The sequence below is a fragment of the Mesoplodon bidens genome (genome assembly GCF_964165515.1).
Source record: "Mesoplodon bidens genome assembly, chromosome: 10".
In the NCBI taxonomy this organism is placed as follows: Eukaryota; Metazoa; Chordata; class Mammalia; order Artiodactyla; family Ziphiidae; genus Mesoplodon; species Mesoplodon bidens.
In genome coordinates, this window is record NC_138172.1 from 62,068,334 (window position 1) to 63,049,864 (window position 981,531).

The window sequence follows — 981,531 nt, forward strand, 5'->3', positions numbered from 1 at the left end:
TAATATTAAACAGTGAAAGCTCTCTCGGAGATCTACATGTCACTGCTAAGACCCAGCTTCTTCACTCAACAACTAGCAAGCTACAGTGTTGGACACCCTATGCCAAACAACTAGCAAGACAGGAATACAACCCCACCCATTAGCAGAGAGGCTGCCTAAAATCATAATAAGTTCACAGACACCCCAAAACACAACACCGGACATGGTCCTGCCCACCAGAATGACAAGATCCAGCCTCACCCACCAGAACACGGGCACCAGTCCCCTCCACCAGGAAGCCCAAACAACCCACTAAACCAACCTTACTCACTGGGGATAGACACCAAAAACAACGGGAACTACGAACCTGCAGCCTGCAAAAAGGAGACCCCAAACACAGTAAGATAAGCAAAATGAGAAGACAGAAAAAAACACAGCAGATGAAGGAGCAAGGTAAAAACCCACCAGACCAAACAAATGAAGAGGAAATAGGCAGTCTACCTGAAAAAGAATTCAGAGTAATGATAGTAAAGATGATACAAAATCTTGGAAATAGAATACAGAAAATGCAAGAAACATTTAACAGGGACTAAGAAGAACTAAAGATGAAACAAGCAACGATGAACAACACAATAAATGAAATTAAAAATACTCTAGAAGGGATCAATAGCAGAATAACTGAGGCAGAAGAATGGATAAGTCACCTGAAATATAAAATAGTGGAAATCACTACTGCAGAACAGAATAAAGAAAAAGGAATGAAAAGAACTGACGACAGTGTCAGAGACCTCTGGGACAACATTAAATGCACCAACATTCGAATTCAGGAGTCCCAGAAGAAGAAGAGAAAAAGAAAGGGACTGAGAAAATATTTGAAGAGATTATAGTTGAAAACTCCCCTAATATGAGAAAGGAAAGCGTGAATCAACTCCAGAAAGCACAGAGAGCCCCATACAGGATAAATCCAAGGAGAAACACGCCAAGACACATATTAATCAAACTATCAAAAATTAAATACAAAGAAAACATATTAAAAGCAGCAAGGGAAAAGCAACAAATAACATACAAGGGAATTCCCATAAGGTTAACATCTGATCTTGCAACAGAAACTCTGCAAGCCAGAAGGGAGTGGCAGAACATACTTAAAGTGATGAAAGAGAAAAACCTACAACCAAGATTACTGTACCCAGCAAGGATCTCATTCAGACTCGACACAGAAATTAAATGCTAAGAGAATTCAGCACCACCAAACCAGCTTTACAACAAATCCTAAAAGAACTTCTCTAGGGAGGAAACACAAGAGAAAGAAAAGACCTACAATAACAAACCCAAAACAATTAAGAAAATGGTTAATAAGAACACATATATCGATAACTACCTTAAATGTAAATGGATTAAATGCTCCAACTAACAGACATAGACTGGCTGAATGGATACAAAAACAAGACCCATATATATGCTGTCTACAAGAGACCCATTTCAGACCTAGGGAACATACAGACTGAAAGTGAGGGGATGGAAAAAGATATTCAATGCAAATGAAATCAAAAGAAAGCAGAGTAGCAATTCTCATATCAGACAAAATAGACTTTAAAATAAAGACTATTACAAGAGACAAAGAAGGACACCACATAATGATCAAGGGATCAATCCAAGAAGAAGATATAACAATTGTAAATACTTATGCACCCAACATAGGAGCACCTCAATAATTAAAGCAAATGCCAACAGCCATAAAAGGGGAAATCAACAGTAACACAATCATAGTAGGGTACTTTAACACTCCATTTTCACCAATGTACAGACCATCCAAAATGAAAATAAATAAGAAAAAACAAGCTTTAAATGATACATTAAACAAGATGGACTTAATGGATATATATAGGACATTCCATCCAAAACAACAGAATACACTTTCTTCTCAAGTGCTCATGGAACATTCTCCAGGATAGATCATATCTTGGGTCACAAATCAAGCCTTGGTAAATTTAAGAAAACTGAAATCGTATCAAGTATCTTTTCCGATCACAATGTTATGAGACTAGATATCAATTAAAGAAAAAAATCTGTAAAAAATACAGACACATGGAGGTTAAACAATACACTACTAAATACCGAGAGATCACTGAAGAAATCAAAGAGGAAATCACAAAATATCTAGAAACATATGACAACGAAAACACGATGACCCAAAACCTATGGGATGCATCAAAAGCAGTTCTAAGAGGGAAGTTTATAGCAATACAATCCTACCTCAAGAAACAAGAAACATCTCAAATAAACAACCTAAGCTTACACCTAAAGCAATCAGAGAAAGAAGAACAAAAAAACCTCAAAGTTAGCAGAAGGAAAGAAATCATAAAAATCAGATCAGAAATAAATGAAAAATAAATGAAGGAAACAATAGCAAAGATCAATAAAACTAAAAGCTGGTTCTTTGAGAAGATAAACAAAATTGATAAACCACTAGCCATACTCATCAAGAAAAAAAGGGAGAAGACTCAAATCAACAGACTTAGAAATGAAAAAGGAGAAGTAACAACTGACACTGCAGAAATACAAAGGATCAAGAGAGATTACTACAAGCAACCATATGCCAATAAAATGGACAACCTGGAAGAAATGGACAAATTCTTAGAAAAGCGAAACCTTCCGAGCCTGAACCAGGAAGGAATAGAAAATATCAACAGACCAATCACAAGCACTGAAATTAAGACTGTGATTAAAAATCTTCGAACAGGGGGTTCCCTGGTGGCGCAGTGGTTGAGAGTCCGCCTGCTGATGTAGGAGACATGGGTTCATGCCCCGGTCTGGGAAGATCCCACATGCCGCGGAGTTGCTGGGCCCGTGAGCCATGGCCGCTGGGCCTGAGCATCTGGAGCCTGTGCTCCGCAACGGGAGAGGCCACAACAGTGAGAGGCCTGCGTACCACAAAATTAAAAAAGAAAAAGCTTCCAACAACAAAAGCCCAGGACCAGATGGCTTCACAGGCAAATTCTATCAAACATTTAGAGAAGAGCTAACACCTATACTTCTCAAACTCTTCCAATATACAGCAGAGGGAGAAACACTACCAAACTCATTCTAAGAGGCCACCATCACCCTGATACCAAAACCAGACAAAGATGTCACAAAGAAAGAAAACTACAGGCCAATATCACTGATGAACATAGATGCAAAAATCCTCAACAAAATACTAGCAAACAGAATCCAACAGCACATTAAAAGGATCAGACACCATGAACAAGTGGGGTTTATCCCAGGAATGCAAGGATTCTTCAATATATGCAAATCAATCAATGTGACAAACCATATTAACAAATTGAAGGAGAAAAACCATATGATCATCTCAATAGATGCAGAAAAAGCTTTTGCCAAAATTCAACACCCATTTATGATAAAAACACTCCAGAAAGTAGGCAGAGAGGGAACTAACCTGAATATAATAAAGGGCATATATGAAAAGCCCACAGCCAACATCATTCTCAATGGTGAAAAACTGAAACCATTTCCACTAAGATCAGGAACAAGAAAAGGTTGCCCACTTTCACCACTATTATTCAACATAGTTTTGGAAGTTTTAGCCACAGCAATCAGAGAAGAAAAAGAAATAAAAGGAATCCAAATCAGAAAAGAAAAAGTAAAGCTGTCACTGTTTGCAGATGACATGAAACTATACATAGAGAATCCCAAAGATGTTATGAGAAAACTACTAGAGGTAATCAATGAATCTGGTAAAGTAGCAGGATACAAACTGCACAGAAATCTCTTGCATTCCTATACACTAATGATGAAAAATCTGAAAGAGAAATTAAGGAAACAGTCCCATTTACCATGGCAACAAAAAGAATAAAATATCTAGGAATAAACCTACCTAAGGAGACAAAAGACCTGTATGCAGAAAACTATGAGACAATGATAAAAGAAATTAAAGACAATACAAACAGATGGAGAGATATACCATGTTCTTGGATCAGAAGAATCAACATTGTGAAAATGACTATACTACCCAAAGCAACCTACGGATTCAATGCAATCCCTATCAAACTACCAACAGCATTTTTCACAGAACTAGAACAAAAAATTTCACAATTTGTATAGAAACACAAAAGACCCCCCCATAGCCAAGGCAATCATGAGAAAGAAAAATAGAGCTGGAGGAATCAGGCTCCCTGACTTCAGACTATACTACAAAGCTACAGTAATCAAGACAATATGGTACTGGCACAAAAACAGAAATACAGATCAATGGAACAGGATAGAAAGCCCAGAGATAAATCCATGCATATATGGTCACCTAATTTATGACAAAGGAGGCAAGAACATACAATGGAGAAAAGACAGCCTCTTCCAATAAATGGTGCTGGGAAAACTGTACAGCTACATGTAAAAGAATGAAATTAGAACACTCCCTAACACCATACACAAAAATAAACTCAAAATGGATTAAGGACCTAAATGTAAGGCCAGACACTATCAAACTCTTAGAGGAAAACATAGGCAGAACATTCTATGACATACATCACAGCAAGATCGCTTTTGACCCACCTCCTAGAGATTGGAAATGAAAACAAAAATAAACAAATGGGACCTAATGAAACTTAAAAGCTTTTGCACAGCAAAGGAAACCATAAACAAAATGAAAAGACAACCCTCAGAATGGGAGAAAATATTTGCAAATTAAGCAACTGACAAAGGATTAATCTCCAAAATACAGAGGCAGCTCAGGCATCTCAATATGAAAAAAACAAACAACCCAGTCCAAAAATGGGCAGAAGATCTAAATAGACATTTCTCCAAAGAAGATATACAGATTGCCAACAAACACATGGAAGGATGCTCAACATCAGTAATCATGAGAGAAATGCAAATCAAAACTACAGTGAGGTATCACCTCACACCGGTCAGAATGGCCATCATCAAAAAATCTACAAACAATAAATGCTGGAGAGGGTGTGGAGAAAAGGCAACACTCTTGCACTGTTAGTGGGAATGTAAATTGATACAGCCATTATGCAGAACAGTATGGAGGTTCCTTAAAAAACTAAAAATAGAACTACCATTTGACCCAGCAATCCCACTACTGGGCATATACCCAGAGAAAACCATAATTCAGAAAGAGTCATGTACCACAATGTTCATTGCAGCTCTATTTACAATAGCCAGGACATGGAAGCGACCTAAGTGTCCATCAACAAATGAATGGATAAAGAAGATGTGACACATATATACAATGGAATATTACTCAGCCATAAAGAAACGAAACTGAGTTATTTGTAGTGAAGTGGATGGACCTAAAAACTGTCATACAGAGTGAAGTAAGTCAGAAAGAGAAAAACAAATAGTGCATGCTAACACATATATATGGAATCTAAAAAAAAAAAAAAGGTTCTGAAGAACCTACGGGCAGGACAGGAATAAAAACATTGATGTAGAGAATGGACTTGAGGACGTGGGGAGGGGGAAGGGTAAGCTGGGATGAAGTGCGAGAGTGGCATGGATATATATACACTACCAAATGTAAAGTAGATAGCTAGTGGGAAGCAGCCACATAGCACAGGGAGATCAGCTCAGTGCTTTGTGACCACCGGGAGGGGTGGGATATGGAGGGTGGGAGGGACATGAAAGAGGGAAGGGAAATTGGGATATATGTTTATGTATAGCTGATTCACTGTGTTATACAGCAGAAAGTAACACACCATTGTAAAGCAATTATACTCCAATAAAGATGTTTAAAAAAAAGTAAACACACATACACAATTAGTAGTTAGAATCTTCATCTGTTTACTTTCAGCCCAAGTCTACTTAATTGCTCAGCCTGCAGGACTCACTCAGATTGAGGAGGCAGTATAAACTTTCTAAATTTGAGGAACAAATGATTTGATACAAACATCTTTTCTTCTTGCTAATACTCCATACAACTTGTTCAGATCTTCAACGCAGATATTTAGTCTCTTGCAGTCCTAACTTCAAAAATTGTTTTGAAATGTGAATTAACAGACTCTTTTCTTCCCTAGTGGAAATTTTCTTTCCAATATTCAATATTCAGAGAGCAGGAGAGGACAGACACACAAACCTGAATTTCAGATTATCTATCATATTTGAATCATTTTAGGCCTGAAAATAAATTGCACCACATACTTGGTTAAAAAGCTAATGCAGATTCACTCCTGCATGATGGGAGGACAAGTCTTCTGCCATTCCCCAAAAAATTATACAGCTTAACAGAAGTGTCAAAAACAACCATTTCAGCACTCAGAACATTGACCATAGGCTTACAACAAACTGAGAAGTGGTTGTTCGTAAAAATCACTGAACTATAAGTAAGAAAAGCACAAGCCTGTGGTGATTTTCCTGAGGGTTCTAACAAGCTCTCAGCTCTGTATACACAGTAGTTCAATTAGGGCAAGACAAGATGAATAACTGGAAGTTCACCTGCTGCTGTTGAGGAGGAGCTCACTTGATTTAAAATGTTGTCAGTGAAAATGGTGATTTTAGTGGCACATGAAGAGGGAAGGCCACAGCCTCCACTAGTTTGAAGTATTGTTCTTTTTTAGGCAAGCAACAGACTGTCAGGCAAGCAAGGGATTTAACAGGTAATTCTGGAAGGTGAGACAGCCATGGGGCTAGATGAGATCAGCAAGTATGTTACACTGACTGAGGGTGATATATGCACAGCAGAAAATGGAGTGGTGCAAGCCACTCATACATCCTTAGAAGACAGAACCTAAGCTAACACACAGAGGAGACACAAGAGAGCCCAACAGAAAATAAGAGCCAGGAGAAACTTTAAAACAGCGAAATTTGAACCCCCCAAACCACAAAAAGATCAATAAGTAGACAGAGGAAGCCTTACTGGCTCCAACTATTTGATCACAATCTCTGACCAATAGCTGACTGAAGAGGCTTAAAAATAAAGACAGTTAAAACAAAACAAAAAAAAAGTTAAACAGAGAGATCAGTGGCCTCACAGTTTGGGTGAAGATTTAGTCTAGAGAATTACCAAACACACAAACAAAGAGAACAACAGTAACAACAAACCTCAGGGGAAAAAACTCAGAATCTAAAATTGCTATGCAATATTATCTAACATGTCCAGTATTCAACAAAAAGAAATTATGAGACATACAAAGAAACAAGGAAGTGTAACCTACTGACTCAGGAAAAAAGTAATCAATTGACGCTCCCTCTGTTGGATTTAACAGATAAAGATGTCAAAACACCTATTATAAATACATTCAAAGAACTATACATGCTTCACCATGTTTAAAGAACTAAAGTATGACAACAGTGATCTACTAAATAGAGTATTACAAGGCAATATTACTTAATAAACAGTGGAAATTCTGGTGTTGATAAGTATAATAATTGAAGTGAATAATTCACCAGAGGGATTCAACAGCAGATCTGAGCTCTCAAAAGAAAGATTCAGTGAATTTGAATTAGACCTATAGAAACTATCCATTCTGAAAAACAAAGGAAAAAATGATTGAAAAAAAAAATTAACAGAACCTCAGAGCACATTAAGTATACCAATATAACTAAAAAAAAGAGTACCGTAAGTTGTTAGAGAAAACGCAGAAGACAAAAATATTTAAAATAATAATGCCTGAAAGCCAAATGATAAAAAAACATTAACCAATACATCCAATCTCCACAAACTCCACACAGAATAAACTCAAAGAGATTCATAGCTATACATTTTATATGCCAAAGACAGAGAAAACCTTAGAAGTACCAAAAGAGAAATGAGTAGTTCCATACAATATTAACAGCTGACTTCTCATAAAAAAACAATGAAGCGAAGAAGCAATGGAATGCCATGTTCAAAGTGCTAAAAGAAAAAAAATTATCAACCAAGAATTCTGTAGCCAGTAAAACTGTTTTTCACAAAGACGCCTCCAGATAAACAAAGACTGAGAGAATGCGTTGCCAGCAGATCTGCCTTATGAGAGATACTAAAAGCAAGAAAATGAAAAGGCAACCTACAGAATGGGAGAAAGTATTTACAAATCATGTATCAGAGAAGGGGTTAATATCCAAAGATATAAAGAAGGTGTACAATCCAATAACAAATAAAAACAATCTGATTTTGAAAAGAACAGAGAAACTTAATGAACACTTAGTCCCAAAGAAGACTTGCAAATGGCCACCAGGTACATGCAAGGATGCTCAACATTAGTAATCATCATAGAAATGCAAATCAAAACCACAATGAGATAGCACCTCACACCTTTTAGAATGGCATCATCACGAAGAGATAAAAAGTGTTGGCAAGGGTGTAGAGTAAAGGGAATCCTAGTATACTGTTGGTGAGAATGTAAACTGGTGCAGCCACTATGGAATACAGTATAGAGGTTCCTCCAAAAATTAAAAATAGAACCATCATATATATGATCCAGTAATCCCATTTTTGGATATGTATCCAAAGAAAACAAAAACAGGATCTTGAAGAGGTATCTTCTCTCCTGTGTTTACTGCAGTATTATTCACCATAGCCAAGGTATGGAAATAAACCAAGTGTCTTTCAATGGATGAATGAATAAAGAAGATGTGGTGCATATATTACAACGGAATATTATCCAGCTGTGAGAAAGAAAGAATTCCTGTCGTTGGTGGTTCTGGATGGACCTTGAGGGTATTAGGCTAAGTGAAGTAAGTCTGACACAGAGACAAATATTACATAATATTATCAATATGTGGAATGTAAAAAGGCTAAACTTGTAAAAACAGAGTAGAAGGTGATTCCCAGGGGCTTTGGGTGGGGGAATTGGGGAAATGTACTTTAAGAGTATAGGGTAGGGGAACTGGGGAGATATTGTTTAAGGGTAAAAACTTGTAATCAGTAGATAGCATCAAATGCACAGCATAGTGATTACAGGCAACAGTACTGTATTACAGACCTCGAACTTGCTAAGAAATTATACCTTAAGTGTTTTCACCACACACACAAAATAATAATAATTATTCAAGGTGATAGAGGTGTTAGCCAACACTACAGTGATAATCAAATTCCAACATATAGGGCTTCCCTGGTGGCGCAGTGGTTGAGAGTCCGCCTACCAATGCAGGGGACACGGGTGCGTGCCCCGGTCCGGGAAGATCCCACATGCCGCGGAGTGGCTGGGCCCGTGAGCCATGGCCACTGAGCCTGCGCGTCTGGAGCCTGTGCTCCGCAACGGGAGAGACCACAACGGTGAGAGGTCCGCGTACCACAAAAACAAAAACGAATTCCAACATATAAATGTATGAAATCAAAAGAAGGGCAGGAGGAAAGATGGTCTCCAGTGAAAGAAGGGAAAAAGTCCTTGAATCTTAACAGCAAATTATACCATCTGGAACCTTTGGCTGAGACAAGAGCTGGTGAAAAGCCTGCCAGAGCTTGCCTTGAAGCCTTGGAGAAGCCAGAAAATAAAATGTCTTGAGGAACCTAGTACCTAGAGAGGAAAGGCAAAGGACCATCTGTTCTCAGGACGGTTCATAATACTTGAGAACAGTAGGAATGACTTACATTCTAAACAGCTACAATTCTAAACACTTTTCAACTCGCAGTTCATTTAATTATCACAGTAAGCCTATGAGGTAAATGCTATTATTCTTCTCATTTTACAGATCAAGAAACTGAGAAGTTTGGTAAATTGCTTAAGGTCCTCAAGCTAGTAAGTGGCTGAGCTAGGAATCTACCCAAGGCAGTCTGGCCAGAGACTGTTTTCTTAACCCCTACATTATACTGCTAAGATATTTAAAATACTTTGTCGTGGTTGTACAAAATAAAGGAATCAGAAGTTAAGTTAGACAATGAACAATAAAAGCTGATGTGAATAACTTACTAACACTGAACCCAGGTGTTCAAGTTTTAAAATCTTACTTTACATTTGGCTACATGTTTGTTCCTTCTTTCCTTCACTTAATTCCCTAATATTTATCAAACATCTACGTGCTAGACCCAAGAGATAACAAGAAATCAAAATCTCTGAAAACAAAAGGCTTAGACATCTATGACGCCATAATTGGAAAAGAATTATTATATAGTGTAATTGTTGTATGAGGGATGTACATAAGGGTGGATGGGACTGGAACAGACAGATCCACTCCAGACATCTCCAGCAACACAGGCGAAGAACTAGATCATCCAGGATGGCTGCAGTGTATGGTGTCATAGGAAGAGATGGCTTGAAGGTGAGGAGAGAATTCTGAGCAAGGCAGTGACCTTATCATTTTGTCACTTTGTCAGCAGTATGGAGGATGGATGAATTGGGGCAATGGAGGAAGAAGGTACATCTTAGTACCAGGGACAGGGAAAGAGGCAGAAGACAGAAGAATCCAATTCCATTCACCATACAAAATGTACTCAGACAATGACTTGTAAACATAAAGATGAAGGATTAAGTCCTCAACTGAGACACTGGAAGTAAAGGGAAAAAGAAAAGAAGATGAAAGAAATCGTGTCAATTAGTTAGCAGTTAAACAAATATGCTATTTTAATGAAGAAATTTATCATTATAGAGAAAATTAAGCAATAATCACACACTTTCTGCCATGTAGTCCCATAGTAAAGCATGGCATTATTACTGATAGCAACTGAATTACCGGCATAGGTTTAAACCACCTATAAATAGCTAAATCTATACTCCTACATCTATGCCTAACTAGAGAAATAAAAATCACAAAAACATATCTTTTTACATTTTTAGTTTCCTCAGATAGCGCAATTTCTACACAGAGGTTATAGGAAAGTGCCTCATTTTTAACAAATATATACCATATTCTACTCTAAACTTACATGTATACGTTCATTTAACCCTCTCCCAAACCCTACTAAAGTTCAATACTATTATCCCTGTTTTACGTATGAGGAAATCAAGGTTCTGAGAAGTTATGCAAAGTGTCAAAGGTCACTAGATGGTACAGTTAGTTCTGCTGTAACACTTAATTTTGAAAATGTAAATTGATTCCAATGCAATTGATATAGTAGGGAACAGTGTGACTACAACTCACATTTTGTGTTTGCTTATGAGCAAGTTCATCCACAAGAAACATAAGGTAAATGCAGAAAACTGCACCCCATTACGCAAGGCCACGTAGGAATACGCCAAAAGCACATGCCTCAAACATTTATCTACTAGCTACCAGTTCACCATGTGGGGTGTGAATCACATCCGTTCACATCTGGTGTCACAACTTCCCTTTAGATTTCAGTAAGCTTCCTTCCATCACTCCAAGAAACTCACAATCTTGCAACCCTTTCCACAGCCACTCCCATGAGGGAATAACGTATTTTGCAATGTAAAGTGTCAAATGTACTGCAGTATTTAGTTGTTAACCATTCAACATTTAAAAATTTTTAAATATATCACTGACAAGGTTTTGAATATTGTGCCATAATCTCATTTTCTCATAAGTCCTGTGGCTTTCGCTGTGTGATTTTGCATAGCATGATGATTTTTTTTAGCAACATATATGTTATGGTGCATTATAGCAGAACTAACTCTTTTGGAGTGATATCTGAGTTTGCCCATATCAGAGTCAATGCTCTTAAGTTAAGGGGTCTCCCACCTTTATTTATGTATTCACCCCAAACTGTTAGCACACGATGTGCTTTCTGAACATCTTAAACTTCCAATTCTCTTTCACATGTACTACTGTGACTATAGATATTCATTCACCCAATTCTTTAGCCTTAGAATCAACTCTTTTTTTCTTACGTCCCACATCTGATCTATTAATATATCTTGCCAACTACCTTCAAAATATTTCTAGAAATTGACCACTTTTCACATCTCCAAATGCTACTGACCTATTTCAAGCTACCATCATCTCCAGCGTGGGCTACTATAGTAGCCTCCTACCTGGCTTTTCTGCTTACACCTTTGTCCCACCTAATGTCCTTCCTCCACAGCCAGACTGAGCCTTTTAAAAACAAACACATCTCTCCCCTAATCAAAGTCCTCCAATTAAAAAACATATATTTAAATAAAATCATTACTTCCAGCCATGGCCTGCAAGGTCTGGCTTCTTTGCCCTTATTCACCAAATTCCTTCTTCCCTTACCAAACAGCCCTCTCACTGTTCCTTGAAGAGTCAAAATATGTTCCCACTTAAAAGCTTTTACCTTCACTATTCCCTAAGATGGGAAGTGCTCCTTCCCCCAAAATTGGCATCATTCATATCTCTGCTCAAATATCATCTTTCAGATTGGCCTTTCTTGGCCATCATATTGAAAATATTCACTTCTATTATATTATATTCCCTTAGCCTGCTTTAATTATTCTTTCTAGGAGTTATCAGTATCAGATATATCATATATCTACTTACTTGCTGTCTATCTCTACAAATGTGAGCTTCATGAAAACAGAAACTTCATCTTGTTCACAACTGCAGCCCCAGTGGCTAGAACACTGCCTCAGGCATGGTAGGAATAGAGTAAAATTTGTTGAATGAATTACCTCTTAATAAGGACATTAATCGGGACAAAAGAATGTCATTTTAACACGGACAAGAGATAGACATTAGACTATATTTCTCATTAAAGTTGTTCATTAAACAACTTTAGATAATAAAGTATAATAAGTAATGGAATAATAAAGAGAAAACTGATGACTAAACCTTCGTAGGAACTATAATACATTATTCAATATTAAATGAAAAATGACTGTGTATATTTGTGTTACCAGAGACAGGTCAAAAATTATTGCTAAACATTCACGAAGTACTATATTGTTTGACTTGCCAAGTCCACAGTTCCATAATTAAAATAGTTTATAAAAGTCACTACTCACTCCAGTAGGTTTAGTTTTTTTGTACTAACATGAGATGGGGATTTTTCTATAACCCCACCCTGTCTAACCATGTATTTCCATGAATCATCCTTCACCATACAAAATGTACTCAGACAATGACTTGTAAACGTAAAAATCCTCTATATAATTCATCTACTTGTTGTTAACACGATATGGAAGAGTATATCCATCACAAAAGTTAAATTTCTAGAAAATTCAATTTGATTTCATCCTCATATTTAGAATAATCTTAGAATAACAGACTTATTTTGAGGAAATAGTGAAGAAGGGAGGAAAAGAAAAGACCAAGCCCAGTGACTTAAAACTACTTTTCTTTTTTAAGCAGCTGGAATCTTGTCCTTAACTGAAATCTTACATCAAAGCCCAATAGGTAAAATTTAAATGGATATATTTTAGGCACGGGGATGGAGGGAAAAGGATGAGTCTGGAAAGAAGAGGGACTTTGAAATCTTGACTGTTTATTCCCCTAGGATTCAATATTCATCTCACTTACTCCAAAGGGGAAAAACTCCAAAGGGGAAAAATGCCTCTTCCAGTCCACGTGCTAGTTTATAGTAAGATAAGGAAATGGAGGTTCAAAGACGACTGCAGGAGCTAATATATAGGTTGGACCATAAATTTCTCATAAATAGTAAGTAGATTTTGCATTACAAATGAGTGACTGAGAATGTTGTTTTTCAATGAATAAAAGCAAATTAAAACAAAAGAAAGACTAAGGGACAAGACTGAGATCCTAGGGTCACTATGAATTGGGGCAATGAAGTCAGCTGCCAGTATGAGGCATTCTGCTGAAGAGCATCAAAAAAAGTTGCCTTAAACATCAGACGCCATTCTACCCTCAATTGGGCAATTTTCATTTTCAAAATACACATTACAGCAAATAATTCATCTGACATTCAAATACAATAAGAATAAAGCCAAACTCAGTTCTTCTATCTTAAACAATATATTTGTAATTCCTCAGCATGACCTATCTACACTGCAGCCAAAAAAGCAAAATAGAACATAGCTTGTCATGAAATGGTCAATAAAACAGATCCCATGGCCAATAATTATATTACCAAGCTACATGGACCATAAAAAAACAGCTCCTTTTGCATATGTAACTTGTTTCCCTCAGTGTCTGAGACTAGCACAGCCAAAGAAACCCACATCCTAAGCCACAGAATAGAGCCACCTGGTCTTGCTCTTATCACAGGATGACAAAATGATTTCAATCCCCTAATTTCATGCAGACATCCTCAACATTTGTAGAGTGTTTTTTAACTAACAAAACTGTTGCATCCTTCCTGAGTTCAAGAATGGTCAAAAGGCTCAATGCAAACACTTCTCTGGACAACCTTTATTACCACATTTAAAGGCACAGGCTCAATGACTGACACACATTTCAAAACGCTATCTCCCTTTCCTTTCCCTTTTCTGTTCTGCTACTCACATGATAAAGACTGATTTCAAAAAGTTTCTGGGGGCTTCCTTGGTGGCGCAGTGGTTAGGAATCCGCCTGCCAATGCAGGGGACACGGGTTCGAGCCCTGGCCCGGGAAGATCCTACATGCCACAAAGCAACTAAGCCCATGCGCCACAACTACTGAGCCTGCACTCTAGAGCCCGTGAGCCGCCACTACTGAAGCCCACGAGCCACAACTACTGAGCCTGTGTGCCTAGAGCCTGTGCTCCACAACAAGAGAAGCCACTGCAATGAGAAGCCCACGCACCACAAAGAACAGCAGCCCCCGCTCACAACAACTAGAGAAAGCCTGCGTGCAGTAACGAAGACCCAACGCAGCCAAAAATAAAGTAAATATATTAAAAAAAAAAGTTTCTGGGATCTCTGCTTTTAAAAATGTTTAAATCAATGCAGCTTTGCAGTATCCATTCATCAATCCAAATAAAATATTAACAATTTTATGAGCATGACAAGAAGCAAGTTTTTTTTTTAGTGCTCCAATTCCATGACAGGATTACAAACAAGTGTGAGAAAAAAAATACATATCATAAAAAAGTATCTAGGACTTCACTACTATATATATTAGAATAATGAATTTTTTGACTTTTGATCAGAAAGATTTTTGGAATAACTAACTTGAAAGAATAATTTGTAATTTTTTTGATTAAAAAATGTAGTAAGTAATTCCGTGACTTTGTTTTGACCGCTCCACACAGCTTGCAAGATGTCAGGGACTGAACCCTGGCCCACGGCAGTGAAAGCACCGAGTCCTAACCACTGGACTGCCAGGGAACTCCCCTCTGTGACTTTTTAATACCATAATTGCTATAGTACTAGTGAAAAAAGAACACAGGATTCTGAAAAATATGTTGAAATCAAGATACAAGTGCAAAGAATTTAACAGCCATCACCATATATCCTTGATCTCTGCTGATTTGATCAGACAACACTAATAAGTAAATGGAATTCCACTTCTAATAATTTTCAATGAAAGTGCAATTAGCTGGCAAAAGTAAAATTTTTTTCTGTTATAAACAATGATGAAACCTTCATTTTTCCTTCTTTCACCTTCAAAGGATTATTATTCAATTCTCTTATGTTTATATATAACATTGTTTTCAGAAAGGAGTTTTAATAATGTCATAATAATTTAAAAGGCTTAACAACATATGACTCAGAAAAAGTAATGTCAATTTTTATATTTTAAAATGTCATATTATTTTAAAATGCAGTAATTAATATCAGTTTCCAAAAATAAATACACAATTTAACATTTTACTTATAATGTATTATAAGTGAAATTCCCTCATTCCAGATTAGTTATCCTCAAACCTGGCTGCACATTAGAATCACCTAAAGATCTGAAAAACATACCAATACCAGAACTCCATCCCCAGGATGTTCTGATTCAGTTGGTCTGGGTAGGGCCCAGGCATCGATATTTTTAAAAAGCTTTTTAGGTGAATCTAATATTTAGTCAAGGATGAGAATCACTGTTCTAGGTCAAGACCAGCGTTCTAAAACTTAGATATCTAAAATTATAACTTTTGAAAACTATTTAATATAATTATTTTATAATTTCAAGCCCTAACAAAGTCACTTTTCCGAAACTCTGATCTACATTTATTTTCTAACCTCTGCATTCTTCCTTATAAAATAAAATAAAATGCATTATTTAATAAGGAATCCTCCAAACATCCTTTTTTGATTACTTTATACAGTGTGCACATTTATGTATCTAAAGTAGTTCCACAACTGTCATGCAAAATTCTTTCAAAAACTGTCAAGTCATAATACCACTAAAACTTTCTTCATTACTAATTCTTCCTTTTAAAATTGAAGTATAGTTGACTTACCATATTGTGTTAGTCTCAGGTGTACAGCAAAGCGATTCAGTTATAAATATATTTATTTTCAGATTATTTTCCATTATAGGTAATTATAAGATGTTGAATATATTTCCCTGTGCTATACAGTAAATCCTTGTTGCTTATCTATTTTATGTATTGTAGTTTGTTAATCCCATACTCCTAATTTAGCTCTCTCCCCTCACTTCCCCTTTGGTAACAATAAGTTTGTTTTCTATATCTGTGAGACTATTTCTGTTCTATATGTAAATTCATTTGTATTATTTTTTAGATTCCACCTGTAAGAACTATCATATAACATTTGTATTTCTCTGTCTGACTGACTTAGTATGATATTTTCTAAGTCCATCCATGTTCCTACAAATGGCAATATTTCATTCTTTTTTATGGCTGAATAAGAGTCCATAGTGTGTGTGTGTGTGTGTGTGTGTGTGTGTGTATCTCACAACTTCTTAAACGAATTGTCTGTTGTTGGACTTCCATTGTTTCCATGTCTTGGCTATTATAAATAGTGGCAAAAGACCTAAATAGATATTTTTCCAAAGGAGACACAAAGATGGCCAACAGGCACATGAAAAGATGCTCAGCATCACTAATTATTAGAGAAATGCAAATCAAGACCACAATGAGGTATCACTTCACACCAGTCAGAATGGCCATCATTAAAAAGTCTACAAACAATAAATGCTGGAGAGGGTGTGGAGAAAAGGGAACCCTCTTGCACTGTTGGTGGGAATGCAAATTGGTGCAGCCACTATGGAGAAGAGTATGGAGGTTCTTTAAAAAACTAAAAATAGAACTACCATATTATCCAGCAATCCCACTCCTAGGCATACATCCAGAAAAGATGAAAACGAATTCAAAAAGATACATGCACCCCAATGTTCCTCATTAATAACTCTAATCCTAACCTACAAGGAACACTTTGAAAAGGGCTTTATGTAGAAACCAGCTTTTCGATAACTACGTATCAATGTTTAAAGCTAAAGCCTCAATAAAATAAAAGGTGCTTAATATTTCGTTGGAAAAATCAAGTAGTATCATTTTTTTAAAATAAATTTATTTATTTATTTTTGGCTGCGTTGGATGTTTGTTGCTGTGCACGGGCTTTCTCTAGTTGTGGCGAGCAGGGGCTACTCTTCGTTGTGGTGCCGGCTTCTCACTGTGGTGGTTTCTCTTGTTGCGGAGCACAGACTCTAGGCGCGCAGGCTTCAGTAGTTGTGGCATGCAGGCTCGGTAGTTGTGGCTCGCGGGCTCTGCAGCGCAGGCTCAGTAGATGTGGCACGCGGGCTTAGCTGCTCTGCGGCATGTGGGATCTTTCCAGACCAGGGCTGGAACCCGTGTCCCCTGCATTGGCAGGTGGATTCTTAATCACTGCGCCACCAGGGAAGCCCTCAAGTAGTATCATTTTTAAAGTGTCATCTCACTTGATTCTTAAAGGCACACTGTAAGTCATACACAACAGGGTTTTATCCCTGTACAGCAAGAGGTTAAGGGTTCGCTTAAAGTAATGTGGCTTCTGTGGCCAAATTCAGAATTGTTTTAATTTTCTATTGACAGAATTTCAAACAGGGAAATGAGATTTTTCAAACAAAAATAATCTGTCCAGGTATATTGCACTGTGCAAAGATAAGATGAAGGACCTGTACCCTGTACCCTGTAATGTGACCTTATTTGGAAATAGGGTTGTTATCCATGCTATTAGTGAAGATGAGGTCATACTGCAGTAGGGTGGGCCCCAAATCCAATATGACTATTGTCCTAATAAAACAATGACCATGTGAAGACACACAGACATGGAGAGAACACCACGTGAAGATGGAGGCAGAGATGATGTGATTCATCTAAAACCCACCAGTCCCAACGGTTACCAGCTAGAATCACCAGAAACCAGAAGAGAAGCATGGGACAGATACTCCCTCAGAGCTTTCAGAAAAAAACCAAGCCTACTGACACCTTGATTTAAGACTTCTAGCCTCCAGAACTATGAGACAATAAATGTATCTTCTTCTTTTTTTTTTTTTTTTTGCTTGCGGTACGCGGGCCTCTCACTGTTGTGGCCTCTCCCGTTACGGAGCACAGGCTCCGGACGCGCAGGCTCAGTGGCCATGGCCCACGGGCCCAGCCGCTCCGCGGCATGGGGGATCTTCCCAGACCAGGGCACGAACCCATGTGTCCCCTGCATCGGCAGGCGGACTCTCAACCACTGCGCCACCAGGGAAGCCCTAAATGTATCTTCTTTTAAGCCACCCAGTTTGTGATACTTTGTTGCCAGCAGCCCTAGGAAATGAACACAGTGCAATTATACTTGGTGAAACAGAGTACTATAAGAAGTGTTTCATTATTTACAAAAAGAGGGAAAAGATTTTTTTTAATTAAGAAAAAAAGACAAAGAGGCAAATAATATGGATCCTGATCCTAGCTCCAAGAATTACTTGTTGATTCTGTTTCTGCAGCTATAAAATAACTTCCTTTTCTCAGGGTAGCTCAGAGAGTTGTAAGGATAACATGATTCTCATAAACAATACACACAGTTATTAGGTATAATTATCGTAATGTTGTAAATTACTCTTAAATTATTCCACATGGGTATATTAGTCCAATAGGACTTATAAACTCCCTAAAGACAAGAATTACATTTGTAATACCACAGAACCCCAACATAAGGCTGAGTAAAGACTAGACCTAAAATAAATACTTGATTTAAATTAAAAAATCAAGTCAGAGGTCTTAACATAGCTTATTCAGCAAATTATATATATGTATATATAGATATGTAAATAGTGAAAAAAAGCTCTACTTCACAATGCCATATTAATAAACTCATATCGTTTTGTCTATCTGCATTGTGTCTTCTTGATCCCATAATAATTTTCAAGTTTATCTTACAAACACACTTAACAAACATACATGAGTAGATTTATCATGAAGTTAACGAAATTAATCTTCAGGTCTCCTCGTTTGTATCAACTCTTTCCCTGGGCCTGGTGAGATCTAAGATACATGGTCATATGATTTTGTTTAAAAAATCAACAAAAATAAAGTATTTTCAATGTAGTCAGTTAAGAAAGCTGTCTCTTTCCATACTAACTTCCATCCATCACAGTTTCCTCTTGCTAGGTGACTTTGAAGTGGTCACAGGCAGTTTTAGAATCCAGCTAAGGGAAGGATGAAATGGGGATACCTTTTGTTTGGGGTTAGTGTGATATATTTAGTGGTTAACAGTCCTTGTATGGTTATTGACAGTTGTCAGCATATAGGAATGGCTTCCAGAAATAGTCCTATTTCCCACTGTATTGACTCATCTGTTTTATGCTATGAAGGGGCAAAACCAGAAGTCATACTGTGATATAAACACGTGGTAGAGCTCCTGGCACCCAGAATATGTAGACAGTGTGAAAACAACAACAACACATCCCCCACCACTACCAGTCACCCTGAGGCAGATGGTCCCTGCTAGGCACTGGGGGTCTCTCACTGGGGAAAGTGGTTGCAATATCAAAGAAATAACAGACAGCAAAGGGGTTCAAATCCAAGTGGTAACGAATATGGCTCTCGATTTGACTGAGTATCCATCTCATTGCTGCATTCCACAATCCATAATGGAGTACGTCAAAAAATGTATGCAACTGTGTTGAAATCCTGCCTCACATCCTTACCCTTCCACTCCCACTGAAGGGCATGACCAAGCTATCCAGTTCTCCAGTCATCTCTGCAGGTGGCCAAGCCTCTACAATTCATGGTCAGTATGCCATCAAATATGACAGTATGCCAGATTTGCTCAAGCTTTTTGGCAATGCAACAGGCCCATTTTCCTATGATGCATGGCAATACTGAATTTGGTAAAGCCACCTTTCCTTCTGGTGAAAGATTACTGGGCATGTTTGAATGTACCTGCTCAGATTACTTCTCATGACATCACAACCCAAATACTTAACTGGCTGCCAGCGGGGCATCTAAAGTTTCACAGTCAGTGGGACCGTTCAGATTATCTGAGGTGCAGATCAAAATTGGCATCCCAGGGAAAGGATCTACTGATAGGCAGTTACCATCACTGGATCTACTGTCATCTACAGCCTCACCCAATACCTAAACATCCACCTTTCTTCAGAGACAGGTGTCATGGTGACTAGCTAGAACCATGCAGATTCTCCCATAACCCACAATTCAACTACACTGTTTCTGAACAGTCAGCAATTCCATGTTAGTTTAAATAGATTACAAATTTTTAGTTTCTACACAACTCTTTCATAAATTTATGATCTTTAACTTAAAGTATTTTAATTATTTTCTTTGTTTAGCTATTAACACTGAGATCCATATTTAGTTAGCTTCTCCCTATTACATTTTTTGTTGGTTGGTGGGTCTTGCTCTTGAACTATTTTATTTTCTGTTGGTTTCAGAAATGTAAGATTGAAATATGAATACACTTCTGCTTCGTTCAGTAATGTCAGGAATTTTTCAAAAACAATTATTAGTCTAAGCCTGTTCCCTGAAGTAGAAACAGAAGCCACAATTTAAAAACACAAAAGTAACAACAAGATAGTCCCAACATCCCCCAAATTAGTTATAGGTTATAAATAACAAAAGAAATTTGCGTCCTTTATGGTCTAGTCATCAGAGAAGTGAAATAGAACTTGAAAATATCATTTGAAATGTAGGGACCATAACGGCTATTATAAAGCACAGCATGTACTTCTCAAATGGTTAAAACCAAGATCATTAACAAAGATACCAATGTGTTTCTCTTAAACGGCCATCTGGCAGGAAGAGGTAAGTCATTTATGTTCTTCTCAATTAAGATACAAACTCACTAATTGTTTATTTTGAAAAACTGTTAGTATGAGGTAAGTCTCCAAACAAGGCAGTTAAAACTTTCTGGAATGTTAAAAGGGCCTCTACAAAAAGATCTATTGCAAGTATTTGGAGGAGTAGCACCAGAGTAGGGCTTTGCAGTAGAAAACATTTTAAATGCATGACCAAATGTTTTCTTGAAAATTAGTCTAAAATTAGATGATCAAAAATATAAGTACTATGTCTACAGTCTAGAGATATAAAGATTTTCCATAAAAATGAATGAGCACAACACACAGATTCTGCAAGCATAGCAAAATCTGAAACTGAAAATATTGTTTTAGCTGGTAAAAACATTTTTTACATGGAAGTGAATTATGGTGAGTTTCCTAACTGCTTGGAATGAATACTGAATTGAAACCAAAAAAAAATTCTGTAAAATTTGTATGTTTAAATGAGAAGAGTACAATAAGAAATTAAAGTAAGTACAAAGAAAAAAAAAAGAACACAGTAAGACTACTCATAGAAGCAAAGGAGGTATAATTTATAGGAGATACAATGCTTTTGTTATACAAGGAAAAATCTAGATACCCAAAGATTCTACTCTAGGTCTTGATAAGAAACTCCTTCTACAAAATCTTTTAACCAGTCCTGCCTCTGAAACATTACTCTGTTTAACTGATAAATTATGGTGTTTAGAAGGAAGCATTACCTGGGCCTGGTTGTAAACATGACTCTTGGGCCACAGAATAAGGAACACCAGTTCATAGCCACATTCTAAGTTTTGGGTTGACTCCACTCACCTCAGGAGACCTGACTCCTATTCAGGGCAATACTTTTCTATAAGAGAAGTTTCGAAGAGCACAGACAACAGTGAAATCTCTCCATTGTAAGAACAGGGTTAGCTGCTCACCAGGTACAACCAAGAATCATGATCTTTCCACCTTACAGTTCTGCTTTTCATCCTCATGCTTGTCACCTAGATGTCAGAGGACTACTGCCACACTTTGCAACTTATATCAACATTCATCTCAGAAGGAAAAGGGTGATGCAGTACCAGTCACTTTGCAACCGTTATCAAAAAAAGCAAAAGCCCTACAGCAGTCTTTTACTTACTACTCATCAGCTTACCCACCTCTAACTATTAGGGTGATTGGAAAAGATACAATTAATCCTATTTCATGGATTCCATATTTGCAAATTCATCTACTCACTAAAATCTGTTTATAATCCCCAAATCAACACTTGCAGTGTTTTCACAATCATTCACGGACATGTGCAGAAAAATCTGAGTTGCCGATATACGAAATCCCAGCTGAGGTCTAACAAGGTGACAGTGTGCCTTCTCTTTTCAGCTCTCATACAGAGGTGACCAGGGGATGGGGACAGAGGAGGCAAAGGAATGTAATGCAAGAAGCTCCTACTCTAGGGCCAGCTGGATGGGGTATGAATCTTAAGTCTGGGACCTGTCAGTGGGGAAGCCTCAGTGAGTGAGTTAACACTCTGAGCCTCGTTTTCTCTTTTATAAAATAAAGAAATTAGACTCTACTAAGATGAGTTGTTTTTAGGATTTACATTTATAGTCTGTGTGAGTGGGGTGTGTGTGTGCGCGCACACGCACATACTTCCCATAGGAGCAATGGTTCAGGATTCCTGGCAACTTTGCAGAATCTACCTTTTGCCAATAACAAGAATCAACCATATTTACCTTTTCCAGGCATCTCTCTATAGAGGTAGACATGGAAGGGGTTTGGAAATGAGTGGCCAACCTACAAGTGTCTACGTCACTGATGACTCACCAATGCTTTAAGGTGAATTTTTCTGCCTTTGTTTGCTTGGCCTAAGATTCAGTACTTCTCAAACTTTCCACAAAAGTTCCCCCAATGTCAGAGGAGAAGAACATGTGTGCCAGACAGTTTGAGGAATGTGCCACAAAACAGCGTGCCATAAACAGATGATTCCTTTACAGACTCATATTTTATCATAAAAACTCATCCCAATATATAAAAATTATTTTGGAGTTCTGCTTCTGCTTTAGGATGTAGAAAACCAGAAGAGAATGTTGCTCCAAACTGAAGGATGAGAAAACTCCAGATAACCTATAAAATCGTAACTTTTCTTGAGCCCATCAGAGAGCTGGGGTTACAAGGCACCAAGTAAACAAATTCCAGAGTCACAAAAGCCTCTCAGGAGAGACTGGATACACAAACTATCTCACCACTGACGGAGCAATGGAGAAAGAGGTGGCCCCTATAAAAGTGGGTAAGAAGAAAACAGGTAAAATTTTAATGAATTTTAAAGGGTGAGCATGGGCCTCAGTGGCACATATATAAAACCCCATCCACCTCCTCAGAACATTATCTTATACTAAACAAAAGCTTATGCTACTACGGGAGAAGCAGAAAATCCTCTTGCCCAGATCTGGTGTAAGTCTGCTAAAGCCCAAGACCCCACAGATACAAGGCAAAGTTTGATTCCACAGGAGGATGAGCCAGTACACAGAGAAGGCCACACTCCCAAGGCCCATATGCACAGGGTCACCTAAGATTAAGGCTGCACAAGAACAATTGAGAAACTTCCATCCGGTCCTAACCACAAGCCCCATATCCAAGAAACAACACAAGAAACAGCATTCTACTGCTGGGAGAAAAGCAAGAGCACAGAGAGAGATGCCCTCTCTGTGATGCAGGCATCTCTGTGTTGAAAGAAAAACCCACCAGCACCACAGACCCCACAATAAGCACAAGGTAACATCAGCTCCCACTGGAGAAAATCAAAGTCTGGTGCCTTAAAGGTGACTGCAGCAACAAAAAAATCCAAACTCTGCTCAACTGCTGGTTGACTCAATCACCCATGCTTAACAGTAGAAGAGGTGTGCCCATTTCCAGGAGTAAATACTATTTAGCAAAATACATACTGTTCTTCTACAAGCAATATACAGCATTCAATCACAGTTATGAAACACACAATAAAAGCAATTAAACAGCAACCAATTGTCAAAAGATAAAGCGGACAACAAATCCAGGATCAGAGATGATCCAGATGTGGGAAATACTATATAGGAAATTTAAAATAACTATTAGCAATATATTAAAGGTCTAGTGGAAAAAGGCACAACATGCATGAACAGATGGGGAATTGCAGCAGAGAGATGGAACCTATAAAAAATGTCAAATGGAAGAGCTAAAAATAAAAAATAGAGTATCACAGATTAATTCCTTAGAATGGGCTCAGCAGCAGTAAGGACACAGCTAAGGGAAGAATCAGTAAGCTTGAAAAGGTGAACAGAAATTATCCAAGCTGGAATACAAAGGGAAAAAAAAAACCCCGAAAGAAAGAGAACAGAGGATCCAAGAGCAGTGGGATAATATTAAATGGTCTAACATACATAAAATTGGAATGTCAGAAGGAGAAGAAAGTCTGATACTGGGGGGAAATAGTTGTAAAACAGATACATGATAAAACAGTTGTATCTGGAATATATAAAGAAATCTCACAACTCAATAATAAAAAGACCACTTCCCCAAACATACACAAATAAAAAGAAAACCAGTAAAAACTGTGCAAAGGATTTGAACAGACACTTCACAAAAAAAGATATTCAAATGGCTAATAAGCACATGAAACAATGCATATCATCATTAGTCATTAGGGAAATGCAAATGAAAACCACACTTACATACCATTACATACCCACTAGAATGGCTAAAATTTAAAAGACACAATACCAAGCGTTGACAAGGATGTGAAGTAACGAACTCTCATGCACAGGCACTTTGAAGCCTAGCCAAAGTCATTATTTTCTTTCCACCTTTAAACTAATGCTATGGCTAGAAAGAAGAGGGAAAGAAGTGATGACAACAAAAAGTGTGTATTTCACGTATACCAAAGTCTGATGCTCTCTTGGAATTTCCTTAGACCTTTACATCTGGCCCCACTGCTCTCAACAGGCTTGCTAAGTGATAACTAAGCATCTGTCTTCCCTGTAAAGCTGCTAGAATCCATAACTCTGAGTGACTGGGATGCAGTCATGTTAAGAAACTTTTTAAGGGTAAGTTTTGTTGGTGTGACCAACAAAAGCCGGGGGTGGGGAGTGGGGGGTGGCTTGATGAATTCTGTTTTACTAATCTTTTCTATCTTTGCTCAAGTGCTAAATTAGCTGCTTTATACTTCTCAAGTCTTAATCATCTGCATCTTTTGGTTAGACTCAACATTTATTTCTTTAGGGATTTTGGCATATAATTTAAAACCCTAGGAAGGAAGAGACTGGTGATTTTGGCTGACTTTTTTCCTTTCTGCCTGGAATAAGGAAAATTTAGAAGATGATGAAAACATTGAGAGAAATATTTACTGAACTTTTGATGAAACATGGCAATAGCCTGATTCAGGTCTTGATTCTGACACTGGAAATTAAAGCTCCCTTCTCAAATCATATGAAACTGTATCCCTGATCATGCTGTTAACAATATCTTTTGGTTTTAGTTTGTGATTAGAGCATTGTTTACCTGTGTTCCTCAAGAAACTACTGTTTTCTGAGACTTCCACAATTTATGCTAAGAAGTACTTCATTACAGTGGAAATTGTTCATAAATTAGCTATCATAAGTAGCATGATTAACTATCTGTGAGAATTTTCTTAGCCCCATGCTTCTCAAACTGGAACCAGGTATATTTCCATCTCCAAGGACAATAGAAAGTCATAAAACACAAATGGCATGCCTTCAGTGGGCATCAGGTTTACTTCATATTATGTAATTTACAAATAATTTTTTAAAGGCAGATTTAGTGAGATATAATTTCCATGCAGTAAAATTCACCCTTTTTGAATGTATAGTTTAAGTTTTGACAAATGAATATAGATGTGTAACTGCCACCACAATCAAGATAAAGTATTTCCATCACTCCCAGAAGTCGTGTCTTTTATAGAAAATTCTTGCCCCCATCTCTGCCAACCACTGATCTGTTCTCTGTTCCTATAGTTTTGCCTTTTCTAGCATGTTGTAATAATAAAATCAGACAGTATGTATTCTTTTATGGCTTAATCTTTTCATGTAGTACAATATTTTTGAGATATATTCACGCTGTGGTTATCCATAATTTGTTGCTATTTATTGCTGGCTAGATTCCATTGTATAGAGGTATACAACTTACGAATAAACATTAAGTTATTTATTCATTTATCAGTTGATGAACACTGAACTGTTTCTGGTTTTGACTAATTATGAATGAAGCTGTTACAAACGTACATTTCCCTCTACCCCTAGGATATCCTTTTGTCTCACTCCCTTACTTTTTCTCAAGACTCTGCTCTAATGTCATCTGTTCAGAAAGGTCTTCTCTGACTACTCTATTTGAAATGGCACTTCCCATCACTCTCTGGTCCCCTATCTCCTGTTTTAGCCCTTCAAAGTGCTTAGGATTACCACCATTTACATTACACATTTTACAAAAAAGAAAGACAGAGATCATATTAGCCAGGGTTCTCCGGAGAAACAGAGACAACAGGATATGTCTTTATATATAGAGAGAGAAACAGAGCCAACAAAATATATTTACATAATTTTAGACCTGAAATCTAGCCTAATTCATTCATTTACAGATAGAGAAAAATTAAGCCCAAGATAGTGATATAATCTGATCTAACATTAAATCCATTACCCTTTTAACTACTCAAATGTGATCTTATTATCAGAAGCAACAACTATGTTACTGTTACACAAAAAGCAAAACAAAACAATTATTCTGGGAAGATAAACATCATTCTAAATCATAAAAATTATTCTAAATTATGCAGAAATTATGTGGAAAAGGATATTTATAGCTAATATTGTAAGAAGACTCCCTGAAGACTGATTTTTATTCAATAAATATTCTTGAACACTGGCCAAGAACCAAATGTGTATTGCACTAGATGTTACATTATTCCAAAGACTACTCATTTATAATTAATTAAAGGAATCACTACTCATTGAATAGGCACTTCTCAAGTGCTTACAATATAAGAACTATGTAAAACATTGGTGAGAGGTCAACACAAAGAAGTTACTACCTTCAGCCCTCATCTTGAAGTTACTTAAAGTTTGATATCAGAGCTAGAATCTTGGGACTTCCCTGGTGGTACAGTGGTTAAGAATCGACCTGCCAATGCAGGGGACATGGGTTCGAGCCCTGGTCCAGGAAGATCCCACAAGCACAGAGCAACTAAGCCCGTGCGCCACAACTACTGAGCCTGCTCTCTAGAGCCCGTGCGCCACAACTACTGAGCCTGTGCTCTGGAGCCCGCGAGCCACAACTACCGAGCCCACATACCACAACTACTGAAGCCCGCGCGCCTAGAGCCTGCGCTCCACAACAAGAGAAGCCACTGCAATGAGAAGCCCGCGCACCGCAATGAGGAGTAACCCCCACCCGTTGCAACTAGAGAAAGCCCGCGTGCAGCAATGAAGACCCAACTCAACCAAAAATAAATAAAAAATAAATAAATGTATAAAAAAATGCGCTAGACTCTTTATGCATTTCACATAACCACAATCTCACAAGTTTGAAACAAGTGAGAAAAGAAAAGAGGATTTTCCAGTATTCGTGTAAACAGCCAAATTGGGAAGTGACTTTGATAAAGTGGAAAAAAAAACCACATGGGACCTGAGGCAGGAGACCAGAATCTGTTCTGGCTCTGCAACCAGCAGTCTCCAGGCAAACCAGTTCACGTCTTTGGGCATCGCTTGAAACAGTCAAATGAAGCAGCTCTTCACTGTGAATGTTAATCAGAATCATCTCCTTAGAAGCTTTATAAAAATGTGCCATGGGGCTTCCCTGGTGGCGCAGTGGTTGGGAGTCCGCCTGCCGACGCAGGGGACATGGGTTCGTGCCCCGGTCCGGGAGGATCCCACATGCCGCAGAGCGGCTGGGCCCGTGAGCCATGGCCACTGAGCCTGCGCGTCCGGAGCCTGTGCTCCGCAACGGGAGAGGCCACAGCAGTGGGAGGCCCGCGTATTGCAAAAAAAAAAAAAAAAAAAAAAAAAAAGTGCCATGTACAGGAGCCACCTCAAAGCCATTCAATCAAATGAGCTGGGGAAATCCGTGTAAAAGTTCTTCAGATTCTTCTTCTATGGCCCCCTGGTCAGTGATCTATGGTTCTTTCTAACGACTAAGACTCAGTCTGTGAAATGTAGTTTGAATATTTTCTAGCCAGAACAATAATATATTTAAAATCTCTTTACTTCTTTTACAGTACATAAGACTCATCCTAGTATTTCAAGAACTGCAGTCAAAATATATGAAAAGTGACAAAAATCATTTAAGAAGGATAATCGCCCTGCAATGTAATATATTTTTAATTTATAAAGTTAAGCTACAAGCCACTGTATAAAGAAGATGCTAAATAAAATTATTTACTTTGAGTCTGGCAACTCAAAATAGATCCCTAGGGCACAGTCCCAGGAGGTGGGAATAGGAAACTGCCCCCTGCAGCTTGCTTTGATACTTCCCACTCCTATCTTTCAACACAGGAAGTATTACCAAGTTGTCTCACTTTGATTTAGGAAAGGCTATGATTTGGAAAACAACTCTTGGTAGACTTCTAGGGAAGAAATTTACCCTTTTAAAGGGCATACTGGCAATAACTTATATTGCCTACATAGATGGAATTATTATTCGTGGGTTGGTGGAAAGAGAAAAAAATCATTTTTGAACAATTCTGTAAGTGTAGTCCTACACTGGGTGCAGATGTGAGCCTTATGGAATAGCAATGGAGGACTTTAGGTAGGACCTGTGTTTCCTTAAAGTTTTTTCTGACTAAAACAAAATCATAGCATATGAAATTTTCCTCAGTCTCCATATGTAGAGCATTCCTCCTCTCTCTCCTACAGAAAAACCTTTCTGACCTCTCCAGCCAAATGAAATGTTTATGTTCACTGACTGTTGACTAACTAAGTCCATAATTCCCTTGTAGGTGAAATGAGTTCAAGGAAATCCTGTTTAAGGGAATTAAAGCACATCTGTGCAGTTTATCATCATCTTTAAAAGATGTGTTAGTACATCATCACTACCTTTAAAAGGCGTATTAGTACAGCGTCACTACACGGAAAACTGGTGTTTTGGTTAGTTTTCCTTTTGTTTTTATTTTATTTTCCTTTAAAATACTGAATTTGAAATTCTCGCTTGATGCTGTGCTGAGAATGTAAAAATAATTTTCTTTTACTTAACTTGGATCCTACAATTACTTTGATTTCCGTAGGGCCTACCACTTCCCCAGCACCTCCATAGTTGTCACTTCTGACTAGTAACAGAAGAATGCTGGGGTACCTTTTGTTAATTATTTTTTCCAAAATGCAATGGAAGATCAAACAAAATCATTCTGAGATATCATGAGTCCAATATTCAGTAAGATTAATTTTAAAATCAAGACATGTTCTTGGAGAATGTAGAAAAGAACATGGAATTTCTAGCGTAACATCTTGGTGGTGTCACTTACTAGGTGTTATGATCATGGGCAAATCAATTTAACTGAGATAATAATACCCCTTCATCAAATTGATGGTAGGATGAAGAGGACATCCTGTACATACAAGGCTCTATAAATAGTAAACTATCACATACATGTTAGCTGCTGGTGTTTCTTAATTTGTATTTTGAAGTGCATCTATAAAAGTCTCTGTCTCTGGCCAATGAAGACTATCAACAAAAGGTTCTTACAGACTTGCTTCAAATCACAAAGATGCCCAAATGAGCCCACTTCTGTCACATCTGATTTCACTGATTACGAATCCTGAGTATTGTGCTCTCCAGCAGAACAGCTCATGTGCATAATAACTAAATATCTAAAAAACAGTCAGTTTTTGTGCCTATACTAGTTTTAAGCATCAGCTTTAAAATGATCAAAACTGCAACAGATTTTAATTAATCTCAGGGGTCTATTAATCAAAAGTACAAAAAGAGGCAAAAGAAAAAAGGGCAACTTCTCTGATGTTATCTGCAAAAACAAATACGTTATTTAACATGTTACAAAATGTGTATGAATTTATACCTTTAGTTTTGTTTTTTCTGTTTTTAACACAAACAAGACAAAAATACACTTCAGAAATATTTGCTAGAAATAAAAGCAATACCAACACTGAATAAATGTAAACAAATATGGCAAGCACGCTTACACAGAAATCAGTACACTCTATTTTTAATCCAAACCCCAAACCACCATGGCATTTTTATGGCTTATAACTGAAGAGGACCTTTCAAACCAGTGCCCCCACCTCAAACAGTGAGTCACTTCGAGACTGATAAAAGTAAGATCACAATCTAGGGTAAGACCAACACATTGCTCCTTTAAAGTGCAGACAGCTCTTTGAAATTATCCTTTTCTAGTAAGGCATTCACAAAAATTCCACTTGCTTTTTTTTAAAGTAATGGGGTGGGATTCCAGTAGAATATGGTCATTTATTTATTTTCTTATTTGTATTATTTGTAAAATATTATCCTTAAGGTACTCTGTATATATTTGTATCAATCTTCTTCATCTCAGATTTCAAACTCTTTTAATCTAGGAATCCAAACTTTCTTATGATTAACAATGGACCCAATATACTCAAAAAAAAAAAAAAAGAAAAAGAAGTCTGAAGACATTAAAAAATTTAGTTGTTGAGCAATTGTACTGGGAATCCTTCAACCCTGATAAAAGAAGAAATGAAAGAAGAAGTTTCTTTATCAAAAACTTTTGGGTCCAAAGATGTGATGAAATAAAAATGTACACAAAGCATATAGACTTCCAACTATTGGAGAGGGCACATGTAAACAATCACATGTTAAACATCCTGATGCCACACACTGAAGAACTGTATGGGTAAATTCTTTGTGGTTTTCTTAGAAAAACACTGTATAATATCTATTTACCAAAATAGGACTGCTCTTAATTCTCATTTCTTCACACGTGTTTATATTTACGGTTACTACTGGAAATATTATTATAAGTCTACATAAACTTAAGTAAAACATTTTCCCAACTATTTTAAGCACAAATTTAGCACCAAAGTAACATGTACTAATATTATATTTTTATAATTGCAAACACAGTTAGGTAAGGCTCATTTATTAAGAAAAGCAGCTAACGCAGTACTCAGTATACACCAGCACTGTGCTAAGAGCTTTATAAGCATAATCTCATTTAATCTACAAAACAGTAGTGTCCCTGTTTTACAAAGGTTATCCACTTTATCCGTGGTCACATAATTGCAGGATCCAGATTCGATCAGATCAGTTCTACTTAACTCCAGAGCTGAACCCTTACTACCACAAAACAAGCTATTTTTCATTAAATGGCACTGTCACAAACATCTTTCCCCTGTAGTGTATGATTCTTTTTAATGGTTCTAAACCAACAACTGCAAACCATGCTTTCTCAATTGGGGCTGAGAATCTTAGCAGGTTGGGGAGGACTGTTGTCAGCACAGAGCCAGAAAGGACCACAAATACATTTCAAAAGTCCTATAGGTAGATGCTTCAGAGACAGTAACATGTCTTTAACGATGCCAAGAGCAAAATTCAGCTTGGCTGTGTCTTTCTTAGGGGACGATATCCCTGATGTCCTATCTTGTATACCCAAAAGTATTTCTATCACAGCGCTAATCGCATTGTACTGTCACTATCCACTTTATTGTTCTACTCAACCTACTGCCTTCTGCCTTTTTATCTTTGTGCCTCCCATACCCTCAAAATTTACTAGAAAATAGGACATCTGTATCAGACCTTCCTGGCTGAAGTATCAGACAGTCGTTGAGAGCCCACAGTTTTAATTGCTCATGAATTCCCTGCACCATCGTGGGCAAGATTACCCATTTCTCTAATCCTCTGGTTTGTCAATACACAAAATACATGAAAACATATTACAGTCACAAAATAAGTGTCTAATATATGTTAGGTTTTGCTTTTCTCTAAATGAATAAAATAAAAAATTGACCTTTTACATCTTTGGAGTTTGGTTCCTCCTTTATAACGTAAGGATATTTTAATCATATTATCTCAGAGTCTGACTCCTATAACACATGCTCCAAACCTAAGAAGACATAGACCATGAGGCATTTTAAGAATCACCAGGCATAAAAAGTGAGGTAAGTGGAAAACTGAGCAAACATTAACATCGACTGCCACAATGGTGCATAATGCTAACTGCTTAAAAGGGCTTTCACTTTTATGAGCTATCAATCAAAATATCACCTTTGCAAAACACTAACAGAACAACACATGAATAGTTCGTAGTAACAGACTCTGTTTAAAATGAACATTTATAAAAATGGTTTTTACATTATATTTCACCTTCTTAATGTTCTGAAACTGAATTATATTCTCCAAATGTTTTGATGAACTAACTTAAAAAATATATATGGATATTTTAGGGTACTGAATTAGGTACAGTAAAAAGATAAGTGTTTCCTAGGAAATGTGGGGCAGAGAAGGAAGAAGGATGAGTAAGTAGTGCCCAGGGCATATTTAGGACAGTGAAACTATTCTGTATGACACTGTAAAGGTGGACACATGTTATTATACACTTGTCAAAACCCACAGAATGTATATGTCACATCATTAGTTGTAACAGATGTAGCACACTAACGCAAGATGCTAATAATAGAGGAAAGGTGGGGGAGGGGAGAAGGAAGAGGGTAGTGAGAACTTTCTGTACTTTCCACTTGTGTTCCTATAAACCTAAAAGAGTTTTTTTGTTTTTTTTTTTTGCGGTATGCGGGCCTCTCACTGTTGTGGCCTCTCCTGTTGTGGAGCACAGGCTCCGAACGCGCAGGCTCAGCGGCCATGGCTCACGGGCCCAGCCGCTCCGTGGCATGTGGGATCTTCCCGGACCGGGGCACGAACCCGTGTCCCCTGCATCGGCAGGCGGACTCTCAACCACTGCGCCACCAGGGAAGCCGCTAAAACAGTTTTTTTTTTTAAGTCTATTAATTAACAAAAAACAGTTTTGGAAATAGATAATGGTGATGGTTGTGCAACACTGTGAATATAACTAATGCCACCAAATTGTACACTTAAAAATGGCTAAAATGGCAAATTTTATGTTACATATATTTTACCACAATAAAAAGGATCTGAGACACTCCTTGTTTGATAAGAAAATAATTCTGTGATTCTAGGGGAAAAATGCTAATAATGAATTACAATCCAATGTAGAAATCAGTGAAAATCTTCACGGAAAAATTTTTCATGAGATACTATTCCACTACAATAAGAATATTTAATTTTACTTTTAAGTGCTCCATGTTGACAAAAGCAGTATCTTGAAGGACTTCTGGTTCTGTCATGATGGAAAGCCCCATTCGACCCAAGTCTTTCTTCTCATAACTAAAAAACCCTAGATGTAACACAACAAAGAAGCATAGGAAGTTTCTGAAAGGCAGAAAAAGAAGGCTGGCTGCCTAGAAACCTCACCTCTGGAGGAATAACATGGCAGTGCGTGCCCTGGGTTTCCTACTGCCCACCATGTGTCCCAGGCAGGGTACTCTGCAGAAGACTGACTGCAGGACCTCCAAGAAAAGCTTCCCCCCGCCCCCCAGCCAAGGACAAGGAAAAGGGTAGACCAACAACAAAAAATATTTTTGGCAATACTTATCCCCCTCCAGCCAATCACTAATGGAAAAACCACGCTCTACTTTCAGCAGGCCAAATGAGAAGTTAAAGTTCCAGCCTCACCTGCTCCCCACCCTTCCTTCACACACAGAAGCAGTCAGCCTCATTCACCCACCAGCAATCAATCAGGAAGTTGGGTGGGCAGGCTGATCTTCCATCCTCCACCAGGGAAAACCAAGGGGTGCACTAACTCCCCTGCTGGGAAACTGTCAGTGGGCTGAGAGGGAAGCTGATCTTAGATTCCCCTCTGTTGCTCATTCTCCTCAGTCGCTAGAATGCCCCCAGTGAAGTAGCATCTGTAAGGCAGAGCAAAAAGCTGAGCCTCCTCCCCTACCCAGCAGCAATGAGATGTACTAAGAAGGCAGTCCAAGGCAGAGCGAGTTACCGTGATTCCTACTGTCGGTGCAGTCCACCAAGGAGCTGAGCCTCAACTCCCTCACAGTCAGTGAGACTGACCAAGATTGCACAAGGGGAGACTAGCCCCTGCTTCACTTTCCCTCTTCCCTTAGTGTCACTGAGGCCCAGTGGGGAGCTGAATCTCCATACCCACCCTGCAGTGCCAAGCAGGGCTGGTCAACACTCCTATTCCCCACTCCCCTCGTGTCAGCAGTGCTCAGGGGGAAGCAGAGTCCCAACTCTGAATTCACAAGGCCAAAGGAGGTAGTGGGATGCAGAGCTAGTTGGCACTCCACTCCTTCCATCCCGACCCTGATGGTGGTAGGCTCAGCAGGAAACTGACACTATAACCCAAAACCCCAAGAGGGGAAGGTGAATGTCCAACCTACCATCTGCAACAAGGCAGTGGGAGTCAGTGTCCTACTTTTGCTACAGGGGTCCTGGAGTATGGTTTGGCGAGGAACCTAGTGGGAACCTGAACATACACAAACACCCAACCCTTGTGTTACACTTCAACAGGAGGCCTAGCTGATTTAAATATATAGATATAGAAAATTCAATGGGATCAAGAGTCTCATAATATCAGGATATAATTGAAAAAAATCACTGCCATACCAAGAACCAGGAAAGCACAACATGAATGAGAAAAAAACCAACAAATGTCAAGCCAAGGTGAATCAGATGACAAGGATTTTAAAGCAGCTGCAACATATGCTTCAACAAGCCATTAAAGTTTTGCTAACACAAATTAATAAGTTTTTTAAAATAATCAAATAGAAAGCATAGAACTGAAAAAATATTAGAAACGACATAAACTCAGTGGATGAACTCAATGCCATAGTTAAGATGACAGAGAAAATCTTCAAGCCCAGATGGTTTCACAGGAGAATTCTATCAAACATTGAAAGCAGAATTAATATAGATTTTACACAATCTGTTCCAGAAAATCAAAAAGGAGGAAAAATGTGCCCACTTATTTCAGGACTATTACTCTGATACCAAAACAAAAGGAGTCCAAAGCACAACAAAACCACAACATAGTATAACAAAGGGGGGAGGAACTTATAGACCAGTACCTCTCATAAATTTAGATGTAAAACTTCTCAACAAAATATTAGCAAATCAAATCCAGCAATATATCAATATAAAAAGAATTATATACAATGACCACTGGAATTTACTCCAGGTACACAAGGCCGGTTCAATATTTATAAATCAATCAATGTAATCTACCATATCAACAGACTAAATAAGAGAAATCATAAGATCATGTAAATTGATGCAGACAAATCATCTGACATAATCCAACATCATTTCATGATAAAAATTCTCATCAAATGCTTTCCTCCTAAGATGTGAACAAGGCAAGGCTGTCCTGCTCTTACTACTCTTATTCAACATAGCACTGAAAGTTCTAGCCACTGCAGTAGGACAGTAAAAAGAAATAAAAGTATCTCTATTTGGAGATGAATGCTTCTCTACATGGAAAATTCCAACAGATTTGCCAAAAAAACTCTTCAAACTGTTCAGTTAGTTCAGCAAAGTCACAGGATACAAGACTAACAAAAAAATTTTTCTATATGCCAAAAAGGAACATGTGGAAACCAAAATTAAAATATTATGTATAATCACACAAAGAAAATGAACTATTTAGCTATAAAGTTAACAAAACAAGTACAGCATCTATATGCAGAAAATTAGAAAACGCTGAGGAAAGAAATCAAAGAATACTTAAATGAAATGGAGAAACACCTCATTTTCATATATTATAAGGCACAATGAAGTAAAGACGTCAATTCCCAAATCAATCTTTAAGTTCAATGCAATTTCCTTCAAAATCCCAGCAATGTTATTTGTAGACATATAAGCTAATTCTAAAATCTAGATAGAAAGGAACAGGCCCTAGAATAAACAATCTTAAAAAAATAATACAGTGGAAAAAATCAATCTCTCTACTCTTCAGGCCTGCTACATGAACAAAACAGTATGGAAGTGGCAAAGAAATACACACATTGGGCAATGGAACAGAATCTAAACCCAGAAGTATACACACAAAAATACGCCCAACTAATTTCTGAAAATGTTGCAAATACAATCTAATGGAGGAAGGACAAATAGCATTGTCAACAAACGGTACAGGAGCAATACAGAATCCATTGGCAAAAAACAAAAAAAAGAATTTCAAACTAAACCTCATACCCTACACAAAACTTAACTCAAAATGGGCCATGGACCTTAGTGTAAAACCTAAAACTATGAAACTTTTAGAAAAATAAATATAGGAGAAAATCTTCAGAATAAAGGGCTAGTCAAAGAGTTCTTAAACTTCACACCAAAAGCACAATCCATAAAGGGAAATTTTGATAAACTGGACTTCATTCAAAATTTAAAACTTTTTTTCTGCAAAAGACCCTAGTAAAAGGATGAAAAGACAAGTTACAGTACTGTGAGAAAAATATTTGTGAAGCACATATCTAATAAAGGATGAGTATCTATAAAGAACTCTTAAAATTCAACAGTAAACAATAAATAATCTAATGATAAAATGGGCAAAAGCATGAACAATCATTTCACCAAAGAGGAAATACATGGAAAACAAGCACATGAAAAATGTTCTGCATCATCAGTCATTAGTGAAATGCAAATGGAAGTCATAAAGAGATGCCATTACACACCTATTAGAATGCCTCAAACAAACAAACAAAATGATAGCAGCACCAAATGCAGGAAAAGAGGCAGAGAAACTAGATCACTCATCAATGTCTGGATCACTCATATATTACTGATTGAAGTGGAGAGTGGTACAACCACTCCGGAAAACAATTTGGCAGTACCTCATAAAACTAATCATTCAATTATCATATGAGTCAGCAACTGCACTCTTAGGCATTTACCTCAGTGAAATGAAAACTTATCTTCACACACAAAAATCTGTATACAAATATTCATAGCAGCTTTATATAACAGCCCCAAACTGGAAGCAACCCAAATGTTTTTCATCAGAGGAGTGATTAAATTAACTGGTACAGTACAATGAAATACTACTCTGCAATTAAAATGAACAAATACTGATACATGCAACTACACTAGGAAATTACCATGAGAGAAAAAAAAAAATCCCCAAAGGTCACATATTGTATGTTTCCCTTTATATAAAATTCTTGCATTGACAAAATTGTAGAAATGGAAGAGACTAGTGGTTGCTGGGTGTAAGAGCAGATGGGGGTTGGGGGCAGAGTCAGTGGGTATGCGTATGAAAGGGTTAACTAGAGGGCTCTTTGTAGTAAACAAATTGTTCTGGACCTTGACTTTATTAATGTCAATATGCTGACTGTGATGCTGAAGTATAATTTTGTAAGATTTACCGTTGGGGAAAATGAGCAAAGGGTGCCAAGGATCTCTCTGTATTATTTTTTAAAACTGCACGTGAATCTATTATCTCAAAAGTAAAAGTTTAATTTTAAAAATCCAGTATAAGTTTTAAAGCCATAAGATCTTAACATATAATGTTCCATTATTTTTTTCCTTAGCTTTGTTAGAAGATATTCATGAAAAGGGAAGTTCAGTGCTATTTCAGGTAGGAGAGTATTCTTATTCTTTTTTTTCTTTTTTCACTAAGAGAAGGAGGGAAAAAACAGAGAACACTTTAGAGCTACAAACAGGGCCAAATCATGCATTTGTATAAGGCTTCAAAATTTTCAAAGGTCTTGAAAACATATAATCTTAGAAGAGCTTTATTACAACATTTGGGTCTTAAAATTAGAGGGCAGATAATTTAATTCTACTCAAAAAAATTAACAGAAAAGTTAAGCAACTTGGCCAACATAACAAAACAATTTGGTGGCAAAGCAGAAATTAGATTCAAAGTTTACAAACAAGTCTATTTCTATTATTTTTTTCTACCACCTCAATTTCTTAGTCATAATTCAGGGATAGTATGGTTCCATAAAATACAGTTTCAAGTTTATATTTTGTTAATAGTTAATTCATAAAAAAAGTGTATGATTTGTATTACCATCATGTTCTCTATGTAAAGACATTTATAAACATTACAGAAAATATATGTGCATGCAAAATATGGAACTCTGCAACTAAATTTTAATCTGAGATTATTAAATGTTACTTTTAAATACATACCACTAAAATAGATAACTGACATTTCTCCTTAAATCTGAGACACTGCTGATTATAAATATGAAACCACTGATGAATAAAAGCTATGTAAGTAAAATAAGAACAAATATCACTTTAAAGATATTTGTCAATTTAAGAGGCATACTACCTTCAGTAAGTTAAAACACATATCTTAGAATCAAGGACATATGATATTTCACAGAATCCTGTAATTGTGGGGCTGAAAAAAATTATAGTGTTCTTTATTCTAGTCAAATGTGAAACACAAGTCTCAAATAGGTTAGGCAATCTGCCCAGTTACAATCACAAATCAATTAGAAATTAGAACCCAAGGCTCTTGACTCGTAGAGTCCAACAGAAAAATTTTTTGTATGAAATAAATACTTTTAAAGGTACATCTTTAAAATGGCTGAACCAATGTCTTAAAGTATTTCCTAGAATATATTCTTAGTGTCTATAAATTCTATTAAATGCTCTAGAATATCTTCTCTTGTGAGTTCTTTTTACCAGACTGCCAAGAATGATGTCAAGGAGCTTACCACCTATTCTTATAGGAGTTTTATGGTTTCAGGTCTTATATTTAAGTCTTTAGTCTGTAAGCAAAAACCTACGGTAGATACAAAAACAATTAAGAGATAAAGCAAAGAACAAAAGCACTGGCGCTGCACTCTTAACTTACATTTTAACAGAGATAACAAAAAAAGTGAAAAACAAATAAATGTATAATATAATGACAGGAGTAAGAGCAATGAAGTAAAATAAAATAGAGTTAAAATGAGAATAAAAAGTGATGAGTATTATATTAAATAAGGTAGTGGCTAGTGTAGTAATCTCAGAAGGGGAAACATTAGGAGAAACCTGAGTAAAATACTGCATACATTGGGAGGGGTCAACTAAGAAGAGAATTCCAGGAGAAGGAAGCAGCAAGTACAAAGCTCTTTGGAGGGTGTACGCTAGATGTATTTCAGGATCTAAAAACCAATTTCCTGGGCTTCCCTGGTGGCGCAGTGGTTGAGAGTCCGCCTGCCGATGCAGGGGACACGGGTTCGTGCCCCTATCCCGGAAGATCCCACATGCCGCGGAGCGGCTGGGCCCGCGAGCCATGGCCGCGGAGCCTGTGTGTCCGGAGCCTGTGCTCCGCAACGGGAGAGGCCACAGCAGTGAGAGGCCCGCGTACAGCAAAAAAAAAAAAACCAATTTCCTTGCATTCTGGTTCATATCCCTTTTCCACTGTAGCACAGCATATACCTCAGAGCTTATCACCATTAAACCATGTTACTCATTCTTAAAAGTAATTTGAATTCACCTTACAGCGGTCTTTTTATTGTTTTATGGGTGGAAAAAAAGCATTCATTGTATAATAAATCCTCTTTAAAGTGGCTAATAACGTTGGCACTTTCTTAGAAAGAACTTGAAATAAAAGGTCAAAGGTCATTTAATTTGCCTTATTTCCCAAACAAAACAAATTATATTAAGCAAAAGCAAAGTCTGCATGTTAAAAACACTGGGAAGAAAAATAAAATCCTTTAGATAATTACTGTATCACTAAGGGCTCTTACCTAGTTATTCTAATACCCATTATTTGATAAAAGGTTGAAATAAAGTTTTCCCCATTTCCTCCTTTCTTTAAGAAATCATTTTTAAAAGCCAATCAGTTACAAACCATCCTCAACTATCTCCTACAACATGAAACTAATTAACCACATAATATATGTACTGAAAAAAATTAATGATGCAGCAAAAGCAAAATATTCAAAGAAAGAGAATAAGCATACAAGGAAATGCAAAGAACACTAGGTATAAATTTAATCTGTAAGTTTAAAAGCATAAAACACTTTAAGGAATAATGAAAAACCAAAAGGATGATGTTCTATTTTTTCCATGCCATGTTCATAAATCATAACTTGGCATTAAAGGCTCAGAGTCTTCAATCAGAAAGAGAACCTTTGAAATATCAGTCTCTAAAGTGACAAATACAAATTTTAATGCAATTATATTTCAGGTTCATTTCAGTTCAACTAATGAAAAATGTTAAGGTTCTCATCAATCCAAGACTTCAGAGAAACATGGTTACCTTTTTCAAAAGCAACCCTCAGAAAAGCACATCTGTCATTTCTACTCATTTCACCAGATCTACAGAGGAAACCATAGGATGGGGTTTAAATAAGAGAACTGCAGTAACTACTTATCAGAAAAGGTAAATTAATATTTTGTATCGACCCCCCAGCCTAAAAGACCACCCAAAGACATTTTCACTGGAAAAATCTAGTAAAATCAAAAGAGGAAGTCCTCACCACCAAAGAAAACAATACTCCTTCAAAGAGAATTTATTTGTGAGACAAATCAAAACCCTTAAGTTTCAAACCCCTTTTTTATACAAGAAGAGCAAAATGATTTTATTTTGATTGGAAAGCCATTAAGTAGTAACTCCATGTTCCTTGATATCAAAAGCTATGGGTAACACAACTGGACACTATCAATAATAACAGAATTTTTAAAATCCCTTTATTCTCATACTAAAAATTATATATTTTAACTTTTTATCTTCCCTTTGGCACTAGGCGAAGGGAATTTCCCAGTGGATGCAACTTCAGGGCATCATTTTCCTCACTACTTTTCTGCAGAACAGCACTGTGAAAGCTACAGTAAGTGTTCACCCCAAAAAGGTTCCATCATCAAAGACTTCTGGGACCACTGCATTAAACAAATAAAATACACTTCTTTACTATAAAGACTTTCTTTTAAAGATTTAATATGCATTGCAAATCTTCAAATGCTGAGATAAAGTATGAATATTTCCCAAAATATATGACTAAGGAATAAAAACTTAGTGTGTAAAAATCTATATACACCTTGAAAAATATTCAAATTCCACGGAATATAGTTTGAGAAACGCTATTAGAAGTGCAAACTAAGATGGATGAAAAATTCTAACTGGCCCACAGAAATCAGTGGGTTCAAAGCAAAGCTTCCCAAAGCAAGACACAACAAATGCCCTGTGCTTTCAAATCAGATCTTAAACTTTTATGAATGTTTTTACATATATAAACTCTGTAAACAGGCCAATTATTTGCGCTAAACTCTGTGAAAATATACTTCACTATTTAGTTAAGTAGTAGACTTTCTTGGGTCATTCTCAATAAATTAAGAGTAGATACTTTAGGTAAGAAAGAAAATAGAGATTTAAAAAATATGGAGTCTATGAGTGAAAATTTTTAAAATAAATCTTTAAAGACAACAAACAGACAAGCCACATTGTGGGAGAAAACCTTTGAAAAACACATATGTGATAAAGGACTGGTAAACACACTATACAAAGAATTCTTAGAACTCAACAATAAGAAAACAAAGAATTCAATTTGAAAATGAACAAAAAGATCTAAACAGAGAACTCAACAAAAAAGACATCTAGATGTCAAATTAGCATATGTTATCAGGGAAACGCAAACTAAAACGAGATACCACTATACACCTATTAGAATGGCCAAACTCCCAACACATTAGTGTTGTCAAACACCAAATGCTGTTGAGGATGAGGAGCAATGAGAATTCTCATTTGCTGCTGGTGGGAATGCAAAATGACACAGCCAGATTGGATGACAATTTGAAAGTTTCTCACAAAACTAAAATACTCCTACCATATGTTCTAGCAATCATGTTTCTTAGTATTTAACCAATGAGTTGAATACTTACATCCACACAAAAACCCACACATGAATGCTTATAGAAACTTTATTCATAAATGTCAAAACTTCAAGGCAACTAAAGTGTTCTTTGTTAAGTGACTGGATAAACAAACTGTGGTACATCCAGACAATGGGATATTATTCAACAAAATAAAAAGAATGAGTTATGGAGCCACAAAAACACATGGAAGAACCTTAAATGCGTATTACTAAGTGAAGGAAGCCAACCAGAAAGGCTATATACTGTATAATTCCAACTATATGATATCTTGGAAAAGGTTAAAACTATGGAAACAGCAAAAAGCTCAGTGGTTTCCAGGGGTTCAGGAGAAGTGAAGGGATGAACAGTTAGAACACAGAAGATTTTTAGGGCAGTAAAACTACTCTGCATGATACTACAATGGTAGATACCTGTCATTATACATTTGTCAATACCCATAGAATATACAGCACCAAGAATGAGCAGCTAATGTAAGTTAAGGACTTTAGTTAAAAATAATGTATCAGGACTTCCCTGGTGGCGCAGTGGTTAACTATCTGCCTGCCAAGGCAGGGGACACGGGTTCCAGCCCTGGTCCGGGAAGATCCCACATGTTGCAGAGCAACTAAGCCCGTGTGCCACAACTACTGAGCCTGTGCTCTAGAGCCCGTGAGCCACAACTACTGAGCCTGCGTGCCACAACTACTGAAGCCCATCTGCCTAGAGCCCGTGCTCTGCAACAAGAGGAGCCACTGCAATGAGAAGCCCACACCACAAGAGTAGCCCCCACTCATCGCAACTAGACAAAGCCCGCACACAGCAACAAAGACTGAACGCAGACAAAAATAAATAAATTAAAAAACAAAAAAAACCCTCATCTGGACTAATAAATTATAAAAATAGTCAAAATATTCTTAAAAACAAAGAATTTCGAGTTATAATTATCAGGTGTTATCATCTCTAGTAATTAAGACATTAAAATGGCAAATTAAAGCATGAATTTATTTCATTTCTCTCCCAATTTTTTTTTCAAGATGAATATAAAAAAATAAATAAGTCCACAAAGACAGCAACAGAGGAGCTTTTTCTTTTGTCTTCATCATCTAGGGAAGTAATCTGGGATTTTGAGAGGTCATTTTACATGTATAACTACCACTTATAGAATGATTACTCCATGCCAGGTGCTGTCTTATGCATCTTAACACATGTAACTTCATTTGATCCATACAACCTTACAGTGTATTATCTGGTATTATGTGCATCAGCCATTTGAAAAAATTTTGTGAGAAATTAAATAGAGTAGTAACTGATTTCACAGGGCAGAGGAAGCAAACCAGTTTGCCCCAGAAAACCCAGGAGGGGCTCAGAACTGACCTGGTATAATGGATGATTGTAGATAAGGTTCCATGTAACAAAGAGAGGTTGAAAGACTGCATACAGGAGCCATAAATCCCTCCTCCTACACATCTCCACACCTCTACTCACAAGACATTCCCTGCATTAAGTTAAAAGGAGACATCCAGGGCCCAGGACACCAGGTGCAGTTGTGGGCATGAGTGAGAGCTGAAAAGAGAATTCACTGAAAGTCTGTTTTGGGAACACTGTCACTTCTAGCCCCTTTTTGCTGTCACATGTGCAAAGTATTAACAGCTGGAAAAACCACAGGATCTTCTGGAGAGCAATGCAGCACCAAAGGACTCAGTCTCAAGACTGATACGTAGGATAACTGCCCAAACAGATGGCTTTCTACCCAGTGATTCAAGAGTGAAGTTCCCCATAACATTTAAATATGAAAGACATCCAAGGATCAAATGGAAAGGCCCTGGAGAGAAAAAGTAAATCTAAGGTAACGAGAAAAAGAGATCTTGGTTCAGTGAAACAGATACTGCCCAGAAAATAATATTTAAAAAGAATTTTTTTCTAGAGGGATAAATAAAGGGCATCCAGAAATAAACATAGTATTTTAATGAAAAAGAAATAATCAGGGAACAAGAAACAGGTCTTGGAAATTAGTTTTGACAGTTGAAATCAAAAATTCAATAGATGGCTGGAATTTACATAGGCAAGGAAATGTCCCAGAAACAGAAAAAGCAGCCTGGGAGACTCACAGAAAATTGCAGAAAAAGATATAAGACAAAGAGATTCAGTTCATGGTAACTGGATTTCCAGGATAATTGGACTTCCAGAAAGAGATAAACTGAAGGGTGGGAGAACATTATAATTTGTATAAAAAGTAATAAAATAAATTTTCCCAGATCTGAGAGAACCATCATGTACCCAGTACAATAAATTTTAAAAGCTGAACAACAGGCACGTGTTCTTCCAATTCCAGTATATCAGAGACAAAGATTACAAGAGCCCCAAGGAGTATGAGGACACAGGTTCTGAGTAAAAGAAGGAGAATCAGAGTTGCACTGGGCATCCAAATAGCAACAGTAGATGTAACTCTGGTATAAACGCTGGTAAACTTGCTACCTCTCTACTCCTCCTCTGAGAAAGCAAACAAAACAATGAGGAAAAATAACAAATAAGTAACCAAATAAAGATTCTTTTTAAATGTCCCACTTTCTCAGCAAATAGGTGACAGAAAAATCTGCAGAACTCTAAAGAAACATGGACTTGCCTGGTGGCAACAGTGGTTAAGAATCCGCCTGCCAATGTAGGGGACACAGGTTCAAGTCCTGGTCCGGGAAGATCCCACATGCCACGGAGCAACTAAGCCCATGCACCACAACTACTAAGCCTGCGCTCTAGAGCCCGTGAGACACAACTGCTGAGCCGCGTGCCTAGAGCCCGTGCTCTGCAACAAGAGAAGCCACTGCAATTAAGAAGCCCACGCACCGCAACAGAGAGTAGGCCCCCGCTCGCTGCAACTAGAGGAAGCCTGCGTGCAGCAACGAGGACCCAACACAGCCAAAAATAAATATAAATAAATTAAATTAAATTAAAACTCTAAAGAAATGCAATTAAAATTAAACAGAAAATGCAAAGGAAATGTCAAGGGGCCTCACGAGTGGCAGATCTCAGAAAGTACCAGGCAAGTATACTTCCTGAAAGGCAGAAACTCCTCCAGAAATGCAAAATCTAGAATCTGTAAATCTAACAACTGAGGGGGGAGGTGAGCTGAGCTTCAGCAGAAGTCAGAGGCAGAGAGAACAGGCACAGAGAGTATCTGGAGGGCTCCCAGCAGCAGATCTCAGAAAGGTCCAGCAAAAACATACCCCCTGAGGGGCAGGGCTCATCTGGAAGGGCAGGGGCTCTGTCCTCTGTCTGCTGTGCTGGTGAAGGACCTGGGGATGCAGGGCCAGTGACAAGTCCTCTCCGACTGAGCCTGGGTCAGACGACAGAGGAAGCAGGGCTACACAAAACATTCCTTAGAAGAGTCACAGCAGCCAGAGTCAGTGGTCTCTGTGAAGCAAAGAGGGCCCCTCCTACCATCCACAAACCCAGATGCAAATAGCCGAGCTGGGAAAAACCAAGTCATTAAGAAACAAGTGTTCATGAAAGGCTATGGCACAGCATCGGTAAGTGATTTTATAAGAACAAATGTGGGAAAGAGCTGCAAAATTGTCAAACGCAAGAAAGCCATTCACAGAAAAACACTGCCATAGAACAGATGAAGACACTGAGCGCACCTTCCAGCACAGGGGAGAACTCTCTGTGACACTGTCGTCTCCACGGAGGACGCAGAACACAGGGCAGGAACTCAGATGTTAATAAATTTTTCTTTGGCACTTTTGTTGCACTAACTATAGGCTTAGGAAGTTCTTTTCCTTTAGAGAACATAAAAATATTCACCACTGTTTACTTTTCTGTTATGGCTTCACTTTTAGCTCTTTACTCCATCTTTAATTTTTTTCTGGAATTTGGTTTGAGGCAGGAATATACTTAAATTTTTTCAGTATACCTATTTTATTTGGGGATGGGGAAATGCGTATTTCCAAGAAACGATATTGCATGCTCATGGGCCTGCTAGAAATTCTCTGGTTTGATGCGTCACTTGTACTGAGGGTGGAATCTACTTGCAGCTTCTTCACGAGCTTGTGCTCCGATCAGCACAGCACAGCGATGTCATGGGTGTCTCCCAGCCTGTCACTGCACCTGTCCTTGTGCTCACTGCCAGGTAGGCTGCAGAGTCTCCAACAAGATCCAACGTTAAGACTTACAACTGAAGGTGCTTTTGTTTCAGGTACCTGTAAAACCTATAAAAAGCAAATTTAAAAAAACAGGGCAAATTTATGGCAGTTTTATAATACTTTTAATAGTTACATGTTATTTTTAGATCCACTACATTTTTTTTGCTCAAAAATGCAAATTATTAATAAATATTATTCATGAGGAGAATTGGGAACTGTATAATTTATTCAGAAGAATTCCAGCATAGAAACTAAAGTATTTTAGATATATTTTATCTCAAGTGACATAAAAAAAAAGTATTACAGAAGTTTTAAAACACAAAGTAAAATGAACCCCCAGTACACCCATACATAACCATCATCTTTAAAAAGTTATCAACTATTCTTTCATTCTTCAAGTCACATTTATTGATTGCTTGTTAAGTTTCTGGAAAATGTCCAAGCCTCCCTTACCTCATTTAAAGCTAACAAACCCAACAAACGAGGTTGTGGCAGAATTAGTGTGAAGCTAACAGTTTACTTGCATTGGATACCTTCCAATAAAGGGGCCCTAGAAATATGTTCACATGGTTATGTTTTTGTAAAATTTGCAAAAATCACACATTTTAACCATTGAGACCGCTGTCTCTTTCCACTTCAACTGCTCCTTTGTGCCTTCTCCTGCTCCTCCACAAAGTGGCAGTGAGCACTTCTAAGATTTTATTAAGGGTTGACTGGGATATACTTTTGTGTTTTGTAATCTCTTCCATGTGTAATTAATTACATTATTGCTGGCCATCTCAGTTTGGGATGTCTTCTAGAAATACTTTGAATGTGGTCAACTTAAAGAATATTTACGAGCACTCACTCCATAGAAAATTTAAAATGCACCAAAGTCTTACAGCTCAGATTTCAAAGAAACTCAATAGAAGTTTCCTCAAATTTGACATCAAAAAAAATTACACCGTATTACTAACAAACGGTTGAGAATTTGAAAGAAACCTCTGTAAACTGTCAAAAATAGAAAGCGAATTTCCATCAACTATGTTAAAAGATACTCAAAATGAGCTTCCTATTACTCCTATTACTATAGAAAAGTATATTACAAAGTTGTTAAATGAAAAGACAATATGTATGCTTTTCTTGGTCTAAATGGTATTTCAAATTGCATCTAACACTGTATTCATAGCTTTGTGGGGGTTTTCTTAAACAGAGCTTGCCAAATTCAATAAGCAATAAGCCCCACAAAACCTGGAACCATTTATGAGGTTATTATATTAGCCTTGTTGAAAGATCAGTTCTTCAAGGTCATATAGATATTAAAAGGCAGAACATGATTTAAAATCACAGTTTCAAAATACTGGATAGTAAATACAAAAAACGATATGGTTAAGTGTTGGTTATCTGTTCATGACAAACTCTGTGATTATGGCAATTCATTTAACCTCCTGAAACTTCAGTTTCACTGTGTACAAAAGAGATCCTACTAGATCATCTTTAAGTTGTCCCTTCAAAACTAGACCAATGGCAGCTACCTTGAACTCAGTACTGGGTGGAGGACATAGTCTATCACAGGGCATGGGGCATGGGTTGCTAGGCTCTTGGACACGTTAAAATTTGGAGAAATTTGGTGATTTTCTTGGTTTATATTGCTTTCCTAATAATGACTGTAGGAAAACAGCCTGCCCCCCCCCCCCACCAAAAAGAATATCTAGGGGTAAAGAAGTGTAATTACATTTAGGGTTCTGTTGAGTTAACCAGCCTAGAAGAGAAAAAAATGCAGCCGTATACTACTGGGCAGTGCTGTATTTGACTAACTCATGAAGCATGTCTAGATGAGGGGTTTTTTCTTAATTCAATTTATTTTTGAGATAATTTAGATTCACATGCAGTTATAAGGATTTCAATACCCAGAGACACCATGTATCTTCTTCTCAGTGTTCCCTTGGTGAATCTTGCAAAACTATAGTACAATATCACAACCAGGATACTGAGTGACACAGTCAAGACACAGAATATTTCCATCACCACAGATCCCTACCACCGTCCTTTTATAGTCACACTCACTTCCCTGACCTCCTCGCCACCTCCTTAACCTCCTGAACTCCTTAATCTTAAGAATTTTGTCATTTCAAGAATGCTATACAAATGGAATCATACTACGTAATCCTCTGAGATTGACTTCTGTCACTCAGGATAATTAAGTTGTTTTAAATGACAAAAGTCTGTTCCTCCTTACTGCTGAGTAGTACTCTATGCTCTGGAAGCACCACAGCACTCTTGTGCATGTGGATGTTTGGTGGTTTCAGCACCATTTATTGAAAAGACTACCCTTTCTTCGTTGAATTGCTTTTGCTCCTGTCAAAGGTCAGCTGATTGTATGTTTTATGGATCCATTTCTGGGTCCTGTGTTCTGTTCCATTATCTATTTGTCCACTCTGTCACTACCAAACTGTCATTTTTTGGTGAGTCATGAAGCTGGGTAGTCACTCCTCCAACTTTGCTTTTTTTCTTCAATACGGTGTTGGCTATTCTGGGTCTTTGCTTTGCCATATAAACTTTAGAATCAGTTTGTTGATATCCACAAAGTAACTTGCTAATATTCTCATCTGGATTACACTGAATCTACAAATCAAATTGGAAGAACTGATATCTTAACAATATTGAGTCTTGCTATCCATGAACCCAGAATCTCTCTCTACTTACTTAGATCTTCTTGGATTTCTTTCTTCAGAATTTTAGTTGTCCTCATATATTTCTGTACACAGTTTTTCCTTACGTATATATTTCCTAACACATATATTCCCTTACACATATTGTTAGATTTATACCTAAATATTTCTTGTAGAAAACACACAGTTGGTTCTTACTTTTTTTTAGTCCACTCGACAATCTCTTTTAATTAGTATATTTTGACCATTCACGTTTAAAGTGACAATTGGGGGAATTCACTGGTGGTCCAGTGGTTAGGACCCTGTACTCCCACTGCAGGGGGCCCAGGTTCAATCCCTGGTGGGGGAACTAGGATCCCACAAGCCGTGTGGTGTGGCCAAAAATAAAAATAAAAAAATAAAGTGACTATTGGTATAGACAGATTAACATATACTACATTTGTAACTTTTCTACGTGTTACCTTGTTCTTTTTTCTTTCTTCTTTTTTTGTTTTTTTGGTTTTTTAAAAAAATATTTATTTCATTTATTTTTTTGTCTGCATTGGGTCTTCATTGCAGCACACGGGCTTCTCTCTAGTTGAAGTGTGCAGGCTTTCTCTCTCTAGTTGTGGTGCGGGCTCCAAAGCACGTGGGCTCTGTAGTCTGCGGCTCATGGGCTCTCTCGTTGAGGCGGGCAAGCTCAGTAGTTGTGACATGTGGGCTTAGTTGCCCCACAGCACGAGGGATCTTAGTTCCCCAACCAGATATCAAAACCACGTCCCTGTCACTGGAAGGCGGATTCTTTATCACTGGACCACCAGGAAGTCCCCTTTTTTTGTTTTTGCTTTTGTTTTCCAATCTTTTCTCCCTTCTCTGGTTTTAAATGAGCATTTTATATGATCCTATTTTATCTTCTTTCTTAGCATACCAATTATACTTAAAAAAATTTTTTTTTAATTTTAGTGGTTTCTCTAGTGTTTGCAACATATATTTACAACAAATCTAAGTCCACTTTCAAACAACACAATACTGCTTCATGCTTACCCTTATTTTTTACTTACTATATTTTCTTCCTTCCTGATGTTCCAAGATTCCTCCTTTAATGGTTTGTTTACAGAACTTCCCTTAAATGTTCATTTTAGCATTGGTCTGTTGATGGCAAATTTCCTTAGTTTTCCTTCATCTGAGAATGTTTTGATTTCTCCTTCATTCCTGCAAGATATTTTCACCAGATAATCTATGTTGACAGTTCTGTCAGTATTTGAAAAATGTTGTGCCTCTTTCTGGCCTCTTCTGTCATTCAAATTATTTTTCTCTATATGTAAGGTGCCTTTCTTCCTCAGTGCTGTCAAGACTTCTGTCTTTAGTCTTCCAAAGTCTGACTCTGATATATACTGGTGTGGATTTCTTAAATTCACTCAGCTTCTTGAATTGAGATTTGTCTTTGCTTAATGGGGGAAGTTTTCAGACAATATATCTTCAAATACTTTTCTAGCCCTGCCCTCCTCCTTTCCTTCTGGTTCTCTGACGACATGAATATTAGCTTCTTTGTTACAGTCCCACAGGTACCTGTGGCTGGATTCTTGTTTTCCCCAGTCTATATCCTCTCTTGTTCAGATTGTGTAATTTCTATTGTTTACCTTCAACTTCACGGATTCCTTCCTCTGTCCCATCCATTCCTCTCGAGTCAATCCACTAAGTTTTTTATTTTGGTTATTGTATTTTTCATTACTAAAATTTCCATTTGGTTCTTTATATCTTCTTCTTCTTTGCTGAGACTTCCTCTTTTTTGTGCAGAGATATTCTATGTTTTCATTTGTTTCAAAAACATGTTTTAATTGCTTGTTGAAGCTTTACAATCTGTGTCAGGTAATTCTACCATCTATGGCAACTCAGTGTTGGTATCTATTGTCTTTTTCACTCAAGATATTCCTGGTCCTAGGAATGACATGTGACTTTTTATTGAAACAGACATAGACATATTGGTTATTATATTATGAGACTCTAGATCATAAACTTACTGCTTCAGTTGGTTTCCGCTGACACCACTTGAGGAGCAGAAAGAGGGATGTTGTTTGTTGCCTGGTTACTACCAGGTAGTAAAGAAGTCCAAGCTCCCTAGTTAGCTTCTGTTAATACCTGAAGTTGGGGAAAGGGGCTCCTTAATGCTGAGCAAAGGTAAACGTCATGCCTCTCCATTAGGCCTCCTCTGACATCAACCCAGTGGGATAGGATTCAGGTCAGCGGTACTTCATTATAAGCTGGCAAAGATGGAAGCCCAGGCTCCCCACTTGGCCTTTGGTGGTTTAGGTGAAGCTGCAGTGTTCTCTGTGGTATTTGGCTGAAGCAGAGAGGTTATTGTGTAAAATAATATGTTTTCTGTCTTGCTGACCTGCCCCTCCCTGATCTTTTGAAGAGAAGACAGGCTTTTTGCAGGGCTTTCTTGTCTGCATCCATTGGCATTTCCAGGTTGCTAGCTTCTTCAGCTCCAAGCCTGGGATATGAGGCAAACAGAAAACTCAAGGAACTCACCATTCTATCATTCTGTGAGTTCTAACATTCATAGCTGGTCTGCCTTCTCTCCATCTTTTCAGTCTTCTTATGTTTATAAACAATGTTCAAGGTTTCTAGTACATAGCAGGAGGAATCCCAAAGTACATTCCCCATCCATTTACCCTCAACTTTTGATTTTATATCTACCTCCTTCTAGACAGACATTATTGGGCCTTGCTATTTATTCATTTTGGTTCATCTCTGCCTTATTAACTGGTGTGTTTAGACCATTATTATTATCTTTTTTAATAAATTTATTTTATTTATTTATTTTTGGCTGTGTTGGGTCTTCGTTGCCACACGTGGGCCTTCTCTAGTTGTGGCGACCGGGGGCTACTCTTCGTTGTGGTGTGAGGGCTTTCCATTGCAGTGGCTTCTCGTGTTTCGGAGCACAGGCTCTAGGCATGCGGGCCTCAGTAGCTGTGGCACGTGGGCTCAGCAGCTGTGGCTCACAGGCTCTAGAACGCAAGCTCAGCAGTTGTGGCACACAGGCTTAGTTGCTCTGCGGCATGTGGGATCCTCCCAGACCAGGGCTCAAACCCGTGTCCCGTGCATTGGCAGGCAGATTCCTAACCACTGCACCACCAGGGAAGCCCAGACCATTATTATTTAATGTAATTATTGCTATGGCTATATTTAAACATAATTGTAAGTTTTGTTCGTACTCACTGTTTTGTTCTTCTGTACCTTTTCCTGCCTTTTAAAAAATATTTAAACATTTTTTAAACTTCCATTTTATTTATATTTTTTAGTTATACAATCTTTTCTTTCTATGCAGTTAATACTGTGCCACTTCATGTAATATATAGAAACTTTGCAACCATATACTTCACTATACCTAACCCCTACTATTTTATGCTCTAGTTCAGCAGTCCCCAACCTTTCCGGCACCAGGAACCGGTTTTGTGGAAAACAATTTTTCCACGGCAGGGGGCGGGGGGGGTGTTGTGTGGGGGGGGGCGGGTGGTTCAGGCGGTAATGCAAGCGATGGGGAGTGGCAAATGAAGCTTTGCTCGCTCACCCGCCGCTCATGTCCTGCTCTGCGGCCCAGTTCCTAACAGGCTACGGACCAGTATCAGTCCATGGCCCAGGGGTTGGGGACCCCTGCTCTAATTGCCATGTGTCTAGTACAAATGACAAAATAATGTTACAACTTTTGCTTTCTTTTAAAGAAATTAACAAGAAAAAATGGTATTTTATATTTGCCTGTTTAACCATTTCTCATGCTTTTTGGTCAAATCTGCACCACTTCTCAAAACTTGAGGATTACCAAAGTGCACCATTTTCCTCTAATGTGGATGAATATAAATTTTATATTACGACTGTTCCTCACCTTCCTCATTAACTCATGACAAGTAAAGAAATATCACTTGGCACCAACATGCTTGTAAATTAAAACACAAACTTAAGCAGTAAAACCAGGTAGCAGTACTGATTATAAGGTAAGTTGGTTATAAGATGTTTTTGTTTTTCACACTATCAACTACAATTTTTAAAAAATGCTAAATATAAAAATCTTGTTGAAAATTCTGTCCAAACCCTGAACATCTCTATAATATTAAAAAACCAGTAAATATTTTCAACTCATTTTTAAGAGTACCTCAATTTCTCTTCAAAGTAAACATGAAAGGTTATATAAGGCATAACTATATACCTGAAATTTAAAACAGAAGAGTATCTTATTTCCCTTAGAAGTTCACTGGGAAATAGGAATATTTGGAGATGTAAACGATTCATAAAAATGAACTGATATGTAGGAAATGTCCAATACTATGCAAGCATTTACTGAGCTTCTACTATGTGCTAGACATTGCTAATAACCAGGGTTATAGACTCTTTTCAAGAAACTCACTACCTAGTAGGGGAAAAAGACAAAAAAATTGAACTCTTATTATAAGGAAACCAGAAAGGTTGAACTTTACTATCTTGAAGAAAGTGTGGAACTAGTGAAGGATTTTCAGCAGGGGAGAAAAATGGTAAACCTCACAGACTGGCTAAACTACCATCCACTCCCCTTGCCCCCCTTGCTTACCTTTATTACAGAAGCTAGGAAAGGTAAAAATTCACATTCCAAGCCTCTACTGCAATGAGGGATGGCCACATTGACACAGTTCTTGCCAGTGAAATGCAAATCTACTAGAAAAGGCTTCTGGCAAACCTTTTGATTTTTTGATACCCAGGGCTTGTTCCACCTCTTGCCTTCTTGCCTTAAATCCAGCATGTGTAAAACTGTGCCAGTCATGCTATAACCCTAAGGGAAAGGCCAAAAGCATCCCAGGTAACACAGCAATGATACCACTGAGCTACTCAAGCAAAGCCTGCAGCCATCTCCAGATTTCTTGTTATTCAAAATGATAAGTCCATTCAAGTGATTTAAGTTGGGTTTTCTGTTATGAGTCTGAATGTCTTCTTGACCAATAAAAGTTATAAGAATAAATGTGTATTTCAGAATGGCCATTTCTGAGTTACTGTGGAGGATGTATTAGGAAGGGACAAGAATGAAGGTAGTGAGAGTTGTGACGCAGTTATTATTGTACTCTAAGCAAGAGAAACAAGGGCAGTGATGATAACGAGGAAAATATAGATTCAGAGATATTTAAAAGGTGAGAGAGAAAAGGCAAGATAAAGAAAAGGTTTCAAATATCTTCTAAGTTTCGAGTTTGAGAAACTAGGTGGATAGTCATGCCATTCTCCAAAACACATATGGTGAGGCATAAGTTCAGCTTTGGACATATTCAGCTTGGATACCTATGGGACAACACGTGAAAATGATAAGGCAAGCTGACTATGGATCTTGAAGTCAAGAGTGAGGTCTGGATTAGAGAAACCCAGATTTGAGAGTACCGTCAGATACAGAGTACTGTCCAGAAGAATTATAATGTACTTCTAATTACATATGTAATTCTAAAGTTAAAATAAATAGATGGATTTAATTTTAATATTTTATTTAACTCAGTTTTTCCAAAATATTATTTCAACATGTTATCAATATAAAGTTATTAATGGGGATGATTTACATACTAAGTCTTTAAAATCTGATGTGTATTTTATACTTAAAGCTCATCTCAATTTATCTGAATGCCTTTTTCCTCACAAATACTTGATCTATACATAAATTTCATAAAACTTACAGTTGAAAAAAGTAGATTCACATACCCATACTGTTCCAAACACATTTAAGTTTGCCAGTACCTGAAAGAAAATTTTTCCTTTACTTTTTAAATCCACACCAGAAAAATCCTGCTCATCCATTTTAAAAAAATTGATTTGCCTTCAGAGCAAAAGCACATCAGTTTGAAAACTACATTTGTCCAAGTTAAGTAAATTCAATAAATCTTGTGTCAGCTCAGTATTGCTAACACTGAACTCAGAGTTACTGGGTAAATTGAAAAGCAACTCTAAACTTATCAGTAAGTAACATTTTTCAAATTTTTCTTGTAGTTTTTGTAGTAAATTTACCTGTCAAAAACAGTTAAAATCTTATGCATACCAATTCATATTAGAAAAATGTGTAAAGTTATTCTTTTATTTTTTAAAGTTTCATTTTCAAAATAAATTCTAGAGGCTTCCCTAGTGGCGCAGTTGTTAAGAATCCGTCTGCCAATGCAGGGAATACGGGTTGGAGCCCTGGTCCGGGAAGATCCCACGTGCCGCAGAGCAACAAAGCCCACATGCCTCGAGCCCGTGCTCCCCAATAAGAGAAGCCACTGCACTGAGAAGCCCGCGCACCGCAACAAAGAGTAGTTGCCGCTCACCGCAACTAGAGAAAGCCCGCGCGCAGCAATGTAGATCCAATGTAGCCAAAGATAAATAAATAAATAAATATTTAAAATTTTTTTCCTTTAATAAATAAATAAATTCTAGTATTTGTCTAGGTAGCACAAGTAGGCTTTTTCCCTTACTTGGAGCTTCAAATTTAGATCATTCATATTCTGTGTAATACTGAGCAGAAAACAAATGGCCCAATTTTCTCTTTGATTATTAATTAAATATTTGACTAGCATTTCTGTTGTTGCAAGAACATCTTGAACTGGTGTTAACAGTACAGTAAGTTTTGTAAAACTTTTCCACAATTCAACCAAGTGGCAGAGTACACAAATCACTAAATTCATTGTCTTTTAATTCGTTCAGCAATCCTGTAAGCTGATGTTGACTCATAGCACTTAACACCTAACAACTGTACCCATGACACTATCATAGAGACCATTTCGGAAAACTGAGCACAGGTACTCTCAAACTGTATCACACAGTGGAATGAAGAAATAGGGGAAACACCAAGCTCATTTAAAAAGTCCAATGAAATCTGACTTTTGACCTAACCTAGCTGGAATGCCATTTATTGTGACAAGAAGTAATTTTTTCTCATCTAGATGAAACTCTTGATAATTTAAAGATTAAAATATAGCTATACAGGCCATGAATTGAAATTATTTCTTTGTAAATTTTTAAGTCCTATGAGACAAAATGCACTCCAAGTATTACTTGGACAGCACATTTGCTATTACATAACTCATCTAAAGCTAAAGAAAAGTACCTGTAATTTTTCAGATTTTGAATCCATTAATCTTTAATATTGTTAAAAATTCCTGTATTCTACAGGCAACATTTGGTGACTACTGAAGACTCTGTACTTTTTTATAAGACATTTTTAGGCTTTAACTCATAAATTTCTAACAATTTCTATAACTAAAATAATGAACTTTACTATCCATCTATCTAAAACTAGTTCTTTTTCATGCAAGAATCCAAGCTGTTTTATATCTGGCCAAACTTAACAAACTCAATCCTTTTAAAAATTGTTCAAAAAAATTCTGTTGGACATTTCATTGTGATTTCAGGCGACTAAATTTCAATTCTTTTTTGACTTTTGAAAGGTAACTTCATTCACTCATTCATTATGCATTTGCTGGAACTGTCTCAATATTGTTACCTTACTGTCTTATTTTTTGTTAAATTATAGCTTGTTTTTCTCTGCCACAACAAACTGCAATCGTCATTCACTGTGAAATCTGCAACATACCTTCTTCCAGTCTTTCTGTTTACTGTCCCAGTTGTAGGACTAGCTTCTGCAGTTCTACTTGTTGCTTTTTCAGTATGCCTTCATTTTAAAATTTAAAGTTCGTTCATATTCATGTCTAAACTAGAAAAATAATAAGTAAAACAAGTATATCAATTACCAATTATGATTTACAGAAGTAATCACTGTAATTCCTGTTGTCAGCGTAAAATATTCAGATAAATACACTACGTTACATTGATTCATAGGAAAAAATAATTTACACTGAATCCAACACCAACTCAATCAGTGATGTTTATATGTAATACCAGACATAGCACATGGAGTCTGACAAGCACATTCCAACAATCACACCTTAAGCAAGATAACAAAGTTAAATGTATTTTGAAAAAAACAAATAAGTTGAGTTCAACAAAAATATTTCACACTGCTTTAGTTTTTATGTTTAATTAAAATTAATTTTAAAATCTACTTTCTTAGTCCTACTGAACTCATTTCAAATGCTTAATAGCCACATGTTGCTAGTGGTTACCATATTAGATAGTGCAGATATAGAAATGAGAAAGACAAAAGTCACAAGGCTTGTAGTTTTTATTCCATTTCTCTTTTATTTGATATAACTTCCAGGGCTTAGAAGTCATCTGGGTTATATTACTCTTTCATATCCTCACAAAAAAATAAAACAAAGCAAAAATGGAATTGTTGGATGTTCTGTATAGGATCCCCTGAAATATGTATTTGGCCCACTCTAGCAGACATGGACCAACCTCTAAAAACCCATTGCTCCTAAAAACAATCAACTTTATCTCTTTGGAGAATGCCTTTTAAACAGCAACGTGCTGAATAAAGTTTAACAACTGGCTTTTGAAATAAAAATGTATGTATATAAAAGATGTGCAGCATACAATTTACAAATGATAAAATCATATACATACTTTTTTCTCTTTGTCCACGCCATGCGGCTTGCAGGATCTTAGTTCCTTGACCAGGGATTGAACCCAGGCCACGGCAGTGAAAGTACCAAGACCTAACCAGGGAATTCCCACACAATACTCTTTACTGTACGGTCCATATAGCCAACTGATTCTCACAGGCTTTTGTTGACTTTTGCCGAACTCCTGTATCTGTAGCTAACCTGTGATTGCAATTTGACCAGGATTTTACAAAGGGAGTTGCATCCCAATCAGCTCTTTTCCCAACAAACTTATAGTCATTAAATCTGATATATGACCTACTCTTAAGCTATTTCTCACCCTTGTACAAATTATGTTCATTAAATTGAAACCTCTTTCAGCTTCAGAACTATTGACGGCAATGGTGCTAACTATCTTTTTAGCTTTTTGTACGGTTGTAGGAATTGAAACATTGTTTGACTTTACATTATTATTTACAAATTCCCGAAAATCATTCAAATCAATTTCGAATTTTAAAATTTCACACAAATGAAATAATTTTTTTTCACCAGTTATCCATGGTGAAGTTATTTCTTCATAAGGCCATGTAAAAGGTTCTAGCAAATCAAAATAATTAAAAATACTTTCATCATGGTTCCTGTCAGATAAAAGACGTAAGTTCATGTGTTGAATTAGATTTTCTAGTAACATGTTCCTAGGAAGGGCATTAAATTTATTATTTTTATTAAATGGAATATCTTTAAACTTATCTGACTTAATCAAACCTTCAATTTGAGATTCATGCTTTCCAGCACCAATTTTTAAATTTTCCAAGGCTTTTATGGTGTGTTTGATCAATTTTTGTGCTTTCTGAATGTTAGTTGAGCTTGACTGTAACGCAGTTGAAAGTAGTGAAAATTCTTCAAGAATGTCAATCATTAAAGCAAGGTCTTGCAAGAAATTAATGTTAGCTAATCTCTTGGCCAAACCAGAATGAGAATGAGAAAAATGCATATATAATACAGGATATGCACGCCATACAGCAGTAGCAGCTTGAAAACTACATGCTGCCCATTTTGGTCCCAGTATCCGGCCAATTTTAACAATTTCAATTTCAAGATCTTTAGCTACATTTTCTAAAAGCTTGTTTTGATTTTTATTAGATTGATGATAAGTAGAATAAATTTTATCGAGAAATATTTTTAAATGATTCACCTGTTTTATTTCAGATATTGAATCATCAAGGGACAAGTGCAATCGATGGTTTAAACAGTTCCAAATAATGATTTCAGGAAAATTTTCTAACAACTTTGTAGCTACTCCAGACTTTCTTCCCAGCACTGTATTAGCACCATCAGAACAAAATGCAATTAAATTTGCTTTCAAATATTCATTAGTGACACCACAATCATTTAAAGTACTCAATAATGTATTGAAAATACACTCTGCTGTGGTTGACACCAGTTCTTTTAAAGCAACAAATAACATAATGGGTGCAAGAACCGACTGAACTGTGCACTGGAGATAAATCACGAGGGTCCTTTTCTTTGAAACTGTGGATGCCTCATCAACTACAACACAGATTTTGGCATTTTCTTCTATAATATTCTTAAATATTGTCATCTTCATTTTTTTTGCAATATGCTCTGCTAGTCTTGTTGCACTGTATCGTGTATTTAAACAACTGACCTCTCCATTTTTCTCTTGTAATTCTATTGCCCCTTCAATATCAGATAAAGGTCTATTATGTTTTATTAAACTATAAACAGTATTGAAAACTTTCACAGTAGCATCAATATTTTTATTACTTTGTTTATGCACTAAATTAGAAACTGAGTCATTAATTGATTCCTTTAACAAATCCTGAATTTTACCATGGGCTTTAGAAACATCATGTTCCCTAATTTTTTTTCGCAGAGAAGCTTGTCTAGTAGTTTTATTACTGCCATTAGGGGTTACTAAATATGCAATCCACTCCTTGGACACATGGACATGCTTTTCTGCTTTCAACCCCAAACGCCGAACTGTTGAGCAATCCTTACATCCTAATTTACCTTCTTTTATTTCAAGCCATTTGTACTGTTCTATAAACATAAATGCTTGTTTTTCATTCCAACAATCTGGAAGCACAAGATTATCCATTTCTTCCTTTGGTGAACATGATGGCTTTTCTTCAATGATTGGTTGTTCAACATATTTGAAATTTGATTCCTTAGACTTAGACAATCCACAATAGTTTTTGTTCCTATTATTACTTTCTGTGCCTATTTTCACTTTCTTCGCATTTAAAAAATGCAAAAAATCACCCTGTCGTTTTGGAATTTTAGGGAACAAAATCTGAAAAATAATTTTACATATGTAAGTAAAAGTCATGATAACACTTTTAGAGTTAATGTAAAAACTTCTGTTAATGATTTCTTTATATAATTTTAGAAATAAATTTTTTAAACTAGAATACTTACCTTGATTTTCAGTTTATACCTATAACTTCAATATGACTTGCTATTTCTTGAAAAATGCACTATCAGTTTTTTAAATTCTATAGCCAATAATAATGTCACAAAATCTGACTGAACTTTTGATGATCACCCAATTCAACAGAAAAGTTGCTCATATGATTTACAAGTATGGTTCTAGTGTGAAGAGTGGTTGATACTTTCATTTACATTATTAAGAATGTAAAAAAAGATGTATATCAGAACTCCACTCATTCATCAATGATAACATCAACATCTTTGTTGAATCAATGAAGAGTTTTCAAATACTGCAAGATTTCCTCAATTTTTTGTATAGCATAGAGTCTAGTAGATAGAGACCTATGTTTTTAGGCTTAATCTATGTTAACATTTCATCCATCACTTCCTTCAGTTTAGACAATGAACAAATAATAAATCACGACCTGCTCTGTACAATAGTTTGCCAATTACCTCGCTGTAAACACTTCCATCTTCCTTCAGGAGCACATTGTTATACCATATTTCTACCACACAGTACAACAGATGTAAATAACCTCAAGTGTGTAGACATTAGGGTATGAAGAGTTTTGAGCATCTATTACCTTAAACATGATAATCTATTTACTTTTAAATTTTTATATACTTAAATTTTTAAACTGATGTATAGTTAGTTGATTTACGTTATGTTAGTTTCTGGAGTACAGCAAAGTGATTCAGTTATATATATTCTTTTTTCACTTTCTTTTTCCATTATAGGTTATTACAAAATACAGTAGGACCCTGTTGTCTATCCACTTTATATACAGTAGTTTGTATCTGCAAATTCCTAACTCCTAATTTATCCCTCCCCTATCTTTCCCCTTCGGTAACCATAAATTTGTTTTCTATGTCTGTGAGTCTGTTTCTGTTTTGTAAATAAGTTAATTTGTATCATACTTTAGATTCCATATATAAGTAGTATCATATGGTGTTTGTCTTTCTCCTTCTGACTTACTTCACTTAGTATGATAATCTCTAGGTCTATCCATGTTGCTGCAAATGGATTATTTCATTCTTTCTTATGGCTGAGTTATACTTGAATTTTTAATAATGCCTATGTTTAACAATCAGCTCAAATTTAACAAACAATTCTTGCAAGCCAGTTCAAGCCACCTCCAGCACATACTGCACTTAATGACACAACTGAAGGAACACAAATATAATATACTTACATCACTATGATAGGTACTACGCTCTTTATCACCACAGACCAGATCAATGTATTCAAGAACAGGTCTTGATGGTCCCTCCTAAAAAGGAAGTCAGCAAATTTACAAGTCATTAACAATCATTCAAACCAAATGTGCCTTTACAATCACTAGGGGTTTTTTGGTTGGAATTAGCAAGAATTCCTGTGAAGAGGTGGCCTGACCAGTGATGCAAAATAATCAGAAACAGAACCAGCAGAGGTAAAGATTCAGAGAACACCAATATGCAATGATGACAAAACCCAAAAAGAGCCTAAATCTATATAGAGGAAAAAAGCCATGTACTCCTTTAGAAACGGGAAGTAGACCAGGGATAATGTTAAAAAGACACAGATATCATGGTACAGTATTTTTTAACTGGGATGGTTATCAATAATCTTTTACACATCTAAGCTCAAAAGCATGGAGTTCTTTGATATCTCTGCTTCATCCTCCATATCCTTATGCAACCAAATATCAAATCTCTTCAATCTTTTCTTTACATACATACTACCTTCAACATACACCAGGCCTTAAATACCCCAGTTGAAAACCCAGATTTTATTTTACAGGCAAAGGAATCAACTAGTAGTGTTGAGACGGGAACCACATTAAAGCTGTGCTTCAAGAAGATTAGGAGACAGGACTTCCCTAAGACTCCATGCTCCCAATGCAGGGGGCCCAGGTTCAATCCCTGGTCAGGGAACTAGATCCCACATGCCATAACTAAAGATCCCATGTGCCTCAACTAAAGATCCTGTGTGCCACAACTAAAAAAAGATCCTGCAGGCCACAACGAAGATCCCACATGTTGCAAAGAAGATCCCGCATGCCGCAACTAAGAGCCAGCACAGCCAAATAAATAAATATTTTAAAAAATAAAAAATAAACTTGAACTGCTAATTATTTAAAAAAAAAAAAAGAAGAAAATTAGGAGAGTATGAAATGTGGGATGATCAGTTAAGAAGAAAACCAGGGCTTCCCTGGTGGCGCAGTGGTTGAGAGTCCACCTGCCGATGCAGGGGACGTGGGTTCGTGCCCTGGTCCAGGAAGATCCCACATGCCGCGGAGCGGCTGGGTCCGTGAGCCATGGCCACTGAGCCTACGCGTCCGGAGCCTGTGCTCCGCAACGGGAGAGGCCACAACAGTGAGAGGTCCGCGTACCACAAAATTAAAAAAAAAAAAAAAAAAAAAAGGAAGAAAACCAATGCAGACAAATGGTAATTTAATACTAAAGTAGAGTGAGGGCAAGGATAATAATGAGCAAGTGCCCTCTTCTGTATGTACACTGCACTTCAGGAAAATTTACACCAAAGATAAGAGCTCTTTCTGTACTCCCCAATTTTCATCATTCCTTTTTTTTAGCATATTGTGTTTAGTTTGGGGCTTATGTATATGGCAGCATACAAAGAGGATGCTGTGCCACAATGCAGACTGAGGCTGGAAAATAAGATTTATACAAAAAAACTAAGAAATCCAAACCAGAATACGTCAAGTAGTAACATACTTCTTTTTTTTTTTTTTCCCCCCCGGTATGCGGGCCTCTCACTGTTGTGGCCTCCCCCACCGCGGAGCACAGGCTCCGGACACGCAGGCTCAGCGGCCATGGCTCACGGGCCCAGCCACTCCGCGGCACGTGGGATCCTCCCAGACCGGGGCACGAACCCGTCTCCCCTGCATCGGCAGGCGGAAGCCCAACCACTGCGCCACCAGGGAAGCCCAGTAACATACTTCTTGATAAAAAATATAAAAAGAACACAAAAATTGTTTTGTATCTGAGAACCCTCAAGCAGAGCATTGTACCCAGTAGCATTTCATCTTCTTTGGATGATACTATAAAAACATAGTAATAAACACATCCTGATGGAACCCAGCATAGGATGGGGTGAGAGGAAAGTAAATTCTGATCTGAATGTAGTTTAAAGTAGAATTAAATGATCCTTTTTATGTGGCACCATTTAAATGCAACAGGAATATTTTTACTAGATTCTTCTCGTACTGCGATTCCACTCAGTGCATATAATTCATTTCTTATTGAGCTGTCAAATCTTCAATCCTCTAATTGTAAACAAGGCTATTTCTAAGAGGTTCTATCAAGCTGGATGTACACTACTCTGGATGCGAAGATACAAAAAAAATCTCTATATTTAAAATAAAATTTAAATTAAGATTTCTAAACCTCACCTGAACACAAGCTGATATATTACTATTAACTCAGTCAGAATTTACAACATGATTATGCATTTAATCCTGAGAGTATGACACAAAATTACACCTATTTATTTCTCCAACCTTAATTTTGTAGAATCCTACTGTGTTTCTCAAAATAAGGCACACAAATCATAAACACTTGTGTCACGCCTAGCTAGAGCTGCACAAAACACCATCAAGGTCATCATATCCTATTCATTGTCTTTATACCACGGTCAGGAAGAACCTAAATTATTTTTCCTAATGACACCTGCAATCCTCTTTCCAAATGTTTTTCAGTACAAAAACAGACATCATGGCTCTTCAATTTCCACAGCTACATCGCTTACTCCTCACCACATTGGGAGGCAAAGTGAGCATACAATCCTTCTTGGTATCCCCAAATTTATAAAAGTTCCAAGTGTCAAGAAAAAAGTACCACATGCACTATTGTGGGGAAGAATGTCAAGGAAATGATCTTGATCTTTTAAAGAATTTCTATATAACCCTACTAGAACATAAAAACAATGTTACCACAACCTTTAGGGAGGGAATTTTGTTTGATTTAAAAACAAGTCATTTGCAAGAGGGAGGAGATATGGGGATACATGTGTATGTATAGCTGATTCACTTTGTAATAAAGCAGAAACTAACACACCATTGTAAAGCAATTATACTCCAATAAAGATGTCAAAAAAAACTGAAAAAAATTAATATAAAAATAAAAACAAGTCAATTACATGGTTGCCTTAAACCTACAGCAACTAAGAAACACACAAACATTAAACAGGCAAACCGTTAAAAAAGATTATACACCTTTAACAGCAAACCTCAACTAACTACAATATTCAAAAAGAGTCGTTCACAGTAGAAATATTCTCTAGCTAACTAAGATACTACTTTAAGCAGAGCCTTTATAAAACTTTAACAGTGTGGGGTGGAAATTATCCTCAAGTGTATCATAGCACCCCCTTCAGTTTTTGCAACCAGTGTTTTACAAAGTGTGTTCACAGCTTCATTCACCCCTGCATTTGCACCAACATGAAGATTCCTGGGCCCCACCTCCCATTTCTGATTCCATAGGTCTGGAGTGAGGTCCAGGAATCCACACACTTCTACTTACTCATGCTTGAAAACTACTGTCCGAAGGGAATAAAAACAGAAAGATACAGGATGCTCCTGGTGATACGGGCCCTTCACTGTGAACCTCGCCTGCTGGACTGTGCTGTAACAGGATGAGCTCGGAGCTTAGTGAAGTCTTCAAGCCACCCACCTTCACGTTATGGAGACACACAGGCTCAGAAGGTGAGTTCCTGCAGCCCTTCTGGTTTTCTACCTCATTCCTCATCACTAGCCGCCCCTTCTCCCTAACCTGTGTGCTATCTTTTAGAAGTTACTCTTGTCTCATTTCAAAACAGTCTTAGGAGACCACAACCCTGCGTACATGAACGGCTCTAAGTGCAGGGGAAGAGGCGAGATTCAGGGTACAACACGCACCGCAGGCCACAGGCTTTGTGATGCCTAGTGGGGCTGCTCAGACACCTCTTCGGGCAAATTCCCTACTCCTATGCCCTGCTCCACAGTGTACAGTCCCTATCAGACATTCACACACGTTTGCTGCATGATGAACGAACAGGTGAGGGGTACTCACATCACGGCTTATCACGCATAGTCTCTGACTCGGAAAAACCCGAATATCGCCACTACTTACCCTAACGAACTGAATGTCATCTTCATCTTCCTCGGGTGTTGACTCGGACGCCTCAGGCCCAGCTGGAGGGACACATTCTATTATCTATAAAAATAAGCCAAAACACGGTTATCTAGACAACCCCGCACTTACAGAAGGAGATTTTTCCGAAGGGAACGAAGAAGGAAAGCTCTCGCGGAGACCTAACGGAGCCCCAGCCTCCGCGAGCCCGAGCTCGCGCCCGTGGACCGCAGGGGCCCCTCCGCACCCCTTCTCCCAGGAGCAGGGAGCACGCTCCCCCAAGAGGCAGTCGGCCTCGGAACCCACGCCGCGCCCGCGCCGAGCATTGGTCCCCGAGCCGGGCGGCCCTTGTTGCTGCGGGGCCCTCTCCCCCAGGCCCACTAGGTTCCCAGGCCCCAGACGCTAGGCCCCAAACTCTAGGCCTCCAGACCCCCAGGCCCCTAGTCCGCCAGGCCCCAGATCCCAAACCCCCCAGGCCCAGGCCCCCAGACCCCCAGGCCTCCTAGGCCCCCCAGGCCTCCTAGGCCCCAGGCCCCCTAAGCCCCCCGGACCCCAAGTCCGGCCCAGCACCCCCCGGGCTCTGCACAAGGCCGGGCCCAGCCCGCTACTCACCTCCGACCCTGGGTCTTCCATCTCCCCGCCGCCGCCGCCGCCGCCGCCACTGGCGGCAGAAAGGGCTGCAAACCGCTTCCCGTGAGCAGCAGCCCAGTAGGCCCGTACGGCCTGGCTTCACTCTTAGAGTCCCGGACACACTCGCCCGCCGCGCGGGCTGCTGGGAACTGTAGTTCCGGCCGCGCCGAGATCGCTCCGCGCGCGGAGGGGCGCGGGAAGACTGAGCTACTGCGCATGCGCTCCTCGAGAACCTTCTGCTGCTCAAGGGGAATCAGTAGGTGACCTTTCTCTCCCAACTTCTCTCTCTGTTTTCTGTTTTAGAACAAAATTGTGGTTTAGATACTAGATCAATGGTGTTAAAATGCTTTCTAGTGAAATAGTGACTAACCGTTTTCTTTAAAAAACACGCAAACAGGGGCTTCCCTGGTGGCGCAGTGGTGGAGAGTCCGCCTGCCGATGCAGGGGACACGGGTTCGTGCCCCGGTCCGGGAAGATCCCACATGCCACGGAGCGGCTGGGCCCGTGAGCCATGGCTGCTGAGCCTGCGCGTCCGGAGCCTGTGCTCCGCAATGGGAGAGGCCACAACAGTGAGAGGCCCGCGTACCAAAAAAAAAAAAACAAAAACAAAAAAACACGCAAACAATTGTGAATAGATAAAATGTGTGAAAACAGGTATTATCTGAGGACATGTAAAGCTTTTCCTCCTTTCCCCATCAGCCTAAGATCACCTGTTGTCCGACGAACCTGTATTCCCACAGAATCACCTTTATGATTCTGACCCTGGCCTGCAGTGAGCGAGGCCATACAGCGGAATAACCTCAGGAGACAAAGGAATGGAGTTATGAGATTTTAAGGAAGGGTTTAGGTAGGTGAAATGTCAGTGAAACTGTTCTGATAGGGTCAAAAGCAATTATAGGGCCGCGTGTAAAGAGTTCAACATTAGGTCTGGACTGCAAAGGCCTTGGTAACTTGGGAACTACAAATTAAGATAGATACTAAATGATGTATCCAGAAACCCCTGTTCCAGGTGTGAGATGTGAGGCTGGTTCTCTATATCAAAGAGACCAGCCAAGAGAGGGGCATTTCATTCTTACTGATACATTTTCAAAGAACAAAGTGTCTCATAGTCTGATTTTAGAGAACAAAGTTTCTCATTGAGCAAATAAGAAAGCAGTAGTTATCAAAGTCACTTTGACTTTGTGCCGTATATCTTTGGTAGAGATATTGTCCCTTGTTAATGTTTAAGCTGACTTTGTGTGTGATATTTAAGCCCAGCAGACATTTAATTTAATTTCTCGTCGGAGGTCCGTTTTTGCCGGTCTAAATGAGCACATGACATTATGTTCATAGGTGGTATTAGATACAACTGTTATATTTTTTGCATTTTCACAAAGTGCACTTGTTCCAACTAAATTTGGGGCTTGTAAAAGAAAGTTGAGAACAGGAGGGACTGACCATGATGATCTCCCCAAAAGCCACAGGTAAATTAACCATTTCTAAATCCCATAAATGTCTAGGAGAGGTTTGCATTTAAAAGATTTTCCTAGTCTGCTGGTAAGAGTTCAATAGAAACGCACTGTGATAGGTTGCCGTTGGGAGTTTTTCAGTTAAGCTCTTGGTAAACAGCAGCCTAGAGCCCAAATGTGCTCATGCCCTTCATTTCGGTAATTGTTGAGGGGATGGTCTTTTCCATTTAAGATATTCTAATAGGTATGTAGTGATATTGCATTGCGATATTTTTTTAAAATATGTATTTATTTATTTGGTGGCAGCAGGTCTTAGTTGCAGCAGGTGGGCTCCTTAGTTGCAGCTCCAGGGCTCCTTAGTTGTGGCATGCATGTGGGATCTAGTTCTCTGACCAAGGATCGAACCCAGGCCCCCTGCATTTGGAGCACAGAGTCTTATTCACTGCGCCGCCAGGGAAGTCCCCTGCATTGTGATCTTAATTTGCATTAACCTAATGACTAATAACGTAATAATGTTGAGCATCTTTTTATGTGTTCCTTTGCCATTGGTATGTCTTCACTGGTAGTGTCTGTTAAGACCTTCTGTCTGTTATTTAAATGAGTTATTTATTTTCTTATCGAATTTTGAAAATTGTTTATTTATTCTGGGTACAAGTCCTTAACAGATATGTGATTTGCAAATATTTTCTCCTAGTCTGTGGCTTTTCTTTCCATTTTCTTAAAATTGTCTTTCAAAGGGAAGTTCTTACATTTGATGAAGTCTAATTTATCAATTTTTTTTTTTTTTGGTGGTGTATCTAAGCAAGATTACAAATATTCTTCTTTGTTTTCTTCTGAAATTTTTAGAATTAGGTTTTAATTTTAGGTCTGTGGTCCATTTAGAATTCATTTTTGTATATGGTGTGAGGTATGCATATGTATATACCATTGTTCCAGGACGAGCTGTTGAAAAGAATAGTTTTCATTTGAATTGCCTTTGCACCTCTGTCAAATACCAGTTGTCCATATTCATGTGGGTCTGTTTCTGAACTTTCAGTTATATTCTACTGATGAATTTATCTATCTTGACACCAGTACCACACCATCTTGATTACTGTAGTTTTTCAATAAGTCTTGAAATCAAATAGTTAGTCTTTCAGCTTTATCTTCTTGTTTATCTAATTGTTGTAGATGTTTAACTTATCTCAGCAACGTTTTGTAGTTTTCACTGTCAGATGTTATCTTGTATTTTGTATCTTGTTATCTTATATATCTTGTCAGATTAATTGCTAAGTATTTCATATTTTTTGATGGTATTGTAATTGGTATGATTTCTCAAATTTCAATTTCTGATTGTTCATTGTTATTACAGAAATAAAACAGATTTTTCTCTAGCTTTATTGAAATATAATTGACAAATAAAAATTGTATACATTTAGGTGTGCCACATGATGTTTCGATATTATTACGCATTGTGAAAAGATTACCACAGTCAAACTAATTAAGATATCTGTCACCTCACATAGTTACCATTTTGTGTGTGTGTGTGGTGAGAACACTTAAGATCTACTCTCTTTGCAAATTTCAAGTATACAATACATTATTAACTATAGTCACCATGCTATCTGTTAGGTCTCCAGAACTTACTCATCGTATAACTGGAAGTTTGTACCCTTGGACCAACATCTCCTCATTTCCCCCAGCCCCACAGTCCTTGGTAGCCACCATTCTGCTCTATGTTTCAATGAGTTCATCTTTTTTAGATTCCACACATGAGATCATGTAATATTTATCCTTACGTGTTTGGCTTATTTCAGTTAGCATAATGTCCTCCAGGTTCATCCACATTGCTGTAAATGGTAGGATTTCCTTCTTTTCTAAGGTGGAAGAGTATTCCACTGTGTACGTGTCTTTATCCAGTCATATGTCAACAGACATTTAGGTTGTTTCCATGTCTTGGTTATCATAATAATGGTGCAATGAACACTGGAGTGCATATATCTCTTTGAGATACAGATTTTATTTCCTTCGCATATATACCCAGAAGATATATGCTAGATCGTATGGTAGTTCTATTTTTAATTTTTTGAGGAATCTCCATTCTATTTTCCATAGTGACTGTACCAATTTACATTCCCACCAACAGTGCACAAGGGTTCCCTTTTCTCCACATACTTGCCAGCCCCTATTATTTCCTGTCTTTTTTATAATAGCCATCTTAACAGGGATGAGGTGATATCTCACTGTGGTTTTGCTTTGTATTTCCCTGATGATTAATGACATTAATCACCTTTTCATGTAACAGTTGGCCATTTGTATGTCTTCTTTGGAAAAATAAGGTCAGGTCCTTTGCTCATTTTTAGATTATTTGGTTTTTTGCTATTGAGGTGTATGAGTTCCTTATATATTTGGATATTAATCTCTCTTTAAAGAGATTTGGTTTATGGTTTACAAATATTTTCTTCCATTCTGTAGGTTGCCTTTTTGTTTTGTTGATAGTTTCCTTTGCTGTGGCAGAAACTTTTTACTTTGATGCGATTCACTTGTTGATTTTTGCTTTTGTTGCCTGTGCTTTTGGTGTCATATCCAAAAATATCATTGCCAAGACCAATGTCAATGAGCTTTTCCCCTACATTTTCTTCTATTAGTTTTTCAGTTTCAGGATTTACATTTAAGTCTTTAATTTAGTTTGAATTAATTTTTGTGTATACAGTAAGATAAGGGTCCAATTTTATTTTTTTGCATGTGAATATCCAGTTTTCCCAGCACCATATATTGAAGAGACTATTCTTTCCCCATTGTGTGTTCTTGATGCCCATGTCAAAGATTAGTTGTTGACATATGGGTGGTTTTATTTCTAGGCTTTCAATACTGTTCTGTTGGTCTTTGTATCTGTTTTTATGCCAGTACTATATTGTTTTGATTACTATAGCTTTGTAATATAACTTTAAATCAAGAATTGTGATGTCTTCAGCTTTTGTTCTTCTTTCTCAAGATTTCTTTGGCTATTCAGTGGCTTTTGCGGTTCCATAGGAATTTTAGGATTGTTTATTCTATTTCATGAAAATGCCATTGGGATTTTGATAGAGATTATAATTGAATCTGTAGATCATTTAAGGACACTTTAACAATATCATTCTTACAATCTATGAACAGACCAGTGGGGGTGTCCCATTTGTGGGGGTCTGCATGTGAGGTGTCCCAAGGGGCTGGTGGGCAGGCCTCCTGGTGGAGTCTGTCCGTCAGTAGGATCCTCAGCCCTTTGTTGAGTCTGAGTCCTGGTTGCTGTAATTCCCATCTCTCTTCCCTGCACCCAGCCTCTCCCCTATCTAGCCATTTCAAATACCTCGGGATTCTGGATAGGCAAGAAAGAAGTGGGCCTCTTAGGCAGCATTCAGCATGGCTTGGGTGGACCAGTTCATTCACTACCTCTCACTTACCCCCATGGGAGAAATTATGGGCCAAGGGGGTTTCTCTTGGTACTAAGCTGTGCCACCTTGGGGGAGTGGTGATGTGGGTAAAGTGAAACTGTTCTTACCATCTTCAGTCCATCTGTTCTTGGATTTTTTTGTTCAATGGTGTGCTGGAACCTCTCTGCTGGACCCCTGGGCTCCCACAGAGGTAGTCTCATCCATGGGTGAAGATGATGGTAGAAAACTCCTATTCTGCCACCTTGCTGACCCGACAGCTGAAATACAATGATTTCTGTAAATTGATCTTGTATCTTGCAACTTTGCTGAACTCATTTTTTAGTTCTTTTTTTTTTTTTACACTTTTTTTACTTTTTAGTTCTAATACTTTTTTGGAGATTCCCTTAGATCATCTGCATAGATAAACTTGTTGTCTATGAATAAAGACAGTTTTTTCTGCTTCTTTTCCAATCTGAACACCTTTTACTTATTTATTTTTAAAGACTTTGCACATTCCACTGACTCTTTTTTTGGTTGCACCAAGCCTTAGTTCTGGCAGGCAGTCTCCTTAGTTGTGGCTTGCAGGCTCCTTCGTTGTGGCTCATGAGCTCCTTAATTGCGGCTCCTGGGCTCCTTAGTTGTGGCAGCATGTGGGATCTAGTTCCCTGACCGGGGATCAAACCCAGGCCCCCTGCATTGGGAGTGTGGAGTCATCCACTGCACCACCAAGGAAGTCCCCTGAATACCTTTTATTTCTTTCCTTGGTTTATTGAACTAGTTAGAAGCTCCAAAATAATCTTGACTATATGTGGTGAGAATGAACATTCTTGACGTGTTTCTGACTTTAGAGGGAAAGTATTCAGTCTTCCATCATGAAGAATAATGTTAGCTGTAGGTTTTAACTGCTTTGTTAATTTTCAAATTTGGGACTTACTGAGACACGTTGACTTTTTGACCCTGTATTTGACTATGACCAGGGAACAAGAGCACTGATATTTGTTATTGACCCCCAAGATGATTAGCCCTGGCCAGGCTCCACCTCACAGTGACCAGAGCCCACAGAATGAACATGGACATATACTTCCAGTGGATGGTCTATCAGGTGACCACAAAATTGAAACCCAGAGAGCAGACAATGATGTTGCAGATACTGAATTAGAAAAAATTCACCTCAGCTCTTATTTAACAAGCATATATGATCGTTCAACATATGAAGCTTTTTATTTTTATATTTTTAGGTTTTTAAAAATCTTTTTAAAAAGTCTACAAATAATAAATGCTGGAGACGGTGTGGAGAAAAGGGAACCCTCCTACACTGTTGGTGGGGATGTCAATGGGTGCAGCCACTATGGAGAACAGTATGGAGGTTCCTTAAAAAACTAAAAATACAGTTACCATAGGATCCAGCAATTCCACTCCTGGGCATATACCCAGACAAAATTCTAATTTGAAAAGATACAGGCACCCCTGTATTATGTAAAGAAGCCATCAGCCTAGAAAGTGATTTTCTCCCTGGATTTTATACATTAATAAGAAAAAAGCAAATGCTTTTTTTGTTTTCAATGGGATTTATTTATATTTAAGTAAAAGTAGCAAATGTTAACCTAAGTTACTTCCTTAAGAATATTTATTTTGTAGAACCACATTGTTATCAAGCAACATTTATGGAATGTTCCTGGGTCCACAGTACTGGACTTTTTCAACCATCATATTCACCCTCCTTTCCAAGTTTGAACATGGCCTTGTGCACTGAAAAAGCATGGCTTGACATTGTACAGTTGTCACGTGTGACAACCTGATATCAAACAAGAAGCCTGTTGATAAAGAATGTTTTATCTTTTATTCATTTACAAAATGGTATTTGTATATGTGTATGATTACTAAACCCATATGATTTTGTTTTCAATTATTTTCTCTTCTGATACTATGAAAACAAATCAGTTAAAACTAAGCAATGTAGCAGTTTGATGTTTTGTATTACACATGCATATTTAATATACTTTGGGCAATAAAAACTTAGAAGCATGTAAACAAACAAACATGAAAAAAGATTTTTTTAAAAGTTGATGCATTGTTTTAACAATCACGAAAACTTGGGTTTACTTCTTTTTCAGGAGCACAGTGGAATAGTTTAATATGCAAATAAGAAGGTCTTGCTGTTCTCATTTTTTCAGATTCTTATCTTATACAATTTTATGTAACAGAATAATCCTGTAATCTTATTGCCAAAGCTCTATTACTTCATTAGATATGAGTATCAGATTTTAGGCTGATTTTGCTGCTGTCATGTTTGTGAACATTGATTATTTCACTGTATACTTTTCCAAACATGTGCTTATACTAAAGATCCAAAAGCTAAAATGGAGAGTCATTGGTAATAATAAACATACAGGGATTGATTAGGACAATGATGAATCTTAGGGGTTAAAGTTTTTGTTGCTAGGATAAGAGCTCTGATCGTCCTGTTAGGTTAGCTGTACAAAGGACCACTTTGGGGCGGGAAAGTGCATATTTCCAAGAAACCATATTGCATGCTCATGGGCCTGCTAGAAATTCTCTGGTTTGATGCGTCACTGGTACTGAGGGTGAAATCTACATGCAGCTTCTTCACAAGCTTGTGCTCCATCAGGGCGGCCCAGCAATGTCACAGGTTTCTCCCAGCCTGTCACTGCACCTGTCCCTGTGCTCACTGCCCGGGAGGCTGCAGAGTCTCCAGCAAAATCCAATGTTAGATTTACTACTGAAGGTGCTTTTATTTCAGGTAACTATAATACCTATAAAAAGCAAGTAAAAAAAAAACAAAAACAGAAAATTTATGTTAGAGTTCTTATAGTATTTTTAACAGTTTTTAGGTTATAATAATATGTTATAATAACAGTATGAGTTATTTATCTTTGTGTCAACTACAAATTTTTGCTTAAAAATACAAAATTGTTAATAAGAACAGTTATTATTGAGGTGACTTAGGAATTATTTTATGATCTATTCAGAAGAATTCCAGCATAGCTAACAACTAAAATATTTAACATATATTTTTATCTCACAAGACTTTTAAAAAACTCAAACACACAAAGGAAACTTAATGATCCCCACATACCCATCTTAAAATATTATCAACAATTCTGTTTGTCACTCTTTGGTAACACTTATTTATTGTTTAAGTATCAGGAAATTTCCCAAATCTGCCTTGCTTCTGTCATATATATATCTTCTTTATCCATTCATCTATCAATGGACACTTGGGTTGCTTCCATGTATTGGCTATTGTAAATAATGCTGCAATTAACACAAGGGGTGCATATATCCTTTCAAATAGTGTTTTTGTTCTCTTTGGAAAAATATCCAGAAGTTGAATTGCTGGATTGTATGGTAGTCCTATTTTTAATTATTTGAGGACTCTCCTTAATGTTTTGCATAGTGGTTGCACAAATTTACATTCCTATTGACAGTGTACGATGGTTCCCTTTTCTCCACGATTTGTTATTTGTTGTCTTTTTGATAACAGCTATTCTGGTAGGTGTGAGGTGATTGCTCATTGTGGTTTTGATTTGCGTTTCCCTGATGATCAGTGATGTTGAGCATCTTTTCATGTGCCTGTTGGCCATATGTATGTCTTCTTTGGAAAAATGTATGTTCAGGTCCTCTACCCATTTTTTTTTAACATCTTTATTGGAGTATAATTGCTTTACAATGGTGTGTTAGTTTCTGCTTTATAACAAAGTGAATCAGCTATACATATACATATATCCCCATATCTCCTCCCTCTTGCATCTTCCTCCCACCCTCCCTATGCCATCCCCTCTAGGTGGTCACAAAACACCGAGCTGATCTCCCTGTGCTATGCGGCTGCTTCCCACTAGCTACCTGTTTTACATTTGGTAGTGTGTATATGTCCATGCCACTCTCTCACTTCATCCCAGCTTCCCCTTCCCCTTCCCGTGTTCTCAGGTCCATTCTCTACATCTGCATCTTTATTCCTGTCCTGCCCCTAGGTTCATCAGAACATTTTTTTTTTTAGATTCCATATATATGTGTTAGCATATGGTATTTGTTTTTCTCTTTCTGACTTACTTTACTCTGTATGACAGACTCTGGGTCCATCCACCTCACTACAAATAACTCAATTTCGTTTCTTTTCATGGCTGAGTAATATTCCATTGTATATATGTGCCACATCTTCTTTATCCATTCATCTGTCAGTGGACACAGGTTGCTTCCATGTCCTGGCTATTGTAAGTAGAGCTGCAATGAACATTGTGGTACATGACTCTTTTTGAATTATGGTTTTCTCAGGGTATAGGCCCAGTAGCTAGATTGCTGGGTCATATGGTAGCTCTATTTTTAGTTTTTTAAGGAACCTCCATACTGTTCTCCATAGTGGCTGTATCAATTTACATTCCCACCAACAGTGGAAGAGGGTTCCCTTTTCCCCACACCCTCTCCAGCATTTATTGTTTGTAGATTTTTTGATGATGGCCATTCTGACTGGTGTGAGGTGATACCTCATCATAGTTTTGATTTGCATTTCTCTAATGATTAGTGATGTTGAGCATTCTTTCATTTGTTTGTTGGCAATCTGTATGTCTTCTTTTGAGAAATGTCTGTTTAGGTCTTCTGCCCATTTTTAGATTGGGTTGTTTGTTTTTTTGACATTGAGCTGCATGAGCTGCTCATAAATTTTAGAGATTAATCCTTTGTCAGTTGCTTCATTTGCAAATATTTTCTCCCATTCTGAGGGTTGTCTTTTCATCTTGTTGATGGTTTCCTTTGCTGTGCAAAAGCTTTTAAGTTTCACTAGGTCCCATTTATTTAGTTTTGGTTTTTATTTCCATTTCTCTAGGAGGTGGGTCAAAAAGGATCTTGCTGTGATATATGTCATAGAGTGTTCTGCCTATGTTTTCCTCTAAGAGTTTGATAGTGTCTGGCCTTACATTTAGGTCTTTAATCCATTTTGAGTTTATTTTTGTGTATGGTGTTAGGGAGTGTTCTAATTTCATTTTTTTACATGTAACTGTCCAGTTTTCCCAGCACCACTTATTGAACAGGCTGTCTTTTCTCCATTGTATATTCTTGCCTCCTTTATCAAAGATAAGGTGACCATATGTGCGTGGGCTGATCTCTTGGCTTGCTATCCTGTTCCGTTGATCTATATTTCTGTTTTTGTGCCAGTACCATTACTGTCTTGACTACTGTAGCTTTGCAGTATAGTCTGAAGTCCAGGAGCCTGATTCCTCCAGCTCCGTTTTTCTTTTTCAAGATTGCTTTGGCTGTTCGGGGTCTTTTGTGTTTCCATACAAATTGTGAAATTTTTTGCTCTAGTTCTGTGAAAAATGCCATTGGTAGTTTGATAGGGATTGCATTGAATCTGTAGGTTGCTTTGGGTAGTATGGTCATTTTCACAGTTTTGATTCTTCCAATACAAGAACATGGTATATCTTTCCATCTGTTTGTATCATCTTTAATTTCTTTCATCAGTGTCTTATAGTTTTCTGCATATAGGTCTTTTGTCTCCTTAGGTAGGTTTATTCCTTTGTATTTTATTCTTTTTGTTGCAGTGGTAAATGGGAGTGTTTCCTTGATTTCTCTTTCAGATTTTTCATCATTAATTTATAGGAATGGAAGAGATTTCTGTGCATTAATTTTGTATCCGGCTACTTTACCAAATTCATTGATTAGCTCTAGTAGTTTTCTGGTAGCATCTTTAGGATTCTTTATGTATAGTATCATGCTCTACCCAGTTTTTAATTTGTTGTGTGCTTTTTTACTGTTTGATTGTATGAGTTCTCTGTATATTTTGGATATTAACTCCTTATTGAGTATGTCATTTACAAATATTCTTCTCCCATTCATTAGGCTGCCTTTTTGTTGGTAGTTTCCTTCATTCTTCCTTTTTTTTCTTTTTCTGTTCTTTTCTTTGCTCTTCTTTTGCCTCTCTTCCCATGTGATTTGCTCACTCTCTTTAGAGTTACATTTGGATTCCTTTCTCTTCTTTGTGTGTGTATCTATTATAGATTTTTGCTTTTAGTTACCATGAGGTTTATATATTTTATATATACATGTGATTATTTTAAGTTTATAGTCTCTGAAGTTCAAACACATTCTAACAACCCTGCATTTTTACTTCCTCCGCAGCATGTGTCATGTTTCTGACATCATATTTACATCTTTTTGTTTTGTGTACCCCTTAACTACTTATTGTGGATATAGATGATTTTGTCCTTTAACTTTCCTACTAGCTTTGTAAATGGTGGATATACTACCTTTACTGTATGTTTGCCCTTACCAGTGAGATTTTTTCCTTTTGTAATTTTATATTTCTAGTTGTGGTCTTACTTTTCCACTTAGAGAAGTCCCTTTAACATTTCTTGTAAATGTTAGTGCAGTTTAGTGGCGCTAAACTCTTTTAGATTTTGCTTGTCTGGGAAACTCTTTATCTCTCCTTCAAATCTCAGTGAAAGCCTTGCTGAGTGGAGTATTCTTGATTCAGGTTTCTCTTTTCATCACTTTGACTGTATCATGCCACTCCCTTTTGGCCTGCAAAGTTTCTGCTGAAAAGTTGGCTGACAATGTTATGGAAGTTCCCTTGTGTACAACTAGTTGGTTTTCCCTAGCTGCTTTTAAGATTCTCTCCTCATCTTTAACTTTTGTCATTTCAGTTATAATGTGTCCTGGTGTGGACCTGTTTGGGGTCATCTTGTTTGGGACTTTCTATGCTACCTGGACATGGAAGTCTGTTTCCTTTCCTAGGTTAGGGAAATTTTCAGTTATTATTGCTTCAAAAAAGTTCTCTCCCTCTTTCTCTCTCTCTTCTGCTTCTGGGACCCCAACAATGTGAATGTTAGTATGTTTACTGTTGTCTAAGAAGTCTTTTAAACTGTCCTCATGCCTTTTTATTCCTTTTTTTTTTCTCTTCAGCTTGGGTGATTTCCACCTCTCTGTCTTTCAGTTTGCTGATCTGTTCCCTGTATCATCTAATCTACTGTTGATTCCTTCTAGTGTATTTTTCATTTAAGTTATTTTATTCTTCAGCTCTGTTTGGCTCTTCTTTATATTTTCTAAGTCTTTGTTAAACTTCTCACTTTGTTCATCCATTCTTCTCCCAAGTTTGTTGAGCATCTTTATGATGATTACCTTGAACTCTTTATCAGGTAAATTGCTTATCTCCACTTCACTGAGTTCTTCCTTGGGGGTTTTATCTTGTTTCTTCCTTTGTCACCTCATTTTGCCTAATTCTCTTTGTTATTTGTATGGTATGTAACCTAATGGTAGGTTGGCTACATTTGATGATCTTGGAGAAGTGGCCCTTTGTAGGAGTCTTGCTGTGGGGCCCAGCAGCACACTCCACTCTGGTCACCAGAACTATATGCTATAGGGATGCCCCCATGTGGGCTGAGTGGGCCCTCTGTTGTGTTGGGGCTGACTACTGTGGGTGCCGTGATACACAGGACTGGCCTCTGGTCCAGTTGACTGCCAATCCCTACCTGCTACAGAAGCTACCAGCTGTTGGTTGGTGGGGCCACATCCTGGCACAGCTGGCTGCATGGCCTGGGGAGTCCTGGGGATGGTGCTGGCCCACTCTTGGGTGAGGCAGGGTCCTGGCAATTCTGGCTGCAGGCCCAGGGTGTCCCAGGTCAGCTGGCTGCAAGGCCCAGTGGGTCCTGGGGCTTGTGCCGGCCCACTGGTGTGTGGTGCAGGGACCTGGCACGCTGGCTGTGGGGCTTCGGGCTCCCAGTGCTGGTTCTGGCCTGCTAGTGGGTGGGGCCAAGTCCCTGTTCAGCCTGAGGGCGTCCCAGGACTAGGGGTGACTGGCTGGTGGGCAGGTAAGCCCCAGCGCTAATAGGCTAGAGGGAGGACTCCAAAATGGTGCTTACCGGTACCAGTATCCTCATGGTAGAATGAGCTCCCAAAAGTGGCTGCTGCCAGTGTCTATATCTCCAGGGGAGTTCCAGTTGCCTCCTGCCTACCCTGGAGGCTGTCCAAGGTCAGCAAGTGAGTCTGACCCAGGCTTCTTTCAGATTGTTGCCTCTGAGCTCGGACTCGGAGCATCCGCGATTCTGTACATGCCCTTCAAGAACGGAGTCTCTAAGTCCTACAGCCCTCTGGCTCTCCTGAACGCAAGCCCTGCCTTCAGAGCTAGATGTTCTGGGAGCTTACCTTCCTGGTGCAGGACGCTAGGGTTGGGAAGCTTGAAATGGGTCTTGGACCCCTCACTCCTTGGGAAGAACCTCTGCAATTGTGATTATCCTCCTCTTTGTGGGTCACCTACCCGGGGATGTGGGTCTTGACTGTACCACAACTCCGCCACTCTTACCCTTCTTGTTCTGGTTCCTTCATTATATCCTTAGTTGTAGAAGGTCTTTTCTGCTAGTCTTCAGGTTGTTCTCATAGACGGTTGCTCTGTAAACAGTTGTAGTTTTGGTGTGCCCCATAGGACGAGGTGACCTCAGGGTCTTCCTACCCTGCCATCTTGGTGACCAGGAAATCATTTAGATCAGGATTTCTCAACTTTGGCAGAAATGACATTTGAACTGGGTAATTATTTTGTTGTGGGGGCTGTCCTATATATTGTAGGATGCATAGCAGCATTCCAGGCTCCTGTCCACTAGATGCCAGTAGTATCGCCCAGTTGTGACAACCCAAAATATCTGTGTTTTCAAACCCCCTCTTTCAGGGGCAGGGGACAAAATCCCTCCCACTTTGTTTGAGCACTGCTGTATTAGATCACCTTTAAGTTATGCATATGTAATATTATGGTAGAGATTATGTAAACTGTGGCAGCTTTGGACATTTCAGGAGAAGGCTGTTAGACCACTTAGTGGGATGTTATAGAGGTGATCTTCTAATATTCTGTAATTCTCATAAAAAAATTTTCTTTAGCTCTCGTAAGAAAACAAAAAAATGGAGAAAGTTCAGAAAGATTGGGAACATCAAGCTCTAGGCAGAGTGTGAGCTGCTAGCAAGTTGAGGGCAGTCACAGGAGTGAGAACAAATAGATCACAAAGGAGGCAGGATGGGATTTAGCTCTTGCTTTCACAGAAATGAATCTTAGCAGGGAAATGGTTGTCCTTTCAAATGCAAGCAAGTGGCAACTTCAAGCTCAGTCCTGAGTGGAGGGCACAGTCTACCAGGGCCCCTGGTGGGGTTGCTGGGCTTCCTGGATGTATTGGAATTTGTAGAAATCTACATGGTTTCACAGTACCTATTGCCTTGCTTATAGTAATGGGAGGACAGTTTTTTTTCCAAAGAATACTTTTGAGGGCAGGGGGCGGAAGGGTATGGTTTGCCTGAATAAATGTGTTCACTTTAGACTCCTATTAGTTAAATGAGCAAGAAGAGAAAAGTATAGCAGCATTCCACCAGGTGGTGCTATATCTGACTCATTCACCAAGCAGGGCTGAATTAGGTTTTCTGTGACCCTGTCTCTCCCAGTGTATTTTCTCAGTCCTTTTGAAATAATGTAGATTGAGCTATACTTCAAATGAAAGATATCTGCTGGTTGAAAAAAAATTTCCATTCTAGTGTAAATCTCTACTTCTGACTCAAAATATATGCATTTATATTCCAAGGATCTATCTTGACAACCAAGCTCAGGCGCAGGAGGCGCTAGAACATATTGTGTTCATAACAAAAGATTTCTCCCTCTTTTTTTTTTTTTTGCAGTACGCGGGCCTCTCACTGCTGTGGCCTCTCCTGTTGCAGAGCACAGGCTCTGGACGCGCAGGCTCAGTGGCCATGGCTCACGGGCCCATCCGCTCTGCAGCATGTGGGATCTTCCCAGACCGGGGCACGAACCCTTGTCCCCTGCACCGGCAGGTGGACTCTCAACCACTGCGCCACCAGGGAAGACCTCCCTTTTTCCAATTTTAATTAATGCTATCGCCAGGTGATTTGATAACACTGCGACTGGCCAGTACAAGCAAAACTGATATAAATATTTTTAACTTCAATTTCTTCAATACTTTGCTGACTGTTATCAGAGATGAGTTTCATGCCTACCCTCATCAGCCCGGGATATAAAAAAGGCAGAGGTTAGGATATTAAAATGCGTTGCAGAGCTCTGAAATACAATGTGCTCCAGAAGACAGCCCTGTGACCTGGAGGTCTGGTTACATGGCATTTAAACAGGGAACTTGGCCGTGATACACCAGGACAACTGGATAGCCTAACATCAAAACGAGAAGTTCTATATATTCAATACACTGTGATAAGCCATAATGGAAAAGAATATGAAAAAGAATTTTTATATATGTATAATTAAATCACTTTGCTGTATAGTAGAAATTAACACAACATTGTCAATCAACTATACTTCAATTAAAAAAACAAAACAAAACGAGAAGTTCTAAGGGCTCACTTAAGCAATTATCTCTTAACTGGGAAGTTGTGCAATTCACCATGTACTGACATTTTTAATCCCTTGGGGAGAAAAAGGATACAAATATGTTTATCTTTTATAAATCTTCAGGTCAGTCTACCAGTATGTATGAACCAAGAGAAAGAATTTCGCTGCAGCTGTTATAAGTAGGTTTTTGGTTATTTTGTTTTGTTCTTTTAAGGAAGAGAGACTATTATTGACCATCAGCAGAGGTAGCCTTAATTGAATAGTAACATACTAAGGGACCCTCCAGGAGGATGGGGCAGTAGTTAAAACAGTGGGTGGGGGGTGGGGTGCGTCCACATCCCATTTAAAACATGGTCAGAAGAAAAAGACAAGTGACATGGTCTCAGGCGAAGAGCAGGCAAAATGGAAATCAAAGATAGAAGTAAAGAAAATGGAAGGAAAACCTGCCCTCATGTGTTTATCATATATGTCTGTTTATCAATTAAAATATTAAGAGCACAACAATGCATATTTGTCATATATTTTCCATCAAAATAATGGAGAGGAAGGGTGAGGACAGGTGGAATGGCCAGGACTTTGAGTTGCTAAAGCAAACACAAAGTTCCTCATCACAGGCTTGCCTAGGGCAGGGCCTGACCATAAAGTGTATTTCCTTTAGAACTCGCTGAAAACAAATATTTCTTCCTTTTAGTATTTTAATACAAACATATTGGTAAAAATCCTTATCAAACAAATACAAACTATAACAACTGACTTAAAGATTTAAAGACATTGAGAAGCAGGATGGGGATGGTAGAGTGCACTGATGTACCTCAGAGACCTTCCTAAAGGTCTGTATCTCCCTTATTCTAGAGAAGCACTTCCTAAATTGCCACGTGTCCCTCCTTTGGCTGCTTTCTACCCTTACCCACAAGATAACATGTGTTGTGTGAAGAAAAAGAAAAGTTACATAGTGAAACACATTTGGAAAACACTATACACTATATGCCCTTCTTAGAGATTTCTGGTGCACTTGGGCATATTTAAAGGGCATCCAAATATTTGAGAGGCTCTAGGAAAGGAGAATCCGTGTAACTGACTCAGCATTTCCCAAGTTTAAATCCCCATCCCCGTCCCTACCTTCACCCCCAGGAATACTCATTATCATCTCACAGGCCTCTAGTCTCCTCTAGTAGAGTGTTTGGGAAATGCTATTCCATAGATACAAGTATTGTGTCTTCTTGCTACATTGAAAGGATTGTGAAGATTTACAAGACTTACCAAAAGGATCTACTTAATATCCTGAGAGTTCAGATTTTTGCTCAAATTTGGCTTCTTGGTACAATTGTTTAGCTTTTGCCCTATCATTCTCCTAATTGAAACATCATCTGTGTTGGGAAATAATTGTTTTGTGATTCCTGTAAAAACAACAACAAAACACAGAAAAACACTTTGTCAGAAGGATGTAGACTCACAGATGCAGAGAACAAACCAGTGGCTGCCAGTGGGGAGAGGGATGGGGGAGGGGCGATATTGGGTAGTGGGGGTAAGAGGTACAAACTACTATGTATAAAATAAGTTATAAGGATACATTGTACAACTGGCAATATAGCCAATATTTTATAAGTATAAATGGAACATAAACATTAAACATTGTGAAATACTATATTGTACACCTGTAACTTATGTAATACTATACATCAACTATACTTGAATAAAAATAAATTAATTAATTTTAAAAAACCACTTTATCAGGCCTTTGCATCTTAAGGTATGGACTGAAATAAAACACCAAGCAATTCACATTATAATTTTGTCTCTATTTTGAAAAAGCAGCCCAACACCCATGAGATATTTAAATAGATGAATCTGTAGGCAGAGTTTTCAAAGCAAAGCAAGAGATAACAAAAGTCTATATCATAAACTGAGAGCATACATATATGTCTTCCTATGGTACCATTCAGCTTTAACCTTGCTGCTTGCTCTGAATGCTAAGTGCCCTTGATCCAAAATGCTGGGAATTTATTTTTACCCATTCCCAACATCAGTTGAAACAAGCAGATTCTGACTCTTTTCCAACTAAGAAATGATGCGCTATTAAAATAGAGAGAGCTGTGATTCAGTGAGTCCTTAAATTTGTTGGATATTTGCAAAAAAATTCCTTGCTAACCTTGCTAACCTAAATTATCATATTTAAAGAGATTAACTTAAAAACCATAAGTAGGATGGTTAAATTAACCTCTGTTTTTTTCTGAATAAAAGATAAGGGATATTTCTAACCAAGAGAAGAAAAAGAAAATAAAACATAAACTGTTACTAAAATTTTGTTGGAAAGGATTTTGAAAATTTACTTTTCTAAAGCTATGAATTTTATGAATCCAAACTTTTCAGTAATATAAAATTCATTTTTATTTTAATAACCATTTTTTTTTTTTTTTTTGCGGTACACGGGCCTCTCACTGCTGTGGCCTCTCCCATTGCGGAGCACAGGCTCCAGATGCACAGGCTCAGTGGCCATGGCTCACGGGCCCAGCCGCTCCACGGCATGTGGGATCTTCCCGGACCGGGACACGAACCCATGTCCCCTGCATCAGCAGGCGGACTCTCAACCACTGCGCCACCAGGGAAGCCCTTAATAACCCTTTTTAATGTAAAGTTTTTCTACAAAATTCCCCATATATCATAAGAGGTTTAGGCTATCCTCAGATTTTTCTCTCATAGAAAAATAAACTTGAAGAAAATAAAAGATAATGAAAGAACAACTTAAAGTTGAATGGTAAAATAATTTCAGATTCATGTGCCAATATAATACAAACACATTATCACCTATGATTTCTTGAACTTCATTCTGATTCATAGCTGGTTTCACTGCCTTGTCCCTTGAAGTAGAGGATTTTGCCCCCGTCAGGCTGTGTGTGGCCATGTATTCATTTGTGTAGAGCACTTGCATTAAATCATTAATAAACTTCTGAGGCTTGCTCTTGTTGCAACGGGCAATCTGCCATTTTTCAATCTTGAACTAAAAAATTAAAAATAATAATTGAAATAACTGAAAAAGGAAAGGAAAGGAATATCTGAAGAAATATATTACTCAATGAATACAGACCAGAAAACAAAACCAAGTCTTTAGGTGATGTATGATACTTTTAATATATATTGTACATTTCAGGGGTTAGAGTTAGATGTTAACTTTGAGATAATTCCCAACATTTATGAGGTATTTGTTCTAGAGTGTATACAAATTCTTGTCGTGTAATCTGGATTTGGTGCTTTAAGGATTAATCCATACTTAACATTTCCTACTAAGTGTGGTAGCATAATAATGGCCCACTGACAATATTCACATCGTTATCCCTGTAACCTTTGAATATGTTACCTTATATGGGAAAATCAACTTTGTACGTGTCATTAAAGTACCTTGAGATGGGGAGAGTATGCTGAGTTATCCAGGTGGGTCCAGTCCAATCATGTGAGCCTTTTTTTTTTTTTAACACTTAAAATTTGTGTACTTTATTGCAGGTACGAATATGTATATTTACATACACATATAACTTTATAAATATATACACACAGTATCTGGTACATAGTAAGCACACCATAAATGTTAATAATAATAATGAAAATGGCTAACATTTATTGAGCACTCACATGAGCCCTTAACTGCAGAAGAGGGAAGCAGAAAGAAGACACAGAGGAAGGAGGAGAGAATAGAAGAGTGAGAGGGCTTTGCCTGCCCCGACTGGCTTTGAAGATGATGGAAGTGGACTATGAACCAGGGAAGGGGGCTGCCTCTAGAAGTGGGAATGGCCTTCAGTTTATAGTTGACAAGAAAACAGAAAACAGGGAACTCGGCTCTAGAACCATAAGAAACTGAGTTCTACAACAACCCCCATGGACAGGAAACAGATTCTTCTCCAGAGCCTCCAAAAAAGGAGAGTACCTGCCAACACCTTGATTTTACCGCATTTCTGACCTACAGAACTCTGAGGTGGTAAGTTTGTATTATTATAAATCACTAAGTTTGTGGGAATCTGTTACACAGCAAAGGAAACCGGTACACTAAGATTCAAATATTCTGAATGTTAGATAGTGAGCATTTAATTATTGCTCTTGAAAGCATAATTTCCCAGGCCAATTCTAACAAAACTTGTATTTTTAGCTTCTATTTCTTGATTAAGAGAAGTCGGGAAAGTAGAAGAATTGTGTTCTGCCAGCATGTACAGCCTAAAATTCACCTTGTCTCAATGATACAGTTTTATAACCTTTAATGCATAGTTGTCCTTCTGTCACTGGTTTAAGAATTTCCTAGTTTAATAACTTCATCACTGTCCACCATTTGAATTTAATTTTCTGAACTGGATATTCATTTCACAAATATTAGATTTATTGCAAAAACACTGTTTTATGTAGTCAGAATATTATGATTGACCTAAAGTTACATAAAGTGATCTGATAAGGCAGTGATTATGTTGTACAGTAATTTTAATTTTGTATGTGACTGTATCCCAGAGAAAGATGGGATGGTCTTCCAGCTGACCTGTTTCTCATCCGCGTGATGCTCTTCCTCAGCTTTCAAGGAAATTGGTGAACTGGAATTAGAATTAGAATTACTACATGTGGAGGCAAATGAATCTGGTGAGGAGTTATTTGTTGCTCTCCAGAGGGTGGACGCAGACGTGGACAGGGTTCCTCCACCCTTGAGCAGGGCCTCCGCCATACCAACCAATTCTTCAAACTGGGTGACGGCCTGTGGTAAAACTAAAATGGCAAGAAAAAGTAGTACTTTACAAATACTTGTCATAGCAGCATAGATACATATTTTGTATGATGTGTATATGCATAGAAGTATGTAGAACAAACTGTTAACACTTGCTATCTTTGGAAAATAAACATGGTAAGAAGAATGGTTGGAACATATTTACTTTTTTTTTTGCTGTACGCGGGCCTCTCACTGTTGCGGCCTCTCCCGTTGTGGAGCACAGGCTCCAGATGCTTAGGCTCAGCAGCCATGGCTCACGGGCCCAGCCACTCTGCAGCATGTGGGATCTTCCCGGACCGGGGCACGAACCCATGTCCCCTGCATCGGCAGGCGGACTCTCAACCACTGCGCCACCAGGGAAGCCCTAACATAATGTTTTTAAGACTTGATTCTTTTTCTAATTGCTAATGATATTATTTGAAGGTGTTTAAGGAGACATTACTGATTTTATCACCTTCCATCAGGCCAGTTTAAGTGACAAGATAAAATAAACTGTTTCTCACAGATTGAAATAAATTTTCTATGGCCTTAGTGCGTGATTTCCCAGGGAGTCAAAGGCCATCAAATTAGTAAAAATTCATGGCCACAGTTCAAATCTATGTGTTCACATATTAAAGATGGATTTTGGTAATCAACTGAATGTTCTCTTTGTTCCTTTTTTTAAATGGAAACTTACACATTCAAGGCTTTCATGCCTCCATGTTAAATGGTCTTCTCTTGTTATATCTAGTTTGTTTCCTAAGGACAAATAACATTTTGTTGGAGTTGGAAGACACCTTGAACCCTGTTTAATTCAACTCCTCACTCTATGGTTAGGAGTAATGCCTGCTGGAGAGGCGAAAAGAGTCTGAAACTTTTTTGTACTTTTCTAAGCATATTATTGAGCTATATAATCTTTGGAATAATTGCTGATTGGAGACCTGAAAATCAGACATATTGATGACATGTCCAAATCAATACATTTAGTACTATGTTAATAGAAAAATGTAAACATCTGCTAAAGAAGAAAACCTTATTTTATATTTTTTTCAATTAATATTTGCTAAGCACCTCTCATGTGCCAGACAGTTGTTCAATCAGCAATTATTTATTGAGCACTTAATAATAGTAGACATTTATCTAGCTTCTACTCTGTGCCAGGCACTATTCTGGGAACTTTACTGATGTTCACTTGTTTACTCCTCATTGCAACTCTCTGAGATAGGTATTATCATTACCCGCAATTTACAGATGAGGACAGTTAGGCAACAAGAGGTTAAATAACCCATCAGGGTCAGCTCAGTGAAAGGAAGAGCCAACATTCAAATTCGGACTCTGCCAATTCCATGCTATAAACTTCTATGTCATGCCAACTCTCAACATTTGCCCACCACTCTGTTAGGTGCCAGGGATGAGACTGGGAGCAAAACCAGATGTGATCCTAGACTCTTGGAACTGGGAGGGGGTAGAGAGTATTGTTTACCTACCCATGCTGTGTGTAAGAATTTGGCCCGCTCAAAGAAGGTCTGGCCACCTGCCCTAACCGCCACCCACCCCCACCCAGTTCCTGGGAAGTAACCTCTCAACCCTTGAATTTCCCGAGCGATAGCAGGAGTGTCTTTGTTATTCATGGTGAGCCCCTTAGAACACACCTGATTTATGTTTATGCTAAGGAGTTTCTCAGGGTGGGGACAGTCACACCCAATAATCTTAGGGTAGAAGCTGGCCATAGCCAGAAAGCCAGAAAGACCATGTGGGCAATCAATCAGTGAATCAATCATGCTCATGTAATGAACCCTCAGTAAAAACTTTGGACACCCCAGCTCAGAGAGCTTCCTGGGTGGACAATCCTCTGTGCATTTTGTTGTAACATATAAAGACTAGTAGGTAATGTATCCTGAGGACAGAAGTTCCTCACTTGGAAACTAACCAGACTCTGCCCTATGTGTCTCTTCCAACTTTGCCTGGTTCTAATTTGTATTCTTTCCCTGTAATAAATGTAAACATGAATAAAATAGGTTTTGGTGAATTAAATTTCTCTGGCAAATTTCTCTGGACCTGAGGGTGGTTTTGGAAAACCCCTAAACTTGCAGTCAGTATCAGAAGTCTTAGAAGACTTGGCAGTCTAGAGGACTGTGCCCTTAACCTTGTGGTTTGGCTAACTCAAGGTGCATGCAAAGAAATGAAAAATCACAGTTGTTAAGGTCACAGAGAAGAGGCAAACAGCCTAGAGAGGGAAGGGCCACAGAGGGCTTCTCTTAGGAGCTCAAGATTGATCTGAAACCTGAAGGCTGAGCAGGAATTAAATAGCCAGAGGGAATGAGGAGGTCATCAGAAGCATAGGAAACACAAGTTCTGTATTTGAGGAACTGAAGCTGGAATGTAAAGAGAAAAAGGGAATTCTGCATTAAAGTGGGGTTTAGAGAATATTCACTGTTTTTTCTAATAATGAAAGTTATACATGTTCATTGGAATATATCCTTCTTGCCATTTCTATCTTTGTATATCTCTATCTATATTTTCTTTTACATAATTAGGACAATGCTATATGCATAGCATTGTATCATGGTTCTTTTTTCCAATTAAGGCCATAAACTGAATATTTTACCTATTTTATTAAATCTTGGAAAATATGATCTTTTGAGGTCGAATTTGCTTAGAATCAAAGTCAAGATCTTATGTGAAGTCTGAGCAGAATTTAAGTAGGTAGAGGGGGATGAGTTTGACAAAAGGATATACCCAATTAGCTCACACTAATATGTTCGAGATATAGAACATTTCTGCCCACCCAGAAATTTGCCTCATGTTCCTTCCAAATCAATCCCTGGACTCACCTCAGGGGCAACCATTAATGTGACTTCTTTAGTCAGAGACACGTTTTAACTGTTCTAGAATTCCATGTAAATGGATACAAACAGTATATTCTCCGTGTTTTGGTCTGACTTTTTTTTTGTTGTTTTTCTGCATAATGTTTTGAGATTCATTCATGTTGTTGTGTCAGTTAGTCATTCTTTTTTCAGGAGGATGAATATTATTTTTATTTTTTATTGAAGTATAGTTGATTTACAATGTTTCAGGTGTATAGCAAAGTGATTCAGATATATATATATATATATATATATATATATATATATATATATTCTTTTTTGTTGCTGACTGATATTTAATTACATGGATGCTCCCAATTAAAGTATCCATTCACCTGCTGATCGGTTATTTTCCACTTGAACACACGACTTTAAGGATTCCCTAATATCTCAAGGTATTGATGTCCTCTAATTTATTCAAATGCTTCTTTTTTTCTTTTTGGAATTTAGGTTGCTTCCAATTTTTCTTGATTACGGACAAAACTCTTATGAACCACCTACCACACACATCTTTATATTTATCTCTTATCGTGTCAATGCTATAAATTCCTGAAAGCGAAACAATAGGCTCAGAGGTATAAATGTTTCCAAGACTCAGTTAATGTCACTGAATGGCTCTCCAAAAAGGGTCTTCCAACTTGAATGCCCACTAGCAAGGTAAGAAGTCAGCCACATCACTGCACCATCAACAAGAGGTGTTCATAATTAACAAAAATATTCACTATTTTGATAGGTTAAAATTTTAGTACAATTATTTAAATTATTGCAATTATTTGATTATTGTGAAGTTGAATACATATTTATTTGTTTATTGATTATTTGAACTTATTCTATGAGATACCTATTAGACCAAAGAATGTTAGTACTTTTTTTATTTTATGATAGCTTAGATGGTTTTTGTAAAGTGCTTATAGGAATGCCTAGTGCATTATAAACACAATGTATTAGCTATTATTATTAATTCCCTTATATCTTAAGCACTTTAACCTCTAATTTGTCATAAGTTGCAATTATTTTTCTTAGAGTATTTTAATTTTAGTATGTTTTAAATGTACACATGTACAAAATAGATAACTAATAACAACCTGCTGTATAAAATAAATAAATAAAATAAAAATTTTTAAAAAGCACACACATATTTTTAGTTTTTACTTAATTAAAAGTAGCAGTCTTATGGAAGCAACCTAAGTGTCCATCGACAGATGAATGGATAAAGAAGATGTGGCACATATATACAATGGAATATTACTCAGCCATAAAAAGAAACAAAATTGAGTTATTTGTAGTGAGATGGATGGACCTAAAGTCTGTCATACAGAGTGAAGTTAGTCAGAAAGAGAAAAACAAATACCGTATGCTAACACATATATATGAAATCTAAAAAAAAAAACTGATCATGAAGAACCTAGGGGCAGGATGGGAAAAAAGACACAGACCTACTAGAGAATGGACTTGAGGACACGGGGAGGGGGAAGGGTAAGCTGGGACAAAGTGAGAGAGTGGCATGAACATATATACACTACCAAATGTAAAACCGATAACTAGTGGGAAGCAGCTGCATAGCACAGGGACATCAGCTCGGTGCCTTGTGACTACCTAGAGGGTTGGGATAGGGAGGGTGGGAGGGAGGGAGATGCAAGAGGGGAGAGATACGGGGATATATGTATATGTATAGCTGATTCACTTTGATGTAAAGCGGAAACTAACACACCATTGTAAAGCAATTATACTCCAATAAAGATGTTAAAAATAAGTAGCAGTCTTTTCCTTAGTTCATTTCCTTAGTTCATTCATTTACTTTATGCTTAGCAAGTCATTCAGATCAGTTAAATATTCACTCATATATTTCATACAGTTTAAACATCTTTTCACAAGTTTTTTTCCTCCCTGGATATAATTTTTTCTAACTTTTAATGTAAAAATTTAAACACACACACAAAATAGTAAACTCCCATGTACCCCATGCCCTAGTTTCCAACTCATGGCCAATCTTGTTCCACCTGTATCCCCACCCACTTTCTCCGCACCTCCAAAATTACTTCAAGCAAATCACAGGCATCATTTCATTTTATCTGTAAATATTTCCATGTATATCTCCAAAGGTAAGAAATTTAAATATATATATATAATATATGGTTATATGTGTATATATATATATATATATAACCATAACACCACTGTCACAGCCAGAAATACTTAGCAATAGTTCTTGAATATCATTTTAAAAAAAAACAAATTAGCAAGTGTTCAAATTTCTGATTGTCTCGTTTTTGTTCTTGTTTTTAGCTTGTTTGAATCAGAATCCAAATAAAGTCCATACATTACAATTAGTTGCTGTCTCTTTTACAAACTGTAGGTTTCCTTTTCATCTCCTTGTTTTTTCCTTGCAATTTATTAGTTGAAGAAACTGGGTCCTTTGTCCTGCAGGGTTTCCCACAGTCTGGATTTTGCTGATTGCACCCCTAAGGGGGTGTTTAACATATTCTTCCCTGTAGTTAGATCTAAAGGCTTGATCAGTGTTTTAACTTCCAGCAGGTGGCATTGAATGCATGGTTACCTTTTGTTGCGATATTAGCGGTCACTGATGATCACTGCCTAGATTCATCAGGGGTTGCAAAATGGTGATATCCTAATTCTTCATTTAGCTAGAATTCTACCAAGGGAAACTTTCTCTCATCAACTATTTGGCTACCCTGAGGTTCATTTCATATAATAATGGCAGAATAAATGCTTGATTTTTCAGTCTGTATTTGCCAGTTTTCAAAATAATGAGTTGGTTCTTTCAGATGACCATTAAGTTTTTTCTCTTTTGAATGAAGTCATGCATGTAAATATACATGATAACCAGTTGCCCTGATCATTATTATTGATGCTCCAATAATAATGATCTTTAGCCAGTGGGAACCTCTTCCAGTTGACACGTCCACATGGTCTTTGCTGACCTCCTTGCTTTCTGGTAGGACAAGATTTTCATCTATATTTCCTGTTTGAGGCTCCTGACAAATCTTGTCCATTTCCTGTGCAAGTTCTGGAATCAGCCGTTTCTCCAGGGAACCCCAGCTCCCTTTAGTGGGGAACGGTATTTCAAGGCCACACCCAAGTGCTGGGAGTGCTCTTTGCTATTGGGTTCTTGTTTCTAGGCCTCTTTGGTGAACAGTATTAGAATATACATACTATTAATTTTTAAAGATAAAAATTCATCCTGTGTCGAAACCAGTACTCATGCAAATTCAGAACATGGAGTTTTAATTTAAACTGTACAGTTATGTTTTTAGTACGCCACATGGTGTGAAATGAGAACCTAACTTAAACCTGCCCCTCCCCGCCACATTGGAATATCAGTTTTCCCAGCACCATTTGTTGAATAATTCATCCTTGTCCTAAATGGCTTGCAGGACTTGCTATGTAAATTGTCAGGCCCATTGCAAATGGAAAATGCAGGACTCCTTGTTCAAAGCTTCTTCAGAATTTTAATACGGTGACAGTATTTTTAACCAGTATGTGGGGCCTTCCTAGGAGCAGGGCCCAGTGTGACTGCACTGGTCATCCTACAGTGATAAGCAGACACTGTATGGCAGTCACCTTACCAGGTTCTGCTCTGAAGACTTTACATGTCACCCAGGGAAGTACTTTTATCATTTCCATTCATCTCACACTCAGTTACACAGCTAGTAGGTGGCAGAGGCAGGATTTGAACCCAAGTGGCTTGGCCCCTGTAAACCCTCTGTGCCACAGTGGCTCCGGGACATTTCTTCCCTGTACGGGAGGTATTATCCAGGGATGTGTGTTCTGTTCCATCGACCTGCTGGCTCTTATCCTAGTAAGTTGCTTTTAATTATCAGAACTTTATATGATTTCATGTTGACAGTTATGCCCTCAGATTCTTTTTCAGAATGTTCTTAATTGATTTTGCCTATTTATTCTTTCAGGTTAACTTTAATATAATTATTGTCAAATTACCACAAAAATAAAAATCAAAACAAAACAATTATGGGCATTTGATTGGGATTCTAGTCAAACTGTGAGTTATTTTGAGATGAATTGGCAACTTCTCATCTATGAATTTGACGTCTCTCTATTTAGATTTGTCTATTTCTCCACTGACTTTTTAATTTTTCATCATAGATCCTACACATTTCTTGTTAGGGTAACTAGTAGATATTTTATAGTTATTTGTAATTAATGTGTAGATTCTTTTTTATTATTTTTTTAGGAATAAAATCAGCAATTTCTGATCTATAAGGAAATTACTGATTTTTTTTAAAAATGGTAGCTATTAGATTTGGGGCACCTATTATGTACCAGGCATTTATTATTTTTTAAATACAATAAGGCTTATAATGAAAAATAGCAGCCCTCTGCCCTACCGCTCACCACCCTGGATTACCTACTACTCCTAGAGGGAAAACTTCTGATCCACTTACCTGTTTCTCTGGTAGTTACCTTCATAGTCTTAAATAATAATAAGCATATACAACTATTCTTTTATTTTTTCAGATTCATATAATTATTTATTGACTTTCAACTATGTAACATGACAAGGCAGCCCTCTTTCAACTCCTCCCCCAGCCACATAGAAACACACACACGTGGTACCCACATATGCAAACACATACACACTCTTCTTCTCTCCATCATCCCAGGATAGTTGTAACACAACTGCTAGTTCAATAAATACTGTGCTTACATTATTATAGTGATGTAATTCTCAATTCCTTTCCTTTAAAACATGACTTTTTTCCTAGAGTTAAAATGATCTCATTTTTAAAAGCTTGCTTATTATTATTATTTAACTGTTTCTCTGACTTAAACATCTCAAAACTTCCTACCAGAGGTGTAAAATCTCCTTGCAGTATGTTTGGTAGATGACATCATGTCATCTATCAATTTCATGTTTTTCTCAGTGATCTCTCTCCTGTAACCCCTGTACCTGTCCACCTCTAGACCAGCTGCTTCCAGGCTACTGTGGACCTGTCACCCTGGAGTGTCCCCTCACTATTATTCTGTGGCTACGTCCTGTACTGGACTACCTGTTTTCTGATTGACTTTCTAGATTCACTCTCTCATTTTGAAGGAGCACACCCTCCGTTAGCTTTTGAAAAAGAAAGCACAGGAAGTACATTGAGACTTCATAGGTATGAAAATATTATTATTCTGCCCTCACACTTGGTTGATGGTTTCACTGGGTATAGAAGTCTAGGTTTAAATCATTTCCCTTTAGAATTTTAAATGCATTGCTCAATTATCTTAGAGCTTCCAGTGTTGCTGGTGAAAAGTCCAATGTCATCTGACTCCCACTCCTTAGCGGGTAACATGCTCCTTCTCTCTGAAAGCTTCTAGATTTTCCCTTCCTGGTGTTCTGAAATTTCACACTGTTATGGCTTAGATAAGCCTTTTTGCTTTGGGTGGTATCTTTTTGATGTGCACACAATAAACTTTTACTAATTACTACTTCAGTGATTCACTGGTTTTACTTTGGCTATTTCTGAAACTTTGACAGCATTCTACTATATTTAAATGAACCTGGGCAAAACTTACTTGATTTTTCCTTCCTTACTCATTAGTTAATAGAGTGGAGTTTTCGGCTGAGACATTGTTTTCCCTGGGTATACATTCATTCTTTACAAATAGTGATAATTTAATACCCTTTTGTACAATAGACATGCCACTTTTTTCCTTTTATATCTTAGTGTGCTGGTCAGTTGTGGTCCACAAGATATGTTTCAAATGTTTAACACATGCACGTAGAGCACACACACGTCTGTCATTCTGAATGTCTAGAATGGCATATACATTCTGCTATTTTTCTTAGTTAGCAGGCTTTATAGACAGATAAACAGCTCTGATTCTTAGTTCAAAGAGGACTATTGCTGAGCAAAGGTTAACTAACCACTCTGCACTCTTCTCTCAGACCCCTTTCTTATTTGGATTATATGTTAAATTTCAACTTTCTGACATCTTCCTAGTTCCCAACTGTAGCTTCACAAGGAGACCTACTATGACCATGTTATTTTAAACTGTAAAACACCCCCTCTCCCTCAAATCCCCATCCTCCTTTACCTCTCCTATTTTTTCCATAGCATTTATCACTAGCTAACATATTGTATAATTTACTTAATTTTACTTAATTGTGATTTTTCATGATTTTGACTGCTTGCCTCACTGGAATGTGAGCTCTGTGAGAGTGGCGATCTTTGTTTTGTTCACTGGGTTTTCCTAGGTACTTAGAGCAGTGCCTGACATATAGAGGACCTTGTAAATATTGACTGAAAGAAGAAATGCATACATGAATACTGCAGTGGCAGTTGGCAGTTCCTGACTCTTCCTGTTCCTTGAAGTCTAACCAATAGCCAACTTTACTTTGGTTTCTAAGGGTACATTCTAGTGTGTGTGCATGCAGAGGGGCAGACAATATTAAATACAGAATAGGGTATGTAGGCTTTTAAGTGCCAAAGAGGAAACGAAATGGGAAGGGATAAAAAAATGTTGCAGGGGGAGAGAGGTTGAAAGTTTAGATGGAGGGAGGAGGTCAGGGCAAAGATGAATTTACAGTGAAGATTTGAAGTATGTAGGCTGCAAACTATGTGGATATCTGGGGAAAGAATATCCCAGGCCAAAGGAACAGCCAGTACAGAGATGCTGACATCAGGTCACGTCTGATGTCTTTGGAGGGAAAGCAAGTGGTCCGGTGTGGCTGGATCACAGAGAAGGATGGGGAGAGAGTAGAAAACAAGGCCAGAAAGGTATGTGGAGGGGAGGTGGCCGGATCACATAAGGACTCAAAGATCATAAAACTGACTTCAGTTTTACCCCATGTGAGGTAGACATGCACTGGAATTGTCTGCAGAGAGGAGTGACGTGAGCTGGCCTACAGTTAGCAGGATGTTCTTGCTGCTGTGTTGATAGTGGACTGCACAGCAGCATGAGCAGAAGTGGCAACACCAGTGAGGAAGCCACCATGATCACCTGGGTGAGAGATGCTGGTGGTTTGGACCAGAGTGGCTGTAGTGGGGGTGGTACAAAGAACTGTATTCCAGAGATATTTTGAAGATGAAGCCAGTAGGATTTGCCAATGGACTGAGTGTAGGGTGTAAAAGAAATACAGAAATACAAGACAGCATCGTGGATTTTGAGTTGAGAAACTGGAACAATGAAGTTAGCATTAACCGAGGCGAGGAAGAAAGAGAGGAGCAGGTGGCAGGGGAAGGGTGGGAATGTGGTCGGGGTGGGGGGGGTGTTTGTCTGAGATGCCTGCCAGTCTTGTCAATACACAGTTAGCCCATGAGTCTGGAACTAAAGGGAGAAGTCCAGACTGGAGATAAGTCATAGTTATTGATGGATTTAACACCATAGAATTGGATATGATCCCCTATGGAGTGAAAGCAGATAGAAAAGAAAGAAGCCCAAGGACTGAGCCTGGGGCATCATCAAATATTTAGAGGGTAAGATGATGAAATGAGGCAGCCATATAAACTGAGACGGAAAGCTCAGCAGTGGAGGAGGAATGTGGTGCCCTAGAAGCCAAGGAAGGAGAGGTAGCCAAGGTGTCAGATGTAAGAGGGCACTTAATATGACCCTTGAGAAATTACCTTCGGGGTTAGCAATATGAAATGTTATGGGTTAAATTGTGTCCCCCCAAAAAGAGATGTTGAAGTCTAACCCCCAGGACCTTAGAATGTGACCTTATTTGGAAATAGGGCCTTTATAGATGTAATCAAGTTAAAATGAGGTCATTAGAGTAGGCCTTAATCCAAAATGACTGACATCCTTATAAAAAGAGGGAAGTCTGGACACAGAGACAGACAAGCACACAGTGAGGTCATCACATGAAGACTGGTCTTAATGCTGCCTCAGGCCAAGGATCAACCAGAAGCTAGGAGAGAGGCCTTCCCCAGCGCCATCAGAGGAAGCGTGGCCCTGCTGACACCTTGATTTTAGAATTCTGCTGTTTAAGCCACCCAGTTTGTGATACTTTATCACTGCAGCCCTAGGAAACTAATACATGGAGGTCATTGGCAATCATGAGAAGAGACATTACAATGGAATGACAAGGACCTAATTGAAGTGGGATCCAAAGGGAATAAAAGGGGGAAAATTGAAAACAGTGTATAGAGTCAACATGTAAGGAGTTTTCCTACAAAGGGAAGGAGAGAAACAGGGTGAAAGGCAGAGAAGCAAATGGCCTGAGAAAGGTGGGGATTTTTGGGTTTGTTTGTTTGTTTTAATGGGAGAAATAATTGTATGTCTGATGCTAATGGGATGATTCATTAGCGAGAGCAGGGGAGGCTCTCTGGAGCTCTGTCCTTGATTAGCAGAAAGAGGATGCACAGATGGACATACTGCCTTTGGCTGGACAAGAGGACAGGCCACTCATGGGTGACAGGAGAGGACGTGGAAGTTGATACAAGCACAGGTGCAGGGAGCTGACAGTCTTTTCACATCCTCCAAGTTCTCCGTGAAGCAAAGGCGTCAGCTGAGAGCGAGGATATGGAAAGTGTGGGACGCTGGCAGAGAGAGGAGAAAATGAAACAGCAACTCCAGAGTGAGGGACAGAGAGAAACTGTTCATAGTGATGATTCTTTTCATATACTATTTTTTTAATTTTATTTTTTGTCCGTGCCACACGGCATGTGGGATCTTAGTTCCCGACCAGGGATGGAACCCTCATCCCCTTAACTGAAGGCATGGAGTCTTAACCACTGGACTGTCAGAGAAGTCCCCTTCATATACTATTGAAACTGATTTGCTCCTCTTGCATTTAGAATTTTCTCATCTAAATTTATGAAAAAAATTGATCTAATTTTCTTTTGGTGGGGGTCCATGTGTCAAGTTCTGGTGTTAATAAAAACAGAGACAGAAACAATAACGATGATTCCTGAGCACCTATCATGTATCAGGCCCTGGTAAAGCATTTCTTCTAATTATCTAATTTAGTCATCTTGGCAAGAAGGACATGAGAGATTGGCTCCACTGTGTAGATGAGGAAAGTGAAGCTGGGGCTGAGGGCAGGACAGTGACAGGGCCAAGGCTTACAGCTAGTAAGCAGGGTTGGGATTCAAACCAAAGTCGGAGACTTCAAGATCAATACTTGAACCAGCAATGTATGCCAACTTTATCAACTAGCTTTTCATCTTACTCTACATTCTGGAACAGATGATATAAAAATAAGAACAATCTGTTCTTCGAAAATTGCAAAAACCTCACCAGGAAAAACCATCAGTTATAAAGATGCCATATTTAAAGCATAAAAAATAAGGAGAGAATGGCTTGTTGGTGGAATAAACATCTTATTTCCATTCATGTCTGCCTGTTTCTACTTAAAACTAGGAAGCCTTCAATTTAATCAATATTTGTAGGAACTCGTCTGAGCCATTACTCTGTCAATCTAGCTCACCACAATGTTCTGTCTCCTACCATTTCTGCCTCCCCAAATATTGTGGAATTGTCTTCTTTATTTCCACAGCCATTGCCCTAGGCAAGGCTGCCATCCTGTTAGTCCAATGACTGTAATACCTTTCAAAAGTGGTTCTCCCCCACTCTCCTTTCTGTGCCCCTTGTACTCATTTTGTACACAGAAGCCAGAGGGATTTATTTTTAAAATACTCTGTGTATTTACTGTTTTATAACAGAATGCTGCCCCACATAGGATATATTGCCAAATATTCAGCTATACAAAATAGTGCATGATGCCTAACTACAAATGGAAAACATAATTAAAAAAAAATAAACACTTAAACACAATATAGGATTCTGCAAAAAGGCATTATTCCAGGTTGTTTTTAATTTTCTTGGGCCTGTCTTTCCCCTTTATGTCTTCAGTGGAATGTGATTATTTTCCACACCACTGCTCCCAACCCCAAACCTGAAATTTAATATATGGAATCTTTAATTCCAGTGAGTCTATAAGAGAGCACAACAGGCCCCATTTTCTAGTGCTTTCCTTAGCAGAGGAGAATGAGATAAGTACGAACACCTTGACATACCTGTTGTCTTACTGATCTTTTCTCTCTAAGCCTATATTAAACACTCCATAAATATTTGTTGGACAGTATTAAATGAATATGACATTTGGTATTTTGTAGGAATAATCTAAAATTTTTTAATCAATAAACTAGAGGCTTCAATAGAGTACATCCATATTAAATTATGCAATCATAGATTTTCTTAAAATGTGGTTTTTGATTTTTTTTCTCTAAGGTACTGAGTTTTTCTTTCTTGACAGCTGATTTCAATACCTTCCCTCATCAAGTATTTTTCCATTCATCTAAAAAAGTCAATTTTCTCTAAGTTTACCTTGAAGCATGACCAAAGACTGTCGAAGGCGGCTGTTTTCTTTCCGGATGTTTGTTAGTTTTTGTTTCAGGCCTCTTATTTTTGTGCACAGTTCCTCCTTCGACAATTCTGCTAGAGGCTCTTCATCCTCACTGGAGCTCTCACCGGGCAGAAAGGCATTTCCCGAATATGGGTCTCTCTAAAATACAAGGCAGGCACAACAAAAGCATCAAGGGAGCTCTCGTGGTTTATCCTGTGTTCCGGATGCTGCTGGGACTTAATTAGACCTACAGGCTCCTGCTCTTCCAGGAGGCGAGTGATCTAGCCTCAGCTTGGTCCTCCACTATCCAGGGGAACTCAGAATAAAAGAGGACATCAAAGTTTCATGCACACATCTCTTTCAAAACAGTAATCAGGATTCTGACTTTCGGCCTAACTTCACGAAAAACACAAAGTAGAAAAATAGTATAACAGAGTAGAATCAACCAGGCCACCATTCAGATCTTTGTAACTCATCTACGTCCTCCATTTCTCTCCCGACACCTCATCCACAGCCTCTCTGTTGAGACTATGCCATGAGGCTAATTTGGGGGTTGATTCCATCAGAGAAAGGAGAAAGATTTACCCAGAACAAAGCACTGATGTCTACCTTTTAGTTTAAAAAATATTTTTTAAGGACAGCAGGACAATAGTCCGAAAACATATGCATTTGAGTCGTAAAACCCAGGCTTTGTTGAGGCAGAAAAGAATTTTCTCCAATTACTAAGCTGGCCTTTATATTTATATTAATCCAAATCTGGAAAATTGGAGCACAGAGTGAAATTTATAAAGATCCGAATCTAGAAGCCTGGAGTATGATGTTTATAAAAATAAACTTTAGAGTAGAAGAGATAAAGGCACATGTACACCAGAACACAACATTGTGAATCAACTATACTCCAATAAAAGTTTTGAAAATAGAGATCAAGAAAGTTCCTGATGAATAGGAAGCGAAGAGACCTCCTGGGGCCTGGCTGAGGAGCAGGAGGAATTCGGAACAGGAAGAACAGAAGGTCAGATTCCAGTGTCTGCTCTTCCTGCCCCGACCTTTGTGGGGAAGCGAGGTGGATCCAGGGGTCAGGGTAGATGATAGAAACATCCAGATGAATGAGGGGCAGTCCCAGGGCAGAAGGGCCGGCTCCGTGCTTCTCAGCACATCATGAATGCCCTAAAGGGGCCCCAAGTCCAGCAACATCAGGGCAACACGGCACCTTCTGGGCCACAGATCAGAAATGGACAAAATTGGTGTCTGGACAAATGGACCAGAGACAGTGTCCAGACTCCCCAGAGCTCATGCAAAGCAGCTGGAGAATCCGGAGGCTCCCTGTGTCCTGGTCAGGAACTGGGTAAGTGCTGGGGGAACCGGTGAACAGAGAGGCTACAGGGTGCCAGAACCTTACAGAAGTTGGCAGCGGGTCCCAGCACAGCAAACATCAGCAGATGGTGCCAACAGAACCCCCTGGGAGCTGGAAGGAATGCTGTGCCTCAGCAGTAACAGTACTGGACACTAAGGAAACAGGCAGAAAACTTAGAGCCTGGGCAGAAGACCAGCTGTCCCTCCCCAGAGGCTGGATGATATGTAAGACTCCTCAAAACTTGAAACACTTCCCAGGAAAAAAACAGGAAAGGGAGGAGAGTGAGAAGCTAGTCTCCATTGAGACTTAAACCCTGAAGTGACTGAAACTATACCAATACCTCAAAGGGATTTTAAACACCAGAACACTCTAACTGGGCTTCCCTGGTGGTGCAGTGGTTAAGAATCCTCCTGCCAATGCAGGTTCGAGCCCTGGTTTGGGAAGATCCCACATGCCGCAGAGCAACTAAGTCCCTGCGCCACAACTACCGAGCCTGCGCTCTAGAGCCCGCTAGCGACAACTACTGAAGCCCGTGCGCCTAGCCTGTGCTCTGCAACAAGAGAAGCCACCGCCATGAGAAGCCCGCGTGCCACAACGAAGCGTAGCCCCCTCTCCCAGCAACCAGAGATAAGCCCGTGCGCAGCAACGAAGACCCAACACAGCCAAAAATAAAATTAAAATGAAAAAAAAAGAACACTCTGTAATTCACTGTCAATGGACAAGTTCAAGCTTTTTTTTTCTCCCCCTTTTCTTATCTACCAGGGATGGAGAATTGAAAGCCAGATGAGATCAGTTACAGAAAATACAATTATATTTTTGTATGATCAGCAATGTATACATTCAACCTCACTCCTTATTTTATAAGTATACCAATCTATGTATGTATACATATTTCATTATTCCACGTGTGTATGACATATATAATATATATAATGGTAATGAAAATTACTATTGTCCTATGTTGGCAAGTAGCTAAAGTACTCATGCTAGATATATAAATCTTTAATTAAAAAACTGATGCATTTGGTTAAAAGGAAATGAGGCTTCCCTGGTGGCGCAGTGGTTGAGAGCCCGCCTGCCAGTGCAGGGGACACGGGTTCGTGCCCCGGTCCGGGAAGATCCCACATGCCGCAGAGTGGCTGGGCCCGTGAGCCATGGCCGTGGAGCCTGCGCGTCCAGAGCCTGTGCTCCGCAATGGGAGAGGCCACAACAGCGCGAGGCCCACATACCGCAAAAAAAAAAGGAAATGAAATATTTATTTAAAAAACTGAAGGATGCCTACTGAGATCATAGTTCTATGCAGAGTATTGAGAAAAAATAGAATATATGGTCTAGTTCTTGCAGGAATTTCCCACAAGAGAGAAATGAAATCAAGCATAAATCCATTTATAAGCATCATTGGAAGACAAAGTTAATAGACAATAGATTGGGATAAGATATTTGCAAAATCTAAAACCACATGAAACTAATTTCTACAGTAGATATGGTATATGTGCCAATCAATAAGAATAGAACGGGAACCCACCAGAACAGACTAAGAAACCCAACAGAAACTATAAAAACTCAATAGAGAAAAGGACAGTGGCAGAGACCGCTGGCTATCACCAGGTATTTGTTCTCCCATTCTTCTACAGTAATAGGTTTTTAGCTCAGCAGGTAGGTGTCAGCTAGATTACATTTCCCAGACTCCCGGACGGCTCAGTGTGGCTATGTGACTAAGCTTCCGCCAGTCAAATAGGAGTAGAAACAATGTGTACCACTACTGGGTCATGACCTTAGGAGGAATGGGCTGGCCTTCTCCTGCCTGAATTCTATTTTTGTTGGCAGAGAGGAAGGCATGCAGGTGGGAGCTGGAGTAGTCACCTTGACCCAGGGACAGAGGCTGTGTGTTCAGGAAGGTAAATGAACAAGATAAGACGGAGCCTCAACATTTTGGCACTGCTACAGCAACTAGGACTGCTCTTTCTATTATGTGAAAGGGAAATAAACTTCCATCTTTATACGCCACTGTGGTATTTGGGTCTTTGTTACAGCCTTTGCAACATGCATCTTAACTAATGCAGATTTTGATACCTAGAAGCTGGATACCCAAAACTTGACATAGGTTTGAATTACTTAGAGCTCAGGTTATGGTCAAAAAGAGCAAAGGTATAACATTCTGGAAGGTTGTTGACTCTTGTTAGACCTTGGTGATGACACATTTGGTAAAACTGTCACCTGCAATGCCTTGGAAGGCACACCATGTGCTTATTGAGACTGGAAAAAGAATGTCTGTGTGTATGAGTGACTTCTTGTCAGTGCTAGCTAGTTTGCAGAAATGGAAGGCTTTCTCCTTCCGTCTGCATTTAGAATGTAGCATGCAAATTTAAACTGAGTCCAGTCATGTTAAATCTCCAAGGTTTGAAAAAAATGAATGACGTCTACATCTAAATTGTAAGAGATAAGAAAAAAAGCCTGTGAACTCAAGGCTTTCTCAAGAGCTTCTCTTTAAGTGTTCTCTGCCAGACACTGAAATCCATCCCAATGGTAAGCCTCAGCTTCAGTGCATTATCTTCAAGCTTTTTGTTTCATATGGCAATTAAGTCACTGCCAAAAGTTGGAGAGAAAAGAGGCTGAGCAGCCGTAATAATAGAGGAGAGGTTTCAGGCTTATTTATGACCAAATAAGATCTCTGGCTGTAGTTACTTGCAATGAAACCAAACAGAAAGAAATAGTTTGGAAAGCTATTAAGTTTTTGAGAAGCACAAATTGCAAAAGAAACCATACTACTGGCCTGCTAGAGCAGGTGACTATTTTGCCCTCAAGGAACCACTGGACAACCCCCCACCACCCAAAACCTGCACCAGCAAATTGAAACAAGATATCATTTTCTCCCATCAATTGCCAAATATATGAAATAAGGACATAAATGCTAAGTGTTGGCAGGGAAGCACAACATGGAACCCCTTATGCACTGCTGCTGGGCATGTGGACTGATGTGGACATTCTGGAAAGCAATTTCATTGTCATATCAAAGCCATTACTCACCCTTCTAAGTGTTTATTCCAGAGACATTCTCACGCTGTTTCTTAAATGGACATGTATGCGGACATTTATTTTGTCATTGTTTGTAGTACCAAGATGCTGGAGGAAATCTAGGTTTTCATCATTGGAGGAAAGGACAAGTAAAATGATGCTATGCTTTGTTAGACGCAACGTATCGTATATAATAGCAATATAGATGTTAAAAACGGTGCTGATTGAAAAGCCAAACAGATTGAGCTATATATTATGATACCAATGTACTACTAAATGATGTGTGAAATGATGGAGCCATAAGGTTGTACAGTGCAGCGTGCTTTGTAAACAGACAAAACATGGATATGGAAACAAGCCATATCCATGCTAGGGGACAGTGGGTGATGATGTACAAAAGAGAAAGTTCTTTATATACTAATGGAAAGATTGTCAGAATACATTAAGTAAAAAAGCAAAGTACAAAGCAGCCTATCTAGGAAGTTACTTTTTGTGCAAAAGAGGGGATAAGAATATCTATATTCATATTTGCTTTATTTGAACAAAGAAACACTGGGAGGATAAACAAGAAAGCCATAAAGTGGTTACATGTGGTAGGGGGCCAGGAGGCAGGAACAGGGCGAGTGGGGCAGCTGTGTGGGAGACTTTTCACACACAGATATATAATTTTTAGGCTTTTGATTTTTTTATTACTCAAAAAAGCTTCATTTTAAATTTAGCTTTCTGACTCTGTGCTTGTGCCTTCAACACTTCCACAAGGATTTTCTGCCCCTCCATAGGAAAGCATATGTGACCGGTCACAGACATGCTTAGCAGACATGGACCCACCATAGGCCCGGCTGACATGTTGTTTCGTTTCAGGAAACCTCATAAGAACTTTAGGTCTCACAGCAACAACTTCTCAAAGTCGGCCTGGGCACATTCCACATGCAGATTTTGGTGCTTTCCCAACCTTCTGGGTTTAAGAGTAAACAATTCTATTGCCAGGGGTTCGGGACAGCCTCGTTTTGTCAGAGGCTGTGTTGTGGGGCAGCCTAGGATGTGTGGCATGCCAGATGCTGGACCGTCTCAGTGCCTCCAGACACTATCCCCGGAGAGTAAAATATATTCTAAACCATGAGAATGTACAGTATGTATTTTAAAAATTAAACGAAAATACATGCACATAAGCACTCCATGTATTACAAAGACACACAAATAAAAAATAAAGGATAAACAGGTGGATAGTTTGTCCAAAGTGTAAGAGGAGAATGGGAGTGGGGAATTCAGATCAAAAAGGAATAAATGAATAAATACAAATAAGAAAGGGGCCCGGGCCAAACCTGTGATGAGGATGGGCTGCAAACTGGAGTCAAAAAAAAAAAAAAAAAAAAAAGCAATAAATTTTAGAAGAGGTGTTCCAATTTCTCCAGTGGTTTGGGGAGGAAAAAAATATTTTCTGACAGTTTGCTGATCTTTAATGTCCCAGGAGATCAAGTAACGTTTGAACAATGTATAGTTGGCCACACTTTAATAGAAGCTGGTAAAATGGCTTGTGAATACGTTTCTAATTCAACTTGTTTAACATTAAAAAGAGAACACGAAATTTTATTCCTTCAGTTGAATAAAGAATTAAAGGGAAGAATCTATTAATGCAAGAGGGGGAAATGCACTAATAAATTGTGAAAGGAATTATGGAATTATGGCAGAGCAAGGGAAGAAAGTACCACCACAACAGCAGCACACCAACCTGCCCTTTATCCAGGTCACTGTTCGCATTCTCTGAGTCCATCGTCTCCGTCCTTTTCCTCTTTCCTTTTCTAAGAGCTTGGGTATTGGTAATTTCCTCTGTTTGCAAGATCTTCTGCATTTTCTCAGTTAGTTACCAAAGGTTTTCTGAAATTGTAGGAGGAAGGAATGCCCATGAGATGGTTCTACTCTGGATGTAGTCCAAAAGTTAATGTTTTTCCTTAAAATGAAAAACAAACAAAAGGATCCATAATATGTTTACAACTGTATGTTTCATAAAGGGACTAGCCACTCAAGTAAATTATTTTACTTAATACTTTCTGTCATTCCTTCTCCCACTGGCTAATTTAGGACACACTTTCACTTGGTTCAAAATCATGAGGATATCATGTTTCCAGAACGTGGGATACAGGAAGTTGTCATTTATAAAATCAAATGGCATAAATTTTTTCCATCTTTTCAAGTTTTTTCTTGTCAATCAGTTATGAGGAGTCTAAAAAACAAAGTAGAAACCTTGTAAAATTATGCAAATGATTTGAGGACTGAAGTTATATAACTTTAGGAAAAAGACATTAATAATAGCAGATCTAGGGACTTCCCTGGTGGTCCAGTGGTAAAGAATCTGCCTTCCAATGCAGGGGATGCGGGTTCGATCCCTGGTCAGGGAACTCAGATCCCACATGCTGCGGGTCAACTAAGCCCGCACACCACAACTACTGAGCTCACGCACCTCAACTAGAGAGCCTGCGTGCCACAAACTACAGAGCCCACGAGCCCTGGAGCCTGTGCACCACAACTAGAGAAGAGAAAACCTGCTCGCCACAACTAGAGAGAAGCCCACCTGCCTCAATGAAGAGCCCGCGCACCTCAACGGAGATCCCGCAGGCCTCATTGAAGATCCTGCGTACCGCAACTAAGAGCCAACGCAGCCAAAGATAAATAAAATAAATAAATGAAAATAATAAATAAATCTTTAACAATAATAATAGCCGATCTCATCAGGACCAAAAATATTCCAAGGGAGATCAGTAAGAATGGCCTAGAAATTTGTTCTGTTTTTTTCCTGAAAAGTCTAAAGTTTTGAGATGGAAGATTTTCTTTGGTGTAAACTTAAGAGTAGCACCATAAAGAATGCAAAAAAATCTCAAAGGCAACAATGCATTTCATTAAAATTTTCAGGTAGAATCATTTTTTCAAAACCTGATAAAACAGATGATAGTTTTTAGGTTTAATAGTTTTGAAATGACCAAATCTAGCTTTTGCTGTGTATGGATGATTCAACACTTTTGGTCATAGCATTTTTTTTTTAATATTTATTTATCTGCCTGTGCCGGGTCTTAGTTGCAACACGCAGGATCTTCCTTGCTGCCTGTGGGATCTTCACTGTGGCATGTGGGATCTAGTTCCCTGACCAGGGATTGAACCCAGGCCCGCTGCATTGGGAGCATGGAGTCTTAGCCACTGGACCACGAGGGAAGTCCCTGTAGCATCCTTATTACTTGCATATGTTGGTTTGTTTTCATGAAAAGATATTTAATTATAAACAATAAAACTTTACAGAAGAGACTAGCTTAAAGGGAGTTCGACAAATATGTGGATTGTTGAGTAGAAGGTAACTATACTCTTTACCAAATTACACCAAGTAATCCTTTTAGAAAATATGGTTCTTTTACCTATTTTAAGAGAAATTCTTTATTCTCTACTCCAAGCATAAAATTATATTTAGTCTTTCCAAGATTGCTTGTTGTGACTTTTTGAAAACTTACTTTATGTTTTCAAATACATGAATAGTGCTTCAGCTAACACATGGGACTGGACTGTAATATCTAACTCACAAATATCAGAGATCTTACTTAGTATCAAGCTTTATTAATAATTTCAAAGATACAAGCAATCAAAAGGCACAGGCAGAATGGGGAGGTCTAGGACATCCTGGCTTTATAGGTTCTTCCTTCTAGAACAAGAGGTGAGGCCTCTAACTGAGGTTTGGGGGTCACCTCACACAGTGGGTGTGTTTAAGTCGTGACACTTCTCCATTTTATACCTAAGAGTTGTACTGCTTGCATGACCTTCTCTAGGGAATTATAAGTCCATAGATCCTAGGTATGTTTGCCATAGGCAATTTTAAATCAAGGATACACAGTTAAGAGCATTCCATAGACAAAAACTCCACTTGTAGCAAATATCAATCATCTGTTTACTCAGAGCAAGGTCAACACACATTTTCTGTGAAGCGTCAGATAGTACATATTTTAGGCTTTGCAGGACAAAGGGCAAAATCAAGGATATTATGTAGGTACTTATAAGCAAGAAGAAAATAAATCTTCACAAAAGTTTTATTCGTAAAATTGAAACTATACTACTAATAATTGAGTATAACTTTTTGTCAGACAGGCCTAAAAATGAGACTGGAACTAAAAAAGATATCTTGTTTAATTAGGGTTCAAAGTGTTCCCTACCATCAGAATTAATGGCAAATGCTCACTTGCCAATGCTGACCCATTATGAAATTTTATGAATTTTGTGACCTTGGGTTAGGCAATGATTTCATACATATGACAACAAAAACGTTATTTTCACAAATGATACCATCAAGAAAGTAAAGACAACTTACACAATGGAAGGAAATACATGAAAATAGATCTCACAAGGGACATGAATACAAGATATATAAAGAACTCTTACAACACAATAATAAAAAGACAAATGCCCGAGTTTTTTAAATGGACAAAGGATTTAAACAGACATCACTTCAAAGAAGATATATAAATAGCAAATAAGCACAGGAAAAGAGGCTTAGTATCATTAATCACTACATAAATGCTCATAAAAACTACAGTGAGAGGCCTCTTCATATGCACGAAGATGACTATAATCAAAAAAGACAGAAAACAAAAAGTTTTGGTAAAGACGTGGAGAAATTGGAAGCCTTATATCTTGCTGGTGGGATTGTAAAATAGTGCAGGCATTTTGGAAAAGTCTGGCAGCTCTAAAAGTTAACTATTACATCATCATATGACACATCAACTTCATTCTTACGTATATACCCAAGAGAAGCGAAAGCATACATCCATACAAAAACCTGTACACAAACCTTCATAGCAGTATTAGCCATAATAGCTAAAAAGTGGAAAAAAACAAATGTCTATCAACTCATGAATAGATAAATAAAATGTGGTGCATCCGTACAGTGAAATACGATTCGGCAATAAGAAGAAATGAAGTTCTGATACATGCCACAACATAAATGAGCCTTGTACAGTAACACAATAATAGCCCCATAGAAAACTAAAAAAAGCATGTGATGTAATTAAAATGAAAACTGCTAAGAAAAATGCATGTAAATGGTGTAAACTATTATTTCAAATTATATACAAGCAGATTATCAAGAATGGATGACAAAGCTGATCTTAAAAGTCCTCTTCTCTATTTTCGTATTGTGGACTAGATGGTCCTGGTAAAGAACATTTGAAAATATACAGTAATATATTTAAAACTTATATTTAAAGCATACTTTAACCAGCAGTAGAGAAAACAACAAAGAAGTCAGAGAAAATGAGAAAACACAGTTCCACAGGATAAGAGAGCCCTGGAGCCAAAATTTACTCTGAAAGCATCTACTTCTTTATAGTAGCCTATAGCTTGGATTTCAACCAGCACAGTTTTCAAGGTATAGGAAAGAGCGCTGGGACCTCAAGAGAGGTATGAGGTCAGTTTGAGGAAACTACTCTGAAGTTGAGAAAAGCAACACCCAGATGGTGATACTTTCAGTGTGTGAACTAGGAAAATACCACTCCAAGGAAGGCACTTTGCCTGTCTTACCCCAGGCTGAGTGAAAGAGAAAAAAAATGTGGTACTGGCACAAACAGACTATAGGAAAAGGACAGAGAGCCTAGTAATAAACATATAATGGTCAACTGATCTTCAATAAGGGTGGCAAGAGCACCCAATCTGGAAAGGACAGTCTTTTCAACAATTGGTGCAGGGAAACAAGATGTCCACATGCAAAAGAATGAAGTTGGACTCTTACCTTGTACCACATATTAAAATAAACTCAAAATAGATCAAAGACCTAAAACTATAAAACTCTTAGAATAAAACAGAAGGGGAGATCTTCATGACCTTGGATTTGGCAAAGGTTTCTTAAGTGTGACACCAAAAGCACAGGCAACAAAAGAAAAAAATAAACTGGACTTCATCAAAATTAAAACCTTTTATAAATCAAAGAACAGTATTGAGAGAGAAAAGATAACCCACATAATGGGAAAAAAATGTTTGAAACTCATATATCAGATAAATAACCAGCATATACAAAGAACGCCCATAACGCAAAAAAAAAAAACACCCAACTTAAAAATGGGCTATAGACTTGAATAGATACTCCTCCAATGAAAATAAACAAATGGCTAATTTCAAATGAAAAGATGCTCAAAATCATTAGCCATTAAGGAAATGCAAATGAAAAAAACCACGGAGATACCACTTCAAACCCATAAGAATGGCTATTATCAACAAAATGGAAAACAGTAAGTGTTGGCTAGGATATGGAGAAATTGAAAATGCTGTACATTGCTGGTGGGAATGCAAAATGGTGCAGCCACTGTGGAAATGTGCATGATATGTAGACACCACCCGAAACTGAACAGCTGTAGTGCTATAGTCCCCTTCTGGAACATCCCTGAAAGACAGTGGTAAAGGGAAATCTTCCCAGTGCACAGAACTTACAGCAGTGCACTTAGTTGTTTACTTGAAAGGAGAAATAGTTAGATGTGTAATTTTATACTGATTCATGGGCTATGACCAATGAGTGGCTAATGGTAAGGGACATGGAAGGAGTATGTTTGGGAAATTGAGAAATTTGGGGAAGAGGTAGACAGATGTCTCTAAATAGGCAAAACAACAACAACAACAACGTGAAGACGTCAACTATATTTCAATTTAAAAAAACTAAAAAAAAAAGTGAAGATATCTGTGTCTTGTGTGAATGCTCATAGGTGACCTCAGCAAAGGAAGATTTTAACGATCAAGTGGATACCATCAGCTTTTCCCGAATCACCCCATCATTGCCCAATGGGCTTATGAACAAGGTGGCTGTGGTGGGAAGGATGGACTTCCACTCACCAAGGCCGCTGCTGAGTGTCCATCTGTCAGCAGCAGAGATCAACACTGAGTTCCCTATGTGGTACCATTCCCCAGGGTGATCAGTCAGCTACCTGGTAACAGGTTGATGCCATTAGACCACTTCCATCATGGCAGTGGAAGTGTATTATTCCTACTGGAATAGACACTCTGGATATGGAACTGGCATCCCTGCATGCAATGCTTCTGCAAAAATTACCATCTGTGGACTTAGAGAATGCCTATCCACTGTCATAATATTCTATACAGCATTGATTCTGATCAAGAAACTCACTTAACAGCAAGAGAAGGGCTACACTGGGCCCACACTTATGGAATTCACTATTCTTAACATGTTCCCCACCATCATGAAGCAGCTGGTTTGACGGAATGATGAAATGGCCTTTTGAAGACTGAGTTACAGTGCCAGCAAGTTGGTAATACCTTGTAGATCTGGAGCAAGGTTTTCCAGAAGACTATACAGTCTAGAACCAGCATCTAATATGTGGTGCTGCTTCTCCCACACATAGAATTCACAGGTCTAGGAATCAAGGGATAGAATGGGAGAGGCACCACTCATTATTACTCCTAGACTCACTAGCAAAATTGTTGCTTTCCGTTCCCGTGGCCTTATGATTTGCTGGCTTAGAGGTCTTAGTTCCAGAGGGAGGAATGCTTTCACATTTATGCCACTGACACAATTATTCCATTGAAATGCAACTTAAGACTGTAGCTGAGTCACTGTGGATGCCACATGCTTCTGAATCAACAAGCAAAGAAGGAGTTACTGTGTTGGCTGGGGTGAGTGATACTGACTACCCAGTGGAAAATAGACTGGTACTCCACAGTGGAGGTAAGAAAGAGTATTTCTGGAATATAGGAGATCCCTTAGGATGTCTCATAGTATTACCATGCCCTGTGATTAAGGTCAATGGAAAACTACCACCCAATCCAGGAAGGACTACTAATAGCTCAGATCCTTCAAGAATGAAGGTTTGGGTCACTCCACCAGTTAAAGAACCACAACCAGCTGAGGTGCTTGCTGAAGGCAGGGGAATACAGATTAGGTAGTGGAAGAAGATAGTTATTAGTACCAGCTACAACCTTATGACCAGTTATAGAAAGAGGATTGTAACGGTCATAAGTATTCCCTTATTTTGTTATGAATACGTTTGTGTGTGTGTATGAATGTGAGTGTTGGGGAAATATCTGTTTCCTTCCCTCTCTTATTCCCTCCTCATGTAACATAAAATGTATTGGCCTTACTGTATTTGTTATTCATTTTATATTCATTTTATATCATAGTATTTAAGCTAGGAGAAGTATAAACATCACTCATGGACTTAACCTCATCTTCTGGGGAAGGGGTTAGCACATTTTCAGTTGTGTGCTGGATAACTGTATCACATTAGGCAGAACTATGACCTTGTTATTGTCTTTATTTGGAGATTAAGTATAGTTTAAGGAGATACGGGTGCCCAAGTTGATATGGGTGATGGCTAATTTTATGGCTCAGTTTGACTGGGCCATGGGGTAGTTAACATTAGTTTGATATGTATTTGAAGGTATTTATGCGTGAGATTAACATTTGAATCCATAAACTGGGTAAGGCAGATTACCCTCTCCAATGTGGGTGTGCCTCATCCAATCTATTGAAGGCCTGAACAGAACAAGAGGAGGAGTAAGGGAGAATTCACCCTCTGCCTATCTTCAAGCTGGGACATTGGTCTTTGACTGCCTTTGAACTCATTTTGGGACACCATCAGCTCTACTGCTTCTCAGATTTTCATACTGTAGTTTTACCCTCCCCTCATCACATTTTATGTTGTTGATTTCACAATGTACATCTTTTACCTTGTGTATCATTAACAAATTATTGTAGTTATGATTATTTTTACTACTTTGGTCTTATAACCTTCAAACTAGATGTATAACTGATTTACCCACCATTAAAACATTTGGGTATTCTGAATTTAAGCAGTGGAATTTGTACTTTTATACATTTTACTATTACTGACAAGCATCCTTTCATTTCAGTTCAAAGAAGTTCCTTTAACATTTCTTATAGGCTAATCTAGTGCTTATGAACTCCTTCAACTTTCACTTGTCTGGAAAATTCTTTCTCTCTCTTTCAATTCTGAAGGATAACTTTGCTGGGTATACTTTTTTTTTGGCTGCCAGGAAAGCAAGAGCAAAACATAAATCTATTAGGGCTTCCCTGGTGGCGCAGTGGTTGAGAGTCCACCTGCTGATGCAGGGGACACAGGTTCGTGCCCTGGTCTGGGAAGATCCCACATGCCGCGGAGCGGCTGGGCCCGTGAGCCATGGCCGCTGAGCCTGCGCGTCCGGAGCCTGTGCTCTGCAACGGGAGAGGCCACAATAGTGAGAGGCCCGCGTACCGCAAAAAAAAACAAAACCAAAAAACCCCCATAAATCTATTAATATAATTAACTACATAAAATATGAAAATAAAAAAACTGTATGATCATATCAAGACGTAGGAAAATCACTAAACAATCATTCACGACAAAAATTTTCGCAAAGTACGACTAAAAAGATTTTCTTTAATCTGATGAAGAGAATCTACCAAAAACCATATAGGGAACAACATACTCAGAAGCATTCAAACCTTTTGAAATTCAGACCAATATAAGGATTCCCACTATCACCACTTTTAGTCAATATAATACTTAAGATTACAGCGACAACATAAGGCAAGAAAAGGTTTAAACTATATAAGTATTGAAAAGAAAAAAACTAAACTGTTCTTATTCACATATAATCTGAGTATCTACACAGAAAACTCAAAATAATGGGGAGACAAAATATTTCAATTAATAAAGGAAGCCAGCAAGTTTTTCAACTATAAGAGCAATCTGAATATCATCAACACAAAGGCAGAACTCATTGAAACAGACAGCAGAGTGGTGGTTACCAGGGGCTGGGAGTGGGGGAAACAGGAAGATGATGCTTCAAGGGTACAAACTTCCAGTTAGAAGATGAGTAAGTTCTGGGAATGTTACATACAGCACAGTGATCATAGTTAACAGTACTATATCATACACTTAAAAGTTGATAAGAGAGTAAGTCATAAATGTTCTCACCGCAAAAATGAAATGGTAACTGTGTGACGTGATAAAGGTGTGAGCTAAAGCTATGGTGGTAATCAGTTTGTAATAAACAAGTATATCAAACCAACATGTGTACTCCTTAAACTTATATAATATCAATCATATCTCAATAAAGTTGGGGAAAACAGCACACAAAGATAGAAAATGCAATTAAAAATATATAAATTGGCTCTAAACTTTATGTGAGAGAGTCAAGAGCCAAGAATAGTCAAGACACTTTTGAAGTACAAAGTAGAAGGAGATTTCCTACAAGACTTATTATAAAGCCATAGTAATTAAGGTAGTGTGCTACTGGTGCAAGGACAAACAAACAAACCAACAGAACAGAAAGAGAATAAAAAGTCCCCATTAGAGAGTAAACTCCGCAATGGCAAAAATCTTCTGTTATGTTCACTGACATATTCAATATTTAATTCTTTGGGCTGCTGGAACAAAGTTTCTCTTCCATTATTTTAAGTTAATTTAAATCGCAGGAAAGAAGAAGTACAGAGTTATCAAAGGGAAATAATTGACTCAAAGATAAAACAATGAATACAATTCACATCTCTAGTAAAAAGAATATTTTAAAATACTTCTTATATTAATAAAATATACAAATAATTACCAAGTTTTACCTCAAGCTTTTATATACTTTTCTACTAAAAATAATCATCATTAACATAAACATGTAAAGTACTTAAAACCAGCTAAAGATATAAATAGGGATGGGATTTTGATGAGTATATTATTTTAATTTTCAGGGTTGTTAGTTCTTCAGCTTAAATTTGCATTTTTTTCTCATATTACGTCTGCTAAGTTTTTTTTCCCACATGCAGAAAGCTAGATATTGTCTTAATGGTTTCTGGAAAATAGAAATGAAAGCCACAGTACCTAGCCATAGTCACCTCTTTTTGTTCTGCAATGTATATAATATTTTTAAGTCACTTAAAGACAAAATCCAAGTAATTGGTACTTTTATATATCTTTTGATCCCCCCCCAATTAAACACCTATCTTATTACTCACTGATGCCTTCACTGACTTGTCTTGGGTCTATTCCCAACCAAAAAGGTCTGATGCTCAAATCCTTCACATACTGCCTAGATGCCTATAACAACACCAGTACTGCTGGACCAGCTTCCACTAAAGGTCTTTCAGGAAACGTTCCTGAAAAAGTTGTCCCTCCCCTGGTCTTCTGCAGTAGCTTCATTGCTATAACACACAAGACTCTATTTTAGTTATTATGTAACTTTGATAACTATGGTCACAACAAGTAAGTCCAGAGCATACTTGCTGGACTCCACTTAACCAAGACAGTGGCACAGCCACTTATACTCCATCCTCTCACCCAAACCGGATTGGTTTTATTCAATTCCAGAATCAAATGTTTCAGTGATCACTAGAGCAGCTGACTCTGCAATTCCCTTGTCAAGTGCATAATGAAAGTATGAAATAAGCAAGACTATTCATGAGGTGAAGTTATACTTCTGCACACTTAGAAGAGGATGTGTGCTGAACGAAACCATGGGATACTATTCCAAAAATTCTGCAGAACTTACCACTAAGCCTTTCAGTATTTTTGTGTGCTATGTGTAAGCCTAACACAGTCTAAAATTGGGAGATAGCCTTTACATAGACATTTGTTAAAGTAAAAAGAAAAATCTATTAATAGAAAGTATAGAGTACAACAGAGTAAGAACTAGTTACATTCAAAAAGAGACATGTGGGCTTCCCTGGTGGCGCAGTGGTTGAGAGTCCGCCTGCCGATGCAGGGGACACGAGTTCGTGTCCTGGTCCGGGAAGATCCCACATGCCGCGGAGCACCTGGGCTCGTGAGCCATGGCTGCTGAGCCTGCGCGTCCGGAGCCTGTGCTCCGCAACGGGAGAGGCCACAACAGTGAGAGGCCCACGTACAGCAAAAAAAAAAAAAAAAAAAAAAAAAAGAGACATGTACCAAAATGTTCATTGCAGCTCTATTCACAATAGCCCGGAGCTAGAAACAACCTAAGTGTCCATCATCGGATGAATGGATAAAGAAGATGTGGCACATATATACAATGGAACATTACTCAGCCATAAAAAGAAACGAAACTGAGCTATTTGTAATGAGGTGGATAGACCTAGAGTCTGTCATACAGAGTGAAGTAAGTCAGAAAGAGAAAGACAAATACCGTATGCTAACACATATATATGGAATTCAAAAAAAAAATGTCATGAAGAACCTAGGGGTAAAACGGGAATAAAGACACAGACCTACTCGAGAATAGACTTGAGGATATGGGGAGGGGGAAGGATAAGCTGTGACAAAGCGAAAGAGAGGCATGGACATATATACACTACCAAACGTAAGGTAGATAGATAGTGGGAAGCAGCCGCAGAGCACAGGGAGATCAGCTCGGTGCTTTGTGACCGCCTGGAGGGGTGGGATGGGGAGGGTGGGAGGGAGGGAGATGCATGAGGGAAGGGATGTGGGAACAGATGTATATGTATGACTGATTCACTTTGTTATAAAGCAGAAACTAATTTAAAAAAATTAAAAAAAAGAACTAGGTACAGAAACATTTCCAAAACACAGAAAACAAATTTTTAAAAATACACACTGAATATTACTACAGTCACTATGTGTTTCCAAAAAACAACAAAACTTCATTTCAATAGTTTCTAACCTCAGTTAGAAAAAAATAAAGTTTTTAAAAAAAAGGAAGATGCTAGATATTTGCTATCTTACTCTCTGTTGAACCCCTATTTGACATCTTTAGTTAGTAATTTATGCCTAGATGCTTCCTGAGTATGGTGATACACTTTCAATGTCTCTGGAAATTCTGACACATTATTGTTTATCAGAATCTTTTGCTAACCTCCAGATCCTATGTAAATATATATATCTGATGATGTATCTACCCACAGACCCATTCTTCATACATCCACTTATCACCAACTGTTGAAATCAACCCCAAATTCTATTTTTTTAAATAATTATAATAGACTTCATTTTTTAAAGCAGTTATAGAAAAAGCGAGTGGAAAGTACAGAGGGTTTTCATATATCCCTTCATCTCCCTCCATGCCCGGTTTCCTATTATTAACATTTTGTATTAGCGAGCCAGTACTGATTGATACGTTATTATTAACTAAAGTCCAGAGTTTACATTAAGGGTGACTCTGCATGAGTTTCTCTATTGGTTTTGACAGATGTATAATGATATGTATTCACTCTTAGAGTATCATACAAATGGTTTCACTACAAATCCTCTGTGCTCTGCCTATTCATCCCTTCCTCCTTTGCAGTCCCTGGCAATAGCTGATCTCTTTACTACCTCCATAGTTTTGTCGTTTCCAAAATGTCATAGAGTTGCAAACATATGGTATGTAGCCTCTTCAGCTTGGCTTCTTTCACTTAGCATTATGCATTTAAGATTCCTTCATGTCTTCATGGCCTGATAACTCTTTTTATTATATTTTATATTAAATAATATTTTTATATTAAATTTTATATTATATTTTATATTTTTATATTAAATAATATTTCACTGTATGGATATACCATGGTTTATCCATTTGCCTACTGAAGGACATACTAGTTGCTTCCCAGTTTTAGCAATTCTGAATGAAGTGACTGTAAACATTCATGCAAGTTTTGTGTGGACGTAACTTTTCAAGTCATGTGGGTAACTACCAAAGAGTGTGTTTATTGGATCATATAATAAGAGTATGTTTAGTTTTGTAAGAAACTGCCAAGCTGCCTTCCAAAGTGTCTGTACCATTCTGCATTCCCATCAGCAATGGAGAGCTGCTGTTGCTCCACATCCTCTCCAACACTGGGTGTTTCGGATTTTAGTCATTCTAATGGCTGTGTAGTGCTATTTCATTGTTGTTTTAAGTTGCAATTAATTCCTTAATGATGTATGATGCTAAGCATCAACCCCAAATTCTTTTAATGGCTGTAACTGTAAGAAAAACAAACTTTTCCAGTAAGCATATACAGTACGTGTATATTTATCTTTTTTTAAGTCATACAAACATACATGTGATATTAGTACAAAAACACAGTATAAAACAAAAGAGAAATTTCAAAGGAGGTAACAATGTATCAAACAATATTTTAAAATAAGTATTATTTTCTTTATTGAAATGAGAAAACTTTTTTGATCTGATTAAATACATATATATAAATTATTAGCATTACCAACACTCCCAGTTTGCCTGAGACAGGGATTTTCCAAATTATTTTCTACCAAAGAAATCAGCCTAATTAATACTAAAAGGTCATGACATATTTTTTATCAAAAAAAAGTCAGAAAATTGTCTTTTTTTAAGGGAATGAATGAATAATACATAAGTGTGTATACTATTTACTTTCAAACAATTACCCTATTATTTTTGTTCTAGAGTCCCCAAAAAGCACCTGGGGAATTTGACCCTTCATTTGGAGATAATGCTTTTCCATGCTGTCCAGTTGAGGACTAAGGTAGGGTACTCAGTGCAGGAGGAGTAGCAACCCAGCTGAGTCTCGTTGCAGTCACTGCCTCCACTCAAAGAAGAAACAGCACCAGCTGAATGAGGGGCCAGAGATGTGAGCTGAGAATAAACAGATACAATTCATATGGCCAGTATCCAATTAGGAAGATTACAATAATGCAGCTCAAAGTCTCACTGCATCCTGGCCATCAGCTACAAAGAAGAGGCAATCAGTTATGATGAAAAGAAATTAGACTGAAAGTTAGATGACCTGGTTCTGGTTCCTACTCTGTGACTAAGTAGTACTGTAACCTCGGGCAAGTAGAATTTCTGGGTACCTCAGTTCCTCCACAATGAAAGGAGGGGACTGGATTCAATGATTTTAAAGATGTGCTTTCAGATATTTATTCTGGGTATGCAAGTAGATATAATCCTTAAATCCCTAAAACTTCTGTCTTCAAGAATTATAAGAAAATTATATTTTAAGAAAATCACTTTTATAACTCTTGTAAGAAAGTTACATCTTACTAAACTGAGTAAATTGGGCAACAATCATGAAATTAAGAAAAAAGAAAAAAAATTTCATGGGTAACACAGAATAAAATAAACAAATAAAAACAATTAGAGGAAGAGCAATAAAGCTAAATTTATTCCTGTCCTATATGTGGAAATAATTTCCAAGAAACATTCCATTGCCCCCTAAAAGACATTAAAAACAGAACAAAACAAAACAAGATAGTGCCCGTACTTGGGGAAAGTATCACAGAATTCTATATTCTTCTTCTTTAGTATATTTGACAGGGTCAGCTTCTGAGTCTAAAATACTTGTTTTCAAATTTTCAAGCCCCGATTAAGAACAGAGTGGAAGGACTGAATAAGTTCTAATTAAGGGGATTCTTCAATTAAAGAGATCCTTTCACAATGTATATGTATATCAAGGCATCACATTGTACACTTTAAATAACTTACAATTGGTCAATAATACTTCAGTAAAGCTGGGGTGTGGGGAGAGAGTCTGAAAAAGAAGCCAAGGAAGTAAGTTTAGTAAAAATCCATGACAGAGAGCCTGCTAGAACAGTCCTGAAGAACACAAGGCCCACAAGCAGATCAGCTCATAAAGATCCAGGAACTAACATAAAAGGACAAAGAGACATTTCTTTACTACCTTGTGTGTGTCTTCTTGGATGCTGAGTTGCTTTCAGTACTTACCACTGGCTATAAACTCTAATGTGGTTAAATTATTCTGGATACTGTGGTTAAGTAATTGCTGTGGTCTTGGGAGCTAGTAACTGCTTTTTTTTTTTTTTTACTTCTGGTTTTTTGAACATTTTCTACCTCAGGTAATTGATATTACTTTGGAATGGACACTGTGACTACTGCTTGATGTAAGAAGGCCCTGGGTGACTTTCTGTCCCCAAAAGAAAGTTTCCTTTTTCCCTTAAAACCACTTATTTGATTATACTTTTATAGGCTAGGTATTACTATAATACCCAGGAATTTCTCCTAACTGGAATTAGAGTGAATAGCAGGCTGGAGCCCTAGCATACACTCCAGTCAGCTAACCTGGTACTAGACAGCACATGCAAACACAGACATCATACTGTTTATGTCATTCTTACCCAATATTTGTTGAGACTGATTTATCCTCTGTCCAAAGGGGAAAAAAAGTACAGAAGTTTGACCATGACCAGTCATTTAAGGTAATCAGACAGTCATAAACACATGCAAATTCTCCTTACTCTTCAATTTTTAATACCACTAACCTTTGTAACTCTATGATTTTATCTACCTGTTTTCCAAAGGAAGAAACGAATTCAATTAGCAATGGCTCTGAGAAAGCCAAAGTGACAGGTATTTATTTAATTATTTTAAGTTACTTAAGACAATAGCCAGGACATGGAAACAACCTAAGTGTCCATCGACAGATGAATGGATAAAGAAGATGTGGCACATATATACAATGGAATATTGCTCAGCCATTTAAAAAAAACCGAAATTAAGTTATTTAAAGTGAGGTAGGTGGATGGACCTAGAGTCTGTCATACAGAGTGAAGTAAGTCAAAAAGGGAAAAACAAACACCATATGCCAACATATATATGGTATCTAAAAAAAATGGTTCTGATGAACCTAGGGGCAGGACAGGAATAAAGACAGAGATGTAGAGAATGGACTTGAGGACAAGGGGAAGGGGAAGAGTAAGCTGGGACGAAGTGAGAGAGTAGCACTGACATATATACACTACCAAATGTAAAATAGATAGCTAGTGGGAAGCAGCTGCATAGCACAGGGAGATCAGCTCGGTGCTTTGTGACCATCTAGAGGGGTGGGATAGGGAGGGTGGGAGGGAGATGAAAGACGGAGGGGATATGGGGATATATGTATGCATATAGCTGATTCACTTTGTTATACAGCAGAAACTAACACAACACTGTAAAGCAATTATACTCCAATAAAGATGTTAAAAAAAAAAAACCTAAGCCAACAGTTTTCCTAGATATGATCATTTATTTGTCTCATTGCTTGCTTGATTTTTCAATATCCATCCCCCGTCCTTTACTTTAGTATATATTCATATCTTATTAAAGTGAACTATGACAGTATTTTAGAATTTTATAACCCTTTATGAAATAAGTATAAATATCTTAAGACATAAGAAAAGCAAGATTATGATTCCTATACACTAATGATGAAAAATCTGAAAGTGAAATTAAGAAAACACTCCTATTTACCACTGCAACAAAAAGAATAAAATACCTAGGAATAAACCTACCTAAGGAGACAAAAGACCTGTATGCAGAAAATTATAAGACACTGATGAAAGAAATTAAAGATGATACAAATAGATGGAGAGATATTCCATGTTCTTGGATTGGAAGACTCAACATTGTGAAAATGACTCTACTACCCAAAACAAGCTACAGATTCAATGCAATCCCTATCAAACTACCAATGGCATTTTTCACAGAACTAGAACAAAAAAATTCACAATTTGTATGGAAACACAAAAGACCCCAAATGGCCAAAGCAATCTTGAGAAAGAAAAACGGAGCTGGAGGAATCAGGCTCCCAGACTTCAGATATACTACAAAGCTACAGTAATCAAGACAGTATGGTACTGGCACAAAAACAGAAATATAGGTCAATGGAATAGGATAGAAAGCCCAGAGATAAACCCACACACATATGGTCACCTTATCTTTGATAAAGGAGGCAAGAATATACAGTGGAGAAAAGACAGCCTCTTCAGTAAGTGGTGCTGGGAAAACTGGACAGCTACATGTAAAAGAATGAAATTAGAACACTTCCTAACACCATACACAAAAATAAACTCAAAATGGATTAAGGACCTAAATGTAAGACCAGACACTATAAAACTCTTAGAGGAAAACATAGGCAGAACACTCTATGACAGGAATCGTAGCAAGATCCTTTTTGACACACCTCCTAGAGAAATGGAAATAAAAACCAAAACTAAATAAATGGGACCTAATGAAACTTCAAAGCTTTTGCACAGCAAAGGAAACCATAAACAAGACCAAAAGACAACCCTCAGAATGGGAGAAAATATTTGCAAATTAAGCAACTGACAAAGGGTTAATCTCCAAAACATACAAGCAACTCATGCAGCTCAATATCAAAAAAACAAACAACCCAATCCAAAAATGGGCAGAAGACCTAAATAGACATTACTCCAAGGAAGATATACATATTGCCAACAGACACATGAAAGAATGCTCAACATCATTAATCATTAGAGAAATGCAAATCAAAACTACAATGAGATATCATCTCACACCAGTCAGAATGGCCATCATCAAAAAATCTACAAACAATAAATGCTGGAGAGGGTATGGAGAAAAGGGAACCCTCTTGCACTGTTGGTGGGAATGTAAATTGATACAGCCACTATGGAGAACAGTATGGAGGTTCCTTAAAAAACTAAAAATAGGACTACCCATTTGACCCAGCAATCCCACTACTGGGTATATACCCTGAGAAAACCATAATTCAAAAAGAGTCATGTACTAAAATGTTCATTGCAGCTCTTTTTACAATAGCCAGGACATGGAAGCAACCTAAGTGTCCATCAACAGATGAATGGATAAAGATGTGGCACAGATATACAATGGAATATTACTCAGCCATAAAAAGGAATGAGACTGAGTTATTTGTAGTGAGGTGGATGGACCTAGAGACTGTCATACAGAGTGAAGTAAGTCAGAAAGAGAAAAACAAATACTGTATGCTAACACATATATATGGAATTAAAAAAATGATCAGAAGAACCTAGGGGCAGGACAGGAAGAAAGACACAGACCTACTAGAGAATGGACTTGAGGATACGGGGAGGGGGAAGAGTTAGCTGGGACGAAGTGAGAGAGTGGCATGGACATATATACACTACCAAACGTAAAACAGATAGCTAGTGGGAAGCAGCCGCATAGCACAGGGAGATCAGCTCGGTGCTTTGTGACAACCTAGAGGGGTGGGATAGGGAGGGTGGGAGGGAGGGAGATGCAAGAGGGAAGAGATATGGGGACATAAGTATAACTGATTCACTTTGTTATAAAGCAGAAACTGACACACCATTGTAAAGCAATCATACTCCAAAGAGATGTTGAAAAAAAAAAGTTAAAAAAAAGAAAAGCAAGATTATGAAATTATCAACAGAATGCAAAAGTTATAATATTGATGGGGAAAAAAGAGATATATTAATAAATATATTTGTTTAAAGTAAAACAAAAGTTAACACAGGACCCCGGAGGAAGATGGCGGAAGAGTAAGACGTGGAGATCACCTTCCTCCCCACAGATACATCAGAAATTCATCTACACGTGGAACAACTCCTACAGAACACCTACTGAACGCTGACAGAAGACCTCAGACCCCCCAAAAGGCAAGAAGCTCCCCACATACCTGGGTAGGGCAAAAGAAAAAAAGAATAAACAGAGACAATAGGATAGGGACGGGACCTGCACCAGTGGGAGGGAGCCGTGAAGGGGGGAAGGTTTCTACACACTACAAGCCCCTTCGCGGGCGGAGACTGTAGGTGGCGGAGGGGGAAAGCTTCGGAGTAGCGGAGGAGAGCACAGCAACAGGGGTGCGGAGGGCAAAGCGGAGAGATTCTGGCACAGAGGACCGGTGCCCTCAGGCACACACCAGCCCGAGAGGCTTGTCTGCTCGGCCGCCGTGGCGGGCGGGGCTGGGAGCTGAGGCTCGGGTATCGGCTTTCAGTCGGAGCGCAGGGAGAGGACTGGGGCTGGCGGCAGGAAGAGAGCCTGAAGGGGTTAGTGCACCACGGCTAGCCCGGAGGGAGTCCGGGGAAAGGGTCTGGAGCTGCTGAAGAGGCAAGAGACTTTTTTCCCTTTTGTTTCCTGGTGCGCGAGGAGAGGGCATTAAGAGGGCTGCTTGGGGAAGCGCCGGAGACAGGCACGAGCCGCGGGTAAGGCACGGACCTCGGAGACGGGCGTGGGCCGCCGCCGCCGCCGCCGCCCGCCGCCGCGGCCGCCGCCGCCACCGCCGCCCGCCGCGGCCCGCCGCCGCCGCCGCTGCCGCCGCCGCCGCGGGGCCTGTGTGCGAGCGCGGGTCATTGTCCGCCCCGCCTTCCGGGGGGCCTGTGCACCCCGCCACTGCCGGGGTCCCCGAGACCCGGGGACGGCTTTCCCGGGAAAGCGCACGGAGCGCCACGGGCTGCTGCAACGTCACGCCGGCCTCTGCCGCCGCAGGCCCGCCCCACACTGCGCGCCCCTCCCTCCCCTCTGCCTGAGTGAGCCAGAGCCCCCGAATCAGCGGCTCCTTTAAACCCGTCCTGTCTGAGCGAAGAACGGACGCCCTCCGGCGACCTACGCGCAGAGGCGGGGCCAGGTCCAAGGCTGAGACCCGGGAGCTGTGAGAGCAGAGGCAGGGAAATCTCTCTGTGCAGCCTCGGAGGCAGCGGATTAAAGCTCCACGGTCCATTTGATGTGCCCTGCGTCTGTGGAGTGCATGAATGGACAGCGAATCATCCCAAATTGAGGAAGTGGACTTTGAGGACAAGATTTAAGACTTTCCCCCCTTTTCCTCTTTTTACAACGAATTATTCCAAATTAAGGAGGTGGACTTAGAGAGCAAGATTTCAGACTTCTCGCCCTTTTCCTCTTTTTACAACGAATTATCCCAAATTGAGGAGGTGGACTTGGAGAGCAAGATTTTTGATTTTTCCCCCTGCTCTCTTTTTGTGAATGTGTATGTGTAATCTTCTGTGTAAGATTCTCTCTGTATAGCTTTGCTTCCACCATATGTCTCAGGGTTCTATCGGTCCGGTTTTTTTTTTTTTTCAATAATTACTTTCTAATTTTAATAACGCTACTATATTTCATACTTTATTCTATTTTACTTTACCTGCTCTTTCTTTTTTTCCTACTCTCCCTTCCTCCCTCCCTCCCTCCGCTCCTCCTTTCCTTCTTTCTTTTTCTTTCCTCCCTCCCACCCTTCTTCTTTCCACTTTCTTTTTCTTTCCTTCCTCCCTCCCTCCTGTCTTTCTTCCTTTCCTTCCTCCCTCCCTCCCTCCTTTCTTTCCTTCTTTCTTTCCATCCTTCCTCCCTCCCTCCCTCCTTTCTTTCTTCCTTCCTTCCTTCCTTCCTTTCTTCCCTTCTTCCTTTCTTTCCCTCTCTCTTTCTTTCTTCTACTAATTCTTTCTTTCTACTTTTTCTCCCTGTTACTCTGAGCCGGGTGGATGAAAGGCTCTTGGTGCTGCAGCCAGGAGCCAGTGCTGTGCCTCCGAAGTGGGAGAGCCAACTTCAGGACACGGGTCCACAAGAGACCTCCCAGCTCCACATAATATCAAGCAGCGAAAATCTCCCAGAGATCTCCATCCCAACACCAGCACCCAGCTTCAGTCAACGACCAGCAAGCTACAGTGCGGGTCACCCTATGCCAAGCAACTAGCAAGGCAGGAACACAACCCCACCCATTAGCAGAGAGGCTACCTAAAAACATAATAAGGCCATAGGCACCCCAAAACACACCACCAGACGTGGACCTGTCCACCAGAAAGACAAGATCGAGCCTCAACCACCAGAGCACAGGAATTAGTCCCCCCCACCAGGAAGCCTACACAACCTACTGAAACAACCTTAGCCACTGGGGTCAGACACCAAAAACAACGGGAACTACGAATCTGCAGCCGGCAAAAAGGAGACCCCAAACACAGTAACATAAGCAAAATGAGAAGGCAGAAAAACACACAGCAGGTGAAGGAGCAAGATAAACACCTACCAGACCTAACAAATGAAGAGGTAATAGGCAGTCTACCTGAAAAAGAATTCAGAATAATGATAGTAAAGCTGATCCAAGATTCTATTTCCATGATCCATAATCTTGGAAATAGAATAGACAACATGCAAGAAACAGTTAACAAGGACCTAGAAGAACTAAAGATGAATCAAGCATCGATTAAAAACACAATAAATGAAATGAAAAATACTCTAGATGGGATCAATAGCAGAATAACTGAGGCAGAAGAACGGATAAGTGAGGTGGAAGATAAAATAGTGGAAATAACTGATGCAGAGCAAAATAAAGAAAAAAGAATGAAAAGAACAGAGGAGAGTCTCAGAGATCTCTGGGACAACATTAAACGCACCAACATTCGAATTATAGGGGTTCCAGAAGAAGAAGAGAAAAAGAAAGGGACTGAGAAAATATTTGAAGAGATTATAGTTGAAAACTTCCCCAATATGGGAAAGGAAATAGTTAATCAAGTCCAGGAGGCACAGAGAGTCCCATACAGAATAAATCCAAGGAGAAATACACCAAGACACATATTAATCAAACTGTCAAAAATTAAACACAAAGAAATCATATTAAAAGCAGCAAGGCAAAAACAACAAATAACACACAAGGGAATCCCCATCAGGTTAACAGCTGATCTCTCAGCAGAAACCCTACAAGCCAGAAGGGAGTGGCAGGACATAATTAAAGTGATGAAGGAGAGAAACCTGCAACCTAGATTACTCTACCCAGCAAGGATCTCATTCAGATTTGATGGAGAAATTAAAACCTTTACAGACAAGCAAAAGCTGAGAGAGTTCAGCACCACCAAACCAGCTTTACAACAAATGCTAAAGGAACTTCTCTAGGCAAGAAACACAACAGAAGGAATATACCTACAATAACGAACCCAAAGCAATTAAGGAAATGGGAATAGGAACATACATATCAATAATTACCTTAAATGTAAATGGACTAAATGCTCCCACCAAAAGACACAGAGTGGCTGAATGGATACAAAAACAAGACCCATATATATGCTGTCTACAAGAGACCCACTTCAGACCTAGAGACACATACAGATTGAAAGTAAAGGGATGGAAAAAGATATTCCATGCAAATGGAAATCAAAAGAAAGCTGGAGTAGCAATTCTTATATCAGACAAAATAGACTTTAAAATAAAGACTATTAGAAGAGACAAGGAAGGACACTACATAACGATAAAGGGATCGATCCAAGAAGAAGATATAACAATTGTAAATATTTATGCACCCAACATAGGAGCACCTCAATACATAAGGCAAATACTAACAGCCATAAAAGGGGAAATCGACAGTAACACACTCATAGTAGGGGACTTTAACACCCCACTTTCACCAATGGACAGATCATCCAAAATGAAAATAAATAAGGAAACACAAGCTTTAAATGATACATTAAACGAGATGGACTTAGTTGATATTTATAGGACATTCCATCCAAAAACAACAGAATACACATTTTTCTCAAGTGCTCATGGAACATTCTCCAGGATAGATCATATCTTGGGTCACAAATCAAGCCTCGGTAATTTTAAGAAAATTGAAATTGTATCAAGTATCTTCTCCGACCACAATGCTATGAGACTAGACATCCATTACAGGAAAAGATGTGTAAAAAATACAAACACATGGAGGCTAAACAATACACTACTCAATAACGAAGTGATCACTGAAGAAATCAAAGAGGAAATTAAAAAATACCTAGAAACAAATGACAATGGAGACACGACGACCCAAAACCTATGGGACGCAGCAAAAGCAGTTCTAAGGGGGAAGTTTATAGCAATACAATCCCACCTTAAGAAACAGGAAGCATTTCGAGTAAACAACCTGACCCTGCACCTAAAGCAATTAGAGAAAGAAGAACAAAAATACCCCAAAGCTAGCAGAAGGAAAGAAATCATAAAGATCAGATCAGAAATAAATGAAAAAGAAATGAAGGAAACGATAGCAAAGATCAACCAAACTAAAAGCTGGTTCTTTGAGAAGATAAACAAAATTGACAAACCATTAGCCAGACTCATCAAGAAAAAAAGGGAGAAGACTCAAATCAATAGAATTAGAAATGAAAAAGGAGAAGTAACAACTGACACTGCAGAAATACAAAAGATTATGAGAGATTACTATAAGCAACTCTATTCCAATAAAATGGACAACCTGGAAGAAATGGACACATTCTTAGAAATGCACAACCTGCCAAGACTGACTCAGGAAGAAATAGAAAATATGAATAGACCAATCACAAGCACTGAAATTGAAACTGTGATTAAAAATCTTCCATCAAACAAAAGCCCAGGACCAGATGGCTTCACAGGTGAATTCTATCAAACATTTAGAGAAGAGCTAACACCTATCCTTCTCAAACTCTTCCAAAATATAGCAGAGGGAGGAACACTCCCAAACTCATTCTACGAGGCCGACATCACCTTGATACCAAAACCAGGCAAGGATGTCACAAAGAAAGAAAACTACAGGCCAATATCACTGATGAACATAGATGCAAAAATCCTCAACAAAATACTAGCAAACAGAATCCAAGAGCACATTAAAAGGATCATACACCATGATCAAGTGGGGTTTATCCCAGGAATGCAAGGATTCTTCAATATACGCAAATCAATCAATGTAATACACCATATTAACAAGTTGAAGGAGAAAAACCATATGATCATCTCAATAGATGCAGAGAAAGCTTTCGACAAAATTCAACACCCATTTATGATAAAAACCCTGCAGAAAGTAGGTATAGAGGGATCTTTCCTCAACAACATAAAGGCCATATATGACAAACCCACAGCCAACATTGTCCTCAATGGTGAAAAACTGAAACCATTTCCACTAAGATCAGGAACAAGACAAGGCTGCCCACTCTCACCACTCTTATTCAACATAGTTTTGGAAGTTTTAGCCACAGCAATCAGAGAAGAAAAGGAAATAAAAGGAATCCAAATTGGAAAAGAAGAAGTAAAGCTGTCACTGTTTGCAGATGACATGATACTATACATAGAGAATCCTAAAGATGCTACCGAAAAACTACTAGAGCTAATCAATGAATTTGGTAAAGTAGCAGGATATAAAATTAATGTACAGAAATCTCTGGCATTCCTATACACTAATGATGAAAAATCTGAAAATGAAATCAAGAAAACACTCCCATTTACCATCGCAACAAAAAGAATAAAATATCTAGGAATAAACCTACCTAAGGAGACAAAAGACCTGTATGCAGAAAACTATAAGACACTGATGAAAGAAATTAAAGATGATACAAACAGATGGAGAGATATACCATGCTCCTGGATTGGAAGAATCAATATTGTGAAAATGACTCTACTACCCAAAGCAATCTACAGATTCAATGCAATCCCTATCAAACTACCAATGGCATTTTTCACAGAACTAGAACAAAAAATTTCAAAATTTGTTTGGAAAAACAAAAGGCCCCGAATAGCTAAAGCAATCTTGAGAACGAAAAACGGAGCTGGAGGAATCAGGCTCCCTGACTTCAGACTATACTACAAAGCTACAGTAATTAAGACAGTCTGGTACTGGCATAAAAACAGAAAGATAGATCAGTGGATCAGGATAGAAAGCCCAGAGATAAACCCACGCACATATGGCCAACTTATCTTTGATAAAGGAGGCAGGAATGTACAGTGGAGAAAGGACAGCCTCTTCAATAAGTGGTGCTGGGAAAACTGGACAGGGACATGTAAAAGTTTGAGATTAGATCATTCCCTAGCACCATACACAAAAATAAGCTCAAAATGGATTAAAGACTTAAATGTAAGGCCAGAAACTATCAAACTCTTAGAGGAAAACATAGGTAGAACACTCTATGACATAAATCACAGCAAGATCCTTTTGGACCCACCTCCTAGAGAAATGGAAATAAAAACAAAGATAAACAAATGGGACCTAATGAAACTTCAAAGCTTTTGCACAGCAAAGGAAACCATAAAGAAGACCAAAAGACAACCCTCAGAATGGGAGAAAATATTTGCAAATGAAGCAACTGACAAAGGATTAATCTCCAAAATTTATAAACAGCTCATGCAGCTCAATAGCAAAAAAACAGACAAAGCAATCCAAAAATGGGCAGAAGACGTAAATAGGCATTTCTCCAAAGAAGATATACAGACTGCCAACAAACACATGAAAGAATGCTCAACATCATTAATCATTAGAGAAAGGCAAATCAAAACTACAATGAGATATCATCTCACACCAGTCAGAATGGCCATCATCAAGGAATCTAGAAACAATAAATGCTGGAGAGGGTGTGGAGAAAAGGGAACACTCTTGCACTGCTGGTGGGAATGTGAATTGGTACAGCCACTATGGAGAACGGTATGGAGGTTCCTTAAAAAACTACAAATAGAACTACCATATGACCCAGCAATCCCACTACTGGGCATATACCCTGAGAAAACCATAATTCAAAAAGAGACATGTACCAAAATGTTCATTGCAGCTCTATTCACAATAGCCCGGAGCTGGGAACAACCTAAGTGTCCATCATCGGATGAATGGATAAAGAAGATGTGGCACATATATACAATGGAATATTACTCAGCCATAAAAAGAAACGAAACTGAGCTATTTGTAATGAGGTGGATAGACCTAGAGTCTGTCATACAGAGTGAAGTTAGTCAGAAAGAGAAAGACAAATACCGTATGCTAACACATATATACGGAATTTAAAAAAAAAATGTCATGAAGAACCTAGGGGCAAAACGGGGATGAAGACGCAGACCTACTTGAGAATGGACTTGAGGATATGGGGAGGGGGAAGGGTGGGCTGTGACAAGGCGAAAGAGAGGCATGGACGTGTATACACTACCAAACGTAAGGTAGATAGATAGTGGGAAGCAGCCGCAGAGCACAGGGAGATCAGCTCGGTGCTTTGTGACCGCCTGGAGGGGTGGGATGGGGAGGGTGGGAGGGAGGGAGATGCATGAGGGAAGGGATGTGGGAACAGATGTATATGTATGACTGATTCACTTTGTTATAAAGCAGAAACTAATTAAAAAAATAAATAAATAAACTTAAAAAAAAAATTGTTCTGGCTATTTTCTGCATACATATAAATTTTAGAATAGCCATGTCAATTTCTATTTTTAAAAAAGCCTACTGTGATTTTGATTGGGATAACATTCAACTGTAAATCAATTTGGAGAGAACTGACAATAAATTCAAGTGGTATAAGTCTCCATTTACTTTTGTTTTTACTCAGAAATATTTTGTAATTTTAACTGTATAGATCTGTCATATTTTAAGTTTATTCCTACTGTATGATTTTTAATGCTATTATAAACGGGCTTTATTTTAAATTATACTTGTTTTTATTTTAATTATACTTATTATTTAATTATTATACTTGTTATCATTTAATTATAATTGCTATTATTTTTAAAATAAATTTATTTTATTTATTTTTGGCTGTGTTGGGTCTTCGTTGCTGCACACGGGCTTTCTCCAGTTGTGGTGAGTGGGGACTACTCTTCATTGCAGTGCACGGGCTTAGCTGCTCCTCGGCATGTGGGATCTTCCCAGACCAGGGCTCGAACCCGTGTCCCTTGCATTGGCAGGCATATTCTTAACCACAGCGCCACCAGGGAAGCCTCTTATTATTTCAATTACACTTGTTTTTTAAACCCATAGTGGCTAGATCTTATTTTAAGTGTTCCTATCACACACAAAAGAAGTAAATAAAGAGGACAGGAGGAAACTTTTGGAGACGATGTATATGTTTATGGCATAGATTGTGGGGATGGTTTCACTAAAATGGATATATACTCACCTCCAAAGTCATCAAGTTGTACGCATTAAATATGTACAGATTTTTTATATCAGTCATACCTCAATAAAGTGGTTTAAAAAACAAGTATAATTTAAAATAAAGCCCACTTAAATTACATTTAATGATTTGCGGATCTGACTTGCAGATTTATTTTAGGAACCAGGAATAAGGAAGCGTCAGATCTATTACTTTAACTAAAGTGCAGACAAAATTCCCAAATGAGCATAATAATGGATCTCATGTATGTATATTTTAAATGATTGGGCTATTTTATCCTTATCCATACCAGCCAATTTTGTGATATTTAGAAGGCACCAACTGTAAAAGACCAATATCAAAGCAAACAGGCACTTGCAGCTGGCCTAAGAAAAAAGCCACAAAATGTGCAGCAAGAACTTGTTCAGCTGACTGAGTCAAAGGTACTAAATACAGAGTTCTAGGCCACAGGTTAAGTCCCAAATTTTAATATTGAACAATCCAAGCAGATGCTTGAATTTGGTAGTTTTTGAAAGAATTCTTCATTTTCATATGACTACCTAGTACAATCAAAAATGTACAAATGTATAGAGAAATAATTATGAGGTATGCTTATTAGAAACATACATATATATGCATGTGTATATGTATTTAGAGTGGCACTAAGATCACTCGAAACTAATGAGATGAAATCAGAGAAAGATAATTTCAAACTTCTGTTAAAAGCATCTGAATATAAATGAGAAGGAAACAAAATCATACTCCTTAAAAACATAAAAAAACTACCCTCTTAGAAAAATTTTAAGTATACAATGCAGTATTATTAACCATAGGTGCTATGCTATATACAACTCTAGAAATTATTTATAACTGAAATTTTGTACCCTCTGATAATACCTCCCTGTTTTTCCCTCCTGCCAGTCCCTGGCAATCACCATTCTACTTCCTACGTCTATGAGTTTGACTGTTTTAGATTCTTCATGTAAGTAGTATCATGTAGTATTTGTCCTTCTGTGCCTGAATTATTTCACTTAGCATAATGTCTTCCAGGTTCATCCTTATTGTCACAAATGGCAGGATTTCCTTTATTTTAAGACTGAATAATAGTATCACCATATGTATGTACCACATTTTCTTTATCCATTCACCCATCGATGATCATTCAGGTTGCTTCCATGTTTTGGTTACTGTGAATAATAAATTTCATTTACTAATTCTTTGCTGCTTAGTTATAGAAATACATGGAATTTTTGTTTATTAACTTTATATCCTGTGATCTTAATACATTCTTTTATTAGGTCTGGTAGTCTTTATTTTTCTTGGCCGCAGCATGCAGCATGTGGGATCTTAGTTCCCTGACCAGGGATCAAACGCGGGCCCCCTGCAATGGAAACGTGAAGCCTTAACCACTGGACCACCAGGGATGTCCCAGGTCCGGGAGTCTTTAAACTATCATTGTTTCAATCATTCTTTAGCATTTTCTATATACAAGATTATGTAATTTGTGAATAAAGACAATTTTACTTCCTTCTCAATTAGAATGTTTCTTTTCTCTTCAGTTGCCTTCCTGCACTAAGACTTTCAGTATTATATCAAATAGAAGTGGTAAGAGCAAACATCACACCTTGTTCTTGATCTTACAGGGAAAATATTCTATCTAATATATTAATTATGATATTATACGCAGGTTTTCATACATGATCCTAATCAGTTTAAGCATATTTCCATTTATAGTATCTTTTGTATATCTAGTAAGATGATTATGGTTTTTACCCTAGATACTGTTAATGTGGAGAAATATACTGATGGATTTTCTTTATGTTGCAACAAATCTGCATTGCTGGGATAAATTCTTCAAAGTCTTTACTTTATATATATTGCTGGATTAGATTTGCTGAGATTTACCTAAGAATTTTTGCATCTTATGTGCACGAGAGACAATGATTTGTTGTTTTCCTAAAATATTTTGGTTTCAGTATCAGGATAATGTGGTATGCAACAAAAACAATACTGAGAGGGTAACTTACAGCTATAAATGCTTATACTAAAAATAAGAAAGATCTCAAATCAACACCTAAAAACAAGAAAGATCTCAAATCAACAACCTCCCTTTACAACTTAAGTAACTAGAAAAAGAAGACCAAACTAAACCTAAAACTGCCAGAAAGAGGGAAATCATAAAAACTAAAGCAGAGATAAACAAAAAAGAGAATATAAAAGCAATTTTAAAAAGTCAGTGAAACCAAAAGCTGTTTCTTAAAAGTAAGTCAAGAAAATTGAAAGCCCTGTAGCTAGACAGACTCAGAAAAGAGAGAGAGAGAAGACTGAAATTACTACCATCAGAAAAAAAAGTGGGGACATTGCTACAAATTCAAAGGAAGTAAAAAGGATTACAAGAAAGTACTAAAAGAATAGTATGCCAATAAGTTACGGTAATGTAGATGAAATGGAAAAATTCCTAAAAACATAAAACCTATCAAGAGTAAATCCTAATGAAAAAGAAAATATGAATAGACCTATAACTAGTAAGGACATTGAATAATTAATCAAAAATCTCCCAACAAAGAAAAGCCCTGATGAATTCTACCAAACATACAAAGAAGAACTAATACCAAACCTAGTAAACTTCTCCAGAACTTTAAAGAAAAAGAAATATTTCCTAACTTGTTTTACGAGGCCAGCATTACACTGATACCAAAGCCATACAAAGACACTATAAAAAAAGGAAACTACAGACCAATATTCCTTATGAACATTGTTACAAGAATCCTCAAAAAAAAAATAGTAGCAAACATTTCAGCAGCGTATAAAGGATTATGCATCATGACCAAGTGGGATTTATTCCTGAATGCAAGAAAGTTCAACAAAGAAAAATCAATCAGTGTATATGCCACATCAACAGCATGAAAAAAAACCACATCACCATCTCAATTGATGCAAAAAAGAAAAAAAGCATTTGACAAATTCAACACACTTACATGATAAAAACACTCAACAGGAATAGAAAGAAAACACCTCAACATAATAAAATCCAATACAAAAAACACACAGCGAGCATCACACTCAATGGTGAAAGACTGAAAACATTTAATCAAAGATCAAGAACAAGGCAAGGATGCCCACTTTCATCATTTTTATTCAACATAGTACTAGAAGTTCTAGCCAGAGCTACTATGCAAGAAAAAGACACAAAAGGCATCCAAAATGGAAAAGAAGAAGTAAAATGATCTTTTTGGCAAATGATATGATCTAATGTGTAGAAAACACTAAAGATTCCAAAAAGAACCTGTTAGAACTAATAAATGAATTCAGTGAAGCAGCAAGACATGAAGTCAATGCACAAAAATCAGGTGCATTTCTATACACAAAGAAAAATAATCTGAAAAGGAAATTATAAAATCGTTTCCATTTATAAAAGCATCAAAAAGAATAAAATACTTAGGAATTATCTCAACCAAACAAGTTAAAAGCTTACACAATGAGAACTACAAAACGTTACTGAAAGAAATTCTAAAAGATACAAATAAATGGACTCGTATCCCATGTTCATGGATAGGAAAACTTAACATTATTAAAATGTCAATACTACCTAAAGTGATCTACTTCAAATGCAACCCCTATCAAAATTCTAATACTGTTTCATGTAGAAACAGAAAAACCCATTCTAAAAATCATATGGAATCTCAAGAGACCCTGAGCAGCCAAAACAATCTTGAAAAAGGACAAAAGTGGAGGACTCCTGATTTCAAAACTTATTACAAAGCTACAATAATCAAAACTGTGTGGTATGGGCATGAGGAAAGAACACATTAGACCAATGGAATAGACTACAGAGCCCAGAGATAAACCCTCACATTTACGCTCAATTCAACAAGGGTACCAAGGCCACTCCATGGGAAAAAAGCAGTCTTTTCAACAAATGATACTGGAAAAGCTAGATATTCACATGCAAAAGCATGAAGGTGGATCGTTACCTGAAACCATACACAGAAATTAACTCAAAAATGGATTAAGAACCTAAATATAAGATCTAAAACAAGTATACACTTACAAGCAGAAATAGGCCATAAGATTCACAAAATTGGATTTGGCAATGATTTCTTGGATATGACAGGAAAGGTACAAATAACAAAAAGGAAACAGAAAAATTGGATTTCATAAAAATTTTTAAATGCTGTGCATTCAAGGACACTATCAACAGAATAAAAAGGCAACCCACAGTATAAGACCAAATATTCGTAACTCATATATCTGATAAAAGATTAACATCCAGAATATACAGAAAACTCCTAACACTCAACAACAAAAGGGAAATAAACCAATTAAGAAATGTGCAAAAGACTTAAATTGACATTTCTCCAAAGAAGACATACAAATGAGTAGTAAGCACATGAAAGGATGCTCAATATCACTAATTATTAGGGAAATGCAAATCAGAAGTATGAAAAGACACTACTTCATACCAATTAGGATGGCTACTATCCAAAAATCAAACATACACACACACACACAACACACCCCAAGTGCTGGTGAAGATGTAGAAAAAATGAACCCTGTGCTCCACTGGTGGAAATGTAAAATGGTACAGCCACTACAGAAAACAGTATAATGTTCCTCAAAAAATTAAACATAGAATTACTATATGATCAATGGCTAAGTGAAATATGGTATATACATACAATGGAATGTTATTCAACTTTAAAGAGACAGGAAATTCTACAAGACACTAACATGAATGAACTTTGAGGATATTACGCTAATGAAATAAGCCAGTCATAAAAAGACAAATATTGTATGATTCCACTTACATGAGGAACTTAGAGTAGTCAAAATCATCATAAAGACACAAAGTATAATGGTGGATGGTAGGGCTAGAGGAGGGGAGAATGGAGACATCACTTAGTGGGTACAGGGTTTCAGAGTTATGTGGGTAGATGGTGGAGATAGTTACACAATAATGTGAATGTATTTAATACCACTGAACTGTATACTTAAGAATGGTTAAGATGGTAAACTATGTTATACGTATTTTACCACAGTAGAAAATTATTTTAAAGATACATATACAGGAAAATAGAAGAAATGGAAAACATATACTTTTGGATATAAAGGCTCACTATTATAAAGATACTGATTTACACAAAGTTGGTCCATAAATTCAATACAATTTCAAAAGGAATTAATATAAACTTTAAAACTAATCTAAGTAAAATACATAAAACTACCTAAAAGACTTTGAAATAGATTAATGAGGAAGGTACTATGTTATATCAAAATACAGTATACTTAAAACAGTGTAACATTCAGAAATAGATAAATGTTTTGTAGTAAGCTCTCATAGCATTAAACACCTTTCTCCTTTGTGGCACTTATTAGCAATTTTACATTATATATAAAACATTTACTGAATGACTGTCTCTACTACTAATGTATTCCTACTTTGTAACATATCACCTGATACACAGTAGGTACTCAAGACCTATTTGCTTAATGAATGAATAAATAAATGAAACAAAACAGAATGCAGCAATATCACCATTTATATGTAAGAACAATACATGTATTCTCAAGTCAATGAGGAAAGAATGGATTATTCAGTTAGTGTTACTAATAAACTGACTAGCAATCTGGGAGAAAAAGAACTTAGCCTATAACCTTACATCATTTATAAAAATATTTTCATATTGCTGGAAGATCTGAATGTCAATATAAAAATATGAGCAAAGAACAAAATCAAATACCATTCTTAACTCATTACTTTTTAACAATTGTAATTTAGCTAAGCATACAGAATAAATATTACTCCCAAGAAGCAATGTGAAATATAGAAGAACAAGTAAATTACAGCTTTAGTTAAGTATTATTTCAGTGTAATTATACTGACCAGACGTTTCAAGCTGGTTGGAACAATGTTGGATTTATTTTCCAGTCCTAGGTACTGGCAATTCCAAATCTCCTCTAAAATTGGATCACTGTATTCTGTGGAAGCAGTCCAAACTGAGAGGTAGGAAGTTTTGCCTCTTCAGACTATTTGCAAACCTCTCATTAACTTTGATACACAAACAGGCTGTCAGATAATAGTAAGGTCTTTTTCAATTCTATTTTCCCATTCAAAATTGCTGCAAAAGATGACTTCAAACGGTTCCATGGCTATCTCCATATTAAACCAGTAACAAAAGCGGAAAATAAAGCCATGGATTTCACCTACTTTAAACGTATACCTGATAGCCTACTCCAAAGTCCAGCCAAGGAAATAAAGGTCAGAACAGAATAGAAAAACAATCCTCCTTTTTTTTTTTTGCACATTCTTACATTTCTCTTTGACCTCTGGACCTCTCCTGAGACCAATGCATTTTACATATTAAATTATCTGAAATAAAGTGTGTTAAACATTGACTGAAAATTGTTATAATTCTACAAAAGATTTATCAAATTAGCATTTCATTTTTCATTGGTGATTGTTCATAGGAAAAAAAACCCCAATCCAAATATACTAGCACACTATGCTTTGGAACAACCTAATGGGGAACGACCCATCTGAATTCACAAAAATAAATTTTCACATAGAATGTAAAACAATGCACCTGAATTGACAAAAGTAAATTTAGGCAGTAATTATTTTCTTACACAAAATTTTCTTTGCTTTTCAAAATTATTCAACACTTTGCCTAGAGAAGTGTCAGCCTAGAAATTAATAAAACTGTAACAATAATAGAAACAATGTACTTCAATCCTCAGAGAATATGAAAATGATATTATTATTATCATCCCTTTACAAAAAAGAAACGTGAGACTTAAAAGTCTCATGGATAATAAAGGGGTGAGGGAGAGAAGTCTCTTAAAAGTAAACACACTGGGGATTCTGCAGCAGCCGTCGTTTGGGCTGCAACTCTTCCCAGAGTCTCCGGCCTGCTGGCCTACTACATCAGATTTTGGATTCACCAAGCCTCCACAATCATAGTCCTGGTGCTCCAGCCGGGTGTCAGGCCTAAGCCTCTGAGGTGGGAGAGCCGAGTTCAGGACATTGGTCCACCAGAGACCTCCTGGCCCCACATAATATTAAACAGTGAAAGCTCTCTCGGAGATCTACATGTCACTGCTAAGACCCAGCTTCTTCACTCAACAACTAGCAAGCTACAGTGTTGGACACCCTATGCCAAACAACTAGCAAGACAGGAATACAACCCCACCCATTAGCAGAGAGGCTGCCTAAAATCATAATAAGTTCACAGACACCCCAAAACACAACACCGGACATGGTCCTGCCCACCAGAATGACAAGATCCAGCCTCACCCACCAGAACACAGGCACCAGTCCCCTCCACCAGGAAGCCCAAACAACCCACTAAACCAACCTTACTCACTGGGGATAGACACCAAAAACAACGGGAACTACGAACCTGCAGCCTGCAAAAAGGAGACCCCAAACACAGTAAGATAAGCAAAATGAGAAGACAGAAAAAAACACAGCAGATGAAGGAGCAAGGTAAAAACCCACCAGACCAAACAAATGAAGAGGAAATAGGCAGTCTACCTGAAAAAGAATTCAGAGTAATGATAGTAAAGATGATACAAAATCTTGGAAATAGAATACAGAAAATGCAAGAAACATTTAACAGGGACTAAGAAGAACTAAAGATGAAACAAGCAATGATGAACAACACAATAAATGAAATTAAAAATACTCTAGAAGGGATCAATAGCAGAATAACTGAGGCAGAAGAATGGATAAGTGACCTGAAATATAAAATAGTGGAAATCACTACTGCAGAACAGAATAAAGAAAAAGGAATGAAAAGAACTGACGACAGTGTCAGAGACCTCTGGGACAACATTAAATGCACCAACATTCGAATTCAGGAGTCCCAGAAGAAGAAGAGAAAAAGAAAGGGACTGAGAAAATATTTGAAGAGATTATAGTTGAAAACTCCCCTAATATGAGAAAGGAAAGCGTGAATCAACTCCAGAAAGCACAGAGAGCCCCATACAGGATAAATCCAAGGAGAAACACGCCAAGACACATATTAATCAAACTATCAAAAATTAAATACAAAGAAAACATATTAAAAGCAGCAAGGGAAAAGCAACAAATAACATACAAGGGAATTCCCATAAGGTTAACATCTGATCTTTCAACAGAAACTCTGCAAGCCAGAAGGGAGTGGCAGAACATACTTAAAGTGATGAAAGAGAAAAACCTACAACCAAGATTACTGTACCCAGCAAGGATCTCATTCAGACTCGACACAGAAATTAAATGCTAAGAGAATTCAGCACCACCAAACCAGCTTTACAACAAATCCTAAAAGAACTTCTCTAGGGAGGAAACACAAGAGAAAGAAAAGACCTACAATAACAAACCCAAAACAATTAAGAAAATGGTTAATAAGAACACATATATCGATAACTACCTTAAATGTAAATGGATTAAATGCTCCAACTAACAGACATAGACTGGCTGAATGGATACAAAAACAAGACCCATATATATGCTGTCTACAAGAGACCCATTTCAGACCTAGGGAACATACAGACTGAAAGTGAGGGGATGGAAAAAGATATTCAATGCAAATGAAATCAAAAGAAAGCAGAGTAGCAATTCTCATATCAGACAAAATAGACTTTAAAATAAAGACTATTACAAGAGACAAAGAAGGACACCACATAATGATCAAGGGATCAATCCAAGAAGAAGATATAACAATTGTAAATACTTATGCACCCAACATAGGAGCACCTCAATAATTAAAGCAAATGCCAACAGCCATAAAAGGGGAAATCAACAGTAACACAATCATAGTAGGGTACTTTAACACTCCATTTTCACCAATGTACAGACCATCCAAAATGAAAATAAATAAGAAAAAACAAGCTTTAAATGATACATTAAACAAGATGGACTTAATGGATATATATAGGACATTCCATCCAAAACAACAGAATACACTTTCTTCTCAAGTGCTCATGGAACATTCTCCAGGATAGATCATATCTTGGGTCACAAATCAAGCCTTGGTAAATTTAAGAAAACTGAAATCGTATCAAGTATCTTTTCCGATCACAATGTTATGAGACTAGATATCAATTAAAGAAAAAAATCTGTAAAAAATACAGACACATGGAGGTTAAACAATACACTACTAAATACCGAGAGATCACTGAAGAAATCAAAGAGGAAATCACAAAATATCTAGAAACATATGACAACGAAAACACGATGACCCAAAACCTATGGGATGCATCAAAAGCAGTTCTAAGAGGGAAGTTTATAGCAATACAATCCTACCTCAAGAAACAAGAAACATCTCAAATAAACAACCTAAGCTTACACCTAAAGCAATCAGAGAAAGAAGAACAAAAAAACCTCAAAGTTAGCAGAAGGAAAGAAATCATAAAAATCAGATCAGAAATAAATGAAAAATAAATGAAGGAAACAATAGCAAAGATCAATAAAACTAAAAGCTGGTTCTTTGAGAAGATAAACAAAATTGATAAACCACTAGCCATACTCATCAAGAAAAAAAGGGAGAAGACTCAAATCAATAGACTTAGAAATGAAAAAGGAGAAGTAACAACTGACACTGCAGAAATACAAAGGATCAAGAGAGATTACTACAAGCAACCATATGCCAATAAAATGGACAACCTGGAAGAAATGGACAAATTCTTAGAAAAGCAAAACCTTCCGAGCCTGAACCAGGAAGGAATAGAAAATATCAACAGACCAATCACAAGCACTGAAATTAAGACTGCGATTAAAAATCTTCGAACAGGGGGTTCCCTGGTGGCGCAGTGGTTGAGAGTCCGCCTGCTGATGTAGGAGACATGGGTTCATGCCCCGGTCTGGGAAGATCCCACATGCCGCGGAGTTGCTGGGCCCGTGAGCCATGGCCGCTGGGCCTGAGCATCTGGAGCCTGTGCTCCGCAACGGGAGAGGCCACAACAGTGAGAGGCCTGCGTACCACAAAATTAAAAAAGAAAAAGCTTCCAACAACAAAAGCCCAGGACCAGATGGCTTCACAGGCAAATTCTATCAAACATTTAGAGAAGAGCTAACACCTATACTTCTCAAACTCTTCCAATATACAGCAGAGGGAGAAACACTACCAAACTCATTCTAAGAGGCCACCATCACCCTGATACCAAAACCAGACAAAGATGTCACAAAGAAAGAAAACTACAGGCCAATATCACTGATGAACATAGATGCAAAAATCCTCAACAAAATACTAGCAAACAGAATCCAACAGCACATTAAAAGGATCAGACACCATGAACAAGTGGGGTTTATCCCAGGAATGCAAGGATTCTTCAATATATGCAAATCAATCAATGTGATAAACCATATTAACAAATTGAAGGAGAAAAACCATATGATCATCTCAATAGATGCAGAAAAAGCTTTTGCCAAAATTCAACACCCATTTATGATAAAAACACTCCAGAAAGTAGGCAGAGAGGGAACTAACCTGAATATAATAAAGGGCATACATGAAAAGCCCACAGCCAACATCATTCTCAATGGTGAAAAACTGAAACCATTTCCACTAAGATCAGGAACAAGAAAAGGTTGCCCACTTTCACCACTATTATTCAACATAGTTTTGGAAGTTTTAGCCACAGCAATCAGAGAAGAAAAAGAAATAAAAGGAATCCAAATCAGAAAAGAAGAAGTAAAGCTGTCACTGTTTGCAGATGACATGAAACTATACATAGAGAATCCCAAAGATGCTATGAGAAAACTACTAGAGGTAATCAATGAATCTGGTAAAGTAGCAGGATACAAACTGCACAGAAATCTCTTGCATTCCTATACACTAATGATGAAAAATCTGAAAGAGAAATTAAGGAAACAGTCCCATTTACCATGGCAACAAAAAGAATAAAATATCTAGGAATAAACCTACCTAAGGAGACAAAAGACCTGTATGCAGAAAACTATGAGACAATGATAAAAGAAATTAAAGACAATACAAACAGATGGAGAGATATACCATGTTCTTGGATCAGAAGAATCAACATTGTGAAAATGACTATACTACCCAAAGCAACCTACGGATTCAATGCAATCCCTATCAAACTACCAACAGCATTTTTCACAGAACTAGAACAAAAAATTTCACAATTTGTATAGAAACACAAAAGACCCCCCATAGCCAAGGCAATCATGAGAAAGAAAAATAGAGCTGGAGGAATCAGGCTCCCTGACTTCAGACTATACTACAAAGCTACAGTAATCAAGACAATATGGTACTGGCACAAAAACAGAAATACAGATCAATGGAACAGGATAGAAAGCCCAGAGATAAATCCATGCATATATGGTCACCTAATTTATGACAAAGGAGGCAAGAACATACAATGGAGAAAAGACAGCCTCTTCCAATAAATGGTGCTGGGAAAACTGTACAGCTACATGTAAAAGAATGAAATTAGAACACTCCCTAACACCATACACAAAAATAAACTCAAAATGGATTAAGGACCTAAATGTAAGGCCAGACACTATAAAACTCTTAGAGGAAAACATAGGCAGAACATTCTATGACATACATCACAGCAAGATCGCTTTTGACCCACCTCCTAGAGATTGGAAATGAAAACAAAAATAAACAAATGGGACCTAATGAAACTTAAAAGCTTTTGCACAGCAAAGGAAACCATAAACAAAATGAAAAGACAACCCTCAGAATGGGAGAAAATATTTGCAAATTAAGCAACTGACAAAGGATTAATCTCCAAAATACAGAGGCAGCTCAGGCATCTCAATATGAAAAAAACAAACAACCCAGTCCAAAAATGGGCAGAAGATCTAAATAGACATTTCTCCAAAGAAGATATACAGATTGCCAACAAACACATGAAAGGATGCTCAACATCAGTAATCATGAGAGAAATGCAAATCAAAACTACAGTGAGGTATCACCTCACACCGGTCAGAATGGCCATCATCAAAAAATCTACAAACAATAAATGCTGGAGAGGGTGTGGAGAAAAGGCAACACTCTTGCACTGTTAGTGGGAATGTAAATTGATACAGCCATTATGCAGAACAGTATGGAGGTTCCTTAAAAAACTAAAAATAGAACTACCATTTGACCCAGCAATCCCACTACTGGGCATATACCCAGAGAAAACCATAATTCAGAAAGAGTCATGTACCACAATGTTCATTGCAGCTCTATTTACAATAGCCAGGACATGGAAGCGACCTAAGTGTCCATCAACAAATGAGTGGATAAAGAAGATGTGACACATATATACAATGGAATATTACTCAGCCATAAAGAAACGAAACTGAGTTATTTGTAGTGAAGTGGATGGACCTAAAAACTGTCATACAGAGTGAAGTAAGTCAGAAAGAGAAAAACAAATAGTGCATGCTAACACATATATATGGAATCTAAAAAAAAAAAAAGGTTCTGAAGAACCTACGGGCAGGACAGGAATAAAAACATAGATGTAGAGAATGGACTTGAGGACGTGGGGAGGGGGAAGGGTAAGCTGGGATGAAGTGCGAGAGTGGCATGGATATATATACACTACCAAATGTAAAGTAGATAGCTAGTGGGAAGCAGCCACATAGCACAGGGAGATCAGCTCAGTGCTTTGTGACCACCGGGAGGGGTGGGATATGGAGGGTGGGAGGGACATGAAAGAGGGAAGGGAAATTGGGATATATGTTTATGTATAGCTGATTCACTGTGTTATACAGCAGAAAGTAACACACCATTGTAAAGCAATTATACTCCAATAAAGATGTTAAAAAAAAAAGTAAACACACATACACAATTAGTAGTTAGAATCTTCATCTGTTTACTTTCAACCCAAGTCTACTTAATTGCTCAGCCTGCAGGACTCACTCAGATTGAGGAGGCAGTATAAACTTTCTAAATTTGAGGAACAAATGATTTGATACAAACATCTTTTCTTCTTGCTAATACTCCATACAACTTGTTCAGATCTTCAACGCAGATATTTAGTCTCTTGCAGTCCTAACTTCAAAAATTGTTTTGAAATGTGAATTAACAGACTCTTTTCTTCCCTAGTGGAAATTTTCTTTCCAATATTCAATATTCAGAGAGCAGGAGAGGACAGACACACAAACCTGAATTTCAGATTATCTATCATATTTGAATCATTTTAGGCCTGAAAATAAATTGCACCACATACTTGGTTAAAAAGCTAATGCAGATTCACTCCTGCATGATGGGAGGACAAGTCTTCTGCCATTCCCCAAAAAATTATACAGCTTAACAGAAGTGTCAAAAACAACCATTTCAGCACTCAGAACATTGACCATAGGCTTACAACAAACTGAGAAGTGGTTGTTCGTAAAAATCACTGAACTATAAGTAAGAAAAGCACAAGCCTGTGGTGATTTTCCTGAGGGTTCTAACAAGCTCTCAGCTCTGTATACACAGTAGTTCAATTAGGGCAAGACAAGATGAATAACTGGAAGTTCACCTGCTGCTGTTGAGGAGGAGCTCACTTGATTTAAAATGTTGTCAGTGAAAATGGTGATTTTAGTGGCACATGAAGAGGGAAGGCCACAGCCTCCACTAGTTTGAAGTATTGTTCTTTTTTAGGCAAGCAACAGACTGTCAGGCAAGCAAGGGATTTAATAGGTAATTCTGGAAGGTGAGACAGCCATGGGGCTAGATGAGATCAGCAAGTATGTTACACTGACTGAGGGTGATATATGCACAGCAGAAAATGGAGTGGTGCAAGCCACTCATACATCCTTAGAAGACAGAACCTAAGCTAACACACAGAGGAGACACAAGAGAGCCCAACAGAAAATAAGAGCCAGGAGAAACTTTAAAACAGTGAAATTTGAACCCCCCAAACCACAAAAAGATCAATAAGTAGACAGAGGAAGCCTTACTGGCTCAAACTATTTGATCACAATCTCTGACCAATAGCTGACTGAAGAGGCTTAAAAATAAAGACAGTTAAAACAAAACAAAACAAAAGTTAAACAGAGAGATCAGTGGCCTCACAGTTTGGGTGAAGATTTAGTCTAGAGAATTACCAAACACACAAACAAAGAGAACAACAGTAACAACAAACCTCAGGGGAAAAAACTCAGAATCTAAAATTGCTATGCAATATTATCTAACATGTCCAGTATTCAACAAAAAGAAATTATGAGACATACAAAGAAACAAGGAAGTGTAACCTACTGACTCAGGAAAAAAGTAATCAATTGAAGCTCCCTCTGTTGGATTTAACAGATAAAGATGTCAAAACACCTATTATAAATACATTCAAAGAACTATACATGCTTCACCATGTTTAAAGAACTAAAGTATGACAACAGTGATCTACTAAATAGAATATTACAAGGCAATATTACTTAATAAACAGTGGAAATTCTGGTGTTGATAAGTATAATAATTGAAGTGAATAATTCACCAGAGGGATTCAACAGCAGATCTGAGCTCTCAAAAGAAAGATTCAGTGAATTTGAATTAGACCTATAGAAACTATCCATTCTGAAAAACAAAGGAAAAAATGATTGAAAAAAAAAATTAACAGAACCTCAGAGCACATTAAGTATACCAATATAACTAAAAAAAAGAGTACCGTAAGTTGTTAGAGAAAACGCAGAAGACAAAAATATTTAAAATAATAATGCCTGAAAGCCAAATGATAAAAAAACATTAACCAATACATCCAATCTCCACAAACTCCACACAGAATAAACTCAAAGAGATTCATAGCTATACATTTTATATGCCAAAGACAGAGAAAATCTTAGAAGTACCAAAAGAGAAATGAGTAGTTCCATACAATATTAACAGCTGACTTCTCATAAAAAAACAATGAAGCGAAGAAGCAATGGAATGCCATGTTCAAAGTGCTAAAAGAAAAAAAATTATCAACCAAGAATTCTGTAGCCAGTAAAACTGTTTTTCACAAAGACGCCTCCAGATAAACAAAGACTGAGAGAATGCGTTGCCAGCAGATCTGCCTTATGAGAGATACTAAAAGCAAGAAAATGAAAAGGCAACCTACAGAATGGGAGAAAGTATTTACAAATCATGTATCAGAGAAGGGGTTAATATCCAAAGATATAAAGAAGGTGTACAATCCAATAACAAATAAAAACAATCTGATTTTGAAAAGAACAGAGAAACTTAATGAACACTTAGTCCCAAAGAAGACTTGCAAATGGCCACCAGGTACATGCAAGGATGCTCAACATTAGTAATCATCATAGAAATGCAAATCAAAACCACAATGAGATAGCACCTCACACCTTTTAGAATGGCATCATCACGAAGAGATAAAAAGTGTTGGCAAGGGTGTAGAGTAAAGGGAATCCTAGTATACTGTTGGTGAGAATGTAAACTGGTGCAGCCACTATGGAATACAGTATAGAGGTTCCTCCAAAAATTAAAAATAGAACCATCATATATATGATCCAGTAATCCCATTTTTGGATATGTATCCAAAGAAAACAAAAACAGGATCTTGAAGAGGTATCTTCTCTCCTGTGTTTACTGCAGTATTATTCACCATAGCCAAGGTATGGAAATAAACCAAGTGTCTTTCAATGGATGAATGAATAAAGAAGATGTGGTGCATATATTACAACGGAATATTATCCAGCTGTGAGAAAGAAAGAATTCCTGTCGTTGGTGGTTCTGGATGGACCTTGAGGGTATTAGGCTAAGTGAAGTAAGTCTGACACAGAGACAAATATTACATAATATTATCAATATGTGGAATGTAAAAAGGCTAAACTTGTAAAAACAGAGTAGAAGGTGATTCCCAGGGGCTTTGGGTGGGGGAATTGGGGAAATGTACTTTAAGAGTATAGGGTAGGGGAACTGGGGAGATATTGTTTAAGGGTAAAAACTTGTAATCAGTAGATAGCATCAAATGCACAGCATAGTGATTACAGGCAACAGTACTGTATTACAGACCTCGAACTTGCTAAGAAATTATACCTTAAGTGTTTTCACCACACACACAAAATAATAATAATTATTCAAGGTGATAGAGGTGTTAGCCAACACTACAGTGATAATCAAATTCCAACATATAGGGCTTCCCTGGTGGCGCAGTGGTTGAGAGTCCGCCTACCAATGCAGGGGACACGGGTGCGTGCCCCGGTCCGGGAAGATCCCACATGCCGCGGAGTGGCTGGGCCCGTGAGCCATGGCCACTGAGCCTGCGCGTCTGGAGCCTGTGCTCCGCAACGGGAGAGGCCACAACGGTGAGAGGTCCGCGTACCACAAAAACAAAAACAAATTCCAACATATAAATGTATGAAATCAAAAGAAGGGCAGGAGGAAAGATGCTCTCCAGTGAAAGAAGGGAAAAAGTCCTTGAATCTTAACAGCAAATTATACCATCTGGAACCTTTGGCTGAGACAAGAGCTGGTGAAAAGCCTGCCAGAGCTTGCCTTGAAGCCTTGGAAAAGCCAGAAAATAAAATGTCTTGAGGAACCTAGTACCTAGAGAGGAAAGGCAAAGGAGCATCTGTTCTCAGGACGGTTCATAATACTTGAGAACAGTAGGAATGACTTACATTCTAAACAGCTACAATTCTAAACACTTTTCAACTCGCAGTTCATTTAATTATCACAGTAAGCCTATGAGGTAAATGCTATTATTCTTCTCATTTTACAGATCAAGAAACTGAGAAGTTTGGTAAATTGCTTAAGGTCCTCAAGCTAGTAAGTGGCTGAGCTAGGAATCTACCCAAGGCAGTCTGGCCAGAGACTGTTTTCTTAACCCCTACATTATACTGCTAAGATATTTAAAATACTTTGTCGTGGTTGTACAAAATAAAGGAATCAGAAGTTAAGTTAGACAATGAACAATAAAAGCTGATGTGAATAACTTACTAACACTGAACCCAGGTGTTCAAGTTTTAAAATCTTACTTTACATTTGGCTACATGTTTGTTCCTTCTTTCCTTCACTTAATTCCCTAATATTTATCAAACATCTACGTGCTAGACCCAAGAGATAACAAGAAATCAAAATCTCTGAAAACAAAAGGCTTAGACATCTATGAGGCCATAATTGGAAAAGAATTATTATATAGTGTAATTGTTGTATGAGGGATGTACATAAGGGTGGATGGGACTGGAACAGACAGATCCACTCCAGACATCTCCAGCAACACAGGCGAAGAACTAGATCATCCAGGATGGCTGCAGTGTATGGTGTCATAGGAAGAGATGGCTTGAAGGTGAGGAGAGAATTCTGAGCAAGGCAGTGACCTTATCATTTTGTCACTTTGTCAGCAGTATGGAGGATGGATGAATTGGGGCAATGGAGGAAGAAGGTACATCTTAGTACCAGGGACAGGGAAAGAGGCAGAAGACAGAAGAATCCAATTCCATTCACCATACAAAATGTACTCAGACAATGACTTGTAAACATAAAGATGAAGGATTAAGTCCTCAACTGAGACACTGGAAGTAAAGGGAAAAAGAAAAGAAGATGAAAGAAATCGTGTCAATTAGTTAGCAGTTAAACAAATATGCTATTTTAATGAAGAAATTTATCATTATAGAGAAAATTAAGCAATAATCACACACTTTCTGCCATGTAGTCCCATAGTAAAGCATGGCATTATTACTGATAGCAACTGAATTACCGGCATAGGTTTAAACCACCTATAAATAGCTAAATCTATACTCCTACATCTATGCCTAACTAGAGAAATAAAAATCACAAAAACATATCTTTTTACATTTTTAGTTTCCTCAGATAGCGCAATTTCTACACAGAGGTTATAGGAAAGTGCCTCATTTTTAACAAATATATACCATATTCTACTCTAAACTTACATGTATACGTTCATTTAACCCTCTCCCAAACCCTACTAAAGTTCAATACTATTATCCCTGTTTTACGTATGAGGAAATCAAGGTTCTGAGAAGTTATGCAAAGTGTCAAAGGTCACTAGATGGTACAGTTAGTTCTGCTGTAACACTTAATTTTGAAAATGTAAATTGATTCCAATGCAATTGATATAGTAGGGAACAGTGTGACTACAACTCACATTTTGTGTTTGCTTATGAGCAAGTTCATCCACAAGAAACATAAGGTAAATGCAGGAAACTGCACCCCATTACGCAAGGCCACGTAGGAATACGCCAAAAGCACATGCCTCAAACATTTATCTACTAGCTACCAGTTCACCATGTGAGGTGTGAATCACATCCGTTCACATCTGGTGTCACAACTTCCCTTTAGATTTCAGTAAGCTTCCTTCCATCACTCCAAGAAACTCACAATCTTGCAACCCTTTCCACAGCCACTCCCATGAGGGAATAACGTATTTTGCAATGTAAAGTGTCAAATGTACTGCAGTATTTAGTTGTTAACCATTCAACATTTAAAAATTTTTAAATATATCACTGACAAGGTTTTGAATATTGTGCCATAATCTCATTTTCTCATAAGTCCTGTGGCTTTCGCTGTGTGATTTTGCATAGCATGATGATTTTTTTTTAGCAACATATATGTTATGGTGCATTATAGCAGAACTAACTCTTTTGGAGTGATATCTGAGTTTGCCCATATCAGAGTCAATGCTCTTAAGTTAAGGGGTCTCCCACCTTTATTTATGTATTCACCCCAAACTGTTAGCACACGATGTGCTTTCTGAACATCTTAAACTTCCAATTCTCTTTCACATGTACTACTGTGACTATAGATATTCATTCACCCAATTCTTTAGCCTTAGAATCAACTCTTTTTTTCTTACGTCCCACATCTGATCTATTAATATATCTTGCCAACTACCTTCAAAATATTTCTAGAAATTGACCACTTTTCACATCTCCAAATGCTACTGACCTATTTCAAGCTACCATCATCTCCAGCGTGGGCTACTATAGTAGCCTCCTACCTGGCTTTTCTGCTTACACCTTTGTCCCACCTAATGTCCTTCCTCCACAGCCAGACTGAGCCTTTTAAAAACAAACACATCTCTCCCCTAATCAAAGTCCTCCAATTAAAAAACATATATTTAAATAAAATCATTACTTCCAGCCATGGCCTGCAAGGTCTGGCTTCTTTGCCCTTATTCACCAAATTCCTTCTTCCCTTACCAAACAGCCCTCTCACTGTTCCTTGAAGAGTCAAAATATGTTCCCACTTAAAAGCTTTTACCTTCACTATTCCCTAAGATGGGAAGTGCTCCTTCCCCCAAAATTGGCATCATTCATATCTCTGCTCAAATATCATCTTTCAGATTGGCCTTTCTTGGCCATCATATTGAAAATATTCACTTCTATTATATTATATTCCCTTAGCCTGCTTTAATTATTCTTTCTAGGAGTTATCAGTATCAGATATATCATATATCTACTTACTTGCTGTCTATCTCTACAAATGTGAGCTTCATGAAAACAGAAACTTCATCTTGTTCACAACTGCAGCCCCAGTGGCTAGAACACTGCCTCAGGCATGGTAGGAATAGAGTAAAATTTGTTGAATGAATTACCTCTTAATAAGGACATTAATCGGGACAAAAGAATGTCATTTTAACACGGACAAGAGATAGACATTAGACTATATTTCTCATTAAAGTTGTTCATTAAACAACTTTAGATAATAAAGTATAATAAGTAATGGAATAATAAAGAGAAAACTGATGACTAAACCTTCGTAGGAACTATAATACATTATTCAATATTAAATGAAAAATGACTGTGTATATTTGTGTTACCAGAGACAGGTCAAAAATTATTGCTAAACATTCACGAAGTACTATATTGTTTGACTTGCCAAGTCCACAGTTCCATAATTAAAATAGTTTATAAAAGTCACTCACTCCAGTAGGTTTAGTTTTTTTGTACTAACACGAGATGGGGATTTTTCTATAACCCCACCCTGTCTAACCATGTATTTCCATGAATCATCCTTCACCATACAAAATGTACTCAGACAATGACTTGTAAACGTAAAAATCCTCTATATAATTCATCTACTTGTTGTTAACACGATATGGAAGAGTATATCCATCACAAAAGTTAAATTTCTAGAAAATTCAATTTGATTTCATCCTCATATTTAGAATAATCTTAGAATAACAGACTTATTTTGAGGAAATAGTGAAGAAGGGAGGAAAAGAAAAGACCAAGCCCAGTGACTTAAAACTACTTTTCTTTTTTAAGCAGCTGGAATCTTGTCCTTAACTGAAATCTTACATCAAAGCCCAATAGGTAAAATTTAAATGGATATATTTTAGGCACGGGGATGGAGGGAAAAGGATGAGTCTGGAAAGAAGAGGGACTTTGAAATCTTGACTGTTTATTCCCCTAGGATTCAATATTCATCTCACTTACTCCAAAGGGGAAAAACTCCAAAGGGGAAAAATGCCTCTTCCAGTCCACGTGCTAGTTTATAGTAAGATAAGGAAATGGAGGTTCAAAGACGACTGCAGGAGCTAATATATAGGTTGGACCATAAATTTCTCATAAATAGTAAGTAGATTTTGCATTACAAATGAGTGACTGAGAATGTTGTTTTTCAATGAATAAAAGCAAATTAAAACAAAAGAAAGACTAAGGGACAAGACTGAGATCCTAGGGTCACTATGAATTGGGGCAATGAAGTCAGCTGCCAGTATGAGGCATTCTGCTGAAGAGCATCAAAAAAAGTTGCCTTAAACATCAGACGCCATTCTACCCTCAATTGGGCAATTTTCATTTTCAAAATACACATTACAGCAAATAATTCATCTGACATTCAAATACAATAAGAATAAAGCCAAACTCAGTTCTTCTATCTTAAACAATATATTTGTAATTCCTCAGCATGACCTATCTACACTGCAGCCAAAAAAGCAAAATAGAACATAGCTTGTCATGAAATGGTCAATAAAACAGATCCCATGGCCAATAATTATATTACCAAGCTACATGGACCATAAAAAAACAGCTCCTTTTGCATATGTAACTTGTTTCCCTCAGTGTCTGAGACTAGCACAGCCAAAGAAACCCACATCCTAAGCCACAGAATAGAGCCACCTGGTCTTGCTCTTATCACAGGATGACAAAATGATTTCAATCCCCTAATTTCATGCAGACATCCTCAACATTTGTAGAGTGTTTTTTAACTAACAAAACTGTTGCATCCTTCCTGAGTTCAAGAATGGTCAAAAGGCTCAATGCAAACACTTCTCTGGACAACCTTTATTACCACATTTAAAGGCACAGGCTCAATGACTGACACACATTTCAAAACGCTATCTCCCTTTCCTTTCCCTTTTCTGTTCTGCTACTCACATGATAAAGACTGATTTCAAAAAGTTTCTGGGGGCTTCCTTGGTGGCGCAGTGGTTAGGAATCCGCCTGCCAATGCAGGGGACACGGGTTCGAGCCCTGGCCCGGGAAGATCCTACATGCCGCAAAGCAACTAAGCCCATGCGCCACAACTACTGAGCCTGCACTCTAGAGCCCGTGAGCCGCAACTACTGAAGCCCACGAGCCACAACTACTGAGCCTGTGTGCCTAGAGCCTGTGCTCCACAACAAGAGAAGCCACTGCAATGAGAAGCCCACGCACCACAAAGAACAGCAGCCCCCGCTCACAACAACTAGAGAAAGCCTGCGTGCAGTAACGAAGACCCAACGCAGCCAAAAATAAAGTAAATATATTAAAAAAAAAAAGTTTCTGGGATCTCTGCTTTTAAAAATGTTTAAATCAATGCAGCTTTGCAGTATCCATTCATCAATCCAAATAAAATATTAACAATTTTATGAGCATGACAAGAAGCAAGTTTTTTTTTTAGTGCTCCAATTCCATGACAGGATTACAAACAAGTGTGAGAAAAAAAAATACATATCATAAAAAAGTATCTAGGACTTCACTACTATATATATTAGAATAATGAATTTTTTGACTTTTGATCAGAAAGATTTTTGGAATAACTAACTTGAAAGAATAATTTGTAATTTTTTTGATTAAAAAATGTAATAAGTAATTCCGTGACTTTGTTTTGACCGCTCCACACAGCTTGCAAGATGTCAGGGACTGAACCCTGGCCCACGGCAGTGAAAGCACCGAGTCCTAACCACTGGACTGCCAGGGAACTCCCCTCTGTGACTTTTTAATACCATAATTGCTATAGTACTAGTGAAAAAAGAACACAGGATTCTGAAAAATATGTTGAAATCAAGATACAAGTGCAAAGAATTTAACAGCCATCACCATATATCCTTGATCTCTGCTGATTTGATCAGACAACACTAATAAGTAAATGGAATTCCACTTCTCATAATTTTCAATGAAAGTGCAATTAGCTGGCAAAAGTAAAATTTTTTTCTGTTATAAACAATGATGAAACCTTCATTTTTCCTTCTTTCACCTTCAAAGGATTATTATTCAATTCTATTCTGTTTATATATAACATTGTTTTCAGAAAGGAGTTTTAATAATGTCATAATAATTTAAAAGGCTTAACAACATATGACTCAGAAAAAGTAATGTCAATTTTTATATTTTAAAATGTCATATTATTTTAAAATGCAGTAATTAATCTCAGTTTCCAAAAATAAATACACAATTTAACATTTTACTTATAATGTATTATAAGTGAAATTCCCTCATTCCAGATTAGTTATCCTCAAACCTGGCTGCACATTAGAATCACCTAAAGATCTGAAAAACATACCAATACCAGAACTCCATCCCCAGGATGTTCTGATTCAGTTGGTCTGGGTAGGGCCCAGGCATCGATATTTTTAAAAAGCTTTTTAGGTGAATCTAATATTTAGTCAAGGATGAGAATCACTGTTCTAGGTCAAGACCAGCGTTCTAAAACTTAGATATCTAAAATTATAACTTTTGAAAACTATTTAATATAATTATTTTATATTTTCAAGCCCTAACAAAGTCACTTTTCCGAAACTCTGATCTACATTTATTTTCTAACCTCTGCATTCTTCCTTATAAAATAAAATAAAATGCATTATTTAATAAGGAATCCTCCAAACATCCTTTTTTGATTACTTTATACAGTGTGCACATTTACGTATCTAAAGTAGTTCCACAACTGTCATGCAAAATTCTTTCAAAAACTGTCAAGTCATAATACCACTAAAACTTTCTTCATTACTAATTCTTCCTTTTAAAATTGAAGTATAGTTGACTTACCATATTGTGTTAGTCTCAGGTGTACAGCAAAGCGATTCAGTTATAAATATATTTATTTTCAGATTATTTTCCATTATAGGTAATTATAAGATGTTGAATATATTTCCCTGTGCTATACAGTAAATCCTTGTTGCTTATCTATTTTATGTATTGTAGTTTGTTAATCCCATACTCCTAATTTAGCTCTCTCCCCTCACTTCCCCTTTGGTAACAATAAGTTTGTTTTCTATATCTGTGAGACTATTTCTGTTCTATATGTAAATTCATTTGTATTATTTTTTAGATTCCACCTGTAAGAACTATCATATAACATTTGTATTTCTCTGTCTGACTGACTTAGTATGATATTTTCTAAGTCCATCCATGTTCCTACAAATGGCAATATTTCATTCTTTTTTATGGCTGAATAAGAGTCCATAGTGTGTGTGTGTGTGTGTGTGTGTGTATCTCACAACTTCTTAAACGAATTGTCTGTTGTTGGACTTCCATTGTTTCCATGTCTTGGCTATTATAAATAGTGGCAAAAGACCTAAATAGATATTTTTCCAAAGGAGACACAAAGATGGCCAACAGGCACATGAAAAGATGCTCAGCATCACTAATTATTAGAGAAATGCAAATCAAGACCACAATGAGGTATCACTTCACACCAGTCAGAATGGCCATCATTAAAAAGTCTACAAACAATAAATGCTGGAGAGGGTGTGGAGAAAAGGGAACCCTCTTGCACTGTTGGTGGGAATGCAAATTGGTGCAGCCACTATGGAGAAGAGTATGGAGGTTCTTTAAAAAACTAAAAATAGAACTACCATATTATCCAGCAATCCCACTCCTAGGCATACATCCAGAAAAGATGAAAACTAATTCAAAAAGATACATGCACCCCAATGTTCCTCATTAATAACTCTAATCCTAACCTACAAGGAACACTTTGAAAAGGGCTTTATGTAGAAACCAGCTTTTCGATAACTACGTATCAATGTTTAAAGCTAAAGCCTCAATAAAATAAAAGGTGCTTAATATTTCGTTGGAAAAATCAAGTAGTATCATTTTTTTTTAATAAATTTATTTATTTATTTTTGGCTGCGTTGGATGTTTGTTGCTGTGCACGGGCTTTCTCTAGTTGTGGCGAGCAGGGGCTACTCTTCGTTGTGGTGCCGGCTTCTCACTGTGGTGGTTTCTCTTGTTGCGGAGCACAGACTCTAGGCGCGCAGGCTTCAGTAGTTGTGGCATGCAGGCTCGGTAGTTGTGGCTCGCGGGCTCTGCAGCGCAGGCTCGGTAGTTGTGGCTCGCGGGCTCTGCAGCGCAGGCTCAGTAGATGTGGCACGCGGGCTTAGCTGCTCTGCGGCATGTGGGATCTTTCCAGACCAGGGCTGGAACCCGTGTCCCCTGCATTGGCAGGTGGATTCTTAATCACTGCGCCACCAGGGAAGCCCTCAAGTAGTATCATTTTTAAAGTGTCATCTCACTTGATTCTTAAAGGCACACTGTAAGTCATACACAACAGGGTTTTATCCCTGTACAGCAAGAGGTTAAGGGTTCGCTTAAAGTAATGTGGCTTCTGTGGCCAAATTCAGAATTGTTTTAATTTTCTATTGACAGAATTTCAAACAGGGAAATGAGATTTTTCAAACAAAAATAATCTGTCCAGGTATATTGCACTGTGCAAAGATAAGATGAAGGACCTGTACCCTGTACCCTGTAATGTGACCTTATTTGGAAATAGGGTTGTTATCCATGCTATTAGTGAAGATGAGGTCATACTGCAGTAGGGTGGGCCCCAAATCCAATATGACTATTGTCCTAATAAAACAATGACCATGTGAAGACACACAGACATGGAGAGAACACCACGTGAAGATGGAGGCAGAGATGATGTGATTCATCTAAAACCCACCAGTCCCAACGGTTACCAGCTAGAATCACCAGAAACCAGAAGAGAAGCATGGGACAGATACTCCCTCAGAGCTTTCAGAAAAAAACCAAGCCTACTGACACCTTGATTTAAGACTTCTAGCCTCCAGAACTATGAGACAATAAATGTATCTTCTTCTTTTTTTTTTTTTTTTTGCTTGCGGTACGCGGGCCTCTCACTGTTGTGGCCTCTCCCGTTACGGAGCACAGGCTCCGGACGCGCAGGCTCAGTGGCCATGGCCCACGGGCCCAGCCGCTCCGCGGCATGTGGGATCTTCCCAGACCAGGGCAAGAACCCATGTGTCCCCTGCATCGGCAGGCGGACTCTCAACCACTGCGCCACCAGGGAAGCCCTAAATGTATCTTCTTTTAAGCCACCCAGTTTGTGATACTTTGTTGCCAGCAGCCCTAGGAAATGAACACAGTGCAATTATACTTGGTGAAACAGAGTACTATAAGAAGTGTTTCATTATTTACAAAAAGAGGGAAAAGATTTTTTTTAATTAAGAAAAAAAGACAAAGAGGCAAATAATATGGATCCTGATCCTAGCTCCAAGAATTACTTGTTGATTCTGTTTCTGCAGCTATAAAATAACTTCCTTTTCTCAGGGTAGCTCAGAGAGTTGTAAGGATAACATGATTCTCATAAACAATACACGCAGTTATTAGGTATAATTATCGTAATGTTGTAAATTACTCTTAAATTATTCCACATGGGTATATTAGTCCAATAGGACTTATAAACTCCCTAAAGACAAGAATTACATTTGTAATACCACAGAACCCCAACATAAGGCTGAGTAAAGACTAGACCTAAAATAAATACTTGATTTAAATTAAAAAATCAAGTCAGAGGTCTTAACATAGCTTATTCAGCAAATTATATATATGTATATATAGATATGTAAATAGTGAAAAAAAGCTCTTACTACTTCACAATGCCATATTAATAAACTCATATCGTTTTGTCTATCTGCATTGTGTCTTCTTGATCCCATAATAATTTTCAAGTTTATCTTACAAACACACTTAACAAACATACATGAGTAGATTTATCATGAAGTTAACGAAATTAATCTTCAGGTCTCCTCGTTTGTATCAACTCTTTCCCTGGGCCTGGTGAGATCTAAGATACATGGTCATATGATTTTGTTTAAAAAATCAACAAAAATAAAGTATTTTCAATGTAGTCAGTTAAGAAAGCTGTCTCTTTCCATACTAACTTCCATCCATCACAGTTTCCTCTTGCTAGGTGACTTTGAAGTGGTCACAGGCAGTTTTAGAATCCAGCTAAGGGAAGGATGAAATGGGGATACCTTTTGTTTGGGGTTAGTGTGATATATTTAGTGGTTAACAGTCCTTGTATGGTTATTGACAGTTGTCAGCATATAGGAATGGCTTCCAGAAATAGTCCTATTTCCCACTGTATTGACTCATCTGTTTTATGCTATGAAGGGGCAAAACCAGAAGTCATACTGTGATATAAACACGTGGTAGAGCTCCTGGCACCCAGAATATGTAGACAGTGTGAAAACAACAACAACACATCCCCCACCACTACCAGTCACCCTGAGGCAGATGGTCCCTGCTAGGCACTGGGGGTCTCTCACTGGGGAAAGTGGTTGCAATATCAAAGAAATAACAGACAGCAAAGGGGTTCAAATCCAAGTGGTAACGAATATGGCTCTCGATTTGACTGAGTATCCATCTCATTGCTGCATTCCACAATCCATAATGGAGTACGTCAAAAAATGTATGCAACTGTGTTGAAATCCTGCCTCACATCCTTACCCTCCCACTCCCACTGAAGGGCATGACCAAGCTATCCAGTTCTCCAGTCATCTCTGCAGGTGGACAAGCCTCTACAATTCATGGTCAGTATGCCATCAAATATGACAGTATGCCAGATTTGCTCAAGCTTTTTGGCAATGCAACAGGCCCATTTTCCTATGATGCATGGCAATACTGAATTTGGTAAAGCCACCTTTCCTTCTGGTGAAAGATTACTGGGCATGTTTGAATGTACCTGCTCAGATTACTTCTCATGACATCACAACCCAAATACTTAACTGGCTGCCAGCGGGGCATCTAAAGTTTCACAGTCAGTGGGACCGTTCAGATTATCTGAGGTGCAGATCAAAATTGGCATCCCAGGGAAAGGATCTACTGATAGGCAGTTACCATCACTGGATCTACTGTCATCTACAGCCTCACCCAATACCTAAACATCCACCTTTCTTCAGAGACAGGTGTCATGGTGACTAGCTAGAACCATGCAGATTCTCCCATAACCCACAATTCAACTACACTGTTTCTGAACAGTCAGCAATTCCATGTTAGTTTAAATAGATTACAAATTTTTAGTTTCTACACAACTCTTTCATAAATTTATGATCTTTAACTTAAAGTATTTTAATTATTTTCTTTGTTTAGCTATTAACACTGAGATCCATATTTAGTTAGCTTCTCCCTATTACATTTTTTGTTGGTTGGTGGGTCTTGCTCTTGAACTATTTTATTTTCTGTTGGTTTCAGAAATGTAAGATTGAAATATGAATACACTTCTGCTTCGTTCAGTAATGTCAGGAATTTTTCAAAAACAATTATTAGTCTAAGCCTGTTCCCTGAAGTAGAAACAGAAGCCACAATTTAAAAACACAAAAGTAACAACAAGATAGTCCCAACATCCCCCAAATTAGTTATAGGTTATAAATAACAAAAGAAATTTGCGTCCTTTATGGTCTAGTCATCAGAGAAGTGAAATAGAACTTGAAAATATCATTTGAAATGTAGGGACCATAACGGCTATTATAAAGCACGGCATGTACTTCTCAAATGGTTAAAACCAAGATCATTAACAAAGATACCAATGTGTTTCTCTTAAACGGCCATCTGGCAGGAAGAGGTAAGTCATTTATGTTCTTCTCAATTAAGATACAAACTCACTAATTGTTTATTTTGAAAAACTGTTAGTATGAGGTAAGTCTCCAAACAAGGCAGTTAAAACTTTCTGGAATGTTAAAAGGGCCTCTACAAAAAGATCTATTGCAAGTATTTGGAGGAGTAGCACCAGAGTAGGGCTTTGCAGTAGAAAACATTTTAAATGCATGACCAAATGTTTTCTTGAAAATTAGTCTAAAATTAGATGATCAAAAATATAAGTACTATGTCTACAGTCTAGAGATATAAAGATTTTCCATAAAAATGAATGAGCACAACACACAGATTCTGCAAGCATAGCAAAATCTGAAACTGAAAATATTGTTTTAGCTGGTAAAAACATTTTTTACATGGAAGTGAATTATGGTGAGTTTCCTAACTGCTTGGAATGAATACTGAATTGAAACCAAAAAAAAATTCTGTAAAATTTGTATGTTTAAATGAGAAGAGTACAATAAGAAATTAAAGTAAGTACAAAGAAAAAAAAAAGAACACAGTAAGACTACTCATAGAAGCAAAGGAGGTATAATTTATAGGAGATACAATGCTTTTGTTATACAAGGAAAAATCTAGATACCCAAAGATTCTACTCTAGGTCTTGATAAGAAACTCCTTCTACAAAATCTTTTAACCAGTCCTGCCTCTGAAACATTACTCTGTTTAACTGATAAATTATGGTGTTTAGAAGGAAGCATTACCTGGGCCTGGTTGTAAACATGACTCTTGGGCCACAGAATAAGGAACACTAGTTCATAGCCACATTCTAAGTTTTGGGTTGACTCCACTCACCTCAGGAGACCTGACTCCTATTCAGGGCAATACTTTTCTATAAGAGAAGTTTCGAAGAGCACAGACAACAGTGAAATCTCTCCATTGTAAGAACAGGGTTAGCTGCTCACCAGGTACAACCAAGAATCATGATCTTTCCACCTTACAGTTCTGCTTTTCATCCTCATGCTTGTCACCTAGATGTCAGAGGACTACTGCCACACTTTGCAACTTATATCAACATTCATCTCAGAAGGAAAAGGGTGATGCAGTACCAGTCACTTTGCAACCGTTATCAAAAAAAGCAAAAGCCCTACAGCAGTCTTTTACTTACTACTCATCAGCTTACCCACCTCTAACTATTAGGGTGATTGGAAAAGATACAGTTAATCCTATTTCATGGATTCCATATTTGCAAATTCATCTACTCACTAAAATCTGTTTATAATCCCCAAATCAACACTTGCAGTGTTTTCACAATCATTCACGGACATGTGCAGAAAAATCTGAGTTGCCGATATACGAAATCCCAGCTGAGGTCTAACAAGGTGACAGTGTGCCTTCTCTTTTCAGCTCTCATACAGAGGTGACCAGGGGATGGGGACAGAGGAGGCAAAGGAATGTAATGCAAGAAGCTCCTACTCTAGGGCCAGCTGGATGGGGTATGAATCTTAAGTCTGGGACCTGTCAGTGGGGAAGCCTCAGTGAGTGAGTTAACACTCGGAGCCTCGTTTTCTCTTTTATAAAATAAAGAAATTAGACTCTACTAAGATGAGTTGTTTTTAGGATTTACATTTATAGTCTGTGTGAGTGGGGTGTGTGTGTGCGCGCACACGCACATACTTCCCATAGGAGCAATGGTTCAGGATTCCTGGCAACTTTACAGAATCTACCTTTTGCCAATAACAAGAATCAACCATATTTACCTTTTCCAGGCATCTCTCTATAGAGGTAGACATGGAAGGGGTTTGGAAATGAGTGGCCAACCTACAAGTGTCTACGTCACTGATGACTCACCAATGCTTTAAGGTGAATTTTTCTGCCTTTGTTTGCTTGGCCTAAGATTCAGTACTTCTCAAACTTTCCACAAAAGTTCCCCCAATGTCAGAGGAGAAGAACATGTGTGCCAGACAGTTTGAGGAATGTGCCACAAAACAGCGTGCCATAAACAGATGATTCCTTTACAGACTCATATTTTATCATAAAAACTCATCCCAATATATAAAAATTATTTTGGAGTTCTGCTTCTGCTTTACGATGTAGAAAACCAGAAGAGAATGTTGCTCCAAACTGAAGGATGAGAAAACTCCAGATAACCTATAAAATCGTAACTTTTCTTGAGCCCATCAGAGAGCTGGGGTTACAAGGCACCAAGTAAACAAATTCCAGAGTCACAAAAGCCTCTCAGGAGAGACTGGATACACAAACTATCTCACCACTGACGGAGCAATGGAGAAAGAGGTGGCCCCTATAAAAGTGGGTAAGAAGAAAACAGGTAAAATTTTAATGAATTTTAAAGGGTGAGCATGGGCCTCAGTGGCACATATATAAAACCCCATCCACCTCCTCAGAACATTATCTTATACTAAACAAAAGCTTATGCTACTACGGGAGAAGCAGAAAATCCTCTTGCCCAGATCTGGTGTAAGTCTGCTAAAGCCCAAGACCCCACAGATACAAGGCAAAGTTTGATTCCACAGGAGGATGAGCCAGTACACACAGAAGGCCACACTCCCAAGGCCCATATGCACAGGGTCACCTAAGATTAAGGCTGCACAAGAAGAATTGAGAAACTTCCATCCGGTCCTAACCACAAGCCCCATATCCAAGAAACAACACAAGAAACAGCATTCTACTGCTGGGAGAAAAGCAAGAGCACAGAGAGAGATGCCCTCTCTGTGATGCAGGCATCTCTGTGTTGAAAGAAAAACCCACCAGCACCACAGACCCCACAATAAGCACAAGGTAACATCAGCTCCCACTGGAGAAAATCAAAGTCTGGTGCCTTAAAGGTGACTGCAGCAACAAAAAAATCCAAACTCTGCTCAACTGCTGGTTGACTCAATCACCCATGCTTAACAGTAGAAGAGGTGTGCCCATTTCCAGGAGTAAATACTATTTAGCAAAATACATACTGTTCTTCTACAAGCAATATACAGCATTCAATCACAGTTATGAAACACACAATAAAAGCAATTAAACAGCAACCAATTGTCAAAAGATAAAGCGGACAACAAATCCAGGATCAGAGATGATCCAGATGTGGGAAATACTATATAGGAAATTTAAAATAACTATTAGCAATATATTAAAGGTCTAGTGGAAAAAGGCACAACATGCATGAACAGATGGGGAATTGCAGCAGAGAGATGGAACCTATAAAAAATGTCAAATGGAAGAGCTAAAAATAAAAAATAGAGTATCACAGATTAATTCCTTAGAATGGGCTCAGCAGCAGTAAGGACACAGCTAAGGGAAGAATCAGTAAGCTTGAAAAGGTGAACAGAAATTATCCAAGCTGGAATACAAAGGGAAAAAAAAAACCCCGAAAGAAAGAGAACAGAGGATCCAAGAGCAGTGGGATAATATTAAATGGTCTAACATACATAAAATTGGAATGTCAGAAGGAGAAGAAAGTCTGATGCTGGGGGGAAATAGTTGTAAAACAGATACATGATAAAACAGTTGTATCTGGAATATATAAAGAAATCTCACAACTCAATAATAAAAAGACCACTTCCCCAAACATACACAAATAAAAAGAAAACCAGTAAAAACTGTGCAAAGGATTTGAACAGACACTTCACAAAAAAAGATATTCAAATGGCTAATAAGCACATGAAACAATGCATATCATCGTTAGTCATTAGGGAAATGCAAATGAAAACCACACTTACATACCATTACATACCCACTAGAATGGCTAAAATTTAAAAGACACAATACCAAGCGTTGACAAGGATGTGAAGTAACGAACTCTCATGCACAGGCACTTTGAAGCCTAGCCAAAGTCATTATTTTCTTTCCACCTTTAAACTAATGCTATGGCTAGAAAGAAGAGGGAAAGAAGTGATGACAACAAAAAGTGTGTATTTCACGTATACCAAAGTCTGATGCTCTCTTGGAATTTCCTTAGACCTTTACATCTGGCCCCACTGCTCTCAACAGGCTTGCTAAGTGATAACTAAGCATCTGTCTTCCCTGTAAAGCTGCTAGAATCCATAACTCTGAGTGACTGGGATGCAGTCATGTTAAGAAACTTTTTAAGGGTAAGTTTTGTTGGTGTGACCAACAAAAGCCGGGGGTGGGGAGTGGGGGGTGGCTTGATGAATTCTGTTTTACTAATCTTTTCTATCTTTGCTCAAGTGCTAAATTAGCTGCTTTATATTTCTCAAGTCTTAATCATCTGCATCTTTTGGTTAGACTCAACATTTATTTCTTTAGGGATTTTGGCATATAATTTAAAACCCTAGGAAGGAAGAGACTGGTGATTTTGGCTGACTTTTTTCCTTTCTGCCTGGAATAAGGAAAATTTAGAAGATGATGAAAACATTGAGAGAAATATTTACTGAACTTTTGATGAAACATGGCAATAGCCTGATTCAGGTCTTGATTCTGACACTGGAAATTAAAGCTCCCTTCTCAAATCATATGAAACTGTATCCCTGATCATGCTGTTAACAATATCTTTTGGTTTTAGTTTGTGATTAGAGCATTGTTTACCTGTGTTCCTCAAGAAACTACTGTTTTCTGAGACTTCCACAATTTATGCTAAGAAGTACTTCATTACAGTGGAAATTGTTCATAAATTAGCTATCATAAGTAGCATGATTAACTATCTGTGAGAATTTTCTTAGCCCCATGCTTCTCAAACTGGAACCAGGTATATTTCCATCTCCAAGGACAATAGAAAGTCATAAAACACAAATGGCATGCCTTCAGTGGGCATCAGGTTTACTTCATATTATGTAATTTACAAATAATTTTTTAAAGGCAGATTTAGTGAGATATAATTTCCATGCAGTAAAATTCACCCTTTTTGAATGTATAGTTTAAGTTTTGACAAATGAATATAGATGTGTAACTGCCACCACAATCAAGATAAAGTATTTCCATCACTCCCAGAAGTCGTGTCTTTTATAGAAAATTCTTGCCCCCATCTCTGCCAACCACTGATCTGTTCTCTGTTCCTATAGTTTTGCCTTTTCTAGCATGTTGTAATAATAAAATCAGACAGTATGTATTCTTTTATGGCTTAATCTTTTCATGTAGTACAATATTTTTGAGATATATTCACGCTGTGGTTATCCATAATTTGTTGCTATTTATTGCTGGCTAGATTCCATTGTATAGAGGTATACAACTTACGAATAAACATTAAGTTATTTATTCATTTATCAGTTGATGAACACTGAACTGTTTCTGGTTTTGACTAATTATGAATGAAGCTGTTACAAACGTACATTTCCCTCTACCCCTAGGATAGCCTTTTGTCTCACTCCGTTACTTTTTCTCAAGACTCTGCTCTAATGTCATCTGTTCAGAAAGGTCTTCTCTGAGTACTCTATTTGAAATGGCACTTCCCATCACTCTCTGGTCCCCTATCTCCTGTTTTAGCCCTTCAAAGTGCTTAGGATTACCACCATTTACATTACACATTTTACAAAAAAGAAAGACAGAGATCATATTAGCCAGGGTTCTCCGGAGAAACAGAGACAACAGGATATGTCTTTATATATAGAGAGAGAAACAGAGCCAACAAAATATATTTACATAATTTTAGACCTGAAATCTAGCCTAATTCATTCATTTACAGATAGAGAAAAATTAAGCCCAAGATAGTGATATAATCTGATCTAACATTAAATCCATTACCCTTTTAACTACTCAAATGTGATCTTATTATCAGAAGCAACAACTATGTTACTGTTACACAAAAAGCAAAACAAAACAATTATTCTGGGAAGATAAACATCATTCTAAATCATAAAAATTATTCTAAATTATGCAGAAATTATGTGGACAAGGATATTTATAGCTAATATTGTAAGAAGACTCCCTGAAGACTGATTTTTATTCAATAAATATTCTTGAACACTGGCCAAGAACCAAATGTGTATTGCACTAGATGTTACATTATTCCAAAGACTACTCATTTATAATTAATTAAAGGAATCACTACTCATTGAATAGGCACTTCTCAAGTGCTTACAATGTAAGAACTATGTAAAACACTGGTGAGAGGTCAACACAAAGAAGTTACTACCTTCAGCCCTCATCTTGAAGTTACTTAAAGTTTGATATCAGAGCTAGAATCTTGGGACTTCCCTGGTGGTACAGTGGTTAAGAATCGACCTGCCAATGCAGGGGACATGGGTTCGAGCCCTGGTCCAGGAAGATCCCACAAGCACAGAGCAACTAAGCCCGTGCGCCACAACTACTGAGCCTGCTCTCTAGAGCCCGTGAGCCACAACTACTGAGCCTGTGCTCTGGAGCCCGCGAGCCACAACTACCGAGCCCACATACCACAACTACTGAAGCCCGCGCGCCTAGAGCCTGCGCTCCACAACAAGAGAAGCCACTGCAATGAGAAGCCCGCGCACCGCAATGAGGAGTAACCCCCACCCGTTGCAACTAGAGAAAGCCCGCGTGCAGCAATGAAGACCCAACTCAACCAAAAATAAATAAATGTATAAAAAAATGCACTAGACTCTTTATGCATTTCACATAACCACAATCTCACAAGTTTGAAACAAGTGAGAAAAGAAAAGAGGATTTTCCAGTATTCGTGTAAACAGCCAAATTGGGAAGTGACTTTGATAAAGTGGAAAAAAAAACCACATGGGACCTGAGGCAGGAGACCAGAATCTGTTCTGGCTCTGCAACCAGCAGTCTCCAGGCAAACCAGTTCACGTCTTTGGGCATCGCTTGAAACAGTCAAATGAAGCAGCTCTTCACTGTGAATGTTAATCAGAATCATCTCCTTAGAAGCTTTATAAAAATGTGCCATGGGGCTTCCCTGGTGGCGCAGTGGTTGGGAGTCCGCCTGCCGACGCAGGGGACATGGGTTCGTGCCCCGGTCCGGGAGGATCCCACATGCCGCAGAGCGGCTGGGCCCGTGAGCCATGGCCACTGAGCCTGCGCGTCCGGAGCCTGTGCTCCGCAACGGGAGAGGCCACAGCAGTGGGAGGCCCGCGTATTGCAAAAAAAAAAAAAAAAAAAAGTGCCATGTACAGGAGCCACCTCAAAGCCATTCAATCAAATGAGCTGGGGAAATCCGTGTAAAAGTTCTTCAGATTCTTCTTCTATGGCCCCCTGGTCAGTGATCTATGGTTCTTTCTAACGACTAAGACTCAGTCTGTGAAATGTAGTTTGAATATTTTCTAGCCAGAACAATAATATATTTAAAATCTCTTTACTTCTTTTACAGTACATAAGACTCATCCTAGTATTTCAAGAACTGCAGTCAAAATATATGAAAAGTGACAAAAATCATTTAAGAAGGATAATCGCCCTGCAATGTAATATATTTTTAATTTATAAAGTTAAGCTACAAGCCACTGTATAAAGAAGATGCTAAATAAAATTATTTACTTTGAGTCTGGCAACTCAAAATAGATCCCTAGGGCACAGTCCCAGGAGGTGGGAATAGGAAACTGCCCCCTGCAGCTTGCTTTGATACTTCCCACTCCTATCTTTCAACACAGGAAGTATTACCAAGTTGTCTCACTTTGATTTAGGAAAGGCTATGATTTGGAAAACAACTCTTGGTAGACTTCTAGGGAAGAAATTTACCCTTTTAAAGGGCATACTGGCAATAACTTATATTGCCTACATAGATGGAATTATTATTCGTGGGTTGGTGGAAAGAGAAAAAAATCATTTTTGAACAATTCTGTAAGTGTAGTCCTACACTGGGTGCAGATGTGAGCCTTATGGAATAGCAATGGAGGACTTTAGGTAGGACCTGTGTTTCCTTAAAGTTTTTTCTGACTAAAACAAAATCATAGCATATGAAATTTTCCTCAGTCTCCATATGTAGAGCATTCCTCCTCTCTCTCCTACAGAAAAACCTTTCTGACCTCTCCAGCCAAATGAAATGTTTATGTTCACTGACTGTTGACTAACTAAGTCCATAATTCCCTTGTAGGTGAAATGAGTTCAAGGAAATCCTGTTTAAGGGAATTAAAGCACATCTGTGCAGTTTATCATCATCTTTAAAAGATGTGTTAGTACATCATCACTACCTTTAAAAGGCGTATTAGTACAGCGTCACTACACGGAAAACTGGTGTTTTGGTTAGTTTTCCTTTTGTTTTTATTTCATTTTCCTTTAAAATACTGAATTTGAAATTCTCGCTTGATGCTGTGCTGAGAATGTAAAAATAATTTTCTTTTACTTAACTTGGATCCTACAATTACTTTGATTTCCGTAGGGCCTACCACTTCCCCAGCACCTCCATAGTTGTCACTTCTGACTAGTAACAGAAGAATGCTGGGGTACCTTTTGTTAATTATTTTTTCCAAAATGCAATGGAAGATCAAACAAAATCATTCTGAGATATCATGAGTCCAATATTCAGTAAGATTAATTTTAAAATCAAGACATGTTCTTGGAGAATGTAGAAAAGAACATGGAATTTCTAGCGTAACATCTTGGTGGTGTCACTTACTAGGTGTTATGATCATGGGCAAATCAATTTAACTGAGATAATAATACCCCTTCATCAAATTGATGGTAGGATGAAGAGGACGTCCTGTACATACAAGGCTCTATAAATAGTAAACTATCACATACATGTTAGCTGCTGGTGTTTCTTAATTTGTATTTTGAAGTGCATCTATAAAAGTCTCTGTCTCTGGCCAATGAAGACTATCAACAAAAGGTTCTTACAGACTTGCTTCAAATCACAAAGATGCCCAAATGAGCCCACTTCTGTCACATCTGATTTCACTGATTACGAATCCTGAGTATTGTGCTCTCCAGCAGAACAGCTCATGTGCATAATAACTAAATATCTAAAAAACAGTCAGTTTTTGTGCCTATACTAGTTTTAAGCATCAGCTTTAAAATGATCAAAACTGCAACAGAGTTTAATTAATCTCAGGGGTCTATTAATCAAAAGTACAAAAAGAGGCAAAAGAAAAAAGGGCAACTTCTCTGATGTTATCTGCAAAAACAAATACGTTATTTAACATGTTACAAAATGTGTATGAATTTATACCTTTAGTTTTGTTTTTTCTGTTTTTAACACAAACAAGACAAAAATACACTTCAGAAATATTTGCTAGAAATAAAAGCAATACCAACACTGAATAAATGTAAACAAATATGGCAAGCACGCTTACACAGAAATCAGTACACTCTATTTTTAATCCAAACCCCAAACCACCATGGCATTTTTATGGCTTATAACTGAAGAGGACCTTTCAAACCAGTGCCCCCAACTCAAACAGTGAGTCACTTCAAGACTGATAAAAGTAAGATCACAATCTAGGGTAAGACCAACACATTGCTCCTTTAAAGTGCAGACAGCTCTTTGAAATTATCCTTTTCTAGTAAGGCATTCACAAAAATTCCACTTGCTTTTTTTTTAAAGTAATGGGGTGGGATTCCAGTAGAATATGGTCATTTATTTATTTTCTTATTTGTATTATTTGTAAAATATTATCCTTAAGTTACTCTGTATATATTTGTATCAGTCTTCTTCATCTCAGATTTCAAACTCTTTTAATCTAGGAATCCAAACTTTCTTATGATTAACAATGGACCCAATATACTCAAAAAAAAAAAAAAAAAGAAAAAGAAGTCTGAAGACATTAAAAAATTTAGTTGTTGAGCAATTGTACTGGGAATCCTTCAACCCTGATAAAAGAAGAAATGAAAGAAGAAGTTTCTTTATCAAAAACTTTTGGGTCCAAAGATGTGATGAAATAAAAATGTACACAAAGCATATAGACTTCCAACTATTGGAGAGGGCACATGTAAACAATCACATGTTAAACATCCTGATGCCACACACTGAAGAACTGTATGGGTAAATTCTTTGTGGTTTTCTTAGAAAAACACTGTATAATATCTATTTACCAAAATAGGACTGCTCTTAATTCTCATTTCTTCACACGTGTTTATATTTACGGTTACTACTGGAAATATTATTATAAGTCTACATAAACTTAAGTAAAACATTTTCCCAACTATTTTAAGCACAAATTTAGCACCAAAGTAACATGTACTAATATTATATTTTTATAATTGCAAACACAGTTAGGTAAGGCTCATTTATTAAGAAAAGCAGCTAACGCAGTACTCAGTATACACCAGCACTGTGCTAAGAGCTTTATAAGCATAATCTCATTTAATCTACAAAACAGTAGTGTCCCTGTTTTACAAAGGTTATCCACTTTATCCGTGGTCACATAATTGCAGGATCCAGATTCGATCAGATCAGTTCTACTTAACTCCAGAGCTGAACCCTTACTACCACAAAACAAGCTATTTTTCATTAAATGGCACTGTCACAAACATCTTTCCCCTGTAGTGTATGATTCTTTTTAATGGTTCTAAACCAACAACTGCAAACCATGCTTTCTCAATTGGGGCTGAGAATCTTAGCAGGTTGGGGAGGACTGTTGTCAGCACAGAGCCAGAAAGGACCACAAATACATTTCAAAAGTCCTATAGGTAGATGCTTCAGAGACAGTAACATGTCTTTAACGATGCCAAGAGCAAAATTCAGCTTGGCTGTGTCTTTCTTAGGGGACGATATCCCTGATGTCCTATCTTGTATACCCAAAAGTATTTCTATCACAGCGCTAATCGCATTGTACTGTCACTATCCACTTTATTGTTCTACTCAACCTACTGCCTTCTGCCTTTTTATCTTTGTGCCTCCCATACCCTCAAAATTTACTAGAAAATAGGACATCTGTATCAGACCTTCCTGGCTGAAGTATCAGACAGTCGTTGAGAGCCCACAGTTTTAATTGCTCATGAATTCCCTGCACCATCGTGGGCAAGATTACCCATTTCTCTAATCCTCTGGTTTGTCAATACACAAAATACATGAAAACATATTACAGTCACAAAATAAGTGTCTAATATATGTTAGGTTTTGCTTTTCTCTAAATGAATAAAATAAAAAATTGACCTTTTACATCTTTGGAGTTTGGTTCCTCCTTTATAACGTAAGGATATTTTAATCATATTATCTCAGAGTCTGACTCCTATAACACATGCTCCAAACCTAAGAAGACATAGACCATGAGGCATTTTAAGAATCACCAGGCATAAAAAGTGAGGTAAGTGGAAAACTGAGCAAACATTAACATCGACTGCCACAATGGTGCATAATGCTAACTGCTTAAAAGGGCTTTCACTTTTATGAGCTATCAATCAAAATATCACCTTTGCAAAACACTAACAGAACAACACATGAATAGTTCGTAGTAACAGACTCTGTTTAAAATGAACATTTATAAAAATGGTTTTTACATTATATTTCACCTTCTTAATGTTCTGAAACTGAATTATATTCTCCAAATGTTTTGATGAACTAACTTAAAAAATATATATGGATATTTTAGGGTACTGAATTAGGTACAGTAAAAAGATAAGTGTTTCCTAGGAAATGTGGGGCAGAGAAGGAAGAAGGATGAGTAAGTAGTGCCCAGGGCATATTTAGGACAGTGAAACTATTCTGTATGACACTGTAAAGGTGGACACATGTTATTATACACTTGTCAAAACCCACAGAATGTATATGTCACATCATTAGTTGTAACAGATGTAGCACACTAACGCAAGATGCTAATAATAGAGGAAAGGTGGGGGAGGGGAGAAGGAAGAGGGTAGTGAGAACTTTCTGTACTTTCCACTTGTGTTCCTATAAACCTAAAAGAGTTTTTTTTTTTTTTTTTTTTGCGGTATGCGGGCCTCTCACTGTTGTGGCCTCTCCTGTTGTGGAGCACAGGCTCCGAACGCGCAGGCTCAGCGGCCATGGCTCACGGGCCCAGCCGCTCCGTGGCATGTGGGATCTTCCCGGACCGGGGCACGAACCCGTGTCCCCTGCATCGGCAGGCGGACTCTCAACCACTGCGCCACCAGGGAAGCCGCTAAAACAGTTTTTTTTTTTAAGTCTATTAATTAACAAAAAACAGTTTTGGAAATAGATAATGGTGATGGTTGTGCAACACTGTGAATATAACTAATGCCACCAAATTGTACACTTAAAAATGGCTAAAATGGCAAATTTTATGTTACATATATTTTACCACAATAAAAAGGATCTGAGACACTCCTTGTTTGATAAGAAAATAATTCTGTGATTCTAGGGGAAAAATGCTAATAATGAATTACAATCCAATGTAGAAATCAGTGAAAATCTTCACGGAAAAATTTTTCATGAGATACTATTCCACTACAATAAGAATATTTAATTTTACTTTTAAGTGCTCCATGTTGACAAAAGCAGTATCTTGAAGGACTTCTGGTTCTGTCATGATGGAAAGCCCCATTCGACCCAAGTCTTTCTTCTCATAACTAAAAAACCCTAGATGTAACACAACAAAGAAGCATAGGAAGTTTCTGAAAGGCAGAAAAAGAAGGCTGGCTGCCTAGAAACCTCACCTCTGGAGGAATAACATGGCAGTGCGTGCCCTGGGTTTCCTACTGCCCACCATGTGTCCCAGGCAGGGTACTCTGCAGAAGACTGACTGCAGGACCTCCAAGAAAAGCTTCCCCCCGCCCCCCAGCCAAGGACAAGGAAAAGGGTAGACCAACAACAAAAAATATTTTTGGCAATACTTATCCCCCTCCAGCCAATCACTAATGGAAAAACCACGCTCTACTTTCAGCAGGCCAAATGAGAAGTTAAAGTTCCAGCCTCACCTGCTCCCCACCCTTCCTTCACACACAGAAGCAGTCAGCCTCATTCACCCACCAGCAATCAATCAGGAAGTTGGGTGGGCAGGCTGATCTTCCATCCTCCACCAGGGAAAACCAAGGGGTGCACTAACTCCCCTGCTGGGAAACTGTCAGTGGGCTGAGAGGGAAGCTGATCTTAGATTCCCCTCTGTTGCTCATTCTCCTCAGTCGCTAGAATGCCCCCAGTGAAGTAGCATCTGTAAGGCAGAGCAAAAAGCTGAGCCTCCTCCCCTACCCAGCAGCAATGAGATGTACTAAGAAGGCAGTCCAAGGCAGAGCGAGTTACCGTGATTCCTACTGTCGGTGCAGTCCACCAAGGAGCTGAGCCTCAACTCCCTCACAGTCAGTGAGACTGACCAAGATTGCACAAGGGGAGACTAGCCCCTGCTTCACTTTCCCTCTTCCCTTAGTGTCACTGAGGCCCAGTGGGGAGCTGAATCTCCATACCCACCCTGCAGTGCCAAGCAGGGCTGGTCAACACTCCTATTCCCCACTCCCCTCGTGTCAGCAGTGCTCAGGGGGAAGCAGAGTCCCAACTCTGAATTCACAAGGCCAAAGGAGGTAGTGGGATGCAGAGCTAGTTGGCACTCCACTCCTTCCATCCCGACCCTGATGGTGGTAGGCTCAGCAGGAAACTGACACTATAACCCAAAACCCCAAGAGGGGAAGGTGAATGTCCAACCTACCATCTGCAACAAGGCAGTGGGAGTCAGTGTCCTACTTTTGCTACAGGGGTCCTGGAGTATGGTTTGGCGAGGAACCTAGTGGGAACCTGAACATACACAAACACCCAACCCTTGTGTTACACTTCAACAGGAGGCCTAGCTGATTTAAATATATAGATATAGAAAATTCAATGGGATCAAGAGTCTCATAATATCAGGATATAATTGAAAAAAATCACTGCCATACCAAGAACCAGGAAAGCACAACATGAATGAGAAAAAAACCAACAAATGTCAAGCCAAGGTGAATCAGATGACAAGGATTTTAAAGCAGCTGCAACATATGCTTCAACAAGCCATTAAAGTTTTGCTAACACAAATTAATAAGTTTTTTAAAATAATCAAATAGAAAGCATAGAACTGAAAAAATATTAGAAACGACATAAACTCAGTGGATGAACTCAATGCCATAGTTAAGATGACAGAGAAAATCTTCAAGCCCAGATGGTTTCACAGGAGAATTCTATCAAACATTGAAAGCAGAATTAATATAGATTTTACACAATCTGTTCCAGAAAATCAAAAAGGAGGAAAAATGTGCCCACTTATTTCAGGACTATTACTCTGATACCAAAACAAAAGGAGTCCAAAGCACAACAAAACCACAACATAGTATAACAAAGGGGGGAGGAACTTATAGACCAGTACCTCTCATAAATTTAGATGTAAAACTTCTCAACAAAATATTAGCAAATCAAATCCAGCAATATATCAATATAAAAAGAATTATATACAATGACCACTGGAATTTACTCCAGGTACACAAGGCCGGTTCAATATTTATAAATCAATCAATGTAATCTACCATATCAACAGACTAAATAAGAGAAATCATAAGATCATGTAAATTGATGCAGACAAATCATCTGACATAATCCAACATCATTTCATGATAAAAATTCTCATCAAATGCTTTCCTCCTAAGATGTGAACAAGGCAAGGCTGTCCTGCTCTTACTACTCTTATTCAACATAGCACTGAAAGTTCTAGCCACTGCAGTAGGACAGTAAAAAGAAATAAAAGTATCTCTATTTGGAGATGAATGCTTCTCTACATGGAAAATTCCAACAGATTTGCCAAAAAAACTCTTCAAACTGTTCAGTTAGTTCAGCAAAGTCACAGGATACAAGACTAACAAAAAAATTTTTCTATATGCCAAAAAGGAACATGTGGAAACCAAAATTAAAATATTATGTATAATCACACAAAGAAAATGAACTATTTAGCTATAAAGTTAACAAAACAAGTACAGCATCTATATGCAGAAAATTAGAAAACGCTGAGGAAAGAAATCAAAGAATACTTAAATGAAATGGAGAAACACCTCATTTTCATATATTATAAGGCACAATGAAGTAAAGACGTCAATTCCCAAATCAATCTTTAAGTTCAATGCAATTTCCTTCAAAATCCCAGCAATGTTATTTGTAGACATATAAGCTAATTCTAAAATCTAGATAGAAAGGAACAGGCCCTAGAATAAACAATCTTAAAAAAATAATACAGTGGAAAAAATCAATCTCTCTACTCTTCAGGCCTGCTACATGAACAAAACAGTATGGAAGTGGCAAAGAAATACACACATTGGGCAATGGAACAGAATCTAAACCCAGAAGTATACACACAAAAATACGCCCAACTAATTTCTGAAAATGTTGCAAATACAATCTAATGGAGGAAGGACAAATAGCATTGTCAACAAACGGTACAGGAGCAATACAGAATCCATTGGCAAAAAACAAAAAAAAGAATTTCAAACTAAACCTCATACCCTACACAAAACTTAACTCAAAATGGGCCATGGACCTTAGTGTAAAACCTAAAACTATGAAACTTTTAGAAAAATAAATATAGGAGAAAATCTTCAGAATAAAGGGCTAGTCAAAGAGTTCTTAAACTTCACACCAAAAGCACAATCCATAAAGGGAAATTTTGATAAACTGGACTTCATTCAAAATTTAAAACTTTTTTTCTGCAAAAGACCCTAGTAAAAGGATGAAAAGACAAGTTACAGTACTGTGAGAAAAATATTTGTGAAGCACATATCTAATAAAGGATGAGTATCTATAAAGAACTCTTAAAATTCAACAGTAAACAATAAATAATCTAATGATAAAATGGGCAAAAGCATGAACAATCATTTCACCAAAGAGGAAATACATGGAAAACAAGCACATGAAAAATGTTCTGCATCATCAGTCATTAGTGAAATGCAAATGGAAGTCATAAAGAGATGCCATTACACACCTATTAGAATGCCTCAAACAAACAAACAAAATGATAGCAGCACCAAATGCAGGAAAAGAGGCAGAGAAACTAGATCACTCATCAATGTCTGGATCACTCATATATTACTGATTGAAGTGGAGAGTGGTACAACCACTCCGGAAAACAATTTGGCAGTACCTCATAAAACTAATCATTCAATTATCATATGAGTCAGCAACTGCACTCTTAGGCATTTACCTCAGTGAAATGAAAACTTATCTTCACACACAAAAATCTGTATACAAATATTCATAGCAGCTTTATATAACAGCCCCAAACTGGAAGCAACCCAAATGTTTTTCATCAGAGGAGTGATTAAATTAACTGGTACAGTACAATGAAATACTACTCTGCAATTAAAATGAACAAATACTGATACATGCAACTACACTAGGAAATTACCATGAGAGAAAAAAAAAAATCCCCAAAGGTCACATATTGTATGTTTCCCTTTATATAAAATTCTTGCATTGACAAAATTGTAGAAATGGAAGAGACTAGTGGTTGCTGGGTGTAAGAGCAGATGGGGGTTGGGGGCAGAGTCAGTGGGTATGCGTATGAAAGGGTTAACTAGAGGGCTCTTTGTAGTAAACAAATTGTTCTGGACCTTGACTTTATTAATGTCAATATGCTGACTGTGATGCTGAAGTATAATTTTGTAAGATTTACCGTTGGGGAAAATGAGCAAAGGGTGCCAAGGATCTCTCTGTATTATTTTTTAAAACTGCACGTGAATCTATTATCTCAAAAGTAAAAGTTTAATTTTAAAAATCCAGTATAAGTTTTAAAGCCATAAGATCTTAACATATAATGTTCCATTATTTTTTTCCTTAGCTTTGTTAGAAGATATTCATGAAAAGGGAAGTTCAGTGCTATTTCAGGTAGGAGAGTATTCTTATTCTTTTTTTTCTTTTTTCACTAAGAGAAGGAGGGAAAAAACAGAGAACACTTTAGAGCTACAAACAGGGCCAAATCATGCATTTGTATAAGGCTTCAAAATTTTCAAAGGTCTTGAAAACATATAATCTTAGAAGAGCTTTATTACAACATTTGGGTCTTAAAATTAGAGGGCAGATAATTTAATTCTACTCAAAAAAATTAACAGAAAAGTTAAGCAACTTGGCCAACATAACAAAACAATTTGGTGGCAAAGCAAAAATTAGATTCAAAGTTTACAAACAAGTCTATTTCTATTATTTTTTTCTACCACCTCAATTTCTTAGTCATAATTCAGGGATAGTATGGTTCCATAAAATACAGTTTCAAGTTTATATTTTGTTAATAGTTAATTCATAAAAAAAGTGTATGATTTGTATTACCATCATGTTCTCTATGTAAAGACATTTATAAACATTACAGAAAATATATGTGCATGCAAAATATGGAACTCTGCAACTAAATTTTAATCTGAGATTATTAAATGTTACTTTTAAATACATACCACTAAAATAGATAACTGACATTTCTCCTTAAATCTGAGACACTGCTGATTATAAATATGAAACCACTGATGAATAAAAGCTATGTAAGTAAAATAAGAACAAATATCACTTTAAAGATATTTGTCAATTTAAGAGGCATACTACCTTCAGTAAGTTAAAACACATATCTTAGAATCAAGGACATATGATATTTCACAGAATCCTGTAATTGTGGGGCTGAAAAAAATTATAGTGTTCTTTATTCTAGTCAAATGTGAAACACAAGTCTCAAATAGGTTAGGCAATCTGCCCAGTTACAATCACAAATCAATTAGAAATTAGAACCCAAGGCTCTTGACTCCTAGAGTCCAACAGAACAATTTTTTGTATGAAATAAATACTTTTAAAGGTACATCTTTAAAATGGCTGAACCAATGTCTTAAAGTATTTCCTAGAATATATTCTTAGTGTCTATAAATTCTATTAAATGCTCTAGAATATCTTCTCTTGTGAGTTCTTTTTACCAGACTGCCAAGAATGATGTCAAGGAGCTTACCACCTATTCTTATAGGAGTTTTATGGTTTCAGGTCTTATATTTAAGTCTTTAGTCTGTAAGCAAAAACCTACGGTAGATACAAAAACAATTAAGAGATAAAGCAAAGAACAAAAGCACTGGCGCTGCACTCTTAACTTACATTTTAACAGAGATAACAAAAAAAGTGAAAAACAAATAAATGTATAATATAATGACAGGAGTAAGAGCAATGAAGTAAAATAAAATAGAGTTAAAATGAGAATAAAAAGTGATGAGTATTATATTAAATAAGGTAGTGGCTAGTGTAGTAATCTCAGAAGGGGAAACATTAGGAGAAACCTGAGTAAAATACTGCATACATTGGGAGGGGTCAACTAAGAAGAGAATTCCAGGAGAAGGAAGCAGCAAGTACAAAGCTCTTTGGAGGGTGTACGCTAGATGTATTTCAGGATCTAAAAACCAATTTCCTGGGCTTCCCTGGTGGCGCAGTGGTTGAGAGTCCGCCTGCCGATGCAGGGGACACGGGTTCGTGCCCCTATCCCGGAAGATCCCACATGCCGCGGAGCGGCTGGGCCCGCGAGCCATGGCCGCGGAGCCTGTGTGTCCGGAGCCTGTGCTCCGCAACGGGAGAGGCCACAGCAGTGAGAGGCCCGCGTACAGCAAAAAAAAAAAAACCAATTTCCTTGCATTCTGGTTCATATCCCTTTTCCACTGTAGCACAGCATATACCTCAGAGCTTATCACCATTAAACCATGTTACTCATTCTTAAAAGTAATTTGAATTCACCTTACAGCGGTCTTTTTATTGTTTTATGGGTGGAAAAAAAGCATTCATTGTATAATAAATCCTCTTTAAAGTGGCTAATAACGTTGGCACTTTCTTAGAAAGAACTTGAAATAAAAGGTCAAAGGTCATTTAATTTGCCTTATTTCCCAAACAAAACAAATTATATTAAGCAAAAGCAAAGTCTGCATGTTAAAAACACTGGGAAGAAAAATAAAATCCTTTAGATAATTACTGTATCACTAAGGGCTCTTACCTAGTTATTCTAATACCCATTATTTGATAAAAGGTTGAAATAAAGTTTTCCCCATTTCCTCCTTTCTTTAAGAAATCATTTTTAAAAGCCAATCAGTTACAAACCATCCTCAACTATCTCCTACAACATGAAACTAATTAACCACATAATATATGTACTGAAAAAAATTAATGATGCAGCAAAAGCAAAATATTCAAAGAAAGAGAATAAGCATACAAGGAAATGCAAAGAACACTAGGTATAAATTTAATCTGTAAGTTTAAAAGCATAAAACACTTTAAGGAATAATGAAAAACCAAAAGGATGATGTTCTATTTTTTCCATGCCATGTTCATAAATCATAACTTGGCATTAAAGGCTCAGAGTCTTCAATCAGAAAGAGAACCTTTGAAATATCAGTCTCTAAAGTGACAAATACAAATTTTAATGCAATTATATTTCAGGTTCATTTCAGTTCAACTAATGAAAAATGTTAAGGTTCTCATCAATCCAAGACTTCAGAGAAACATGGTTACCTTTTTCAAAAGCAACCCTCAGAAAAGCACATCTGTCATTTCTACTCATTTCACCAGATCTACAGAGGAAACCATAGGATGGGGTTTAAATAAGAGAACTGCAGTAACTACTTATCAGAAAAGGTAAATTAATATTTTGTATCGACCCCCCAGCCTAAAAGACCACCCAAAGACATTTTCACTGGAAAAATCTAGTAAAATCAAAAGAGGAAGTCCTCACCACCAAAGAAAACAATACTCCTTCAAAGAGAATTTATTTGTGAGACAAATCAAAACCCTTAAGTTTCAAACCCCTTTTTTATACAAGAAGAGCAAAATGATTTTATTTTGATTGGAAAGCCATTAAGTAGTAACTCCATGTTCCTTGATATCAAAAGCTATGGGTAACACAACTGGACACTATCAATAATAACAGAATTTTTAAAATCCCTTTATTCTCATACTAAAAATTATATATTTTAACTTTTTATCTTCCCTTTGGCACTAGGCGAAGGGAATTTCCCAGTGGATGCAACTTCAGGGCATCATTTTCCTCACTACTTTTCTGCAGAACAGCACTGTGAAAGCTACAGTAAGTGTTCACCCCAAAAAGGTTCCATCATCAAAGACTTCTGGGACCACTGCATTAAACAAATAAAATACACTTCTTTACTATAAAGACTTTCTTTTAAAGATTTAATATGCATTGCAAATCTTCAAATGCTGAGATAAAGTATGAATATTTCCCAAAATATATGACTAAGGAATAAAAACTTAGTGTGTAAAAATCTATATACACCTTGAAAAATATTCAAATTCCACGGAATATAGTTTGAGAAACGCTATTAGAAGTGCAAACTAAGATGGATGAAAAATTCTAACTGGCCCACAGAAATCAGTGGGTTCAAAGCAAAGCTTCCCAAAGCAAGACACAACAAATGCCCTGTGCTTTCAAATCAGATCTTAAACTTTTATGAATGTTTTTACATATATAAACTCTGTAAACAGGCCAATTATTTGCGCTAAACTCTGTGAAAATATACTTCACTATTTAGTTAAGTAGTAGACTTTCTTGGGTCATTCTCAATAAATTAAGAGTAGATACTTTAGGTAAGAAAGAAAATAGAGATTTAAAAAATATGGAGTCTATGAGTGAAAATTTTTAAAATAAATCTTTAAAGACAACAAACAGACAAGCCACATTGTGGGAGAAAACCTTTGAAAAACACATATGTGATAAAGGACTGGTAAACACACTATACAAAGAATTCTTAGAACTCAACAATAAGAAAACAAAGAATTCAATTTGAAAATGAACAAAAAGATCTAAACAGAGAACTCAACAAAAAAGACATCTAGATGTCAAATTAGCATATGTTATCAGGGAAACGCAAACTAAAACGAGATACCACTATACACCTATTAGAATGGCCAAACTCCCAACACATTAGTGTTGTCAAACACCAAATGCTGTTGAGGATGAGGAGCAATGAGAATTCTCATTTGCTGCTGGTGGGAATGCAAAATGACACAGCCAGATTGGATGACAATTTGAAAGTTTCTCACAAAACTAAAATACTCCTACCATATGTTCTAGCAATCATGTTTCTTAGTATTTAACCAATGAGTTGAATACTTACATCCACACAAAAACCCACACATGAATGCTTATAGAAACTTTATTCATAAATGTCAAAACTTCAAGGCAACTAAAGTGTTCTTTGTTAAGTGACTGGATAAACAAACTGTGGTACATCCAGACAATGGGATATTATTCAACAAAATAAAAAGAATGAGTTATGGAGCCACAAAAACACATGGAAGAACCTTAAATGCGTATTACTAAGTGAAGGAAGCCAACCAGAAAGGCTATATACTGTATAATTCCAACTATATGATATCTTGGAAAAGGTTAAAACTATGGAAACAGCAAAAAGCTCAGTGGTTTCCAGGGGTTCAGGAGAAGTGAAGGGATGAACAGTTAGAACACAGAAGATTTTTAGGGCAGTAAAACTACTCTGCATGATACTACAATGGTAGATACCTGTCATTATACATTTGTCAATACCCATAGAATATACAGCACCAAGAATGAGCAGCTAATGTAAGTTAAGGACTTTAGTTAAAAATAATGTATCAGGACTTCCCTGGTGGCGCAGTGGTTAACTATCTGCCTGCCAAGGCAGGGGACACGGGTTCCAGCCCTGGTCCGGGAAGATCCCACATGTTGCAGAGCAACTAAGCCCGTGTGCCACAACTACTGAGCCTGTGCTCTAGAGCCCGTGAGCCACAACTACTGAGCCTGCGTGCCACAACTACTGAAGCCCATGTGCCTAGAGCCCGTGCTCTGCAACAAGAGGAGCCACTGCAATGAGAAGCCCACACCACAAGAGTAGCCCCCACTCATCGCAACTAGACAAAGCCCGCACACAGCAACAAAGACTGAACGCAGACAAAAATAAATAAATTAAAAAACAAAAAAAACCCTCATCTGGACTAATAAATTATAAAAATAGTCAAAATATTCTTAAAAAACAAAGAATTTCGAGTTATAATTATCAGGTGTTATCATCTCTAGTAATTAAGACATTAAAATGGCAAATTAAAGCATGAATTTATTTCATTTCTCTCCCAATTTTTTTTTCAAGATGAATATAAAAAAATAAATAAGTCCACAAAGACAGCAACAGAGGAGATTTTTCTTTTGTCTTCATCATCTAGGGAAGTAATCTGGGATTTTGAGAGGTCATTTTACATGTATAACTACCACTTATAGAATGATTACTCCATGCCAGGTGCTGTCTTATGCATCTTAACACATGTAACTTCATTTGATCCATACAACCTTACAGTGTATTATCTGGTATTATGTGCATCAGCCATTTGAAAAAATTTTGTGAGAAATTAAATAGAGTAGTAACTGATTTCACAGGGCAGAGGAAGCAAACCAGTTTGCCCCAGAAAACCCAGGAGGGGCTCAGAACTGACCTGGTATAATGGATGATTGTAGATAAGGTTCCATGTAACAAAGAGAGGTTGAAAGACTGCATACAGGAGCCATAAATCCCTCCTCCTACACATCTCCACACCTCTACTCACAAGACATTCCCTGCATTAAGTTAAAAGGAGACATCCAGGGCCCAGGACACCAGGTGCAGTTGTGGGCATGAGTGAGAGCTGAAAAGAGAATTCACTGAAAGTCTGTTTTGGGAACACTGTCACTTCTAGCCCCTTTTTGCTGTCACATGTGCAAAGTATTAACAGCTGGAAAAACCACAGGATCTTCTGGAGAGCAATGCAGCACCAAAGGACTCAGTCTCAAGACTGATACGTAGGATAACTGCCCAAACAGATGGCTTTCTACCCAGTGATTCAAGAGTGAAGTTCCCCATAACATTTAAATATGAAAGACATCCAAGGATCAAATGGAAAGGCCCTGGAGAGAAAAAGTAAATCTAAGGTAACGAGAAAAAGAGATCTTGGTTCAGTGAAACAGATACTGCCCAGAAAATAATATTTAAAAAGAATTTTTTTCTAGAGGGATAAATAAAGGGCATCCAGAAATAAACATAGTATTTTAATGAAAAAGAAATAATCAGGGAACAAGAAACAGGTCTTGGAAATTAGTTTTGACAGTTGAAATCAAAAATTCAATAGATGGCTGGAATTTACATAGGCAAGGAAATGTCCCAGAAACAGAAAAAGCAGCCTGGGAGACTCACAGAAAATTGCAGAAAAAGATATAAGACAAAGAGATTCAGTTCATGGTAACTGGATTTCCAGGATAATTGGACTTCCAGAAAGAGATAAACTGAAGGGTGGGAGAACATTATAATTTGTATAAAAAGTAATAAAATAAATTTTCCCAGATCTGAGAGAACCATCATGTACCCAGTACAATAAATTTTAAAAGCTAAACAACAGGCACGTGTTCTTCCAATTCCAGTATATCAGAGACAAAGATTACAAGAGCCCCAAGGAGTATGAGGACACAGGTTCTGAGTAAAAGAAGGAGAATCAGAGTTGCACTGGGCATCCAAATAGCAACAGTAGATGTAACTCTGGTATAAACGCTGGTAAACTTGCTACCTCTCTACTCCTCCTCTGAGAAAGCAAACAAAACAATGAGGAAAAATAACAAATAAGTAACCAAATAAAGATTCTTTTTAAATGTCCCACTTTCTCAGCAAATAGGTGACAGAAAAATCTGCAGAACTCTAAAGAAACATGGACTTGCCTGGTGGCAACAGTGGTTAAGAATCCGCCTGCCAATGTAGGGGACACAGGTTCAAGTCCTGGTCTGGGAAGATCCCACATGCCACGGAGCAACTAAGCCCATGCACCACAACTACTAAGCCTGCGCTCTAGAGCCCGTGAGACACAACTGCTGAGCCGCGTGCCTAGAGCCCGTGCTCTGCAACAAGAGAAGCCACTGCAATTAAGAAGCCCACGCACCGCAACAGAGAGTAGGCCCCCGCTCGCTGCAACTAGAGGAAGCCTGCGTGCAGCAACGAGGACCCAACACAGCCAAAAATAAATATAAATAAATTAAATTAAATTAAAACTCTAAAGAAATGCAATTAAAATTAAACAGAAAATGCAAAGGAAATGTCAAGGGGCCTCACGAGTGGCAGATCTCAGAAAGTACCAGGCAAGTATACTTCCTGAAAGGCAGAAACTCCTCCAGAAATGCAAAATCTAGAATCTGTAAATCTAACAACTGAGGGGGGAGGTGAGCTGAGCTTCAGCAGAAGTCAGAGGCAGAGAGAACAGGCACAGAGAGTATCTGGAGGGCTCCCAGCAGCAGATCTCAGAAAGGTCCAGCAAAAACATACCCCCTGAGGGGCAGGGCTCATCTGGAAGGGCAGGGGCTCTGTCCTCTGTCTGCTGTGCTGGTGAAGGACCTGGGGATGCAGGGCCAGTGACAAGTCCTCTCCGACTGAGCCTGGGTCAGACGACAGAGGAAGCAGGGCTACACAAAACATTCCTTAGAAGAGTCACAGCAGCCAGAGTCAGTGGTCTCTGTGAAGCAAAGAGGGCCCCTCCTACCATCCACAAACCCAGATGCAAATAGCCGAGCTGGGAAAAACCAAGTCATTAAGAAACAAGTGTTCATGAAAGGCTATGGCACAGCATCGGTAAGTGATTTTATAAGAACAAATGTGGGAAAGAGCTGCAAAATTGTCAAACGCAAGAAAGCCATTCACAGAAAAACACTGCCATAGAACAGATGAAGACACTGAGCGCACCTTCCAGCACAGGGGAGAACTCTCTGTGACACTGTCGTCTCCACGGAGGACGCAGAACACAGGGCAGGAACTCAGATGTTAATAAATTTTTCTTTGGCACTTTTGTTGCACTAACTATAGGCTTAGGAAGTTCTTTTCCTTTAGAGAACATAAAAATATTCACCACTGTTTACTTTTCTGTTATGGCTTCACTTTTAGCTCTTTACTCCATCTTTAATTTTTTTCTGGAATTTGGTTTGAGGCAGGAATATACTTAAATTTTTTCAGTATACCTATTTTATTTGGGGATGGGGAAATGCGTATTTCCAAGAAACGATATTGCATGCTCATGGGCCTGCTAGAAATTCTCTGGTTTGATGCGTCACTTGTACTGAGGGTGGAATCTACTTGCAGCTTCTTCACGAGCTTGTGCTCCGATCAGCACAGCACAGCGATGTCATGGGTGTCTCCCAGCCTGTCACTGCACCTGTCCTTGTGCTCACTGCCAGGTAGGCTGCAGAGTCTCCAACAAGATCCAACGTTAAGACTTACAACTGAAGGTGCTTTTGTTTCAGGTACCTGTAAAACCTATAAAAAGCAAATTTAAAAAAACAGGGCAAATTTATGGCAGTTTTATAATACTTTTAATAGTTACATGTTATTTTTAGATCCACTACATTTTTTTTGCTCAAAAATGCAAATTATTAATAAATATTATTCATGAGGAGAATTGGGAACTGTATAATTTATTCAGAAGAATTCCAGCATAGAAACTAAAGTATTTTAGATATATTTTATCTCAAGTGACATAAAAAAAAAGTATTACAGAAGTTTTAAAACACAAAGTAAAATGAACCCCCAGTACACCCATACATAACCATCATCTTTAAAAAGTTATCAACTATTCTTTCATTCTTCAAGTCACATTTATTGATTGCTTGTTAAGTTTCTGGAAAATGTCCAAGCCTCCCTTACCTCATTTAAAGCTAACAAACCCAACAAACGAGGTTGTGGCAGAATTAGTGTGAAGCTAACAGTTTACTTGCATTGGATACCTTCCAATAAAGGGGCCCTAGAAATATGTTCACATGGTTATGTTTTTGTAAAATTTGCAAAAATCACACATTTTAACCATTGAGACCGCTGTCTCTTTCCACTTCAACTGCTCCTTTGTGCCTTCTCCTGCTCCTCCACAAAGTGGCAGTGAGCACTTCTAAGATTTTATTAAGGGTTGACTGGGATATACTTTTGTGTTTTGTAATCTCTTCCATGTGTAATTAATTACATTATTGCTGGCCATCTCAGTTTGGGATGTCTTCTAGAAATACTTTGAATGTGGTCAACTTAAAGAATATTTACGAGCACTCACTCCATAGAAAATTTAAAATGCACCAAAGTCTTACAGCTCAGATTTCAAAGAAACTCAATAGAAGTTTCCTCAAATTTGACATCAAAAAAAATTACACCGTATTACTAACAAACGGTTGAGAATTTGAAAGAAACCTCTGTAAACTGTCAAAAATAGAAAGCGAATTTCCATCAACTATGTTAAAAGATACTCAAAATGAGCTTCCTATTACTCCTATTACTATAGAAAAGTATATTACAAAGTTGTTAAATGAAAAGACAATATGTATGCTTTTCTTGGTCTAAATGGTATTTCAAATTGCATCTAACACTGTATTCATAGCTTTGTGGGGGTTTTCTTAAACAGAGCTTGCCAAATTCAATAAGCAATAAGCCCCACAAAACCTGGAACCATTTATGAGGTTATTATATTAGCCTTGTTGAAAGATCAGTTCTTCAAGGTCATATAGATATTAAAAGGCAGAACATGATTTAAAATCACAGTTTCAAAATACTGGATAGTAAATACAAAAAACGATATGGTTAAGTGTTGGTTATCTGTTCATGACAAACTCTGTGATTATGGCAATTCATTTAACCTCCTGAAACTTCAGTTTCACTGTGTACAAAAGAGATCCTACTAGATCATCTTTAAGTTGTCCCTTCAAAACTAGACCAATGGCAGCTACCTTGAACTCAGTACTGGGTGGAGGACATAGTCTATCACAGGGCATGGGGCATGGGTTGCTAGGCTCTTGGACACGTTAAAATTTGGAGAAATTTGGTGATTTTCTTGGTTTATATTGCTTTCCTAATAATGACTGTAGGAAAACAGCCTGCCCCCCCCCACCAAAAAGAATATCTAGGGGTAAAGAAGTGTAATTACATTTAGGGTTCTGTTGAGTTAACCAGCCTAGAAGAGAAAAAAATGCAGCCGTATACTACTGGGCAGTGCTGTATTTGACTAACTCATGAAGCATGTCTAGATGAGGGGTTTTTTCTTAATTCAATTTATTTTTGAGATAATTTAGATTCACATGCAGTTATAAGGATTTCAATACCCAGAGACACCATGTATCTTCTTCTCAGTGTTCCCTTGGTGAATCTTGCAAAACTATAGTACAATATCACAACCAGGATACTGAGTGACACAGTCAAGACACAGAATATTTCCATCACCACAGATCCCTACCACCGTCCTTTTATAGTCACACTCACTTCCCTGACATCCTTGCCACCTCCTTAACCTCCTGAACTCCTTAATCTTAAGAATTTTGTCATTTCAAGAATGCTATACAAATGGAATCATACGATACGTAATCCTCTGAGATTGACTTCTGTCACTCAGGATAATTAAGTTGTTTTAAATGACAAAAGTCTGTTCCTCCTTACTGCTGAGTAGTACTCTATGCTCTGGAAGCACCACAGCACTCTTGTGCATGTGGATGTTTGGTGGTTTCAGCACCATTTATTGAAAAGACTACCCTTTCTTCGTTGAATTGCTTTTGCTCCTGTCAAAGGTCAGCTGATTGTATGTTTTATGGATCCATTTCTGGGTCCTGTGTTCTGTTCCATTATCTATTTGTCCACTCTGTCACTACCAAACTGTCATTTTTTGGTGAGTCATGAAGCTGGGTAGTCACTCCTCCAACTTTGCTTTTTTTCTTCAATACGGTGTTGGCTATTCTGGGTCTTTGCTTTGCCATATAAACTTTAGAATCAGTTTGTTGATATCCACAAAGTAACTTGCTAATATTCTCACCTGGATTACACTGAATCTACAAATCAAATTGGAAGAACTGATATCTTAACAATATTGAGTCTTGCTATCCATGAACCCAGAATCTCTCTCTACTTACTTAGATCTTCTTGGATTTCTTTCTTCAGAATTTTAGTTGTCCTCATATATTTCTGTACACAGTTTTTCCTTACGTATATATTTCCTAACACATATATTCCCTTACACATATTTTGTTAGATTTATACCTAAATATTTCTTGTAGAAAACACACAGTTGGTTCTTACTTTTTTTAGTCTACTCGACAATCTCTTTTAATTAGTATATTTTGACCATTCACGTTTAAAGTGACAATTGGGGGAATTCACTGGTGGTCCAGTGGTTAGGACCCTGTACTCCCACTGCAGGGGGCCCAGGTTCAATCCCTGGTGGGGGAACTAGGATCCCACAAGCCGTGTGGTGTGGCCAAAAATAAAAATAAAAAAATAAAGTGACTATTGGTATAGACAGATTAACATATACTACATTTGTAACTTTTCTACGTGTTACCTTGTTCTTTTTTCTTTCTTCTTTTTTTGTTTTTTTGGTTTTTTAAAAAAATATTTATTTATTTTTTTGTCTGCATTGGGTCTTCATTGCAGCACACGGGCTTCTCTCTAGTTGAAGTGTGCAGGCTTTCTCTCTCTAGTTGTGGTGCGGGCTCCAAAGCACGTGGGCTCTGTAGTCTGCGGCTCATGGGCTCTCTCGTTGAGGCGGGCAAGCTCAGTAGTTGTGACATGTGGGCTTAGTTGCCCCACAGCACGAGGGATCTTAGTTCCCCAACCAGATATCAAAACCACGTCCCTGTCACTGGAAGGCGGATTCTTTATCACAGGACCACCAGGAAGTCCCCTTTTTTTGTTTTTGCTTTTGTTTTCCAATCTTTTCTCCCTTCTCTGGTTTTAAATGAGCATTTTATATGATCCTATTTTATCTTCTTTCTTAGCATATCAATTATACTTAAAAAAACTTTTTTTAAATTTTAGTGGTTTCTCTAGTGTTTGCAAAATATATTTACAACAAATCTAAGTCCACTTTCAAACAACACAATACTGCTTCATGCTTACCCTTATTTTTTACTTACTATATTTTCTTCCTTCCTGATGTTCCAAGATTCCTCCTTTAATGGTTTGTTTACAGAACTTCCCTTAAATGTTCATTTTAGCATTGGTCTGTTGATGGCAAATTTCCTTAGTTTTCCTTCATCTGAGAATGTTTTGATTTCTCCTTCATTCCTGCAAGATATTTTCACCAGATAATCTATGTTGACATTTCTGTCAGTATTTGAAAAATGTTGTGCCTCTTTCTGGCCTCTTCTGTCATTCAAATTATTTTTCTCTATATGTAAGGTGCCTTTCTTCCTCAGTGCTGTCAAGACTTCTGTCTTTAGTCTTCCAAAGTCTGACTCTGATATATACTGGTGTGGATTTCTTAAATTCACTCAGCTTCTTGAATTGAGATTTGTCTTTGCTTAATGGGGGAAGTTTTCAGACAATATATCTTCAAATACTTTTCTAGCCCTGCCCTCCTCCTTTCCTTCTGGTTCTCTGATGACATGAATATTAGCTTCTTTGTTACAGTCCCACAGGTACCTGTGGCTGGATTCTTGTTTTCCCCAGTCTATTTCCTCTCTTGTTCAGATTGTGTAATTTCTATTGTTTACCTTCAACTTCACTGATTCCTTCCTCTGTCCCATCCATTCCTCTCGAGTCAATCCACTAAGTTTTTTATTTTGGTTATTGTATTTTTCATTACTAAAATTTCCATTTGGTTCTTTATATCTTCTACTTCTTTGCTGAGACTTCCTCTTTTTTGTGCAGAGATATTCTATGTTTTCATTTGTTTCAAAAACATGTTTTAATTGCTTGTTGAAGCTTTACAATCTGTGTCAGGTAATTCTACCATCTATGGCAACTCAGTGTTGGTATCTATTGTCTTTTTCACTCAAGATATTCCTGGTCCTAGGAATGACATGTGACTTTTTATTGAAACAGACATAGACATATTGGTTATTATATTATGAGACTCTAGATCATAAACTTACTGCTTCAGTTGGTTTCCGCTGACACCACTTGAGGAGCAGAAAGAGGGATGTTGTTTGTTGCCTGGTTACTACCAGGTAGTAAAGAAGTCCAAGCTCCCTAGTTAGCTTCTGTTAATACCTGAAGTTGGGGAAAGGGGCTCCTTAATGCTGAGCAAAGGTAAACGTCATGCCTCTCCATTAGGCCTCCTCTGACATCAACCCAGTGGGATAGGATTCAGGTCAGCGGTACTTCATTATAAGCTGGCAAAGATGGAAGCCCAGGCTCCCCACTTGGCCTTTGGTGGTTTAGGTGAAGCTGCAGTGTTCTCTGTGGTATTTGGCTGAAGCAGAGAGGTTATTGTGTAAAATAATATGTTTTCTGTCTTGCTAACCTGCCCCTCCCTGATCTTTTGAAGAGAAGACAGGCTTTTTGCAGGGCTTTCTTGTCTGCATCCATTGGCATTTCCAGGTTGCTAGCTTCTTCAGCTCCAAGCCTGGGATATGAGGCAAACAGAAAACTCAAGGAACTCACCATTCTATCATTCTGTGAGTTCTAACATTCATAGCTGGTCTGCCTTCTCTCCATCTTTTCAGTCTTCTTATGTTTATAAACAATGTTCAAGGTTTCTAGTACATAGCAGGAGGAATCCCAAAGTACATTCCCCATCCATTTACCCTCAACTTTTGATTTTATATCTACCTCCTTCTAGACAGACATTATTGGGCCTTGCTATTTATTCATTTTGGTTCATCTCTGCCTTATTAACTGGTGTGTTTAGACCATTATTATTATCTTTTTTAATAAATTTATTTTATTTATTTATTTTTGGCTGTGTTGGGTCTTCGTTGCCACACGTGGGCCTTCTCTAGTTGTGGCGACCGGGGGCTACTCTTCGTTGTGGTGTGAGGGCTTTCCATTGCAGTGGCTTCTCGTGTTTCGGAGCACAGGCTCTAGGCATGCGGGCCTCAGTAGCTGTGGCACGTGGGCTCAGCAGCTGTGGCTCACAGGCTCTAGAACGCAAGCTCAGCAGTTGTGGCACACAGGCTTAGTTGCTCTGCGGCATGTGGGATCCTCCCAGACCAGGGCTCAAACCCGTGTCCCGTGCATTGGCAGGCAGATTCCTAACCACTGCACCACCAGGGAAGCCCAGACCATTATTATTTAATGTAATTATTGCTATGGCTATATTTAAACATAATTGTAAGTTTTGTTTGTACTCACTGTTTTGTTCTTCTGTACCTTTTCCTGCCTTTTAAAAAATATTTAAACATTTTTTAAACTTCCATTTTATTTATATTTTTTAGTTATACAATCTTTTCTTTCTATGTAGTTAATACTGTGCCACTTCATGTAATATATAGAAACTCTGCAACCATATACTTCACTATACCTAACCCCTACTATTTTATGCTCTAGTTCAGCAGTCCCCAACCTTTCCGGCACCAGGAACCGGTTTTGTGGAAAACAATTTTTCCACGGCAGGGGGCGGGGGGGGGTGTTGTGTGGGGGGGGGCGGGTGGTTCAGGCGGTAATGCAAGCGATGGGGAGTGGCAAATGAAGCTTTGCTCGCTCACCCGCCGCTCATGTCCTGCTCTGCGGCCCAGTTCCTAACAGGCTACGGACCAGTATCAGTCCATGGCCCAGGGGTTGGGGACCCCTGCTCTAATTGTCATGTGTCTAGTACAAATGACAAAATAATGTTACAACTTTTGCTTTCTTTTAAAGAAATTAACAAGAAAAAATGGTATTTTATATTTGCCTATTTAACCATTTCTCATGCTTTTTGGTCAAATCTGCACCACTTCTCAAAACTTGAGGATTACCAAAGTGCACCATTTTCCTCTAATGTGGATGAATATAAATTTTATATTACGACTGTTCCTCACCTTCCTCATTAACTCATGACAAGTAAAGAAATATCACTTGGCACCAACATGCTTGTAAATTAAAACACAAACTTAAGCAGTAAAACCAGGTAGCAGTACTGATTATAAGGTAAGTTGGTTATAAGATGCTTTTGTTTTTCACACTATCAACTACAATTTAAAAAAAATGCTAAATATAAAAATCTTGTTGAAAATTCTGTCCAAACCCTGAACATCTCTATAATATTAAAAAACCAGTAAATATTTTCAACTCATTTTTAAGAGTACCTCAATTTCTCTTCAAAGTAAACATGAAAGGTTATATAAGGCATAACTATATACCTGAAATTTAAAACAGAAGAGTATCTTATTTCCCTTAGAAGTTCACTGGGAAATAGGAATATTTGGAGATGTAAACGATTCATAAAAATGAACTGATATGTAGGAAATGTCCAATACTATGCAAGCATTTACTGAGCTTCTACTATGTGCTAGACATTGCTAATAACCAGGGTTATAGACTCTTTTCAAGAAACTCACTACCTAGTAGGGGAAAAAGACAAAAAAATTGAACTCTTATTATAAGGAAACCAGAAAGGTTGAACTTTACTATCTTGAAGAAAGTGTGGAACTAGTGAAGGATTTTCAGCAGGGGAGAAAAATGGTAAACCTCACAGACTGGCTAAACTACCATCCAGTCCCCTTGCCCCCCTTGCTTACCTTTATTACAGAAGCTAGGAAAGGTAAAAATTCACATTCCAAGCCTCTACTGCAATGAGGGATGGCCACATTGACACAGTTCTTGCCAGTGAAATGCAAATCTACTAGAAAAGGCTTCTGGCAAACCTTTTGATTTTTTGATACCCAGGGCTTGTTCCACCTCTTGCCTTCTTGCCTTAAATCCAGCATGTGTAAAACTGTGCCAGTCATGCTATAACCCTAAGGGAAAGGCCAAAAGCATCCCAGGTAACACAGCAATGATACCACTGAGCTACTCAAGCAAAGCCTGCAGCCATCTCCAGATTTCTTGTTATTCAAAATGATAAGTCCATTCAAGTGATTTAAGTTGGGTTTTCTGTTATGAGTCTGAATGTCTTCTTGACCAATAAAAGTTATAAGAATAAATGTGTATTTCAGAATGGCCATTTCTGAGTTACTGTGGAGGATGTATTAGGAAGGGACAAGAATGAAGGTAGTGAGAGTTGTGACGCAGTTATTATTGTACTCTAAGCAAGAGAAACAAGGGCAGTGATGATAACGAGGAAAATATAGATTCAGAGATATTTAAAAGGTGAGAGAGAAAAGGCAAGATAAAGAAAAGGTTTCAAATATCTTCTAAGTTTCGAGTTTGAGAAACTAGGTGGATAGTCATGCCATTCTCCAAAACACATATGGTGAGGCATAAGTTCAGCTTTGGACATATTCAGCTTGGATACCTATGGGACAACACGTGAAAATGATAAGGCAAGCTGACTATGGATCTTGAAGTCAAGAGTGAGGTCTGGATTAGAGAAACCCAGATTTGAGAGTACCGTCAGATACAGAGTACTGTCCAGAAGAATTATAATGTACTTCTAATTACATATGTAATTCTAAAGTTAAAATAAATAGATGGATTTAATTTTAATATTTTATTTAACTCAGTTTTTCCAAAATATTATTTCAACATGTTATCAATATAAAGTTATTAATGGGGATGATTTACATACTAAGTCTTTAAAATCTGATGTGTATTTTATACTTAAAGCTCATCTCAATTTATCTGAATGCCTTTTTCCTCACAAATACTTGATCTATACATAAATTTCATAAAACTTACAGTTGAAAAAAGTAGATTCACATACCCATACTGTTCCAAACACATTTAAGTTTGCCAGTACCTGAAAGAAAATTTTTCCTTTACTTTTTAAATCCACACCAGAAAAATCCTGCTCATCCATTTTAAAAAAATTGATTTGCCTTCAGAGCAAAAGCACATCAGTTTGAAAACTACATTTGTCCAAGTTAAGTAAATTCAATAAACCTTGTGTCAGCTCAGTATTGCTAACACTGAACTCAGAGTTACTGGGTAAATTGAAAAGCAACTCTAAACTTATCAGTAAGTAACATTTTTCAAATTTTTCTTGTAGTTTTTGTAGTAAATTTACCTGTCAAAAACAGTTAAAATCTTATGCATACCAATTCATATTAGAAAAATGTGTAAAGTTATTCTTTTATTTTTTAAAGTTTCATTTTCAAAATAAATTCTAGAGGCTTCCCTAGTGGCGCAGTTGTTAAGAATCCGTCTGCCAATGCAGGGAATACGGGTTGGAGCCCTGGTCCGGGAAGATCCCACGTGCCGCAGAGCAACAAAGCCCACATGCCTCGAGCCCGTGCTCCCCAATAAGAGAAGCCACTGCACTGAGAAGCCCGCGCACCGCAACAAAGAGTAGTTGCCGCTCACCGCAACTAGAGAAAGCCCGCGCGCAGCAATGTAGATCCAATGTAGCCAAAGATAAATAAATAAATAAATAAATATTTAAAATTTTTTTTCTTTAATAAATAAATAAATTCTAGTATTTGTCTAGGTAGCACAAGTAGGCTTTTTCCCTTACTTGGAGCTTCAAATTTAGATCATTCATATTCTGTGTAATACTGAGCAGAAAACAAATGGCCCAATTTTCTCTTTGATTATTAATTAAATATTTGACTAGCATTTCTGTTGTTGCAAGAACATCTTGAACTGGTGTTAACAGTACAGTAAGTTTTGTAAAACTTTTCCACAATTCAACCAAGTGGCAGAGTACACAAATCACTAAATTCATTGTCTTTTAATTCGTTCAGCAATCCTGTAAGCTGATGTTGACTCATAGCACTTAACACCTAACAACTGTACCCATGACACTATCATAGAGACCATTTCGGAAAACTGAGCACAGGTACTCTCAAACTGTATCATACAGTGGAATGAAGAAATAGGGGAAACACCAAGCTCATTTAAAAAGTCCAATGAAATCTGACTTTTGACCTAACCTAGCTGGAATGCCATTTATTGTGACAAGAAGTAATTTTTTCTCATCTAGATGAAACTCTTGATAATTTAAAGATTAAAATATAGCTATACAGGCCATGAATTGAAATTATTTCTTTGTAAATTTTTAAGTCCTATGAGACAAAATGCACTCCAAGTATTACTTGGACAGCACATTTTCTATTACATAACTCATCTAAAGCTAAAGAAAAGTACCTGTAATTTTTCAGATTTTGAATCCATTAATCTTTAATATTGTTAAAAATTCCTGTATTCTACAGGCAACATTTGGTGACTACTGAAGACTCTGTACTTTTTTATAAGACATTTTTAGGCTTTAACTCATAAATTTCTAACAATTTCTATAACTAAAATAATGAACTTTACTATCCATCTATCTAAAACTAGTTCTTTTTCATGCAAGAATCCAAGCTGTTTTATATCTGGCCAAACTTAACAAACTCAATCCTTTTAAAAATTGTTCAAAAAAATTCTGTTGGACATTTCATTGTGATTTCAGGCGACTAAATTTCAATTCTTTTTTGACTTTTGAAAGGTAACTTCATTCACTCATTCATTATGCATTTGCTGGAACTGTCTCAATATTGTTACCTTACTGTCTTATTTTTTGTTAAATTATAGCTTGTTTTTCTCTGCCAAAACAAACTGCAATCGTCATTCACTGTGAAATCTGCAACATACCTTCTTCCAGCCTTTCTGTTTACTGTCCCAGTTGTAGGACTAGCTTCTGCAGTTCTACTTGTTGCTTTTTCAGTATGCCTTCATTTTTAAATTTAAAGTTCATTCATATTCATGTCTAAACTAGAAAAATAATAAGTAAAACAAGTATATCAATTACCAATTATGATTTACAGAAGTAATCACTGTAATTCCTGTTGTCAGCGTAAAATATTCAGATAAATACACTACGTTACATTGATTCATAGGAAAAAATAATTTACACTGAATCCAACACCAACTCAATCAGTGATGTTTATATGTAATACCAGACATAGCACATGGAGTCTGACAAGCACATTCCAACAATCACACCTTAAGCAAGATAACAAAGTTAAATGTATTTTGAAAAAAACAAATAAGTTGAGTTCAACAAAAATATTTCACACTGCTTTAGTTTTTATGTTTAATTAAAATTAATTTTAAAATCTACTTTCTTAGTCCTACTGAACTCATTTCAAATGCTTAATATCCACATATTACTAGTGGTTACCATATTAGATAGTGCAGATATAGAAATGAGAAAGACAAAAGTCACAAGGCTTGTAGTTTTTATTCCATTTCTCTTTTATTTGATATAACTTCCAGGGCTTAGAAGTCATCTGGGTTATATTACTCTTTCATATCCTCACAAAAAAATAAAACAAAGCAAAAATGGAATTGTTGGATGTTCTGTATAGGATCCCCTGAAATATGTATTTGGCCCACTCTAGCAGACATGGACCAACCTCTAAAAACCCATTGCTCCTAAAAACAATCAACTTTATCTCTTTGGAGAATGCCTTTTAAACAGCAACGTGCTGAATAAAGTTTAACAACTGGCTTTTGAAATAAAAATGTATGTATATAAAAGATGTGCAGCATACAATTTACAAATGATAAAATCATATACATACTTTTTTCTCTTTGTCCACGCCATGCGGCTTGCAGGATCTTAGTTCCTTGACCAGGGATTGAACCCAGGCCACGGCAGTGAAAGTACCAAGACCTAACCAGGGAATTCCCACACAATACTCTTTACTGTACGGTCCATATAGCCAACTGATTCTCACAGGCTTTTGTTGACTTTTGCCGAACTCTTGTATCTGTAGCTAACCTGTGATTGCAATTTGACCAGGATTTTACAAAGGGAGTTGCATCCCAATCAGCTCTTTTCCCAACAAACTTATAGTCATTAAATCTGATATATGACCTACTCTTAAGCTATTTCTCACCCTTGTACAAATTATGTTCATTAAATTGAAACCTCTTTCAGCTTCAGAACTATTGACGGCAATGGTGCTAACTATCTTTTTAGCTTTTTGTACGGTTGTAGGAATTGAAACATTGTTTGACTTTACATTATTATTTACAAATTCCCGAAAATCATTCAAATCAATTTCGAATTTTAAAATTTCACACAAATGAAATAATTTTTTTTCACCAGTTATCCATGGTGAAGTTATTTCTTCATAAGGCCATGTAAAAGGTTCTAGCAAATCAAAATAATTAAAAATACTTTCATCATGGTTCCTGTCAGATAAAAGACGTAAGTTCATGTGTTGAATTAGATTTTCTAGTAACATGTTCCTAGGAAGGGCATTAAATTTATTATTTTTATTAAATGGAATATCTTTAAACTTATCTGACTTAATCAAACCTTCAATTTGAGATTCATGCTTTCCAGCACCAATTTTTAAATTTTCCAAGGCTTTTATGGTGTGTTTGATCAATTTTTGTGCTTTCTGAATGTTAGTTGAGCTTGACTGTAACGCAGTTGAAAGTAGTGAAAATTCTTCAAGAATGTCAATCATTAAAGCAAGGTCTTGCAAGAAATTAATGTTAGCTAATCTCTTGGCCAAACCAGAATGAGAATGAGAAAAATGCATATATAATACAGGATATGCACGCCATACAGCAGTAGCAGCTTGAAAACTACATGCTGCCCATTTTGGTCCCAGTATCCGGCCAATTTTAACAATTTCAATTTCAAGATCTTTAGCTACATTTTCTAAAAGCTTGTTTTGATTTTTATTAGATTGATGATAAGTAGAATAAATTTTATCGAGAAATATTTTTAAATGATTCACCTGTTTTATTTCAGATATTGAATCATCAAGGGACAAGTGCAATCGATGGTTTAAACAGTTCCAAATAATGATTTCAGGAAAATTTTCTAACAACTTTGTAGCTACTCCAGACTTTCTTCCCAGCACTGTATTAGCACCATCAGAACAAAATGCAATTAAATTTGCTTTCAAATATTCATTAGTGACACCACAATCATTTAAAGTACTCAATAATGTATTGAAAATACACTCTGCTGTGGTTGACACCAGTTCTTTTAAAGCAACAAATAACATAATGGGTGCAAGAACCGACTGAACTGTGCACTGGAGATAAATCACGAGGGTCCTTTTCTTTGAAACTGTGGATGCCTCATCAACTACAACACAGATTTTGGCATTTTCTTCTATAATATTCTTAAATATTGTCATCTTCATTTTTTTTGCAATATGCTCTGCTAGTCTTGTTGCACTGTATCGTGTATTTAAACAACTGACCTCTCCATTTTTCTCTTGTAATTCTATTGCCCCTTCAATATCAGATAAAGGTCTATTATGTTTTATTAAACTATAAACAGTATTGAAAACTTTCACAGTAGCATCAATATTTTTATTACTTTGTTTATGCACTAAATTAGAAACTGAGTCATTAACTGATTCCTTTAACAAATCCTGAATTTTACCATGGGCTTTAGAAACATCATGTTCCCTAATTTTTTTTCGCAGAGAAGCTTGTCTAGTAGTTTTATTACTGCCATTAGGGGTTACTAAATATGCAATCCACTCCTTGGACACATGGACATGCTTTTCTGCTTTCAACCCCAAACGCCGAACTGTTGAGCAATCCTTACATCCTAATTTACCTTCTTTTATTTCAAGCCATTTGTACTGTTCTATAAACATAAATGCTTGTTTTTCATTCCAACAATCTGGAAGCACAAGATTATCCATTTCTTCCTTTGGTGAACATGATGGCTTTTCTTCAATGATTGGTTGTTCAACAGATTTGAAATTTGATTCCTTAGACTTAGACAATCCACAATAGTTTTTGTTCCTATTATTACTTTCTGTGCCTATTTTCACTTTCTTCGCATTTAAAAAATGCAAAAAATCACCCTGTCGTTTTGGAATTTTAGGGAACAAAATCTGAAAAATAATTTTACATATGTAAGTAAAAGTCATGATAACACTTTTAGAGTTAATGTAAAAACTTCTGTTAATGATTTCTTTATATAATTTTAGAAATAAATTTTTTAAACTAGAATACTTACCTTGATTTTCAGTTTATACCTATAACTTCAATATGACTTGCTATTTCTTGAAAAATGCACTATCAGTTTTTTGAATTCTATAGCCAATAATAATGTCACAAAATCTGACTGAACTTTTGATGATCACCCAATTCAACAGAAAAGTTGCTCATATGATTTACAAGTATGGTTCTAGTGTGAAGAGTGGTTGATACTTTCATTTACATTATTAAGAATGTAAAAAAAGATGTATATCAGAACTCCACTCATTCATCAATGATAACATCAACATCTTTGTTGAATCAATGAAGAGTTTTCAAATACTGCAAGATTTCCTCAATTTTTTGTATAGCATAGAGTCTAGTAGATAGAGACCTATGTTTTTAGGCTTAATCTATGTTAACATTTCATCCATCACTTCCTTCAGTTTAGACAATGAACAAATAATAAATCACGACCTGCTCTGTACAATAGTTTGCCAATTACCTCGCTGTAAACACTTCCATCTTCCTTCAGGAGCACATTGTTATACCATATTTCTACCACACAGTACAACAGATGTAAATAACCTCAAGTGTGTAGACATTAGGGTATGAAGAGTTTTGAGCATCTATTACCTTAAACATGATAATCTATTTACTTTTAAATTTTTATATACTTAAATTTTTAAACTGATGTATAGTTGATTTACAACGTTATGTTAGTTTCTGGAGTACAGCAAAGTGATTCAGTTATATATATTCTTTTTTCACTTTCTTTTTCCATTATAGGTTATTACAAAATACAGTAGGACCCTGTTGTCTATCCACTTTATATACAGTAGTTTGTATCTGCAAATTCCTAACTCCTAATTTATCCCTCCCCTATCTTTCCCCTTCGGTAACCATAAATTTGTTTTCTATGTCTGTGAGTCTGTTTCTGTTTTGTAAATAAGTTAATTTGTATCATACTTTAGATTCCATATATAAGTAGTATCATATGGTGTTTGTCTTTCTCCTTCTGACTTACTTCACTTAGTATGATAATCTCTAGGTCTATCCATGTTGCTGCAAATGGATTATTTCATTCTTTCTTATGGCTGAGTTATACTTGAATTTTTAATAATGCCTATGTTTAACAATCAGCTCAAATTTAACAAACAATTCTTGCAAGCCAGTTCAAGCCACCTCCAGCACATACTGCACTTAATGACACAACTGAAGGAACACAAATATAATATACTTACATCACTATGATAGGTACTACGCTCTTTATCATCACCACAGACCAGATCAATGTATTCAAGAACAGGTCTTGATGGTCCCTCCTAAAAAGGAAGTCAGCAAATTTACAAGTCATTAACAATCATTCAAACCAAATGTGCCTTTACAATCACTAGGGGTTTTTTGGTTGGAATTAGCAAGAATTCCTGTGAAGAGGTGGCCTTACCAGTGGTGCAAAATAATCAGAAACAGAACCAGCAGAGGTAAAGATTCAGAGAACACCAATATGCAATGATGACAAAACCCAAAAAGAGCCTAAATCTATATAGAGGAAAAAAGCCATGTACTCCTTTAGAAACGGGAAGTAGACCAGGGATAATGTTAAAAAGACACAGATATCATGGTACAGTATTTTTTAACTGGGATGGTTATCAATAATCTTTTACACATCTAAGCTCAAAAGCATGGAGTTCTTTGATATCTCTGCTTCATCCTCCATATCCTTATGCAACCAAATATCAAATCTCTTCAATCTTTTCTTTACATACATACTACCTTCAACATACACCAGGCCTTAAATACCCCAGTTGAAAACCCAGATTTTATTTTACAGGCAAAGGAATCAACTAGTAGTGTTGAGACGGGAACCACATTAAAGCTGTGCTTCAAGAAGATTAGGAGACAGGACTTCCCTAAGACTCCATGCTCCCAATGCAGGGGGCCCAGGTTCAATCCCTGGTCAGGGAACTAGATCCCACATGCCATAACTAAAGATCCCATGTGCCTCAACTAAAGATCCTGTGTGCCACAACTAAAAAAAGATCCTGCAGGCCACAACGAAGATCCCACATGTTGCAAAGAAGATCCCGCATGCCGCAACTAAGAGCCAGCACAGCCAAATAAATAAATATTTTAAAAAATAAAAAATAAACTTGAACTGCTAATTATTTAAAAAAAAAAAAAGAAGAAAATTAGGAGAGTATGAAATGTGGGATGATCAGTTAAGAAGAAAACCAGGGCTTCCCTGGTGGCGCAGTGGTTGAGAGTCCACCTGCCGATGCAGGGGACGTGGGTTCGTGCCCTGGTCCAGGAAGATCCCACATGCCGCGGAGCGGCTGGGTCCGTGAGCCATGGCCACTGAGCCTACGCGTCCGGAGCCTGTGCTCCGCAACGGGAGAGGCCACAACAGTGAGAGGTCCGCGTACCACAAAATAAAAAAAAAAAAAAAAAAAAAAAAGGAAGAAAACCAATGCAGACAAATGGTAATTTAATACTAAAGTAGAGTGAGGGCAAGGATAATAATGAGCAAGTGCCCTCTTCTGTATGTACACTGCACTTCAGGAAAATTTACACCAAAGATAAGAGCTCTTTCTGTACTCCCCAATTTTCATCATTCCTTTTTTTTAGCATATTGTGTTTAGTTTGGGGCTTATGTATATGGCAGCATACAAAGAGGATGCTGTGCCACAATGCAGACTGAGGCTGGAAAATAAGATTTATACAAAAAAACTAAGAAATCCAAACCAGAATACGTCAAGTAGTAACATACTTCTTTTTTTTTTTTTTCCCCCCGCCGGTATGCGGGCCTCTCACTGTTGTGGCCTCCCCCACCGCGGAGCACAGGCTCCGGACACGCAGGCTCAGCGGCCATGGCTCACGGGCCCAGCCACTCCGCGGCACGTGGGATCCTCCCAGACCGGGGCACGAACCCGTCTCCCCTGCATCGGCAGGCGGAAGCCCAACCACTGCGCCACCAGGGAAGCCCAGTAACATACTTCTTGATAAAAAATATAAAAAGAACACAAAAATTGTTTTGTATCTGAGAACCCTCAAGCAGAGCATTGTACCCAGTAGCATTTCATCTTCTTTGGATGATACTATAAAAACATAGTAATAAACACATCCTGATGGAACCCAGCATAGGATGGGGTGAGAGGAAAGTAAATTCTGATCTGAATGTAGTTTAAAGTAGAATTAAATGATCCTTTTTATGTGGCACCATTTAAATGCAACAGGAATATTTTTACTAGATTCTTCTCGTACTGCGATTCCACTCAGTGCATATAATTCATTTCTTATTGAGCTGTCAAATCTTCAATCCTCTAATTGTAAACAAGGCTATTTCTAAGAGGTTCTATCAAGCTGGATGTACACTACTCTGGATGCGAAGATACAAAAAAAATCTCTATATTTAAAATAAAATTTAAATTAAGATTTCTAAACCTCACCTGAACACAAGCTGATATATTACTATTAACTCAGTCAGAATTTACAACATGATTATGCATTTAATCCTGAGAGTATGACACAAAATTACACCTATTTATTTCTCCAACCTTAATTTTGTAGAATCCTACTGTGTTTCTCAAAATAAGGCACACAAATCATAAACACTTGTGTCACGCCTAGCTAGAGCTGCACAAAACACCATCAAGGTCATCATATCCTATTCATTGTCTTTATACCACGGTCAGGAAGAACCTAAATTATTTTTCCTAATGACACCTGCAATCCTCTTTCCAAATGTTTTTCAGTACAAAAACAGACATCATGGCTCTTCAATTTCCACAGCTACATCGCTTACTCCTCACCACATTGGGAGGCAAAGTGAGCATACAATCCTTCTTGGTATCCCCAAATTTATAAAAGTTCCAAGTGTCAAGAAAAAAGTACCACATGCACTATTGTGGGGAAGAATGTCAAGGAAATGATCTTGATCTTTTAAAGAATTTCTATATAACCCTACTAGAACATAAAAACAATGTTACCACAACCTTTAGGGAGGGAATTTTGTTTGATTTAAAAACAAGTCATTTGCAAGAGGGAGGAGATATGGGGATACATGTGTATGTATAGCTGATTCACTTTGTAATAAAGCAGAAACTAACACACCATTGTAAAGCAATTATACTCCAATAAAGATGTCAAAAAAAACTGAAAAAAATTAATATAAAAATAAAAACAAGTCAATTACATGGTTGCCTTAAACCTACAGCAACTAAGAAACACACAAACATTAAACAGGCAAACCTTTAAAAAAGATTATACACCTTTAACAGCAAACCTCAACTAACTACAATATTCAAAAAGAGTCGTTCACAGTAGAAATATTCTCTAGCTAACTAAGATACTACTTTAAGCAGAGCCTTTATAAAACTTTAACAGTGTGGGGTGGAAATTATCCTCAAGTGTATCATAGCACCCCCTTCAGTTTTTGCAACCAGTGTTTTACAAAGTGTGTTCACAGCTTCATTCACCCCTGCATTTGCACCAACATGAAGATTCCTGGGCCCCACCTCCCATTTCTGATTCCATAGGTCTGGAGTGAGGTCCAGGAATCCACACACTTCTACTTACTCATGCTTGAAAACTACTGTCCGAAGGGAATAAAAACAGAAAGATACAGGATGCTCCTGGTGATACGGGCCCTTCACTGTGAACCTCGCCTGCTGGACTGTGCTGTAACGGGATGAGCTCGGAGCTTAGTGAAGTCTTCAAGCCACCCACCTTCACGTTATGGAGACACACAGGCTCAGAAGGTGAGTTCCTGCAGCCCTTCTGGTTTTCTACCTCATTCCTCATCACTAGCCGCCCCTTCTCCCTAACCTGTGTGCTATCTTTTAGAAGTTACTCTTGTCTCATTTCAAAACAGTCTTAGGAGACCACAACCCTGCGTACATGAACGGCTCTAAGTGCAGGGGAAGAGGCGAGATTCAGGGTACAACACGCACCGCAGGCCACAGGCTTTGTGATGCCTAGTGGAGCTGCTCAGACACCTCTTCGGGCAAATTCCCTACTCCTATGCCCTGCTCCACAGTGTACAGTCCCTATCAGACATTCACACACGTTTGCTGCATGATGAACGAACAGGTGAGGGGTACTCACATCACGGCTTATCACGCATAGTCTCTGACTCGGAAAAACCCGAATATCGCCACTACTTACCCTAACGAACTGAATGTCATCTTCATCTTCCTCGGGTGTTGACTCGGACGCCTCAGGCCCAGCTGGAGGGACACATTCTATTATCTATAAAAATAAGCCAAAACACGGTTATCTAGACAACCCCGCACTTACAGAAGGAGATTTTTCCGAAGGGAACGAAGAAGGAAAGCTCTCGCGGAGACCTAACGGAGCCCCAGCCTCCGCGAGCCCGAGCTCGCGCCCGTGGACCGCAGGGGCCCCTCCGCACCCCTTCTCCCAGGAGCAGGGAGCACGCTCCCCCAAGAGGCAGTCGGCCTCGGAACCCACGCCGCGCCCGCGCCGAGCATTGGTCCCCGAGCCGGGCGGCCCTTGTTGCTGCGGGGCCCTCTCCCCCAGGCCCACTAGGTTCCCAGGCCCCAGACGCTAGGCCCCAAACTCTAGGCCTCCAGACCCCCAGGCCCCTAGTCCGCCAGGCCCCAGATCCCAAACCCCCCAGGCCCAGGCCCCCAGACCCCCAGGCCTCCTAGGCCCCCCAGGCCTCCTAGGCCCCAGGCCCCCTAAGCCCCCCGGACCCCAAGTCCGGCCCAGCACCCCCCGGGCTCTGCACAAGGCCGGGCCCAGCCCGCTACTCACCTCCGACCCTGGGTCTTCCATCTCCCCGCCGCCGCCGCCGCCGCCGCCACTGGCGGCAGAAAGGGCTGCAAACCGCTTCCCGTGAGCAGCAGCCCAGTAGGCCCGTACGGCCTGGCTTCACTCTTAGAGTCCCGGACACACTCGCCCGCCGCGCGGGCTGCTGGGAACTGTAGTTCCGGCCGCGCCGAGATCGCTCCGCGCGCGGAGGGGCGCGGGAAGACTGAGCTACTGCGCATGCGCTCCTCGAGAACCTTCTGCTGCTCAAGGGGAATCAGTAGGTGACCTTTCTCTCCCAACTTCTCTCTCTGTTTTCTGTTTTAGAACAAAATTGTGGTTTAGATACTAGATCAATGGTGTTAAAATGCTTTCTAGTGAAATAGTGACCAACCGTTTTCTTTAAAAAACACGCAAACAGGGGCTTCCCTGGTGGCGCAGTGGTGGAGAGTCCGCCTGCCGATGCAGGGGACACGGGTTCGTGCCCCGGTCCGGGAAGATCCCACATGCCACGGAGCGGCTGGGCCCGTGAGCCATGGCTGCTGAGCCTGCGCGTCCGGAGCCTGTGCTCCGCAATGGGAGAGGCCACAACAGTGAGAGGCCCGCGTACCAAAAAAAAAAAAAAAAACAAAAAAAAAACACGCAAACAATTGTGAATAGATAAAATGTGTGAAAACAGGTATTATCTGAGGACATGTAAAGCTTTTCCTCCTTTCCCCATCAGCCTAAGATCACCTGTTGTCCGACGAACCTGTATTCCCACAGAATCACCTTTATGATTCTGACCCTGGCCTGCAGTGAGCGAGGCCATACAGCGGAATAACCTCAGGAGACAAAGGAATGGAGTTATGAGATTTTAAGGAAGGGTTTAGGTAGGTGAAATGTCAGTGAAACTGTTCTGATAGGGTCAAAAGCAATTATAGGGCCGCGTGTAAAGAGTTCAACATTAGGTCTGGACTGCAAAGGTCTTGGTAACTTGGGAACTACAAATTAAGATAGATACTAAATGATGTATCCAGAAACCCCTGTTCCAGGTGTGAGATGTGAGGCTGGTTCTCTATATCAAAGAGACCAGCCAAGAGAGGGGCATTTCATTCTTACTGATACATTTTCAAAGAACAAAGTGTCTCATAGTCTGATTTTAGAGAACAAAGTTTCTCATTGAGCAAATAAGAAAGCAGTAGTTATCAAAGTCACTTTGACTTTGTGCCGTATATCTTTGGTAGAGATATTGTCCCTTGTTAATGTTTAAGCTGACTTTGTGTGTGATATTTAAGCCCAGCAGACATTTAATTTAATTTCTCGTCGGAGGTCCGTTTTTGCCGGTCTAAATGAGCACATGACATTATGTTCATAGGTGGTATTAGATACAACTGTTATATTTTTTGCATTTTCACAAAGTGCACTTGTTCCAACTAAATTTGGGGCTTGTAAAAGAAAGTTGAGAACAGGAGGGACTGACCATGATGATCTCCCCAAAAGCCACAGGTAAATTAACCATTTCTAAATCCCATAAATGTCTAGGAGAGGTTTGCATTTAAAAGATTTTCCTCGTCTGCTGGTAAGAGTTCAATAGAAACGCACTGTGATAGGTTGCCGTTGGGAGTTTTTCAGTTAAGCTCTTGGTAAACAGCAGCCTAGAGCCCAAATGTGCTCATGCCCTTCATTTCGGTAATTGTTGAGGGGATGGTCTTTTCCATTTAAGATATTCTAATAGGTATGTAGTGATACTGCATTGCGATATTTTTTTAAAATATGTATTTATTTATTTGGTGGCAGCAGGTCTTAGTTGCAGCAGGTGGGCTCCTTAGTTGCAGCTCCAGGGCTCCTTAGTTGTGGCATGCATGTGGGATCTAGTTCTCTGACCAAGGATCGAACCCAGGCCCCCTGCATTTGGAGCACAGAGTCTTATTCACTGCGCCGCCAGGGAAGTCCCCTGCATTGTGATCTTAATTTGCATTAACCTAATGACTAATAACGTAATAATGTTGAGCATCTTTTTATGTGTTCCTTTGCCATTGGTATGTCTTCACTGGTAGTGTCTGTTAAGACCTTCTGTCTGTTATTTAAATGAGTTATTTATTTTCTTATCGAATTTTGAAAATTGTTTATTTATTCTGGGTACAAGTCCTTAACAGATATGTGATTTGCAAATATTTTCTCCTAGTCTGTGGCTTTTCTTTCCATTTTCTTAAAATTGTCTTTCAAAGGGAAGTTCTTACATTTGATGAAGTCTAATTTATCAATTTTTTTTTTTTTGGTGGTGTATCTAAGCAAGACTACAAATATTCTTCTTTGTTTTCTTCTGAAATTTTTAGAATTAGGTTTTAATTTTAGGTCTGTGGTCCATTTAGAATTCATTTTTGTATATGGTGTGAGGTATGCATATGTATATACCATTGTTCCAGGACGAGCTGTTGAAAAGAATAGTTTTCATTTGAATTGCCTTTGCACCTTTGTCAAATACCAGTTGTCCATATTCATGTGGGTCTGTTTCTGAACTTTCAGTTATATTCTACTGATGAATTTATCTATCTTGACCCCAGTACCACACCATCTTGATTACTGTAGTTTTTCAATAAGTCTTGAAATCAAATAGTTAGTCTTTCAGCTTTATCTTCTTGTTTATCTAATTGTTGTAGATGTTTAACTTATCTCAGCAACGTTTTGTAGTTTTCACTGTCAGATGTTATCTTGTATCTTGTATTTTGTATCTTGTTATCTTATATATCTTGTCAGATTAATTGCTAAGTATTTCATATTTTTTGATGGTATTGTAATTGGTATGATTTCTCAAATTTCAATTTCTGATTGTTCATTGTTATTACAGAAATAAAACAGATTTTTCTCTAGCTTTATTGAAATATAATTGACAAATAAAAATTGTATACATTTAGGTGTGCCACATGATGTTTCGATATTATTACGCATTGTGAAAAGATTACCACAGTCAAACTAATTAAGATATCTGTCACCTCACATAGTTACCATTTTGTGTGTGTGTGTGGTGAGAACACTTAAGATCTACTCTCTTTGCAAATTTCAAGTATACAATACATTATTAACTATAGTCACCATGCTATCTGTTAGGTCTCCAGAACTTACTCATCGTATAACTGGAAGTTTGTACCCTTGGACCAACCTCTCCTCATTTCCCCCAGCCCCACAGTCCTTGGTAGCCACCATTCTGCTCTATGTTTCAATGAGTTCATCTTTTTTAGATTCCACACATGAGATCATGTAATATTTATCCTTACGTGTTTGGCTTATTTCAGTTAGCATAATGTCCTCCAGGTTCATCCACATTGCTGTAAATGGTAGGATTTCCTTCTTTTCTAAGGTGGAAGAGTATTCCACTGTGTACGTGTACCATATTGTCTTTATCCAGTCATATGTCAACAGACATTTAGGTTGTTTCCATGTCTTGGTTATCATAATAATGGTGCAATGAACACTGGAGTGCATATATCTCTTTGAGATACAGATTTTATTTCCTTCGCATATATACCCAGAAGATATATGCTAGATCGTATGGTAGTTCTATTTTTAATTTTTTGAGGAATCTCCATTCTATTTTCCATAGTGACTGTACCAATTTACATTCCCACCAACAGTGCACAAGGGTTCCCTTTTCTCCACATACTTGCCAGCCCCTATTATTTCCTGTCTTTTTTATAATAGCCATCTTAACAGGGGTGAGGTGATATCTCACTGTGGTTTTGCTTTGTATTTCCCTGATGATTAATGACATTAATCACCTTTTCATGTAACAGTTGGCCATTTGTATGTCTTCTTTGGAAAAATAAGGTCAGGTCCTTTGCTCATTTTTAGATTATTTGGTTTTTTGCTATTGAGGTGTATGAGTTCCTTATATATTTGGATATTAATCTCTCTTTAAAGAGATTTGGTTTATGGTTTACAAATATTTTCTTCCATTCTGTAGGTTGCCTTTTTGTTTTGTTGATAGTTTCCTTTGCTGTGGCAGAAACTTTTTACTTTGATGCGATTCACTTGTTGATTTTTGCTTTTGTTGCCTGTGCTTTTGGTGTCATATCCAAAAATATCATTGCCAAGACCAATGTCAATGAGCTTTTCCCCTACATTTTCTTCTATTAGTTTTTCAGTTTCAGGATTTACATTTAAGTCTTTAATTTAGTTTGAATTAATTTTTGTGTATACAGTAAGATAAGGGTCCAATTTTATTTTTTTGCATGTGAATATCCAGTTTTCCCAGCACCATATATTGAAGAGACTATTCTTTCCCCATTGTGTGTTCTTGATGCCCATGTCAAAGATTAGTTGTTGACATATGGGTGGTTTTATTTCTAGGCTTTCAATACTGTTCTGTTGGTCTTTGTGTCTGTTTTTATGCCAGTACTATATTGTTTTGATTACTATAGCTTTGTAATATAACTTTAAATCAAGAATTGTGATGTCTTCAGCTTTTGTTCTTCTTTCTCAAGATTTCTTTGGCTATTCAGTGGCTTTTGCGGTTCCATAGGAATTTTAGGATTGTTTATTCTATTTCATGAAAATGCCATTGGGATTTTGATAGAGATTATAATTGAATCTGTAGATCATTTAAGGACACTTTAACAATATCATTCTTACAATCTATGAACAGACCAGTGGGGGTGTCCCATTTGTGGGGGTCTGCATGTGAGGTGTCCCAAGGGGCTGGTGGGCAGGCCTCCTGGTGGAGTCTGTCCGTCAGTAGGATCCTCAGCCCTTTGTTGAGTCTGAGTCCTGGTTGCTGTAATTCCCATCTCTCTTCCCTGCACCCAGCCTCTCCCCTATCTAGCCATTTCAAATACCTCGGGATTCTGGATAGGCAAGAAAGAAGTGGGCCTCTTAGGCAGCATTCAGCATGGCTTGGGTGGACCAGTTCATTCACTACCTCTCACTTACCCCCATGGGAGAAATTATGGGCCAAGGGGGTTTCTCTTGGTACTAAGCTGTGCCACCTTGGGGGAGTGGTGATGTGGGTAAAGTGAAACTGTTCTTACCATCTTCAGTCCATCTGTTCTTGGATTTTTTTGTTCAATGGTGTGCTGGAACCTCTCTGCTGGACCCCTGGGCTCCCACAGAGATAGTCTCATCCATGGGTGAAGATGATGGTAGAAAACTCCTATTCTGCCACCTTGCTGACCCGACAGCTGAAATACAATGATTTCTGTAAATTGATCTTGTATCTTGCAACTTTGCTGAACTCATTTTTTAGTTCCTTTTTTTTTTTACACTTTTTTTACTTTTTAGTTCTAATACTTTTTTGGAGATTCCCTTAGATCATCTGCATAGATAAACTTGTTGTCTATGAATAAAGACAGTTTTTCTGCTTCTTTTCCAATCTGAACACCTTTTACTTATTTATTTTTAAAGACTTTGCACATTCCACTGACTCTTTTTTTGGTTGCACCAAGCCTTAGTTCTGGCAGGCAGTCTCCTTAGTTGTGGCTTGCAGGCTCCTTCGTTGTGGCTCATGAGCTCCTTAATTGCGGCTCCTGGGCTCCTTAGTTGTGGCAGCATGTGGGATCTAGTTCCCTGACCGGGGATCAAACCCAGGCCCCCTGCATTGGGAGTGTGGAGTCATCCACTGCACCACCAAGGAAGTCCCCTGAATACCTTTTATTTCTTTCCTTGGTTTATTGAACTAGTTAGAAGCTCCAAAATAATCTTGACTATATGTGGTGAGAATGAACATTCTTGACTTGTTTCTGACTTTAGAGGGAAAGTATTCAGTCTTCCATCATGAAGAATAATGTTAGCTGTAGGTTTTAACTGCTTTGTTAATTTTCAAATTTGGGACTTACTGAGACACGTTGACTTTTTGACCCTGTATTTGACTATGACCAGGGAACAGGAGCACTGATATTTGTTATTGACCCCCAAGATGATTAGCCCTGGCCAGGCTCCACCTCACAGTGACCAGAGCCCACAGAATGAACATGGACATATACTTCCAGTGGATGGTCTATCAGGTGACCACAAAATTGAAACCCAGAGAGCAGACAATGATGTTGCAGATACTGAATTAGAGAAAATTCACCTCAGCTCTTATTTAACAAGCATATATGACCGTTCAACATATGAAGCTTTTTATTTTTATATTTTTAGGTTTTTAAAAATCTTTTTAAAAAGTCTACAAATAATAAATGCTGGAGACGGTGTGGAGAAAAGGGAACCCTCCTACACTGTTGGTGGGGATGTAAATGGGTGCAGCCACTATGGAGAACAGTATGGAGGTTCCTTAAAAAACTAAAAATACAGTTACCATAGGATCCAGCAATTCCACTCCTGGGCATATACCCAGACAAAATTCTAATTTGAAAAGATACAGGCACCCCTGTATTATGTAAAGAAGCCATCAGCCTAGAAAGTGATTTTCTCCCTGGATTTTATACATTAATAAGAAAAAAGCAAATGCTTTTTTTGTTTTCAATGGGATTTATTTATATTTAAGTAAAAGTAGCAAATGTTAACCTAAGTTACTTCCTTAAGAATATTTATTTTGTAGAACCACATTGTTATCAAGCAACATTTATGGAATGTTCCTGGGTCCACAGTACTGGACTTTTTCAACCATCATATTCACCCTCCTTTCCAAGTTTGAACATGGCCTTGTGCACTGAAAAAGCATGGCTTGACATTGTACAGTTGTCACGTGTGACAACCTGATATCAAACAAGAAGCCTGTTGATAAAGAATGTTTTATCTTTTATTCATTTACAAAATGGTATTTGTATATGTGTATGATTACTAAACCCATATGATTTTGTTTTCAATTATTTTCTCTTCTGATACTATGAAAACAAATCAGTTAAAACTAAGCAATGTAGCAGTTTGATGTTTTGTATTACACATGCATATTTAATATACTTTGGGCAATAAAAACTTAGAAGCATGTAAACAAACAAACATGAAAAAAGATTTTTTTAAAAGTTGATGCATTGTTTTAACAATCACGAAAACTTGGGTTTACTTCTTTTTCAGGAGCACAGTGGAATAGTTTAATATGCAAATAAGAAGGTCTTGCTGTTCTCATTTTTTCAGATTCTTATCTTATACAATTTTATGTAACAGAATAATCCTGTAATCTTATTGCCAAAGCTCTATTACTTCATTAGATATGAGTATCAGATTTTAGGCTGATTTTGCTGCTGTCATGTTTGTGAACATTGATTATTTCACTGTATACTTTTCCAAACATGTGCTTATACTAAAGATCCAAAAGCTAAAATGGAGAGTCATTGGTAATAATAAACATACAGGGATTGATTAGGACAATGATGAATCTTAGGGGTTAAAGTTTTTGTTGCTAGGATAAGAGCTCTGATTGTCCTGTTAGGTTAGCTGTACAAAGGACCACTTTGGGGCGGGAAAGTGCATATTTCCAAGAAACCATATTGCATGCTCATGGGCCTGCTAGAAATTCTCTGGTTTGATGCGTCACTGGTACTGAGGGTGAAATCTACATGCAGCTTCTTCACAAGCTTGTGCTCCATCAGGGCGGCCCAGCAATGTCACAGGTTTCTCCCAGCCTGTCACTGCACCTGTCCCTGTGCTCACTGCCCGGGAGGCTGCAGAGTCTCCAGCAAAATCCAATGTTAGATTTACTACTGAAGGTGCTTTTATTTCAGGTAACTATAATACCTATAAAAAGCAAGTAAAAAAAAAACAAAAACAGCAAATTTATGTTAGAGTTCTTATAGTATTTTTAACAGTTTTTAGGTTATAATAATATGTTATAATAACAGTATGAGTTATTTATCTTTGTGTCAACTACAAATTTTTGCTTAAAAATACAAAATTGTTAATAAGAACAGTTATTATTGAGGTGACTTAGGAATTATTTTATGATCTATTCAGAAGAATTCCAGCATAGCTAACAACTAAAATATTTAACATATATTTTTATCTCACAAGACTTTTAAAAAACTCAAACACACAAAGGAAACTTAATGATCCCCACATACCCATCTTAAAATATTATCAACAATTCTGTTTGTCACTCTTTGGTAACACTTATTTATTGTTTAAGTATCAGGAAATTTCCCAAATCTGCCTTGCTTCTGTCATATATATATCTTCTTTATCCATTCATCTATCAATGGACACTTGGGTTGCTTCCATGTATTGGCTATTGTAAATAATGCTGCAATTAACACAAGGGGTGCATATATCCTTTCAAATTAGTGTTTTTGTTCTCTTTGGAAAAATATCCAGAAGTTGAATTGCTGGATTGTATGGTAGTCCTATTTTTAATTATTTGAGGACTCTCCTTAATGTTTTGCATAGTGGTTGCACAAATTTACATTCCTATTGACAGTGTACGATGGTTCCCTTTTCTCCACGATTTGTTATTTGTTGTCTTTTTGATAACAGCTATTCTGGTAGGTGTGAGGTGATTGCTCATTGTGGTTTTGATTTGCGTTTCCCTGATGATCAGTGATGTTGAGCATCTTTTCATGTGCCTGTTGGCCATATGTATGTCTTCTTTGGAAAAATGTATGTTCAGGTCCTCTACCCATTTTTTTTTAACATCTTTATTGGAGTATAATTGCTTTACAATGGTGTGTTAGTTTCTGCTTTATAACAAAGTGAATCAGCTATACATATACATATATCCCCATATCTCCTCCCTCTTGCATCTTCCTCCCACCCTCCCTATGCCATCCCCTCTAGGTGGTCACAAAACACCGAGCTGATCTCCCTGTGCTATGCGGCTGCTTCCCACTAGCTACCTGTTTTACATTTGGTAGTGTGTATATGTCCATGCCACTCTCTCACTTCATCCCAGCTTCCCCTTCCCCTTCCCGTGTTCTCAGGTCCATTCTCTACATCTGCATCTTTATTCCTGTCCTGCCCCTAGGTTCATCAGAACATTTTTTTTTTTAGATTCCATATATATGTGTTAGCATATGGTATTTGTTTTTCTCTTTCTGACTTACTTTACTCTGTATGACAGACTCTGGGTCCATCCACCTCACTACAAATAACTCAATTTCGTTTCTTTTCATGGCTGAGTAATATTCCATTGTATATATGTGCCACATCTTCTTTATCCATTCATCTGTCAGTGGACACAGGTTGCTTCCATGTCCTGGCTATTGTAAGTAGAGCTGAAATGAACATTGTGGTACATGACTCTTTTTGAATTATGGTTTTCTCAGGGTATAGGCCCAGTAGCTAGATTGCTGGGTCATATGGTAGCTCTATTTTTAGTTTTTTAAGGAACCTCCATACTGTTCTCCATAGTGGCTGTATCAATTTACATTCCCACCAACAGTGGAAGAGGGTTCCCTTTTCCCCACACCCTCTCCAGCATTTATTGTTTGTAGATTTTTTGATGATGGCCATTCTGACTGGTGTGAGGTGATACCTCATCATAGTTTTGATTTGCATTTCTCTAATGATTAGTGATGTTGAGCATTCTTTCATTTGTTTGTTGGCAATCTGTATGTCTTCTTTTGAGAAATGTCTGCTTAGGTCTTCTGCCCATTTTTAGATTGGGTTGTTTGTTTTTTTGACATTGAGCTGCATGAGCTGCTCATAAATTTTAGAGATTAATCCTTTGTCAGTTGCTTCATTTGCAAATATTTTCTCCCATTCTGAGGGTTGTCTTTTCATCTTGTTGATGGTTTCCTTTGCTGTGCAAAAGCTTTTAAGTTTCACTAGGTCCCATTTATTTAGTTTTGGTTTTTATTTCCATTTCTCTAGGAGGTGGGTCAAAAAGGATCTTGCTGTGATGTATGTCATAGAGTGTTCTGCCTATGTTTTCCTCTAAGAGTTTGATAGTGTCTGGCCTTACATTTAGGTCTTTAATCCATTTTGAGTTTATTTTTGTGTATGGTGTTAGGGAGTGTTCTAATTTCATTTTTTTACATGTAACTGTCCAGTTTTCCCAGCACCACTTATTGAACAGGCTGTCTTTTCTCCATTGTATATTCTTGCCTCCTTTATCAAAAATAAGGTGACCATATGTGCGTGGGCTGATCTCTTGGCTTGCTATCCTGCTCCGTTGATCTATATTTCTGTTTTTGTGCCAGTACCATTACTGTCTTGACTACTGTAGCTTTGCAGTATAGTCTGAAGTCCAGGAGCCTGATTCCTCCAGCTCCGTTTTTCTTTTTCAAGATTGCTTTGGCTGTTCGGGGTCTTTTGTGTTTCCATACAAATTGTGAAATTTTTTGCTCTAGTTCTGTGAAAAATGCCATTGGTAGTTTGATAGGGATTGCATTGAATCTGTAGGTTGCTTTGGGTAGTATGGTCATTTTCACAGTTTTGATTCTTCCAATACAAGAACATGGTATATCTTTCCATCTGTTTGTATCATCTTTAATTTCTTTCATCAGTGTCTTATAGTTTTCTGCAAATAGGTCTTTTGTCTCCTTAGGTAGGTTTATTCCTTGGTATTTTATTCTTTTTGTTGCAGTGGTAAATGGGAGTGTTTCCTTGATTTCTCTTTCAGATTTTTCATCATTAATTTATAGGAATGGAAGAGATTTCTGTGCATTAATTTTGTATCCGGCTACTTTACCAAATTCATTGATTAGCTCTAGTAGTTTTCTGGTAGCATCTTTAGGATTCTTTATGTATAGTATCATGCTCTACCCAGTTTTTAATTTGTTGTGTGCTTTTTTACTGTTTGATTGTATGAGTTCTCTGTATATTTTGGATATTAACTCCTTATTGAGTATGTCATTTACAAATATTCTTCTCCCATTCATTAGGCTGCCTTTTTGTTGGTAGTTTCCTTCATTCTTCCTTTTTTTTCTTTTTCTGTTCTTTTCTTTGCTCTTCTTTTGCCTCTCTTCCCATGTGATTTGCTCACTCTCTTTAGAGTTACATTTGGATTCCTTTCTCTTCTTTGTGTGTGTATCTATTATAGATTTTTGCTTTTAGTTACCATGAGGTTTATATATTTTATATATACATGTGATTATTTTAAGTTTATAGTCTCTGAAGTTCAAACACATTCTAACAACCCTGCATTTTTACTTCCTCCGCAGCATGTGTCATGTTTCTGACATCATATTTACATCTTTTTGTTTTGTGTACCCCTTAACTACTTATTGTGGATATAGATGATTTTGTCCTTTAACTTTCCTACTAGCTTTGTAAATGGTGGATATACTACCTTTACTGTATGTTTGCCCTTACCAGTGAGATTTTTTCCTTTTGTAATTTTATATTTCTAGTTGTGGTCTTACTTTTCCACTTAGAGAAGTCCCTTTAACATTTCTTGTAAATGTTAGTGCAGTTTAGTGGCGCTAAACTCTTTTAGATTTTGCTTGTCTGGGAAACTCTTTATCTCTCCTTCAAATCTCAATGAAGGCCTTGCTGAGTGGAGTATTCTTGATTCAGGTTTCTCTTTTCATCACTTTGACTGTATCATGCCACTCCCTTTTGGCCTGCAAAGTTTCTGCTGAAAAGTTGGCTGACAATGTTATGGAAGTTCCCTTGTGTACACCTAGTTGGTTTTCCCTAGCTGCTTTTAAGATTCTCTCCTCATCTTTAACTTTTGTCATTTCAGTTATAATGTGTCCTGGTGTGGACCTGTTTGGGGTCATCTTGTTTGGGACTTTCTATGCTACCTGGACATGGAAGTCTGTTTCCTTTCCTAGGTTAGGGAAATTTTCAGTTATTATTGCTTCAAAAAAGTTCTCTCCCTCTTTCTCTCTCTCTTCTGCTTCTGGGACCCCAACAATGTGAATGTTAGTATGTTTACTGTTGTCTAAGAAGTCTTTTAAACTGTCCTCATGCCTTTTTATTCCTTTTTTTTTTCTCTTCAGCTTGGGTGATTTCCACCTCTCTGTCTTTCAGTTTGCTGATCTGTTCCCTGTATCATCTAATCTACTGTTGATTCCTTCTAGTGTATTTTTCATTTAAGTTATTTTATTCTTCAGCTCTGTTTGGCTCTTCTTTATATTTTCTAAGTCTTTGTTAAACTTCTCACTTTGTTCATCCATTCTTCTCCCAAGTTTGTTGAGCATCTTTATGATGATTACCTTGAACTCTTTATCAGGTAAATTGCTTATCTCCACTTCACTGAGTTCTTCCTTGGGGGTTTTATCTTGTTTCTTCCTTTGTCACCTCATTTTGCCTAATTCTCTTTGTTATTTGTATGGTATGTAACCTAATGGTAGGTTGGCTACATTTGATGATCTTGGAGAAGTGGCCCTTTGTAGGAGTCTTGCTGTGGGGCCCAGCAGCACACTCCACTCTGGTCACCAGAACTATATGCTATAGGGATGCCCCCATGTGGGCTGAGTGGGCCCTCTGTTGTGTTGGGGCTGACTACTGTGGGTGCCGTGATACACAGGACTGGCCTCTGGTCCAGTTGACTGCCAATCCCTACCTGCTACAGAAGCTACCAGCTGTTGGTTGGTGGGGCCACATCCTGGCACAGCTGGCTGCATGGCCTGGGGAGTCCTGGGGATGGTGCTGGCCCACTCTTGGGTGAGGCAGGGTCCTGGCAATTCTGGCTGCAGGCCCAGGGTGTCCCAGGTCAGCTGGCTGCAAGGCCCAGTGGGTCCTGGGGCTTGTGCCGGCCCACTGGTGTGTGGTGCAGGGACCTGGCACGCTGGCTGTGGGGCTTCGGGCTCCCAGTGCTGGTTCTGGCCTGCTAGTGGGTGGGGCCAAGTCCCTGTTCAGCCTGAGGGCGTCCCAGGACTAGGGGTGACTGGCTGGTGGGCAGGTAAGCCCCAGCGCTAATAGGCTAGAGGGAGGACTCCAAAATGGTGCTTACCGGTACCAGTATCCTCATGGTAGAATGAGCTCCCAAAAGTGGCTGCTGCCAGTGTCTATATCTCCAGGGGAGTTCCAGTTGCCTCCTGCCTACCCTGGAGGCTGTCCAAGGTCAGCAAGTGAGTCTGACCCAGGCTTCTTTCAGATTGTTGCCTCTGAGCTCGGACTCGGAGCATCCGCGATTCTGTACATGCCCTTCAAGAACGGAGTCTCTAAGTCCTACAGCCCTCTGGCTCTCCTGAACGCAAGCCCTGCCTTCAGAGCTAGATGTTCTGGGAGCTTACCTTCCTGGTGCAGGACGCTAGGGTTGGGAAGCTTGAAATGGGTCTTGGACCCCTCACTCCTTGGGAAGAACCTCTGCAATTGTGATTATCCTCCTCTTTGTGGGTCACCTACCCGGGGATGTGGGTCTTGACTGTACCACAACTCCGCCACTCTTACCCTTCTTGTTCTGGTTCCTTCATTATATCCTTAGTTGTAGAAGGTCTTTTCTGCTAGTCTTCAGGTTGTTCTCATAGACGGTTGCTCTGTAAACAGTTGTAGTTTTGGTGTGCCCCATAGGACGAGGTGACCTCAGGGTCTTCCTACCCTGCCATCTTGGTGACCAGGAAATCATTTAGATCAGGATTTCTCAACTTTGGCAGAAATGACATTTGAACTGGGTAATTATTTTGTTGTGGGGGCTGTCCTATATATTGTAGGATGCATAGCAGCATTCCAGGCTCCTGTCCACTAGATGCCAGTAGTATCGCCCAGTTGTGACAACCCAAAATATCTGTGTTTTCAAACCCCCTCTTTCAGGGGCAGGGGACAAAATCCCTCCCACTTTGTTTGAGCACTGCTGTATTAGATCACCTTTAAGTTATGCATATGTAATATTATGGTAGAGATTATGTAAACTGTGGCAGCTTTGGACATTTCAGGAGAAGGCTGTTAGACCACTTAGTGGGATGTTATAGAGGTGATCTTCTAATATTCTGTAATTCTCATAAATAAAATTTTCTTTAGCTCTCGTAAGAAAACAAAAAAATGGAGAAAGTTCAGAAAGATTGGGAACATCAAGCTCTAGGCAGAGTGTGAGCTGCTAGCAAGTTGAGGGCAGTCACAGGAGTGAGAACAAATAGATCACAAAGGAGGCAGGATGGGATTTAGCTCTTGCTTTCACAGAAATGAATCTTAGCAGGGAAATGGTTGTCCTTTCAAATGCAAGCAAGTGGCAACTTCAAGCTCAGTCCTGAGTGGAGGGCACAGTCTACCAGGGCCCCTGGTGGGGTTGCTGGGCTTCCTGGATGTATTGGAATTTGTAGAAATCTACATGGTTTCACAGTACCTATTGCCTTGCTTATAGTAATGGGAGGACAGTTTTTTTTCCAAAGAATACTTTTGAGGGCAGGGGGCGGAAGGGTATGGTTTGCCTGAATAAATGTGTTCACTTTAGACTCCTATTAGTTAAATGAGCAAGAAGAGAAAAGTATAGCAGCATTCCACCAGGTGGTGCTATATCTGACTCATTCACCAAGCAGGGCTGAATTAGGTTTTCTGTGACCCTGTCTCTCCCAGTGTATTTTCTCAGTCCTTTTGAAATAATGTAGATTGAGCTATACTTCAAATGAAAGATATCTGCTGGTTGAAAAAAAATTTCCATTCTAGTGTAAATCTCTACTTCTGACTCAAAATATATGCATTTATATTCCAAGGATCTATCTTGACAACCAAGCTCGGGCGCAGGAGGCGCTAGAACATATTGTGTTCATAACAAAAGATTTCTCCCTCTTTTTTTTTTTTTTGCAGTACGCGGGCCTCTCACTGCTGTGGCCTCTCCTGTTGCAGAGCACAGGCTCTGGACGCGCAGGCTCAGTGGCCATGGCTCACGGGCCCATCCGCTCTGCAGCATGTGGGATCTTCCCAGACCGGGGCACGAACCCTTGTCCCCTGCACCGGCAGGTGGACTCTCAACCACTGCGCCACCAGGGAAGACCTCCCTTTTTCCAATTTTAATTAATGCTATCGCCAGGTGATTTGATAACACTGCGACTGGCCAGTACAAGCAAAACTGATATAAATATTTTTAACTTCAATTTCTTCAATACTTTGCTGACTGTTATCAGAGATGAGTTTCATGCCTACCCTCATCAGCCCGGGATATAAAAAAGGCAGAGGTTAGGATATTAAAATGCGTTGCAGAGCTCTGAAATACAATGTGCTCCAGAAGACAGCCCTGTGACCTGGAGGTCTGGTTACATGGCATTTAAACAGGGAACTTGGCCGTGATACACCAGGACAACTGGATAGCCTAACATCAAAACGAGAAGTTCTATATATTCAATACACTGTGATAAGCCATAATGGAAAAGAATATGAAAAAGAATTTTTATATATGTATAATTAAATCACTTTGCTGTATAGTAGAAATTAACACAACATTGTCAATCAACTATACTTCAATTAAAAAAACAAAACAAAACGAGAAGTTCTAAGGGCTCACTTAAGCAATTATCTCTTAACTGGGAAGTTGTGCAATTCACCATGTACTGACATTTTTAATCCCTTGGGGAGAAAAAGGATACAAATATGTTTATCTTTTATAAATCTTCAGGTCAGTCTACCAGTATGTATGAACCAAGAGAAAGAATTTCGCTGCAGCTGTTATAAGTAGGTTTTTGGTTATTTTGTTTTGTTCTTTTAAGGAAGAGAGACTATTATTGACCATCAGCAGAGGTAGCCTTAATTGAATAGTAACATACTAAGGGACCCTCCAGGAGGATGGGGCAGTAGTTAAAACAGTGGGTGGGGGGTGGGGTGCGTCCACATCCCATTTAAAACATGGTCAGAAGAAAAAGACAAGTGACATGGTCTCAGGCGAAGAGCAGGCAAAATGGAAATCAAAGATAGAAGTAAAGAAAATGGAAGGAAAACCTGCCCTCATGTGTTTATCATATATGTCTGTTTATCAATTAAAATATTAATAGCACAACAATGCATATTTGTCATATATTTTCCATCAAAATAATGGAGAGGAAGGGTGAGGACAGGTGGAATGGCCAGGACTTTGAGTTGCTAAAGCAAACACAAAGTTCCTCATCACAGGCTTGCCTAGGGCAGGGCCTGACCATAAAGTGTATTTCCTTTAGAACTCGCTGAAAACAAATATTTCTTCCTTTTAGTATTTTAATACAAACATATTGGTAAAAATCCTTATCAAACAAATACAAACTATAACAACTGACTTAAAGATGTAAAGACATTGAGAAGCAGGATGGGGATGGTAGAGTGCACTGATGTACCTCAGAGACCTTCCTAAAGGTCTGTATCTCCCTTATTCTAGAGAAGCACTTCCTAAATTGCCACGTGTCCCTCCTTTGGCTGCTTTCTACCCTTACCCACAAGATAACATGTGTTGTGTGAAGAAAAAGAAAAGTTACATAGTGAAACACATTTGGAAAACACTATACACTATATGCCCTTCTTAGAGATTTCTGGTGCACTTGGGCATATTTAAAGGGCATCCAAATATTTGAGAGGCTCTAGGAAAGGAGAATCCGTGTAACTGACTCAGCATTTCCCAAGTTTAAATCCCCATCCCCGTCCCTACCTTCACCCCCAGGAATACTCATTATCATCTCACAGGCCTCTAGTCTCCTCTAGTAGAGTGTTTGGGAAATGCTATTCCATAGATACAAGTATTGTGTCTTCTTGCTACATTGAAAGGATTGTGAAGATTTACAAGACTTACCAAAAGGATCTACTTAATATCCTGAGAGTTCAGATTTTTGCTCAAATTTGGCTTCTTGGTACAATTGTTTAGCTTTTGCCCTATCATTCTCCTAATTGAAACATCATCTGTGTTGGGAAATAATTGTTTTGTGATTCCTGTAAAAACAACAACAAAACACAGAAAAACACTTTGTCAGAAGGATGTAGACTCACAGATGCAGAGAACAAACCAGTGGCTGCCAGTGGGGAGAGGGATGGGGGAGGGGCGATATTGGGTAGTGGGGGTAAGAGGTACAAACTACTATGTATAAAATAAGTTATAAGGATACATTGTACAACTGGCAATATAGCCAATATTTTATAAGTATAAATGGAACATAAACATTAAACATTGTGAAATACTATATTGTACACCTGTAACTTATGTAATACTATACATCAACTATACTTGAATAAAAATAAATTAATTAATTTTAAAAAACCACTTTATCAGGCCTTTGCATCTTAAGGTATGGACTGAAATAAAACACCAAGCAATTCACATTATAATTTTGTCTCTATTTTGAAAAAGCAGCCCAACACCCATGAGATATTTAAATAGATGAATCTGTAGGCAGAGTTTTCAAAGCAAAGCAAGAGATAACAAAAGTCTATATCATAAACTGAGAGCATACATATATGTCTTCCTATGGTACCATTCAGCTTTAACCTTGCTGCTTGCTCTGAATGCTAAGTGCCCTTGATCCAAAATGCTGGGAATTTATTTTTACCCATTCCCAACATCAGTTGAAACAAGCAGATTCTGACTCTTTTCCAACTAAGAAATGATGCGCTATTAAAATAGAGAGAGCTGTGATTCAGTGAGTCCTTAAATTTGTTGGATATTTGCAAAAAAATTCCTTGCTAACCTTGCTAACCTAAATTATCATATTTAAAGAGATTAACTTAAAAACCATAAGTAGGATGGTTAAATTAACCTCTGTTTTTTTCTGAATAAAAGATAAGGGATATTTCTAACCAAGAGAAGAAAAAGAAAATAAAACATAAACTGTTACTAAAATTTTGTTGGAAAGGATTTTGAAAATTTACTTTTCTAAAGCTATGAATTTTATGAATCCAAACTTTTCAGTAATATAAAATTCATTTTTATTTTAATAACCATTTTTTTTTTTTTTTTTTGCGGTACACGGGCCTCTCACTGCTGTGGCCTCTCCCATTGCGGAGCACAGGCTCCAGATGCACAGGCTCAGTGGCCATGGCTCACGGGCCCAGCCGCTCCACGGCATGTGGGATCTTCCCGGACCGGGACACGAACCCATGTCCCCTGCATCAGCAGGCGGACTCTCAACCACTGCGCCACCAGGGAAGCCCTTAATAACCCTTTTTAATGTAAAGTTTTTCTACAAAATTCCCCATATATCATAAGAGGTTTAGGCTATCCTCAGATTTTTCTCTCATAGAAAAATAAACTTGAAGAAAATAAAAGATAATGAAAGAACAACTTAAAGTTGAATGGTAAAATAATTTCAGATTCATGTGCCAATATAATACAAACACATTATCACCTATGATTTCTTGAACTTCATTCTGATTCATAGCTGGTTTCACTGCCTTGTCCCTTGAAGTAGAGGATTTTGCCCCCGTCAGGCTGTGTGTGGCCATGTATTCATTTGTGTAGAGCACTTGCATTAAATCATTAATAAACTTCTGAGGCTTGCTCTTGTTGCAACGGGCAATCTGCCATTTTTCAATCTTGAACTAAAAAATTAAAAATAATAATTGAAATAACTGAAAAAGGAAAGGAAAGGAATATCTGAAGAAATATATTACTCAATGAATACAGACCAGAAAACAAAACCAAGTCTTTAGGTGATGTATGATACTTTTAATATATATTGTACATTTCAGGGGTTAGAGTTAGATGTTAACTTTGAGATAATTCCCAACATTTATGAGGTATTTGTTCTAGAGTGTATACAAATTCTTGTCGTGTAATCTGGATTTGGTGCTTTAAGGATTAATCCATACTTAACATTTCCTACTAAGTGTGGTAGCATAATAATGGCCCACTGACAATATTCACATCGTTATCCCTGTAACCTTTGAATATGTTACCTTATATGGGAAAATCAACTTTGTACGTGTCATTAAAGTACCTTGAGATGGGGAGAGTATGCTGAGTTATCCAGGTGGGTCCAGTCCAATCATGTGAGCCTTTTTTTTTTTTTAACACTTAAAATTTGTGTACTTTATTGCAGGTACGAATATGTATATTTACATACACATATAACTTTATAAATATATACACACAGTATCTGGTACATAGTAAGCACACCATAAATGTTAATAATAATAATGAAAATGGCTAACATTTATTGAGCACTCACATGAGCCCTTAACTGCAGAAGAGGGAAGCAGAAAGAAGACACAGAGGAAGGAGGAGAGAATAGAAGAGTGAGAGGGCTTTGCCTGCCCCGACTGGCTTTGAAGATGATGGAAGTGGACTATGAACCAGGGAAGGGGGCTGCCTCTAGAAGTGGGAATGGCCTTCAGTTTATAGTTGACAAGAAAACAGAAAACAGGGAACTCGGCTCTAGAACCATAAGAAACTGAGTTCTACAACAACCCCCATGGACAGGAAACAGATTCTTCTCCAGAGCCTCCAAAAAAGGAGAGTACCTGCCAACACCTTGATTTTACCGCATTTCTGACCTACAGAACTCTGAGGTGGTAAGTTTGTATTATTATAAATCACTAAGTTTGTGGGAATCTGTTACACAGCAAAGGAAACCGGTACACTAAGATTCAAATATTCTGAATGTTAGATAGTGAGCATTTAATTATTGCTCTTGAAAGCATAATTTCCCAGGCCAATTCTAACAAAACTTGTATTTTTAGCTTCTATTTCTTGATTAAGAGAAGTCGGGAAAGTAGAAGAATTGTGTTCTGCCAGCATGTACAGCCTAAAATTCACCTTGTCTCAATGATACAGTTTTATAACCTTTAATGCATAGTTGTCCTTCTGTCACTGGTTTAAGAATTTCCTAGTTTAATAACTTCATCACTGTCCACCATTTGAATTTAATTTTCTGAACTGGATATTCATTTCACAAATATTAGATTTATTGCAAAAACACTGTTTTATGTAGTCAGAATATTATGATTGACCTAAAGTTACATAAAGTGATCTGATAAGGCAGTGATTATGTTGTACAGTAATTTTAATTTTGTATGTGACTGTATCCCAGAGAAAGATGGGATGGTCTTCCAGCTGACCTGTTTCTCATCCGCGTGATGCTCTTCCTCAGCTTTCAAGGAAATTGGTGAACTGGAATTAGAATTAGAATTACTACATGTGGAGGCAAATGAATCTGGTGAGGAGTTATTTGTTGCTCTCCAGAGGGTGGACGCAGACGTGGACAGGGTTCCTCCACCCTTGAGCAGGGCCTCCGCCATACCAACCAATTCTTCAAACTGGGTGACGGCCTGTGGTAAAACTAAAATGGCAAGAAAAAGTAGTACTTTACAAATACTTGTCATAGCAGCATAGATACATATTTTCTATGATGTGTATATGCATAGAAGTATGTAGAACAAACTGTTAACACTTGCTATCTTTGGAAAATAAACATGGTAAGAAGAATGGTTGGAACATATTTACTTTTTTTTTTGCTGTACGCGGGCCTCTCACTGTTGCGGCCTCTCCCGTTGTGGAGCACAGGCTCCAGATGCTTAGGCTCAGCAGCCATGGCTCACGGGCCCAGCCACTCTGCAGCATGTGGGATCTTCCCGGACCGGGGCACGAACCCATGTCCCCTGCATCGGCAGGCGGACTCTCAACCACTGCGCCACCAGGGAAGCCCTAACATAATGTTTTTAAGACTTGATTCTTTTTCTAATTGCTAATGATATTATTTGAAGGTGTTTAAGGAGACATTACTGATTTTATCACCTTCCATCAGGCCAGTTTAAGTGACAAGATAAAATAAACTGTTTCTCACAGATTGAAATAAATTTTCTATGGCCTTAGTGCGTGATTTCCCAGGGAGTCAAAGGCCATCAAATTAGTAAAAATTCATGGCCACAGTTCAAATCTATGTGTTCACATATTAAAGATGGATTTTGGTAATCAACTGAATGTTCTCTTTGTTCCTTTTTTTAAATGGAAACTTACACATTCAAGGCTTTCATGCCTCCATGTTAAATGGTCTTCTCTTGTTATATCTAGTTTGTTTCCTAAGGACAAATAACATTTTGTTGGAGTTGGAAGACACCTTGAACCCTGTTTAATTCAACTCCTCACTCTATGGTTAGGAGTAATGCCTGCTGGAGAGGCGAAAAGAGTCTGAAACTTTTTTGTACTTTTCTAAGCATATTATTGAGCTATATAATCTTTGGAATAATTGCTGATTGGAGACCTGAAAATCAGACATATTGATGACATGTCCAAATCAATACATTTAGTACTATGTTAATAGAAAAATGTAAACATCTGCTAAAGAAGAAAACCTTATTTTATATTTTTTTCAATTAATATTTGCTAAGCACCTCTCATGTGCCAGACAGTTGTTCAATCAGCAATTATTTATTGAGCACTTAATAATAGTAGACATTTATCTAGCTTCTACTCTGTGCCAGGCACTATTCTGGGAACTTTACTGATGTTCACTTGTTTACTCCTCATTGCAACTCTCTGAGATAGGTATTATCATTACCCGCAATTTACAGATGAGGACAGTTAGGCAACAAGAGGTTAAATAACCCATCAGGGTCAACTCAGTGAAAAGAAGAGCCAACATTCAAATTCGGACTCTGCCAATTCCATGCTATAAACTTCTATGTCATGCCAACTCTCAACATTTGCCCACCACTCTGTTAGGTGCCAGGGATGAGACTGGGAGCAAAACCAGATGTGATCCTAGACTCTTGGAACTGGGAGGGGGTAGAGAGTATTGTTTACCTACCCATGCTGTGTGTAAGAATTTGGCCTGCTCAAAGAAGGTCTGGCCACCTGCCCTAACCGCCACCCACCCCCCCCCCCAGTTCCTGGGAAGTAACCTCTCAACCCTTGAATTTCCCGAGCGATAGCAGGAGTGTCTTTGTTATTCATGGTGAGCCCCTTAGAACACACCTGATTTATGTTTATGCTAAGGAGTTTCTCAGGGTGGGGACAGTCACACCCAATAATCTTAGGGTAGAAGCTGGCCATAGCCAGAAAGCCAGAAAGACCATGTGGGCAATCAATCAGTGAATCAATCATGCTCATGTAATGAACCCTCAGTAAAAACTTTGGACACCCCAGCTCAGAGAGCTTCCTGGGTGGACAATCCTCTGTGCATTTTGTTGTAACATATAAAGACTAGTAGGTAATGTATCCTGAGGACAGAAGTTCCTCACTTGGAAACTAACCAGACTCTGCCCTATGTGTCTCTTCCAACTTTGCCTGGTTCTAATTTGTATTCTTTCCCTGTAATAAATGTAAACATGAATAAAATAGGTTTTGGTGAATTAAATTTCTCTGGCAAATTTCTCTGGACCTGAGGGTGGTTTTGGAAAACCCCTAAACTTGCAGTCAGTATCAGAAGTCTTAGAAGACTTGGCAGTCTAGAGGACTGTGCCCTTAACCTTGTGGTTTGGCTAACTCAAGGTGCATGCAAAGAAATGAAAAATCACAGTTGTTAAGGTCACAGAGAAGAGGCAAACAGCCTAGAGAGGGAAGGGCCACAGAGGGCTTCTCTTAGGAGCTCAAGATTGATCTGAAACCTGAAGGCTGAGCAGGAATTAAATAGCCAGAGGGAATGAGGAGGTCATCAGAAGCATAGGAAACACAAGTTCTGTATTTGAGGAACTGAAGCTGGAATGTAAAGAGAAAAAGGGAATTCTGCATTAAAGTGGGGTTTAGAGAATATTCACTGTTTTTTCTAATAATGAAAGTTATACATGTTCATTGGAATATATCCTTTTTGCCATTTCTATCTTTGTATATCTCTATCTATATTTTCTTTTACATAATTAGGACAATGCTATATGCATAGCATTGTATCATGGTTCTTTTTTCCAATTAAGGCCATAAAGTGAATATTTTACCTATTTTATTAAATCTTGGAAAATATGATCTTTTGAGGTCTAATTTGCTTAGAATCAAAGTCAAGATCTTATGTGAAGTCTGAGCAGAATTTAAGTAGGTAGAGGGGGATGAGTTTGACAAAAGGATATACCCAATTAGCTCACACTAATATGTTCGAGATATAGAACATTTCTGCCCACCCAGAAATTTGCCTCATGTTCCTTCCAAATCAATCCCTGGACTCACCTCAGGGGCAACCATTAATGTGACTTCTTTAGTCAGAGACACGTTTTAACTGTTCTAGAATTCCATGTAAATGGATACAAACAGTATATTCTCCGTGTTTTGGTCTGACTTTTTTTTTTTTGTTTTTCTGCATAATGTTTTGAGATTCATTCATGTTGTTGTGTCAGTTAGTCATTCTTTTTTCAGGAGGATGAATATTATTTTTATTTTTTATTGAAGTATAGTTGATTTACAATGTTTCAGGTGTATAGCAAAGTGATTCAGATATATATATATATATATATATATATATATATATATATTCTTTTTTGTTGCTGACTGATATTTAATTACATGGATGCTCCACAATTAAAGTATCCATTCACCTGCTGATCGGTTATTTTCCACTTGAACACACGACTTTAAGGATTCCCTAATATCTCAAGGTATTGATGTCCTCTAATTTATTCAAATGCTTCTTTTTTTCTTTTTGGAATTTAGGTTGCTTCCAATTTTTCTTGATTACGGACAAAACTCTTATGAACCACCTACCACACACATCTTTATATTTATCTCTTATCGTGTCAATGCTATAAATTCCTGAAAGCGAAACAATAGGCTCAGAGGTATAAATGTTTCCAAGACTCAGTTAATGTCACTGAATGGCTCTCCAAAAAGGGTCTTCCAACTTGAATGCCCACTAGCAAGGTAAGAAGTCAGCCACATCACTGCACCATCAACAAGAGGTGTTCATAATTAACAAAAATATTCACTATTTTGATAGGTTAAAATTTTAGTACAATTATTTAAATTATTGCAATTATTTGATTATTGTGAAGTTGAATACATATTTATTTGTTTATTGATTATTTGAACTTATTCTATGAGATACCTATTAGACCAAAGAATGTTAGTACTTTTTTTATTTTATGATAGCTTAGATGGTTTTTGTAAAGTGCTTATAGGAATGCCTAGTGCATTATAAACACAATGTATTAGCTATTATTATTAATTCCCTTATATCTTAAGCACTTTAACCTCTAATTTGTCATAAGTTGCAATTATTTTTCTTAGAGTATTTTAATTTTAGTATGTTTTAAATGTACACATGTACAAAATGATAACTAATAACAACCTGCTGTATAAAATAAATAAATAAAATAAAATTTTTTAAAAAGCACACACATATTTTTAGTTTTTACTTAATTAAAAGTAGCAGTCTTATGGAAGCAACCTAAGTGTCCATCGACAGATGAATGGATAAAGAAGATATGGCACATATATACAATGGAATATTACTCAGCCATAAAAAGAAACAAAATTGAGTTATTTGTAGTGAGATGGATGGACCTAAAGTCTGTCATACAGAGTGAAGTTAGTCAGAAAGAGAAAAACAAATACCGTATGCTAACACATATATATGAAATCTAAAAAAAAAAACTGATCATGAAGAACCTAGGGGCAGGATGGGAAAAAAGACACAGACCTACTAGAGAATGGACTTGAGGACACGGGGAGGGGGAAGGGTAAGCTGGGACAAAGTGAGAGAGTGGCATGAACATATATACACTACCAAATGTAAAACCGATAACTAGTGGGAAGCAGCTGCATAGCACAGGGACATCAGCTCGGTGCCTTGTGACTACCTAGAGGGTTGGGATAGGGAGGGTGGGAGGGAGGGAGATACAAGAGGGGAGAGATACGGGGATATATGTATATGTATAGCTGATTCACTTTGATGTAAAGCGGAAACTAACACACCATTGTAAAGCAATTATACTCCAATAAAGATGTTAAAAAAAAAGTAGCAGTCTTTTCCTTAGTTCATTTCCTTAGTTCATTCATTTACTTTATGCTTAGCAAGTCATTCAGATCAGTTAAATATTCACTCATATATTTCATACAGTTTAAACATCTTTTCACAAGTTTTTTTCCTCCCTGGATATAATTTTTTCTAACTTTTAATGTAAAAATTTAAACACACACACAAAATAGTAAACTCCCATGTACCCCATGCCCTAGTTTCCAACTCATGGCCAATCTTGTTCCACCTGTATCCCCACCCACTTTCTCCCCACCTCCAAAATTACTTCAAGCAAATCACAGGCATCATTTCATTTTATCTGTAAATATTTCCATGTATATCTCCAAAGGTAAGAAATTTAAATATATATATATAATATATGGTTATATGTGTATATATATATATATATATAACCATAACACCACTGTCACAGCCAGAAATACTTAGCAATAGTTCTTGAATATCATTTTAAAAAAAAACAAATTAGCAAGTGTTCAAATTTCTGATTGTCTCGTTTTTGTTCTTGTTTTTAGCTTGTTTGAATCAGAATCCAAATAAAGTCCATACATTACAATTAGTTGCTGTCTCTTTTACAAACTGTAGGTTTCCTTTTCATCTCCTTGTTTTTTCCTTGCAATTTATTAGTTGAAGAAACTGGGTCCTTTGTCCTGCAGGGTTTCCCACAGTCTGGATTTTGCTGATTGCACCCCTAAGGGGGTGTTTAACATATTCTTCCCTGTAGTTAGATCTAAAGGCTTGATCAGTGTTTTAACTTCCAGCAGGTGGCATTGAATGCATGGTTACCTTTTGTTGCGATATTAGCGGTCACTGATGATCACTGCCTAGATTCATCAGGGGTTGCAAAATGGTGATATCCTAATTCTTCATTTAGCTAGAATTCTACCAAGGGAAACTTTCTCTCATCAACTATTTGGCTACCCTGAGGTTCATTTCATATAATAATGGCAGAATAAATGCTTGATTTTTCAGTCTGTATTTGCCAGTTTTCAAAATAATGAGTTGGTTCTTTCAGATGACCATTAAGTTTTTTCTCTTTTGAATGAAGTCATGCATGTAAATATACATGATAACCAGTTGCCCTGATCATTATTATTGATGCTCCAATAATAATGATCTTTAGCCAGTGGGAACCTCTTCCAGTTGACACGTCCACATGGTCTTTGCTGACCTCCTTGCTTTCTGGTAGGACAAGATTTTCATCTATATTTCCTGTTTGAGGCTCCTGACAAATCTTGTCCATTTCCTGTGCAAGTTCTGGAATCAGCCGTTTCTCCAGGGAACCCCAGCTCCCTTTAGTGGGGAACGGTATTTCAAGGCCACACCCAAGTGCTGGGAGTGCTCTTTGCTATTGGGTTCTTGTTTCTAGGCCTCTTTGGTGAACAGTATTAGAATATACATACTATTAATTTTTAAAGATAAAAATTCATCCTGTGTCGAAACCAGTACTCATGCAAATTCAGAACATGGAGTTTTAATTTAAACTGTACAGTTATGTTTTTAGTACGCCACATGGTGTGAAATGAGAACCTAACTTAAACCTGCCCCTCCCCGCCACATTGGAATATCAGTTTTCCCAGCACCATATGTTGAATAATTCATCCTTGTCCTAAATGGCTTGCAGGACTTGCTATGTAAATTGTCAGGCCCATTGCAAATGGAAAATGCAGGACTCCTTGTTCAAAGCTTCTTCAGAATTTTAATATGGTGACAGTATTTTTAACCAGTATGTGGGGCCTTCCTAGGAGCAGGGCCCAGTGTGACTGCACTGGTCATCCTACAGTGATAAGCAGACACTGTATGGCAGTCACCTTACCAGGTTCTGCTCTGAAGACTTTACATGTCACCCAGGGAAGTACTTTTATCATTTCCATTCATCTCACACTCAGTTACACAGCTAGTAGGTGGCAGAGGCAGGATTTGAACCCAAGTGGCTTGGCCCCTGTAAACCCTCTGTGCCACAGTGGCTCCAGGACATTTCTTCCCTGTACGGGAGGTATTATCCAGGGATGTGTGTTCTGTTCCATCGACCTGCTGGCTCTTATCCTAGTAAGTTGCTTTTAATTATCAGAACTTTATATGATTTCATGTTGACAGTTATGCCCTCAGATTCTTTTTCAGAATGTTCTTAATTGATTTTGCCTATTTATTCTTTCGGGTTAACTTTAATATAATTATTGTCAAATTACCACAAAAATAAAAATCAAAACAAAACAATTATGGGCATTTGATTGGGATTCTAGTCAAACTGTGAGTTATTTTGAGATGAATTGGCAACTTCTCATCTATGAATTTGACGTCTCTCTATTTAGATTTGTCTATTTCTCCACTGACTTTTTAATTTTTCATCATAGATCCTACACATTTCTTGTTAGGGTAACTAGTAGATATTTTATAGTTATTTGTAATTAATGTGTAGATTCTTTTTTATTATTTTTTTAGGAATAAAATCAGCAATTTCTGATCTATAAGGAAATTACTGATTTTTTTAAAAAATGGTAGCTATTAGATTTGGGGCACCTATTATGTACCAGGCATTTATTATTTTTTAAATACAATAAGGCTTATAATGAAAAATAGCAGCCCTCTGCCCTACCGCTCACCACCCTGGATTACCTACTACTCCTAGAGGGAAAACTTCTGATCCACTTACCTGTTTCTCTGGTAGTTACCTTCATAGTCTTAAATAATAATAAGCATATACAACTATTCTTTTATTTTTTCAGATTCATATAATTACTTATTGACTTTCAACTATGTAACATGACAAGGCAGCCCTCTTTCAACTCCTCCCCCAGCCACATAGAAACACACACACGTGGTACCCACATATGCAAACACATACACACTCTTCTTCTCTCCATCATCCCAGGATAGTTGTAACACAACTGCTAGTTCAATAAATACTGTGCTTACATTATTATAGTGATGTAATTCTCAATTCCTTTCCTTTAAAACATGACTTTTTTCCTAGAGTTAAAATGATCTCATTTTTAAAAGCTTGCTTATTATTATTATTTAACTGTTTCTCTGACTTAAACATCTCAAAACTTCCTACCAGAGGTGTAAAACCTCCTTGCAGTATGTTTGGTAGATGACATCATGTCATCTATCAATTTCATGTTTTTCTCAGTGATCTCTCTCCTGTAACCCCTGTACCTGTCCACCTCTAGACCAGCTGCTTCCAGGCTACTGTGGACCTGTCACCCTGGAGTGTCCCCTCACTATTATTCTGTGGCTACGTCCTGTACTGGACTACCTGTTTTCTGATTGACTTTCTAGATTCACTCTCTCATTTTGAAGGAGCACACCCTCCGTTAGCTTTTGAAAAAGAAAGCACAGGAAGTACATTGAGACTTCATAGGTATGAAAATATTATTATTCTGCCCTCACACTTGGTTGATGGTTTCACTGGGTATAGAAGTCTAGGTTTAAATCATTTCCCTTTAGAATTTTAAATGCATTGCTCAATTATCTTAGAGCTTCCAGTGTTGCTGGTGAAAAGTCCAATGTCATCTGACTCCCACTCCTTAGCGGGTAACATGCTCCTTCTCTCTGAAAGCTTCTAGATTTTCCCTTCCTGGTGTTCTGAAATTTCACACTGTTATGGCTTAGATAAGCCTTTTTGCTTTGGGTGGTATCTTTTTGATGTGCACACAATAAACTTTTACTAATTACTACTTCAGTGATTCACTGGTTTTACTTTGGCTATTTCTGAAACTTTGACAGCATTCTACTATATTTAAATGAACCTGGGCAAAACTTACTTGATTTTTCCTTCCTTACTCATTAGTTAATAGAGTGGAGTTTTCGGCTGAGACATTGTTTTCCCTGGGTATACATTCATTCTTTACAAATAGTGATAATTTAATACCCTTTTGTACAATAGACATGCCACTTTTTTCCTTTTATATCTTATTGTGCTGGTCAGTTGTGGTCCACAAGATATGTTTCAAATGTTTAACACATGCACGTAGAGCACACACACGTCTGTCATTCTGAATGTCTAGAATGGCATATACATTCTGCTATTTTTCTTAGTTAGCAGGCTTTATAGACAGATAAACAGCTCTGATTCTTAGTTCAAAGAGGACTATTGCTGAGCAAAGGTTAACTAACCACTCTGCACTCTTCTCTCAGACCCCTTTCTTATTTGGATTATACGTTAAATTTCAACTTTCTGACATCTTCCTAGTTCCCAACTGTAGCTTCACAAGGAGACCTACTATGACCATGTTATTTTAAACTGTAAAACACCCCCTCTCCCTCAAATCCCCATCCTCCTTTACCTCTCCTATTTTTTCCATAGCATTTATCACTAGCTAACATATTGTATAATTTACTTAATTTTACTTAATTGTGATTTTTCATGATTTTGACTGCTTGCCTCACTGGAATGTGAGCTCTGTGAGAGTGGCGATCTTTGTTTTGTTCACTGGGTTTTCCTAGGTACTTAGAGCAGTGCCTGACATATAGAGGACCTTGTAAATATTGACTGAAAGAAGAAATGCATACATGAATACTGCAGTGGCAGTTGGCAGTTCCTGACTCTTCCTGTTGCTTGAAGTCTAACCAATAGCCAACTTTACTTTGGTTTCTAAGGGTACATTCTAGTGTGTGTGCATGCAGAGGGGCAGACAATATTAAATACAGAATAGGGTATGTAGGCTTTTAAGTGCCAAAGAGGAAACGAAATGGGAAGGGATAAAAAAACGTTGCAGGGGGAGAGAGGTTGAAAGTTTAGATGGAGGGAGGAGGTCAGGGCAAAGATGAATTTACAGTGAAGATTTGAAGTATGTAGGCTGCAAACTATGTGGATATCTGGGGAAAGAATATCCCAGGCCAAAGGAACAGCCAGTACAGAGATGCTGACATCAGGTCACGTCTGATGTCTTTGGAGGGAAAGCAAGTGGTCCGGTGTGGCTGGATCACAGAGAAGGATGGGGAGAGAGTAGAAAACAAGGCCAGAAAGGTATGTGGAGGGGAGGTGGCCGGATCACGTAAGGACTCAAAGATCATAAAACTGACTTCAGTTTTACCCCATGTGAGGTAGACATGCACTGGAATTGTCTGCAGAGAGGAGTGACGTGAGCTGGCCTACAGTTAGCAGGATGTTCTTGCTGCTGTGTTGATAGTGGACTGCACAGCAGCATGAGCAGAAGTGGCAACACCAGTGAGGAAGCCACCATGATCACCTGGGTGAGAGATGCTGGTGGTTTGGACCAGAGTGGCTGTAGTGGGGGTGGTACAAAGAACTGTATTCCAGAGATATTTTGAAGATGAAGCCAGTAGGATTTGCCAATGGACTGAGTGTAGGGTGTAAAAGAAATACAGAAATACAAGACAGCATCGTGGATTTTGAGTTGAGAAACTGGAACAATGAAGTTAGCATTAACCGAGGCGAGGAAGAAAGAGAGGAGCAGGTGGCAGGGGAAGGGTGGGAATGTGGTCGGGGTGGGGGTGGTGTTTGTCTGAGATGCCTGCCAGTCTTGTCAATACACAGTTAGCCCATGAGTCTGGAACTAAAGGGAGAAGTCCAGACTGGAGATAAGTCATAGTTATTGATGGATTTAACACCATAGAATTGGATATGATCCCCTATGGAGTGAAAGCAGATAGAAAAGAAAGAAGCCCAAGGACTGAGCCTGGGGCATCATCAAATATTTAGAGGGTAAGATGATGAAATGAGGCAGCCATATAAACTGAGACGGAAAGCTCAGCAGTGGAGGAGGAATGTGGTGCCCTAGAAGCCAAGGAAGGAGAGGTAGCCAAGGTGTCAGATGTAAGAGGGCACTTAATATGACCCTTGAGAAATTACCTTCGGGGTTAGCAATATGAAATGTTATGGGTTAAATTGTGTCCCCCCAAAAAGAGATGTTGAAGTCTAACCCCCAGGACCTTAGAATGTGACCTTATTTGGAAATAGGGCCTTTATAGATGTAATCAAGTTAAAATGAGGTCATTAGAGTAGGCCTTAATCCAAAATGACTGACATCCTTATAAAAAGAGGGAAGTCTGGACACAGAGACAGACAAGCACACAGTGAGGTCATCACATGAAGACTGGTCTTAATGCTGCCTCAGGCCAAGGATCAACCAGAAGCTAGGAGAGAGGCCTTCCCCAGCGCCATCAGAGGAAGCGTGGCCCTGCTGACACCTTGATTTTAGAATTCTGCTGTTTAAGCCACCCAGTTTGTGATACTTTATCACTGCAGCCCTAGGAAACTAATACATGGAGGTCATTGGCAATCATGAGAAGAGACATTACAATGGAATGACAAGGACCTAATTGAAGTGGGATCCAAAGGGAATAAAAGGGGGAAAATTGAAAACAGTGTATAGAGTCAACATGTAAGGAGTTTTCCTACAAAGGGAAGGAGAGAAACAGGGTGAAAGGCAGAGAAGCAAATGGCCTGAGAAAGGTGGGGATTTTTGGGTTTGTTTGTTTGTTTTAATGGGAGAAATAATTGTATGTCTGATGCTAATGGGATGATTCATTAGCGAGAGCAGGGGAGGCTCTCTGGAGCTCTGTCCTTGATTAGCAGAAAGAGGATGCACAGATGGACATACTGCCTTTGGCTGGACAAGAGGACAGGCCACTCATGGGTGACAGGAGAGGACGTGGAAGTTGATACAAGCACAGGTGCAGGGAGCTGACAGTCTTTTCACATCCTCCAAGGTCTCCGTGAAGCAAAGGCGTCAGCTGAGAGCGAGGATATGGAAAGTGTGGGACGCTGGCAGAGAGAGGAGAAAATGAAACAGCAACTCCAGAGTGAGGGACAGAGAGAAACTGTTCATAGTGATGATTCTTTTCATATACTATTTTTTTAATTTTATTTTTTGTCCGTGCCACACGGCATGTGGGATCTTAGTTCCCGACCAGGGATGGAACCCTCATCCCCTTAACTGAAGGCATGGAGTCTTAACCACTGGACTGTCAGAGAAGTCCCCTTCATATACTATTGAAACTGATTTGCTCCTCTTGCATTTAGAATTTTCTCATCTAAATTTATGAAAAAAATTGATCTAATTTTCTTTTGGTGGGGGTCCATGTGTCAAGTTCTGGTGTTAATAAAAACAGAGACAGAAACAATAACGATGATTACTGAGCACCTATCATGTATCAGGCCCTGGTAAAGCATTTCTTCTAATTATCTAATTTAGTCATCTTGGCAAGAAGGACATGAGAGATTGGCTCCACTGTGTAGATGAGGAAAGTGAAGCTGGGGCTGAGGGCAGGACAGTGACAGGGCCAAGGCTTACAGCTAGTAAGCAGGGTTGGGATTCAAATCAAAGTCGGAGACTTCAAGATCAATACTTGAACCAGCAATGTATGCCAACTTTATCAACTAGCTTTTCATCTTACTCTACGTTCTGGAACAGATGATATAAAAATAAGAACAATCTGTTCTTCGAAAATTGCAAAAACCTCACCAGGAAAAACCATCAGTTATAAAGATGCCATATTTAAAGCATAAAAAATAAGGAGAGAATGGCTTGTTGGTGGAATAAACATCTTATTTCCATTCATGTCTGCCTGTTTCTACTTAAAACTAGGAAGCCTTCAATTTAATCAATATTTGTAGGAACTCGTCTGAGCCATTACTCTGTCAATCTAGCTCACCACAATGTTCTGTCTCCTACCATTTCTGCCTCCCCAAATATTGTGGAATTGTCTTCTTTATTTCCACAGCCATTGCCCTAGGCAAGGCTGCCATCCTGTTAGTCCAATGACTGTAATACCTTTCAAAAGTGGTTCTCCCCCACTCTCCTTTCTGTGCCCCTTGTACTCATTTTGTACACAGAAGCCAGAGGGATTTATTTTTAAAATACTCTGTGTATTTACTGTTTTATAACAGAATGCTGCCCCACATAGGATATATTGCCAAATATTCAGCTATACAAAATAGTGCATGATGCCTAACTACAAATGGAAAACATAATTTAAAAAAAATAAACACTTAAACACAATATAGGATTCTGCAAAAAGGCATTATTCCAGGTTGTTTTTAATTTTCTTGGGCCTGTCTTTCCCCTTTATGTCTTCAATGGAATGTGATTATTTTCCACACCACTGCTCCCAACCCCAAACCTGAAATTTAATATATGGAATCTTTAATTCCAGTGAGTCTATAAGAGAGCACAACAGGCCCCATTTTCTAGTGCTTTCCTTAGCAGAGGAGAATGAGATAAGTACGAACACCTTGACATACCTGTTGTCTTACTGATCTTTTCTCTCTAAGCCTATATTAAACACTCCATAAATATTTGTTGGACAGTATTAAATGAATATGACATTTGGTATTTTGTAGGAATAATCTAAAATTTTTTAATCAATAAACTAGAGGCTTCAATAGAGTACATCCATATTAAATTATGCAATCATAGATTTTCTTAAAATGTGGTTTTTGATTTTTTTTCTCTAAGGTACTGAGTTTTTCTTTCTTGACAGCTGATTTCAATACCTTCCCTCATCAAGTATTTTTCCATTCATCTAAAAAAGTCAATTTTCTCTAAGTTTACCTTGAAGCATGACCAAAGACTGTCGAAGGCGGCTGTTTTCTTTCCGGATGTTTGTTAGTTTTTGTTTCAGGCCTCTTATTTTTGTGCACAGTTCCTCCTTCGACAATTCTGCTAGAGGCTCTTCATCCTCACTGGAGCTCTCACCGGGCAGAAAGGCATTTCCCGAATATGGGTCTCTCTAAAATACAAGGCAGGCACAACAAAAGCATCAAGGGAGCTCTCGTGGTTTATCCTGTGTTCCGGATGCTGCTGGGACTTAATTAGACCTACAGGCTCCTGCTCTTCCAGGAGGCGAGTGATCTAGCCTCAGCTTGGTCCTCCACTATCCAGGGGAACTCAGAATAAAAGAGGACATCAAAGTTTCATGCACACATCTCTTTCAAAGCAGTAATCAGGATTCTGACTTTCGGCCTAACTTCACGAAAAACACAAAGTAGAAAAATAGTATAACAGAGTAGAATCAACCAGGCCACCATTCAGATCTTTGTAACTCATCTACGTCCTCCATTTCTCTCCCGACACCTCATCCACAGCCTCTCTGTTGAGACTATGCCATGAGGCTAATTTGGGGGTTGATTCCATCAGAGAAAGGAGAAAGATTTACCCAGAACAAAGCACTGATGTCTACCTTTTAGTTTAAAAAATATTTTTTAAGGACAGCAGGACAATAGTCCGAAAACATATGCATTTGAGTCGTAAAACCCAGGCTTTGTTGAGGCAGAAAAGAATTTTCTCCAATTACTAAGCTGGCCTTTATATTTATATTAATCCAAATCTGGAAAATTGGAGCACAGAGTGAAATTTATAAAGATCCGAATCTAGAAGCCTGGAGTATGATGTTTATAAAAATAAACTTTAGAGTAGAAGAGATAAAGGCACATGTACACCAGAACACAACATTGTGAATCAACTATACTCCAATAAAAATTTTGAAAATAGAGATCAAGAAAGTTCCTGCTGAATAGGAAGCGAAGAGACCTCCTGGGGCCTGGCTGAGGGGCAGGAGGAATTCGGAACAGGAAGAACAGAAGGTCAGATTCCAGTGTCTGCTCTTCCTGCCCCGACCTTTGTGGGGAAGCGAGGTGGATCCAGGGGTCAGGGTAGATGATAGAAACATCCAGATGAATGAGGGGCAGTCCCAGGGCAGAAGGGCCGGCTCCGTGCTTCTCAGCACATCATGAATGCCCTAAAGGGGCCCCAAGTCCAGCAACATCAGGGCAACACGGCACCTTCTGGGCCACAGATCAGAAATGGACAAAATTGGTGTCTGGACAAATGGACCAGAGACAGTGTCCAGACTCCCCAGAGCTCATGCAAAGCAGCTGGAGAATCCGGAGGATCCCTGTGTCCTGGTCAGGAACTGGGTAAGTGCTGGGGGAACCGGTGAACAGAGAGGCTACAGGGTGCCAGAACCTTACAGAAGTTGGCAGCGGGTCCCAGCACAGCAAACATCAGCAGATGGTGCCAACAGAACCCCCTGGGAGCTGGAAGGAATGCTGTGCCTCAGCAGTAACAGTACTGGACACTAAGGAAACAGGCAGAAAACTTAGAGCCTGGGCAGAAGACCAGCTGTCCCTCCCCAGAGGCTGGATGATATGTAAGACTCCTCAAAACTTGAAACACTTCCCAGGAAAAAAACAGGAAAGGGAGGAGAGTGAGAAGCTAGTCTCCATTGAGACTTAAACCCTGAAGTGACTGAAACTATACCAATACCTCAAAGGGATTTTAAACACCAGAACACTCTAACTGGGCTTCCCTGGTGGTGCAGTGGTTAAGAATCCTCCTGCCAATGCAGGTTCGAGCCCTGGTTTGGGAAGATCCCACATGCCGCAGAGCAACTAAGTCCCTGCGCCACAACTACCGAGCCTGCGCTCTAGAGCCCGCTAGCGACAACTACTGAAGCCCGTGCGCCTAGCCTGTGCTCTGCAACAAGAGAAGCCACCGCCATGAGAAGCCCGCGCGCCACAACGAAGCGTAGCCCCCTCTCCCAGCAACCAGAGATAAGCCCGTGCGCAGCAACGAAGACCCAACACAGCCAAAAATAAAATTAAAATGAAAAAAAAAGAACACTCTGTAATTCACTGTCAATGGACAAGTTCAAGCTTTTTTTTTCTCCCCCTTTTCTTATCTACCAGGGATGGAGAATTGAAAGCCAGATGAGATCAGTTACAGAAAATACAATTATATTTTTGTATGATCAGCAATGTATACATTCAACCTCACTCCTTATTTTATAAGTATACCAATCTATGTATGTATACATATTTCATTATTCCACGTGTGTATGACATATATAATATATATAATGGTAATGAAAATTACTATTGTCCTATGTTGGCAAGTAGCTAAAGTACTCATGCTAGATATATAAATCTTTAATTAAAAAACTGATGCATTTGGTTAAAAGGAAATGAGGCTTCCCTGGTGGCGCAGTGATTGAGAGCCCGCCTGCCAGTGCAGGGGACACGGGTTCGTGCCCCGGTCCGGGAAGATCCCACATGCCGCAGAGCGGCTGGGCCCGTGAGCCATGGCCGTGGAGCCTGCGCGTCCAGAGCCTGTGCTCCGCAATGGGAGAGGCCACAACAGCGCGAGGCCCACATACCGCAAAAAAAAAAAAAAAAAAAAAAAAGGAAATGAAATATTTATTTAAAAAACTGAAGGATGCCTACTGAGATCATAGTTCTATGCAGAGTATTGAGAAAAAATAGAATATATGGTCTAGTTCTTGCAGGAATTTCCCACAAGAGAGAAATGAAATCAAGCATAAATCCATTTATAAGCATCATTGGAAGACAAAGTTAATAGACAATAGATTGGGATAAGATATTTGCAAAATCTAAAACCACATGAAACTAATTTCTACAGTAGATATGGTATATGTGCCAATCAATAAGAATAGAACGGGAACCCACCAGAACAGACTAAGAAACCCAACAGAAACTATAAAAACTCAATAGAGAAAAGGACAGTGGCAGAGACCGCTGGCTATCACCAGGTATTTGTTCTCCCATTCTTCTACAGTAATAGGTTTTTAGCTCAGCAGGTAGGTGTCAGCTAGATTACATTTCCCAGACTCCCGGACGGCTCAGTGTGGCTATGTGACTAAGCTTCCGCCAGTCAAATAGGAGTAGAAACAATGTGTACCACTACTGGGTCATGACCTTAGGAGGAATGGGCTGGCCTTCTCCTGCCTGAATTCTATTTTTGTTGGCAGAGAGGAAGGCATGCAGGTGGGAGCTGGAGTAGTCACCCTGACCCAGGGACAGAGGCTGTGTGTTCAGGAAGGTAAATGAACAAGATAAGACGGAGCCTCAACATTTTGGCACTGCTACAGCAACTAGGACTGCTCTTTCTATTATGTGAAAGGGAAATAAACTTCCATCTTTATACGCCACTGTGATATTTGGGTCTTTGTTACAGCCTTTGCAACATGCATCTTAACTAATGCAGATTTTGATACCTAGAAGCTGGATACCCAAAACTTGACATAGGTTTGAATTACTTAGAGCTCAGGTTATGGTCAAAAAGAGCAAAGGTATAACATGCTGGAAGGTTGTTGACTCTTGTTAGACCTTGGTGATGACACATTTGGTAAAACTGTCACCTGCAATGCCTTGGAAGGCACACCATGTGCTTATTGAGACTGGAAAAAGAATGTCTGTGTGTATGAGTGACTTCTTGTCAGTGCTAGCTAGTTTGCAGAAATGGAAGGCTTTCTCCTTCCGTCTGCATTTAGAATGTAGCATGCAAATTTAAACTGAGTCCAGTCATGTTAACTCTCCAAGGTTTGAAAAAAATGAATGACGTCTACATCTAAATTGTAAGAGATAAGAAAAAAAGCCTGTGAACTCAAGGCTTTCTCAAGAGCTTCTCTTTAAGTGTTCTCTGCCAGACACTGAAATCCATCCCAATGGTAAGCCTCAGCTTCAGTGCATTATCTTCAAGCTTTTTGTTTCATATGGCAATTAAGTCACTGCCAAAAGTTGGAGAGAAAAGAGGCTGAGCAGCCGTAATAATAGAGGAGAGGTTTCAGGCTTATTTATGACCAAATAAGATCTCTGGCTGTAGTTACTTGCAATGAAACCAAACAGAAAGAAATAGTTTGGAAAGCTATTAAGTTTTTGAGAAACACAAATTGCAAAAGAAACCATACTACTGGCCTGCTAGAGCAGGTGACTATTTTGCCCTCAAGGAACCACTGGACAACCCCCCACCACCCAAAACCTGCACCAGCAAATTGAAACAAGATATCATTTTCTCCCATCAATTGCCAAATATATGAAATAAGGACATAAATGCTAAGTGTTGGCAGGGAAGCACAACATGGAACCCCTTATGCACTGCTGCTGGGCATGTGGACTGATGTGGACATTCTGGAAAGCAATTTCATTGTCATATCAAAGCCATTACTCACCCTTCTAAGTGTTTATTCCAGAGACATTCTCACGCTGTTTCTTAAATGGACATGTATGCGGACATTTATTTTGTCATTGTTTGTAGTACCAAGATGCTGGAGGAAATCTAGGTTTTCATCATTGGAGGAAAGGACAAGTAAAATGATGCTATGCTTTGTTAGACGCAACGTATCGTATATAATAGCAATATAGATGTTAAAAACGGTGCTGATTGAAAAGCCAAACAGATTGAGCTATATATTATGATACCAATGTACTACTAAATGATGTGTGAAATGATGGAGCCATAAGGTTGTACAGTGCAGCGTGCTTTGTAAACAGACAAAACATGGATATGGAAACAAGCCATATCCATGCTAGGGGACAGTGGGTGATGATGTACAAAAGAGAAAGTTCTTTATATACTAATGGAAAGATTGTCAGAATACATTAAGTAAAAAAGCAAAGTACAAAGCAGCCTATCTAGGAAGTTACTTTTTGTGCAAAAGAGGGGATAAGAATATCTATATTCATATTTGCTTTATTTGAACAAAGAAACACTGGGAGGATAAACAAGAAAGCCATAAAGTGGTTACATGTGGTAGGGGGCCAGGAGGCAGGAACAGGGCGAGTGGGGCAGCTGTGTGGGAGACTTTTCACACACAGATATATAATTTTTAGGCTTTTGATTTTTTTATTACTCAAAAAAGCTTCATTTTAAATTTAGCTTTCTGACTCTGTGCTTGTGCCTTCAACACTTCCACAAGGATTTTCTGCCCCTCCATAGGAAAGCATATGTGACCGGTCACAGACATGCTTAGCAGACACGGACCCACCATAGGCCCGGCTGACATGTTGTTTCGTTTCAGGAAACCTCATAAGAACTTTAGGTCTCACAGCAACAACTTCTCAAAGTCGGCCTGGGCACATTCCACATGCAGATTTTGGTGCTTTCCCAACCTTCTGGGTTTAAGAGTAAACAATTCTATTGCCAGGGGTTCGGGACAGCCTCGTTTTGTCAGAGGCTGTGTTGTGGGGCAGCCTAGGATGTGTGGCATGCCAGATGCTGGACCGTCTCAGTGCCTCCAGACACTATCCCCGGAGAGTAAAATATATTCTAAACCATGAGAATGTACAGTATGTATTTTAAAAATTAAACGAAAATACATGCACATAAGCACTCCATGTATTACAAAGACACACAAATAAAAAATAAAGGATAAACAGGTGGATAGTTTGTCCAAAGTGTAAGAGGAGAATGGGAGTGGGGAATTCAGATCAAAAAGGAATAAATGAATAAATACAAATAAGAAAGGGGCCCGGGCCAAACCTGTGATGAGGATGGGCTGCAAACTGGAGTCAAAAAAAAAAAAAAAAAAAGCAATAAATTTTAGAAGAGGTGTTCCAATTTCTCCAGTGGTTTTGGGAGGAAAAAAATATTTTCTGACAGTTTGCTGATCTTTAATGTCCCAGGAGATCAAGTAACGTTTGAACAATGTATAGTTGGCCACACTTTAATAGAAGCTGGTAAAATGGCTTGTGAATACGTTTCTAATTCAACTTGTTTAACATTAAAAAGAGAACACGAAATTTTATTCCTTCAGTTGAATAAAGAATTAAAGGGAAGAATCTATTAATGCAAGAGGGGGAAATGCACTAATAAATTGTGAAAGGAATTATGGAATTATGGCAGAGCAAGGGAAGAAAGTACCACCACAACAGCAGCACACCAACCTGCCCTTTATCCAGGTCACTGTTCGCATTCTCTGAGTCCATCGTCTCCGTCCTTTTCCTCTTTCCTTTTCTAAGAGCTTGGGTATTGGTAATTTCCTCTGTTTGCAAGATCTTCTGCATTTTCTCAGTTAGTTACCAAAGGTTTTCTGAAATTGTAGGAGGAAGGAATGCCCATGAGATGGTTCTACTCTGGATGTAGTCCAAAAGTTAATGTTTTTCCTTAAAATGAAAAACAAACAAAAGGATCCATAATATGTTTACAACTGTATGTTTCATAAAGGGACTAGCCACTCAAGTAAATTATTTTACTTAATACTTTCTGTCATTCCTTCTCCCACTGGCTAATTTAGGACACACTTTCACTTGGTTCAAAATCATGAGGATATCATGTTTCCAGAACGTGGGATACAGGAAGTTGTCATTTATAAAATCAAATGGCATAAATTTTTTCCATCTTTTCAAGTTTTTTCTTGTCAATCAGTTATGAGGAGTCTAAAAAACAAAGTAGAAACCTTGTAAAATTATGCAAATGATTTGAGGACTGAAGTTATATAACTTTAGGAAAAAGACATTAATAATAGCAGATCTAGGGACTTCCCTGGTGGTCCAGTGGTAAAGAATCTGCCTTCCAATGCAGGGGATGCGGGTTCGATCCCTGGTCAGGGAACTCAGATCCCACATGCTGCGGGTCAACTAAGCCCGCACACCACAACTACTGAGCTCACGCACCTCAACTAGAGAGCCTGCGTGCCACAAACTACAGAGCCCACGAGCCCTGGAGCCTGTGCACCACAACTAGAGAAGAGAAAACCTGCTCGCCACAACTAGAGAGAAGCCCACCTGCCTCAATGAAGAGCCCGCGCACCTCAACGGAGATCCCGCAGGCCTCATTGAAGATCCTGCGTACCGCAACTAAGAGCCAACGCAGCCAAAGATAAATAAAATAAATAAGTGAAAATAATAAATAAATCTTTAACAATAATAATAGCCGATCTCATCAGGACCAAAAATATTCCAAGGGAGATCAGTAAGAATGGCCTAGAAATTTGTTCTGTTTTTTTCCTGAAAAGTCTAAAGTTTTGAGATGGAAGATTTTCTTTGGTGTAAACTTAAGAGTAGCACCATAAAGAATGCAAAAAAATCTCAAAGGCAACAATGCATTTCATTAAAATTTTCAGGTAGAATCATTTTTTCAAAACCTGATAAAACAGATGATAGTTTTTAGGTTTAATAGTTTTGAAATGACCAAATCTAGCTTTTGCTGTGTATGGATGATTCAACACTTTTGGTCATAGCATTTTTTTTTTAATATTTATTTATCTGCCTGTGCCGGGTCTTAGTTGCAACACGCAGGATCTTCCTTGCTGCCTGTGGGATCTTCACTGTGGCATGTGGGATCTAGTTCCCTGACCAGGGATTGAACCCAGGCCCGCTGCATTGGGAGCATGGAGTCTTAGCCACTGGACCACGAGGGAAGTCCCTGTAGCATCCTTATTACTTGCATATGTTGGTTTGTTTTCATGAAAAGATATTTAATTATAAACAATAAAACTTTACAGAAGAGACTAGCTTAAAGGGAGTTCGACAAATATGTGGATTGTTGAGTAGAAGGTAACTATACTCTTTACCAAATTACACCAAGTAATCCTTTTAGAAAATATGGTTCTTTTACCTATTTTAAGAGAAATTCTTTATTCTCTACTCCAAGCATAAAATTATATTTAATCTTTCCAAGATTGCTTGTTGTGACTTTTTGAAAACTTACTTTATGTTTTCAAATACATGAATAGTGCTTCAGCTAACACATGGGACTGGACTGTAATATCTAACTCACAAATATCAGAGATCTTACTTAGTATCAAGCTTTATTAATAATTTCAAAGATACAAGCAATCAAAAGGCACAGGCAGAATGGGGAGGTCTAGGACATCCTGGCTTTATAGGTTCTTCCTTCTAGAACAAGAGGTGAGGCCTCTAACTGAGGTTTGGGGGTCACCTCACACAGTGGGTGTGTTTAAGTCGTGACACTTCTCCATTTTATACCTAAGAGTTGTACTGCTTGCATGACCTTCTCTAGGGAATTATAAGTCCATAGATCCTAGGTATGTTTGCCATAGGCAATTTTAAATCAAGGATACACAGTTAAGAGCATTCCATAGACAAAAACTCCACTTGTAGCAAATATCAATCATCTGTTTACTCAGAGCAAGGTCAACACACATTTTCTGTGAAGCGTCAGATAGTACATATTTTAGGCTTTGCAGGACAAAGGGCAAAATCAAGGATATTATGTAGGTACTTATAAGCAAGAAGAAAATAAATCTTCACAAAAGTTTTATTCGTAAAATTGAAACTATACTACTAATAATTGAGTATAACTTTTTGTCAGACAGGCCTAAAAATGAGACTGGAACTAAAAAAGATATCTTGTTTAATTAGGGTTCAAAGTGTTCCCTACCATCAGAATTAATGGCAAATGCTCACTTGCCAATGCTGACCCATTATGAAATTTTATGAATTTTGTGACCTTGGGTTAGGCAATGATTTCATACATATGACAACAAAAACGTTATTTTCACAAATGATACCATCAAGAAAGTAAAGACAACTTACACAATGGAAGGAAATATATGAAAATAGGTCTCACAAGGGACATGAATACAAGATATATAAAGAACTCTTACAACACAATAATAAAAAGACAAATGCCCGAGTTTTTTAAATGGACAAAGGATTTAAACAGACATCACTTCAAAGAAGATATATAAATAGCAAATAAGCACAGGAAAAGAGGCTTAGTATCATTAATCACTACATAAATGCTCATAAAAACTACAGTGAGAGGCCTCTTCATATGCACGAAGATGACTATAATCAAAAAAGACAGAAAACAAAAAGTTTTGGTAAAGACGTGGAGAAATTGGAAGCCTTATATCTTGCTGGTGGGATTGTAAAATAGTGCAGGCATTTTGGAAAAGTCTGGCAGCTCTAAAAGTTAACTATTACATCATCATATGACACATCAACTTCATTCTTACGTATATACCCAAGAGGAGCGAAAGCATACATCCATACAAAAACCTGTACACAAACCTTCATAGCAGTATTAGCCATAATAGCTAAAAAGTGGAAAAAAACAAATGTCTATCAACTCATGAATAGATAAATAAAATGTGGTGCATCCGTACAGTGAAATATGATTCGGCAATAAGAAGAAATGAAGTTCTGATACATGCCACAACATAAGTGAGCCTTGGGAACTTTATGCTAAGTGTGAGACATCCGTCCCCAAAGATCACACATTGTATGATTCCATTTATGTGAAATGTCAAGAATCGTCAAATTTATAGAGACAGAAAACAGATTATTGGTTTCTTAGGAGTGAGAGATTGGGGGATTGGGGGAGGAATGCCTGCTAATGGGTTTCTTTCAATGGGGACAAAAACGTGTTTTAAAAATTGGGTTGTGGTGTTTGTTGCACAAACCCTGGGAATAAACAAACAAACAAACAAAAAACCATTGAAATATGTACTTCAAGTGGGTGAATTGCATGTGAATAATATTTCAATACAACTATTTAAATACATAATAGGTTCAAATATTTTCTGCAAAGTACTTTCTGATGAATAATAAAATGAATAACTGTAGGCTTTAAGGACCTTACATTTTCACAAGTTTTGTAAAATTTTCCAACAAACATTTCTCCTGCTCCACACACATTTTTAACCACCATCAATTGTATCATGTCTTAGCAGATTCCACCTCAGGTTGTACTGAATTTGTGTTTTCTCAACCTCTTTGGAAATATTCTCTGCCACAGTTGTTTCACAGACTATTTATAATGGCTGATTTGTGAGTCACTCTAAATTAATCAGCAATTACTCCTCAAATAAATAAGAACTGAGCAATATCAGTAACATCTGTTGATTTGTCAAGAGCCAAGAAAAACTCAGAGTCATTTGCCGTGTGTTTTAATTATGTTGCTCCTGATGTCCTCATTCCTTTGAATAACTGTTTTTGCTGAAAGGCAAATAGTCTTAAGTAAGTTTATTTTTTTCTGGGCACATGCCTTAAGCTACTGCAATAAAACACGATTTAATTAACTCACTATTGGTAAATGGCTTTCCTTAATTGGCTAACAAACCACCCAGAAACTTATTTTGGTTACAGACTCATTTTCATTTCTCATTTTTGTGAAGAAACTCTGCTGTGATATTTCATTAAAAATTTTCTAATTGTTGTGACTTGTCCTGTGAGTTGGATGAATGCTGAGTTTGGTAATGTGACATATATATGTTTTTTTTTTTAAGCACAGCTATAGTGTCAGTGTTAATACACACAATGCTTTGCCATCTAGTTTGGTAACAAAATAATCCACACGCCACTCTGCTTTAAAAGCACTAAGTCAGGGCTTCCCTGATGGCGCAGTGGTTGAGAGTCCGCCCGCCGATGCAGGGGACACGGGTTCGTACCCCAGTCCGGGAAGATCCCACATGCCGCAGAGCGGCTGGGCCTGTGAGCCATGGCTGCTGAGCCTGCGCGTCCGGAGCCTGTGCTCCGCAACAGGAGAGGCCACAACAGTGAGAGGCCCGCGTACCGCAAAAAAAACAAAAAAAAACCACTAAGTCAAATTTTCTCTTTCTTTTCTTGCTTTGGCATACACTGGTAGTAAAAAAATAAAATGCAATGTCATACAATGGTATGACGATATGCACGACACTAAAACAATGTCAAATTATTACAGTGGCATCACTGTGGTTTGTGCTGCACTGAGCAGGCTACCCCGTGTGGTCTCTGTCACAACTACTCAGCTCTGCCCTTGCACCATGAAAGCACACAGGCAATCTGTAAACACAGCAGTGTGGATGTGCTCCAATAAAACTTTACCTGTGGACACTGAAACTTGAATTTTATACGGTTTTCACATATCATGATATGCTATTCTTATATTGTTTTTTTTCAACTATTTAAAACTGTAAAAAACATTCTTAGCTTACAGGCTGTACAGAAACAGGAGGCAGGCAGAGGGGCAGCAGGCTGCTGAACCTGACCTAGGGGCTCAGTTATCACATTGAAAAGGAATTCAGATGTGTCACATGCTTCCTTTTCTGCCATCCTCATTTCTCTTCCTGGCAAGCAGAACAACCGCTTTAACTTCTTTCTCCCTAGTGCCTTACTTCACTGCACATTATTACTAAACATTTAGAGCAGTACTTGAGAGACACAATATATAGCCAGTCAGATCCTACAGCAAATTGTTATTATTTGATAAAACTGGATTTTGCCAGATTTAACTGGTCACCATCACTAAATAGTAAGTATTATTTAGTGATGGTAACAGATGCTAGAGTCCTGGTTCACAGGCTTTGCTGATAAGCCCAGGGTGGGAGAGGGGGGACTGGGAAGTTACTGATTAATGGGTATAGAGTTCAGTTTTGCAAGATGAAAAGCGGTCTGGAGACGGATGATGGTGATGGTTGCACAACAATGTGAATGTACTTTAGGCCCTTGAACTATACACTTAAAATGGTTAAGATGTAAATTTGATGTTATGTGTTTTTACCACAATAAAAAAATTGGAAAAGAATTAGTTTGCAGAAATAAAGATTTTGTAATATCCTAACTGTACTAAAATTTTCTCCTGCTGATATGATTTCATTAAAGAGCAAATCCTCAGGTTTCTTCACAAACACACAATTCATTCAAGACCAACCAGAATGGACATATCAGACCTCTTTTAAAAGCTCTACTTTTCAGTAGATTTCAGGTCACTGTTCTTACATCCACAGACAGGTGGGTCAAGGTTTGTACTACCTGCCAATTAGCAAATTCAGAATGGGTATTATGAATATGGCTATATATTAAACACTACTAGTTCCTATAGTTGGTAAAAAAAAATTACCATGGAGTTATCTGCCACTCCTTATTAATTTTTTTAAAAAATAAATTTATTTATTTATTTTTGGCCGTGTTGGGTCTTCGCTGCTACACGCGGGCTTTCTCTAGTTGAGATGATCTCATTGCAGTGGCTTCTCTTGTTGCAGAGCATGGGCTCTAGGTGCCTGGGCTTCAGTAGCTGTGGCACTCAGGCTCAGTAGTTGTGGCTTGTGGGCTGTAGAGCGCAGGCTCAATAGTTGAGGTGCACGGGCGTAGTTGCTCCACAGCATGTGGTTTCTTCCTGGACTAGGGCTCAAACCCATGTCCCCTGCATTGGCAGGCGGATTCTTAACCACTGTGCCACCAGGGAAGTCCCTGCCCCACTTTATATTTTATTTATTTATTTGCTAACAGAAACCATTTGATTAATTCCCAGGTAGCTGTAAGTGGCAAGATTAAATATAACCACAGCCATGAGACTCTCCCAAGATATGTGGTTGGATGAATAACATGTCAATGGCTTTCACTTTTTTTTCCAATCTTTTGTAGCTCACGGCAAAATATACATTCTACATTTTGATCCAGAAAACACACATACACACATACACCCACACACACAAAACTAAAGCAAAATTTCAGAAAACATACTCACTTTTACTGCATGTGATGCATTCTTTCAGTTTCTATTCTATCTACTGTATTTTATTTCATTTTAATAAGTGCTGACTGATCACAGCATGTTAAGTTGATTTCGTAACTCACTAATGGGTTATAACCCATAGCTTGAAAAATGTTCTAACCAGCCTCCAAGTTATGAAAAACATGTATGAGAAATAAGACATAGAGAAAGGAGAACTTTGTAACTAATGAAAGCAAATGAAATTAATAAAAATATAAATTATTAATGCATTTAGGTTTACTTTTAATATGTCAATACTACAATTAATGCAGGAGTTCAAAAATACAAAAGCCGCCTCTGAAATTCTAAGAAACAAAAGGCACCATATTTTTTAAAAATAAATTTATTTATTTTATTTTTGGCTGTGTCGGCTCTTCATTGCTGTGCGCGGGCTTTCTCTAGCTGCGGTGAGCAGGGGCTACTCTTCGTTGTGGTATGCGGGCTTCTCTTGTTGCGGAGCACGGGCTCTAGGCACGCAAGCTTCAGTAGTTGTGGTGCACTGGCTTAGTTGCTCCGCGGCATGTGGGATCTTCCCAGACCAGGGCTCGAACCCATGTCTCCTGCATTGGCAGGCAGATTCTTAACCACTGTGACACCTGGGGAAGCCCAAGGGACCACATTTAAGGAAACTAAATGAACATCAAAATATCATTCAGGTATCTCACCTCCCTTTGTATTTAAATAAAAATTCTCTGTTATGAGTTAAATAAAAATCATGAAAGGCCAGTACAGCACTACAATAAACTTAAGTACCCTTTCAAATTGCCAGAAGTTTTGGATTGTTTTCTATACATATCGGTTTTGCAATGTACAGACATAGAAGGTCCTCTTCAGTACTCAAGTCAGAGTATGAACTGAAGACTCCCCTCTAAATGAGTTCCAAAGTGCCAACATATTTCTAAATATCCAGTGGCTGGTTTAATGGTCTCTGTAAAATGGGCTACTAGTTTCAGCTCAGCCTTTGGCAAGGCATGGAGGAGGGACATGTCCATATTATTATTTTAAAATTATATATACACTAGAAGCAGGCAAATCAGGATTGGAATGGCTCTGAATCAACTACACTTCAATTTTTTAAAAAATTGAAAATCTGCAAAAAAAAACCCAAAACACCAAAGATCAGAATGGCTCTGAAGGGTTGGGTGCCCTTTCCTGCAGCAAGCACAGCGCTCTACTGAGCAAAGCAAGTGCTTCCTCCTCAAAGTGTTCTTGACTTCTGGAGAGAAATTACAGAGTTTTACTAATATCTATTAGGGAGCATTTCAATTCACTCTTTTTCCTCTCGCCATTTCCAAATGCCATCTAACGTGTTTTCAATTTCCAAGTTGTTCCAGAAATACCCCAACTAAAAAGATGATCAATATACTTTAGGATGATTCGGCAATGCTGCCAAACTATGATTGCATGACTTAGACTGATTGGAGACTGTGTGTGAACCTCAGAAACACTAAGTATGTTTGAGGGACTCTAGACCTGAATCATTTTCAACTTCCCATGATGAGAAAGGAAAGAAAAACAGTCTCATCAGGCCAGAGTTTGCGGATGCACTTTTACTAAAGCTAATTTAACCAATGAGCTGTGATGTCATGCACTGTCGTGCATGTAACCATTATCTAGGAAAGGAATTCATTTAGCTCCCCATCCTGCCCTACCTGACATCCTTAGATCTTTCCAATCCTGTCTGCTTCATTTAATAACAAAAAATATATAGTTAATATTTACTGAGTACTTACTATACCATTCAAAGCATTTAACCTGTACTACCTCATTTAATTCTCACCGTCGTGCTCCAGGGTAGGTCCAAGGATTATTCACACTTAACAGATGAGGAAACTGGGGCCCCAGTGGACCCTGGCAACCAGTCCCAGTCGCTAACCCATAAGAAGGACTCGAGCCAGAAGTTAGAAACTAATCATCAAGTCAGCTTTTCAGCAAATTCTATCACCTCCAGTAACCAGCTTTTGCTTTCTTTGCTTGATGAAGCTCTTACAGGGCCCTCCTTGCCAAGTTCTGCCTCATAGTCCCATTTCCCCAGAAACTGGAGTCTTGACAGGATCATCAGAGCTTCTCAGGACTCTCATCCTGCTCAGCCACCAGGGCTGGAGACCCTCTCTTTGCCCCATGATCCCTTCTCCCCCCAATCTTTAAGCTGCTCTCTAAGCCTGGAGGTTGACACGCTTGGGCTCCCTTGCCCTCGTCCCAGCTGGGTTCAGCCAACAGCATGTCCAAGCAGGAGATCAGAGGGAAGGAGAATAGGGAGTTAGGAGGATGTATCCTCCTGCCTCCCTTCCTGTGGGCTTGCTTTGTCTATGTGACCCTCTCCTTTCAGGTTGCGATAACCACTTCCTTCCCTCTCCCTGTAAGCCTACAGCTGGTGACATTTCCATTATGACGAGCCCTGAGGTACAGCACTGTTCCTCCTGGTTTGCCTACACCCAGCTGCTATGGTCAGAATGGGTCTTCCCAAAATCCGTATGTTGAAATCCTAACCCTCATAGGTAATGGTATCAGGTGATGGGGCCTTTGGGAGGTGATTAGGTCATGATGGGGGGAGCTGTCATGAATGGGATTAGTGTCCTGATTAAACAGTCTCCAGAGGGATCTTCAGCCCCTTCTGCCAGGTGAGGACACAGTGAGATGTCGGCAGTCTGCAGCACGGAAGAGGGGTTTCACCAGAACCCAACCATGCTGGCACCTGATTTAGGACTGCCAGCCTCCAGAATTGTGAGAAATACATTACTGTTGTTTATAAGCTACCCATTCTCTGGTATTTTGTTATAGCAGTTTGAACAGAGAAAGACACGAACTTCATCATCTCAACCAGAGTCTCTCTGCTGCTCCTGACCTGGCAGGAAAGCCAGATGCCAAATGGCTCAGCCTCTGTCTCATCTGTAATGAGGCAGTGAGACCAGTTCATTTTCATCTCGATGTGTTCAGGAACAAGACGCCTATAGCAGAGAGATAATAGTGCAGAAATCAGAGGCTGGGAGCATTGGAAGATAATCTTCACCTGCTCCACAATGTCACCTGTCCCCTCAAATGTCTACGAAAAGCCTGTAGCCACATAGAGAACAGACTTGCAGTTGCCAAGGGGGAGGGGAGTTGGGGGAGAGATGGATTTGGAGGTTGGGGTTAGCAGATGCAAACTAGTATATATAAAAACGGATAAACAACAAGGTCCTACTATAGAGCACAGGGAACTATATTCAATATCCTGTGATAAACTATAAGGAAAAGAATATGAAAAAGAATATATATATGTATAACTGAGTCACTTTGCTGTAACATTGTAAACATTGTAAACGCAACATTGTAAATCAACTATACTTCCATTAAAAAATAAAAAAGCCTGTAGCTGTGTGTGTATGTGGGACCACCTGCAAGTCTGCACAAAAAAGTATATGCAAAACTCAGAGGGACTCTGGATAAGTTTTCCTATGGTTCTAGGGCCTCCAAAACCTTTTCTAAGGAATATCAATTTTTGTGAGTATTTTTCTCCTTGGCTATTCTTATGTTATTACCTGTCCCCACCCTTGATATTTATGTGCCTTTTCCCCATTTATCAGAAACACAAGCGCAGAGTTACACCTAAAGAAGAGTAAGAACAATGAAAAGTTCTATTTTAGGATGACTGTTAAGTCATGTAAACCATCTTCCATTTCACATTTTTTTGATTAATGTAGAACATTCTATCCATCTTGAAATTTGAGTGCAAGATGAGATCATTAAGATTTTTGCTTTAAGGAACCATATTCTAGAACATTAATAAGTTTCAGACCAATTTTTAAAATTCACAAAATGTAATAATTTTGATGCAGGAATCAATGCCTATGCATAAAAATCAGGAGTGATGCAACTTTCAAATATTAATTTATCTTATCAGTTATAACATGAAAGGACAAGCTAATTTCTCTTTGAAATATCTGCCATGTTAATATCATATATTAATGAAATTAAGTGTATGCCATTTACCAATGTGTCTATTAATTTTGTACTTTAATAGTCTTGAAAGTTTAGGTCTAACATAATTAATCTGCTGAGTCACATATTTCAGATAATTTACTCAATCAATCATCTTAACTGCTTTGCCCCCTCATCTACTACCAATATTAGATACTAATATTATTTCAATACAATATTATTACTACCAATTTCTTGCTCTAATATTCTTTTGTACCCTGTTGAAGCAACATTACATTCCCTGATGAGGAAACCCAGGACATGGTCCTGTGCCCTGTGAGTGAGGAGAAGTAAACAGGGACCATACCAGCCGACTCCCGGGGTGCTGGTGCCCCTTAATCCAGGCACCTAGACCCAGACTCCATCAGCTCACCTGGGGCAGACCGCCAGGACGTGGGGGACACTAACTGTGACCCTGCAGTGTCTACTCAAGGTGGGTTCCTGCTTCACTGCAAATGGCCCCAAAATGCAACTGCAAAGAATAGACCCAGAGGGATCTGAGACACTCAGGAAATTGTGGTTCAAAGGCTGTCTCTGGGTGGAATGCATGAATATTGTACAAAACCCTTCACAGCCTACGGGGTCAGCAGGGAACCTGGAGGAGATAGAACCACCAGGCTGAGAGAGTAGGACACCCTGGAAACTGAACTTGCCCCCTGGAGTGAGGAAGTCCCATGATGAAATAACCAGCCTTGTAATGTGATCACAGTGACAGGACATGGGGACCTAGTGTCCTGGGAATATGGGGGGCGGGGTTCACAGGCACGGCAAGCGTGGGAAGCCAGAGACAGTGGGTGGATGGAGCTCAGCCACTAGGATGGGTGGGCCGTCTTCCAAACCACAGGCAGGGTTATCCTGGTAGGATCCAGGGCCCCAGCTCCCAGGTGTCCGGGGAAGGCTGGATGTTGAAAAGCCTCACAGCCGAGGCTTAGGCAGGATGTAGGAGGAGTGGCCGCTACATTCACCAGGATATCCAGGAGTAGTTTCTGGGAGCCTAAGTCCTTGCCTCTCTTTTAGCCTTAAGACTATGGAGATCCTTGCAGACTCAGCTGAAGACTGAATTCTAGGACCAGTGTTTTTCGCTCAGAATGGGCTTATGCATTCAAACATCTAGATGGTTGTGGAGTGGCCCTAGATAGTTAATACAGGCTTCCCTTCTCAGGGCTGAAACTGACATCCCAATGAAAGTTACTGAGTGAACTCTCTTGCCCCTCTCCCAATCTGTTTAAAGTCTCGGGAAGACAAGGAAACTCAAAGAACACTGTCTCCACTTAGCCGTAGGGTGGGCGGTGTTCGCCTGCATTGGGGAAATGTCCCTGAACTTGTATAGGTTAGAGCTGAGTGCTTCCTCGGCTCGTCCTAGGCTGATGGTGCTCCAGACCCTTCTCCCAGTCTCAGGGGAGGCACTTAGGTGATGTGATGCCGATGGATGAGAGAATGATTTGATGCTACAGAAGCCTTGGTATCTGTGTGGATTTGTATGGTTTTGAGGATTCTCTTTTTCTTTTTGGTAATAATTCCTTAAGAACCTGGTGAAACCTATGGACCATGTCCCTCTAAAGAGACTCACAGTTTTACATATAATTTCAGGTCCCTAGAATCCTGTTCGTGAATTCCAGGTTAAAAGCTCCTACAGCAGAGATAAGACCAGCAGGAACAGGCTTTAGGTTTTTGGCTTTCTTCTTTGAAATGTAAACTTTACTGTATTCTAATTCAGTGAGTTTGCTATTTGTTTCCCTGTCTTACTCCATAAACTATTTTGGAACCACAAAGACATTTTAAGACATATTTTTCTTTCTGTTCCTAAATCCATGAGATGTCATTACACTGGGATAATTTCAATACTCTCTGGAACTGTGTGTGTTTGAAACATCTTTTACTAATTTTCGGTTACTCATCCCATTTTCCTTGATACGCTTGCTATCTCTGTTCTCTTAGTGACATTCTTTCAGGCCATCAGCATGCTGATGCATTAGCATACAAAGCTACTACCACAAAATATTTAACGCAAAAGTCCTACAAAAAATTATTGTAAGAAATGGAGGTAATTTAGCTATTAAATATTGCTGTTGTTTTATTAAGACAATCTGGAATTTAATTCATAAACATCAGTTAATCAAGAATTTATTCATCTCATAACATATTTACTATGTAACTTATAAACCTCTTACCTTACTTTTTTCCCTTAAGAATGTTAAAATGCTTGTAATGAACATGGCAACTCTTATCTTGGACCTAGAAGGCAATGACTTCTGCTTTCAAACTTGCTTTGTAAGTTGCCCATTCTTAGAAATGGTGGAAATATTTCACACTATCTGAATAATAATGAACAAGGCTGCACAGTGATTTATAACTCTGAGAGCTTTATAATTTGATTTATGAACAGCTCTCAGATTTTCCATTGGCAGTTCATACAACTCTGAGTAAACTTTCTGGCCAAATGACTCAGTATTTTGCTGTATGACTAAGCCCACACTCATTGTGGAAACTGTGGAAATGAATTCTATTTGCTTGTGGATAATAAATGATTACTTTACAAAAACTGTCTGCAAAGCATTATAGAGTAGATGAATTCAATTATACTGATGTTTTTAAACTATCAAACTCAGCAGACTTTTTTGAGAAGTCTGTAATGTTCACAAAAAAGAACAACCCCTCCCTCCAAGCATTATCATGGATTTTGCCACCCATAGGACAACAAACACTAATTAGGCTCTAAAATTTCTAAAACATTAAAAGAACAATTTGGGATGATGTCATTTGAAATATTTTCTCTTACAACGATGCCTTTAAGTTATTTTCCAAGTTTTTATTATTGTAAAATAAAGTCCTTTCCTGGGATATATTTGCTGCAAATATTTGATATTATTGCAAATAACAGTTGTTTCTCCTTCAAAAATGCAAAATTTACAAAGACAATAGTGATGCATCTATATGATGGCTCCCCTGATTCTGGTGGCTGGAAATTGCCTCCAAGATTATGTTAGTTGCTGTAGGTGCTCCCAAATGATGTAGCTCCTTGAACTTTCAATACAAGAACATGTATATGGTTGGCATAGGCCCTGGTCTCAGACTGCCATGAAAACTATTTGGGAATAACCAGGCATACAACATGTTTCCTCAGATTCCTCCCAATTCCTTTCATGCCATTGATTTCTGAGAGTAAAAAACTTCACTTAGGATCAAGAAGGTTGCCAGTCCAAAGTCAGTATGATTTATTTCAAATCATTTATTGCTAGAGCCATTCTTACCCAAACTTTTTTTCAAGGGGGTAACATTCCAATGGAATGTCTCTGTGTGATTACCAGTTGGGTCATCTACTAACTTCTATCGAGGTTTGTAATAAACGCTTACAAACAGCCAGAGCTACATTCCAAGGCATTCGTTCTCTTTCCCTAAAAATCCTTCTTCTAGTCTGAGCATTAGTAGCCAGGGTTGGTGGGGAGGGGCCCAGGGGCAGGGAGCCATCACAACCAGTCAGGGTCAGTTTTAATTCTGCAGAGTCAAAGGCAGTCTGAGAGCAGAAAGAACTGGTCTCGGGGACCCAGGGAGCATGAGGACAAGTATCTAAACCACAAACACATTGGAGAGGTCATCTTCTCCCCTCAACTCTCAGTTTCTCTCCCACTGCTGGCTCCATCTCCCAAGTTGTACCCCTGTCCTGACAAAAGCCCATGTGCTGCCCTTTACTCAGGCTTTACTTGCATTTCTACCCATGCATTCTAGAGTTAAATTTCTCCAAAGACTGTAGACAGCGCTTTTGCCTCTTTCCCATGTCCTCATCCCTCTCCAATCCACTCCCGTCTGGGTTCAGCCTCTCCCACTGCGATGAGCCAGTTCCCCGGAAGGTGTGCATAGGGCTCCTCATCACTGGTCCTCAGTCCTCAGGCTCCTTACCCCAGAGGTGCATCTGTCCTGGGAACCCCTGAACTGGAAGCACTTCCCACAAGTCATCTGCTCTCCTTCTCCAGTCCACAAAGGGAAGATATCTCCAAAGCTCTGATTCCAGTTTTTTTTTTTTTACTTTCTGCACAAAGTGTAAAGGTTTTTTTCTTTTTATTAAATTATGTGTAACATAGGCAAAATTATTTCAGTCAATAAATTTTTAAGGAATTTCACATATTCTGATTTTTTCCACTGCCAATCACCTTTGTTCCTCCAAAGCCAGAACCTTCAAGATAAGGTAGCCCTTGCAAAAAGAAGTTTTGCTCAATCCACAGTTGTCATGTCAGTCCGTCCACAATCGTTTTAGTTGGGCTTCTTTGATCTCCAATATGGACAAACTTCAAAATTCCCCACCTGTAATCTTTGGGATCTAATTTCCTCAAGCAGTTTTCTTTAAGACCATGTTTAGGGTCAGGAGATGGATCTGCCTGGTTCTGAATTTTAGATACCCTTTAAAAATGCATTAAGTTCAGGGCTTCCCTGGTGGCACAGTGGTTGAGAGTCCGCCTGCCGATGCAGGGGACACGGGTTCGTGCCCCAGTCCGGGAAGATCCCACATGCCGCGGAGCGGCTGGGCCCATGAGCCATGGCCGTTGAGCCTGCGCGTCTGGAGCCTGTGCTCCACAACAGGAGAGGCCACGACAGTGAGAGGCCCGCGTACCGCAAAAAAAAAAAAAAGCATTAAGTTCAAATCATATTCACTCCTAAGCTGTCACACCCTAGAACAGTAGAGATCATTGGGATGTGCCAATACCTAAGATAAAAAAGCTTGACTGTTTGGCTTTTCACAGTTCACTTGGCAGCTCTGTCTTGTAGTTCTTCCCCACAGATCTAACGCGTAGTTCTATGAGTAAAGGAAACCACATAGTTACTCTACGAGGCATTCCCAGCGATGTAGGTTTACAGAAAAAGCCCCATCGGGATAGACCTCAACTGAAACGAATTCTTTCTACACTTTCTCTTCCATAGTCATTTCATCCACATCTGTGACTTCAACTATAATTGATGTGGGTGATTCCCATCTGTCTCTGGTTCTCAGTCTCCAGCCGTGTTTTCTTGGGTAATTTCACACGGATGAGCTTCTGACACCTCTGCCCCTCAATGGGTCTGAAACTCAGTTTGTCACCCCTGCCTTCACAACTCTTCCTTCACCCGAGCCCAAAACTTGAGTCCTCTGCAATCCCTGCCTTTCCCTCAATTGGTCGCCACACAGCTTAGATGGATCCTTCTCTTCTTTTCTATATTTCTCCCTGACCCAAACATCAGGAATTTGTGCCATAACTTCCTACCTCTAGGGAGGTACTGCAGAAGATGTTTCTGTCATGTTATTAAAGCCCCTTACTCTTATCTTTGGGAGCAGAATGACTCAGTGATGAGGGGCCTTGGGGAGGGCCTGGGGCCACCAATGGGCAGGGCTGGTATATGAAAGGTCCCTCCTCACACACGGTCTTGCCTCTTGCTCACTCGTGCTGCAGGCCTCGTGGATTGGAGAGTGTCAGGCTCTTTTTAGCCTCTGGTCTTCAGGTGAGAAGTACAGGTAGGGTTCTTTCCTGCTTTACTGTTGGGAAGGACTGTAATTCCTAGCTGTGACTGGACGGGGGTGCAGAGTTAGTGGAAAAGGAATGAGATGCCCCATTTTGGCTTTGAGCCTAAGCTATGCTCTTCAATCTGACTTCACCCTGAATAAGGTTAACATTTTAATTTCCTTTTGGTTCCTCGTGTGTGTTCTCAATTTGGTTGAGCATCTAAAGGGAAAAAGGGCTGCAGGGTGGACCATCTTCTACATACCAGATACCAAACTCTCTTAACTAATTTCCCCAACTCATTTGTCTTCTCTTGGGTGACAGTGCTAGCTCACTATCATAAAAAGTCAAAAAATTATATATACTTTTCCATCTTCATTTTTTCATTCTTTGGTGTAAAAGATTTTGCCATGGACTTTCCTCCTCCACCCCTACCTCCATACTTTAAATTTGTGAATTTGATATAATGTTAATTATTCATTTTTTAATGAAAATCTATCAGAAAGAAAAGGTATGAATTTTACTAAATTAACTTCCAAAAAGGATTGATTGGTTGATTTAATATTTATTGAATTCCACAACGCATTAGCATCACACAAACACACAGAAAGAAGCAATTAATAACATGCCATTATTTGGAGAAGGGAGTGATAAATTAGCAACAAACAAAGAGAAAACAATGGAACCTAAATACTAAATTCTTTCAACAATTTGGTTTGTTTATTATTAGTATCCTTGAGATAACTGATGCAAAGAACAGAAATGAACGCATCTAAAAAGAAATATCTATAATCCTACTGCAGGGCAGTTAAGTATTTGCCTGCCAAAAGAGATAAATGATGTTCTTGTGTGCACTTCAAACTTACAAATAGCTGCAGCAAGACTAAGAGTGATAACGACTGTGCTAAAGTCGTAACTCAAAATCATAACTGCTATTTAGTTGCTTTCTGTTGTTATAAATGCACAGTTTGGGGCAAATTGGTTACTATGCTGTATTTGCGGTCTTAGGCATGTTTCAAGGATATTTAGGGCCATTTCGGCTCACTCACAAATTTTCCTCAACGAGAAGTATAAAGTAACGATGACCTTCCTCAGTAGTTATTTCTCCCAATGTTTGCAAAAGGTTAATTCAGTTTTGTTGTTCTTTTAAATTACTCCACCAGGCCACTGTGAGGCAATGCCATACAGAATTCTTCCTTTCCTGTTGTGCCCCACAGGGCAGACTCCCAGGCTTCTCCTCAATAATCCCTGCACAGTGGATGGGAATGTGGTCTCCCACTGCAGTGGCTGTGGTATCAGGAAACCTTTGAGCTACCTGCACAAATGCAGTGCTACCTGTCAGCCCCAGAGCCAGGGACCTTGTAAGCCCATCCTGCAGGCACTCTGATTCACCATTCTCACTTTATACAGCATCTGCAAGCAAGGTCCACCTTCAAACCAGAAAAACTGAATGAGATAATGCTTATTTTGTCGTAGGAAACAAGATGTACATAAGAAAACTCAATCCATTGTTTCCCATGGTGATGAATCTGGCATTTAAGACGTGCATTAGTCAATGCCTTTTTGAGTGTCCTTTAATGCTTACACGTGGTAATACGTTAAAGGCCTTAAGAACATCAATGGTAAGCCTTTATGCAGAGCTGAATAGTGTATTTTGTATAGTTAGAAAACCACACTGATCTTGAGATTCTACAAGCAAATAACAAAATTAAGTATTGTCATCGATTTTTAAACTGCTTTCCGGAATTTTACAAAATACTTTATTGGGACACAATTTCTTCAGTCTCCGAAATATTCCAGAGTCCACCCTAGTAGTATAGTAGCAACTCCACAAATGCAGTAATGGGTTACCTTGTCACTATAATTGCAGTTTCTCTACGCGAGCAAACAAAACAAGCAAAACCCAGCCCCGCACGGGAAAAGCCAGCACTGGCTCGGGAGCAGCAGAAGGCGACAGAGCACCGGCCGGCTGAGGTCACTGTCGCAACTGGTCCGGGCCAGGTGGCCCGGCGGCCGCAGGGACAGAGGCCACTGCAGCGCCCCAGCCGCGCCTCCCGCGTCCGCACTGCGCCAGCGGCCCCGGGAAAATCTCCAACTGCAGGATTCCTTTTGCTGATTACGAAGAAAGGGGAGGGGGCAAGAGGGAGAAAGGGAGTGTGTGCGTTTTGAGTGTGATAGATCACTACCTCCTCACTCGCCCTACAAAATCTCTCCTCAAAATATTTACAAGCCAATCTTCAACTTCCTCCAACTGCTGGTTCCTAAATCTGAAATTGCCTCTCCCTCCAATTGCACTAAAGGAAGCAAGGTTTTAGGGTCAACATGGATACAAGAGGATGCAAAGTGCCCCCTTCTCGGCTGAGTGGCAGAGTTCAAGTCTGCAGACCCGGCGCGCCCAGTTCAGGGGGGACGGACGGGACGGGCCCCCCCGTTCCGGGGGACCCCGATTCCCAGGAAAGGCCCCGCCCGGGGCTCACGCTTCGGCGTGCAGGAACCCCCCGCAAGCAATAGCTCACCCAGCTGCATCCTCCGAAGCCCCAGCCTCGGGGTGGGGCGCGGGGAGGTGGGAGGCGGGGGCAGCACCGCCTGCAGGCTCCAGTCGGCGCCTCGCGGTCTCCCCCTGGCTCCGGGGCGCCCCCTGTCGCCGGGCTTCCAGCGATCTGGGCACGGGAGGCTGGAGAGGTGGCAGCCCGGGCGTCCGGGAACGGAGGGGCGCCCGGCCCGTGCCCCCCGGACGGTGCGGACCGGCGGGCGGGCCCGCGGGAGGGCGCTGGGCGCTCAGGCCCTGGCGCAGCCCGCGGCCGCCGCCGGAGCTGTAGCAGCCATGTCCGCGCGCCCGCGCTGCCGCAGCCCGGCCGTGATGTCATCCGTTGAGCCCCCGCCACGGCGCCCCACGCCCGCCCCCCGCGGGCCGCCGCGTCCCCGCCCCGCCCCACGTGCTCCCGGCTTCGGGGATGCTGAGGCCGGCGGTTGCCGTGGGACGATGCGCAGAGCCCGGGTGGCCCCGTTGCCGGCGGCGTTGCCCCTCCCCGTCCGCCGCGTCTCCGGCGGGGCTACGCCCGGGGGCTGCGCACGGGTGGGGGCGGGGGCGCCTGGGGAGGGCGGGGTGGGCTACCCGCGGCCAAGGCTCCGCCAGGTCGCCGTCTGCTGAGTCATGGCCAGCGCTCCCCGCAGCCCGGGCTCACTCGCGTAGCGCGGCGGGCGCGAGTGCGCAGCCATTGGGCCGGGCGCGGGGCCGCAAGCGTCGGGCATGACGCGCTGAGCCGCGCTCGCCCGTGCCCGCAGCTCAGCGTGCGCCCCGCGCGGGTGCCTGTGCCGCCGCCCTCCAGCCCCGCCGGCAGCCGCCCCCGCTTCGCCCCGCACCATGATTGCCGCCGCTTTCCTCGTCTTGCTGAGACCCTACAGCATCCAATGTGCCCTTTTCCTCTTGTTGCTTCTGCTGGGCACCATCGCCACCATCATCTTCTTCTGCTGCTGGCACCGCAGGCTCCAGAAGGGGAGGCATCCGATGAAATCGGTCTTTTCGGGTCGTTCAAGGAGCCGAGGTAAGACACCCCGCGACGGGCTTACTCGGGCTGGGAGGAACCTTTAAGCCGATTTGGAGAGGGAAGCGCAGCTCTCTGGCTTCCGCGCTGCCGCCTCTACCCCATCCGTGCCCGCTCCCCTAGCCCAGTGCGTTTCCGTGTTTAGCGTCCCTGTCCCCCTCCTCGGGTCTGCCGGATTGGGGTGACCGCGGCGAGGCAGAGCGCCGGGAGGTGGCGGGGGGGAACGCCCCAGATGCTTGGTGTCAGTGTGCTTAAGCCCTGGGGATGGCTGGAGCGGAGTCCTGGCTGCGGCAGCCTCGTCCACCCCCACCCTCCGGCCGGCGCTGGAGCGTGGGGCATGGAGAGTTAGGGGCTCCCCAACTCCCCCAGAACTTTCCCTGAAACTTCTCGCGGAGAAATCACGTAGAGACCGATGGCCTAGTAAACAGCCCTCCCTGCAGGCTGTCCCCACTGCGTTAGAGGCGTCCGGAACGCGCCTCCCCGACCCTTGTCCCCTGGGTAAGTCGTCGGTGACTCGGCAGGTGAAGAACAAGGAGTTAATTGAAGTCTCGTTTTTCTTTTTTTTCCCCAGATGCTGTTTTGAGATCACACCACTTTCGTTCCGAGGTAATTTATTTAGCGCGCACGCTCAAGGTCAGAAGAAGTTCTCTTTGCTGGGTACCAGTATTAATCATATGGGTGTTCAGAAGCCAGTAGGGCGTTGAATGGCGAGCATGCTACCCCCAAGCCGAAAGGGACGTGTTTCCTTTTAAGTGACTCCCCAGCATGAGTGCCCAGTGAACAGCATTGGCAGATCTCTTGTGTCCTGGAGCCGCTGTGCTGGAAGGGGTGAGACAGCCCTTAAAAGCGGTCATACCTTAGGAACTGAGCCTCGGGATGGATCTCAGCTTCCTTGACAATCTGTAAGTCGCCCGAAGCTTTCTGGGTGCAGTCAGCTGGCCGCGGCAGTTCACTTGGGTATCTAACCTCAGCTGGGAGCTTTTAGGGAGCTGGTGCAGAGTAGCTTGATCCATGTGCATTTCCCTTTAGACTTTCAAGTTTATATTCCTATTCACCCAGAAAGAGCTCCATATTTTCCTGGGGATGTCTGATGATTTTTGCAGAGTGATGGTGGTAGTGATCTGGCTTTACTAACAAAACGTGGACCATCTCTCCATAAACAGGTGACCTGGCCTCGCAGCAATTCAGTGGAATTGTTGTAGGACTAGTTCCGCTGGAGGTAGACGAAAATGAGAAGCACAAGCTCTCCCTGACCCAGCATTTCTTGATGGATTTCCAGGCCAACCCCCCACTTAATGCGAGATGACTGTCCCTCTTTTCCCACGAGTTTCACACAGCCAGGAGGGTGCTGGTAGCAACGCTTGATGCCATTTGTCATTTTAGCAAAGACTTCATAGTTAGAAACGCTCCATTGACTTGCCATTTACCTGAGAAGTTATTTCACATTTCATTTCACTAGTTAATCCAATGTTTTGTTGCACCCTAGATGTTTGATTGGACTCTGGTTGCTTGAAAGCTTTTACTGCATTCCTATCACATCGTTATAATGCGGCACAATGAATAATTCTACATGGAGCCCCAGTGGGTGAGAACTCTTAACTCAATTTAGGACTGTAAAGAGAATAAAATAACCAGTCAGATAATCAGAGGTTCCATTGCTGCCTTTACACTAACTAGCTGTGTGGTGCTGGGAAACTCTCTCAACTTCTCAGACCTTCAACTATAAAATAGGGCCAATAGTACCTTATAGGGCTGTAGGGGGAGGGCAGGGTTTACCAGTAATCATGTTAACAAAACCCCACTTAGTTCATAGTAGCTCTTCAGTACTGGATAGGTATCATTACATTTTGTAAAATTGAATTAAAAATGTGTAAAAATAGAAGATCTGTCCACAAATCTTAAAGTCTTTATTAGATTAATTAATTCAAAGTTATGTGAAACAGCATAAGCTGTGCCTGTTATGAACCAACACTTTTTGAATACCTGATTAATTTAATAGAATAACCCATTTAGAGGTGACAAAAAATAAATCACAGTCAGGGTGCGAACACCAAAATTTAGGATTTTCATTTTAAAAGGAGATCACCAGTCCAGTACATGTAAATGATAGAACCAGAATAAGAATCCTGTTATGGGTTGTTAGATTAGTCATCAAGTGTTTCAGCTAAAGTATAGGCGGAAAAAATGAGATAGGTCTACGTCTTGTTTAGTTATCTGTCAGTTAAGCATTTGTCCTGAGCTTGCATTTGGTTAGGAGAGCTGGGAGTGATTGTTTAATGCCATAGCTCATTTCACAAGATTCCAGGTACAGGTTGACATCCTGTGTGTGCTTCGTATTTGCCTTGTCTGCTGGGCTGGGAACATCTTGACGGCATGGACCAGGTCTCTCTTGTTTAGGGCTATATCCCCACTGCCTGGTGTATAATGGGCTCTTAATAAGTATTTATCAAATGAGTGAAAAATTCTCTGAGTGCCAGTTCTCATAACTGGGCAAATACAACTCAGAATTGGGCCAAAAAGAAAAATGCACATTCTCAGGACATTGCTCAGAATTCAACATTTGCTGAATCCCAACTCTTATTTTATCTTTCTAGACTTTAAAACATTGCCCTGGAGTTTGTGTTAAAAATGTAAATCACTAATTATAACAAAATGTATTTGGTTAGATTTTTTTTTCTCAGAAAGTTCAATGCAGTATTAGCTTCATTTGTTGATAGGCCCCCCATGTTCCTTTTCATACCATGTTCCTGTGTTAAACTACTCAAAGAATGTCATTTTATAAGTAAAAATCATGAGACTGTTCCATGAGAATGTAATATTTCATCATTGTTTCATGTTTGCCACAAATATGACATTTTCCTCTACGGAAAACAGAGGGGATTTTTTTTTCCTTCTCCGTTTCTACCAAAATGCCATTTCTAGCAGGATTTTCTCCTTGAGAAATACCTCTGAAGTGTTTGGATCCTAGCGTGTTAGAAAATTAGAACTTGTGTCACATAATGACTATTCTTCTTGTTGCTTTTTAGCAGTAGCTGCTGCAAAATAAGTATCAAAGAAAATGTTTTGATTTTCCTACAAGTTATAGTCCTGTCGAGTATTCTATTCCTCATCCCAATCTCAGTCAGTAGATAATTCACTCTCAGTATTTCCATAGCTGTCAAATGAGGAAAATGGGTTTAGGATCTGTGGACTTATATTGAAATGTGAAAGAGCTTTGGGAAAGCCCTGGAACACATGAGGAAGTTCAGTTAGCTCTTCGCTGCTTTACTTGGCGGAGGATATTGCTTCTGCTTTCCACACGTCAGGGAAGGCCAGTTGGAGAGGAAATTTCAGGATGTTTCTTCCCAGGTAGGGAGAGAAATACTTCTCCAGGGGGGAAACCATGGCATCAGGACTCAGTGTGCTTTGGGGAAGTTCTGCAGCAGGAAAAAAAAGCCACGTATCTCTTGTGAGGGGCTGCAGCTTTTCTCCCCTCACTAAGTGGTTAATAAACACCTTTCTTCAACTCAGTTTCTTCCTCATGAAGCTAGAAATAAATGATTCAGAGATTTATGAGATGTTTGGGAACCATAACCACCAACAGCCCCTTTTTATTTTCATATACTTGTAAACTCATCTCTACTGGCTTAAGAGTTCTCTAAATTTTAATAATAGCATATGAGAATGTAAAATTATTAATCCACTCAGCAAGGGCTCAATCTCCAACTCTCTGACAGATAAAAGGCCCAGTTAGATAGCTAGAAATATGTGCTTTGTATATGAAAATAAAATACTTGTACCATATATATAGTAATAAACAATATATATAGTGATGAGAAGTGATTTCACATCGAGATGGGACACAGTCTGGAAACCAAGTGTTCATTCCGGGTCTCTAAGAAGGATACTTTTCCTGGGGACTTAATGATGTTTGATGCTGTGACTTCACACAATGCTTAACTGTTTCCCTAGATGCCTGTGGTGAAGATCAGACAGTGACAGTCCTGATTTTAAGGAAATCTCACAAAGTGATATGGGTAATTGAGGTACCATTAGATTACAAGAAAGAACCTTGTGAGCCCTTCAGTAGAGTGAAGACAATTACATATAATGCCCTTGGAGAATACCCAGCATGAACAGTGGTACATGATCCCTATTCATCAGCTCGGTGGAATAAGGGCAGCCTTGTTTGATATCAGCAGAGGCAGGAGGGTGTTTTGTGTCCATCAGGATTGAGTAAATATCTTCACTTCCTGTTTAAGAGAAAGGAACCAAAAGAGTTAACTCTAGTTAACTCAAGCGAGATAAGGACTCAGTAAGACAAGAACCCCCAGCTACATTTTGTCTGCCGTGTAGTGTTTAACTGTGTCACTCACAGCTCAAAGAATCATATGCCCAAAATTCTCAATGAAAGAGAGAGGCTAAGTGGAGTGAATTTTTAGTGGCCATTTCTTACAAAGCTGAATAGGTAAATCCTTTAGGTTTTTCCAGTGATTTTCCACGTTATCGTAGATGAAAGGATGGTCCACACTGACCCTCTTGGCCTCATCATGTTTCCAGAGAATCCCTGCACCAAACCATGGAAAAATGGTCAGTGGAATACCCACAGTTCACAGCTTGTTGTGGAATTTGCATCTTTCATTAAGGGTTACTCAGTGGATTAGAGAAACTGATAGTTTATTATTTAGCTCTCTTTTACAATTAGGTTATCTTTATAAATAAATTCTTTGCCTAGAGGTAAATTCTAGCTCTAAGTTAGTTTATGCTAATTAAATCGGTCTAAAGTTGAATTCCACACATGATACAGGCTTCATTTTGTTTCACGCAATTATTTTAAAAACAAACATTTATTTTTTCATCCTTTATGAGGTATGATATTAGAGGATAGGAATAACAATGGGTCTGAGGTATAGTCCCTGCCTTGATGATGACTCCCAGGTCACTCCCAATATCAGTGCTGAAATTTTATAGTTACTGGTTTCTTCTGCTCCAGTAACTGAACTGACATCCAACTATGAATCACAAATCTGGTGGGAGCATCAGAGGCCAAGCTGTGCAAGTAAAGCCAGTACATTTGTGAAAAAGACAAATTCACCCCATTCACCAAAGTCACTACCGCCATATAATTTACCCTTACTTCAGCTACGTGGCAACGAAGCAGAATGCTAAAAGCAAAAGAAGAAGAAGAAAAAAGAAAAAAAAACCACTTTTTTTTTCATGCATCCAAACCTTTTAAATCCAGTCTAGATGAAAGTGGAAGCAAAAGCTTTTTCGGAGAAGTCTGAAATCTTTGTCTAACCTCAAGGTTTAGGAATGACTCTTTTTGAGATTGCAGTTATGACAAGTATTGGTTTAATGAAAGGATTACAGGAATAAGAGTTCAAAGTCCTGGCTTTGGGTTCCAGCTCTGCCACTAACTGTGCCGTCTTGGTCTAGTCTTTTAGGGTCTCTGAGATTCAGACTTGCTGTTTTCACTGGTAACATTAAGATGATCTCTGAATCTCCTTCAGAGTAAACAGGCCCTGTTTCTGCTATGTGCAAAAAAGCATCCTGCTAAAAAAAGGCATCATGTAAAACGTGATTCCTTCTAGGAACTGAAGGCAGGTAAAAATAAAGATATAATTAGCATAAACACAAAGTAACAAATTATGTATAGAAAAGGAATGGTTGGAATACTTCTGATGACATGATTGCTCTGGCTGGGGTGATCAGAGAAACCTTCCAGGAGGAGGTGATATTTCTGCTGCAGCATGCAGGCTGAGTAGTACCTGGCTAGACAGACAGGGGCTCAGAGTAAACCCCCAGGCCAGCAGAACCGTTTAAGAATAGGCAACGATTAAGGAAACACACCTGCTTTCAGAGCTCAGAACACGCCAATATGATTAGAAGAAAGGGGTCTTGAGATCACATCAAGATGGAAATATAAGTAGGTGCCAGCTATAATAAAAAATAATTTTTGTGTACCACTTGACAGCTGACAAAGGCTTTGACAGAACATTATTTTACTTGAGTGCCTTAGGAGGGCACCTGCTGTGAGCCCTCTCAAGAGAAGGAAAGACTTTTGATTTCTTTTCTAGTAACTACGGTCAAACAGCCTGATCACTCTTTTTTCTCTGTCACGGAGAGTGGAGAGTTGTGGCCTCAGCTGCAGAGGCCTGGGACCATGATTGGCTGGGGGCCTTTCTGGTCACGCCGAAGCTGTGCTCTTGTAGGGCATTGCATGTTTCAGGTCTAGTGCTCAAGCATCACTGGGTTATATTTGACTGCAGACACCATATGTCCAGGGGTATGTGACAACCTGCTCCTGTGGTCATTACAGCTCCTAATGCAAAGCATAATAAATTTGCAGGCAATTTATTACGTACAAGGCTATGTAATATATTACAGTTTTAAGAAGTATTTGAAATGTGTCTCTGCTTTTAAACTTCTTCCTTGAAGAAAATCCCTCTCCCATAATAATCTGAATGTCTATTTCCTCCTCAAATCCTCAAGCCTAGCCCTTCGCCCTCAGCCAGTGACTTCTGTCTCCTAACTCACGGAGAACAACTTCTTGCCCCTACAAACTAAGTGGCATCTTATTCTTCCCTCCCAGCCCAAGGAAAACTTCATCTGTCCTCCCTATGGGTATTTTATGCTTATGCCATGAATTCCTTGTCTTCCTGTCTCTTGGGGGCTGTTCTGTGAGTCGTCCCCTCCTTTCTCTTCTGATGCTCCCTCTCTCCTGGCCCCTGTTTCTAACACATAAACATCATAGGTGCGTCCTTTTGAAAACAATGTAAACCTCCCTATACCACCAGCTCTTCTCTTAAGAAAAGTTCTCTGAAATCTGCCACCTCCTATTCCTCGCCTCTCCTTTACTCCTCAACTTAGTAAAATCTGGCTTCTGCTGCTACGACTTGAAACCACTCACCCTTAGCTCAACATTGAGTTCTAAATTGTTACATCACATATTTCCGTCTTAGGTTTAATCGACTTATCTTGCATTGGACTTCGTTGGCTACTGATCCCTTCTTGAAACTCTCCCCCACCCCCCACCTTTTTTCTCTGGCCACGGCTCCCTCTGTTCCTGCACTGGACCCTCTTCCTACTTAGATGTTGACATTCCCTTGCTCATAATTTTTCAAACAGCTTTATTGAGATATAATTCACATACTATACAGTTCACCCATTAAAAATGTACCATTCAGTGATTTTTAGTGTGTTTACAACGTTGTGCAGCCATCACACAATTTAATTGAAAACATTTTCATTACCCCCCAAAGAAACCCCACACCTGTTGACAGTCACTCCCCATTCACCTCCCACCTCCACACCCCAACCCTAAGCAACCGCTAATCTAGTTTTGTCTTAGTAGATTTGCTGGGCCTTGTTTTTGCTCACCCTATTCAAACTTTACTTGTAGGATCTCACCATATTTCCTGTTTTAGTTCGTCCGCACAGAATGGTTACTCTGAAATCTCTATGTCAGATTCAGGCTACACTCTTGACCTCGAGATACAGAGTCAGCCCTTTTCCCTCCTTCTTACATGGATGCACCACAGCTCTTAAACTGAACATCTGCCGCTGTTGTGGAGAGTGGTACAACCCTTACCCCTACCTCTGCAGTTGCCCAAACTAGTAGTCTAGAAGCTATGACAGACCCCTCCTTATCCATCCTGTCCTCTTTTACATACCTCTGGAGTCTGCCTTTCTTACCATTCTCCTAATGGTACCTTGCTTCAGTCCCTGTAACAAGCCTCCAGACAAATCTCCCTGACTCCCCACCCCCAATCCATACACACTAATCTGATAAGGATCATTCTAAAATACAGATTAAGCCTTAAAACTTTTATTAGGGAGACATTCAGATTTAAGTGATCCCAACATAAGATGGGTTATTAATAACCAAGGATTTCTGTTCTCTCATGGCAAGAAGTCTAGACATGATGTAGGCTTTTCTGCAACAGCCCCACTGTGTCACTGCTGGGGTGATTGGGATAATCCTGGCCTTTCCCTCATGGTTGCAGGATGGCTGCACCATTCCAGACATTGTGCCCAAATTCAAGGAAGGAAGGAGGGGAAAGGGAGAGCCAGTCAAGGAAAGATATTCATCAGGAAATCATAATCTTTGCCAGATGGAGGGCTTTCCAGTTAGATTTCTCCTTGCACTTCACTGGTCAGAACTGTGTCACAAAGCCGTCTCTCACTGCAAAGGAAGCTTGGGATATGAGCTTTCATTTTTCCTGGCTTCTGTGGTAGAGGTAGGCAGGGAGAAAGGGTTGGGTAAGCCATATTCTTTCCCTACTTAAAATCCTTCAGTGGCTTTCCACTTTCTTCCAGGTGGTAAAGTTTGACCTTAATGTGACATCAGAGGGATCCCTATGCTGATGTCCTGGTGATGGTTATTCTCCAAGCAGACCATGACTTTTTGGATTATTGTTTTTGACCACGTTATTTCCAGCTAAGAAAGCCCTTCTTTGTCTTCCTTTTCTTTCTTTGGCCACTCACCCCTGACTAAAGAGGAAATACTCAGGCACGAAAGGCTAACTCTTGTTCTTCCTTCAAAACCCAGTTCAGGGCTTCCCTGGTGGTGCAGTGGTTGAGAGTCCACCTGCCGATGCAGGGGACACGGGTTCGTGTCCCAGTCCGGGAAGATCCCACATGCCGTGGAGTGGCTGGGCCCGTGAGCCATGGCCACTGAGCCTGCGTGTCCGGAGCCTGTGCTCCTCAACGGGAGAGGCCACAGCAGTGAGAGGCCCACGTACCACAAAAAATACCCACCAAAACCCAGTTCATAGGTCATCACCAGGGAACTTTCTTAGCTCTCTCCTCATAATAATGATAATAATTGAGTTTTTTTATTCGTCTCTCCTACAAGATTGCACCTTGTAGGTAGTCTGAATCCCTGGTTCTTAGCTCAGTGTCTGGTACAAAATAAAGCTCAGTAAATGTTTGCTGAAGGAATGAATATATTTGATGTTTTCTAAAGTCAGTTTAATTCTCAATTCTCATGGATTCTAACTTTCTAGATATTCCTGTATCCTTCTTTTACTTAAAGGGAGACAGATTCTTTTCATTTTTTATTTCAGACATACTCACAGTTGTGCCTTAGTTAACATCCTGTGTTTACTTCAAAAATACGCAGATTCAGGCACTTTTTAAAGTGAGTTGAAAATATTTCCTGACATTTGTATTTATTTTTGAATAGATTTTTATACCTCTTCAATAATAAATAGGCAAATAGTATTAACAGAGATAAAGAGGGACGTTCCATAATGATAAAAAGACTGTTCAGGAAAATATAATTATAAATGTGTATGTACAGAGCCTTAAAATGCATGGAGTAAACACTGTCAAAATTAAAGCGAGAAATAGACAATTTTGGAGTCATAGTTGATGATTTTAACATCCTTCTCTCAGTAATTGGTAGAATATCCGTATAGAAAAACAGTAAAAATATAAGTGATCTTAATAACCCTATCAACTATCTTGACCTAATTGATATTTATAGAATGCCATACCCACTTGACTCATTCCCAAAGACAGACTATATTCTAGGCCATAAATCAATTCACAATAAAATTAATTTAAATTTGAAAGGGTTGAAATCATATAGAGTATGATCATACTCTGATCATAACATAATCAAACTAGGAATCAATAACAATAATATCTCCAGGAAAACCTCACATATTTGGAAATTAAATAACATGCTTCAGAAAATTCATGCATCAAAAAAGAAACCATAAGGAAAATTAGAAAATATTTTGAACTGAACGATAATGAAAACATAGTATCTCAAAATTGTGGGTTGCAGCCAAAGCAGAACTCAGAGGAAAACATATAGCTTTAACTGCTTATATTAAAAAGAAAGGTCTAAAATCGAACAAACTTTCAACTTTAAGAAGCTAGGGGATAAAAAAGGAAAAGTAAATGCAAAATAAGCAGAAGGAAGGAGATAATAAAAATAAGAGTAGACATTGATGAAATAGAGAAAAGACATACAATAGAGAAAATTAACAAAGCCAAGGTTGGTTTTTTTTTTTTTTTTTTTAATTTTTTTTTTTTTAAACCCACATTTGTTTATTTATTTTATTTTTGGCTATGTTGGTTCTTCACTTCTGTGCGAGGGCTTTCTCTAGTTGTGGCAAGCGGGCACTCTTCATCGCGGTGCGCGGGCCTCTCACTATCGAGGCCTCTTTTGTTGCTGGAGCAGAGGCTCCAGATGTGCAGGCTCAGTAGCTGTGGCTCACAGGCCCAGTTGTTCCGTGGCATGTGGGATCTTCCCAGACCAGGGCTCGAACCCGTGTCCCCTGCATTAGCAGGCAGATTCTCAACCACTGCGCCACCAGGGAAGCCCCCAAGGTTGGTTTTTTAAAATTATTATTATTATTATTATTATTTTTTTTTTTTTTGCGGTACGCTTGTGGCCTCTCCCGTTGCGGAGCACAGGCTCCGGACGCACAGGCTCAGCGGCCATGGCTCACGGGCCCAGCCGCTCCGCGGCATGTGGGATCTTCCTGGACCGGGGCACGAACCCGCATCCCCTGCATCGGCAGGCAGACTCTCAACCACTGCGCCACCAGGGAAGCCCTAAAATTATTTTTTAATTGAAGTATAATTAATCTACAATGTTGTGTTAGTTTCAGGTGTACAGCAAATTGATTCAGTTATATATACATGTGTATTCTTTTTCAGATTCTTTCCCAGTATAGGTTATTACAAGATATTGAATATAGGTCCCTGTGCTATACAGTAGGTCCTTGTTGTTTATCTGTTTCATATATAGTCGTGTGTATATATTAAAGTTGGTTTTTTGAAAAGGTCAACAAAGTTTACAACTATCAGGCTAGACTGATCAAGGCAAAAAACTGCAAATCACTGGTATGACACATGGAAGAGAGGTTATAACTACAGAACCCACAGATGTTAAAAGGAAAAGAGAATTTTCTGTACAACTTTATGCCAAGAAATTTGACAACTTAGATGAAATGGACAAGTATCTACCTATAGGTCTCTAATTATCTATCCACTCATCCGACCTGTGCATATTTCATCATGTATTAGAACTGCTCTAACCCCCAGATCTTGAGTTCTGAAATATCTCTCTTTGACCACATATCTGCCTGTCTATGCATCTCATTGTGAGCTGTTAGTGAGTTTCTTGCTTCCCTAGGTTTCAGCCTGTGAGCACTTTCTGATTTAACTTCACTTGCCTTTCTGCTCAGTAGAGACCCTTAATCAACTCTACAGAGAAACGTTCACTGTTATTCTCACTTTGCTCATCCAGTTAGTACCTCTTCCACAATGACTTTGACAATTACCAGATCTGAGTCAATCTCTTTGACTGCATTTCTATTCTTGTGCCTAGGAGGCCTGTCCTTACTGGACAACTTCACAAAACCCAGCCATTTCTTTCATTATGTTATCCAGCAGTCATGTCTGTCCTTGAGTGTATCAGCTAGCTTCTGCTTTGTAACAGCAAACAACAACAGTTCAAACGTGAACTATTTAGCTCACAATTCTGGGGATTGGCCACTTGCGCTGTGCCCAGCTGGGCAGTGGTTCTGGTCTGAGTCAGGCTTGGCTTATCACAGCCAGCCCTCAGTCATGCATTGTTGGTCAGCTTCTGGCTGACTCACAGTTTGCCTCTAGATGGTCTGTCCTATTCCATCAAGCCAACCCAGGTTGGTTCACATGCAGTTAGATTCAGGTTCCAATAGCAGCAAGACTGGAAGTGCACTAGGCCTCTTGAGGTCTAGGCTCTCAGCTCATAGACGGCCTCTGCTCACACGTTGTTTTGGGGAGTGGGGGAAATAGAGTCCTGATGGGAGAAGTTAAATAGTGTTGTGGCCACTTTTGCAATTTTGTAGCTAATCTTTTGATTTATGTCTAGTTTGCTGCTGTCTACTATCTCTAAAGCACTCACTTTAAGCTTTTTCTATTGTTTTCCCTGGGCAGTCTTTTCTAATACCTTCGCTTACATCTGTATAAAAATTACTTCCACCTGAAATTTTTAAGCCTAACCATTTCAACAATTTTGGGGGCTATACTTTCCAGTTTTAGAATATTTTCCATCACCCCAGAAAGATTTCTCATGCCTGTTTTCCACTGATCCCTGTTCCTACCCCTAATCTGCTTTTGGTATCTGTGGATTTGCCTTTTCTGGACATTGTATATAAGTGGAATCATATAATAGGTAGTCTTTTGCATCTGGCTTCTTTCATGCATGTTAATGTTTTCTAGGTTCATCCATGTTGTAGCATGTATCAATAGTTTGTTCATTTTTATTGCTAAATAGTATTTTATTCTATGACTATACCACACTTCATTTATCCATTCACCAGTTGATGGACATTGGATTTTCCCCCAATTTTTAGCTATTATAAATAATGCTGCTGTGAATATTTGCTTGAAATCTTTGTGTGGGCATATGTTTCTATTTATCTTGGGCAGATACCTAGGAATAGAATTCCTAGCTTGTATGGTAAGTATGTGTTTAATTTTTTGAGGAAATTGTCAAACTGTTTTCCAAAGTGTCTGTTCAATTTAACATTCTCAACAGCAGGGTATGAGGGTTCCAGTTTCTCCACATCCTTGACAATACTTGTTATTGTCTTTTTGATCATAGCTCTTCTAGTGGGTCTGAAGTGGTATCGCTTTAGTTTTCATTTGCATTTCCCTAATGACTAATGATTTTGAGCATTTTTTTCGTGTGCTTGTTAGCAGTTCAGAGATCTTCCTTAGTGAAATGTTCAAATCTTTGCCCATTTTAATTTAATTTTATTTTTTACTTTATTGAAATACTGAGTTTCGAGTTCCATCTTTAAAAATGAAACGGGCATTTTGGACAATACATTCGTTACAGAAACGAAATAAAATGGAAAGTTCTAGCAAACCAAGTCATCTTCTTAAAGAAATTTCCTCCACTGCAGGAAATCTTGAATAGTCTCCTGGACAGTCATCTGGAGCAATTCTTCACATAATTGATGATTTTAATTTAAAATTTAAGTATTCAAATTCTTTATATATACCTCTTAAGATTTTCTATTTTTTCTTGAGTCAGTTTGATAATTTGTGTCTTTCTAGAAATTTGTTCATTTTATCTAAATTGTCTAATTTGTTGGCCTAATGGTATTCTCTTTTGCTCCTTTTAATTTCTGTAGGGTTGGTAGTACTTTTGTTGGTTCCTTTTGGGTTCATCCAGCCAGAAAGTTGGGGTTTGCTCTCCTGTTCTGTTGCACACTTCTGTGACTATGCTTGTGTCCAGGGCCAAGTGGCAGGAAGAGAGAGAAAGAATACAATGGGAGTTTGTCCTAGTTTCTTGGGATCAGAAAGGAAGGTTTCCTTCCTAAGAGTTTTATTTTCTCCTCCTTTGGGATTTCTAATGTCACTGCTCGTGGGATTGCTTGAAAGCTGAGGCTTAAGAGAACTCAGAGAAGAAAAAGATGGGGGATTTCTGCACTCTGAGTCTTAAGAATTCTCTTCTTCACTCCTCAAGCGAGAATGAGGGGACTTTTCCTGGAGCTGTCTGTGCCTCAGCTCAGTACCCAGCTCTGGGTTTCAGGCTGCGCCGCTGGCTTGCATTCAGTCTGGGGGCTACTGGAGAGCAAACATGGCAAACTTATCACTGGTTTGGTGGTACTTTGAATTCTGGCCTTTTTACTTCAAGCCTCTTGCTACTCTTTGCTTTTCAGGATCCTCAGAAGCTACTCAGTGCATTCTGTCCAGGTGTACAGCCGTGCTCAGTGGGAGGCATGTGCTTGTTCTAATTTATTATAACCAGAACCAGTCTGTTTTAAAAAAATATATTTATTTATTTATTTATTTTTGGCTGCGCTGGGTGTTACGGCACACAGGATCTTTGTTGAGACCTGTGGGATCTTTTTTAGTTGTGGCATGTGGGCTCATAGTTGCGGCATGTGGGCTGTAGTTCCCCGACCAGGGATCGAACCTGGGCCCCCTGCATTGGGAATGCGGAGTCTTACCCACTGGACCACCAGGGAAGTCCCAGAACCAGTCTGTTTTTAATTAGTCTATCCACCCTCCACCTTAAGCCTATTGCTTTCCTTCTTTTATTATTTAGTTTTTGGAAAATCTCATAGCATTTTGCCATCTAATTAAGATGATGTTGGCAGAGATGTGTATTGCTACATATAACTCATGCAGTACAGAAGAGTCCCCCTATTTCATTATTATGCAGAATTTTTAGGAATCTAACTTCAATACATTGTCATTTGAAAGAAATTTCTTTTCTTTTTGTTCGGTCTCGTCATTCTCCAGATTTTCTGGATTTCCTGGATTTCCCACTAATTCTTGAAAACCAAATAGATTGAGATACCTGCAGATTTTATTTACAAAGAGACTAGAACTCTCACATTAAGAAGTAATTTAGCAGGGGCTTCCCTGGTGGCGCAGTGGTTAAGAATCCACCTGCCAATGCAGGGGACACGCGTTCAAGCCCTGGTCCGGGAAGATCCCACATGCCACGGAGCAACTAAGTCCATGCACCGCAACTACTGAGCCTGTGCTCTTGAGCCCGTGTGCCACAACTACTGAAGCCTGTGTGCCTAGTGCCTGTGCTCTGCAACAAGAGAAGCCACCACAATGAGAAGCCCACGCACGGCAATGAAGAGCAGCCCTCACCCGCCGCAACTAGAGAAAGCACACGCGCAGCGAGGAAGACCCAATGCAGCCAAAAATAAATAAATAAAATAAATTTATTTTTTTAAAAAAAGAAGTAATTTAGCAATAGACTGTTAGGTTTCAATAACTAACTGACCAGCTCTGGAGAATCAAATCCCTGACCTGACCCGGTCTGTAGTAGTTGCAGCGAGGAGGCAGCAGGCCTCTGAGAGCATTTCCAGCAGATCTAGATTGTGACTCTGTTGTTTTGAAAGCCGCTGTAGGGCGGCCCGAAGGAATTACAGATATATTGGGGAAGATTTGGTGAGATTGTCCAACTTTTTTTTTTTTAAGTGAGTAGTCACAAATTGAAACTTAAAATTTTTAAAAATAAAATAATAATAACGAGGTCTAATGAATTTCTACTGTTCTGAAGTCCTTCTACAGGATCTTAACTCTTGGTGGGCACTCTGAGAATCTGATGAAAGCTCTGGTCCACATCTCCAGAAAAATTAGAGCTACATAGACGTATACTTTCTCACATACTTTCAAGTGCCTTCAGGGGCCCTCTTCATGCTCATCTGGGGATCCTAGGGCAGAGGTAGACCCCAGTTAAGAACTCCTGCAGTGAACTGACCAGATATCCTGCCTAGTTAGGTTCGCCCTGGGCAGTGCCTTGGCAGGGCGGATTGAGCTCAGGTGTGAGATGTGGTAGAAAACCTCCTGTAAATTACCCGTGATACTTGGAGAAATAGTAACTCACCAAGTTTTCCCCAGTCTACAGCTTGAAATGCCAGCTCAGATCTTTTTCCTGCAGCCAGGAGGTAGGAGGTACCCTTCAGGCTGATGCGATTGCTCCAAGTTTGTTTGTTTGTTTGTTTGAACTGAAGAAGTGTGTGTTCAGGAATACATGGGGCTACAGAAGCTCCCTGGGGAGATGTTTCTCAGCCCCCCTTCATCATGCTGCAGTGATAGGGCCACGTGAGAGGTGTAGTGGGGAGGGTCCTGACTACATAGAGAGGTGGTAGGGAGGGTCCTGACTTAGGCATTGAAGACCTGCGGTCAAGCCTGTTCCTTAGCTCACCTTGTGGGTAAGTCACTTATTATTGCTGAGATTCCCTTCTCTTTTGGTAAACTAGAAATAGCAATGCCTGTTCTTTTTTTTTTTTTTTTTTTTTTACAATTTTATTTGTTTATTTATTTTTGGCCATGCCTTGTAGCATGTGGGATTTTAGTTCCCCAACCAGGGATCAAACCTGTACCCCCTGCATTGGAAGCGTGGAGTCTTAACCACTGGACCACCAGGGAAGTCCCTCTATCTTTTAACAGGACCTGTGAGAATCAGTGACAGTAATATATGTGATTTTTAAAATACCTAAGCCACTCAAATGGAAAGATAAAGGGATGCATAGCATAATAGCTATGACAGAATGGCACCTTCATTCACCACGCATTTATTCACCACATTAGATGATAGTAAATACCTGTCATCTAATACCACAGGACGTATTTAATTTCCCTATGCTCCTGGTTGGGAAAATGGCCCTTCTATCTCTCACTTTTTAGAATCTCTTCATTGTATATAGAAGAGAGAATAAAAGGAAGTTTGGTGATACAGAATGAGGAAGTCAAATGATTTGTATGACATTTAGGTTGGAAAGATCAGTAATTGAGTAGTTTATGTTCTTTTTTTTTAACATCTTTATTGGAGTATAATTGCTTTACAATGGTGTGTTAGTTTCTGCTTTATAACAGTGAATCAGTTATACATATACATATGTTCCCATATCTCTTCCCTCTTGCATCTCCCTCCCTCCCACCCTCCCTATCCCACCCCTATATTAGTTTTTAAAATGATAGTCAAGGGGAGCAGGATGATTTTAGGCTCTTCTGAAAATAGTGAGATCTCATCCTGCTCTACATCCTGTGCTGGAGATGACCTAGTTATGGGGAATGATAATAGCTGCCATTTTCTGAGAGTGTGCCTATCTTTATTGATGTTCTATCTATCTCATTTAATCAGCTCTTGCCCAGTGACTCCCAAAGCTGAAATCCCAGCCCTGGCTCTTTTACTTGCAGAGCCCATGCTCATAGCTACCGAGAAACAGGAAAGTGGGGCTGAATTACAATGAGCTGAACTGGCATTTGCCCTTCCTAAGGTTCATAGGGATCAGTGTTAATTCACAGCCTTTAACCTTGAAAACTGAGAATAACCTTTGAGCTTGCTCTTCAGGACTTAGAGATAGTGGTAATTGCCATCTGAAAGCAGGGTGGGGACTCAGATAGAAGCAAGTTTTCTTTTATTATTAATTAAAACTAAATTAATTAATTAAATTTTGGCTGCGTTGGGTCTTCATTGCTGTGCGTGGGCTTCTCATCGCGGTGGCTTCTCTTGTTGTGGAGCATGGGCTGTAGGTGCGCGGGCTTCGGTAGTTGCAGTACACGGGCTCAGTAGTTGTGGCTCACAGGCTCTAGAGCGCAGGCTCAGTAGTTGTGGTGCATGAGCTTAGTTGCTCTGTGGCACGTGGGATCTTCCCGGACCAGGGCTTGAACCTGTGTCCCCTGCATTGGAACATGGATTCTTAACCACTGCGCCACCAGGGAAGTCCCGGAAGCAAGTTTTAACTTAAAGAAGTAAGGTTCTCTGAGCTCCACTTGTTAATTTTTGAAATCCTCAAAGAAATGAATTTCCATTATTTAATTTATTTTCTGAGAGCTTTTTTTCCAACATATTGGAATTTACATTTCTGAGTTATAAGATATAGAGCAATAAGATTATAACAACATGCAAATACAGTGCATTTTCTCCATTATTGTTAGAAAGAAAAATGTGCTGGTGTTTCCACAGATGCAGTCAGTGTATTTGTTAGACTGAATTCCCCCTCATTCTGGGTCTGCTGGTTACATTACTGACGTGGCAGAACAGAAGAAAGCAAAGGCTGAATTTTAAGTAACATTCCTAGTTGTTTAGACTCTCTTAAAAATATTCGGAATACCTAGCTGTATGTCTGAGTCATCTGCTCTACTGGGTGGGAGGTAAAATTGGGAAATTTTGGCTGGCTACTGCTGTGTTACAATTTCTCTAGAAACCTCAAGAAAATAATGGATTCAAGCATGCCTCGAGCTTTTCTTGGAGAAACTATGGCAACGGGCCTTTTAATTAAAGCTGAAGTAGTGTGTGTGGCTTAGGAAAACAGAGAGATGCTGCCAACTGATAGGGAGAGTGTACAGGAATAATCCAGACAACTAAAAAAAATTCATCTTAAATCTGTTTGATAATTCTTTGTTCTCTATATTGTTCAAAGAAATGGTAGGAAGCTTTTTTACTGGATATCAGTATTTGACTTTGGAAATGTTATATATATATATATTTAAGAGAATATAGTTTCCTGATCATGTTTTTTAAGAGTAATGTTCAAATGAATTTATATTTCCTGAGTACACGTTAACTGACAGATGGAAGGCCAGCCCGGAGGGTAGCCAACCTAGGGTGGTCACAGAATGGATGCTATTTCCATTTTGATAATGGAGGTTGTTTACATGCCCCAGTGGAATGCACTGGTGGGTTGAATATCAGCAAATCAGTAAACTGTTCCCCTCTTGAGCTGAACCGTTGACAGCCCACATGCTAGAATTTATAAACTCAGAGCATACCAAGCAGTAATTTAAAAGATAGAAACTAAATGGAAAAGCAAGAGTTGCCATTTTTCTCAGATCAAAATCTGTGTTGTGCTAACATGCCCCCCTGCCCCAGTGATGGAGAGATTTGATCATCCTCTTTGCCAGAAAGAATTTGAGTTTATGCCTATGGTTTTGGTACTTCCACTCACTCTTAAGAGTGTACCTGTTTGGAAGATGAATTGTGTAGTCACCTGATAAGGGCAGTAGCTGGAGAGGTGAGGGGCATCTGATGAAACACAATGTCGTGGTGACAAACATAAAGCTGGGGACAGGGAAGGAACCGGCTCTTATCTGGTCTCCTTGCCTCTGGTTCCAGTCCGCCTCTTGCTATACTGTTGGCAGAATTAGTTACCTGTAGTCAGATCTGACTTCCCACACTGTCTGCCTGCGAGATTAGTAACTTTTCTGCAGCCTCAGCTCCAACCACCTCCAACGGGTGCATACCCTAAACTCAGACAAGGCTCAGCTGCCCCATGTTCACTGTCCTGTGTTTTCATACTGTTGCCAGTGCTGGAACTCTACTCTTTTGTGTGTGTGTGTGTGGTAATTCCTACTCCTACTTCAAAAGGAGGTTTAAACATCCCCTCTTTCCTCCGTTTATCTCACAATCCTCCTGAACATCTCCCTCCGGGACCAGATGAGGACCCCAGGTGTGGGGACTGACACATCTGTCTTCCCAAAGCAGGTACTGTGTACTTTTCATCTTGTTTCTCCATAGCCTTGTGTGGCATTTGGCGTGTGATGGGTCCTTACTCACTGTGTGTTGAATATTTGATGTTTGGTAAATGTTTGATGAAACGATGAATGGGATTAAGTGGGTAAAATAGTTGGAGTCACTAGGGCATATGTGAGAAAACACAAAGTACTTGAAGTTTGGTTCTGCTGTTTTCCCTCCTCTTTCTCATCCTCCTTCTCCTCTGGGTACCACTGCACTCAGGCTGTTTTTTGGTTTCCCAGAGCACTTTCCTCCGGGTCTAATAGGCTTGCCCTACCCCAAGTGCCCCTGATCTCCTACAACACCCTTTCCGCCCCAGACTTCTACCTTCAGCTCCAGTCAGAATGCCACTTCCGTACTGAAGAATGCAGCTAGACATAATTAGGGGATAATCACGTCAACCTAATTCATTCCACGTTATAAAAGACTGACAGGGAGTCCCCAGGAAGTGTCTGAAATTTCGATTTAACAATACACGGGGTTGCTTGTCTGTTCAGATTTCTGACTGAATATATTACCTTCCCTTTCATGCAGTATATTAATGCCCTCTCTACACAGGTTTTTAATGCCAGGATTTTGGATTATGTTATTCAGTCATGACAAAGGAATATTTTGAGAGCTGCCTTGCCTGTGACCCATTTCAGTAAAATTACTGCCTTTGTTCAGCAGCATTTGTCAATAATTTGAATACTTTTTTGCATCTTCTTTTTTACGTAAATGACTGAACATTGGAAAAATGACTGCCGATGCTGGTGTTGGGATATTAAATCTCATACAGCTAATGCACTTCAGACAGAGATGTACAAAATCATCAGGTGAGGCAAGAGAGTCAATTCTTAGCCTCAAATGTCTGCTAATGGAATTGAAGGCCATCTACAGTCTTTTATTACATAGGAAAAAAAAGGCAAAGCAAGGGACCTGTCTGGAATTCTCGAACTCTGTCCTTGAAGGTTGTGTGTAAAGGGGGAGCTATTACTAAGGATTTTTTATCTTATGTTTTAGTTTCTGGGCCTCCAACCTAAATACCTCTTATGTGACTCCCACACATTTCATTTCTTCTGTGCTTTCACAAACACATTTTGTACAGAGGAGGGGCTGCCTGTAAAAGGTAAGGAAGATGTGCCTGGGTTTCCTTTAAGCTGCCCCCTCTTGGATGTTATTAACTCTTGGTTTAAACCCTTCTAACAGCTGGAATCTCACCAATACCTTTGCTACAACTAATTTAGTAGATCCCAAGGTCAGGGCCCTGTAAGCCAGGCTGTGGCATATGCCCTGGGTTGGGTACTGGCACCCACAAGAAGAGGCCAGAGGCTCTGCAAACCATCACCACTTTCCTTACCTGTTTTCCTTACCCATCTGGGAATCACCAGAGCCTAGAGGACAGCTTACTCTGGACCATTGTCTTCGAAGGGCTCAGTCTAACCAGAAGAGTGAACCCAGCTGACCGAGAGAGGCCTTCCATCAGAAACCTTGGAATAAAATCAAGTTGAATAAGACCTGCCCCTACCTTTGAGGAGCTCTCTTTTTCTTCTTCTTCTTCTTTTTTTTTTTTTAATTTAATCTCACAGTGATGTGTAAGCCGATGAGAAATTTGTCATTCATTGAAGTTAGTGTGAATGCTTCCTTCCTTCTCTTCTTTGGCTGTACCTGCACTTCCCCAAGTTTCTGTGTCTTGGATGCAGAGTCAAAGTGTAAACTGGGATTATTGTGTGTGTGTTTTTTCTGACTGTACATGTAAGATTTTCATAATGGGATTGGGGGAGTGGAGAAAGGTAACAGGAAGAACTTTTTGTGTGCTGGTGTCTCTTCCCTGTGGGATTAAAGATTTAGTTTGGTAGCATTTGCTGTTACTGTTTATTTTAATATTATTTTAATTTTTGCATAGGTATTCAAATATTCAATAGTAAAAAATTAGAACATATAAAAATGTATCAGTGAAAATTCTTTATCCCATTCTTGTCCCTCACTTTTTAGGAAATTTAGATAACCACTCTTCTTAGTTTCTTGTGAATCTTCTCATTATTTTTCTATATATGGGGAAGTAGAAATTCATTTTATTTTCCTCTTACATGAATAGTAACTGTGTATGCTATTTGCATCTTGTTTTACTCAATGCACCTAGCTGAACTTTCCATTAGGAGTATTCTGTTTCTTTTTATGGCAACATAGTATTCCATTAGATGCAAGCATATAAGGTAATTAACCATCCTCCTGTTACTGACACTTGGGAATTTTCTAATCTTTCGTTGTTATAAACAATGCTTAAATGTAAAACCTTAGTCATTTCACATGTGTGCAAATATTATCTGTAGGTTGAACTCTCAGAAGGAGAATTATGGGGTCAAAAGTTATATATTTCCATTTTGATAAATGTTACCATATGGCCCTCCATAAGGGTCTGTTTTAATTATTGAGGCTTCATAACATGTTGTAGTCCTCTCTTATTAAAATACACTTTTGCTTTGCTATTCTTTTGAATGATTTCCTTCTTGCAGGTTGTCTAATTCTAAGGGAAAATATAGTATTTTTATTTGAGGCCACATTGAATGGGAATTTTGCTAAAGGAGAATGGAATCTTTATCATTTTGAGTTTTCCTGTCTAAAAACTGGTATCCTTTTCTATTAGTTCAATTCTTCTTTTGTGGAGGAGTGTTTTTCATGTAGTTCTTTCACATTTTTGGTTAAGATTATTTCTAGTATTTTATCTTTTTGGTTGTGGTTAAAAGTGAGTCTTTCTTTTCCATTATATCTTCTATTTGTAGTTCTGTACAAACTGTTGGTTTCATTATCTTAATCTTGTAATCGTCTAACGTACTTCATCATTTCATGGTTTGTAGTACTTCTCCGTGGACTCCCTTTGGGTTTTCCAGGTATAAAACACATCGTCTGAGACCAGAGATTATTGTACATCCTCCTTCCCAACTTTCACATTTCTTATTCATTTCACTTGTATGTTTGCATTGGCTAGGACATCCCACAAAATGTTAAGTAATAGTAATAAGAGTAGGTATCCTTTTCCTGTTCCTGACTTTATGAGAATATTCCTGGGGTTTCCCTGTGAAGCTTTTGGGTTGAGATAAATACATTTTATCATGCTTCAGAAGTATCCCTCTGTGCTGGTTTACCCTTGGCCTCCTGGCTTCACCCCGCCTTTGTATCCTGTACTCCGGTGTGGAGCTGGGGCTCTGTAGACCACATTCTCCAGATGCCTGTGATAGCTGCTTCCTGATGGGATCTGCCATTAGGAGGGAGGAACACTTCCTGTCTCCTCTGCTCCTGGCAGAGGTGCCCAGTAGAGGCTCTCAGGACAGCCTCCAGCTTCTTTAGACTTTGAGAACCAGCCTCACCTCTGCTCATAGGTACAGCAGCCAGGCTGTGTCCCTCCCTGGAGGTGTGAGCCCTCCTCTGAGCCCCTGAGGGGCTGACAGTACCTGAGCTGTGGGCTCTTCTCACAGGTCCGAGCTCCAGCTTTGTGGGGCCTCTCCTCTGAGCCCCGACATTCTTGTAACCTGATTACTTCCCCTCCCTCCAGCTCAATGGGTGTTAGCGGCTTCCTGCATTTGTTATTGCTAGGTTAACGTTCTACCGTTCCAGTCCTCTAGCACCTGTTTCACCAATTCCCTTTATTTAATCCCCTCTTTTGAAATACTTTCTGCTTTCCTGAAAGCACCCAGTCTGATGACTCATCTGTTCCTGTTTTATTGAATGTTTTTACTAAGATTGTTTCCTGAAATTTTTTCCCCAATGCTTTTTCTGTGCCAATGGAGGTGATCGTGTGTGTGGTTTTTTCTTTAGACCCATGAAACATGATAATGGATTTTCTAATGCTGGACTTTTCTTGAATTACTGTAATAAATCTCCCTTCATCATGTTGTATTTGTCTCATGGGCTGCTGATTCTACTAGCTGATATTTTCATTAAGATTTTTGCATTAACATTTGCATATGAGACTGGTCTGAAGTTTTCTCTTTTTGGGTGGTCTGTGTCAGGTTTTCATTTCAATGCTGTTAGTTGCTTTGTGAACATTTGGGGTTTCCCATGTTTTTTCTAAGCTCTGGAACCATTCAAATAACATTTAACATTAACCATTCCTGGTTTCTCTTATTTTATCTCATTTTATTTCTTAAAGTTTGGTGGCATTCCTTTATGAGATTCTCTGGGATTGGTGCTTGTTTGGTATCATATAATGGGAGATCTATGATGTCTGATGCTGCATTAGCTGAGCTAGTTGAGAAAAGGTTTTGTGGGTGCCAGAGCTGGTCCAAACCAAGCTGTGAAACCCGCAGTGTGTCTCTGGTGCCCTTTTAATCCCATGATCATTGTACTCATGTGTCTAAGTAATTTCCCCTCTTACCTGCTCCTCTTTTCTGTCCTATTCTGATGCCAGTCCCTGCTGAGGTTTCCTGCTACTAACTGGTACAGTTTTGGGGATATGACCCAAATGCTTACAATTTTTTAATTTTTAAATTTATTTTATTGAAGTATAGTTGATTTGCAATGTGTTAGTTTCTGGTGTAGAGCAAAGTGACTCAGATATATATATATATATAGATATATATATATATATATATCTATATATATATATATATAATATATATACTTTTTTTAATATATATTCTTTTTCATTATGGTTTATCACAGGATATTGAATATAGTTCCCTGTGCTATACAGTAGGACCTTGTTGTTTATCCATTCTGTATATAATAGTTTGCATCTGCTAATCCCAAACTCCCAGTACTTCCCTCTCCGCCACCCCACCCTTGGCAACCACAAGTCTGTTCCCTATGTCTGTGAGTCTGTTTCTGTTTTGTAGGTAAGTTCATTTGTGTCATATTTTAGATTCCACATATAAGTGATATCATATGGTATTTGTCTTTCTCTTTCTTTTTTTTTTTTTTTTTTTTTTGCGGTATGTGGACCTCCCACTGCTGTGGCCTCCCATTGCGGAGCACAGGCTCGGGGCGCGCAGGCTCAGCGGCCATGGCTCACGGGCCCAGCCGCTCCGCGGTATGTGGGATCTTCCCGAACCGGGGCACGAACCCGTGTCCCCTGCGTCGGCAGGCGGACTCTCAACCACTGCGCCACCAGGGAAGCCCTGTCTTTCTCTTTCTGACTTCACTTAGTATGATAATCTCTAGGGCCATCCAGATTGCTGTAAATGGAATTATTTCATTCCTTTTTTTTGCGGTACGCTGGCCTCTCACTGTTGTGGCCTCTCCCGCTGCGGAGCACAGGCTCCGGACGCGCAGGCTCAGCGGCCATGGCTCACGGGCCCAGCTGCTCTGCGGCATGTGGGATCCTCCCGGACCGGGGCACGAACCCGTGTCCCCTGCATCGGCAGGCGGACTCCCAGCCACTGCGCCACCAGGGAAGCCGTATTTCATTCTTTTTTATGGCTGAGTAATGTTCTATGGTATATATATGCCACATCTTCTTTACCCATTCATCTGTTGATGGACATTTAGGTTGTATCCCTGTCTTGGCTATTGTAAATAGTGCTGCTATGAACATAAGAGTGCATATATCTTTTTGAATTATACTTTTGTCTGGATATATGCCCAAGGAGTGGGATTTCTGGATCATATGGTAGCTCTATATTTAGTTTTTTAAACTGTACTGTTCTCCATAGTGGCTGCACCAATTTACATTCCCACCAACAGTGTAGGAGGGATCCCTTTTCTCCACGCTCTCTCCAGCATTTATTATTTGTAGACTTTTAAAAAAATTATTATTTATTTTCTTTATTCTTTTTGGCTGCATCGGGTCTTAGTTGCAGCACATGGGATCTTCGTTGAGGCATGTGGGATCCTTTGTTGTGGCGCTCGGGCTTCTCTGTAGTTGTGGCCCTCAGGCTTCTCTCTAGTTGTGGCATGTGGGTTTTCTTTCTCTGGTTGTGGCATGTGGGCTCCAGGGCGCATGGTCTCTGTAGTTGTGGCTCGTGGGCTCCAGAGTGTGTGGGCTCTGTAGTTGTGGTGTGTAGGCTCCAGAGCGTGTGGGCTCTGTAGTTTGCGGCACGCGGGCTCTCTCATTGAGACTCACGAGCTCAGTAGTTGTGGCACGCGGGCTTAGTTGTGCTGCAGCATGTGGGATCTTAGTTCCCAAGCAGGCATCGAACCTGCGTCCCCTGCATTGGAAGGCAGATTCATTACCACTGGACCACCAGGGAAGTCCTTATTTGTAGACTTTGTGATGATGGCCATTCTGACTGGTGTGAGGTGTACCTCGTTGTAGTTTTGATTTGCATTTCTCTAGTAATTAGCGATGTTGAGCATCTTTTCATGTGCCTGTTGGCCATCTGTATGTCTTCTTTGGAGAAATGTCTATTTAGATCTTCTGCTCAGTTTTTGATTGGGCTGTTTGTCTTTTTGTTATTGAGTTGTATAAGCTTTTTGTATATTTTGGAAATAAAGTCCTTGTTGGTTGAGAAATGCTTGCATTTTAATAGCAGAATCATGAATGTGGTCATGACAGATTCTTGGGTCCTAGTACTTCATTTTCTGTGTCCCCTCTGTCTTCTCTTTTAGGTTCTCCAAAAGTCTGAGGTGAGGCATAAGTGTACCAGGTTGGGGAGAGTGCATCTTCCCATGGACTCGGTTAATAAGCTTTCTGCTCAGGAACGTTAGGGGGTCCCCAACCTTCTTTAAAAAACCCATCAGGGTCACCACGTAGCTACCTTGGAGTAAGTAAAGGAAAAAATGGAATAACACCTTGTCAAGTTTCTGATCTCAACTCTAGCCTCCTATCTCATCAATTATTTTCACCCTTTCTCTGGCCAGCAGGCCTTTCCTTGCCCTTGACTCGTTTTTGAAGCTGTGACCCTGGCTTCTCACTCAAGTGCTTCCCTCCCCCATGAACTGACCATCTCCTCAATTGCTGTGCAGTGTCTCCTGCGCACACTTCACGTTACCTTCATTGCATCCCTTGCTTTACGTCTGCATTCCCCTCTGGACTGGCCACTCCTGGGCTGCGTTCTGTGTCTCTTCACTTTTGTTTCCAGGGCTTACAGTGCTGCACATAGGAGGCCTCAAATATCTTAGTTGAATTATTGAATAAATGAAACCCAAGTAAATGTGGACACAAAGAAAGATGGATAGCAAATGGACAAATGGACCCTGGAGGGGCTTCAATACCATGTGCCAGAAACTAAAAGGATTTTTAAAAATAGTTCACTTGCAACTGTATGAAAGCAAACGTGGTGTTTTCATTCAGAGGGAATTTAATTTATATTTGATATGTTTACACTGCGGATGCCTTCCTGGCAACACACGTTTTAAATCTGCTTACTCAGAAGATGTACATCAGAATAAGTCAGAACGACGGTTTTCAAAATCTAAAAGCCTCTGGCGGCTTTATAATAATTCACCTTTTGTATCAGGAAATTTGTGTTTTTCCTTCCTGCTTCAGGAAATGATGATAGGAGAGGTAAGGGACACAAAGGGAGTAATATAGGGGCTAAGTATAGATCTTTGGGGAGATGGGCTGACCTGAGAGTGGAGGATTAAATTGAGGGGTTTGTGGGAAATCAAAGCTCTTTCCGTGATGCCTCCACCTGCAAAGTGTAAATATAAATAGAACATGGGATTAAGTTTTGCTTGAATGTGTTCCCATCTTGAGCTGCTGGAAAAATTTTATCTTATTTTATTTTTTATAAATTTATTTATTTATTTTTGGCTGTGCTGGGTCTTTGTTGCTGCACGCAGGCCTTCTCTACTTGCAGCAAGCGAGGGCTATTCTTCCTTGCGGTGCGCGGGCTTCTCATTGCGGTGGCTTCTCGTTGCGGAGCATGGGCTCTAGGTGCGCGGGCTTCAGTAGTTGTGGCATGCGGGTTCAGTAGTTGTGTCTCACGGGCTCTAGAGCGCAGACTCATTAGTTGTGGCGCACGGGCTTAGTTGCTCCGCAGCATGTGGGTCCTTCCTGGACCAGGGCTCGAACCCATGTCCCCTGCATTGGTAGGGAGATTCTTAACCATTGCACCACCAGGGAAGTCCTGGAAAATTTTTAATTGGCAAGTGCTGTTTGGATGACAAAGGGAGGAATTTCAAATTCCTTGGACCCACTTTAGCCACAGAAATTATTCCAGACCATCAGAACCTGTTATCCTTACCTTACGGCTCCACTAATGCTACCTGCCCAGAGTACATCCCAGTGTATTCGTGTTTTTTTTTTTTTTTTTTTTTTTTTGCGGTATGCGGGCCTCTCACTGCTGCGGCCTCTCCCGTTGCGGAGCACAGGCTCCGGACACACATGCTCAGCGGCCATGGCTCACGGGCCCAGCCGCTCCGCGGCATGTGGGATCTTCCCGGACCGGGGCACGAACCCGTGTCCCCTGCATTGGCAGGCGGACTCCAAACCATTGCGCCACCAGGGAAGCCCATTCGTGTGTTTTTTATTCTTACTCTCTAGGTAGATATTTTATGTGCCAGTTTTTCTTATCAATGTACTAAGTTATGTTTAGTCATGCTGAATCGTGTAGGGACAGTTTTGGAAGAGATTTGCACATGTGTCTATGCTTATTATTGAATTGCTTAAGTGGTCAAAATTAATCTTTATAAAGAGTTTAGCATCACTCCAAAATGAAGGAAAATTATTCGATGGTGACAGTATGAATTTGCTGATTTTATAACTTGGCTTCAGAAGTGTTTTTCTTTTTCACTTTATCCACTGTGTTAGAAGAAGTTCAGTTCTTTTAAAATATTTTATTTATTTATTTATTTTTGGTTGCATCAGGTCTTAGATGCGGCCCACAGGATATTTGTTGAGGCATGTGGGATTTTTCATTGCAGCGTGCTGGCTTCTCTCTAGTTGTGGCCTGTGGGTTTTCTCTTCTCTAGTGGCGCTTGGGCTCCAGGGCGTGTGGGCTCTGTAGTTGTGTTGTGCAGGTTCCTGAGAGTTTGGGCTCTGTAGTTTGCGGCACGCAGGCTCTCTGGTTGAGTTGCGTGAGCTCAGTAGTTGTGGCGCGTGGGCTTAGTTGCCCCGTGGTGTGTGGGATCTTAGTTCCCTGATCAGGGATTGAACCCCCGTCCCCTGCATTAGAAGGCAGATTCTTTACCACTAGACCCCCAGGGAAGTCCCGAAGAAGGTTAATTCTTACCTGTAAATCAATATGAGTGCTTTGTTCTACCCACCAGAGCTCATTTCTGTCTTCTCTTGGTGGGGGATGAGGGCTGTGGGTGCAGGATGGAGCCTGTAGAGGGTTGATCTTGTGGTTTCTTCAGACAAAGTGTCCTCCCCTCCTCCCCAGGGAGATGCTCCTCCTCTCCAAGGGCACACAGTGTGGGCACCCCTGCTGCCTCCTGTCCTTGACATCGATGCACATTGGATCCCAGTAAGATCCAGTAAGGCTTTAGCTGAATGCTCCAAAATGCGGGGGGTGGGAAGAGAGAGGGTCAAGGCTCTGTCAACGGCCAGCCCAGGCCTTGCTGCCCAGACCTTTGGATCTCTTTTACCCTTTAACTCTCGTTGTTTTTTGGTCTCTCTACATCCTAAGCACACAGGTGTTTTCTCTTCTTGTCTTTGTCCTAGACTTTGCATCCCCCCTCCCTCCCTCACCCCTAGCATCAGGCGTCCTGTGAAGGTCAGTGCTTTCTCCTTTTCTCATTCTCTGAGGGCAGGGTGAGCTCTGGCTCATGATTCCTGGCTTTGACAGTCTCTGCAGGGTCTAGATGAGAAAGTCACACTCTTCCTGCTTAATGCTGCTTTGACTGTATATTTTTGTGACCAGTTAGCCTCACATTACTATGCTAAGAAAGCTTTTTAAATTAGCCAACCATGAGGGTACCCAAATGAATTATCCTTAATCCCCATAAAAAAAGTACATAAAAATACAATGTCAACCAATTCAATCAAAGTTTGGCATGAGGTGGAATGTCGTGGTCCCCCTTCTCCTTCCTCATAAGATTAAAGGAATAATTTTTTTTTAAAGCAAGCATTTGAATTTTGGGTTTTTCTTTAAACTCATATGGCCACATATAGAACTCTGTAACCTCCACAGTGCCCACAAAATTGTGATGCTCACTCTTCTGTCGGAGGTGTTCTAACCATACAGGTGAGAGAATCAGCCCGTTCCCATCGTGTAAGAGCAGAGCCTCTCATTTTAGCCTCCCTTGATTTGATTTTTTTTTTTACTACAATGAGAAGTTATTTAGGAACATTTTAGGGCACAGAAGACAAGGTGAAGTGCGAGACCTTTCTCTAGTGTGGAGGTAACCCATACTTTTGATGATTACATTAAAATAAGTGAGATATGTGTTCGAAAACAAGAAAAGAACACTTTTCTAGTTTGGACATGTTCAGTGATTAAAAAAAAGTCTGGCTTTCTAGATATGTTTAATTTATTGCCTTTGTCACATTTCCTCCACCAAAAAGAATATTAGTAGAAACCTAAGATGACCAAAGCTGAGAAGAAACAATATAAATTGTGTCAGCAAGACACTGTCCTCTCAGATCTTCTTGTTTAAGCATATTAAGAATGTTCTTAGGTCGTCCTTGAACACAGGAAAACTGGAACTCTTTGTGTGTGTGTATATATAAATATATATCCGTATCAGTATTAAAAAAAAGGTAGAATTAGTCTCCATCCAGTGGTGGTCTGGAGCCGGCTTCTATCAGAGGGGGAGCCACTTTTATGCATCTCTTTCCCATTGTGTGTTCAGCGTTCAGAGACATCATGGCCGCAATGGGAATATTTACATCATGGAAATTGGCAAACACGCCATCATAGACTCCCCCCCACCACCCGCAACCAGTGAGCCCATTTACCAGCAGCCACTGTCTCCATCTAATCTAGGGAAAAAATCAGATATTCCCAAATAAGCACCTGCTAGTTACAAGACTGGTTATTGGAAAACAGAACTGTAACAATAAGCCAGTTAATATTTCAGTGAAATGCTTATTGAATTTTGTATATTTATTTCTTTGTATATTTATCCCTTTATCTTACCCAACTCAATGACTTCTGACAGTTTTTTAATTGATTGCTTAGATTTTTCTGCTACTCAGACACATTCATAAATGATAACTTTGACTTTTTTTTTTTTTTTTTACTAATGCTCACACTACTTATTTTTTGGTGTCCTATTTCATTAGCTATTGTCTCCTAAAATTTTTAAAATAATTGTGCTAGTGAGTACCCTTGGCTTGGGTTTACTTTAAGGTAATGCCTTTACTATTTCACATTTATCATAATGTTTGCTGTTGATTCCTGATAGGTAATCCTTTTAAAATTTAGGAAGTTTCCTTCTATTTCCATTTCACTCAGTTTTTCATCAACAGTTGCTCTTGAATTTATTTGCAATTTTGGTGTGCCTATTGATATCATTATTTTTTCTTTAACTTATGACTGCAATAAATTATGATGATGGGTTCCCTGTTGTTGAATCAGCCTTTAATCATTGGAATAAACTATTTCATCTTGGAATGTTATTGTTTTCACTCACTGCTGTAGTTTTGGTAAGATTTCATTCAGGATCTTTCTATTTAGCTCTCTGTGTTAGATTGGTGTCGTTGTTTCTTCTCTTGAATTTATCAAGTTTTGTTTTTACACAGTGTTAGCATCTTGAAATTAAGAAAAAATTTCATATTTTTCTATTCCTTGGAGTAATTTGAATGATAAAGTAATTATCTGTTTTAAGGTTAGATAGAACTTGAAGGTGCCCCTTTTAGCATAAAGTATATGAGAGTGTGAACTGAGTCAGTGCTGTTGGGATGTGTTTCCTGCCTCCGTAAGTTGACAGTCATTCTCCTGTTCTCCTCCGATTCTGTGGAGTAAATAATGTTTTGTAGCCATTCTTCTGGCTGTGGTTCATCAAGCTATTGGTTAGTCCTTCCATCAAGGATATCCACCAGGTTGTAGTTAGTTTCACATCTCTGTTCTCTGTTTCTTAAGTCGTTTCTTTCAAGGTGTCTTGAGTCTTTGTGACACTTCTACTTTGTTATTCAATGTATCCTATTTTGTTTATCTTGGCACACAGGTCTAGAATTTTCACTGGCACACTTCTTGGTCAGTAATTGTGGGTCAAAACTTTTAGCCAGAACACAAAATACAGACAGACCAGAGTAGGGTAATTGTTATATGTTGTAGTAGCATATGCTCAGTATGCTGCAAAACCTTCTGTGACTGGGAGAGCTTATGGCAAAGTGCACACTGGTGCTTATCAGCTTGAAGTATATGTACTGCCTGGGAGCTACACTGGCGTATAGCATATGGAAAACACAGAAATTTTAATTGTTAATGGCAGTAGGAATTTAGAGTGTGTGTGTATATATATATATATATATATATATATATATTTATTTATTTATTTTTATATTTCTTTTTAATTTATTTATTTTTGGCTGAGTTGGGTCTTTGTTGCTGTGTGAGGGCTTTCTCTAGTTGCAGCGAGCGGGGGCTAATCTTCGTTGCAGTACGTGGGCTTCTCATTGCGGTCGCTTCTCTTGTTGCAGAGCACAGACTCTAGGCATGTGGGCTTCAGTAGTTGTGGCACATGGACTCAGTAGTTGTGGCTCATGGACTCTAGAGCACAGGCTCAGTAGTTGTGTTGCTCTGCAGCATGTGGGATCTTCCCAGACCAGGGCTCTAACCCACGTCCGCTGCATTAACAGGCGGATTCTTAACCATTGTGCCACCAGGGAAGCCCTAGAGTATATTTTAAAAGGGATGTGTATGTATATATATCAGGGGTCTCCAACCCCTGGGCCGTGGACTGGTACCAGTCCGGGGCCTTTTAGGAACTGGGCCTCACAGCAGGTGGTGAGCGGTGGGCGAGTGAGCGAAGCTTCATCTGCCGCTCCCCATTGCTCGCATTACCTCCTGAACCATCGCTGCCCTCCCCTGCACCCCGTCCGTGGAAAAATTGTCTTCCACAAAACCAGTCCCTGGTGCCAAAAAGGATGGGAACTGCTGATATATATAATCTATTATTTTAATTAATATTATAATTAATATTAATTAATTTCCTTAAATACATACATACTCATACATTTATATCCATATATATCCCTTTACATAAAGGAAATTGTTTTAGAAACAAACTATAGTATAATAATTTAGTGCTCTGTGGGTGGAATTGAATGGGGGCCATGTGAATAAAACTCTTTATGCCTAGAACTTTATTTCATGTTATAGTGTCTATCCTCTTTAGTATATTCTATGATTATCGGCCCATTTAGAGTTTTCTTCCTCTTTTATATGTTAAAGATAAATATACAAGATAATGAAGGTGTCCTTTTCTACCAGTAGTCCTCACAAATTTGCCTATATACTCCCCAGTAAGATATAAGTATGTACACTCAATATATATATGTATTCTTTTATAAATTATATACACATACCTCTATGTTAATGTATTATGTATATTATAACAAACTTCATTTGGAGAAAAATGTAAACATTCTTAGTTTTTGAAAAATCTTTGCTTAATACTGTGTAATTCAGCAATTCAAATGTCAATTATTTTAAGCTCAGTTTATTTTAATATTTGGTTTTAGCCATTGTTATATTTGAAAAAGATAACTGGAAAAGTAGATTCAATTGGAAAAAGTGCACTGGTAACTGCTCTTACTAAAGATGACATTCATTTTTCAATTTCATTTGCTGATTATGCAAAATTATTTTAAAATAAAATTTACTAGTAAATTTTCATTTTTCCTGATGTCAGTTTGTTTTCTTATAAATGAATCTGATGGAACAGATTTTTGTGTTTTTAACAAATGATGCCAAAACTCACTGAAAATCTTCATTTGGGTGGTTTTAAGCAGATTGAAGAACTCTCTTGAAAAATTTAAAAATCTGTAAAATTAGAGCTTTTCTAGGTAATAAACTTACATTTTTTAGGGGAACAAAGTCCTGTGTTAGTAGAATTGTGTCCAAATATCCATTTTCAAAACACTTATTCTAGTCTACAAACTTAAAACAGCAGTTAACTTTCTCATTTGTTATTCAAACATCACCTTTATTTGTCTGATTTGTGTGAAAATATCTGCTACTCATGGCTTCCTGTCATCACTTAGAGTTAGAAATTTTGGAATTCTTGTCCTTCTATAATATGAAACAACATAATTTGCTTTTAAATTTGATGACTCTTAAGTGCCTTTAAAGATAATCAATACAAGTCTATGGTACACAATTTTTACACTCTTTTTTATAGTAAGAACTGTGATTTTTCCTCAAAGTTCATCCTTCCCTTATTTTTGTAATATAAATGCTGTGGTTATAACTGGGCATATGGTGAACTAGCGACAGCCTCCATTTCTCAGCCTCTCCTGCAGTTTTGTTCAGTTGAATGTTAGCGGAAATTATGCACACACGTTGCAGGTTGAGTCCTTCATAGAGAGTTGCTTGTCTCCTGTGGTACCTTCCTTTCCTCTGTTTGGAAAGGAATTGTGGTGGTGGGTGACCAAGTTCAACCATGTGGACAAGGCATGCCTTTGGGGAAGGCGCAGCAGCAATGGAGTAGGATCCTGGTCGTTGGCTGATCTCATGGGTTAGAGGCACCTGGCAGCCGCAAGAATTAGCCGTGAGGAAGATGAATTTCTATCTTGTTTATATCACTGTACTTTTGGATTTATTTGTTACAGTAATGGGCTTGTATTTTACTATATTTTTCAGCTCATTATAATGTAGTATGAAGAGTATATTCCTGTTGTTTTTACAAAAATTTTTATGTGTTTCTATATTTTCATAAAAATAACCACGTTGATTAACGTGGAACAGAGCAGATTGTTCAGATGTATGTCCAAGTATACATAGAGGTTTAATAAATGATAAAAATGGCATTTTGAATCAAAAGGGATGGATTGATAGTTGCTGAGGCTGGGTGGTGGGAACTTAGAGTTCTTTATACTCTTTTGTTACCAACCTGGGTCGTTGGACTCTTTAATCAATAGAAATTGATAAGAGGCCAGATGAGAAATTCAGGCAAGGCCTTATTGGAGTTCGAGCAGCAGCAGGAGGGAGGGAAAACAAGTAACAGGTGCCCTTGCTCACTCCCTGAGGTGGAGCAAGCTGGTCCCTTAAATAGGGTTTGGGTGGGGGCAGTTGGATGGGTGGGGCCAGAGGGGTGGCTTAGGTGGGCTGCCCACCCCCGTGGTGGTGCCCCCCCTTGGTGACGCAGGGATCATGCGCAGTACCCTGCTTTTGCTCTCCACACCTCAGAAGTTGATTCTTGGCCGTTTTGTTTCTTATTGTTCATAATTTGCCCCAACTGGGCATGGGTGTAGTTATTTTTAGTCCCTTATAGTTTCTTTGTATCTGTTGCCGGAGGAGACGTTTGTCCAGGTGCATGTGCAAGTGTTCAGGTAGAGGGCCCCAGGTCCCAGCTTACCTGACTTCTACTTCATTTTATATATTTTGAAATTTTCTATAATAAAAAATAAACATTTAAAAAATTAAAAATAAATAAAATAAACTCTGGAGAAAGAATAGATAATTCAATGGATGATATTACCCATTGGAAGTAAAATTAGTCTATACTTCACACTATACTCAAAAATTAATTTCAGATGGATTAAAAATATGCATGTAATTAATTCCAGATGGATTGTAAATGTGCCCTTAAAGGAGGTAAGGAATCGAAGAAGATACAGGAGAACATTTTGTAATCTTGCAAGCTGGGAGAAACTTCCTAGGAAAAAACAAAATTTAGAAGTCATAAAGGAGGGGGGACGGATAAATTAGGAGTTTTGGATTAAAATATACACACTACTATATATAAAATAGATAACCAACAAGGACCTACTGTATAGCACAGGGAACTCTATTCAAGGAACTATACTCAATATCTTGTAATGACCTATAATGGAAGAGAATGTAAAAAAAGAATATATATTCATATGTATATGTATAACTGAATCACTTTGCTGTTAGTTCCTGAAACTAACACAACATTGTAGATCAACTATTATTTCAATAAAAATTAAAAAAAAAAGAAATCATAAAGGAAAAGATGGGCAGCTTTGAGGAAAAGAATTGTAGACTTCTGTACTGTAAGATTAAAAGGTTGTAACCTGGCAGACATACTTGCTGCATATATAGCAAATAATTGTATTCATATTATATAAAAAGCTTCCACAGAAGCAATATGGCACATACATACAATTTTTAGAAAAATGAGTAAAGGATGTGGATGGACAATTCAAAGAAGAAAACAAAAAAAAGGCTGATAAAAATATGAAAAGATTTCCATATTTGTTTACTAATAAAAAATACAAATTAAGACTTGTTTTTTACCCATCAGACTGGCAAGAAATAAAATGATTGATACTCTCCAGTGTTGATGGGGATAGGAGGAAACAGGGCTTTCAGAGCATTGCTAGAAATGTGGTTGGTTCAGCAGTTTTAGAGACACATTTGGTGGTATCTTTACAATGTAATTTTTCTGTGGCCTGGTAATTCCATTTCAAAGTAAAGATTTAGTTAAAGATATATATATATCTTGTTTATTGCACTGTTTATAAAAGAAAAAACCTGAAATATTCCAAATTTTAAACAATAGGAGTATAGCTAACTAAAGTATGGCATACCAGTATACTGGAAAATTATTCAGCTGTTAAAAATAATGTAAATCTGAAATGCTATCTCTATCATTGTTAGATAAAAAGAGCAAAGTGCAACACAATATGTATAGCAAGATCCTATTTTTGTGAAAAACTATTGTTTATTTGTCTGTAAATATCTGTGTAAGCATAGGAAAAAAATCAGGATGCTATTTACTAACTTCCCAGGTATTACTCTGGAGAGATGTGTTTCGAGGTACAAAACAGGGACATCCATTGATTTATATACTTTGAAAAGAGTGTGGTATACTCATTTGGGAGGGTTTAACTTTCAAATTTGTTCTTGTCTGCAATTTTTGGACAACTAGATCTTTAAAACAGAAAATCAAACCCCAAACTGAATGAGAATGGACTTTGAGCCATGTACAGGTAGGAGCAATGAAGGACAAAGGAAAAAGAAGCCTGTTTCTGACTTCATATCCACAAATACATTTTAAATGAGTCAAACTGTGGTAAATGCTGTTAAAAAAAAAAAAGCCACATTAAAATAAACACCACTTTAATCAGTCTACTGGGAAAGTCAACAGGATCATATGATCTAGGTTAAAAAGTCCCTAGCCCTTGCCCAAATAACTGCAAGAGGGAGTAACCAAATCTCTTTAAAGCTTTTAGCTACTATTCAATAACATCATCTCAGGAAAAACAGTCAGTACAAGGTGACTTCTAATGCAGAGATTTTGCTGATGTCCGTGTGATATAGGTCAAAGACAAAGCAGAAATGCACCATAAGTGATGCCTCAGCTACCCCCAGACTGGACTAGCTCACGTTTCTCAGTGTCTGATTAGCTGTTTTTGTTTGTCTCTTGGTCCTTTTAGCTCTCTGCTCCTTCTCTCTCTCTCTTTACTTAGTATCAGTTATCAGAAGATATTAGGTTGTGAAAACAATTATTTTCTTCTTTCTGATGAGTCGGTCTTCAGGGTAAGCAGACTTTGAGGGTAAATGTGCTGCCCGAAAAACATTAAAGACTTGGAACACAGACCAAGTACACATTCAGTTAGTTTCTTTGGGGGCAAATGTTCAGCCTTCAGAGTGTGATTGGGAGCGCCCTGCGCATCCCCAGTGGGGACTGGTGATACTTCGGAGACATTTCTCATCGTCGCTGTGTGTGCTGGAAGCTTGTACCCATCGAGTCTCTGGCTTGCTTCCCAGGCATGTGCCTGGGGCTTGGTGCTGAGCTTGGCAAGCATCCATCCCCTACTCCTGGCCCAGGGCTCAGTAAATGCCTCCTGCACTTCCCTGTGCTAGTGCTGTAGCTCACCTTCGGGACTTGAAATCCTGTCCTGAGCAGTGGGCACTGATCAGTCAGAACAGGTGCCGACCGAAGGGCTGATGCCTTTTAGTTGCTAGACCCTGGGGGAAGTTCAGGAGCTCAGAGTGGGAAGGAGGTGAGAGCAACAGAGAGGACACCCAGGGGTCTTGGGGCTTCTACCCCTTAGGGCCACCCAGGCCCCGCTCTGCCTGAGCTAATCAGCCGGTGCCCTAATACTCCTGCACACCCGACTGGAGGCTCCCACGGCTGTGCCCACCCACAGGATCTTTGCCTGTATAGACTCATGACCCTTGGCAGGCCTGGTTGCTACACCATCTGTCTCGTGCCTGAGTTGTCCTGAGTCATATCAGCCTCAATTTAGGAATTTCTCATGAAACAATATCATATTGGGATTAAGTTGGACCTTAAGACTGAGCTGTTAATTGAGAATAACTTGTTGGGGACGCTGTGGATATAACTGTACTTGTAAGGTTAATTTAACCACCATTCTTTCTTTGTGTAGAGTGTTAGTTATTCAATTTGCATACACATTTAGGTCTTTTATTTTGTCTTGGTCATACGTAGTCTGCTGCCCTCGCCTGTGTCTTGAGTGGTTTCTGCTGCACTGTCTGATAAATGGACTTTAGTCTCATAGTAAAGACTCTGATTTTGTAACAGGTATTGAAGATGCTTACGGATGCCCTTGAAAAGACTGAGTGACCACTTGCTAGGACTTTGCTGTGACTTGTTGCAAATGAGCACAAGTTGGATTTTTCCTCCCTTTCCTATTCTCCTTCTTTCCTTTCACGTCTTCGTTTTCTCCTGTACACTCAGTGAGCACACGGCGTCACGTCTCCTCTGCCTTTCCTCCCCGTGCCCTTTTTGTTGTTCCTTGGGGCTGCCTCTGGGCTGCCTTCTTTCTTAGGACTGATGTTTATGACCTCTGCTTTGTGTGACTGTTTACCACTTCAGTCATCTTGCTGTTTGAGTGCTGTTTGGCATCTTAGCAACTGGGAAGTTGTAAACACTCCACAAAACACGCTTCCTGTTTTATACTATCTAGCTTTTTATCTTGAAAAGGACGGTGTCTCTGGCATATTCCTATTTTAAACTGACTATTTAGTAGACACAGTGGCTGGTTACTGTCTGTGAGTGGGTTGCTCAGAAAAGGCTGCCTGCAAGCTGACCGTGCTCATATCTAAAGAATCATCTGTGAGACTCCCTCAGTGTGTAATTACAAAGGCTGGGTTATGATTTGCTGGTTGCTTTGCTATTTATAGAGACTGCCACTGCACATGACTGTCTGCTCCCGGGAGCTCCGGCTGCAGGAGAGCAGATGGCAATGACTCTCCTGTTTTGCCCTCCTTAGCCTTGCTCTAGACCTCCATCTACCCCCCACCTCACTTCCCAGATGCCTGCTCCTTCTCTATCCTGATGCTACCTGTGTTTGATGTGCAGACTGCCCAATGTTTTGCTGTTGCTGTCATTTTTTGTACTGATGGATTTGCTGTCCCCAGTATCTCTTTACTGCCGATTCTTTGCTGTCATGGATGTTAAATATGGCGCATCAGTTATTGATGGCGCTGCTTAGGAAATCAGACTTCATGTTTGTTGCAGGTCAGTTTCCCAGGGAAACAGACTTTGAGATGAAAATTATGTGTAGGAGATTTACAGGGAGGGGAGGGTGCCCTCAGGAAGAAAACTTAAAGGGAACAGGGAAGCAGGATCCCGCAGAGGAGGAAGTTGAATTGAGATGCTGATGCTTATGCAGCAGAGGCCTCAACTGATCCCACAGTGTTCTACAGCTGAGGGCTCTTCAGAGTTCTTTGTAACTGAGGCAACGAACGACTCTGACCAGCGTTTGCCCTGGAAGAGGGGGTGACAGTGGCCAGGCAGCTCGTGCTCAGGCTGAGGGTAATTCCCACATAGGGGTTCAGCTAAAAGCCAGGGGCCGCCAGCAGTCTTAGCATCTGGCTCATGAAGCTGGAGTTTGGGTGGTACCCCACAGCATCCACTGAAATGCCCTTCTTCTAGTTTTAAGTCGATGCAATTTCTACCCTACTTTGAACTTGATTTTAATGTGAACGTAATGTAGGTTCCATATTCTGAGTCTTTTAAAAGCCAAGCATACTTATATTCTTTTTATGGTTCATTTTGGTAAAAAAAAAAATGATGATGAATTCCATCAACAAGACCAGTTTCAACAGAATAAGCCTTGCCTTACTGGACAGACACTGCCCATAAAGTTCACTGTCGCTCTGTGCTGATGGCTTTATCTTGCAAAACCAAAGCAGGAGGTGGGAATGGTGAAGGCGTGAAAGCTGTCGTATCAAAAGCTGTAGGGTTGATAAATTTGTGCAAACCTTTGGCTTGCTGGTTACAGTCCAAATATAAAAAAATGGTCGGGGAATAGGCATAATCCTTATAAGAAAATAATGCAAGTGCATCCTTTGATAATATCATCTGTGTGTTTGATGAAACAGTGTAACAGATGTTGTTAAATCTGCCTGTGAAACCACAAACAGACGGAGTAGACCAGGCTGCCAGAGGGATATTAGACTGACCTGTATATTTCACAGACCAGGTTGTTGGGGCCGAGCACAGATTAGCCGACCCAAAACGCCGAGTCAGAGTCACTTCTCAGTCTATGAAAGAGGCAGAGTGCTCCAGGCCCTACAGGATACTGCAGAGCAGCGGTTGCTTGCTGTCTGTGTACTGCCCTGTAGTGCTTGTAAGAAGTTATTTTAAAATAGTCCACGTATATTTGGATAGAAGATAAATCACAGAGGAGTGTATGATGGTGGTCAAATCTTAGAAAAATGTGAAGGTGGAATGAAAGTGACAGAAGTTTAGGAAAGACTGATTTAAACAGTTTCTAATTTTTATTGTAAGCAATGCTTGAATATCTTCTTGGGCCTACTTGCCAGAGGTTCTCCAGAGTAGATACAGGGGTGTGGATTTACTGGGTTATTGTTCTCCAGAATGACTGTACCAACATGTTTTACTTATTTATTTATTTATTTAGGTCACTTTAAGTGAGTTTTATGTAGTTTTCCTAAGAGTTTCTAGAATTTGTAGGCCCTCGAGGACTATTGGTAATAATAGAAGTTAAGTAAAATTTGGTTGTTTGTTACTCCTAAGAGCATAAGAGAAGGAGAGCCTGCATATTTACTTAAGAAATATGCTTAGCTCACCCCACTGGGACAGAAGCTAGTGTATCATCAGAACACTCAGTTCATTCCACCAGAGCACATGTTTCTGGAAATCAGTGCCACCTAGTGGTGACTAAACCCCTCAGTAGCTATCAGAGTGTGGTGTATGTGTGCGCAGAGTGTGTGTGGGGAGGGAGGGCGTAGGGGGAAGACATCCAGAAACCTGCATATTTCAAAAGCAGCCCGGCTTAGCCATGGGCCCAGTTTCCCCTTCTCCATCCTTTTCACGGCACCTGCTGCACAGCCCTGGGATTACCTGGGAGTCTGGGCATGTTCTGGGCCTGTTTGGGGTTGAGGAACGCCTTCCCCCCAGGCCTGCACACAGAGGAGACGTGGAAACAGGCTCATGTGTTTGGGGTAAGAAGAAAGTGCCCAAACTGTGACCTCAGTTTTGCCAAATCCATTTGCATTTCCTCCCTTGTTGATTTCTGTTGACCTCCGCCCTCCTTTGACTTTGCGGCTCACCCGGAACTTCTGTCTTTTTCTCCTTCATCCTCAGCCTGGTGTCTAGGGCCCCATCATCAGACTGAAGGCTCTTCCCTTGTCCCTGTGTGAGCTCGCCTGCATGTGGGTGTACACATCATCAAACAATGTTTCTTACTGCTACATAAACATTCCACCCACCCATCCATCCATCCATCCATCCATCACTTTACCTCTTCATTCTTGACTTATGTTGTTCCCTTGCCTGGAACATAAATTCTGTCCCTTCTCCACATTCCACTGATCTGCTGAGCTCAGCTTCATCGATTGATTCCTCCTGTAGGGTCTGTCTGCACCTTGCGCCCTGCACTGCCCCTCACCCCGCATCGCCCATCCCAGTCTGCTCATATACTCTGCAGCAGACTTCTGCTCTGAAGCAAATCGTCAGCTACTCCAGGACAGAGGTTATTTTATGTAATTCTTTGGTATTTTCCAAAACCGTGTGCACGTTCCCAGATGCACAGCTGAACTTGTTTCCTTGCCCAGCGAGTTGTCCTTATACTCACCATACTGTAAAAAAGAAGGAAAGTTAACATTTCATTGAGCACCTGGTATCTGCCAGATACTGTGCTTAGAATTTTACGTCTAAGCATAGTATCTGCTCACGTTTGCTTTTACGTCTGTTACGTTATTTAAAACCTAAAAACCCTGTGAGGAGAATGTTATCCATTTCTTAGGCTGGAAAAATTAGATCATCAATGTTTAATAAATGTGTAGCTATAATGAACAGGTCAGCATTTAGACCCAAGCCCACCTGACCCCCCAAACCCATACCGCTTGCTGCACTGTCCTGCCGCCATTTGGTGTTAGACCCTCCCTTTAAGGTGTTTCATGATGAGGCCTTGCATTCCTGCCTTCCTCCCCGCACAGTCCACTTCCAGGGAAGCAGAGCATCCTTTTCCCTGGGGTAGTGCTGGGTCCTTTCCCTGTACTATCCTCACGCCCACCTGGAGCCCCCCTTCTCCACACTTAGTTTGACTTATATCCACATAACTAAAGCAGTATGCCCGCCTACTTTTTTTTAAACTAGCATTTCTGGATTAAAACATCTCTTAAGGTAGAATAACTCTGGGTCTCGAGATGCTTTGCAGGACACACAAACCTTGCTACGCTTTGAGCTCACTTTGGGTGGTCAAAGAGCTCACAGAGCTGGTGTCTTTGGACGTCTCTGTACAACTAGCCCCAGAGAACTGCCCAACTGACTCAGGACCAATCTGCATCTGTTCGCTTGTGTTTTCTGCCCCAGGGGTTTCGAGCCAGTCCTCGGCACCTTAGGAGACGGGCCGCAGCAGCTGCAGCTGCCCGGCTGGAAGAAGCCAAGCCTGCCATGGAGGTTCACCACCAGAGCGAGCAGGAGATCTCAGTGAGGAAACGAAGAATCAAGAAAAGCAGCCGCGTCCAGCCAGAATTCTACCACTCCGTCCAAGGCGCTTCCACCAGAAGACCTGTAAGAAGGGAATTGTCTTTTCAAAGAATATTAAATACGTTGTCACATGGGGTGGTCCTTCTCTTAGTCTTCAAAAATGATCAGATTGACTTTAAGTAATTCGGTTATTCTCTTATTGTCCCAGCAAGTTGTCGGGAACTCACGTTGAGTGCCAGCGAGGAATGTGGTTTCCCAGGAAGCGCTGGTCAGCGGTGGGCGGGGGGATTGAAAGCTGGTGAATCCTGACCACATGAGAGTGGGGTCTAGAGCCGGGATGGGGCCATGGAGTTACCCAGCTGAAGCCTGCAGTGGTGAGAGCTGAGCTGCCGGTTGGGGGGTGACAAACAAAGCAGCATCGGGATGGGGAGGCGTGGAGGGAGGGGCCGACCCCCTCATCTGCAGCTGTCCTCCGGGTGATGCTGAGGGAGCTGGCCCCTCCGGGTGGCTTTTATGTTGCTCCAAGGCGGCACTGCTGTCCTCTTCCAGCAAGTGCCCTGGGTCTCTGTCAGCCGAGCTGCCTTACCTGGACAGTTACCAGGGAAGTTACCTGAACAGTTACCTGGGAAGCTTGGTGCCCACCTGGTCTTCACCCCTTCTCATCTCCTGAGCACACTGTTCCACGTGCTCTGACCTTCTGTCTTGGTTGGGGCTCTTACACAGGGACTTGTTGCCGGGGCTGTGACAGTTAAGGATTTGGGGCTTAGACACTGACGCTTAAAAAACTTTCAAGGAGTATTTCATGACTGCAGTAATCTTGCATTGCTTCAGCATTAAAAAAAGTTTCCCTATGGGTCCCTCCTGTGCTGTGGAGAGCCCATGATTGTCGTGACTCATGCCAGCTGAGGGGAGCCAGCAAGATTTGATGTGATAATATGTCTCTGTAAATTATTAAAACAGACCTGCCCTTCTGTGGGGTAACTGTGTAGCAGACGCATGTGGAGTTTGCTGCCAGGCCAGTGACAATGGCAAGAAACTGAATTCCTTTACAGATAAGGTCCTGTTTAGCCAATGGTAAAATAAGCACATACTTAGAGATGAGAGCCTTCCTTTCATGATTGAATAAAACAAAGGCTAAGTAGAATTTGGTATCTACGTGGAGCAACAGGAAATCGTAGGAAAATTTATTCATTCAACAAACGTAAGCTTTTTTATACAGGAAATAAGAGGTGCACAGGTATGTATTAATAACTAACGGTTATTGAGGGCTTACTTGTGTAACTGAAATTATTCACCTTCTGAATGATGAAAGTGAGGCCCAGAGAGGTAAATAACTTGCCTAAGTTGACCCAGTTGTTTGGGGGCAGAGTCTAGGGTTTGGGTCTTGGCGGTAGCCTCCAGGGCCCCAGCACTTCCTCTGCAACCTTCTGCCTTCCTGCGCCCCAGCACCTCGCAGCTGAGTCCACGGACAGACACGCACACGAGTAAACGGAGTGCAGGCATGTGTTAGGGAAGTGCTGCCGTGGACCGTGCACCCGGCACTAGGGAACATGGCGCACGGCCAGAAATACTTGCAGAGAAGCAGACGCCTGAGGCGCGTCCTGAAAGAGGAGGACTTGATCCGGTGGGAAGTGGAGGGAGGCGTCTCTGACGAGGAGAACGTGTACAAGAGCACAGAGGCGTGACGGCGTGGCAGGCTCGGGGGACAGCAGCTCGAGGTGGTGCTGGTAGATGAGACCAGGGTCATTAAGGGATATATTATGCTGAATCGGTGGGTTTATCTTCTGTGACGGGGCTCTGTTGAAGGTAGGGAACAGGCACGTTGGTTCTCCTGCTCAGAATCTAGGTCATTCTTTCTTCTAATCTCCCCATGTGGATGGAGAAGTATGTGATCATCATCAAAGTTTAGGAACCCTCCACCCCCCCTTATTCCCTCCTGAGCACTGTACCTAACTGCCTTGGTAATAAGACATAGTCCCCATGCCCAGTGACTCTGCCCTGGAGCACCTCTCCTTGTTCTCTGTTTGCCTGGAGAATTCCAGTTCACCTCTGAACACTGACTCGAGATCAGGCGGCTTGTTCAGGAAAGTCTTTTCTGATCCTTCGCATCACAGTGAGGTGCGTTCTGCTTTGGTCCTCGGTCCTTTGTACAGATCTCCAGCAGCACAGTTACTCAAGTGAAAAAGGCAGGCTCAGTAGTGAGACGGACACGGGTTCGACTCCTGCTCTGTATATCCGGCAGGAAACAGCTGGCACCGTAAGAGTTTAATGGAAAGACTGTTTCCAGAAGCATGGGCAGGGCTGAGATGCTCCAGCAGCCTTCAGGTGGAACTACCTACCTACCTTCCACCCCTCGCCTGCAGGGGTGGCAGACGGCAGGGGCCTTGCTGGGTCCTGGTCAGAGGGCTGGAGCCAAGGAAGCAGCCTTCCCCAGGAGCTGTGGCCGAGGCGTGCAGCCCGGCCAGAACCCAGTGAGTCAGGAAGGGGGCAGGGCAGAGTCACCAAGGATGGGCAGAGTCTGAGGGGACAGACAGGGACCCTGACAAGTAAAAAACATTCGTGGTCATCTTTGCCAAGCTGTTCAACTCCTCGAGACTCAGCTTTCTTACTGTGAAGTGATAATAACAACGGCGACCTCACTGAGGGGTGAGAATGAACTGACGAGTGGAATTAGGTGGCCTGCTTGGCATAAATACTCAGTACATGATAATTCCTTTCTCTCCTTCCCCCCCAGACTTTGACTTCCTTGGGGTCCATATCATCATCTGGCCTAGCATATTTTCTGCATATGACATCTGATGCATTTTATTGAACAAATGAATGAATGATATTTATACATGACGTGTAGGTTAGGCACTTTAGGAATTCAGAGAATGGAGAGGTTTTTTCTTTTACCCCCGAAATAAGGTGGTTAGGGGGTAACTACGTCACAGAAGAGACGGGATTGAGTTGGGCTTAATTATGGGTAGGAATTGGAGAACCAGCAGACGTCAGCTCTGGGAAATAGAGTAAGCAGAAGTGCTGAGAACTGTTTGGCTGGTTGTGGGGGATTGTAAGAAATGTACAAGATAAAGCTGGAAAAAGAGATGGGGCCAGAATACCACTGTGTTTAAACTTCATTTTCTGTGCTTCATGGAGACACTGGAAGAGATGAGTAGCATCATCATAGCAGGATTTTAGGAACTAAACCTGAGCAGGGTGGGTCAGAGGGGAGCAGGACAGGGCCGGGTCAGTAGCTACTGCAGAGGTCTGGGTGTCCAGTGATTAGGACCTGAACTTGGACATTGTCTGTAGCTCTCTGCCGGCATCTGGTGGTCACTGCTGGTAGGGAACCTGAGGAAGGCCTTTGCCCTCTCTTCTTCGGAAGGATCATTTGGAAGGGAGCAGGGTTAGAGGACAGGAAATAGCAGTGGAGGCTGCCTTGTTGCTAGGGGCAATAAAAACATTCCAGGAGCTTCTTTGGGGCGGGTGAAGCTCACTTCCTCCATCTGTGTGCTTCTCCTAGGGTCGTTGTTTTGTAGACTGGAAATCATCAGAGTTGGTAGCAGGAGGCTGTTGGCTTCATATGTCATGTGATTCCTGCTCAGCCTCTAATGACATTTCCCTGTTTTCATGCTGTAGATGGACTTGAGTGCCGGCCTTGGGTCCTCTTCTGGGTTTGGTTAGGTGCAGCCAGTAGGGCCAGCACATGAGCCTGGAACCTGTGCCTTTTCCAGCTTACACAGTGGGAGGGAGAGGGGGGACGAGTCAGTGTCAACTCTGATGGTGGCCTGGAGATGAAATAAAACTAAATGAGCTGTGGTGGCTCAGGATTATTTGAATGACTTTCTGAGAAGCACTCCAGGCGTTTCTAGCAGCAGTCTGAGTAAGAAACAGGTCCACGAGTCAAAAGACTGACACAGGACGTAGCAGTGAAGGAGATGACTCAGAAGCTGTGACAATGCACTTTCAGCCAGGAAGCGGGCCCCGAGCCACATGGAATGCATTATACTTCAGCATCTCCGGCTGCTCCAGCCTACTTACTTTTTCTGAATTCATCATTTATACTCCAACGTGGCTATAAGAACTAGTAACGGAGATCACTGATACAAACATAATTAGTAATATATGTGTTTTCTTTCCCCCCCTTTTGAAAAATGAGATGTTTCTAAGAGTGAGTAAGCCAAACATTTATCCTGATTTTCTCTCTTAGGTCTTGGGACTTATCCTATATATTGAGACATGTCACTGGAACATTTAGGAATTTTTACCACCTTGGAGCAGAAGAGATCATTAGATCCACATCTCCCTTGGTTCTTTAGTATTTTGACATTGCAATTGGGTCTGAATCCTAGAGCTTGAAACATCACCATCATCACCACCATCACTGGAGCGCTCACATCACTGCACGCTCGCCCACAGGCAGCAGGTGTCTCTGTGCTTCCCTGTTTTCTCCCCTTTCATCTTCCCAGCAGTTCTGTGGGGCAGGTGCTCACTCTCTGGAGGAGGAAACCTGTCAAGGTCACACAGCTGGTGGATGATGGAACGAAGATATAAACCCAAGGGTTCCGACCGGAGCAGTTGGAATAGATACAAATGATCATGTTTCTAGGCCTAGAGGTTTATCCTAAGGAACCCTCCTAAAGTACTTTCATCAGTTTGAGTCTCAGGTTTCCTAGCTGCAGAGAAGTTTTTTAACTTTTGCATCAATCAAAACCTATTTTTATTTATTTTTTTAAATTTATTTTTTTAAATTAATTAATTTGTTTACTTATTTTTGGCTGTGTTGGGTCTTCATTTCTGTGCGTGGGCTTTCTCTAGTTGCGGCAAGCGGGGGCCACTCTTCATCACAGTGCGCGGGCCTCTCACTATTGTGGCCTCTCTTGTTGCGGAGCACAGGCTCCAGACGCGCAGGCTCAGTAGTTGCGGCTCACGGGCCTTGTTGCTCCGCGGCACACGGGATCTTCCCAGACCAGGGCTCGAACCCGTGTCCCCTGCATTGGCAGGCAGATTCTCAACCACTGCGCCATCAGGGAAGCCCAAAACCTATTTTTAAATGGTACTGAAAAGCATAGATAAGCCCCAAACCTCACTCTTGCCATGCTTTTCGTTCAGCCTCTCCTCCTGGGGCAGAGGACCTGGGAGGCAGCAAGAGTCCTTCTACCTAGTGCCCTCACTTGAGCCTGTTAATGTAGAACAACAAGGGGAAATCAAAACTTTAGAGCACCTGAAAATAACCAGGCACCCTGACTCTGTCCCTGTTACGTTTCACTGATTCCAGTTTTGTGCACATTTCAACCCCATCGCCTGCATTTCCTGGACTTAGAGTCTCTGACACTAGCTCATAGAGGTGAAGGACTAGCTGATTAAAAACTGCCAGCGCCCCCAGGCACCGGCCAAGCGGTAGCCCTCTCCCTGTGCTGGCAAAACCGAGGCCCATGAGCTTCTGTCCTTCACTCTGGGGCTCCTTCCCCAAGTAACTGGATTATCAAGGCTGATAACATTTTTAAAAAAATTTTATTGAAGTGTAGTTGTTTTAATGTTGTGTTAATTTCTGCTGTACAGCAAAGTGATTCAGTTACACACATTTATATATATATTCTTTTTCATATTCTTTTTCACTCTGGTTTATCACAGGATATTGCATATAGTTCCCTGGGCTATACCTTAGGACCTTGTTGTTTATCCATCCTTATATAATAGTTTGCATTTGCTAATCCCAAACTCCCAATCCTTCCCTCTCCCACCACTCTCCCGCTTGGCAACGACAAGTCTGTTCTCTGTGTCTGTGAGTCTGTTTCTGTTCTGTAGATAGGTTCATTTGTGTCATATTTTAGATTCCACATAGAAGTGATATCATATATTTGTCTTTCTCTGACTTACATCACTTATGATAATCTCTAGGTCCATCCATGTTGCTGCAAATGGCATTATTTCATTCTTTTTTATGGCTAATATTCCATTGCATCTATGTACCACATCTTCTTTATCCATTTATCTGTCAGTGGACACTTAAGTTGTTTCCATGTCTTAAGCCTGGTACTTCTGACTCAGGTTGGAGGACAGGCAGGCTTAACGCAGACGATTGGTGGTCCTGCTTTCTGAAAGGTGAACACTGGGGAAGAAGCTGGTGTGGCCTGAGGGGTGGAAATCAAATTTCCAGTTTGGATATGTTAAGTCTGAAATATCTACTAGATTTCCTAGGGTCTGGATTTCATGGGGTTATCAGTACACGGATATTATCAAATTCAGGAGACTGATCGGGATAACCCAGCAAGTGAATACTGATAGCGAAGGGCATTGAGGGCTCAGTTGGGGTCCTCCAGAGCCAAGAGGTTACGAAGAGGATGGAGGTTCCCTTTAACTTCTGATGCCTTCCTTCAGAAGGACAGATTCAGAGAGCAGATTGGTGGTCGCCAGAGGTAGGGGAGTGGGGGTAGGGGAAAACACAATTTAAAAAAGTACACACAGCTGAATGCATCTGTTGTTTTCAGTGACACAGAAAAACACACCCTTGAATACACCAAAAAAAAAAAAAAAAGAATGAAAGAAAAAAGGAAAAAAAATTACAGGTGCCTTAGGCAGAGGTGGGTCCAGGGCTCTTGACTTTCACTGAAGGATGTTCGTCTTCCGCCAAGAAAAGGCAGCATCACAGGTAGAAACTTTAAAGAGCAGCAGGAAAGGATTTCCCATGCAAATGCATTACTCCTCCCCAGCCTTGCCCTTTCTCCTACTAGACCACTTCCTTGACCTCACCTTCCTTTTCCTTCTGTTGCTGGAGTTTGTTTTCGAGTCTTGGGGAAATTTTCTGGTTTTCTCTTTGCAGCTTAGGTCATTGTAAGGCAGCAAGATACTTTGGAACATTGCACAGTTTTTTTGTTTTTTTTTTAAATTAATTAATTAATTAATTTGGCTGTGCCAGATCTTCGCTGTGGCACGCGGGATCATTAGTTGCCGCATGTGGGATCTAGTTCCCCGACCAGGGATCAAACCCAGGCCCCCTGCATTGGGAGTGCGGAGTCTTACCCACTGGACCACCATGGAAGTCCCTTTTGCATAGTTCTTCTTTGTTTTAAATTAATATTAACAGGTTTCAGGTCATCTTTGTAGTCGGGAGCCTGCTGCTGTGTAGAAAAGACTAGCCAGACATCCTTGATCTTGTTGAGAATGTAGGATGTTTCTCCGTCCTTTTCCTGCTTAGGTTGTTCAGTGGTCTTCCCTTTCCCTTTCCTTTTCCAGTGTGTAGCCCCATGCGGCTTCATTCGCATAACCTCGGGACACTTCCCTTTCTGGGGAAGGCTTGCTTACAGCTCACACCTTCCTTTGGGTTAATTAATTGGCAAATACAAAGCTCCTAAAGGAAATGTTTGTTTCCTTTTCCCTTTGGAGTTCTAGAGAATGAACTGAATGAATAAAGTCAAATTTCTTTTGCTAACTGCTTCGGAAGGATTTTGTGGAGTAATGTCTATTCAGCTTACTGAGTCTGTGCTCATTGCTACACCTCCCTTACAGGACCTTACCAAAGGTTTCATTTATTATAAAATTGCTATCAGTAGGTATAAGAATAATTGGTGCACAGGATCATGCAGGGTACGTGGTCTATATTAAATGAATGGTGCTAATGTAGATAGAGTTTAGTTTCTCAAACAACTCATGAAACCAAAATGAACTTGGTGAAGGGGTTCATGTACTCTGCTTGGAGAAAAATAAACACATTCTTCTAACTGATGATTCTTTTCGAAGCCAGCATTTGACTGAAGCAAGGCCTGTTGCCATTCTTTTTGTCTTTCTTATACTCAGCACCACCTGCTGTCTTGAAAACCTTAAATTCTTTAAGCTCCAAGCAAATACAACTTACAGAAATTTAATTAATTAATTTAATTAAAAATTAAAATTTAATTTAAAAAATTAAAAATTTAATTAGTTAATTATTTTTTTATCTTTTTAATTTTGGCTGCATTGGGTCTTCATTGCTGCGCATGGGCTCCCTCTAGCTGTGGCGAGCGGGGGCCACCCCTTGCCACGGCCTGAGGGCCCCTCACCACAGTGACCTCTCCTGCTGCGGAGCATGGGCTCCAGGCGTGCTTTAGTCTTTTTTTTTTTTTTTTTTTTCCCCCGGAAAATTTTTAGATAGCCACTTGTGCCTTCAAAGTTTCCATGGACAGGATGGATAAAAGAGCTGAAAAGATAGCTCCTTTAGAGATGGTCTAGTTTATTACTTTACCAGAACAGTCTTTACTTTATTTCTAACCTAACCAGAATGTTAAATTGTTCCGGGAAGATGGGTATAAATTTCTTTATTTTAAAGGACACAGTTAGCTCGTCCCTTGGAATTCTGTTTGATGTTTAACAGCCGTGTTTGCCTGGGGTGACTCCTAGACCTTTGCCTAAATCCTGTGGGTTACAACTTAAAACCATTTCCTATTGTACCATCTGTGAAGAGGTACTGTGAAAGATCTAGAGCTTGTCTCACTTCTCTTCGTCCAGTGCTTTCAATGATGAGGTCTCCCCTTGTCTGATGGCTTGTATTCGTAGCCAGTTCATTGTACTTGAGAATCAAAGAGCTGCTTCTTTTCTGGGCTCATGGTTCCATCTCTCTGGACCTTTTCTCCTAGACCTAATTCTCAGTTTTTCCAAATATCACTGTTGTGCTCCTCTCAGCCCCCTCCTGGTGAGTGGCAAGAATCCATCTGATTTCTCTCAATAGTGCCTCTTTTTTTTTTTTTTTCTCTCAATTGTGAGGTGATGAGTGTGGTTCAGAAAAATCAAACTGTGGAAACTGAACAATCAAACATATCCAAACAGAATTTAGTTTGTGCCTTGGGAGAAAAGTGGTCAGTTCTGGAAACGACAGTGATGTTTCAGGAAAACTACTGCTTTGCAGTAACACTTGTGAATGAAAAATGCCGCCTGCCATATTAGTAAGCAAAAGATGTTGCAGCCATCAAGCCATCACATTACAGCCACCTGACGGTGAGCCCTGGGGGAACTCAGGATGGAAACAAAGAATGCCCGCCATCTAGCAGTCAGTCACTGCAGTCTCCCCTCATTGTGCACCCCACCAAAGGGACTCAGGATGAGAAAGCACAGGATACTGGCCCCAGATAGCTGAGGTACATATCAAAGGAAGATTTCAATTAGCCTAGACATAGGCTCTTCCCATACATAGAAAAGTGCTAAATTCCTTAACTTGAGATGTCTGGTTTTCTTTATTAACAGTAATCTTTTGATGTTCTGACTACCTGGTCTTTGTTGCAAAAACTCCTGTATATCCTGGCTCCCCCCTTGCCTCTTTGGAGCCGTCCCTCAGAGCTAGCTGAGAGGCTGTGTCGCTGGATTAAGTCCTCAGTTTTGTCTGCTGAATATAACATAACTCTCAACTTTTAGGTTGTGCATTTTTTTCACACTTCATATTTTGAGAAGTGTGTTCATATTCATGATCTCATTTAATCTGCACAAGCAATTTGTACCTTGAGTGGGGCTTATATTGTTAACCCAATCTGACAAAAGTGTTTCAGAGAGTAAGGACTGGCCCAGGTCATCAGTCTAGATGGAAGCAGCTGTCCCTTGTCCCTGCCGTCTGTTAGGAAGAGCTTCAGCTCCAAGAGCACTTGGGGATTGGGTGAGAAATTTCAGGGACAAGAATACAGATTCCAGTAGACTGGAGGAATTATGCATGTTTTCATCCTGACTCATTCCTGAGGAGTAGCTATATATCTTTGAGAGCGTGCTCACAGCCTGCATTATCTGTACCGCCACCCCAGGGTACCAATATATTGGCAGGTCCACTTTGGTCTAATACTACCAAGTCCATGCCGCAGCCTCCACACTTTCTGCTCCGTTATCACATGGTAAAGTAGCTAATTAACTCTGATGCTGGGGAATATCCTTGACCTGTCAGCACTGACCCCCCACTACGTGCAGCTCAGCATCTGTATGGTGGATGAAGATCAGATACCTAAATTAATGTTAAGATGAGATTTAAATACTCTTGTGTACTGTTCCTGGGAATGTGGAATGGTGCAGCTGCTCTGGAAAACAGTATGGCACTTCCTCAAAAATTAAAAATAGAAATTGTAAGGTCCAGCATTTCTACTTCTGGATATATACCCAAAAGGATTGAAAGCAGGGTCTGGGAAAGAGATGTTTGTACACCCATGTTCATAGTAGCATTATTTGTATTAGCCAAAAGGTAGAAGCACCCCAACAGGTGCATTGATGGATTAATTGTAAACAAAATGTGATGTATCCATACGATGGACTATTATTCAGCCTTAATGAGGAAGGAAATCATGACACCTGCTGCAGCATGGATGGATCTTGAAGATATTATGCTGAGTGAAATAAGATAGTCACAAAAGGACAAATACTCTGTGAGGTTCCTCGAGTAGCAAAATCGTGGAGACAGAAATTGTTAGCGCAGGTTCCTGTGCCCGACGCACAGTGAGGCCAAACAAACCGAAACATCGGAGTTTGGAGCGGAGAAAGGTTTATTGCAAGGCCATACAAGGAGATGAGGTGGCTTGCCCAGAAAAGCCTTGAGCTCCCCGAAGGGTTTTGGCAAAGCATTTTTAAGGGCCAGGAGAGGAGGGGTCTCAGGGTATGTGATGAGCTTGTGCACAGTTCTCTGACTGGCTGATGGTGAGGCAGCAGGGTGGTGTCACAGGGGTTCACATTATCAGTCCTTAGGCTCCAGGAGGCCTGGGACTATGTGCTCATGGTCATCAAGTAGTTCTTCCATTTGGTAGTGGTGGTGGGGTTTCACATCTGCAAAACCACTCAGGAAATTTGCATGAAATACTATTATCTAGGTACTTCAGAGAGGAGCTAAAGCGGAGGATATGGGGGGAAGCCCCGTCCCAGGAAGGCCCCATAGGGTCCTGCTCTGTTACAAAAGCAGAATGTGGTGGTTGCCAGGGGCGGGGGAGGAGGGAGTGGGGAGTTGTCTGATGAGTATGACCTTTTAGTTTTGCAAGATTAAAAGAGTTTGGGGGAAATTCCCTGGCGGTCCAGTGGTTAGGCCTGCTTTCACTGCCATGGCCCTGGGTTCAGTCCCTGGGTGGGGAACTAAGATCCCGCAAGCTGCATGGCGTGGCCAATAAATAAATAAGTAAATAATAAAAGAGTTCAGGGCGGCGGGGAAGAGTTCGGAGATTGGGTGCTCAACAAGGTGAATGTGCTTAATAGTACTGAACTGTATGCTTTAAAAAGGTTAAGATGGTAGATTTTATGTTTTGTGTATTTTACTGCAGTTAAAAAGAAATTGAGGGCTTCCCTGGTGGCGCAGTGGTTAAGAATCCGCCTGCCGATGCAGGGGATATGGGTTCAAGCCCTGGTCCGGGAAGTTACCATATGCCACGGAGCAATGAAGCCCGTGTGCCACAACTACTGAGCCTGCGCTCTAGAGCCCGCGAGCCACAACTACGGAAGCCCGCGTGCCTAGAGCCCATGCTCCGCAACAAGAGAAGCCACCGCAACGAGAAGCCCACGCACCGCAACAAAGAGTAGCCCCCATTCTCTGCAACTAGAGAAAGCATGCACGCAGCAAGGAAGACCCAACGCAGCCAAAAATAAATAAATAAAATTAATTAATTAATTAAAAAAAAAAAGAAATTGAGTTTAAACAGCAGCTGCAGGCAAGGAGGCAGAAGAATCATGGTAAAGGTTCACAGAATAAGGGCCCAAATGATAAGAACATCAGAGAAGATACATTTAGCTTATTTTAAATAAAAAGCTCATGGAGTGTGAGAAGCACAAGGTAATTACAAGTAGCAAATGCTAAGGAAGGACTCACTTGCTAATTGGAGGACGTGTCCTTATGTACCTGGTGCAGGCATGACTGTGGATTGAATGTCACATGGCAAGACATGCTGTTTCATATGCATGAAATGACAGTTGATATCATCATTCTTAGAAAAGAGAAACTCCTTAGAATGTAAAGTCTTAGTTGAGGTTTTAAGGGCTATTGTATAATACATTTGCATGAGTTAAAATATTATACTCCGGAATAAGCAAGATTGATCTAAAACAATGTAAACTTGCATTTTAAGTCAAAAGATTGTGTTATTTTGTGATCGGTTTGTGTTCTCGTGTCGGAAAAACTTCAGAAATAAAGTAGATATGTTGATGGTGTTCAGAGCCAGGATTTTCAGTTGGGAGAGAGAAGAGATGCAGGTGTGAAATCAGGAAAGTTAAGTAAATCCCTAATTGAATTGGAAATATCAGTTTGAACACACAGTGAGGTTTTTTCATTAAAAAAAAAATTTCCTGGCTCTGCCCACTGAACAGGACTAGAAACAGTGACCAATCCAGTAGAAATGCCCATACAGTATTACGGTATCCTAATGTCATTCCTTTTTCAAAATTAATTCATTTTTTAAATTGAAGTATAGTTGATTTACAGTATTATGTGAGTTTCAGGTGTATTGCATAGTGATTCAGTATTTTTGCAGATTATACTCCATTGTAGGTTATTACAGGATAATGACTATAATTCCCTGTGTCATTTCCTTTTTTTTTTTATTGGTGGATTTTCTTTATTTATTTTTAAGATTTTTTTATCTTTTTTTTTTTTTTGGCTGCACCACGTGGCATGCGGGATCTTAGTTCCCCAACCAGGGATCGAAACTGCGCCCCCTGCCGTGGAAGCGCGGACTCCTAACCACTGGACTGCCAGGGAATTCCCTTTCTTATGGAAACAAACCCAGACTGTGTCTTGGGTCAGGTTCCTTAGGCACAGCCTGAGAGGGGTGCTGCAGCGTAAGTGATGTATTGAGGGGGAGGGTCAGGAGAGGAACAGGGGAAGCAGGGCGGGTGGGGGCAAAGTCAGATGCTGGCTTGGCAGGGGCTGGCTCTGCCTGGTCCTGCATTGGCTCCAGGGAACCAATGCACAGAGTTCATCTCAACTGGAAGCCAGCCTTTTGTCCCCACCTGAGTTAGTCACAGGCTCTGGGCTCCTGGAGAGGGAGGGAGGGTGTGAGGAAGCTTGGGGTAGCCCAGGGGAGTGCTTTGAAGAAGAGGCAGCTGTGAGCAATTAGGGTCAACAGCTGGATAGAGGGGTGGAGGGATGGGCGGCCAGGCACTCAGCAGCCATCACAGGCTCCTTGGAGAAATGGCTGATTCCAGGTCTAGAACGAGAAAGGGAGGATGAGCCCGACACATCTTTTTTTTTTTTTTTGCCTTTTATCGACAACTTTTTATTTTTTGAAATTTCAAACTTACAAGTTCAAGAGTAATAACTATGAACACTATAATCTTCCTCTAGATCATCAGTAAGCATTTTGCCATTTGATTTCTCTGTACATATAAACACACACACACACATTTTTGGGAACAGTTTGAGGAAGTTGCACACATTATAACTCTTCATCCCTAAATACTTAAAATATGTATCACCTAAGAACAAGGACTTTCTCTTATATGTTACATTTCAGTTATCAAATTCAGGAAATTTAACATTGATTCAATACTATTGTCTAACGTGTACCCGTATTCAAATTTTCCAGTTGTTCCAGTATTGGCCTTTGTTTTTTCCATCCAGGATCCCATTCTACATTTAATGGTCAATAAACTGACCTCTTTAGTTTGTCTCCTTTAATATACACGCTGGCTACCAAGTTTGGAACCATAGGAGGGTATGTAATATGTGGTTTATTAATATTACATTAAGATACATGTAAAGTAATAGTACCTGTTTCAAGACTTCATAAAGCCAGGCACATCTTGTCAAACCAGAAGACAAGGAAGCATCAAAGATGACTGTGGTCTTGTCAGAGGAGCCAGGAGTTAAACTTGGAGAGGCTCCTACTGCCTAGTCAATAAGAATAACGATCACAGTGGATTGAATATCACATCAGTATATTTAAAATCCGTGATGTATGACCTTTCAAAAAAAACCAAACCCTCATTGTTGACCTTTGGAGAATGCTAAGTGAACTAACTCACTTTTCTGGAAAATAATAAAGAGAAAGAATCAAGCATTGTCATGTCTTTGCTGTAAGAGTTTATTCTACATGGTAATCAGATGGTGTTGTGGAGGGAAGGAGTGACGGAATTCGATGTCACCACTTTGCAAATCCAAGTGAATAATGACCTCTTAGACGGTGATGGTGATCGTCAGTGACCCTGACACTGCAGGAGAGACATCAGGTGCCTGCTGATGAAAGGACTGGTAACACTTAGTATCAAACTGCTAGTACTAATTACAGAGTTACACAGAACATAGGGTGGAGCTATGTGTTAGGTGATATACTGAAGACAGAGTTAGCAAAATGCAAACTCTGGGGAACTTCGGGGCAAACACCCCAATTTCTTTGACGAATAAATTGTAAGAAATAAAAAGCAGGAGGAGTAATCTATAGATTAAAAGAGATTGAAGGGACCTACCAACCAAATGTAATGTGTAAGCCTTGTTTCAATGAGCAAACCAAATGTAAAAAGAATTCTTGAGAAAATTGGGGACTGATTGGATATTTGATGGTATTAAGAAATTTATATTAATGTTTACATTGGTAATGGTTTTGTGATTTTGTTAAAAAGTCATTATCTTTTAGAGATATGTACTACAGTATTTAGCAATGAAATAATAAGATCCCTGGAGTTTGCTTCAAAATAATCCAGTGAGGGGCGACGGAGAGAAATGTGGGTTGGGGTCTCATTCAAACAACACTGACCAGGAGATGGTAATTGTTGAAGCTGGGTGTGTGTAAATGGTAGTTTTTAAAATTTTTCTATTGTTGTATAAACTTGAATTTTTTTATAATGAAAGGTTTAAGACCTTTAAAAAAAAGAAGCACATCTTCATTTAAAATTTACCTCATCAACACTTTGCTTCATCAAGTCCCTCCTCTGGCTTTTGTTTTCCATAGAGTGGGCCTAAATTTTTGTAAATATCATTTCCAGATTTCAGATATTTACTTAGAAAATTTAAAGTATAGTTGATTTACAATGTTGTGGTAGTTTCTGGTGTACAGCAAAGAATATGTACATTTTCTTTTTCATATTCAGATATTTACTATGAGAAGGTTTTTAGAAAGACAGAAGGGGACAATATTCCCATGGCTATCTTTTGATGCTTTTTACTTCTTTTTTCTCTTAACGAAGGACTATTTGCTTATTTGTTGGCTTTTCACTTGGAACATTTTATAAAACCATGTTCGTGAATGGTGGGAAAATGTGCTTATTATTTAAAATTTAAACAACTACTCTAAAACAGATGGGGCAATTATATAGGCATATTCTTCCATTGTAATATCTAAAAGCTGATTTTTCCCTGAGATTGCTATTTTGGTTCTTTGTAGATTTATTAATATGAGAACAATCATTATTGAAACAAAACTAACCTGAAGGCAACATGGCATCACATGGCATGACTTTGTCTTGCTGAAACTCAAATGATACCTAGTCTTACAGTCTTTTCATAGTAAGTGGAATTCTTCCATTCCAGTATTACTTTACTATAGCAGATTGCACTTATGTCTTCTCACAGAGCTTATGAAATTTTGATGAGGGCTGAAATGTGAGCAATTGAGTCGCCTAATCGATTTGAGTTAATCTTTAGTATTGACATCACGTTCCATTATGTGACTTTGCTCAGGAGATGGTTTTCCGGAGGTAGATTATTGCTTTCATTTTGCTGCTCATACTTGTACTTCTTTGTTGCTAAATAAGGCCATGAGCTGATCACATTTCCAGTTCTGTTCAAAGCTTACTTAAGACAGCTTGAAACTCTCATTAACTCTGTGAATTTTATTTAGCCCTATTAGAAATGGGCATGGATAATTGAGAATGGATTATAATTTTTAGCTGCTTTGCCAAATGCAAAAAACCCCCCCAAAACAAAAAAAACCCACACCTCTGTTTACTTTTGCTAAACTGGACAGCTAAGCGTGGATCTTTAAGAAGCAATGAGTTCTTACAGGATGTGTGCTTTCATGCTACTAATTTTTACAACTTGCTACTGCAGAAAAATAATTCTTTTTAAATAGGCAGCATAAGTGTTGAAAGTGAGCTCCCTTTTTTTTTTAGCTGTCAGAGTAACCTTTCCCTTGAACCGTGATTATAATCAGTTGTGACAATTCACTATCAGCCTTTCCTCCTGCGTTCCAAGAAGGTTAAACATTTTTGAGCATCAACCTTTGTCCCGAGTTCACAAGGACAAAAATTATCCATTCAACCTGAACATACACTTTCAAGTGGGGTTCCATTGAGCTCTTGGGAATTTTAAAGAAGGGAGGTCAGAAAAGTCATTCATTGTTGGCACCTTTTCCATCCTTATGTTTGATGCTTTTTGTTTTTTGGTCTCTGTGAAACAGATTAGCCTCCCATTTATTTAATAAAGTGTGAACTAGACTTGACTTTTTCCACTGATGACAAATTAAATTTCACCAATAAAAAAAAATCGCATGGTTTAGATATGATTGTTGATTGCTTTTGAGTTGTGTTATTATCTGTTCTCAAGAGTAAAAAATTGAGTATGGCTGGAGAGTTTTAGAATTCTGTGGTCCATGGCCTGATCTTAAAAACCTGGATGCTTCTTTTTTTTTTTTTTTTTTTTTTTTTGCGGTACGCGGGCCTCTCACTGTTGTGGCCTCTCCCATTGCAGAGCACAGGCTCTGGACGCGCAGGCCCAGTGGCCATGGCTCATGGGCCCAGCCGCTCCGTGGCATGTGGGACCCTCCCGGACCGGGGCACCAACCCACGTCCCCTGCATCGGCAGGCGGACTCTCAACCACTGTGCCACCAGGGAAGCCCCGGATGCTTCCTTTTTTAATATAAAAATAAAATGGGTCTGAAGGTGGAGGCAGAGTGGGAAGATGAGTCAGTTGGATGTCAGGCATTGTCTGATTCTTCTGGGAGTTACTTGGTGTTTGCTTTAAATTCTTAGTTATTTTCACTGGTTCTTTTTGTTTCCCTAGGTAATATAATTTGAGTAAGAGAGTATTTTATATTGCTAGGCATTGTATAAGTATCTTATTAGCTGATGTTTTAAAATCTCTCTTTCCCTAATTGTGGAGCCAAGTAAGTTGAAAAACAGGACAGTACTGCTTTCTTAGAAACATGCGAAAATTGTCTTTACAAAGCCATTGCTTCATTGTAGTCTTGTCTCTGTTCTGACTTTAATAATAAGAAGAATGGGAACTATATTCAATATTTTGTGATAAACCATAATGGAAAAGAATATGAAAAAGAATATATATATATATATGTATAACTGAGTCACTTTGCTACACAGCAGAAATTAACACAACATTGTGAATCAGCTATACTTCAATAAAATTAAAAAGAAAAACCTAATGAGCCGAATGATGTCCCCTCAGAAGAAAAAGACTGGACTTTGTGCTCTAAGCCTTAGCCCTAGGGAATTGTGGGGTTTCAATAAATGTTTAATAATGAACCTCTGATCGCCTTCTTTTCTGAATGGTTATTGCTTAGTCATCATGGAGTAAGAGAAAAGTGAGAAATCAGGGCAAGGAGGCGTGGAGAAAAGGAAAATCATAGACTCAGTTATCGTGGCAAATAGCCAAGTTAGATTGTAGTTTATATATCCAAATGTACCTTTCTTGATACTCTTTTTAAAGTCATCTATTCATCCTGGGAACCGAAGTTTGTGAACATTTGTATATAATATGCTACAACAGCACCTGGTTTATCAGCAGGATGGGCCTAATTTAATTTTGCTTGAGCTAAGACAAGCTTTTGAGCAGTGTAAGCAGTCTGATGTAGAGGCTGAGAGTGTGTGTTCAGGAGCCACATGGCTGTGTGAGTTTCACTTCTGGCTTTAGCACTTCGTAGCTCAGGGCTGTGGGCGCTGTGCCTTCGTTTACCTCCACTGGGCCTCGATTCCTCAACAATAGAAGGGTGGCCATAACTTCAGCATGTTACTGTGAGCATCATCTTTTCATTGTGCTCAAAAGAGTACTTGGCACATAACAGTGCTGCATCTGTTTACTGCTTTTCCTCATTGACATCCTGGCTTGGGATAGGGTTCCAGGTGGATTGGATCCTGGAGACATGGAGGGTGGGTGACATAATGCCCCGAACTCCAGGACTTTCGAGTCTCGTGGATGTGGACAAATAGCTTTTACCACGTAGTAGGATAGGGGTGTTCTAGGAGAGTATTAGACACTTAGCTCTAAGAAGGTCAGCAAAGGCCTCTTGGGAGAAGGGGTTGGTGAGCTGAGTAGGGAGGGACTAATTGAAGAAAGAGGGACGAGCCTTCCAAGCAGAAGGAGCTGCGTGCTTGAAGGAGCAGGAGGAGGAGAGAGCTCTGTCCCTTCTGGGAGTTGGGAGCAGTTCCTAGTGAAGCTGGTGTGGAGGGTGAAGCCGGATGGATCTGGTCATGAAGGGCCCTGCTTGTCCTGCGACAGAGTTCAGGCCTTTATCCTTTGGCTCCAGGGTCCCTGAAGGGCAGTGAGGAAGGTGGGATGATGTGTTGTGATGGGAATTACAGTTTAGAAAGATTGGTGCCAGTGTGGCGATTGGATTGGAAGGGACAGGGTTAGAGTCAGGGAGACAGGTGCTTTGGTCTGAGTAAGAAATGATTAGGGGGCTTCCCCAGTGGCGCAGTGGTTGAGAGTCCACCTGCCGATGCAGGGGACACGGGTTCATGCCCCGGTCCAGGAGGATCCCACATGCCGCAGAGCAGCTAGGCCCGTGAGCCACGGCCGCTGGGCCTGCGTGTCCGGAGCCTGTGCTCCGCAGCGGGAGAGGCCACAACAGTGAGAGGCCTGCGTACGGCAAAAAAAAAAAAAAAAAAGAAATGATTAGGGCCTGAATTAAGATAGTAATAGTGTAGGTGAAAAGAGAGGAATGAATTTGAGAGCTTTAAAGGAGTAGAATAAATAAAACTTGGTAACAAATAATTTGAGGGGTGAGAAAAAAAGAGAAATTATATATCTATAATATATATGATGATCATATATATATATAACTCATATATACATATTTCTTTTTTTATCTTTATTTCTCTATATATATTTGGTTTCTAGCTTTAGCAAATGAATAGATTCTAGAGTTTCTCACTAAAATGGGATTAAGCAAGATGAGAGGCATAGGGTGGTGTCCGGTGGAGAGCTATGTTGGATTTTGTGTGTGTGATCTTGAAGTGCCTTCCGGAGACCTGAGCAGTGATGTCTAGGAAGCATTTGGGTGTTAAGAGTACGGAATTCCCGGGAAAAGAGAAAGTTGGCAAGAGACATTACATAATCACTTGTTGTTAAAGCTGAGAGTGAATAGATTAGTCGGGGCTGTAGAGTGAGAAAAGGAGATGAGATCCCAGATACTATGCTGAGATTCCACATAGTAATATATGAGGGTATACACAAGGGTTCAATGCTGGAAGAGAAAGTCGTCAGGATGAAACAGAAGAAGCAACCAGAGAAGAAAACCAGGGAGAATGGTATCATGGGGACTAAGAGAAGAGTGAATTCCAGGAAGAAAGTGGTAATGATAGAAAATATTAAAATATTAAAATTTAATTTATATTTTTAATTAACAATAACATTATTGTTAAGAAGGGTGAAGAATGAATTTGTGCTCTGGATTTAAGCCACAAAGAGGACTTGTGTGTTTTGCAAGGAGGAAATTTTAGTTGTATTTCAGTGGGTTAGAGTACACGGGACTTTTGATTTCAAGACACCAAGTGAAAACCATCTGATTCTTCTTGCAAAGTCACTCCAAACAACAAGGCGAGCAAGACACTGAGACAAAGTCAGTGTTTGACGAGCCTGAGAGACACTTGTAATCTTGAACCACAACAGGTGAAGATAAAAGAGAATGGAGAAGGTGAACGACTTCTCCAAGAAGAGGACTTGTTCACAGGGAATCCAACCACCAGCCCTCCTAGCACCCCGGACCCGTCAGGAGTAGGAATCATCAGGCTTTGTTGCAGGTGGAAGTGAGGTGGGGCCTGCAGATAGGAATTGTCGAAAAGTCTCCACAAGGAACATCGTCACCAGGCACCTTCATGACTCAGTCAGACACCTTCTTCCTCATTCCCGCAGGGGACGAGAAGTGTATTTTCTGAATAAATTGAGTCAGAGAGGCTGTGGACTCGAAAACAGGCACTGAGGAAGGCGGGAGTGAATTGTGGGCATGAGTAAATCTGATAGGGCTTCTGCCCCTTTACCCCCGTCCAACTCCCACACCCCAGATGCTGGCCTCCAGGCTTATCCTTCCTAGGAGGGGACTGGAAGACACAGAGATGAGTGGGTCTCTTATGAAAAGGCCAACTGCCGCCTAGTCTCCTGGTCATGAATCCCCTGGTTGACAAAAACTTCAGTCCTGAGTGTGAATGGACAGCTAAGTATCACCAGAAATTGGAGAAAGCCTCCAACATAAAGGAGAGAGAAGGGACTTCCCTGGTGGCGCAGTGGTTACGAATCCGCCTGCCAATGCAGGGGATGCGGGTTCGAAGATCCCATATGCCGTGGAGCAACTAAACCCATGTGCCACAACTACTGAGCCCGTGCTCTAGAGCCCGTGAGCCACAACTACTGAGCCTGTGTGCCACAACTACTGAAACCCACGCGCCTAGAGCCTGTGCTCTGCAACAAGGGAAGCCACCGCAATGAGAAACCTGCGCACTGCAACGAAGAGTAGCCCCCGCTTGCTGCAACTAGAGAAAGACTGTGCACAGCAACAAAGACCCAATGCAGCCAAAAAAAATAAAAATTAAAATTAAAAAAAAAGAGGAGAGAAGAACAACAAAAATCCCGACTTTATTAAAAGAGGGAAAAAAAGAGGAACTCAGAAGAAAGAGTGACAATATGGGGAGCTGAAGGAAATTCCTAACCATTCTTAATGTCCTGAAAAGGGTAAGAGAAGATATTGCATCTATTAAAGTATAATTTTCAAAAAATTAAAACATGACCTTTATGCAAATATAAAATGAGCATGCATTAAAGATTTTATTCAACTCATTAATTAATGGGGGAGCCAGTCAGATAGTAAGATCAATTCAAAGGAGAATTTGAGGGACATATATAATCAGTCAAGAGTGCAGAAATGAATCTGCTCATAGATGCAAAACAGGTTGATATCCTATAGGGGGATAACGTGTAATATTGAGGTTATTTTTATAGGGTGGAAATAAAGTCCATTAGATAGATACTGGACAAAACTCATTTGTATTGCTTTGGGCAAGAATCCTTTGCTTTACTTCAGTCCTTTATGCTTACAGGGATGTAATAGCCTGGTCTAGTGCTTCTCAAAATGTGGTTCCTAGTCCAGCAGCCTCAGAATCACCTGGGAGCTTGTTCTTTGTTCTTATCTATGCATTAAGAAATTCTGGGAGTGGAGTCCAGCGGTCTGTGTTTTGGCAAGCCCTCCAGGTGATACTGATGCATGACGAAGTGGGACAACCACTGGTTTAGTCAACAGAAAGTCAATCAGAGGTGCCCATTCCAGAAAAAGGAACCCTCCTACACTGTTGGTGGGAATGTAAATTGGTGCAGCCACTATGGAGAACAGTATGGAGGTTCCTCAAAAAACTAAAGATAGAGTTGCCATATGATCCAGCAGTCCCACTCCTGGACATTTATCTGGACAAAACTATAATTCAAAAAGATACATACACCCCTATGTTCATAGCAGCACTATTTATAGTAGCCAAGACATGGAAGCAACCTAAATGTTCATCAGCAGATGAATGGATAAAGAAGATGTGGTACATATATACAGTGGAATTCTACTCAGCCATAAGAATGAAATAATGCCATTTGCAGCAACATGGATGCAACTAGAGATTATCATACTAAGTGAAGTAAGTCAGACAGAGAAAGACAAATCCCTATGGTATCACTTATATGTGGAATCTAAAATATGACACAAATGAACCTATCTATGAAACAGAAATATACAGACACAGAGAACAGACTTGTGGTTGCCAAGGGGGAAGGGGGTGGGGGAGGGATAGATTGGGAGTTTGGGATTAGCAGATGCAAACTATTATATATAGGATGGATAAACAACAAGCTCTTACTGTGTAGCACAGGGAACTCTATTCAGTATCCTGTGATAAACCATAATGGAAAAGAATATGAAAAGAATGTGTGTGTACATGTGCAGAAAAGATCCTCAGGGGTCAGGGAAGGGAGGGGGCACCAACCCATAATAATATGTCCTGCCAACCTCCCAGAGACTCTTGCGCTGGAATCCATCTTGGCTAAAAGATGCACGTGCACATCGGATAGGGCCCTGAGTCAGACCAGATATGAGCAATGAACAAGATGATTGGCCAGAGGAAACCTGCAAGATGATTGGCCAGAGGGAACCTGGAAAACTGCCCCCATATAAGCAATTTAAGCCACCCCAAAGCATAGCTCTCTCTCTGAGCCCACTCATGTGTCCTTTTCACATGTACTCTGCTTCTAATAAATGCTTTACCCACTTAAAAAAAAAGTGTGTGTGTGTGTGTGTACATAACTGAATCACTTTGCTGTACGGCAGAAACTAACACGTTGTAAATCAACTATATGCCAATTAAAAAAAAACAAAAGAAATCATTAAAAAAGGTGCCCATCCCTACAGAATTAGATAATCCCCAGAGTGTTCATTGGACAGTGCTCCACACTCCATTGAAAGAACAGCTAATAGTCTTTTTGCTTATTTCCAAGTCTTGGGAACATTTTCCTGACACATCCATGAGGAAAAACAATATGGAATTAAAAATAATAAGGAGCCATCAAAAAAGAAAAAACAAAGAGCTTCTGGAAATTAAAAATGATAGTATCCCCTCCCCAGGTGATAGTTGAGGAAATCTTCCAGAAAGTAGAAAAACAGACAATAGGAGAGAAGAGATAAGAACATTATAGAATGGCCCCAGGAGAGCCCACATCTGAAAAAAAGGAAAAGAGAAGAGAAAAATAGTGAGGAGAAAATTATCAAAGAAAGAAAACAACAACAAAAGTTCCCAGAGCTGTAGGATATGCATCTTTAGATTAAATAGATTTACTGACTGAGGGAGGAGGGGGGAGGGACAGTTACAAACTACTATACGTAAAATAGATAAGCAACAAGGATTTAGTGTATAACACAGGGAATTATACCCAATATCTTGTAGTAACCTATAATGGAATATAATCTGCCAAAAAAACTGAATCCCTATGCTGTATACCTGAAACTAACACAATATTGTAAATCAACTATACTTCAATTTAAAAAAACGAAAGGGGCTTCGCTGGTGGCGCAGTGGTTGAGAGTCCGCCTGCCGATGCAGGGGACATGGGTTCGTGCCCCGGTCCGGGAAGATCCCATAGGCCGCGGAGCGGCTGGGCCCGTGAGCCATGGCCGCTGAGCCTGCGCGTCCGGAGCCTGTGCTCCGCAATGGGAGAGGCCACTACAGTGAGAGGCCTGCGTACCACAAATAAGTAAGTAAGTAAGTAAATAAATAAATAAATAAACGAAAGACTTACTGAGTGCCTAAAACAATGAATGAAACAAAGACCTATGCCAAGGCACATTAATATAATTACTGGATGCTAGGGGTAATAAAAAGATCCTAGAAACTTAGCGAAAAAGACAGAGGATGAGGAAGGATGGATAAAGCAGGGCACAGTAAGGGAGGAAGGGGGAGGGAAGAGGACATCAGATACAAAGAATGACTTGAAATCGGTGCACTTATTGTGTATAAACTATTCCTCAGCAGAGTTGATTTAGAAGAGGACACCAAGGATGAGAGGATAGTTTCCTTGGACTTAAGAACAATACCGGAAGCTTTAAGATGATAGAGCATTGCCCTTGAAATTCTGAGGGAAAATGATTTCCAACCCAGAATGTTATATCCAAGCTGTCAATAAAGTGTGAGGATAAACATCTTCATTCAGGCTTGTAAGGATTCACCAAATTCCTGTCAAGTGAACCCTTTCTCACAAGATTAATGGATGATGTGTTCTCTCAAAAGGTAAAATAATACAAGAAAGAGAAAGAGACGGGATCCAAGGAATATTGCATTGCTGATACTCACCCATACTGTTGTGTATCACTGTGGAGTTGAGGTCGGAGGTAGATGGGCCCCTGGGCTGAGCAGCTGGAGTTCATCAAGCAGAATAAATTGGAGCTTTGTTTTCCCTGGACACTCCAAGGACAAAGCTAGTGGCAGGAGCTGAGCTCTGAGGGGGAGTAAAGAGATAAAACGACCACATCTATCACTACTGAAGTCAAGGAAACCTCCCCAGCTGCACATGCACAAGAAGGCTCCTTGGGGGTCAAAAAGGGAGGGGGCATCATCCCGTAACATGTGTTGTCAATTTTCCATGGGCCTCTGCGCTGGATCCATCTTGGCAAAAAGATGCGCACACATAGCTGAGAGGGCCCTAGGACAGGTCAGGTGTGGGAAAGAAGCGAGATAATTGGCCAGAGGAGAACAAAGAACCAGAAGAACTGCCCCATATAAATGATTTAACCGCCTCTTTATTGCACTCCTCATTCAGGAGGATGCCCGCACTCTTCTATGGGTGTGTATCTCTGTCTTGCTTCTGTTTTAAGTAAACTGTTTCTCTGTGTGCTGTCCCACATGTACTGTCTCTCTAATAATAAAGTTTGTACCTGTTTTTACAGTTTTTGCCTCCTTGAAACATTCTTGCTTTCAAACGGGTGTAAGAGCCAGGGCCACTTTGCTTCTAACCTTTAGCTCCTGGTGGCCTAGCAGCTAGGATTCCTAGTTTTCATCCAGGCTACCCAGGTTCATTTCCTGGGCAGGGAACTAAGATCCTGCTTCAGGACTGTTCACTGCTGTCTCTCTGAGAACAGTGTCTTCATTTCTACTTTTGTGTGAAAGTCCCACAGTTTGTTCACACTGTCTTGTGAATGGGTGTTGGTTTCCAGGCCTTTACTCATTTGAGCACTACTTTGAGTTTTCTTGTACCTGCCTCTTTTTTGTTGTTGTTGTTGTTTTTTTTTTTTGCGGTACGCGGGCCTCTCACTGTTGTGGCCTCTCCCATTGTGGAGCACAGGCTCCGGACGTGCAGGCTCAGTGGCCATGGCTCACGGGCCCAGCTGCTCTGCAGCACATGGGATCTTCCCGGACCGGGGCACGAACCCGTGTCCCCTGCATCGGCAGGCGGACTCTCAACCACTGCGCCACCAGGGAAGCCCCATGATGCCATTTTTTAGTAGGTTCATGAGCCATATGTGTTTCCTCTCCTGCAATATGTCTGTCCATTTCACTTGTCCTTTTCCTTGTTTGGTGTTTGTGCTTCTCTTATTGGTGTGTAGGAGTTCTTTATTTCTGTTCACTGAGTTTGAATTTCATTTATAGTTTTCATTGCTTGGTTATTTTTGATAATCTCATTTTCTTAACTCCTACTTTTGATACACTTTTCTTTCTTTAAAAATATAAAATACAGGGCTTCCCTGGTGGTGCAGTGGTTGAGAGTCCGCCTGCCGATGCAGGGGACACGGGTTCGTGTCCCGGTCTGGGAAGATCCCACATGCCGCGGAGTGGCTGGGCCCGTGAGCCATGGCCGCTGAGCCTGCGCGTCCGGAGCCTGTGCTCCGCAACGGGAGAGGCCACAACAGTGAGAGGCCTGCATACCGCAAAAAAAAAAAAAAAAAAAAAAAAAAAAATGGGCGGAAGACCTAAATAGGCTTATTTCTTTTGTAACGGGAAGTTTGTACCTGTGGATACCCTCACTCACTTTGCCCACCCCCACCTTTGTTTTGCAACTTTTTTCACGAGCTTTCCTTGGCTGCAACTTTGTGGTCATTTTTGAGGCTTGGATTGAAGGTACATTTTTCCATAGAGGATTTTATTTAATTTCTGCCGAGCTTTATTAACCCCAAGAAATGTAAAAATAAATTCCCAGCATCAAAGCCCTTCATCCTGCGGAGGTGTGTAATTGGCCACAAAACACACCTGAGAACCAGCCTGTGCTTTCCTACTCTGTCCAGTCTCAGGCTTGAGACACTCCACTGTCTGGGTATCTCAGGGTGCTTTATTTTGTTTACCTAATGTGTGCTTTCCCTGGCTTTATTTGAGAGTGTTCCAGCCAGACTTCCTTGCTATTGTCTCCTGCCCCTGCCCAGGGACTTGGCCATCAAAGAGAGGCTTTAGGTCACAGGAATTAGTGAATCATCTCTGTGATTGTGCTTTTGCTTCATCTCTCTCGTTTTGAGTATTGACCTTACTTTCCTGCCACCTCACTGATGCATTAAAATAACCATAATATTATGGTTATTTTATCCATAATTTTTAGGTATTGTGTAGTGGGAAGGCTTGTTAGGATGTCATATCTGCAATAAATCTGAGAAACCCTTGTCTTATTTTTGTGTGACTAGAGAGGTTCCCCCAAATGGGTCTCTTAGATCAGAGCTACATGTCCCCAAAGTTCTACCCTCCATCCCTGTAGCTGGGTTGTGCCATCCATATATGTCCAAGTATGCCCTGCCCCCCATCCAGGAGCCAGGGCTTGACTTTTAATTCTCATTTCCAGTATAACTTCATTTCCCTTCCAGCTGGGCAGTATGTTGAGGCAATTGCTTCTTCTCTCTTCACCTTAAAGCAGATGACACAGTACCTTCATTTCCCGCAGGTGAATTCATGCTTACAGAGACTGAGAAGGACTTTAGTGACTTAACTTATTTTCAAGCCTCAAATCTCAGTACAGAATTGTCATTTCAGTTGGGCCAAATCAACTTCCTAATGGCACAGTGTTTGTTATATTTTAGAGTTGAACATAAAAACCTCAAGTGGAGAAAATATTGGTGTAATATTTTTATGACCAAAAAAATGTAGGTACATCATGAAATAGCAATTGTGGTTGTCAAGCTATTTTATTTATTAATTTTTATTAATTGTTTTTGGTAATGAACAACTTCGTGAAAAAAATGTTGTAGTCCAAAAGGCACTTGTTTTCAGAGGGGAGGATGATTTATGGGATCGGGAGAGGATATTTTTCGTTTTCTTTCTTACGTGTGATACTCAGTACCTGATAACTCTGATTCATTAGCTTTAAAATTTGGTTCAGGATAAGTATATACTTAGGCTCTGTTTGAGGACAAAACATTAAAATGACTGGAATTAGGTCAGCAAATAAACTTTAGAGATGATGGATTCGTGGACAATTTAGGAACCTCAAAAATCATCCAGCCCGAGTTGCCCCTTTGAGGAAATGAGGCCCAGAAAAGTGACCTGAGATGCCAGGCATCATATATCCTGTGACTTTCAGACTCACAACTGGAAACAGAACCCCTCTTTGAACTCACTCTCTTGTGATTGTTTCTCGGTTTATATGCCCAGTTTAGCTAAACATTTCAAATTCTTTATATCTATAAATTTTTAAAAATGTATATTTATGTTTTGTAAAATAAACTAACCCCCCACTCCACGTTTGAAATTAATTTAGAAAACCCCGACATCTTACATTAAAAAAAGTCTACAGTAATCTTTGGTATTTATGAGAGTATTACACAGACCACACAGATGCCTTAAGTTTATTTCTAGAATACATGTAATCACCATGACTCCGGGCAAATTCATCTTGTTATTAGAGCCTACGAATCAGGAAGTCTGAGATGTAGACCTTTCAGGATCCTGGGGAAGTGAAAAGTGGCTTCTGAAGTGAGAATGCTGCTTTTTATGAACAAAGGACTATCATTATTTCCCGTTTTTAGATCCTCTTAAAAACTGTTTTGGGACATCATTAGCTCCAGAGATAACCACAAATAAGTGAAACCGTCCAAGAAAAGAGGCTGCAAAGACACGCAGACCTTTCACGTCGACAGCATTTTTATTGGTGCTAGTTAATGATAACAGTAGCTGGCATTTCTCAAGCACTTCCTGGGAGCCAGGCGCTGGGCTCACTTAATCCCAGCAGCAACCCTAGGAAGTCGATTCTCTTTGTAGATTAGGAAACCAAAGCTCAGAGCAGGTCAGTGGCTGGTCCACAGTTGTGTGGCAGGTGAATGGTGAGGCGGGCGTGGGGCCGGTGCCCTGCATCCCCCAGGGCTGTGTCTGACCTCGGGTCTCTGATCCTCCTCCCTGAGCTTGCTGAGAGCGGTTTCACTTCTGCTGTGTGGTTAGAAAGTTTACTGTGGGTTGTGACACTAGGTGATGCTTTGAACCTCTTTTTCCAAGACAAGCTTCAGGGCAAGTCTGACAGGCAATGACTGTGGGGATCAGGGAGAAGGGACTGATATTTAGTGAAGGAAATCAGTATTTACTGAGCACGTACTGTGTGCTGGGCAGGACAGATGCTTTTGCAAATTCCACTCATTATTTATTCTTCCATTCCACAAATACTGACTGAGCGCCTGCTATGGGTTTGTCACTGGGCCAAGAACTGGTGACCAAACCAGGAAGAAAACAAAGTCCCTGTACTCCCAGAGCACATTTTCCAGTGGGGGAGACAGACAGCACACAGATTACCATGGATGTGTACAACGTGTTGGGTAACAGGTGCTGTGGGGAAATTGAAGGAGGTTGAGGGGTGTGGAGTGATGGGGGGGTAATGTTATCGTATCAGATTGTTTGGGAAGAACTTTCTTTAAAAAGATGACATTTGAGGGCTTCCCAGGTGGCACAGTGGTTGAGAGTCCGCCTGCCGATGCAGGGGACATGGGTTCGTGCCCCGGTCCGGGAAGATCCCACATACCGCGGAGCGGCTGGGCCCGTGAGCCATGGCCGCTGAGCCTGCGCGTCTGGAGCCTGTGCTCCGCAACGGGAGAGGCCACAACAGTGAGAGGCCCGCGTACCGCAAAAAAAAAAAAAAAAAAGATGACATTTGAGTAGAAAGCTAAAGACAGACTGTGAGGCCTTGTGGGCCAGGGCACAGGCTTTGGGGTTCACCCTGAGCTCAGTGGGACATCGCTGGAGGGTTTGAGGACAGGCCTGGCGTACTCTGACTGGTGTTTTTAAAGACTCAGTCTAGCTTCTGTGTGGGGAATATACCATTGAGAGACTTGGGGTAAGAACAGCATGGCTCTCATTTCTTCATTGCCTACTATGCGCTTTACATCTATCACTTCTGATCTTTTCAGTAAATCCCGTTGAATTAAGTTATTAAGTAAGATAGGAGTGAAGAGCTCCCAGTGGCTTAGAAGTTTGCTTAAGGATGCACAGCTGTCTGTGACTGTAGGACTCTCTATCCAGTGGTTTTGGTGTAGCTCTTTAAAATGACAGCTGTCACTTGGAGTGTCCTCCTGTGCGCTAGATGTGGTCCTCAGTACCTTGGTATGTTCCTTTTCTGTAACAACTCTGAGAGGTATGTGTTATTCCCAATTGTAGACGAGGAATCCAGGGTTCACAGAAGGTGTGACTTAAGACTTCCTACAAGGCCACATAACTAGTTAAGTGGCCGAACTGGGACTCGAAGCCCTGATCTGTAGGCCTTCTACTTCATAATGGTAAGGCAGAGAATTTACAAAATTGTGAACAATTTTACTCTTTTCACCCTTCTACCTTTTCCCTGTGGCTTTGATTGCTTTCAGGTGATCCACACCATTCTTTTTGGGGGGAAATTGCCTACGGTACTAATAGCTTAGGGAGCCTTTATATGTTTTATTAACCCTCCTGTAAGTATGTACAGTTTACAAGCCTATCACAAGGAGAGGAACACTGAAGAATGAGTTCCTAATAGGATTCCAGACACTGTGGCACCAGGTTTGGTAGCAGATCTTCTGACTCCATCAGATCGCGTGAGAGATTGTGTTCTCCTTGGACAGTCAGAAGGCAGGAGAGAAGACGAGTCCGTCTGTCTGTATGGCTCAACAGAGTGGGAGCGAGAGTCTGAACTCTGAGCCAGGGAAGCAGCAGAGAGGACGGTCACATCTGAATTAAAAGCATGTACCTCAGGCAGTGTTTCTCTTAAGCTGTGATCTGAATTAGGACCAGGCTGCGGTTCTGTTAGGACAGAGACTCCTTCGGCTCCTTGAATCTCTGTGAGTCAGCACTGGCTCCAGGGGAAATGGTGAGGCAGACAGAGTTTATCTTGCTTTACATCTAAGAGCTTCCGTGTTCCCTCTTCCTTTTATCAAAATATCCTTCAGGATGTACTCTGATGACCTTATTCACACTGAAAGGTAAATGACTGATATCACTTACTGTTTCCTGTCTATGAGAAGTTGGATTAGAAATAAAAAGCTTTAGACTAAAAGAATGAATCTTTATTTTAACAGTCTTTAGAGTTACCATATGATTATGCAATCCCACTCCTGGGCATATATTTGGAGAAAACTATAATTCGAAAAGATACATGCACCCCAATATTCATTGCAGCACTATTCACAATAGCCAAGACATGGAAACAGCCTAAATGTCCATTGACAGATGAATGGATAAAGAAGATGTGGTATATATACAGTGGAATATTACCCAGCCATAAAAAAGAATGCAATAACGCCATTTGCAGCTGCATGGATGGACCTAGAGATTATCATACTAAGTGAAGTAAGCCAGACAGAGAAAGACAAATATCCCATGATATCACTTATTTGTGGAATCTAAAAAAATGATATGAATGAATTTATTTACAAAACAGAAATAGAATTACAGACAGAGAAAACAAACTTATGGTTATCAAAGGGGAAAGGGGGGGGCGAGGAATAAATTAGGAGTTTGGGGTTAGCAGATACACACTACTATATATAAAATAGATAACCAACAATAGTATGGGGAACTATACTCAGTATCTTGTAAAAATCTATAAGGGAAAAGAATCTGAAAAAGAATATGTATGTATAACTGAATCACTTTGCTGTATACCTGAACCTAACACAACGTTGTAAATCAACTACATTTCAATTAAAAAAAAAAGAATGTATCTTTATTGCTGGAATTTTAGGCTTCAGTATGCAGGTGATGTGAAGGGAGGTGAAAAAAATCTTCAGGTCCTCAAAATGATATACTTTTTGTAATATAACTGTCTATGATCATTGCTATTCTGAGTACTTTCTACCTGGCTTTCATTTGATCTTTTCACTGTAGGATGAAATGCTGTAAAAATGTAATGAGTATCATGTGCAAGGCAGGCATTGTATTAGATGCTCTACACACATTATCTCATTTTAATGCTGTCTAACATCCAAGGAAGTGGGTTTGATTCACCGCGTTTAGAATATGGGCAAGTAAGAGAGACTAAGTGACTTTCTTATGGTAGTTTGGGTGGTGAGCATGGGGCTGGAGGAAACACCTCCTACCTCAGCCTGGTGTGGGTCCTGCCTGGTCTTCCTTCCCGGGAAATGTGAATTATATGAGGTGTGAGTCAGGTTAGTGTTCTCTAGAGAAACAGAACCCACAGGACACACACACACACACATTTATTTTGAAGAATTGTCTCACCTGATTGTGGGGCTGGAAAATCCAACATTTGTAGGACAGGTTGGCAGCCTAGAAATTCAGATAAGAGTTGATACTGCAGCCTTGAGTCCGAATTCCGCAGGACATCAGGCTGGCAACTCAGGTAGGGTTTCTGTGTTTCATTCTCGAGGAAAATTCCTTCTTTTTCAAGAAACCTTAGTCTTTGCTCTTAAGGCCTTCAAATGCTTGGATGAGGCCTACCCACACTATGGAGGGGCTTTGTTTGAAATCACCTTTAAAAAATACCTTTACAGCAACATCTAGACTGGTGTTTTGCCAAAAACTGTATGCCATGGCCTAGCCAAATTGACACATGAATAAACAGTGGTTTTCACTGAATAGATTTTTTTTTCAAGTTACCTGGATTCTTTACCTGCTAACCTTCCAGCTGGTTCTTGTTTTGCTGTGGATACAGACACAGAACCAGTTTAGGAGGAAGTGCAGTGGGGCCACCAGGGAACAGCTCTTCATTTCTTCCATAGCGTGTATGTGTTTCTGATAGGAGTCATCGTATTGTTTCCTGGACACAGATGTCAACTTAGAAAACTTCTTAATCTTATGTTATTGTTGGAGGGAGCTCTCAGACTGGCTGGGAAAGCACCAGTTGAGAAGGAGAAGGGAGAAAAACCCTCAAGCAATATTTCAGAGTCAGAAGTGCAGCTGGGAAGGGGAGGAAGGTGGGGTTGGATTCACAGAAATCCCAAGTGTACAGTATGACTCATGGTGTGGGGACACAGGATTTGATAAGAGCACCGTGTGGTCGGCTCTGTGAAAGAGGGAATGAATTTGCTTTATAAGTGCAGGGGAAAGAGTTTGCCTGTTTCTTGTTACAGACAATAGATATCAGAAAAATTATGGGTATTGTTACTATTTTTAAAATTTTATTGAAGTCTATTTGATTTACAATGTTGTGTTAATTTCTGCTGTACAGCAAAGTGATTAAGTTACACACACACACACACACACACACACACACATACACACACACACATTCTTATTCATATTCTTTTTCCATTATGGTTTATCACAGGATATTGAATATAGTTCCCTGTGCTATACAGTAGGACCTTGTTGTTTATCCATCCTATATATACTAGTTTGCACCTACCAACCCCAAACTCCCACGCCATCCCTCCCCCACCCCTCCTCCAATATTGTTATTTCTGTGTTTTTAAGTCATGTAATATCATGATTCATAAAATGTTACAAGAAATATGTGCGAATGGCACATCCGTTAGCTTCTCCAGTACCATCTCCGTGTGAAAGGGGACAGTGAGCCCGAGGGCAGCACACGCCTGCCCTTCGTGTGCGGGAGGAGGGGACGAATGCAGGATGCTTTGGTGCACGCGATGCCATCTCAGCAAAGCCTTGCAGCATCCCTAAGGACCGGGGCGGGGGGCCAGGGCCTGAGTGGGAGGGAAATGCAGGTCTCTTGGAGGGTGGTGACCAGCCAGCCTTCTGCTCAAGCCAGTCTGGGTCGGCATGCACTTGGTGGCCATCTCGTGCCTCCTTGTATGACAGGCCTGTGGGACCCTCTCATTTCTCCTCGGCCCTCCTCTGGCTCCCTACTGGTGACACTGAGGCCTGACTCCCGACCTTCCTGCTTCTTCCAGGTGACTGCCTTAACCTCTTCCCCATCCGCCGCAGCGCAGCCTGCTGTCTCCTTCCCTTTTCCCCCCATCTCTAAATACTTTTTGTTTTTTAACATCATTATTGGAGTATAGTTGCTTTACAATGGCGTGTTAGTTGCTGCTGTATAACAAGGTGAATCAGCTATACTTATACACATATCCCCATATCTCCTCCCTCTTGCGTCTCCCTCCTACCCTCCCTATCGCACCCCTCTAGGTGGTCACAAAGCACCGAGCTGATCTCCCTGTGCGGCTGCTTCCCACTAGCTATCTATTTTACGTTTGGTAGTGTATATATGTCCATGCCACTCTCTCACTTCATCCCAGATTACCCTTCCCCCCATCCCTGTGTCCTCAAGTCCATTCTCTACATCTGCGTCTTTATTCGTGTCCTGCCCCTAGGTTCTTCATAAACATTTCTTTTTTTTAAGATTCCATATATATGTTAGCATACGGTATTTGTCTTTCTCTTTGTGACTTACTCTGTATGACAGACTCTAGGTCCATCCACCTCACTACAAATAGTTCAAATTCATTTCTTTTTATAGCTGAGTAATATTCCATTGTATATATGTGCCACATCTTCTTTATCCATTCATCTGTCAGTGGACACTTGGGTTGCTTCCATGTCCTGGTTATTGTAAATAGAGCTGCAGTGAACATTGTGGTACATGACTCTTTTTGAATTATGGTTTTTCTCAGGGTATATGCCCAGTAGTGGGATTGCTGGGTCGTATGGTAGTTCTATTTGTAGTTTTTTAAGGAAGTTCCGTACTGTTCTCCATAGTGGCTGTATCAATTTACATTCCCACTAACAGTGCAAGAGGGTTCCCTTTTGTCCACACCCTCTCCAGCATTTATTGTTTCTAGATTTTTTGATGATGGCCATTCTGCCTGGTGTGATGTGATACCTCATTGTAGTTTTGATTTACATCTCTCTAATGATTAGTGATGTTGAGCATTCATTCATGTGTTTGGTGGCAATCTGTATATGTTCTTTGGAGAAATGTCTATTTAGGTCTTCTGCCCATTTTTGGATTGGGTTGTTGTTTTGATATTGAGCTGCATGAGCTGCTTGTAAATTTTGGAGATTAATCCTTTGTCAGTTGCTTCATTTGCAAATATTTACTGCCATTCTGAGGGTTGTCTTTTCGACTTGTTTATGGTTTCCTTTGCTATGCAAAAGCTTTTAAGTTTCATTAGGTCCCACTTGTTTATTTTTGTTTTTATTTCCATTTCTCTAGGAGGTGGGTCAAAAAGGGTCTTGCAGTGTTATATGTCATAGAGTGTTCTGCCTATGTTTTCCTCTAAGAGTTTGATAGTATCTGACCTTACATTTAGGTCTTTAATCCATTTTGAGTTTATTTTTGTGTATGGTGTTGGGGAGTGTTCTGATTTCATTCTTTTACATGTAGCTGTCCAGTTTTCCCAGCACCACTTATTGAAGAGGCTGTCTTTTCTCCATTGTATAGTCTTGCCTCCTTTATCAAACATAAGGTGACCATATGTGTGTGGGTTTATCTCTGGGCTTTCTATCCTGTTCCATTGATCTATATTTCTGTTTTTGTGCCAGTGCCATAGTGTCTTGATTACTGTAGCTTTGTAGTATAGTCTGAAGTCAGGGAGCGTGATTCCTCCATCTTCGTTTTTCTTTCTCAAGATTGCTTTGGCTATTTGGGGTCTTTTTGTTCCATACAAATTGTGAAATTTTTTGTTCTAGTTCTGTGAAAAATGCCAGTGGTAGTTTGATAGGGATTGCATTGAATCTGTAGATTGCTTTGGGTAGTATAGTCATTTTCACAATGTTGATTCTTCCAATCCAAGGACATGGTATATCTCTCCATCTGTTTGTATCATCTTTCATTTCTTTCATCAGTGTCTTATGGTTTTCTGCATACAGGTCTTTTGTCTCCTTAGGTAGGTTTATTCCTAGATATTTTATTCTTTTTGTTGCAATGGTAAATGGGAGTGTTTCCTTAATTTCTCTTTCAGATTTTTCATCATTAGTGTATAGGAATACAAGAGATTTCTGTGCATTAATTTTGTATCCTGCTAATTTACCAAATTCATTGATTAGCTGTAGTCGTTTTCTGGTAGTGTCTTTGGGATTCTCTATGTATAGTGTCATGTCATCTGCAAACAGTGACAGCTTTACTTTTTATTTTCTAATTTGGATTCCTTTCATTTCTTTTTCTTCTCTGATTGCTCTGGCTAAAACTTGCAAAACTATGTTGACTAACGGTGGTGAGAGTGGGCAACCTTGTCTTGTTCCTGATCTTAGTGGAAATGGTTTTAGTTTTTCACCATTGAGAACGATGTTGGCTGTGGTTTTGTCATATATGGCCTTTATTATGTTGAGGTGAGTTCCCTCTATGCCTACTTTCTGGAGGGTTTTTATCATAAGTGGGTGTTGAATTTTGTTGAAAGCTTTTGCTGCATCTATTGAGATGATCATATGGTTTTTCTCCTTCAATTTGTTAATATGGTGTATCACATTGATTGATTTGCATATACTGAAGAATCCTTGCATTCCTGGGATAAACCCCACTTGATCATGGTGTATGATCCTTTTAATGTGCTGTTGGATTCTGTTTGCTAGTATTTTGTTGAGGATTTTTGCATCTATGTTCATCAGTGATATTGGCCTGTAGTTTTCTTTCTTTGTGACATCTTTGTCTGATTTTGGTATCAGGGTGATGGTGGCCTCGTAGGATGAGTTTGGGAGTGTTCCTCCCTCTGCTATATTTTGGAAGAGTTTGAGAAGGATAGGTGTTAGCTCTTCTCTAAATGTTTGATAGAATTCACCTGTGAAGCCATCTGGTCCTGCACTTTTGTTTGTTGGAAGATTTTTAATCACAGTCTCAATTTCAGTGCTTGTGATTGGTCTGTTTATATTTTGTACTTCTTCCTGGTTCAGTGTCGGAAGTTTGTGCCTTTCTAAGAATTTGTCCATTTCTTCCAGGTTGTCCATTGTATTGGCATATAGTTGCTTGTAGTGATCTCTCATGATCTTTTGTATTTCTGCAGTGTCAGTTGTTACTTCTCCTTTTTCATTTCTAATTCTATTGATTTGAGTCTTCTCCCTTTTTTTCTTGTTGAATCTAGCTAATGGTTTATCAATTTTGTTTATCTTCTCAAAAAACCAGCTTTTAGTTTTATTGATCTTAGCTACTGTTTCTTTCATTTCCTTTTCATTTATTTCTGATCTGATCTTTATGATTTCTTTCCTTCTGCTAACTTTTGGGTTTTTTTTGTTGTTCTTTCTCTGATTGCTTTAGGTGTAAGGTTAGGTTGTTTATTTGAGATGTTTCTTGTTTCTTGAGGTAGGATTTTATTGCTATAAACTTCCCTCTTAGAACTGCTTTTGCTGCATCCCATAGGTTTTAGATCATTGTGTTTTCATTGTCATTTGTTTCTAGGTATTTTTGGATTTCCTCTTTGATTTCTTCAGTGATCTCTTGGTTATTAAGTAGTGTATTGTTTAGCCTCCATGTGTTTGTATTTTTTACAGATTTTTTCCTGTAACTGACATCTAGTCTCATAGCGTTGTGGTCAGAAAAGGTACTTGATATGATTTCAATTTTCTTAAATTTACCAAGGCTTGATTTGTGACCCAAGATATTATCTATCCTGGAGAATGTTTCATGAGCACTTGAGAAGAAAGTGTATTCTGTTGTTTTTGGATGGAACATCCTGTAAATATCAATTAATTCCATCTTGTTTAATGTATCATTTAAAGCTTGTGTTTCCTTATTTATTTTCATTTTGGATGATCTGTCCATTGGTGAAAGTGGGGTGTTAAAGTCCCCTACTATGATTGTGTTACTGTTGATTTCCCCTTTTATGGCTGTTAGTATTTGCCTTATGTATTGAGGTGCTCCTATGTTGGGTTCATAAATATTTAGAATTGTTATGTCTTCTTCTTGGATTGATCCCTTGATCATTATGTAGTGTCCTTCTTTGTCTCTTGTAATAGTCTTTATTTTAAAGTCTGTTTTGTCTGATATGAGAATTGCTACTCCAGCTTTTGATTTCCATTTGCATTGAATATTTTTTTCCATCCCCTCACTTTCAGTTCTAAATACTTCTCAAACCATCCTCTCCTCTCCATCCCCGAGAACAGTGGTTTAGCTTAGGTGTCTTCATTTTCTGGACGTAAGGCCCTCATCTGCCACCTGCTTCCCCAGCCTCACCTGCGGCCACTTTTACTGGATCTTCCTAAGCACCCCATGCTCTCCCCATGTCCGGTTCTGGGGTACTGGCTGGAGAACTCATGGGTCTCAAGCACCTTCTCCCCTCTTCCCACTGTCTCCTTATTAGTTACCTTAATACCATTTTGGAATAAGGTGGCAACAGCAAGCAGATAAATTCCCTTCTTCTCTGGTTCTAGAGTCATTCAGACAGCCTTAAAATGAAAACTGGTGCTGGAAAGGAGGAGGTGGAGCAGGAGGTGATTTTGTTGGTGGGCTGTGTGTGTGTGTGAGAGAGAAAGAGAGAGACAGACAGACCCTCAAGGCATTTTTAGCCCTCCTTGGCATGGCTTCCTCCTGAGTCTCTTCTCCCTTGGGACCTGCTGCCAAGGCCAGGCTGCTGAGCCAGTGGGTCCATTTGGCAGGCAGTTGTGGGGTCCACTCCTGAGACTGGGGTTCTGAAGTCGGGAAACAGGCAGTGCCCACAGAGTGAGTTTGAAGCTTAGCCTACAAGATAGACCACTTTCTTTTTTTTCATCTCAGCTTAGTTTCTGACTCTCAGTCTCCCCTCTTGCCGCACCTGGTGGTCCTTATTCTTCCACCTCCACCTTGGTGTTGTGTTAAGGTTCTGGGGTCTTAGAAAGATGCCAGAGTGGCAGCGGATAGGAGGGAATATGTGTGTCTCCAGGTTAGGGTGCCCCCCCACCCCCTGCTGCCCGTAACTGCTCCCCAGGCCCAGGAGGCCACTCCAGGTCACTCTCAGGACAGCAGTCTTTTGGAAGGTTGACCAGTAGTCTGTCCCCTGAACACAGCAGGCACCACCTGTCTCTGGGGAGTCCTCTGGGATTCAGGAAGCTGCCATCTCCAGGATCCACAGATGCTCCCTCTAGCCTAAGGGCACAGTTTTTAGGCTGGGAAAGTCGTCTGCTCCAGAGCACTCTGCCTTTTTCTTTTTTCTTTTTTTGGAAGTAAGAACTTTATTACTAAGGAGAGCTTTTTTTTTTTTTTTGCCTTAGGCATTATTTTTTTTAATTGAAATATAGTTGATTTACAATGTGTTAATTTCTGCTGTACAGCAAAATGACTCAGTTATACATATGTATATTCTTTTTCATATTCTTTTTCATTATGGTTTATCACAGGATACTGAATATAGTTCTCTGTGCTATACATTAGTACCTTGTTGTTTACCTGTTCTATATGTAACAGTTTGCATCTACTAACCCCAAACTCCCAGTCCACCCCTCTCCCACCCCCTCCCCCTTGGCAACCACAAGTCTGTTCTCTATGTCTGTGAGTCTGTTTCTGTTTCATAGGTGAGTTCATTTGTGTCATATTTTAGATTCCACATATAAGTGATATCATTTGGTATTTGTCTTTCTCTTTTTGACTTACTTCACTTAGTATAACAATCCCTAGTTCCATCCATGTTGCTGCAAATGTCATTATTTCATTCTTTTTTATGACTGAGTAATATTCCATTGTGTATATATACCACATCTTCTTTATCCGTTCTTATGTCGATGGGTATTTAGGTTGTTTCCATGTCTTGGCTATGGTGAATAGCGCTGCTATCTGCCTTTTTCTATAACCTTAGCCTAAACAGGTTTAGGTTTGTGGAAAATAAAAGCCGGGTATGCATGCAGGCTGTTTCTGCTTCCTGCCTGGACGCCTAGAGTTCCATAGGAATAAAGTGAGGAAGATTTTCAGATTACCTTCTGATAGAGGGATCTGTTACAAAGACCAGAGGACACCTGGGTGGCCCTTATTGTAGATGTAGGGTCTTTGGACTACATGGTTGTTCTGCCTGGATCTGAAGTGTTCTGGGGTTGGGATCTTTGGGAAAACTCAAGTATCAGTGAAGGGCATTTGGAATGCACGTAGCACTGTGATTGGACTGGGTTGCCACCTCCAGGGTGAAGCATCCTGGTTGGGCAGTTTCCCATTCAGCCAGCTCTGTGGCAGTGGCTCTCCTTGTGTCAGGCCCTGCTCCCTGGTCCCACTCAGGTGTAGCTCACGGCACAGGGTTATTTTCACTGAAAGCACATGGAGCCATGGAGCCAGCCCTGTCTTCCTCAGGTGGTAGAAGCCAGGTACTTAAAGTTTCATGGACTTGTCTTCGGTTCAATAATAAAAGCTTTTTTTTTTTAATGAAAAGGTAATTCTTCCACTTCATTGCAGTAGTAACTGAAGTGAGAGAATGGCTTTGTAGAAGCTGTTATCCAGAGTCTCATCAATGAAGACACGTAATGAACATGAAGGTGTCAAGACATAGCCTTGCTTATGTTTCAACAGGGAAGAATTGCTTTTTTTGTAGATCGTGTTTGTCTAAGTTTTTGTTGTTGTCTCCAACAATGGAGACAATGAATTTAAAAGAAAAAAAATTGAATTTAAAAGAAAGAAAAAGGAAATTCCCTGGCTGCCCAGTGGTTAGGACTCCGCGCTTTCGTTGCCGAGGGCCCGGGTTCAATCCCTGGTCGGGGAACTAAGATTCCAAACGTTGTGTGGCGCTGCCTACAAAAAAAGAAAAAAAAAGAGGAATGCATTGGAAAGATACAAGGGCGTCCCAAAGGGCTGAAGGCTCAGTAACCAAGGTTGGGAAGGACAGATGTGGGGACGACATGGGTCTGCCTCCCGAGAGTGGCTGTTAATGTGACCTAGTTCGAGTCACTTCCAGTCTCCGTGTCTGTTTGTTGTTTCCAGTTTCCTGGGGTGACAGTCGTATAGGCTTAACTGGACTTAGTGCTCTGCCCCGGGATCACACAGCCTTCTCCCCACTCCCCACCATCTTCTCATTAGTTACCTTAATGCTACCCATTGTGGAATAAGGTATGATAGGGTAAGGATGTGAATAGGTAACATCACGTGATGCTCAAGTTTGCTGAATGGTCTCTATGTGTTGGGCGCTTTTCAAGTATTGCTTATTCTGCCACCGCCCCCCCCCCCAGCCCTGTGTCTTATGTACTGTTGCATCTCCTATTTCTCGGATGAACAAAGCAAAGCCCAGAAAGGCCAAGCAGTTTTCCAAGGTTGTAAAGCTTTTCCCCGACATTCAATACTTGGCAGGTCATGCACATATCTTTAACTTTATGGCTAACAGTGTGGATGGTAGTTGGGGTTTGGTCTCTGCAAACATCCTGTGCTAATACCTTAGGGTTCCGGGCGTGATCATAGCCCACGTCTTCTTACCAGTGGAAGTCAGAGCCGTGTCCTGGCTGTCTGAAGAGCTTGGCATCCAAGCCTCCCCCTGACCTAGATCAGGGTGGGAGGAACATGTGGGGAGCAGGCTTGTGCATGGGGAGGGGCAGGAACAAAACCAGAGGGCTCAGCAGTAGTTGGGGGCGGGGTGGTCCAGCTAGATTCACGGAGCTCATGGGCCAGCACTTCCAGAGTCATACAGTGGGTCCTGTTTCCAGGGTTATTGGGGATGGAGCAGAATGAGATCAGCACAGGGGCGTCAGTAGGAATGGCATCACCCATTTCTGTTTGACACTAACTTAACTGAGATCTTTCTTAGCCTTCTTCTTTTGGTTTGGTTTTGTAGCCTCCTCTTCAGTTCTCTTCTCCTTTATCTTTAAACTGCCAGCCCCTTTTTATTGATTGCCATTATCCCTACATTCCCACCCCCCCCCACCGTCATTTTGTAATCTCTGAATGCAACAATGTCACCCCTGCCTTAATTTATGGCAGGGGCCCAAAGTCAGATGCCTGCAGGGGCAGGTGTCATAAATGGATAAAGAGGCTGGTAAGCTCTGTATCAGCCTGGAAAGCATACATTCCTTCTAAAAAGGGGAAACTACCTCTAGGATCTGTATTTTCATGTAAAATTCCCAACTTTTAAATGTTTGCCAACAGTTAGTTTTTAAAAGTGGGCAGGCCAAAGACATGGAAACAACCTAAATGTCCGTGGACAGATGAATGGATAAAGAAGCTGTGGTACATATATACAATGGAATATTAGTCATAAAAAGGAATGAGATAATGCCATTTGCAGCAACGTGGATGCAACTAGAGATTATCATGCTAAGTGAAGTAAGTCAGAAAGAGAAAGACAAATACCATATGGTATCACTTATATGTGGAATCCAAGATATGACACAAATGAACTTATTTATGAAAGAGACTCACAGACATAGAGAACAACAGACTTGTGGTTGCCAAGGATTGGGAGTTTGGGATTAGCAGATTCAGACTATTATATATGGAATGAATAAACTACAAGGCCCAAGAACACAGGGAACTATATTCAATATCCTGTGATAAACCAAAATGGAAAATAATATGAAAAAGAATGCATATGTATGTATAACTGAGTCAGTGTGCTGTACAGCAGAAGTTAACACAACTTTGTAAATCAACTATACTTCAATAAAATAAATTCTAAAAAAATAAAATAGGGGACTTCCCTGGCGGTCCAGTGGTTAAGACCTCACACTTCCACTGCAGGGGGCACAGGTTCAATCCCTGGTTGGGGAACTAAGATCCTGCATACTGTGCTGCACAGCCAGTAAATATAAAATAAGATAAATTAAAATAAAATAAAATGGCAGGCCAATACAACACATCTCTCAGCATTGCCAGTTTTGGATGATACTGTTGGAGGAAGGCAGGTGGCGGGGAACACCTGCATCTCCATCCTGGCTTCCAAAGGGAGCAGAGATGCTCCAGTCTGTACCTGAATCAGCCCCCCTCTCCTAATTGACTTTAGGCTATAAACCATATTTTTATGTATGTATTTATGTTATTCCGCAGGAAGACTTATTTTTTCAGCCTAATACGTGAAGATAAAATGATAATATTCAGTTATAAGTTGGCTCTCTTATCACGTTTACTCTCCCAACTGGGTGTTAAACTCCTCCAAGGCAGAAGCTTATGGGTGCTTAAGATATATTTTTAATGGATTGATGTAAATAAACACGTTTGAAATATAACATTAAGTATTCTCTAGGTAAAGAGATGTCTTCAGTGTTTGTTGGTCTTCTTAATGTGTTTCTGTGTTGTGGGACGATTTTCAGAGTTATGTTTTGCTTTTCTTTTAGGCATATTATTTAAAATGTCCTTCCTCAGTTTGGAAAGACTATTTGCAGGTGCTCAAAGGCAAACTATTATTTTCTTTTTCATATTCTTTTCCATTGTGATTTATCACAGGATATTGAATATATAATAGTTCTCTGTGCTATACAATAAGACCTTGTTGTTTATCCATTCTATATATAATGGTTTGCATCTGCTGATCCCAAACTCCCAGTCCATCCCTCTCCTATCCCCCTTCCCCTTGGCAACCACAAGTCTGTTCTCTATGTTTGTGAGTCTGTTTCTGCTTCATAGATAAGTTCATCTGTGTCATATTTTAGATTCCTCAAACTAGTTCTCGATGTCTCTATTTATATAATTTTAACATGATCTCATTAAGGTGGACTTGCAAAAAAATTTGTGGTACTTTTGAAATATTTTTACCATTTTCATACAGTTTCATGTTTTGATACTTAAAACATGGTCTTGCTTTTATTTGTCCTGTTTGGAGAGAGGATTTGTGGAAGTGTGAGAGCACCCAGGACCAGAGAATCTTGGTGTTGGAAGAACAGGGAGTCAGTGTGATGTTCTCCTCAGTGAAGGCTTGGTCCCTCGGGTAGGAGGGAGCTCCCTGCCCCCCACAGCTGTCCTTTCCTCTTCTGAGAAGTTGTATCTTTTTGGATGGTTTTTCCTCACTGTGAACTGATACCTGTCTCCTGGTCATTTCCATGCTTTGAACTGAATTAAACACAGAGCAAGTCTAACCCTTTTGGGCTCTCCACATCCATGGTAAGATCGTTGAGGGCTGTGAGCATGTTGTGTATTCCTCTGAGGGCCTGGGACCACATTCTAGGGCACTTGGGGGTCCAAAGGACCCAGATGGAAATCCAGGCTCCACCTTGGACTGACAGAATGGCTGTGGACAAGTGACTTAACCTCCCTTTAGGGGAGGTTTCCTTATCGGGTTATGGTGAGTATTAAATAAGATAGTGAGTGAAAATACCCAGTACAGCCCCTGACTGCAGTCACTCAATAAGTGATGCAGGGAGTTAGAACTTGCTGGTTAAACTGAAAGGAAGGAAGTCTTGCAGAATGCCTTAGAGCTGAGCCAAGACAGCCTAGAATCCAAGGCCAGGCTCCTCGGGAAATGAGTCTTTGGTGCTTACCTTGTAGAGCGTCCCACACAGCTGCCGGAGAGTGATGAGGAGCACTTCCTCCTGCCTGTATCCCATCAGTGAGCCCGGTTGCCCCAGAAACCTAACACCAAGAAACACTGTAACCAATGCACAGTCTTACACCCTAGAGAGTGTAAGAGAGAAAGAGTTTGTGTCCTGAATCCCAGCGCTCTTCTTTCAGAGGCTGATGAACTGGGCTTCTCCATCCAGAAGGAAACCTTGGTTTTCATTCACTCTGTCCCCCAAAACTCCTCCCTGATTCAGACACAAGAACCTTCCAGCTTCCCCTCCCTTTGACCACTACCTCCACCGTCTTCTCTAGCTTCACCAGGCTCCCCTTCCTCTTTGGGGTATGGCTCCTGCAAATCTCCCCTAAAAGGAGAGAGTGAAAGCCATCCTAGGCCCCGCCAAACCAGAGTCCCCCCTTTACTATTTCAAGGTGGCTTCCAGTTAAGAGGCTGATTAGGAGTTATTTATTTGATGAGCAAGTACCTGAATTGTTCAACTAGTTTTGAAAAAAATTTAAAACTAAAATAAGCACGCAGCCCCCAAAGTTTTCCTTAGGTCATTTTGTCTTCAAGGGGTTAAACACATTTTCTTACATTTTCCTTAACTCTTTTCTTCTACACCTATATCTTTGTGGTAGAGATGGTTTTCCTTGGGATTTCTAAAATCAGATAATGTGCTCTTGCTTTTGGACTTACTTCCAAATAAAAAACTAGTATAGAATGATAGTCTTGGGCCAGATTGCATACTTTTATGCAATATATAAGAAGTTAGTATTTGTACTTACCGAATCAACGGAATTTTAAACAAAATTAGATCTTCACTTACTCTGAATTTTGGTGCTTCCTTTGGGTTTATATAAAATGTAAAAAATTATGTGATATTATACTAACTTTGTGTTCACTGGATTGTGTAGTAAGTGGATAACACAGAGGTGCTTTTTAAATATTCTTCCATCTAAAACTGTGATCCGGACAGAAGCAGGCAGGTCACCTTGCTCTGGGGTCCCCTTGAAGTCAGCCCCTTGCTTCCTCCAAGTTTCTATGAGGAGATGCTACGGGAAATTACTTAGCTGGGTGCTGTCACCGTGGATGTAGACCCGGGTGATGTGATCTTGTGAGAACAGGCCTAGACTAAGCAACACTTAACAAAAACAAAAAAACAAAAAAACAAAAAAGACCTTGCTCTGTGTTTCCCCAACCCTTTGTTTTGAAAATATTCAAATTTACAGGAAAGTTGGGAGAGTAGTACAGTGAAGACTTACTGTTAACCTATTGCCACATGCCAATATAAACACAATTCTCTGTTTTTATTGAAACAACTGAGAACAAGTGCAGACAGCACGAGTTGAAATAAGGATGTGTTCCTACATAACCAAAATACCATTAGCACACCTTAGAAAATTAACAGTAATTTCCCAATATCAGCTGATAAACAATCCATGATCCAGGTTCAGATTCTCCCCATGGTCCCTAACATGTCTTTTCAGCTTAAAAAGAAATACAGGCTCCCATCAAGGTTCATAACTTTGTTGTTATGCTTCTGTAGTCTTTTTAAATTTAGAAGAGTCCCTGCTTTGGGGGGGTGTATGTTTCGTGACATTGACCTTTTTCCTTTTTGGAAGAGACCAGGATAATTATCTTGTAGAATGCCCCCCCAATCTGGATTTGTCTAATTGATCCTTCATAGGCTTTTTATTTTTACTTTTTGGTTAAATTTTTGGAACTATGCTTACAGAAATGTGCATGAATCTCAGGTATGCGGGTTTGTGAAATACCACGTTCCAGCCTCTGGGATTCTGGGAGCCTTATCTGGAAGCCTCCCAAGGCCTTATCTCTGCACTTGTTTCTTGCTGCTTGGGGCAGAGGCAACTTCCTGGCACTTTCCTCTGGTTCATGGTACTGAGGCTGGGCAGCTTCCAGGGTAGGCAGCTCCATTGTACTAGTCTCAGATCCCCTACCGGGGTTTCAGTTAGAGGAGTTATTGTTTAGTTCCCCTTCTAAAAATGTCACATTATGTAATTATCCTGGCTTTAGGAGATTTGGGGTGTTTTTATACCATGTGAATGAATTGGCAATTAGGAAAGTCATTTTAAAGCTTTCGGTGATCTAATTCAATTGTTCAAACTGCCTTAATAAGTAGGTTGTAATAAGACACAATGCTTGGGTTTTTAGTTTCTCACAACCTAGTGGTTTTTTTTGTTTCTGTTTTTTTTTTGGTTGTAGAGATCCAATATCAGGCCAGAGGTATTTCACAGTCCTTTATTAAAAAAAAAAAAGCCAAATGTTAAAAACATGATGACCTGGGCCAACTTTGTCTTTACTATCCTAATTACCTTTCTCCTCTTCTGAATACTCCACATTCTTCCCACCCCCCTTTTTTTTTTCCATTTTCAACACACATGCCAAATGGGGGTGACAGTTCATGGTTGTAAATTGGGGGCTTAACCTGGGGCTGTGAATTCCATAAAATCACATGCAAAGTTTGTGTGTATTTGCTGATGGGCTTTGATCTGAAGAGAGGCTTCCCTAGATTTCGTCAACTTTTCAGAGGTGTCTGTGAGCTTCAAATAGTTAAAAACACTGGCTTAAATAATTATTTCCTCCTACAACCTTTGATATTTTCTCTGACCCTTGACGTAGTATCTTTTTCTTCTTAGTAATCTTTTTGTGTACTACTTGTTTTGGATTAAAAAATTATAAGGAATACAATTAAATTCATTCATAGTATTAGTCATCACCCAGAAATAACTGCTGTTTACACATTTGTAGATAGTTACCTATCTACCTATCATGTATCTACCTATTCATCTAGAAATCACCTTACTGCCTGTCTCTCTACACACACACACACACACACACACACAGATATTTTTTAAAGGAATCATTCTATATGAACCCTTCCCACTTTGCTAAATGTAGATCAATAACATTTTTGTTTAATTGCTGCAGGGTAGTCCATTGTATGGATATACTGTCACTTATTTAACCAGTCTTCTTTCATGGACATAGATATTTATATTTTAACAGGAATCAAACCTTAAGCAACAGGAGTAGAGGAAGAGACAGGAGGAACTCAGGGTTTTGCTGGTCCCAAGAGCCCTCTTCCTTTGTCTTACCTTCCAAGCCCCACATCAAAGGTTAGGCTCTGGGGCTTCCCTGGTGGCGCAGTGGTTGAGAGTCCACCTGCCGATGCAGGGGACACGGGTTTGTGCCCCGGTCCGGGAAGATCCCACATGCCGCGGAGCGGCTGGGCCTGTGAGCCATGGCCGCTGAGCCTGTGCGTCCGGAGCCTGTGCTCCGCAACGGGAGAGACCACAAACAGTGAGAGGCCGGCGTACCGCAAAAAAAAAAAGAAAAAGGTTAGGCTCTGGACTTTGAGTCAGAGAATATGTTTGCTTTTTCCATAAGAAAGGAGAACTGTACTTTCACACTCATTCCTCTAACCCCCACAGGTAGAGATGTGAATTGGCAAGTCATTTGAAATCAATAAAGAATAGTTTTAGAGGGTCAATTGACTTCAAAGCAGCTTCATTTTAATCCATTCTCAGAGAAAAGAATCTAAAAAAGAATCCTCAAACTAACACAACATTGTAAATCAATTATACTTCAATAAAAAAAGAATTAACAACAAAAAAGAAACAAAAAAAATTCGGCTATCTGATCAGCCAGTTTGCCTGATACTAGGAAAGAACAAGTTAGTGACAGAATTTACAGCATCCCACCTGGAATGCTTGTTTTATAAAGTCTACTTTATTCATTGATATGAATGCCACCGACATAACAGTGAATGAAAATTTATTAAGATTCCAAATATAATTTCCCAAAATTTGAAGACAGAAACCACAGACAACCTTTCATTCACTAAAGTAAGCTCATTTACTGAATCACACACTTGTAGCCTAAAAGACTAAATTCAGTAGCCCTTAAAAGGTGGCCAATTTAGTCTCTACCTCATTGGCTGCTAAAGAGCCAACTTCAAACAAACACTACTGAGAAGAAAAAGAAACTTCAAATTAAATAAAGCAACCAAATAAGGCTAAAAAAAAAGAAATTTTTATACCGAAGAGTGCATATGTCTAAAAATTCAAAAGTGAATTAAAAGGTAATTCTCAGAATATAAAACATATAAATGATAAAAAAATCGATTTCCAAGGTTCAAATGGGCCTAATTTTGTATAGTTTACCTTATATTTAAGAAGTCTTCATGAAAATTATTGTGGGGAAAAATTGAATACTTTCATGGTTAAAACGCTCGAGTCACGTAGCTAGGGGAGAGACTTTGTCGTGTATAAGTCAGCGTGCTTTTCCTCTGTCTGCGTGTGTCCGTATTTCCCTGTGCCATGTTGTTGAAAGAGGTTTTGCCGATATCTTGTCTTCCGTTCTCTCTTATCCATTTACCAAGGACACGTTCAGATTAGAGGCTGCACCAGTCAACACCCTTGGGTCCAGGGTAGTAACTGTTCCCATCTGGCTATGTGTGATGAGTGGTGTTTATGTCATGGCATAAATCACATTTTGCTGTTCCATCAGCTGAGATGCTAACCATTAAAAAAATTTACTCTGTCTACAAAAATCAGTAACCAGGGATTTTTGAATGGGGGCAGTCCTTTAACAGTTATTCCCCAAGTCTGTCTGTAAAGATAAACAATCAAATTACTATCCTCACTGAAAGAGTGTAGGAAACAACAAGAAATACAAGCTCACAGATAAAAGATGACCTTTCATAAGGACAGGTAGGAAGCCATTTTAAGGAAGACAGAAGGCAACCAAGGAAACCCAATATCCTTTTGAAAAAGTCTTTAAGAATGTCATCCTTTTCCACCAATCCAGCCGGCAACACAGCCTCAGAGAGCTCAAGATGAATTTTCAGAAAAGCATGGAAAATAAAGTAGGTTGATAGCATCCTGTGACTGACTTAATGCTCCTCACAACTCTCTGTGGACTCCAGCGAATACAGAAAATCAATTTTATTTATTTATTTGCGTAGTACATGATTGCCACTAGGAAAACACACAAAATCTAAATAAGTTAATAATTAACCAAGGTGATGACATTTCATGTAAAGTAAAATGGAAGACTGCTTTTGGGGAGAAAGAATAAAGCTAAAGGTAAATCTTAGACACTTTACAGGAAATAGTATGTGTACTTTTAAAATGATGGTGTTGGGTTCCTTAAAAAACTAAAAATAGAACTACCATATGACCCAGCAATCCCACTACTGGGCATATACCCTGAGAAAACCATAATTCAAAAGGACACGTGTCCCCCAGTGTTCATTGCAGCACTATTTACAATAGCCAGGACATGGAAACAACCTAAATGTCCAAAGATAGATGAATGGATAAAGAAGATGTGGTACATATATACAATGGGATATTACTCAGCCATAAAAAGGAACGAAATTGGGTCATTTGTAGAGATGTGGATGGACCTAGAGTCTGCCACACAGAGTGAAGTAAGCCAGAAAGAGAAAAACAAATATCGTATATTAATGCATATATGTGGAATGTAGAAAGCTGGTACAGATGAACCTATTTGTAGGGCAGGAATAGAGACGTAGACGTAGAGAATGGACATGTGGACATGGGGTGGAGGGGAAGGGTGGGATGAATTGGGAGATTAGGTTTGACATAAATACACTACCATGTGTAAAATAGATAGCTAGTGGGAACCTGCTGTATAGCACAGGGAGCTCAGCTCGGTGCTCTGTGATGACCTAGATGGGTGGGATGGGGGGGTGGTGGGAGGGAGGTCCAAGAGGGAGGGGATATAGGTATACATATAGTTGATTCATTTCATTGTACAGCAGAAACTAACACAACATTGTAGAGCAATTTTACTCCAAAAAAAAGACAAAAAAAAAAAATGATGGTGTTGGCCACTAGAAGTGAATAAGGACTGTCATGCCTGAATAGATGGAGGCGAGGTCCTGATACACTTCTAGTTTATTCCACACACCTTGGGATGTTGTCACACAGCCTGTTTTTGCTGCGTCACCACTGTTTTTGTGAGCAGCCCAGGGTTTCTACTCTGATGGGAGCAGGCCACTGATTCCTTCCTGCCACCTGTAGGAATCTGAGGCTGCAAGTTCCATTTCAGGAATTCGAGTTACACCAGTTTTGCATCCTGAGCCTCAGCAAAGTTCTAAATGGGGAAGTGAAGATTTCCCTTGGATGCTTTATCTTGTTTAGAACCCTGTTCTCAGCACAGATAGTCAGCATCCTCGTTTCCATGGTAAGCTGGTGGCTCCCTGAATCATCACAAACTTAACCAAGGAGGAAGGGATAACGTCTGGTGCCTTTTCCCTGTGGGGAAGACAGAGCCCTTTAATGCGAGATACGCCCTGCAGACCGGCTCCTGTTCCTGGAAGGGAGACTGAGGTCAGGCCAAGCATGTGGGTCAAAGCCTCACGTTTCTCATTTCACTGTGTAATGACCAGGGGCGGAGGGGAGCTGCTGCATCATTCTCATTTCCGTCACTGGCAGCTGTTACTTTGCTAGGAGTTTAAATGATCTCAAGAACCCTAAGCTGAGTTCAGATGTTTGTTTACTGGCACTGCCTTTGGCTTCTGAAAACAGTCTTTTGTGTTCTCCCGGTCTTCAGAAAAGGCTCTTCTCAGAATCAGCCCTTCCTCCCTCCTTGCTCTCTTCTGGGAGCCAGCTTCAAGCTCAGGAAGAAAATTAACTAAAGAGGACGAGGGGCTCAAACCTGGTTAGAGGGGAGACTCCGACTGGAAACGGAAAGGAATTGGGACTCAGCATCCTGCATTTGTGCTTTATTTTTGCAACTTGGAGTGAGTTGCGTTAATGAATTAAGCAGCAGGCTAGTAATGGAAAATATCGGTCCTGGCCTGGTGGGGGAGCCAAATACTATAGGTTTGTAACAGGAAGGCTGTGGATTCTGGCTTCATTGTTGGGCCAGTCATTTGTGAGCTGGTGGCCGGACCGCAGGCCACACACTTGGGTGCAAATCTTCCATGAACCGGAGCTGCCCGGGGCTTGTGGCCGGTGTCGGAGCCGTGGCCCAGGGAAGATGGTGAGCCTTGGGTGTCGGTTCTGGTGTGGGTCCCCCGTCCGCACTGAAGATGATGCAGGATGCCGGACTCCGTTTGGGGGCAGGGAGGGGGCTGCTGAGATGGACGAGCCGACGTGAGTGTTTTGCTGTTGATGCTTTTTTCTGTGTCATCCCCTGTAGAGTTCCGGGAATGCGTCCTACCGCTGCTCGATGTCTTCCTCTGCGGATTTTTCCGATGAAGATGATTTCAGCCAGAAATCTGGCTCTGCATCTCCAGCTCCTGGAGATACCTTACCCTGGAATTTGCCTAAACATGAGAGATCGAAAAGAAAGATCCACGGGGGCTCGGTGCTGGACCCTGCGGAGAGGGCAGTGCTTAGGATAGCAGGTAAGAGCAAGTGGGGGCGGGGGCAGGGGATAGAGGGAGGTGCGAGGAGAGTTGCGGAAATTCACCCACGGAATCCTCGGGGGCCCTGTCTCGCTGGGAGCTGATGCTCTGGGCAGAGATCTGCGCTCAAGGTGGAGGAGGAGGATGACCATGTTTATTTTCTGTCCTGATTTATCAAAAGAGCGATTGGCTCTGCCTGCTGGTGACTAAGCTGTTTGGCCCTGTCTTCTAGTTGGAGGAATCGATACCGTTGAAACCAAGGGGATATTTACAGGCATCTGCATTGAAGTTTCCTATTTATGTGCAGTCGCCACCGTGCCAATCTGAAAGTATTAACTCAGTGATTCCCGGTGTGTTTGCTGGAAGCTTCGTTTCCATGTTTGCATAGGAGCTCTGAGCGACCACATTTAACGGGGGTTGGGGGAGTAGGTTCCTGGGTTCTGGTACCCAGAATTGCGGAGGGTATTTTAGCAACCTGGATGCGGTTTTGTGTGTGTGTGTATGTGTTTTAAGTGTAGCATCTCTGTCAGCATCATGTGTTTGTAGCAGCTTCTGCCCCGGTGCTTTTGAGGGTTTAGCCATCATGCATCCCTGATTAATTAATACCTGGGAGGAGCCAGTGTTTCTGTTCTGTTACCCAGTGTTCCCTTGCACTGCCTTTAGGTCCCAGAGGTGATGGCTGTTTTACTTGGCTGAAAGCTGAGCCTGCTGTGGAAATCTATCCCCCCGCCTGCAGTGCCTGTGTGGTTTGTGTGTATGTGAGCTGTGCTTTCTGGGGTGGTTGTTCCTCAGTTTTTTTTCTCAGAAATGGTAATGCGGTAGATTGGGGTGTGTCTTCGGGAGCTCTCTTGCAAAGGCCAAAGGCCAGGTGTTTATTGGAGTTGGTTTCTGCAGCGGATCGGGCCTCTCCCCCCTCCCCCACTCTCTCCCCCAGGCCCCTTCCCACTCAGTTTCTTTTGCCTTCCACCATCATGCAAAGTTGGTACTTGTACTCCTTCGGGGGTGGGGGGGCGGTGCTGGAGGGGACTAGCTCAGCTCCCAGCCATCATGGCGGCTGAGAGTCCCCCTAGTGTCCCCCAGTGGGATTTTCTGATTACGGGAAAAACAAACAGGGCCCAGCCAGCCATTCTCTAGTCCAGGTTTCTGGGGCAACAGCTTTGAGCTTCTTCTGGCTTCTGTTGTGAGATGCTGGCTGGTCTCACCCAGGCCTTCGAAGAGGAGGGTGGAGGGGGAGAATGGGGTGGAGGGAGGATGGAGACAGCTTGGGGGCCAAGTGAGAGTGGGCAGGGGTGGCCTGGGAGAGGCGCAGAGCTGGGCGAGTACCAAAAAGTGTTTGGCCACCGAGGCCTGATTCCTTGCCCTGTCAGGACACCGCCAAGGGAGTGGAGGAGACAGTGCCAGAACCAGGGTACCAGATATCTGGCTCAGCAGAAATATCAGTGGGGAATGAGGTTATATAAACTAATAGACAGGAAGTCAGGAGAGGCTGGTGGTAGTAGTGGTCGGTGTACACTGCCGGTAGGGAAGGAATGGAGGACCTGGGGGTTCTGCTGGGTGCTGTGGACAAGCCGGTGCTGGGGTCAGTGGACTGTAGGCTCTGGGAGGGCAGGGGCCATGTCTTACTTGTTGTAAAAGGTTTACTATGAAGTTACTGGTAGTTGCGGCACTGGAGACCTCTGAGTTACATACTTTTAAGATTATATCAATTCTTCAAAAATATAACAAAATAAAACAACAAACAGAATACGCAGCCCTAGTATGGACATGTACTACTTACTGTGTTTAAAATAAATATTGGTAAATAGGCTGTTGCCACACACATCATAATCATCTCATCACTGGCACCAGCATAGGCTCAGGGGCCAGTCTGCAGATATCTGTTTCATTGTCATGTGGCTAAACTGTGAAATCCAGATAGATTTTGTGTTAAATTTGCCAAAGATCATCCAGCGTGAGGATAAGGGAACAGGACATCTGAGGGCATTTGGTGCAGTGGGTAGTTGGAAAACATACCATTCAGATTTCAACTTCCCACTTTATTAGGCATTTTCACACTTGGCCTGAAACTCGGCCCGTCGGTGAAGTTCATCCCTAGTAGGAGACGGAGCAAGGGTCAGAAATGGTGTGAGGATGTCCATCCATCATGTTTGTTACTTAGTAATAAAGGAATTGAAAGTCTCATATTTTTATTTGTTTTTAAGGTCATAAAAATAAAATAGAATGAAAATGTCTAGAGTCAAAAAGACCATATGGTCAGGGGGAATCCCTTAAGTCATTCACATTTAATACATATTTATTAAGCCTCTGGAATAAAATGAAGATAAGCACACAGCTCTTCACTGAAAGAAGTTCTAGTCTAACATTACCATGGATGTGCTGTGAGACAACACGGTGAGAGATTAGCTGTAATGGCTGTGAGTACCTGTATTAAAAGAACCCAGTGGAGAATCTAATGACCTTGGATGGAGAGGGAGGCATGGGAGGTTCCTGAGAGGTTCCTGAGGGGATCACCTTTTGAGGGGAGCTTTAACGAGCTTTATGGACTAGAGTGAAAGGGAAGGCCACTTCCGAGGGATGGAGCTACAGGAACACAGCAGGGAGATGGGTTCAAATGGAAACTGCAAGTCATCTGTGTAGCTAAAGCCTGGGATTTGTAGGGAAGAGCAGAAACTGTAAGGGTGCTTTCGGGCAATTCCAAGGAGATTGGACTATTTATGCTGTAACTGGTGGGGAATCACCTGAAGATTTTTAAGCAGTGCAGTGACATAATCAGATGTACATTTCCGAAAGTCTTTTTGGTGATGGTGTCACATGTCTGATACTTATATTTTTAGAAGTGCTTTTGCATTTATTGTAGTATCTTCATTTTAAAATCTGAGACTATAATATATGCCCTTCTGATCTCTCAGGGTCAAAGTGAGAATGACATGGTAACATGGAAAGAAAGGGGCTTTGTACCCACTGTAAATGCCTTTAACATCATCGTAAGACAGATCTGCTGTTCTTACTTGCAGGATACTGTAAGTTGGGGTTTTCAGTCTTGAAGTGCCTGTAAAGGTACATGGTTTGTTAGTGACAGTGTTATTTATTTATTTATTTTTGCTGTACGCGGGCCTCTCACTGTTGTGGCCTCTCCCGTTGTGGAGCACAGACTCCGGACGCGCAGGCTCAGTGGCCATGGCTCACGGGCCTAGCCGCTCGCGGCATGTGGGATCTTCCTGGACTGGGGCATGAACCCGTGTCCCCTGCATCGGCAGGCGGACTCTCAACCACTTCGCCACCAGGGAAGCCCAGTGACAGTGTTATTTTAAAGTATGGATATTTGACCCATGTGAATTCTTTGAAGTTAGAATGGAAGGACCTTGGCACAGTCGGACTTTGGACTTTAATTCTTTCTCTATCATGAACCAGTTGTGTTTTCTTGGACAACTTACTGAACATTTCTCAGCTTCATTTTCTCTATCAAAAGGTCATGGCTGTGGTGATTAAAGTAGTAAATGCAAAACATTTTGCAGATTCCTTGGCACATGGAAAATGCTCTATAAATGACAGCTGACTGATGGCTGGATGCTCTCATAAGCACCTAATGTGTTATTTCATTTAGGTTTCCCAACAATTTTATGAAGTAGGTACTATTATTTTCTCCATTTTTCAGTCCAGAAATCTGCTGAGAGAGGAGAGACTCTTCCCAAGGTCATAGGAAGTGGTTGAGCTAGGATCTGAATTCAGGCCGTCTTGACTCTAGAGGCCAAGCTCTTAACTGCTCTGCTTTTGCTGCTTCCCTATGGAATACACTATTATTATTAGCAGATTGATCCTTTATTATCTTTCCAAGAATGCATGGGGTAAAGGCTGTTTTTACCAACATCCTCAAATGCTGCTTGTTCATTTTGACTGGTTCCTTCAACAGACAGTTAAAATCACTGCAGTGTGCAGTGATTGTATTCACAAAACTGGGTGCTACTGGGTGTCAATTTCTGATGAAGGATCAGACTGTGCCCTTAATGACCTTACTCACCGTGAGGGAGACAAGACAGTTTTGAGAGATCTCCATTTGTATATATGTGGTCTGTATATGGGATGACTCTTAGGGATCGAATTGCTAACCTTTTCATTTCCAGAAGGTGTCCCATATGATCCCTGTTTGTTACTTCAGGAACTAATGTATACATAAATACATGCCAAGTTGCAAGAAAACTCTAGTGATCCTAAAGGCTTAGTGGATCAAACTCAGATCAGTGGTCAGGACAGAAAAGAGAGGTGTGGTCTTGCTCTGTTTGGAGTAACAAAAATAGGCCAATCACTGATGAGACGTAAAGCTTTCCAATTCTAACTCAAGTAAGTTTTATCAAGAGTATACAGTTTTCCAAGAGTACTCATTCCCATCTCACAATTCATGGAAAATGATCCAGGTTCACATCATTGAAAAAGAAAAAAGAATCATCAAGGACAAAAAGTCAGTACTTTATGAAAGAAGAAATAGGAAGGGGAGATGTGGGCAGAGGTGAAGTTGTCATAAATCAGAGTCAACAATGAGCTGGTTCATCTAATGATCATAACAACAACAGCTAACACTGATAAAGTTATCATAAAGTTGAGATATCACAACTTTATGATATGATGATATATGATGAACTTTATGATATGATTATCCTGATGAAGACAGGATAAGTAACTTGGCCACGTCACATAGTTAGTCAGGAGCCTGGATTCCTTCCAAGGCCGGCTGACTTCTGTCAGTCCTCTTAAACACACCTGCTTACATGTCTGGGTACCAACCGGTTTCTCCAGTGGACTCTTAAACTCACCACTTTAGTATATGATAGATGCCAAAGCGAAGGGAATTGTACCCATTTTACTCACATTCAGTGGAGACTAGTGCTGTGTGGGGTGAATAACGGTAGGGAGAAGGAGGGAGGTGGCAAAGTGAGATGGGTGCTGTGAATCGACTGGGGCTGTGGCCGCGGCAGATGCGCGGGCCGGCTCTGGGGGGCGGAAGGGAGGGACCGCCGTCTGGTCCCCAGGCCGCGGGCGCGCAGGCGCAGGCGTCTCCAGGCTGTCAGGACCCCCGCCCGCCCCCAGATGCGCCTGGGGCGCGGACCCCCGGCTCTCCCCGCCTCGCGCTGTCCCAGCGACCTGGTCCTTCTGTGCACCGGCCGGATCGAAGAGTATTTCCCACTCTTCTCCCGGGAGCCCCGCGGGGGCTGCGCGCGCGGGTGGCGCGATCCGCGGCTTTGTTTCCCAGGCACCTGTTGTGGGTCCCAAATAGAAACCTCGCCCTTGGGAGCCGGGCCGGCCAGCCAGCGTCCGGGGTGGGCGGGCTTGGCCGCGCGGTGGACCTGGTGGGCGGGCCGGAGAGGGGCCTGGGCGCCGCGGCGCTGCCTGCGGGAGGGGCCGGGCGGCGCGGGCCGGAGCCGAGCCAGCCGGGGCGCTGACCGCCGCCTCGCCCCCTCCTTTCCGCCCTCCCTCCTCTCTCCCCCGCTGTGCCCTCCCTTCTTCTCCCCGGGGCGCGGGCGAGTGTCTGCGGCGCGGCGGCCAGGAAATGCCGCAGATGCGCCGCGCAGCATCCCGGGCGGAGGCAGCGCGCGCGTCCTCCCGGCTCCGAGCAGGCGCCCAGCGCAGAGCCAGGGTGGCGGCCGCCTCGGCCTCCGAGGGTCCCGGCGCCCGCAGCCCTCCGCCTGTCCCCGCCGGGTCCCGGGCTTCTCAGCGCGGCGTGGCGCTGCCGGTCGCCGCCCCCGGTATCGCCGAGATTGGCCGCTGCTGAAACCTGAGAGGACGGTGGCTCCTGGGGGCCGGGCGGCCCCGCACCCGCGGCCCGCCAGGGGGCCTGGGCGTCTCCCCGGCCGGCTCTGGCTCTGCTCTCCCGGCTCTGCGTCCCCGGCTCTGCGTCCCCAGCTCTGCACCCCGGCGCTCTCCCCCAGCCTTCCCTCCTTCCGCGTTTCCATTACCAAGGCTGCATCTTGCTGACTGCGATCCTGTCCGGGGTTCGAGCGGGAGAGGGGAATCGGCCAGTCGTCGCTTAGGAAAACTTGGGCATGGCGGGGTACCTATCCCCAGCCGCTTACCTGTACGTGGAGGAGCAGGAGTACCTCCAGGCCTACGAGGATGTCCTGGAGAGGTACAAAGGTATGTGGTTCCCCGCTCCCGGGCCGCGGGGCTTGGCAGGGACCAGAGGGGTGACCGTCGCCTTTGCTTAACCCGAGCCACCACTGCTTGGGCACAAGTAAACAGGTGTCTGGACCAGTCTTGGGAATGGACCAGGTCTTTTTGGGATGGAATTCCGTACCCCAGCGCAGGGAGGGTGGTGGGGTGGGCGACGGCCCGTAGACGCCCTAGGACGAGCTGTACAGTGCGGGGGAGGGGTTTGGTTTCCAAGAAGCACGTTGCGTTTTCTCTCCCTTGCAAAAGCTTTTAAGCACTACGCATCATCATAATTCTTCCTGGGAGGGTGGAGACCGATTAATTCTCCCTAGGATTACTAAGGCATTGCTGCTCTTGCTTGGTATGGCGTATTGGTTAACCCTATCAAAAAGGTCCTTGGCTTCTTAAATAAATGGACTGTTTCACCACTGAGAGCATCACCAAATCATTTTTCTTAAAATGATCTTATATGAAAAAAGTTTATGGTTTGTGACTATATATCTATTCTTACGTATGATAAAGATTACTTGATAGTGTGATGCATGAAAGACTTTCGTCAGTGAGCCTGTGGTAAATTTAAACGTAAAGGAGTATATTTTGAGATATTTTTCTGCCTATCCTTTATGTTGGGGAAATTCTATGATAAATAGTATTGATATTTTAGTATCATGTTTATTTTGACTTTATAGCTAAATGTGACGTTAGATAAAGAGCATCTTCTCATCTTAAAGGGTATTTTTGTCTCTGGAAATTATTTTTCAGTGTGTCCAGACGGTCTCCTAACTGTGGCTTCTAAGCGCTCCACACCCAGGGGTAGCTCCCAGAGCCTTAATATGTTCATGGTGAATAGTGGCCTATTTCATCGGTTGCATTCTAGTGGTTTTGCATCTTTTGAATATTTGCTGTGGTCTTAAGAAACTCAATTTCTGTAAATTGAATGGGGATTATATGGTTAAAAATGCATGTATCACTAGTTTTCTGTTTGTAAAAAATAGAAATATAGAATCCTGAACTGAATAATTAAATTCCAAATCCCCCCAGAGCTCAAAATCTACCCATGAATATATTTCATCTCCTTCTAGAACATGTTTTATTATTGACATTCCTTTAATCCATGTAGAATTCTGTAAACAGCACAATCAGAATTCCTTTGTGCCAAGACTCTATTGTGTATGACACTACCACTGAGCAAGTGCGATGATATTTTAGGTTAAAGCACATTTGTAGCATCTGTGTGTGTGTTCATGTGCAATACACTCATGTTTACATCTGTCCTCCCATTTAAAAATAAGGTTCTTAATCAGTTGTTCCAGAACCTTAAAAATGAGAAATATTGCAATATACTAATAAACCTCATGAAAGATGTACACCTATGCTCTTTAAGGTCAGAAAGAAAAATGTCTGAAAGTTTGAAAGTATGTACCTTTTTTACTTTTGAAAAAAATGATAGCTGTATGAATTTTTGTCCCACCAAGTTTTACCTCTGTGACACGTGGGTGATTGCAGGTGACTCGGAAAACAGACATAACTGAGGTGATTTGACTTGCCTTGAGGAAGTGGATGTTATTTAAAAGATGGTTTTTATTTGCCTTTGGAACTAAAGGGAAATTGAAGACCTGGAGGCCATTGCAGTCTTCACTACACTTCATTTTAATTATAACCTAATGATCAGTATTGCACTTACATGTACACTTTTTCAAACATATAGTCCTGAATTTCACCGAACAAGTGAAGGTCGTTTCCTTCGTTTTCTTTGTGGTTTTAAAATGCTTAGGTCATCAGTTTGTCCCCGGCTTTATAGATGTTCTGTGTTTCATCTGGTCTTGGAAAGGAGAGTAAGAGTATTGGCCAGGGTATTACGTGGAAAGCTAGAGACCTGGAAAACTCATTGTTTCCCGATGTGTTTTGAAGCCGGTTATGATTTCCCATCAGTATCCAATTCGATGACTTCATTACAGAGCTTATTATCCTGATGACTTGCTGTGGGGGCTGATCTAATCAGAAAAGAATTGTAGGCTTTGAATAGGGAGTGTCAGTTCACTCAACTTTCAAAGTACAGTTGTTGCATTTTCTGAAATCGTCCATTGTTCGAAACATTTTCCATTCCTATTTGAACGTAAGAGAGCTTATTTTGATTTTCATTTCTGCCCGAGTTCCTTGGTTCCAGGATGACTTTGCATTTGGCTGGAGTGTTATCAGGTTGCCAAGTGATCATATGCCCCAGCTGTTGAATGTGTAAGCGGTGGGGTCAGCTGTAACAAATCCAGAGTCTGTGACAGAAACGTAGAATTACAATAACCTGTAATGTTAGCAATTATGACTGTTAGGTTTAGAAGTTGAGAGTTTAGTCCTCAGATGGCTTTGGAAGGACTTCAGACCTAGCCTTCTGGAGCAAAACAAGAATAGCGGCAAGTGAGCGAGCCCTTATTATTTATGGTGTGGTCTATTCTTGGGTCTTACTTTGGTCCTTTACTTCTGAGTGAAAATAGGCAACTGTTTGCTGAATTAGAATAACACAGAAAGAGCTATTTGCTGCAGAGAAGGGTGCAGTGTCCTGATTCATATTCCAATCCCTTTGCCTATAAAATATATTCATCGCCAGGATATTCAGGGCGTCTGATTAAAAAAAAATCTCATTACTTCAGCAGATTACCACAGTCAGGGTGAATAAAGACATTTATTTTTGAATAAAATGTATTTCTTTATTTTATTTATTTTTTTTTTTTTTCTTTTTGCGGTATGTGGGCCTCTCACTGCTGTGGCCTCTCCCGTTGCGGAGCACAGGCTCCGGACGCGCAGGCCCAGCGGCCATGGCTCACGGGCCCAGCCGCTCCGCGGCATGTGGGATTCTCCCAGACCGGGGCACGAACCCGCATCCCCTGCATCGGCAGGCGGACTCTCAACCACTGCGCCACCAGGGAGGCCCATTTCTTTATTTTTGTTTATGCTAGAAATTGCCCGTGTCAGTGGCTTTCTTTAATATCTATAGTGAATTATGCAGTTTATTTACCATGTAAATAGAAAACATTTTTAGTAGGTTAGCACAAAAGATGCAGAACATCCCTCTTGTCTTTCCTGTCAGTATAAGGAAACTAATCTACGTACTGTTACTATAATTATTATATATTATTATGTTATCGATATTAACTAGATGTCACTCTAATCTATGAAATTCTGCTGTTTGAGTCTATCATTGGGAGATTTTCTTTCCTCAACACATTGTTACTTTTTAAAATTGATACTAAGTGTGAAAATGAGATCACTAATGTGAACCCAATAAATTTTGTTCTATACATTTTAGACTTAACGGACAAGGAAGGGAAATTATTTTGGTCCAAGAAAATGGATATTTTTCCATTGACTTGGAAATTAATTAGTTATCCCCAGACAGCTATAAAAAGGGTTTCATTATTATTCTCTATGAAAGCTGAGTGGCAGATTTCTTACTTATCTATATCTATATCTATCTATCTATCTATATATCACTAAAAAACCCTTTTCGATTAAGAAAAAGGCAAAATTTTCTGTTTCTCATGAAAATGTTGAGGAGTTGCTAAAGCAATTGCTAAAGTCCCTTCTCTCATTAGAGCCGTGTGATTCTGCTTATGCCCATGGTGACAAAATGAACTGAGAACTACTCACAGCCAGTACTTTTCATTTTCAGTTCAGTTTTAAGTCCTTATGTAGATACGTGAATGGTCAAAATCTTGTCTTTTACTGTGTAAATTAACTCTGGTGCCGGTTGAATTGAAGCTGGCGTGTAAAGGTTTCTTTACTTTGCTTCCTTCATACAGTGTGGCCTCAGTGGTTTTCAGCTGGCTTTAGGATTCTGCAAAATCTTGATTTCAGATTTCATCTCCTCCTGGGGCTTCATAGTCAGTTGTGTAATAAGTGACCTTTAACAGGGCTATATCATAATAGTGTTGCATTGTAGCTAGTTATGACAGTATTAGTCTGAGCTTTTTCTTTTCCTTTAAAAATGAAATAGGCTTAACTGGTAATGACTGTTAGTTAAGATTGTGTTTGACTGTTTGTAGCAGAAACAGATGATAGTGTTTTCTTTTTCTAAGGGACTGAGAGGCCTCAGGTAGGACTGGGAGGGCCGTAGGGCACCTCTATTTGCCAGTAGGACCCAGACTCCTATGTTTCTTCTTGGCCACTTGTAGTACATCATGTGGTTGTTCTCTCACTACAACATGGCTGCTGCTCTTCCAGCATTTGTGTCTCAATTCCATATGGAAAGAAGGGGAAGTACAAGGACAAAGGACAAAAGATCCAAACAAGTTGATTCAGCCTCCTTTTAAAGATCTTTTTTAGAAGCCCACTTAGCAGTTTTTGCTTGTATTTCACTGGCCAGAACTGTTATAGGGGCCACTGCTGTCTGAAAGGCAGACTAGGAAAATAGACATTTTAGCTGGCCCCACTTAGTGCCCTGAACAAAGGTGAAATTCTATTGGTAAAGAATAAGGAGGGAATGGATATCGTGTTTGCAACCTGCAATGTCTGTCCTGAAATTGGAAACCTAACCTCTGGACGCATTAACAAACCATAATACAATGTATGCGATTTTGCTCTAGTTGGAGAGAATTTGAGAGCTCCCTTGACGTCTCTGAGGATTTTGCAGATGACACAGTTGAGTGTTTTATAATGTTGCAACATGGATGTGAAAAGTAATTTCCACCAAATAATTAGGATTTAAATCGGCCAAAGATCTTGTTCATTGCCTTACACTATAAGGAACACATATCAGTTCAGGAATGTAATGGGTTATTAGCTACTGTTAGTGAATTTAACTTTGAACCCAAAACATCACGCTCATGCTCCTTCAGTTTTTTTTGTTGTTGTTGCTGTTGTTCTGATTTAGCCTTATATGGTTATCTCAACATTTATTTAGTCAGGGACTTAAAGAAAAGCTTTATGCTTTTAAAAACTTTTTATTTGAACAATTTGGAGATGCTTGTTTTTCTGGTGTAATGACGGTTTCAGGTACTAAATGATATGTAAGGAAAGGTGGTGAGAGCAATTTGTCTTAATGTTAATCTGCAGCCAGGCAGAGAATAGTTTGTGTTTCTGCCTCTGGGTCCTGTGTGCCCAGCAGCCTGGCTCTGTGGGGAGCTGGGGGGTTTGACCAAAGCATCTTGAGACTGAGATCTTAAGAACATCAGAAGTGGGCTTCCCTGGTGGCGCAGTGGTTGAGAGTCCGCCTGCCGATGCAGGGGACACAGGTTTGTGCCCTGGTCCGGGAATATCCCACATGCCGCGGAGCGGCTGGGCCCGTGAGCCATGGCCGCTGAGCCTGCACGTCCGGAGCCTGTGCTCCGCAATAGGAGAGGCCACAACAGTGAGAGGGCCGCGTACCACAAAAAAAAAAAAAAAAAAAAAAAAAAAGAACATCAGAAGCTACACAGGTAACACAGAGATGGAATTTCTAGGCTGTCATGTGCCCCTTTCCATTTTAGCTCCACAACTGAGTATACAAATGTATAAAACGCACTGAGGCTGTCTTTTCTCCACTGTATATTCTTGCCTCCTTTATCAAAGATAAGGTGACCATATGTGTGTGGGTTTATCTCTGGGCTTTCTATCCTGTTCCATTCATCTATATTTCTGTTTTTGTGTCAGTACCATACTGTCTTGATTACTGTAGCTTTGTAGTATAGTCTGAAGTCAGGGAGCCTGATTCCTCCAGCTCCGTTTTTTATTCTCAAGATTGCTTTGGCTATTCAGGGTCTTTTGTGTTTCCATACAAATTGTGAAATTTTTGTTCTAGTTCTGTGAAAAATGCCAGTGGTAGTTTGATAGGGATTGCATTGAATCTGTAGATTGCTTTGGGTAGTAGAGTCATCTTCACAATGTTGATTCTTCCAATCCAAGAACATGGTATATCTCTCCATCTATTTGTATCATCTTTAATTTCTTTCATCAGTGTCTTACAATTTTCTGCATACAGGTCTTTTGTCTCCTTAGGTAGGTTTATTCCTAGATATTTTATTCTTTTTGTTGCAATGGTAAATGGAACTGTTTTCTTAATTTCACTTTCAGATTTTTCATCATTAGTGTATAGGAATGCAAAAGATTTCTGTGCATTAATTTTGTATCCTGCTACTTTACCAAATTCATTGATTAGCTCTAGTAGTTTTCTGGTAGCATCTTTAGGATTCTCTGTGTAGAGTATCATGTCATCTGCAAACAGTGACAGTTTCACTTCTTCTTTTCCAATTTGGATTCCTTTTATTTCTTTTTCTTCTCTGATTGCTGTGGCTAAAACTTCCAAAACTATGTTGAATAATAGTGGTGAGAGTGGGCAACCTTGTCTTGTTCCTGATCTTAGTGGAAATGGTTTCAGTTTTTCAGCATTGAGGACGATGTTGGCTGTGGGTTTGTCATATATGGCCTTTATTATGTTGAGGAAAGTTCCCTCTATGCCTACTTTCTGCAGGGTTTTTATCATAAATGGGTGTTGAATTTTGTCGAAAGCTTTCTCTACTTCTACTGAGTTGATCGTATGGTTTTTCTCCTTCAATTTTGTTAATATGGTGTATCACGTTGATTGATTTGCGTATATTGAAGAACCCTTGCATTCCTGGGATAACCCCACTTGATCATGGTGTATGATCCTTTTAATGTGCTGTTGGATTCTGTTTGCTAGTATTTTGTTGAGGATTTTTGCATCTATGTTCATCAACTGACAAAGGATTAATCTCCAAGATTTATAAGCAGCTCATGCAGCTCAGTAACAAAAAACCAAACAACCCAATCCAAAAATGGGCAGAAGACCTAAATAGACATTTCTCCACAGAAGATATACAGATTGCCAACAAACACATGAAAGAATGTTCAACATCATTAATCATTAGAGAAATGCAAATCAAAACTACAATGAGATATCATCTCACTCTGGTCAGAATGGCCATCATCAAAAAATCTAGAAACAATAAATGCTGGCAAGGGTGTGGAGAAAAGGGAACCCTCTTGCACTGTTGGTGGGAATGTAAATGGATATAGCCACTATGGAGAACAGTATGGAGGTTCCTTAAATACTAAAAATAGAACTACCATATGACCCAGCAATCCCACTACTGGGCATATACCCTGAGAAAACCATAATTCAAAAAGAGTCATGTACCGCAATGTTCATTGCAGCTCTATTTACAATAGCCAGGACATGGAATCAACCTAAGTGTCCATCTACAGATGAATGGATAAAGAAGATGTGACACATATATACAATGGAATATTACTCAGCCGTAAAAAGAAACGAAATTGAGATATTTGTAGTGAGGTGGATGGACCTAGAGTCTGTCATACAGAGTGAAGTAAGTCAGAAAGAGAAAAACAAATACCATATGCTAGCACATATATATGGAATCTAAGAAAAAAAAAAAAGGTCATGAAGAACCTAGGGGTAAGATGGGAATAAAGACCCAGACCTACTAGAGAATGGACTTGAGGATATGGGGAGGGGGAAGGGTAAGCTGTGACAGAGTGAGAGAGTGGCATGGATATATATACACTACCAAACGTAAAATAGATAGCTAGTGGGAAGCAGCCACATAGCACAAGCAGATCAGCTTGGTGCTTTGTGACCACCTAGAGGGATGGGATAGGGAGGGTGGGAGGGAGGGCGACTCAAGAGGGAAGAGATATGGGAACATATGTATATGTATAACTGATTCACTTTGTTATAAAGCAGAAACTAACACAGCATTGTAAAGCAATTATACTCCAATAAAGATGTTAAAAAACAAAACAAAACTGCACTGAGATTATTTGCCTCTATAAGCCTGATGATTGAGTGAGAATATTTGTAGTTTGCAGTATTTAGTATTTCATATTAATTTAAAAGAGACTCATGTGCTTCTTTTATATGGGGCCCCTCTTTTTACAGTGGCTTTTGAAGAAAGTCTTCTGTGTTCATTTTTCAGCTCTTACTAATTTAGAGCACATATCTGCCTTCTACCAAAGAGGAATTTCAGGCAGCTATCTGCTGAAGTATATCATTATATAAGCAATCAAATAAGGCTTTTATATATATATTTATTTTTGGTTTTTCTCTTTTTTTATTGGAGTATGGTTGATTTACAATATTGTGTTAGTTTCAGGTGTACGCCAAAGTGATTCAGTTTTATAAATACATAAAACTCCGTATATATTTATCTCCATTCTTTTTCAGGTTCTTTTCCCTTATAGGTTATTACAAACTATTGAGTGTAGTTCCCTGTGCTATATAGTAGGTCCTTATTGTTTATCTGTTTTATATATAATAGTGTGTATGTGTTAATCCCATACTTCTTATTTATCCCTTCCCACTCCCCTGTTTCCCCTTTGGTAACCATAAGTTTGTTTTCTATGTCTGTGAATGTGTTTCTGTTTTGTAAATAAGTTCATTTGTGTCATTTTTTTTTTTAGATTCCACATATAAGACATAGAATGTGGTATTTGTCTTACTCTTTCTGACTTACTTCACTTAGTACGATAATTTCTAGGTCCATCCTTGTTGCTGCAAATGGCATTATTTCACTTTTTTTAAGGCTGAGTAATATCCCTTTAATACAATTTTATTTGCTAGAGTTTTCCACCCTACTTTCTTCTCTCTCAGAAGAGGGAGCAAATAGTTCTGCTGGGGTTGGGTGTTGGAGAAAGCTTTGTCCTTTGAGTCAAATGGGATTTTACCCTGAGAGAGGCTGAAGGCAGCAGGGTGGGAATTCTCAGGAGGAGGGGCTGGCAGGGGTATTCCATTTCATTAGCAGAACCCATTTGGAAAGTTTGGCTAAAGTGCACAGTAAGCTTTAGTAGGTTTTAGGGATGGGATTGGACGGAGGTTATGGGAAGATGGATACGGGTGAATATGGAGGGTTATGTTGGACCAGATTGAAAATAGCCTGGGATGCCACAGCCAGCACCGAGTTTGGGGTTTCTTCTCTAGGCAGGGAGGGGAACTCTAATGATCCTTGGCAGGATGTTACCAATGAGATCAGTTTTAGGAAGATGACTCTGGTAACGGTGTGGATGGTTGAATGGGAAGGGAGACTCAGGAAGCAGGGAGACAGGGCAGGAGGCCACCGTAAAATTGGGGTGGTCTGAATGGAAGGCTGGATCGAGAGAAACTTATTTCAGAAGCTGGCAGCACGGCTGATGGTTGGTTCTGTGTGTGGGGACAGCATGGGGTGCAATGACTTCGTTGTTGAAGTTGCAGTCGAAGATACTTGGAGTGTGTTCTTTTTCATTTGTAAAAAATCATTTGTAGTATGTGTTCATTAGAAAATATGGTTTTGAGTTTTAAAAATTCATTTAAAGCTGCTATTAAATAGACATTTAGCTTAAGCTATAGATAGATGAATCCAGTAAATTCAGTAAATGCATAAATATTTCTCCAAAAAAATGGTTTTGAAACAGCAGTTTTTTCTTTTTCTTTTTTCTCTTTTTTTTTAATTGAGGTGTAGTTGACATAACATTAGAAACAAATTCTTAATATTAATCATTGCTAGACCTCCCTTTTTTTTTTTTTTTTTTTTGGTGGTACGCGGGCCTCTCACCGCTGTGGCCTCATCCGCTGTGGAGCACAGGCTCCAGACGCACAGGCCCAGCGGCCATGGCTCACGGGCCCAGCCGCTCCGCGGCATGTGGGACCCTCCCGGACGGGAGCACGAACCCGTGTCCCCTGCATCGGCAGGCGGACCCCCAACCACTGCGCCACCAGGGAAGCCCTAGACCTCCCTTTTTAGAGAAATGGAGTCAGGGCTATTTGCTTGACGTTGGAAATACAGCCATAGAGTGACCTAGAAAACTGGAATGTTCTATTTAATGTAGGTTCCTGAAGAAATATCTTACCAGTCTTCTTGTTGGCAATCCTCTCAGCATGATTTATATATAGTATGTTAGAGCAGTGAATTTGTTTTCTAAAAGCAAATATAATGATTGGTTTCAGATCCTTTTTAAAAGTATTAATGATTAAAAATCAATATTTTAATATATTTCAACAACTTTTTTTGTTTGGTTTTATTTCAGAACAACCTCTTAATTTATTTGTTGTTTTTTTCTACATAAACTTCGGCAGATTTTTAGAGTCAGTTTTGTTTGGTCTATAAGAAGATCAATGGTTATATGATCATTTAATATAGGGTCTAAGCCATTCTTGAATTTATGTGTTAAGTGTTTAATTTTTAACTTAAAATAGTCAAAATAATAGCTACCACTTATATTCCTACCTACTTATATGACAGGCACAGTGCAGGGTCTTGCAAATGAGTTATCTATTATTTATAAATCTCGTAACTCTTTATCTTGACTACAACTACCGCTGTTCTGCCAATATGGACATTGAGGCTTAGAGAAGTTAATTTTCCTGAAATCATATAGCTAAAAGACAGCGGTAGCAATGCCATTTGAACATCAAGTGTATATTCGATATAAACTACGTATTTTGAGTTTTGCTACATTGACCAGGAAATGTTGCAAAAATAGTGTTTATAAGCATATTTTTATTAGAATTATGATTTTGATTAATACTAAAACTTTCTGAGGTGTGTTAAATGGATACATGAAATAAAAATTAATAGTTTAAAAATCCGTAGAGATTTAGTTCAATTCAAATATTAAATAGACTTTGGAGCTTGAACTGTTATATCTTAGCTGGACTGTAAATTCTAATGAATAGATATCCATGAAAAGAAAAGAAAATTTTAATATGAGCTTTTCCATTGTGTATTTAGGTTGAGGAGATTTTTGAAAATAATTAAATTTTGTAAATGTCACTGATGAATGTGGCTGCTTTGATACATGCCTGAGATGTTTCCTGGAAAGAATCGTCAAAGGGAGTTGACAAAGTCCTGATTTTTCTCTAGTGGGTGAAAATATTTCCCAGTGAATCCTGGTATTAAAGACATTATACAAAGATACCATTGTCCCAGTGAATTAAAGACATGCCCCTATATTCAGTGTTACAGTTCTCTCTGCTGGCTTTGCCAGTGTGACAATTTGTATTCTTGATGTCGGGCAAGAAATGATACTACTTGGTGGCTTACTTTATCCTTCCTGCAGCGAGAGGCACATCTCCTTCACTCTCTACCTCACTGGGTTAATAAAGGTGGGATAAAATAGGACATATGAAGTCTTTTGAGCAATAGAAATTACATAGTCAGTCAGTGAATGAGGAAGACCTAAGAACGCAAGTCCTCTGTCTGCTCTTAGGGCAGTAGCCTTAAAAAAATAGACTGTTTTTTAGAGCAGTTTTAGTTTTATGGAAAAATTGAGCAGAAAGTACAGAGTTCTTCAGTACTTCCTTCCTTCCCCACAATTTCCCTTTTTGATATTTTGCATTGGTGTGATACATTTGTTTTAATTGATGAACGAATATTAATACATTATTATTAACTAAGATCCAATTTGCATTAGTAACATTGCACAGTTGTTTCTGGGCTCTCTATCCTGTTCCATTGATTTATGTGTCTGTTTTTGTGCCCGTATCATACTGTTTTGATTACTGTAGCTTTGTATATGGTCTGAAGTCAGGGAGCCTGATTCCTCCAGCTCTGTTCTTCCTTCTGAAGATTGTTTTGGCTATTCAGGGTCTTTTGTGTTTCCATACAAATTTTAAAATTATTTGTTCTAGTTCTGTGAAAAATGTCATCAATATTTTGATAGGGATTTCATCGAATCTGTAGATTGCCTTGGGTGGTATGGTCATTTTAACAATATTAATTCTTCCAACCCAAAAACATTGTATATCTCTCCAACTGTTTGTGTCATCTTTGATTTCTTTCACCATTGTCTTATAGTTTTCTGAGTACAGGTCTTTTACCTCCTTAGGTAGGTTTATTCCTAGGTATTTTATTCTTTTTGGTGCAATGCTAAGTGGGATTGTTGCCTTAATTTCTTTCTGATAGTTCATTATTAGTGTATAGACATGCAAGAGATTTCTGTATATTAATTTTGCATCCTGCAGCTTTACTGAATTCATTGATGAGCTCTAGTAGTTTTCTGGTGGTGCCTTTAGGATTTTCTATGTATAGTATCATGTCATCTGCAGACAGTGACAGTTTTACTTCTTTTTTCCCAATTTGGATTCCTTTTATTTCTTTTTCTTGTCTGATTGCTGTGGCTAGGACTTCCAAAACTATGTTGAATATGTAAAGTTCTTTGGGAGTTGACAGATGCATGTCACATGTCCACCACTGCAGTATCATATAGAATAGTTCAACAGCCCACAGATCCTGTGTTCTACCTGTTCATCCTCCCCATGCCCATGCCTCTGGCAACCACTGATCATTTTTTGTCTCCATGTAGTTTTATCTTTTCCAGAATTTCCCGTAGTTGGAGTTGTACAGTATGTAGCCTCTTCAGACTGGTTTCTTCCACTTAGTAACATGCATTTAAGTTTCCTCCGTGACTCTTCATGACTTGATAGCTCAATTCTTTTTATTGTTGAATAATATTCCATTGTATAGATTTACCACAGTTTGTTTCTTCATTCACCTTTTGAAGGACATCTTGGTTGCTTTCAGCGTTTGTTAGTTTTGAGTAAAGATGCTTAAACATTTGTGTGCAGGTTTTTGAGTGGACATAAGTTTCCAACTGCTTTGGGTAAATACCTGGGAGTGTTACTGCTGGATCATAGGTAAGACTGTTTTTATCTTGTAAGAAACTGCCAAACTGTCTTCCACAGTGGCTGTACCACTTTTCATTTCCCCCAGCAGTGAATGAGAGTTCCTTTTGCTCCACATCCTCACCACCATTTGGTGTTGTCAGTGTTTTGGATTTTAGCCATTCTGATAGGTGTGTAGTAGCATTGAATTGGTTTAATTTGCATTTCCCTAATGGCATATGATGTGGAGCATCTTTTCATATGTGTATTTGCATTTGTATATCTCCTTTGGCGAGTTGTCTGTTCAGATCTTTTGCCTACTTTTTAATTGGGTTGTTTGTTTTCTTCCTGTTGAGTTTTAAGAGTCCTTTGTATCTTTTAGATGTCAGTCCTTTATTACATGTTTTGCAAATGGTTAGTAGTCTTTTTATTTTTTTAAAAGTTTACTTAAATGTCAATTTTATTAATTAAGTTTGAGTTTTAATTCCATTTCAAAAATGTTTTATTTTTATTTTATATTAGAGTATAGCTGATTTACAATGTTGTATTAGTTTCAGGAGTAAAGCAAAGTGACTGAGTTATACATATTCATAAATCCATTCTTTTTAAGATTCTTTTCCCATATAGGTACTACAGAATATTGAGTAGAGTTCCCTGTGCTATGCAGTAGGTCCTTGTCAATTATCTATCTTATATATAGTAGTGTGTATATGTTAGTAGTCTTTTTATATTCTTACCTCCTCTTAACACTTTTGAACCATTGCATATTATAGATATTATTTAAATAAATGAGGCCCTGGGTATTTCCTTTCATATGGGCATGTTATTTATAAGTACTGTTTTGTTTTGGGTACGTACATCCTGTGGACCTTGTAATGTGGACTTGCATGGGGTGGCTCAGAGTTCAGCAATCTGACAGTTTGCTTTGGTGTATCTACATGTGCTGCTGCTACAGTTCAGGTATCTGGCACTGGCAGCTATGACGCTTTATAACACTTGAGTCTAAAATTAGTTGAACTGTTCTATTTTAAGGATAGGCTGACATTAGTAGTCCAGGTCCTGCAAAATATGGAAAGTTAAACTCTTAGGATATTGAATTACTTCTTTTAAAATGTAATCAGAAGTAAGGCTACATAGATAGTAGTTTGTATAATTTTTTAGAGAATTTTTGTGATGGTGATTTGATTATAGCCTGGGTGTCATGCCATATATATATATATATATAATATATATATATATATATATATAATGTCTAATAACACAAAGTTTTATGTTACCACTTAGAATTAAGCAGCAGGTAAATGATCATATTTGAGTTTTAAAACCGTGAGTTATGAGGTACAGCAAGGTTACTTGATTTTCTGTTTTTGGTTGTTCATTTTGTGATCTTTGTGATAACTTTATCTGCATAACAGAAACTAGAGAATATTGAAAATACTTGGTAGATAAAAAGCCAAGTGGTTGAAATTCAGAGTTTGATTTTGCATATAGAGTAAATTTTATAATCTTTTTAAGGGAGGGCTTATGGTTATGAAGGCATTTGTAGTATTACTTGAATGTGTCTTTCAAGCAATCTCAGAAGCTAGAACAACTTAGTTACTACAGACATCTTAGTCTTTATACTTTTCTTTGAAGAACAGAAGAAGGATTGAAGAATTCTAAATTACAGAAAGCAAAATGCAAGCGTGCTTTATATTTCTTGTGGAAAAACAGATGTACTTAATCTCTATGCTTTCCCATTTAGAAAACTATATAGAAATTAATATTTGTGCTTCAGTAGAATTAAAATAAACAGAAGAAAATATTTTTGTAATTAGTCTTTCATTGAAAACGTTCAAGCAATATTGTTCCCAACCTCATCTTTCTCATATTTCTCATCAGGAATTAATTGATTACATGCTCAGTTGCACAAATTACTGTGTCACTTACACCCTCCCCAAGCCTCCGTCACATGTTCTAATCAGCTTTCCTTAGGAAAGCTGGACAGAGAGGAAGCACTGGGGCCAAAAAATCGATCTTCACCAAATTGAAATATGTGGTTTAATTCTAAATGGTTTTTGATCATATACTTTAAAAATGTTCAGAGGAACTGGGGCCTGTGGAAAGAAGAGGAACCCAGGCTACAGGACTGTAGCCTCTGGAAGAGCAGAGATGGGTGAGGATGCACGGCCAGCGCCACGCAGTGTAAGTTAGAGCCTCAAAGAGGACCCAGCCGAGCATCCAAAAGTCTAAGGAGTGGGGCTGGCATCTGAAAGGAGGCAGATACCAGTGGGAGGAGGCTCTGTGTTGTGGATGAGGATGGGCAGTGTCAGTGGAGGGTTTTCTGCACCTGCCTTTTCATCTGCACAGTCTGACCTTGCACTTCCTGTTTTGCATTGTGGGAAGAGTATTATCATAATGATTTAATCAGTACTTTAAACCAGACAGATTTTGTTTGTAGGTAATCAGTGTTAAGCTGTAAATTTTATCCTCTGCTTTTAAGAACTCTGAATATATTATCAAATATATTATCAATACCATGAATATATTATCAAATCTGAGGATTCAGTCGTGAGAAATAACTTTTAGGCATGGCTCAACAAATGTAAAGACTGATTGAGACATGTTTTTTGAGGAAGGCCTGTATTGCTATGAACTTCCCTCTAAGAACTGCTTTTGCTGCATCCCATAGATTTTGTATGGTTCTGTTTTCATTGTTGATTGAGACAACCTTAACACAATGTAGGAAGTTCTGAGTTAGATCGATGATCATAATTATAACACCTTGCATATTGATCATATTTTTATGTACATGTTATAATTTCATTCTTACGCCTCCTCTCTGAGATAGGTAACATAAGCATCAGTTCCCTTATTTTGTAGCCAAGGAAACCAGGTTCCCATGATTGCATTGACAGGTGGCTGATTGGCATTCTAACAGCCAGTCCATAGAGCCCTCTACTTTTCGTAATTGTGGCCCATCTTTATATGCATTCACAGTTTATTATTAACGTATAGATTATAAGTGATGTATGTGATGAGAGGTGAATAGCCTCAGTTTAAGTAAACAGCTATTGAATATGTCCTGGAATTATTGGTAGAGGCCTATATTTAAGAAGGAGATAAATACGGGTTCCTTTTTTGTGTAACTTTGTTTTGGGCTATCCTTAATCTATAAACTTCAGTGAAAAATTCTCTTGCTGGCTATTGGGGATTTAGGTACCTGAGGGAAAAACTCTGTTATCTTTTACTTCCATTGTTAATTGAAGCAGCTCTTAAAATTATAGAGGTTTATATTTAGACAGAAAAACTATCCCATTGACTAAAGGTATAATTTCTGTATTAGTGGAAAAGGAGGAACTATGTAAGTTTTGTGTGGAATGTGAGAAGAAAAATCTATGACACAAACTAGCTAGCATGTTTGGAAAATAAAGAAATGTACAAAATAGGAACAAAAAATAATCTGTAGTTCCATTATCCAGTATACTAATTAATGTTCTGATATATTTCCTCTCCTTTTCCATTTCTCTTTTCTCCTTAATATGTAACATATAAAAATTTGGACCATGTATGTAAAACTGTATCCTGCTTATCTACTTAATCTATCATGGTATTTTCTAATGCTATTAAATATTGTTTCAAAATATTTTTAATGACTGATGCATGTATTCTGTTATGTATAGTGATAAATAATGTCATGACACCATTTAAGTAATTTTGTACTCTGATGGATTTGGTTAATATTACTACTTTGGTATCATTGCCTCTAATTACAAGCTTCAGAAATAGAAGTTTTCAAGATCAGAAAGAAATCATACGGATTATATAAGCCACTTAACAATTAATTGTTTATAAGATACTGCCTAATTCATGACTGAGTAGATTCTTGAGTTATAGATCCAATTAAAAAATTATAATCAGTCTGAATTCTAGAAATTCCACAATAAAGGAAGCAGTGACTAATAATGTAGAGATCTGGTTTCCATTCCTGGATCTTGATATTAACTAGCTAGTCTTGGATGGGCTTATAAATTAAAGGAATGATTGCCTCCTCATCCTATAATACTTTCCTTAATGAATTAATTAATCATTTATTCATTTAGAAAACATTCATTGAGTGTTTCTTGTGTGATAGTAAGTATGCTAGATCCTTATGGTGATCGACATAAGGAAGTCAGTGGTCTTTTATTTTCCTTGTTGAGTTGTGGACGTATCACTTTATTCTGATGTGATGATCTATCTGGTTCTCCTTGACATCACTCTCTGACATACTTTCCATTTACTGTTTTTGGCATCCACGTCATTTTTTATTTGAGCTGATCACCATATTCGTAGTTTTAATTTATTTATGGAACTCTTTTTTTTTTTTTAGAAGATGTTGGGGGTAGGAGTTTATTAATTAATTAATTTATTTTTGCTGTATTGGGTCTTCGTTTCTGTGCGAGGGCTTCCCCTAGTTGTGGCAAGCGGGGACCACTCTTCATCGCGGTGCACGGGCATCTCACTATCGCGGCCTCTCTTGTTGCGGAGCACAAGCTCCAGACGCGCAGGCTCAGTAATTGTGGCTCATGGGCCTAGTGGCTCTGCGGCATGTGGGCTCTTCCCAGACCAGGGCTCGAACCCGTGTCTCCTGCATTGGCAAGCAGATTCTCAACCACTGCGCCACCAGGGAAGCCCTATGGAACTCTTATTGATTCCTTTTGAAAACCTTTTGAAAATGCCTTCAGGACTTTTGATATAGGCTGTAATCGTTGATTGCATTTACCTTTCATTACTTGTGCTAGTCTTCAAGATTATACTCTTTGTTAATGGTGCTGAATTTAGCAGTATTTGGGGGGACTAGGTTTATTGGTAACATTGATTGAAGTAGAACTTTGGAAGAAATTCATAATTTAAAACCTTTTTCCACCTTCTTCACATGCATTAATGATATGTAAACTTGGTGCCTTCGAGTGTGTGCAAATGACCTTTTTTGGGAGGTTTTAAAACTGTTCTCTGTCTTAATTGCTGTGTGCTGTACTTGTATGTCTAGCTTTGCATTTCTTTAGTGTTTGGTTAAATGATGGCCTTATACAACTTGAGAAAGGCCTAAATGTCATCCCCTCCAAGACTTCTCCTTCCATCTCTAGTTAAATGGAACATTTCTCTTGTACTTTTAATTCTTCACTTTGGGAATGAACGTGAACAGAAAATTCCTGGTTGCCCATTCTTTGAGTCTGAGGTGAAGCTCCCCCCTCAGGACTGGGGACTGTGGCCTTCAGTTTTGAACGCCTTCAATCTGGGGAGTTGCTTAAGCTGTTTTGATTTCCTTTCCTCTTCCCTCATTAACCGCTTCCCCAACCAGTAAACAGAACTGTACAGTAAGTCCCCCGCATATGAACCTTCAAGTTGCGAACTTTCATACGAACACACGTTTCAAAGATGCAAGCGTGTGTTCGTATGTTCAATCACGTAAGCTAGTTCACGTGTCTGGCGTACATTGTCATGTGCATGCATTCTCTACAGGTGGTTGTGCTTTTGTGTACTTTACAGTAGTGTATAGAGTACAGTATCTTTATTTCAAGCCCAGGATGCCCAGAAGCAAGCGTAAAAGTAGCAGTGATGTAACTGGTACTACTGTACTTTTCAAGGTACTGTACTGTAAGATTAAAAATGTTTTCTTTATTTTTTGTTTGTTTTTTATGTATTATTTATGTGAATAGTATTATAAACCTATTACAGTACAGTACTGTATAGCCAATTGTGTTAGTTGGGTACCTAAGCTAACTTTGTTGGACTTACGAACAAATTGGACTTAAGAATGTGCTCTTGGAGTGGCACTTGTTCCTATGTAGGGGACTTACTGCAGTTCCGCATCTAACCCTGACTCTGCTCTCCTGCCGGCCCATCTTTGAGAATTACCGTTGCTTGTGGTTGATACAGAGAAAAGATAGAAACGGTGAGTGTGCTGATTTTCCTTCCTTTTATTTTATACTGGAGAGAGCTGAAGTCCAGGGAAGGGGGTGTCAGCAGAGGGAAAAGCAAGATCTGCATTGAGGTCTCCTGATCTCTGTGTCTCCACACCACTCTGTCTCCTTTTCTGCTCGCTGGTAGATAGAAGAGGTGCTTTCATTGGCTATGTCTAAGCCACTTATTGAAAAAGCCATGCCTTATGAGAGAATTAGTAAGGAAATTAATGTAGAAGAAACGCGTGGAAAAAGTGAAGCAACAGGGAGCCAGAAGTAGTGTAGTAGTGTCATTCTAGACATGCAATGAAAGGGATGCTGAGGTTTCAGTGTTGCCTTTGATGTTTATGGACTTCGGGGACCAGTGGGATGTCAGTGAAGATAAATTGCATGCAGCAGGCTCATCACTGTTCCGGAGCTTTAAGAAAGAGATTAGGCATAATATAAATTGGATTCATAACATGCAGTTAAAATATTCCTCCATTTTGAAAGGTTCAGTGACAGTTTGGCTGCAGCTTTGGGTCAGCGTGTGGATACCTGGCTGTTTCCTAGTTAACTACAGGATTCAGGCTCCAGGCAGGCAGGTCTGGGCCACCGACCACTCCCACTCTTGCCCCTTCCCCATGGCCTGCCTTCTGAGGATGTGTGGGCATCTGGAGCAATCACTTCTGCTGCGGATGAGGACTGACAGAGGAGGAGGTGATACTTTATGACCTCAGTTCTAGTCCGCGTCCAGAGTGGGAGCGGCAGTGGAAGGGATGGGAAATTTGGGTTTGCTCACACCCCAGAGGGGCATGTGGTGTGTGTGGGGGGTTGGGGGGGTGTGTAGAAGGGAAGGGAATGGAAAGAGGAGAGGGAGCTTATCTCTTGGTGTTTCTGGGAAGTTGGAGGTGTAGGTTTTAGGTGAACGGTGGCCTGACTCCATTGCCCATCTTTGGTACTGTGTACTTAACATTTACCTCCCCCATACGCTCTATGCTCAGGTGTGCTTCTGCTGGCTGGTCCAGGCTCCTCAGCACCCCTGTGACAGCAGCAGACAAGTACGTGGTTGGGAGGATGTGATTTGGAAAGTGTGTTTCCAATAGGAACATGCCTATCGTATGTATTTATTAAACTTTATTTTGTATAGATCCAGTGTTATATATTTTAATTTTTCTAGATATGACTCCAAAATGTCAATGTATGTTGTACAGCAATAATGTTGTTTTACCGTTTTTAAAATTAAAAATAGAGCTTTGTACTACCGGGGTTATCTAATCTTTATTTAAAAAGCATTTTTAAGAGAAAATGTGTTCTAAGTTGGTTGTTTGGAATTTACAAGTAAATTTCTATAGTAAAATTTTCACTGGCAAATTTTTGACCGGGGGCAGGTCCAGGGAGAAATTAAAAGGATTTTAGAAAAAAGTTAGAAAGAGTATTTTTTTAAAGTTAGTAACCACTTTTATTCTTATTATCATCTTCCAAAAGCATTTAGTATAACATCCAGGACTGGCAGGGAGGGGTGGGGTAACAGTACTCCATGCATTGCTTCTGACACGTGCTTCATTACCATCTCTGTGGAAAGGAGGTTGCTGCTGAAGTCACACCTACTGTGACCCCAAATTTCAGCATCTTCCCTACAGGTAGAATTCAAGATATTTATTGTGGCATTGTTTATGATAGCAAAATACTAGAAACAACCTGAATGACTAGGGGATAGTTGAATAAATTTAGATACTTCGGTACCTTGAAGTGTTAAGGAACTAGTAAAAAATGAGTTAGATGTCTAATTATTGAACCGTAACATTTTACCGATGTATTATTATTATTAAAAAAAATAATTTATTTATTTGGCTGTGCCGGGTCTTAGTTGCAGCACACGTGATCTTCGTTGCGGCATGCGAGCCCTTTAGTTGCAGCATGCGGGATCTTAGTCGCGGCATGTGGGATCTAGTTCCCTAACCAGGGATTGAACCTGGGCCCCCTTCACTGGGAGCATGGAGTCTTAACCACTGGACCACCAGGGAATTCCCCCAATGTATTATTAAGAAAAATTAAAAGGCAGATGACTAACGTGTATGGCATTTTTATAAAGAAAAGGAAAAAGAAAAAATTTTATACTGAAACATAGGGAGAGAGATGAAGGTTAGAAACCGAACTGTTAATAGTGGTTAACTCCAGGGGGTAAGATTTTTTTAATCTCGGTATTTAACATTTAAAAAAAGTAGCTATTACTTCTGTAATAAATATAAATACCACCACTAATAAAGTAGAACGTTTAAAAGAAGAATATTATTAAATATTAGCATGTATGTGATGAAACAGTGCTGGTTTCTGAGAATAGCTTCCTCCATGTGAATCAGACAGGTATAATTTATAAGCAACATTGTGGGTATTAAGTGACATTGGCTTAATAGACCATCTGGCACTTTCATGAACAATTTACAGACTTATGGTTTATGTGGTCCTTATGGCTGAGGTGGTTCATTATGACCTCAGCTATCATTCTTAGCATCTGATTTGATCAGACACTTGCAGGCAAAGTCCAGTGGGGCGAGAAGGTGCTGACTCAAATAGTCAGGCAGATGGAACCATGGTCTCTAAGGAGTGCTGTCCTTAGCCACAGTTCTGTTTGTTTTCTTATATGGCTTCATTTTTTACTCATTTATTTAACCAATTATCTGAAAATGTATTGAGTGCCCATGACATACACAAAGATGAAAAGAAATGGTGTTGCTTTTTGTCTTAGGAGATCTCAGTCTGTTGGGGAAAACCAGCAAGATGAATTATGGAACAATTACAATGCTGTACATGCAGTATGAATAAAGTATCCAATGGGTGACTTTCTTACACCCTTTACCTGGTGAGGCCAGCATGCCCTGTATTTCTTAGCTTCTTTCATAAGGTTTTATTTCTCTGACAAGCAGGAATACAGAAATTATAGGAGAGTCCTGTTATAGTACAATATTTTCTTTTTCTGTGGATTGGAATATAACATAACTCCAGGCTTAGAAGGGAATACCTAATACTAATAGATGATATGGATATACAGCAGGGAGACTGAGGAAAATGAATTGCATATTTGTTTATAGGATCATCACATAAGGGAATATTGAATAGTTTTGACAAGTTGGGAAACTATAGCAAATATTTTTTAAGTCTTTTAAATATTTCTAGTGCTTATCATGGTGCTTGGAATATTGTAAATGCTTAATAATTATTTCATTTTTTAACTGATTGAATGAATGAATTTCTATTGAGGGTTTGGGCTTTAAGATTTTCTGAATTCAGTTTCTTAATAAAGCTAAATAGAGTTACTCTGTCTTAAGGTTCATTAATACTTTCTTTTCAGTTTCTAATCTGTTGTTAAGGCTCTGCAGTATATTTTTCATCTATAGAAGGTCAGTTTGGGGTTTTTTTCTCTTCTTTTGTGTCTTCTGTGTCTCTCCTTAATATGCTTATGCTTTTCTCTATCTTTTTGGACACATGGAGTATATTAATAATAGCTGTTTTAATATCCTGGTCTACTGCTTCTACTTCTTGTGTCATTTTCTGGGTCTGTTCCTTTGATTACTGTTTCTCCACATTATGGTCACATTTTCCAGCTTCATTGCATGTCTGGTAATTTTTTGTGTAGATGCCAGACATTGTTAATTTTACTTAGTTGGGTGCTGAATTTTTTAAATCTTCTTTTAAGTGTTTTTGAGTTTTGTTTGTGATACAGTTAAGTATTCAGAATAGACTGACCCTTTTAAGTTTTGCTTTTTAAGCTTTGTTAGGCAGGACCAGATCAGCTTTAGCCTAGGGCTCGTTTTCCCCGCGACTGAGGCAGCACCCTTTTGCATTCTGCCTGCTCTTTTCTGGTGGTTCTTCACCTGGCTCTGGTAGTTTCCTTACACATATGTACACACCTCAGGTAAATGCAGCCCCTTGTGTATCTCCAGACTTGGCCTTTGTGCAGCTCTTTCCTGTTCTCTGCACTGAAATTTCTGATGGTCTTGACCTCCTCAGGTGAGCTGTCTCCTCCTCTGAGGGAGACCACCTTCTCCCTCCCCGACCCCAGTTCCCCCAACGCCTGCACTGTAGCCTGGAAACTCACTCCGCGCAGTTCGCTGGTGGGGGTGGTGGTGGTGATAAAGGCTCACCTTGTTTGTTTCCCTTTTCTCAGAAATCACTGTTGGCTGTTCTGTCTATTGTGTAATGTCCAAAAACTGTGGTTCCATAAATTTTGTCTCTCTTTCTAGAGACAAATATAGTTGTGTCAAGTGGGAGAGTGAATCCAGTTACTACTCCTCCATCTTGCCCAGAGGTGGAAGGTCCTCCTTTTCTCTGTTTTTATTTTTTAAAAATTTATTTATTTTATCTATTTGTTTTTGACTGCGTTGGGTCTTCGTTGCTGCGTGCAGGCTTTCTCTAGTTGTGGCAAGTGAGGGCTACTCTTCATTGCAGTGCACGGCTTCTTATTACGGTGGCTTCTCTTGTTGCAGAGTACGGGCTCTAGGTGCAAGGGCTTCAGTAGTTGTGGCACACGGGCTCAGTAGTTGTGGCACATGGGCTCAGCAGTTGTGGTGCGTGGGCTTAGTTGCTCCATCGCCTGTGGAATCTTCCTGGACCAAGGCTCAAACCTGTGTCCCCTGCATTGGCAGGTGGATTCTTAACCACTGTACCACCAGGAAGCCCTTCTTTTCTCTTCAAAGAAGGCTTATGTGCATATAACTTGTGCATAAATTTTCTTTTGTTACAACTAGATGGATTATAGAAATGTAGACTTAAAACCCTCAAAGTCCTGCATATACAGTTCATCTACACGTTTATTACGTTCTTTCTATTTGGTGGGTGCTCTGGACTCGGCTGGTGAAAGTTGGGGAAGGAAAAAGCATGGTCCCAGTTCATGTGTTGCCTTCGTGTTAGTATGACCCTCAGATGAGAGCACGATTATACAGCCAGAGAGTGAAGACATGACACATAGATTTCAGTATTTTCACATTAACAAAAATGTTTCTATTTATGTGATATTTAAACTTGAGTCAGTTTAATAAAAGGATGTTACCATAGTCAGGTGGGGAGGAGGGAAGGATTCTTTTTTTAGCGACAGCACATTGACTCTGAAAAATAGAGCAGAATCATAGAGCTGAGATTGCATCATTTAGCATTTGCATTTTATGGCTGAGAAGAATTGGGCTCAGAGATATTAAGCTCCTTGAACTAGTTAGAACTAGAGTTAGAACTGGAGCCCAGGAATTCTAATTTGTAGCATTTCCCACTTAGTCATGCTGTCTTTGTACTTCGAAGCACCCAGATGCATGTGCTGTACTTCTCTTCTTCCTGGGCCCAACCACGCGTAGTGTGAGTCTTAGGGCCCAGCAGCCTGTTTTCTTGCAGGCTTTGTTCTGTATTGTGTAAATTCTGCCGTACTTTTGGCTTGAATTGGAACATTTGGTTCGTCCCTCTGAACACATTATTCTGTATTGCATTAGGTCCTAACAGAGATAGACACTGAGCAGTTGGGAGACAGTTGAGTGCTTGACCATTATTTTGAAAATTTATATTTGTGTTTCAGTCGGAGTGACTGTTTGATATTGACTTGACTTGTGAAGTAATGTCAGAAGGTCAAAACAATTTTCAGAGATGTATTGATTGTATCTGATGACGGTTTGGCACTTGACTTTTACCTCCTTAAGGTGGCCTTCATATTAAACCATGGCAAATTAGTCCTGTTATTTTTAAAGAATACTGACTCCATCTGGCTTTGGCAGTGCAGAAAAGGCAAGGCTGGCATAGTTATACACAAGAGTATGTGGTTCTTTGGGGACACAGTTTTGAAAAGGAACCTGAACTTGGCAGTCAGGTTTGTATACACACTACCACGTAGGGACAAGGAGACTAGAGATAACTAACATTTTGATTTGCCACCCTTTCTTTTTTTCCTGTGAAAAGGAAAGAAATGAAAGATGATTTATTATAATAAATCTGTAATAACAGGCAGTAGTGTGCTGGTAAATTTTTGACAACTGATTCTTCCAGGATGAAGTCTTGATTTATAGCATTTGTGCTTTTCCATGGTGTAAGTATTTTCACCAAGATTGATTTCAGGGTACCAGCTTGACATCACTGAATGCAGAGTTGGAAAGAGAGGTGTAGTATCTCACCATGACCTGGTGCTTCCACCATGCAGGTGCCATAGATGTAAATGGTAAAATGTAGTGACATCATTAGTAAGTGACAAGTTGTGAATATTTATCATCTTGGTTTTTAATGTAACTTGTTTAATTGTAGCTTTAGGTAATTTAATTTTTTAATGATGGCTGTAGTTAACAATTGGCTAACAAAATTCTGGAAATTCAGCAGTTCACTCAAGCTAGCCTACTGCTGAAAATAGGTAACATTTATTGAGCACATACTGTCTGCCAGGCATAGTCTAAGTGTTTTGCATGAATTATGTCACTTCAGATTAACCCTATGAAGTAGGTGCTTAGATAATCTCCATTATGCAGTTGATAAAGTGGAGGCACACAGAAGTGTAGTAATTGCCCAGGTCACAGTTTGGGGGTAGCTGAGCTGGGGTTCAGAACCAGGCCACCTGTTCCTAGAGCCTGTCCTCTTAACCCTCTTGCAGTACTGCCTCTTGAGGTTAAAGATATTCTTGAACATGAGGCCGTCGTAGCTATGATAAATTTTAAGTAAAACTACTCATTCTTCAGAGTTATTTTATGACTTGTTTCAGTAATTGTTTAGATTTGATTTGAATTTTCATTTATGATAAAGTGTTACTGTCTTTAATATATGAAGTGTTTATGTAAATCAGCAAGAAAAGCAGCACTCTCTCCAGTAGAAAAACAGCCCAGTGATTTCAATAGGCAATTCATGAGAACTGGCCATGGCCTGTGGGCAGTGAAAGCAGGGACAGTGTCCATTCTCCTCACTGCGACGTCAGTCCCAGCCTTGCAGAGTACCTGACCCAGATCAGGGCTCCATAAAGACCATTTTATTCCTGTTAATTTTTTACATGTCTTAATGAAGCATATATAAAGATTTCTTGACCTTCTCCTTATATAAGGCTATTTTCTAATGTTGCCTTAATTAAAGAAAGGAAGATTTTCAGGAAAGAGTTTCTTACTGTATTGTTAGAGACATTTTATTATTAAAAAACCCTCAGTTCAAACAAGGATGCAGAGGCCTAATCAGTTTTTTTCTTAATTATAATAAAGAATCAGTATATGCTGTTTTATGTAATTTCAGTATGTAGAATTGATATTCCTAAATTTGAGACCTAGTGGAATTATGAGAAATTGCTATGAAATTTCTAGAGCCTTTAGGTTACAGGTAGTGAAGTTTTAATGCATTGAGCTGCTTATCTACAAACCTTTTTGAGGAATGCACAGTACGCCCTGGACCGTTCAGAGACTGATGTTTCAGTGTGTCTTTTCTCAGCTTTCCATCTCTTCCTTCTCTCTGGAAGATGTAATTTTGGCCACCTCTGAGCTCACAGGGACTTCTGAAGGATGTTGTGAATTACCCCGATATATGGTGAAACATATCAGAATAATGTTTTTGGTGCTGACAGCTGAATTTTGGAGATTAGGAATTAGAGCTTTTTGAGTTGGTTTGAAAGAAGCGTTTTGGTGATGTTAATAGACTTGTCATCTCTTGGTGTGGGCAATCAGGTACTTCCAGTAGCATTTCCTTCTGAAGATGGAAAAGGCAGTAAGGGGAAGAAGAAGGAAAAGGGACAAACGTTGATTGAATGATGGTGACCCGAGGTCAGATCCAGCCCAAGTGTGTACATGCATTACGATTAAAGTGAAAGCTGTCTTTTTCGGCACCTGGGAGAGATGGCATGGAGCAGGTTTCTTTAGAAAGTATACAATTTACTGAAAGGTAATCATATTCTCTCTGTCGGGGCTTACATATCAGAGCACTTGAAACTCTTGGGGTCTGGACCCTTCTCTGTATTCCAGAAACCTCCCAAATAAGGTTCGTCAGATTATCAAGTTCTTATGTTTTTAGCTGAAGTTATATTCATTTATTCTGAGTTCTGTGTTGATGAACGTATCTAATTGACTCTGCAATATGTCTAATTGAAAAGAAAAATGATTACTTATTAAGTGTAATTCATTTGGGAGGTGGTGAAGGGTGGAGCACAGATAGAGTAAAAGGGATGTTAAACCTAGTCACTCCTCCTGCCATAGACCAGCCCATCACAGGTAAAAACACTATGCTTCACTCCAGTACCTGTTTCCTTTGCTGAGTCCTCTGGAGGCAGGAACCTTTCCTTCCTACCCTTACTTTTCCCCCCTCCCGCCCTTCCTTTCATGATAGATAGCACTGGTTCTTGTTAAAAAACAAAAAGGGCAATTTGCTCCAGAGGAACTGGTGTTAGTTTCCTACTGCTGCTGTAACAAATTACCACCAACTTAGCGGCTTATATAACACACATGTATTATCAAGCAGCCTTGGCGGTCAGCAGTCCAAAGTGGGTCTTGTTAAAATCTAGGTGTCAGCAGAGCTGTCCCTTCTGAGTGTTGGAGGGGAGAATCTGTTTCCTTGCCTTTTCTGGCTTCTAGAAGCTGCCCTCATTCCTTGGCTCATGGCCAAACCACTTCCACCTCTGTGTCTTTGTCACATCTTCCCTCCCTCTGTGAGGACCCGTGGGATGACGCTGGGTCCTCCCAGGTAATTGGAGGCTGGTCTCCCTGTCTCATGACCTTTAGCTTAATGACATTTGCAAATTCTCTCTTCCATGGATGGTAATGTATTTAGAGGTTCTGCAGATTAGGGTGTGGATATCTTAGTTTTCTGCCTGCCACAGAAGTTTTTAGAACTTTCTGATAAAATACCAGATAGCACAACTTCTTCTATATTAGTTGATCATAATGGAGACCAGAGATGGTGTCCACTAACCTTTAGAAAAATCGTCATGATTTCTTTTAACACATAAATATGATTTAATAAAAAATAGTATGACAGGGGCTTCCCCTAGTGGCACAGGGGTTAAGAATCTGCCTGCCAATGCAGGGGACACGGGTTCAAGCCCTGGTCCAGGAAGATCCCACATGCTGCGGAGCAACTAAGCCCGTGCACCACAACTACTGAGCCTGCGCTCTAGAGCCTGTGAGCTACAACTGCTGAGCCCATGCGCCACAACTACTGAAGCCTGCTCGCCTAGAGCCCGTGCTCCGCAACAAGAGAAGGCCCTGCTCGCTGCAACAAAGACCCAATGCAGCCACAAATAAATAAATAAATTAATTAATTTAAAAAAAATTTAAAAAAATTAAAAATGTTTGACAAATTTGGCCAATTTGCATTGTGCTGTTCTGAGTTAAAATGGGGGAAAATATTCACAGGAAATATGGAGTTTGGAAATATTGGTTTTTGGAGTTTAGTGATAAAATACTAAGGCTATTGAAAAAAAATGAAACATCTGTCCTACAGTATCGCATCAGAAGTCTTATTCTCACAAATTGCTTTTCAGATATCTAAATATGTATATATTAAGAACATCTTTCATCTTCATCTGAAAAGCAAAATAAACCGTTTGTTCTTCTACTTAGAATATATTTCTGGAAATACGACGTTTGAAATTAAGGGAGACATAGACTAACAGACGGGGAACTTTGAGGCTTGTCGAGTGTTTCCTGCTCACCGACCCGTGCGAGCCCTCACATGGGTGGGGGACTCCTTTGGCCCTTTATTTTATAGGTGAGACTCGTTGATCAACTGCCGGGAGGCCAGCGAGCAACCAGCGTGGTTGTTACTAGAGGCTGTTGCCACACGTCAATGTAGAGGCCTGTAATGATGCTTGTGGGACACAGGTGAGGGCTGTCACACGTGACCCAGCTCTTGGGGGCTCTGCCAGCTCACTGTGCTTGCCCTGTGTAACGTGGAGGCGAGGCAGCCTCCTCTCCTTGTGAAGCAGGGTGTGTCTAAGGGGCTGTAGAGACGTGGGTCTCACTGTCCTCCTGCAGGAGTAGTGAGCTTCTTTCCGCATTCATTTGGCTTTATGGGATGCTAAAAAATATCAGGTAAGCTGTTTCCAGGGTTCATAAATTTCCATCCGTTCATTAACACCTCATTCCCTGTGACTTTGTTAGAGAACTGAATTCATTAAAAGGTGATAAAAAACTGGAGCAAAGTCAGCAGGCAGTTTTAGGGAGAAAGGAGTGGGCCTGTGACATGGAGGAGACCTTTTAGGGTGTGAATTTCTCTCCCCTAAAGTTACCCCTGTGATCAAAACTCAGGGATGCCCTGTACAGACATTTATTATTGGAACCATAAATTCTCATGGAAAGCAGAGGAAGAAAGAAAAATGAAGTAAACTACTCAGTCCTCATTTTGTTCAGGACTGGGGCAGGAGGCCTTAACCTTCGGTCATTTTACTACCCAGCACCTAAATCAGATGAAGGAATCATTGTGTTCTGAATGTCTGTATCTGTTTAGATGCTAGCAAATATTTGCTAATAGGTTAAAATACATTTTATATAATGACCTTGCAGTGCTTTTTATTTTAATATAATTGATACCATTATTTGAGTCATTGACTAAAATATTTTTTAAATTTATTTTTTATTAGTTTTTTGATTTAATTTTTATTTTACATCGGGGTAGAGTTGATTTACAATATTGTGCTAGTTTCAGGTGTACAGCAGAGTGGTTCAGTTATACGTATACATATATCCATTCATTTTCAGATTCTTTTCCCGTATAGGTTATTACAGAGTATTGAGTAGAGTTCCCTAAAGAGTGGGAAATCGGATGTTTACAATATTTTATAGTTTACTTTCAGGGTTTGCTGTTCCAGTTCAACCTCATTGGCACTCCCCTTGTCCTCAGCAGTGGCCTCAAGCCCTCAAGTTAGGAGAGGTGGAGGTGCCTGGTTTGGGGCTTCAGGGGATCTTCCATTCCTCTTTGTGGGGATCGTCTTTAAAGGGCATGTGCACAGACCTTTCACCCAGTTCTAAACGTGGAGCACTCCCACTGTGCTGTCAGAATTGCCGGGATCGGTCACACTCCTTTTTGGAAAGATGTGGCAAATGCCTGTCAGCTGTAGACAGTGCTTAATTGATTTGGCCAGTCAAGACATCATATACTAAAGCTGTCTTGTCCTGTAGCAATAGGATGGGTACAAATGCCCACAGTTTTAAATTTGAACTTTTATACCTTGTTTCAATGGTAAGTATGGATAAAATAAAAATACGACTTATCACATAGCACATTATCGAGGGCCGTGTGCGCTGGTCCTATATATGGATTGTTTTCTGTTCCTAGTCTTGTTCCCTCCCCACCTTTCCTCCTTAGGCTGACATTTCTGTAAAAGATACGACTTGTCAGGCACTGTTCTAGATGCTTTACACATGTTATTTTGCACAATGGCCCCACCAGCTAAGTTTCATCCTTCCCCTTTTTCAGATGAGGAAATGGGCATGCAGGGAGGGTGAGGGACCGGCACCGCATCCCCCGAGGTCACACGGGGCTGTAGCGAGTGGCACAGTGTGATTCCTGCCCCCATATCTCCTGCCTACACTGCTGTCTCTACCCCAGTCCCACTTCTGTTTTATAATGTCTTGCTGTAATTTTGTAAGTAACTTGAAATCATTTTTGGAACATGGTGGGGGTACCAGTAAACAAACAGATGAAACCCTGCAGCGTATATGTTGCCCCTATTTTTGTTCAGTAATATTTTGATTGAGCAACTCAGCTTCTTAGGATAGCGTGAGATACCTTGACCAAAATATACCTCTAGAATCAGCCTTGGAGTCCTCTTAGATTCTGGCTGATATCAGATTGGTTTCCCGTTGTTCAGGGTTTGCTTTGGGTAATTGTGTTGTGCGGTCAGTTAGGGTTTCTTTCTCAAAGAACACAGTTGTGAGCGTTGTTGACAAGTGCTGTTGTGAGCGGGGCTGAAGGGGAGGCGGCAGGAAAGTGTTTCTCTGGTCCGTCATGGACTGAATAGGTCAGATCCTGCTTGGAAGGACTGTCAGGGGCAGGTGCTGCTTCTGTCACCAGGATGTTCTCTACTCATTTTTAATGCAGTGACAGCCCCAAATAGAAGCATTCTGTCATTCTCTCAATCCGTCCATTTGTGGAAGGATTTTGATCAAAGAGTGCTTTTTGCTTCTTGTTTATTTAGTGAGACACAGCGTCGTATTTCACATAGAAATACGCTGTGTAACAGTAAAAATAAAATTTAAAGTGAAATAGCTCATTTTCTTTGCTCATTTTTCACAGACATGAATCTTATACTTCAAAAATGAAGTCATGTAGAAGCACACTTTCCCTATATCCACTTATATTTACATAATAAATGTAATAATAAATCATAACAAGTAATTTAGTTTGTGTGTTGATATCATCACAATTATATTCATGTTCTTAATGATTTTCTCTTTGGGAACCAGCTTGAGTTAGTGATACAGAAAGCATGTTTAGTCTCAACAATTTTAAAAAATGAGTAATGAAAGATAGTGATTTCATTTATGTTATTTGAGAAGATTGGCTGTTGGGGGATAAAAGAGCTGGAATATTTTTAGTGTTTGTAGTTTGTTTAGGCAAATACATATTTAAGTAGCATAAGAATTAAATATATTCAAATAGGATTTAAAAATATTTGCTTCATAAATGAAGAGCTCGAATGAAGCGAGTATAGTTGCATCAAGAGGTGTTTAAATATATGTTATTCTGAGGTTTGAAGATACTCAGACCATGTTGTAACTGTTTCTATTCAGTGTTTCACAGAAGAATTTGAGGTCTTCGATAATGTCCCACATTTAAAAAGTTAGTCAACTTTATTTAGCATAAATGTTTCAGAAGATTAGAAGTTATTTTTTTGGCAAATAGATTTTGGTTTAGATTTGCCCTTTGAAAAATTTTGCCCCTTATCAGCCTTACATCAGGATTTTTTCTCCTTTTGTGGAATATAGTTTATGTCTTTGGGTTACATTTTCTTCTGTTTTTAGACTTTTTTCTGAAAAAAATTTTAGACTTATTAGTAAATTCTCATCTTAATTAGAATTAGTTATGATCTTTTTTAAAGCAGGTAAAAACATTTGAGTTTCTTTTACTTATTTTTTATTATTTTATATTTAATTGAAGTATAGTTGATTTACAGTATTATATGAGGAGTTTATTTGTAAAGTGTAATTTTAGTTTCAAGTAAGCAATTAAAAAGAAAAGCTTAATTTAAAATTAAGTAACTGACTCACAGATGTAGAGAACAGATTTGTGGTTGCCGAGGGGAAGGGGGGTTGGGATGGATGGATTGGGAGTTTGGGATTAGTAGATGCAAGCTATTATATATAGAATGGATAAATAACAAGGTCCTACTGTATAGCACGGAGAACTATATTTAATATCCTGTGATAAACCATAATGGAAAAGAATATAAAAAAGAATATATATATATGTATAACTGAGTCACGTTGCTGTACAGCAGAAATTAACACATTGTGAATCAACTATATTTCAATTAAAAAATAAATAAAATTAAGTAACTGTTTTAAAAGATATGCCTCCCACATTGTATATCTGCTGAGGACTTTTGTTAGACTTGTATCCATCACCGTAATCATTAAGAAGTGCTGTATTTGTTGTTTTCTTACCAAGGAGCTTGTCTTCCTAATCACACTATCTATTAGAGAAGGAAGTGCTCTATTTGTTGTTTTCTTACCAAGGAGCTTGTCTTCCTAATCACACTATCTATTAGAGAAGTAAGTGCTTTTGTCTGTTTGCAACACAACCTTGAACTTGATGTATCAGATTCTGACAATGAAGGCGTCCTCTGACAGGTCACTGAGTTTACCTGGTAAAGGGGAGAATGAAGTTGACAGTTTCATTACCAGCTTGTAGACCCCCCCCCCCTTTTTTTCTTTAAAGAACGTTCAGTATCTAATTAACAGATGGGTTTGTTTTCAAGTTTCTTGTTAAATTCACTTTCTGGACCTCTGCACGGTTCCTTATTGCTGTTTAGGAAACCAGGGCAGCCTGTTGATGGCGCTACAGCCTCCTGCATTTCTATGGGAGAAGCAGACCCTTAGTTCCATTCTTAGTCAGACACCTGGATGCATGGCCCTGCCTTGCAGCCCAGCCAGCCAGCCTGGGTCCTTCTGGAGCAGGTGGAGAAGGGCTGGCTCCTCTCTGACCCCTCCCTATGTCTACCACCTGAGATGCCCCCCCGGGGCCCAGTGCTTCTGGCCTCCTTGGGGCTGGGAATGTGTCCCCCACCTCATCTTCTCCCTGGCAGCTGCAGGGGAGGCAGGGCTTCCTGCTGGGGAGGGTCCCTTGTAAATTGGAGGTTGTCCAGCAGGACGAGGGCTGCCTCTTATTCTGTTTAATTAGACATACCATGTAGCAGGAGAAATAAACCACGTGGAGTCAGCCCTTGTTGGTCACTGTTTGTATATTTTCCAGAATATACAAACAGCTCATACCACTCAACAACAAAAAAACAAACAACCCAATTGAAAAATGGGCAGAAGACCTAAATAGACATTTCTCCAAAGAAGAAACACAAATGGCCAATAGGCGTCAACATTGCTAATTATTAGAGAAATGCAGATCATAACTACAATGAAGTATCACCTTAACACCAGTCAGAATGGCCATCATTAAAACGTTGACAAACAACAAATTCTGGAGAGGGTGTGGAGAAAAGGGAACCCTCTTACACTGTTAGTGGGAATATAAATTGGTGCACCCTCTATGGCAAACAGTATGGAGGTTTCTCAAAAAACTAAAATTAGAGCTACCGTACAATCCAGCAATCTCACTTATGAGCATACATTCAGACAAAACTATAATTCAAAAAGATACATGCACCCTATGTTCACAGCAGCACTATTCACCATAGGCAAAACTTGGAAACACCCTAAATGTCCATCGACAGAGGAATGAATAAAGAAGATGTGGTATATATATACAATGGAATGTTACTCAGCTATAAAGAAGAATGAAAAAAAAACCCATAAAGGGGACTTCTGTGGTGGTGCAGTGGTTAAGACTCTGCGCTTCCACTGCAGGGGGCATGGGTTCAATCCCTGGTCAGGGAATTAAGATCCTGCATGGCTTGTGGTGCAGCCAAAAACAAACCAACAAACAAAAAAAACCCAAAATAATGCCATTTGCAGCAACATGGATGCAACTAGAGATTATCATACTAAGTGCAGTAAGTCAGAAAGAGAAAGACGTATACCATATGATACCACTTATACGTGGAATCTAAAATAGGGCAAAAATGAACTTATCTATGAAACAGAAACAGGGACATGGAGAACAGACTTGTGGTTGCCAAGTGGGGTGGCTGGGGGAGAGATAGAGTGGAGTTTGGGATTAGTAGATGCAAACTATTATATAGAGAATGGGTAAACAACAAGGTCCTAACATATAGCACAGGGAACTATATTCAGTATCCTATGATAAACCATAATGGCAAAGAATATAAAAAAAAGAATGTACATATATGTATAACTGAATCACTTTGCTGTACAGCAGAAATTAATACAACATTGTAAATCAACTATACTTCAGTTAAAAAAGAAAAACAACCAAAAACCCACTTGGAGTCAGGATACCTGGAATTTATCCAGTTGCTCTTGTTTCCCTGCTGTGAGACCTTGGACACATCATTTAACTTTTTTTTTTGGTGATTGTAGTTAGTGTGTCTGGTGAGTAGATTGTATTAGGTTACCTCTAATGTTCCTTCCTGCTTTAACATTGCAATGATCACATAGTTCAGAAGGGGGTTTACAAATGATTCAGTTCTTAAAAGTTAGGAGAACAGGATTTTTTTTAACATAGAATACACAAACTTTTACCCATCATTGAACAAGAAACTCCTTAGAATGAGGATGTTTAGAATGGAGTATATAATGAATAACTGACATTATAATCTCCGTGTATTACTAATGAAATGCCACGATGTCTGGTGGGGCTGATCTCATATTGTACAGAAATATTAATATATCAATAATATCTAAAATATGCTCTTTTAGCTGTTTACTGAAAGTACAGGTTGTCATTCTTTTATTTTCTGTAACCTAACATATTAAGTGCTCCTGGGAGGCAAACATGTAAGAAAGTGAAGTAATATTTATCTATAAACATGTTTAAAATTCCTAAAAGTTTGCAAAGTTTAAGTGGTTCATGGAATTTCTTATGTGAAAGTGAAGCAGAGAAAAGATTTTTAAAAGTTAGACTCTTGTGATTGAAAAACTATTTAAAATATGATCTCTCTCCTGGTGTTCCTTAATTCAAGGTGGTAAACATCACTGACGCTTTATGTTGGCAAAGGATGAGTTATCCGTGGAACATTCACTGTGATTTTACCAGCTGTCCATGTGGAAGGTGGGAGGTTAAACTAAATGTTTGCTGACATCCACCAACCATCAATTTGTATTTAAATCATTTGCATTTTTTCCTTTCAAGTGGAGCTGTGAGGGATGGTATACTGGAGGCTGTAGTTTGTTGGGTTTCTAATGTTTTACTGCATAATACATTAATTATAAGGTGGCAATATTTAAAAATTTAATTTATGCTACCACCCAGATGGCTAGGCTTGGAAACAGGGTTGTTTAATGTAGTCCTGAAAGGTTTGTATACCCCTTTTCAGACAGCACCCTGACTCTGGAGAAGATGCTAGAACCCTCTAGAAGTTAGCTTTGCTCAGGGAGAGGCAGTGCAGGGCCGTGCCCTGGGGCCGCCCCATTCCTTGCATGCTTGTGACTGGGGAGACTGCCTTGAAGGGGAGAGATGGAAGGAATTTGGGGTGGGGTGGTGTCCTGGAGCCTGGAGGGAGGGCAGAAAACAGCAAGTCATGGGGGCAAAAGAGGGATTAGTGTTTCCCAAGAGAGGGATTTGGGAGGAGTGACCAACAGTGGATAGAGGTGGTCATCACACCATTCTGCGTCCCAGCTGTTGCTTTGGCCCCCAGATGGCCTTGTAGGGCGGTGGGTGATGGGGAGGACCATGCAGCACCAAGGGACCCACATCACACAGTCCGGCATCTGCCGCTGTGTTGGGCCTCATGTAACACATTTGCCCACCAACCATTATTCAGAAATTATTGAGATCTTCATCACTGACTAATAACCACAGACTACTAGCAGGTGGTAGAAAATGTTGTCCAGTGTCTATTATGATTGTACTTCATCTGCTAATTATAAAAATATCAGTGGTTCATTGTTTTTAATCTCTTAGTTAAAGCTGACTAAAGTAGACTGTTTCTTACTGGTTATGGGAAATCATTTTAATATATAATTTGAATAGCAGTTAGTAAATAGAATGATATTTCAGGCTAAGTAGCCACATCTGTAGTTTTCTTTATTAAAAAATGTTGGTTAGACTGAATTGCATATAATTTCATTATTTAATTTAGGAAATTATCACAAAATATTATCCTTTATTTCTTTATAATTATGGAAAGCGTATTTTAAGGGTTTTTTCCTCCACTGTCTTGGATTTTGTTAATTCGTGATTATGGTTTTCTTTGTTTTCATCTCAAACCATTCATTTCTCTTTGTCCTTTTTGTTCCCAGACTTGCTGGAGCATTTAGTAGCAAGTGTTAATTCTTGCAACAGACCTAAGCAAACTTTTTGTATTTTTGAAAAAAAAAAAAATCAGTGTGGGAAAGTTCAGTTGATTTCTTAAACAAAGTACAGATTTTCAAAAGTACTGTTTCTTGTACTTAAAAAATAGATAGAGGGAGAGAGACTTTAGTAGGTTTGGGTGGGTGGCCTAGGAGTCATTGGGCTGTTACTTGGATGAAGGCATCATAGCCCAGGGTCTAGGTTTAGTTTTGTGGGAGTAGAAACTGAGTCTTATTAATGCTCCCCGCCCAGGGAGAATGACTTTTTCTGGGTGAATGAACTTTCAGGACACTGATGTGTAAACCAGAATGTCAGTTTATTAATATACAGTGAAAATAATCCAGCTGTCAGGTGGATTGGACTTCCGTGCTGGATTCTCCCCATCAGAAAAGCTATAGGAGAGCCGTGCTGTACATGGAAGTGGGAATTACATAGATCATTTTGAAGAGCAAAATTTTTTATTTGATGACGTCCAGTTAATCAGTGTTTTCTTTTGTGGTTCATCTTTTGATGTCATATTTAAGAAGTCTTTGCCTAACCCAAGATCATAAAGATTGTCACCCATATTTTCTTCTAAAAGTTTTATAATTTTGTCTCTTCAATTTAGAACTATGGTCCATTTTGAATTAATTTTTAAAAAATTTATTTTATTGAAGTATAGTTGATTTACAATCTTGTGTTAATTTCTGCTGTACAGCAAAGTGATTCAGTTATACATATATACACATTCTTTTCATTTTGAATAAGTTTTGTATATGGTGCTGGGTACATAAGGCTAGTTGTTCCAGCACCATTTGTTGAAACGACTATCTTTCCCCCACTGGGTGACCTTGGCACCTTTGTTGAGGATGTATTGACCACGGATGGTTGGGTCTTTCTGGTCTGTTCTTTTTTTTTTTTTTTTTTTTTGCGGTATGCGGGCCTCTCACTGTTGTGGCCTCTCCCGCTGCGGAGCACAGGCTCCGGACGTGCAGGCTCAGCGGCCATGGCTCACGGGCCCAGCTGCTCCATGGCATGTGGGATCTTCCTGGACCGGGACACGAACCCGTGTCCCCTGCATCGGCAGGCAGACTCTCAACCACTGTGCCACCAGGGAAGCCCCGGTCTGTTCTTTTCCAGTGATCCGTGTGCCTAATTTTATGCCACTCCCACACCATTTTGATGATTCTAGGTTTAAGTGTTGAAATTAGGTAGCACAAGTTGTGCGATTTTGTTCTTTTACAAAATTGTTTTGGCTTTTCTATTCCTTTCTATTTCCATATACATTTTTTGATCAGCTTGTTCATTTCCATAAAGAAGTTTGCTGTGATTTTGATTGTGATTGTATTGAGTCTCTAGGTCACTTGGGGAAAATTGAATGTTACCAGTGTGAGCCTCCTGATCCATGAACACAGTATTTATTTAGATCTCCTTTAATTTCTCTCAGCAATCTTTACAGGTATAATATTTTAATGGGTAGCAGAGCATAGACTGTGAAGTGTTCAGATCATGGCTCTGCAGTGAACATGTGATGACCTTGGGCAAGTAACTGAGCTCCTGTGACGCTTGGTGTCCTCATCTGTAAAATAGGGATAGTGCCTCGTGGTTTCGTGGAAGGGTTAGATGAAGTAATGTACGTGAAGGGCAGAGTCCAGTGCACAGTAAAAGTTAGTTGTCACCATCGCTGTCCCTGTTGTCCTTAATGCCCAGGCTGTCCTTGCTCAGCCCCCAGTCGGTTTGGGGCAACTGCTCAGGCCCCCTTCCTGGTTGCATGGCTGGTGACCACTGCACCTGCCTGCTCTTCGGGCTCTCTGTGGGCTTTCTGACCTTCTCCAGTGGGTCCTGTGGCGTCTCTTTCTTTGTACTGTGTTCATACCATTGATTAGACTTCAGCTTTCCTTCGCGTTCAGTCCAGTCTTTTCCCGATTTTCCAGTCTTGGTCTCTGCTTTTGCTTGGAAGATTTTGTCCTAAGTGTTCTTCTGTCCCCAGTATGCGATGAACCCTCCTATCATGTGTTTGTTGGATGAGTTTCGCTTGTGGAGTCTGGGGGCTGCCTCACTCCCCATCATCTGAGTCTCCATTTGAATGCTTTGTAGATTGTGTAATAATTTACGTTGATTAGGATAGCATATTTTAAACGTTTATGCAGGATATGTATTTGTAAATTTTGCCTCATTTATGGGAAAGTGGGGAAAAGCAGGATGAGATTTTTATGTATTTTTCTTCTAAAATGTTTTAAAGATGTGAATGCTGCCGTAGAAAATAATTTGATGTTGTCTCAGTCAGCTTGTAGTTTTCATGTTCCTTCCAGTTGTCCTGATCCAGGAAGCCTGCTGTTTGGGAGTTAGACCCTGCCCTCTTATCCCATCCCTGGGTGGTTTGCTGGAGGCACTGTCCCTCCCAGGGATTATCCCAGGGCAAGGGTCATGTCTGCCTGTGTGTACATACTCAGGAAGAGTGTTCTACATTCAGCACTAGATATTCTACTCTTTTCTGAATTGTCAGATATTATTATGTTTATTCAGTATTGATTTTATTTATTTATTTATTTAATTGAACTATAGTTGATTTACAATGTTGGGTTAGTTTTAGGCCTACAGCAAATGATTCAATTATACACACACATATGTATATATGTGTGTGTGTATGTGTGTATATTCCTTTTCAGATTCTTGTTCATTATAGGTTATTATAAGATACTGAATATAGTTTCCTGTGCCATACAGTAGGTCCTTGTTCTTTATCTATTTTATATAGAGTCGTGTGTATATGTTAATCCCAACCTCCTAATTTGTCCCTCCCCCCCTTCCCCTTGGTAACCATAAGTCTGTTCTCTATGTCTCTGAGTCTGTTTCCGTTTTGTAAATAAGTTCATTTGTATCGTATTTTCTGATTCCACATATAAGTGATATCATATACTTGTCTTTCTCTGTCTGACTTTTCAGTATTGATTCTAGAACAAAATATGCCGCTCCCTAACCATGTAATTCTGGGCGAAGCATGTATCTCTTCTGTGCTTGCTTCCTTATTTCTAAATGGGGATAAATGGGAACTGGTACCAGTCTATTTTGAGGATTACATTGAGTGAAACTCTCAGAACAGCGCCGGACCGCGGCAGGTTCTCAGTAAATGTTGGCAGCCTATTTTATTCCAGTTCTTTGAAGAGGGACATCCTATATTTGCTTTGTTCAGTACAAATCGTTTAGCCAAATTGATGGTTTAACTAGTTGTTTCATTGTTTAACCATTTTGCTTACATAGGAAATGCTGAGAGTTTTTTCCATTTAAAATGTGAATGTCCTTGTTTTTACTTCTGAGCTCCTGTAGTAGCTCAGAGATAGTCTTTTGACTCCATGGTGCTATTATTTTTCAAATACCAGGTCATGTCAAGTTCAGTTTTATTTTTTTAAATAACATGGAAATTTAACATTCAAATATTGAACCTGATTTTCCAAAGATCCTGTGTTTCACCTTGTTTCTACATAAACTCACCGAGTCACGAGGAAGGTATTTGATTTGCTCAGAGCCACAAAGGAAATCACAACTCTTGGCTCGTCGTTTGTTTCCCCTGTCCCATATGATTCAGTTTCCTTAGAAACTGCATGATACACACGATTTATGAATCGTGCATCAAGTTAGCTTAAGAACTCTCTCAATTGTTTGGAACTTGTTTTAAAGACTTCAAAAATAATCTGAGTGATTCTAATGAATAAGTGCTCACTTATGAGTACGTATATATACATTTATTTAAAGATTTAAAATTAAAATATAAAATGAAAAAATATGGAAATGATCTTTATTAATCAAAACCCTCCACATTTTGTACTCCAGAAGGAAATTAGATGAAAAGTAATTCAGAATTGAAAGGGGTCGATATTTCTATGTTTTTGCACAGTGAATTCAAAATCAGGTAAGCAATTTCAGCTTGAAATGATAGATATGGCTTACTTAGTCTTACAACCACCCAGACATGATGACAAAAGTTTCATTCAGGACCATGGTGCTTGAAAGAAAGTGAACAACGTGAAATACTGCTGGGAAAAATATTCCATAAAGAAAAAGTAAAAAGGGGAATATAGAGCATTAAGATAGAAACCAAAATTCAATTTTCACATGCAGAAATATGGTAGCAAAATTTTCTGATTCTACTTTTATGAATGGGTCATGGGGCAAAAGTGTTCTTACTTGTAAGGCATTACTGATTATTATTATCACCAGATTAAAAAACTTGCTCTAAGAAGGTCTGTGGAGGATCAGAGTTTGGTTTAATACAGGTACGTCCATCTCCCCAGTGAACATGTATGTAATGGACCTACTTCCATGTGGTCATTAGGGTCCTGCCTCTTTTGTGATATGGTCCTGGAGAAATGAACTATGGCAATAGAATTTCAGGTAAATCTATGTCTTACCTTTGCAAACTTTAATTGTCGAAAGAGACTGAGATATATTTATTTAAAAGGAAATGGAGAAGTTTTTAGAATAAGCAGTATAATATTTCATGTTTCTTCCTTCTCTTTAAACTAGTATATCAGTGAAACTTCAGTAGTTCCAAAACATTGGTCTCTGTGAAACTAGGGTCGTAACTACCTTAAAACTATGTTAATTTTTTTTTCCTTTTTACATTTTAAATATCTTCTTTAATGACACCTTTTCTCAGAACTGGATTTCAAAGTCATTGCCATAACTTGTTCAAGATCAGAAATTGTCTAAATCCTGCAGATTGCCGGATTACAGATGATCTGTCTGATTACCATCTGTTCAATCCTTAAGGTCAAAGCTAGTTGTAGTTAGAGCCCCTGGCCTGTTTTGCTACTTAAGTTTTCAGTGTATATACGTGAGCGTAGGCTGTATCTTGATAGCTGGTTTCACGAATGAAACCTGTAGTTTAAATGATACGTTGAAATTCATGCAGTAAAGAAAATGACTAAATTGTATTAATTTGGAAGACTGACTTTGTTCACGTTTTCGGAGAGTCAGTGAGATGGGGTCTTGGCCTTTGACCTCTGTTCTTTGCGTTTATGTGATGGGAAAACTGTCTCCCTTTCCAGCGCCCTGATTCCCACTTTAGGAAAGTGGGTTACAAAGAAATTGTACCTGTGCTGCCAGACTCCCCATGAACCACACGAATCCCTGTGTATTGCATCCTGGGGAATTGTCTTAAATCTTTAACAGAGGAGGGTGACATCTTGGAATACTCTAAAGGTCTGGGTCTCCACACTGTTAGTCAGTGTTTGATCTCTTGCTCTGTTTGATCTCTTGCTCTGTTAGGATGGGTGTCAACTTGCTGGCCAATTTGGCCTGCTTGTAAGATTCATATCAGGGGATGGAACAGCATTTCCTCCTAGCTTTCTCATTGAAAGGGGTCCTGTCTCTGGCAGTCAGGGAAATGTTTGGTAGATGTTCGAGAATTTTATCAAAAGAAAATAGCATGGGTGAACTTCCATAGAAGATCTTATACTCAGAGTATTTAATTTAAGACGATCCTATAAATTCTTCCCTATTATATTTTGCAGTCTCTTGAACAAATAGAAGATGCTTGTACTCAGATTATTTGATCCTATAAATTCTTTCCTATTATATTTTTCAGTCTCCTGAACACTTAAGAGACTGAAGATGTATTTAAGCAATAGTGTCACTATTATAGAGATTAAGGAGGGGAAAGTAAAAAACAGTTCCCCTGGAAAATAAAGGAAGGTACCAACTAAAATTGTAGCATACATTTAAAAAAGTATTTCCAAATGATTAAGCTAGTTTCAAACAGTTAATGTCATTACCCATGTTCTAGAGTTAATGGTAGGTAGGCCGTAGTATTAGAAGAGTACCAGAGTTTTATAATCTTAGCTCTGCCAGTTTACCTCTCTAAATTTACCTTCCTCATCTGCAAAATATGGTTCATAACCACTTACAGGATTTTTGTGAGAGGGAAATGGGATGATATAATACATAGCAAACACCCCCAAATGGCCACTATTATTGCATAGATTTTCACGTCTGCTACAGTAGAGTATTTTGGATCATTTGTCAGTATTGTACTTATACTGTGTGATATTTCTATGTTCTGGGCCTTCTTAAATATAATGATTTGCTTCTTTTCAAATAGAATTTTGACCTTTTCAAAAGTCTGGAATTCACAGAAGACAGGGAATTTTCCAGCACTTCATGAATGGTGATGTTTATATTGGATTGGCTGGAAGCCAGGTGGCAAACACCATTGAAAAGGAGACATAAATTTTTCCCTTTACAAGAGGCTGCATGGTGCCCCTTGCCTGCCCTTGCCCATGGATATCAATGGGTGTTATGTGTGTAGAGCGAGGGAAAGGTCTTGCTGCTAAACGTAGGGCCATGTGCTCTATGAGATAAATTAGTATGTTCCCATGAGCTCATATTTATCCTAAAAGGTGTCTTTGTCTTGAGGTCCTTAGAGTCTAGCTAGTAGTAAAGAATCAATATTTGGTACGATTTTCAGTGGTTAAATGTTACTAGGATATATTGAGTTTGTCAAAAAACTAGTGGTATTAAAGCCCAAACTAAAATATTTATTAAAATTTTACATGTTAACACTTTGTTAAAGTGACCTTTGCTAAGAAGTTAATTCTTGTTACCAAATTTGAAAGACTGATTTAATTAACACAACACTGCAAATCAACTTATACTTCAGTAAAATGTAAAAAAATAAAAACTAAAGATTGAATTAAATCTTTTCCCCAAGAGTTTTAAGATAAGTGTAATTGAACCCATAAAGTTAAGAAAAATTTTTCTCATTGTCCATGGAATCAGAAAATGTAATTCTAATTATTTATAGAATTCTAAAATTTAAATATGTTCTCATTGTCATTTAATTCATGTCATAATTCATTCTACTTATAATGCTCAGTTTTCAAACCCATTTTCTGACTATTCCTTAAATATAAAAGATAAGTAGATTGATGAAAAAACAAATAATCAAGAAGTAGAAATGGGAGTGGATATTAAGAAATTAGAGATCAGCTTTAGTTTCTCCCTTAAGAGTTATTATGTGACATGTATTAGCAAGATTAGAACGTTTCGTAAGTTTTACATTGTTATTTCTCCAGGCTAATTATAACTTTTTTCCCTAGAGTTTCTCAAAAATTTCATTATATACAAGTCCTTTATGAACATGTCAAGAGTCTTTGAATTCTCCATGTTATTATAAAGATGAAGTTGCATGATCTAGGGAAAAAGGAGGGTTTTAATTCTTTTCTGGACATTTTATAAGATATTTCTTTTTTTAAATATATTTATTTATTTTGGGCTACTTTGGGTCTTTGTTGCTGCATGCGGGCTTTCTCTAGTTGCAGCGAGCATGGGCTACTCTTCATTGCGGTGCGGGCTTCTCACCGTGGTGGCTTCTCACTGCAGAGCACAGGCTCTAGGCGCGTGGGCTTCAGTAGTTGTGGCACGCAGGCTCAGTAGTTGTGGTGCATGGGCTCAGGTGCTCCGTGGCATGTGGGATCTTCCCAGAGCAGGGCTCGAACCTGTGTGCCCTGCATCGGCAAGTGGATTCTTAACACTGCGCCACCAGGGAAGTCCCAAAAGAAGATATTTCTGATCCTTGTCTAGCTTGTGAATAATATATATTAAACAAATACATACTTTGGGTAGGGAAAACAGTTTATAGGGCTCTTCATATCATTATCTTATTAGATATTCTCAAATAATGGTATTTGCTCATTTTACAGCAAAGGACTCAGAGAGGTTAAAATGAGTTGTTTTGGTTTAACAGTTGGCATTGCTTAAACAACTTCCTCCTGAGTGTAAGCAAAAAACAGCCCTTGAGACTGGGAAGGTGTGTAAATGCATTGTTAAATGCAGCATTGTACTCTGGATGGGATCCTGGAACAAAAAGAGGACATTAATGGGAAAAGTACTGAAATCCAAATAAAGTCTGGAGTTTCGTTTTTTAAAAAAAGTATAAGGAGTTAAAAAACTTGGGGTGCGGAAACACAAGGCAAAAAGTGTGAAGGCAACTGAACATGAAAATATCACATGTGTGCAAGTAGATACAACACATTTTTATTGTACTGTTGCTTTTAATAGGGAAACTTTGGAAATAACCTAAGTGCCTGTCAACATTATAATGAATAAATAGAGGGCCGTGTAATTGGGCAGTGAGTGCTACATATCAGTTAGGAAAATGAGCTAGAATTGTGTCAACAGAGGTAACTCTAAACTTAATGTAAGTAAATAAAGTAAGTTACCAAAACATGCCTTCTTTTTGAATATTTTTAATATACTTTCTTTATACTATGTGTCCATCATTACAAAATCCAACAGTACAGAGCATTTATAATGAAAATGAGTAGTTTCAGCTCCATTGCTTCCCTTTTTCATTCCCTAAAAGCCATTTGGAATCATGTCTTGGTTTTTCTGGTGGTTCCTTCCAGGTCTCTAAATAGGATGTTTTTGACGCTATTTTAAACAACTATACTAACTGTAGACATTTTCTGTTAATTCCTGTTATGATAGATGAAGAATTACCCTGCTTATAGAATGCTTTTTTGTAATTTAGGGTTTTTTTAAATTTAAATTTTATTTTTTTATCATCTTTATTGGAGTATAATTGCTTTACAATGGTGTATTAGTTTCTACTGTATAACAAAGTGAATCAGCTATACATATACACATATCCCCATATCTCTTCCCTCTTGCGTCTCCCTCCCACGCTCCCTATCCCACCCATCTAGGTGGTTGCAAAGCACTGAGCTGATCTCCCTGTGCTATGTGGTTACTTCCCACTAGCTATCTATTTTACATTGGTAGTATATGTCCATGCCACTCTCTTACTTCATCCAAGCTTACCCTTCCCCCTCCCTGTGTCCTCAAGTCCATTCTCTATATCTGCGTCTTTATTCCTGGCCTGCCCCTAGGTTCATCAGAACATCTTTTTTATTTTAGATTCCATATGTATGTGCTAGCATACGGTATTTGTTTTTCTCTTTCTGACTTACTTCATTCTGTATCACAGTCTCTGGGTCCATCCACATCACTAGAAGTAACTCAGTTTCGTTTCTTTTTATGGCTGAGTAATATTCCATTGTATATATGTGCCACATCTTCTTTATCCATTCATTTGTCAGTGGACTTGCTTCCATGTTCTGGCTATTGTAAAGAGGGCTGCAGTGAACACTGTGGAACATGACTCTTTGAATTATGGTTTTCTCAGTGTATATGCCCAGTAGTGGGATTGCTGGGTCGTATGGTAGTTCTATTTTTAGTTTTTTAAGGAACCCCCATACTGTTCTCCATAGTGGCTGTGTCAATTTTCATTCCCACCAACAGTGCAAGAGTGTTCCCTTTTATCCACACCCTCTCCAGCATTTATTGTTTGTAGATTTCTTGATGATGGCCATCCTGACTGGTGTGAGGTAATATCTCATTGTAGTTTTGATTTGCATTTCCCTAATGATTAGTGATGTTGAGCATCCTTTCATGTGTTTGTTGGCAATCTGTAAATCTTCTTTGGAGAAATGTCTGTTTAGGTCTTCTGCCCATTTTTGGATTGGGTTGTTTGTTTTTTTGTTATTGAGCTGCATGAGCTGCTTATAAATTTTCGAGATTAATCTTTTGTCAGTTGCTTCATTTGCAAATATTTTCTGCCATTCTGAGGGTTGTCTCTTGGTCTTGTTTATGGTTTCCTTTGCTGTGCAAAAGCTTTGAAGTTTCATTAGGTCCCATTTGTTTATTTTTGTTCTTATTTCCATTTCTCTAGGAGGTGGGTCAAAAAGGATCTTGCTGTGATCTGTGTCATAGAGTGGTCTGCCTTTGTTTTCCTCTGTAGAGTTTGATAGTGTCTGGCCTTACATTTAGGTCTTTAATCCATTTTGAGCTTATTTTTGTGTATGGTGTTGGGGAGTGTTCTGATTTCATTCATTTACATGTAGCTGTCCAGTTTTCCCAGCACCACTTATTGAAGAGGCTGTCTTTTCTCCATTGTATATTCTTGCCTCCTTTATCAAAAATAAGGTGACCATATGTGTGTGGGTTTATCTCTGGGCTTTCTATCCTGTTCCATTGATCTATATTTCTGTTTTTGTGCCATTACCTTAGTGTCTTGATTACTGTAGCTTTGTAGTATAGTCTGAAGTCAGGGAGCGTGATTCCTCCAGCTCCATTTTTCTTTACCAAGATGGCTTCAGCTATTCGGGGTTTTTGTGTTTCCATACAAATTGTGAAATTTTTTATTCTAGTTCTGTGAAAAATGCCATTGGTAGTTTGATAGGGATTGCATTGAATCTGTAGATTGCTAAGGGTAGTATAGTCATTTCCACAATGTTGCTTCTTCCAGTCCAATAACATGGTATATCTCTCCATCTGTTTGTATCATCTTTTATTTCTTTCATCAGTGTCTTATAGTTTTCTGCATACATGTCTTTTGTCTCCTTAGGTAGGTTTATTCCTAGATATTTTATTCTTTTTGTTGCAATGGTAAATGGGAGTGTTTCCTTAATTTCTCTTTCAGATTTTTCATCATTAGTGTATAGGAATGCAAGAGTTTTCTGTGCATTAATTTTCTATCCTGCTACTCTACCAAATTCATTGATTAGCTCTAGTAGTTTTCTGGTAGCATCTTTAGGATTCCCTATGTATAGTATCATGTCATCTGCAAACAGTGACAGCTTTACTTCTTCTTTTCCAATTTGGATTCCTTTTATTTCTTTTTCTTCTCTGATTGCTGTGGCTAAAACTTCCGCAACTTTGTTGAATAATAGTGGTGAGAGTGGGCAACGTTGTCTTGTTCCTGATCTTAGTGGAAATGGTTTCAGTTTTTCACCATTGAGAACGATGTTGGCTGTGGTTTTGTCATATATGGCTTTTATTATGTTGAGGTAGGTTCCCTCTGTGCCCACTTTCTGGAGAGTTTTTATCATAAATGGGTGTTGAATTTTGTCAAAAGCTTTTTCTGCATCTGTTGAGATGATCATATGGTTCTTCTCCTTCAGGTTGTCAGCATGGTTTATCACATTGATTGATTTGTGTTTATTGAAGAATCCTTGCATTTCTGTGATAAACCCCACTTGATCATCGTGTATGATCCTTTTAATGTGCTGTTGGATTCTGTTTGCTAGTATTTTGTTGAGGATTTTTGCATCTATGTTCATCAGTGATATTGGCCTGTAGTTTTCTTTCTTTGTGACATCCTTGCCTGGTTTTGGTATCAAGGTGATGGTGGCCTGGTAGAATGAGTTTGGGAGTGTTCCTCCCTCTGCTATATTTTGGAAGAGTTTGAGAAGGGTAGGTGTTAGGTCTTCTCTAAATGTTTGATAGAATTCACCTGTGAAGTCATCTGGTCTTGGGCTTTGGTTTGTTGGAAGATTTTTTATCACAGTTTCAATTTCAGTGCTTGTGATTGGTCTGTTTATATTTTGTACTTCTTCCTGGTTCAGTGTCGGAAGTTTGTGCTTTTCTAAGAATTTGTCCATTTCTTCCAGGTTGTCCGTTTTATTGGTATATAGTTACTTGTAATCTCGCATGATCCTTTGTATTTCTGCAGTGTCAGTTGTTACTTCTCCTTTTTCATTTCTAATACTATTGATTTGAGTCTTCTCCCTTTTTTTCTTGATGAGCCTGGATAATGGTTTAGCAATTTTGTTTATCTTCTCAAAGGAGCAGCTTTTAGTTTTATTGATCTTTGCTATCATTTCCTTAATTTCTTTTTCATTTATCTGATCTTTATGATTTCTTTCCTTCTGCTAACTTTTGGGGTTTTTTTGTTCTTCTTTCTCTAATTGCTTTAGGTGTAAGGTTAGGTTGTTTATTTGAGATGTTTCTTGTTTCTTGAGGTAGGATTGTATTGCTATAAACTTCCCTCTTAGAACTGCTTTTGCTGCATCCCATAGGTTTTGGGTCATGGTGTTTTCATTGTCATTTGTCTCTAGGTATTTTTTGATTTCCTCTTTGATTTCTTCAGTGATCTCTTGGTTATTTAGGAGTGTATTGTTTAGCCTCCATGTGTTTGTATTTTTTACAGATTTTTTTCCTGTAATTGGTATCTAGTCTCATAGCATTGTGGTCAGAAAAGATACTTAGTATGATTTCAATTTTCTTAAATTTACCAAGGCTTGAGTTGTGACCCAGGATATGATCTATCCTGGAGAATGTTCCATGAGCACTTGAAAAGAAGGTGTATTCTGTTGTTTTTGGTTGGAATGTCCTATAAATATCAATTAATTCCATCTTGTTTAATGTATCATTTAAAACTTGTGTTCCCTTATTTATTTTCATTTTGGATGATCTGTCCATTTGTTAAAGTGGGGTGTTAAAGTGCCCTACTCTGATTGTGTTACTGTTGATTTCCCCTTTTATGGCTGTTAACATTTGCCTTATGTCTTGAGGTGGTCCTATGCTGGGTGCATAAATATTTAGAATTGTTATATCTTCCTCTTGGATTGATCCCTTGATCATTATGTAGTGTCCTTCTTTGTCTCTTGTAACATGCTTTATTTTAAACTGTATTTTGTCTGATATGAGAATTGCTACTGCAGCTTTCTTTTGATTTTCATTTCTATGGAATATGTTTTTCCATCCCATCACTTACAGTCTGTATGCTTATCTAGGTCTGAAGTGGGTCTCTTGTAGACAGCATATATATGGGTCTTGTTTTTGTATCCATTCAGCCAGTCTTTGTCTTTTGGTTGGAGCATGTAATCCATTTACATTTAAGGTAATTATCGATAGGTATGTTCCTGTTACCTTTTTCTTAATTGTTTTGGGTTTGTTACTGTAGGTCTTTTCCTTCTCTTGTGTTTCCTGCCTAGAGAAGTTCCTTTAGCATTTGTTGTAAAGCTGTTTTGGTGGTGCTGTATTCTCTTAGCTTTTGCTTGTCTGTAAAGGTTTTAATTTCCCCGTCGAATCTGAATGAGATCATTGCTGGGTAGAGTAATCTTGGTTGTAGGTTTTTCCCTTTCATCACTTCAAAATGTCCTGCTACACCCTTCTGGCTTGCAGAGTTTCTGCTGAAAGACCAGCTGTTAACCGTATGGGGATTCCCTTGTATGTTATTTGTTGCTTTTCCCTTGCTGCCTTTAATATTTTTTCTTTGTATTTAATTTTTGATAGTTTGGTTTGTATGTGTCTTGGCATGTTTCTCCTTGGATTTATCCTGTATTTGACTCTCTGCACTTCCTGGACTTGATTGACTATTTCCTTTCCTATATTAGGGAAGTTTTCAACTATAATCTCTTCAAATATTTTCTCAGTCCGTTTCTTTTTCTCTTCTTCTTCTGGGACCCCTATAATTCGAATGTTGGTGGCTTTAGTGTTGTCCCAGAGGTCTCTGAGACTGTCCTCAATTCTTTTCATTATTTTTTCTTTATTTTGCTCTGTGGTAGCTATTTCCACTATTTTATCTTTCAGGTCACTTATCCTTTCTTCTGCCTCAGTTATTCTGCTATTGATTCCTTCTAGAGAATTTTTAATTTCATTTATTGTGTTGTTCATCAATGTTTGTTTGATCTTTAGTTCTTCTAGGTCCTTGTTAAACATTTCTTGTATTTTCTCCATTCTGTTTCCAAGATTTTGGATCATCTTTACTATCATCACTCTGAATTCTTTTTCATGTAGACTGCCTATTTCCTCTTCTTTTGTTGTGTCTGGTGGGTTTTTATTTTGCTCCTTCATCTGCTGTGCATTTCTCTGTCTTCTCATTTTGCTTAACTTACTGCGTTTGGGGTCTTCTTTTCACAGGCTGCAGGTTTGTAGGTCCCGTTGTTGTTGATGTCGGCCCCTAGTGGGTAAGGTTGGTTTAGTGGGTTGTGTAGGCTTCCTGGTGGAGGGGACTGGTGCCTTTGTTCTGGTGGATGAGGCTGGATCTTGTCTTTCTGCTGGGCAGGACCAAGTCTGGTCGTGTGTTTTTGGAGTGTCTGTGACCTTATTAAGATTTTTAGGCAGTCTCTGTGCTAATGGGTGGGGTTGTGTTCCTGTCTTGCTAGTTGTCTGGCATGGGGTGTCTATCAGTGGAGCTTGTCTTTCTGCGGGGCAGGACCAAGTCCGGTCGTGTGTTTTTGGAGTGTCTGTGACCTTATTAAGATTTTTAGGCAGTCTCTGTGCTAATGGGTGGGGTTGTGTTCCTGTCTTGCTAGTTGTCTGGCATGGGGTGTCTATCACTGGAGCTTGCTGGTCATTGAGTGGAGCTGGGTCTTAGCATTGAGATGGAGGTCTCTAGGAGAGCTTTTGCTGTTTGATATTACGTGGGGCTGGGAGATCTCTGGTGGACCAATGTCCTGAACTTGGCTCTTCCACCTAAGAGGCTCAGGCCTGACACCCGGCTGTGGCACCAAGACCCTGTCAGCCACATGGCTCCAAACTCTGGATTTCCACACTCCAGAGGCCCTCCTTTCTATGTCTGTAATTTAGTTTTAATTTTTATCAAAATTGTTCATGTTTATAGTTTAAAAGTCTACACTGCTTATTGTAGAAATCAGTCCCTTCTTTAACCGCTCACCCCACCACCCCAGCCATTTTTAGTATTTAAATCATGTCATTACATAACATGTTTGTGGATGGACTTTTTGAGTTTCTGTTTCATGTGTTGTCTGTTGGGCTCTTTCTGTGGAAGGTGAGTGTCTGTTCCCCTCCCCACCCCTGACCATCAGATGCATCCCACCCCATCCTCTGTCCTCCTGGTGTGATCACGTCATTCATTTGTTCAGATCAGTATATTCCGTGTTCACAGTGTTGTGATGTAGTAAATGCTGTTCACAGCTGAGGCACGGAATAATTGTGATGACTTTCCCTTCCGTGGACAACTTTTTGTGTTGCCTGGAGTTAATAATTGTCTTGTTTTTTGCTTAGTTTTCTATGTGCTTATCACACGTGTTGTCTCCCAGTTAGAATTTTCTCTCAGTACATTCAGATACATAATTTTATCTGTTTGGATACTGTTCTCTGTTCTGGATCAGTTGCCCTGTATCCTGGGGTGCTCAGCCATCATTTAGGGACCATTAGTCTGTCCCCTGGTTGGATCCCTGTTTGCAGGGTCCCATGCCTTCCTCTTTCTTGCTTTGCAGCCAGGCTTTGGTGGACTCCCTTCTCAAGAAGCACCCTGAGGAAAGCGGCAGGGAGGATACATTTTGTGAGACCTCAGGGGTCTGGAAACTTTTATTGTGTGTTACATTTAATTGTTAATCTCCAGGTTGAAAATAAGTTTTCCTTCACAATTTTGAAAGTCTGACCTGTTGTCTTTGGGCTCTCACTATTGCTGTTAAGAAATCTCAAAATCTTTCCTCCTCCTTGTCTCTCTCTCTTTTTTTTTTTTCTGGGCAATTTTAGGACAGTGATTCTCAACCCTGGCTCCTCGTAAAATTGTCTGCAAACTTTGACCAAATCCTAGTATGAGAGATTTTGAAATAATTGGTCTGGAGTGGAGCCCAAACATAAGTATTTCTGGAAGGTTCCCTGGTAGTTCTGATATGTAGCCAGGGTTGAGAACCTCTGTTTCAAGGTCTTTGTCTTGAATACACTGACTTTTCACAGTACACCATGATTGGGGGTCTCTTCATCCATTGTGCTAGGTGCTTGGTTGTCCCATTAATCTGGAAATTTATGTCCTTTAAATTTGGGAAGGTTTTGCTTTTCTTCCTTCAAGTTGTCCTGTTCTATTCCTCTGCTTCTATCTTCTGTTTTCTTTAACTTTTTCCTTTTTGTTTTTGTTTTTAAATGATTTCCTCAGTTTGATCTTACAACCCTTACATTGAGTTTTTCTTCTTTATTATATTTTTATTTTCCAAGAGTTTACTTTTCATGCTCTGAATATTCTATTTTTATGAACTCCTATTCTTACCCACCCACCCACGTATTTATTGAGATGTGTGGTAATTGATATATACCATTGTGTCAGTTTAAGGTGTACAAGGTGATGATTTGATACATGTATATATTGTGAAAAGATTATCACAATGAGATTAGTTAACACGTCTGTCACCTTACATAGGTACCTTTTTTTGTGTGTGGTGACAACACTTAAGATTTACTATCCTAGCCGGAGGGATGGATTGGGAGTTTGGGGTTAGTAGATGCTAACTCTTATGTATAGAATGGATAAACAACAAATCCTACTGTATAGCACAGGGGACTATGTTCAATATCTTATGATAAACCGTAATGGAAAAGAATGCGGAAAAGAATGTATATATATGTATGACTGAACCACTTTGCTGTACAGCAGAGATTAACACAACAGTGTAAATCAAGTGTACTTCGATAAAGTAAATTTAAAAATAATATTTACTGTCTTACCACCTTTCAGGTATATTATGCAGTATATTAACTATAGCCACTATGCTGTACATTAGATCCCCAGAACTTATTCATCTTATAACTGAAAGTTTGTACCTTTTGACCAATACCTCTCCATTTCCCCCACCCCTGGCAACCATCAGTCTACTCTCTGTTTCTGTTTGTTTTTTTTTTTAGATTCCACATGTAAGTAAGATCATATAATATTTTTTCTCTGACTTATTTTACTTAGCATAATGCCTTCAAGGTTCATCCATGTTGTGGCATATGGTAGGACTCCCTTCTTTTTAGGGCTGAATAATATTTCATTGTATACATCACATTTTCTTTTTTTATTCGTGGACACTTAGGTTGTTTCCATATCTTGGCTGCTGTGAATAATGCTGCAACAAACATGAGGGTGCAGATAGCTCTTCAAAATAGTGATTTCATTTTCTTCAGATATATACCCAGAAGTGGGATTGCTGGGTTACATTTTATTTTTTTGAGGAACCTCCATACTCTTTTCCATAGTGGCTGCACCAATGTGTATTCCCACCAACTGTGCACAAGGGTTCCCCTTTCTCCACATCTACACCAACACTTGTCTTTTGTCTTTTTGATAACAGCCATTCTGACAGGTGTGGTGATACCTCATTGTGGTTTGATTGGCATTTCCCTGAGGATTAGCCATGTTGAGTATCTTTTCATGTGCCTGTTGGCATAGATGGCCTCCTATTCTTATTTTATGGATGCAATGCCTTCCCTCCTTTCCAAAGATGTTAATAACTTTCTGTTAAGTTTTCACTTCCCTTCCTGGCTCTTTTTCCTCTAAGTCCATTTTTAAACATCCATCATTTGTTTCAGTGCCCTCCTTTCCTGTTAGAGGCTTTCCTCAGTGCTCTTCCTTGGCTGCCTGCTTGTTCATGTTTAAAAGGTGATCGTGAAGCTCTGTCTCTGTCAATTTTAGCCTTTCCTCTGGGGTGATCTGGCTGGGCCACTGCATCAGGGTGGGGGTGGGGGAGTCCCTGCTATCAGTGTCTTAGGGTCTTTTCTCTTGGGCTGCTCAGATTCTTCAGAGAATACGGTTTTCAGCTCCAGCTGAGGGAGCCCAGTGGGTGGAACGTGGTGGGAGGATGTCCAGTTTTTTTTTTTAATTTTTATTTTATATTGGAGTATGGTTGATTTACAGTGTTGTGTTAGTTTCAAGTGCACAACAAAGTGATTCATTTATACATATACATAGGTCTATTCTTTTTCAGACTCTTTTCCCATTTAGGTTGTTACAGAGTATTAAGTAGAGTTCCCTGTGCTATAGTAGGTCCTTGTTGACGACCTGTTTATATATAGTAGTGTATATACGTTAATTGCAACCTCCTACTTTATCTCTCCCCTCCAGCCTTTCCCCTTTCATAACCATAAGTTTGTTTTTTAAGTCTGTGAGTCTGTTTCTGTTTTGTAAATAAATTCATTGATCATTTTTTTTAGATTCTACATATAAGTGATATCATAGGATATTTGTCTTTCTCTGACTTACTTCACTTAGTATGATCATCTTTAGATCCAAGAGGATGTCCAGTTTTTGTGTGACCTCCTTTGTCATCTGTGTCTCTCGTGCAGATGAGACCCTGTCTCTCTAACCCTCTCTCCAGGGGATGAGCCTACAGCCTTTTTGTCAGTTGGGCCATCATGGAGGGAGGGGTATCTGCTTCTGAGGCTGTCCCTTCTGTTTCAAGGCCTGCCCCTCTTCCTTCCAGAGCTACCTGGTCCATTAATTTCTGGTGGGGACCCAGCAGGGTTTATGAACCGGGCTGCTTCTGCTGTTGGCTGAGGATTCAGCTCTTTGTCTGTTGGGTCGGGCATCACCAGTTCTTTTGCCTTCTGGCTCCCAAATCTTGTTCTTTTTTTTTTTTTTTTTGAATTTTATTGAAGTATAGTTGATTTACAGTGTTCTGTTAGTTCCTTCTGTACAACAAAGTTACTCAATTATACATACATATATTCTTTTTCATATTCTTTTCCATTATGGTTTGTCACAGGATATTGAATATAGTTCCCAAGTCTTGTTCTTAACAATTCTTTTTCCTTTCTCCTTGTTCGTAGCGGGATATCATAAAAGTCAATCCCCTTACTGTCAATGGTAGTGCTTTCAGGAGAGGAGAGGAGAGCTGGGAGTTCAACCTGCCCTATTTAATCAGAACTGAATAATGTGATTGTGACAAGCGAAAGATAAAGAGATGGTAAAAGGCTTCAGATTGTTGTAATGATTCGACTTTGCACATCAGCTCTGACCTCCAGTCAGGTTACTTACTGTGTAAGTGTCTGCAGAGACCTGGCAGGAGCTTATGTCTGGTGTTCTTTCGTGGTGGATCTAGCTGCCGTTCGTTGGACAGAAGAGTTAAATTTGGAAAAGTTATTTAAACTCTTGTGCTGCAGTGCAGGTTGACAGCCGGTATTAAAATAAAATGTTTAGTTTAGAAACCCTAAAAATGCTGTGTCGGTTTCCACCAAAAGAGCTTACATTTTCTCCTTAAATTACTTGTTGACTGTGGCATTTTAAACATTTTTTTTTCACAATATCAGGTCTACCTCACCCAGATGTCTCACAACTCATATCGATTCTTTTATTGTACATTTAAAATAGAAACTGTGTAATGTAATGTTTCATTTTAAGACCTTTTTCTTCCTTTAGGGAATTGATAACAGCATCTCAAGGAACTTTTAATAAGAATATGTTTTGGGTGTAAGTTTTTGTCATTACTTACATATCAGGGACAATGTGTACATTCTTCACTGCATATTCTTTTAAATTGAGAAAACCAGTGTGAAATTAAGCTGTATTTGCTGAACTAAGAAAAAGCCAGATTTTTAATGTTTAATGTTTATACTAACCAGAAACTTCCTTTTTTTGGTAAATATTTTTCTCCTCTTCGGTGTTCTTGCCTATCTCAGAACCTCTTTTGGTTGTTAGAATTCTCTGTGGGTAGTTTGTTTTCCCTCTATTTTATTTGGCAACACTTAAAATCTGTAGGAAAGTTGAAAGAAGAGTTAAATGAACTCTGTGTATACCCTTCACTTAGGGTCACTGATTATTAACATTTTGGTGACTTTGTGCTCTGTCTCTATATTTTTAATTTTTATTGAACCATTAAACATTGTTTACACATCATGCCACCTTGTCCCTAAATAATTATGTGTGTCCTCAGAATATGGACTTTCTCTTACATAATCAGCATACCATCTTCATCCCTAAGAAAATGTCTGTAATAGTATCTAACATATAACACACATTCTTCCCCCATTTTTCCCAACCTTTAGCTCTCCACCCTCCCCTGGCCCCCAGGACCCCAAGATCCAGACAAGGATTACATATTGCACTTAGTTGGTATATATCTTTAGTCTCATTTTATTCTAGAAAAGACCCCCTCCTCACCAGTTGTCTAAAAGAATGTTCCACATCTGTATTTTTCTTATGATTCTTGCTTGATTCAATTATTATAAAAATGATGAACATTTCTTTCTCTTTGATTAGCTGGTACTCTTCTGTAAAGAAGAGTTTTCTTCTCCCCACCCCCTCTTTTCTTTTTTAAACATCACTGTTGACTCACGGATTCATTTTTTTACTCAGTGTGTTAGAATCCATTACCATTGCTATTCTTTTTGATGCTTAAATTGTCCCAGGTTTGGCTAGTGGGAGCCCCTTGCAGCCGGCTTCTGTGTCTTTTTACCACATTCTTATTAACCTTGAAGCATCCCTTTGCTTTCTGGCACAAGATGTTTACAGCTCACCTTGTGCTTTACATGTCCCAGACCTGTAATCAGTTATCTCTCTAAGGAGTCCTGGTTTATTTCAGTGGCGATTTGTTTTTAGAAGTTGAGATCTGGGTGCTAGATGCGTTTATTGTTACCTGGTTACCACTACTTCTAGCTCCTTTCAATGGAAAATAACTAGGAAATAGATATCTGTTTTCAAATCATAAGTTTATTAATGATGGTCACTATTTGAATCTGGTATCATGGGGTTCTTCTTTGGTTCCTAACAGCATTTGTATATTTACCTAATTGCTCTCTCACAGAATAGTGCCTCTGTTTCTACATCTTATCATTAACAGTCTTATTTGGTTTCAAGGTACAGAGACTCGCCCAGGCTACCTACTGGAAAAGGATGAAAGGATAAAGGATTTAGTGTAGGGATACGTGGTGGCCCGGATCTAAGGCAGCTTTTGGCATCAGCTGCTTCTGTCCACCTGCTCTCTTGGCCTTGGTTGGTATTTCTTTTTCGTTCTAGACACCTCTGCTTCTCTTCTCCCACCTTCAGCCTTCCCAAGTGAGGAGGAATTTATCAGGTTGATTATTTACCCACTCATCAGTAGCATCTGTTGGATGGTACCTTTGGTATTTTTGGCCAAGGGCAGGGCGGTGGGATTTCTTTTGTTGAAAGCATCTGGCTGCTTTCTCCTGTTCGGGCAGTGTAATCACGGGACACTTACAGGTTTTGTGAACTGGTACAAACTGGCTTTTATTTTTCTTAGAATGGCTGTATATTCCTTCCCCCAGAAGTATGGTTAATGGTGTATTTTAAGCTCATGAGTAATTTAGAAAATAAGGTAGTAAAACGTGTTTAGTTTCCAGCTTGCCAACTAGCAAACTGTAGTCTCTTTCTGAACAAATGAAAGTCAATACACAGGGCAGATATAGTTAGCTACTGATGGCATCTTAGAGGCATCCCCGAAGGAGGAAAAGGGTGTGTTTTCTCCCTCGATTTCTGAATCAGAAGAGAAAGTAAGTGCCCAAAGTGTGTGAACTTGATGTTCTAAGAAGAATAATTTTTAGAAAATCTATTATAGGTGTTAGTGACTGAGAATTAACAAGAAATTTTGTGAAATGTAGCATAAAATAGTGAACATAAGCTTTCAAGTTAACAGACTTAAGTTCCAAATTTGGCTTGGCTTATTCACACTTTGTGACATTGGGTAGTTGACTAATGCAGTCTGAGCCTCAGTTTTCCCTTTTGTAAAATGGGCATCCTAACACCTACTATCTACCATAGTAGGTAGTAACTGTAAGTGAGAAATCATAGAGGATTAGACCAAAAAAATTTTTTTAACCTTACTTTCTTATAAGTCAGAAATCCCAGCTCTGGAGAAATAATGGATCCCCAGTGAAAGCAAGTAAAAACATGGCCAGGAAGGGTAGCAGAAGGACCGTCTCTAAGAGGTGTGATCTGGACACCCAAGGAGCAGCAGTGAGAGAGGTTGGGGGCAGCCATGGTTGGAAGTGGACTTGCTGGGCTGCATGGTAGAGGCTGGAGCCTGACACCTTGTCAGGGCAGGTGAGGTGAGTTCCCATTCCCACCAGTGAGTCTTGAGTGACTCCATGCTCAGCATGGGAGCTCCAGGAGCTGAGAGGTGGGAGGGGTAGACAGTCTCATCCTCCCCTCCCCCCACCCAGGGAGATAATGTTTGTTAGTTTTTCTTGCCTAGTGTGTGATTTGTTTCTAAAATGTGTTCAGTGTGCTCACAAGTGGCACATTCTGGTCTAGCCAGTAAGTGGAAGTGGTAGACCATGTCAAGTGGAATTATCCTCTGTCCTTCATGGGGTAATTGGTGTTCTTTTTGCCAAGGACTTCTCCCATAGAGTTTCACTGTGTTGATGAATATTTGTAAATAAGCACAATATTTTATATGGCAGCACCATTCACAATAGCCAAGAGGTGGAAGCAACCCAAGTGTGCATCGACAGCTGAATAAACAAAATATGGTCTATACAGGCAATGCGATATTATTCATCCTTAAGAAGGAAGGAAATTCTGACACCTGCGACAACATGGATGGACCTTGAGGACATTGTGCTGGGTGAAATACGCCAGACACAAAAAGCAAATACTGTATGAGTCCACTTATATGTGGTACCTGGAGTAGTCAAATTCATAGAAACAGAATTACCAGGAATGGTGGATAGAGTGGGGACAGAAATGAAGGAGTTGTTTAATGAGTATAGAGTTTAAATTTTATGAGATGAAAAGTTCTGGAGGTTGGCTGCACAGCAATGTGAATATATTTAACACATGAACCATACCCTTAAAAATGGTTAAGATGGTAAATTTTATGTTATACATTTTTTAATAAAATAAAAAAGCACAGGAGTTTAAAGATACTGTTTGTATTTATATATAATAGAGATATGTGTATATGTAAATATGGACTAACATATGTATCTATATATGTATGGTTATAATACACAAATATTTAAAAACTGGTATAGACTTATATGTATTTCATATTGTGCTATTTTGAACAGTATTTCTAGAAGATAAAAGGCTAAAAGATACACAGACTAAAAATGATACACTCTTTCCACAGGTTAATGTACATATTCATGTTGACTGAAATTTTACTTTTAAGAATTTATTATAAGGGAGAAGTCGGTATGCATAAAGGTTTAATAAGGGTATTGGTTACAGCACTATTTATAATAATAATGAAAAGTTGGAAGCAATTCTAATTGCTAATTGGAGAATTGGTTAGATTATGGTGTATCCATCATTTCATTGGAATAGATGGCTGTAGAGATATATCTTGACATTGAAGAATATCTTGATTCTGTTAATACTTGAAAAAAATGTAGGTTTCATGTATAAATGACAGAACTCAAGATTCTTAACTCTACATACTGTGCTGTAGCCACTGTAACAGAGGGATTCTCTTGATTATGCAAATTATTCTAGCCCTTTTTTCAAAAGCTGGACACCAACTAATAGTGTATTTTATACAATTCAGTATTTCATAAGCTTTTGCTACTCAAAATATTTGAGGAGGAAGAACTTAATAACATCTTTCTTTATGACTATATAATTAAATTAAGTGTTGTTCAGGTCTGATTTTTAAGAGCGTGTATATTTCATGAGAGTTGCCTTTCCTAATATTCATTTATCAAGTTAACATTATTCACTTGTACAGAGAAAGTTATTAAACAATTCCATGTTAGAATCTCTTCATAGACATGCTTCTTTTTCTTTCTTTTTTTTTAAACAATGTCTGGCATTTATTTGGTCATTAATAATCTACAAATAAGATGATCAAGAAATACCCATGATTAATTAGTGTGCTTCTCTGTAAGCTTTGAGTTTCATTCTGAAGAGATGGAAGTCTAATTTTATCTTTTGTGGTGTATGTTACAGTGTTTTATATTTTTCCATGCTAACTCTGGTGAGAATTGCAGCCTGTCTTAAATAATGAAATACTTAAGCCCATAAAATACCTAAGCTATTTTGTATCATTTTGTGCAGTGTCTATGAATGCAAAGCATTTAGTCTAGTTTGTTTTAGAGAAGACTGACCTTCCAAGTCAAGTCCTGATTTAAGTGACCTTGGTTAAATTACTGTATCTCTCTGAGCATCAGTTTACTCATCTGAAATTTAACTTTTGTGAATAAAGTATTATTCATCTGAGGTGCATTTATCTTAGGCAGTTCACTGTACAAGCCCAGTTGCCGGGTCCATTGTGCCATCTTGTGCTCTGAGAGTTTGAACATCCTCATGCCTCACTTACAAAATGGGAGGAGTCATTGTATGCATTTCATAGAGTTATTGTGAAGTGGATGTAAGTTACTGCATGTAGATTTCTTGGAAGAGTGCCTGGTAACTCAATCATGCGATAAATGCTATTGTTATTATCTTAGTTCAGAATCTGTGATGGTACTTTACAATTTAAAACTTTATGGTACTTTACAATTTAAAACTTTTAATGTTTCAGTAAATAAGAACTTACCAATTAGTGGATTTTTTTTTTTTTTTTTTTACTATGCAACACATCATGGTTTCAGGGAAATTGCGCTGTGCCTAGCGATCAATTTAGGTTTTGCTTCTCCAGGGAGCTGATGTCCTATTGCAGTAGACTAAGATCAAAAAAAGGGCAGAAGATTCCTAAAAATCAGGATTCTGTCTGACCTTGGAGTTGAGAACTTAGGCTGTTTTCTCGTGAATATTCTGATGGCCACCAAGTCCTCCTGAACCCATTTTCTCAGCCCTTGCTTTCTGATCCAGCTAGTGCGGGAATTTTAAGAAGGCAGCACGTGGCTCACATTCAGGCGATGGGGGATGTTCTGCCCCATCACTGATGGACCTTTGGTTTCCGTGCTTAGGACAGTAGGACAGTTTGCTACTGTTAGGTACATCTCGGGTTAAAAATGTACTAGGACTGGGATGCTAGGAGCATGATATCAAGGGAAGGAATAATCCAGATCTTCAAGGCTTGGTGATAAACACAGAAGTCAGCAAGTAGGTCTTTGGCTCTTGTCTTTGGACAGATCGGGAACTCCAACACTGGAACGTGGTCAGACGAAGATTAGGGTTAAATGCTGAAGAATTTAGGGTTGTTACCTGCTAGTAGAACAAACACATGTTTATCAGATGCGAGGGATCCCTAAGAAATGGGTGAACCTGAAAGTTGTAAGGATTGTATCTTATCACAAGCCACATCTTGGGGAGGGGGGATGGGATCACATCCTGGAAGCAGCTCTTGTTGCTTTATTTTCTTTTTACAAGATTTAAGACCCAGAGGCACTTACTTTTAACTCATGTGTGACAGGCACTGAGGTGAGTGGTGAGGATGAGCAGATGATTCCCTAGAGACTGAAGGATAATGGCACAGAATGAACATGTAGGTGTAGATGAAGAGGCTCATAGCTGCTGGGTGTCCTTCAAGTATAAGGAAACCGGGCTAAGAGCAAAATAACAAATAAGAAAGACTCCGTCAGTGGGCCTCCAGGTCTGTAATCCTTTTGTTATATTCCTGCCTCAGTTCTGTACAATGAGACCCTGGACAATTTGGTTTTCTTTTTGTTCTAATTTGTTCTAATTCTAATTCTAATGCCATCATTGCTTAGAGGAGGCAGAGATGAAGACTCCCAATTCCTTGGAATCCAAGGACTTCTTAGACTGACTCAGTCTCTGTGATTTTACATCCATGTAAGAAATTGGCCGTCGTGAAAGAGGCACAAGGAATATGGATATTTAAATTGTTAGACTTTTGTTTGCATTTTTATTTTTTATTTAAAAATTTTTATTTTGTATTGAAGTATAGTTGATTTACAGTGCTGTGTTAGTTTCAGGTGTATAGCAGAGTGATTCACTTATACATGTACATATATCTATTCTTTTTCAAATTCTTTTCCCATTTAGGAGATTACAGAATATTGAGTAGATTTCCCTGTGTTATACAGTGGGTCCTTGTTTGCATTTTAAAATATTCTTTGTAATACCTAACACGATGCAGCAAAATAAATGGTGATTGTTTCCCTGTTCCCTGGTGGGGGAGATGCTTCTTCCCCATTCAAGATGTGTGCTTCACATGGTGGCGATGCCGTCATGTAGCCCTCCCTGTCCGTTTCAGGGGAGTAGAGGTAGCCCAGCCTGTCTGGTGAGTTTGGGATGAAAAGGCAGGCATGTGCCCCTCCCCCCACTTTCCCCTCTGTCCTCCCTGCTACCAGTGCTACAGGGACACGCGGTCCCACCCCCAGGGCACCTGTCTGTTCAACCAGGGAGTGGGGTTCAGTGTTTGGAAACCACCTCCTTGTCTGCAGTAAGCAGTGTTCTCCAGTTTAGGTTTTATGGGGAGTAAACGTGACACTTCGGTCTCCCGTTTGCCTTCTCATTTCTCTCCTCTTATCCATCTAGCTATGTTATTTCTCTTAGTGCTCATCAGGTTTATTTCATTTCTGAATTGGTTTAGAGTTTGAACAGGAAACAGTGTTTCTTCTATTTGCTGGCTCTCCTGAAGACATAGACCCTTGCTTTCCTTAGGCCTTGCATTTCTGAGTTGAATTCCATGCCATTTATGATTTGTGTAGAGAAACCACGCTTCATTCAAGTATTAGGAGCCATTGCCAAGGAAAGAACCATCAGCTGTGAAGGTGCATGTTCCTCTCTGCAGGAAGATGAGCAAGATTCGTTCTTAATTTCTAGTGAATTAATCTGTAGGCATAAAGGTCCCTGTGAGTGCCTGTTAGTATTTGCCCAGATGTTCCACTACCATAATTATTAGTAACATTTCAAATGAATGGTCATGGTGTCTGTATCCTTGAAACTTACTTTCCTCTAGGTCTTGATTTGACTGGGATCTTTGGAGAGACAATTTGTTTTTGTAATACTATTCAGGATAAAATCTCTGGATGTGATAAAGGGGGTTTAGTGAGCAAGAAAAGTTTTTAAAAGATTTTTAAAATAAAAATGAATAACAGGTTAGTGTTTAGTATAAAGATTTAGTATAAAGCTTAAGTTCAGAGTCCTCTTTTTCACTCAGAAAATAAAAAAAATTAATCACCTAGGAGCTCCTTCAGGGTGGTTTCTTTGTGTCTTTGACATGTCCCCTATGCTTTGTTTTTTGAGTACTACTTTTCTTTTCTGACATGACCAAATGTTCTAGGCTCATTTTGTATCTTCCCTGTCCCAGCCTTGGAATCAACCATTTCTCCCAGGAGCCTTGGTTCCTTTTTTCAGAGATGGTTTGAGAAACCAATATCTCAGCACTGGGCCTTTGAAATGTTTTGTCATCTGATTTTAAGAGTACTGCTAGTATTTTGGAATCATATCTTATAAAACGTTAGACTGGTTTTCCGTTATTAGCTGACATAGTTACTGGTGGGACTTCCCTGGTGGTCCAGTGGCTAAGACTCCGAGCTCCCAATGCAGGGGCTCCAGGTTCGATTCCTGGTCAGGGAACTAGATCCTGCATGCTGCAACTAAGAGTTCACATGCTGCAACTAGGACCTGGTGCAGCCAAATAAATAAATAAATATTTTAAAAAAATAGGTGAAATAGTTACTGGCACCCGTTATATGCATAATTATGGTGGTTATAGTTTCGTTTAGAGGTAAGAAGGAGACATTTAAGGTTAAGCTTCAAATTATGTGAGCTGTGGGATGCTGGCTGTGCCTGAGGCTGTGACCAGAGGCTCCCTCCTTGCTGAGCAGGGTTGGGGGAGGCTTCTTTATTGCGGTGAACCTTTGACTAGTCCCAGCGCCGCTCAGCTGTAACCTTTTTTTTTTTTTTTTATTGAACTATAGTTGATTTACAATGCTATGTTACTTTTGCTGTACAGCAAAGTGATTCAGTTATACATATATATACATTCTTTTTATATTCTTTTCCATTATGGTTTATCACCAGATATTAAATGTAGTTCCCTGTGCTATGCAGTAGGACCTTGTTGTTTTTATCCATCCAATGTAAAATAGCTTACATCTGCTAATCCTAAAACTACCAGTCCAACCCCCACCCCCCCAGCAACCACCAGTCTGTTCTCCATGTCCGTGTTTCTGTTTTTTAGATAGGTTCATTTGTGTCATATTTTAGATTCCACATATAAGTGATATCATATGGTATTTGTCTTTCTGTTTCTGACTGACTTCACTTAGTGTGATAATCTCTAGTTGCATTCATGTTGCTGCAGATGGCACTATTTCATTCTTTTTTACGGCTCAGTAATATTCCATTGTATATATACATCTTCTTTATCCACTCCTTTGTCGATGGACATTTAGGTTGTTTCCATGTGTTGGCTATTGTAAATAATGCTGCTATGAACATAAGGGTACATGTATCTTTTTTTTTTTTTTTTTTTTTTTTTGCGGTAGGCGGGCCTCTCACTGTTGTGGCCTCTCCCCTTGCAGAGCACAGGCTCCGGATGCGCAGGCTCAGCAGCCATGGCTCACGGGCCCAGCCGCTCTGCGGCATGTGGGATCTTCCCAGACCGGGGCACGAACCCGTGTCCCCTGCATCGGCAGGCGGACTCTCAACCACTGCGCCACCAGGGAAGCCCACATGTATCTTTTTGATTTAGCTTTGTCTGGATACATCCCCAGGAGTGGGATTGCTGGATCATATGGTAGCTCTATTTTTAGTTTTTTAAGGAAACTCCATACTGTTCTCCATAGTGGCTGCACCAACTTACATTCCCACCAACAGTGTAGGAGGGTTCCTTTTTCTCCACACCCTCACCAGCATTTGTTATTTGTAGAGTTTTTAATGATGGCCATTCTGGCTGGTGTGAGGTGGTACCTCATTGTAGTTTTGATTCAGCTGTAACCTCTTCTTTCTCTCCTTCTTGAAAGAGCTCCGTTGTTGCTTCACCCGTTACCCTCAGCACTGATCACACTGTTTGCATCTGGCTTTCCCAAGAATCTGTGAGCTCCTTGAGGGCAGGGATTGTGTCTCACCTTTGTATAATCTCTAGCACAGAGTATAGTAAGTGAGCACTTCTGGGTGTTATGGATTGTGAATGAACTGAATTCAGAGAATCAAATATACAGTATTACAGAATCGTTCCTGAACAATATGCAAGTTTGAAAAGCTGAGTGAATATACCAGGTTCAAATGAAAGTTCAAGATGGTAGTAAGAGTCACTGACCTGATCCGGGGTTAATGATTACATGAATGTCCTCACAGTTCTCTGCTGCAGGACTTGAGGAGGTGGCTGGGAGTTGGAAGACTTTGCCAGAGGAAGTGACATTTGGTTTGGTTTTATTTTTTTCCTTATTAATGATTTTAATATGATAATATTTAGATATATTAAATTATTTCACTTGTTTCTTTTTTTAAAGTTTTTAAGTAATTTCTATTGGAGTATAGTTGATTTACAGTGTTGTGTTAGTTTCTATTGTGCAGCAAAGTGAATCAGTTATATATATACATATATCCACTGTTTTTTAGATTCTGTTCCCATATAGGTCATTACAGAGTATTGAGTAGAGTTCCCTGTGCTGTACAGTAGATTCTTATTAGTTATCTTTTTTTTTTTTTTTTTGCGGTACGCGGGCTTCTCACTGTTGTGGCCTCTCCCGTTGCGGAGCGCAGGCTCAGCGGCCATGGCTCACGGGCCCAGCCGCTCCGCGGCATGTGGGATCCTCCCGAACCGGGACATAAACCCGTGTCCCCTGCATCGGCAGGCGGACTCTCAACCACTGCGCCACCAGGGAAGCCCTAGTTATCTATTTTATATATAGTAGTGTGTATATGTCAATCCCAATCTCCAAATGTTGTGTTAGTTTCAGGTGTACAGCAAAGTGATTCAGTTATACATATACATATATTCATTTTTTTTAAGGTTCTTTTCTCTTATAGGTTATCAGAGAATATTGAGTAGAGTTCCCTGTGCTATACAGTAGGTCCTTGTTGGTTATCTATCTTATATATATGTAGTAGTGTGTGCATGTTCATTCTAAGCTCCTGATTTATCCCTCCCCCCCATGTTTCCCCTTTGGTAACCATAGGTTTGCTTTCTATGTCTGTGAGTCTGTTTCTCTTTTGTAAATAAGTTCATTTGTATCGTTTTTTTAGATTCCACAGATAAGCAATATCATATGATATTTGTCTTTCTCTGTCTGACTTCACTTAGTATGATAATTTCTAGATCCATCCACATTGCTGCAATGTTCTGTATAACAGATTACTCAACAACCTAGAAGCTTTACACAATCAATATTTATCATCTCACCAGGCATCTGTGGGCAACTCAGCTGTGAGTCTGTGGCCCCGGGTCTCCAGCTCAGCGGGAGCCCCAGGGAATCCACCTCCAGGCCCCCATGTGCTTGTCCAGGCCTCGGTCTCCGCTTGCTGTTCCCGGAAGCCACGTGTGCTCACAGCAGGGCAGCGGGCTTTCCGGGGAGCCAGAGACCCAAGAGGAGGGGGAGAGAGTGGGCCCCCGGGAGGATGGCTCTGTCGTTTGTAACCTAACCTTGAAGTGATGTGTCATTTCTGCCATGTGCCGGTAGTCACACATTGGAATAGACTACAGGCAGTGTGAACTGCAGAAGGTGGGGAGTACCAGAGTGACCCTGGGGGGATTATTGGGGGGCACTGCCACCACAGTGACTCTGACAGACCACATACCCTTGGCTGCTGCCTTCTGAGGGCTCTGTCTTCTGTATGTGATGCCACTTTAGTCACCCTGGAATAAAATTATTTGTGATTCTAATTGTTCTGTTCTGCTAACTGACCCCGACTCTCATTGTTTACTTTTGATATACTCATAAATCTAAAATAAAAATAATTAGGAGTTTTAAAGATCATGTTGTTCATTCCCTTATTTTTATAGTTTTTTAGAATTGAGAGGCTGCGAGATAATGAGTTGATCAGAGTCACGTGACTGCAAATCTAGTAACAGACAGCAGACCCTTGACTTGCAGGAGAATGTGATTTGGCTACAGCCTCATACCCTCCAGTACAGGGAGCATTATCACATAAAAACACCACTTTAAGAAACTTCTCATGATTCAGCTAATAAATAACTTACATCTTTTGGAAATCTTATTTTCCCTGCAGTGAAAGAATACAGATGTTATATTGAAAATTTACCTTGTGTCCTTTAATGTATACATTTGACATTTGGTTTTACCAAATGATAAAGTGCTTATAGAGCAGAAGTTGGTTTAACGTCTAAAATTATACCTACTTTAAAATTTGAGATTTGGATGGGTCAGCATTCTTTGCCTTGCCTAATACTGATGTTTAAAATAGCCCGACCCCACAGGATAAGGTGTAACTTTTCCCTGCTTCCGTTGTGATTTCTCTTTCAGAGTGCATTTTAGTAATCATGCTGCTGTTCCTTTATTTTCTCACTGGAATACTAGCACTTTACGTGTAAATCACTGTCCCATGATCTTACAGTCTGGAGCACTAGCCTAGTGACTCTGATGTAATTATTGCAGTGGGGTTTTTCTCCAGGTTTAAAGTTTTTAAGCTGAGGTTAAAAAGTCATGCCTTCCCTAAACTTGTAGGTAAAATTTTGTGTTCGTTCACCATGTACTATGTGCATTTGGAAGAAAGCCCACAGGTTCCTTCAGATTCTTGAAGGAACCTACGATCCCCAAACTACTACTGACTCTCAGTGTTTAATGCAGTTTTGTCCCCTAGGTGTGATTAATTTTGCTGTTATGTATGTGTAGTTTGTGCACAGATATTTCTAATTTTCGGATTGGAAAATGGAGTCTCGGCATTTTGCCCATAAATACTCAAAACCAAAACACGACTTGAATATTTTGACCCAGGGGTTTTGCACTTCTTTGATGAGTACTTATATATTTAGAATGGTTAGAAATAATAATTTTTACAATGTAATGTTTTATAAATGTTTTAATACTCTACATTCAGTTCAGGAAATTCTAGTGTCTCCTTAAATGACACCACATTCTTTAACTATTACATTACAGACACGGCCAGAATGTCAGTTGAACAACTGCTCTTTGCAGACAGTTTTAGTCACATAACCAGTGTGAGGATTAGTGTTAGTCTAAATTGGGGGCCCCGTGGAAGAGAATTTCTGAGCTTCTAAAGTAATACCCAGTTTTCTTAGGTAATGTTTATCATTCTCTTCCCTTTTAAAGAGACTTCATTATCTAACAGGAATGCTGTTAAGATGTCTCCTGGTAATTGTATGGTCAGACTCATTTTAAAAGATAAGTTATTCTGGGATGTGGTAGCTCTAAGGTTGTGTGTCTATTGTCCAGAAGAGATACTTGTATAAATAGAGCTCTCCTTTCTCCAGCTCCTACCTTACTCCTCAGTAATTTAGTTTCCTGGCTGGTTATTTCTTTGTTTCCATGTTTAAAGGCAGCAAGGTTTTACCCAGAGTCCCATTTTAAGGGTGCAGCCAAAACTAGTCTGGGGAATGTTTTAGTTCATCTTTTCAAACCCTTATTACCTTGCAGGACTGAGTAAATCAAGCATGGCAGAGTTATGTCCTATCTGTAGTGGACCCGGCTCTGGGAAGATGTAGGGAATAAAATAGGGCATCTCACACTCTGGGTTTTAATTTATTAACAGGCCTTAAAGTTAGGGGCAATTATGATCTTTTTTGATTAAATTAGGCTGGTTTCCAGCTTAACCACTAAGTTATGTTTATTTTATTTTCTAAATTTTATTGGAGTGTAGTTGATGCAATGTTGTTAGTTTCAGGTGTGCAGCACAGTGGTTCAGTTACACATATATCAATACATATATCCATTCTTTTTCAGATTTTTTTCCCAGATAGGTTATTACAGAATATTGAGTTCCCTGTGCTATACGGTAGGTCCTTGTTGGTTATCTATTTTATATATAGTAGTTGTGTTTATTGTGTCACTACCTCTGAGAGCTGGAAGGTAAAATATAGTACAAAAATTATATCATACTTTATGGTGCAACACCAGGACCAGGAGGCCCTGGAGTCTTAACAGTCCAGGTGTGGAAATCCTGGCTGTGCCATTTGTAAGCTGGGACTTTTTGTTATTTATTTAACTTTCCTGTACTTCAGTTTGTTTACCACATTTTTGGCTTCTTGGTTACTATGGTGTCACTAAACTCCTTTCTCTGCTCTTAAGGAGTCTAGTATGGGGCAGACACTGATGAAATCATCACATACCTGTAAAATTATCACTGGAGTAGGTGCTGTGAAGGGCAGATTCGTGCAGCAATGAGAGAATGTGATGAAGTTTGATGGAGGGAAGTCAGTGAAGGAATATTGAAAGTAACACTTAGCTTGAATTTTTGGAATAATTGTATCGCTTTCCTTACTCGTGGTTTTTGATTTTTTTTATAGTTTTTTTTTTAATATAAATTTATTTATTTATTTTTGGCTGCATTGGGTCTTTGTTGCTGCGTGCAGGCTTTCTTTAGTTGCGGCGAGCAGGGGCTACTCTTCCTTGTGGTGCTCAGGCTTCTCATTGAGGTGGCCTCTCTTTTTGTGGAGCATGGGCTTCAGTAGCTGTGGCTCGTGGGCCCTAGAATGCAGGCTCAGTAGTTGTGGCGCACGGACTTAGTTGCTTCGCAGCATGTGGGATCCTCCTGGACCAGGGCTCGAACCCATGTCTCCTGTATTGGCAGGCGGACCCTTAACACCGCACCACCATATTTTATTTTTACTTTTAGTATCCTTCTTCTGTGTGTGTTATCTGAGCTCCATTTTGGAAGTGGGCAGGATATGGATAATAAAGTAATATGAGAATAAGCATTTTGAGGGCAGGAATAATTTTTTAAATTGATAGACTTTTACAGCAGTTTTAAGTTTACAGAAGAGCTGGGCGTAAGGTATAGAGAGTTCCCCTGTACCCCATCCACCCCCACAGTTTTCCTTGTTGTTAACATTTTGTGTTAGTTGTGGTACATTGATTATAATTGATGAACCAATAGGGATATATTATTATTAACCAAAATCCACAGTTTACATTAGGGTGTTGTAAAGCTCTGTGAATAGAGATGCGTAATGTCTTACACCTACCATTACAGTATCATAGAGATGCATTTCACTGCCCTAAAATCCTCTGTCCTCCACCTGTTTATCCCTCTCTTCCTCTCTGCCCTCACTGATCTTTTTTGTCTTTATAGGTTTGCCTTTTCCAGAATGTTCTGTAGTTGGAATCGTGTAGCCTTTTGTCTTCATTCACTTAGCAATTTACTATTAATGTTACTCTATCTTCTTGTGGCTTGATAGCTCATTTTTTTCTTTTATAGCATTTAAAATGAAAAAGAATAAATTTATACCCTGTTCACTCATTTTTTTCTTACTGCAGAATAATATTCCATTAAATGGATGTTTGTTCATTCACCTATTGAAGGACATCTTGGTTGCTTTTAGTTTTTGTCAATTATGAATAAAGCTGCAGTAAACATTCATGTGCACACTGTGTGTGGGCATGAGTTTTCAGTTCATTTGAGTAAATACCTATGAGCATGATAAATGGTTTGTATGGTAAGACTATGTTTAGCTTGGGAAGAAATTGCTGACCTGTCTTCCAAAGTGGCTGTACTATTTGCATTTCTATCAACAATGAATGAGAGCTTCTGATGCTCCACATTCTTGTCAGCATTTGGTGTTGTCTAGTGTTTTAAGATTTTGGCTGTTCTAGTAGGTGTGTAGTGATATTTCATTGTTGTTTTAATTTGCAGTTCCCTGATGACATATGATGTGGAGCACGTTTTCAGTGCTTATTTACCATTTGTGAATCTCCTTTGGTGAGGTGTCTGTTCAGATCTTTTGCTGCTTTTCAGTTAGGTTGTTTGTTTTCTTGTTGAGTTTTAAGAGTTCTTAGTTTTGTATAATAGGCCTTTTAAATTATTTTATTTGATTTTATTTTATTTTTGTGGTACACGGGCCTCTCACTGTTGTGGCCTCTCCCATTGTGGAGCACAGGGTCCGGACGCGCAGGCTCAGCGGCCATGGCTCACAGGCCCAGCCGCTCCGCGGCATGTGGGATCTTCCCGGACTGGGGCACGAACCCGTGTCCCCTGCATCGGCAGGCGGACTCTCAACCACTGCGCCACCAGGGAAGCCCCTAATAGGCCTTTTTTAGATATGTGTTTTGCAAAATATTTTCTCTCAGTATGTGGCTTGTCTTTTTTGTTCTCTTAACTTCTGCTGAGCAGAAGTTTTAAATTTTAATGAAGTCCAACTTATGGCTTTTCTTTCTCATGGATTGTGATATTATATTTATGAAGCCGTCACCCAATCCAAGGTCACCTAGATTTTCTTCTGTGTTATCATCTAAAAGTTTTACAGTTTTACATTAGGTCTATGATCCATTTCGAGTTAATTTTTGTGGAAGGTCTGAGCCTAGATTCACTTCCTTTGCATGTGAATGTCTAGTTCTTCCAGCACCATTTGTTGAAAAGATTCTCCTTTCTCAGTTGAATTGCCTTTGCTTCATTATCAAAGATCGGTTGACTATATTTGTGTTGTTCTATTTCTGGGCTCCCTGTTCTGTTCCATTGACCTGTTTGCTCTCTCGCCGACACCCCACCGTCTTGATGACTGTAGCTTTACAGTAAGTCTTGAAGTCGGGGAGTGTCACTCCTCTGACTTTGTTCTTCTTCAGTACTGTGTTGGCTGTTCTGGGTTGGGATAGTTTTTTTTTACCTCAAGAATAAGCACTTGGTAAACATTATTTGTTGAGAATATTTTTTCCAATAGAGCAGCTATAGTGATCTTTTTAAAACTTAAGTCCGATCTGTTATTCTGCCAGAAATCCCTCCAGTAGTTTCCCATTTCAGTGAGGGTTAAATTGAAGGTCCTTGAAATGACTTGCTGGTCCTCCAGTTCCCAGCTCTCCTGTTCCCTCTCCAACCTCATCTCTTCCTTCTGGACACTGTGGCTTCCTTGAACACACCAGGCGCACCTTGTCTTAGGGCTTTAGCAGGGCTGTTGCCTCCGCCTTGGATGTCTTTCCCCAGATGTCTGCATGGCTAAGTCCTTCATCTCTTTCAAGTCTTATTCATATGCAGCCTTCCCAATAATGATCTTTCTGATGATTTTATTTGAAATTCCAGCTTGCCCCTTCCTCTCCTTCAACCTCTACACTCTCAACCAATCTTTCTTTTTATTGGAGTAAAATTGCTTTACAATGTTGTGTTAGTTTCTACTGTACAATGAAGTGAATCAGCTATATGTATACCTATATGCCCTACCTCTTGGACCTCCCCCCCCCATCCCACCCATCTAGGTCATCACAGAGCACTGAGCTAAGCTCCCTGTGCTATATAGCAGGTTCCAACTAGCTATCTATTTTACACATGGTAGTGTATTTATGTCAAACCTAATCTCCCAGTTTGTCCCACACTCCCCTTCCTCCGCTGTGTCCACATGTCCATTCTCTACGTCTGCGTTTCTATTCCTGCCCTACAAATAGGTTCATCTGTACCATTTTTCTACATTCCACATTTATGCGTTAATACACAATATTTGTTTTTCTCCTTCTGGCTTACTTCACTCTCTATGACAGATTCTAGGTCCATCCACATCTCTATAAATGACCCAATTTCATTCCTTTTTATGGCTGAGTAATATTCCATTGTATGTATGTGCCACATCTTTATACATTCATCTGTAGATGGACATTTAGGTTGCTTCCATGTTCTGGCTATTGTAAATAGTGCTGCAGTGAACATTGGGGTACATGTGTCCTTTTGAATTATGGTTTTCTCAGGGTATATGCCTAGTATTGGGATTGATGGGTCGTATGGTAGTTCTATTTTTAGTTTTTTAAGGAACCTCTGTACTGTTCTCCATAGTGGCTGTATCAATTTACATTCCCACCAACAGTGCAAGAGGGTTCCCTTTTCTCCACACCCTCTTCAGCATTTATTGTTTCTAGATTTTTTTGATGATGGCCATTCTGACTGGTGTGAGGTGATACCTCATTGTAGATTTGATTTGCATTTCTCTGATGATTAGTGATGTTGAGCATCCTTTCATGTGTTTGTTGGCAATCTGTAAATCTTCTTTGGAGAAATGTCTATTTAGGTCTTCTGCCCATTTTTGGATTGGGTTGTTTGTTTTTTGATATTGAGCTGCATGAGCTGCCTGTATATTTTGGAGATTAATCCTTTGTCAGATGCTTCGTTTGCAAATATTTTCTGCCATTCTGAGGGTTGTCTTTTCGACTTGTTTATGGTTTCCTTTGCTATGCAAAAGCTTTTAAGTTTCATTAGGTCCCATTTGTTTATTTTTGTTCTTATTTCCATTACTCTAGGAGGTGGGTCAAAAAGGATCTTGCTGTGATTTATGTCATGGAGTGTTCTATGTTTTCCTCTAAGAGTTTTAAAGTGTCTGGCCTTACATTTAGGTCTTTAATCCATTTTGAGTTTATTTTTGTGTATGGTGTGAGGAAGGGTTCTAATTTCATTCTTTTACATGTAGCTGTCCAGTTTTCCCAGCACCACTTATTGAAGAGGCTGTCTTTTCTCCACTGTATATTCTTGCCTCCTTTATCAAAGATAAGGTGATCATATGTGTGTGGGTTTATCTCTGGGCTTTCTGTCCTGTTCCATTGATCTATATTTCTGTTTTTGTGCCAGTACCATACTGTCTTGATTACTGTAGCTTTGTAGTATAGTCTGAAGTCAGGGAGCCTGATTCCTCCAGCTCTGTTTTTCTTTCTCAAGATTGCTTTGGCTATTCAGGTTCTTTTGTGTTTCCATACAAATTTGCAGTGACTTCTTACCATAGTTCTAGGATGATAATTTGAAGATAACACTTGCAAGTACTAAGTGTTGGCATTTCGGTGTTCATAACTGTTGTGAAACAAAAACTATTCTTGAAAAACAAAATTAAGGCGGAAATGGCATCTGCGGAGATGTGAAGTGGCAAAGGTGGTAGAGGCTTGGCTTTGGAAAATCTCACTGAAAATGGGTGTTTCCTCCCTGACCTTCACAAGCATGATGAGCATTTTTGTAAGACAGTAAGATACTGGAATGTACAGATCAGGGGGTCTCTGAGATCGTGGACCACAGCCCAGTCAATCTACAGATGATGAACCCCGGGCCCTGTGACTAAGCTGAAACTGCCCATCCAGTTAGCCAGTGGGCGGCGATCACGCACAGACTTGCTGAGTCTGAATTTGGTGTATTTGCTTCTTCCCTTGCTTGCCTCTTTCCTGACATTCTTCCTTCCTTCCTCCTTCCTGTCCTAATTTTCTTCCCTTTTTTTTTTTAACCAAATATTTGAATATCTTCTCTCTGCTGGGCAGTGTGCTTGCTGGGAATATAAAGATGAATGAAACAAGATCCTTGCTCTCAAATTGTGTCGTGAGCTGTGAGGTGACTGGGCTTGTTTGCAGTGACCCGAGCCTGCAGTTGGGGATCCCAGGCCACTGGTGCTGAGGGAGCGAGGGAGGCCAAGAATGTGATGGCAGCGAAGTTGGAGAAGAGTGGTAGTGACCAAAGGAGGTGGCCCAGCAGAAGAGCAAACGTTATTTGCTGTTGAAGTGGTTTGACCAAAAAAAAAGAAACGTCCTGGAAGATCTGCTTATTGCTTTGCTGTTGGTCACTTGCATTTTTCACTATAGCCACTAGGGGGCGCGGGACAATTGGGCCTTGACTTTCAGAGAGGCTCCTGTCCAGGTAGGAGTGGTTAGACCAGGACTGTGTCCCTGTGTCTCTTCACAGGGCATCTGGGACTGAGTGAGTGAGTGAGTGAGTGAGTGAGTGAGTGTGTGTGTGCGTGCGCGCGCGCGTGCGCGCGCATGCTAGGAAAGGCTTTGCCTTTAAGGAACAGGCGGGTAGAGGGGAATATCCTAATAATAACAAAAATATTCCAAATCTTAGGTAATTGTGTACTTACTGTAAGTACATTCTTGAATGGTAAACAATGTAGGTGTTATAACACTAGAGTTCCTTGTTTCTTGAAGTAAATGGTAGTTTACAAGGTGAATCCTTTAGCCTTCCCTCTTTCTCTTTTTCTATCAATTAAATTAATCTTAGAGAAAATCTAGGACATGTTGACTTGATCCAGGCAGAGAGAGGAGGCACTTTGACATAATTAGGCAAATGATCAGAGAGATGAGGCCTGAATTAATGCTTACGTGAATATGCCTAGAATATGTAAGGAGAAAATTAGAACACATGGCCACAGATGCCAAATTCCTAAGGATAAACAAGGAGGAACTACTTTCTGTAAAGGTATTTTTTTCTTATCAATTTCTTTTACCCATGTAATGGGACATAGTAGGTGTTAAAGTGCTTGTTGAGTGAGTACAATAATCAAGAAAAAATCACTTTCGTTTTGTTTTTACTGTGTCTTGTTCAGCAAACATTTATTGAGTGAATGACGCTGAAAGAAGGGAGTACAAAGGAGGTAAGGCAGGATTCCTGTATTCGAAGAGGTATGCTGAAGAGAGACAGCCATGCACAGATAGTATTAAGGGATGCAGTACGAGCTGTGAGCAGAGGTAACCGTGTTTAAGGTTTGCAGATGGCAGCTTGGGGTCTAGAGCCTTGAGGAGCTGTGTCTTTGCTGGAGGCGGAGGAGGTAAGCAGACCACACACAAGGTGGCTTCTAAAGCCGCTTCTGACTTTCAAGTTTTGTGAGTCTGTTTTAAAATTTCCACACCATTGCCTAGGGTTGACATCTGTGCCCCGAGTAGGCAGAAGACTGGGTAATGAATAGAAATTGCTTTTGGGGTTTCAGATGCTCGGCTGTAACGTGCCTTAAGTAGTCATCAGTGAGTACTGAAAGCAAAAGTTGTATTCAGTTCATAAGTCAAGTTTCTGTATACAGTTATTTGGTAAAAAGTGATTGTGATATAAGATCTTATGCCTTGATTTGAAGTGTCAGTGAGTGAAAGCCTGATTAATCCTTTTCTGAGTTGTCAGAAGGAATTTAAGTGCCATTGGTGAGAGTTCAAGCTTGTTTTTTCACAGGTTTTAACCTGCCGTGAAGATACCAGGACCCTAGCCCAGGCCTGTATGAATCTTTGAAGGTGAAGCTTAGGCATCTGTATTTTTAAGAAGTTGCACAAATGACTTTCCCAGCTTTATTGAGATATAATTGACATATACCATTGTGTGGATTGAAGGTGTACTACGTGCTGATTTGATACACTTGTATATTGCATGGTTAAAGGCATTTGGTACCAGGGTGATTTTGACTATAAGCAAGTATTATATTTGCCCCCGGCTCTTGCCTGTAGGACAGCAGTGAGATTGAATTCCCTAGACCACAGTGCGTACTTCCATGGCATCTTGTGAGCAGTATCTGACAGCTACATTCGATCTACGGGTACAGCTGGAATTCCCATTTAGTAATTAGCCAGAGAGAAGCCATTAAAAGAGTATACTGTCATTAAACGCCACGTCGACTTCTGATCTCCCCGTTTCCAAGAAAAGCTTGGGATTTATGGATTGGGATTTATTAATAATTTTTTGCTTCTTCTGTTACATCATTTTAGGCATTTTATGTCATTTTAGCGGTTAGCTAATATTATGATGGAGAAAGATCTTAACATTTGGGACATGCAGATGAAGCGGTATGTGGGAATTTTTTGTATGACTTTTGTGACTTTCTTGTAAGTCTGAAATTATTTCAGAATTGAAAGTTAAAAAAATTGCAAACGTAGTATCTGTAAGTAGATTTGTAATATACAGTGATTGCACATCTTCATGTATTATGATGGGTTTTACTTGAATTTAGGGAATGAGAGTCTGTCACTTTTCCTATATAAGAAATTAAGACAGAACTGGCTTTTCTCTATGTACTAAACTCATCAGTTAAGTCCTTTTTCTGTACTCTTGTTTAGAAGTGTCATCTTTCTATAGTCAGAATCTCATTTTAAGCATGAATTAGTCTACATCTTTGTTTCTGTAAGGAGCATGTGTATAGAGAACTAACTACCCCCTACTTCTTTAATTTGGTAGTAGATTTACTGAGATACAATTCGCATACTATACAATTCACCCTTTTGAAGTGTACAATTCAATGATTTTTAGAATATTCACAGAATTGTGCAACCATCACTATAATCAAATTTAGAATATTTTTATCACCCCCAAGAGAAACCCTGCACCCTGGGAGAGTTGATCCTTCAGTGAAAGACTATTGCTATGATGGGAACACCAGGGATGCCGGAAGGGCGTGATTGACAGATGACATCTGAATGACGCTCGCTCTGTGTAGGAGAACCATCCTTTGATTTTATCAGTTGTGTTGGTTGGAATCATTACAATTCTTTGATTCTTTTTTCCTTAAAAAGGTAGTTATAGTTTGTGCTATATTGGTGTTTATTTACCTGGTAGGTAGATTTTGGGTTAATGTATATCTGAATTCTGTTTCTGTAGGATATGTTTACATTTTCATTTAAAGGTTCTGAATGAATATTCCTTTGATTTTTTCTGTTAGAGTCAGGTTCCTTTTGAATCCATTCTATCACAGCTGAGAGAAGTATCTTGAGTCCGTGGTCTAATGATTTCCCACCTTCATCTGGACTCGGAGCCCCCAGGGTGGCAGGGGCCAGCGTGACCTGTCTGTCAGCACAGCTTCTGGCTTCCTCCTTGTCTTTTCCTCCTCTCTGACTCCTTCAGTGACCCAAAGCCAGAGGTGGTAGCTTTCTGGTTGAGCAATTTGGATACACAGCCATAAATTGCTTTACTGCTTAATAAAGTTTTTTAAAAAACCCTTATTTAAATACCAAACAATTTTGTAATGTAAGTCATTGTAATACCATTTAAGAAAGCAAATGGAAACATTTCAAAGCTGTGGTGCCTACCTTTTTGACCTATAGGGCCTGTTGTCTTCCTAAAAGGAGGGTTAGTTATTCCTTTGAGGGTCTCCTGCTGTGCAGAATAAAAGGTGTTAGCTTATCCCTTATCCTGTCCTGCCCTGCGCTGGCTTAGGAAGTGGTTTTGTAGACTTTTGTCATTTTTCAGCCATCAGCACGACAGCAGTGCCCACAGAGGCCCTGGAAATTCTTTGTCTCTTCAGTGCTGGCTTATCATGGCAGAGGTGGCCTCTCAGCATCTGGAAGTAAAGGAATCCGCCATCATTCCTGGACTCTGCAAATGGCGTAGGTTGCAAATCGTTGCTCTCAGTCATCAGCTTTCAGTTTGGAAAGCAACACAAATTTGTCGCAACAAGCAGAGTTGTTTCCCTCTCTCCCCATCCTGCTTTTCCTGTGATAACTACTATCAATGTTTTATTTACATTCTCCCCTTAGTTTCTCATAAAATGTATGAAACCATGAATTCACACTTTTTTATTTTACACGCACACACACACACACACAGTGAGTTTCTTTTGAGAAACAAGATCATACTCTTTTTGCAGAGTATTTTTAAAAAATTTATTTATTTATTTATTTATTTTTGGCTGCGTTGGGTCTTCGTTTCTGTGTGAGGTCTTTCTCTAGCTGAGGCGAGTGGGGGCCACTCTTCATCGTGGAGCGCGGGCCTCTCACTGTCGCGGCCTCTCTTGTTGCGGAGCACAGGCTCCAGACGCGCAGGCTCAGGAGTTGTGGCTCACGGGCCCAGTTGCTCCACGGCATGTGGGAATCTTCCCAGACCAGGGCTTGAACCCGTGTCCACTGCATTGGCAGGCAGATTCTCAACCACTGCGCCACCAGGGAAGCCCCTGCAGAGTATTTTTTTTTAACTTACCACTTAAAGGAGGAAGGAAAAGCCAACACATTATTTTCTAAAAGGTGAAAAATCTTTTAGCTTCTTTCTAGTTTCGTCAAATTTTCCCTTAGCAATTAGCATCTGGTTTACCAGAAAGAGTTACTAACTATAAACCAAAGAATATATACCAGAACCAAAAAGCTAAAATGTAAGAGAAATTTAGACCAGTGTACCCACCCGTTTAACTTACTGTGGTCGGAATGGAGCATTTTCTTCCCTGTTACACTTTTCTTGTGTTTTCTCTAACTCAAAACATGGCTTATCAAAACCTAGAACTTTGGGAATATAAAGCTCTCCCCCTTATTTCCTCCTCCTATTTGTCTGTCAGTTACCTAGTCCTAGAAGAGTCTACGGAACCAACTTATTATTCTGAAAACTTGAAATAAAGGGAAAGAATCGAGCATTTACTTGTATGAACGGTACCTATACCTCAGGGCAAAAAGTTTAATGAAAGTTAAGATATCTTTATAGAGATAATTTAGCTTTCAAGTGAAGAATGAGTACAATATCTAATGCTGTCTCGACTGCTAACTTACAAAAAAGAGATAACCAGGTTTTATGTGCTTGAGTCTCACCAGTGGTCTCCATCCAACTTCTAATTTACAGGAAGCATTAGGAATATTCTAAATGACACCATGGGGATGCAGTCACCAAAAGTCAAATTTGGGAAACCATGGGACAAATGCTCCCGTTACTTCAACAGATAAGTTATCTTTATCTCAACTGCAATGAGATAAAGATGGAGAGAGAGGAGGGGACCCCATAGATTGGAAGAGACTGAGGACATGTATCTGGCAGCTGCAGTGTATGGACTCACCAACACCCTGAGTCAAAGGAAGAAACGGGAAAGAAACTTACAGATGCATGGGGAAGTTTGGACACTTTGTTTCATGGTATTAATGAAGTGTTTACTGCTAGAGATAAATGCTGAACTATTCCTGATGAAATAGCATGCTGTCTGAGATCTACTCAGACGGTTTTTGGTGGGAGGGACTGGGTGGGATATTGATGGATCAGGGTGGTCTGTGCATTGATAATGGTTGGAGCTGGTGATGGAGATCTGTGCATCCATACATGGCAGCTCATCGTACTTTTCTCAGTATTTTCGTTCAAATTTTTCTGTAGAGTTCTTTAAAAAAGATCTTTCCTGGGCAGCTAAATGCATAGTCATCTTGCAGGTGAGGTCTCCTTTAAACTAGGTAATAAACCTCCTTTAAATTATGTTCTACAAACCACAAACACAACTCTTTAAAAAATTTATTTTTGTTTTATTTTTTATTTACAAATTTTTTACTTGATATTGAACTATAGTTGATTTACAATATTGTGTTAGTTTCAGGTGTACAGCAAAGTGATTCAGTTATACATATACGTATATCTGTTCTTTTTCAAATTCTTTTCCATTTTAGGTTATTACAGAACTTTGAGCAGAGTTCCCTGTGCTATACAGTAGGTCCCTGTTGTTTGTTTTATATATAGTAGTGTGTATATGTTAATCCCAAACTCCCGATTTATCCCTCCCCTCCACAAACACAACTCTTAAGTTCAATTGCTAAAAACAGGTGGACACCTGGGAGAAAGATGAACTCCAAAGCCTCATGGAAAAGCAGTGCTGGCCCTACTTGACCACTGTGCTGTTACTGGTCTGTTCCAGCAGAAATCACCACATGGACCCTTCGAGGACCATGTCAGTCTGTGGATGACACAGCGTTCTGCTGGCCGCTCTGTGATGGGCAGATAAAGGCAGTGGAGAGGATGCATGTTGGCTTTTTCTTGAGAAAAATATAGTGTGTGCCATCCAGCAGCAGCTCACGAGATGGTCTAATTCTAGCGCCCTGCTGTCAAAGAGAATCTATGCTTTTCTGTTTAAGTAAATATTGCCTCTTCTCCGTTAGTTAAAACGCCAGCAGAGTTGGATACAACCTTTTGGAAGTGAGGTGGGCTTTCTGTGATCTGGGAAGGAAACCGTGGAGAGGTTGGGGGGTGTGCCCGGTCATTTCGTGAGTCAGAGGTCCATGAATTGAAGAGGGTCTAATGCAGGGGTCCCCAGACCCTGGGCCGCACAGCAGGAGGTGAGTGGTGGGCAAGCGAGCAAAGCTTCACCTGCAGCTCGCCATCGCCCGCCTTACCTCCTGAACCATTCCCCCCCTCGCACCATCCCCTGTCCGTGGAAAAATTGTCTTCCATGAAACTGGTCCCTGGTGCCAGAAAGGTTGGGGACCACTAGTCTAACGTAGACTGTGCCAGGCATGGTATTTAGTCCTGGCATCTCTGGTGGTTGGTTCCATCTTATAGATGTGGGTGAACCAGGACTCAGGGAGGGTTGGTTGAGTCACTTCCCTCAGGTTGCACAGCTGGGAAGTTGTGGAACTTGATTTTAACTCGACCTGTTTCTGAAGCCCTTATTTTTCTGAATTCTACATTCATAGATTTTGATATTAAAGTATTCTCCTCTAGGGACATATTTCAGAGTTGTATGTGGTTTTGAATATATTTTGAGATGATCAGACTTTCACAATTTTCTGTGAAGCTAGTATGCTCTCAGAGGTTGGTTTCTTTTTTGTTTTGTGGGGACATAAAGGAACCAATGTTCCTTTTACACACTTTGCTTTGTATGGGTTTGGGGAGGTAGAAATCCTATCATTTGTTGATTTTTTGAAAAAGAATAATGGAGCTTCCCTGGTGGCGCAGTGATTGAGAGCCTGCCAATGCAGGGGACGTGGGTTCGAGCCCTGGTCCGGAAAGATCCCACATGCTTCGGAGCAGCTGGGCCCGTGCGCCACAGCTGCTGAGCCCGTGCTCTGGAGCCTGCGAGCCGCAACTACTGAGCCCACGAGCCACAACTACTGAAGCCCGCGCGCCTAGAGCCCGTGCTCTGCAACAAGAGAAGCCACTGCAATGAGAAGCCCGCACGCCACAAGGAAGAGTAGCCCCCGCTCGCCGCAACTAGAGAAAGCCCGTGAGCAGCAATGAAGGCCCAGTGCAGCCAAAAATAAATAAATTTATTAAAAAAAAAGAATAATGACATATCCCGTGTATACTAAATGATTAGAATGTGATGTGATTCTGTGAAGCTATTAGATTTGTAAGGATTTGCTTGGCTTAGTTTTACGAAGCTGACAAGAGAGGCAGGGGAGTGGGTGATTTCCTTGGCCTGGGGTGGGGTCTTTGAGGGGCTTCAGAGCCATTTAGCACATTCGCATCTGGAACTCTTTGTTTTCAGGCTGCAGTTTCTCAGCTACGTCAGCATCCTTATTGTCTGGGCTCAGAAACCCCTCAGTGCCCCAAACCAGGAAGGGGAATTGGCAGCCTGCAAGTGACAGAAGAATTGTACTGTATTGGGGGTTTCTGGTATTCATGAACATTTTTTGGATGAAGAAAATGTGCCAACCACTGATAACATAATATACATTATAGCTACAAAGTGATTCTAGTAGTTACAACATTAGTTTCTTGAGATAGACATTGTTGTTACTTGTGTTTGATGATTTATTTTTAAATATTGGGGTACGTTAATATTTCCTAAAATTTTGCCTCAGAGACCCACAATAACAGTGGCTTAAAAACGATCACTTTTGTTTGCACTTAGGTGGGTGTCCAGCCTGGTGTGCTACTCAGGGTCACGGACTGTGGTGGTTTTAAAACACCTGTGCAGTTTCTTCGCTGCTTTTCCCATTGAAGGGTTGGTTCTCATCTCCTCCCCTTCAATCTGTGGGTCACCTGCTCACTTGTAACCAGTAGACAGTGGGGTCAGTGATGCTACATGACTTGTGAAGTTAGGTAGGAAAGGTGATGCCGCTTCTTCCTTGTTCCCTGGAACCCTGAGGCCACCGTTCTGTCAGGCCACATGCTGAGGCCACCTGTCAGTGGTCTGCCTGGCTGCTCCCCAACTGAGGTCCCAGCTAATAGTGAGCATCAACCACTAGACATATGAGTAAAGATGTTTCCGCGTGATCCCAGCCTCTAGCCGTCAAGCCATTCTAGCTGTTGAGTTTGACCAGCTGAGGTCCGGACATCCCAGAGCAGAGACAAGACGTCCCCTTTGTGCCTGGTTTGAATTTCTGGCCCACAGAGTCTGTGAGCATAATAAAATGGTTGTTCTACAGAGTTCAGTGTTGGAGTAGTTTGTTACCAGCACCAGTGACTGGGACAGGGACCCAGGTGTCTTGTGTCACCTTGCTTTGCCTTCCTAGGTTGTTACCCTTGCATGGTTCTGAAATGTTTGGCCACCACAGCTGCTTCCCAGTCATCTGGACCAAGGATGTACAGAAAAGGCACTGCCTTTCTCCTGAAGGACATGCCCCAGAAGTAGCATAATAACTTCTGCTCACATCTCGTGGGCCAGAACTTAGCCACAGCACGGCCACATCTAACTCAGGAAAGCCTGGGAGGGGTGTACTTGTTCTTGGTGATCATGTACCTAGCTAAAAATTAGGGGAGCTCTTTCTTTCCTTGAGAGAGAAGGGTACATGTAGAGTTGTGTTGGCTTGATTATACTAAATTCTTCTTTTAAAAACTGAAGTATTAGTTGATTTACAATGTTGTATTAATTTCTGCTATACAGCAAAGTGATTCAGTTATACATATATATATATACATTTTAAAAAGTATTTTTTCCATTATGGTTTATCATAGGATAAACCATACTGCTATACAGTAGGACCTTATTGTTTATCCATTCTATATATTATGATAGTTTGCATCTGCTAACCCCACACTCTGAATCCATCCACCCCTCCCCTTCCCCCGGCAACCACAAGTCTGTTCTCTATGTCTGTGTGTCTGTTTCTCTTTCATAAATAAGTTCATTTGTGTCGTATTTTAGATTCCACCTATAAGTGATATCATATGATGTTTGTCTTTCTCTTCCTGACTTACTTCACTTATGTACTAAATTCTTTACTTTGTACTTTGTAAATGGTGTCTGTTTCTTTCCTAGGAGATTTTCCATTTCAAAGAGCTCTCAGTAGCAGATTTGCTGGAAAACTGTATTTTGGTTAGGACTAGAATCAGCTAATAATGATGGTATTTTACAAATGAAGACAAAATAACAGCGACTTAACAGGAATGAAGTTTACTTCTCTTTAATGTAGAATCCAGGGCTGGCTCAGCACAAATACTGGAAATACCACCACCATCAATAACCCAGGCTCCTTGAACCTTGCTCCTGCAGGAGCCTTAGGGAGCTGCCTTGTGGTCCAGGATGGCTGCTTGAACTTCATCCATCAGGTCAGCTTCCCAGCCAGTAGAAAGGAAGAAAGAGGGAAGAAGGGATAGAGGGGAACCAGGTATCTTTCAAAGAAAATTCCTAGAAGTCGCCGTATGACACTACTGCTTTCATTCCGTTGACCAGAACTTCATCATTTGGCCATGCCTGCCGAAGGAAGGCTGGAAAGCGTGGTTGCTATTTCAGGCAACAGTGCGACCCATCAAAATCAGAGTTTCTGTTACTAAGGAATCAGGCTCTGCTACACTCTGTCAATTTGGGAAGAACTATCATCCATGTGATATGCTGCAACATGGACAGAAGATGGTTAGAAAATGCAGAGTAAGATTTTGTTGATCTACGCTTGTGTTCACATGAGGCTCTCAGCTGTTCCTCCCCCATCCTTTTAAACACTTGGGTTTGTAGGGACATCTGATGTTTACTGGCCGACTACACACGGCCGTGTACAGACTGTCACTGTTTTAGCTTCGACCCTCAAAGCCTTTCCTGAAAAAGAACAATCCCGTTTCTAGTATGTACATAATAGGGCTGTCTGTCACTGTCTTTCAGTGGTCCAAAGTTGCTTTGTTTGAGGTGCTGCTTTTCTAAAAGTGGACTCTTTTTTTTTGCTCCCTGGAAAGATTTTTCCCCTTTGTCTTAGAATTGAAATAGTCTGAATGACTATTTTAGCCATTTCTGGCTCAAGACTGAACTAGCTGTGAGACACTGATTCTTCCCTGGACCACATACAGTGGCTACAGAACTTTTGTCTTAAGACCTCTCCTGAGAAAATACCATGACTCTTTGTTGTTCTCCGTAAAAAGCAACTTTTTTGCATGTGTAGCAGGGTGGAAAGATTTGATTCACAATTAAACTTGGAAATGAAAAGATAATATTTTCTTTCAAAAGGGAACCCTCCTACACTGTTGGTGGGAATGTAAGTTAGTGCAGTCACTATGGAAAACAGTATAGAGGTTCCTCTGAAAACTAAAAATAGAATTACGATATGATCCAGCAGTCCACTCCTGGGCATATATCCAGACAAAACTCTTAGTTCAAAAAGATCCATGCGCCCCTATATTCATAGCGGTACTATTCACGATAGCCAAGACATGGAAACCACCTAAATGTCCATCTACAGATGAATAGATAAAGAAGGTGTGGTATATATATATATATATATATATATACATACATACATACATACATATACACACAATGGAGTATTACTCAGCCATAAAAAAGAATAAAATAATGCCATTTGCAGCAACATGGATGGACCTAGAGATGATCAAACTGAGTGAATTAAGTCAGAAAGAGAAAGACAAATACCATATGATATCAGTAAAATGTGGAATCTAAAATATGACACAAATGAAGTTATCTATGAAACAGAAACAGAATCACAGACATAGAGAACAGAGTTGTGGCTGCCAAGGGTGAGGCGGGTGGGGGAGGGATGGATTGGGAGTTTGGGGTTAGCAGATGCAAACTGTTACATTTAGCATAGATAAACAACCAGGTCCTACTGTATAGCACATGGAAGTATATTCAATATCCTGTGATAAATCATAATGGAAAAGAGTGAAAAAACCTGAAAATATTTTCTTTTATTTTCTAGCTGCTCTGGTTGTCTCAGTGAGTCTCACCCCCTGACTAGTAGAGAAAATGTGCAAAGTTGAACCTGTTTTTAAGCTTAGTTTGGTGTGCTTACGTGAACAGCTTCTGTGGTCCTGTGTCTCCTGGTTAGGAATGCTTGGTCTGGCGGGTAGCACCACCCCCCCTTTTCTTCTGGGCACCTGTGGGGCGGGCGGTGGCTTCTGCAACCTCGCCTTCCTGGGGAAGCAGTGTGCCTGCACCACCAGAGTCTTTATCATGCCCTTTTAGTGCCTCTCCCTCCCAGTGATGCCTCTTCCCTACCTGATGCCTGGTGCTCTGTTGGCCACTGATTCCAAGTCAGTAGCCGTGAACTTGGGGCCCATTCTTGTGGCTCAGGCCACATCCTTCATTTACTTGACTTCACCTGGGATCCTTTGGGGGCTGCAACCCCTGGGAGGTCTGGCTGGGATGCTCCCGTGTTCTCAGCCCACGTGAACTGCTCTGTAGCCCAGTGACAGAGCCCCTTCTCCCTGCCAGGTGACCTTTGGCCAGCGCCCCAGCCAGGCTCACAGGTCCTGCTGTGTTCAGTCTTCACCAAGTAGAACCAAGGGTCCCAAATAGGGAGGAAGGCCAGGAGCTGCCTTCTGCCTCCAATGACTCCTCACCCCCTCCTCCCATGGCCTGGACAGGGGAAGTTGGTCCGGCCCCTGACTTCCTCGCCTGTCTCCCACAATCTGTCCATTTCATAGCCCACACCGTGCTCCTTTTAGCTGGCCCTGTGGCTTTGCTGTCAGACTGGAAGGGTATCTTTTCTACCCTGGAGGAGACTTCTATGAACTCCTGATGCAACAGAGGCAAGGAGGGGAAAGGAATAAAGCAATTTGTAAAATTCTCTAGATAATAGCATGGCTAGCAGAGTTATGTAGTTTTGCTGAATAATCCCAGTTTGTAAATTGGAAGTGATTATCCATCTTTTGGTAGCATTTCTATAATTTCTTTTTTTTTAGGGTGATGAACACTTTATGTCTAGAGGCAAAGGAGAACATATGAATATTTTTCAAAATATGTTATGACACTTGATTTTAAGGTGTGTGGAAATTTCCCTGGTCTTTTCTAAAAAAAAATTATTGCAGTATAGTTGATTTACAATGTGTTAATTTCTGCTGTATAGCAAAGTGGTTCAGTTATACATACATATATTCTTTTTCACATTCTTTTCCATTATGCTTTATCACAGGATATTGAATATAGTTCCCTGTGCTATACAGTAGGACCTTGTTGTTTATCCACTCTATACATAATAGTTTGCATCTGTTAATATCATGCTCCCGATTTCCCTGGCGGTCCAGTGGTTAGGACTTGGCGCTTTCACTGCCGTGGCCCCGAGTTCAATCTCTGGTCAGGGAACTGAGATCCTGCAAGCCGAATGGCATGCCCCCCCCGCAAATGTCCAAATCAAGCTCCCAATCCTTCTCTCTCCCACCTACCCTCCCCCTTGGCAAACACAAGTCTGTTCTTTATGTCTGTGAGTCTGTTTCTGTTTTATAGATATGTCTATTTGTGTCTTATTTTAGATTCCACATATAAGTGATATCATATGGTATTTGTCTTTTTCTTTCTGACTTACTTTGCACACACCTTCTTTATCCATTCATCTGTAGGTGGACATGTAGGTTGCTTCCATGTCTTGGCTATTGTAAATAGTGCTGCTACATAGGGGTTGAATTATAGTTTTTTCTGGTACATGCCCAGGAGTGGGATTGCTGGATCATATGGTAGCTCTATTTTTAGTTTTTTAAGGAACCTCCATACTGTTCTCCAGAGTGGCTGCACCAGTTTACATTCCCACTAACAATGTAGGAGGATTCCCTTTTCTCCACACCCTCTCCAGCATTCATTAAAATTTCAGTCTTCTTAAACTTGGCATCCTCTAAGTCAGTCTCTTTGCTGGTAGTTTTAGCAAGAATATGGGGTTTGGTGATCCAGAAACGGGGTTCAAGGCCCGGTGGCCAGGTGGGTGGAGTTGGATAAATCGCTCTCATCTATTAGGGCCTCATTTTTTTGCCAGGAAGTGTGGGATGCAGTGTGACCTCACTCATGCTCATTCCCAGCTCATGTCTGCTTGTCCCAGGGCGACTTCTGCTGGTGGTCCTTCTACCCAGAGGATCGCTGCTCCAGTGCCCATGAGTCTTCACAAGTGCTCAGGATGATGCTGACCACCCCGCCCTGGTTCCCCTTCCTACTTGTGGTCAGTAGGCTTCTCATTCTGTGTCAAGTATCTTGTTTTTTGTTTTATTTCCTCTGTAGATATGAAATGCCTTGCTGGCAAGAGCTATATTTTACATACTTATGTCATACGCCACAATATTCCTATGTCATAAGCTCCTTAAGTCCTTTCCACTTCTTATATATTTCATGCTTTTTGGGGTATTTTCTGTAGTTCTGGGGCACACTTTGCAGCTGAAAAAAAATAGGCATTGGTTGGTATTACCAGAAATTAGTGAACTAGAAAGGACAATCTGATCATATTTACTTTATAATCCTATTTTCTATCTGATACCTTTTGGATTCTGAAAAGTACCCAATCTCTGAATAAGTTGTAACTAGCTGAAGTTACTAAGGACTTATAAAATAAAGAACATACGTCTCAATTTAAATACTTTTTCCATATGCAGTTTTGACTGAGAAGTATTTTTAGGTTTAAGAAATTTATCTTAGGACTCCGAAGTCATTTCTTTTATCACACTAAAATATTTATGCCTCCGAGGTATTTTTTGACAGTTGGTTTGTGTGACTCCAGATCTAAAATATGTGACGTTTTGATTTTGGTGGCCATGTTTACATAGCTCTTGGATCTTCTCAAGGACTGTATCTTCAGTTACTGTAATTAAGCCATCTCTGATTTCACATATATTTAGCTAATAAATATTCATGAGGCTCAGGGGAGGATAGAGGAGATGGCCTATGTTCAGAGTCAGTTGAGCACATTACTCTTCAGGCCCTGTGGTGGATGATGTGCTAAAGTAAAGTAAGTCTAGATCTCTCAGCAAAGAGCACAGACTCCAGAAAGAATGAGTCCTACAGACCCCATCTGCAGAAATAGAATTTGAAAATTGTATGGATATAGGGAACGAACTAGTGGTGGAAGAGGGAAGGGGGGAGGGGCCAGAGAGGTGTAGGGGATGAAGAGGTACAAACAACTATGTATTAAATAAATAAGCTACAAGGATATATTGTACAGCACAGGGAGTATTGCCAATGTTTTACAATAACTATAACTGGAGTATAACCTTTAAAAATTGTGAATCACTATTTTGTACACCTGTAACTTGTTTAATACTGTACATCAACTATACCTCAAGAAAAAAAACTATCAGTAAAAAGAAAGAAAAAAAATTTTATGAAGTCAGACAAAAATCTGCCTTTATTATGAACGTCAGGGTATTTTGTTTATACTTTTTAAAAGGTCAGCATCTATAAATAAGCTTTATATTTCTTCTGTTGAGTTAATTTCTTTGAAAAAGTTTCACTTTATAAAAGTTATAGTATTTTCACTTAGAGGGCATGTATCACGATTTAATACTTTCATTTATTTTTCATTCCTATTGCTAAAAGATACAGAAAGTTTTATTTCTTTTGTAATTGAAAATTTCATTTTCAGTAGCAGTGGATTTCTGAAATGGTTCATTTAAACAAAAAGTTCTGTTTTAAGAAGCATTACTGTGTTCTTTGATGCATTTTGGAGCTGTGGGCATTTAAGTGGCTTTGCTGTTGCACTGTTCCTGGATAATCAGACTTGTTTTTCATGGCAATAGTAACCTGTGATCAGGGTCGAGTTGAATATGTAGCCCTGATTCATGTCCTATTGCTACTCCAAACTTCATTCTGTTCGCTTGCGCTCACTCTTTTTGTATCTCCCTAAAAATCTTCTCCAGAGAAAATTGGTTAACTTAATTCAAAAATAGCTTCAAAAATTGGTTACTAGAGGTAAATCTGCAGTTTCTGAAGTGGTGTGAGATTAGCAGAGGCTCTCCAGGGTGCTTCTGATGGTGCTGTTGGTTAGATTCCAGGCCTGTTTGAGGTGAGTGCATTTAAATCCATCCCACAGCACTAGGAGGGGCTCCCATTTTATGCTAAGTGTTCTCTTAGCTGTGTGGCTTTCATGGTTTCTTTTTAGCCTCTTTACAGGTCTTTGAAATGGGTGGCATTTTCTCCATTTTACAGATGAAGAAAATAAATCTTAGGGAGTTTTATTAACTTGCCTCAGCCCACAGAGTTAGTAGCAAGAGAGGGATTTGAGGCCAGGTCTTTCAGCCTTCAAAATAGGTGTGCTTTGAAACCACCTCTCCGAGGTTGTAAGGAAAATTGAGGTTCTGTTCACTGTTCCTGATGCCTTCCTCATAGAGTCCCAGCTCCTTAGCTTGGCGTGTCTTTATAGGCCTCTGTCCTGCCCAGTCATCCAGGACTCTTTTACACACATCCTGTACTTCATCCATGCCTAACATCACACCTTTAATTTTCTCAGGATTTTGCCTTCTCCCCGATCTATCTTCTGTGCGAACTCTATTGGTTCCAACCGTAACACTCTCTGCCTCCTTGCCCCCTACATTAAAAACACATACAAATATAAATCAAAGAGATGAACCAAAACAGAAGAAACTCAACCTTAACTGTAGTAGCACAAGTTGCTACGATACTGTTGGAAAGTGCCCGGCCTCCATCAGCAGGTGAGTGAATAACCAAACTGGCAGGTCCATATGGTGAAATGCCTGTCAGCCATCACAAGGAACAAATCATGGATACACGCAGCAACACGGATGAATCTTAAAAAGCTAGAATCAGGGCTTCCCTGGTGGCGCAGTGGTTGAGAGTCCTCCTGCCGACGCAGGGGACACGGGTTCGTGCCCCGGTCTGGGAAGATCCCACATGCTGCGGAGCGGCTGGGCCTGTGAGCCATGGCCGCTGAGCCTGCGCATCCGGAGCCTATGCTCCGCAACGGGAGAGGCCACAACAGTGAGAGGCCCGCGTACCGCAAAAAAAAAAAAAAAAAAAAAAAAAAAAAGCTAGAATCAAATAGGTTCTATTTATGTGAAATTTTAGAACACGAGAAACTACGGTGATAAAAATCATGTTGCCTATGGGAGGGGTGTGGGGATAGACTGCGAAGGGGCACAAGGGGGTGGAAATGTTTTCTGTCTTGTTTTGGGTGCCGGGCATAGGATGCAAACAACTGTCAAAACTCTCTGAACTGAACACTTAGTATTTACCTGTTTTATTTTGTTAGTTAAACCTCGATTTAAGAAATGAAATGAAATCAGGCTAAGGTCCTTTTGCATAATTCTGTCATAGCACTTGTCAGGCAGTTTTGCGAATACTTGGTTCCGGGTCTCTTTCCCGCTGGACCCTGGTAGGTGTGGGACTCTTCCCATTTTGTAGCACCCGTGCCTAGCACTTGCCTGACACCTCGTGGTATTGGGGAAGAAGAAATTCCTCTGCTCTTCTAGGTTCTGGCTGGTCTAAGAATTAAGTTGATAGGAAACAGATTAACAGGAGAAAATCAAACAAAATTTTAATAACGTGTACATGGGAGAGACCCAAGAGAAAACTTGCCTGTGTGGCTGAAGTCCCCCCCTTAAATACCATCTTCAGCTAAAGACAGAAGAGGATGTTGGGGGTAGTGGTTTGGGACTTCAAAGGGGAGGAAGGCAATTCCCATGAAGATGGAAAGGCAAAGGTTTGATAAATGTTTGCTGGGCCGGGCAGAGGCAATGGGACACAGAGTGGACTCTGACCTGTAGGCCCTGTTCTCCTGACCACACGTAACCCATATTCTTTGCAGATAACTCTGGAGATTCCTCTGTTCTGGGAACAGTCCGTCTATCTGACTTCTTCAGACAGTTATGGGGGAGGTCAGAGTTTCTTCCTGAGTCTTGTTTGGGCCTTGATTGTTTTCAGCTGGAAAGAATCCACAGGCCAAAGAGACACGTTGGGTTGGCAAATTTTGTTCTTCTACTCTGGGTTCTCAAGAGATGCTTGTTGAATGCATGGAACGCTACCTTCTGAAGAAGCCTGGCTTGTTAAAAAAAAGAGTAGGTTTGGAAATAGTGGGGGCCCCAGGAAGAGGTTTAATATGATCTTTAGGTGCCTGGAAATCTAAGCTTCATGGGAGATGTAGTTCAAGCCATTATGAATTTAAGTAGTTACAGAGATTTACATACAAAAAAGTGGAGACTGAGTTTGTATATTTTTAGTGGTTTGCTTTGAGTGTTTTAGTCTCTAAATGTCAGGTGATGCCTGAAGTTTAAACTAACATCATTTCTCTAGCCATCTCTCCATTTTTTTAAGGAATAAGTTTGGGCTGGAGCAGATCGCTGAGTCACACCTCTGGCCTTAGGGACCTTGAAAGAACTTCATTATTGAAATAAATTTGAGTTTACAAATTTCATTTCAGCAGCCAGGCAGAGGTACTGAATGCTCAGTTGGTTTCTGGCTAATGAGCCACGTGGTGGTGCTCTGCTTTCTGGGGGAACCCAGTAACTTTAAATGGAAAAATTCCCCAGCATTTTAAATGTCTGCCTGAGTCTGGCATTTCAGTGTCAGCCACACGTGTTTAAGGTGACACCAGGAGGAGCCAGGAAGGGAAGGTCTAAGATATTTTTTAAAAGTATTGTGCAAATTGAGGGGTTCTCAAAGCAAAACTCTCACAAGAATGCCTACTACACAACTCTTCCTTCCAGTTGTAAAAAATAATGTATATTCCTTGAAGAAAAATGGAAAGAAGATAGTGATGTTGTAATCGGTATATTCCACGTCCCGGCAACAGTGCATTGTTTATTTAATGAAAGCACAATCATTTTGTGGCCGTGCCGTAACTGAGTTGCTCACTTTTCTGTCCTTGGATGTTGAGATTATTTCATGTTTTTCTGTTAATAGGTAATAATTAATACCTTTATACATTTTGAGTATTTATCAAGCAAGAATTATACTTAGTGGTTTTTTTGGTCATTAGCAGCTTTTTATTGTTACCCTCAATTTACAAATGAGGCAAAGAATTTGTAATTATCTAAAAATTATATGGCCAGAAATTTGTAGAGCCACACATAATAAACAAGGGAGCATGGCATAGAAGAAAGAATGTATTCTTTTTTTTAATTTATTTTTTATTGAAGTGTAGTTGATTTACAATTTTGTGTTAGTTTCAGGTATATTTAGTGTTGAGATGAATATTTCCTTATGTAAAACATAGTCTAAATTTTGGATTTTCTATAGACTGTATTCTAGAAGCAGGGTGTCATTGGGGATTAAGAGTATGGATTGTGGGGCTTGATCCCAGATTCTCTACTAATCCAATTAGTAGGAAATATAAGTATATAAATTTTAGATGAAAAATCCTATCTGTTAGAAAGAAATATTTCTTCTCTATTGATTTTCTTATATTCTCACTTGAAATATTTAACATATTTAGGGAGAAACAGGGACAGGAGAGAAGCAGGTCCCTTACCTTTCTTGCCTTACCGTATTCCTTTTTGACCTTGACCAAATAATGTCCCGTGCCTTAGTTTCCTCCACTGTGAAGGTGGAGGATTAATAATAGACCTCCACGGTGAAGATATCAAATGATTGGGGCAGGGCCTGGCACAGGAAGTGTTGTCTAAATATCAGTCATTTTCCATCTATGTCAGAATGCAAGAATATTATGAACATTCTAAAGGCTCCTTTATCACTGTTGCCAAATTCCCAAAGATCATACCAGTGGGGTCCCTCATCAGCACCACCTCAGGGTGCCCGTTTTCCCACACAGAATCAGCTATTAGCAAAACTTCCTCGTGAGCATCCATCGCCATTGGCACGTGATCATTCAGTTTCTCCTCTTTTCCCTTGGAGCCCTGACTTTCGTTGTATAATATATCATTAATAGAAGTGTGCACTGACCAGCTTCTTATATTTTCTTCTTCTTTTTAGGGACTAGGATAGACACGTTGCTTTCTCATTAAAGATGGGTGGAGGGGTCAAGGAAGTGGAAAGTTTGGGACCACTATTCTAATAGTAGATACTAAAGGTACATAGAGCATTTAAAAATGCTTGGAAGGATCTCTGAGGATCCACTTCTTCAAAATTTGCCTTTGGTTTTCAAGGAAAAAAAACCTGTGGACAAAGCAAGATTTCTGCAGAAAGCAGAGGCATGGACATGATCAACCCAAGGTGATATTCTAGTGGGTAACTTGGCGAGAAGCTCTTTGCTCCTCTGACTTCAGTCAGAGCTATTTTATGTCCGTCATCTATGTCATCTTGTGATGTTCTAGGTGAGCTCTAGGTTAGGAGAATGCAGCCCTGGCTAACTCAGGTTTGAAGGTCTTCTCTGCACAAGAGGAAGTAAGGCTGAGGGAGAACTCTCCTGGCACCCCAGACATTTAGTCATCTGCCTGCCTCTCCCTTTTGCTCATCAGTGCTCCTGGGAGGGGTGCGGTGGTGGTGATGGGGTGGTGGCAGAGCCTTTCTGGGATGGGTTAGGTCACCTGGTGTGTGGCTCCTAAAGCCTACCAGGGCATGCTTGGTGATCCTGTAACTAAGGCACATGTCCCCACGAGCTGTAAACTACATTTAAATAAAGCGAGGGAGGGAGGCACAAGAGGTAGGGGATATGGGGATATATGTATACATGTAGCTGATTCACTTTGTTATACAGCAGAAATTAACACACCATTGTAAAGCAATTATACTCCGGTAAAGGTGTTAAAAAAAAAAAAAACAGCCAAAAAAAAGTGAGGGTGTAATTGGACTAACATTAATTCTGTTTTAACCAGCAGCCCTGCTCTGTTTTAAGTTGAGTTACTGCCATAACTATGCAGACAAGAGAATAAGGAAGCTTTTCTTTTTAATTGTATCTTCAAGTGCTTCAGAGGCCTGGAAAAGTTTGCCCATTTCTACAGACCTTAAAACCCTGACTTTTCTTTCCATTTAGATGAACAAATAAATAAAAAATCAGTATGGAAAGAAAAAAAAAAAAAAAAACCTTGGGCAGGAGGCAGTCTCAGTGTGAAACAAGCCTAGGTTGAAGGTTTCCCCAGTGCTTCAGGGTCTTGTCTTTGGTGATCTCCACCTTCTTATCCCCGCTGCTGACTCACTCTGGGTCTGGCCGGACTGTTACAGGAGGGAAAGTGTTGTGCGTGTGAGTCACCCTATATTTTCATGGACTTGGGAAGCTAGTGTAACACAGACAGAGAACTGCAGAGACTTTCTGTCCTGCACAGTCCTGTCCAGAACAGCAGCAGTCAGCTCGAAGACAGCACTTACCTTCCAACAGTGTAGCTGTAACTGGAAGGTTCTTTATTCTCAGGTGGGAGAAAGATAAAAAGCAGATACTAGGAGTTTTATGTTCAATTCTTGGCCAATCATGAGAACAGATACCAGTAAATTCTTCTTCAGAGCAGAACCCATTAGCACCTGGTACTGTTGATCCGATCCTGTTGATCTGATCCTGTTGGTCCGCAGCCGCCGTCCTGACAGCGGAGCATGTGATCTGATCATTGATGGGGACGGGGCAGCGGATACACAAAAGGGTGTTTGTGGCAAGGATTTATGGGGTCTATTGTTCTCCATCATCTATGCCTTAGCTTACTTATCACATTCCACCCCTGTGCTATTTCTGGATTCCTGACAACCAGGACAAAACCAGACTGCATTTTGCTGCATGGCAGTTAAACTTCGACCGAGGATGCCCTCCAAGCAGGGTAATTTCTGAGTATTTTCTCAGTTACTGATTCTTCTTTCAGAGACTCTCTAAAGACTCATCCTTTAGTATCCCAGCCTGGGCAGCCATCCTCTGAAGAGGTGTCACCAGCTGCCCCTCCTGTTCTTCTCCCGGGCCCTGACTCCTCCCCTTTTCCCTCCTCCTCCCCTCCCTGCCCCTCCCCCTTCTCCCTGTCCCTCCCCTCACTTCTCCCTCCCCACTTCTCCACCCCCCTTCTCCGTCCCCTCCCTCCTCTTCTCCCTTCTGCCCCCAGCAGCCTAAGAACAAGCCTACCCACAGCTGAGATGCTTCTCTCCATCTTTGGATCTGAGTTGGGGGTGCTCCAGCTGTCTGTCTTTTCCCTGTATCTTCTGTAGAGTCTACCGGAGTATTGAATACCTAAATGAATAAAATAACTTGAAACACTTTTTTCCTCACAATTATTGTTAATAGTAATACACAGATACATCTTCCTTGTAAAAGACTGAAACAGTCCGTCTAGAAATATGCAGAATGAAATGTGAAATTTTTGACACCAACCCCCTCCTCTTTTAGCTTCCACTCTTACGATGAAATGGCTTTCTCAATTTGATGTGCCTCTTTTATGTGTATTTATTATTTTGCATTTTTTCCACTTAACTGTGTATCTTGGAATCTTTTTATGTCACTACGTACAAGTTTTCCCTTATTAATATTCTAGAAGGTGGGTGAAGTATATGTAATTCATTCATCTAGCTTCCTATTGACTGACATTTAAGTGGCTTCATATATTTTGCTACAGTAAACATTCTTGTATGCTGATCATATATATGCAAGTATTTCTTTAGTTTTACTACAGGTAGAATTGCTCTTACAGAAAGTTGTATGCATTTTAATTTGTAGTGGATCCTGACAAATTGCCCTCAAATTTTTTTTTTGCCATTGTACACATGGGGCTGCCTGTCTCTGCATTAGTTACTGTCATTCTTATAAAATTTTTGCCAGTACGAAATCATTTGCTTCACATGCATTTCCTGATTGGAAGGCTGGGGGAGCCTTTCCCTGAATCTTTTTCATTCCTTTGAATTGTGTAGTTGGGGAGGGGCTGCCTTTTTTTCTTACTGAATATTAATAGGACTTATTCATCTATTTTGGATATTCTTGGTGTGTATTATATATGTAGCATATATTTTCTTTGTTGGTCATGTTTTTTTTAAACTTCATTTATAGCATCTGCTTTGTCAAATTTGTCAGCCATTATATGTCTGTTTCTTTTGGGTTTTGTAACTTGTTTTGAAACACTCTTCCTACCCAACTATTTATAGAACATAATTTTCTATACTTTCTTTTAAATGGTTTATTTAGAATTAAAAATTTTTTATTTTAAACTTTTTCTTATTCTCATTTCTAATATTGTATAATTTCCTCATGTACTGCCAGGGAGCATAAATCTGAAGATTTTATTATACTGTGTGTCTGAGATGTATTGTCAGTTCCATCTCCTTTTTAAGCTGCCTTCATTTCCTTGGCAGAAGGTTTAAGGATTTCTGAAAATGTAAAGAGCTTTTCTATGAAGATTATCATTTAGATATGCAAATAACTCCTATTTTTTTTTAAATAACTCCTTTTTAAATGTGGTTTTTAACCATGCTTAGATCTAGCACAGAAGCAGTAGGTTGATCATGCTCTGATCAAGGAGGGATGATGATAGAAAATAATGTCAATTTCATTTAGATTCAGATCTTAAAAAATAATAGTTATAAAAAACAAATGCTAAGAAAATAATCAGCATTGGGAATTTAAGTTGATAAAACCAGTAATGAGAAAAGGACAGCCCTAGAGTTTTTTTTTTTTTTTTTTTTTTTTGTGGTACGTGGGCCTCTCATTGTTGTGGCCTCTCCCGTTGCGGAGCACAGGCTCCGGACGCGCAGGCTCAGCAGCCATGGCTCACGGGCCCAGCCGCTCCGCGGCATGTGGGATCTTCCCAGACCGGGGCACGAACCCGTGTCCCCTGCATCGGCAGGCGGACTCTCAACCACTGCGCCACCAGGGAAGGCCAGCCCTAGAGTTTTTGATGCTGTCATTTCTTGTAGAAGAGAAAGAATTCTGTTTAAGCTACGAAGAATTGAACCTTGAGAATGAGAGAAGAGAACCTCTCTCCATCAAAGTGTTAAAGTGTGTCTTTGCATCATGCAAAAGCCTGAGGTCTGCTGTGGCCAGAAGTAAAGACAGCAGATCTGCAACAGGACTTCTTATTGGGAGAGCAGCTATAGGCTTGAAGTATTGATATATGGGACTTTGGAGTCGTGACTAAGCTAAAGAATTACTGGGAAATAACATTGGTATACTTTCATTCATGATGTTTTGCAACCTTTTATAAAATGATGGATAGATCAATGGCATAATTTTGGTGGAATTGTCCTGAAAAGAATCTTGCTTTTAACAAAATGGGGTAGGGGTGGGCCTGGCTATGCCTCAGAGATGTTCAGTTTCTTCCTCTACGTCCGTGGTCCCACAGAAGCAGGGCACACAGACCAATGGGTGAACCGGAAATGGACATCAACTGTACCTCTGTGCTCATGGGAACATGATGCTTCTGTGGGAATATTTGGGAAGAGTTTTCAACCAAAACAGGAGCAGGGACTCCATCTCTTATCCATTGCACCTCCAACCTCCTGTCCCAGTGATGTTGGCCAAGACCACTGTGGGTGAAGGTCCTGTCAGGTGGGCAGGGCTGTTGTTACTGGGATGAGGCCAAGGGGCCCCAGGTGATGAGGGGTGAGGCTCACAGGTGGCCTGAGGGGTGATGATGGCAGCAGGTCTGACCCCCTCTCACCCAGCTCCCTGGTCACAGCTGGACATTGTCTTTCAGTTTTCAGGAGCTAGTCTTCTCACTGATCCCAACTATTTCTTCCAGCCAGTTTTCCTTCTTCTGTAATGAAAGAAATCTTACAGCTTTTCCCCTGTTGTTTTCACTGTATTGTATTACAGAGCTATTTCCCAGCAATAGCGGGGAAATTGCCTAGATCCCCTTTTTCCTTTTCCTCCCATCTTTTTTCCCACAAAACTCCACCACTTCATCTTTGCTTTTCCCTCCCTCCTTTCCCCTTCCATCCTTCTGTTCCTTCCTTCCTTTCTTCTTTTTCTCTTTCTTTTTTTACATAGAGCCTTTTGCCAAGTGTTTCCCAGTCGTCTTCTAAAATTCACACCTGACCTTTATTAATAAATGCGGAAGTCTCGTCCTTATCCGAAATTCTGACCTCCTTGGAAACCATCCTGAGTACCCTTCCTCCACTCTCTACAATCACTGATGTGCAGAGTGTGGATTACATCTTCTGTGTATCCCCACTACTGAAGATTTGGCCAAGCCTCAGGTTTTCCTTTTTGTTAACTAATTTTTTAAAAGTTAATATTTTGTTTTCCGAGTATGAAATTATAATATTGAACATGCTTTTGCAAACTGTGTCTTCTCCCCACCACCCCCTGCACTTAGTAGCTCTGTGATCTCAGGCAAATTTTTATTTATTTTTTTTTTTGCGGTACGCGGGCCTCTCACTGTTGTGGCCTCTCCCGTTGCGGAGCACAGGCTCCGGATGCGCAGGCTCAGCGGCCATGGCTCACGGGCCCGGCCGCTCCACGGCATGCGGGATCCTCCCGGATCGGGGCACAAACCCGTGTCCCCTGCATCGGCAGGCGGACTCTCAACCACTGCGCCACCAGGGAAGCCCCCGGGCAAATGTTTAAGCTTCAAGTGCCTCGGGTCCTTCTGTGAGTGGCATATGATCCTATTATGGTTGTGTGAGGATGCCATGCCGTCTGTGTTACATGCGTGTAGGTGAAAACAGTACCTGGCACATAGCAAGCGCTCCGTGAGTGTTTGCTATTATTATTACTCTCTTTCAGGGAGATAGGTAGGCTTAGGCTTTTCGATAGTGGAGGTCAAGGCTCTGAAACAGACAATTGGAAAGGGAGAGAAAGTGAAGGATACTTTAAACTTTTGCAGAAGTTGATATAATTGTCATTTACAGTCTATTTAGAGTAGAGTTAGAAATCATACTTGAATGTTTCAAAGCACATTCAAGCCACTGTTAACATGGCATTGTCTCTTCCCTCGGCATGATCAAATTGGCTGATTCCCTGTTGCCAAAAATAAGTAGTGATCATTTCCTGTTTGTTGTTTGTGGAGTTACTGTTTGTACAGTTTCTGTTCGGGCAGGTCTGTTTGTCTAAAGTCTCAGGCAAACAGAGTCGTGCTGGGGACACTTGGTCTGGTGCTTCTTTAGAGCAAGGATTCTCTTTTCCTGACATTTTTCTTCATCCTCGAAAGTGAAGTCCTTATAAGCTGGAGACTCCTTGTTTTTCCTGCATTATTCGATTGGGGGCTCTGTTATTTGATGACATAGAAAAGTTCTGTTATTTGATGACATAGAAGAGAAGTGGGTTTTAGAATCAGATTTTAGATCCTATTTAGGCTGTGAAATCTCAGGCTAGTTTCTTAATCTCCCCAAACCTTGTTTGTTACATCTTTAAAATGAAGATGTACCATCCAGCTCAAAGAATCGCTGTGAGATTCACGTGGAAATGTGTGAAGGTGCAGAAAGAAATACCTGATAGTGGTGTTTCCCCTGAAGGAGGTGTGTCTAGCCTATAAAGTTGGGCTTCCTAAACCACCTTCATAGCACAACATATCAGGGATGAGTGAAACTAGTTGAGCTGGTTGTTGTTTTGTTTTTTTTTATCCCAGGGGGATCCTGCCTGGGGTGTTAGAGGAGGGAATGTGATGAGCTGGTGCAGCAGTGAAATCCAACATCCGATTGGTTTGCCTCGTTGCAAAAAAGTTAGGCAATCAAAACTCTCTTTTTAAGGGACTTCATCTGAACAGCTTTAAGCGTCAAAGGAGAAAGAGATGATTTAGTTTCTTTTTAGTAAGTGTTGTCTGCGTCCCCTGCAAAATAGTGGCGGAGGCTGGCTTTGCTCCTGTTTGTTTAAAAGGGGGAGTGGACTAGTTGTCAGCTTGTGAGTGGGAGTGTCTAGTCAGTGTTTTCCTTTCTACCCAGAAACTTACCAGGACTCTGACACATGAGCTTTGGTATGGAAAGTTTAGGGAGTTGCTGGACCGATTTCCCGCGCAAGGATGGGGCAGGTCCTGAAAGATGATGGCGCCTGGAACGCGAGGCTGGTGGGGCTGATGTGCTGCATGGGTCAGTAGCCTACCCGTTATCTCACTTTCGTGCTGCAGGATTGGAGAGGGAAGTTGCAGGACCTGAGTGGGTTCGCACAGCGGGGCTGTAGCAGACTGTGGGGCACCTTCTGGAAATCTGGACAGGCTCCCGTGACAACTCCTGAGGCTCCCTGGACAGAACTTCCCCCTGTTGTTGGGCATAGGATATGGGTTGAAATAATCTTAATAGTTATTTTGTGTGTGATATGAAGTGGATTTAGCTTTGATTGGATTTTACTGAAGACCAGACAGTGTAAGTTGTAATAATTGGTGCTCTTTTTGTACTTTTTTGTTTTTTTCAAATTCTGTTATTGTTTGCATTCTGTGTCCTTATAGAATGTTCAACCATGTTGTACTTTACGAGTTGATCATATATGTATATTTTCATTTAAAACGTACTCTCTAAATGAAATAATTTTCCAATAGAGGGATGTTATAAAACTTCATTCAGAAAAATAGATGGATAGTCTGTAAAACCAGTAGGATCAGTTAAAAACTCAGGAGTGATTTTTCCTTTTTGTTGTCTTAGCAGCGTTGCCCTAAATATAAATCTCAGTGTTAGACAACCCTCACTGAAGTGAAATAAAGAACCATTATGAGACTTGGAAAATTAGATGGTGTCATCAGGAATACTCCCTTTTGAAATAATGTGTATGGAAAGCGGTAAATCACAGTCTCCTCAGGCTTAAAGTATTCCCGGATTGTAAATTGCTTTCCTGAAGAAAGTTGAGCCCCTAATGTCCACATTAACTCTTTACTCATTCTTGTAGCACTGTGGGAAACTTCACATGTTAAAGAACCTCCCTTGGTGTACTTGAAGGGGAATCATCTAGGTTTATTGAAGTTTAAAAGAAAAGATTAGGTTGTTACTGTTAGAAAACAGTATCAGAATCTGTGAATCATGTGTTATTTAGTTCACTTTAGTCTTTGTACCTTAGCCAGTACTTTAGCTGTGGATCATAATCCCGAGGTGTTACCTCAGTATTAACCTGCTAGATGTTTAGCTCCCACCTTATATTTTCAGCAGGGCTTTTGAAAAGCTGCTAGCAACAACCACAACAAAACCTCAGTGATCAAAAAAGCTATTTTATGGTTGTATAATTTAAGTGAATTTCTCATTATTTGATCCTTTGATTGAATCAGCTTTCTTGATCTACCACGTGGCTAAAAAATTAACCATTAAAAGATTATTTTTTAAGAACGTGTGTTCCATTCTTCATGTTCCTTAAAATATAGGACCGGTTTTTATTCATTTAGAAAGAAATAAATATATATATATATATATATATATATATATAAAGGACAAATCAGAATTTAATAATCCTCAAATATTAGATAATTAGATTCTTCTAATTTTTCCATCATAAATTATGCAATTAACATATCAATGTATATGGCTTTTCACAACCCAAAGAGATATATTTTATTTTTGTAAATTTATTTTTTAATTGAAGTATAGTTGATTTACAATGTGTTAATTTCTGCTGTACAGAGTGATTCAGTTATACATATATATACATTCTTTTTTAAAAATAAATATATTTTATTAACCATTATGTACCAAGAGGAGTTTGTATAATACACATCATATGTTAAATTTAATGGGTCAGAGTAAATTTGTTAGAGTTCATATTATTATGCGATGATTCAATAAATTAATGAAATTTTGGTAGATAGTTACAGGAATGCTTTTCATCTCATATTTCGTAACTTGATATGGAAGCTGTCTATTCTTGAACAAGGATTTTTAATAGTACATTTTGTTTTTTACTTGACGATTTAACATTAGGGTCCTAGGTTATTAATTGGATGGTATTAATGTGGATATTGCCTAGGAAGTACTCTTTTTTTTTCCCCTCACTCTGTTTTCTTTGCTGGAGGTTAGAAAAGCACTGCCGAAATGTGATAGGAGCCCTAGACTTTGTTGAGCAGGTTCCCTTGTTTGCACTCGCTTGTCCAAAGTTCACAGCCGTCAGGAGGGCCTGGCTCCCCACCACTGTCTGTGATTGGGGTGTGCTCAGTACTTCCTTTTGAAAGGAAAGGTGGCAGGATCTTGGGGTAGTGGAAACAATTCTGGGGGGAATCACGACACTTGAGTTCTAACTAAGCCTCTTTCAACCTGAAATTATGAGATCAGGGTTTCTTTTTTTTAATTAATTTATTTTTATCAAATTATAGTTGATTTACAGTGTTGCGTAATCACAACACAGATTTTTATACGTAAAGCTGAATCACTGTGCTGCATACCTGAAAGAAACTGAATCACTGTGCTGTACACCTTAAACTAACACAACATTGTAAATGTATCGGGTTGGCCAAAAGTTTGTTCGGGTTTTTCCATAACATCCTACGGAAAACCTGAACGAACTTTTTGGCCAACCCAGTATTATATCTATTCTTTTTTTTTTTTTTGCGGTACGCGGGCCTCCCACTGCTGTGGCCTCTCCCGTCGTGGAGCACAGGCTCCTGACGCGCAGGCTTAGCGGCCATGGCTCACGGGCCCAGCCGCTCCGCGGCATGTGGGACCCTCCCGGACTGGGACACGAACCCGTGTCCCCTGCATCTGCAGGCGGACTCTCAACCGCTGTGCCACCAGGGAAGCCCTCTATATCTATTCTTTTTCAGATCCTTTCCCACATAGGTTATTACAGAATATTGAGTAGAGATACAGTAGGTCCTTGTTGTTTATCTATTTTATATATAGTAGTGTGTATATGTTACTCCCAAATTCCTAGTTTATCTCGACCCCCCAACCTTTCCCCTTTGGTAACCATAAGTTTGTTTTCTATGTGTGTGAGTTTATGTCTGTTATGTAAATAAGTTCATTTGTATCATTTTTTTTAGGTTCCACATATAAGCTATATATATATATATATATATATATATAGCTTACATATATATATAAAATATATATATTTGTCCTCTGTCTGACTTACTGTACTTAATATGATAATATGATAATCTCTAGGTCCATCCATGTGGCTGCAAATGGCATTATTTCATTCTTTTTTATGGCTGAGTAATATTCATTGTATATGTGTATCACATCTTCTTTATCCATTCATCTGTCAATAGACATTTAGGTTGCTTCCATGTTGGCTACTGTAAACAGTGGTGCTATGAACATAGGGGTGCATGTATCTTTTTCAATTATGGTATTCTCTGGATATATGTCCGGGAGTGGGATTGCTGGATCATATGGTAGCTCTATTTTTAGTTTTTTAAGGAACCTCCATACTGTTCTGCATAGTGGCTGCACCAGTTTAAATTCCCTAATTATTAGGGAAATGCAAATCAAAACTACAGTGAGGTATCATCTCACACCAGTCAGAACGGCCATCATCAAAAAGTCTACAAATAATAAATGCTGGAGAGGGTGTGGAGGGTTTCTTTTTGATGGAGAAGTCTGCACCAGGGCTGGCTTCTGTCTTGCTAATTAATCTCCTTGCCCTCCTTCCAGCCCCACTTGCCTGCCCTGGACAGGGGTGGCCTTTCTCTCCTTTGTACTGCTTGCCTGGTGAGTGCCACATCCTTTGCTCAGCTGGCGTGCTTGTCACACTACCTTCCTGTCAGGTGCCCTCTCTAGGTGACAGCTCCAGAGAACAAGGGCCAGTGCTCTATCTGTCCAGTCTGGGGGGCCCAGCACTGCACAGCACTGGGCTCATCCAAGGATCTGATGGATGCTGGGATGAGTGAGTGAGGGAAGCTGGGACTAGCAGATTGCTTCTTCTTCTTTGTTCTTGCCTTACGTACTAATTATTTAGGTTCATTCTGACCTCTTTAGGAATAGCAAGGCTGAAAGACATTTACCATTGTTACTTTAAGAGATCCAGTAATATATACCACCGTGTCTAAGTATATAAGGAATTATACCTTGTTATCCTGAGTAGGATTATCCTTTGGGAAACATAATTAATTCACATCATGGGCATTTGTTTGTTGAGTGCATAGAAGCATCATGGCATCTACTGTGGGTAGACAAAGATGACTGAGGTCGAGATCATGCCCCAGAGGGGCCAACAGGGGAATTCATAAATATTTTGTGGATGATAATGTTGGTTAACAATTATTGATAAAATTGGCCTTGGCGGAGTAGTTATATGCAAAGTGCCTGGGATGTTGGGGATCAGGCAAGTTTAATAATTTCAGCATAAATTCTGAGCATTTATATTCAGATTTGGCAAACTTCTGTCTTCTTGGTCAGCTTTTCCAATTTTTAATACCCAAAGTGAAGTCAAGAATGAGACTAGAGGTTTGGGCACTGAAAAGGAATGTGTTATTGGCGGTACAAAATGCAAGGCCCTATTTAGGTGCCTTTTGGATTCTCCCTGATGGTGATCGGAAGTGGGAAGGGTTTCAAGGGGATACTCTGGAGAAGAAATGCTTGTGAAATACAAGGGAAATACAGGGTCCCTCCCCTGCCCTTTCATGTCAGCATTAAAGGGTAGGAGAGCTCTAAATAATATGCCATCACTGGGTAGCTTTGCAAAGAATCGAATCTGAACAAACCTTTGGATTGCTTTATTAAAATTTATCCATTTTTTAAAATCATTGAACATTTATGTTTTTTCATAAACTTTTATTTGGAAATAATAACACTGATTTATATTCTCATAGATACATTTTGTGCACAACCATGATGATAGTTTTAAGATAAATTTTAGAAGTGGACTTACTGGGAAAGGGTATTAAATATAATAATACCCGTTATTATTATAAAGGGTATAAAATATAATTAAATATATTTTTAAGGCTTTTGATATTTATTGGCAAATTGTCGTAGAGCAGCACTGTCCAGTAGAAATTTTTGTGACAGTGGGAATGTTCTGTATCCGTACCCTGTCCAGCGTTAGTTAGTGCACACTTGAATTGTGACTGGTGTTACCAAGGAACTGAATTGTTAATTTTATTTTATTTTGATTAATTTTGGTTTGAAGTTAAATAGCCACATCTGTGACTATGGGCTGCAGTATTGACGGTGCAGGTCTAGGAGATTTCAAACAAATTACATTTCCACTAGCCATATATATATATATATATATATATATATATATATATATATATATATGCATATGCATATCCACAGATATATATAAATGTATCTGTTCCCCGTGCCCTCGTCAACATGAATTTTTTTTCATAAAATTTTGACAACTTGATAGGTGAAAAAGCTTATTTTTATTCTATATTATTATTTGTTAGTGAGGTTGAGTACCTGTGGGCATTTACTTTTTTTCATTTTTAAAATTAATTTCATTTCATAAATTTTTAATCATTTTCATTGTCTGCTTTTGCCCAGTTATACATTGATGTTCATCTTATTCTTTTTTATTTTTATTTTGTATTAGTATTAGTAATCTGTGTCCCATTTTACAGATATTTTTCCCAGTTGACATATTTAAGTATTTTAATTTATGTTTAAATTAGTGTAAAGCACGTAAATAGTTTTCATGAATAGGACAAGCATTTTCTTTTCTTCTTCTTTTTTTAAAATTTTATTGGAGTATAGTTGATTTACAATATTGTGTTAGTTTCAGGTATACAGCAAAGTGATTCAGTTATACATATACATATATTCATTTTTTCTCAGATTCTTTTCCCACATAGGTTATTACAGAATATTGAGTAGAGTTCCCTTTGCTATACAGTAGGTCCTTGCTGGTTATCTGTCATATATGGTAGTGTGTGTGTGTTAATCCCAAGCTCCTGATTTATCACCCCCCCCACCCATGTTTCCCCTTTGGTAACCATAAGTTTGTTTTCAAGATCTGTAAGTCTGTTTCTGTTTTGTAAATAAATTCATTTGTATATTAAAAAAAATTGAATTCCACATAAGAGTGATATCATATGATATTTGTCTTTCTCTGTATGACTTACTTCACTTAGTATGATGATCTCTAGGTCCATCCATGTTGCTGCAAATGGCATCATTTCATTCTTTTTTATGGCCAAGTAGTACTGCATTGTATATATATGTACCATGTTTTCTTTATGCATTCTTCTGTTGATGGACATTTAGGTTGTTTCCATGTCTTGGCTATTGTAAATAGTGCTGCAATGAACATTGGGGTGCATGTGTCTTTTCGAATTATGCTTTTCTTCAGACATATGTCCAGGAGTGGGATTGCTGGATCATAGCATTTTCAAAGAAACTTTCGTTCCATTTAAAGTAGTTTATGGGGCTCAGGGATGAAGAATGAGCAGAGAAAGAGATGAAGAGAGCGAGGCCTGTTTGCCCCTAGGGGAAGGATGGCGATGTGGACCAGGGGTGGGAAAAGAAAGAGGACCACGGGGAGAAAGAAGAGCCAGCCCCAGATGTAGAAAGGAGGGAATAGGACTCAGGAGAGTGGGGTTTGCTGCCTGGGAGCAGGACGGGGAGGGAGTGTGGCTTCCAGCATCCTCTCTAGATGTTGGAGATTAGGATTGTCTTTGAAATAATAACTTGATGAACCGGAACGTTCCAGTGCTCTTCCACCTGCATCATAAGACCTCCCCTCACCCTTCTCTGCACCGTGTCTAGTAACCAGGGCAGTATCACTCTCTATGGCAAGGATCTAGTGGGGCGTTTTGTTGTTACCAGATCGTTCAACACAGGGAATCTAGGAGAAGAGCAGCATGGTTCGTGACTAAACCAGTGTCCACTTCCAGCCAGAGGACCTGAATTCAGTCCTGCCTTTTATCACAGCTTTAAGCCTTTTTCAGAATAATTGTCGACAAGTCCTTTGACCTCTCGACCTCCTGGTCTCCTCTTGCGTGAGATGGGAGTGACACTGCCTCCCTTCCCTCTTGTGGCCGTGAAGACCAGCTGGGATGTAATCTGTGGTCAGGTGCTTTGGGAAGTTCATGCAGGGGCTCAGTGGAGGCTGGTGGTGGCGGTGGAGGTGAGAGGACTTCCTGGTGGTGGCGGCGGAGGGGATGATGCAGCAGAGTGTGTGGAGGGCAGTGCTGGCAAACACCACACTGGGAAGAGGCCAGTCTTTCTCACAGGTAGTCTCAAGGTGCCAAAACTTACCAAGAAAATTCAAGTGCACCAAACAGTACTTTTTGAACACCTTACTCTTCTTTATTTGCATAGTGATAATGAAAGTCTCCTATTCATAGATTTTACCAACCTTCTTTTATATCTTTTTTCCCCCTTCCAGATGAACGGGACAAAGTTCAGAAGAAGACATTCACAAAATGGATAAATCAGCATCTCATGAAGGTCAGTGTATATTTCTTTTGCATCTTGGAATTGTCTTGCAGGTTTTAATTTATTGTGCAGTACTTGGTTGTATGGCTGTGAAGCACAGCTTTTCAGTATCAAGTGGGAAGTTTCAGTTCTAGAGCATTTCACATGCATTTCAGGCATCTCTTATTATTTGGTATATGGCCTGTGGGTCATGATGGGGGTGGTAGATGAGTGCCCAGTGATTGCAGTGTCTTCTGTGGCATGGGTAAAACCTCTTATTATTGGACTCTAAAAAATCTCAGCAGGTTAAGAAATATGTAAATATATACATGTTAGGGCATAAAAAAACTGCAATTCTCAGTAATGTTTTTTCCTCTCAAGATTCCAAGCAAGTTCTGGCATCAGATTTATGCAGATGGCAGAGAGTTAGGTGGGACTAAGGATGGTTTATTTAAAAAAAAAAAAAAAAAAGGGACTACCCTGGTGGTCCAGTGGTTAAGACTTCGCCTTCCATTGCAGGGGGCGGCGGGTTTGATTCCTGGTCAGGGAGCTAAGATCCCACATGCCTTGCGGCCAAAAAACCAAAACATTAAACAGAAGCAATATTGTAACAAATTCAATAAAAGACTTTAAAAATGGTCCACATAAAAAAAATCTTTAAGAAAAAGATAAAAAGGATGGATTACAGACAGAAGTCTAGACAAATCAGTTTATCTCTTGTATTTAGTATGACCCAGAGATGGGTGCTTATGTGTATGTTTCTCTGTGAAGCAGTTAATAGTTGTGGTTCTTAAATTAATATTTATTTGTGTGCCATGGGTCACTTTGAGAATCTGATGTAAGCTCTTCCAAAAAATACACATGTGCACAACGTTTGCATACAATTTCATGGGGTTATTGGGTCCCAATTCCAGTAGAATTATTCGATCGGTGGGACCCAGTAACTCCATAAATCTCAGCTAAAGAGCCCATGGGATTTCACGATTAACTCTTAGTCACTTTCTTCCCCTTTTATGGACAGTCCTGAAGTCGGAGAGAAGGTAATATTTTAAATCTGTTGTTTGGGACTTGGAAAGAGTCTTCTCGCATAGAAACATTATGTTAATGTGGTTATATTCCTAAGCTATCCTACAGATCCTATTCAAACCATCATGTACCCTAGGGGGATGGTGCCAGTACTGTAATAGCATTTAATAACCTTCTCTAAAAGTGATTCTTATTTCAGGGAGCATATCAGATTACCTGAGAGAAGTTTTAGTCCCCTCTCTATCATCACCCATGGACAGAATCCTTTTCCCAAATCTGTTACGTCCTTCTGGAGGGCCATGTCATTCACCCGCCAACTGAGACTCACTTCTGTAAGGATTTCTGTTACTACTGGGATTTCTGTTACTAATTCTCTGATGTGTTGGCTGGAGATAAAAGGTGGAGACCCTCTGCTTTATGATGCTCTCATGAGGCAGTGTCTTGTGAATTCTGAGGAAGGTATCACATCAGCAGTTTACCTGCCCTCCCCCAGTCTTTTGTGTCATCTTTTGTGTCCCACACACACCGTGTAAGCAGGACTCTGCTACAGGCTAGGGCAGAGGTGGGCTGATGTGAGGGCTGCATTGTGGAATTTTGGAGCTGAAGGCTTTGACAGGACTCCCCCATCTCTGAGCTGAGTCCAGGGGGAGCAAGGTTTTGGATGAAGAGATGCCCCTTTGGTGGCTCCTGGCCTGGCAGTCTTTGTGGCTGTGGCCATCTGGGGGTGGCACGTCGGAGACACAGAGGGCTTCCCTGTGTCTTCGGGAGTGTAAGTCACAGTGTTGGCAGTGGAGGGTAGAAACCCATGAGGATGACTCCTGTGGGAACGCAGCACTGGCACAAGACGGATGTTCCTTGGGGACCTACTGGGTACTGGGCGTGTTGGGCTGGGCCACTCACCTTACGAGCAGCTTGTAAATTGGATGAATGCGTGTAAGGAAGCTGCCTTTGCTCAAAATTCAAAACACTAGTTGAGCTTTTTGAGGACAAGTCTGCATTATCCACTCCTAGGGTGCATCATGGGGCCTGGCAAGAATGTTCTCACCATGTGTAACGCCCATGGCAAGTTTTAAATCACTTAATTCTCCAACAGTCCTCCAAGGTGGTTTAATTTAGTGGTTAGGCCCACAAAGCCGGCACAGTCAGACAGCAAGGGTTCAAATCCTGATTTACTTGGAGTATGTGACCTCTTTTTTTGATACAATGACACATCTAGAAGATTTTAGGCTTACTTCTGCTGCAACCCAGTAAGAATTAGGAAAATAAGTATTTTATGCACAACAGCCATTAGATAGATGCCAGTCTAACTAATTAGGGTTATCATCAAATTAGCTTATTTGTTTCTTGAAGTAGGGCAGAATTTAAAATTCACTCTTATTGAAAAATTGTGCACTGAAATTTCTGACCCAAAACTCACATATGTGAGAACATAGTTTTTTTTTTTAACATTTATTCTTTTATGTCTGGAAGCTAGAGCATTACCCTCAAGTGAAGAAAAATCATCAGATATCCCTAAACGTTTTGGGGCACGAGGTTCTTCAGGTTTGTGTTGTGAGTTGACCAGAGAAAGGCCAGATTTCGTGTCATCTTTTCCATGTTTCACCCACGTGATGATAAGAGGAATGTTGGATACTGTTGCTGTTGGGGGCCATTTGGTTGTAACCCAATTAGTAGGAAATACAGAGTAAGTAAATGGATTTTAGATTAAAAATCTCTATATTAGAAAAATATTTCTTCTGTGTTGATCTTATATTCTTCCCTTGAAATATTGAGCATATTCAGGGAGAAACAGGGACAGGAGAGAAGCAGATCTCTTACCTTTCTTGCCTTACCTCATTCCCTTGCAACGAATGAAAGTATGTTATTTGAAGAGTTTTTCATAAAATTAGATTATGTTATATAAATGTTAAGGGAAAGGGTGACCATGAGGAACGAGTCAGCAAATTGAAGGAATAATTGATGGGAAAAGAGAGAAAAAAAGTGAGAATAAAATCATTTAGATAATGTTCGAGTAAGTTTATGTGTGTACTCACTCTGTTTTGTCATTTTAGCTGTAGACCTTCCCCTTAAACAATGGGGAAGGGAGGGGGAAAGGGGGTTAGAAGAGAAAAGAGAGAAGAAGGTGTGGAGGAGGTTAAAGGGGGAAAAGAGGGGAAGGATGCCTACTTTGTGCCCTGGGCTGCCCCCCATAGCCCGGGAGTTGTATGCTGGGACCAAGTTCCGGAGACTGCCCTGGGCTTATTAGCTGCCTGGGCTGCTGACGCAGGCCAGAGTGTGCTCCCCATCTTTTGAAATAATTCTTAAAAATTTTGCCCTTTCTAAGTGATTATTTTATGTGTTTATTGTGGTTTCATATTATGTAATTATTTTACCCAAGTTGTGGCTCCAAGGAGATCTGTTGTTAGTAGTTCTGCTCCTTTGGGCAGTGAGGTAATTGAGAGCTTAGTTCCAGAACAGACCTTCTTCACTGGATTTTCCTTTTCATTTGATAAATAGTATATTTTGTCTTTGAAAGAAGACTCTCCTACAACGTTGTCAGTCTGTGGCATGCAAGGCAAAGATGGAAGGTAGACAGCTCTGCACTTTATTACTGGTGTGACCGTAACCTTCTTTGCCCTCATCTGTAAATAGTGGATTAGTGTGAGGATTTGATGAGATCGTTCATCTAAGCATAAAGTATGGTGCTTGGCAGATTGTCAACACTCAGTCAGTGAGAGCTGGTGGAAGAGTGGGCTGATATGGATGGCTGCAAACCAAATAGTAAAGCAGGGGTGGGGTGCCTCTCGTGCCCTGCTCCCTGCCTTATCCAAATCTCTTCTTTACCTCAAGTACTTTCCCTCTTAGTACATCTGTTTTCGAAAAAGCTAGGGTTTGGGGGTCAGAATCTATGGGGGAGATAGATTGGTCGTCTTGCCTTGGAGTCCTGCTGGGTCACTTGAGCCACACCCTCTCTACACACCCCTCCCTTGTGGTCTTTGGGTTGATCTTGGGGACCCAAAGGCCTGTTTTCCTCTTCTCCCACACACTCCCCTCGCAGAAAGGGTGTCTGTGAAGACTCAGCACACTCCTGGTCCTCGGTTGTACCTTCACTTGGATTCGCGCTTGGAGGATAGCTTTCGAATTGTCCAGTTTGCTTGCCTGATTTAAGAGAAGGGGCACCCAGGGCTTCCCTGGTGGCGCAGTGGTTGAGAGTCTGCCTGCTAATGCAGGGGACACAGGTTCGAACCCTGGTCTGGGAGGATCCCACATGCCGCGGAGCAACTAGGCCCATGAGCCGCAACTACTGAGCCTGCGTGTCTGGAGCCTGTGCTCTGCAACAAGAGAGGCCGCGATAGTGAGAGGCCCGTGCACTGCAATGAAGAGTGGCCCCTGCTTGCCACAACTAGAGAAAGCCCTCACACAGAAACGAAGACCCAACACAGCAAAAATAAATAAATAAATAAATAAATAAACTCCTACCGCCAACATTTTCTTTAAAAAAAAAAAAAAAAGAGAAGGGGCACCCGCCACAGCCCCTCCTGGTCTAGCTGCATCAGAAGCCACATAGTGAGAGCAGGACTTGGCTGGGGGCCCAGGTCAGCCTTGGGCTCCTTCGTGCACTGGGACGTTTTGCAGATGCCAGCAGGTTCCCCTTGGCTGTTAGACTGTTTACTTTTCTCCACCTTATACTTTCAGATAATTGCTAGTTAATCCCCGTGATTTAGGAAGTTAGGATTTATGCAGCAGTAAACTAGCATATACCCAGTGCCCAGGGGATGCTTCTAGCAAGGTCAATTTTTAAGTTTGTGACTGAGAAAAGTAAACATTGTGGAACTTTTAGATGATTGATTAAGTTACTATTATACCCATATGTGTAAACACTGTTTCCTTAAAATACTTGGTTAGGATTTTTTAACATAGCTTTTTCTCCAGAAAAAAATTAATATAGACTTATATTTATCAGAGCTAAAATTACATTTGTTTAAACAGTTTGCTTAATTAAAACTCATGTTTGTTGGTGAGCAGACGTCTTTGGCTTTTTTCCAGATGTATCTAAATTTTAGTGCTCTGGTATTTCAGTTTATGACTAAGCCTGTCCTTATTTAAACTGATTGTTCTGGCAAGAATGTTTTCCTTTTGATTCATCATTCTGCAAAATATATTTAAGGATGAAGCCCAGTTAACACATTCACATCTGCTGCCTCTACAAGATTCTTCCCATGCTAAATATATTGGATTGTTTACCTTGCAAGTTATGATCTCTAGGTAAACTATGGTTGTCAGAAACAATTATGTATTATTCTTTAGCATAATTTAAATTATAGTACTGAAACATGAGCTGGTTGTTATTGAAAATACCTGTGACTTCAGTTAGCTAAATTTTACCCAGAGAGTTGTTCTAAAATATAAAATTGTTGGCCTTCTATTATTTACAGTATTTATTTATGCCCATTCTACCCATGGCACTTTATAAACTAGAGGGTCTTAGGTCACTATTTAATTTTTGTTATTCCTGATCACATGCAGTTCTGTCTTGCTGTCTAGAAATTGATGAGTATATATAACAGATGGCACCCAGATCTAAGTACCAGTGATGAAGCTTTTGCCTTGCTCTGAGGAAACAAGAAGAAAGGAAGTCCTTTCTTTTCTGAAGCACTTTAAAGATCAGAAGATTCCTTTTTAACTCACTGTTTGCCTGGGCCCAGAATTAGAACTTGAGCTGTGAATGAGAGGCAGCATTGAAGAGGAATAATTGAAGGGATGAAAAATTTTTGCAAGATTGCAGTCTGGAGAATTCATATAATGTGCTTTACTTGTGTTGGATCCATCTAAATAACTGTTCATGGTGGAAATATATTCTTCAGCACTGGTTAGCTGTACTGTAAATGTATTAACATTGTATAATTGGATGTTTGGTCTGAGTTTTACTTTATTGATACATAAATGCATTTGGAGAGGAAGAGGCCCTGGATTCCATATTGAACCACACCCTCTTAGTAACCTGCTTGGTTACCACCTGGGAGATACCTAACTGATGATTACACTTTTATCTCTGTTCCATCTTGTCTTTGGAAAGCTTGATTTACTTACAGCATAGACCTCCTTTGCACACATTGTAAAGGCAATGACTTCATGGCCCTGCTGAATCAATCACACTATTCTTTGTTTTGTGATTTGGTGGCTGGGAGGAAATGTAAATCCCCAAGCTGAGAACACAGTGATAACTTTTAGGGAATAGGAAGAAATCTCTATTTGCTCTGTGTTCTCGACCATTGCATACTTCTTGAGTAATTTTACCATCTGTGGGCACAGATGAGAGAGGAAAATTTTTGATGCATTGACTTTTAAAGGGCTAATGAGAAATACCTTTTCTGAAAGTATAATGCAGGTTGTGGTTCTTAAAATTGGCAAATAAGGAATTTTTTCAAGACCTTAGACTTAAACACGTGATTCTTAAACTTTAGCTGCATCAGAGCCACTTGGAGGGCTTGTTAAAATAGATGGTTGGGCCCCAGCCCAAGGCTTCATATTCACTGGATCTGGGGTGGGACCTGAAAATTTCCCATTCTAATAAGTTCCAGGAAGTTGGGTTTCTAACAAAAAGCTGATGCTGCTTGGCTGGGGCAACACTATGAGAGCACCTGTCATAGATAAAATGATAAATATTGTAATGAACCATCAGTTGCATTTGATATAACCAACAAATATTCTGATAATGTTTAAAAAATAGTAGTAGCTATTGCACCTCTACTGTATGCTATGTTTATTAATTATTAATAATAAATTAATAATAATTAATTTATTGATATTTATAATATTAATACTGTTACCACTACTACTAATAGCTGCTAATATTATTTGAGAGCAAACCACATGCCAGGCTGTCACTTTCACGTCTTAATGTATTTCTCGCAACAGTTCTTATGGACAGGACCTATTTTTTTTTAATTTATTTAATTGAAGTATAGTTGATTTATAATGTTATGTTAATTTTTGCTGTACAGCAAAGTGATTCAGTTTTTTATGTGTATATATATATATATATATATATATACACACACACACACACACACACACACACACAACCATACATTCTTTTCATATTCTTTTCCATTAAGGTTTATCACAGGATATTGAATATAGTTCCCTGTGTTATACAGTAGGACCTTGTTGTTTATCCATCCTGTATATAATAGTTTGCATCTGATAACCCCAACCTCCCACTCCTCTCCCTCTTGGCAACCGTGAATCTGTTTCATAAATAAATTTATTTGTGTCATATTTTAGATTCCACTTAAAGTGATATCATATGATATTTGTCTTTGATTTACGTCACTTAGTATGATCATCTCTAGGTCCATCCATGTAGCTGCAAATGGCATTATTTCATTATTTTTTATAGCTGAGTAGTATTCCCTTGTATATATGTACCACATCTTCTTTATCTATTCATCTGTATCCTGACTGTTCTTAATCCCCACGTTACAGATGATAAAACTGATGCCCAGAGAGGTTCCATAATTTCCCCAGGTAATATAGGTAATAATTCTCAGGATGTGTATGGAAAACAAGGCTAAGGGAGAGTACACCTGTCTGAGGAGGAAGGGAGGATGACACCCCAGTCTGGCTGTCTCTGGATCTTGTTCTCTCTCTACTGCACTAAATTTTTAAGGATGAATTTAGCGATCAAAGCTAAAGGGGGAAGCTGAGTTTATGACGTGACATTTAAATTATTTCTGTTGTGGTGTAAGAGATAGTGTACATAGTAGAGGAAGGGTTGAAAGCTTTCGGAGGAAATGTCTGGTTAAAGGCTCGAAGTGTAGAATATAGAAGCAAATCAGGTTTTTGTAAATGTGAAAAAATAGTTGACTTGGTAATCTTGACAACTTCAAGATTGTAAGAGATAACATAGAGGAGTGTGAAGTCACCTGCTAGTACGTAGGTGACTAGTAGCTTGGGATTGAGAAACTCTGAATATCTTCTCATCATGAACAATAACAGTTTCTTTGTGATAAAATTCCTCATCAATAAAAAAAGGTCCAGAATAACACTCAGTTCACTTTCAGCAGGGCTGTGTTGAACTTTGGTATAAGCAGGGCTGTATCTGAAATACAGTTTAGAAAGTACTGTTTTCATGCAGCTTCCTGTTTTGTTGGAGACATTAAATACATTTGTGTAAAACCATTACCAGTTATGCCAGGCAGCATAGGATGAAGTGCCAGAATGAGTAGGAGACGGTAAGGGTTTTATGAGATCAGAGCCAGGAGACTTGGGCGGCCCTGAGTAGTCAGGGACTGTGACAGGGTAGGGATGTTGGCTTAAGCTGGGTGCAGAGGAGGGGATGGGCTGGGGCCGTGTGCTGTGCGCCTGATGTACTGTACCACTAGGGTTTGCTGGAAGGAGACCAGGTTGGATAGAAATGGTGAAGCCACACCTGAAACTAACACAACATTGTCAGTCGACTATATTTCAGTAAAAATTTTTTTTTTAAAAAAAGAAATGGTGAAGCCAGGTAAGAAGCAGATGTGATGGGTTAGCCAAGGATGTCATTGGAAGTTTTTGAGGACAAAAGCAACGTAACGTAACTGGCATTTTAGGCAGAACTGTGAATTTCACACATAGGCATTAAGGAGCTAGAAGTAACTATATTGTGAATTCTATGAAGGGACTGACTGTGTTTGCTGAATGAGGGAACCTACAGGGAGGGGACTACAGGGGCCTCTGTCTTAGTTCTTTCCTTTGTTTTGTAGCAGGTACTCAGATGGAGTCGGAGAATGCCTGCTGATCAGATTATAGGTTGGAGGGATACTTAGTGTAATAAATAGATCAAGAAAACTGGACCTCTAGTCTCATCAAAAAGACAGAACTTAACGGTGGAAAATGTAAAGTTCTGCTCAAAGATTGAAATAGTTTCCTGTAGGACACAGAAGGCCTGGTGGGGCAGCAATTCATGCAATCAGAGCTGGGGGGTCCTGCTGACTGCAGATTGACAACAGTGATGCACCTGCATGCGGTCTCAGGCTGTCTTAGCAGAGCTGAATATTCTCTGGTCAGCCCACATCCAGGGTGTTTTGTTCAGGTCATGACAGTGCGTTTTAAGGGACAGTCAAAAATAAAGTGACCACAGGAGGCAACCATGATGGTGAGCGTCTGGAAACCATCTCTCGGATGAGGGATGACAGAGACAAGTGGGGAAGGTGGCTTTGAGAAGAGAGGCTTACAGAGAAATGTGTTTTCAGATATTGACAGGGTAGTCATATAAGAAAGAGTGCAGTTTGGGGTTTATTTGATCCAAAGATTGATGAATACTTTCAAGTTTGAAGTGTAAAAGTTTGAAGTATTAAATTCAGTATAAAACCTCTCTCTAGACATCCGCAGTGCCCAGTAATAGGCATTCAGTTAAGTGCTTTTTGATCTAAGGATATATTATTAGTTTCTGATGGCTGCTGTAACAAATTACACACACTCGGTGACTTAGAGCAATGAAACCTATGCTCTCACAGTTCTGGAGGGTAGAAATCTGAAATCCGTTTTTCTGGGCTGAAATCAAGGTGTTAGCAAAGCCATGCTTCCCCCAGAAGCTCTCGAGGATAATTCCATCCTTGTTTCTTTCGGGGTCTGGTGACTCCAGCATTCCCTGACTTGTGGCCACACCATTCTAGTCTGCCTCCGCGGTCACAGTGCCTCCTCCTGGTCTATGTGTGTCAGGTTCCCAGTACCTCTCTCTTTTTTATTTTTATCTTAAAATTTTTATTTATTTATTTATTTTATTTTATTTTATCTTATTTTTGGCTGCATTGGGTCTTTGTCACTGCGCGGGCTTTCTCTAGTTGTGGTGAGCGGGGGCTACTCTTCCTTGCGGTGCACGGGCTTCTCATTGTCGTGGCTTCTCTTGTTGCGGAGCACGGGCTCTAGACGTGTGGGCTCAGTAGTTGTGGCACGCGGGCTCTAGAGCTCAGGCCCAGTAGTTGTGGCACATGGGCTTAGTTGCTCTGCGGCATGTGGCATCTTCTCGGACCAGGGCTCGAACCCGTGTTCCCTGCATTGGCAGGCAAATTCTTAACCACTGCACCACCAAGGAAACCCTCCAGTGCCTCTCTTTTATAAGGACGCTTGGGATTGGATTTTGGGCTCACTGGGATAATCCAGGATAATCTTCCCATTACAAAATCCTTAACACATCTGCAAAGACTCTTTTCCAAATAAGACCACATTCAGTTTCCAGGGATTAGGACCTGATATCTTTGGGGCCACGATCATCCTATTACATATGAACTATTAGAACTGCCTGGTGTGAAGTCAACCATGGCTTCATGGGACAGGCACTCCCCAGCCGTTATGAAATTTCCACCAAAATCCTGTGGAGACGTAGTTAGAGTCTATCAGAGATGGAACAGAAATGGTTCATGCATTGGTTGGAGGGTGGACTAGGTGTTGTCAAAGATGCTTTCCAAGACCAAGATGATATAATCATATCATTTGTTTAGAGCAGTGGTCCCCCACCTTTTTGGCACCAAGGACTGGTTTCGCGGAAGACAAGTTTTCCATGGTTGGGGGGATGGGGGAATGGTTCAGGCGGTAATGTGAGTGATGGGGAGTGATGCGGAGCGGCAGATGGAGCTTCTCTCCCTCGCCCGCCTCTCACCTCCTGCTTTGTGGCCTGGCTCCTAACAGGCTGCGGACCGGTACCCGTTGGGGACCCTTGTTTTAGAGGACAAGATGTGTGAAGTACTAATTAACAGAGATAGACCAGAAATTTATATATATATATACATATATATATATATTTTTTTGCGGTATGCATGCCTCTCACTGTTGTGGCCTCTCCCGTTGCGGAGCACAGGCTCCGGACGTGCAGGCCCAGCGGCCGTGGCTCACTGGCCCAGCCGCTCCACGGCATGTGGGATCTTCCCGGACCAGGGCACGAACCCGTGTCCCCTGCATGGTCAGGCGGACTCTCAACCACTGCACCACCAGGGAAGCCCTATTTTTATATTTTTAAATTGTTGGAAATAATTTTATGCTTTAACAAGTTGCCAAAGTAAAAATAGTACAAGGAACCCTGCCCTGGTATGCTCTTTACCCAGATTGACTCTTGTTGACATTTACCCTGTTTTCTGTATCATGACCCCGACACGGTGTGCGTGCGTGTGTGTGTGTGTGTGTGTGCTTTTTTATCTGAACCATGTGGGGGTAAGTTCTATACCCCATGGCCCTTTCCCCCTCAATACTTCAGCATTTCCCAAGAGTAGGGATGTTTTTTCATAACCACACATTTACACACTTCATAAAGCTACGCTGCTTTACAGCCTGTTTTCTATGCCCCAGTTTTGTGGTTGGTCCTTTACACCATTACCCCAGGGCAGCGTCCAGGTCATGGTCAGCGTTGTATTTAGTTGTCATGTCTCTTTATTCTGCTTTAACTGGGACCAGTTTCACAGCCCTTTTACAGACTTTTATGACATGAGCATTTTTGAAGACTACAGAGCAGGGGTTTATTTATAGAGAATGGAGGATGAGTTAATAGTAAAATATATTTTGAACTTAAATTTATTTTATGACAAGAAGACAAACCTTTTTTTCCCAGGGAGAGTCATTTAAGTAGTTACAAGTGATTTTAGTGTTTTTTGATATAGTAGTGAATTACCTTTTCAAATTAAGAACACCAAAATTTGACTAATTTCATCAGATAACTTTAGTTCCATCTTGTGGTCAGTTACGATTTTTCTTCTTCTTGATTTCCTTATTGTTATTATTATTACTTGTGCTCCCAACACTGCCATTTAAAATGTTTAGGCTGTGCACATCCTGGATGGGATGCATAACGTGGGTTGTCTGGTTGAATCCTTGGTTAACCAGTGACATTTGGGAAGCTCAGGGAGCACCGTTACCTGCCCAGCGTGAAGGGGCTGGAATGTGGCGGAGCTGAGGGTCAGTCCTTGGTCCTTCTGGGGCCACAGAAAAACTCTGTCATCCTGCCCCATTTTGCCTCAGTAGGGTCACAGGGCTAAAGAATGATCAAGAAATGAAGACACAGGGCTTCCCTGATGGCGCAGGGGTTGAGAGTCCACCTGCTGATGCAGGGGACGCGGGTTTGTGCCCTGGTCCGGGAAAATCCCACATGCCGCGGAGCGGCTGGGCCCGTGAGCCATGGCTGCTGAGCCTGTGCGTCCGGAGCCTGTGCTCCGCAGCGGGAGAGGCCACAACAGTGAGAGGCCCCTGTACAGCAAAAAAAAAAAAAAAAGAAATGAAGACACAGAAGTAGGGGTAAAGCACTATGCTGAGGTACATTTCTGCTTTCCTCAGTTCTCATCTCTCCCAGCATTACTTCAAGTCTTTGCCATGATGGTTCAGCCATAAATTTTTATTTGCATTCTTCTCTAATCAATACACTTTGCAAGAATTTAGAGATATAGATAAAAGTATATGAAAAAGCCAAGCAGCATTCCTGAAGGTGACAGTTTAATCAGAGAAGGGCACTGACTCAGGCATTTTTCAAAGAAAAAATTACACTTTGATCAGCAGTGCTGACATCTCCTAAGTCGTGTTATATGGGGCTTCACCTCAGCGCACGCGTTCTGTAGTGGGTGGATTTAAGCAGAAGACTTGGCTTGTTGTTTATACTGGACTCGAAGCCACATGAGGACTGCCCTGTGTTTGTCTCACTAAACAGGGCCTCTCAGCCCCAGCACAGTGCCTGATACACTGTTTCCCTCAGATCCCTGAGGAATTTTTTGCTTCATGAGTGAATCTGAAACCAGGTGAAACTTTCCCTCCCTAGTTTATAATACAGAACTATGATTACTGTGATGGGAAAGTAAAAAGATTGCTTTGTTGGGAGTGAGATAAAAGTTAGTCGGGAAGAAAAATAAATCTGTGATGACTTCCTTCTTTTAAAGCTGAAGATACCTATTGCACTATAGGGACAGAAACTGAGGCCCCAAGTCAAACAGGAGTATCGTCAGGACCACGTTTTTTTTTTTTTTTTTTTTGCGGTACACGGGCCTCTCACTGTTGTGGCCTCTCCTGTTGCGGAGCACAGGCTCCGGACGCACAGGCTCAGCGGCCATGGCTCACGGGCCCAGCCGCTCTGCGCCATGTGGGATCCTCCCGGACCGGGGCACGAACCCGTGTCCCCTGCATCGGCAGGCAGACTCTTAACCACTGCGCCACCAGGGAAGCCCAGGACCACGTTTTGATCATCCTTTTGAGGCCTCTGCGTGTTCTTTCCATGGCACAATTCAGTTTCTCCATTCGTGTTGGTAGTAGGAAGTTTACTCATATTAATAGACGAAATTAATGTATTTATCTAAGGTTAAATACATATAAATAAATAAATACATATAATAAAAATATAATAAAAAATAAATTAAATACATACAAATAAATAAGAATACACATAATAAAAATATAATATAAAAATAAATTAAAGGCATATAAATAAATAAGTAAATAAATAAATTAGCTTTGCCATACTTACCCACCGTTACTTTCCTCAGTTCAGAATTTAGCAGATATTGGCTAGAGCTAGATTTTCCTCACTTGGGAATTCTCTAATAATATACTGATAATACTAGATTCTCTGTAGCCTTATTGCAGGTAGGGAAGGAAGAAGAAATCTTTTCCTTCTATGCTTCTACGTTCTTGGTTGGGCTGTAGAACAAAAGACAGATTAATAAGAGAAAAGCATACAGATGTATTTCATAAGAGTTTAATGTGATCCAGGAACCTTCATGAGGAAATGAAGACCCGAAGAAACCATTAAACCTGAGTGTTTCTAACACTAGATTTGATGCAGAGTAGAGGGTCCTGGGAAAACGTGACAGGACAGAAGGGTGTGAGCTGAGAGTAATAAACTGGGGAAGCTTAGGAAGGCCTGTCTGTTCAGATTTCTGTCACCTGCAGAGATAAGGATGCTCCTTTCCTCCAGGTACAGGGAGGGCACCTCTCACATGAGGGTCTCATGACCTGCTCATAGGAGAGGGGGGTGGGGGGAATGACAGAGCCCTGCCAGCACCTGCTGTTTCCCAGCTTCTTCAGCTTAAAGAAAACATTCAGTCTGTCCAGGTGCCCTGTTTGGGGTAGTGTATCCTGAGCCCTGTCATGCAGGTGTGGTTAGGTTTCTTTGAAGGTTATCTAAGATGCTCCTTTCCATAGAATCTAACAGAAAGCCCTGTTTCCAGGCCCTGGTCAGTGTTTGCTGTGCTGCAAACCTGAGGGAAGATTCAGAAACTGGTTTAAAAGGGGCTGATAAGGAAGAGAAGTAGGAGGCAGAAACCAGTGATGAGGGAGCGCAGAGGGGCTGTGCTCTGCAGGGTGGGTGGGGGAGAACTTCACACAGAATGTGGTCAGGGTGTCAGGGGCCGCAGTGGGTCACATTGGTCTGGCCTAGGAGGTTGGAAACAGTTGCCTATATAATACAATCATTTGATCTTAAAGTGATATAGAAGAGTTGTCTGTGTGTGAAAAAGGGAGAGAGGGATGGCTTCAGAGGGAAGCCGTTGAAGCTGGGAAGACTATTGTGTACGTCTAAAAGTGCTAAACTAGGGCTTCCCTGGTGGTGCAGTGGTTGAGAATCTGCCTGCTAATGCTGGGGACACAGGTTCGAGCCCTAGTCTGGGAAGATCCCACATGCCGCGGAGCAACTAGGCCTGTGAGCCACAACTACTGAGCCTGCGCATCTGGAGCCTGTGTTCCGCAACGCGACAGAGAGAGGCCCGCGCACGGCGATGAAGAGTGGCCCCCGCTTGCCACAACTAGAGAAAGCCCTCGCACAGAAATGAAGACCGAACACACCCATAAATAAATAAATGAATGAATGAATGAATGCCAAGCATTTGAAGCCCTTTAAAAAAAAAAAAGTGCTAAACTAAATGCTGATGGTCTGGGCTGTGGATTCACAGTGCCAACATTCTGACACTGATGTTGGCTTAAAGAATTTCTTTTTTTCCCTTCTTCCAGTTTTATTGAGATACAATTGACGTACAGCCCTGTATAAGTTTTAGGTGTGCAGCATAATGATTTGACTTGCATACATCATGAAATAATGGTCACAATAAGTTTAGTGAACATCCATTGTCTCATACAGATATAAAATAAAAGAAAAAGAAAAAATTTTTTTCTTAGGATGAAAAGTCTTAGGATTCACTCTTAACAATTTTCATATATAACATACAGCACTGTTAATTACGTTAATCATGTTGTACTTTACATGCCTAATACTTATTTGAGAGTTTTGTTTAATTGAGATGATTGACGTGTGATTATAGGCTCAATTCAGTGCAGGTTTTTAACTGTTCTTTTATCTGTCAGGGATTCACATGTGTATTAAAGCTACACTACCCTAAGTGATCATGAAGGGTATAAAGCTGGTAATAGCTGTGGAATCTAACAAAGCTAAGTTTAAAGATGTGCAAATTTGGTCAAGTAATATGACATTTTTAAGGCTCTGTGTCCTTAGTTGTAAATTAGTTATTTACATTTACCTGACAGGTCAACTCAGTTACTTTATAATCTTGAAAGTAGAAATATATGAACAAATATCTCTCTTACTGATGATTTCCCTGAGTCTTCACGTGCTCTTGTCACTTCACTTGAATAGTTCCCCTCAAATGACATGTTCTAAGGAGTTTTCATATCATTGGTTCAATTTATATTACATTAGTCTAGGTTAATGTTTAATCTTTCACTTACGATGTATTCATGTAAGACGTTCACTTTTTTAATTTTAATTTTTTAATTTTTAATTTTTTAAAATTTTATTGAAATATAGTTGACTTACAGTGTTGTGTTTCTGCTGTACAGCAAATTGATTCAGTTATACATATATATATTCTTTTTCATATTCTTTTCCATTATGGTTTATCCGAGGAGATTGTTTTTGGTTCCCTGTGCTGTACAGTAGGGCCTAGTTGTTTACCCATCCTGTATATAATAGTTTGCATAAGATGTCCACTATTTTTTTTTACAACTTTATTGGCGTATAATTGCTTCACAATGGTGTGTTAGTTTCTGCTTTATAACAAAGTGAGTCAGCTATACATATACATCTGTTCCCATATCCCTTCCCTCTTGCGTCTCCCTCCCTCCCACCCTCCCTATCCCACCCCTCCAGGCGGTCACAAAGCACCGAGCTGATCTCCCTGTGCTATGCGGCTGCTTCCCACTATCTATCTACCTTACGTTTGGTAGTGTATACATGTCCATGCCTCTCTCTCGCTTTGTCACAGCTTACCCTTCCCCCTCCCCATATCCTCAAGTCCATTCTCAAGTAGGTCTGTGTCTTTATTCCTGTTTTATCCCTAGGTTCTTCATGACATTTTTTTTTCTTAAATTCCATATATATGTGTTAGCATACGGTATTTGTCTTTCTCTTTCTGACTTACTTCACTCTCTATGACAGACTCTAGGTCTATCCACCTCATTACAAATATCTCAATTTCGTTTCTTTCTATGGCTGAGTAATATTCCATTGTATATATGAGCCACATCTTCTTTATCCATTCATTTGTCAGTGGACACTTAGGTTGCTTCCATGTCCTGGCTATTGTAAATAGAGCTGCAATGAACATTTTGATACATGACTCTTTTTGAATTATGGTTTTCTCAGGGTATATGCCCAGTAGTGGGATTGCTGGGTCCTATGGTAGTTCTGTTTGTAGTTTTTTAAGGAACCTCCATACTGTTCTCCATAGTGGCTGTACCAATTCACATTCCCACTAACAGTGCAAGAGGGTTCCCTTTTCTCCACACCCTCTCCAGCATTTATTGTTTCTAGATTTTTTGATGATGGCCATTCTGACTGGTGTGAGATGATATCGCATTGTAGTTTTGATTTGCATTTCTCTAATGATTAATGAAGTTGAGCATTCTTTCATGTGTTTGTTGGCAGTCTGTATATCTTCTTTGGAGAAATGTCTATTTAGGTCTTCTGCCCATTTTTGGATTGGGTTGTTTGGTTTTTTGTTATTGAGCTGCATGAGCTGCTTGTAAATTTTGGAGATTAATCCCTTGTCAGTTGCTTCATTTGCCAATATTTTCTCCCATTCTGAATGTTGTCATTTGGTCTTCTTTATGGTTTCCTTTGCTGTGCAAAAGCTTTTAAGTTTCATTAGGTCCCATGTGTTTATTTTTGTCTTTATTTCCATTTCTCTAGGAGGTGGGTCCAAAAGGATCTTGCTGTGATTTATGTCATAGACTGTTCTGCCTATGTTTTCCTCTAAGAGTTTGATAGTGTCTGGCCTTACATTTAGGTCTTTAATCCATTTTGAGCTTATTTTTGTGTATGGTGTTAGGGAGTGATCTAATCTCATACTTTTACATGTACCTGTCCAGTTTTCCCAGCACCACTTATTGAAGAGGCTGTCCTTTCTCCACTGTACATTCCTGCCTCCTTTATCAAAGATAAGGTGACCATATGTGTGTGGGTTTATCTCTGGGCTTTCTATCCTGTTCCATTGATCTATCTTTCTGTTTTTGTGCCAGTACCATACTGTCTTGATTACTGTAGCTTTGTAGTATAGTCTGAAGTCCGGGAGCCTGATTCCTCCAGCTCCGTTTTTCTTTCCCAAGACTGCATCAGCTATTCGGGGTTTTTGTGTTTCCATACAAATTGTGAAATTTTTTGTTCTAGTTCTGTGAAAAATGCCATTGGTAGTTTGATAGGGATTGCATTGAATCTGTATATTGCTTTGGGTAGTAGAGTCATTTTCACGATGTTGATTCTTCCAATCCAAGAACATGGTATATCTCTCCATCTATTTGTATCATCTTTAATTTCTTTCATCAGTGTCTTATAATTTTCTGCATACAGGTCTTTTGTCTCCTTAGGTAGGTTTATTCCTAGATATATCTAGGTTTATCCTAGATATTCCTAGATATCTAGGAATATATTATTCCTAGATAGATATTCTTTTTGTTACAGTGTTAAATGGGAAAGTTTTCTTGATTTCACTTTCAGATTTTTCATCATTAGTGTATAGGAATGCCAGAGATTCCTGTGTATTAATTTTGTATCATGCTACTTTACCAAATTCATTGATTAGCTCTAGTAGTTTTCTTGTAGCATCTTAGGATTCTCTATGTATAGTATCATGTCATCTGCAAACAGTGAGATGTCCAGTTTTAACAACTTTTTTTTACCTATTTTATTTTCAATTAAAAGAGGGATATGTTTCACAAATGAAAGTAGCAAAAGATCTACCTGTTTTAGGATTTTCCAACGAGATGTGTATGATATGGTATACAGGAAATACAGAGTATTACTAAAGTGCTGTTGCTTAATATTTACGCATGGTATTCAGATGCATTTATGACAGAATCAATAACTGAAATAAATGTAAGAACATCTACCAACATAATATGGACAAGAATATATTTTTATTTTAATTACTTCCTCACAATGCATTTTACTCATTCATTGCCAAAATTTTCCAATTCCATTGGAATGAAAACAAAATTGATCCAGTAGTATGCCGACCTTTAAATTGCATGTCCATTATAGGGGTATGGGAAATGATATTTATTGGCAACCCATAGGTCTTTAAAAAATTTTTTTTTAAATTAAAAAACATTTTTTGACTGTGCTGTATGGCATGCGGGATCTTAGTTCCCTGACCATGGATAGTTCCATGTCCCCTGCAGTGGAAGCGCAGAGTCTTAACCACTGGACCACCAGGGAATTCCCCCCACATGTCTTTTATTAGGAACTTTTGTTGTGTTTTTTTTTTTTTTTTTTTTTTTGCGGTACGTGGGCCTCTCACTGTTGTGGCCTCTCCCGTTGCGGAGCACAGGCTCCGGATGCACAGGCTCAGTGGCCATGGCTCACGGGCCCAGCCGCTCCGCGGCATGTGGGATCCTCCCAGACCGGGGCACGAACCCGTGTCTCCTGCATCAGCAGGCGGACTCTCAACCGCTGCGCCACCAGGGAAGCCCAGGAACTTTTAAATATATTATTTTCTGGCTTTCTTACCTGCTTAAAGAATTTCTTATCAAAATTGTTCAAGTACTCTTGGTTGTGATTTAAAAAAAACTCTCACGGAAATATACTACTAGTTTTTTGGGGTTTTTTTTGCGGTACGCGGGCCTCTTACTGTTGTGGCCTCTCCCACTGCAGAGCACAGGCTCTGGATGCGCAGGCCCAGCGGCCATGGCTCACGGGCCCAGCCGCTCCGTGGCATGTGGGATCTTCCCGGACCGGGGCACGAACCCATGTCCCCTGCATTGGCAGGCGGACTCTCAACCACTGCGCCACCAGGGAAGCCCCACTACTAGTTTTCAAATAAAGTTTAGGGACACCGTGGCATTCGTGATCAGATCGTTTTTTGATACTACGCGTTTACACAGTCCTTCACATATGTCAGTCATTTTTAGAGAACTACATTTCCCCATGTGCTTGAACTAGGGTACCGGGCTGCCCTTGATGCAATCTAGTGCTTGTCCTGGTTTACGGATGTTAAGAGCTTAATTAAGTTCTGAGATCAAGGAGCCATAACACACTAGAGTGACTTCCCCCCACTCCCACAGAGGTGTAGGTTTCAAACATTGCTCCTTTCTCTGTTCATTTCTTACACTTCCCCCGCTGTTTCCCCAGGGGCCCAGCGCATGAGTGTGTCCTCCTGACTCTTCACGTTCCATCCTGGACTCCCAGGGTAGCTGGTCTCTGTGAGGGTCTGGGGGAAGCCCTGATGGAAAAGACTGATGGGCACCAGATTCACTGCAGTCCATAAATACGTCTATGGTGGAATCTCAGACAAGCTGGAGGAAAAAAAAAAAAATGCCTGGGGGCAGGGCGGGTAGGAAGGCAGCATAGAAATAAGCTAGTCATGCCTGGAGTCTGTCCTGGTGGGTAGTTTTTCTAAGCTAGTCCTACTTGTTGCAGCATCTTCCCTCACTGTGCTGTGGAGCCCAGAGGAGGTGGTGCAGTGTGGTGGTTGAAAGCACGGGCCCTGGACTGAGCTGCTTGGGCTCACATGCTAGAGATGTGTGACCTTGAACCTTTATTTATTTATTTATAAAAGCCTCTCCCTCTTTTTATTTTTATTTAAAAAATATAAATTGAGGGCTTCCCTGGTGCCTCAGTGGTTGGGAGTCTGCCTGCCAATGCAGAGGACCAGGGTTCGTGTCCCGGTCCAGGAAGATCCCACATGCCGCGGAGTGGCTGGGCCCGTGAGCCATGGCCGCTGGGCCTGCTCGTCTGGAGCCTGTGCCGCGCAACGGGAGAGGCCACAGCAGTGAGAAGCCCGCGTACCGCAAAAAAAAAAAAAAATTGAAATTGAAATACAGCTGATTTACAATATCGTGTAAGTTTCAGGTATACAGCACAGCAATTCGGTTATACGTGTGTGTGTGTATGTATATGTGTGTGTGTGTGTGTGTGTGTGTGTATAAAATTAACTTTGAACCTTTCTAAGTTTCTGTTTCCTCATCTGTAAAACAGAGAATAGTGCCCTCTTTAGGGACGTTTAAGATCACCAAAGAGCTTCAGGTTTGTACTCCTCTCTTCCATAACAGTGGCAGTGGTGGTCCTTCTGTTTGCGTTTTTATGGGTTTGAGTCATATTATTGCCTATATATTGGCAAGAGAAGACGGCCAGTGTGTACAGGGGCAGTGTTTTTTTTCTATTACGGTGCTGGATGCCAGTTAGGCGATGAACTCTAAATAAGGGAGTGTGTTGTTCATGGTCTGGCCGAGGCCCGTGCTAACACCTTTTTCCTTCCTGTGGGTATGGCAGTGGAGGTAGACGCTGCGAGTGTTGGCAGCCCACTGGGTCATTTGTGCACTATCACATCCCTGGTTGAGTTTAGCCTAGAGAAGATAATCCACAGAGCAGTGCTTTAAAGTCTCCAAAAAAGAGTACTGCTTAATAAATTCTTAAAGAATAGTGTCAAAATTCCATTTCTTAGATTTAAGGACAGTTATACCAAAAAGATATAATATAGGTGCCCTGACAGTTTCTAAAAGTAGAAATGTTCCCTATAGATCTTTTGTCCAAGTTAATGAGTTTCAGGGTTATCCTTTTATTAATCTCACAATATGTTACTGTTCCCAAATGTTTTAAACATCTAACTCTTATTATACATAAGCTTAAAAAACTTAAGGAGCCGGGGCTTCCCTGGTGGCGCAGTGGTTGAGAGTCCGCCTGCTGATGCAGGGCACACGGGTTCATGCCCCGGTTTGGGAAGATCCCACATGCCGCGGAGCAGCTGGGCCCGTGAGCCATGGCCGCTGAGCCTGTACGTCTAGAGCCTGTGCTCCGCAACAGGAGAGGCCATAACAGTGAGAGGCCTGCGTACCGCAAAAAAAAAAAAAAAAAAAAAAAACTTAAGAAGCCGTATTTGCAGACACTTTGATGTTACTGAGCATTGTATATAACAGAACAGTTTTTAAAAGTCAAGGTATAGTTGATGTATGATGTTATGTAAGTTACAGATGTACAAAATAGTGATTCACTATTTTTAAAGTTTATACTCCGTTTATAGTTATCATAAAATATTGGCTGTGTTCCCTGTGTTGTACAGTATATCCTTGTAGCTTATTTATTTTCTACATAATAGTTTGTACCTCTTAATCCCCTACCCCTATCTTGCCTTCTCCCCTTCCCTCTCCCCACTGGTAACCACTAGTTTGTTCTCTACACCTGTGAGTTTATAATAGAGCAGTTTTAATGTTTCTTCTTGGTTGTTAAATTCCAAACTTTTGTCTTGTAAATTAATTTCTGATTAAGACTTTTCTTGCTGGATTTAAAAATTAATTTTCCAGAGTTGACAAGATCAAATAAAAACTTTTTTTTTTTTTTTTTGCAAAGAGCAGCATTTTTCAAATCAGCTTCCCAGGGACACCAGTGTTGTGAGATGCCTTGTGGGGATAAAAAGGTTTCCTTTGCCAAGAGAGTTTGGAAAGCAGCCTTCCCAGATTGAAGAGATTTATGGTACATATTAGCATATTAAAGACTGAACTTCTGTGGTAAAGAACCCTGTTAAATCCAGTGTTTCACAAATTCGCTTGGTCATGGATTCTTTTTATCAAAGAATATCTATTAACATCCCTTTGAGAAATCCTGCAGGAGAGTTTTGGAAATGACTGCTTTTAAGCAAGTTTAATTAATTTTGTGTTAATTCGAATCCCAGATTTGGACAGGATCTAGTTAATTTGGTTGTCATTGCAGGAATGTTTTCTCACAGCCTTTCTTATGGGTCACTGGTTTTCTAATTTATAGATAACTTACACTTTTGGTCTACTGGAGTTGTAGCTGAGCTATGTCTTTCATTGCCCAGAATTTGTCTATTATAACTCTCACCCTCTTATCTTGAGACAGCCCCTCAGAATGGTATAAAACACATAGGTCAGCTCTTAAATATGTGAAGAAATTATTTTGTCCCTTTCTTAAAACTTTTCTGTCAGTCGATACTTCCATCTCCTTTATTTCATTTTTATATGATAGGATTTTTATGTCATACCTTTCTTTTTCTAGCATGTTCTGTTTGAGTTTTTACTTTTGAAATTGTTAAGACTCTTGAGTTGAAGGCAGAAAATGAGTTGAAGGAAAGTCTACCCAGTAATCACAGCTGTACAATAAGAGCATGGGCCAAAGTTATCTACTCCGTGGGTCAACTCCTTTTACATTATCTGTGACCTTCCACCTCCCTACCTTAGTATGTGTTGACCTGTTTACCTGTTTACTTACCTTTACAGATTTTTTCTCCTTTGTCGTAGGATAACTCCTTTAGTCTTAACCATTTTCCAGTTTTTCTACAGAGAACAAGTATTGATTTTATTCTCAGAAAAGAGCAAGATAATGTTATTTTGTAAATCTTAGTCTTTTCCACTCTGAATTTGCTATGGGAAGGGAAGGCAATTGAATAATTCATCTCCTTTGCAGGAATGGCCTGATAATGACTAATGTTTTGCTATTCCTAAGGGTATTTGTGTTTCAAATATCTTGGTAGTAGTTCTGGTGGGAGAGGTCTGCAAACATGGCCTGAGGGCCAAACCAGGCCACAACCTGTCCTTTGGAACAGCCCATGAGCTAAGAATTTTTTTTACATTTTTAAAGAATTGAAAACAAATCAAAAGAGGAATATTATTTGGGGACACATGAAAATTATATGAAATTCTGAATTCATTGTCCATAAATAATTATACTGAACCCAGCCAGAGCCATTCGTTTATGTATTATTGTACCACGTGACCCTTAAAGCCAAAAATATTTAACGTCTGGCTCATCACAGAAAATATTTGTGGAGCTCTATCTCCGGGTGAGGTTTTGTATATATTTAGGGTAAGGTTTTGTGTGTATTCACTTTCCTCCAAATCCATTTGTGAAGATGGCTTTCTTTCCCTACATGTAAGGCCAGCTATGGTTCTGTGAATGTAGTTTTATACCATAGCTGCATTGACCTGAAACAAATTAGACTGCCAGATATTTCTCCAGCAGAGATGGTTTATTCAAGATCTGCAGACAATTGCAGTTCAGGGCCTGCAGCCTTGAGGAGCCACGTTCAAGTCTCCACATGGCAAGGGAGGGAGCTGCTTTTATAGAGTGGAAAGGAAGGTGGGAGGGCTGTAATTAACAGAGTCCATGGCTTTTCATTGGCTGAGCCTTCGCCAGCAAGGAAGATAAGCCTTCTTCCTTTTGGGCTCTGCTGTCATCACAGGGCTTGAGAGCTCCCCCTGCTGGTCTCCTGACTCTATTTAGTTGAGGTTTTTGTTTATTAATTTTTTTACAGCTCCTTTGCTGAATGTGCTTCCCTCTTTAATTTACTTAACAAAATGGTATTTGAAAAGGCCAGCTCAGTACATTGCTTTATTTCTTAGGCAAAATTTTCTTTCTGTGATAATCCTCTTTGAGTCAAGATGTAGTCATGAAAGATACACCCACTTCAAATAAGAGTTTAGTAAGTAAGCTGATGGAAAGCCGAGAAAATGTGTCCCTTGTCCCTCAAATTTAGATGTTTCCCAAGTAGATCACTGGGTAGCCCTTTAAATTTGACTATCCCATTTACTCTTTGCTCTTCTAAGATAGATTCTCCTTTTTGGTTTAGGTGAAAGGTTTTGTGGTGGTTGGCATTGCCAGCTTTTCCAGCTTTATTAGTATTATGATTAGTTCTTTTATTTAATTAAATATTAATTGATTATTTTTGGAACTTTTTTCAATAAATGCAAAGTATACATGCTTTTAAATGTATTTCTGTTGTGTTTACTTCCAGGTTAGAACAGTCTGACATCCTGTCCTATATTCTGGGCACTGTTATTAATTCCTGTTGAATTGTGATGAGTGTAGACATGTCCCATGTGCAAACATTTCTGCCACTCAATAACTCAAAGGGAGTGTGAGTTAAATATTTCTAAGACCAGCTTTTAGGAGATATATTTTACATACCATAAAAATCACTTTTAAAAAGTGTATATAAAATTGAATGATTTTTAGTAAATTTATAGAGTTGTGACATCACCACCAGTCTAATTTTAAAGCACTTCCATTGCCCCGAAAAGAAACATTGTGCTCATTTGCTTTGTTCTTCCCACTCCCCTCAGCCCTAGGAAACCACTGATATCTCAAGGGATTTGCCTTTTCTGGATTTTTCACATAAATAGAATCATTATGATATGTGTTTTTTTGGCTCTGGCTTCTCCCACTTAGCATTGGGTTTTTGTTGTTGTTTTGCTGTTGTTGTTTTTTGATGTTTGTCCATGTGGTAGCAGGTATTCATTCTTTTTTATTGTCAAGCAGTATTCCATTCTATGCATATATCACGTTTTGTTTTTCTGTTTAACAGTAGATTGACATTTGGGTTGTTTCCACTTTTTGGCTATTATGAACAATGCTGCTATAAACATAAACATACAAGTCTTTGTATGAACACATGTTTTCATTTATCTTGGATATTCATCTAGGAGTGGAATTGCTGGGTCATTTGGTAAATCTACTTAGCAGTTTAAAAAACTGCCAATCTATTTTCCAAAGTGGTTGCACCATTTTGTATTTTCACTAGCAATGTGTGAGGGTTCTGGTTTCTCTAAGTCCTTGCTAATACTTGTTCTTGTCTGTCTTTTTGATTTTAGCTATCGTGTTTCTCTAACAAGTAATGACATTGAGCCTCTTTTCATGAGCTTATTGGCCATTTTTATATCTTTGGTGAAGTATCTATTCAGATCTTTGCCTATTTTTTAGTTGGGTTATGTGCCCTCTTATTACTGAGTTTTCTTTTACCACTTATGCTTTTGGTGTCATTTGTAAGAGATCTTTGCCTAAGCCAAGGTCGCAAAGATTTACTTGTATGTTTTCATCTAACAGTTGTATAGTTTTAGCTCTTATATTTAGGTCTCTGATCCACTTTGAGGAAAAGGTCCAAATGAATCCTTTTGCACATAGATATTAGTTTCCCAGCGTCAGTTGTTGAAAAGATTCAACACTGAATTGCCTTTGTTCTTTCATCAAAAACCAGTTGTCCATAAATGTGTGAGTCTATTTCTGGATTGGGTTCCACTGATGTATAATATTTTTACCAAAAACATTTTTAAAAAGATTCTTTACTAAGTCTTGAAATTTGATTTGTATGAACACCATTCTGTCATTGGTCATTTATCAGACCAATTTAGATGGGTCAGGGGGAACACTTAGAAGACTTGGTGTTCAGGAATGGCGGTCTCCCTCTGCGTGTTAGTCCTTCAGCAGCATTTATTTAGCTCCACCTTTGTGATAGGTACTAACTCTCACAGATGCCGTGGTGGGCCTTGCAGGCAAAGACAAATCCCCTGCTGGGAAGTAGGTGGTGGAGTTCATAATTTTAGTTCCTGAGTTTCTCTTTTTTCCCCATCACTGGGCAGGCACTCAGGGGCCCACAGCCGAGGGCAAGGCTAAGGTCACAGGCAAAGTACAGATGACTAATCTTTTATTTATTGAACAAAACTTCTTTGACAGTCTACTGTGTGAAAGGTAATGTGCAAAGCATGAGGCATTTATAGTGAGGCCCTAAGACATAGCTGTGTCCTTTTAAGGGGCTTATGCTTGTGTATATCATATACGTAAAACTATTCTTTAAGGAAAATAATGATCGGTGTCTTGGTATAAACCAAGAAATGTGGGAGGGCAGAAGAGGGAAGCCTGCATGGTTTGGGCAACATTAGAGCTTGACCTTGAAGGAAAAGTAAGATTCAATAGCCGGAGGAGGAATGGGACAGAACAGCATTTTGGGTAGAAGGAATAACCATGAAGCAAGCAGAGAAATACAACCGACAGTGGGGGCTTTGAGAATATGACCTCAACTATTCAGCCAACATTCCTTTCAAATTCTCTTAGCTTTTGGGACTGGACGTGCAGCTGTCCCGTTAAGGCTTTGGGACCTACATGTCCTGCAGTGTACCCACAGCTGTGTCCTGGGTTCACCTTTGGAAATGTGACCCCTGATTTGCTAGGTGGTACCTGGCTCCAGCCTTCTCTTGGTGAAATGTGTCTGTTTAAAAGAGAGGATGCTCAGAACAGGGGCTGGAGGGGAAATAGTGTCCAACTTAGATTTTAGGCTTTAGTATGTGATATATACATGGGCATCGCCTCTGATTCTGGTCGTGAACACCTGTGCGGAGTAGCTGTTGAGCATTTGTGGTCCATGAGTCTCTGTCGAGCAGGTTGGCATCTGGAAATGTGGCAAAATTGTAATGTCGTTTAGGAGATGATCACTTCTTAAAAATTGAAGTATGGTTGATTTACAGTGTTGTGTTAATTTCTGCTGTACAGCAAAGTGATTCAGTTTTACATATATATACCTTCTTTTTTTAATATTCTTTTCCATTATGGTTTATCATAGCACATTGAATATAGTTCCCTGTGCTATACATAGGACCTTGTTGCTTATCCATTCTATATATAAAAGCTTACATCTGCTAACCCCAGCCTCCCACTCCATCCCTGGGAGGTGATCACTTTGAAGAAATTGATGGCATCTTTGCAAGTTTGAATCTTCCCACAGAAGATATAATTCTGTGGCAGAGATTTGTTTCAACAACAGTATATATAACATTTGTCAAAAAATTTTTCATTAAGTAATTAATGGAATAATCCAGTATTTATGATTCCCTCCAGACATATCTGTTTCCTAGATATGTTTAGCAGTGGTTTTAGTTTGGAAAATATAAATCATGGTACTGGGGACCTTGGAGTTTCATCTGGATTTAAGGAAACATTTTAACAGGCAAGAGGTTTTAGGCATTAGCATGGATGAGAGCAGAGGCAGAGGAATTGCATCGTCTGGGGGTGTCTTTAAAAATAGTTTCCGTGTTCATCTCCCCATTGCAGTTGTCTTGGTCATAATCCCGGGTTATTTCAAAGGTTTAGTGAGGAGGATGCAACCAGTTGTTCTCAGTTGTTTACTTGTAAGGACTTGAGGACATGGGCTTATGTTTAAAGAAGGGTGAGTTAGTTGCATGTAAAGTATCAGAGAGCATCATCGTATTGTTAAGGCCTCAGAACTATAAAATGTGCTCCTGAGAGACCCCTGAGATTTTCCATTCCTTGAGACTTCAAAAGCCGTGAAGCAACCACTTGTGTCATCCCCCTTTGGAAGTCTCTCGCCCAGTGTTCTGAAAGCGACGCGGGAAGTGCCTGTGTTGGTGTGACCAGAAGGCAGCCCTGCTCACCGGCTCCCCAGCCCTGGCGCTTTACCCACGGTACCTGCCCCGCTCCCTCCACGAGGGTCCTGCTTCCTCCCCAGCCTGCAGCCTGACTCATGTGATAACCATTCCAGCAAGTGGCACACAAGTGGCTATCATCCTCCGTGAAGGAGATGAAGTTAGTCCTTGAGGGCTCAGTTGGTTCTTGGCTTTTCTGTGTGCCCTGTGATTGTGCTTCTTTTTGCTATAAACAGCTATGTTGTAAAAGGTATTTTATTCATTAAAATTTTTTTTAATTGAAGTATAGTTGTTTACAATATCATGTTAGTTTCAGGTATACAGCACAGTGATTCAGTTTATATATATCTATATATATATATGTAGATATGTATATTCCTTTTCAGATTCTTTTCCCTTATAGGTTATTACAAAATATTGAGTAAAGTTCCCTGTGCTATACAGTAGGACCTTGTTGGCTATCTATTTTATGTATAGTAGTGTGTACATGTTAATCCTAACCTCCTAATTTATCCCTCCCTCACGCCCTTTTCCCCTTTGGTAACCGTAAGTTTGTTTTCTATGTCTGTGAGTCTCTTTCTGTTTTGTAAATAAGTTCTTTTGTATCATTTTTTTAGATTCCATATTTAAGTAATATTGTATGGTATTTGTCCTCCTCTGTCTGGCTTACTTAGTATGATAATCTCTAGGTTTCTGCAGGTGGCATTATTCCATCCTTTTATATATATAAACACACACACACACACACAAAACACAAAACACACACACACCCCATATCTTCTTTATCTATTCATCTGTCGATGGACATTTAGGTTGCTTCCATGTCTTGGCTATTGTGAATAGTGCTTCAATGAACATTAGGGTGCATGTATCTTTTTGAATGATGGTTTTCTCTGGATACATGCCCAGGAGTGGGATTGCAGGATCATATGGTAGCTCTATTTTTAGTTTTTTAAGGAACCTCCATAGTGGCTGTTACCAACTTACATTCCCAACAACAGTGTAGGAGGGTTCCTGTAAAAGGTATTTTACAGGGTGCCAAAAGGAAAGAGGACAGTTCCTATTTGGGGCAAGTGTCTACTTCATTGTTGAATTACTGTGGAACAGGTCTGGCATTGACGGCCTGTAGGGCTTTTGAAACAAGCCCCAAGGAGATGATTCAGCTCAAAAGTGTTCGGTAAGGAGAGTTTTTGTCACTCCCCTCTGTGCCTCTGCTGGACTCTTCTCTCCCCACTCAGCAGCTGCTGAGGGTCCTCCTGCCTCCTCCTCAGTGTTCAAAGCTCTTACTCTGGATTCCTGGGTGCCCTGCGGTGCCTCCCTCCCCCTCCTCCAACCCCCAAAGTTATTCCATCTTATCGCCAACCATGGTCGAGGCTTCTTTGAAATGGATAATAGACAGGTGTTAAGAAGAAAATCAGTCTGCTAAAGTGACTTGGCATTAAGGGGCAATGACTGGTATGTTTCTCTATTCCAGGAGCTGTCTTTATTTTCATCTGGGAACTGGATATATTTACCTGAATGCATCTCCAGTTTCTAATAATTAATCTGAACCTAACTTACGATGTTGGAGTCATTAAGTGGGGACTTATTGAGGATATACACATTGTTTGAACTAGTTGTAAATTTTGGTCATGTCTGTAACTTAAATGAAAGCTTAAGAAAATAATTTTACATGATTTTTCTTGAAAAATATGCACAATTCTGTTTCAAAACTTTTCCAGTAAAGGCTAGAATTTGACAATACAGTGGAATCTGTTTAAAATGTTGGTGATAATGGAGCAGGACTTTGATACTGTAGCTATGGGTTACCTGTGTCAAACAGGCTCATTTTACATCCAGTTCTGTTTTTAGGACTTGGCACATATGAGCTCATGTAGTGCATCACTGGTTTAAAAGTATTCAGCAGAGTTGTCATCATTTGTCTTGTTACATCACTGTAGTCACACATTTACATTTATTTCAAAATTTAGTTTCATTGACTAGCTTATTAACTATTAATTAGAAGTAAGTGATTCTGATTCCCATTTTCCCAGCTTTTTCTTCCTTTTGCCCAAATTATGAGAAGGTGAATGGGAAAGAGGTGAGTATAAAAATGCCAGTGATTGGTACCTTTCCTTTTCCTTATGTTATCATTGAAAACTGTTCTGATAGATTAGGACTTGCTGTGATTTCTTGAAGTGATAAATAGTTTAAAGAAAAGTTTATGTAAGTAGTGAGCTAGGAAGATATTTTATAAACTTTTAAAAGGAGAGGCCCACATCCTCCAGCCAAAACATCGCAGTATTTGACCCTCAGGACAGTCTTGGGCAGAAACATCCTTTAGTCTCATCTGAAAAAGCCCCCTCCTACCTTTTAAAGCCTACAAGGAGTGGATGACGCTGATGTCTTTGTGAACCCGTGCTCCTTTGTTTGACATTGTAGTATAGAGGTTGTTTAGACCACATCTTTTTTAAAAATAAATTTATTTATTTATTTTTGGCTGTGTTGGGTCTTTGTTGGTGCTCATGGGCTTTCTCTAGTTGCGGCGAGTGGGGGCTATTCTCGTTGCGGTGCGCAGGCTTCTCATTGTGGTGGCTTCTCTTGTTGCAGAGCACGAGCTCTAGGCACACTGGCTTCAGTAGGTGTGGCTCGTGGGGTCTAGAGCACAGGTTCAGTAGTTGTGGCGCATGGGCTTAGTTGCTCTGCAGCATGTGGGATCTTCCCAGACCAGGGCTCAAACCCGTGTCCCCTGCATTGGCAGGCGGATTCTTAACTACGGCGCCAGGAGGGAGGTCCCTAGACCACATCTTTAATGAAAATTAACTTCAAAAACAGTGGGCAGATACAAAATAATTAATATGCAGAGTAATTGATTTCTAAGTTTATTTTTCCCTTTCAGTTACATTATTTATAAGTGTTCAGCACCAAGGCCTATACAGGTCTGCAGGCAATAAAAGATCCACAGGACAATGGGGAGACTCATGCAAAAATAGATTTTTGTCTGTTTTCCTGTGGACTAAAGGGAAGACCTGGAAGGAAAGGTAGACCCAAATCAGACCAAACCAAACCAGAACCAGCCACCAAACCCCAAACAAATTGTTACAGAAAAGAGCTTCTTGCTTTAAAATTTCTAAAAATCGGAATCGCCTTTTGTAAAGGTTCCTAAGACAATGGTGAAACTGTACAGAAGAGAGTATAAGAAGTACCTGAGTGAAACCATGACTAAAATGCCCCCAAATCATAAAGTGTTTATCAGTAAGAAAGATGCTCTTATTTTATTTAACAACCTATAGTTCTACCTTGTAGTGAAAGACTAGAGAAGACCTTGTTGTTTTTTGCTTGTTTTTTAATTGATTGTAGATTGTCAACCTGAAAGCTTAAAAGAGAAATCTTCTTTGTCCGAGAACTAATCAGGTCCAATATGGAGTAGACAGATTATTTGTACTGCTTAGGGCCAACACTGATTTGTTTAAAACTCTTCATTATTTTATTCATTAATACCCTATGATGTATGACGAATATCTTTATTTTATGGTTAAAAAACAGTGAAGGAGATAAATTATGTATGGCCTTAATGCTGACCTAATATACTGCCTAGGAAAAAGCATGATCACCTTTTTATTACATCAGATAAGGATATTTCCCTTTTATATTTAGCTGCACCAATTTAGAATTTATGGTAATTTAGGAAGAGTCTGAGCTGTGGTTTTATTTTTTCACCATTCTTAAAGAAATAGTACTGAAATAAGTTTGTAATAACTGTTCAGATAAGGCACCTAAGCGAATACATTGTTTTGAAGCATTTCTGTGTATTTTTAAAGCATCAATTTACTTATCGATAATTTATATGGTAACATATTCATAGAGTAGGACTTGTAAAAGGAGCTCTCCCAGGAGAATGTGGTTGCTTATTTTTCCTGAGTGTGTTTGTTTGAAGTCAAAAAATTACATTGAAAAACGTTTTCACTTATAGTTTTCCCCGAAGCTGACTGTCCCCTTTCTCTCCACCTAAGGCAGTGAGGCGCTCTCACTTGGGACAAGGCTTCTTTTATTATTTATGTGGCTTTCTAAAGATAGGGGTTGTTTTCCAGAATACTGTGTCCTTCAGATGTAGGACTGCTTTAAGAGAAGCCTGGCAGTCCTTTCTGGCATTTTGCTCCTTGCTGCTGGGTTGGGAGGCGTGCATTTTACCAAGTGGCCTCTGTTTGCTCCCCCCCTCCCCCGCCAAGGTACCTTTCCTCCATCCTGTCTACAGATTGGACCTTTGGCGGCTTTATCTGTGCTTCAGGTTTGCTCAAGATAGTTAGAAGGTTTATATTGGTCAGATACTGTGTCCTCATTCTGCGTGGAAGCCTTCAGTGGCTGTCTTTGCTTTGCTCAGGGAAGGTCTGTCCTTGTTCAAGTGGCAGGTCAAGCCCCCTCCACGCCCCGGCCCCCTTCCACCCTCATCCCCTACCTCGTTTCCTTGGTTCATGAGCGCTTTCCTTCCCTGAAACTCACCCTACAGCTGCACGCACCCTCAGTTGGCTCTTTGTTCTGGTTCTTTCTTCCACCTGGAACACTCCCATCTTTGTGGGGGGACTTCTCAGACTCCAGACCCCTCTGTAAATTTCTGTCATCCTAGCCTGTGGGCCTCAAGAGGTGGCATGCTCTTGTTCAACTTTGCACCCTTAGAAGTCAGTTGATACCCTGGCATATGATGGATGCTTACTAAATATTTGGTGACTTGAACTTAACTGCAGCTCCACTGTGGCAGTAAGTTTAGGTATGGGAAGTAAAATTTTTGTGGAATTTGTCTAGATTGACATCAACCACTGCAGAGTCAGACTTTTGAAAAAGGTATCCTTGAACATTACATAAGCAGCTATATGATGATCTGATCTTCAAAGTTGAATTTGATTTAGCCCCCGTAAAATCAAACAATTACAAGTTAAAAAAATAAAAATTTTGAGTGGTATTTTGAACAGTTAAGCCATTTAGATGATACAGACCTGGCATGATCTACTCTGTTCTCTATCAAAAATAAAACGGAAATGTTTAGTATGTCATCATCAGGACCTTGTTTGGAATCTCAGCCTAACCTCCTACTTTTATTTCCCTTCCTTAGGAAACTCTTCTTAAGCAGAAGATGAGCGCCCTCTAGGGGTGAACTGTAGGTGCAATGCTGTACACATGTTTTAAAAAGCACTGCAAAATTCTGGGAGTATTGTATGAAATATAGAAAAGGATGCTTCATCCCTGTTACGTAATTCAAGTTATATAATTTAACCACAGAGTGTCTCAAAGTGCTTTCACGTTGCTCATCACTTCCTCGAGCACTGTTTATTCAGACAGTTTTTTGTCCCACAGGGAGAGAATACCCAAAATGGGAAGAAAGAATGTTTTATTAAAAAGTGAAAGTGGAAGGTTGAGACTGTTGGCAGTTTGCAGTCATCTGTGAAGGAAAGTTACCAGGCCAAAAGTCTATGACTCAGACTTTGGACAAAATAAAAGGCTTTTCTGTGTCAGCTTAACTATTTAATCCCTTCCTTTTTTCACCCCCAGTTGATCACATGATCAGATATTTCTCTAGGACCCCAGTTATTACCATGCAGTTCATCCATTACCACTCCTTCCCCATAATGTTAATTTTTAAATTTTTTTCCATAATGTTGATATTTAATTTTTAATTAACATTCTCTTTTACCCTATTCTTTTGTGGTGAAGAAAATGAGCCATGACTTATAAAGCACTTAAACAGGGTCGGGTGCCTAGTAATAACTCATTGTTTATATATTTTTGTTTATTTTTTTAATACTGGTGACATTTGTTTTATACAGAGTGATAAAGATGAGAATAATGGTGTCTTACATTTATGTAGTGTTTTTCATATACAGTATTTCTCTGGACCCTCAGAATGATCCTCTGAGACAGGAAAAACAAGCAATATTCCATGATAACCAATGACTCAGGATGTTTTCAAGCATTATAGAAGCTAAATTAATCTATTTATGTATTTTTTTCTAAAATTCTTAAGAAATTAAGCCAGAAGGCTTAAGAGCAGCTTTCCGTTTTACATATTTTCTCTTTTAAGTTGACACATTGATTTTTTTAAAACAATGACAATTTTATTTTCAGATCACAGAATTTTTGTTCTCTGGTTTGAACTTGAGGCCTTCTGGTTTCAAACTTTCATTTTGCAGGTGAGAAAATTGAGGCTCAGAGAGTTTGGGCAGTTGGTACTAGTTCATGAGACCTATGGCAGAAACATGACTAAAATCCTAATTTTTTCCCCCTTTATAACATGTTTCCTCTTTTCCTAATGTGGTTTTACTTGGCATAATCTGCTTCTCTAAACCTGTCTAATTTGATTTTTCTTTGTTGTTGCATAAATATGATGGTGGAAAAGGACACCTTGCTGTGGAAAGTTTCCCTGATGTAGATGGTTTGGTTCAATCTGGCAAGTTGTGAAATTGCTTTCCTGTGAAATATGTGTTCAGAATCGTACCCATCTTTTTTTTCTTTTATTGAAGTATAGTTGATTATAATGTGTTAATTACTGTTGTGTATCAAAGTGATTTGGTTTTACATATAAATAATTCTTTTTTTATATTCTTTTCCATTATGATTTATCATAGGATATTGAATATAGTTCTCTGTGCTATACTGTAGGACCTTCTTCTTTATCCATTCTATATATAAAAGCTTACATCTGCTAATCCCAAACTCCCAGTCCATCCCCCCACCAACCCTCTCCTTCTTGGCAACCACTAGTCTGTCCTCTATGTCCGTGATTCTGTTTCTGTTTCATAGATAGGCAACCACTAGTCTGTTCTCTATGTCCGTGATTATGTTTCTGTTTCATAGATAGGCAACCACAAGTCTGTTCTCTATGTCTGTGATTCTGTTTCTGTTTCATTAGATAGGTTCATTTGTGTCCTCTTTTAGATTCCACATATATGTGATAGCATATGGTGTTTGTTGTTGTCTTTCTGACTTACTTCACTCAGTATGACAATCTCTAGTTGCATCCATGTTGCTGCAAATGGCATTATTTTGTTTTTTTTTATGGCTGAGTAATATTCTATTGTATATATGTACCACATCTTGTTTATCCGTTCGTTTGTCGATGGACGTTTAGGTTGTTTCCATGTCTTGGCTATTAATTACACACCATCTTTAACTGTCCTGAAGTGAGAAAGACAGAGGAAGTGCATGTGGATTGAAGTGTGACTCAGGCAGGCCTCGGTGGGTAAAGGGGTCCAGAGTGCATGGCGTACTCAGCTCTGTGTGTTGGTTACTGCCCTGCGGGACCCCATTCTGACCGTGCCCTTGTGTCCTACTGTACCTTCTGAAGATGTCAGAGGTACACTATGGAGTTGTCTATTTTGAGGGATTCAGCAGCTGGCCAAGGGTCAGGAGCTGCATAATATTGTTTATGTATATGTGATCTCTCATGTCCCTGCTCAGGCTCTTAGAGTTAGTCTGCTTTCTGGTTACACTGGAGATACATAGAGGAGTACATAGATTTAAATGCAGTGATGTGCATGAAATTCACAAGCTTAGCTCCTCTGCCTTGTTTTTTTAATTGAGGTATAATTGGCAGATAACATTGTATTGGGTTCAGGTGTACATCATCATGATTTGATATTTGTATACATTGCAATATGATCACCACAAAAATCTATAGTTACCATCCATCACCAGACAAAGTTACCTTTCAGGATTTATTCTCTTGGCAGCTTTCAAGTATGTGCTACAATATTATTGACTGTAGACACCATGCTGTACGTTACATCCCCATGACTTACTTATTTTATAACTGGAAGTTGGTATGTTTTGATCCCCTTTGCCTGTTTCACCCACTCCCCATACCCCTTCCCCTCTGGCAACCACCATTCTGTTCTCTGTATCTATGATTTTTGTTTTGTTTAGTTTGCTCATTTGTTGTTTTTTTAGATTCCACTTATAAGTGAAATCATATGGTATTCGTTCTTCTCTGTCTGACTTATTTCACCTAGTCTAATTCCCTCAAGGTTCATGTTGTTGCAAATGGCAAGATTTCATTTTACTGGCTGAATAATATTCCACTGTGTATATATCACATCTTCTTTATTCATTCATCCATCCATGGACATCCTCTGTCTTGTTTTCAAGTAGACCCTTAGGCTTATAAATTCAAGCTCATGGCTTGGAATGAGACCAAGTGAATTCTTACAGTGCTCTAGTATGTGAGTAGAAAATTAAGTGTTAGGGCTTCCCTGGTGGTGCAGTGGTTGAGAGCCTGCTTGCCGATGCAGGGTACATGGGTTCGTGCCCCGGTCCGGGATGATCCCACATGCCGCGGAGTGGCTTGGCCCGTGAGCCATGACCGCTGAGCCTGTGTGTCCAGAGCCTGTGCTTCGCAATGGGAGAGGCCACAACAGTGAGAGGCCCGCATACCGCAAAAAAAAAAAAAAAAAAAAAAGAAAATTAAGTATTAGTACTCATTTCATAAAGTTGCTTTTCTGCACGCATGTGTGTCATGTATGTCATAGATTTGTTCCTGAAAAGATCCTTGGAAATTGGTTCATCTCTGAAATGTAATTGTACTTCAGGGGATTGTCATTTAATGGTATTTATTGAATGGAAGGTAAATACTGAGTTGGCCAAAAAGTTTTTTCCATAGCATCTTATGGAGGAACCCGAACAGACTTTTTGGCCAACCCAATATTTAACGGAAGGAATAATCTCTTTGTAACTTATTTGGATATGTATAGATTTTCTAAATAAGGATTGCCTGAAATGTGTTATGATATGCTGTTTTTTTAATAAAAGTGAAGTATTTTTGAGCTTTCTATTACTGTTGTATCTTGTGACACCAAAGAGTCAGCTGATATTCCTTGGGAATTAGGAAATCAAAATAAAAATGTCAGCTTGTGAAAATGGGGACACTTGGTTAAAAGTAATTTGACTGTTTCAGTTTTCCTTGCCACTTTATAGGTACTATTGGAATTAGCAATTACTTAGAGCTGTTGGGCCCGAGTTTAATGCCCATATTTTTTGTAATAATGATGCATAGATGGATAATTGAATATTAAATTAATGGAATATTAAAAGGTTCTGTGACTTAGGCAGAAAGTCCCAAAATACTGTTATAGGAGGTGGTAAATTTGATATGAAACTCTTAAGGGAAGTTTTTTCTTCACTAATCAAAAATATTTTCTGACGATAAAACATGCTGCAAAACATGTAGATAGTCAGTTAAGATAATAAAATTTAGCTTCTTTTTTAGACCCAGAAGACTTACCCATCAAAGGCTTGCTTCTAGTTTCCATTAGGTCCTTTCTTGCTTGTTGCTCTGTAGTCAGAGAGTTTTGACTGTACTTTGGATCTCTGTATTACTTTCTGCTGTATATTCACCTGACATTTTGCAAGCGCAAAGGAGTTTGACTCATGTGTATAAACCTCCAGAGTGTACCACACAGACAGGGAGCATGTAGGGCTGTGCCCAAGTGATGCAAGGGGAATGCTGGTCTTTGCCTCTTTCTGGACCACTTCCTTGACTCCTTTCCTGAGAGCAGTGCAAAGTAACGCAGCCCAGAATCACCCAAAGGTGAGAATGTGGAGATGAACCAGCCCACTGTGGGACAGCCATTCTCACAGCCTGCTCTGTCCTTGTCTGTCTGGCAGACGCCTTACAGTGGGCCAAGCATTAATTCACAGGAAGTGTCCCTGTGTGGCCAACTAGCAGAGTTTGGGGGAAATCTTCGGTGGTTTGAGCTCTAAAATCAGAAACTTAAACGAGGCCTGTTAACTTGCAGCTAGTGTAAATGTGGTTATGAAAACCCTCCAATGGGAGGGATAAATTAGGAGGTTGGGATTAACATATATACACTACTATATATAAAATAGATAATCAACAAGGACCTACTGCATAGTACAGGGAACTCTGCTCAATACTCTGTAATAACCTATATGGGAAAAGAAGCTGAAAAAGAATAGGTATATGTATAACTAAATCACTTTGCTGTACACCTGAAACTAACCCAACATTGTAAATCAAATTACTTCAGTGTAAAGTAAAATATTAAAAAAGAAGGTATCAAAAAAAAAAAAAAGAAAGAAAGAAAGAAAGAAAGAAAACTCTCCACCACAGGAAGATTTACGCTGTGCAGAAGAATTTTGGACAGAGGTCTTATGACCTCACATATATGAATTTTTAAAATCCTTTTATTTTGAAATTATCATAGACTCACAGGAATTTTCAGAAGTAGTATACAGAGTCTCATGTACCCTTTCCCCAGCCTACATCAGTGGATTTTTAAAGTGTGGAGTGTGTGCCTCTGGCATCCTGGATTTTGTGGCCCAGAGATTAGGAAGACCAACCGGGGGATAAAAACTCACCCCTCTTGCTGAGGTGGCTTTGGTTGCTGTATCAGGAATCATGATTCAGGTCAGGGCATTGCCTGTATTTTAGAAATTGTAACTCTATGTAGTTGTCCAGATTTTTATATATTCTGTTGTGTTAAAAATTTAACAGTTTTACTTGTATGAATTATTAATCTGAAATTTATTTTTTTAGTTTTTAAATTTTATTTTTTAAGTAGTGAGAGAATACTAATATTTTTAAAAACACTACATGAGTGAACACATGTACATGAAGGAATGTTTTCTCCTTGTCCCCTTTCTTGTTTGAGTCTTAAGGGTGATCTGGGTTCTAGGACCGAAAATTTTAACTTGGCTTTTTTCTGTGTAGGTTCGAAAACACGTGAATGATCTCTATGAAGACTTGAGGGACGGACACAATTTGATCTCTCTTTTAGAGGTTCTTTCAGGAGACACCTTGGTAAGTTTTAAATTTCGTAATTTATTTTGAAGAACATGTAATCCTTTTTGCATATGACTAATATGTTTTCAGTACAGACTGTCCAGAGTTTTGCAGCATTCGTCTTTTGAGCTGCTGTGAATTCTGCCTGGAAAAAGAGTTCTGGTTAGATTATGAAGCATTTTCACACTTTAAATGATGTGCATTTGGGAGATGGAAGTACTTTGATGACCTTGCTTATATAATCAATTCTATAATTAAAATACTACTTCTGTTCTTTTTTACCTTTGGGTTTTTTTTTTTTTTTTTTTCTTATCAGAAGTTGGATGCATAATATAACCCCCTATTAAAAGACTCACAAATAGCAAGGAAATAAGCATCACTTTCTGATAGATGGTCTAACCCCCTCCACAGGTGTCATCTCCTTTTTTGTGAACATTTCTCCCCCTTCTTGGTTACCTGGTCTCCTTCATTAAGTTCTGTTCATGCTCTTCTTTTCATTTCTGGTCTGTCTTGTGTCTTTGCTGTCCTATCTTCTGTCTGTTATATTCATTAGCCAAGGGAACGAGATATTTTGAAGACCTTACGATTGGTGAGTGCCACAGAAGCATGCGAATATGAACAGCATGAGGATGTGGAGGATGAGGATAAGGGGGTAGGTGTCGGCCCCCGTAACTCCACTAACCTAGCTTTACATGCGGTGAGCGCTAACACGATAGAGTAACCCACGGGTTTGGGCTCCTTTTTAGAAAACTATAGAAAGGACCAAAACCCACAGGGAGATGGATGTGTGTGTACCAGCAACTTGGACAAAGGACATATTTTCTCTTTAAATTTATTTCTGTGCACTGCATGGTATTTGAACATATGTGCTTAAATTACAGGATGGCATTTGAGCTAAAGAAATTTATATACCTTTTGTATAAGTATGGAAATCTTATAACCAGCCCACTAATTTTAATACAAATCTGTTCTACTTCTGAAATTAATATTTCCAACATAACTGTTTTTTGTTTTATTTGAAGAAACTTACGGACATTTATTTAATGCTTAAGATTATGCTTTAAATCATTCCTACTGGCAGTAGGTATTTGAGGGACCTTCTTTACCTACCTTATATGTCTCGTTTTATTTAGGGGGGGAATATTTAAAATGCTAGAATCCTGACAGAGCTCACAGAGCTGTTTAATCCCGGTGACACTCAACTAACTCAGCCTACCTTTGCAAGACAGATGTGCTTCTTTTGTCATCACGTCCCTAGAGCCCCCTGATTTTATTGGAATTTGTGCTTTTGTGGATCCAGTGGGGAATTCATCACCATCATTTCTCGTGTTATATGGAACTTATTTTCCCATTCTGTGCTCTGCTGTCTGTTTTAATTCTGCTGCCTTTGGCTTCAGCAACCTATTCATGTTTGAGCAGCTCAGCTGTCAGTTTTCTTTTTTCTTGTTTTCCCTTTGGAAGATTTTATGTGGTAAATTTCAGCTCCATTCTTTGTATTTTTGTTGAACATTTTCTCAGGTCTGTTTCCTTATGTTTTCCTTCTGCTAACTTGTGACATTTCTTAAGGGAAATGGCATCAAGGAAAAGAGTTAACGGTTTGTCAGTTTTGCTGAGACGGCAAATCATCACGTCCATCCCCAAGCAGTGTAAAACTATTATCGAGTCCAACCGATTTGTGCAAAACGAATATAAAATAAAGAGGAAATATATTACATGGCCTTAATTGCTTTTCTCTCTTCCTCTATCATGGCTAAGTAAACCTCCACTGTCTTTCTCCTTCTTGGTGATTTTTATACCAACTGATGCTACTTTACCTCATTTTCATTAACATGCCATACATATATAATTATAAAAACCTTCTTGATTTAAAGTTTATTAAGAAGGCAAAATGGGGAATGGTATTTAATTCTTTTTGTGCATCTGTAGCTAAATAACTGTAGGCTAGAATTATGAGATAGTGAATATGAAAAGTGTATATGTTCCGTGGTATTTTCTCTTTTTCTTTTGTTTAAATATTTGGAATAAAGGATCTGTTTAAAATAAAAAATACTCAGAAAAATCCCAAGTTTAAATTCAATCTCAGATAATGCAAAAAATTAAAAATATCATTAAAAAATTTAATGGATCTACCCAAGCAGTAAATACTGTTTTGACATATTAAGATGAGCATACAGTATATTTGTATAGTATATTCAGCATACGTGTATTTAGCATGATCAGTGATATCAGAAAATACAGTGTTTTTTATACCCTGCATTTTTCCGTTCTTAGCCCAGAGAGAAAGGTCGGATGCGTTTTCACAGACTACAGAATGTACAAATTGCACTTGACTATTTGAAAAGACGCCAGGTATGATGTTTTTCAAAGACCGTAATCATATAAACATACGTGACTGAATAAATATGCATAGGACCATGTCAGGGAATGAAAAGGTTAAAGTTGACTCTGAATTATAATCATTAAACTTGTGCTTTCATGAGACAGATGTTTTAAAATGTTTTTAAACATTTGTTCCAAAGAAAAGGAGGTTAATAGTAGGTGTATGTGGCTACATTTCCATCTGAATAGGAGCTACTGAGTTTTCCTTCTGTTGGAACTGGAATGCTTTTGCTTAGGAATTTAATGACATTTTAGTAGCAACAGAATGTTAAGAATGTCTATGAACAGTTCTTAGTAGTGGGGAGACAATACTTCATTTTTTGTTAAAATTACCTTATTTTTATAAAAGATAGTGTACATAATACTTTTAAAAAACTTTGCATATGTATTTTTAATACATAGTAGTGAGGAAGCAATAGTTTATTTTTTTATAAGTAGATACAACTGGATAATCTAGAAGTAGTTAAAAATAAAACAGTTCTGACAACAATCCCCGACTGGCTTGAGGTTTCAGAAGAAATGGTGGCGAAGAATGAACAACGTATTGGGTGTGATCTTGATTTGGTAGCATTGTGTATTATAGAGATATAAGGCAAATAATCGGTCTTTTCAATTAGTAGAAAAAGGAGGAGTCAGAGAAACTCAGGATAACTGAAAGTTACTGAAAACAGTGAGAAATCAGAGGTGGCAACAATTTCGCTTTTTAATGGAGTGGGAAGAAGAGAAGAGAGGAGGCAAGGAGGAGCAGGAAACACTGTCTGTTTATTAGAACTTAATTTAGTTTGTTATGAGCATCAAAGTGCTTTTAGTTACTAAATTCTAGCAAATACTCAGTGCTTATATTTTAAATGATATTGGTATTTGCCTTACTCTTCTTAATTCTAGTGGAAGTTTACAGAAGGATTAATGGTTAATTATGTCTCCTTGTCGAAATATTTTTGACAGTGATTTGTCCAGGAAGTAAAATGTTAGGTATCATTGTCTTGAATTCATGATAGATATTTAATTCTTTTACCAGGAAGTAAATGTTAAATATCATCCTTACATTTATTTACCTGAATGCATAATTGGACAGTTGATAAGCTTTAAGTCTGATTATTGTATTATTTTTAAAGTTTTGAATAGTCTTCCAAATGTCCAGTGAGTTATATAGTTACTTATCTTGGTAGCAATCTATGGTAGACAAATAGAATAATAATGCTAGTTTTTTTTTTAAACACTCTTTATGACCGAAGTGTAAGAAAGTTGTTAAAATTATTTGATGGTTCAGAATAGTTTCCTACTTAATTGTAAAATAACGCTTATTTTCAAAAGGCAGAATTATTTCTAATTTAAAAATCTTAAGTATTTAGGACTTCTTGCTTGAATTGTGTTTTTGTTTTGACAAGTGTACTTTTAATACTTGCTGTAGAAGACAAAACCAAAATAATATTGATTTTTTTCCTTTGTAGTTCCTCTATAATTTGCAATCTAAAACGAGTGGGGATGGGAGTAAAACAGTAATTTAAGGATTACTGTTATTTAACTTATTCAGGCTTTTTTTTGTATCTGTAATTTTGAATCACTTTTATGTAGGTAAAAATAACTCGTGCTGGTTTGAAAAATATTTTGTTTTATCTCTTCTTCACATACAAAACAGGTGAAATTAGTGAACATTAGAAATGATGACATAACAGATGGAAATCCCAAATTGACTTTGGGATTAATATGGACAATAATTTTGCACTTTCAGGTAAGCCTGATTTTCTTAACTGTCATTTCTTTTAGCCTCATTGCTAGTTTTCAGGTGGTTCATATGAAGGGTGAATTACGCATTCACATCCAAAGGAGGAAGATAAATTTCAGGCTTTCTTTCTTTCTTTTAAAATTTAATTTTAAATTTTATATTGGAGTATGGTTGCTTTACAATGTTATGTTTGGTTCGGGTGTACAGCAAAGTGATTCAGTTATACATATACATATATCCATTCTTTTTCAGATTCTTTTCTCATATAGATTATTACAGAATTTTGAGTAGAGTTCCCTGTGCTGTACAGTAGGTCCTTGTTGTTTATCTGTTTTATATATAGTAGTGTGAATATGTTAATCCCAACCTCCTAATGTATCCCTCCCCCCACCTTCCCCTTTGGCAACCGTAAGTTTGTTTTCTAAGTCTGTGAGTCTGTTGCTGTTTTTAAATAAGTTCATTTGTATCATTTTTTTTTTAGATTCCACATATAAGTGATATCATATGATGTTTAGGCTTTGTTTCTTAAACAATGTATTTGTATTGTTCCTCTCAGTAACATGCTGCTAATGAACTTGGCACCCCATTTCGTGTTGTTGAAAGCTTAAAATACTTGTAATCTCCGTGTTCGAAGACAGATTCCCTTTTTTTTGAATGTAGCCACATTTCTTTGTTTATTGGCCAGCATTACCTGATTTAGATACATAAAAGTTTTATGATTCAATCCTTGTTTAGAATGGGTTTCATTGATACTACAGTTTCTCAACTATGCCAGCTGTTTTCTCCTAGTTTTATAGACACTAGGTGGCAGTATCGTTCTCATAAAGACATCTCTTGAACTAGAACCATCCATGTTTCCTGTAGAGCTGCACTTTCTCAAATGAGGTTTAAGGAGAGTAAAGGCAAATGTATTAACTATGAATTATTATCTAATTACCAGTGCCAGTTAAAGGCTGATCTTGATCTTTGGTTTTTATAAAATGATGCATTTAAAAAAAATCTTCTTCATTTGATTTAAGGTGAGTCCTAGTTTTGGAACTGGCTTTGGGTTTGTCAATCCCTTGTGTGATCACGCAGCATTGTGTGTGCAGCGCGCAGAGCCTGGTCTGTAGTGGGCACACAGCGGGTCTTGCTGATTGACAGCTGTGTGGTGGACCTTGCAGGAGGAAGAGAGAACTTGCCGACTTCAGAAAGGAGCTGGGGTTTTGGACCAAATTTTGGGAGGAAGAAGACTTATTTCTAATCTTTAAAAAATTTGACTGGGATACAGGGTTTGTAGGAGAATGGTGGAAAATAATGTAGTCAGGGCTCATTTGGGAACAGGATAAATCTGGCAGGGATGGACAGGTATAGGAAGTAGAGTCTTGTAGGTTCCAGGACCTGGACAGGCAACAGAGTTGCAGCGGTAGGAATTCGGAGGAGGAGACCCAGGTCCCAGGAGACCAGGTAACCAGGTGTCAGCCTGCCAGACGACAGGGCAGCTAATACAGGTGAATGTCCACTCAGCTGGGCTATTGATGGCTGGGAGATCCAGTATCAGGAAGTGGAAGCAGGACCCTCATTACTAGAGGGCCCCATCCTTAGGGGACCTGGGGTGCTGAGTACTTACCCAAGGCAGGGATTTGGTCATGGAGCAGACCCCAGACCTTGTTACCAGCACAGGTGAAGTCTAGCTAGAACTGGCCAAAAAAAGCAGATTTCACATGGTGTTTCTCAGCAGCTTTCTCAGGGATCCAGAACTTACAGGGTTGAAAATGCAAGAGCCCCATATAGGGAGGTTAGAGGCCTGCAAACCAATCCCATCATTACTGACAGCTGCTGGTGATATGGGCTGAGTCTGGATTTTGAAGGTCAGAGTGGGAACCCCTTTGGGGCACACCCAGGCTCTGGAGAGAGGGAGAGCTGAGTGTCATCATTGGCTCTTTTATCTGTGGCCATGAAGGCATCGAACAAGTCACCTAACCATTCTGTGGGCTCCAGTAAAAAAACAAACAGAAATGATCACAGGCCATAGTCAGGGGTATAAGCTGAGAGGCTGAGGTGGCGCCCTCCGAGTGGAGTGATAGAGGCCGGACAGGACTCAGATGGGGAAGAAAAGTTGAATCCAGGGGGTGGTGTTTTGAAGAAAGAAAGGAAGGGACTTGGTGACAGGGCGTGGAGGATGCAGGAGGGGGATCAAAGATGGCTCTGAAAGGTTAAGCCTGGGAGATAAGAACCAGTAATGGAGGTGAGGGTAAAGTGAAAGGTAATGACCTTCTGCGTGGGTTTGACGTTCTGGTGGGATACCCTGGGCTTCTGTCTGCTGAGCAGCTGGAAATGTGTGAGCAGAGCAGAACTGGGGAGTCAGAGGTACAGGTGATAAACCTGGGAGTTTCCAGAGCACAAGTGATCCTTGAGTCTGTCAGAGAGAAGGGATCTTCAGAGGATCCAAGGGAAGAGCACGTGTGGAGAAGAGCAGAGGGCAAAGGACAGAAATTTGGGGAAGGCCCATGATTGGGGTGCAGGAGGAAGACGTTCCATCTGGGGAAACAGAAAAGGAACAGTTGGAGACCTCTGGCTGGCAGCTGGCATCCATCTGGCAAAGCCTATCTCTAATATCAGTGAGCATCTCCCTTTTTCTCTAACACCTTCCTGATCCTACAACACTCCTCTACATCCCTCTTTTTATTTATATTGAGATAGATTCATCACAGCCCTAGATGACAGTCAGTTTTACCAACATTCTCCCAATAGATAGAGCAAAGAAAATGTAGTATTGACGAAACCAAGGGAAGATAATCGCAAGTAGAAAGGAACGGTGAGCACTGTGAAATGCCACCGGAGAGCCTGAAAAAGTTAAGATTGAGTACGGGTTAGTAGTTTTGTCTAGGAAAAAGACATTGGGGACCTTGGAGAAGGTCCCCCCAAGTTCCTGGGAGCAGAAACCAGAAAGTAACAGACCAAAATGTGAGTAGATGGTAGGAAATTAAAGGCAGTATGGTTAGACCCTAAATTGAAAGCATTGTAAAGCAAAAGATCATTCAAAAAAGAATTACATATTAAGAAAGCTCTTTGGGGTTCAGGTGTCTTTGGAGGACAGAAGAGGACTAGCCATAGAAGGACCAAAGAAGTTTTGTTTCTTTTCTTTAACATCTATTTTATTGAAGTATAGTTGATTTACGGTGTTGGGTTAATTTCTGCTATACAGCAGAGTGAGTTAGTTATACACATGTATACATTCTATTTCATATTCTTTTCCATTGTGGTTTATCCCAGGATATTGAATATAGTTCCCTGTGCTATACAGTAAGACCTTGTTGTTTATTCATCCTCTATATAATAGTTTGCATCTGCTAATCCCAAACTCCCAAGAGTTTTGCTTCTTAATATGATCCTGTGGCATATATTATGAAATCCAGTGTATTTTAGGACCTGAGTTACAAGATATTATGACTGTTAAATTATCACCAGTATTTAAAAGTTAGACCAAGATTTATTTAAAATGAAACATATAAATTTTTTGGTACAATTAAAATGTTCCTTTTCATTTAAAGAAATACTTTTCTTAGTCCTATGATAATTTAAGATTAGAACGATTTTACTGGTTATGCCAAGACAGAGCCTTATTTATTGATTTAAAAATATTTGAGCATTGCAAATTGAATATGTTACAGAAGGTAAGCATTATCAATACAGTAATCCTGTATTATTTACCATACACTAGATCCAGAGATACTAATTGTTACTAACCAGGGTTCTTGGCCTCCTTAATCAATAGAAATTGACTAGAGACCAAACAAGAAATTCAGGCAAGGCTTTATTGGGGCCCCTGCTGCAGCAGAGGGAGTGAGAACAAGCAACAGGTTCCCTGGCTTGTTCTTGTTGCCTGAGGCCGGGGACAAGCTTGTTCCTTATACGGGGTGAGGGTAGGGGTGTGTCCAGGAGTCGGGCCAGAGTGGTGGCTTAGGTGATGTTGAGTGCAGGGGCACATGCCGTACCCTGCTTTTTGCTCTGGGCTCTTCAAAAGTGGCAGTTGGGTTTTTTTGGCTCTTTGTATCTTTTGTCCAGAATTTGCCCCAACTGCAAATGCACGCAGTTATTTTTAGTCGCATATAGTTTCTTTGTATTTTGTTGCTGGAGGAGAGATGTGTCCAGGTGCAAGCACTGTAACACTGCAGCAAAGCCTATCTCATTCAGATGATGAAGTATATTGTTCTATTGGGAGACTGCTTGTAAAACCGACTATATTCTGGGGTGATGAGTCTATCACAATACAAATAAGAATAGGGATGTAGAGGAGGGTGTGTTGTGGTAGGATTAAGAAGGTTTTAGAGAATAAAGGAAATTATCACTGATAGGCTTTGCAAGATGAATGCCAGTTACCAGGCAGAGACTGAAGTGGGGCCATTTCTGGGGGAGGGAGCAGTGTGCAGTGGCCTGAAAATGGGCATTTGCTCTGTTTGGCAAGGCTGGAAGCAATTGCAAATCACTGGTTTCGCCTCTATCATCGTGTTAGTGCAAATACCAGCCATTATACTTTGAAATTCTCTTGAATAATGTTCCATTGCCAATGAAGACATTGAAAATCAAATTAAAAAGAAACAAACCAACAAACCTGAAGCTTTATTTTTACCAGCTTGTCTTCTAGGATATTCAGGTTTTTTTTCTGTTGGAGATTAATTTCCCCTTGAAATGATTAAGGAAAACCTCACCATGCAGGTCTGTTTTTGACAAATATCAGCCACATTGCTAACTTGACTATTTAATTGAATAATTTTATTTAGAAACATGAGTTCCATCTTTGATCAGTCTAACGACAACCTAGAGAAAGGCAATTATCAATTTTCTTTCCTTTTATAAAAATAAATTTATTTATTTTATTTATTTATTTTTGGCTGCGTTGGGTCTTCGTTGTTGCACGCAGGCTTTCTCTAGTTGTGGTGCACGGGGGCTACTCTTCATTGTGGTGTGCAGGCTTCTCATTGCAGTGACTTCTCTTGTTGCAGAACACGGGCTCTAGGCATGCGGGCTTCAGTAGTTGTGGCTCGTGGACTCTAGTCAGCTTATGCATAAGACTAGTCATGTGATACTAATTTCCTTTTTACCATATTGATGACTCAGTGTTAGAAATATGCACACTTTAGGTCATCGGGTTCCATACTGATTTATTATGTATACACCATGGCCCTGGTAAAACTGTGTAATATTTAACTAGGGTACAATTATAAAAGTTACAAGTAAAATTCAACTGCCTTAATTCATGTATAAGTACACACAGATGTTTCTTTTGGCTAAGAGTTCCATGCTTTAAATCATAAAATTTATCAATTTCCTCATATGAAAATCCTAATGATCATAAAAAGAGAAATGGTTGGAAATTTGTCATACGAAAAATATGACAAACTATTCGAAGAGATTGATTTTAGAAACAATTTGAATAGAGTGTTTTAGGCATTTAGCATGTATTATCTCTCCTTCAGCTATTGAATCATCCTGTTCTTTTCTTATGGCTGCTGTTTTTGAATAAGAGTCAGTACAGTTTATAGAGGTTTTTGAGCCCTTTTTTGGGGGGCAAGTGCCAACATTAGTTTGTGTTTCTTAAGAAAAAAAAATTGTATGGTGGAGAATCTCTGAAACTAAATTTGAAAGGCACTTTGAAACTAAGTTTGACTGGGATTTGCTTTCTGTTTGTGCTCATGTTTGCTGAATCACCAGTGGTTCCAAAGGTTAATTCAAACTTTGGTAGTGTAACTGCATTTCAGAAAACTGAAAGTAAAGCAAGGGTCAGAATTTTTCGTGCAATAAAGTTAAGGGTTTGCCTTGAAAGCTCATCAGCGTGTCATTTGACAGTGAGCAGTGATGTTTGTCTAAGAGGATTGGTGGCCAGAAGTAAGCCACGGGGTGTCTAATGAGACCCAGGGATCGGCTGGGCAGGATGCCACGGCATTTCTTGCGGGTGCCTTTCTCATAAGCAAAATGGCCTCATGCTGAAAAGGATGGTCATGAAGTCTGAAGAATTAGACTGCATGGAGATCTGAGTAAGCCCTGGCTTTTGAAATGAGTGACACTGAGCAACTGTGATTTCCTGCAAATCACATGGGGAATGTCTGTGGATGTGTCCGAGCGGAGAAAGAAGAACAATATTTAGATCCTGCCAAAACTCCTCTGAGCCTTGAAAAATATTCTGCTGGAAGAAGAAAGTACTTTAGAAGAGAACCGACCAAGAAAACTGTAGGTGACACAGAGTCAGGAGAGCCAAACCATGAAAATGAAGGGAAGAGGAGCAGCATCCTGCTCTCCAGGGAGCAGGCAGTCCCCTGGTCCAAGGGGCTGGTGCAGGAGGGATGTGCCAGCCCCAGCCTCACTCTGGAAGTGGGTGTCCAGCATGAGACGGTGAGCGGTCGGTGTCACCCTGAGAGCCCTTCTCCTCCTCAACACCAGGAAACAGAAGTCAAAGTTACTGAACTAGAGGAAAGGATTTCAGAAAAAGACAGCACTCCCTACTGTGCAAACAGGAAGGACCATTTCGATGATGTCAACCCAAGAGAAATAACATTCCAGAGAAGAACTGGTAGTTTTTCTTTCCGAAAGGCAGCCAGCTTAAATTCCATTCGCTATGGTACAGAGAGAGTGCTTGAAAAAAGTGGGTTTTCTGAAGACCCATCAAAAACTGACTGCGGTGTTCAAGAAAAGCAAAACATGGAGAGATCCTACCCTCATGCAACATGTCATTTCCAGTTTGAGAAAAAGAGATGTCCTTCCCTCTGTGGTAACGTGTCCTTTCCTTCCAAGGACACAAGTGGAAAGGAGGTAAGTGCAACACAGAGCCCGAGTTGAACGTGTAAATAAGGACTCCAGGTGCTCACACCTGGCTGAGGTTCCGTAATTTGTCCTTTGTAAACATTCCTTTCATATTCATTTATGTGAAAGCTGTAGAGCTCTTGGTGCATTTCATTTGTAGCCTTAGGTTTTGTTACTATGATTTTATTTTTGGTGGTACACTCTTTAATCCCACCTTTATTCCAAACCCTATACATTTTTGTTACTGTTGGAAGACTTAGTGAACCACTGCTCTAAGATAATGCACGTCTTTTGAATTTCTGTAGTTCATGTGTCTTGACTTTTCCGATGGAATAGCCTTTGGAAACAAAAGTTAAATCAAAAAGCAGTTATGACAAGACAGATATAGGGAGGAGATGCTACAATGATCAGTCAGTCCTGACCTGCTGATCTGTAGGTTTGATCCAAAACCCCAATTCTAGTTCTCTGTCCGTTTCCATACACAGGGACACTGACATAATTGCTTTCGGTTCCGTGTGTGTATCTGTGTATGCTTGTGTGTGTGTGTGTGTGTGTGTGTGTGTGTGCGCGCTTTGGGGGTGACAGGCACAGATGAAACTGCCCAAATCTATTCTGTCTCTGTTACTTGAGTTACTCCCCGGCCAAGTCTAAAATCAGAACTCACTTGGGCAGCGGGTCATGGGAATCTGAATATGACTCAGGCTGCCAGGAAGTTGTGATCTTTATTCCTAACATGGATATTTAGCTTTAGACAAGTTGCTTCTCTGGGGTTTTTACTTGTCTTTAAAATGTAAGTGAATATTGATTTACTTGCCTGAGAAGTGCATCACCCAAGCAACGTCCTGTACATGGTACCACTTGGCAGCTGATGGCTTTTTCATTTAAGCTGTTCCTAACTTTGCCTTTTAGGAAAAAAATCTGGATGTTAAGTGGTATATGGAACATGAAACATTCATTGCAAGGTCGTTGTATTGCTGGGCAGAGATCCTTGGCCCAGTGGTCAGATGAGGTTTTAGTAGGGTCTGGGTGTGCAATCATCATTGGCCTTGGCCGCTGGTCCTCCTGAAGCTGGCTCCCCTGTTTGTATCCACGAACACGCCTTGCCAATGTTATGTCGTGCATTCTATTTACATTTTACAGTGGTTACATTTAAAAAGAAAGCATCCGGTCTAGGCCTTGTCTGCGTAGGTCTGGCATGAAGGTCAGTGAAAAAGAAAGCCGCTTGGCTGCTGTGTGTTTATGAATGTAACCACTTGCTTTGCTCACATATGTTTTCCATCTGTTTTTTGCATAATTTGGCTTCAAGTAAGCCTCACATGTTTTCATTAGTGGAAACTCATAAAATCTGTTTCCTAGTGGTGCCTAAGCCTTTTTTCCCACTTGTATTATATTCATGCCAAGGATTTTACCCCTTCTTTCTACTTTGTGTAGCTAATGATTTTTGAAACGTCAATGGAAAATACATGTGAAAATAAGTCATAAACCTGTCAGTCAGATTTGTTAAATAATTGTGATATGGAGGTACTTAAAGCCTCATATCTTCTAGGGAAATGCTGAATGAGATAATCCTTTCTTTTTTCACTTTTTAAAAATTTTTTATTTTATATTGGAGTATGGTTGATTTACAATGTTGTATTAGTTTCAGGTGTACAGCAAAGTGATTCAGTTATATATTTATATATATCCATTGTTTTTCAGATTCTTTTCCTATTTAAGTTTATTATAGAATATTGAGTAGAGTTCCCTGTGCTATACTGTAGGTCCTTGTCGATTATCTATTTTATATATAGTAGTGTGTATATGTTAATCCCCAACTCCTAATTTATCCATTCCCCCCACTTTCCCCTTTGGTAACCATAAATTTGTTTTCTAAGTTTGTGAGTCTGTTTCTGTTTTGTAAATAAGTTCATTTGTATCATTTTTTTTAGATTCCACATGTAAGTGGTATCATATATTTGTCTTTCTCTCTCTGACTTACTTCAGTTAGTATGATAATCTCTAGGTCCATCCATGTTGCTGCACATGGCATTATTTCATTCCTTTTAATGGCTGAGTAATATTCCATTGTATATATGTACTACATCTTCTTTATCCATTCCTCTGTTGATGGACATTTAGGTTGTTTCCATATCTTGGCTATTGTAAATAGTGCTGCTATGAACATTGGGTTGCATGTATCTTTTTGAATTACGGTTTTCTCCGGATATATGCCCAGGAGTGGGAATGCTGGGTCATATGGTAGCTCTGTTCTTAGTTTTTTGAGGAACCTCCATTTCTGTTCTCCATAGTGGTTGCACCAACTTACATTCCCACCAACAGTGTAGGAGGGTTCCCTTTTCTCCACACCTCCTCCAGCATTTATTGTTTGTAGACTTTTTGATGAGGGATAGTCTTTATTTTATCTGAGGAGTTGGACATCTTAACTTCCCCGTGGTCCAGATAAAGACTCTTTGGTGGCAGAGTCAGACCAACAGCTCGGCTGTTCCTCGTAAATGCATTCTTCCCGGTACTTTGGAGGTGGACTCTGCCTAATTATCTTTGGTTAGAACTGTGCACGGCCCTCTTTATCTTGCATTGGATTCTCCATTTTTCATTGCAGGATTGGATGCAAATGAGAGCTGTCAGCCCCTTCACTAGTATTCCATCCCAGAAATGGCCTGTTAGCCAGCATTCCTTTGCAAGACATTGTCCCTTCAAAATCTTTTCCATATCTTCTCTATTTGAGCCATTTTTGCTCATTCATTTGTGTGCAGGGTTGGGCTCAGTGACGTTTGGGTTAATCTCCAAAGTAGAATAATGCACAATTCTTTGAACTTATCTTAAGCTTAGACTTAGTTTAAGCCTCTGACTTGAACTTCCCAGGTCCTGTGATATTTGTCATTCTTAGTCTAGGTGACCAGCCTGCCTCCTCTTTAATCCTTGCCATCGTCAGCCAACCTTGGGTGGCCCTCCAGGCCCTGGGGTTCTGTGGAGCAGACTCAGCCGCCCCTTCTTGGGCATCTACTGAATGTAAATCTCATAACCTGTGATAACTTCACTAGGGTAAAGAGGTGTAAGTAAACCAAGGAAGTATCTTAGATTTGCATATTGCTTTGGAAGTGGAAAAACACTTTCAGACACATTGTGTCTTTTGATCATTCTTAACAACTGTATTCAATAGGTGAAATAGACAGTTCCTCTTTGGAAGGAAGAAATGGAAACTCAGGTTACTTAATAAGGTCCTTAAGGGAACACAGCAGATGGGAGTAGCTGAGTTTAAATGATGGCACAGCATCCTACTTTGATGAGCTGTCAGAGTTCTGAAGGAGATGCTGTGAACTTGGAGCAGGGGTTGATGTTTAGAAGAGCTGATGCTCATCTGGGGAGGATGAGTGTTACCAACAGAGGTGGCAGAGGCAGAGCACGTTTGGGGACAGGGAGTGATGAGCTCAGGGTCTGCACCTTGTGCAGGGTCCCTTCTTTTTCTGACTCACATGCTCCCCGGACTTGTGACGGGGAGTCCTGCCTTTCCCCTCGAGCTGTGCCCACAAAGCATTCTTCTTCCTTGAGTTTCACAAATCCCACCTCTTCCAGTCTTGTGATGTTGCTCTCAGCCAAGATTGTTGTTTTCTCTATTTATAGGTCATTGGTTCTCTAGCAGACCACATGTAAGTGTCACCTAAGGAGCTTTTAAAAATATAGGTGCCTGGGGACTTACCAGTGGTAAAGAATCCACCTTCCAGTGCAGGGAACGAGGGTTCAATCCTGGTCGGGGAACTAAGAACCCACATGCTTGGTGGCAACTAAGTTCGTGTGCCACAACTACTGAGCTTGCGCGCCTCAACTAGAGAGCTCACCTGCAGCAAACTAGAGAGCCCACTTGCTCTGGAGCCCACGCACCACAACTAGAGAGAGAAAACTCGCATGCCACAACTAGAGAGAAGCCTGTGCACCACAACTAGAGAGAAGCCCGTGCACCACAACTGGAGAGAAAACCTGCATGTCACAACTAGAGAGAAGCCTGTGCACTGCAACGAAAGATCCTGCATGCTGCAACTAAGACCTGATGCAGCCAAAAAATTAAAAAACAAAAAAAAAAGATAAAGAAAATAAATAAATAAAATAAATATTAAAAGAAAAATATAGGTGCCTGGATGTCAACTCTAGTGATTCTAATATAATGGATCACCGTGGGCCAGTGATTCTGATGGTCAAGACTGTGGCTAGGCGCTCGTTACTCTTCATGTTCTCAAGTGGACCCCAGGGTCCCTGTGGTGCTTGAATCATCTCCAGATGAAGCTTTACCCTTCATCTTCCAGATGAAGATTTAACTGAATCAGAATATCTTATGACGGAACGTGCGAGCACTGCATATGTTTTAGGCGCCCTCTCACATGTTTCTTGAAAATATGCTAAATTCTGAGAACCAGCTTCACCCTTCGTTTTCTCCTCATCGTGGGTTTTCTGACAAGCAGTGTGGATCATGGGCCTGGAGGCAGGAGGTGTGAGTTCTCGCCAAGCTTTGCTGCCAGAGAGCTGTGTGCCTTGGACGCCTTCTTCATTTCTCCGGGCCTCGGCTTCATTTTCCAGAAAAGTAGGATGTGGGACTGGATGATGACACGACTGTTATTAGGCATGGTATTTGTGGAGTCCTGCTGCATGCCAGACACCCCCCACTGTGCTGTTTAACCATCATGAAATGGTTCTGTTGTTTGCTGCATTTACAGAGGAGGATATGGAGCCTCAGGAGACATAGTGACTTGCTCAAGTCACTCAGCCAGGACGTGGAAGGGCTTGGATCTCACCCCGAATTATCTCCAAGCTGAACTTTGAACTGACGTCATTTCCCTACCTTTCCCCACATACAGCTCTTTCACTTTTAAATTCCTACAAATCCATGCATTTCATTGCATACCTTTTAGTTGAGTGTTTTCACCCCTTCTTCCATCCGTCTCTTCTTTGATTCCTCTACCAAACATTTCTTAGGCACCTGTTATATACTGAACCAACACTAGGCACTTATATCCCATTGTTTGTTCATTATAAATGATGGGGACAGTGGCTATAAACTTAGTCACCTGAAAGGCTTTGGGGATGAGGATGCTTAATATAGTTGTTCCCCCTTTACCCGCAGGGGATACATTCCAAGGCTCCCAGTGGAGGCCTGAAACTGGATAGTACTGAACTCTCTGTGTATATACTGTGCTTTTTCCTGTACTTACATACCTATGATAAAGTTTATACATTAGGCACATTAGGAGACTATCCAAGTTGCCAGCATCACTGCTTTTGCACTTTGTTATTAAGTTATTAAATAAAATAAGGGTTCCTTGAACACAAGCAGTGGGACACCGCAACAGTCAGTCTGATAACCAAGACATATACGAAGTGACTAGTGAGATGATTCCTGTTGGGAGTGGGGCAGACCGGGATGGTGCAAGATCTCATCCTGCTTCTCCGAACGTCGTGCCAATTAAAACTTAAGAGTTGTTTATTCTGGGGGGCTTCCTTGGTGGCGTAGTGGTTGAGAGTCTGCCTGCCGATGCAGGGGACGCGGGTTCGTGCCCTGGTCTGGGAAGATCCCACATGCCGCGGGGCGGCTGGGCCCGTGAGCCATGGCCGCTGAGCCTGCGCGTCCGGAGACTGTGCTCCGCAACAGGAGAGGCCACTACAGTGAGAGGCCCGCATACCGCAAAAAAAAAAAAAAAAAAAAAAAAGAATTGTTTATTATGGGAATTTTCCATTGAATATTTTTGGACTGTGTTTGACTTTGGTTATTGAAACCACGGAAAGCAAAACTAGATAAGGGGGACTGTTGTCATTTTAACGTCCCACTCTGTCATATAGCTGTGTTAACTACTGAACACTGAACTCTTTTCATGTTCCTTTTCATCCTTTGGTGAATTGCAGTAAACAGGGCAGTGAAGTACAGGAGAGAAGCCAAGGAGGGAAGGGTGGCGAGGGGTGTGGATAGTGTACAAATTACATTATCAGCATCTGAGTAATGATGGGTTAGATATTTTCATTCATTGACTTTCTAAATTATAAAAACAAAATAATTGAGAACTATCTCAAAATGTTATAATAATACATTAATATTCAACCTCACTGAAATATAATATTTATTCAGTATTTTTTTCTTTAACCGAGTCTTCTATGAATCTTAGGCTATAGAATCATGCTTAGAATTCAAGGACTAGGGTAAAATCTAAATATTTCTACTTTTCCACGGTAGCTTTGCTCTATAGATCTTGAAAGCAAAGGTCATTTGGTTTATAGTTGACTAATTAACATTTCTTTCTGAACCATTTCATCTTTTTTAGTGAAAATGAGTTTATAGATTTTTAAATTTCTAGTCTTCATTTGGATTTCATGACCCAGTTTGTGAAAGTTTAGTTTTAAAATCGTTGCACAGAATTGGATCTCTATCAGCAATGGAATGCCTCTATCTTTTCAGTTAATTGAAGGACATGCCAAGTTTAAAATCCTTTACTGTACAAGAAAAATAGTCATATCTGTGTTAGTTTTCCCCCATAATTTGAATAAGAAATAAATGAGCATTTGCTAAAGGTAGCCATCAACGTAAAGCATTAGCACTTGAACTTTATCAACTTTTTACTTTTATCCTCAATTTAACTCTTCCTTTCAGGAAGGCAGTTTTTTAACCAGATAGCATTTTCAAAATGTGTGTGCTGTCTTTACAGTTAAGAATATTTTGTGGAGCCTTTTCACACATTTTTGAAACTTAGAAGCAGACACTAAAAATGTGTTGATTACATTGGTTTCTGCCAAAATAGTTGAAACATCGTTGAAGAGATTATCTTTGGAAGCAAACATCTTGGCTTGGAAATATTTGAGTGTTTGGACACATTCAATGTGGAATTTGCTTTTGCCTGAATACAGTGTCAAGCAATGTGGGCAAAAAAATGTAGGGGATAATCCTCAGTCTGGTGCAGTCACTTCCACTTATGTGGGGCAGGCACCATTCTGAACCATGTGTGCGTGTCGGCATCTTGATGAGAGGAAACCAAGGCCCAGTAAGCGGTGGGGTCGGGGATGGAACACAGGTCACCACCCTCCACAGCTCTGCGACAACCTTGCTCCCAATGATAAATTTTCACTCTTGAAATAATTATGTTAAAAGAGGTGGAAGCACCTTGAGATCACCTTTTCCAACCTGCTGCTTTCATCCCTGTTAATACCTGAACTCTCTCAATTAGAGTATAAACTGTCGTTTATTTTAACAAAAATATATGAAGGAATTGAAATTCCCTGGATGATACTCGTGTCTAGCCAGTAGGGATTTGGGTTCTGCAGGGAGAACATTTGACAGCTACCATTCCCATATCCACTGTGTATCCCTTAAATCAGTTTTTCCTTCTGTAAAATGAGCTGGTTCATTGATAGATAAAACTCTTCCTGAAATGCTGTAGGGTGTCGCTATAGATTTGGCTGTAGCAGAGGAAAGGGGACTTAGGAGCTCTTCAGTTTCATTTTTTTTATTGAAATATAGTTGATTTACAATGTTGTGTTAATTTCTACCGTACAGCAAAGTGATTCAGTTATACATACATTCTTTTTTATATTCTTTTCCATTACGGTTTATCACAGGATATTGAATATAGTTCTCTGTGCTACGCAGTAGGACCTTGTTGTTTATGCATTCTATACATAAAAGCTTACATCTGCTAATCCCAACCTCCCACTTCATCCTTCCCCCCAATCCCCTCCCCCTTGGCAACCACCAGTCTGTTCTCCATGTCCGTGAGTCTCTTTCTGTTTTGTAGATAGGCTCATTTTTGTGTCCTATTTCAGATTCCACATATAAGTGATATCATATGTTATTTGTCTTTCTCTTTCTGACTTACTTCACTTAGTATGATAATCTCTAGTTGCATCCATGTTGCCGCAAATGGCATTATTTTGTTCTTTTTCATGGCTGAGTAGTATTCCATTGTACATATGTATCACATCTTCTTTATTCATTCATTTGTTGATGGACATTTAGGTTGTTCCCATGTCTTGGCTACTGTGAACAGTGCTGCTGTGAACATAGAGGTGCATATATCTTTTTGAATTATAATTTTGTCTGGATATATGCCCAGGAGTGGGATTGCTAGATCATATGGTAATTCTATTTTAGTTTTCTGAGGAACCTCCATACTCTTTTCCACAGTGGCTGCAACAAACTTACATTCCCACCAACAGTGTAGAAGTGTTCCCATTTCTCCACACCGTCTCCAGCATTTGTTATTTGTAGACTTTATTTATTTATTTTTGGCTGCGTTGGGTCTTTGTTGCTCTGCACGGACTTTCTCTAGTTGCGGCGCGTGGGCTTCTCATTGCGGTGGCTTCTCTTGTGGCTCTAGGCTCACGGGCTTCAGTAGTTGTGGCTCATGGGCTCTAGAGCACAGGCTCAATAGTTGTGGCACATGGGCTAAGTTGCTCTGCAACTTGTGGATCTTCCCAGACCAGGGCTTGAACCCGTGTCCCCTGCATTGGCAGGCAGATTCTTAACCACTGTGACACCAGGGAAGTCCCTGTAGACTTTTTAATGATGGTCATTCTGACCGGTGTGAGGTGGTGCCTCACTGTAGTTTTGATTTGCATTTCTCTAATAATTAGCGATGTTGAGCATCTTTTCATGTGCCTATTTGGTCATCTGTATGTCTTCTTTGGAGAAACCAGAAGACTTACATTTAATGCAGGTCATACTTCCCATGTCTGTGAACTAGGGTGGTTTCTTGTTCTGAGGATCAATGAAGTAGTATGTGGGAGAAAGACTTAGGAGGTTGTAGGTGCTTTATAACTTCCATCTCACCACTGTCTTCTGCTCCAGTTGAAAAGAGGACACATGTTGCGACCATCTGTTGTGAAGAGCACTTCTTTCTTTCCTTGGACATAAGGTATCCTTCTGCACCAGCAGAGCTGCCTCTCATCCCCCAGGTCCATTCTTCTTTTGACCGTTTCTTCAGCAGATGTTTAGTGAATACCTGTAACGTGTCAGACAGTGTGTTCTCTAATTCCACCATTAGCTTAAAATTCTGTCAACCTCTTGGAACAGAAATAACCCCTGGTGGGGGGGACCGAGTCGTAAAACTAATATGTTTATTTGCAGCTCAGTCCAGATGCATCCAGAGGGCCTATTGCAGCAGCTCTGGAAGAAGAGGAAGGATGTGAATCTAGGGGCAGCTCTGCTGCTCTGTGGCGAGCCTGGCAGTCAAGGGCATGTGTCTAGTCTAGTGAGGGGACCTCTGTGAACCCTGACTCTTGGTTCCTGTGAGAGATCCAGGGGTGGGTCCTCCTCTGAAAATGAGAAGTGTTCTCTGTAGCAGCTGCTTTGCCCGTGTAGACTCTGGCAAGCTCCAGGGGAAGGGTCTTGACCTTAGGGTTGAGGGGAGCTAGGGGATACCCCTAACCCTAACCCAACCTGGGTGCAGACATCTCCCCAGCCTTGAAGAGTGAGCACCCACTGGGCCTCCTGAGGAAAGATCAGTCTGAGTTGTACGGGTAGATTTCTTTTCTAAATATGAAGGAGAGATTTCACTCTCCTCTTGCAAATTCTGAGTTGGAATTTAGGAGACATAGGTCCATCCCCTCGGCCCCTGCCTGCTCGAGTGCTGAGACCCTGGGCCAGTCCCCTCACCTCCTTTGGCCTCAGCTTGTTCACCAGTGAAACCAGGGAGTTGCCAGAGGGCTTTGTGACCTTCCAGTTTGAGTTCCCCGGATTCCTTAATCCTTTACTATTTTTATAGCCTCCCTAAGTTAAATTTCTCAGTGCTCTTAACCTCAGACACATTGCCTTTCTGGTGTCACATGTCGATTATTTAAATAGTAAATTTGATTAAACTTTTTAACCTTTTCAATAAATTATAGTTACTTAAAATTTTTTTTTAAGTTGCATATTTGCCTTGTATAGAATAAAATACAATAAAAATGTGAATAGTCTCCTAAGGAGTATGTGAGTCAGCTTTGGAAGTTGGCTGTTGGTGTGCCCTCCCCTCCCTGCATGCCAGAACCATGAAAACATCCATAAAAATCAGGTGTGGCTGTCGCGCAGTCGTCTAGTGGCATTGACTTTACTCAGAGGACTTCCAGGCTTGCAGCCTCAGCTGACCAGAACCCGGAGGCTGTGGCGATTCCCGCAGCAGATAGCGGGGCCAGTCCGCTGTCAGCTGGGAGTGAAATCAGAGTGAACTCTCAGATGGGGGGTGTTGGCTTGTTTTCTTTCATTGAAAAAGCATTTCAAGGCTATGTCCTGGGTCAAGTTTATGAAATTGTTTTACAGAAATGATTTCGATGACACTTAGGTAATGTGGGGCTCTCCCTTTTCTTTTTTTTTTTTGCGATCCTCAGACGTTTTATTGACAGCAAAACTTCTGGCAGTTGAATGTGAGCCACGTGAGGGTTGTGGGTGGGCGCTTGCGGGGCAGGGAGGGAGATGGGCAGAGGGCTCCTGGCAGGGATGCCCCTCCTCCCTTGGGACACTGTGAGGGGCGTGGCGGTGGCTGTCACAGGCTGGGGGAGCATAAATAACACTGGGGGCAGGACTGGGGCAGCAGGAGGGGGAGCGTGGGGCGGCCACCTCAGAAAGACCCACCCAGGCCACAGAGACACCCAGGGACGTGGGGCCACGAGACACAGACATGGGGACACGTGAGGCCAGGAGGACGTGACAGGGGATGATGGGCTGCTGGAGACACAGAGGCGGACACACCCAGAGAAATGGGGATTGGTGGGCAGGGCTCTGGAGAGTAATCTCCGGGGCTGGGCTCACCTCCCGGGCACTCCTGGGCCGTGGTCAGGGTGTTTGGTGATTATTGCAAAGTGAGCTTAATTGGCAGCCATTTACTTTGTAAGATGACAAGGTTTACATGAGAGGCTAAAACCCATTCATACCAAATGAAAACGTGACACGTTTTTCTGATCTTTCCTCCCCGCCTCCCCCCCACCCTCCTCCCTCCCTCCCTCCTCCCTCCTTCCCTCTCTCCCTCTCTTCCTTCCTCCCCCTTCCCTCCCCCCTCCCCTCCTTTCCTCCCCCTTTCCTCCCTCCTTCCCTCTTTCCTCCTTTCCCTCCTTCCCTCCCTCCTTCCCTCCCTTCCTCTCCCTTCCCTCCCCCCTCCCCTCCTTTCCTCCCCCTTCCCTCTCTGTCTCCTGCCCCTTACTCAGCAGATGGTAAGTGAGCACCTAGTCTGACCACGTTGGGCAGGGTATGGGGAGGATGTTCCAAGGGGAGAAGTAGCCTGAACAGAGGACCTGAGGAGAGAGGGAGTGTGTAGTCCACATGGTCTGATGTTCGTATGGTTTGATCGTGGAATAGAAGGAGAATGGCTTGGGTCTGGGCAGACCAGCCGAGACTGACCTGGATTAATGTGTCTGTGGAGTGAGAGCAGGGCAGACGTGGTCCAGTGCAGCTGGTTAGGAGGCTGTTACTAGTCCTGACACCAAGGCTTAGTTCCAGAGGAAGGGGAAGCTCTCCTGAGCCCGGTATTGTTGGTATTGACACTGGAGACTAGAGGCGATGGTCCTGAGTAAAGATAATAGTTGCTTCAGCTCATCGTTGGCCATGGGAAAACGGAAGAAATGGGGCTATAAGACCCTCTTCTCCCTTGAAGACAGTCTTGGGGCAGCTCATGCACCCCTGGAATCAGGTGCTAAGGTCTCCCTGGGTTCGTGGGCAATTCGCAGATGAGCAGTTTTGGCAGAACTGCTGCCTTGGCAAGGTCAGGATGGGGAACTGGAGGAGAGACCGGTGACCCTGTGGCGTCTCTCAGTGCCTGATCCCCTCCTGTGCCCACCACTTCCTCTGTGACGTTCCACCAACCGTCTAATTTCCTTCTTTCCTGAGAAAACAGAATCATGAGCAAGAACCCCCTCCCTTTTTATGTGGTCACCTCTCCTTACTTTTCGTGGAGTGTGTGGGGTGGAAGCCAAGTCTGGATGGGTTGAGGAGTAAAGATAAAAAAGATTATAAAACACAGAATGGTTTTTTTTCCAGTTGCTTTACTGAGAAGAGAGTTGGTGCTAAGTACAGAGGAAACTGGGTTTATGAGGGTTATTTGTTTTTATTTATTTTAGGATGGAAGAGCCTTGGGCATCTTATATACTCAGAGCAAAAGACCCAGGTGAGGGGAGGGTCACTGATAGTGAGACACCGCTCCCCCTCCCCCCACCAGGAGGTGGAGGATTCACAGGAGGGAAGCAGGTCAGGAGGAAGCAAAGGTCAAGGGTGACAGGGTGAGACAGTGAGGGGGCTCTTATGTGTGTCACTGTTTTCTCTGTAAAGAAGATGAAAAAGTGATGCCAGGTGTGGAAAGAAGGGTGGGTGGGGTATGAGCTTCAGGCATTTCGTGAAGAGTTGGCAGAGATGCTGTGAGGGATAGAAAAACCGGCTGTTTAGGACACTGAGAAGAAAAGGCAAGTTTCCTGGAGCCCCCGGCTGAGATCAGAGCTGGGATTCGCGGAGGCAGTGGTCCACGTGGTGGTATGGTTTCCTCTAGTTCAGGTGTATACTCAGGGCAGGGGTGGAGAAGACATACCGCTGCCTGGATCAGGGTTGAGGGTTGGCTGGTGGTTGCAAGGTGAGGACGGGGTGAGGGAGTTGAGGATGGTGGTTGAAGTGATGGATCATGTGGTGCAAACCGAATGGAGAAGGAGGTAAAGAGAGCCGAGGACTCAGAGACGGGGCAGAATCAGGCCAGTGGAGGAATGTGAGATGTTGCTGAGCCTGGTGGTTGGTCCAGCTGGAGTTAAGGAATGAAAGTACTGGAAGAATGGACATTGCTATCAGAAGGTACAGACCTGAAGTGGACTAGGTCGGGTTCAATGTGACAAGATCCAGACTGTGGCCACAGGTGTGTGTGACCGGCTGACATGGAGGGAAGACAAAGCCTTGTGAGGATGGGTCCCTGGATGCAGACGGGGACAGCCAGCCCGGTGTCAGACCGCTGGGGAGTGTGAGTCATCTTGAGGACAGGAAGAAGATGGTGGCACAAGAGTGACCTGCTGTGTGAAGGCAAGGTCTTTGTGCCCGTGGATAATGGTTTGAAAACTACCGGTTTTCACTGGGAGCATTAGAAACACATGCCCTGCCCGTGGGCCCGGTGGTGTCCAGGACTTGAGTTAACACAGTGCAGTGGGCGGGCCTGGGTTTCAGTAAAAAGCGGGGCAGGGTAATGACGCTGAGGCGGACTTGGTTTTCCGTGGAATAGATACTTCTGGAAAGTTGGGAGTGGAGGCAGTCTGGGTCTGGGAGATGAAGCAGAGATGAAACGTGGCCGGAGAGGCTCAGTGGGAGGAAGAACTTGCGCTTGGGGGGCAGCAGCAGTGACCCGGATGAGTGGCATGAGGGCTTCCAGTTTCGAAAGGAACTTGGGTCTAAAGTTTCTTGTTTGTGTTAGATGTGAGCTGACAGATCGCTGGTGAGAGGCTTGAAGCAGCAAACACTGCTCATGAAGTTGTGGTGGGAGAAGCTGACATTTGTAGAGTTTTCTATCTGCCAGGCCCTGTGCTGAGATAATGCAGATTATCTTGTCTAAACTTTAGAACTGCTCCAGGAGGAAGATGTTATTATGGCATCATTTAAGTTTTAAAAATGAGGAGAATCTTTTCTTTGTTTTAATTGAAGGATAGTTAATTTACCATGTGGTGTTGGTTGTAGGTGTACAGCAAAGTGATTCAAGTATACACATATTTATATATATGTTTTTAGATTCTTTTCCATTACAGGTTATTACAAGATACTGAATAGAGTTCCCTGTGTGGTACAGTAGGTCCTTGTTGTTTATCTCTTTTATATATAGTCGTGTGTATCTGTTACTCCCAAACTCCTAATTTATCCCTCCCCCCCTTTCCCCTTTGGTAACCATGTTTGTTTTCTATGCCTGCGAGTCTCTTTCTGTTTTGTAAATAAGTTCCTTTGTATCATTTTTTTTAGATTCCATATATAAGCTATATCATATATTTGTCTTTCCCTGTCTGACTTACTTCACTTAGTATGATAGTCTGTAGGTCCATCCATGTTGAGTAGCTCTGGGTCTTAATCCTCTTAGTGGTTGCAGTTGGGATTTGAATGCAGGCAGCAGGAATTGAAACCATCTCTGCTCTCTGTGTGCCTCCAGGATTCGAAGGCAGGAGCCTTGGCTACTTCCTGGAATCCCACCTGGCCTGCCCTTGATGGAAGAGTCAGGCTGTTTTGCTGAATGCACAGATTTTACATTAGGAGTCATGAGTGGCAACTGCAGACTTAACAACGTTTAGTGTTTGGTTTATTTTGCTTTTTAATTTTGTTTACACTGTATCATGAAAAGTTTGATAAACTCAGATAGGTAGTGGCTAGTGGTAACAGTATATCTAAAAATGCCTTGATTTCCCTATGGGGTTACTACTCAGTTAATTGGAAATCCCAGGAGAAGCTGAAAGACTTAACGTGATAGTGGTCTTCGATATGTTAAAGTTTGGTTCATAATATATTTGAAAATACCCTTTAAAACTATAGCTTCTGAGTCAGTGTATGCATGTGTAATGGTCTGATACGGTGTGTGTGAGAATAACGTGCTGAAATATGATTTGGGAACTTTCGGGAACTTATTTAATAAAATATATTATTTTCTCCTGGTTGATGTTTAGCCATATTCAGACCTCTAAACTCTTCTTCCTTAATATCTTTCCCTGGGTGTGCTGGGCAGCGCTGCAACTATTAAACTTACCCTGTGGTTGAAACGTTTTGGCAGCCCTTGTTAACAGGCAGTTACCTTTGTGACTGGACTGGCGTGGAACGTTCTTGACCCGGCAGAAACCAGTCCCCGCCTCTGCCCAGCTATCGCCCCTTTCTTCATATAGCTATAAATACCACCCACGTAGCTCCTGCATTCTTAGGGTTCCCAGAAGCAGCTGATTTTATATATATATATATATTTTTTAATTTTATTGAAGTATAGTTGATTAACAATGTTGTGTTCATTTCTGCTGTACAGCAAAGTGACTCAGTTATACATATATACATTTTTATATATATTCTTTTCCATTATGGTTTATCATAGGATATTAGATATAGTTCCCTGTGCTATTTATTATACAGTAGGACCTTGTTGCTTATATCCATCGTATATATTCTAATTTGCATCCGCTAATCCCAAACTCCCAGTCCATCCTTCCCCCACCCACCTCCCCCTTCCCAACCACAAGTCCAAAAGCATCTGATTTTATAATCTGTAAAGTCTCTTGTGAAATTTTACGTAGAGGTTCAACTTTTCATTTACAGTTTTCTAGATTCGTTTCTCTGAACCTTGTTTTCAGAGATTTCAATTGGTTTGAGGCAACAAATTTGAAAACTTTTATCTTTTACTCCTTTTACTAAGAGAATTGGGAGAATAATAAAGCCAAGTATTTGCTTCTCCCTTTGTCAAAAAAAAAAAGAATAACCACAGCAATAAAATAGCCAACAAATTGAAAGTGTACTTACTGTGTGCCAGGCATTACTCTGTGTCCATGTTGTTGAATTTGCACAACGCAGTGTAATGTCTGTTATCATCCTTGTTTTACAAGTGAGAGAACGATCTTAAAGCAGATAAGTAACTTGAACATATAGGTGGTAGAGATGGGATTTGAACTGCTGGGATGTGCTGGAAAGGCTCGCCAGCATGATTTTAGGGCAGAATGTCAGTTGGAAGTTGGGCGATGTTTCTGCTCTTTTTTTCCCCATGTTTTAAAAAAAAGATTACCAAAGAGGAGAGGCGGGGGGAAGGATAAATTAGGAATTTGGGATTAATAGATATACACTACTATATATAAAAGAGATAACCAACAAGGACCTACCTTATAGCACAGGGAACTGTACTCACTATCTTATAATAATCTATAAGGGAAAAGAATCTGGAAAAGAATATATAAATATGTAACTGAATCACTTTGCTGTACACCTGAAACTAACACAGCCTTGTAAATCAACTATACTTCAATAAAATGAAAACAAAAACAAACAAACAAAAAGAAATCCTTCCCATATATCCTATATAACATGTTCATGCACATAGTTCTTTCCTGTGCTGTGGAGATGAGCACAGATTCCTAGGAAAGATGACTAAATTGAGATACTCTTGCACTTTCAAATACTGGCCCTGTGTAGGGAGCCTTGCTCTGGCTGTGTCTGGGTGTGAGCTCCCTGGCACGGCTACCTCACCCAGTACCGGATGGAGAGAGGCGTGTGGGCCTACATCCCTTCCATGGGGTGCTGGCAGAGCTGGTAGGCCTAGGGTGGGCTTAACTGCCACGTGTTCCTGCCCCAGGTCCCTGGGTTGGCCTCTAGTCCTCTGGCTCCTGGGGCAGTGGTAGGAATAAAGGGCTTTCTGTTTGCACCTAGCATTGCCCAGTGTAAAAGGCTTTCTTTGTTTTATTTTATTTTTTTAAATGTTATTGAAGTATAGTTGATTGACAATGTCATGTTAACTTCTGCTGTAGAGCAAAGTGACTCAGTTATTATACATATATATTCTTTTTCATATTTTTATTATGGTTTATCACAGGATATTGAATATAGTTCCCTGTGCTATACAGTAGGACCTTGTTGTTTTTCCATTCTATGTATAATAGCTTGCATCTGCTAATTCCAAACTCCCAGTCCATCCCTCCCCCACCCCCCTCCCCTTGGTAACCACAAGTCTGTCCTCTGTGTCTTTGAGTCTGTTTCTGTTTCATAGATAACTTCATTTGTGCCATATTTTAGACTCCACATATAAGTGATATCATATGGTACTTGTCTTTCTCTGTCTGACTTAATTCGCTTAGTATGATAATCTCTAGGTCCATCCATATTGCTGCAAATGGCATTATTTCATTCCTTTTTTACGGCTGAGTAATATTCCACTGTGTGTGTGTGTGTGTGTGTGTGTGTGTGTGTGTGTGCGCGCGTGCATGCCACATCTTCTTTATCCATTCATCTTTCTAGACTAAGGGCTATCTTTGGTCTGGGTTTTCTACTTTCAGTTGCCTGACTGCCTGTTTGGACCTTTGCCTTCTGTGTTGTTTTTACAGTGTCTTAGCCTCTCAGAGTTTAGACTGAAAAAAGTCTTGAACATTATCTGCTTCTGCCTCCTTCTTCCTCATAGATGAGGCTGTTGACTCATGGATGTGAAATGACGTGTTCAAAGCTATGGGACTAGCAGCCAGGACTGGGGCCAGTGTCATGACTTCAGGGATTTTCTTTCTGGTGCAGGATGACTTGCCCCCCCTCCGTTTTGCTTTCCATCTGACCCTGGCTGGCCGCCTGTCCTCTTGATCCCCTGGCTTTGCTCCTGCACTGGCTGAGGGAACGGTTTGCTGGTGTTACTCCCAGTTTGGAAATCACTGTGTGACCCCTGCCGAAGTCACTTGGTGCCTCAATGTCATTATCAGCAGGTTAAGTAGGACCCTTATCAAAGGGCGACTTGCAGACGTAAATCGTGTGAACTGGGGGCCTGTTTTATTATCGTTTAGTGGAAGAGACTTTAAAAAATTAATGAAAACAAAGTATAGGGAAAATTATTTGATAAAAGTTTCCCATTGAGTAAGCTGAATGAGGATGCATGAGAAAATTAGAGAGACCTCAAGCCAAATTGTTATGTAATGTGGTTAATTGGAGAGGGTGCTGTTTTCCTTTTCTGTTCTTTATACAGAATACCTGTTGGATCAAGTTTTTCTCTGCAGGTAGTAACGTAGTTTAATTTTTAGGTTCTGCTTTGATCCATCTGAACTTGGAAAAACATGTGCTTAAGTTGTTTGAACAGATCTAATTAGTAAAGTGGAATGGAGAATTTTCAACACTGGGACATTTTGGAATGAAAAAAAATGAGATGCTTGGGTTAAATCCGACTTTTCCATCTGTTAACCTCTTTGAAACTCAGTTTCCCTATATGTAAAATGGGAAAAATATACTCCTCTTACAAGTGAGAGTTAGGAGGATTAAGTGAACCAGCACTTGTAAAGTGCTTGGCACATAGTAGGTTCTTAATCTGTGTTAGTTTCCTTCCTTCCTAATGGTTTAATGTTTTCTGTTCCGTTTAGATATCTGATATCCATGTTACTGGTGAGTCAGAAGACATGTCTGCAAAAGAGAGATTGTTACTGTGGACACAGCAGGCCACAGAGGGTTACGCGGGGATTCGGTGTGAAAATTTCACCACCTGCTGGAGAGACGGAAAACTATTTAATGCCATCATTCATAAATACAGGTATGGAATTGGTTGGGTTTTTTCCCCCTTTGACAAATCTGAGAAGTGTTTCTTTCATTTCCAAATTTTAAAATAACCTTTTATTATTAGACAAGCACTGAATGTGTATGGCAGAACATTAGAAATACAGACAAGTGAAAAAAAAATCACAGTTCCACTACCCAGAGATCGTCACTCAGATACGCAGAGCTATGGTGTGTCTTTGGATTTTGTCAGTGACTTAGTGGAGAGTAAGCGCTGATGCGTAGAATCTGTAGGTGGAGGACCAAGATTGTGTATGCAGAGAGCTGATGATTAGTGAGGTCAAGGTTCAGACTAAGCCTCACAAGTTTCCATGTCATAGCCTCCTCATCTAGTTACTCTAGTGAGTAGCTGGGTTTAACGATGGCCAACTTCGGGGTGGTAAACAGTTGCCCGGTGAGAATTGTGAACCCCAAGATCTGAGTTAACACTGACATAGCACCTACTAAGTGCCAGGTGCTGTCCTAAGCAGTTTACATATGTTCATTCACTCAGGCCACACAGCATCCCTAAGGGAATCTTGTCCTCCCTGAGTTAACAGACAGAAACTGAGACCAGAGTAAATACTTGCTTCAGGTCACAAAACCATGAGTGTCGGGCTTGATATTCAAACCCAGGTACTTGCCTGTTGAGTCCAGACTCCTATTGCCTTATAAGGAATGAAATCCCTGGAAATTCTTTACTGAAAATGATGTATTGATCTCCGTTATTTTTCTTAGTTTTGCAAGGATTATATCATGTCGTTGAAGAACTGAATATCTTCCTAAATAGAGTAGCTCACTAAACTGACAAACTTATTTGATTGCGATAAAACTATTAGGCAGAATAGTTCATATTTTGATAACTTTCTGCATGTGAGGCATTCTGTTAAATGCTTTCCTTATGTTATGTCACTCATCTCCCAGAGTCCCATAAAGCAGGAGCTGCTGTCACCCACTTTTATAGATGGGCAGCTTCAGGCTAGCCAGGGTCACACTGCCACCAGGTTGCAGAGCTAGGTTCTCACCCAGTCTGTTTGCCTGGAACCCCGTCTCTCCCTTTCTCTTTCTTCCTTTCCTTTCTCTCCCCTTTCTCCCCTCTCTTTTTTATTTTGGAGACTTTGACATCTACAGAACTGTACTGAGTCTCCCATGGGTCCACACCCAAGAGTCCCCTTTAAATGCTGTCATAGTCTGCTTCCTTTACAGGACAACATTTCAGTAGAGGTAGGTGTAGATTGCTGAGTTAAAAAGAAAATCCTGTGCTTGCCCAGAGTAAAGTGCCAGCTCTCCTTGAGGGACACAGTGCCAAGAGGGTTTCATGGTCACAGACGGTGTGATGATCACACTGTGTCCCACGTGACTTAGAGCACAGGCCGTCGGAAGTCTCACCTGTTCTGTACCTGGGGTGGAAAGGTCTTCTTAGCCTTTGAATGACAGTATTTGGATTGTTGCACCAAAGGATGTGTGTCACGATGCATTTTGAGGGTGTGCTCTGCTCTCTGAAGTTTTTTAGCTTAGAAGCAAAACATTTAGAAGCCAGCTATTCTTCTAAAATAATTGACTTTTAAAAACAACCGGTCTCCAGGCATTGTCTCTTCAATACTTCGGAAGGATTATGAGTACCAATTGGTATATACCTGCTGTGCGTTTTTATACTTAAATAAGTCACTGCTGTGTCAAAGATCCTAAAATTTCCTGTTTAATGTTACAGAGCTCACGTTGTTTTAGGAGAAGATTTGGATCTTGTGAAAGTGATTTGTTTTGAACTTTTATTTTGACAGAGTGATCATTTTAGAACATTGCTTAGCTTTAACTTTTTTTTTTAATGGAAGTATAGTTGATTAACAATGTTGTGTTAGTTTTAGGTGTACAGAAAAGTGATTCAGCTGCATATGTATCTATTCTTTTTCAGATTCTTTTCCCTTATAGGTTATTATGAAGTATTGTGTAGAGTTCTGTGTGCTGTCTATTTTGTACATAGTAGTATGTTAGCTTTAACTTTGAACTTGGATTTCCTAGTGTGCTTTGTTTTCCCTTGTTGGAGTTCATGGTAAAAATACTGAATATCAGGTTTAAATACTTCAAAGATTTCTTTGTTGCTGAAGTTTTGTTAAGTTACCCTATGCCTAGAATTACTGTGGTTTCTTTTACTAGAACAAATCTTTCATCTGTAGAACTGTATTTTTTGTAAGTCCTTGCGCCTTTCTTTTTACTTAAAAAACAAATGAGTACTTCTTTTTCCTAGGATGTGTAAGAATTAAGTAGGTGGCATTGAGCTCCACATGGTTTTCTTTGTTGAGAGCCTTGATTTACTCTAGAAACAAAGGAGACAAAGTTATGAACAATTATGAAATCACTGTTAGCGGATTTTTGGCTATTGGGCAGTACTAATCACATTTAGAGAGTAGTGTTTTACTTAACAGTTGTCTTTACGTCATAATTATTCTCTTAAATTTTGTAATGTATTTATTTGGATTCACTCTGGAAACATACCCACTTCATTGGGCTTTTTGGATTTTTTCAGATAAGAAATTTTATTATTTATATGAATTTTACTTGACTTCCGTAATAAAAATCATCTGAGGTGGCACATGGGTTTGGTTTCTACTCAGATGCCAAGTCTAACCATACAGGATACTTTGTTGAGAAGGCCCTTAAGAGGGAAGGAGGGCTTCACAGGAAACAGCCTCGTGATTGGGGCAGTGGATGGAAAGAGGGTTATGGTTCCCTGATGTGACAAGGTCACCTGCAGTAGATAGAATGCGAGAGATTTCTCTAGAGATGAGAAGGAAAATAGTGTTTATCATTTAAGAATAAACCAGTATTATTTGTAATAACTGATTTAGTAAGTTTTTTGTGTACAGTTGTCCCCTGGTATCTGCCGGGGGGATTGGCTTTAGGACCCCCGCAGATAACAAAATCTGTGGATGCTCAAGTCCCCTACGTAGCATGGTGTAGTGTTTGCATATAACCTCATACATCCTCCATATACTTTAAATCATCTCTAGGTTACTTCTAATACCTAATACAATGGAAATGCTGTGTACATAGTTGCCAGCACACGGCAAATTCAAGTTTTGCTTTTTGGAACTTTCTGGAGTTTTTTTTCAAATCTTTTTGATCCGTGGTTAGTTGAATTTGAGGATGCGGAAACCGTAGATACAGAGGGCCAACTGCACTTAGTATCTTCTAAGATTTAGAATTAAGATCCGAAATGGGAAGGTAATAGCATCCTTCAGATTCTGTATTGATGTGAGTACTGTCAACAGTTGTGAATCAAGCACATTAATTTGGATTGTCTAGCATATTTCTATTTTAGTGTCCCCCCCATAGATTATGACTTTTGAAAGTGGAGAGCGTGTTTGTTAACCCCAGTAAACAGCACTTTACTAACAATTTACTAACTTTTATTCTAAAAGTTCCATAGAAGCTTAATTTTCTAAAATTCTGTTTTTCGAAAGAACTATTATATGACTTAAAAATGAAGAGAAATTTTCATAAGACTGATTTATAGATGTTACACACTAAGAATGTTCCATGGAGGTGAAAAGAAAGTAACTGTCACATAGCAGGTACCCAGGAAATAGATGCAGGATGTTGACCAGGTATTAATTCCTGTCCTGCCTCTTCTTAATACATGGTAGCTTTTAAAATTATCACAGTCCAGTCCGGGAAGATCCCACATGCCACGGAGCAGCTGGGCCCGTGAGCCATGGCCGCTGAGCCTGCGCATCCGGAGCCTGTGCTCCGCAACGGGAGAGGCCACAGCAGTGAGAGGCCCGGGTACCGCAAGCAAAAAAAAAAAAAAAAAAAAAAATTATCACAGTCCTGTGAAATAGATGGCACTATTTCCATTGTTATCAATTTGTTATCAAATTGTTAAATTATTAAACTGAGGCTCAAAGGGTGACTCATATGCTCCATATCACATACACTTTTTTTTTTTTTTTTTTTTTTTTTTTTGCGGTATGCGGGCCTCTCACTGCTGCGGCCTCTCCCATTGCGGAGCACAGGCTCCAGACGCGCAGGCCCAGCGGCCATGGCTCACGGGCCCAGCCGCTCCGCGGCACGTGGGATCCTCCCGGACCGGGGCACGAACCCGCGTCCCCTGCCTCGGCAGGCGGACTCTCAACTACTGCGCCACCAGGGAAGCCCTCACATACACTTTTAAATAATGGAGGTGATTGCTCTGGATTCTCAAGTCCTCGTATACTTCTGTGTAAATAGTTAGGTAATTTCCTGTAGGCAAACTACATATCAAGAAATGGAACTTTTGGCCAGAGAAGCTGTGGTAATGCATCCTTGAAGACTAATGATATTCAGCAGAGACATGTGAAAATTCTTGATGGATTTAAGAAATGGTTACCTGAAAACTGGGTTTGCCTTTTGGGGGGCGTCCAGCCAAAAGACACAACCAAACCAAAGATCGGGAAGGATTTATTTTACTTGCAGCAAGTAAGGAGAACACTGAAGATCTTTCGAGAAGCAGTGTCTCCACAAACAGCAAAATTGGGGAAGTTTTAAGCTAACAGTACATGCATATTCATGAAGGGGCTTGGGTGGTGGACAGAGCCCAAGCTTTAGTTGATTGAAGTCACAAGGGTCAGAAAAGGTCACCATCGTCATCTCTGAGGTTCTAGTTTATCTGGTGGTTGAGCATTCCAGGCTCATTGAAACAGAACTGGGAATCTTTACAACTGATATATTATCTTTGCTATTGTTACTTCTCTTGCCTGATAACAGGCAATGTTTCTGCTTTCTTTTGTTCCATTAAGATAATTAATTACTGAGATCTGTTCAAGGGCAAGCACTGTGGCCAGGCTTAGATCACAAGATGGCTTAGACCAAAAATGGCTCCTCTTATATCAGGAAAGCCGTGCCTGGTTCTCTTTCTCCGGGGACCCCCTACCCTATCTGCTTACAAGATGACCAAATGAGTAGTATCATACATAACTGCCAGCTAAGATCTTGGTCCCTTGTAAGAAATAAATGAGGACAGCATTAACTGTTTAACTTAGAATCAGCCATCTCTGAAAATAGCATCACCAACAACTGTAATGTAGTGAGGAAAGTTGTAGATAATAAGAGAACATTAAAATACTTAGTACCAGTAAGAGGAAAATCACAAATGGACTATTCTGTAGTTTTAGTGTGTCATGTTATCCTACAGAGGGTGGATAGCCTGGATTGTGCGATGGATAGTGATGCTGAAAACTCAGCCTCTGTGCACCGGTGCCAAACTGAATCTCAGAGACAGGGTTTTGGGTAGGGTAGGAAAGGATAGCTTTATTGCTCTGCCAGGTAGAGGGCGCCAGAGCGGGCGTGTGCCCCTCAAAACTGCATGTCCCATCCCAGGAGGATTTGGTGAGGAGTTTTATAGCAGTGGTACAAGGGTGGGGTTGCTGATAAGATTAGGGTGTGTGCAGGGCCTGCACTCCTTTAATCTGGGCTCAGGTGATCTCCTAATCTTGATGAGCTTCTCTGGTTCCTTTAATCTGGCCTCAGAGTCGAAGAATGCTGACATCTTCCATTTATTGGGGGTTTTAGTTCTGTAAAGAGCTCAAAGATACTGATATGTGTATCCCTTGAGGCGCAACCAGGACCCCGCCCCAGGGCTGGTCCTCTCTTGTCTCTGCATCCCCCTCCCTTCCCTGATTGGCAGCTGTTCGAATCTGCCCTTTGGGACTCAGGGAAGATCATGGAGGCTGGAGTCTGTTCCCTACAGACAAGAGACATAGGACAGAAAAGCTTCCATGCTCAGGAGTCCCACCCACAGGGTCCTGCTCGGTTTCAATAGTAAGGATGATAAAGTAATATGATTTAGTAGAAGAGATTACAAGGCATGGTTCTGTGGGTTCTATTTAAATAGGCCACTGATAAATACATTGTTTTTATATTACTTCTGTCTTAGGAAATTCTGTTCCTAATTCCTTCTAGGCACGTTCATTTGTTATATTCAGTTTTCCATGCAAAGGGTTCAAATAATAAAAATACCACATATCTATACTAGTTTCTGCTTGTTTTGTTTATACAGTTTAAATTTTCTTTAAAGCGTATTAAAACCTTTTCACCAAAAACCACAACTGGTGAGACATCTTAGGTAAATAAGCCTCACTGTTGCCCCTCACCTTACTTTTCATTTGAAAGAATAACAAAGCAGACTTGGATTTGATGGACTTAGATGACAAGGATGTCACAAGAGCATTTGATGAGTAAGGAGCTTAAAAGCGAGAGAGGATGAAGTAGAATTAACTGAGAACCAATAGCCAGGGGATTCTAGGAGTATCCTCTAGACGCCAGTCGATGGGTAAGTCACCAGGAGTTAAGACACACACAGAGGAGTGAAATTCCTGACAGTAGCACACGTTTTTTAGAGGCAGGTGATAACAGTAGAGGGTTCACCTGAGACTTCTGTGCTCTCAAGTATGCTCGTACACACAGGAAAATGGGCTTTTTCCTTTCTGAGAAATAAAGCTCTGATTTCCAGCTTGAACTCAGCCCCCAACTTGTCTGACTTTATCAGTCCCTACCCTGGAGCACTGATGGAAGCCAAGTTCCAACTCAGCAGCGCCCAGCATCACTCAGCGTGAAAACATTTCTGTCCGACAGGCAGAGACAAGAATGGGCACCCACGGGCCAGAACAAAGAGCACAGACTGTGCAGCGGGGCCAGGCGAGCCTCAGGTGGCCACACGTCAAGTTACTAATAAGTATGTCAGGACTGAAATGCTGGGGGTGTTTTGTAGAGAAATTATTTCAGCTCACTAGTTTCTGCTTGTCCCCTTCTTGTTCTTAAATTATCGCATTCATTTATTTAACTCTCCTTTTCAAGCCCCTGGCATCCTTTTCACAAGCCTGTTTTAAATCTATTACCCAAGTAAGACAACGTTTTTGGAACAGGTTGTGTTTTAGAAGCATGCCATATAAATATTTTCTAATTAGGCAGCCAGGAATTTTTCACTTTTCTGAGTGTGCAGTTGGGTAGCAGTGATTTTGTTCGTTGTCTTCATTTGGAATTAGAATTTAATGGGACCATCCTAATAGCATTCTATTAAATCTTTAAAGACGCTGTGATTGGGAAGGTTAGGCTGTGAGGCCATTGTCAGAGTCATCTTCTTTAATAGAACCTGGAGGCTGTGATTCAGCCTCATACCTGGATTCAGTCACACCTTACAAGCTATACTGGATTGGACTGGTTTAATACTGGGAGGAGGCCCTTTAGGGTTTGAAATGTTCCCATAGGAAGTTGGATTAGTGTTGACTAGGGATTTTTTCTCTCTCAGAACCTGGTCTGCCCTCAGGCTGCAGAACCCAGAGGTACGAGGGTGTGTGTGTGTGTGTGTGTGTACACAGGTAAGGTTTGTATGGCCCTGAGCTAGACACAGACAGAGCCTTGATGGTTGTTCATTTTTTAAAAAGTCACAGGGCTTCTCTGGTGGCGCGGTGGTTGGGAGGCCACCTGCCGATGCAGGGGACACGGGTTCGTGCCCCGGTCCGGGAGGATCCCACATGCCGTGGAGCGGCTGGGCCCGTGAGCCATGGCCCCTGAGCCTGCGGGTCCGGAGCCTGTGCTCCACAACGGGAGAGGCCACAACAGTGAGAGGCCTGCGTACTGCAAAAAAAAAAAAAAAAAGTCACAAACATTTCAGTTTGTGAGGCAAAATCAAATTGATTATTTACCTTACCAAATAAACTTAAAACACTTGAACTGTGAGGGCATATGTGGGTGACTTGTAAACATTATCACATTTTAAAATCCGTAGGGAGCTCAGGTGCATGGCTGGTAATGCATCTGTATCCACCAGAGGCGTGTGAGTTAGTGTTCATATCCGTTGACTGTTTTTAGTATCTTCTGTGTATTTTTTCTGTTTATTTAGAATACTAGCGGGGAGGGAGGCCCCGGTGTCTTGAGATAACAGATGAGAATGTGCCTGTCACGCCAGATTTAGGAAGCATGTAATAAATGTCAGTTTCCTTCCCTCCCTCCAGGCTGCTGCTGACCCACTAATAACAGGGCTGTGGCTAGGAGGCTCAGGAGAAGATGGGCTTTGATTAAAGACTCCCCTTACTGCGAACCTGATGCATTCTTCCTTCATCAGCTTCCCCTCAGCATTCTCTGACCTTCTCCTACCCTGAGATTTCTCCTGCAGTGCAGGACCAGTGGCTGTGTGCTCTCCATCTCTTGTTCTCTGATAGGTCCCTCTGTTTTGTTGCAGCACCTCTTTTATTTTGGCTCATTGATAAGATTCATATTCTCATGTTATTCTCTGGAAGAAGTAGTTTAATATTTTCTCCCAGAGTAAATAAGTTGATTCATCCCCCACACACACCCCTTTTTCTTGTGGGGGAGGGTGGTTCTAGCCCCTAGATTTACTTACAGTTTACTCTCTCTCTACAATTTAAGGTCACTTAAACATAGGAACTGAAGGAGTTACTCTGTCAAAACCAATACTATTCCCTGTGTTTAGTAAAGTCTGTGAGGCTGTTATGGGGTTAATTGTTCTTTGTGAAGAAGTGAGAGTTATAATTCATTAGGTATCTTCTAATGTCTCGCGTTAGATTCTAATCTTGAGGTCCTAACAAAGCTTGCTGTGAATTATAGTGTTTCTTTTCTTTTTTTTAAATTTCTTTTTTATACTGGACTGGAGCATAGTTGATTAACAGTGTTGTGTTAGTTTCAGGTGTACAGCAAAGTGATTCAGTTACACATACACATGTTTCTGTTCTTTATAGTGTTTCTCATTCTTTGCTTTCTGCCTTGTTGGTAGGAGAGAGTCACTTTGTAGGAAAAAAAAAGAAGAATATTGGAAGTAAATTCATACATCTCCTTTTGAGAAAAGGGAGAGTTACTTTTATAGCTTGTTGCTACCTTGGAGCTCTTGGCTTTGTTTCTTCAACAATATGTACCCAAATATGATCATAAAGGACTGTCTACACCCAGTTACACAACTGTGGGTGGGTCTCCTGCACATTTGTAGTTATTTGCTGGGGGAAGGGAAGGACCATATTACAGGTCTTTTTTTTTTCCCCTCTTGCGGGGAAGGGGCCGAGGTGAGATGCTTTTTCCCACCAATAAGAACAGTAAGAATATGCTAAGCCTGAACACGATTTAGTCCAAACAGTCATCTTCAGGAATTTGTCATGGTGACTGTCCTGCCATCATAGACTAAGTGAGGCATCGTTAATGCATGTTTGTGTTGTGTGATGTATCTGAGAACGGATGGAAGTGACACGGGTGGCTTTGTACATCTGTGTGTGAGTTGGTGTGCTGTGTGCTGAGCACAGAGGTTGGGCTAAGACTGATGTCTAGGTGAATGGAGTGAGTTTCTCCCTCCTTCCCTCCCTCCCCCCTTCCTTCCTCCCTCCCTCCCCCTTCCCTCCTCCCCCTTCCCTCCTCCCCCTTCCTTCCTTCCCTCCCTCCCCCTTCCCTCCCTCCTTCCTTCCCTCCTTCCTTCCCTCCCTCCCTCCCCCTTCCCTCCCTCCTTCCTTCCCTCCTTCCTTCCCGCCCTCCCTCGCCCTTCTCTCCCTCCTTCCTTCCTTCCCTCCTTCCCTCCCTCCCTCCCCCCTTCCCCCTTCCCCCTTCCTTCCTTCCCTCCTTCCCTCCCTCCCTCCCCCTTCCCCCCTCCCCTTCCTTCCTTCCCTCCTTCCTTCCTTCCCTCCCTCCCTCCCCTTCCCTCCCTCCTTCCTTCCCTCTTTCCCTCCCTCCCTCCCTCCCCCTTCCCCCTTCCTTCCTTCCTTCCTTCCTTCCTTCCTCCCTCCCTCCCTCCCCCTTCTCTCCCTCCTTCCTTCCCTCCTTCCTTCCTTCCCTCCCTCCCTCCCTCCCCCTTCCCCCCCTTCCCTCCCTCCTTCCTTCCCTCCTTCCTTCCTTCCTTCCTTCCTTCCTTCCCTCCCTCCCTCCCTCCCCCTTCCCTCCCTCCCTTCCTCCCCCTTCCCTCCCTCCCTCCCCCTTCCTTCCCTCCTTCCTTCCCTCCTTCCTTCCTTCCTTCCCTCCTTTCCTCCCTCCCTGCATCCCTTTCAGCTCCTTCCATGCTGCTGAGTACACACCAGTTTCCCAGCAAAGCCTGACCTGTCTGAGCCCAGCTCTCTGCTTGTTCTGTGCCTGTACCCAGCAAATGAAGCACAGTGGAGAAAGTGCAACTTCAGGGTGGATTCCCAGCCTCATGGTTCTGCCCAGCCGTCTCTTCTATACATGTTAACTCACCCCTTCTCTCCCTCACACCCTCTGTCCTTCCTCACTCCTGCTTTCCGAAGATTTTGAGGCCAGGAGGTGGAAAGTCTTTATTTTGGCTCCCAAAGATACAAGCCTACCTTCCTCTACATCCATCTCGCCATCTTTTCCCCGGTTTGATGGGCGTCCTCCCTCCACCTGTCCAGGGCTGTCCCCTCCTCCTCTGCTCTGGACCTCATCCCAACTGTTGCCTCAGAAACCTTCTTTCTCCTTCTAGTAAACTTTTCTCTCTCAACAGATCTTTCTCACTGGATTTTAAGCTCACTGAAGCCTCTTCATTAATAAAACAATAAAAAAAAAACCCCTCTCTCAACCCCATGCTTTTTTCCATCTACTGCCATAGACCATTTCTTTCCTTAAAGGGAAGACTTCTCAAAAAGAATTGTCCGCACCTTCTGTTTTCATTTCTTCACCCCATACTTATTCTTCAACCCACTTGAATCTGGCTTCTGGCCCCCAAATCCACCAAAACCACTTCTTCTAGGGTCATGAGTGATTTCAGGATAAATGTGGGTATCCAGTACACATTTTCCAGGCCTCATCTTATTTGTCAGCATTTGACCCTACTGACTGCAGGTATCTTTTCTTCACGGAATGCTCTTTTTCTTTTCTGGCCCCACCCTGCCCTGGTTTTCCTCCGTTTCCTGGACCCTTCCTGCTCAGGACCCTTTCCACACTCGGACTGTCTCACAGGCTGGTGGACATGGGAGTTCTTCAAGGTTGCCTGTCTGCCTTTCTCTTCTCTCTGTGTTGACTCTCGTCCGTACCTACACCCCTGGCTCTATGCATTTGACCTTCTGTCTCCCAGCCTGTCCACTTCTCCCCACTGCTGCCACGTTCCTTTGCAAGTCACCCTGACCTCTCCCTGGATTCTCTGGGAGTACTTTCACCCTTTTACATTTCTTCTCTGTCTGACCTCAGAGCTGAAAGCTTAATCTCTTAATCCTCCTTAATGCATTTTAATAGTTTTCCGTAGTTCTTGGGAAAATGTTCAAAATCCCTTAAGAAGTTCATGAGATTCTGCATCATCTTGGGTCCTGCTATTCATCCAGCCTCGTCTCTCCCTGTGTCCCCCTGCTGCTTGCTGGCTTGTTGCCAGAGCACTGGTCCCCTTGTATGCACGCTCCCTCTAACACAGTGCACGTGTGTGCTTTTGCCTCCTGCCTGGCACTCTTCCACCAGGTTTTCTCCTGGTTTCCCCCCAGCTCCCTTCAGAGCTCTGAGCTCTCCATACACAGAGTCCAATATTCTTTAAAATTTTTTTTAAATTTTGTTGAAGTATGGTTGATTTATAATGTTTTGTTAACTTCTGCTGTACAGCAAAGTGATTCAGTTATACATTATATATATTCTTTTCTATTTTGGTTTATCACAGGATATTGAATATAGTTCCCTGTGCTATACAATAGGACCTTGTTTATCCATCCTGTATATACTAGTTTGCGTCGAAAAATGTGCAGAAGACCTAATTAGATATTTCTCCAAAGAAGACACACAGATGGCCAGTAGGCACATGAAGACATGTTCAAAATTGCTAATTATTAGAGAAATGAAATCAGAGTCTTGTATTCTTTTTTTTTGTTTGTTTGTTTGTTTGTTTGTTTTTGCGGTACACGGGCCTCTCACTCTTGTGGCGTCTCCCGTTGCGGAGCACAGGCTCCGGACGCGCAGGCTCAGCGGCCATGACTCACGGGCCCAGCCGCTCCGCGGCATGTGGGATCCTCCCGGACCGGAGCACGAACCCGCGTCCCCTGCATCGGCAGGCGGACTCTCAACCACTGCGCCACCAGGGAAGCCCTCTTGTATTCTTATATATATATATATATTTTTTTTGCGGTATGCGGGCCTCTCACTGTTGTGGCCTCTCCCGTTGCGGAGCACAGGCTCCGGACGCGCAGGCTCAGCGGCCATGGCTCACAGGCCCAGCCGCTCTGCAACATGTGGGATCTTCCTGGACTGGGGCACGAACCCGCGTACCCTGCATCAGCAGGCAGACCCTCAACCACTGCGCCACCAGGGAAGCCCTGGAGTCCTGTATTCTTAATGCCTTACTGCCAGGCACATAGTAGATGCTTATTAAATATTGAGTGAATGGATGAACTCCTAGTTTGTTGCCTGGGAAGGATTATTTATAATTAGCATACCAAAGCACCACATTCTGCTTCTCTGATTACATTGTGTTACATTGTTTGTATGCCCATAGATAACTTCTTAATAACTTCTATACATTGCTCTGTGTACTTAGTTCCCCAAGTACTTTCATATGGATCTTCTCTTGAGACTTTGGGCAAATCAGTGGGGTTTTTCAAACCATATGGTGCAGCAGCCCCCAACGCCCTCCCTCCACCCCGTACACATTTTTTGTAGACGGGAAGTGTGACACAGGTGTCTGGATGTGTGTTCAAAGTCAAAGCAAGTTAGGACTAAATCACAGGACACCTGAATCACAGCCCTTTGACTTTTTCCACCTCAGTATAGCCTTTTTCCACCTCAGTATAGCCTTTTTCCCTCAAATATGTAAAAATCTGTCTTTAATAATTTTTGGAAACTTTAAAAAACTGTGGTAAAATATACAGTCAGCCCTCAGTATCCATAGCTAATGGGATCTGCAGATTCAACCAACCAGGGCTCAAAAATACTACACGATCTGGGGCTGGTTGTATCCACTTATGCAGAACTGCCTATACGAGGTGGCTTGTAAAGGAGTTGAGCATCCGTGGACTTGGGTGTCCTTGTGGGTCCTGGAACTGATCCACCATGGATACTGAGGGACCATGGTACGTAACGTAAACTTGGCCATCTTAACTATTTTTAAGTATACAGTTCACTGGTATTAAATACATTCACAATATTGTACAACCATCACCACCATCCGTCTCCAGAACTGTTTTCATCTTGCAAAACTGAAACTCTGTGCTCATTACATAGTAACTCCCCCTCCCCCTCCCCCTAGACCCTGGCAACCACCATTCTACTTTCTATTTTTTTTCCAGCTAAGAAAGAAAATTATTGCTCAGTGTCCTGTCAGATGATCAGATGTCTCAAACCACAAGGTTTATTTCAGTGGTTTTGATTTTATTTTTAAAACAATCTGTTATGAATCATGGACATAGAGAACAGACTGGTGGTTGCCAAGGCGAAGGGGGTTGGGGGAGGGATGGGGTGAGAGGTTGGGGTTAGCAGATGTCAGCTTTTATATATAGGATGGATAAACAAAAAGGTCCTACTGTATAGCACAGGGAACTGTATTCAATATCCTATTATATTCTGTAATGGAAATGGAAATATATATATATAAAAGAATATATATGTATCACTGAGTCACTTTGCTGCACAGCGGAAATTAACACAACATTGTAAATCAACTATACTTCAATAAAAAAATAAAAATTAAAAATTAAAAAATCTGTTACCAAATGGTATCTTTTCCCGACGTCATCATTTTATAGTGTCTTCCAGAGTTAGACCAGCATGAAACACCCCCATCCGCCACTCCAGGCCTAAGTGTGTTCTTTGCCTCTAGATTTAAACAGTAAAAATCAACACTGGAAAAGAATGAAAAGGCTTGCTGTCTCCTGGTTGAGGGTATAAGGCGTGTTTGTGATTGTCCTGTTTGTTTTGTTATATCTGATATTATTGAGGATTTTTTTTCCAGTACAAAATGTTAATAATTTTGAAAGGAAAGATTAGAGACAAGGGGAATTCTAAGATGGTTTAGTTCCCAAATTCCCTGATAAGATTCACCTGGGGGAAGGGGCGAACCTTGTTAGAATAGAGATGACCAGGCCTTCCACAGTCTGGATCAAACCATTCCAAGTAAGGGAAGCGTTCGTATATTCGATGAATACTGTTTTGTTAACAAGCTGGAACTACATCTTAATTCTTACAGTTTATTTTTCTGAGTATGCCAGTGTGCGCACATACACTTTGTGGTGTTTCTTTCTGGGGATTACCATCAGTATCGTTTTCCCCAGCAGCAGAAGCATGAATTCATCTGTATTTTCTTTATCCTGATTTTTCAGCTTCATATTAGACACGACTGTTTGATGAGTTCTCAGTGTATAATGCCAGCAGAGTGCAGCATTTTGGCTCGGGCTTTGCATGGAGACAGACCTGGGTTCAAATACTGACTGCTCCTTGTCAGATTCTGCCCTTGTCCCAGTTATGTAACGTCCTTAAGCTTCAGTTTTTCCGTCTGTAAATTCAGGACAATAACACACCCTGCTGCTCAGGGTTGTCAAGAAGATAAAGTGAAACAGTGCCTTTAAAGCCTGTAGTGCACTGCCTGCCACATAGTAGATATCAATACATATGAATCCCTATTGTTGTTTTGTGACTGTTATTATTTTATAAGCATCCCAGCTGGGAACATGGCCAAAAGCTGAAGCTGAATGCACATGAGAACATGAGAAGGGAGGATTCAGAACCCAGGAGAAGTAATTAGTGCTTCTGAAAATGTTATAATTGATCCCTTGCATGTTGTTTTTACCCCACGCCTATTTTCCAGATTGTTTTCAGTAGAGAAAAGCCCTTGGGAAACCTCAAAACCATGTGTATTTGTTTGGGTGATGGAGGAGCTGTGACATCGGATCCTGTTCCCTATGGATTTTGATGAGGATTTCAAATCCTGATTGGAAGCCTTAGATGGTGGCTTTGTCTGTAGAAATCAGTGAAAAGAAAAGGATCAAACCTAAAATGGAGACTATCTCCAGAAATTTGAATTAGTGGTACTTTTCAGTCCACAAAGCTCATCAGTTCCTTTATTATCCATTCATTCCTCAAGTGTTCATGTGCTGGGCATTAGGCTGGATATTGAGGATAGAGATGTGGATAAAACATGGGTTCTGCCTTCAGGAAGCCCGCAGTCCACTGTGAGAGATGGACAAATGCATAGTTGTAACAAACTGTGGTAACTACAGAAATAAAGGTAGCACAGAACACTGGGAACAGAGAAGAGCATTTGCTGGAGGAGGCAGTGCTGGAACCAAGTCTTGCAGGAGAATTTGAGTTGCCCAGGTCATGTCATCTCGTTGGGGTGAAGTGTGCAGTGGACATTTCCTGAGCAAAGGAGAGACAAGAAAAACCTGATGTTTTTGTTTTGTATTAATAGACTCTGCTTCTCTCCCTCATGTTTGTAAAAGGGAAATTTCTCAAACATAGGTTGAGGGTTCAGATCCTGGGTAGCCAAGACTTAAGTCTATACTCACTCCATAAATGACTGCCGAATGCCAACTGAGAGACAGTACAACCAACAAACTCTATGAAATTTCTTTTTATATGTACCACATCTTTATCCGTTCATCTGTCATGGACATTTAGGTTGTTTACATATCTTGGCTACTGTAAATAGTGCTGCTATGAACATAAGGGTGCATGTATCTTTTCTTTTTCCTTTTTTTTAAGTGAAGTGTAGTTGATTTACAATGTTGTGTTAATTTCTGCTCTATTGCATCTGCTAATGGCAAACTCCCACTCCTACACTCTCCCACCCTCCACCCCCTTGGCAACCACCAGTCTGTTCTCTATGTCTATGAGTCTGTTTCTGTTTTGTAGATAGGTACATTTGTGTCCTATTTTATTTTATTTTATTTTATTTTATTTTTATTTATTTATTTATTTTTGTGGTACGCGGGCCTCTCGCCGCTGCGGCCTCTCCCGTTGCGGGGCACAGGCTCCGGACGCGCAGGCCCAGCGGCCATGGCCCACGGGCCCAGCCGCTCCGCGGCATGTGGGATCCTCCCGGACCGGGGCACGAACCCGCGTCCCCTGCATCGGCAGGCGGACTCTCAACCACTGCGCCACCAGGGAAGCCCTGTGTCCTATTTTAGATTCCACATGTAAGTGATATCATATGGTATTTGTCTTTCTATTTCTGACTTCTCTTAGCATGATAATCTCTGGTTGCATCCATGTTGCTGCAAATGGCATTATTTCATTCTTTTTTATGGCTGAGTAATATTCCATTGTGTGTGTGTGTGTGTGTGTGTGTGTGTGTGTGTGTGTATCACATCTTCTTCATGCATTCATCTGTCAATGGATATTTAGGTTGAAACAAACTCTATGAATTTAAATCATTTTTTTCCATACTTTGGAAACAAATCCTGATTTGGACTTTGACTATTGATATTTCTTATATATGTCCTTTCAGTAGTTGTCACATTTTTGGTTCAGGATTTGGTAATCTTGTGTCTGCACTACTGTATTCTTTTCTTAGCTAACTTTTATCAGTGCCCTCTCTGGTATGTTCCGATGGCAATTTCTAAGGACTTTCTTTCCAGGTATTTTGACTTTGCTTCATGCTCCTTGTAGTTGGGCTAATTGGTGTTTGACGTGATAAAATATGGAAGCCTAATCTTCAGCCATTTGTGACACTAAGTCACATTTTCTCTCAGAATCATATCTAATTCTTATGTGAGCTAATATGTTAAAGTGTTTGAAGACTGTTTGGGGTGTCTATACCAAAAAATCTCTTATAGAATTTTAATGTTCCACTAGTTTGGCTATCAATGTGGGGATGATATCTTTATATTTTATACACACACACACACACACAAACATATATCTCTCTCCAAATGCCTCTATATACATAAATACCATACATATATATGTATATATGCTTGTGGGTATATATATATATGTATTTTGTCCAGGGAGAATGCACTTTTAATATGGGTGTTGTATGCAAGATAAGCATTACTTTTATCCAAAATTATTTTGCATTATGACCATTACTGTTTCGTTTGATACCTTTTTGTCCTGTATTTTTGGGAATAAATCAAAGACACTAAGCATGCATAGAAGTGGCTTGCAATTTTTGGCCTTTCTTTCAACTTCATCTTATGGCCTTATCTTGGTTTTATATTTCTAATTTAAAATGTATGTGACCATCTCTTGTTTTTATTAATTTGTAATCTGTTTTTACTCATTTAATGGGAAAAAGGTGGGATATAAATATGTTTTAAAAACTGCTATCCATGATGATCGAGTCATTTAGAAAAGATTACAGTATCATAGAATAATAATACAAGTAAGAGTCACAATGGCTTTTTTTCCATAAAAGGACTAGTATATATTATTTTAGTGGCAGAGGATTACATTATACAATTTTCGGTGGTCTTCAGTGAACAGGGAAATTACACTAGTTAACACTCAACTATCTAAACTAATACAGGAACTTCATTGCTCACAGCCTTTGCTTAGTCAAACCTCAGATGGGAATAAAATTTCCTGTAAAAGTGCCCCGAATGGGAGATGTTACAGTAAAATGGAACCTTTAGAATGAAAATAAAAATCTTCTGTAGGTGGAAAATAGTTGAAGTTTTCAAGGGTTATATGATCCCAGTGAGGCGATGAAGGAGAAAGAAAGGTAGGTCACAGCACATGTGACTTCTGGAAGCTCCAGACAAACAGAGGAAAAGCAGGATGGGAGACTGAAAAGGGACACCAGGGGAGGGTAGAATTATGACAAGTTGGAGGCTGCTACTTTTTCACAGTAGTTTTAAAAAAACATTTTCCTTCATTAAGGCTTGTCTACTGCAGTCTTTCAGTGGAGGAAAACCATTGCAGCTTTTGTGCCATTAAAGGGTTAAATATCATGAAAAAAGAGATGACTTACCCCAGATTGATGCATTACACAGCTGCTTTTGTGCTGAAACAACTATGTCATTCTGAAGGAGGTTTTATGTTTTGTTCTCTCAGTGGAGAACTAAATTCTTCAATGACTTTATTCATTCTCGGGGATTACTCAGTGTTTACTTTCTTTGCTAATGGCAGGCTTTGCATGGTAACGTGCCCTTTCTTGTCCGGAGATTTGGCAAACTCAGAAACGTTGGTTTTTTATTTCTTTAAAATGTCAGAACTTTGTGGATGCAAAACAATTTTTTGAACTTCAGAGGTTTGTTTTTGTCTAGACTATCATCCACACTTGTTTAGTAATCTTGAAGTTGGAAGATTCTTCAAAATAGTTCTGTGTGAATAAAAAATGTTATTTTTAGGTATGTCATTTACCTCTGTTGTTGTCAGTAGATTCATAGTTCGTATAATCAATGTGGGTTCCCTTTTCAGTGATCATATTGGTGGCAATGTGAAAAGAATTAAAGAATTTCCAAATAATTCCTGGGAAATAGGTAGGTAGTTACATTTCAAGGTTACGAACACTTCTCGACTTCCCTGGTGGTGCAGTGGTTAAGAATCTGCCTGCCAATGCAGGGGACACAGGTTCAATCCCTAGTTCTGAAAGATCCCACATGCTGCGGAGCAACTAAGCCCATGCACCACAATTACTGAGCCTGTGCTGCAGAGCCCGCGAGCCGCAACTACTGAGCCCATGTGCCACAACTACTGAAGCCCATGTGCCTAGAGCCCATGCCCCACAACAAGAGAAACCACTGCAGTGAGAAGCCCACGCACCACAATGAAGAGTAGCCCCCACTCGCCGCAACTAGAGAAAGCCCACGTGCAGCAATGAAGACCCAATGCCGCAAAAAAAAAAAAATCAGGGTTATGAACACTTCAAAGGGCTATAAAACTGTGACTAGATTTCTTTGGAGGTCTGCTTTCTCATCAGATAAAAATAAGAGTACAGATTGCTGTTTCCCTCCCTAAGATAAATGATATATTTTCCTCATGTAAACAGTCTTCTCATAGTGTTCAGAATAATTGTATTTCATCCTCCCATGCTACCTCTGAGCCCTCCCACTCTTTCTGCAGACCCTCAAAGGGTTATTTTGAGAAAAGCAGATTGCCCTTGGAGGTTGGAAAGAGAGCCTTTCCTTAGATGTTGAGAAACAGGTTCTTAGAGATTTTAAAGGTGGGTGCCACTCTTTTTGAAGACTTTACTGTTTTCACATTTGTTTCTGCATTCTTTTAATGCTTTGGTTTTGAGAGGAAAGTTTCTTGACTGGCTTCTGGCCTTGAGTTAAGTTTCCAGCTACTGTGTTTTGTCACTTTGTATTCAAGGAGTATTCAGGAAGTCTCTTCTTGTCTTATATGTAGATAGAGCCAGCCTCAGTTATCCCTGTGGTTTAGAGCATCATGGAAGTCTCACAAATTAGAGGTGAAATCTGGGGTGTGTATGTGTGTAATGTGTGCTTGTGAAGATATAAGCTAATGCTTATTTTAGTCGAAAGACTAAAATATGATTTATGATTCAATTTACTAACCAACCTACTTACCAATTTATTGGTAGATATTTATTGAGTGTCTGCAATGTATATGCCACTCTTTATCTCAGCAGAAGGATAAAATACAAAGGTTCATTAAAACCACATGGTTCTTACAGTCATAGAGTTGACCAGTCGGGAGAAACAAGATGTGCCTGCACATTGAACAGTGAATTTAGAGGGCAAAGAAATATGTGATTATTCCAGGTGCCAAATTAACTGGCACAGGCCCAAGACTATAAAGAGTTCAGGGAACAGAGGGGAAAAAAATGAGGGCTGGAAAGATGAGTGAAGGCACCACAGAGGAGATAGGGCTTGATCTCTGCTCCCAGGATGAGAAGAATTGAGGAATTTGTCAGTGACAGGAAAGGGCGTCCTGCGTGGGGGGTGCCCTGAGGATGACAGTGCACTGGGCATAAGCTCTTTGTGTTTGGGGAGAAACCCTGAGAAGTTGCTAGTTGGATTAGATGGATGCTTTTGAGGTAGTGGGGTTTAAATAGATTGAATGCGACACATATTCATATATTGAGTAGGCCAAAAGGTTTGTTGTTTTTTTCCATTAAGATGCTTCTAGTAGTGCTTAGTTGTCTTTAACTTCATTCGAAACAATTTTGTTAGCTTGTATTGTGACAGCTATCATAGCAGCGTGCATTAAAAAAAAAAGAAACTTGTCAAAATTGGTGAATTTTTGTGTAGCCATTTTAATATTGAAGATGGAAGAAGAAAAGCAACATTTTTGGCATATTATGCTTTATTATTTCAAGAAAGGTAAAAACGCAACTGAAACACAAAAAGAGATTTGTGTAGTGTATGGAGAAGGTGCTGTGACTGATTGAATGTGTCAAAAGTGGTTTGTGAAGTTTCGTGCTGGAGATTTCTCACTGGACAATGCTCCATGGTTGGGTAGACCAGTTGAAGTTGATAGTGATCAAATCGAGACATTAATTGAGAACAATCAACCTTATACCACGTGGGAGATAGCCACCATACTCAAAATATCCAAATCAAGCATTGAAAATTATTTGCACCAGCTTGGTTATGTTAATAGCTTTGATGTCTGGGTTCCACATAAGTGAAGTGAAAAAAACTTTCTTGACTGTGTTTCCACGTGCAATTCTGTACTTAAGCAAAATGAAAATGTTCCATTTTTAAAACAAATTGTGATGGGTGATGAAAGGCAGATACTGTACAATGATATGGAACGGAAGAGAAATGAACCACCACCAACCCCACCAAAGGCTGGTCTTCATGCAAAGAAGGTGATGTTGTGTATATGGTGGGATTGGAAGGGAGTCCTTTATTATGAGCTCCTTCCAGACAAACCAAACGATTAATTCCAACAAGTGCTGATCCCAATTAGACCAACTGAAAGCAGCACTCGACGAAAAGTGTCCAGAATTAGTCAACAGAAAATGCATAATCTTCCATTAGGGTAACGCAAGACCACATGTTTCTTTGATGACCTGGCAAAAACTGTTACAGCTTGGCTGGGAAGTTCTGATTCATCCACCATATTCACCAGATATTGCATCTTTGGATTTCCATTTATTTCAGTCTTTACAAAATTCTCTTAATGGAAAAAATGTCATTTCCCTGGAAGACTGTAAAAGGCACCTGGAACAGTTCTTTGCTCAAAAAGATAAAAAGTTTTGGGCAGATGGAATTATGAAGTTGCCTGAAAAATGGCAGAAGGTAGTGGAACAAAACAGTGAATACGTTATTCAATAAAGTTCTTGTTGAAAATGAAAAATGTGTCTTTTATTTTTACTTAAAATGTGAAGGAACTTTTTGGCCAACTCAATATATTCTGATCTTGAGGAATTTGTAGACTTTGCTGAAAGTTTATACATTAAAATTGTTATATTTTCCTACATTTGCTTTTGGCACACAAAAGTTTCTGAGAGAAGCGAGTGTTGACTGAAAAATGTACAACCTAAAAGTTGAGAGTTATGTTTTATTCGGTGGACAAAACTGAGGACTTAATCCCAGGACACAGCATCTCAGATAGCTCTGAGGGACTGCTCTGAAGAGGCAAGTGGGGAGCCAGCAAGTGGGGAGCAACAAAGACCAGGGAGTTGGAACATCAAATGATTACTGTTAATTAAAGAGAAGCAGACATCTCAAGTTAAGGAATTTAGCGCTTTTCTATGGAAAGATGCAAGAGTCTGGGCTTACTGAAATCATTCCTTTGATATGCACGTCAGCTGTCTGGGGCCAGTATCCTGCTTTTCTCATTCTGAGTCTTCTCAGGGTGCATCATCAGGGGTGACTGCAGTGTCTAATGGTTTGATGGCGGGCATCCTGTTTCCTTCCTGAGTTCCCTTAGGTCTCAACGTCGGGGTGGCTGTAATGTGATGGCTTCAAGGCTGCAACATCCTTTGTTTACTGATATGACGGGGCATTTTTAGTTCACATGAGCAGTGTTAAAGACTGGATGAAAAACTCTGTATTTCAACACAGGCTTCATAATAATATTTGCAGGAGTTGTTATGTCAATAGGTATACATGTAAATTTCATGTTGAATTGGCAAGTGAAAAACACCATTAATATGGTGCATTTTTTCCTAGGCCGGACCTGATAGACATGAATACTGTTGCTGTTCAAAGCAACCTTGCAAATTTAGAGCACGCTTTCTATGTAGCAGAAAAAATCGGTGTTATAAGACTTCTGGATCCTGAAGGTGAGTGATTATTTTGACCAGATGTCCACGGGCTGGAAAGTCTGATCCAAAGTAATTGATCAGCATTTTGAAATAATTCATGTTGCTGCTTTTAGATGTTGATGTCTCCTCACCTGATGAAAAATCAGTAATAACTTATGTATCATCTCTCTATGACGCATTTCCCAAAGTCCCTGAAGGTGGTGAAGGCATTGGTGCAAACGTGAGTATTGATTTTTCCATTCTGAAGCTGCTGACTCAGATTTGACTGAATTCTCTGATAGTGCTTTTTACAGTTTTTTTAATATGACTTTTTAAAATTGAAATATAGTCGATTTACAATGTTGTGTTAATTTCTGCTGTACAACAAAGTGATTCAGTTATATACACAAACACACACACACACACATTGTTTAATGTGATTTTCCATTATGGTTTATCATAGGATATTGAATATAGTTCTGCTAACTTCAACCTCCCACTCCACGCCTTCCCTAACCCCCTCTCCCTTGGCAACCACAAGTCTGCTGTCTGTGTCTGTGATTCTGTTTCTGTTTCATAGATAAGTTCATTTGTGTCATTTTAGATAGCACATATAAGTGATATCATATGGTATTTGTCTTTCTCTTTCTGACTTACTTCACTTAGTATGAAAATCTCTAGGTCCATCCACATTGCTGCAAATGGCATTATTTCATTCTTTCTTACAGCTGAGTAATATTCCATTGTATGTATATGTGTCACATCTTTATCCATTCATCTGTCAATGGACATTTAAGTTGTTTCCATGTCTTGGCTATTGTAAATAGTGCTTCTGTGAACATTGGGGTGCATGTATCTTTTTGAATTAGAGTTTTGTCTGGATATACGCCCAGGCATGGGATTCCTCTTTTTTGTTGTTGTTGTTTTTTTATAGTTTCCTTTGCTGTGCAAAAGCTTTTAAGTTTCATTAGGTCCCATTTGTTTGTTTCTTTGTTTGTTTGTTTTCATTTCCATTACTCTAGGAAATGGGTCAAAAAAGATCTTGCTGTGATTTATGTCAAAGAGCATTCTTCCTATGTTTTCCTCTGAGAGTTTTATAGTGTCTGGTTTTACATCTAGGTCTTTAATCCACTTTAAGTTTACTTTTGTGTATGGTATTAGGGAGTGTTCTAATTTCAGTCTTTTACATATAGCTGTCCAGTTTTCCCAGCACCACTTATTAAAGAGACTGCCTTTTCTCCATTGTATATCCTTGCCTCCTTTGTCATAGATTAGGTGACCATAGGTGTGTGGGTTTATCTCTGGGTTTTCTATCCTGTTCCATTGATCTATATTTCTGTTTTTGAGCCAATACCATATTGTCTTGGTTACTGTAGCTTTGTAGTATAGTCTGAAGTCAGGGAGTCTGATTCCTCCAGCTCCGTTTTTTTTCCCTCAAGATTGCTTTGGCTATTCGGTGTCTTTTGTGTCTCCATACAAATTTTAAGATTTTTTTGTTCTAGTTCTGTAAAAAATGCTATTGGTAATTTGATAGGGATTGCACTGAATCTGTAGATTGCTTTGGGTAGTATGGTCATTTTCACAATATTGATTCTTCCAATCCAAGAACATGATATATCTCTCCAACTATTTGTGTCATCTTTGATTTCTTTCATCAGTGTCTTATAGTTTTCTGAGTACAGGTCTTTTACCTCCTTAGGTAGGTTTATTCCTAGGTATTTTATTCTTTTTGTTGCAGTGGTGAATGGGATTGTTTCCTTAATTTCTCCTTCTGATCTTTCGTTGTTAGTGTGTAGGAATGCAAGAGATTTCTGTGCATTGATTTTGTATCCTACCACTTCACCAAATGCATTGATTAGCTGGTGGCATCTTTAGGATTATCTATGTATAGTGTCATGTCATCTGCAAAGAGTGACAGTTTTACTTCTTTTTTTCCAATTTGGATTCCTTTTATTTTTCTTCTCTGATTGTGTGGCTAGAACTTCCAAAACTATGTTGAATAATAGTGATGAGAGTGGACATCCTTGTGTTGTTCCTGATCTTAGAGGAAATGCTTTCAATTTTTCACCATTGAGAATGATGTTTGCTGCAGGTTTGTCATATATGGCCTTTATTATGTTGAGGTAGATTCCCTCTGTGCCCACTTTCTGGAGAGTTTTTATCATAAATAGGTGTTGAATTTTGTCAAAAGCTTTGTCTGCATCTACTGAGATGATCATACGGTTTTTATTCTTCGATTTGTTACTATGGTGTATCACATTGATTGATTTGCATATATTGAAGAACCCTTGCATCCCCGGGATAAATCCCACTTGATCATGGTGTATTATGTTTTTAATGTGTTGTTGGATTCTGTTGGCTAGTATTTTGTTGAGGATTTTTGCATCTATATTCATCAGTGATATTGGTCTGTAATTTTCTTTTGTTGTAGTATCTTTGTCTGCTTTTGAGGTCAGGGGGCAGTGGCCTCATAGAATGAGTTTGACAGTGTTCCCTCCTCTGCAATTTTTTGGAAGAGTTTGAGAAGGATGGGTGTTACCTCTTCTCTAAATGTTTGATAGAATTCACCTGTGAAGCCATCTGGTCCTGGACTTTTTGTTTGTTGGAAGATTTTTAATCACAGCTTCAATTTCATTACTTGTAATTGGTCTGTTAATATTTTCTGTTTCTTCTTGGTTAAGTCTTGGAAAGTTATACCTTTCTAAGAATTTGTCCATTTCTTCCAGGTTGTCCATTTTATTGGCACAGAGTTGCTTGTAGTAGTCTCTTATGATGCTTTGTAATTCTGCGGTGTCAGTTGTAAGTTCTCCTTTTTCATTTCTAATTTTATTGATTTGAGTCCTCTCCGTCTTGAGTCTGGCTAAAGGTTTATCAGTTTTATCTTCTCAGAGAACCAGCTTTTCATTTTATTGATCTTTGCTGTTGTTTTTTTTGTTGTTGTTCTATTTCATTTATTTCTGCTCTGATCTTTATGATTTCTTTCCTTCTACTAACTTTAGCTTTTGTTTGTTCTTCTTTCTCTAGTTCCTTTAGGTGTAAGGTTAGATTGTTTATTTGAGATGTTTCTTGTTTCTTGAGGTAGGATTGTATTGCTATAAACTTCCCTCTTAGAACTGCTTTTGCTGCATCCTATAGGTTTTGGATCATCATGTTTTCGTTGTCATTTGTCTCTAGGTATTTTTTGATTTCCTCTTTGATTTCTTCAGTGATCTCTTGGTTATTTAGTAACATATTGTTTAGCCTCCATGTGTTTGTGTTTTTTATGTTATTTTCCCTGTAATTTATTTCTAATCTCATAGCGTTGTGGTTGGAAAAGATGCTTGATATGATTTCAATTTTCTTAAGTTTACCGAGGCTTGATTTGTGACCCAAGATGTGATCTGTCTTGGAGAGTGTTCCATGTGCACTTGAGAAGAAGGTGTAATCTACTGTGTTTGGATGGAATGTCTTATAAATATCAATTAAATCTGTCTGGTGTATTGTGTCATTTAAAGCTTGTGTTTCCTTATTAATTTTCTGTCTGGATGATCTGTCCATTGGTGTAAGTGATGTGTTAAAGTCCCCCACTATTGTGTTACTGTTGATTTCCTCTTTTATAGCTGTTAGCATTTGCCTTATGTATTGAGATGCTCTTATGTTGGGGGTGCTTATATATTTATAATTGTTATATTTTCTTCTTGGATTGATCCCTTAATCATTATGTAGTGTTCTTCCTTATCTCTTTTAACATTCTTTATTTTAAAGTTTATTTTATCTGATATGAGTATTACTACTCCAGCTGTCTTTTGATTTCCATTTGCATGGAATATCTTTTTCCATCCCCTCACTTTCAGTCTGTATGTGTCCCTAGGTCTGAAGTGGGTCTCTTGTAGACAACATATATTTGGGTCTTGTTTTGGTATCCATTGAGCGAGCCTGTGTCTTTTGGTTGTAGCATTTTATCCATTTACATTTAAGGTAATTATTGATATGTATGTTCCTATTCCCATTTCCTTAATTGCTTTGGGTTCGTTATTGTAGGTATATTCCTTCTGTTGTGTTTCTTGCCTAGAGAAGTTCCTTTTGCATTTGTTGTAGACCTGGTTTGGTGGTGCTGAATTCTCTTAACTTTTGCTTGTCTGTAAAGCTTTTGATTTCTCCATCAAATCTGAATGAGATCCTTTCTGGGTAGAGTAATCTTGGTTGTAGGTTCTTCCCTTTCATCACTTTAAATATATCGTGCCACTCCCTTCTGGCTTGTAGAGTTTCTGCTGAGAAATCAGCTGTAACCTTATGGGAGTTCCCTTGTATGTTGTCATTTTCCCCTTGTTGCTTTTAGTAATCTTTTCTTTGTCTTTAATTTTTGTCAGTTTGATTACTGCATATCTTGGCATGTTTCTTCTTGGGTTTAACCTGCCTGGGACTCTCTGCACTTCCTGGACTTGGATGGCCATTTTGTTTCCCATGTTAGGGACGTTTTCAGCTATAATCTCTTCAGATATTTTCTCTGGTCCTTTCTCTCTCTCTCTTCTCCTTCTGGCACCCCTATAATGCTAATGTTGGTGCGTTTCATGCTGTCCCAGAGGTCCCTTAGGTTGTCTTCATTTCTTTTCATTCTCTTTTCTTTATTCTGTTCCATGGCAGTGAATTCCACCATTCTGTCTTCCGGGTCACTTATCCGTTCTTCTGCCTCAGTTATTTGCTATTGCTTCCTTCTAGTGTATTTTTCATTTCAGTTATTGTATTGTTCATCTCTATTTGTTTGTTTTTTAATTCTTCTAGGTGTTTGTTCTTTAATTCTTCTAGGTCTTTGTTAAACATTTCTTGTGTCTTCTCGATCTATGCCTCCATTCTTTTTCCGAGGTCCTGGATCATCTTCACTATCATTCTGAATTCTTTTTCTGGAAGGTTGCCTATCTCCACTTCATTTAGTTGTTTTTCTGGGGTTCTATCTTGTTCCTTCATCTGGTACATAGTCCTCTGCCTTTTCATTTTGTCTGTCTTTCTGTGAATGCGGTTTTCGTTCCACTGGCAGCAGGATTGTAGTTCTTCTTGCTTCTGCTGTCTGCCCTCTGGTAGATGAGGCTCGATTGCTGGATCTTATGGTAATTATAGTTTTAGTTTTCTGAGGAACCCCCGTACTGTTCTCCATAGTGGCTGTAACAATTTACATTCCCACCAACAGTGTAGGAGGGTTCCCTTTTCTCCATACCCTCTCCAGCATTTGTTACTTGTAGACTTTTTAATGGTGGCCATTCTGACCAGTGTGAAGTGGTACCTCGTTGTAGGTTTGATTTGCATTTCTGTAATAATTAGCGCGGTTGAGCATATTTTCATGTGCCTGTTGGCCATTTGTATTTCTTCTGTGGAGAAATGTCTATTTAGGTCTTCTGCCCTCTTTTTGATTGGATTATTTTTTTTTGCTGTCAAGTTGTATGAGTTTACAGTTTTTAATTATCAAATATTTTTTAAAGGATTTGAGTTAATAGGTCACTTAATTTAGAGATTTTCTTTTTAAACTTACTGCTGTTTTACAGCTGCCCTATTTGGTATCCTTCTCTGCAGAGAAGGTATGCAGAGAATATCTCACTTTTGAAATCACTTTCAAGTTTTTTAACTTATGTGATCCCAGGATATAAGGTAGCTCTGCCTTGGTTTCTCATTTAAAGTTGAGGCCCGGAGGAGGGCGATTTGATTTTGCCAAATTAACGGAGCTTCTTCGTAGCAGGGCACGGTCTCTGACAAGCAGCTTTGGGCTCTTTATTTAGTCCACTGCTTCCCAAAGTCTGTGCAGTTCATTTCAGCGGTGCGTTTTGTGCGGGTCCTGCTGACAAGTGCTGTGCATTTCTGGAGGACAGGGCACCCTGTACATGACGTGCATTTGGGGGGACCCCCCTCACCCTGACTTCTCCACTCCTCCTGCAGATTTCTCCTTTATTCTGTCTCACTTTGAAGGTTTGGGAGCTCCCCTTTCAGGTCTCTTATTTCGCCTCTGTGTGCTATTGCTTGAGGCTTGTTTCCATTCTCTCCTCATGTTCTTTCTCACAAAGGCTGGTGCCCAAGTGACTTGGTCCCATGCTCCTCCTCTGCTTCAGTGTCTGCCAGTGACTCAGGGTTGAGTGTTGCTCCAAAATGTTATTGTGGCTGTTCCTTGCTTGGTCTTCTCACTGCCTGTACCCAGTTCCTCACTCTTATCCCTTCACTAGAATAAGGATGAGAGCTTTCTTTTGGCTTTACTTTCTCCATTGTTTTTCTCTTCCCATGAACTCTGCACATTGTTGCCACATTAGCTAGAAAAACTTCCGTGGCTCCATGTGGCTTGTAAGGTTCAACCCAGTCTAGATGTTCTGACGTCCACAATTCTGCCTTTTATCAGTTCTGCTTACCCACATCATTCCCCACATGAACTGTTTGTGGTGTCCGGGGCATTTCTGTTTCAGAGTCCTGACTCCCTTGACCCCCCTCCTCCATCTTTTCTCTGCTCCTTCTGCCAGCCACCAACAATTACTGGTCATTGTACAACTGCTCAGGGATTCCCTCTCCCAGGAAACCTTCAGTGATCATTTTGAGGCACATTTATGCTCACCTAATTCTTACCTTAGCGCCTCACATGTACTACCCGTTTCCGTTATTTCAGCACCTCTTAAATGCTGCTTTTCGTTTTGCGTAACTGTTTATATTATGACTCTCTCTTGCCTCCTCATCTAGACAGAAACTCTTTGATAAAAGAGGTCATGTCTTGAAGTATTATATTTTTATTACAATGCTTAGCACAATGCTTTGAACATCATAAGCAGTCATCAAATACTTAATTGAATATAGCAGTTTACAATTTTCCAGTCTCCTCCATTTTAAAAAATGTTTGCCTAACAGTACTTGAATCACCCCACATGTACATTTCCTCTAGTTTTCACTCCTGTCTGGTTTCCTATGTATCGCGTAGCTCTTTGAGTTTCAGATATAAGGTGGACTTAGAAAGGTTGGCAGAGAGGGCAACTGACCTGGCTTATGCAGGCTAAACCTTTTGAGTGCCTTTCTTGAGTGCCTGGAAAACACCTCAGATTGATCACAGTGTTCTTTTTTTTCTGCTACATTTCAATGCAGCCTCTGAAGCCTTTGTAACACAGTGCTTCAAGCAGCCTGGATCCCTGGATAGAGCTGGCACTCCTTAGGCTAGTCTTAGTGGTCAGATGTTGATAGTGTGTTTTGAAGGCTGTTTAAATGGAAAGGATTAGGACTGGGTGGAAAGGAAGAAAACATTGAGCTGGTCCTCTCCATCAGGCTTAAAGCCCCGCAAATCCACAGAATGACCTCTGGCCAGATTGTGTTAGATGTGAATGTTACAATCTGTAGATATAGACCTTCTCTGCCATCTTCTCGTTGTAGGATGTTGAAGTCAAATGGATTGAATACCAGAATATGGTCAACTACCTCGTCCAGTGGATCAGACACCATGTGACCACTATGTCTGAGAGAACATTTCCTAATAATCCCGTAGAACTCAAGGTCTGTGTCCCTATAGAAGTTAAGTAGGATTGAGTTTATTATTAAACTTTTAAATAATGCTGAAATGGTTCTGTCATTTCAGAAATTGAAGAAAAATTGCCCTTGGCAAGGTACTAATCATCAGGCAAATTATTTATTTATTCGTCTCCTATTGTACAGAGAAAATGGAAGTGAACATTAATAATTAAAAGATAATAGTGACAACATCTTAAAGAAATGTATAGTCCCTTTGGTTTGAATTGTTGAGAGTTTTAAGGTTTAATTTGGGAAGGTTTCTGGAAGTGACGTTGCCAGATTCTTTTTGGTGCCTGGGAGATGCCTGGAGCCAGCAGATGGCTGGGGCACGAGGCGGGCGGGAGCTTGTGCAATGTGACCGTGGCAGGGCCTGTGCCTGTGGTCACATCCTGTTAAAAAACGGCCTCAGAGGCTCATGTGGTACGGCAAGAGGTACATACCCTCTTTCACCACGAATTCAAAAATACATACCTGACTCCCAGAGTAAATGAGATCCTGGTTTAGTAGAACATTTACTACTACCTAAGAACCTGGGTCCATCTCTTTGAGCAGAGACATTATAGAAATATTAAAAGATAGTACAGATATAGAAACGTATTGAAAATAAGTTGTCTCATTTTGTACATTGGGATTTGTCATAGCAAAGTAGTGTACTTTATTTCAAGAACTGGGTAATGCGAGTATGAACAACAAAGTCTAATTCCTTGAATTGCAGACTTTGCTTTCTGGATGAGACTAGCATTGCAAAAAACGGTCCTAACCCGGGGTGGGCCCTGTTAAAGTTAGTAATTGTGTCCATGCGTCTATATGGAACATCTGTGGAATAGCTTTTATTCACGTTGCCATGGGGAACTTGTCCTTGGCACAAAGTTCCTTCGTGTGTGTCGATGTGATGCTGTTTAAGTTCTCTCTGAAGCTGTTTGTGTGATGTCTGCCTCTGTGGCTGGAACCTCTCCTGGCAGGAAAGCTTTCCTCCCCCTTCTATCAGCATGTCTGCTGTGAACAGTGGGTAGTCCATGAGGGCATTCCGTGCTTATTCACCTATGGACATCCTGAAATGGTGCATTTTGAGTTTAAACCAATTTTCAGATTTCGAGTTCCATTTATTTCCAGATGGATTCCTTTTGTCCAGACATTTGAGTAAATTCTTGCTGGCTTCTAATTAATACAGATTCTTAAATTATTAAAGAAGTTCGAGTGACTACACAGATTACTGACTGGTGCCTGGGATAGGACGTGATACAGGAAAAAAGTATATTGTGGGGAAATACCAAATAATTTTATTAGCCAGCAAAACATTAAATGGAATCCTTCAAAGAAATGTGTCTGCCTGAATGTTTGCAGGGACTTGTTTTAAAGCAGCACGAATTAGGATGAAATAATTAGCATACACTTATTAAATGTGGAGATGCTTTATCAACATAATTTTTATAAGGTCCTTGTTAATAAATATAATAAACATATTTAAGAGATTCCCAAGTTAATATCTATAAATTAGATAGTAATTTAATTATATGGTTCAAACTTTTATAATAATAGCAGCGACCAATAGCATCTGTCTTCGTTTACTTATAAGTTCTGCTTAATTTGGTCAATGGGACATTGAAATGAAATTTTAGTCCTATCTATCTGATGAGAATTCTGTTTTCAAGGATAGACCATGAAATAGAGGAGAATGCTCCCCACCCCTTTTTATGGGAATTGCATCAGATGATTTTTCCAAAAACTAAAAGCTAAAGTACAGCATTTTGGAAGTGGATCTTTTAAAGTATGTATCTTCTTGTTTGGGTAATGAGAGATTGTCAGTAGAGCCATGGTAGATACTGCTGTGGTTTTCACTATCCAGATGGCTGGGTAGCCTATGTTGCATCAGGGCTCATAGCCATAATTACACCCTCCTCAGATCCCATACAGCCTGGTTACCGACTGGCTGGGGATCAGCAGGGTCCTTGAGTGTCTGTTTTATAAAGGAATGCCACCGAGGGCACTAGACAGAGTAAATAGCATTTGAAGTGGTGGCATTATGTGATAATGAAAACAGGTCTTTGAAGTTTGGCCCTTCATTTATTTTCCCTTTCTTTTTAGGCACTTTATACTCAGTATTTACAGTTTAAAGAAACAGAAATTCCACCAAAGGAGACAGAAAAATCAAAAATTAAACGCCTGTATAAATTATTAGAGGTAAGCAGAAATCTCCTTTGTATTGTCAAATGTAATATTTTAAAAGAATTTTATTGAAGTATACTTGATTTACAGTGTTGTGTTAATTTCTGTTGTACAGCAAAGTGATTCAGTTATACATATGTGTATATTCTTTTTCATATTCTTTTCCATTATGGTTTATCATAGCATAATGAATATAGCTCCCTGTGCTATACAGTAGGACCTTGTTGTTTATCCATCCTATATATAATAGTTTGTGTCTGCTAACCCCAAACTCCCAATCCATCCCTCCCTCACCCCTCTTCCCCCTTGGCAACCACAAGTCTGTTCTCTATGTCTGTGAGTCTGTTTCTATTCCGTAAAGTTCATTTGTGCCATATTTTAGATTCCACATATAAGTGGTATCATAAGGTATCCAATATTATCTTTAATAATATACCTTGATGTAAGAAACATAATTTTTTACGTCTTTGCTTCACATTAACTTTTTTGTTGTTGTTTTCTCTAGATTTGGATAGAATTTGGACGCATCAAACTCCTTCAAGGTTATCATCCCAATGACATAGAAAAGGAGTGGGGAAAGCTCATCATTGCCATGCTTGAGAGGGAGAAGGCTCTTCGTCCCGAAGTGGAAAGGTGAGTGGGGATGTCCTCTGCCCTGGGTGTCCAGTGGGAGGGGTCAGCATGTGTCGTGGAAAGAACTTAAGCTTTGGAGACCAACATTTACCTTTTTCATTCACTTGGCTGTGTGACCTTGAATAAGTCACTTAGCCTTTCTGATTCTCCATTTTCTTGTCTAGAAACTCTTCCAAGAGGTTTGAGGAGGGATCAGTGAAGTAGTGTTTGAAGAGGGCCTAGGTTGGTGTGTAAAATCTCATCTCATACGATGGTTACAGTTTTAAAGCCAGTCAGGATGACCCGTGAGAATTTCTCCAACTGACTTTAAAGTCGCCAAGGCCTGGATCCAGAAGGTCATCCATACATAACATAGACTAACCATGAACTTATCTTGTTTCTTGTTGTATTTTTGGCTACGGCCCTCTTTCTACGGGGCAGTGAACCCTCTATTTGAAGGGCAGTGAGGCCGCTTCTAGAGAACACTTAGTAAATGCTGGCTCAAGTTCCCTCTCTGCTTTTTTGCCCTGAAAACATCACTGACCTTCATCCTTTCTCTCCCGCTACACCCAGCTGCCGGGGAAGGTCCTCCTTGGTCTTCAGGACACATTTGTTGGATGGATGTGTCTCTGGGGTAGTCCTTACATCCCAGCCTGACTTGTGGTGTGTGGGGCTTGTGTGGCCTGAGTCCACGGGGCTGGCCTTACAGCCTGACCGGTGGCCAGACCAGGCATCGCCCTCAGGCCCGACTGGCCCCACGCCACCTCGCTTCTGCAGTGCGGTCACGCCGTCTGCGTCTCAGGAGCTCTGACTTGCCAAGGTCCCAGCCTCCCCCATGTATGAGATCTCTGCACTGTCTGATCCTTTGGCTGGGAAGTCTGTTTCATCCCCTCTTTACTCCTCATCTTTCTCAGATCTCGGCTTCAATGTAATTTCCTCCAGAAACTTTCCACAGTCTCCCAGGTTGGTTCACACGTCTTGGTGATAACGCTCCTGTCTATATGGATTCCTCCTTCATAGCCCTCATCTCTGTTGTAATTTTGTATATGTGTCTGTGATTGGTTAAGGGCTGCCCATTCTACAGTGTGAGCTCTAGTAACGTGGAGACAAATTCCTGTTTTTGTAGTTCCTTGTGTCGCCGACACTTACCACCCTGCCTGCTATCAGTATCCTGATGCTCTCTGTGCCCCCTCGTAACTTCCACATGGAAGAAATATGAGCTAATGTGTTGAAGATACAGGGGCAATTCTAACTTGTCAGGCCTTTATTAAATCACTGATGACACTGTTGTTAAAGCAGCATGTTCTATCTACATAACTAGGTCATTAGAACCAGAACAAGCTCGAAATACCCAGGATGGACCTTTTATGGAGGAGATAATTCTGGGTGGTTCAGATGGGATGCTCAGCTTCTCATCGGAAAGAGTGGAAAAGGATGCCACAGAAAAGAGTACACAGTAGATTTTAGTTGACAGAATAGCAGCTGGATTTTAATATGTTAATGAAAGAATGCTATGGTTAAGAGTTCGAGGTCTAGGAGCCAGTCAATCCTGGATGAATTATTAGCTCAGTGTACAAGCCATGTAATCTTAGATTCAGTAACTTCTCTAAGCTTCAGTTTCTTCGTTTGTAAACAGGATGTAATAGTACCTACAGCATTCGGTGGTTCTGAGTATGTCTGTAAAATGATGAGTTAATTTCCTGGCATGTAACAATTGCTTCAGAAATGTTAGGTGCTGGCTGCTATTACTATTTGTGCTTTTCTTTTTCCTGACTATATCTGACATGGCACTCTCAAATTTCCTTTTCTTGCCTTCTGAAAAGAACAGTATCTACCTCTAGGTGGAGAAGCAACAGTTTGGTCTTGCAGTGTTAGGGATAGGAAAATATTTAGGAGCTTGGCTGATTCAATGCCTTCATTTTTCTTGATGCAACAAGTTTTTTTTTTGGCATTAACTCTGTATTGCAAAATAATAGCTGTGCAGCATGGGAGTGTGTAAAAAACAGATGCGAAAGAGCCAATGATCTTAGGCCAGGTAATAACCTATAGAAAGGAAAAATAAGCACAGACAAATTAAATTTGCAAGCATTGCACTGATATTCTTCTTAGCACTTTGGCTTTTAAAAATGTAAAGTAACTTTAGTACGATTAGACCTAACATTCCTGGGAGCGAATCCTATAAAGAAAGGTAAATGGACAATTTTCCAGTTAATTTAACCTAATCAACAAACACCATGGTGGTTAAAAAGGAAAAGTACTTTGCTTCTCCTCAAACTCATTTGTTTATAGGTGCCTGTAAGTATCAGTTTTTAACCCAGTGTTGTTCAGTACAGACCTGGCCTTTTCTAAAAAGCTGTGATCAGGGTCTGATTGACTATTTGTGTTCTTTTAGCTGATGATTTGCCGGAATAACCTTTTCTAATTGTACCTGGGCTCCTGGGAGGCATCAAAGTTGTTTTTGAGGCAGTTGCAAATGGATGACTCTTGGTGAAGATATTTGGCAAGTCTTCTCCAGTGACGCCCCAGTCAGCCTGCCTTGTCCATACTTGTAGGGCTTTAGTGCAGGCTACAAAAGGCAGACCTCAGCTAGTAAACCCATGGCTCTAGGTGAGATTCTTCTGAATAGCTATCAGTGTATTATTTGCTGTGTGTTGAATATGCACGTTGGGGCATATTTAAGGAGCCATTAAAAGCTGTACCATTCAGCTGCCACTCTTCACCGTTAGAAGTAGCGCTTTTTGTAGACCTTCTACTTTTGAGTCTACTTTTAATGGTGAGGAAGGAACATCATTGCAAGGATAAGAATGCACAGCCGTAGTTACAGTTACCGTAGCAGTGATTCTGTGTTTAGTAACACGACTAGCACACGAACCAGTCTTGATTCAAATGAAAATTTCCTCTCAGTTCATTGTGGTCCAACGCTGATCAATTCCTGCATTAGCTTTGGCAATGAATCCTTTGATGGACACAGGTATGGAGTCATTGATGTGGGATTGTGTTTTTTCTTTTGGTGGGCTGCATTTTTCAGTGATGGCCAACTCTACGACTTTAGAGGGAGAGGCTTTATTTTATTGCGTTCCTTCTTTTAGGTTGGACATGTTGCAGCAGATTGCCAGCCGAGTTCAGAGGGGCAGTGTCATTTGTGAAGACAAACTGATGCTTGCCCGAAATGCTCTCCAGTCTGTAAGTTCATTTTAGGAGCAGTTGGGATTGCAGTAGATGGGTCAGTGTGTTCGGATGAACTAAAACTTTGCATAACATTGGATAGATTGGTCTACTGAAACAAAGTTTGTTAAAGATTATGATTACTTTGCTTTCTTGAGGAAAAACATGTTTTTGAAGCAAAAGGGAAATCAGAGAAAATCCAAATAGCTTCTGTTCTAATACTTCGAGTTTTATATTTGAGGCTAGTTTTGAAACTTGTTTAATTAATTAATTAATGTAGAATTAATATTGAGTTCTTTTAAAAATACAGGATTCTAAAAGATTAGAATCCGGGGTGCAGTTTCAGAATGAAGCAGAAATTGCCGGTTATGTCCTTGAATGTGAGAACCTTTTACGCCAGCATGTAATTGATGTACAGATTCTTATTGATGGAAAATACTACCAGGCAGACCAGTTGGTACAGAGGTAAGAGTGCTTGTTAGTCAGCCCTGTCCTTCTGGGTGACTGTTTCATGGCACCTGCATTAAGAATGTAGAGTGTGACAATTTTATGAAATATTTCTTCAGCTCTTTTTTGTTGAAAATGTGTGTCACGTTAATTCTGTCATATTTGGGTATGTTTAGTAGGTTTTGTTCTTCAAAGATAAGTAATAGAAAAAAATTTTATGATACATATAATATTTAATGCTGTAGTAACTAACATACAGTTGAAATATTCATGTGTGATATTTGAAAAAGGGACAGTATGAGAAAATTACCTTTTAAGTCAGCATGTCAGTATTCTGTTTATCTTATCATGAAGATGTTTCTAATAAAGTATTGGAAGGAATATATGTGCATAAACATCTGTATCTCTGAGAAGTAGGTTTGGGAGTAGGAATGGAACCTTTCAGGTTGAATACTGTATATATTATATATGTAAATATCTAAATATGATATATAAAGCAAAAATTATAAATGATGCTTTGACCCAGTAAGTCCACTTTTAGGAATCTATAGTAATTCTAAATATAGAAAATATCTAAATAAATATAGGAGAAAAAGCCTTTGTTCATGTCAGAAATATTTTATAGTAACAAAAATTTGGAATCTGACATGTCAAACAGTAGGAGAATGATCATATTATAGTGTAGTAATTGTGTTCGTTATAAATTATAGTTATAAAAATCGTGATAATATGCAGAGTACTTATAGTACAACATTCAGTGAAAAAAATTGTGATGCAAACTTTCATCAATATGATTACAATGACATTTTAAAATAGACTTTATTTATTTGAGAAGTTTAGGTTTATAGAAAAATTGAGTGGAAAGTCCAGAGTTCCCATATCCCCCCTCAAAGCCCCTTCTCCTGTTAGTAACGTCTTGCACTAGTGTGATGCATTTGTTACAGCTGATGAGCCAATATTGATACACTATTGTTAATTAAAGTCCCTAGTTTACATTAGAGTTCACTCTTTGAGAAAAATGCCTCTTATATTATAGCTTGTCCCTTTTGATTTTCTTTTCAGGGTTGCAAAACTGCGCGATGACATCCTGGCCTTAAGGAATGAATGTTCCTCAGTGTACAGCAAAGGCCGTGTGCTGACAGCGGAGCAGACGAAGCTCATGATATCAGGAATCACTCAGAGTTTAAACTCAGGGTTTGCACAGACCTTAAACGCCAGTCTGAACTCAGGGCTGACCCAGGGTCTAACGCCTTCCCTGACCCCGTCCAGCGTGACCTCAGGCCTGTCATCAGGGCTGACTTCCCGCCTGACCCCATCTGTCACTCCTGCATATACACCTGGCTTCCCATCAGGATTAGTTCCAAATTTCAGCTCAGGAGTGGAGACAAATTCCCTGCAAACTCTGAAGCTGATGCAGATCCGAAAGCCCCTTCTCAAGTCGTCTTTACTGGATCAGAATTTAACAGAAGAGGAAATCAACATGAAATTTGTCCAGGATCTTTTGAATTGGGTTGATGAGATGCAGGTAAAAGTATTTACTTTACCTGAATTTCAGGCTTTATTGCTACCAGTTTCTTTTTCAAACCTTATATCTTTCTATTTAAAGGTGCAGCTGGACCGCACTGAATGGGGATCAGATTTGCCAAGTGTTGAAAGCCATTTAGAAAATCATAAAAATGTTCACCAAGCTATTGAAGAATTTGAATCTAGCCTCAAAGAAGCTAAGATCAGTGAGGTATGTGAATTTGAAATCTGTATGTATTTCATCCCAGCTTCTTGTTTTGCTCTTTCTATAAAGACCCTGTTGTAACAGGGTAACGATACATTGCTTGTGAATCAGAATTCCTTAAGATTCCTAACCTTGCTGTCTTTTTATTCCATGTTATAGATCCAGATGACAGCACCTCTTAAACTAACTTATGCAGAAAAGTTGCACCGATTAGAAAATCAGTATGCAAAACTCTTGGTAAGTTTTTTTAACTTTCTGTTCCGCTTACCTCTATGTGGCAAAGACACGATTCTTACAATGATTCTCCTTGTAAAGAACACATCCAGGAATCAGGAACGGCACCTTGATACACTCCACAATTTTGTAACTCGTGCAACTACTGAGCTTATTTGGTTGAATGAAAAAGAAGAGGAGGAAGTTGCTTATGACTGGAGTGAAAGAAATACCAACATAGCCCGGAAAAAAGATTACCATGCTGTGAGTATGACTTCTGTAACTGGATGTTAAAAATGCATTTCAGGTTTTATCATTTTCTAACATATTTCTTGCTTGTTTCTTTAAATTAGGAATTAATGAGAGAACTTGATCAAAAGGAAGAAAATATTAAATCAGTTCAGGAGATAGCAGAGCAGCTGCTTCTGGAAAATCACCCAGCCCGATTAACCATTGAGGTAAGTCAGAAAGTGTAATAGTCACAGTGGAATACAGACATTTGATTATTACCCTTCAGATTCTTCTATTGTTGATAAATTGAAAAATGCAAACTATCAAACTTCTATTATAACCTGAATCAAAAAGAATGTTTCTGACAGATCATACTGATTTGCCTTCAGTTCTGAAGTGTGTCACCCACTCATCACTTCCAATAAAGGTACTTTGTCAACCTCTATGGCCAAAGAGATGTAGTACAGTAACTGTGAAGGACCTTGACTTGACAGGCTTTGAGGTTGATATTTCTTCCTAACCATATGACACTGCCCCAGGGACGTAACCTTGCTCAGTCCCATTCACTTACCTAAAATGGGGGAAATTGTTTCTAACCCATAGAGTTGTGTGAGAAGAAGAATGTACTCTTACTATTTAGTTCAGTTCTTGGTACACAATAGGTTCTCAAGAAGTACTAGTTATTATTGTTTAATTTACTAATTGTATTCATGATCTGGTTTTGTGAGGTGTGTCCTCAGGGTATAACACACATTTCAGACCCAGAAGGGGAGGGTTGATCTAGGGTTTATCAGGCTGCCCGTGGGGTGGCGGTGGGGTGGGGTGTGTTTACTTTTGGGGCCTGATATGTACTGGTTAGAGTTAGTGACTGTCTGAATGTGCAGGGGGTGATGTAAGAGGGCGAGAAGCATGTAACGTGGACAGATGTGGTGTATTTCCAGAGGAAGAAGAATGGAGCTATGCTTACAATGGGACACGCAGTTGAAGAAAGGAATCTGAGAGTCTTTGTTCACTGAAATAAGTCTTCGTGACACAAAAATTAAGAAAATAAAATTCTAGGCCTCACTTGGTGGTCTTGGGAATACTATAGGTGACCTTCTTTCATATAAAAACGTGGTTTTCATCCCCAGGAAATGCTGCATAGGAATGTTAAAGACACAGAAGGTAGGGTGGCACTAGAGAAAGGAAATTAGAATCATGAAGGGTCGGGATATACTTTTCTTTGATGATCAACTAAAAGTGGGATAGATATTCTTTGGAGTAGAGAGATGAAAGCTGTTAGGAAATATAATTGTAGGTTGAGAATTTTGATGGGAATGGAAAATGTGGATGTGAACCTGATTACTTTCAGGTAGAGCTGTTAGTCTGATTAACTGAAAGTCTGGAACAATAGAATTAAGCCGTAGTCGTCCTTATGATTCCATGGGCCCATCCAATGTCTTGTGGGCAATGGATAATAGTTAATTATTAACTCTTTTATATTTTATGTGAAAAAGAAACTAATAATCTGACCATGCACGATGTGTCTTTTATAGCCAGTTTACTCAAGTAGCTTAATTGGAGGGAGCAGGTAATGTGATTCGGATGTGTTGCCAGATTTCCAGTGCTGCCTTGTGCATTCCACCCAGAAAGCTGCCTGGACAGAGCTCAGCAGGAGTGTTTTTTCCAGGAGGAAGGACAGGCTTACATAAGACAGTCATTAGAGCATCAAGGGCGCCCTCTTCTGGAAGCCAGTGAACTGAACCTTAAATATGAAAGGGTGTTTCTTTCATGTTTTCTAGTAAGTAGGTGTCTTTTCTACAATATTTTTGCTCTCAGGAAAGAGACACCAAGTGGTAAATAAAAATTCAAGTAAAAACGTATGAAATAAAAATTCCTAGTATTATCTTTTCTTTTTTTTTAAAATTTTTGGCCGTGTTGGGTCTTCATTGCCGCACGTCGGCTTTCTCTAGTTGCAGTGAGTGGGGGCTACTCTTCGTTGCAGTGTGCGGGCTTCTCATTGCGGTGGCTTCTCTTGTTGCCGAGCACGGGCTCCAGGCACGCGGGCTTCAGTAGTTGTGGCACGTGGGCTCTAGAGCACAGGCTCCGTAGTTGTGGTGCACAGGCTTAGTTGCTCCGCGGCATGTGGGATCTTCCCCGACCAGGGCTCGAACCCGTGTCCCCTGCATTGGCAGGCAGATTCTTAACCACTGTGCCACCAGGGAAGTCCCCCTAGTATTATCTTGAATGTAATTCCAGAATTACACTAATAATGGATTACTTATGCCCTTCTCCACCCTCCCCAAACAGTCCCGGTAAAAAGAAACAAATAGGGCTTCCCTGGTGGTGCAGTGGTTGAGAGTCCGCCTGCCGATGCAGGAGACACGGGTTTGTGCCCCGGTCCAGGAAGATCCCACATGCCGCGGAGCGGCTGGACCCGTGAGCCACGGCCGCTGAGCCTGCGCGTCTGGAGCCTGTGCTCCGCAACGGGAGAGGCCACAACAGTGAGAGGCCTGCGTACTGCAAAAAAAACACAACAACCAAAAAACCAAAACAAACAAACAAACAAAACAAATAAATAACCCCCACCCCTGCCAAGAGCTTCCAGACTAGTTTGGAAGCAAAGACAGAGAAAACTACAGACCATGTATTTTTGTGTCAGGAGGGTTATTTTATGATCCAGTAATAGAAAAATTCAGAAAAAAGAAAGATGAAGGAAAATGTCATGAAGGAGACATATCTGAAGATGCCATATAGGCGAGTGTTGGCAGGTGGAGGGTTGGTTTTCTAAAAAGCTGAGATAGCTTGCATCCATTTCTAATATTAAAGAGGTTTTCATGGAAAAACATCCAGAGCTAGCTTTTTCCATATATTTTAAGAAAAAAATGTCGAGAAGCTAAAAATTTGAAAGAAAGTGACTGGACTGATTGAAAAATTTATATTTAAACTTTTAGGGCTGGCTTTGTACAACTGGGAACTCGTAGTTTAGAGGGACATTTGACTACCCCGATTCTTCAAGTCTTACTCTGTTAAAGAATTCTCATCATCTATATAGACACTAGAGTCTTTTATGCTTGAGAAGTAAGTCGTGTGTCTTACTGTCCAGACGACAACAGTGGCTATGTTTTACCTGTCAGGCCTACCGAGCGGCGATGCAGACGCAGTGGAGCTGGATCCTGCAGCTCTGCCAGTGCGTAGAGAAGCACATAAAGGAGAACGGTGCTTATTTCGAGGTATGGAGGCAGAATCACCATGTCGATCGATGGTATTGAAATTTTGGCTGAGTTACAGAAAACATTTCCATGATGTACTGTTAAGATGCATGTATGTAGTGTTCAGGGGAAAGAAACCAAAATGTTTTCTTTGTAGGGTATAGGGATATATGTTCTTCAGGGTAAATGGAAGCATTCTAGTAAGGAAGAAATACTTTAAAAACCGCTTAGAATGTCAGAAAATCTTAATTTTGTCCATGCTTCTCTTATTAAGGAACTGTTTCATTACAGAGAGCTTCCTTTCTGTTCTTCAGAAGTTTTAAAATATTCTTGGAATTTCACTCCCGATTAACAGCTGTTTGGACCCTAAAGTGAAATAGAAGTTCAGTCAAAATAATTTCGAGCCAAAACCACAGTATAGAGAGAAACTTTGTTATATATATATGTATATATTAGTTTTCATGTTCTTTTCCATTTTGGTTTATCACAGGATATTGGATATAGTTTCCTGTGCTATACAGTAGGACCTTGTTGTTTATCCATCCTACATATACCGGTTTGCATCTTCTAATCCTAAACTTGCAATCCATCCATCCCTCCCCCACCTTCCCTCCCCCTTGGCAGCCACCAATCTGATCTCTATAGACATAAACTTTGGATGGACAGTTAGAATTCATTCATCATCATCCAAGTTCAAGAATTGGTGTTTGATTAAAGGAATGATTTTGGCTAAGTTGTCTTGTGATCTTATTCTGTTCCCATGTAGGAAGTGTCCACACAGGGCTCTGGTACTCGAATGTGACAACTCTGGGCTTTGCTGACATTGCATACACTTTAACTGCCAGTTTTCATCTTTCCTTAGTTTTTCAATGATGCCAAAGAAGCCACGGATTACTTGAGGAATCTGAAAGACGCCATTCAGCGGAAGTACAGCTGTGACAGGTCCAGCAGCATTCACAAGCTGGAGGACCTTGTTCAGGAATCAATGGTATGAACAGGAAAACCTGCAAGTTTCATCAGTGATGTATAGTGAGGACTAGATTAGTGCTTTATTATATTTTCTATGTGCAGAACTTCATGTTTCATTGGTACTCTTGATATTTCTGCCTCAATCAAGCATTTAAACATTCAGTTTTAGTGTTTTTTGGTAACAAATACAACAAAAGTGTTTTTCATGTGATTGCCTCAATATTTTAAAATGCTTTCACTGTGTTGTGTATGTCTGTGTTTAGTCATTCATTCCATAAATACTTGTTAGCATTTCGGTATCCCAGACACTATTTTAGGTGCTGGGGATAGAACAGTGAAGAAAACAGACAAGAATCCTGCTTATATGCTGGGGATGGGGCTCAATAAACATGATAAATTAGTAAAATATACGTAGTATGTTAGATAGTGGTAAATGCGAAGGAGGAAAGAAACAACCAATCAAAACAAGGGAAGAGAGGTGTCAGCGGGGGTGGGAGGGATTGAAAGCTTAGACCTGGTGGTCAGGGAAGATTCTTCTGGTCAAGTTCGTTTAGGCAAAGCCCTAAAAGAAGAGAGCGCACACGTTTTTTACTTTAAAAATCCATCTGATGTATTCCCTAGGAAGAGAAAGAAGAGCTTTTGCAGTATAAAAGCACAGTCGCAAGCCTGATGGGGAGAGCAAAAACAATCATTCAGCTGAAGCCAAGAAATCCTGACTGTCCACTCAAAACTTCTATTCCGATCAAAGCCATCTGTGACTACAGACAAATTGAGGTACTTTAACTCCTAGAAACAGACCAGGTTCTGGCATTATTCATATATTTTAAAAATGAGGTCATATTGCTCATTAGTGGTAAAGTTTTCCACCTCAGAAATACAAAAAACATCCCAAGGTTGGATGTGGAAAAAGATGAGTACCACAGTGACCTCATCTTGTTATTCTGTTCTTCTTTTAAAACCAGATAACCATTTTCAAAGATGATGAATGTGTTTTGGCGAACAACTCTCATCGTGCTAAGTGGAAGGTCATCAGCCCCACTGGGAACGAAGCCATGGTCCCGTCTGTGTGCTTCAGTGTCCCTCCTCCAAATAAAGAGGCAGTCGACTTTGCAAACAGGTTTGTGCGCACTAGCTCCAGATGTAGGCCTGGCTGTGGAATTCTCTGAAGGTTAAAGAAACAATCAGTCAGTGCTTTGACAAGGCTCATAGGATCAGGAGGACCTAGAACTAGGAAACCTAGTATATGTCACAAACACAAAGAAAAATCGTAGCGTGTGTTCAGAGGGAGTGGAAAGGCTGAATCTGAGTTTTCTTTTATATATTTCAGAATCGAGCAGCAGTATCAGAACGTCCTGACCCTTTGGCATGAGTCTCACATAAACATGAAGAGTGTGGTCTCCTGGCACTATCTCATCAATGAAATTGACAGAATCCGAGCTAGCAATGTGGCTTCAGTGAGTATAAATCTACACATCCACCTAACCTGTCCAAAGATTTGGGGCCCCTTGTCACGAGGGGTGGGTTTTGTATTTTCTCTGGGGTAAGATGGAGTTGAGCAGATCCATGATAATAGTCATTCATTCAATGAATATCTGTCCTACGCCTGCTGTATACGAGGCATTTTCTAAGGACTGGGGGATCTGGAAATCCCAAACTTCATTCAGGGCTTACATTTTCATTGGGAGACACGGTCTAGTGTTTGGGCATATAGAGATGGGTGTAGTTTGATTTCATTTATTAAATTTTATAGTCTTGTTTTTTCTCATCTTTTAAAACCTAAGATTGTAAATGAAGAAACAATTAATTTCCAGTGGTTTTCTATTTATGACTGTTAACATAAACTCATGTCCCATGAGACCCACTTGAGATCTGTCCTTTGGAAATTTTACTCTTAGTTCTATAATGGATCACTGGTCTTCTTTAGATAAAGACAATGTTACCTGGTGAACATCAGCAAGTTCTGAGTAATCTACAGTCTCGTTTTGAAGATTTTCTCGAAGATAGCCAGGAATCCCAGATATTTTCAGGTTCAGATATAACACAACTGGAAAAGGAGGTTAATGTGTGTAAGCAGTATTATCAAGAACTTCTTAAATCGGCAGAAAGAGGTAAAGCATGGGAATCCTTGCCTTTTTTTCCCCATGGGTTTTTAGTCCAGGCTATTTTCTGCTATCAATGGGAATCTCAATCTTAGGTATATTTTGTCACTCCACCTGTAATAGGTAGAAACAATTATTGGAACATTAAATGCATGTTTGAGGTAGGAAGATTCAAGGAGGGATTCAGTTATTTCCAAATGATGAATTAATAAAAAGATGTCAACCAAGTCGTATGACAATGAATTCTTAGTGTATCTACTTTTAAACATTTTCACTATTTTGCAATGTAATGTTCAGAATGATGATCTTTTAGTTTCAGAAAAGTTTCAATTATTTTTCCGTATACCAAACTTGGATTTTTTTAAAGACTCTTTCTTAGAGCAGTTTTAGATTCACAGCAAAACTGAGAGCAAAGGGCAGAGATTTCCTATAACCAAACCTGAATTTTATACAGGGGTTGAAGGAAAAGATTTTGTCTTGTTAACTTTTGTTAAATATAAATTTTATTCCAAACACTTGATATAACTTAGAGACCAAAAAAACTTAGTAGTGATACTCTATTTAAAAAAATTTTAAACATTAACATAATCTTTACCTTTCATTTTAAAGGATTTTAATTTAGTTTTTATTACTAATCTCCTACTAACATAATTCACATTTTTGTGAACACAAAACAGAGCAATATATTACTTTCCTTAGAAAAAGGAAATATCATAAATCAGATATTGGTACTTTAAGTGGCATTGGGGAAATTTTATTAAATCTTTGTAAATTGTAATGTCCATGATTTCAAGGTTTATATCCTTGGGTGGATTTGTGGTGATAACTGGTAACATCAGTTTGACTACCTGTGTTTTAGTAGTAGTAAAACTGCCATGTTAAATCATGGACGAGAACATCCAAAAGATAGAAAATGAGGTATTTTCTAAACATTACATTTATTTTCACAGAGGAGCAAGAGGAATCAGTTTATAATCTCTACATCTCTGAAGTCCGAAACCTCAGGCTTCGGCTTGAGAGCTGTGAAGACCGTCTCATCAGACAGATCCGCACTCCCCTGGAGAGAGATGACCTTCACGAAAGTGTGTTCAGAATCTCAGAGCAGGAGGTGAGGCTGAGAAGCGGGTGGGGACAAGATTAGCACAGATTACTGTCTTAATGACCTTTACTGTCGACTCTGCGACCTCTCACATGCTCCCTTTGCCAGGGGTCACTTGGTGAGGTCTGCCTACGGACTTAACGCTGATGGCAGACTAGGATTCTGTAATTCAGTTCTGTCTCTCACTTGGGTAAACACAGGAACACGTACTTTCTCACCCATTTATGTGGAGGCTGCGAGGGCTTCTCACAGTTTCTCACCTGCTCTATGCACAAGCACTGAATTAGATGTTTGGGCCCGAGGAGATGGACAGTGAGGGAATGATTGATTATGAAACTTGACTGCTTTGGCTTCATTTCTTTGATAAAGAAAAAGTAAAGAGTATGTAAATGTTTTGCAACTAGAGATGATCATACTAAGTGAAGTAAATCAGAAAAAGACAAATACCGTATGTTATCACTTATATGTGGAATCTAAAATATGACACAAATGAACATATCTACAAAACAGAACCAGACTCACAGACATAGAGGTCAGACTTGTGGTTGCCAAAGGGAAGCGGGGGGGCGGGGAGGGAAGTACTGGGAGTTTGGGATTAGCAGATGCAAACTGTTACATATAGAATGGATAAACAACAAGGTCCTACTGTATAACACAGGGAACTATTTTCAATATCCTGTGATAAACCATGATGGAAAAGAATATGAACAAAATGTATGTATGTGTTTAACTGAATCACTTGGCTATACAGCAGAAATTAACACAACATTGTAAATCAACTACACTTCAATTAAGAAAAAAGAATACGTACCTGTTTAAGTCAAGGGTCATAATGGGAAATGTGTATTTTTAAAGTGTTTGAAGAAAGAGACACCATCTGGAGTGATAGCCTAATCCTTATGTTTGTTCTCTGTTGTGTAGAAACTAAAGAAAGAGCTGGAGCGACTTAAAGGCGATTTGGCCACAATCACGAGTAAATGCGACGACTTTTTCAGTCAAGCAGCCGCCTCTTCCACGGCTCCCACCTTGCGATCTGAGCTCAGCGTGGTCGTCCAGAGCATGAACCACGTCTATTCCATGTCCTCCACCTACATAGAGAAGTATGGAACCACTGCCTTAATAGAAATCATCTAAACTGGCTTCATAAAAGTGCCACTTATATATATAGGCTGTTTAGCCAAAAATGTTCATTTTTAAGAATACAAAATTTTTTTCTTAATAACAAATATATTAAATATTTCTGTGGACTTATGATGCATCTTCATGCTGAAAGGGAATGTGAGCTTCAGAGACTAGAGCATTAATGATCTTCCCACATGTTGCCTATAGTTTTGGTAGCTCAGCTGTTGTAGCCTATAGGACTTTCCTACCAGGCTTGGTCTAAATTAGGTTTGAAAGAAGCCCCTCTGCTGTTGGAATCTCCTGCTGAAGACCACTGTGGGGGCAGGGCATGGGTTCTGTTAGGACAGTTAGTGGGATGTTAATCCTTTTTTAAAAATTTTATTGAAGTATAGTTGATTTACAGTGTTGTGTTATTTACTGCCGAGTCACTGCTACAGGAAAGTGATTCAGTTATACACATATATACATTCTTTTTCATATTCTTTTCCATTGTGGTTTATCCCAGGATATTGAATGTAGTTCCCTGTGCTCTACATTGGACCTTGTTCTTTATCCATTCACTATATAACAGTTTGCATCTGCTAACCCCAAACTCCCACTCCATCCCTCCCCTAACCCCCTCCCCCTTGGCAACCACAAGTCTGATCTCTGTGTTTGTGAGTCTGGTTCTGTTGCGTAGATAAGTTCATTTGAGTCATGCTTTAGATTCCACATATAGGTGATATCATATGGCATTTGTCTTTCTCTGTCTGACTTACTTAGTGGGATATTAATCTTGTAATAAAAGTGTCAGTGTCTCGGGATGAAGGACATGCTGCATCATGCACCCTCATGGTGCTTTGGGACTGTATTGTGGGAAAATAAACGCTTACCAAAAGGGGGTGTTGTTTAATTCTCTTTTTCAGGTTGAAAATTGTCAACTTGGTGTTAAAAAACACTCATGCTGCAGAAGCCCTTGTAAAATTCTATGAAACTAAACTGTGTGAAGAGGAAGCAGTTACAGCTGACAAGAATAACATTGAGAATCTAATGAGTACTTTAAAGGTATGCGTTTCACTGCTGGCTATTTTTTAAGATTATCCTTTTAAAGTATTTCTCTAGCACTTGGCCCAGGTCTTCAGACATCAAGCATTAAATATCTGAACTTGAATACATTTCTGTCCATTCCATGTCCTATCTCTGTAGTACCATGGCTTACTGTAAATAAGTGTGTTCATTCATTTTTAGTTTGAGGTGAGTTCTTTTCATTTGAAGTTTGGATCTTTTTGACAGTAGGTTTTTATAGTCCGTTCATATTGGCAGCAAGAGGAGTTGAAGCTAAAAAGTAAATTTTTGGTAATAGATTCTCTTGTGGAAAGAGGCAGTTATTTTAAGAAATCAAAGAGGTGAGTAGAGTAGTTAATCTAAGAAGGAAAAAGGCTGATAGTTATACTCGTCTGTTTCTCTTCTTCCATTTATAAAGCCCTGAGTAAAGATATTGTAAAACAATTGTGAAAAGTTTTCTCAGTGATTTTTTAATGCATGTGTTCATTTTTAAACAATGAGATCAGTAAATATTTAAAAAACAAACAATGAAAAAGACTTAACGAGGTAGCAGACTTGCTTATGAAATATATTTTATTTTACTGATATGCAAATTTTGTTAGACTGAACTCTATAAAACTGTTGGTTTTTTTAGGTCAAAGTACAGTCAAATATTGGCAATTTTATAAGGTTCAAGCTAATGTAATATTTTGTATATGAAAGACATTCTTTCCATTTTCTGATTTTATAGCAGTCATTTGTAAATGAATATTAAAATTAGGTGAATAATGTGTTTACACAATGAGCGGTTGATACGTTTTTGTAACTTTATAAATTGATGTATTTTAGCAATGGAGATCTGAAGTGGATGAAAAGAGAGAGGTCTTCCATGCACTGGAGGATGAGCTACAGAGAGCAAAGACCATCAGTGATGAGATGTTTAAAACCTACAAAGAGCGTGACCTTGACTTTGACTGGCACAAAGAAAAAGCAGATCAGTTGGTTGAGAGGTGGCAGAATGTTCATGCTCAGATTGACAACAGGTTAGTACCATTTTCATTCAGTTTTAGCTCAGATTTAATCTCTGTATTCTGGGTAAAGTCTAAATGTATTAGGCTTTTTACTTCCATATGTAATTCATTCCATAGAGTTAATTTCCATATGTAGTTAATTGTGTTAATTGCAAGAGCTCTGTCCAATTACATTTCTTTTTTATAAGGTGGCCTTTAGTAAGATATTAAACTTCCAAGTAAGTTATTTTTCCATTCTGTGTTATTACAACTGTTGATGTACTCTGGCATTTATATAGTTAATCTACTTGCCTTTTCTGAAGGAAAAAACAACGTAGTTCTCTAATTATTACCACTGATAATATCAAAATAACCATGAGTTAGTAAGAGGAGGGTGGGTCATGCATTTCCTAGGGCCGGATGTAGCATCTTTACTAGACAGGAAGCATAAAGAAACTGAAATGTCCTAATGCTCATTTTAATCGAAGATACAAGAAAGTCAAAATCATTTGCCCACCGATTGAAATAAAAAAGTGAAAAGAAATGGGATGGTTTTGGGGGCTCATCTTAAAAGAAATGGAATAGTGTTCCTTCTCATTCATTTTTTATGTTTTTATTAATTCAACTAAAATGCATTTATTATATAGTGCCATTTGTGAGAAATAAATTATGTTTAAATATTTAGTATCTAATCTCTAAAATATATGAGCTGTAGGTTTAATGTAGTGGTTTTAAAATCATAGAAACTGGGGTGTTTAATCACAGCTCCTAGAAAGTACCCTCTGAGTCCACGTTGAACCATTCATTGCTACCATGTCATTTTTTCAGAAGTGAACTGCCATTGCTGCAAACTTTGGGTCTTCAAGACTTGCTGATTGATAATTATTATGGTTAACTTTCCAGTTTTCCTGCTTTTTAGCTTTAGTCTCTCAGGCTTGTCCCTAGAATAATCAGTACCGATAAATTGCGCAAGTCCTGGAGAAAAAGAATTTGTATTCAACCCAAGGCAGTGTAGGTGCCCTTGGAGATGGGCCTGGGATGCTGTGGCCTTGAATTCTTGACACACCCCTGTTGTTGTGCTTAGTGCATCTTAGGACAGTAATATTTTGTCCCTCCCTTTTTTTCTACACCTTCCACCTTCCTATTGGTTACTCTTGGAAACCGTGACTATTCCTTTGTTAACGTCTTAGGTTACGGGACTTGGAAGGCATTGGGAAGTCGCTGAAGTACTACAGAGATACCTATCACCCTTTAGATGACTGGATCCAGCAAGTTGAAACTACTCAGAGAAAGATTCAGGAAAACCAGCCTGAAAACAGTAAAACCCTAGCCACACAATTGAATCAACAGAAGGTGTGTAAACACAGTTCCTTGTGCTAGGGTTCTGTCTGCATTTGGTCACTCAGACCTTGACCTTCCTTTCTCTTGTTAGTACGATAAGTCAGCAGCTATTTCAAGGAAGGCAGGGAATAAATCACAAATGTTAAAAATTTGCACTCAAACCTACATCCATCCCTTATTTTGATTTAAGAAAGTTGCATGTTGGGACAGTTCAAGTTTCTAATGATCATTTAATCATAGGTATGGAAATCTCTTTGGTACTTTGCTGGCTGCAATAGTTTCATGGGATCCTAAATTTAAAAAAAAAATGGTTAGTCATAGAAAATTAAACAGCCACATGTGACCAAGAGTTAAATGCTTTGAGATTTTTGTTCCATCTTGAGAGGCCAGTAATTTCTAGCTCTCTTTAGATCAGGATTAGGTGGGGGCTAAGGGTTTCAAGTCTACTTGTGGATAATTCCCATGGAGTTTAGTAATTTCTGTTTTGGAAGCCTCATGAGGGGGTGTCACATAGTGGCTTAATCTTGAAAGCTTGGACTTTACCCATGAGGCAGATGACATTAAGTGCAGTGGGGTAGAGGGAATTCCCTGGCAATCCAGTGGTTAGGACTTGGTGCTTTCACTGCTGAGGGCACAGGTTCAATCCCTGGTTGGGAAACTAAGATCCCACAAGCCATGCGGTGCAGCCAAATAAATCAATAAATCAATAAATAAAGGCTACAATTAAAAAAAAAAGTGCAGTGGGGTAGAGAGCTGTAGTCTTAAGTGATGTAGATATTTCTTAGCGCCTGAGATCTCAAGTTGTTGGATAGCATAGAGTTCCTTGTCCTTTTTTTCCTAACCTGTGTGTGCTTATAGATGCTGGTGTCTGAAATAGAAATGAAACAGAGCAAAATGGATGAGTGTCAGAAATACGCAGAACAGTACTCCACTGCGGTGAAGGTGAGAAGACCAGTTCCTTGCATCAGATTTCATGTTCAGATATTCAGGGAGGTGCTTCTACGGTGTACTTTTAAAGCCTTTGCAGGTCATTCAATCTGTGTTAAAAAGTGAAACAGAGAATCTTCACTCTTTGTCACTTATCTGTTAATTCTTTATGAAAGTGTGAGTCACGTGATGACCCCTGGTTCTTTCATTCTCTCTGTGTCACACACGTGCACAGCCTGGCCACACCCCCATGTGCACCAGAATAAACTGTAGCTCTGTAATCCACCTCTTACCACTTTGCTTTCCCTCTCCCCTCCTTGCTGGAGTGTTCCATGCAAGTATTGCTGGAGTACTCCATGGAAGTATTGCTGGAATATTCCATGGAAGAACGTCTACCTTGTGCTCTAAGTCACCCACCACACCTCAGCTTCACCCATCCGGATCTGCAGTCCCATTTCCTAACTAAAGGAGAGGGAGGCTGAAAATAACTGGCACACTGTCCCTATATGTCTCCATGAACTCCTAAAGAGACTTAGAAACTTTCCTGGCCACCCTAAACGTTTCTGATTTTTATTACCACCTTGGAAACATGTCAGGATTGGATTGATTCTTGAAAATGTAGTTTTGCAATATTTTCTTGACTTTTTCAGTGAAAGTAGATGCCCTTTCTCTGCATCAAATCACTCTAGAATGAAGGGTTAGTGCTTTGCTTTAATTAATCTTACCATTTCCTTTATACAGGACTACGAATTACAAACGATGACCTACCGGGCTATGGTGGATTCACAGCAAAAGTCTCCAGTGAAACGCCGGAGAATGCAGAGCTCGGCAGACCTCGTCATTCAAGAGGTGATACCCGTCCAGAGATGGGGAGGGTGTAAAAGAGAGAAGCAACACTTTAGCAATTTTACATTTATACGTTTGTATTGTGGTAAAATGTCCATAATAGAAAATTCACCATTTTAGCCATTTTTAAGCATACAATTCAGTGGTATTCAGTACATTCGTAATGTTGTACAACCTTGAACACAGTCCATTTCCAGAACATTCCATCATCCCAAACAGATGCTCTCTACCTATAACAATGCATCTTATTAAGGGTTTTAAAAAACCTTTGAAAATCTTCATTCAAGATGAATGAATTGCAGAGAATAATAAATGTGTATCATGATTAAATTTAGAGGAGGATTGTCATCATTGTGGTTTGCACAGCAGTAATCTCGTTCCTACTTGGTTATCGCTGCTGGGGAGTCGTGAACTTCCCTGTTCCATAGACTAGTTAATATTTTAATTATTGCTCAGTGTTCATTCAACTCATTTAGGGCAACTGGAGGTTCTGTTTTTATTTTTATTTTTCCTTACTTGCAGTTCATGGACCTGAGGACCCGGTATACAGCTCTGGTGACCCTCATGACACAATATATTAAATTTGCTGGGGACTCATTGAAGCGTCTGGAGGAGGAGGAGGTAACCATTAACCATGGGCAGGTTACTGAAAAGGAGCCACGAGACGGTTTCATGATAAACTCACGTGGTTGAGAGCTGATGTATAAGTGATTAATTATAAAATTACAGTGAAAAACAGTAGAGGCATAGGATTTTTTGGTTTGTTATTAAGATTCTCTCGAACTGAAAAACATTACAAAAAAAAAGGAACAACCTTTCTGGAAAAAAAATTTTTATTTTTACTCTAGGGCTCTAGTATGAGAGCGTTAATGTCATTAAGTGGTTCTATTTAAATTATGGAATGTTGGCAATTCGGCAGAATGTTTTTCAGTTTTCTCACAGTTGAGAAGTATTGTTCTTTGAAGTATAGTTACTACTGTTATGATATCTGCAGAAATATTACATAAACACATTTGTTTTATGCACTTTAAATTAATTTATATCTTCAAGGATTTAAAACATGAAAGCCATTAAGTTAGAAGTAGCAGGTGTTTATACAAAATGGTAGTACTTTTTAAGAATTGTGGGCAGTTTTATTTTGTTTTTGTTTTTAGCTTTGCCAAAAAGATATGGTGTATGTTAAAAAGGCTAAGTACCATTCTAATTTGGAGAACTTCAGTGCCTTTGATTATGCATTTAAAATATATTCAGAAACAGAAGGATTAAGGAGTTATTTATGGAAATATATTTTCATAAAAGGCTATTGTATCTAATTTTGAAAGTATGCTCTGCTGTATTATCTTGATATGCTTTCTGTTCCTAACCTCAGAACAGATAAAAATAGTAAACCAAACGCTGTAGTAAGTAAATTGTGGGGCATTAGCCATTTAAATTAGACCGTTGTTGAAATTCTGTAGGTGACTGTACTTAGTGTAACTCCATTCATATAATGAGAGAACCAAAATGGTAGTAAATGTCTAATAGATGTTGCTTTCTTAGTTTCTAAAATTATGACCACTTTGGTAAACTACTTTTGTCTGTTCAGAGTTAATAGTTTTCGGCAACTAAATCACTTAACATGGCTACTTGCAAGTCTTTATAACTAACTTCCTTTGGGTTTAGAAAGGAGAACCAGAATATTTTCATATTCAAATAACTGGCATACACTTCTCATCTATGAAGGAAAGTCCATAATTTTTTTACATTCTTAGTTTTTAAGAGATATGATTCCATTTTAAATGGTATACAGATCTCTTAAATTGTGTATTTTGTAGTTAAATGTGATATAAATAATTTAAGCCCTTCCCTTTCTTACAATGTATGTCTGCACATATATGAGCCAATTTGCTCAATGTATCTGATGAAGTAGAATAGTAGAAGTTGATAGAACCAAAAGATATTTCAAAAAGCCTGAAATATATCCAAAATTATGCTTGTCATCCTTTGAAATATAAAAGATTATGTTGAATTTAAAGTCAAAACAATGTAGCTTATGGAAGACCATGCAAAGATTATTATAATTTAAAATAGATTTTAAAATTCCTTGTTAAAAATTCACCACTTAAGGATATTAATAATGGAATATCTTATAAAAGATACATAGCTCAGTTTTCAGATTCCAAAGAGTAGTGTTTCTGAAACTGGGTCTATAAAGACCCACATGAGAGGGCTTCCCTGGTGGCGCAGTGGTTGAGAATCTGCCTGCCAATGAACGGGACACGGTTTCGAGCCCTGGTCTGGGAGGATCCCACATGCCGCGGAGCGGCTAGCCCCGTGAGCCACAATTACTGAGCCTGCGCGTCTGGAGCCTGTGCTCCGCAACAAGGAAGGCCGCGATAGTCAGAGGCCTGCGCACTGCGATGAGGAGTGGCCCCCACTTGCCGCAACTAGAGAAAGCCCTCGCACAGAAACGAAGAGCCAGCACAGCCATAAATAAATAAATAAATAAATTAATTAATTAAAAAAAAAGACTCACATGAGAGATCTTGGTCAGAGGGCAGAATTTTCCATGATAAACATGAAATCAAAGAGGGATTCAAGTTAATTTCAAAGATAATACCAAATTAGTTACAGAAATATTAGTAGAGTGTCTGTAATAGATGGATAAAGATATTTCTCTAGTCTTTGTTGATTGCAAAATATATTAAATGTTAATTGCTGAGATTAAAGGACAGCATGTCTCCTTGGGGAACATTTAGATAAAACTTGAAGTTATTTTTATTTGAATAAGTTTGAGATATACAGGAAAGCAAATCAGCAATAGGACTAAATTGTTTCTAGTAATTTTTCTAATATTTGCTAAAAAAATTCAGAGTTATCCAGGCAACATGAGATTATTATCAGTCACTAAAATGACTCCAAAACACTGAGAATTTAACAACAGACATTTTTTTCTGAGAGAATTTTCATTTTTTTTAAACCTTAGAACGTGACCAAAAAAAAAACTTCTGAGCAACAGCTAAGTTTTAAACAGTTTGATGAGGAATTGAGAAAGACCCTTTTAGAAATCGTCTGCTGAAAACATGTTGAACACCTAATGTGTAAGCAGATAAAATGCTTCAGTATCACTGAGAGTTGACCCTGATAAGAAAATAAAGAAAATAGAACACTAAATATTGCAGACTGTGATGAGATTTGTTTTCATATGAATTCTTATTAAAAATCATATTTAGGTTAGCAAAGGAAACATCTAAAATTCTCATCAAAATTATTGGGGATCAAGAAATGAGAGGAAGAAAAATAAGATGCATGGTCTATAATACAAACTAAATTCTTGAGATTCACCAGGGCTTTTCAATGAAAATAAAATCTGCTATTTAGAATAATTACCCTCCTTTTGTTTAAATTATTTCTAACTATGATGATTTTGAGCTGATGATATGACACTAAAAACCTTATGGTATTAATAAAGAGAAATTAAATTGTGATTATAAACTAGCCCTGATCATGTTCTGTAGTCGTGTATTTCTCCCAGCTGAGATTGATTCTGTAGTCAGTAGAGTAAACACATTTTCTTAATTGGATCTGAATCCCTAAGTACACTTTTACAAGCATTTATATTTAACAAATATCTTTATGTTTATGGAGTATCTGAAGGTTCTTGTCAAGGTGGATTCATATGAGCCATGTCATTAAGGATAACAACAAAATCAGTGAGTATATGAAGCACATCTTTTCTAAAGCCACCAGGGCCTATAGGTGCCTTTGCATTAGCAATTCTGACTTTTGTAAGTATCATAGTAGGGCAAATATAAATTAGTGAGGCATTTGACTGTAGAAATTACAGATTTGTATATAATTTTCCTCCTTCCTTATGTTAAGTATTATTTCCTCAATTGGCTCTCTGTTCCAAAGTTCTGTATCTTGCTTCTTTCACTGTAAGACAGGAGAATGTAAATATCATTTCAAATTTCCATTGGGCTAGAAAATGAAAACTAAATTCTCTAATGTGATTCAATTCCTACACATTGTATGTTTCTTCTTAGCCCATAGGACTGAGTTGTGTGTGAAAGCAGAAAGAGGACTGTTGTGAGAATTTTGGTTCCTACTTTGTCACTTGCTTGTTGTGTGAGTTTTCAAAATTATTTAACCTCCCTAGACCTCAGTGTCCTCATCTGGGGTGAGGGTCATACTGTAAGGTTCCTTCTTGCTGTAAAATTCTGAGCTAGCTAACTTTAAAAGCAGAATTATTCCTAAGAGACCAAAAAAAAAAAAAAAAGAAAAGAAAAGATGCCTTGATTTAGAAAACCTGACACGCAGGGTTTTTGGTCTTCTCCGACTACTGACTTCCTGAAGCTTCTTCTCTGCAGATGGTGGTGGTGTTGGTGGTGGGGTTTGTTCTGCCTTTGGTTTCACTGGTCTGTGTAAGTCCTTTCATGAGCATGGCTTCAAATTCTTGAAGACAGATTGGAGTTGAACGGGTTTGACCCTTCTGAACGTCTCTCATAGATGAAAAGGTGTCAGGAGGCTTCTGAGCACGGGGTGTATTCGGATCTGCTCCAGCGGCAGGAGGCGACGATGCTGGAGAATCGCAAACTCACGGGGAAGATAACAGAGCTGGAGAGGATGCTGGCTGAGCTTGAGAAGCAGAAGTCCCGGGTTGAGGAGGAGCTTCCAAAGGTCAGGGAGGCAGCGGAGAACGAGCTGAGGAAGCAGCAGAGGGATGCAGCGGACATCACCCTGCAGAAGATGCGGGCGGAGGGCGAGGCCCAGAGGTACCGCCGGGAGCTGGAGGCCGTCGAGGGGGAGAAGGAGGTGGCGCAGCGCGAGCTGGAGCGCGTGCGGAGGCTCACGGCCGAGGCCGAGGCCCAGAGGGAGGCCGTGGAGAGGAACCTGCGTGGCTTCCGGAAACAGCTGGAGGAGCACACCGCCACCAGGAGGGCCCTGGAGAACCATCTGAAGAGGAAAGACTCCAGCCTCCACGAGGTGGAGCAACAGAAAGATAAGCTGATGGAGGAACTAAGGAGAAAGAAGGACCACGAAGAGGAGCTCCTGAAGCTGGTCGAGCAGATGGAGAAAGACTTCACGTTCCAGAAACAGGTGGCGGAGAAACAGCTGAAGGAAAAGCAGAAAATTGAATCGGAAGCCAGAAGAAAACTAACCGAGATGCAGTGTTCGTACAAAGAAAACACACTGCCAGCTTGTACGAGCACCCAGGCTGAGGAACTGAAGCAGCAGGTGGATGAGCTGACAGTGGCCAATAGAAAGGCTGAGAAGGACATGAGGGAGCTGAAGTCTGAACTCAGTGCCCTGCAGCTCAGGAAAACTTCATCGGAGGAGAGGGCTCACTTGCTCAAAGAAAAACTGGGTGAAACCAGCAGTGCACTGAGATGCCTCAAGCTGGAGTTGGAAAGGAAGGACCAGGCGGAGGAGGGGTTCTCTCAGCAGCTCCGGGAGCTGGGCAGGCAGCTGAGCCAGACCACAGGGAAGGCAAAAGAGGTCAGGCAGGAGGCCAATGACCTTAAGAGGATAAAGCACAACTATGAGCTAGAACTGGAATCTCTGCAGCAGGAGAAAGGGAAGCTGCAGAGGGAGGTGGACCGGATCACCAGGACACAGGCCGTCACCAAGAGGAGCATCCAGCATTTAAATTCACAAGTTACTTCTTTGCAGGATGACAAGGACTTCTCTGGCGAAAGAGCACGGTCCTGCCAGAGAAAGTCAGATCACCTGAAAGAACAATTTGAGAAAAGCCACGCGCAGTTGCTTCAAAATATTCAAGCCGAAAAGGAGAATAACGAGAAAATCCAAAAGCTTAAAGAGGAATTGGAGAGAAGTAATCACTGTGCAGACACACTAAAGCACAAAGTGGATGAGCTCACCAGGCAGAATAACGAAACCAAGTTAATGATGGAGAGAATTCAGGCAGAATCGGCAGACGTGGTCTTAGAGAAACAAGCCATCCAGCAAAGATGTGAAGCACTGAAAATCCAGGCGGATGGTTTTAAAGACCAGCTTTGTGCCACAAACAAACACTTGCACAAACAGACGAAAACGGAACAGGATTTCCAGAGGAGGATCAAATGCCTGGAAGAAGACCTGGCCCAAAGTCAACATTTAGTAAGTGAATTTAAGCAGAAGTGCGACCAGCAGGACCTCATCATCCAGAACACGGAGAAGGAGGTGCAAAGTCTGAGTGCTGAGCTAAGTGCATCCAAAGAGGAGAAACGCCTTGGGGAGCAGACAGTGCAGATGCAGTGGGCACAGGTGCAGGACCTGAACGACAGATTGAAAAAGGTGCAAGACGAACTGCACTTAAAGATCCTAGAGGAGCAGGTGACCCACAGGAAGATGGTTCTGTTTCAGGAGGAATCTGAGAAATTCAAACGTTCTGCAGAGGAGTTTCGGAAAAAGATGGAAAAATTGATGGACTCCACAGTTATCACGGAACATGATATTTCGGGCATCCAGCTCGACTTTGTGTCTCTCCAGCGGGAAAACTTCAGGGCGCAAGAGAACGCGAGGCTCTGTGAAACAAATATCCGAGAACTTGAGAGGCAGCTCCAGCAATATCATGAGCAGATGCACCGAGGGCAGGATGGGGAGGCACATCACTACCAGAAATGTCGGAAGCTCACAGATGAGCTGGTCGCCCAGAAACGGGAGGTGGAAAACCTGAAGCAAAAGATGGATCAGCAGATAAAAGAACAGGAGCATCAGTTAGTGGTGCTCCAGTGTGAAATGCAGAAAAAGAACCCAGCCTTCAAGCCACATCTTGAGATGGCAGTGAAGGAGTATCAGCGCCCAGGGGACTTCTCCTCCTCTCCCCCCACGGCCAGGTCCCCTCTACAGAGGTGGACTCAGGAACCACAGCCTTCGGAGGAAAGATGGCAGCATCGGGGTGCTGAACAGATGCAGAAGGAGGGCCAGGGTGGGCCGTCAGGGGCTCCAGTTGAGAAAGAGAAAAGTCAGCAGTGTTACTCTGAATACTTTTCTCAAACAAGCACCGAGTTACAGATAACTTTTGATGAGATGAACCCTGTTGCAAGACCGTCAGAAATCGAGAAGCTAAGAAATCAAGGTCTGTACAATTCCAGACCCGCTGTCAGGTGTCAAGATGACAAGTGTGAAATAGACCTGGTGACGCTTCTGGCGCCCTTAGAGGTATACCCTGGATTCTGGAACCTTGTCAGCTACCCTCTGTCAAGTTTCCGCTCTTATTTCCTTTCTCTGCTAGGCTACATTTTTTAACCGTGTTGAATGTGAGTGGCTCTTTGCGGTCCGATAGAAAATCATGCTATGATTTTCTAGTGATTTACTTGAATCATTACTACAAACTACAGTCTTCAATTTTTAAATGTTTGAGACGAAAAACACAGAGGTCATGGCTATCCTGTCATATCTGTGGGATTCTATTCCGAAAAATTTGACCCTAAAAAAAAAACTAGAAAAACCAAGCAGTTAACTTTAATTTCTAACACGTTTTGTGGACAGATTTTATCTCCTGTCTTTTTTAGACATAGCATTTTAATACCTTAATTGTCATCTAAAGTTTAAACTTCAGACTGTCAAAATAATATTTCTTGTTCCTGAACCCTCTTGGGCTTGAAAGTGTTTTTCTCTTATCTCATTTTTGTTATTCTAGGAATTATATTTGGATTAAGAGTGGGTAACATGACAATGTTCTTTAGATGACTTTTAACGTCTTATAAATTCCCGTTACAGATAGCTAAGAACAAGCAGTATGCTATGCACACAGAAGTCACGGCATTAAAGCAAGAAAAGAGCCCAGTCCCCAGTGCTGATGAATGGCTGCTTGAAGGGTGCAGGGCACTGGGTGGACTCAAAAGAGATTTTCTTAAGAAGGGCTCAGAACCAGAGACCTTTCAGAACTTTGGTGGTGATCATGCATGCTCGGTCAGGGATGATGATTTTCAATTCCAAGGGCTCCGGCACACTGTGACGGCCAGGCAGTTGGTCGAAGTTAAGCTTCTGGACATGAAAACAGTTGAGCAGCTGCGACTTGGCCTTAAGACCGTTGAAGAAGTCCAGAAAACTCTGAGCAAGTTTTTGACGAAAGCCACCTCCATTGCAGGGCTTTACCTAGAATCCACAACAGAAAAGATTTCATTTTCCTCAGCTGCCAAGAAAATCATCATCGATAAGATGATGGCTTTAGCATTTTTAGAAGCTCAGGTGGCCACGGGTTTCATAATTGACCCCCTTTCAGGGCAGACCTATTCTGTTGAGGATGCAGTCCTTAAAGGTGTGGTTGACCCCGAATACAAAATCAGGCTCCTTGAGGCAGAGAAGGCGGCCCTGGGGTATCCTTGTTCTTCTAAGACACTGTCAGTGTTTCAAGCCATGGAAAATAGAATGCTTGACAGGCAAAGGGGCAAACATATGTTGGAGGTGCAGATTGCCAGTGGGGGCGTCATCGACCCCGTGAGGGGCATTCGGGTTCCCCCAGAAGTTGCCCTGCAGCAGGGGCTGCTAAACAATGCCATCCTGCAGTTTCTACATGAGCCATCCAGCAACACCAGAGCCTTTCCCAATCCCAATAACAAGCGAACGCTGTATTACTCAGAATTACTGCGCATGTGTGTCTTTGACGTCGACGGGCAGTGCTTTCTGTTTCCATTTGGGGAGAGGAACATTTCCAATCTCAATGTAGCGAAAACTCACAGGATTGCTGTTGTCAGTACTAAGACAGGAGCAGAACTGACTGCCTACGAGGCTTTCCAGAGAAACCTGATTGAGAAAAGTACCTACCTTGAGCTGTCGGGGCAGCAGTATCAGTGGAAGGAAGCCACGTTTTTTGAGTCCTATGGGCATCCCTGTCGTATGCTGACCGATACTAAGACAGGATTACAGTTCAGTATCAGTGAGGCCATAGAGCAGGGAACCATTGACAAAGCCTCCATCAAAAAGTATCAGGAAGGCTTCCTCACACTCACAGAACTCGCTGATTCCTTGCTGAGCAGGTTAGTCCCCAAGAAGGACTTGCACAGTCCAGTGGCGGGGTACTGGCTGACTTTCAGTGGGGAGAGGATCTCTGTGCTGAAGGCCACACGTCGGAATCTGGTTGATCGGATCACCGCCCTCCGATGCCTTGAAGCCCAAGTCAGTACCGGGGGCATCATTGACCCTCTGACCGGCAAGAGGTACCGGGTGGCCGAGGCCTTGCACAGAGGCCTGGTGGACGAGGGGTTTGCACAGCAGCTGCGGCAGTGTGAGTTAGTCGTCACGGGGATCAGTCACCCTATCAGTAACAAAGTGATGTCAGTGGTGGAAGCTGTGAGTGCAAATATCATAAGTAAGGACATGGGAATCCGCTGTCTGGAATTTCAGTACTTGACAGGGGGGCTGATTGAGCCCCAGGCCCAGTCCCGCTTGTCGATTGAAGAAGCCCTCCAAGTAGGGATTATAGATGTCTTCATTGCTACAAAGCTCAAAGATCAAAAGTCCTATGTCAGAAACATCCTCTGTCCTCAAACGAAAAGAAAGTTGACATATAAAGAAGCCTTAGAAAAAGCTGATTTTGATTTCCACACAGGACTTAAGCTCCTAGAAGCATCTGAGCCCTTGATGACAGGGATTTCCAGCCTCTACTATTCTTCACAATAGGACCTGTTTATAGAACCAGAGTCAGGGGTGATGCTGTCTAGTTCGTCTGCTTTGTCCACAGCTTGATGGTATGAGATCCACGGCCTAGTAATTGTGTGACATGCCTGAAGCACTGTTAATTTCTTGAGGGCTGGAAACACCTGACTGCTCAGAAGAGAGAATACTTTTAATTTTTAAAAATTTTTAATTTTTTTAGGTAAAGTTTTATTGGAATGCAGACACATTGTTGTGTACATATTGTCTTTGGCTATTTTGGGGTACAAGGACAGAGATGAGTAGTTCTAACAGTAACCATATGGCTCACAAAGCCTAAAATATTTGCTCTCTGGTCCTTTCCAGAATAAAGTTTGCTGTCTCCTGATCGGGAAGAATTTGCATCACTCCTTTAGACTAAACGTCAGGAGGCTTGGATTTTAGACTCCATTCTGCCCGAGAGAGAATACTTTTAAAATGGAAAATAAAAAAAGATTTACTGCTGTTTATAATGGTTCCATTTAGCTTTGAGATTCGTTTTTTGACTCCTACCCAAACTAAAATAAAAGTATTTTACCTGGAATATGGGATAAGCTTGAGGATTTCCAGCGAGTTTACAGCATCCTTTCTTCAGAACTCTGCATCACTGCCTGGATCCAGCCTGGTGTCAGGGTTCCCATTTGTTAAATGATTCATTACACTCACTGAAAGAGCACTTAAAAAAGAACCGTGGAATCACAGAGGAAAATGTAAACTTGTTCTCACATCCGTGAGGCTGTAGTGTTTCAGATTGCCTTGAAAAATGAACATTTTTAGTGTTTCCGTATGTTGTAATCTTCTTTACATATTATATTTTACCACCATCTCCCATTTCTAGTTACGACTTTGTAATTAAAAGCAGCATTATGAATGGGTTATGTGTTGGAGGAGAGGGAAGGTTTTTCTTTGTTCTATGTATTTTTTGTTTTGTGTAGACTTTATTCTTTCAGCTTTCCATTGTCTGATACTTTTCTGTCACTACAATTATGATTGTAATGCTAATGCAAAGGCAGCAATTCAGATTTCTTCTAGTGCTTCATGAATAAAGTTGAGTTTTTAAATGTGTCATATTAATAGACTAGCTGGGAGCTTAGGCTGATCATTCAAGACTATTTCTCACAGCTTGCTTTGCTACCATAAACATTTTGGAAGTACATCTGCTACGTGACGTGTTGAATATGGTAAAAAATGAATAAAATATCTCGGTAACCTGTGTGTGATGAAAAAATCTTTTTAAATCCTTGTTTTCTGTGGAGAGATCACTTTAATGGCTCGGTAATTTACTGGAATATATCTTTTTTTTTTTTTTTTTAACCACTCACACCTGTCAGAAGTCACTGGAAGAAGAAAAGAAAGAGCATGTTGAAAAAGCCAAAGAATTACAAAAATGGGTATCAAATATCAGCAAGACATTGAAAGACGGAGAGAAGGCTGAAAAGTCTTCCTTCTTTAAGCAAAAGGTACTCACCGAGGTCCTGGTTTAATAATAATGTCAATAATTATAGTGGGGAGAATTTACTGAGTTGATACAGTCCACCTAAAAAAAACCCTTTAATTCTTTAGTTTCCCCCATTTCTATATGCAGTTATTTATTTATTTATTTATTTTTTGCGGTATGCGGGCCTCTCACTGTTATGGCCTCTCCCGTTGCGGAGCGCAGGCTGTGGACGCACAGGCTCATCAGCCATGGCTCACGGGCCCAGCCGCTCGGCGGCATGTGGGATCTTCCCGGATCGGAGCACGAACCCGCGTCCCCTGCATCGGCAGGCGGACTGTCAACCACTGCGCCACCAGGGAAGCCCTATATGCAGTTATAATGAGGATCAGAGACGTTAAGTAACTTGCCCAAGGAATCACAGTATGTGGCAGAAGAAGCTGTCTCTGCTTCCAAAACCTGGACTTCATCAATATTAGTCTCACTGTCAGTTAACCAATATGTGGGACTGCTTTTCCTCACAGTGAGATCTGCTTCCTGATCGTTTTTTTTTTTTTTTTTTTTTTTTTTTTCTTTTTGCGGTATGCGGGCCTCTCACTGTTGTGGCCTCTCCCGCTGCGGAGCACAGGCTCCGGACGCGCAGGCCCAGCGGCCATGGCTCACGGGCCCAGCCGCTCCGCGGCATGTGGGATCCTCCCAGACCGGGGCACGAACCCGTATCCCCTGCATCGGCAGGCGGACTCTCAACCACTGCGCCACCAGGGAGGCCCTTCCTGATCGTTTTGATGAGCGTTGCAGGGGAGCAGAGTCACTCTGTTTTGTGCCCTGAGTACATTCACGCACTCTGTGTCATGAAGAGTTGCAAGCTCTTTCTTAGAATAGAAACAAAAAGTTTCAAGAGCAACAAACTGCAGACCAAGATGTTAACATTTGAGGATCTCATTTAGTTGTGCTTTTCTGGGTCTTTTCTATTTCCGAAAGAAGTGTTCTCCCGTCATCCACTGGAAATTCTAGATTCTTTCCCTTCCCTAAATGAAGTCTTTAGTTCTGTAGGCTGTGTTCTGAACCCCACTACTTGACATAAGTTGAGTGGCTGCATTTCGTGAGATGTTACTGCTCTGAGGTGTCCTTTGGGCTGTCCCACCTGAAGCTCTTAGGGCACTGAGTTAAGCAGTTTTGCTGCTGCTACTGATAATGCTGGAATTGCTGCTATATTTTAAAAAATAAATTTCCACATAGTAAGCAGTATTTTTCTCGATTATGTTTCCTGCACTGCCCTGCTGCTCCCGCCTGACCTGTGGAAACTACAGAGGCGATCATTAGCTTTCCCTTCCAGCTCTGCATCAGTACACACTTGTCATCACTTGAAACAGACATTTTTGACATAATCCAATAGCAGAAAGCTTCAACATCTTGTCTCATTTTGTCTATGGTATGAGGCAGATGAACCTTATTTGAGGTTCCCCCGGGAGACGTTTATAGACCTGAGTATTTACTTGAATTCTCATTCAGTTGAAATCCAGCTTAGCTCATAGTCTAGCAAACTACATTTTGTAGAGTGTGGGGGAAATAAGTTGGAAAGGAAAATTACATTTAGTGTTTTAAACGCAAAACCTTCAAAGCAATTTTATGCGAATATTTAGTTTAAAACATCTTCATTTTCCCCCTGTCAAATAGGAAAAGAGCTAAAATAGGGACACAAACTTAGCAAGGATTTCTTGAGAGAACAAGTTTCTTTTCAGGAACGTGGTTTATAAACGCTTGGTATTTCCTCATTCTGTAGTTTTAAATTCTCCAAAATTTTACCGACCAGTTTTAGTTTTAGACCTAGGAGACATAAAAGTAGACAGATACCTTTGCAATGCAGATCATGGCCCCAGTTATAAATCTTGAATAACACTCGATGGTCTCTCTGTTGAAGGAAATTTAAGGTAATTTGATTTCAGTAATAAATGTGTCTTTCAAAAAATCAGTATGGCCTCATGATTACCTATAGCCATGAAAAATAGACTTTAGGTTGACTCTCAGTAGAATATGTCTGGGGAAAATACACCTTTTCATTGTCCCATCATTTCATTTCGCTCACTTAAAAGAATGGCATTTACTTTCTGATATTATGTCTTCAGAAATGATACAGAGAGGAATTAGGAGAAAGTAAACAGGTCAATTTTATTTCTCTGTCTGTCACAGGCGACTTTTGCAAGTGAAGTCCTAGTAATAGAAATTATTTAATCTTGACCTGCAGACCTAGAGAGGAATACTTCTAGAGAGGAATTTTTTTTCCAAAGGAGCATTGTATCCAGGAGCCTGGGGGAAGGAAGGGAAGGTTTTTGTTCCATGTTCATGTATCTTTTTTTTTTTTTTTTTTTTTTTTTTTGCGGTACGTGGGCCTCCCACTGTTGTGGCCTCTACTGTTGCGGAGCACAGGCTCCGGACGTGCAGGCTCAGCGGCCATGGCTCACGGGCCCAGCCGCTCTGCGGCATGTGGGATCTTCCCGGATCGGAGCACGAACCCGCATCCCCTGCATCGGCAGGCAGACTCTCAACCACTGTGCCACCAGGGAAACCCCATGTATCTTTTTGAGGATGGTGATGTTCTTCCAGTGCTGAACGTCTGGCCACCTGGGGTATCATTAAGGCATTCTCTATTCGTGGTTGGGCCGGAACAAATGCAAGAACCATATCATGCGGTATTATTATTTCCTCGTGGAAATGATGGCCTTAGGGTTAGAGGGAGTGACTTTCCTTCATCGTGCATTCTCAATAAAGCAGTCTTCTTATCCAGGCCTGCGAACCAGTAATAACTGATGGGTTATTGACTCAGATCACCTGAAAATATTCCCATCGTGTGGGTCTTGATGGAAACTTGGAGTTTTTTAAAATGACTGTTGTCTCGTCTTTGTGAAGGAAGAGCTTGAGTGTGTTTTCTTTACCTCGCAGATTTCCAGTGAGGAAATATCAGTCAAGAAGGAACAGTTATCTGAAGCACTGCAAACTATGCAGCTCTTTCTGGCTAAACACGGAGACAAGTATGTTGGTTTTCATTAGGTCTTTTATTTGAAGTAGGGGGGTGGTCTTCAAAACTCTTAGCAAAGTAGAGGATGGTAAATTGCAATGTAGAGTTTAAAAATGGGACTCAATCACAAATTTACTTAGTAATATAATAACCTAAGACTATAAACTTGGCTATTTAATTGTCGCTTTTCGTCACTCTTGGTCTTTACCAAAACCCTGAAATGTACTTATTATCCCCATATATTGCTGATGAGAAAACAGGCTCAGAGAGTTTAGGATCTGTAGCTAGTGAGTTGTAAAGATGCCAAGCCAAGTCTTGATTCTGAGTAGTCCTTACTCTCCAAGACCTACCTTTTGGAAAATGTGTGTAAATACGTTCTTCATTTTCTTAGCTGGGAATTGTGGCAACTTAATTTCTAGTGGTTTGGTCCTACTTTTTGCAACAAGGCACTTCATATATTTCAGCTAATGCCTCAGGCAGGGAAGGAATCTACGCTTTTCTTAAGTATTTTTTGTCTGTCATCTTTAGAATTACTCTAGAATTATTTTATATTGTACCTTAGGTTAAATTTATAAGGAAATTGGGTTAATTTCCTTATAAATTTCCTCTTTATTCATCCTTCTGCTTGAACAAGTTTCACCTTGAGTCATGGTACCTTACTTGTCCCTTTTCCATGTTGGAACTAACAATGGGATCTTTCCCTCTGTCAGATAACGGCAGTTGTTATTTTAGAAATTTGTGTATGCTAGAGAGGTGCTGATATATTAGTTTACACTCTTTTCCTTTAATCCTTTTCCAGGCAAGAGAAGGATTCCTGGATGTTTTTAGGGTCATAAGGGCCATCCTTAATTTTCATATACAACCATTCTAAGACCTGAGTAATCTGTGTATGAGATTATATTATATTTTATGACCCTATGCTAGTTTAGGAAAGTATTCTTTACAAAATCATCGAGGCTAGTGTGTCATCTTTATCACTTGAAGACTTATATTCGTCTTTTCGTACTTTCTGGTTATTTTAGAATGACAGATGAAGAAAGAAATGAATTGGAAAAACAAGTGAAAACTCTCCAAGAAAGTTATAATTTATTCTTTAGTGAATCTCTGAAACAACTACAACAATCAGAAACCTTAGGAGATATAAAGGTAGAGGAGAAGGTAATGTTATTTATTTAGAACATGAGGCTGTTTTAAGACTCTTAGTTTAACTGCATGATTGTAGAAATATATGTCAATGACAAAGAAATGACCTTGAGTTGTGTACGTGGAAGAAACATGGGTGGGGTTTATTTAAGTACTAGGAGATTTCAGTGTTGTCCATTAAATGCAGTCTTACACTTGCTGTCATCAATTTCTGTGACATCTTAATCTCTGCCTTGCATGGTAAAAGGAAAGAATCATTCATTTTTCTAACTCTTCTCTGTCAAAGCCATTCCTCTACTGTTATATAGATATATGTTATATAGATATGATAGATATTTTACTATATAAATATGATGGTATAAAATAGGCTGTGAGTCACCTCTAAAGGTGACATTGGAGTATTAGGGGATTTGTCTGATTTTCAGAGATATCCATGAGATTTATTTGAGAAATACTGGGCCATATGTTTTAGCGAGGATGCTCTAGCATCTTCTTAAAATATAACAGAAATAGCTTAAAATTTGGCCTATCCTTAAACTTTTAAAACTTGACAACACATATTCAACACAAAATCCAGTATTCGAAAAGTTACCTTTATACTCAATTCCCTCACTCCCTGGAGTACTTTACATACTATTTGTTGTATTTTGAGGGTATGTAACAATTTTTCTGGCTCATGGGTTTTGGCTATCTGTGAAGAAGTCTGTATGCTGTAAACATCAATAGCATGGGGTTTGAAACTCTCTCTTGTGTCAGGAGACTAATCTCACCCGATTGCAGAGAGCATGGTTTGCCTTCTAGGTGTGTGTCCTGTTTCCTCACCCTCATCATTTCCTGTGTCCTCACTAACCTTCTTAATGTACACGATATGAAGTTTTCAGTTCACAGATGCATGTCGTTTTCAAAGCTTTATCACATCCTGTGCTCTCGAATAGATCACTGACATAGATCACTTGTGCATTTGAGCTGCTTAACACTCACAGCCTTGCCGCGTCTCGGTAAGTAGAGGATTTTTATGTCGAAGTGTCTTTTTTATAAGAAAATGCAAACTAAGTTTCATGACGCCCTGCCCACCCTCGTGTCACTGACTGAGACTTCATGCTTTCCTTTCAGCTGGATAAAGTCATCGCAGGCACCATTGATCAGGGCACGGGAGAAGTCCTTTCTGTCTTTCAGGCCGTGTTAAGAGGCCTCATTGATTATGACACGGGCATCCGATTGCTTGAGACCCAGCTCATGATTTCTGGGCTTGTTTCACCAGAATTAAAAACATGCTTTGACCTCAAAGATGCCCAAAATCATGGCCTTATTGATGAGCAAGTTCTTAGCCAACTCCAAGAGCTCAGTGAAACGAAGGAGATTATTTCTGCTGTGTCGTCCACCACGGTTCCAGTGCTGGATGCTCTGGCTGAAGGTGTGATCTCAGAACCCATGGCCATCAGAGTCCTTGAGATCCTGCTTTCCACGGGCTCTCTCGTTATTCCGGCCACAGGAGAACAGCTGACCCTGCAGAAGGCTTTCCAGCAGCACTTGGTTTCCTCTGCCTTATTTTCTAAAATCCTGGAACGGCAGAATCTGTGTAAAGATCTTATCGACCCCTCCACCTCTGAGAAGGTGTCTTTAATAGATATCATGCAAAGAAGTATTTTACAGGAAAACACAGGGGTGCGGCTTCTGCCTGTGAGGCCACAAGAAGGAGGCAGGATAATGTTAAAATGTGGGAGAAACTTAAGCATTTTAAGGGCAGCTCACGAAGGCCTCATAGACCGTGAGACCATGTTCAGGTTACTGGGTGCGCAGCTGCTTTCAGGAGGTCTGATCCATTCCAAGTCTGGTCAGAGACTGACTGTAGAAGAAGCCGTGGCAGAGGGGGTGATGGACAGAGACACTGCCAACAGTATCTTCACCTACCAGGTGGAAACAGGTGGAATCATCCAATGCAATCCCGCCAAGCGTTTAACTGTCGATGAGGCAGTCCAGTGTGATCTGATAACATCCAGCAGTGCCCTTCTGGTGCTCGAGGCTCAGCGAGGCTACGTGGGCCTCATCTGGCCTCACTCTGGGGAGATATTCCCTACATCTTCTTCCCTGCAGCAGGAGTTGATTACCAATGAATTGGCGTCTAAGATCCTGAACGGCAGGCAGAAGATCGCTGCTCTTTACATTCCAGAAACATCTCAAGTCATTGGTTTGGACGTTGCCGCGCAACTCGGAATCATAGATAATCACACAGCATCGATTTTAAAAAGTATAACGCTGCCCGATAAAATGCCAGATTTGGGAGATTTTGAAGCTTGTGAAAATTCCAGAAGATGGCTCTCTTTTTGTAAATTCCAACCATCCATGGTCCATGATTACAGGCAAGAAGAAGATGTTTTTGATGGAGAAGAGCCAGTGGTAACTCAGAGCTCAGAACAGACTAAAAGATTATTCCTGTCTTATTTGATGATAAATAGCTATATGGATGCAAACACAGGGCAGAGGCTTTTGCTGTACGATGGAGACTTGAATGATGCTGTCGGGATGCTCCTGGAAGGCTGTGGTGCAGAAATTGATGAGAACACGCCTGTAAAAGAATGTCTTGATGTCATAAGACTCCCTGGTGTATTTCTGAATAATGCTGCAAGTAAAGAAACGAGTGAAAGTACAGCTACACCAGGTAGTTTTGATAGATGTCATTGCAGAGAACTTAAACGTAAAGGAACCTCTGAAAATGCCATAGATGAAGAGTTTCAGGAACTGGGAACTAATGTTACCAGGAGTGAATTTTGCCAGTCAGAAAACGTGGCAGATATGCTAGCAACTGATTATAAAGTTAAGGCTTCATCCAGCCTGTGTGTTCATAGTTTGATATCACATTTAACAGAGCCTGGATTTGCTGAAGTTAGCCTGCTCAGACAAGACTCTGAAGACAAACTTGAAAACGGTGAAAATCAAAGCCAAATAGAAACAAAGGAACATGCAGATGAATGTAGTCATTCTAAAAACCTTCAAAACTTTGCAAGTGATTTGAGAAGTCCTATAGTAAAATCAAAAGCTAGTAGAATCTGTGATTTGAATGAAACGGTGAATGAAGATAATATTAGCAGGGGTTCAACTCTCTTGGACTATTCCCCCAGGCTGAGTGCCTTGTTAAGTCATGATAAACTGAGGACCGGTCAGGGAAGTTTTCATGATGCACACACCGCAGAGAACAATGGAAATAAATGTGAAGCCTCTATGTTGCCATTCAATGACCAAACCGTGTTATTGGGTCAAAGAATAAGAGAAGAATTTCAAGACCAGTTTCTGGGAATTGCAGCTATCAACATCAGTTTACAGGGAGAACACACTGTACACAAATCTTTCAGTATTGGTTATAGTAATCCTCAGGTACAAGATCAGAATGATGGAAAAATGCTTGCTGCTTCTCATCAGGAACCCGAAGACGAGCAAAGTGAGTCCGCGGTGGAAGGGTCCTACTGTGCCCCGCCCCTGAGGGGTGGTAGTCATCACATCAACATGGCTCACATTCATACCCCATCATTTGAAGAAACTGTCAGCGCCAGTGCTGGGGACTATGAAACATCACTGCTGGGTGATCAGCAGAGCGACACAGAAACAGATACAGACAGCGATGCTGACTTTTATGACACGCCCTTGTTTGAAGATGATGCCCATGATTCCCTGCCTCTGGAAGGTGATGACCATGATTGTCTGCAGCCCGAGGACCATGACACGCTGCCAGAGGAAGATGACTGGGCCGCTCCTCCTGGAGAGGCTTTTTATGATGTTTCTAAAGAGGATGAACATTCTTTGGGGACCCAAGGGGGACTGGTTGATAGCTTAGGTGTGAGGGGAGAAGCACAGTCTCTGCAAGATTTTCTCATAGTTGCTGAGAAAGCAGAATTCGATTCTGGTGAAAGAATCCATTTAAATTCACTTGCCTCCTATGAGGTGAATGGATGGTTGATGGAAATCGTATCAGAAAGAGACAGCACAGATGACCTTGAAGGTGACAAGTCTGACTCATTGACTGACCATGAAATTGTAGGAAGAAAAGAGAGCTTCAGGACTCCGTTAAATTCTGAGGATGCTGGCTGTTGGAGAGGGAGAGAAGAGTACGTAACTGGACAAGAATTTAAATCTGATCCTGATCGTTTAGATTCTGTGCAAAATGAAGAAAGTTATGGGGACTCTGAGTGTGACAGTAATGATCAGGACGACGATGATGACGATGGTGGTGGTGATGCCCAAGAAGAAGGAGCAGGAGGTGAGGCTGGAAAGCCCATGTGCCAGGACGAGGCTGAGGATGTGGATGTCCCCGTGTGTGTCACCACTGCACCCAAACCGGGAAACAGCCATGCAAGTCCAAGTAGCAATAAAACGATTCTCCCAGATCAAAATTCTTTGGAACAACAGCAAAGTGTTAATGTTTTGCAGCCAGAATCAAGTAGTAAAAGTAGCTTGGTTCCTGAAAGAAGTAACGTTCCAGAGTATGCAACTGAGGTTGTTCGAAAAAGCAAAGATCTGTTCAATCATGAGATGGTCCTTAAGGATAAATTGCTGTCTGTCATGAAAGACACTGAATCGGAAAACGCTTTAAGCCCTGTTGGTGTTTTACATAATACTAGTGTTGGTTCAACTTCTGAACTAGCGGATGATCTAAAGAACACAGGGGTTAAGTTGATTCAAGGGCCAGAATCTATGGACTCTGTGAAAGGTGGAAATCCATATTATGAGACTGTGACACTTCAGGGTGACTCATCTTCTGATAAAGACGTTTGTTCTGAGCCCAGTTTAATAGTAAAACCTGCAGAGGAAAGCCATTTGTCATCCAGAGTCTCTGTAAGTGACAAAGATCCTCAAGGCAATGGAAAAGATCTAATTAAAATGAGAGCTGACGAAAACAATATACTAATAGAAGATGAAACACTGGTTCATAAAATGTGTGCAGGTAAAGGAGAAGTGCTTATAGAAGGTCCTGTAGAAGATAATAAATGTCTCAGACTTTTGCCCAGTAAAAGTACAAGGGAGAGTCTTGATTTAGTTAATAGTCCGTTTCCATTCCCACACATCACACACAGTGAAGAACATAATCAGGAAGGAAGCCTTAAAAAAGCAACAGGAGCTCTTAAAGATGAACCAAAGAATCTGCCAACAATAGTTAGCAAAAGTCCCGTTCAATTTGAGAATCATGAAGAAATATTCGATTCCTCAGTTTCCCAAGTGATCACTGATGACATGACTTCAGACATGACCTTGTCTGAAAGGAATACAAGGATTGAGAAAGATTCATTCACCGATGGACCTGAAAAAGAGTTTGATCTGTTTACTTATTTAAAACATTGTGCTAAAAATCTGAACGCAAAAGACATACTGAAACCAAATGAAGATACCCCAAGCTGTATTCTAGTAGCTTCCCCTCCCAGGAATGAGCACGTGCAATTAGGCGTTAATGCAAAAGAGAAGGCAGCTCTTGCCCAAGAAGACTTACCTCCAAAGGAGATGGTCCAACAGAAGGATCTTCCTACTAAAGAAAGTGTCTCAGAAGGAGGATCAGAAATTCCTGAGTTCACACCAGAAAGAGATGAAAGCGCACCTTCGATCTTCCCTCTTAGAGATGCAGAAGGCCTTGGGAGACATACGGATTTCGTGCAGTCAGAACTCTGTGCAGATGGAATAAGAAATAACGCCAGTAACACTTTAAACACTGACTGCTCATCCTTAGAAATGAACAGTGAGAAAGGAGTAACTGAGCAACAGGCACGAAAAGAACCAGCCTCATCTCCAGGAGTCCAGGAAAACGAGGTTCAGATTCCTGAGTTACCTCAGGTCTTGACTGAGGATGTCAAGGACATCTTAAAAGGTAGATTGAAAGAAGGTCATATGAATCCTCAAGAGCTTGGAGAACCTTCAGCCTGTGCAGATACTAACATTTCAATTCAAAACTTAATTAAAAGAGTTAGCTCATCATCATTGGTAAGTGAAGCATTTGGTGCATCTGGCGACTCTAAAACCAGTGACTATGGCATTTCCCCCATGAATAACTCACCAGAACTAAAAGCAGAGGGCAGAGAGGATCCGCTCTGTACTGCAAACCTCAAGTCTGAGCTGCTTCTCGATATACTTAAGCAAAATCAGTATAGCCAGAAAATTACAGGAGCATTTGAATTGATGAAAGAATTAACTCAGATGGAGTGTGATCTAGAGGAAAGAGGTGGGACACCTGAAGTTCTTCCTCTGCAACTTGAAAATGTTTTCTGCAAGCTGCTTGCTGATGGATATTCAGAGAAAGGAGGACAGGGTGGAGAATTGAATCAAAACTCATCTACAGCTTCTGAGATGATGGATGAAAAGCCACACATTCTTGATTATCTTAACAGCAAGAGAGAAAACCCCCATTCCCTTAATTTACAAAATATGAAAGAAAATGGACCAGAAAACTCTCCTGTCTGTGCAGCAGCATTGCCAAGAGGCGGGAGGCTGGAGGAGCTATGCGCTGAATCCCCAAACTGTTTGGAATGTATTTCAGGGTCAAAAGACATGGCTTCTGGAGACGGCTTGATGGAACAAGTAAGTGGACTTTACTGCATTTGGGAATAATCCCATACATTTTATTTGCTTGAAAAATCTGCATAAAGCCTATTGAATTGACATGTCCACATTTGTGTTTAGTTTTCCAATGAGCTACAGCAGTGTTTACAGCACAGATCAAAGATGTGCGAGTATTTGGCGTTGCTTCAAGATATGAGGCCTCCCTTAGGTAACCAGGATTCTCTGGATAACAATCTAGAAGCTTTGAAGAACCAATTTAAACAGCTAGAGGTAAGAATTGTCTGCTGCCGGTTATGGAGGGTAGTCAGCTGATATTAATTTGGAAAATTAAAAAGAGCATTTTTATATTTTGAGTATTAGTTATATTTGTGTTTCTCACTAGATATATCTGAGATGTGTATTTTTTGCAGACATTTGAATTGGGATTGGCTCCAATTGGTGTGATTTTAAGAAAAGACATGATGCTGGCAGAGGAGTTTTTAAAGTCTCTGCCAGGTGACTTCCCCAGGGGACATCTCGAGGACCTGAGTGTAAGCCTCCAGAGTCTGCAGATGGCCTTCTCTTCCCTCCATGCCTTGTCTTCGGAAAGAATGAACCACATCACGCTGGCTATCGACTCCAAGGTGGTAGGTACCAGACCGTCTCACACTGAGTCAGAACTAGTGTTTGGGAGAAAATTGAGGGTTTGAAAATTTAGTCATAAGATGATAAACTGTTAAGCTCTTAACACAGGATCATTATTTGTAGGAATTTGAAATTTGGGGACAGACAGAAATGAACACGCAATTTTGTTTTCTAGTCTAAACTAGCAGTTTCCCATGAAGCATTTCTGCACAAACTTCAGTTGTTCTCACGTTGGATATCAGAGACGAGCACATCTGTGAAGGATGTGGAGGTCGTGATGGTTCAAGATACTGGACACGTAAAGCAAAGCTTGGAGTTTCTCAAGGCAAGTATCAAAGTCAGTACGACCAAGGACGTCAGAAAACCTGCGGATTTAATGTAACAAAGGTTTAGAAAAAATGTGACTCTGCTGAAGCTATAAAGGATTATTTCCTTTTTCTCTAAGATGTGTTTGTTCACAGCTGACTCAGATATAAAATAATCACAACCTTACAGATGTCATTCTGATGAGGTCCCTGCAGCCTTTATAAAACTCTTACTACCGCTGCATGTTGAGGTTGATATTTATGTATTTATGTATGTATCAGTCACATAGAGACATAATCATTTAAATCAGCCCTGTAGCTGCTTCATGGTATTAATCATTTTTGTCATGCCTTTCCCCCCCAATTCTTAATGTGAACAGCATCCCTCATGAATGGCGGGCAGTGACACTCCTGGCCTGCAAGTCAGAAAACTGAAATTCTGGCCTATTGGATTTATGTTTTAAATTCCTACGGTCTCGTGTATGTGCTGCCACAATTACATGGATATTATAAATATTAGCAAGGAATATATTTTTTTAACATCTTTATTGGAGTATAATTGCTTTACCATGGTGTGTTAGTTTCTGCTGTATAACAGAGTGAATCAGCTATACATATACATACATCCCCATATCTCCTCCCTCTTGTGTCTCCCTCCCATCCTCCCTTATCCCACCCCTCTAGGTGGTCACAAAGCACTGAGCTGATCTCCCTGTGCTATGTGGCTGCTTCTCACTAGCTACCTATTTTACATTTGGTAGTGTATATATGTCCATGCCACTCTCTCACTTCGTCCCAGCTTACCCTTCCCCCTCCCTGTGTCCTCAAGTTCATTCTCTACGTCTGCGTCTTTATTCTTGTCCTGCCCCTAGGTTCTTCAGAACCATTTTTTTTTAGATTCCATATATATGTGTTAGCATAAAGTATTTGTTTTTCTCTTTCTGACTTCACTCTGTATGACAGACTCTAGGTCCATCCACCTCATTAGAAATAACTCAACTTCGTTTCTTTTTGTGGCTGAGTAATATTCCATTGTATATACGTGCCACATCTTCTTTATCCATTCAGTTTTTTAATGATGTTTCCCTTCAATGTGCTAAACGTACACAAGTTAGATCTTTACCTTTTGGCGGAGTTACATGTCAAGTAACTCTGCCAGACAAGGTTAATGTATTCTGAGAGGGATTATTTTTTAATGTATTAATGACCATAGTATTGAAATAATTTCATCACTACCATTCAGGACGAATGAATGACTTGACTCAGTGAATTGTGAAAAAATGTCAATAAAAGCTTGAATCCCTGATAGAAGAAGCATATTTTATAATAAATGTTATTGTTAATAGAAACGTTCTATTGTGGCTTAACTCACTGTTGGTAACTCATACTACTTTGTTCACAGAATGTGTTAAAAGATCTCGGACACACCAAAACGCAGCTGGAGACCACTGCCTTTGACGTGCAGTTCTTCATCTCTGAACACGCACAAGATCTGTCTCCCGCCCAAAGCAGACAACTGCTGAGGCTCTTAAATACAACTCAGAAGGGTCTCCTTGACGTGCAGGAATCAGTAACTACCCAGGTGGAACATTTAGAGGCTCAGTTACAGCTAGAACAAGATCTCGATCGTCAGAAGGTCCGCCTCTCTTTGCGGAGTGGGGATTCTTGGTATTTAGGTCTTCAGTGTGAAACCTGTAATGTAAACCCCAGGGGTTGTGGATAAGAGAAGACAGGAGAGATTTTCTGGACTGGCAATGAGTGAACAGGGTATAATATAGCGATCCTACAATATGTAAAAGTACTGTGTGCCATAAGAAGGCTATAATTAGTTGCTTTTAACTTTCATGACCTCCCTCAAACTACTGTTTTTAGAGGAGAGTTTTGATTTTTTTTCTAGGAGGAGAAAATGTGGATGCATTGAGAAATTTCCAGGGATAAATTGATGAACATGTGGATAGAGAAGGTTAAGGGTGTCTTTTCCCTTTGGGAGGTGGGCGGGCATGGCAGGGTAGGGCCAGGCTCTGGAGCCAGGCTGCCTGAGTTTACATCCCATTTATACCACTCACTTGCTGTGGGGCCCAGGGCAAGTCACTGAACCAGTTTTCTCATTGGGAAATTGGAAATTGTAGCAGTGCTTGCCTGGTAGTATTGTGGGCACTGATGAAAGAATTTAAAACCCTCAGGACCTTGCCTGGCATGTGTCAACATGATCTATGGCTATATGGCTATAGAATGAATAACTAGTATTTATATAAAAGGAAAACAAAAGATGCAATCTCTTAGGGTGATTTAACGAATTATATCGAGGTGGTCCATCCAATAGCAATAATGAGCAGAGGTGGGGATGGAATTAGCCACAGTGATTAAGGAGAGATATTGCGTGCAAGGCTCCTTTGATCACTTCTGGAAGCACAAGCATGGTCTCCAGCATGGTAACCTGTTTACACGTATCGAATATTTTAACAGACAAATCACGCCTAACTTCTGTTTTGGTATCCTTTTGCAGACTTAATTGTGTGTGTCGCAGGTTTCAAGAGCTTCAGAAAGTGGGCTGTTTCTTCCTGTCGGTCAGAAGCTCCATCTCTTACACATATGCGTGGCCAGTGTTCTGTTGAGCTGTGTCATCCAAACGGGATCTCCTTCCTTGTACATGAGACATGCTCTCACTTTCTGTGTCCCTTGCTCAGTGTGTACCCCACTGCTATCATGTTTACAGCATACTTAGGAGAGCTTATGTAGAGGAAACTTGCAAAATGTGTTCTTGTAAAGAGCTATGACAGTAGTGAGTTGGTGACCGCATTCACGAGGCTTTGCTTTTGCTCCCTTCAGATGGTGGAGGAGCGTCAGCAGGAGTACAGAGAGAAACTCCAGGGCATCTGTGACCTCCTCACCCAAACCGAAAACCGCCTCATTGGTCACCAGGAAGCCTTCATGATTGGAGACGGCACGGCTGAGTTAAAGAAGTACCAGTCCAAGCAGGAGGTAGAATCTAGCTTTGCATTAGTGGGTCGAGGTGATGTTAAGACTGATTACTAGTATTTGGAAAGCAGTTCAGGTTATTGGAAAGTAGTCATCATTTTAGCTTTTTGGAGGCAAAGGTGAACCCAAGGCGCCCCCAGACCTGAGCTTGAAACTTTATACAAAGAGTCATACGTCCAGCTCCAACAAGCCAGGTAATTTTCCTGGCTTTTTTTTTTGGTGAGACATCGAGTGGAGGTGATATAAAGGAGATTTGATAGTGGAAATACCTTGTATGATGAGTTAGAATCTGGATCTGTTGAAGCCCAACTCACTTGCAAATCAGGAGACATAGCCACGATTTGGGGTTCTTTTTCTTTCTTAGCCCCATCCTATTCCTTTCACTGTTCTCTGGAATTTGTTTTTTTTTTCACTGAAGGAACAAACAATAATGACAGATAAAGAAAGTTTTATTTTGGTGTCAGGAGAAAGAACATTCTCATTGTAACGAGATCACCCAGGTTCCAATCCCAGACTCTACACATTGTCAGCTTTGTAACTTAATCTCTCTGGGCCTCACTGCCTTTGCTCAAACTTCCACTGCCACGTTATTGTCAGACTTAAATAAATATTTTATGTGAAGTGACCAGCACAGTTAATGTCATATAGTAGTGGCTCAGTGAAGAGTGTCTCTTTCTTTTTTAAAAAATATTTATTTATTTTAAAGTATAGTTGATTTACAATATTATATTAGTTTCAGATGTACAGCACAGTGATTCAACATTTAATATTGGGTTGGCCAAAAAGTTCCTTCGGGTTTTCCTGTAACATCTTACGGAAAAACCAGAACGAACTTTTTGGCCAACACAATAGATGATACACCATTTAAAATTATTCTAACATATTGGCTGCATTCTCTGTGCTGTACAATATATCCTTGTGTTTTTTGTATTCTATACATAGCATTCATGGATTAGAAGAATTAATATTGTTAAAATGTCCATACCACTCAAAGAAATCTACAGATTCATTGTGATCCCTATCGAAATACCCATGACATGTTTCACAGAACTGGAACAAATAATCCTAAAATTTATATGGAACCACAAAAGACCCCAAATAGCCAGAGCAACTTTGAGAAAGAACAAAGCTAGAGTTATCATACTCCTGGATTTCAAACTATCCTACAATGCTATAGTAATAAAACAGTATGGTACTGGCACAAAAACAGACACAGAGATCAATGGAACAGGATAAATAGCCCAGAGATAAACTCACACAGCTATGGTCACTTAATCTACACCACAGGAGGCAAAAATATGCAATGGGGAAAAGACAGTCTCTTCACTAAGTGGTGCTGGGAAAACTGGACAGTATCTCTTTCAATTCAAATATTTCCTGGAAAAATTTGGGGAGGCTTAAAATAAAACTATGGAGAAAAATAATATGAAGAGTTAAACATAGTACTCTATAGAGAATGAAAGTGTAAAGGAGGAAAAATTACTTAGAGAACTCCAGAAGAAGGAAAGCTGTAACTGTTGAGGAGAGATCTTACTCTGAGCTTCCTAGCAGCTAGGGCAAAGAAGCAAACATTTTATTTTATAGAGTTCTGGTATTTAGAAGAAGTCATCATCTTAATATAGAAATTACATTAGGAATAATTTAGCTCATAACTTTGAGAACTATTTGTTTTTATCCTGAGCAGTACATATATGTTAAAATTAAATGTTTAAAAACAGAACAGATAATATTACCATGTATTTAAAAGCTTTTATAAATGTACTCACATAATGTAAAAAAATCTGGTATGTGCAAATCTGTATAGATTACATTTGTAAATACTTAATTTTCAGTGTTTTACAAACCACATCCATTTGTTAAACATGCAAATCTCATACCTTTCTTTAATGTTCTTTGAGGTTTCAAATTATATTAAATATTGTGATTTAAATAAACCAACTCAAATTAACAGTATTGAATATGCTTTTTCAACCTGTATGTGCTAGATTCTTCTCTGCACCCCCCTACCCCGTTTTAGAATTACAATTGTGGAAGAATTAAATAGGTAGTAATTTACTAAGATTTTATTTTTCTTTTGTGTTATAAGGAATTACAGAAAGATATGCAAGGAAGTGCACAGGCATTGGCAGAAATAGTGAAAAACACAGAGAAGTTCTTAAAAGAGAGTGGTGAAAAACTGTCACGAGAAGATAAGGCTCTGATTGAACAGAAACTTAATGAAGCTAAGATAAAGTGTGAACAGCTTAATTTAAAGGCAGAACAGTCGAAAAAAGACCTGGATAAAGTTGTGACGACAGCAATCAAGGAAGAAACGGAAAAGGTCCTTACTCAAATATGTGATACTCTGTTCTTACGGCTCTGTTGAAAATGATGAGTGTAACAGCACCTTGATTTATTACGTGGTATCAGGTGGTCATAAGTGATGATTAGCACCAGAGACTAGAATTCTGGGTTTTCATGTATGCAATTGACCAAATACTACAAAGTTTGAAGAATTGGCTTTGTTGAACTTTAAAAAAAAATTTTTTTATTGAGGTATAGTTGATGTGCAATATTATATGTGTTAGGTACACAACATAGTGATTCATAATTTTTAAAGGTTATACTCCATTTCGAGTTATTATAAAATATTGGCTATCTTCCCTGGGTTGTACAATATATCTTAGTAGCTTATTTATTTTATACATAGTAGTTTGTAGGCTTTGTTAAACTTTTAAAAACAATTTAAGTGGGATTGTCAGGCTTTCTACTTGTGAAATGTGTGAGGTCCATTAATTACAGTTAAAACTTCGGAATGTGTTTTTAAGAACAGTGGAAACTTCAGGGTAACTGCCTGTCGCTGTAAGGCTTAATTTCAGTGTGTTCAGTTTTCATTGTGGGTCTGGTTTAATTTCCCTACTCTGATTTTCAACGATTTAAGTATTTGCTTTTGGAAAGTCTTGCCTCGGCCCACGTTCAAGGTTATCTATTGTGACCTTTCCTGCCTAGGTTGCAGCTGTAAAGCAGCTGGAAGAGAGCAAAACCAAAATCGAAAACCTTTTGGACTGGTTGGCAAATGTTGACAGAGACTCAGGAAGGGCAGGGATGGAACAGAAACAGGTCATTGAACAGAACGGGACCCATTTTCAAGAGGGTGGTGGCAAGTCGGTGGTGGGAGAAGAGGATGAAGTGAATGGTAACCTGTTGGATGTGGAGGTTGACGGGCACTTAGGGACCACCAAGGAGAACCTGAACCAGCAGTACCAGAAGATGAAGGTGAGTGGTTTTCAACAGATGATCTTGTTAAAGTCTATTTTCAGGTCTGTAAAGACAGGAAGCACTTAACACGCGAGTTATCTTTTCAAACCTCAGGGACCCTTGAGAGTAAAGTCTTTGTTTTACGGTCATCAGTATGTCCATGTAAGTTACGGTGAGAATTCTAAGCAAGTGAAAAACAGTGGGAAATACATCACTGGATGTGGTGTTCTTCTCCATGAAGCAGAGTTGTAAGGAATTAATAGAAATAACAATAATAGCTAATGTTCGTAGAGCAGTGACAGTGGGCCAGGCACTCTTCCAAGCTCTTCCCATCGTGATTCATTACTCTGTTCATTTAGTTCTCCCCACTGCTCTGTCAAATGAGAATATCATTATTATGGTGATGAAATTATTATTATTAATGTTATTCTTATTCTCATTTTACAGATGGGGAAACTGTAACTTACAGAATGAGGTGTCTTGCCTGAGGTTACACTTTTAGTAAGGGATGGAGTTGGGATTTTAAACTAGGCTGTGAGCTCAGTCCCTCTGCTAAATTCCAGCCCGGGCTTGCTGTGCCCTCCTGAGTTTACTCAAGTTCTCTCCAGACTTCAGGTCATCTTTTTGGTGAAGGCTGTGGCTGAGAAGAGGAGTGAAAATTCACTGCGTGAAAAATCTAGGGCTAACATTAATGCTGCTACAGGAGCCAAGGGAACATTTGAAAGCCATTTTTAAAGAGTCACATAGTTGATCATTTTATTTCAGTGTGTGGCTTTTGATGGGCAGATGCCTGGGCCTCGGGAACATTTGCAGTTCTGCTGTTTGCCTCCGAGTCTTTGTCTTTGGTGTCTTGGGAATAGAATGCTTTCTGTGAAGCTCTTCTAGTACGGGAAGTAGAAAGGAAACCAGAAGAGCTGGGATATTCATTACATCACAATTTCAAGGGGCTATTCCAGAACCTGACTGTAATTGTGTCTTAAAATGAAAAATCTAATGAATTCCTAAAGGAACCTGTGAGTCAGGTACAAAGGAGTTAGGAAAGGTTAGGAACTTGACCAAAGGAGTGAAGAATACCAGGGTGGACCCAGACATACAGGTGCCTTACCGGAAACACTTGTTTTTAGCCACAGCATGAAGTTTGCCTTCTGGACTTTTCACTGCTAAGAGTAGGAGAATCTGAAAGTGCTTCACAAATTCCTGCTCTCCTGGCAAAGTGGAGAGATGGTCCAGAGGCTCGGGAGACACGAGGGCTCTCATACTCACTCTCTGTGCTACGTGTCCTGGGCCCAGTGCTTCTCCTCCTGCAGCCTGTCTCCCCTCATCTGTAAAAGGAAGGGATGGGTCAGGTGACTTTATAGGTCTTATATACATCTGTCTGACCTACCAGATGGAGATGGTGTATGAATATAATTCAAATACCGAAGAGAGAGAAAAGCCTGCGGGAGAAAAGTTATTTAGACAAAAGTATTTGTCCTGTGCCCACTGTGTGTCAGGTATTGTCACAGACGAGGGGACAAGGATTGATGAGTCTGTTCTCGGCTGGCGGCTGGGATCAGACTTCACGGGAACAGCTGTCCCACAGCGGTGCTTCTCGGCCCTTTTCACTTGATGGCATAGAGTGAGATTTTCTCAGCCCCTGAGTGCCCTGTTCTAGGTAGTGAGCAAAATAAATTCCCTGTCTTGGTGCTTGCCTGCTGGGGGGGTGACGATGATAGGGCAGGCAGTGAACATCCAAATTCTGTGGGATGCTGGAAGGTGGTAACTTTTTGCCAAGTTAGGTACGGGTGGGCGGATGGGGTGGGACCACCTTTCAGGGTTAATAGGCTCGTCAGAGTAGGTCCACACGAGGGGATGAGATTCCTGCAAAGACTCAGAGGAGGTAGGGGTTGCAGGCAGGTGTCTGAGGGGAGAGCCGGAACCGGACAAGAGAACAGCTGGAGAAAGAGGTCCAGACGTGCCCACGGGTTGGGGTGGGGTAGAGGTGGGAGGCCGAGTGTGTGGTGTGGGGATGGGGAAGGGCCAGGTCGGAGAGGGAGCTCGGAGGTGATGGGATCAGGCTGTATGGCTCCACGTAAGCCATTACAAGAAATGTGGAAGATGGCCCAAAAGGATTACTATGCTTTTTTTTAAAAATTGAAGTAGAGTTGATTTATAATGTTGTATTAGTTTCTGCTGTACAGCAAAGTGATTCAGTTATACATATGTATGCATTCTTTTCTATATTCTTTTCCGTTATGCTGTTTACCACATTTTAATGGCATATTGGGGTGGATGGAAGAAGCTGGTTATGGCTGGAGAGGAAGGGACTCTAGCCGCTGAGGCCCACACGGCTGAGGGCTGAGGGCGGGTAGCTGTGCACACCTGTGACCTTTCTGCCCCACACCTGTGACCTGCCAGACGCTCTGCTCTTGCCTCCAGGGTGGACTTTGATCCCTGACATGTGCCGGGCTCAACAGGCAGCGTTCTCTGTGTGCGGTTTCCTGTGCTCCTTTCAGCAAACCTGTGATGTGTAGGGTTAATGTCCCCTCTTCCACATGCAGGAAACTGAGACCCAGTCAGCTGAGTAGCTCCAAGATGCTCCTTTATTATACGTGTTCCTCTAACTTCCTTTGGGCTTCTCCGAATGTATGTTGTTCTTGCTTACTGATTATCGTAGTGTTTTTATAGGTTTCAAATTATAGATTATTTTTTTCCTATTAAATATCTTTTCAGGATCATTTCGTAAGAAAAAATATTGTACTTCCTTGATCAATAATTAGGTAAAGACATTGACAGTCCCTTCAGGGGCTCGTAAGGAAGGGATGAGTAAAATGAGAGCACATTGTAGATGCTTGTTTTAAGGCTGGAACAGAAATTTGTTCCATTTTTTCCAAACTTCTCAAAAACAGTACTTTCCAGAGAAGATTGGAAATTTTAAAATTAGATTTTAAAATTAGCTGCTCACAAAGCAGCTTTTGCTTTTAGGAAGTTCACCATTAAGAGGGCAACAGTGGGCACCCTAGACAGGTTGATGGGAAGCAGGCCTGTGGGTCCTGGGTCTGTGGGTCCTGCATCCACGTGATGCCTGATCTGCTCTCCCGCAGGCCCGGCACGCGGAGCTCGCGGCCCAGCACCAAGCTGTCCTTGTGGCCACCCAGGCGGCCCAGGCCTTGCTGGAGAAGCAGGGCCACCACCTCTGCCCGGAAGAAAAGGAGAAGCTGCAGAGGAACGTCAAGGAGCTGAAGGCGCGTTACGAAAGCACGCTGGCCGAGTCGGAGAAGAGGATGCGGCTGACCCACTCCCTGCAGGAGGAGCTGGAGAAGTTCGACGCCGACTACGGCGAGTTTGAGCAGTGGCTGCAGCAGTCAGAACAAGAGCTGGAGAACCTGGAAGCAGGTGCCGATGACCTCGGTGGTCTGACGGCCAAACTGAAGAGGCAGAAGAGCTTCTCAGAAGATGTCATTTCACACAAAGGAGACTTGAGGTACATCACGATCTCTGGAAACAGAGTGTTGGAAGCAGCCAAGTCTTGCAGCAGGAGAGAGGGAGGCGACCGGGTGGAGCGGGGCCACCTGGACACCTCTGCCACCCACAGGGAAGTCCAGGGCAGGCTGGACCGCGCCACTGACCGCTTCAGGTCCCTCTACACAAAGGTAATTTCATTTTTTTAAAATTGAAGTACAGTCGATTTACAATGTTATGTTAATTTCTGCTATACAGCAAAGTGTTTCATTTATACATATATATATATTCCTTTTCATATTCTTTTCATTATGGTTTATCTCAGGATATTGACTATAGTTCCCTGTGCTATAAAGTAGGACCTTGTTGTTTATCCATCCTTATATAATAGTTTGCATCTGCTCATCCCAGACTCTGAATCCTTCTCTCCCCACCCCACTCCACCTTGGCAACCACAGGTCTGTTCTCTATATCTGTGAGTCTGTTTCTATTTCCTAGATAACTTCATTCGTGTCATATTTTAGATTCCACATATAAGTGATATCATATGGTATTTGTCTTTCTCTTTCTGACTTACTTTACTTACTGTGATCATCTCTAGGTCCATCCGTGTTGCTGCAAATGATATTACTTTGTTCATTATTATGCCTAAGCAATATTCCATTGTATATATGTACCACGTCTTCTTTATCCATTCATCTGTCGGTGGACATTTAGGTTGCTTCCAAGTCCTGGCTATTGTAAATAGTTCTGCTATGAACACAGGGGTGCACATCTTTTTGAATTATAGTTTTGTCTGGGTATATGACCAGGAGTGGGGTTGCAGGATCATATGGTAGCTCTATTTTTAGTTTTTTAAGGACCCTCCATACTGTTCTCCATAGTGGCTGTATCAATTTACATTCCCACCAACAGTGCAGGAGGGTTCCCTTTTCTCCACACCCTCTCCAGCATTTATTTTTTGTAGACTTTTTGATGATGGCCATTCTGACCGGTGTGAGGTGATACCTCATTGTAGCTTTGATTTGCATTTCTCTGTTAAATAGCGATGTTGAGCATCTTTTCCTGTGCCTCTTGGCCATCTGTGTGTCTTTGGAGAAACGTCTATCGTTCTCCTTCCCATTTTTTGATTGGGTTGTTTGTTTTTTTGTTGTTGAGTTGTATGAGCTGTTTGTATATTTTGGAAATTAAGCCCTTGCCGGTTGCATCGTTTGCAAATTCCGTAGGTTGTCTTTTCATTTTATTGATAGTTTCCTTTTCTGTGCAGTAAGGTAGTTTCATTTTAAGGCATGAGGAGTCTGTGCGTGTAGTTTTCGTTCTGTCCTCTTTAGTTTTGGAATTAGAAGCAAGAAATCTGAAAACTGAAGCAGGGAAAATAAAGCATTTTCATCCTACTTCCCTCAGTCTTATTCATCTGCTTTACTTCTGAAAAATATGTTTAAAGATTAGGAACGTAAAGTTATTTATTAAGTTCATTTGGGGTGATTTCCAGGCAGCCCTAGCTGTAAAACTCTGTAATACCTCTTTTGCCCAGCAGGTGGCGGGTATATTTTGACTCTAAACAGTGGTTTGCTGTTTGCAGCCTCTGAAGCTTGAGAACTGAAGCTTCCTCTCAGATAACCCCCTTCACGAGGAATTCGTTTTACACATATATTTGGTCTGTGTATTATTTTAATACTTAATGGCTAACAGACTGTTTCAATTTTATTATTCTCGTGGACCAATAAGAGAATTTTGTTTTAAAAAAAGCAAAACTGAGAAAACATGTCCCTGTTTAGAATATAAGCTGACCAGGCTGCACAAATGTCTTGAAAAGCATCGTTGGCTGTTGGCCTTGGCTTCCTTCTGGTCTAGATTATTTGCCCTCCTTGTGTTAATCAGTCTTGTGCAGCATATAGAAGTGATTTATGAATCACCTTGAAAACCTTTCCATCTGATGCATACTGTACACGTGGTGTGTAAACTCCATGGAGACGAGCCCCCTCTGATGATTGACACCTAAACCCTTCATTCTGGATTAAGATCCAGCCCTCGTGCAGATGTTTTTGAATTGGTTAGTTTTTGACTTGTTAGAGGAAGCGTCTTCTTATAAAGGAGAAAATCTTCACCCTACAGTTTTTGCTCACTTTGGTTGAAATCTGGTTTTTCACAGGTGGTGTAACCCATAGGTCCTGAAGATTATATATAAAAGTAGTGGATTTTAATCCCCACCCTTCTCTCTTTCGATTTTCAGTGCAATGTCCTTGGGAATAACCTCAAAGATCTGGTGGATAAATACCAACACTATGAAGATGCTTCGTGTGGGCTTCTCTCTGGGCTCCAGGCTTGCGAGGCCACGGCGAGCAGACACTTATCTGAACCCGTTGCCGTGGACCCTAAAAATCTGCAGAGGCAACTAGAAGAAATGAAGGTAAAAAAAAGAGGAAAAAGAGAGATCCAGCCCCAAGGTAGTCCCATGGAATGCCCTCCACTCTCCCCCACTTTTGTGATCATTCCCCCAAGGTCAGAGGAGGAAGGGATGGGAAGGTGTGTGTCTCCCTCTGGGGGGAGTTACAACTTGATGTCTGTTCGTTTCTCTTTCTTCTACTGTGGTTTAGCTGGTCTGACATTGCTGTCATGGTTCGTATTCCCCACCTCCTCATCCCCAGGCAAAGACCAGTCCTGCCTGGGCCACTTGTGACCTTTACACTTTTTTTTTTTTTTTTAACTTATTATTTTATATTGGAGTGTAGCCGATTAACAACGTTGTGATAGTTTCAGGTGCACAACAAAGCAACTCAGCCATACATATACATATACATGTACCCATTCTCCCCCAGACTCCCCTCCCATCCTTGTTCATTGTCTTCTCCTGCATTACCACCAAGCTCCACAGGGCAGATGCTTGGTCTGTTTTGTTCACTGCTGTATCCCTGGGCCCTCGTAGGTCCTTGATGAACATTTGTTCATGAATGGACCGGGGGATGGAGGGGGTGTCACTGTCACACTCCGTGTGGGTTTCTGTTGGGTTACCCCCAATTCTCAGAAGTACACACTTCAGTTATCACCTTGCCCACTTCTCAGAGAGGCCGCCTGCCCTTTTGAACATTCAGACTTGAGGGGGGAATTGTGTAAATGTCTCAGCCCCACCCACAGTGGCAGAGAGAGTCTAGCCATTTCTTACATTCCAAGCATATTTTAAAATCCTCATGTGAGGGGAGAGAAGTTTTGAAAAATTTTATTCTTCTTCCATATGACCAATAATTTTGAGTTTGAAAGTTTCATGTCTTAAATCTTTTCTGTGCTTCCTTTTAGCAGGTGGGTAGCAATAGCTCATTTCTGCTTAGATAGAAAGCAAACACGGTAATGCCAGGGAAACTACTGCCTTTCAGAATTTGGTTGCATCTGTTAGTTACAGAGTCAGAAATCATTATTGTGCGTTAACAAGGGAAACAGATACCCTACTGACTTAGCTTAATGTTAGGTATTGCCTGAGACCAGTGTCTTCTGGCTGGAAGAAAGCTGCCTTACCCTGGGGTGAACTGTGATAGGTTAAGGCCAAGCAGAGAGAAGGGGGAGGAAGCGTGGGGTGAGAGGAGGGAGGAGGGGCTGGGGCTGAAAAGATGGAGAGCTCTGTGTTTTCCTGGGCTGGAGTTTACCCAGCGCTACACAGGCACCAGGGCCATGTCCTGGGCCAGGTCAGCCCTGAGTTGATGCAGCTTCCCCACTTCAGGGGTGCATTTTCAGTCTTGAGGCTTTTTTTTTTTTTTTTGGTTTGTTTTTTTCTCTCTCTTTCCGACAAGCCCAAGAACAGATCTGTCTTAATAAAGCTTTCGGTCCCCACGGGACGACGGGTCCAAGGGCAGTATATGTTGGCAGAGGAGATGGTGTGACAAAAAGGCCATTATTTTAATAGGAAATGCCAGGAGCAGCATAATTATTAAGATTGCTTGTATTACATTTAATTAGGAAGTTAGGTATTTTTAGCATCAGAAACTGTGAAATAGACATAACACATTTTAAGTTAGGTCTGTATTAGCAAACTGATTTACATCCTGTGTAAAAGTAGTTTTAATTAACTAAAGCAAAACAAACAAACAAAAAAATGAAATGAATGCTATGGCTTTTTAATGAAATGGAAACATGGATTAATTGTAGAGCTGGAATACTACCTTGGTATGTGCTGAGGAAAAAGACTCCTCTAGTCCTCAGGCAGCCAAAGAAATAGCAAAAGAGTGCAGCGTCTCTAAGGCGAATTCATTCCAATTAAGCCACAGCATAATTTTAGAATTAAATGCGTGATTAAAGTTGTTCCTGGCATATGGATGTGTTTTCCTCAAAGATGATCTCAGAAGGTAGAGAGGATACATTTTTATGAGGATTAAGGAGTCTCCATATCTTTCATTTTATTACCAACATCTTACAATCATTTTTCTTTTAACAGTAATACAAACACATAAGACTACTACCAAACAATCAGGCTTTTCTACATTTACAATACTAACTTCTACTTATATTCTGTTGTATGATAAATGTAATTTGGGGCACCCAGTGGGTACATTTGAAACATTTTTGGCCAATAACACATTGCTACTAGCATTATTTTTAAAGTGGCTGTTGGCTGTGTTGTCAGCAGCCTGATACCCCTGGGCTAGAATGATGCTCTTCATAATCAGTGGACAAAACGAGATTTTAGCTTCATACGAAGCACAGAAAGGCAGGATCCTGGGACCCTTCCAGAGGCCTGGGTTTGGAGCCAGGCATGGGGCCAGGTAACATTGACAACATCAACCTTCCAGGCTTGCTCTGATCTCTGGGAGGGTGATGAATGTCGGGAAACTTTTATGAGCTGGACGAGTGCCCACGGCTTTGTAAACTTCACCCTTTTCTGGTCCAGGCTGGAGAGCAAGGTCATCATCTTGCAGTGTTCCCTGTCACAGATGCTTCTTTCATGTTTTGATTTCATTGAAATCCATTAAAAACAATATATGGCACCCATTTGAATACTTTAATCTGCAGTTTTGTCCCAAAGTAGTGTTATAAACCACTACCATAGCTAAATTAAAACCTGATAACGTTAGGAGCTAAAAACTACTGACTCTCTTGAACATGATTATGAAGAGAAAAGGCATGGGATGTTTTGAAGAGAAGAGGTGAAGAAGAGGTGCTTTTCTTGTAATCCATTTCTAAGTTTTAGGATGGTAGGTAGGGCCATCTTTGGTACTGGATGTTTTATAAAACCATGATCACTTTTACATAAATTTATTCATTCAGAGACATTTATGTTCTAGGCCCACTGTTAGGGTTTTAACCCCTTTGTGTCTTCAAAAAACCTATGTCTGTCCTTGGGGAACCCACATTCTAAAAAATAATTTTGGGAGGTGCTTTTAAATTTATTTCATTTCCTATATAACTGTGTGATGCAAATAAGCTGTACGTGTGGCTTAGACTTCAGTCCGTTATAGGTCAAGTTCCTATTTTGAGGAATTTCTTACACTTAACTGAAACTAAACTTGTGGGAGAATTTCCCAAACTGATCACTCTGATGCAGATTCTTTGGCCTCTTAGAACAATTGTAGGATCTGGTATTCAGATCACAGATCCCATGCTGCTCATAGATTGTTGGGCCTTTGGACATATGCACAGCTGCCTGTATATTATCACAGTTTCTTGGATATGAGAATTAATTGAGGAACATTTTGCCATTGGCTTTAGACATTTGCTTTTTGTTGTTGTTGAAGGCTGAAATGGAGGGGGACCTTTTAAAACCTTACACTTGATATCTTCATTTATTTACTTATTCATTCAGTTGTTTATTCCAGAAACTTTCGTTAATGCCATGTGCCCAGCACTGGGCTAGGCAGTGATAATAGAAAGCTGAATACTATCAATTTCTAGTTCTCAGGGAGGTTCCAGTTTGATAGAAGAGACAAATCAGTGCAGTGTTATTCACAGGGCATGTGTGGGAGCTTCTGGGGGCAGTGCTCCAACTCGGGGTGAGGAGAGACAGGGAAGGCCTCCTAGCTGAATGTTACAGGTAAGAGCCAAGCTCAGGGTCGCCTCCCAAGGTCTGTGTGTAGAGATGCTAGGGCCTTGGGTCCAGCAAGAGCAAATCGCTGAGGGATAGCTGTGTCATGGGATGCTTCTGGAACAGGATGGGGAGAAAGATGAGATTGAAGATAGAATTAAGGAATAGATTCCCTTGGACAATTGATGGCAGGCTCCAGTATCCCCTTTATTCTGAAGCAAGAGGAAGCTATGAAAGATTTTAAGAGGGGAGTGGTGTAGTCAGGTATGTATCTTCCATAAAACATATCAGGGGCTGTATCAGGGGAGAGACTGGAGGCAGGGGCACAGTTAGGATGCTTCTTCCAGTTAAGTGAGAGATTGACCTGTAGTGATTCAGAAATACAGAACCAGAGCCAGATTTGAAAAAAATATTAAGCAGGTGAAATTGTCAGGGCTTGTGGTTGGTTTGCAGGTGGGAAGGAAAGAAGAGGCTCAGGTACCACCTGGGTGATGATGCAGCCCCAGGAGGACGCCCAAGTCCACACCTTCCCCATGACCTGCCCCAGGGCCACCCCATGGAGGAGGCCCCTCCTCCCTTCCCAGGTCCTCCCCCCTCAACCTTTTTCTGATTCATCTTTGGCACTTACCACTTCCTGCCTTAGACTAGAAAGATCCCCATGGGTAAGCTTTGTGTCTGTTTGATTTTTGTATTTTCACAAAACGTAGCAAGCTTTTTTGTAATTTGTTAGATGTTAAGTAACTTTTGTTGCATTAATGGAAATAAATATGACTCAGCATTGGGTCAGGATGTGCAAGTCCTTAATTATCTCCTTCCCTGGAGTCAGAAATGGTCTCAAAGGGGTTCTGCTGCTTGTGTGTTTTTTACTTGTCTTTGTTTTCTGGTGGTGTGGGGGTATTGTGTAGAGTCTGGGAGTGGGATTGAGGGGAACTCAGGCTGAGGGTGGAGGGTTTCAGGATCAGGAATCAGGCCGGTTATCATGAGCATATGCTGAGGGTTTATTCCAGGACTGAACTTGAATGTTCCCGACTGGCTGATGGTTTTGCTAATGTCACTTTATAACTGGCCTTATTCTAAGAATTCTGGAGTAAGCTTCTACTGATGACACGTCTGCTCTGTCCAATTTATCTTACTGTGAATCTTTTTTTCGTACTGGAAATCTGTTATTTAGTCCTACTGAATATAATTGAGGCGTTCAATCCTCCAGGCTCTACAGGGACAGATATCAAGTCAGCAGGTGGCTGTAGAGAAACTGAAAAAAACAGCTGAAGTGTTGTTAGACGCCAGGGGATCTTTACTTCCCGCCAAGAACGACATCCAGAAAACACTGGGTGAGTGTGCATTTCCTCGCGTCTGGTCTTACGTGTCCGTTCTAAATGCAGGTCTCATAGTAGACACGGAGACGTCGCTCGCTGGCATATTCTGCGTCACTCTGTCCTTTCACTGTGAAATGGCCCTTCTCGGTCAGGGCAGAGGCACGCCCTCCTTGGCAGGTGTATTAGGATCTTGGGAGTGGGGACTGGGCTGTGTGGTTTGCATACCTAAATTTTAATTTTTTATTTAGAAAAAATATAGCAAAAACTTTTTTAAAAATTTAAATTTAATATTAGAGTATAGCTGATTTACAGGGTTGTGTTTAGTTTCACGTGTACAGCAAAGTGATACAGTTACACATATACATATATCCATTCTTTTTCAGATTCTTTTCCTATATAGATTATTACAGAATATTGAATAGAGTTCCCTGTGCTGTACAGCAGGTCCTTGTTGATTTTATCTATTTTATATATAGTAGTGTGTATTTGTTAATCCCAAACTCCTAACTTATCCCTCCCTGCTACGTTTCTCCTTTGGTAACCATAAGTTTGTTTTCGAAGTCTGTGAGTCTGTTTCTATTTTGTAAATAAGTTCATTTGTATCATTTTTCTTTTAGATTCTACATGTAAGTGATATCACATGATATTTGTCTTTCTCTGCCTGACTTACTAAACTCAGTATGATAACTTCTAGGTCCATCCATGTTGCTGCAAATGGCATTAGTTCATTCTTTTTTATGGCTGAGTATGATTGCATTGTATATATGTACCATATCTTCTTTATCCATTCATGGACATTTAGGTTGCTTCCATGTCTTGGCTATTGTAAACAGTGCTGCATGTATCTTTTCGAATTATGGTTTTCTCTGGATATATGCCCAGGGGTGGGATTGCTGGATCATATGATAGTTCTATTCTTAGTTTTTTGAGGAACCTCCATACTGTTTTCCATAGTGGTTGTACCAATTTACATTCCCACCAACAGTGTAGAAGGGTTCCCTGTTCTTCACACCCTCTCCAGCTTTTATTGTTTGTGGACTTTTTGATGATGGCCATTCTGACTGGTGTGTGGTGAATACTTCATTGTAGTTTTGATGTCCATTTCTCTAACAATTAGTGATGTTGAACATCTTTTCATGTGCTTTTGGTTAATGTCTTCTTTGGAGAAATGTCTGTTTAGATCTTCTGCCCAATTTTTGATTGGGTTGTTTGTTTTTTGGATACTGAGCTGCATGTGCTGTTTGTATATTTTGGAGATTAATCCCTTGTTGGTTGCTTCATTTGCAAATATTTTCTCCCATTCTGTGGGTTGTCTTTTCATTTTGTTTATGGTTTCCTTTGCTGTGCAAAACCTTTTAAGTTTAATTAGGTCCCATTTATTTATTTTTGTTTTTATTTTTATTACTCTAGGAGATGGATCCAAAAAGATATTGCTGCGATTTATGTCAAAGACATAAATCGTTCATTCTTGCAGACATTCAGAAGACCATGTTTTCTTCTAAGTGTTTTATAATACCCAGCCTTACATTTAGGGTTTTTTAAAATTTTTATTTTATATTAGAGTATAGTTGATTTACAAAAAACTCTTTATGTATGCAACAGTCACAGAAAGTAGAACCTAACAAGATTCTGTTGGTTGATGGGATTTGGCCGAGCTAGACTCTCAACCTAAGGCCAGAACAGACTCAACAGACTCTTGGAGGGATGTTCTTGTCAAAAGCAGGAGCAAGGGGTTAAGAGGTTGAGATGTTCCTGCTTCTCCTTTTCGTGGGGTCTTTGAATGGCCTCACAGGGTTCTTCCGTGATCCTAGAAACCCTGTCCAGTTACAGCGATGCTTTTGCGGCCTCTCATGTTAGGTGGTGCCTTTCTTGAGGAAAGAGCTGTTGTGTATTACCTTTGTATCGACTCACAGTATTTAGTTTAAACGCACAGTGGATTATCAACTAACATTGTTTATTGTCTTATTATACTTTTTGTTTTGACTTTGCTACTTTTCCTATATTTAATGTGTGGTTTCAGGTTATTAAATAATTCTCAGTGTGAAATAAAAACTTTAACATAGCAAATGATTAACATACCTTTCACCTCAAGAGAGCTGGCATTAAAACCTGAGTTGAAATTGTAGGTAAAGAGAAGGATGAAGCTTTGCTCTTCTAAAACCACTCTGTAGAAGTCAAACCGTTTTCTTTCTTACAGACATTCAGAACCTTTTTTTTTTTAAATTTATTTTCAGATGATTTGTTTCCAGCAGTGTATGATGTGCTTCTTCTAACCTACAGGAAAAATATTTCATCTTACTTTGCCCAACGGGATTTTGTATTCAAAGAGGCAAAAACCCTCGAGGCGAAGTATCAGTAATATGACATAAAGTCCTGCACTGTTTCAAGAAAATGTGAAAAAAAAAAAGTTTATACATTTTCTGTTACAATATTTCATCATGGATTTAAACACTGATATAGTGCAATTTTTTATCAATATTTTAAAAATAAATTTATTTATTTTATTTTTATTTATTTTTGGCTGCGTTGTGTCTTTGTTGCTGCTTATGGGCTTTCTCTAGTTGTGGCGAGCTGGGGCTACTCTTCATTGCGGTGCGCGGACTTCTCATTGCGGTGGCTTCTCTTGTTGCGGAGCACTGGCTCTAGGCACATGAGCTTCAGAAGTTGTGGCACACGGGCTTCAGTAGTTGTGTCTTGCGGGCTCTAGAGCACAGGCTCAGTAGTTGTGGCGCGTGGGCTTAGCTGCTCTGCAGCATGTGGGATCTTCCCGGACCAGGGCTCGAACCCATGTCCCTTGCATTGGCAGGCGGATTCTTAACCCCTGAGCCACCAGAGAAGTCCCTATCAATATTTTTAAATTGAAGTATAGTTGATATACAGTGTTGTGTTAATTACTGCTGTACAGCAAAGTGATTCAGTTGTACATATATACACATTCTTTTTTTAATATTCTTTTCCATTATGGTTTATCACAGGTTATTGAATATAGCTCCTTGTGCTATACAGTAGGACCTTGTTGTTTATCCATTCTATATATAAGAGTTTACATCTGCTAACCCCAACCTCCCACTGCATCCCTCCTCCAGCCCCCTCCTCCTTGGCAACCTCCAGTCTGTTCTCTAGAGACATTCAGAATCTTTTGATCATGCACCTTGTCACGTAATTTTCAGCATGTGTATATAGATGCTCAGAGATGCACATGTATTTATTAATTACATAAACCTATTGCTATCTTAGCATATTATGTACATTATAAGACCCCAAAATATAAAATGTTAAAGTAGAAGATAAAACTGCGAATGATCCTGTGTCCCAGAACACTGTCTTCACCTCCCACTTTGGCAACCACTGCTCTTGGGACAGGGGCTTGGGGGAGAAAAGATGATATTATATGTAGTTCTGGTATTTGAAGAGGCATTTTGACACCTTCCCATTGTTAACTGTACACAATTTCACTTTCATTTGTTTAAAATCCATGTTACATTATTTTAAGACTAAAGCTTCTCTCTGACATAGTTTTTTAGGAATATGTGAAAGTATATTTAAGATATAGAGGAGTTTCTCTAAGATCTATCTGACTTCTAAGAAAACCAACCACTTAAAAAAGTAACATTCTTAAAGTAAATTTTGTTTGTACCTTTTTCTAAAGTATTTTTTAATTACTAAAATCAAGAATTTACTTCAGTGACAATATTTTATTACTAAGGAGTCCAAAAATAAACTAATACAATGTGTTAATTAAAAATTTTTTTTATTGAAGTGTAGTTGATTTACAATGTTGTGTGTGTTAACTTTATTAAAATAGCTGACTTTGCTTGGGAAATCACTTACCATAGCTAAACAGATATGATGGTGCCCTGTTGAAGCACAGAGCCGTCCATTTGAGAAACAGCTCACCTGCCATTCACAGCCTGCAGTTCAGATGATCTGCTCTGTGACTTTCAAATCAGGGCTGCACTTGAACCCGCTGCTTGTCTGCCCTCAGCATCTTGGTGCATATTAAACTCTGTCCCCTCCCTGTTACCCTTCTCAGGGGCTTCATTGTGTTTTCGTGAAAGGAGCATGATTGTCTCTTTCAGTCATCCAAGCTTAACCTCTCAGTTCAGTGAAAATTTGTCAAACTGCTTTCTCATGAGATAATATTAGAACAAGCAAAAAGAAATATTGTTTGTTTATATGGATTATGTACCATAAGCCAAACATAAGCATGTAAGAGGTTTCATTTTTATAGAAATGTCAATATTTTCTTCCATTGAAACATTTTACAGTGTATCAGAAATAATTAAAATTCTTTTCAGATTCTTGGACAGTAAGTGATAAATTGATGATTAAAAACATTGTTTTCCAGAGAGGTGGAGTCGGGGGAGGGAGAGGTGAATACATTTAAAACTACTGTTCTTTGAACTTCTCATTGGTCTTGCAGCATAGAATGTAGGTTGTTAAAATATAGAGCTTTATATATGAATGAAAACTAGCCAGAAAGGTTTTTTTTTTAAAGCATCTTAAGTCTTTAGAATTGAAAGTAAATCTTATCTGAGACAGGTCAGCCTGCTAACATTGTTTATTTTTCCCTTTGCCTGCTATTAAACTTATCAAATACATTCTATCTGTGTTATCTTAGAAGCATCATCTCAACCTTCTGTATTTTATGTGAATTTTCATCGTGTGTTGTCTATTTTCTCAGTACATTTGCATCTGCTAACTTCTGTGCGTTTGAGTACTTTGCTTAGGATGTGAAGGATGAGAAAAACTTAAATCTGTGTGTGTGTGTACATGAGAGAGAGAGCATGCATGAGCAAGAAAGATTGAAATAATTTTTATGCGTAAAGGTTAATTCTTAATAAATCTTTATAAGAGTATATTGTTTCTTGAGATTAGCTCTGTAAGACTGTCACCTTTTTTTTTTTTTTCCATGTAGTTATCAAGTGTGGCTAATTTGAAAAGTCAGGTTGAAAACCAATATTTATTCCGAAGATTGGCTGTTTGGATCACTTTCATTTCTCTGGACAATTCAAATGTTTATGCATCCAAAAATCTTTTTTTTCAAATGAAGAATATATATACACACACACACACACACACACACACAATTATATTTACACATATATACTATTTAAAAATTTTTAGCTTTTTATTTTCCACTAGGATCTTTTCTTTCTTTTTTCAGGTTTTGGTGGTGCTCTGATGATGCATTATGAATTTATCATTTCAACCTTTTTTCCTCTTCCAATTCTAGTATAGAAATTTTTGTGACTCTCCTTAGTGTGTTTTGCAAAGGAACAGCGCAAAGAGAACTTAGTGGTTAAAATTTCCCGATCCTTTTGGACTAGGTGACATTGTCGGGAGATATGATGACCTGTCCAAGTCTGTCAGTGAACGAAACGAGAAGCTGCAGATAACCCTGACCCGCTCTCTGAGTGTGCAGGACGGCCTGGATGAGATGCTGGACTGGATGGCGGGTGTGGAGCGCTCGCTGGAAGAGCAGCGCCCCGTGCCCTTGAACTCCGCAGCTCTGCAGGATGTCATCAGTAAAAACATCGTAAGTGACTTCCAACAAACCACTTTTAGATGAAAATAAACCCAGCATCTCAGGTTATTCAAAAAGTGTGGATGTTTTCATGCTCTGCCCATATCAAAGCCTTTCACTGATTTTCACTACACATTTTCATCCCTAAAATTCATATATCCTGGGTTTTTCCATGTGCAGACATAAACCTATATATGAAGAAGTTGAATGTTCTTGTTAGTGTAACATTATTTGCTCTTTTATCTGTGTATCTTCCTCAGCATATGAATTGTGGGTTATAAAGATCATTCTAGATGGCAGGGACCAGAACCTTATAATTCTCTTTAAGAAAAAACACAGACTTATTCTTCCCAGGAACTTGAACTGTATATACTATTGGGTTCTCTTGCTAAAACAACACTGGATATTGGATAAATTAAAAATAATTGTATGAAAGTTACTAAGAGAGTAGAACTTAAAAGTTTTCATCACAAGAAAAAAAATTGTAACTGTGTGTGGTGATGGACATTACCTAGACTCATTGTGGTGACATTTGGCAATATTTACAATTATCGAATCATTATGTTGTACATCTGAAACTAATTTACTGTTATAACATTATTATAACAGATAGTTATACAAATGTCAATTATATCTCAATTAAAAAATTGTAATATATTGAAAAAAATATAGTAAGCTCCAAGGATGGGTAGATTTAAGAGAAATTTAAGGCATGAAGAGATGTCTCCTGAATATAACAACGTGGAAAGTAGCGCTTGCATAGAGAGAAGTGTGTGAAGTGATTTTCTGTGAAGGAGCACAGAGGGACTTCCCTCTGTGTACTTTTCATGAACATCACTCATGGTACAGGGCATCCCTGCACACCGGGTCCTGTTTGTTCCTCACGGCTTTAGCCAGCTGCCCAGGAGGTTAATCAGATCAGTCTTGTTGTTGTCTAGCCTTTGAAAAATCAGGACCGTGGATAATCCCTGGGCTGCAGGAGATCCCGGGGTTGCTGAGTGGCGGCTGTCTCCTGCCTCGCCAGGGCAGCCAGCCAGCTGTTCTCCAGTCTCCTTGCGGGTACTGGGGATGGGATTCCTCTAGGGACCAATCAGCTTGTCTGTCACTCCCATTAGCTTCCTTAGTCACAGGTGGCTCAAACGTCTGTTGTTCTGAATAGTAATTTTTACAAGTCTGACGTTATTTGTAAATATCATTGTGTTACATGTGCGGTATTTGGTTCATTTCAGTTGTTGGACCAGGACATCGTGGGGCGGCAGAGCAGCATAAATGCCATGAATGAGAAAGTGAAGAGGTTCACAGAGACCACGGACCCGTCCACCGCATCCTCGCTGCAGGCCAGGATGAAGGACTTAGCCCTTCGCTTTTCAGAAGCAAGTCGCAAACACAAAGAAAAACTTGCCCAAATGGAGGAACTCAAAACCAAAGTGGAGCTGTTTGAGAACCTCTCAGAAAAGCTCCAGACATTCTTAGAAACCAAAACCCAGGCTCTTACTGAGGCAGATGTGCCTGAGAAGGATGTTACTGAGTTGTCTCAGTTTATGCAGGTATGTTTCCCATGGAATTCACAAGACTGATCAAATATTCAACAGCAAAGACAAGCACGTACATTTATTGGCAGGGTTATGACTAACAAGCATCATTTTCATTGCTGATGGATTGGTTAGATCTATGCTTTCCTCCTTTAAAAACTTCTAAATCTCATCTTCTCCTTGAAGCCTTTGGTCATTAATCAGAAGTGAACACCATCTCTCATTTTCTGTATATCATAGGTGATATACATATCTTATTCCAGAGCCCACAGAGGCAGAATGTAAAGAGTGCATATTTAAATTAAAAACTGTTCTCTTTCAAACAGCCTGCCTGCATGTTTGTTTATGCTTAGACCATAGGCAGGATCATTCTGTGAAATTCTGAGTGGAGCCATTCTGGTCCCATACCTACCTACATCTTGATGGGATGCCCTTTGAAGATCTAGCAACACCTTATATATTTTTTAATTTTTGTATTGAAGTATAGTTGATTTACAATGTTGTGTTAATTACTGCTGTCCAGCAAAGTGACTCAGTTACACACACACACACATATATATATATATATATATATACATTCTTTTTTAAATATTCTTTTCCATTATGTTTTTTCATAGGCTATTGAATATATTTCTCTGTGCTACAGTAGGACCTTGTTGTGTATCCATTCCATATATAAAAAGCTTACACCTGCTAACCCCAACCTCCCACTCCATCCCTCCCCCAAACCCCTCCCCCTTGGCAACCACCAGTCTGTTCTTTATGTTCGTAGCAACATCTTATATTATGAAATATCTAAATGCTTTGTAGGAATCAACTTCTGAACTGCTAGAACGCAGGAAAGATCTCGAAGTTTTGCATAATCTGTTGAAGGAGATCTCCAGCTATGGCTTGCCAGGGGATAAAGCTCTGGTTTTTGAAAAAACAAATAATTTGTCAAAGAAATTCAAGGAAATGGAGGATACTGTCAAAGAAAAGTAAGCACCACTTAAAAAATTGGATTTTATTCTACTTGATACTAATTGGAATGCATGATTTTTATTTAGTTATGTAGCTACCTGGAATAGTTTTTGGAAACTTGAGAATAAGCTTAGGGCTACTTTATAAGTACTTTAATATTGATAATTTTTTTGCTGTTAAAACTAAGTATAGTTTTTGTTAAAGTATTTAGGAGGGAAATTCACTACTTCTTACATGAAAGTATTTATTTATAGAAAGCACTGTGTGAGGAAAATGGTGGTGGTAGTGTTTTACTGAAAGTAGTTTAAACTCACTGTAGTCTGAAGCCTTTGGCTATTACATTTTTATTTGCAAAGGCAGAAATAAAAGATGGCCCATGGTTCATTGCTTTCTGGGCTCAATTCAGAAATGATGCATTATTCCAGCCTAGTTCTGGATAGTTCTGTATGGCTTTTTTTTTTTTTTTTTTTGTAAAATAGTTTCCTTTTTGAAGAGTTGTAGATCAGACATGATTTCACGAACAAACAAGGTAAGAAACAAGAGAATGAACCTAAATTAAGGTAAAAAAATGTACAGGGGTGTGAGCCTTGTGATTGAGTTTTATATTTCTGATCTCGTGCTAGTTGAGAATATACATCTGGTTTTGCCAAAGTTCATACAGAAGCCACCCAAAAGATAGAAAATAGTCATCTCTCTTTCAGCTATTCTTCGTCATTTCTTTGGAATTGTCTACCTAAAACTTTTGAGTGCTGTCTGGACTACTCACAGAGCTATCATTTCCATCCTATTTAATTCACATGGTGCAGAAGAAATATTCTTGGTTTCCTTGGGTAAACTCTAGGTTGTTTCTTCTGTCAGATGGGTCCAATTATAAAACCATGTGGTCATCAGTGATTAGTTTACCAGCCATGTACTCTCTGCTAATAATCCACACACCTGCACACATGCACATGCCGTCTACATGGTATCCAGTTACCAAATCTAACTGCCCTCATAGCTGTACCTGTGCCAGTCGTGTGCCCTCCCTCTGTGTAGTGTACAGAGACTGTACAGAGAGATCCGTATAGCTCACTGTGGAGCTTTCTGAGTATCCATGGGGGAGGTGCACATTAAGTTCTGCATCACTAGGTCTCACCTCGTTTTTGGAAACTCAAACCTGTCCTCTCTCTCTGTAAAGACCCAGTTTACCCATCCACTAAAATGACTGTAGTGACACTAGGTGGCGCTGTGTTTCCCTCATGTTAGTGACTTGTGTTTCCCCTCTGGTTCTCAGCCTGCTGGCATTTAGCACCATATAAAGCGGACAGATAAAAGCTCACTGGCTCTAAATCATGTTAAAGCTGTTTATATGGCTTTAGAGTGTACGTAGCATTATAGAGAGCCGTTACTCATGGGTTACAAATATCTTAACTGTTCCTGTCATGATCCACAGACTTTACTGAGGAAATAGACAAGGAGTAATTTAGCTGATTTCACTTGCCACCTATGAAACCTTTCCTCCTGTGTCTGAGGATTGAAGTGTGCCTGGGGGAAGATGTTTTCTTAATGCTAAGCTTGAAATGGGAATAGTAATTTACTTTTTAGTAATTAGTCCTTTGGAGTATCTCCCTTTGTGGCTTAAATTTGTCAATGATGTTTGTGATCTAGAAAAGAAGCTGTATCTTCTTGTCAAGAACAGATGGATGCCTTTCAAGTTCTGGTTAAATCATTAAAGTCATGGATAAAAGAAACCACAGAAAGAGTTCCCGTTGTGCAGCCTTCTTTTGGTGCAGAGGATTTGGGGAAATCTTTGGAAGAAACTAAGGTGAATCATTGTCCATGTCTGATAAGAATTTCTCATTTGCCTGTGTTAGGAATGAGAGGTTTCCTTTTATCTAATAGCATAAGTTAGAGCCTCATGTATGTACAGTGTATTTTGGTGATATTTGGAAATCATGACGGGTTTAACTGATCCTTTTGAAGAAGGACACAGACTTTCAGTTAATTTGCTTTTTTAAAGAGACGTATTTGTGAGTTGCTGACTGGTCCAAGTTTCTTTCCCCACCACATCTCTACTTAGTTTATTTTTTATACCATTTTTTCATAATGTTAGTAAAAGATCCTTCTCTTCAACTCAGCCTTTTGCTCTAGTTTGGATATATCACTCTAACCAGTATTTGAAGATGGAAGTTATTTGAATCTCTAGTGTGTCAGTCTTGTCATCTGACTCAGTCATAAAATGTATGACCAGTTATGGCAAGTTTTCCACTCTAAATTTGTGGAGTTGTGTGTCCTTTAAAATTCATTGAAGTTTTGATGATTAAAACTCACTATTAAATGGAATTCTGAATTTCCATTTTTTAAAATTGTTTCTACTCCTTTTTCTTTTTTTTTTTTTTTTGTAACTTGGCTGTTACCTAGTACAGTTTTGCAGACTTACAGTTGACAGTTACTTTGGAACCCGTGGCAGCTGGGACTAGCCTGGCTTCCACTGTGGCTGGGAGCAGAATTCAGGATGGACCCCACCCCACTCCTCACTATTAACAGTATTAACAGTCACCTGGGCCATTGGAACAAATAGAGATGCTGTCCTTTTCTTCCATCCCATAAGTCAGAACCCACAATCATCACTGTTTTAAGATATATTTAAGACATTGAATTATAATAGGTAACTTGGAAAAGATTACAAAGACTGAAAAATAATGTGTTTTTATATCTCCAGAAATTACAAGAGAAGTGGAGCTTAAAGACACCAGAGATTCAGAAAGTCAACAACAGTGGTATCTCACTATGTAACCTAATAAGTGCTGTGATGACCCCTGCAAAGGCCATAGCAGCAGTTAAGTCAGGTAAGTGCTTTATTTACATTTGTGGTAAAACCCATAAGAACTGGGTCCACCCATGTTGATTTTCTTTGTGTATGTTATTTTTAAAAATTAATGCATAAAATAACCTCAAACACGAAGGGAAAGTGACAAGAAAGTGACAAGACGCTGCCACGGAAAAGTGTCTGTTCTGGTCGAATTTCAGATCTCTTAGGTTTCATCTTATTAAATACTACAATTTAAAATGTAACCAAATTCATCTGTAAGAATAAGGAACATTATATTGGGGAAGGGGAAAGATCAGATTCCAGTTTGTTTGTTTTTACCTAATTGATGGGGATGTAGAAATTCTATTTGAAATCTTTGATAAAGAAATGAATCTGGTCTCCTGGGAAAGAAGGAAATAAGGAAAGGAAACAGGTTCTTTTCTGTTGAGTGAGCCCCTCTTAATTTCTTCCCATCTGCTTTATTCCTTACACTAGTCCCAAAGAAAACAGTTCTATACTGTGTTAGCCAGCATGTCTGAATCACAATCTTCCTAGGCTTCTCAACAGAAGGGGAGAGTCATGTATAAATAATGGTTCTAAAATTAAGTTGTGGATAGAGTTTTAAGTTTAAAACATATTTATATTGTTGTCACTATCAGGTTTCAAATAATCCAAGAGTAGACCAAAGGCAGATCTCATATCTTTATTCTGAGGGTTTCTGACGATCCTCTGTGGTTTATCTGCCCTGCTCAGCCCCCAGCTGTTCCCATTGTGAGGCTGATGTTGAGCTGGGCCCCTCTCCACCTACCGTTTATTCTGCTCTATTAATCCCATTTCAGACAATCCTCATAGTATACATGTGTGATGATCTCTTCTTTCTCTCCTAATCAGATTTCCTGAAATGTCAAGGTTTTTTATTTTTTTTTAAAGGAAGGGAATTCTGTGGTGTTTTACATTAGTTCTTCATGCCCATTCTATGTTAGTAATAAGTAAAAAGTATTTTTTTCCTACTCTTGACAACTCCCAAGCATGGTAGGAATTAATCTCAAGTATCTAAAGGGTATTTTCACTTCCATCTGAAATGCCACGGTGTGTGTGATTTTTTTTTTTTAAAGGGACAAAACTTAGATTAAGGTTCAGATATTTAAATGTTTTTGTTTAGGCTTGTTCTCATGTGGTTAGTTTGGGGAAATATTTTTGTGTTTTGGATAGAGAGCCAAGGCATACTAACATGAGAAGGTCTAATTGATTTTTTAATATTCTGGTTATGAAAAAGGAACCGGTGCTAGGTGTTTATGGAATTAAAGAGAAATAATTACTACAGCTCACCAAGTAGTTCCTATTTGCTAGGCAGTAGGGTAACTGTCTTTAATGCCCACAGTGGTCTCGCGAGATACGTGTTATTCTCCCCAGCAGAGGCTGCACAGATGGATTCACCTGTGCAGCCTCACAGGAAGTCATTAGTGGGGCTGGGGTTTAAGTTCAGGTGAGACATATGCCAGGGCCCAGGTGCCCCAGCCACTGTACCTCCTTCCTCTATGTTGATACAGTAATGGTTTCTTTTACTTTTAACTTTTCTTTAATGTCTTTTTACCTTATTCCACCTCCATTAAACCCATGAAAACACTGTAACTACAGCAGACAATTTTCAGTTTCTTAACTTGAGACAGACATTCTTTTGTCCGTCAGGCATTTATGCTTCAAGCAACACACGTAGTGACCAGCTTCTGTGCTTCAGGGACTGTATCACTAAAATAACTTCAGCTTTAAAGCAACCTTATCCCCAAATTTTCTTATAAATTAACAGTTAATGATTAATGTATATAATCTAAAGTTACTGAAACTCTACTGTTTAAGTTGATCATGTTATGACTTTAAGAATAAATTTTATGCAAAAGAGAGGATATAGCTTGATCTTTCAGACCTTCATTTGATTTTGAAATTGAATCAGTATTTTACATTTTCAAATAGTAATAACATTTTAAAAGAATTACTGTTTATGGCGTTTGCTTTAATGCCACCTACTATTAATATATATAAAATACAATAGAAATCTATGATGACTTCAGTTTTAATATTTTTGCAGGTGGAGTAATATTAAATGGTGAAGGAACAGCCATAGATACTCAGGATATTTTGGCAAATAAAGGTAAATGGTAACTTTAAGTGCTTATTGATTAAATTACTTGGTATGGTGTTTCTTTTGAGAGAGAGAGAAAATCTTTTTAGGGATGAAAAGTAGTTATATCGAAATTTCAAACTTGAATTAAAATGGTATGAGTATAGTCATGTTCTCCATAAATAACATGTTTATATAACATTCCATGCAATTTTGTTCATCTGAACTTAATGAAATCCAGTAATTCAGCTTGGCATTTGGTTTATGTTTCCCTCTTTCGGGTTAATTTGAGATATTTTCTCACTTGGGATAACATTATTTGAGCTATTTTTTTTTAATTTGATACCTGAGGAATTAATAAGTATCATTTCATGATTTGGGTTTTTTATTCCATTTAAAATATCTATCTCATTTCACTTGTATTATGCAGTATACCTAAAGTATTTGTCATTAAGTAGCATTGTAAGATGATGTAACATTTTAGTTCTAAAAACTCTATGACTTTATCATAGTAGATTTAATATTGACAAAATAGAAGGAAATAGCACGTGAAACAAATTTTTATTTCTAGAGCTCTAAACACCCTGAAAATGTGTCAATATAATTTTTCTTCTTACGTTTAGGATTAATGTCCATTAAAAAGGATATGACTGACATAAGCCATGGCTATGAAGATCTTGGCCTCTTACTTAAAGACAAAATAGCCGAACTGAGTACCAAACTCTCCAGATTGCAAAAGGCTCAGGAAGAATCAAGTGCCATGATGCAGTGGTTACAGACGATGAACAAAACTGCCACGAAATGGCATCAGGCACCTACACCTACAGACACTGAGGCTGTGAAGAGTCAAGTTGAACAGAACAAGGTATCTTATGTGGGTCCATTTACCGAAGATGTGAGAGAACAGATTAGTGCTCAGAACTGAACCCTGGGGGTCAGGAGCCCCATTCAACACATAGCTGCCAGCTTTGTTGAACATGACTTTCTGTAGAGACTGATGCTAATAGTCACTTATTTTTACACGCAGATGTTATAAAGATGAGTGAGCTGTTGGGTGCAAGCAACTTTGCTGCCTTCAAATTAGTTTAAGTCTTGGATTTTAACCAGTACTTACTGGAAAAGATGTATTTAAGGGCTAAGTGTATTAGGAATCTGTTCTGTCCAGTATAAAATAGGGGAGCTCCTGCTTTCCCTTTGTTTAATACACAGTATTTCTTTCTACAACTGTCAAGGTTGGGAAAACGGTTTTGCACTCTGGCAATGCTGGCAAAAATGTCTCCAGATGACTAACTTATCTTTGAACTCTGTAACGTGTTGTCCAGAAAAGTGCTTATTTGCTAGTAGTCTCAAATCTTGCAGCCTTTATCAAGACTGATTTTCTGATTAATTACAATCTTACTGATGTCATTTTCCTTTTTTTCCAAAGGGATTTGAGAATACCTTGAAATTCTTTCTAGGTGATGGGATGAGGGTCATTATCTCTGTAGCTCTAGCATTCCTCCTTGGGATTCTGTTATCACCTAGTCAAAGAATAGTTATGAAGAGGAAAAGAAAATGTAATTCACTGCTGAATCCGGTCCTCACTCACTTCAGCCTTTAACAGTGGACTTTTTCCCCTCTTTTGGTCATGTTGGAGAAAGAAGTGCTCTATTGAAATTGTGTTTTTGTCTTTTGATGTTGACGTACTTTAAAGAAGTTACTTTTTTTATTTCCTTGTTAGTCATTTGAGGCAGAACTGAAGCAAAATGTAAACAAAGTGCAGGAGTTGAAAGACAAGCTGACGGAGCTGCTGGAGGAGAACCCAGACACTCCGGAGGCCCCCAAGTGGAAGCAGATGTTGACGGAAATAGGTATGTTACCACTTACACCAGAGGCCGTGAACAGAAGCACAGTCATTTTTTAAAAATCATAATCTCTATCAGAAAACATCTATCCAACAATCTCACTGACTTTGGGATTTGCTTTCCTGTTTCAGAATCGATCTTTGCATATTCTAAAGTGTCATTTCATATTACATGGTGCTAGGCCTTGGCATATCTTGTGTTTTTCTCACCACACACAGTAACGAAATTTATGTTTATGAAGAAGGTAGATACCAGTTAATAGAATGCTGTGTATTGAATCACATGTTTTCATTATGGTTTATTTTTTTACTAGGTTTTGGGTGCTTCTAATTTTTTATGCTTTGTTATATTTTAGTGTGGAGAGTCCTTTTTGTTTGTTTGTCTGGAAAAGGTGGGTGCCTTTCTCCATCATGGAGTTCCTGATGGGACCCCACCAGCCCCTGTTTCATGCTGCTGGTCCCTTTCCCAACCAGCCTGAGAAGACTGCTCCCCACAGGAGTCTGGGGTTTTGCTCTGTACCCAGAGTCCTTCTCCCATCTCCATCCTGTCCCTATATAAACTGTTCCTCGGAGATGCAGAATTTCCTTCACAAGCTCTGTTATCTTATCACCCCTTTTCCTTATTGTAATGATATGGGAGTGAGTGTAAGACAGTGATACTCATTTTCCCTACTTCATAGTATTTGGAGAATTCAGTGAGTTAATGTGTGTGCAGCTCAGACAAACAGTATCTGGTACATAGTAAGTGTGTTTACTATGACTATCACAAGAATCATTTTACTTTGAATTGTTCCATTATATTTAGCTAAATCTTGTCCTTCCTCTAGAGTCAGATATGCTGTGATAAATTTAGAAGTTTCTAAGTGCGTTTTAGTTTAATAAGAGTCATCCCTATACATGTAACTGCTTCACTTCGCTGTGCACCTGAAACTGACACAACATTGTAAATCAACTATACTCCAGTAAAAGAAAAAGAGTCATCCTAAGAGATCTTAATGTTGAAAGGTGTATTTAATACAACAATAGAGACTCCTGTTGCATTATAATTAATTGGGCCCTAATTCAGTGGCTCTCACCTAGAATATCAGAATTACCCGAAGGAATGTTTTCAAGGCATCTTAGAATAGCGGAGGGAGCAAGGAATGCATATTTCCGAAAAGCTTCCTGATAAGATTTTGGTATTTCTCCTTCTCCATTTATGGTTTGAGTTGCATTATTTCATTATCAGATTGTGATTGACTAGAACACGCCGTATAGTGTGACGTTGTTTAGGTAAACGTTTCAGGGGCTGGGCTCTGAGAAAAGCAGCTCTTCAGTGCATTACACGAGGTGAAAAAAATCTGTCAGATCAGCTCTTCACACCGTCAGTGCTGAGTGACTCAAGTGTTGAGGGATGGTCTGAAATTCTGGGCTTCAAGGAGCATGCCGTCCTCAGGGCTGGGGGAGCAGGCAGGGCATCCTAGCGGAGGGTGAGACCCAGTGGGATCGTGCAAGTGGGATGGGGCAGGGACAGAGGGGGAGGGATGGAGCATGTGAGCTGTGGGGCCCCTGTGCGCCCAGCCTGTTGCCATGAGGACGTGTGATCAGTGGGCAGATGAGGGCTTCCTCTCGGAGGACAGACCTTCTTGGATGAGCACATGAGGGCCCTTTTGTGGGAGACCCTGGAGGTCAAGCAGAGGTCATCAGATTTTGCCATCTACTTGGTGACGAGTAAATTATTGAGGGGTTTGAGCCCAGAAGTGACATATTCAGTGATGTTTAAGGGAAATTATTTTAGAACCAAATTCATTGCAGCTGAGGATCACGAATCGCAGGTAAGCTGGTTAGAAGGCTCTTGGTCTAGGTGTGCAGTTCTGGAAAGGGTGCTCCTGGCAGCAAGAGTGGAGCATCCCCTGGGGACGTGTTAGAAATGCACATTCAGACCTCACTTCAGACCTGCTGATCAGTGCCTCCGGGGGTGGGCCCAGCACCTGTGTGACCAGACCCTCTAGGGGTCTCTGATGCAGCTCCAGCTTGAGAAGTACTGGTCTTGGCAAAACACGATGAGAACCGACGTGGAGTTGGGTATTGGGAACGGAGGGACTGGGTTTAAGGGTTTGTGATTGAGGATATAGGAGAGTCATGAAAGAACATCCTGAATTATGGCATTTCATGATGTGCATGAGAATAACCTGCAAAAGAAGTCTAAAAGTCGGAAAAACCTACCCATTTTGAGAGGAATATCGTGAGTTTTTTCCTCCAACATTGAATTTAAAGGGTTGGTGAGATTTCCTATTGTAACTTCTGAGCAGCTGGCTGCTGATGTGTGATTTGCGTAGAAGAGCATAGTTGGGTGTAGATACACACATTTGGGAGTCACTTACCTCCATCTGGTCGTTGAAGGTTTGCTATTAAAGAAAAGGATACAGGGGCTTCCCTGGTGGCACAGTGGTTGAGAGTCCGCCTGCCAATGCAGGGGACACGGGTTCATGTCCCAGACCGGGAAGGTCCCACATGCTGCGGCGCGGCTGGGCCCGTGAGCCATGGCCACTGAGCCTGCGCATCCAGAGCCTGTGCTCTGCAATGGGAGAGGCCATAACAGTGAGAGGCCTGCGTACAGCAAAAAAAAAAAAAAAAGAAAGAAAAGGATACATGTTCATTGTTCTAGTGGGTCAGTTCTAGTTGAATAAACAGACTCTGTAGGACTTCTAAAAGGAATGAGCGTTCTCAGGAATATTCCATAATCTACAGCATCTTCCAAAATCAGATTCAAATCTATTTTTCTTACACTTCAGTTGACACAAACCATTGGGACCATAAAATCTGTATCGTTAAATGCAATTAACGCACGGGTTAGTCTTTAATTGACTATGTGAGGAGAGTCCTGTCCTACAGTCTTCATAGATACAGTTGTATTAAATGTATAAAAAACAAACATCTGTTTCATCCTTTATCTTTTTTTCTTCTAGATTCTAAGTGGCAAGAACTCAATCAGTTAACAGTTGATAGACGACAAAAACTGGAAGAATCCTCAAATAATCTAACCCAATTCCAGACCGTGGAGGCTCAGTTAAAACAGTGGCTTGTGGAAAAAGAACTGATGGTCAGTGTCCTTGGACCCTTGTCGATTGACCCAAATATGCTGAACACACAAAGGCAGCAGGTGCAGGTGAGTCCTACCTGACTTAACAAGACAGATGTTTTCATTAGAAATACATTACCTTGGACGGTATGTGCTCTGCCTGTCTCGGAGGGTATTTGTAATGTGTCAGATGCCCACGAGGTACTGTCATGAGGCTGGCAGGAAACCCCCAGAGAAGCAAAGCTCTGGAGCATCCCTGAGGGGTCCACCGAGCCCACGAGTATGGTCAGGTCCCTTGATCGTTTCAGTCATATTGTGGTTTGTAGGGACCCTGTTAAAGAGGACTTTCTTTGAAGTATTAATATGATTGCATAAGTAATAACATTTTTATGAGAAGCTAGTATATTGTTTAGAAATGACTCCTTTGAGGTTTTATTCATTTTGATTATGGTACTAGATAATGAAACTTATAAAGCTCATGCAAAACATCCCTGAGTGGGGGAGACAAAGTAAGAAGAGAAAGAAGAAGGGAAGAAGAGGAGGAACCTTGAAACCCGCAGGGTTAGTTAGACTCATCTAATTATGAGCAGATAAATCCACAGGGGGAGAAACATACGTAAATTGTAAGTCAGACGTAATCGCAGGTGCTCCGCTGTGGTCTCGGTGAGCTTTCTTTCTGTGCAGGTGGTGGTTTCGGAGCATGGAAGCTGATCTGCACTCTGAAAATACACAACAATCTGGGTAGTTGAGTCACATGCTGTCCTAGGCATGTATGTTCTTCATCTGAATAGATGGAAACAAAAGATATAAAGAAACATTTGAGGAGAAATAATTATCCATAGTCTCCCAGAGATAGATAAAATATTCTACAAAAGAAGGACATTTGGGGATCATTCGTTTTATAATGAAAGCCAGTGTGAGCCCGCACGCGCGGAGCGACATGATTTATTGGCTAAATCTTTACAAAAAAGACTGTAAACGTCGATCTTATGTTTAAAAAGAACCTTTGTAAATCAATACACCATGAGTTCGTATATCCTAACACTGTTATCACTGTGTATTTCCTTTGGTGTAAAATGCTATAGAGCATTTAAAAAATCCTGTAAAAAGAAAAATGCAAATAGGAAAAAATCAAATTGGTGTTAGTGCAATGTAAACTTGTCTAAAAGCAGTATTTCTCTTTGTGTGTGAAAATTTGTACATAAATTTTTGCTCCTTTTCCCCACACTAACAAAAATATTTATTCTCTTTTGTCTCCCTTGGGGGATATTATTTTAGACAAAATGTTAATCTCTGAAGCACCATTGCTCTTTGGATTAGTTTATGATAATTGCACTGCCTTTGAAATAAAAGCTGGGAAAGCAGTAACAAAAATAAAATAAAAACTAGATAATTAACTACCATTTCTATCTGTTTAGAAACTTAAAGGTATGTTTTCTGTAATTAATTCTCCAGTCATTTGTGTGTTTATTCGCCCTTGTCACCTCTTTACCTTAGATTCTCCTGCAAGAATTTGATACCCGGAAACCTCAGTATGAACAGCTAACAGTGGCTGGTCAGGGCATACTGCACAGACCTGGGGAGCACCCATCCTTCCATGGGATTGTGAAGGAACAGCTGGCAGCTGTAACCCAAAAATGGGACAGCCTCACGGGACAATTGAGGGACAGATGTGACCGGATCGACCAGGCCATTGTTAAAAGCACCCAGTATCAAAGCCTGCTGAGAAGCCTTTCCGATAAGCTGGCCGACTTGGATAATAAACTCAGCAGCAGTGTGGCCGGGAGCACACACCCTGATGCGATGAACGAGCAGCTGGAAACAGCCCAGAAAATGAAGCAGGAAATAGAGCAGGAAACGAAGCAGATCAAAGTGGCCCAGGCTCTGGGAGAGGATCTGGCAGCCCTGGTTAAAGAAGAGTACTTAAAAGCTGAACTTAGTCGACAACTGGAAGGCATCTTAAAATCATTTAAGGATCTTGAACTAAGAGCAGGTTTGTGTGTCTTCTTTGAATGCATGTATTTCCTGGAAATAGGGATCAGTGAACTCCCTATTTCCAAGCTGTTGGGGAAACCAGCCCCCTAAAGTGAACCTGCCCGCAGTGAGAGGTGCATGCAAGGAGGGTAGATTTGGGTTCACATGCACACATAGCGTTGCAGGGGCGGGGGGTTCTGCACAGATGACAGGGGGACCCCGTGCCGGCAAAGTCCACTTCGCATAGGCCCACGGAAACTTCAGGTACTCCAGATTGGTTTTTACAGACTTTCAGACATAGAGAACAGACTTGTGGTTGCCAAGGGGCGGGTGAGGTAGAAGAGAGATGGAGGGGGCAGTTTGGGATTAGCAGATGCAAACTATTAAAACAAATTTTTTTTATTGAAGTAGAGTTGATTTACAATCTTGTGTTAATTTCTTCTGTACAGCAAAGTGACTCAGTTATACATATATATACATTATTTTTTAATATTCTTTTCCATTATGGTTTATCGTAGGATATTATATAGAATGGATAACCAACAGGGACCTACCGCATAGCACAGGGAACTCTATTCAGTCTCCTGTGATAAACCAAAATGGAAAAGAATATGAAAAAGAATGTGTATATATGTATAACTGAATCACTTTCCTGTACAGTAGAAAATAACACAACATTGTAAATCAACTATACTTCAATTTAAAGAAACAGTAAAAAAAACCAAATTGGTTTTTAAAGGTGTCAGTGTTTATGCTATGCGACAGTCTTGTTTCACCAGAAAAGGAGACGACTACGGTTATTAAAAAAGACTTGACATCATCTTCTTGATAACAGCTAGTTCGTCTGGTTCCATCATGGAAGCTTTTCCAGAGAAACGTGTGAGAGAGAAGCATTATGCACGGTTTCCTCTCTTGCCTGCTGTGGCCATCACTCTGTGTTCGCCGAGCCCGGGATGGTCCAAGGCAGCAGCAGCAGTTTCTGGGCCCGAGAAGGGCCGGCCAGAGGAGAGCCCGTTGGTTGCTGTGTTTGTCATTTGCCAAGTAACCCTAGGCACTCAGCTTATGTTTTTTAATAATTGATTGGATTTGTTTAATGATCATAGCAACTGTTTCAGACTTACTCCCTGATTTTGACGTGATATGGATAGCAGACGTTAGCTGTGATGATTACAGTGATGGTGACTATTGTTAGGAGCCCTTTTCTGTGACAGGCATTCAGCTCAGAGCTTTACTTGCACGCACTGTCCCCTCATTGCCACGACAGCTTCTATCAGTGTTGCCAGCTCACACTTGGGGAAATGAGGCCCAGAGGTTTAATCGTTCACCCTAGGCCCTCCAGCTCTTGAGAAGCTGAGTTGGGATCCAGACCCATGTCGTCCCCATGGGCTGCCTTACATTGCCTCCGTGATGGGTAAAAATTACACAGGTGGAGAGTTCCCTGGCGGTCCAGTGGTTAAGATTCCACGCTTCCACTGCAGGGGGCACGGGTTCAGTCCCTAGTCGGGGAACTGAGACCCTGCATGCCGCAGGGCCAAAGGAAAAAAAATCACACAGGTGGAAAAGTCACATTTAATAAGAGATTGGTTATTTATGAGCATCACCTAGAGCTTTGAACAGTTGTCACTTCCCCGCCCTGGGATGGAGGTGGCTCTAGTATCCAGCCTCCATTGTCTCTTTTCTTGCCGCAGTCCTCACCTCTTGCCCTTCCCCCACCGCCTGTCCATAACGTAAGCGCTTTTGTCGTTCTCATAGTCAGTGCTAGTAGCCCTTGCGTTTAGATTATTCTGTGTATTTATTTGGTGGTTTTTCTCTTGGCTTTTTGCAGATTTATTCAACATTTTGATGTAAAATAAACATGTCTGTGGTTTTATTTTTTAGAGAACCATGTCCAGCATCTTCAGTCAGCCTGTGCCAGCTCTCATCAATTTCAGCAAATGTCTAGAGATTTCCAGGCTTGGCTGGATACCAAGAAGGAAGAACAGAACAAGTCTCCCCTGATATCAGCCAAAGTCGAGGTCTTGGAGTCATTAATGAAAGATCAGAAAGACTTCAGGAAAACTTTGACCGCCCAGTCTCACATTTATGAGAAAACCATGGCGGAAGGTGAAGACCTGTTACTAAAAACACAAGGGTCTGAGAAGGTAGCGTTACAGTTACAACTGAACACGATTAAAACCAACTGGGATGGATTTCAGAAGCAGGTGAAAGAAAGAGAAGACAGGGTGAAAGATTCACTGGAAAAAGCTCTCAAGTATAAAGAACATGTGGAGATGCTCCAGCCATGGATCGACAGGTGTCAAAACAGCCTCAAGGAAATAAAGTGTAGCTTGGATCCTGCTGAGACAGAGAAATCTCTTGCCCGGTTAAAGTCTCTGCAGAAGGAGAGGGACCAGCACTTCGGGATGGTGGAACAGCTAAACAGTGCAGCCAGCAGCCTGCTCCGTGTCTGTGAAGTGGACAAAGAAGTGGTGGCAGAGGAGAAGGAATCCCTGCTCCAGAAGCTGGACATGGCCACCGAGCAAGTGCACAGGAAGAAATTCTCTCTGGAGAACATGGCCCAGAAGTTTAAAGAATTTCAAGAAGTTTCCAAAGAAGCTCAGAGGCAGCTTCAGTGTGCAAAGGAACAGCTAGATATGCACGACTCTCTGGGGCCCCAGGCTCACAGCAGTAAGTCCCTGACTGTGTTGCAGACTCAGCAGAAAGCCCTTCAGACCTTGAAGCCTCAGGTCGATCTGGCCCAGGGCCTCGCCCGGGACCTTGTGGCGGGGGCCTCCGACTCCAAGGGCACCTCCGAGGTTCTCCTCCAAGCAGAAGCCTTAGCCCAGGAGCACAGCGCCCTCAGCCAGCAGGTGGATGAAAAGTGCTCCTTCTTAGAAACCAAGCTTCAGGGCATCGGCCATTTCCAGAACACCATCCGAGAGATGTTTTCTCAGTTTGCGGAGTTTGATGATGAGTTGGACAGCATGGCCCCCGTGGGGAGAGATGTGGAAACGCTGCAGAAGCAAAGGGAGGCTATTAAAGCCTTCTTGGAGAAACTGGAAGCGCTCATCGCAAGCAACACCAATGCCAATAAGACCTGCAAGATGATGCTGGCCACGGAGGAGGCCTCTCCTGACCTGGTTGGCATCAAACGGGACCTGGAGGCTTTAAGCAAACAGTGCAACAAGCTTCGGGACCGTGCACAAGCCAGAGAAGAGCAGGTGGAAGGGACCATCACGCGCCTCGAAGAATTCTACAGCAAACTCAAGGAATTTTCTACTCTACTCCAGAAGGCTGAAGAGCACGAGGAGTCTCAAGGCCCTGTTGGCATGGAAACAGAGATGATTAACCAACAGCTTGATGTGTTCAAGGTAGGGAGTGCTTCCTTTGTACTCTGTGTTTTGGTTATTCAAAGATATTACTGATCGGTATAGAAGGAGATGGCCTATTTTGTAGCATCTTCAAGTAGGATCGTCATGCAGTGTTGGAGCTTAAATGAGCATCCGTGGGCGGAGGGGATATCCAGGTACGTGGGGTGAGTCCAAGCTTCCTGGGGCTTTGGACCCTCATGGGGTAAGGCCTGTGATGAATTAGGAAGTCAAAGGGTGCTTGGAAAGCTGGTATCTGTTTCTGATGTCACTCACAGCTGCCCTCTGGAGTGACCACGTCTGTGTTTTAAACTCGACCACGGAGGCCCATCCATCACATCAAAAGTGTGTTCTCTTCATGTTTGTGTCCCAGCATTTTCTTTCATGGTGAATTATAGTCTTTTCCTGCTCTTTCCCTTTTTATAGTCTTCTCCTCCTTTCTTAATTGAATTTCTTCCCCAAGTTCCTATTTTAAAAGGCAGGGTAGAGTTCCCTGTTGTAATCCTGGCCCCAGACGATTGGGAGTAAATTATTTCTGATGGGACTCTGAGCGCCTTGGGGCTGAGAAATGTGTACCGCCCGGCAGCACCCAGTGATGCCCGATGATGGAGTCGGAGGAGAGGGTGGGCCAGGTCTAGGGTCAGCGATGTGGACCCGCTTAGGGTAGCAGGTGCAGAACTCGCATCTCATTGGGGACAGAGAGAGGGTCACCTGCACAGGGAGGGTCCTAGCTGTCCAGCCTTTGCTGCACAGGGCCGACAGGAACCGGTGGGGTTGCAGGGGATCCTGTTCTATTCATGAGGTACGTTTTACTTTCCAGTAAAGGCTGGTGTGATGCTGAGTCCCACCACCAGCCCGTGAAGCATCAAATAGGATCAAGTAGAAACAGAATTTGCAAAACAACAAATCATTTCCCAGGAGAAATGAATATAAATCAAATAGACCTCCTGAATTCTGTGCTGTTGTACTTGACAAAGTCTTTCCTTTGTTTCTCTTTTGTGGTGTTATTTTTAGGTGACTGAATTTTGAAAAGTAACTTCAAAGTAGCTTCTTTTTCTTCTTTGTTACTATTATGGTTGTTTGCTGTTTCTAGAGTGCCTTTGAAGCCCAGTTTCTTCAGGGCTTAAGAACCTGCGGTTCTGTATTTGGATCTTGATTCTGGAAGGTGAAGGAAGCTGCCTCACTGTTCATTTAACTTCATTACTCTGTCACACTTTCACACTGTGGTATGCAAAATAAAGATTTCATATAAGAGAACTGTCTGTTAGAAAAACAAAGTTCTGTGGCAGTTGCTGCTTGGAAGACGGTGTAGGGGGGGTGCTTAGGAGTGAGTCTCTGGAATTTTCTGTGGAACCTGACAAAGCTTGAACACTTCCATGACAGTGATCAGGTGGTCTTTGTACTGATGAAAGTTGAGCATGCTTTTGTGAAACGTTATCATTTCTCTGGGTTTTCTGTGACTTTGTTTAGAAAAAGAGAGCAGGCCTTCATCTCTCTTCACTGCTTCAACTACTTATAGGAAAATGAGCAAAAGTAATAATATCGGTGCTGCTGCTTTGTCCACGCCCCCTCTTTGGGTCCCCAGGCATGAGGACAGTGAAAAACATGGCTCTGCTGTGGAGAAGTCTTTGGAAAGGAAGCAGAAGCAAGGGATAGGAGGGGCTCGCTCACGCGTTGCTTTGAAATTATTTTGCAAACTGAAAAGCACTAAATAAGCATCGTTACCTTTCATGGTTACACAGATTGCTTTATTTGACTGTGAAGAAAAACAAAGTGGTCATGTCTTCTAAAATAAGCCACTTGGCGTGCTGTGTCTATGTGTTTTCTCATTACTTTGGAAGGAGTTGACTGATTTTAATGAAATTCAGTAATAAAGAGTATCATGACATGCCTTCAGTGTCATGAGACCCAGTGACTGAAATGAAAGTTTCCAAGCAGACAGTCATCTGCATTTGGTATATGGCAGTGCCATAGGTAAAAAACAATAAGAATATTATGGTAAATAAAGATGCTTACACAATCGCTGATTCTGTTTTCTGTGTGTGTGTGTGTGTGTGTTTGCGAGTGTATGTTCTAACAACTAACAGTTACAGCAGTTAACATTTATTATGGGCTTACCGTATGTCAAGCATGACTCTAGACTGTCTTTAATCCTTTTGACAGTCCTGAGAACTGGGTACTATCATTATCCCCATCTTATTGTAAGGAAGCAGAGACCCAGGGAGGGGAAGTGACTTTCCCAAGGTCACACGGGTAGTAAGTGTCAGAGCCTGGATGTTTTGGTGGATATAATGCAGTGTTTTGGTCAACTTTATTCATCACATTGTACATCTTACACTTCTCTGGGAAATTTTCCAATCATCTTTGCTGTAGACTGATTCGGGTGGCCTGAGTAACCAGCCATTGTTGTTGGTTTGTTTGTTTTTCTGATTTTTTTAAATTGAAGTATAGTTGATTTAAAATATTGTGTTTGTTTCAGGTGTACAATACAGTGATTCAGTTTTATATATATATGTATATATGTGTGTGTGTGTGTGTGTGTGTGTATATATATATATATATATTCTCTTTCAGATTGTTTTCCCTTATAGGTTATTACATAATACTGAGTATAGTTCCCTGTGCTATACAGAGGTCCTTTTTGTTTATCTACTTTATGTATATTAGTGTGTATGTGTTAATACCAAGTTCCTAATTTATCCCCCCCCCAACCTTTCCCCTTTGGTAACCATAAATTTGTTTTCTATGTCTGTGAGTCTCTTTCTGTTTTGTAACTAAGTTCATTTGTATTTTTTTTTAGGTTCTGCAATATCATATGATATTTGTCTTTCTCTGACTTCACTCAATATGACAATCCCTAGGTCCATCCATGTTGCTGCAAATGGCATTATTTCCTTCTCTTTTATGGCTGAGTAATATTCCTTTGTATATATGTACCAAATCTTTTTTGTCCATTCATCTATCAATCAGCCATTGTTTATTTTAACCCAGAACACCAGGAACACTCACTTAAGGAACGTGTTCTGTAAAGCCAGCCACTATGATAACAGGAGGTGAATGTGTGTGTGTGTGTTGTCTTAGAAATGGATCTCTAGATGTTGTGATGAGGATAATGACAGTTACCACCAGCACCAAACATTTCCTTGTCTTAGTGATTATGTCTTTCTTGATCGAAGTTGTAAATTATCTCAATTCAGATCTTCACTTAGTTTTCATTGGAGATTAAGCTTTGGTTGGACATTAGTTTGTTTTTTGTTTGTTTGTTTGTTTGTTTGTTTTTTGTGGTACACGGGCCTCTCACTGTTGTGGCCTCTCCCGTTGTGGAGCACAGGCTCCGGACGCGCAGGCTCAGTGGCCATGGCTCACGGGCCCAGCCGCTTCACGGCATGTGGGATCTTCCCGGACCGGGGCACGAACCCATGTCCCCTGCATTGGCAGGTGGACTCTCAACCACTGTGCCACCAGGGAAGCCCATGGACATTAGTTTTAACATAATATTTTAGGAAGATTTTAAAAATTGCTTTAAGTGGAATAATTTGTATTGAGTAAAAAACTAGTATTTTGCTATTTTATAGTTTCTAAAAATGAAACAGAGAAGTACTGGGTCTATTTGCATTACAGACTTCGAAATATAATGCAGTTTGACATGACTCTACCTGGTAGCTTTTGTTTAACCTAATGTCATGGGTAAAATCTTATAACAGTTTTTCACACTATAGAATAAGCTGCCTTCAGAGTCTTTCTGGGGCTTCATAACTGTTACCCAGTTACTCAGTAGGGGTACGTTATATTCACTGGAAGCATAATGGATTATTTAAACTAGGTAAGACAGACCTATTGGGTTCCATTCTTTTTTTTTTTTTTCCCTTAAACTTAACCTAGGGAAACAGCAGTTAATGTCCTTGACAGGATAAAATTAATTTATGTTTAATACCAACCCAAACATAATGATTGAAAACAAATGCTGTTCTGAACCAAAAGTCCTAATTCACTGTCAGTGAAAGCTATTCCAAGTTTCTGAAAAGAGATTGGTACTACCCTTTATGTTACTTTAGCTAGGTTTTTAAACAATTTGGATTGTTTTCCTACTTCTAAATATTAGTCATTGGATTAAAATGTCTAAAGACTGAGGTATTTTCTATTACTGTTGATAACCCAGAGTACCATTTTTCTACTTATACTTCTGTATTATTGCATTAAATTCTGTGTACACCTGTCATAAACTCCTAGGCAGAAAGGAAAAAGTCCCCCCATCCCTACCTCCTGTTAAAGATTCCTGCTCAAGATTATCTTCAAATCTAAACTACATTATCAGGTAATATTAACGTTTCCACATTTCTATTTTATGTTTCAAAGACATACCAACTGTATACAAGGAATACGTGCCACCCTTCCTATGATGTCATCAACAGCCAATTATCCTCACACTGAATTGATTTCATCTCAGTGAAGAGCACAGAAACTTGATGTTTTAGCGAACATATACAGTCACATCCCAGCTAAATATATGACCCTCCCCAGCTCCATCTAGGCCGTGGTAAAAAGTCTTACCCACAACCTGCTTACTGGCTTTTCTGGCCACTCTGTTGCTGCTCCAGTTGTTATTCTGTATGTTCCCACAAATGAACACATCCCTGGTACAAGTCTTTCTGAGCCAAAGATTTCTTAAAGCAGGGAATTTTTAAGCCGAGTTGAAACCAGAGACAGAGACCGGAACACATGTAATTGTGCTGTGATAAATGTTCTCTGGTCCAGGGGAAGGCAGTGTGGAACCCAGGCATCCTCCTGTGCATGTTGGGTGAACTAGAATGCCAGGCGCCGTGAAGCTGGGGAAGCCGGGAGGTTTGCGTCCTAATTGTAAGTGGTATGGCTGAAAAAAATCAGTTTCCAAGTATCCTCTTAAGATACTTATTAAATGATCCTACAACAACCACTGTAATGTCACCATATTTTTAGAGATAAAATTAAACTGTCCAAAGAATGCTTTAACAATGATTTCTCAGTGGCCCGTATTGTTACACAGAGGTCAATGACAAATTGTTCTCTGTTTTTGTCAAAAACAGGAGCAAATTCAGTAAAGCTGTCGCAGAAGAGGTTTTTCTTGGGGAAATATTCTTACTTGACTGGATTTTTGTTAATGAACCTGTGTTATCAGGGAGGTTTCGTAACACCTTCCTGTGGTATTTTTAAAGGTGGCAATGTTTTCACTATAGAAACTGTACTTTGATGCATGGGCTTTGTAGGAAGGTCACATTATTCAGTCAGCTATATCAGAGTGGCTTTAAGATGTTAGGAAGAAAAAATATCACCTATGCTGGGCAACAGAGAAGGCCCACCAAAGCAGAGGCTGCATGAGGCCACTATGATGGCGTTGATATTATGGCAAGGTTCGTAAGACTCCGTGGTCCCACCACACACACCAGCAGAGCCGGTGGGGCCTCCTTCCTGCTCCGAAAGGCTGTCCTGGTGGGAAACATGGCACAAGGGCTCTTTCCATGTTTGCTTCTAACTAACGCCATGCTCTTGGTGTCCTGTGGCCTCTTAACTCCTATGGCTTCATTTAAGATCCAGGAGTTAGACATAGATAACCAACTTATGGTTACCAAAAGGGAAGAAAGGAGGGAGGGAGGGATAAATTAGGAGTTTGGGATTAGCAGATACATACTACTATACTATATAAAATGAAAAACAGGACTTACTATAGCACAGGGAACTATATTCAATATCTTGTCATAAATGGTATATATATACTATATATATTCAGTTACATGTATATAACTGAATCACTTCTTTGCTGTGCACCTAAAACTAATACAACATTGTAACTCAACTATACTCCAGTTAAAAAAAAAAAAAAAAAGGTCAAGGAGTTCATGTAGGTTGTTCTGAATGCAGTTCCAGCCAGAGATTTTATACCAGGAGATTTTTTGGTGGTTTTGTTGTTAACCGGATAAATTTGTGTCTTCATTTTAAAGTGGTTCTCCCCGCCACCCCCAGCCCAGACACAGCCACCGGCACACACAAAGCGCCAGGCTGTAGCATCTCCTGTCATTATCATGAGCCTTCCTTAGATAAAAGGAGATCTACATAATTTATTTTACTCTCATGGAAAGTTGCTTAAAGGTGTGTGTGTGTGTGTGTGTGTGAGAAATGGGAGCAGAGAGGGAGGAATTTGCTTTGTTGTTACGAAATGATGCGTTGGTTTCTTGATAAGAAAATTTGATGGGTTAATGTTTTTTAAATGTTTCTCTAGGTCTGTAATCATTCATTAAACAATAGCTTTGGGTAGGTAAATGCTGTGGTGGTAACTTCCAGGAAGAAGAGGAGTGCATATTACAGATCCTACTTAACATTCAAGATAAATTCCCATCAAGATCAGTCACCCTATTAAGTGTTTCTGAATTTGTTTGCTTTTGTCATGGGGTCTGAATATCCTATTTTCCTTCAAATATAAATTATTTTCCACTGAAATAAATAGCTACTGCATGTTCATCTGATGACTATCCTTGAAAACCCTTGACCCATTTGTGTGAAGTTGTTTATCAGTTTGAAAACTAAGAACACAGGTTGCTTTCCATTTTCCTGAGCTAATGGCATATCTATTTTAGAAAGAATAATAGAAATTGTTGTTTCTAAGGCCTAGTTTTGTACTCACAGCAAAAAAACACATCTCTTGTTTGGCTTCTAATCCATATTTCAGGAGCAACTGGGCCAGGAAGATACTTTGGTCAGTTTTTATGGATAATAGTACATTTACTCACAAACATTGTCCACTTACTGCACTTGAATTTCCTAATATCTCTAGCCTTTCAGCTCTAAAAACTCCATGTTTCAGTTGGTAAAATTAGTCTTTTATCTTTTCTATGATGTGGATCATTGTACTTTGTGGTAAGATTTTTCAGGAACTTTTCTTTTTAAAAGATTTAATTTAATTTTAGAAATATAGAATGAGAAAATTATACTATTTTGCTTATAATTCAATTAGTATTTGTGTACTTTTCTAATATCATCTGCCTTTAGAAGATTTTTTAACTGAATCACATCTAGTAGGCTGTGTAAAGTTATGTTTTGAGACCAGTTTAACATTGTGATTTCTGTATGTATGAAATAATACTGTTGACTACTTTTCAGAAAAACCTTGCTCATTTTATTCATTGTGTGTTTCTCTCTTACGAAAATGTGAGAGACCTAGGTATCATGATTAGTATTTAACACAGTTCAGTACATCTCGATTTTACTAACTTTAGAGACCATAGCATTGAAAGTAGCTGCATAAACCAAATTTAGGAAGAAAAGGTCAGCCAGTCCGGTTCTGCTCTAAACGTGAGTTTTTTTATGTTATCCAGATAGATCTTTGGAATCTGATTCCAAGTCACAAAGATAAATATGCAAGTTGTTGTCATCAATACCAATGTAATATTAAGAGTACAAATTTCAATTTGAATCAGAATCTATTAGGATCGTCCTTTGTAGAGTTAGTTGAAATCAGCTTAATAAAATAGGAATTCAATTATTAAATAAATGGCACATCCTTAAACATAATCAACTAGAGGACATTTTCCCATAGCACTTCCTGCTTCCCAGCTGTACTCTGCTCACTTTCTCATCCATATTCTCCACTTTACTGTAAGCCATGAAGGGGCGGGGGTGCTGCATCTCTGGGCACCAGCGCTTTGCCAGGGCTCTCCATGCTGTTTGGCAATAGTGGGCACTGTTTAATGAATGGTTGAGTTTATGAATGAATTGTCTATGTAGCTTTAAAAGTGTACTATCCACCTGAAATGTGAGGTTGCTGTTCTTAGCTTTACAGAAGGTTAGAAGACTAGAATAGAATTGTGCTGATGATCCAGAGTTAGAGCCTAAGTTGGGCAGAATTAGGGCCATTTTTTCTTATGAAAAGTTCTGGGAGGATCTCTGTTTAGAGAAAGGCCCTGGTCCACATTCTGTGGAAACATTATTCATGTAGCTACGAATAAATAGCTTATATGGGAAGGTAGTGGCAACTGACCGTCAAACCCTTAGTTTCTGCTGATTCCAGCCTAGTGCACGACCCACTGTTCAAACGTGGTAACTGTGGGCACGTTTTTCTTTGTCTTATAATCCACATGTCAAAACAGCCCGTGTGCTTAGACAGGATCAAGTGCTTGTTGCAGTATTTCACTTCTTGACTCTGAAGAGTGGTCTTTGATATTATCATGTTGATGGGTTGTTTATTATGTATATATTCCCTTATAGTTGGCTATAGATATTTTTTCCAACTTCATGATGGCCATATACTGAGTTGTATCTAATAATTGTTGAATGGGTGCGTAACCTGTAGAGTTCCGGTTATGGATAGATTTTTTTTTTTAAGATTCAGTTCTTAGGTTTATAAAAATCATTTTGGAACATTTTCTCATGAAAGGTGCAAAAGGTCCATCCCACATCTTTTCTGTAAAATTATCAGAGAAAGTATAGGGTTGTTTTTAATAGAACTGTCTTCACTTGGGGCCAGCACAGTTTTACTTATGTTCAAATGATTATTTTGTGAGATTGAGGAAAGAAAATCTGCCCTCTATCTGCTACTCTGGCATGGTTGCTTATTTCATAAGATAAGGAATTGATAGATTTTACTTTATTTAAATGAATCTATGAAATTTCCCCCCCCAAAGGCTAAGATTTGGCTTGCTGAGTTAATTTTCAAACAGTATTTTTAAAGAGTGTTTATTCAGTAGATTAAAAAAAGTGGATGTGGTTTGGTTAATGAAATATCCAGAGTCATTTAACTGCCCTTCATCTTTGCCCGACCCTTGCGTCAAATTCAAGAGGAATGCATGGTTATTAGTAATGACTAATATTCATGTCCGCGGTGCCCAGGGCTCTGGGCCCTTAGGAATAATTGACTCTGGAGAACAGTTCTACTTGAACTTGGGTTTTAAAAAGAATGACACAAGAGTCGACTTGAAAGTGATGCGCGCTCTGCATTCGCAGACACTAAACGTCTAAGAGTCCGCAGCTGCAGCGCACGGGAGTATGGTTTCAGCTGAAGGATGGGGACCTGTTAGCCCTATCCCTGTTTCCTATTCCCAGGGGTGCAGTCCCGGCGGGGCTCCTGGTGTCTGTTCCGCCTCTGCTCGCCCCTCCCCCACGTCCCCAGTTACCAGATACGCGAACCCGCGCCGCCCTCCCCGCGCCTCCAGGACCGGGTCTGGTTCGCGCTGATGTCACCACCAGGCGGTTGCCTCGCAGCCGCCCGCCTCTGGGCACCTCCCCCTCAAAGGCTCGAGGGCTCCCGGCCGGACGGGGCCGGAGTCCGGGGGATATGCCCACGGAGTCCGGTCTCGGGAGCGCGTAGCGGCGGAGTGGGAGCCCGGGCCCCGCGGCGGCGAGGGGCGCGCGGCAGATGCGCCCCCGGCAACGCCCGGGCTCGGGACGCCCGCCCGCCGCCTCCAGCTGCGTCTTTCAAGGCCGGCGGGGTCCCAGCTGCCCGAGCCTTAGAGGAAGCCCGGAGCTCTTCTCTGCTGCAGTTGCCTCAGGTGGATCCGTCGTCTTAAGGAGGATCAGATAAGAGTCTTTGAAAGTGGCTTTTTTTTTTTTTTTTTAAAGGGGAGTTTATAGTACACCGTGCTTTCTGTTTACTTTAAACGGTCGCTGGATTGTACTGGCCTGGCCGCCCAAAAGCCTATTTTTTCCTCTTTGGATAATTCTGAATAGTCTCGAAGAAGCTTAATATGGGTAGAAAGACTTGCCTTTCGAATCAAGATTATTTATAGCTACTCCCAAAAAGAGTAAAAGAAAATTTGAACTTTCTTACCGCATTAGACTTAACTTATTTTTCTCTGAAGACTTGTTCTGTGCCTTCATTGGAACAGTCCATGGTCCCTGAGTTTGTCTTTTAAGTTTCTGAACCTTGGTTTATTTATAAAAGGGATGGAGTTTTGCAGCCGTCTTTAAGTGGATTACAGTTACAGAGCACTGCTGAAATTAGCATTCAGCCGGTTAAGATGCTGGCTCCTTTGGAAATTTTAACCTGGAAATCTCAGATGCAAAATTAGAATAAAAAGGGAAATGGACCGACAATGGAATGTTCGAAGTGTTTGAGCCACTGTTAAGTGTATTATTTGTTTTCTTTTTTCTGTGTTTTGGAGTTTGTGAAAGGGAACTCTGGGGACCTTTCTGGGTAGGAGGAGGAAGGAGACTTCTATTCTCTGCTCTTGATGCACTTTATTTTTGAGAATCATTCTCAAACCACCAGGTAAAGGGAGGGTTGCAAAGTAGACCGGTGCCCTGCTGCTGGCCTTAAACACCTCATCTATGACGACGTGTGTTATGTGAGGTGCGTCCTGGGGCTGGAGACACTTTATAGTCCTGTTCAGAAGTGTGCTTTGCTGAAAGATGTGTTGCCTTATTTCCCACTTCCTGTGTCAGGAGCTGCAATATTTGTTTTAACTGTCTCCAAAATGGGCAAGCCGCTGAGCAGACCGGACTGTTTACGTCAGAATCCCCCCTGTGTAGGGAAGGGAGAGGAAGAGGAGGACCTCAACATCGAGGACTGTTACGTCCCGCAGCGCTCCATCTATGACACGGTTAGGCTGAATGAGCAGATTGACTCTGGTTCCAAGGGGAGCCTGTCTTCTAGGCATTTCACAGATCGGACTTTACCCTACAGTCACAGAACACTGGATGTCAGTTCTTTATGCTCCAATGGTGCCCTTGCTTCTTCCAGTGCATTTGAGCTGAGAGGCCGTGAAACTCACAAACTCGATGAAAAGATGATCTTCGATGCCCTCAAACTAAATAGCGATATCATCAGAAGCACAGGATTACCCAAAGCCAAATCTCACGCAGAAAAGAAAGAGCATAGACGGTCATGGCGAATGTTCGTCCCAGCCAATTTTATGGATTATGCAAACAAAAGTGAAAGCTCTTTTGTTGAACCTCCTGATCTGTCAGATGCTGTTACCAAGGCTGGCAAGTGCAGAGGGGGTAGTCATTCTCCCACGTCGGAGGAGGATGACTCTGGGTTATGCAGTCCTCCAGCCGAGAGGGAAGAAAAACAGAGCATTTTACCTGGAGACCCAACCCGAATTAGAAGCTTGTCTTCTGCTGAAGATACTCACATAGCAGAGCAATATAGACCCTTTTTTTCTGTTAATTCCATCAGCGAACAGAAAATCCCCTTGCTTTCATGCAGAAACGCCCACCTTGATGACAAGTTCAAAACGATTTTACATGATGTTTCTCCACCAGAGGAAACAAAACGTGTCAACGGTCAAAAGGAAATCCGTGGTGAAAATTGCTGCCTGCAGAATGATGTCAAAGAGAGCACTCTTAAGGCTGACCCATTCATTTTGCCAAGAGAGGGAGAAAACAAGTGTATTTCTAACCCCGGAGAAGAAGGAAAAACATATGGACCAGGAGAATTACAAAGCACAGCACGAAGTTGGGAATATATGGGAGGTTCTCCTGAGGATTTGGCTCTCCCTCACACAGATCTGGGGGGAAATGATGTAGATGGGGGTAGCGCAAGTTTAGTAGAAAACCTGACATTATTGACACAATACAATTTGGAAGAATCCAACGTAGCATCTCAAGAGGACATGGAGGCTCCCCTTTCTTCCCAGGAGATGGAGGCGATCCCTATGCAATGCTCCCCAAAGTTCAGAGCAGTAAGAAAGAAAGCCGCTGTCCACAAAACAAGGGCCCGGGCAGGAACCTTGGACCCTGTCTGTAATGGCTTTCACTCAGTTCAGGTAATTAACTGGAGATGGGAAACTCTGTGATGCCCAAGGTCTGTGGTAGTGTTGTCAAGTGGCCACTGGTGTTTCCAATCATGGTCAATCCGGTCTTGTCTTTGGGGGGGGTTGACTAGTACCCTACCAGATGGCAGATATTGATATGATCATAACAACAAATTAATTAGGGACCATTTTTGAGGAGCCTGATTATCCCCAGCTGTTTGGAGTCCTGCTCCTGGTTGTAGAGACGGTGGCTGTTCCCTTTCATTTGAATGCCTCCACTGTGAATTTATGTTAGGCTTAGGCTTTCCCACAAATTGTGGTTTAAGACCCTGCCATTTAAGGGCAGTTGTATTGGATTTATTAAGCTCGAACGGGCTTAGGAAGGTACCAACACAGTATTGTTATGGTCTGAGAAGTGCTCTCCTCAAATTGAGGACTTTTTACACGTTCTGAAAATGTTCTCTCAGTAGCTCTGCATGGGGGAGAGAGGTAATTGTGCTGTATTTTGCCCCTCACTTGTATAGCCCCTCACTTTTGGTAAGTGGTGAGTGAGGTAAGCAAGTAAAGCGTACTGCCTTGTAATAGGGAGAGGTTGGTTGTCAAGCCTGTAATTTTTTTCTGCCCACTTAGATTGAAGTTCAGCTATTTTGGTCCTTTTCCTAAGCTCTTCTGGTAAACTTTGCCTCAGAGGTAATTTTATTTTATTTTAAGCTTCTGTTGTGTTTGTGTACTCATGGGTTCAATTGGGGGGAGGGTCTCTCTTCCTAGGTATTTTGTTACTGAGAGATAAGGAATTTGGACACTATCAGTCTATGAAATAATTGCTCTAATCAGGGATGCCCTTTCCCTGAGGTTGCATTAAATGGCATGCTAGTTTGAAAGCTTAGCAGAGTACCTTTTTTTTTTTTTACTGTATTTTGCAGTTTATTTGTAGAAAGTAATTAAACTGTTAGGAGTATATAGATTCTTTAGTAGTTACCTTTTTTTTAAACCCTTAGTGTATTTTTGTTAGCACTTGAGAAAATTACCACAGACTCACCCAGAACTACGCTGATAGGCAACCCTGAAATTCATTTCTTTAAAACCAAGTCCAGGGGTTAAGGCAATTTACTGGAACGTTTTTATTAGGTTTTTGTTTTGTTTTGTTTTGCCCTGAAAATTAGCTGTGAGGGAGAATAAAACTTTTCCCTGCATCCTTATATACCAGACAAGTTCCTGGAATTTAAAATGTAGCAGTTTCCCTCCGCCCTCTTCTTCTTGGTAAGTAATAAAACATATCTACAGCTATTAGTTCCTAGAAATAGTAACTTGGAAAGTGGTATAGAAAAGAAGTAGGATCATAGCACCAAATTCTGTGTTCACTACCTTCCTGTAAGTTTCTATTGACTTATTAGGTAAATTAATGCCTTTTTTAAAAATCATGAAAGACATATGGTAATTTTTTCCCAATGATTTGGGGAATTCTTATAATTCTTTGTTTATGTGTAGTTGACTTTTTATACTGAGTATTGTTATATAGAAACAATTAGCCAGTGTGGAAACTGTCTGGATTTTCTGTGGAAGAAGTTTGGGCTTTTTGCTAAGAGGGGACTTTTAGAAGAGATGATCATTTATTTGTTTGCTGTTCTTTAATTTACTCATTCACACTATAACACAGAAGTATCCTGTGTGCCGGGCTTGCTTCAGAGTCAGCGGAGTTTGTGTCTGGCAGCCTCTACATCTTTCAAAATTATTTTCCATACTGTGCCTGTAATTTTTTCTTAAGTCCTATTTTGATATTTGTTTTTATTGTTTTCATATATTCTGTTTAACTGTTCATTCACTTGGACTGTTGATATACTTATATAGTGGCCTGTAGTATAATGACTCAGTGCCCCAAACCTTGTCTTACCTTAATCTCTAGCTGAAGCTTTCCTTCCTTAGTTAAATTAATTTATTTGCCCTCCTAGCATCCTTCAAGCCCTATATTAAAAACATTTGTATTATCTGTGAAAGAGTTGATGTACCCCCCCAGTATTATCTGTTGAGGGGTTATCATCATATACCCCAAGGTATAAATAAAATTTTCTATACTGATATTCATTTGGCAAATCATTAACAGGTCCATATTACAAGCTAGGTACTGTGGTAAGTCCAGGGTGTAGAACGACTATAAGGAAAAGAGAAATTTGTGCTTTCGTGGAACTTGCATTTTACCCTAATATATTAATTAGATCTTTTGCCAGTTACAGGCAGCGGGGCCTTTAAGTTGGGTGGGATGGAGAGTCGGCAGGGAGAGTGCTGGAAAACTGCCGACAGTGCAGGCAGTGATCCAAGGGTGACCAGGGTTGCTGTGCCGGCCCTGTGTGATCAGATCCATGGGGTGAGGCCTCCGTGCATCCTGCAAGCCCGTCGGCATCTTGACAGATGTTGAGGGGCTAGACGTGTAGGGATCCACACTATTGCAGTGCCCATCTACCTCTTTTTTCTGTTTCTTTCCCTGTATTTGCCCCTCTGGCTCACGTCATCTTCTTGTCAGTGACCCCCATTTCCAATTTGAGTCTCAAATGTCATTTGCCAGTTATCAGCAGGCATCCTTGGAAGGGCCTATAAGGATTCTTGCCAGGAAGGCTCATCTTGGGTCTTGTTACCATTTTGCTCCTTAGCATTTTCTATACCTTCTTTTTTTTTTAAATTGAAGTATAGTTGACTTACAATGTTGTGTTAATTTCTCCTGTACAGCAAAGTGACTCAGTTATACATATACATACATTCTTTTTTCTATTCTTTTCTATTATGGTTTATCACAGGATATTGAATATAAGTTCCCTGTGCTCTACAGTAAGGGAACTCGTTGTTTATCCATCCTATACGTAATAGTTTGCATCTACTAACTCTAAACTCCCAGTGCATCCCTCCCCCCACCTTGGCAACCACAAGTCTGTTCTCTCTTTTTTAAATTAATTAATTAATTAATTAATTAATTTTGCGTTGCATTGGGTCTTCGTTGCTGCGCGCGGGCTTTCTCTAGTTGCGGCAAGGGGGAGCTACTCTTTGTTGTGGTGCGTGAGCTTCTCATTGCAGTGGCTCCTCTTGTTGCGGAGCATGAGCTCTAGGCGCATGGGCTTCAGTAGTTGTGGCTTGTGGGCTCTAGAGCGCAGGCTCAGTAGTTGTGGTGCACGGGCTTAGTTGCTCCACAGCATGTGGGATCTTCCCGGACCAGGGATCGAACCTGTGTCCCCTGCATTTGGCAGGTGGATTCTGCGCCACCAGGGAAGTCCCACAAGGCTGTTCTCCATGTCTGTGAGTCTGTTTCTGCTTCGAAGATAAGTTCATTTGTGTCATATTTTGGATTCCACATGTAAGTGATATCATATGGTATTTATCGTTCTCTTTCTGACCTGAATGGTTTTGATAATATTGTGAATTTATATTTAGTTTACTTTCTCATTATTATTCGTAAAGCAGCTGTAACACATGACTAGGCAACAAAAATGATCTTTATTTCTAATAATCTATACCTGATGATTGGACAGATGTTTATATTTGGTGGCTGTTAGGTACTATAATTCATATAATTATTCTTTCCAATGCAGGTGTTCCAAAAAGAAGAGATTGAACCCTTGCAGGTTAAACAGCAGGAGGTGAACTGGCTGGGCCAAGGCCTTATTCAGAGTGCCGCTAAGGGCACCAGCACCCAGGCCTTGGAGCGGGACCTGGACAATGCCAGTGCGCGATGGAAGACCCTCAACAAGAAGGTGACGTTGCCACCCCCTTCGTTGTCATTTCTGTGGATTGTTCTTCTCCAGCATTTGCTGTGACCACCAGTCGTATTTCTAGTAGCCAAGCTTCCCTAAACCTGCCCGTTCCTTGCCATCCCCTTGAACTGATAGCCCACCCTAGATGCCCCCAGGGCTTGCTGGGCAGCACAGATGCAGGAAGGACCTCCCCCACCCACCACCCCCATGCGGATAGGGACCCCGCTGCACAGCTGTGACGGCAGGCGGCCAGGATCCTGGCCCTGGGCTGGTGGGAGCACACGCACCTCCAAGGGCGCAGGGGCTACTTGGCTCCATAATCAGTGTCCCATAGGGACCTGGGCTCCCTGTTGCCATATCATTTACTTATTTTGCAAAGAACTTGGAACTCTCACTTTTTATGTGAAACCTAATTTTCAGATGTCAGCAACTCACTCCACACTGTGTAATAGGTCACACAGTACAGCTGTGTGTCTGTTTGCCCTGGACTAAGGGTTTGCACCTCGCTATAGATCATTAAGTCCAAATACCATTTTACTGATAAGATGTAGATCCCGCCTTTTTCTAAATGCCCATGATGGAAAACACTGGAAAATAATGCTCTGATATCTTAAGAAGGTGATGCTGACGCACAGTGGCAGCTCTTTATGTGACAGAAATGATCAGAAAAGGATTTCGGGATGGCAGTGCTCGTCTAGTTGTGGTAGTGGTGGGGGATTGTTCTTGGAGTTTTCCTTGCGTTGAAATCTTAAGCAGTGGCTGGATCTCAGAATGACATTTATCCTTCTTTAGAGTTTGATTCATACCACAGCACTCCTCAAATACAACTGGGATGCAGTGTCAGGTGTGAATACTTTCCATGGAGCTTAAAATATCTTGCCAACTACTTTTTCAGCCCAAAAAGAAAAGACCTTTGAGGGGGCAATAGGATATCTCTGTGCAGAACACAGAGACTCCATTTACTGGGCGACAAAGGCCCTGGCTTGTCAAGAAAGGACTCTATAGAGCTTGGATCTAGCAGAATTTAATTGGATACTTCATAGTTATTTTGCCTAGCAGAATGTAATTCTGATTCTCTCCATAATAATATTGTTGTTTAAATCTTGGTCTTTAAAAAAATATTCAACAGTAGGAAATAAAGAATGAATACCAGGGATAATGATAAAAATGAATAAGGCACTGTTTCTTTCAGTAACCTTAAAATATTTGAACCATTCATTGATAATCATAAATGTATTGGATACTTCCAGAATCTCAAAGCTTCCCCTTTTGCACTGACTGGTTGAGATGGCAACCTTATCTCCTTGGCTTACTTGCTAAGTTTGAGTTTGTCTCCTTTCCATCTGTATCCTGCCCACTAGCAATGCTTTGGGTGAATTTTAAGTGAGAAGGAAAAGAAAATTTGTGACCAAATGGGAAGATTAGCATGGAAAGTGTTGGCTGGTGGGCAAATTTCATTTCTCATGAACGCAGTAGATAACTGGGGATCCCTGGTGCTGTGCAGGTGGCCCAGCGAGCAGCCCAGCTGCAGGAGGCCCTGCTGCACTGCGGAAGGTTCCAGGACGCCCTGGAGTCCCTACTCAGCTGGATGGTGGACACCGAGGAGCTTGTGGCCAATCAGAAGCCCCCATCGGCTGAGTTCAAGGTGGTGAAGGCCCAGATACAAGAGCAGAAGGTAAGTTAGCGGAGCTTCCGTACTGTTTCATGTTAAATCTTAACAATGAGAGTAAAAGTTCACCTTGTGACTCTCTTTGTGTTAATAGGATATCCTCGTTAACTGGTAATCAATGTTGTAGACATTGTTTTGTTAGTCATTCAACAAATATTTGTGGACCATCTGCCACAGGTCAGCCATGGTTCCAGGCGCTGGAGATATATCATTGAATACAAACCACAGAGGTTCCTCATCGAGTTTAAGGTTTAGTGGGAAGGGAGGAACAGGGAGAGAGAGACAATAAACAAAGTAAACACGTAAATGGTGTTACATTAGCCATCGATAAATAACACTGGGATGGGAGATGAGTTATTAGCAAGAGACAGAGCACAAGGGTGGGGGACAGGAAGTGCTGAGTGGGGGGGGGTGTACAATTTTAAAAAATAGTGTAGTTGAGTTCGAAGACATCACTTACCGAAAAGGTGACTTAGAACAGAAATATCGTTCTCCTGTGTATTAGGTTGATGCACATGCAATTGCCTATTTTATCGAGTCCGTATGGGCAGTTTGTTATGGTTCAGCCTGTACTGACATGGCAGAGAGTTGATTCACATACGCTGAGAACCATGCTGCTGTGTCTTTTGATTCTGCAAATACAGGACCCAGTTGGAAAGACACTTCTTAGAGGGATGGTGACTACTTGGGGCCACATGTACAATTTTTGTGGTCATTAGGAAGCATTTAGTGACTTGTCCAATATTGATTTGTCAGCCATGACTTGAAATGACACATGGGGGGGTGGCACCTGGCACACAGCACACTGATAAGGCTTCTCTTTAAAAAGACGGGACCTTTAGAAAGAAGAGACTGGATTAAGAGTCTTAATTGGGTTTTGACATCCAGTACTACTCTCTGTAAAAATTCTTCGAAGACTTTAGTATCTTGGGAAATTAACTTATTAGAAATAGATTTATAGGTATGGATTAAAGAAATATAACAGGAAACACATTGCATTTGTTTGATTTTTGAAAAAATATGGTAATATATAATAATATATAATAAAATAATATATATGTATAATTTATATAATGTAATAAATATATAATATAATCTGGTGTTAAATATAATAATTGCTACCATTCACGATTTAATTTAAACATTTATTATTTGCCCAGAGTTAATGAACTATGCTTAGCCAACAAAACCTGTCTATTGATTTTGCTTTCTTAATTGCTAGAAGCTGTTCGTTAAAGTTTACCAAAAGTAATCCACTTAATTGTTCTCTTTACTGCCTAAACCACCTGTTGTACTTTGATTTTATGATGACTCTGACCTGTGTCAAGAGAGGGCATCTCTTCCCCTTCTCTTTGGCCCTGTTCCTCTCCCTTCCTGCTGTGGTGGCCTTGATCCCAAAGTGACAGTGAGAAAATACCCTTCCAGCTTGTTACTTCTGGGTGACTGTCTGTGCCTTTGGTCCTTAGGCATCAGTCAGGGTCAGGTTAAGGAAGCAGTGCGGTACTCAGCATTCTGTACACCTGTGCCTTCCTCACTGCTCTTCACACAGGGCCGGGGGATTGCACTTATTCCTGAAATACTTGTTTTGATTCATTGGAGGAAGGGAATCCTGATTTCTGGCTACCTATGTCAAACACTCCCTTCCAGGCTTCTCAAAATGAAGCATTAAATTGAATTTTTTTCCACGGCTCAATCCTGAAATATTAGTCTTCTTTAGCCAGCTTTGGGGATTTCTGACATGTTTCCCCCTCGGTTCATTGTGGAAATGATATTTAAAGGCTCTTGTTAGTTTTCATCCTCGTAAAGAATTTTAGGAGCTATCTTACCCCCCTAAAAGCAACCAAGAGCCTCTAGCTGTAGCCTCACTAGCTTGTGAACTTGGCCTGACTTTCAACTTCCCTTCTGCGGTGGATTGTTTAACATGGGAAGAGGTTTTGAAAACAGCAGTGATGTATAATGACCTTTTCTATCTCAGTGGGACAGATCACTGTTGATTGTTTAGGACATTCCCGCTTCATTATAATATTTGGGATTTTGCTCTATCAGTGCAGAGGAGTTATCCTAAGCGGCACATTCTACTCCATTACTTTATATTAACAAGTTAATAATGAATGGTTCAGTGGCCTTATCAATATTCGTTTTATTTAGTGTGAAAAGCCGCCACCACAATGTTTGACACAATAGTAATGAATCGTTAAACAAAATGAGTTTTTTTTGAAAAAATCCTACTTCTTAGGTCCTTTTGTATGTGAATCCACACAAAGTTTTGTTTTTTTTTTTTTTTTTTTTTTGCGGTACGCAGGCCTCTCACTGTTGTGGCCTCTCCCGTTGCGGAGCACAGGCTCCAGACACGCAGGCTCAGCGGCCATGGCCCACGGGCCCAGCCGCTCCGCGGCATGCGGGGTCCCCCCAGACCGGGGCACGAACCCGCGTCCCCTGCATCGGCAGGTGGACTCTCAACCACTGCGCCACCAGGGAAGCCCCAAAGTTATTTTTGTTACATATCAAAATTACTTTGTGTATGTTTTCCATATGTTGATAAAATTATCGCTTTGTTTCCTTTCTTTTTATTTATTTTTTAAAAAATTTGCTATTTTGTCTTAAGCTTCTTCAGAGATTGTTAGATGACCGCAAATCTACCGTGGAGGTGATCAAACGGGAAGGAGAAAAAATTGCCGCCACAGCAGAACCTGCAGATAAAGTGAAGATTTTGAAACAACTGAGTCTCTTGGATAGCAGATGGGCGGCCTTGCTTAATAAGGCTGAAACAAGGTAAATGCTTCCAGTCTTTGGAAAGAGCACCAGTGGCGTTCATACTGATTTCTTGTATTTTGGTAATGCTTTTCTTCAAATTGTTATTTTCCTGTGTTTATCATGTATGTGAACATGGAGGGCAAGGGCTATGGCACCTCTGTCCTTATTCCCCTATGGGGATGTCCTGTAGTCTCCAAATCTATCCCAACTCTTAAGAAGAGTACTTCCTTTGGGGGTCATTCGTTCATTCGTTTATAACGTAGTTATCACCTCCCTACCGTGCATCAGGCAGAGCTGGGCCTTCCTCAGGGGTGCGCTGGTCAGATCATCCCTGCCCTCAGACAAGGGACAGCCTAGCAGGGTTTCGTAGCCATTGAAGACTAATGACAAATGTGATGGTTCAAAGTGAAACCTGGGCACAGGGTGCTGTGGAAGCAGAGAACAGGAGGAACCTGGCCTGGGGCAGGAAAGTGACAGCTAAGCTCTGTTTTAAAGGAGGAGTGGGAGTTATCTGGGAAGTGAGGCAGATGAAGGGTGCTGTGACGTCTCCCAGGACCGGAAGCTGGAGCGTGGCTCCACCGGGCTTCATTACACTTCGGGTTTTTTTCTTTTTAATTTTTTTAATTGAAGTATAGTTGATTTACAATATTGTATGAATTTCTCCTGTACAGCAGTGACTCAGTTATACATACATATACATTCTTTTTTAAAATATTCTTTTCCATTATGGTTTATCATAAGATATTGAATATAGTCCTTTCTTCATTCTCTTCACTGGCACCACATTGACTGATGTCATGTTGTAGCAACATTGAAGTGTACACTGGCTGGGTTGGAAGTAGATGACCCACTGAAGAGAATGAGCATCTCCATACATTACTACCTTCTTTGGAACTAAGATGGTGCAGAGAAGGGTTTGTCCAATCTTGAATTACGGAGCAGAAGGAGTTATCATTCTAGGACCATTGAATAAGGGGCTCTGAAGGAGGCTGGAAGTTTCATGTTATTTTTTAATGTGTGTCAGTAGATTATTCCTTCTGTGTAATGCCCCAGAATTACTGCCATGGGAGAGACTCTCAATACTTTTTTTTTAATAAATGAAAGTCGAGATCTCTGCTTTACTCCCATGACTGTCCTTTTTTTTCCCTAAACCTTCCTCACAGCGGTATTAAGTGGAGGGATGGTGGTGATGCTATGATTCACACACAGACTAATAGATTCCCTTACAATTTAAATCATAGTCAATTAAACCTAGTTGCAAAATAGTTCTTGCCAGTGATTCTAGGTGATTGGATATTAGAATTTTTAAAAAGAGTCATAAATAGTGATAATCCAGAAGTCAAAAATAATGTAGTAATTTTATTCATTTTTTTAAAAAGATCAAATGTATTTCAACTGAAGGTTTTAAAAATATATGTATATGTAATTTGTGATATGAAGGTATAGAAATTATGTTCGGTAGCATGTGCCAGTTGTCCATAATTCCCTTTGTCCCCGTAGAAAGCTCATTTCTCAAATCATGTAATTCTCTACGAATTAAACATGATAACAGGTTAAGACAGCAGCTCTTGGTCCAAGCAAAAATAATTCACAGGATTGGGTACAGAATCAAGTCCTCTGTATACAGACCAGCACAATCACTTGCCGTAGATAAAAACCGAGGACGGTGCAAGTAGGTTTTAACTTACGTGGTACCTTTTTAAGGGAGGAAACAATGGGTTTTCTAAAAGTGTTCAAACTCTGTTACAAGTTAAAGTCTGAGGAATATTTCTCCTCTTTCATGATATTTTAGTCCATAAAATATTAACTGTTGCCTTGGGGAAATATACCTGACAGTGTACTTTTTAAAGGAGGACTCACTAGTAATTCCAGCACAGGGGATGCTATAGTTATTCTTCAAAATTTAAATCTAATTTTGACCATTTGATTAAAGCAATCTCAGTAACTGATGCTCCAATTGAGGTTAACTGTTACATAAAGCACAGAATATATGTTCAGTAAGTATTACCTATTACTATCATTATTATGGCTACTATTGTTATTATAACATTACTATGATTATACCTATTATTATTGTAAGTATTACAACCAGGTTACTTAAGACTTTCACAAGATTCAGGCACTTGAGGTTGATGTGTTGTTCAGCTTTACTTTTATTTAATAGGAGAACTATTTTTAAAGTTTTTCATAGATACTTCTTTTTTTTTGGCCATGTCACGTGGCTTGTGGGATCTTAGTTCCCCGACCAGGGATCGAACCCCGGCCCCCGGCAGTGGAAGCATGGAGAATAGGAGAAATATTTTAAAGTGTCCTCTCCGTGCGAGAGATTTTAATTTTAATGTTAGATGTTTTCTACAAAAACTGTTTGGAGTGGAACGCGGGAGCACGAGTGAAGATTTCTGTTGACAGTTTCCCACGTTTCTCATCCCTGAATGACCTTCCTCTTGGCACGTTTTCAGGAATCGTCAGTTGGAAGGTATCTCAGTGGTAGCACAGCAGTTTCACGAAACCTTAGAACCACTGAACGAGTGGCTGACAACCACAGAAAAGAGGCTGGCAAATAGCGAACCCATTGGAACCCAAGCGTCCAAGCTGGAGGAACAGATTGCCCAGCACAAAGTAAGGTTCCCATCACACGTTAGTGAGATCCAGTTTTCTGTGCCCTTTGTTGGTTTTATGACATGCATTTGAGTTTTGTACTGTTGTGTGATGCATCCGTGCAACCTTAGACCCATTTCATGTGTCATCTTTTTGTTCAATTTATGTTGTCATTTTTATTTGTCCATTCTTTTTGTTTCCTTTTTTAAACTTTATTTAGGCCTTAGAAGATGACATCAACCATCATAATAAACATTTACACCGGGCGGTTAGCATTGGCCAGTCGTTAAAGGTTTTGAGCTCCAGGGAGGATAAAGACATGGTGCAGAGTAAATTAGACTCCTCTCAAGTGTGGTACATTGAGATTCAAGAGAAAAGCCACGGCAGGTCTGAGCTTCTCCAGCAGGCTCTGTGTAATGCTAAGATTTTTGGGGAAGATGAAGTGGAGCTGATGAACTGGCTGAGTGAAGTGCATGACAAGCTGAGGAGGCTCTCGGTCCAGGATTCCAGCCCTGAGGGGCTGTGGACACAGCAGGCTGAGCTGCGGGTATTTTGATTTATTTTACTTTATTTTCTCATTTCAGTTGTCCTCATTTTCTCAGTCTTCCTTATTTCTGTATTATTTTATGTTCACTGTGATTTAGGTGAGTTGCTGTACTCAAATAAGACATTGCCTATGTATACAGTGACTTTTTTTAATTGAAGTATAGTTAATTTACAATGTTGTGTTAGTTTCAGGTGTACAGCATAGGGATTCAGTGTATGTATGTATATATATATATATATATATATATATATATATACACACACACACACATATATATGTATATGTATATATGTGTGTGTATATATATACAGTTTTTCAGATTCTTTTCCCATATAGGTTATTACGAAGTACTCAGCAGAGTTCCCAGTGCTGTTGTTTATCTATTTTATATAGAGTAAGTAGTGTTGTATTCAGTTACTTTTAATGAAGTCACATGTAAGAAGAGATTTAATTTATCCAATAGCTGGATTGTTGACTTTTCATTTTGTTATTTCATCTTTGTACACAAAGGCCCATAATTAACCAGTACTCCAGTGTCTCCACATCACCCATTTTCTGAAGAGGGGAGTGAATTATGATAGATGAACTGAGACATGGGCACAGTAGTGGAAAAAAGATGGGTAAACATGAGAACAGTGAGGAATATTTGCAAGGTCTTTCCTCAGATAAGTTTAACTGATAATGCCAATGCTTATTTAAATTTTTTTTCCCCCGCATAAAAATGATACCTGTGTTTTAGGTTCTGCAAGAGGACATCCTACTCAGAAAACAAGATGTAGATCAGGCCTTACTAAATGGTTTAGAACTACTTAAACGAACAACAGGTGAGATACCTTTCAAATCAAATCCTCATGACGTGAGCATTTTGTGTTGGTTTCAAAATATTTTAGAGATGGGGAAAAACACAAAGCACACTCGAATTTTGGGGCCACTCCAAGATTTCATCCTGGAGAATGCTTTGAAGGCCGACCGAGGGGGGTTTAGACTATGATTTCATTGTTTTTCTCATGATCTCACTGAGTTTTTAATGGAAGTTTTGTGTATTACTCATAACACCAAGCATTGGTCAGAGAATCCCATGGCAGAGTGACATTAGTTTTCCACTTGTGGAAGGCAGTTGTTCTAGATGAGCACATAGGTTGTAGACAGCTTTAAAAATTTTTAAGATAGATGGCATTCAGTGACACATAGTGTGACTATGCCCAGGCTTCATTTCTCTGTGCTTGAACTCACCAAGAAAACAGATATTACCTTGTTTTAGTAATTCCTTTGGCTGTAGGGATGTTTCATTGTATTTATATCCAGTTCAGCACATGTGTGTGGTGGGGGACAGGTACCATTCATTATGAATGGGAAGAATTTGATATAGTATCGAGAGCCTTGCACTTGGACTCTCAAGCCCAGGACACAATTTCTCTGTGTGTCTGAAAATTAAATAGAGGCAGGTGAGGATCTATTGGAATAGTACAGGTGAGTTTATTTTTATTTATTTATTTTTTTTTTTTTTGCGGTACGCGGGCCTCTCACTGTTGTGGTCTCTCCTGTTGCGGAGCACAGGCTCCAGACACGCAGGCTCAGCAGCCATGGCTCACAGGCCTAGCCGCTCCGCGGCATGTGGGATCTTCCCAGACCGGGGCACGAACCCGTGTCCCCTGCATCGGCAGGCGGACTCTCAACCACTGCACCACCAGGGAAGCCCCGAGCTTATTATTTTTAACACACACACACACACACACACACACATGCATAGATTATACATATATAAATGTGTATATGTGGCAGGCACTGTTCTAAACATTTTGCAAATGTAAACTCATTGAATTTTTATCACAACTTTATGAAGTAGGTTCTGTTCGTAATGATAAGTAACCAGGGGCACAGAGAGAGGTGAAGTGTCTTGTGCAAGATAGTGAGCCACAAACTCAGTATGCAAACCTAGGCAGTTTTTAACCCCAGTGCTTGAAAATGGAAAGACCGTACAAATAGTTGCAAAGGTGGTGCTTTCCACATAGCCCTTTACAGTTTTTATATTTGCATTTTCAGAGCTGTTTACATTCGCCAGATATCCTCAGAAAAATTCAAACCTAGGAAAGGGCTTTTCTTGGGTCAGAACTTCTTTAGCTGAAGAACTCGTCTTCCCCTTTCATGAGATATGACATGCCTTTGAAATTCTAGGTGATGAAGTTTTAATAATTCAAGATAAATTGGAAGCCATTAAAGCGAGGTACCAAGACATCACTAAACTGAGCACAGACGTCGCCAAGACCCTGGATCAGGCACTGCAGCTCGCGAGGCGACTGCACTCCACGCACGAGGGGCTGTGCGCCTGGCTGGACAAGGTGGAGGTCGAGTTGCGTTCATACGAAACGCAGGTTCTGAAGGGGGAAGCCTCCAGCCAAGCACACGCAAGGCAAAAAGTACGCTCCGATTTATACACTCTTTGGATCCGCTTGTTATCTCTCAGGGAGCCTTATTCACACAGGGGCGAAGTGATATTTATCACATGTCATTACTAATATACTTAAGGATGCCTTGGTGGGCGTGGACCCAACAGAAATTGGCAGCAGATCAGCTCTTTAAACTTTTAGGAGCCCAGACATGAAAACAGCATATTGTCATTTGTTTCTCGAATCTTATAGAAACAGAATGATAAAAACAGAAAAAAAAAAAAAGGAAAATGATCACTGTTTTCAGAGATACACATAATTTGGTTAGAATAGTGATACCTTTATAAGATAGATGCCAAGCATGAGGTGGCTTTTCTAATTATATTGCACGAGGGGTATTCTCTCATGCTGATCATCCTTCTTAGAGTTGTCCGCCTCAGTTTTTATCATCCCTGAAGTACGATCACACATGGGTGAAGGCAGTCTGGGAGGTCAGGTCCACTGAGCCTATAATGATTCAACTGGGATGATTTAAAGCCAGGGCGTCCTCGTTTTGAGGGTCCCTTGATTCTGGTTTGGACTTTCCTCTTTAGTTTTCTGGTACCTGATTACTCTGAGGTTACCAGCAAGCTGGATTAACTTGCTGGGTTAACTTGCCAGGTTTGGGTTCCCAATTTTTAAACGTTTATATTACATTTCAAAGCTAAAGTCTTGCCATGTTGACAAAGGAAGTGTTCTTTGGAACTTCTCAGGGAACACTTTCCTTTCTGAAAAATAGCTTTAAGTAACCAAGGGGTATAGAACTGGGGTAACCGGCGTTAAGGTGATCCGTGCATCACGTTGGCCTGTGAAGGGCTTTAGCCCCAAGGACAGTTAGAGGAGAAGCCCGTTCAGACTTGGTGTTTCCCACAGGTTTGTGTTTTCTTCCTTCTGTTTTCAGGAGCTAAAGAAGGAAGCTAAGAGCAGCAAAGCCCTGCTGGACTCCCTTAACGAAGTGAGCTCTGCCCTCCTGGAGCTGGTGCCCTGGAGGGCGAGGGAAGGGCTGGAAAAAATGGTGGCCAAGGACAACGAACGCTACCGCTTGGTGAGCGACACCATCACACAGAAGGTGGAGGAGATTGACGCGGCCATCCTGAGGTCCCAGCAGGTAGGCGAACGCTTGGGCGTCTGGGCAGTTTGTTTCCTCCACTTGCTCCCAGGGCCTCCACCTGATCAGAGATGACGGTGGGTGGTGGTTCCATTCATTGGTTATGCTTCCACAGCGGAAGGGGTTTGAAAAGCATTTAGCTGGGGTACTTGGACATCTGAGTGCTGGGCAAGGCTCATCTCTACATTGTTGGCAGCCATCTACCTGCTGGTCTCCCAGCCTCAGCAAGTCAGCCACTGGCAGGACTAGCGCCGTTCTCCTGCTGTCCAGACAAAATGCCTTTTGTGTACATGTGTGCATGCTGCTCATGTTAATTTTATGCCCTGGCTGCATCTAATCTGTGTGTGAGTAAATATTTTGAGTTATCGTGTAAGTCACTATTAACTGTTCCTTGATGTACATGGCAAAGAAAGGCTGAATTCTTTCTAAAAAGGAAACAGTTGTGTTGGTGATGTCGTTTTTTTCTGAAGATGACTGAAAGGGGAAAAAATGATCGTTGCTGACCTGTCTGCAACTCGTACAGTTTCTGGTTCCAGAGAGTTTTATAGACCCCACCCCTTAGCCACAGCTCTCTCAGAAGACTATGGGCAAAAAGGGGATGGAGGGGTCCTGGATCTAGAAACCTGTAATACATGTTTTGATTAACTTTTATGGAAATCTCTGAATATTTATATTAAGTCATCAGCCTCTTGTTGCAGACTTACTCTGACAGAGTTAGTAGGGTTTTGCCGTGTACTGTGGAACAGGGCTTGGGAAGGTGGATGACTCAGCCTTTGCACATCCCAGCCAAAAGCAAGAAACACAAATCAAGCAGCTCGTGTGGAGCATCCAAAATTCATTCTCTAAGGTTGCTGTAAAAGTGTAATTTATCTAATTCTAAAACATGGCGCCTCACTTCTCATTTCAGTGCAGTGCTCTGGAATCACAAAAGCCGATGGAATACAACGATAGCAAAAGGCCTGCCTCAGACATTTTTGTGAGGGAGGCCTTCATGCCTGAGGAATGCATTTGCATGGCTCTGTTTTCAAAGTTTGGAGGAATTTGTATGCCTCATTATCATAGGATAATAAGCGTGTTTATTTGTGAAGTTTATTCAACTATTTGAAAAGAGTTGGATTGTTTTTCACCAAAATTTCTTTCGACCTTTCATAGTTGGCACTGAAGACTTCTCTAAATAGCACGACAAATATTCTGTCCTCTTGGGAGTAGAATTTTCTTGAGAAGCTGAGTGTGGTTGGCTAGTTCAGGGAAGGAAGACAGTAATAAGGGTGTAACCAAACCGAGGTTTGGCTGCTTGCTGCTCACAAGCCAATAACTCGAGAGGCAAGTGTCAGTAGAAAGGAAAGTGCTTTAATCAGAAAAGCCAGCAGTCTGGGGAGAAGGTGGACTTGTGTCCAGAGACCAATTCTGAAGATTCTCCTCAGCCATGACAGTTTTTAAAGGGAAAAGAATCTCAGTGAATCATCGAGGCAGGAGGTTGGGTTCTGCATCCTTGTCCATTGGGTGCAGACTGGCTGACTCTCTCTTCACATGTTATCTTGCCCCCATGATCTCCTGCAGGATTGCTAAGGGGGCTGTTGGAGGTAGAGAGCTAGTCATTTTTAACTGCTTAATTCTTCATTCTTACTTCTTGAAATCTAGGAAAAGAATCCACAGGTTAGACAAGGCATGGTGCACATTCAGGAGAACATAAGTCAGGAGTTAGTTTCAATTGCTTAGTGATCTCATTCCTATAATTAGGCTCTCTTCTAAGGTTAGAGGGGAACAGAAATGGGCAAACAGGAAAGGGGCAAAGGAGCTGCTTTCAAGGGCAGGTGACAGGCTGAGCGCCTACCGGTTTGTAAGCTCTGCCAGGTGCCAAGGTCATTAACTGTAGCCCAGTTCTATTCAGAGTTTTGCAAATGTTTTCCACAGGTTGGTCTGTGTTTTCTCGAATCTAAAACATATACCCTGTAGGAAAATAACAATTATTGGGGCTTTTTTTCTGGATAAAACCATTCCTTACTGAAAGTTTCAAGACTTTGTGAAAGAATACAGAAAAACTCGTAGAAGCAAGAACGTGCAAACACTGTGGTCTCTATCCTTCAAGGCTTCCTTGTGAGAGAGGGGGAGATTGTTTAGTAAAAGTATCTCACTACCGGTAGGTCATAACTAATAATAGTGCTATTGATATATTAATATCTTCTGGTTGTTTATATGTATTTATTCTGTACTAGTATGTGCATTCCTTTGAAATGCCTGCAAGTCTGCCTAATGGAATACCTCCAGTAATAAAGGAAACCAATAAAATTCACTTAAGCCAATTTAAAAAAAAAAGGAAAGAAGAGAATACCTTTCCAGTAAGGCTGAGAGGTACCGTTTAGAGCTGGGAGGAGCATATGCAGTGTGTGGGCAGGTGACCTGCCTGGGGTCCCACAGCTAGTGTGTGGTGGAGTTGTAACCAGGGCTTAATCCAGATCTCATTCTACCTCCCTAAAGGGCCTCTTTATAAATCAGGTAGAGAGGAGAAATCCTAAGGCAGGAGGTGATCCATTTTTTTTTCTAACCTCCTTCAGTAATCCGAAGGAAGGCGCCAATATTGCAGCAAAATAGAAGTATGAGGATATTTCCAACCATAAGGCCTGTGAGACTTGGGCACGTAAACTGAAAGGATCAGGAAATCTCTCTCTCCCTCTCTCTCTGTCTCTCTTGGCAAATTTAAGAACACACTGGTACCTGTCTTTCTGGTTTGGCAGAGATTTAGTTTTGCACTCAAAAGAATAGTTTCTAAACTCATAATTAACAAGTTTAGAAAGGACCTAATATATCACTGAAAATTGTTTTATAACCTTGCCCACTTATAGATGTTTGGAATTAGGACCAGAGTACAGTTTGATACTCAAATACTTGTTTTCTCTTTATCCAGTGATAATGTGTCCATGAAATACAAAAGGAATGGTACAAACAAAAATCTTTAGACTTGGATACGAACCGCATATTTTGTATGATTTGTTTTACGTTGTATAAACAAATCATCTACCATTCTGTTTCTTCTCCACCTGAACCGTGGACATGGTCTGACGGCAGCCCACCTTTTTCTGCACACCTTAGGCACATACATCTTGTTTTATTAAGAGCTACTCCTTCCAGATCCCTCCCCCGACATACCCAACCACGAGTGATGGAGTGAGGATATGGGCCTTGCAAATGACTTGGTAGTTTTTAAATTTATAGATTTGATGCTTCCTCCCCGAATAACCGGACTAAATTCAACTAGGTTGAAAATAACTGAATGTCCGGTTTTCCAAGCAGCTTTCTCTTAAGATGTTTGCATCTTTTGACATTAAGATTGTTTATGTACAGGCCTGCTTCCTTTTTACTGGTATAACCTGCATTTTGGAATTCACCAGCCGTGTAGGGACATTGTGAACAGTCAGGCCACCATCACAGAGGGTGTTGATTGACATGGAAGATGTCAGGCAAACGTGGAAAAGGGCTGAGGTCTGAAGAGAGGAGGGAAGGGGGTGTCCAGATACCTTCTCGTTAGCATGGGCTTCGTATCCGTCCGGTATACGTTTAGTTTTCAAAAAACTTCTGATGTGACGTGGTTAGATTTTTCATGTTAATTCTGTATCACATAGCAGTTTTGAAAAGATGTGTCATTGAATTTTGAGATCATAGGGCCGAGAGCCTTATGTAAAGTAGAGTGATGTTTATTATTATTTTGGAAATAATGGAACAGCCTCAGTTATTGGCAGATGCCTGAGGACGGTGTACATTCATTGTGACCAGTTAATAAGCTCCTGAGTCTGACTCTGCAGATTTGCCGGCATCAATATTCTGAAGAGGATTTTTTTTTTAATTGGGCCCGTTCATAAGTTTTAAGAAAAATCTGAGTGGAATAAGGCAGCTTAGTAAACAGTGATTGTGAACTTTAGAAAAAAGCAAAACAGCTGCCTCCTTCTCACAATGCCTGCCATTATCTGAGTTAGAAACTGTGGGTATTTTTGCATGTTAAACCTACACAAAGTAACTTAGCTTTGCTGCTTTCTTTCTCTAATTGCATACTGAACCAAATGACCCATGTGGAAATGGGGAAAGGAGCTTTTGCTTGAAAGACGTACAGACTTACAGCCTGAATTCAGATCACTGTGATTGTTTAAACCCCAGAGCATTTTGTTGTGCTTTGCCTCTTATAAATGTGCAATTATCAGAAGGTGCTAAAGTGTGTATTTCACTGGGTCTGCGCATCCCAGGCACTCTCTGACAGTTCTAATTGCCTGGCTTATTTTATTGGGCCTTCATAACCCCCCAATATAAAGGCACATGGGTGCAATTAAAATAAACAGTTCATTGGGTCATTAGGGATCAGCTTGGGAGAAAAATCACACCTATTAATTTCTTTTAAAGAACTAGAAGGAAACCTCCCCCACGGAAGTGAGATTTGTTTACGGTGGGAAAATATGGGCTGGGTTATGAATAATGTGAAGAAAAATGGAAGGAAATGCTAATCAAAAGAAAGCAAGCGCTAAGACCCTCGCCAGGGGAAGGGAGTAAGAGGATGTCCCGGAGGTTAAAGTTTGCTCATCACTCTGTCTTTCTTAAACCTCTGCTTCCACGCAAGAGAAACTTCCTAGATAATTACAAAAGCAGTTTGTCAGACATGGGAGAAACATTTAAATAGTAAGTGAAAACCCACCACTTATTGACTGTTGTGGTATTTGAGCCGATATTGGTGAAATCCCATGAATATTTTGAGTGACTGAGCCCAAATTGTGTACAAGCACGAGGGATGTAACAGGGCAACCGCAAGTGTAGGCTCTGGGGTCAGACCACCATGGTTTGAATCTCAGACCCGACATTTACAAGCTGGGTAACCTCTGGTGAGTCAGTTAACCTCTCTCTGCCTTGGCTTCCTCGGCTGTAAATGGGATTAGTGGTAATACCCACATTATGTCCTTTTATCCTGACAGCAACTGTATATTCTTGCATGTTCAAGCACTTAGAACAGTGTGTTCAGTAGAATGTTGGCAGTTACTGTTTTACAGTGTGTTTTTCAGGAATATTTAGAGATTAGCCAATTAAAATGTTTTTCACCAACTTGTAGGAAGTTTCTGAAATACTAGTTCAACTATACTGGGAATTACAGTAACTGGGGTTGATAGTTGGACTCCAGGGATGATGTGTATTAGAATATTTCCCAGAATGCAGTTAAGGATGCTAACACTCTCTACAATTCATTTGAAGTCATTTTTTTGCTACTTGTATGAGTAGTAAGCAAATTTATTAAAATTTGGTATAGGGAGCTTGCTGTCCACGTTACTCACATGTGAAATAAGCCATTTCATGGTCTGTTAGAAATACTCATATTAAGTAGTTGTTTGAAAGAGTCACAGACCTAAATAAAAATGCCTTGCTGGACTGTAAATTGCTTCATGTAGACCCTGGGACTACTCCTTTCATTGTTGGACATTAAATATTTTCTAATGTAATAAAAAAACCTTTCAAAGGACAGAGGGAAATTTCTGCTTGAAGTCTTGTTTTCTTTTAGCAGAGCAAATATTTGCCTTGGTTCAAGAAACAGTGTTTGAGTTTCAGCTTTCTCTTTTGGCAACTTGGATGGTGTCATCATACTGGTTTTCACTGGATGCTTTTTGTTTTTTTTTCTTCCAGAAAGGGAGACTTATTATTAAACTAATATTAACACCAGCAATCTGCCTTTCTTTATAAGGACTGTCATATAAATCCTAAAATTAGCCTGAACACAAACAAGAGGGGTGGGGACATCACTTTATTTTTTTCAGGGACCAGTAGAAGAAAAAAAATTCCTGTTAAATTTTATTCTTAATATCTTGCAGCATTTGCACTCTGGTAGGAAGGGCTGGACTATTTTTTCTCAGTTTTGTGCTGAGTGCATCACATAGTAGAGCTTTACCCTGGAGTTCCACCATGTGCGGCTTGAAAGCGAATGATCAGTCTCTTCCACTTGTTTGTTGTGACGATTTCTTTTTCCACATCTGAAGCTGCTGAATTAGTTGATGAAATTTTTTTTCTTCTTCACATTGATCAGCAATTGCTAATGAGTAATTCCATTTGAAACTAAGTCATGTAACAATTATTGAACCAGATGAAGATAGAATTTTTCAAATGGCTTATCAGGATTCCTTCTGGAGTCCACATTGTTCTGACTTGTCCCCGTAGCAGCAAAAGTAATGAATTAGTGGGCAGAATATTTATTAACACCGCTACGTGCAAATCACGAGGCGGCTTCAGAAAACAGTGCATGCTGTTATGGGAAACAGAGGAAAGAGAAAGACTTCTGCTTGAATATATAAACGTGCGGAGTCATTTTAGAGGTACTGCCCTTATCGGGGAGCTCGCCCACTCTGACGACTAAAGCTCTGCATTTCTGTCTGGAGCAACTTTGCCTGTCAGCGATCCTCTCAGATGTGTGACACTTGGAGGAGGACCCATGGGATATGTGTCCAGTCCTCACACACGACAGTGTGACGGCTGCCCCGACACCAGAGGAGTCTCAGAGCAGCCTGACTTTACATGATTTTTGGTTAGATGTTGGTTTATATTCAGATTTTGTTCGGTAGCACTTCTAGAGATTAAGTAAAGGTCTGTTACACCGTATCTTCCTTTTCATATCTTTATGCCATTGGTTTTTAAAGGTAAATGTAAAAGTATTATTTTAACCCCTGTTATACTTCTGCTTTGGCCCATATTTAGATGATTATCTAAATTTTTTTCTATCTAAACTTGTTGACTAAAAGAACTTGACCTGCAAATAGCTTTAGTATTCATTTACTCATTCATTACTTAGTAAAGGTGAAAGCAAGTGGGTTCATGATAGGTAGAAAAAAATGTAAACAAATAATAATTCAGTAATATTAAGAATTTTTCACTTATATAATTGGTAATTTTTTACCTGTGAGATTGGAACCATCACAATGACTTAATCAGTGCTGTCTTTTGTGCCAGGCTGCACTGGCAGGTTATGCCCTTATAATTAAGAAAAGTTCACTGAGAAGCTTGACAAAGATTATTAAAGAATAAGTTATGTACCCCATTTTGATGAGGGGATAGCCAAACTCTGCTCGTGGGAATATGAATCAGTACATCCAGGGCAACTTGGTAGCATAGATCTAAAAGAGAAAATGCAGACAGGACTTACAGATGAGAGGTTACCCACGCAGAGTTATTTTTTTTCAATTAACTTGTTTTAAGATAACTGTAGATTCACATGCAGCTGTAAAACAGAATATAGAGGTCCCGTTGTACCATTCACCCAGCTTCCCCAGTGGTAGCATCTCGCAAAATTATGGTACAACGTCATGAGCAGGGAATTGACACGGCTGCCGTCAAGACAGGGAACGTTTCCGTCACAGGGACCCCTCATGCTGCCCTGTTATAGCCACACCCGTCCCCTCCCACCTCTGCCTCTTCCTCAACTCCTGGCCACAAATCTGGTCTCCATTTCTCTAACTTTATTATTTCAAGAATGTTTGAGTACTTTCCAGCCATAGCCAACTTCTCCTCTCCTTCTGGGACTCAGTGACTTCAATTTTCTTTTATTATAGTTCCTCAGGCCCTGGGCTCTGTTCATTTTTTTCAGTCTATTTTCTGTTATTCAGTCTGGGTGATTTCTGTGATTCTGTTTTCTGCTTCACTCATTCTTTCCTCTGTCCTCTTCCTTGGTCTCATCAACTGAGCTTTTATTTCAGTTATTACTTTTTTTTTTTTTTTTTTTTTTGCGGTACGCGGGCCTCTCACTGTTGTAGCCTCTCCCGTTGCGGAGCACAGGCTGCAGACGCGCAGGCTCAGCGGCCATGGCTCACGGGCCCAGCCGCTCCGAGGCATGTGGGATCCTCCTGGACCGGGGCACGAACCCGTGTCCCCTGCATCGGCAGGCGGCCTCTCAACCACTGCGCCACCAGGGAAGCCCATTACATTTTTAAGTTCTAAAAATTTCCATATGGTTTTTCTCCATACATTCTGTGTCTTTGCTGAGACTTGCTATTTTGTTGCCGAGGCCTTCTAATTTTTCCCTCATTTCCACTGCGTTTGAAATTGCTCATGGAACATTTTTATCATGGTTGCTTTGAAATCTGCCAGATAATTCTCACATCATCTTCTAGGTATTAGCCTCTGCTGATAATCCTCGTTAATTCGGTTTGAGTTCTTCTGGGTCCTCGGTGTTGTGTGTCTTGGGTCTTCATTAAGCCTTCTGTTTTAGCCGGCTTTCCTGACACCGCTCTGGCAGAGGCAGGAGGGATGCTGCCAGGTGAAGGGAGATCTCAGGTCCCCCAGGCAGCCTCGTGGGACACCTAAGGGCGGTGGGGCGGGCGCCGCTCACTGTTGGGTGGGAGTGGGAGTTCCAGCTCCCTGACACCATGGTGAAAATCCTGACTGTCCACAAGCTTTCTCTGATGCCACCCTGAGGAGAGGGGGAGGTCCAGGCTCCCCATGTGGTCTCCACTGACCCGGGAGCAGGGGTCTGTGTTCGCCTGTGGGAGTGAAAGTTCCAGCTCCCGACTTCGCTGACATCACCCTGGCAGGGGTGTCGGGCCCAGGCTCAGGCGGGTGGAAATCTGGGCTCCCCGTTCAGCCTTGCTTGGCAGCAGTGTGGGGAGACCAAGGCTTTTTTCTGTGGTGTTTGGTTGGAGTAGAATGGTTATTGTCTATACGTTTTCTGTCTTGCAAGGCTGCCCCTTTCCTGCTCCTTTGACTGGAGACAGGTTTTCCTGGGGCTTTTTCTGCACCTCTGGGTGCTCCTGGGTGGCAGTTTCTCCAGCATCCAGTCCAGGGTATGGGAAGCCAAAGAAAACCCAGGGAACTCACCCCCGTGCTTCTCCTCGGGTCCAAGACTCATAGCAGCTCTGCTTTCTTCTCTCTCCTCCCAGAGGTTCCTTGTATGCGTTGTGTATAATGCCCAGGGCTCTGAGATGTACTTGTGAGATAGGGTAAAAGTAGGTCTACCCCATCCTCCTGTGAGTCTGCGGAGTGTTGCCTAGTGTCTTAAAAGTATGAACTGTTTTCCAGTTTAGTTCCTTACCTCCACCCTTGTCTCCCCTCCCTTAGTTATCCCCTGACCCCAATCTGGATTTCCAGGTGCTCTTGAAACATTAGAGGTTCGGGCAGTACTGGACTTGAAAATCGCAGCGTCCATCCCCCTGCACTTTTCCCACTGAGGCTTTGTTAGTTACCATTTATGGTTGGTGCTGTGGTGTCACTTGCCCTCTGTACTCATTTCTGGTAACTGGAAGGCATGGGGTTTATCTGATGCAAGGTACTGAAAATGTTCATGCTCTTTGACTTAGAAGTCAACTTCTAGGAATCTACCCTAAGGAGCTAATTAGAGATGCCAACAGAGATTTATATACAAGGATATTCGTTACAGGCTTGTTTATATAATAGTGAAAAAATGCAGAGAACCTAAGTGAAAATATCCAGGTATGCTAGAATACAATGATGGTATTTAAAAAGTCACATTTATATGACATGGTAAATGTTCATGATAAATGTAAAAGCAGGATATGAAACTGTTTATACAGTATTATCCCAGAGCTTTCTAAGTCTCAACTTCTGGAAGAAAATTCACTAGAATACCAACGGTATTAACTCCAGCTTTTAATTTTCTTCTGTATATTTTTCCATACTTCACAAATTTCTACCATGAATTATTGTTATGCTCAAGAAAAGAAAATCTCTTGAAATATTTAAGAATGCTCTTGAAAATGTTTTCTGCTGTTATCAAATGAGATGTAAAAGAATGATACATGAGACATTTGGGGGTATACTCTGCATACATAGAAAGGTATTTCCCATATACACACAGAGTAAATAAATGGGAATATGTCATTCTTTTTGTTAGGGATCTTGTACTTTGATAACAGCATGCTACCTGCCTATCATATTAACGTGATAAAGTGAAGGATGAAGTGATTTAAAGATGGTGTCCAGCTACTGACTTTTATAGCTTTTCAATTTGTATAGTATTTTTTTTCCAGATCTCTTTCCATGTCAGAAAGATGCAGAGTTCCTCATTTTCTTCAGTTATCGCAGTACAGGATCATGAGCACACTATGATTTTTTTTTTGTTAATTAATTTTTATTGGAGTATAGTTGCTTTATGATGCTACGTTAGCTTCTACTGCACAGCAAAATGAATCAGCCATACATATACATATATCCCCTCCCTTTTGGATTTCCCTCCCATTTAGGACACCACAGTGCATTAAGTAGAGTTCCCTGTGCTGCACAATTTGTATAGTATTGCTAAAGAGAAAATCCTTACCACCACCAGAGAGAAGGCAGCAGTGTTAGCTGTCCTCACATCATTAATGTCGTGTTATGGATCCAGCACGTTTTAAGAGGTTGTGTTTACTTTCTCTGTGGAAAGTTCTCCTTTCTTTATAACATCAGTCACTATCATGGATTATTTCAGGTTGCCATGAAGAGACCAGCTCACATTTTCCATTTGTGTGATAAGGGTATTTGAAAGAAATGTAGATAGGTATTTCTCTGGCACCAGTTACAGGAACTTGCTGACCTGATTATTTATCTTTTGTTTAGTTTGACCAAGCGGCTGATGCAGAGTTAGCCTGGATTAGTGAAACAGACAAAAAATTGACATCTCTGGGTGACATCAGGCTTGAGCAAGACCAGACCTCCGCTCAGCTGCAGGTTCAAAAGGTGAAGACACACATTTCCAGTTGCATCTACATGGTTTGTCAGTGTGCTCCAAGGAAATGCACTTGCATGATTGAATGTAACTTGGTCATTTTAACTGCTTTGCCTAATTGTTTTTGTTTTAGTCATACACTCTTTAAAAAAAAAATCTTTGTTTTGGTAAATACAGACATTCACCATGGAGATTTTGCGACACAAGGATATTATTGATGAGCTTGTTAAATCTGGACATAAAATCATGAGCACATGCAGTGAAGAGGAAAAGCAGCCGATGAAGGTATGATCTTGTCCACGTGACTGATGTGAGACTTGTGAGCAAACAGCACGTGTGGGGCTTTCACTCTGAGAAAAGCGCTTTTCCTTTATCCACAGCTGCTGTTTAAACAGCTAAATCATTAGTTTCAAATAAGGCATTTTTCAAGCTTATAGAATAAGAGTGAAAGGAATACTCCTTAAGGGAATCACCCTGGGGATAATCTTTTTTAATAGACAGAAAAGCTGTTAAGGTTTGAGTCCTTGAGTAACTGGGATACATTAAGCATCCAATTAATGTTCTCTGTATTATCACTGTTATTATCAGTATAAATTGTTATTCTGTATGTCAGCTGTTGTTTATAGGCTTCAGGAACATTGGGGCCGCTGGAGCTGAAACAAAACTCAAAATATGTGGTTCTCTCTAACTGAAATTCATTCTGTATAAAGTTACAGTAATCTGTATAGGAAAAAAAGGAGCGGAATCATTAAGGAAGTATTCAGTTTATGTAGTTTTAACGATCCTTTAGATTGATGGAAAACCAGCCATAAATAAAAATGTTTAGTTCAATTCATATTCAGACATCTGAGAAGCCTAAAGAAATTAATACATATTAATGCTTCTGGTAGGAAAATATCCTATGGCAAAAATAATATATACAAATGTATATGCGTAAGATCACACTTAAAAGACGGTGCATTGTTTCTAAGGTATACCATAGGCAAATAATAGAATGTGCACTGTATATTAATACTTAATCTTTTATTTAAATACTCTACAGTGGCACTTCACTTGTTTATAATTTAATCTTTCCTTTATTATTTTTGTGAAGATCCTGGTGTGAAAAATACAGATGATCATGAGAGAATTTTTATGTTATTCTGTGGTTTATTGGATTGCTGTTGTGCTTTATCTTTTGCTTTTGGATTATGAAGTGAATTTGTACCATAATCGAGATCTCTGTAACCACCCCATAAAATCAGTGGATAGCATAATGCTCTATTTTGCTTCTCATCTATTTAATTAATTTTGCTGACCAGCAGCTCCTCTTAGAATTTCATTTGTGAAAGAGAGTCCTTATGTTTTAACAGAAAGTAATGTCAGTGTTGCCAGGCTCATGCCAGACCTTTCTCTCACCTAGAAGACCTAGAAGAATGGCTGGAGAATTTTGCTTTTTATGTTTGAAGCTCAGTGTCTTAGTCATAAAAACTTGAGGCTTTTTATTTATTTATTTATTTTGTGGTTTTGTCACCTAATTTTTTTTTTTTGAGAAGTTCTCCATGTCATCAAATCCCCTGATTTTTGACAACTGCGTAGAAATCCACTGCAGGAATATATCATCCTTTATCAGCCTGATCTCCAGTTGTACTTTCAAGATATTTTTGCTATTTTCTACATGTGTATATGAAATTTTTTTATTGTAGTAAGAACACACCATTAGCATACAATGGAATATTATTCAGCCTTGAAAAGGAGGGACTTCCTTATGCAACAACATGGGAGGGCCTTTCTTTAATTTAAAGTGAACTTTTATACAAAGAAGCAATTAAAATCTAACTAGCCTCTGTTGAGTTATTCATTTACCATGCATTGTTGAGTGCTTACTCTGCACCAGGTATATTGTGCTGGACAAGCATTCTGGAGTATATATATGTGTGTTCCTTGGCCTGCCTGCCCGGTTAAACACATTTTGTCATCTGATTTTCTAGAAAAAACTGGACAAGGTATTGAAGAACTATGATGCCATCTGCCAGATAAACTCAGAGAGGTATCTGCAGTTAGAACGGGCACAGTCCCTGGTTAACCAGTTCTGGGAAACATACGAAGAACTTTGGCCGTGGCTGACAGACGTACAGAGGATCATCACTCAGCTTCCTGCCCCTGCGCTGGAGTACGAAACCCTGAGGCAACAGCAGGAAGAACATCGTGTAAGCTTGGTGCCAGAGAGAGTGCTGGAGACCCCATGGAAAGGGAATCATGATTTTTAGGGTGTTTCTAATGCAGACACCTTCTGGGATGAGGAAGTTTTAGTGTTCTGGTCTGCACGGTTTGCTTACCTCCGAGTTGCTGCCCTGTTGTCCAGTTTTGCAGTGGGACGACTCATGTGGGCAGGCACACTGTGTATGTCATCATGATGTCACAGCTTTTACCCAGTAGTATGCAGTGTAAACTGAGTACAGAAACAAAATCCTTGTTTTAAAATGTTAGAGAAATAAGCTTTCAAAGTACTTTCAACTGATCATGTTGAATTGCTTTCAGTGTACACTAATTTGACTAATATATAGTGGTTAGAGCCATCCAGAATGTAAGCAAAAGGTAGCAATACATGGAAGCAACATCAAGCAGACAAGGACATTAAGCTTGGAGGAAATGTACGCTATAACAAATACGTCAAAATAGCATTGTTGTGAAATCGAATTCTGTGAAAAGGAAAAAATGCTGAAGTTTAAAGACAAATTGTCCCCCCACTTCTTTTTTTCTTTCCCTTTTGTACATGGAAATCTTTTGAAGTTCTCTGCTTCTATAAGTTTACATGAGTAAACGAGAGAGTATATTTCCATCTACAAATATGTCATGTTTTAAACACATAAAATGGCATTATGAGGCCCTCATTTCAGTAGTCTCCGAAATGTTAACGTAGCTTAAAATTTTGCAAGGGTTTGAGTGAAAGGATTCAAGACTGTCAGAAGAAAGTCTGGAATTCTTGTTATTTATGATCTTGTGAACCTAGTTGCTCTCCCAGATCTGTACAAGATGTACAGATCATCGTGACTAATCATTGTGTGTGTGCATGTGTAAAGTTTAACTCAGGATATATTACATCATTGTTTGAAGTATGTAACATACTTATTAATCGTATTTGTTTACTTTTTTAGTGTATTGACATTGAAGAATATCTCTAAGTATTTGTTTAGAAGAGCTTTAGAGAACACTTTAATGCAAAATGGAAATTTTATGGTGTTCTATGTAAATAATTCAGTGGGAGAAAGACTTATAAACTAAGTAAAATTAAATTTAATTTTAGTAGAAAGGTTATTTTTGGGAGAAATCCTGATGCCTACCCACTGAATGATTTTTAGTATAAAATGTTTCATGGATTTCTTCTACTCTGAAGTGAGATCTGAATAGCTGTTTTCTAGCATAACATCAAATAGGACGAAAAGGATCATTATTGAATGGAAAATTTCAAAATTGAGTTAATTTTCTTGTTTGGCATCATCTTTCAGTTCTCAAAACAAATGTATGATTTTTATTTAGAAAGGGAGCTTCAAAACTTCGTAGCCAAGTCTTCAAGTTGTTCAAGCTAAATTGTTCAGAATATTTGCAGCATTTCTTCTGCAACTTTACAGCATCCTCTTCACTGTTCTTGGGAACATCTTCTAGTTCATTCTAGGCAGGAATGAAAAATGGCCCCGAGAACCATGTTATAAATAAATGGTAGATCTCTTTTAAGTTCACATTAAGTATCTCCAGCATAAGTGGACTCTTAGGATAGCTGCCAAGAATCATTTTGTTACCTATGAGGCAAAAGACATCTCCTGCTGGGCCCTTTCTCCATGTGCACACATCCCCAAGTAGGTATCCCGTGGCTGTTTTCTTGTCTGTCATGGAATGGTCTTAAGAAGGCTCATCTGGCTACCTCCCAGGTGTCTCATGGTGATGCTACACAGGTGAGATCTACTTAGACTCCAGGCCACTCAAGAACTCTCAGCAGAGATTCCTCACTTTACTGAGAGTCTCTTGGTAATCAAAGTGTGAGCTTGTTTTTCAAACATGCCTTCGAGAATATTGAAGCCAGAGCTCGTGTGACACGTTTCTTCTCCATGAGATTGCATGGCGGCTGGTCTTACTGTCACCACCTCCATTCTGTAAAACAGCATGAAGATACCAAACAATGTAAAACACAAGTAGGAACTCACAGCCTGGACCACCCAGGGGCTGTGAAGAGCATGTTAGATTCAGTAGACATTCCTCCTTTTTTTTTTTTTACAAGTTTAATTTGTGTTTATTTACCTCTTTTCCAAAAGAGTTTTGAGACCGTCTTCAGAAAAACTTCAAAACTAGAGATAGTACATTGGGGATTGTTCATGATGTAATGAACCAGTTTTCTCAACCACTTTGAAAATAATTTATATGACTGATTTTAGTGGCACTTTTAATAAAAATCCAGGTATGTGGCCGTCCTGGTGATTCTCCTTGATGAATGATGGAAAGATCGCTTTCCTCTAGACCGTCTTTCCTGAATAGAATTTCTCTCAGAGAGGCTTTTCTTAGGGGCTGGATAGCAAACAGTTTGGAGACACATCTTCTGGTGAGGACGAGAAACTGCTGATTAGGGAACCTCGTGAATAATGGAGTACAGTAGAGGGCACCTTAGTGCCGCACGGAGGTCTGCCTCAGAGAGACCTGCAGGCAGTCACGGGAGACCCTGGATTCCGTGGAGTGTAGAGATTCCAGATTGATCCATTTCCCTAGAAGGAATGGGGCTCCACCTGGATTCCACACCCCCTCATTAGCATCAGTATCATTGTATCTCTTGATTAGATGACACTGTATTATGCAGAATATTCATAGGTCACATATTTTTCCTTAAATACACTTTATAGATAATGCTCAGTATACAGCTGTGTATTTGATGGATTGACTATCCTTGCAGCCATTAACATTTAAAAATAAATACAGATAGATTTGTTTATGTTTATATATCATACATATCATATATGTACATAGAACAGACTCACAGATATATAATCTAATATATATGGACATATTTTACATTGGTTTACATATAATGTAATGACAACCCCTTGGGGGCTTAAATCCCCTAACTTAGCTTTATCTGTCATTGTTCTCTCTCAGCATTGTGTCTACCTTCTACTGTGCTTTTTTCCTCTTCCTTTCTTCCTCTCCCTCCCTCTCCCTTCCTTCCTTTTGAATAATTTTTGTATGTATCATGAGTATGCAGAAAGGAATACAGAGAGTTATGGCTCGGTCTCTGTAGGTTGGGATGTAGTGAGTTCATAATCCTTTCATGTAATATGACCCTTGGCTAATACTCTTGTCAGACTGTACTGCTCTTGGTAGGAAAGGCATAATGAAACTGGGATTCATTATTTCACTCATCCAGCATTTTTGCATGTGCCCTGAAAAGGACTTTGACATGACCAGACTGTTGTTTAATCTTTGTGTCAGGGGATCTCTTCCTGGCAGAGGGTTGTACATTCAGTGCCTTGTGGTGGGAGGGTGTTTGTGTGGAGTTTCTTGCCAGCTGGATGCGCTGCGGATGTTGACAGCTGTACTGTGGAGGTGTGCCTCTGAGAAACTGAGACGCTGTTTGCTTTGTTATAGCAACTGCGAGAGTTGATAGCCGAACACAAGCCGCATATAGATAAGATGAACAAAACTGGGCCGCAGTTACTGGAATTGAGCCCGAGGGAAGGCTCTTCTATCCAAGAGAAGTACGTGGCTGCTGACACTCTCTACAGTCAAATTAAAGAAGATGTCAAAAAGCGGGCTGTGGCGCTGGATGAAGCCATTTCTCAGTCTGCTCAGGTAATGCTTTGCACCAGCAGTGCGACGGTCTCCCCGACAGCAGAGTGTGGAAAGACATTTCCCGGATCTGCTGATTCAATTCCAGCTAAAATTGTTTCACTGCATTAACTCTGAGTATTGACGTTTTGGTCTCTGAGGTGATATTTGCCAGTGTCCCATCCTTACATTTCTCTGCCTGCTTATATATAAATAAAACATAATTTTCAATGATTTAAGAAGCATACAGCTGTCATCGTTGTCCAGATACCTAAATAAGTGTCCATGCAGAGTAGAATGTAGTGTTTGCCATCGGAAGAGATGAAAGAAAGTGTTACTATCATCATTAATGAAACATTCCCAAGACAGCAATAAGAAGAAAGACTATGAATGCTAGGCTGAATAAGAAGGAAAAAATTTGCAGTTGGAAATCGATTTTTTTTTTTCGTTTTGAAAATACCTTTTTCAAGAAGTTGATTTGCAGTTACCTACAGATTTTCCGTTTTGGTTTTTATCGTTAGATACACTGGCATGAGAGCGGTCCATTTTCTGTAATCCTGACCGATGATTCCTTTAACGTTGAGGATAGTGTAGAATCTGTAAATGAACAAGCGTTCGTAACTTTGCTTCATTGTCTGTGGTGACTTTGCAAGTGGAAATTTAAAATTCTTTCATGGATCTGACTATGTGTTTGGCCAGGAATTAAATATAAACTTCCATGACAACATCAGGAAGGTTTCTGGTTTTTTTAAATTTTTTAACACTTTTTAGTTCAGGAAACTCATAACTTAAGAAATCCCTTTCATCTCATCAAAACTGCCCATGAATTTTACATTTAATAATACAACTTTTTGAGGATGCCAAAATAATCCGTAAAAGTGAATAAAACTATCAGTGTTGATAGACAAACACCCAGATTATTGAACCTAATTTTCAAAGTTAATTTGAATTATGGTAAGATGAAGCACTAGTAAAATGCTGCCGTCAAGTGGTCCAATTATATATTAACATATACAGTTTCTTAATGAATTTACTCAGTTATTTGCAAGAAGCAGTCCCATCCCCATAAGCAGTGTGACACAGAGAGGTGCATATGAGTTGTGATTTTAGGAGTGTCTTCACACACCAGCTGGATGTAACTCTTTGGATGGATGTGTTAACAGAAAGGCCAAGGTTTCATTCTTGACTGTGACATTAGATAGGTGTGTTATCATTTTAAATCCCACCCTTGGCGTCACAGGTCTTTTCCCCCATAAATGGCCCTTCTCTTTCACTCCCAGTTCCACGACAAGATCGACCAGATCCTGGAGAGCCTGGAGCGCGTGGTGGAGCGTCTGCGGCAGCCGCCTTCCATCTCAGCAGAGGTGGAGAAGATCAAGGAGCAGGTCAATGAGAATAAGAACGTGGCGGTGGACATGGAGAAGCTGCAGCCTCTGTACGAGACCCTCAGACAGAGGGGAGAGGAGATGATCGCTCGGTCCCAGGGCACTGACAAAGACATATCTGCCAAAGGTAATCCTTTCAGGATAAGGGAACCACTGAACTTTACTCAAAACAATTGTGAATGTTCCTTGACAGTCCAGTTGCATATCAAGACACCAGATTTTAGAAAAGGTATTGCAGATGTGACATGTTTGGGGTGGAAGGGCTATGCACACCAGTCCCTTGTTAATGTCTTCCTGTGTTTGTGAAATCAGTTGAGTGACTACAACATGTGCCATGATACAAAAGCCATATGTTCTCCGGGCCCTTTAAATCAGTTGGTTAAGCATAATGGTAATAAGACCAAACCTAGGGGTATTTGTTCCTCTGACTACACTACTTTTATGTCATGGGTACTCTGTCCCATAGCCACAGAAATGGCAACCAGGACCCTAGCCAAGCACCTTAAATGTCTGAGCTGGGGTCAAAAGGAAGGGCCTGTGCAGAGGTCAGTGGAAATTCACTGTAAGAGGACACTAGAAGTAAGCCCAAAATATGTATCCTACTTTGTTGTGTTCCTGAGACTAAGCAGACATCTCTATTCTTGATTTGGAGAGCGTAAAGAATATACTAAGGCCAACCTTGGTGAACTCAGGTCTCCCCTGAGTTCACATGCCTCTGAGCGTTGTCTTTTGTCAGGAAACCTTGGTTCCGGAGGGCAGGACACCCTCAGGTCCTGTATTTGCCTGGAAAGGCCATTGGGCCCAGTGATACCCAGTAGACTGGGCTCAACCCAAATTTGGTCCAGGTTTAGATCCTTGGAAAATTGAATGATTGTTCCTGGGTGAATGAGAACGTTGTGCTTTATTGCTTAAAAGGTGTGTCTTTTTGATATTGTTCTGCTCTGTAGCTGTTCAGGATAAGCTAGACCAAATGGTTTTCATTTGGGAGAACATACACACACTGGTGGAAGAAAGGGAAGCCAAGCTACTGGATGTGATGGAATTAGCAGAGAAGTTCTGGTGTGATCACATGTCACTGGTGGTCACCACTAAAGATACTCAGGACTTCATCCGGGGTCTGGAGGATCCTGGGATCGATCCCTCGGTAGTAAAACAACAGCAAGAAGCAGCAGAGGTAAGCAGAGAATCTCATTTAAAGTTTAAAAAATAGGGCTTCCCTGGTGGCGCAGTGGTTGAGAGTCCACCTGCTGATGCAGGGGACGTGGGTTCGTGCCCCGGTCCGGGAAGATCCCACATGCCACGGAGCGGCTGGGCCCGTGAGCCATGGCCGTTGAGCCTGTGCGTCCGGAGCCTGTGCTCCGCAACAGGAGAGGCCACAACAGTGAGAGGCCCGCATACCGCAAAAACAAAAAAACAAACAAAAGTTTAAAAAGTAAGTTGTGGTAGCATGAATGTTGGATTCCTTTGGTATAAATATTTGGAATTACGCTATTAAAATTTATATTTGGTTCTGAAAGTGGAATGCACAGAGATGTAGTAGGGGACAGAGTCCACCCGCAGGTTTCCCATGGAGAATGTTTATTTAGAAAGTTTCTCTCCATCCCCATTGTTTCTGCCTTACTTCGGGGCCTTGTCATCTCTCTTTCTTGTCTAAGAAAGTAATCTGAGCGGTACCCCTGCCTGTGGAGTCTCTCTTCCTGCCAGCCTCTAACCTTGTTGCCCGTTGTCCCTCTAGATCTCCTCTTGCTGTCCTGCTGGTTAAAAGCCCTCAAGGCATCCACTGCCTACTGCCTAAAGTCCAAACTACCTGGAACATGGTATCAGCCTTTTCCATCCCAGCCTAGCCCAGGCCTGTGTTTCCAAAGCCATTTTTTTCGACTGCTCCTTTACCAAGCTCCTTCTCTTACGGCTTTCTCTGAAGCTGCCATGCTCTTTCTAGCATCTGAACCTTTGCACATTTTATTTCCTTAGCCTAGAATATCTTTCCTGCCACTCTCCTTGGCAGATCCCACTCAAGCTTCAAGGTTCAGTTGGATTGCCAGCCTCCACCCTCTTGTATACTCAGCTGAGTTAGTCCATCCGTATAACATTCTCATCACGCAAAGGACTTAACGCAGAGCATGACTTATCGTTGACTGTACCTGTGTCTTTCCCAGTGGACTCAGAGCCCCTTGAGTGGAATAGTCATATCTAATTTTCTCTGTATCTCCGATGCCTGGTTTGGGGCACGTTCATCCTTGGTAAATAAATGCATCTTGAATGAATAAGTGTATTTAACCAAGAAAATGAAAGCAAGGTAGAATACTGCATTTCTGTCATAGTTTTTGTTTGTTTGTTTGGTACTTTACATGTCCTGGGGTTAAAATGAAAATCTAGAGTTAGATTATCCTAAATCTACTAAGCAAATTACATTAATTTGTGTGAAGTCTCTGAACTCTTATGATACTTATGTCTATTTTAAATGTGTATTGCCAAACTAGTTGGTTTAAAAAACAAAAACAAAATGGCTTTCCATGCTTTTCAGTATTGTTGATTTTTTTTTGAAAGACTTATTCTTGTATATGTTACATGGAATTATTTCCTAAATACTGTCTTTATAATAAGCATTTGACATTTGTTCCTCAAAGGACACTGTTTTTTCTTTAAAATGGCTCTTGTGTTCCCTTGTTGAAAAAATTTAGTGCCGAAACTTAGAAAACAGAACGAAGAAAATAAAAATTGATTACAATCCTGCCTCCTAGAAATAACTACCATCAATGTCTGTGTGCATCTTTTTAGTTTCATTGTGGCTTGGCTTAAAAGTAAGACTGTCATTTCTTATTCTAGGCCATAAGGGAGGAGATAGACGGGTTGCAGGAAGAGCTGGATATGGTTATTAACCTGGGTTCTGAACTCATTGCCGCTTGCGGGGAACCTGACAAGCCCATTGTTAAGAAGAGTATAGACGAGGTACAACCTGCATGTTTTCTACTCTTATCAGAATGGTTTTTTAAAGGATTTTGCTAACTAAAGCATATTTGATAGAAGTAGTCGGAAACTCAACATATGATACTGAAAGAGTTCTAATATTTACATTGTAGTTAAATTCAGCCTGGGATTCTCTAAACAAAGCTTGGAAAGACCGGGTGGACAGACTTGAGGAGGCAATGCAGGCTGCTGTTCAGTACCAGGATGGACTGCAGGTAAGGCTTGCAGGGTCTCCTGGAGGGAGGGATCAGGTGATAAGTGATGCTTACAAATTCATGCATCAGTATGTCCCCGGAGCTGCAAGTGTGATGCAGTTAACTCACCTGCTTCAATTCATGCTTTGCCTTTTTGAAGAGATTTCTGACACTGGAGATATGTACAGATTCATATACACCCCTAATCACATTCTTATACACACATTCAGTGAAATTTACTTTGAAAAGAAATATTTTAACTTTTTAAAGTGAAAGTCACAGTATTTTTCATAAATGGCTCAACACCAGACAGTGAAATGGAGCTGAGTCTGAGTTCTGCTCTAGAGTTGAGTGGAATAAGATGAAAGGGGTAGACACTATCTAAAAATATCACCAAGCGTAGCACAAGTCAGATGTAAAGAAATTTGACTTGAAGCCAGTGTTCCCGGTGAACTAAAATAGATTTCTATTTTATTAGGTCATAATCTGTCATGCAAAAAGTGTTTTCTTCTTTCCCACGTATATAATTCCTTTTAATGGTTGTTTTTCACATCCCTCAAGGGTTCTCATTCAGTTCATTAACTAGTTTTTAAGTTTATTTTTTTAATATTAAAAATTCTCCTGTCAGTTGAGGCCAACTCAGGGATATTTCTCTCCCTACCTTCCTTAACTTTATTCCATTTCCTAACAGACTGGCAGCAGTTGAATCCTTCATCCAACCATATGGAAAAGGCCTCTCTAAGTATTTCCATAACACCAAGAGAATATTATTTTTAAAGCTCAGATGAGAACATCTTTTCCCTTTTATTAGGCCACTTCATTTCTATATTTATAAAAATAAATATCACAAGCCCAGCTTTATGCCAGCAGAGAAGTGTTTTGAACTTTGCAAATATATAAAAAATTCACTACACGTGACACCTTATTATAACCCCCCCTCCTTTTTATTTAACCAGAGTGATAATTTATTGGTTTGATAGCAGTGGCCAGTAACCAGTCAGGCTCTACGTCCATCTGTGAGGCCAGATCGTGATTTTCACATTGGTTTGGTGGGTCACAGAGGTTGTATCCTCTCCCGGGGCTGGAGATGGCTCTGCCACCACTGCAGCCGTTAGCCCCAGGAGGTCAGGGTCACAGCTGGACACGAAGGCTTGTCTCATCACCGTTGCTAGAAAAACAAGGCCCATCACAGGTCCTGCTGGTCCTAGGTCAGTAGCATCACCTGTGTGGGGATGAAAGGCAGTGATGGATTAAAAGAGCTGTAGGTAAGTGTCCAAAGCTGCAGACACTCCAGAGCTTTCAAGGTTTGATTGTAAAGTGAAATGCATTTTATTTCCCAAGTTGCTACTTAAGTTCTTAGGGTTTTATCATGATCAGTTTAAACTACCAGATATTTCCCAAGGTTTTTTTCTCAGTACTGTATGGCCTGGCAACTTCATTAAATGGCAGAATAATTTTGTTTATTCAGAACCTGAAAAAAAAAAATGTGAGTGGAGCCTTTTTAGATTGTTTGTGTTGCCTAAAACGAACAAGAAGATAGGAGATTTTGAAGTTTTGTTGCAGTTCAGAATAATGGTCTTAATCATTATATGTGCAGGATTTTAATGCTAATCTCAGTAATACAGAAGAGTTTACTTGAGACAAAGTGTTTCACATTCCAAACAGTAAACTTCTTGATTATTTGAATGAACAGATGCGTTTGAATCTTTTTCTTTCAATATATTTATACAATCTGCCTTTTAGGCAGACAGAGTACAGAGAATTTTATTTTGGTGAATTTATAAAACTTTTTTTTTCAAATAGACTTTTCTTGAAAGTTCTCAATATTCTAAGATTCTATTCAAGATAGAATTTCTTCTGCAAATTTGGATGCAAAATTGGAGGTTTCATCTATTTCATATTTAGGATAACTGTTCCAGTATATTGCCACTTTTACCTTATTTTTAAAACAGGCTCATTGCTTAATATCTTTATAGATTTATGATTATACTTTGCTATCGCACTTGAAGTAATTTCAAATATACTGTTATAATAACATGACCTAACGTGTTTTTCAGGCAATATTCGACTGGGTAGATATTGCAGGTGGCAAATTGGCTTCATTGTCTCCAATTGGAACAGATCTTGAAACTGTCAAGCAGCAGATTGAGGAGCTGAAGGTATGGGTAGGGGCTGAGAAATTCATCAAACGTTGCATTTTTAAGTTCTTGATTCATGGGATGCTTTATGCAAATTTATTTTATATAATTGAAGTGTTAAATTTTGATTATGGAACTGGTTTAATATAGTGCCCGCACATAATAGGTTATGTATAAGTGCTCGTTAAATAAAGGATACAAAATACTAGTAGTTTTTCTTACTAAATCAATTCCTGTTCATTATAGAAAAATCAGAAAATGCAAATTAGCAAAACACAATGTTATGTACCAAGAGTCAAGCACTCCTAAGATTTGATTTATAGCCTTTTATATATCCTCATACTGGGTGTAGGATGAGGTCTGAGGGCGTGTGTGTGTGTGTGTGTGTGTGTGTGTTTGACATATTTCATATGTATACTATACTGTAAGGATTTTTAGAACTTTATTATTCTGTAGTGTGTTATTGTCACTGATACATATACAGCAACATTTCTGTTTTCTTCCTTGTGTTCGGAGTAATCCAATTAGTCCAACAGTCTAAAGAAGGATCCTGTGGGTGGATGGGATTGGATGGGATCATAGTGTTTCCCAAAACGTTTGTTTTGTAAATGCTTGTTGTTTCCCATCTGCTTTCCTCTGTAATTTTTTTTCCTTTGTGGTTCTTGATCTCCAGCTGTGAAAATGGCTGAACTGTTTCCTCTGAATTCCTCTGTGCTGATGCTCATTTATCAAAGTGGGAGCAGCTATTTCCTCCCTAATTTTAAAGTCTCTATCTACAGAGACATCACAGCCCTTTCAATGAACTCTACTAGATTTTTACGTAAAATTATTATCTGGCTTTAAAAGAGTAGCATTTTTATCTCTAAGTGTGATATAGAATATTTCATTTAGAAAAAAATTGTTTCTTCTTGAGAATTTTACTGTTACCATCATTAGATTGTGTTTTTTTTTTTTCACTCTGTCGGCTCATGTAGTAAACACATGATATCCTTTATGTACAGTTACAGGTGTGGAGGAGGGTTTATTTTGGGTTTTACACATAGCTCAGCAGTTTTCATACAGCACACTGGATGAGGTGTTTGCCCTGAAATCAGGTGTCTGAAGTTGCATCTCCCTTCATCCACTTAGTAGCCAAATGGCCTCAGAAAAGTTATCTAACTGCTCTCACTTCTGTGTCCTTAGCTTAATTGGGGATAAAATGATTTTCTTTATAAGTTTATTGAGAACAACTTGACTATAGCAAGTATTCACTATGCTTTTGTTATTATTTTTAATTATTATTTTAATTTGCTTGAAAAAAATTGAGACTGCTTAGCCATTAATTGTTTATTATTTAATTATTTACTATTAGAGATTAAAATCAATACTTTATGAAAATACAGTTTCCTATTACATGTAACCACTGGTTAACCTGTATTGGTTGGCAAAGCCAGGATTATTACCTACATGTCATTAAGCACCAAGTGAGAGTAATGTTATTCTGAGTCAGTGCAAAGGATAAATAAATACTAATAAGCACAGCATAGCAGGAAATTCCCTGGTGGTCCATTGGTTAGGACTCAGCACTTTCACTGCCGGGGCCCGGGTTTGATCCCTGGTCAGGGAACTAAGATCCCGCAAGCCGCATAGCATGGCCACAAAGAAAAATAATATAAATAAATAAATAAACACAGCATAGCTACAGAAAACACAGAGTATTCAGTGACTTCAAGATGTGTGTGTGTGTTTTGAGCAGGAAATATTAATGTGAGTTTCTTAGAGATTTTTTTTTCTGAGTTTCATATATGTCAATATATATTTTGTTTTCTTCTTTCCTATAATTTCAGAACTCATTTATTGAATATGTATAATTAGACACTGGAAGAAGTTCATCCTTGAAATTTGTTAGTTCTTTATTATAGAGAACAGAAGTGAAATAGCAAAATTATAAATAAAAAATTGTTCCATCAGAAAACGTTGAATGAAGAGAAAATATTTCTTTTTCTTAATTTTTATTTTATACTGGAGTATAGTTGATTTACAATGTTGTGCTAGTTTCAGGTGTGAGAAAAGATTTCTTTTAATCATTTTTTATTTACAGTTTTTTCATCAGTAAACTCTGTGTCAATTCCTCTTCACCCCACCCCAATAAAAAGTGTGAATTAGAACAAACACCTAACCTGTAGAATTTTGGTTTGTTTAAAGTTACTGACGAGAACCTGCTGTTTAAAAATATAAATAAAATAAAATTCAAAAATTCCAAAAAAATAAAGTTACTGATGTATAACAAATTTTCCTTGTATGTCTCCTTTTTTAAAAAATAGCAATTTAAGTCAGAGGCGTATCAACAACAGATAGAAATGGAGAGACTGAACCATCAGGCAGAGCTCCTGCTAAAGAAAGTAACAGAAGAAAGTGATAAACACACTGTTCAGGACCCACTGATGGAGCTGAAATTGATATGGGACAGTCTGGATGAGAGGATCATCAACAGACAGGTAAATACCAATTTCAGGCTCGTATAATAATGTAAAATAACTGTTAAAAAGTAAAATTAGGATCCTGGACATAAACTTCAGGAGCCCCTAAATTCTCTTATTTCCTTGGAACTTTTCCTGCTTCTCACATGCTGTTTTTTTAACCACAAAATTTCAAACTTAACATATATGAGGATATGATGATTGGGCTTCACTGGATTTGCTTAAAGACTTATGCAGCATGAACCAATTGAACAGTTCACTCTTGTTTTATAAATATGGGTCATCCATCCTGTCAGACTCGTGGATCAATTGTCTTCCTCTCCTCTCTGTCTGCAGCACAAGCTGGAGGGCGCTCTGTTAGCACTGGGGCAGTTCCAGCACGCGCTGGACGAGTTGCTGGCGTGGCTCACGCACACCGAGGGCTTGCTCAGCGAACAGAAGCCTGTTGGAGGAGACCCCAAGGCCATTGAAATTGAACTCGCCAAGCATCATGTACGTAGCTGTTACGGCAGCCTCTCCTTCTTCTCTCTGCATTTCTAGTGTCACCAGATGTTTCTGGCCTGCTGCTTTTTTAGGCATTTATGGTTTTAGCCCACGTTCCTATTTGACATTGGCAACATAAGGTTGAACTACTTAAAATGCACTTCTTAAAAGGTGATAATCAAAATGTTTTTCTCGGGGCTTCCCTGGTGGCGCAGTGGTTGAGAGTCCGCCTGCCGATGCAGGGGACATGGGTTCGTGCCCCAGTCCGGGAAGATCCCACATGCCGTGGGGCGGCTGGGCCTGTGAGCCATGGCCGCTGAGCCTGCGCGTCTGGAGCCTGTGCTCCGCAACGGGAGAGGCCACAGCAGTGAGAGGCCTGCATACCGCAAAAAAAAAAAAAAAAAAAAAAAAAAAAGTTTTTCTCATCGGTCAAGGCAGTTATTGTCAAAAATAGCAAGAATGGGGAATTTCTGGCTAAATTTTAGGAGGACTGAATGACCAACACTGGAGGTTTAAATTTCTGATTATACCTGTGCTTGGGTGAAGGTAACATAGTTTTAAAAGCTGTTGGGGGCAGCCTGACAAGTCACAGTTGTCCTGCAGCTTCTGTGTGTGTTTCCTGTGGTCACCCTTCCCTCCATGCGTCTCTCCCTTGCTGCTTTTTGGCTTGTCATATATTTCTGTCTGTCTGTACATCTCTCATCATGTTGGGGTTTGTCCTTCTGTTTCTTTCTCTTACTTTTCACTGGCTTTTTGTGTCTTAGTCCTTTTCTTTCCAAGGTAGTTTTTAAAACTATTTATTATGTTTAGAAGAGTTTTTACATGTCATGTACTTGATTGAAAGCTTATAAGTGGAAAGTTTTTATCTTGAGATATATGCAAAATAGTTTCATATTGTTGTCATCTTTGTGGCACGTGGTTGATGATTATTAACAGAAAATTCCCCATCTTAAGTCAATGAGGCTTAATGAATAGATTTTATGCCCAGTAGAGTTTATCCTGACATTCAGCAGGCTTTCATAGAACTTTTAACATTCACATTATAGTTTTACCTTACTTAAAGTTAGGTCCTTAATCCTAATCTTAAATAAGTTTTCCTTGATTATCATATAGAAGCATTTGATTATTTTACATATTAACAGCATTTTAAAATAAGAGGTTTATAGCACTTTAAGATCATGATATTTTTGATTATTCTTGCTTTAGTTCTTCTTCCTTCATGTGTTTCCCCACAGTAACTGTTCCCTAATTTAAAATTTTCTTCCTTTTTTACCTCTTTCTGTCTGTATTTCTAATCATTGCCCAGCCATATCTGATTAAGCAATTAGGACTTATTTTGCATCATTAATATTTGTCCTCATATAATATCTATATTATACCTTTGCTAAGAGCAATAATGACCAGTCAGACTGACTCTGCATGTAACCAAAATGTTTATTCTCATAGGGTGAGTTTATAGCATTTACATTTTCATAAACTCAGGCATTGTCCTAAAAGTCACATACATCAGTGACAGGAACTTTGTAGAAGATGGTAGAGGTGGGAACATGCGGCACCCTGGTCCAGTTATTTTGGTGGAGATGAGTTAGGGACCTTTAGTTTCCTTTAGTCAGGGATCTTTCCTCCTTCCATTTCTTTCTTTTTTAAAAAATTTTGTTGAAGTATAGTTGATTTACAATGTTGTGTTAATTTCCGCTGTACAGCAAAGTGATTCAGTTATACATATATATTCTTTTCCATTATATTTTATCACAGGATATTGAATATAGTTCCCTGTGGTATACAGTAGGACCTTGTTGTTTACCCACCCTCCATATATACTAGTTGGCATCTGCTGGCCCCAAACTCCCAATCCTTCACTCCCCACTCTGCTTCCATTTCTGAAGGTCAAGGTTCAAGGACTCAGAATTGCCAGCACAGTTGCTGGAGGAAGGGAGGGGAGATTCCCATCCCTGTCCCGCCTTCTTCTCTGGCTCCTAGGCCATGGCTTATGTTGCAGGACTCCGACCATTTATAAGAACGAATTTTATAGAATTATCTTTTATGTTTTGACTGTGAAAATATTTAACTCTTACCTTTTGAAAGTGATGCCTATGTTAACATATCCAAGTACCTGCTTCTTATAAAGATCACTCCTTACTCAGTTGATTTTATAGCTTTTGAAAAACCTCCCTCACCAGATGCCCCAGAACACAAGTGGATGGAGTCAGAGGAACAGTGATCATGGACGGTTCGTGCCCTTGGCTGAAATCCTTCTGGTCTGGGTTTCCCAGATGTGGGTTGTCCCTCCCAGGATGACAGATGACACTCCTCTTCTCTCCTGTGCCAACCCGAGTCTGAGTGTAGGGGGAAGGGTTATCACAGACTTTTACCAACAATAGAGGAAGGTTTCTTCTGGTTTCCAAAAGCATAGCAGTCTTCTTGAAAGGAAACTGTTACTGAGCTGTATTTGTTCTTTGAGGTAATTCTTTTCAGTATAAGAAATTGTTTTTTTTAGCCCGCAGTTGTTTTTTGCACTTACCACTCTTGCCCCATGTTAGTGCATTTAAGTGTTATTAATCTATTCTTATATTCCCACCAGATAATAGAATAAGAAGGCATTATTTACTGGGATCTGTCATAGGCATTTCATATCGTATTTTCTAGTAAGAGAACAGCTAAATTGTGGAATGCTGGACTCACGTATTCCCCAGTAAATGGTGAAATGTCTTTCCCTTTAATGTTAGGGCCTCCTGGGGTTCGTTCCTATCACCTGAGCAGTTAATTCTAGCACCCTTAAAACCAGAGATGATAAAAGGGTATTCTGTGATCATTTGTTTCCTTTTTTTTTTTTTTACATCTTTATTGGAGTATAATTGCTTTACAATGGTGTGTTAGTTTCTGCTTTATAACAAAGTGGATCAGTTATACATATACATATATCCCCATATCTCTTCCCTCTTGCGTCTCCCTCCCTGCCACCCTCCCTATCCCACCCTTCTAGGTGGTCACAAAGCACGGAGCTGATCTCCCTGTGCTATGCAGCTGCTTCCCCCTAGCTATCTGTTTTACATTTGGTAGTGTATATATGTCCATGCCACTCTCTCACTTTGTCCCAGCTTACCCTTCCCCCTCCCCATATCCACAAGTCCATTCTCTAGTAGGTCTGCACCTTTATTGCCATCTTGCCCCTAGGTTCTTCATGACCACTTTTTTTTTTCTAGATTCCATATATATGTGTTAGCATACGGTATTTGTTTTTCTCTTTCTGACTTACTCTGTATGACAGACTCTAGGTCCATCCACCTCACGACAAATAACTCAATTTCGTTTCTTTTTATGACTAAGTAATATTCCATTGTATATATGTGCCACATCTTCTTTATCCATTCATCTGTCGATGGACACTTAGGTTGCTTCCATGTCCTGGCTATTGTAAATAGAGCTGCAGTGAGCATTGTGGTACATGACTCTTTTTTTTTTTTTTTTTTGCGGTACGCGGGCCTCTCACTGTTGTGGCCTCTCCCGTTGCGGAGCACAGGCTCCGGATGCGCAGGCTCAGCGGCCATGGCTCACGGGCCCAGCCGCTCCGCGGCATATGGGATCCTTCCAGACCGGGGCACGAACCCGTATCCCCTGCATCGGCAGGCGGACTCTCAACCACTGCGCCACTAGGGAGGCCCAACATGACTCTTTTTGAATTATGGTTTTTTCAGGGTATATGCCCAGTAGTGGGATTGCTGGGTCATATGGTAGTTCTATTTGTAGTTTTTTAAGGAACCTCCATACTGTTCTCCATAGTGGCTGTACCAATTTACATTCCCACCAGCAGTGCAAGAGTTTTCCCTTTTCTCCACACTGTCTCCAGCATTAATTGTTTGTAGATTTTTTGATGATGGCTATTCTGAACGGTGTGAGATGATATCTCATTGTAGTTTTGATTTGCATCTCTCTAGTGATTAATGATGTTGAGCATTCTTTCATGTGTTTGTTGGCAGTCTGTATATGTTCTTTGGAGAAATGTCTATTTAGGTCTTCTGCCCATTTTTGGATTGGGTTGTTTGTTTTTTTGTTATAGAGCTGCATGAGCTGCTTGTATATTTTGGAGATTAATCCTTTGTCAGTTGCTTCATTTGCAAATATTTTCTCCCATTGTGAGGGTTGTCTTTTCGTCTTGTTTATGGTTTCCTTTGCTGTGCAAAAGCTTTTAACTTTCATTAGATCCCATTTGTTTATTTTTGTTTTCAATTTCCATTTCTCTAGGAGGTGGGTCGAAAAGGATCTTGCTGTGATTTATGTCATAGAGTGTTCTGCCTGTGTTTTCCTCTAAGAGTTTGATAGTGTCTGGCCTTACATTTAGGTCTTTAATCCATTTTGAGTTTATTTTTGTGTATGGTGTTAGGGAGTGTTCTAATTTCATTCTTTTACATGTAGCTGTCCAGGTTTCCCAGCACCATTTATTGGGGAGGCTATCTTTTCTCCACTGTATATTCTTGCCTCCTTTATCAAAGATAAGGTGACCATATGTGCGGGGGTTTATTTCTGGGCTTTCTGTCCTGTTCCATTGATCTATATTTCTGTTTTTGTGCCATTACCTTAGTGTCTTGATTACTGTAGCTTTGTAATATAGTCTGAAGTCAAGCAGCCTGATTCCTCCAGCTCCGTTTTTCGTTCTCAAGATTGCTTTGGCTATTCGGGGACTTTTGTTTTTCCAAACAAATTTTGAAATTTTTTGTTCAAGTTCTGTGAGAAATGCCAGTGGTAGTTTGACAGGGATTGCATTGAATCTGTAGATTGCTTTGGGTAGTATAGTCATTTTCACAATGTTGATTCTTCCAATCCAAGAACATGGTATATCTCTCCATCTATTTGTATCATCTTTAATTTCTTTCATCAGTGTCTTATAATTTTCTGCATACAGGTCTTTTGTCTCCTTGGGTAGGTTTATTCCTAGATATTTTATTCTTTTTGTTGCAATGGTAAATGGGAGTGTTTCCTTGATTTCACTTTCAGATTTTTCATCATTAGTGTATAGGAATGCAAGAGATTTCTGTGCATTAATTTTGTATCCTGCTGCTTTACCAAATTCATTGATTAGCTCTAGTAATTTTCTGGTAGCATCTTTAGCATTCTTTATGTATAGTATCATGTCATCTGCAAACAGTGACAGCCTTACCTCTTCTTTTCCTATCTGGATTCCTTTTATTTCTTTTTTTCTCTGATTGCTGTGGCTAAAACTTCCAAAACTATGTTGAGTAATAGTGGTGAGAGTGGGCAACCTTGTCTTCTTCCTGATCTTAGTGGAAATGGTTTCAGTTTTTCACCATTGAGGATGATGTTGGCTGTGGGTTTGTCACATATGGCCTTTATTATATTGAGGTAAGTTCCCTGTATGCCTACGTTCTGAAGGGTTTTTATCATAAATGTGTGTTGAATTTTGTCGAAAGCTTTCTCTGCATCTATTGAGATGATCATATGGTTTTTCTCCTTCAATTTGTTAATATGGTGTATCACGTTGATTGATTTGCATATATTGAAGAATCCTTGCATTCCTGGGATAAACCCCACTTGATCATGTTATATGATCCTTTTAATGTGCTGTTGGATTCTGTTTGCTAGTGTTTTGTTGAGGATTTTTGCATCTATGTTCATCAGTGGTATTGGCCTGTAGTTTTCTTTCTTTGTGACATCTTTGTCTGGTTTTGGTATCAGGGTGATGGTGGCCTTGTAGAATGAGTTTGGGAGTGTTCCTCCCTCTGCTATATTTTGGAAGAGTTTGAGAAGGATAGGTGTTAGCTCTTCTCTAAATGTTTGATAGAATTCGCCTGTGAAGCCATCTGGTCCTGGGCTTTTGTTTGTTGGAAGATTTTTACTCACAGTTTCAATTTCAGTGCTTGTGATTGGTCTGTTCATATTTTCTATTTCTTCCTGATTCAGTCTCGGAAGGTTGTGCATTTCTAAGAATTTGTCCATTTCTTCCAGGTTGTCCATTTTATTGGCATATTGTTGCTTGTCATGACCTCTCATGTTTCCTTTTTAATTGTGCTAATTGTAAAACATGGCAATGTATTAATTTTATATTTGAATATATAGCAATATATATCTTCGAAATTGTTTACTCAAGACATGGAAATTAAGTTCAGTTAAAGTGAGCTTGAATCAAATGAATATTTTTAGAGCCTTTTAACTATAATCTCTATATACTTAATGTCATCAATTGCAAAACTCTTCTAGTGGGAAGAACTAGCAATGTTCTCAACATAATCATGTCAGGGGATGTTGGTAGATTGAAGAGATACCCAATAAAGCTGCAAAGTTAAGGGAATGGAAGTTCACCATTTTAAAAAGTTCATTAGTATTAAAACTCTACATATGTAGCTTCAGAACATTTCATAACCAGGAAATAAAAGAATTTCATTAGAAGCGATGCTAGCATGTTACAAACTAGCAAACATATTAAGTGTTAATCTGAATATTTTCAGGTGCTCCAAAATGATGTATTAGCCCATCAGTCCACCGTGGAAGCCGTGAATAAAGCAGGAAATGATCTGATCAAATCAAGTGCTGGAGAAGAAGCGAGCAACCTTCAGAACAAACTAGAGGTTTTGAATCAACGCTGGCAAAATGTTTTGGAAAAAACAGAACAAAGGAAGCAGCAGCTGGATGGTGCCTTACGCCAGGTGAATGAGAGAATAAATCCTGAAACTTTCTTGTGCCTTCAACACCAAGATGGCATGGCATTCTTTTATTGGTTTTCACACCCCTGTTTAGTTTTTATACTTCAAGAAGAGTAAAAAAAAAGTAGGATAAAGGACAGAGCTGAGAAGAACACAGCTCTCCAGTTCTTAGCATAGTAGTTTTATTGCTGGTTCTCCTGCTGAAGAAAAGCAAGTGGTCCAGAGGCCCCTGCCCTTGTTCAGAATGCATGGAGAGGCTTAGCAGGCTGGGGTTGTTTAAGCTTCATTTTTGGCTTCAAAGTGACCATATCTGGGGCCCAAACTTGAACCTCTCTCTCACTCCAGGCTAAAGGGTTCCACGGCGAAATCGAGGATTTGCAACAGTGGCTGACCGACACGGAGCGCCATCTGTTAGCATCCAAGCCTCTGGGAGGTTTACCGGAAACAGCCAGGGAACAGCTTAATGCCCACATGGTAATTATCTTATTTCCTACAGCTGTAGCCTCAGATTAAGAAACTGACTATTTTGTGTAGGCCCTGGTGATAAACAAACTGTGGGAGAAGGTTTAAAGGATATCCAGTTATGCAGCGGAAATCTCTATGTGTAAGTGCTAGAAACGCTGTTGATTAAATTTTTGAAGTCAGAACCTATTCTTTATTTTAAAGTTTAGTGTGTCAGTGTATGAAAAGAGGTTTTAGCGGTCTAGGCATTTTTTAGAAGCAAACCTTCCCCCATAAAATGATAAACTTGTATGGATAGTAATATAACATTGGGTAAATTATCAGCTGTGGCTCCTTGAGTGGAAAGAAAAATCCCTAAAGGAATCAGAAGAGACTTAACAGTTACTGCTGTGAGCATGAGATTCCCACCCAGTTTCATGGAAGGCTGGAAAATATGTTCTTATTCTGTGAAAACGAAGTTACGTATTTGCTCCTTTTAATGGTGTTGGGGCCGTATCTTCAACCTCACACCCACCAGGTTTGGACAAGAGGAGGCTTCTGTTTAATTGTCTGACCTGGAGCATCACATCATGCCTGCGGGCTGTTCCCGCCCAGAGTCTGTAGGCTGTCAACTCTTAAAGATAAGGAGGAAAAATAATGAAACTTGAGACTCTGGCTTTCTTTCCTAGGAGTATAGGCTGAGAAATTAAATTTAGACTACATTTGACCTATTGACATTTCCTATTCATGTCCCATCATAATTTAGCTCTAAAAGTTCTAAGAGAAAACAGTCTTTTTCAAATGTTGAATGCTTCTTAGGAAATAAAAGTAGAAGTACTTAGGGATTTGGCAAAAGAAATGGGCCACTGTACGTGAAAGTCTGTACTCTTTAGTCATGCCTAGTGTTGTTGTAAGATCTTACTAATAAAACTGCACTTGTTGGGAATAATTTTGAATTTGATGATTTGGAGAGGAAGTGACCATCTTGTAGGTGGAGTGAAGAAATACAACAGAAGTAACATCTTATTCATTTCACAATTGCCATAAGCAGTTAAAATGAATCTTATTAATCCTGTAGAGAATTTTCTAGAATCTCTATTCCTTCTTTTAGAAAATCATTGTGTATGTGGTTTTCTTGTTGTTAATATGTTAATATGTTAATATGTTGTTTTCTTGGTGCCACAAGGGACCCATTTGTTCACTGAAAAAATAATTGACTAAATAACTTGGGAGCACTTGTCTTTTCCATAAAATTTGGCTGTCTTCCAGATACCTCCTTACTTTCCTGTACTTGCATAGCTATTACAGTCCATTAAGTATAAGTTTAATGAATTCTTGAACAAACATGCATGAGATGGTTCTCTAATAAACAAATATTTTTAAATGGTAATTTAGAAGAATATAAGTAAAAAGTTGGAAAGCAAAGAGCTTATCTTTAGAATATTTTATTTTAGAAAAATATTACTTATCAGCATATTTGGTTTGGGTAGGATGTTTGCTGATATCATTTGCCAGATTATAGAATTCCATGATTTAAGAAATTCTAAAGAGTTACTGATACTTGTAATACTGTTTTAGTCATGTTCTTTTGATTTGGTTCTTTTAGACATGAAGGAAACTAGAAAAGTTGGAGTATTACTGTTTCCTGAGATTTAGCTGTATTTAGAAGCTTTGCTTTGATTAAAAGCTTTCAGTGGGTGATATTGTAAATATGTTGAGAGAGGGATTTTTTTAAGGTTTAAGAAATTACAAAGTTTTGAGACAATAAAAATGTTCTAGAATTAGTAGTGATGGTTGCACAGCCTTATGAATATACTAAAAACACTGAATTCTAGACTTTAAAATGCTGATTTTTATGGATTGTATCTCAATTTTAAAAATTAAAAAGTTGGAAATGTTAGATAGTATGTAATTTTTCAGTGGGAGCTATGATTTGACTCACATTGTAATTGAATCAATGGAATAGAACTGGTCTTACTTTTGACGTGAGTGTAACTGGTGTTTCATTTATCTTAAATTCTAAATTTGTTTAAGCAGTATTTTTATATTCTCTATAGAAGATACACACTACATTCTAGTGGAAAGCTTTAGAAATGTTATAACTGAGAAGAATATTCATAGGACCACAAGTTTGGCTACTGTGATTCCAAAGTCTGTGTCATCAACTTAAATGTCTTACTGTACTGGGTCTTGACCTTCTATCCACTGTGTGTCTTCTGAGCATAGAATTAAATTGTACCAAAAAAACAATATCACAGTCGTTGTTTTGTGTTCGAGGAGAGACTTAGAGAACCCATTTTACAGAGAAGGAAATCGAGGCTCAGGGAAGTTACGTTGCTCGCCCAAGTTCACAGAGCTGATTGGTTACTGTACATTGAAACCTTTCTTGATAACATTTAACATTACTGCTTCACTTGTGGGGTGGATTGATAACAATAGCACCATTTCTAAGATTTCTTGGTAGGCAGAGTGTGGCTATAGGTTTAGGTGTTCTTTCAGTATAGTGGAAAGTTTGAATGTGTCAGGGTTATTCTGTGTGCTGGATGGAGTTGAGTATATAATAAGGGGCTTGGGATTGATGACATGGAAAAAGAGTTCTGAGATTTTATTCTCTTAAAAATGATATAACTTCGGTGGGGGGGAATATCTCCATTTAGGAAATCTGTGCTGCCTTTGATGTTAAAGAAGAAACATATAAGAGTCTGATGCAGAAAGGCCAGCAGATGCTTGCAAGATGCCCCAAATCTGCAGAGACAAATATTGACCAAGACATAAATAACTTGAAAGAAAAATGGGAATCGGTGGAAACCAAGCTCAATGAAAGGAAGGTATGTGCCTTGATGAATATCATAGAGTGAATGTTTTCATTGTTTCATTTCATGGGTCTTACCTTATCTCCGAGTAGAATTGTCAGTGGAACATCTAATGATTCATGTTTAAGTTTTCTTTGTATATGTTTGGACATTTCATGGGCTCAGCTGAAAACAGTATTCTGTCTTAATGCAGAAGAACACAGTTGAAGGAATCTATTCAGACATAGATAAAGGTATATCATAGATCAAGTGTTAACTAGGTATAGTTTAAATCTGTGAACCACTGGAATTCTGGGTGGTTAAGTAATTCTAATCACATTTATTAAGCAAAAGGCAGGCTGTATGTAAGGCGGGGGTGGGGAGGGAGGGATACCAAGAAAGTGAGATGATTGTACATATAATAAGCACTTACATAACAAAAATCCATGAGGGGGAATTAAAAATCTTGCTATTTAATGCTATAAAAATGATAGGCTAAGAATACTAGATTATATGCCCTTGCTGACAGAGCATAATGTATATATATTCCATAGTGTTTTGACCTCCAAAATGAATTGTATGCATGTCAAATTTTCTTTTTCTAGATTCTGTTTAGTAATTCTGTGATTAATTGTCCCCAAACCACAGTTTTAGTGTATATTAAAATGGTTTTAGCTGTAGTGAGATGCTTCTTACTAAACTTGAAGGGGCTTGGTTAGCCAGTGTTCAAAAACTGTTTGGGGGATATAGACTATGCATAAATAAAGTATGGATGGGAAGGAAATCTGCCAGAGAGTGGTTAAACTTGTTGGGGCGGGGAGGGGGGAGGCGGGAAACCTTGAATATCATGAAATACTAAATAATCTGTCTTTGCAGGTTAAACTGGAAGAGGCCCTCACCTTGGCAATGGAATTCCACAGTTCCCTCCAGGACTTCATCAACTGGCTCACCCAGGCGGAGCAGACCCTAAACGTGGCTTCCCGGCCAAGCCTTATCTTGGACACCATCTTGTTTCAAATTGATGAACACAAGGTAAGCTGCATCCCGGATGGACAGCATTCCCTTCTCAGACCTTTTTAGACATCAGGCTGTTTTAATGGCAAAAGCATAAATTTGGTAGTTTGAACACTTTCTTTTGTCCTTTGAAACCAGCTTATGAGCCCGGAAGTATTTTCAAGATAGATGCGTTTTTCCTTTGTTTCTGATTGTACCTACCTCCCTTTTTTTTGGGAAAGGTCTTTGCCAATGAAGTAAATTCTCACCGGGAGCAGATCATAGAGCTGGACAAAACTGGAACCCACCTGAAGTATTTCAGTCAGAAACAAGATGTCGTTCTCATTAAGAATCTGCTTATCAGTGTACAGAGCCGCTGGGAGAAAGTGGTCCAGCGCTTAGTAGAAAGAGGAAGATCTTTGGACGATGCAAGGAAGAGGGCCAAGCAGGTAAACCTTTATAAAGATCCTCTGAACTTGGCAATGAATCAGGTCTATGTTATGTTATTAAATACACGTTATGTTATTAAAGTGCTTTTATGGCAGGCTGTGCTTTGTGTAACAATCATGGCATGAAGCCAAGGTGTTTATTTCCTAAAAAGGCCATGGCCTCAGTTTGGACGATGACATCACTTTCTGACCTGGCAGCAACTTCAGGCCCTGGGGACCAGCCTTGGAAAGACTGATCATATCTTGATATCACAGATGGACGGTTATCATTGGGGCACAAAAAAGGGCTCCACAGTTTTGTTGTTGGGTTGGTTGGTTTTCCTTGTCCTTTCAACCTCCACTCTCATACTTAGAGTGAGGCATTCTGCTTTATTATATTGCTACTTGTGTTTAGTTCCAAAACCAGACTTTCTCACGTGTAGCCCCAGACATCTTTCTGAAGGCATACTCTGGGTCTGAGCTGGTTGTTTCTCTTCACCTCTCCAAATCCGTACACTTGTTGGCAGGGCTTCCTTTCTTTTCTAGTATTTGGATACAGCTTCATCCCACCTTTAAATTAACTGTTTGAATCTTGGGGGGCTGCTTTTTTAAATCTAGAGAATCTCACATGGAACTTTCCTTCCTTCCTTCCTTCATCTGTTATTCATATTCTGTTCTAGACTAAACACAGAGAAGTACAGTTATGTATTTCTGTGCTCCAGGGAAGAGGAAGATGCACCCACCTTGCTTGGCATATATCTTTGATTTTTACTAGAAACTTTGTGTAGTAATATTGAGGGTGAATTTTATAATGACTCTTTCTGCCCCATTCCATTGCATTTGTCCAGCATTGGTGTTGGGCGCGGTCATTTAGGGAGCTAGGCTCAGCTGGGCGATGCAGAGGATGACCTGGGAGTCCAGTGTTTCAGGATTTAAAGCTGTCCAGCATAAAATATTTAAAGGCTGGCGAAATGACACATTGCGCTGTGATTGGATTACAGGCCACATGTCTCTTTTTGAGGGGGAGGTATGGTATGTCCCATGTAATAAATGAGTCTCTAGAACAGAATCGGTCTCGGATGTTTTTTTAAGACAGTCCTCATGCCAAGCCTGACGTTTTTCTCGCCGTGTGTGCAGCCCTGTAGTCTATAGTGGAGGCATTTTGAGTTATGAACATCTGATTTACTCAAGTCTCATGGGTGCCAGTAGCCAGTCGGCCACCTTCTTCCTCCTTTCTCTATCGAGTCAATTTTATTTTCTCAGTCTGTTGAATTGAATTGATAAGGATTCTCCACTGTTCTCGGTGCAAAAGGATGGCATTTCTTCTATTTGTACGGCTTCTAAATAGTTTTGAGAGCAGGACCAGCCTCAGAACCTGTGCGTTTGTACCATTGTACTTATCATCCAGTTGTTATAGGCTGTACTGTCTGTAGAAAGACAAGCTGACAGGGACTTCCCTGGTGGTCCAGGGGTCAGAATTCCATGCTTCCACTGCAGGGGGCACGGGTTCGATCCCTGGTCGGGGAACTAAGATCCTGCATGCCAAAAAAAAAAGACAAGCTGGCATCACTAGCTGTTTATTTATTTATTTGTTCTAATACCTCAGGTTTTGGCTCAGATCTTGGCTGTAGTTCTCTGACTTGGGCAATTTATGTGCCTATTCTGGCCTCCCTGTTTTCATGTCTAAGTTGATTAGATTTGTGGGAGGGACGGCCGTGTGGGGAAAGCAGGTCTCTAACAAGACAGTCTCCAGTGGACCTTTGCAGCTTTGTGATTCTGTGCTCTCACTGTGTTTAGTATCAAATGTCTTTCTGTTATTTCACTATTAATGTTCTTTGATATAAAACAGATTTTATTTTGATTACTTAGGTTTTTGTCATGTATCTGTTCCCTTTAGTTCCTTGGAAGAAATAATTTATAACTAATTTCCCAGTTTGGTATCCAAAAATAGTACCTACTATTTCTTTATGATAAGCAGAAAAGAGACCACAGCTGAAATCAAGTATATATAGCACCAGAATAGTTCAAGGTTGTAGACGCGCAAGAGAATTCTATTTTGTTAGAACTCGAGTACTGTGGGTGCTCTTAAGTATAAAACCAGTATGTGAGGCTCAGGCATTGATGTGAGGATTTGTATAGCAGCAAGAAAGATGTTGAACTATCTTTGCATTAAATAGGAACGTAATGCCCTCTTTTTGTTAAAATGAATTTACAAACTTTATCCTTTCCCTTCTCCCTTTTTGTACCTCTTTCTTAGCATAAGAATTAAACACCACCTTAGAAGTAAATTCAGATCTGTCAAGAGACAACAGTGGAAGCTTACATTATTATTTTTTTAATTTTATTGACATATAGTTGATTTATAATGTTGTGTTTAATTTCTGCTGTACAGCAAAGTGATTCAGTTATACATCTATCTATTCTTTTTCATGTTTTTTTCCATTATGGTTTATCACAGGATATTGAATATAGGTCCCTGTGATACACGGTAGGACCTTGTTGTTTATCCATCCTATATATACCAGTTCGCGTCTGTTAATCCCAAACTCCCACTCCATCCCTCCCCCACGCTCCCTCCCCCTTGGCAACCACAAGTCTGTTCTCTATGTCTGTGAGTCTGTTTCTGTTTTGTAGATAAGTTCATTTGTGTTGTATTTTAGATTCCAATCAGAACAGCAGACAGAAAGCCAAATGAAAAAAAATGAAATGCAATGTAAGAGACCTATGGGATAATATAAAGAAGCATGCCAGTTTACGCTTACATTATTTATTAAACAAAAGAAAGGGTGGGACGTTCTGCCTGATGCTCCCTAACTGCTTCTAGGCTCACTTCTATTTTTGTTAAAGCTGACATGTTTGAATGAGTTATAACAAAGTGACCACGGGGCATGACCACAAAAGTTGAGCGTCAACAGACATTTTGTAATCTGCTGATGAAAATATTCTTTCTTTTTCTTCTTCAGGGAGAATTTTGAATGTATAATTGTTAACATTTCCATTAATATCAATTTCTGTTTAGAAATGTACTAGATTTCAAATCTAGTGAGTATGTCTGAAAATTTTCTGGACAAAGATGTGAATTTCTTTTACAGTTCCATGAAGCTTGGAGTAAGCTTATGGAGTGGCTGGAAGAATCAGAGAAGTCTTTGGATTCTGAACTGGAAATTGCCAACGACCCAGACAAAATCAAAGCACAACTGGCACAGCATAAGGTGGGTCTGCAGTTAAGAAAAGCACATTGTGTCGTTGTATATCTCAGGGTCACTTTTAAATTCCTACCTGATTGTGTATTTATTCATCACCGGAGAAAAAGGCTGTCCAACGTGGACCTATATTAAATGTAAAACCAATTGCCCTTTACATTGGTCAAGTGATCATTCCATTATGATTCCAGGGTTAATTGTTAAAAGAAAACACACTGAATTAAAACCGGAAGTCTTCCACAGTCTAAAACACATAAAGGATTTCTAGAGGCCGAACATTGGCACTTCGGTTTATCACAACTGCCTCGTCTTGTAATTTCTTTCATAGACCAAATGCCACGCAGAACATAATTATGTACTAAAAGGAACGTAGATTTTGCCATATATATTCGTACATACAGTGCAGTGGGGAAAATTGGTTGCCACTTCCTAAATTGGTATTACTGTGTATGTGCGTGAAATTCCACCCCTCCCCTCAAAGACTCATAGTCACTGGCTTCCTTGTGTAGACAAGAAGATATGGAAACACTGTGTTTTATATTTTCTGCCTTTTATATTCCTACCACATGCCATTCAAAGAACATCCCTCCCCCCATCCTCCCCAACTCTCTGGAATTTGGGTCTTTCTGTTATTCTGTTTGTAAAGTGATCATCGGCCCTCAGGGTGAGGATGTGGGTAAAAGGAGACCATCCCTGCAAACCATTTTACAATCTTAGGCATCTACATATAAATCATTGCTTGAAACATGATAGCTTTTAAAATGCTGGAAAAGATTGAATGATATAAGTTTTATCATCATCAGAAAATTCTAGCCCTCATGTTCATCCAGGCTGGTTGCTTCCGTCAGTGGGCCTGACCAGCTGCAGGGGTCAGGATCCTAGGATGATGGGGGAACATGCTGAGGTCCTTTCTTTGGCTGGATGAGGGCTTACGAGTGGCTTGTCCTGATGGCCCCTCTGCCTGGGAGCTGCCGCATCTAGCACTGGCAGCCCAGAGACTGTGATCAGCACCCTTTCCCCTCCCCTCCTTCTCAAAATAGAATGCCTTATTTGAACTTGAGCATAGACGTTGTGTTACGTAGTCTGATGAAAGCATACTGCATATTTAAAGTAGAGAATCCTGGGAATAAGAATGTGTGAAGAACCCTATTAGACTTCTTTTTCCTAGTGAGACCTGTCACCAGTCACCATTTCTCTGAGATAACAGGGTACGTTAAGCCTATCTTAAGAAGTCTTTCCTGTTCATCGTTTGGATACTTTTTGTCTTTAAAAAGTTTGACTCTATCCTGTATTCAGCTGTAACATTTGTTTTGTATAAGAAAATCTATGTCAATACCCTGATTCTAAAGCTAGCGTTCTGTTTCGAAAAACATGAAAAAAATAATAATTACAGAAGACAGACTACAGAAATAGTGACATATTGTGATGGGATTTATTGCCAAAAAATTCCCAGATGTAGTTGCCTCCTATTATAAAAGATATATATAGTGTGGTATTAGTGAAACACTTCAAGTGTGTAACATTTTTAAGGCAATACAATTTATTAGGTAATTGTAACCTCGAGGTTATTTTGGGAGATTACATTTGCATAGCATTTTACTGCCTGGGGTGATTCTAATGTGCTACCAGGATTGAGAATCTCCATGTTTGTGTTTCCTTGATATTTTATGAGCTTTTAAGCTGCCCATGAAGTTGACCTTTTTTCTTCTCATCACTGAGATTATGTATTCAATAGCAGTTGTCTTACTCTTTCTATTAAATATTTACAAATACCCACAAAATGCAAGATGATAATAAGGGTCCTACAGAGATAATACCCCTGCTCTATGAAAGCTTATAACTGAGTTATATAGAAAGATTCGAATTCATCCCTCCCCCACATGCATATGTACACACACAAACATGAAGGGTTCACTAACACTGTAAAAGCTGAAAAATACAGGTGTCATATTAGCCATTCAGCTGTTTGGCAGTGGAAAGTCATCTATAGACCTTTGCAGACTTGGGTAGGGCATTGTGGATGTGAGGAGGAGGGACGTGGACTCCCCAGGTATGCCTAGAATGAGTGGGTCCAAACACAGAACCAGAGCTATGGTTCTTTTCCCCTTATCCTGGATCACAGATAAAATACATGTAACATTACAGTGAGAATCCAAAATGTGTGACAGAAAATCTTTTTGACAATAAAAAACAACTGTAGTAAATTTACACATTACTGGGTCATTCTGTGTCCATACTGGACCCATACTTACTCATAGAGTATGAGCTACATTTTCCTCTCTGGACTCGTGGGTCTCTCAGTAGTTTATTAGCAATTCCACTTTACCATAACTATTTATACTGTTTGTAGTTTATGTCTACAAGAGATTCAGGATTTGTTTTGCTTTGAAATTGTTTTTTTTGATACTAGTAGGTGCTCTTAATAGTAATAGATGCTTGATAATAGTCGGTGCTTGGCTTCTGCAAGAAGTTAATCCTTCCATTTGAAAGTTTAAAAGTTCTTCTCTACCCTGGTGTGTTCCCTGTTGAGCACACACTACACCATGTGACTTGATGATGGCTAATGTCTCCATTTATTTAAGAGGGATGCCTCTTTCACTGTCTCTTACCTATTTGTGTATCAGTCCCAAGTAGAAATACATGCTGCTCTCTTGTTGGATATACAGGAGTTTCAGAAATCCCTCGGAGCCAAGCATTCTGTCTACGACACCACCAACAGGACTGGGCGTTCTCTGAAGGAGAAGACCTCCCTGGCTGACGACAACCTGAAGCTGGACGACATGCTGAGTGAGCTCAGAGACAAGTGGGACACGATCTGTGGGAAGTCGGTGGAGAGGTGAGATGCGCCTGACACCCGCTCACTCACCTTGCTGGACCCCTGGCAGCTGTCATGGTCCTGGCACTCTGTGCAGGCAGGGTTTGGAACCTTGAATACACACCTCCTTTGCCTGGAGAATGTCTGCTCATCCTTGACGCCCCGCGCACACAGTGCCTCCCCCGAGAGGCTTTGCTGTTCAGTATTATTTACGTTTAAGTGCTCGGTTCATTCAAAAATGACATCCTTCTCCAAGCCTCCCGCATCTCGCATGCAACTACAGCACCTGCCTTTGGACTGGTCCCCAGGTCTGCCATGGTCCTCCTCAGTCCCGTTTCCACATCACCAGCAGGACTGTCTTCTTAAAGTATAAGTGGGATCTTGTCACCCCCCAACCCCTCTTCATACCCTTTAGGGACTAACTCTTGGGTGTGGATTAGGATACAGGCCCCGTCACTGTGGCGAGCAGGGTCCTACCAGCCTGACCCCACCCACCCCTTCCCAGTCTCCTTCCTCCTCATTACACTTCAACCATGAAGACCCAAAAAGTTAAAAAAATTTTAAAGTAGCTAAGAAAGTTAAAATGGTATTTGAAGAGTTCACATATCTTATACATGTTTCCAAAATTTTCATCGATCCTTAGTCTTATTACTTTTGTCAGTATCCAGATTGAATAGAATATCATATTCCATTCTAGGGAATTTCATAATAAGTTTTTTAGTGTTAGTTGTTTTTTTTGTTTTTTTGTGTGTGTTTTTTTTGTGTGTGTGGTACACGGGCCTCTCACTGTTGTGGCCTCTCCCGTTGCGGAGCACAGGCTCCAGACGCGCAGGCTCAGTGGCCATGGCTCACGGGCCTAGCCACTCCACGGCATGTGGGATCTTCCTGGACCGGGGCACGAACCCGCGTCCCCTGCATCGGCAAGCGGACTCTCAACCACTGCACCACCAGGGAAGCCCTAGTGTTAGTTTTTCAGAATCAGTAAAATCTTCTCTCAGAAGGTTACATACTTTTTACAGTGTCCTATAAATGATTTCACGACAGTTTTTATGACATTCTTGAAAAGACAGAAAGTCACAGTGATGAGCAGATCCATGAGTGGCAGGTGTCTGCCGTGGAGGCAGACTGTGACCAGGAAAAGCCAGCCTGAGGGAGATCTGGGGTTGATAGACTGTTCTGGGTCTTGACTGTGGTGATGTTACATGAACATATACAAGTTTTAAAATCCATAGAACTGTACACCCCAAAGGTCAAACTTACTGCATGATACTTTAAAACACAATTTAATTGAAAAGGCATATTTTTATGAAGAAACTAAAGGGCCCGTGAGGTGATGATGAGGGAATTTTCCTGGAACAGGTGCCATGGATTTAAGCAATGAAAGGAAAATTGGAGAGAAGTTTGTTATTTTCTAAGGAAAGCAGAGAAACAGCAGTGAGTCCCAGTATACTGCTTTTCCTCTTGAGGTCTGCTAGCCTTCGTGGATGTTTTTTAGATGTTTGGATATAGAGGGCAGCTTTTTTGTTGCTCAGATTGATTTTTTCCATTTTTTCCCCTAGACAAAACAAATTGGAGGAAGCCCTCTTATTTTCTGGGCAATTCACAGATGCCCTGCAGGCCCTCATTGACTGGCTGTACAGGGTTGAGCCCCAGCTGGCTGAGGACCAGCCTGTCCACGGAGACATCGATCTAGTGATGAATCTGATCGATAATCACAAGGTATTGTTATCTGGGACATTTTATTTTATCTGGCTTGATTATTCTGAATGTAGAGGGAACTGTAACCACTTAATTTAACTTTATAAAAATCTACAGAGTATCTATCATACTACATAATAGTCCTTAATACTGAAATATGTGACATTTGAGGAGAACAAGAAAGCCAACTTTAAAAGTGATGCAGGAAAATTACTTCAGTATCAGTGAAATACTTTGGTTTTAAATTTCCCTATCTGAAACCTTGCTAGAACTTGAAAAGTGATTTCATTGTCTGGCACTTTAAAACGTGTTTCAAGAATGTTTTAGTGTCTTTTGTTATTCATTTAAGTAATTATGTGATATAATTTAAAATCGTTCGTTCAGTGACCTGGAACTAGGTCATTGCTGAAGTGCTGGATGTGTGACATGATCTGTGGGGGGTCGTGATCAGCTGCTTCTCTTTTTTTCAAAAACGGTTTTAACCTTGCCCCTTGACCTGTAGCAGTTTAAGAGGCAACAGCGTATGCCATTAGGGGTTCGGTTATTACTTCAAGAAAATTGGTTTCCTTGCCGTCTCCTGATATGTATGTCAATCTGTTGTACAAATCAAAGGTGGTATTTGAGACGTCCCAGAGATATACTGAGTGTAAGGTCCTAAATTATGATCAAATACTGTTACAACTTAAAGAACCTTGAAAACAGCATGAGGCCCAGTACTAATGTAGGTTGGTTGGCTTTATATATACAATTTTCTTACAGCACTACACTTGAATTCATGTCATATTCCTCTCTATAATTTTTCAGTTCAGAAAACTTATTTCATTTTTAAATGTTCTCTTTATACCTCCCTGGTTATGCTATTTTGATCTTACCTGTTCTTTTTAAAATAATTGGTCCTTTTGCATATTTATTTCCCCTTTTCTCATTCCATTATCTCATTATACCCATAGAAGAGAGTTTGTTATGTTTGAACATTAACAGAAAATAAGAGAATAGGTGAAGAACATTGATCTGGCCTACAAACATTTTAAAAACTTTAAATTATGTTGCTTTGCCTATACTGAAACAAATGTTTTGTGCATGATTAATACAAACTTTTCCATCCCCTGGCACTCCTTCAATGACTGATGAATAATGTAATGTTACTTTGTACATAAATGCCATTTTTAGAAGCTCACTGTCTAAATATTTACCCCCCTAGGCACTTGGCTAGTTTTTTATATACTAAAGGTCAACAAGAATGAATTAATCATTCAGCATTAGTAATACAATTGGAAGCCCCAATAAGAAGTTTAAGTAGACAAAGTACATTGGAAAGCCTACTTGGAACCGTGGGACTAGTCCTGTCACAAAAGGGAGAGTTAGACGCTGTACCTTGTATCTGTGTGTTTGTTCGTGTGTGTGTGTGTGTGTGTGTGTGTGTTTATCTCTCTGCGGGCACACCTCATTTAACACTATCAGAGTGAAATCAGCAAAGAACTCATCACACTGTTTCTGGATTATTTTCGACAGTCTCACTTTTATGAATGATCCGAATATCAGAATAGAAACTCATGGATAGAGTCAAAAGGATAAAATGTGCTTGGTAATATTCATTTGTGGTGATTTCTAAGAAAAATAAGCTGATTTTAGTTTATATATGAAGTTGGTTATTTGAAAGATCTGTTTGCAGACAGACTCTTGGGTCAGAAATGGATTTAGTCTGGGACCAAAAGAAGCCACTTTAACCCTTGGCACATCAGAGTTCATCAAAATTGGGCGGGAGAGAAAAATAAAAAGCTTTTCCTCCAAGGTGACAGATTAAGGAGTCAAGCCTCTAAAATTTGACGTTATGGGTTAGTGCCCAGGATGCTGTGAAAGCTACAACAAAGTATTGTTAGAGGAAAAGAAACAGGATGTGCCAGCCCTGCTCTTGTCTCCAAGGGCTGCTTAGTTACCGGTCAGTCTCTTAGGTGTGTTTGCTGATGGAGAGCAGTGTGGTGGCCAGCACACACTGGGCGCACACAGTAATGATTCCAGAGGGATTGGGACACCCTCACAAAGTATCACAGAAAAGAAGTTGATGCATTTTTGCATGGGATTGAAATAAAGAAGGGCGACCACCATTATTTAAATCCAACATGTCATTTAAAAAACAACATTCACTCAGGAAAACATTACAAGATTGAGGAGCAAATTGATACAAGCCTCGACTTGATGGTGCCCTCACAGGAGCGGTGTGTCTTGTCTTATTTTCTGCAGATTCTGCGGAAAACGTGGGTCATTAAACTGTAGGTCTTGGAGAGCCATACATGATGTTATGTGCACATACATATTTCATATAGTATGTCTTACTGTTTGGGCTTTGTAATTTAAAATTAATTTTTTTAAATTTGGTCTTAGGTCTTCCAGAAGGAGCTGGGGAAGAGGACCAGCAGCGTGCAGGCCCTGAAGCGCTCGGCCCGGGAGCTCATAGAGGGCAGCCAGGATGACTCCTCCTGGGTCAGGGTCCAGATGCAGGAGCTGAGCACACGCTGGGAGACGGTGTGTGCACTCTCCGTATCCAAGCAGACCCGCCTAGAAGCAGCTCTGCGCCAGGTAAAGCCCTGGGGTTACAGCTGCTGGGTGTGCTGACAAAGGTCCTGCACCCCTAACAGGAACTGCTGTCCTGAAGGACCACAGGGCTCCCGTGTCTCGGCCAGGATAGTCATGGGGAGGAAGTTCTTAGAGCATCATTGCCTGGGTCCGCTCCCCACCCAACGCCTCCCCAAAGAATTTAAATGACTCAACAGAGGGAGGCTTTCTAATCTTCCCATAAAAGTGCTGTTTGAGTCTTTTTTTCAGCTAGAATGCTTAATGGGCCGCCATTCATCTCACATCAGATTGTTAAAATGGTGAATTATTCTTCATATAGGCCTTTTTGACGGATTAGATGTTTTCTTACACTTGTAAAATGCAGCACCATGTATCTTTATCTTTTTAACGGGAATAATGGATATAATGAATCAGTTTAAATTTAAGACTTTTTTTTTCCATTGAGAGGAAGACTCGACTCTACTAACAAGCATGTTTGGGAATCTTTTTTGGGGCGCATGTGAACCGTTAGGCAGAGGAGTTTCACTCGGTGGTCCATGCCCTCCTGGAGTGGCTAGCGGAAGCGGAGCAGACCCTTCGTTTCCATGGTGTTCTCCCAGACGATGAGGATGCCCTTCGGACTCTCATTGATCAGCATAAAGTGAGTTATGTAAACGCTCAGTAAAAATAAGTGAGAAAGCCAAACAAAGTAGAGAAAATGGACTCATGATTGCAAATACCAACTGCATGAATATCTTCCTTCCTGAGAAGTAGTGAAAGATCTGGTATGTATGCGAATTTATCTGTATCCTCCTTCCTTACATAGGTGTGTCCTCGTGCAACTATGCACATGTATGTGTGGCTTTTTTTTTTTAATGTCTTCTTTATAGAAGGTGGTTATTTTAAAACTAGTCACTCTGAAGGAACCCTCCTAAACTGTTGGTGGGAATGTAAGTTGGTGCAGCCACTGTGGAGAACAGTATGGAGGTTCCTCAGAAAACTAAAAATAGAGCTGCCATATGATCCAAGCAGTCCCACTCCTGAGCATATATCCAGACAAAACTATAATATACTTCAATTAAAAAAATAAAATAAAATAAAACTAGTCACTCTGTTTTCCTATCTCCAGGAAGCACATTTTTCTAGGGAGCTCTTTGGCTCCTGAGCAAAACTGGTCAATTTTGTTGCACTTAGATGTGCATTTCAAAGATGAAACTTCCTTACTGAGCAGTATGACATTTATAAAATTATAGCCATTAGAATTGTCAATTAATGATTTTTACCTTTGTAAGCAAGACAAGCAAGTAGTTTAATAACTGGTCTTCAAATTTTATTTTTAAACCTCTGCCAATTCTGTTTTTAATCAAGAGCTGCTTTAAATTCTTTTAAGAAGTAACCCATGTATAAATTATAAATAAAAAATGGATTATGTAAGTAGATATACTATTAAATAATTAACCAAGTAAAAATCTGGCCATTGAATTTTCAGGTCAAAATTTTTCCTGTGACGATGCATAGGACTAGCAAAACCCTTAAGAGAGTGGTCCAGAGAGTTCTTAACAGATAATTTTTTTAACCTTTGACTCTAAAAGTCAGGAGTTAGCAATGCTAATATTCAGTGTAGTATTTTTTCCGCCTGGGGTGTAGTGTTCTGAAAATTACGTATCTTGAGGGTTTTTTTCTATTCTTTTTTTTTTTTTAAGTATAGTTGATTTACAATGTTGTGTTAATTTCTGCTGCACAGCAAAGTGATTCAGTTGTACACATATAAACATTCTTTTTTTAAATATTCTTTTCTATTATGGTTTATCATAGGATATTGAATATAGTTGTCTGTGCATTACAGTAGGACCTTGTTGCTTATCCATTCTATATATAAAAGCTTACATCTGCTAATCCCAGCCTCCCACTCCATCCCTCACCCAATGCACTCCCTCTTGGCAACCACAAGTCTGTTCTCTATGTCCATGAGTCTGTTTCTGTTTTGTAGATCACTTATATCACATGATATAAGTGATATCATGTGGTATTTGTCTTTCTCTTTATGACTTATTTCACTTAGTGTGATAATCTCTAGTTGTATCGTGTTGCTGCACGTGGCATTATTTCATACTTTTTATGGCTGAGTAGTATTCCATTGTATAAAGGTACCACCTCTTCTTTATCCATTCATCTGTCAATGGACACTTAGGTTGTTTCCATGTCTTGGCTATTGTGAACAGTCCTGCTATGAACATAGGGGGGTGCATGTATCTTTTTGAATTATAATTTTGTCTGGATACATGCCCAGGAGTGGGATTGCTGGATCATGTGGTAGCTCTGTTTTTAGTTTTCTGAGGAACCTCCACACTATTCTCCATCGTGGCTGCACCAACTTACATTCCCACCAACAGTGTAGGAGGGTTCCCTTTTCTCTACACCCTCTCCAGCATTTGTAGACTTTTTAATGATGGCCACTCTAACCGGTGTGAGGTGGTATCTCGTAGTTTTGATTTGCATTTCTCTCATAATTAGTGATGTTGAGCATCTTTTCATGTGCCTGTTGACTTCAGTGTATTTAGTATTGATGTCAAAATTTCCTATAAATGGTAAAGGATCTTTTTAGTACCACTGAATAACCTGGTGCTTCAAGGTCAAGTTGGAAATACATAATTCCAGTGTAGCATGGATGACATCATCTGTGGTGACTTCTTATGTTAATTATGATGCTCTCTCAATGATGGGCTGCTTACGCTATAGCAATGAAATATTGCCTTGTTGTTAATAAAAGGGATGCAGGCTTGTATAACATTATCTGGAGGAAGGAAATGCTGTATACACTTTTTCAAGTTGAAGCTGGCCTGTAAGAACAGGAAAATTACATCACATTTACTGTGCATTTTTGATTCAGTTAAAATTTTTGAAAATCTAGTTTATGTTACCATAGGCTGACCATCAGCTGCTTTGGGTTCCACTGACATACTAGGGTTTAGGTGTCAAGAGTGTCCCCTGAAGCCCAGGGTGCATATATGCCCTACAGAACCGAGGCTACCTGTGGTATCACCACCCTCACAGCAGGGCCAGGAAACCCCCAGAAACATCAGGAGGCAGTCATCCCAGAAGGGGTAGTGGTTTCAAGAACAGATTATCTTTAAACATTTTAAATTAGCATACAATTGCATGCAATTTTTTTTTTTTTTTTTTTTTTTTTTTTTGCCGTTCGCGGGCCCCTCACTGCTGTGGCCTCTCCTGCTGCGGAGCACAGGCTCTGGACGCGCAGGCTCAACGGCCATGGCTCACGGGCCCAGCCACTCCGCGGCATGTGGTATCTTCCCAGACCGGGGCACGAACCCATGTCCCCTGCATCGGCAGGCGGACTCTCAACCACCGCGCCACCAGGGAAGCCACAATTGCATGCAATTTTATAAAGTGCTTCTCTGTAATAATATTTTGCAGTGATATTGTTCGTTCTGCTTCATTTCTTTTGCTTCCCTTCACACATTCTCACCAATAGAAGAAAAACAGAATATTTAATTTCTTAGACTAGAGCCCTCTCAGTATAATCCAACTTCTAAAATTGGCTGATTTTCCCATGTGAGCACAAACCACTGAGGCGACACTCAGACTGGCCTGGAGGAGCCCGGGGTGCTGTTGGGAGTTGGTACCCAGTCCACAGTGTTTCCAGTGGGAGCTGGGCGCCCAGTGTGGGAGTGATTAAAAGTACATGATTGGATCAGTTCTCCTCTGGAAAAGCACAGCCGTTCTTAACCTTCCGGTTTTCTCTTCCTAGTAAAGTTTGTTTCCTTTCACTTAAAAGGGGTCTGTTTTGGGGAAAATTAAAATATTTTTTAAGTAGGTCATGAATTTAAAAAGTAGGTCATCAAAGTCTGTGAGTCTGTTTCTGTTTTGTAAATAACTTCATTTGCTTATGGTTACCAAGGGGGAAAGGTGGGGAGAGGGGTAAGTTAGGAGTTTGGGAGTAACATATACACAGTACTATATATAATACAGGTAACCAACAAGGACCTACTGTAGTGTATAGCACAGGGAACTCTGCTCTACTCAGTGTTCTGTAATAACCTATATGGGAAAAGAACCTAATCTGAAAAAGAATGGGTATATGTATATGTATAACTGAGTCACTTTGCTGTACACCTGAAACTAACACAACATTGTAAATCAACTATACTCCAATATGAAATAAAAATTAAATTAATACATAAATAAAAATAAAAAGTAGGTCATGTTAGCAGAGTAATTGAACCTGGACTCCCCAACAGTAAAAATGTGGAAATAAAGGTTAAAAAGCATTTATTCACTCACAAAGGTACAAAATTTTTTTTTTTTTTTTTTTTTTTTGCGGTACGCGGGCCTCTCACTGTTGTGGCCTCTCCCATTGCGGAGGACAGGCTCCGGACGCGCAGGCTCACAGGCCATGGCTCACAGGCCCAGCCGCTCCGCGGCATGTGGGATCTTCCCAGACTGGGGCACGAACCCGTGTCCCCTGCGTCGGCAGGTGGACTCTCAACCACTGCACCACCAGGGAAGCCCAAGACACAGTCTTTTGATCTTGTGGACCTTAACAATCTAGTAGCTGTGCATATAAACGAAAGATTTTATTAGAGCGAAATGCCAGGGTAGGAGGCGTATGACAGATGCTTCAGAGGTTTAGAAACAAAAGGTCACTAGATGTGAACACCTATACTTTCTGACCCCCTGGTTATACGGCGTGGGTAACACAAGTGCCATCCATCCCATGGCACCCTTGTCAGGTGTGGAAGGAATCCCTCTTAGGGTGGGGTCCAGGTAGATTGGAGGGGTCAGTGGATGTTTGAAAGTCAGTGCAGGGTTTGGGAAGCATGTGCCCCACAAGCATGTGCCCAAATGCCTCACATTTTGGGAGGCAAAAGTCCTCATTTTTTTAGCCCCGCTTTCAGAGTTCTGTGATCCATGAATCTATGGGTACAATTCTGATGGTAGAAAGTAAAGTATGTGAGACATTTATAAAAAGGTTGATTTGACAGCCTTCCAAAGCCTGTTGAGGTGTATTCATCCTTCCAGGGCTGAGAGTGGCTCTTTTTACTGCCCTTTAAGGGACATTTTCCCCAGAGGCTGGCTGCTGTCAGGCCCACTTGCTCCAGACTCACCCGACTCCTTCCCCACTGGACACGGGACCTTCTCTCCCACCACCCAGGCCTTTCTAGTTCCCTGCCAGTCTGCTGTCTTCCTTGGCACTTTTTGGATACACATTCCTATCATTCCTGATACGGTTAATGCTACTTTAAATACTAACCTCCTCGTCTTATTTGCTAGAACAGTTTTTTTTTTTTTGCAATCCATATTGTTTCCATCGCTGGCTTAGTATCGGTCCCAATTCTTGCCTCTATGAATCTAATTATAATATATTCAAATTTAGGAGAGTGTCTTTTTTGTTTAATGTATTTTGTAAAGCATGAGATAGCATCCCGTACTTGGATCTTGAGATAGTGTGAGAAGGTACTTTATCCGATTACTGTCCCTTCTCCTTCCTTAATTCCTCACTCGGTGGATGATTTCCAGCTGTGAATAAACCGATGTAAGTTCTTGCTTATTGGTTTAGCTCTGACAGTCCAGTGGACGTTGCTGGCCTTTTAGTTTCAGCCCGTGCGTCTTTGTTTATGCTGTAGGAATTCATGAAGAGACTGGAAGAAAAGCGCGCTGCCCTCAACAAAGCCACCAGCATGGGAGACACCATCCTGGCCATCTGCCACCCAGACTCCATCACCACCATCAAGCACTGGATAACCATCATCCGGGCCAGATTCGAGGAGGTTCGTGCATCTCAGTCCATCTTTAGAGCAGCTGGAGCTTTGAGAGTCAGGGGAGGGGGCGTGGAAACTCAGGCAATTAATGACGCATTTATGGCTGTGGGAACCTAAGGGCTTATGTTCTTCACAAGACCATTCTTCTGTGTGTTACCTGTCTCTGCCACCCACTTTTCTTTAAAAAGTTACAAGCATTCTGCAGCTATGTCCCTGAAACTATTTGGTTCACTGTAGGACTTTCTGTCCACTTCCAGATTACGTGTGTTGAATAGGTTTTTCAGAGCCGCCTATGCTTGTGGAATGAATTGCACACACAAGTGAACTCATTCTGTATTTAAGATCTTAGCTATTTTTATTTCCACTCTGTGCTACACGGAGTGAGCATATGTGATTCTTCAGGGAATGCATGTTTGAACTTAAATTAGCAGGCGAAGGGAAGCCTGGGTGATTGACGTACATCTACTTCTGAGGGTGACAACCATCACAAAGGGCTCCTGGGTCCTCCACAAGCTGGGTCTTGATACCACTGATGGGATCTAGAAAGACCAGAGAGTTATGGGTCTAGCCTGGGATGATCCTAATTTACATTTAAATGTGGTGTACGTTACATCAGTTACATTATTCACTGAGATGGAAGAAATTCAGAGCAGTTGTTTTCTCCATCAGGTACTGGCCTGGGCGAAGCAGCACCAGCAGAGACTAGCCAGTGCCCTGGCAGGACTCATCGCCAAGCAGGAGTTGCTGGAAGCCCTGCTGGCCTGGTTGCAGTGGGCTGAAACCACACTGAGCGACAGGGATAAAGAGGTCATCCCGCAGGAGATTGAAGAGGTGAAAGCCCTCATTGCAGAACACCAGGTAAATAGATGTCATCCTAACCTGCCTTCTCAGACACTGTCTTTGCTTCACACTGTACTGCTCGGAAGGCTGCTCTGTGCTCCTTACCTGCACTTCCTCACCTGCACTTCCTCAGACACACTCCTCGACTCCTCCGCCGGGTTTCTGCCGCCGCTGCTGCCCTGGAGCTTCTCTCTGGAGAGCCACTTCGTTTTGCTGGTGTCTCCTGCCCTGTGTGACCTTCCCATGCTCCTCCTTTTCGGCCCCATCCATGGAGCTGTGCTCGCATCTCAGATGGGCTCCCCCCCCCCGTCCCTGTGCTGTGCGGCTGCTTCCCACTATTGCTATCATATTTTAATAGAAGTATAAGATGTCGATGCCTTTGATGGCCCTGAAGTGTCTCTGTCATCCGAGGTATTAAAGTGATCAGTGTTCTCCAGTGTGACAGACATTCCAGAAATGTGTTTCTTCACTTCTCACTTTTTTCTGCCTTCTCCTTTTCCCATCACTTTTCACCAGTCTCTGCCTTTGCCACAGATTCCAGATACAGGGACACCTGGTCAACCATGATAATAAGTCCAAGGAGATGAGATAAATGGCAACGTAGTCAAACCTTTTAAATGTAAACTTGAACCTGAATGACTTTGACCCTCCTTGGTAGAGCAGATTTATTGATAGGGATATTTTAAATGTATCCACATTTATGTGGATGCATTATGTCACTGTATATCAAAGCCATCTTAAGTATTTCAGATATGTAGGTGAGATGTGTCACAGGAAAGCCCTAGAGACACCCCAGCTAACTCATTCCTTTGTAGACAAATGCTCACTTTAAGATTCTTCAGGGAGAGCTTGGAAGCTTGGTCCTGGCTGGTGCACAGACAGGTTGTGTTCCTCATACAGCTGCTCCCCCTGTGGTCTTCAAATAAAATGAATTGCTTTTGTAACACTGTAGTTACTTATCACCTATTAACATTTTGTAGTCTGTAAATGCTGTATTATGATGCTTAGATTTTTTTACCCTAGATAAAACATGTTTTATTCTTTTTTCAGAAATCATAGTATGGTCCTTTTATCTTTTTGGTTTTAGTTCATTTCTATAGATGGTTTTCTCTGATATACTTGTATCTAGTTGACATCATTTCTTTCTTTCAGACCTTCATGGAGGAAATGACCAGAAAACAACCTGACGTGGACAAAGTCACCAAGACCTACAAGAGGAGAGTGGCGGACCCCTCCTTACATTCCCACATTCCGGTCTTGGATAAGGGACGAGCAGGAAGTAAGCAGTGGCTAATTTTTTTAACCATGAGGATGGTTAAGCAAGGAAGTTAGTTTCCTTTTATTTTGAGTTATGGTTTGATATTTTGGAGCCATAGGTGATTCTACACGAGCTCTCAATCATAAAAGGTTTTCTTTCTTTCTTTCTTTTTTTTAAATTTATTTATCTTTGGCTGTGTTGGGTCTTTGTTGCTGCGTGCGGGCTTTCTCTAGTTGTGGTGAGCGGGGGCTACTCTTCGTTGTGGTGTGCGGGCTTCTCATTGTGGTGGCCTCTCTTGTTGTGGAGCACGAGCTCTAGGTGTGCGGGCTTCAGTAGTTGTGGCACACGGGCTTAGTAGTTGTGGTGCATGGGCTTAGTTGTTCCACGGCATGTGGGATCTTCCTGGACCAGGGCTCAAACCCGTGTCCCCTGCATTGGCAGGCGGATTCTTAACCACTGTGCCACCAGGGAAGTCCCATAAAAGGTTTTCTTGAAAGAATATGTGGGCTAAGTATTATAGCAACTTATTTAAAAATAAAGGAAGGGATAAATCCAGGTCTCTATATGTAACTTTATTTGCTCGAAGTGTATCTTTCAGATTAGCCAGAAGAAATCAGGAATAACTTTCAACAAGAACAGAAGTCACCACCCCCTTTGAATTGACTCATTCTGCTTCTGTTATATAAATAACCTTAAAGTGGAATGGAACAGGAATGACCATGACCTGGATAAAGTTCATGACCTAACTGTTCACTAATGACCAGCAATCTGATAGATTTTCCTCAGGTTCATTTGACTTGAGGCTCTATTTACTGACTTCTCAGGCTGTCTTGACCCAGCGAAGTGACATTAAATACAATAATAGCTAGCTCAGATAAGATTTAGAAGCAGCACAATTTATACCAGGCAGTTTATATATTTCTGAATGTGCCTTACTAAAGAAAAGTGGTTTTGGATCTGTCATAGTCATGTCTTGCACAAGGAGGCAGGGTAACAAGACTGGACACAGACTGCCTGGCTGTCCCTACCCCTCAGCATCTGGGAAACGCAACCTTGGACATGTTACTTAAACCCCCTCTGAGCCTCAATTTCCTCATCTGTGGAAGGGGAGAATTATAACCTCATTAGACTATGGTGAAGACTTAATGAGCTCATGTATGAAGTGCTTAGCATACTTCCTGGAATACTGTTAAATGCTCAATAAATATTAGCTATTGATATTTTTATGTAGCTCCATGGGAGTTAGGAATTCTGGGCAAATCTCAGCTTGGATGCTAACTTCCTATGAAAGCTTAGGCCAGTGATTTATTTTTCTAGGTCACATTGAACGATTTAGTTAGATGAGGAAACTGCAGTGAGATAATTGCTCTGTGAAGTTATAGAAAATTGTGAATAATAGAAAGAGGGAGGAAACTTCAGGAAGGCAGTAAATTAGGATATGAGATGATGCACAGGAAACACAATCTCAGTGGAAAATGGACCTGGAAGAAGGCTAGGACCATAATCACACACTTCCGTACTTGATTGGGAATTTGTCGGGTATCTTGGTCCGACGCTGGCAAGCCGTCCCGTGCCTCCTGCCCTCCTCTCAGCTGGGTTTGCCCAAACTGATTCACATACACTGCAGTGCCCTGGCAGTAGCAAAGAGGAGGATCGCAGGATGCTTTTTTGTCATTGAAGTGGCGCAGATTTTAGACTGGAAAATGTTTGAAGCATCAATGTATTGAGAGAACTTTCCAGTATTTCAGGGCTCTTGTCAAGAATATTTCTCTGCTGTCTCTGAATGGTGTGCGACCCTTGTTAAGTAAAACACATTTGATCCTGGTATCGTGCATCACCTAAATTGGGGTGTTTCTACACGTCATAGCTAGTAATGAAGTTGATTTAGTCTGAACAAGGAACAGTAAAGGTCAAGCCTTAACGTATTTCAAAACCCCGAAGACTTTGCCATCCTAACTCAAGTTATGTTTGAACAGGAAAACGCTTCCCAGCATCAAGCTTCTATCCCTCTGGATCACAGACACAAATCGAAACCAAGAATCCCAGGGTCAACTTACTGGTGAGCAAGTGGCAACAAGTCTGGCTGCTCGCCTTGGAAAGAAGGAGGAAGCTTAATGATGCCCTGGACAGACTGGAGGAGGTGAGAAAACTCATACAGTGGGTACCATATTGTCATCTGCCCTCATTCACCGGAACGCATTGCCAAGATCTAGATTTTTTTCAACGTTTCTGATAATAGATAAGAAAACTCTTGATGTCTGAGTGCTTATTTTACTTCTAAGATTAAAGCCACAGGTATGAATGTTGTTATGGGGGGGGGGCGGGTAAACCCTGATATATGGGCCTTGGATTTAGGGAATCAAAGTCAAAAACAGGTATGTTGTAACATAATCAGGAGCTGACTCCTTCGGAAAAGATCTGGCTTGATGTATGTTTGCTGACAGCATCATCTGGCAACTATAATCATTTATAATGCAGATCATTTAATCATATATACTCTGTGATCTGAGGTGTAGGGTGTCAGATTCTAGAATTGGTAAATTTTTAGAAGGTGAGGAGTTAGGAGCTGCTGGTGGCAGAGACGTGAGGGGTAAGGTAGGTAAAATCGGTCTTGTTCAGCTGGGCCTGCTCCCTGGGGCACAGAGCTCCTGTCACCTTGGGCCACACCACCTTTGTGAGTTCGGCATTATCAGAAACTTTCAGTGTGACTTTTTGAGGAGTTTTGTTTCCTCTATTTGTAAAGAAAAAACAGTGGCAGTAACAGAATAAACTTTAGAGAAAAAATGTTCAAGTCCCCTTTGCAAGATGATACCTTTCCTGGAGGGAATGATCTGTGTGTTATCTAAAAGATCATTAAAAACGTTTTTCATATTGTATAAGATAATAGTTTTTATTATCTAGAGGATCGTTATAAATAACATTATTCATATTGTATAAGGTAATTTTGGTTATCTAGAGGATCATTAAAAACGTCATTCATATTGTATAAGATATAATTTTGGCTATCTAGTGGATCATTTAAAACATTATTCATATTATATAATTTTGGTTATCTAGAGGATCATTCGAAATAACGTTATTCATATTGTGTAAGATATAATTTGAGCACAGCAGCAACTCAGGCAAAATGCCTTTTACCCTCTTCAGCTAAGGGAATTTGCCAACTTTGATTTCGATGTCTGGCGCAAAAAGTACATGCGATGGATGAATCACAAGAAATCTCGAGTGATGGACTTCTTCAGGAGGATCGATAAAGATCAGGATGGGAAAATAACCCGACAAGAATTTATTGACGGGATTCTTTCCTCAAGTAAGTCCCAAGAGAGGTGGCCATAACAGATGTAATTTTTAAAGAAAATAAGCGCAGTTTAAAATTGTGGAGCCAGTAAACCTGTGTTACTAATAAAGCATCACCTTTAAACTTGGCTGTGAAGTCATTGCCCTCAAAAACAAAAACACACAAAAAAACTGTCCTTAGTTAAAATTTATGGCTTTGAAGTCAGGCACACTTACTAATTGTGTCACCACAGATAAACTCCTTTTCTCCACTGGAGCTGTGTCCCTATTTAGTGTAATCAGGTTAATAATACTTAATTCTTGGATTGTGTTGCCTGGCATAAAATGGGAAATCAATAAATGCAAGTCAGTCTCTCCCTTTTTCATTTTAGTTCACATTCTGATCTAACATTGTCATTAGTAGGAAATTAGAAGGCTATAAAAATTCTTAAGGTATGTGCCCCCTTCTTGTTTGATAGATTATTTTGATCACATGTATGTGATTTCTCTGGCAGATGTTACTAGAAGCACTCTTAAAGTAAATTTCATGTAAATTATTCCTTAAGTAAAGTGGTACTTGAACCATATGAAATTTGCTAATATTAAACAGTTTTTAGCCTAGAAAAACAGCCATTTCATAAGATTCATCCTAATAGTAGTTAAAGGTAAATTTAGGCCACATATGTAGTGGTTGTGCTTGTGTGATGTAAATCAGATTTTTGTTTTTGTTTTTTTTAAGGATTGTAATATACTTGATCATCCTAATCATTTAACTGGCCACACTACAATTAAAATGTGCGATCGAGAATGTCTTACAGCAGAATTAACAAGTTAATGTTACTTACTTTTTCTTTAAGGCGTAAATCTTTTTGTAAAATGTTATTGTAAGTAGCAGCTCTTACCAACTTTCATTGCGACCAGAGTATGACTTATACTGAGAATATCTTAATTATCACTCATATGTGGAATCTAAACCCAAAGTGAAACTCACAGAGATAGTAGAAAAATAATTGCCAGGGGCTGGGAAGTGGAGGAAATAGGGAGAGGCTGGTACAAGGGTACAGATTTTCAGCAATAAAATGAATCAGGTCTGAGTATCTAATGTACAACATGGTGACTGTGGTTGATAACACCATATTGTATAATTGGAATTAGCTGAGGGAGTAAAACTAATTCTCACCCAAAAAAACCCCGAAGAGTAAAAGATAAATATGTGAGGTGATGGATGTGTTAATTAACTAGATGGGGGGAATCCCTCCACAATGTATACATGTATCAAATTATTACGATTACACTTTAAATATCTTACAGTTTTATCTGTCAGTTATTCCTCAATAGCACTACTTACCATTGTTTTGAAAATCTTAGAGTTCCCGACCAGTCGTCTGGAGATGAGTGCGGTTGCAGACATCTTTGACAGAGACGGCGATGGATACATCGACTACTATGAATTTGTAGCTGCCCTTCACCCAAATAAAGACGCATACAAACCTATCACTGATGCTGACAAAATTGAAGATGAGGTACTCGTTACCTTTCCACCGGGTAGAACAAGCACCGTGTGTTCTGCCCAGATACCGTGTACAATTCATGCAGTTGTTTTACTTCCATGTTTAGTTGTTGTGTACAGGTTTTAAGGATGCCATGATATAATATTCATGTGAAAGTGACTGTTTCATCATTGCTTCTGGCAGGTGACAAGGCAGGTAGCTAAGTGCAAATGTGCGAAACGATTCCAAGTTGAACAGATTGGAGATAACAAATACAGGGTAAGTTTTCAGAATAGCTGTGTCGTTCTTTCAAAGGATAAAAATTAAAAACTTGGTCTGCATTGTTTCCCAGGAATGCCAGTTATTTATTATTTTTACCTTCTATCAAATATAATGGTATATGAAATTCCAACTTTCGTCATTTTTAATCATATAAAGATAGCTTGCATTTTGTATATTAGGACGTATCTCTGACAAGTATGATACATCCATTCAAGGAGAAAATATTCACAGAAAAATACATCTCATATATTTAGGTTGCTTCGAATTACTTTATATTTTATTGTGATTAGAGGTAAGTTGTCATATTTTCAGTAACAAAGCTTTTCCAAGCCAGGAAATGAAGTTAAAATGTTTACTCATTTTTGTAAATGTGAAAAAGAGGTAGTGTTTTCCACTGATGCAGAAATTTAAAAAAATTTAAATCTCAGTAACTCAGTTCACCTTCTTTAAAACAATTACTTGAAGACCCTTGTGACTTTGTCACTCTTTCTCTATCTTTTTTCCCTTTTTTTGGAACATCTCTTATTTGTAGTAGCTAGATAGGAAATGTGCAGAGTTTCCCTCCTACAGTATATTACTTATAAATGAAACATTATTCATTTTGCTTTTATATTTCCACATTGAAAAATATTCATCTACATATTTGAATTTTTAACTTAAATTTGAAACCCAAAGACTTTCACAAAAATTTGCAAAGAAAAATTTCTGATTATTTGGTTTGAAGCTGAGAAAAATGGGTGCCTGCACATCTCTAAACTAGATACTATATCCAGAAACCCAAAGTGTGAGCGTGTGTGTGTGTGTGTGTGTGTGTTCTAGTCATATAGAAAGTTTCCTGTTGAACTAATTATGTCTTTCTTCCATTTTTCATTTTTTATCAGTTCTTCCTGGGAAATCAGGTATAAACCAGTGGAATGTATTCTCAAGTTCCCAATAATTTTTTTTAACTTTAATTCATAGTCATTAAAGCTTGCCCTGGCCAATCTTTCCCATGCTGTCCCCCTAGCTACTACATTGTTGGTTGGCGTGGTGTTTCTGTATACGCTATAAGTGTCCTTGATCCAGGACTCCTTTTTGCCTTGTGTCTCAAATGAGGAGATTACCTTTAAGCAAACCAGATAATCAACTGTAATGTAGCTGGGCTGGGTACAGTGTTACAAATGCAATTTTCAGTTCCTGTCTTTAATAATACTATTTTCATCTATCATATACAAGTATTCATTGCAACACAAAGTTGATTGTCCACACATCTCTGTGTGGCCTCATTGGTGTTTGGCCATTGAAGCTGTATGCTCTGGTATAAGGTAGCTAGCGAAGGGCCAGCATCCAGCCAGTGACCTGGGAAAACAGCGCAGGGGAGAGGTCACCATGGCACTCGGCCACGGTGATGTGATCTCTCCAAAGCAGCTGTTGTCCCTGTGCCCTAATTCATTGATTTAGGGCTTAGCATCCTGAGTAGAAACTTTAACTCTGGAGGTTTTAAATGATGTCATTCCTTTTGAGGAAATGTTTCTCTTATAACTTACACGAAATCTTAGTCATACTTCATGCCATTTTGACCTCACATTTAAGTCAAGATAAATTGTCCAGGGCACTGCATCATGATCAGAATTTTAGAACTGAAGACAAGAGAAACCAGATTTTGATTTAAACAAGGAGAGTTTTTTACTGTGTGCTTTCGGAAAGAACCATGCTATTTATAGTACCTGACCATATCCTATTAGCTGGTATTCTGCCCCTCAGTTTCTAAGCCATATTACATCTTAAGCTTCAAATTACCTATTCTCCCCATTTATTGCAAGCAAATAATTTTTTCAAATAAAAATTTTCAGTTATTTTGAATAGATGTTTTGAAAACTTCCATTAGTTTCCATAAAAAGTTACTTCTCCGTTCTTGTTGTTTTCTGAGTTAGTAATTGGGATAGCATCTTTTGTTTATGGAAAGGATGAAATATTTCAAAAGGTTTAATTCACAGCACAAAGAACAACATTAGAGTCTCTCTCTTTTTTTTTTTGGTCTCACAGTTTAGCTGTTTGAGAAAATTACGGAAATTCTAAAGACAATGGTAGTTGTCAGAGAATGCCTTCTCAAAATAAAATTTTAAATCATTCGTGTTTATCATAATGGAAATAATTGAAATATCTCTATAAAATATGTTTATATTCTTTATATGATGATATAAATAAATATTTATATCCTTAAAACTTGTTTTGAACATAGTCTTGGAACAAAAGCGTATCGTCTAATTATCTGGTTCCTTAAGGGTAATTTTCTTTAAATCCCCTCCTTTCCCTTTGCTTATTAGCAGCACCAAATTTTTTCTAACAAAATAAATATGCATTTTGATTTTTAAACTTTAATTTACATTTCTAGAGCAGGTTCAACTACAGGAAAGTTGAAGTCTCAAGGCTTTAAAACCATTTTAGAAAAAGTGATGTGAAAAGGTTTGATGTAAACGCCTGAGTCCCACTGGTGCATTTTACATGCTTTCCAGGTCCTTTCTGAGTTTCAGGGTCTGGAATGGTTGGCTTTGGCCTAGTGTTCTCTTCCTGAAACTCAGTGTTAAAATTTATGAAAAACAGCAAATTGTTTCTACTTCACGTTTTCTGTTTATCCATCATGAGTCCAGAAAAGTAGTCACAATTGTATGTTGCCTGCCTTAAAAAGAAGCTATTTATGTCTACTTGGCTGCTCATTTTGCTATAGTATCCACCAGGTTGGCAACCATGAAATTCAGTCTGGTGGTTTTTATAAGTTGGACACGAGCTTATTAGAAATGATTTAAAAGTATAAAATCATTTCTCATGGGCTTTCATAATAAATAAACCTTATGATCAGAAACTACCTGTAGTCTAGACGTTTATTCAAGATCTGCAGAATCTGTAGTGTATATGATTGGAGATCCACTGAAAGGGCAAGAAAAAGACAAGTGCTTCTCAGTGTCAGCAGTTTTCGTATATAGAGCTTTAAAGAAAAGCCTTTTAGATTTGAAAGCTGTATCATTCCTAATGTGTCAGTGACTGTTCTAATATTACAGTAATCTAAAAATGGCACATGAATCCAGCCTTTAACAAATTAGCCTACCAGATCATTAGTGATGCAGAAGTTTTATTTAACTGTGAAATTTTTATTAGTCATGATCATTTACTACTTTATCTCTCTAAGTCAGGACTGTTTAGAGAAAACAGAATGAATTTATAAAGACTTCTCCCACGGATTTCAGTGGAAAACAGTTTCAGGTGTAAGAGGAAGTTTTCATGAAGAATAACCAGAGTTTATTAAATTTTCTTTAGAATCATCTTAACTCCTGGAAGCCCTGAGCGAGTGGGCCAGTGCTTATTTTCATGGCTGTGTTTAATCTCTAGAAACATTTTCCATTACTGCCTTACTAATGTTGTTTCCGTCATAAGAGAGAAAAATCATTTTTAGAAGAAAGCTTCAATATTACATGTGATAACCTTTGTGATCTTTTTCCACACTATTTCCTTTGGGCTAAATCAGCATGCAGCCGTCTAACGCAGATCATGATAAACCCCTTTCTCTGAGATTTTACTAATCGCTGCAAACTAAACAAGAAGTTAGAGTTGGTTGCTTACGCAGATCGCACCTCATCCTTTGAGATTTCCTCTTGACAATTAGAGGGTCTTCTTTCTTCCTCTTCCCAGTTTGGAGACTCCCAGCAACTCCGGCTTGTCCGAATCCTGCGAAGTACTGTGATGGTTCGTGTTGGAGGTGGATGGATGGCCCTGGATGAGTTCTTAGTGAAAAATGATCCTTGCAGGGGTAAGGAGATACTTATGTCAAGATAATAACACCACGAAAGTATATCGATCTTGTATTATTTTCCAGCATCAAAAACACAGTGGGGGGCTTCCCTGGTGGCGCAGTGGTTGGGAGTCCGCCTGCCGATGCAGGGGACACGGGTTCGTGCCCCGATCCCGGAGGATCCCACATGCCGCGGAGCGGCTGGGCCCGCGAGCCATGGCCGCGGAGCCTGTGTGTCCGGAGCCTGTGCTCCGCAACGGGAGGGGCCACAGCAGTGAAAGGCCCGCGTACAGCAAAAAAAAAAAAAAAAAAAAAAAAACACAGTGGGGCTAATTTTGGTCATTTATTACAATAAGGAATGCTTCACATTGGTCTGTCAGCCTGAAGTTCCCAAAGAACTTGTGGCAACCATGTAAACCGTGTTCCTCTCATCATTTTTTTTTTTTACGTCTCCTGGATAACTAGGAGACTGGGAGGCAGGAAACACTAGAATAGATTTGCCTTTATGAGGCGTTCCCATCTGCAAGTTTCAACATGAGCAATTCTACCAACCAGGGGAGGGATTTCCTCTGTCGTTAAGTAGCAAACTAAGGGGAAAGAAAATTGAGCGACGAAGATTGAAGATACTGTACAGTAAAAGTTTAAAAGCGGAAGTTTTTGTGAAATTAGGGGGAGGCGAGGAAAGCAGTATTGAAAATTTTTTTTAAATAATGAACCGCTAATTTGACTCTGAATTTTGAAGTTACGGATTAGAGCCTCAACAATATGCACACATAATATACCATAGCTCTCAGGTATCTGGGAGTGCGTTCCCAGCAGCCAGTCAGCAGACCTTCCTTCTATATTTTGGAAATAATGCAGCTGAAGGTAATGCAGCTCCATTTACGAAACAAAAATTGAGAACGCAGAGTGTTCTGTGGAGTAGCCTAGGAAAGTTAGCTCAGCTGGGGCGAAGTCTTCCAAATATATTTTTCATCCTGAGTCAGACCTTTGAGTGTTTGCCTTCCCAGTGCCACTTTTCTCCTAAATTGTGCGCTAAAGGCCCGATCTGAGCAATCCTTGCATAATCAACTACTGTACTTTGTTTCTTCTCCTGCTAACAGTTTTCTTGAATGTGATTGGTATCCTGTGTCATTTCTTCTAGTTCATCATCATGGGAGTAAAATGTTACGTTCGGAATCAAACTCTTCAATTACTACTACTCAGCCTACTATAGGTTGGCGACCCCTCTCTTTGCCTCTCCCCTCTGACCTCTCCTCTTTCCTACTTTGACATTCTTGCTTTAATCGTTTTGTTTTAAAATAACACGCTTCATCCATCGCGTATGGCTTAACTCACATCCAGCTGAGCTGGTGCTTCCAAATTGAAATTCTGGACTTTAAACACGCTTCGGGTGTTGCAAATGTAGGGGTTGTGTAAGTGATCAAACACAGGCTAACACCCTGCACACGGGGTTCTGGCAGCGCCTTCTCCGAGTGCACGTGTGTTGGTGTGAGTGTTGCATCACGGATGACCTCACGGATCCTGGGGTCTGCTGTTTGTTATTTTGCATGCTGTAAAACCAAGTTTTTAAGGCATAAAATAAAAATACCAGCTGCCTCATTGAAAGCGCAAAACCTGAAAGTTTCTGTGTCGTCATCATGATTAACAGCCCATCTCTCATTCTGTGTAATTGTCCAATTAATCCCAATGGTGAAAGACTGGCAATTTCCTGACCTCAGTAGTACATGCAAAAGACACAGTCCCCGCCTCCCTGGCTTGTCCCCCTCAGGGTGGGGATGGCATAGTGAAACCCTGCAGGCAACAGTAGTGGGTGGATTAACAATATTTGAGCATGAGCTTGTCATTTTCATGCTGACTCTCTCTTTAATAGTGGTTACTCTTGGCTGGTGTCTAGTGTTAGAATAAACACACTTTTTTTTTTTTCTTTCCCCAACTGGCCTGTATCCGAAAGGAATGCATTGTAAAGGAATGCATTTGACTTTTTGTGATGCTGAGTTGGAGTTGGCATGGCAAAAAGGTGTTCTTGCAAACCTCCACGTGGTCTGTGGCGCCAGGTGGCAGTTTTTCCCTCCCCCCGCACTCAACTGAGCCCCTCTTTTTTTTTCCTTCCTTTGGTTTGTGTGCCTTGTGTGTTCCGTCATCCAGCTAAAGGAAGGACAAACATGGAGCTAAGGGAGAAGTTCATCTTGGCGGATGGAGCCAGTCAGGGAATGGCTGCTTTCCGGCCCCGGGGCCGGAGATCGAGGCCCTCATCCCGGGGAGCCTCGCCCAACCGGTCCACATCCGTGTCCAGCCAGGCTGGCCAGGCGGCCTCCCCGCAGGTCCCTGCCACCAGCACACCCAAGGTAGGACTCGTTTCCTCTTCCTCTGCGCTCACTGTCTAGAGTATGCTTTTGAATGTTTGGGGGGGGGTCCCTAGAATTTGTAGGACCAGCTTTTTCCAAATGTGTCTCTTCTCACAATATGGAAGATGAAGAATTTAAAATGTGTGTGTGTGTGTGTGTGTGCGCGCGCGCTTTTGCCCTGTGGCCCATATAGAGACAATCTATTTAGGGGCTTTGGTTACCTTTCAGATTGGTTTTTCTTTTTAAAGCTTCCTTCATGTTTTTGGTGTGTATGATTTGCCATCAGACCTTTTCTGTTTGTTTTTAATGATGATCATTCTCACTGTGAAATGAATGGCTGTGAATCTCTCTTTCCGTGGCTTTGTTTTTTCACCTGCCGTCCTTTACGTTTGATTTGCCATTGTTCCATACAGATTCTCCATCCTTTAACACGCAATTATGGTAAACCCTGGTTGACAAACAGCAAGGTGTCAACTCCTTGTAAACCAGCTGAGTGCTCAGACTTCCCCATGTCATCTCCAGAGGTATCGTAAGGCCCCAGATTCCAGCCTAACAGCCGCCTTTAACTGAAACGATCACCTACTAACACTGCTTCACCTCACCCTAAATGTACTTTTGATAATACGTCGTCTTTTTACAGACTTCTATATAATAAGTCTCAACCCTAGGAACGTGAGAGTAAGGGGTGAACACAAAAGACAGTTTATAGCTCCGCGAAGGGTGTCAACCTAATCTAGTCACTTCTGCATGCTCTCAGCCTTTTTTGTTTTTTTGTTCTCTTTCTCATACTTAATTTTGCTTTTCTCCCCTGGGAGAGTGACATAACAGGAGATTATACCCAGACCTAAGTCAGGTTTCTTTTCAAGCTGATGGTATGCTTTTGCTTCTAGACATAATTTGGGCAAGAAATGCTGTAACCCTTTTTAGGTGAGAGTGAGAGGCAGTATCATTTGCAAGAGAATCACTTAAATTAAAAGAATGTGGACTGAGTGTTCTCTCTGGGCAAGGTCCTTCTGCCTGTCTGGTATGTTTATTTCTGCCCAAGAACACTGGGTAGATGAGACCCAAGCCTTTTAGTTATCAGTGCAAGGGGCTGGGGGCTTGGATAGGCAAAAAGTTATTGTCATTCTCAAAAGGTATGTATCTTTATTAGACTTAATGATTTTTTTCAGGACCCTCTCACTTTTTTAAACGACATGCTATATGGGGCTAAGATATTTAGGTGATATAAAATTTGCCGAGATTAACTTATATATCAGATCATTTATATTCAATTGGAAGTCAACCATACGTCTTTTAAAGAAAGTTCTCTGTAAAATGATAAACGTAGGCACCAAATAAATCACATATTTGATTAGAATCACAATAAGGAAGGGAGAAAAATCCCTAAAGAACTGTTACTGAAACCAAGGAGGTATTTCATATTAAAGGCAAGGACTCCTGGATAAAACTAATTTAGTACCTCTCAAAAGCCTATTGTGGTTTTCAAAACTCTTATCTGTTATGTAACCCTCACACTCATAATGAGAGGTAGGCAGAGAAAATGTCATTGCCCTCCTGACTCAGATTGAAATGATGGAAATGGAGATTGCGGATGGTGGTATAGAGTTGGGGCAGAAGCCCATTCCTCAACTCTTCCTCATCCCCCAGCCCCTCATTTCTCCCCTTTCCCTCAAGTGCGTGATGTTAGTATCCTATGTTATGTCTGAGGCGTCTGTCGCTTCTGATGGATCTGTTGTAGCCAAAACTGAGAGCAGCTGAAGGAACCTAAAGTGACATGTTTGCTTTAAATATTTAGAGCTGTGCTACTCTGTTAGTTCAAATTTTTGAAAAGTGGAAACCCCCCCAAATTTAAGTCTTATTATTTTGGCTAATACAAAGCTAGGTTTCATTTCAAATAGCCTCATGAGGCAAAGCAACAGTATCCTTCTATGGAAGGGTCTTTAACAGCACGGGGTAGGTTTGTGACTATAAAATCAGAAGATCAAGGCGTCTGAAAAGAATGCTCTTGGTCCTTCATGGTAATGAACTGTCATCTTGAGTGATATATTTCATCACCTGTGAGTCCTCACTCTCTCCTGGGTTGTTGAGATTCTGAGTTAGGAATTTAACTGGGGCAGAGCTGTCAGGGTTCGGTCAAACTACTGCCCTCTTCAGGCCCTCCTCTTCCACAATTGTGAAAAAGTGAGTAGGTAAGTGTGAGGATTAATTGTGGTTAGACTTGTGAGAGTATTTTCAATGCTTAAGCATCTTTTTTTTTTTGGCCGTGCTGAGTAGCATGCAGGATCTTAGTTCCCCCACCAGGGATCGAACCCCTGCCCCCTACCATGGGAGTGCAGACTCTTAACCACTGGACCACCAGGGAAGTCCCAAGTATTATATGTATACGAATTCTATATAAATTCTATACTTAAATGTATGTAGAGAATACATATGTAAATGAATTATGAATATCATTAATATTAATAAATTGCAACCCTGATAGATCCAAAGGTCTTACATATGCTTTATTATTAATCATTTAAAACTATTTAATAAAGGAAAATTAATTTTTCAAAAAGCATATGTAATTGTTTAGATCTGTTCCTCCAAACAGCTCCCTGACTGTGAGTTCATTGAGGAATATGATGTCTTTTTTTTTTTTTTTTTTTTTTAAAGTTTATTTATTTATTTTTTAAATTAGTTTCTGCTTTATAACAAAGTGAATCAGTCATACATATACATCTGTTCCCACATCCCTTCCCTCATGCATCTCCCTCCCTCCCACCCTCCCCATCCCACCCCTCCAGGCGGTCACAAAGCACCGAGCTGATCTCCCTGTGCTCTGCGGCTGCTTCCCACTATCTATCTACCTTACGTTTGGTAGTGTATATATGTCCATGCCTCTCTTTCGCTTTGTCACAGAATATGATGTCTTTATACTTCCCAGATTTGTTTTTGGTTTTTGGTTTTTCTTAACTTTGGGAGAATTTCCAAAATGTTGTGGTGATCCAGAAAAAGTGAATGATTTCAGATTTAGAATAAAATGTCATAGTTTTGATTACTTTAGACATTCTCTGCAAACTCCTGTAAGAATTTTAAGAGAATCATCACCAAACATTGCCTAGGTATCTCGTAAGGACTGTAGACAGTGAAGGAGCCAAGAGAGGAAGTGACATCTTACCAAGTTATAGAATGTCGCTGTTTTTTCTTTTTGGCAGTTATGTTTGTTTAAATGGTGGCTGTCTAGGCATTCCTTATTTTCTTCCTGTTCGATTTCTGTTTGTTTATTTCTGTCTAGTTCCCTAAAAACCTTGCAGGCAGCAGAGAGTCCAAGCACGATTTTTTAGAGGCCAGTCTTCTCTTGGGACCATGCAGCCACCATCATCTTTTTGGCTGTACTCTCTCAACTCTGTGATAATTCACTGACAATCTGAAAGATACTAACGTACTCAGAGTTTGTCTTTGTTTCCTCGGGGAATCTCCACTTTTGTGTTTTCTCTCCAACATGAATTCATTTCCTTTAGAGGTGTCCCTCTGAATTTAGGGAGAGAATAAGAAATTAGTGGAGAAAAGCAAGTGAGAACCCCATGCCTCCTCACCTCCTGAGTGTCTAGTGGAGGGTTCCCACCAGTCTGTGAAGTGGTGTCAGTGGAGAATCACGGGACAGGAGCAATATCTGAAATGTCTTTTCCCTGATTCGACACAGGGAACGCCAATACAAGGAAGCAAGCTTCGACTTCCGGGATATTTATCAGGGAAGGGCTTCCACTCCGGGGAGGACAGTGGCTTGATCACAACCGCAGCTTCCCGAGTGCGGACACAGTTTGCTGGTGAGTCTGCTGCGTTTCTTCTCTCATGGCTTTGCAGTGTGATCTGATATGAAAATCCCATTTCTTCCTAATCGGGGAAGACAAATCAATGCTGCTGTATTCTTCTAAAATGACAAGTGGTCCCAGTCGTCCATCAAAGGTAGGGGATCAGTGAGCCATGGGCATAAGGAACTCAAACATCCCTTTTGCAAAGTACCAGAGAAAGATGAGACAGTGACTGTGGAATCGAAGAAAAACCGTGGCAGGATCTACCCCTTCCGACCGAAAGTCTGGCCTCCTCTGCTGCTTGGAAATTGCACTGGGTTCTGTTTGGGGTGGTTGGAAAAACCCAGATGCACTGGCCCTGACCCCGGGGATCCTAAGCACAGCAAGCCTGAAGCTTCTTTAAACTTTCAAGTCTTTTGTCTTCAATTCCTTTGTGCTTCGAATTACTTATCCTAGGCAAAACACACAAAGCTTGTGCTGTGTGCGTTTGTACTGCACACGTCCCTGAGTTAACACCTGCCAAACTTTGGAAAACACAATCTCAAGTGATATATCTATTCCTTATGTCTGTGTGTAGTAAATGGAATTCCATTTTAAGTGGGGTAGCCCCCAACCTTCTTTTTGTTTGTAAATTGAGCTTTTTGTATATTTTGTCTACTTAGTGTGGGAGCAAGGCCATGAAATCAACATGTATTTCTTGAGCGCCCACTGGGTGGGCAAACTGGCTGAGATTAAACGTGGCACTGAGTTTCAAGAATCGGTGGCAGCTGGATGCAGTAGGAAGGGTGACCCCTCTCTGCCCTCTCTCCTCAGATCCCAAGAAGACCCACAGCCGACCAGGAAGCCGAGCTGGCAGCAAAGCTGGTAGCCGGGCCAGCAGCCGCCGAGGCAGCGATGCATCAGACTTTGACATCTCGGAAATCCAGTCCGTGTGCTCCGACGTGGAGACTGTCCCCCAGACACACAGGCCTACGCCCCGAGCAGATTCTCGGCCGTCCGCAGCCAAGCCTTCCAAAATCCCCACACCCCAGAGGAAATCACCTGCCAGCAAATTGGACAAGTCCTCCAAGAGATAGTGCAGTTGGTTCTACCACTGTCCTTCCTAAAGCCTTTACTATTTAAGTCTGAAAGAAAGATGTAACATATGATGTAGAGACTATTGTGAAATAATACAAGAGGTGAGTTTAAAGTTCTGCAGATGGCCTTATTTGTGTATTTGTCTTTTTCTTTTATCTGTATAATTTGAGTCAGATAGTCTGGGGTTTTAGTCACATCCTCCATGAGGGGGGAGAGAGTTTGATAGGCACTAACGTTTCTGCACTGAACGTGTGGAGCACACCTGAGACCACTATACCTGCAGGTAAGTCCACAACTTCCCGACAGCCAGCCCTCCACTGGGAGCTAACATGAAGGATACCTCAGGACACCTTCTTGCTTCTCCGGAAACTCTGAAAAGCCAAAAGACACCCACAGCCATCTATTCCGAGACGATCTAAGTGTAAACTGCAAGAGGGGGGGCAAAAAGACAAACACATCCGCCGCAGTTCTTAACCTTGTACCTGACGGAGAACTCACAGAAAGTTCCTTTCTGCACCTGCCCATGCTCTGAGATTCCCAGACTCTTGCGCATTTCTGTGCCATGGCTTCACCTGAGGCCAGAGGCGTCCTGGACGTGAGCCCTCTTATCCTGTAAGAATATCATCATAAAGTGCATTCATGTAAATGTGAGGTTTTCTTTTGCTTGAGTGGACAGTAGCACCTGTACCATTGAACTCATTTTGTATCAAAGCAAGTTTGCTTGCAGAAAAGCTATGAAATAAAACATGTCCCTTAACTACATTGCTATGGAATTAATTTTTTTCCCCAGGGAAAAAAGTCAGTGTATTTTTTTATGAGCAAATATCCATTTGGAGTGACCAAACGAGACTTAAAAATGGGTTTATTTTGATTTTCTCATCTGAAGTAATCATGTTCTGGTATTATATCTATATTTAATAAATATATACCTTTTAATTTATTATGTATACTCACATACTATAGGAAGATAGATATTAGTATGCATTTAATAAAACATATTCACTTGAACATATGGCATACCTGATTATTTAAAGTGAACTTTTTCTGTTTGTTCTAAATAAAGCTTATATGGACAATCTCTCTTTACTAACAGTGTGACAGGCTAAGTTTGGGGGACAAAAAACACAGGGATATAATACATAAGAAATGATAAAATAACATTAACCATTCTATAAATATTTTTAATATGTACCAACCATGTGCCAGACTCTGTTGGTGACCCTGAGGCGCTCTTATATTCAAGGGGGAAAAGCTAATAAAGAAATCACTAAAAAACATGAACTGAAACCAGGGGATGTATGACAGGGTAATGTAGTTACATTCCCTCCTGTGTACATTTAAAAATCAAATGATAAAATTTTCTTAAATATAAAAATGGCATCAAATATAATTAGAAGGATGGCAGATGGTTCCTTTGGGTATGACCGGTCACAATTTGCCCCGTGACTTTGTAAATTCATTTCAGCACACGTCATTGGTGGCATTTGGATTCAGGAGTTAGTTAAGATAGTCGCGTGTCTTCCCCGCATGGTCATTTTCATGGAGGCCAGCGTTGAATTGAAGGGCCTGGAGTTTCCGGAGACAGAAATTAGGTGCCACTTCTAAGTGACTCCTTTCTCAAAGCATGGGTCTCAAGTGCATGCCCTTGATGGGAAGGGTGATTCTAACCTACGGGACCACTTGCCGTAATTCATGCATTTGATTGTAAACACCTGGTCTGAGAAGGCAGTTGAAATTGCTGTTACTTCTTTAGTGCTTTGCAGAGGATCACATTTCCACTTCAAAGACAAATTTAAGGGAATAATTTTATCTGGGCTCATTTGAATGCCGCCCCTGATAAAGAGCTAGGGAATTTGGTTTTTGTAGTAGGAAGTGGTGAAAGATACTTCCAGAGTCCTAAGGAACTGTTCCCAGCTACCAGCAATTGCCCTCCTGGGGAGCTTTTCACACTTTGATGCCTGATACTTGTTTCCTCTTGAATGTTTGTTTCCCAGAGCCTCAGGCTGACTTCTGAGGTCCTCCTGTAAGTTTCCCTCCTCTTCGCTACACACGTTCCTGCTCTTTTCTTTTTGTCTTTCTTTCTCTTTTTTTGTTTTCTTTCCTACTTTTTATTTTTAAAAAATGACATTGGAATGAATCGCAAAGCTAAAAATCTTAAAGATTGGTTCTGTTAGAAGATAAACTGAGGCATATTAAGAATTTTTAGGACATCTACGAAACAGAAACAAGACACAGACATAGAGAACAGACCCTGTGGTTGCCAAGTGGGAAGGGAGGGTGGGGTTAACTGATGCAAACTATTATATATATGGTGGATAAACAAGGTTCTGTACAGCACAGAACTATATTTAATATCCTGTGATAAACCATAATGGAAAAGAATATGAAAAAGTATATATATATATATAACGGAATCACTTTGCTGTATAGCAGAAATTAACACAACATTGTAAATCAACTATTCTTAAATTTAAATTTTTACTAAAGAATTTTAAGAGTTTACTTGAGCAAAAACCAGTACCAATCAGGCAGCGCCAAACCAGAAGTGGTTAGGAGCCCACCAACAGGAGAAAAAGCAGAGGCAGAGCCAGGAAATCATTGAATGGCTGTCACTTAGAGCCCGGTTGACTGTTTGTGATTGGCTGCCCTTAGGCTTTGACTTCGTAACCTCGAGGCATTTACAGAACTAGATTTTGGTTTTTGTTTTCCTAGGCCGCTGAGGCACTAGAGCCACTTGGGTCTAAAGGCCTCCTTGTTTAATTAATTGAATGGTTCTTAAGCGTTAAGGCAGCTGAATCATGGAGTCGATTTTTTTTGTCTTAAAAATAAAAACTACTAATTCTCATGAAAAAATGGAGTGCAGAAGGGGATGGGCCTGGACAAATCTCAGATCTGGCTCCTTTTATGGCAAATAAGGGTGGAGGGCCTTGGAAGTGCCCTGTTGGCTGCTGGGGTTTGACCTGTAAAACAATGAAAAGGAAGAGAGGCAGGGAAAGGATCTTGTTTCCTTTTTGATCATTTTTTAAGCTTGCTTCACGTATTTGCAACAAGGGAAATCGGGATGAGGTACAGTCATTTACTCCTTTTTGGACAACGTGGTTTGAAATGCTTGTGCTTTTTTGTCAAACAAGTGATCTGATAGCGCCAACTGTACGTTTGCAAGTGCCCGAGCTACTGTATGTGTCTCATGAGGTGGCCACCTGGCCAGGAACTTACCTCTGGGGCCCCATGAAGAAGGCAAGGACACTAAACTTGTCTCTTAGTACTTTAGTAACTAGGTTTCCTTGAGTCTTGTTAGGGGTTAACTTGATGGTCACCAAAATCTACTTGGATGTGAATAGAGCCATAGATGAGTTGTATGACTTTGTGAAATATCTGACCTACCCTGCCCAACTGTACAACTTTGGTTGACTTCATATAATTTTGGTGCAATGGAGATGTCGAATATCTAGTTAGGATCAACGACAGTGAACATACGGAGTCTTTCTGGCTTTTGCTTCCTATGTGCTAAATTAAGAACACATGCAAGGCACCCTGACTTCAGACTATACTACAAAGCTACAGTAATCAAGACAGTACGGTACTGGCACAAAAACATAAATATAGATCAAAGGAACAGGATAGAGTGAAGTAAGTCAGAAAGAGAAAAACAAATACTGTATGCTAACACATATATATGGAATCTAAAAAAAAAAAAAAGGTTCTGAAGAACCTAGGGGCAGGACAGGATTAAAGATGCTGACGTAGAGAACGGACTTGAGGACACGGGGAGGGGGAAGGGTAAGCTGGGATGAAGTGAGAGAGTGGCATGGACATATATACACTACCAAATGTAAAATAGATAGCTAGTGGGAAGCAGCCACATAGCACAGGGAGATCAGCTCCGTGCTTTGTGTCCACCTAGAGAGGTGGGATAGGGAGGGTGGGAGGGAGATGCAAGAGGGAGGAGATACGGGTATATATATATATATATCTGATTCACTTTGTTATAGAGCAGAAACTAACACACCATTGTAAAGCAATTATACTCCAATAAAGATGTTAAAAAAACATGCAAAGCAAAATGTGTTCAAAGGAATTTCATATTCATTTACCCACACTTTTATTGTACCCCATTATTTGAAATTAAAGCCTGCATAGGAGATGAGAATAAAAAGAGATTAAAAGTTTTCAAAAGTTATCCTCAGATAAAATATTCTTTTAAAAGTTCCTCACCCTAAAAGAGTGACTTTTGCCCCAGGGCAAAGACCAGGAATTTCAGTTGCCACAGCCTTATAGACTCTATCTTCTCTGCCAGTGGGTTCCCTACTTCTTTGACAACGTATTTCCAGCAATAAGAATTTTCTGAGCAAACTCTTCCAATGTATTTATCAGATATTTTTTGCATATATTATCATTAGCTAATTTCTTAAGGTTCAATATAATCTTAGTGTCAGATTTACACTTAACAACATTGGTGTAGGAATATATACTTATTTCAAATAGTCTTGACAAGTTTTTGGTCTAAATCTTGTCAAATCTGATGAGACCCTCCCTGGTTTAACTCATGATGTGGCTGGGGGAGGCTTGTTCTAGGAGTGTCTTCTCTGCTTTTTTCTTCTTTGTTTCTTGCATTGTAAGTGTCTTAAACCCATAGTTTATTTGCAGGGATCCGTTTAAGCCACATTTTGTAAAGACTGTTTTGTTAAAAAGAGATGATAAAATCTGTTCGTTCACCCAGCTTGACACAGATAAAGTGCAGTCTACCACACATGCTGCGAGAACCACTGTGTCCTCCCGTCACCTGGGGACACAGACACAGAGGATGCTGTGGGTGCCACCATAGGGCACATGTTACTGTTGGTCTGTAGTATGTCCATGGAGGTTGATTTCCTCCCCCTCCTCTTAGGTGAAATGTAAATATAAACAGACATTTTGTTTTCATGCCACATCCGAACTTAGAGATCACTGTTCTACACTCTTTCTTTCTCCTCTGCTCCCAGTTATGTGAGAACACACACACCTGTGCCAGCAGTTACATGTGATTATCCCCCTGCTTAGGTGTTCTCTGAAAATTTGAATTTAGCTCTGGCCCTTGTTACCTCTCACTTGTGCTACTACAGGACCGCCTGTTTATCGCCTCACTTTCAATGTCTTCTCCAGATGTCAGGCTGGAGGAATTGGTCCCATGGGGAGGGACAGGCCTTTCGATAATGAAGGACCAAAAGAAAGGGTGGTTAAGGTGGGAAAAGAGATGACCCTTTAAACTTACACAGTTCTGTACATCAGTTCTATCACAATAAAACTGGAAGGGAAAAAAAGATGGAAAAAGAAGTTAAGGGAGTTACATTACCTAACTGCACTGACTTATTTCAGCAGATTAGAAGCCAGGGTGCCTGCCTGGAGTTAAGGAAAAGGTCATAGGTTATGGTGTTTGAGTTGAGCCGAAAAGGTTTGAAATAGCTGAGACCAGGGGTCTGTAGTTACCCTGACCTTCAGAGTGCAGCTGGGTGTAGGAACAGAGGGGGCAGAAGGTTAATTGAAAGTTAAGAACTGAAATCAAGAGGTTTACAGACAAGCAAGAACTGAAAGAATTCAGCACCACCAAACCAGCTTTAAAAGAAATGCTAAAGGAACTTCTCCAGGCAGAAAAGAAAAGACCACAACTAGAAACAAGGAAATTACAAAATGGGAAAGCTCACTGGTAAAGGCAAACATACAGTAAAGGTGGGAAATGATCCACACACAAATATATCAAAACCAGTAATTTTGAGAGTACAAATGCAGGATATTTGAAATGCATTTGAAATTAAGAGATGAGCAAGTTAGGGGGCTTCCCTGGTGGTGCAGTGGTTAAGAATCTGCCTGCCAATTCAGGGGACCCGGGTTCAAGCCCTGGTCTGGGAAGATCCCACATGCTGCGGAGCAGCTAAACCCCTGCACCACAACTACCGAGCCTGCGCTCTAGAGCCCGTGAGCTACAACTACTGAGCACATGCACCACAACTACTGAAGCCCACATGCCTAGAGCCCGTGCTGTGCAATGAGAAGACACAGCAATGAGAAGCCCGCTCACCACAATGAAGAGTAGCCCCCGCTCGCCGCAACTAGAGAAAGCCCATGCGCAGCAACGAAGACCCAATGCAGCCAAAAATAAATAACTAAAATAAATAATTTTTTTTAAAAATAGATGAATAAATTAAAACAGTCATATACATATAGATTGCTATACCAAAACCTCATGGTAACTGCAAACCAAAAATCTATAACAGATATACACACAAAAAAGAAAAAGGAATCCAAACATAACACTAATGATAGTCATCAAATCACAAGAGAACAAAAGTGAACAGGAAGAAAAAAGACCTAAAAAACAAATCCAAAACAATTAATATGGCAATAAGAACATACGTATCAATAATTACCTTAAATGTAAATGGATTAAATGCTGCAAACGAAAGACAGACTGGCTAAATGGATACAAAAACAAGACCCTATATATTCTATCAAACATTTAGAAAAGAGTTAACACTTATCCTTCTGAAACTATTCCAAAAAATTGCAGAAGGAACACTTCCATACTCTTTCTAAAAGACCGCCATTACCCTGATACCAAAACCAGACAAAGATACCACAAAAAAAGAAAATTACAGGCCAATAACACTGATGAACATAGACGCAAAAATCCTCAATAAAATACTGGCAATCCAAACCCAACAATACATTAAAAGGATCATACACCATGATCAAGTGGGATTTATCCCAGTGATGCAAAGATTTTTCAATATCCATACATCAATCAATGTGCTACACCACAATAACAAATTGAAGTATACAAACCATATGATCATCTCAATAGATGCAGAAAAAGCTTTTGATAAAATTTGACATATATTTATGATAAAAACTCTCCAGAAAGTGGGCATAGAGAGAACATACTTGACATTATAAAGGCCATATACTACAAACCCACAGTTCACATTATACTCAATGGTGAAAAGATGAAAGCATTTCCTCTAAGATCAGGAACAGGACAAGACTGTCCACTCACACCACTTTTATTCAACATAGTTTTGGAAGTCCTAGCCACAGCAATCAGAGAAGAAGAAGAAATAAAAGGAACCCAAATTGGAAAAGAATAAGTAAAACTGTCACTGTCTGCAGATGACATGATACTATTTATAGAAAATCCTAAAGACACTACCAGAAAGCTACTAGAACTCATTAATGAATTTGGTAAAGTTTCAGGATACAAAATTAATACACAAATCTCTTGTAATTCTATACAATAAAAACAAAAGATCAGAAAGAGAAATTAAGGAAACAATCTCATTTACCATTTCATCAAAAAGAATAAAATGCCTAGGAGGCAAAAAAAATCTGTACCTACCTAAGGAGGCAAAAAATCTGTACTCCTCACACAATAAAATGCTGATGAAAGAAATCAAATGTGATACAAACAGATGGAAAGATATACTGTGTTCTTGGATTGGAAGAATCAATATTGTCAAAATGACTATACTATGCAAGGCAATCTATAGATTCAATGCATCTCTATTAAATTGCCAATGGCATTTTTCACAGAACTAGAATAAAAAGTTTTAGATTTATATGGAAACCCCAAAGACCTCATATAGCCAAAGCAATCTTGAGAAAGAAAAACAAGGCTAGAGGAATCAGGCTCCCTGACTTCAGACTATACTGCAAAGCTACACTAATCAAAACAGTATAGTACTGGCACAAAAACAGAAATATAGATTAATGGAAGAGGATAGAAAGCCCAGAAATGAACCAACATACCTATAGTCAATTAATCTACAACAAAGGAGGAAATAGTATACAATGGAGCAAAGACAGTCTCTTCAAAAAGTGTGTGCTGGGAAAACTGGACAGCTACATGTAAAAGAATGAAATTAGAATATTCTCTAACATAATACAGAAAAGTAAACTCAAATTGGAGTAGAGATTTAAATGTAAACCTGATACTATAAAACTCCTAGAGGAAAACATAGGCAAACACTTTTTTTTCTTTCTAATAAGGAAGGTGGGGAGTTCTCTTCCACCTTCTTTTTTTTTAGTAAATAAATTTATTTATTTATTTATTTATTTATTTATTTATTTATTTTTGGCTGCATTGGGTCTTTGTTGCTGTGCATGGGCTTTCTCTAGTTGTGGTGAGTGGGGGCTACTCTTCATTGTGGTGCATGGGCTTCTCATTGCGGTGACCTCTCTTTGCAGAGCATGGGTTCTAAGCACACGGGCTTCAGTAGTTGCAGCACGCAGGCTCAGTAGTTGTGGTGCACAGGATTAGTTGCTCTGCGGCATGTGGGTCCTTCCCAGACCAGGGCTCGAACCCATGTCCCCTGCATTGGCAGGCAGATTCTTAACAACTGTGCCACCAGGGAAGCCCGGCAAACACTCTTTGACACAAATCGCAGCAATATCTTTTTGGATCCATCCCCCAGAGTAATGGAAACAAAAACAAAGATAAACAAATGAGACCTAATTAAACTTAAAATGTTTGCACAGCAAAGCAAACCATAAAAAGAAAAGAAAACCTATGGAATGGGAGAAAGTATTTATAAACGATGCAACCAACAAGGGATTAATTTTCAAAATACCTAAACAGCTCATATAGCTCAATATCAAAATACAAAACAAAAAAAAAAACCCCAATAAAACAATGGGCAGAATGTCTATATAGACATTTCTCCAAAGAAGACATACAGATGGCCAACAGGCACATGAGAAAATGCTCAACATCACTAATTATTATAGAAATGCAAATCAAAACTACAATGAGATATCACCTCACACCAGTCAGAATGCCCATCGTCAAAATGGCCACAAATAATAAATGCTGGAGAGGGTGTGGAGAAAAAGGAACCCTCCTATACTGTTAGTAGGAATGTAAATTGGTAGAGCTACTACAGATAACAGTATAGAGTATCCTTTAAAAACTAAATATAGAGCTACCATATGATCCTGCAATCCCACTCCAGGACATGTCTCCAGAGAAAACCATAATTTGAAACGATACATGCACCCAATTTTTCACTGAAACACTATTTACAATAGCCAAGACATGGAAGCAATCTAAGCGTCCATCGACAGATGAATGGATAAGGACTACTCAGCCATAAAAAATAATGAAATAATGCCATTTGTAGAAACATGGCCGAACCTAGAGATTATCACACTAAGTGAAATAAGCCATACAGAGTAAGACAAATCTCATATGATATCCCTTATATGTGGAATCTGAAAAAAAAATACAAATGAACTTATTTCCAAAAGAGAAAGAGACTCACAGAATAGAAAACAAAATTTTGCTTACCAAAGGGGAAGAGGGAGGGGAGGAATAAAATAGGAGGTTGGGATTAACATATACACATGACTATATATAAAATAGATAACCAACTAGGACCTACTGTATAGCACAGAGAACTATGCTCAATATTTTGTAATAACCTATGAGCGAGAAGAATCTTAAAAAGTATATATAGATATAGATATAGATATAGATTGATATAATACTGAATCCCTGTACTGTACACGTGAAACATGATATTGAAAATCAATTATACTTCAATTAAAAAAAAAACTTTACCCAAAAGAAAACTCTAGTACCAGTTGTATTCTTTGGTGAATTCTAGCATTTAAAGGAAAAAAAAAATTTACAAAACTCCCTCTAGAAAATAGAAAAGGAAGAAACACTTCACGATTCATTCTATGAGGCGTCACCTTGATACCAAAGTCAAAGGCATTATAAGAAAAGAAAACTTTCAGTATTGCTTATGAATGTAGACACAACAATCCTTTAAAAATTAGCAAATTAAATACAGCAGTATATGATAAGAAAAATACATCATGATGGTTATGGACTGAATTGTGTCCCCCCCAAATTCATAGGTTGAAGCCCTAACCTCCAATGTAACTGTAGTTGGAGATAAGGACTTTAAAGAGATAACTAAGGTTAAATGATATCATAAAGATGGGGCCCTAGAGACAAGAAAGATCTCTCTCTTTCTCTCTCTCTGCACATGCACAGAGGAGAGACCGTGTGAGGATTCAGCAAGAAGGACCATCTGCAAGCCAGGAAGAGAGGTCTCACCAGAAACCAACACTACTAGCATCTTGATCTTGGACTATAGCCTCAAAAATGTGAGGAAATAAATTTCTGTTCTTTAAACCATCCAGTCTGTGCTATTCTGTTATGCCAGTCCTAGAAGACTAATACAAAGACCAAATAGAGTTTATCCCAAGAAAGTAAAGTTGGACTAACATTAGAAAACTAAGCACTTTTTTTCACTATATTAACCAGCTAAAAAACAAGAAAAATTGTATGATAAACTCAACAGGTGCAGAAAAACCATTTGACAATCTTCAAAAATCACTCATGAGAACAAACGTTTCAGCAAACCAGGAGTGGAAAAGAACTTTCTCAACCTGATAAAGAACAGCTAACATTATACTTAATGGTGAAAGATTGATTGCTTTCCCTCTAAGGTCATAAATGAGGCAAAGATGTTCTCTCTCACCACTCCCATTCAACATCTTACTGGAAGCTAAGTCCAGTACAAAAGGGTAGTAAAAGAATAAAAGATGTATAGATTGGCAAAGAGGAATGAAATTATTTTAATTCTCAGGTGACAAGATTGTCCACATAGAATATCCTATGGAATTTACAAAAAAGCTATAGGTGACTTTAGCAAGGTCCCTGTATATAAAGTAAATATAGAAAAATTAGTTGTATTTCTACATACTAATAGTAGCTGTTGGAAGCTGAAAAACAATACAAATTATAATAGCAAAAATCCAAAGTACTTAGGGATACATTTAACAAAACGTACAAAAATTGTACACAAACTACAAAACATTGAGAAAAATGTAAAACAAAAAGTGGAGAGATGCTATATTTATGGATCAGAAGAGTTAATGTTGTTAAGATGTCAATTATCCTCCAATTAATCTGCAAATCTAATATAATCTCAAGCCAAATTCCAGCAAATTTTTTTTTGAGGAAATTGATAAGACTTCCTTAAAAAAAAAAAAAGGAGTTAGGAGCTGGAGTTTTTTCAGTCAGGCTCAACGGGAAGAGCAAGGGATTGAAGCAGTGGGAAGAAGCAGAGGGGGGAGGATGGAATCAAGTTTTAGGGTACCCAGAGAAAAGGGTTTGGGAGGAAGGCACACTGTGGATAGGAGTTTGGATCAGGTTGGTGGAAGGCTAGAGCATTAGGGCTGAGAGCACAGGAAAAGATGTATGACCAAGAGGGACATATTTTGGGACATTGTCTAAGGGCTGCAAGAATGTGAATTTTGGTGGCCTCAGCATTTCATTAAAAATTAGTCTCAGCTGTTCCAAGTCTGTTGATTTTTATTGTGTTTGTAGTTGAATCTCCATTAAGAAAGCAATAATAGTCACCTCATAGGGTGGGGGAGTGTGGAAGGGCCTGCATTTCAGCTGGGATTGGTTGGTTGTGCTTCAAAGCTCCAATGAGGCTGAAGTGTGTGCTTGGCTTTTCAAGAAGACAGAAATCTCAGGAAAATGGTTCATTGATATATGCCTATTAGATCTGGCTGTGGGCATGACTTAAAAATGGATTACCATAAAAACTACATTTCTGAAAGGAGGATTAAGTAGGTAGAGAAATGTACATGGTTATGTTTTTAATTCCTATTGTAGAAAAGTTTGTTTCAAAAGTAACCAGTCAGTGGACAAGGGATCTGGTCACCAAATGAGTCACAAAATACCTGCTTGAGAACTGACCAGTGAATTCGGGGGAACAGAATCGGTTTGAAGCAATGTCTTGAGATATGAAGCATAAACTTTACAAAGCCATATCTGATCATGGATTAATTTAGAATTCTTTCTCCTGGGTAACCTTTTGCTTTTTTAGGTAATTGATTATGCCCAGATTGATTTTTTAAAGTTAGTTTTGGTTTATAAAGGTCTTCATATGAATATATATCTTTTTTTTTTTTTTTTTTTTTTTGCGGTATTCGGGCCTCTCACTGTTGTGGCCCCTCCCGTTGCGGAGCACAGGCTCCGGACGCGCAGGCTCAGCGGCCATGGCTCACGGGACCAGCCTCTCCGCGGCATGTGGGATCTTCCCGGACCGGGGCACAAACCCGTGTCCCCTACATCGGCAGGCGGACTCTCAACCACTGCGCCACCAGGGAAGCCCTGAATATATCTTATATGAGGTTCCCAACCAGTCTCTGAAATAGTAGGTAAGTACTATTTGAATTTTACGGATAATTTAAACAAAGCTAGAGAGGCTGTTATTTCTCCAGGCTCACACAGCTAAAAATGATCCAGTAGATAAATATTTTCCTGCCGAGACCAGTAATCATCCCACTACACCTCACCATTACACCAGGGCCTCTGAGCTCCTAAGATGGTGACTTCATAAGGAAGGCATGGTCATGAACTCTTGGGAACCACACCACATCTGCATTTTCCAGAGATGCAAGCTTCACCCTGAGATAGGTTTAGACTTTTCTCTGGAGTGTTGGAAATGTTTTGGGTTCCATAACTAGATTAATATTCCATTGTTTCATGTCTCATCAAATTATCTCCTCCAAAAACGTAGTGACCTTTTAAAATTGGTTCACTGAGTAAGACGGTCTGCTTTGAGGCAGCTAATATTTAACACTATTTTCTCTCTGACCATCAAAAGATGTGTCATGAGTTCCCCTGTGAAGTGGCTTCATCAGTTAGCTATCAAAGAGTCCTGACTCCTCTTGCTGTCATATAGGTATCCTGAATGACTTAATGCAAATGAAACTTTTGAATATTCTACTTTTTTCTTAAGTTCACTGGTAATATATGAGGATAAATGTTGGAACTCTTCACTGACTATGTCATGGTGTAGTGTTTTCAAAAATTTATTTTAGACGTGGAGGCATATATAATGTGACCTAACTAAAAAAGTTTTAATAAAAGTATAAAAGGAAGGATGTACATTTTTCCTGCTTCATTTTTGGTTAGTTTGACTACAGGACTTTATAAGGTGGTCCAAGGCATTTACCTTGATTCTATCACCCAAATATATTTCAAATCATGTTAGTTCTTTTTTTTTTTTAAAGATTTAATTTTATTTATTTTTGGATGCATTGGGTCTTCATTGCTGCACGCAGGCTTTCTCTAGTTGCGGTGAGTGGGGGCTACTCTTCCTTTTGGTGTCTTCTCTTGTTGTGGAGCACCGGCTCTAGGCACACGGGCTTCAGTAGTTGTGGCTCATGGACTCAGTAGTTGTGGCTCACAGTCTCTAGAGCACAGGCTCAGTAGTTGTGGCGCATGGGCTTACTTGCTCTGTGGCATGTGGGATCTTCCCGGCCTAGGGCTCAAGCTTGTCTCCCCTGTACTGGCAGGTGGATTCTTATCCAGTGTGCCACCAGGGAAGTCCCGTTAGTACTTTCTTTAGTGTATATTATTTTGTGTGTATTCTTTTGCTTACTCTTAATCTCACACACCTCTGAAAATGTATCTTTTAAGTATCAGTGTCAGAATAATTTGGTTTTTGTCAAACCATTTTTGAAATGTAGTTAATTCAGTGAAGAACTTTTATTTAGGACATTCCTTTGATTTATGTTGACAGCATTTGGGGAGTAGGATATTTTATACATTCAATGATACATTTTATTATCAACTTCTGATTATAATTTTACACTTGTTAGTTACAGAAAGTGTAGTAAATACATAAAAGTACAAAGAGTAAATGAAATCACCTATCATCCCACTACTTGGAATAAATCACTGATAAATTTGAGGGGTGATCATTATTTTGAATTTCTGATGTCATACTGTATTTCCATTTTGGTATCTCCAATTACATATTTAAAATTAAAAAGGCCAAAGGCATTGTAATTTATCCAGTTATTTCAGTCTTTAAAACTGGAAATAGGGTGATACTTGTATTGCTTTTTATTGCTGGACAACAGTTGCCTGAGAACTCAGTGATTTCAAACAACTTATTTCGCAGTTTGTGTGAACAAGAATTCAGGCAAACTCGCCTGGGTCCTCTGCTTCAAGGTCTCTTACAAGGCTGCAGTCAAAGTTCCAGCTGGGACCACAGTCATCGGTGTCTCAGTTCATTTGAGGCAGGATTTATTTTCCATTTCACTCCTTGGTTGGCTGGTTGTCAAGATTCCATTCCTCATGAGTTGTTGGACTAAGGGCCTCAGTTCCTTGCTAGCTGTTGGCTGGAGGCCACCCTCATTTCCTTGCCACATGGGCCCCTCCAGCATGGCAGCTTGCATCATCAAAGTGGGCAAACCAAGGAGGCAATAGAGTCCAAAGTCACAGTCTTCCACAACCTAAGCTTAGAAATTATGTCCTATCACTTTAGCCATATTTTCTTAGTCAGGAGCAAATCACAAGGTCCAGCCTACATTCAAGGGCAGGGGCCTGAACCAGGAAGAAATAGAAAATATGAACAGACCAATCACAACTACTAAAATTGAAACTGTGATTTAAAAACTCCCAACAGACTAAAGTCCAGGACCAGATGGCTTCACAGCTGAGTTCCATCACACGTTTAGAGAAGAGTTAACACCTATCCTTCTGAAACTCTTCCAAAATATTGCAGAGAAAGGAACATTCCCAAGTTCATTCTATGAGGCCACAATCACCCTGATACCAAAACCAGACAAAGATATAATGAGAAAAAGAAAATTACAGGCCAATATCACTGATGAACATAGACACAAAAGACTTCAAAAAAATACTAGCAAACCGAATCCAACAACACATTAAAAGTATCATACGCCATGATCAAGTGGGATTTTTCCCAGGGATGGAGGGATTCTTCAATATATGGAAATCAATCAATATGATACACCACATTAACAAACTGAAGAATAAAAACCATATGATCATCTCAATAGATCCAGAAAAAGCTTCTGACAAAATTCACCATCCATTTATGATACAAAAAAAAACTCTCCAGAGAGAGAGTTTGGTAAAGTTGCAGGATACAAAATTAATACACATAAATCTCTTGCATTCCTATACACTAACAATGAAACATAAGAAAGAGATATTAAGGAAACCATCCCATTTACCATCGTAAAAAAAAGAATAAAATAGTGCTTCCCTGGTGGCACAGTGGTTGAGAGTCCGCCTGCCTATGCAGGGGACACGGGTTCATGCCCCGGTCTGGGAAGATCCCACATGCCACGGAGAGGCTGGGCCCGTGAGCCATGGCCCCTGAGCCTGTGTGTCCGGAGCCTGTGCTCCGCAATGGGAGAGGCCACAACAGTGAGAGGCCTGCGTACCGCAAAAAAAATAAAAGAATAAAATACCTAGGAATAAACCTACCTAAGGGGTCAGAAGACCTGTACTCTGAAAACTATAAGATACTGTTAAAAGAAATCAAAGATGACACAAACAGATAGAGAGATATACCATGTTCTTGGATTGAAAGAATCAATAATGTGAAAATGACTGTACTACACAAAGCAATCTACAGATTTAATGCAATCCCTATCAAAATACCAATGACATTTTTCACACAATTAGAATAAAAAACTTTACAATTTGTATGGAAACACAAAAAACCCTGAATAGCCAAAGCATTCTTGAGAAAGAAAAACAGAGCTGGAGGGATCAGGCTCCTGGACTTCAGACTACACTACAAAGTTACAATAATCAAAACAGTATGGTACTTGCACAAAAACAGAAATGTAGATCAATGGAACAGGATAGAAAGTCCAGAGATAAACCCACACACATATGATGACCTAATCTCTGACAAAGGAGGCAAGAATGATGGTGAAAAGACAGTCTCTTCAAAAACTGGTGCTGGGAAAACTGGACAGCTACATGTAAAAGAATGAAATTAGAACACCCCCTAACACCATACACAAAAATAAACTCAAAATGGATTAAAAACCTAAACGTAAGGCTGGATACTTTTAAACTCTTAGAGGAAAACATAGGCAGAACACTCTCTGACATAAATTTCAGCAAGATCATTTTTGATCCACCTCCTAGAGTAATAAAAATAAAAACAAAAATAAACAAATGGGAACTAATTAAACTTAAAATCTTTTGCACAGTGAAGGAAACCATAAGCAAAACAAAAAGACAAGCCTCAGGATGGGAGAAAATATTTGCAAACAAAGCAACCGACAAGGGATTAATCTTCAAAATATACAAATATCTCACTACCCCCCCTCCAAAAAAAAACAAACAAACAAAAAAACCCAGACATAAAATGGGCAGAAGATCTAAATAGACATTTCTCCAAAGAAGACATACAGATGGGAAAAAAGTATGTGAAAAGATGTTCAACATCACTATTATAGAAATGCAAATAAAAACTACAATGAGGTATCACCTCACACCGGTCAGAATGGCCATCAACAAAAAAATCTATAAACAATAAATGTTGGAGAGGGTGTGGAGAAAAGGGAACCTTCCTACACTGTTGGTGGAAGTGTAAATTGGTACAGCCACTATGGAGAACAGTATGGAGGGTCCTTAAAAAACTAAAAATAGAGCTACCATATGATCCAGAAATCCCATTCCTAGGCATATGCCTGGAGAAAACCATGATTCAAAAAAGATACATGCACCACAATGTTCAATGCAGCACTATTCACAATAGCCAGGACATGGATGTAACCTAAATGTCCATCAACAGAGGAATGGATAAAGAAGAGGTGGTATATATATACAATGGAATATTACTCAACCATAAAAATGAATGAAATAATGCCATTTGCAGCAACATGGATGGACCTAGAGATTGTCATACTGAGTGAAATAAGTTAAACACAGAAAGACAAGTAGCATATGATATCATTTATATGTGGAATCTAAAAAAATTGTACAAATGAACTTATCTCCAAAACAGAAGTAGAGTCACAGATGTAGAAGACAAACTTACAGTTACCAACGAGGAAGGGGGGAGGGACAAATTGGGAGATTGGCATTGACATATATACACCACTATATATAAAATAGATAACCAACATGGACCTACTGTATAGCACAGCGAACTCGACTCAGTACTCTGTAATGACCTATATGGGAAAAGAATCTAAAAAACAATGGATATTTGTACATGTATAATTGATTCACTTTGCTGTACACCTGAAACTAACACAACATTATAAACCAACTATACTTCAGTAAAAATTTTAAAAATAAAAATTATGGCTTCCCCATGGAAAAAAAAGTATGACACATCAAAAGTCAATAACTTGTTCAACACAATCTAGATTGGAAGAGGAATGTTTCTTCAAAACTCTACTAAAGAGTTACTCATAATAATACTGGGAAATGAGCTACACAAACATCCAAAACAGGTTAGAGTACAAAAGGGCATCAGTGACTCCCTAAAAGGACAACAGAGAGGCACAGGGCTGTTAATGAACAGCATTCTCCAAATACGGTGAGAGGGTGGATGGGGGAAGTAACAAGAACCACCTCAGCCCATCTTGGTTAAATGTTGCCTTGCCTCATTCTTCTTCTCTGACTCCCCTCCCCTTGTAATGCTGGACCCTCCAAGTTGCTGTTACATGGACACATTCGATTCTCTCCACTGGGAACACCCAATTCTCATGGCTGGGGTACATGTGCTTGTGGTCATTGGCACACAAATGTGCCTCTGCTGACCTAGGAACTCCCAGGAATTAACTAAGTGGTGGGGGTTAATCTCACTCACATTTTCTTCCAAGGGATTCCACATATGCCGCACACACATTTTAAAGGCCCATACTCTTGAGAAGCAGGGGAAAAAGTTTGGCAGCAGATAAAACGTGCCTCTAGGCCCTCCCCCCTTGTATCATGTCCGTGTGTGGTTTGACATTTGATTTGTGCCGGTGAGATCACATTCATATTCAGAGGAACTGCTTCATAGGGTTTCCTAGAAAACACCTTGTGAACAGGCAGTGTTTTGTGTACTTCGAACCAAAGTTCATCCAAGAAATTTTATATATAGTGAAGCAATGTTAGTTGGAGATTTTTGCAGCAGCCATGAGCCAGCTTGCCTATGAATTACCATTAAACAGTCCATAAACAATTGAGATAGCACTTTTCATACCATATACATACATTGGCTTTCAGAAGCCAGAGTGGTTTCTCGAGTTTTCATTACTTCTAGAGAAAAGCCAAAAGATGCTGGCGCCATTTTGGAGAGGTTGACTCCTCCCATCCCCCAACACACTGTTGACCATCCTGAAAGGCTGGCAGGAACCGGACATTCTTGCAGGATTCTCTGTGCCAAAAACTATGTTTTCTCAATTTTCATCCAACCCTTTCAGGAAGGAGTTATCCCAAACTGCTGGTTAGGAATAACCAGCAAGATCACTAGCTAATAAGTAGAGGAATCCATGTTTACCAGCCCAGTTCTGGCTGAACCAAAGTCTATGTGGTCTTTCCATGGCAAGTACTATGTTGTGTGAGCTATTATTTTTCAGACTTATTTTTTGTGTCCTGGCCCACATCTTATTCATCAGTTTCTTGTCTTATTTGTTCCTAATTTGAGTGCTTTAGCAACTTAAAAAACCTGAACATATATTCTCCCCCATCCTGCTTCTCCCACCACCACCAACAAAAAAAGTGAAACAAAACACATATTTTACAAAATATAATTCACCCAGTTTATGCAAACATTCCTTCCCTGAGAGTGACATATGGCGAGAGATCAGAAAGACAAAGGCAGAAGGATTTAAGATGCCAACTGGGAAGCAACAAGAAATGTGGGTCTTTAACACTGTGAAGTCAAGTCAAACTGCGGAACTGGTTTGTGCTCAGCTTTGCAGGAAAATCCTTGGTTTTAGAGGATAATATGTAAACACTGTTTAGGATTAGGCTGAATTATGGTTCTAAGTGGGTGGAGGAGTCCATCTTCTGTGCCAGGAATCAGTGATCTTGGTTTAGAGTTCCCTCCTATCTCTTTGACATGTGGTGCTTGCGTGTCTTAAGATTGAGGATGGCTTCTGGAGTGAAGCATCTTTTTCTTGCCCACTGCCAGATAGCTGCTTTCAACCTGGGTATATGGCTATAAATGTGAGAACTACAACATGATATCATGTGCACCTACCAACAGGTTTGTGGGAAAATACTAGGGAAGAACAATCAATCACCTGATTCTAGTACACATTCTAGAACACATATTTGAAAATGCAAAATAAATCTTATCTATTTTTGTACGGAACTCAGAATACTGCAAAGACCATTGATATTTGTCATTTACCTTCTGGTCATGCCTCCCTGTGAGGTAGAGGCACTAGAGTGATTAATCACCTGGTCACCCACGTTGTCTGGTAACTGACCTAAGTGATGGTGACCAAACAATTGCTGATAAGAAACCCCCCCCCAACACACACACTCCAATATAACTCTACATAGCAGGATCTCTTTTAGTTTTTAAACCTAAAAGTCCTTAGTCATTCTTGGGTTTCTATATCATGGAGAATTTAAAAAACAAATAGAAGGAGATGAAGCATTAGAGGAGTGCAAAAGCAATCTGGACATGCAAGATTGATGACCTACATGTAGAAGTGAAAATTTAATAAGTTTTATAAATGAGAATGAGAAAACCAAATGTAGGATATAAGATAGTTTTTCCCTCTTATTTATGCAATGGATAAATTTGAGTTGACAGCTCAGGGGCAGTCAGTTGATGATGTGTAAATGACCTTGAGCTACATTAATAGAAATGCAGTGCCCAGCAGAGAGGAGTTGGAGGAAGTCCTGCTCCACTGCGGTACCTCATTATAAGATGTGGGCACCCTGACGCTCTGCAGGTGAGGGGCCAGGATGCAGTTCCCAGCCATATCAGAAACGGACATCATAATATGAAAGAATGAGATTTTATGTGTGTTTTAACAGAAATACGCGCAAGTTAATTATTCCAAAGAAACCTATTTTTGCAAGAAAACTATACAGCTTGTATATTGCTTACTTTAATTACAACACGTTAGTGAAATCACAGTTAACAAGTTACTTATCACAAGTTTGATGACAAAATTCTCTTAAATTTTAAGTGTAATAACAAATCATTTTCTGACAACTAACTTTTATTCTTATAACAAACAAACATACTCTCAAGGTTACAGTTACTGTAGTTGAGAAATAACTATTAAAACCTCTGAATATTACAGGAATACTCTTTATACTTTTAAGATGACAGACTTAGGAACCTGACTTCATGAAGACTAGAGACAGAATATATGTAGAGTAATCAGCTGGTAAACATCCTCTAACCATTTCTCTGACATTCCTCCCCATCCCCTAAGAAAGGGGTAAGAGCAAACTTAGTATTTTACCCTTGTGAAAACAGTCTTCTCTAGATTTCTGTTATTATTCAGAATTGTGGAATTGTGGCCCTTTTCACTGGGCTGAATAACATTCTGAAGAACCACCAGTGCATAGAAGACAGATCTTTATTTCATCATGAGAAACAACTTTCTATCCATTTCAGTTGTCCAAAGGTGGCTGCTTTGGGAGAAGAATTGCCAGATAAAATACAGGACACCAGCTAAATTTGAATAATGATGAAAAAATTTTAGTATAAATAAGTCCCAAACATTGCATTAGACATTCTTATACTAAACATCATTCACTGTTTATCTGATATTCAAATTTAATCCTGTATTCTTATTTGCTATATCTAGCTACCTATTTGGAAATGGTTGTATTTCCAGGTGCTGTGATTAAAAACACTACTGATTACATGGAGATGTGGTATCAAGATTCCAAGAGTCAGAGAGTACAGTTGGGATTGTATGGAGAGTAGGGTCCAGATTTCATCTTCATGGGTGTCACCTTTGAGTTCAGAGCTGGGCTAGGTGTTGGGGGGAGGGACCAAATGACTCTACAGTTCATAACACTGAGGGAACAGTGGCTTTTTATGATCTTTCCATTTTCTTTGTTTCTTGTTCCTTTGGCAGGATTAACTCACTGCTCTCCAGCCCCTAGTAGGTCCAGAGGACAGTGGAGAGTGCGAAAGAGAATGACATTTTTCTCCTTATTAATATTTCTTGAACTGTGGTGGTGGTGGAAATCCTTGGGAACACATCTACATGGACGATTGCCAGGAACTCTGGAATTTTCACAACCAAGAGGCAGCATCTCCAATAGATTTTTCTGTTTTGTTCCCAAAAGAATATGGCAAAAGAAGAATTCTTTCTAGAGAAGGAGATTAGAATAAATAAATTCTGGCAGACTCTCCAAATCACATAATAAGATAAGTTAAAAGTTGGCCCTATTTTGAGGTTGACGAATCCATTGCTTTGGAAACATTTCTTAATGTTTCTGAAGAAAACACTTTAGAAGGATTCTTGCTTAATGGATGCCTTACATCCATTAATGGATGCCTTACAGTATATAGTATTAACGATCTGTCACATGAAATCCTGAAGTCACTCCACGCTGATAATTGACAAACAATGAAAAGTTCAACTGAGGCTCTTTTCAAATTTGGTTCTCCCACACAGGCTGATCTGTTTACTGGAGACTGTTGTTAAGACTGTAAAAACAATTGGTCTGGGTGCTGGGACAGAGTGCAGGCTGCCCAAGGCATGAAGATCCAGTTTGCATATGCTTGCTGATAGTGATGTTGCTGTAGATGTATTTTTAGGTTACAATGATGAGGAAAATAACAATGCCCCCAGAAATTTGGGGCCACAGTCACAATGTGTTCAGGGAACCAATATACAAGAAAAATACTCAATTTTATGAAATGTTTTCATTATTTTAACTGGTAGAAACCTGCTTTCCCTTAAAATAAGACTGTTAATGTTCCCTGAAAACTGAAAAATCTGACAGTACAAGAGAGAATTTAAAATATATATACGTTTAGGAGTTTAGCCAAAGATGGTGGAGTAGGAACTCGAGCTCACCTCCTCTCACAAACACACCAAAATCACAATTAACTGTGGAACAACCATCAATAAAAAAGACTGGAACCTACCAAAAAAGATATTCTACATCCAAAGACATAAAGAAGAAACCACAATGAGATGGTAGGAGGGACACACTCACAATATAATCAAATCCCATACCACCCAGGGGGGTGACCCACAAACTGGAGAATAATTATATCACAGAAGTTCTCCCACAGGAGTGAGAGTTCTGAGCCCACATCATGCTCCCCAGCCTGGGGGTCTGGCATTGGGAGGAGGAGCCCCCAGAGCATTCAGCTTTGAAGGCCAGTGGGGCTTGATTGCAGGAACTCCACAGGACTGGGGGAAAGAGAGACTCCACTCTTGGAGGACACACACAAAGTCTCATGCACACTGGGACCTAGGGAAAAAGCAGTGACTTCATAGGAGCCTGGGCCAGACCTACCTGCTGGTCTTGGAGGACCTCCTAGGGAGGCAGAGGGTGGCTGTAGCTCACTGTGGGGGCAAGAACACTGGTGGTAGAGGTATTGGGGAGTATTCATTGGCATGAGCCATCCTGGAGACCAACATTTTGGCATCAAGACCTGGCCTCACCCAACAGCCTGTAGGTTCCAGTGCTGGGATCCCTCAGGCCAAACAACCAACAGGGTGAGAGCACAGACCCACCCATCAGCAGAAAGGCTGCCTAAACACTTTCTGAGCCCACAGCTGCTTCTAACCAGAGGCCTTGACATGGCCCTGTCCACCAGAGGGACAAGACCCAGCTCCACCCACCAGTGGGCAGACACCAGCTCCTCCCACCAGGAAGCCTGCACAAGGCTCTAGACCAGCCTCACCCACTAGGGGGCAGATACCAGAAGCAAGAAAACTACAGTCCAGCAGCCTGCAGAACTGAGTCCACAAACACAGGTCAGAAACTACCCGGGGACCAGCTGGTCCCTGGCCCTTGGGTGAGGAGAGAGGAGTGTACTCCTGGGACACATAGGACATCCCCTAGAGAGGGCCACTTCTCCAAGGCCAAGAAACACTACTAACTTTTCACATACTTAAAAATACAAATAGACATTTAGACAAAATGAGACAGCAGAAGAATATATTCCAGATGAAGGAACAAGATATAACCCCAAAAGAACAACTAAGTGAAGGGGAGATTGGTAATCTACCCTAGAAAGATTCCAGAATAATGATCGTAAAGATGATCCAAGAACTCAGGAAAAGAATGGATGTGTGGAGTGAGAAGTTACAAAAAGTTTTAACAAAGAGCTAGAAAATATAAAGAACAATGAAACAGAGTTGAAGAATTCAATAACTGAAATGAAAAATACACTAGAAGGAATCAATAGCAGAATAAGTGAGGAAAAAGAACGGATAAGTGAGCTGAAAGACAGAGTGGTGGAAATCACTGCTGTGGAACAGAATAAAGGAAAAAGAAAGAAAAGAAATGAAGACAGTTTAAGGGATCTCTGGGAAAACATCAAATGCACCAACATTCACATTATAGGGGTCCCAGAAAGAGACAAACAGCCTGAGAAAATATTGGAAGGAATAAGAGCTGAAAACTTCCCTATCACGAGAAAGGAAACAGTCATCCAAGTCCAGGGCCCACTGAAGAGTCCCATACAGGATTAACCCAAGGAAGAACATGCCAAGATATAGAGTAATCAAATTGACAAAAATTAAAGATAAAAGAGAAAATATTAAAAGTAACAAGGGAAAAGCAACAAGTAATATATAAAGGAATCCCCATAAGTTTATCTGTTGATTTTTCAGCAGAAACACTACAGGCTGGAAGGGAGAAACACAACATATTTAAAGTGATGGAAGGGAAATACCTACAACCAAGAATACTCTACTCAGCAAGGCTCTTGTTCAGATTTGCAAGAGAAATCAAAAGCTTTGACAGACAAGCAAAAGCTAAAAGAATATAGCACCACCAAATCAGTTTACATGTTAAGGGAAATTCTCTAGGCAGAAAAGGCCACAACTAGAAACAAGAAAATTACAAAATGGAAAATCTCACTGGTGCCAGCACATTGCCAACATGCAGAGGCAGGGCTGATATCATAACTTAGCCCCAGGGGCTGTGCAACTTAAGAAGTAGAGCTGGGCCTCCCTGGTGGCGCAGTGGTTGGGAGTCCGCCTGCCGATGCAGGGGATACGGGTTCGTGCCCCGGTCTGGGAGGATCCCATATGCCGCGGAGCGGCTGGGCCCGTGAGCCATGGCCGCTGGGCCTGCGCGTCCGGAGCCTGTGCTCCGCAACGGGAGAGGCCGCAGCAGTGAGAGGCCCGCATACCGCAAAAAGAAAAAAAAAAAAAAAAAAAAAAAAAAAAGAAGTAGAGCTGAAGTCTCTCCTGGCAGCTGTGTGAGCTGTGAATTTACACCTCCACTGCAAGCTTTCCACCAGGCTTGTAAACTCAGCACCTGTGGGACATCTGAATGGACAAAGTGTGCTCCTGGGGCTGGGACGGGTCTGGCCTTAGCAGCTGTGGGCTTTGTAGGTGCCTGCAGATGGGCTGAGCCAGGGTCTGGGCTGCCTCCATAGCTCCCATGGTGGGTCCAGCTGCATGAATACTGCAGTCCTGGGACCTGACTTCAGTGGATCTGTGCTAGTGGCCTTGTGAAAACAATGCCTGAGGGACACCAGGGCCAATTGCCAGCATTCCCACAGTTGATTCAGGGCTGAGGGAAGTGCCAACAACAGTGTACTTTATGAGCCTGAGCAATGGGTGACAGGTGACACAACAGAGTGCACTCACCAGTGTGCAGTTCTGGTGAGGGATACTCAGTGGCTCCTCTCCCAGTGGAGGAGCTCCAATTCTGCCTACCTTGCACTGTAGCTCAGAAAAGGAGCTCAGAAACTTCTACTCCAAACTAGTCCCTAACAGGGCTGTGACAACCACAGAGCAAAGAGAAGGACACACTCAAAATCCAGTGCAGGCTCTGGTCACCACAGCACCAGTCACACTGCCTATCAAGGGGATAATGACCAGCACACAATGAGGAAACACGTGGCAGTCATCCACACTAAAAACAGCCCTCACACCAAAAATATTAAACCCGCACAAGCTGCACAGTGGCACTTCCACATAAAAGTAGCTCTCTAAGAGCACAGTAGATAATTGTTTTTCCTAAACTCACAGAGTAAGAGAATAATGAGTAAAATGAAGAAGGAGAGGAACCACTCCCAGTTAAAAGATCAAGAGAATTCCCCTGAAAGAACAAAGAATGATACAGACCTCTTCAGTCTAATAGACACTGAGTTCAAAAAGGAGATAATGAAAATACTGAAGGAATTAAGAAAGGCTATCAACAGAAATGCAGAGTACTGTAAAAAGGAACTAGAAACCATAAAGAGGAGCTAAGAAAAATTAGAAAACTAATTCACTGAGACAAAAGCTGAGTAAAGGCAATGAAGAGCAGAATGAATAATGCAGAAGAATGAATAAGTAATCTGGAAGATAGTATAATGGAAATCACCCAATCAGAACAGCAGGTAAAAAGCCAAATGAAAAAAAAAAAGAGCAATATAAGAGACCTATGGGATAATATAAAGTGAGACAACCTATGCATAATAGAATTCCAACAGAAAGAGAAAATGGGGTCGAAAATGTATTTAAAGAAATTATGGCTGAAAACTTCCCAAACCTAAAGAAGGAAACAGATACCCAGGTACAGGAAGAACAGAGGGTCCCAAACAAGATAAACTCAATCAGATCTACACCAAGACATATTATAATTAAAATGGCAAAAGCTAAAGAGAGGCAGCAGGAGAAAAATAAAGAGTTAGTTACAAGGGAACCCCCATAAGGCTATCAGCTGACTTCTCAACAGAAATACTGCAGGCCAGAAGGGAGTGGCAAGATATGTTCAAAGTCCTGAAAGGGAAGAACCTGCTCTACCCAGCAAGATTACCATTTAGAATAGAAGGAGAGATAAAGAATAACTCAGATAAGAAAAAAATAAAAGAACACAGCAGTACTAAACCTATACTCAAAGAAAGGTCTTCTCTAAATAGAAAAGAAGCAATAACCTATAGGAAAGAGAAAAATCACAATTGGAAAGTAAATCACTTAAATAAGCCAGTATACAGATTTAAAAACAATAAAAAATAAAATTTTGTGAAAGCAATGATAACTACAATGAACAGGAAAAGGATAAATATGAATATGTAAAAGGAGACATCAAAATCATAAAATGTAGAGGAGGAGAGTAAGAAAATGTAGATTTTTTTTTAGAATGTGTTTGAGCCTATATGAGTATCAGTCTAAAGCAAGTAGATACAGTAACGTGTTAACATATTTGAAAAACAGGATAATCACAAATCAAAAACATAACAAAGAAGTCATAAAAACCAAAAAGAAGAGAACACAAGCATAATACAAATGAAAATCAAGCCACAAAAGGAAAAACAAAGAGAAAAAGAAAGGAACAAAGCAGAAACACAGAATCAACTTGAAAACAAGGTTTAAAATGGCAACAAATACATATCCATCAATCATTACCTTACACATCAATGGACTAAAGGTACCAATCAAAAGACATTAGAGTGGCAGATTGGATAAAAATATGTTGACTACCAGAGACCCACTTTAGGTCAAATGACACACATAGATTGAAAGTGAGGGGATGGGAAAAGATATTTCATGCATATCGAAATGACAAGAGAGTGGCGGTTGCAATGCTCATATCTGACAAAATGAACTTTAAAACAAAGGCCATAAAGAAAAATAAAGAAGGACACTCTACAATGATAAAAGGATGAACATAAGAAGTGCATATTACATTCATCAACATATATGAACCCAATATAGGAGCACCCAAAAGCATAAATCAAATACTAACAGACATAAAGGGAGAAATTGGTGGGAGTAAAATAATTGTAGGAGACTTTAACACTCCACTCACATCAGTGGACAAACCTTCTGGACAGAAAATCAATAAGGTAAACAGAGATCCTAAATGATACAATAGAACAGTGAGATGTAATTGAAATTTTCAGGACATTACATCCCTCCAAACCAGAATACACATTCTTTTCAAGTGCACATGGAACATTCTCTAGGATTGACCACATGCTAGGGCACAAAACAACCTTCAACAAACTTAAGAATATAGAAATGATTCAAGTATCTCTTCTGACCACAATGGCATGAAACTAGAAATCAACCACAGAAAAAGAAATGAGAAAAAACCCATTACATGGAGACTAAACAACATGTTACTAAAAAACCAATGGGTCAGTGATGAATCAGAGGAAAATAAAAAATACTTCGAGACAAATGAAAATGAAAACACAATAATTCAAAATCTATGGGATGCAGCAAAAGCAGTTCTTAGAAGGAAGTTCATAGCAATACAGGCCTTCCTCAGAAAACAAGAAAAATCTCAAATAAACAACCTAACCTATCACTCAGAAGAATTAAACAGAGGAACAAACAAAATCTAAAATCAGCAGAAATAATAAAGATTGGAGAGGAAATAAATAAAAGATATATTTAAAAAAACAACAACAACAGATAAGATCAATAAAAACAAGAGCTGGTTCTTTGAAAGTGAAAAAAAAATGGACAAATCTTTGCCCAGGCTCACCAAGAAGAAAAGAAAGGAGACCCAAATAATGTATGAAATGAAAAAGGAGAAATAACAACCTATACAGCAGAAATACAAAATACTGTAAGATAATACTATGAAGAATTATATGGCAACAAATTCGACAATCTAGAAGAAGTGGACAAATTTCTAGAAAGATTACAGTCCACCAAAATTGAATCAAGAAGAAATAGAAATTTGTACAGACTGATCACAAGAAGTGAAAAAAGAATGTGTAATAAATTTTTTTTTAAAAGACCTACAAACAAAATTTCAGGACCAGATGGCTAAATGGGTGAATTCTACCCATCAAAGAAGAATGTATCCCAATATCTTTCTCAAAATCTTCTGAAAGATTTAAGAGGAGGGGACAATCCCAAAGAAATTCTATGAATTCACTATCACCATGATACCAAAACCAAAAACATTACCAAAAAAGAAAATTACAGACCAATCTCTTTAATGAATGTAGGTACAAAAATTCTCAGCAAAACTTTAGCAAACCAAATCCAGCAACATATTAAAAAGATCATACACCATGATCAAATTGGATTCATCCCAGGGTCACAAGAATGGCTCAACATACACAAATCAAACAATGTGATACATCATATCAACAAAAGAAAAGAAAAAAACCACATGATCATCTAAACAGATGCAGAAAAAACATTTGAAAAAATTCAACATCCATTCATAATGTAAAATCTCTTACTAAAGTGAGATTGGTAACACCCCAAACCTAGGTTTTTGCATCCCAAAACCTATGGGATGCAGCAAAAGCAGTTCTAAGAGCAAAGTTTATAGCAATACAATCCTACCTCAAGAAACAAGAAACACCTCAAATAAACAACCTAACCATGCACCTAAAGAAATTAGAGAAAGAACCAAAAAACCCCAAAGTTAGCAGACAGAAAGAAATCATAAAGATCAGAGCAGAAATAAATGAAATAGAGACTAAGAAAACAATAGCAAAGATGAATAAAACTAAAAGCTGGTTCTTTGAGAAGATAAACAAAATTGATAAACCATTAGCCAGACTCATCAAGAAAAAAAGGGAGAAGACTCAAATCAATAGAATTAGAAATGAAAAAGGAGAAGTAACAACTGACACTGTAGAAACACAAAGGATCATGAGAGATGACTACAAGCAACTATATGCCAATAAAATGGATAACCTGGAATAAATGGACAAATTCTTAGAAAAGCATAACCTCCGAGACTGAACCAGGAAGAAATAGAAAATATAAACAGACAAATCACAAGCACTGATATTGAGACTGTGATGAAAAATCTTCCAAGAAACAAAATCCCAGGACCAGATGGCTTCACAGGCAAACTCTATCAAACATTTAGAGAAGAGCTAACACCTATCCTTCTCAAACTCTTCCAAAATATAGCAGAGGGAGGAACACTCCCAAACTCATTTTACGAGGCCAACATCACCCTGATACCAAAACCAAACAAAGATGTCACAAAGAAAGAAAACTACAGGCCAATAACACTGATGAACATAGGTGCAAAAATCCTCAACAAAACACAAGCAAACAGACTCCAACAGCACATTAAAAGGATCATACACCATGAACAAGTGTGGTTTATCCCAGGAATGCAAGGATTCTTCAATACATGCAAATCAATCAATGTGATAAGCCATATTAACAAACTGAAGGATAAAAACCATATGATCATCTCAATAGATGCAGAAAAAGCTTCTGACAAAATTCAACACCCATTTATGGTAAAAACCCTGCAGAAAGTAGGCATAGAGGGAAATTTCCTCAACATAATAAAGGCCATATATGACAAACCCACAGCCAACATCGTCCTCAATGGTGAAAAACTGAAACCATTTCCACTAAGATCAGGAACAAGACAAGGTTGCCCACTCTTACCACCATTAGTCAACATAGTTTTGGAAGTTTTAGCCACAGCAGTCAGAGAAGAAAAAGAAATAAAAGGAATCCAAATTGGAAAAAGAAGCAAAGCTGTCACTGTTTGCAAATGACATGATACTATACATAGAGAATCCTAAAGACTCTACCAGAAAACTACTAGAGCTAATCAATGAATCTGGTACAGTAGCAGGATACAAAATTAATGAACAGAAATCTCTTGCATTCCTATACACTAATGATGGAAAATCTGAAAGAGAAATTAAGGGAACACTCCCATTTACCACTGTAACCAAAAGAATAAAATATCGGGCTTCCCTGGTGGTGCAGTGGTTGAGAGTCTGCCTGCCGAGGCAAGGGACATGGGTTCGTGCCCAGGTCTGGAAAGATCCCACATGTCACGGAGCGGCTGGGCCCCTAAGAAATGGCCGTGGAGCCTGCATGTCTGGAGCCTGTGCTCCGCAACGGAAGAGGCCACAACAGTGAGAGGCCCATGTACTGCAGAAAAAAAAAGCCCACCTTTTTCCACAAGAATAAAATATCTAGGAATAAACCTACCTAAGTAGACAAAAGACCTGTATGCAGAAAATTATAAGACACCGATGAAAGAAATTACAGATAATATAAACAGATGGAGAGATATACCATGTTCTTGGATTGGAAGAATCAACATTGTGAAATGACTATACTACCCAAAGCAATCGACAGATTCAATGCAACCCCTATCAAACTACTAATGGCATTTTTCACAGAACTAGAACAAAAAATTTCACAATTTGTATGGAAACACAAAAGACCCTGAATAGCCAAAGCAATCTTGAGAAAGAAAAATGGAGCTGGAGGATTCAGGCTTCTGGACTTCAGATTACTACAAAGCTACAGTAATCAAGACAGTGTGGTCCTGGCACAAAAACAGAAATATAGATCAATGGAACAGGATAGAAAGCCCAGAGATAAACGCATGCACATATGGTCACCTTATTTTTTATAAAGGAGGCAAGAATATACAATGGAGAAGAGACAGCCTCTTCAATAAGTGGTGCTGGGAAAACTGGACAGCTACATGTAAAAGAATGCAAATAGAACACTCCCTATCACCATAAACAAAAATAAACTCAAAATGGATTAAAGACCTAAATGTAAGGCCAGACACTATCAAACTCTTAGAGGAAAACATAGGCAGAACACTCTATGATGTAAATCACAGCAAGATCCTTTTGGACCCACCTCCTAGAGAAATGGAAATAAAAACAAAAATAAACAAATGGGACCTAATGAAAGTTAAAAGGTTTTGCACAGCAAAGGGAAACATAAACAAGATGAAAAGACAACCCTCAGAATGGGAGAAAATATTTGCAAATGAAGCAACTGACAAAGGATTAATCTCCAAAATTTACAAGAAGCTCAATATCAAAAAAACAAACAACCCAATTCAAAAATGGGGAGAAGACCTAAATAGACATTTCTCCATAGAAGATATACAGATTGCCAACCAACACATGAAAGGATGCTCAACATCACTAATCATTAGTGAAATGCAAATCAAAACTACCATGAGGTATCACCTCACACCAGTCAGAATGGCCATCATCAAAAAATCTACAAACAATAAATGCTGGAGAGGATGTGGAGAAAAGGGAACCTTCTTGCCCTGTTGGTGGGAACGTAAATTGATACAGCCAGTATGGAGAACAGTATGGAGGTTCCTTAAAAAACTAAAAATAGAACTACCATACAACCCAGCAATACCACCACTGGGCATATACCCTGAGAAAACCATAATTCAAAAAGAGTCATGTACCACAATGTTCACCACAGCTCTATTTATAATAGCCAGGACATGGAAGCAACCTAAGTGTCCATCGACAGATGAATGGATACAGAAGATGTGGTACATATATACAATGGAATATTACTCAACCATAAAAAGAAACAAAATTGAGTTATTTGTAATGAGGTGGATGGACCTAGAGTCTGTCATACAGAGTGAAGTAAGTCAGAAAGAGAAAAACAAATACTGTATGCTAACACATATATGGAATCTTAAAAAAAAAAAAGGTTCTGAAGAACATAAGGGTAGGACAGGAATAAAGATGCAGATGTAGAGAATGGACTTGAGGACACAGGGAGGGGGAAGGGTAAGCTGGGACAGTGAGAGAGTGGCATGGACTTATAAATACTACCAAATGTAAAATAGATGCCTAGTGGGAAGCAGCTGCATAGCACAGGGAAATCAGTTCAGTGCTCTGTGACCACTTAGAGGGTGGGATAGGGAGGGTGGGAGGGAGACACAAGAGGGAGGAGATATGGGGATATATGTATATGTATAGCTGATTCACTTTGTTATAAAGCATAAACTAACACACCATTGTAAAGCAATTATACTCAAGTAAAGATGTTAAAAAATAAATAAGTAAAAAATAAAAGCTGATCATGTCAAATCCACTGCCAATATAATACTCAGTGGTGAAAAGCTGAAAGTCTTCCTGCTAAAATATGGAACAGGACAAGAATGACCACTCTCTCCACTTCTTTTTTTTTTTTTTTTTTTTTTGCGGTACGCGGGCCTCTCACTGTTGTGGCCTCTCCCGTTGTGGAGCACAGGCTTCAGACGCACAGGCCCAGCGGCCATGGCTCACGGGCCCAGCCACTCCGCGGCATGCGGGATCTTCCCGGACCGGGGCACAAACCCGTGTCCCCTGCATCGGCAGGCGGACTCTCAACCACTGCGCCACCAGGGAAGCCCCACTCTCTCCACTTCTATTCAACATAGTATTGGAAGTCCTAGTCAAAGGAATCAGAGAAGGAAAAGAAATAATATGTATCCAAACTGGAAGGGAAGAGGAAAAATTGTCATTTGCAGATGACATGATACTATATATAGAAAACCTTAAAGACTCCACACAAAAACTACTAGAACTGATAAAAGAATTCAGCAGTGTAGTAGGATAAAAGATTAACACACAGAAATGGGTTGCATTTTTTTACACTAACAATGAAATATCAGAAATGGAATATAAAAAAAATACTTTTAAAAATCATGATAAAAAAATACTTAGGAATAAACCTGACCAAGGAAGTGAAAGATTTATATGTTGAGAGTTATAAAAACACTGATAAAGAAAACTGAAGATGATTTAAAGAAATGGAAAGATATCCCACACTCTTGGATTGGAAAAATGAATGTTGTTATTATGGCCATACAACCCAAAGCAGATTTAATGTGATCCTTATCAAATTAACCATGACAGTGTTCACAGTGTTCCTGAGGGAAGAGAACAAAGCTGGAGGCATAAGCCTCCCAGACTTCAGACAATACCACAAAGCTACAGTAATCAAAACAGCATGCTATAGGCACAAAAGCAGACATGTGGATCAGTGGAACAGAATAGACAGCCCAGAAATAAGCCCACACACCTAATCTTAATTAAAGATTAATTAAGTCAATTAATCTTTGACAAAGCAGGCAAGAATATTAACAGAGAAAAGACAGTGTCCTCAGCAAGTGGTGTGTGAAAACCCCACCCAGACAGCTGCATGTAAATCAAGGAAGTTATAACACTCCTTCACACCATATATAAAAATAAACCCAAAACATGAAACCATAAAAGACATAGAGAACAACTTCTAGAAGAGAACATAGGCAAAACATTCTCCAACAGAACACGTAACAATACTTTCTTAGGTCAGTCTCCCAAGGCAATAGAAGTAAAAGCAAAAATAAACAAGTGGGACCAGTCAAACTTGCAAGCTTTTGTACAGCAAAGGAAACCATAAACAAAACAAAAAGACAACTGACAGACTTGGAGGAAATATTTGCAAATGATGTGACTGACAAGGGCTTAATTTCCAAAATATACAAACAGCTCATACAACTCAACAACAAAAAAGAAAGCAACCCAATCGAAAAATACATAAGACCTAAATAGACATTTCTCCAATGAAGATATACAGATGGACAATAGGCACGTGAAAAGATGCTCAACATCACTAATTATTAGAGAAATGCAAATAAAAACTACAATGAGGTGCCACATCACACCACTCAGAATGGCCATCATTTAAATTATTACAAATAACAAAAGCTGGAGAGAGTGTGGAGAAAAGAGAACCCTCCTTCACTGTTGGTGGGAATGTAAGTTGGTGCAGCCACTATGGAAAAAAGTATGGAGGTTCCTCAACAAACTAAAAATGAGTTGCCATATGATCCAGCAATCCTACTCCTGTGCGTATGTCCAGACAAAACTATAATTCAAAAAGATATATGCACCCCTATGTTTATGGCAGCACTGTTCCCAACAGCCAAGACATGGAAACAACATAAATGTACACTGACAGATAAATGGATAAAGAAGAGGTGGTACATATATACAATGGAATACTACTCAGCCATAAAAGAGAATGAAATAATGTCATTTGCAGCAACATGGATGCAACTAGTGATTATCATACTAAGTAAGTCAAAAAGAGAAAGACAAATACCATATGATATCACCTATATGTGGAATCTAAAATATGACACAATTGAACTTATCTATAAAACAGAAACAGACTCACAGATATAGAGAACAGACTTGTGGTTGTCAAGGGAGAGATGGGGTGGGGGTGGGATGGACTGGGAATTTGGGGTTTGTAGATGCAAACTGTTATATATATAATAGATAAACAAAGTTCTACTGTATAACACAGGGAACTATATTCAATATCTTTAATAAACCCAAATGGAATATAGAAAAGAATGTGTGTGTATATATTTGTAAAACTGAATCACTCTGCTGTACAGCAGAAATGAACATAACATTCATCAACTATACTTCAATAAAAAATAAAATAAAATAAAATGTGTCTGCAATGCCAAAAAACAAACCAAAACAAAATAAAACATCCCAGAACCTATGGGACACAGCAAAAGCAGTTTTAAGAAGGAAGTTTATTGTGATATAAGCTTACCTCAGGAAACAAGAAAAATCTCAAATAACCCAATCTTACACTTAAAGCAACTAGAGAAAGACAAACAAACAAATCATAAAGTTAGTAGAAGGAAAGAAATCATAAAGATCAGAGGAGAAATAAATGAAATAGACACTAAGAAAACAATAGCAAAGATCAGTAAAACTAAAAGCTGATTCTTTGAGAAGATAAACAACACTGATAAAACTCTAGTCACACTCATCAAGAAAAAAAAGGGAGAGGCCCCAAATTGATAAGTTAGAAATGAGAAAGAAGTTATAACTGACATGAGAGAAATACAAAGGACAATAAGACACTACTACAAGCCATTATATGCCAATAAAATGGACAACCTAGAAGAAATGAACAAATTTTCAGAAAGGTATAATCTCCCAAGATGAACCAGGAAGAAATAGAAAATATGAACAGAACAATAACAAGTACTAAAAATGCATCTGTGATTTAAAAATCCCAAACAAACAAAAGTCTAGGACCAGATGGCTTCACAGGCAAATCCTATCAAACATTTATCAAACACATATCTTTCTGAAAATATTCCAAAAAATTGCAGAACAAGGAACACTTCCAAACTTATTCTATGAGGCCACCATCGCCCTGATAACAAAACCAAACAAAGATACCACACACACATACACAAAAGAAAATTATACGCCAATATCACTGATGAACATAAACACAAAAATCCTCAATAAAATACTAACAAACCAAATCTAACAATACATTAAAAGGACCATACACAATGATCAAGTGGGATTTATCCCAGGGATGCAAGGTTTTTCCAGTATTCACAACTCAATCAGTATGCTACACCATATTAACAAATTGAAGAATGAAAACCATATGATCATCAATAGATGCAGAAAAATCTTTTGCTAAAATTCAACATAAATTTATGATAAAAACTATCCAGGGGGCTTCCCTGGTGGTGCAGTGGTTGCGAGTCCACCTGCCGATGCAGGGGACACAGGTTCATGCCCCGGTCCGGGAAGATCCCACATGCCACGGAACGGCTGGGCCCGTGAGCTATGGCCGCTGAGCCTGCGCATCTGGAGCCTGTGCTCTGCAATGGGAGAGGCCACAACAGTGAGAGGCCCGCGTACCGCAAAACAAACAAACAAACAAACAAAAAACAAAATCTATCCAGGAAGTGAGCATAGAGGGAACCTACCTCAACATAATAAAGGCCATATATGACAAACACACAGCTTACACCATACTCAACAGTGAAAAGCTGAAGGCATTTTCCCTAAGATAAAGAACAAGATAAGGATGTCCACACATGCCACTTTTATTCAACATAGTTTTGGAAGTCCTAGCCACAGCAATCAGAGAAGGAAAAGAAATAAAAGGAATCCAAACTGGAAAAGAAGAAGTAAAACTGTCACTGTTTGCAGATGACATGATACCATACATGGAAAATCCTAAAGATGCTACCAGAGAACTACTAGAGCTCATCAATGAATTCAGTAAATTTGCAGGGTACAAAATTAATACACAGAAAGCTGTTGTGTTTCTGTACAGTAGCAACAAAAGAGCAGAAAGAGAAATTAAGGAAACAATCCCATTTACCGTTGCATAAAAAAGAATAAAATACCTAGGAATAAACCTACCTAAGGAAGCAAAACTCAAACGCTGAAAACTATAAGACACTGATGAAAGAAATCAAACATGACACAAACTGATGGAAAGATATACCATGTTCTCGGATTGGAAGAATCAATATTTTCAAAATGACTATATGATCCAAGACAGTCTACAGATTCAGTGCAATTCCTATCAAATTACCAATGGCATTTTTCACAGAACTAGAACAAAACAATTTGAAATGTGTATGGAACCACAAAAGACCCCAAATAGCCAAAGCAATCTTGAGAAAGAAAAGCAGAGTGGGAGGAATTATGCTCCTTAACTTCAGACTGTAATGTAAGGCTACAGTAATCAAAACAGTATGGTACTGGCACAAAAACAGAAATGTAGATCAATGGAACAGAATAGAAAGCCCAGAGATAAACCCACACACATATGGTCAACTTATCTTTGATAAAGGAGGCAGGAATGTACAGTGGAGAAAGGACAGCCTCTTCAATAAGTGGTGCTGGGAAAACTGGACAGGGACATGTAAAAGTATGAGATTAGATCATTCCCTAACACCATACACAAAAATAAGCTCAAAATGGATTAAAGACCTAAATGTAAGGCCAGAAACTATCAAACTCTTAGAGGAAAACATAGGCAGAACACTCTATGACATAAATCACAGCAAGATCCTTTTGGACCCACCTCCTAGAGATATGGAAATAAAAACAAAGATAAACAAATGGGACCTAATGAAACCTCAAAGCTTTTGCACAGCAAAGGAAACCATAAACAAGACCAAAAGACAACCCTCAGAATGGGAGAAAATATTTGCAAATGAAGCAACTGACAAAGGATTAATCTCCAAAATTTATAAACAGCTCATGCAGCTCAATAGCAAAAAAACAAACAACCAATCCAAAAATGGGCAGAAGACTTCAATAGGCATTTCTCCAAAGAAGATATACAGACTGCCAACAAACACATGAAAGAATGCTCAACATCATTAATCATTAGAGAAATGCAAATCAAAACTACAATGGGATATCATCTCACACCAGTCAGAATGGCCATCATCAAGAAATCTAGAAACAATAAATGCTGGAGAGGGTGTGGAGAAAAGGGAACACTCTTGATACACCAGAAATACAGCTACATGTGGAACAACTCCTACAGAACACCTACTGAATGCTGGCAGAAGACCCCAGACCTCCCAAAAGGCAAGAAACTCCCCACATAACTGGGTAGGGCAAAGCGGAGAGATCCCCGCACAGAGGAGCGGTGCCGAGCGGCACTCACCAGCCCGAGAGGCTTGTCTGCTCGCCCGCCGTGGCGGGCGGCGCTGGAAGCTGAGGCTCGGGCTTCGGTCAGAGCGCAGGGAGAGGACTGGGGCTGGCGGCGAGAACTCAGCCTGAAGGGGGCTAATGTGCCACAGCTAGCCGGGAGGGAGTCCGGGAAAACTCTGGAGCTGCCGAAGAGGCAAGAGACTTTTTCTTCCCTCTTGGTTTCCTGGTGCGCGAGGAGAGGGGATTAAGAGCGCTGCTTAAAGGAGCCCCACAGACGGGCGCCAGTCGCGGCTGAAAGCGCGGAGTCCAGAGATGGGCGTGGGACGCTGGGGCTGCTACTGCCGCCGCCAAGAAGCCTGTGTGCGAGCGCAGGTCACTGTCCACACCGCCCTTCCGGGAGCCTGTGCAGCCTGCCACTGCCGGGGTCCCGGGATCCAGGGGCGGCTTCCCTGGGAGAACGCATGGCGCGCCTCGGGCTGCTGCAACGTCACGCCGACCTCTGCCGCTGCAGGTTCGCCCCGCACTCCGTGCCCCTCCCTCCCGCCCGGACTGAGTGAGCCAGAGTCCCCGAAGAGGCTGCTCCTTTAACCCTGTCCTGTCTGAGTGAAGAACAGACGCCCTCCGGTGACCTACACGCAGAGGCGGGGCCAAATCCAAAGCTGAGACCCAGGAGCTGTGAGAACAAAGAAGAGAAAGGGGAACCTCTCCCAGCAGCCTCAGAAGCAGCGGATTAAAGCTCCACAATCAACTTGATGTACCCTGCATCTGTGGAATACATGAATAGACAACACATCATCCCAAATTGAGGAGCCAGGAGTCAGTGCTGTGCCTCTGAGGTGGGAGAGCCAACTTCAGGACACTGGTCCACAAGAGACCTCCCAGCTCCACATAATATCAAATGGCGAAAATCTTCCAGAGATCTCCATCTCAACACCAGCACCCAGCTTCACTCAACGACCAGCAAGCTACAGTGCTGGACACCCTATGCCAAACAACTAGCAAGACAGGAACACAACGCCACCCATTACCAGAGAGGTGGCCTAAAATCATAAAAAGTCCGCAGACACCCCAAAACACACCACCAGAGGTGGACCTGCCCACCAGAAAGACAAGATCCAGCCTCATCCACAAGAACACAGGCACTAGTCCCCTCCACCAGGAAGCCTACACAACCCACTAAACCAACTTTAGCCACTGGGGACAGACACCAAAAACAACGGGAACTACGAACCTGCAGCCTGCAAAAAGGAGACCCCAAACACAGTAACATAAGCAAAATGAGAAGACAGAAAAACACACAGCAGGAGAAGGAGCAAGATAAAAACCCACCAGACCTAACAAATGAAGAGGTAATAGGCAGTCTACCTGAAAAAGAATTCAGAATAATGATAGTAAAGCTGATCCAAGATTCTATTTCCAAGATCCAAAATCTTGGAAATAGAATAGACAAAATGCAAGAAACAGTTAACAAGGACCTAGAAGAACTAAAGATGAATAAAGCATCGATTAAAAACACAATAAATGAAATAAAAAATACTCTAGATGGGATCAATAGCAGAATAACTGAGGCAGAAGAACGGATAAGTGAGGTGGAAGATAAAATAGTGGAAATAACTGCTGCAGAGCAAAATAAAGAAAAAAGAATGAAAAGAACAGAGGACAGTCTCAGAGACCTCTGGGACAACATTAAACGCACCAACATTCGAATTATAGGGGTTCCAGAAGAAGAAGAGAAAAAGAAAGGGACTGAGAAAATATATGAAGAGATTCTAGTTGAAAACTTCCCTAATATGGGAAAGGAAATAGTTAATCAAGTCCAGGAGCCACAGAGAGTCCCATACAGAATAAATCCAAGGAGAAATACGCCAAGACACATATTAATCAAACTGTCAAAAATTAAACACAAAGAAATCATATTAAAAGCAGCAAGGCAAAAACAACAAATAACACACAAGGGAATCCCCATCAGGATAACAGCTGATCTCTCAGCAGAAACTCTACAAGCCAGAAGGGAGTGGCAGGACATAATTAAAGTGATGAAGGAGAAAAACCTGCAACCAAGATTACTCTACCCAGCAAGGATCTCATTCAGATTTGATGGAGAAATTAAAACGTTTACAGACAAGCAAAAGCTGAGAGAGTTCAGCACCACCAAACCAGCTTTACAACAAATGCTAAAGGAACTTCTCTAGGCAAGAAACACAACAGAAGAAAAAGACCTACAATAACGAACCCAAAGCAATTAAGAAAATGGGAATAGGAACATACATATCAATAATTACCTTAAATGTAAATGGACTAAATGATCCCACCAAAAGATACAGATTGGCTGAATGGATACAAAAACAAGACCCATATATATGCTGTCTACAAGAGACCCACTTCAGACCTAGAGACACATACAGACTGAAAGTAAGGGGATGGAAAAAGATATTCCATGCAAATGGAAATCAAAAGAAAGCTGGAGTAGCAATTCTCATATCAGACAAAATAGACTTTAAAATAAAGACTATTAGAAGAGACAAAGAAGGACACTACATAATGATCAAGGGATCGATCCAAGAAGAAGATATAACAATTGTAAATATTTATGCACCAATCATAGGAGCACCTCAATACATAAGGCAAATACTAACAGCCATAAAAGGAGAAATCGACAGTAACACAATCATAGTAAGGGACTTTAACACCCCACTTTCACCAATGGACAGATCATCCAAAATGAAAATAAATAAGGAAACACAAGTTTTAAATGATACATTAAACAAGATGGACTTAATTGATATTTATAGGACATTCCATCCAAAAACAACAGAATACACATTTTTCTCAAGTGCTCATGGAACATTCTCCAGGATAGATCATATCTTGGGTCACAAATCAAGCCTTGGTAAATTTAGTAAAATTGAAACTGTATAAAGTATCTTTTCTGACCACAATGCTATGAGACTAGATATCAATTACAGGAAAAGAGCTGTAAAAAATACAAAAACATGGAGGCTAAACAATACAGTACTTAATAACGAAGTGATCACTGAAGAAATCAAAGAGGAAATTAAAAAATACCTAGAAACAAATGACAATGGAGACACGACGACCCAAAACCTATGGGATGCAGCAAAAGCAGTTCTAAGAGGGAAGTTTATAGCAATACAATCCCACCTTAAGAAACAGGAAACATCTCGAATAAACAACCTAACCTTGCACCTAAAGCAATTAGAGAAAGAAGAACAAAAACATCCCAAAGTTAGCAGAAGGAAAGAAATCATAAAAATCAGATCAGAAATAAATGAAAAAGAAATGAAGGAAACGATAGCAAAGATGAATAAAACTAAAAGCTGGTTCTTTGAGAAGATAAACAAAATTGATAAACCATTAGCCAGACTCATCAAGAAAAAAAGGGAGAAGACTCAAATCAATAGAATTAGAAATGAAAAAGGAGAAGTAACAACTGACACTGCAGAAATACAAAAGATCATGAGAGATTACTATAAGCAACTCTATGTCAATAAAATGGACAACCTGGAAGAAATGGACAAATTCTTAGAAATGCACAACCTGCCAAGACTGAATCAGGAAGAAATAGAAAATATGAACAGACCAATCACAAGCACTGAAATTGAAACTGTGATTAAAAATCTTCCAACAAACAAAAGCCCAGGACCAGATGGCTTCACAGGCGAATTCTATCAAGCATTTAGAGAAGAGCTAAGACCTATCCTTCTCAAACTCTTCCAAAATATAGCAGAGGGAGGAACACTCCCAAACTCATTCTACGAGGCCACCATCACCTTGATACCAAAACCAGGCAAGGATGTCACAAAGAAAGAAAACTACAGGCCAATATCACTGATGAACATAGATGCAAAAATCCTCAACAAAATACTAGCAAACAGAATCCAACAGCACATTAAAAGGATCATACACCATGATCAAGTGGGGTTTATTCCAGGAATGCAAGGATTCTTCAATATACGCAAATCAATCAACGTGATACACCATATTAACAAATTGAAGGAGAAAAACCATATGATCATCTCAATAGATGCAGAGAAAGCTTTTGGCAAAATTCAACACCCATTTATGATAAAAACCCTGCAGAAAGTAGGCATAGAGGGAACTTTCCTCAACATAATAAAGGCCATATATGACAAACCCACAGCCACCATCGTCCTCAATGGTGAAAAACTGAAACCATTTCCACTAAGATCAGGAACAAGACAAGGCTGCCCACTGTCACCACTCTTATTCAACATAGTTTTGGAAGTTTTAGCCACAGCAATCAGAGAAGAAATGGAAATAAAAGGAATCCAAATCGGAAAAGAAGAAGTAAAGCTGTCACTGTTTGCAGATGACATGATACTATACATAGAGAATCCTAAAGATGCTACCAGAAAACTACTAGAGCTAATCAATGAATTTGGTAAAGTTGCAGGATACAAAATTAATGCACAGAAATCTCTGGCATTCCTATATACTAATGATGAAAAATCTGAAAGTGAAATTAAGAAAACACTCCCATTTACCACTGCAACAAAAAGAATAAAATATCTAGGAATAAACCTACCTAAGGAGACAGAAGACCTGTATGCAGAAAACTATAAGACACTGATGAAAGAAATTAAAGATGATACAAATAGATGGAGAGATATACCATGTTCTTGGATTGGAAGAATCAACATCGTGAAAATGACTCTACCGCCCAAAGCAATCTACACATTCAGTGCAACTCCTATCAAACTACCACTGGCATTTTTCACAGAACTAGAACAAAAAATTTCACAATTTGTATGGAAACACAAAAGACCCCGAATAGCCAAAGCAATCTTGAGAACGAAAAATGGAGCTGGAGGAATCTGGCTCCCTGACTTCAGACTATACTACAAAGCTACAGTAATCAAGACAGTATGGTACTGGCACAAAAACAGAAAGATAGATCAATGGAACAGGATAGAAAGCCCAGAGATAAACCCACACACATATGGTCACCTTATCTTTGATAAAGGAGGCAGGAATGTACAGTGGAGAAAGGACAGCCTCTTCAATAAGTGGTGCTGGGAAAACTGGACAGGGATATGTAAAAGTATGAGATTAGATCACTCCCTAACACCATACACAAAAATAAGCTCAAAATGGATTAAAGACCTAAATGTAAGGCCAGAAAGTATCAAACTCTTAGAGGAAAACATAGGCAGAACACTCTATGACATAAATCACAGCAAGATCCTTTTGGACCCACCTCCTAGAGAAATGGAAATAAAGACAAAAATAAACACATGGGACCTAATGAAACTTCAAAGCTTTTGCACAGCAAAGGAAACCATAAACAAGACGAAAAGACAACCCTCACAATGGGAGAAAATATTTGCAAATGAAGCAACTGACAAAGGATTAATCTCCAAAATTTATAAGCAGCTCATGCAGCTCAATAGAAAAAAACAAACAACCCAATCCAAAAATGGGCAGAAGACCTAAATAGACATTTCTCCACAGAAGATATACAGACTGCCAACCAACACATGAAAGGATGCTCAACATCTTTACTCATTAGAGAAATGCAAATCAAAACTACAATGAGATATCATCTCACACCAGTCAGAATTGCCATCATCAAAAAATCTAGAAACAATAAATGCTGGAGAGGGTGTGGAAAAAAGGGAAAACTCTTGCACTGCTGGTGGGAATGTGAATTGGTACAGCCACTATGGAGAACGGTATGGAGGTTCCTTAAAAAACTACAAATAGAACTACCATATGACCCAGCAATCCCACTACTGGGCATATACCCTGAGAAAACCATAATTCAAAAAGAGACATGTACCAAAATGTTCATAGCAGCCCTATTTACAATAGCCCGGAGATGGAAACAACCTAAGAGTCCATCATCGGATGAATGGGTAAAGAAGATGTGGCACATATATACAATGGAATATTAGTCGGCCATAAAAAGAAATGAAATTGAGCTATTTGTAATGAGGTGGATGGACCTAGAGTCTGTCATACAGAGTGAAGTAAGTCAGAAAGAGAAAGACAAATACTGTATGCTGACACATATATATGGAATTTAAGAAAAAAAATGTCATGAAAAACATAGGGGTAAGACAGGAATAAAGACACAGACCTACTAGAGAATGGACTTGAGGATATGGGGAGGGGGAAGGGTAAGCTGTGACAAAGTGAAAGAGCAGCATGGACATATATACACTACCAAACGCAAGGTAGATAGCTAGTGGGAAGCAGCCGCATAGCACAGGGAGATCAGCTCAGTGCTTTGTGACCACCTGGAGGGGTGGGATAGGGAGGGTGGGAGGGAGGCACAAAAGGGAGGGGATATGGGAACATATGTATATGTATAACTGATTAAATTTGTTATAAAGCAAAAAAAAAAAAAAAAAGGGAACACTCTTGCACTGCTGGTGGGAATGTGAATTGGTACAGCCACTATGGAGAACAGTATGGAGGTTCCTTAAAAAACTAAAAATAGAACTACCATATGATCCAGCAATCCCACTTCTAGGCATATACCCTGAGAAAACCATAATTCAAAAAGAGACATGGACCAAAATGTTCATTGCAGCTCTATTCACAATAGCCCAGAGCTGGAAACAACCTAAGTGTCCATCATCGGATGAATGGATAAAGAAGATGTGGCACATATATACAATGGAATATTACTCAGCCATAAAAAGAAATGAAACTGAGCTATTTGTAATGAGGTGGATAGACCTAGAGTCTGTCATACAGAGTGAAGTAAGTCAGAAAGAGAAAGACAAATACCGTATGCTAACACATATATATGGAATTTTAAAAAAATGTCATGAAGAACCTAGGGGTAAAACAGGAATAAAGACACAGACCTACTTGAGAATGGACTTGAGGATATGGGGAGGGGGAAGGGTAAGCTGTGACAAAACAAAAGAGAGGTATGGACATATATACACTACCAAACGAAAGGTAGATAGATAGTGGGAAGCAGCCGCAGAGCACAGGGAGATCAGCTCGGTGCTTTGTGACCGCCTGGAGGGGTGGGATGGGGAGGGTGGGAGGGAGGGAGATGCATGAGGGAAGGGATGTGGGAACAGACGTATATGTATGACTGATTTACTTTGTTATAAAGCAGAAACTAATAAAAAATATAACTACTAGAACTGACAAACGAATTTAGCGATGTAGCAGGATACAGGATTAACATACAGAAATCTGTCACATTTATTTACACTAACAATGAAATATCAGACAGGGAAAGTAAAAAAAAAAAAACCCTTTTAAAATTGCATCAAATAAAAATAAAATATTTAGGAAGAAACCTGACCAATGAGGTGAAAGACTTATATGCTGAGAACTATAAAAACATTGATAAAGGAAATTAAAGATAATTTAAAGAAATGTAAAGATATCCATGCTCTAGGATTGGAAGAATTATCTATAATATTTTTTAAATGGCCATACTTCCCAAAGCAGTCTACAGATTTAATGCAATCCCTATCAAATTACCCATGACATTTTTCACAGAACTAGAACAAATAATCCTAAAATTGATATGGAACCACAAAAGACCCAGAATTGCCAAGGCAATCCTGAGGAAAATAAACAAAGCTGGAGGCATAAGCCTTCAAGACTTCAGATAATACCACAAAGATACAGTAATCAAAACAGCATGGTATTGGCACAAAAACAGACATGTGGATCAATGGAACAGAATAGAGAGCCCATAAATAAACCCACACACCTATGATCAATTAATATTTGACAAAGGAGGCAAGAGTATCAATGGAGAAAAGACATTCTCTTCAGCAACTGGTGTGGGGAAACTCAGAGAGGTACATGTAACTAAAGGAAGTTACAATTCTCCTTCACACCATACACAAAAACTCAAAATGGCTTAAAGACTTAAATATAAGACATGACACCATATAACTCCTAGAAGAGAACATAGGCAAAACATTCTCTGACAGAATTCATAGCAATGTTTTCTTAGGTCAGTCTCCCAAGCAATAGAAATAAAAGCAAAAATAAACATGTCGGATCTAATCAAACTTATAAGGTTTTGTACAGCAAAGATAACCATAAACAAAATGAAAAGACAACCTATGCCCTGGGAGAAAATATTTCCAAACGATGTGACTGCCAAGGGCTTGACTTCCAAAATATATAAACAGCTTATACAACTCAACAACAAAAAATCCAAACAACCCAATCAAAAAATGGGCAGGAGACGTAAATAGGTATTTCTCCAAAGAAGACATATAGATGGCCAATAGGCACATGAAAAGATGCTCAACATCACTAATTATTAGAGAAATGCAAATGAAAACTGCAATGTAAATCAAAACTGCAATGAGGTACCACCTCACACCAGTCTGAATGACCATCATTAAAAAGTCTACAAATAACAAATGCTGGAGAGAGTGTGGTGAAAAGGGGACCCTCCTACACTGTTGGTGCAGTCACTTGGAGAACAGTATGAAGGTTCCTCAGAAAACCAAAAATAGAATTACCATATGATCCAACAATCCCACTCCGGGGCATATATCTGGAAAAAACTAATTCAAAAAATATATGTGTCCCTATGTTCATGGCAGCACTATTCACAATAGCCAAGACATGGAAACCTAAATGTCCACTGACAGATGAATGGATAAAGAAGAGGTGGTACACATATACAACAGAATACTACTCAGCCATAAAAAAGAATGAAATAATGCCATTTGCAGCAACATGGATGGACCTAGAGATTGTCATACTAAGTCAAGTATGTTAGAAACAGAAAGACAAACACCACATGATATCACTTATATGTGGAATCTAAAATATGATACAAATGAAATTTTTTACCAAACAGAAACAGACTGATGGACATATAAAACAAAACTTATGGTTATCAAAGGGAAAATGGGGGAGGGACAAACTAGGAGTTTAGAATTAGCAGATACAAACTACTATATATAAAATATATAGACTACAAGTTCCTACTGTATAGCACAGGGAACTACATTCAATATTCTGTAATAAACTCCAATGGAAAAGGAAGTAAGATAAAGAATATATATATTTATATATAACTAAATCAGTTTTTTGTTCATCAGAAACAGCATTGTAAATCAACTATACTTCAGCTTAAAAAAGCACACTGCTGAGTCATGGTGTCCTCATTACTTTTACTCTTCATAGTATGTGTGAGACCCTCCTCCAGTTTCTGCATTACATGGCACAATAGTGAGGGAGAGATGAAGTTAATAAATTTGCAGTCTGCTGAAAACCTCCATTATTTAAACGCCCCTGAGCACCGAGAAATTTCTTCTCCTCAGGGCTGGATATTTTGTTACCTGCTCTTCCCAGGGGTCCACCTGGTTTCACCTGAACCTGGGTAGGTTCCCTTTTAGATGATCAATACTTCCACCCACTCTTGCACCCTAAAACTCACCTAATTATGCTTTAAATAACATGTCCTGTTCTTTTCAATCTTTCTTTCTCCAACCTGCCTACATCAGCTTTTCTCAATTTTGGTTGCACTTTGGAATCAACTGGAGAGATTTTTAAAGACTGACACCTGGGTTCCACACCCAGAGGCTTTTACTCAGTTGTAGCCTGGGCTACATTTTACATTTGTAGCCTTTTACATTTGTAGCCTGGGCATTGGGATTCTAATGGGGGGGGGGAGCTGGGCTGAGAACTACTCACCTAAATTTTTTGAACAATTCATTAATCTTATTAATGAATGGTATTAATACATCTTCTTAATCTCCCGTCTGTCAATAGTATCCTAGCGTGGGATCTCTGAGGGTTACCACAGGTGGCTCTCAGAGGTCTGGTCCTCTGCTAATTATCTTCTGCATCCCAGTTTTCTTCTACGATTTACTTACAAGTCCCTTTCTTAATTCCAGCTGTAAAAGGAGCGTGCCTCTTTTGATCTTTCATATCTCTCTAGCCTGTCAGGAACGGGAGTAGAGGAAAATATCTTTCTTACCTGACCTTGAACTATTTTTACAGGCAGGAATACACACTGGCAAATATTAGGTTCAAGGCTTGTTGGAAAACCTCTGGAGCCTGATCTCTATGATTCTAAAATTCTAATAAAAGTTACCTATTTCTAAATATATCCAGCTGGCAGCCGCTACATTAAAGACACATATGCAGCTGGAAAGGCAAGAAACTTTGAGTCTAGCAGGAAAAAATTGGGAGAATATTGGGCTGTACCCCGCAGGCCTGCAAAACTTGAGGTTGCCCAGCCTCAAGACCAAAGAAAGAGATAGGAGACAGCGTCAGGGACATCACTTGTTAGTACATGGAGGTGTCTTACCTGTCTGAAACAAGGTCCTGGAGCGACACTCCATCGAGCACGGCAGCTGGTGGGCAGGGCATGGCAGCCATCTTCGCTACTTGGGGGAGGAGGAGGCTTCCACATACTGGGGGAATTGACGTCAGATGGGCTCATCAGTTACCACAGAAACCAGTGTCTGCAGCAGGGGGCAAGAATATAGGTAGTTACTAATTGAGCCCTATAATTAAGAGGATTGGATAGTCATGTGAGTGAAGCAGGGACTGGCTGAGCAGGGGGGTGTACAGAGAGCAAGAGAACAGCCATCTTGAATGGCCTGACCACACAGAGGAAGACTGGCAATCTGAACACTTTGAAACTAAGTCAATTTCCCTCTTTGGAGACTTCAGAATTCTGTTCTTATGTCCATTCCCATGATTGGTTTCAGGTGTACCACCTCTAGAATCTGTGATTCAGCGCATTCAACATTTTTTTCTTAATATTAATTAGGGTGTTTGGACTGCTTACTGATAAGAGTAGGAAGAAGGCCTTTTCGCCAATGTCTTCCCCTCTGCACTTATAGGTGCTGATTTGTGGAAGTTGTCTTTGCTTTAAGTCCCAACAGCAGCCCCGGTTCATGTTGTTTGGGCCATATAAGGACAGAAGGTGTCATGATAGACATGCCTCTAGGTAACAAGCCATTAGGCCAGAGCTCTCCCAGAAGTCAGAGGTTAACGTGGTTCAGCCAAAAACTGTAATTAGTCAAGATGCAATTAACCTGCTAACTGGAGCCTTTCAACTCTATTTCCCTGGAAGGAGTAAAGGGGTGTCTAGTCTCTGCCATTTCTTTGAGGCCCTTGTCAGCTCAGGCTGCTATAACAAACTACCACAGACTGGGAGGCTTAAACAACAGACCCTTATGTCTCACAATTCTGAAGGCTGGGAGGTCCAAGATCAAGGTGCCAGTAGGTTTAGTTCTTGGTGAGGGCTCACCTCCTGGTCTGTAGATGATTTTCTTCTCCTTGTATCCTTACTTGGAGGAGGGCAGAGAAGCAAGCCCTCTCATGTCTCTTCTTCTAAGGGCACTAATCCCGTTATGAGGGCTCAACTGTCATGACCTAATTACCTCCAAAAGGCTCGACCTCCTAATACCATCACAATGGGATTAGGGTTTCTACATGTGAATTTGGGGAGGACACAATATGGTCTATAACAATGCTTCTCTGTGCTCTGACTTCATCAGTTTCCAGGAACCCTACTGATGTCATTCATTGCTGTCCACCTGCTAGCCTTCCAGCCTACTCTAGAATCCACCATCACTGCAACTGATGGACAATCAACAACTTGGGTTAGACCTACCCAACCGCTTACATCTGTGCCCCACACATTGAGTTCCTGCCTCCAGCTGAGCTCCTTCCCGGGTCACATTGCTGGGCATGGCACTTCAGAACCTGTCCCATTTTAGTGACTCAGACCAGTGCCCAGCCCCACACTGACCTCATCCTGCTGTAGGTGCACATGCCCATGCCTGGCTTTGTGGTGATGAAGAGCATCACTGTGGAACAAGGCTTTAGGGTTTAAGTTCAAGTTATGCTCTGCCACCTGCTGTCTGTGAGAACTTCCCAAGCCTCCTTTTCCTCAGGAGCAAATATTGAGAAACAGAAGTTACCTCATAGAGTTGCTATGAGGTTTCAATGAGAGAGTTCATATAAAGCCACTGGCACAATGCCTGGCACATCACGAGTGCTCAGTAAATGCAATAAATATTATCTGCATTATTTCATTTGCAAGAAACATAAACTGACTCAATCTAGCTGTAGAAAAAAAGGGGCTTGTTGAAAGGGCTACAGAAGAACTTCACAGAATCTAGTTTCTATCACAGGAAGGACAGACAGGTGTCCAGGAACTGGGAAGTCACAGACACCCACTCCATGGCTCTCTGATTCCATCAGTCTCTGTGTGTGTCATTTCTGCTTCTTGCTGCATGCGGATTCCTGGCTGCTGATTCTCTCTGAGCACCTCCTTTCTCAGCTTCCTCCCAGCCTGAGATAGAGATCAGTAGTTGTTCTGCAATATCCATTTTTCCTTTTTGCTTTTAACAACACATGTTCTCCCAGCAAGATGGTATTTTACGGACTCTGTTGCAGCCAGGTGTGGCCACGTGGCCAGGTTCTCGTTTGGTGTGGAAGCATCGTATGCAAGTTTGTGATTATAGAAAGAGGCATGCTCCTTCCTACATCCTCCTGTCTGGAACAAGGATATGGTAGTGGTGCATATCTAAGGATGATAGGTTACAAGGTCAAAGGAGCCTGGGTGCCCAGCAATGAGGAGTTGTTATATCAAGTCTGGACTATTTCTGTTCAGACTGTTACTTGAGAGAAAATTTCTGTTACCTGGAGAGAAAAACCAAGGTCTCCTATCTTGTTTAAGCCACTTTATTTTTGTCTTTATTACAATGATTGAATCTGTGTCCTAATAGATGAATCATTTGCTCTCATTGGCTTCTGACTTCAGCATCCCTTGGCCCAAAAGAAATATTACTTTTAAGTGCAGCTGCTCATCATTGTCCAACTGACTCAAAGTTTTAGTTTCCATTTCCACATTGTGATGAAAAGAAATCTGATTGGCTAAGCTCATGTGAGCAGTCTACCCTGGTCCAATCATGTGTGCCCAGGGCTTGGGGTGGCATGTCAGAGGATGAGGGCTGTGTGGTGCAGAGAATTCCTCTACCCAAAGACTATCAATGCTGCAAGATCATTAACAATAGGATATAGATATTCAGGTAATCATTGGCATGCCTAAAATGCTGAGATGCAACACAAATGTCCAGAAAACAGGCTTTTGTTGATTTTTTTAAATACCTTCTAGGATAGGTCATGGATCAGGAAAGAGTCATACTAAACCCCCAGAACCCCTAACTTTTGCAGGACTCTATAATTATCACTGAATAAAGTAAATATCCTACATAAGTAAAGAACTCAAATCAACAAAACATGCTCAACTATGTTTATTTATTGAATTGACAGAACCTAAAATGTATACTTATAGATTTTATGCATATTATAAATATTTGTACAATAAATTAACCTGAATTAACCAGAAAACTCAATATAGTCAGGTATTTTGTACCCTGGGAAATTTAGGTTATTCAGATTTTGCCAACTGTGTAGTTGTTTAGCTGTGACATTGTCAACATGTTTTTTTTTTTTTTTTTTTTGCGGTATGTGGGCCTCTCACTGTTGTGGACTCTCCCGTTGCGGAGCACAGGCTCCAGACGCACAGGCTCAGCAGCCATGGCTCACGGGCCCAGCCGCTCCGCGGCATGTGGGATCTTCCCAGACCGGGGCATGAACCCATGTCCCCTGCATCGGCAGGCGGACTCTCAACCACTGCGCCACCAGGGAAGCCCTGTCAACATGTTTTGATGATAATGTAATTACCTGGGTACAGTAGGCACATTTAGCTCCCATAATTTCATATTCAGGTTTACATGTCATATCGTACTTAAACTCCAGATCAATATCAAAGGAAAATGTGAGATTATTGGGGATACAGTCCCTGAAATGCTTTTTCTGTAGCAGTGAAGCCATTTCACTTCCACCAAGCCTATTCAGTAGCATTTCCAAACGTGTGTCCTTCAGACCACTGGGACCCACAGATACTCCAAGAAAAGAGGCATTCCATTGTAAAATAAATTTGGAAAATACACTACAAGTTAGAGTTCCCTCTTGCAGACTCACAATGTTATGCATAAATAAGTCTCTGAGACATTCTGCTGAAATGAAATATTTCACAACTGTTGAACATTGTTTAATCCTGTGTTTCCCCCACAGTTCACATTTTGGAAAATGCTGTGTACATTTACCTATTAGCATCGGGAAGGACAAATTCAGTGATAAAGCTGTGGATAGAATTGTAAGAAACAGAGCTCTGAGTAGCGTGATCAGAAGTGACGTTGCTCAAGAAAGACAACCTTTTCATGCTTTGAAGCTGTGAAGGGCTGTAGACAGGTCTAAATAGAACAAAAGTTGTGAAGAGGTGTATATGAATCTTTACCACCAGAGTTATGTCCATGCATAAAAACACAGCCATTTGTATTATACTTGATCATTTATAAGGCAATTATGTATGTATATAAACTTTTACTTTACCTTCATATTAACCCCAAGATATAAAGTGTTACTCCATCATGAAAATGAGAAATATGAATGTCTGAGTGTTTAATGACTGGGCCGAAAACATGAGGACACACAGCAAGGAAAAGATGAAGGTGAGATACTCTGCAAAAGAAAAAAAAAAAGGTGATCTTCAAATAAGTTTGGAGAGGCACAATACACAATAGACCACTGAACATTCTAAAATATCACCAGTAGAAAAACTCACCTTCGATTTCACCTGGCATTTGCCAAACCTCTTTGCCTGCAAGACCCTTTTTAAAAGTTACTTTTTCCCATATTAATTGCCTACCAACTTTCTGTGGAATGCAACTTTGAGAATGGCTGTTCATTTTCATGAACATTGCTTTCTTACTGGCCAAAGACAAGAATCATCATGGCCACAGACCTCACATAAATCATGGCTTGTTAGCGCACACTACATAAAAATCTACGAGGATTCCTGGAACTGGATTAAAGTTTACCTTTGTGGTTTATATAAAGGACTTACCAGTCCTTGCTAAGTAATTAGCATCAACCCCATCATCTCCCTCCCAACTGCAATTTGCCCAAATTATTCGGGTGTGACTAAGCTCATAGAGGTTTCTGTTGTAAGTCCTTTCCAAGAACTGAGCCATGTTGGCAGCTACCATGGGTTGCTTCAAGTATTTGGAATCTTATATACCTTCTGAAAAATAAATGGGAAGCATGGGCCAAACCTTAAAAATGAATATTCCAAATGAAAACAAACTGATAACCATACCCAGATGTTAATTCAGTGAATGCGTCTCACGTGATGCCATTGTAACAGCAAATTCCAAGTTTTTGGGAGCCTTCAAGTCTTCCTGACTCCAGTTAAAAGTCATGTGCCCTTTGTTGGGGAGGTGCTGCTTCTTTCAGGTGCCATATTTCATTAGATCAGTCTCCAAACAGACTATGAGAAGGATAATTCCACATTGAAAGATAATTCCAGGAATGGTACTCAATAGTGTATTGTGCAAATGCAAATACAACAAGGCATATAAACCACAAACTAAACCCTGAAAAGCATTTTTTGGGGAGAAAAAGTTAATGCTACTTCACTTCTTTCGATTCAAACTTTCCTTTAATTCATATTCATTCTAAGTGACTAACTGAACAGAATAGCAGTAACTTGGAAGGAATGTTTACATGTCTGATCTTTTAAGTACATTTTTCAAGCTTTACTCAACGTGTATAACACGTTGATTTGATACACTTATACATTATGAAATGATGACCACGGTAGTGTTAGTTAACACCTCTATCACCTCACATAATCACCTTTTTTTCCCCCGTGGTGAGAACCTTTAAGATCTGCTCTCTTAGCAACTTTCAACTATATAATACAGTATTGTTAACTATAATCACCATATTGTACGTTAGATCCCTAGAACTTATTCACTGAATACAAAACTGTGTAAGTTCAAGTCGTACAATGTGATGATTTGATACACATATATACTGCAAAATGTTTTCCACAATAAGGTTGGTTAACACATCCATCACCTCACATATTTACCATTTTGTCATTGTTACTATGGTGATGATATTAAAGCTCTACCATCATAGCAACTTTCAAGTACCCAATCTAGTGACCATGCTTTACCCTTAGGTCTCTGGAACTTATTCATTTTATAACAAAGGGTATAAGTTTATACTTTTTGACCAACATCTCTACATTTCCCTAATCTCTCAGCCCCTGGAAACCACCATTCTGTTCTCTGTTTCTATGAGTTCAATGATTTTAGATTTCACATATAAGAGATCACACAGTATTTGTCTTTCTGTCTTACTTACTTCACTTAGCATAATACCCTCTATGTCCATACATATTGTCACAAATGGAAGAAATTCCTTCTTTCTCATGGCTGCGCATCTTCTTTACCCGCCATTCATCCTTTGACAGACACTTGTATTGTTTTCATATCTTGACTATTGTAAATAATACTGCAATGAACGTGGGAGTGCAGATATCTCTTCAAGATAGAGATTTCACTTCCTTTCAATTTATACCTAGAAGTAGGATTGCTGGATCATATGGCAGTTCTATTTTCAATTTTTGAGGAACTGTCATACTGATTTTCATAGTGGTTGCACCAATTTACATTTCCATAAATTGTACACAAGGGTTCCCTTTTCTCCACATCTTCACCAGCATTTGTTATCTCTTCTCTTTTTGACAGTAGCCATTCTAGCAGGTGTGAGGTGATATCTCATTGTGGTTTTGCTCTGCATTTCCCTGATGATTCATTATATTCAGCACCTTTTCATGTGTCTGTTGGCCATTTGTACGCCTTCTTTGGAAATATGTCTACTCAAGTCCTCTGCCCATTTTTTAATTGGATTGTCTGATTTTTTTTCTCTTGAGTTGTTTGAGTTTATTATATATTTTGGATATTAAACCCTTACCAGATACATGATTTACAAACATGTTCTCTCATTCTGTAGGTTGCCTTTTCATTTTATTTTTCCTTTTGCTATATGGAACTTTTCTAGGTTGATGTAGTCTCACTTGATAATTTTTGCGTTTGTTGCTTGTACTTTTGGTGTCATATCTAAAATATTATTGCCAAGATAAATGTCAAGGAGATTTCTTTTCCAATTTTTTTCTTGGAGTTTTATAGTTTGAGGTCTTATGTTTAAGTCCTTAAAACATTTTGAGATACTTTTCGTGAGTGGTGTAAGAAAGAGGTCCAATTTCACTTTTTTGCACGGGAATATCCAGTTTTTCCAGCACCATCTATTGAAGAGACTGCTCTTTCCCTCATTGTATATTCTTAGCTCCCTTGTCAATTATTAGTTGTGTATATGCAAGGGAACTGTGTGTGCCAGGGTTTATTTCTAGGCTCTCTATTCTGTTCTATTGGTCTATGTGTCTGTTTTTATGCCAGCGCCATACTGTGTTTATTACTATAGCTTTGTAGTATAGTTTGAAATTAGCAAGTGTGATGCCTCAGCTTTCTTCTTTCTCAGGATTGCTTTGGCTTTCAGATTCTTTTGTAGTTCTATATGAATTTTAGATTTATTTTTTCTATTTATGTGAAAACTACCACTGGAATTTTGATAGGGATTGCACTGAATTTGTAGACTGCTTTTAATAGTATGGACAATTTAACAATATTAATTCTTCCAGTTCATGAACATGGGATATTTTTCTACTTATTTGTGTCTTCTTCAATTTCTTTCACCAATGTCTCATAGCTTAGTTCTTTGGTTAAACTTATTCCTAAGTATTTTATTGTTTTGGGTGCTATTGTAAATGGAATTGTTTTCTTTCTTTTTCAGAAACTTCAGTGTTAGTGTATAAAAATGAAACTGATTTTCATATGTTGATTTTATACCCTGAAACTTTACTCAATTTGTTTACTGGTTTTAACAGTTTTTTTGGTGGAGTTGTTAGGATTTTGTATACATAAGATCATGTCATCAGCAGAGACAATTTTACTTCTTCCTTTCTGAATCAGATTTGGGTGCCCTGGAAGCTGCAGAGGTGGTGGCTGTCAGCATGCACTCCTGTGACTGCAGGATCTCCCCGTGGGTATGGATACAGCAGTGGAGTCTGGTGTCAGGAGTCAGGCCAGGGGTGCACAGCTAGAGAGGCTAGCTTCAAGCTCATGCATGGTGGTAGAGTCAGTCACAGGGTCTCTAAGCTTGCATTTTGCACTCCTAAAGCTGCAGAGGCCTGGGCATGTTGGCTGCTGGTGGGGATCCTGGGCTCTGGTGGGGGTAGGAGCCGTGGAGGGAGTGGGGAGCAATTCCTTGGCTGGTGTCTCCTAAGGCAGGTACTTGGGGGATGAAAACCCATTGAAATCTGCAGGGTGGCGCTGAAGCAACTGTGCTGACCATTGCTTTCTTCAGTGGTGAAAGCTGCTGGGCTCCTCTGCAAAGTAGGTCACTGGGGACGACAGTTGCTCCTACTGTGTGGCTGATAACGGTAGCCCTGCTCTCTCCCTCATTCCTATTGTTTCTATCTCAGCTTTGCTTGTCTCAGGGTGGGGTGAAACCCAAGTCAGTTCCTTGAAAGGCTGGAGAAGCTACTCGATCTCCCTGCCCGCACTGTCCCCACAAGGGGAACGCTTTGCAGCTGGGGAGTTCCCTCTGGGCGCTGAGCAATACTGGCCTGGGGGGCGGGGTGATGCAGGCAAAATGATGCTGTTCTTCCTCACTCTTCCTTCCAATTATGTGTGGTTATTTTCAGGTGTTTTGTTCCTCTGTGTTTCTGAGGTTTCTTAAGTGGACCCTGAGCTCTCCTGGAGCTGCTTTTGCTTATGGATAGCTGTCTCACTGCTGATCTTTGTGGGGGCACTGGAGGCTGAGGTTTACTACTTTGCCATCTTGGTGATGTCACCACTTAAACATTTTAAAATAAAAATCCATAGGCGTATAATTTCTTCTGTTTTCTTAGCTTTGTCTCCCCTATATAACTGACAAAGATAGAATGGCACTTTATTATAAAGTCCCTCAAATTTTGTGAGCCTCAGTTTTTGCAAACCTAAAATGTGATGATTGGACCAGAAGCATTTAAAGCCCCCTTGTTTTATAATTTTAGTATAGTACCTGGCCATGGTGGGTACTGGATAAATACTCATTGAATAATTCCAGTTATTCAATCACATATTCTGACCTCTACCAAGCACAATACTTCTGCCATCTAGCAGACCCAGGCTAATGTCATGGCTCCACAATTTATTAGTTCTGTGAACTTGAGCAAATTATCCTCTCCAAGTCTCCGTGGATATATATGTTATACATCAACAAATGCCCACACCATTATGTTAGCAGAGGATGAGGTGAGGCATCCTCCACAGCCCTTAGTGCAATGCTCCATCCAGAGGAAGCACGCAACAAATAGTTACAGCTATTATCATGTTAATAGGTACTTATGAGAAATAATTGTCCCTAACAGCTCTGTGGGAATTCTCTGAAAGTTTTGCAAGAATAGTTCTCTTTATGGGTGCTTTTCTGCCTCACATGGCATCCATTACCCTGGGGAATGTGTTTGCAGTCAGAAACTTCTGACATCTCCATGTTCGTGGTACCTAGAAAATCACTTGCCTCATTATGAATGCTCCCAATTTCCTCATCTCCACCTTGCCTTCTGCATCTCCACACACTGTCTCTGCCCCACTGTCACCTGGTCAACTCCTGTGCATCCCAGTCTTGACAGCTTTGCATCCTGCCCTTTCCTGACCATGGCACTTTCACTCTCTCCTGGCTCTGAGTCTGAATGCGAGCTACTTGACCATTATGATTTTGACTATATTATTTACTACCTAAGCACATAATAAATACACAACAAATATTTGTTAAATAAACAGATTAATAGTGTATCCACTGCTATTCTTTATTTTAGGAAAGTTTGGTCCTAGATGTTTTAAAATACAAAGACAGCCAGGTCTAAGCTCTTAGAGAAATTCATGGATGTGGATTATCCAAAGATCACAAGGTTGACTCAGAGATTAATTTTTTAATTTAGTCTTTCCATTTTCCCACTCTTTTCTCCAGCCTCTATTGGATATGGCACAGTGATAGTTCTGTCTGATTAACACACAGCCTATCTGTTTTATCTTTCCATTAAAGAACCTGAGGTTGGATAAGCATTTGAGCTCCAAAGCTTGCCTTCTCTGTTGTAAAGTGATAGAGAGGATATCTAGAAGTCGTTAAGTAATCACTTAGGTGAAACTTATGTTGATTTGGTACAATTTGTACAATTTGTTAACAGTCAAGAAGACTGAATGTGCTTGTCTGCAGAAAGTAGCTGAAGTAAACTGCAAGACAAATTTGTTTTAAAATACAGAATCTTCCTTTGCTTTAAGAAGAAGAGATTTCACCTGTCTTTAGGTTAGGCTTTATTGGTTGTTAAGGCTGATGATTCCTGAGAAGGAGGACTATATCTTTTAATATCTGTCTAATAAATCTCCATTCTTTGGAAATTACATTAGGAAGTCAATTTATCTGAAAGCTAATTCCAAAGGAACATGTTTTGGCTTGGTTCATCTTTAATATAATAAATAACCAAAAAAGAATCTTACCTCTACTAATGTCTTGTGTTTAGATGCTTTTACCTGGATATATAATATGCAAATAGAGTTTATCAAAACCACTAACATGGTTAAGATAATGTTTATGCAGTGGTGAAACTTAATTTAAGCTAGAGGTCTGTGCAGCAGTCTGAATGGCATTGCGAACTTAGAAATAAGAGGAGGGGTCTTGTCAAGGAACAAGGTCACTCCTTCACTCCTTGTTAAGCAGCTACTTTGTGTTAGATATGGCATTATGCTCATGATATACAATTCATTCATTCACTTATAAATTTCCTCAAAAGTTATGCATTGAATATAGAGGTTCTACATGCAGTTCTAGATGCTGGGAATAAACAAGTCACATGTGGTCCCTGCCATCAAGAAACTTATGTGATGGAGGGAGATGGAAAATATAGATGTGTAAGAACCATATGTGCTACAGAGTAGATCGTCAAAGAGCAACATGAAGACAAAAGCTAATCTTTCAACAAAAATTATGTAAGTAGAAGTCACTTAAAACAAAAACAATAGTAATGTCTTATGGGGGGCTTATAACATTTGTAAAAATAAAATATTAGAAAACAGCACAAAAGCAGGAGGAAGGTAAATGAGATTAAACTGTTTTGCATTATTCATGAAGTGGTGAAAATATTAATTTAAAGTAGATTGTACTTAGTCAAGAATGAGATGCATGTTATAATCTTTAATACAAAATGCTTCTTAACTAAAAGCTAACAGAAGAGATAAAATGGAATAACGAAAAATACTCAATTAATTAAACAGGAGTTTAGAAAGCAGGAACAAAGGAACAACAACATAATAAATGGTGGTTAACTGAAACAAAAAGCAATATAGTAGACTTATACTCAAATATGTTAGTAATTACTTTAAACATTAGTGGACTAAATACTATGATCGAGAGAACAAGATTGCCAGACTAGATTTTAAAAATTATCCCAAATATTTCCTGTTTGTAATTTACACATTAAATATAAAGACACAGGGTGAAAGGAAAAGGATGGTAAAGATATACTATGCTGACACTGACGAGGAGAAAGCTAGTATGGCTATGCCTATCAGAGAAAGTACACTTTAAGTCAAGGCATATTACTAGAGATATAAAGAAGAGGATTTCATAATGATACAAGGGCCAATTCAACCGGAATGTATGTATCTAATAATATATACTTAAAATATATAAAACAAAATAAAAGAACTATACAAATCCACAATTATAGATGTAGATTTTAAAATACCTCTCTCAGTACCTGATAAAATAAGAAGACAAAAAGTCAGTATTCTAAAACTGTAGGAAACATATTCTTTTTAAATGTCCATGGTGGAACAGTCACCAAAATAGACCATATGCTGGAATAAAAAGCAAGTTTAAACCAATTACAAAGGAAGAGGGGAAAGGGGAGTAGGGTGAGGGTGGGGGAGGAGGAGGAGGAGGAGGAGGAAAGAGAAAGAAAAAGAAAGAAAACATTATTTACCAAAACTGCCCAATTAGAAATAGCCAGTCTAAATAATCCTATGTATATCAAAGTAGTTGAATCTGTAATTTAAAGTATTCTGACAAACTCCAAGTCATAACAGCTTTGCTGATGAATTCTTAAATATATTTTAGGAAGAAATAATACCAATCTTAATTGTAATCTTAGAAAACGTAGGAAGAGGGAACACTTCCCAATTTACTTTATGAAGATAGTGTAACAGTGAGACCACAAGCTGACAAAGGAGATAAAAGAAAACTATAGGCCAACATAGCTCATAAACATAGAGAAAAAATCCTAAACAGAAAAAAAAAAAAAAAAAAAATATATATATATATATATATATATATATATATATATACCATGCTCATACATCAAAGGTTAAATATGGTTATTAGACCATTTCTCCCCAACTGATATATAGATTCAATGCAATCCTAATCAAAATCCCAACAGAGGTTTTTTTGTTTTTGTTTTGGTAGAAATGTACAAGTTGAAGCTAAAATTTATATGGAAATGCAAACGACTTAGAATCCCAAGGCAGTTTGAAGAACAGAATTGGAGGACTTGTACAGTACCAAATTTTAAAACTTATGAAACTATAAAACTATTGTAATGAATTCAGTAAGGTATTGAGAGAGGATAATCAAATATACCAAAGGAACAGAATAGAGAGTCCAGAAACAGACTGTCATGTAGAAGGTCAACTGATTTTTAGCAAAGGTACCTCGGCAACCAGTGGGGAAATGACGGTCTTTTCAATAAATTGTAATGATGCAATTATATATATATATATGTATGTATATATATATATATATATATATATATAACTTTGACTTGTAGTTCACTCCATACACAAAAAATAGAAAAATATCTTTATGAAGTTCAAAAATTCACAAAGTTAATTGATAGTGATAGAAGTTGGAAAGCAGTTACCTTTAAGGGGACTGTGGTTTGGGAAGGGGCAGGGGACTCTCTGGGGTGCTGGAGTGTTTGTTCCAGATAGTGATCTCATGGTTGTAAGCATCTATGCGTATGCACCACTCATCACCCTGTACACTTAGATTAGGGAACTTTACTCAATAAACAAGTAGAAATAAAAATTAGCAAATGCAACAAAAAATAAATCTCCATGGAAATGAGAAATTATTTTGATATGTGTTTTCCTCTTCCCACCGCCCACTCCCACACTCCCACCCAAGGTGGACCCTTGTCGGTTCCTTTCCTCTAGACTGAATGAAACACTTTAAAAAAGCATTTAAGGTACTATGTCTAAGTTTCTGTGAGATTTCCCCTTGGTTCTAACTCTAAATAAACTCAAAAAATGTTCTCAGATAATCTAATGACTTGGGAAAAACCCAAAATTATATCAACATTGATGAGAGAGCCCCTTGAATAAAATATTGACATCAAACCAAGGCAAAATTGCTTGGGAGTTAAGTCACCGAGACATATTCTGGGAGTCACTCAGGCACTAGGCTAAGCCCAGGAAAAGCCATAAAAATGAGCTGTGGCCTCTTCCTTGAAGGGGCTCACATTCTAAGAACAACAACCAAGGTTTATATAGCACTTCTTGTGAGCAAGGGATTATTCTAAGTGCTTTACCTTTATTGATTTACTTCATTTTCCCAAGAACCTAATATGGTGGGTCATCACCCCCCATTTTACAGATTACAGTACTGAAGTACTGAGGGGTGAAATAATTGATCTAAGATCCCACCACTAAAAAAGGGTAGGGCTGGGGTTTGAACCCAGGCAGGCTGGTGCTAATCCCTGTTTGTTACTCCCCTTTGTCCTGTTTCAGAGTGAGTGCTTCCTCTCCCTGAGGGTTGGGTAGGAGTATTTTGGGGGATAAGGACCCCTCCTTGAGCTCCTTCAAAGCCCAAGAGCAGCCCGTGCTGAGGGCCCTGTGTAGCCAGGAAAGGGTTGCCATCTCTCCCCTCTCTGGACTGGTCTGCTAGTCTGCAGGGTTGGGCTCTGGGTCCATATTCAACTTCTAAAATAATGGATGCTCCTGACTAACAGATGTTAGAAATACTTAAGGGTATTTCTGGGGTAGGCTGGAAACTGAATCTTCCTCTTGCCAGCACACAGGCACTGCAGACCAAATTCCCAGTGATTAGATTAATTTGCCAATACTACCGATTCAAGGCTTATTTTGAACTTGATTTTATTTTGCTGTGTATGCTTTGCTTATTTCCTTATCAGTGCTGTAGTTTTTATTTTTCTCAACATTACACAGGTCTTTTCCCTGAGGGGTCCGAGAGGCACCCCCTAAATGTGAGTTTTTTTGTTCAACTTTGATTTTTAAAAATTGAGTTATATTTGAGACACAACACTGTGTAACTTCAAAGTGTACAACATACTGATTTGATGAATTTATATTGCAGTTGTAGCATCACCTAACACCCCTATCATGTCATATAATTCTCATTTCTTCTAGTGTTGGGAACAATTAAGGTCTAGTATCTTAACAAGTTTAATGTTTATAATGCAATTTTGTTGTCTGTAATCACTGTACTGTGTATTAGGTTTCCAGGATTTATTTATATACTAGATGCATCTTTGATTTTTGGCACAGGGTGTTTTCTTTACATTTTTGGTACAGGGTTTCTCAACCTTGGCACTAATGACATTTGGGGCAGTGTAACTCTTTGTCATGGGGTCTGTCCTGGGTACCGCAGGATGCTTGGCAACATCCCTAGACTCTACCCACCTAATGCAGTATCACCCCACCCCTAGTTATGACACCAGAAGTGTCAACTGGGGAGGGGAGAATCACCCTGGATTGAACCGCTGCTTCAGTCATGGTTCACTGCAGAAAGAAAGCAATGTTTAAAGTCCTGATAGCACATTTCTATACAATACCTTCCCCCAGTGCAAATGGTGGGCACCTGCAAGCTCTTCTCATGGGTGGTTGTGGGCTGTCGAGAGCAAAAACTCATGTGCTTTAGTCCTGGGCCTGGCACATAGTTTGTAGAGAATATTTGTTGGATGAACGAAAAAAGTGACTGATGAATACAAAAACATTCTTTATAATGCCATGAATTTGAGGCAACTGGATGTCAAATAAGCCCCAAACTATGACTGGCTTGGTTAATTTCACACTGAATTTGTTGCCTTGAATTAAATTTGTTGTGTATTCATTCATTCTTTGACTCAGAAAACACTTCCTGAGATCCTGCTATGTGTAGGCAGCCTGGTTTGTTGGTTCCTGGCCAAGCACTGGTGCTGGATTGTTTAACCCTGCCACTGCTACATGTGGGTTTTGTGACCCCAGGCAAATTTCCTGCCCTCTCTGTGCCATGGCATATACCTTATGGAGTTATTATAAGGATTCAGCTACTGAATACATGTACACTGTTTAGACTATTCCCAGACACCCAATAAGTAAGCCCTATATGTGTTTGCTGTTACTGTGCCTCATTGGGAAGGTAAAGAGAGATGAGGTACAAAGATGTGCATCAGAACTTCTCTCATTTGAGGCAGAATATTATACATGTTATAAGAGAGGATCACACTAAATGTGAGAGAGAAGCACGATCACACCAGTGGAGGATGGAGAAAGCAGGGGTGGCTTTGTGACGTGGAGATATTTGACTTGGGCCTCTGGGGATGGGTGGGTAAGATGGGAAGCCAGGCCAGGGGTGGTCCTCAGGAGGAACAACAGCAGAGCCAAGTCATGAGCACATGGGGAGGGAATCCTGGTGGTCCTGTTGAGTCAACTCTGGGGAGGTGATGGGAGATAAGTCTGATAACACAGGGTAGGCCTGATGGAGGGTTTTGCGTGATATTCAGTTTGTTCTTCATGACACAGCAGTGAAAAGTCTGAAACCCAGGCCCCACTTTTGTTACTTACAGCTTGGTCCCAGGCACATCATGAAACTTCTTCAAGATTCAGATTTCTAACCTTAAAATGGAAAAATAATGCCTACCTCACAGAATTGTTATGAGAATTAGTACAAGTATATAGGGGGAGCGATCAAGATGGCAGAGTAGTAGAACATGGAGCTCACCTCCTCCCACAAATACATCAAAAATACACCTACACATGGAATGGTTCTCAGAGAACATCTACTGAATGCTGGCAGAAGACCTCAGACTTCTGAAACGGCAAGAAAACCTCCACGTAACTCAGTAGGACAAAAGAAAAAAGAAAAAAAAAAATGAGAAAGGACTCAGGATGGGACCTGAGCCCCTGGGAGGGAGCTGTGAAAAAGGAAAGGTTCCTGCACCCTGGGGAGCCCCCTCACTGCTGGGGAGATCAGCTGGGATGGAGCGGGAGCTTCAGAGCCTTGGAGCAGAGTCCAGCAACTGGTTTGCTGCAGCCAGAGCAGAGGGAGAGAACTGCACAGTCAGTGCTGCCCAGCACTCCCAAGCCTGAGACTTGTGTCTGCCAGTGTGGGGCAGGGTAGGGAGGAGCTGGGTGCTGACGCTTGGGCTTTGGAGGTTGGGCTAAGGGAAAGGACTGGTGTTGGCTGCATGGAGACAGCCTGAAAAGGCTGGAGTGTGGGTGCTGCCACAGCCAAGGGTGTTCATGGAGGAAGCCCAGGCCCGCCATAGAGGTGAGGCACCCCTGTTGGGGGGCACACAAGGGGAAGGGTGGGAACCGCCAATGCAGCCTCTTTCCCTGCATGTGTGCACTCTCAGGGGACAGTATACTGCCTACATGAGCTCTGCAGAGGTGGTCTCCGGTGGTGTGAGCCAGCCACCACCACCACTGTGGGCTCTGAGGGCAGGCGTGAGCCACCGTCATCATAGGCTCTGAGGGAGGGTGCCAGCCGCCACATCTGCACAACCCCCATCAAGGGGATAATGGCCAGCACCCACTGAGGAAAGAGGTGGCAGGCATCCATACTAAAAACAGCCCTCGCACCAAAAACATTAAACCCACACAAGCTACACAGCGATGCTCCCACATATAAATAGCCCTCCAATGCTACAGTAGATAATTGTTTCTCCTAAACTCACAGAGTAAGAGAAATATAAGCAAGATGAAGAAGCAGAGGAACCACTCCCAGTTAAAAAACCAAGAGAATTCCCCTGAAAGAACAAGCAGTGAAACAGACTTCTTCAGTCTAATAGACACCAATTTCAAAAAGGAGATACTGAAAATACTGAAGGAATTAAAAAAGGCTGTCAACAGAAATGCAGAGTACTGTAAAAAGGAACTAGAAACTATAAAGAGGAGCCAAGAAAAATGAGAAAACTCATTTGCTGAGACGAAAGCAGCGCTAAAGGCAATGAATAGCAGAATAAATGATGCAGAAGAATGAATAAGTGATCTGGAAGATAGAATAATGGAAATCACCCAATCAGAAGAGCAGACAGAAAGACAAATGAAAAAAAAAGATGAAAGCAATAAGAGGTCTGTAAGATAATATAAAGTGCGCCAATCTACGCATAATAGGGATTCCAGAAGGAGAAGAAAGAGAAAAGGGGATTGAAAATGTATTTAAAGAAATTATGGCTGAGAAATTCCCAAATCTAAAGAAGGAAACAGATATCCAGGTGCAGGAAGCACAGAGAGTTCCAAACAGACCTACATCATGACATAGTATAATTAAAATGAAAAAAGTTAAAGAGAGGATTTTCAAGGCAGCAAGAGAAAAAGAGTTAATTACAAGGGAACCCCCACCAGGCTATCAGCTAATTTCTCTACAGAAACATTGCAGCAAGGTAGTAGGACACAAGATTAACATACAGAAATTGGTTGCATTTCTTTAGATTAACAATGAAATATCATAAAGGAAACCTAAAAAAACAATACCTTATAAAATCACACATACACACATACACAAAAAGAAAACCTCAGGAATAAGCCTGACCAAGGAGGTGAAAGACATGTATTGAGAACTATAAAATATTAATAAAGGAAACTGAAGATGATTCAAATAAATGGAAAGATATCCCATGCTCTTGGATTGGAAGAATGCATATTTTTGAAATGGCCATATTACCCAAAGCATTCTACAGATTCGATGTGATCCCTATCAAATTACCCATGACATTTTTCACAGAACTAGAATGAATCATCCTAAAATTGATATGCTACCATAAAAGACCCAGAATTGCCAGAGCAATCTGAGGAAAAAGAGCAAAGCAGGAGGCAGAACCCTCCCAGGCTTCAGACAATACTACAAAGCTGCAGTAATCAAAACAGCATGGTATTAGCATAAAAACAGACATATGGATCAATGGAACAGAATAGAGAGCCCAGAAATAAACCCATACACCTACAGTCAATTAATCTTCAACAAAGGAGTCAAGAATGTACAATGGGAAAAAGATAGTCTCTTAAGCAAGTGGTGCTGGAAAAGTTGGACAGCCGCATGTAAACTGTGAAGCTAGAACATGCACAAAAATAAACTCAAAATGGCTTAAAGACTTAAACATAAGACATGACACTGTAAAACTCCTAGAAGAGATCATAGGCATAACATTCTTTGACATAAATCTTACCAATGTTTTCTTAGGTCAGTCTCCCAAGGCAATAGAAATAAAAACAAAAATAAACAAATGGGACCTAATCAAACTTACAAGCTTTTGCACAGCAAAGGAAACCATAAACAAAACAAAAATACAACCTATGGAATGGGAGAAAATATTTGCAAACAGTGCAAATGACAAGGGCTTAATTTCCAAAATATACAAACAGCTCATACAACTCAACAACAAAAAACCAAACTACCCAATTGAAAAATGGTCAGAAGACCTTAATATAAACATTTCTCCAAAGAAGACACACAGATGGCCAATAGGCGCATGAGAAAATGCTTAACATGGCTAATTATTAGAGAAGTGCAAATCAAAACTACAATGAGGTACCTCCTCACACCAGTCAGAATGGCCATTACTAAAATGTATACAAATAACAAATGCTGACGAGGTTGTGGAGAAAGGGAACCTTCCTACACTGTTAGTGGGAATGTAAGTTGGTGCAGCCACTGTGGAAAACATTATGGAGTTTCCTCAAAAAACTAAAAAGAGAATTACCATATGATCTAGCAATCCTACTCCTGGGTATATATCCAGACAAAACTATAATTCAAAAAGACACATACACCCCTATGTTCATAGCAGCACTATTCACAATAGCCAAGACATGGAAACAACCTAAATGTCCATCAACAGATGAATAGATAAAGAAGATGTGGTATGTATATACAATGGAATACTACTCGGCCATGAAAACGAATGAAATAATGCCATTTGCGGCAACATGGATGGACCCAGAGATTATCATACAAAGTGAAGTAAGTCAGAAAGAGAAAGACAAATACCATATGATATCACTTTTATGTGGAATCTAAAGTATGGCACAAATGAACATATCTACAAAACAGAAACAGACATAGAGAACAGACTTTTGGTTGCCAAGGGGGAAGGGGGCTGGGGGAGGGATGAAGTGGGAGTTTGGGACTAGCAGATGCAAATTATTATATATAGAATTGACAAACAACAAGGTCCTACTGTATAGCACAGGGAACTATATTCAATATCCTGTTATAAACCAAAATGGAAAAGAAGATAAAAAAGAATGTATAAAAAAAGAATATAAAGGGCCTAGCACAGGGTCTGTAAGCGCATTAATTATTACTATTCTGCAATAGGGCCTGGATTGGAAAAGAAAAGAAAGAGACGAGGCAGAAGCATTCAGGAGGAGACAATGCCGGCTGACTTACGTGGGTCTCTCCCAAGCCTTGTTTCTGACAGAGCTGGTGGTGATGGCTGGAACAGGAGGCCAGATGACACTTACTTAACAAAACAAAGTATGCTGAGTGAGCACCTCATGCTAGGCACCTCTGTACACAGGGGATTAAATAAGTAGGGTCCAGGCCCTGCCCTCAAGGAACCCACATTTCAGTAGGGGAGACAGACCTGACAATTAGAAATAATGATTCTGTAGGCCATTCTGCCTCACCCTCTGAGTGCTATATAAACACAGGAAGGTGGGGTGGGCTCCGGAGAGGGCTGGGATATGGGCAAAATCTAGGTACCCTTGAGCTGACGTTTTTGGCTCAGCTGTCATATGGCTCAGTCACTGGGGGGAGGGAGAACATTGAAAAAAAGACCACCAACAAGAGATAATGAAAGGAAATTGAAATCTTTCCCACCTCTGTCCCCAAAGACCAAGGTGAACAGGGTAGAGAGGGTGGAGGGGCGTGTGGTACTTTTATAAAGCACAGGAAGGTTTCTTTTTTTTTAATTGGAGTCTAGGTGATTTACAATTTTGCGTTACTTTCTGCTGGAAAGCACAATGAATCAGTTATACATATACATAGATCCACTCTTTTTTAGATTCTTTTCCCATATAGGTCATTACATAGTATTGAGTAGAGTTCCCTGTGCTATACAGTAGGTCCTTATTAATTATCTGTTTTATATATAGTAGTGAGGAACATTTCTTTAAACTTCTTTTCCCTCCTCATATCCACATCCAAGTTCTCTACTACTTCTCTTTCCTGACTCTGACCTCATCTCCAAAATGGGCCCCTCTAAACCCAGCTGATGCAGACTTTCTTCCCTCCTGTACTTCCCCAGCTCAGCCCTTGTCACATGGGCTGGTTTCACCTCCCATGAGTCTTTTATGTGCTTTCGTTCTTGCCACTGCCCAGATGTGATACCAGCAACGTCCCAGAGCTGATCAAGCCAGTCAGTATCATTGCTAGTTGGGAAGGTGGCCAAGGAGAGTGGAAGGATGACCTAGAATTCTCCTTAGAGGTAGAGACAGGGAAAGAGGCTACAAATACCCATTGACTAGTGATTTTTGATACTGTTTTAAAGAATGATTGAGTGACTCTTAAAAGAGAGAAATTTGAATTTTCCCCATTAGGTACCTGTTTGGATGATATGTATTGACACAGCACAAGGGAGCTGCCTGCCTCTGATTGAACTGTAAGATGGTACCAGAACTTTCTTCTGTTATTACACTGACAATGACCTCTGGACAGAGATGGCCAGGAATCCACCTGCAGTGGAAGAAAATTTGGGTTTATCAATGCGTTCAACAAAGGCAAACTTCACTCCATGGGGAATTGTGGGGCATCTCAGTAAGTGGAGATTAGAAAGAACTTCTTACAGGGTTTGGGCTGGTGGTAGGTGATTTTGGTGAGGGTTCAAGGAAGCAGGGTTTTATTCTGGATCGGATGCTGTCAGAAAGCAGAGATAACTATGATTGGGTGGAATTCTCTCTAGAAGGCACAGAAATATACCTCCCAGGGCTTCAGTCACTCCCCTGCTAGCGCCTTGGTGCACAAAGCCAGGGTTTGAAAACAGCAGAGAAAAGAGTCTCTTAACTTGCTTATTTTTGGAGGGCCTTTAGATAACCCTCATTTCATCTCTAGTTCTGTAACTAGAAAGTTAAATGGAGTTATTTTCTTAGTCGCAATGAGTCTTGTCCCACAATGAAGCCTTTCTTATTTTTAATTTTTATGGAGTCTTTCCTATTTTTATTTTTTGAAGGTCATCCCAGAGGGGTTTCCCTGGTGGCGCAGTGGTTGAGAGTCCGCTTGCCGATGCAGGGGACGCGGGTTCGTGCCCCGGTCCGGGAGGATCCCACATGCCGCGGAGCAGCTGGGCCCATGAGCCATGGCCGCTGAGCCTGCGCATCCGGAGCCTGTGCTCCACAGCGGGAGAGGCCACAACAGTGAGAGGCCCGCGTACTGCAAAAAAAAAAAAAAAAAAGTAATCCCTCAAAGTGATAGATGGTCTTCCTGGGCTTGGCCACAGTTTGCCTCCAGACGCAATTTCATGGCTTACTGGATAAGTTTGTGGTCGGCAGGACAGTAAATGAATCACTGTAGCAGGCTGTGACTGTTCTGTCACCTTGGGCACAGCCACCTCACTTAATGTTCCATGGAAAACATTTTCCTCTGTCATCTCAGCACATCTCCCTTTGAGTTAAATATTTGTTTGTGAAATTCCCCTTTTGCACTTACTCTGTTTGTGATACCGATTCTTTATTTGTTTATTTTTATCTTATTATTATTATTTTTTTTTGCGGTACGCGGGCCTCTCACTGTTGTGGCCTCTCCCGCTGCGGAGCACAGGCTCCGGACGCGCAGGCTCAGTGGCCATGGCTCACGGGCCCAGCCGCTCCGTGGCATGTGGGATCTTCCCAGACCGGGGCACGAACCCGTGTCCCTTGCATCGGCAGGCAGACTCTCAATGACTGCGCCACCAGGGAAGCCCCTATGATACCGATTCTTTAAATACCAGACTGCCAGCTTCATCTCCTCATCATACGGTCGTCCTTTAAGGAAAACACACATGAGGCTTTCCACAAATAGCCTGTAATGCGTGGTGTGCACTGCACAATTCTTGACCTCCTCTTGAACTTGATGACCAGCGTGACTGCATGCCTTTGCCAAGGTTGCCGCGCACAACTCTGTTATTCCATGGCTCGGGGCTGCTGGGGGCCAGTGATTCTCAAGGAGGGTTCAGTGCATCTGTCACCTCGTGTCCCCAGAGCATCAGCCAGACATAGATCTCTCAAGGCTTCAGAGCCTTCCCTGTGCTCATGAGTGGACTTACAGACAGAGGGCAACAGAATCTCTTAAACTTATGTTTATGCATTTATCATTTGAAGGATGCTAAATGCTTTTGTATCTTTTAAATAACAGACTAAGAAGATTTCATAATTCTCTTATCATTAGGCTTTTGACCAATAAATCTACCCCATGTGATACCAGATGATTCTTTCTGGCCTTGGAATGAAATTCCTTTCTAAAACTGTAAGGATTGCAGTTGCAACCAGGTCCTTGATGAAGGCTGCGGGTCCGAGCGTCTTGGCACCCGTGCTTGGCTTTCTAGCGTCCTTTGGGTTTTGTAACTAAAGCCAGAGCTTATCTAGCATCCAGATTTCAGAGAAATAGAAACAGCCTCCAAGCAGCGGAAGGAGGAGAGGGGTGAGGTTTCAGTGCTCTGAGGGCTCTGACGGCCCCTCCAGAGTTAAGGCGAGAGACCGAACGGACCATGGTCAGATCACATACACAGATGGAACTTTGATCCTCAATCTGCCATTGAGGACTGGACCAATGAGGACCATTCCAGAAGGCCAGACGATGCTCTAATGGCCCCTCCAAGGTGAAGGGATTCTATCAGCCCCAAGAAAGCAGTAGGACTTCTCAGTTTAGAGTCATTTCCAGCGGCAACCCCCGGAACCTTGTACACAAGGAAGATATTCTCCCAATAGGCCTTATCGGCGTGGGGGACGGGGGTGGTTGTAGCGCAGAGAGCGTCGGCAAATGTGCGCATGCTCCGTCCTCGGAGCATCCGGTGAACACCCTGGCGCTGAGCGTCAGAAAGGATACCTTTAAACGAAGATACAAACCCCCCTCACTAAAAGTTCCCTGTGTGATCTAGCAGGGTCAGTCTAAAGAAGTCGTCATGCTAACTAACCATGCCTCTATCACACTGGGTAAATGTTTTAGTAATTAAAGTGAACCTGGGAGAATGGAACTTGTACAGAATCAGCAATTTTGACAAAAGTTTTGCTGTGTGGAGGCATCCGAGGGGTAAGAACAATCCTAAAGTAGATTAATTCTTTTAGATTACTAATTTGAACTGACGCAGAGAAGGACAGGTTTTCCCCTGAAGAGAGAACGCTTATTTTTTCTCCTTTGCCAGCTGTGCCCATCCCCACAGGACGAGCCCCTAGAGGGGCTAGGTCCGTCTTCAATCACCAACCAACTTTGCCCCTTGGGTAAGTTGCCTCTCTGGGCCTGGGTTTCCTCATCTTTAAACGTGGTGAAATAGTACTAATAGGTAACATTAATCGAATGCTTGCTCTTTGCCAGACAGTTTTTAGCATATCATATCTATTAACTTACAGAAGCCTGAAAACAAAGTTAACTTCACCTTGCTTTTCCAAGATGTGTGTATGGGTGTGTTTAATCTTGAAATTTTAAATAATTTTACTAACATCGAGGAATTGATGTATGTATTCAAGTGAAAACAAATGTACTGTGCCCTGCACATAATGAATCTGTGTGTGATAAATGGGTGTAAGAAGTACTGTGATGTTCCTTGTTCTTCGCTGGATTTATAGTGAATGGAAATCTTACTTGAGAAATACTTCAAAGAAGCCTGATTTTTTCCCTTCGTGAATTAATAAACTTTTCCCATACTGTTGAGTAGTAACCTGTCTCAAGGGATTAGTTTTTGGGTCTTGCTCCTTCAAAAAGTTATTTAAACCTCCTTGCATACTTAATGCAGCACAGAGAAAAACTAAGCTGTTTGCTAATGATGGGCCCATAATCAGTTGGAAATATGTAAAACAGTTATATTGTGTTTATGAGGATGTAAGTGACAGGAGGACAGGGATTTTGTCCATTTCTTTTCCCACTGCTGTGCTCCCAGAGTTTAGAACAGTGTCTGGCACATTGTAGGCAATGAATATTTATTGAACGAATGAATGAATGAATGGGACAGCAGACAGGAATGCACACCCTGTCTTTGTAGAATTGCTTGAAGCAGAGCTGCAAGAAGCTTAAGTTTGTTGTTTTTTATCAAACGAATTAGTGCAAATGAATGAACGAACATTGTTTATCGAATGAATGCCCATTAAAGAATTTTGGAAATTGTGAAGCACTATAGAAATAGAGGGTGTCACTTTTACTTCCTGCTGGGTATGTGGTTGGAAAAAAAGGTTCTATAGGGAACAGTATCCAGCTAAGTTTGTTCTGAGTTTATTTAAGGAAAATAATCAGAGCACTGGATTCTATTTGAAAATTGAAAAGGGTCCAGGAAGTAAAATGTGAGGAAAATCTGGCTTCTCTGATCGTTTGCTGAGTGTGTGGCAGATGTCTTTGTAATTCAGCATAATTGTTTTTCCACCCAAAGCCAATGCTAATCTTTTAACAGCTTCTTACCACATTAGACTCAGTCTTTCACTCTATCAATTCCATCTGAAGAGTCAGTTTCATCTGTTTGAAAGAAAGCAGAATGACATTCACCCAGATGCTCCAGGAAGTGCAGGGAAGCTAGTTAGGTCACAGTCCTCTATTCCTAACTTGATGTGTTGAATGTTATCCCAGCGACTAGCTGAAACCCATGACGTCCCAACACCACCTCTGACTGTTGGGCCCCTACTCCATGGTTCTTTTAAAAATTTATTTTATTGAAGTATAGTTGATTTACAATGTTGTGTTAATTTCTGCTGTACAGCAAAGTGATTCAGTTTTATATATATGTATATTTTTTCATATTCTTTTCCATTATGTTTTATCAGCATATTGAATATAGTTCCCTGTAGTATACAGTAGGACCTTGTTGTTTATCCATTCTATACATAATAGTTTGTGAGACTTGTTGCCAGTGTCAACAAGTTGATCCAGTTCTCTGTAGACACCCCCACCATGTTCAGTAGTCCACTTAAAGAAGCATACATTGTAGATCTCAATGTTGATAATACACAACTGGTGATTAAGTTGTTTATTGCCCTTTTCCACTGGTGATTGTAAAATGTGATTTATTTAGAATTGAAATCTCTTAAGCAAAGTCTGTGAAGTTCTCTTGGTTGGAGAACTCTATCCTTTTGTTATATTTGCTTTTTTTCTTTTTAAATTTATGCCTCCCTACTTTATCCTTAACTCTATCACTTCTGGATAGTTCTTTTAAAAAAAGTATTAATTGTCACTTTTTTTTCTTTAAGCCCTCAACATGAATGGAAGTAATTAATCAAATGGTTATTGCCCACAAGCTCACTCTGCAGGAGTGCTACTTGACATCATTGGTAATTATTATAACTTAGTTTCCCAGCTTTTCCCAAAGATATATCTTGAGATTTTTTTTAAAGAAATCTGGCCCTATTTCAGATGATGTTAAGGGAAATTTTATGAGTGTTGTGGCCTAGGGATGTTTTCCCCTTTGGTTTAGCTACTTATTATACCCTGGGGGTGGGATTGTGAAAATACTAGCAAAGAACAAAGACCCAAAGAGGAATATCCCCTGGGTAAATGTCCTCTGGATTACCCTCTGAACACGTCAGGCTGCTGTCTGCTGCAAGGATCAGAAAACCCCAACCTAATTGGCTGGAAGAACAAGGGAATTCCTTAATTCACATCACAAGGTGTCCTGAGGGAGGGCAGGTTTCAGACACTGTTTGTTAGGTACTGTCTCTGACCCTCTTGGCCCCACCATCCATTGAGGGTAACAGGAGCCTACAACAATCGTAGGCATCACCTCCAGACATTGCCCAGAGAAAATGTGGGTCTTTTTTTCTGTATGTCTTTTGAAGAGCACGTCTTCCCATGCAAATTCCAGCAGACGTCTCTTGGTGAGTGAGTGGCCAAAATTGCATGATAAGACCATTCCTAAAGCAATCAATAGCAAGGGGATGGGATTGCCATGGAAGGTTGGTGAAACCTTTGGCTTTTTGGCAGAAGCAGGTTATTCCAATAAAATTGAGGTTTAGTGTAGGCAACCAAGAGCTTCAGCTGTGCCCTTGGAGGACCATCAAAGGAAGAGAAGAAATTTAAATAGAGTTCTTGACGTGTTCCAGGTGTATGTGTGTAGGTCTGAAAGAGACGAAACAGTCTCTTAAACATTTGAAGTTGAGGAGCATTAGGCAAGACACTAAAACACTGGGATTACAGAGCTGAAGCAAATGTATATCTTGGTCCTGCCATCCAGGAGAGAGTTCTAACTCTAAAAGGTTTGGTAGCTTCAATTCATCTTTCAGTTAGCAAAACCAGTAAATAAGACAAGTAGAGAAAGAGCTTTGGGGGAAGGGGGTGCTAAAGACATTAGTGCAAATAGAGCTTCTGAGTGTATGGAAGATTTCATTTATTTTTCCAATTGCCCTTCCCCACTATTTAAAAAGTATTATTAAATAACCTCTTGCAAATTATCCTGTCCTGGGTACTGAGATAGATCAGTTAAAAGATGACTGGTGGAATTAAAAATGCACTTCTACTTTGCCTCTGATTAATGGCATGTTGGCTGCGAGGTGGGCTGGCTGGGTTCTGACCCATAATTCTGAAGGTCATGGTGATTACAGGTATGGGGTGGCTTACAGCCCTCTCCTCTAAATGGCTGTTACAGAAGTACCTCTTAAGTGCTAAACCATTTGACATGCCTTTTATCATATCCTTATGACTCTGCATGTGACTAATATGTGCTTTTTCTGATTTTATTCTTACTTATTTTTTAATTCCTTTGGGAGTCTTTGTTTTTATTTAATGTGGAAAAACATTAAAGGAAGCCTCTTAACTAATAGTGAAAAATAATTTCACAGTATATTCCTGCTTACAAGAGCTTTTTTTGAAAAGAGCAAAGAAACTGAGAGGGCTTTGGTGAAATTCAATTGACTACAGGCCCAAATATGGAAAACTAGTACTTTCTGAGGTAGCTTTTTACCTTTTTCAAAATATAATTGGGGAGGAGAGGGTAGTTTTGCAATTGACCAGTTCTAGAAAGGCTGAAAAAAAAAATTCTTCTCTGTTGTGTGTCTGGCAAAATCTTACTATTTCTTTCTTTTAGGTAGGGATGCCTGCCAACGTGCAAAAAAGAGCACCTTAAAAATATTCTTCTGCATTTTATAACTAATGTGATTCGGCGTCCCTTGATTTTGGCAGCAGGTTGTATGTGAATTGTAGATCACCAAAGAGAGCGATTGGTGGCTTACTCAACAGCCAGTTAATGTGCAACTGTGAAAACTCACTGGTTCAAAGCCACTCCGGACTAGAACTTCACCTAATGCTTCTTAATTTAGTGGGTTTTTTGTCTGTGTGTGTCTTCTTTAATATGTCTCACAACCCTAACATGGACCCTTGCAAAAGACTCAAAATCTGGGAAAAATGCTAAGAGCAAACATTCATGTACCAGATTCCATGGGGCCTTCATCATTTTTAATGTGAAAAGAATCTGGTTTTGGTTTCTTTCATCTTTTATGGCCAAATTGGGTCCAGAAGATGAAACCATGCACCAACACTTTCTGACTCAGCAGCATTGGTAATGGAGAGGAAATGCGTAGAGATCAGATCTGTGCAATCAGATGTCCAAGGTAGAGGTGAATTGTTTTCCTTCATTCTTGAAACAAAGAGAGGAACACTGTCCTCAGGTCTCAGGAAATAACTTCAGAGGCTCAGAGTCTGGCTCTCTTTGAGATCTGCTTGGAAGGGTGACCTGCATGAGAAAGTGTAATGGCATACCCCATGCCCACGATCCCCACCAAGGAAGGCCCCTCGGGGGAGCAGTGAAGCCCTTTCAGGTGTCTGCGTATTTATTACATTTCCTTCAAAGGAAGGGTTCTTTTTTTTTTTTTTTGCGGTATGTGGGCCTCTCACTGTTGTGGCCTCTCCCGTTGCGGAGCACAGGCTCCGGACGCGCAGGCTCAGTGGCCATGGCTTACGGGCCCAGCCACTCTGCGGCATGTGGGATCTTCGCGGACCGGGGCACGAACCCGTGTCCCCTGCATCGGCAGGCAGACTCTAAACCACTGCGCTACCAGGGAAGCCCAAAGGGAGGGTTCTTAAACTGTGATATGTGGATGTCCAGAAGATCCATAAATGGGCTTCAGGAAGTCTGTGGAACTCTCTGGAATTTTGAGTTCATCTTTTCTTGGTAGAGAGATCTTCATTTACATCAGATTCTGAAAGGAGTCCCTGTTCATTCTCAAAATAAAGACATATTCAAGACATTTTGAGCTTCTGTTTTAAGGTTTATCTCTTGTGTAAAGTTGAATATTGAATAGTGGCTAGAATTAAGTCAATTCTGAATATATATATGTATACACACATACATGTGTGTATATATTTATCTATTTATGTTTCTTTTAAAAATTTATATTTTAATCAAAGTTGTACCTATTTTCAAAGTCGAACAGCTCCACAATGTTCATTATAAAAATAAAGCGCTGCCTCTCACCCCCCATCTCTGCTTCACAGGGGCAAGCACTTTCAACTTTCTTAGCTATTTTTCTTGGAGTTTACCTCCATATTTCTAAATAAAATGAGTATACTGCGAATCTTGGTTTTTGCAGTGTTAGCTGTTACCTATTGATGGCCTGCTTACAGAAGAGGATTTAGGTGTTATAGCTCTCCCCACCCCCAGAAAGGCAGGGGTCTTGCAGGTGTTTGCGCACACAAGTATACACACACTCGCACAACCACCCACCCCCATTCCTCCAATATACTTATATAACAATATTTGGTTAGCTCAATATTCTTTGCTTCCATTATTATTCCTGTGTAAATTTTATTCATACCTGGGTCACATAGTATACTGTGATCACATTTCTTATTTTGTACAAATTTGTTTCTCTTGGTGCTAATAATTTTTTTAGTGTTCTAGAAAAACATCCTCAAAATAATTTTTTAGTGTGTCTTTTTCTAATTTATCCCCAAAACTCGCTTCCAGAGACATGGATCTTCTCTCAAAACGTCCTTACCTATCAGGTCGTCCATCACGATTATCATTTCTTAGAGAAAAGCTCTCAGAGCCTCTGTCCATGGCCAATCTCTGGGTCTGTTGCCCTTGGATCTGTTTTCGTCATCACCTTGCACTCCTCTCATCTCTCTTCTGATTGGACCACCTGCTGGACAGAGTTAGGCTTTTCATGATCTTGGTGTGCTCCCTTGGTTTATTATAACATATTTTTTGATACTGTTCCAAGAAAAGTTGCATGCATAATAAATGTTTTGAGAGTTTGCATGTTTGAAAATATTTTAGTCCTGCCCTCACAATTGTTTGGTTTATTTTAGAATTCCAGGTTTAAAGTGATTTTCCTTCAGAACTTTTGAAAATATATAAACAACAGTACTTTATTGATTAAAAATTTTAGTAGATATACATTTGTTGTGTAAAATAAGTAGTTTCCAAAGTACATTTTTATAGGTAGATATTAGTAATATCTTGGTAAAATAATGTAATATAATGAACAAAATCATTTTTCTAAATCTAGGCAGCAAAACAATGACATAAAAACTATAGGTTTGGGCTTCTGTGGTGGCGCAGTGGTTGAGAGTCCGCCTGCCAATGCAGGGGACACGGGTTCCACATGCCGCGGAGTGGCTGGGCCCGTGAGCCATGGCCGCTGAGCCTGTGCGTCTGGAGCCTGTGCTCCGCAACGGGAGAGGCCACAACAGTGAGAGGCCCGCGTACCGCAAAACAAAACAAAACAAAACAAAACTATAGGTTCCCTCACCCTCATAAACATGATTAAATGTTAACTTCTGCTGAGTAGTAATTTTACTGGAGCGTCACAAGGCTTAGTTTATAGTGGTCATTTACAAATAGATAAAACAATTTAGTATAATTAACAAATGTCAAAATAATTTTAAAAATTGACCTTCTATGTAATCTACTGAAGTCATAGAATACTTCCTCTTGGTAAGAACATGCATAATAACTCAAATATAACATATTGATAGAGTTCCTAAAGGTAAATGCTAAAAAGTTCCTTAAAAGGAAACCATATCACATTTGACCATTCATAGTTACTAGAGGATAAATGTGCTGTATTAATGAGAAACTTGAGTATTTTTGTAGTAGTATACCTTCAAAGCTAATATTTTTAACTTATCCATTTTTTAGTTTTGGTTTGACCAAATATAAAACAAAACTCCCACCCTCTCCTTAAATTGAACTTCTTTTCAATCTCTATACCTCCCATTGATGAAAATGAAAATGCAAATAAACCAACACCCACTGCTGTCTTTACTCCCATTAGTTCCCTTATTATATCAATTTTGGGGGACTAACTTAAAAATATCAGTAGAAATGTTGAAAGAAAGCAAACACTTTGAATTTCAACTCCCATATTAGTGTACTACACAGTAGGTACACTAAAGAAGAAAAAGGCCACATTTTGCACACAGTAGGTGAACATCAGTACCTTTGACCTTTGGCACCTGAAATCTACTGGCGTTGGTTTCAGATACATCTTATTCTTGGACAACATATGGAAAAATTTGTATTACTCAGAATGAAGGAAATAACAGTGGATGACAACGGTTGAGACCATCCAAACACGACACAGTGATCACTACTAATCTCATTCCATCAGAAAACTATCCAAAAAGGGAACAAAGTCAGGAAGGCCTGGTAGGTACCAGGGCTCCATTTGGCCAAACCCACAAGAGCATCCTGGGTCTGGGATCTTGAAGACTAACCCCCAAATGAACCTAATGAATAATGCTGAGACTGATCTTTAAAATGGTTTTGCAACAGGCCTATTAAGGCTTTTAAAATTCTTTAAAAAGAGAGAACATTATATTCAAATTTAGTTAATGAAAATATAGTTTACTGGCTCTCTCATTTTGTAGGTAAGAATCCTAATTTAAATCCAATAATTGGAGCTTATAAGCTATTTTGACTTTTTTTCTATAGCACAATGTAACCAATATGAACTTTCGAGGAATAAACATTTTAGAAGATTATAAACTAAAAATGGCTTAGAAGATTATAAACTAAAAATGGCTTAGAATGAGTTTACTGCAATTGCTTTAACTTTTAAAATTATTTGACATCAGAATCCAGAGGACTTTAAAAATTACCCCCTGGAAGCCTCTTTTTTTTTCTCCAAAGCTATTTAAGTATGATTTTTCTCATTATATTGTTTTCCACTGTTTTACTTGGTAAGCGTATAGGTAAATTATCTGTGTTAAATGGTAGCTGCAAGCTGGCTTTAAGTGTTGTGCTCAAACATACACAGTAAGAACCAAGAAAGAGACAAAGTGGGACTGCATGCTCAGTGATGTCCTCATCCCAGGCCCCATCAGCTAGTCTTTCCGTAACAGTAGATAGACATCTTGCCACTCAAAAACAACTTAAAATGAATTTTTTTAATTAAAAAAATTAAAAAAAAATTTAATTGAAGTGTAGTTGATTTATAATGTATTAGTTTCAGGTGTACAGCAAAGTGATTCAGTTATATATATATAGATAGATAGATAGATAGATAGAGATAGATAGATAGATAGATAGAGATATCTATATATATTCTTTTTTGGATTTTTTTACATTATAAGTTATTACAAAATAATGAATATAGAGCAAGAAAAAGATATTGAAGAACTAAAGAAGCAGCTCTGTCTCCTCTCTCAGGACAAAGGGGTTAAGGATGAACTGAAAGATGGGGGTGTGCCCTTCTAGCCTTAATAGGCTCTATAGGTATGGAAGTGGACTTAAACTCTTTAAACTAAATAGTAAACTGGAATGTAAATTTTCAATCTTTATTAGGGTATAGATGATATAACTCTTAATTGTATTTAGTAAGCCTGTACAAGCCTGTACAAGTCTTACAAGTCTTGTTGTTTATCTATTTTATATACAGTAGTGTTTATATGTTAATCCCAAACTCCTAATTTATCCCTCTCCCACACAGATTCCCCCTTGGTAACCATAAGTTTGTTTTCTATGTCTGTGAATCTATATTTGTTTTGTAAATAAGTTCATTTGTATCATTTTTTTAGATTCCACATATAAACAATGTCATATGGTATCTGTCTTTCTCTGTCTGACTTAATGAAATTTTTTTCTTGATATAAATCAATAGTTCTAATCAACGATTAGCTAGTTAGGTCTATTGACCTCAAAGAAGTTAATTATTAATGATACTGTCTGAGCAGTTATTGAAAGCCAATTCCAGCATTCATGGTTAAATAGGAAGAAAAATGAAAAGAAATTTACAGCACAATTAAAAAACATAACAATGATAAATAATGTTAAAGTACCTTTTTAGAAAAAAAGATGCTTTTATCTTTCATCTAAAAATGAAAGCAAAATTAAATTCCACAGGAACTGTTAAAAGGATGGGCATTCTTCCAACAACTGCATGAATAACAACATTCCTCCTCTGGCGGTTCCCTTACACAGATGCTCAGGAGCACAGCCATCTCCGTTTCCACCCTGCATTTGCTTTTGCATCTGTGTCTGCATTCATGAAATTCACTTGCATTCATCTCTTGCATGCAATTAGCATTTCCAGCAAGGTGTGATCTTTATTCAGATCCTCGCTTTTTTGTTGTTCCTCTTAAGCCTTTCATAGTGAAAGTCCTGGGTTAGCCCCTTGAGGTCTGCAGGTGGGCGATGAGTTCTGTGCTCAGCTACCGTCATGTTGTCCTGGGGTCTTCATGCCTACAAAGCCCCACGGAGAGCAATGACTTCTAACCCCTCGCCATTCATGTCTATCTGCAGAAATTGGAATCCGAGACTTGAGAGAGCCTAGTCTGATCTTTAAACTCTTCATCTTCATCTGATTCTTCTCCTAAGAAGTGATAAACTTTGATGTTATGTTTTTCAATTTTATCAAGAATCTACTTCTTCAATGGTGGTCATTTTATCACTAAGGTTTTCAACTTTTGCAATTACAGACACAATAGTTTATGTATATTATCTTCATAAATTTAGCTTCAAATAATTTAAGTTCATGCTCAAAAGGTGAAAATGTAGAAACAATAATGCATCGTGTTCTCTGTGATATGACCGTCTGTTCAAGACATGTTCATCACACAGATAACATTTGAACTGCTCATCAATGTAAGAGATAATATTCAACCCTGCAGTTGGCTATATCACCATATCTTGGTGTAACCACTGCTGTAAGTCACAGTTTGACCCCTTCTCTCTCTTTGATCTTAACTCTTTAAGCCTTGATTTGGAAAGTTTTTTCAATTGTCTCTGTTCCATGTAAAATTATTTTGTGTTGGAGATCAGTCAAGGGTAGTCTATGAGCATGGATTTTTAATCATCAGTATGAACTAAAAAAGCACTTTCACTGGACTTGACTGGGAAAATTTGCACATGCAAAACAGCCCAAAATTTCTGGATTAGTAAGTAAACTGAGCAGCCTGCTTGAACATCTTTTAAAAAGTTTGGTGGGTCAGCAGAGAAGTCAAAGAGTGGATGCCAACTGACTGAGCCACAGACCCCACTGACATCCATGGTCATGCTTTCAAAAATATTAAAATAACAGATTTATTGAGATATAACTCACACATCCATTTAAAGTACACAATCAAGTGGTTTTTCATATATTCACAGGGTTGTGCGGTCATGACCACTATCTAATTCCTGAATATTTTCATTACCCTCAAAAGAAACCTTGAATCATTTACAGTCATTTGCCACTTCCCCCAGCCCCTAGCAAACACTAATTATCCTTACATTTGTACGAATTTGCCTATTCTGGACATTTCATGTAAATGGAATCATAAAATATGTGCTTCTTTTCTGACTGGCTTCTTTCACTTAGCATATGTTGGCAAAGGTTCATTCATGTTGTAGTATCAATAATTTTTCCTTTTTATGGCTAAATAATATTCCATTGTGAGGATATTGCTATTTTGTTTACTCATTTATCATTTAATAAACATTTGAATTGTTTCCACTTTGGGGCTATTACAGATAATGCTTCTATGAACATTCAAGTACACGTTTTTATGTGGATATATGTTTTCAGTTCTTTTGGGTCTATGCCTAGCAGTGAAATTGCAGGTCATATGGAAACTCCACGTTTAACAGTTTGAGGACCCACCAAACTGTTTTCCAAAGGGGTTGTACCATTTCACAGTCCTGCCAATAATGTATGTGGGTTCCATTTTCTCCACAGCCTTGCTAACACTTGTTATGGTCTTTTTCATGATAGCTAACCTAGTGGATGTGAAGTGGTATCTCAATGTGGTTTTGATTTGCATCCTCTAATGACTAATGATGTTGGGCATCTTTTCATGTACTTATTTCCAAATTTGTATATTTTCTTTGGAGAAATGCCTATTTAAATTCTTTGCTGGTATTTTAATTGGGTTATATGTCTTTATATTGTTGAATTGTAGAAATTCTTTTTATATTTTGAGCACAAGTCTCTTATCAGTTATATGATTTGCAAATATTTTCTCCATTCTGTGAGTTGTTTCCTCAGAATTTTGAAGGCACTTCTTCATTGTCTTCTGGGGTCAAGTTTGCTATTGAGGAGCCCAGTGCCATTGTAATTCTTTTTTTTTAATGAATTAAAATTTTTTTGTAATTCTTGATTCTTTTTATGTGATCTGTTCTCTCTTTCTCTCTCCTCCCCCCCCTTCTCTCTCTCTCTCTCTTTCTCTCAGCTTTTAGGACTTTCATTTTGTCTCTAGTATATACTAATTTTTGGATACTGTACATTAATGATGGTAATAAAAAAATCCATTTCGTTTGGAGATAAATATTTTTATTACAGTAATTTCCAAATATATGCAAAAGTAAAGATAATAGTATAATGAATGTCTACATACAATCATGTTTAATCATATAGATTAAACAATTACAACATTTTTCCTGTCATGTTTTGTCCATCCCCTTCTTTTAAATTTTTTGGTGGAATATTTTAAGGGTAATGCAAGACATCTATTATTTCACCCATAAATTCTTTAATATGCCTCTCTAAGAGATGAGTTTTCTTTTAACATATTTATGATGCCATTATTACCTGTATAAAACTAAATAATAATGCCTTAATATTATCCAATTTTCCTTTCATATTTACATTTCTTCTAATAATCAAAATTTTTACTTAAAACTGGATAACATAGTTTATTCAATCACCCTCCTATTATTAAAAATCTGGATTGTCATCAGTCTTTTATTACTACAAATAACTCTATAATAAATATCCTTGTGTGTATGTCATTTGGCATATTTACAAGTATCTCTTTTGGATACAGCCCTGGAGTGGGATTGCTTGGTCTAATGGTAAATGTATATATATTTTGTTGGATATAGACCAATATCTTTACATGAGTGTTGTGTAATTTTGTATTCCCTTGATGCAGAAATTATTCTGGAAACACATGTCCTTCAGTTCTGGGAAATTTATTGAATTCTTTCTTTGATCATCTTCTCCTTCTCTTCTCTTATCTCATTTTCTGGAATTCCCAGTATTGGGTATTTTCCTTTCTATCCAGCTCATTTTATTTTGTCAGCTTTTCTCTCCTATTTCCTGTCTCTATTTTTTACCTGGGAAAATTTTCTCCACTCGATCTTCAAATTTGTCTACTAGATTTCAATTCCATCAGTCATATTTTAATTTTCAACAGCATTTTGGTTCCATTTTCTAGATGTTTTCTTTTGTTCTTATTTTGGTGATTCAACTTAATATCAATCAACCATTTTCATTCAACAAATATTAATTGAGCATCAATTATTATGTCCTAGGTATTATTCTCGGCACTACAGAATTGGCAGTGAATAAACAAACAAAATCTCTGTCTTAAGGAGCTTACAATCGAAAAGGAGCTCACAATCAAAAACATTCAATGTGTCAATTAGGTAGTGATAAGTCTCTGAAGAAAAATGCAGAGTCAAGGAAGGCTGAGAGTGACTGGCAAGAGGGGAAGTCAAGAAAGGTTTCAAAGGCAAGGTGAGATTTGTGAACAGACTAGAAAGGAGTGAGGAAGTAAGATGTGATATTGGGGAAGAGTTTTTCAGGCACAGAAAACTGAAAGTACAAATGTCTTGAGGTGGGGATATGGGAAATTTAAGGAAAGTCAAGGAGACCAGTGTGGCTGGATCAGGATGAGTAAAGGGGTGAGTGATCAGAGGTGAAGTCAGAGAGGAATCAGGGGTGTGAAATCATGGAGGATTTTGAGTACAGGGAAGGCATGGTTTGACTTTTACACTTGGAAAATATTGCTCTGAACAGACTTGTGGTTGCCAAGGGGGAGGAGAGGTAGGGGAGGGAAGGACTGGGAGTTTGCAATTAGCTGTTCAACGTATTATATAAGGACGGATAAACAACAAGGTTTTATTGTGTAGCACAGGGAACTATATTCAATATCCTGTGATAAACCATAATGGAAAAGAATATGAAAAAGAATGTATATATATGTGTAACTGAATCACTGTGCTGTACACCTGAAACTAACACAACATTGGAAATCAACTATACTTCAATTAAAAAAAACTAAATAAACAAAAGACAAAAAACTATGGCTCTGACTGCCTGGTGGAGAAGGGACAATAGGAGAGCAATGGTGAAATAGAAGGAATGTTTGGGAGACTGTTGCAGTAGTGCAGGCAAGGGGTGATGGTAACTTGGACCTGACTAATAGAGCAAGAAGTGGCCAGATTCTGAATATACTTCAAAAGAAGAGCTGCCAAGAGTTGCTGAGGGAATTGGGGGATCAAGAATGGATCCAAGGTTTTAGGACCAAGCATAGGAAGGGAATTGTTGCCATTTACTGTGACAAGGACAACATAGGAAGACCCAGGTTGAGAGGGAGATAAAAAACTCGGTTTCAATCATGTTAAGTTTGAAATACATATTAGAGTTCATTTATCAAGAAGAGTTCATTTATCAAGAAGGCAGTTGGATAGATGAGTCTGGATTTCAAAGGAAAGGTCTGGACTAGAGATATAAATTAGGAGAGATCAATAGCCCATGCCATTTAGAGACAAGGAAAGAAAAGAGCTCCAAGGACTGCATCCTGGGCATTCCAATATTCAGAGATTGGGAAGGTGAGGAGGAACCAGCAAAGGAGACTGATGAGGAGTGGTTGGCAAGGTTAGGAGGAAAACTAAGAGAGAGTCCTAGAAACCAAGAGAAGAATGGTCCTGGAGAGAGGGAGGGATTAACTGTTTTAATGCCACAATTAGAGGGAGTAAAATGAGGACTGAGTACTATTTCACTGACAACAGAAAAAGCTGTTCTGATTGAGTGACAAGGGCCAAAGTCTAACTGTAGTGGATTCAAGGGAGAATGAAGGAAGAGAATTGGACACAACTAGTATAGATGCTGTTTTCTGAGTTTGCTGAAAGGGTGGCAGAACGATGCAGTGACCACTAGGGACAGATAGGAGTTCAAGCGTATTTGTGCCTCCTCTTCCTCTCCCCCCCACCTGCCCTCATTTTTAATTTGAGGGAAAACTGATGATGCAGAATAGAGAGAGGGCAGTTGCAGCACATCACTTCTTGAGTAGGTGGGGGTGTGGAATTCATAAATAAGGAAGGAATTGGCCTTGGAGTGGAGCTAGGACCACTCATCCATTTTTCATGAGAGTAAAGGCAGAGTGGATGGGCACAGATGCAGGTAGACCAGGAGATTTGGTGGTAGTAGCTTGTAGACACCTTCTTCTGACTATATCTCTTTATTTGATGAAATAAGAAGCAAGGACATCAATTGAGGGTAAGGATGGGGATGGAGATGTTGAAGGTTTGAGGAGAAAGGAAAATGTGTGAACATTTTATTTATTTATTTATTGGACTATCATTGATTTATAATATTGTGTCACTTTCTGGTGTGCAGCAAAGTGATTCAGTTATACATAAATATATATACATTCTTTTATATTTTCTTTTAAATTATGGTTTATTACAAGATATTGAATATAGTTCCTTGTGCTATACAGTAGGACCTTATCGTTTGTCCATTCTATATATAATAGTGTGCACCTGCTAATCAATCCCAAACTCCTAATCCATTCATCCCCCACCACCCCACCCCTTGGAAACCACAAGTCTGTCCTCTGCATCTGTGAGTCTGTTTCTGTTTCACAGATAAGTTCATTTGTGTCGTCTTTTAGATTCCACATATAAGCAATATCATGTGATATTTGTCTTTCTCTATCTGACTTACTTCACTTAGTATGATGATCTCTAGGTCCATCCATGTTGCTGCAAATGGCATTGTTTCATTCTTTTTTATGGTTGAGTAATATTCCACTGTATATATATGTCATATCTTCTTTTTTATTTAACATCTTTATTGGAGTATAATTGCTTTACAATGGTGTGTTAGTTTCGGCTTTATAACAAAGTGAATCAGTTATACATATACATATATCCCCATATCTCTTCCCTCTTGCATCTCCCTCCCTCCCACCCTCCCTATCCCACCCCTCTAAGTGGTCACAAAGCACCGAGCTGATCTCCCTCTGCTATGCAGCTTCTTCCCACTAGCTATCTATTTTACATTTGGTAGTGTATATATGTCCATTTCACTCTCTCACTTTGTCCCAGCTTACCCTTCCCCCTCCCCAAACTTCAAGTCCATTCTCTAGTAGGTTTGTGTCTTTATTCCCGTCTTACCCCTAGGTTCTTCATGACCTTTTTTTTTTTTTTTTTTTTTAGAATCCATATATATGTGTTAGCATATGGTATTTGTTTTTCTCTTTCTGCCTTACTTCACCCTGTATGACAGACTCTAGCTCCATCCACCTCACTACAAATAACTCAATTTTGTTTCTTTTTATGCCTGAGTAATATTCCATTGTATATATGTGCCACATCTTTATCCATTCATCTGTTGATGGACACTTAGGTTGCTTCCATGTCCTGGCTATTGTAAATAGAGCTGCAATGAACATTGTGGTACTGGACTCTTTTTGAATTATGGTTTTCTCAGGGTATATGCCCAGTAGTGGAATTGCTGGGTCATATGGTAGTTCTATTTGTAGATTTTTAAGGAACCTCCATACTGTTCTCCATTATGGCTGTATCAATTTACATTCCCACCAACAGTGCAAGAGGGTTCCCTTTTCTCCACACCTTCTCCAGCATTTAGTGTTTGTAGATTTTTTGATGATGACCATTCTGACTGGTGTGAGATGATATCTCATTGTAGTTTTGATTTGCATTTCTCTAATGATTAATGATGTTGAGCATTCTTTCGTGTGTTTGTTGGCAGTCTGTATATCTTCTTTGGTGAAATGTCTATTTAGGTCTTCTGCCCATTTTTGAATTGGGTTGTTTGTTTTTTTGATATTTGATATTGATGAGCTGCTTGTAAATTTTGGAGATTAATCCTTTGTCAATTGCTTCATTGGCAAATATTTTCTCCCATTCTGAGGGTTGTCTTTTCATCTTGTTTATGGTTTCCATTGCTTTGCAAAAACTTTTAAGTTTCATTATGTCCCATTTGTTTATTTGTGTTTTTATTTCCATTTCTCTAGGAGGTGGGTCAAAAAGGATCTTGCTGTGATTTATGTCATGGAGTGTTCTGCCTATGTTTTCCTCTAAGAGTTTCATAGGGTCTGGCCTTACATTTAGGTCTGTAATCCATTTTGAGTTTATTTTTGTGTATGGTGTTAGGGAGTGTTCTAATTTCATTCTTTTACATGTAGCTGTCCAGTTTTCCCTGCACCGCATATTGAATAGGCTGTCTTTTCTCCACTGTATATTCTTGCCTCTTTTATCAAAGATAAGGTGACCATATGTGTGTGGGTTTATCTCTGGGCTTTCTATCCTGTTCCATTGATCTATATTTCTGTTTTTGTACCAGTACCATACTGTCTTGATTACTGTAGCTTTGTAGTATAGTCTGAAGTCTGGGAACCTGATTCCTCCAGCTCCATTTTTCTTTCTCAAGATTGCTTTGGCTATTTGGCATCTTTTGTGTTCCCATACAAATTGTGAAATTTTTGTTCTAGTTCTGTGAAAAATGCCAGTGGTAGTTTGATAGAGATTGCATTGAATCTGTGGGTTGCTTTGGGTAGTAGAGTCATTTTCATAATGTTCATTCTTCCAATCCAAGAACATGGTATATCTCTCCATCTATTTGTATCATCTTTAATTTCTTTCATCAGTGTCTTATAATTTTCTGCATACAGGTCTTTTGTCTCCTTAGGTAGGTTTATTCCTAGGTATTTTATTCTTTTGGTTGCAATGGTAAATGGGAGTGTTTTCTTGATTTCATTTTCAGATTTTTCATCATTAGTGTACAGGAATGCCAGAGATTTCTGTGCATTAATTTTGTATCCTGCAACTTTACCAAATTCATCGATTAGCTCTAGTAGTAGTTTTCTGGTAGCATCTTTAGGATTCTCTATGTATGGTATCATGTCATCTGCAAACAGTGACAGCTTTACTTCTTCTTTTCTGATTTGGATTCCTTTTATTTCTTTTTCTTCTCTGATTACTGTGGCTAAAACTTCCAAAACTATGTTGAATAATATTGGTGAGAGTGGGCAAACTTGTCTTCTTCCTGATCTTAGTGGAAATGGTTTCAGTTTTTCACCATTGAGAACGATGTTGGCTGTGGGTTTGTCATATATGGCCTTTATTATGTTGAGGAAAGTTCTCTCTATGCCTACTTTCTGCAGGGTTTTTATCATAAATGGGTGTTGAATTTTGTCGTAAGCTTTCTCTTCATCTACTGAGATGATCATATGGATTTTCTCCTTCAATTTATTAATATGCTGGATCACATTGATTGATTTGCATATATTGAAGAATCCTTGCATTCCTGGGATAAACCCCACTTGATCATGGTGTATGATCCTTTTAATGTGCTGTTGGATTCTGTTTGCCAGTATTTTGTTGAGGATTTTTGCATCTATGTTCATCAGTGATATTGGCCTGTAGTTTTCTTTCTTTGTGACATCTTTTTCTGGTTTTGGTATCAGCGTGGTGGTGGCCTCGTAGAATGAGTTTGGGAGTGTTCCTCCCTCTGCTATATTTTGGAAGAGTTTGAGAAGGATAGGTCTTAGCTCTTCTCTAAATGTTTGATAGAATTCACCTGTGAAGCCATCTGGTCCTGGGCTTTTGTTTGTTGGAAGATTCTTAATTCCAGTTTCAATTTCAGTGCTTCTGTTTGGACTGTTCATATTTTCCATTTCTTCCTGGCTCAGTCTCAGAAGGTTGTGCATTTCTAAGAATTTGTCCATTTCTTCCAGGTTGTCCATGTTATTGGCATATAGTTGCTTGAAGAAATCTTTCATGATCCTTTGTATTTCTGTAGTGTCAGTTGTTACTTCTCCTGTTTCATTTCCAATTCTATTGATTTGAGTCTTCTCCCTTTTTTCTTGATAAGTCTGGCTACTGGTTTATCAATTTTGTTTATCTTCTCAAAGAACCAGCTTTTAGTTTTATTGATCTTTGCTATTTTTTCCTTCATTTCTTTTTCATTTATTTCTGCTCTGATCTTTATGATTTCGTTCCTTCTGCTAACTTTGCATTTTTTTCTTCTTCTTTGCCTAATTGCTTTAGGTGTAAAGTTAGGTTGTTTATTTGAGATGTTTCTTGTTTCTTAAGGTAGGATTGTATTGCTATAAACTTCTATCTTAGAACTGCTTTTGCTGCATCCCATATGTTTTGGGTCATCCTGTTTCCATTGTCAATTGTTTCTACATATTTTTTAATTTCCTCTTTGATTTCTTCAGTGATCTCTTGGTTATTAAGTAGTGTATTGTTTAGACTCCATGTGTTTGTGTTTTTTACAGATTTTTTCCTGTAATTGATATCTAGTCTCATAGCATTGTGGTTGCAAAAAATACTTGATATGATTTCAAATTTCTTAAATTTACCAAGGCTTGATTTGTGGCCCAAGATATGATCTATCCTGGAGAATGTTCCATGAGCACTTGAGAAGAAAGTGTATTCTGTTGTTTTTGGATGGAATGTCCTATAAATATCAATTAAGTCCATCTTGTTTAATGTATCATTAAGGCTTGTGTTTCCTTATTTATTTTCATTTTGGATGATGTGTCCATTGGTGAAAGTGGGGTGTTAAAGTCCCCTACTATTGTGTTAATGTTGATTGCCCCTTTTATGTCTGTTAGTATTTGCCTTATGTATTGAGGTGCTCCTATGTTGGGTGCATAAATATTTACAATTGTTATATCTTCTTCTTGGATCAATCCCTTGATCATTATGTAGTGTCTTTCTTTGTCTTTTGTAATAGTCTTTGTTTTAAAGTCTATTTTGTCTGATATTAGAATTGCTACTCCAGCTTTCTTTTGTTTTCCATTTGCATGGAATATCTTTTTCCATCCCCGCACTTTCAGTCTGTATGTGTCCCTAGGTCTGAAGTGGGTCTCTTGTAGACAGCATATATATATGGGTCTTGTTTTTGTATCCATTCAGCCAGTCTATGTCTTTTGGTGGGAGCATTTAATACATTTACATTTAAGGTAATTATCCATATGTATATTCCTATTACCATTTTCTTAATTGTTTTGGGTTTGTTATTGTAGGTCTTTTCCTTCTCTTGTGTTTCTTGCCTAGAGAAGTTCCTTTAGTATTTGTTGTAAAGCTGGTTTGGTGGTGCTGAATTCTCTTAGCTTTTGCTTCTCTGTAAAGATTTTAATTTCTCTGTCAAATCTGAATGAGATCCTTGCTGGATAGAGTAATCTTGGTTGTAGGTTTTTCCCCTTCATCACTTTAAATATGTCCTGCCACTCCCTTCTGGCTTGGGGTGTTTGCGCTGAAAAATCAGCTGTTAACCTTATGGGGATTCCCTTCTATGTTATTTTTTTTTCCATTGCTGCTTTTAATATTTTTTCTTTGTATTTTATTTTTGATAGTTTGATTAATATGTGTCTTGATGTGTTTCTCCGTGGATTTATCCTGTATGGGACTCTCTGTGCTTCCTGCACTTGATTAACTATTTCCTTTCCCATACTAGGGAAGTTTTCAACTATAATCTCTTCAAATATTTTTCAGTCCTTTTCTTTTTCTCTTCTTCTTCTCGGATGCTTATAATTCAAACGTTGGTACATTTAATGTTGTCACAGAGATCTCTGAGACTGTCCTCAATTCTTTTCATTTTTTTTTCTTTATTCTGCTCTGCAGTAGTTATTTCCACTATTTTATCTTCCAGGTCACTTATCCATTCTTCTGCCTCCGTTATTCTGCTACTGATCCCTTCTAGAGTATTTTAAATTTCATTTATTGTGTTGTTCATCGTTGCTTGTTTCATCTTTTGTTCTTCTAGGTCCTTGTTAAATGTTTCTTGCATTTTCTCTATTCTATTTCCCAGATTTTGGATCCTCTTTACTATCATTATTCTGAATTCTTTTTCAGGTAGACTGCCTATTTCCACTTCATTTGTTAGGTCTGGTCGGTTTTCCCCTTGCTCCTTCATCTGCTGTGTGTTTCTTTGTCTTCTCATTTTGCTTACCTTACTGTGTTTGGGATCTCCTTTTCACAGGCTGCAGGTTCGTAGGTCCCCTTTTTTTCAGTGTCTGCCCCCAGTGGCTAAGGTTGCTTCAGTGGGTTGTGTAGCCTTCCTGGTGGGGGGGACTAGTGCCTGTGTTCTTGTGGATGAGGCTGGATCTTGTCTTTTTGGTGGGCAGGTCCACATCTGGTGGTGTGTTTTGGGGTGTCTCTGACCTTATTATGATTTTAGGCAGCCTCTCTGCTAATGCATGGGGTTTTGTTCCTGTCTTGCTAGTTGTTTGGCATAGGGTGTCCAGCACTGGATCTTGCTGGTCATTGAGTGGAGCTGGGTCTTGGTGTTGAGATGGAGATCCCTGGGAGGTTTTTGCCATTTGATATTTCATGGAGCTGGGAGGTTTCTTGTGGACCAGTGTCCTGAAGTTGGCTCTCCCACCTCAGAGGCACAGCCCGGACACCTGGCTGGAGCACCAACAGCTTTTGGAAGCTCTGAGGTCTCCTTGTACTCACACTTTTTATAATAAAGTACAGGGACTTCCCTGGCAGTCCAGTGCCTGGGAATTTGCGATTCCAGTGCAGGTGGTGTGGGTTCAATCCCTGGTTGGGGAGCTAGGGTCCCCCATGCTGTGTGGTGTGGCGTGGCTGTAGGTAGGAGGCCTCAGTTCCTTGCCACATGGATGTCTCCTTAGGGCTGCTTGAGTGTCCTCATGACATGGCAGCTGGCTCACCCCAGGATGAGTGATCCAGCCTGCAATTCCCAGGACTCTCATGGCTTCGGCTACTGGGACCCCTCCAGAGCTGGCAGCCTCAGTGAGGCTGCCCTCCCCTCGGGCTCTGGGACAGTTCAGTGATGGTGGAGGGAAGAGACCCCGAGCCAAGAGTTCCAGCTCTGCAGAAACACGGACTCCATTCTCCATATCTTCTTTATCCATTCATCTGTTGATGGACATTTAGTTAGTTTCCATGTCTTGGCTATTGTAAACAGTGCTGCTATGAACATAGGGGTGCATGTATCTTTTTGAATTAGAGTTTTATCTTGGTATATTCCCAGGAGGGAGTTGCTGGATCATATGGTAATTATTTTTAGTTTTTTGAAGAACCTCCTTACTCTTTTCCATAGTAGCTGCACCAATTTACCTTCTTACCAACAGTGTACAAGGGTTTGAAAAGATATTAACCTAGGAAAGTAGGAGAGGAAAAGGAAGAAAGAAGGGTGTTCGTTCTGCTAATCAGCACTAAAGGCCCAAGTGGGGTTACTGATCACAAATTTAAATAAGGTCAGTCAGCCTGGTTACCTCATTTTCTTCCAGCCACTGTCAACCACATAGGTGCACATGTGGAGTGAGTGGAACTGAGGTTTGGCTGAGAGAGCTGGCAAAGTGAGAGAGCAGGGCATGGATGCAGAGTAGTGATGAAGTGTTCTGGGGGCAGGGGAGCTGAGGAAATGGTTGCTTGGAGGAGGGAAACTTAAGGAACAAAGAGGCAGGGTGTTGGTTAGACCATCTCCATACTGACATGCCAAATGTTACAGCTGGTTTAGTACTGGAGAAAGGGATCACAAGCCAGGTGCTAAGATCTTCATGGAATGAGGGGAAGTGACCTTGAGATAGTCTAATAAAGGTGGTGGCTGATGGAGTGTGCATACTTGAGCTTCAGAGAAACTTCAGAGGGGTGTTAGGGGGGAGCAGACAGAAATGGAAATGGTGAGGAGGCCCCGTGGTGCAGGGGGTGTGGGAGGGAAAACGGATGCCACCTGTATCAGGCATGTGGAAAGCTATACCTTTAGGAGAAGCCAGGTCTCTTTGAGGGTCAAAAAGTGAAGGGAATTTTCAGAAAAGAAATTGAGGATGTAGGGGTTTTGCTGGTGATGGAGTTTGTATCTAATCCCATATTCCAGAGGTCAGAGTGGAGGTTCAGGGCTAGGAAACAAAGGGTGGGAGAAGCAGTTTAGAGAATTCAATGCCATTGAGCTGAGGTTCTTGTCCTGTTCTTCTCAGTGACTGAGGGACACAGGCTCAGGCCTAACGGTAGTGGAATGCCGGTGGAGGGGGGGATAGTTTCTGCCATGAGCACAAGAGCTCCATGGGATCCCCTAAGGTGCCTGGAAAGTGGTGCCAATTGTGCATGTGGGATCTCTCCAGAAGGGGATGTTCTTACAGACAGCAGAGGATGCTGAGGGACCTCTGTTCACTCAAGCCAATGGCTCTGCCCAGGTCAGGGAGAGGCAGCCACTGGAAGGGGCTCAGGCTCCTTCCACCTCTTGGGCAGCATCTCTTATTATCTCTATGAGCATGTCATCTACAGTGTGGCTTGTTGTTGTTTGTTTGTTTCTGTTCCCTACACTGTCTGTGTTCCTCAAGGTTCTTTTATCCTGTTTGTTTTGAACTCTGTTTGTAGGACCTGAGGCAAGAGTACCCATGGAGGCCCACATACTACATCTCTATCAACATTAAAAGCATAAATAGAGCTAACAAATTGCTAATAAAATACGTTATAGACTTGTGGTTGCCAAGAGGGAGGGGGTGGAAGAAGGATGGATTAGGAGTTTGGGACTAGCAGATGCACACTATTTTATATAGAATTGATAAACAACAAGGTCCTACTGTATAGCACAGGGAACTATCTTCAATATCCTGTGATAAACCATAATGGAAAAGAATATTAAAAAGAATATATATATATAAACTGAATCAATTTGCTATACAGCAGAAATAAACACAACATTGTAAATCAACTATACTTCAATAAAATAAATTTAAAAAATATTTTCTATTTTTCTACCTGACTACTATACCTTCATAATAACTTGGAAATCCAGGGTCAAATTTAGGGTGGTAGTCATATTGCAATATATGACTGATCTAATTAACACATACACCTTAAACATACACAGTGTCAATTCTATCTCATTAAAAAAATCAAATTTAGAATTCTTGAGGAAGGATGCACCTTTCAGTACACACCTCTCCTGAGGCCCACATGTTTTCAGTGTCTCTCTTTCAACGCCTCCACAGATGACACCTCCTGTCTTTTACCCGAGTGCTGTAAGGCCAGCCCCCAGGTTACTCTGGGTTGGAAGGCAGGTCTGGATGTCTATTTCTCTGCCTATCTTTTGTCAGATTCCTATTTTTTGATTCCCCACCTAAACTCCACTCGAAGCCCTTAACGTTCATCCGTTCTGCCTTGATTTGACTTGCTTCTGGATCTCACAACCCTCGCTGGCCCGGTTTTCACCTTTCACAAGTCTTATCCATCTGCTTCCCAGCTTCCAAGATCTTTCTGCTGTCATCTCTTCTATGATTCTCTTTGTACTACCATGTTTATTCTTAAAATTATTTTTTTCTTACTGTCATTTTAGTGGGCTTTTGGAAGATAGATGAGATAAATATGTTGCCTCAATTGTGACTGGAATTATTAACCCTTCTTTTTCATTGGTGCTGACCCTCTTACTGGCATGATGACTATGGTGAGCTACTGCATTGGTATGTGTGATGACAGCATACCATTTGAAAAGAGAAATACTTGGAGTCTCCATGTTTCAACACAGTGCAAGTTTTCAAATGTTTTTCACTGACCTAATTTCTTGACTGAATTATTTCGTTTATTTAAACACAGTAGTTGAATAAGAGGGCTGAGAGGCAGATCAGGTTTGGAGGAATGCTTGATTCTCCAAACTGTCTACAGAGTTTAGTGGATATTTATTTTGTGTACTTCCCACAATATACCACCATTTTCTGGCAATCAGTTTGATCTTTCCATGGGAAATACCCCTCCTAACTCTCTGTCAAAGTGTTTGTATGGGCTTGGATTCAGGAGATTTACATGACCAAACTTGTTCAAGGAACAGGTTTCACACTCTGGCCACAGGGGTTGGTTCAGGGATAAGCACCTGATCCAAACCAGTCCAATGTAGCGAGAGATTGAGACTGAGACCTGAAGATACTGCTTGTATCTATAGCCCTTAGGTCATCAGTGCCTGAAAATCTGCCCTTGGAGTTTCTGGTTATTTGAGCTAATGAATTTTCACTTGGTTAAATTTGTTTGTTTTGGGTTTCTGCTTTGTGCAACCACAGGGGTTACAACCAAAATAGAATATATACAAGGCCTTGTGAGAGAGAGAGAGGAGAGAGAGAGAGAGAGAGAGAGAGAGAGAGAGAGAGAGTGTGTGTGTGTGTGTGTGTGAGAGAGAGAGAGAGAGAGAGAGAGAATTCCAAGAAATCATTGATCCTTCTCACTTTCTTAAGTATAAATATAATGCCATTGTGCCTGTAGAAATAAGTAAAGCTAAACTGTTCATGTGAATATTGACTTTTTTATGTGTGAATAAAATAAGAAAGCACAATGCTAGAGGTATGACTCTTTGATAAAGTTCTTTTCAGAGTCTTTGAGGATGATTTCATCTAACACTAATGGCTCACAGGGGGATTTCAGAGGATAGGAAAAAAATGAACCTTACATGATCCCACCAGATGTGGGATAAGGGAATAATTTTAGAATTTAAATAATAAGTGCCTCTGGTGTGCTTCTAATGTTTCAGTATATGCAAATTAGATTTTATATAATGCATCTCATACTGTGGCCAACAATGGAGCAAAATTGAACTTTAATTGAAAGCAGAGCTAGAGGAAAGCTGGACTGGAAAGCACAATCTTCAGTTCCAACAAAAGCCACTTACACTGCATATCAAGACTAGGCCATACTTTCAAACAAAATTAGAAATAGATCAATAGAAAGGAATTCATTCCAAAGAATGGAAGCAGATTGAGAGGCACAGTGTAAAATCTTGTATATTTGGTAATCACTCATACGTAAGAGAAATTGTTATGCACAATTAAAAAAAATTGTCCACAGCAAAGCAGTTAATAAGCAAAGGAGTAAAATAATGCTATATTGAGAAGCACAACTGATATGAAATACTGTCAGAACAGACATCATTTTTTTTCAGACATCATTTTGACACGGATCCTGTTATTTTTTGAATTACATTTTCCCCAGTTTTTGCATTAGATATCAGCTGGTATCATAATCCAAACAAACATAACACTGAAACCTAATTATAGGATTATAGAATGCTTTCCCTTCCCTCATACCTCACTACTATTGATACATTGCTAAATGTCTATTTACAACAGTTGCTTTTACCCAGTACATCATTCTAGGCTATCAAGGAAAAATTACAAGACGTACCAAAAGGCAAAAAACATAGTTTAAAGAGACAGAACAAGCATCAGAACCAGACTCAGATAAAGGAGAGATGTTGGAATGATCACACTGGGGATTTAAAACAACTATGATTAATATACTAAGAGCTCTAATGGATAAAGTAGACAGCATATAAGAACAAAAGGGCAATGTAAGAAGAAAGATGGGAATTCTAAGACAAAAACCAGAAAGAAATGATTGAGATAGAAAACGTTGTGACAGGAATGAAGAATGCCTTTAATGGGCTTTTAGTAAACTGGACATAGCTGAGGGAAGAATCTCTGAGCTTGAGGATGTCTCAATAGAATGCTCCAAAACCAAAAAGCAAAGAGAACAAAGACTGGGGAAAAAAACAGAATATCCAAGAACCGTGGAACAACTACAAAAGGTTTAACATATGAGAACGGGAGTACTAGAAGGAGAAGAGACAGGAACAGAAGAAGTATTTGAAACAGTAATGACTGAGAATTTCCCCAAATTAATGTCAGACACCAAACCACAGATCTAAGAAGCTTAGAGAACACCAAGCAGGGTAAATGCAGAAACTAACAAACCACTCAAACTGCCCAAACATACAACTAGGCATATATTTTCAAACTACAGAAAATTGAAGATTAAGGAAAACTCCTGAAAGAAGCCAGAGGGGGAAAACATTTTATCTATAGAGAAGCAAAGATAAGAATTACATCTGACTTCTCCCCAGAAACCATGCAAGTGAGAACAGATAGAATGAAATATTTAAGTTGTTGAGAGAAACCTGTCACCAACCAACCTAGAATTCAGTGCCCTGTGAAATCATCCTTCAGAAGTGAAGGAGATATAAAGACTTTTGCAGAAAAACAAAAACTGAGGGAATTTATTGTCAGTGGACCTGTCTTGCAAGAAACGTTAAAAGTTCTTTTAGAGAGAAGGAAAACGTTATAGGTCAGAAACTTAGATCTATACAAAGAAAGAACATCAAAGAAGGAATAAGTGAAAGTAAACTATGAAGCTTATTTTTCTTAAACTTAAATTATCTAACAGTTAACAGTTTTCCCCCAAATAATAACAATGAAACCAAAAGCTGGTGCTCTGAAAAGATCAGTAAGATTGATAAGCCTCTAGCTTGGCTAAATAATAAAGTGAAAACTCAAATTACCAATATCAGAAATGAAAGATGGCACATCACTACAGATACTGTGGACACTAAAAGGATAATGAAGAAATACTAGGAACAATTCTATACCCACAATTTTGATAACCTAAATAAATCAATTCCTTGAACAACACATTCTGCCAGAACTCACACAAGAAGAAATAAACCATCTGAGTAGACCTATATATATTAAAGAAATTGACTCAATAATTAATAACCTTTTAAAATAGAAAGCACCAGTCTCAACTGGATTAACTGGTAAATTCTACCAAACACTTAAGGAAGAAATTATACTAATTCTCTAAAATTTTTTTTCAGTAGAAGCAGAGGGCATACTTTTTTTTTTTTTGCAGTACGTGGGCCTCTCACCACTGTGGCCCCTTCTGTAGTGGAACACAGGCTCCGGACACACAGGCTCAGCGGCCATGGCTCACGGGCCCAGCCGCTCTGCGGCATGTGGGGTCCTACCGGACCGGGGCATAAACCCGTGTCCCCTGCATCAGCAGGCGGACTCTCAACCACTGCGCCACCAGGGAAGCCCCGAGGGCATACTTCTGAATGCATTCTATGAGGGCAGCTTTACCCTTCTATCAAAACCACACAAAAGCATTACACGAAAAGAAAACTAATATCTCTCATGAACATAGATGCAAATATCCTCAATAAAATATTAACAACTCAAATCCAACAATGTTTACAAAGAACTATATACAAAAACCAAGTGAGATTTATCCCAAGTATGCAAGGCTAGTTCAACACTTAAAATTAATTTATGTAATCTGTCACAGCAACAGGCTAAAGAAGAAAAATCACATGATCATATCATTAGAATTAAAAAGACCATGTGACAAAATCCAACACCTATTCATGATTAAAACTCTCAGTAAGCTAGGAACTAGAACTTCCTCAACTTGATTAAAAAATCTACAAAAAGTCTACAGCTCATGTTATAATTGAGAGAAACTCAAAGCTTTCAGCATCACACTGGAAGTGTTAGCTAATGCAATAAGAAAATAAAAGGAAATAAAATGTATACAGATTAGGAAGGAATAAATGAAACTGTTTGTTTGCAGAGGACATGATTGACTATGGAGAAAATCTGAAAGAACAAAAAAAACCTCCCGGAACTAATAAGTTACTATAGCAAGTTTGTTGGATACAAGTTTAATATACAAAAGTCAATTGCTTTCCTAGATACGAGCAATGGACTAATCACAATAATGTAAAAACACAATACCATGTATATTAGCACTCCAAAATGTAAAATAATTAAGTACAAATCTAACAAGATCTGTATGAGTAAAACTACAAAACCCTGATGAAATAAATTAGAAAAACTAAATAAATGGATATAAATTCCATGTTCATGGAGAGGAAAACTCAATACTGTCAAAGTGTAAGTTCTTTCCAACTTGACGTATACATTCAATGCCGTCCCAATCAAAATTCCAGCAAGTTATAATGTGGAGATAAATAAACTGATTCTAAAGTTTATATGGACAGGCAAAAGACCCAGAATAGCCAACACAATATTGACGGACAAGAACAAAGTTGGAGGACTGACACTATCTGACTTCAAAACTTACTAAAAGCTAAAGTATAATCAAGATAGTGTAGTGTTTACAAAAGAATAGACAGATAGATGAATGGAACAGAATAGAAAGTGCAGAAGTAGACCCACATGAATACAGTCAACTTGTTTTTGACAAAGGAATGAAGGCAATACACTGGAGAAAAAGTAATCTTTTCAGCAAATGGAGCTGGAACAACTGGACATCACATGAATGTAGACACAGATGATACACCCTCCACAAAAGCTAACTCAAAATGGGTCACAGACCTAAATATATGATGCAAAACTATAAAACAGTTAGAAGATAGCATAGAAAATCTGGATGACCATGGATTTGACACAGACTTTTTAGATACAATACCAAAGGTATGGTCCATGAAAGAAATAATCAATAAGCTGAATTTCATTAAAACTAAAAATTTCTGTTTTGTAAAAGATACTGTCAAGAGAATGAAAACACAAGGCACAGACTGGGAAAAAAGACACATCTGATAAAGAATTCTTATCCAAAATATATGAAGAACTCTTAAAAGTCAACAATTAAAAAAAGAACAACCTGATTAAAAAACAGGCCAAAGACCTCACCAAAGAAGATATATAAATGGCAAATAAGCATATCAAAAGATGCTTCATATCCTGTATCATTAGGGAAATGCAAATTAAAACAAAAAGCAGAGAGAACAACACAACTATAAGAAAGGTCAAAATCCAGAACCCTGACAACACCAAATGCTGGTGAGGATGTGAAGCAACAGGGACTTTTATTCATTACTTGTGGAAATGCAAAGTGATACAGTCACTTTGGAAGACAGTTTCTCAAAAAACTAAACATTGGCTTATCATATGATCCAGCAGTCATGTTCCTTGGTATACAACCAAAGGAGGTGATAATTTATATTCACACAAAACCCTGCACACAGATGTTAAAACATCTTTATTCATAAATGCCAAAACTTGGAAGCAACTAAAATGTTCTTCAATTAGGTAAATGAATAAATAAACTCTGGTACATTCAGGTAATGGAATATTAATTAGTGCTAAAAATAAATGAGTTATCAGGCCAGGAAAAGGCATGGAGGAAATTTTAATAAATATTACTAAGTGAAAGAAACCATTCTGAAAAAGCTACAGACTGTTTGATTTAATCTATATGATATTCTGGAAAACGCAAACCAATGGGGACAGCAAAAGGATCAGTTGTTGCCAGTGGTTGGTGGGAGGGATGGAGAAAAGGTAGAGGAATTTTAAGGCAGTGAAACTATTCTGTCTGATACTATAATGGTGGATACATGTCATTACTCTCTGAATATACTCTGTATGGTATTATAATGATGCTTATATATTATTACACATTTGTGCAAACCCCTAGAAGGTACAACACCAAGGGTGAGCCCTAGTATAAACTATAGACTCTGAGTGATTATGATGCATCAGTGTAGGTACATCAATATAACAAATGTACCAAGTGTTGATAATGGGGGAGGCTATGCTTGTGGGAACATATGGGAAATCTCTGTATCTTCTGCTTAATTTTGTAAAATTTCATAAAAAGTAAAGTTTCTTTTAAAGTATCTAGGGCACTTTTGCAGTAGATAGTCAAAACCTTAAAAATACATATCCCTTTCACCCAGAAATTCTATGTTCCTGAAATTATCAAAAGAAAACAGAAAACTCTGTAATCATAGAGTTATCTATATAACAAAGTAAATGGTTTAAATATCTGACACTGAGTGACTGGAAATTGGTTAAATAAATTATGATAAATCCACAATGCAACTCTTAAAATCATGCTGTTAAATTATTCACTGATACAGGAAAATACTCATGACTTGTTAGGTCCATTCCAACAAATGTTTACTGCCACAGAAGTTATGCATTTTCTTTAATAGGTATATTTCAAGAATGAGATGGGCTATACTGCACACAATAGAAACAGATGATTAGTGTTAAAAGATTTTCACAACCTTTCTCAGAAGTGATTCATACTTCCCTATTCATTTATTCAACTATTCATTTAGTTGCTAAATTCCCTGGGGTTTTAAAACATGCTCAGAAACTCTTTGATATTCCTCTGAGAAGATGGATTCCAGTTTGCCCTCTCCGTGTATATAGGCTGGTTCTAGTGACTCGATTCTAACAAGTGGAATGTGGTGGAAGTGATGCTGTGTGCTTTCAAGGCCAAGTTATAAAAGTGACACAGTGTCCCCCCAACCCCAGGCAGTACACAAGATTTGGGAACCCTAAGTTGACATGTAAGAAGTCCAGCCCACCTGAAGCTACCATGCTGGAGACAACATGAGGGCAGAGCACATAGAAAACGAGAGGTGCCTGGGAACACCCAATTGTTCAGTCTCAGGTCTTAGTCTTCCAGCCCAGGCACCTGGCGTTCAAACTAGGCAGCCTTCAGATAATGCCACCCCAGCCTTTGAGCTGCCCTGGCTGGAGCTAAGTGGAGCACAGACAAGCTGTCCCCATCAAGCCCTGCCCAAATTGCAGATTTGTGAGTAAAATAAATATTGATGTTTTTAAAGCTACTAAGTTTGGAAGTGGTTTGTTATGCAGACTTAGATAACTGGAACAAACTCTCACCTGCCAGGAAGGTTACAAATGTATGAAAAAATGTACAAAGGTATGATCAATCTTTCTCTCATGAACGACTTTAGAAGTACACAAAACAAACACCTGTTGCAAGGATTATATTTGGGTGGTGGAATTATGCAGAATTTTTGGCTATTTCCTTGTACTTTTCTGTGATATACCAATTATCTGAAATTAGTAACATAGTTATTACTTCTATCATTAGAGAAAGTCAACAAATGAATAGATGAGTAAATAAATAGGGAAGGATGAATCACTTCTGAAAAGGCCATGATAACCTTTTAACACTAATCACCTGTTTATAGGGTGACACGGTATAGCCTGTCTTATCCTTGAAATGGGCTTATTAAAATGCACATCTTCAGTGACAGTCACAGTTCTGAACTCTCTGGCTTCACAGAGCTGAATCTCAGCTTAGGAACCACGACCTGGGAGGAGAGAAACACAACTCCACGTGGCCTCCTAGTAACTTGTATCCACAGGAACTGCCATTAAACCTATTTTCATCAATATTTGTGTGCACTGAAAAAAAATAGCTGTTCTGACTCTGGGGGTTCTGGGTATTTATGATTATGTTATTTATCCTTCATATAATGACTCGTGGAACAGAGAAGTCCACAACGCTCAGATGGGTGTCTTATTTACACCAGCTTAAGCTGGTCATTGGTCTAAAGTGCATTCCCCAATGTACCAATTCTAGGAGAAGATTGTGGGAAGAGAATAATTAGTCTTCTCTACACACAGTTCAGATGCTACTCACACAGAGGAGAAAATATGAAAATAGTGTAGCTTCTTGGCTATTTGGGCTGTGATTGTGTAGAGCATTTGGTTGGTGATGACATTTGCTTTCTACTTCCACAACAAATAAGGCAGTCAAACGTGTTGGGGAAGCTGCTTTTAGTAAAAAGTAATTAACATTTTCATCCCCAGGGAAAGATGTCATGGTCACAAGAGGTCTAGAAGAATGGGGCAGTGCTTGTAGTAACCTGTGAAAGTGTGTTGCATATTATTACTATGTGAGGATGAGGACAAAAAGTAGACAAGAGTATGAAATTTATCTTTGCTTTCAGAACTCTGGAACACGTCCATTTTAATAATGCTTGAGGCAAGGGTGAGCTGGTTTCCCAGCACAGCTATAAATAGCTTGTTCTTTAGTCCAAGTTCAAGCTGCAAAGATCTTCTTTGGGCATTCTCTGACCAGCTGTGCCCATCCTCTCAACATTAAAGCAATTTCCTCCCCTTTCATTTCCTTATATTGTGAAAATATTGGCTGTAGTGTGACACCAAGTGTTCTGGAGAATGACAGCATTCACTTTCACTTATTTAGTGAGTACTATGTGCCAGATACTAAGTGTCTTGTGCATATTAAATATTTACTTAATCCTCCTGATAGCCTTGTGTGGTAGAAAACACCATTATCCCCATTTTATAGATGAAAAAACTAAAGCAAAGAGAAAACATGCCTAAGACCACCCAGCTAGTATGCAGCAGAGCTAGGATTATAAAGAATGAAATGATAAATATGCTATCATATTTTCAGCACTTATTATGTAGCAAGCTCTGTGCTAAACACTTAAGGTGTATTAAGAAAAATTATCCCAAAGTTGGAAATAAGGCAAAATGATGACAGCATGTCTTTTCATGCTGGAATATTGTCTAACAGGACTACCCAAAGATTATCTAATTCTCTAGACATACATCTTTGTTTGACCTCCCATTACTATTGATTCAGGCCCAGGAGGAATTAGATGCCAACTTGTAGCAGACTGATACATTTCAAATAATTTTTGGGTGGCAGAAATGCAAATAATTTCTATAGAAAAGATAACCCCAAATACTAAGTTTTATTACTCTGTAGGATATACCAGTCTAAAAATAATTTAGCAATCTTATTCTAGCACTTCTTTTCATTTATTATGTGTATCAGTCTCTCACATATGCCTTTGAATCAGCTTTGTGACCCTACTGGTTTCCTCATTAGTGAGTTAAATAACTGTGTCTCCCATTCAGTATAGGTTTGAAAGATAGTCATGTTTTCAACATTTGGAGAATTATACAATTTAACTGCCACCAAATCCAGTGAAGTAGATGATGTGGTTTTCCCTGTTTTACAAAGAACCTGAGGTTGAAGAGGTCAAATAGCAGGTCCAAGGTTTTACCTTAATAAGGAAAGGAGCTGGAGCACAGATCTAGGGCTGCCTGATTCCACAGACTGGATTTGAATCTATGTGTTCCATTCCCTGTTTCTGAGATGTTGGTGGAAGGGCCTTGCTCTATTCATTTATATAAAAGAGCCTGCCATCATAGACACTTGGTAAATGTTTGTACAAAAATAAATTCCAGAAATAATCTTAAGTGTTTTTGGAACAAAATAGGGTATAAGTTTAAAAAAAGGAAGGGAAACCATCCATCTCCAGAGGTGATCTAAAGCTACTGCTTTGAAACTCTCATTTCAGCTAATGGCTTAAAATGTTCTAATTGTCAGATTTTTCTTTAAGGTTATTTGGAGTTGGGAAAGTTAGTCATACTTAGGATAATGTTCTTACTAAGATAAGGTTCTTACTGAGTTCTTACTAAGGGTGAGAACTATCTGGTCACTAAGTCCCAGCTTGCAGTCCTTTCTCTTGACTCCAGTGTAGTAACAATCTCTCCACTGGAAAATGAGGTATTTTCTCTTCTTTTTATTTTTCAATGTTTGGACTTGCCTGTTGTTCTCTCCTAAGTGCTTTTGAACCTGTAACTAGTTGCCTATTGTATAACTGTTCTCAGATTTTAAACAAATCCCTGGGTGACTCTTATACACACTCAGTAACTGGCTTGATTAAAACTCTGAAGACCTCGGCTCCAGTCCTTCATTTTCTGAACAAATTACTGCTCAATCCTGTGTTTTAATTTTCTTATTTATTTAAAACAGGAATAATGGCATTTGTCTTGAGTCCAGTGATGTTGACCAAACCTCCAGGAAAGTTGGTAAGACAAGGTCCTGAAATCTCTCAGGAGGGATGTGCCTGGGGGTCAGGCTTAGGTCACCTCTGGAAGGCAGAATTGAATTGCTGGGTTTAGCAAAAGGAATTAGCAGGAAGTGATGAACTATTCTTATAGGAATCCACCAAAGGGATTCAACAGTGTGTTTGGCTGGTAGAAGAAAAAAATCAGCAGACTTGAATCTAAATCAATAGAAACTATGCAGCTGAAAAACAGGGAAAAATATGAAAAATGAACAGATTTTCAGAGAAATGTATTGCATCAAAATATGTGTAATGGGAATACCAAAAGGAGAGGACAGAGAAGAGGCAGAAAAAATATTCAAAGAAATAATGACTGAAAAATTTCCAAATTTGATAAAAACAAAACATTAACTTACTCTTCAAAAAGTTCAATAAACCCCAAGAAATTTAAACACAAATATATCCACACTCAGAAGCATCAGTTAAACAAAGAGAGAGAAAATCTTGAAAGCAGCAAGAAAAGAGTGACTCTACAAATAGAAGTGAATTCCATAAGGTTAACAGCTGGCTTTTTGTCAGAAACAGTGACATCTGGAAGAAAGTGGGATAATATATTCAATGTGCTGGAAAAAAACTTGTCAACCAAGAACTCTAGATCTAGCAAAATATCTTTCAAAAATGAAGGCAAGGGCTTCCCTGGTGGCGCAGTGGTTGAGAGTCTGCCTGCCAATGCAGGGGACACAGGTTCGTGCCCCGGTCCGGGAAGATCCCACATGCCGCGGAGCGGCTGGGTCCGTGAGCCATGGCCGCTGAGCCTGCATGTCCGGAGCCTGTACTCCGCAACGGGAGAGGCCACAACAGTGAGAGGCCCGCGTACCACAAAAAAAAAAAAAAAAAAAAAAAAAAAAAAAAAAAAAAAAAGAAGGCAAAATAAAGATTTCCAGATAAGCAAAAACTGAGAGAATTCACTGCTAGCATACTTGGCTTATAAGAAATACTGAGCTTCCCTGGTGGCGCAATGGTTGAGAGTCCGCCTGCCGATGCAGGGAACATGGGTTCGTGCCCCAGTCCGGGAAGATCCCACATGCCGCGGAGCGGCTGGCCGCTGAGCCTGTGCGTCCGGAGCTTGTGCTCCGCAACGGGAGAGGCCAGAACAGTGAGAGGCCTGCGTACCGCAAAAAAAAAAAAAAAAAAAAGAAATACTAAAGGAAGTTCTTGATGCTGAAAATATTTTAAGCGAGGGAGTAGTTCAATTTCACATAGAAAAACAACATATATGGTAAAGGTAATTATGTGGGTAGCTACAAAAGAAAGTATAATTACATATTTCTTTCTTTTTCTTTTTTTTTTTTTTGTGGTACGTGGGTCTCTCACTGCTGTGGCCTCTCCCGTTGCGGAGCACAGGCTCCGGACACGCAGGCTCAGCAGCCATGGCTCACGGGCCCAGCCGCTCCGTGGCATGTGGGAACTTCCTGGACCGGGGCACGAACCTGTGTCCCCTGCATCGGCAGGCGGACTCTCAACCACTGCGCCACCAGGGAAGCCATAAATATTTATTTTTGAAACTGGTTTAAAATTGCACAGAGCAATATCTATGAAATTATACTGTTGGACCTATAACACATAGAGGTATAATTTATTTGACAATAACAATACAGAGGAGTGGGGGGAGAGGAAATGAAACTACATCTGAGTAAGAAAGTGAAGTCAGCCAGTAACTCAAATTCACAGAAAGAAATGAAGAGAATGAGAGCTGGTAAATAAGTCAGTTAATATAAAGACACTATGAATATATTTTTTCCCTTTTATCTTTAGACATAAGATTATATAAAATAATAACTATAGCACTGTATTATTTGCATTTGTAACATACATAGGTTTAATGTATCTGACAATAATAACACAGCAAATTAGGGAATGGGAATGGAGCTATATTGGAGCAAAGTTTCTGTATATTATAGGAATTAAGTTAGTATAAATCTGAAGTAGATTCTAATAAGTTAAAATATTACTGACCCTCAAGCAAGCACTAATAAAATAACTCAAAAAAACCCTTAAAAATCATTAAAGGAATTTAAATCATGTGCCAGAAAATGTCCACTTAATGCAAAAAGAACACAGTGAAGGAAAAATGGAGGAACAAAAATGACATGAGACACATAGAAACTATAAAGCAAAATGAGACATAAATCCAGCTACAGGCAGACCTTGTTTTATTGTGCTTTGCTCTATTGCACTTTACAGATGTTGTTTTTTTTTTTTTTTTTTACAAATCAAAGGTTTGAGGCAACCCTGCATTGAGCAATCCTATTGGTGCCATTTTTCCAACAGCACTTGCTTATTTTGTGTCTCTGTGTCACATTTTGGTGATTATCACAATATTTCAAGTTTTTAAATTATTATTTTATTTGTTATGGTGATCTGTGATCAGTGATTTTTGATGTTACTATTGTAATTGTTTTGGATGCCATGAACCACACTCTTGTAAGACCATGAACTTAATCAATGTTGTATGTGTTCTAACTACTCCACCGAGAGGCCATTTTCCTGTCTCTCTCCCTCTCCTTGGGCATCCCTATTGCCTGAGACACAAAAATATTGAAACCATGCCAGTTAATAGCCCTGCAATGGCTTCTAAGTGTTCAAATGGAAGGAAGAGTCATGCATCTCTCACTTTAAATCAAAGGCTAGAAGTGATTAAGCTCAGTGAAGAAGCATGTCAAAAGCCGAGATAGGCAGAAAGCTAGTCCTCTTGTACCAATGAGTTAGCCAAGTTGTGAATGTAAGGGAAAAGTTCTTGAAGGAAATTAAAGGTGCTACTCCAGTGAATACACGATTAATAAGAAAGTAAAACAACCTTATTGCTTTTACGAAGAAAGTTTTGGTGTCTGGATAGAAGATCAAATCACCCACAACATTCCCTTAAGCCAAATCCTAATAAACAGCAAGACCCTAACTCTCTTCAGTTCTAAGAAGATTGATAGAGGTGAGGAAGCTACAGAAGGAAAGACTGAAGCTAGCAGAAGTTAGTTCATGAGGTTTAAGGAAAAAGCCATACCCATAACATACAAGTGCAAAGTGAAGCAGCAAGTGCTGATGTAGAAGCTGCAGCAAGTTATCCAGAAGATCTAGCTAAGATAATTAATGAAGGTGACTACACTAAACAACAGGTTTTCTATGTAGATGAAACAGCCTTCTATTGGAAGGAGATGCCATCTAGGTCTTTCATAGCTGGAGAGGACGAGTCAACGCCTGCCTTCAAAGCTTCAGAGGACAGGCTGACTCTTGTTAGGAGTTAATGCAAGTGGTGACTTTAAGTTGAAGCCAGTGCTCATTTACCATTCTGAAAATTCTAGGGCCCATAAGAATTATGCTAAATCTGCTCTGCCTGTGCTCTATAAATGGAAGAGCAAAGCCTAGATGAGAGCACATCTGTTTACAACATGGCTTACTGAATATTTTAAACCCACTGTTGAGACCTACTGCTTAGAAAAAAGATTTCTTTCAAAATATTACTGTTTATTGACAATACACCTGGTTACCTAAGAGCTCTGATGGAGCTGTACAATGAGATTCATGTTGGTTTCAGGTCTGCTAATGCAACATTCATTCTGCAGCCCATGAATCAAGGAGTAATTTCAACTTTCAAAGCCTTATTGCTTAAGAAATACATTGTGTAAGGCTATAGCTGCCATAGATAGTGATTCCTCTGATGGATCTGAAACAAGTAAATTGAAAACATTCTGGAAAGGATTCACCATTCTAGATGACACGAAGAACATTTTTGATTCATGGGAAGAGGCCAAAATACCAAAAAATCTTAACAGGAATTTAGAAGATGCTGATTCCAATCTTCATGGATGACTGTGAGGTGTTCAAGACTTCGGTGGAGGAAGTAACTGCAGATGTGGTGGAAACAGCAAGAGAACTAGAGTTAGAAGTGGAGCCTGAAGATGTGACTGAATTGCTGCAATCCCAGGATAGAGCTTGAACAGATGAGTAGTTGCTTCTTATGGATGAGCAAAGAAAGGGGTTTTCAAAAAATGGACCTATTCCTAGTGAAGATGCTGTGAGAATTGTTGAAATGACAGCAAAGGATTTAGAATATTACATAAACTTGGTTGATAAAGCAGCAGCAGGGTTTGAGAGGATTGACTCCAATATTAAAAGCAGTTCTATTGTGGGTAAAACAGCATTGCATGATACAGAGAAATCATTCATGCAAGGAAGTCAATTGATGTGGCAAACTTCATCGTTGTCTTATTTTAAGAAATTGCCACAGTCACCCAACCTTCAGCAACCACCACCCTGACCAGACAGCAGCCACCAACATCCAGGCCAGACCCTCCACCAGCAAAAAGATTATGACTTGCTGAAGGCTCTTGGATAATGGTTAGCAATTTTTAGCAATTAGGTGTCTTTAAATTAAGCTATGTACATTGCTGTTTTAGACACAATGCATTGCACACTTAATAGACTACAGTACTGTGTAAACATAACATTTTTATGCACTGGGAAACTAAAAAATTCCTGTGACTCTGTTTATTGTGATATTCACTTTATTGTGGTAGTCTAGAACTGAACCTGTGATATGTTTGAGGAATGCCTGTATGTCAATAACATGTGAAATATGAAGGAACAAAACAATCAAATCAAAAGGTAGTAATTATCAAACTGGTAAAAAAAAGAAGATCCAACTATCTGCTGTCTAAAAGAGACATGCTTCAGATTCAAAGAAACAACTGGTTGAAATAAAAGGATGGTGCATGTTTTCTGGACACCAAATGTTATTTCTCATACCAATTCTCCAATTCTCTCATACCAACTGGATGTCCAACAATTCAATCCTATTCTGACACTACCTGCCTGAAGTTAGCATATTTTCCCACAAGTTAAAGGGTTTAGTCCCCAAAGCGGCTCCCACTCAAACACCAGCCGGAAGTGGGGTTCCCAGGCAACCCACACATCTGCCAAGCTGACAACAAATTTAGAGTTTCCACTGATCAGCAACCCCATCACCCCAGTTTCAATAATTTGCTAGAACAACTCATAAAACTCAAGAAAGCAAGCAAGAAAAAAAAAAAAAACTCAAGAAAGTGCTCTACTTACTATTATAGTTTATTATAAAGAACATCAATGAACTGCCAGAAGAAGAGGTAGATAGAGTGGGGTCTGGAAGTGTCCCAAGCACAAGAGCCTCTTGGGTGTACCACCCTCTTTGCATGTGGATGTAGTTCCCAACTCAGAGGTTCTCCAAACCCCACCATTTAGGGGTTTTATGGCCATTTCATTATGTGTGCATGATTGATTAAATCATGGGCATGCGTGATTGGACTCTGTCTCCAGCACCACTCCTCTCATCAGGGGTTGGGGGTTAGGGCTGAAATTCCCAACCCTCTAATCATATGGCTGGTTTTCTGGCAACCAGCACCCATCCTGAAGCTATTTAGGTACCATTTCCCCCTCCCCCCACCAACCTGAATCATTCCATTAGCATACAAAAGATGGTTAAGTTCCAAGTGTTTTAGGAGCTCTGTGCCAGGAACCAGGGACAAAGACCAAATATTTATTTTTTTATTACACCACAAATGGAAAAAGATATTTCATGCAAGAAGCAACCATAAGAGAGCTGGCGTATCTATACTAAGATGAGACAAAATAGACTTTAAGACAAAATGTGGCTAGAGACAAAGGACATTTTATCCTGCAAAGAGGAGTTGGTGGATGGGAAGAAAGGGAGAGTCAGAAGTTAGGATGCTTGCTTTCCCTATAGGAAGGTTCAGGAACTTGGCCGGCCCCAGTACGAGCAGTGCCCGTTAAGGTAAAAATATTCCAGGTATATGATCTGGGGAAGGCGAGATCAGGAAGAAGACATTGCCTCTAATTCCTTTCCTCACCAACCTCACAGTTCAGCCTGTAACTTTAATCCTGGCCTCCCTGTGAACCCTCAGTGGAGAGGATTTCCTGATCATGCTGAGTCCTAAAAAAATGCACATTTTATATCTTATTAGGAATAAGATTGAGAGAATATAAACTACTTGGTCAGATGGTAGTTCAATTTAATGGTTGAATGGAATTGTGTGCCTTGAAGATGACTAAGCTGACGAAAAGAAATGAACAAGCATGAATGAATGGGAGAAAAGCACTTGAGAAAATGAAAGCTTTTTTTTTTTTTTGCGGTACGCGGGCCTCTCACTGTTGTGGCCTCTCCCATTGCGGAGCACAGGCTCCGGATGCGCAGGCTCAACGGCCATGGTTCACGGGCCCAGCTGCTCCGCGGCATGTGGGATCCTCCCGGACCGGGGCACGAACCCGTGTCCCCTGCATCGGCAGGCAGACTCTCAACCACTGCGCCACCAGGGAAGCCCGAAAGCTCTTTTAATATAGTTTATGGGGGGCAAAATTCTTGCATTCTTTTGCTATCTTAATGACATAGTGATAATAAAACCAAAGGATGCATCGATCTTTCAAAAAAGATGTTTTATTGTGAGTGGGTGGGTTTTAGTGCATAATGTTATATAAAATATTATATCATGTGTTCACCATAGCACTATCAAATGGTATTTATTTAGCATTAACACAGATGATAAATTTATCACTTCTGTTTTTTTTTGAAGTAGGTGCAGTTCTTGCTTGTTGAGATTACACCATAAAAATTTATTTTATGAATTAGATTCATTCCTAAATTGTGAAGAGAAGATTGTATAATGAACAGTTTTCTGGTGATTCATGCACAGCTTTGAAGAAGCATTCATTTTAGCTCCAATCAAGTCAGGTCTAAAGTAAGTTTGGAAGAATGACAACTTTGGCATTTTTCTGTAAGAATGGAGAAAACCAGAACCCAAACCAAAGAAACTGCACATTATAAAATCTGTGACTCCCAATGTAACCTTGGCCTTTCTTATCAGGGAATTATGCTACTATAAAATAAAACTTTTATGTCCTTAATTGGGAATTGGAGCATTGGCTTATTTCCATTGTGCAAACTTAAAAAAATAATTCCCATTAGAATCTGTATTCCTGTTTTGATAGGGCAGTAGGCTTAATCAGGGCGACAGATCTTTGGCACTTGACTGGTGTAATATTATGTAAAACACGATGACTGATATTTAGAGGTTACATTGGTTTAAATTAATTACTTCAGTTAATTAGCAATTAATTTTAAATAAATTGAATTGTTTCCATTTAAATTGTGTCCTGTCTCAGCTGTCCCTGCACTGAGTAAGCCTTATTCTCAGAAGCAGTTAATATATGAATGCAACGTCAATTTTATGGAGCTCTGAGTAAATTTCACCTCATAGGCCTCCTTGATATTTGCAAGGCAGAGTCCCTCTGAGAAGGAATGTCAGTGCTGGGTGCATCCAGGGCACCTGGCCCTGCCCTCCCATTTTACAGATGAGGATGGTGGAGCCCTTTGAGTCTTCCTTTCCTTTAACCCCCATGTTAACTGGTCCCTAACATCTGACAATTTTGTTTTCTGAATTTTTCTCTGGTTGGTTTCCTCTTCTCTTTCCCCACTCCCATAGTTTATCCATGGCTTCATCAGATTTAATCTGTAAATCTGGTTTTCCTATTTTCTTTTCACTTCCTTTAATATTTCCTTCACATCCTCCAAATTCAGTTATTTATAAAGCAAATCTTGAAAAGAGGCTCAGCGTCATCGTTAGTCATTAAGGAAATGCAAAATCAAAATCACAATAAGATACCACCTGACACCCACCACATAATACACACACACCAACAAAAACAGAGAAGAACAAGTGCTGATGAGGATGTGGAGAGATTGCAGCCCTTATACATTGTTGGTAGGAATGTCAAACGGTGAAGCTGTTTTAGAAAACAAGTTGGTGGATTCTTAAAATTTAAATAGAGTTACAATATAACCCAGCAATTCTGGTCCTGAGAATATACTCAAAAGAACTAAAAACAGGTACTCAAACAACACAAATATTCATAGCACCACTCTTTACATTAGCTAAAAGTGGAAACAATCCAAATGCTCATCAAAGGATGAACAGTTAGACAAAATGCGGCATATCCATACAATGGGATATTTATGACTCAACTATGAAAACCAGTGATGTACTGATACATGCAACAACATGCATGCACCTGAAAAACATGCTATGTGAAAGAAGTCACGAAAGGTAACCTATTGTATGATTCCATTTATATGCACTATTTAGAATAGGTAAATCTATAGACACAGAAATAAGATTAATGGTTGCCAGAAGCTGGGGTGGGGGGAATGACTGCTTCTTGGGTACAGTTTTCTTTTTAGGTGATTCAAATGCTTTGGAACTTGATATACATGGTGGTTGTACAACATTGTGAATGTACTAAATGTCAGTGAATTGTGCACTTTAAAATGGTAATTTTATGTTACAGGAATTTCACCTCAATAAAAAAATTTTTTTACGTGGATGAGGGAGGCAGAAAAGGTAAGAGTGATGCCAGCGTGAAAAGGACTTGACTCGTCTTTGCTGACTTTGAAGATGGAGGAAGGGGTCATGTGGTAAATAAGCTGGAAAAGGCAAAGAAATGGATTCTACTCTAGAAATTCCAGAAGGAACTCAGCCCTGCCACACCTTGACTTTAGCCCCGTAAGACCTGTGTCAGACTTGTGACCTGCAAGATAATTACATCTGTGTTGTTTAAGCTGCTAAAAAAGGCCATGTTAAATTCCCTTCCTTGGCACCCTCATAGCATGCCGGATGTGTGGCTTTCCTTGCAGTTGGCTCTGGGCTGATTATGTGTAGCTTGAGGTCAAGGCATACATTTAAACCCCAAGGCCTATACCACACTCTCCCCAAATTCCTGCAGAGATAGTGCTTATAAAAGTTTGTTGAATGTATCAATGGACAAAATTTAGTCCAGAGAGGTGAAGTGGCTTATAGGGAATTATTAAGAGCTGGGACTGAGTCTTCTTTCCAGGTTGGTGCTGTTATGAGTTGCCTAATGCAATTCAGCAAGAAGAACTTTCCTGCAATTGTATCACACATTTCTATTCAGGATGTGTTTTTTGTAGACCAGGACACTCTAGGAAAGTATTATTTTTTCTCTCTCTATTCTCCCTTTCCCCATTGTTCCACAAGTGTGGATGTTTGTTTTGGCTTAGAGAAAAGTTTTGTAATTAAGCCAGAAGCAGAATTTGCCAGTGAGATATCTCTCTTTCTGGCTTTTGTTTTTTCTAATGCCTCAGATTTGACAGGTTTATGCTGAGCTCTTTTAAGGACAATCTAAGGAAGAGAGATTTATTTTCCTTAGGTCACAGGAGAGAAATGGGGTGCGTGTGGTGGTTGCACCTTAGGCCCTGTACCTACTTCTGGTGCAGAAGAAAAGAGCAAAGAGATTCTGTTTAAGGAAGCAGGTGGCCTCACCCATGAGGCCATTGGGCTGCCGTGAGAAACTGACCACCATAAGGTCCTGACATTTTGGATCCTGGTGTGACTGCATGCTAGAGGGGTTTTGGAAGGATGGATGTCACACAGATTGGCAGAAAAGGGGCTAGGAATTGTATTTCACTTAATCTAAGGAAAAACATTTTAAAATGAGTATTTCTTGCGTCTTTGAATTTGTGGACTAAGATCCATACTCACATGTGGAAAAATGGAATAAAAGTATCAAGCTACTTGGAGGTTGTCTAAAAGATCCTCCTACTCTCTAATAAGAAGTTCTGTTCTGAGACTTCCCTGGTGGTCCAGTGGTTAAGACTTGGTGTTTCCACTGCAGGGGGGCACGGGTTTGATCCCTGGTCAGGAAACTAAGATGCCCACATGTTGAGCAGCCAAAAAACAATAAACAAAAAAAACCCTGCTTCAACATCTGAAATGATCCCATTTTAGCTTTTTAAAAATTATGATGATCCAAAAATTACTGAAGGAGGCAATAGTGCAACTGGAAGGATGAGTAAATAAGAAGTCAAACACTTGGGCTGTTCCCAGGAACAGGGACCAGATAATGAAGGCAGTAGTTGGCCTTCGAAGGTGACCCTTCGGGTGGGTGCTTCTTCAGCCCATTTCCTCTGCCAGGCTCTGAAATAAGGTCAGCGTTGGCAGGCTTGTTGGGCCCTTCTCAAAATCTGTGCGAGGATCTTGGATGGGTATCAAGAGACCTATTCTGCCTCTGGATACCTGGGTTAGAAGGGTGGGGAATGAATGTGATAATGAAGCATGGAGTAGTTGATCAAACCATCCATCACCTACGAGAACAGGGCTCCAAGGAACAGTAATGGGAGAAAGAGGAGCAGGAAGTTGCTGGAAAAGTTAAGACCATGGGTGCTATTTGAGGTGAGGCTGGGGGCCATGTGGGGAAATGTGTGGCCACACACAGGCTGTTCAGAACCAACATGGGAGAACCAGCCCCTTGAGTCAAGGAGGGGCTATGCCCTAGTCAGCTTGGGCTGCCACAGCAAAACACTGCAGACTAGGGGCTTCAACAATAGACATTCATGTCCTCACAGTTCTGGAAGCCCGAAGTTAAGGTCAAGGTGCCAGCATGCCAGGTACTGGTGAGAGCTCTCCTCCTAGCTGGAGATGGCCCATCTTGATGCATAATTACATGACCTTTTCTCTCTGTGCGAGTGGAGAAAGCCAGATAGTGAGAGCAAGCCAGCTTTTCCTCTTCTTTAAAGCCACCAATCCTGTTGGATTAGGACCCCACCCTTATGACCTTATTTAACTGTAATTACCCCCTAAAAACCCTAGCTCCAAATACAGTCACATTGGGGGTTAGGCCTTCAATATGTGAATTTTGGGAGGGCACAATTCAGTCTATAGTAGGCAGAAAGAGAAGGAGGATGGTGAAGGGGGAGCAGAGAACCTATTCTCCAACCCTTCCTCCGGTGACACCTGCTTCTTCAGAAGACTGTCTTCTTTAAGAACACAGGTAAATCCACTTGGTTTGTCTATAGAATTATGGGAAAGTGGAGACAATACAATGCTTTTGTTTCATATGAAAGACAAATATTTTGTAAAAATCAATAGTGAATTAGAAGGGAGAACTTGAGCATTCCACGGCACTGAAGTTCACAAATGTGGGATTAATCACCAACATACCGTGAATCCAGTGGTACCAAATCATACATGATAAAGCTCACAAGCCCTGAAGGCGTGGCCTGCTCATTGACCTACTGGTGGTAAACTTGACTACTGGTCAAACCAGATGCTTTTGTTAGCCTCCTTTTTACAGTTCCGTATCCAGGTCATCAGGAATAATTTGCAAGTAAGTCACAGATTCATATCTGTTGCTGAAGTCAAATTACTGGCCAAGAGGACTGTGGGCCAGGGGAAGTTTTGCCTAGTCCATTGTATAAGGGTGTTGCTATCAGAGTCTGAAAATAGGCCACCAGCTGAGATTTGACAAGCTGAGGTGCTAGAACTGTGATTCCAATTTGGAGTCATTTGTCACTTGCAACTTCATTAAAATACAACTTGTGGACTCTCTTAGCTGAAAATTGACAAAATACTCCTCACTTTGACAGAAGGTAGGTCTTCATTCTTTTGAGGGAAGATGATTACCAAAAGCAACATTTGTAGCTTATGTTGGGTGAAGGAAAATAGGACACCACAAATATGATAATATTCCTACTGTAAATTATGTAGAAATGGAATTAAAAGCTTTTATTCATTTCATGCATGTTATTGAGGTCATAGACTCATGCTGTCCCCAAATAAATATTTCAAGGGCAAAAGTGAAATAATACCCTGGGAGTCTAATTGCTCCTCTTTGAAGTAACTGTCATATAGTCTCTCTTTACCTCTCTATTAGGTGGGCTTTATTTGAGTGGATGGAGAGATGGCTTGTTTCTGTTTGGGCAGAGGTCTGCAGACCAGATGACGGGTAATACCTGGACTCAGGTGTTTATAACTCATTCATTTTCCCCTTTTAACTAAATCACAATAACCAGAGGTCTATAGTAACTATAACTTCATAAATTAACCACATAAAAATAAAAATATCCTTGCTAAAAAAAATAAGCAAGATGAAAAGACAAATGACAAGCTAGACACAATTATTGCAACTTATGTCACAAAGAGCTAATTCCTTGAATGGCTGCATCATTCAAGGTAGTTAATGTTCTAAAAAGTCACTGTGAACACCGTCTTAGCAAATCCTGAGCCATTGCTCCTGGGGAAACACAGGGGACGTTTCCTGAGAGCTTTTGGTCACAACATTTTTGTCAACCAATCAATATATAAGCTAACTTGTTTTATGTGTGTTTCTGTTTGAAAACACCTTATTTAATATACTTACAGCCAACAGCACTATAACTCATGCCTGAATGAAGCTTGTCAAACACACATATTTTATCCATAGGGCACTTCACAGCAGTCTTGCTCTAAGGAACACTAGACAGACCTTAGCACTGACATTAGGGGGCCATTTTAAATAGCCAAATCACCAACTAAAAAACACAAAAATGTAAAAGTGCGGCATTAAGTAGACCATGAAAAGGACATTTTTTATTGTATGGGAGCTGAAACAAGAAGGCAGGGCACAGCCTTGCTTGACCTCAGCTGTGCACAATGGGTGACAGAATTTTCCTCTCTCTGTGCGTATCTGTGAATGAACACAAAAGCACATTGAGTAAGGATTTGGGGATTACAAAAAAATTTTAACAAGAGGGTGAATTCACCAATCCTGAATTCATAAATAGTGAGATCTACTGTATATATAAAGAGTTTATAAAAATCAATAAGAAAAAGAACAGCTTGCTGCAGCCAGGAGTCAGTGCTGTGCCTCTGAGGTGGGAGAGCCAACTTCAGGACACTGGTCCACAAGAGACCTCCCAGCTCCACATAATATCAAATGGCGAAAATCTCCCAGAGATCTCCATCTCAACAACAGCACCCAGCTTCACTCAACGACCAGCAAGCTACAGTGCTGGACACCCTATGCCAAACAACTAGCAAGAAAGGAACACAACGCCACCCATTAGCAGAGAGGCTGCCTAAAATCATAATATGTCCACAGACACCCCAAAATACACCACCAGATGTGGACCTGCCCACCAAAAAGACAAGATCCAGCCTCATCCACAAGAACACAGGCATTAGTCCCCTCCACCAGGAAGCCTACACAACCAACTGAAGCAACTTTAGCCACTGGGGACAGACACCAAAAACAATGGGAACTACGAACCTGCAGCCTGCAAAAAGGAGACCACAAACACAGTAAGATAAGCAAAATGAGAAGACAGAAAAACACAGAGCAGATGAAAGAGCAAGATAAAAACCTACCAGACTTAACAAATGAAGAGGAAATAGGCAGTCTACCTGAAAAAGAATCCAGAATAATGATAGTAAAGAGGATCCAAAATCTTGGAAATAGAATAGAGAAAATGCAAGAAACATTTAACAAGGACCTAGAAGAACTAAAGATGAAACAAGCAATGATGAACAACACAATAAATGAAATGAAAAATACTCTAGATGGGATCAATAGCAGAATAACGGAGGCAGAAGAATGGATAAGTGACCTGGAAGATAAAGTAGGGGAAATAACTACTGCAGAGCAGAATAAAGAAAAAAAAATGAAAAGAACTGGGGACAGTCTCAGAGACCCCTGGGACAACATTAAGTGCACCAACATTCGAATTATAGGGGTCCCAGAAGAAGAAGAGAAAAAGAAAGGGACTGAGAAAATATCTGAAGAGATTATAGTTGAAAACTTCCCTAATATGGGAAAGGAAATAGGTACTCAACTCCAGGAAGCATAGAGAGTCCCATACAGGATAAATCCAAGGAGAAACACGCTAAGCCACATATTAATCAAACTGTCAAAAGTTAAATACAAAGAAAACATATTAAAAGCAGCAAGGGAAAAACAACAAATAACACACAAGGGAATCCCCATAAGGTTAACAGCTGATCTTTCAGCAGAAACTCTGCAAGCCAGAAGGGACTGGCAGGACATATTTAAAGTGATGAAGGAGAAAAACCTACAACCAAGATTACTCTACCCAGCAAGGATCTCATTCAGATTTGATGGAGAAATTAAAAACCTTACAGACAAGCAAAAGCTGAGAGAGTTCAGCACCACAAAACCAGTCTTACAACAAATGCTAAAGGATCTTCTCTAGGCAAGAAAAACAAGAGAAGGAAAAGACCTACAATAACAAACCCAAAACAATTAAGAAAATGGGAATAGGAACATACATATCGATAATTACCTTAAATGTAAATGGATTAAATCCTCTCACCAAAAGACACACACTGGCTGAATGGATACTAAAACAAGACCCATATATATGCTGTCTACAAGAGACCCACTTCAGACCTAGAGACACATACACACTGAAAGTGAGGGGATGGAAAAAGATATTCCATGCAAATGGAAACCAAAAGAAAGCTGGAGTAGCAATTCTCATATTAGACAAAATAGACTTTAAAATAAAGACTATTAGAAGAGACAAAGGACACTACATAATGATCAAGGGATCGATCCAAGAAGAAGATATAACAATTGTAAATATTTATGCACCCAACATAGGAACACCTCAACACATAAGGCAAATACTAACAGACATAAAAGGGGAAATTGACAGTAACACATTCATAGTAGGGAACTTTAACACCCCACTTTCACCAATGGACAGATCATCCAAAATGAAAATAAATAAGGAAACACAAGTTTTAAATGATACATTAAACAAGATGGACTTAATTGATATTTATAGGACATTCCATCCAAAAACAACAGAATACACTTTCTTCTCAAGTGCTCATGGAACATTCTCCAGGATAGATCATATCTTGGGCCACAAATCAAGCCTTGGTAAATTTAAGAAAATTGAATTTGTATCAAGTATCTTTTCCGACCACAACACTATGAGACTAGATATCAATTACAGGAAAAGTTCTGTAAAAAATACAAACACATGGAAGCTAAACTATACACTACTTAATAACGAAGTGATCACTGAAGAAATCAAAGAGGAAATCAAAAAATACATAGAAACAAATAACAATGAAAACACGACGACCCAAAACCTATGGGAGGTAGCAAAAGCAGTTCTAAGAGGGAAGTTTATAGCAATACAATCCTACCTTAAGAAACAGGAAACATCTCGAACAAACAACCTGACCTTGAACCTAAAGCAATTAGAGAAAGAAGAACAAAAAACACCAACGTTAGCAGAAGGAAAGAAATCATAAAGATCAGATCAGAAATAAATGAAAAAGAATTGAAGGAAACTATATCAAAGGTCAATAAAACTAAAAGCTGGTTCTTTCAGAAGATAAACAAAATTGATAAACCATTAGCCAGACTCATCAAGAAAAAAAGGGAGAAGACTCAAATCAATAGAATTAGAAATGAAAAAGGAGAAGTAACAACTGACACTGCAGAAATACAAAAGATCATGAGAGATTACTATAAGCAACTCTATGCCAATAAAATGGACAACCTGGAAGAAATGGACAAATTCTTAGAAATGCACAACCTGCCAAGACTGAATCAGGAAGAAATAGAAAATATGAACAGACCAATCACAAGCACTGAAATTGAAACTGTGATTAAAAATCTTCCAACAAACAAAAGCCCAGGACCAGATGGCTTCACAAGTGAATTCTTTCAAACATTTAGAGAAGAGCTAACACCTATCCTTCTCAAACTCTTCCAAAATATAGCAGAGGGAGGAACACTCCCAAACTCATTCTACAAGGTCACCATCACCCTGATACCAAAACCAGACAAGGATGTCACGAAGGAAGAAAACTACAGGCCAATATCACTGATGAACATAGATGCAAAAATCCTCAACAAAATACTAGCAAACAGAATCCAAGAGCACATTAAAAGGATCATACACCACGATCAAGTGGGGTTTATTCCAGGAATGCAAGGATTCTTCAATATATGCAAATCAATCAACGTGATACACCATATTAACAAATTGAAGGAGAAAAACCATATGGTCATCTCAATAGATGCAGAGAAAGCTTTCGACAAAATTCAACACCCATTTATGATAAAAACCCTGCAGAAAGTAGGCATAGAGGGAACTTTCCTCAACATAATAAAGGCCATATATGACAAACCCACAGCCACCATCGTCCTCAATGGTGAAAAACTGAAACCATTTCCACTAAGATCAGGAACAAGACAAGGTTGCCCACTGTCACCACTCTTATTCAACATAGTTTTGGAAGTTTTAACCACAGCAATCAGAGAGGAAAAGGAAATAAAAGGAATCCAAATTGGAAAAGAAGAAGTAAAGCTGTCACTGTTTGTGGATGCAATGATACTATACATAGAGAATCCTAAAGATGCTACCAGAAATCTACTAGAGCTTATCGATGAATTTGGTAAAGTAGCAGGATACTAATGCACAGAAATCTCTTGCATTCCTATACACTAATGATGAAAAATCTGAAAGTGAAATCAAGAAAACACTCCCATTTACCATTGCAATGAAAAGAATAAAATATCTAGGAATAAACCTACCTAAGGAGACAAAAGACCTATATGCAGAAAATTATAAGACACAGATGAAAGAAATTAAAGATGATACAAATAGATGGAGAGATATACCATGTTCTTGGACTGGAAGAATCAACATTGTGAAAATGACTCTACTACCCAAAGCAATCTACAGATTCAATGCAATCCCTATGAAACTACCACTTGCAGTTTACAGAGAACTAGAACAAAATTTTTCGCAATTTGTATAGAAACACAAAAGACCCCGAATAGCCAAAGCAATCTTGAGAATGACAAACGGAGCTGGAGGCATCAGGCTCCTTGACCTCAGACTATACGATAAAGCTACAGTAATCAAGAGGGTATGGTACTGGCACAAAAACAGAAATATAAATCAATGGAACAGGATAGAAAGCCCAGAGATAAACTCACACACATATGGTCAGCTTATCTTTGATAAAGTAGCCAGGAATGTACAGTGGAGAAATGTCAGCCTCTTCAATAAGTGGTGCTGGGAAAACTGGACAGGTACATGTAAAAGTATGAAATTAGAACACTCCCTAACACGACACACAAAAATAAACTCAAAATGGATTAAAGACCTATATGTAAGGCCAGAAACTATCAAACTCTTAGAGGAAAACATAGGCAGAACGCTGTATGACATAAATCACAGCAAGATCCTTTTTGACCCACCTCCTAGAGAAATGGAAACAAAAACACAAATAAAGAAATGGGACCTAATGAAACTTCAAGGCTTTTGCACAGCAAAGGAAACCACAAACAAGACCAAAAGACAACCCTCAGAATGGGAGAAAATGTTTGCAGATGAAGCAACTGACAAAAGATTAATCTCCAAAATTTACAAGCAGCTCATGCAGCTCAATAACAAAAAACAAACAACCCAATCCAAAAATGGGCAGAAGATCTAAATAGACATTTCTCCAAAGCAGATATACAGACTGCCAACAAACACATGAAAGAATGCTCAACATCATTAATCATTAGAGAAATGCAGATCAAAACTAAAATGAGATATCATCTCACACCAGTCAGAATGGCCATTATCAAAAAGTCTAGAAACAATAAATGCTGGAGAGGGTGTGGAGAAAAGGGAACACTCTTGCACTGCTGGTGGGAATGTGAATTAGTACAGCCACTATGGAGAACAGTTTGGAGGTTCCTTAAAAAACTAAAAATAAAACTACCATATGACCTAGCAATCCCATTACTGGGTATATACCCTGAGAAAACCATAATTCAAAAAGAGTCATGTACCAAAATGTTCATTACAGGTCTATTTACAATAGCCACGAGATGGAAACAACCTAAGTGTCCATCATCGGATGAATGGATAAAGAAGATGTGGCACATATATACAATGGAATATTACTCAGCCAGAAAAAGAAACAAAATTGAGTTATTTGTAGTGAGGTGGATGGAGCTAGAGTCTGTCATACAGAGTGAAGTAAGTCAGAAAAAGAAAGACAAATACCGTATGCTAACACATATATATGGAATTTAAGAAAAATAAAATGTCATGAAGAACCTAGGGGTAAGACAGGAATAAAGACAGAGACCTACTAGAGAATGGACTTGAGGATATGGGGAGGGGGAAGGGTAAGCTGTGACAAAGTGAGAGAGTGGCGTGGACATATATACAGTACCAAAAGTAAAATAGATAGCTAGTGGGAAGCAACCGCATAGCACATGGAGACCAGCTCGGTGCTTTGTGACCACCTAGAGGGGTGGGATAAGGAGGGTGGGAGGGAGGAAGATGCAAAGGGAAGAGATATGGGAACATATGTATATGTATAACTGATTCACTTTGTTATAAAGCAGAAGCTAACACACCATTGTAAAGCAATTATACTCCAATAAAGATGTAAAAAAAAAAAAAAAGAAAAAGAAAAAGACCAGCTGCCCTATAGAAAATGGGCAAAGGCCATGAAGAGACAGATCTCAGAGTAGGAAGCACAAATGACTCCTAAATGTATGAAAAGGTGCTCAATATCTCTCATATTAAGAGAAATGCAAATTAAATTAAAATTACATTGAGATGTCATTTTAAAATCTGTCAGATTAGTGAAGACGGAAATTTTTGTTAAAATACTGTGTTAGAGAGGCTGTGAGGGCATAAGTACTCTCATATTCTGCCTGTGTGTAAAATGATACGATATTAAATACGAGATCACTTGTTCTTTCACCTACCAATTCCATTTCCAAGAATTCATTCCATAGATGTATTTGTATCTGTGCAAAATGACACACATACAATGCTATTCACTGCAGCATTGTTTATAAAGGGAAAAGTATTGATAATCGAAATCAATAACTGTCTGGTTAAAGGAATGGAACTTACATTGAAATGCTCCATCTCTGCTGGTTTATGCCCTTCTGCATATAAAGATTCCCATGTTACTCTTATAAAGGAAAATTCTCTTCCCTTCCCCTTCTTCCTTTCTGGTTACTGCCATATCTTACTATTCTATCTTCTTTTCTCACCCAAGATGCCTGAACACAGGTCTCTGCATCCTGCATCCCTCCTCCTTTCCCTCCTTACTGGGGGATTCCCAGGCCCCTGGGGTCCACAGTCCTGCTGTTTGGAAACTGCTCTGACAGAGGTAATCAATGTCTCCTCAGATGTTGCAGTCAATGGATGTGTTTCAACCATTATCTTAAAAGATTTCTTCTTAGCGTCACACTCTTAACTAGTCCATTCTTTCCTCTTAAAGTCCCCACTTCTGCTACGTGGGCGGCATGACTCCACTGTTTCACTCCTACTTCTTGGCTACCCCTTGTCGGCCCCCATTTTTCCTTTTATCCATTAAACACTCGTGTTCTGGGGAATACACCAGCTCCCCACAGCTCTTCTCATCCTAGTTTTTTCCTTTGAAGATCAATTCAAAGAATTTTGACAAATGTCTACACTCACGAATCCACCACTACAGTCCGGAAGCAGAACCATCCAACAATGTTTCCATTGCTGCGTATTCCTCCATCTGATCCATGACTCCAGCAACCAGTGAAATTCACGTTTGGTCACTACTAATGTTTGCGATTTCTAGAATTTTATATCAGTAGAATCATACACTATGCACTCTTTTGTTTCTGCTACTTTCACCCAGTATAATGTTTCGATTTATATTGTTTTTGAGTATCAGTAGTTGGTTTCTTTTTATGGTGGAGAACTACTTCATTGTATGGATATGTCACATTTTGTTTCTCCATTCATCTCTTGATGGCCATTTACGTTTTCTAAAGCCTGTTAGGATATTTTTTTCAAATCTTGTACTTAGTGCCATCTGCTAATTGTTTCATTCATCTTTTGTCATTTACTATACTACTTGGATATGTAGTTACTCTATGTGCTACAAAAAATATGATTAAAAGTATATAAAGGACATGTATAATTACTTAGGATTAAAATTTTTCTAGTTTTTAACGATTTCAGGAATACCTCATTTTATTGCACTTTGCTTTACTGGACTTCACAGATAATTGTGTTTTTTTACAAATTGAAGGTTTACAGCAAGTCTGTGTTAGGCAAGTCAACCAGTGCCATATTTCCAACAGCATTTGCTTAGTTTGTGTCTCTGTGTCACATTTGGTAATTCTCACAATATTTCAAACTAGCTAATTATTATTATATTTGTTATGGTGATCTGTGATCAGTGATCTTTGTTGTTACTACTTCAACTCACTGAAGGCTTAGATGATGGTTAGCGCTTTATAGCAATAAAGTATCTTTTAAGTAAGCCATGTACATTGTTTTTTAGACATAATGCTATTGTACACTTAATAGACTACAGTGTAGTGTAAACAGCTTTTATATGCACTAGGAAACCTAAAAATTCTTGTAACATGCTTTATTGTGATATTTGCTTTATTGAGGTGGTCTGGAATCTAAACCATGATATTTCCAAGGTATGCTTGTATTTCCCAAAGGAAATTGCTTCAATTAAGAATGTGTAATCTTTTCCTCCAGCGGTCACTTTTATCTCTGGGTCATTTTGTCACTTTGATGGCAACAACAATGAAGATTTCTGTAGAAATACATGCTGACATATAAGTAAACCAGAAGCCTCTGACAAAGCTCTTCCTTGATTCGAAGAAATGGTACAAAACATTTACAGGAATTTCAGTTATAAAGGTTGATAAATGAAGTGTAGGGTTGTCTGTTACCCAATTGAAATGTAAGCTCTTGGAGATTTTCATTAGTTTTTTTTTAAATGACAATCATCTTTTCTCACCCTGTTGTTTCCTAAACAACCTTGTCTACTTTCCTAGCTTTATTAACCACCGACATGTGTACAGTTCCTAAACCTCATCTCCAGTGGTGAATCCTCTATCCCATGCATATATTAATATTTTATGTCTCCACTTGGGTACAATATAGGAACATGTCTGAACTGAATACAACGCCTCTAATATCCTCAGTCCCATTCTTGTTCTCTTCCTGTGTTTGAATTTATCCATTTGCACACCCCCCCCAACTCATCCTAAGCCACATGTGGTTAATCATTAAGTCTTTCCAAGAATGTTCTGACTTTGCATCAGTCATGGTCCCAGCAGGAAACTGATGGCTTGCTCACATGGTGTAATTAACGTGTGTAAAAACCACTGTGTAAAGGAGCAGTTTACAAAGTGTGGCCGTGGTTTGGGGAAACCAACAAGGATGGGGCCGTGCACAGCAGAGAGAGCCTTCCACCCTGGTCCTGAAGGGTATGGAGAGGGGGCAGTGAACAGGACCCCCAGAAAGTGAGGGGACAGAGGAGACTGCCCGATAGGGGCTGTGACGTCCTGGGGAGGGAAGCAGGGAAGCAAATTCTCAGACCTCACTTCATTTTCTCTCTTCTCCTGGTGCCTGCTATAGGCAGAAACCACTGGAAGCAAGCAGACAGGGGCCAGTGAATGCAGTCAGATAGCTCAGTTTTCTAGGTCTGTGAGCAAAGTGGAGCGGCCTGGAGAGCAGGCCTGGAGAGCAGACCTGGAGAGCCAGACGGAAAACATCCAGCACAGACTCCTTCTGCAGGGACGCAGCAGACAGCTGTTACTATTTATATTAGGGTTTTACTGACCCTGATGCAATTAGTGCATGTGACCTTTCTCATTTCTTCTATCCTATTCCCTTTGGTTCTGGCTTTCTCCCACTTTTCTTCTAAACTGGCTTTCTGCCTCCGACTGGTGCATACTTCCCAAGAGTTTTAGCATCCACTCAGCATGTGGCAGGGGTCCTGCTCTCTGGGGCACAGTGGCACTATGTGTTGGTTGAAGCTGCATATTTCCCTCAGCAAAGGTCGGGTTCCTGGCAAACTTCCACCAGGGGAGTTATCTTCCCATAAGACTCTTGAGAATATCCCTATATTGTAGGTCACCTGAAATGGATAGATAATCAGGAAAGGGGGAGGTGAGGATTTTGTTTAGAAGCTGTGATTTCCTAATAATGTCTCGGTGTGACTAAACGTCTTTTCTACAAACTTTCATCGATTTGGAGACAAGGAAACATAATATATCTTATTTTGAGAAATTCCACACAAAAGAGCCCTTCTGCTTATCGTATTTTTTCATTTCTTCACTTTAAGGTGTCCTATTTTGTTCTTCTGAGGAGGTGGAACTAGCAAACAAGACCTCTTCTTTCAATTCTTTGCAGTCTGGTATTTGTGAGTTTTAAAAGACTGGTAAATAATTCGGGAATATTCTGTAGAAAAGGAGAGCGTTTATCACGCACAGCTATTTCCTTCGGGAAATGTCACCTCCTCCATCCACAAGGTCCTTGTCAGGCCATCCTTCATGAGCTTCACGGTCAACTTCCCCAGACTGGGACAGTCATAAAGTCTCATTCCTCTCGTGACATGATTGGGAGAGGGGTGGCATATGACCCCCTAAGGACCAATAATATCCTTGCCTGGATTGATAGAAACTCTTAAAAGAAAGAAGTTCCTTTTCATCTGGGGTTGTTCAGCTGGGTTGGTGTGACTCTGGAGCAGCTGTTTACAATCAGGTTCTTATATGCACTCTGGATAATTTAAGCAGAAAAGACATTTAGGAAAATGTCACTGGGTATCAGAAAGAATCCCTAGGATGGCTGGAGAATCAGGTACTGTTGTCAATAACTGGGAATATGGCCCCCAATTATGCCCCAGAACAGGTCCGGTGAGGACACCATTGCCACCACGGCTGAGCCCCAAGGACTGCAGGCTGCAGAGCAGACACTGAGCACAGGACCCCGAGACCACCAGGAATGTGAACTCCTCAGGGAGAAGCCCACTCCATGTTCCTGCTCTTCTTTCTTCTCTCTTTCTTTGCTTTTTCTGTGTCTAGTTCCAAATGTAGGACGGCTGTGTTTGGTCAGTGTCACCTGGGTTACATGCCTGAGCCCCAGCTGCAAAGGCGTTTGGGAAATGAAGCATCTGACGTCATCAGTTTCTGCAAAGGGAGGGCATGTGCCCCGCTGAGACTCAGGACGTGGGAAAGTCCCTAAAGTGAGAGGAGTTCCAGATGCTATGGAACAAAAGTCACGGGACAAGCGGTCTGCAGAACTCAGCCTAGGTAGAGAGGGAAGAAGAGCCAAGAAATGGAGAGACAGACAAAACCCAGATGACATGACTGAAGCCCCTGAATCTAGATGTGCTTCAGCCTTTAAAAAAAACAAACAAACCCTGGCCTATTTATGTTAGCCGATGAATTCTTCTTTTGGCCTAAGTTACAAACTCCCTTTTGAGTTGAGCATTTGTCACTCGTCAACAAGAGCCTCCTGCCGTATATGGTGCTGCTTTCTTATTAGTGTCGAAATCATATTCTTGCCTCTTTATTGGGGCATTTTTCGTGAGTTTCCTCTGCCAGAACCTTCTGAATACACTTGATTTCTTGGCCCATGGACAGGCCTGGGAGGAGGAGGAGGGAAATTACCCTGCCCGCCAGCCAGGCCCCTTGTCGGGGGGGGGTCTGCCTCATCTGGGGACATGCTCCCTCCCATTCAACCCCCCAGCTTTTCTCTCACTTTTCTTCAGTCTCCTGGAGCTGCCACTGGAGGCTGTCAGCCAGCTGCACTGATGGGAGACTCCTCCTTGAAGGGAGACCCAGCAGCACCTGTCCCGGTGAGGGTGCATGGAACGGTGGGTGTCTTTCTTGCTGCCTCGTGAGGACACCTGACCCAACAGTGATGTTAATGCAGAGGACAGAAGACGCTTCGTGAGAGCATTAAGGACAATGTTTGAGGTCCTGGATCCAGCCATGCTTGAAATCCATTCTTGGGCTCTTCTGTTGCATTAACCAATAAAGTCTTTCCTTTTCCTTAAAAAAAAAAAAAAAGGAATATTATTCTCAGCTGGTGAGCCTGTGAGAGCCATGCTGTGTGTCCAGTTGCAGGATCAAGATGTCCAGTTTGTCTCTAAAATGTGTGGGTTTGTTCAGGGGTCTGTCTGTAAGAACAGGACCAGGAGTCAGATCCTTCCCCTCCAGGAACTGGCATATCTGGGCCCTGTGGAACTAGTTTTTGAGTGTAGGATGCATCCCAAAGATTTATCTTCTGGAGGAGTGCATGTCTTGGAGCTGTGCCTTCAGACTCCAGGGCAGACCTCTTGTTGCAGTTCCCCCTTCATCCTCTGGTCCCCCTACTTCTTGGGCTTGCCCTGGTCACAAGGGGCCTTGTAACAGGGAAGAGCTAAATCAGACTCCACGTTGGATCTGTTTCTTTGACTTTAACCTTTGCTTTTTGTTGCTTTTGTTATTATAATCATACATAATGGCCTGCCTCAGGGAACCCTGCCGACCTGTTAGTGCCTGCAAGAAAAAAGAAAGGAACACATCCTCTCACAGAGGCTGGTCATTCCAGGAGACGTTTTGTTTTGAAAAAGGTCATTCCTTTTACTTTACTTCCTCACCACCCTCTCCCTCTCTGATTCTATAAAAGAAACTGGCATCCAGACCCAGATAAGATGGTTTTTCAGAGACACTAGTCTGCCATCTTCTCAGTCTGCTGGCTTTCTGAATAAAGTCTATTCCTTGCCTCAATACCTCATCTCCAATTCATTGGCCTGTCATGGAGCGAGGGGAGCAAGCTTGGACTCGGTAAGTGTCACCTCAGCTTCACAGAGCAGGGATGGGGGTAAGGGCTGGACACTCCTTCCTGTCTGTGGGAGGCCTTCCCTTCTCTGATGGCACTGGGGGTGAGGCCTTGAGACCTTTGGTCCAGGAGAAGTGGGTGAAAGGTAAAGGAATTTAGGGAACAAAACGGGGGAAGTCTAATATCTCCTTGGCCTACCAGAATGTACACCTTCCTCCTGGATGCCTGAGACACTCTGTGGAGAGCCTGGCTCCCTCATCCCATCTACCTGGGAGGCTGGAGAGCAGATTCTGTACATACCCAGCATGTCTGGGGTTTCTGAGAACTGACCCCTCAACCTCAACTCTCCCTTCCTAGGGAACTGTGATAAATTTTGGACTGCCAAGAGCTGGCGAATGGGCAGAAGAGGGAAGGACAGGGTAAACCTAAGCTGGGCTGGCCTCACCTCACTCGCTGGACCCCGAGGCACCTGAGCCCTGGCACACATGTGAGCTGATGAGGCATTTTGTCGTCAGGAAGCAGCAGGTGGTCTATGGTGCTCTGTGATGCAGCCGAGCCAAAGCCAAACGACTCTTAAGACATCCCTTAGCACAGGGAACTCTGTTCAGTACTCTGTAATAACCTAAATGGGAAAAGAACTTGAAAAAGAATAGATAGATGTATATGTATAACTGAATCACTTTGCTGTACACCTGCAACTAACACAGCATTGTGAATCAACTATACTCCAATATAAAATAAAAATTAAAAAAATAAAATAAAATAAAATAAAAAGAAAAGACATCTCTTATCTTACCCCACCTTGGTGTCTACATTTAGACTCTAAATCCCTCTCTCTGCTTTTGGATTCGCAGTGAATCTACTGAGTAAATAGCAGATGCTAAGAACTGAGTGATGATATGTTTTTAACTCTTCAAACACGGGGATGGCATTTAACTTCTCTTGAAGCCTCCAGACTCTGGGCTATCACACATGTGTTGGCCGCATTTCCCTTTGAACCTGGAAAGTTTTCAATAGAGGTCGTGGTCAGCAGGTGGTGTGGAGCCCAGAGGAAGTGAAAGCAGGTTTTGACAATGAGCTTTCCATTCTTTTTCTTTAAAAATTTTTTTTTTAATTGGGGTATAGTTGTTTTACAATGTTGTGTTAGTTTCTACCGTACAGCGAAGTGGAGTTCCCTGTGCTACACAGCAGGTTCTTATTAGTTATCTATTTTATACATATTCGTGTATATATGTCAATCCCAGTCTCCCAATTCATCCTCCCACCCCCGCTTTCCCCCTGACCTTTCCATTCTCTAAGACTTTTCCTTTGCCCATAAAAAATTATAGATTAACCTGATAGCAATATGTAAATCAGCTGTCTGCTTCCTCTCATTTTCATCCATTGCTCTGCAAAACCCATCCTTCCTCTGGAAATGGAAGGAACTGATGTAATTGTTCTCTGCCGAGGACAATGTAGGGATTTGGGCTCCTTGCCAAGTATGTTTCCTGCCAGGCCCACTCCTTCACTTGGTTTAATTATGAGCGATTGTTTGGGCTGTGATGTGAAGAAATATTAGAGAATGGAAAAAAAAGAAGAGCAGAGTTCAGAATATCCTGCTGTAACTGATTCATGGTTTGGCAAGAACTCTTCACTAGATTTTATGCTTCAGCCTTGTGATGGGATCCTAGGGAGCAACCTTGCCATATAAGCACATAAAGCCCAATTCTCTGGTTTATTTTGAAAAGGGCCAAGGGGAAGCATTTGAGAAATGCAGGAATAATATCAGCCAGCCACAGGGTGAAGTTCTGTATTAGTCATGGGCAGTGCCCTCCTCCGAGGGACTGAGGTTATTTCAAACTGGACATTCGCACCACCTATATTTAGCTGGTGTGTCACATTTTACTGCTTAGTTTTCATATATTTGACAAATCTCCCATTTTGCAGGAAGGCTCTGATCAGTTCTCATGGTTTGTGGTCAGGGAGGGACGTGGAGCTGAGCCCTGGGAGGAAGGTGGGGACAGAGGTTTTTATTCCAGATCTGGGGCTGAATCAGGCAGCCCTGAAGCAGAAGCATCAAGTGACCACTGATGGGAGGGGGATGTGGGTGAGACAGTCTGAGGTGAGACCACAGGGGCATTTATTGTTTCTGTTTGTTGATTAATAAAGCAAAAGACTGTGAATGAAACATGCCACCTGCCATATCAGTAAACAAAGGATGTTGCAGCCATCAAGCCATCACATTATAGCCACCCCCACAGTGAGCCCTGAGAGGGAAATCAGGATGGAAACAGGATGCCCGACATCAAACCATCTGACACTGTAGCTGCCCCCTCCCCAAGGGTGCACCTGAGGGGACTCAGGATGAGAAGGCACAGGATACTGGCCCCAGATAGCTGAGGTACGTACCAAAGGAATGATTTCAGTGAGCCCAGACGCTTGCGTCTTCCAATACATAGAAAAGCGTTAAGTTCCTTAACTTGAGATGTCTGGTTTCCTTTAATTAACAGTCATCTTTTGATGTTCCGACTACCTGATTTTTGTTGCAAAAACTCCTATATGTTCTGGCTCATCCTACCTCTTTGGAACCATCCCTCAGAGCTATTGGAGAGATTGCCTCCCGGGCTTGAGGTCCTCAGAAACTCCTCCGAATAAAATGTAATTCTCAACTTTTAGGTTGTGCATTCTTTTTGGTTAACGAGGCAAATACAGAAAAGCATAAAAAGAAATTTCAAATTGCCTTGTCTCCCACCACCTGGAGATAACACCTGCAAACTTCAAGGCTTTCTCTGTGCATAGATTTGTGAATAATTACAAACATTGAACTAAACTGTTTTGTAAAATACTTTTTCAATTAAAATATATCATGAACATCTCCTTTGCTATTAATTCAAAGGAGGCAAGCTTTAGTGAGTGGATATGATTGTATTTAACAGCTGTACAAGCACTCTGAGAGTTAGGTTTTGTGTAAATGTATATTGTGTTTTTATTTATTTATTTTTAACTTTTTATTTTATATTGGAGTATAGTTGATTAAGAGTGTTGTGATAGTTTCAGGTTGTGGTTGTTTTAATTGTGTATTTGAAGATCACTGAGGTTGAGCAAATTTTTTTCGTATTTATGGCCATTTATGTAATTCTTCTTTGGTGAACTACCTAGTCATATCTTTGTCCATATTTCTATTGGGGGAGCTTGGATTCATCTTAATTGATTGGAAAGATCTCTCTCTGTTTAACATATGAACACATATTTTGCAGGTTTTTGCCTTCTTATTTTGTTCAGTGTTTTTATTTTTTGCGGTACGCGGGCCTCTCACTGTTGTGGCCTCTCCCGTTGCGGAGCACAGGCTCCGGACGCACAGGCTCAGCGGCCATGGCTCACGGGCCCAGCTGCTCTGCAGCATGTGGGATCTTCCCAGACCAGGGCATGAACCTGTGTCCCCTGCATCGGCAGGCAGACTCTCAACCACTGCGCCACCAGGGAAGCCCAGTGTTTTTATTTTTAATTAGGAAGATTTACAACTGTATGCAGTCACATACATCGGGTTTTTTTTTTCCTTTATATTTTCTTCTGCTTTTATGCCCAGAAAAGCTCTGGGCCCCAAGAGTGTGTACTTTTCACCCACTTTCTTCCAGTTTTTCCACAGACACAATTTTACATTCAACTCCCTCTTACATCTGGAATTCCTTTTGCTGTGTGATGTCAGGATGGCTTTGAATTGTCCTTGCATTTGTGGACTATTCTTTTCTGTCTTGAATTGATTTACATCTGTTCTCATACCATGACCACAGTGGTTGAACTCTTATAAATTTATAACGTGCTTTCATGTCTGAGGGGAAGTATTCCCTCTGTTTTACTGTTGTTTTGGAATTTGCTTGGCTGTTTATGCCAGTTGAGCTTCTTTTGATAAATTTTGTCAAATTTCCTTTGGAAAATTTTCCTCTTCAGGAACATAATGTTTCTCTCCATTCCTTATATTCTTCCTTGATATTTTTGTAGTTTTTCTCACCCACGTCTTAACACAGGTAGTCTATGGGGGAAAAACAAACAAAAAATTAATTTAGTGTTAAAAAAAACAGCTTTGGGTACAATAGAATGCAATAGCTGATAATTTCTTATTCTACAGGCCACTTATGCACTGTTGAGGTATTCTGAGCCCTCATAGAGAAGAATGATTTCTAATATCTGAATATGAATATGGCACAGCAGGAGTTTTAGAAGATTTTTCTTTTTACCAAATGTGTCAAACAAGATCAGATATTTAAAGCCCTCTATACTTCATTGTGTTTATTGGAAAATTTTAATAAGCTTTCACATTATGGTCTTATATATCCAATGAGAAAATGAAGATAATCCTTCTATTAACAGATTATCCCTTCTTTACAAAGCCATCAAATATTAAAATAATTTTTTAACTTAAATGAATGTTTCAATTGGATCAAAGGTCTAGTTAATAAATATGACTGAAGCAACTGTTTCTTGATGTTCAGCTCAATAGATATTCTGGATTTATAATTAGTGCTTGCTTGCATTGACTTCTAAGTGATTTATACTCAACCTGGTTTGTTTCCAAAGATGGAAGAAAATACTCTGCTGCCCATTCTACGGCAAGGAATGTACAAGATTTATACTAGAGGATGTTGACATGCTTCCACCCAAATAGTTACAGGTAAGTGAAATGAATGGTAAACCAGCATATATTTGAAGACTATTGTGGAGGATGAGAATCAGGCACCATTGAGAATTTGTCTTCCTCAGCACTGTTGAGAATAGGAACAGGAAATGCCCCAGATGACACTTGCTGTTAGGCAATTAATGTTAGGAAGAGACCTCGAAGCTTTGTTCCCAAGAAATATAAACAAACTTTCCCTGGCAGGTGAAGGCAGATCATTCTAAAACAAAGGGAGGTGTGAATGAACTTTGATGGGAGTGAGAAGAAAGTATGGGGTGAGGACCTGGTTCAAAGTATGACCACTTGGACTCTTAATCATGTGACAAAGTGGTTGCTGCCCTGCATGTCTACTTCCGCATCTTAGCCTAGAGTCCTTTCAGCCACAGAAAAATCAAACCATTTAGTCTTTAGCTTTTTCCACTGCCATGAGTAAAGTTGTACCAATGTGCATCTCATCATCCATCTAAAATCGCTGTAAAAATGACATTTTATCTCTTTGTGATGAATCTACACACCTACAGGACATCCCTTTAAAGTCTATAGGTGCAGAGATTTCAAATTTGATTTTTATCTAGTCCATGAATCATAAATTATAGTTAAACAAATAAGGGAATAATTGTAAAGGGTGAGTTTCTTCTAAAATAATTGATCTTAATATTTAGAGTCATTTATAAAGTATGAAAATACAAATACTCTGCACATACCAGCCCACCCTCACCTTGTTGAGTCATAGGAGAGATTGTTGAGCAGTTTCTGATCAGAGTATTGACATTAGTACAAATTTGAAATGCTTGATTTCACTAAATAGTGTTTTAGCTAAAGCAATTGTACTCAAATGCTCATGGGTATTATGATACACAGTTAAGAATTATTTCACTCCCAAGTAGTAGAGAACTGGATGAATAGGCATACATAGTGAGGACATTTATTATCTCATATAACAAGATGTCCAGAGGCAGATGCCTCAGAGCAGGCTGGTTCCCTGGCTTCATGCCCTGGAGTCTTCCTCTCTGCTCTGGCCTCAGTGTGTTGGGAGGGGTTGGGCATCTCCCCTCACTGTCTCAAAGCATCATTTCCAGACACAAAATTATCCTGTGGAAGAATATGACTGTTTTCTCTTATTTGTGTTTTTTGAGAGGGTGGAAAATTTTTCCGGAAGTCCCCGGAAGACTTGCCCTCACATCTCATTGGCCAGATCCAGTCCATGTACCCATGCCTAAATGAATCACTGACCAGGGAAGTAATATGACCATTGTGGGTTTAGGCTAATCAGGGTTTACACTCTGAATTACATGGGGGATGAACAAGCAGACGAAATTGGGATTATACCAGCAAGAAGGAAGGAAGAGCCTGTTGACTGGACAACCAGCATTAGAAAGTGATTTCCCATATACCACACATGCAGGATAATCAAGGAATAATGGCATTTTCAATCAGTTTTAAATATTTTAATATTGACTGAAGTAAAGAGGGAAAGCTAGTAAAATTACACGTTTCTGATGTGCCATTAAAATTTGTATTTATTTGGGAGCTCACAGAGACCTTACATCTTGAAATTTTAAGTTCCTAATCTAGGTGTATCTTTGAGAAATTATATTTTTTTGCTAAGTAAATTAAGGTAGAGTGTATACAAGTGCATTTTTAACAATACAAAGAACACCCCCAGACCTTAGTAGTGCCATTAGTCCATCGTGGTTGACTGGTTCTCCTTCTAAACACAAATTGGCCCAGTGGGAATGAAACCTCTTACAAACTATTGCTTCCTCAATTGCTAAACTCACTGTGCTCTTTTTCTTGCCATGAAACAATTTTCCACTCATGGTACTGTGGAAACACTCATCTGGAAGAAACCTGCGTTTGTCCCTTTGAGAGGTGCTGGTCTCGAGTTCAAACCAATTCCCATCAACCTAATTGCTCCTGCCCCATGGCCTCAGGAGTAAAGAATTTTCCCTTCGTTTGCAACCTGATGGAGGGGCAGGGCTCCCAAGATGTATTGCTTGCAAGAGAAGAGAGAAATATGACTATACATGACATCCTCCTCTTGGTTTTGTTGCTTTTCTGGCACTGCTTGTTTCTACATTTGGATGTTGCTGCATTTTACAAAACATATTTCTTTTCAAATGGGAGCAGCCCATGCTCACTCCTGAGCCTCAGCTTTTGAGCCATTGACATGATCTCAACCAGACACACGTCAGATTTTCCTGTTGTAAGACTTGGCCTTCAAAGTTAAAAGCCTGCCCGTGCACAGGCCCAGAAGTCTCCTCGATTTGCAGAGGGAGGTGTCATGGGAGAAATGAGCCTGCTCAGGCTCAGCTGTGGAAGGCTAGGCTGTACTCAGGGTTTCATCTGTGAGTCAGACTGTCCCACCTTTTAGTCCTTTTGCATTTCTACATTTCCTCCCGTTGCAGTTTTCCTATCTTTCATCCTTTTAAAAAATCCCTTTCATTCTATCCAAATGTAATCTCAGAAAAGGAATCCAATAAACTCAATAACATACAAACTAAATGCTACAAGGTTAGGGACACATTTGCATTCATCCTTCCCTTGAATTTTCAATTGAGACAAACCTTTAAGTCAAAGGATACATTTCCAATTGTGACATTTTTGTCTTAAAAAAAAGGCAGTAAGAAAGCTTTTCTTTCTTTCCTGTTTTCTTGTTTTTCTTATTTGAGGGGTTGGAATTTTTCCTGGGCACCCTGAAATCCTCCCATATACTGAGGTGTCTTCCTAGTATGAGAGAGGGTGCTGTGAGGAAGTGAAAACAGACTGGGAAAGAAATGATTGTTAAGATGATGTAAAGGTTCAGAGTCCAATCCTCAGATCAATGAAACTGCTCTATGGCAACCCAGCTCACCACCCTCCCCACCTGTGAGGCTCTGACAAATGAGGGCCATGAGAGCATTTTACTGCCATGTTGGGACTCATGGGCTTATAACTTTGGGTGATCCTTTGACTTTATTAGCAAACTAGACTATTGGGGATAAAGGAATTTAGATTAGGAATATCTTAGAAAATCCTAAACACTGTATTTATGTCCTACCTAAAGCCAAAGTAGAGTGGTGGCAGCTTACATTAAAGAAGATGTGGTACATATATACAATGGAATATTACTCAGCCCTAAAGAAGTATGAAATAATGCCATTTGCAGCAATGTGGATGGACTTAGAGATTATCATACTAAGTGAAGTAAGCCAGACAGAGAAAGGAAAATACCATATGATATCACTTATATGTGGAATCTAAAGTATGACACAAATGAACTTATTTACAAAACAGAAATAAACTCACAGACATAGAAAACAAACTTATGGTTACCAAAGGGGAAGGAGAGGGGAGTGATAAGTTGGAAGTTTGGGATTAAGATATACACACTACTATATATAAAATAGATAACCAACAAGGACCTACTGTATAGCACAGGGAACTATACTCAATATCTTGTAATAACCTATAATGGAAGAGAATGTAAAAAAGAGTAAATATATTTGTATATATATGTATAACTGAATCACTTTGCTGTACACCTGAAACTAACACAACATTGTAAATCAACTATATTTCAACAAAATTTTAAAAAAAATCTCAAGCAATAAAATAACAAAACCATTAAAACAAGAGAAAAAAAAAAAAGATCCAAGAAGAAGAAGTTAAAGTGTAAGCGTTGTTTTATACCAGAAAATTATTTATATTAAACTGTTCTTTGGAGCATAAAACTTAGTGCTGACCTTAGAATCAAGAAGCGGGTAAGGGGTATACAGTTCTCATGATCTTCCTTGATAATCCATCAAGAGAGAAAAAGAAAACCTAGCTTTCAACTCAGGAAATAATCTATCATGTAGGATTTTATAGGGGAACTGAACATACAGAAGAAAAGATGATTTACTCCTGGAGAGTCATGTTTGTCAAATGTGGATAGCTATTTAAAATATTAAGAGATTTGAGAAGTTTGGGGACAAAGAGGTTTATGGTGAGCTGTAATCCGTTTTTCCTGATAGATTTGACTCCTGATTGTTTAGGATTCCTGAGATTAAAGGAGGTAACGGAATCTATTTTAAGAACCTCAAAAAATGTTTTCTGGAATGTTGCCCAGGAACAAAGTTCTGGAGAGATGCCCCGAGCACCCCGGCATCCTCTTTTGGGGAAAGGATTTTACACAACCTCATGGGGCTGTTCGAGTATTCAATTTGCCAGCGACTCAGAAACAAAAATGGAATCAAATACTTTTTTTTTTTTTTTTGCCTCTCCCGTTATGGAGCCCAGGCTCTGGACGCGCAGGCTCAGCAGCCATGGCTCACGGGGCCCAGCTGCTCTCGGCGGCACGTGGGATCTTCCCAGACCGGGGCACGAACCCGTGTTCCCTGCATTGTCAGGCAGACTCTCAACCACTGCACCACCAGGGAAGCCCTCAAATACTTTCTTGAAACTTATATAGTCCCTCTCGTATAAGCCTGAAAAGGTGCCCAATAATAGCTATGGTAAACAATTGCACCCTCGGCATGAGAGAGCAGACCGCTTGAATTTCTGAATCTTTTTTTTCTGGGCTCTTTAAAGAGAGAGATAACGTCTAGCAAATTGGGTAGAGTAAGTTCAGAGCTGCTTTTGCTGTGTAGTCTTTACTCAGGGAAAAGCAAATTGTAGCCCCAAAGCCATCCAAGAGAAACTGAGAGGCACCCAGCTCAACTGTCTGAGATCCGGGCAAGGCTTGTGATGGGAAAGCAGTGCAGCACAAAGCCCTTTCACCTGCCACCCTGTGATGCAGATGGTTTGCTATGGACGGAGATAAATTGGATTTATGGGAGGGGTCTCCCCAAAGGGTTTGGCACACAATCCCCTCTCCTGGTCAAACAGGAAAGTCATTCATCCATAAACAACATCCAGGAGAAAATGGCCCTTGAAGATGGTATCTGGGCAAAAGCATTGTGTGCTGGTGAAAGAAACTCCTTGTTTCCATAGAGGTGGAGGAATCATTGAGGCTTCTAATTCTTGTCTGCCTCTTTTCTGAAAGGTCACTGCCTAGATTTTCTCATTTACAGCACCTGACACGGCTACTTCTGCCAGGATTCATTAGTACCATCTCGATGGTTCCCTTTGCCAATTAGAAAGAATTTCACCTTAATGAGGATCTGAGACACTAAAAGACTCAACATCGCCAACTCAAGTGACAACTGGGAGATACATGCACATTGTCAAAGACATAGATGTTTGTTTTTTCCAATCTAATGGAATCATACAGCCTCATTATGCTCATAATGCATTTATCTTGGCAGCCAACCAAGGGAATACTTGTTGATTACATCAGCCATCAACTCAGATGTTCAATACAAGCTCCGAGTTAGGCCAGGTCAGTACAGTTCAAAAGATCTGCACTGGCCAGTAATTACCTTCCTTTTGATCTAATTACTGTTCTGACTTGTCAACTACTAGGATATGGGCATTGCTTTTAAATCAGAGATTCTCAGATTCTTGCTATAGTTCTCATCCTGGGAGGGCATAACCCCCCCCCCCACCGCCACCCCCAGGGTGTCCGGAAATGTGTGTGGGGGTGCATTTTGGATTGTTCCAATCAGATTTTAGTAGACAGGGATCAAGGATGCTAACAACCCCGAAACATGTAGGACAGACCCATCAAAGGAAGGACTGTATCACCCAAAATGTCTCAGGTGAGAAATATTGCCTGACATCTACCTCTCAGACTTGGGTTGGGTCCTCTTAGGGTCCACTTATGTCCATGTGAAGCAAATCTCCTGAAATACACAACCAACTGGTAATGGCACAGGTGACCAAACTCAAAACATCTCTCACAGTGAACTATGGTACAACAGAAGTCACCTTGTATAAAGCCACAAAGACACATATTTAAGTCTCTAATATTTGCCAGTGGTGTGACTTCTGCCAAATGTCTTAACGGCTGCAAGCCTTGGTTTCTAGTTCAGTAAAATGAAGGTATAAAAACCTACTTCACATGGCTGTGAGCATTAAAATAGATGATGAGTGTGTGATCACATGATATCTATCATGTCTATATGGCCTGAGGCTCCTGCTTTCTGGGACACTGACTTAGAAAAAAGAGACCTCAGCCTGGTCCCCAGAAGGTCAAGGGTCTCACAAAGCACACATTCATTTATTAGTTTGGGGAGACAATCTGTCCCCCCACTCAGGGCTGCACATAACAGGGGTCACCATTCATATCTCATGAAAGGATTCTCCAAGAAGTTACCACCAGGGCTAGTCTCCTCTGGCCTTTGGTCATGCCTGGCCCTGGTAGAGATTCAGGGCAGAGACGTTTCAAAGGAACAGGGAGAGAGGCAGAGCTGTAACAAGCCCTAAGGACTCAAGGGCAATGCAGGGCAGGTGATTTCTGATAGGCACTGATCTGGCATCTTTGTCCAAACATACAGACATCCAGGGTCTTGCATGACCACAAGAGAAGGGCTGGGACTGAGGGGTGGATCCACGCAGATCAAGTCTAAAAGCGGCAATCGAGGGCCGGCCCCCAACGGAAAGAAGAAAAAAGTGTTTCATGGTGGGTGAATAGGAGGAGGAACGGTTCCTTCAAGGAAAGGCCCCCATGGGCTGCAATAGAGTGGACTCCAAACCTGGCCACCATTAAACACAGGGCCGTTGCTACCTTGAATAAATTTAGTAACAATCCCAATGTTTTAAACCATTCAGTTCTTTACAGATCTGTTACTTATGTTGGTCTATTTATACCAAAGGGGAAAGCTGGGGAGGAGGGATAAATTAGGAATTTGGGAGTAACATATATACACTACTGTATATAAAATAATCAACAAGGACCTACTATATAGCACAGGTAACTCTACTCAATATTTTGTAATAACCTATATGGGAAAAGAATCTGAAAAAGAATATATATATATATATATATATGTATATATGTATGTATAACTGAATCACTTTCCTGTATACCTGAAACTAACACAACATGGCAAGTCAACTACACTTCAGTGAAAGATAAATAAATAAAAATAAGTAAATAATTGTAGAATTCTAAATGGTTAGAAGAACAAAATAACTTATTATTTTATTTAAAAATACAAAACAGTACTTATTTATTGTAGAAAAGTTAGAAAACAGTTAAGCAAAAGTAAGAACATTTAAAGCACTTAAAGTCCCATGGAGAGAGAACCATGATGAACATTTCGGTGAATTTCCTTCAGGTGTTATTACTGACATAGAAATAATAAAAGAAAAAGAATAACGTCACACTTTAGATGCTTTCTTCTTTTTTCACTTGCAAGACTGAATCTTTCTAGTTGGGCTGGTCATCTGGTGAGTTCAGAGGGTGCTTCTGTGTGGTGTGAGATGGTGGACGGGTCAGGGGGGTCGGGTGGGAGAGGGTTTCCAGGGGAAAGTGCTCATTGTGTGCCATTGACCCGGAGACCTGATTCACATCCGCCTGGTGACCAAGAGGCGGCTGTTCTTGATGGGAGGCCAAATGGCCAGGGAGCCAAATGAAAAGGTTACGTCTGCTTGAAAACAACACTCAGGGCCCTCCTGGATGAACCCTGGCCTCCAGCTTTGCTTCCTGGTTTGGGCTTCAGTAGAGCTGGGACTTTCAGAGGCTTCAAAAAGATATCAGTTTTTCTGTGTGTTTTTTATGTTGGGGCAAAGCACATACCCCCCCACCCCCACCCCCGCCCCAAGCAGCTTCTTTTTCTCCCTGTAACAACCTTGTATGAACATTTTCCCCAAGCATTGGGAGTTCTACATCATTTTAAATGGATGCCTGGTCGTCCACTGAATGTATTAGAATAAGGGAAAAGAATTTCCTATTGTCGAGCATTTAGCTTGTTTCCAACTTTCGACTTGTTTTCAAATAGTGTTTGTCATGTTAAAACACAGTTTAACATGTTTAACATGTTTGTCATGTTAAAAATAAAGTTAAGCAAATAATTGTGTAACCTGAGAACAAAATTGTGATTAATAAACACCCTGGTTACTCACGTATGAGACAGAGCACAAACTAGAAGAAACACCAGAGATGGACACGCCCCTGGCTGTGCTTTTGAAGGATGTAGTTTAATCTCTTTTTGTTTACACTGTAGGAAATTGAGAGGTAGCAGAGCTAAACCACTTGTTCCAATTACATGACAAGCGAATGAAAACTACAGGTTTCTGACGTTCTGTCTTGTATCCTTTATCTGGTTAATGTTTAAATTTAATCGTGTTAGATATAAAAATTAAATAAGTAAGAAAAGAAGAAGATGAGAGTTGCTGCTAATAATTCCAGCATTAGGGACTTCCCTGGTGGTGCAGTGGTTAAGAATCCACCTGTCAATGCAGGGGACACGGGTTCGAGCCCTGGTCCGGGGAGATCCCACATGCCACGGAGCAACTAAGCCTGTGCACCACAACTACTGAGCCTGAACTCTAGAGCCTACGAGCCACAACTACTGAGCCCCCATGCCACAACTACTGAAGCCCTTGCACCTAGAGCCTGTGCTCCGCAACAAGAGAAGCCACTGCAAGGAGAAGCCAGCACACTGCAATGAAGAGTAGCCCCTGCTCGTGACAACTAGAGAAAGCCCACGTGCAGCAACGAAGACCCAGCACAGCCAAAAAAAAAAAATTTTTTTTTTTAAAGGTTTAAAAAAAATTCCAGCATTCTATCTACCGGAGGCCTATAGAAATATGTTTTTTGTTATTCAAATATATTTCCATTTATTTCCAAGGAATGGTGCCCTGAAAATGTACCATGGGTATTTGTTCTCTTCAACCTACACCATTTTTTAAATTAAATAAATAAATAAATAATTAATTCTAGCAACTTTATTGGAATAAAATTGCTTTACAATGTTGTGTTTGTTCCTGCTGTATAACAAAGTGAATCAGCTATATGTATACGTATATCCCCATATCCCCTCCCTCTTGCATCTCCCTCCCACCCTCCCTATCCCACCCCTCTAGGTGGTCACACAGCACCGAGCTGATCTCCCTGTGGACCCACACCATTTTAATTTTAAACCTGTTCAATGCCTTTTATATTCGTGCAGCCAACTTTTTGCCAAGACAGTTTCACCTGTCCCGTTTCCTGGTCCTGTCTCCTGTGATTTAATTTTGTTTCTGTGAACTCTGGCTGCCAGGTCACTTAGGTTAGTGTTCAGGTTCAGAGCACTTACTGTGTCAGGGATTTCTTTTTTAATTTAATAAAAGGGGCTTTTTCACGTCTTTCATCAGGTTTGCAATAATCTCAGGCACATCCCTAAAGGTACAGCCTCTGTTCTTCCCTTACATTGTGGTTTGAATCTCACTGTTGTGACACCAAAGTAGTCCAGGCACATTCCTAAAGTTACAGCCTCTGTTCTCCCTTACATTGTGGCTTGAATCCCACCGTTGTGACACCAGAGTAGTCCAGGCATCTCCCTGTGTGACCCGGAAGGATGCTGGGCCCGATGCACGAAGCATTCTCCCCACTCCCTGCCCTCTGTGCCCATCACTGGTGTCTGTGAGGACCTCCAATTCCAGGAGGATGACCTAGAATCCCATCAAAAAATCAGAGCTGCAATACCCCTTCCTGTCATTCTTTAAAGGATTACTGATAGACATTCTTTTATTTGTGATGATTTATTTGCAACAAAAATAAAATAATTATTCAGTGGTGTCTGGGCACATCACATCTCGCTAGTTTTTTGTTGGTCAGTTTGCAGTGATGTTATACTCAGAGAGAACCACGGATTAGATTAAGGAAGAGTTCTGTTTCCCTTGATGTGGGACTCAGATGGGACTTCAGAGGCGCCGGCAGTTCTTTGTCTTGCTTCTCAGACTCACATAATGGAACGTAGATCTTAGAAAGGATCCCTCTGCCCAAATCACCCGGTTTAATTTAATAGGCTGCTTGATTAGGACTGGGAGACTTTATCTTCCATCCTACATTAACACATCCATTCCAAGCAGTATGGAAAAATAGGGCATGACTCAGGAAGAAAAATTTGAGGATGTGCTCAGACATAGCTTTTAGAAAAATCAATGACACATGCTCTAATACATCATATTTTCAGGGTTTAAAAACTAACTTTATTAATTAATATAATAAAAGGCTTACAAAACATAAACAGAAAAAACAAACACCCTGATTCCGTGAGCTCAGTTGATGAACCAAGAGCAGAAGTATTATGAGGCTCTTTGCTGCCCTCTGGCGGTTGATCATCTCCATAACACAGACCTGGCTCTGGCTATTTGAACTAGCTTTCAGAAACTTATCAGGGAAATTCTACAGAGTAATTTTGATGTGGAATAAGTTGGTACATTCTATAATAACTTTTGGCAGAAAATTATACTTTGGAATTGATAATCAATTAAACTTCTTATTAAATTCTATGAAAGTTGTAATAAAAATTATTTAGTATATTATAGGTAGAAACTTAATATTGAAAGACTATAAAATGTGGTTTGCTTTAGGTAAACATCTGTTAAATAGAATTCTTCTGACATTCATAAGGGAAAATACTCCATATTGCACTGTTTGTATAAAATAGAGGTTCCACACATATTTCCATTTGGCCATAACAGGTATTTTCCATTGGCCATAACAGGTATACAATTTAAAATATTATTAATAAAAATCACTTCTTTTCCCAGAATATTTGGAGATACTAGATATTTTCTTTTCTTCTTTAATTTATATTCTTTGAATATCTTTCCTGACATGGGGCCATGTTTGGGAGAATTTCATACTCTGATGGTGCTCCTTTCTTCCAAATTCCTTTAAATTTCAGTGAGATGATATCAAAAGTGCTAGAATCTTAATGACATACCAGGCTGAGTTATGGGCATGTAAGCCAGTGGGTTAGAGCTGTTTTGCTTTCTAGTTCTCTTGTCTTGCCTCCTAATGCTGTTGGGCTCCCTATGACATAGACCTGATAACCTGGGAGAGAGGGTAAGGAAGGATGTGGTTCAAATCACACTTTGGGGTCATCATTATTCTAGGGTTCAAATTCACAAATGAAATCAATAACTTTAAAAGGACATTGATGTGTAAGTTATAATCTAGCATCATCTGTCCCACACTTGATTTGGGGGATTTTTTACATAATAAATTTACACATGATCTTCGAATGTTGCCTCTTGATTCAACCAGATGTGACAACCATAAAGTCCTAACAACAACTTCTACAGTTTGTTGAGAACCAACTAAGTTCTGAGGTACTCTCGTGGCCTCCTCTGTACTTTATTCTCTCAAATCAAAAACAAAGATGACATACACCATCATTCTGTGTATCACCAAAGAAGGAAAAAATGTGCAATTAAAGTATTACTAAACACGTTATTATCACATAGAGTTTTTGTTGTGTAAATGTCGAAAGAGTTGTTTTGGACTTAACTAAACGGTGGTTTACTTCATCACATATCGCTCTTGTGCTTATCTAAGAAGGAAAATACAAGCAAATTCAATGGGTTAAAGAATCGTAAAACTTTTGTTTTCTTTGATTTTTGCGTTCAGAGTTTATTGAATCACTTCTCACTAAGAGCTGTTGAGGTTCTTGCTTCTCTAACCATTATAGTCTTCTGTACCTTTGAGAATGTAGGTGACACAGCATCTCTTCCAAGTTGCTTCCTTATGACCCCTGGGATTTCCTTCCCCAATGCTGACACCTTTTCCGCTAGGTTTGGTTTGTTGTTTTCTTATGTGTCAGCAGAAGGTTTTCAGGCAACAACCAGGACCCACACTCCTTCCTTGAACAATTCTGCAATGGTCTTTTGACTGGAAGTTAAGTTGCCAGTCATGCGAGGAGGGTTAACAGCAAGTTTGTGCGTGGACAGACCATGACATCAGGATTGTGACTGCCCCCTTTCTGATGGTGACCTAAGATGCTGTAGATTGAGATGCATTCCCATTCTGGAGGTGCTCAGATGTGGGGGAAACATGCTTTTCCAAATCAGTGAAGTGTGGTGTGGTACCCTTTAATCCTGATTATAAACCTGTGAGGTAGGGATTGTTTTCTCTGATTTACAGATGATTCTGTGAAGCTATAGCCCTGAAGGAAGATTCCAGAATACAGAGAGCAGACTCTATAAGAGGGATGGTTGCCTTGAAGTAACTAGAAGAAACAAAAAGCGTTTGGACCAGTTCATGTCACCTGACATCAGGTACCCTGTTTTCAAAGAAACATGTTTATTATGAATGATGTATTCAGAGGGCCCAGAAAAAATTTTCACATGATACTGCAGAATTTGCAAAAGCTCTGATAAAATGTAAATGGCCTTTGATTATGATTTCTGAAAAGCAAATAAAGAGATGTTCTATAACATTTTTGCATTGTATCCTGAAACAAAATCATTGAAGCTGCAGTGACTGCTTCAGGATCATGAGACTGGGCTGTTGATGTTATATTTGTAAATGGGCAGCAAGGCTGCTCCCTGGAGAAGTTAAAGATACAAAAGCCTTTTCAGAAGTGTACAATAAATGCTGGAGAGGGTGTAGAGAAAAGGGAACCCTCTTATACTGTTGGTGGGAATGTAAATTGGTACTGCCACTGTGGAAAACAGTATGGAGGTTCCTCAAAAAACTAAAAATAAGGTTGCCATATGATCCAGCAATCCCACTCCTGGGCATATACCCAGACAATAATTTGAAAAGATATGTGCACCCCTATATTCATAGCAGCACTATTCACAATAGCTAAGACATGGAAAAAACCTAAATGTCCATGACAGATGAATGGATAAAGAAGATGTGGTACATATATACAATGGAATAAATACTACTCAGCTATAAAAAAGAATGAAATAGTGCCATTTGCAGCAACATGGATGAACCAAGAGATGATCATACTAAGTGAAGTAAGTCAAAAAGAGAAAGACAAATACCATATGATATCACTCATATGTGGAATCTAAAACATGACACAAATGAACATATCTGTGAAACAGAAACAGACTCACAGACACAGAGAGCAGACGTGTGGTTGCCAAGGGGGAAGGGGGCTGTGGGAGGGGTGGAGTGGGAGTTTGGGATTAGCAGATGCAAATTATTATGTATAGAATGGATAAACAACAAGGTCCTACTGTATAACACAGGGAACTATATTCAATATCCTGTGATAAATCATAATGGAAAAGAATATGAAAAAGAATATATATATATACATACACATATAAATGAATCACTTTGCTGTACAGCAGAAATGAACACAACATTAAAAACCAACTATACGTCAATAAAATTTTTTAAAAAAGAAAAAGAAAGTGGTTCATAGCAGGACTTGGTGGCTAAGGAAACCATCCTATTGAAACAAGAATGTGTCAGCAAATTTCCTGAGGTGGCTCCAAGGCACTGCTTGAGGAATGTAAGCTGCTAGCAAGCTGTCAACATTTGGCCTCAGAAGATACCTTTTATGAAGAAATCATGTCGTTACTCCACAGGGCAGTCGTTGTTTTAAGTGGGCCACTCTCCATGCAGCTCAGCCCTTTCTCGTTATTGTGAAGACATTGTGTAGAAGTGATATCTTTTTATACCCTGGGGGACATTCGGTAGTGTCTATGGGCAATTTTGACTTTCACATCTGGTGGTGGTGCCGGTGGTGCTATTGGCATCTAGTGGGTGGAGAACAGGGAGGCTGCTGACTATCCTACTGTAACCGAGCAGGACCCTATGGGGCCTTCCCAGGATAGACTGCTCTCCCTATGTCCTCTGACTGCCTCTGGTTTGTAGAAAAGCTGTCGTCTCCCAGGCTTCCTCTGAGTCACAAAAGACTGCTCAAGAATTAATGATTGAAAGGATGTGAACAGGTAGCGACAAATTAGCAGTTGGGCCAGGAGAACTGGGAAGAATTTAAATAGTAAGTCAGTCATATGGCAGTCACAGAATCTTTAGTTCCTCCCTGAATTACCTAGTATGGGATGCACATTTCCTGAGTTGCTCTACAGAGGCTAAAACCCCCACCAGATGGAAGCTAACTACTTGATGATCATGAGCACATAGCCCCCAGACCTACTGGAGCTTGAGGATTGATGATGTTAACACCTGTGACATGGTCCTGTGACCTCACCATCAACCAATCAGAGAATTGTGCATGAGCTGATCACACACCCTGTGACTCCCCTCCCTCATCCGGCCTTTAAAAATGTTTATATAAAGCCCATTGGGGCGGGGCTTCCCCGGTGGTGCAGTGGTTAAGAATCCGCCTGTCAATGCAGGGGACACGGGTTTGAGCTCTGGTCCAGGAAGATACCACATGCCGTGGAGCAACTAAGCCCGTGTGCCACAACTGCTGAGTCCGTGTGCAGCAACTACTGAAGCCCGAACGCCTAGAGCCCGTGCACTGCAACAAGGGAAGCCACCGCAATGAGAAGCCCGCGCATGGCAACGAAGAGTAGCCCCCACTTGCCACAACTAGAGAAAGCCTGCGGTAGCAATGAAGACCCAACACAGTCAAAAATAAAAATAAATAAAATAAATTTATATATATAAGAAAATAACCATGGGGGAGTTCGGGTCCATAGAGCATAGTTGCCCCATTATCCTTGACGGTCCCTGAAACAAACCTTCTCTGCTCACTGTGTGTTGGGCACATGAACTTGTGTTGGACAACACTGCAAGTCACAAGACAGCCTCACAACACAGAATTATCAGGCCCCAAATGTCAATGATGCCAAGGCTGAGACTCTCTGGTCAGGCCCTTAATTGTCCGTCAGCTCCCACAGTTAGCATCCCTTCTGGAAAGCCCATCTGGGTGTCTCTCCTGTGAGCTGTTAACACACTGTGCTCAGTATCTTCACAGAGCTAACACAGTTCTAAAATCAACTACATTTCTTTACCTCTCTTCACCTTATTCTTTAAGTTTCCTGAGGACAGGACTGTGATTTGGTCACTATTGTGTCCTCAGACACTGGTACTATGCCTGAGTGTATTAAATTGTTACTAATCCATGACAGAAATCCAATTAGAGCTCTCTTAGGCAAAATAAAGAATCTCAGGAAATGAAAAACCCATCCTCAGCCAGGTCAGGGATATAGCTGGAGTACAGGATGTGGACTGAAAAAAAATGCACAACCTCAAAGTTGAGAATTATGTTTTATTTGGGGACCTTACTGAGGACTATAGCCCGGGATATAGCCTCTTGGATATCTGTGAGGGGTTGGTCTAAAGAGGTAAGGGAGGACCCAAGATATACAGGGATTTTTGCTGGAAAAAAACTCCCATATAATCAAACATCAAAGATTACTGCTAATCACAAAAAAAAACGCAAGAGTCTGGGCTCACTGAAATTATTCCTTAGCTATGTATCTTAACTATCTAGGGCAAGTATCTTGTTTTTCTCCATCCCAAATCAAAGAAGTTGTGTCGGCTCATGTACAGAATGAGAGGGTCCCTCCCTCAGATTTCAGCCACATCCTCGTGTCCCCAGCTCCCCACTGACTGGTTATTCTGTCGAGAAAGATGAGATTTTCTCAGAGTTTTATCCTTCTGTGGGTTACGCAGTTACAAGTGACCTGGCCGGCCCTTAGGAGAGGCTGCAAGAGACAAGAGGAAGGGAAAAAATAATGTGAATTTCTCCCACCCTCTTTTCACAATATATATATATATATATTTTGCGGTACGCGGGCCTCTCACTGCTGTGGCCTCTCCCGTTGCGGAGCACAGACTCCGGACGCACAGGCTCAGCGGCCGAGGCTCACGGGCCCAGCCGCTCCGCGGCACGTGGGATCCTCCCGGACCGGGGCACGAACCCGTGTCCCCTGCATCGGCAGGCGGACTCTCAACCACTGCGCCACCAGGGAAGCCCTTTTCACAATATTTTTTCCTGTATCTCTCTTAGCATCAGTCACTCTGCTACAGAGATATTTGTGAAAGTGAATATATTCACTTTCTTTTGCAGTGGCCTCCAGGAGTACAATAAAATCCCCAGGGGAATTTAGCAGAGCTGCCACAGTTGCATAGTGCATTGGCTCTTTACATAGAACTGGGTGGCTGGTTATTTGTGTAGAATCTATGGTTCCTGCTAGGATGTCAGCTTCACTCCTGTGCCGTCACAGCTGTGTCTCTAACAGGTGGCACATGGCTGGGCACAGGGTGGGTATTAGATAAATATTTGTTGTCATCTGTTCCAGTGACAGACTTCAGCACCATAACCATTTAAAGTTGAACTACAGAAAATTATTTTTTTTTATGTGTTCTGTTTTGATGCAGTCTATTTATTATCAAAGATTGTGTAACATATGTTTCATGGCCAATCTCAGACTGTCATTCTTTTTTTTTTTTTTTTTTTTTTTTGCGGTATGTGGGCCTCTCACTGTTGTGGCCTCTCCCGTTGCGGAGCACAGGCTCCGGATGCGCAGGCTCAGCGACCATGGCTCACGGGCCCAGCCGCTCTGCGGCATGTGGGATCCTCCCAGACCGGGGCACAAACCCGTGTCCCCTGCATCGGCAGGCGGACTCTCAACCACTGCGCCACCAGGGAAGCCCTGTCATTCTTTAAAAAATTTTTTTTATTTTATATTGGAGTATGGTTGATTTACAATGTTGTGTTAGTTTCAGGTGTATAGCACAGTGATTCAGTTATATATATATATATATATTCTTTTTCAGAATTTTTTCCCATATAGTTTATTACAGAGTATTGAGTAGAGTTCCCTGTGCTATACAATAGGTCCTTATTAGTTACCTATTTTATACAGAGTAGTGTGTATATGTTAAACCCAATCTCCTCATTTATCCCTCTCTCCCTTCCCCTTTGGTAACCATAAGTTTGTGTTCTATGTCTGTGAGTCTGTTTCTGACTATAGAAAATTACATTTCCAAAGTTTAAAAATTTGGGCTTCCCTGGTGGCGCAGTGGTTGGGGGTCCGCCTGCCGATGCAGGGGACATGGGTTCGTGCCCCGGTCTGGGAGGATCCCACGTGCCGCGGAGCGGCTGGGCCTGTGAGCCATGGCCGCTGAGCCTGCGCGTCCGGAGCCTGTGCTCCGCAACGGGAGAGGCCACAACAGTGAGAGGCCCGTGTACCGCAAAAAAAAAAAAAAAAAAAAAAAAAAAAATTATTAATGAGATAATATAGCATTAGGCAAGTGCCTCTGTTATCCAAGACAGAAACGGGGACCTGGGCTGGCTGGCTGGCTGGGCACCCCAGATGTGAGGACTCAATGGGAACATCTTCTCCTTCCCCCCACCTGGCCCCATGCTGGCCTCTCTGGTCCAAAGCCCCGGGTTTGGGGCTTGTAGAAAGTAAACCCAGCTGGCGGGGACTGTTGGAATACAATTCTGGTCTATGCACAGCCATGTTTACAACCTCTTCTCCTAGATTGCTAATTGAGTCATCTGGAGGAGAGCAATGAAATCTTAAAGCCCTTTGAGGAAGGTCCAGAAAACAAACTAAAGTGAAACATCAGCAGTATTCTTGTTGGGCAATATTTCCCTGAAATGTATTTAGCTTGCCTTCTGTTTTTTCATTCAGTACACATTGCTTGTGCCTATTTTGTGAGAGGCAACATGTAGCGCAATGTGAGGGATAAAAAGAAGTACTTATTTAAAAAGCTATGGCCACTGCTCCACGGCCAGCTAGTGTTCTGCCAGCTAAGTGCTCTGAGAGGCTGACAGCCCTTTCTCCACCACCGTTTCTGCCCCTTCTCAGGGCCCTTCCACCCACCCACATCTCCTTCTCAGGCAGTCTTATCCCTGTTAAGTCGGTGGTGGGCCATGGAACACTGGGCACGCTGTCCCTTGCTCCCCAATTTGGAGTGGATCAGAAGTGTGTCCAGAACCTAGCTGGACAGTTTGATTCCTTCTCCTGATGATTTTGAATTGGGACCAAGTTCTGAATTTGGCAAAGCTTACATGCCGATGTGCGCTCAGATGGGAAATTGCCATTTTGAGCAGACTTTTGGGGCCAGTGGCTAATTAGTAAAGAAAGTGTATCATCTACACAGCAGAAAAAAAGGGGAGAAGAAAAGGGAGAGGGGATCTGAGGAAAGAGTCCAAGTCGGCCTCTGAGAGATGGAGAGAGAATTCTGCTTGGTTCCTAATGGCTCCCACAGGCCAGTTATCCTTCTGTCCTTGGATTCCAGAAGATACCTGATTCCTTATGATTAAAACTCCTGTTAGTGCCAACTTGAGTGGTTTTCTGGGTTGTTTGTTTTCTTTTAACAATGAAATTCTTCTTGATTAAAATGGAAAAAAAAGAAAAAGAAATACAAGCTAAATAGAAGTATAAACAGTAATGTAAAAGAAGAACCAGCCAATCATTGTGACTGGTTAATTCAGTAGATGGGCATCTTAATTTTACATCTTCTCTAAATTATCACTCTGCTCCCCCTCCCCACATTTCTAAGAATGAAAGTTAAAAAGCAGTGTCCTGAAATGTTCAATTATTTTATCTCTGATGGATGACTTAAAAAAATTTAAGCATGTAGGAATATCTTTCACCGCTTTGGTGATAGCCCTTAGCAGCTCCAATGTCCTTGGTCAAAAACCACTTGCTGGCAAGAATGCAACTTGAGATAATTATGGCTTTGTGCATTGAGTTTATTTTCTGAAGGTTATTTTGATTTATGATGACTCAGCTCCTCAGTCTATGTGGTTAACTTTGGGGGGGGGCGGGGGGTTGGTCTTCATGTATTACCAAGCTCTGTCTTCAAAAAGCATGACATTAAAGGAACCATAGTTCCTTTTCTTACCTCAATTTGTTTATCTTTCTCTGGGTGTTTAACATGAAGGTTCTCAACAAGAAAGCTCCTGTCTTACTAAACTGATAATTATCAAGGTAGTGGGTTATTGTCTAGGCTTATTTATTTATTTTTTTTAGTGCCCTAGCCAAGGATTAGAAATAGTCCTTTTAATTTGTCTTCTTCAGAATCTATTCTTGATTCTTTCTCTGCTTTAGGGCATTTTTTCTCCTGAAGGAACCCTGCAAATGAAAAGTCTATTTGCCCTTCGTCTCTTAGTGATAGAGGCATGTGTAGCATCTTTATCTTCTGACCTAACCAATCTAAATTTTTATGTTGAATATTTATCTCTTATCTTGCTCCATTTTCTGCAAATTCAATGAAAACACCGGTCCCTTTTGCCTTTCTGAAGTTATAGATACATTATGTCATAATACTTGTAGTAAATTCTGGTTCAAACAAGAAAAGTCCCCAAAAGAAGAAATTACAGAGTTGTAAAAGACCACCCCTGTCATCCCACAGCAGGGAAATTTTCCTGTTATCTAATCCCAGGGTGTTCAGAGGGCAGCTGGCCCAGCCTGTTTTGTCAGGGAGCCCACACTTTTTTTCCTCCACCTTTCTCACTTTTCCTTTTTCTTTCCTTTTGTTTTTGGTTTTCCTACTTAAAAAAAATTTTTTTTCTTATATTGGAGTATAGTTCATTTACAATGTTGTGTTAGTTTCAGCTACACAGCAAAGTGAATCAGTTATACATATACATATATCTATTCTTTTCCAGAATCTTTTCCCATGTAGGTTATTACATAGTATTGAGTATATGTTAATCCCAACCTTCCTCACCTTTCTGACTGCTCTTCTTGGTCCTCTTCAATAATCAACGATTTCTGTCTCCCAGTGAGTTATTCTTTCTCACTGGCCTCTCTCACTGCCCTGGAATTCAACCCAGCTCAAACTTCCCATGCTAAAAAATGATCTCTCCATTCTCATTTTACCAGAAATCTTACATTGGTTGGAAAAATTTCAGATGACTGCAATGTTTCCCAGGTGATTCTGATACTGATCAGGGTTCTTGGCCTCCTTAATCAAAAGAAATTGATTACAGGCCAGACAAGAAATTCAGTCAAGGCTTTATTGGGGCCCCTGCTGCCACAGGGGGGGAGTGAAAACAAGTAACATGTTCCCTTGCTCCTTCCCCAAGAGGGGGTGAGCTTGTTCCTTATATGGGGTGAGGGTAGGGGTGTGCCCAGGGGTTGGGCCGGAGGCATGACCCCAGAGGTTGTGTGCAGGAGGCATTCACAGTACTCTGCTTTTGCTCCTGATACCTCGCTTTTGCTCCTGGCTCTTCAGAAGTGGCAGTTTGGTTTTTTGGGTCTTTTTGTATCTTGTTGTCCATAATTTGCCCCAATTGCACATGCACGCAGTTATTTTTCATCCCTTACAGCTTCTTTGTATTTTGTTGCTCGAAGAGACATTTGTGAGGTGCAAGCATTGCAGCAAAGGGTCCCAGGTCCCAGGCTGTCTCACCTATGAGCAGCCCAAGTTGGGAGCACTTCTGTAAACTGTAGTATTTGAAGGCTGGACAATGGGACTTAGGGAAAGACTCCATCACACAGGAGAGGGAGATGTTGGGGAGCAGGGCAAAGAGGTCAGACAGGGGTGATTTGACTCCCTCCCTAGGGTGCAGCCCTGGCACAGCGGTGGGCAGGGGGCAGTGGGAACACCCAGAAAGGCTGGAGGATGCCTGGTATGGAACTTAGTCATAGCTTCTCAGATGGTTCACAGGAGAATGCCAAGCCTCATAGGGGAGACTTGTACTCAAGGTGATGCTGAGCCTGGGGCCGCCTGGGTGCTATTTTAGAAATGTCCAGGGATGGGACTAAGTGGGTGAGCCAGAAGGAAACCCTGCAGAGCCCCTCACCCTTCAGTTTTGTGCAGCAAAGGCAACTGAGAGTTCCATGGACACAGGGGGTTACAGAGGGGACAATAAAATAAATTGAGTGGAGAGGCCTGAAGTTGAGATGGGGAAGGACTCCCTCAACTGAGGTTGAGTGCAAGGACCCCCTGCTGGGAGCTCTGCAGGATCACTGAGCACGACAGTAGGTAGTATCATGGTCCTCAAGAGACCAAGGGGGACAGGGTTCTCTCTGGGCAGCACACCAGCAAAACATGGAGGGTGGATCTTGTCTGAAACCTCCTGCTACCCCAAGGATAGGAACGCCTCCCCCCTATCTAGCCGCAACTCTGAGAAGCCCTCCCTGGGAGTTGGAATTGGAGTTGAATTAATATTAACCCCAAACCCATTTAGACCAGCACACTCTATTTCAAGCCTGAAGATACTGAATTATTTTTCATTGTCATATGTATGTTTGTCTTCTGCCATCAGTGAAAGCAGGAACAAGAGGGCCAGATGAGAACAGTTATAGATAATAAAGAAAATTATGTTTCTTATATGTTTGGGCTGAGTTATGTAAATGTGTAAGATGATATTGGGTTGGCCAAAAAGTTCAATCTTACGGAAAAACCCAAATGAACTTGTTGGCCAACCCAATACAAATAATATAATGAACTCAGATATTGACCAAGTCAAGCTAGATCATTTCCCAGTACTATTTCACATAAAGTAGCTTTTGCACAATGGAATAGTACTCAGTCATAAAAAAGAAACTGCTGATGCAAGTAACAACATGAATGAAATTCAAAAACAAGAAACAAAAGAGTCCATGACCCCAAAGTACACGCTGTATCAATCCCTGAATATGAATTTGAGCCACAGTCAAAACAGTAAGTGGGGACAGAATAAGAACAGTGGTGACCACTGGGGTGGGGGTGGTGATATTGACTGGAAATGCATGAGGGGGCTTTCTGTGGTGGCGGGTGTGTTCCATGTGTTGGTCATGGTGGTGGACATATAGATGGATCATATGTAAATGCCACTGAGTTGTTCATGTAAGAGCTGTGTATTTTATTGTATATAAACTGTAATTCAAATAGTACTAAATGAAGTAGGGGGTAGATAAAGAAAACAGATCTACTCATTTTTCTCCCAAAGACTTGGGCTAAATTGTTGAAATCTAAAGCCAAGTGTTGAAAAGTAAATGGTGCCAGATAAAAATATATGTGGTGCTTGAATCTGCCCAGGATTGACTTAGTCAGTCAAAGAGAAGACAGGGGTTAGGCATGAGCCATCAGGAAAATGTGTTTTCACCAAAAGCCCCTGTACCTCCTCTGACATCTTCTCTCTCCCTTGGAAATTTTTAGATGCCATTATGTTACCACAGCATTTTTCCAAAACTCTCCTCCTGGAATTGATTTTTCTAAAGACACACTGGCTCCTTTAAAATCAAAACCAAGCTGTCAACACATCCTAATGGCATTTTTTGGAGGGGAGACTGAGGATATAAGTGGTCCTAGAAGATGCAGGGATCATGTCTGTGTATGTTCTGAATGCTTTGGAAATTTGCTCCTTTTCATTGTGGTGCCATGGGGACAGTATTGGATTCAACATTACAGAGATATAAGTTCAGAACCTGAATCCGCTGTTTCCTTTCAGGGTGATCTTGGGAAAGTTGCTTGGTCTTTTAGAAACTTTGTTTCTTCATCTGTCAAAAGGAGGACAGATTGTGCTATGAAGATTAAATTGCATCATATATAAGTGTTTGGCGTATGACAAACTCTCCACAAATGAGTACTCATTATTATTGTTATTATAGGATTGCAAAAGTCCACCTACCCAATAGCACCATCAGTCATGGACCTTAGTGCACACAGTTGGGTTCTTTTGCAATTTTCTTCCTTTCTCTACTCCCAACTCAAATGCTAGTTGCCTGATGTGAGGCCTGCATATAGCATTTTATCTCCTTGTTACTTTATAAGGTGCTTAAAGGAAAAGTCCCTTTTCTGTTCACCTGTGCACCCCACAGAAGGTCCAGCCCAGTGATTTATATAGGTAAACAACTAATGTTTGTTAACTTGAAAGATTCTTTAAAAATACTCATGTTTTAACAGAAAAAATGTTCTATTAATATATTTGCAATGTTTTACACAGTAACCTCTATTAGTTTATCATATCAACTTCTTAACACAAGAGAGCATCTCCCGAAGTTAGGAAGAAGATAACTCCAACAGAGACTTCATGGGAGGGGATGGTAGTGTCTGGGACTGATACTAACCCTGTGTCTTAGTCATCTATTGCTCTGTAAAAGCCTCCTCCAAACTCAGTGGCTTAACACAGCAATAAATCATTTATTATCCTTCACAGACAGTGAGAGCCAAGAATTTGGGAGCAGCTTGGCTGCATGGTTCTGACTTGGGTTCCTCATGAAGTTACAGTTAGGTGTCAGAGGTGGGCTGCAGTCATCTGAAAGTTGGACCGGGGCTGAGGTTCCACTTTCAAGATGCTCATGGCCATCAAGTTGGTCTTGGCTGTCAGTGGGAGGTCTTAGTTCCTCTCCATGTGGGCCTCTCCACAGGGCTGCTTGGGCATTCTCACATCATGGCCACTGGATTCCCAGAGGGAGCATTTCAAGAAACCCAGCAGAAGCTGCAATGCTTTTATGCTCTAGCCTTGGGAGCCATGCAACATCATTTCTGCCAGATTCTATTGGTCATGGTGTGAAAGCCAGCTACCCAAGGGCTTGGATACCAGGAAGTGAGGATCACTGAAGCCAGCTTGGTGGTGGGTGCCAGATTCTGGCACAGGAGTTAGGTAGCTCCTATTCCATACACTTCCTGCAGGATGGTGGGACCTTCTATGTTTGATACCACTTGTAGGGCTGCTGTGTTGTACAACTACAGGGCCTTGGTTGGTATCCGAGCATGTGTGCCCTCTTGATCTGTGTAACACAGCAGCCCACTGGAGAGCCCTTGAAAGGACAGCTTTGGAGGGGCTTCTGAACTGGAATAAAGGGGCCAGATATTAAAAAAGAAAAGGACAATATTAGAAATACCCTCCAGTGGAGTAAGCATCCTGAGGGAGGATTTTTTTTGTTCTCAGCTGTATCCCCAGAGTCAGAACCAGTAACTGGCATATGGTCGATTTTCAAAAATATATGTAGGATAAATGAATGAATGAGTTTGGAATTTGCTTAATAATTGATCTCTAGTACAACTTATTATTAAAAAACTATAGGAATATTAGTCTGTTATACAAATATACATACAATAACACATTCTTAATCATTAATGTTCAGAAAAGCTTGTTTTGTAGTTAGATGAATATTACTTTATTTTTTACTTAAGTATCTGAAGAATTTAGTTTATGAATTTTTTTACATAACATTTTCTTGTGAAACATTTCTTTTCCTTATTTGTATAGCACCATCATGGAAGAAAATAGAAAAAATTGTAATTTTGTTGGAAACATTAATTCTGGAAACAGAATTTTTGTTTTCATTTTAACAGTAAGTTTTAAGAAATTATTACTATTATATGATGGCAGGCATACTGTGGGGAAAGGTGCTTGGTGACATACACAAAAAGATAATTAACTCAGATGCTTCATGCCAAAGACTATAGGAAAAGTAATTTTTTTATCTCTGTAATATTGAGTAATGTATTTTGTTTGAATAACTTGAGCCACAAAATTAAAACGTAGGAGAACTTTGACGGCAAATTTGAACTCTGAAATTGGAGTTACTCTTCACAATGAAAACTGGCTGAAATCAGCAGTCCAATGTGATTGTCTCTCAACTTCTCTTTGGTTTACGATTAGTTATTATTGTGAAGGTGACTTTGCTCCTGAAGTGGACAGAAGCATCTGAGATGGGCCAAAGAAACCCCCACCTCCATCCCAGCAAAGCTGTAAAGAGCCGCGGGCAAAAGCAGGTGAACAACACTCCCCCAATGAGAAAGAATAGAATGTGGTTAAAGGTAGAGTTAAGTTTCAGCATTTAAATTGTGATGGAAGTTGACAGTTATTGCTTCCATATGCAAGAAAAATGCATTTTTTAAAAGCTTGGTATTAATTATTATCGGGGGGGTTCTGGAGGTTATTATAACAGACTAGGAAGGCAGGGGTAAGTCTCAGGTCTTCCCTGGCACTGGTGACCCGCCACTCCTCAAGGCAGAAGGCACAATAGGACTCTCAGAATTGTGAATCTTCTCAAAGACCAGATACAGACACTTAGCGACTTACCTGTCTTGTCTCTCTGGGCAGCCCCGATGGTGATTACTTTCAAAGGAAATCCTTGCTCTCAGCCTTGGGGATGCTTCACAGGTGGGTCCACAGGAGTGCAAATGTCACTTTCCTGGGGCTGTCTTGAGAAGACAGCCCAGGCTCTGTCCCTGGACAGGCAAGGTAGTCCCTCCTGTGGCAATTTCTGCCTTAAAACTTCATTTGAATTGCTAGCTCTGGGTTGTCAGCAGTGGGTCCCACAGTCCCGAGCTTCAAGAGAACCTCTTTCCTGCTGAGGAACTGATTAGGGTCCCAGGAAGGTTCTAACTGGAAACATTCTCCAGGATTCCTGATCCACACGGGTTGAGAGCTAAGAACAGTAACCCCAGGGGTGCAGACCTCTCAGTATGATGTGTTGGCAAAATTATGCCCATGGAAGAATGGAGATTCAGATGATGGTGCCATAGTCTCATTAAATTGCAGGAGACTTGGCTTTACAAAATTTCTTTTTTGAAATTTAAATTTTTTAATTTACTTATTTATTACTATTCTTTAAAAAAATTATTTTATATTGAAGTATAGTTGATTTCCAGTTTGTTGTCTCAGTTTCAGTTGTACAGCAAAGTGTTACAATTATACATATACATATATCCATCCTTTTTCAAATCCTTTTCCCATTTAGGTTATTACAGAATACTGAGTAGAATTCCCTATACTATATAGTAGGTCCTTGTTGATTATCTATTTTATGTATAGTAGTGTGTATGTGCTAATCCGAACTCCTAATTTATCACCCTCCCCCTACTTTTCCCCTTTGGTAACCATAAGTTTGTTTTCTAAGTCTGTGAGTCTGTTTCTGTTTTGTAAATAAGTTCATTTGTATCACTTCATAAGATTCCACATTTAAGTGATATATGATATTTGTCTTTCTCTGTCTGACTTACTTCTACAAAGTTTCTGTGTCTCCATTTCCTTTTCTGCTAAAAGGAGACAATAATGCTAATTCTAAATTTCTGTTTTCTACCCATAGTATTTAGTGGCCAAGCCACATTAGACTGTTTTCCCATCTGTAAAATGGAAGTAGATGATACATATGCCGGATGGTAAAATTCTAATACATGTGAAATATTTTATAGAGGGTAATGCAAGGTGCATGCACTAATTTTGTCTCATCAGGGCAAGTCAGATTAATTCTCTTCCCCTAGGATTCCTCTGCTTGCTACCATGGAGCAGTTGACTAGAGGGTGCATGGCTGAGATTCATCCTCAGGTCAATGGAATTAATAATACAGATGTTAGGATGAGCTGAAGTAAAATAACCAACACTGAAGTGGTCTAGATGGAGCTCAATTCTGCAGTAAAAATAATCCAGGGTGTTTAAAGCAGTTTTTCTAACACAAACCAGGTACATACATGGTTGGAATCAAACTTTTATTTTTCCTGAAGTTTGCTTGCTCCTAACTTACCCTCTCCTTCCCCAAGGTAAGGCAGAAAACAAGTTATTTTTTTAAAGTATTTATTTGCAAAAACTAGAATCTCAAATTAGAACACATGTGCAGAACTTCCAAACAAGATTCCAACATAACTTTGTTTAACATTAAAAACAGTGGAACTCAATCATATGTTATTTGGAACAGGGGAGGAAGAATGACCAGTTTAAAAGTCAGACACTGTTAATGACACTTCAGGGGAAGAGATTAGCATTAGAGTGAATGTGAGACTGTGATTTTAAGTTGGTGAGAAGTAGATGAGACTTCTTAATTTTAATACCTACAAATGATCCCAAACCAATGGGGTCTGTCCAAAATAAAGTTAGAAGTTGATAAAAGCAGCACATGGAGAAAAAGAAAACTATTTTATGTTTATAGTTCACTGAATTTAGACACATCAATAAGTTGGTTACACATGCAGCATCTCATTTTATCCTCAAAGACATTATCCTCGTGTCCATTTCACAGACATTAAATCTGAGGCATGGAGAGAGGCATGACAGGGAATGGGATGGTGGTTGAGAACAGGAATTAGGAGTCACAAAGTTGAAGCATTTTGATACTCGTAAGTCTCAGTATGGTGTAATTTTCATAGAAGCCTAAGTGATGTTTATGGGCAGGACTCCTTGAAGAAATCATTTATTTTCAGAGGAATATATTGTTAAAACCAAAATTCAACTGAGTCCATTTTAAAGATCTTATTGGTTTTGTTCAAAGCTTCATGAATCTGTCAGCCTCCAGTCCAGCAGATGGAAAAGAGCTCGGAGGAGCTCTGTACAAAATAAAAGACTTTTATAGGCCGAAAGGAGGAGGAACAAGAAACTTACACTGGACAAAAGAGCAGAGAGGTTTTGGCAAGGTCACTTCCCTTTAGGGGATGGCAGGATCTGTCAGGAGGATTATGTCACTGGAGCTGATCAAGTGATGTCTGATTGGTTGGTTTAAGATTCCATTTCTGGGAGATCCAAAATAGTAATGAAGTCTCAGTTTGTTAGCATGGGGCTTAGCATACACGACTCTATTTTGGACCTGTTGTCTTATTTTTAACAGTATCGTTCCATCCTCCAGCCTTGCAGTGTAGAAACGAGGGCTGGAAGATCTTGGAACATCTCAGACCTTCAATCAGTGGTTGTAGCTGTAAATGCAATTGTTATTATTATTATTTTAATTTCAATAAGTTTTACTCAAAAGTATGTGAACTATGACACATTAACTATTATAATATACATATTTGTTTACGATAAACTCGAACGAAATACATGCTTAAAGTACATGACATGTGAGACAGTGTTACGTGTACTATCAAATTTTCACATAAATGTTAATGCTATGTTATTTCTATTATTAATGTAGTAGAGCCCTCGAGAAACTCATTCTAAATAACAAAGAGGTTCACTGCCCAGGACATTTTGAAAACTGTGGACATCCAGTATTGCCATGCCCACTCATGGTTGTTATCTTGGTAGGTCAAAAAAGAAAATTCAGGAAAAGTGAGTTTGTCCAGCACATTTGAAAGAGAAGGTGAAATAAGACAAATCTCTCGGAAAAGCTAAGATCGAGCTCAGAACAATCCTACCAAACAATTAAGGAAGCAGAGGAGGACGCATGTAGATTTAAATGTGGAAAAAGGCATAGAAGGTATTGATATTTACTTGGTCCAAACAAAGCAACTGAGGCCATCTTGTTTTTGCCAGAATAACTGGATGAATAATGATCCATCCTTTGTTTTGGACTAGACAGAACCAAATAACTGGGTTGACAGGCTTCTTTCTCCCATGTTGACCAAAATACTGACAATGAGCAGACACAACCTCAATCACGGGGCGGGCTACCAAGGAAGATCGCTTTACAGATACTTTTATTGGTTCTAGCTAACGATAATGGTGGTAACTTGAATCTGTAGAACTCCTTACAATGTATCCTCACATGACTGATCTCATTTGGTTGAGACTGATCTCAATTTGTGTTTTTCAGTAATTCACTGTTATGTAGCCTTGAGGGAAAAATGGTCACTGGGAAAAGTCATTAATCTTGGAAATGTAAACAATCCCTGAGACTTCTTCAGGGCTCTGAGGAAAAAAAAAATCTTTAATAGAACATTTTCCTCTCATGTCTATCCTCCTGCCATCTTTTTTTTTTTTTTTTTTTTTTTTTTTTTTTGCGGTACGCGGGCCTCTCACTGTTGTGGCCTCTCCTGTTGCGGAGCACAGGCTCCGGACGCGCAGGCTCAGTGGCCATCGCTCACGGGCCCAGCTGCTCCGTGGCATGTGGGATCTTCCCGGACCGGGGATAGAACCCGTGTCCCCTGCATCGGCAGGCGGACTCTCAACCACTGTGCTACCAGGGAAGCCCCCTCCTGCCATTTTAATTTCTCAAAAAAAATTTTTTTAATGATTTTTGCATATTATTTATTTATTTATTTATTATTTTTTGGCTGTGTGGCATGTGGGATCTTAGTTCTCCGACCAGAGATCAAACCTGCGCCCCTTGCAGTAGAAGCGGGGAGTCTTAACCATTGGATCTCCAGGGAATTCCCTGACATTTTAATTTTTTAAAATCTCACAAAGTGAATAAAATCCACACAGATTAATTCAAGAAGACTGGAAACTTTTTGTATCTTTCTGCATAACTAGAGAATCTGACTGCCAGGGTTGGAACCCAGACTTTATCCTTTTCTAGATGTGGGAGTTTGAACGAGTTACTTAGCTGCCTTGAGCCTCAGTGTTCTTATCTTAAAATGATATGAATTAAAATGAATTCATGGGCTTCCCTGGTGGCGCAGTGGTTGAGAGTCCGCCTGCCGATGCAGGGGACACGGGTTCGTGCCCCGGTCTGGGAGGGTACCACATGCCACGGAGCAGCTGGGCCCGTGAGCCATGGCCACTGAGCCTGCACGTCCGGAGCCTGTGCTCCGCAATGGAAGAGGCCACAGCAGTGAGAGGCCCGCGTACCGCAGAGAAAAAAATAAAATGAATTCATAGCAGGGAATTCGCTGGAGGTCCAGTGGTTAGGACATGACACTTTCACTGCCGAGGGCCCGGGTTCATTCCCTGGTTGGGGAAATAAGATCCTGCAAGCCTTGAGGAACAGGCAAAAACAGAAAAAAAAAAAGAATTCATGGTGTATCCCAGTGGTTCTCAAACTTTGGCAGCATCAGAATCAGCTGGAGGGTGAGTCAGTCAGTAGAGGGGAGAACAGAGAATTTGCATTTCTAACATGTCCTCAGGTGAGACTGATGCACTTTGAGAACTAATTATGTAACTATAGCGACTATCAGAGGACCTGGCACACCGTGAGTATCTGATAGATGTTAGCTGTAATCCTGTTGTCCTCCTCCTCCTTCTCATCATCATTGTCATCACTATCATCAAATAGATAATGAAAGGAATCAATAGAAAGGCTGTCCCCAAACTCTCATGGTTAAGATAATACAATTATTATTTTATTATTAGGCCTCCAGAATGGAGGCATCTCCCAGCGTTCCTGAGCAATTACCATGGAACAGACTAGACCAGGTATCCTGGCAGGCCTCCCTTGTGGGCAGCTTGCTTGGCTTATCCGTACAGTTGTAGAAACAAACTAAGACCAACCAAATGAGAAAAACAAAGGCTATTTATTCTGATCCCGTGGAAGCAAAGGAGTCAGCCACCATCACCTGCATTTTGGCAGAGACTCAAAGGCAGACAGAGGAGTGGGCAAGCTTCAGTGTGGAAAAAAAGAAAGGTTTCAGGTGTGCCCTGATTGGAGGCTGGGACATGGGGAAGCTGTAGGGGGACTCGCTAGAAGCAGGGCATCCTGTGATTGTTTAGAGTGTGTATTTGTTTTTCTCTGGTTGGTCCGAGGTTGGCAGCTGTCAGTTCTTAAACAAGTCCTGGCCATTTGGGGCTGATTGTTACAGAAGTTATTGTTTAGCTTCCTGCATTGTCCCTAGCGATAGCAGTCTGGCTTTTCCTGCAGGTCTGACTTAAAGCAGGTTGGCTTCCTGGGCTGTTGATTGTAGATAAGGGCTTGGCTTCCTGGGCAGACTGCTGCAGGTTGTGGGTCAAGTTCAATTTTATCTATGGACTGGTTATTATCCCTTTTATCTTCAGTAGAAGATGCAGAGACACTACAGGGAGAGGAAGTCTTGACTGCGCTGGCTAGTGATCCAACCCATGTGGGGCTTGTAATCTTTATCACAACTCACAGAATAGCTCACTTCTGAATCAGTTACTGGCAAGCCTAATTGGCATTACTCTATCCAAGGAAATGACCCATTCTTTGCACACTAGGCCAAACCTACCAAAACCAGGGAACAGATTCTATCATTTACTACATTATAAGCTGATGCCACCCAACAAGCTTCTCATTGGCCATGCAGCCATTCTTTCATGGGCAACAACCCAACCGCATTGTAATTTACATTTAACTTATGATTGTCTTGCTCTGTACAGCTCCTTGAAGCCACCACACCAGAGTCTAGAAGTAATAATGCCATTGTAACTCAAAATTATTGTGTTTTCCTTGTGTGCCAGGCTAATGGGTACAAAAGTGCTTTACATATGGCATTTCACTTTATCTCTATAGCAATGACATAAGGTAGTCAATAGTTCTATCACTCATTTCCAATGAGTGTGAAGGTGGGTTTCTCCACACTAACAATTCTAGGAACGACAGCTGGGTGTCCTACAATTTAACTCAATTCTGATGTGTCTGCCATGTTATATCCACAGATTAAGGGCTCAGTCCTGTAAGACTGCTTTTTCACACCCACTTCTATCGCCAGTTGAAAGCCCAGGTTGTTACCTGTGCTTCTGACAGACTGACTATAAATCAGAGGTTCCCTGACCTCCTCTCTTGGGGGCAACTATTTTGCTAGAGCAACTCCCAGAACTCAGAGAAACATTTTACTTACTAGATTACTGGTTTATTATAACAGGTTATAACTCAGGGACAGGCAGATGGAAGAGATGCAGAGGGAAAGGTGTGGGGAAAGGGTGCAGATATTCCGTGCCATCTCCACGCATCACTCTCTTCCCAAATCTTCATGTTTTCACCAACGAGAATCTCTCCATATCCTGTCCTTTTGGGTTTTTATGGAGGCTTCATTGCATAGGCATGATTGATTAAATCATTGGCCGTTGGTGATTGACAACCTTCTTCCCTTCTCTCCCCCCTGGAGGTCAGGGGATGGGCTGAAAGTTCCAGCCTTCTAATCACATTGTTGGTTCTTCTGGCAACCAGCCCCCATCCTTAGGTGCCTCCCCAAAGTCATCTCATCCATATAACAAAAGACATTTATATCACTCTCATCACAAGGGTTTAGGAGCTCTGTGCAAGAAACAGGAATGAAGACCAAAGATGTATTTCTTCTTATTAATCACAATGTCACAGGTGGGTAGTATCTTTGTCATGCTAATGAGCTTCTGATCTAGCCAGGCTGAGATTATTTAAATTCTTAAAGTTCACAGGTGATGGCAATGCTGCTAGGGGGGAGTGGGGGGGAATGACAACTTTGAGACCCAGAGCAAATGGACAAGTATGTACATAATCAGAAATTGTGATTAATGTTGCAAACAACAGAAGATCCAAATTTGACTGGGCATTCAGAGAAAGACCACTCTGAATAAGCAACTTTCTGTCTACTCTCTCTTTCTGCAGCCCTTTGAGATATGATGACTCTTTGCTGAAACTGGGCTCTCAGAATATAGTGTTGATTCTGTGGCACTTTAAAAAAATATTTCTGAAAGGCTAACTCACAGCAGGGAATCATGACACCAGGGAATTTAAAACTGGAGGCTACATCTGAATGTTCTCAGGACTCAGAGACCCAAGTAGTTTCTCTTCTCCAGAGTTGTCTTTACATCCATTGTCCTAAATCTCTCTGTAGTGTTTGGCCCTGGGGACTTACCATCTGGAAGCTCTCCCCCATTGGATTTCATGACCTTGGCTGGTTGTCTTTTATTTATTTTACTTTTTTCTCTCTCTTCTTTATGCCCTATTCCCTAACAGTGGATGCCCACTATGATATGCTCTAAGTTCTCGGTTCTGGGTTACATGAACTAAACTCCTTTTCCATTTGTATGATTTTAAATAAAGTCTTTCAGATGTCCATTCCCAAATCTACATTTTACATCTCATCTGCCCCACACTCCAAGCACAGGGTATCTTCATCACCTACACCTACCATGTGGAATCTGGAAGAGGGGAAGAGGCTGGAGACCCAGGAAGCAAATCACATGATTGATAGAGGAAGATCCCTGATGAAATGAGAAGAGTTGGGATTTAAAACGTGAGTGGAGAGATTATCATTGGACAAGAGGAAGTTCAACTTTTTACCTAGATGAGGATGGAAGAAGAGAAGGCCAGGGAGAATTGAGGCTACGTTTGTAAGTGTGGGGAGGGGGTTGAAGCTGTGAGATCTCATAACTGAAAGCCTCCTTTTTCAGTGAGTTATGACTCAAAGTCTTCTGACACTGAAGATGAAAATGGCAGGGAATAAAGCTTGAAAAGAGAAGGAGAATTAGACCTTAACTGGCAAAGTCTACAAGAATTGCTGAGCACAAATATTTATCTAGTAAGTACCTACTGATTTATTCATACCATGACTATATTTTTATGATGACGTTTTGAGTTAGAATTAATGTTTAGCTTATCACCTAAAGTTGCTCTGGAAAATAGCATTTGATTTAATGTTAGTAAATTTTTTTTAAAAAAGATTCCCTTTTGATTACAGGTTACCATTCAAGGTCCTTTATATTTTTGTTCCAACCTATCTCTCTAACATTAATTTTGACTACTCCTCAACGTGAGTCTTTTCTTTACCATAGGGTTTACTCTATTTTTTCTCCCCAGTGTCTTTCTGTCTACATAATTTATTTACATATTTTCCTGGGTGGAATTCATTAATTTATGAGCTAATTAATTTATATCAATTTCACTCATTCAAAAATGGCAATTTAGTACCTGCGATGTGCCAAACATTTGATAGGTAGGAAGGTTAGAAATAATAATAGATAATTCCTGACCTCAGGGAGTTCACATTGTATCCGGGAGATGGAAGTAAAACAAATAAATAGCATGCAATAAGTACCCTGAAGCACAGTGGTTGAGAGAGTGAGATTTTAATTGTGCCTTGAAGAATGAGCAGGAACTTTCCTAGCAGGGAAAGAGGGCAGTTGGGGAGGGTTGCTGAGGAAAAGGCATGTTGGTCAAAGGTCAGTAACATGAAAACATCAGCTACCTGGAGAGCACTGTGGGGCTGTGGACGGTGCGGGGAGGGGAGCAAAAGAGGAGTCACCTGATACTGGGCTGGAGAGAGAGGAAGAGACACTGTGTGGAGGCCCTTGTGAGAAAATGAGCCAAATAGACACTTTAAGGAAGACAAGATCATGACGTCCAGGCTATGTGCGTCTGGCAGGAGTGTATAGGGTGATTTAGAAGAGGAGATCCTGAAGGCCTGGCAGTTGAGTGGCTATCGTAATAGTTTATGTTAGGGGCTGGCAAAGCTGCTCTGTGAAGGACCAGGCAGTAAATGTTCTTGACCCAGTGGGCCTCATGTGGGTTCTTTTACTACTCCACTCTGTTGTTGTGGGGTAAAGGCAGCTGTAGACAGTTCATAAATGAATGAGTAGGGCTGTGTTCAATTACAAATGGCAAGGTAGGGGAGAGATGAGGTGTAGGATAGAGTGTCTTAAGTTAATTCTATGAGTTCTAACTTAAGAGACTAGCTGATTATGACACCATTTATTGAAATAGAAAACACCAAGATGCAAACTAGTTTACATAGGATGGATAAACAACAAGGTCCTACTGTATAGGTCAGGGAACTGTATACAGTGTCCTATGATAAACCGTAATGGAAAAGAATATGAATAAGAATATATATGTGTATAACTGAGTCACTTTGCTGTACAGCAGAAATTAACAGAACTCTATAAATCAACTATACCTCAATTTTAAAAAAAAGAAAGAAAACACTGAGGAAAAGGATCAGGTTTTTGTGGGAACCCCATCACTTGTTTTTACCAAGGGAAAAGGGTGGGGTGGGAGGAATTGGGAGATTGGGTTTGACACATATACACTATCGATACTATGTATAAAATAGACAACTGAGGGGAACATAATGTATAGCACAGTGAACTCTACTTAATGCACTGTGGTGTGCTAAATGGGAGGGAAATACATTTAGGATTGAGAAGGTTGAAATAGGAGTATACTATTTTAAGATTAATATTTTAAATTTATTAAGTATAATATTTTAAGATTCTTACATGATTTAAGTGGTATATTATTTGAAAGTAGATGATAATAAGTTAAAGGGGTACACTACAAACACTAGAGCAATGACTAAGGTAATTTTAAAAGCATTTAGCTAATAAACAACAAAAAGGAAAACAGAACCACAAGAAAATAATCAACTTTTTTTTTTAAAGGCAGAAAAAGAGTAAGATAGGAAAAAAAAATAGATGGGACAAAGAGGACATAATTATTCTAAAAGTTTATGTACCTGATAACAGAGCTTCAAAATACAACTGATAGAACTACAAGGAGAAACAGACAAATCCACAATTATAATTGGAGAATTTAATACCTACCTATTAATAATTGATAGTACAAATAAACAGAAAGGATAGGAAAGATTTTAATAAGACTATCAACTAACTTGACCAAAATGACATGTAAAGAACCATCTATCCAACAATAGCAGGATATACATTGTTTTCAAGTGCATACAGAACATTTGCCAATATAGATCGTATTCAGGGTCATAAAAGAAGTCTCAACAACTTTAAAAGCATTCAAAGTATGTTATCTAACCACAATGGAATTAAATTATAAATCAATAACATAATATCTCTCAAAAATCCCTAAATGCTTAGAAATGAAACAACACACTTTTAAATAACTCATGGGTCAAAATAAAAATCAAAACTGTAATTAGTAGCATTTTGAGCTAAATGAAAATAAAAACATAGCATATCAAAATTCATGGGATGCTGCCAAAGCAGTACTCAGTGGTGAAATTCATAGCACTAAATGCATATACTAGAAAAGAAGGAAAGTCTGAAATCTGTGACCTCAGTTTCTACCTTAAGAAACTAAAAAAGAAGAGCAAAGCAAACCCAGATTAAGTAAAAATAGGGAAATAATAAATGTCAGAGCAGAAATCAGTGAAATAGAAAACTATAAAGCAATGAAGAAAAATGAATGAAAACCAAAACTAGTTCTTTGAGAAGTTTAATAAAATTGATAAAGTTTTAGCCAGACTGATAAAGAAAAAAAGGAAAGGAAACACATATGGTCAATGTTAAGAATAAGAGATGTGACATCACTATAGATGCTACAGAATACATATATCAAAATGATAATAAAGAAATATTATGACCAATTTTATGCTAATAAATTCAATACCTTGGATGAAACAGACAGCTTCTCTGAAACATACTACTAAAGGTCACTCAAGAAGAAACAGATATCCTGAATAGCCTTATATCTTCTAAAGTATTGAATTTATAGTTAAAAACCTACTTACATTGAAAACTTCAGGTCTAGGTGGTTTCACAAATAAATTATAAAAAACTTTTAAGGAAGAAATAATACCTAATTTTACCCAATTTTTTCGAGAATGCAGAAGAGGGTTAATACATCACAATTCATGCATTCACCCAACTCACCCAGAATTACCCTGATACCAAAACCAGATGAAGATATTACAAGAAAAGAAAACTACAAACTAATATTCTTTATAGACATAGAAGTAAACATTGTATAGAAATTTTTAACAAATTAAATGCAACAATTTATAAAAAGGATAATGAATCATGGCTATGTGGTTCAACATTAGAAAACCAATGTAATTCACCAAATTAATAAACTAAAAAAGGAAAACCGTATTATCATCTCAGATGCAGAAAAAAGTATTTGAAAATATATAACTTCCATTCCTGATAAAAATTTTTGAAAAAATAGGACTGGAATGAAATTCTCTGAACCTAATAAGGTGCATCTATAAAAAACAGTTAACATTTCTCTATTATTTCTCTACTATTAAGTAAAGAAATGTTGAATGATTTACCCCTAAGATCAGTCATAAGCCAAGGGTGTTCACTTTCACTACTTTATTCAAAATTGGACTGTTCTTGCATTGTAAGTCATCTAGATTGGAATCACAAGTCTGTTCTCTATGTCTGTGAGTCTGCTTCTGTTTTGTGGATTAGTTTACTTGGCATACACAAAAAATTTATTAAATATTTTATTAAATATTTTTAAGATAGTCCTTAAAGAAACCTGAAACTTGAAATGGCAGTAGATACACATCATTTAGTCATGGTAGTGATGGGTAATAGCTCTCATTGTTGAGCCTGTACTATGTGCCTGATGCTATTATGAGCAATTTGTAGATGGATGTTGCTTTTCTCATTTTAAATCTGAGATTAGAGAGGTTCCATCACTTGCTCTAGCTCACATGGCTGGGATCTGAACCCAGGCTTATTCTGGCCCTAAACCTAGGCTCTGAACTATACGACCCTTCTTTTTTGAAATTGTCTCCATGAAGCCAGACTCTTGCTGCTTCTGGGGATTTGGATTAGGCCAGCCCAGTAATCAAGGTGGAGCAGCTGTCCCTCCAACAAACACATGCTGTGGGCTCAGTGAGCAGAGTTTGTTGGTTAGTATTTTTCTCCCTACTTTACCATTTGATAGCATGCTTTTCAGTTGTATATTTGAAAATAGTAGGTGGGAAAACGTACTTGAATAGTAGAGATCAATATTTACACAGTAACTCCTTTCTCTCAAGAATTTGAAAATTTTTTAAGGAAATAATTCTAAACTTTTTAGAGTTGTCATCAATGCTGCAAGATGATTTTGTTAGATAGGATCAAAAGTGTTTCTGCCTTTGGTATGTTTGCAAACGTACAGCTTTCATCACACTGAAGGAAGTTTGGTTGTTCTGAGACACATATTAATGCCTCAATATGACTTGCCATTCATTCAACAATATTTCCTGGGCTGAAAAATTTGTAGAACATGACAAGCAGAGTCTCTATATGATTTTTTTTCAGTGCAAAAGACTAATCTATAATCAGCAAATTGTTGATGAATTGTAGCACCTGTGAGTTGTCTAGAGTAGGTGAAGTACTTTATTATGCTGTACTACTCTTGTGATTGGGAATGTCTTAAAATTAATGGCAAATGAAAAGACAATTACACACCGACTTTGGTCATACAAAGTCTATTCTGTGTTGTACCTAGTGTTCAGTATGCATATTGTCATATAAAATTTGAATTGGGTTAGATCAAAAAATACTTGAGTTGGGCTTCCCTGGTGGCGCAGTGGTTGAGAGTCTGCCTGCTGATGCAGGGGACATGGGTTCGTGCCCCGGTCCGGGAAGATCCCACATGCCGCAGAGCGGCTGGGCCCATGAGCCATGGCCGCCGAGCCTGCGCATCTGGAACCTGTACTCCGCAACGGGAGAGGCCACAGCAGTGAGAGGCCCGTGTACCGCAAAAAAACAAAAACAAAAAACAAAACAAAACAAAACTTGAATTTTTCATTGAAAATAACTCAAATTTTAAAGAATAGTTGACCTTAAAAGTATTTGCAGCTGTTACTGTGAAGACAAGTTTATATACTTGGTTTATATAACTATCAATTATTTGGACTCATTTAGTGAAAGATCTAGAAATAATTCATGAATTGTTTTGGGGGGAGGTAAATCATGAACCCTTTAAAATATGAACATTAACATGTTTGTTCCTAAAGGCAGAACATGAGCTACACTTTGAATCAGAATGTCAAATGCCTGCAGGTACTCAATTAATTATTTTCCATATTTGATGTTGAAATTGGGGGGTAGGAAAAAAGAGTTTTCACACGTAGAAGATAAAGAGGAACATTTTGCGAAGTTTGATCCCAAACAGAGCCTAGTCTGTGCTGAGAAAGGCATGAGGCTGTCTTTTTAGATAGTCTCTATTAGCACTAAAACAGACCTCTGTTGCATACCATCACTTCTGATCTGGTCACATAGAAATGAATATGTGCTTTTAACTGAACAGATGAGTTGAATCAATAATTACTTTATTAAGGGTTTTTCAGAATTTCTTCTCTAATTTAGTCAAAGTAGTTACTTTGTTGTTAATAAATGTTTTGAAGGATTCTAAGAATTGTTTCAACTGATCATCATGTAAGATTATCAACCAGCAAGAAAAACAGGGCTGTCATTTTGATTTGTGATGCTATAATGTGATAATTGTGATGCAGTATCACTAAATTACAATTAGATTAGCTTTTAGAATCTTTCCTCTGGCAAGATTTGAGAGCCTAATTAAATTAGGAAGAAGGCAATTTTATGCAAGGGAGAAACAATGGGTATCCTAGAACTATTTATACATGGCAGCTGTTGCCGCTATGTTCTGACTTAGAGAATTGCGATTATTCTGTTGCTTCTAACTCAATACATTTTTATAATTTCCCAAGCTGTTTGAATTAGTATATGTGAATTACAAATTATATCTTTAATATAATAAATGTAAACTAATTGAAGATTCCATTATTCAAAGTTACTGTCGTTGGTTACTTCCAGAAAGATCAAAAGGGTTTCAAGACTTAATTATCTTTTCATGTCTTATATATGCACTTAATTAAAATGTGTGAAGAACTTTGATCATAAAAGACAACATATCTAATTAAATATGATATTAAAATAGAACCATGAGTTTCCCCAGATTGCTCTTGCTTTTTGTTACAGTTTTTTTTTTTTTTTTTTGTGGTATACAGGCCTCTCACGGCTATGGCCTCTCCTGTTGCAGAGCAGAAGCTCTGGACGTGCAGGCTCAGTGGCCATGGCTCATGGGCCGAGCTGCTCCATGGCATGTGGGATTTTCCCAGACCCGGGCATGAACCCGTGTCCCCTGCATCGGCAGGTGGACTCTCAACAACTGTGCCACCAGGGAAGCCCTTGTTACAGTTTTTCATCAGTTATCACAACTAATGTTCATTCGATGTCTGTTGGGAGAATGACACAGTCACATAGGGGGTCTAAATTATTGTAGCAATGTGTTAGAGGTGGGTGGGGCACAGTTCCATGGCTGTCCAGATGTGGTGGGGCATTGGTTCTGTCTTGTTTTCCCTTTCCAGGTGTGGGGGTGGCCTCTGTTCCATGCCACTTTTCTGGCCAGGTGTCTAGGACCCACTTGCACCTCCAGTTCAGGGCCAGTGGATGGAGAGATTGCCCTCTTAGAGGGTTGCTAAGCGATGCGTTGTCCTCACTCTGCCCCAGTCTATGGACCAGATGCTGACTGTTTGGGTTAAAGGAGAAAACCCTTAATTCATGATCATTTAATCTCTGAGGGTTTCCTCCTTTAACCCAAACAGTCAGTGTTCAGTCCCTGCTGCTTTGAGGAAAGTGCCAGGCCCTTGGACTAGGGCAGGAAGAAAAGGGATCATGGGCTGAGACGGGGAGCAGAATGAGGACAGGAAGTTTCCAGCCACCATGGCACAAGCCCAAATCATTGTCCAGTTGCCCTTCTCCTGCAGTCGAGCGAGCAGCCCAACGATCAGCTTGGATTGTCCATCAGGAATTACACTCACCTGTGCCTCAATGCATTGCTGAAGGTTCACCTGGCACCTTGGCTTAAATACACACAAAGGGTCAAACCTTTCATCTATAGCTGACTACATGATTGTACAGAGAATCCAATAAGGGGAAACTAAATGGAACACCTGGTAAATTTCAGGTTTCTAAGAAGCAGGGATAGAAACTACTATGAAGCAGTACCTGGGAACAGCAGTATGGTGCTTTTCAAGAACTTTGCTGGGGCTGAGATCTACTTGCAAGCTCACAAGTTAGCCTGCCACAGTTTTGGTGATGGCGGCAGGCACAACTTCCAGGTCAGAGACAAAGGACTCTATTATTCACAGCACAGCAAGCAGCAAGTTCGAGTTAGATCCCATTGCCCAAATTTCCATGGAACCAATGTGTTGGGTCCAGATTTTGCCTATACATGTGGTAGGTCTCATTACAGGAGAGAAACCCTGAACTTAGGGAATCCAAACTTTTTCTAATAGACAGCAAGCATGCCTGCCCTTTGTCATGGAGGCAGATACCATCTCTAATTCCTAGGACTGATCAGTATATAAATATCCTTGAAAATTGTCTGGAACAAAGGGCAATCAATGCCTCTGCTCATAACATGCAGGCACATGAGAGACCCATGGAGAACTGAGTCCTAACTATGTCATGATGATGACCTGTGTTTAACTAGAAGTTTTGCAGTTTCTATCAGTTCTGTACTCCTAGTGGATGAGCCATTTAATGTGCAGTCTATAAAATCTGGTTTTCTCATCTGTAAAATTTAGTCTTCTTTCAGCTAATATTTATTGAATGGTCCCTGCATCAGAACACTATTCTAGCACTGGGAATAAAGCAATAATTAAAGCAGACAAAAATCCCTGCTCTCGGGCTTCCCTGGTGGCGCAGTGGTTGGGAGTCCGCCTGCCGATGCAGGGGACACGGGTTCGTGCCCCGGTTCGGGAGGATCCCACATGCTGTGGAGCGGCTGGGCCCGTGAGCCATGGCCGCTGAGCCTGGCGTCCGGAGCCTGTGCTCCACAAGGGGAGAGGCCACAACAGTGAGAGGCCCACATACAGCCAAAAAAAAAAAAAAAAAAAAAAAAAAAAAAAAAAAAAAAAAAATCCCTGCTCTCATGGAGGTTACATTTCACTGGGTGTATATTGATAATTCTAAAAACTCAAAAATATAGAGTGAGTCATAGATATTCACGTGCTGGAAAAAAAATAAAACAAAGCAGAGAAGATGGAGAGTCCTGGGTAGAGTGTTGGGTGAGAGTGCATTGCCTTTTAGAAAAGTTAACAAACTTTTAAGGGTTTTCTAAGGTGACAATTGAGTAGAAATCTGAAAGAAATGAAGGCACAAGCCATGTGGATATTAAAGGAAAGATATTTCCAGGTAAAGAAAACAGAAAATGTGAAACCCAGAGACAGGTTGGTGATTGGTGAGCTGTAGAAATCATAAGGCAGCAGGGAGGATGTTTGGCTGGAGTGGATGGAGTGAGGGGAAGAGAAGTACAAGAAAATGTTAGAGAGAAAAAGAGAGAGAGAGAGAGAGAGAGAGAGAGAGAGAGAGAGAGAGAGAGAGAGAGAGAGGATGAATGGATTGTACAACTGTTTTCATTGAAGTATTTTTGGGGCAGAGGAACTAGAGAGATTGAGCTGGAGTGATAAGAGGGGCTGGTCAGAAAATGCAGTGTTTGGAATTGAGATTATGGAGAGATTCCTATTTGTAATGGCAAACTTGCCACTGGTGTGGCCTTGGGAGTAGAGGGCTGAGAGAGGAGGAAAGACATTGTCCACTGAGGGGAGGCGGGAGGTCAAGGAATGAAGAGTCTGAAGTATTGGAAGAGTCATCTACATGGATTTTGAACTTTCTCCAGGTTATGACAGGAGTAACTGGTGTGTAAGGAACTAAAATCTTCTCAAAATGAAGAGGAATTGCTGAGGGGTCTGTTGCTTACTGGTACAAGAAGGCATTGCTGTGGGACAGGGGGTTACAACAGGAAGCCAGGGTGTTTTGGGAGAATTAAAGATATGGAAGCTTAGGAAACATTTTGCCAGGCACATAGTAAGTGCTCAGTAAATCAGTTTTGAACTTCCAGTTCTTAGATGTAAAGAGCTTGGAACTCATTACTCCATCCTTGCAACAAAAGAAAGCTGAACAATCAGAAATCAATGGCTTTTCTTGATCCATCAGATAATGGAGGTTGTGGGATGAACCACCACCCTGAGATCTGGAGAGATGAATTCAGACAGTCATGACCAGGATCTGCTTACCTGGAGCAGGTGCCACTAGAACCGTGAGGGTAGGAACACTTAAATGATAATTTTATGAGTTTCTGGAGGTGGAGTGTGGGCTAGCATAAAAGTGAGAAACATCTGGGGGCTGCAGTCTTCATCTCCTAGATGGCATTCTGGAGAAGTAAGTGGCCTCCATGAATAGACTGGGCTTGAAATTTGGACAGTCAGTAACCCAGTCTGCTGCTCAGAACTCTTCATGTTAAATCTCTTGGTATTTTTATAAAACTATAATTCAGAAAAAGAATAACCTGCTTGAAAATGCAAGCATGTAATAAAGGTATCATTTGACTCCATCGTAGTTCAAGGACATGCTCATGCAGTGGCAATAGGGGAACAGGTTGTGGACCATGTGCAAAACAAAAACTGGTTCTAGCGACATGGTAATTCCCATGGGTGCGCTTTTAAGCTCTTTTATCAGAGGGAAGGGAAAATGACTCAATTGACCTAACTCAGATAATTGACAAGATCCCTGTGTAAGAACAGAAGTAAGGAGGATGGGGGGAGGGGGGAGGGAGGAAGAAGAGGGAGGAAGAGGAGAAAGGGATAGAGGGAGGGAGAGAAATCTCAAACGAAGGTAGGGACAGCTCTACGAGGACTAGGAATGGTAGTCTGGAAGTGGGAAAGATTCAAGACTCAACCCAGATCTAAAGATGGACCTTTTAAATGGCCCTTCAGGAGAAGGAATCAGAGATCATCACTCTGCATTTTCTTCTCATATCTATTCCTCCCATCAACTGGATGATTCTCTCCATAATTCTGAATTAAAATTTCAGAATGAGAGCACCTCATTGGTGCAACCATTCAGCCTTGGCCACGTTTGTGTAGAGCTTTTGTATCAAGCTGTCTCCAGGATGGTTGGCCTGGCTGTGGGTTACCTGTTCTCCTGGGATCCAACCAAGAAACGGGGGCAGTGGGGGCAGGCTGAGGAGGGAGAGCTGTCACAGGTGGAGGACATAGCTTCCCTGCACAGGGAATAGCTCAGAGCCCTTTGTGAAACAATAGCCCTTAAAACAGGAACAGAATGGAGCTGTTCTGTATTGTATAATCAGACATCAGGTGGAAAAGAAAAGAAGTCAATTTTTCGAATTTATAATTCAGGCACTTGCCTTATTTATAGGCAGTCAAAATGTCTACAACATTTATCATGCTAGCATTAAATAATTCCCAGCTGCACTGATTTTTTTTTAAGTTATATAGTCTGTGTTTTCAGTGACACCCCATAATACAGCTAGTGCTCAGATATTCCGGTGATTACACCATGGGGTGAGATGCCAAGTACCAAAAATCTCTATCACTGTACTGCCCTCTAGTGGTTTAGTCTTGGGTTTACAGTTACTGCCCTGCCCTGTTGTAGAAAGCAACCTTCTGTCCTAATTCCAAGCTATAAAGGAAACTCTGTTTTGTCCCATTTAAAGACTGCACCAAGAGCCATAATATCACAATATCTATCTAGTTCTTACCCTAAGAAAATCACCAACTAGGCCCATCAAACTCCAGTAGAAGATCCTGCATTGGAGACCATGGAAGCTGTGTGTTTTGAACCTTAAATGCTTGTCAATGTTGTTAGAATAAAATAACGTAAGGAATGCAACAAAGTTTAAGACCACTGAATCCAACCCAATCATTTTACAATGAGAAAGCAAGCTCCAAGATTTAAATATCTTGGTCTACTGCAGATAATTTACAATAGAATTTAGCTTAGAATCCAAGTTTCCTGCCTCCCAGGCAGGGAATCTTTCTTTTACAGAACCCACATCATAAAATAACACTTATTCAATGGGAAGAGAGCCCAAGATGCAGGCTCAAGATGTTATCAAGAAAAAAGGTGTGGGCTTCCCTGGTGGCGCCGTGGTTGAGAGTCCGCCTGCCGATGCAGGGGACACGGGTTTGTGCCCCGGTCCGGGAAGATCCCATATGCCGTGGAGCGGCTGGGCCCGTGAGCCATGGCTGCTTAGCCTGTGCGTCCGGAGGCTGTGCTCCACAACGGGAGAGGCCACAACAACTGAGAGGCCAGCGTACCACAAAAAAAAAAAAAAAAAAAGGTGTGATACATTAAAAAAGAAAATCCATCCGTTCCTTGTTTTAAGGGAGGGGAGGATATATGCTCTTTCTCTTTAAGGAAAATAATGCAGTTTAAAAACATTACCTTCTTTATTGATTCCAAAGCATTTTCTGGACAAATCAGGAGAGGAGGAGAAAATAGACTGAATAGGGTAGAGGCAAGAGGGAGAGGGTCTAAAAGAATTCCTCTCTACATGTTTCTGACCTCAGGTGTTCTTTCTTAATTAATGAATAGATTACAAACGTGAGTTGGCTGGGGCAACCATTCCCTTCTATCAGGGATCTGAATGACTATGCTATGGACTGAATTTTATCCCCTTGTCCCAATTCGTATGTTGAAGCTCTAACCCCCAGTTGACTGTATTTGGAGATAGGCCTTTAAGGAACTAATTAAGGTTAAGTGAGGTTATAAAGATGGGTGGTCATAAGGGTGGGTTCTTCAGAGAAGAAGGAGAGAGAGAGAGAGAGAGAGAGAGATCTATTTCTCTGTCATTCAATGACACAGCTAGAAGGCGCCATATGCAACCCTGGAAGAGTTCTTATTGGAACTTGACCATGTTGGCACCCTGTTATCATTATTTCATTAATTTTCCAAAATTTGGAAACTAAGGCTCAGAAGTTAACTTACCATCCTTGTAAGGGGTGGAACCGCTAATCAAGCCAAGGTTTGTGTGATTCTGAATTCCGAGATCATACCTTCTGTGCTGTACTTTGGTCATGTTAGCTCTTTAGCAGCTACCTCCAAGCTGCAACCTCCCCCCAACCCTGCCCCACCTTGAGTAATCCTGAGAAACCAATGGAGATTCACTAAACTTGGTGTAGTAGTCATAACAATTAAAGACATGTGCTGTGGGGCTAGTCTTCCCAGTATTAATGGCTATGGATTCCACTCACTTACTCATTTCTCTGATGCTTTTGCCAGTGTGGACCAAGCCTCCTTGAAAAGCTCTCTTCCTGTGGTGTCCATGATACCAATTTCTGTTGGCTGCCTTTCTTCCTGACTCTTCCTTCCTTGCCCCTTCAAGGGCGTTCTTTCCTCGACATGCACATTAACAGCATTGATGTGCCCTAATGGTGTCTATCTATTGTTCTTTTCTTTTAACAATCTCATGTACTATGTGTTGTTGGGTTTTTACTACCACCCATATTCTCCCAAGTAGCTTTCTCTTTCTTTTCTGTCTTGAAGTCTCTCCTGAGCTTCAGATCCATGTATCACGTATATGCTGGATATTTCTATCTGAATCACTAATGGATACTTCAATATTAATTATACATCTGAACTTAGACGTTTTCATTCATTAAATGTTCTTACTCAAACTCATCCTTCCCTAACCCAGAAATACCAACAACTTCCCAGTCACCCCAGCAAGAAAGCTGGGGACAAGTCCCAGCGTTTTTCTTCTACCCACTCTTCTTTATCCAATCAATAATCAATTTCTATTTATCACCTAAATAACCACAAACTCCATCCCTTCTCCCCTTCCCTACTGCCATTACTCTAGTTTACAATCTCTGCATTGCTGACTTGCATTAACCTTCTAACTCATCTCTCTGCTTCCATTACTGATCCACTTAAATCTTTCCTACCACAGACAGACTGAATAATCTAAAATGCAAATATGACCAGCTGGAAAGGCAAATATGACAAAGGCAAAGGAGAACATTCAGTCTCTAAAACAAAGTGCATAGGGTCCTTATAATATAGTCATTGCCTTTCTTTCCAGCCTCATTTCCAGTCACCTTTATATCATACACCATATTCCAGGTTTGCTAAATTTTTTATAGTTCTTTGTTTACATAAATTCTGTTAGTTCTTTATGCTCTTTTCTCTGTCCATAACTCGCTATCCCTCCAAACCCTCAGCTCTAACCCTCACTCAGCAAGAATGATGCCTATAATTACTTATTTCTTTCAATACTCTGTTGAGGTGTCATCCCCTCCAAGAAGCCTTCCTGATATCACATTAGGCTGGGTGTCCTTTTTTTTTGTGCTAACAGAATCCTGAACACATTCCTCTGCCCTTGGACCTATCACTTCATCTGTCTTCTCTATTCACTCCTCAGGGGGAGTGGAATCAGAATTCAGCCCAATGCTTAATGGGTCCTAATAAACATTTGTTAAACTGAAGTATTTTAAGGGCAAGGTTTTTTTGTCAAAATTTTCAGTTTAAATATCTTCTGGGTCACTGTTTATTTTTACAGATATATGCATATAGGTATCCCCCACATTTTTAAAGTTCTTGTTACACCACTTCACTTTTATGAAAGCCCTATATTAGTACCTGTGTTCACCAGTCAGAGGAAATCTGAAGAGGATTTTTACTTTGCGAAAAAATGTGAAAATCGAAAATAGAATTCAGCGTTTGTTTTGCAGCAGCCATTATAGAGGAAGTGTGCACCCCCAAACAGCCAAAGTGGTACTACCAAGCTCCTTCCTGGGGACCCACATTCAGCATCTCAGCGTCAAGCTGCCAGAGCTTTGAACTGTCTGTGAGCATCTGTGCTTGATCTTGATTTATTTTGTGTATCCTTAGCAAGATGTATTCCAAGGTATCAAAAACATCCAAGAAAGCTGCTTACTGTAAAACTAGAGACAAATACGAGTTTGGATAGTGGTAAACAAAATCAAGACATTGTACATGCTTGAAATTGCCTGCATTTACCATTCATACTATTTACACAAGAGAAGAACATTGAAAGCTGCCAAGGTTCCTATTGGTTTTGCTAGTATCAAAGTGGCCTCCTTTAATCAGCATCCAGTAATGGAAAAAATGGAAAGTCTATTGCTTGAGTGGGTTGACAGGTATCCAAAGCGTGGTGTCCTGTTATCTTATACTTAAGGAGAAATCAATCAGTCTTTTAATAAACTGAAACAGAAAGCCCTGGACAATGGTGGGGAAAGTGTTGTGAGTGGAAAAGGTAGTTAGGGTGGTTTGATTGGTTTTTGAGGAGAGGGAAGCTTAATGGCTTAAAGCTTTCTGGAGGGGGTGTTTCAGCTGATACAGAAGCTGCCAGGAAGTCCGCAGAAGAACTGAAGAAAATAATTACAGAAGGTAGTTACTCATCTAACCAAGTTTATTAACTGTGATGGAACTGCAATTTATTGGAAAAAGTTGCCAAACAAGACATTTATTTCGATATAAGAAAAGCAGGCTCTGGACACAGGCATCCAAGAACAGGTGTGAAGCTGAGTCTGGCCTCTGTACCCTGACACCGAATTAAATCTCGGAGACAGAGTTTTGGGTGAAGTAGAGAAGAATAGCTTTATTGCTTTGCCAGGCAAAGGGGGCCACAGCACGCTAATGCCCTCAAAAACTGTGTGTCCCAACCTGGAGCGGGTAGTGAGGAGTTTTATAGTAAGGGTCCAAAGAGGAGGGTGGGCATGGTCAGCTTGTGGACACTCTTCTGACTGGTTGGTGGTGAGGTAATTGGGAGTCAGCATCATGAACCTTCTGGTTCCAACCTGTCTGCGGTCTATGTACTTGTGGGCAACATACAGTTAACTTCTCCCACCTGGTGGGGATTTCAGTATCTGCAAAACAGCTCAAAGATATTGTTATGTGTATCCCTTGAGGGGGAACCAGGACCCTGCCCCAAGGCTGCATTATTGTTTCTTGACTGCTCCTCCCTTGTCTCCACATCCTCTCCCTTCCCTGATTAATAAATGCTTGAACCTGCCCATTGGAACTCAGAGAAGGTCATGGAGGCTGAATGAAGCCTATTTCCTATAATCAAGAAAATGGGGGACACAGAAAGGCTTTTGTGTCCAGGAGCCCCACAGGGTTCTGCTCAGTTTCAGGTTTACCCTGATGTCTATTATCAATGCCACTTGTGATGCTGCCCTTAGGCATTTATGAGTGTGCCATTCAGAAAATCTGAGGGCATTTAAAGACATTGGTGAGAATACACTTTCTGTTGTGTTTTGTTCACATTCAAGCAATTGGAATATCCAAGTGATTGTTTCTGAGTACAAGTGACCCTTGAACAACATGAGAATGAACTGTGGGGCTCCACTTTTAAGCAGGTTTTTTCAATAAATACTACAGTACTGTACAATCCATAGTTGTTTGACTCCATGGATGCAGAACCATAGATATGAAGGGCATACTGCAAAGTTATACTTGGATTTTGACTGGGCAGGGTGAGTATCCCCACCCCCATGGTCATTAAAGTGACCACTGTACCTGAGTGAACACACTAGCCCTTTTGTTGAAAAATACCATAGAGAAAATGACCTTGATAATAGATGTCTTCTGATTGTCAAAATTGTGCTGTTCCTCCACTTGGCATGACCAAGGATGGCGATAACATTTATGTTGTGTTCTTACTGCAGAATATGAGGTTGTTGCTGTAGCCAAGACCTAACAGCCATGATTAAGGCTCACTATTTGCAAACTGAAATGCATTTTTTTGTTAAGTGCCATTGAGAGATAGGGCAACGCTGAAGCATCTTTACAAGAGATCTGAAAAGAAAACAATATAAAATGGGCAATCACCAATCCTGGAGATGCTCTTGGTAGGCTAAGAGTCTTCATGAGACATGACTTTTGGAGGAAACTATCCCAAGCAGTGAATGATTTTAAATGCTTCGAACCAGCAACATTAAATAGGACAACAGTGACTTTGGCTACTGAGGCTAGGTTTGTGGACATCAGTGATGATGATGTTGAAGAGGTTTTGGCATCCCATGACCACGGAATGACAGAGGAAGAGTGGATGAAGTTGCAAGAGGAAAGGATACAAACTGAAACCAAAAACAATAGTGGGCAGCCCGAAAGTGAAGTCTTCCAGGGGCGGAATGAGAAGCACTGCGTGCAATTTCACCAGGATCGACAGCGATGCACGGATTGAAGGCAAGTCTGACTCTAGTTTTGAAAGGGCGTGCACATTCAGGGAGGTTTGCAAGATGTTTTTAGTGCATGCAAAGGATTGCGTGCTAGAAAAATGCGTGGCACTAAACAGGGAAGCATTCTGTCTTGTGTCAAGCCTTCCACACCAGTCACTGCAGACAATGAAACTCGACCTTTGACATCAAGTCAAGAGACAAAGAAAGTGCAGATGTGAGTGACCTGCCTGTCCTGAGGGGTTCACACAACGATGAGATGAGATGTTAATAGATGACCCTCTTCCTGTCTTTCCTACACTCCCATCTCCTGTACCTCCCGCTACCCCAACCTCTGATGAGTAAGCCTCACACTGCCATCAGCACTGCTCAGCCTCCCAGCCTGCTAACTGTGCTCTGGATGCTGGTGAGTGAAACCACACTGCACGTACATTATTTCTACTTTGTACAGGCTGTGTCTTTATCATATCATTTCTGCTTTTACTATAAGGTAGTGTTATTTTATGTTTTATGTACTATTTGATATGATTCGGTAGGTTATTTTGGGGGTCTGGGAATGCTCAAACACTTTTTCATATAAATTAATAGTAGTTGCTTCTTTATTTTATACCATTTCTGCTTACAAAAGTTTTTAGGAACCCTCTACTTTTGGGAAACCAATATATATATATATACAGATATATATATATATCTGTGAATGTATGTATTAATTATAATTATTAATTATATAAGACAATTATATTAATTATAATGCAATTATTTTGTTATTATTCTATTATTAATATAATTATAATATATTAATTATATAATTATAACACAATTATTAATTATATTAATATATGTACACATATATGTAGATGTACATGTAATATACATTTATAATATATAATGTATGTATTGATAGAGCTATAAACACATTAAATAACTGCTGTCTTCAAAAACACAGTAAAACTCTTATAAATATCCAGAGTTATACTACAGATCCAGTTGAAGGAAAATTACTTTGTCAGAGTCCAGTACACTCATGAAAACATGGATTGTAATTTTTCTTTATCCTCATTATAAGGGGTCCCAGCAGCATTCTTCTCAGTGTTCTTTATCCTTTTCATTGTTTATCTGATAAGGAGCCAGAGAAGACATTAAAATAAGGAGGGTGGCACTGCACGGGCCCAAGTGACTCCCTGCCAAGGGGCTCTGATCTGGACCACTCCCATCATTGTATCAGGAACACATGTTTTCAAACAAATGTTCTAATGTAACAACTCATATCCTGGAATGAGTTTCTACTCACTAATCCAAGAATTGTATTCTCTGGTTTATTTTTTTACTTGCGACCTTTGTGCTTTTATCTTGGCCAGGAAAAGAGTCATTGTATTTTGTAGAACTGATGCTTGATGGGTTAGCATTAGGAGCTTTGGAAGTTTTCTTTTTATGGAAATGGTATTTTAAAATAAATTGGCATTTCATTGTTAAACCCATGTCACGTCTTTAAAACACTGATAGCTGTTTATTATTCCTGGCTTTTGTGAGTTAAGTCTATTAATTTGCTACGTCTGTGCCAAGGTTCAAAACCCACGTTTTAAATGTCTACTCCTAAAGTGTGCTCATGGGCCAAACAAACAGTTTTCTGGTGAAAGAAAAAAAATTAATGTCTATACTAATATGAACAGATGTTTATATGGTGTATGGTATATTTTAAATATTCTAAAATAATGTAAATATTAGTAGTAGTCAATCCACAAATATATTAATGAATACATATTTCTTTATTTGTTCTGGACATACCCCTTAGCATTGGATGGTAAGGTTTGTGCCATAAGACTTACTTAACTAGTCAAACACGTTTTTCTGGCTGCAATTACGTATTTGTAAATGGCCTCCAAGTAACTTTTATAAGAGTAAAAAGAAAGACTGTTCCAATACCAGAAAACATACATTTAAATAAAATTACTGGTCAGTAATGGTTCTATTAAATAATTATGGGGCACAGTTTGCACTGTGGTGAACTGATTTCTACTCTGTGAGCCTCCCTGCTTGTCAGACCTTCACATGCCTTTCTGCCATCTTGGATCTTGGATGGATATTGGCATTATCTGGGGAGCATTAAAGATATTGATATTCAAACTCTTCTTCTAGAGAGTCTAACCCAGTTGATTTGGATGGGCATTAGTATTTTTAAAAACTCCCCAGTGCATTTTGATGTGCGGACAGAATTGATAATGAAAGGCTGATTGTGATTAACAAGTAATTGAAGGTTAAATGGAAGCTTCTGCATCTGCCTCACCCCCCTGTCCTCCACCGTGGCTGAGATGGTAAATCAAAAGCATGGCACATCCCAGGAGCATGGTGGAAATTAATGTCACTCTTAGGGATCTAGAGCCAGGTGGTCCAAGATAATTTTCTGTAATGATGGGAATGTTCTATATCTACTGTGAACTAAGAATGACACATCCCAGGAGCATGGTGGAAATTAATGTCACTCTTAGGGATCTAGAGCCAGGTGGTCCAAGATAATTTTCTGTAATGATGGGAATGTTCTATATCTACTGTGAACTAAGAATGCCACCTGCCATATCAGTAACCAGAGACGTTGTGGCCATCAAGCCATCACATTACAGTCAACCCCCTCCTCACGGTGCCCTCCCCCCCCCGGGGAACTCAGGATGGAAGCAAAGAATACGTGCCATCTAGCAGTCAACTGCTGCAGCCAACACCCGACGTTGCACCCTGAGGAGACTCAGAATAGGAAAACACAGGATACTGACCCAAGATAGCTGAGATGCATATCACAGGAATGACTTCAGTGAGCCCAGATTCTTGCATTTTAGAAGCGCACTAAATTCCTTAACTTGAGATGTCTGGTTTCTTTAATTAACAGTCATCTTTTGGTGTTCTGACTACCTGGTCTTTGTTGCAAAAACTCCTGTATATCCTGACTCCTCCCCTACCTCTTTGTAGCTGTCCCTTAGGGCTATCTGAGAGGCTGTTCTCTCAGATTTGTTCACCGAATAAAACATAACTCTCAACTTTTAGGTTGTGCATTTTTTTTCAGTCGACACTATCCTATCCAACAGAGCATCCATTAGCCACTTGTGGTTGTTGAGCTCTTGACATGTGGCTAGTGCAACTGAGAAAGTGAATTTAAAATTTTATTTTTAAAGTTTAAATAACCTCTTGTGGTTAGCAGCTGCTGTACTGGACAGTACGGTTTCTAATGGATGCGGAAGTGGTAAACTCTGTCATATTTCCAAAAAGTAGTTCCCGATGTCTCTCGTTAGAAGCAATCTTGTTCCTATCTGTACTTTTCCTATTGCTGCTGTAACAAATTTCCACCAGCATAGTGGCTTAAAATAATGAAAATTTAGGGTTCCAAGTTCTTAGGTCTGGAGTTTCTGGAGGTCAGAAGTCCAAAATGGGTCTTACTAGGTTACAAGCAAAGTGTTGTCAGGGCCATGTGCTTTCTGGAGGCCCTAGGAGTGAATCTGCTTCCTTGCCTCTTCCACCTCCTTGAGGTTATCTGCATTCCTCAGCTTGTGGCCCCTTCATCCATCTTCGGAGACAGCAGTGTAGGGTCTTCAGATGTCTCTCTGACTCTGACATTCTCACCTCCCTCTTTCACCTAGCATGACACTTCTGATTACACTGGACCCACTTGGACAATCCAGAAAATCTCCTCATCTCAAAATCCTTCATTTAATCACACCTTCACAGTGTCTTTTGCCATGTAAGATAACATATTTGCAGGTTCCAGGGATTAGGCCATGGATATTTTTGCAGAGTCATTGTTTAGCCTATTCCACCAGTGTTTCTTGTCCCACCGTGCCTGGTATATAGTTTCTCGTGTGCTTTCCTATCCACTTCCTTGAAAGCAACAGGTAAGTCTCAGTGATTTCAATCGCTGGGTTAAAGCTGTGGCTTTCATACCATAGGTGCTCAAAATATGTTTGCTGGAATGAATTGATTAAAGAAATAGACATATACATACTACAATATATAAGATAGATAACTAATAAAAACCTACTGTATAGCACAGGAAACTCTTCTCAGTACTCTGCAATGACCTATATGGGAAAAGAGTCCAAAAAAGAGTGGATATATGTATATGTATATGTATAACTGATACACTTTGCTGTACAGTAGAAACTAATGCAATATTGTGAATCAACTATACTCCAATAAAATTTTTTAAAAAAGAAGATGGAATAGGACAAATAAAAAAAATAAAGAAAATAAAAGAACAGAGTATTTGATAGATGCTGACTGAGTGAATGAAGCAGCAAGGTGGATCTGATGCAGCAAATTAATTTTGAGAATTTCATGCATTGAAATATTCACCAATCAGTTGATCAATGGACCCACAGAACAGATTTTGGAGCAGTATTCATCACTTACCAATCAAATACAGACTTAAGAATTCTGCCCTGGTCTGTTCATTTTGGCTAAATATGTATCTTAGGCTAATGCAGGCATGAAAGCCACAGCCTGTTTGCCTGATTCTCTAGGAATAAAGTCAAGAGCAAAGAGGGTGGAGGGATGTCTCCTGATGCATTTCATAATATCACCAGAACATTTAAAGATTAATACCTTATTTGACAAAGGAAATTAGTATATGAAAATCTATATGATTACTTTATTAAGGCTTTATGTCTACGGGAACAATTTAGGTTTTTAAAAAAGACAGTCCAGGATAGAAAATGTCCAGTTTGATTATTATATCCATAAAATTTAAACATATACAAAGGTAGAAGGATCATATAACAGACCCCATGCTTAGACAACATCACCCCGCTTAGACAACTGTCTCCCCATGGCCCATGTTGTCCTCATCTGTGCTCATGTCACCTCCTCCACCCCAACCATATTTTCAAGCAAATCCCAAAATCGTATCATTTTATCTATACGTTTATTCATTTATAAACACATTTGGGCAGATTTGTTAATGAATTTCCCCTTATTCATGCTGGCTTCCTGCACTTTTTGGCCACTCCATCATCTTGCAGACATTTACTGTCTTTTCTTTACCTTATGTGGAATTTTGTACTAAAAGACAAAACATAGCAACTAAACATAGAAAAGGCTAAGCTGGCCAGCCTTGTTTAATTTTCCTATTATTTTAATTCATGTTTTAGAAAGTAGCTTACAAAGTGGAAATATATGAGATTGCACATGAGTTAAAACAATATTTGCATTTTTATTTAGGAGAAAGGAAAGGTCTTAACCACAGGGAAAATATGAGTGAAAAGCCAAGCTCTGCTCACTTTCATTTCAGGAACATATTAAATGTTAAGGTAAAACATGTATAATCCAGTTTGAGAAGACACATAGAGAGCTCCCAGGATTAGGGGATATTCTGAGGGAAAACTTCTCATAGGAAGAATTAAGTGAAGGCAAAACTAGAAGTGAGAAAGAAGATTTTGTTGAAGATGAAAGTTTGGTCAGAAAATATAAGGCTATATAGAATACAGTTTCATAAAATGTGAAAATATGAAATGTTTCTTTTGGGCACTACTTTTCATATATATCTGTATACAGTGATTATAAATGGCCTTCCTCAATACATTAAATATGTCAATAAAAGTGCACATGATCAGGGTTGGCTGGATTGGAGATGATGATAACACCATTGACAGTTGCCTCTGTCTTTCTGCCAATTCTTTCTGTCTTAGTATCTTTAACTATCAACCAGAACTAATTTATCCACTCAATGGATGTGAGTCACAGTACTTTATTCATAAGGATACCAATTAAATACTTGGAGAATGAAGTAAAATCAATTTCTGCTTTTTCAAATCCAAATCTAACATTCTAAAATTTATCAAGCTGAAATTCCCTGTTATGTCACTGCTCCAAAGCAGAAAGCGTCTATGCACCTGTTCCATTCATAGACTCATAATGATTTTTAGCTGAATAGAATATATGAGGTGATCTGATTCAGCTCCATGTTTGGACCCAGAAGTCTCTGGATTAAGTGAATTGCTAAAGGTCACACAGTTAAAAAGTGTCAGTTCAGAGACAAGAAACCAACTTTCCTGTCTTCCAGTTGGTGTGCCCATCTACAAAAGATGAAGTGACAAATGAAGAAAATTATTTGATTCTGTTAACTATGGTGGTATACAAATCTGTGCTTTAATAAAATGACTTTGAATAAAAGTTGTTTCAGGATGTTATGTGAGTTTTAAGGTTCCCTTCAAGCTCTAACATGATGAATTTATAAGAAGAGGTCCTAGTTTGCATTTTTTTCAAAACAAACAACTTTTTATTGAAGTATAGTTTGTTTACAATGTTAGTTTCTGGTATATAGCAAAGTGATTCAGTTATATATATATTCTTTTTCAGAATCTTTTCCAAGAAAAGTTATTATGAGATATTGAATATAGTTCCCTGTGCCATACAGTAAGTCCTTGTTATTTATCTCATTTGTATATAGTAGCTTGTATCTGTTAATCCCAAACTCTCAATTTATCCCTTTCTCCCCTTCCCCTTTGGTAACCATAAGTTTGTTTTCTATGTCTGTGAATCTGTTTCTGTTTGTAAATAAGTTCATTTGTACTGTTTTTTAGATTACACATATAAATGATATCATATGGTATTTGTCTTTCTCTGTCTGACTTACTTCATTTAGTATGATAACCTGTAGGTCCATCCATGTCGCTGCAAATAGCATTATTTCATTCTTTTTTTATGGCTGAGTAATATTCCATTGTGTGTGTGTGTATCACATCTTCTTTTTCCATTCATCTCCTAGTTTGCATTAAAAAAAAATTGAACACTATATTTTTGCATAAACTAACATAATAAAACTTTGCCAAATATTTCCAAAAGATAAAATACAAATAGAGGAAAGAAGAGGGGGTCAGGAGCCTGCTCTGGTCTCTATTTTTTTTTGATATTAGCGAAGGTGATGATATGTTTATAGTTGTGCTAAGAACATCAATCTTCCCACATCCTCAGCTTTTGCTCTGAAGATTTCCTCACCTCCTGGGCTTAATTAAAACTTGGTTCTACCTTGACTCTACCACCTGCCCATCCACCACCTTGACTCAGAGCTGAGTGTGGAGGGGGTCTCCCTTACTCTGCATGACTATGTTTAGACAATTTCTCCTCCACCCCAGACCATACATCCAGCTTCCAATTGCACATGTAGGTTTTTCACAGGTATAGCAAAATCAGCTGTTCCCAATGCCCATCTCTCTCATCTCACTGTGGAATCTATCTTTGTCCTATGTTCACTGTCTCAGAGGACAATGCCCCAAGTTGCAATTGCCCAAGACAAAACCTGGGAACCATACTCGGCCCCTCCCAACTCACCACCTTCAGGCAAATTCAAATTCTGCTGATTTTACCAGATAAATATACCTCCAGTCTGTTTGCTGCTCTCCAAACCGATGACTCATATTGTGTCCAGTCACTGTCATTTCTTTCATGACCTGGGGCCACAGCATCCCTCACCTTTAGACTCGGACCCTCCTAGTCTGTGTATCTGCTTGGTGATAATCACATGCAAGGTATTTTTTCTTTTAGCATCCATACTGCTTTCATAATAGAAACTGAACATCAGGACAACCAAAAGATTTGCTCACAGTAACACAACTCTTGGGTGTTAGAACTAGAGATTCTGACTCCTTACTAGGGTTCCACTAACTTCCGGATAGCCCTTCTGCAGGTCTTGAGATGTGTGCATCTCCTAAGGATAAACAGTGCAAAACCGAGGCCTTACCACAGGATAAAATGATAGGAGGCTCTCAAGTTTTAAACCCTAATATTCAGCTGCTCAAAGGACAAATTCTGAATCATAATAACAACATTTAGATGCCATCAGTCTACAGTGCTGTGACCTTTTGAGAACCATAACTTCATCGTGTATAGCTTGTTTCTACTTTCCAATATTTTATTTTATTATCATTACAAATCATGCTTGTTTTTTAAGGACTTTAATTTTCAAATTGCTAACAATGAAGAACTGAGTTATTCTTTGGTCAGTTATAATAATCAGTTGCCCATGAAGTCAAATAAAAAGAAATTACAATCAATGAAAGAACATAGTAAATATCTTCATTATTCTTGGCTACACTTTTCCCAGGTCAGAATTATTTCACATATGACAGAACATTAACCAAAGTAAAAATATGTATGTTGCCCCACATACAGGGACCTGCCCATTTTTGCAAGGTCATTGGCTGCTGCTCACATTCTAAGGTCAGTGAAAAGTAATCTCACGTTTCACCTGATTTAAGCTGGAGAGAGTAAACAAAACAATGGTATGAGTAGAGGGGCATTTTGAGATATGCAGGTTTTGGAGGGGACTTATTGAGCCAACTTCAAAGGGCAGAGAATTACAGAAACTAGTTTTACTTATCCAGGGCTTTATTCATTCTGTATAACTCAAGTTCATTGTAACTTGATCTATATTCAGTATTTTTTAAAATCAAAGTATGTTGTCATTTTGGCCTTCTTCTTTTTTTTTTTTTTTTTTGCGGTACGCGGGCCTCTCACTGTTGTGGCCTCTCCCGTTGCGGAGCACAGGCTCCGGACGCGCAGGCTCAGCGGCCATGGCTCACGGGCCCAGCCGCTCCGCGGCATGTGGGATTTTCCCGGAACGGGGCATGAACCCGTGTCCCCTGCATCGGCAGGCGAACTCTCAACCACTGCGCCACCAGGGAAGCCCTGGACTATTTTTAATGTCCCCCTCCCTTTAAAATTTAGAAAATAGAAAATATCTGCGTCCATATTGGATCTCTGTGCGAGGTTAGCAAATGCAGTGAGAAATCGGGCTTCATTAAAATTAAAAACTTCTGCTTTGTAAAGGACACTTTTAAAAGAATGAAAAGGTAAGTCACTGACTGGGAGAAAATCTTTGCAAAGCACATATATGATAAAGAGCTGGTATCCAAAATGTATAACCATCCCTAAAATCTCAACAGTAAGAAAAACAATTTAATTTTAAAAAATGAGCAGGTCTGAACAGACACTTCACCAAATAAGATAAACATATGAGGAGATGATCAACACCATATGTCATTTAGGGAACTGTAAATTAAAACAACAATGAGTTGCCACCACATAACTATTAGAAATGGCCAAAATCCAAAAAACTGACAGCACCAAATGCTGGTGAGGATATGGAGCAACAGGAACTCTAATTCATTGACGGCAGTAATGCAAAATGGTACAGCCTCTTTGGAAGACATTTTGGCAGTTTCTAACAAAACTAAACATACTCTTACCATATGATTCAGAAATCAAGTTCCTTCATATTTACTCAAAGGAGTTGAAAACTTATGTCCACACAAAAACCTGTATGTAGATATTTATAGCAGCTTTATTCATAATTGCCAAAACTTGGAAGCAACCAAGATGTTCTTCAATAGGTAATTGTATAAATAAACTGTCATCTATCTGGACAATAGAATATCATTCAGTGATAAAAGGAACTATCAAGCCACAAAGACATAGAGGGGCCTTAAATGCATATTGCTATTAAAGAAGCCAATCTAAAAATACTACACGACTACAACTGTATGACATTCTGGAAAAGGACAAACTATGGAAACAGAAGAAGGATCAGTGGTTGCTAGGGATTCAAGGGGAGGGAGGGAGGGATGAATAGACAGAGTACAGAGGATTTTAGGGCAGTGAAACTCATCTGTATGATACTGTAATGGTAGATACATGGTATTCATTATACATTATCAAACCCATAGACTGTACAACACAAACAATGAACCCTATGTAAACTTTGGACTTTAGTTAGTAATGATGTATCAATTGTAAGAAATGTATCACATTAATGTAACATGTTAATAATAGAGGGAACTCTATGAATGTGTGTGTGTGTGTGTGTGTGTGTATGTGTGTGTGGGAGTAGATGGAAACTCTCTGTACTTTCTATTCGATTTTCTGTAAACCTAAAAAGGAAGAGTGTGAAATTACATTTCTTCAGAAGATACATTATGAAAATTTGAATATTATGTATTGTTTCCTTTGTAAAACAACTTTGCTGAGGTATAACTGGTATACAAAGAATGGCACATATTTAGTATATATAATTTTGTGAGTTTGGACCCATACAAACACCTGCAATACCATCACCATGGTCAAGATAATAGACATCCAACACTTCCCAATTTCCTTGTGTCCCATTTTTTTTCTTTGTGGTTAGAACACTTCACATGAGATCTGTCTAGCGCCTTCATAAATATTGAAGTGCACAGAACTGTATAATTAACAATTATAGGCACACGGTTGTACAGCAGATCTCTAGAACTAATTCATCTAGCATGACTGAAATTTTATATCCATTGAACAAATCCTCATTTAATATCCAAAATATATAAGATGTTTAATATCTCCTTATAGAATGGGAGAAAATATTTGCAAACCATATATCTGATAGGCATTTTTTTCTAGACCCTTTAAAAGTTCTTGTTGTGTAGAGTTGATTGATTGATTGAATAAAAAATTTGACTGAAAGGGCAAAAAAGTTAAGCCCTCACACATTGCTGTAAACTCACAAAGATAGCAGAGCCTTGCTACTTATTTCAATCTTGCCCTCTTGTATGATTCAATATCAAAATATAAATTGAACTGATAATTTTAAAATCAATTTCCTGGTTTCATTTTAATTGAGTTTGATTCACCACATGCAGTTTTCACCATACGCACTTTGCAGTGCACTGGGTAAATTCCAAAAGAAGCCAACGCATTTCAACTGATATAGTTCAAGTTCAGTTGAAACTTAACACAGTAGAAGCCTTTTCTCTTTTCATCAGTTTTTCGTGCCTGAATGTACTTTGTGTAATTAGCCAACTGTTTGGCAATTGTCATCTAACTTTCACTTATTTTAATGAAATTTAAAAATCCAAATAATCTGCTTTTGTGTGTCTTCTCAGTCTTCTTAAATTTTTCTTAATGCTTCTTAGGTTTCTCTGATAATTTTCCTTTTTAAATCCAGAGCAGGATTTCTATGTTTGTTAGTAACTGAATTGGAGCTGCCTAAGGAAATGAGAATATCAGAAGAGTTTTTATGTATAACCTCGTGTTTTATTTCATTAATTATCAAAAATTAATGATAAATTTATAAGATGGTATAACACTGGGTTTTTTTTTCCTTTTAATATAGGACACCTGGTTTCTTCATACTGAATGTATGATTATTGTGAGTTACACTTTTTTGGTTGTTGTTCTCTGAAGAATGTCATATAATATTTTTATCAGTATATTTACCCATCAATTTACTCAAATAAAAGAATTCCAAAATGTCATATGTAACGTATATGTCATGTAGTTTAAAGAACTTGAAGATCTCGCAATCCATGCCCTATAAAACTTGTGTGGAAAAATCACCCCATATACAAACAGAAACGATCTGATAAAATCAAGTTGTTTTCACAAGCCTTTAGCACAAATGTGAACCTTTGAATCAAAATCATTGACACTTTTTACGTTACTCAATTTTTTTTACTTCAAGTGGAAAGAGAATTTTTAATGTTTGGAACTAAAAACTGAACATGTACACATATGTGGAACTGTTAGTGTTTCTTTAAGCTATGAAGAATCTCCCCACATTTGAAAAAGGTCACTTTGTTTTCATTCACACTTTCATTAATGTGTTCCCATTATAAAAACATCCTATGTTTCCACTCATATAAAATTAAATATGTATGCATATATAGTTATATTAACCCAGGTGAGGGTTAATATTCCTTTTTTTTTTTTTTTTTTTTTTGTGGTACACGGGCCTCTCACTGTTGTGGCCTCTCCCGTTGCAGAGCACAGGCTCTGGACGCGCAGGCTCAGCGGCCATGGCTCACGGGCCCAGCCGCTCCGCGGCATGTGGGATCTTCCTGGACCGGGGCACGAACCTGTGTCCCCTGCATCGGCAGGCGGACGCTCAACCACTGCGCCACCAGGGAAGCCCAATATTCCATTTTAAAGGAAGTTTTAATACACTTATAAGAAGGATTGGCAATTTTCAGGAACAATTACAACATAACGCAAATCAATCAGGGTGATACACCACATCAACAAAAGAAAAGACAAAAACCACATGATCATCTCAATAGATGCAGAAAAAGCATTTGATAAAATTCAAGATTAATTCATGATAAAAAGTCTTACCAAAGTTGATACAGAGGGGACATATCTCAACATGATAAAAGCTGTTTATGACAAACCCACAGCCAACATAATACTCAACAGTGAAAAGCTGAAATGCTTAAGCTTTGAATGAATTCAAAATGCTAGACTTCACAATTCAAGTGTAAACCTAGGAGTCAGCACATCCACTGGGGGGCAGAAGCGCACCAGGAACGCTCACAAGCAGACCAGCCCTGGAACACAGGGTGGTGCCCCCAGGAGAAGATGTTGATGCTCCTAAGGAGGACATTGCTGGCCTGTGATTGTCTCCAGCTATGCCCTCTGTGGGATCTCCCACCTGCTCTCCCTTGTGGCAACAGGGCACACCTGCAGGGTGCCTGGGAGAGGGACGCCCTCAGCCTCCAGCCAACAGGGCTTTCTCGGAGAGAAGCTGAGGTGCCTCAGTATTTGAGTTCTTGTACCACTAGTGCCCTGGCGAGTTAAAGGACCCTGAGTCTCCTTGAGGGTCCCTCTTTTGTTGATAATAGCTGCACAACTGAAGTGTTTGAATTTTACTCAGTCATTTAAGGAAGGCAAAGAAACAAAGGGATGACAAGTTGCTTTTTCTTGTAATACTTTGAAATAGCAGGGGAAAACCAGACAAGGACATACGTTCCTTTTAAGAGAACACAAAGACTGCATTCATCTCTTTCTCTCATTGAAAATACTCTTTACATGTAAGACAAGAAACCACACTGAAATAATGGTTTGTATCCTTGGCCTTAGGGAGAGAATGGCGATTAAAGTCGGAGTTGCTGCCAAGCTACAGACTAACTTGGGATAACTTGTCTAGAAGTCAGGATACATAAAAAAAGTGACCGTCCCTAAAGCAGGACTCTTACTATGATGTGCATGGGGATCCCCTGGGGATCTTACTGAAATGCAGATTCTGAATGAGTAGATGTGCCCATGATTAAGCTATATTTGAGAGCCAGGTATTCAGACAACCTCAGGAGAGAGAAAATAGTCCCATCGTGTGCTTGCTGGGTGAAGAAGCAGGCTTTGTTTTCCTTTTAGGTTCTGGAAGTTAACTGCAGAGTGTAAGGCTTGCTAGTGTATGTACAACCTGCAAGGATTCTTTCAGAACCCTACTTTGTCCCATTGTGTATTGTTGGCAAGCACTCAGGTGTCGCTCTCAAGAGCGACAGTTCAAAAAAAGCAGCAGACTCACAGATCTAGAGAACAAACTAGTGGTCACCCATGGGGAGAGGGAAGGGAGGAGGGGCAATGTAGGGGCAGGGGATGGAGAGGTACAAACTATTAGGTATAAAATAAGCTACAAGGATATATATTGTCCAACATGGGGAAATATAGCCAATATTTTGTGATAACTATAAATGGAGTATAATATTCAAAAATTGTGAATCACTCTATTGTACACTAGTAACTTATACAATATTGTACATCGACTATACTTCAATTAAAAAAAAAGAATGACAGTTCAAAGTGGAGAGAAAGCTGATCTTTTTCTCTGAGCCTCCTTTTAGCTGCTAGCATGGTACTCAGTGCATATCCTTAAGAACTGAGGAACTGGTTAACTTCAGGGAGAATGAACGAGGGCATGCCAATTAAGAACAGTTTCCATTGGCTGGACTTCTACTATGCGCTGGGTGCTTTGTTAAGTACTCTAGATATATCATTTTTAACCCTTTGAGGGAAAATTTGTTAACTCTGTTGTAAAGTTAGTAGGACCAAGACTTGGAGACCATAAATAACATGCCAATGTTCCATAGTTTATAAGGGTCAGAGTTTGTGTCACTTCAGAAAATGATATCCTTGGATCTCATTAAGAATATTAAGGATTTCCATCCCAGCAATGATCTTGTGTCAATCTCAGTGGCACAGGTGCTGTGATGTCAACATCGGAGCTGTAACAAGATTGCTGACGAGCAACCATGTCTTGCATCCCTGTACTGTATCATTGCCCCTAGTGTTGTGTTTCCTCCAGGGTGTGGGAGCTTCCCCAGGCTCCCGCCGCTCTTGGCTTGCATGGTACACTGAACCCCCATGCAGAGATGGAGTGGCCGTGGCGAGCATTTGCTTCCTCAGCTGTTCTCTTGGCTCTTCCACTGCTTCTTGTCCTCTGCTGGCCCCTGGCAAGTGAGCGTGGTGTGCAGACAGGCAGTGTGTCTTCAAAGGCAGCAAACACCAAGTCGCTTGAAAGTTCATCTATCTCTAGAGCATGGTTGCAGCAACCATTGTGATGATTCCACCAAAATCGTAACAGAGTTTCTTCTTTCCTGTTATTTAAACTCCACCAGATCTACCCTTACTTACACCCTAGGGCAGTGTTTTCCACACCAGAAGTGCTGTGAAAACCCTAGTGGGCCATGAAGTCAAATGACCAGCATTTCCTTTTTTGAAAAAAAAAAAAAATGAAATGCACTGGAATAGAATTTGAGAATATCAGAGAGCATTCTGCCCAGTGTTATTTCATGGAACTTTTGCTCCATGAATATGTTTCTACGTGGGGCCTGCACTCATTTCCTGTTGCTCCTGCAACAAATTGCCAAACTCTTTAAGGCTTAAAATAACACAGATTTATTACCTTTTAGTTCTGTAGTTTAGAACTCTCATTGTGCTAAAATCAAGGTGTCTGCTGGCTTTTTCCTACTGGGGCTGAAGAGAAAGTCCAGATCCTGGCCTTTCCCAGCTCAGGAGGACGCTTGCTTTCCTTGGCTCATGCCCATCCCCCCATTCAGAGCAGCAAAGGTGGATTGAGTCCCTTTCACAGCACATCACTCTGACTTTCTTGTCTGGTCTGCCTCCTTCTACTTTTAAGGCCTCTGTGACCACAATGGGCTCACGTAGCACACGGATAACCCAGAGTAGGCTCCTTGTCTCAAAGTCAATTGATTAGAGCCTTATTTCCTCTTTGACCTTTTTTTTTTTTTGGCGGTACGCGGGCCTCTCACTGTTGCGGCCTCTCCCGTTGCAGAGCACAGGCTCCGGACACGCAGGCTCAGTGGCCATGGCTTACAAGCCCAGCCGCTCCACAGCATGTGGGATCTTCCTGGACCGGGGCACGAACCCGTGTCCCCTGCATTGGCATGTGGACTCTCAACCACTGTGCCACCAGGGAAGCCCTCCCCTTTGACCTTTAACTAACATATTCAAGGTCCTGAATATTAAGATGTAGACATTTTTTGGGGGGGGCATTATTCTACCTTCTACAGGGCTACAATGTAAAAGAGTTTGAAAAATACAGCCTGATGATCAATTATTCTGCCTCAAGCATAGCAGGTGGCCTTGAAGTGCTCACCTGTAGTGGTAGATCAGGCTCAGGTTCGTGCCTCCCACGTCTTTGATCCTCAATCTGAGGATTGTTTTTGGTTTCTACTCACCTGGCCGTGGCCAATCCACTCAGAAGCCTGACTGTCAGCAGTAACTCTCCACTTTCTATCTATTCTTTTTCTAAGAACAATTAGGATGATACCGTCACATGGAACACGGAGCAATCAGCATTGTCTTTAAACAAAAAGTCAAGAAGGAAATGAAACAAGGCTACTCTTTTCATAAAAGTAAATCCAAACTCTCGCTCCTGAGACCCTTCCATCTCTCTGTGAATGTTCTTTTCATCTCCAGCCATGAGGTTATGGACTCTTCTCACACTTGCACACCCCTTTACGTCATGCACTCGAGGGTCATCAGCTTTGAGAATCCTTGTCACTGTATGAGATAAGCAGGGGTTATCAGCCATGGATTTCAGTTGAGAAAAAACAAGATATTAAGTTATTTGAATAAGGTAGACATACCAATGTAGAAAAGTGTGTAAACATTTTGAGTTAACTTGTATTCATTGAGTACTTATTTTGGTCTCAGCTGGGTGCCAAGTGCTATGGGAATATGCAAGTAGATGCCATGGTACCAGCCTCATGGAATTTATAATCTTGTTTGGCAGGTAAGATGTGCATGTGTGTACTTGTGCCTGTGTGCACGTGTGTGTGTAGGGGTACATGGGCATGTGAAGGTGTGTGTGTGTATGTGTATGGATGAGTGTGTGCATGTGTGCGTTTGCAAGTATGTGTAAGCACATGTGTATGTATTTGTGCGTGTGCACATGTTAATGTGTGCCTGTGTCAGTGTGCGTGCATGCATGTAACTGAACGTCAGTGGTAGAAGCATACACAGGCATGGACATGCAGCTTTGAATCAAACTGACTTCTCCTCAGTTTCTCTTTCAAGGATGTCCTCTTCTCTAACTTGTTTTGAACACGGCCTGTTTAAACTTTGCAGAAAATCATACCACAGCCTAGTTAGAAGCTGAAACACCAGCAGGATTTCTGATTGGCCAGTTAATTAAAACTTATCAAGGGAGACTTGAAGTTCTTTGTTCTTTTTGACTTTTCTGTTTCCTCTTGGAAGTGTCAAAAAGGGAAAAATGTGGACTGCAGGAAGAAAAGAGTAAGCAAACTGTGCTTGGGATACAAACTGCATGGCAAAGAGTGCCTGCACGATGGTGAGAAGGTGGGATGCTAGAGAGGAGGGTGGGGGGTAATGCGGCCCTGGAGGAGGGGGTGAAGGGCTGGGAAGATCACTTGGATTTGCGGGATAGAGAAACGGGAGCCGCAGGAGGCTGCTGGCTGAGAGCATTTTCATCTAAATATTACATCATATGAGCTCTTTCTCCTCTGTCTTCACGGGAGTGGCTGCCATGGTCCATGCCCTGGAGCTACACACCCTCCGAATGGTTGGTCGTCCGGATCAAGGCTCAGGTAGCCTGGCTCGAGGGCATTGCTCCAGAAGATCAAGTCGTGCTCATGGCAGACGGGCCCCTAGAGGATGAGGCTGCCCCAAGCTGGGGTGGGGTGGAGACTCTGACACCCTGGAAGTAGCCGACTGCATGCTTGGAGTTTAGGTCCATGGTTCCCTGGCCTGGGCTGGGAAAGGAAGAGGTCAGACTCCCAGGGTGGTCAAACAGGAGAAAAGAAGAGAGTCCAGGCCAAGAGGCGAATGCAGCACAGCCAGCGCTTTGTCAATGTGGTGCCCACCTTTGGCAAGAAGAAAGGCCCCAATGCCAACTCTTAAGTCCTTTGTAATCCTGGCTTTCTCTAATAAAGCCACTTAGTCCCCTCAAAAAAATAAAAAATTACATCACATGGATACTGGAGAAGACTTTTCACTAATTTAATAGAATCACTTTTTTAGCATATGTTTTCTTCTTGGTGTCCTAACCAAAAACGAATGAGAAGATTCTACTTCCTGTTTAATGTATATATATAAGTATAACAATTCCTTCACAAATGAATATATATATATATATATATATATATAATATATGTACTTACATTTAACCAAGAATAAAACCATTTGGAAACTAAAGTTTTTAAAAATATGAATTCCTTGTGTTGCCTGCAGAACAAACTCAGAGTTCTATCCTGAAGACGTGCTATTTTAAGATCTTTTCCAGATCTAAAATATACTAAGCTCGGATAATGTTAAAAAGAGGCAAGAGCCTGACATCTTTACTGAGTGATACTCTTTAACAAAAGCCTATTTAAGATCATGCCTAAAAGCTGAAGGAAAATCCTCGTGGTGATTTCAACGAATTAGAACACATTAAAAAATTTTATTTTAGTCAAGTATAGGTGATTTACAATGTTGTGTTAATTTCTGCTGTACAGCAAAGTGATTCAGTCATACATGTATATATACATTATTTTTCATATTCTTTTCCATTATGGTTTAACCACACGATATTGAATAGAGTTCCCTGTGCTATACAGGAGGATTTGTTGTTTATCTATCCTGTATATAATAGTTTGCATCTGCCAACCCCAAACTCCCACTTCATCCCTCCTCCACACCGCCCTTGGCAACCACAAGTCTGTTCTCTATGTCTGTGTCTGTTTCTGTTTTGTAGATAAGTAGAACACATTTTTAATTGAGCAATGTGCCAGGCTTTATGTTAAGTGCTGGGTGGGCAGGAAGGAGGAGGAGAAATAGGTTAGATGTAAAGATGCAAATGCTTGGCATGTGAAAGGCACATAATTAATATCCACTGGACAAGACCCTGCAGTGGATTGACTCATTTTGTGGGGGAGAGGGAGGGGAGGCGCTAGGGAGACATGCACAGAAATAAGTGGAGATGGATAGAGACTAGATCAGTGGTTCTCAACATTTGCCTGCACATTGGAATCACCTGGGAACTTAAAAACAATACTAATGATCAGATGCCACCCTGAGTGAGTCTGATTTAGCTGGTTTGAAGGCAAAGAAAAGAGGAGGAGGGAAAACCATGCCCGAGGTCCCAGGAACTTGGAAGAGCAAGGCACAGTCGGAGAAGTATGAGTGATTTGGAGTAGGTAAAGTGCAGGGTGAGATGATCTTAGCCAGAAGATGGAACTTCTGGACAGAAGACAGACAGGTGAGGGGCTTCCCTGATGGAGCAGTGGTTAAGAATCCGCCTTCCAGTGCAGGGGACACGGGTTCGAGCCCTGGTCTGGGAGGATCCCACATGTCAGGGAGCAACTGAGCCTGTGTGCCACAGCTACTGAGCCTGCTCTCTAGAGCCCGTGCTCCTCAAGAGAGAGGCCACCGCAGTGAGAGGCCCGCGCACCACAACAAGGGGTAGCTCTGGCTCGCCACAACTAGAGAAAGCCTGCATGCAGCGATGAAGACCCAACTCAGCCAGAAATAAATAAATAAAATAAATAAATTAAAAAAAAAAGAAGAAGATAGGCGGATAGAGTTCAGCTCCTGAATGGCCTGGGTTGCCATTGTAATGAGATGGATTTTCTTCTGCAGCCATTGGAGAACCAAGGAAGAATTGTAAGGAAGGGACATCAGGAGATTTGTACTTTGGAATGGTAGTGCTGGAATGGGTGGGGTTCATGGTTGGGGAGGGACAGACACCATTGCCAGGAGGCTATTGCCTTAGTCCAGGTGAATAAAAGCTTTGGCACTGGGAATGGAGATGGAAAGCCACATTCCGTAAACAGTTCTTGGTCAGACTCACACTGTCCTGCTAACCAACTGGCTGCGGTTGACAAGGAAAGAAAGAGGATCCCAAGAAAGCACTAAATTTTCCAGACTATGCTTTCAAATATAAAGATTCCTTTTTAACATTAAGTAAGAAACTTCAGGCATCCACATCCTAGTAATTACAGTTTTAGTATCTGTTGATTGAGAAAATCAGAATAATTGGCAAGCTTGCTTCAGCTGGGGAGGGGTGTGTGTGTGTGTGTGTGTGTCCTGCTCTGCCTTCCTGAGACTGGATCTTTTTTATTGGCATTTCTGAGTTATGGCACTCTATTCAGCAAGCTTCCTTAACAACATGGTTCCTCCTACAGAAGGCTACTCACATTTGTGTGTGGTTTTCATATGTTTGTCTCTTAGAGAACACTTACTCCTTATTTGTGGTCCTCTCACTTATCACCAACCATTATTCTTATTTTTCTGTCACTGGGCACCAAGTGACAGAAAGGATTTGTTTTTGGTCTATGTCTTTCTTTAAAAAAATAGTACATGTTCATTGTAAACACTTATAAAAGGTAGAAGAATTCATATCAGACCTCTCTCATACTGTTAGCATCTTAGTTTCAAGTATGCCTTTGGTTCATGCCTATATTTATTAGTAAAGTTTAGAGATGGCTTCCAAAAGGATTTTTATTCTCCCTCTCTATTTTTTCTCTTAACCTTGGATTATGATAATTTCTCCACATGATTATATTTGTTAATGAGATATTATTCCAATAAATCGATTAATAATTTTTTGGCTAATGCACCTTTGTTGGACTTTATTTTTTTTCACTTTTACAAATAATGCTACACTGAGGACCTTGCATGTAAATCTTGCAAAGTCTGATTCCCTTAAGATAGCTACTTAAAAGTGGGATTACTGGGTTAAGGTATATTTCTCTTTGAAGATCTTTTATATAGATTGCTAAATTCCTTTTCAAAGATTTTGAGCACATTTATTGAGTGTTAGAATATATTTTTCTTATCTCCATTATATATTTTTAAAAATACATCTTTATTGGAGTATAATTGCTTTACAATGTTGTGTTAGTTTCTGTTGTACAACAAAGTGAATAAGCTATATGTATACATATATCCCCATATCCCCTCCCTCTTGCATCTCCCTCCCACACTCCCTGTCCCACCCCTCTAGGTGGTCACAAAGCACTGAGCTGATCTCCCTGTGCTATGCAGCTGCTTCCCACTAGCTATCTATTTTACATTTGGTAGTGTATATATGTCAATGCTACTCTCTCACTTCGTCTCAGCTTACCATTCCCCCTCCCTGTGTCCTCAAGTACATTCTCTACGTCTGCGTCTTTATTCCTGTCCTGCCCCTAGGTTCATCAGAAACAGTTTTTTTTTTTTAGATTCCATATATATGTGTTAGCGTATTGTATTTGTTTTTTACTTTCTGGCTTACTTCACTCTGTATGACAGACTCTAGGTCCATCCACCTCACTACAAATAATTCAAATTTGTTTCTTTTTATGGCTGAGTAATATGCCATTGTATATATGTGCCACATCTTCTTTATCCATTCATCTGTCAATGGACACTTAGGTTGCTTCCATGGCCTGGCTGTTGTACATGTCTGTCTATACCTGGCCTGGTACATGTCTCTTTTTGAATTATGGTTTTCTCAGGGTATATGCCCAGTAGTGGGATTGCTGGGTCATATGGTAGTTCTATTTGTAGTTTTTTAAGGAACCTCCGTACCGTTCTCCATAGTGGCTGTACCAATTCACATTCCCACCAGCAGTGCAAGAGTGTTCCCTTTTCTCCACACCCTCTCCAGCATTTATTGTTTGTAGATTTTTTGATGATGGCCATTCTGACTGGTGTGAGGTGTGAGGTGATACCTCATTGTAGTTTTGATTTGCATTTCTCTAATGATTAGTCATGTTGAGCATCCTTTCATGTGTTTGTTTACAATCTGTTTATCTTCTTTGGAGAAATGTTTATTTAGATATTCTGCCCATTTTTGGATTGGGTTGTTTGTGTTTTTGATGTTGAGCTGATGAGCTGCTTGTATATTGTGGAGATTAATCCTTTGTCAGTTGCTTTGTTTGAAAATATTTTCTCCTATTCTGAGGGTTGTCTTTTTGTCTTGTCCATGATTTCCTTCGCTGTGCAAAAGCATTTAAGTTTCATTAGGTCCCATTTATTTATTTTTGTTTTTATTTCCCTTACTCTAGGAGGTGGGTCAAAAATGATCTTGCTGTGATTTATGTCATAGAATGTTCTGCCTATATTTTCCTCTAAGAGTTTTATAGTGTCTGGCCTTACATTTAGGTCTTTAAACTATTTTGAGTTTATTTTTGCATATGGTGTTAGAGAGTGTTCTAATTTCATTCTTTTAAATGGAGCGTCCAGTTTTCCCAGTACCACTATTTGAAGAGGGCTGTCTTTTCTCCATTGTATATTCTTGCCTTCTTTATCAAAGATAAGGTGACCATATGTGTGTGGGTTTATCTCTGGGCTTTCTCTCCTTTTCCATTGATCTATATTTCTGTTTTTGTGCCAGTACCATACTGTCTTGATTACTGTAGCTTTGTAGTATAGTCTGAAGTCAGGGAGCCTGACTCCTCCAGCTCCGTTTTTCTTTCTGAAGATTGCTTTGGCTATTCAGGGTCTTTTTTGTTTCCATACAAATTTTGCAATTTTTTGTTCTAGTTCTATGTAAAATGCCATTGGTCATTTGATAGGGATTGCATTGAATCTGTAGATTGCTTTGGGTAGTATAGTCATTTTCACAATGTTGATTCTTCCAATCCAAGAACATGGTATATCTCTCCATATGTTTGTATTGTGTTTAATTTCTTTCATCAGTGTTTATAGTGTTCTGCGTTAGTATATAGGAATGCAAGAGATTTCTATGCATTAACTTTGTATCCTGCTACTTTACCAAATTCATTGATCAGCTCTAGTAGTTTTCTGGTGGCATCTTTAGGATTATCTATGTATAGTATCATGTCATCTGCAAACAATGACAGTTTTACTTCTTCTTTTCCAGTTTGGATTCCTTTTGTTTCTTTTTCTTCTCTGATTGCCGTGGCTAAAACTCCCAAAACTATGTTGAATAATAGTGGTGAGAGTGGGCACCCTTGTGTTCTTCCTGATCTTAGAGGAAATGGTTTCAGTTTTTCACTGTTGAGAATGATGTTGGCTGTGGGTTTGTCATATATAGCCTTTATTATGTTGAAGTAGGTTCCATCTAAGCCTACTTTCTGGAGAGTTTTTATCATACATGGGTGTAGAATTTTGTCAAAAGCTTTTTCTGCATCTATTGAGGCGATCATATGGTTTTTCACCTTCAATTTGTTAATATGGCGTATCACATTGATTGATTTACATTTATGGAAGAATCCTTGCATTCCTGGAATAAACCCCACTTGATCATGGTGTATGATCCTTTTAATGTGCTGTTGGATTCTGTTTGCTAGTATTTTGTTGAGGATTTTTGCATCTATTTTCATCAGTGATATTGGCCTGTAGTTTTCTTTCTTTGTGACATCTTTGTCTGGTTTTGGTATCAGGGTGATGGTGGCCTCATAGAATGAGTTTGGGAGTGTTCTTCCCTCTGCTATATTTTGGAAGAGTTTGAGAAGGATAGGTGTTAGCTCTTCTCTAAATGTTTGATAGAATTCGCTTGTGAAGCCATCTGGTCCTGGGCTTTTGTTTGTTGGAAGATTTTTACTCACAGTTTCAATTTCAGAGTTTGTGATTGGTCTGTTCATATTTTCTATTTCTACCTGGTTCAGTCTTGGAAGGTTGTGCTTTTCTAAGAATTTGTCCATTTCTTCCAGGTTATCCATTTTATTGGCATAGAGTTGCTTGTAGTAATCTCTCATGATCCTTTGTATTTCTGTGGTGCAGTTGTTATTTCTCCTTTTTCATTTCTAATTCTGTTGATTTGAGTCTTCTCTGTTTTTTTCCTGATGAGTCAGGCCAATGGTTTATCAATTTTGTTTATTCTCAAAGAACCAGATTTTAGTTTTATTGATCTTTGCTATTGTTTCCTTTATTTGTTTTTCATTTATTTCTGATCGGATCTTTATGGTTTCTTTACTTCTGCTAACTTTGGAGGTTTTTTTGCTCTTCTTTCTGTAATTGCTTCAGGTGTAAGGTTAGGTTGTTTATTTGAGATGTTTCTTGTTTCTTGAGGTAGGATTGTATTGCTATAAACTTCCCTGTTTGAACTGTTTTGCTGCATCCCATAGGTTTTGGGTTGTCGTGTTTTCATTGACATTTGTTTCTAGGTATTTTTTGATTTCCTCTTTGATTTCTTCAGTGATCTCTTGGTTGTTTAGTAATGTATTGTTTAGCTTTCACTTGTTTGTAAATTTTTTCAGTTTTTTTTCCTGTAATTGATATATAGTCTCATAATTTTGTTGTTGGAAAAGGTGCTTGATATGATTTTAATTTTCTTAAATTTACCAAGGCTTGATTTGTGAGCCAGGTTGTGATCTATCCCAGAGAATATTCTGTGTGCACTTGAGAAGAAAGTGTATTATGCTGTTTTTGGGTGGAATGTCTTTTAAATATCAGTTAAGTCTGTGTGGACGAATGTGTCATTTCATGCTTGTGTTTCCTTATTTATTTTCATTTTGGATGATCTCTTTCCATTGGTGTAAGTGGGATGTTAAATTCCCCTACTATTATTATGCTACTGTCGATTTCCCCTTTTATGGCTGTTAGCATTTGCCTTATGTATTGAGGTGCTCCTATGTTGGGTGCATAAATATTTAAAATTGTTATAGCTTCCTCTTGGACTGATTCCTTAATCATTATGTAGTGTCCTTCCTTGTCTCTTGTAATAGTCTTTATTTTAAAGTCTATTTTGTCTGATATGGGTCTTGCTACTCCAGCTTTCTTTCGATTTCCATTGCATGGAATATCTTTTTCTGTCCCCTCACTTTCAGTCTGTATGTGTCCCTAGGTCTGAAATCGGTCTTTTGTAGACCACATATGTACAGATCTTGTTTTTGCATTCATTCAATAAGTTTGTGTCTTTTGTTTTGAGCATATAATCCATTCACATTTAAGGTAATTATCGAAATGTATAGTCTTATTGCCATTTTCTTAATTGTTTTGGGTTTGTATTTATAGGTCATTTTCTTTTCTTGTGTTTCCCACTTAGAGAAGTTCTTTTAGCATTTGTTGTAGAGCTGGTTTGGAGGGGCAGATCCATAATGTTTTATAATGGTAATCAAGGTTTCTTCTGACCTACACTGAAAATGTTTTAAGCAAGAAGGATTAATCCAAAAAAATAAATCTATGCTGAGAAAGCCACGGGAAAAAACAACTATGGGAAAAAAACATGAATAGGCTATTATATAGCCTGATAACTGGATACAGCAGATTCTTATTTTTTTTATATTAATGAAGGGAATCACTGACAAATATGTTTTAAGAAGTAGAGTTTATTAACTCAGTGAACTTTCATTAGGTTTGCCCCATGATTTTGGGTGGCAAGGAATCTTACTTACTGAGTAAGGAATAATCATTTTTTTAAAAAATTAATTAATTAATTAATTTTTTATTAGTTTCTGCTTTATAACAAAGTGAATCAGTCATACATATACATCTGTTCCCACATCCCTTCCCTCCTGCGTCTCCCTCCCTCCCACCCTCCCCATCCCACCCCTCCAGGCGGTCACAAAGCACCGAGCTGATCTCCCTGTGCTATGCGGCTGCTTCCCACTAGCTATCTACCTTACGTTTGGTACTGTATATATGTCCATGCCTCTCTTTCGTTTTGTCACAGCTTACCCTTCCCCCTCCCCATATCCTCAAGTCCATTCTCAAGTAGGTCTGTGTCTTTATTCCCGTTTTACCCCTAGGTTCTTCATGACATTTTTTTTTTAATTCCATATATATGTGTTAGCATACGGTATTTGTCTTTCTCTTTCTGACTTACTTCACTCTGTATGACAGACTCTAGGTCTATCCACGTCATTAGAAATAGCTCAGTTTCGCTTCTTTTTATGGCTGAGTAATATTCCATTGTATATATGTGCCCCATCTTCTTTATCCATTCATCCGATGATGGACACTTAGGTTGTTTCCAGCTCAGGGCTATTGTGAATAGAGCTGCAATGAACATTTTGGTACATGTCTCTTTTTGAATTATGGTTTTCTCAGGGTATATGCCCAGTAGTGGGATTGCTGGGTCATATGGTAGTTCTATTTTTAGTTTTTTAAGGAACCTCCATACTGTTCTCCATAGTGGCTGTACCAATTCACATTCCCACCAGCAGTGCAAGAGTGTTCCCTTTTCTCCACACCCTCTCCAGCATTTATTGTTTCTAGATTTCTTGATGATGGCCATTCTGACTGGTGTGAGATGATATCTCATTGTAGTTTTGATTTGCATTTCTCTAATGATTAATGATGTTGAGCATTCTTTCGTGTGTTTGTTGGCAGTCTGTATATCTTCTTTGGAGAAATGCCTATTGAAGTCTTCTGCCCATTTTTGGATTAGGTTGTTTGTTTTTTTGCTATTGAGCTGCATGAGCTGTTTATAAATTTTGGAGATTCATCCTTTGTCAGTTGCTTCATTTGCAAATATTTTCTCCCATTCTGAGGGTTGTCTTTTGGTCTTGTTTATGGTTTCCTTTGCTGTGCAAAAGCTTTGAAGTTTCATTAGGTCCCATTTGATTATCTTTGTTTTTATTTCCATATCTCTAGGAGGTGGGTCCAAAAGGATCTTGCTGAGATTTATGTCATAGAGTGTTCTGCCTATGTTTTCCTCTAAGAGTTTGATAGTTTCTGGCCTTACATTTAGGTCTTTAATCCATTTTGAGCTTATTTTGGTGTATGGTGTTAGGGAATGATCTAATCTCATACTTTTACATGTCCCTGTCCAGTTTTCCCAGCACCATTTATTGAAGAGGCTGTCCTTTCTCCACTGCACATTCCTGCCTCCTTTATCAAAGATAAGTTGACCATATGTGCGTGGGTTTCTCTCTGGGCTTTCTATCCTGTTCCATTGATCTATCTTTCTGTTTTTGTGCCAGTACCACACTGTCTTGATTACTGTAGCTTTGTAGTATAGTCTGAAGTCAGGGAGCCTGATTCCTCCAGCTCCGTTTTTCGTTCTCAAGATTGCTTGGGCTATTCGGGGTCTTTTGTTTCTCCAAACAAATTTTGAAATTTTTTGTTCTAGTTCTGTGAAAAATGCCAGTGGTAGTTTGATAGGGATTGCATTGAATCTGTAGATTGCTTTGGGTAGTAGAGTCATTTTCACAATATTGATTCTTCCAATCCAGGAGCATGGTATATCTCTCCATCTATTTGTATCATCTTTAATTTCTTTCATCAGTGTCTTATAGTTTTCTGCACACAGGTCTTTTGTCTCCTTAGGTAGGTTTATTCCTAGATATTTTATTCTTTTTGTTGCAATGGTAAATGGGAGTGTTTTCTTGATTTCATTTTCAGATTTTTCATCATTAGTGTACAGGAATGCCAGAGATTTCTGTGCATTAATTTTGTATCCTGCTACATTACCAAATTCATTGATTAGCTCTAGTAGTTTTCTGGTAGCATCTTTAGGATTCTCTATGTATAGTATCATGTCATCTGCAAACAGTGACAGCTTTACTTCTTCTTTTCCAATTTGGATTCCTTTTATTTCCTTTTCTTCTCTGATTGCTGTGGCTAAAACTTCCAAAGCTAGGTTGAATAAGAGTGGTGAGAGTGGGCAGCCTTGTCTTGTTCCTGATCTTAGTGGAAATGGTTTCAGTTTTTCACCATTGAGGACGATGCTGGCTGTGGGTTTGTCATATATGGCCTTTATTATGTTGAGGAAAGTTTCCTCTATGCCTACTTTCTGCAGGGTTTTTATCATAAATGGGTGTTGAATTTTGTCGAAAGCTTTCTCTGCATGTATTGAGATGATCATATGGTTATTCTCCTTCAACCTGTTAATATGGTGTATCACATTGATTGATTTGTGTATATTGAAGAATCCTTGCATTCATGGAATAAACCCCACTTGATCATGGTGTATGATCCTTTTAATGTGCTCTTGGATTCTGTTTGCTCATATTTTGTTGAGGATTTTTGCATCTATGTTCATCAGTGATATTGGCCTATAGTTTTCTTTCTTTGTGACATCCTTGCCTGGTTTTGGTATCAAGGTGATGGTGGCCTCGTAGAATGAGTTTGGGAGTGTTCCTCCCTCTGCTATATTTTGGAAGAGTTTGAGAAGGATAGGTGTTAGCTCTTCTCTAAATGTTTGATAGAATTCACCTGTGAAGCCATCTGGTCCTGGGCTTTTGTTTGTTGGAAGATTTTTAGTCACAGTTTCAATTTCAGTGCTTGTGATTGGTCTGTTCATATTTTCTATTTCTTCCTGGTTCAGTCTCGGCAGGTTGTGCATTTCTAAGAATTTGTCCATTTCTTCCAGGTTGTCCATTTTATTGGCATAGAGTTGCTTGTAGTAATCTCTCATGATCTTTTGTATTTCTGCAGTGTCAGTTGTTACTTCTCCTTTTTCATTTCTAATTCTATTGATTTGAGTCTTCTCCCTTTTTTTCTTGATGAGTCTGGCTAATGGTTTGTCAATTTTGTTTATCTTCTCAAAGAACCAGCTTTTAGTTTTATTCATCTTTTCTATTGTTTCCTTCATTTCTTTTTCATTTATTTCTGATCTGATCTTTATGATTTCTTTCCTTCTGCTAGCTTTGGGGGTTTTTTGTTCTTCTTTCTCTAATTGCTTTAGGTGCCGGGTCAGGTTGTTTACTCGAGATGTTTCCTGTTTCTTAAGGTGGGATTGTATTGCTATAAACTTCCCCCTTAGAACTGCTTTTGCTGTGTCCCATAGGATTTGGGTCGTCGTGTCTCCATTGTCATTTGTTTCTAGGTATTTTTAAATTTCCTCTTTGATTTCTTCAGTGATCACTTCGTTATTGAGTAGTGTATTGTTTAGCCTCCATGTGTTTGTATTTTTTACAGCTCTTTTCCTGTAATTGATGTCTAGTCTCATAGCATTGTGGTCGGAAAAGATACTTGATACAATTTCAATTTTCTTAAATTTACCAAGGCTTGATTTGTGACCCAAAACATGATCTATCCTGGAGAATGTTCCATGAGCACTTGAGAAAAATGTGTATTCTGTTGTTTTTGGATGGAATGTCCTATAAATATCAACTAAGTCCATCTTGTTTAATGTATCATTTAAAGCTCGTGTTTCCTTATTTATTTTGATTTTGGATGATCTGTCCATTGGTGAAAGTGGGGTGTTAAAGTCCCCTACTATGATTGTGTTACTGTCGATTTCCCCTTTTATGTCTGTTAGTATTTGCCTTATGTATTGAGGTGCTCCTATGTTGGGTGCATAAATATTTACAATTGTTATATCTTCTTCTTGGATCGATCCCTTGATCATTATGCAGTGTCCTTCTTTGTCTCTTCTAATAGTCTTTATTTTAAAGCCTATTTTGTCTGATATAAGAATTCCTACTCCAGCTTTGTTTTCATTTCCGTTTGCATGGAATATCTTTTTCCATCCCCTTACTTTCAATCTGTATGTGTCTCTAGGTCTGAAGTGGGTCTCTTGTAGGCAGCATATATATGGGTGTTGTTTTTGTATCCATTCAGCTAATCTGTGTCTTTTGGTGGGAGCATTTAGTCCATTTACATTTAAGGTAATTATCGATATGTATGTTCCTATTCCCATTTCCTTAATTGTTTTGGGTTCGTTATTGTAGGTATATTCCTTCTGTTGTGTTTCTTGCCTAGAGAAGTTCCTTTAGCATTTGTTGTAAAGCTGGTTTGGTGGTGCTGAACTCTCTCAGCTTTTGCTTGTCTGTAAACGTTTTAATTTCTCCATCAAATCTGAATGAGATCCTTGCTGGGTAGAGTAATCTTGGTTGCAGGTTTCTCTCCTTCATCACTTTAATTATGTCCTGCCACTCCCTTCTGGCTTGTAGAGTTTCTGCTGAGAGATCAGCTGTTATCCTGATGGGGATTCCCTTGTGTGTTATTTGTTGTTTTTGCCTTGCTGCTTTTAATATGATTTCTTTGTGTTTAATTTTTGACAGTTTGATTAATATGTGTCTTGGCGTATTTCTCCTTGGACTTATTCTGTATGGGACTCTCTGTGCCTCCTGGACTTGATTAACTATTTCCTTTCCCATATTAGGGAAGTTTTCAACTCTAATCTCTTTAAATATTTTCTCAGTCCCTTTCTTTTTCTCTTCTTCTTCTGGAACCCCTATAATTCGAATGTTGGTGCGTTTAATGTTGTCCCAGAGGTCTCTGAGACTGTCCTCTGTTCTTTTCATTCTTTTTTCTTTATTTTGCTCTGCATCAGTTATTTCCGCTATTTTATCTTCCACCTCACTTATCCGTTCTTCTGCCTCAGTTATTCTGCTATTGATCCCATCTAGAGTATATTTCATTTCATTTCTTGTGTTTTTAATCGATGCTTGATTCATCTTTAGTTCTTCTAGGTCCTTGTTAACTGTTTCTTGCATTTTGTCTATTCTATTTCCAAGATTTTGGATCTTGGAAATAGAATCTTGGATCAGTTTTACTATCATTATTCTGAATTCTTTTTCAGGTAGACTGCCTATTACCTCTTCATTTGTTAGGTCTGGTCGGTTTTTATCTTGCTCCTTCACCTGCTGTGCGTTTTTCTGTCTTCTCATTTTGCTTATGTTACTGTGTTTGGGGTCTCCTTTTTGCAGGCTGCAGATTCGTAGTTCCCGTTGTTTTTGGTGTCTGTCCCCAGTGGCTAAGGTTGTTTCAGTAGGTTTTGCAGGCTTCCTGGTGGGGGGGACTAGTGCCTGTGTTCTGGTGTTTGAGGCTCGATCTTGTCTTTCTGGTGGACAGGTCCACGTCTGGTGGTGTGTTTTGGGGTGCCTGTGGCCTTATTATGTTTTTAGGCAGTCTGTCTGCTAATGGGTGGGGTTGTGTTCCTGCCTTGCTAGTTGCTTGGCCTAGGGTGACCAGCACTGTAGTTTGCTGGTCGTTGACTGAAGCTGGGTGCTGGTGTTGAGATGGAGATCTCTGGGAGATTTTCGGTGCTTGATATTATGTCGAGCTGGGAGGTCTCTTGTGGACCCGTGTCCTGAAGTTGGCTCTCCCACTTCAGAGGCACAGCACTGACTCCTGGCTGCAGCACCAAGAGCCTTTCATCTACCCGGCTCAGAATAAAAGGGAGAAAAAGTAGAAAGAAAGAATTAGTAGAAGAAAGAAAGAGAGAGAGAAAGAAAGGAGGAAGGAAAGAAAGGAAGGAAGGAAGGAAGAAAGAAAGAAAGGAGGGAGGGAGGGAGGAAGGATGGAAAGGAAGAAAGAAAGAAATGAAGGAGCGAGGGTGGAATGAAAGAAAAAGGAAGGGTGAATGGAAGAAGGGAGGGAGGGAGGAAGGAAAGAAAGAAAGAAAGAAAGAAAGAAGAAAGAAAGAGGAGTTAGGGAGGGAGGAAGGAAATAAAAAGAAAGTGAAAGGAAGAAGGGTGGGAGGCAGGAAGGAAAGATAGACAGGAGGGAGGGAGGGAGGAAGGAAAGAAAAAGCAAGAGTGAAAGGAAGAAGGGAGGGAGGGAGCGAGGAGGGAAAGAAAGAAAGAAGGAAAGGAGGGGCGGAGGGAGGGAGGGAGGAAGGAAAGGTAGGAAAAAAAGAAAGAGCAGGTAAAGTAAAATAGAATAAAGTATGAAATATAGTAGCGTTATTAAAATTAAAAAGTAATTATTGAAAAAAAACGGACAGATAGAACCCTGGGACATATGGTGGAAGCAAAGCTATACAGAGAGAATCTTACACAGAAGAATACACATCCACATTCACAAAAAGAGAGCAGGGGGAAAAATCAAAAATCTTGCTCTCCTAGTCCACCTCCTCAATTTGGGATAATTCGTTGTAAAAAGAGGAAAAGGGCGAGAATTCTGAAATCTTGCTCTCTAGGTCCACCTCCTTAATTTGGGATAATTCGTTGTAAAAAGAGGAAAAGGGGGAAAATCTTAAATCTTGTCCTCAAAGTCCACTTCCTCAATTTGGGATGATTCGCTGTCCATTCATGCACTCCACAGACGCAGGGCACATCAGGTGGACCGTGGAGCTTTAATCCGCTGCCTCCGAGGCTGTCTCTGCTCTGCTCTCACAGCTCCCGTTTCTCAGCCTTGGACCTGGTCCCGCCCCTGCGCGTAGGTCGCCGGAGGGCGTCCGTTCTTCGCTCAGACAGGACGGGTTTAAAGGAGCCGCTGATTCGGGGGCTCTGGCTCACTCAGGCAGAGGGGAGGGAGGGGTGCGCAGTGTGGGGCGGGCCTGCGGCGGCAGAGGCCGGCGTGACGTTGCACCAGACCGAGGCGCTCCGTGCGCTTTCCCAGGAAAGCCGTCCCCGGGTCCCGGGACCCCGGCAGTGGCGGGGTGCACAGGCCCCCCGGAAGGCGGGGCGGACAGTGACCCGCGCTCGCACACAGGCCCCACGGCGGCGGCAGCAGCAGCCCCAGTGTCCCACGCCCGTCTCCAGGGTCCGCGCCTTTAGCCGCGGCTCGCGCCCGTCTCCGGTGCTTCCCCAAGCAGCCCTCTTAATGCCCTCTCCTCGCGCACCAGGAAACAAAAGGGAAGAAAAAGTCTCTTGCCTCTTCGGCAGCTCCAGCCCCTTTCCCCGGACTCCCTCCGGGCTAGCCGTGGTGCACTCCAAAGCACTTTTAAATGTAAGGTGAGGGAGGTGTGTGGTTAGTTGTTGAAAAGTTCTTGGTGCAGGAATCCTTTGTTTTTGCAACTGTCCATGTAGGTCAGGTCAGAGAAGACCAGTGTTATTCTCTGTTCTGCAACTTTTGATCTATATATGAATGGAAAAGTGTTAAACCTTTAAAGGTCATAGCCTTGAGAATGGGCTGGCCTGTATATTTCAGGCTATAGGCAACATTCTTTTACAAAAGGTACAGAGCCAGCATGACTAAGCACAGGCAACAGAGCACAAAGGTTAAAGCAAAAGGAACAGATCTGATATGGAGTCAGATTTGTTCTTCCATATTACATTTCCATTTAGTCTGTGCTCAATTAGTGCAAGGATTGGGGACTTCCTTAATAATACTGATCTATCATTTCTTATCTTTTCAACCTTAAACCAAGAGACAGCCACTCAACTCACAGGTCCTGAAGGTGCTGCCCCAGGTTAGCAGCAGGAAGTTACCTGGGATAAAGAGGACATGGATAATTTAGTACAATGATGGCAAAACATTCACTGCTTATGATAAGGAAGAAATCAGAAGAATTGGACATTTTATTTTTACAAAACTCTGAAAGTATTCTTGAAGTCTAGATCCCACATAGCATGAGTGCTTTTTTGGGTTGAAGAACCCATTGGTGGTGGTTGGGGATGAAGTTTCTTCCTTAACTTTTCTCATTACTACACTATTTAAGAAAATCTTTCTTAGTGCCCTCCCATAGTTTTTACCATGTGTGCGTTAAATGTGAAATGTCTGTGTATAAATGTAACTTTATAAGTGTTATTTGATAGTGTTGTTATCCATTTAAAGGTAACTATCTTCAAAGACATATAAAGGCTCCCATTTTCTTTCTTTCTGTCAGAGCCACCATGACAGGCTGTGGTCCTGCGTCTGAAGTCTTCCCAGCTGGGGACAGCTGGGCTGTGAAAGCTGCAGAGTATACAGAGGGCAGGGACGCTGAGGTACGAGCATTGTAGGAGAGAGAGTATGGTGTGGCGGAAATACGCCTTAGAGTCAGAGAGACTGGGGTAAGTTATTTCACCCCTTTGAGCCTCAGTTTTCTCCCTTGTTGAACGGTGATAACAAAATGTCTCTCATATGCAAAATCATGGGTGTTAAGTCCAGACCTGGTCACATACAATGTGCAAGACACAAGGTTTACCATCCTCCTTCCTTAGATGCCTGTGGCCTTTGACTGGGTTTCATTCACCCTATTATAGTCACCTCCTAAAATGCTGAGTCCTTCAAGGGTAGGGATTGTCTCTGATCTGCTTTCCATCTCCAGTGACCACTTTAGTTCCTGGCAGAAATTTGGAGGCTCTGTAAGTGGCAATTACACTGAGATGCGTTCAATTGTGTAAAAGAATCCATAATAATATCAGGCATTTGGAGAAGCTTTGGGAAACTTGGAAAGAAGAACAGAACAATAAAAGCCTGGTCCTATGCTACTGATTAAAACTTATCTGGATAGTTTGAGGCTTAGTCAATACCTGTTGAATGAGTGATATTAAAAAGAACATTTGTGGGCTTCCCTGGTGGCGCAGTGGTTGAGAATCTGTCTGCTAATGCAGGGGACATGGGTTTGAGCCCTGGTCTGGGAAGATCCCACATGCCGTGGAGCAACTAGGCCCGTGAGCCACAACTACTGAGCCTGCGCGTCTGTAGCCTGCGCTCTGCAACAAGAGAGGCTGCCATAGTGAGAGGCCCACGCACCGCGATGAAGAGTGGCCCCCACTTGCCCCAACTAGAGAAAGCCCTCGCACAGAAACTAAGACCCAACACAGCAAAATAAATAAATTAATTAATAAACTCCTACCCCCAACATCTTCTTTAAAAAAAAAAAAAATTTGTAAGTGAGCCCCATAAGAAAGGTAAGTGGAATGGAGATTAGGGGACCTAGCTGAGTGCTTGGCATGTGTTGGACACTGAATAAACAGTCACTGAGTCCATGAAAAAGTGATTAAGTAAATAGAAGACATACAACTAACTCATGGATGGTAGTTAAGTAAAACATTATTTGGAAGGTAATGAGTGTAGGGCAAGGTGGTAACCATTCGTATGTCACCTGCTTTGTGTGTGTGTGTGTGTGTGTGTGTGTGTATATAACAGGGAGAGAGAGGTTGGGGGTGGGGAACGAAGGAAAGAGGAGGGAAGGGACGTCCAGATGAACCATTGAGGGGACTGAGTGATTTATCAGGCTGAGTTTCCTTTCATTGCTGTTAAACATGAATTCAGGTTATTGCAGGAGGTTGGTGGTCTCAGATACAAAGGGAGAATTCTCACCTGACTCAGACAGTGAGATACAAAGCTATCTTGGTGGACAGAGGAAGAGACTGCCCCTTGTTCTTGCTAGCATCTCTTGTGAGCCCAGCTGCTTGCAGACAGTATTGTTCACCAGTGTAAACTAAGAGATAGGAGAAAGAACCTTATTTGATTTTTAAAGCAATTAAATGAACAGAGCTTTAATTTTGCACCTGAGATTTGTGAGTCATCTGTAAGTATTTCCAGTGTTTTTCCTGCACAAGCCTGCAGTTATCAAATCTTGCAACAGGCTCTGAATGGTTCTCTTGAGGGCTGCAGCAGAGAGGAGTGGCTGCTGCCTCCTGGTTAAGAGAAAGACACTCCTCGCCCTGCTGCTGCTCTAGGCGATTCCAACAACTGCTGGGGCCTGGGCAGAGTTTCCAGCAGCCAGCACTGCTGCCAACAAGCTCAGGGATGCCCCTCACCCTTCTTCTACTGCCACGAATCCCTGGCTCAGGACTAGGAACTTGATTCTCCTGTCTAAGGGCTGGGAGATGAGAGGATTCTATTACTATGTCCAGGGAGGAGGTGGTTAGAGAATCGGAGGTCTTCAGGTGTTTAGGGGGGCTGTGGAGGTTCACTTGGTCCCCAGGCATTGGCATGATGTGGGGAGTCCCTTGCATTCCCCAGCCTCAATTTCTTCATCTGGATTCTTGTAAAATGTACAGCGCTTTTCATTGTTCTTGTGAAATGTACAAAGTGGTGTGCATGCTCAGTGTGTATATTTCATACTGTTCAGATTTGGAGGAAGGGGGCAAGGACATGCGAAGAGGGGAGCCTCCTGGGCTGTGATCAGGAGTTTGGCCTGTTGTGGGGACAATGGGGTGCAGAGTTTATAGGCTCCTCTGCAGGCAGCACATCCTGAAAGGAAGGGAGAAGGAGGGATAAACCTACAAGAATGGACTTCTTTCTTTCTCTCTGCAACACCCACTCCTGTCACATCTCCTATTCCCTTTTGGCTTCTACACAGGCCCATGTCAACTCAGATGCTCGTTGAGATCATGAAGTGTAACCCCCAGGCAGTTATTTCAGGGTTTTTCAAACATCACACCATTGATTCTAGCCTATTCACATCAACGGAGATATGGACTTAATGCCCCGGGGGGACGATGGTGGGGTCAGAATGCTAATGGGAAAGGAAGATGAAAGCTGCTGGGGCTCATTTAATTTTGTGTTTGCCAAATGGAAAACATACAAAAGAAAGCTGCAATCTAAGCCACACCAAATATCCATAATTGTGAAATAAAGTCCAGATTGAGGACAGAAATTGCCACTTTGAACAATATTATTCTTTCATGCTCCAACACATAAAAGATGCTCCAGAGGTCTTTCATTTCGACCAGAATTATTTAAAGACATGAGAATACACTTAAAATCACTTAAGTAGGATCCCTGTTGCCTTTGTTTAATTAATACAATATCATTCCCTTGTCAGGTGTATAAATATTAGTCCGTGCCTTGTTCATCACCTTCACATCTTATCTGAATTCACAAACAATTATTGGCGTTGCTGTAGTCCATGTGCTTATCTGGAACTTATTTAGTAGTCTCTAGGTTTTTTTTTTTTTTTTTGCGGTACGTGGGCCTCTCACTGTTGTGGCCTCTCCCATTGCAGAGCACAGGCTCCGGACACGCAGGCTCAGCGACCATGGCTTACGGGCCTAGCCGCTCCGCGGCATGTGGGATCTTTGCAGGCCGGGGCACGAACCCGTGTCCCCTGCATCGGCAGGCAGACTCTCAACCACTGTGCCACCAGGGAAGCCCAGTATTCTCTAGTTTTAACAAGGATATTTAATGTCTGAAATGACTTACCCAAAAGGTGATTAAAAAGTAGTAGGTAGATTTCTAAGATCTAGGAGTTTCAGGACATTTAAAAAATCTGCTACACGGTTGTAAAGTATTTACATGAATTGGTATATTTTTGTAAATTATTGTGCCAATCTTAATAGAAATGACTAGTGCATATGATACACATGACACGTACATAGTAGTGATAATAAAAACCCTCTTGATTAAACAAAATACCTGTTTTGCCAGTTGTGGTAACAAACAAGTCTTCAGATGTATAATGGGCCAGAGATCACAGAGGTTAAATTCTCACTCATGTAAAGTCTGAAACAGGGAATCTTGATTGGAAGGGAGCTCTCTTCCAAATTTTGATTGGGAACCCAGGTTTCTTCCTTTGTGGGGTTCTCCCCTCTTCAGCAGTGGTTTCCCAGGTTGTTGGGCTCATCACCATCAAATCAGTGCAAAGGGAAATAGGAAGGATCACACACAAGAGTTTTCTCTGGACCAGGAACAATCCATTGGCTAGAACTCGGGCTGCGTCCTTAGGATGAGGAGGATGCAGGTTTGATGAAGAGCTAGACAGTTTTTGCCACCTTAGCCCATTGTTATCACTCAATCAGTTTTGACTATTATTAGTATTATTATTTTGAATGTCAATGTAGTCTTTCATAACACCTTTATATTTCAGGAGATATGAAGGATAAAACATCTTGTGTGTATGAACATGTGCCAAATTGAGAACCAAGATTGGTAATCTAGATACCTATTTGTAGGAGAAGTTGAAGAGGACACTCACGATCTGTTTTTTAGACTGAAGTCAAGCTTAAGTTAACTGGATTTTTAAAGTAACTATGTGCCCTCAGGCCTTGGCTGTATGTTATGGAAAGTATATAGACATCGTTAGGAACTATTAAAGTTAACTTCACAAAGGAAAAGAATGGTGAAATTCTTTCCTTTTCTTGGACATAGTTTGATGGAGATAATCTTCATCAAATACATTCTTTAAGGAATAAAAATGATTCTTAAAATGAGTTAAATAAAGCACTGTCCTTTATTATTCATTTCCTTTGGATACTATAAAAGAAAATGTTACATGTGGGTAGAAATTCCTCATATCTATCTATCTTTCTATCTGTGTATGTATGTATGATCTATGTATGTATCTATGTATCTGTCCTCTATGTATGTATGGATGCATGCATATATCACCTATGCATGCATGAATGTGTGTATGTATGTATATATATGCATGTGTGCATATATGTATCTATCATCTATGTATGTGTGTACTGTGTATCTATCTTCTAGGTAGGTATGTACGTGTCTGTGTATATATGCATGTATTTATGTATCTATCTGTCTAAATGAGCCTTACCCCAAAAGGTTCATGCACTCAGGTACGTTTTCTTTCAAAGGAGAGCAGCCAGTTTGGCATAACTGGAGATTCTGCACTGCAGCTGGAGTAGGAGTCAGCAAACATTTTCTGTAAAATGCCAGGTAGTAACTCTTTCAGGCATAGAAGGCCATCCAGTCTCTGTCAGTTGTAACTACTCAATTGCGCTATTTTAGTGTGAAAGCATCTGTAGATAATATGTAAATAAATCCTTGGGACCGTGTTCAACAAAGCTTTATTTACAAACACAGGAAGCAGCCTGGATTTGGTCTGTGAGCCAAGTTTATGGACTTCTTGCTCCAGAAGGTCAGTACTTTCTAAAAAGGTTACATTTGCTAATTTCATGTTAGATGTTTATGACATTTTTGAAGTTGATATCTCTCTACAGAGTTTGGAATTTTACTTCGCTTTGATTTTTCGTGGGAAGCATCACCATGATCTAAGATAACATTGACTAATTCACTATGTCTTTTGTCATCAGCATTAATGAAGCTGTAAATCATCATTGTGTTGGATGCTCTGTTAAACCACAGGCCTGGAAAGGCTACTGGTTACCCAGAGTCAAATGCCCCATTAAAAGCACTGGGAGAAAGTCTTCAGTGACTGCTAGAGAAGATCCCTTTAAGCTTTTCTTATTAAATTTAGTCTTTAATGAAACTTTATTTTTTTAATTATTAAATTTAATTTTATTTAATATTATAGTTGATTTACAATGTTGTGTTAGTTTCAGGTATACAGAAAAGTGATTCAGTTATACATATACATATATCCATTCTTTTTCAGATTCTTTTCTCATTTAGGCTATTACAGAGTATTGAGTAGAGTTCCCTGTGCCATACAGTAGGTCCTTGTTGATTATCCATTTTATACTTAGTAATGTGTATATGTTAATCCCAAACTCCTAATTTATCCCTCCCCCTTTAATGAAACTTTAGTTGTAATATTTGCTTAATTTTCTTCTCACTGGTAGATGGAATTTAAATTTCTTACTTCAAAAGCCTTTCACTGTAAGACTCCAGGTAGCATCAGTCATTTTAGTTCATGTTTTCAGACTATCTATGAGGCGATTGTTTCTTAAAATGTTGTCATCTTCAAGTCGTGTGAAAAAATACAAAACAACCCTGTGCAACCGGCAGAATCCTAGAAAGAGACCTAATTAAATGATACAGGTGAAAGTAGGCCTACTGCCTACTGAATTAAGGTCGTGTTATCTGTCACATATGGGAACCATCAGATATAGAGTCTTCTTTAAGTAAAGAGATTTGGAATTATGATACCTCTAGCATTCATGTATGTATCACATGTTTTGGAACTAGACCTTAGTCTTACCTTGCAGTGGGGTGGGGGCCTCCTTGTCTGTCCTTGGGTCAGCCCCTTCTCTAGGTGGGGGTGGGGAGAAAGGAAGGGAAAGAAAGGTGTCTTTGTTGTATCCCTTGAGATGCTGGTTTCCGCTTTTTCTTGGACTAACACTAACCAGCCTCTGGTGACTCATGTGTGAAAAGCAAGCACACTCTGGCTCCTCAGCAAGAACTTGCATGATTCTACGACCTCTTCCAACTCCCCATGTAGCATCTGCCCAGGGCAGGCCACCCCAGAGCCTCTGGTGCCTGGGGTTCCCATCAGGAGTTGTGGGACGTCCACTTGACCCATAGGGAACTACACACTCCTTATTTTTCCAAGCAGCCTGAAGACTGTTTCATTGCCAACCCTATCTTAGCCCTATCTTGCTCCAGCTGTCTTCTCCTCCTGCTCAAATAAGCACAGTGGGGAAATTGATGAGACCTCTGTGGGAAGCAGACACCCACTGTGAAACGAGATGCCGGCCTCCTCTTCATGAGGCATCTCCAAACTCTTTCATAGTCTCTCCCTCCCTGGTTGGTGAGAAGTACCTTCCCTTCCCCATGTGTAGATAGATAAAAGAAAAGATCCATCAAGAACCACTGGGCTTCCCTGGTGGCGCAGTGGTTGACAGTCTGCCTGCCAATGCAGGTGACACGGGTTTGTGCCCTGGTCCGGGAAGATCCCACATGCCGCGGAGCGGCTGGGCCCATGAGCCATGGCCGCTGAGCCTGCGTGTCCAGAGCCTGTGCTCTGCAACGGGAGAGGAGGCCACAACAGTGAGAGGACCGCATACCGCAAAAAAAAAAAAAAAAAAGAAAAAGAAATATTTGGGACATGATATTGACAGGACTTGGTGAGTAGATTAGTAGAGTAGATTAGGTATAGGGAGTAAAGGAGATGGGGATGAGACAAGGAGAACCCCAGAGTAGGGCAGGTTGGGGTTCATTATCACAAATTCAGTTTTTGGCATGTTGAGTTCTACATGCTACTGCAGGCACTGAGATAGAAAAGTTACACTGGAAACTAGTTACTTGTGCTTCCAAGGCCATATCTTGAAGCAGATATGCATCCATGAGTCTTGTGAATAAGGTCTTCTAGGGAGACAGTCTAGGGTGAAAAGAGATGGTCTAGAATTGACCTTGGAGGAACTCTGACAATTAATAGTTGGTGGAAAGGGATAGCATTCCAAGGAGATAGAGAAGAAGCAGTCAAAAGGGTAGAAGGAAAACCAGGAGATGGTTTCCAAGGTGGTCAAGATGCTTAAGTCAGAGGGAAGTGCTGGGGTTGGGAGTGAGTGGTGGACGGGTGACTTGTGTTTATCCTATTTATGCCACTTCCACAGATGCAGGAGGACATTAACTAAGTGGAAATGCAAATGCAAATGGAAACAATATGGAACTTGTGGATTTTTCTGGAATGTTCATGCTTCTAAATAAAAATTTATTTCAGTTGTTTGCTTCCCATGTGTGTTATAATCAATTCCAGAGAGATTTCATTTATCATAAAGACAATGCTTTATGTATCACAAGGGAAACATTATAAACTGTGGGATAGTCCCATTAAGGAATATACTTTTATCCTTTACAGACTTTTAAAAACGTTTGGGTGTGTGAGTGTGTGTGTGAGTGTGTGTGTGTGTGTGTGTGGTTCTCTTTATAAAGCTAATGTTATCACTTGATTTCTTATAGTGTCTCTTATGCTATGTGCTGGGTTAATGATCAGATATCAGGAAATGTTTAAATAACTGGTTGAATTATACAAAGCTTATTATAAAGAGAATGGTAAGCAGCTGTTTTCCATTTCTCCAGATAGAAAACAAGAACAGCTTCATCTCAAGCCTTAGAAACTTGGGTAGCAGAAAAAAAATGGACTTTTGCCTAGAACAGAATGAACAATGACGGGTTCCTGGAGTACAGAATAACACATGGCTTAACGGGACCATGATTTGGGGACTTTCTGGGGCATGTTCTTGGTTTCCATGGCTGTGGACATTGCTACAAGTGGGACTTTCTTTTGAAATACGCACAGTTCTTAACTTCTCTCTGCTTTAAGCATCCATCCGCACTGAAGTTGGCAAAGCTTCTACAGTTTGATACCAATGTACTTTTTAAGCCTTATTTCCCATTTCTCCCCTCGGTTCCCTATTTCAGGAAACCGTCAGTCTCCAAATATGGCCTTTGTGCCACTTTCAGACTTTTCTCTAAATCTTTGGAATATCTGACTCGATGTCACTTCTACCATGGAACCTTCCAGAACACCCAAATAAAATGTGATCTCTCCTTCTTATTGATTTCTTTAGGCTTTCTTGAAATACCATTTATTTGAAGCTTATTCATTCTTTCAATAAGTGTTTATTGAGTGTCGATGGTGTCAGGCTCTATATTTGTGATGGGTGCTGGGATAAAGCAGTCCTTGCTTTTCTGGAGTTTGCATTCCTGTGGCAGGCCAGCGGTTGACGACTCCATGCTTGGAGACCAGTTTCCCTGGTTTGCGTCCTGTTACTCTCGAGCTGTGTCATCTTGTTGAAAGTTTTATATTTCTAGGCATCAGTGTCTTCATCGGAAAACTGGAAATAAATCACAGCTACTTGAATTAACCAGACACATGTCTTCACCTTGCTTTCTAGCTGGAGCTGTCCTGGTGACATCTTGTCTTCTTCCCCTGGGCATGGAGCCAGGCTGTGGCCACAACAATAGACCTGGGTCCTGCAGAGTGGCCACTTCTGGTCTAATTGGAGCTGGGATGGACTTTTCAGAGATATAGCAATTAGTACTCTCCTGCCTCTCTTGAGTATCTCTTGATTTCCTGAAAGCACCCAGCTTGTTACAAAGACGTGGCCAGCTCTGTATCAACATCCCTCTTATATGTCTCCCTTCTTTCCTGCCACCCTTGCCCTCTTCTTACCCTCCTGCTTCCCTGGCATTGCCCACCTAATACAGGGCTAGCGTATATATTTTGGGCTCAGGCTGTTTTCTAAGGGAAGCTTGGATGAGGATACCACTTCAATGGCTTACTGTGAGGATTTGAAGGGAAGTGCCCAGAACAGTACCTGGCATAGAGTAGATGATAAATGCTAGCTAGTATTCTTGTGGGAAAAGTAAATGAGAAAGGAAGGTCTAGGTTTAGAGAAGGAGGGTTCTCTGAGGATCTTCAGAAGAAAGGCTGTCTAAGCCAAGACCTAAAGATTGAGTGGATGGGACGCATACACCAGGTGGATAGGAGATTGGATATGGAGATTGGGATTGACATATACACACTACTATATATAAAATAGATAACTAATAAGAACCTACTGTATAGCACAGGGAACTCTTCTCAACACCCTGTAATGACCTATATGGGAAAAGAGTCTAAAAAAGAGCGAATATATGTACATGTATATGTATATGTATAACTGACTCACTTTGCTGTACAGCAGAAACTAACATTTTAAATCAACTATACTCCAATAAAAATTTTAAAAAAAGAAAGACTGAGGATAAGAAAGAGGCTAGGTTTGAACTGGATACATTAATAATTAAAATTCATGTCTGCTGTATTCAGTTATGGTTCCTTATATATTTGCATTTTGCAGAATAGTAAAGTTGATCTTTCCCAGTCCTCTTGTAGTTCTGGATAATGACATGTGAGGGTTGACCTGTGTCACTTCTAGCTGAGGCAGGGTCAAGTTCAAACTCTTCCTCTGCTTCAGGGATCAGAGACCACGTGCTCCAGAGGGATGGCATATGAGCAAGAAAGAATCCTTTGTTGAGTTAAGCCCTTCAGAATTTGGGGGCTGATTTGTTATTGCAGCATCACCAAGCTTATCCTGACTAATGCAGCCATGAATCTTCCTGGTCAAAATGATAGCTCCTGGATCGGGGCCGTGCCTGGGGTGAGGCAAGAGAGATGTCCATGGTGCAAGATGATAGGAGGCACTTACTCTCAGGTTTATGAAAGTAAGTGACATCATGACCCAGGCAGAGTGAGCAGGCGGGAGGTGAGGTCTGAGAGGTGTGGCTTCAAAGACCGTTGGATCATCTTTGGATTTGTGGTGGAATTATAGTTTACTCCTTATTTTCTATAAAGTAAGGCAAAGAAATTTCAAAAACCAGAAGACTTCATATAGACATTGAAAACTTGCTTTCATTATTTAAAGCATGGTTGTACTCCCAAAAGTGGCTTCTTTGAGAAGAAAGTTATCCTCCACTTCCACTTTCTAAAATATCCTCACTGGAGATTCCACTTTGTCTGTCATAATATAACAGCACCTCAAACTTCCATTGAGTTATTTTCACCTAAGACTTTCTTATGAGTTAAGTCCATAGTTACAGAAGAACCACTCTACCAGGTATAGAGTCATTTCTTGAGGGAGGATGAAAAATAATTTAGCTTAAGCCTAGATTCCTGAATAATATGCTCCTGTTAAACCCTCTTCTTATTTGTTCTAACTCTCTTTTTCACAGTTGTTGAATTTGAAACAACAAATTTTACTGTGTGTGTGGTGGGGTAGTAGTGGGTCACGCCTACACTCTGGGTTAGAATCCAGATGTTCATGTGAGAAAGTATGTCGTGCAAAAGGCCCAGAACGAATCCAGGATATCGGATTGTGGCTTGGAAACCAACAAATGCCAAACTGGCCAAGCATTACTTTAAAGTTATTTATTATGGGCACATATTTGCCATCTGAAATAAGTTGTTTTGTGAAAGCTATCCTAAGTGGCAGCAATAGTCTCTTCTGTGTCTTTTGTAGAAACTTGCTTTTGGGGAAAGTACAAGTACATATGTTTCTAAGAAGTTATTAATTGACTTAAGGGTCCATGTATAACTGTCCTTGGTGACTGGATAGTTGAAAAATACTGCCAAAAAAGAAACAATAAGGGGCATTCAGAGAAGAATGCATATTGGATGTGCTCAATTCTTAGAAAAATAAATGCAGGAACATCTAATCTCACCACAGTTGGATACATATGTTTTTGCAGATGGAATGTAATTTTCCAAAAATGTCATCTGTGTACGTCTCATAAATACTAAAAACATATGCTAATTGTTGACAGCAGCCAAGGAAAGCCACGGGGCCTTAAATTTAAATTTAAATACACACTTGGTGAGTGAGCCCTCGGCAATGATGGGAGTGTGCAAGAGAGATGGCGCATGTGGTGCTGAATGGGAGACCGTGGAAGTAAAAGCAGCAGGTGGAGAAGGAGGGAGCAAAGGCACTCGGGGGCCTGGTAGAAATGCAAATGGAAGCAGTGCTCAGGCAGCTGGGTGGATGCAGTGGACCCCAGGCTAGGATGTGTCTGATTCAGAGTCTTAGACCATCACAGTCCAATGCAGAATGACTTGAGGGATGCTAGAGAGTATTATCCCATTCCTTCATTCCAAATCAGCTCTTCTATTGGCCAGGGCAGGATATCCCCAAGAGTGTTCCTTGGGAGTGCAACTTCTGCTAGATGTATTGGATGTTTATGTGTTCCCATCAAAACAAAGGGTGAGGGGTAGGGTGAGGGAAAGGGAGGCTGAAATTAAGTTTGGGATACAATGAGTTGAACAAAGTTATATGGGGATCTTTACTTTTGGGCTTTGCAATGCCGTATATATATAAATTGTGAGTCTCTGAAATGGAATATTGTATGCAGCATCTCTCAAAATGATCTAAACACAGATTATTTTTTTCCCATGCAATATCTCATAGGACAAGTGTTTGTGAACTATGCTTGGGGAATGTTGGCTTGGATGCCTGAAATTTGCCTGTCAGCTAATTACTCAACTGAGTTAAGACATTAAGATTCCAAACCTCCTTTTAAAATAAATATAAAGCTATTTCCGGAGGTCCTGAAGAGTGAGCCGTTATCTGGTATACACAACACAGTACTGACAGCAAGGGAGTGGTTGCTTGTTAAATGAGTCAGTAACAGGTGAGCTGGAGGTGAGGGAATGGGGCATGCATATGGGCTTTGAATGGCAAGCCTCTGAGGTCAGAGGGGTGCGTCTGAGATGCTGGGCTGGATGCAGGTGAGGTGAAGAAGTTGGAAGTGTTACCATGCCAGGCTGGCGAGTGAGGGCTGCGTGCACTTGCTGGGGAGAGGCGGAAGGGTGTCCGTGGCTGGGAGAGAAATGAAAAAGCGAGGGAGACAGTCTTACTTTGGGGATACGATCTAAGTATTTAAAAGGTATATGCCCCTGAAAATAAATGAATTGTCAGCTTGTGTTGAAAAAAAATTGGTGTTGTTTAAAAGTTATTCCTAAAAAACAGTGTGAGGTTGTCAAGAATTTCAGCATGTCCAGAGTTTCTGAGAAATGTCTAAAGAATGAGAAAAAAAAAAGAATCTTCTTAGCCAAAAAAGTTCTCCTTAAAATATAATTTTTAATCATAAAATAACATGTACTTATTGTAGAAAAATCCAAAAATATAAAAAATAAAATGAAAAGAAAAATTATCTTTATCATCCATAATCTCTCCATCTAGACAAAACTACTATAAATCTTTTAGCATATTATATTCCAGTCTCCCCTCCCTCCCATCTCTTTACCTCTTTACTCTCCCCATTTCTCAAATTGTGTAGTTTTGACTGATATTGAATATTGAACATAACATTTTTATAACTTAATTGAAGGGTTGGCAAATCTGGCCTGCCACCTGTTTTTGTAAAAGCCCTGAGCTAAGAATGGTTTTTACATTTTAAAATTGTTGAAAAAAATCAATAATATTTCCTGATATTTGAAAATTCTATGAATTTACATTTCATTACTAAGTTTTACGGGGACCCAGCCACACCCACTTCTTTGCTGTTTCTGTGCTGTTTTCCTGCCACAAGGACAGAGAAGTAGTTGGGATAGAGACAGCAGGGTCTGCAAAGTCTAAAATGTTTACTCTTTGGGCCTTTCAAGAAAAATCTTTGCTGACCTCTGGTTTAACCAGTCCACAATTTGGAGGCTTCTGTTTGTTTCTTTGTTATTCTTTTGCCCATTATAAATAATATTTTAACTGATATCATTGCACATAAATTTTTGCCTACTTTTCTGATTATTCTTTTGGGTATTTTCCTAAAAACCTAATTACTGTGTCAAGAGGTATGAATATTTTAAGGCTGCCTATCTATACATGTCAAATTTCTTTCCAGAAAGCTCAAACTAAGTGTTACTCCCACCAGAAGCATACAAAAGCTGCACAGATTTTCCTTTTGGCAATATAATCTCTGTACTACCCTGCCTTAAGCAATTTTCAATTAATAATGAAACAGTATTAGTCAAGTCCAGCCTTGCTGGTCATGGATTTGCTGGGGAGTAAGTTTCACATGCTTTATAATTTTTCTTTCTCCTTTCAATGCAGCCCTGACTGCTCTTAACACTTCCTGTCGTGAGAACTCATACAACCTTCCTGCTTCTCAGTCACTGTAAACAAGAGTGTTTAATGGAGAAAGGGAAATAGAAGATTCATCAGAATTTGTGTCTGATTCTGTGTAAATCCAGGTTAGGTCTCTTTTGCCTGTCTACATGAATGTACTTGTATTTTGTATGATTGATTTTAGAATCAGCCTTACAAATTCCACTTAAATCTGCTCACACCCATTTCTCCTTCAACTGATAAATATGCTTGCCTCCTTCACAGGGAAACATTGTTAGTTTCACTCCCATGGGGAGCTAAAAAGTGTATAGCTGTGCCCATGCCAAGGGCCTAGTGACCCTTATTTTAATGTTATTTGGTTGGAGAATGGATCTTTAGGCTTCAAAGTCTTAAGTTTAACTTTTACCCATCCTTAATGTGAAACTAATTTATGTTCTAGAGCAGCGGTCCCCAACATTTTTGGCACCGGGGACTGGTTTCATGGAAGACAATTTTTCCATGGATGGGGGTGGGGGATGGTTCAGTTGGTAATGCTAGCAATGGGGAGCGATGGGGAGCGATGGGAAGTGGCAGATGGAGCTTCACTCGCTCACCCACCCGCTGCTCACCTCCTGCTGTGTGGCCTGGTCCATAACAGGCCACGGGCTGGTACTGGTCCACGACCTGGGGGTTGGGGGCCCCTGTTCTAGGGAGTACAGTTTTTTAAATTTTATTTTTTATTGAAGTAAGGTTGATGTACAATGTTTCAGGAGTACAGCAAAGTGATTCAGATATATATGTTACATTATATATGTAAGTTACATAAATAAAAGACTATATATATTCTTTTTCAGATTCTTTTCCATTATAGGTTATTACAAGATATTGAATATAGTTTCCTGTGCTATACAGTAGGACGTTGTTGCTTATCTATTTTGTATATAGTATTGTATATCTGTTATTCCCAAATTCCTAATTTAACCCTCCCCCTTTTCCCCTTTGGTAACTATACGTTTAGATTCCAGGTCCCAACCTGTCTTAGAGGGACTGGGGCTAAAAAGTGTTATAAGACCATTGAATTAATTGTCTCTAATCATTTTATTTTATTATTATTTTTTTACAGCACATCATAGTATATCGCATTATATCATACATAATATGTACTACATAATATAATACATATATTATATTTAAAAATTTTTTAAATTTTTTATTGCAGTATAGTTCATTTACAATGTTGTGTTAGTTTCAGGTGTACAGCAAAGTGATTTCAGTTATACATACATATATACATATATATACATTATATATATATCTATTATTTTTCAGATTCTTTTCCCATATAGGTTATTACGAATACTGAGCAGAGTTCCCTGTGTTATACAGTAGGTCCTTGTTGATTATCCATTTTATATACAATAGTGTGTATATGTCAATCCCAAACTCCTAATTTATCCCTTCCCCCCACCACCTTTCCCGTCTGGTAACCATAAGTTTGTTTCCTAAGTATGTGAGTCTGTTTCTGTTTTATAAATAAGTTCATCTGTATCATTTTTTTCTTTTTATAAGATTCTGCATATAAGTGATATCAGTAATCATTTTAGCCTGGCTTTAAGCTAATTGTCATCTAGAGAATCTCATTCCTTTACTCGCAACTATTTAATGGGTTAGTCTCTACTGAAAATACTTTTGAGCCCCTTAACTTTTCCTTTTCAAAAAAATCAGAAAAAAATCCTAGGGAGACTAGAACTATCACCTTCCATCCATCCTTACATAGACTCCATCAGTGACTAGATGGGGGCCTTGGGCGAGGATCTTTCCCTCAGCTGAGCCACGCAAATCTCCCAGGATCATCACCGTTCAGCTTTGCAGGGAGCCTGTAGAGATGGTCCTATGCAGGCCTCCCATCTCAGGGACCAGCTGAGGTGAGAATGGGGCTGGACCTTTTGTAAACCTTATTCTTAGCAGGTGCATTGTGGCTTTCTCCAATTCAGCCTCCAAGTCATTCTCAAACTTGAACTTTCGGAAGGGCTGAGGGGGAAGCCACATCTCTCCTGTACACAGATTCTAGCAGACGACTGACTCTGCCCCAGCAAAGTAATTTTGAGTAACGGTATCTCTGAAGCTGCATGCAGCCAGCCAAGTCTTCATCCCGCCCTTAGCGCCCCAGGCGGCTTCCCAAGTATGCTTTTAGCCAGGGAAAAACCTGGGCGGCAGAGCATGAGGAAGAGATTTCTCTCCCTGTTCCTTACAAGAGGACGTCATGCAGGCAGATTGCCTAATTTATGATGGCAAGTTCTAGAGAGAGCATCTAATAAAGAAGGCACATACATCCTCAAAAAATGATTAGCTTCCCAGGGCTCTCGGGCAAAATCCGCACAAACACTAAGTACACACACACTCCCTTCGAAAGACAATGATGAATCTAGAAGGTTAGGAAAGAAAGATTTTATACCGAGCACTGAAAAAGGAAGCGATGAATCTAGAAGACAGTCTATTAAATTAGCTATGATTTATAACATACGGGAAGTAGGAAAAAATGCAGGTTATAATATATGGTTGTAACTATGATGTGATTGTCCCCAAAGAGGACACAGAGGCTCAAGCTCTTTAGATCTGGAAAGACAGAGACATCATTTCATCCATCATCCTAATTTTTTCAATGACATATGATGAAATATCTATTAAATATGGTCATAGTGATCTTTATAAAAAACATTTGGGGGACTTCCCTGGTGGTCCAGTTGTTAAGGCTTCACCTTCTAATGTAGTGGTGAGGGTTTGATCCCTGGTTGGGGAGCTAAGATCCCACCTGCCTCGGGGCCAAAAAACCCAAAACATAAAACAGAAGCAATATTGTAACAAATTCAATAAAAACTTTAAAAAAATGGTCCACATCAAAAAATCTTTAAAACAAAAAGCATTTGGGATGAAACAGAAATAAAATTTAAGAGACTGAGTGCTGAGTCATTTACCTGGGGAAAAACTGCAAGTTGGATAATAAATGACTGATGATGACAGAAAAAATGTCTAGGGATTATTAGTATGAATTGTGAAGCTAACAGTATAGGATTGCTTTTCTTTTTGAAGGCAAGCAGCATACTGTGGGATGTCTTCTCCAAGTCATCACTGATAATTTCCTGTGTGAATTATTACTCGGGGACTTATGCAGCACTTGAAGAAATCTCAGAGGGGTGCTAAGAAAATGACTGGAGGAATAAAAATGTGACCTTTAAGAAAAGTTAAGGAACTGGGATTGTTAGAGTTTTTAGGAAAATATATTAAATAACTTCAATATTTTCAAACATTTCTCATTCTTTCTGTCTCTCTGTCTCTCTCTCTCCCCACCACACACAGACACACACAGATACACACACACAGAGACACACACACAGAGACATACCGACACACACACACCCATTGGAACTTGAAACAATTATTTTGTTATATATTGATATATTAACGTCAAAGTTAATGGAAATTGAACTCTTTATTACCTATCCCAGCCTATTACTAACAATTTCTATTAAGAATTCAGGGACTTGTAGAATCCTATTGATCGGACTCTATTTCCAAGTTTTAATCGTAACTCAAAGGAAAACCAGTCCTGAATATGTACTTTCACTTCAGATACAAAATTTCAGTCATAGGTGAATGAACCAACAAAGCATTTATTTTTCTTCTACCTTTGAAGATCACCGTGTATAAATGACTCCAACACAGAGGCCAACCACGTCTCGACCTCCCTCTTCACTGGGAGAACCAGAATGAAGCAGCTTTTGAAGAGTTTCTGTGGGAAAAGGCCTCACAAGAAATCATTGGTTAGAAATAGGCTAGTTTCTCACTTCTATGTTATGGTTTAAATCTGAGGAAAGTTGAATTTGCCTGTCAGCCTTAAGATAAAAATATAAGAAATGTGACCCAAACCCTGGGGAACATGAATTCATTCAGTGTTCTCTTGGCCAGGAACACTTGGGACTCTGAAATTGAGGAAGAAAGAAGTTATAAAGTAGAAAGATTATCTCCAAACTCTCTTGGAGTGCACTTTTGTGTATACTTGTAATTTTCATTCTTGCATCTTTACCTGCCAATGTGAGGGTCTTATAGTTGGATCTAAGAACATGCCCTCAGAAATAAAACATGCAGATAATCCAACCCAACTAGAATATAAGTCAAATTTCCTTAGGTTTTTAAGGGGGCTTACAAAAATATCCATTATTGGTGCTTGAGCTTTTAAGGGGACTTATTAAAATATCCATATTGGTGCTAAGCTGTGATATTAAGCTTTGATAGTATTTAAAGTTATAAACATAAGCAGGACTTAGACATTCTGTTTTCTTAAGGGTCTTTCAGCTCCAGAATTGCTTTGGGTGTTCAATTTAGGGCTCTTCCAGTTGACAGCAACAGAAACCCAAGCCAAATGTGCTTAATGAACACAAAAGGGGTTAACCCAGAAGTAAGCCTAGTTTCAGGACCCTTGGTCTTGTTGCATTAGGTTCATTCCTTTGTGCAGTAAATATTTGTTTGTACTTCTCATGGGAATGCACTTTGCTATCCTGGTCTTCATATTGGAAAATTATTAAATATTCATTGATATGACCCATGAAGAAACATATTTACATGACAACGGACTCTAACAGGAATGTCTGAATGAATGGATGAGGGAATGTGGGAAATGGTGAACATTCCGAGACATTCATATCTTACCTGAATTCAGTAGGATTCAGTTATTGAAGGAAGGCATCTATTTTTTTCTGATTCGTATTTTATTTTATTTATTTATTAAAAAAATTTTAAATTGGAGTATAGTTGATTCACAACGTTGTGTTAGTTCCTGCTGTACAGCAAAGTGAATCAGTTATACACATAAATATATCCATTCTTTTTTAGAGTCTTTTCCCATGTAGGCCATTACACAGTACTGACTAGAGTTCCCTGTGCTATACAGTAGGTCCTTATTAGTTATTTATTTTATATATAGTGTGTATATATCAATCCCAATCTCCCAATTTACCCCTACCCCTCTTACCTGCTGGTAACCATAAGTTTGTTTTCTACATCTGTAACTCTATTTCTGTTTTATAGATAAGTTCATTTTTACCCTTTGTTAGATTCCTCATAGTGATATCGTACAATATTTGTCTTTGTCTGACTTACTTCACTCAGTATGACAATCTCTGTTCCATCCATGTTGCTGCAAATGGCATTATTTCATTCTTTTTTATGGTTGAATAATATACCATTGTATATATGTACCACATCTTCTTTATCCATTCAACTGTCCATGGACATTTAAGTTGCTTCCATGTCCTGCCTATTGTAAATAGTGCTGTAGTGAACATTGGGGTGCATGTATCTTTTCAAATTATGGTTTTCTCTGGATATATGCCCAGGAGTGGGATTGCTAGATCATATGGTAGCTCTATTTTTAGTTTTTTAAGGAACCTCCATACTGTGCTCCATAGTGGCTGTACCAATTTACATTTCCATCTAACAGCATAGGAGGGTTCCCTTTTCTCGACACCCTCTCTAGCATTTATTTTTGTAGATTTGTTTGTAGATTTTTTGATGATGGCCATTCTGACCTGTGTGAGGTGATACCTACAATGAAGTATTTAATTTGCATTTCTCTAATAATTAGTGATGTTAAGCATATTTTCATGTGCTTACATAGGCAGAACACTCTTTGACATAACTTACAGCAAGATCCTTTTCAATCCACCTCCTAGTGTAATAAAAATAAAAACAAAAATAAACAAATGGGCCCCAATTAAGCTTAAAAGTTTTTGTGCAGCAAAGGAAACCATAAAAAAAAAACAAACGAAAAGACAACCCTCAGAATGGGAGAAAATATTTGCAGATGAAGCAACCAATGAGGGATTAATATCCAAAATATACAAACAGCTCATACAGCTCAATATCAAAAAAACAAACAACCCAATCAAAAAATGGGTGGAAGATCTAAATAGACATTTCTCCAAAGAAGACATAGAGATGGCTAAAAATGAAGGCATTTCTTTGTGAGGTTCTCCCCTGGGGAGAAATTAATTCACACATTCATTCAGCCCAGATTTATTGAGCACCTACTATATTCCAGGTATGGGTCTAGCTGCAGAGGATAAAGCTGGGAGCAAGATCAATTCCCTGTCCTCTTAGAGCTCACCTTGAGACAGACGCAAGACACAA

The 981,531-nt window shown here is 39.9% G+C and overlaps 6 protein-coding genes across 14 annotated transcripts; 2 read left to right on the plus strand and 4 right to left on the minus strand.

Annotated features, from left to right (window-relative positions):
* Positions 1-33,095: 33,095 nt before the first annotated feature.
* Positions 33,096-65,244, minus strand: LOC308623771 (E3 SUMO-protein ligase KIAA1586-like; the record flags this gene model as incomplete). The annotated part of the gene is made up of 8 exons (XM_081246464.1): positions 65,131-65,244; positions 64,519-64,602; positions 60,603-60,680; positions 57,296-59,272; positions 53,058-53,276; positions 45,808-45,908; positions 44,928-45,037; positions 33,096-33,235 (listed from the first exon to the last, which is right to left on the minus strand). Exons 1-8 carry the CDS (start codon positions 65,149-65,151, stop codon positions 33,096-33,098), a joined length of 2,730 nt encoding a protein of 909 aa, XP_081102590.1. The 5' UTR covers positions 65,152-65,244.
* A 6,750-nt stretch (positions 65,245-71,994) lies between these two features.
* LOC308623371 (BEN domain-containing protein 6) lies at positions 71,995-193,218 on the minus strand. Its single transcript, XM_081245653.1, has 8 exons — positions 193,196-193,218; positions 191,328-191,363; positions 104,322-104,540; positions 98,205-98,382; positions 84,844-85,064; positions 83,133-83,325; positions 81,588-81,724; positions 71,995-72,759 (listed from the first exon to the last, which is right to left on the minus strand). The coding sequence occupies exons 3-7, from the start codon at positions 104,439-104,441 to the stop codon at positions 81,597-81,599; spliced, it is 840 nt and encodes a 279-aa protein (XP_081101779.1). The 5' UTR covers positions 104,442-104,540; positions 191,328-191,363; positions 193,196-193,218; the 3' UTR covers positions 71,995-72,759; positions 81,588-81,596.
* On the minus strand, positions 182,909-202,399 carry LOC308624279 (E3 SUMO-protein ligase KIAA1586-like; the record flags this gene model as incomplete). The annotated part of the gene is made up of 6 exons (XM_081247367.1): positions 202,286-202,399; positions 201,674-201,757; positions 197,752-197,832; positions 194,446-196,422; positions 190,204-190,422; positions 182,909-183,058 (listed from the first exon to the last, which is right to left on the minus strand). Exons 1-6 carry the CDS (start codon positions 202,304-202,306, stop codon positions 182,909-182,911), a joined length of 2,532 nt encoding a protein of 843 aa, XP_081103493.1. The 5' UTR covers positions 202,307-202,399.
* A 6,765-nt stretch (positions 202,400-209,164) lies between these two features.
* On the minus strand, positions 209,165-260,302 carry BEND6 (BEN domain containing 6). The gene is made up of 7 exons (XM_081246434.1): positions 260,005-260,302; positions 241,505-241,650; positions 235,377-235,554; positions 222,017-222,237; positions 220,306-220,498; positions 218,760-218,896; positions 209,165-209,929 (listed from the first exon to the last, which is right to left on the minus strand). The coding sequence occupies exons 2-6, from the start codon at positions 241,622-241,624 to the stop codon at positions 218,769-218,771; spliced, it is 840 nt and encodes a 279-aa protein (XP_081102560.1). The 5' UTR covers positions 241,625-241,650; positions 260,005-260,302; the 3' UTR covers positions 209,165-209,929; positions 218,760-218,768.
* A 440-nt stretch (positions 260,303-260,742) lies between these two features.
* On the plus strand, positions 260,743-747,951 carry DST (dystonin). Of its 9 annotated transcripts, XM_081247517.1 has the most exons (103): positions 260,759-261,033; positions 261,605-261,639; positions 302,759-302,959; positions 353,360-353,567; positions 466,776-466,837; positions 505,131-505,220; positions 507,474-507,551; positions 509,221-509,313; positions 534,106-534,272; positions 556,231-556,343; positions 556,439-556,545; positions 563,670-563,789; positions 565,890-565,985; positions 566,476-566,603; positions 569,672-569,765; positions 570,058-570,212; positions 571,257-571,719; positions 571,801-571,929; positions 572,083-572,160; positions 572,239-572,400; positions 572,490-572,594; positions 575,484-575,579; positions 576,421-576,546; positions 577,149-577,301; positions 577,490-577,644; positions 577,855-577,981; positions 578,452-578,635; positions 579,577-579,734; positions 580,647-580,825; positions 581,753-581,891; positions 582,720-582,913; positions 584,071-584,233; positions 585,080-585,163; positions 585,890-585,997; positions 586,517-586,615; positions 596,944-597,072; positions 599,988-600,076; positions 601,086-601,221; positions 602,320-607,761; positions 607,864-608,013; positions 608,154-608,369; positions 608,543-608,692; positions 610,075-610,308; positions 611,502-611,654; positions 613,738-613,971; positions 614,640-614,906; positions 617,972-618,520; positions 620,563-620,739; positions 625,544-625,667; positions 630,983-631,191; positions 632,409-632,726; positions 633,522-633,688; positions 635,319-635,475; positions 636,373-636,499; positions 638,549-638,611; positions 639,205-639,446; positions 640,302-640,431; positions 643,373-643,572; positions 644,983-645,478; positions 647,338-648,809; positions 664,102-664,263; positions 665,768-665,938; positions 668,538-668,704; positions 671,146-671,305; positions 671,505-671,831; positions 672,571-672,655; positions 674,007-674,248; positions 675,159-675,365; positions 685,926-686,045; positions 686,212-686,319; positions 688,005-688,223; positions 691,645-691,848; positions 693,105-693,336; positions 694,157-694,383; positions 696,036-696,158; positions 696,290-696,391; positions 698,428-698,529; positions 700,812-700,985; positions 701,304-701,459; positions 707,912-708,109; positions 708,452-708,580; positions 711,205-711,375; positions 712,216-712,371; positions 712,575-712,781; positions 715,853-715,972; positions 718,630-718,799; positions 720,338-720,497; positions 722,859-723,053; positions 723,562-723,690; positions 728,675-728,818; positions 729,479-729,667; positions 730,802-730,928; positions 732,884-733,047; positions 734,055-734,217; positions 735,552-735,706; positions 735,878-735,952; positions 736,837-736,854; positions 739,622-739,739; positions 740,866-740,937; positions 741,870-742,069; positions 742,483-742,593; positions 745,758-745,881; positions 746,680-747,951. In XM_081247517.1, the coding sequence occupies exons 1-103, from the start codon at positions 260,853-260,855 to the stop codon at positions 746,940-746,942; spliced, it is 23,307 nt and encodes a 7,768-aa protein (XP_081103643.1). In that variant the 5' UTR covers positions 260,759-260,852; the 3' UTR covers positions 746,943-747,951. The 9 variants fall into 9 exon arrangements, with proteins under 9 accessions (XP_081103642.1, XP_081103643.1, XP_081103641.1 ...); XM_081247515.1 differs by lacking the exons at positions 602,320-607,761; positions 607,864-608,013; positions 608,154-608,369; ... (1 more) ...; positions 610,075-610,308; positions 742,483-742,593 and having other exon boundaries at positions 260,763-261,033; positions 261,605-261,666; XM_081247513.1 differs by lacking the exons at positions 602,320-607,761; positions 607,864-608,013; positions 608,154-608,369; ... (1 more) ...; positions 610,075-610,308; positions 740,866-740,937 and having other exon boundaries at positions 260,764-261,033; positions 261,605-261,666.
* On the plus strand, positions 514,993-520,146 carry LOC308624376 (uncharacterized protein). Its single transcript, XM_081247523.1, has 2 exons — positions 514,993-516,096; positions 519,709-520,146. The coding sequence occupies exons 1-2, from the start codon at positions 515,383-515,385 to the stop codon at positions 519,736-519,738; spliced, it is 744 nt and encodes a 247-aa protein (XP_081103649.1). The 5' UTR covers positions 514,993-515,382; the 3' UTR covers positions 519,739-520,146.
* Positions 747,952-981,531: the final 233,580 nt, after the last annotated feature.

Coding starts and splice junctions, on each gene's coding strand:
- DST (XM_081247517.1), top strand. CDS start 260,853: ATGATTGCCGCCGCTTTCCTCGTCTTGCTGAGACCCTACAGCATCCAA. Junction 576,547..577,148: donor ACCTTGTTCAGGAATCAATG/GTATGAACAGGA, acceptor TGTATTCCCTAG/GAAGAGAAAGAAGAGCTTTT. Junction 608,693..610,074: donor AAAGCTTGGAGTTTCTCAAG/GCAAGTATCAAA, acceptor CTTTGTTCACAG/AATGTGTTAAAAGATCTCGG.
- BEND6 (XM_081246434.1), bottom strand. CDS start 241,624: ATGCAGAAGATCTTGCAAACAGAGGAAATTACCAATACCCAAGCTCTT. Junction 222,238..235,376: donor GTCTTTGGTCATGCTTCAAG/GTAAACTTAGAG, acceptor TTGCCATTTTAG/TTTTACCACAGGCCGTCACC. Junction 220,499..222,016: donor ATCACGCGGATGAGAAACAG/GTCAGCTGGAAG, acceptor TTAATTTTTTAG/TTCAAGATTGAAAAATGGCA.
- LOC308623371 (XM_081245653.1), bottom strand. CDS start 104,441: ATGCAGAAGATCTTGCAAACAGAGGAAATTACCAATACCCAAGCTCTT. Junction 83,326..84,843: donor ATCACGCGGATGAGAAACAG/GTCAGCTGGAAG, acceptor TTAATTTTTTAG/TTCAAGATTGAAAAATGGCA. Junction 81,725..83,132: donor TGAAGTTCAAGAAATCATAG/GTGATAATGTGT, acceptor TTGTTTTTACAG/GAATCACAAAACAATTATTT.
- LOC308624376 (XM_081247523.1), top strand. CDS start 515,383: ATGGGGAATGTCTGTGGATGTGTCCGAGCGGAGAAAGAAGAACAATAT. Junction 516,097..519,708: donor AGGACACAAGTGGAAAGGAG/GTAAGTGCAACA, acceptor CTCTATTTATAG/GTCATTGGTTCTCTAGCAGA.